Source organism: Eschrichtius robustus, chromosome 6 (assembly GCF_028021215.1).
Source record: "Eschrichtius robustus isolate mEscRob2 chromosome 6, mEscRob2.pri, whole genome shotgun sequence".
Lineage (NCBI taxonomy): Eukaryota > Metazoa > Chordata > Mammalia > Artiodactyla > Eschrichtiidae > Eschrichtius > Eschrichtius robustus.
In genome coordinates this window covers 1,874,979-3,028,411 of record NC_090829.1, presented here as the reverse complement: position 1 = coordinate 3,028,411, position 1,153,433 = coordinate 1,874,979, and the positions used below count along the sequence as shown (strand labels likewise).

The following is a 1,153,433-nucleotide window of genomic DNA, read 5'->3' as shown; positions in this document are numbered from 1 at the left end:
CAAGCTGACAGCCAGGCTACTGTTTTCTCCTTCTTACTGTCATATAATTTTAGAACTAGAAAACACCAAAAAAAGAAAAAAAATCATCTACCCTGTGACAAGAAACAAGGACAGAGAAGGGTCTTGATTTGCCCAAGATCAGAGCTAAGAAAAGAGATGAAGTCCCAGGTTTGTGGTCTCTAATTCCCAGTCCACTGCCTTTTACAGTTTTAGAGGAATTTCAGGTGTAATCAACAATGTAAATTTCATCATTTACATGAATATTAAGTCAGCTTCTAAAATTGGCCCATTTTCTCATGAAGCTGCTTGGGTGGGCACATTTTGCCGTGATTTATAAACTGGCTCACTAAGGTACCAGCATTGGCAGCCCAGAAAGATGGCAGAAACTCTCCTCTAAGGATTACACACCTTAGACGTCTTTGTGAACTCACTGCTAGATCCAGAGATCCCAGGCACCTACCTGGTGAATTCCCCAGGTGCTGCAGCCTCTTCCTGGATCATGTGGAGGACAGGATGCTTGGGGAGACCCACAGCCAGGAGCCGGGACAGGGCACATGCCTGACTCCGAGATCCCCAGAGTGGTCTGCCTCTGTGGATAAAGGGCGACATTGTATAGGGGTTATTTTTATATGTTTCTAACTCTTTATTTTACAATTGCGTTTTTCACCTGGTGTCCCAAAACAATGTCAAGTGAGGATTTTCCAAGTCTCTGGGCTGTGGATTGAGATCAGGGACAGTTTGAAGCTGTGAGTTACTCTCTCACCAAAGCTTACAAAGCCCCCGGTTTGCATGTATATTTTTGACACCGTGGACAGATATAATGTTTTTAAAAATAAAACATTAAATGACTTGTCCTCTTTCTCACCAGCATATTGTTTTTCAGCAGATAACTTTGGCTTTTAGATGTGAATTTAATGTAGTTTAAAGTAGAAAGCAATCCTTTAGAAGATACGCACAACTCACTCAAATACATTTGCTCATAAAAACTTCTGACCCTTCAATAAGCACTGAACCAGAGATAGGTATATTCTCAATAAGCACTGAACCAGAGATAGGTATATTCTCAGTGCTTGTCACTAAAAATGCTCATATAAACCTCCCTCTAGTGATTCAAGTTTAGACCTATGTACAATGTAGCTCTTATTCAGCAGTTTTATTTTCATCTAAATGTGCAAAGACTTTCAGCAACTGTTCTTTATGGGCCTACGTGCCACATAATGTTGACAAACCAGCATTTTATTGACACGTAAAAGCCTTTCCAGTCAAACAGCTAGGCATAGCTATCTATTTTTCCTCTTAATATGAATATGAATCTTGCGCTTCCTGGTTCAGGTATTTTGAAACCTTAGAGAGGGTGGATTGCCCTGTGCTTTCTATAAAATGCAGCCAGTTTGATGCTGCAGCCTGTCCCCTGCATTTGACGCAGAAGTGCATTCATCCTCCATCCCATCCCACTCCCCTCCCCCTTTTTAAAAAATCAGAGCCGTTTCCCAGTTATGGACAATTGGGTTTTATTGCCCTAGATCTGGAAACTCAGAGGACTCTTGTGAGAGCCAGCTGCCACGTAAGATGGGTTAGTAACCATGTTGAGACCGCCGCACTGGAGAGGACGCACAGGCCCCCTGGCAGACAGCCCAGCTCAGCCCCGGTCTGTTGCCAGCGTAACTGCCAGCCACGTGGGTGGACCTTCTTGGGCGTCCGGCTCAGTGGAGCCCTAAGAAGACCACAGCTCCAGAAGTGATCCACTGCTGCCACACGTGAAATCCCAGGCAAGAATTGCCCAGCCCAGCATTTTGCCCAGAGAGAATTTTATAGGGCGATTGGACAGGATACTAGTTAAAAGTCGGTGAAGGATCCAGGGAGAACTGATGTTAGTGGTAGAAACACTTACATCTTATAAACGCATAATAATCTCAAACATAACTCTTACATTTCTACCTTATAAAGCAAAATCAGTGGGACTCTCTCTTCCCCCAATCTTTTCCCTCTGTCTCTTTCCCCTTGATACATAACCCTATCAAAGTGTCTGTTGTCATTGAGTGATTTTGGCTTTCCTGTGAGGCATCACTCTAACTGAGGTATCCCATGAATGTTTCTGATACTGCCAATGCCCCTCTGTTCCTGCACATCCCTGGAGCCGACACCATCGTTATCTCTGTATTTCTCTTTCACTCACCTCACTTCTTGGGCCTGAATCCACCCCCATTCTCTTTGCTGTTCAGTGATGTTTTCCCTCCCATTTTTTTTGCCACATTTATTTCTCTTTTCTCAAAACACTACCAATCCCACCAGCTCCCTTTTAAATTGCATCAGTTATGGACATTTTATGTAGAAGAAATTTGGAGAATGGTAATTGTGGAGAGCATCTGGAAGAAGAGAGCGAACTTAAAATGATTGAGTTTGGAGAAAGTATTGTTTAGTAAATTTCACATCTGTGAAATAGAAAAGCAGTTGACTTCAGTTACATAATAAGATGGATGCAGCTAAGAGAGAGGTAGGACATGGTGGTAGGGTAGGTGGGTGGCTAAGCTCGTCCAGCAAGGCTCATCCGGGTCTGTACAGTTGCCTGGCAGTCTTCCCTTCGTTCTTCACGTGTCTCGTTTATATTCATCTTTGAAATCTCCGTTTAAAGTCATTCTGTCTAAAGTAGGACTCTTTCCGTTTTTAAAAAAATCTCAGCAATCTGTTTCCCTCACAGCACTAATTTCAATTTTGTAAGTGCGGTAATTTAAAATTTTCTGTGATTTCATAATTACTGCTTTGTAATTACTGTTGTTTATTTGGTTACTAGCCCCCACTAGGATGTAAGCTCTTTGGTGCAGGGGGAAGAGCTCTGCTATCTTGGCTGCTGATTCACAGACGTCAAGCATAGCTCTAGGCATACAAAGTAGTTGCTCAATAAAAACGTATCCGTGAACTGCTGGTAATGCAGTGTCAAGACCATTATAGCCTCATTCTCATAGCTGAAGTAACAGTACACACTATTGCTGCAGAAATTGAAGGTATAATACGGGAGGTGAACCACCAGAATTATTTCCCTGGTGTTACTTAGATAAACACGGAAAGATGGCCATGGGTAAGTTTATCAAGAACAAAGCTTGGCTGTGGTAATTCCCCTGTCATATATTTCTTCTTTCTCATTTCTAGACACAGCAGAAATATTTGAATTTTAATAAGGACAACTCTGAAAGTACCCCCTCATACACACACACACACACACACACACACACACACACACACACACACCTTTAAGATCCCAAGGAGTTAATTGATTTTGCAAGTTGTGTTTAGGATGTCATGACAGGCAGGTAGTGGCCAGGGATTGGGATGAGTTTTTTAGACGGTGATATTTTCTGGCATCCCTCAGATCACACCATGTGGGATACTAACTTCTCTGCTAATTCATATTATCGTCTCGAACAAGTGCTTTTGGTTTCAGAAGGAGGGTGATTGGTTTATGTGAATGTGTCTGACCCCATTTTCTGGACATCTGGAAGCACCCCCTCTTTATAGGAAGGGGAATCAGTGGCATATGAGTGGATTCCAGCAAAGTAGAACTGTGGAGTGTGGCGTGAAGAGAACAGAATGACGTGGAGACGGCCAGTCTGAGGCTAAATCTCCATCCTGCTACCTACCAAATCAGTGACCTCATTCAACCATTGTAGGGCTTATTATTTCTTTTTTTTTTTTTTTTTTTTTACTGTAAATTGAAGATGATAACTGTGACGTTTCAAATAAGTTGCATACAAAATGCTACCATATAGTGGGAAGTCAACCAATGCCAGTCACCTGACGTATAGTCTAGGGAATCATCATTCTGTGATTCTAAGGCTCTGATTGTTATAAACGCAGTGTAGGCATTTACCCTAAATTTTACATAGAGCTTGTTATTTCCTTTAAATTTGTAAACTATACATGATACACAAGAACAGATTAAACCTTTTATTCACTTTTTACTTCCTTTCAAGGTATAGCGTATATGCAATAAAAGTGCACAATTCTTAAGTTCATAGCTTGATGTATACACCCATGTGACCACTTGTATCGAAGCCGAGGACATTTCCTGCACCACAGATGGCTCCCTCCTGCTCCCCGCCCCGTCAGTACTTTCCTTCAAAAGTAACTGCTAATCTAACCTCTATCTCCATCAAATAATTTTATCGAATTTTAAATTTCATAGAAATGGAATAATACGGTATGTCCTATTTTGTGTTTAGCTCAACGTGCAGATGAAATTTATCTATGTTTTTATGTGAGCAAAAAACATTATTTTAAAGCATAGTCCCGAACTTGGCAAGGATTGAGTTATTTTCAGAAATAAAAATATCACCACATCCCCCCTCAAAACTACCCATTTTCGCCCCAAACATACATACTCTGCACACATGCTCTACACTGTTCTTCGTGTCCCTTCTGAATAATTTTATTCTGTTTGTTACATCCATGGTGCATTTGGATGGCCTGCTCATCATGTCTAATTACACAGTCAGATTCTGACTCCACTTTGGAGTGCTAATGGATAAATAGTGATGCTTTAGATTTTAACAGTCCAGCATAAAAGAGCCCAGGGAACTGAAATTCTCACAAGTCCAGGGCAAGGGCTTCCTGGTATCCTAAGGGTGAAAGGGATTCATTTATTTCTGCTTCGCTGGTTTCATCATTCTGTTTGATATCTTCAGGGGAACAGAGTGTTGACTGTCTCTCAGAGTCAGGTTATGGAATATTTTTAGTTTAATTACTACAGACAAGAAGGAGGAATTGAGAAAGCCTGAAATATAGGAGAAAGAAGTTTAACTGCTCCATAATGTGGCAGACATGACTCTTTTATTACAGTAAAGACCCGGCCCAGATCTGAGTCTAGTCTACTCTGTGGATATTGGCCATACGACATCCAAATTATATGACTGATTGTGTTTCTTCTGTTCCCAAGCTATGCAAGAAGTTTCTGGTTATAGATTGGCAACCCACCGCTTTTCCTTGACAGATATGTAGCTCACTGCAGATGAGTTAATTGATATGGAAACTGTATATGTCAGCCTTTGTGAGCCATGTGCAGTTGAGTCCGTATCCTTGGTCAGAACAACTTTGTTGCACTGGAGTTTTCAAGTCTGCTAGGCTGAGAGGGTCGATCACCAAGAGAAGGGTGTGCAGTTCGTTTTTCCCAGGTAATATTCTGCTAAGGATGCTGTGACGCACTGCCTCCATCAGAACTAAAAGATTTATTCACCAGCCATTGGGAAGGCTGTCATATGTCACCTCTCTTTGGAATTGTCTCTGCAAAAGAGAGTCACCTTGCCTAAGGTTAGCCCACGATCAATGACTGGTCAATGTCGGAGAATATAGGCCCTTCATTATATTGTATTGGATATGGGTTATCTCTTGTCCTAACTGGGGACAATTCTGAAGGGCCATCCGGTTCCAGACCTCCCCACGGGGTCAGTAGTGGCCTCTGCTGAGACTGTATCACAGTCCAACTTCTTCTACACAACCCCGCTTATTCTCCTTTCCACAGTTGTTGACCCCAAGATCACTCCCTAAGAAAAGTCTTGCATACTATTTTGGAATCTATTTCCTGAGAAGTTTAACCTTCAACATATCCCCTCTACAATGGACTGAGTTGTGTCCACTTCAAAGTTCATATTCTGAAGCCCTAACCCCCAGTGTGACTGCATTTGGAGCTAGAGCTTTTAACAAGTATTAGGTTGAATGAGGTCATAAGGGTGGGGTCCTAATCATATAGGATTGGTGACCTTATAAGAAGAGAAAGAAAGAGATCTCTTCTCTCTCTCTCTCTCTCTCTCCCCACAAGAGCACACACCCAGGAAAGCACAAGTGAGCACACAGCAAAAAGGCAGCTGTCTGCAAACCAGGAAAACAATTTTCACCAGCACCCAACTATGCTGCTAACCTGATCTCAGACTTCCAGCCTCCAGAACTGTGAGAAAACAAATTTCTGTTGTTTAAGCCACCCAGTCTGTGGTATTTTGTTATGGCAGCCCTAGCTCTTCATGTTTTTTTGTCTTCAAACTTTGAGAGCAATTAAAAGTCCTTTCATCATACATCATGTCCTCAGAGCTCTTTTACTTTTTAATAAGCAAACTGCTTTCATTCCTGGTATTTGTAATTGTGTTCTCTTTATTTCTAGGCAGGGGTTTATTAATTTTTTTCATCTTTTCCAAGAACGAAGGTTTTTTTTTTAACATCTTTATTGGAGTATAATTGCTTTACAATGATGTGTTAGTTTCTGCTTTATAACAAAGTGAATCAGCTATATATATACATATAGCCCCATATCTCCTCCCTCTTGCGTCTCCATCCCACCCCTCTAGGTGGTCACAAAGCACTGAGCTGATCTCCCTGTGCTATGCGGCTGCTTCCCACTAGCTATCTGTTTCACATTTGGTAGTGTATGTATATGTCCATGCCACTCTCTCACTTCATCCCAGCTTACCCTTCCCCCTCCCCGTGTCCTCAAGTCCATTCTCTACATCTGCGTCTTTATTCCTGTCCTGGAGAAAAAAAATACCATATGCTAACACATATATATGGAATCTAAAAAAAAAAAAACGGTTCTGATGAACCTAGGGGCAGGACAGGAACAAAGAACCATCTTTTGACTTTGCTAATTCCCCCATTACTTGTTTGTTTTCTATTTCATTAATTCTGTTATTATTTTTTTTTTAGCATTTTCTTCCTCCTACCTTAGGTTCACTCTGCTCCTTCTTTCTCTAGCTTCTTTTTTTTAAATTTATTTATTTTATCTATTTAAAAAATTTTTTGGCAGCATTGGGTCTTCGTTGCTGTGTGTGGGCGCTACTCTTTATTACGGTGCACGGGCTTCTCATTGTGGTGCCTTGTCTTGTTGTGGAGCAAGGGCTCTAGGTGTGCGGGCTTCAGTAGCTGTGGCACGTGGGCTCAGGAGTTGTAGCTCATGGGCTCTAGAGTGCAGGCTCAGTAGTTATTGCACACAGGCTTTGTTGCTCCGTGGCATGTGGGACCTTCCCAGACCAGGGCTCGAACCCATGTCCCCTGCATTGGCAGGAGGATTCTTAACCACTGCGCTACCAGGGAAGCCCCTTTCTAGCTTCTTACGGTAGAATTTCACATCCTTGAATTTAGATGTCTTCATTTCTAATATAAACCTTTACTACTCTAAATTTCCCTCAAGCGCTGAAAATGCATTCCTCATATTTGATATGTTGTATTTTAATCATACTTAACTTGAAATATTTCTAATTTCCCTCATAATTTTTTTCCTTGACCCAAGGATTATTTAGAAACGTGGTTTACTTTTCAGATATTTGGGCTTTTTCTTGCTATCTTGTTATCATTCATTTCTTTTTTTTTTTTTTTAATTTTTGGATTTTATTTTATTTATTTTTTTATACAGCAGATTCTTATTAGTTATCCATTTTATACATATTAGTGTATATATGTCAAGCCCAATCTCCCAATTCATCTCACCACCCCAGCCCCCTTCTGCTGCTTTGCCCCTTTGGTGTCCATACGTTTGTTCTCTACATCTGTGTCTCGATTTCTGCCATGCGAACTTGTTCATCTGTACCATTTTTCTAGGTTCCACATATATGCTTTACTGTACAATATTTGTTTTTCTCTTTCTGACTTACTCAACTCTGTATGACAGTCTCTAGATTCATCCATGTCTCTACAAATGACCCAATTTCGTTCCTTTTAATGGCTGAGTAATATTCCATTGTATATATGTACCACATCTTTATCTATTCAGCTGTCGATGGGCATTTAGGTTGCTTCCATGACCTGGCTATTGTAAATAGTGCTGCAATGAACATTGGGGTGCATGTGTCTTTTAAATTATGGTTTTCTCAAGGTATATGCCCCGTAGTGGGATTGCTGGTACATATGGTAATTCTATTTTTAGATTTTTAAGGAACCTCCATATTGTTCGCCATAGTGGCTGTATCAATTTACATTCCCACCAACAGTGCAAGAGGGTTCCCTTTTCTCCACACCCTCTGCAGCATTTGTTGTTTGTAGTCTGATGATGCCCATTCTAACTGGTGTGAGGTGATACCTCATTGTAGTTCTGATTTTCATTTCTCTAATAAGTAGCGATGTTGAGCATCTTTTCATGTGCCTCTTGGCCATCTGTATGTCTTCTTTGGAGAAATGTCTATTTAGGTCTTCTGCCCATTTTTGGATTGGGTTGTTTGTTTTTTTAATATTGAGCTTCATGAGTTTATATATTTTGGAGATTAATCCTTTGTCTGTTGATTCGTTTGCAAATATTTTCTCCCCTTCTGAGGGTTGTCTTTTCGTCTTGTTTGTAGTTTCCTTTGCTGTGCAAAAGCTTTTAAGTTTCATTAGGTCCCATTTGTTTATTTTTGTTTTTATTTTCATTACTCAAGAGGTGGATCAAAAAAGATCTTGCTGTGATTTATGTCATGGAGTGTTCTTCCTATGTTTTCCTCTAACAGTTGTATAGTGTCCAGTCTTACACTTAGGTCCATTTTGAGTTTATTTTTTGTATGGTGTTAGGGAGTGTTCTAATTTCATTCTTTTACATGTAGCTGTCCAGTTTTCCCAGCACCACTTATTGAAGAGGCTGTCTTTTCTCCATTTTATATCCTTGCCTCCTTTGTCATAGATTAGTTGACCATAGGTGTGTGGGTTTATCTCTGGGCTTTCTATCCTGTTCCATTGATCTATATTTCTGTTTTTGTGCCAGTACCATATTTTCTTGATTACTGTAGCTTTGTAGTATAGTCTGAAGTCAGGGAGTCTGATTCCTCCAGCTGCGTTTTTTTCCCTCAAGACTGCTTTTGCTATTCAGGGTCTTTTGTGTCTCCATACAAATTTTCAGATTTTTTGTCCTAGTTTTGTAAAAAAAGCCATTGGTAATTTGATAGGGATTGCATTGAAACTGTAGATTGCTTTGGGTAGTATAGTTATTTTCACAATATTAATTCTTCCAATCCAAGAACATGGTATACCTCTCCGTCTGTTTGTATCATCTTTAATTTCTTTCATCAGTGTCTTATCGTTTTCTGCATACAGGTCTTTTGTCTCCCTAGGTAGGTTTATTCCTAGGTATTTTATTCTTTTTGTTGCAATTATAAATGGGACTGTGTTTCCTTAATTTCTCTTTCAGATTTTTCATCATTAATGTATAGGAATGCAAGAGATTTCTGTGCATTAATTTTGTATCCTGCAACTTTACCAAATTCATTGATTAGCTCTAGTAGTTTTCTGGTGGCAACTTTAGGATTCTCTATGTATAGTATCATGTCATCTGCAAACAGTGACAGTTTTACTTCTTCTTTTCCAATTTGTATTCCTTTTATTTCTTTTTCTCTTCTGATTGCCATTGCTAGGACTTCCAAAAACTATGTTGAATAATAGTGGTGGGAGTGGACATCCTTGTCTTGTTCCTGATCTTAGAGGAAATGCTTTCAATTTTTCACCATTGAGAATGATGTTTGCTGTGGGTTTGTTGTATATGGCCTTTATTATGTTGAGGTAGGTTCCCTCTATGCCCACTTTCTGGAGGGTTTTTATCATAAATGGGTGTTGAATTTTGTCAGAAGCTTTTTCTGTATCTATTGAGATGATCATATGGTTTTTATTCTTCAGTTTGTTAATATGGTGTATCACATTGATTGATTTGTGTATATTGAAGAATCCTTGCATCCCTGGGATAAATCCCACTTGATCATGGCGTATGATCCTTTTAATGCACTGTTGGATTCCGTTTGCTAGTATTTTGTTGAGGATTTTTGCATCTATATTCATCAGTGATAATGGTCTGTAATTTTCTTTTTTTGTAGTATCTGTGTGTGGTTTTGGTATCAGGGTGATGGTGGCCTCATAGAATGAGTTTGGGGGTGTTCCTTCCTCTGCAATTTTTTGGAAGAGTTTGAGAAGGATGGGTGTTAAATCTTCTGTAAATGTTTGATAGAATTCACCTGTGAATTCACTTTTGTTTGTCAGAAAATTTTTAATCACAGTTTCAATTTCATTACTTGTGATTCATCTGTTCATATTTTCTATTTCTTCCTGGTTCAGTCTTGGAAGGTTATACCTTTCTAAGAATTTGTCCATTTCTTTCAGGTTGTCCATTTTATTGGCATAGAGTTGCTTGCAGTAGTCTCTTAGGATGCTTTGTATTTCTGCGGTGTCTGTTGTAACTTCTCCTTTTTCATTTCTAATTTCATTGATGATTTGAATCCTCTCCCTCTTTTTCTTGATGAGTCTGGCTAATGGTTTCTCAATTTTGTTTACCTTCTCAAAGAACCAGCTTTTAGTTTTATTGATCTTTGCTATTGTTTTCTTTGTTTCTGTTTCATTTATTTCTGCTCTGATCTTTATGATTTCTTTCCTTCTGCTAACTTTGGGTTTTGTTTGTTCTTCTTTCTATAGTTCCTCTAGGTGTAAGGTTAGATTGTTTATTTGAGATTTTTCTTGTTTCTTGAGGTAGGCTTGTATTGCTATAAACTTCCTTCTTAGAACTGCTTTTCCTGCATCCCATAGGTTTTAGATCGTTGTGTTTTCATTGTCATTTGTCTCTAGGAAATGCCTCTAGGAAAATGTCTCTAGGAAATCAAATTTTTTGATTTCCTCATTGATTTCTTCAGTGATCTCTTGGTTATTTAGTAACGTATTCTTTAGCCTCCATGTGTTTGTGTTTTTTTACGTTGTTTTCCCTGTAATTGATTTCTAGTTTCATAGCATTGTGGTCAGAAAAGATGCTTGATATGATTTCAATTTTCTTGAATTTACTGAGGCTTGATTTGTGACCCAAGGTGTGATCTATCCTGGAGAATGTTCGGTGTGAACTTGAGAAGAAAGTGTAATCTTCTGTTTTTGGATGGAATATCCTATAAATATCAATTAAATCTATCTGGTCTATTGTGTCATTTAAAGCTTGTGTTTCCTTATTAATTTTCTGTTTGGATGATCTGTCTGTTGGTGTAAGTGAGGTGTTGAAGTTCCCCACTATTATTGTGTTACTGTCGATTTCCCTTTTATAGCTGTTAGCAGTTGCTTTATATATTGTGGTGTTCCTATGTTGGGTGCATATATATTTATAATTGTTATATCTTCTTCTTGGATTGATCCCTTGATCATTATGTAGTGTCCTTCCTTGTCTCTTGTAACATTCTTTATTTTAAAGTCTATTTTATCTGATATGAGTATTGCTCCTCCAGCTTTCTTTTGATTTCCATTTGCATGGAATATCTTCTTCCATCCCCTCACTTTCAGTCTGTATGTGTCCCTAGGTCTGAAGTGGGTCTCTTGTAGACAGCATATATATGGGTCTTGTTTTTGTATCCATTCAGCAAGCCTGTGTCTTTTGGTTGGAGCCTTTAATCCATTCACGTTTAAGGTAATTATCAATAGGTATGTTACTTTTACCATTTTCTTAATTGGTTTGGGTTTGTTTTTGTAGGTCCTTTTCTTCTCTTGTATTTCCCACTTAGAGAAGTTCCTTTAGCATTTGTTGTAAAGCTGGTTTGGTGGTGCTGAATTCTCTTAGCTTTTGCTTGTCTGTAAAGTTTTTGATTTCTCCATCAAATCTGAATGAGATCCTTGCCAGGTAGAGTAATCTTGGTAGTATGTTTTTCCCTTTCATCAGCTTAAATATGTCATACACTCCCTTCTGGCTTGTAGAGTTTCTGCTGAGAAATCAGCTGTTAACCTTATGGGAGTTCCCTTGTATGTTATCTGTCGTTTTTCCCTTGCTGCTTTCAGTAATTTTTCTTTGTCTTTAATTTTTGCCAATTTGATTACTATGTGTCTCAGCGTGTTTCTCCTTGGATTTATCCTGTATGGGACTCTCTGTGCTTCCTGGACTTGGGTGGCTATTTCCTTTCCCATGTTAGGGAAGTTTTTGATTATAATCTCTTTGAGTATAATATTTTCTCTGGTCCTTTCTCTTTCTCTTCTCCTTTTGGGACCCCTATAATGCGAATGTTGTTGTGTTTAATGTTGTCCCAGAGGTCTCTTAGGCTGTCTTTATTTCTTTTCATTCTTTTTTTTTTTATTCTGTTCTGCAGCAGTGAATTCCACCATTCTGTCTTCCAAGTCACTCATCCGTTCCTCTGCCTCAGTTATTCTGCTGTTGATTCCTTCTAGTGTATTTTTCATTTCAGTTATTGTATTGTTCATTTCTGTTTGTTTGTTCTTTGATTCTTCTGGGTCTTTGTTAAACATTTCTTGCACCTTCTCGAACTTTGCCTCCATTCTTTTTCCAAGGTCCTGGATCATCTTTACTATCATTATTCTGAATTCTTTTTCTGTAAGGTTGCCTATCTCCACTTCATTTAGTTGTTATTCTAGGGTGTTATCTTGTTCCTTCATCTGGTACATAGCCCTCTGCCTTTTCATCTTGTCTATCTTTCTGTGAATGTGGTTTTTGTTCCACAGGCTGCATGATTGTAGTTCTTCTTGCTTCTGCTGTCTGCCCTCTGGTGCATGATGCTATCTAAGAGGCTTGAGCAAGTTTCCTGATGGGAGGGATTGGTGGTGGGTAGAGTGGGTGTTGCTCTGGTGGGCAGAGCTCAGTAAAACTTTAATCTGCTTGTTTGCTGATGGGTGGGGCTGGGTTCCCTCCCTATTGGTTGTTTGGCCTGAGGCGACTGAACACTGGAGCCTACCTGGGCTCTTTGGTGGGGCTAATGGCGGACTCTGGGAGGGCTCATGCCAAGGAGTACTTCCCAGAGCTTCTGCTGCCAGTGTCCTTGTCCTCACAGTGAGACACAGCCACCCCCCACCTCTGCAGGAGACCCTCCAACACTAGCAGGGAGGTCTGGTTCAGTCTCCTATGGGGTCACTGCTCCTTCCCCTGGGTCCCGATGTGCACACTACTTTGTGTATGCCCTCCAAGAGCGGAGTCTCTGTTTCCCCCAGTCCTTTCAAAGTCCTGCAATCAAATCCCGCTAGCCTTCAAAGTCTGATTCTCTAGGAATTCCTCCTCCCGTTGCTGGACCCCCAGGTTAGGAAGCCTGGCATGGGGCTCACAACCTTCACTCCAGTGGGTGGACTTCTGTGGTATAAGTGTTCTCCAGCTTGTGAGTCACCCACCCAGTAGTTATGCGACTTGATTTTATTGTGATTGTGCCCCTCCTACCATCTCATTGTGGCTTCTCCTTTATCTTTGGATATGGAGTATCATTTTTGGTGAGTTTCAGTGTCTTCCTGTCGATGACTGTTCAGCAGCTAGTTGTGATTCTGGCACTATTGCAAGAGGGAGTGAGAGCACATCCTTCTACTCTGCTGTCTTGAACCAATCTCCCATTCATTTCTAGTTTAATGTTATTGTCAGAGAACATAAGCATTATGATTTTAGTCCTTTGAATTTTACTGATTTTTTTTAGTGGTCTATCTTGGTAAATACAGCATGTACATTTGTAAAGAATGTATGACTTCTACAATTTTTGGATGTAGTGTTCTATCAATACCAACAGGGACAAAGTGGTTAGTAATGTTGTTCCGATCTTCCATTTTTTTTTCTGATATTTTTATCTAGTTGTTCTGTTAGTTTCTGAGAAGAGGTGTTATAATCTCCAATTATGATGATGGAATTGTTTATTTCTCATTTTATTTGTGTCATTTTTTTCTTCATGGATTTTGATGCTATGCTGTTGGGGACATACATATTTATGATTGTTTTGTCTTTCTGATAAACTGACCCATTTATCATTATTTATTTTCTTTGTCAAAAGTTTATCTGATATTAACATAGTCACTTCAGCCCTCTTAAACTTACTGTTTTAAAGGTATATATTTTTCCATCTGTTTACTTCCCACTTATCTTGTAGGAGGCACAGAGTGGTCACACTTTTTACATTCATTTGAAATATTCTTCTTTAAAGTGTTTATTTCATTGATATTTAAAGCTAATTTTTTTTTAAACATCTTTATTGGAGTATAATTGCTTTACAATGGTGTGTTAGTTTCTGCTTTATAACAAAGGGAAACAGTTATACATACACATATGTTCCCATATCTCTTCCCTCTTGCATCTCCCTCCCTCCCACCCTCCCCATCCCACCCCTCTAGGTGGTCACAAAGCACCGAGCTGATCTCCCTGGGCTATGCGGCTGCTTCCCACTAGCTATCTATTTCACCTTTGGTAGTGTATATATGTCCATGACATTGACATGACTAAATTTGTCTACTATTTTATAATTTAATTTTATCTCTTCTGTATTGTTTCTGTTTCTCCTGGTGCTTTCATTGGGATTAATTGAACATTTTTGTAATTCCCTTTTAATTTAGTCACTGATTTTTTAGACTATATCTGAATTTTATTTTGTTGGTTGTTCTAGGGATCAGAATAAACAACTTTAACTTGACACAGTCAATATAAGGTTGATGTTGCATCCGTTTATGTAAAATGCTAAAAAACTTGGAACCATTCATGTCCATTTACCCCTTCCCCAATCATTTATTGTATATTTTTCGTATGTACCACATCACATTATATTAAAAGCCCACTATATAGATAATTGTGGCTTTAAACTGCTGTATGTGTTTAAAGTTATTAAGGGGGAATTGTTTTTTATAATTACTCATTACATTCACTATTTCCAGTGTTTTTCATTCTTTTTTGAAAAATAACATTTCTATTTGATATCATTTGCATTCAGCCTGAAGAAATTGCTTTAGCATTTATTGTAGTACATTCAGGCCTGCTGGTGATAAAACCTCTTTGTTTCCTTTTGTCTGGAAATATCCTTATTTGACATTCATTTCTGAGGGATATTTTTGCTGCATATAGGATTATGCATTGACAGTTTACCTTTTATTTTAGCTCTCAAAGATTTATTTCACTCTCTTCTGACTTTAATTGTTTCTAATGAAAAGGCAGCAGTATTTTGAACTGTTTGTTATATGTAATGTCATTTTTCTCTGACTGGTTTTAAGATTTTTCTCTTTGTTTTTAGAATTTAACAGTTTGACCAAGATGTACCTTGGTGTGGTTTTCTTTGTATTTCTCTTGTTTGGCCTTGCTGAACTCCTTGAATCCATATATTTATGTATTTCATCTGATTTGGAAACATTTTTGCCATTAATTCTTCAATTATATATATTTTTTGCTCCATTCTCTCTCTCCTTTCCTCTGAGCTTCAACTATAAGAAACTAAATATTTGGTTCATAGTCCTGAAATTTAATTTTACAACTATGTTCTTTTATTATAAAATTATTTAAAATGTTAAAGTTTGAATTGGTATGGAATTCAATTTCTTAATTTCCTTTCCAAGTGTTAATGTTCCCAAGCATTGTAGACTGAGTGACTATAATGTCTATTTTTAATGCATATTTTTTAATTCTCTTAAAGGGATTTCCCATGTTCTTCACACACAATTATCTTACCTTTGGACGTTTTCCATGTGATTATAAGATTTTGAGTTATCTTGGGAATCTTCATGCGTAGGTGGATATGTTATCAATAGTCATAAGTGGGAGATTAAACAGGTGTGATCTGAGACCTGTAGCAGATTTAGACAGTACTTTTGTTATGTAACTCATAACTCATTCATATAACCAGGTGAAAGCACCTCAGACCAGAGGAAATTCTACTGTCTCTTTGTTTAGGGAGTTAGAGATTTGATATTTTATCTCCTCCTCAGAAGACAGTGTTATCTCATTTCAATGTGACACTTCCATTTCTGGTCAGGGATAAGTAAGTCAACAGCATGTGCTGACTGTAGCACCAGTAGGTTTATGGTGGTATTATTGTACAAAGCGACCACAGAGAGATTCATAGAATTATGGAACTGTAGGGCATTTTTAGTAACATCCTATGGCTTCAGTTTTAAACCATGCAGACAAATATGGACCTAACTCAGTTTACTGAATTTTTGTAAAGGAAATTTCCTTCATCAGTAGTTTTTAGGATGTTTTTCTCAGGATTTAACAGCTTATCCTCAGCTGATTCTTTTTTTAACATAAAAACTAAATTTATTTTGCCCCAAAGGCAACAACAAATAATCAACTTTTGATGACATGGGAAGATGTATATGTTTGCAGTTTAACATAAGTTTTATCTTTAAACAGGCAAGTACACTGGGAAAAATTAATATCATTACAAACCAGCATGAGAGAAAAATTCTATATTGCAAAATACCAATTGCTTCAGAGTAATCATTGCCATAAGGTATGCACCATAATTTGGGAATATGCCTTCGTCTCCACAGCCAGGCAGAGTACCACTTCCTTTTTTGATCAAAGCTCCTCCTGAGACCAAAGCTGAGGCTGGCCACACAGAGAATGAAAGGAGGAGGAATGTAGCTAAGTATACATTCCTGTAGCATCAGAGCTATGGCTACATCAGGCAGTGGAGGGATTAGGTGAGGAAGGAAAGGAACAAATACTTGAGATTGCATCTCTGACCTCTTTCTGCTTCCTTTTTAATGTCTGGGTGTGGGATGGGGTTGATATGGCCACCTAAGTAGTAGGTGATAACGTGTTATTTTAATATTCAGTAACTTTGGGGGAATTTTTATCAAGTGATTTATATTTAGTGTTTCTGAATTATTAAGACTATTGAGTACCTTTATTATATGGGCATATTAGAATGGCAAGTATGTTTGAAATTACTGGATATAACTTTACCTACATTAACATAAATCTATCTGAGCACACTTTTGACTCGTACTTTTCAACCATGAGTTTGGATCTTCTACTTCTTTCAACCCTTAATGTGCTGAGCATTTGAGAGTTAACTGTGCTCTTATTGTTCTGTTCTCCCTCAAGCCCAGAGAACAGCTCACTAACCATCGCCTCTGACAAAGAAATGGTAAGGACAGTCCCTGCCTCAAAGGGTTTGCAATCCAGCTGGGTAGACAAATGCAGAGTAAGAGACTGATTCGATGTATCCCATACAAGCACCACACCTTGGGAGGACTGTCTTATGCAAGTCGATCCTAAGCAACTCCAAGACAAGAGTAGGCTCTTGTACCTTTGGGATCTGACGTGCTCTACAGCAGGGTTTCTTAACCTCAGCACTGTTAGGTTTAGGCCAGATAATTCTCTGTTGTGAGGATATGTCCTGGGAAGGATGTTTGGAAGCATCCCTAGCCTCTACCCAGTAGCTGCCAATAGAACCCACGCCCAGCTATGACATCCAAAACTGTTTCCAGATGTCCTCTGGGGGCTAAACTGACCCCAACTGAGAGCCCCTGCTCTAGGGGCTCAGCAAATATCACACAGAAAACGCTTTGAATTTTAACCATGTGTTAAGATAAAGCAAGTATTTTAAAATTAAAAAGCAGGCAATGGTACCATTCTTTTGAGCAAGAGGACATTCGACAATTTTTAAATTTCTGAAGTCAAATAATAACACTTCTAAGAAGCCATTTTATTAGGTTCCCAGGGAAATAAATAATGTGCCATTAAAAGTGAATGGGGTAAAAGGATCTTTCACCTGCCTGTACCCACAGGTATCTGTTTCACTTTGGCCAACACTTTTGCTATTCCTACAGAAGTTTTGGATCATTCACTCAGAAAGTTTAGCCTTTTAATTCAATCCAATCCTATCCTAGTAAGGCCAAGATCTATTGACAGATGAACAGTACCAGGTAGATAACATTCCGAAAGCCCTTTCTAGTTCTAATGAAATTGTACAGCATTTTAGGAAAATAGCAAGTTGCATGTGGCTGTCACAAGAGAAGAATTTTATAGTATGGAATGAAAAACATAAAAGAGACATTTACTTAAATAAACTTAAAAAGTCATCAGCAAAGGGGAGTGAAAATGATGGGTAGGGAGAATTATGCTATATATCACCAGTATTTCTTAGTGCTTGAAGAGGCTTAAATTCCATCATCATTATCTAGCTGCATCAATATCATTTAAATAAAATTGCTCATACATAATCAGGATTGTGTCTTTGGAAGTTCTAGCTTTCTGTTTTGGGTTGTTTATTTTCTACTTTATAGAATTTTCAGTGATATCCCACGGTCTTAAGCAATCTCCTAAGACCAATGAGTCAAAAGACCTTTTTAGATTCTATTTAACCTATTATTTGCATCAAAGAGGCAACGCCTGATAAGTGGTATAAGGTATTACCTGCCACTAAGGTATTTGTGTGAAGGCAAATTACCAAAGTAAAAGGTTCTGTACCCAGTTCCAGTGGGAGGTGGGGTGAGTTTCCGACACCAACAAGCACTTCTTGGACACTGACTTGGTGTCCTACAATTCAGCTTAGGCCTGACGCTGTCTAGCTGGAGACCACATTATATCCCACAGGTTAAGGGCTCAGTCCTACAAGGCTGCCCCACACCCCACTTCAGATGCCAGGTCACCTGTGCTTCTGACAGACCGGCTATGCCCCCTCTTTGGGTTCCAGTAATTTGCCAGAGTGGCTCACAGAACTCAGAGAAATATTCTGCTCATGAGATTAGCAGTTTATTATAAGAGTGTAACCCAGAAACATCCAGATGGGAGAGATGCATATGGCAAAGTGTGGGGAAAGGGCTCGGAGTTCCCCTGCTCTCTCCAAGCGCATCACCCTCTCTCCCAGAGTCCCCACATGTTCGCTAACCTGGAAGCCCTATGATCCCCTTCCCTTTGGGTTTCTATGGAGGCTTCATTACACAGGCCTGATTGGTTTACCAATGGCCATTGGCAATTAAGTCACCCTCCACCCATCTTCGCTTTCAGGGGGTGGGACTGAAAGTTCCAACCCTCTAATCACATGGTTGGTTCTCCTGGCAACCGGCCCCCATCCTTAAGTGTGGACCAAAAGTCACCTCTTTAGCATAACAGAAGACAACTTCATCCCTCTCAAGACGGGATGACGCCCAAATATATATCTCTTATTATAAGTCACAATGTCGCACAAAGGATGGAGCAGGAATTGGGGAAAGAAGGGTCTTCCTGAAAATCAGACCATCTTAGGTACAAGGGAATAACAGAAAGACCCACACGCATTAGCATGAAAGATGCCCAGGAGAACATAGGTAAGGTTTAAAATTAGGGCAGAATGGAGGAAAGCAGACAGATAATATCTCACTAGCAATCGTGTACATCTGTGGTCAGTTCCACAAGTAAACACACTTGTATTAAAACAGCCACTGCAATTAGTGTGTGCTTTATCAGTAAAGAAAGGGAAAAGTAAACACAGAAGGCATTATTGAGGGATCTTGGAGATTGGTTCTAACAAAAGGAAAAGTCTCTAGCAAACAATGTAAAAATACAGAGTGTTACTAAAAGGGAAGGCATTTAGGGAAGACATTTCAGGGAACAGTGGTCTCTTGGGTACCAATAACTCAGACACTCCTTTTGTTGCCTATCAGTCAAAATGCATGTGCAGTAGACACACACACTAATAATGATGGCTAATCCGTATTGAGTCCTTACTTTGTGCCAGAAAATTATTTAATCCTTGCAACAATACTCTGAGGCGGTGCTTTTATTATCTTCATTTTACACATCAGGAAATTGAGGCTTAGAGACGTGAAGTTACTTGCCCAAGGTCACACAGCAAGGATTTGCACCTAAGCCTGACAGACACCAGTGCTTAAGTATTTATCTACTCTACACCATGGTGCTTCGGTGGAAGTGAATTAGATGCTTTGTGTCCCAGTGAAGGGCCAAACCAGCTGTGCCCCTCTTGTGTCGACCTGCTTTCCCCTGTCTCCCTGGGTCTCCAAGTCCCCCAAATAGATTTCTTGGGAGATTTGTCTTTACGGTTTGGAAACCAATGAACTTGATGGCCACTAAGTTTATGCCAACTGTCTTGTCAAAGCCAGAGTGTGTTAGGAGTTGCATTGGGAGGACTAGGGTATAAGGCGGAGAGACTTGTAACTAAGTGTGCCTGGTATGGTTCTGGCCCTCAATGAATGGTAGAAATTCCTTAGCAATTCTCAGTCAGTGTGGGCAGAACCAGCCCATCCAATAGGGATTCTGAACCATAGTGGAAACAGGCCCATGTTGCTGGGCAGGAAGGGTGGAGGATTCCAGACCTGGCCCCTTTTTTCCCCATGTTGTGACCTGCAACAACCAATTTATTTTCCCTTTCCAGGGCCCCTCAGGGCATATGAAATGACTGGATAAGAATATAATCTCTAAAAGCCTTCCAGAAATGCTTGATTCTGTGAAATCTCAAGAAGGATGAAAAGTTACTGAGAAGGGAGGTGTGTTATGATAAGTAAATAATCATGGTTCACTGTCAATGAATGTCTGTAATATGTCCCTTTTGCGAGTAAGGAAACATACCAGACCTCCTTCCCCATCACCATCCCACTACATCTTGCATATGGAACCATGCAAATCCAGAGACTGAGTTCTCTTAATAAGCTGTGTGTTATTGTCATGGATTCATTTGCCCTTTCTGTTTTATTTTTCCCCCATGTGGGTGGCAGTGTGTGTAGTGGTTAGAACCTGGCATTTGTAGCCATGATGAACCATGTTCTAGTTCTTGATTCTGTCACTTACTAATTGTGTGACCTTGGGATGTGACCTTGGGAGTGTTCACATAGTGGGAGACAGCCCCTATGTACCAATTGCTAAACCTCTAAATCAGAAAGTTAATAACTGCTACCTGAAGATGTTAATTAAATGTGATACTGCACATGGCATTCGTTAGGACTTTTCCGTTGAAAATAACAGAAACTGAACTCAAACTGGCTTAAGGAGCAAAAGAGATTTGGGCAAGTCTAAGACCAGTCTCACTTCATACATAGTTAGAGCCAGGTGTTCAAAGGGTTTCATCAGAATCATTCTCCTCCCAGTTTCAAGTCTGCTTTTTCATTCTAATTCTCAGGCAAGCTCTTCTCAAGGGGAGACAGAGGTGGCCAGAGGCAGCTCCAGGCTTAGTCAACTCAGTGAGAAAGGGGATCTTCTTTGCCAAGAGTTCTAGCTAAGGCCTCAGCTTGGGTCTCATTTCCATTCCCAAACCACTCGTTGTGGTCAGAAGGATGGGGCTTGACAATTGGCCAGGTGTGCCAGCAGACTCTTAGAAAATTTGGCTTATAAACACCACAAAGAGGATTTTTGGACTCATGCTATGTGACAATTCTCCTTGGGCAAAAATTTAAAGGAATTTTCTTGAAAACCCACTTTGAAATATTTCTGATTGCTCACTTCACTACTTTATGAGAGAACCATTTCATTAATTAGAGCTGGGCAGAAAATTTACTCTGAATCTTGGTCAAAGATGCTTAAAATACCAGGCTTTGTTCATATGCTGCTCCTAGGAGCCTAGAGTGGGATCTGCCCTATCCAAAGCACACTAATCAAGGACGTGGGAGAAGTGATTTCACCGAAGGAAAACCAGGGTGAATTTACCAGAAAGGGGAAATGGACGTTTAGGCAAAAACAAGCTGTACCTGATGCTTATCATACCACCTGACACACAGAGCATGATAAATTTTATGTCTACACAGTGTTCCATAAATATTTTTGAACACCTGCAGCAGATAAAGGACTGTCTAAGGTACTGGGGATATAGTAACAGTGTCCTCGGGAAGCTTAGGGTTTAGCAGAGAGAGCAGAAAGTTCAGAAAGTAGACAGGAGATTTTATTTCTGTTAAGCAGGCCATAATAGAAGCAGAAGAAGTTGCTATGGGAACTACAGCAGGGCAGTAATAACAGTCTTGAAGCAGGAAGAAACTTCCCAGGGGAGGCAGCATGTACACTGAGACTCCAGGGGAATGGCAGGAGTTAGTAAGATAAAGGAGGGGGACTCCTCCAGGTCTGTGTCCATTGGCTATCTGAGCTTAAATTTTATCATCTTGTAAAAGGCCAGTAAAGATTAGATATCTTTAGCCCAGCTTGAGGGATGTTGAATTCAAAAGAGAGAAGGAGAGCAGCTGGTTGAAACATTCTGGTGAAATTTTGGAAACCTACCAGCAGAGCAGAATATTCTTGGTATGAGTATTCATTTTGGAGACACCATGTAAAAAACGTTTTTTTTTAAAACAAGAGGAAATCAAACAAAATTTAATAACCTGTATATGTGGGAGAGACCCAGGAAAACTGATAACTCCCCCAAGATACTAATTTTAAGAAGACTACCATTGGGGCTTCCCTGGTGGCGCAGTGGTTGAGAATCTGCCTGCTAATGCAGGGGACACGGGTTCGAGCCCTGGTCTGGGAAGATCCCACATGCCGCGGAGCAGCTAGGCCCGTGAGCCACAACTACTGAGCCTGCGCGTCTGAAGCCTGTGCTCCGCAACAAGAGAGGCCGCGACAGTGAGAGGCCCGCGCACCGCGATGAAGAGGGGCCCCCACTCGCCGCAACTAGAGGAAGCCCTCGCACAGAAACGAAGACCCAACACAGCCAAAAATAAATATAAAAATAAATAAATAAAAAAAATAAAGCCCCACTTTCTCCCAACCCGGAAACCTAGAGCCTTTCTGAATTTCTATGTAATGTGGATTGGAGTTGAATAGCATAGGACCCCAGTAATATTAAAAAAAAAAAAGAAGACTACCATTATAACTTAACATCCAAAATAAGATTTATTTTGTATGTTAAACAAAATAAAGATTTAAATAAATAAGCAAGTAAGATGTATTTCCAAAGAAAACATGAGATTTCCTGGACAGCGGGTTTAGCCAAGACTCTTACCCACCTGGACAGGACCAGTTGGGTAATCATGAACCCAGGAGCAGGTGCTTGGGGTAGAGGAATTTCAGGCTGAGCTAGGGTGGGAGCCTGAGGACCATGCCTGCCCAAGCTTGAGCCAGGCAGGTGGGAAGGCAGGAAGGGAGGAGGGAATGGCATGTTCATCCACACTTCTGTGGATCTTGGAAGTACAAACATTAGATTGGTCAAGAGAACTCAAACCATTGTGCCCCAGCATCCCATGCTTCAGAAAATCCATGCTTCCAAAATTCTATTACTTGTCATAGAATCCAACTTAAAGTGGCTTATAGTAATTTGAACAAGAAAGTTGGATTTGTTAGAAGGATGCTGGATTGTTTCAGATTGGGGAACATCTTGGAAACCAAGCTTTCTGACTCCTAGTTTAGATACTCCATTTCTTATATATTAAAGCAACTAATAGACCACTGGCCATGGGGATATTCTGGAGACATGGGCCCAAGGCTTGCTTTACTTTGACCTGTCCTTCTGCCTTTTGTAGTTTCTTTTTCTATTTCCATTGTGCCTAGAGTTAGAACTTTCTATACTTTGAGTTACTGGAAGGAAAATTTTGTGAGGATGGAACCAAAAAAATAATCAAATGAAACTATTTAGGAAAATCCTACAATCCTGCCATAGAAAGAAATACCCCATGGTATTTGGGGAAGGGATGGAAGTGATCTACTTTAGAAATGCATAATGTTTTCTGCAATAACAAATGCTCTGTCTTGCATTACATCTGGAAATCCAACCCTGAACGCCTCTGTAGATTTTGAGAGATGGGAAGCATTTACAAGTTTGGGGGTTCTGTGTGGAAGCAGTGACATTGCTTTCGATCTTGGCAAAAAGATCAACCCAGGTGTGGACCCTAGAATCTTATATCTTTAGCTCTTCCACCTTCCGCTCTTGAGTTCTTCATCCTGATCTTAGAGGAAAAACTTTTCAATTTTTCATCATTGAGCGTAATGTTAGCTGTGGGCTTGTCCTCTATTGGCCTTTATTATGTTGACATATGTTTCCTCTATATCCAATCTGTTGAGGGTTTTTATCATGTAAGGGTGTTGTATTTTGTCAAATGCTTTTTCCGCAACTATTGAGACGATCATGTGATTTTCATCTTTCATTCTATTAGTGAGGTGCAACACATTTATTGAGTTGTGTATGTTGAACCACCTTTGCATTCAAGGGATAAATCCCACTTGGTCATGGTGTATAATCCTCCTGATATGTTCTTGAATTCAGTTTGCTATTATTTTGTTGAGGACTTTTACATCTATATTGATCAGGGATATTGATCTATAGTTTCCTTTTTCTTGTAGTGTCCTCATCTGCCTTTGGTATCAGGGTAATGCTAACCAGGTTATTCTTAACACAAATGTCATCTACTTGAAGAGGCTTCTTTGACTACTGTCCTTAAAGTGGCCATAAACTCACTAGAATAGTTTGATTTCAAAATGGTAACAATTTTTCATCCCGGTCTGTATCCATACCTCTTAGCTTTTTAGCTCCTCCCATTGAGAGGTGGAATCTTGTAGATTTGATCTGCCCAATAGGATGAAACCAAAGTGACATGAGAATAAGCATGGCCTTCTGGACGATGACAGTCCATGTGGAGGAGAACCCAGGTGCCTCAGCATAGTTCAGCTGATCCTCGTACGTGTAAGAGACTCAAGCCAAGATTAGGAGAGCCATTGACCCAACATGAAGCTGTCCACTGATAAGAAAGTGAGGTTGACTGAGTCCAGGAGAATCATCTGGCTGATCTGTAGCAACAATAAATGCTTATTGTCTTTTTTTTTTTTTTTTTTTTTTGCAGATAACGTTTTTAATTTAGAGAGGGGTTTGGCTACTTTCACTTTTCTTTTTTTTTAACATCTTTATTGGAGTATAATTGCTTTACAATGGTGTGTTAGTTTCTGCTTTATAACAAAGTGAATCAGCTATACACATACATATATCCCCATATCTCCTCCCTCTTGTGTCCCCCTTCCACCCTCCCTATCCCACCCACCTAGGTGGTCACAAAGCACCGAGCTGATCTCCCTGTGCTATGCGGCTGCTTCCCACTAGCTATCTATTTTACATTTGGTAGTGTATATATGTCCATGCTACTCTCTCATTTTGTCCCAGCTTACCCTTCCCCCTCCCCATGTCCTCAAGTCCATTCTCTAGTAGGTCTGCGTCTTTATTCCTGTCCTGCCCCTAGGTTCTTCAGAACCATTTTTTTTTTTGATTCCATATATATGTGTTAGCATACGGTATTTGTTTTTCTCTTTCTGACTTACTTCACTCTGTATGACAGACTCTAGGTCCATCCACCTCACTACAAATAACTCAATTTCGTTTCTTTTAATGGCTGAGTAATATTCCATTGTATATATGTGCCACATCTTCTTTATCCATTCATCTGTCTATAGACACTTAGGTTGCTTCCATGTCCTGGCTATTGTAAATAGAGCTGCAATGAACATTGTGGTACATGGCTCTTTTTGAATTATGGTTTTCTCAGGGTATATGCCCAGTAGTGGGATTGCTGGGTCATATGGTAGTTCTATTTTTAGATTTTTAAGGAACCTCCATACTGTTCTCCATAGTGGCTGTATCAATTTACATTCCCACCAACAGTGCAAGAGTGTTCCCTTTCCTCCACACCCTCTCCAGCATTTATTGTTTCTAGATTTTTTGATGATGGCCATTCTGACCGGTGTGAGATGATATCTCATTGTAGTTTTGATTTGCATTTCTCTAATGATTAATGATGTTGAGCATTCTTTCATGTGTCTGTAGGCCATCTGTATATCTTCTTTGGAGAAATGTCTATTTAGGTCTTCTGCCCATTTTTGGATTGGGTTGTTGGTTTTTTTGTTATTGAGCTGCATGAGCTGCTTGTAAATCTTGGAGATTAATCCTTTGTCAGTTGCTTCATTTGCAAATATTTTCTCCCATTCTGATGGTTGTCTTTTGGTCTTGTTTATGGTTTCCTTTGCTGTGCAAAAGCTTTTAAGTTTCATTAGGTCCCATTTGTTTATTTGTGTTTTTATTTCCATTTCTCTAGGAGCTGGGTCAAAAAGAATCTTGCTGCGATTTATGTCATAGAGTGTTCTGCCTATGTTTTCCTCTAAGAGTTTGATAGTGTCTGGCCTTACACTTAGGTCTTTAATCCATTTCGAGTTTATTTTTGTGTATGGTGTCAGGGAGTGTTCTAATTTCATACTTTTACATGTATCTGTCCAATTTTCCCAGCACCACTTATTGAAGAGGCTGTCTTTTCTCCACTGTATATGCTTGCCTCCTTTATCAAAGATAAGGTGACCATATGTTCATGGGTTTATCTCTGGGCTTTCTATCCTGTTCCATTATCTGTAGATTTTTTGATGATGGCTATTCTGACTGGTGTGAGGTGGTACCTCATTGTAGTTTTGATTTGCATTTCTCTAATGATTAGTGATGTTGAGCATCCTTTCATGTGTTTGTTGGCAATCTGTATATCTTCTTTGGAGAAATGTCTATTTAGGTCTTCTGCCCATTTTTGGATTGGGTTGTTTGTTTTTTTGTTATTGAGCTGCATGAGCTGCTTGTATATTTTGGAGATTAATCCTTTGTCAGTTGCTTCATTTGCAAATATTTTCTCCCATTCTGAGGGTTGTCTTTTGGTCTTGCTTATGGTTTCCTTTGCTGTGCAAAAGCTTTGAAGTTTCATTAGGTCCCATTTGTTTATTTTTGTTTTTATTTCCATTTCTCTAGGAGGTGGATCAAAAAGGATCTTGCTGTGATTTATGTCATGGAGTGTTCTGCCTATGTTTTCCTCTAAGAGTTTTATAGTGTCTGGCCTTACATTTAGGTCTTTAATCCATTTTGAGTTTATTTTTGTGTATGGTGTTAGGGAGTGTTCTAATTTCATTCTCTTACATGTAGCTGTCCAGTTTTCCCAGCACCACTTATTGAAGAGGCTGTCTTTTCTCCATTGTATATCCTTGCCTCCTTTGTCATAGATTAGTTGACCATATGTGTGTGGGTTTATCTCTGGGCTTTCTATCCTGTTCCATTGATCTATATTTCTGTTTTTGTGCCAGTACCATATTTTCTTGATTACTGTAGCTTTGTAATATAGTCTGAAGTCCGGGAGCCTGATTCCTCCAGCTCTGTTTTTCTTTCTCAAGATTGCTTTGGCTATTCGGGATCTTTTGTGTTTCCATAGAAATTGTGAAATTTTTTGTTCTAGTTCTGTGAAAAATGCCATTGGTAGGTTGATAGGGATTGCATTGAATCTGTAGATTGCTTTGGGTAGTATAGTCATTTTGCTTATTGCCTTAAGTCACTGCATTTTGGGATAATTTATTACATAATAATAGCTGGTATATTCACTACTTTATAGTTGTTATCACTATCTGAAAATATCTTGTATATTTATTCATTTGTTAGACTCTACCACTATAAAGTAAGCTCTCTCTTGGCCCTAGTAAGCCAACACCTAAACTAATATATGATAGTTACTCAATAAATATTTGTTAACTGGGAATAAACGGGAAGTAATACTCAAGTACCATTATGTATAGGTCCTTTATCTCCCTCTTTCTTATTTTAGTCTTCCCAAGAGCCCTGTAAAGAAGATATTATTATTATTAGTTTTCAAATGAAAGACAAAAAAGTTAAGTAACATGCACAAGTCCAATAATTATAAGAAATCAGAGTTTACTATTGTAGATATAACATCTATGGGCTAATCAAACTATTGGCACAGGAAGGCACGCATTGCTTGGGGCCAGTATGTAATATTTTCTGTTGCTATTACTTTTGGTGGTATATTAGTATAACAGCCTGTTTCTAAAGATACTTAAGATCTAAATAATGCAAACTAAAAAGTCATAACTGCAAGTTATTTATATGAGCCAATGATTTACATTTACTGACTCAGTTCACAGGTAGGTATTCGACAAGTTCTTAACTGCGCCCATTGACAAGCAGTACAACCCATGGGTAAGTCTCAGAGCTGCTGTGTTTTCCTGTGGGACCTCACACAGAAGACACTGTCACAGGGTTAATCTCTGAGAGCCTCTGTGTCCCAGTTGGGCTGGAACCTCAGGTCCCTCGGTTTCAGGCTAAATAGAGCTCATTTCCCATCTTCTTCAGAGATGGGAACCAGAAGAATCAAGGTCCTCAACAGGGTCAAACCTGAGGATTAAGAGTGGCGAGAAAAAGAAATAATCTCAGTCACACTCAAGGAAAAATTTGCTATGTCCCCAAGGGCATCGGGGCTGTGCGTGGGTATTTTGGGGACAGAAGTGAAGCAGGTTATGGAAACTTTTTTATATTGGTATGTAATTTACACACTAAAGGGAAAGCCCTTGCAATGTAGTTGCTGACAACGAGAACAACAAGCAAGGAACTGAGCTACCATGGGCCAGACAGAGGACTGGGTTTGTCGCCTGGGGAGTCTCATTCAGTCTTCTCAAGAGCACTGCCAGGCATGCCGATGGAGCTACACTTCCATGCTGCAATAAATGGGGTCTCAGAAAGGTTGTTTGGCCCAAGGTTAGCCATCCTTGCCAAGGTCAGATTGATAATTATTTCCTCCTTGTATCAAATGGGTCCTGTAGAATTTGCCACATGGTTTTAACAGTTTTCTATAAATACTCAAACTCTTTTGACCTCATCCTTCATTTCATGTGTAGTTTTGACCAAAATACCCATCTGCAATAATAAAGGCATTTTGACTTTTCTGATGGCTGATTACCATATGAATAATAGTATCTATACTAATTTCGGGTTAGATTTTTTTGTCTAGCAATATATAATATGAAATATTATACTAATAGGAGCAATACTCATCAGAAATAGCAACTTCAGAGGTGTTGGCACCTATCTTCCCTTGGAGCAAAAATGATGCCCACATTGGCTCTCATGAGAGTCTCACATTGAAATAAATCTGACTTTGCCATATAGTTTCCATTTAAAGTCACTTTATTCTGTTTAAAAACATAGCCATTCATTTCTTAGTTTCCCCAGGAGGAAAGAGAAAGCAAGGACAAATATCAAATCAACAAGAAAAGGGGTTTTGGCCATATGGTTATTTTAAATAAATATTTGGTTTGAAGAATGGGTAGCATTTGAATCCATTGCTATTTTTCCTCTAACTGCTTTTCCTTGCCAAGAGAGGAGAATTAAACTTGACTGGCTCGTATTTATCCTCCAGCCCTGGCGATTTCCTAGATTATTTGCTGTTTGTGGCTTTGATGGCATAGTCTGTAGCCCTAGGAGACCTTATTCCAGAGGAGAGAGCTATAATTTAAGTTGGTTTGTTGTGAGGTTCGTATTTCCCTTACTTAATATCATTAGCGAAGAGTTTTTCTCCAAGTAATTAGCTATTCTTTTAGTTCCTTCTCTCTTGGTGATCATTGACTGTTTTCTAGTGGACAAACCCAGACCAGAGAATTATTTTCTCTAAAAACAAATAGGAAAAAAATGAGTGTGTCCACATGTATTAGCTTCAAGAATGCCTCTTTCATGTCAGTGAAATGTGGTTGGAATAGCTAAAAGATTGGATCTAACTTTTGCTTTAATCCTGATAAAATAGGGCAAACTCTAAATATTTTTAAACTCAAGAATTAGGGCAAGATGGGGAGAAATGCACTGTGTGTTTTTGTGAAATCAGGTCAAAAATGCTGCATTGTTGTAAACAAGGGGAACCAATATGGACACGTTTGCCTCCCAAGCCTCAGTGAGATTGAAAACATTGGTTATGGGGTGGCAAACAGAGCAATTGGAACTATGGAAACCTGACTGCTCCCAAACAAACTCTGTGCAGTTACAAGCCCAGAGAACACCCACGGAGCTCTCAAACTGGGTACCAAAGAAGGCGGAGGCTGCTAATTTCCAAGCAAGCGACAGTAGGAAAGGAACAACCCAGCCGGGATGAGCTTGCCCTTCTCAGGTGGGCCCAGAATTGCTCGAAGAAAGCAACATGAAGCCTGGCAGTCAGGGAGCCACAGTTAAAAGCTGTATTCTAGCAAACGCAGGGGAAAAGACAGAGTCTTTATTTCTTAAAGAAACTATGTGTTTACAGTGTTATTAATGGGATGCATTATGTCAGAACCATCTCTTGCCAGCCAATGCAGAAGTAGATGCTGTAGCCACACATATGGCAAGGTGTTTTAAAACACTGGCATCTCTCTGTAGACTGAGGATTTACGTGCCGGCTTAGCCGTGTGAGGTCATTTTAAGATGTTACTGATTTTCCGAATCCTAGAGCAAAGCTTCTTAAACTTTAATGTGCACAACACAGTCACCCAGGGTCTTGCTGAAATGCAGGTTCTGATTCAGCAAATCTAGGTGAGGCCTGAGACTCTGCATTTCTACCCATTCTCAGCTGATGACAATGGTGCTGGCTCATAAATCACATTTGGAGTTGCAATGTTGTAGACCGCATTATGTCAACATAATGAGAAAAGGGGAGGGCAGTTTGGAACAAATTAGATTACATACACAGGATGTCGTAGAATAAAATGACGGACTTTAATTAGCATTTGAATGTGCCAATTGCAGTATGAGATAAAAAAAGACACTTGCATTTAGAAGACTCATTTCTTTTTTCCCACTGAGCATAGCAGTTACAACAGAAGCAGAATTTGGTAATATGCTGTTATCTTTGCGTCAATAGAGACCTCAGAGGTGAACAAGCAGGTAAGCATCTTGACTCCACACCCAGGGCTGCATCCACAGTGTCCAAAGGGTCCCCTCCTCATGTTCAGCATCAGGGCAGCTGCCGCAAACCCCCTCCCATCCTGCTGTATTAGTTTCCTGTGGCCGCTATAACAAATTATCGCAAATGTGGTAGTTTAAAACAACAAAAATGTATCCTCTTCCAGTTCTTCTGGCCAGAATTCCAAAATCCTTATTACCGGGCAGAAGTCAAGGTGTCCACATGACTATGCTCTCTCCAGAGGCTCTAGGGGAGAATCTGTTCCTTGCCTCGTCCAGCCTCTGGTGGCTGCCAGCCTTCCGGCACTTGCAGTCACATCACTCCAGTCTTCAAAGCCAGCTCTGTCTTCCCATTGCCTTCTTCTCTGAGTGTGTCTCTGGGGAATCTCTGTCGGTCTCTCTCTTATAAGGATACTTGTGAGTGCACTTAGGGCCCACACGGAATATCCAGGATGATTTCCCCCTGGAAGATCCTTACTCACATCTGCAAAGACCCTTCTTCTGCACTAGGTAATATTGACAGTTTCTGGGGATTAGGACCTGATATTTTGGGGGGCTTTTATTCAGCCCGTCACACACAGCTAACTACTTTTGCACAATTCCTGAGGTATGCTCAGAAAGATTTACTAGTGTGGCAGGTCAGAGGTAAGACATGCGGTCCTGGGACAATTGTCAGCTGAAGTACTGAGACAGCCATTCATGTAACAGGGCAGATCAGTTTCTCAGAGGTGCATGAAGCCTTACTCCATTTATAGGGCATTTATGGATGACATCGTCTGCCATGGAATTTAGGTTGTTGGGCAATGTATCTGCACAACCTGCTTCTTCGATCGCGGGTAATAAGCACCGCCCTTTTTTTGTTGTTGTTTTTCAAACGTTTAACATGCTTTATTGGCATAGTTATAGATCCACAGGTCATTGCAAAGGTAAGTACACGGAGACCTCTTACACCTGTCACCCAGTCTCTCCCAAAAGTAACATCTTGCATCACGATAGTATAGTATCAAAACCAGGAAATTGATATCCATATAATTCGCAGAGCTTTTTTGGAAGACTCATATTTGTAACTGATTAAATAATAACACAGGACTTTTAAATTTTTTAATATTTATGTTACAAATAAATGTCCTTTATTTAGGCCAAATGTCATTCTTACAGCCTGTTCCAGCACACAATGAAAGGTAAAAGGCATCCACGGTTTAGAGGTATAGGGGCACTCTCGCCAGGAGATGGCACCTGACATGTACGTTATGAACCTCAGGAACCAGCAGACTGGTGCAGTGCCTTCTCCCTGCGGCTTCCTGGCATTTCATTTGCTACCATAGAGCGAGTAATGAAAGAAATGTAAAGGCATGAATCCGACATCATACTCCACTTAGAGCCTGTAGTTGTTTGTTTACATGTATCGTTAGAGCTTTGGCGTGACGGGGTTTTGATTTTCATAGCGGACGTTCATGAATTGTAATGAATTGTGCAATATTTTTAGGGACGGTTATTATTTTCTGTGAAAAGGATCTTATACTTTGAATGTTAAGGTCTACGCACTCTTCTTTGCTTCACATTTTCTGCTTCTGATGTTGTCAACCTGGGGATAGGAGAAAGCGTTCAGGAAATAGGTGAAAATGGGACAACCGCGTGGGTGCACTTCCGGGAGAGGACCATTTGGAAACCAGGTGGAGCTGAGAAAACAAGACAACGGTAGGCCAGGGAGGAGTTTAATTTCTGTGAGGCAAAAGAAAACCCCAAATCAAACCTTCTCCCTCAAAGAGGGGGGAAACATCTCGAGGGGCGCGCGGACGCACGTTACATCTCAAGAGTAGTGCTGGGTGGAACCACATCGGAAGTTGAGGCATTTATTTGTAAAAATACTGCATTGAAATACTACTTATTTTGAATACCAAGTGTTTTGGCGCCCCTTAACTTGTATTCTGCCCTCACCTTACCCTTGCTCTTGTCCTGACCATGGCTCCTGAATAGAGGCTGGGAGCTGGGGCTGTCACTGCCGGGACTGCCCCGGGAGGTGAACGTTTCCAGGTTTCCAGACTTCCAGCTCTCTGCCAATGCTGGGGAAGCAGCTCCAGCAGCACCCCAGATTTTCTGAGGATGAACCGTAGGTGCTGGCTGTTGGATGGGAGAGCACAGCAAAGGGTTGGGGAGAGGTACCCAAAATAGTAGAGAAGAATTGATGGAGATCTGGGGACAGCACCCACATAATTTGCTGTTATTTCCAATAATAATCTCTCAAAAACCGCTCAGCTCAATCCCTGCACCAATCTCTATGTCCTCATTCGCAGTTGTTCTCTTGACGCAGTGACCTGTTATCCCAGTCGTAGTGACATACATGTACTGTCAGCGGACTCCCTCACAGGGGCCCTTGACCTAGAAGGAATGGCTGTTTGGGATGGCTGCCCAGGGCGGGGTGGGGCTGACAGAGAAAGCAGCCCTTGTCTTTTCTCTCCCAGACTTCATTAGAACCACTGACCTTAATGAGTTATGGATTTTTCTGTCTGTTGTCTCTTCGTACAGGGGATCTGGCAGGGTCAAGAGGATGAATCAGCACAAATATAGAGCCATCACTGGAAAACACATTCAAAGTAAGTAATAGACTGGAAGTAGATAAAAGGCATAATCTTTGCATTTGAACATTGTCACGCATTTCCTATACGGAATCTCTGTAGCTCTTCTCTGTAGTATGGGAGACTGTGTATCAGTGAAGATAACCAGGAAAAATCCCCCTGCCCTGTGAACAACCACAGAATTGGAGGAGAAACATAATCATATTTTTTTTGTGGAAGTAAATGACACATTGGTATATGGCATACATTTAGAAATGTGCAAAAATTATAAGTGTACAACTCAATATATTTTCACAAAATTACCCTTATGGCCAGCATCTAGATCAGGAATGACCACCAGAAGCCCCCTTTCACCTCGCAGTGAGCAGGCAATCACTCTGCCTACATCTAACCACATAGATTAGTTAGCCTGGGTTTGTACTTCATATAAATGAAATTGTGCAATATGTCCTCTCTTCTGTCAGGCTTCTTTTGCACAGATATTATGTTTGTGAGATTCATTCATATGTTGTTGCCTGTAGCAATAATAATTTGTTTATTTTCATTGCTGTGAAATATTCCCCTGTGTGAATATACTCCAATTTATTCCACTATTTACGGTGGATGGACACTGGTTTGTTTTTGGTTTGGGGCTGTTAGGAATATGGCTGCTATGAATATTCTTGTGTGTGCACATTCTTGCATTCTAGGACATGTCTGGGGACATACAAAGACCTGCTGGGTTATACATAGGAATTAAATTGCTGTGGTTTACAGAGCTTTATTGACGTTTGTATGTTTATGAGTAGAATTGTTTATGTACAACTCAGGACAGGATTGCTTAAAACAGGCAAGATGCCTCCTCTCATACCATGGGTATCATTTAATTCAAATTCCATTTTCAGGAGAGCATTTTCTAATACGGTAACCCCTTATGCTAGTGGAATTACAGTCTGTCTATTATACCTAGCATTTATCTTGTTAAGCAATTTAAATGATTTCTTCTCCTATACATGGACACGTTATGAACCCATTTTCAAAACCAAGGGTGGCAATGTAACAAAGTAGCACCTGATCCATTTCTAAAAGGCGTGTAGGTAATCCCTAAGTCTTATCTGTTATGCCCACATTAAATAAGCTAATAGAAACTGTGCTCACCTATTCAGAACTCTCTATTCTTCATATTTTTAATCTGTTGCAAGGTCTGACATGTCACACCTCTTTTAAGAGTAGCTTTCAATTTTTTTGCCTGATTATAAGACTTACCCGCAACACTTGTTAAAAAAATAGATTTCTAGTCCAACTAGATCAGACGCTATGAGGAGGAATCTGGGAATGACTCTTTCAAAACTGATTTTATGATCAGGCAAGATTTGGAAACAGTGCGAAAGAGTATTACAAATTGTTGCATATTTGGTACATTCAAACAGTGATACGTGTAGAGTCATGATTTCTTAGGCTCCCTTTAAAAAAAGACTTGGGCATCCAATAAATGGCATGTTGGGTGTGTGTGTATAGAGGTAATTACTAACACTTATATTTTATTCAGTTCTTTGATATTACTGGTCATTCGTGTAGTGTTTTCATTCATTTAACAGATCTGTTGAGTGCTCACAAAGAACTGTATTTTTTAAAAGTTTTACATAATATGACTCCTGCCTGAAAGAATTCTAGGTATGACACTCACAAAAGTAGCTAAATCATAAAGCATGATGATAATGTATAAACAAAGTTCCATAGGAGGATTCAGAAGAGGGAAATAATTCTGAACAACTTTTTGCCTTTTCTGTTTCAGTTCCACCTCTCCTCCATGCACACCAGAGGAAAAAAATCACTCGAATTCATGGGGACCCACATTCACCATTACCATTTATCAAAAATGTACATCCACATGGTGAAGTTAACACATATACAGATCGAGTTAGGAAACAGAAATATGAATAACAGCATACAATGCTGGTTTGTCAGCTTTCCACTTAATTTTAAGCTTTTTCAAGACAAGAAAGTGCACTATTTGCCCACTGCTCTTTCTCCAAATTCCAGAACAGTGCCTAGAACATGGCAGGGGATCAATAAATATTTTCTGAATGAAGGATAAAAAGATATAGTAGAACTTAACTGCAAAATTGGTAACAGTAGATTTATATGACCCTAAAAATGGATCTAATCTTTGACCCTGTAATTCTACCTTTGAGGAAAGAATCTAAGAGAAGAAAATCACTATGTAACATGTAGATAACGTGTGGCTATGCAGGTATCATCGATGGTCAGTAGAATTAAGTATGACATAAAGTTTAATATTTGGGTGGACTTAGGCTTTGGAATCAGAAAGAGCTTAAATCCACTCTCACCCTGCCACTTGCTACCTGAGTGAACTAAGGTTTCAGTTTCTATGAAATGTGGTTGACAATAATAGTTTCTATACTCATAGAATTGTTGAGAGGATTGCATGAGGTAATTGGGGAAACACTTGTTGAACAGAGCCTGGCACATGGTACAGATTTCATAAATAAGAGCAGCTTGCCATTAGTCTCACCCGGTGCGTTAGAGAAACTGAGTCCTTATCCCAATAGTTCCCTGCACTCTGTTGGAATATTGGCATAAGAAAAGGTTAAATCTATGGTGATTAGAAGTGTCAGTGGTGGCCTTTAGAGCAGTTCCACATCTGACCCACACAAGCATATGTGGCAGCTCTGTCTGTGAAGCACTGTTACCATTCTCGTTATTATTATTAATGTTGGTCTATTTCTCAAAATGGTATCCTTAGAAGAAGAAAGTATCCTAAGTATTCCAAAAAGCTGGTTAATCTACTTGCTGCCTAAGATATGGCCAATAAAATTAGTAAATGTTATTGGGAGAAATTTTACGTGGAAATATATATAATATAGTGTTACATATACAAATAGAACCCCAAGTTGTAATTAAGCTAGATTATCACTATTCATATACAAATACATGGTTTGTAAAATAATCGTTGGAGTGACAGCATGGAATTGTAGACAGTTGTTACTAATTCAACAACTGTACATTGATTCTTGTTATAACATTTATGTAATAAACACACACATTTAAATATTCATATCCATCAGCTATGAAGGAACTTTCAGGGAATGAACTCAGTTTCTGAATTAGGAAACTCGTGTTAATCTAGATAACAGAAGGCCAGCGTGGTCTGCTTTAAGAGTAGAGCCTTTAATTATACTCCAGTAAAGATGTTAAAAAAAAAAAAAAAAAAGAGTAGAGCCTTTGGTTCTGGCTCAGAAGTACTGTGGCCGTAAGAACCAAGTGACTCTGATCCTCAGCTCTTGGCTTGAGCTGTTTGTAAAATTTGTCATCTGAATTGAATTATTCAAACGGAAGAAATATTAGTAATACAAAAATCGTTGGCCCCGTTCACATTAATGATGAAATAAACAAGGTTACCTCATCTGTGGCCTATGGAGTCCCCACGGGGCTTCTGCACGTATTATATCATGAGGACACCACCCCCCGGTGCGGGGAGGTTGGCAGGGGATCCCCATTTTAATGGTGAGAAAAATGAAACTCAGAGGGGTCAAATGTCCTTTCCAGGGTCATGGCGCCATTAAGTGGCAGAAGCGGGACGTGACCCAGGTTTCCTCATTTTAAACCTATCGTGCCAAGGTCAGAGGCTAAGCAGTTGGGAGTTAACGGACATAAATAAACTATATTTGGGTCCATTTGGTTGGGGTATCAAACCATGACCTAAATTTGCCTCCTTTTCCAATGAGGAGTTTCTTGAGAATGGCAATGAATCTCTGCTAATTTTGTTGAATCAGCAGCCAGACTAAAATAATCTCACTGGGAGGAAAGTCGTTTCTTCATTTATCTTAATGGGGAGTTCATTTTGAGACTTAATTATCAGAAACGCTGTCCCTTTGCACTTGGAGTAACCTACGCGGAGCTGCAGCACACAATTAGCTGGTGTAATTTCAGTCCATGCTCACGTGGCTGTAGGATTTGATGCCTGCGGTGGGGAGCTCAGGAAAGGAAGTTTAGGTGTTCACTGTTGCTCTCTGAATACAGGGAACTTTTCTTCTGATGTTTCTCTGCATCGGGGGTTGACCCCCAACTCCTTATCTTCCTGAGTCTAAGAATGTAGTTCTTCCAGACATGTGCACGTATTAAGTGGTTTGCTTGTGTGTCCTTCAAAGCCTATCACAGAAAGTGATGGGGGGGTGATAGGGAAGTGGTTTCACATTCCTGACAGATCTTAAATTTAAACTTGGACATATTCTCCAGAAGAGGATATACAGATAGATAATTTTATGGCATAGTAGCTGAAAGCATGGGTTTTGGAGTCAGGCTGCCTGCTTTCCAGTTCTGGCTCTACCTCTTAGCGCCGTGTGACTTTAGGCCACGTGCAGTCTTTCTGTGACTCGGCATCCTCATATGTATAATAGGGAGAATAATAACAAGCACCTTACGGAATTGTTGCGGGTGCAATGAAAATACACCTTTTAAGCACTAGAAACAATAAGCCATTACTATTCGTATGTTATAGTAAAAGTGGTAATTTATAAAGTGTATTTAAAATACACTGCAATTTTTTTTAACCTGATAGGGCACTTCTCCAAATTTTTTTTATGTATTTGATGTATTGAAAGCCTCAAGAAATGGAAATATTCCTCTTGCTGGAGAATTCCCTTTTTGAAATTTCCTCGCGGATTCATAGTGTTTGTGATGAGCGTATATATCTTCCAATTTAAAATCAAATCACATTCACAAAACTGATTTAACAGAAATAATTCTAGTCAAAGAATTTATTCTAACAAGCACTTTAAGCCCTCTCCCCATTCTACCAGTGCATTTTGGTGGAGCCTTTGATTTCCAAAGTAAGAAATTCATCCTAAAGCCAGTTCAGGTACTTCATCATGATGCTTTTCCCCACCATTCAGCTCACAGGGACCCTCTCCCTCCTCTGAATACCACTGAATGCCTGTAATTTCACTATCATGCTTTTGGCACTTATATATTTCATTATATCTTAGGTTTATGAGTATCTTAGGTTTATGAGTATATACCTTTCCCCTTCACTAGATTTTTAAGCTCTTTTTAGGCAAGAACTCATTTGCAATCCATAGGTCAACTTCTATCTCTGACCCCTAAGTCTATAAGTATTGTCTCAATTTCACCCCCATATCATTCCAGGTTCATAGCTCAGATGCCCTGATGAATTCCTTAAGAGATCCATTTACAACTGGCACTTCATGAGTTTCACAAAAATGTGCACGTCATTTTAGGTAAGGCTGATTATGAGTGGTAACACTGCAGAGAATGCATATGACTTCACCTCCTTTTCTATCTTGTTGCCCTCCACTCTGCCCTTATTAGAGAGCCCATCCAGAGTTCCAGATTCTTCTCCCTCTCGTATTTTGGGTCTTTTCCACTCTCCTTAGATGTCTGCAGGGGACTTCCCTGGCGGTCCAATGGTTAGAACTCATTGCTCTCACTCCCAGGGCCTGGGTTTGATCCGTGGTCTGGGAACAAAGATCCTACAAGCCGCAAGGCGCAGCGATTAAAAAAAAAAAAGAAGTCTGCAGAAACAAATAATTTGGGTGCAAACATTCTCCAGCCTCTGTCTGCTTTGGTTTTCCCAGACTAGCAACTGGCATTGCCATAATGTATATACAATAGGCACTTAATAAGTCTTGCCTGGTGATGCAAGATACTTGTTGATGGTAGAAGCAATTTTGGTAGATGGTGAGGGTTTCTTGATGGAATACTTGTGTCCCCCCAAATTTCATATGTTGAAATCCTAGCCCTCAAGGTGATGGTATTAGGTCCTGAAGACAGAGCCCTTTCAAATGCAATTAGTGCCCTTGTGAAAGAGACCCCAGAGAGATCCCTAGCCCCTTCCACAATGTGAGGTTAGAGAGAGAAGATGGCCACCTGTGAGCAAACGGGCTGTCACCAGACGCTGAATCTGCCAATGCCTCCATCCTGGACTTCCCAGCCTCCAGAACTGTGAGAAATCAATGTCTGTTGTTTATAAGCTGCCCAGTCTATAGTGTTCTGTTACAGCAGCCCAGGTGGACCAAGATACCGCCCCAGCAGGACTACACAATACAGGGATGTAGTCTTACTAACAGTGGGAGCATTTTAAAGAGATGTCTCTTCTTAAGTTGGCCGCTACCACTTCTTTAACCAATAACCTCAGTTACAACTGATAATCGCTGGGAAGTTCATTACTGTAATCTCAAGCCTGGAAAATACTTGGAAGATTTTGCTTCTCTTAACTCTCATGCCTTGACTGTGTGGAAAAGTCATGGGTATTAAAGGAATGCTGAACTTTCACTCACATGCAAGCAGTGTGAATATGCAGCCTCAGGGGTAAACAAAAAAGCTAAGGAGTAGTCCCTTCGTGTGGCAATTCAAGTCATGTCGCTCCATCTTTTCCCTTGTGACAGGGTGAAGAGCTGAAGGTTCCCATCCCAGAGGGCAAAGAGAGCCCATGTTCTGCATAAGAACAGCTGGATTCTGGGAAAAAGGAGGCTAGAACTCTCCAAAACAGGCCTGGAGAGGAGATGTCTATTTATGCCTCAAGAGATTTGGGAGGTAAGATGCTGTGTAGACAAGTGCTGTTGAGCTGGAGAGAGGCCCCGCATCAGGACCAGGATGTCAGCCTCAGGTCTGGACATGAACTCAGCCTTAGTGTGCTGGAAGCAGAATTAAGACTACATATATGGGCCCTCGGGTTAACACGTTAGCAAAACTGTGGTTTACATCATGAATGTTTGAGGATAGAATAGACCAGTGTTACCCAAAGTGTGGACTACAAGATATTTTAGGTGGTACACAGCTCATCTTTTAATTTTTTATACATTTGTGTTTACTAAAATATATAGAAAATAAAGAGTCAGTCAAACCCATGATTTCATACGCAGGTGGCCATCTAAATAGCAGGAACTATACATGATGTGTTCAAGCGTGTCCAGAGTTGTTTCAAGACTTGGATAACTGAAATTTTCACCAAAACCATCTGTAATATACATAGTTCAGATGACGTGGACTGCTAGTGTGGATCTGTGTAAATAGAATGTCCACATTCATCTTCACATGTCTTTCAGGCATACAAGAAAAGAGGGGGATTCGATTATTTAAATATCATGATGGTGGTATGTGAACAGCCAACTTGAGGACAGGGGTGTTAGACAACCACTTGGTGGAGATGTCATTGCTGAAGAGATTCAGGCACTAAATGGGGTAAAGTGGACTTCGAGGTCCCTTTCCTGTTGGAGACCTTAGGCCTGGAGAAAGGGACTTCATAAGGAAGGGATGTAGCAGTTGTCAAAGGATACAGGACCTCCTTAAGGTTCTTGGAATGATGAGTACTGGCACGTGGTGGGCAGGGGCCAGTTTCCTTTAGATGTCTTACACTACGCGGGAGGCCCCGCAATGAGCAACTGTGTTACATCCACACAACTTTTGAATGTCTTGCTGGTCACTTGTTTTGGTGGACAAATCTCTTGATAATTATCTGAACCTAAAACTGAACTCTGTTTGATGTATAAGCAGCTTTTTTTTTTTTAGTTCTGTTATACTCTCATTTTTCCAACTCTACAACTACTGTGTCATTCACAGGACCACTGTTTGAGGATGGCAGTCCATTTTGGTTTGTTATCAATTACTTTTTATTGAAATTAGGGCATTTTATTAATTTGTAAGGAATTGTGTGTTTATTTGGGTTATAGTGTCTATGAATTTTTTTTATTTTTCTTTTATTTTTTATTTTTTTTAACATCTTTATTGAAGTATAATTGCCTTACAATGGTGTGTTAGCTTCTGCTTTATAACAAAGTGAATCAGTTATACATATACAATATGTTCCCATTTCTCTTCCCTCTTGCATCTCCCTCCCTCCCACCCTCCCCATCCCACCCCTCTAGGTGGTCACAAAGCACCGAGCTGATCTCCCTGTGCTATGCGGCTGCTTCCCACTAGTTATCTATTTTACATTTGGTAGTGTATATATGTCCATGACACTCTCTTACCCTGTCACATCTCACCCCACCCCCTCCCCATATCCTCAAGTCCATTCTCTAGTAGGTCTGTGTCTTTATTCCCGTCTTGCCACTAGGTTCTTCATGGCCTTTTTTTTTTTTTTTCCCTTAGATTCCGTATATATGTGTTAGCATACTGTATTTGTTTTTCTCTTTCTGACTTACTTCACTCTGTATGACAGACTCTAACTCCATCCACCTCATTACAAATACCTCCATTTCATTTCTTTTTATGGCTGAGTAATATTCCATTGTATATATGTGCCACATCTTCTTTATCCATTCATCTGTCGATGGACATTTAGGTTGCTTCCATGTCCTGGCTATTGTAAATAGAGCTGCAATGAACATTTTGGTACATGACTCTTTTTGACCTATGGTTTTCTCAGGGTATATGCCCAGTATTGGGATTGCTGGGTCGTATGGTAGTTCTATTTGTACTTTTTTCAGGAACCTCCATACTGTTCTCCATAGTGGCTGTATCAATTTACATTCCCACCAACAGTGCAAGAGTGTTCCCTTTCCTCCACACCCTCTCCAGCATTTATTGTTTCTAGATTTTTTGATGATGGCCATTCTGACCGGTGTGAGATGATATCTCATTGAAGTTTTGATTTGCATTTCTCTAATGATTAATGATGTTGAGCATTCTTTCATGTGTCTGTAGGCCATCTGTATATCTTCTTTGGAGAAATGTCTATTTAGGTCTTCTGCCCATTTTTGGATTGGGTTGTTGGTTTTTTTGTTATTGAGCTGCATGAGCTGCTTGTAAATCTTGGAGATTAATCCTTTGTCAGTTGCTTCATTTGCAAATATTTTCTCCCATTCTGAGGGTTGTCTTTTGGTCTTGTTTATGGTTTCCTTTGCTGTGCAAAAGCTTTTAAGTTTCATTAGGTCCCATTTGTTTATTTGTGTTCTTATTTCCATTTCTCTGGGAGCTGGGTCAAAAAGAATCTTGCTGTGATGTATGTCATAGAGTGTTCTGCCTATGTTTTCCTCTAAGAGTTTGATAGTGTCTGGCCTTACACTTAGGTCTTTAATCCATTTTGAGTTTATTTTTGTGCATGGTGTCAGGGAGTGTTCTAATTTCATACTTTTACATGTACCTGTCCAATTTTCCCAGCACCACTTATTGAAGAGGCTGTCTTTTCTCCACTGTATATGCTTGCCTCCTTTATCAAAGATAAGGTGACCATATGTGTGTGGGTTTATCTCTGGGCTTTCTATCCTGTTCCATTGATCTATATTTCTGTTTTTGTGCCAGTACCAAACTGTCTTGATTACTGAAGCTTTGTAATATAGTCTGAAGTCAGGGAGCCTGATTCCCCCAGCTCCATTTTTCGTTCTCAAGATTGCTTTGGCTATTCGGGGTCTTTTGTGTTTCCATACAAATTGGGAAATTTTTTGTTCTAGTTCTGTGAAAAATGCCAGTGGTAGTTTGATAGGGATTGCATTGAATCTGTAGATTGCTTTGGGTAGTAGAGTCATTTTCACAATGTTGATTCTTCCAATCCAAGAACATGGTATATTTCTCCATCTATTTGTATCATCTTTAATTTCTTTCATCAGTGTCTTATAATTTTCTGCATACAGGTCTTTTGTCTCCTTAGGCAGGTTTATTCCTAGATATTTTATTCTTTTTGTTGCAGTGGTAAATGGGAGTGTTTTCTTAATTTCACTTTCAGATTTTTCATCATTAGTGTATAGAAATGCAAGAGATTTCTGTGCATTTATTTTGTATCCTGCTACTTTACCAAATTCATTGATTAGCTCTAGGAGTTTTCTGGTAGCATCTTTAGGATTCTCTATGTATAGTATCATGTCATCTGCAAATAGTGACAGCTTTACTTCTTCTTTTCCGATTTGGATTCCTTTTATTTCTTTGTCTTCTCTGATTGCTGTGGCTAACACTTCCAAAACTATGTTGAATAATAGTGGTGAGAGTGGGCAACCTTGTCTTGTTCCTGATCTTAGTGGAAATGGTTTCAGTTTTTCACCATTGAGGACAATGTTGGCTGTGGGTTTGTCATATATGGCCTTTGTTATGTTGAGGAAAGTTCCCTCTATGCCTACTTTCTGCAGGGCTTTTATCATAAATGGGTGTTGAATTTTGTCGAAAGCTTTCTCTGCATCTATTGAGATGATCATATGGTTTTTCTCCTTCAATTTGTTAATATGGTGTATCACATTGATTGATTTGCATATATTGAAGAATCCTTGCATTCCTGGGATAAACCCCACTTGATCATGGTGTATAATCCTTTTAATGTGCTGTTGGATTCTGTTTGCTAGTATTTTGTTGAGGATTTTTGCATCTATGTTCATCAGTGATATTGGCCTGTAGTTTTCTTTCTTTGTGACATCGTTGTCTGGTTTTGGTATCAGGGTGATGGTGGCCTCGTAGAATGAGTTTGGGAGTGTTCCTCCCTCTGCAATATTTTGGAAGAGTTTGAGAAGGATAGGTGTTAGCTCGTCTCTAAATGTTTGATAGAATTCACCTGTGAAGCCATCTGGTCCTGGGCTTTTGTTTGTTGGAAGGTTTTTAATCACAGTTTCAATTTCAGTGCTTGTGATTGGTCTGTTCATATTTTCTATTTCTTCCTGGTTCAGTCTCGGCAGTTTGTGCATTTCTAAGAATCTGTCCATTTCTTCCAGGTTGTCCATTTTATTGGCATAGAGTTGCTTGTAGTAATCTCTCATGATCTTTTGTATTTCTGCAGTGTCAGTGGTTACTTCTCCTTTTTCATTTCTAATTCTATTGATCTGAGTCTTCTCCCTTTTTCTCTTGATGAGTCTGGCTAATGGTTTATCAATTTTGTTTATCTTCTCAAAGAACCAGCTTTTAGTTTCATTGATTTTTGCTATTGTTTCCTTCATTTCTTTTTCATTTATTTCTGACCTGATCTTTATAATTTCTTTCCTTCTGCTGGCTTTGGGGTTTTTTTGTTCTTCTTTCTCTAATTGCTTCAGGTGCAAGGTTAGGTTGTTTATTCAAGATGTTTCCTGTTTCTTGAGGTAGGCTTGTATTGCTATAAACTTCCCTCTTAGCACTGCTTTTGCTGCGTCCCATAGGTTTTGGGTCGTCGTATCTCCATTGTCATTTGTTTCTAGGTATTTTTTGATTTCCCCTTTGGTTTCTTCAGTAATCACTTCGTTATTAAGTAGTGTATTGTGTAGCCTCCATGTGTTTGTATTTTTTACAGATCTTTTCCTGTAATTGATGTCTAGTCTCATAGCGTTGTGGTCGGAAAAGATACTTGATACGATTTCAATTTTCTTAAATTTACCAAGGCTTGATTTATGACCCAAGATATGATCTATCCTGGAGAATGTTCCATGAGCACTTGAGAAAAATGTGTATTCTGTTGTTTTTGGGTAGAATGTCCTATAAATATCAATTAAGTCCATCTTGTTTAATGTATCATTTAAAGCTTGTGTTTCCTTATTTATTTTCATTTTGGATGATCTGTCCATTGGTGAAAGTGGGGTGTTAAAGTCCCCTACTATGATTGTGTTGCTGTCGATTTCCCCTTTTATGGCTGTTAGTATTTGCCTTATGTATTGAGGTGCTCCTATGTTGGGTGCATAAATATTTACAATTGTTATAGCTTCCTCTTGGATCGATCCCTTGATCATTATATAGTGTCCTTCTTTGTCTCTTGTAATAGTCTTTATTTTAAAGTCTATTTTGTCTGATATGAGAATTGCTACTCCAGCTTTCTTTTGATTTCCATTTGCATGGAATATCTTTTTCCATCCCCTCACTTGCAGTCTGTATGTGTCTCTAGGTCTGAAGTGGGCCTCTTGTAGACAGCATATATATGGGTCTTGTTTTTGTATCCATTCAGCCAGCCTGTGTCTTTTGGTGGGAGCATTTAATCCATTTACATTCAAGGTAATTATCGATATGTATGTTCCTATTCCCATTTTCTTAAATGTTTTGGGTTTGTTATTGTAGGTGTTTTCCTTCTCTTGTGTTTCTTGCCTAGAGAAGTTCCTTTAGCATTTGTTGTAAAGCTGGTTTGGTGGTGCTGAACTCTCTCAGCTTTTGCTTGTCTGTAAAGGTTTTAATTTCTCCATCGAATCTGAATGAGATCCTTGCTGGGTAGAGTAATCTTGGTTGTAGGTTTTTCTCCTTCATCACTTTAAGTATATCCTGCCACTCCCTTCTGGCTTGCAGAGTTTCTGCTGAAAGATCAGATGTTAACCTTATGGGAATTCCCTTGTGTGTTATTTGTTTTTTTTCCCTTGCTGCCTTTAATATGTTTTCCTTATATTTAATTTTTGACAGTTTGATTAATATGTGTCTTGGCGTGTTTCTCCTTGGGTTTATCCTGTATGGGACTCTCTGTGCTTCCAGGACTTGATTGACTATTTCCTTTCCCATATTAGGGAAGTTTTCAACTATAATCTCTTCAGATATTTTCTCAGTCCCTTTCTTTTTCTCTTCTTCTTCTGGGACCCCTAGAATTCGAATGTTGGTGCGTTTAATGTTGTCCCAGAGGTCTCTGAGACTGTCCTCAGTTCTTTTCATCCTTTTTTCTTTATCCTGCTCTGCAGTCGTTATTTCCACCATTTTATCTTCCAGGTCACTTATCCTTTCTTCTGCCTCAGTTATTCTGCTATTGATCCCATCTAGAGTATTTTTAATTTCATTTATTGTGTTTTTCATCATTGCTTGGTTCCTCTTTAGTTCTTCTACGTCCTTGTTAAATGTTTCTTGCATTTTGTCTATTCTATTTCCAAGATTTTGGATCATCCTTACTATCATTATTCTGAATTCTTTTTCAGGTAGACTACCTATTTCCTCTTCATTTGTTAAGTCTAGTGTGCTTTGACCCTGCTCCTTCATCTGCTGTGTGTTTTTCTGTCGTCTCATTTTGCTTATCTTACTGTGTTTGGGATCTCCTTTTCACAGACTGCAGGTTTGTAGTTCCCGTTGTTTTTGGTATCTGTCCCCAGTGGCTAAGGTTGGTTCAGTGGGTTGTGTAGGCTTCCTGGTGTAGGGAACTAGTGCCTGAGCTCTGGTGGATGAGGCTGGATCTTGTCTTTCTGGTGGGCACATCCACGTCTGGTGGTGTATTTTGGGGTGTCTGTGGCCTTATTATGATTTTAGGCAGCCTCTCTGCTAATGGATGGGGCTGTGTTCCTGTCTTGCTAGTTGTTTGGCATAGGGTGTTCAGCACTGTAGCTTGCTGGTCATTGAGTGATGCTGGGTCTTGATGTTGAGATGGAGATCTCTGAGAGATTTTTGCCGTTTGGTATTACGTGGAGCTGGGAGTTCTCTTGTGGACCAGTGTCCTGAAGTTGGCTCTCCCACCTCAGAGGCACGGCCCTGATGCCTGGCTGGAGCACCAAGAGCCTTTCGTCCACACGGCTCAGAGTAAAAGGGAGAAAAAATAGAAAGAAAGAAAGAAAGAAAGAGGCTATAATATAGTGAAGTAAAATAAAGCTATTGTAAAGGAAAGCTATACAGACAAAATCTCACCCAGAAGCATATACATATACACTCACAAAAAAAAAAGGAACAGGGGAAAAATTAATATATCCTGCTCCCAAAGTCCACCTCCTGAATTTGGGATGATTCGTTGTCTATTCAGGTATTCAACAGATGCAGGCACATCAAGTTGTTTGTGGAGTTTTAATCCGCTGCTTCTGAGGCTGCTGGGAGAGATTTCCCCTTCTCTTCCCTGTTCGCACAGCTCCTGGGGTTCAGCTTTGGATTTGGACCCGCCTCTGCGTGTAGGTCGCCTGAGGGCGTCTATTCCCCGCCCAGACAGAACGGGGTTAAAGGAGCCGCTGCTTCGGGGGCGCTGGCTCACTCAGGCCGCGGGGAGGGAGGGGTACAGAGGAGGCGGGGCGAGCCTGCGGCATCAGAGGCCGGCGTGACGTTGCACCAGCCTGAGGCGCGCAGTGCGTTCTCCCGGGGAATTTGTCCCTGGATCATGGGACCCTGGCAGTGGCGGGCTGCACCGGCTCTCGGGAGGGGCGGTGTGGAGAGTGACCTGTGCTCACACACAGGCTTTTTGGAGGCGGCAGCAGCAGCCCCAGCGTCTCACGCCCGTCTCTGGGGTCCGCGCTGATCGCCGCGGCTCGCGCCCTTCTCTGGAGTTCGTTTAGGCGGCGCTCTGAATCCCCTCTCCTTGCGTGCAGCGAAACAAAGAGGCAAGAAAAAGTCTCTTGCCTCTTCGGCAGCTGCAGACTTTTTCCCGGTCTCCCTCCCAGCCAGCTGTGGTGCGCTAACCCCTTCAGGCTGTGTTCACGCCGCCAGCCCCAGTCCTCTCCCTGCGATCCGACCGAAGCTGAGCCTCAGCTCCCAGCCCCGCCTGCCCCGGCGGGGGAGCAGACAAGCCTCTCGGGCTGGTGAGCGCTGCTCGGCGCCGAGCCTCTGTGCGGGAGTCTCTCCGCTTTTTCCTCTGCGCCCCTGTTGCTGTGGGATCCGCGCTGTTAGCTGCGGCTCGCGCCCGTATCTGAGGTTCGTTTAGGCGGCGCTCTGAATCCCCTCTCCTCGCGCACCAGGAAACAAAGAGGGAAGAAAAAGTCTCTTGCCTCTTCGGCAGCTGCAGACTTTCCCGGGCTCCCTCCCGGCTAGCTGTGGTGCACTAACCCCTTTAGGCTGTGTTCACACCGCCAACCCCAGTCCTCTCCCTGCGATCCGACCGAAGCCCGAGCCTCAGCTCCCAGCCCTGCCCGACCCGGCGGGGGAGCAGAGAAGCCTCTCGGGCTGGAGAGTGCTGGTCGGCACCACTCCTCCGTGCGGGATCCTCTCCGCTTTGCCCTCCGCACCCCTGTGGCTGCGCTCTCCTCCGTGTCTCCGAAGCTTCCCCCCTCTGCCACCCGCAGTCTCTGCCCGCGAAGGGGCTTCCTAGTGCGTGGAAATCTTTCCTCCTTCACAGCTCCCTCCCACTGGTGCAGGTGCCGTCCCTATTCTTTTGTCTCTGTTATTTTTTTTTTCTTTTGCCCTACCCAAGTATGGGGGGAGTTTCTTGCCTTTTTGGAGGTCGGACGTTTTCTGCCAGCGTTCAGTGGGTGTTCTGTAGGAGCAGTTCCACGTGTAGATGTATTTCTACCGTATCTGTGGGAAGGAAGGTGATCTCCGCGTCTTCTTCCGCCATCTTCTCTCCTCCCCACTTCGTGTCTATGAATTTTATATCCGGGTCTGTTTAAGAATTTCTGAAGTGGTAACTCCCTGCACACTCTCTCTTGTCACTAGTAGAGCTTCGATTTGTCTTCTCCACGGATCAGGATCTGTGAGCTAGTAAGAGAATTTTATTCAGCACTTCTGTCAAAGAAATTCTAAATACTGGAATTTCCAGAAATTTTTCATTGGAATTTCTGCAACAAACCCTGCAGATCTTTGGATTTCTACACTAATTCTGGAACTGATCGATTGACTGATGATTATACAATTTTTAAAGGTTACTTTCCATTTACAGTTATTACAGAATATGGGCTATGTTCCCCATGTTGTACAATACATCCTTATGGCCTATCTTACACCCAACAGTTTGTACCTCCTCCCCACCCTTATATTGCCCCTCCCCCCTCTCCCCACTGGTTTGTTCTGTATATCTGTGAGTCTGCTTCTTTTTTGCTGTATTCATTAGTTTGTTGTATTTTTTGGATTCCATGTATAAGTGAGATCATACAGTATTTGTCTTTTTCTGTCGGACTTACTTCACTCAGCATAATGCCCTTCAAGTCCATCCATGTTGCTGCAAAGGGCAAAGTTTTGTTCTTTTATGGCTGAGTAGTATTCCATTGTACGTATGTACACCATCTTCTTTATCCATTCTTCATTTTATGTTGCTCCCATGTCTTGGCTATTGTAAATAACGCTGTTATGGATGTTGGGGTGCATGTGTCTTTTCAAATTAGTGTGTTTGTTTTTTTTTCAGATATATACCCAGGAGTGGAATTGCTGGGTCATAGGGTAGTTCTATTTTTAGTTTTTTTGAGGAAGCTTCGTATTGTTTTCCACAGTGGCTGCACTAATTTACATTCCCACCATCAGTATACGAGGCAGGGTTCCCTTTTCTCCATATCCTCGCCAACATTTGTTTGTGTTCTTTTTGACAGTAGCCATTATGACAGGTGTAAGGTGATATCTCATTGTGGTTTTGATTTACAGTTCCCTGATGATTTTCAATGTTGAGCACCTCTGCATGTGCCTGTTGGCCATCTGCATTTCCTCTCCCCTGAGATGTCACCACAATGAGACGTTTTTCCAAAGAGGATTTCTACACTATTTCAATCCCAAGAGATCTTACCTAGTTTTCTGGATAGTAGATTAAAGAAATATCTCTATTCTACAAAAATAATTAGCCCAAATATTCTTCTTTTTAGCTTAGATGTCTTCAGACTTCAATGTACCTTGAATCACTAGGGCCACTTGTAGAAAATGCAGATTCATGGGTCCCATCATGACTAACTTGCACTGAAAAAGCATCTTCATATTTCTGATCTAGGTAGTTCATGAGCCACAAGTTTGAGAACACTGCTTGAGATTATATAATTCACACTAGAGTTGAAGAGAAAAACAAACCAGACCTTGATATCTCACCTGTCAAAATACTCTTACCGGTCCCACTCTGCTGTTCTGATGGGTAGAATCAGACATTAGAGTGATCCCATGTGCAAATTTCTTCTTTGAGGAAAACCTTAGGAAACACTAATGTTCAGCTTTCCGTTGATCCAGCCCCAGCATATTTGGGTGTCCTGGGATATCCCCCTTTGAGTTGTCAGCTCATCACCACCCATTTAGCTCTGGCCTTTGAGTAGCTGCCCAGAAAGGCAGGAGGAGGGCTTCCTTCTGGTCAAGGCTGAAGGTCCTGTCATTTCTCTGTTGCTCTCTTCTTGTAAGAAATGCCAATCACACTTGAGTTGGGTTCCTTGAGGCTAAAGACCAGCATTTCCTGCTTTGTTCTGGAGGGAATCTCTTCCCCCCAGGCTCTGCGACATGAGCTCCTGCCTCGTTGTCTCTGGCCCCTCCCCAGTGCCCCAGGAAGGCCTGCTGTTTGTTTTCTCACCTCTACTTGCCGGTCAGCAGGATGAAGAGGCGATGTCTGCTCAGGTCCCTGCTGTTCTGCTGCCAGTCACAAACAAACACATTCCTTCTTAAGAAAACAACCTGCAGCTTTGCTTTCACACCCCCAGTTTGCAGAAAGACATCCAGGGCTAATAGCATTAGATTTGTGTCAAAGGCATTATTTACTTTCATTATGCATGGTGTGAAAACACAGTGGCTGGTACACACGCTGGGGCATTTTGTCATCTTACGTGCCAGTTCATTGCTGTCTTGTTAAGTGTTAATATAACACTTACACAGTAATTGATTATTAAAATATATGATTATGTCTAATGTTCTAACTCATGGAAAAATATACACTTTGGTTTTGCATGTGTAGGAGAGTTTGTATGATTTTTCCCCAAAAATGGGGTAGTTGGTAATGAGCCTATTAAAACAAATTTGTTCAACCAAATTAAAACTCACTATATTTCACTAAGAAATGGCATCCATGTTTTTGGCATTTAAGATTAATTTTCTAAGAAAGCTAGAAGAAAGATTCACAAAGGCGCAAGAATGCAGAACAAGATTGATTTCTCTTCATTCAGTGGCAATCACTAAATTATATTGTTTTTTATTCCAGATATATTTATTGAGGGCCAACAAATTGCCAGGCACTGTGGTAGGCTTTATAAATGGTGGGAAACAGGCATGCAAACCCTAATTATCACAAAACTTCAATTACTATGTGGGGGGCAGGTAGGGGTGAGAAATACTGAACAAATAATGATATAGAAGAATATAAAGGATTGGTGCAGCCAGTTAGCCAGAGCTAAATGGGTGGTGGTGAGCTGACAACTCAAAGGGGGATATCCCTTCTTGGAGGAGGTAGCATATCACCTTGAAAGAACTTAATCATTTAATTAATGACCAGCGTGCACAGAGCACTTTTCCTGGGGTATAAATGACTTCCCAGCGCTGTCTGTGAAAGGAAATGAAGAGCACATGGGTCCCAGAGGAGTAGAAAGAACTGGAGGAGAGAATGAAAAGGTGTCTGAATATAGACGTGAAGCCTTTTTGTTTCCTTTCTTGTCCTAGAGTTTGTGTAGTTAAACATTTCTTTGACTTTACAGAAGAAAAGGTGTGATTACGTTAGAAAGGGCCATTTACCTAAGATGTAAGCCAAGGGGGAAAAAAATCCCTTTCCCTCCAGCCACGAGGGCTTTTGGATGTACACACTGCAGCTGGCTCTGTCTTTGCACATCCTGTTGGTTCTTTTTTTTTTTTTTTTTTTCTAAAGTCTGTTTTTATTATCTTCATGCCGTAGACAATTCTTTTTTTTTTTTTTTGGCCTCGCAGTGTGAGGCATGTGCGATCTTAGTTTCCCAACCAGGGATCAAGCCCGCGCCCCCTGCAGTGGAAGCGCAGATTGTTAACCACTGGACCGCCAGGGAAGTCCCCATCCTGTTGGTTCTTGCTGAAGGGCCTGCTGACTTTTCTCTACTTCACTTTGATAACCTCTACCTGACCTTTGGGAATGTCCTTAAACATCCCTCCCTCAGAGCAGTCCTTCCTGATTCTTCAGGATTGAGTTAGCTTCTCCCTCAAGCAAGGGCTCCTACCATTTCCTGTCTGTAATTCCCCATCATAATAGAATTTTTGCCACACTGTGTTGTGATTGTCTGTTTATGTATTTGTCTCCACAGTTTCACTAGATGAGATCTCTTAAGGGAATATATTTCACTGACTCCTATTCTCCTATTATCTGTTGGAGAGTCTAGGATACAGCAGACGCTTTATAAATATTTGGTGAATTAAAGGATGAATGGGTGGATAAATGAATGAATAATTGGTAGATTCATGGCCTCCTGAAAACATTCACAATATCTAAGTCCAACTAGTCTCTCAAAGATGACAGTAGGTAAAAGGTAGATTTTTCAATAGAATAGCACAAAGATTACCCCAAGCCAGTCTACTGTAGGTGTATTAGTTACCTAATCGTGTGTAACAAATAACCCCATAATTTAGTGGCTTAGAACAGGAAAAGCAATTCATTATTTTGCACTTCGTGTGAGCCAGGCCTTTAGGAGTCACTTTGTTGGGTGTGTCTAGCTCAGGTTTCTCATGAGGCTGCAGTCAGATGTAGCCTGGGGCTGTGTCATCTGAAGGTTTGACTATGGCTGGAGGATACCCTTCCCGGGAGGTTCGCTCATGTTGATGGCAAGTTGGAGTTGGTAAGTCGGCTCCTCTCCACTTGGGCCTCTTCCTGGGGCTTCTTGAATATCCTAATCACGTGGTAGCTGACTTCCCCTAGAGTGAGCGGTCCAGGAGACCAAAGGGAAACTGCAGTGCCTTCTGTAACCTCGCCTTGGAAGTCACACGCTTTGCCGCGTTCTATAAATAAGGTGGCTGTGATTCAGTGTGGGACGAAACATGACAAGGAGAGAATACAAGGAGGCGAGGGTCATGGGGCCATCTTGGAGGTCTGTTATCTCAACAGGCTGTGTGAAGTCTCCCCTTCGAGAGAGGAATCAGAGTCTTTTCACTTGGCCATACCCCAGAGGGGTGTTTGGGAAGGTCGTGAAGAGAAGGTTAAACCCATGGGAACTACACATGAGCTACACATGAGTTGTTGACAGGCAAAGAGTCTTTGACTTATCTTCCACCTTTCGCCTATGTTCTCCCCTGCCCTTTGTAATACAAATAAATTTCCACAACACCCCTCTTTGGTGGGTGTTATTTTCCTTATTACAGATGATAAGTTAGGGTCAGAACGCAGTCAGGGGAATTGCCCAAGGGTGCACCATATGTCACTGTCAGAAGAGGGACTGCATCTCACGGTATCTGAATTCCATGCTTATGTTTAGACTGGACGACCTTGGGTGCATAATGAGTGGTAGCAAGTGCTGACTTCTCTGAATTTCCTTTTAGCTCTGCCTAATCCTTGCTGAGTTCATCCCCTCACCCCACACTACACACACCACCACCCCAATCATGTACAGTTCAAACACAGCACACACAAGCACATTCAGACATACTTACCACACACAAGCTCACACACACACACACACACACACCTCTCACCCTTTCCCCAGGTCTTCTGAAAACCCAAATGGCCCCTTCATGATAGCCTCGCTCTTGTGCCAATAGGGGGCCCCTAGGCAGGACTTTGAGAGTAAGAGCCAAGGCTCCCACATTCAAAATGAGAAAGCTGTAATTTTCATATTGTATCTCCTCACCAATTGTAAATCAGTTATTTTAAGGATGCCTCTCATTCTTGTTTCCCTTCAGGCAGCTCTTATTCCTCTCCAGAAAAAGCAGAGATTTGCTTTATAGCTAACTGCAGAACTGAAATGACATATAAAATAGCAACAGCAGGGAACAAATGTGTCCCTAAAGTGGCAATATGGTGCCTTTTTGTGTGTTTTAAAGCTTTGGAGTGAGAAGCAATTTTTCTTTTCCAGCTTCTATTTGAATAGGTGTTGAAAATTTAGAAAACAATATTAGGTATATTCAGTAATGGGTCCTGACCCGAGTTGTTCTGTACTATCAGTGGTAGGGATATATATATTTTTAATATATTCCAGTAATAGTCTGGCCAGCTGCTCTAACAATATTTGCAGGGCAAAGCTATCAAGCTAATAACAAAGATTGTTCCATTATTAGGTGTGGGGCTTTTCTTTTACTATAAGATACTTTTCCCACCAAAATCACTGGTGTTCTATATCATTAATTGAAAAACCATAGAATAAAACCCATTTTATTCCCTCCTTCATCTTTCCTTTCCTTTCTTTCAGTGTAAGAAATAGCTATTCTGACCAACAAGCCTATTTTCAATTTTTTCCTTTTATTTTTGTCAAATACGACAATTCAAACATTTCTTTTGAAACAAAGAGCCCCAAAGCCAAAGTAATGTCTATATTTCTCCAAACTCCCTGTAGTATCAATAAATCCAAAGGGCTGACAGCATGGGGGAAAGTTCTATGCTGAGAAAAAGAGCAAATTGGATCAACAGTGCTGTTCATTATCCTCCGTATTAGAAAGGTGCTGCTGAGGGTTATTTCCTGGAGGGAAGACCCCTGTGTGACCTGCCTTCCTCACCACACTGCCTGTGCGTGGTCTCCCTCACCATCAAGACTTGAAAGCCTCGTTTCAAAAAGGGAAGGACTGCCTGTCCTTTTTTCTTCTGTCCATGCCCCTTCTCCCCTCCTTGTTTTACATTGCTAAATTAAGGTCTTCTTCTGTCCCTCTCAACATTCAACACATGTAAGACTGTGGAAAAACTTAGTCTCCGAAGGCCATCATCCTGCAGCAATTGTTGGAAGAAGTGGGATGCCACACACTGAGGCATGCTCCATCCCCTCCCATGAGGTGGGAGAATTTCCCACAATGCCCAGAGGCATGGCTTGGTGGAGATGGACCATGGCCTCGATTGGACCATGGAGGATGGCCCATTCTTCATTGGCCACTGACAACCTGGGCAACCTTGGACTTCTCTGCCCAGTCTTGCCTTCTGGAAGATGATCTGCTGGTTCCCTTCTGTTTCTAAAGCTTCTCTGACTCTAGGATGCCAGGCTCATGGGAGGCGTTTCTAGATTGTGGGCTGGAGGAGGGGAGCGTCTCAGGATTGGTGATAACCCGTGTGCACAGCGGACTGGGGCTGGAGAAGAGGAAAAATGAAGTTTTACAAGTGGCCTGTGTTGTGGCATAAGGGCGCTATTAGTCATGCACTGTCCTCTTACAGCTTCTAAACCATATGAGAATTGGATGCAGAGCCCGGGGATCCAAAAGTCAGCATAATTGTTGGCAACATTGGATGGAAAACCTGGTGTGGACCTAGGCTCAGATGGGCTTCCCCCTCCTTCCTTCCCTGGTTGCCCCTCTCCCAGGTAATAATATCATACACTTAGCATTTAATATGTGTTCCAAGCCCTCGATATAGATAAGAAACTCACTTGATTCTGACAGCAAGCCTTTGCAGTAGATAACTGTTCTGATCCTCATGTTGTGGGTGAGGACACTGAGGCACAGGTCAGCTGTGTAGCTGCCCAGGGCCGTACAGCTCTTGCGGCAGAATCGGCGTTGGCGGCCAGCGCTCCCATCCACTGGTCTGGAGCAGGCAGAGCGGCCAGAGAGAAGAGTTGGCTTCCATACCCGAGCAGGTCAGGGATGAGAGCAGAGAGGCGAGTATGTGAGGGCCTGGACGGGTATGCCGAGTGCCCTGAAGGCCCTTCTCTAGCCTCGCCCATGGCACCCTCACTCTCAGAGCCTGAGTAGCACCTGGAACCCTCACGTGTGTGCTTCGCTGCCTTCTAGTCCTGACCCAGGGTTCACGTGCTTCCCACGTTCAGGACTTTTACATTGGCATTCTCAAAATAAACTAGGTTGCAGAGCTAACGTGAGTGAAGGCGCAGGCTTTCCTAGTATTTTAGTTACTTGTCCGGGTATGGGGAATAGTAAACTTGAAGGGCAACTGAGTTTTTCAAAACGTCTTGCATGTCAGCTGGCATCTGAGCCTCTTCCCAGCTCTGTGAGGTTGGAGTGCAGTGGGTGTCACTGGTCCAACTTCCCAGTTGGGGACCTGAGGCTCCCTGGGGCTCTCCACTGAGGGTCCCGGTGCTGACAACAGTGGGGTGGATTCCTGGAGTCCAGATTAAGGCTGTGAGAATTACTCTGAACCCCAGGTTGTGATGGAGGAGGAATCTGAACGCACCCCATGTCTGGCTTGGCTTGTGGATCCCTGGGAGCAGTCATCCAAGCAAGGTGACTTTTGGGGACGCAGAGTGGGTGGCACGTGCCGGGGTGGTTTGTGTTTGGAGGAAGGGGCTTGCCTGGTGAGGGCTCTCCCCTCCCCCCCTCCCTGGGGCTCTTTGATTCTCAGAAACGACTGTGAGGACAGAAGGGAAACGTGAGAGCCAGGAGAGCTGGTCTGAGGCAGGTCTCGTGGGGTGAAGTGGCTGTTAGGGAAGCCTAGGCTGTTTAGTTCATGGCTAATACAAAAGGAATTTACGAAAGAGGAATATTAAAACAAACAAATAATTAAAAAATAACAAACTTTTACTGACTTACCCTTGACTGTCCTGGTCTGGTTAGCCGTGGGGCTTCTTTGAATTATTTTTATTAGCTTAGAAGCAGTCAAATATTGACCTACAAAAATAGCAATTTCATAGTTTCTTCTTAATATTTTTGGCATACTGTGAATTTCATTATAGAGAACTTAAGTTGCTTTTTTCTCTTTTGATCCGCTTTCGGAAAAAGTAGTAAAGGGATTTATGTGTCTTCAAGGGTCGGTAATGGCTTGAGAAGAGGAACCACGAAGCAGTGGCCTGGGGAGGGGGGTCGGGGGTTGTGGAAAGGAAGCCTTTTTCAATATTAATTTAAAACTTCTTTATGCTGCACTCCCCTACCTGAGTAAATAAGTACACTGACTGCTGGGGGCCTCGACAGTATTCACGGTAACAGTAACTGCAGTGTGTGTGGAGCAGTGCCAGACCCTCTACTAAGGACGTGACATACGTGATCTCGTTTGCTCCTTGCAAAAGCCCGTTTTACAGACAAGCCAGGCTCAGAGGGGTTTAGTAACTTGCCCAAGGTCACACTGCTCATAAGAAGGTGGTGTCTGTCTGAATCTAGAAGCTTCTCTTCACCATTATACTATGCAGACATCCAAAGGCAGCATTCGGGAATTCCCTGGCGGTCCAGTGGTTGGGACTCCCTGCTTTCACTGCCAGGCCCGAAACAAAGGCAGTGTGCACTCAGCATTCAGACACTCACTGAGTCCCTAGTGGACCAAACACTGCATTCGGTGCTGGCAGGAGGCTGTTATATTGATTTCCACCTGTGGGTCAGTTAGCACATTCCTAGGGGGATGTGTATCTCCTACTATCTATCTGCTTTTCCCAGTGGCATTACACAGCAGGTGTACTTCGGCTTTCTAACCCAAGCTTGGGAGACAGTGGTTAGGAAGCAAGATGTGTAGAGAAATGGAGAATAGGAGAGAAGAAGGTCAGAGGCTTGCATTTTCCTGGGAGTCACCTTGAGACTGAAGCTTCTCCTGGGAGGAGAGCTTTGAAGAGGCCCCCGGCCACCCTCCCCATCAGAGGATGTTGAAGGGGTCAGATGGATAGGGTACATGTGAAGACCGTTAAGACCAGAGGCACAAGCCCTGAGGCCTTTTCCAGACGTGGATGTAGATGGGGAAATTAGTAAGGCTTCTTACTAATTGAGCCATTTAATCCCCAGTGAAGTTCAATGTCAGTGTCATTTTTGGACTTATGAGTGTCATGAGGCTGGTTGCCTTGTGTTGATAATGGTAATGAGTAAACATTACAGCCACATTCATTGCTGAATCTCTGGTGATCATGATATGAGCAGCATTTATGGAGTGTCCACTATTTTTTAAGTCCTCTAGGTGTATATTTCCATGCCCCTGCCTCAAAAAAGATGTCATGATCCCTTTTTTAGCTTGAAAAAATGCAATCACAGAGGTTTAGGAAAACTGAATTGTTTGCTCACGGTTACCCAGGGGCAAGGTCATCCTTTGAACCCATGTCTGCCCAACTCTGAGGCCTGTGCTGTTTGTCCTACCAGGCCTCTGTTAAGGACCAGAGCAGGTAGAAACAACCAAGGATGGATAACATAACAGCTGCCCTCAAGATGTTAACAAAAGTATCAGGAAAGGAGATAGATGACTGAGTGCCAGTGCTGGGTCTGAGCGTGATGAATTTGGCCAAGTTCCTTAGCTTTCCTAAGTCTCAGTTTCCTTATCTGTAAAATAGACACAATAAAATTTCCTCCTTGCTAGGGGAGTAGTGAATATTGAATGAGAAATCCCTTCAGGGACTCTATTGCATAAGAATAAACACAAAGAAAACTCACTAAGGCTCACTCCAGCTCCTGCCCACCCCTCTCCACACAGGCCAACTGTGCCAGCCCTTCCTTGGGTTCTGTGAATGAGCCCTGCTCCCTCCTGCCTCGGGGCCTTTGCATGCGTGATTCATCTGCCTGCAACACTCTTGGCCTTTCCCCTCAAATGTTGCTTTTCCAGGAAATCTTCCTTTCCTGACATCCAGATGAAATAAATCCCCTTTCTAAGCTCTACTAACTGCCTACAATTTGTCTTCCTAGCTCTTATCATAGTTTTTATACATTTGTAAGATGATTTAATGCACATTTTTCCCAACCAGACTGGGACTTTTCCCACCTAAACTAAACTTGTAATGGCTCGCCTCTGTTTTTTCATGACTGTATCCCTAACATGTAACACAGTGCTTAGTACATAGCAGTGTCAGATACATGTTTGTTGAATGAATGAATGAATAAAAAACACCCACTGTGTCTGGCACATAGAAAGCATTCAAGACATATAAGGTATTGTGATGACTATTGTATAAAGTACCAAGACTCAATTCAAGAGTTATATAAAAACCCTCATTGACAATACAATGATAGCTTTAGGCAGTGTATCAGTTATCTACGGCCACAGTAATGGTGAGTAACAAACTACAAAACTCAGTGGCTCCAACCATATGCACTGATGGAGAATCTGTGGGCCAGCTGGGTGGTTCCTCTGGCCCCACTGCAGGCACTAGTGGCTGGTGGTTTTGCTGATCTTGGCTGAGTCAGCTATCAGAGATGGCACAGGCCGAGGCAACTGGGGCCACTCACTTCTCCATGTGTTCATCCTCCAGCATGCTGGCCTGGGGGTGTTCTCCCGGTGAAACCAGACTGTCTCTGCTCCAGCTCTGGAACACATTGCATCGACCGTAGGGAAGAGCTGGTGCACAGGAAGAAGGGGAGATCTGGTTGGGAACAGTGGCTTTCTTCCCGTTGTGTTTTAGCCCTGTTTTCCAGCTGCTGCTGATTGTGAGCTACTAATGATAAATGACAGAATAAATTCTGATCTCCTAAGGAAATGAGGGCTTATTCTCTGCTTTTCCTGGTAGCACTTCCCTCTGGGCAGCAACCCCCCTTTGAATTCACGGGGGCCACGGAGCTGGAGAGCAGAAACAGCTCTTTTTGAGCTTGAGACACAGTCTGAGACGTGATGGATACTTGGTTGTTAATGAAAACCCTGAGGGTCAAATTGTCATGCCTGTGTCAATGGGCAATGACCTCTCGGGGCCCACACTCAAGTTCAGTGATTGCATTGCCGTTGACAGATGGCAAGTTCTTGGATGGCTTGTCCATTCACTTTGAGGTCTCCTCCTTCTGTCTCTCTCTGCCTGTCTTTCTTTCCTTTCCCTTCCTTCCTCCCTCCCTGTTTTTCTCTTTTTCCTCCTTCAAATAAGCATTTCTCAGTGGTTAAATGTTTCTGTTCTATTTATTGCACAGAATGTGGGTATGATTTTCCCCCCTTTTCTCTGCACACATAGTTTTCTCCCCACAGCATTCCGTAATGAATTCTCATGTTCTGGGAACGTTTACTCCATAGCTCTGGACTTACTTCAGTCAGGCAAGGTGGGAAATCATCCATCCTTGTATATCAGTTAATGACCCAAAGCTGGTTAAGGTGGGAATAAGTGTTCAATAAAACAATCTGTTGTATTTCTCTTCACAGCTCTAATCCCATGTTTAAATGTTTGAGAGATTCTTACTACGAAAAATTATTAACAAAATTTATAAAGTATCAGGCTTCAAAGAATTATGATTTTACGAATGAGGATATGAAGTTCCAAAAGATAGTAGGTGGTTAAAAATGAATAAGAGATGTATGTAATTAATAATATGTTTCAATTTTATACCAGGGAGCTAGGGTCAGCCAATACTTTCATGTTTTTGACACTTCTGACTGGGGTCAGTCAATTTCAGGGACAGGACCGATGAAGGTAATTGCTCCTGATTCAGTGTGGATAATGGCAGGTCCTGGCTGGGGTAGGTGACTTCTTAGCTCAACCATCTGGTCACTTCTTTTTCCCAAATCAAACTCTGGCCACTTCACTGAGAACATACGCAAACATTGACATTTTTAATCCTTGGAGGAGCAAATAGACGGAGAAATCTACATTATATTAGAGGAATATCTGGATTGACAAACCCCATTGGAAGAACATATGCTAGACTCAATGATGAAAAATCTAGTTGATACAGAAAACGTTAATTTAAATGTATCTTTTTTTCACAATAATAATAAATATTTATTGGGTACTTAACGATGTGCCAGGCACTGTGATAGGTAGTTTTTAAATTGAAGTACTGTTGATTTACAATGTTGTGTTAGTTTCTGGTGTACAGCAAAGTGATTCAGCGATACATGTATATATATTATATACATATTCTTATATATATTATATATTATAATATATATTTTATATGTATATTCTTTTCCATTATGATTTATTACAGGAGATTAAATATAGTTCCCTGTGCTATACAGTGGGACCTTGTGTTTTTGTTATTTATATATTTTATATATAGTAGTTTATATCTGCTAATCCCAAACTCTTAATTTATCCCTCCCCTACCCCCTTTCCCCTTTGGTAACCATGAGTTTGTTTTCTATGTCTGTGACTCTGTTTCTGTTTTGTAAATAAGTTCATTTGTGTCATGTTTTAGATTCCATATATAAGTGATATCATATGGTATTTGTCTTTTTCTGCCTGACTTACTTCACTTAGTATGATAATCTCTAGGTCCATCTATGTTGCTGCAAATGGCATTATTTTGTTCTTTTTTATAGCTGTAATATTCCATTGTATATATGTACCACATCTTCTTTATCCATTCATCTGTCCATGGACTAAATGTATCTGTTTAAGCTTGCAACAAACTTCTTTTTCTTTTTAATTAATTAATTAATTAATTTTTGGCTGCGTTGGGTCTTCTTTGCTGTGCACAGTCTTCCTTTAGTTGCGGTGAGCGGGGGCTACTCTTTGTTGCAGTGCACGGGCTTCTCATTGCGGTGGCTTCTCTTGTTGCGGAGCTCCGGCTCTCGGCACGCGGGCTTCAGTAGTTGTGGCTTGCGGGCTCTAGAGCGCAGGCTCAGTAGTTGTGGCGCACGGGCTTAGTTGCTCTGCGGCATGTGGGGTCTTCCCGGACCAGGGCTCAAACCCGTGTCCCCTGCATTGGCAGGCGGATTCTTAACCACTGCACCACCAGGGAAGTCCTAACAAACCTCTTTTGAACTACCTATTTTTAAATTTTTACTGATTATGTAAATAAAGTTTTATTAGAACATAGTCACACTCATGCATTTTCATATCGTCTGTGGCTGCTTTCCTGCCAAAACAGCCGAGTAGTTGCAACACAGACTCTCTGGCTTACAAAGTCTAAAATCTTTACTCTCTGACCCTTTCCAGGAAAAGTTTCCTGACACCAGCCCTAGAGCTGTGTGACCTACTTATTTTAAATTGTGAGTATCATTCCTGGATTAGACTTTGCTAAACTCTCTAAGAGTGTAGAATGATATCATCCAGAAAGTAGTTACATTATACTTCTTAATTGAAGCTTTAGGGACTGTAAATCCATTAACTAAAGATTTATTTTCTAGTATCCAAAGGAGTGCTCCCTACAAAGTAAAGTTTGCGTTTATTTGGAACTTGTAAAATATGCAGCTACCAAAATAGCGTCATTTAACCAAGAGATAACTTGTTGAGTTCTGGGGTTAAGCCAGGCATTTCTAATTTATAAATAATGAGGAGACACCTCACCACACACAAAGCGCAGAGTAAGGTCCCAGTTCATCCGCTCTCAAAGACCCATAATACTCAAATATCGTGAACATGTTGCATCTTTATTGTACTATTACTGTTTTTGTGTTAATTTAATTAATTGTAATTGGCATAATGGTGAGATGGGCAAAGATTTATTAAAGCACTACATGGCGGGGGGCAGTTAGGGGGTTAAAAACAACTGAAATAAGTTTCCTGATTCGTTACACATGTTCAGCTGACCGATTCCATTCAGCCAAATAGCCCACTCCAGGAGCATCTAGATCAGACCCTGGAGAAAAGGGAACTTTCGCTGATACAGACTCCTGATTTTGAGCTGTGGCCATGATCCACTCCTTGAGCTTCAGTCTATGTAGTTCTTACCCGGTAAAGCCCAACCTTACTCTTTCGTCTACGTTCCTCCATTTCTTTTCTCTATAGAACAGAAATGGCTTCCTTGGCTTCTTTCCACTGTCTTCTTCTTCCCCAGCCCAGCTTCCTCAGGTCTACCACCTGCAGTGATGCACGTCATTGTCCAACCCCATCCTAGGACCATCACAGGGACGGTTTATCTCTGCCTGTGGTTTCTCCATCCCTTTACCTGTAGCACTGGTTGAGGCCTTAGTACCCAGAGCAGTCTGTAGCAGTGGCGACGGGTTAGGAGTCTGGAACTGCAACTGCGTCCCTCAGATCCTCCAGCACTTCCCAGTTGTTCGGACAGCTTGTTATTTCTCTCTGAACTCTCCCAAGACACTCTTTCCAATTACCATCAAATGGATGACACTGAATTTCCTACTCTTCGTGACTGATCTTTCTGAATATTTTCTTCCCTCTTTTAGCTGGACCTTTATCCAGTATCTATCCTGTCCTAATTACAGATCAGGGCGCCTCTCACTTTTCCCATTTGGCTGTTGCTAACAGGCTCTTCCCAGGACACTTTGTGGCTCACGCTAGAAAAGGCAGTGGATTAGAGAATTGCAAATATCCTTTAAGTGCTGTGATTAAGTGGTAGACACGTGTGTGTTGTAAATTACACCAAACTAAGTTTTATCTTTCTGAAGTAGTGTTGATTTACAATATTATATTAGTTTCAAGTGTACAGCACAGATTCGACATTTTTATAGGTTATACTCCTTTTAAAGTTATTATAAAATATTGGCTATATTTCCTGTGCTGTATAATATATCCTTGTATCTTATTTAGTTTATATGTAGTGTTTTGTATTTCTTAATCCCTTACCCCTATCTTGCCCATCCCCTCTTCCCTAGTTTGTTCTCTGTATCTGTAACTCTGTTTCTCCAAACTAACTTTTAACCTTTGAAAGCCAATGAAGTCCCCATGACATAGCTGTTATGTCAACAGACAATCCAATAGCATTGAACCTGTGGTTGAATTTAATCTGGATGGTTGCTCAATTTCTTAAATTAATGGTGCATTGATCTGGTAAATTATTGAAATCACAATGTTATGATGTTTTAAGTTAGTTCATGAGTAAGTGGATGTAAAGGGAGAATTGAGAAAATAGGCTATTGTAAAAATCGTCCTAGTCTATTTCTTTTCTTTTTTTTTTTTTTGATCTACACAACTTGATTATAAAAGAACTATAAAACCCAAAGAAGATCACAGGTTACTGCATATCAAAGCTCAAAATGCTATTTTGAGAAGTTAAATTTCTAGGGTCGTATACTTTGTATCAGTTGCAGAGCTGGGATCAGACCATAACAGCTCTTTGACAATGGTGTGCAAATAAATTTCAGATTTGATCAATTTGTTAATAATCTTTGCTATTTTAGAGATTGTGTGGCCTAATGAAGATATGCTTTGCAGTACATACTAGATGAGAGTAAAAGTCAGTGGTACTTGTGCTAAAATCAGAAACTCAGGTGAACGCCAAGGTGTAGGGCAAACTCATTTGCCAGTGTTATCACAGAATGCTTCCATTCAGGACAGTGACAACATTTTAGATCTCTTGTCCTCTAGTGCAACCCTTTGAGATAAATAAATACATTTTTAAGGGAGGTGCTTAAAACATTGCTTTGATTTATTTTTTAAAAGATAAATTAATAACCCATATCCCCACCCAACAACACTCAGTGATTTGATGTGCATATACCTCAATCCTATTTGTTCACATAAAGGATCATCCACACATTAAGGTAAACCTGGCATGGGCCCATTAGTGAATCATCACTGCATTAAGAGGCTTTCAATACCGAATCTTTCTAATGTTGTTAGACAACCTTGACCTTCAGTTTCTTGCAATGTGAATAATATTGCATTGTATCTACAGAGAACAGTATAATCATCTTTTCTATTCGTGGCACTAAGACAGTCAACAGTATTTGATACAATCAGCATGTGTCTTGATACGGAAGGCACATGGTGACAAGCCTAACTGAATGTAGTTATTCGGCTGTCATGAAATGCACCTTATGGTGATAAACTTCCGCCATAAAATTGGAAGACTATCACATAAACATGTTCCACGAAGAAATACACTCGCAGAATTCATGGCCGGGTTATTGTTGGAAAACAGCGTTCTATTTATTGTGCTGTGGTTTTTACAGTATGTGTCAGTGTTTGGATGTTCATTACGTTTTACAATGAAGTAATTACGGGCTGGTGATTTCTCAGTTCTGAACAGCAATTCTATCTAATTAGTGAACAATAAATTGAAGTAGTTAGATTAGGGAAATTTTTTTTTTAACATCTTTATTTGAGTATAATTGCTTACAATGGTGTGTTAGTTTCTGCTGTATTACAAAGTGAATCAGCTCTACATATACATATATCCCCTATCTCCTCCCTCTTGCGTCTCCCTCCCACCCTCCCTATCCCACCCCTCTAGGTGGTCACAAAGCACCGAGCTGATCTCCCTGTGCTATGCGGCTGCTTCCCACTAGCTATTTTACGTTTGGTAGTGTATATATGTCCATGCCACTCTCTCACTTCGTCCCAGCTCACCCTTCTCCCTCCCCGTGTCCTCAAGTCCATTCTCTAGTAGGTCTGAGTCTTTATTCCTGTAGGGCCCCTAGGTTCTTCAGAACCATTTTTTTTTTTTTTAGATTCCATATATATGTGTTAGCATATGTTGAACGGACTTAACAGGGCCAGCTAATTTTCAGTGTATAGAAGTATTGTTTAAACTTAAGGTCTCAAACTACACGCATTTTTCAATTTTATGGTAATTGTTTTTTCTACCAGCTTTTTTCTTTTACCTTAGTCTCTGCTTTCTCTCTGTCTCTTTCTCTAATATCACTGCATTATTAACTAATAAAATGACACATTAATGGTGCTGATGAACTGAGATATACCACTGAAGCTAAGCATATAACCCTCCAGTGTGCTTACATGGCCCCTAAACTGATAATGTACAGCGTATTTCAAGACATTTGTCCTTGAGTTTTATTAGGCCCCTGGGATTGATCCTTGCATTCCGATGCCTGCTCTCCAACGAAGGATGGACGATGGTAGGAGGGGCTGTTCCTGGAATCTGCGTGCCGGGAACCCAGCCTTACTGGTTTTGCTGAGGAAGGGTCTGAGATATCACTTTCCTCTCACAGAGCTAGGAACTATCTGTATTTATTTGTTACAATTTTTATCACATATCCCGGATGTTCAGTCTACGTTTTGTAGATTCATGCCTTGAAAAATAGCCACAACTACCTTCAAATTCCATGCATAATAATGATAGATAAATATTTTCTAAAGAGAAAATTTAAAAACAGAGAAGACCATAGCCAGATACGAATCAAGACATATAATTTGAAAAGCTGGGACTCAGACCCAGCCTTTCCCCTGGGGCCTTGCCAGGCTGCCTGCAAGCCGTGTTAACCGGGTCTTCAGAACTCCCGATAACCTCTAAGCTGGCAGCCCCAGAGGCTGGTGTAAGGTCTGGTTCTTTGGGTCTGAGGGGGGCAGGTGAAGAGATTTTTCAAAACTGTTAGTCAGGGAGGAGCCAAGGCTGGAATGGAGGAGAGGGGTAAGGAAAATGAGAGAATAGAAAAGAATCTAGCAGGCAAGTAATAATGGAAGGAATAGCAGTGTAGCAATACTAAGCCAAAAATAGATTTTAAAGCAGAACAATTTCTAGGAACAGAAAGGGACACTAAATCATAATAAAAAGAGCAATTCACCAAGAATGTATTACAGCCAGGTATATGAACCTAAAAACACAGCCTTAAATATATATGAAACAAACACTGACATGGTTTTATGGAGAAAAATTTTTAAATTACAATCATTGTGGGAGATTTTTAACACTTGCCTACTGAAAACTGGATAGAAAAAAAAAATTGTAAGGATATAGAAAACTAGAGACCTTTTTAAGAGCGAATTTAAAGGTGGCAACCACTCCTCAGTTTTAGAGTTTGGTTATCAGGAGAAAATACAGGCCCAGTGCTGCTGGAACATCAGATCGCCCAAGAGAAGTTTAGAATCAAAATTTTCAGGTAAGATCTTATTGATAGTGTGACAGTTGGCCTGAGGCTTAAATAAATCAGAATACAGAGCACCTGGCATGTAGTAGACACCCAATAATTTATAGCTCCGCTCTTCCCTTTGGGGAACAAGTCTATTTCTCATAGTAGCGGGCTGGGATGGCGGGGGGACTGAGTTGTTAGGATTGGTTCTAGATCAGTTCTAGATGTACGGGGACAAGGAATGCAAGCCTGCCCCAAAGTGCCTTTCTCACCAGCCTGTTTAGATTCACTTTTCCATCCTTGAAATGTCCCTCTTCAAAGTTTAAGTCAGGCTAGGGAGTTGCTTCCAGAACACTGTTCAAATGCACACATCTTTTCTGAGGATGGACCTCTGTCATCGACTCATAAATAGGAATGGACTTTCATAGTGGCACATTAAGAGCATGAGTGCAGCCTTTTGAAGACATCACCTTGTGTCTTGTGAAATCCTGGAATATTGCATTTAAAGCCTCTGCAAGGGATCATCTCTTATCAATGACTCCTTAACCTGTTAGGATGAAAAACACTTGAGATAATGTGTCAAGATCAACACATCACCCCTGGAATGTGCTCCTGTCCACCAGCACATGAAACGTCATGTACAATTCTGGGTGTCCATGGCCCTTCTCATGTCCCTGTGTGGGCCTCATATCCAAAACCTACAACTTCCAGGGTTTGTTTGTTTGTTGGATTGATTGATTGATTCATTTTTTTTTTTCCTTATCTGGACGGGACCTGAGTCCTGGATTCACAGACTCAGGTTGGATGTGTAATTGCAGATGGGATTTCCCAGGAAAGAGATTTGAGGTGGAGACCAGTGAGCAGGATGTTTATTAGGGAGTGTTCTTGGGTCAACACCTACGTGAGGGAGAGGGAGAAAGCAGAATTGGGCAAAGGGAGAAGTTGAGCCAAGATACATTCTTTTTTAAAATTTTTTATTTAATTTCATTTTCATTTTTAAATTTTTAATTTTTATACAATTTTTAAAGGTTACTTTCCATTTACAGTTATTACAAAATATTGGCTATGTTCCCCATGCTGTACAATACATCCTTGGAGCCCATTTTACCCCCAATATTTTGTATCTCCCCTCCCCACCACCCCTATATTATCTGCCCCCCACTGCTAACCACTAGTTTGTTCTCTGTATCTGTGACTCTGCTTTTTTTTTGTTATATTCACTAGTTTTTCATATTTTAGATTCCACATATAAGCAATATCATATGATACTTGTCTTTCTCTGTCTGACTTACTTCACTTAGTGTGATAATTTCTAGGTCCACCCATGTTGCTGCAAATGGCATTATTTCATTCATTTGTATGGCTGAGTAATATTCCATTGTCTATATGTACCACATCTTCTTTATCCATTCCTCATCTGTCGATGAACATTTAGGTTCCTTCCATGTCTTGGCTATTGTAAATTGTGCTGCTTTGAACACTGGGGTGCATGTATCTTTTCTAATTAGTGTTTTTGTTTCGGCAATGCATTAACAAAGGCCTCAGCTGACCTCGTGGGGACCTCTGGAGGTAAAATGACCTTTCTAAGTCTTTCCAAGTCGGGGCAGGAGGGCCAGCCTGGCTTCCTGATTGACCAGTCATTGCATGTGGACTTCCCCAGCTGAAGCTGTGCTCTTCCACAGAGGCAGTCCCTAACAGGGTCAACACTGAGATGCTCTCCTGGGATTACTCCCAGCAGCAGGGGAGATGAGTCCTTCAGTCTTGAAGGGAGAATCTGGGGAGCACATCACAGCATCCGCCATAGGCAGTGATTTGCCGGAGCGGCTGGGCCTTGGACCCAGTCTGCAGGCCCCTAGTTCAGTGCTCTTTCCCTTCCCCCTTTGCCTCTTGGTCTGTTGCTCCTGGTCCATTTCATCCCACTGTCAACATTCCAGAGCTCTTCAGTGTTCTCCTGTGAACAACTCTACCTCAGCCTGCTAAGAAGAAACATTTCCTTGAATATTGTCTAAGCCTCTTTGTGTAGCTTGTTAAATGTCCTGCTGCTCTTGTGCAAGGCCAAATAACACCTGCAAGGGGAAAAAAAGAACCTAAAATTAAATTCCATTACTCATCTCAGGAGCACAACAGACACAGAAAAAGTTCAAAAAGGGGCAATGAAAAAGAATTGAGTCATAACGGAAGTATATGGAGTAATGAGTTTAATTTCCCAAATTCTCAGTTTCCACCCTCAGTTCCAAGCATGTTTCTTTTCAAGCAATTTAGCCATAATTTCAGGGTAGCTTTATTGTATTGACTAAGAATTAATTAGTGTGTTTAAGCCTTGCACGTGTCTGATTTGTGAATTGCAACTTTTGGAGTTTTTCTCTGCAGTCTGACCAAAGCTAAACCATCTTTCAAAATGCTACCCTTGGAGTTAAAGTGCTTTGCTGCTGAGGGGGGGCCCTGCGACTTCTGATGGCAGCCAGGAAGCTACAAGAAAGCACCTCCCTCCCTGGTGTTTTTGGTCTCAAGTGTCAGTTCTCAAGAAGAGCCCTGCTGTCCTGTGGGAGTGAAGATTAGTCTAGGCTATATGCATGCCTCCCTTTCCAGTACCTGGTCTCCTTTTTTTTTTTTTTTGAAGTTTTTTTTTTGATGTGGACTATTTTTAAAGTCTTTATTGAATTTGTTACAATATTTCTTCTGTTTTATGTTTTGGTTTTTTGGCCCCGAGGCATGTGGGTTCTTAGCTCCTTGACCAGGGGTCGAACCTGCATCCCCTGCATTGGAAGGCAAAGTCTTAACCACTGGACCGCCAGGGACGTCCTGACCTGATCTGCTTTCTACCTGGTTTCTGTTGACACTCTGAAGAAGGGTTCCTCCACATCAGAATCCGAGATATCACAAATAATCATCTCTGCACGACAAAAGGCTGTGTTATCACAGGCTGCCCGTATGCGTTTGCTGAAGAGCACTGTAGTAGACCTTACTAGCATTCCCCAGCACAGGGCTCTCTTCTTCTCATCGCCCTTATAGGGGCATGGGACTATGTAACTATTTCTGGGCAATAAAATATTAGAAGTGATGCATCTCATTTCCAGGCCAACTCAGTAAAACTCCCCTGTATTGTTCTCATCTCACTTGTCCTCTGCTCTGGCGCGATGGAGAAGGAGGCCTTGTGTTGGGATGATGAACCCCCTCACTTTCCCCCGAAAGAGGGTGCTGCCCTGATCCTTGAGTCATCGTTTGGAGAATGGCTTTCCTACAGGGTCATCCAGACCCACAGTGGACTTTGAATTAGTGTTTTGCGTAGATTTAAAAATGATATTTGCATAATTGGCATATAGATTGGTACTGTCCATTCCTAGATAGTTGTCAAGTTAAGCATTTATTATTGTGACCTTTCAGCATGTCACTTGTAAAAAATTTATTCGCAGCATCTACCTACTGTCATTGGTCCAGATTCTCAAAACCTTAACAGAACCTAAATCAGAGAAAGTATCAATCACTGAATTCCCTATGGTCAGAAAATCTTTATTACCGAGAAAGAGGATGGTCCTTCCTTCAGCAGGAGCAAAGCAAATTCCAGTGTTCTGTGCTCACTTCACTCCTCCGTGTAACCCTCTGTGTGTCCCAGGAAGACAATCTCTTCCTCCTGCGTTGTGGCCCGCGAGGCTGACCCACATGGAGAGTACCATGGATTCCCTTGCCTTCTGGCTGCAAGTTCAGTTGACGGGAAACACGGGCAGGATTTTGGAGGACAGGGAGAGAGTGAGGCCAGAGCATTTATTCTCCGAACTGCCTCCTTGCTGAGTGGCTACGGAATGATTATGTCCCTCAGGGGAAGGCCATAGCTCCTGTTGGGGGGTCAGCTCCATTTAACCACCTCCCTGGGTTTCTGGAGCCACTCCCTTTCCTTACCACTTCAGGTGCCAGATGCTAATGGCTCCTTCACTGTAGGTAGGCACAGGGTACCATCCCAACTTGGTTTCCCTAAATCCGATTTTACCTTTGTAAATTATAAATCTTAACTAAATTCATATCAAATATCCTAGTGTTTCCTGCCAGGACGCTGACATTCATCCACTTACTCATTTGTTATTTGCAGCCTGATACTGCGTTGCCCAGAGAAACTTCTCAGATGGACATAATCCTTTCCCTCTGATATCATGGAAATACCTCCACATTTAAAATTCCTGGGCCAAATGGAGTGATTTTTCCTTACTTTATCTGCTGTCTTTTTTTCCGCCCTTAAAAAAGTGTTATCAGTAGAAGAGCTTTCAGCTTATCCCAAGTCCAGGATTGGAGGCGGGCTTCCAGAAAGTGTGACAAATGCACAAGCATGTCAGGCTGTGACAGTCTCAATGGGCGAGATTTCAAAAATCTCATGAAAGGGAGACTTTGAAGTGCCTTATTCAAAGGCAGCCAAGGCTTTTACGATCAGAGGAGGAGATTCTAACGTGGCCTGTTAACTGACGTAGAGTGGGGGCCTCCACCCTCTCCAAGGGGTGAGATGCCCTGGCTGGTATGTTCCCTGAACCCAAATGTGGTTGCACAAAGAGCCAAGGTCTCATTGCTGAAATTTATAACCATATCAACCTTCGCTTTATGAGATGCCACATCGTTTTTTAAAAAGCTTTAAACTTATAGAGCTATTCAAATAACCATTGAGCCATTTGAACTGAAATAGGAGTTAGTTCACAGTGGCAGTTCATAAATTCGAGGTGCTATGGTTTCATGGAGAAGGCATAAATGCCAAGCAAAGAGTCTGATGCACTAGTTTATTAGCTTATTGTTATGCTTATGATTGTATAGGACTGGGGGACCAAGCTGGCAGAATTTGGCTTTTAATTTGACTTTCGAGCATAATTAGACGCCATCAGCCATGAGGCACATGCAGAACATGCTTCATGATATTTGTTTACTCATTCAGTCACTCAAAATATTTTTCTTAGCCTCAAACTGTATGCAAGGGAAAAATGAGTAAATAACAAGGCAGATCTTTAAGGAATTTTTAGTTTAATAGGGAAGTCCTGAAAACACAGAATCATGATGTAGTGTAAGTGCTTCGTGTCAAGAATGAGCAGGAATCATGAAACAGAGAGGAAAAGGTCCTGACTGTGGGCCTAGGGAGTGTGTCTTGGGCAAAGCCAGGGAAGACTTTGTCAGAGGAAGGGGTGTATGAGCTATTTCTTACAGTGTCTCAGAAGGGGGAGGTTAGGGAGGAACTTCCCAGCAGAGTGTGTAGAGAACTTTGCAGGATAATCCCGAAAACCTCGGGGCATTCCATAGCGCTGGAAGGTGATGTTTGTGGGGTGTCACGGCAGAAAGTAGTGCCTGGGTCTGGGAGTATTGCACTGAAGGGCTTTCATCTATAGGCTTATGGTCTCCTGCTTTGGCAGGCATTCATATCACCTGGAGAGCGGGTGAAAATGCAGGTGACTGCGTCCTACTCTTTGACATTCTGATTCAGCAGGTCTGGGATGGGATTAAAGAAGCTGCATTTTAAAAAGCAACTTATGAACCATATTTGAGAAATACTGCCACTGGAAATGGAAAGCCTTGGAGGGGAGTCTTGGCAGTGCCCAAAGAACATATCTATGTGGGTAGTCATTTGCCCTCCTTTGTATTCTTCTCTACTCTTCTGATTTGCCGCTCCTTTTGTGAGACTCAGGGAAAGTTGAAGGATGCTCCTGAAATAAGCTGCTGTTGAGTGTTGCAGTGCATGTGTGACCCCCGCCCCCATCCAGTTGGTCATCAGACAGCTACTTCATGTTGCCATCTTGACAACTGATGTAGATCCCAGCAACTTCAAAGTGTAATTGACTAGATGAGCAGTACCAAATACAGTGTGCAGTGGGGCAATAAAACGGTTTACATAGAGAATAAAAGCATCTGAAAGGGTGTAGCTACTACTTGGAGACTTAGATGCCTAGTTAGGAGAGACAAGTGTTGAACAACTTTCGATTTCCTGGTAACACAGGGAAAAATAGAAACTATGTTGAATTAGACATTTTGCATTGTTTGAGAAAAAGGGCGTTCATTGGTTAGAGAGAAATACTTCCCTATCTTAAGTTCAAGGAGGGATTTGTGTGTAATGGTCAAGGTTGATTACAGTTTTGTAAAAAGTAGAAAACGTGTCCCTGTTATAAGAAGTGACACGTTTTTTTAAACCTCAGTTGCTTGAGTGGGTTAAGGATCATGAAGCTTGTAATTGCACACAAGTAATTTTGGTTGTAGTACAAAGAACCAGGAGAAAGACAGTGTTTTGGTTTCTACTTAGGATTGCACATACACAGGGATTTTCTTTTGTTCTTACAAACAATATTATGTCTTTGTTGTAGTTATAAATGAAGTTATCTACTCAAAACCTTGCTTTTAAAAACAGCTGAGGCAGTTGATAGTAGTAAAAATCAATGTTTGAATACGTTTGGCCTTATAAAATTTAATGTCTAATACATAATAGAAGTGACCCATAGGAGCAGGGGACATGGGCATATAATAAAAAGCACACATTTTCGAATGAAAAAGGAACAAAAAAGTAAAAGAAAAATGCAATGAAGATCGTATAGACAGACAGAGCGAAAAAGATGTAGAAAACTTTTTAATAAGAGTAAGACTCACATTATAATGAGCAACAGACAGAATATTGACCTGGGAATGTAGGGAACTGTGTTGGTATTTGTGTTGCCTTTACTGTGTGTGACCACAGTTTGAACTCTGTATGTATTAGTTTCATCACTCACAAGATAAAGGAATTAGTTACAATAGGTTAAGATTGGCAACTACAGCTCAGGAGCCAAACCCTGCCTGCCACTTACTTTTATGAATAAAATTTTATTGGAATACAGCCTTGTGGCCCATTTATGTGTAGCAGCCTATGGCAGCTTTCATGCTATAATGACAAAGTGGCAACAGAAAATGTATGGCTCCTAAAACCTCAAATATTTATCCTCTGGTCCTATACAGATAATGTTTGACAGTGCTTGCAATGAGTGATTATGTGAATTAGTGAAAATATCAGTTTGGTTACTGTAAAGTGGAACCAAAATTAACAATGGGTAAAAACAAAAAAAACCAAAACTCCCTACTCAAGTAGAAGAATGATATTATTAACTTGCCTCCAGGGCTTTCCATCTCCCATGGCCATATTTCTCAATATATGGTCCCTGGGTTGCTTTATTAAATGCAGATTTCTTAATTATTATTAGTCCTCACCCAAGCAGAGGTCTGAGCTGGTAGGGTAGCTCCCCTGTACAAAGGAGCTCATTGCTCTGCCATCTTCCATGATGACTTACTGCCCATGGTCCAGCATGGCTACTCCAGTTCTCTAGGTCACTTCTGTGTTCCAGCCATCAGGCAGGGGAGAGTAGACACAGAAGGCACGCCCTTCCCCTAAAGGGTACAAATTGGTGGTCGAATGGATACCCCCATTCAAGTCATGCAAGCTCAAATTTATGTCGTGGTCATATCTGCAAGGGACGCTGGGAAATACACTTTTTATCTGGGTGGCCATGGCCCAACTCAAAATTCTATTACTGCATAAGAAGAGAATGGATATGGTGGGACTGATCACCTATAAATTTCTTTCCACTTAAAATCTATGAACATAGATAATTTGTCTGTGTGGGCAGCCACAACAAATCCCACAGACTGGGTGACTTAAACAGAAATTTATTTTCTCAGAGTTATGGAGGCTGGAACGTCCAAGATCAAGGTGCTGGCCTGTTAGGTTCCCGGTGAGAGCTCTCTCCTGGCTTCTTCTCACAGTGTACTCCCATGGCCTTTCCTTGGGGTGCACATATGGACAGAGAGCGTGCTGTCCGCTGTCTCGTCTTATAAGGATGCTCATCCTACTGGGTCAGACTCCACCCTTATGACCTCATTTAACCTTAATCACCTCCTTAAAGGCCGTTATCTCCAAAGACATTTCCACTGGGGCTTAGGGCTTTAATAAAGAAATTTTTTGTTGGTGGGGGCATAATTCAGTCCATAGCACGGTTTCTCTATGAAATTGACAAAAGAAGACAAGTCATGAATGCGCCAATAATAGACAATGGAAATGAGGCTATGGCCTTCTCATCATTAGCACCTCCTTAGAAAGGAGAGGGTAGTTCTTAAATTCACACCGACAATTCTATAGAATACCTAAAATTAGTTTGTGTCATTGTTTAGTTAAATGGTTTCTTTTTTACCTATAGTAAAAAGTATTCTGAAATTATTGCTTTATTTCAGAAGCTTCCATTAAAAGCTCTTTAAAGCACACATCAAAAACTGTAGTGTCTTGGGGCTTCCCTGGTGGTCCAGAGGTAAAGAATCCACCTTCCAATGCAGGGGACGTGGGTTTGATCCCTGGTCAGGGAACTAAGATCCCACGTGACGTGGGGCAACTAAGCCCACACGCCACAACTACTGAGACCGTGTGCCTTGGAGCCCGCGCACCACAACTAGAGAGAAGCCCATGCGCCGCAATGAAAGATACCGCATGCTGCAACGAAGATCCCGCATGCTGCAACCTAAGACCCGATGCAGCCAAAAACTAAAAATAAATAAATAAAATAAACATTAAAAAAAATTGTAGTGTCTTATTGAGGGACGTTCTACTAAACAACTTGGCTGAAATCGAATATGTCAAGGTCATGAAAATTGAGGAAAAGATGAGGAACTGTTCCAGACTGAAGGATACTAAAGACATGTGACAACTAAATGCAAGATAATGATTCTGAACTGGATCCTTTTGCTAGAAAGGACACTGGACAAATGGCAAAACTTAAGTCCAACGGTACATTAGATGATAATGTATCCACGTCAACTTCCTGAATTTGATAGTTGATTGTGGTTATGTGAGAGAATAGATTTGTTTGTAGGAAATAGATACTAAAATATTTGGGGGTGATGAGGCAACAAGTTAGTTGCTGACTCTGAAGTAATTTAGGAAAAAAATTGGGGGTATTGAAATTTCTTTAAGTTTGAGATTGTTTCAAAAATGTTAAATAAAATAAAGTAGAATGATGCACACAACAGCAAATACAAAAAAAAAAAAAATGTAGTGTCTTAACCTAAGCAACAATGTCCAGGCAGGCACTGATGGCCTGAGTGCCTTGACAACAAATTGTTTTGTTGACACATGTTTGGGGTTCTAGAAAGGATTATCACTGAAAGAGTCTACCAATAACAATTCCCTCTGGGTAAACAGATAAAGGGTGCTCAAAAATCTCATCTTTAGAATTTTTTTTTTTTTAAACTTTGGGTTTATTTATTTTATTTATTTATTTTATTTATGGCTGTGTTGGGTCTTCGTTTCTGTGCGAGGGCTTTCTCTAGTTGCAGCAAGTGGGGGCCACTCTTCATCGCGGTGCACGGGCCTCTCATTATCGCGGCCTCTCTTGTTGCGGAGCACAGGCTCCAGACGCACAGGCTCCGTAATTGTGGCTCACGGGCCTAGTTGCTCCGCGGCATGTGGGATCTTCCCAGACCAGGGCTTGAACCCATGTCCCCTGCATTGGCAGGCAGATTCTCAACCACTGCGCCACCAGGGAAGCCCCTCATCTTTCGAAATTTAAGCTGCATGCTATGACATCAGGAGAATTTGTCCAGTTCTCTTTGTGAGAGTCGTCATTCATTTTTTTAATCATTCCACTTTGTATGGGGGGTACTGTTTTGATTGTCTATTGCCCAAAACTCAGGGGTCTAAAACAACATTAACCATTTATTTTCTCAGGATTTTGCTATTTGAGTGGGGCTCAACGCAGACAGGTTATCCCTACATAACATGGTGTGAGCTTGGGCAGATCAGCTGGGTCAGAAGACCCACTTCCAAGGCAGCTTCACTCCCGTGGTTGGTGCGTTGGTAGTGGTTGTCAGTGGAGGGCTCAGCTGAGGCGGTTAGTTAGCGGCCTTGATTCTTTCTCCATGTGGGCTTCTTTATGTAGCTGCTCAAGCTTCCTTTCAAGAGGAAGAAAGCAGAAGCTGCCAGTCCTCTCAAAGTCTAAGCCAAGAACTGACATAGTATCACTTCCACTTTGCGTAGACAGTCCAAAGAGTGACAGGGCCCAGCCCACAATCAAGAGGGTGAAAAAATGGACTCCACCTCTTGGCAGGTATAGGAACAAAGAACGCGTGGCTACCTTCAATTCACAAAGGTGACAAGAATTATCAGCCATCCTAAATTTGTTGTAAGCATATATGCTTTGATAATTCTTTCTGGGTTCCTCCCTAAAGATCCCTTCTAGACACTTTTTTCTAACTGCTCCCCCCATGAAATTTTAATACCCCAGATACACTATGTATCTGGTTATGTGCTGTATATGTTTCTGTGTTTTATACCTTAGAAGAGTAAGATTTTTTTCATCCCCATAGAAACTAATTTTCACCCCCATGGGGGCAATATTGCCTCCAATGATAGTACATGGCCTAGACTCTGCAACCTAAGAAACCCCCTAACATTCATTTTGTCAAATAACCACCAACTTTACTCACTGTCCTTATAGAAAAATGTCTCAAACAGTGTGGGTAGGAGGAACATGTGTAAGGTTAATCTCCCAGGCAATGCCCATCATTGTCTTTCCTACAAATAAAATTAATTAACTAGTTCATTGTATAATTATCATCTAATATCTTTTTATTTCTTTAGCCACGCCATGCGGCATGCAAAACCTTAGTTCCCCAACCAGGGTTTGAACCTGTGCCCCCTGCCTTGGGAGCGTGAGGTCTTAACCACTGGACCGCCAGGGAAGTCCTAATAATATCTTTCTTAATTGCAGTGTCTGTAGGGGCAGGAGCATGTCTGTCTCAGTCATTTTTGAACAGATTCTGACACAAAATAGGCGATCGATATTTCTGGAATATATTAATAAAGCATTTAATGTCTGAAAGAGAAATGAGGGCAAGACAGGTGAAAACGAGAGGGTTCCTGAGCTTGTTCAGAGTTGTGTAAGAGGGGTTGCAAGAGGCAAGAGGAAGTGAGACAGCCAAGGTCATTTTTCTACTCAGTAGAGATTTAGTCCTTCACTTGAGGAGCTTTGTAGACCAAAGCTTGAGGATGGAACCTTGTCCTGTTCATTGTTAAATGCTGTAGGGGTTTTAACACAATGCCTTGGAAAGATGGTTGAATATTGTTTGAATTATGAACTCATAGTTAAGATAGAAAGCAAGTCTTTTGAATAAAGAGAGGCATAAATCCTCTTACTTTTCTCTTTTTCATTTATTTAAATATATATTTAGAATGATCTACCTTTATATCTATTAGAAGAAGCTTTTTCAAAAGAAACTTTTTATATTTAAAGATAAATAATTTTTGACATTCATATTTTCTTCCGTTTAATATGTTAGGTTTGTATCTTTCTTTTCTCCCTTCAGATCATCTACAACATGACAGTCCTTTTCCCTTTTTAAAATAGAATAGATTCTAAAAGCCCAATTATAACCCCCTCAAAAAATAAAAGGACTATAGGGAGATGTTTTAAAAAAACTAAAATGAGTTGCATATATCAGTTCTCTTTTCTGCCACATCTTTGTGGCTGCCATGGGAAGATTACAAAAGCTTCAAGTCTGATTTTGGTGGATAAATTCCCAATGAACACCCCCTCCAAGGAGTGATCGATATTCTGGACAAAAGGGGGTTATTTCTTCAATATGTCCATTTGATTTTATTTTGTGAGGCAACCACCTTTGTAACCCACACTAACATGTCAGAAATATGACACTGCTTTTAGTTCCCTGCCCTGTAAAAGATGCCTGGTAAAAAAATAAATACAACTAGGAATGCCCGAGTAAGTCATTTTATTTTTTATGATTCAAGCCCCAAAAGGTCTTGAACTGTCAGATTGATTGTCTCTCCAGTTTTACGACTTCTGGTTGTATTTATTCTTTGATGTTTACCATCAACTGTGTCTACGTGCGCCGTGGTCTGAGGGATTTCATATTGCTAAATCATTTTTTAAGCTTTAGTTGTAGTTTCTGTTTAGCATCCATCCCCCGAGACATGCCATTAACGTGAATCATTTTTGAAAGTGTTTGGTGCAATGGGAACTCCCTGTTGAGTCGATCACTCATCGCGATGGAAAGCAACAATGACCTTCTCAGAAATACCCATCACGGTGAAATAATCAAGGACGCACTCAGCACTCAGGGACTTCTGATCGGGGTGTTCCCATCGACTTCATCATCATCCCCAAAGCGGGAGATGGGTGGTCAGTGCAACTTCAGGAGGGAAAAAGGAAAAGAGGGGCAGGGGGAGAAAAACTGCTAACCCAAAGCATAGCTATTTTATCAGAGGGTGGGTTTTTCCCCACTTCCATGAAGGTGATTTTCATAGAAGGTGAACTTCAGAGGCAATCGCAACACTATTTGAATGCATTCTTCTCTAACACTCTATTTTCAACTTCCATGTTTTCTTCTTCAAGAAACGTTATGAGGTTAGCTTCTCTGATTTCTCTTCTTTGCGATGCCCACCTCTGACCTGGGCATTTTTTCTCAGTTCAAACTCTATATTCAACTGCTCAACTGATAGAGATTTGAGGTCTCATTCCTGACTAAAAAGTTTCTGAAAGAAATGAGTATAATTACCACTGGAAATAAGTTCTTTCCCTTGGTTTATACCAAGTGTTTAGATACTTTTCAGTTGTAAACCAGGACATTAACTTGTAGATTATTCTGGTAGACTGCTATCCTTTCTCTGTTTATGTTTGGTTAAGTCTGGCCTCCAAATTCTCCCTTATCTCCAGGTTTCCTAGCTCCTTCCTCAGACTAATAAATACAAATATACTATATGTTAAGATTAGAGGACAACAGATACATATATTCCAAAGCAGGGGTCAGAAAACTGCAGCCCACAGGCCAAATGTAGCCTGCTGGCTGTTTTGTAAATAAAGTTTTATTGGAACACACACACCATTCACTTATCTGTTGCCTATGTTGCTTTCACTCTACAGCAGCATTTGAGAAGTTGTAATAGAATGGCACTCAAAGACTAAAACATTTACTATCTGGTCCTTACAGAAAAAGTCTGCTGTTCTAAGTTGTAGCTATTCAAACATAATCGTATTTACTAAGTAAACAATAATAGCGATTTTATTAACTGGACTTTTCTCAAACTAGAAGGCCAATTTTGAGAAAAATATCAGCATATTTTAGGAAAATACAGAAGGAGATAATTTCTAACTTCACGTTGGTTTCTTGGCTCTCTGCTTTCAGGCATTCTTTCAGCTGTTATTTTTTCCCCCCTATTTAAATAGAGTATCTCCAAATTGCAAAATGTGAAATTTTGTCATATGTATATTTTAACTTTCAGGGAAATCCCAATTTCTCAGTTTTTGCCTAATTGTTCCTGAATAAACTGATCATTTAATATTATTGAATTAAAATAGGCCCTTTGTCAGGGAAAATGTAGTCTGTTTTTGTTTTAATCTGCATTTTTTGCATAAACTGTGAGATTGAACACTATTTTCCTATGTTCATTGGTTACTAGTAATTATACTTTGTGAATTCTTTTCACATCATTTATTTTTCAAAATAAGCTTTTGCTGAAATTCTTGACTAAATTGGCTATACTCTTTATTTGTGTTAGTCTAGTATGAATCTTCCAATTAGAATTTATACTCCCACCAGTACAGCCTCTCATGTAAGAGGACATGCAGAAAGCCCTGGGCATACGGCATAGTATCTTTAATGTGTTTTATGATTTAAAATATAATGAAGTACCAATGGCAGTGGAAATCACAAAACAAAGAGTAAGTAGGGGGACTTCCCTGGTGGTCGAATCATAAAGAATTGGCTTTCCAAGGCAGGGGATGCGGGTTCGATCCCTGGTCAGGGAGCTAAGATCCCACATGCTGCGGGGCAACTAAGCCCGCTTGCCACAACTACTGAGCCCCCGTGCCTCAACTAGAGAGTCTGCATGCCAAAAACTACAGAGCCCACGCACCCTGGAGCCCACGCGCCACAACTAGAGAGAGAAAACCTGCAGGCCACAACTAGAGAGAAGTCTGAGCACCACAAGGAAGAGCCCACATGCTGCAACTAAGACCCAACACAGCCAAAAAATAATAATAATAAATAAATAAAGAGTAAGTTAAACACTTTTAGGAAAGTAAAACATATATCAAGAATTAGAATTTTATATCCTAAAACAAAGGCAAATGTTTCTACTTCACTGAAGTTATAACAAATTGTATCAACTCTCAACCAAACAAGGAATTTACAGTTACTTTATAGTATTTCCCATGGTTTGAGCTTTTTTTTCTTTCTTCTTAAGCTCACCATACTTTAGGGTCATGGGATTTTTATTTGGCATGATGCAGTATAACTGAATGAGACACTTACTTCCAGATGATAGATGCCTATGATTGAGAAGAAACTGCTTTCTTTAAATTGTAACTGACTTACTTATGGAGATGAATGGCTTGTTAGCATAAGTAGCTTTATAGCTAAGCAATTCTAAGAAAAAAGACTGAGATTAAAATATCTAGCAATTCTAGAATATTTGCATAGTGAGAGAAAAAGAAAGGGAAAGAAAGAGCGTGTGGTGTGTGTGTGTGTGTGTGTGCATACGATGGGAGAAGGGAGGGACTGTGTGTAAACATATGAGCACACACACACACACAATGTAGAATGCACTGCTCCAAGATAAAATGCACACAGATACCCTACTGACATAATGGTGATTTTTATTTTTAATAACCCAATATAAAACTGATGGGTGAAGGCAAAAAACAGTAGTCAGTAGTTTTCATTTATGGAGGTCACAGAGAGAATTATTCCATGTTGGCATATGTCAGAGAACAGGGATGCAATTCCAAAGGAAAATGTACGTGGAAGTTAGTCTCCCACAATGGTCGCCACCAATTCCTTCTTTCCCTGTCTGTGCAGGCTGCTCTTCCCCTTGAAACTCAGCTGGACTTAGAGATTTGCTTGGCCAGTCGAATGCAGTGGGAGTGACATTCTGAGACTTCCCATGCTACATCATAATAAGCCTGTTAGCTTCCTCCTGGGTCCCTTGGAAAGTTGATCCTTGAAATACTTTCTCTCAGAACCTGGTCGTCATTCTCTGAGAAATCCAAACCACATAGAGAAGTCACGTGTCAGCTCCTGGTTGATAACCTCAGCCAGCAGCCAACAGCAACTGCCAATCATGTGAGGGAACCATACGGATGTCCAGTCTAATACAGCGCTGTACTCCTGACCAGCCTGCATCTGATAGCAAATTCATGAGAGCTTCCTAGCTGAGACAAGTCAACACACAGAATTGTAATAGTTAATGAAAAATTGTTGTTTTAAACCACTCTGTGTTGTGGTGGTTTGTAAAGCAGCAAAAGAGAGTTGATATAGGATAAAACATTTATGAAACGCATCAAGGTAATGATTTCATAGAAAATATGTCAGTAGGATGAGTAGGTTTAACATATCCCACACAGAAAGTTTTCTGCCTTCCCAAACTCCACGAAAAAGTTCCTCCCAGACCCAAGAGACATTCTCCTAACTCTCAACTAAGGAGGTCAGGACCAGACCCTTTAAGTTGGAGCTCAAACCCTTGACTTCTTTCCCCCCACAGGGACTTGCATTTCTAGCCAAGTTAGTAAACACTAAATGGAATCTACACTCACAGAGGCGATTGAGACATTTGAGGAACACAGCACTATAAAAGAATAATAAATGGGACAAACCAGTAAAGATAAAACAAGGAACAGACAAAACAAGAAGTTAAAGCAAATATAATAATTAACCTCGAAAAATATGAGAGGATATTGGAAACATGAAACAAAAATTAGCCAGTAGAGAAGAACCAAAGGAAGACATGAAATAGTTGACCCCAGTGGATGAGGTAAATATAAAAGAGTAGTCAAAGAAAGCATTACTGAACTGAAAGATCAGGTCCAAAATGCATTCATAGCAAAGTGAAAAAAGAGAACAATAAAATGCCAAATTGGCTATAACAAAGATCCCAAAATAGAGAAAAAATAAAGGGGGAGAAATATATGAAAAAAAATACTGAAAATTTCCAAAAAGTGAAGAAAAATGCTGGGCAGAAATTAACAGAACTCACCGGAACAATTGAAAAACAAGCAAAACACAACATTGTAAATCAACTATACTTCAATTAAAAAAAAAAGCAAACCAAATGATGAGACCCATTAAAATGTTACTAAAGAATAACAGAGAGAGAGAGAGCGAGAGAGTTCATGCACAATATCTACAATGAACAAATGTCAGACTAGTACTGAGTTCTCCGTGGCAATTACTGGATGAAAAAAAAAAGCAATAGAATTAAACTACCAGAATGACAAGGGAGGAATATTTTATCTTAGGGTTTATGGCCAGATGATTTATCGTTTAAATGCAAAGTCAAAATAGAGATATGCTCATTTGTAAAATGCCTCATAGGATTCTCCACACAAAGACTCTGTTGAAAGAAGTTTTTCCAGATAGCTGCTATAAAATATATGCAAAGTAAGAATAAGAAAATAATTCAGTAAGGTTTACTGTTTTTTAAAGAGTAAGCAACCAAGCAAAAATATATTCAAAACAATGTAGAATAAAAGTCTAGAAAAGCACAGTCTAATAGAAGTCTCTGAGTTAATGGAGGTCTTCTCTGTCTCTGCCATACGCAGCTATTGAACACTTGCAAAGTGATTGGTGTGACAGGGGAACTGAATCTTTTACTTATTCAATTGTAATTAGCTTAAATTTAAAGATAAATGGCCACGTGTGGCTTGTGGCTACTCTAGTAGACAGTGCAGTTCTAGATGACACCTACATGGTGAGTTTGGGATGAACAGTGTCATGGGTATGAGAGACCAGAGGGAGCTGGGAGCACATGATGTACATTTCTGGTTTAAAAAAATATTAGAATCTGATAAGATTAAGAAATTTACAGGGAAGGATAAAATGTAAGTGTATATCTTAATAGTCAAGGATAGCTAGATGAAGACCCCAAACAGAATGTATAACTTTTAAACCAGCAGATGGAAGTTCAATCAACATACAGAGAAGATAAAAAAAGAAGATGAAGAAACAAGAAAGCATGGTAAATAGAAAAAATTAAATAGAATGTCAAAAATGTCCCACCATATCAAATGATGAATATAATTATTATGAATGTAAAGTTTCAACCCACCATTTAAAGAGAGAACTTTTCAGACTGCATTAAAGAAATTCACCAATATGTTGCCTACAAGAGGCATATTTAAACAATAATATTCAGAAGGTTTGAAAATAAAGTGATAGAGAATGCAGATGGATAAATACAAATCTGAAGTAACCTGGCATAGCAATTTTAATATCAGACAACATAGAATTTAAGAGTAAAATCATATAAGTAAAAGAGGGATATTAAGAGAAAAAAAACGCAGTAGATCAAGAAGTTACAACTGGTATCAACAATCACAATGGGGAAAGGATAGTCTCTTTAACAAATAATGCTCAGAAAACTGAATATCCACAGGCAAAAGAATGAAATTAGACACTTAACCTTAAACCATACACAAAATCAACTCAAAACGGTCTAAGACTTAAACATGAGACTTGAACTAAAACTCCTAGAAGAAAACAGAGAAAAGCTTCATGATATTGATTGTGGCAGTACATTAATGGCTACAACATCAAAAGTACAGGCAACAAAAGCAAAAATAGACAAGTGGGACTACAATAAACTCAAAAACTTCTGCTCAGCAAAGACAACATTCATCAGAGTGAAAGGGCAACCTACAGAATGGGAGAAAATATTTGCAAACTTTATATCAGAAAGGGAGTCAATTTGCAAAATATATACGTGCTCCCACAACTCAAAGGAAAAACACTAACAACCTAATTTTTTTAATGTGCAAAGGACTTGAATATACATTTCTCCAAAGAAAACATACAAATGGCCAATAATAGGTTTGTGAAAAAATATTCAATATCACTGATCATGAGGAAAATGCAAATCACAACCACAATGAAATATCACCTCATTCCTGTTAGGATGGCTATTATTAAAAAAACAAAAGGAAAGTATTCATGAGGGTGTAGAGAAAAGGGAAGACTTGTACCCTCTTGGTGGAAATGTAAAATGGAACAGCTGATATGGATAACAATATAGAAGTTGCTCAAAAAAATTAAAAATAGAACTGCCACATGATTCAGCAATTCCACTCCTGGGTATTTATCCAAAAGAATTGAAATTAGGATCTTGAAGAGATATCTGCACCCCTGTGTTCATTGCAGCACTGTTCATAATAACCAAGACATGGAAACAACCTAAATGTCCAACGACAGATGAATGGATAAAGAAAATGTGAATACATACAACGGAATATTATTTAGCTTTAAAAAAGAAAGTTCTTCAATATGTGACAACATAGATGAACAATTAATTTATGTAGAAATTCTGCATCAAAGGAGGTGGAGCCTAACTCCCCACTCCTTAAATGTGAGCTGTACACAGTGACTTTGTCCAAAGAGTGCTGTATGGAAAGAGAGGGCAAAGCATAACTCTATGGTGGAGAAACCCAACAAACACAGCTTCAGCCAGGTGATCAAAGTCGCTATCAGTAGTCATGAATCATGTTGATATGAAGTGATAAAAATGTCACTTTACTCCACAACACACATAACCCCTGACTAAGGAAATTCCAGTAGAGGGACACCCTGCAGTACACCTGTCCAGTTATTCCTCAAAACTGCCAAGGTCATCGAAAACAAGGAAAAAGTCTGAGAAACTGTCATAGTCCAGAGGAGCCTAAAGAGACATGAGAATAAATGTAATGTGGTGTCCTGGATGGGATCCTGGAAGAGAAAAAAAGACATTAGGTTAAAAACTAAGGAGAGGGCTTCCCTGGTGGCACAGCGGTTGAGAGTCTGCCTGCCAATGCAGGGGACACGGGTTCGAGCCCTGGTCTGGGAAGATCCCACATGCCGCGGAGCAACTGGGCCCGTGAGCCACAACTACTGAGCCTGCGCGTCTGGAGCTTGTGCTCCACAACAAGAGAGGCCACGACAGTGAGAGGCCCGTGCACCGCGATGAGGAGTGGCCCCCGCTTGCCGCAACTGGAGAGAGCCCCTACACAGAAACGAAGACCCAACACAGCCAAAAATAAATATAAAATAAAAATTAAATATCTAGGAGCTTTAAAAAAAAAAAAAACTAAGGAGAGCCAAATATACTATTTGGTTAATGATAATGTAGCAATATTGGTTTATTAATTGTAACAAATATACCATACTTGTGTAAGGTGTTAATTACACGGGAAGCCATGTGCTGGAGTGTATGGGCACTCTCTGTACTATCTTATCAATTTTTCTGTAACTCTAAAGCTGTTTCTGAAAGGTAAAGTCTATTAGAGAAAACAGCAAATGAGAGAATTACTGAGAGGAGCAAAGAAGTCAAAAATTTACTCTGGAAATTTTAACACATTCAAGGAACTGAGAGATAAAGAATTAACAAAAACATGAACAATAAAAAGAGAATGTGCATTCTTTGATGAGCACACATGGCATATTCATAAAAGGGGTCATTCTCTAAATTCTGGCACAGCTGAGGGTCACCTCCATCCCACCTCCTCCTGTGTGTTCTCCTCTCCTGAGCGACTTCACCCGGTTCTGCTTGTCTTTAAATACCAGCCATTTGTTGATGCTGTTCAGGTTGGGAGGATCTCTCCTAAACTCCAGATCTTGTACACCTGTTGCCAATTTAATATCTAAAAGAAATTCTTGAACTCGGCATGTCCCCAAGTCAAACATCTCCTTTTCCCCACTGCCCCTAATTGACAACCCCATCCTTCCAATTCTTCAGGCAAAAAGCAAAACAAAATAAAACATAAAACAAGCAAACGGAAACCTCTTTACCTTATGTGCTCTACTAAATGCTGTTGGCCCTCACTTCAAATTATCAATGGCATACTGGGGTTTGACAACCAAAGTGGATTGTTTTTCTTTTTAACATCCCTATTGATCTTGTATCCTGCATCTGTGCCAAACTTAATTACTAGTTCTAGTTGTGTAAATTTGTTGGAATTTTCTATGTGGCCAATCATGTTGCCTGTAAACAGAGACATTTTTTGTTATTTCTTTTCCTGTTATTATGACTTCTTTCCCCCTTTTTCTTGTCTTATTGCACTGGCTACTTCTTCCAGTAAGATGTTAAATAAAGTGGTGAGAGGGAATATCCATTTCTTCTTAACTGTCGTAGGGATAAAGCATTCATGTTTTTACTAAATGATGTTAGCTACAGGTTTTATGTAGATGCCTTTTACCAGATTAAGAAAGATCCCTTCTACTCCTAGTTTGCTGAAAGTTTTTATCCTGAATTAATGTTGAAACTTATCCAATGCTGTTTCTGCATCAATTGAGATAAGCATTTGTATTTCCTTCTTTAGTCTGTTAATATAGTAAATTACTTTGATTTTTTGAATATGGAAACAGCCTCGCATTCTTGGGATAACCTCACTTGTTAGATATATATTATCCTTTCTATATTTTTCTGGGTTTGATTAGCTAACATTTTATAGGAGATATTTGTATCTTTTACATGAAGAATACTGTTCCTCTTCTTAGTTTTCTCTTCTTATAATGACTTTGTCTCATTTTAATATTAGGGTAATGCTGACCTCATAAGATGAGTTTGGAAGTGTAGTCTTCCCTACCATTTTCTAGAAGAGATTTTGTAGAATTGGTATCATTTTTCTTAAAGTTCTGGTAGAACTCATCTGCAACAAAGGTTTTCTTTGTTGGAAGGTTTAACTGTGAATTTAATATTTTTTATAGATATGTGCTATTCCAGTTATCTACTTATTTCTTGAGCAAGTATTGGCATTTTGTGTCTTTCAAGGAATTGGCTCGTTCCATCCAGGTTCTTGAATTTATGAGCATAGGGTTGTTTACAGTAGTCCCACATCATTCTTTTAATAACCCTGTGGGATCTCTATAATAGTCTTTTCACCTTTCATTTCTGATATTAGTAATTTGTTTCTTCTCTCAGTTTCTTGGTTAGTCTGGCTAGAGTTTTATTAATTTTTTGATTTTTTTAAAGAAAAGGAACAGCTTTTAGTTTCACTGATTTTTCTCTATTGCTTTTCTATCTCCAGTTTCACTGATTTCTGCTTTTTATTATTTCCTTCTGTTTGCTTGCTAAGGTTTAATTTAATCATTTCCTAGTCTCTTGAAGAGGAAGATTACTTATTTGTGACATTTATTCTTCTTTAAAATAAAAATTTATGCTATAAATTTCTCTCCAAGCACTGCTTAAGTTTTATACAATAAGCTTTGATAGGTTTAATATTTATTTTCTATGAGTTAAAAATATTTTCAATTTTCATAAAATACCATCTTTGACTTATGGGTTATGAAGAACTGTCTTTGTTAAATTTTTACATATATTTAAGGACTTTCCAGATAGCTTTCTGTTACTGATTCATAGTATAATTGAATTATTTTCCAAGAACTTAATTTTGTATGATTTCTATTCTTTCAAATTTGTTAAGATGTAGAATATGGTCTATCTTGATGAATGTTTCATGTATACTTGAAAATAATGTACCATCTGCTATTGTTGGCTTGACTGTTCTATAAATATCAATTAGATCAAACTGGTTTCTAGACTTAATCAGCTCCTCTATATCTTAGTGATTTTCTGTCTACTTGTTCCATCAGTTACTAAAAGTGTTACAGTATCTAATTATTATTGAGAGTTTGTGTACTTCTACTTTCAAATCCAGAAGTTTTTGCTTCATACACTTTGAAACTCTGTTGTTAGTTGAAACTCTGTTGCATGCACTAGTATGGAATTATGTTTCACAGAAGATTGATCTCTTTATAATTCTTAATGTTTGTACTGAATAACCCTCCTGGTTCTGAAGTACACTTTGTGTGATACTAATATAGCCACTTCAGCTTTCATTTGATTTATGTTTGCATGGTTTATCTTTCCCCATAATTTTACTTTTAACCTATCTATATTTTTATATTTAAAGTGGATTTCTTGTAGATGGTATATAGTTGGAACTTTCCTTTTTACCCAATCTGACAATCTCTTACTTAATTTATATGTTTAAACCTGTCATATTTAATGTAATTATTGATATAATTGGTTTAAAATATGTCTTCTTGGTAGCTGTTATCAATTTGTTACATCTGCTCTTTTTCCCCCTATTTTTCTGCCTTCTCATGGGTTAAACATTTATCCCAAATCTTAACTTATTATTTATACCTCTTGTTAAATTTTTTAGTGGTTGCTGTAAGGTTTACAAGATATAACTTTAACCAGAGTCTACTTTCAAATACTACTATACTACTTAATGTTTAGTTAAGGACTTTAGGAAACTTAAACAGTAGATTCCCAATTCCTCCTTCTCAAACTTTGAGCTATTGATGTCACACATGTTAGATTTATCTTTGCTGTAAACACACAATACATTACAACCATTTTTGCTCTGAACAATGACTTATCTTTTAGAGCTATCAAAAAATAAGAAAAAAGAATTTTATTTTACTTTCATTTATTCCATTTCTAGTCCTATTCATTTCCTTATGTAGATTCAAGTTTCTATTTGATTTCATATTCCTTCTAACTAAAGAACTTCCTTTACCGTTCCTTTTAGAGTAAGTTTGCTAGTAATGAATTCTTTCAGTATTTGTTTGTCTGAGAAAGTATTTCTCTTTCATTAAAAGTATTTTTTAACTGATACAGATACTGGGTAAACTTATTCTTAGTAAGTAAACCATTTTTCTTTCAGTACCCTAAAAATATCCCTTTATTATATTATAGTTTGCATGGTTTCTGGCAGGAAATGACTCTAATTCTCATCTGTGTTTTGTATGTGTAATTCCGCCCCCAACCATGTCTGTATCAAGATCTTCTCTTTATCTTTTGTCTTCAGAAGTTGACTAATATTCTTATATGTGATTTTTACATATTTATTTTGATTGATATTCTCTGATACTCTTTGATCTGTGGCTTAGCATCAGTTATTCTAGAATATTCTAAGCCATTATTTAAAAAAATTTTTGTTTTGCCCCGTTATCTCTGTCTTATCCTTGTTAGACTAGTGGGCTATTTGGTATCATTCCACAGTTCTTGAATGCTCTGTCCTGTTTATTTATTTTTTAATTGAAGTATAGTTGATTTACAATGTTGCATTAATTTCTGCTGTACAGCAAAGTGAATCAGTTTTTTATATATATATATAATTTTTCAAGATAAAGAAGGATACTATATAATGATAAAAGGATCAGTCATGTTTTTATTTTCACACTATTTTTTTAGCTTCAGTTCGGATAATTTCTAATGACTTGTCTTCCACTTTACTGATTCTATCTTAGTGTATGTCAACCCTACTCACGAACCCACTAATGTCATTCATCTCTGTTAGTGCGTTTTTCATTTCTGGTATTTCCATTTAATGATTTCTTATAGTTTTTGAGTCTATACTGAAATTTCCCATCTGATCATGCAGATTTTACTCCTCTTATATTAGATCCTTTAGCTTACTAATCAAAATTAATCAGAATTAATATTAATCATTTTATTTGACATATTAATCATAACATTTAAATTACCACTAATTTCCAGCATCAGTGTCATATCTGTCTGATTGCTTTGTCTCTCAGCAGTGTGTTGTTTTGTCTTGCCTTTTTTTACATCTCATGATTTTTTGTCAAAAATGAGACATCATGTGTTGGATAATAGCAACTGAGTTTTTACGCTTACAAAAGGACATGATGCCTTTCCTTCTGCTAGGTCTTTTTACCCCCTGCTAATTCTTTAATGTGCATGTTTAAATTAATCCAGCCAGGAGTTGCAAAGTTTTCCAGGTTTGCTGTTACTATCTTCACCCTCGATGCCCCACAGGCTTTAAATTCCTTTGATGATACTTTATCTTTCAGGTGGGGGCTGGTTTGCCAGGAGGTTTTACTTAATATCTGCTTCATCCTCCAGCTTTAGGTCTTTCCTTTGCACTGTACCTCAGATAATGCCTGTTTCCGTACTCTTTCAATTATTCTAGAAGTACTCTATTGTTACTTTTTCAATTTATGCTTGTTAGCCTGGTATTCTGACTCTGTCTCAGTCATAGTCAGGTGCTGTGTCTGTTGGTCTCAGGTACAGCCTTTCCAGTGCTTCGCTCCATCCCTCAACTGTGCTTCTAGATCCAGCACACATTCCTTATCTTTCCCCAAAGCTAGAGGGTTTTTTTTTTTTTCTTCCCAGGCTGCAATAGGTTTACACCACTGCCCTCAGGGTGGGAGTGTTGGATGTCTTTCACTAGAGAGATTATAGATTTTTTTTCCCCACGGGAGAGACAGGGGAGAAGATTTGGGTTGGATCTGAGTTTCTCCCACAGTGGCTGCTCTTTGACTCTCCTCAGCCTGCACCATGAGGGATGCTTTCTTGGGACTCTCACTGGTCATTTTTTCTGAGAGCATGATGGAGTCTGTGGAGGAGAGTTTGAAAAGGAAGCTTGGAACTTTCTATATCTTCATCTTCTATGGCTGCACAGTCTCTCACCAGCCCCTATTCAGCCTCCACCGGTGTATTAACTATCCTAGCTGAATTATTCTTGCCAGTGTCAGGCTTCATCTGCTCCAGGTGAACAAATATTCAAGTCCCATCTCTTCCTACATGCATCTGTCTCCTTAGATTTTAGCTGGTTGGTTTCTAGCAACATCTGCTTTCTGATGTATTCAAGAAAACTTATCAACTTGCAGTTTGTGTGGCTTTTTTTATTATTATTATTGTGGTTGTAAGCTTGGGAGTACCGCTCTCCCCAGATTTCTACATCCCAAGTGGAAACTGGAAGTTTCTTGCCTCTTTCAAGATAATTTCTAAAATTAGATTCCAACTGGGAAAATAGAATTTTCAGCTGTTGAAGAATTAGGTTCTACAGAGCTAGAAGGTTAGTGCTACTAGTATTTTTTTTTCTTTTAGTATTTTTTTTAAATAAGGTTTTTCCACAGGCAAATGTTCTTCTTTTGTCCTTCAAATATAAAGGGCTATAAGACATATTCCATTGCACCATGACAAGACAAGGTAAGACTAATCAACACTTTTTCTTGGCAGAAGAAAGCAGAGAAAAAGTCCTTAAAGAAGTGAATACCTTTCCTTATCTAAAAAGATGTCAAAAGTTGAAATTCTTCTGATTTTGCCTTGTACCCATTATTCTTTACATTCTCTTGAATGAGCCAATCACATCAAAATTATTATTGAGTCATGTAAAATTTTATGTTGATTTTATAGGGGAGAAAGAGAGGGTTTTCATTACATGTTGCAATTATAGTTACATTATATTGCTCACAGTCTTCATAAATCCATTAGACAACTGTCTTCATGGTCCCTCTTGTTTCCTGCATTTTCTTTATAAACAATGTTAGGATATTCCCTATTAGGTGGAACAATTCTGCTCTGCTCTCATATTTGTGAGCCCCACTGACCACTGTGCTCAAGGATCAAAATGCCCTTTAGTTGTATTTTCCTCTCCCTACTTCTTCGAAGATATTTAAGATATTTTGTTGATGTATGTTGCCTCTAGTATGCCTTTTGGGTCTTTCCTCAACCTTAGGTAACTTAGTAAAAGATCTTTTCCAAATACACACAGTATTTTTCCCAGGAATAATTCTGGGAAATAATTTTATCCATATTATTACAGATACATGCCAAGAAATAGGAATTTTAGAAGAAAAAAAAAATGACCTCTTTTATTATCCCATGGGATCTGGCTTACAGAAATGAAGTGGAGGAAATATCCCCTCTCACATGGTGTGCACATACTGACAGCTGGCTCAGTAGCAATGTCTCCTGTTGGGAGTATAAGGACCTGATCTGTGCGTGAGGGTTTGGTAAGTGTCACAGATTTATCCATGAATTATGGCACCTGACAGATGGGGCAGTCTAGTTTAAAATTTATCCTCATGGTCATCATGATAGGGGATAATTAACTGAAGAAAAATTTATATTGATGCACAGCTGCCCCCCACCCATATTGCACCTTCTCTCAACAGTTTTGGAATATTGGGGGTCCTTGGTACTCTTTTGTACAAAGCCCTTTGTGCTCTTTAGATGAAAAATGTTACAAATACACAAGGTAAAAATAGCTTGGTAAAATGTAACAATTGACATTCAAGGTTTAACAGCCTTTTCTTCCTCTAATGTCTTGCAAAAGATATAACACTGCATCATTGGCCTGATGACATACCCCAAAGCATTTGAATTTTTTAAAGAAGGTCCTGGGATAAAAGAAAGTCATTCTGCATCATCACTTGGGATTGTGATATTTAAAGGTCATCAGAAAAGCATCTTCCTGACACACAACATCAATGGCAACCTCTTGGTATATGAGCTGATGGTATGTTGTTAAAAGCTAAAAGCGTTGTGTGACAAATGGAAATAAGAATGTTTGTGTCAAATATTTTCTGCTGCTTGTACAAATAGAAAAGATAAGGTTCATGGTATTTATTCTTCTGTCTCCTGGTATATGTGAACATTCCTATCAGAGTTTTATCTTTATAGTGGTATCTCCAGTAGAGGTATAATAACCTTGAATGGAGTTTTTAACCACTGGAAAGGTAAATTTTACTGTTTGTGGCCAATGTCAGAAATAATAATGAAATATACATCTGGCACTAGAGTGACAAAAAGTTTTAAAATAAAAAAAAAGTAGCTGCATGGGATCATATGAAATTATGTCTCCCCATGGGCCTCTGGATGATATGGCATTGCCTTTATTAAAATCATCTGTAAGTAGTTTTATTTTTATGAAATGATAAATGATAAGAAATTTTAGGTGATTTTTAAATCTCAGAATGTCAGAAATATATCAAAGGAAAGGGGAAGTTGCTATAGAAATTAGGATAAGTTGAAAGGTAAACAGTTTCAGTGTATCTTCCCTGAGCAAAATTTTACATTTTGTAGGTTCTACTTTACATATAATATAGTCTATTTCTCCAGGTAAAATTGAGTTTGAATGGAAGGTTGTGAGAGCTCAGATTCCACAAGGACCATCAGACAGGGACAAATTAAAATAGAGTTTGTCTCCCTGATGCAAAATTTCCCAATAAATAAGTCATATAACCTCTCTGTATTGAAAATAATTTGCAATATGAATTTGCATTTTGATTAGGTTTTGATTGTTAAGGACAGTTCTGGTTTTGAAAACTTTGCAGTTCAATTAGAATCCAAAATATTGTTAAATATCTCATGATTTTATACTAGGTATCAAACTATTTGACACTTTCCGTAATATATTATTTTTTGTATTATTCATTATTCTGTCAATATAGATTGTGAAACTGACTGAAGTTGTCTAGGTCCTGTGTAGTACACTCAAAAAGTTTAATTGAAGAAAGTTCAATGAAGGAACTATTTTGAGGGGTGTGAGCAGTGTTAGGGAAACAATTGATTGAGAACCTTGTGCAAAGCTACTGCCACTTCTAGGCTGGAAGGCACAGCCATGAGGGAGAGAGCTTGGAGCTGTGGAAGAGGGACATCCCTCCATCAGGAGCTGTAAGCCTGGTGCTCAGCCACTGCCAGAACCACAGTCAGGAAGAGATGGGGAAGGGGGATAATTTCTCCAACTTTGATTTCTCCTCCGCTTTCCCTTGGTCCAGACTAGTTGAAAGCCACAGAACTAGGGAGCCTGAGTAATGTAATCCATAGAGATCAACCACCACAAGGCAGAGATGGTGGGAAGCAGATATGAAGGAGGATGGAAATGGATGTTTAAATATATTATCCACATATGAACAATATCTCGTATGTGCATGCTCTCGTGAGTGTGTGATCATTCTTTTTGTGGTCAACTTGATGTCTCTGGACTTTGACCTCCACATTTTGGATCCTTTGCTCTGCCGCACTTATCCCCCACTCCCAGCATCACACCCAAGGACTTGTCTTATTCTAATTGCAGGCATTCCAGTGCTTACCCACCCTCTCCTATATTTCCAATTTGTTTATTGTAATATGCGCACTGCAAGAGTTCTCTGACTTCATGAAGACCTAAGATCTCATATGACCACCCCCCCACCATGTTCTCTTTCCTCTTCATTTTGCTTAGATTTTATGATCCTCATTATAATCATTTTTTTAAACACCAGAACTCCCTTGTTTACTTTTTCCTTTATTATGATCACCTGGTAAAACGCCAGCCTTTGTTGAACCCAAGCTTCTCCATTACTTACATCTAAACTGACTCATCTGAACACTGCTGAAAAAAATATCACAACCCATGTGACTGGTTTCAATTTATGGAAATGATTATAAAATTCAAATAGACACTCAAATAAAAAGAAATAACAGCAAAATAAAACCATCAATTATGTATAGAAAGAGTCACACTTTTCTCATATACTGAGACATCCAGCAGCTGGCAGTGAGACATCCAGTGGCCAGCAGTTGTAGGCTAATTCCAGAATCAGAAATGTCAGGGTGCTAGGTTAAGGTCTCTTGGTCTTTCCAACAGAGTTTTTTAAGGTGGCGGCAGCAACTTCAAGCACCACAGTACAGTTGACACAGATTCACAGGCCAGCCACAGGAGGTTCTGTTGCAAAGAACACTTCTCCTCACGTAACCCTTCTCTTATTAGAAAATTCTTTCGCAGAAGATACCCCCTTATAACACATGAGCTCATGCCTATCCCTAGATCAGGGGCTGGGTCCACCTTCCCAGAAATCAAGTCTTCTCTGCCTGACTCCCAAACATAAAGGCGTGTTCTGTTAGTGAGGATGAAGCGTGTGGGAATGACTTGTGTGGGGAAACACGTAGTCAGGCAAACAGCTTCTGGTGTAAATATATCATAGTCCTTTCCTTGTGGGACTGACACACATACGCACCCTCATATTCAGACCCACAGTGGCTAAGTTTTGGTCGTGTGTAATAGCTGTAGCAAGGAGTGAGACTAAGGAATTCTGAGAAATCGTGACAGTCATTATTTAATGAGCACCCACTTTTTGTTCTAGGAGAGAAGGAGAAAGTCTTTCATAGTTAGGATTTGACTCCAGAATCATCTTTCAGTGTGGGTCTTACAGTTTATAAATCTAAATATTGCTTGAGCATATATGAAATTCATTTGCTGATAAATACTATTGATTTTTAATGAGGTTTGGCTAGTTCATTTAAAGTACAATTAGTAGATGTATATACAAAAGTTCCGAATTGAACCTCCATGAATGCGTTTACTAATTGTTAGTGCCTGCTATAGAGAGTAGCTAGCATCTAATTACTTGCTACAATGTACATGTTATTTTATCTATCTAGTATAATAAGACTGTGAGTTACTTTGTTAAAATGATATTTGAAGAGGACCCAGAATCTCTTTAAATTTCAATGGTGAGAATTACTCATCCATGTTTAGTGGCAAGTGAATTTCACTGGCATAAGTCTTTGCTAAATATCTCCAATGCCACCACCTGTTATGGATTTAAAGCTAAGTCCAAAGCAAATGCTAATTTCCTCAAAGGAGCCTCAGTCAAGGGGAACAGATCAGGTACGAGTACAGTATCAAAGTGGTATCAAAATTCAAATTTGTTTTGAATTCTCACAGTAAGTGAATATCAAACGTTACTTCCTCTCTTGGCAAAGATTTGTAACCCATAATTACATTGATACATGTGCTGTGTCAGTGGCAGCAGTGAAATTCATAGTATTTTTTTGTGAAATGCACTGTTACATTGCATTAATTCATATTTAATGTGTACACAGTAATAACCATAAAGTATGATAACCAGAGTTATATATTTTCTTCAAATCAGTCATTTAGAGAGCTTTCAAAAGAGTCTGAGTAAATTAAAATATCAGTCAGTTTACCTGCAGGATATAGAGCAAAAGCAGAAAGCAGTATCATATCTTTTAAAAGCCACCCGTTCCTCCCCATATAATGTTCTTACTTCTGTCTGATAAAATACAATAGTCATAACTCTGTACATATTTTTTTAACTAGGGTACACAAAACAAAGGTTTCTGGAGAGAAGGAAAATATACCTCCATCAGTAAAATTGCATTACTCCCATGATTACAAGTGGAGGGTTCGAGGTAAGAGAAAGCAGTGAAGGTCCCGAAGCCCTTTCTTGGTAATGAGCTGCAGAAAGATGGCACCCATAAAGGCAGGGAGTCTTGTAGGAGAAGTGGAGGCCCAGGGGATGTTGCGAAATTACAAATGAGCAGGTACCCAGAAAACAGAACAAGAATGAAGAATCTTGGTCATATGGAGGACCAAAACAATAAGACACAGCAGGATATAATGTTTCAAAATCCATGAAAGAGGAAACAAAGAAATGGCCAATTTAAACTTGGTGAACACAAAAGGGTTCTAGCGGTACAGGAGGCTGCTCGTACCTTTTTCTTCTTCTTAATCTTCTCAGACTTGAACATTCTTGCTGTTCACTACTCTGCTCTAGTATACATATAAAAATTGTTACAAATTAAGGCATACTTCAAGACCCAGTATACTGTATCCTTCAAGAAGGCACTCATGACAACTACAACACCTACTGTTTCTTAGTTGAATTCTTATTGCCTCCATATCATTTACACAGTTTTTTCATTAATTCATACTTCATTCATTCAACATTTAAGAAGCACTTTCCGTGGGTTGAACGTGGCTATAGTTTATCACTGTATCATGTTCTAATTAAGACATGCGTAATAGTAACATATCTACAATTGGATATTTTTGTCATTGCTTAAAGTCATTTTTAAAAATACAAATCATACACACATCATTAAAAAAAATTTAACCACAAAGAAAGGTTCAACACAAAGAGTAAAGCCTCTTTCCTTGCTACAACTTTAATCTCCCTCACCAAAATATTCGCTTATTTTCTTGAGAATTCATTAAGAAAAACAAAATACACATATTGGCATATGCTTTTCTAAAAGTATATTTAAAAATCTAAAGAGATGGAATCTATACACATACATAGGCACACACATAATGTATATACATACACATACACACACATGCAGAGGCTGCTCTGTACATTGCATTTTCCTCTTAACTCTGTCTTGAAAGGTGACTGCATTAAAGCATCATGGTCTTGAGTTGGTCTCCATCACCAGTCCAAGTCCCCTCCTTCCTAGGTTCATAGCCAGACTACATTTCCAACACTTGCTAACAGTTAGGTGTGACCTAACCAGAGTGAGTTCTAACCAGTGTATGGGAGTGGTAGGGATGTGTGCCCCTTCCATATTTAGTCCATAAAAATATCCATGCCTGATTCTTTCCCCATTTTCTATCTGCCACCTGGATGTTAATGGCCAAGGTGACCAGGAAAGCCAGGTGTTGAGAGCAACAGAGCCTCTGTCAGGCTGGATGTCTGAAAGAATGCAAGGAACAATCTTCCCCCAGCCTCCTTCCTTGACCCTGACCAGTGCTCTCACATTGGGCTATAACATGAGCAAGAAATAAATTTCATTATGTTAAGACACTGAAAGTCTGAGATCATAGTCAGCAGTTAGTGTTGCCACAAACCTATACACACAGGCAGAAATAACTAGTTTTTTTTTTTTTTAATAAATGTATTTATTTTTGGCTGCATTGGGTCTTCGTTGCTGCGTGTGGGCTTTCTCTAGTTGCAGTGAGCGCGGGCTACTCTTTGTTGCGGTGCGCGGGCTTCTCATTGCGGTGGCTTCTCTTGTTGCGGAGCACGGGCTCTAGGTGTGTGGGCTTCAGCAGTTGTGGCTCGTGGGCTCCAGAGCTCAGGCTCAGTAGTTGAGGCGCACGGGCTTAGTTGCTCCGCGGCATGTGGGATCTTCCCGGACCAGGGCTTGAACCCGTGTCTCCTGCATTGCAGGCGGATTCTTAACCACTGCGCCACCAGGGAAGCCCTAACTAGTTTTTTTTTACTGTCTAAGGAGCATAGTTCATTTTTGCAAGAACCGTTATTCATTTAAGCTATCCCTTGTTGATAGGCATTTAAATTGCTAGTGGTGTTTGTTATTAATGATATCATGAATAATCTTGTACATATGTCCTTGTTTCTGAGTATCTCCATAAGGTAGTAGATCAAAGGCCCTTTTAAAAACTTTGGTACTGTGGCAGCTGTACTAACTTTTCCTTCAGATTGTTTCCTTTAATAGTATTTGAGCATGCTTCCTTCTTCACATCTTCATGGACACTTAGGTATTTCAAAAGTGTTAATTCTTTTTCAATCTAGTTGGTGAAAAATAAATTTCATTACTTGAAACATTGTAAATCAGCTATACTTCAATTTTATTTATTTATTTTAAAAATTTTATTGGAGTAGAGTTGACTTACAATGTTGTGTTAGTTTCAGGTGTACAGCAAAGTGACTCAGTTATACATATACATATATTTATTCTTTTTCACATTCTTTTCTCATATAGGTTATCATATATTCAGTTTTAAGAAATAAATTTTAAAAAGAAAAAAATTTCACTGTTTGGATTCTAAAATTTTAAGTACATTGTGTGTCTTTTGGTATGATTTCGGCCAATTCATTTCTTTTTCTACAACTTGAATGCTCATGCCCTTTGCAGATTTCTCTAAAGGGCTCTTTGTCTTTCTTGTATTGATGTATAACAGAACTATAAGCTGCTTGAGAGATCTCATCAGAATTTCTTGGCTTAACTCTCAGTACAGGAGCTAAACACATTTGAGCAGTTTTTGCGTAATTAGAAATATTTTTTGCGTATTAGAAATACAGTCGTGCACTTCTTGCCATAGCTGTATCAACCTCTGCATTCAATGGAAGAAGAAATAGAGGCTAAAGGGAGTTAAATGGCTTGCCAATGTCAAGTAACCACTAGGTGGTGGAGCTGGATAAGGACCCAGAATCTCCACCATGAGATCCTGTGCTTTTTCTAGAACATCATTGACTTTTTTTTCTTCTTCTTCTTTTTTAAACTTTTAATTTTATATTGGAGTATAGTCGATTAACAACGTTGTGATAGTTTCAGGTGCAAGGCAAAGGGACTTAGCCATACATATACATGTATCCATTCTCCCCCAAACTCCCCTCCCATCCAGGCTGCCATATATCATTGACTTTTATAGAGTGTTTTTTCTGTATGCACCTACTAGATTTCTAAACCAAAAGTGCCCCATATAATCATCATCATCATCATCATTATCCATCGTCTATCACTCATCATCAATTATCAACAAATATCCACAGGTGAATGGTACTAGCAACCAACTAAAATGGCTGACAAAGGGCATTCTTTACAGGTACCTATGGAAGACACTTTTTTTTTAAACATCTTTATTGCAGTATATTTGCTTTACAATGTTGTGTTAGTTTCTGCTGTATAACAAAGTGAGTCAACTATATGTATACATATATCCCCATATCCCCTCCCTCTTGTGTCTCCCTCCCACCCTCCCAATCCCACCCCTCTAGGTGGTCACCAAGCACCGAGCTGATCTCCCTGTGCTATGCGGCTGCTTCCCACTAGCTATCTATTTTATGTTTGGTAGTGTATATATGTCCATGCCACTCTCTCACTTTGTCCCAGCTTACCCTTCCCCCTCCCCGTGTCCTCAAGTCCATTATCTACATCTCCGTCTTTATTCCTGTCCTGCCCCTAGGTTCAACAGAACCATTTTGGTTTTTTAGATTCCATATATATGTGTTAGCATACGGTATTTGTTTTTCTCTTTCTGACTTACTTGACTCTCTATGACAGACTCTAGGTCCATCCACCTCACAACAAATAACTCAATTTCGTATCTTTTTAAGGCTGAGTAACGTTCCTTTGCATATATGTGCCACATCTTCTTTATCCATTCATCTGTTGATGGACGCTTAGGTTGCTTCCATGTCCTGGCTATTGTAAATAGTGCTGCAATGAATATTGTGGTACATGACTCTTTTTGAATTATGGTTTTTTCTCAGGGTATATGCCCAGTAGTGGGATTGCCGGGTCATATGGTAGTTCTATTTTTAGTTTTTTAAGGAACCTCCATACTGTTCTCCATAGTGGCTATATCAATTTACATTCCCACCAACAGTGCAAAAGGGTTCCCTTTTCTCCACACCTGCACCAGCATTTATTGTTGTAGATTTTTTGGTGATGGCCATTCTGACCAGTGTGAGGTGATACCTCATTGTAGTTTGGATTTGCATTTCTCTAATGATGAGTGATGTTGAGCATCCTTTCATGTGTTTGTTGGCAATCTGTATATCTTTTCTGGAGAAAGAAATGTCTATTCAGGTCTTCTGCCCATTTTTGGATTGGGTTGTTTCTTTTTTTGATGTTGAGCTGCATGAGCTGCTTGTATATTTTGGAGATTACTCCTTTGTCAGTTGTTTAGTTTGCAAATATTTTCTCCCTTTATGAGGGTTGTCTTTTTGTCTTGTTTATGGTTTCCTTTGCTGTGCAAGAGCTTTTAAGTTTCATTAGGTCCCATTTGTTTATTTTTCTTTTTTTTCCATTTCTCTAGGAGGTGGGTCAAAACGGATCTTGTTATAATTTCTGTCATAGACTGTACTGCCTATGTTTTCCTCTAAGCATTTTTATAGTGTCTGGCCTTACATTAAGGTCTTTAATCCAATTTGAGTTTATTTTTGTGTATGGTGTTAGGGAGTGCTCTAATTTCATTCTTTTACATGTAGCTGTCCAGTTTTCCCAGCACCACTTATTGAAGGCTGTCTTTTCTCCATTGTATATTCTTGCCTCCTTTATCAAAGATAAGGTGACCATATGTGTGTGGATTTATCTCTGGGCTTTCTGTCCTGTTCCATTGATCTATGTTTCTGTTTTTGTGCCAGTACCAAACTGTCTTGATTACTGTAGCTTTGTAGTATAGTCTGAAGTCCAGGAGCCTGATTCCTCCAGCTCCATTTTTCTTTCTCAAGTTTGCTTTGGCTATTCGGGGTCTTTTGTGTTTCCATACAAATTGTGAAATTTTTGGTTCTAGTTCTGTGAAAAATGCCATTGGTAGTTTGATAAGGATTGCATTGAACCTGTAGATTCCTTTAGATTGTATAGTCGTTTACACAATGTTGATTCTTCCAGTCCAAGAACATGGTATATCTCTCCATCTGTTTGTATAATCTTTAATTTCTTTTATCAGTATCTTATAGTTTTCTGCATACAGGTCTTTTGTCTCCCTAGGTAGGTTTATTCCTAGGTATTTTATTCTTCTTGTTGCAATGGTAAATGAGAGTGTTACCTTAATTTCTCTTTCAGATTTTTCGTCATTAGTGTATAGGAATGTAAGAGATTTCTGTGCATTAATTTTCTATCCTTTAGTTTTCTGGTAGCATCTTTAGGATTCTCTATGTATAGTATCATGTCATCTGCAAACAGTGACAGTTTTACTTCTTTTCTGATTAGGATTCCTTTTATTTCTTTTTCTTCTCTGATTGCTGTGGCTAAAACTTCTGAAACTGTGTTGAATAATAGTGGTGAGAGTGGGCAACCTTGTCTTGTTCCTGATCTTAGAGGAAATGGTTTCAATTTTTCACCACTGAGAACGATGTTGGCTGTGGTTTTGTCATATATGGCCTTTATTATGTTGAGGTAAGTTCCCTCTATGCCTACTTTCTGGAAAATTTTTTATCATAAATGGGTGTTGAATTTTGTCAAAAGTTTTTCTGCATCTATTGAGAATATCATATGGTTTTTATCCTTCAATTTGTTAAAATGGTGTATCACATTGATTGTTTTGCATATATTGAAGAATCCTTGCATTCCTGGGATAAACCCCACTTGATCATGGTGTATGATCCTTCTAATGTGCTGTTGGATTCCATTTGCTAGTATTTTGTGGAGGATTTTTGCATGTCTGTTCATCAGTGATGTTGGCCTATAGTTTTCTTTTTTTGTGACATCTTTGTCTGGTTTTGGTATCAGGGTGATGTTGGCCTCGTAGAATGAGTTTGTGAGTGTTCCTCCCTCTGCTATATTTTGGAAGAGTTTGAGAAGGATAGGTGTTAGCTCTTCTCTAAATGTTTGATAGAATTCACCTGTGTAGCCATCTGGTCCTGGGCTTTTGTTTGTTGGAAGATTTTTAACCACAGTTTCAATTTCAGTGCTTGTGATTGGTCTGTTCATATTTTCTATTTCTTCCTGGTTCAGTCTCAGAAGGTTGTGCTTTTCTAAGAATATGTCCATTTCTTCCAGGTTGTCCATTTTATTGGCATATAGTAGCTTGTAGTAATCTCTCATGATCCTTTGTATTCCTGCAGTGTTAGTTGTTGCTTCTCCTTTTTCATTTCTAATTCTATTGATTTGAGTCTTCTCCCTTTTTTTCTTGATGAGTCTGGCTAATGGTTTATCAATTTTGTTTATATTCTCAAAGAACCAGCTTTTAGTTTTATTGATCTTTGCAATTGTTTCCTTCATTTCTTTTTCATTTGTTTCTGATCTGATCTCTATGATTTCTTTCCTTCTGCTAACTTTAGGGTTCTTTTTTTTTGTTCTTCTTTCTCTAATTGCTTTAGATGTAAGTTTAGGTTGTTTATTTGAGATTTTTTCTTGTTTCTTGAGGTAGGATTGTATTGCTATAAACTTCCCTCTTAGAACTGCTTTTGCTGCATCCCGTAGGTTTTGGGCCGTCGTGTTTTCATTGTCATTTGTTTCTAGTTATTTTTGATTTCCTCTTTGATTTCTTCAGTGATCTCTTGGTTATTTAGTAGTGTATTGTTTAACCTCCTTGTGTTTGTATTTTTTACAGTATTTTTTCCTGTAATTGATATCTAGTCTCATAGAGTTGTGGTCAGAAAATATACTTGATACGATTTCAATTTTCTTAACTTTACCAAGGCTTGATTTGTGACCCAAGATATGATCTATCCTGGAGAATGTTCCATGAGCACTTGAGAAGAAAGTATGTTCTGTTGTTGTTGAATGGCATGTCCTATAAATATCAGTTAAGTCCATCTTGTTTAATGTATCATTTAAAGCTTGTATTTCCTATTTTATTTTCAGTTTTGATGATCTGTCCATTGGTGAAAGTGGGGTGTTAAAAGTCCCCTACTATGATTGTGTTACTGTCGATTTCCCCTTTTATCGCTGTTAGCATTTGCTTTATGTGTTGGGGTGCTCCTATGTTGGGTGCATAAATATTTACAATTGTTATATCTTCTTCTTGGATTGATCCCTTAATCATTATATAATGTCCTTCTTTGTCTCTTGTAATAGTCTTTATTTTAAAGTCTATTTTGTCTGATATGAGAATTGCTAATCCAGCTTTCTTTTGATTTCCATTTGCGTGGAATATCTTCTTCCATCCCCTCACTTTCAATCTGTATGTGTCCCTAGTTCTGAATTGGTGCTCTTGTACACAGCATATACACAGGTCTTGTTTTTGTATCCATTCAGCCAGTGTATGTCTTGGTTGGAGCATTTAATCCATTTACATTTAAGGTAGTTATCCATATGTATGTTCCTATTACCATTTTCGTAATTGCTTTGGGTTTGTTATTGTAGGTCTTTTCCTTCTTTTGTGTTCCTGCCTGGAGAAGTTCCTTTAGCATTTGTTGTAAAGCTGGTTTGGTGGTACTGAATTCTCTTAGCTTTTGCTTGTCTGTAAAGGTTTTAATTTTTCTGTCAAATCTGAATGAGATCCTTGCTGGGTACAATAATCTTGGTTGTATGTTTTTCCCTTTCATTATGTTAAATATGCCCTGCCACACCCTTCTGGCTTGCAGAGTTTCTGCTGAAAGATCAGCTGTTAACCTTATGGGGATTCCCTTGTATGTTATTTGTTGCTTTTCCCTTGTTGCTTTTAATATTTTTTCTTTGTATTTAATTTTTGAGAGGTTGATTAATATGTGTCTTGGCGTGTTTCTCCTTGGATTTATCCTGTATGGGACTCTCTGCACTTCCTGGACTTGATTGACTATTTCCTTTCCCATGTTAGGGAAGTTTTCAACTCTAATCTCATCAAATATTTTCTCAGCTCCCTTCTTTTTCTCTTCTTCTTCTGGAACCCCTATAATTCGAATGTTGGTGTGTTTAATGTTGTCCCAGAGGTCTCTGAGGCTCTCCTCAATTCTTTTCATTCTGTTTTCTTTATTTTGCTCTGCGGTAGTTATTTCCACTATTTTATCTTCCAGGTCACTTATCCTTTCTTCTGCCTCAGTTATTCTGCTATTGATTCCTTCTAGAGAATTTTTCATTTCACTTATTGTGTTGTTCATCATTGTTTGTTTGCTCTTTAGTTCTTCTAGGTCCTTGTTAAACGTTTCTTGTATTTTCTCCATTCTATTTCCGAGATTGGGATCATCTTTACTATCATTACTTTGAATTCTTTTTCAGGTAGACTGCCTATTTCCTCTTCATTTGTTTGGTCTGGTGGGTTTTTACCTTGCTCCTTCATCTGCTGCATATTTCTCTGTCTTGTCACTTTGCTTAACTTACTGTGTTTGGGGTCTCCTTTTTGCAGGCTGCAGGTTCGTAGTTCCCGTTGTTTTCGGTGTCTGCCCCCAGTGGGTGAGGTTGGTTCAGTTGGTTTTGTAGGCTTCCCGGTGGAGGGGACTGGTGCCTATGTTCTGGTGGGTGGGGCTGGATTTTGTCTGTTTGGTGGGCAGTGGTGCGTTGGGGTGTTTGTGAACTTAGTATGATTTTAGGCAGCCTCTATGCTAATGGGTGGGGTTGTGTTCCTGTCTTGCTAGTTGTTTGGCATGGGGCTTCCAGCCGTGGAGTTTGCTGGCCATTGGGTGGAGCTGGGTCTTAACGTTGAGATGGAGATCTCTTGGAGAGTTTTCGCTGTTTGATATTACATGGAGCTGGGAGCGATCTGATGGTCCAGTGTCCTGAATTTGGCTTTCCCACCTCAGACGCTCAGGCCTGACATCTGGCTGGAGCACCAAGACCCTGTCAGCCACACAGCTCAGAAGAAAAGGGAGAAAAAAGGAAAGAAAAAATAAATTTAAAAAAATTACAAATTAAAAAAATTATTAAAATTTAAAAAATTTAATAATAATAATAAAAAGAAGAGAGCAACCAAACCAATAAACAAATCCACCAATGATAACAAGCACTAAAGAATAAACTAAGTTAAACATAAAAATCAGAAACAAATCAGTCACAAACAGCAAACCCCAAGTCTACATTTGCTCCCAAGGTCCACCACCTCAATTTTGGGATAATTTCTTTTCTATTCAGGTATTCCACAGATGCAGGGTACATCAAGTTGATTGTGGGGATTTAATCCACTGCTCCTGAGGCTGCATGGAGAAATTTCCCTTTCTCTTCTTTGTTCACACAACTCCTGGGGTTCAGCTTTAGTGTTGGTCCCACCCCTGCGTGTCACCCTCAGGCATCTGTTCCCGCCCAGACAGGACGGGGTTAGAGCAGTGGCTGATTAGGGGACTCTGGTTCACTCAGGCCAGGGGGAGGGAGGGGTACGGTAGTCATAATTGGAAAGTGGGGCGAGCCTGCGGTGGCAGAAGCAGCCGTGATGTTGCAGCAGCCTGAGGCGCGCCGTGCGTTCTCCCGGGGAAGTTGTCCCTGGATCACGGGACCCTGGCAGTGGCGGGCTGCACAGACTCCCAGGAGGGGAGGTGTGGATCATGATCTGTACTTGCTCACAGGCTTCTTGGTGGCGGCAGCAGCAGCCTTAGCGATTCATGCCCGTCTCTGGAGCTCATTTAGGCGGTGCTCTGAATCCCCTCTCCTCACGCACCCCGAAACAATGGTCTGTTGCCTCTTAGGCAGTTCCAGACTTTTTCCCGGACTCCCTCCCGGCTAGCTGTAGTGCACTAGCCCCCTTCAGGCTGTGTTCACGCAGCCAACCCCAGTCCTCTCCCTGGGATCTGCCCTCTGAAGCCCAAGCCTCAGCTCCCAGCCCGCACCCGTCCCGGCAGGTGAGCAGACAATCTCTCGGGCTGGTGAGTGCTGGTCGGCACCAATCCTCTGTGCGGGATTCTCTCCGCTTTGCCCTCTGCACCCCTGTGGCTGTGCTCTCCTCTGTGGCTCTGAATCTTCCCCCCAACCCACCCCCCGTCTCCACCAGTGAAGGGGCTTCTTGGTGTGTGGAAACATTTCCTCCTTCACAGCTCCCTCCCAGAGGTGCAGGTCCCATCCCTATTCTTTTGTCTCTGTTTTTTCTTTTGCCCTAGCCAGGTACGTGGGGAGTTTCTTGCCTTTTGGGAAGTCTGAGGTGTTCTGCCAGCATTCAGGAGGTGTTCTATAGGAGTTGTTCCACATGTAGATGTATTTCTGGTGTATTTGTGGAGAGAAAGGTGATCTCCACTTCTTACTCCTCTGCCATCTTGAAGGTCCCCCTCAAGACATTTAAATATATAACACTTTCTAAGAAAATGTCCAGCACAGAGATCTAGGTGAATTTCTAACAGTGCTCACTGGTTGATTCCAGATATTATAAATGTACTTTGTATAAAATGTACTTTGTATGCATTTTATGGTAGGTGCTTGTCCTGGAGAAGCTTACATTTTTTTCTGAAGAAAATATGAAGCAAAATTGTGACTAAAATACAATCCACAACTCCTTTTCTATTAGTTCTTTACAGGGTAACATGAAAACACTCAGAAAGGAGTCAATAATTGCATTTGGAATTTCTGAGCAGGTATACCCGAGAGATGACATTTGATCTGGGTGTTGGCAGTTGAGTAGATTTCCTGCATAGGAAACTTTAGGTTCTTTGCTGAAAACTGAGGTATCATTTAGATCTTAGTAATCCCCTATATCAGACAAAATGTACTGAGACACGTGAAGATAAGTATGGTATGGCCACAGTGTCAGATACCACTTGGCCATATTAGTTCCCAGCATTTAGAATTTAGGAGATGACAAAGTGTTCTATTTATGATTTCCAGGGTGTGCAGCATAGAATAGACTCAATAAAATTTTGTTGAATTGAATTATACTGAATTGAATGGTTTTCTGAGATTCATATGCACCATTCTTGGGGCTAACTAGAACTTAGCATGATAAGGAGTGCTGTGTCATTAGGTACATCTTCTGATGGAACAGAATCAATTTAGAAGGAAAAAACTAAAAGCAAGGGTGACATCACAAACCTCCCAGTGGCACTTGTTCTTTTTAGTGGCTCTCAGGTAGTAAGAGTCTCCCCTAACCCTAACCCTAACTCCTGTGCCAGGAAATAGATGTTCACCAGTGATTTACATTCTCCCTACTTCCCCATTGCCTGTAATGTAAAGTTGTCATGAAGAGGCTCCCCAGCCAGGGACTACATATCCCAGGCCCCTTTGCATCCAGGTGGGGCCATATGGTGAGTTCTCAGCAGTGGAACGTGAGTGGAATTGGTGTGTGTCACTGGCCCTCCTCACACTCACATACACGTTGGGCCAACTGCCAGCACCTGCATTTCTTTTCCTGAAGACTTTGTCCTCCAGGGCTTGCTTTGCCCACTCACACAAGCAGGTTGGAAATGCCTGGGAATTACCATCCCCTGGAAAACAGCTTTAAACAAATGATTGACAACAGGGATATAAACCCATCTTCCTCATCCTTCAAGTGAGAAAACTCTGAGACATGTGATTTACACTGGGTCCCAGAATTTCCCCAACAGGATCAACCTCTGGTTGCCCACAGTGGCACCTTGCTTGATAATATACTCTTTATTTGTTTTCTTCCCTTTTTCACTTCCTCCATTGCCCTACCAGCATTCAAATCCATGTCTCAGAGTCAGATTCTGCACAATGCAAACTAAGATTATACATTTTCTCCTAGACCCCACGTTTCTTTCTCTTGTTTTACTCTTTTGATTTATTGGAGTACAACCTCTACTAGCTTTCTAGAAAAGATCAGTAGAAGGAACAATTTTTGATTTTGATCTCGTGTGTCAAAATATAGCCTTCACAATGGATTTTAAATTCAGCCATATGCATTAAGAGATAAATATTATATATAATAATTAGATAAAATTATATTAATTTTCAAAATTATTTCTCTTCAACTTTGGAATGTATTAGTCCACTGTTTCTCTGTTTCTAGTGTTGTTCTTGAGAAGGCCAATATCATTATAGTCTCTCCTCTTTTGTATGTGATATATTTTCTTTCTGAAAGATTTCAGAATCTTCTCTATCCAGATTTCCTACAGTTTAATGATTAAGTGCCTTAGTGTTGTTTATATGGTTGTTTTTCCATTCATTGATCTGGGCTCTCAAGGAATTCTTACAAACTGGAAACTCCTGTCCTTCAGATCTGCAAATGTGTCTTATTATTTCTGTATAATTTCCTCCCCTTTGTTTTCTTGTTCTCTTTCCCTGAAACTCATTATTTGGATGTTTGAACTCCTGAATAGTTCTCAAATTTCCTTTATTTTAAAAAAAAATTTCATCATTCTTTTATTAAATTTTATGGAACAACTCCTCAACTCTATTTGCTTATCTTTCTATTATTTTCTTTTAGATATGATATCATATGTTTGATTCCAAAAATCTGCCATTATAAGCAGAAGACCTGGAATCATATCTAAATATGTACAGTTTTTAGAGGAGGGTTATTAAGGGGGAAAGAACAAAAATATGGTTTCTGGTGCCTACCTCCTATGAACACATCCAGTAGTCACTGCTACTCTCCTTGCTCACCTGGCTCCCAGCCTGAAGAAATTGTTACTGTCAGTAATAATGATAATGGTATTGATAGTTGTCAGTCTAGTTAGGAAGGTGGAAATGACTCTAGTTATTTCAAATGGAATTTAACCAAGGGAATTGTTTAGAAAAGTGTTGGAAGGACCAGAAAATCAAGAAGGAAAAGGACGAGATGTTACTCAGAGATGAGTACCTGAGAGGTGCTAGTACACCCCTAGAGCTGCAGGGACAAAAGGGACGGTGGTGTTTTGTGGAATCCACATGGGTTGTGCTGCTGAGGGTATTGGGGTGGCATTAGCAACACAGCTGTTATCAATCCCCCACCACTGCTGCTCTGCAGGAAGTCAAGAGCCTGCCCTCCTGCTGACTCTGCAGGGGCCCTGGAGCCCAGTCTTGCTGAAGCTGTTGGAATTGCTGCTGAGACTTCAGAACCCATAGTTGTTTGTTTCTGCTGCTACAGCTGCCATGACCATGCTTCTAGGGCAGCACCTGGCAGTCACCTACATTTGCTTGCCGCTGTCACTGCTGCTGCAGTCAGAGGCCAGGAGCTCACGTTTCTGAAGTTTTGGGCATTCTGCCTCTGTCACCTCTAGAGACAGAAGCAAATGAAGGAAAATGGCTTATCTTTTCTACTGCCTTTTACTCCACCAGTATCTCCCAGTGGTTAGCAGAGGATAATCAGAAACTGGCAAGGGAGTCTGGGTCATAGTGCTTTGAGGTAGGAAGGTTGGAAATGGAGCTGAGAGTCAAAAGGCAAATAACCAACATCTACACTTCTTATGCACTAAATAGGTACCAGGACTATATCTACATCATCTCATTTAATCCTCACAACAAACCACTGAAAGTAGCTACGGTTGCTACCCACATTGTAGAGATGAGGAAACTGACTCAGATGGTTATGTAGCTGGGAAGATGGCAGATTCAGGATTCTAACTCAGGTCAGTCTCCAATAAGTCATGGGCTCTTCATCATTTTGCTTCCTACAGATCTTCAGTGAAGTACCCTTCATGCCTCATGGCTGCCCTGGGCACTGCTGTCATCCTCTGTATTAGTGATTGCTGTTGGTCTTCTCCCCTTCAGGCCAAGAAAAGCCCCTTCTGCTTTTTTATGAGCGGGTTTTCACATAGTAAAGCTTGATCCTAAGTGACCCAGCAGCCTTCTTGACCCTTGCCACTTCAAGTGGATCCTGTGTGCCAGCAGAACTGGCATCACCTGGGAGAAGTTAAAGTGCTGAATTTCAGTCCCCATCTACCCACCCTGTACTATTGAATCAAAATCTGCATTTTCACAAGAGTGTCAGTTGATTTTTATGTTCCCTACAGTTTGAGAAAAGGTGCTGTCTACCTCATCTCTCTCCTGCCCAGAGCATGTCCATATATTTTGGGAGGGGCGGGAGAGATGGTGGGATGCGTGTCACAGTATCACACTGTACTTGAAATCATTGCTCCCTTGTAAATTCTGCCTTGACCTTTAGGTTGATCCACTTTGCCAAAGTTTTTCTTCGTTTTGCTGATTCTTTTTCAGTTACCACAGTGTCTCTGTTGTTGATCTGGCATGTTTGGGGAATCCCATTCCATCAGATGATCTGACACCAGTGTTCCCTAGTCCAAGGTCTCTTTTATATATACATCCCTGAACCTCATAGAGACCCGCCCAGGTGTCTGCAGATATGATTCAATGCTTCTAGACATGCCATGATAGAAAAGAATCCCACCCTCCAGCACTCTAAGATAGCAGGAAGCTTATTTTACCATGATCATATTAGAACACGCCCTAATTCCCCACTCTAATTGCACTATTCATTCCCTACAGACGGGAAACAGGTGGTTGTGTAGCAGCAAGCAGAGAGAAATGAGAGAACATATCCTCAACAGCTCGTGTTCACTCCTGTTTCTTGTTCTTTTGTCTGCTCTATGTGTAATGCCAGTCCCCCAGCCCTGCCTGCCCCTCCACCACGGGTGACAGAATTTATATATTCTACTTGTGTGATTAACTTCCCTCCGTTTCCGGGAGCTGCTACCAAAATCCAGACATCTAGAGAGCATGATATGAATAGACTTTTCAGGGAAACCATAGTCATATTTTCAGGCAATACATCAATGTTTATTCTGCTTCTTGAACAGCTTCTTAATTCTCATTGGAGTTTATTAGTCACCCTTGTTCTCAGTTGATTAAATTTGTTTGTAGTTGCCTCCAAGATTATATTGACAGATATTCCTCCTTACAATTTAATAGCAACATTTTTGCAGCTGACAGAATTAAGACAGATGGAAAAAGTGAATGCACCACACTGTATAGATCTGATTTGTCTTTCTTCCCGTCTCCTTATTTGTTTTTGCCATGATTGGGAGCCAAATGAACAGAGTGACACTGGGTTTTAGTAAGATAACTCTATTACTTTTGATTTATGGTTTCATATTTTTGAAAGCCAATACAATAAAAGTAAAGATAAAAGTTAGCTGGTGTAATTTGTACAGTCACTATATTTTATGAGTTAGTTGTTTTAGAGTACATTATGACTGGCACAAATTAAAACAATATGGAGGAAAAAAATATAAGGTATTTAAAAAGTCTATTCTGGTTACATTGAACTGGTTCTCTTTAAATACGGACACTTCCAAGGAGTAGGAAGTGCATATGACATGCAGCATGAGAGCGGCTGGTCTGTTGAGCAATTTTTATTTAATTTACACAATATAGTATATGTGTCTACTATGTGCCCATTACTGGATTGGGGATAATTTTTGTAAGGTTGCAAGGAAGAGACAAAATCAAATAACCTTTTGTGGAGTAACAGGAAAAAGAAAAGACTGTTCTTTGTGGTCTTATAGTCACTTGGAATCACAGTTCTCCAAAATTAGTTGCAGGTTGAGCCACGTGGAGAACCAGGTCATCAGCTCAGCTACACTGTCTGCCACGACTTTCCCTTTGTTCTAGCAGGTGGGTGCCCACAGTACGTATGTGAATGAGTTGATTTGCTAATAAACACCACGAGTACCCCTAAAGGATGGAGCTTGTAGATACAGTTGGCCTCTTGGGCATTTTGCCTTTCTCTGGGGTTCTGGTCTGGTGCCCACATAAGCAGAGTCACTGCCTCTGCTTGGCCCAAGTTACCAGCCATGGCAGCTTTGCTTGGAGAGCCCCAAATTTGTGATCATGAGCAAGAGGCACTTATGCCTTTATGGATTCTTCTCCATCCAGGGATCAAGGAATCCGTTTCCCTCCAAAGTCGAAGAATTTAGATAATTTTTTAATAAGCTGCCATTTGGGTGTTGCGTGAGTCACACAGCGTAAGTTCCAGAAGGGCATTGTTTTATTCACTGCTGTATCCTCAGTGCCTAGAGCGCCATTGGGTCATAATGGGCCCTCCATAAACATCTGTGGAAGAAATGTATACAGGTGGCGCAATGGTTATGTTTAACATTGTTGGCTACAAGGTAGGGCCAGGATGTATGAGGTAACCTCAGTAAACTGGAGCGTCTGTGTTCTGCCTTTTTCAGTATCTAGGATGAGGAGCATTTATACCTGCCTGCCTCCTGGTTGTGCTGAGAGGATTATTTAGGTGGTGCTGTTAAGTACTACAGGGATAGAAAATGCTCCACTCAATTGAGTTCTGCTTAATTAGTGCTTGTTGTGTTTGCTAAGTTCTTAGGGGTGTGAAGAAATGCAGGCCCTTCTCAATGCCCTTTATAATCCCATTTTTATTCTGATAGATGTAGCCCGATGCTCACTCCTTCCCCACTGCTTCACTCTTCCCTCTGTTCTCTCTTGTGGGGCCAGAGCAAGATGGTAAGAGTGCCATCCTGACTGGCTTGTGTGTGGTGGGGGACCGCAGGGGAAGGCGGAGGTGGTGAGTCCCAGGCTGTGTCAAACAGGCTTACCTATTGCAGTAGTGGACAGCACAGAACCTGGAAATATGATGTGATGGTCTGTATGCTGAGCAAAAATAAAATAGGAGAATAAGCTTAAGATCAATATCTGGGATGTCCCAAGAAGGGCAGACGTAATTACTGGAAATGGTCCGAACACAGTGGTCAGAAGTCAAGTTTTTAATAGAGGGCGTTGGCTGATATTTAGGGACAAGGGTGAGCACTTCAAGTTGCCATTCATGGTGGACACTATTAAGTGCTCACACACTTACAGTTTGGGTTCTTTTCCCATCAATGCACACTCTTCTCCCACGGGCTTCCGGTAACATTCCCGATGCAATGACATGTGCTCTCTCTCTCTTTTTTTTTTATATTGGGGTATAGTTGATTAACAATGTTGTGTTAGTTTCAGGGGTACAGCAAAGTGATTCAGTTATACATATACATGTTCCTATTTTTTTTCAAATTCTTCTCCCATTTAGGTTATTACAGAATATTGAGCAGAATTCCCTGTGCTCTACAGCAGGTCCTTGTTGGTTATCTATTTTAAATATAGTAGTGTGCACATGACATGTTCTCTTCTACTCCAGTCCGTTATTTCAAAAAACCTTTAAAATATTTTCTCCTCAGTTCCTCCCACCAATACATAAAGATCGTATCTCAGATGACACCCAACTTTTCTTTCCTTAAAAATTAGTTCTTGGGCTTCTGGGTAAAGATGATTCATTAGAAAGTGCATTTACATCCCTTCATATTAAGTTTACAGTAAAGGTGTAAACCTGAGACACACTCACAAGAGCAATGAGGGTGAGAGGAATGCCATAGCAGATAATACACCTGTATATTTCTGTAATTCAAAACTGCAAGGGTGACAACAAATGAAACTGAGCAGAGGAAGCCTCAGCCTAGAATACACACCATGGCGCTCCGAAGTGGTGTAGAATCCCAGAGAAGATTCACCGTATGGAGCAGAAATGCGATATGTGGCTAAAATGAGGGGAAATAATTAAAAGTCTGAACAGGCAGTCCCCACCTCCCTCTCCAACCTGCAGAGGTGAGGCACAGGTATCCTAGCAATTGGCCCCAGATCAAAGGATCGGGGGAATGTTTTCCTTAAAGGAAATCAGAATGAACCCTAAAATGAGTGGAAGTACCATAGATGAAAGCCCTTCCCACTCTGGCACATGGGATGGGCTCCGGTCTTAACAGGTGCCTCCCCACCTGATGGTTCTGAGAAGCCTGCCTTTGACAAGCCCCTCAGGCCCACACAGCTGTCAGCCAGGCTTCCACCCATGACTGGATGCCCAGGGCCACCGAATATTTGAGGAAAGCCTGGATCGTGGAAGAGAAAAGACCAGAATAAAGAGACTGGCAACCTGACCCCAGAAAACATATTTATAATTTCATTAATATTCTCCAAGTGGATTTAAGAAGGTAGTGCATCTGTAAAACAGGAGTGGACTTATCTTTAAAAGTCAAGAGAGAGCTTCCAGAAATTAAAACAAGGATTCAAGAAATTTTTTAAAAATCAAAATTCAGTTGAGGTTTTGAATGAGAAAATTTATAATATCCCTGAGTATAGTTATCCGTAAAAAACTGAATTCCTACTTGCTACCATATATGATAATAAATTACATATGGGTTAAATACTGAAAAGTAAAATAAAAAAATAGTTCAATTGTCTGAAGGCAATTTAGGAGAAAATCTTTGTGACTTGGAGAAGAGGTGGATTTCTTAAACTAGAAACCCCTATTCTCAGTATCTCTATGCCGAAGTAAACACAATGAACAGTTTACCTGTATGTGTGTGTGTATTTCTAGATTTTCATATTCATGCAATGTATTTGTATGTAGATACACACATTTGAACCCACACACCCCTCATATATGTGTGTGTGTGTGTGTGTGTGTGTGTGTGTATATATATTTTATATATATATATCATTCACTTTATTCAAACTGTAGCACACTAGATGCATGTTGGGAACCTTGTTTTTGTGTTTTGTTTTTTACTTAATATCATGATTTAGTAATTTTTTTCATGTCAATATGTATTGATGAACCTCATTATTTTCAATGATTAAATAGTGTTCCATCACTAAATGTGTCATGTTTACGTAACTAGCTTCTTATTGACTCACATTTATGTTGTTTTCAGTTCTCAGTGTTACAAACCACTCTTCAATGAACATCTTCATAAATGTTTAACAGTACATTTTTAAAAATATATTCCCAGCTGTAGAATCGCTTTCATTTTATCATTCAAAAATACCATATTCATCATACTATATTCCTGCTCAAGAATTTCAGAGGCCCTGTAAGATCTAGAATGAAATATATAAACTCTAAAAGCTGACCAACCACAAACTGCCTCAGTTTACTTTTCTATGTGTACTTCCCTTTACGAACCCCCCATGAACACTCAGTTTGATCAGGTACCTCAGGAACTCTCATTTGGTCACATCATGCCCATTTCTGTCCCTGGGCCCCATCTAGGACTTCTCGGTTATTTTTCAGCCAGTCCAAATCTTCTAAGCAGCAGAATGCTGGGAACTTGGCGTCAAATAGACCAGGCCTGGTCCTGACTATCACCCCAGCCACTGGACCCTGGGCAAGTTACTTAACTTGGCTGGACCTTAAATCTATAAGATGGAGATAATAATGATTAATAATGCTGAATGAGATCATGCTTATAAAGGCTGGCATACAGTGCTTAATGAATCCTAATTTGCCTTCTCTGTGTATTCCTTTGGATTGAGAATAAATTCCACCTTAGCTGTAAAAATCACTCCCTACCTCCCATCCTCATTTTAGACCATGTTAATTTCTCCACCTGTGTGACCTTGGGCACTTCTTGTCAGGTACATTCATTTCCTTTAAGTTAAAAAAAAATATCAAGCTCTATGAGATGGCAAAGCTCATGTAAAATGCTTCGCACAAGACTCGACACATAGTAAGTGCTCTATAAATATTTCTGCAGCTGCTGCTATTGCAAAGGCAACGGTCACTCATGCCCCAGCGGTAACAGCACTTCCACTGATGACTTGTTTGTTCACGGAGAGAAAGACAGGCAGTGAAAATCACGGTGAAGGGCATACCCTCTGGACCCACTGCCTGGATTAGAATCCTAGCTAGACTATTTCCAGCTGTGTGACCTCTGGTTTCCTTCACCTCACTTCTTTAGGATGCCCATAATAGTTATCCACCCGTAGAGTTGTTTTCAGGATCAAATGAATCAAACAATAAAAAGAATGTAAATACCTGACACATAAAAATACTTTGTATGCTTTCACTGGTGCTGATTTATTTTTAGCCTTTTCAGTCCTGACCGCCCCACCCCCTACCCCACCCCACCGCCGAGTATTTTCAAAGCTCCTGAGGACAGCGATGTATATTTATACCGATCTCATCACTTCATGAGGGAAAAATAAAACAACAGATGGCATAGGGTAGGCCTAGTACCATGCCTGGAACACTGTAAAAGCTCTGTAATAGCTGGTTTCCTTCCCCTTATCTTATCTACCACACCTAGTAAGTAGTTCTAGGAATTGCTCTTTAAGCATTTTTGGAAGGGAATGAATGAAAATCGATTTTTCCTATATGCCAAGGAACACCATTAAATATAGAGCATTATAATTCAAAAGACTGCCTGTTATTCCATGAAATTCTGGTTTGGTAAAGTTATGCCCTTTTTTTAACCTACATCATTTGCTATATCCTGACTGCCCCAAAGCTTCTTGACATATTTTGTTCAAAGCCCTGAGTTGCAATGTAGTGTTTAAATCAGACATTGTCTTAATTTTCTTTTAGCTTCACCTTCATTTCCTTCCCTGTTTTCTGTGTTCCTTTCCTTTTCTCTCCGGCTTACTTGCATTCATATTTAAATCACTGAACTGTCACTAAATGGCAAAATAACTTGGCTTTACAAAAGGCTAGCTAGAATTGTTCTCGATTGCTTCTATCTGCAACATTTTCAACATTTCAACATTTCACAGGTGAAGCTATGAAATCAACACGGGGGGGAAGCAACCATCAAAATGCCTTTGATCTTGAAGTCATCTTGAGTTTGACAAGTATAATGTAAAGTTAACCCCTGAATAAATCTGAAAGGTAATAACATATAGGATGACCAAGACACATATTGTTAGGTTGACTCCGTAATCTTTTTGCCCTTAGCATTATTGAGATGTAATTGGCATATAGCATATGTAAGTTTAAGGTGTACAGCATGATGGTTTGATGCAACTATATATTACAAAATGTTTAACACAGTAAGGTTAGTTAACACATTCATCACCTTACATAATTGCCAATTTGTGTGTGTGTGGTGATAACCTTTAAGATCTATACTCTTAGCTGGTTTCAGGTATATAATAAGGTATTGTTCACTGTAGTCATCATGCTATACATTAGATTCCCAGAACTTATTCATCTTATAACTAGAACTTTGTACTCTTTGACCAACACCTCCCTGTTTCCCCCAACTCCTAGGCCCTGGAAGCTATATTTTTCTTCTCTATTTCTGTGAATCTGGCTTTTGTAGATTCCACATCTAAATAAAAACATTCAGCATCTCTCTTTCTCTACCTGACTTTTTTTCAGTTAGCATGACACCTTCAAGTTCCATCCATGTTGTCACAAATGTCTGGGTTTTTTTTTTTCTTTTTTCTTTTTTATGGCTGAAAAATATTCCATTGTATATATGGAATTAGGGTTAGGGTTAGGATACATATATATATATATATATATATATCACTTCTTTTTTATCTATTCATCCTTTGGTAGACACTCGGGTTGTTTCCATGTCTTGGCTATTGCTAATAGTGCTGAAATGAATATGGAGGTGCAGATATTTCTTCAAGATAATGATTTTATTTCCTTTGGGTATATACCCAAGTGTGGGATTGCTGGATCATATGGTAGTTCTATTTTTAATTTTTTGAGGACCCTCCATACTGGCTTCTGTAGTGGCTAAACCAATTTACATTCCCACCAATAGTGCTTGAGGATTGCCTTTTCTCCACATCCTCACCAACAGTTGTTATTTCTTATCGTCTGAATAATAGCCATTCTAACACGTATGAGGTGGTATCTCATGTGGTTTTGATTTGTATTTCCCTGAGGATTAGAATAGCTTTTCACGTACCTGTTGGTCATTTTCATATCTTCATTGGAAAAAATGTCTATTCAAGTCTTCCACCCATTTTTTACTCAGATTGGTTTTTTTTTGTTGTTGTTAATCATTTGCCTGAGTTCCTTATCTATTTTGGATATCAATTCCTTATCAGATAGTGGTTTGCAAGTATTTTCTCTCATTCCACAGGTTGCCTTTTCATTTTATTGATTGCTACTTTTCCTGTGCAGAAGCTTTTTAGTTTGATGTAGTCCTACTTGTTATTTTTGCTTTCATCGCTTACACTTTTGGTGTCATATCCAGAAAATCATTGTCAAGACCAATGTCAATATCAAAAAGCTTTTACCATATGTTTTCTAGGAGTCTATGGTTTTGGGTCTTTAATCCATTTTGTCCTTTAGTCCATTTTGAGTTAATCTCTGTGAGTCATATATAGTAGGGTTCCAATGAAATTGGAACCTGTGTTTCTCCAATTTTCCCAACACTATTTATTGAAGAAACTGTTCTTGGCTCCCTTGTGAAATATTAGTTGACCGTGTATGCATGAGTTTATTTCTGAGCCCTCTATTCTGCTCCACTGATCTATATGTCTGTTTTTCTGCCAGTACCATACTAGTATATAGTTTTGATTACTATAGCTTTGTAATAAAGATTGAAATCAGGCAGTGTGATGCCTCCAGCTTTGTTCTTCTTTCTCAGACTTGCTTTGGCTCTTCAAGGTATTTTGTGGTTCCATATGCATTTTATGATTGTTTTTCTACTTCTGTGAAGAATGCAATTGGAATTTTGATAGAGATTGCATTGAATCTATAGATGACTTTGGATAGTCTGGACATGTTAACAATATCAATTCTTCCAATTTATGAACATGGGATATTTTTCCATTTATTTGTGTCTTCTTCAATTTCATTCATCAATGGCTTGCAATTTTCAATGTACAGATCTTTCACCTCCTTGGTTAAATTTCCTCAATATTTTATTATCTTTGATGCTATTTTAAATGGAATTATTTTACTTCTTTTTCAGATAGCTCATTGTTAGTGTATAGAAAGAGAACTGATTTTTCTATGTTGATTGTTGTGTCCTACAACTTTACTAAATTTATTAGTTCTGACGATTTTTTAGTGGAGTCTTTAGGATTTTCTATATATAAGATCATATCATCTGGAAACAAAGATAATTTTACTTCTTCCTTTCTAATTTGATGCCTTTTATTTCTTTTTCTTGCCTAATTGGTCTGGCTAGGACTTCCAATACTATGTTGAATAGGAGCAGTGAAAGTGGGTACCCTGATATAGAGGAAAAGCTTTCAACCTTTCAATTTTGAGTATGATGTTACCTGCGGGTTTGTCGTATATGGCCTTTTATTATGTTGAGATATGTTCCTTCTGTAACTAATTTGTTGAGGATGTTTATAATCAAAGGGTGTTGAATTTTGTCAAATGCTTTTTCTGCATCTATCTAAATGATCATATAATTTTTTCTTTAATTTTATTAATGTGGTGAGTCACATTTATTGATTTGTGTATTTACACCATCCTTGCATTCCACTTGATCATGGTGTATAATCCTTTTAATATGCTGTTGAATTCAGTTTTCTAGTATTTTATTGAAATTTTTTGCATCTACATTCATCAGATATTGGCCTGTAATTTTCTTCCCTTGTAATGTCCTTTTCTGGTTTTGGGATGAGGGTGATGCTGGCTTTGTAAGATGAATTTGGAAACGTCCCCTCCTCTTCAGTTTTTTTGAAGGGATCGAGAAGAATTGGTATCAATTTTTCCTTAAATGTTTGGTAGAATTTACCAGTGGAACCATCTGGTCCTGGGCTTTTCTTTGTTAGGTGATTTTTTTATTACTGCTTCAGTCTCCTTACTTGTTATTTGTCTGTTCAGATTTTCTGTTTCTTCATGATTCTGTCTTAGTAGACTGTTTCTAGGAATTCATCCATTTCTTCGAGGTTATCCAATTTGTTGGCATAAAATTGTTTATAATAGTCTCTAATGGTCCTTTGTATTTCCATGGTGTCAGTTGTAATGTCTCCACTTTCATTTCTGATATTATTTAGTTGAGTCTTTTTCTTTTTTTCTTAGTCTGGCTAAAGGTTTGTTAATTTTATTTATCTTTTCAAAAAACCAGATCTTTGTTTTGTTGATAATTTATACCATTTTTCTGGTCTTTATTTCATTTATTTCTTCCCTGATCTTTGTTATTTCCTTCCTTCTGCTAACTTTGGGCTTAGTTTGTTCTTCTTTTTTTTAATTCCTTGATGTGTAAAGTTGGGTTGTTTATTTGTGATCTTACTTTCCTTAACGTAGGCATTTGTTGCATAAACTTCCATCTTAGGACTACTTTTGCTACATCCCCCAAATTTTGGTATGTTGTGTTTTCACTTTTATTTGTTTCAAGATATTTTTAATTTCCTTTTTGATTTCTTCCTTGACACATTGGTTATTCAGGAGTGTGTTGTTTAATTTCCATTCATTTGTGAATTCCCTCATTTCCCTCTTGTTACTGATTTCTAGTTTCATACCACTGTTCATGGTCAGAAAAGATACTTGGTATTATTTCAGTCTTCTTAATTTGCTAAGGCTTCTTTTGTGACCTAACATATGATCTATCATGGAGAATGTTCCACATGCTCTGGGAAGAATGTGTGTTGTGCTGCTGTTGGATGCAATGTTTTGTGTATGTTGGTTAGATCCATTGTTTCTAAGGTATAGTTTAAGTCCAGTGTTTCCTTATTGAATGTCTGAATGATCTATCCATTGTTGAAAGTGGGGTACTGAAGTTCCCTACTATTGTTGCATTGTTGTCTATTTCAGATCTGTTAGAATTTGCTTAATATAGTTAGGTGCTCTGATGTTGAGTGCATATATATTTACAATGTTACATTCTCTTGATGAATTGACCCCCTTATCATTATATAATAACCTATTTGTACCTTGTTACAATTTTTGACTTAAAGTTTATTTTGCCTGATATAAATATAAATACCGCTGCTCTCTTGGTTTCCATTTGCATGGAATATCTTTTCCAGCCCTTCACTTTAAGCCACGTGTATCCTTAAAGCTGAAGTAAGCCTCTTATAGGCAGGGTTTTGTTTTTTAATCCTTTTAGCCACTTGATGCCTTTTGATTGGAGAATTTAATCCATTTACATTTAAAGTAATTATTGGCAGGTAAGGACTTACTAATGACGTCTTATTGTTTTCAGGCCTGTTAATAGGTTCTTTTTCCCTTTCTTCCTTTTTTGCTCTTACTTTGTGAATTGATAATTGGAATGCTTTGAGTCTCTTCTCTTATATTTTGTGTATCTACTGTAAGTTTTTGCTTTGTGATTACCATGAGTCTTATATAAAACATCTGGTACATATAACACTATTTTAAGATGATAACAACTTAACTTTGATTACATACAAAATCTCTACCCTTTACTCCCCCCATCATATTTTATGTTTTTGATGTCACAATTTACATCTCTTTATAGTTTGTATCTATTAACAAACTATTGTAGCTATAATCAGTTTTAATACTTTTGTCGTTTAACCTTTGTACTAGAGTTAGATGATTAACAAATCACTATGCTACAGTATTAGAGTATTCTGATTTTGACTATATACTCACCTTCACCGCTATGTTTTATATTTTCATGTTACTAATTAGCATTCTTTCATTTCAGCTTGAAGAACTCTTTTCAGCGTTTCTTATAAGGAAGGTCTAGTGGTGATGAATTCTTCCAGCTTCTGTTTATTGGGAAATTCTTTTCTCTTCTTCACTTCTGAAAGACAGCTTTGCCAGGTAAAGTATTCTTGGTTGGAAATTTTCTTTTTCTTTCAACTCTTTGAATATATTATCCCACTTTCTCCTGACCTGCAAGGGTTCTTTTGTGAAATCCACCAATTGTCTTATGGTTGTTCTTTTGTATGTACGGGACGTTTTTTTATCTTGCCACTTTTAAAATTCTCTCCATCTTTGATTTTATTATAATGTGTGCTTTAGAGATATCATTTTGGGTTGAAATTTTGTGGTTACCTATTAGCTTCATAAACTTAGACATCAAATCCCTTCCCAGATTTGAGAAGTTCTCAGCCATTATCTCTTTGAATAAGCTTTCTTCTTCTTTCTCCCTCTCTTTTCCTTCTTGGATTCCCATAATGCACAGATTTTTTTTTTCTTTTAATGGTATGCCATAATTCACATAGGCTTTTTTTCATTCTTTTTTCTTTTTGCTCCTCTAACCCAGTGATTTCAAATTACCTGTCTTCTAGTTCACTGATTCTTTCTTCTGCTTCATAGACTCTACTTTGAAGCTTTCTGTGTAACTCTTCTGAGCATTCATTTTACTCTTCAATTGTAGAATTCCCTTTTTAAAAATGATCTCTATTTCTTTGTTGAACTTCTCACTTTGTTCATGCATTGTTTTCTCCATTTATTTAGTTGTCTGTGTTTTCTTGCAGTTCACTGAATTTTTAAAAGAGGATTAGTCTGAATTCTTTGTCGAACAGTTCATAGATCTCCATTCCTTTTGGTCCAGTCATTGGAGCTTTATTAATTTTTTTTGGTGGTGTCATGTTTTCTTGATTATTCATGATCCTTGTGGCCTGTGTTGGTGCCTGCACATTTGAAAAATAGGCACCTCCTCCAAGCTTTACTGACTGGCTTCAGCAGGCAAAGACCTTCACCGGTCAGCCTATCCAGAGATTGAGTGAACTGCCTTGTGCTGTCTATGGGTGGGCTTGCTGCTGGAATCCTTGAGTGGGCAGATCTGGTTTCTGGGTCAGCAGGTCATCATGTCTTGTGTTTGGTTCTGTGGGGACCATTCTTGTGCCTGAATCTGCGGTGATAGGCCTGGTACTTGGGACCTAGGAGACTAGGTCCATAGGACCTCACCTGAAGCCTGGGTCCTCAGGGGCTGGATTGACAGGTATAATTTAAACTCCTGAATGAATCTGAATGGTGATAATGTATAGGATGACTAAGATACAAGTTATTAGGTTGAATCCATAATCTTTTATGTTAGCAGGAATAAAAAAGGCAGCATTCAAATTATGTTCAAACCCTTGGTTTGCCACTTGCAAACTGTATATTTAAGGTCAAATAACTGAACCTCTTAGATTCCATTGATACATCTGTGAAATGAGGACAATAATATTTCTTACTGCACACAGTCATTGTGGGAATTAACTAACACTATATGCATTTATAATGTACATAAAATACTTAATACATTGGTTGTGACATTGAAGGAGCTATACAAAAGAACTCATTCTAGTGCAGTGGATTTTCAGTTAGGTTAGTTTCCCTGAAACACAGAGTCTAAGATGGAGGTTTGCTTGCTAAAATTTTATTATGGAATCATTTGGAGAGAACACCTATGGGGGAGTGAAGGAAATAAGTTTGGATAAAGTTGGGCTGTAATTAAGTCTCAATAGACTTCAGCTGATTGCATAGGGATCTCCAGAACTGGGATGACCCTTCAAGGAGGTCCCCATTGAGGCAAGAGGGCTGGTCCTTTATACCCCAAATAGACCAGATCTGAATGTGAGCTATCCCCAAAAGGGGTCTGTTCTTGGGTGAGATAATTCTCTGCTGCTGAGGGCAAGGACTAGAGACAGATTGAGCTGACTGCTTTCAGCCACCAAAACTCCAAGCCATTGGGGAAACGAGTGTCACAGTCTTGAAGGGGGATTGGGTTGTGCACCACAGCATCCAGGATGGGTTCCTAATGATAAATGTATAATAATTGTATATGACACATCACTTTATTTTACTACTTTTTCTAGACAATATGTTCCTATTGGGTAAGAGCTATGCCTCTCTTATCTGCCCGGTACATAGGAGGAACTCAAGAAATATGTCTTAAATAAATGGAATTATTCATAAAAACTTTTAAAAAAACATACTCTATCCTACATTTAAGGAATTAGAAAATTTATCCTCAGACATGCAGAAATTACTGATATTTTTATACTGTGGTGTCGATTTTCTTTATAATTTAACAAGGACACAAAATTCCATGAACAAAACAGCACCCTAATTCCCCTTATTTTGGATATGTAAAGGCAAAAGGTAAACTTAATCTTCCCAAACAATTTATTGCCATGTTTATTAATTTGATCCAATTTATAATATTGTTTACTAAGATCCCTATCTTCTGAATAAATAGTTAGGTAGAGAGATGGGATGAATACTAATGTGATGTAGTGAAATATTGTTTGTAGAATCTAGAAAGTGCCCTTTTAGGTGATCAATATATTATTTTTTTCATCTTTCGCACATTTGAAATTTTTCGTAATAGAATTTTGCAGAAAATAACTCTTTTTTCATTAAGCTGGCTATATGTTTGTGAAAATATTGAACTGGGTTAGTCCTTAAGTGAAATAAGAGACAGAGCACTAGTGTAAGCCAAGCATTTTGGTATGTAGAGGGTTGTAACAAGTTAAGGACATCTCTGTTTGAACAGTGTCCACTATGTGTTCCTAACAACAAATGCATAATAACTTTATTATGACACATTGCTTTACTTTATTAATTTTTCTAGACAATATGTTCATGATGGGTAAGAGCTATGTCTGTCTTGACTGCCTAGCACATAGGAGAAATTCAATAAATATGTCTTAAACAAATGAAATTGTTTATTTAAAAAAAACTCTCCTTAAAAAAACATTCCTGAGTTTTTATTAGTTGTTCCTTTTAGAGGTAGTAGATGAAGGACATCTTGTAACAGTGACAGGTATATTATGGAAGGAGAGAGCAAAAGATTTAATTATTGAATACTTTTGTTGGTTTATCCATACATGTGGTTATTTCAGATTTACAACTTTGGATATCCTGAACTTTAGCACGTTACCCTCATGAGTCTGTGATATTTTTTTCTTTGTCACCTATTTGTACAAATTGATGAAAAATTCAAGGAAAAAAAAAGAAATATGCATAAATAAAAATGCATGCCCATTATTTTAAATAAAATAATTTTCTTTAGTATTTTTAAAAAGCAGTATGAGCTGTGCTTTTACCAAACTCAGTAAAATTTTGACCATTATTCTTTAAATATTTTTTGCTGCCATTATACTTTCTCCTCCTCTTCCTCTCCTTTTCTAACTTCTCTCCTCTTCTTCTAGAACTCCATTATGTTTGTGTTATAACTTTTGATATTGTTCCATAGGTCCTAAGCTGTTCATTTTTTTCTATCTCATTTTCTTTCTGTTCTTCAAAGTGCATAATGCATATTGGTATTTCATTGAATTCAGTGATTTTTTTTTTAGGGTGCCAATCTGTGATTAAGGCTATCAAGTGACTTTTTTTCAAATATTATACTTTTCAATTCAGTTTGGTGCATTTTTATAGTTTCCATTCCTATTCTGAGATACCCTATCTGTTCATTCATCATGACTGTGTTGTCCCTTAAAATATTTATAAAAGCTTCTTTAAAGTCCCTGTCTGCTAATTTCAACCTCTGGACCTTTGGTATTGATTTATACAGACTGCTTTTTCCCTCAAATATGAGTCACACGTTTTTGTTTTCTTACTCCTAGTAACTTTTGGTTATATGCTGAACATTATGAATCATAGATTAAAGGGAATCTGGATTATGCTGCCTCCCTTAAACAATGTTGACTTTTTTTTTTTTTAAAGCTTTTATTTATATTTATTTATTTATTTACTTATGGCTGTGTTGGGTCTTCGTTTCTGTGCGAGGGCTTTCTCTAGTTGCGGCAAGTGGGGGCCACTCTTCATCGCGGTGCGCGGGCCTCTCACCATCGCGGCCTCTCTTGTTGTGGAGCACAGGCTCCAGACGCGCAGGCTCAGCAATTGTGGCTCACGGGCCCAGTTGCTCCGCGGCATGTGGGATCCTCCCAGACCAGGGCTCGAACCCGCGTCCCCTGCACTGGCAGGCAGACTCCCAACCACTGCGCCACCAGGGAAGCCCACAATGTTGACTTTTTATGGCTGACAGATAAATCACTTGTGGTTACTTTTGTTTTTGTCAGGCTTGGATTTACTCTTTATTAAAGCTTTATTTATATTTAATTTTAAACTTCATTCTAGGGCATGTCCTTACACTAGAGCAGGGTCCTTACACTTAAGAGATCATTTCCATGAAGTCTCAACTGAATGACAAGTTAGGTCACTTCACTTTGGCTAAGCTGGGACTCCAATAAATTCCAGTACTGTATGCCCTCTAGTATTACTGTCTAGCTCTCAGCCCTGAAAACACAATCTTTGCTAGGCCTTGTGGGGTCTCACTCTGCACGCATGCTGCCCAGCTGTTGGCTAAGCACCCACGGTCCACCCCCACAGACACTGCTGGGTCCCTCATTAGCATAGCTCCTTTTCTCAGGTAACATGCCTTATAAGTTCCAGATGTCTCAGCAGCCTGGACCACCAATCTCTTCTTCTTCAGATCAGTGAGACCACCCTCCTGTTAGCTCTACTTTCCTGCCACTGGGAGAGTTGAGGTGATTGTGGGGTGATCATGATTATGCTCATGACTTCGCCTCCTCTTCCTTCAAGGATCACAGTCTTAGCCAGACTATTGCTTAATTTCTGAAACAATGACTTCACATATTTTCCAATATAATAGCTCTTTTTGGAAAGAAGGTATGTCTGTTGAGTTATTTTGTCAGGGTTAAAAACTGAATTTACTTTCAGGGACTTCCCTGGCAGTCCAGTGGTTAATACTCCGAGCTTCCATTACAGGGGGCACGGATTCGATCCCTGGTTGGGGAAACTAAGATCCCACATGCTGCACAGCGAGGCCAAAAAAAAAGAAAAAAAAAAAAGTTGAAGTTGCTTTCAATAGATATTTTTTATTTTTAATTAATTTTTATTGGAGTATAGTTGATTTATAATGATTTATAATGTTAGTTTCTGCTGTACAGCAAAGGGAATCAGTTATACATATACATGTATCCACTCTTTTTTAGATTCTTTTCTCATATGGGACATTACAGAGTACTGAGTAGAGTTCCCTGGGCTATACAGTAGGTCCTTGTTGGTTATCTATTCTATATACAGTAGTGAGTACATGTCAATCCAATCTCCCAATTTATCCCTCCCCCCAAATAGATATTTTAAACCAGTTTCCTCTAACATTTCTGAACTTAACAGTAAAATCAGATAGCATGTTAGGATGTTTTAAATAACCCTCCAAAGAAACAAACAAAATATAATAACCCCTGGTACATATACACATGCCCTATACCTTATCAAAATAGAGAATTCCTTCAGAATTTTTTGTATAACATGGATTAAATGTATCTTTTATTTTTCTTTTTTTTTGGTTACGGAAATTTTCTTTATGTGTGCAAATCCATTCAACTAAGAATTTGGATCTCTTTGGTTAATTTTATTTTTCTAATAATTCATTATCTCACCTAACTGCTGACAATTTTTTTTTAACATCTTTATTGGAGTATAATTGCTTTACTGTGTTGGGTTACTTACTGCTGTATAACAAAGTGAATCAGCTATATGTATACATATATCCCCATATCTACTCCCTCTTGCATCTCCCTCCCGCCTGTCTAGGAGGACACAAAGCACTGAGCTCATCTCCCAGTGCTATGCAGCTGCTTCCCACTAGCTATCTACTTTACATTTGGTAGTTTATGTATGTCCATGCCACTATCTCACTTCGTCCCAGCTTACCCTTCCCCCTCCCCACGTCCTCAAGTCCATTCTGTACGTCTGCATCTTTTCTCCTGTCCTACCCCTAGGTTCTTCAGAACCTTTTTTTTTTTTTTTTTGGATTCCATATATATGTGTTAGCATATGGTATTTGTTTTTCTCTTTCTGACTTACTTCACTCTGTATGACAATCTCTAGATCCATTCACCTCATTACAAATAACTCAATTTCGCTTCTTTTTATGGCTGAGTAATATTCCATTGTATATATGTTCCACATCTTCTTTATCCATTCGTCTGTTGATGGACACTTAGGTTGCTTCCATGTCCTGGCCATTGTAAATAGAGCTGCAATGAACAGTGTGGTACATGACTCTTTTTGAATTATGGTTTTCTCAGGGTATATGCCCAGTAGTGGGATTGCTGGGTCATATAGTAGTTCTATTTTTAGTTTCTTAAGGAACCTCCATACTGTTCTCCATAGTGGCTATATCAATTTACATTCCCACCAACAGTGCAAGAGGGTTCCCTTTTCTCCACACCCTCTCCAGCATTTATTGTTTCTAGATTTTTTGTTGATGGCCATTCTGACTGGTGTGAGGTGATAACCTCATTGAAGTTTTAATTTGCATTTCTCTAATGATTAGTGATGGTGAGCATCCTTTCATGTGTTTGTTGGCAATCTGTATACCTTCTGTGGAGAAATGTGTATTTCAGTCTTCTGCCCATGTTTTGATTGGGTTCTTTGTTTTTTTTTGATATTAAGCTGCATGAGCTGCATGTATATTTTGGAGATTAATGCTTTGTCAGTTGCTTCGTTTGCAAATATTTTCTCCCATTCTGAGGGTTGTCTTTTCCTCTTGTTTATGGTTTCCTTGGCTGTGCAAAAGCTTTTAAGTTTCATTAGGTCCCATTTGTTTATTTTTGTTTTTATTTCCACTTCTCTAGGAGGTGGGTCAAAAAGGATCTTGCTGTAATTTCTGTCATAGAGTGTTCTGCCTATGTTTTCCTTAGAGTTTTATAGTGTCTGGCCTTACATTTAGGTCTTTAATCCATTTTGTTTGTGCATGGTGTTAGGGAGTGCTCTAGTTTCATTCTTTTACATGTAGCTGTCCAGTTTTCCCAGCACCACTTACTGAAGAGGCTCTCTTTTCTCCATTGTATATTCTTGCCTCCTTTATCAAAGGTAAGGTGACCATATGTGTGTGGGTTTGTCTCTGGGCTTTTCTAACCTGTTCCATTGATCTATATTTCTGTTTTTGTGTGAGTACCATACTGTCTTGATTACTGTAGCTTTGTAGTATAGTCTGAAGTCAGGGAGCCTGATTCCTCCAGCTCCATTTTTCGTTCTCAATATTGCTTTGGCTATTCAGGGTCTTTTGTGTTTGCATACAGATTGTGAAATTTTTTGTTCTAGTTCTGTGAAAAATGCCATTGGTAGTTTGATAGGAATTGAATTGAATCTGTAGATTGCTTTGGGTGGTATAGTCATTTTCACAGTGTTACTTCTTCCAATCCAAAAACATGGTATATCTCTCGATCTGTTTGTATCATCTTTAATTTTTTTCATCAGTGTCTTATAGTTTTCTGCATACAGGTCTTTTGTCTCTTTAGGTAGGCTTATTCCTAGGTATTTTATTCTTCTTGTTGCAATGGTAAATGGGAGTGTTTCCTTAATTTCTCTTTCATATTTTTCATCATTAGTGTATAGGAATGCAAGAGATTTCTGTGCATTAATTTTGTATCCTGCTACTTTACCAAATTCATGGATTAGCTCTAGTAGTTTTCTGGTAGCATCTTTAGGATTCTCTATGCATAGTATCATGTCATCTGCAAACAGTGACAGTTTTACTTCTTCTTTTCCAGTTTGGATTCCTTTTATTTCTTCTTCTATGATTGCCATGGCTAGGACTTCCAAAACTATGTTGAATAATAGTGGCGAGAGTGGACATCCTTGTCTTGTTCCTGATCTTAGTGGATTTGGTTTCAGTTTTTCACCATTGAGAACGATGTTGGCTGTGAGTTTGTCATATATGGCCTTTATTATGTTGAGGTAAGTTCCCTCTATGCCTACTTTCTGAAGAATTTTTATCATAAATGGGTGTTGAATTTTGTTGAAAGCTTTTTCTGTATCTATTGAGATGAGCATATGGTTTTCATCCTTCAATTTGTTAATATGGTTTATCACATTGATTGATTTTCATTTATGGAAGAATCCTTGCATTCCTGGGATAAACCCCACTTGATCATAGTGTATGATCCTTTTAATGTGCTGTTGGATTCTGTTTGCTCGTATTCTGTTGAGGATTTTTGAATCTATGTTCATCAGTGATACTGGCCTGTAGTTTTCTTTTTTTGTGACATCTTTGTCTGGTTTTGGTATCAGGGTGATGTTGACCTTGTAGAATGAGTTTGGGAGTGTCCCTCCCTCTGCTATATTTTGGAAGAGTTTGAGAAGGATAGGTGTTAGCTCTTCTCTAAATGTTTGATAGAATACACCTGTGAAGCCATCTGGTCCTGGGCTTTTGTTTCTTGGAAGATTTTTAACCACAGTTTCAATTTCAGTGCTTGTGATTGGTCTGTTTATGTTTTATATTTCTTCCTGGTTCAGTCTCGGAAGGTGTGCTTTTCTAAGAATATGTCCATTTCTTCCAGGTTGTCCATTTTATTGGCATATAGTTGCTTGTAGTAATCTCTCATGATCCTTTGCATTTCTGCAGTGTCAGTTGTTACTTCTCCTTTTTCATTTCTAATTCTATTGATTTGAGTCTTCTCCCTTTTTTTCTTGGTAAGTCTGGCTAATGGTTTATTAATTTTGTTTATCTTTTCAAAGAACCAGCTTTTAGTTTTATTGATCTTTGCAATTGTTTCCTTCATTTCTTTTTCATTTGTTTCTGATCTGATCTCTATGATTTCTTTCCTTCTGCTAACTTTGGGGTTTTTTTTTTGTTCTTTCTCTAATTGGTTTAGGTGTAAGGTTAGGTTGTTTATTTGAGATGTTTCCTGTTTCTTGAGGTTGGATTGTATTGCTTTTAACTTCCCTCTTAGAACTGCTTTTGCTGCATTCTATAGGTTTTGGGTCGTCGTGTTTTGTCATTTGTTTCTAGGTATTTTTTTATTTCCTCTTTGATTTCTGTAGTGATCACTTGGTTATTTAGTAGGGTATTTTTTAGCCTCCAGGTGTTTTTATTTTTTAGATTTTTTCCTGTAATCATATCTAGTCTCCTAGCGTTGTGGTTGGAAAATATACTTGATATGATTTCAAGTTTCTAAAATTTACCAAGGCTTGATTTGTGACCCAAGATATGATCTATCCTGGAGAATGTTCCATGAGCACTTAAGAAGAAAGTGTATTCTGTTGTTTTTGGATGAAATGTCCTATAAATATCAATTAAGTCCCTCTTGTTTAATATATCATTTAAAGCTTGTGTTTCTTTATTTATTTTCATTTTGGATGTTTTGTCCATTGGTGAAAGTGGGGTGTTAAAGTCCCCTACTATTATTGTGTTACTGACGATTTCCTCTTTTATGGCTGTTAGCATTTGCCTTATGTATTGAGGTGCTCCTATGTTGGGTGCATAAATATTTAAAATTGTTATATCTTCTTCTTGGATTGATCCCTTGATCATTATGTAGTGTCCTTCTTTGTCTCTTGTAATAGTCTTTATTTTAAAGTCTATTTTGTCTGATATGAGAATTGCTACTCCAGCTTTCTTTTGATTTCCATTTGCATGGAATATCTTTTTCCATCCCCTCACTTTCAGTCTGTATGTGTCCCTAGGTCTGAAGTGGGTCTCTTGTAGACAGCATATATACAGGTCTTGTTTTTGTATCCATTCATCTAGTCTGTGTCTTTTGGTTGAAGAATTTAATCCATTTACATTTAAGGTAGTCATCGATATGTATGTTCCTATTACCATTTTCTTTTTTCTTTTTTTTTTTTTAGAATCATCTCTTCATGTTGTTAAATCAGTTCAAGTTAAAGTAGGTACAAACTGAACAATGGCTAGGGATGTCAAATGTTTTAAAAGTCAACACCAAGATATTCATGATCTTTATTAATTCAATGGACAAACTCTAAAATACTCACTTATATAATGGAAAGTCTCTTCAGCAAGGACTGGAGAGAGGGCATCAGATCCATGTTGCTGCTGGTTTGGGGACTGAGTCCAGTCTTGATTTTCATATAGAAAGAGAGAGTCCACTTTTAGCTTTTACTGGGGTAGCTGTTCTTCTAGCAGGCTCACCAGCTCGATTTCAGGGAGATCTTCATTGCAGCACACATCAGGGCTCACACGGTACAGGGAGTCAGATGTAGACAAGGAACAGCACCCAAGGCAGATTTTGATAATGCGATAGGAGACCAGTGATGCTCTCTGAGTCTCTGTGATTGATATTCATGAGGTTTTCTTCACCCATCGGTGATGTAGAAGTGGCATTCTGGGATTGACTCATGCAAGATCCTTTCTTGTTTTGGTTGAGCAGGCAGCTTTGGTTTGAATCAAAGTAAAGGAAATCCATCAAGCCATTCAATAAAGAAAGGTTCTGCTCAAATGGATATTTTCTTTTAAACAGATTTATTTTTTTTGGTGGTCAAATGACATCTGGAGCAATGAGTGCTGTCATGTGATTATCACCCCTTGGATGGTCATGACAGAGTATGCCAAGATGTAGGCATAAGGATGCCCATACAGTATTTTCTTTTTTTTAAAGCACACGTACAGAAAGGAATGGTCCGGCGTCCTCCGTCCTTCGCATGCGCCTGCTCAGGGAGAAGTCTCTAAAGCAGCAGCAGCCTGAGAGGAGCAGCAGAAGTGGCTGCCACTGCCAGTAACCGCCCAGGTGTGGCAGGGACGGACAGGCGATTTCACAACATCATCATTTGGCGACTTCGGTTTTGCAACTGCTCCAGGTCAATGACAGCCCCCACACATTTGGGGAAGAGAGAAGGAAACCCATTCTCCCAGTAGCCTGCACGGCACCAGCCCCATTTTCTTAATTGTTTTGGGTTTGTTATTGTAGGTCTTTTCCTTCTCTTGTGCTTCCTGCCTAGAGAAGTTCCTTTAGCATTTGTTGTATAAAGCTGGTTTAGTGGTGCTGAATTCTCTTAGCTTTTGCTTGTCTGTAAAGGTTTTAATTTCTCCATCAAATATGAATGAGATCCTTGCTGGGTACAGTAATCTTGGTTGTAGGTTTTTCCATTTCATCACTTTAAATATGTCCTGCAACTCCCTTCTGGCTTGCAGAGTTTCTGCTGAAAGATCAGCTGTTAACCTTATGGGGTTTTCCTTGTATGTTATTTGTTGCTTTTCCCTTGCTGCTTTTAATATTTTTTCTTTGTATTTAATTTTTGATAGTTTGATTAATATCTGTCTTGGCATGTTTCTCTTTGAATTTATCCTGTATGGGACTCTCTGCACTTCCTGGACTTGATTGACTATTTCCTTTCCCATATTAGGGAATTTTTCAACTATAATCTCTTCACATATATTCTCAGTCTCTTTTTGTTTCTCTTTTTCTTCTGAGACTACTATAATTCAAATGTTAGTGTGTTTAATGTTGTCCCAGAGGTCTCTGAGACTGTCCTCAATTCTTTTCATTCTTTTTTCTTTATTCTGCTCTGTGGTAGTTATTTCCTCTATTTTATCTTCCAGGTCACTTATCCATTCTTCTGCCTCAGTTATTTTGCTATTGATTTCTTCTAGAGAATTTTTAATTTCATTTATTGTGTTGTTCATCATTGTTTATTTGCTCTTTAGTTCTTCTAAGTCCTTGTTAAACGTTTCTTGTATTTTCTCCATTCTATTTCCAAGATTTTGGATCATCTTTACTATCATTACTCTGAATTCTTTTTCAGGTAGACTGCATATTTCCTCTTCATTTGTTTGGTCTGGTGGGTTTTTACCTGGCTCCTTCGTCTGCTGTGTGTTTCTCTGTCTTGTCATTTTGCTTAACTTACTGTGTTTGGGGTCTCCTTTTCACAGGCTGCAGGTTCGTAGTTCCTGTTGTTTTTGGTGTCTGCCCCCAGTGGCTAAGGTTGGTTCAGTGGGTTGTGGAGGCTTGCTGGTGGAGGGGAGTAGTGTCTGTGTTCTGGTGGATGGGGCTGCATCTTGTCTTTCTGGTGGGCAGGACTGTATCCGGTGGTGTGTTTTGGGGTGTCTGTGACATTATTATGATTTTAAGCAGCCCTTCTGCTAATGGGTGGGGTTGTGTTCCTGTCTTGTTAGTTGCTTGGCATAGGGTGTGAAGCACTGGAGCTTGCTGGTTGTTGAGTTGAGCTTGTCTCAGCGTTGAGATGGAGATCTCTGGGCGAGCTCTTGCCATTTGATATTATCTGGAGCTGGGAGGTCTCTGGGGGACCAGTATTCTGCATGTGGCTCTTCCACCTCAGAAGCTCAGGCCTGACACCCGGCTGGATCACCAACACCCTGTCAGCCACACGGATTGGAAGAAAAGGGAGAAAGAAAAGAAAAGGGAAAGGGAAAGGAAAGAAAAGAAAGAAGGAAGGAAGAAATTAAATTAAATTTATTAAAATACAAAATAAAAAAATATTAGAAAAATAAAAAGCTAATAAGAAAAAAGAAAGAAGAGAGCAAGCAAGCCAAAAAACAAATCTACTAATGAAAACAAGTGCTACCAATTATACAAAAAACAAATAAACAAACCAAAAGAAAACGACAGACAGAACCCTAGGACAAATGATAAAAGCAAAGCTATACAGACAAAATCACACAAAGAAGCCTACACATGCACACTCACAGAAAGAGAAAAAAGAAATATATATATATAAAAACAGAGGAAGAGAGCAACCAAATCAATAAACAAATCTACCAGTGATAGTAAGCTGTAAACACTAAACTAAGATAAACATAAAACCAGAAACAAATTAGATGCAGAAAGCAAACCCCAAGTCTACAGTTGCTCCCAAAGTCCACTGCCTCAATTTGGGATGATTTGTTGTCTATTCAGGTATTCCAGAGATGCAGGGTACCTCAAGTGTATTGTGGAGATTTAAGCCACTGCTCCTGAGGCTGCTAGGAGAGATTTCCCTTTCTCTTCTTTGCTCACACAGCTCCTGGGGTTCAGCTTTGGGTTTGGCCCCGCCTCTACGTGTAGGTCGCCTGAGGGCATCTGTTCCCACTTAGACAGGACGGGGTTAAAGGAGCAGCTGATTCAGGGGCTCTGGCTCACTCAGGCCAGGGGGAGGGAGGGGTACGGAATGCGGGGTAGGCCTGCAGTGGCAGAGGCCGGCGTGACATTGCAACAGCCTGAGGTGCGCCGTGTGTTCTCCCGGGGAAGTTGTCCCCGGATCATGGGACCCTGGCAGTGGCGGGCTGCACAGGCTCCTGGGAGGGCAGGTGTGGAGAGTGACCTGTGCTTGCACTCAGGCTCCTTGGTGGCTGCAGCAGCAGCCTTAGCGTTTCATGCCTGTCTCTGGAGTCCACGCTGATAGCCGCGGCTCGCGCCCGTCTCTGGAGCTCATTTAGACAGCGCTCTGAATCTCCTCTCCTCGTGCACCCCGAAACAATGGTCTCTTGCATCTTAGGCAGTTCCAGACTTTTTCCCGGACTCCCTCCCAGCTAGCTGTGGTGCACTAGCCGCCTTCAGGCTGTGTTCATGCAGCCCACCCCTGTCCTCTCCCTGGGATCTGACCTCCGAGGCCTGAGCCTTAGCTCCCAGCCCCCGCCCACCCCGGCGGGTGAGCAGACAAGCCTCTCGGGCTGGTGAGTGCTGTTCGGCACCCATCCTCTGTGTGGGAATCTCTCCACTTTGCCCTCTGCACCCTGTTGCTGTGCTCTCCTCCATGGCTCCGAAGCTTCCCCCCAATCCAGCCCACCCCCGTCTCTGCCAGTGAAGCGGCTTCCTAGTGTGTGGAAACTTTTCCTCCTTCACAGCTCCCTCCTAGAGGGGCACATCCCGTCCCTAATGTTTTGTCTCTGTTTTTTCTTTTTTGTTTTGCCCTACCCAGGTACATGGGGAATTTCTTCCCTCTTGGGAAGTCTGAGGTCTTCTGCCAGCATTCAGTAGGTGTTCTGTAGGAGTTGTTCCACATGTAGATATATTTTTGATGTATTTGTGGGGAGGAAGGTGATCTCCATGTCTTACTCCTCTGCCATCTTGAAGGTCTAAATATATCTTAATAAAAATAGGTTAACCTATAAATTGCTTCACAATTGGTTAGTGTCAAGGGCATGGGGACCTTATATATTTATATTTATGTCCCAAATTAAGCATTATATTTTAAAATATTAAATCTTTTTTTAGGGAAGAAAACCTCAATTATTTTGATATTTCAGCAAATCACCTCTACTTAGAGTCTACAAATTATGCTTAATTTAGGTAGAGTCCTTTGTCTCTTAAAGACAGGGTTCAACTTACCAAATGAATTTCCAACAGGACCTGCACTCTCAGTGGAGAAAAACCCAATAATTGATTCCGTCATTAAGCTTTTTTATTTCTATAATATGGTAACAGTCTACTAAAATTTTAAACGGATACCAAAAAGACAGAATGTGGTACCTTAGATATTTAAACTAAAATTTTAGTCAGAACACCCCTTGAAGAGGTTTTGAAAGTATTTACAATATATTTTACAGATTGTTGCTAAGAGCTTTGCACAATTCATCTTCCAGATGTAGACACATTAATGAATTTAAGTGTATTAATTTTCCTCTAGCATTCACAATTTATTATTGGCTTGCCTTGTCAGTGAGATGTTAAAAGGGGTTCAAGGTCCAAGTGAAATGATTTTTAAGCGCATTTGGAATGATGAGTTATATTCATTTTAACATCACCAAGTCCTTTTAAAGGCTTTACGTTGTCAATGTTAAGGTTTTTATATCAGAATTTCCTTTGATAAATGCCTCACTGAAACACGGAAAAGACTAAGATAGGCATTTAACAAACAAGGAAATACTTTAGACCAATAAACTGATGAAAATTCAATGTTTTAAACATCCCCATAAATAACCAGGGAGATGCAAAGTGAAACTACAATGAAGTATCATTGCACGACAGATTGGCAAAAATTTTTTAAAGTTTGATGATAGCAAATGTTGGCAAAGATGTGAAGCAACAGAAAACTCTCATACGTTTCATCAGAGAGTATAAATTGGTATAATCACTGTGGAAAGTGTTTGGGCATTTTTCTAGTAAAATTAACTATATATAGTTTACCAAACCACCTTTCAAGTCCACTTAAAAGTACATACATACCCTTGGAAGGGTGGTGGGTTATTAACCTCAGGATAGATATACAAGAACAGTCATAGCAGCATTGCTTGCGAGGCAAAACCTAGGAGCAATTCATTATCCATCCACAGCATAATGGATAAGGAAATTGTGTTATTTCTATACATTGGAATACCGTACTGAAAAGCAATGAAAGAATTAGCTGCAACTATGGACAAATCTCACAAACATAATATGGAGTGAAAAAAGCAGTCAAAATAATACATACATTTTTATAATCAGAAAAAATTCAAAAGAGTTAAATCAAACTACATTGTTTAAGGATGCATGTGTAAGTGGAAAAATTATAGAGAAAATCAAAAAAGTGATTGTTGTGGAAATCAGGAGAGTGGTTATTGCCAAGGGGAAGGACAAGAGCTGTAGTTGGTGAGTGGGAAGTGGAGGAGACTGGGTAGCTGGCCATGTTTTCTTTCTTTTTTTAATTGAAGTATAGTTGATGTGCACTCTTGTGTTAGTTTCAGATATACACCATAGTGATTAGATCTTTAAATACATTATGAAATGATTACCACGGTAAGTCTAGTAACCATCTGTCACCATACAAGTTACTACCGTGTTATTGACTATATTCCTTATGCTGTATGTTATATCCCTATGACTTATTTGTTTTATAACTGGAAGTCTGAACCTCTTACTCTTTCACCTGTTTAGCCCATTCTTCTACCACCCTCCCCTCTGGCAACTACCCATCTGTTCTCTGTATCTATGTGTCTGTTTCTGCTTTGTTTCGGTTGTTCATTTGTTTTGTTGTTTCGATTTCAAATGTAAGTGAAATCATATGGCATTTGTCTTTTTCTGTCTGGTATTTTACTTAGCCTGCCTTCTAGATCCATCCATGTTGTTGCAAATGGCAAGATTTCATTATTTTTATGGCTGAGTAATATCCCATTGTGTGTGTGTGTGTGTGCGTGTGTGTATGTGTATATATATATATATATATATATATATATATATGCACCACATCTTCTTTATCCATTCATCTATCGATGGGCACTTAGGTGGCTTCCATATCTTAGCTATTGTAAATAATGCTGCAATGAATATAAGGGTGATCATCTTTTTGAGTTAGTATTTTTGTTTTCCTTGGGCAAATACCCAGAAGCGGAAGTGCTGGATCATACGGTAGTTCTATTTTTAATTTTTTTCAGAAACTCCATACTGTTTTCCATAGTTGCTGCACCAATTTACACCCCACCAACAGGGTACTAGTGTTCCCTTTTCTCCACATCCTCACTAACACTTGTTATTTCTTGCCTTTTGATAAAAGCCATTATGACAGGTGTGAGGTAATATGTGATTATGGTTTTAATTTGCCTTTCCCTGATGTTTAGTGATGTTGAGCATCTTTTCATATGCCTGTTGGCATTCTGTACTTTTCCTTTAAAAAATGTCTATTCGTGTCCTCTGCCCATTTTCCAGTCGGATTGTTTGTGGGTTTGTTTTTTTTTTTTGATATTGAACCATACAAGTTCCTGTTTTCTTTCCTGACCAAAGTAGTGTTCATAGTAATGTTTGCTTTATAACAATTCATTGTACTCTACATTTCACATTTTTTTATCAATTTCTGAAAACATGTTATCTTTCATAATAAAAAAATTTAAACATATCCAGAAGAGTCTATATAAATGATTAGAAACAGAGGGAAAAAAGAGGTTAGATAAAATAGCATTAAAAATGTGGTATAATGCTTTTGTCTGTAAGTAGAGTAAAACAACTCAAAATAATTGAAATAACTTGAATCATCTTATAAAACAAGAAGTCTTAAAATAAGATGGCTCAAAAAAAAATAAAAAAAAATAAGATGGCTCTAAGTTAGATAATATAGAGGCCCAACAATGTCATCAAGGTTTCTTTCATCTTTCCACCCTGCATTTTCCATCATAGTATATGATCTGATTGTTATAGGATGGTTGTCCCCCAAACAGAACAAACTGTGTATCCCTCTTTTTATTAGTAGAGAACTTTTTCCATGTGCCTACACACACACATACACATACACATACATAGACTTTTCCTCTTGATTCATTGATTGAATTGCATCCTATACTCCCGCCCCCAAAGCAGGGAAAGGGCCCCCATGATTGACTTAGACCAATTATGTTTTACCCTCTTACTTTCCTTAAACACAGTTGTGGGAAGGAGTACAGATAACTGAGTAAAATCAAGGTTCTGTTAGATAGGAGGAAGAAGTGTGAATGTTGTCTGTTACACATTAAAAAATATAGAAAATTTCCCTGAAAATTTTGAGCCTTGGATGGAAGCACTCTTAGAGTACTAATCAACACATTACTGAAAATGGCCCATTATCAAGCATTTCCTAATGTACCTTTTTAATTTCAAGAATTAAATTACCAGTAGGTAGACACCGTATTACCCAAAGAGGAAACACAGTCAGGTTATATCAAAATCCAAATGCTACAAAAGGGGAACATCTACAGACACTTTAGGGGAAATACTCTTTGTTTCTGATCATATTTATTCCTGGTTAGGCTACTGTTCATGGTAAAGGACAACAAAAATATACTGTCAGACAGGTAATAAATGTTACCACCCCAAGAAACTTGCTGGCAAAAAAAATGCCTGAAAACGATTTTCCTGATTTTCTAATCATGAAGAAATAATTTTAGATTTACAGAAAAGCTACAATAGTACAAAATTTCCTATATATACTCAGATTCTCCAAGAATTAGTATTTCACTATTTTTGCTTTATCATTTTACACACACACACATACATTCACACATACCTATATAAACATTTGAGAGTAAGGTACACACATAATCCTCCTTTATCCCCAAATACACAGCATGTGTTTCCTAAAAACAATGACAATCTCTTTCACAACTACAGTACAATGATAAAAACCAAGAAAGCAACAATGATACTACTATTTAATCAGTAGGTCTAATTATTTCATCGCTTGTTTTAAGAAAGCAGAAAGAAAAAGGCTAGTTCCAAATCACTAGTATGCCCTCAGTTTTCATTGATAGTTAATACAAGGATAGTCAGGAAAAACTGTTTCTTTATTAGCTATAAAGCTATTATGGAAAACACAGTCTACTAAATTTTTTATATTTTCTCGTTAAGAACCCAGTGGTAAGTTGCTTTTAGAGCTTAGTAAAAGGAAAATATTTGTATCTCTTAAAAAAGTTTATACTTCATTCAGTGTATGGGGAGGTTTCCTACTAGGCCCTGTCAAAAGCTCAAAACTAACTTTGTGGCTTAATAACCACAACAGTATTAGCTTTCTATGCATTCTGTTGTGAGCCTATCTCCAATGCAAATAGAAACAAATATAACAAATAATAATATATAAAAAAATTAATAATATGACAAATGATAAAATCTCCAAGACTCTATATATACTTATTGTTCTTTAAGTTAGAAAAATACTAAATTCCAAGGATATTTTTGCATTGTAAAGATCTTTCTTAAAATTTATCAGGATTTGAAGTTAGTATAGAAGTCACTTAAAAACTAAACATCTACAAAAGTGGTCAAACTTAATTTAATGAACGGGCTATACTATTTATCAACTGCTGCATAGCAAATTACTCCAAAACTTATTAGCTGAAAATAAAAAATATTTATTATCTCACATCATTTCTGAGGGTTAGGAATCCAGGGAAGATGGGTAGTTCTGGCTTAGGTTGCAGCCGAAGCCACAGTGATCTCGAGAAGCCCAGGACCAGAGCGTTCATTCCCAAGTTTACTCAGGTGGTGTAGACTGCTCAGCTCCTTTCCACAGGGTCTCTCCAGAGGGAAGCTACTTCCAGCACAGAGAGAGAGAGAAAGAGAGCCCAAGACAGAAACCTCATCATGGAAGTGTCATATTGTATGCCAACTCTCATCACTACTTAACTTTAGAACATTTTCATCACCCAGAAAAGAAACCCTGAAAAACTTTTGCTCTGTAACACACACTGTCCAGAGAATAAACAGACAAGCCACAGGCCGAAAGAAACATTTTCAAGAGACACATCTGGTATTCAAAACATATAAAGAACACTTAAAACTCACTAACAAGAAAATGAATTAAAAAATGAGCAAAAGATCTGAACAGATAACCTCACCAAAGAATATATACGTATGCAAATGAGCAGATGAAAAGATGCTCCACATCGTATGTCCTCAGGGAAATGCAAATTAAAACAATGAGACACCACTATACATTTTCTTAAAAATTTATTTATTTTATTTATTTATTTTTGGCTGCGTTGGGTCTTCGTTGCTGTGTGCAGGCTTTCTCTAGTTGTGGCGGCGAGCGGGGGCTAGTCTTCGTTGCGATGCGCGGGCTTCTCATTGCGGTGGCTTCTCTTGTTGCGGAGCACGGGCTCTAGGAACGCGGGCTTCAGTAGTTGTGGCACGAGGGCTCAGTAGTTGTGGCTCGCGGGCTCTGGAGCGCAGGCTCAGTAGCTGTGGCGCACGGGCTTAGTTGCTCCGCGGCATGTGGGATCTTCCCGGACCAGGGCTTCCTGAATTGGCAGGCGGATTCTTAACCACTGCGCCACCAGGGAAGTCCCCACCACTACACATCTATTAGAATTCCCCAAATCTGAAACACTGGCAACACCAAATCCTGGCAAGGACGTGGAGCAAATGGAATTCTCATTCATTGCTGGTGGGAATGCAAGATGGTGCAGCCACTTTAGAAGACAGTTTGGCGCTTTCTTACGAAACTAAACGTACTCTTAAGATACCATCCAGCAATCTTGCTCCGTGGTATTTACCCAAAGAAGTTGAAATTTTAGTCCACACAAAAACCTGCACATGGACTTTTATAGCAGTTTTTTTCATAAGTGCCAAAATTTGGAGGCAACCAAGATGTCTTTCAGTAGGTGAATGGATAAATAACCCATGGTTCATTTCAGACAATGAAATAGTATTCAGGGCTAAAAAAAATGAACTATCAAGTCATAAAAAGGCATAGAGGAAACTTAAATGTATATTACTAAACGAAAGAAGCAAATCTGAAAAGGCTATATATATATCCTAACTATATGACATTCTGGAAAAGGCAAAACTATGGAGACAGTGAAAGGATCAGTGGTTGCCAGGGGTTACAGGGGCAGAGGGAGCACAAAGACGTTTAGGGCAGTGAACCTACTATAATGGTGGATATGTGTTATTATACATTTGTCCAATCCCATAGAATGTACAACAGCCAGAGTAAACGCTAATGTAAAGTATGGACTTGGGTAATTATGATGTGTCAATATAGGCTCATCAGTTGTAACAAATGTACCACACTGGTGGGGGATTTTGATAGCAGGGTAGGCCATGCCTATGTGGGGCAAGAGGTATATGGGAAATCTCCATGCCTTTTCCTTAATTTTGCTGTGAACCTAAAAGTGCTTTAAAGATAGTGTATTTAAAAACAAACAAGAAAGAGAAAGAAAGAGAGAAAGAAAGAAAGAAAAGAAGAAAGGAAGGAAGGAAGGAAGAAAGAGAGAGAGGAGAGAGAGAGAGGGAGAGAGAGAGAGAGAGAAAGAAAGAGGAGAGAGAGAGAGAAAGAAAGAAGGAGGGAGGGAGGGAGGGAGGAAGGGAAGGGAAGGGAAAAAGAATGAGAAATCCCTGAATCTATTAGCAATCACTCACCCTTCATAACCTGCTACCACCAGGCCCTGGTAACCACTAATTTACTTTCTGTCTCCAGGGATTTGCCTATACTGAGCCATTCATACGTGCTGAACCATACACTATGAGCCCTCTCTGTCTTCTTTCTTTAACTTATCATAACGTTTTGAAAGTTCATCCATGTTACAGCATGTAGCAGTACTTTATTTCTTTTTATGGCTGAATGTTGGTCTGTTGTATGGAAAGACCACATTTTGTTTTCCACTCCTCAGTTTATGGACGTTTATAATGTTTCCACTTTTTGGCTAGGATGAATAATGCATCCCCAAACACTTACGTACACATTTTTGTGTGAGTATGTTTTCTATCCTCTTGGGTATATATCTAGGAATAAAATTGCTGGGTCATTTGGTAACTCAATGTTCAAGTTTTGAGGACCTTCCAAACTGTCTTTGGAAGTTGGCTGCACCATTTTATATCCCCATCAGCAACGTATAAAGGACTCCAATTTCTCCACATCCTCACCAGCACTTGCTATTGTCTGTCTTTTTAAAATTTATTATTATACCTATTTTAGTGGATGTAAACTGGAATCTCATTGTGGTTTTGATTTGAATTTCCCTGATAACTAATGATGTTGAGCATCTTTTCATGTGCTAATTGCATATTTGCATATCTTCTTTGGAAAAACATCTACTCAGAAATTTTGCCAATTTTTAAATTTGGTTATCTTTTTTTTTTTCTGTTGCGTTGTAAGAGTTATTTATATCTTCTTGATAGAAGACCTTATCAGATACACTGTTTGCAAATATCTTCCCCATTCTATGGCTTGCCTTTTAAATTTTTGATAGTGTTCCTTGATGCTTGAAAGTATTCCATTTTGATGAAGTCCAATTTATCTATTTATTCTTTTGTCACTTGTGCTTTTAGTGTCATATTTAGGAAACCAATGCCTAATCCAAACTCAAAAATATTTACTCTTGTGTTTTCTACTAACAGTTCTATAGCTTTATCACTTGTATTTAGGTCTTTGATCCATTTTGAGTTAATTTTTGTATATGGTATGTAGTAGGGGTCCAACTTCATTCTTTTGCAAATGATTACCTAGTTGTCAGATTATCATTTGCTTAAAAAATTATTCTTTCCCCATTGAATGGTCTTGGCACTCATGTCAAAAATCATTGAACATGAATATATGAATTTATTACTGGACTCTTTTTTCTAAACCATTAATCTGTATATCTATCCTTATGCTAGTACTACATAGTCTTAATTATTGTAGATTTGTGGTAAGTTTTAGTGGAAGTCCCCTAGCGTTTTCTTCTTGCTCAAGATTGTGTTAACTATTCTGGATCCTTTCCATTTCTGTATTAATTTTAGGATCAGCTTGTCAATTTTGGCAAAAAAAAAAGAAAAGAAAAAGCCAGTTGGAAGAGTCTACACTCTGAACCACTGAACCATTATTGAAGATTATTTAGTACCACAGAAAAACGCCTACCGTGGTCCCTGAATATAAGATTGTATTATACTCCGGTAAGCATAGATACGAATTAAAAGTTAAAGTGATTGTTATTAGGAAGATGAGATCATGCATTGTCTTCTTTTTCCTTTCATAATTTTTGGTTTTAATGCTATTTTATAATAAGGAAAATATGTGTTACGTTCTTGAGCGAAGGATTTATTTCTAAACTCCTTAAAGTACCTGGCATATTGTATTGTACATAGTAGGCACTCGGTAAATATTTCTTGGAATGAGTTTTGCATTGCTCATTTGCAGATCGAAAAAATGTGACTTCTTTTGTATTGCATGCAGCTGAAAGTTGCTCTTACAAAACAACTATTCAATCCAGCTAAATTCAACAAGAAAAGAAACTTTATGCCTACAAATGTCCTTGAGTCAATTGTATTAGAGATATAGTAGACCCTTCATAAATACTGATTTTTCTCAATAGATTCACAATCCGCCCCCCATCAATATTATCAGTTCCCTTAAAACTGAGCCTTTAAGAAATAATTTTTGAAGTATCAGGAAAGAATTTTTTTTCAGGTGGGCAGTGTGAGCTAGATCTTATGATATTTTCCCAAAAAAATCTTATCTTTGGGAGATTAGTAGCTGAACTCCCTTCTGAAGTGTCAAAGTCTAAGGCTGTGGTTAGTGAATGAACTTTGGCAACCTATTAATTTATTCTTGGAAAGCTTTACTGATAACAAGATGACACTAATTGACGTCCTAAAAAGTTATATCAATAGGGGGAAACGGATAATTGTAAGTTACTCACAGGTAGCGAATTGCTCTTAGCATCATTAAGGAGAGCAGGTGAGGGTTAGTGGGGGAGCAAGAGGGAGTGGAGAAAACCTATCTCCATGGCATCCCAGTAATACCACAAACCACTCCGCTTTTGCTTCCATGATTGATGATGCCACTAAAAACCTCCATGGGATGTCTGCACTTCCTTGAATCTCAAACTGTAGACCATTCATTATGCTCTATATTTTCTACCCTGACCTGATATTGATGTACGCTGTGTTTAATGAATCATATTTATCACGCACTGTTACAGCACGGAAAGTACTGTGTATCTTATCTTAGAGGCGTGATCTAAGTGGGAAATGGAGCAAGTGAGGAGTGGGAATAGAATCAGGTGAGAAGGCCGGTCAGGGAGCTCAGGACAGGAAGGGGGAAGAGAGGGAACACCTGAGCTGGACTCTCCAGCTGCGACAACACAGAGCATTCGAAACACGGGTGAAAACCCACAGTGGCCTCCTGCCATCTGTGTGGTGGCAAAGTGGCAACAGCAGCAAAACCAGACCTTCCCAGCGTCGGATTCTCATCCGAATCGTTCTCCAGCTGATGCTCGGAACAGTTTCCCCAAGTACTGAACCCACGTGCGTGTAACCAGAGCCAAATATTCTAACCAAAATAGACCAACGTAATATTCATATAAATATTGTAAAGAAAAATGAAAAGGAGAGGAAACCAGCCTATGCATATTTCTAACTAGTGCTTTTCCTTAAACGAAAGAAAATGAAGTAGACTTATACATGGTGCTGAGCCACGTGTACTTTTATTGTAGCTTTTCCTTTGTGCCTTGCCTTGCTAGTGTCCCCAACATTTCAGAGCACATGGTAATTGGGCAGGACCTGTCCCCAGGCAGTGCACCAGCCTTGCCAGGCCACAGCCATTGCAGTAAACACTGGTGTGGAGGCTCCCCTAAGGTAGAGGGAGTTACCTGAGGACACATCACAGGAGGCAGCCAGGAGAAGTAAACAATTCCAAATACAACCAATTGATTGTACAAACGTAAATGTAAACATGAAATTACATTTTTCTCAAACCACTGGCCCCAAATGCATATGCCAAATCTCTCTCCTGACCAGGTAGAAGACCCCTTAATAAGACCCTGGGCATATTCCATAACTTCTGGGTCACTTCAGTTATTCACTTTCACTTCTTAGAAACCCATCAATTTCCAGTTTCTTCTCCAACTCAGAGCTCTCTCCCTGATCACAGGCCTGTCTTGCGTCTAAGGAGCCTCAACTGGGAGGGGCCGTAGCCTGTGCTTACTTCTCTTCTCAAAACAGCATCCAGGGACTTCCCTGGTGGCACAGTGGTTAAGAATCCGCCTGCTAGTGCAGGGGACATGGGTTCAAGCCCTGGTCCGGGAAGATCCCACATGCCGCGGAGCAACTAAGCCCGTGTGCCACAACTGCTGAAGCCTGCGTGCCTAGAGCCCGTGCTCCGCAACAAGAGAAGCCACCACGATGAGAAGCCCGCGCACTGCAGCGAAGAGTAGCCCCCGCTCGCCGCAACTAGAGAAAGCCCGCGTGCAGCAACAAAGACCCAACGCAGCCAAAAATAAATAATTTAATTAATTAAAAACAAAGAAGAAAAAAACAACATCCAGAATTCCAGGGGAATCAATGTTTGGTTTCAGGGTTTCTCTTTTCCTTCCGTCTTCAAGGCAAAACTCCCTTCTCCTCTGCTCTTAGGGGCTGGGAGGGGAGGGGAGGAGGATGGGCAGATTCTCTCTATCATCACACTGCCTTTGTGTGGGCTGTCACCACTTCGCTGGCTAAGATGAGCTGGCCATCCATGCATTGTCATCCCAGGCTTCCAAACGCTGGGCTCTTACCGGTGACAGCATTATGAGGACACTGCCAAGCCAGCCTAGAGCTCTGGTCCCTGCTGTGACTCAATGCCTTCCATGCCCCTACTACCCGACCCCATAGGACATCCCATAGAGGCTCGCTGGTGAGCTTCCTATTCTCAGTGTGGACCCCTCTGCGGGCGTCAGGGGCGGGGGTTCAGCCACTCAGCTCATGTCTGGTGTTTGAGCTGGGAAAACTCACATATTGAAACAAAGTCAGTGCTCAGTTCAGATACTCTCAAATCTTTTCTACTGTTTTTGTGGGATATGCCACCTCTTCCAAATTTCTGAGTGCCACTGGTTTCAAGAGCTAGCACCCTTGACTTTTCTTTGAAGGACGGCCCTCAAGCTACTGGAGCCGATGCAAGGGCCAAGGAGTTTATTCCCCTTGGGAGGTTGTTAACCAATAAACTGTCCAGCAAAGGAATATGAACGTCCAGCCTTCTTAACTCAGTTTGGGACAATTTAGAGTCTTAACTGAAACTCCAGAGCTTCCCTGCAGAATGAGGCCAAGGCCAGCTCGCTGTGGGACTTCTGGACCCGTGAGTGGCTTTCTTCTCTCCCCTGTTCTGCTCTAGAACCCTAGTTCCCTTAGTGGTTTCCCCTGGAGCCACTTCCTTAATAAATCTCTGGCCCAGAACACCTCACTCAGAGCCTGCTCTTTGGGAACTGACATGGCCTTGGGTAAGAATGGAGCTCGGCCACCCTGTTGCCCTTGTGATAATTTTATGAGTCAACTGGACCGGCTCACTGGATGCCCAGATTTCTGATTAGACATGACTTGTGTGTGTGTCTGTGAAGGTGTTTCTGGAAGAGAGTAGCGTTTGAATTGGAGGACTGGGTAAAGCAGAAGGCTGTCCCCAGAGTGAGTGGGAATCCTCTAGTCCCCTGAGAGCCTGAATAGAACAAACAGGTGGGAGAATAGAGAGTTTGCCCTCTCTCCTCCTGAGTGCTTGAGCTGGGACCATCTTCTCCTGCCCCCAGGCTCCTAGTTCTCAGGCCTCCAGACACTGGGTAGAACCCACGCCATCCGTTTTCCAGCTCCCAGGCCTTTGAACTACAGCACTGGCTCCTCTGGACCTCCGGCTTGCAGACAGGAGATGGTGGGACTTCTCAGCGTCCACAGTGAGGTGAGCCAGTACCTGATAAATACATCTCATTCTGTACATCTGTATCTACAGTATATCTGTGTCTGCACCTTATATATCTCCTATTGGTTCTGTTTCTCTGGAGACCCCTACTTAAAGCTCCTCCCCTCTTTACCATGCCATCTCTTTCCAGTTTTCTTTTTGATTTCGTTTCTAAGGCCTGAGTAGCAGTTAAAGTTCCTTCCCTCCCTCCCTCCCTCTCCTCTTCCCTTCCTTTCTCCCTTCATTCTTTCTTTGTCTTTCTTTTCCCTTCATCTTCTATCTCTCATCTAGAATAAGCCCTGTGATACCAGATTTCTAGTCCTTTCTCTCACATCACTCTTGGAATCTGGGGGGAAGCTAAACTGTTTTGGATTCTTTAATGGACTAATTCTCTTAATAATAATTCTCCCCCTTTCATTACTGTACTTAAAATGGTAATGCTATTAGTGCTGAGCGCAGGTTGTCGTTTTTTATGAAAAAGGAACAGGAACAGGGCAGAGAAGAGGGCTCTTGAAGGCCCCCTTGCTCTGGGTACCACTGTCGAGTCTTCCTTGAGGACCAGACTTCCAGCTTCCAAATCTACCCAAAATAAGGGTGCAAAGCCAGAATAAGTCCCTGGAGAAGCCCCATATGTTCTCCCCTGGCAAACAATCATCAGTTCCTCTGGTGCTTAGTAATAGCTGAAGCTCTGGAAAATACAGAAAAGGATTAGGGCTCACTACCAATAAAACTGTGAGGTGACTTCCATTTGGTGCTTAGAGTTTGAGTCAAGTGATGCCTTGCGAAGTTGAAACCAGAAGCCTGGACAACAGCTGTATAATTAAAATGGCTACCTGGGCAGGTGTGGTCCCCCATCTCTGATATACAGCACTCACGAATGGAAGTGCTCAGCATCCCAGTGGCTCTCCTTCCGAACTGACTCATCCATTACTGGGGTAATGATTTTCCGTCTGAGCAACAGCAAAGCCAAAGGCCTATTACACAGGCAACATAAAGTTAAAAAGACATTATGAATAAAACGTTGGCTCTGGCAGGCTTTTGCCAACTCTTCTCCAGAGAAGATTGCCTGATGCCGACACGTGTTTATTACACTTAATAATGTTTACATAAGTCTTCCTTGAGCTCATTAGAGCTGTCAGATCAGAAGTAAATGTGCTCCCCCCTCGGTTTATCTTTAAAGACTTCGCAGTCAATAAAGCAAGATGAATGGCATCCAGGGCACAGACAACAACGTACTCTCTCCGGCTTTGCAAACACTGCTAAGTTAAACCCCTCGGTCCGGTTGGGCTCCTGGGTCTTAGACCTGCATCTGATCAGTCCCTTCGTTCTTGAGCAAGAGAGCCGTGCTTCTCCAACGTTAAGGGGCTTGGAATCACCACAAGAGCTTGTTAAAATACTGCTACCTTCATTCCCGGTGATTCTGCATCAGTGGATCTGGGGTGGGGCTGAGAAACATGAATTTCTAGCAAGCTCTCAGGTGCTCTTCAAGTGCATTGGCCCTTACTCACCCTGTTCTAGGGGTCATTTGCCATCATCTCGTTTGTTGGGGTCAGGGGTGCCCCTTGACAATTCGGGGCATCCTGGTCTATGGCATGCAACAGCAGCAGCAGCAGCGGCGGCCACGCAGCGACGGCCGCAGCGACTGGGCAGCAGCGGGAGAAGCAGCAGCCGCGGGGGTTGCCGCGGCTCGCGGGCAAACCCTCCTGGGCTCGCGTGGGTCCGCGCGGGGGCTCGGCCAGCGTGGAGGGGCGGGGCCTGGGCCTGGGGGCGGGGCCTGGCGCACGGGGGCGGGGCGCGGCGCGCGGGGCTCGCACTGTCTGCTCTCCGCGGCGGCGGCAGGGGTAGAGGGCACGGCCAGCGGGCGGCGCGCCGCGGAGTCCCAGGCAGTCCGCCGAAAGGTAAAGCCAGGAGAGCGCGCTGGCGGGTCTTGCCCGGCAGCCGCATAAGCCCCGGAGCGTCCGGCCCCCAAACTAGGTTTGGGCGCCCAGGGCATTTGTCTAGCATCCAGGGACCGGCTGCTGAGCTGGGGGTTTGCATGTACGGCGCCGCCGGGGCCCGGGCGGGAGGTTTGGGGACTGCAGCTGGAGCCTGCGGCCATCCCGGGACATCCGGACTCGGAGACAACTTTGCGCAGCGGTCCTACTCTAAGTTCCCTTTATTGCTATTGTCTTAGCGCCTCCCGTTCGACAGTCTTCCCGGACTCCAGCTTTGTTCTCACCAGGCCAAACCCGCGGTCCCCTAGGGCTTGAACCCGGGAATCGCTGGCAAGTTGCACCTGCCTGCCGGGTCCTCCCCGGCTCCCTTCTCGGCCCTGCGAGGTCCAGCACGGTCCTATGCGCACCAAGGCTGGGCATCTCGAGACCCGGCGCCCACGGGGCCAGCGGTTTTCGCCAGTTTCCCTGTGGTCCGGGATCAAGGGCAGAGGCGTCAGACCTCCGGGATGCGCGTGATTTGAGGCTGGAGAGAGGGCAAGAAAAAGTTTGGAAGCTCGGCTAGTGCTGGGGAGCCGGCAGCGCCCGGCTTGCCCATGGCACGAGTTGGGGAGAGTGCTACGGGCTTGTCGCCGGGCAGAGGGACTCTGGGTACCTAGACGCCAGGTGCAGAGAGGGAACCTCCAGGGCAGAGGCTCCAAGCGTGGACTGTCAGCAGAGATGGGATGCTTGTTGTGTGCGCTCATTGGCCAGAAAAGGCTGTGCGTTGTTGCAGAGAAGATGGGCGAGAGAGGGAGAGGGAGGGACTAGGGATACACACACACACACACACACACACACACACACACACACACACATATAATTGCGCTGTACCCAGCGTACACTTTTTCTTCCTCCAGATATTTTGGGAAACCTATGCACGGGATGCCTTCTTGTACCCGAACTCCCAGAGGTGGGGGTGGAGGTGGGGGAAGGGATAAGTTTTCCCCAGTGCTGGAGCTCGTTTTGAAAGCGAACAGGTGACAGGAGCCTTCTTGGGGTGTGTGTGTGTGTCTGTGTCTGTGTGTGTCTGTGTGTGTGTGCGCGCGCGCGCAGCGGCGAGGGATGCTGGGCCGCCCGCGGAACCTCCTCCCCTCCGGTCCCCCGTCCCTCTTCCCGCTTCCAGCCCGCGACAGCGGTGTGAGTTTTCCTGTCACTCCTCGCCTGAGGCTGGCAGGCGAGAGGCGAAGTGGTGGTCGCGGAGTGGAGCAGACAAAGGGTGCACTTGGACGACCCTCTGAGGGCGAGGCGGCTGGGGGTGTGTGTGTGTGTGTGTGTGTGTGTGTGTGTGTGTGTGTGTGTGTGTGTGTGTGTGTGTGTGTGTCTGGAGGGGCTCCCTTTCCTGCCAGCTAGGGAGAAAGCATTGGTAGCAGAGGGATGAGGTAGGAGTGGGAGAAAGGTGAGGTGGGGCGGAGGGGAAGAAACCCTGTGGGAGGAAGAAGAGAGCAGAGATTTAAAACCACCTTGCATGATTGGCTGTAAAATTATAAGTTAATTTTAAAAAGAGTTGGGGACGGGTGCTGAACTAAAATTTTAGAGGATAGGGACCCAGTTAGTTTGATTAATAAAGGTATTTTAGCGAGTGATGTTAAAGTCTGAAACCTTCGCCCAAGTTTATTGCTTGTTTTAGATAATCTCCTTTGACATATCTTTCCAGCACCTACTCCGGAAGTATCTTTTCACTGTCTTAAAGAAGTAAAAGACATATATACACAAATAAAATGCAGCTACAATGAAGTTTAACTGAAGCTTTGAGCAGGATTAAATGGCTTGTGTAGCTGCTGAATGTTGCTAAAGTACTGTCAGGACTATAAAACAGCCAGACAAAAATAAAGGAAAAAAATAATTGTAACAAGAAAATGAAGGCTTTACAAGAACTTCAGTAATGAACACATAACAATTGGTGCTATGATGCAGTAATTATTTTCGTATTTACGCCATTAACGATTGTCTTTTAACGTTAATGTCCTGATATTTTATTCCTTCTCATTTGCAGGCAAAAGCGCATCTGAGACTCCATCAGGGAGTAATTTGGTTATATAAAGTCATGAATAGAAAACACTAAACCATGCTCAGAACTCTGACAACACAGAGCCTGAAACATAACAACCTCATTTGCTGTTTATTATCTGTCTTTATAATTCTGTTTACCATCATTTGCATAAATGAATAGCTAAATTGTATAGTATATCCCTTTTAGGAAAATAAATACTTGATGCTTATAGAGAGACTGGAAGGGAGAGGAGGGCTAGCAGGTAATTCTTACATCAAGCACGAAAAAGATTTTTTAAAAACTTTGTGGGATTAGAAGCCTTCTGGAAATAATCAGAATGCAAATTCAGCCTACTTTAGGCATCCTTAATTTATTTAACTTGGTTCAAGTACTTTTTAACTATATATGTAATTTGTCAATGGGCAGATTCTAAACTTCTTTCCTAGCTTATCTTAACAAACCAAACCAAACCAAAGTACTCTATCCTACATCATAAAGGAATTTTTGTTAACATGAAAAACTCTTTTTTTTTCTATTCAGACTTTCAAAGGGTAAATTTTCTGAAATGAAGGAAGAGGTTTTTTTCTGAAGGAAGCTCAAAACAAAATTCTTTCAGCAGAAATTTAAATTAATAACATTTCAAGACAAACATCAGAGGTCACACATCTTAAAACTATTGTTAATTATTTTAGCCGTCGGATCCTTGCTAAAATTGTCTTACTCATATGATAAAGGGAACAACTAATAACTGTATTAAGAGGGCTCTGAAGTAACTTGCCAGCCAAACAGCTGAGCAAAACATGTAGTGGTTGGGGGAATCAGTCAATCCCATGAATGTTTAAAAAAATCTATTTATTCTTGCCAGGCACACAAAATATCATGATGATTGAATGCACCATTTCCTGCCCATACAAATATGCTGGTCTCATGTGGAACAGCACAATGAAATCAGTATTACCTGAGAATGGATTCTGTGTGGGAATAAGAACCTTGTATGTATTTTAAGTGCAGGGGGAAAAAAAGAATAAGTGACAAGCAAGCTGTTCATTATAGTGGAGGCTGGTGTAAGATTGTGTAAGATCAGGGCAAGTTCTTACAGTTTTGCTGGTTACAAACTTGGGAAATGTAATCGTGTGAATAAAGTTCATTTTGAATACAGGTTTATTTATTATGTTCATTATTAAAGTCACTACTCCTGTTATCGCTTCTATATTCCAAACGTTTCAAAGGCTTCCCAATATCTCTGTATTTCTATTGTTCTTTATATCATTGCTCTGTAGGAAAGTTGTCTATTTTTCTTTTTTTTTAAAGGCTAAAATCTGACTTCTGGTTAAATGATTTATTTCTGTGACATACATTTACTAAGTACCCATTATTAACTACCAGATACTGCACTAGGTGCTAGGGATTCAAGGATGAGTTAGACTCAGTCCTTGTTCTTAGAAAGTGAGGGAGACAGTTATGTGGATAAACAAGTGCAATAGAACGTAATCCGTGGCAGTCTGTCCTAAGGCTCTGGAATGACATAGATTGGGTTCAACTTTCAGCTCTGCCTCTTACTAGCTGTGAGACCTTGATCCAATTTGTTAACCTTTCCGAGCGTCAGTTTTCTTTTCTGGTCAATGGGGGAAATAATACCATTCAGGTCACAGAGTTGTAAAGATGACATGTCAACATATTTTAATGTCTTACATCTTAAAAACAAACCCTGGATCCCATACTTCTGAGCACCCCTCACGTCATTTCTCTGCTCCATGCCGCCGTCAGATTTCTGAGGATGCTGTATCTTCACGTCCTCTCTCCTTTACTGTTCATCCTACACTTGTGTGGCTTCTGCCCCTACCACTTATGGAAACAACGTCTGTTGAGATCAGCAGTGACCTCTATGTGGTCAGACCCAGGGACCTACATGCTTCCTCAACTTCTTGGAGCATTTGAAAGGGTTGATTGGTCCCTTTTAATTCATAAGCTATTCTCTCTTGGCATCAATGACTTGGGTGGCTTCTGTGACACTAGACATCTCCAGTTTTCCTCATTAGGCTTTTACTATTTCTCAGCTGGCTCCTCGTTCATTATTTGTCTCTAAATGAAGGTTGGATCTTTTTTCCAACCTTGTGACTCCATCCTAGCCCTCTTATAGCTCCATCCCACACCCAGATGAAGGTCCACCACTACAGAAAGTAAGTTTAAGTAATCACCATTTGGAATGGTCTGCTTTTTCTCTTGGTCAACAGAGTACATTTAATCAAAGGCTAATCTAGACATATAATTAAGAGACTGAGTATCAAGCATGCTAAATGTGGGCATACAGAAGTTTTGACAAATAGTAGAAACTGAAAGCACAGTAATCAGAGTGAGGTGTACCATCGGGGCCGGCCCCAGGACCACCGGCTTTCCCGTCGCCCCCCTTTGGTCAGCGAGGCTGCGTTCTTAGCACTGTGAGCACCCTTGAGTCCACTTCACTTTGCAGTTGCCACATTGGCGAGTTACAAGGATTTACTTCAAGAAGGTAGCGGAGACGTCCATGTAACTGTGTCAGCAAGACTCGGTGACGTGATAGGAACTCAAAGATCAAGCATAGTCTAAGCTTCAGTTTTCTAAAGATGGAGGCATTTTCTTTCACAAAAGAGGCACCAAAATGCAAGAATTGGTTCCATTGTAAGCATTCTCTGTATTCTCTGGAAGTCTGCTGGTGCCGATCCTGGCTTTTCCCTTGGATGACAGCGGGCTGTAGACTCAGCCTCTTAGTGGTCCCCCGTTCTCCCTGTCTTGTTCTCTCTTCCTCTTCCTTCCTTCCACTATTTAGTTCCTTCCTTCCCCTTCTTCAGGGCTTCCTTTTTGCTTCTTCAGTTTCTCTTATTCCTTTCCTTTCTTTCTCCCCTTCTCCTGTCCCTCATCCTTTTTATTGTCTTCCTTCATCGTTCTTATGTAAGCAGAAACAAAACAGAAAGATCTACATGAGCTTTTGCCCAGCTGTTACCACCATCAGAGGATTGAGTCTACCACATGGCCTCTGCCTTTTCTACTTGGTGGTCTTTGCATCCATCACTTGAAACTTGAAGAACCTTAAAATTCTTACCTCCGTTTTCCCTGTGTCAACAAATAAACATAGAAGAGGTGGAAGCAAGGGATTAGAAAAATTGGTTTGTGGATCCATGCTCTAGAATGACATTTTCCAAGAAGGAGTCTTTACCACCAGGTGATATATATAAAGGTGGCCTCCCTGCTTCCTGAGCTTGGGTACTGTTTATGTCCGTCTTCGCAGTGATGATGACAACTAGAATAATGGTTTAAATGATGAAAACTAATATTTATGGAGTGCTTGCTACGTGCCAGATTCTGTGCTACACATACATGTGATACATGTGAGACATGTATTTGTTCATCATCTATTTGTTCATTGATACATGTTTTATCTATTCCTCACGCCCAGTGGGCCCATATTAGAGGTGAGGAAACAGACCAAACAAGGTTAAATTGCTTGAGCAAAGGTTGCAGGACTCAAAGTATGGGAGTAGCAACTCAGTTCTTCTTAGCTGCCGTGCTCCATCCTGCAGCGACACGGGGGTTCTTTGACTACGTTCATATTGACGGTGAGCCGCAGGAATACCCTGAAGCCATAGTATCTGATCTAATAACACTGCAAAGTAATGATGGGTGGGGAGACTGGCATTCATGGGCCTGTGGGCTCAACTTGTAGAGGAGGTCAGCTGGGCACATCTTAGGATGAGAGCCTTTATAGGAAAGCATGGTAAGGGCTTTTCATCATTGTCTCTCTCTCTCTCTCTCCAGTGTGGCTACTGGGGAAGCCTGAAAACTAGGGGTTTTTCAGGTGAGGTGACCTAAGCACCACAGCTTTGGAAGAGCCTTAAGAGACTTCAGTGGCTTCTTGCTCTTCTTTCTAAGGAAATGCACTGTTTAATTTTTGAAAAAAAAAACATGCTGTAGTTTGTCTTCAGTGCGAATGAAGGGTACAAAACACTGGGTTGGAGCAGAGGAGAAGCAGGATGGCCTTGTGTGGGTGAAATGAGGCTTGGCCAAGGCGTAAGCACAGAGGGACCTCCTCTTCTGCAAGCGGGGGTGGTATGTCTGATTCTTTGCAGAGGCAACGCCCAGGAGGCCGTGGATGCTGTACGTGGGGAACTGCATGTGAAGGAGACGGCAGCTGGCAGTCAGTGCTGACTGTCTTAGAAGGGCTTCCAAGATGTATCTTGTGCTCTGACAAAGTTCCTTCCAGAACCTGGTTGGAGCTGTATGAGAACATGGGCAGTCAAAAACAGGAGTCTTCCAACAGCTCCCTGACTGGTGACCTTGTTTCTACCTTTGCCTCACAAGATGGGCCTCATTCAGATGTTAATCAGAGTAAGAAACTTCCTGAGTGATGGGCCACCCACGGCTTCCCACCTCTCTCTCTTCCTAAAGACCCAAGACCTTGCAGGGGCCTAGGAGGCTGCGTGCTCTGCCCCTGGTTATCCTTCTGACCTCCTCCACTGGCCTCCTTTGTTGAATAAATGAATGACTCTTGAGCGAACCAGGGATCATCCAAGGTGCTCAATAGTGTCTTTTGAACAAATAAAGAAGGAGAGACTTCCTGTTTCAATGGCGACACTAGAGAAATTAAGGTTAGAAACGAAAGGCATGGGGACGGTTTAGTGAGTGGAAGAATGAGGGTAAATGCAGTCTCTCACAACTGCTGGATGCTAACCTAGAATTTTCATCATCTATTTGTTCATTCATTTAACAAGAATTTATTGAGAATCTACCATGTACCAGGCACCAGTCTAAAGGCTGGCTGTCCATCAATGAACGAGCAGGCAAAGTCACTGGCCTCTTGTGGGTGACATTCTATTAGGAGAAATATATTACAACAAAGTAGACAAAATGATAATTTCAGGTAACAGTACATCCTATGAAGAAAACTTCAGCACAGAGTTGCAGGAGGATAGGTTTAATTGCAGATCCCACACCTTCCTGGTTTTAAACTCTGTCCCCCTTTCTCCTGTGCTGAAAATGGTACTGATCTCAAAGATGAGTACGGTTTAAACAGTCTCGCATAGTGTGAATATATTGTCTTGTCTTCCTTAAGGTTTTTCCACTAGGCAAATAAGGCTTACTTTACAGATATTATTTGAAAAACAAACAGTTTGGCAAAAGAAGGCCCGAGAGTGGTGGCTTCTGTGAATCTGTTCTGTATTTAATCTTAAAACTCTAGTAAATGTTTCACGGATACAAATGGCAATTTTAGGATTATTTTGATAAACAATTTAATAAAGAAGTCAAACGTGGAGTAGAGAGCTTTTTCTTGCCCTCACACATTAATACGTTCAACATTATAGTTAAAAGAGATCATTCTGAAAAATTTAAATTGAAGAGGTTCAATTTCCATGTGATTTATCATTACTTACTTAATTTTCTCAGTACCAATTTTGGCCCCTTTATTTTCCGGTTAGTGTTAATTTGTTATGGCAGTGATAGAAAATAAATACAGGCTCCAAATCAATAGGATTAGCTTAGAAACATAAATGATTAACAGCAAAGTTAATGGTTAACAACAAAGAAATAATGATTGCTATGGATGAAGCATTCAGAGCCTTTCTGATACTACCCACTGGGGTTACTAGTGACCATGGGGCCTGGATTCATTTTGTATCACTGCCTTAATAAATTGACACAAACTAGGTGGCTTAAAACATTACAAATTTATTATCTCATAGCCTCTGTAGGTGAGAAGTCCAGGCAGGTCTGGCTGGATACCCTGCTTAGGGTCTCACAAAGCCCAAAATCAAGGGATGGCCAGCCTGAGCTTTCATTGGAAGTTCTGGGAAAGAATTTGCTTCCATGCTCATTCATGTTGTTGGGAGAATTCATTTCCAGGTGGTTGTGAGACTGAGGCCCTCACTTCCTTGTTGGCTGTCAACTGGGGATCATTCTCCACTTCCGGAGGTGTTTCTCGGCTCGTGGACCCTCCCATCTTCCAAACCAGCACCAGTGGGCTCAGTCCTCCTCATGCATCAGATCTCTCTGACCTCGTTTTCCCACATCGTTCCTCCCTCCAGCCAGAGAAAGTGCTCTGCTTCAGAAGGGCCCCTGTGCTTAGACTGGGCTCGCCCAGATAATCCAAGATAACTCCCTATTTTAAGGTCAACTGATGAGTAATCTTTTTTTTTTCAATTTTTAAAAATTGAAGTATAGTTAATTTACAATGTTGTGTTAGCTTCAAGTGCACAGCAAAGTGGTTTAGTTATACATGCATATATATATATACACATATATATGTATATATATATTATTTTCGGTCTTTTCCATTATAGGTTATTATAAGATATTGTGTATACCTGTAGTTCCCTGTGCTCTACAGTAACCTTTATTACATCTGCAAAATCCCTTTTCCCAAGTAGGGTAACATATTCAGAGGAAAGACATCAGAGAGTGGGAGATACGGGGGCACACATTTTGTCTACCTGGGAAATAGCCTTGTCAACTGAGACAGACCAGATGACCTGACATGGAGATGGATTTGAAACCTATACACTTTCGGTGAAGGAGGAAGTGGTGTTCTTTAAGTATATCTTCTATCCGAGCCATTGCAGATTAAAGACACCCTCAGTGTTAAAACAACAAAACAGAACTCGCTTATTTAGTAATGTGAGAGGTGGCCGTTGAAGAGCAAGCTTAAGTAAAGGAGGAAACGCTCTTGTCCTGGGGTAGAACGCGTCTGGATCAGAAGGCAGCAGCAGGATGTGTGAGAACTCGAGAGAAGGCAGCCCAGCTCCAGGTACTTGCTTTGCTCTGGAGCAATTTCAGCCTCTAACGACAAATGTCTGACTTGAAATGATGGTTTAGAAATCTGGATTTTTCTGTGAGCCTGGAACTCTGGGTAACATCTCCAGGGTTTTTTTTTTGTTTTTTGTTTTTTCCAATGCCAACTAAATCAAAATTAAAAATAATGGGAGCACCAAAACTTAATATATTTGGTGCCTAAATTTGGCTCGTGGGCTGCCAGTTTATGTTTGAGTATTTAATATGATAGAAAATACTTGAATTTTCTATCGAATGTTGAGGAATACTCGAGTTATTGGCTTGGACAAAGATGTCAAAGTACTCCAATACAGTAAGACTAGGAAATGTTTGGCTTTGGCTTCCAGATGTGAGAGTGTGCCTTAACGATGTACTTTTCTTTTGTTTGCCAAGCAAACAAACAAAAAACCAAGGAAGGTAGTTAAAGCTCTAATGCTATCTCCTGAGGGTTTAACCTTACACAAGTGTTTAGAATGCCACTTTTTCTTGGGTGATACTCCTCATGTTTGCACAAGCAAAAGGGACCAGGGAAAAGTGTGATGAATTACCCACGGAATTTGAAAGAGTGTGAGGGAACGGTTTGGATAGTCCAAGCGTAGCTCCCAATCTGCAGTAAATGACATTTGTCTTCAGAGATCGGGACAATGTCCTTTAAAAACACTGATTTAAAAGAAGAATTTATTTTACAATGTATCAAAGTGCACAAGGAGGCCCAGAAAGCTTGTTCTACAGATTGAGTTTGAGGTTCATAAGGTTTTTATAATTGTCTCCCACTGCATGGAAGCAGGGGTAAAAAGATGGTGTGGTTGTTGAGAGAATAGCTCTGAGTCAGACGAATTGAACTTTGAATTAGGGCTCTGACACTCACCAGATGTGTGACCCTTGGCAAGGTTATTTCACTTCTCTGAGACTCAGTTTCCTCACCTGCAAAATGGGATCATTAACACCTAACTCAGTGGTGGTTGTGAAGATTAAATGGACTGATGGGCTTAAAGCACTTGGGTTCTTATTGCATGATTCTAGATTGGGACACCCAGCATTTTATCAACCACCATCACTTCTCATGCTGTGGATTTAAAAATGACAGAACGTGGAACTGCCCATATCAGACCAGTGTTTATCTGTTCCTTATTAAGTGAAGCAGTGAGGACATAAAGGAATGGTATAGGTAGAATTCGAATCCTGGGTTGAAGCTTCATCTCTTCTTGGCCTGTTGCTGCCTTAGTTGAGGTGGATGGAATTCCAGAAATCCCCAGCATGGAATGTTGCTTTTGGAATTTTGTGCCTAAGGACCTGGATCCAAGCATCGCTTTTACAACATTCCAGCCCAGCTGTAGGAATATGGGAAAGACACACTATATGAGCTCTAGATTCCCTTTGTATGAAATACAAAACCAAGGTTTCTTACTCACAATGGGCTTGAAAGGGTTGCTTGAGACAACATATAGAAATACTATTTATGGATTTGGAATCTAAATGGTTAGCATGTGCTCCTCTACCTACTGGGCCATTTTCTTTGGTCTGGCATGAGTAAGAGAAAAGCAAAATATGAAAATGACTTGAAGCACAAATGTGAAGATGACACCCAGCACAGCCACTAGTGAATCACTTAATAAATATTTATTGAGCATCTATCCTGTTTCAGCTATACGAGGTGTCCAGGATAAAAACAAAACACACACAAACCAATGACACAGTGCCTAACCTCTTGGAAGTCAGGTTCTAGCTGGGAAGATAAACATCATAATGCACTGTGATACACATGCTGATTCAGGTTCTTCAAAGTATTGGATTGGCCAAAAAGTTTGCTCGGAAAGCCTGAACGAACTTTTTGGCCAACCCAATAGTTTGGAGAGCAATGGGGCAGTAGATTCCAGGAAGACATTTTAAACGAAAACCATTACAGTATTTTCCCTTGAGGTCAGCATCCAGGAGATGCTCTAAAAGACGGAAAACAGTCAACCAAACAAAACCAGATGTTTGCCTATTGCTTTCTTGAACTTTACTTATTGTATATTCAAGTAAGCAATTCCATGGGTATTTCCCCAGTTTTTCCATTTAAGGTCATCTTTCTAAAAATATTACATAAGATTTCAAAATACAATTAGAAAAAAGGAAATTTACCTGCCATAGCCCTAGAGATGACATCAACATTGATGGTATACAAAAAGACATACACGAACCCAGCTCTTCGGCCACAGCACATGGCCACGTGCTTGTAATTGGTCAGAACTGCTGCCTAGGTGAGGGTTACCATAACCTTCTCAAACTGCTGTCGTGAGTCAGAAAGTCCTTACTTAATTTAAGATATTCCAGGGCTTCCCTGGTGGCGCAGTGGTTAAGAATCCGCCTGCCAATGCAGGCGACACAGGTTCGATCCCTGGTCAGGGAAGACCCCACATACCGCAGAGCAACTAAGTCCATGCTCCACAACTACTGAGCCTGTGCTCTAGAGCCCGCGAGCCACAACTGCTGAGCCCACGAGCCACAACTACTGAAGCCCGCCCACCTAGAGCCTGTGCTCTGCAACAAGAGAAGCCACAACAATGAGAAGCCCATGCACTGCAACAAAGCCCACTCACCACAACTAGAGAAAGCCCGCGCACAGCAACGAAGACCCAATACAGCCAAAAGTAAAAACAAATAAATATTTTTTTTAAAAAAAGATATTCCAGAAGGTGTGTTGCAGTTTTGATGACTTATGAAATACCATAAAGTATTTTAGTAAGGTCAAGCTTAGAACTAGATTTCAAAGAAAAAAAATTAAATTTATAGTAACCCCTTAAATCAAAATTAAATGCTATTGTGTCTTCACCTTTTAGATGAGTAGAAAAATTAGACCAACAGCAGGCAAGTTAATTACATAATTCTAATACTAATAGTCCTTTATAATATAACAAAGAACAACTAATAAAATAATTTACTATCAATGAGATCATTAGCAAACATTTTATAAATAGTTTTATAACTATTAATGATAATGGATTGCAATAGGTTTAGAAATAATTGAAATATAGACATTTTAGAAATTATTTAATATTTATTTATTAATGCATATTTTGGGGGGCTTTCTATCTATTGCCTTTTATATTATTACATGGAGCTACTACATATAATTATACGTGAAAGAGCTGACTGAAAAATGGTTTCTTTTGAGTTTTAATAATCTGAAGACAGAAAATATACTCCTGGACCCTTGTCTTTAATTGATGTCTCCTATTTTCATGCTCCAAAGGTCTAATGACGCATTAAGAGTTCTCCATTTTTGTTGGTTCGATTTTCTATTGAGCAACATTCCTGAGAGTAATAGAATGAAGTGGGGAGGGGAAAGATTGAGAACTACCCAAGACTGGCTGCAGTTATGGAAATAAGCAAATGATGGGAAATAATTCAGGTCATTTTCATTTTTAGTTCTTATCAGAGATTCATTGTATTTAGATATAAAACACGGAAACTATCCCATTATAAATTCAAAGCTATAGTTAGATCAGCATATTAAGAACTACCTCAAAATGGAATTATTTTATCATTTTGACTTATTTCCCTTATAGAAGAAGAAATGCCAATTGGGCTGCAAATTATAGAGGATTATCTTCTCTCCTTAGAAGAGTTAATAATATTAATATTATTTTGTGAGGAATTTGATTTGGGGGTTGAGAGTGATCTTATTAACACCAGACTCCCTTGGCTAATAATCTCCTGACTATGGGATCTATATTAAATCCTTTTCTATTTATATTCCTTGGCAGGCTGTCATTCATTGCTATTGTGGAGATTTTGTTAAGTAATAGTTCTCTTGAGAAATCATGGGTGCTTTTTGAGGTCACGATCTCCCGTGAGCTTAAAGAGAGGGCTATACATTCTCTCTGCAGTTAAGAATCCACTCCGTACCCATTTTCTTTAACACATACTTGATTTGTAAGGCTTCTGGCACTCCTTTCTTCCAAGAACTGAAGAGTGATCTATCACTCTTTATTTCGTGAAGTAAAATTGATTAGAGGAAACAATAAACATAATTCTTTAAGCATGAAACCCAATATATTTTGAATACTTGGCTGAGCTGCCATAGCAATCCTCGTGTGTTCGTTCTCTGGAGACTTGCTGGGCTGTGCCATAGGCCTCCTGGTAAACAGTCCTCACAGTATTTCTTTTAACGCTGGAAGGAATTTCACCCTTGGCCTGTGTTGTTATTGTTTTGCTCCGACATGACAAAAATCCATCACCTTCCAGATATTGATACCTGTACGTTGCTGTCAGGTCATTGCCAGAAGGGGAAAACCTACCAATTCGGTGTTGTTGCTGTTCTTTAACATCCATAGAGAGGCTTTAATGATAGCGATGGTTTTAAAAAATTGGATTAATTGAGCAGTGCTGGCGAGCGGAGAGCCACGTATTAGATTTTACTGGGCTTCGAGGGCCACCTGAAAGGCAACTCCTATTTCGAAATCTGTGGACTTCAAGCCGTCTATTTCGAGACAGAAGTCAGCCTAAATGGATGAGGGGACAGTATAGGGGGGTCAGTAAAACGTGGATTTTTAAAGATATCTAGACTTCATTTCAAATCTTACCTTTACTACTAACTAGCTGTGGGGCTGGAGACAGGTTACTCCGTTACTCTGAATTTACGCTTTCTCACCTGGGAAAGGGATGTAACGGCACCTACCCGTGAGAATTTGTTGAATTTACATCAGCAAGGTACCTGGCGTGTTATAGACGCGTCATACAAGGTGAGTTCCCTACACTCGTTTCCTTACGGGGACACGTAGATTTGAATCAAATATATCCCTCCTACCTGCCCGCACAACAGCCAACTCCAGTATCAGAGCAGCATGAAGACCAGGTAAGCCTCGCGCTCCTCGAGATCGGGTCCTCAGATGAGCGGCATCGGCGTCACCTGGGAGCTGGTGAGAAAGGCAGAGTCTTGGGCCGGGCCCCAGACCTGCGGAGTCAGAAGTTGCATTTGAACCAGGTGACTGTGTGCACGTCGAAGTTTGAGGAGCGCTGGCATTTCTCTCCTGACCAAGTCCATCCCCTGTGCTCTGCGTTGGTGGTGTCTTTTCGGTGTTTCTTTGCCACTCGTCTGTTGTTGGGTGATGCTGGGGGTATGGACACCTGTGAGTGGTGCCCAGGAGCGCAGCTCACGTCCCTACACATCCAGAGAACAGCCCTCAGCTTCCGGCCTGGCACGAGGAGAACCTCAATAAATGTTTATGGAGTGAAGTGGAGCTGCCAAGAGGCAGACAAGCAGACTCTCCCATCTGTTCTGCAGACGCACGGCAGACCTCGAGGGGCCTGGGGAGAGACGGATGTGCCCGAGGTCTTTGCCAGGAGGCATTACCCATGCCCGGAGGGGAGGAGGGCCTTGCCCACTGCCGCTCCTGCGGGGAGATCTGCGGAGCTTCGGGGAGCCTGGCAGGTGCATGCAGCCGGAGCAAAAGCCAGGGAGCACCCTCTCTTCCTTCCATGCCCTGCCTGGCAAAGGCGGGTGCCACCGTGCTTCGGGGAGCAGTTTTCTTATGGTGATTGTCTTTCTTGCTCGTAAGGGACAGAGGAATATGCTCAATGGCAGTGCACCAGTGTCATATTTTTCCACATCTGTGACTAACTGGCCTGTGTCTCAACTCTATTCTCTATTGGTGTCAAATTTCCAAGTTGCTGGTTCACAGGCTGGCACAGGGTATGGGTGTGGGGACAGCGCGGCGGGAATGGGAAGCTGATATGGCCCCGAGGGCGATGAAGTGGTGGGCAGAGCTTGCTGCCTTGGGCTCAGGGAGAAACAGGAAACTAGGATCCTAAAGGTTTGGGGAATGAATTGTATTGCATGATCTCGGGCAAATCAAATGTGTCACTTTCCTAATCTGTAAAATCGTGATAAATGTACTTAAGCCAAGCTCCATCAACCTATACCCAGAGTATATTTCAGTGAACTTCACTCCAAGGTCGCTGGACCCTAGAGATCCAGATGCTGCCTCCCCAGTGGGTCAGTGCTCTAAAGCTCCTCTTCCCCTTGCTCTCGAGGCCAGTCTCGGCAACACTGTCAAGTCAGGAGACATCCTACCTCACTCTCTGACTCTGCTCTCGCCTAAAGAATCTGCTGAACTCAGAATGGCCAAGTTCTTCTCTTCAGCAGACTCCTCCTCCATCCTTGCTCTACCATCTCTTCCTGGTCTGCTATCCCTCGGTCAAAACTCTCATTTACCGACCTGGCCGACCTCAGCTGGGAGTCAAGAGGAAAACAGTCAGATGAGCACACATACAAAGTAGAATCTCCCCTAATTCTTGGAAGGACATTTTTTCTTTCTAGATGGAATCTTTATTTACGGAAACATGCAACAATCTGAGTGACATTTAAAGTGGCATGCAGAATGAAGCAACTGACAAAGGATTAATCTCCAAAATTTACAAGCAGCTCATGCAGCTCAATATCAAAAAAAACAAGCAACCCAATCCAAAAATGGGCAGAAGACCTAAATAGACATTTCTCCAAAGAAGACATACAGATTGCCAACAAACACATGAAAGAATGCTCAACATCATTGATCATTAGAGAAATGCAAATCAAAACTACAATGAGATATCATCTAACACCAGTCAGAATGGCCATCATCAAAATATCTACAAACAATGATATAGCCACTATGGAGAACAGTATGGAGGTTCCTTAAAAAACTAGAAATAGAATTACCATATGACGCAGCAATCCCACTGCTGGGCATATACCCTGAGAAAACCATAATTCAAAAAGAGTCATGTACCACAATGTTCATTGCAGCTCTATTTACAATAGCCAGGACATGGAAGCAACCTAAGTGTCCATCATCGCATGAATGGATAAAGAAGATGTGGCACATATACACAATGGAATATTACTCAGCCATAAAAAGAAACGAAATGGAGTTATTTGTAGTGAGGTGGATGGACCTCGAGTCTGTCATACGGAGTGAAGTAAGTCAGAAAGAGAAAAACAAATACCGTATGCTAACACATATATGTGGAATCTAAAAAAAAAACAAGAAAATGGCCATGTAGAACCTCGGGGCAAGACAGGAATAAAGATGCAGACCTACTAGAGAATGGACTTGAGGACATGGGGAGGGGTAAGGGTAAGATGGGACAAAGTGAGAGAGTGGCATGGACATATATACACTACCAAATGTAAAATAGATAGCTAGTGGGAAGCAGCCGCATAGCACAGGGAGATCAGCTCGGTGCTTTGTGACCACCTAGATGGGTGGGATAGGGAGGGTGGGAGGGAGACGCAAGAGGGAAGAGATATGGGGATATATGTATATGTGTAGCTGATTCACTTTGTTATAAAGCAGAAACCAACACACTATTGTAAAGCAGTTATACTCCAATAAAGATGTTAAAAAAATAAAATAAATCCTAAAAATAAATAAATAAATAAAGTGGCATGCAGCAGATTTTGGGGTAAAGGAGATATTGATCAGTGTAACAGTTTGGCTAAAAGCAGCTGCCAACGTAGCAGACAACCTCCCACATTTCAGTGACTTAATAAATGAAACTTGATGTAGCGTGTGGGTAACGGGAATGACGACATGAGTGGGAGGAGCAGTAGTGAGAAGGGTGGCTCCAGGCGGTCATTCAGGAACCCAGGCTGCCAGAGGTCTGCTGTCTTCCACGCCTGCTTTCCTAGGGTGCTCTGGGTATTGGCATCCAACTGGCAGATGGGGCAAGAGAGAGAGGTTCGTGGCTGGCAGGTATTTATGGGGTGAAGCTGGAGGAGGTATGCATGCCTTCTGTTCACCTTCCCTGTGAAAAGCAAATCCCATGGCCAAGTTTAACTGCAGAGGAGCTGGGAACTACAGCCTAGCTGGGTGCCAGGTTTGCTGATTCATCATTTCTCCTGTGCACATAGGAACTGCCCTGTTCCTTTTTCCTCTTTTCTCCTGCAACCCCTCAGGGAGGTTCGGCATTCCCTCCCCGTCTTGAGCGGCAGCTCTCTGCAGTGAAAAGCCCCCCTCCACCCACCTGAAGAACAAGAATAGAACCTTGGCATGCCTCATTTTGTTGGTTGCCAACAATTAAGCCAGTCTCAATTTCCTGTATTTCACAAGGACGTCTTGAGAATTAATAAATTATTTTAGGTGATTACCATCCCTCTGATCGTCGTCTTCGTCCTATGCTTTTACAGTTTACACAGTGTAGGCACAGACTTAACACAAAACCTCCTCGGGGAGAGGCAGAGTGCTTTTTACTATCCTACCCACCACAGGAAGAAGCTGAGATGCACACAGGTTAAAAGACACATTCTGTAGAGTGCAACAGGCTTCCGCCTGCAATATACTTTCCGATAGTACAATTTTTTAAAACCTAATGTGCAAAGATATGACAAAAATGATGGTTCAACTTTTTTTATTAGCGCACCGACTCTGGAATCTGCCTGCTGGATGACTTTGGGCCAGTTACTCTGCCACTCTGTGTCTCAAATTCCCTAATCTTTAAAATGGGACTAATCATAGTAGTTACCTCCTGGGTCGTTGTCTGGAGTAAATAAGATAATGGATGTTAAGTGTTTAGTATAATATCTGGAACATAACATGGGCCTCGTAATTATTAGCTATTACTTTCTTTTTCAATTCCAGGAGAATTGGTATCTAGTTCAGGGAATCCAAAGAAGAAGTTACAGGGTGTGTAGCCTTCTGTTACTGAAAAAGTGAAGTGAAGGTAGAAAATGTGACAGCAATGTTACCTATTTGCAGAAGGGAATATGCTGCTTTTTGGTAGGTTGAATGGGTTGGAATCAAATTTTCCCAGGAGCCGCAGCAAATAAATGCTGCCCCTCATTCAGAAGGTGCAGGAACTCTTGCAAAGGGCAGGGATACCGAGGTCTGGCCGTGGGCACTGGTTCTATCCAGATGTCCTTGGTGGGCTGGGGGGGCTTCTGCTGGGTGGCTGCTTCCCTGGAGAGGCCAGAAGACCTTATGTCCCCCGAGCCAGTGCAAATGCTCCTTCACCGGCAGCGACAGAGCTTTCTGTTCTTGGCGTTGCAGGTAAGGTGTTTTATCCATGCTGACGGATGAATCTGTGTAGCTGTGAGAAAACAAACTTTCTTCTTCTGTGGTTAAAATAAAAATAAAGGAAGAGAAGGGTATAGAATACTGGTTCTGAGGAGGTAAAGCAGTTGTAGTTATATGCAGGAGGCAGATTTACCGACCTCTGAACCGTCCCTGTATCAGTGCATAAAGGAAGAGAAGAGAATACTGGTTCCGAGGAGGTAAAGCAGTGGTAGTTATATGCAGGAGGCAGATTTACCGACCTCTGAACCGTCCCTGTATCAGTGCTCCTCAGACCTTACTGTGCAAGTCAGTCGCCAGGGGATCTTGGTAAAATACAGATCCTGACAAAGCAGGTCTAGGTGGGGCCTGAGAACTTGCATTTCTAACAAGCTCCCATGTGATTTGGATGCTGCTGGTCGGGGACCACATGTTGAGTAGCAAAATACTACATTGCTTCATTGTTGTGCTTTTGTTTTGTTTTGTGTTTTGGAGAAAAGGACATGGCATAAAGGCAGCCGTTTCTCCCAGAACGAGAAGCTGGGACCCTTGAGAACAGCAGTTCATGAAGTGTGAGCCCAGCAAGTCAGCCTCTGCATGACCTGGGATCGGAGCGTGTTAAGAATGCAAAATACTGTGCCCCCATCCACCGCCGCCCAGACCTCCTCAATCAGAGAGTGGGAGGGTGGGAGCCAGCAGTCTGTGTTTACAGGCCCTGCAGGTGATTCTGACGGAGCTAAAGTTTGAGAACCGTTGCATTAGAGCTGCAGACTCTGGCTTCGAAAGTTCTGGTGAGGACGTAACCAATGCTGCAGAATGGCTCTGAGCTCCCGGAGCAGGTCTCCTGGTCTCTTTCTACTCAAACTGGATTCCCTGGGCTGTGATGTCCTGGAGTGAAAGGATTGGGTGTAGAGGAAGATGGTTCTTCAAAGGCTTAGCTGCTCCTCTCTCACCCTTGTTCTGCTTTCCTTATGTGGGGACCACGCAATACCAAATGTGTCTCCAAAATGAAACCTGGGAAATTGTTTCAGGGTGCAGTGATTCCTCAGTGGCTGTGAGTCTCAGATCTCCCTGTCGAGAACTTCCTTTGGTTGTGGTATTGGGATAAATAGGGTGACCAGCTGTCCAGATTTCCTGAATGGTTTTCCACAGCACGGGACTTGCAATGCTTACACCAGGCCCTGGACTGTTGGTCACCCTAATTGCAGGCTACTGACGGTCCAGCTGTAAAGTGTGAATCACCAAGAGATCTTGTTAAAATGCAAGCTCTGATTTAGTACTCTAGGTTGGAACTGGAGAGTCTGCATTTCCAACAAGCCCCCAGGTGACGTCCTGCTGCTGATCTGTGGACCACACTTGGGTAGCAAGGCAGTATGTCACCCTCGGGATTCAGAGCTGGCCTATGTGCAGATAAATCGGGGTGCCCCATAGCCACTTACACTGCAGGTGGGCTGCTTGGCCTTAACAAATTCAGAGAGAATTTAAGGGCCACCTCCAAGGCTTTAGGATTGTGGGTTTTGCCTACAAATATAAATTATTAACAAATCCTACACTTCTGGGCTATAGATTTTTTACCCATCAAATCCAAATACTCTTTTTAAAAAATTGTTCTTCACGAGGAGAGGTGACTGCTGTTGACCCATGAATAGAACATTCGCAAGCCTATTGATCTCGGTTCGTGTTTGAGTACAACTTAATACTTTTCCTTGTTTGGGCTGAGCATCTGCAAATGACCCTGGATGGTGTGTCTGTCATTTTTGGTCTTGTCTCTGCCTCGCAAATGGTACATTTGTCCTTGGGTTTACAGCTGTGGTCGACTGCAGGATCTTTTGCTTTTTGCAGTGTTTCTGCTTTTCAGCATAATGAGTTTTGCTTTATCCATAGCCTGCTTTACTAATTGCAACACAGCAGCACATTCTATAGCCCATCTGTTTCCATGATTGATTGTCTTTTACTTCAGGGTGTCCTAGAGAGTTACTTTAAAAAAAAAAGTCAGGCTTCAGTGTAACCTTTAAGATCATCATAAATTGTGTTTACACGTTGTGACCACCCAAAACACAAGAAGAAACTTATTTGATGTGGAGGATGTGATTTCTCCTTATTCCCCACTCTGGACAGGCATGCACTGAGCTCTATTGCCTTGTGACGTCTCCCTCATTCTGTTTGCACCCTCCATGGTCAGTCTTCCTGGCTACGTGCCTTTTCTGCTCATGGACAAAGAGAGAGTGGTCAAGTCTGTGGCAGAGCTTTGAAATCTCTCTCAAGAAGGTGCTGGTCATAGGAGTTTCTGATAATGTATAAAGTTGTCTGCATGAATAGTGAGAATTAACTCACTGAATAGTTAATTCTCACTGTTCACGGTAGTTATTGTCTATAAAGGCACCTCAAACTCTGAGCTAGCAAAAGCTGAACAATTGCCCCGAGGGAATGTACAGGGTTGGGTTCCCGGTCTTCTGGTCACAACATTTTTGTCAACTGATTAATGCATCACCTTGTGTTATGTGTGTTTCTGTTTGAAGACACCTCACTTAATATATATTGTTGACTCGTTCACACTGGCCTCACGGCCAGCAGCATTGCACCCCATGCCTGAAGGCAGCTTATCTAACACGTGTGTTTGCTCCGTAATGCTCAGCACAGCCTTTCTGCATTTCGGACCGCTAGACAGCACTACAGCACTATGCTTGGGAGCCACTTTAAACAGCGACATCAACAAAAAGCACACCAAAAATGTGAAAATTGTGGCACTTAAAAAAAAAAACCACAAAGAGGACATTTGTTTACCATATGAGAGCTGAAATAAGAAGGCAGAGTGTTGCCTTGTTCAGCCCCCAGTGATGTGTGCATAGGGTGACTCACATTTTTCATGGCTTTGGGCATTTTCACCAATGACTGTGAAAGTGCCGTAAGTATTGATTTGGGGGTTACAAATACATTTTAGTTTATTTTTAAATTTCAGAAATATGGACTCTACAAATAATGAAGATTGTCTACACATTGTTTTATGACCATACTCTTTCTTTTCTTTTTTAAAATTTTATTGAAGTATAGTTGATTTACAATGTTGTGTTAATTTCTGCTGTACAGCAAAGTAGCTCAGTTATACATATATATATTCTTTTTCATATTCTTTTCCATTATGCTTTATCACAGGATATTGAATATAGTTCCCTGTGCTAAACAGTAGGACCTTGTTCTTTATCATTCTATATGTAATAGTTTGCATCTGCTAATCCCAAACCCCCAATCCATCCTTCCCCCACCCCCCTTTCCCCCTTGGCAACCACAAGTCTGTTTTCTACGTCTGTGAGTCTGTTTCTGTTTCATAGATAAGTTCATTTGTGTCGTATTTGAGATTCCACATGTAAGTGATATCATATGGTATTTGTATATGACCATACTCTTGATCGCTGGCTCTGCTTAGTCTATGAAAGGACAAGGATTCATTGATTCTACTCACGTAGAGGAGTAAAGGCATTTGCTTCAGTCATTGCACAACTGCTGGGCGCATGATGGTAGAGGTCTGCCTTTCATATGAATGGAGACATATCATCACCTTGGCAACACCTTCTCGTACACCAGTATCCAGAGCCCTCATTTTTGAACAAACACGGCAGCAGGCTTTTGTTGGATACCATGTACAAGGCATTAAGCTCAAAGCATGAATCCCTGTGTTTCAAGGATCTTGCAGTCTCCATGAGAAAGGAGGCTCAGATACATCATGGTAAACATTAAGTGCTTAATGGGTAGTACAGACAATAGGTGCTAGAGAATTTCAAACTCACCAAGGATTGGCTAGTTTTTCTTTCCCATTAGACTGCAAATTCCATGTCTGTCTTTTTACCATTATGTCCCAGTGCCTAGCATATAATGGGGACTCAAAATGCATTTTTGGAATAAACATGGAGGTATTTGAGCTGGTGCCTCAAGGCGTTACTTAGATCAGTTTTTCAAGCTCTGTTCGATAAATTGCCATGGGATATTTATCAAGCAGAATTACACTTCACAAACCAACTGTTTGTATCCAAGACTTAGAAACTTTAGCTTTGGTATACACCCCCCCTCAACATTTTATTATGAAAAATTTTCAAATATACAGAAAGGTTAAAAGATTTTTACACCATGCATATCCTACAATTAACATTTTACTATCCTTGATTTTTCACAAATCTATCTCTCTATCTATCCATCTATCCCTTTACCCATTCATCAATCCATCTTATTGTTTTATGTGTTTCAGAGTAAATTGAAGACATCAGTACATTTCTCCCTTAATACTTCAGCATGCGTAACATTAACTAGAGTGCTGTTTTTGATATGACTTTTTAATTTGTTTTGGTAACAATTTCTGTATCTATAAGATTATAGGGTTAAGCTGAAAGATATCTGTTACTCTTTCAGGTGAAGTTTCTGTGGTTTTGTGAGTACTTAATGCCTGGCTTAGTTTAGAGGGGTTAAAGTGTGGAATAAGAATAACCCCTAAGTTTTGAACCTTGAACCAGGAAAGTTTTATTGGAACACAGCTGCACCCATTCACTTATGTAGTTTTTAAGGGTGCATTCATACTATCACCATAGAGCTGAATAATTCTGAGAGAGACTATATGGCGTGCAAAGCCCAGAATGTTTACTATCTGGACATGTACAGAATAAATCTGCTGATCCCTGTTGTAAAAAAAATAAAAATTATTATGCAGACTGGGAGGAATCTGGAAATTAGAAGAATGATAATTCTAAAAAATTTTGTCACAGTTGGAGAACAGGACGACTTAAGTGCTAGAGAATTCAGATTTAAGTGTACCCTTCAATAATATTCATCTCTCTAGATATGCTCTTTCCTATTTTTTCTTTAAATGAAAAAGGGAAAAACAATAGTGATTCGATGTGTATCAGTCAACTTATGCTAAAGCATGCTGTAACAAATGGACCCCAAATCTCTGTGGCTTTCAACAGCAAATCTGTCTGCCCTCTGTAGGTCACCTTTGGTTCAGGTCCATGTTGTCTTCTCTGGACTCTAGTTGACAGAGCCTCCTCCATCTGGGCCATAGCCAGTCTTGTGATAGTGGAGAGAGAGAGGACAAAGCATCAACTGACTTGAGAGCTTCTGCCTAGAAATGACACATATCACCTTTGCTTACATTTCCTTGGCCAGAGATCATATAGGCAAACCCAGGTTCCACGGGATGGGGCTGTTTAATACTCCTACAGAGAGAGGAAGCAGATCAATGTGAACAATAGTGCACTCTTCCTCACAGGGGTCACAGGGTCAAGAGATATGTGTTGTTGTTGAAAAGAGAGCGACTTTAGTATGTTTGGAGGCAGAGGGAAGGAACCTATGCAGAGAGAAGGAAATGCTTCCGCTGTTACTCTTGCTAGGGGTAGATTTTCGGCTGGGTCATGTGAGGTTCTGGGTCTGTGGGTTAGACCTGGAAGTCCATACTAGCTAAAGTTAATGATCTAGCACATAGGAATCACCTGGGAAGATTGTTAAAAGGCAGATTCTGATTGATAGGTTAGGGATGAGGCTTGAAATTCTGCATTTCTAACAAGTCCCCAGGGGATGCTGATGGCCCAAACTCTGAATAGCAACGATCTACATCACCAGATATTCTAAAACAGAAGAGGGAAACAGGCATTCATTTGCAAACCGTGTGAGTCAAACAGGCCAAATAATGAATCCAAAGGGAATAAAGGTGTTCTGAAGTGTTGGGCGTTTCTAGTTCAGAGCATCCCCAGGCAGAGAAGAACTAGGCTTTGAGACAGCAGAATGGCCTTTTGAATGGCAGTGACCAGATCAGAGGGATTCATGATTGGTGTTACTAGAGTGGGTAGATCAAGAGAGTGGGTAGCCAGAGAAGAGTGAGTGAAGGTTTTGAGCTGGAGCAGTTCCCTCCAGCGGCTTTGGCCGTCACCTTCTGCCAGCAGCCTATGTGGGATGGAGTGGGAGCCAGATGAGACATCAGTACTCTTCAATCACAGACAGGACTTCAGAAACTGCAATAAATGTTTTTTGAGCACTCAAACATCAACAGCAGTTGTCAGAATTCCCATCTTTAGATAGTAGCAAATGATTCAGTACAGTTAATAAAAACCATTCAGCAGTTTCATTGCCATGAAGTGTTTCATTTGAGTTTTGATTGTCCTAAATATCTTGCTAGTTAAATCCTGAATCAAAACTACAACTATGGGATTTGACATTTGAAGAGAGAATTTTGAGGTGAAATTATTCTCTAGAATTTCAGTATAATTTCTTTTTTTAAAAAATAAATTTATTAATTATTTATTTTTTGCTGTGTTGGGCCTTCGTTGCTGCGCGTGGGCTTCCTCTAGTTGTGGCGAGCGGGGGCTACTCTTTGTTGAGGTGTGCAGGCTTCTCACTGCGGTGGCTTCTCTTGTTGTGGAGCACGGGCTCTAGGCACGCAGGCTCAGTAGTTGTGGCATGCGAGTTCAGTAGTAATGGCTCACGAGCTCTAGAGCACAGGCCCAGTAGTTGTGGCGCACGGGCTTAGTTGCTCCGCGGCATGTGGGATCTTCCCGGACCAGGGCTCAAACCTGTGTCCCCTGCATTGGCAGGCAGATTCTTAACCACTGCGCCACCAGGAAAGTCCCCTCAGTATAATTTCTTCAAAAGAAAATCTGTAGTTATTATATATGTATATGTATAACTGAATCACTTTGCTGTACACCTGAAACTAACACAACAATGTAAATCAACTATACTCCAATAAACATATTTTTTTAAAAAGGAAAATTCATAGTTATTAGAAACAGTTGAATTTATTGTTTGTTGAGCCCTCTCTTTAATGACATTAAGTGTCTTGGCCATATTATATTTCAAATATATCTTGACTTCTGCATGAATAACTCTTGTAGTCAATTTTTTTTTTTTAAACATCTTTACTGAAGTATAATTGCTTCACAATGGTGTGTTGGTTTCTGCTTTATAACAAAGTGAATCGGCTACACCTATACACACGTTCCCATATTTCCTCCCTCCCGCATCTCCCACCCTCCCCATCCCACCCCCCCAGGCGGTCACAAAGCACCGGGCTGATCTCCCTGTGCTATGTGGCTGCTTCCCACAAGCTATCTATTTTACATTTGGTAGTGTATATATGTCCATGACACTCTCTCACCCTGTCACATCTCGCCCCTCCCCCTCCCCCTATCCTCAAGTCCATTCTTTAGTAGGTCTGTGTCTTTATTCCCATCTTGCCACTAGGTTCTTCATGACCTTTTTTTTTTTTTTCTTAGATTCCATATATATGTGTTAGCATACTGTATTTGTTTTTCTCTTTCTGACTTACTTCACTCTGTATGACAGACTCTAATTCCATCCACCTCATTACAAATACCTCCATTTCATTTCTTTTTATGGCTGAGTAATATTCCATTGTATATATGTGCCACATCTTCTTTATCCATTCATCTGTCGATGGACATTTAGGTTGCTTCCATGTCCTGGCTATTGTAAATAGAGCTGCAATGAACATTTTGGTACATGACTCTTTTTGAGTTATGGTTTTCTCAGGGTATATGCCCAGTAGTGGGATTGCTGGGTCGTATGGTAGTTCTATTTTTAGTTTTTTAAGGAACCTCCATACTGTTCTCCATAGTGGCTGTATCAATTTACATTCCCACCAACAGTGCAAGAGTGTTCCCTTTTCTCCACACCCTCTCCAGCATTTATTGTTTGTAGATTTTTTGATGATGGCCATTCTGACCGGTGTGAGATGATACCTCATTGTAGTTTTGATTTGCATTTCTCTAATGATTAAGGATGTTGAGCATTTTTTCATGTGTCTGTTGGCCATCTGTATATCTTCTTTGGAGAAATGTGTATTTAGGTCTTCTGCCCATTTTTGGATTGGGTTGTTTTTTTGTTATTGAGCTGCATGAGCTGCTTGTAAATCTTGGAGATTAATCTTTTGTCAGTTGCTTCATTTGCAAAGATTTTCTCCCATTCTGAGGGTTGTCTTTTGGTCTTGTTTATGGTTTCCTTTGCTGTGCAAAAGCTTTTAAGTTTCATTAGGTCCCATTTGTTTATTTTTGTTTTTATTTCCATTTCTCTGGGAGGTGGGTCAAAAAGGATCTTGCTGTGATTTATGTCATAGAGTGTTCTGCCTATGTTTTCCTCTAAGAGTTTGATAGTGTCTGGCTTTACACTTAGGTCTTTAATCCATTTTGAGTTTATTTTTCTGTATGGTGTCAGGGAGTGTTCTAATTTCATACTTTTACATGTACCTGTCCAATTTTCCCAGCACCACTTATTGAAGAGGCTGTCTTTTCTCCACTGTATATGCTTGCCTCCTTTATCAAAGATAAGGTGACCATATGTGTGTGGGTTTATCTCTGGGCTTTCTATCCTGTTCCATTGATCTATATTTCTGTTTTTGTGCCGGTACCAAACTGTCTTGATTACTGTAGCTTTGTAATATAGTCTGAAGTCAGGGAGCCTGATTCCCCCAGCTCCATTTTTCGTTCTCAAGATTGCTTTGGCTATTCGGGGTCTTTTGTGTCTCCATACAAATTGTGAAATTTTTTGTTCTAGTTCTGTGAAAAATGCCAGTGGTAGTTTGATAGGGATTGCATTGAATCTGTAGATTGCTTTGGGTAGTAGAGTCATTTTCACAATGTTGATTCTTCCAATCCAAGAACATGGTATATCTCTCCATCTATTTGTATCATCTTTAATTTCTTTCGTCAGTGTCCTATAATTTTCTGCATACAGGTCTTTTGTCTCCTTAGGTAGGTTTATTCCTAGATATTTTATTCTTTTTGTTGCAGTGGTAAACGGGAGTGTTTTCTTAATTTCACTTTCAGATTTTTCATCATTAGTATATAGGAATGCAAGAGATTTCTGTGCATTAATTTTGTATCCTGCTACTTTACCAAATTCATTGATTAGCTCTAGTAGTTTTCTGGTGGCAGTTTTAGGATTCTCTATGTATAGTATCATGTCATCTGCAAAGAGTGACAGGTTTACTTCTTCTTTTCCGATTTGGATTCCTTTTATTTCTTTGTCTTCTCTGATTGCTGTGGCTAACACTTCCAAAACTATGTTGAATAATAGTGGTGAGAGTGGGCAACCTTGTCTTGTTCCTGATCTTAGTGGAAATGGTTTCAGTTTTTCACCATTGAGGACAATGTTGGCTGTGGGTTTGTCATATATGGCCTTTATTATGTTGAGGAAAGTTCCCTCTATGCCTACTTTCTGCAGGGCTTTTATCATAAATGGGTGTTGAATTTTGTCGAAAGCTTTCTCTGCATCTATTGAGATGATCATATGGTTTTTCTCCTTCAATTTGTTAATATGATGTATCACGTTGATTGATTTGCGTATATTGAAGAATCCTTGCATTCCTGGAATAAACCCCACTTGAACATGGTGTATAATCCTTTTAATGTGCTGTTGGATTCTGTTTGCTAGTATTTTGTTGAGGATTTTTGCATCTATGTTCATCAGTGATATTGGCCTGTAGTTTTCTTTCTTTGTGACATCTTTGTCTGGTTTTGGTATCAGGGTGATGGTGGCCTCGTAGAATGAGTTTGGGAGTGTTCCTCCCTCTGCAATATTTTGGAAGAGTTTGAGAAGGATAGGTGTTAGCTCTTCTCTAAATGTTTGATAGAATTCGCCTGTGAAGCCATCTGGTCCTGGGCTTTTGTTTGTTGGAAGATTTTTAATCACAGTTTCAATTTCAGTGCTTGTGATTGGTCTGTTCATATTTTCTATTTCTTCCTCGTTCAGTCTCGGTAGGTTGTGCATTTCTAAGAATCTGTCCATTTCTTCCAGGTTGTCCATTTTATCGGCATAGAGTTGCTTGTAGTAATCTCTCATGATCGTTTGTATTTCTGCAGTGTCAGTGGTTACTTCTCCTTTTTCATTTCTAATTCTATTGATCTGAGTCTTCTCCCTTTTTCTGTTGATGAGTCTGGCTAATGGTTTATCAATTTTGTTTATCTTCTCGAAGAACCAGCTTTTAGTTTCATTGATTTTTGCTATTGTTTCCTTCATTTCTTTTTCATTTATTTCTGATCTGATCTTTATGATTTCTTTCCTTCTTGTAGTCAATTTTTGTGCCACACACATCTGGCATTGAATTCAGATCCTGCCACCTGCTTCCTGGGATTCCATGGGTAACTGTTTAACTTTTCTGAGCCTCGTTTCTTTATCTGTAAACTATTGATAATAACTTGCTGACTTAAAAAAAAAGTGCAACATGAGAGTTGCGAGTTAAGTTTTATTTGGGGCAAAATGAGGACTGCAGCCCGGGAGACAGCATTTCAGATAACTCTGAGAAACTGCTCCAGAGAGGTAGGGGGAAGGTCAGTGTATAGTGATTTTGTTGAAGGGGGAGTACATGCAATGAAGCCCATATTTTTGCAGAAGGTTTCTGCTGGTCACGAGGAGCAGACATCACCATGAAGGAATTTAGTGCTTTTCTAGATATGAGGAGATGCAAGAATTGGGCTCATAAAATCAGCTCCTGAAAATATCTATCTGAAGACCTGTTCTGCCAGTTTTTCCAGAACACAGAGTGCCTCATTTCTGCTCTGAGCCCTGAAGTCCCTTCAGGGTGTGTTGAAGATCAGCAGCTGCAACAGCACCTGATTTAATCCTTGTAGAGGTAGACGGCAAGTGCCCATGGCAAGTGCCAATTTGTAGTTGACAATCTCATTGTGTTAATGATGGGTTAACAGTAATATATTTAAAGAACATTACATAGAGTAGTCCCTCAATAAATGTTAGGTGTATTTTTATATTTGTGGTACAAATTTGAAATCACTCTTATTTCAGCATTTAGAGTGAACCAAAGATGGGCAATAACAAGTGTTGGAGAGGATGTGGAGAGACTGGAACCCTCATACATCGCTGGTGGGGTTTTAATATGATGCAGCCATTTTGGAAAACAGTTTGGCATTTTCTTAAAATGTTAAAGATAGATTTACCATATGACCCAGAAAGTCTACTTTTAGGAATCTACCCAAGGGAAATGAAAATATGTTCCCATAAAGGCTTGTACACAAATGTTCATAACAGCATTATTCCTAGTAGCCAAAACAAAACAAAATTCCATCAACTGGTAAATGAATAAACAAATTATAATATATCTAGAAACTGTTTGGCAATAAAAAGGAATGAAGTACTGATATATGCTACAGCATGGATGAATCTCAAAAACAATATTCTAGGTGAAAGGAGCTGGGCACGAAAGACCACATATTATATGATTCCATTTATATGGAATTCCCATAAAAGGCAAATCTGTAGAGACAACAAGTGGATTAGGAGTAGAGTGGGGCTGGTGGTGGGTAACTGCAGATGGGCTTGAGGTGTCTCTTTGGGATGATGGCAGTGGTCTACAATTAGTGATAGCTGCACAGCTTTGTAAACTTACCCAAAATCATTGCACTGTACACTTTAACAGGTGAATTTGAAACCGCATCCCGGTAAAGCTGAGTTTCTCTGCCCAGTTTATGATTAACCTCTTTATCCAAAACTTTATTCCCTTTCTTGACCCACATTTGTTCCCCCTCAAAATTGAGGAGCATCAAAGAAAAGGGGAGATTGAAATAGAGCTGGACCCTGCAGGGCCCTCCCAGGTGCAAAAGTGTTTCCCTGCCCCTGTATTTTGTTTGTAGGCCTTCCCTAAGTTCCAAAGGGGAGATTCAGACATCTGAATTAGGGAAGTGAGGGAATGCAGAAACAAAGGAAAAGCAGTCAAGAAACTGTAGTACAGTGATGGTCAGAGTCCTAGTTCCTCCTCAAGGGATACATATAACAATCTGATACACATCTCTGAGTTCTTCTGTAGGAACTAAGGTCCCCATCCAGGTGGAGGATGGTCACTACATGCTGAGCCCAAGCACTAGACCCCAGACTGGTTGGAACCAGAAGGCTGATGATTGAGATTCCTGGAGCCCTGTTACCTCCCACCAACCAATCAGAGAAAGGTCACACACCCTGCAGCCTTCCCCCCCAAATTTGCTTTTGAAAACCCTTCCCTGAAAGCCATTGGGGAGTTCTGGTCTTTTGAGCATGAGCCACCCGTACTCCTTGCTCAGCCCAGCAATAAACCTTTCTCTGCTCCAGACTCAGAAGTTTCGGTTTGTTTGGTCTCACAGTGCATCAGGCACACGAACATGGGTTTGACAACAAATTCCATAGCATGTAAATGACAACTCAGTAATGCTGTTTTTCAAAATAGTGAACTGTGTTCATTTTCTAAGATTTTGATTATTTCTGTGTAGATTCTCATTGTTGTACGATGAAGACAATCAATGAAATACTTTTTCACTTTCTGAAATGTGTTGGATTCTCCAAGCCATCATGAATGCCTTGGCTTTCTCAATTCAGTGGGCAGGCTTCACCCTGAAACTAATAGCCTGTGGGCACTGGCTGAGGATCCTAACATCTGAAAACAATAGAAAGTTCAGTCCTTAAATGTGAATCAATAGTGCTGGCTGATGATTCCACATGAGTGAAAAGAGATTTGTAAGATAGAGTGTCTTCACTTTAGCCATTAAACTTCTCATTCACCAGTTCTTTGTTAAATGCCTGTCTTAAGCAGGGCAATTGAATCTAAGATATCAGACAATTTTGAATTATGGGGATCAACGGCTCCTCCACTGCTGGCCTTGGGCACAGGTTAAAAGGAACTGAATTTAATATTCCCCAGAAAATGATGTAGGGAGAGGTAGTAGGCAGCACCTGGAAGATACCGTCTTAGAGAGAACTGTTGCCATAGATGAGGTTATAGAAGCACAGGTATATTCGAGAAGATGCCCTAAGTCCCATGTGTTAAAATGCTGTGGACCTCACTCAAGCATCAGATTTGAGAACTAAGTGTATGTGTGTTTATGCATGTCTGTGTGTGTGTGTGTGTGTGTGTGTGTGTGTGTGTGAATGCTCTGGCCTTACTTTTTGTTTGTTTTTTTTGGCTGCACCGCGAGGCTTGTGGGATCTTAGTTTCCTGACCAGGGATGGAACCCAAGCCCCTGGCAGTGAGAGCCCCAAGTCCTAACCACTGGACCACCAGGGAAATCCCCCTGGCCTTACTTTTTGAAAATAGGAATTGCTTGACAAGTGGTTATAGGACCATGTCGTACCATCATAAAGAAATAAATAGCAAATGCAGGGACTTGCATTTGGCTGATTTTTTGGAGGCTCTCGCTGTGGAGATGTACCCTGCACACCCTCTGGGCAGACAGTTAGGGGTGGCTGGGCTCACACGTGCACTCCCATCAGACTTCTTTGAAGACCTGAGGAGTCAATGGGAAGAGAAGGGGTCTCAGAGTTGCTTCCAAAACAACAACAGTCAAAAAGAACTCTTGTTTCTCAGTGTCTATGACAAGGATCATTGGTATAAAAATCAATGTATGGTCGAGGGGGGGCTAGGATAAGGGTCTTTTACTACAAAATTAGAAACTTGAGTGACTCTGCCGCACTCTGTTGCTGGGGAAACAACAGTGAGTAAAAGAGACCAAGATCCCTGCTTCATGGAGTTTTCCTGCTACTAATCTCTTCTCCAAGAGCGGGCCCAGGACCAATAGCATCTCCGTTACTTGAGTAGTTAGCAGAAATGTACATTTTTAGCCCTCCACAGACCAACTTAAAAATCAGAAACTTTGGGGATGCAGTCTGACAATACAAATTTTAACAATCCTTCTAGGTGTTGATGCATTGATAGTGTTTGAGAAGCACTCTTCACCAGCAGGGTTTCTTAGCCTTGGCACTACTGACATTTGGGGCTGGATAATTCATTGACATTTGGAGGCTGTCCTGTGCAAGGTAGGCTCTTTAGCACACAGGATGCCAAGTAGCTCCCTTACCCCAGTTCTGACAAAAAAAAATGTCTTCAGATAGTGGGAACAGTTCCCCGGAGGGCAGGAGAATCCCGGATGAGAAGCAGTGCCTCAGGGCAAGGCTGTTCAAATGGCAGGCTGAGCGGCACCCTGAGCGTCCCTTCCATCAAATCTCTGGGGCAGGAATGAGGAATCTGTGTTCTAGAAAGGCCTTCTGGTGATTCTGATGCTGCTAAGTTTTGAGAACCACCTGGAGACATAGGCCATAAACAATTACGTGTATACACCCATGTAAATCACTCAGAGTGCTTGGCATCCTGCACCTGGCATTTGTAAGATGGAGTGTCTTCACTTTATCCATTCCATGCCGTGCTTTGGAAGGATAGGAAAGACAAGGAAGGAGGCCAGGGTGTTCTGGGGGAGGGGAAAGGTATCATTTTTAAAAATATGGTTGTGAAAGGTCTCACTGAGTAGGTGATACTTGATCAAAGGCTGAAGGAAGTGAAGGAGTACATCCAGCGATGATGGGGAAGAACCCTTCAGGCATAGAGAAGAGAGACAGCAAAGGTCCTGGGGCAGGTGGTATATGTCTAGTAGGTTCAGAGGACAGTAAGTAGCCTGGAGTGACGGTAGAGGGGACTAGGACTAAAGCAGTTAGGAAAAAGGTGAGAGTAATGATGAATGAGTGAATGATGAACTTTCCTGTTTCTGGACTTGACTTCTGCACATACTACCGAGTGTTTTTGAGTATATTCTGTGGTCTTTTTTTAAAAAAAATGAATTTATGTATTTATTTGGCTGCGTTGGGTCTTTGTTGCGGTGCGTGGGCTTCTCATTGCGGTGTCTTCTCTTGTTGCAGAGCACCAGCTCTAGGCATGCGGGCTTCAGTAACTGCGGCATGTGAGCTTAGTAGTTGTGGCTCTCGGGCTGTAGAGCGCAGGCTCAGTAGTTGTGGCGCACGGGCTTAGTTGTTCCACAGCAAGTGGGATCTTCCCGGACCAGGGCTTGAACCCGTGTCCCCTGCATTGGCAGGCGGATTCTTAACCACTGCGCCACCAGGGAAGTCCCATGTATGTCTTTGGAGAAATGTGTCTTTAGATCTTCTGCCCATCAAATAATTCTTGAATATGTACAATATATTGAGAATCTTCATTCTTATATATTTATTTGTATCCCAGTCCCCACTTAATTACTTGAAACGCCCTATCAGCAGAATTTTCCAGGTGTGAAAATGAACACATGAGGTTCCAAAGGCCTTCCCAAGGGGGAGGCCAGGTGGTAGACCTACTATGGGATGCTCAGGGAATTATACTGAGGGGCTTTTAACTTCATGGTGGGGCTTCTTGGGTTGAACATTCAGAAGACTACTCAGAGGGAACTAATTCCTTTTCCTTTTTGGTTTGTTCAAGCCAATCAGTAATGTTAAGGCATAGAAACACTTTTTGATCCATTCTGTGATGAAAGTAACTCTGAGGTAAATAAGGTCTTATGTCCACCATGGTGTCCTTGAAGTTGGTTAAAGTCATCCAAGGCAAAATATTCCTTGATTCCGTGTACCCAGTTATTTAAGGGTTTTTTTTTGTTTGTAAGTTTGTTTTTGCACTGAACTCACCTTTCTCTGAAGATGACCTATGTCATTGTGCTTTGGTAACTTAATATGAGAACCTTGAACTTACGTAGCTTCTTCCCTCCTAAATACTCAGTGTTTAGGGCCATTTTCACTCCTTAAAAATAGATCATTCTTCAACATGTTATTTGGTTAACGTGTTGGTTATTTGGTTATTTCTAATAACATCTGGTTATTTTGCTCAACCTTATTTGCCTTAGGGAAGCTCAGAGATTAAATCTTACCAAGTCTTGATGGGGCAGTGGTTTAAGCGGCTAGGTTTTTCTGCCTTAAGTTCCCCTCTGTGAGTTCAAGAGGTCAGACGTGGTCTGCGGCAACACTTAAGGAGTCTGTATCTTGAGAAAGCAATAGGATTAGTTGGTTTGAATCCCCTTCCTTTTTTTTCCTACATTGAAATGATGTGGCAGGCGAGTGTCAGGATGAGTTTTAAATTGATTTAATTGGTTGAGAAAAACGCACCAAGGCTGAAGAAGAAAACGCCTTCTCGTTATTTAGTTGCTGAGCTAGACCGAATAGTTCATGATGACGGCCAAGAGTGGAAATGAAAGCACCCAAACAGTTTTGGCCACTCAGTTCACTTCTATATTATAAGTATTATCAATTAATTACACTAATCAGTAGGATATGCACACAAGCAATTTAAGGGAGTCAAAAAATTAAGGATGTTTATCTTATAACGGGGTTGTCATTACTTTTAATTACTTCTCAGAGCAGACCCATGAAACATTTACATACCCCTCCCCACATTTCACAGATCAGAGGAATGAAGATTAAAGGTATTTGGGTCTGGGGCTTCCCTGGTGGCGCAGTGGTTGGGAATCTGCCTGCCGATGCAGGGGACGCGGGTTCGAGCCCTGGTCTGGGAGGATCCCACATGCCGCGGAGCAACTGGGCCCGTGAGCCACAGCTACCGAGCCTGCGCGTCTGGAGCCTGTGCCCCGCAACAAGAGAGGCCGCGACAGTGAGAGGCCCGCACACCGCGATGAAGAGTGGCCCCCGCTTGCCACAGCTAGAGAAAGCCCTCGCACAGAAACGAAGACCCAACACAGCCAAAAATAAATAAATAAATTTATAAAAAAAAAAAAAAGAGAGAATTATTAAAGGTATTCGGGTCTGGTTCGAACCAAACCTGGTCGCCATCCAGGAGTAGGCTCAACATAGGCGCCAAATTTTCCCCACTACTTGTCCACCAAGAAGCATCTTGAATTAAAGTTGTCCTAGGATTGGCAGAAAAATTACAGAATGCCCAGTTAAATTTGAATTTCAGATACTCAACAGATACATATTTAGTGTACATATATTCCATGCACCATTTGGGATATACTTATATTTGGGGACATATTTATGCTAAAAATATATTTGTTGCTTATCAGAAATTCAAATTTAACCAGGCGTCCTATGTTTATTTGTTAAATCTGGCAGCCCTAGTTGCTTCTGTCTGGACTAATGCCATTGGATTTTAGGAATGTCCAGTTGTGATCGTTAAATCTCAAACCAAGAGTATCTCGGAGAAAGTTGTTTGGCTTTTCTACCAGAAGAACATTAAGAAAACTGAATTATATTCTTTAAATGAAAGATAATATGGGACCTAGGACTTTTTTTTTTGGAAAAGCTATGATTGGAAGCCACTGTCATGTTTCCCTAAGATGACGAGGCAGTAATTACGGGTATTTCTCAGTAGACCCTAGGGCTTTTCTATTGTGTAAAAAATGAAGAAACCCAAAAGATCACTACATGTCTCCTTTTCTTCTTTAAATCTTCATGGGTCTGAATTATAGCAGAACTTCTATCCGGTCTCGTTTCACTTTGCTCTTGGGTCAAAGGTCCATCCTAGTGATGAACCTTTTGCCTGCCTGAGAACCTTAGCTCACGCCAGTTCGTAGAAAGCTCAGTGCAAGAGACCTGCACCCCATCACTCGGTTTCCTCCCTCTTGATGGTCACACCTTCAGTGGAGGTGTTTCAGGTTTGTTTAAGATTTAGCAAAGGAGCTTGTTGGTTCCTCTTCATTGTGAGAAGGGTAAACATCATGGAAAGAGGAGGTATTGGGAAGAAGCAGGCAGAAACTCTGAATAATCAAATTTAATTTCTTTTTCTGCACTGTGCTGCTTAAGACTGCTAGATGAAGCTATTTGCTATTGCAGGATCCAAAATAGCATCATAAATATGAAATGAATTTCTCTTACAACTGCCACGCAGTCGGAATAAACAGTTAAACATTGGAATGACTTCAGGCGTCCTCTTACCGTCCTCACCTGGGAGGTAGACAGAACGTCCTAGAGCAGGTCTCTCACATTAGAGGATTTTGGTCTCCAACCACTGTACTCTGGCCATTCTAAGTGGGATTTAGAACTCTAAATCTTTCTGGTTTACAAAATCCTAAATTCAGCTCATATCAGTATGCTGTGCTATATCATTAAACTTTGCTGGGGTGAAATAGGCACAGATATTAGAATTATAAACATGAACTTTATATACTTTGTGCTGGGGATAGGGAACTCAGAAGTTTAGATCAGATGTTTGTAAACTTTTTCTGTAAGGGACTAGATAGTAAATATTTTAGGTTTTGAGGGTCATATGGTCTCTGTCATACTAAGCTCTGCCACTGTAGAAGCAAATCAGCCCAAGACAATATGTAAATGAATGAGTGTGTCATGTTCCAATAACACTTTATTTATGGACATATTGAAATCTGAAGTCTATATTTTCAGGTGTCATGAAATATTTCTTCCCTCCCTCCCTCCCATCTCTCTCTCTCTCTCTCTCTCTCTTTCTTTTCCCAGCTCAAAGCCTGGGAATACAGACAAAAACAAACAGGTAAAGCTCTGAATTTGGCCTGCGGGTTGCAGTTTGGATCAAAAAGCAAGGCAAGTTCTCCTGCGAATCTCTACTGAGTTTGTACTCATTAACGCTGCAGAGACCTTATATTCTGCTCCTGTCATAGTAATGGTTTCCCAAAGAGAACTGGGCTCACATCAGGGGAGTGAGGGCCTCAGAGGGTCAGACAACACATCCTCACCCTGCCTGCGGGAGAAGGAAGGGGTGTCAGATATGGCAGACGCCCAGTGCGTGCGTCCTGGGTGCTGGTTCTGTATGATCCAGGACAAACCTCGAGCACCTGAGCCATCTCCTTCCCACCAGTGGCCTTTCACCCGCCTCCCCCCTCTTGCAGCCTTTTCTGAGCTCGTTAACTAGTTAGCAGGACTCGAGGGAGTTTTAAGACTGGCGGCTGCTCTTCAGCAGGTCATGCGGCAGAGGGTTCTTTACATTCTGTCTACTGCTTTTCTGTGATTAAAGCATTCCGTTTCAAACACTTGGCAAGGAGTGTTTGAACATGGATGTGCCCCAGTGTAGGCAAACCCAAGTGTAAGAAACTAACAAACCCATGCGACCCCGTCCCTTGATTCTCTACACACACCTACGTAAATACACAAATAAGTTGGGGCACGATCATTGAAAAAATAATTCTTTTTTTTAAAAAATTTTTTTAATTTATTTTTTTTGGTTGCGTTGGGTCTCCATTGCTGTGCACAGGCTTTCTCTAGTTGCGGCGAGCGGGGGCTACCCTTCGTTGCGGTGTGCGGCCTTCTCATTGCAGTGGCTTCTCTTGTTGCAGAGCACGGGCTCTAGGCGCACAGGCTTCAGTAGTTGTGGCTCGCAGGGTCTAGAGCGCAGGCTCAGTAGTTGTGGCGCACGGGCTTAGCTGCTCCGTGGCATGTGGGATCTTCCTGGACCAGGGCTCGAACCCGTGTCCCCTGTATTGGCAGGCAGATTCTTAACCACTGCGCCATCAGGGAAGTCCCGAAAAAATAATTCTTTACAAAAGAAATAATTGCAAGTGATCCTTAAATAATGTTTCCTTAAAATTGTTCCAGGCTTTCTCTATTATTTTGTTATGACAGCCTTAGAAACTCAAATGCATGGGATTATAAGGGATGTGTGTAGGGGACTCCATCCCTGAACTGACTTCCTGGAGCAGAGGTCACAGTGTAAGCATGGTCCCCTCCTTCCTCCCTGCTGCCCCTAACTCAGGGTCAGGAGCATTTGGTGGGAGTGGATCTGAGAGCAGGGCTTGGGTTGTCTGGATGCTAACTGCCATCCTTTGGAAAACGCTCAGTGTTCCAGACCTTAATAAAAGACAGAGTCATCTTCTGTTGTGGGTGTATTTTTCATGTCTTATCCAGAATTCATAGTCAAATTTATTTCTTACATTTGACAGATATTTATCTCATACCCTTATTGATACAGAGAAGTAGTTCCCAAATGTTTTATTCTTCTATGCTCTTAAAAGTTATTGAGGACCTCAAAGTTCTTTTGGATGAGGGTTATAGCTATTGATATTTGCCATATTAGAAACAAAAAACCAAAAAACACATATTAGAGACATGTGCTTCTTGCTTTATTTAAAATATAAGCCTATTACATGGTAACACAAATAACACTTTTTTTATGAAAAATGATAGGCAAAAAGACTAGTAGAAGTATAGCATTTTCCTACATTTTTCCAAGTCTCTTTAATGTCTGGCTTAATAGAAGATAGCTAGATTTGCACGTCTACTTCTGCGTTCAAGCTGTTGTGATATCATGTCATGACAGGCTCTGGAAACTGCAGTGTACACATATGTGAGCACAAGAGTGAGAAGTCCAGTGGGGTCTTAATATTACTATGAGATCAGTCTTGACTTCATGGATGTCCTGCAGGGGTCCCCACCAGGACTTGCTAGATTACAGTTTGAGAACTTCTGATACAGCAGGACACCCAAAAAAAAAAAGGTCTTTATCATTCGTTCAGTGAAACTTAATCACTGTCGTGTTGACCAGGCATAAACTTCTCATTGTGATTGTGTTTTTCAAGTTGTGACCTAAAGATGGTTGTCACCTGAACACTTTTAAAAATGTAAGTGAACGTGTCAAAATTAGCACCACTACCTATGTATGACCTACATTGCTCTTCATAACTTAAAAAGGGTTGGCTGAAATTAAGAGAAATGAAGGAGAAGAAGAATTGTTGCTGGTGACCCACATTGCCCCTTAGGTTTGGGGTTTGTGTGTTTTGGGTTTTGTTTTTTTGCACTCTGGTTATAGGTTTGTCTTTATTCAGTCATTAAGTGTTTCTTGAGTGCTACTGAAGACCGAAGTGATTGAACAGTCTAAGGCAGAAAATTACAGTCTTGTGGCTTTTCATCTTTCAAATGAGAAAATGAAGGTGCAGAAAGGTTAGAGATTACCCAAGGTTACCTAGCAGGGAGTACTGCCCTTGAAATAGAAAAAAGATCTCCTTTTAATATGATATTGTGTTTTACCTGTGTTACCTGCCCTTGGGCAGCTTAGAGTCTCAAATCGAATATAATTGTGAACTAAACCATGGAATAGAGATTCTGTCTATTCTTTTCTGAAGAGATTCTTTTCTTTAGAGATTCTTTTCTGAAGAGATTCTTTCATCTCCAGGGAGACTCATGAAGGCTGGAATCAGCTGAGAAAAATACTGGGTGGGACTGGAGTAAAATTGAGGCACCCTTTGAAAAGCAGAGAGGGATTGGACTGGAACAGGATAATCACAGTGGGAGGATGAACTGGGGAAAAGGAACAGAGGCCGGGAAGGAGAAGAGCCTCGTGAATAGGAAGGGACCTCTCTGAAAAAGGAGAGAGGAGGCTGCTGGATGGGGTGGTGGCCGCCACACCCTCTCCGAATCCGAGCCTCCTTTGTGGGACGTCTCATCTCACGGGGGCTTCAGATAAATGGCTTATCGACAGAGCCACACTAACAGAGCTTTCCAAGGCTTCCACCTAAGACTCTGGTCATTTCACTTCACGGATGAACCAACCCAGCTAACCAGCCACAGATGTTTTGTTTATAACCGGAGGAATTCTTGTGAGCTCGGTGATGACATTTCCTTGTCATAAAATGCTGAGAGTTAAACAGCGATACTGTGTGAAACACGTGGAGTCTTTATCTGGAGAGGCAGTTCTTAAGTGGAATGGTTTAATGGTCATTTAGCATGATGGGCCTTCAGAGTGTAATATCATTTGCCTGCCAGTTAAAATGTACACTTCTCGGTGGGAAGTCAAAGATCCTGTCAGCGTAACTTGGGTTAGGTGAAAGAAAGCATCAAGAAGTGAAAGCCGGAATAGAGGTTGGGGAATAGAATCTCCCGTGCACTTCGCCTGTTCATAAATACAGTGTCATGAGAGAACACCACTAATTCTGACTAATCGGGGGAAATACACTCTGAATTGGTGAAAAGTTTGATTCATTTTTAAAGAACTGCGGCTTTGTTATCTTCCCCACTTTCCTCATAATATCTTTCTCTTTTTTTTTGTTTTCTTTTTTTTTAATTGAAGTATAGTGGATTTACAATGTTGTGTTCATTTCAGGTGTACAGCAAAGTGATTCAGTTTGCTGAATATATATATATATATATATATATACATCCTTTTTTGTAATCTTTTCCCTTACAGGTTATTACGAAATATTGAATATAGTTCTCTGTGCTATATGGTAGGTCCTTGTTGTTTATCTATTTGATATATAGTAGGGTATATCTGTTAATCCCAAATTTCCACTTTATCCCCCCCTCCCCCTTTCCCCTTTGGTAGCAGAGATAGACCCACAGACATAGAATACCTTTCTAATCTTACTTGATAGCTTTACTTCCTACTTTGTTGATAAAATTGAAATTATCAAAAATAAGAAAGCTGAACTTGTTGCCCATCCTGAGACCTCTGTCTCCGTTCTTCATGCAGGTGCGCGGGGAAGGGGTGCGCTTCTTCCTGTTATGGGCAGTCCCTCCGCCTAGGCTCTTGGTGCCACTTTCCCATTCCTCAAGGACCTCCATCCTTCCAGGGCTCCCCTCTCTCCTATTCTCTTCCCTCTGTCTCGGCTTGGGATTTCTTGTCTTCTCTTAGAAAGGGAGCAACGTTTCATCAGTTTTTGCTCCCCTCTCCTCCTGTTACTGCTGCCACTTTGAAGGTATTCACTGCCCCCTGCCCTCCCCCCTCCCCCCGCGCCCCCGCGCTTACCTGTGAGTTGCGCACGTGATGCCCACAGGCGTGATGGCCTCTCTGCAATGCTTACACCGCTGCGAGGGCTGGGACCCATCATCGCCACCTTCTCTCCTCCTCTGACGTCAGGCCCCCATCCTTCCTGGTGTTTTCTCTTCCTATGCTGTCCGGTGACGGAGGTCCTCTGGATGCCGTCGTGGCATCTTCCCTGCTCGTGTCTCACGTGCTTCGTGGGCAGTGTCGTTTGCACCCACCTTTTACATAAGCCTCCTACCCTGACTTTTAAATCTGTATCTTAAAGCTGTTTCCTTCAAGCTCCAGAACCAGCTTGCAAATTGCTCATTACTGCCCCAAGCTCACCATCTCAAACCCAGACTTAGTTTACCCTTCAGCCTTGTTCCTTCTTATTGAGTGCCTCAGCCACTGGCATCAGTATCCCCGAGCAAGGGTCCACAAACTATGGCCAGTTGGCCAAATCCAGCCTGCATGTGGTTTTGTAAATGATGATGTATTGGTATACGGCCATGCCCCTTCGAGATGTGTTTTGAAAGGGACCCTGTGGCCTGCAAAACCTAAAATATTTACTATCTGGCCCTTTACAGGAGTTTATCAACTCCTGTGCCAGAGCCGCAACATCATTTGAAGGGCTTGTGAAAGCGGGTTGCTGGGATCTACCTCCAGAGTGTTTGATTCAGGGACCTGAGAATTTGCATTTCTAACAAGTTCCCAAGGAATGCTGGTCCATGAACCACACTTTGAACAGACTCATAGAACAGTTCTCAATCATTGTCATTTACTTCTATCTCCTAAACAGGTATTAAATCTCTCCTTTCCTCTCCATCACATCTATTCAATGAAAAGATTTTTCAGAAATACACATCCATCTGTAACATGACAAGTTCTTAGAGCCGTCTGCCTACCTACAGATATGTTTCATGAACTTGAGTAAGTTATGGGTCCCAAGAAAATGACAACAATGATGACCACATAACATCAATATGAGCTATTTCTATTTTGTGCCAAGCACTTCAGCATGAACTCACTGAATTCTCACAATGACCCAGTGTGGTAGGAACTTTGATGGTCCCCATTTTCCAGATGAGCAAACTGAGTTTTGATGACAATGTCATACAGCAGGAAGATAGTAGAATGAGAATTTGAACCCAAGCAGTCTGTCTGCAGAGCCCATGCTACACTGAGGCTCTCAAAGCCCTACTCTCTCCACCACCCCCTCCCTGGTTGATTTTATTTTTTTTTATCATACATTACGTTAATACATACAATTGTAAACCTAGATATATTCTCCTGTGCAACTATAAAACCAAACCAGAGTGAATACAAAGATACAGTTCTGATAAAATCTAAGTTCACATAAAATTGGTATGACACATGATTATACTGAGTATTAAATTGTCTCTTGCAACATGAATTGGTATTGGTTTGCCTTCTTGTGAGGTTCTTGTGAGTTTGGCCTGACTTGTGTAGCCTGAGGCAGTTTCTATCTATTACGCTTCTCTTTTTGAAACTCCTGTGAAACCTTCCTTTTTATACCTGAATAGGCCATACAAATATTAAGATGACCTCTTTTCCCCTCCTTAAACTATTTCTAGATAGTATAACTTGCCACTAACACACTCAAAAGAAAAACATTGGTCCTGAGTTCCATAGGCACTCTGGGTTTTCAGGTGGTTAGCAGACCCCAACTGGAAGAACAGTGTCCCCCAGGATGAAGTCTTATTCCTGTGCTGATGTTCAAGGCCCTTCATGCCAGATCTCCACCTACCTCTCCTCTTTTCATCCCCTGCTATTTTCTCATACTTCACATTTCATCAATACTCAACTGCCTGTAAGTCCAGGTACTCAATGAACTGTTTCGTTCCCTTAGGCCTTTGTATGAAATTTTCCTCTGAATGACTCACTCTTCCAATTCTCAAGTCCACCCCTCAAATCCACTCTACCCCAACTCCTATTCATCCTTTAAAACCCACTCCAGCATAGCCACCTTATAAACCATCAAACTGATGTGTGTATAGGGAAACCAGCTCATGACTCATTGTGATGGTGGTCAAGGCCCTTGTGAGCTGCCTCTTCTCCTGCATCGTGCTTCAAGATGAATTCTACAATGTCCCCCAGTGTGGCTTCAGAAATAGACATTGTGGGGAAAGGTAGAGCTTACAGAGTTGCGAGAGGAGGGGCCATGTGGGATCCCGACCTCCCTCACCCACCCAGATATGCTGTGGGTCACAGTTCTGTTCCAAATGCAGAGTGTTCTTTCCTGTTGTGCTTCCTTTTCCAGAGGAAGCTGACAGACAACCTTCTCAGTGAGGAATAATCAGAAAAGCTGAGCACCAGGCAGACTGGACTTGGGGGCAGCAGCTATTCAGAGTGGTCTTGGAAAGCCAGCTGCCCACAGCCTGGATACCCTAAAGCCCCAGGGAAGCTGCTTATCCCTCCTATGTACAGGGAAGGGAGCATGACAAGGTCAGGCCAGTGGTCTCATTGGAAGCTGATTTAGGGTGCACTCCCCTTCCTGGCATCAGGGGAGCTGGCTCAGTATCCGGGCAACTCAGAACAGGGCCTCAGGGTCCTTTTCAGATGTGTTTGCTCACAGTGTTCGGGTCCTGCTATGTCTTTAGGGGTTCATTAAGTTGAAAAATCAATTTTGGGAATTCTCTCAAGAAAAATCTACAAAAAGACCAAGTGAATGAGTATAGACTTGGGACACTTCCATTGACTGCCATTACAATCAACTCTACCACTGGGCAAATTTCCAAGTCAAGTGTCAAATAAGGATTCCCATTGGGATCAAAGTGCTCACTGTGAGAGTACATACAGGTGCCTATTAAAGTGATCAGTGTTTGAGACAATTCATCCCTACTGAGGAAAATGCAATTCCCTATCTCTGCATGGGTTGCAGAGAAAATGGGGCTAGGTATCTGTGTTGTAAGCACTATCAAATTACAGTAATTTTGGTGGGCTGAGTTAGCACTCAAAATTTAATCTCTTCAATGATGATTCACTGAAACAGTAAAAAATGCACGTGTTACATGTGGGTGTTAGCCTTTTTTAAGATATAGCCTGATGATATTGTCTAGATGTGGAAAATCTAGGTTTTTGAGATCAAAAGAATTCATTTAATACACAACAAGAACAGAAGACACTTCAGAAACACATCTATAACAAATGATGCTAAACTTAGTTTAATCCATTTATAAGGCTGATAAGGCTTTTAACAAGTGAATCATTGTCAAAATACTTCCTATGTTAACTCCATTTGTGGTTACTTTCCATTTCTATGAAGCAAGAAATCAACACTTCATGTTATATTTCTCTTTTGTCCAAGAAACGGAATGATTCTTAATAAGGTATAGCCCTTTATTCACTCATGTAAATGTTGTTTTAAATGCCTTACATTAAATATACAATTAAAAGTGCAAATTTTTGCAATTATTTGCATATGTGAGTTTTTTTATAATATTGTTTCCTGGGTTGTTTTAGAAATCTGATGAACTTTGTCATCTGTGTGAAGTATTGGAAAAGTGAAAATGTTGTAAAAATATGTTGATCTTAACAGGAGGTGCAAAGTACATGTTTAGAGTTTAGAATACATGGCTTTTGCACAAATAAGAAATTTACTTAAACCAACTAAAATCATCCTTCACAATCCTTAGAAATTTGAGTTTAACCCTTATTTTCTTTTGAATAAGTAATTATAATGTGTCCAAATGTTAAACATTTGGAGGATAGAGAAAAAAAATATAAAGGAGAAGGCAAATCACTCACAAAACATTCCAGCTTTCTAAAATATACACACAGTTGTTAATGTATTCCTTCCTCTAAATTAGAATCATACTTCAAGTCAACAGTTCTCTAAGCAAGAACATTTCTTGTCATTGAATATTCTTTGAAATTGTGATTTTTAAAAAAAATGTCTGCATAATATTCTATCATATAGAAGTACAGTAACACAGAGGCTTTCCAGGCAGGGTGGGTGGGAACTACTCTCAGCCTCAGCTCTGAATTAATTCCCCCCACCTGGACGGTAGCACAGGAACCCTCCACATTGTTCTGGCTTTTCTCGGGAGGCTGTCAGCCCTGCCCACCCACCTCTCAGCTCCTGCACTGTTGGCCACGCAGCTTCCAGGTGTCAGCTCCTCTGGTGAGACGGGGCTGGGAGATGCTGTCCTCAGCTCCTTGCCTGGGTGGGCAAGTCAGGCTCTAGGGCTGGCAGAAATCCAGGTTTGAGGGTCCCACTGAGCTCCCCGGTCAGAGTGCTGCAGCTGAGTGGAGCAGCTGCTTGGGACTACTGCTCAGGTGCTGCAGAAAGCCTTCTTGGAATCTGACATGTTACCACTTTGGGACCGTTGGCCACCTGCTCCTGATTGGCCACATGAAGGCTCAGGCTGTCCCAGTCTCTGAACTGAAGAGAACCAACACTATTAGCATATCTCTCACCACCATGAATGCAAAGTATTTCAATGAAGAGTATCAGGAGGACATCTACAAATCCCAGACTGGCATGTGCAAGTTCTGAGGAATGGTGGAATAACCCAATGTGTCTGGGTGACCTTTGGAGACAGCTGAGACAGAGCTACAACAGGGCAGTGGCTGACACCCAACCCATAGCCCGTCTTCTCCAGCCATGTGGCTGACAGGGTCTTGGTGCTCTAGCCGGCTCTCAGGCCTGAGCCTCTGAGGTGGGAGAGCTGAATTCAGGACACTGGTCCACCAGAGACTTCCTGGACCCACATAATATCAATCAGTGAGAGCTGTCCAAGAGATCTCTATCTCAACACTGAGACCCAGCTCCACTCAATGACAAGCAAGTTCCACTACTGGACACCCCATGCCAAACAACTAGCAAAACAGGAACACAACCCCACCCATTAGCAGAGAGGCTGCCTAAAATCATACTAAGTCACAGACACCCCAAAACACACCACCGGACGTGGTCCTGCCCACCAGAAAGACAAGATCCAGCCTCATCCACCAGAACACAGGCACCAGTCTCCTCCACCAGGAAGCGTACACAACCCACTGAACCAACCTTACCCATGGGGGCAGACACCAAAAACAATGGGAACTATGAACCTGCAGCCTGCAAAGAGGAGACCCCCAAACACAGTAAGGTAAGCAAAAGGAGAAGACAGAGAAATACATAGCAGATGAAGGAGCAAGATAAAAACCCACCAGACCAAACAAATGAAGAGGAAATAGGCAGTCTACCTGAAAAAGAATTCAGAGTAATGATAGTAAAGATGATCCAAAATCTTGGAAATAGAATGGAGAAAATACAAGAAACGTTTAACAAGGACCTAGAAGAACTAAAGAGCAAACAAACAATGATGAACAACACAATAAATGAAATTAAAAATTCTCTAGAAGGAATCAATAGCAGTATAACTGAGGCAGAAGAACGGATAAGTGACCTGGAAGATAAAATAGTGGAAATAACTACCACAGAGCGAATAAAGAGAAAAGAATGAAAAGAATTGAGGACAGTCTCAGAGACCTCTGGGACAACATTAAACGCACCAACATTCGAATTATAGGGGTCCAGGAGAAGAAGAGAAAAAGAAAGGGACTGAGAAAATATCTGAAGAGATTATAGTTGAAAACTTCCCTAATATGGGAAAGGAAATAGTCAATCAAGTCCAGGAAGAGCAGAGAGTCCCATACAGGATAAATTCAAGGAGAAACATGCCAAGACACATATTAATCAAACTATCAAAAATTATATACAAAGAAAAAATATTAAAAGCAGCAAGGGAAAAACAACAAATAACATACAAGGGAATCCCCATAAGATTAACAGCTGATCTTTCAGCAGAAACTCTGCAAGCCAGAAGGGTGTGGCAGGACATATTTAAAGTGATGAAAGGGAAAAAACTACAACCAAGATTACTGTACCCAGCAAGGATCTCATTTAGATTTGACAGAGAAATTAAAACCTTTACAGACAAGCAAAAGCTGAGAGAGTTCAGCACCACCAAACCAGCTTTACAGCAAATGCTAAAGGAACTTCTCTAGGCAGGAAACACAAGAGAAGGAAAAGACCTACATTAACAAACCCAAAACAATTAAGAAAATGGTAATAGGAACATACATATCAATAATCACCTTAAATGTAAATGGATTAAATACTCCAACCAAAAGACATAGACTGGCTTACTGGATACAAAAACAAAACCCGTATATATGCTGTCTACAAGAGACCCACTTCAGACCTAGGGACACATACAGACTGAAAGTGAGGGGATGGAAAAAGACATGCCATGCAAATGGAAATCAAAAGAAAGTTGGAGTAGCAATTGTCATATTAGACAAAACCGACTTTAAAATAAAGACGATTACAAGAGACAAAGAAGGACAGTATATAATGATCAAGGGATCAATCCAAGAAGAAGATCTAACAACTGTAAATATTTATGCACCCAACACAGGAGCACCTCAATACATAAGGCAAATGCTAACAGCCATTAACGGGGAAATTGACAGTAACACAATAATAGTAGGGGACTTTAACACCCCACTTTCACCAATGGACAGAACATCCAAAATGAAAATAAATAAGGAAACACAAGCTTTAAAAGACACATTAAACAAGATGGACTTAATTGATATTTATAGGACATTCCATCCAAAAACAACAGAATAAAGTTTCTTCTCAAGTGCTCATGGAACATTCTCCAGGATAGATCATATCTTGGGTCACAAATCAAGCCTTGGTAAATTTAAGAAAATTAAAATTGTACCAAGTATCTCTTCTGACCACAATGCTATAAGACTAGATATGAATTACAGGAAAAAAAAGTGCGAAAAATACAAACACGTGGAGGTTAAACAATACACTACTAAAAAACCAAGAGATCACTGAAGAAACCAAAGAGGAAATCAAAAATACCTAGAAACAAATGACAATGAAAACACAATGACCCAAAATCTATGGGATGCAGCAAAAGCTGTTCTAAGAGGGGAGTTTATAGCAGTACAATCCTACCTCAATAAACAAGAAAAGTCTCAAATAAACAACCTAACCTTACACCTAAAACAGTTAGAGAAAGAAGAACAAAAAAAACCCCAAAGTTAGCAGAAGGAAAGAAATCATAAAGATCAGATCAGAAATAAATGAAAAAGAAATTAAAGAAACAATAGCAAAGATCAATAAAGCTAAAAGCTGGTTCTTTGAGAAGATAAACAAAATTGACAAAGCATTAGCCAGACTCATCAAGAAAAAAATGGAGAAGACTCAAGTCAACAGAATTAGAAATGAAAAAGGAGAAGCAACAACTGACACCGCAGAAATGCAAAGAATCATGAGAGATTACTACAAGCAACTCTACGCCAAAAAAATGGACAACCTGGAAGAAATAGACACATTCTTAGAAATGCACAATGTGCCGAGACTGAACCAGGAGTAAATAGAAAATATGAACAGACCAATCACAAGCACTGAAATTGAAACTGAGATTAAAAATCTTCCAAGAAACAAAAGCCCAGGACCAGATGGCTACACAGGTGAATTCTATCAAACATTTAGAGAAGACCTGACACCCATCCTTCTCAACTCTTCCAAAAGATAGCAGAGGGAGGAACAACCCAAACTCATTCTACGAGGCCACCATCTCCCTGATATCAAAACCAGACAGAGATGTCACAAAAAAAGAAAACTGCAGACCAATATCACTGATGAACATAGATGCAAAAATCCTCAGCAAAATACTAGCAAACAGAATCCAACAGCACATTAAAAGGATCATACACCATGTTCAAGTGGGGTTTATCTCATGAATGCAATGATTCTTCAATATACGCAAATCAATCAATGTGATACACCATATTAACAAATTGAAGGATAAAAACCATATGATATTCTCAATAGATGCAGAATAAGCTTTCGACAAAATTCAACACCCATTGATGACAAAAAAAACCTCCAGAAAGTAGGCACAGAGAGAACATAACCTCAACATAATAAAGGCCATATGTGACAAACCCACAGCAAAAATCTTTCTCAATGGTGAAAAACTGAAAGCGTTTCCTCTAAGATCAGGAACAAGACAAGGATGTCCACTCTCGCCACTATTATTCAACATAGTTTTGGAAGTTTTAGCCACAGCAGAGAATAAAAAGCAATAAAAGGAATCCAAACCAAAAAAGAGTAAGTAAAACTGTCACTGTTTGCAGATGACATGATACTATACATAGAGAATCCTAAAGACGCCAGCAGAAATCTACTAGAACTAATCCATGAATTTGGTAAAGTAGCAGGATACAAAATTAATGCACAGAAATCTCTTGCATTCTTATACACTAACGATGAAAAATCTGAAAGAGAAATTAAGGAAACACTCCCATTCACCATTGCAACAAAAATAATAAAATACCTAGGAATAAACCTACCTAAGGAAACAAAAGACCTGTACGCAGAAAACTATAAGACACTGATGAAAGAAATTAAAGATGATACAAACAGATGGAGAGATATACCATGTTCTTGGACTGGAATAATCAACATTGTGAAAATGACTATACTACCCAAAGCAATCTACAGATTCAATGCAATCCCTATCAAACTACCAATGGCATTTTTCACAGAAGTAGAACAAAAAATTTCACAATTTGCATGGAATCACAAAAGACCCTGAATAGCCAAAGCAATCTTGAGAAAGAAAAACGGAACTGGAGGAATCAGGCTCCCTGACTTCAGACTATACTACAAAGCTACAGTAATCAAGACAGTATGGTACTGGCACAAAAACAGAAATATAGATCAATGGAACAGGATAGAAAGCCCAGAGATAAACCCATGCACATATGGTCACCTTATCTTTGATAAAGGAGGCAAGAATACACAACGGAGAAAAGACAGCCTCTTCGATAAGTGGTGCTGTGAAAACTGGACAGCTACATGTAAAAGAGTGAAACTAGAACACTTCCTAACACCATCCACAAAAATAAACTCAAAATGGATTAAAGACCTAAATGTAAGGCCAGACAGTGTAAGACGCTTAGAAGAAAACATAGGCAGAACACTCCATGACTTAAATTACAGCAAGATCCTTTTTGACCCAGCTCCTAGAGAAATGGAAATAAAAACAAAAATAAACAAATGGGACCTAGTGAAACTTAAAAGCTTTTGCACAGCAAAGGAAACCATAAACAAGAGAAAAAAACAACCATCTGAATGGGAGAAAATATTTGCAAATGAAGCAACTGACAAAGGATTAATGTCCAAACTATACAAGCAGCACATGCAGCTCAATATCCAAAAAACAAACAACCCAATCCAAAAATCGGCAGAAGACCTAAATAGACATTTCTCCAAAGAATATATACAGATTGCCAACAAACACATGAAAGGATGCTCACCATCACTAATCATTAGAGAAATGCAAATCCAAACTACAATGAGGTATCACCTCACACCGGTCAGAATGGCCATCATCAAAAAGTCTACAAACAATGAGTGCTGGAGAGGGTGTGGAGAAAAGGGAACCCTCTTGCACTGTTAGTGGGAATGTAAGTTGATACAGGCACTATGGAGAACAGTATGGAGGTTCCTCAAAAAACGAAAAATAGAACTACCATATGACCCAGCAATCCCATACTGGGCATATATCCTGAGAAAACCATAATTCAAAAAGAGTCATGTACCACAATGTTCACTGCAGCAGTATTTACAATAGCCAGGATATGGAAGCAACCTAAGTGTCCATCGACAGATGAATGGATAAAGAAGATGTGGCACATATATACAATGGAATATTACTCAGCCATAGAAAGAAACGAAATTGAGTTATTTGTAGTGAGGTGGATGGACCTAGAGTTTGTCATACAGAGTGAAGTAATTCAGAAAGAGAAAAACAAGTACCATATGCTAACACATATATATGGAATGTAAAAAAAAAAAAAAAAAAAAGGTTCTGGAGAACCTAGGAGCAGGACAGGAATAAAGACGCAGACGTGGAGAGTGGACTTGAGGACACAGGGAGGGGGAGGGGTGAGCTGGGATGAGGTGAGAGAGTGGCATGGACATATATACACTACCAAATGTAAAATAGATAGCTAGTGGGAAGCAGCTGCATAGCACAGGGAGATCAGCTCGGTGCTTTGTGTCCACTTAGAGGGATGGGATAGGCAGGGTGGGAGGGAGACACAAGGGGGAGGGGATATGGGGATATATGTTTACGTATGGCTGATTCACTTTGTTATATAGCAGAAGCTAACGCACCATTGTAGAGCAATTATATGCCAATAAAAATGTTGGGGAGAAAAAGATGTACAGTAGCACATATTAACCATTCCTTTTTGTGGGCATAAAAATATTTCTAATTTTCATATGTCATAAATAAAAAACAAGCATAGTTGTGTTTATAGTGATTATTCCTTTAGGATGTCTTCTTAAAAATGGAACCACTGGATCACTAAGTCAAAAAAGGAGCTTCCTTCATACTGACAGAATATTTTCCAGATAAGGTAGACAAATTTACATTGCTATCAGTGGTGTATGGAAGTGCTTATTTTACTTCTTCTTTGCCAGTATAAAATCTTATTTTTAAAACTCTCATTTGGCAAACCATCTTTTGCCAGCTGTTGTGAGATACTGTAATCCAGCAGTCCCCAACCTTTTTTGGCACCAAGAACCGGTTCTTTGGAAGACAATTTTTCCACAGACAGTGGGGGCAAGGGGCAGGGGGAATGGTTCAGGTGGTAATGCGAGCGATGGGGAGCGGCAGATGAAGCTTCGCTGGCTCGCCTCCCGCTCAGCTCCTGCTGTGTGGCCCAGTTCCTAACAGCCCATGGACAGGTACCGGTCCATGGCCCGGGGGTTGGGGAACCCTGCTCTAATCTGTGTCTATTTCTGGTTTCTCTATTTGGTTCCATAGGTGTGTCTGTTGATTCATTAATTACTATAACTTTATAATAATACTTTAATAATTGAGAGTGTCAATTCCTCTTATTACTTTTTGTTGGTTTTAACATTTTCCTGGCTATTCACACCTGCCTATTTTTTTCCTTATTTGAAGATCTGAATCAAATTTGAGTTACAATTATAGTTCAGGAAGAATTGTCATCATTGCAGTAATTAAATTTCCAATATATTTGTCTTTATATTCATCCCTGTGGTGGCCTATCAATTTTTTGTTTTGCCTTTGAAACCTGGTGACTTTACCAAGATAGCCATGGTGTTGATTATTTATTCCATATCACTCCCCCCTGCCCGCACTCACTATACCCTTTTCATTTCTTGGCTCAGACCTTCCCTTATTTCAGAAAAAAAATTCCTTTGAATATTCCTCACTTTATTAAGGATATAATGTATGCATTTCTTGTATAAACTTGATCTGACTTAGACATCAGTAATCTTTTTCTCCATTTTAATACCTTAACTTCATTTTGCTCAGTTTCTCTCAGCCTGTTTTTCAAGTTGCTGACTATTTTTTACTATGCCTGTCTGGTTGATTTAGTATGATTTCATTTCTGTAATAGTTTTGTCTTTCACTTCCATTCTTTTCAGAGCTAGGCTAGCTAAATTTTCATCTCTTTCTGTTGCCTTATGGGTTTTTTTTGAAATCTTGCATTCCATCTTTGTATTCTTGTTTCAGAGAGTTCATTTGTTCTCTAACTGCTCTGAGATAATGAAGAGTTTTAGCTGAGATTTTCATTCTGCTTTGTGGGTTAAATTTCCATTGTTTACTTTTTCAGGGCAATTTATAGTCATGAAGCTTAATATATGGAAGAATGTATATAAAAGATAATGAAATAGTGAATAAAATATTTGAAAATAGACCAAATAACAAATACAAATAAATATTTCTTTACTACAGAAATATAAAAAATATACTCAATGACAAAATAATGAAACAAACAATATAATGAAGTAATCAGCAATAAAATAAAATTAAAATAATAAAATAATAAAAACTAGAGTAATCAATAATAAAATAATCCAAGAGCAAAATATATAATAATACATACAACAAAACCTCCATTATCCACACTCAGTTTAAGAAACAGAATGTTGTCATCACCTTTGAAGCCCTAGTGTACCTTTTTACTATCTCTGCCACTTTTTGTAACACAGCCTTAGCACTCCCTGAGATTTGTGTTAATTATTCCCTTGTTTTTGTGTATGTCAAAATAGTATATTGTGTATATGAGTATTTCAGTTGTTTTATATATTCATCAACACTTTGTATTGCTAAACTTTATTTTACCACACTTGCTTGGTGTGGAAAAATATCTCATGGCTTTAGTTGGCATTTACCTAATTTACTAATGAGGTTGTGTATCTTTTCATGTTCAATGAACATTTGTGCTTTACCTTTTATGAAACACCTGTGATATTTTCTGTTGCTTTCTAAAAGTTCTATATCCCATAGACTAATTCCTTATTAATGATATGTTTTGTAAATATACTCCCAGTTTTAAGCATATCTTACTATCTTTGTGGTGTCTTTTGGTGAACACAGCTTATTAATTTTAATACATTCTAATTTTATTTTATTTTATGACCTATCTCAAAGAAATGAATGTATTTTATTTTCTTATAAACATCTTAGTTTTGCCTTTCACATCATTCATTTGGAACTGATTTCTGTAACCGGTGTGAGGTAGGGATCTATTTTATTTCCTAATATGGAAACCACTTGCTCCAACACTGTTTATTTCATAGTCTATCCTTATCTCAGTGATTAATATCTTTTCTGTCATAAATAGAATTTCCATGTGTGTGTGTCTTTCTGGGTCCTTACTTCTGTCTCTTTGTTTATAAGTTTACTCTATATCAGTACTGCTTTGTTTAATTACTATTCTTTTACACTGTCTTGATTTCTTATAGGTTAAGCCTCCTACCTTGTACTTCTTTTTTTTTTTTTTTCTTTTCTTTTTCTACTTTGTACTTCTTAGGAACAATTTTGATTTCTCTTTCTCTGCTTTTCCTAATAATTTTCTGAAGTAGCTCATCAAGTTCTATGAAAAACTCCATAGGGATTTTGGTTGGAATAGTTTTGTCTATATGGATCAATCTTGGAAGACATAATTCATGAATATTGGTATTACTCATTTATTTGACTTCTTAATATATTTCAAAAACTTTTATAGTCTTCCTCATGGAAGTGACATAAATTCTGCTTGGCTTATTGTAGATACATTATTTTTATTAATATTTTAACAACAGCTTTTTAAAAATCACATTTTCTGCTTGTTCAGAGCATATAAATATGATTGATTTTTTATATTCAGAGAAGTTTAGAAACTCATATTAATTTTAATAATTTGCAGATTCTTGGGATAATATTATATGTGATTCTTATTCTTCTTCCATCATTTTGCCCTGTATGAATATGTTGGAAGAGGTGAAGAAGGGTGGATGAGTGCATCTTATTGCACTAAGACCTCTAGTAACATTTTCAATAGAACTCTGTTTTGTTCCTAACTTTTAAGGGAACATTTTAAATCAGTGAGTCAGAAGTTTTTGTATAACAAACCCCTTATTAGGTTAAGGAAATTTGCTTATATTCTTCACTTTCTAAGAATTCTTATTATGGTAGCTGATTTTTATTCAATGTTTCTTTTCTTTTTTTTAACATCTATTAGGACAATAATGTAGTTTTCTTTTTAAATCTTTTGGTGTTGAACCGAATGGTCAGTGTTCACCCTTTGCGTTATTTTATCTATCAGCCTCTAAGTCGTTCAGGCCCTCTTTCTTCATACACTTCTCGTGTTTGGCTTTTTAGGCCCCCCTCACCACCACCTCTCTCCTGGGTTTCCTCCTTACTCCATTTCAGGTAGCTTTCTAGTTCTTCTTCTCTTTTATCTTTATCTCTATCTTTGTTCTTCTCAAAATTTATTTTCTTGGTGATCTCTGGGTTTTTATGCCTACATCTCCAAGTTTATATTTTCTGCCCCGACCCCTCTCCAAAAGGCCAGACTTGGATATCCAACTGCAACTTAGCCCCTCTACCTGGACGCCTAGTAGATATCTCAAATCTAACAGGTCTAAAGCTGAGTTCTGATCTCTCTCCCCCACTCAACAGAGCTACTCCACACATGCATGGCTTCTTCACTTCTGCTGTTGGTGACTTTGTTCCTTGAAACAATCAGACAAAACCCTGGGAATTTTCTATTTACAGGAAGGTTGCAAAGATATTTCAGGAGTTCCTATATAGCTTTACAACAACTTGCCCTAATATTAATACTTTACATAACTGTAGCACAATTACCAAAACCAGGAAAATAACATTAAGCAGTACTATTAAGTAAATTTCAGACCTTGCTCAGATTCTATCAGTTGTCCTTTTGCTGTTCCAGAGCACAACCCAGGATCCCACACTGCAATTCTGTTGGCATGTGGCCTTAGTCTCCTCCCATCTGTGACAGTTCTTCAATCTTCCCTAAACACTTTTGAAGAGTACTAGTCAGTTATTTTCTAGAACATCTTTCAATTTGGAGCTATCTGACAACTTGAGATTGGATTGAGGTTACATATTTTGACTAGAATCCCATAGAAGTGATGTGCCCATTTTAGTGCATCATATCAGGCGTACATGATGCCAATATGTCTTATTACTGATGATGATGATGTTAACTTGGAGCACTTGGTTAGGTGGTGTCTGATGTGTTTCTCCACTCTAAAGTTACACTTTTCCCTTTGTGATTAATGAGTAGCTTGGACTATGCAAATATCCTGTTTCTCCTCAAACTTTCAGCTACTAATTTTAGCATCCATTTATTGATGGATCTTGCCTGAAAACCCCCATTATTAGAGTGTTTGCTTAATGGTGATTTTTCTATGTTTAGTAATTCAGAATTTTTCCTATAAGGAAGACCTGTCTTTCCCATTTATTTAATTCAATTATTATGGGTTATATTCCAATAAAAATAAATTACAGTAACGATGTGACTGTTGTGAAGGAGAACCACCAACAGCTCAGAATCATGAAGTATATACAACATTAATCAAATCTGAAATGTTTGAATCTGTGAACATATAACTTAGAAAGCATTTAACATTTAATTTTTTAACCCATAATACACTGGAGCTGTAGATCTTCTGAACTGTACAAGCCTTATTTCTCAAACATCTCATGTAGTATAAACCAAAGTCTTAATTCTATTGCAATTTTTAAAATGTGTATCTTTACGAATCCACTGCTGGAAGTTTTTAGCTTTGGGAAGCATAAAACTAGCCAAGTTATATTTTACCAAAACACATTACACATGAGAAAACAACATTTTCTCATGAATAGAAACAGTGCCAATTAGAAAAATGAAATTTAGACAGTAGTATTTTATTTATCAAGTATTTATTGCTATGGGTTGATGTAAGAATTACAATGTATAATCTCATTCCCAGGCATAAGCATATTCAGAAGCAACATTTACATAAATTTATCATAAAATAGTAAGTAGCAAGAGAAATATAATTTTATTAACCCTGAGGCTATCTTGGAATATTAATAAGAATATTTAGGACTGAGAGCTAATAGTACAAATTGGAATGACAATATATGTCTCCACTAAATGCAAATGCATTTGTTCTATCATATGCCTTTCCTCTAATTTTATTAGCAGTGCCCTGAGTTGGAAGAATGTTTAATTTAATAGTTAGATGTGCTATGTAAAAGTAACACCTATACAATTTTTTGAAAGCTGTTTGTTTCAGTTTAAAAGGAAACATTCCTTAGCTGCACAGTGATTCTTAGCACCCTCCTTTTAACCATTTATCTCAAAAAGGATAAATACATTAAACTGGAAAGTTTTGATACATTTCCTTGCAACATCTGAAATTAGTCATAATAAATTTTATCTGATTTAGTCATTTTTTTCAAAGAAAGTAACTTTACTTTTTAAATATATAAATTCACATAATCTTTCTATAATTCTAGAAAGACTTAGGAAATTCCCAGGAACCTTCACATAATCTTTCTAAAATTCTAGAAAGACACAGAAAGTCCCAGGAACCTTTAAAAAGTAGAGTGTAGATGTGGCTGAAATAAGATTTATTGAAAGTCTGTAAAAGGAACAATTACAATGACTTCACCCTCCCCTGAAAAATCCTAAAGGTCCACTGGTAAAGATGTTGATCCAATGAGACCACAAGACTGCAGCCAAAATGCCAAGTACAGCTAGGGTTGAAAGAAGACTTATAGGTAGTGATGATTGAGGGCCTGTTAATGGGAAATCTACCCTTCTACAGGCCTCCAAGATGCATGTGGACTCTCTAATCAGCTTTTAAAGATATCATCAGATTTTTCTTTTTATTTAATTTTCAAAATATATCATATACTAGGTATTTTTACAACACAGACACACATTCAGAATGAGAGGGAAAATGGTCCAATTTACCACCCAGACAGCCCCCTGCTGACATAAAAGGAAAATAAAAGTAGTATATGTGCAAGGTTTCAGAACGAGAACAGTAAAGAAAGGCACAAAATGAGTGCTTTGAGGCTATGTTGTGAGCTGCATACATGTTTAGAATTGTTATTTTGTCCTGGTGAATGAAGTCTTTTATCATTTCGTAATAACTGCTCAAGTCAAACTTTTGTCCTTATGTCTCCCTTTGTCTATATTAATATAGCTAGACCAATTTTCTTTTTTGGGGGTAGTTTCCTGGTATGTCTTTTCCCACCATTTTTTAAATGTTTCTGTGCTTTATGTGTGTCCCTCATAAATAGCACATAGTTGGATTTTGTTTTCAAAATTTTCTTCTTCCTGCCTGACATATTTCCTTCACGTTGCCCTTTTTGTTCTCTCTCTTTGCTTTCTTCTCTATTTTCCATTTTCAGTGCTTTCCTTGCATACGTGGTAAAAGCCTTAGTTGACTGTGTTGTGAGTTATAGTGGGAAACAGGCAGACTGGAAGCTCTGAAAGGGTAGTTGGGCATATCAATGGTGAGGATTGCTTTAAGTCAGAAATTCTCAATGCCAGCACTATTACATTTGGGGCCACATAATTCTTTGTTGTCAGGCACTATCCTGTGTTTTGTAGGATGTTGAGCAGCATCCTTGGCCTCTACCCATCAAATGCCATTAGTATTCTCCAGTTGTGATAACCAGAAATACCTCCAGACATTGCCAAGTGTTCCCTGGAATGCAGGGTAGCGTGCAAAATCAACCTGGGTGAGAACCACTGCTGTAAGATGATCTGCATGTACTGTTTATTGGGGAGCTCCTGGTGTCAGAATACTTGTGGTTCCTCTTGAACTGATAAGATTTCCAGGGGGAAAAAATCCTTACTATCTACTGCCTATAAGATAAGGACCTGGTTGAAAATATTTCATGTCTCATTCTCCACATCCTCTCTTTGGCCGAATGCCCATTTGTTCAGAAACTCCACCCTCCTCCTCATGGACATATGTTTACCCAACACTGGCATTCCCATTCTCCTGACCAATGCTGAGTTGACAAATGCACATATGACAGAATTCTGACCAATTAGACCTGAGGGAGAGACTTCACTGCCGAAGATGTCTGGAAAAGGTTGCCTTACTGTGAAAACACAAGGACAGATAGTGTTCTCATCTAATGGATGGTGTTGACGTGGGTTGTGTTCCCTGGAACTGCAGGCAGCACCGAGGGGAGCTGAAGTTGAAGATGCAGAGCAGAAAGAGAGTGAGACCATGAGTCCTTATGCCATTGTGGGACCATGAAATTAACCAACCCTGGGAACTAAACCCTGTTTTTGTTTTTGTTTTTAAACTTAGATTTTATAAATCTTAATTAAGTCAGTCAGTTGAATCTGAATTTTTAAAACTTGCAACTGAAGTCATTTTAATTGATATTTTTCCAAAAGTAAGTTTCATTTTATAGTTCCATTGACCTCTAATAATTATATCATTTTATGTGCGTTATTCCTTTGATACCAGGGGTGAAAGATACATATTTACTTGGACATGATTGAAGCCAGACTTTCCACAGTCATAATGTGGTATTTTTTTTAGGCTACTAAAGGAACACTTTTAAACTCAAAGGAATGATGGTCTATGAAGCAAACAGACTTTTAAATATTATAAAGTGAAGTAATCAAGAAAGAGGGCAGAGCAGGAACACTATTGTTTTGACATTCTAATTATAAATATGTTAGACGGTGCAGAAAATTATCAAACCATCAATCTTGGCGATGGTTAAGTTAATTCACTTTTTGAATTTCAGTATTTCACCTGCGAAGTGTCAGCCACTGAGTCTTGTTAATTGTAAGCCTCTCATTCCTGTTAAATCAATTGTAAATAATAGAACCCCTCAGAGAAAAATGATGAAATAAGCATTGATTTCCAAACTGGATGTCAGATATAGAGCATTAATAAAACACATCGCAAGCAAACTAGTACCTAATATACTCAAATCACTGAAATTGTAATCAGAGGGAAAAAAAAAATCAATGATCTTTGTGTAAGTTGCTAGTATTTTTACATTTCATTTATATCTGTGTATCATCATATCCAATTTCTCATTTCAGGCCCTATGTGGCTATTTAATTTTTATTATCCTTACCAGAAAAACCAGGTAGTTTTGTGTCCTGTTAGATTTGTTTCTCCCTTCTAAATAGGTGACAAGTGTCTGGTCACATAGTTTTTTAGTTGCCTGACAACAGTGATTTTGTTGTGTTTAATGCAATACAATAATCATTTACAGCAAGTCACATAAAACACTGCAGAAAAATGTAACAGCTTTAATAAAACTTTTAAGGAAAATAAAGCTCTCTAGCAGGTGTCCATAAAAGTGCTTTATGCCTGCAAATTCTATTAAATGTTAATGCCAGTGTCCTGTGAATACCACGTATGGGGTCGGCTGAAAAGAAAATGTGTCAGTGAGACAGTGTTGATTCTCCAGGAAAGGGGGGGGAGGGGTGGAAGGGCAGTGCTGTGCTCTCCATCAGACTGAAATATGAACATGATCAGGGGCTCTACTCAGTGTACATTTTGTGAAGGACTAGTTTGAAGGAAAGTATGTAGATTTATTTTTTAAAGCCATACATGGACAAGGATGGAAATACCAAGGGCACAAATTTCAAAAGAGCATTCCCAAACTCTCCTAAGTTATATAGTACAGTTCCCCTCCCCCCCGCCCCCCCGGATGGTCTCTAGAGATAAAATAGCAGCGACATAGTGATAGTAGATTTGGGCTTGATTTTTCTGGTGTAGTGCTGGTTCCTCACATTTCATGACAAATTGCATTCTGACTCTCAGTCTCTATTGTGCTGTCATTTTTATTTCTATATTTCTTTATGAAGCCCCCTTGTGAAGTTACTCAAATAGTTTGAACTGTTGTCAATGGTTATATACCATTGAATGGGGTCTAATGTTGCCTTTGACCTCAATGACAGGCTGACTTTTTGTGGGAGTCCCATTCTGAAGAGTAGATAGACCCAAATGGTCACTGCAAAAATAGAAACGGAAGCTATTACTCACGAGGAAGAAAATATTACAAGCTGAATGCAAGATGTGAAGTGTCTGTCAATGTAAAACAACACATTTACAGAGTACAGGAAACTTTGAGATCTGTCATCTTTTCCCCAAACCCGCGCAGAGACCAGCTGCTTGTATTCAAAAGAGGAAAACAGGAAGGTTATAGAACTTATGCCAGGTGGACTATTTGAAGGATCTGGAAAAGTTTAGCTGGGAGGAAAGGAGACTCAGGTAGTCTCCCAACTGGTCAAGACCTGTTATATTAGGATGACCATATAATTGATCTTCCAGGAGGGCACCTTTGTGAGTGAAAGGAAGGAAGTTTTAATGATTGAGTGGGGACAGCCATCGTAGACAAGGACTGAACTGAGCAAACAGACCATGCACTCATCCGAATTTTAAAAAAGAAGACTTCGACTGCTGGCCTCAAAGGGTTCAAGTAGGATCCATGAGAAGAGGGACAGACAGACCTTGGCTTGCTAGACAAGGAAGAAATTTGCAAGGAACTCTGTGTGCCTGAAAGGGGATACCTGCCTTTGGGAACTGTCAGTTGGTCAATGGAGTTGCTCAAATAAGATGGTCAGGCCTTTGATCAGGGTCATTTTAGTGGGGATTTGAGGGTCAGAATTATGGTTGGACTGTATGAGCTTACTGTTGTCTCAAACCTTGAGTGGCTGTGGTTCTATTAAATGAAGAAGTTCCATGGAGAGCTGTGGATTCTAACACAAGTTGTCTTAAAGATCTGGTCCTAGAATCGTACTCTAGAATGAATGCAATCTCACATAGCTTAGTGTAGTCTGAATCACTGACCTCAGAATGAGCTGGGCAGAAACCTCAGGATCCTAAATTTGGGTGACAGGACCTAGTGTTAGGACCACTAAACTAAAATTGGGCAAGATACCAAATTAAGGTATAGGGAATTCCCTGGCAGTCCAATGGTTAGGACTGCACGCTTTTGCTGCCATGGCCCAGGTTCGATCCCTGGTCAGGGAACCAAGATCCCACAAGCCAAGCAGCCAAAATAAATAAATAAATAAATAAATAAATAAGATTAAGGTATAGATTTGGAGACCTTGGGACATGGAGAAAAATTCTCTTTGAAGCCAAGTCGGCAATGCCTAGAATGCTCTTCTACTTGGACTTCTGAGAAGCCAGAATGATGTTGCAAATAACCAGTCTGAAATTCCTTACAGTGAAGTTGTATCATTTGTGCATTTAATGTAAGCAATTTGAGCTATATAGGTATACATTAAGTAGTGCTATAAAACTGTCCTCTATATTTGTACTTTATCAAGTGGTTTAGGGGCTTTTCAAGCGTGATCTTAACTTCATGATTTTAGCCTCCTTTGCTGACATAGATTCGAGCTCCTGTGCTAGGGTACTGCTGACTTTTATCTGGCCAACAACTCCTTTTCTTCACAGTCAACTCAAGTCCCATGTTCTCTGTGAACCTTCCCTGTTAGCCACGGCTAAGGCTGGGCCACCCTATCTTAGCCTCTGGTGGGATTTCTTGTCTGCAAGGCAAATTTTAGCATCGAAATATCCCTGGCTTTATTGTCTTCTATTTGTAGCTTGGGTCCATCTGGCCTCTCTAATAAACACTGCTCATCCCTTGCCCAAGGGACTGAGTCACTCATCTCACTGGAGTCCTCCGAGCGTGGTACATCCCACGGATGGTTGTTTAGTTGAGATGGGCTCACCTGATCCTTAATTGAGAAGAGGGGCTTGCAGGAGCCTCATGTGACCTCCCAGGTGAAAGTGTCTGTAGATGAGTGTCCAGTCCTACATTTAGGTCTGGAATCCATTTTGAGTTTATTTTTGTGTATGGTGTTGGGGAGTGTTCTAATTTCATTCTTTGACATGTAGCTGTCCAGTTTTCCCAGCACCACTTATTGAAGAGACTGTCTTTCCTCCATTGTATATCTTTGCCTCCTTTGTCATAGATTAGTTGACCATAGGTGCGTGGGTTTACCTCTGGGCTTTCTACCTTGTTCCATTGATCTATATTTCTGTTTTTGTGCCAGTACCATATTGTCTTGATTACTGTAGCTTTGTAGTATAGTCTGAAGTCAGGGAGTCTGATTCCTCCAGCTCCATTTCTTTCCCTCAAGACTGCTTTGGCTATTCGGGGTCTTTTGTGTCTCCATACAAATTTTAAGATTTTTTGTCCTAGTTCTGTAAAAAATGCCATTGGTAGTTTGATAGGAATTGCATTGAATCTGTAGATTGCTTTGGGTAGTATAGTCATTTCCACAATATTGATTCTTCCAATCCAAGAACATGGTATATCTCTCCATCTGTTTGTATCATCTTTAATTTCTTTCAGCAGTGTTTTATAGTTTTCTGCATACAGGTCTTTTGTCTTCCTAGGTAGGTTTATTCCTAGGTATTTTATTCTTTTTGTTGCAATGGTAAATGGGAGTGTTTCCTTAATTTCTCTTTCAGATTTTTCATCATTAGTGTATAGGAATGCAAGAGATTTCTGTGCATTAATTTTGTATCCTGCTACTTTACCAAATTCTTGATTAGCTCTAGTAGTTTTCTGGTGGTAACTTTAGGATTCTGTATGTATAGTATCATGTCATCTGCAAACAGTGACAGTTTTACTTCTTCTTTTCCAATTTGTATTCCTTTTATTTCTTTTTCTTCTCTGATTGCCGTGGCTAGGACTTACAAAACTATGTTAAATAATAGTTGCAAGAGTGGACACCCTTGTCTTGTTCCTGATCTTAGAGGGAATGCTTTCAGTTTTTCACCATTGAGAATGATGTTTTCTGTGGGCTTGTCGTATATGGCCTTTATTATGTTAAGGTAGGTTCCCTCTATGCCCACTTTCTGGAGAGTTTTTATCATAAATGGGTGTTGAATTTTGTCAAAAGCTTTTTCTGTATCTATTGAGATGATCATATGGTTTTTATCCTTCAGTTTGTTAATATGGTGTATCACATTGATTGATTTGCGTATATTGAAGAATCATTGCATCCCTGGGATAAATCCCACTTGATCCTGGTGTATGAGCCTTTTAATGTGCTGTTGGATTCTGTTTGCTAGTATTTTGTTGAGGATTTTTGCATCTATATTCATCAGTGATATTTGTCTGTAATTTTCTTTTTTTGTAGTATCTTTGTCTGGTTTTGGTATCAGGGTGATGGTGCCCTCGTAGAATGAGTTTGGGAGTGTTCCTTCCTCTGCAATTTTTGGGACGAGTTTGAGAAGGATGGGTGTCAGCTCTTCTCTAAATGTTTGATAGAATTCACCTGTGAAGCCCTCTGGTCCTGGACTTTTGTTTGTTGGAAGATTTTTAATCACAGTTTCAATTTCATTACTTGTGATTGGTCTGTTCATATTTTCTATTTCTTCCTGGTTCAGTCTTGGAAGATTATATGCGATGTTTTCCTTTGAGTCTTTGCCCTGTTACAGACCCCTGCTGCTTCCTGGGAGGAGGATGTCACTGACTTGTGCAACTGGGCAGGGTTTGGTCCTGCCAGCAGTGGACTGACCATGGTGTTAGCCCTCTTGGCCTGCAAGAGAAAGCTGACCGCCTCGGGGGAGAGGGCAGCGCAGTGGGGAGTGAGGCAGCGTAACTCAGTGGGCTTTATCTGGATCTTGACCCCTTGGTACTGTGTCACTGCCTGGCCCATCTTCATTGCTTGAGTGCCCATGGCATACAGGCATGTGCTGGATATTGTTATAATTACGTGACACTCAGCGACTAACCTGCCGTGAGTCTTCATTTTTGTGGATAAGAAATGTTTCCACCCTTGTTGCATAGAAATACTAGAATAGTCAGGTATGACCCTTTCCACACATCCTGAAACCTGAAAGATAGGCTGTTCTACATAAAATAAGAATTTCTTTTTTAAAGTATAGTAACAACAACAAGGATAAGGGTAATAGCAAATACTTGGTAGTTTTTAGTACGTGCTAAGCAAATGATTCATATATATTAATTTGATAAACACTCACCACAACCCTGTGAGAATTGACGACAGAAAAGTAAAGTAACTTAAACAGGTACTAGTGGTGGAGCTGGAATCTGAACCCAGGTAATCCCAACCTTTTTTTTTTTTTTTAACAACCATGCCTAGTGGCTAAAAGCTAAGGCCCTGTGATCAAAGTTGGATTTAAGTGCTGGCAATCTAATACTTAACATGCATGCTTTTTAAAAAATATTAATCTGTAAAATAAGGATAGTAAGTAATAGGATCTAACTCAAACATTGTTTGGGAATTGTGGTATCTCTGGCATATACTAAGTGCTCAGTAGATGTTAGCTTCGTGTTCTTTCTAACAATGGGAATAGCAGGGCTATCAATTGATGGGTATAAAACAGTCTGGTATTTTGTATATTATGGGCACAGATGAGAGGGGGTTGTAGAATAAGAGAGGTGGAAGGTGCCCATATTCTTGTTTCAGCTTTTGTAGTTGAATCTGCTGTGTAGGGTTACTGTAGCAGGCCTGAAGTTCAACTTTCATTCCTAGCAAGTTCACCTCACTTTTCAGCTGACAGTCCTGGATCTTATTTAACTGGAAAACAGCAACTGTCAGACTAATTTCCTCTTGATAATATTGTGTATTTCCTTCTCTAATTGGATAATAGAATTATTGAGAATTTTGCAAATAGAAGCGGGGGATGATCTGCTGAGGGCAGGCTGCGACAGCCGTGTGCCGGATTCCGTGAGAGCTCACTGCACACGATCCAACCCACAAAATGTGGATTCATCACAATCCTCCGGCTGACATCACTTTTTCTTTGTTTTTACTTCCTTTCCTTTCGCTGCTGATGTATGTGCTATCACCACAAACCATCATCACCTCTTTTAGGAGCCTTGCTTCCTTCGAGTAATTCTTCCTGGGCAGTTGAATCTCACTCATAAGAGAGTCAACTGCATGCATTCAAATCTAGGTTTTTCATTGGTGAAACGAAGCAGGAGAGACAGTCAAGATTTTTGGAAAAGCCATGTTTTTTCAACCTCCAATTAGTGCAGTGTTTACATTTTTTATTACCTTATGTTTGTTAAAGGGGTGAAAATCAGTTCAAGAAATAACAGGAGCAAATCGTAATTTTTACTATTTCCGAAGAAATTTTTATGTTGATGAAATTATATGGTACTAGTTTGCAATTTTGGTGCTCCTGAAATCTTCATAGGAAAAATTTGCTAAGAATATTTTTAAATTTTCAATATCTACTACTAGTGTTTGGGTTGTGTCTCTCTCTCTCTCTCCCCTCTCCAAATGCATTTAGTTACCTCTTATTATATATATGTATATGTGTGTGTGTGTGTGTGTGTGTGTGTATCTGCAATAAGGATACAAATTCTGATTTTTTGAGGGTTTTTTTTTTTAACATGTGGCCCAAGATATAAACGGATTCTGGAAATAGGAAAAGTTTCATATTATTAAAAGGGTGTTGAGAATTTGGGGATACCATTCAAAGACATTACCTTCAGACTAAGAGTAAGAATGTAAGAAAAGAATATCTGAACTCAAAAGTGTATCTTGGATTGCTGTGAAAAAACCCTTAATAGTAAATGTTTGTGTAGCCAATTCAATATTATTGTGTGGTCAGTAGTACACACAGTAATTACGTTTATAACAATTCTGCATTACTAGATGACAATAGTGAAGAATTAGGGTAACCTAGGTGTGATTATGGTTTACCTCTGTTTTAACGTGGATGCACTCTTTTCATTCCCGAGAGGTTATTATTCTTTTTTTGATGGGTGGCACTTATCTTTCAAAACAAGTTTTTATTGAAGTATATTTGATTTACAGTGTTGTGGTAGATTCAGGTGTAGAGCAAAGTGATTCAGTTACATATATATGTGTGTGTGTGTGTATATATATATATATATATTATTTTTCAGATTATTTTCCATCATAGGTTATTACAAAATAATGAGTATAGTTCCCTGTGCTATACAGTAGGTCCTTGTTGATTATCTATTGTATATATAGTGGTGTGTGTATGTTAATCTCAAATTCCTAATTTATCCCTCCTTCCCACCTTTCCCCTTTGGTAACCATAAGTTTGTTTTTTATGTCTGTGAGTCTGTTTTTGTTACATAGATAAAGTTCATTTGTGTCCTATTTTAGATTCCACATATAAGTAATATCATAGGATATTTTTTCTCTGTCTGACTTACTTCACTTAGTATGACAATCTCTAGGTCCCGCCATGTTGCTGCAAATGGCATTATTTCATTCTTTTTTTATGGCTGGGTACTATTCCACTGTATATATGTACCACATCTTCTTTATCCATTCCTCTGTGGATGGACACTTAGGTTGTCATCACTCTTCTGTGGTCTACAGCACTGGCCTTGGCAGTTGCCTTGCGGGCGCTGACCACAGCGGTTCAAGGACAGGGTTGGTGACGCTTCTCTCTTCCCAGTTGGTGCTGAGCCCCCGCCTGCTCCCGTTTCGAACCTTGTCAAGTCCCTGACCGCGGCTGATGTTGAAGTTCCTTAGCTTAGTCTCTGACAGTTACTGAAGGGGAATTCCAGGAAACTCAAGACCCACTTTCGTTTCTTCCAAAAGCAAGGGAAAGCTTTATCCTTTGGTCAGAGCATGGAGAGGTGGGAGCCGCGCTCTGGAGCACAGGTTCTCCCTGACAGGCCGTGGGCGGGGCTGCTTTCCCGGGATCTCGTCAGTGGGGAGCGGGGGACGGAGTTCTCGTGGGGCCTCGCGAGGCTGTAGCAGCGTCTCTGCGCACGGCCCGCCGCCGCCATCTTGAATTGAGTGTGCTGCGCGGCTTCTGCACACGGTCCCGAGCTGAGGTGTCGGCACAGCTGTTTCGCGCTGGGAACGCTGGTTTGAAGGGCCGGGGGTGAGGCCTCTGCACGCGACCTCCTGTGAGCAAGTGAAAGTAAACTAAGCACCAAGGGAAAAAGAAGGTAAGACTTTACTGTATTACCCACATGCCCCTGGAATCGCTAGTGGGCTTTGCCGGTGAAAAGTCCCTCCTGTGACTTTCTCCGGCTCCTCATTCTTGAGGGTCGAAGGTCCGTCTTCCGAACTGCTTCCCGCTGATTTCGGTGTTCTTACCGCGGGGACAGGAGCGGAACTTCCCTCCAGCTGCCCTTAGATGTGCTTGACGGTCACCAGGCCTCAGCATTGACTGCTCGTGTCCCTGAGTGCCCACCATTTGTCTGAACTTCGAGAGACAAAGGACGCCAGATAATTTAGGATGCATGGACCCAGTGTTAGCAAGAGTCATGGCCACATGTCAGATTTCTCCTAAAACCGAACGTATCTTTTGCCCGCGGGGAAGGGTGCCCTGACGCCGAGGCTCACTGCCGCGGCCTGAGTGTTGCCAGTCACGTTTTGGTGGTTTTTCGGAAGAGAAGCTTCAGGTCAGAGAGGGGTTCACACGAATGCTCCAGGGGGCCATTGCCCCAAGGTTGCATCTCTGGAAGTTGGGGCTCTGGGGCCTCTTCCCTCGAGTGTGCTGTCCCCACGGAGTGACCCCTGCAGCTTCAGGGAAGATGGACGGTTAGGGTCACCAGGTGGCGTCGGTCACACTCAGCAGTGAGCTGACCTTGCGGCTGCCATTTTCTAGGTTTTTAGGTTCACCTGGTCTCTTGGCCCAAAGAGGGGGGAGGGCCAGGTGGGTGGATGCGGGTGGCAGCTGGTCACCGTATTCCGTGAGGGCTCTCATGGTGTCTCCCACCTGGAGGGCACTCTTGAGTTGTTCCATTTCAAGGGGGCTAAGGTGTCCCTTGTCTCGGGCTTGGGGAATGGGTTTACCATCCACGAGTTCAAACGCACTGGACTTTCACTTACCCCTTGGGGCTACTGCATGGGGAGCAGGGCAATCCGAAGCAACATAACTTAGAGACCCATTGATGGGCCAGCTTTCCCCATCTCCCAGGGCCAGGCTGTGTTACACAGGAAGATTACATGTTTGGGGGTCAGGGAGCAATACCCTAAAAACTTCCAGTTCTGCCGAATGCACCCTAATGAGCTGTCCTTCAGTATGGTGGACGTTTGGTTCCCAGTACCTTAGACGTTCTGCTTTCAGGGTGTAGGGATTTGTTTCCAGCTACTGAGGGGGTAGTTGGAGTGATTTGTTGGCACGCAGATGCCAAAAGATTTGAGCCAAATAAGATTTCTGGTTCTGGAAATTTGGAACCAGCACCAAACTGTTAACGAATTCCTCGAAAGACTCAAAAAGGAGGCGTCCAATGGGCTTAGACTCATATAACTGGGGGCCCCCCTTGAATTTGTAGTGACCCATGCTTTAGATAGTCCCTCCTCCATCAGAATATTCCACAGGAGATTGGAGGGGATGCTTCCGGGCCAGAGCAGCTTAGCCACGTTAGTTCTTGACTTATCTGGTCCTTTAGGGAGTGGCACTATCTTCTCTTTCCTCCTTTCAACCAAAAAGGAGGAGTTTTCAGACTTCCCACCAGGTGAGGGCTAGAAGTACGAGAGATCCCCATGGGGTACTCTCCAGATCACCACGGTGGCTGGTGTTCTGTGCTGATACCAGGAGGAGAGCCCCTGGGACCTTGGTTGAGGTCGATAGAGAATCACCCAGGATTCGCCTCACCAGCGGAGGGGGACGGAGCAATAACGGGGTTCCTAGTCTCGCGAGCGGCTTGCAGGACCCCCAGCCCACTTCAGAGAAGCCAGTGCTGACCACAAGAGGTCAAGTCACCAGTCAAGTACCTCCTCTGGGACTCTTTCACACTTGGGCATCCCCGGTGCCTGTTCCTGAACTCGTATCGATTTGTCAGTGGTCCTCGTTATCCAGGGCTTTTCCCAGTCTTGCCTCTTGGCTCACGGGGTTGGCCACTTTCCTTGACCAAATGGAAAGTGACGATGGAGAGTGCTGCTGTTGACCCCTGGAGATTGGTGAGGAGGGGAGAAAGCCCTGGTGCGGCCGTTCTTGCTTTCTTTGTACTAGGGTCAAGCGGTCAGCACTACTGGTGAGACAGTGGGCGAGACTGCGTGGCTCCCTCTCGTCCACAGACCTGTCCCCAGGTGTCCAGTTCTGCAAGAAGGCCAGCCAGAGGCAGACACAGGCGAGTTTCAGTCTCTGATCCCCAGCGATGCTGCCATGTGATCCCCTCATGGAGGCATGGTCCAGATTACCCTGGAGGCTGTGTTGTGTATGCACCGCACCTGGGTGTCAGTTGCTGGGCAGAGTTGCTCTTGTTATTGAACAAAAGTTCGGTTGTTTGTGTAGGTGTTTCCAGACGCCTCCACACTATTGCATGACAGATGCTGGGGGCTCTGGAGTCTGACAGATGTAGCTTGAGTGTGGGTTCACTTACAAGCTGTGTGACCTTGGACACATTACTGAACCCTGCTGAGCCTTCATTTCTTCATCTGTAAAATGGGGATAACAAGGGGGGTTTTGGGATGGAGGTCTATCAGCAGCCTTGGTAAACTATGGCTTAACTCTTGTGAGTAAAGTAGCACCAAGGTTAAAATGAACATGGAAAAACTCAGTGCATTTGAATCTGTTGGCAAAGTTGTGACCAATATAGCCCATAAAATTTGATTTTAAGCAAATGAAGTACTGAATGGAAAAAGTAACCCTACCAAGGACTGTACATTTTAATTTTCGATGATATTGCGTGACATTTTACCTTTGAAGTCTCTATCTGCACATGTTTCTGTCTTTGATTTTGACTGTCCTCAAAGCAAGGCTATGTTTCAGTCATGCTAGAGGTGGTCTGTGGTATGTATCTGTTCACACCGTGGGCTCTGGAGCTTAGACGGCCTGCACTTGAATCTTGTCTGTCCACTTGCTGGCCGAGTGGTCTTGGGCGAGGTACTTAGCCTGGTTATGCTTCAGTTTTCCCATCTCCCTGGTGAGAATAATAATATCACCTCCCTTATGGGTTAGTTGTGGGTATTATGAGATACTATTTTAAATGCTTTATATGCATTTCTCAGCATATGGTAAACATCCAGTAAATATTACCCACTCCTTACCCATCCCCATTCCCGTAAGCATATAGTTAATGCTAATGATCATTTGCCTTTATCAGAATTTCTCTTTATGGCTAATTAAACATTGGCTTTAATAGTGAAAAAAAAAGTCAGGCAACAGGAACAGATACAGGGGTATTAAAGAAAAGTCTAACCATTTTCTGGCCTATGAGAAATGCGGAAAAAACAGTCAAACATTCTAGAATAGGTGAGTAGAGAAGAAGTAAAGACAGAGCCAGAGCTTCCACCTGTTGACCTACAGAGGATGGAGGGGAGCACCACCTCCCAGGCTGCTCACAGCTGGGTGCACACCTCTAGGGCTCAGGTTTCCTGAGTCACCCTTGATTCTGGAGATGAACCCATAGAAGTGGGTGAGATGGTGGCTGAGAGCTTGTCAGAGGGCATCACTAGCAGGAGGGGGTGGAGACCTTCTGAGAAGACTGGTCCAGGCCCAGTGGCTGCCCAGCTAGACCTCTGAGGGAGTAAGAACTTGTGGGGAGACAGGTGGTGGGTTAAGCCATCCCCTGCACATCAGCAGGGGATGTTCCAGGGCTAGAAGTAGCCAGGTGGACTAGGACATGGTCCCCAAGGAGCCTGACTCATCCACACTGAGACAGGCAGAAAGTGACATACCTTCTCGAAATCACTCGAATGTCATCTTAGGAAAAAAGAGGAATGTGGATGGCCTTCCCTAATCTTGCACCTGATGCTCTCCTAGGGAGAAAATAGGCTGGAGGTGGAAGACTGAGGGTGCTCTGAGAGATGGTGTATTGTTATAAAGTAGAGCTGCATACGATCCCTAGGGACTGGTTAAAGCTTACTCCAATTGGTGGTATAAACTGGTCAGCTGTTTCCCTCTACCAACCAAATGGAGGGGACTGACAGAGGAGGCTGGGCTAATTGAGGTTTAAGATATGTTCTCTGCATTGTTTTCAAGTTATACTTTGAATTAAACTTTGCAGCGTAAGTCAGTAGGCAAAATGTGTGTTTTTCGTGAGTTTTTCAGTAAGCATTTTCCAGGGAGAATAACCAAAACACATTCATTGCCTTCTCAAAGGAATCGGTGAACCCCCCAAATCAAGGGATTATGACTTTGCCAAAGATTTAGAGAGAAAATTGCTGAAAGTGCTTTCGTATCTGTAAAAGGCAAGGAGCAGTAGTTACCTCTGTATTTTTTTTTTCCAGCGTGGATTCATGTGTAATATATGCCATTAAAGAAATATAAAAGATGCACATCCAAAGCATGATGTTAAATTCAGTCGATGATCTAACATGACACGTAGTCAGATGTTAGAGATCGGAAACTTTCTCCAGATACCATGTTGTCAGTGATCTTGTGACGATTGCTTTTCATTCAGGATGCTGTTCTCTGAGTCTGCAGAGGGGCCACATTCAGAGTAGCTTGATTCAACAGAGTTTTGTCTGTTTCCTGTACCACACACGTAAAGCACCAGGGTGACATTTAGTTATCAAGCCAGATTCCCTTCCATATCTGCCTAAGGGGAGAGCCTTTGAGCTCCAATAGTGGGACACCTGCTTAATGACAACTTTACAAAGGTTTCTCACCGATCACATGGGATTAATGTGCACCTGAATCATGTTAATTCATTTGCTGTCTTAACCTTGACAAACATTGGGGTGGTCCCTGGGAGAGTTTTGTTCCAGGAAGGACAACATTTACGTATGGTTGCCCAGATTTGTTAAGTAAACACAATCTCAAAATAGAGGAATAAAAGGAATGTTAAGAATGGATTGCCTAGTATTCACCTAAACGTTCAAGAAGTTATTCATAGCTTTAATTTTTTTGACCACCCACTCTGTGCAAGGTATTAATAAGACAGAGATGAATACAATAGGCCTTTTTACCCCAAATGTCTTCCCCTAATGTAATAAAAATACCTGCGTACAAAAAATTGCTTTTATGCATGTAGTCATGTGCATTTTCTAGGATGAATGTTTATAACACTTTCATTTGCTTTTCCAATAAACCAGTGACTTCAAAAGGGCAAGAACAAAGGTAGTTTTAGTCTACTAAATGTAAGCCTGTGCTTTTCGGTGATAATTATTCAGAAAGTTCTGTGACTTAGCTAGTCAGTCTGCTTTTGGTTAGCAATGATAAAATGATATCAATAAGAAAGAGAATTCAATTATTTAGCATATTTGTAGATTAACCACAATATATTAAGAGTGTGTTAGATGCTAGAGAAACAAAAGTAAGGAAGATGTAGTACTTGCCATTATGGAGACCAGTAGCCAATGAGAACAAAACAAAATGGTACGAATTATAGGAGAGGTTTGAGCTAAGTGTGTGGGATAAAGAGGAGAGTTGGTGAAGCTTCTCAAAGGACTGTCATTTAAACTGAGCTGAAGAACATATATAGAGAGGCTTTTCCTTCTGCCAGTGAGATGTACAGGTATACCTTGCTTAATTGCACTTTGCAAATATTGTATTTTTCACAAATTGAAGGTTTGTGGAAACCCTGAGTCTATCAACACAGTTTTTCCAACAACATTTGCTCACTTCGTGTCTCTCTGTCACATTTTGATAATTCTTGTGATATTTCAAACATTTCCATTATTATTGTATTTGTTGTAGTGATCTGTGATCAGTGATCTTTGATGTTACTATTGTAATTGTTTTGAGGTGCTACAAACTGTACCCGTGTGAGACAGCTAACTTAGTCATATGTTCTGTGTGTTCTGATTGCTCCACCAATGGACCATTCTCCCATCTCTCTTCCTCCCCTCGGGCCTCCCTGTTCCCTGAGACACAACCATATTGAAATTAGGCCAATTAATAACCTTACAGTGGCCTCTAAGTGTCCAAGTGAAAGGAAGAGTTGTGTAATCCTCACTTTAAATCAGAAGCTAGAAATGATTACGCTTAGTGTGAGGAAGGCATGTCGAAAGCTGAGACAGGCTGAAAGCTAGGCCTCTTGCACCAAACAGTTAGCCATGTTGTGAATGCAAAGAATTATTTGATTTACTCAACCGTTTATTTTTTTAATTAAAAAATTATTTTATTGAAGTATAGTTGATTTACAATGTTGTGTTAATTTCTGCTGTACAGCAAAGTGATTCAATTATCCATATATTGATATATACCTTTTTTTTTGTATTCCTTTCCATTGTGGTTTATCACAGGATAGTGAATATAGTTCTCTGTGCTATACAGTAGGACCTTGTTGTTATCCATTCTATATGTAATAGTTTGCATCTGCTAATCCCAAACTCCAAATCCATCCCTCCCCAACCCCTGTCCCCCTTGGCAACCACAAGTCTGGTCTCTATGTCTGTGAGGCTGTTTCTCTTTCATAGATAAGTTTATTTGTGTCATGTTTTAGATTGCACATATAAATGATATCATATGGTATTTGTATTTTTCTTTCTGACTTCACTTAGTATGATAATCTCTAGTTGCATCCATGTTACTGCAAATGGCATTATTTCATTCTTTTTTATGGCTGAGTAATATTCCATTGTATATATGTACCACATCTTCTTTATCTGTTCATCTGGCCATGGACATTTAGGTTATTTCCATGTCTTGGCTATTGTGAATAGTACTGCTGTGAACATAGGTGTGCATGTATCTTTTCGAATTATAGTTTTGTCTGGATATATGCCCAGGAGTAGGATTGCTGGATCATATACTCAGTGATTTATGATAAAGGAACTGAGGCTCAGAATCTTGTGGACTAATATTACACAGCTAATTCATTAAATAGGTAGAGTAAAAATTGATTTTATCAGTTTATTTAGATTATAAGCAGCTCCCAGTTAGACTTGGATTGCATTTTTTACAAGCCGCTTCTTAGTAAATCCTGAGCTCTAAATTGGTGGTTCTTAAGCTTTTGCACATCAGAATCCCCGGATGGCTCATATAAACAGACTGCTGGGTTCTACCCGCAAAGTTTCTGATTTACTAGGTCTGGGGTGGAGTCCTAGAACATGAATCCACAGACCACACTTCGAGAACCAGTGCTACAGATTAAAAACAGGCTTATTTATCTAAGTGTTAATGTTTAAAATGCGCTCATGGATTAATGGAAATTTACATCTTTTTCTTTTTCCATATACCAATTATCTCTTTCCCGTTTGCTCCCTACAATTGGGTCTTTTAAAGGAAACAGTGAAGCCTTTAGGATGACTATTGTAAAATACAGGTGTTGGTGAGAATGCAGAGAAATTGGTATCCTTGTTCGTTGCTGATGGGAATATAAAATTGTGCGTCTGCAGTGGAAGCCAGTCTGGTAGTTCAGCAGAAAATTTAAATGTAGAATGAACATGTGATCCAGCATTTCAACTCCTAGGTATATGCCCTAAATAAGTGAAATCAGGGATTCAAACAGATATTTGTTCATAAGAGCAATATTCACAATGGCCAAAAGGTGGAAACGATGAAAATATCCATGGATGGATGAATGGCTGAACAAAATGTGTCATATAGATACAATGGAATATTATTCAGCCTTAAATGGGAATGAAATTCTGTAACATGCTACAGTGTGGATGTACCTTGAGAACATTATGCTAAGTGAAATAAGCCAGACTCAAGAGGAAAAATATTGTATGATTCTACTTATATGAGGTACCCAGGACAGTCAGATTCACAGAGACAGAGAGTAGAATAGTGGTTGCCAGCGCTGAGGGGAAGGACAAGTGGGGAGTTACAATTTAATGGGTAGAATTTCAGTTTAGGATGATAAAGTTCTGCAGATGGGTGGTAGCGATGGTTGTACAGCATGGTGAATGTGTCACTGAAGTGTACACTTAAAATCGTTAAAGTTATAAATTTCGTTATGCACATTTTATTATAATAAAAAAGGACTTTAAAGAGTATAGTCCATACCCTCCCTCTTGCTTATCTCAGTATTTCTCCAAAGCTTGCTAGAATAACCTAGACTTCTTTGAATGACTGATGAATGTAAAATGGGGCAACATTTACTCCTAGAGTGGAAAGATAAACCTCTGTTTTAGATATGTCTCATGCCAGAATTTGAGCGGTTATAGAAACTGACCCAGAAAAATAACGCACACGTTGAACTCACCCAGAAGTTAACCCTTCACATCCAACCACTGGCCAGACTTCGAGGAAAATAACACGTCTCAATTTGTCTGAATGGGAAGCCGTTGTCTGTAAGTTGAGCTCGTGGAAAATGGCTGGGAGTCAGAGGCTGTCTGATTTGGCATCCCTGATGTCTGTCTCTGACACTTATGTCTAAATTAGACTGCTGCTAATTAAATAAACGTGTAAAGCCAGCATCATGCCCTATCTCTCCTCCTTCATAAAGCAAGGCATTGCCATTTGGGGTAGTTGTTCGTATCCATCATTTCATAATTTCTAACCTTAGGCATAACTGTTTAACTCAATTAAATGGGACCAAAGTGAACTTTGTTGAAAAACCTAATAGTAAAATAAATATATAGTAAAATAAATAAATATAGTAAAGTAAATAAATAAATAAATATATGGAGTAAAATGCTCAGGGTGATTTCTGCAACTCAAGTTAAGGCTATTAATTTTGGGTAACGTGTAGTTCTTGATCATGGCATTTTTCAAAAGAAATTTCTTTTGTCTGGAATTATGCTTTTGTAAAGGGGAAGAGTGCTCCTGGATTTAATACCCCACTTTTATTTTCATAAAAAATTCATGACATTGAGTGACCAAGTTTCTTAATCCTTACAAAGGCCATAATTATACACTATAAAAGTATATTAAAAATATAAAACTATATTTAAAAACTATAAATTATATTTACTTTGATAAAACGTTTTGGGTACAAAATTAATACTTGATAACTTGATGTGGTCATTCCTTTTCTGGGTCTTCCATTTCTTTTACTCAATAAAATCTTAAAACCAGAAGGGGCTTCTATCCAGAAAATACCACAACAGGTTCCATAGAACACCATGTGCTGAGAAATTCTGATGAGTTTTTTCCTTGAAGAAAGTCTTCTATGGTCAAATAACTTTGACGAATTTTGGTTTAAACAAAACTTAAAAAGAAAATAACTACAGGGCTTTTAAGAACCTTTACTTCATAATTTGCATTGTGAATTGCCAAGAAGAAATTTGTAGAATTCAGACTCCCAGCACATACTCATTATGGAACCTCTTTATTTTTCCAGAGGCATCTCTTAGAATTAGGGGAAAATGAAAAGTTAGTACAACTTCCTTCATTGGACAAATAGAGGAAGTAAAGACTTTAGACCTCATGGCTTATTTGGTGTTGTATGACCTTGAAAAGAGATTATTTTTCCCTTTGGAGTGGACAGGTATGGGGTTAGGAGTCAAGCCCAGAGTTTGGGTGCCTGCTCTGTTAGCTGGTGGGCTGGGCACCCTTGGACGTTTCTGTAGCTCTGATGCTTCGTCAGTGCACTGGGGCCTTGCTCCCTCTCATGCCCAACTCATAGGATTGTGGTCAGCAAGTGAGAAAGTGCTTGTGAAATAACCTTGCAAACGGTGAAGCACAAACAATTTCAGAGCATTTTTATCATAAGAATGATAAGTATAATTAGACAACAGCCTTGGTAATTACTATTTCTATGATTACATTAAGATACAAAATCTAATATACAGTAGGATTATACAGTATGATCACAGCAATGTCCAAAAATAACCCTTTGTATAGAACGAAAATATCAGAAGGCACAATGCACAATTGTTGACAGTGTTTTGTTTTGGTAAGGTTTGGGATGAGTACTTTTTTACACGTTTGTGTTTTACATAGTAATTGTAGTACACAGTTTTCTTTTTCTGGTCAGTTCTATTTCCTAGGAATTCCTCCTTTCCCTAGGGTAGAAATCTGCTCCAACATGTTCAGCTTTAACTCTTGTTGCAAGATGGCTGCTGTGCCACCAGGCCCTACCACTGCATTCCAGGCAGGAAGGACAGGGGGAACAGTGGAGAATCTGTTTTTTTGGAAGGGTTATGTGGGCGCAGGAAGGGAGGCCCTCCTTAGTAGAATTCTATTCACAATTCATTGGCCAGAATTATGTTTCATGACCATCTCTTTCTTGAGATGGCTTGGAAAATCAAATATTTAGCAATCTGACTTCTAGCAGTGGTTCTCAAAGTATAGTCCCCAGACCAGCAGCATCAGCATTGCCTGGATCTTGTTAGAAATGTCAGTTCTGCTGTACCTGTGAACTTCTGTCAGGACCAGGACTTAATTTGTAGGACTCATTGAAAAATGAAAATGTGGAGCCCTTAGTTCAAAAATTATTTAAAATTTCAAGACAAAAACAGAAGAGCCTTAAACCAAGCAGGAGGCCCTGTGCTGAAAGTTCCCATGACCATGAAGCTGGCCTTACCTTCTGGAATGGAAAGAGTAACAAGCTTTCCAGATGCTTAGATTTGAGAACCACTGAAGAAGATTTTGCAGCCTAGAATAGGTACTTTATTTCCCAGACCTTCCAGCCTCTTGAGAAGCCTGCTGGGGTGTTTGTCGAAAGATCCAGTCACTGGTCAGTCACGTGAGAGGCAGAACATTGCCTGATTTTCTTTGCCATTGGTGAAAAGCATCTCTTGACATCTTCCTTTCCCCTTAATTGGGGACAGAAGCCCCGTGGGATCTGAGTAGGACCCAGAGGAGCTTCTGCCAGCCAACAGCTGTGGCCGAGGATAAATTCCAGACTAATAGCCTGGGTAGTGTTGCTCCCTGATGAATGGTTGTTTCAAGGGGTAAAAAAAAAATTGCAGATGAGCCTTAAATGAAAGTGAAATTAAAGTCATTTATCGCAGATCATTTGGAAATATCAACTCTCTTCTTAAAGAAGGAAAATATAATAAAGCTCCCTCATAAAGATATAAAATATTTAACATGTGACTTCTGCTTTGTACCAACATTACCCCTTAATGGTTCCATTATTTTGTTATGTTTAACCTCAATGAAAAATTTAGGAGGAAGGATGGGCAAATGTTTAACCCAAATCAGGATTTTTTTTTGCCTGAAACCTGTGATTACATCGTTAGCACATTTATATTGCAAGACATTTTTACGATATAAGCATTTTTTCATTTGGACAGCAACCATAATAAATTGAGATAAAATTCAGTCTTGATTGATGTTGTAAGTGTCATGTACAGGGCAAGTACCATCTGTTAAGTGTGGCTTGCCAGGGCAGCAATAATAGTAGCATTTGAATGTTTTTCTTATTAAGGAGAAAAATGGTCACGAACATTGGTTTGGTGGACTCCAAGGACGGCGCTGAATGGAAAATGCCTGCAGCATGTGTGACACCTTCCCTGGCTTTAGGATGAAGGTGGTCCAAAGGCTGCAAGAATTGTTTTTCCTTTTTTAAAAATTAGGATTAACTATGACAGTTTGTGGAATGAAAGAGAGGGGCTGATTACAACATAATGGAGTGTACCATATTCATCTCTTTGAAATATGACCTCACCCGGCCTTTTCCATTTTACAATCGATTCTCTCATTCCCTTGATGAACCTTTGCATTCATGAGTCTTCCTTGGAAGTATGCACATGAAGTATTGCTGGAGTGAAGAATAATTGTCTGCCAAGTAAGTAAGAACAAAGTGCCTCTCTTGTCGTTCAGTTCAATAACATTAGAAACTGTTAATGCATCATGTTGAGCCCCATATTGTTTTGCTTAATAATTATCTAATTTGCCAAAGCTTGCTTTAGAAAATATTTTTTGAAAACTGGTACAATAGAGTTGTTTGCCTGTTTTTCTAAAGATGAGATGAGAGGGCTGATGTAAATGCATTTCAGCACAATTTTAGTTCTTAAAAATGTTGCTAAGTGGGTCTAATTTGAGCGAAGTAGCACATGCAGTTTGAACAGCCATACTGTGAAAGTGATGGTGTAATAAAATTATAGGGAAAAGTTGAATGCTGATAACAGAAAGAATGCAAAACGATAAATAATATAACTCTCGAGTTTTAACATAATAACCCATTTACATAATTTGGAATACATACGTACAAGGTTCATTGATCCAGTATTGGAAGACTAAAATATGATAGGTTTCTCCATAATCCAAGACTTAAAATATTCATCTTATCTTTTGCTTTCCTCCCTGTACCAGTGGGAATATATGTTCTGTTAAATATCTTAGGGATAAGACTCAGTGTAAATTGGTAAAAGTCTTGGTGTGAATTGATGGCATATGGCATGAAAAAGGAAAGAACAGGATCGCACCATGATTGTACATTGTCATCCACAGAACAATCTCAAAGACCGTGCCCTTTCCTGGTATGCTGGGGACTTGGATTGCCTGTGTGTGATGGGATATTCAATTGAGCCCAGGAGCATGATGGGTAGACACAAACCAATGAAATTAAGAATATCTTCAGGGGACTTCCGTCATGGTCCAGTGGTTAAGACTTTGCCCTTCCAGTGCAAGGGGCACGGGTTGGATCCCTGGTTGAGAAACTAAGATCTCACATGCCATGCAGTGCAGCCAAAAAAAAAAAAGTATCTTGAAAGGAAAAAAAAAGGATTGGGAAGTAGTGGGCATTATCATGGGGCCCTTATCTGAAAGAAAGAGAACAGAATGAGAAGAGAACAAAATCCAAAGTTATGGGGATTAAAAAAATAATAATAAAAGTAAGCACAATGTCACCAAAGCCTATGGTAACCAATTCTTAAGACCATACATAAGAGATTTCAAATACTTACCTAGCATGTCTGTCAGCTCCTCTCTCTTGTCCTAAGTCTTCTGATGATGCCCGGGTCACCTTCCTTTGGGGAACCTCTTCTGACTGGCAGCGGGAGGGAGCAATTCCTTTCCAAGTTTTCACTTCTTTGGAAGCGCTTTTAAACTATATAGTCATTAGGTGTTTATATGTGCCTTGCTGATATTTTGTTGAGCATTTACTATACCAGGTGCTAAGTGTTTATACATATATCTTCATGTAACCCCTTAACTGTCCATATGAGATTGATGCTGTTCCTGAGATTCAGGAAGGCTACACACCTCGTCCAAGTTCCTACAGCTGGGAAGTAGCAGATCTAGAATTTGATCAGATTTAGTGGTCGGTCCCCAGAGACGATGAACACTGCTTCCAAAACACATCTCCTTCTTTTTGTTAGGCTTTTTTTAAAAAAATTTAGGCTGTGCTGGGTCTCAGTTGTGGCACTTGGGATCTTTGTTGTGGCGTGCATGTGGGATCTAGTTCCCTCCCCGACCAGGGATTGAACCCGGACCCCCTACATTGGGAGGGCAGAGTCTTACCCACTGGACCACCAGGGAAGTCCCTTTGTTAGGTTTTATGTGTGGGGTGTGCCTCTCTACCTAACCTGTAAACCCTCTGGAGAGAGTAAATGAATGGAGCAAAAGTGTGAGTTTCCACGGAATTGTTTTCTAACCTCACATCCATCCTTAGTTGAAACCAGTTCTTCCCCAACTTTTTCCACTTTACAAAAGAAAGGAACACATCACACCCTCCAGGATCCTGCCCAGGCTCATTGGTAGAGCGTTGAGATTCAGCCATATTCTGTTGAGGACAACCTGAGATGATAGAAATGGGTAAATGGGTTTGTGTCGAGAACTTCTGAATTTAAATATATTGTAGAGTCAAATGGGAATGAAGAGACTGTTCTGCAACCTCCCCTTTTCATCTCCTGACTTGTCCGAGATGGCTTAACTCCCCGCCCATCCGCCTCTCTCTCAGAAATAGAGAGGGTTTTGGTCACGTGAGGGATGTTTCTTGCCATGTTTATTTGAAACGAAAAATGATAAAGTCAGTCAGTCTCATCTGGCTGATTGGTTTGACAATGACTTTGCCATTCTAGTTATATGGTAGCCGTTTTACATAAATTATAAGCACTAAATCTGTAGTTTAAAGGTTGGTTAGCACAAATACAAAGCACTTGGTAAGATCAAAGTATTTTATCATCTTTATATTGGGAAGGGTGTTTTTAAGTTAATACTTGATTTTTCCAAATCTTTCAAAGTATGTTGAGAAAAATGAGGTATCCCTGAGCAAAAGAGTAAGAGGCATAATTCATAGTCATTTGATAAGTCTTAGAAAAACCACCTGAGATGCTTCCAAAGTTGACTAAAAAGCTTAAAGCTCCATCTCACTAAAATAAATTTTTAATACAGTTTCTCCTTATGTATAATAGCTATAAGAATTTTTTCTTTTTTTGGCCTCACGGCTTTCAGGATCTTAGTTCCCTGACCAGGGATTGAACCCCGGCCCCCTGCAGTGGAAGCACAGAGTCCTAACCACTGGACGGCCAGGGAATTTCCAAGAGTTTTTAATATTTAATTTCAAAAATACGGTAATAACTGTAATGATAATTCAACCCAAAAGAATTTTTGTTTTTCACAGTAGGATAGCCTATGGACCATAGGAAATAAAATTAAAATGCACTGTGGTGGAGAAGTAGCATGAGACCACAAACATAAAAATATATGAAGACAAAATTCTATGTGAACCAGGTTGCAGGAATGCAGTAGTCCAGGTCCGATGACCAAGAGCTTATCTAAAATACTCAGTGTTTTGTGTAAATGATACATATGTCTAAAAGCATTCGGATGATTTGACATACAGTATAACTGTAAAGTTATAGGCAGATTTTCAACTGCGGGGTGGGGTGGCGGGTTGGCTCCTTAATCCCCGCATTGTTCCAGGGTCAGCTGTGTATGCTTCATCTTTGTTCAAAATCCTTCCGACATCCTGGATAGGTGATGTGATCAGGCTTTTCAGAAGGGGCCACCAAGGCCCAGGAACGCCCTGATTGACCGGAGGGATTTGCCCTGTGACTGAGCCCCAGACTGGAGGCAAAGTCTCAGATTCTCCTGGTCCTTCTCCAAGCCAAAATACCTTGGCTTATAAAACAGAAAAATAAAGGGGAAACTGGACCCAGAGTGACTTTTTAAAATGGCATAGATTAAGTAACCATGAAAATTACCAATAATGACAAACACTTGAAAAAAAAAAGTCAATATACTAATAAAATGTTAACAATGCAACTCTTAAGATGAGAGAATTCTCCAGTAAATCTCTGTTCAGGGCCTTGATCTTCAAGTGGAATACATCATGTTTTCTGGTGAATTTTCAGGTCAGGGCCAGTAAAGGGGAGCATATTTTGAGAAACATTTATATTTTGTGTCTGGTAACACGGAGGAACCGTGCATTTTAAAAGGCGATTTCAACTTAATTGGAAAAAACAGACATTTAACTGCTACAATGTAAAATAGTTTTCGGGAGATGTCACATTTTATAGTCTTTCTTGTACCAAAGTTACAGGTCCTGGAAGTGAGAAGAGTGTTTCTGAAGGATTGCTACCACTCTGTCATTTGTTCCCCAGGTCACAGTTGCAGTCTTATTGTGAAGCTGGCCTTGGTTTCCATGTGTGTTTCGTGGAATCTGTCTTTTTCCTTAAGGTGGAGAAAAATCAAATGTTAATTCAAAAAAATACAGCAAGTCCACTACCTAGGAATGAGTTTGTAAGTCCAATTTGTTCGTAAATCCAACAAAGTTAGCCTAGGTACCCAACTAACACAATTGGCTATATAGTACTGTACTGTAATAGGTTTATAATACTTTTCACACAAATCATACATAAAAAACAAACAAATGCAAAAAATAAAGGAAACGTTTTTAATCTTATAGTACAGTACCTTGAAAAGTACAGTAGTGCAGTACAACAGTTGGCACTTCTTAGCAGTACCAGCTACATCACTGCTGCTTTTACACTTGCTTCCAGACATCCTGGGCTTAAAATAAAGATACTGTACTACTGTACTCTGTACAGTACTGTACAGTAAAGTACACAAACGCACAACCACTTAATAGAGGATGCACACACATGACAGTGTATGTCAGACACAGGAACTAACTTACATGATTGGACATGCGAACCCATGTTCACATCTTTGAAAGTACACAACTTGAAGGTTCGTATGTAGGGACTTACTGTCATAAAAATAGTTGGACGCTTTACTCTGGCCCTGACTAACTAAACGGGGGCCTATGGTTGAGCAAGTTCTTTAACTTTTCCTCGTCCCTGCAGTGCGAAAGGTGGCATTGACCTCCTAGGGCTGTCTGAGGATTAAATGATGTAACGTGTGTTCTTCTGAGCCCTCTGAGAAGCAGATGCCAAGATGAGATTAAACGTGCAAGGATGTCATTGGGGAAAAAGCTTGTGAGAGATGGTGGGGAGGGAGCCTGGGAAAACGAAGAGGGCCAGAGACCAGGGAAGGACAGAGGGAACAAGGCTGGGAAAGTGGTACCTCCAGGCAGTTTAAGAAAATCTCCACACAGCTGCGGGGTCCTGGCACCGGAACTGTCCCTGTTGGAGGTTGTGAGGTGAATCTGTGGCTGCCACAGTATGTGAAGATGTCTGGCACACAGCAGGTACCCTGCTCCAATTTGTTTTTTGTACTTTTAGAGTCATGGCTCATTCTTTCTTGGCTACAGTTAGTTTATTTTCTTAAGCCATATTTCCCTTTACTTCTCTCTCTCTCTCTCTTTTTTTTTTTTTAAATTCAACTGAAGTTTCTACCACAGTGCTAACTTAGAGAACAGTGACTCTGTGATTTACTCATTTCACAGATGATAGCGTGAAAAGCTATCTCTTCCTACCCCAGGGCCTTGGAAGTTCCCGATTTGATAGTTTCGAATGTGATTAGAATTGTAGTGAAAATGAGCTTTCTAAAACACAAATCCAATTGTATCTCTTTTTGTTTTTCTCATTGTCTAAGGCTGGGTTTAGCACAGTCTGAAAAACTCTGCTTACTTTATGCCTCTGAGCACATCTGTTCTCACTCTGCTCATCTTTCTGCTCTGGTGATTACAGTGATGGTACCCAGCAGTGACAGGCCGACTCACCTCTGACCACAGCCCCCTGCTCTTTGGGGATGCCCAGGTGACATGGTTCTGGCCAGTGCAACACTGGGGGAGATTACTAGAGTGGGGCTTTTGGACACGCCTTCTTTTCTCCATTTAAAAAGAAAAAAAGAGTTTGGGCTGGCAAACATTTTGTCCTTTGCCCTTGTTTCCTTCCTCCCACTTGAAAGCTGGAGAAGCAGCAGTCATCTTGAGTGAGACAACAAGAACAAGGAACAGTCCTGCACCACAAGGATGGTAAATCGTAGACCTTGTTAGAGCCTGGATCCTTGAAAGCATCACTGAGCCGTGGCATCAGCCAGATGATTAACATCTATTGATCAACATCTATTCATACCACTGAGTCAGGTTTTTTGTTACAAATGCACTCAGGACTATTTTTACCATAGTTATATCTCACTTATCAAAGCACTTAAGGCCCGGTGTTTTAATTGTTGGTTTCCTTGTCTGCACTGGACAAGACAGTGAATGCTTTGGTGACTTTTTGTCTTCACTTAACTAGGCTTAAGTCATTGAGCTGAGCCCTGGGATATAGAAGGAAGCCCCCAGCCCCTCTCAGAGAGTACACACATCTCAACAAAAGCTGGACAGAAGGAACGAGTGTGGAGACAGCCTATCGAATGAGGATCTAATCTAGGCCGGGAGGAGGTCATGGATACCTGAGTATAAGAATAGCCAGGTGGAGGGAGGGAGACATGGTAGTAAAGAATAAGTGCAAAGTTCTGGAAACCACTGTATTCAAAGAATTGAAAGAAGGTCACTGTAGCCAATGGGTAGAGTTGGAAGAAAGCAGTGGTAATTGATGAAGAGGAACAGAAAAAGGGGGCCTTGAAGCTCATGAGATGGAGCTTGGACCCAATTTTATGTGCAGTGATAAGTGTTGATGAGTGTTTTGCAGAGATGAGATAAAGGAGGGGGTATTGTAGCCCTATTTGTGTGTTACAAATCTTGCCATGGCTAGTAGCTGGGCAGTGGTGCCAGGGGTGGGTATCCAGTAGAGAGGATTTTGTCAGATTCCAGGGAGAGATACTGGAGTTTGGGGGTACAATTATGAAAGTGGGTTTGGAGAATGGATGAGTACTGGTGTTTGGATTGACTGGATGTAAAAGATGCAGGCAGAAGGAAAATCTAGAATGTGTTACAGATTTTTGGTGAAAATGGTATAACAAATAACCAGATTAGGGCATGACATTGAAGACATTACAGTTCAGATTGTTGGATCAAAGATACCTGAGTGTGCATGGGAGGCAGTTCCAGCCTTTATAACCTTGTGATCTTGGCGAGGTTAACTCTCTGATCAAGACTCCTTACCTGTAATGCTGCACTAACCTATACACCTCACAGGTAGTGTTGACAGGACTAAGTGAGACAATTCACAAGAAGCTTGGAGCATAGAAATAACATTTAGTGTTAATTATTGTTATTGGGTCGGGTTAAGGGAAGGAAGAAAAAGAGGGCAGTTTTGTATATGGTGAATTTGAGAGGCCAAAAGACCATCAAATGTGTAGATATCTGGTCAGAGTATTCAGGGCTGGCTAGAGATGTAGACTGGAATTATATGTTCATTTAATCACCCAATATTTATGGAGCACCCACCGTGCAATAAGTGTTATACTAGGCACTGGTGTGTTGATGGTATTTGAATCCAGGAGAAAAGGACCATTGGCAAGCCTCAGAAGAACCAGAATGAGGGGTAGAGTAAAAGTTCTCAAACTAGTATCAGAATCACCTGGAGGGCTTGTTAACAAGTTTCCAAGGCTCCAGCCAAGAGATCTGATGCAGTAGGGTCTGAAGTAAGGGCTGAGATTCTGCATTTCTGAAAATCCCCTAGGTTGTGATACTGATGCTACTGGTCTAGGGCCCACTCTTGGTGGTACCAGACTAGAAAAGAGACTTGGCTATAAGAAGACTGAGAGGGAAGAGATAAAGGGATATAAGGAGAGGCCAAGAAAACGAAAGTTTTGAAAAAGAAGCAATAGGTATATCTGCTGCATGTTGCTGAGTGTGCTAAAAAGTCAAACTGAGTCAGAAACATTCCCTGGATTTAGTACACCGGGCAAGAAGAGCTGAGCAGAAGCATGATAGCTGTGACTAGAGGACTAGAGGAATGTGAGTAGTAAGGATACAGGATGATATATAGAATCAGCTTAAGAAATTTGCTTCTTTCCTAAATAAAAAGAGGCTTTGAACACATTTTTCCCAAAGTGCTTTCCTGGTGTAGAGAATCTGTATCTGAAAAGAAAGTTTCTCTGGGTAAATACCTGGTTAAACACTGTCTGAAATAAAGCTAAACATATTTGTTTTCAGCAACACTTCTTCATGCCTTTTATATGCAAATGAACTTTGCACATTGCCAGGAGAGGAATTCAGTAAGCAACGTTTCCCAAAATGATTTTACAGTGAAATAATCTTCTCTACGACTGTCTTGGGGACAGGTAGTCCAAGAACACCCCCTGGAAGTCACCCCTCTATAATTCTAAACCTTAGGGATGAGTGATCCAAGGAACTCCCTTTGGAATTGGTCTCTGTGCAGTTCTAAACCTGACTGTGGTTTATGGGGGTCACTGGGGAAAGAAGGTCTGTGTCTTTATCAGCCTCCCAGAAAAGCTTGGGAATTGAATGGGATTCTTTTCTGAACCTAGGACTGTGCATAAGTCCTGTGCAGTATTACAGCATATTCCAAGTCTGCCTGATGGTCAGCTTGGAGATGAAGTACTGATACTTGTCCAGGTATTTGGTCAAGTATACTTGGAGGTATACTTGGATTTTTATCATCAGAGTGATTGATATTTATGGTGTTTGCTCCCTTAAATTCTTCCTTTAAAAAATTGTCTAAAGTTAAAGATAACTTCTGTGCAACATACAGAAGCTATATATATTAGTGTTACTTTTTTTTTTTGCAAACACCTCTTTTCTTTAAAATATGTAGCAGTAAAATCTATACTAGAAGAGACTGCAGTCACCATATGCTCTGCACATTGAAAGCCAATACATGAACGGCTTCAGTCAAGGAAAATCAATGAAGCAAGAACCCTAACAACTTGGATCTTCTCTTTGATAAGACCAATACATGTGTGCAGCTTAGTTCAACATAATGAACAGAATTTAGCTGCTTTGGTTTGGAAATGCTTTCTTGAGGAGCAGAAATAAGGTCAAATCAAAGACCTTAGTGGGAGGAGGATAAACTGACTATATAAACATGAAGCCTTTTGTAGCTCTAAAATTCCATAATTCTTGAGAAATAGCGAGTTCTGTGTTTTTTGGCTAACATGAAAGTTAATTCACATTGTAGAGAAGATATAGGGAAAAAAATAAAAAAGGAAATGGCATTGATGTGTACTGCCTCTTAGTAGACTAACTCCATCTTACGTTTCTAGTCCTAGGAGCTGTCAGCAGTAACCTATCAGCAGTAACCTACCAGCAGTAACCTATCAGCGTTAACCTACCAGCAGTAACCTATCAGTAGTAACCTGTCAGCAAAAACCTAGCAGCAGTAACCTATCAATCTAGTTGACTCACTATTGTTTGGGTAAAATGTGAATTTATTTTATTTCCATCTTCTGTAACCTCGATGCACACTCTGCTCTCTTAGATCCCTCGACTGTCCATGTGCAACTCCCCATCATGATCTAGCCAAATCCTCAGGTTTCCGTGAAGTGTTCATTTGCTGAGCACTTCAACAGAGAAGCACGCTATTGATAATAGTGGTAACTAATCATTCGTATAGTCCATTAAACACATCAAAGCATGTTTACTCTTCAAGATATCCTTCTTACTCTTCAAGATAACCCTGGGAACTAAGTTATTATCATGATGGACTGTTTAAGGAGGAAGAAAACAAGTCTCCAAGAGGTTAAATGCGAATAAGTTGTCGACTTGGACCCAAGTCAGGATTTATGCTACAAATTTTATACTCCATTCTCTTATTACTTGTCTGTCTTTACCCCATAGAACTGTTAGGCACTTACTTATCCATTTATTCATTCAACAAATATTCGTTGATCCCCTACTCTATTCTGCCGTAATACATGTTTCTGTAATACACATTGACACATACACAATTGGTAAACAGGAGAGTGATGTCAAAACATGGTGATCATGGTGGGGGGGGAGATAAATTAGGAGTTTGGGATTAACATATACACACTACTATATATAAAATAAGTAAACAACAAGGATGTACTGTATAGTACAGTGAACTATACTAAACACCTTATAATAACCTATAGTGGAAAATAATCTGAAAAAGAATGTGTATATGTATATATATATATATATATATATATATATATACACATATATATCTGAATCACTTTGCTGTATACTGAAACTAACACAACATTATAAATTAATGATACTTCAATAAAAGAATAGTAAAAAAGAAAAAAACATGGCGGTCACATTGGTTTTTCCTGGCACATTAATGTTTAACATACTAAAATTTACTAACACAGCTGAATGCAGTAAGCTATGAGGGAATGTGGTTGTGTGCATTGGCCCATTTCTACATGTGTCTTCCTGACTTGGTGTACCTACGTGTTCTGTCTGGGAAGCATTTATTATGCTAGTCTTCATCTTTTGGCATTTTTACCTTGTCTCCAAGACTCAATTTTTAAAAGATTTTATTGAAGTATGTTTGATTTACAACGTTGTGTTAATTTCTTCTGTACAGCAAAGTGACTCGGTTATACATACATATATATTCTTTTTCATATTCTTTTCCATTAAGGTTTGTCACAGGATATTGAATATAGTTCCCTTGCTATAGTATAGGACCTTGTTTATCCATCCTATATATAATAGTTTGCATCAGCTAATCCCAAATTCCCAATCCTTCCCTCCCCCGCCCTCCTCCCCCTTGGCAACCAGCAGTCTGTTCTCTATGTTTGTGATTCTGTTTCTGTTTCATTGATATGTTCATTTGTGTCACTTTCCCTTTCTGACTTACTTTGCTTAGTGTGATAATCTCTGGGTCCATCCATGTTGCTGCAATATGCAGGAAGAAGACTCAGTTTTAACCTTCTCTTAACCTACTTCCATCAAGCTACCCCACCCTTTTTGTTTGTTTGTAAATTAAAATCCTTTTATATACTGTAGTTTTATTTACTAAGGATTCATCATGTCTTTCGACTGTGCCAGAATTTTTATTAGGCTTGTTATTTTGTTTGTACTCTGATCACAAGGTGCATACATTTAGAATGGTCTGCCCTGACCTATTTTTGTTCTATCACCTCTGACTTTTAATGTGTAATTTTCCAGGGCATAAGGACTTTAATAATGTATATATTGCATGTTTGCATAGATGCCTATACTTGCTGAGTAACTATTAATATTCATGTGTGTATATGTGTCTGTGTGTGTATTCTCTACCAAGTGTCTAGCTTCAACATACTTACCCTGAAATATTTATGTCTAAAAAGTAAAGAAGAATGTCAGCTTTCAATTATCCTAGGCAGGGATTATGGAAAAGCTACTATGTGCTAGGTGCTTGAATGTTTTATTTAGTTCTCACAGCAAATGTAAATCTTGGTCTTCCTAGCTGCCTTGTTAGCAAAGGATAGGAACCTAGGGCGGTCTTACTCTATAATGCTTCCTGTTTTACTTTTTCATGTTGTTTTCATTTTTTGGAAAGCTAAATATTGAATTTCTTATTTTAAATATTGTTCTACCTAAGCCTAGAAACTGGGGAGGAGGATGCTGGCAAAAAAGTTATATTGTTGGCCTTTCTACCTTACCTTCAAAGGCTTTCAAGTAAGTTTTATAGTTTTCTCCCTCCGGCCTAGTCCTTCTAACATTAATGTTTCACTCTTTTTACCCTGTCTAATAATGAAACTCCTTAGCAAAAACTCATTCAAAGATGAACAAACACTAGCATAACCAGATGACATGTAATGGTAAATATAAAATATAGAGTAATGGTTTATCAATTTTGTTTATCTTCTCAAAACACCAGGTTTTAGTTTTATTGATCTTTGCTATTGTGTCTTCATTTCTTTTTCATTTATTTCTAATCTGATTTACATGATTTCTTTCCTTCTGCTAACTTTGGGGGTTTTTTGTTCTTCTTTCTCTAATTGCTTTAGGTGTAAGGTTAGGTTGTTTATTTGAGATTTTTCTTGTTTCTTGAGGTAAGATTGTATTGCTATAAACTTCCCTCTTAGAACTGCTTTTGCTGCATCCCATAGGTTTTGGGTCGTCATGTTTTCATTGTCATTTGTTTCTAGGTATTTTTTGATTTCCTCTTTGATTTCTTCAGTGATCTCTTGGTTATTCATCAAGAAAAAAAGGGAAAAGACTCAAACAGAATTAGAAATGAAAATGGAGAAGTAACAACTGACATGGCAGAAATACAAAGGATCATGAGAGATTACTACAAACAACTATATGCCAATGAAATGGACAACCTGGAAGAAATGGACAAATTCTTAGAAAAGCACAACCTTCCGAGACTGAACCAGGAAGAAATAGAAAATATGAACAGACCAATCACAAGCACTGAAATTAAAACTGTGATTAAAAATCTTCCAAGAAACAAAAGCCCAGGACCACATGGCTTCACAGGTGAATTCTACCAAACATTTAGAGAAGAGCTAAGACCTATCCTTCTCAAACTCTTCCAAAATATAGCAGAGGGAGGAACACTCCCAAATTCATTCTCCGAGGCCACCATCACCTTGATACCAAAACCAGACAATGATGTCACAAAGAAAGAAAACTACAGGCCAATATCACTGATGAACATAGATACAGAAATCCTCAACAAAATACTAGCAAAGAGAATTCAACAGCACATTAAAAGGCTCATACAGCATGATCAAGTGGGGTTTATCCCAGGAATGCAAGGATTCTTCAATATACGCGAATCAATCAATGTGATACACCATATTAACAAACTGAAGGAGAAAAGCCACATGATCATCTCAATAAATGCAGAGAAAGCTTTTGACAAAATTCAACACCCATTTATGATAAAAACCCTCCAGAAAGTAGGCATAGAGGGAACTTACCTCAACATAATAATGTAGTCTTTTTTTAAAAAAAATTAATTAATTAATTAATTTATTGGCTGTATTGGGTCTTCGTTTCTGTGCGAGGGCTTTCTCTAGTTGCGGCAAGTGGGAGCCACTCTTCATCGCGGTGTGCGGGCCTCTCACTGTCGCGGCCTCTCGTTGCGGAGCACAGGCTCCAGACGCGCAGGCTCAGTAGTTGTGGCTCACGGGCCTAGTTGCTCCGCGGCATGTGAGATCTTCTCAGACCAGGGCTCGAACCCGTGTCCCCTGCATTGGCAGGCAGATTCCCAACCACTGCGCCACCAGGGAAGCCCACCTCAACATCATAAAGGCCATATATGACAAACCCACAGCCAACATCGTCCTCAATGGTGAAAAATTGAAAGCATTTCCACTAAGATCAGGAACAAGACAAGGTTGCCCACTCTCACCACTATTATTCACAGTTTTGGAAGTTTTAGCCACAGCAATAAGAGAAGAAAAAGAAATAAATGGAATCCAAATCGGAAAAGAAGAAGTAAAGCTGTCACTGTTTGCAGATGACAAAATACTATACATAGAGAATCCTAAAGATGCTACCAGAAAACTACCATACCTAATCAATGAACTTGGTAAAGTAGCAGGGTACAAAATTAATGCACTGAAATCTCTGGCATTCCTATACCCTAATTATGAAAAATCTGAAAGTGAAATTAAGAAAACATTCCCATTTAGCATTGCAACAAAAAGAATAAAATATCTAGGAATAAACCTACCTAAGGAGACAAAAGACCTGTATGCAGAAAATTGTAAGACACTGATGAAAGAAATTAAAGATGATACAAATAGATGGAGAGATATACCATGTTCTTGGATTGGAAGAATCAACATTGTGAAAATGACTATACTACCCAAAGCAATCTACAGATTCAGTGCAATCCCTAGCAAACTACCAATGGCATTTTTCACAGAACTAGAACAAAATATTTCACAATCAGTAGGGAAACACAAAAGATGCCCAATAACCAAAACAATCTTGAGAATGAAAAACGGAGCTGGAGGAATCAGGCTCCCTGACTTCAGACTATACTACAAAGCTACAGTAATCAAGACACTGTGGTACTGGCACAAAAACAGAAACATAGATCAATGGAACAGGATGGAAAGCCCAGAGATAACCCACGCACATATGGTCACCTTATATTTGATGAAGGAGGCAAGAATGTACAGTGGAGAAAAGACTACCTCTTCAGTAAGTGGTGCTGGGAAAACTGGACAGCTACATGTAAAAGAATGAAACCTAACACCATCCACAAAAACAAACTCAAAATGGATTAAAGACCTAAATGTAACACCAGACACTATAAAACTCTTAGAGGAAAACATAGGCAGAACACTCTATGACATAAATCACAGCAAGATCCTTTTTGACCCACATCCTAGAGAAATGGAAATAAAAACAAAAATAAACAAATGGGACCTAATGAAACTTAAAAGCTTTTGCACAGCAAAGGAAACCATAAACAATACATAAAGACAACCCTCAGAATGGGAGAAAATATTTGCAAACGAAGCAACTGACAAAGGATTAATGTCCAAAATATACAAGTAACTCATGCAGCTCAATATCAAAAAAATGAACAACCCAATCGACATATGGGCAGAAGACCTAAATAGACATTTCTCCAGGGAAGATACGCAGATTGCCAACAAACACGTGAAAGGATGCTCAACATTACCAGTCATTAGGGAAATGCAAATCAAAACTACAATGAGGTATCACCTCACACCAGTCAAAATGGCCATCATCAAAAAATCTACAGACAATAAATGCTGGAGAGGGTGTGGAGAAAAGGGAACCCTCTTGCACTGTTGGTGGAAATGTAAATTGATACAAGCAGTATGGAGAACAGTATGGAGGTTCCTTAAAAAACTAAAAAATGAACTACCGTACAACCCAGCAATCCCACTACTGGGCATATACCCTGAGAAAACCATAATTCAAAAAGTTTTATGTACCACAATTTTCACTGCAGCACTATTTACAGTAGTCAGGACATGGGAACAACTGAAGTGTCCATCAACAGATGAATGGATAAAGAAGATACGACACATATACACAATGCAATATTACTCAGCCACAAAAAGAAATGAAATTGTGTTATTTGTAGTGAGGTGGATGGACCTAGAGTCTGTCATACAGAATGAAGTAAGTCAGAAAGAAAAAAACAAATACCATATGCTAACACATATATATGGAACCTAAAAAAAAAAAAAAGGTTCTGAAGAACCTAGGGGCAGGACAGGAATAAAGACACAGATGTGGAGATTGGACTTGAGGACACGGGGTGGGGGAGGGGTGGGCTGGGATGAAGTGAGAGAGTGGCATGGACATATACACACTACCAAGTGTAAAATAGATAGCTAGTGGGAAGCAGCCGCATAGCACGGGGAGATCAGCTTGGTGCTTTGTGACCACCTAGAGGGGTGGGATGGGGAGGGTGGGAGGGAGGGAGATGCAAGAGGGAGGAGGTATGAGGATATACGTATATGTATAGCTGATTCACTTTGTTATAAAGCAGAAACTAACACACCATCGTAAGGCAATTATACTCCAATAAAGATGTTAATAAATAAATAAATAAATAAAATATAGAGTAAATATGTTAAGCTTTGTGATTTCTCAGGACCCGTGGATATCTATGCTTATTAAGGGGAGCTGTGTTAGTTCAAATAATGCTAGCTTCTATGACAGATACAACTTGGACCCCTCAAATCTCATGTAAGAGAGCTTTATTTGTCACTCACCTAAGAGTCTACCTTGAAGTCCTCCTGATCTGGCAGCTCTTCTCCAGGTTTGAATTTAAAGCCTCCATTTCCTTCCGTGTTGTAGCCTTACAATTTTCGATGTATGGGTCTCAGACTGGCCTGGGGGTCATCTCCATCACAACTAACCAGAAGCAGAAAAGACTGGACAGTTACAAGGAAGGATTTTACATGCAGACCCCCAAATGGCTGCTCCATTCCATTGGCCAGAACTCACTCATCTGGCTACTTTTAACCACAAGGAATATAGTCCAACTGTGTCCCAAAGGAAAGGAACTGCATTTTGTGAACAGCTAGCCAGTTTCTATCTACCACAGGGTGGACATAAGTTCTTTAACAGCTCAAGTTTTACATCTAAAATTATTGCTTCCAGCAGAATTTCTCTCCTTCAAGCTGTGATAAATGTTATGACTTTATATTTTATTTTATAGCACCTCTGCTTCATTCCTTCTAAATTGCCTTATTGCCTTTCATTATGGGCCCTAATGATGAATTAAGTTGGACTGCCTAATAATTAAAAGTATCTCTAGGATAAAACCATATTTTCTCTTGGAGGAAATTTATTTGGCTTTGTTCACAGCTGCAATATACTGTGTAAGTGAATTAGAATTCTTAAGAAATAAATGAGCAGACCTCTCAGTAAGTGACATGGTTGGGATTGTGCAGCTTATTCGATTGTAAAAGAAAAGAACTTGTACAAAATATAGAGAGGAACTTTTTACCGAGGTTACGTAAAAAGGAGTGGTGCACACTTCTGAGAATTACTTTCAGAACGCCAACCCTTGGATGAGCTGATACGTCTGGAAGAAAACACTAGAAACAACCAATTTCTGATGCGTATTTGGAGAAAGAGGCTAGGAAGAATAGTTCCACGGAGTGGGATCAAGCATAAGCGTTACCTAATGTCAAACAAAGAGTTACTCAATTTTTATTTTTTGTTTTTTCTGTAAAGTAGTATCATCTTAACACTGCAAAAATTTGAATAAACCTAGATCCTATGCTTCCTCCATGGATGGCAGTAGAGGATCTATACATGTACCAATTCAGGTTAAAATGTGTGTCTTTGGGTGTCCAGAGTGCGGGTGTTGGCATGAGGCACCAGGGTTCAAAGCCCTCTCTTCCACTATCTAGGTTGTCTCCGATGGGATAGGGAACCTCGCCATTGCTCCATTTGTTCCCCTATAGAAGGAGGATTCATGCACCTATTTCTTTGTATTGCTATGAAGAGTAAATTCATAATACATGTAATTACTTCATATGGTGCCCAGTACACAGTAAAATCTCAGCAAGTGGCAGTTAATATTTGGTGTCTTTAAACATGATATTTGTCAGGTGATAAGATGAATGAGGCTTACTATGGGTGGCCCTGTAGGGAGGATGGAAACGGAGTTATAGGAAGACACAGTTCATCTTAACAGAGAGAATCTTTTAATAATTATAGAAACAGATAAAAATAGAACCAGGGCACAGGGCAACGAGGTCTATCACTGGGAGTATTTAAATAGAGGAAGCCACCACTTCTCTCAGGAAGTGATTGATTAAACTATATGATTAAACTAAGTTGCATCTGACACCCTTTCTAAAATTAGTATTCCATGAGTATTTTCAATACCTACCCAATAGATCTGGTTGTTAGAAAGAAGTTGAATCTAATGATGATTTTGGTGGTGTTTTTCTACCTCTCGCCCCCAAGAGAACCATGTTTTCAAAGAGTAGTTCATTAAATTTCTCAACTCCAGCAAGAGATTAGAAGATAGAAAAATGATCCCATACAAGTAGGTCTTTCTTCTTTCAAGAAAGCTTGACCCATGAGTATCTGAAGTGACAGTACACATATAAGGTAGTTATTCTTTGCTTAACAGAGGGTGTTTTCCTCTGGCATTTACTTCAATTTACAGACAACTCTGTAGGGACACAGCAAATGTAAGAAATCTTTTTTTCTTAAGTCAGAGATCACCTGTACTACTGAATACAGAAATATAGTTAACACCTGTCTCTTAACGCGTGGGAAGAGTGAAAAATATACTTGTAGAAAGAATTTATGCATTTCTTTCTAGAACAGCAAGGTTGAAATTAAATGAGGTGGGTAGACCTAGAGTCTGTATACAGAGTGAAGTAAGTCAGAAAGAGAAAAACAAATACCGCATGCTAATACATATATATGGAATCAAAAAAAAAAAAAAGGTTCTGAAGAACCTAGGGGCAGGACAGGAATAAAGACACAGACGTAGAGAATGGACTTGAAGACACGGGGAGAGGGAAGGGTAAGCCGGGACGAAATGAGAGAGTGGCGTGGACATTTATACACTACCAAATGTGAAATAGCTAGTGGGAAGCAGCCGCATAGCACAGGGAGATCAGCTCGGTGCTTTGTGACCACCTAGAGGGGTGGGATAGGGAGGGTGGGAGGGAGATGCAAGAGGGAGGAGATATGGGGATATATGTATACGTATAGCTGATTCACTTTGTTATACAGCAGAAACTAACACAACAGTGTAAAGCAATTTTACTCCAATAAAGATATTAAAAAAAAAAAAAGGCAAACAGGCAGTGCTGTGAAAAACTAACCCAACCCTAAACACGGGTTATCACTACAGAAATTTAAAGAGTATGGTACCTTGAGAATAAACATGACAGCAGTAAATCTCAAACCCAGCTAATCTCCCCAACCAGTAAGACAATGATTGCCAGACTGAATGAAAATCCAAGAGCCAAAACAATAACAAATTAAATGAAATAATATATTAGGAAGTATTATTTACAGAAAGTATTGTAGCTTTCTACCTATGTCCCTATGTCTGTCACAACTAGTGGACAACAATATGCCAGGAATTCCTTCCATCATAATACAATCACATGCTTTAAAGTAGGATGATTCACAATCTGGGTTTGTTCATGAGCTCATCATGGACATTGGTCTTTATGGTCCAGTATTTTCAGCTTTTTTTGGAGAAGTATCAAGATTAATTTTAATGGGTCAGTAGTTATAAATTTATAAATAAGCCTAGAAGTAACATAAGAGAACATTGGATGTCCTGTCTAACAGTACTTCATCACTACCCACTAACAGTCTGGGTTTACTCAACTGTGTCTTAGCAATAGAATAATTTGTTTTGGAAATCAAACCAGCTCTGTAAAGCTCTTTGTAAAGCCAGCTTGTCTATTTCTGTGCAGTGGAAATATGTACAAGTCATTCAGATGTGGAAGGTAGCTACAGCCACAGGGAGAAGATGAGTGTGGCCGAGACAGTGCCAACCACACATGGAATTGTATAGTGCAGGACACTAGTTACGCAGCGTTAGAAAGAGAGGGATCAGAGATGCTATCCTTCCAAGTCCTACACCACCCCTCCCTCTGCATGCCCCAGCATGTTACCACTCAGGGATCAGAGGCAGGGAATGTGTAAATGAAGCAACATCCCTTAGTAGCAGAGGAAGGATCCAGACACGTGCACATCTCCTGAGCAATAACCCTTTCCAGGGCTTTCCTGTGGCATCTTAGCAATGGGGCAGGGGAGAGGTCTTGGATTCCTGGAGTATTGCCACTCTGAAGTTTCGAAGCTTTTCAAGGTGGGAGGGGATGCTCCAGGATTATGGAGGCAAGACATGCATTACGCCTTCTCAGATGGGCCTCACCCTGCTCATAAAAGGAGGCCTCTGGATATGGCACATATGACATCTTAGGCTGATTATGTTTAGAATACAATGGTCAGAAGGATGTGGTCATCTCAGTACTAACAGAGATGCTATTAGCGGGTCCTAACCACATGCATGTTACAAATATGCTTCTCTGTGATCTGTTTCTGTGACACTTGTCCTGCCTTTGAAAGTGGATATAGCCCCTTGGCTTTGCACGGGAGACCCAGCTACCATGTGTAGCACATGGACATCCATACTGTTTGGCTTTAAAAATTAGACTTGAAAGATAGAAGTGATTGTTTAAAACTGTGTACTTAGTGGAGGAAAAAAAAAACCTTTCTATAAGAAACATTTCTGAAGCACTCATTCTGTTGACTTTAGATGAGAAATGTTCAAGGTGAAGTGAATAAAAACAAACTGTTGGGAAAGGAAGACCTTCCTTTAAAATGTCCTAGGTCCATGCTGTCCAATGGAAATGTGATTCATGTCAAATGTGGGATTTTAAGTTTTCTGATAGTCACATCGAGAAAGGTAAAGACGGAGAAATTTTAACAATTTTATTTAATTTTAGTATATCCAAAAATATTTCAATGTGCAAAAGATGTTTTAAAATAATCAGCATATTTTAGCATTGCTGTACTCTCTGTAACATGAGTGTGACTTTTACACTTAGAGCACACCTTCATAGCACATGTGACTGGTGACTGCCATATTGGGCAGGGCAGCTGTAGACCAAAGGCCACATTCCTCAGTTGCTGGGAAATCATGCCTGATCCATTGGAGAAGTTTCTGACTGGAGAATAAATGCCCCAATTTTTTTTTTCATGAAAGAGCTATTTTTTTCCAATATTTTTTGTTTATTGAAGTATAGCTGATTTACAATGCTGTGTTAATTTCTGCTGCACTGGAAAGTGACTCAGTTTTATATATATATATATATATATATATATATATATATATATATATATATATATACATACAAATACACACATACATACATACACACGATATATACTTGTTTTAATATTCTTTTCCATTGTGGTTTATCACAGGATATTGAATATAATTCCCTGTGCTATACAGTAGGACCTTGTTGTGTCTCCATTCTATATATACTAGTTTGCATCTACCAACCCCAAACTCCCACTCTAACCCTGCCCCAACCCCCTTCCCCTCGGCAACCACCAGTCTGTTCTCTATGTCCATGAGTCTGTTTCTGTTTTATAGATAAGTTCATTTGTGTCATATTTTAGATTTCACATATAAGTGATATCATATGGTATTTGTCTTTTTTTTTCTGACTTACTTCACTTAGTATGATAATCTCTAGTTGCATCCATGTTGCTGAAAATGGCATTATTTCATTCTTTTTTATGGCTGAGTAGTATTCCATTGTATGTATGTACCACATCTTCTTTATCTATTCATCTGTCAACAGACATTTAGGTTGTTTCCATGTCTTGGCTATTGTGAATAGTGCTGCTATGAACATGGGGATGCATGTATTTTTTGAATTATAGTTTTGTCGGATATATGCCCAGGAGTAGGATTGCTGGATCATATGGTAACTATTTTCATTTTTCTGAGGAACCTCCATACTGTTTTCCACAGTGGTTGCACCAACTTTCATTCCCACCAACAGTGTAAGAGGATTCCCTTTTCTCCACACCCTCTCTAGCATTTGTTATTTGTAGACTTTTTGATGATGGCCATTGTGACTGGTGTGAGGTGGTACCTCATTGTAGTTTTAATTTGCATTTCTCTAATAATTAGCAATGTTGAGCATCTTTTCATGTGCCTATTGTCCATCTGTAATGAAAGAGCTTCTTAAACTTCTCAGAAAAGGAAAAACATCTTCAGGCATTACATACGTATTTGCCATGCAGCACTGTCTGTGTGATGTGTGACTTTGGATCTGCTCCAGCTGACATGTGAGGTGAGGTGACTTTCTCAGCCTTGGTGACTCACCAAACAGTATTCTTCTGGAAATATCATCAGTTGCCTCTGAGTCTGTACAAATGCAGGTGAAGAGGTAAAGCATTAAATTGAATGATCAATCTGTAGAGATATCCTCCAGGAGAAGGAATGGGATTTCTGAAGTCAAGAAATGAAGCGCTTGATCACCAAGCTGGAAAAGGAAGCCCTAGTGCCTCCAGGTTGAGGCTGAAGGAAGCAGGCTTGGAGGAGGGGCAAGGGGAGGCCAGCTTTGTGCAGAGGAAGCAGAGTGTTAACCACTGCAGGAGTAGAGAGCATTCAGAGCTTGAAGGAGGTTTGTTGGCTAGTGGACATGGAGAATTGATGAAAAAATACCCAGCCTGTCCCTATCCGTTTATTTCCTTGTAAAGAGAGCACAAGTGTTTATGTCTGAGGAAGGAAGGAAGGGAGGGAGGGAGGGAGGAAGGGAGGAAGGGAGAGAGAGAGAAAAAAGAAAAAGGTGCTTTCACAGAAAGCAGTAGGACACAGAGAAGAGAGAGAGCCGCCTTCATGATTTGCAGGGAAGTGTGACATTCTCCTCCACTCGGTCACAGGGCCAAAGAAGACAAAAGGGAAAGCTGGAAAGACTCATAGGGACCACCAGTCTTGTTTCTCTTCTAACCTTGATTTTCCTAAGGCCCCACGGAAAAGCAGTAGGAGATGAAGACCAACATAGTCTTGCGTCTCTTGAACAGTGATGTTTTACTCCAGGGCTTTTTCTGCTGAATCTTAGTGTCCCTTAGACACCTGCGGCAGTCCTGGTCTCCTGTTTGCAAAATGGAAGCCTGGACTGGCTAAATTGCTCACTCCCTCTAGAAATATTGTAGAACTATTCTTTCATCCTCTGCGACACCCATGATGTCTGATGTTCTAGGGAGTAGTATTCACTCCTGGAGAGTGGTGTTTCCCAGAAAGTACGTTGGTGGCAATGTGGAACAATTAATGGGAAATCTCCCATGTTGCTGGTGGGAGTGTAAAATGGTACAAAACCGCTTTGGAAAAAAGTCTTGCATTTTCTTATAAAATTAAATACACATTTATTTTATGACCGATCAGTCTCATTCCTAAGTGTTTGCTGTGCAAAAAAAAAAAAAAACTTGTATAAGAAGATACATAGCAAGTTTGTTGTACTGCTGCAAAATGGAAACAGCCCCGGTGTCCATCCACAGGAGACTGCATAAACAACCTTCAGTACATCCATTCAATGGAACACTTAGCAGCAACATACGTGAATCTCTGAAATACTTTGCTGAGTAAAAGAAGCATTACACAAGAGTACCTACTATCTAATTCCATTTGTATGAAGTTTTTATGAAGTGGAAGGAGAGACAGAACTAATTTATGATAAAGGAAATCAAAACAATGGCTGTTGGAGTTGGGGGCAATTGACTGGGAAGGGACATGAGAAAAATTGGGGGATGATAAATATATTTTGATAGTATTTGGGCTAAAACAGTATGCGAATTTTTCAAAAAGTGAGAAACAGTATATAAATTTTTCAAATGGTATACCTAAAGTTTGTGCATTTCACTATATGTATACTTGCCTTAAAAATAAAATAATTGAAAACAATTTTAAACTTTAATAATATACATTTCAATTTATTTTGAAATGCATCAAAAAGTAAGATGATGGATGGATGAATAGATATGTGATAAAGTGAACACATCAAATGTTAACAATTATAGAATCTAACTGATCTATGGGTATTCACTGTGCAATCTTTCCAACTTCTCTGTATTTTGAAAATTTTAATAATAAAGTCTTGGGGGGAGAGGCACATGAAATTACAGGTTTCCCCTGCTCTCTGAAAGTTTGCAATACACCACTTCACTTTTACAAAAGGCCTACATTAGTAAATGTTTTTCCTAACTGAAAGAAACCTGAAGAGGATTTTAGTGTTTACCAAAAAGAGCCATCTCATACTAATGTAGGTCTTACTTAAAAGCGAAATGGCATGTTGCAAACTTTCAGAAAGGGGGGGTTACCTGTATCTGTAAACTCTGGTCCTTTAGTGGGCACAAATTACTTTAGACTCTTAACCCATACCTTTCACAAAAATTAATTCAAATGGATCACAACCCTAAATATAAAAATAACACTATAAAACCTATTGAAAAATAAAGAAAAACTTTAAGACCTTGGGTTAAGCAGAGTTTTTAGATATAACACCAAAAGTATTCACGGAAAAACAATTGACAAATTGATAAATTGTTGAATTGATAAATTCAACATTTTTAAAACTTTTAAACTTCATAAAACTTTAAGAAAGTGAAGACAAATCTCAGAGTAGTAGCAAATATTTCCAAATCATGTATTTAATAAAGAACTGTTTCCAGGATATATAAAGCACCTCACAACTCAATATTAAGACAACCCAATTAAATATGGGCAAAAGATTTGAATAGTCACTTCACCCCGTGAAGCATACACAAGTATATTCAATGTTATTAGTTATTAGTCATTAGGGAAGACCACAGATCACTTCACACGCACTATGATGGTTATCATCAAAAAGACAAAGCAAGTATTGGCGAGGATGTGGAGAATCCAGAATCCTCATACGCTGTGGGTAGTAATGTAAAGGGTTGCAGGTACTTTGGAAAACAATTAGGCAGTTTTCTAAAAGGCTAAACATAAATTTACCATGGAATTCAGCAAGTCCACACGTGGGACGTTATACAAGACAAATGAAGCCATAGGTTCATGTACAGGCAGACCTCGGAGATACTACAGGTTAGGTCCAGACCACCACAACAAAGCAAATGTCGCAGTAAAGCAAGTCACATGAATTTTTTTATTTCCCAGTGCATATAAAAGTCATGTTACACTATATTGTAATCCATTAAGTGTGTAATAGCATTATGTCTAAAAAAGGTACATACCTTAATTTAAAAAATACTTTATGGCTAAAAAATGCTAACCATCACCCGAGCCTTCAATGAGTCCTAACCTCTTTGCTGGTGGAGGGTCTCGCCTCCGTGTTATGGCTGCTGACTGACCAGGGTCGTGGTTGCTGAAGGTTGGGGGTGGGCGTGGCAAGTTCTTAAAATAAGACAGCAGTGAAGTTTACTGCATTGATTGACTCTTCCTTTCAAGAACGATTGTCTGCAGCCCGCAATGATGTTTGATAGCATTTTACTTACCCACGGTAGAATTATTTTAAAATTGAAGTCAGTTCTCTCAAACCCTGCTGTTGCTTTATCAACTAAGTTTATGTAATATTCTAAATCCTTTGTTGTCATTTCAACAATCTTCACAGCATCTTCGCCAGGAGTAGATTCCATCTCAAGAAATCTCTTTCTCTGCTCATCCGTAAGAAGCAACTCCTCATCTGTTAACATTTTTCTCATGAGATTGCCGCAATTCAGTCACGACCTCGGGCTCCACTTCTAATTCTAGTTCGCTTGCTGTTTCCACCACATCTGCAGTTACTTCTTCCACTGAGGTCTTGAACCCCTCAAAGTCATCCATGAGAGTTGGAATCAACTCCTTCCAAACTCCTATTAATGTTGATATTTTGACCTCTTCCCATGAATCACAAATGTTCTTAATGGCATCGAGAGTAGTAAATCCTTTCCAGAAGTTTTTCAATTTACTTTTCCAGATCCATCAGAGGAATCACTAATCCTTGGTACCTATAGCCCTATGAAATGTATTTTTTTAAATAATAAGACTTGGAAGTTGAAATTACTTCTTGAACCATGGGCTACAGAATGGATGTTGTGTCAGCAGGCATGAGAACAACATGACTGTCCTTGTAGAACTCCCTCAGAGCTCTTGGGTGACTCAATGAGTAGTCATATTTTGAAATGATTCTTTTTTCTGAGCAGTAGTTCTTAACAGTGGGCTGGAAATATAAACCATGAAAATAAACCATGTTGTAAACAGATGTGCTGTCATCCAGGCTTTGTTGTTCCATTTCTAGAGCACAAGCAGAGGAGATTTAGCATCATTCTTAAGGGCCCTAGGATTTCAGATGGTAAATGAGCATTGGCTTCAACTTAGTCACCAGCTGCATTAGCCCCTAACAAGAGAGTCAGCCTGTCCTCTGAAGCTTTGAAGCCAGGCACTGACTTCTCCTCTTTAGCTATGAAAGTCCTAGATGACATCTGCTTCTAATATAAGGCTGTTTCCTCTACATTGAAAATCTGTTGTTTAGTGTAGCCACCTTCATGAATGATCTTAGGTCTTCTGGATAACTTGCTGCAGCTTCTACACCAGCACTTGCTGCTTTACCTTGCACCTTTATGTTATGGAGATGGTTTCTTTAAAAGTTATGAACCAAGCTCTGCTTAAACCTTTTCTTCTACAGCTTCCTCATCTCTCTCAGCCCAGCAATAAGGCTATTTCACTTTCTTATCATTCATGTTCACTGAAGTAGCACTTTTAATTTCCTTGGAGAAGTTTTCCTTTGCATTCACAGCTTGGCTAACTGTTTGGTGCAAGAGGCCTAGCTTTCAGCCTATCTCAGCTTTTGACATGCCTTAGTCCTTTCTATCTTTTGATTGAAAGTGAGAGATGTATAACTCGTCCTTTCACTTGAACACTTAGAGGCCATTGTTAAGATTAGGCCTAATTTCAATATTATTGTATCTCAGGGAATAGGGATGCCCCAGGAGAGGGAGAGAGATGGGGGACTAGCCTGTCAGTGGAGCAGTCAGAACACACGCATTTATCAATTAAGTTTGCCATTTTATATGGGTGCGTTTCATGGCGCCCCAAAACAAATACAATAGTAACTTCAAAGGTCACTGATCATAGATCACTATAACAAATGTAATAATAATGAAAAGGTTTGAAATATTGCGAGAGTTACAAAATATGACACACAGACACGAAATGAGCAAATGCTGTTGGAAAAAATGGCGCCAATAGACTTGTTGGTCACAGGGTTGCCACAAACCCTCAATGTGTGAAGAACACAGTATCTGTAAAGTGCAGTAAAGTGAAGCACAATAAAATGAGGTATGATTGTAAAGACTTAAAAGGCGATGCTCAGAGTTCCATTTTTCATAGTCGCAAAAACTGGAAATAATCCAAACGTCCAGTTGGTGAAGGGCTAAACAAAATGCGGTTTATTCATACAATGGAATGTAACTCAGCAGTAAAAAGGAACAGACTACGAACATGTGCCGTGACCTGCTTGAATCTCCTAAGCATTTTGCTAAATGAGTGAGTCCAGTTACCAAAAGATCTCATACTCTACGTTTCCATTTGTATGAAATGTCCAGAAAAGGCCAATCTATAGAGACAGAAAATAAGTAAATGACTGCCTAGGAAGAAACAGGTATGGACTGCCAATGACAAGAAAGCTGTTTTTGGGGTGATGAAAATGTTCTAAAGCTGGATTATGGCTGTGGTTGCACATGTCTGTAAATTCACTGAAAATCACTGAATTGTACACTTAAAACAGAGGAATGATGTGTTAGTATCTCACATTTATTACAAATAGCTGTGAAACATAAAGACTGGTGGAACTCAAAAAACGGGGTTCTCTACAGTGATATGATGGTAGAGTTTTGTGGTTATGAGAATGGAATCTGGTATATGATTCCCTTCATCCTTACTGTGTGACTTCTAGAAGTTAACATCTCTATGATTTATTTTACTCCTCTGTAATACAGGAATAATAGTAGTATCTACTTCTTACTAATGTTACGAAAATCAAATGAGATAAACAGTACTTTAGCACAGCATTTAGCACACTGAGAGCTTAAATGTCAACCCTTATTACCATGATGATGATGATGTAGGGGAATTGGCTAGATTTTCACTTTCTTTTTGGCTCAGAGATCTTAATCTTGGATGAAAGTATTTGCTCCCAAGATACGGTACTGGGTTTTGTCGATATCCTTCCTGAAAGAGCCTGAATGGTATATGCTTTTCTAGTTCCTTATCTGACTTCTAATTTTACTCTATCTCCCTCTTGGCTGTGGTGCCTTTAATTTCTTCTCATCAGACTTTGCAGAGCGCTAACGAGCAACTTCCTGTTCCTCCTCATTTGTGGCTTCCTGTGGTGCTGATGAACTCTGATCCGCTTTTTTTTTTTTTAAACCATCTTTATTGAAGTATAATTGCTTTACAATGGTGTGTTAGTTTCTGCTTTATAACAAAGTGAATCAGTTATACATATACATATGTTCCCGTATCTCTTCCCTCTTGCATCTCCCTCCCTCCCACCCTCCCTATCCCACCCCTCTAGGTGGTCACAAAGCACTGAGCTGATCTCCCTGTGCTATGCAGTTGCTTCCCACTAGCTATCTATTTTACCTTTGGTAGTGTATATATGTCTATGCCACTCTCGCACCCTGTCACATCTTACCCCTCCCCCTCCCCATATCCTCAAGTCCATTCTCTAGTAGGTCTGTGTCTTTATTCCCGTCTTGCCACTGGGTTCTTCATGACCTTTATTTTCCCTTAGATTCCATATATATGTGTTAGCATACTGTATTTGTTTTACTCTTTCTGACTTACTTCACTCTGTATGACAGACTCTAACTCCATCCACCTCACTACAAATACCTCCAATTCATTTCTTCTTATGGCTGAGTAATATTCCATTGTATATATGTGCCACATCTTCTTTATCCAGTCATCTGTCTGTGGACACTTAGGTTGCTTCCATGTCCTGGCTATTGTAAATAGAGCTGCAATGAACATTTTGGTACATGACTCTTTTTGAATTATGGTTTTCTCAGGGTATATGCCCAGTAGTGGGATTGCTGGGTCGTATGGTAGTTCTATTTGTGGTTTTTTAAGGAACCTCCATACTGTTCTCCATAGTGGCTGTATCAATTTACATTCCCACCAACAGTGCAAGAGTGTTCCCTTTTCTCCACACCCTCTCCAGCATTTATTGTTTCTAGATTTTTTGATGATGGCCATTCTGACCGGTGTGAGATGATATCTCATTGTAGTTTTGATTTGCATTTCTCTAATGATTAATGATGTTGAGCATTCTTTCATGTGTCTGTTGGCCATCTGTATATCTTCTTTGGAGAAATGTCTATTTAGGTCTTCTGCCCATTTTTGGATTGGGTTGTTGGTTTTTTTGTTATTGAGCTGCATGAGCTGCTTGTAAATCTTGGAGATTAATCCTTTGTCAGTTGCTTCATTTGCGAAGATTTTCTCCCATTCTGAGGGTTGTCTTTTGGTCTTGTTTATGGTTTCCTTTGCTGTGCAAAAGCTTTTAAGTTTCATTAGGTCCCGTTTGTTTATTTGTGTTTTTATTTCCATTTCTCTAGGAGGTGGGTCAAAAAGGATCTTGCTGTGATTTATGTCATAGAGTGTTCTGCCTATGTTTTCCTCTAAGAGTTTGATAGTGTCTGGCCTTGCACTTAGGTCTTTAATCCATTTTGAGTTTAGTTTTGTGTATGGTGTCAGGGAGTGTTCTAATTTCATACTTTTACATGTATCTTTCCAATTTTCCCAGCACCACTTATTGAAGAGGCTGCCTTTTCTCCACTGTATATGCTTGCCTCCTTTATCAAAGATAAGGTGACCATATGTGCGTGGGTTTATCTCTGGGCTTTCTATCCTGTTCCATTGATCTATATTTCTGTTTTTGTGCCGGTACCAAACTGTCTTGATTACTGTAGCTTTGTAATATAGTCTGAAGTCAGGGAGCCTGATTCCTCCAGCTCCATTTTTTGTTCTCAATATTGCTTTGGCTATTCAGGGTCTTTTGTGTTTCCATACAAATTGTGAAATTTTTTGTTCTAGTTCTGTGGAAAATGCCAGTGGTAGTTTGATAGGGATTGCATTGAATCTGTAGATTGCTTTGGGTAGTAGAGTCATTTTCACAATGTTGATTCTTCCAATCCAAGAACATGGTATATTTCTCCATCTATTTGTATCATCTTTAATTTCTTTCATCAGTGTCTTACAATTTTCTGCATACAGGTCTTTTGTCTCCTTAGGTAGGTTTATTCCTAGATATTTTATTCTTTTTGTTGCAGTGGTAAACGGGAGTGTTTTCTTAATTTCACTTTCAGATTTTTCGTCATTAGTGTATAGAAATGCAAGACATTTCTCTGCATTAATTTTGTATCCTGCTACTTTACCAAATTCATTGATTAGCTCTAGTAGTTTTCTGGTGGCAGTTTTAGGATTCTCTATGTATAGTATCATGTCATCTGCAAAGAGTGACAGGTTTACTTCTTCTTTTCCGATTTGGATTCCTTTTATTTCTTTGTCTTCTCTGATTGCTGTGGCTAACACTTCCAAAGCTATGTTGAATAATAGTGGTGAGAGTGGGCAACCTTGTCTTGTTCCTGATCTTAGTGCAAATTGAAGGAGAAAAACCATATGATCATCTCAGTAGATGCAGAGAAAGCTTTCGACAAAATTCAACACCAATTTATGATAAAAGCCCTGCAGAAAGTAGGCATAGAGGGAACTTTCCTCAACATAATAAAGGCCATATATGACAAACCCACAGCCAACATGGTCCTCAATGGTGAAAAACTCTGATCCGCTTTGATGCGAGAAATCTAGCATAGCTCAAGGAGGGTCTGTGGTCTTTGCCTATGAAGTAAAATGGGTGGGTTTTCATACGTGCATTTTGTGATGAATTTGTTAGACACATATAGGCTTATTTTTGTAATGTAATTTTTGGTACATCATTTGAGGGCTAATCCTCAGCTGAGAAAAATAGGGTATTATTCAAGTCTGCTGGGGGTCGGTGGGTGTTGAAGAGAAGATAAGAATTAAATTTCTGTTTACAGAAGTTGGGTGAATGCCAGTCATACACAGTGAAGAGACTGAATTTAAGATTATTGGAAAATAAAGAGCAATTTTATTCCTTTTCAAGAACACTAACAATGTGAAGTAGCTGTTAACCAAGTGTTTCCATGAAGAGGTCCTGCTGGGGCTTCTTTCAATTTGGCAATTAGCAGCACCATTTACATACAAATCAAGAATGTGCTGAGATCCTTAAACAGTCCCTCCCACCCCAGATTAAGGTCACAGTCCAAAAGAAATCTTATTAATCCTATTAATTTGTGGGGCAAAAATTTCCTGCATATATAGTAGAGAGCCTTACAACCAGCTCAGGAAGGATAATCAGAGATTTAAAATTGGAAAACTTGGAATCAACACGGGGAGGGGGAAGGGTAAGCTGGGACAAAGTGAGAGAGTGGTAGTGTATATATGGATATATATACACTACCAAACGTAAAATAGATAGCTAGTGGGAAGCAGCCGCATAGCACAGGGAGATCAGCTCGGTGATCTGTGACCACCTAGAGGGGTGGGATAGGGAGGGTGGGAGGGAGACGCAAGGGGAAGGAGATATGGGGATGTATGTATATGTATAACTGATTCACTTTGTTATAAAGCAGAAACTAACACACCATTGTAAAGCAATTATACTCCAATAAAGATGTTAAAAAAAATGGCAATATTCCCCATACCCGTTGTCACTCTGATTTTCCAGGTCTCTCAGATATTTCAGCTTCAGCTGTTAGTTTCCATGTCCTTATGAAATTAAGCCAAGAAATAAGGAGAGGGCGATGCAGCTGTGGGCAAGGTCACAACCCATGTTGGCAGATGCACTGGAAGGGAACTCTTCTTTCCTGACTCCTAATTCCATTTTCTGTCCAATCCATTGTGTTGAATTCTATTTCTGTGTATGCCACAACCTGTGTCCATTCTGTCTTCAACTCCACGGGTCATAAACTCCCCCAGACAGCCTGCTCTCTGCCTGTGGCTCAGCGTTTATCAATCCCCATCAGTCTTGCTCACCTTTGCCAATCATCTTTTAACTGGGGGCGGCATTTATAGCACATCCCCAACAGGAGCAGAGTGAGACAGTTACTCCTGCTTAGGTGATATGGTTTTAGTGGCAAATCAAAGTTTCTTTCACTCCCAAGTAGCTCTCTTAAGCCTTCTATGGCATCACTTTCCCTCCTGCGGTCTATAATTCCCACTATTATAGCCATGCCTTTAGGTCAGGGTTTGCTAGGACAGATGCCTCCAAACCCAAGCAGGTGGAAACAGGTCAAAGGGCACCTGCCTGTTTTCTAAGGGAGCAGTTACTACTCAGCTCCAGCTAAGTGCTGCCAGTGTTGCCAGATTGCTCTATTTTTGAAAAGAGATGGTAAATCCAGGTTTCTGTGTAAAGTCTCTCAACAAATAAATGCTGGAAGGTAATTCCCAATTTTTAAAACACTGAGCAGTCCTGGCAATTTGTAGCCCATGAACCTATCAATTCTTTGGGTTCATTATTTCATCCCAAATACAGATACTGAGATTCTGTTGCATGTCCAGCTTTGTGCTACATACTTTTATTCTACAGCCAGTGAAAAGCCAATGGGAAAAATGTCGGTTCCCCCAATGTAATGAACTTGTCTGCATCCATCTGCTCCCTGAAGTCCATACCACCCTTTCCTCTATTTTTCCAGCCTCACATGAGTTCAGCCCAGCTCCATACTCTGGAGCAATTACTGTCTTTGTTTAGATGAACATGAGGCATTCCTGAGACCAACATTTAGGTGACCTTATGTCAACACAGCATTTATAGTCCTGACGACCACGTGCCTGTGTTTACCAGTGAGTTTCCTACTTCGGTCTTCAGCTCAACCTTTTTCCTCCCAGCACCCAGTCATTGAGGAGGTCCGTGCAGATCTTGTTCAAATCCCTGGCGCTAGTCATCCCCTCTTCACCACCCTTCCATATAATCTAGCGCAGACTGTATCACCTTTCTCCAAAGAACTGTCCTGTCTTCAGCGATGCCCGCCACTGCCCCCATCCCCAATTCCTCCTCACACTTTCCCACCCTGATCTCAGTGAGAACACTACCGCAGATATTTTCGAAAGGAATTTAAGCATGGGCTGTTATGGTTTGTGGGTTTGGTGTTAACTAGCCCTTGACTTTTTCTGATGCTGAGACTTAACTGAAATATTTCTGAACCTAGACCAAGAAGAAAAAATAGCAGGAACGGTATTAATTTGTGTAGGATAACTCTGCAATTAGTGACCCAGTGTAGCAATTCTTAGACAACAGTTGTAAGAAATGATGCATTTCAGATGCCCTGAGTCTGGTATCGATCGATGCATTTGCTGAGTTGGAGATTTCAGATTGGATGCAGTCCTCTGTTACCTGCCTGGCATTGCTGCTTTCCTCATAGGTCTGTTATCATATGGTATGTATCCCTAGGGTCAGGAGATGCAGTTGAATCCCTAGTTCTGCATGACATGGTCCCATGAGCTAAGGCAAGGTAATTTTGCTAAGGTGCCATTTCCTCATAGAAAGTGAAGATACCGCCTTCTTCATTAATGTTTTATAAATAAACTTGTAGGCACTAGAGTTCAACCACCTTGGTTCAAATCCTGGTTCTGCCATTGCTGTCTGGTTAAGCCTAGGAAATGAAGATCTACATGGTTAAGTGAATAGTTTGCTAAGTGCTTAACGTAATACTTGGTATTAGGGGAAGTGACTGCTGATGGTGCTGGCAATACTGGGTTTTTGCTGCTAGCTGTGTCCTTCCTCTGCAGGGAACAGATAACAATGAAAGCTAACTTGTATCATCAAACACGTATACTTTTCTAGGTACTGTGCCAGGCATTATTAAACCCTTCAATTTTCACAACAATCCTGTGCTGTAGGTATTTATAGGAGGTATTTATTATTCCCATTTCATAGATGAGGAAACTGAGTTTGATAGAAGTATTTTGTCCAAAGTTACGCATGGCTTGGGAGAGCCCAGACATACAGGCAAGGTGCCTACCTTCGATCTATTCGCTTTACTGCTGCACTAGGCTACCTCATGGATGTTGGGAAAGGTTGTAAAGAAGGTGGGTCACATTTGAAATACAGAGCCTTTCCTTCAGAAGAGAAAGATTAAATGCTCAATGCTGCAGCCAGCTGCTTCCAGCTGCACTGAGAATCTCCTCGTTAGAGGGGGTGGGGGGCTGCTGTCTCAGGGTGTAAACCTTCAGGGTCTCCCTGGTCAGCTTGACTAGGGACACCCAAATCCTGGGACAACTGGACAAGGCTAAATGTATCAGAAAAATAACTGAGTAATTATAAATTAAAAATTCAACTGACAAAGAGACTATATTTCTTCTTTGTTCTTGGGTTCTTTGTGGCAGGTTGCAAGAAAAGACACACAAACAATAGAAATGTTCAGACAAGGGTAAAAGGTCAAGACACTGAGTATTTGAGCTATTCATTTAGCACGTTATTTTCCCAGCTGGGAAATCTACTGCAAAACTGAACTAAGATCAGAAAGGTGCTTCATAAATGTATAGGTTCATCTAGCGATATATTTGAAGTGCTTAGATAGCGGACATCTCTCTATTTCACTTTAATGGCCCAGCTTAATTTGTCATCTTTTTTCCCTCCTTTTAAAGCATTGCTGAGACTCTAAGATACTCATTGTGAATTAATTTGGGATTTGGCATAATAACATTAATCACGCTAAAAGAATTCATTTGACAGTAATGCAGTATAATTAGTGATGTACTAAATCCATTGAGATCTACCAATAATTATAGAATCGCTATTTTAAAACCTTATATAGGCATTCATTTTTTCTTCCTTCTTCCTTTTCTATTTTGAATCTGCAGCATGTAGAGGCAAAGTCTCAGCTCTGACAATTTGCTTTCTGAAATATTGGGCAAAGGTATCAAGAATAAACCCTAGTAGACTTAGCAGTAACCTTAAAGACCCTTGGCTTAGGGTAAGGTGTAAGAATCACCGTAAAGGAGACTGTTTAATCCTGAAGACAGCTGGTTGAATCATATGGAATTATTGAGAAGGCTTGAGGAAACAAAGGGGACTGAACAGACCTAGAGTTTAGTAGCTGACAAAGCTTAAAAATCTGGCAGAGTGTAAGGAAATACCTAGATATTCCTGTTTGTAGGTTGTGGTGAATGTTTAATTTTTCTTAAGAGCACTTACAGTCCATTTGGAGTAGGAAGAGGTGAGGAGGGTGGTTTCTGTGTTTGTAGATTTTTAAAAAATTTCAACAGAATGAGATCTTAGAAATCAACATGCCAAATTGTATCATTTTACATAATAACAACTGAAGCCCACTGAGGCTGTATGGCTTGTTCAAGGGTAAAATCTGGTGACTCAGCTGGGTCTGGACTCCAACTGTCAGCATCCAGTAGTCACACTCTTCTAGTCATAAGCTCTCCATTTTTGTAGGAGTTTAGAATCAGCCCTTTTCAACAGGAGTCCTAGAAAGAACTAAGCCCCAATGTCCTAAGACATCCCCTGCATCTAGAATGGTAGTGACCTTGTAATGTCTTTGAGAACATTGTGAAAATAGTTATTCAGATGGATTTCTGCATCCTTTGGCTCCGCTGAAGAAACATGGTTGAGAAAGCCTTAGACTCTAGAACAAGAGAGTCCAATAGAACTTTCCGTGGTAACAGAAATGACCTCTGTCTGCACTGTCCAGTACACTGGCCATATATGGCAACTGAACACGAGAAATGGGACCAGTATCACTGAGGAAGTGAATTTTTAATTTCATTTAATTTTCATTTGAGACAGTGTGGCTGGTGGATTCTGTACTGGGCAGCACACGTCTGAATATTTTTGCTCCGTCAACATATAAAGCCACGTAACAACCCTGTGTTGTCAAAGATCTCATACTAGTGCATTTGAATTATGTCCATGTTTTGGGAGGAACATAGCAGAGTTGTGCTTTATAGGACATGATCTACAGGGCCTGGGTTAAGAACCTTGCACTAGCAGCTGGGTGTGATTCAGGCCAGGGTCTTAACTTCTTGCAGAATTAAGTTCCTTACCCCAGGAATGAGGTAAAGAATAAAGGAGTTAATAGTGTGCAAAGTGCTGGTGGAAGTGAATACTCCCTGTGCCAGATCCATGGTGGTGGACGCTACTGCTTGATTCAGGTGCCTCAGATACGGCTTTCTGAGTATTTAGAAAAGAACTGTGGCCTTGAATTGCACAGACTAGCAGTGTACTGAGGAGAAGAGACAGTGGCAAGGATTATTTTATCACTGAAATTGTTTAGAATCGCTGAAGCTCGGAAATAATAAAATGCAGGCAAGCATTTTTTTGGTATTTTAAAAATATTTTAAAATTCTCTCCAGACAATGCAATCCCTTCTCACCTGTTCCTGGGCTGAACACTAGCACCCTCCCCTGCACCCCTGCCCCAGTATCCTTTTTGCACAGACAAGTACCTAGTAACAAGGGTCTAAATCTTGTTATTCTCACCTTTCTTTCCCCAGCCCTCTGAGATGCATTAATTAATGAAACAAAAATTCTATCCCTACAACCTTACACTCTCCCTTGCATACCCAAGGCATTCAAATACTTGGTAAATGCAAGAATATATTATTCTCACTTACTCATTTTCTATCTATTTTTTATCATAAAATGCTAATAGTCATATAAAAGCACAGAAAACATGGCAGACTCCACTTACTCATAACTAGGTTTACAAATTGTTAATTTTCTGCCATATTTGTTTTTGATATCTCCTTTTAGAAAAAATCTCATGATGGTATATGGTTTTGAAAGCCCCCTCTACTCTTTTGGGAATGCAGCGGGTTGTTAATGGGAAGACACGTCCTGGCATTTCATGTACTATAGGATCCCAATAATGTTGAGTCTTTGAACAAAGAGAATGAAGCAAAAGCAGTAGGACATTAGGATATTAGGAATTAGGAGAAGAGGAGGATAATAGTATTGTTGAGCCGGATTGCAGTGAAGGACATATGAAATTGAAGCCCATTTGGGGGTATAGTTTACCCTAAGTGATGGGAGCCAAAGCATTGTTTCCCAGCAGCTCATTGCTCAGTTCTGTGGTGCTTCAAATATAAATGCCACAGTCCTTGCCTTCAAATACAGGTTCAACTGGAGAGATAATACTGACCCACAAATATATCTGAATTGAGAAAAGGAACAGTTATCCATGGACGTGCTAACATATCACTGGAAAGCTAAGCAAGTAACCAGGACAAGAAGGATGAGTTAATGATGGCTTTAAAGTGTTTGAGCCTGATGGAGAAATGGGGTTGCTCAGGAAAGAGAGATTAAGAGCAATTTTTGTGGTAAAAATAAGGACTTTGTGTTTGGATCTATCAGGATGGAGAAGACAACAGGGCAAGTGTAAGTAAGTATATAGCATGCTTTTGAAAACCAAAGCCCCTGGATGCTATGTTCTAGGCTGCTGTAAGAACAAATTATCCTGTTCAAATAGTTTATTGTTAGATCAGGATAAATTACCCAAATGAGGCTTAATATGATACTCCCATCACTACCCTATTCTCAAGCCAAATGTGCTTGGCTTAAGAAATGAAGTGAAAGGGCCAGTCTTAATGTTGTCTTGCCATAATTCAGCTGAACTTCCAAACAGGAACCACTGAAGGTTGATTCCATTAATTTACAGAGTCACACAAGACCCCTAAAGATGAGAAGAATGCACTTCTGTCATCCTCCCGTTACTATACCAGCAGGATAGATTGATCCAGTGATGTTGTTATCCTAACCGCCCTCATCCTCAAATTAAGTTTTTCTTGTAGAGCCGTTTTTGTCCTTATATTATCAAATCAAATACTTCATTCAGTGACTCTGATATATAACTAGACTCTTGGATCTGTATAGAAAAAAAAAATGAAACCTGGAAATTTTCATGAAGGAGCTTAGCTATCATTACATTTATTTATTGTTATATAGGAATCACTTAACTTGCTCTGAGTTCCCCAGTTCTGAATCCCCAAGTAAGCTATGTACTCCATTGTTCCTAAAAGGATAGTAAAAGAATTGCATGTAGTGCACCTGTGTTTACATGAGGCAGCCCATGTGGCTTCTGCACAGCAATGGGATACAGTGGCCATGATCTTTGTCTTTGGTTGGGGATGTATTGAGTTGAAAACTGTGTAACATCTGCTTATTTATCATGTCTTAAATACTTGAGTGTCTGTGGTAGTTCTGATATGAGCTGAAGATATGGTCAAAACTCAGAAACATGCAAAGGAACCTGTGGCTTGGAAAGCATTGCTTATACAGTGTTATAAATGAAGGGGTTGATAAATCCCTTACAAAAGTATCCCCGGTCTTAGTGGACAGGGTTCAAAAGAGCAAATGCTTTTTGTACCAAAAGTATAGTCCATCTATTACATATCAAGAGTGTAATACGTGGGTTAAACTTTGGTACAAACATTTATTTAGTAACTACACTTTAACAACTTTCATTATATCATTGAATATAAAGATGGAAAGACCTGAGGGCAACAGACAGTCCTTAACTCTTGAAATTTTTTTATACTTAAAAGAATTTCTTCAATTTTAAAGGAATTTTCTTTCAGCCAAGTGATCCTTCTCTTCCCATAGTCTTAATCGTTTTCTAATTTAGACTCAATCACTGAAAGTTCTTGTTTTGGGGTTCTGGTTTTTCAGTGTTAACATTTTTTGCTGAGAAAGAAACTTATCTCACTGTCTGCTGATGCTTTCTGTGGTCTTTTTTAAAAAATTAATTAATTTTTGGCTGCTTTGGATCTTCGTTGCTGTGCACAGGCTTTCTCTAGTTGCGGTGAGCGGGGGCTACTCTTTGTTGTGGTGCATGGGCTTCTCATTGCGGTGGCTTCTCTTGTTGCCGGAGCACAGGCTCTAGGCACGCGGGCTTCAGTAGTTGTGGCACACGGGCTCAGTAGTTGTGGCTCGCGGGTTCTGGAGTGCAGGCTCAGTAGTTGTGGCGCATGGGCTTAGTTGCTCCGTGGCATGTGGGATCTTCCCGGACCAGGGCTCGAACCCATGTCCCCTGCATTGGAAGGCAGATTCTTAACCACTGCGCCACCAGGGAAGTCTCTCTCTCATGGTTTCTAGAGCCAAGTAAGATCTAACTGTTCCTCCCCAGATAGATACTTGGGGTTAATTCACATTCTCAGCCACCAAATTCTCACTCAAACTCCCCCCAATTATAAGAGCACTCTTCTTCCATTTAGAGGTTCTCTCTTCTTATTTCACAGAACACATGTAGTGCTTCTAAATAATCTGGTATAACAAATCATCTTTATTTTGCATGAGTAATTCCTAGAAACTGGGTTGTTTTTTAATACAGCAAACCTTGAAACAGAAAAAAGAATCTTACTACCCAGAAATGATCACACTGTTAGTATATTGATCATGTTTTCTCCTAGTCTTTATTGTAAACAGTGAAATGCCTATTTTGTTTAGAAAAAGGGCTTTAGAAAAGACATGGTGTAAAAGCAATGATATGAATATTTTCCCACCTACTATTATGTCAAATTTACAATATTCTTTGAAAATAAGATACTGAATTTAATTAACAAACACATTTATAAATAGAAAGTATTTTCAATTATTCCAAGAGAAGACAGAGTGAGAACAACAGTTTACTAATGGAATCTCTTAACAGATGAACCTGAGTACTAGCATTACTTAATATTTTAATAAATGATTTGGAAGTTAGAGTGCACAGTGAAATCTCTGCATTTGCACATTGCACTAGCTATTCTTATGGATAAATTATAGGAAGATCTCACCATGCTCTTGAGAGTAAGCAGAAAAGTGACTGATGATATTCAATAAAAATGCATTTTAAGGGGAAAAATGTCCTGAGCTGTAGTTTATAATATGATGGTTTGGAACTATCACTTACAAAAGAGCAAAGAAGAGCAGTTTTTTTCTGCTGTTTGAAAACATGATTTTAGACCAAAAAGCTAAAAAAACACTGGTCATTATTCATTCACTACACAAATAATTGTTGAATCCCCTTACATAATTGTAAACACCATGCTAGATTCTGAAGATGTAGGGTTAAAAAAACACAGTAATTTATGGCTCATTTCTAGCAGCTAGATTGCTAAATTCTCCCTCCTTTCTCTCTTTTTATTCCATCTCTCAGCTCCGCTCCTTAGCACTTCTAGACGAACCAAAACTTCCAAACTCTACCTGATACCAGTATTAACGTAATCAGTATGGCCTACCTGTAATGCCTGGGCAGCGCTGCTACAGGTGTCAATGCTTCTTCTTTGGATTGACTCCTTAAGAAACATTTTCTTAATAAGTATGAAGGAGTAACTATGAAGAATGTTTCTTAATAATTATGAAGAATAACGTATATCTCACTCTACCTATTTTACTGTGGTTTTCTCACCTTTTTTCATTTCTCACTGTGAATAATAATCTAGCACAGTATGATAGCTCAATAAGTTACAAGTCTAGGTATATTTTAAAAGGGATATTGACAGCATTCTACTTTGATATAGAATATTTTAATTTGAATGAAAAAAAAAAGCAACAATTTTTTTTTCTTTTTTATAGGTCATACTGCCAAAGAACAGTGTGTTAGAACACACTGAAAACAGAAACGGGTCTATTAAAACACAATTAATATTGAGCTGCATGAACTGCTTGTATATTTTGGAGATTAATCCTTTGTCAGTTGCTTCATTTGCAAATATTTTCTCTCATTCTGAGGGTCATCTTTTCGTCTTGTTTATGGTTTCCTTTGCTGTGCAAAAGCTTTTAAATTTCATTAGGTCCCATTTGTTTATTTTTGTTTTTATTTCCATTTCTCTAGGAGGTGGGTCAAAAAGATCTTTACAAACAATAAATGCTGGAGAGGGTGTGGAGAAAAGGGAACACTCTTGCACTGTTGGTGGGAATGTAAATTGATACAGCCACTATGGAGAACAGTATGGAGGTTCCTTAAAAAACTACAAATAGAACTACCATACGACCCAGCAATCCCACTACTGGGCATATACCCTGAGAAAACCATAGGTCAAAAAGAGTCATGTACCAAAATGTTCATTGCAGCTCTATTTACAACAGTCAGGACATGGAAGCAACCTGTGTCCAACAACAGATGAATGGGTAAAGAAGATGTGGCACATATATACAATGGAATATTACTCAGCCATAAAAAGAAATGAAATTGAGTTATTTGTAGTGAGGTGGATGGACCTAGAGTCTGTCATACAGAGTGAAGTAAGTCAGAAAGAGAAAAACAAATACCGTATGCTAACACATATACATGGAATCTACAAAAAAAAAGGTTCTGAAGAACCTAGGGGCAGGACAGGAATAAAGACGCAGACATAGAGAATGGACTTGAGGATATGGGGAGGGGGAAGGGTAAGCTGGGACAAAGTGAGAGAGTGGTATGGACATATATACACTACCAAATGTAAAATAGATAGCTAGTGGAAAGTAGCTGCATAGCACAGGGAGATCAGCTCAGTGCTTTGTGACCACCTAGAGGGGTGGGATAGGGAGGGTGGGAGGGAGATGCAAGAGGGAGGGGATATGGGGATATTTGTATACACATAGCTGATTCACTTTGTTATACAGCAGAAACTAACACAACATTGTAAAGCAATACTCCAATAAAGATGTTTAAAAAAACCCCACGATTAATGACATGAGCAAGTATAAAGTACAGTTATAACACAACAGTTGTCTGCATTTAGACAGAGTGCACAGAGTTTTCCTGTGAGGGTCCTGTGCTTGGGGGTCTTACCCTTTGATGGTTCTGAATGAAAGGGGGGTGGGATGCATTGAGGGGCAGAAGCTTTACCACCATTAACTTTGTGTCTATGAGTCCTGCTCATAGAATTGCAAAATATGGTTGTACTTACGGTCTTAAAATTCTCAACAAAATACCCCAAACGGAAGTAATTTTAATTCACAACCATTAAAGGAAACCAGTGAAAGCCATTCGATGGGGCATTGAAAGTTGCTTTGCTGTAAATTCCATCAGAGCAGGTGGTTCTTTGTCTTTTTCATCCTTACATCCTCAATGTCTGGTATCCAAAGTATGGTACGTGATAAGAGTTCAGTTAATACTTATTTATCCATTACATGCTTATACACTGCCTACTCTATGCCAGACATTATTCTAAATGCTCTGCACATATTAACTACTTAATCCTTAAATCAATCCTGTGAGATATGCATCCCCATAAAGGTGAAGAAATAGCAACAAGTTAAGTAATTTGCTCAAGATCACACAACTTGTAGGTTAGAGGAGTTGGGAGTCTAACTCAGACAGTCCAGCTCCACAGTCCATGCTTTCGACTGTGCTTCATTGAACTGAAAATAATTTGGGGAGAACCACTGATTCCTTAGGATATGTTTTTGAGCATAGACCCAATTATTCCTCTTCTTTCCTGCATGAAAATTCCCCCACCTTCTAACCACATAAGGAAAAACCTTACACTTCTTGGCATGTCATTTAGGACTTCTCTTAATTTGACCTTGTTTATTTTCTACCTTATTTATCTGCACTTCCCTTATGGCTAGAATACAAGAAGCATAAAGTATCCCAATGGCCTGACTAGGCTGTTTGGTTTTATACTTCAGTGATCTTGACTTCCCTTTGCCCAACCCCAGTTCTACAGATCTATCAAGACCAGATTAAATGTCATCTGTTCTGTGAAGTTTGCAGGGAGTTGTCTAATTTATATACATAATCCAGGGTCTAGCACCATATCTGGTACAAAGGACTGATGGGTATGGTCACAGAAGCGTGCACTGAACAGCTCCTGTAGGCTTCTCATGTGCCTTTGTAGGCATTTTCACACACATCTGTCTGTGGTATTCCCATAGTCTACAGTGTAAATGGTGACCCCAGGATTTGGGCAGTGCACGCTGGCACAACAGTACAGGGCAGCCCTCTGGTAAATAGCAGGAGCTCATTAAGGATTTGTTGACTGAGTTAGGCACTTTTTGCTATCATGAGGCCAGAGAATGTCCAGTCTGGCTCTTTCTATTAGTTGTTTGGAGAGCAGTTACCATTCTGTTGGTCCCTGGACTTATGTTTCTAAATTTATATCTCCTTCCACAAAACTATTGGGTAGAAAAATTGAGGTGATTCCAACTAAATGCCAAGCTATATCCTTGGATACCTTTGATTTCCACAATAAACAAAAATTCCCAAGTTTTGGAGGCTGCTTGAAAGAAAAAGTTACTGTTTTTATTTTTTTTACCTATTCCATGTTCCATATGCTCTGATGAGAAAGAAGTGATGCACCTTAGAGTGTGGCCCTCAGCCAGGGGGTTAAGTGCACTTCTTGATCCACAAGACAAGCAGAGGAAAAGGGAAGGAAGGCAGTGACTCCCAGCAGGTCTCAAAGTCACAATTCTAAAATTGGACCAGCCTCTCTCCCACTCCCAATGCCCCAGCACCAGAATGAGGGCACAGAAGCCCCAGCACTGACCCATGCATTTGTCTCATTGTGTAGTGACTCCTACCTGCTAGAATTGTTGAAGGTGCTTATATATGTTTTCTTTTATCATTTTAATTGCCATTAAGTTCATATTCACTAGCACCTCTAAAGAGCTCATTAAACGTGCATTTTAATGTGTTCTAAGTATATACATATGCACACATTTTTTATACATATTCATAGATATATCTGTATGTTGAATATCTCTGTTGTAATTTTCCAGCAACCTCAAAGCCTTCTATATGTTTATCATGGGCTGAGTTTATCAGATTGATCTACTTTGTTAATTTTAGTAATTAAAAAAAAATTATTTGGGGACAAATAGTATTGTCTTCAGCAAGTTATTCAGAGAGACTGTTGGAGGTTTTGATATGTGACCAGAAAAATATTATTCACTAATGAAACAAGAAACATCTAGCAGGATCGAATCATAATTAATTGCTACTGCAGTTGGGAAAACTACCACTGGCTGACAGAACTCATAGAGGTGCTGATCTTTCTTCCACTTTTGTTTCTATCCCTGCTCAGAGAAAGTAATTAATCATTATGGAAGAGGGGAAGCCTATATAATTTGTTTACTGGTAAAACATCCTTAAATGAGAGAACTAGAGGTGAAGAAATCTGTCTTCTTTCAGCAAATTTAAATGAAGTATGATTCAGATTTGTTACTTTTCAATGTGAAGCCATCATGTCATAAATAAGGGAAAAATAATTTTTAGGAAGAAAGAAAGTGCATAATTAAAGAGATAAACAATTTAAGGTTATTTCCCTGTATATGAATCTATTTTTTACAAAGCAAGGGTAAAATATGTACATCTTTTCAGTCTCTTAAAGTAGAATTTTTGACTTTCGATTGAGGCAGAAGACCAATAACAATAGTATTTCACTTCAGATTTTCTTTACAGATCTTCATGAAAGTAATGAATGATTAAAATATAAATGTATTAGGAAAGAATATTTTACATGTTTTACATGGTTTTTCTAAGCTTTCAAAAAAAAATTCCCTAAATGTTGTTTTGAACACTGATAAGGAATTTTTCAGAAGCCAGTTTAAATAAAATTGAGTATTCAATCTTGGTAGTCTTGTTAGTTTCTTAGTGACACTGTCCTTTCACAGTCTTGTCCTTGAGTACAGTTTTTACCTCTTCCAGCCAGGAGCAGCAGTGTGGACTGGTGGTTAGAGCGAATTGGGACCACACCTAGCGTGTGTGTCCGTAGCCGCGCTTGTCAAGAGCAGGATGGTTCTAGAACACTCAGAGACACGGAAGTTCTAGAAGACGAGAAGCCTTCCTTATACAATGGCCAGTTTAACACATTTTAAAACAATTTATTTGAAAAAATAAAACAAAATATCCATAAATAGGTTTATGACCACTTTTTTCACAATCCCTTTATTTTTGTGTTGTAGCATATAAAGACGTAATCTAGTAAGAAAGCATCAGATAAAACCTTAAAAAACAAAATGTTGCTGTTCTAAATTGAAGTACACATAAACATGTATATATCCATTTATATTTCTTTGTATTTTCCAATAAGGTAATAAACTACATACATTCTAAAGAAGAGACTAGAAAACTTTTTCAGTATCCTTGGAACCTTCAGAGAACGACGTTTTTGTCTTGTTAGGAGACTTCCCGGCTTCTCAGTGAAGTTCCCTTTGAAGGACATAATGATAAATAATGGAGCGATTTCAATTGTTATTTTGCCAAAAGGTATTGTCTGCTTTTTTGTGTTCATCATGACTTGTGAAATTCAGCTGTGTCCTTGGTCTTAGCTAGCCAGAGCAGGGAAAAGGCAAAGCCATTCCATTGTGGCTCTCTCCGGTGTGAAAAATCAGATGCCATGCATTAATGGTTGTCAGTCTGATGACTGCTCGCCTGCCATTCTGGCTGAGGGGTGGAAAAGTTACCCGCACATCTCAGCCTGAATCAACATAACCCAGAGATAATCTGGAAGACCTTTCTGGTAAGAATAGCTCTTTTTAACGTATTGTTTAGATGACTTTGAAGATTTAAACTGCTTTTTTCTTTCTTACTTGCATGTCTGCTGAGGGAATATACCGTACACTCTGAACTTCTTACTTTTATTAAGTTGGATTTGGTCTTGGTCTATAAACTGTGGTTGAATAAGCCGGACGTCTCTGTTAATAGAAACTTCTGTCCTTTTGTAGTCTAATGCATGAAACTAATAATTTCATACCTCTTAGGCTATAGCTATACTGAGTTTTAGTAAGTTCTTTGGTTGCTTCCATAATCAAAATATAAATAATTTTCCTACCATAAATAATTATATCCATTTTAATGTCAAAGAAGAAAATGCCTGGCTGTATTCCTGTATTGTTAGGACCAAATATCATTGAGGAATTTGCTGCACTGGAAAAAGTTTTTAAGTGAGCTATCATAAGGTATAAAATGAATTTAGAGTCTGTGAATGACAAATAAGATTTATCAAGCAGCATAAAGCAAATTGGTACATTTAAAAGTTAATGGTATTTTGGAGTACCAAATTACAGTGGGGAGAGGACAAATATTTCGCAGTTCCGAAAAGCACCCTAAAGACTTGAAGTGTTTAACGAGCCAGATCATGTGGTGTTATAATATTGGTTTCCATTCCTTTTGGACTGTGACTGCATTAGCTTATGTTTTCCAGAGGTAGGTGTTTTTGAAAGGCGGAAGTTTATTAATGTTTGTCATTTTCTTCACAAAGCTCAGTAATGGGCTGTAGCTGGCTAATTTAATCCATAAGGCACTTTCCTACCCTGTTGCAGGTTTTAAGCAGAAGTCAAATTGCTTTGTTACATTTAGGTATAGAACAAAGGCATTATGTCATTCTATATGTATACATCCCACTGAGCTCCAGTAGTTACCAAGAGAAAACCACACTTCATTCCTTTCCCTCTCTGGAAAGCCATAGGTGTATGACCTCCAAAGCAAACAAACAAAATTACCATGCCTTAAAGAAAAACAAAAACCCAAAACAAAACCTAAGGCAGTATGAAAGACTGGAACTGACCCTGTCCAAGCTCTGTGCCTTTTTAATTTAATCGCCGCAACCTGCAACTCCAGTCTCCTCTGATTTCACAGAAGTGAGTTGACTTTTAAAGATCTGTTGTCAATGTGTGGAAATATCTGCACCTCTAACTCTATAGGCAGATATTGGAAAACGACCAGGTTTGTGCTGATTTTTCATAATCCTCAGGAATTGGACTGGGCTGCCATTTGCTAGGGTCAGATGACTGACGATGGGAGATGGGTGGGTGTCCTCAGGCAGGCCTGGCGGGATGAGCGGAACTTGTCTAGATTCAGAAACTGGATTGTTTTTACTTTCTTATGTGACGACGCTGATATGGCATAATATTGACTGAGCTGCGATGCGAGGCCGTCTGCTGGCTGATTTTTATTGCAGGCCCATTGACAGAGTCTCACTGTTTCTGCTTGGTGTTAATCTTCTTGATTTCATCACTGATGAATTGGCACAGAGTAGGTGAATTTTGTTCATATTTTAGGGGAATACACCAATTGAATAATTATTTGAGAGGATCTGGACGTCTTCTGGAGCTTAACTGTTTGGAAACAGTGTGGTTTCTAAAGAGCCAAAATGTACCATTTAAAAAAAAAATCCTCTTAGGGTCTCAAAATTATATTCTAGAATCACTCTTCTGAATTTTTCATTTCTGAATTGTATCACCCTGTCCATGCTTGTACCGGATATGGCATAGGTGTAAATGCTTCTTATTTAGCATCATAATTTTGAGATGTGTGATGGTGATTGGGGTACAGAATTATTCTTGAGATTCTGTTTGTTTTATAAATTAATATACTGAGTGAAGACGTTTTCTTAATTTTAAGTGTTGGGACCTCAGGTCGCACAATAAAATAAAAATATCTTAAGACTATAGTCTACAACATAATATTTAATCTTCTCAGGATGCTCAACTTCAGATAATCTTAGTTAAAAAGTCAGGAAGTACTATCAAGAACAAGTCCAGAAAGACATTTTTTTCACATCAGCTTAACCAAGACTCTTATCTGAGGCAGCTAACAGTCAGCCCAAATGACTAATTTGATTTTCTACTTCTCTTCCTTTCCTTAATCAGAATTCTGATAGAGGGATTAATTAGCAATAAAGCAACATGAGGAAGATGGAAAGAAAATGAGGGCATAGATAATCCACAAACTATATATAATCATCCCTGCGTAATCAGAAGTTAACTATCATTAACATGACATTTGCTTTTAAAGCCAGGAAGAAAATTATGATTTTTGGCACTAACCTAGTCTTTAATTATAGCACAGTACCATTCTTTCCTTGTGTTTGTTCAGATAGCTATAAATTATATTAGTCTAGGGCTTTTGTGTCATTTCCTTTCCTTTTCCATGATTTATATAGTCAGAATACTGACCTATAATTAAGTGTACTTGAGAATGGTCTCCAGTTAATTAAATGCTCTGGAGTGTGTAGGGTGTTCTTTGCCAAAATTCCAAGGGAAGAGGCCATCGCTGGGTTAAATATCTACAAGGAGTCTGGGTAAATCTTCAGTGCTAGTCTTCTATGACTGTTGAAGCTGTCATGAGAAGTAAAAATAAATCTTTCTTGACTATTGTCTATGAAAGAATGTAAGATTCATCTTTTCGTATAATTTAAGGATATCATTTTGAAAAGTAATTGTCTCATTTGAGGCATGCCTGGTTTTTAGTAACTAGTAAAACAGATACATCATATGGAAATGAAAAATAAACTCTTCCTTCCTCTCTTTATTTTTGTCCTTTTATCTTTCTCCATAACAATTCTCCATTCTCTGCCAGAAACAACTAGTGGCCACTCAATTTGATTCAATATATGGATGTGAATTTGCTTCTGTGTGCAGTGCAGTAAGCTGAAGAGGGCCTATTAACACAAGTAACTCTTACCCAAAGAGCCTACCCAGGTGCCAGAACTTGCCCTCACTCCAAGGGTGAGTGGAGACCCTGTCCCTCTTTATCCCTCTTTATTTTTATTTCCATCCTTACCTCACTTTGCCAGCAACACCTCGCCACCCAAATGCACATATGCCCTGAATGATATGGAACTTGTTTCCATTCCAAGATCCCAAGGCAAATCCTAGGACCCATATCAACTAAAGGGAATGAAGAAGGGAAGGTGGGGGGAGGGAGGGCAGGGGTAATGTGGAGGATGGGAAAGACTCTCATTCCTCTGTGGTTTCACGTAGAAAGGAAACTCTAAATCTGCTCGGGGGCTGCATCAAAACATTTATTCAGGCAATTGCTCACTGTAGTTGGGTCATCTGTATACAGCAGAGGGATATATACTGGCAGCTGGGTGGAGGGAGTTGGGTCTACAGATGTTTTATTTGGCATGCACAGTGTTTTAAAAAATTGAGCCAACATTTAAAAAATTAACAGATTTCAATCCCAGTCCACATTTCTGGCTTCTTTTGGGAAAATCAGAAGAGTGGCAGCACTGCATCTGTAATCTCCAAACTAAACCTTGAGGTGACCGGAGGTGACAAGGGTGAGCATACTTACTGGTGATCAACGGGGTCTGTTACATTACTGCCTGGCCCCTGTGTAGACGGAGCTAACCTCCTCCCTCCCACCTTTCCCCTCACACCCACACATGCACACCTTTCATGATGTGCAGGTAGAGGTGCTTTTTTGGAGGGAGAGGTAGATGACTTGAGAGGTGATCAGATCAACCTTGGCTGGGCCAATATTAAGGTGAGGGTAGGAAGAGAGGCAAGGCAGCTTCCCAGGTTTAATTGGGACCATATGAAATTTACCTTTTTATAGTTCAGAAGCATCACATTGGCACTTTTATATCTACAATCCACCTTCCCTCTCCTTTTCAAAATTTCTGCTATAGCCCTAGAGTCTTCATTGCTCTATGGAATTTGTTAAAGAATGGTATATTGTCCTTTTAGATCCCTAGGACTTCAGTGTTCCATGATTGGATTTTAGGGAACAACTCGCCTTTTCATTCCTCCATAGATTTATGTTTTATTTTCAGCCCAGTAGATACTCTGTTTCTCTCCAATTAAAAAAAAGTAATAATTTACAGACAGAATCACTCACTGTCTTGTGATCCTAAGCTTTAATAGCTCTGAACCCAGAAAGACTAATATATATATTTATTGTGATAAAATACACATAACGTAAAATTTACCATTTTAACCATTTTTAGATGTACAACTGATAATACAAAGTGTATTCACAATATTGTGCAACCATCACCCCTGTCCATTTCCAGAACTTTTCTATCATCCCAAACAAATTCTGTGCCAATTATATAATAATTCCCCATTCATCTTTCCCCAGCCCCAGGTAACCTACATTCTACTTTTCTTTCTCTTTGAGTTTGCCTGTTCTAGGTACTGCATACAAGTGGAATCACACAATATTTTTCCTTCTGTGTCTGCTTGTTACACTAAGCATAATGTTTTCAAGGCTCACTCATGTTGTACTATGTATCAGAATTACATTCCTTTTTAAGGCTGCATAATATTCCATTGTGTGTATCTGTCACATTTTGTTTATCCATTTATCTGTTGATGGACATTTGGCTACTGTAAATAATGCTGCAGTGACCACCAATGTACAAGTGTCTGAGTCCCTGCTTTCAATCCTTTTGGGTATATACCTCGAAATGGAATTGCTGGATCATATGTTAATTTTATGTTTAACTTTTTGAAAAACTGCCAAACCGTTCTATAGTGTTACAGGAGTGACAAATGCAAACTGCCTTAAATCGTCCTTTTAAATTACGATAAAGCCAGGCTTTTTTTTCTTCTACCATAGGAAATATTTATCAGGTTAGAGAAAAGGTAAATTCTTCCTAAATATTCTAATCAAAAAGAGTTTCATTAGGGTCCAATTTTGATGAACACTGTTTCTGGTTTTCAAGCCTATATGCAGCACTTTTTGGTTTCAGATTAACTGTTCTGATAATGATTTATAGAATTTAAATTCTTCCATGGAAACCATCATAGCTGATGAGCCTATTTGCACAACCAACAAAGTTAACTCTGGGTTCCCATTGTTCTAATCCTGGAAGTTAATTTGTTAGCACATTGTCACACAAATGCCTTTATGTAATCATACATGAGCACATGTGGTTTGAGTATGATACTAACATACATGCACACATGTGCGGAGGAATGTTAAACACAGTGCAATCTATACCCACCAGTAACAGTTTGTGCCATGCTTTTCCTTATAAGCAAATGGCACTCGTTTTAGATAAATTTTATGATTCTCATCAAAACAATTTTTCTCACTCATTTAAGCACACTTTAACTTTATTATGTAAATGAACTTTGGGGATGGCAGTGTAAGAGTTAAAGTGAGCTCTGAAAACACTCTCTGGCTGACTTCGGGAGAAAAGAAAAGTCATCATTGGCAGTAATGTAGACAGACACGTCTCCTCTTAAATGGTGGCAGTGGTCTGTGTCTGCAGTCAAAGCTGTAGCGTGTGGGTTCATGTTTTCATAGTACAAAGGAGTTTCATTTGACAATTTCATACCAAATAGTCCCTTATGTTCAGCCATGGAAATAATGGGAGCAGATCTGTGGGTGGGAATGGCTACATTGGCTCAAAAAACTCTCAGGACTAAGATCCAGGTCTGTGATGTTGACAGTGTGGAGAGGAGATGCAGTGTGGAAAAGGAGGAGCTATGTCTTTTGTTTAAAGATCTCAATTAATCCCATTTTCTGTTATATTTTACAATGGGATAAGAGGATCAGAAGGGTTTTATATCATTTTAGTTTTCAAAATAATCATTCAAGTGAACTGCCTGGCTAAGTGACAACTCAGATTTCTTTTCCATCTAATTCCTTTCCTGTCTTTTTTTTCCTTGTCTTGCTTCTCTATGGCAGTACCCTGCAGGGCACCCTCCTCCAGCTGGACCCAACTGAGTTCCTGCCTATGTGCGTTCCCAGTATAAGCAGCCAGTCTAACTTACCACATACTGGGGGAAAGGCACGGACCCAGGATTTCATTCTGCCACTCGACAGTAATGGGACCCAGGGACAGCATGGGCTCTGCAGTTACGAGGCTCTGGCTTTGGGTCTGATTCTGTCCCTTACTGACTTTTGTCAACTCTAGCAAGTTAGTCAACCTCTTGGAGCATTTAAGTTTCCTCATCTGATATGTTCTTTGTGAGAAATGTAGGAATTTAGAGAGAAAATGAGGACTGAGAACCAGGTAGAGAAGAAGGACAGTGAAGAATTATCTGAGATGGAGTTGCCCAAAGGACTTTTAAGAACAAAGCCAGGCAACATTAAATTTTAAGTTGCTTATCATCCCATGCTGTAATGGAATTCCCTTCTTTTACTAACACCTTGTTTAAAAAAAAAAACAAACATATATATATATATATATATATATATATAAAAATTATTGCTGATACTTTAGAATGGAGATGAATTTAAAGGGGTTTCACTTCTGAGCTAATAGACCCTGGAAGAGAGAAAAGAATAGTCATAGGTGAAGCATACAGTATCCCATATGGTACCCTATATGGGGAAGTCATCATAAACAAAACAAGAATAAGTTATAATTAGGGGAAGTGGAGCCTTCCTGGGCATTCCTGGAGATATTGGGCTAACTTTGGATAGCCAAATTGTTTATTATGTCAAAGGATATTTTCAAAAAACCTCATTATTTCCTCAATGGTTTTAACGCAAAAATGAAGAATCATAGAACAAAAGAAGTTCCTTTACACTGAATAAATATGGCCTGATGGAAATTTTACTATATTGTTTTTACCTTTGCCTCATTTTCCCGTGGACCGTCAAATACTTCATTCCTAGACCAGCAGGTGAAAATCTTGAATCTAGCTTCTATCTCCTTTCAAAGCTAGGACTGACATTTACCTAAAGTAACTGCCCAGCTTACAGGGTTGGGAGACCCAAACCTTCGGGGTAATTCCAGGTTTTGCATTTGTGGTTCTTTATGTATCATCAAACATTCCCATGGGAAGAAAGTGTGGCTAATCAGGATCCCAGGCTGAAGGTTATAAATTTTTTTCCCAAAGGGAAGACAGAGATTCTGTACTACAGGAATGATTTGGTCGTATTGATGTGGAAGCTTTCTTAGATTTTTTTGGTCCTATAGCCTCATTTTACAGATGTTTTCATTTAAGTTTGGAAGCGTTAAGTGATTTATTCAAGCTCACACAGCTGTTTTGTGGTAAAAATGAGATTGAACCCAGGTTTCATAATTCCTGGTTCATCTAGATATTCATCCATTTTAACACCTCCTGGGGGCCACTATTGCATGAGGTGCTGAGAAATAATAATAAACCACACAGTTCTGTAGCTCTCTTTATCAAGTGTTGGGAAGATACCATCTAGAAAGCAACAAATAGATGCATCAAACCTTAAATTTGAAATGGATCTTAGTGTTTATTTACTCTCATTTGTATTTAAGATAATGAGGCCCTAATCTAATGAGGTAACTTGGGATGAACAGACAGATCTGAGTAATTCTGGTGTTAAGAGTCAACAAGACTTGATGGCTAGTTAACCATGGAGGCTGAAAGATAGAGAATTCAAAGGTATACAAGGAATTAAGAACTTGGTAGCAGAATAGCATAGTCATTAAAAACACAAGCTGTGTATTTCTCTGCCATTACGATTTGAGGGACCTGAGATCAGGCGACCTCAGCTTACCCATCTGTGAAATCAAGATCATTTCAACTTGAGGGGTTTTGTGAGGATCAAGTGGTATTACATTTGTTGCACTATATTGCCTGGCATGGGTAGGTGAGTATTATTATCAAGAGCATAGTGGTATTGATTTATGAGAAAAAATGAGGTGTGTTGGTTTAGGGAAATTCTTTCTCCATTAACTTATGGATTCAATTTTTGATTTATGAAGCCTCTAGAGCCTGGCTACATCAATTAGCCATACTTTTTCTTGTATCCGCCATCATCTCAGAGCTTTTTAACTACTAAAAAAATTAAAGGAATAAGAGTAGACTTGGGCTACCAAGTTTTGGAACGAGAATTCAATGAAACGTGAATAGCAAGACCATTGAGTGCAATCCAGGGAAAGAGTGATTGCTGTAGGTCATACAGTGTTGGCTATGAACTCTTAGTGAATGATGCCAAGAGGATGTCTTGATTCAGATGCTGTAAGCCGACTCTGCGCGGGAGAATTCTGTTGAGGTGATCTGAGTTGGTAGCACTGGTTTGTAAAATACTTCTGAGTTTAGGGGGAGCAGTAGTAACCAAAAGCATCCCATAAAACAAACTTCTATTTCCTTTTATTGCACTTGGTGAAGGTTATTAAGAATGTAATTCTTTCTGCTTGCTATGTGATTAGCAGCCGAACCTTTTGGGGGTACATTTCCATTGCTACGCTCTTGTTATCGCAAATGGAATTTGCATGCCTAATTCCCTTCCCTCCATATTGAATCCATACCCCTTCAGGTCTAACGGCATGCTAAAAATGATTCCAAACCTCCGATGTTGATTGTGGGCCATATGTTAGCACTAATTATATAAATGAGGCTTGGTGGAAATGTGACATGCTAAGCATTCTGAGCTTAAGGAATTACCTAAATGAATTCTAGCTTGAGTTAATGCTAAGAGAGACAAGGAAATGCGGGTACAGGTTTTGAGCAGATGTCAACAGGTCTGCATGGCTCTTCATGGTCTTTATTTGTCTAATGATAAGGACTGCTGATGGAACATTGTGTCAGAATATATTGAAGTGCCATTTTCCTGAAAGCTGCATTTTGCACCTACAGACGGATCCATTTTCTGAATAAGCAGAGTAGAATGATCCCCAGGGATAAAACTGAAACTAGATCAGGGTAATGTGTGTGTGTGTGCGCGTGCACGCATGCTTATATCCGTGAAACATAAATGGTGGTAGGGAAGTTTGGGGGGATGGTTGACTAGCATCTCCTGGGGCCCAGCTGTTTAGTCTTGACATAAGCAACAGTTCCTGAAGAAGATTTCCTACCCCATGTGATTTTCTATGGGTGTCTTATGTACTCAATTCCTATTGCACTGAAGAAATGTGGCTTCTTTGAACCTGTATATTTCCAGAAGCTTATTCTTGGTGACCCTCTTTTGCCAAGAAGTGAAAAGACATTCCCTTGGCACATTTGGCCACTGCAATATCTTTACATGCTGGTCTCCAGCCACCGGACTGCAAACCTAATCCATGTAGAATGACGAGTACCCCCTTGTAGATGCATTTCCCATAGTCCAAATCAGACCTTGTGCCTCTTTTAGATCATGACTCAATGCTCATCTGTAGGGCCAGCTGGCCTGAGGAATTGTGCTCAGATTATTAGAGATGATTGAAAAGGTCTTTGAGAAGGAAGCATTGGCATCTCCAGGACTTAAATCTCCATGTACCCATTGGAGTAGCACCAGTTATAGAAGCAGACACCTCTGTCTACAGTGATGGGAAGTCCAGGCAGAAGGGGAATCAGAGGGAGATGGAGAAATAAATGCAGATAACACCAGAATTCTGGGTTCAAATCCTAGCTCCTCTGTCTTTAGGTGGGACCATTGCATTCTTCATCAGCAGGATGTGGAAAGTCAACCACAGGGAGTGTAGATGAGAAGCAGCTGAAAAGATGTTTGTTTATTCCCATCCTTTCCATTGGGTCCCTTTATCTTAGGCTAGGAAACCTCTAGGGATTCTTTTCTATTTGCTTAATGAAGGCTGAAAGAAATTTAAGAGGAAAAGTACTCTCGTGCTGTGACTCAGTGCTGTTTCACGTTCCATCCATATAACCCCTATGATCACCTCCTTTACCTGTTCCCAGTTGGAAAACACTCTTAGTTGTCCTCAGTTTGTAGAACAAGGTCAAGAGATACACCCTGGTCCTGCAAAAGGATTGGGACCTTCCCAGCCTTGGGTACCACTTGGCCCATGTCATCAGCCACCTACAAACTTTGGGAAGCTTCACTGCATTTTCTCCACCTGGTCTCAGATCCACAGCTCTCAATGTCAAAGCAACAGAGCAACTCCCACTGGAGCTGCTGTTGACCTCATTCTCCCAAAGTCAGGCTGCAGAAGGCACCGCTGAAGGGAGGTGTCACAGAACACACCCAAAGAACTCCCTCTAGGATATGGGGAAAATATAATTCTCTTTCCCCCCCAGAACAGATTGTGCAAATAGGTGGATTTCCAGCTCACCTGCTCGGAAGAAGGTGCACAGTACAACTGAGGATCAAATTGGATGAAAGGCAAATTGTCAAAATAACTAATATAATAGCAACTTAAAGTTTGTAAAACAATTTCACCTACGTTTATGCTTATGTAAGGAGACATGTTACATGAAAAAATTAAAAACAAAGTATTACTATTAAATTTTAAAATGAGAATATATGCTTTTTGAGTCTTTCCATTTGATCTAAAATTTATTTAGATCTTTGTAAGCATTGTTGGAAATAATCTTTGTGTAGAACATTACACTAGAGTCTCTGGGATGGAATAAAGTACTCTGCAATTCCAAAAGCTGGATTGTAAATTGCATGCTTTCTGAATGGAATGGATACAAGATGAATTTGATTTGTACCTTTAATTTTTCCACCAATATCCAGCAACTGGTTAGAAAATACCAGGCTTGGTTGGCACAGGTGTGGGGACAAGATTCACCAGCCAGCCATAGCCTCCTCCCTTTGGGAGCCTCCGGAGATTAGAGAGCAGAGGGAAGGGACAGATGACTGCAGTCGCAACAGTGTGTAACGGAAGTGTTGTGCCCTTGAAATGCTAATATGGGTGAGCATCACACTGTAAAATTCACACGGTTAGGAGGCAGCCTGGCCACTTGAATCACATAGACTGATCTTTATGGGAGACCTCTTATTTTATTCTTTACATATTTCATTTTCATCCTGTGTTTTCTTTGGAATTAATAGAGCCTCTTAAAAACTGCTGTCTATAAATTTTCTCTCCTGCATATGTCTCGAAACGGTTTCATTTCTTCATTTAAAACATTACAGCCATTGCAAAATGCTCTATTTTGTATTTAGTTTCACCATCTCATATAAAATACATGTTCTTCACATAATTATGTAAAAATGGGTTTGCAAATGCTCTAGAGATCCATATGATGGGCACATTATAGGATTCTAAGTAATAATAATCTCCTGTTTACATGAGACCTGATTTTCATGCCAGTTTTTATACTTTAATAGAGCCAGAACACGGCTTTGCTCAAATATGCCAGTTTATTCTGGTCCACGAAATACACTTGAAATATCACAGATTAGTTTGCCTGGGAGAATGTGCAACTACATCTGATACTTTAGAGGTGAACATAATGGAGCCGGAGATGGGAACCATTGTTGTCCTGTTTGCTGTGAGCAGAGCTAAACCAAGCCCAGCAGGGTTACTGGAAGACCCAAGGCGTAGGCAGGAGAGGAGGAAACAGAAAAAGGAAAATATAAATTGAAAAAGGTAGGCAATTAGGCAAAAGGAAAAAAAAGAAACGGTATCGTGTTATATAAAGGAGAGCTCGAGCACACCAAGCTCAGTTGATACAGAGAAAGCACAGTGGTTTTCAAGTGTGGTCCCGGGAACGGCAGCATCAGCATCACCTGGAAACCCGTTAGAAATGCAGATGCTCGTGCCCTACCCTGTCCCCATCCTGAATCAATCCATGGGGAAGAGGCCCAGGAAGCCGAACAGATCTTCCAGGTGATTTTGATGTGCACTCAAGTTTGAGAACTCCCAGTCTCCTGGAAGGTTCCAGCAGCCTCAGCACAGTGTGCTGAGTGTTTGAGAGGCTGCGCACCTGTGTGGAGTGACGCCAAGCCCAGCTGCAGGAGAGGGAGAGTCAGGGACCCAAAGGACATGGGGATGGAGAGCAGAGCCTAGCTAGTAGAGAGATATACCAGGTAGTTATTCTCTCCAGAGCAGATGTTTTGAAAGCAGCACCTTTGCAGTGACTTCTAAGGTGACAATGTCATGACAGAGTTAAGACAGTTGGAGGAACCATGTGAAAGGCATGGAGAGAATCTTGTCCAAAGGTGGGGTTATGTGGGGTTTGCTCTACCACTCAGTGGTGGCCGGTCTGGTCTCCTGATGTGTCGCTGCCCAGGCTCAAGTGTATGGTGTTGGCCAAACCTTTAGGAGGGGCAGCAGAAAGCAGGATCCAGGCAGAGGGGGGAAAACATTGTGCCCTGGGGGACTGGTCAGGAGTTAGGGCATCCAGAGCACAAAAGGCTGAGGGGGCGATGGCCAGAGACGTGGCCATCAGTGCAAGGCTTAGGAGTCATTGGACACCCAAGATAGAAAATGAACCCCACACTAAATGGGATCAATACTTTCTTTTTTTTTTTCTTTATAAATTAATTTTTTTATTTTTGGCTGCATTGGGTCTTCGTTGCTGTGTGCGGGCTTTCTCTAGTTGCGGCGAGTGGAGGCTACTCTTTGTTGTGGTATGTGGGCTTCTCCTTGTGGTGGCTTCTCTTGTTGTGGAGCATGGACTCTAGGTGCGTGGGCTCAGTAGTTGTGGCACATGGGCTCGGTAGTTGTGGCTCGCAGGCTCTAGGCGTGCAGGCTCAGTAGTTGTGGCGCACGGGCTTAGCTGCTCCGCGGCATGTGGGATCTTCCCAGGCCAGGGCTCAAACCCATGTCCCCTGCATTGGCAGGCGGATTCTTAACCACTGTGCCACCAGGGAAGCCCGGGATCAATACTTTCTCACAATCCCCTACTAGAGGCCCATCTCTGGTACACTCACTCTGGGACATCTGACTTCAACCTGGCCCAAAGCACTTGTCTGTGGATATTTGAGAGAACGAAAATCATCTAGTCAATAGGAAACAAATGCCAGTGACCCCCCAGAGAAGCAGAAGATGCAAGAGGAGAGATGCTCTTCCTTAGGGCATTCCCTCCTCTCATTCACATTCATGAAAATATTCAGGGCAAACAATTTCTCATTTAACCTTAGAGATAAAGCCAAGTGGGATTTGACTCATGTTCGGTTTCCTATAGAGAATAAATTTGAAATATGGGAAACATGGTGATACACTTTTGCTGTAGGCAATGCATTGCAGTTGACCTTGTATTTAGGGGTGATTATCAGAATATTTTCTCATCTGTTTACCTAGACGGAAACAGCTAATTCAGCCTTGTCCATAACCTTCCTTTTTAAAAAGTAGCATTTGCTTCTTTCAGTGGTTTAAACAGTGATTAGGGAAATGTACTGTAAATAATATTTTCATTATATATTAATTGGATGAGTTTTCCCCCAAGTTTACAGAATTAAATGCACACACGTTTCCTGAGATTTTTAAACTTGTCTTTGAACCTCTTTCGAATGCTTTTCTAGGCTTTCTTTTTCCAAAATGCATCTCTCCTCCACTACCACCCAGTCCTAACTTCACTCTTTTTGAGTTCACATGGCTTCCTCTCTAAGTCCCGTACGGGCAAGATGGTGCGGGCAAGATGGTGCGGGCTTGGCTCTCCCTTGGCCTCTAGCCCAGTGCCTGGCATAGTAGGTGCTCAATAAACATTAATTAAACCAATGAATGGCTACGGAAGACTGCTCTGTGTACCTGCTTTTGAAGCCGGTCTCTCTTCCATTGTCTCCTTTTGCCCTCTTTCTTCCCCCTCTTCCTGATGCGTTCATTACAAAGACATTAGACCCAGTCCTCAATTTCTCTAAATTGTTTATGCAACTCATTACGTTAAAAGGTAACAAAGGCGCATAGTAAAACTATTTTTTTTGCATCAGAAGCTGTGTAGTTTTAGAGACATAACATAGCTCACAATGCACATTAATTATGAAAGAATATATAATATTGAAACCATGAATTGTGGCCAGAAAAAAAATCTTTTTGATTGTTTAGTGTCCAGTGGACTCCGTTTTAGGTGTAGTCCCTTCCAGGGAGAGGCTCATAGAAAGGGTGAGCTGGGGATTGAGAGCATATAGATGCATGTAGATAAAATAGGTCATGGGCAGGGTTTCATGAAATTTGAATGTGAAGTGGTATTATGCATCTCTTTCATTTAAATAACTTAAAATGAGTAATTCACTCCCCAGAATATTTGATAAAAATCCTTGGAAGTTTGCCAGCAGGCACAGTGGAGGAAGGAATGCGTATTCAAAAGAGAAAAGAGAGAGAGAGAGAAAATGAGGAAGCCAAACCTGCAGAAGCAATCTATACCTGATTTATTTTCTAAAATAAATGGAAACATCTTAGTAACAATTGCTTTGAAGAGCCAGGGCCTCACTTTACAATGCTAAGCAATACATTCTTCGGAAATGCTACCTTGGAAATGCCAGTGCATTTAAGAAAGGACCCCAGAACACTTCCTTTGCAATGTGTTCACCTCAGGTGACAGATCCCTGCTCTGGAAGCTAGGTTCTGGGGTGTCAAAACACCTCCGTGCAGTGGTGATCGTTGCCATAGAGATAACTAGATGATGGATAGCTAGATGATAGATAAGCACTGAAGAGATAGTAGATAAATGATCTCATATGTCAGAAGAGGCCTTTGTGCCTAGGAAATTACAGATTTTTTTTTCAAAAACAATTCTTCTGTCAAAATCAAACATAGAACTCACTTTGCTTTACTCCCACTCTGTGCATTCCACTCCTCTTCCAAAGCTTTTTTCTTATTATCACATCTGTGATGTGTTCCGCCCATTCGATTCTTGCTTGACTTCTTGTCGAGGAGATTAACTTTCTTCAGAGGTTGAAGGCACTACCAGTGCTGGGGGAAGGACGTAGACAGCTGACCACTCAGGTTTCTTTATTTTACACTAAATTAGGGCTTCATCGGTTGTTCTGTCCTTTTTTGTACTCAGACCAGCTTTTTCCCCTTTTTCTTCTTCCTTTTTTTTTTTTGGTGCCGTGTGGCATGCAGCATCTTAGTTCCTGGACTAGGGATCAAACCCACGTCACCTGCATTGGGAGCGAAGTCTTAACCACCGAAGCACAGGGACATCCGTCTTCTTCCTTACTTTCTACTTCTTTATTTCTCCCTTTCCTTCTTTCTTCTTATCAACCCCTCCTCCATCTCTTGTTCCCATCTCCATGTACCCCTGACTTTCCTGCCTCATTGCTTTCTGTCCCTACTCTTTTTATGGGCACCTCTGTGTATTTTTCTATTCCAGATATTCTAACACATTGAGTCCACTTGATTCTTAAAATGACAATGGGCAATTTCAGCAGATGTATCTACACATTTTATAAAATGATAATGAGATGGGACCTTGAAAACTCATCTTAAAATATGGCACGTGCCCACTGGTCTGGATTCCAGAAAGGACTCTGAAGAATAAATAGGTTCGAACGTGGGCTCAGAGCTGTTATTTCCTCTGCAGTGTAACCTCTGACAGCCTGAAAAATCAGACCCCATTTTATGGGCCGTTAAACAGCAACGGAGTCCTAAATTGTGCTAGAAGCCACAGGAAATCACGAAGAAATCAGAAGTCAAGATGTGCTCCTTGGGGCAGCTTTAGAAAATCATGGAACAAATTCAATTCCTTCATTTCACAGTGTGCAGAGAGGTTGTGATTCGCTCAAAGTTTTACAACTGAGACAACTCCAAGAATCTAGAACCTGGGGATGCTGACATGTTGTCAAGTGACTTTTCTAGTCCACCCCATTACAGAATGGCCATGTGAGAAAGAAAGGAGAGAGAGCTGTACTGCTAATGGAGCAGAATTTGGGGCCCTTCTCCAAGTCTGGGGGAAGTGGCAAAAGGAAGTATTTTTAGGATAAAAGAGAGAGACATGTTTCTTCTGAAGAGGATGAGGCAAGAGGGAGGACGATGAAGATAATAATTTGAAACATCTTTGGATCTCAGCTTTCTCATTTGTCAAATGGAGATAACAATAATTTTATTGTAAGTCTGTTTTCCTGATTACATGGAAAAAAAGTGTAAACGGCTTGATATACAGAAGGCACTCAAATAGTAACTGCTGGTGTTTTGGATTTGTGACTGAACCTTCTTTTTAACCACCTTCCTATGAAGAAGAGTTAGCACTCGTGTCTTAATGGTCTGGAGTTCCTGAGGCTGGTTTTCAACAAGGTGAAAAACAACTGCAAACTAATCCACCTAGCTCTGAAACTAATTCCACCTAGCAAACTAAGTTGAAGTGCAAACTAATTGAAGCGCAAACTAATTCCACCTAGCTCTGAAACCAGAATCTGAAAACCTGGCCCCAAGCTGTTTGCTTCCCATTTTGTAATCCCAGCTACAATTCTTGGATTGCAACTGTACCCAGGGAAGAACACACAGACAGGACAACTGTTTGTCAAAAATTATTAACTGATGCCACATGCGTGAAAATATCTGTAACTTGGTCTCAATTCTGATGAAGGCTGATCCGCTGGCTCTTTTTAACATTACAATGACTGATCATGGTTACAGGTCATACAACAATTTAGGAAGTGGACTTAGTCTTCTTCCCCAGGAAACAGATTATCAGGTGGATATTTACACACCGGAAGCTTATTGCAAAGTGCCCTTGGGATCTATACCTGTGACAGAATGAGGAAAGCTGGATCAGATAGGAGAAGGAATTCAATACAGTTGCAACAGCGGATGTGGTTCTCAGCCAAACCCTCGATGAGCTCTGCCATTGGGGTGGTTCTCTTGGCTTACCCAGAATTGAGGCCAAGGGGCTGGGTCTTCATCCTCCACACCAATAGGCTGTTAGATGCTGGCTGCCCCCGTGGAGGAGGACTGACACGTGAACAGGTGTCTCTCTTCTGCTGAGAGAGATCGCCAGAGAGGCCTCAGCCAAGCCGACAGCAGACAACACTGCAGGCAGCAGGGGTGGTGAGTGCCCCTCCTAAAGTGGGGTCTAGACAGAGCACTACAGAAACCAGCATGGAAGCCCACGCTATCTCCTACGTAGAGCACAGCACCTTTGGGAAGTGTTGGCCTGTGTTCTAGCGGACCCTGAATCATAGTGTTACTGAACACAAGTTTGTGTGTCCGACACACAGTGAGACCAAACAAACTGAAATGTTGGAGTTTGGAGCAGAAAAAGGTTAATTGCAGGACAAAGCAAGGAAACAGGTGGCTCATGCCCCCCAAAATCCAGAACTCCCCGAAGGGTTTCAGTAAAGCATTTTAAAGGCCAGGTGAGGGAGGGGTGTGGTTGGTTGTTACCAACTTCTTGGTGCAGGAATCCTTTGTTCTTCAGCTGTCCATGTAGGTCAGGTCACAATGTTCCTGTAAACCTCCAGCAAGACAGAAGTTATTCTCTGTTCTGCAACTTTTAATATCTATATGAATGGGAAAGTGTTATCCCCTTTAAAGGTCAGAGCCTTGCGAAGGGGCTCTCCTGTATATTTCAGGTTCTAGGCAACATTCTTAACGGGAAACAAAAGCAGTGGAATACAAATGTTGAGGTAAAAGAAACAGATCCAATATGGAGTCAGATTTAGTCTTCCCTATGACAATAGGAAAGGGACTCAACGCCCTGGAAACCCAAAGAAACATGTTATTTGCTCCTCCTTAAGAGGTCTAAAACCAGAGCTTCTTCCAGTTTTAACAAAACTGATTGTTTTATTAACATTACTGAGGAATCTTTGGCTGAAAACAGGCCCATCAAAATTGTCAGCCTGTGGAACCAGAGAGAACACCTCAAATGTTCTCCCAGTTTGCACCAGCATTCTACTGGGGAGTCAACAAATGGCCAGGAGGAAGGTCCAGTGTACACACGATAACTGTGAAGAAGAAGAGAAAAGGTTGGTTCTGAGGAAAGCTATGATCACTCACAGGATAAGAGAAAACAGAATTGTTATCCAGATATTATGAGGCTAGAGGCACACCTCACACCTTGATTATTTGGAGCTTTCAAGTAAAACTGTTTGCTAAGTGTTAGAATTTTCCAGATAATTTATTCATATTTGGCCTCACTTCTTACATAGAGATGTAAGACCATTGCTCTAGTTTTCTGGCTCTAAACTAAGCTATCTTCTTCTCACATGCTCACCAAAAGTTTATATCCCCTTAGGAGTTCTTTGTGTTTAGTCTCCATTGCTTTGCGTTAGCAATTTGCCCATCAGTTTTATTGGACTTAAGCCCAGCTCATTCACCCATCACATGAGCAAAGTGAAATCAAGGTAAAGCCTTTGGTATGGACAAGTTAAAGCATGTATAAACTAATGTGCTGATCTCCAAAGACAATTTGGATAATTCAACCTTAACCCTGCTCTTGAGACTCAGTGTGTTTTTTACCAGAAATGTTATTAATAATCAGCATTTCTTTGCAATGTGACTGGTTTGCCCAAAACCACTCTCTTAGGAAGCGAAACTGAACAGGGCTAAACCAGAGCTAAGCTCTTCCTTCCTCTCCTCCCTGTCTGCTCATCTGCTCCTGTGGCTGCTTGTGTCTGGCAGAAAGAAAATAGTACCATCTTTCACTCAGTTGCCAAAGCCAGAAATGTGGGAATCATATTAAATGTAATCTTCTCTTGCACCTTGTATATTTAATGTCACCAAATACTGCCTGTTCTATCTTCTAAATGCCTCATCTGTGTCTTCTTCATAATTTCTGCTTCCACTGCCTCACTCTGGGTTCAGTTATCTCTTACCTGGTTACAGTTATAGGGAAATCCCTAAACCTGGCTTGGCTCCTTCCAACCACCTTCCGTACCACCGGCATAAGAACGATCTCAAACAAATCCTTCATTCTTTCCGTTTTCACACACCAGGATAAATTTGAGATCCCTGTAAATGTCAGAGAAGACTCTTCATCTTCATTAGATTTTTCCCACTCTCGTGAAATCCTGCTCCAGCTGCCCCAAACTATTTCCCCTATTTTCCCGTGACACTTTCCGTGGCTGGACATGCCCTTCATTCATTCCCAGGCCAACAATATTTATCACCTCCTCCACGAAGTGTTCCTCTAAGGACCCCCAGCCCACGCCCCTTCTGTGCCAGATGGCTTGCCCCCTCTGTGCTTCCATACATCTGTCAAGACATTCGAATTTTTTCAGAAATATGATCGTCTGTATACATGTCTTTATCTCACATTAAAAAGGAAATAACTGGAAGGGCAGAATTATCCTCTCCTGTCTACTTACAGTGTCTAGGACAGGGTTTGGCACTTAATACGGGTCCAGAAAGTGGTGTACGTTTAGCCTTTCAGGGGATGAGAATGTTACACATAATGCTTTTAGCTCTTAACAACAGAGAAATTTGGCTTTTAATTATAAAGTAATTCTTGAGTCAAATGAAACATAAGATAAAAATTATTTTTTGATCAGGTTAATTAAGTGCTTGGAGTTCTCAGAGTTATAGTTAGTTTTTCCTTCTATGCCCTGCAGAAAGAATAATCCGTCACAGTAATGCCATATTTGGTTCATTCTAGAATTTAATATAATTTAAAATTTTACTCTCTGGATGATTCTGTTAGGTCTGTTTTCCCCCAAAATCTTTTTTTAAATTAAATTTTATTTTTTTTAATTTTGTTATAGTTGATTTACAATGTCGTGTTAGTTTCAGGTGTACAACAAAGTGATTCTGTTATACGTATACATGTATTCATTCTTTTTGAGATTCTTTTCCCATATAGGTTATTACAGAATATTGAGTAGAGTTCCCTGTGCTCTACAGTAGGTCCTTCTTGGTTATCTATTTTATATACAATAATATGTGTATGTTAATCCCAACTCCTAATTTATCCCTCTTCCCCCCCCCCCCCATCACCACATTTCCCCTTTGGTAACCATAAATTTGATGTAAATAAGTTCATTTATATCATTTTTTAAAAAAATTAGATTCCACATATGAGTGATATCATATGATATTTTTCTTTCTCTGACTTCAATTAGTATGGTAATCTCTAGGTCCATCCTTGTTACTGCAAATGGCATTATTTCATTCTTTTTAATGGCTAATATTCCATTGTATATATGTACCACATCTTCTTTGTCCAGTCATCTGTCGATGGACATTTAGGTTGCCTCCCTGTCTTGGCTATTGTAAACAATGCTGCAGTGAACATCAGGGTGCATGTATCCTATGAAACCATGGTTTTCTCCAGATATATGCCCAGGACTGGGATGCTGGATCATATGGTAGCTCTATTTTTAATTTTGTAGGGAACCTCCATACTGTTCTCCATAGTGGCCGTACTGATTTACATTCCCACCAACAGTGAAGGAGGGTTCCCTTTTCTCCACACCCTCTCCAGCATTTATTGTTTGTAGACCTTTTGATGATGGCCATTCTGACTGGTGTGAGGTGATACCTCATTGTAGTTTTGATTTGCATTTCTCTGATAATTAATGATGTTGAGCATCTTTTCATGTGCTTTTTGGCTATCTGTATATCTTCTCTGGAGAAATGTCTATTTAGATCTTCTGCCCGTTTTTTGATGGGTCGTTTGTTTTTTTGACATAGAGCTGCATGAGCTGTTTGTATATTTTGGAGACTAATCCCTTGTCAGTCGCTTCATTTGCAAATATTTTCTCACATTCTGTGGGTTGTCTTTTTGTTTTGTTTATGGTTTCCTTTGCTGTGCAAAAACTTTTAAGTTAATTAGGTCCCATTTGTTTATTTTTGGTTTTATTTTCATTACTTTAGGAGGTGGATCCAAAAAAGATATTGGTTTGATTTATGTCATAGAGTGTTCTGCCTATGTTTTCTTTTAAGAGTTTTATAGTGTCTGGCCTTACATTTAGGTCTTTGATCCATTTTGAGTTTATTTTTGTGTATGATGTTAGAGAATGTTCTAATTCCGTTCTTTTACATGTAGCTGTCCAGTTTTCCCAACACCATTTATTGAAGAGACTATCTTTTCTTCATTGTATATTCTTGCCTTCTTTCTCATAGATTAATTGACCATAGGTTCATGGGTTTATTTCTGGGCTTTCTATCCTGTTCCATTGATCTATATTTCTGTTTTTGTGCCAGTACCATACTGCTTTGATTACTGAAGCTTTGTAGTATAGTCTGGAGACAGCGGGCCCAATTCCTCCAGCTCCGCTTATCTTTCTCAGGATTGCTTTGGCTAGTCATCCTCCGAAATCTTTACAGTCACTGCTTCAATTTGTATCTGGTTGTATGAAAAGGAAAGCCACTCAAGGTATCTCAGATAAAGGGTAGTTAATCACAGGAGTATGTGTGGGGGAGTTAGGGAGACAGGGACTCCAGAATAAGAGCCACTGTGCATTGCAGACTCAGGGAGTATGAATGAAGCAGAGGACAGTTCTTGACCCAAGGCAGCGCCAGGAAGCTGTCATGCTCTTCCACTAGCATAGCTCAGGGCCGTGGCCCTCAATGGGTTGGCACTCTTGCGTCAGGTGCCCATCTGAAGTTCAGTCGGCCATCTGGGGGAGGGTCCAGTTACAAGTAGACAAAACTGTGCTGCTTAGGCCACCCCTGATGTGGGCAGAGCAGACACCCTTAGAAAAGAGTGGGCAGGTGGGCAAGAAGTGACTCATGTCTCCAGCATAATGATAGGAGTCTTTATGCCTTCATATACATTCACACCATACATACGGATAAAATATATGTAAATAAACCCAAGATATAGTAAAGTATAACCAAAAGATTAGCAAATGATGAATTTTGAGAACTTACTACCTTTGTCTTAATATAATTCTATTGTAAGTTTATATAATTTTTGTTGGTGCTTGTGTTTAATAGTTGCGTCACCAAAATTCCTGAAAATGTAGCATTCTGCTCTCGTCAGCCAGGGCCATCCAGCTTCAGCACGCCACCAACAGGACTACAGTAGCTCTGACTCTAAAGCTTTTGATAGTCAGATTTTTGACCTCTGGTGTTCACAGTAAAGTGTATCAGGTGTTGGACTCATTAAAAACACACAGAATGGGAGGAGGACTTGTGTCTCCCCCAGACAGTTAGAAGGTTTCCTCAGCCATCAGGAAGCACTCAGTCAACTTGAGAATTAATAATTTACTCACAACTCATTCTCCTTATATACCCTCTAGTAAAGGCAAAGAGAAAACTGCTCTTTCTGTTCTTAATTAGTTATTTGGTTCCCAGATGTCTACCAAAGTGACCATAAAGGCAATTTAATTAAACGAAAAACAAAGAGTCATTGAAATTCTCTCACACCCTGATTTTTAAAAATGCATGCTGCTCCCTTTAGGTTTTCTTTTTTTATTTTTTCCGTTGGTTGGAAGTTTTCCTGGTGTTTCTTCTAGAATGTCCATACTCAGGGTTATTTGCATGACACAATGAGGGGTAAAGCTCATGGAGACTGCCAGTCTGCAAAGACACCAAGCATGTGTTTAACTTAAGAGAATTTACAGAGTCCTGAGTTCATAAAATTGAGATTTGTTAGTAACATGTTTCTTAATGCCCGGTAGGATAAGGTCTTTGGGCCATGAACCCCATACAGTCACTTCCTTGGACTTACACTGCAGTTTGCAATGAAGATTTTTCATGTCTTTTCTAGGAGTATTTTAAGTCAAAAAGGTGGCTGGGATTAAAAAGAAAAACAGAGAATAATTTGATGGTGAGCTCTTTGGTTTATGCTTATCAGAAAAAGGGGGGAGGTGTGAAGCAAGGAACAAGGGGACCAAGGCAGAGAGGATAATGCACCAGTATGTTCCAAGCCCTTTATTTGTGTTTGTCTGTTTCATCCCCCACAAAACCCTATAAAATCAACATTATTATCTTTACTTTTACAGTTAAAAAATGGATGTTCAGAGAAGTTAGGACACTTATCCAAGATCAGGCAGTTGATAATTGGATTTGGGGTTTGGGTCATAGTCTGCCCGTAGGTCCCAAGATAGTGGCAGAACCTCAAAAGCAGTGGTTCCCACACTGAGTGATCCATGGGTCACAGCAAGAGAAAGGCGGTACTGAGCACATAGAGACTGTTTTCTCTAATTCATTATCCACCGTTTTTCCCTTTAAGGTTGTTCTGCACCTGAATACCTCCTGGTAGTTATAATGGCATGAGGGCTTCCTATTTTGAGGGGAAAAACTCATCTAATACTTAAACTGAAATTTTTAGCACGCCAATCTTTGAGCACCTGAAGGTTGCCTTCGAAATGTTATTGAGATGCCTTTTTATGAAATTGATCTGTTCTAGGAATCTTATCAGTGTTAGCACAGTCTGCTCGGGTAAGTTATGCATCACAGTGGCTTTCGTAAATGTTGAGAGGTGTTCCTGGGAAAAACAGTTTGACTTCCACACACAAAATGTTCCACTGAAAAGGTTTTCTCCCAATCTGTGAAGAGCTCCATTCTTTCTTTTCAGTTGACTAGACGACCCGTCAGAGAGAGAGAGAGAGTGTGTGTGTGTGTGTGTGTGTGTGTGTGTGCACGTGATGTGACCCCACACACTTTTTATACGCATACTGGGCTCAGGTGCAGAGCAAATCAGAGAGGGTGAGACAGAAAATTGTGGCGGCCTTTTGGGGACGCTAAATTTGAATATGCAACCTCTTGTTCCTTATTGAAACAGACCCAAAATAAAATGCTGTGGATGAAATGATTTTTGACACTGTAGCTATAACTATAGACTGTAGAAAAGAATAGAAAATTGCAACTTCCTGTTGAGCATTAGCGCTTTGAATTTTTTTTTCACTTTGGTGTGTCACATAACACTTCTTGTTTCTACATATTTGGAGGCTAATGGTATAAAATTCTTATCAATCTGACTCTTTTTTATTTTTTATTAAAACGTGGAATAAAATATGATTATAGGAGGAGTCTTCTTGACATCAACATAAAATATGTTGGTGGGATTGGAACGCTGAGCAGAAAAGGCAAAATGGGAAAGAAAGTGGGTTCTGGAATCTTGACAGTAGCAAGCGGTGGACCCTGGAGGGGGCAGGAAAGGGGGGTAGGACTTAGCTTCTCTCATGTTGTCAATGCAATATGTCCTGTTAAAACTATTAAATGGGGAGGGAACTGAGAATGCATTTTTGAAGACTGTGAAGCAGTATTCCATGTTTAAAAGCTGCTTTGCTGTTATAAATTTTAATGATAAGTAGGAGCCGAGGGTTGCTGTTAAATAAATAAATATTTATTGAGCATCTACCGTGCAAGCCACCCTGCTAAGATAGTTATACAACAGCTCTTTTTCAACAGCTCTCAATTTTCCCCTCTTTTTCCGGACCAAAAACAAACACTGTGCAAATATTGTGCCATGAATAACTTGGAAGTAACATATTCACGTTCTCGCTGAAATCATCCTAACAGGACTCGCGGCTTCATAGCTCAGCTTTGTGGGTATTAACTGATGATGAGACTGATAAATCACATTACAATTGGACATTTTCTGTATCTGAGAGAGTTTGTAAAAGTGGAATTAATTTGTTTAGGTCAAGCAGCCCTCTACTAATAAAGGTAATAACTCATCATTTCTGTGGGACAGATCATCTGAGATTTTCAGGTCATTTGGAGAGAAGGATTCCGTGCAGCTTGCCACACTATGAGAAGGGGGGTGGGGGCACAGAGTCCCAACGATGCTCCAGGTGTCGCAGAGAGTGGGAAAGGAGGGACCGCCGCAGAGCACGGACGATGGGGCTGGTCAGGAAACGGGCGCTCCCAGAGGCCGTTTGACCACCAGCAAAACACACAACCGGCTCTATCAGCTCTGTTAGAGTTACCTGATCTAGGCTTCAGAACACCATGCACTTAACAGTGTCTACAAAAGCAAAGTGCTTGGTTTGCTAAAATTTAAGTGTGTGTGTTTGTGAGAGAGAGACCTATGATGGGTTTGTGTTCCACGTAGAGTCTTTTTTTAAAATTTTTAGTTTTTTATTGATGTATAATTGATTTACAGCATTTCAGGCATACAGCAAAGTGATTCAGTTATACGTATATGTATATATCTATTCTTTTTCAGATTCTTTTCCATTATAGGTTATTACAAGATATTGAATATAGTTCCCTAGGCTGTACAGTAGGTCCTTGTTCATCTGTTTTATATATAGTAGTGTGTACATGTTAATCCCCAATTCCAACTTTATCCCTCCCGCTCCCTTCCCCTTTGGTAACCATAGTTTTGTTTTCTATATCTGTGAGTGTGTTTCTGTTTTGTTGATAAGTTCATTTACATTATTTTTTAGAGTCCACATATAAGTGACATCATACGGTTATCTGTCTTTCTCTGCCTGACTTACTTCACTTAGTATGATAATCTCTAGGTCCATCCATGTTGCTGCAAATGGCATTATTTCATCTGTAGTCTTTTAAAATGTATCCTTAGGTCAGGGTTTCCTGACCTTGGCACCATTGACATTTGGGGCCAGATAACTGTTTATTGTCGGGGGGCTGTCCTGTGCATTGTAGGATATTTAACCACATTCCTGGCCTCTGCCCTCTAGACTCCAGTAGCACCCCCAGTCATGACAATCAGAAATGCCTCTAGATGTTGCCCAGTATCTGCTGGGGACAAAATCACCCCTGGTTCAAAACCACCGACTTTGATGGTGCTACCTGATATAAATGATTACTATTGTGTATCAGTAGCTCTTCTGAGCCCTTTACTTGTGTTAACTCATTAATTCTCACAGCTGCTTTGTAAAGTGCATTCTGTTTTCGTCCCCATTTCCAGATGAGAAACTGATTCACAGAAGGTTAAATAACGTGCATTTATAATTTCACCCCCTCAGCCTGGCTGCCGAGCTCTACAGCCTTCACCGTCTATTCTTTTCTGTTCTGCATAAGTAATTTGTGCCTACTAATGAACCATGCATTTTAACACCCTGTGAATTTCTCTTCTAGGTACCTTAAATTTTGTTTTTTCCATTGTTCTTGTTTTTTTTTTTCTTTAATAGAAGAAAGTTGTGTATTGTTCCACAGGGCCTAGTGGCTCTCTCCGTGACCCCTTGGCTGTTTGAAATGGAGTAAGCTTTAGGCAAGTTCCTTTGCAACATCAAGCAAAGAAGCACGTTAATATAAACGCCAGTGAATTAATTAAGGAGGCTCTCACAGGGGCAAAGCACTGGGAACTCATCTATTTTTGTCCTTGGTCAGCTGTGCTGTATCCAAAGCATTAGGGCCTAATGGCTCCCCCTCCGTGTTGTCACGCTCATGGCTTCTTGATCTCATTTGCCTTCTCATGCCTGCTTTAGCCTGACTTTAGCCTCCTCTCAGAATGAGATTATTTTCCATTACACTATGACTATTTGCTTAATGAACCAAATTCAGGAAGCAGAATAACTTTTAGAACGAAACCCTCCAGATCCTGGAAAACGTAGTTGCCTTGGAGAATCAAGAAACCTGGCCAACGCTACGAGTCCCAAGGACGAGAAACACTTCCTAACGCCAAAGGAGAGGAGCTAGTCCGTGTGCGGGTGTGCTCCCCACCAGAGTGTGGTTCACAGTCTCAGTTACAGAAGTGCACCTGGCAACAGTAGGAGCCTGGAATAAATGACACTCTTCTTTTCACAAAACAACTTATGGAGGCTCAATCAATATTTAATTAATCTGTAAAAGAGATTTCAGAGACAAGTCCAACTGCAGTTTTGGAGAAAAAAAAAAAAAAAAAAATCTTTACTTTCTCTTTAAAAAGTCTTTTCCAGAGTTCTGGTAAAAGGCCTTGTATACAATCTTGACCAGCAGAGGGCTTCCATACCTGACAGATGATGCCTGAACAGAACAAAAGGGACCAGGAAAATTTCTTTAATAACATCTTCCGTTTTCCTTTTTGCTTTTTCTCCCACTTTTATCACCAAAGTCCTTCCAAATTGAGTTTCTACTCAACTACAAAACGTTGATTTTTTTTTTCCCCCCTGCATATATTGTATAGGGTACAATCAGGCTTCCTTCGTTTGTAAAAAAAAAAAAAAGTAAGGTTAGAATTGTGGGAATGTTTTCTGCTTATTTGGTTAGATAAAGGCTGTGCCTAGAGTGATTGATAGTTTAAAGAAATTTACAAATCAAATAGAATCAAGAGACTGTTCATTGCTAAACGTCATTAAGAGAAATAGCCTCTTTTTTCTGCATACGTCACATGAAACATTAGCTTTGGAATAACGTTATTATTTATCTCTTGCAACTGTTCTTGAATCTTCCTTTCGGTACCTGGCTGCCAGAGAAACTCTTTTATCAGACCACTGCTCTCGATCCCCATTTTACATTCTAGTCCTTTTTAACGTTTAGAAAACTTTAGATTCTGAAAGCACACCCAAGACTGGTAAGGGCTGGCTCAGGGTATTCTGAACACGTGGAAGAGAGGAGCTGTAGATGGTGTGTGGATACATCGGTGCATGTGGGTATGTTGGTGCTTGTGTATGCCTTCCCCACGAGATGGTGCCCACAGGCTGTTGAAGTTGGCAGTGATCACTGGCTAATCTGGTGAATTCCTCAGTGCAAATGTGGGGATGTGTGGAGGGGCACCCTAGCAATCTTTTCTCTGCCAGGTAGCCTGCACATCGTCACTGAAGTCCTCAAAGGTAATGCCCTCCCTTGGTATTCAGGAGAGTTCTGTAACAGCAGTACTTCGGGCACCCTTGGTGCAGTGGGGAAGTGGTGAGCAGTTTCCTTGCTAACAGCACATAGGTAGGTGCTCATTTGTACTGGTCTCACTTCTGAGCTGTTTGTAGTGATAGGAAATATTACCAAGGAAGGGTATTTGTGAAGGGGCAGCCCTTTGATTCTAAGGACAGAACTGGAGTTAAGTTCTGATTTATAGAAACTGTGTCTCATGTAATGAATTATTCTCCTTTCCATGTTGGCTGCTCGACCTCTCATGGCCATAATGACTAGACTCACCTCCAGTGAGGGTTCAGGTCTCATAACACCAGTAAGTGTGCTCCCCTCATTTTTCCACTTTCTTTTATTGAATGTATTTTTATCAGGTATTTGCATTATTTGGGGTGCCCAGGAGAATATAAAAATAAATATAGAAATCCCAAATCCTGGAGTAGAGTGGTCATGCCAAAGCATAACACAATTTCATAATGTTTGGGGCCAGAAATATTTTCACTGGAGTCATTTTGAGGAAGGCTAATGACCTGTGCTCTCTTAATCTATGGAAAAAGTAGTAGGTTTTTGTCTTTTAGGTTTGTGAGTGAAACAGTTGGGGCAGAATTAAAAGGGTAGTAGATCTGCAATCAGGAAACTAGAGTTTGCCTTGTGGAGAGGCAATAATTTTATGGCTATGGGGTGGGTGGGCTTTGGGCCAAATGGTTCACTTGAATTCCACCACCACCCCAAAGGTCACTGGATGACCTTGATTAGTTACTTTACTTCTCTGTACCTCAGTTGTGTCAACTGTGAAAAAGAGGACCATTTAGTCCCTGCCTCACTGGGTCATAAGGATTAACTGAAAATAATACATGTCAAATGCTGAGAAGGTGCCTGCTACATAGTAAAACCTCAGTAAATCCTTTTGTTACTGTGACAGTTATCTGGTACTGTCACTTTTATTGGAGTTGTCACGCCAGCTGAGTCGAGGCTTCCTCACTCTCCCCCCACCAATAATAATATCACCTTATAATCCTCTTGTGAAGATTAAGGAAGATAACTGAACGAATCTGTAGTTGCAGAGCCCTGAGGAAAAGTAATGTGGTATTACTGTTGCCTTCTTAGTGCATGTTTTAGTTTTGTGTTACAAAAAAATGCGCGGCTTAGCATTGAGAGACACTTAGGGCTGCTTGGCTTTATTACGGTGGGTGAGTTGGGAAACTTATTCAGAGAGGTGAAAAATACAGCTAAAGTGATACCTCTACCTTTCAATGCTTTCTTTGTTATTTTGTAATGTCATTCAAGTATTGTCCTTTGGCATTGACCTATGACATTTTTAATACTTCATTGCAGAGAACAGACATACGTCTTTGATCAAATTGGGGGACATCAGAAGGAGGAGGAGAGACTGTGTTAGATCACCCAGGAGTGAGATTGAAGGTGACTGAGGTGGCGAGACAGAGGGGGGGCACCTAACACTTAGGAGAAACAGTTTTGGAAAATGACAAAAAAGGAGGTGGGCGTTAGTTTAAGACTCAGGGATTTCTGTTCACGTGTGTCTCTTAACTATCGCGGGTACAGTATCAGCAGGTGGCTTGCATTTCTAAACCCTGCTCTCTCGTTTCCCTGGTGATATGTTATGGTTTCCACACCTCAGTGTGTGTTTTTCTTAGCACACTCCTTGGTCTGATTAAGAACAGGAATGTCAGGGGTCACTTTACCATCCTCTGCGTCTGACCTTGGTTTACGTTCGTCGCCTCTCCTCTGTCTGAAGTCTAACAAAAAGCAGAGCAGGAAAGATATTGGGCAGATGCTTAACAGACCAGGGATGCTTAAAGTCAGAGCTACACTTTAAAGAACAATAACAACAAATTCAAACTCAGCTTTTACTGTTTTGGTTATCAATGTTGAAAATATTTCTCAGGTGACCTTAATGTGTTAATATAGCTCAGATGCTTGTTCCATTAATTAATCACACCCTGCACCCTTCAACTGTTTGGACCCACACTCTTCCCTGAACTCACTGTACTTTTTCATTCTTCCATACTTTGCTCATGAATGCTTTCTGTCATGAAAGTGACAAACCAACTGCCTATCTTCAAGGGTAAATCCACTGATGTGGTTTATTTGCTTTGTGTAGTTTAAAAAAATTGAGTTAGTTGCAAATACTTCAGAAGCAAATGATTTTGCATGTAGTTATGGATTCCCACATTATCTTGAAAAGTCAGAAGATCTGGTGATTCAGCTCATGATCCTCCGTAGCAGTGGACAGAACTACGTGGTGGCTGCCACCATTGACAGGGTATAAACCCTGTACTTGGTCACGGTCACCAGCATGCCCATCCGCTTTTATTTCCCTTGGCTGTATTCATTCCCGTAAAGTATCTCTCTCTATCCTGTAAGGTCTGATCGTAAGACCTTGGACTAGAGGTTGGATCATCCCTCAGTGCTTCCTGGGTCGGCTCAAGCCCCTGTGTTTCCTATATAGTGAGTTGTTAGAACAGTATATGATTTCCTTCTTGCTTTGAATTGTAAGGAGTTGCTTTGTAAATTTGTCTCCTCAATTCACACCATCATCTTTTAAGGGCAAAATCTGGTCCCTTCCCATTTATCTCTGATCACACCAAGTATACGGTTTCCTCCACTTACACGTGTCTTTCAGCATATTTTCCTGGGTACAGAATGAACCGGCTGAGTGATAGTAGGAGCCTCGGAATGAGTTATTGCCCTATCACTGGCCTTTATGTTCTCCTCTGCAGTCATGTAATTAAGAAGGCATTCACAGTATGCTTTATAGCGCTATCAAAGTTTCCAAAATGAATAAAACAGCATCATCATTAATAATTTGAGTTCATCATCTTTGACCCAAAGGCATCCCACACTAGAGACTGCAAATATTATTTTAAGCAGTTTAATGGATTAGCGGGAGAGTAACTAATGGATTAACAGGTCAAATAAATTAATGGGTAAATTGATGTGAACATGTGGTTGAACGACTTTCCAGTTGTAATTGTAACTGTAAAAGGCAGACACCCTGAGGGGGAATTAAGCAGTAGCAACAAACACTATTATCATTAGAATTTCCGGAAGCAAGCATAACAGACAGGATGTTTTGTAATGAAACTGTAAAACAATTAGAATAGCTCTTTGGAGCTTTGGTGGCTTTTTTTGTTTGGTTTGGTTTTTTTTTCCTAGTGCATCCAAAGGAAGAAGCTGGGTTTAGAGTGTCAGCCAGTTAAAGTATCACAATTATTATAAGTAATCATCTATTTGAGAGGCAAAATGATGGACAGCAAAGTAGACAGTTAAACATGTGCTCCATAAATATGCATAAATCCAATACCATCTGCCACATTATCCAATTTGACTAGTTGTCTTTATATACTAACCACATAAATCAGATTAAAAGGGTTCCCTGAAGCAATGTTCCTGGTAATGACTGGGTAAAAGATCTTAATTCTTTCTCTAAGACTTTAGTTCTCATGTTTCTCGTGACAAAGATAACATGCGTTCCTTTTGGGGGTAAAGAATCCGTTAATTTCGCCGTAAAATAAACCACCTTAGAACGTAGTAACTTCAACTGACAGCTGTTCATTTAGCTCGTGATTCTGCTGGAAAAGTTCTTCTGGACTGGGTTGAATTTGGCTGATTTTAGATGGGCTGCCTCCTCCTATGGTTAACTGGCAGGTGGGGTGTGGTGGACAGGGCTGGCTAGGGCCTCACTCATGTATCCGGAGATTGGCTGGCTGTTGGCTTGGGCATGGGTGACGTATTTTCCATCGTTCCACAGGCTAAGCCTGGGCTTATTCACATGGGCTTCTAAGAACAGCAAGAGAGGGCAGGCGCCAGCGTGCAAGCACATTTTAAGTTCTGCCTCACAATTACTATTGAACAACTGGCCAAAGCAGGTTTGTGGTTACTTTAAATATATTTGGCCACTTTTAAAAAAAAAATAAGACTTCCTATAATCAATAAATTACCTGTTTAGGCACAAGGAGAGAAAAAGCGGTTTGTAATTTCAATACAATATTCATTTTGAATAATATAGAAATTAATGAATGATAAGTAAGTCTTTTGAAGTGTCAATCTATGTATTTTCTTTTTAATTAATTAATTTATTGATTTTTGGCTGTGTTGGGTCTTCGTTGCTGCACGCGGGCTTTCTCTAGTTGCGGTGAGCGGGGGCTACTCTTCATTGTGGCGCACGGGCTTCTCATCGCGGTGGCTTCTGTTGTTTCGGAGCACAGGCTCTAGGTGTGCGGGCTTCGGTAGTTGCGGCATGCGGGCTCAGTAGTTGTGGCTCGCGGGCTCTAGAGTGAAGGCTCAGTAGTTGTGGTGCACGGTCTTAGTTGCTCCGCGGCATGTGGGATCTTCCGGACCAGGGATGGAACCCGTGTCCCCTGCATTGGCAGGCGGATTCTTAACCACTGCGCCACCAGGGAAGTCCTGTATTTTTATACATACAAATATTATACAGATATAAAAATGGGTGTCACATTTTTGCATGTTTATTTTCCTTGCATCATCAATTTGTTGTCTATAAAAAGAGCATGCTGAAAAGTACCTACCCCATAGAGCTGTTTCTCTGAATGTTGTCTGTGAGGGGTGATATGGAACAACCAAGGTGCTTCTGCTGCTCTCATTTTGGTTACACAGTAGTGATAACATCAATCACAGTATCTCCCTGAGAAGTCAGATTTTCATCGTACAAAACTGGACTTTTGAATTTCACAGACCAGTAAATTTAAATAAAAGCATTGAGGCAACACAGTTTCTGATTAAAATAAATTCTGGTAAAGTCTTTTAAACACACATGCACAGCTTCTTTGTCACCATCTCCTTTAACACCTGTAAAGAAAGGCATTTCATTTTAGTACTAGAGTAGAGAGGACTTAAAGGATAGTCCTTTGAGGTAGAAAAACAGACTGCTGTGTGAAGCGTAGTCTATATTTTCCTCATTGCTTATAAATACTTTGTCATGGAGCAGTTCTGGTTCACAAGCCTGTATTTCAGATGGTTCCATCAAGACTGCCATTTCACCTACTCTATTTCCAAGTCAGTATAGGAACACTTTTCAGGAGCTTTGTGAGTTTAATGTAAGCTGAATTACTTTCCACTGGATGCCCAAACCATTTTCTCTAATGAGCACCTCCCTTTTCATAGACATGTACGAGAACTGCCCTTCTTTCACCTAACTGCTGGCTGCTTTCTTAAAGATGGTGATCGAATCTTATTAAAGATCCTGTGAGCTGAGCACTCATTAAACTAAGTGATACAGGAGGAAACTGAGGCTCAGAGCATCTGAGGAATTTGCTTGAATTTTTTGCTCTATGTAACTCATCAGTCTAAGCTGGGATTTGAACCCACGCCTCTGACACCAAGTGTGTTTCTTTGGCTCCTGATGCTCTTGTTCTGGCAGCCCACAGCTGTGATGTCCCCATCAACGTGAGATTCAGTTCAGCAGGATACCTTCTGTTGTTCACCAGTTCTCCACCTGGGCGCTCTCTGTACCCTTGGCTCTAGTGCCCCCTGGACTCTAGTATCTGGTGGTACCCAGTGCAGAGGGTGTCATTTCCAAGATGACAGATGAGATCGTATAAATGACACCACTTCTGACATCTGCTGAGAACTTGTGATATGCTAGGTACCACGCCAGTCATCTTCATGCATGATGTCATTTATTTTTCACAACAAATCTGTGAGGGGGATACAATTATTACTCTTAATTCAGCAGATGAGGAAACTGAAGTTAGGAGTTTCGTCATTTAACCTTTATTTTTTTGCAGGGGACGGGCTTATTGTTTGGACTCTAGCCTGCCTTTATTTGAAAACAAAAAGGTTAGAAGCTAAATCTTGTTTGGGATGATAGTGGTCCTTAGCTTTAACACATATATAACTCTAATAATAGATTTAGAATAACATTTGTGTTTTAAATCAGAAATATACTGATTTAATAATTCTTATGCATCTGATACAGTGGAGTTTTTCTTGTAAGTGATATTCATACATAATTAAAGCTTACTCTTTAAGTGCCAAAACCTAAATTAAAAAAAAAATTTTTTTAAGTGCTGTTTTAGAAAGCTATCTTTGTAAAATTGGTAACACATACCTATCTAGGGAGGTTGCATTGTACATCAGATCTGGGCAGTGGCTTCCACAAGTGGGGAAGTAAGGATATTAATCTTCTGACTTTTAATGAACTTTTAAAAACAGCATAAATTGGGCTTGGTACAGTTTGATTTTTGGGGTACAGAATACATTACTTTATCCCATAAATTCTATATGCAGAAGATCAAAAAATTTCGTGATTTCATGTCAAGCATTGACGTATTTTTCAATACCGTGAAAAAATAGGAACTTTGAGAAGTCCTGCCTTTGAAGAGAAACCCACATGTGGAGTAGGAGTTTAGCACAGTGGCTGTTCCATGCATTTGTTTTTCACATCCCATCCTGTGCCGAGTTCTGTGACCTGACCTGACTCAGCACAGGCTCTGAAGGAAAGATGAAGAAATCTCCTTATTTTAGTTACCGTCACTTTCATCATCCCATTAAATAATGATGTTCCCTCCCAATATGACTGTCTATGGCGTCATTAGGCTTCTGATTCCGGCAAGTTCATATACGCATAAACAACTATACGATATCCCTAAGTCTTCCTATAGAGAGAAACACATAAGAAATTGCAAATCAGTATCTATCTGCCAATGTAACAATTAAAGCTTTTCTCAGGTACTGAAAGATGTAAGAGGAACACTTTTTCTCAACCATCCATATTTTGAAGAGGAGGAAGCTTTGGAGGGGTCCTTAGAGGCGGCTAGAGGTGACTACACTCTAGTCAGCACTGTCTCATAGAGCTTTTTGTGGTGATGGAAATTGTCTATAATGTTTGTCTATCTTCTGGAGCTCACTGCCCACCATGGGAGCCACCAGTCACATATGGCATTGGATGGCCACTTCACACGGGGCTAGTGTGACTGAGGAAGTAAATCTTAAATTTTATTTAATTTTAATTAATCATTTGAATTGAAATAAACTTCTGAAAAGAATTAAGGATGCATTTGTACTTCATTCACAGTGAATAACTTAAGGATTTGGGGTTAGAATCTGATGAATATCAGTTGAACTACTTGAGGTTAAAATGTGGCTTTCATGGTGAGAGGTGGCATGAGTTGATTATTCCAATTCTATACCCGTCATGTTAATTGCTTAATAAATATGCATTGCTATTATTGTAATTATTAGTATTGTTATTATTAAAGTTAATATTTATTCGATAATTTTTGGAGCACCTTCTACATGCCAGGCTTTGTTCTTGGTGTTGGGGACCCAACAGAGAAAATATCAGGTAAAATCCGTGCCTTCATGGAGCTTACCTTCTAGTGATTAATTATTGAATTAAATTCTTTTTTTTAACAACTTTATTTATTTATTAAAATTTTTGGCTGCATTAGGTCTTTGTTGCTGCGCGCGGGCTTCCTCTAGTTGCGGTGAGCAGGGGCTACTCTTCGTTGCAGTGCGGGGGCTTCTCATCGCGGTGGTTCTCTCGTGGAGCACGGGCTCTAAGCGCACAGGTTCAGTAGTTGTAGCACGTGGGCTCAGTTGTTGTGGCGCGCGGGCTCTAGAGCACAGACTCAGTAGTTGTGGCGCACGGGCTTAGTTGCTCCGCGGCATGTGGGATCTTCCCGGACCAGGGCTCGAACCCATGTCCCCAGCATTGGCAGGCGGATTCTTAACCGCTGCCCACAGGGGAAGCCCTGCATTAAATTCTAACTAGATGATTTAATGAGATGGAAGTTTGCTCATGTTACACTGAGATGTACAAAGAGAATGTGTATGTTTAATTTTTCTATCATTTGATCTTATGTCCCCCCATCCTACAGGATTTAATACTTAGTTAAATCCTGGGGGATTTAAATACTTAGTTTGGTTCTGTTCAGCAATTTTGTCTTAGTCCAGTGCAATAATTTAAATTTTGAGGGGTTTTGTGAAGGAGGGGATAACAAACTGAAGCTCTTTAGGTACGAATGTTCAGAGATCCTGTATTTTTTTCCTTTTGCTCCTGAATTCTCTGAGATGGTATCCAGTTGTCTGGAGAGCAGTTTGGCTAATGTGACCTTAAGACACTGGGGAGCAGTGGGGAATCTTGGCTGTACCTTCATGATCCCCATGCTGTTCTCTGGCCCGAGCCGGCCTCTCTTGCAGGGGTGTCTCATGTCTGCCTACTCACTGCATGCCCTGCTGGCATGTGTGGCCAGATGACATCTATAGCTGGTGGGCCTGGTGGCCCAGGTGCTCTCTCAGCTTGGTCAGAGCCCAGCTGCTCTTTCTGCTGACTTGGTTCAACCTCTGCTTTCCCCAGTTTTATAACCTCCCTGAGATGAGCCGGGACTCCCACTCAGGTACACAGGGCCACTTTGTCCTCCTGATGATCCCTTCTTCCAGCCTAATTCTTCTCTTGGCCAATCTGTACATCCCCTCTCAGGCTCTCTTCCAAGCTACAGAGGAGCCCAGGCTGCTTAGGAAAGCTCAACTCAGGTTGTCTTTCTGCCCACCCACCTGAGCTGCTCATTAGCTTCGGGGCTGTCTTTGTCCAGGTGGGATTGAGATGGGGTGGTGTGGGAGCACACGTCCTTTCATGGTCCTGGGTCCACTGGGTCCCTCTGTCTTTGCTTTCCTTTCTATTTATGTAATACTTTCTCCTCTGGGCAAAAAAGAATAGAAGAGAGCTCAGAACACAAAATGTCTTAACCCTTTTCTCCTCTTCCCGTAATTCCCTGGAGTTGTAGTAGTAGTTGTTCCTTTTAAAACTCCCTTCCTCTATCCAGCCCCAGCTTCTCCTCTGTCAGTGGCTCTTAATAGTAGTTATACCATCCCAGGGGTGGGAGTGGTTAGAAATGTGTTGGGGTGTTTTGTGGTTTGGGCATCATAATGTTTGGGGGACTCTAGAGCATTTAGTCCAGGGATGCTGAACATCCTTCAAAGCATGAGAGCCTCATCTAGCCACATATCCATCCTGTGTCTGCATGGCCTTCAAATGTTCTTCCAGAGATTGTCATAAGAAGCCTGTTTAAAATTATCTGAGCCTACATTATAACTCTTTCTTACACTTAACACACACACGTATGTTAAGTATCGCTACTGAATTGTCCAAGAATGTAACAAGCAAACAAATTGAAAGAATTTTTCTTTGTTTGTAAATTTGCACACATCGCCAATAGTAATAATGCCCCTCCTGGCATTTCAGTTGCCAATAAACACACAGGTGCTCATCAGAATTTGTAGCTGTCACCTTCCAGATGACATTGCATGTCGATGTACACATCTGCCAACCTTGTTGTGCCTTCTAGTGGAATTGTATCTGACACTTCCGTATGAAAATGCATATTACGTCTTTATCATTTGCTTTCCTTTTGTTTATCCTTTGTCTTACTGTTAGAGAACTATTACTGATTTTTAAACTGATGTTTGTAGATAGGTTATATTTTCTACAAATCTCACTTCAGGATATTTTATAAATGTTTAAAAGAAAGTGTACCTTCAGTCTGTCCTGCTTCTCCTCCATGACCTCAGCCTCATGGCTAAAGCCTAATGTGTGGAAGAATGTGATTATCTTATAAAATATGGGGAGGGGGGTGGTCTTCACCTAAGTCTTCACATAAGATACTAAGGAACATGAAATATAACTCAAAACAGGATAAATGCAATTACAGAAAAAAAAAGACATGTAGAAATAGCCAATGCAATAAAATAAACCAAATGAAAAGCATAAGTAATTTCCAATTAATTTTTACTTGGTTTTCATTTTTCATGATTCTCACTAATTCCAGTTTAGGTTGTGATGGAACCATTCCGCCACTACTCTTAGTATCATTATAGATTAATAAAATTATTTGGGAAAGTAATTTGGCTGTATAATCCAGAGTCATTACAATGTGCATTCCTATTGATCTGGCAATTCCTTCCTGAAAATTTAAGCTAAGCCAAGCAAAAGGGAAGAAATAAACCAGACAAATGAAGGTGTTCGTTGCAGTGTAAAAGTAACCGAAGTAGCAAAGAACAGGTGGAAATGTTAGTAAATATGAAGCAATAACCACCTGGAAACAAGCATAAAACAATTATATATAGTATAGAAGTATATTTATGATCATTCACTCATTTGTTCATTTATTCATTCAGCCAATATTTATTTATTACATACTAGTGAGACGCATTGTATTAGGTCCTGGGAATATTACAAGGAAAATATAGGAGAAGGGAAAGAAAATAATATGTGTCGGGGGGAGTGGGTTTTAAAAAATTCACCTAACATCTTCAGCTCAGTCAAATGTGAGTTCACAAAGAATAACCTATAACCTGTTCTAATCTGAACTTTTCTGCCAACCACCTGGGCAAGTGTTCTCATATGCGAAGTGGAGAGTTTGACTTCCTGAATTCACGGGGTCATCTCGTTCACTGATTCTGTAAATGCCTTAAATACATACTCGATTCTTTCTTCTCCATTACATTGTAGATGGTCCTATCCAGTTAATCACCAACACTGCTAGTGTGGAAATGGTGAGGATTTTTCTTGTTTGTTTTCTGTTTTTGTTTTTTTCCCCCAAAATATTAGCAGTTAATATGTCTTCCAGTTGCTCACATTCTAATTTAGTAGTTGATATTGATTATTACAGATTATTGCATGTTGTAACAGATCCTAAGAATTGGCCTTCCTCACCATGGAATTTAATGGGGCATTGAGATTGCAGAAAACCACAACTGGGCTACACTGTTTCCACCACTGCCATCGCATTTTGCTCATGGTTATTTTTGATGAGAATATTTCCCAACTGAACAATATTGTGTTTGTGTTATGCTAAGGAGACAGTTGATGTGACTTCTCTATTAAATCTAAAGGGATAAACAAACAGCAGACAAACCTTTGCTTAGTTTGGGTAATTTTACACAGAGCAATTTTACCTTACACGTTTTCCGCATGGGAAAAAAACTAAACAAGGATCATGATTCAACAAATACACAATACGTGGCAAGGACCCTTTGGTTTGAACCTCTAGATTGGCAAAATATAAAGAGTTAATGTTTGCCTTTGGGAGAAGGGGGAGGTGTGGGACTTTTGTTTCCAGAAATTTTGTTCATTTTTCTTCCATTTTACAAGCCATGCCTTTTCCAGGGCAGTTCTACCCTTTTGTACTTCACACGGTAGCTACAGCAGCTGTGTTCGTTACATAGCTACGTCACAGCGCTGAGGCTGGTGCCTGCCGCCACACTGGCAGCCGGGAGCCTCCACGCGTGGCAGTTGCTGCAGACGCAGCCACACACTAGCGGAAGGGACAGGGCAGATGCAAAGAGGAAAATAATAGGCTAACAACAGAGACTTAGCGCTCATCTGTGTCCATGTTAAATATACCATACAGTATTTATGGGATTAAATACGAGCACACTTTTCTCCCCAGCCTTGGAATATTTGAATATAATTCTAAGAACCCTGGGTAAGATCACCTGTAGTGGTGACAAGCTGATTTTAAGTGCTAGCCTACAAATTGTTTGATTCTGAACACTGTGCAGAGTTCATTGATGCAGGAAATATTTATTGAATGTCTGGGTGTTCCTGCCCCGTGTTGCGTAGAACTTTAAAATTATACAGAGCATGTTCAATTCTGATAAATATTTCCAGTGTAGTAAAAATGCCAGATATATTGTGTTTATGTGAAATTATTCAATATAACTAACCATATGTGCAACTTCTACCTCCTCAACTTCAAGAGAAAATATTTGCCATGCAGATAAAATCAAAGATCTAGAATATAAAAATTATTTTTGAAATATTGAAAAAATTCCAGTTCTGCAATTCATTCTTGTCAAGAGTTTTACTCTTTTCCGAACTGAGTCTTGGCTGTTCGTTGATTACTTTGGGATTAATGTGCAAATGGTTTTTGTGGTTTTAGTTAAAGAAATATTAATAGTAGTTCATGTTGTGTCGCTGAAATTTAATTTGTCTTCCCTGGATTCTGCTTGCATAATGCTATTTTTTGTTCTAATTGATTCATAAAGATCATTAAACGAGAGAATAAAAACAATGTGTAGTTAACTTCTGGAAGATGGCAGTGTGTGTGTTTTATGGTTCAAACAACAGATGTTATTTCAGAGGAGCTAAGCAGTACTGAAACTTCACTGGAAATCAGCATGGCGAGTCACATAGCAGCCCTCTCCTGGTACCTCCTGTGAGAGAGCTGTGCTGTGAACTTCTGCCCCTTTGCCAAAAGAGTGGAAATGCACACCTCAACAGTTTCACCTCTCTGTGGGGCTTTATGCTTTAGTCTGGCTGAAGAAACCAAAAGTAGCCTATCAAAATCTCATGACTCTAGAACGTTCAGAATTCAGCGGGGGTCATCTTTCCATTTTCAGAAATCTGATACTCATTCAGAAAAATGCAGGTTTGAAAACAAAATGTCTCTCTCCTAAGAAAATTCTAATATAACCCCCCAACTTCTAGTGCTATAATTCTTATTAGCCTTCAGGGAGTTACTTGACTAAATCTTGGGCAATGAGTGGAAACATATATTCATAGCACAAAATTCAAAAGTACTTACTCAAAAAATAACCCTTAGCAATCTGCTCTTTCTGTTGTGCTGCCACCTGTATCTCAAAATCAATCTCTGTTCCTTTAGTCTCCCTCCCTCGTTTTTTATTAAAACATTTCAAGGTAAAGACTCACCCCAACTAAAGCATTTCGGAAGGTGAACAGGATGGAAGTGTAACAGAAAAGTGATTTAGTGGCTGTGAAAAGGAGACCAGCAAGGAAGACAGGGTTTCAGAAGGAGAAATAATGCAGTGTGAAAAATGATGATCCTGGAGGGGCACATGGAATCCTTATCTTAAATACACACTTGCAGGGGGGTCAGAGAGAGGAGGAAAGGGTTTCTCTGATGCAAAACCATCATAGTAGTCACTTGCCTTGGGGCCACATAAGAAATATATTCCATTTTTAAGACAAAAGACTTACAGCCCTCCTGAGGAAATGTTCTGCAGAGCTAAAGACCAGGTTTTGAGAGAAAAATATAGAGAGATTATTTAGGTCCGGTGGAAGATGAGAAAGAATTTTCAAATTTGACTTCACATACTTTTAAATGGGTAAGTTGAAAGTAAGGTAATAGATTTGAATTTTAGCCACACGGCTCTCTTCCGGCCCCCAATCTGGGCTCTCCTGCCCCGCAAACACATCCAGACCCAAAGGTCACACACACACACACACACACACACACACACGTGGGCACACATAAACATACACACAAAACCAAAACGAAATACAAATAACACCAGCAAAAAATAGAGCCCTGACTTCTCTCCTTTTAAGAACTTTTGCTCCATTCCCCCCTAATTATCACTCTTAATTGTAATTGGAACATTTTACAGTAAATATTAGAGAACTTGTCTCTGTTTTGGGATGAACTTGGTTGAGATGCTGGTTGTAATTGTTCCGTAGAAAACCTTTAACCAGGACATTTCAAATGTGATACTGATTTCTGGATCACTCGTGTCGTGGTATTGTCCATGGTTACCATGTAAATATTATCTGTTGCTGTATTTTAAGACTGTGATTAATGTGATTCTACTGGTTTACCATTTGGGATGATTGAATTTAAAATCAGTCATCCTTTTTAGCAGATGCAAACTATTATATACAGAATGGATAAACAACAAGGTCCCACCGTGTAGCACAGGGAACTATATTCAATATCCTGTGATAAACCATCATGGGAAAGAATCTGAAAAAAAATGTGTGTGTATATATATATATATATACGTATATTGAATATATATATAACTGAATCACTTTGCTGTACAGCAGAAATTAACACAACATTGTAAAGCAACTCGACTTGAGTAAGATAAATTTAAAAAATAAAATAAAATCAGCCATCCTTTGAGCTCAGGAGGTGTGACTAGTTATAGACATTGAGGCCCTGAAGTAACCTCTCTTTCAGTCAAGGTAAAAAAAATGCAAGGTTGCTCAGTCCTCATCTTTTTTTTTTTATAGTTACCATATTTTTTTAATTATAAAATCTTTCAAATATACTAGAAAATATGAAGAAAAATTTAATACCATGTTCCTTTCTATAAGTCTTAATAAATGTTCATTGAAAACGTTAAACGTTCCATGTGCACTTGAAGATTTGTTCGATCCCATCTCCTTCCTTTGCTCCACAAGCAGGTAGTCACATTCCTGAAGTGGGTGAGTGTACTTCTAGCTCATCTGTTAATGCATTTGTACTGTGGTCATATATAGCTTGTTTCCTTAAACAGTATGTAGTTTTGGTCTTTCTCTTTGGACGTTTTACCTTAATACTATCACAATGTACTTGCCTTTTACAACTTGATTTTTTAAAGTTTTGTTATATATTTAATAATATCAGATTATTGTTAGATGTAGATCTTGTCAATCAGTTTAACTGCTATATAATAGTGATAGTCAAAATATTTAACAATCTGTGCAGCATAAGTGCCAGCCCATCAGAATGGGATACTGAACAGCAAGAGTAGATGCTGTGTCAGATGTGCCAGCTAAACAATAGCCCTGGGTCTAGAGTTCCTCCCAGGTAAATACTTATAAGCATGAATAGTTGTGTCATAGGGAAACACTCAGCTACTCAATTAGAATTTGCTCTCCAACATTGTAGTATCAGTGTTCTCCTACCACTATTAGAGTTTCCACTTCCCTGCATCCTCACCAATTCTTGATACTGCAAGATATTTTAATGGTTACCTGATGATGGGTTTGAGATATCATCTCTCCTTGATGTTTAATAGATATTTTTCTGATTATCAGTGTGGTTGAACATCATTTCATATATTTATTAACCATTCAGGTTATCCAATCTGTGACTTATTTTTATTATTTGTTCTTTTTCTATTTAAAGCATTATTTTACTATTGTGTTCAGTATTAACTCTTTATGAATTATATGCAAAGCAAATATAGCTGCCCAGTCCACAGTTCATTTCCAACTTTTATTATGTTGCTTATTGTCACATACAAGTTTTGTATTTCAATATAGTTGAATTTTTAATATCTTGTTTTTAAAAATCTTAACTTAATCCAACATAGTAAATGTACTTATACTTCTAAAATTTTGAACTTTTGCTTTTATAGTTATTTTTAGTCTATTGGAAATTTCAAGTATGATATCAGAGAGGAATCTGATTTGCTCTCTTTATGCAAACATAAGCCAAGTTTAAATACATACAATAGGACTTTTCTGCTCCCTATATTTTGCTCCATTTCATCTATTTGTCTAGCTTTATACTAGTACCACTTTGTCTTAAGTATTATTGATCTTAACATTGCATCTTAGTCTTTGTTCAGTTTAGTGCCACTTCACTATTAACTCTTTTTTTTTTAAATGAAATATAGTTGATTTACAATATTGTGTTAGCCATATCACTGTTAACTCTAATTCAAAGTTTTCTTACGTTTTCTTGATACTTAACTCTTCTGTATGAGTTTCAAATTAATTTGACAAGCATCCAAGAAATCGCTGATAGGATTTTGGTTTGGAACCACGTTGAATTCTAGACCAAAACTTGTATATAACCCCAGAGCCCTAACTATTCCAGGAGGAATGGAATCTGTCAGACAAACACAAGTGTGCCATGCACTTTCCTACCTGACAAGTTTCTTTATATCCTCTTTTTCTGTTGTATTGATAAACAGCCTCTAACTTGATTTAGAATGGTATACTATATTAGAGATGTAAGTCCTCTTATGTATTTGGTGAATGTCCATCACATGATGTGCAATTAAAGATATCTTGCATGATTGTATAACCTCTGGTATACAGCCAGCCATGCTATACAAATTTACCATATGTAGCATGCATAAATGTCTTCCAAAGCCTGTTCTGCCCTATACTTTTGTATAAGTCATCTGTTCCCAGGAGCCATCATATTCTGCTGGCGTGTGTTGTCAAGTTGGAGAATTCTTCAAGTCACTTTTAGGACTGCAATGAAGGAAGCTTCTAATTGCCTGTAACCCCCATCCCATGAGCATTGTGCTGTGAGGCAGGTCCAGCTAAGGCATCAAAACCTACAGGTGTGTACTTTTGTACATGTCTGCTTAAACTTGTTTCAAGTCAGTAGTTGATGACATCAAATGTTCAGATACAGGCAGAGGAGAAAGAAACACGGGTGTTTCTTGGATTTCAGTATGCAAATTAAGGACCAACAAGAAAATAGCAAGACATAGTTGCTAGTACTCAAGACTCTTTTGGTTGTATGAACTCATGATACAGTTTAGACTTACTGAAGCACAGAGGACTTTCTTAGCTCCTTGTTAAGCTCTAGAAGAGGTACATTGGGCTTCAGTCATGGCAGTATGCCTCTCTGTCACTCCATCTCTTGGGTCTGTTGTGTGAATTTTAATTTCAGGGAGATTCTCCTCACAAGTAGCAAAGGTGGCCCCAGAGAGCACCAGCATTACTTCTTCTTTAGAGCCTTGGAAGCAAGAAAAAGAGAGGGAGACGGACCCTTTTTCCCCAAAAGGCGCATTAATCCAAGAAGATATTTTGACTAGCTCTGCTCGGCTTGAATCTTGAACTCACTCCTGAGGTCTGTGGCTAGGGGAAACGGCCTCATGGCTAGTCAGGGTCATGCACCCAGTTCAGTGGCAATGGAGATCAGGCTTCAAACACTGGAGTGACAGATGGGCAATTTATACAAGGAAAAGGGTCTTATATTTCCAGAAGAGAGACAGGATGCTGAGAAGTCAAAACAACAGATGTCAACTACAAAATTTCTGCTTTCACATGGGTGCAATGACTTAGGGAGTCTGATAGTTTCATGAATTTTAAGGTACTGGTACTTTACTTATTTCTGGGATGTAAATTTTAGACCAGCCCCATGTAACCTAAATAAAAGTAACACAATTATTTTACAGACTTTGCAAATTCAGGGGAAAATAAGAAAAAGTCAGGTCCAACAATACCATGGGAACTACCCAGATATGTTTATGTATTCACTTAATTATGGGCCATGATGATTTTGGCTCATTTCTTACTTAAAGAGAGAAATCCTCCTTTTTTGCAGTTTCTTTTACCTGACTTAGGGTTTTTTTCTCTTATAGAAACCTTAAGTTCTCTCTTAACCTGCAAGACTGATTTTAAAATCAAATTTCCCCTGGCTTTTTAAAAAATCTTTTTGTTTTTCAACTGGCGTATGTAATTTATTTTGTACCCCTGGATTTTATTAAAAACGTACGCTCTGGGTGAAATAAACAAACGAAAAGCCACAGACTGGGTAAAAATATTTTCAAAAGAGACATCTGATAAAGGATTGTTACTCAAAATATAAAAAGAACACTTAAAACTCAACAATAAGAAAACAAACAACTCAGTTAAAAATTGGGTAAAGACCTTAACAGACAATTCGCCAAAGAATATACACAGATGGCAAATAAGCATATGAAAAAATGCTGCACATTCCATGTCATCAGGAAATGCAAATTATAACAATGATGCGATACTACTGCACACCTATTAGAATGTTGAAAATTCAAAACACTAATAATACTAGTTGCTGGTGAGGATGAGGGATAATAGGAACTCTTTCATTGCTGGTGGGAATGCAAAATTCTATTCTCATAAATGCTAGAGTTTGCACCACTATATAAAAGTACACCAAGGCTATAGATTTTATATACATTTGACCCCTGAACAATATGGGTTTGAACTGCACAGGTCCACTTAATGCAGATTTTTTTAATAGTAAATGCTACAGTGCTGCATCGTTCCTGGTTGTTTAAACTCATGGATTCCTAACCACGGATACCTCAGGTATGGGGGAACCTCAGATATGGGGGAAACGTGGATACAGAGCGCTGACTATAAAGTATACACAGATTTTCCACTGAGGGGAGGGTCAGCAGCCCTATCCCCTGCATTGTTCAAAGGTCAACTGTATATGTATTTGTTTATTGAAAGTATTTAGAAAAATTAAATTTGTTTTAAAGAGAAGAGCAGTTTCAATTATATTAGTTTTCACCTAGAAGCTGAGAGACTTGATTTTGAAATGAGCTCCCCCAAACAAAGTGTGTTTGCAAACAGTTTCTAAATTTCAGTAACAATGCTTTAAAACTTTGTGAGAATGGGGAGAGAAGGAGGGGTGAGTAAGGGTCACATTCATCATCGTACGTAGATGACAGTTTTTCTACTAACACTGCTGAATATAAACAAAGGCAAGTTGTAAAATGTTTCTAATCGAAGCGCATAATACAAAACCAACTGTGGTTTTTATTTCTAAAGAAAAGCAGTTGCCAACCACTAGAAGTTTTTAGCAGTGGCCATGTGTCATGGATGTGAAGACATTCCACCTAGCTTCTCATTTGTTCAGAGGAACCAATGTCTTTCATAAGAAATTTTGATACACTCTCACACCACTCAGCAGAAGAGTGATGTGGATATTTTGGCCTTTATTCTCAACTGTCCCCTCTCCTTCAGGTGGAAAAGAAATAAGAGTGGTGGGAGAGGGCTCCTTCACACACTGATGATGGCATACACCTCTGTGATGGACAGCAGGCCCGAATCCCCAGAATTAAGTAGAAAGATCAGCTCTTAGGCTCATGTCTCCACTTACGTAGATCCCAACTCGCTTGTGCAACTGGTAAGAAGAGAAATCAATTCAGAATGTGTGGCCTGAGAAACATTGATAGGTATTGCTCCATCTCATTTGTGGTAGACGCAACTAATCTGAACAGTCTCTTTCCTATCTCAAATCCCCTTCTTACTCGTAGCTCTTGTGATCACGAAAGTGTGTTCCCTGGATCCTGTGACTACCATCCATACATGAGATTCATGGGCAGTGAATTTAGGGAGGGAATTTTGGTTTAACTTCTGGCTTGTAAGCATAGAAGTGCTTACAAGTCTATGGCTTCTGGCAGTAAGCCATAGACTTACTGGCTTCTCAAGTTGAAATGTAGAATCTGCTTCATGCATCTCAGCCTTCAACCCAAAATTTATCAGATGCCTTCTCCTGACAGTAATTGTGGCCAGGCGGGATAATTTGCATCTCACTGTGAAACTGAACCTTCCCATCATGAAATGTTTACAAATGTCCCTGTGTGCTTAGAACGGTACCTGATACAAAGGAGGTGCTCGTGGAGGAAGGACGGAAGGAATCAACTAATGAGCATCATGCAACCACACACTGGGCGTTGTTCAGACCGGGCTGCTGTGTAGAGTGTAATTCGCTAGGTCTAGTGTGCATCCATCTTTTTATTGTTAGGTTAAAAATTAACATTATTTATTTATTATTTATTTATTTACTTTTAAGATTATAAAGCTTACTACAGAAAGTAGAATATTTCTGTTTTTTTAAAAAACATGGAACAGGAGAAATATTATTCTCTTTATTTTAAACCAGTGTCACTCTGTTTTTTTTAATGTACAAAAACTCTTTTAAAATAATTAATTAATTAATTTAATTTTGGCTGCGTTGGGTCTTAGTTGCTGCACGTGGGCTTTCTCTAGCTGTGTCGAGCGGGGGCTTCTCTTCATTGCGGTACGTGGGCTTCTCATTGTGGTGGCTTCTCTTGTTGCGGAGCACAGGCTCTAGGTGTGTGGGCTTCAGTAGTTGTGGCACATGGGCTCTAGAGCGCAGGCTCAGTAGTTGTGGCGCACCGGCTTAGTTGCTCCACGGCATGTGGGATCTTCCCGGACCAGGGCTCGAACCCGTGTCCCCTGCATTGGCACGTGGATTCTTAACCACTGCACCACCAGGGAAGTCCCAAATATTTTTTAAAATATAAAAAAGCTGAAAGTTTAATATTTTGGCATGTTTCCCATCAGCTTTTTCTGTGCTACATATATATTTGCAAATATATGTAAATGTAAATATGTACATATGTGCATACATAAAATATCTGTACATATACATATGTATGCATGTATCACATATACACATTAGAGACAAAATTAGACTATGTGTGTATAATACATAGATAGAGAGATTGAGAGTGTGTATTCTGCGTTTTTGTTTTGCACACTGGTTCCACAGTGTATCACCTCACTGTTGGACAAGTAACTAACCTCTTAATGCCTCGGTTTCATCTATAATATGGGGTAATGAGAATATCTATCCCACAGCTGTTGGGAAAATCAGTTGAACATACATACAGATATGTGTGTGTGTGTGTGTGTGTATGTATGTATGTATATATATACATACATACATACACACACATATGTATTGCATATATATATATAAAATGCTTAGGAAAGTATCTGGTAACTGTTAATGTTATAGAAGTATTCCTTATGATTATACTGTGATCACTTTAAAGGAGTAAGAGATCCTTGCCCATAGACTTACTGGCTTTGCAGTATTCTCTGAATTGGTGTAAAGTTGACTTTTCAGCTGTTGGCTTTTCAGCCATTCTGACCTCTCTGTAATGGTCTGACGGCCATCCTCCATCTCACCCCTCACAGCCTTTGCTTAACATTGTTCCTTATTGTTTTCTAGCTCTGCTTGAATTGTTCTTCTAATACATGAACAATAAAAACATGCTATTGAAATGAAGTTCATTAGGAATAATTACAGGAAGGAAAAGCAGAACAGACATGAGATATAGTCAGACCAGCTTGGCAGGGAAGACTCAGCTTATCAGGGCATACCTGAGACCAAAGGCAGGTTATTGTTGTGCCACTAAAGTTAAAAAATGAAGTCTATTGTGAAATCAAAAATAACACTGGTAATGATGAGATGGTCTTCCCTCTTGTCTCTACTTTTGTTGGGTATACATTAGCACTGGTATACGCTTTTGTCAGTTCCATAGATATTTCATATATTATGACAGAAATAGTATAGCTAAATGGTTTAATGGATAGAAATACAAATACTCATTAAAATGTCCACCAATTTATTTGGTACTCTCTGTGTATTAGGCACTCACAGAAGCAGAAAACGAAGACAAAATCCTACCTTTAAGGGACTCATAATTAGTTATACGAAAATATGATCTTTGCTAGAATAAGGGTATTTTTTAAACAAAGTTTATGGGTTGAAGGAGTAAGGATCCACTCCTTGTCTGGGGAGAGATAAGGAAGGATAGATGGATAAAAGCCAAAGAAAAGGCTCATGAAAGCTACCTTCCATTTTCACTCATGGGATCTGTACTCCTGTAACCGTACAGTTTATAGAGCATATGGCAGCAGCTTCAGGCTACCTTTTGGCCACAAAATTAATCTGAGAAATCAGATGGGCCTCATCAGAGCCTGACAGTCACGCCTGGTAGCACAGGACATGTTCTGCTGTGATGACAGATGAACCCCAACTCTCAGTAGCTGAGCCTATAAAAAGTCCTCTCTCTCACACAAGGTCTGATGCACATTCCTCCACATGGAGCTTCAGGGATCCCAGCTTCCTCTGTCTTAAGATGCTACCGTTTCAACACATCACAGCAGTAAGGGAAGAGAGAGCGTGAAGCTGGCACATGATGGTTCCAAGTTCAGGGCCATGTATGACTACATCCTTCACAGCCATACCTTACTGACCAGAATGCAGTCACATACCCCAACCTAATACCTTGAGACCCTGGAAATACATTCTTTCTGTATGCCCCAAAACAGAAAAGTGTAATGGAATTTCGTGAAAACATAGCATTGTCATTAGATCCCCATTGCCATGGTCCAGCCTCCACTCACTCCCAGTAGTGAGCCTTTCTTTCCCAAACTTGATGTGTAAGGACTGAGACAGCTGAAAAGTTGAAGTAGTTTAAGTTGCAGTTTATGATATTTATTAGATGTGAAAATCAGCTATTCCAGTCCTATTTTTTAGAGTTTTATAAAATATAACTCTATCACTATGACTCTTCGAACAGTGATGGAGCAATTCTGTATGCTTGATTATTTTGAATTATCATTCTCCACTCCTGTTCTTTTTGGCAGTTTTCCCTGTTCAGCCAATGGAAATGCCACTCTGCTAATCATTCAGGTAAAAATCTTGGAGTCATCCATGATTCCTTTCTTTTTTTCTCATACCCCATATCAAATCTCTAAGCAAATTCTGTTGGCCCTACTTTCCTAACATGTTCAGCATCAAACCACTTCTCCCCACCTCTACTGCTACCAGTTCGTTCAGAACACTGGGTCACCTGCATCACTGAAATAGTCTACGATCTCCCTGCTTGCATCCTTGCCCTCCCTGTTTCCACCATTGCCTGTATCGGTTATCTGTTACTGTATAACAAATAACCCCCAGACTTAGTGCTTTGAAACAAACATTTGTCATCTCACTCTCTCTGCGGGTCAGGAATTCGGGAGCAGCTAAGCTGGTGGCTCTGCCCCAGGGGCTGTCATGAGGTCACAGCCAAGTTGTGGACCAGGACCGTAAGGCTTATCTGGATCTGGAGGATTGGCTTCCAAGGCGACTCACTCAAGTTAGTGCTGGCCGAGAAAGTTCCTGGCTACAGGAGCCTCTCTGAAGGGCTGAGTATCCTCGCAAGATGGTAGCTGGTTTTTCCCAGAGCAAGTGATCCAAGAGAGAAGAAGATGGAAAACCACTGTGTCTTTTATGACCTAGCCTTGGAAGTCACACACCATCACCTCTGCAATATCCTATTGTTTACGTGGGTCAGCCCACTTCGTCGTGGGAGGGGACTATTCAGTCGTCCCTGAGTATCCACCGGCGGAATGGGTTCCAGCACCCCCTCCCCATACCAAACTCCACAGATGTTCAAGTGTCGCATAAAAAATGGCATAGTACCCTTGGCGTTCCATCTCCCTGGACCAATTTGATCCATGGTTGGTTGAATCCACAGATGTGGAACCCGTGGATATGGAGGGGCTGGCTGTGTGTACTTGAGGAGAGGAACACTGGGGCCACTTTGGGGGCTGGCCACTATGCTCCCTGTGGTCTTCTACCTAGCAGTCAGAGCAGCCTTCTGAAATATGTAAATCTGATTGTGTCATTTCTCTGTTGAAAACTTTTCAATGGTTTCCCATTTCTTTCAGCATAGAAGTCAAGGTTTGGAAGGCCCATTACCACCACCCTGACTTCACCTCCCACTCTTTTCCCCTTTCTCATATACTGTAGCCACACTGGCTTCCTTGTTCCTAGAACAGGAAAGTGGCAGTCCCTCTGAAACCACACTCCTTCTGACCCACCCACACCTGAGATTTGGGACTTGAACCCACGATCCTGACTAGGAGGGGACTCAAACCCACTGTCTTTTATTTTTTTTTAATTTTTTTTATTTTTGACTGTGTTGGGTCTTTGTTGCTGCGCCTGGGCTTTCTCTAGTTGCAGAGAGCGGGGGCTACTCTTCATTGCGGTGCGTGGGCTTCTCATTGCGGTGGCTTCTATTGTTGTACAGCACGGGCTCTAGGTGTGCGGGCTTCAGTAGCTGCAGCACGCAGCCTCAGTAGTTGTGGGTCATGGGCTCTAGAGCACAGGCTCAGTAGTTGTGGCGCACGGGCTTAGTTGCTCCGCGGCGTGTGGGGTCTTCCCGAACCAGGGCTCGAACCTGTGTCACCTGCATTAGCAGGCGCGTTCTTAACCACTGCATCACCAGGGAAATCCCTTCTTCAGTTTCTTGCCCATGGCCACTTAGCAAGTACGAGTCAGAGGTAGAATTAGAGCCCATTTCTGTTACGAAAAGTGTTCTAGGCAAGTGCAAGGTAAATTTAATAAGTAGCTTCAAAAGAAAACAATTACTAGAAAACTTTAAACCATGCTTTTTTAGTAACATCACTGCACACATCCCTGATTGAGTTAAACCTTTCTCTTAAATGATAGCATTGTTAGTTTGATGTTTCATCCCTTGTCGGCAGTGAATTATTCTTTTCCCAACATTTTTATTATGAAAAATTTCAAACACAGAAAAAGTCAAGAGAATTGCACAGCAAACCCTCATCTGTCTGGTTTTTCACTTCCTTGGAGAATCCTTTATACTCTGCCTTCCATCCCCCAAATTTGCACACCACCCAGAGCCACCCCAGACGTGAGTAATTCACTGCTGGGCCTTTTGACATATAAAAATGCCCTGTCATCTCATTTTAGTTGAATCTTGAAACATCATACATAGAAACTTTTATTTGTAGCTCTTGTAAGAGGTCATCTAAACACAGATACCTTGGCCTACAGGCCGAAATATGGCTCATAAAATTTTGTTCGGTTAGTACAGAATTTTTAGGAAGTGTAAATTTGAATGCCTTTGGGCGAACTGTACAAATCTCAGGGCTTGCAATGAACCGTATCGTGACCTATAACTTTGTTACTTTGTGGTAGAAGGCCACCTTAAGCCTCCCTGACCCTCCCCGGTTCCGGTTCCTCCTCCACAGATCACCACCACCCTGAGATGTGTCACCGCAGGTTCCTTTTGCCTGCCTTGCTGCAGGAGCTTGGTCTCTCAGGTCCTAGCTGTCTTGGCAGCTCTGAACCCTGGTTCAGTCTTGTGAGACAGGGAAAGCACTCCTCAGGTTGTATCTGTGGGTAGCTGCCTTCTTCTCATCTTTTCAGCTCCTCAAGGGTACTGCTTAAGAGTCTTCAGATACCTTGAGGGGGAATTTGGTGCAGAATATTGGGCTTGCCTCGGTGCGGGTCCTTCTTCATTCCTCAGGTCCTGGCTGCTGTGGTACTCCTCTAATGCCTTGTAAGTCTACCACTTCCAAAAGCAATCCTCTCTATCGCTTTAACCCTGTCTGATTCACACAGGCACCAGCAGCCTGACCCTCAAGGCATTTGATACAGACACTCCCAGTTGAGTGTAGCCAGTGGTAAATAGTTTGGTCATGTGAACAATGACATTCCTGCTTTACATGCTTTTCAAATTTTATTTATCAAGTTCAGGTTTTCATTATATTGAACTTTCACTAGTAAAAGATAATATTACTGTTGAATCCTAATTGTAACAAGTAGTATCCTCTTAATTGTGTTTTTTAATTTCTGAAGATCTAATATTTCTAGTAATCTTGAATTTGTTTCAGAGTTAGAAGCAATGAAATGAAGTCTACTTGCCCAAAGAAGCAATGTGACTGTTAAGTCCCTGATGCAAGGATCAGGAGACGAAATGTAGGCTTTGCCACAATCGGGTAGTGACCTTGAGCAGATCACTTAAGTCTGGGTGTATTTGTCTAACTACAGAATTATAGCTCTAAAATTCTGTGACTCTAAGAAAAAGACCATGGCTATGGGGGCACGGAGTGGAAAGACTGACAGAAGATACTTATCTATAAGTATAGATACCTGGGTCTATGCTTTTGTGACTGAGTTCATGGAGCACTTTTCTGTTTTAAAATAATCATATATCTCATGTTTTCACATTGAAAATATTCCATTCATCCAACATCCACAATCCTACTCAAAACCATTGTGACCTTAAGTCTCTCTTCTCTTAAACTGCAATCCTCCTCATAAACAAAAGTAAGTAATTATCAGTGTAAAAATTCAAACACTGTGGCTCTAGTAAGCAGCTCTAACTTGCGGAGAGTTATTTTCAGATCCCTAGCTTCAAGCCATCCCCTTAGGAACCAGGAGTCTCCTGACTGGCAGGAGAAATGTCTCCACTCAGACTTTTCATGGGTTCATTAGAACTGTTAGGCACTCCACTGCTCGAGTCCCCAAGGGGTCCCAGCTCCGGCCCCACTGCAGCCCACCTTTCCTCACTCTCTCTTGCCAGCTCTGGCACTGTGAGTTGGGATAAGCCTCGTCCCAGAAGTCTTAGAAGGGTGGTGATAAATACGCTCATTGGCCGTGTTCTGTCTGGGAAGGTCAGAGTGGCGTGACCACGCTGTCAGGGTTAGGGGAAGCAGTGGAAGGGGGACAAGCGGGAAGGAAGGGATAATTTAACTGAACCCAATCTGAACCTTTAAGCAGTTCAGTTCAGGGGCAGCGCTGACGTCAAAGCTGTTTCTTATTTTAAAAAAGCCAGGCTGTCTGATTCAAGTAGCCCCTCTTACCTTCTGCCAGCCCAAAGGGCCAGGCCATGACCCCTTGGCAGATTGTGCTTTATAACCTCTGCTCAGGTCGAGGTTTTCCTAGGTTACTCACCCCCTTTCTTCCTCTTAATGAGATAGGGTTCCAATGCTGAGGGCCAAAGGACAGAGGAACTAAAGAAAACCAACCTTAAGACTCACATCTGATGAGTTTTACAGTCTTACTCCATCAGATTCCGGACCTTAAATCACAGCCTCTCCCACAGTGATTCCAAGCCTTCCACAGACTTAAACTTTCCTTCTTCTGCCCTGTTTAAACTAACACAAATACTACGAATTTTAAAAATTACTTAAATCTGATGTTAAAGAATTACCGTGCCAGCCAGTTTTGTAGATGTGTTTGCACAAGATTTTTTTTTTTACAAAAACCTCTGTCTGTATAATTATAATATCCAGTGAACCCGATGTATAAGTACCTCAGCTTTGGGAAGCGTGCTCCTTTACTTTGCATGCATGCTTTTTATCGTGTAACGTGATATTTCCACCGTTTTAGATCTTTGTCCGCCACTTTGTTTGGCACCTTTGCTTTCAGGGCAACAGATTGTTACAGGGATTCAGGTTCAGCTCACACTGGAGCATCTTCCGTCTGGTTGCCCTGAGGTGGGCATGTTCATTGAACCCTCACAGTACCCCTGTGAGAAAGCTTGCCATGTTTTGTTCTTCTGGAAGAGCAAAAGGATGCTCAGGAGGTTTCGTGATTTGCCCAGAGCCACAGTTCTTCACGAACGTTCCCTGATCCGTCTCTGGTCCGGATTAAACCACTCCTTCCTTTAGACTCACACAGATTACTGCATGTGGTTCTGCTTGATGCACTTGCAATCCTGCCTCACGTTATTTATGGTCTTCCTAACCACCTCACTCTGCAGACTTCTCTTTTCCTTAGCGTGTGACGTCAAGAGCAAGGCTTTGTACTGTTTCCACATCCCCCTCAATGCCCAGTGTACGTGACACCTGTTTAGAATTGTGACTCTTGTTCTTTCTTGCATTGAATCAAGGTAATTTATGTCTGTTCTCTCGCTTTTTGTTGAGCCTTTCATTCTGCAAGCATCTACTGAACGCCTGTAATGCGCCTGCCTAGGTGCTAGGGGTACAGAAGTAAGTCAGACAGAAATCCCTGCCTGTATGTACATACATCCTGGTGAAGGGAAAGAAGCAATAAGGACAAGAAACAAGTTACAAAGAATCAGGTGGGCTAGTGCTATGGAGAAAATGAGGAAGGAAAGGGGCAATTTGGTGAGAGGCTACAGTTCTAAATGTGGTAGTCAGAGAAGATCCCACTGAGAGGGTGATGCTTGAACAAAAGCCGAAGGAGGTTAGGGAGTGGTCTGTGTATAATGTACCACTGACGTTTTAAAAACCTGACATGAACTTAAAACATATTTTTAACTGTGAAGCGCAACATTGGGGTATTTCTCCTTCTGGTTTTAGATCCATTTCGTCAATATTAGACTAGAAGGGGCCTTAGAAATTATCTTGTCCTTCATCTTTTTTTTTTTCCATTTTGTGGTGAGGAAACTGAGTCTCAAAGAGGTCAAGTGTACAACTTTCTTGACTTGGCCTCAGACTGACCAATGAAACTGTAGCATCCAGTTGTGTTTTACGATCCAGGTCATTCTTTCATCCATCCATCCACTACCTATTCTGCGGTAGTGCTTCAAGCCTGAAAACAACGTCAAAGAAACAGGTGTGGGGACTTTGCTGGTGGTCCAGTGGTTAGGACTCTGCACTCCCAATGCAGGGGACCCCGGTTCGATCCCTGGTCGGGGAACTAGATCCTGCATGCCGCAACTAAAGATCCCACACGCAGCAACAAAGATCCCACATGCCGTAACTAAGACCTGGCGCAGCCAAATAAAAAATAAGTAAACATTTTTTAAAAAAGAGAAGAAATGGGTGTGTCCTTTGTGGACTTTATAATCCACCTTGAAGACCAGCCCCACAGCTAGGAATCAGATTCTATCTAAGGCAAAATATAAGTAAGTGTATGAATTCAAATTAACAACATAACCACTAAGGCATGGAGTTGGTCAGAGAGTTGAGTCTTGATCCAGTACCTAGAGAGTGGTGAACCTCCTCTTCATTTTGGGGCGAGAGAAAGTCATTCGTTCCGAGCAAAGGACACAGGAAGCTACAACGCTAATAGAGCAGGGAGCACAGACCTCACCCAAGCTGCCTTGGAATTCTCGCACTGAGAAATAGTGACAAACAATTCCAGTATACCATGTGAAATTAATTATCAGTGGAGAAAGTAGTGATTAAGCTTCATTTAGTTTCTAGCTCGGGCAGAGTAAACGTCTGCATGTCTCATGGCCCTGGATTATATCAGCCCAGCTAAACACTGACAGGAAATCGAAGGCACTTCAAAAATGTCCTGACACATATGTTAAATATTCCAAGCTGATATTAGCATCCTAAAAGATTATTAATATGTAGGAAATCTACTTTGATTTTTAAAGCCGTTTCTTATGGATAAGAAAGCAGTTCACAAATCTGGCTGACAAGCTGAGTCACCTGGGAAGTGTTTAAAAAGCTATTCCTTGGTCCCACACCCAGATGTTTTGATTCAGAAGGTCTGGAGAAGGGCAGCAGAATGAATATTTTTAACAAGCTCCACGTGAATTTAGATCGTCAGCCAGCTTCAGACATGCCCTGTATGGAGGGCTCAGCATTGCGTAGGACTGTTAGCTGCTCTCAGCCACATGTTAGAAACTTGCGTGATAAACGGATTTCAATTTTAACTGTCTTATCACACATAAAAGGCCTGAAGAGGAAAACGTCCCGTATCATTGCTTCCACAGGTTGGCGTATTTTGACTTTCTAATGAATGAACTTCTAAATGTTGTTTGAGGTGATTTAGGTTTCTTTTGCCTTAGGTTTAGGAAAAATGAGATGCTTTATCTTATTTCTAGGGGAGAAGTAATCTATACAAATAAAGAGATGTATGAAGACCATGCTTTTGAAATGGAATAATTGATTAATTTCTTCTTTGATTTCATTGTTGACCCATTGGTTTTTTAGTAGCATATTGTTTAGTCTCCATGTAATTGTTTTTTTCTTGTTTCTTTTTCTGCGGTTGATTTCTAGTTTCATGCCATTGTGGTCAGAAAAGATGCTTGAAATAACTTCTGTCCTCTTAAATTTGTTGAGGCTTGTTTTGTGCCCTAGTATATGGTCAGTCCTAGAGAGTGTTCCATGGGCACTTGAAAAGAATCTGTTTTCTGCTTTTTTTTGGATGTAATATCCTAAAGATATCAATTAAGTCTAACTGTTCTATTGTATCATTTAGGATCTCTGTTGCCTTGTTGGTTTTCTGTCTTGAAGATCTGTCCCTTGATGTCAGTGGGGTGTTAAAATCTTCATTATTGTATTCCTGTCAATTTCTCCGTTTGTGTCTGTTAGTATTTGTTTTATGTATTTGGGTGCATATATGTTGACAAGTGTAAAATCGTCTTCTTGTGTTGATCCTTCTATCATTATATGGTGTCCTTCTTTGTCTTTCTTTATGGCTTTTGTTTTGAAGTCTATTTTGTCTGATACGAGTATTGCGGCCCTTGCTTTCTTGTCAAAATAATTTGATTATTCCAATTTTGGAATGAGCAAAAATGTACGTCAACAATATGGTGGGCACTCCTGAAAAATGGTGATAATGAGAAGGTCAGTTCCATAGATGAACTGGTATAGCTTCTGGTACGTAGTTAGTATTCCAAAGTAATAGTAATAGCTACTATTATTATTTGTTTTATGAATCTCCTTTATGTCTTCCTTAGGTCAAACCCTAAGTGGACTAAATACATAAAATAATTGGTGTGTATGGAGGAAGCACAAGTGGGTGTGTAAGGGGTCTCAGTAAACTGTATCATCTGCTCAGACCCTTCTGTTATTGCAGACCAGATTAGTTCTGCTCAGGTCCTAGTCCACTTGAGTCAGCGTAGACTCAGGCAGCAATGTTGCAAACAGAGTTCCCTTGAGGAGATGACCAAGTGGTTACATTAGATCAGGAATCAAGTCAGGGTTTAAGAAAAACTTTGACTTGAAGAGCAGAGTTTTAATTCTGCTTAAGAATCTCAGAACTATCTCAGATCCTTAGGTCAATGTGAGAACCACTTTTGTCTCCCTGAAATGGCCCAGATGAAATAGTCATCCGGTCCTATGCAGTCCCTTTCACCTAGCTGGCACACCCCTGGGCTATGTCTGCTGCCACCACATAGGTCTCTAGAAGCTGCTTTGGTTTCACTGAATTCATTCTGAGCCATTGTCCTAATGTGTTCTCTTTTCCTCACTATCCCTGACCATCTCATCTTTTGACTTTTGTGAGTAGTTTTCCTGTGTCTGTCCTTGCCCTGCCACGAAGACCATCGTGCTTGGGGCTGCTTCGTGAGCCCTGATCTCTGACTTGGGCCCTTAGTCACATTCACCCTCATCTCATGACAAGGTCAGAGTCAGCCACTGGGTCAACAAAACACTCATCCAGTTCTAGTAGGAGAATCAAGCACTGTACAACTTAGAGCCTGAAGATGGCCTTGCTGAACGGTGCTGATGGAGGAGTAAGGGCTGCAAAAAAGAGGGACCAAGTGCTGGTCATACAGCTTTCTCTCTTACCCAGAGCCCCAAGGTTCAGGTGGGGGAGCTGAGCTGGTTCCTCCTCTCTGCACAGACAGCCATCTGTGTCATTCAGGATTGTTTCCACCTGTAGTGCAACAACACAACTAAAACTGACAGAAAAGAATTTTTTGACTCTAAAAATTAGAAGGTCCAGGACAGTGTTACGTTCAGGACTGGTCTTGTTCGTGTACATAAATAATATTGTCAGGACTTTGTCGAACTTTCTGCCTCTGAGTCTCAGCTATGGGTTCTCTCTGTTCTCAGGCAGGTCCCTACTCATGTGATAGATGGAATAGACATATATTTTATGCCATTATCACTTCGAGCAGAAACAGAACACTTTTTTCCTGGTTGCTGTGTAGCTTAGGTCTTCATAGGCCATATTCCGCATACCCCCAAAGATGTCTTCCGATTCTAATGCTCTTTGGCAACGTAACATTCTATAACAATGTGACAGAATGTCTCTTCCCTCATCAAGAGATGGGGTCTCTTTCCCCACTCCTGGAGACAGGGCAGGTTGTTTTATTTTTTGGACCAACAGAATGTGCCAGTTTTGCTGTGCCAGTTTTGGGCCCAGTTCTCAAGGGTCGTGGAAGCTTCTGCTTTTATTCATTTTCTTTTCTTTCCTTTTTTTTTTTTTTTTTAACATCTTTATTAGAGCATAATTGCTTTACAATGGTGTGTTAGTTTCTGCTTTATAACAAAGTGAATCAGTTATACATATACATATGACCCCATATCTCTTCCCTCTTGAACCTCCCTCCCTCTCACCCTCCCTGTCGCACCCCTCTAGGTGGTCACAAAGCACAGAGCTGATCTCCCTGTGCTATGTCATTTTCTTCTTTGGATCTTCATGTCAGGAAATTAAGGCTATCCTTGTGGAAAGAGAGGCCACCTAGAAGGAGAGGCCCTGGAGGAAGAGGGAATGCTAACCGAACAGTTTCAGGGAAGAGAACTGAGTTCCTCCAGCTGACACCTGGTACCAGGGGCCCAGTTATGAGAGTGTCCAGTTAAGCCCAGATGCTAGCATGCAGCTGAATGAGTAAGTCTAGCCAATGCCACGTGGAGTGGAGATGGTCCAACCCCAGTGAGCCCCGCCCACATTCCTCATCCACAGACTTGCAAGTAATAAAATAGTTATCATTTTAAGCCACTAAGTTGCGGGGTAGTTTGTTATTCAGTAATAGAAATTGGAAGAGTCTTTTTGCTTTTTATTAAAAAAATTTTATTGAGGTATAATTGACATAACACGTTAGTTTCAGGTGTACAGTATAATGATTCCGTATTTGTGTACACTGTGAAACGATCTCCACAGTAAGTCTAGTTACCATCATCACCAAACACAGTTGCAAACTTTATTTTTGTTTTTGTGTAGGGAGAACTTTCAAGATTGACACTCTTAGCAACTTTCAGATATTCAATGCAATGTTATTAACTATGGTCGCCATGCTGTATGTCTCATCTGCATGACTGATTTATGTTATAACTGGAAGTTTGTACCTGTAGGCTCCCACACCCCCCACCTCTGGCAACCACCAACCTGTTCTCTGTATCTATGAGCTTGGCATTTTTGTTTGTTTTTGTTTTTTGTTTTTTTAAGATTCCATGTATAGGTGAAATACGTCACTTATGTTGCTTTCATATCTTGACTATTGTAAATAATGTGGCAATGAACATAGGGGTGCATGCATCTTTTCGAAGTAATGTTTTCATTTTCTTCAGATAAATACCCAGAAATGGGTTGCTGGGTCATATGGTAGTTCCATTTTTAATTTTTTGAGGACCCTCCATACTGTTCTCCATAATGGCTGCAGCAATTTACATTCCCTCCAACACTGCACAAGGATCCCTTTTCTCCACATCCTTGCCAACACTTATTTCTTATCTTTTGATAATAGCCATTGTAACAGGTATGAGGTAATATCTCACTGTGGTTTTGATTTGCATTTCCCTGATGATTAGTGATACTGAGCATCTTTTCACGTGTCTGTTGGCCATCTCTGTGTCTTCTTTGGAAAAACTGCCTGTTCAAGTCCTCTGCCCATTTTTTAATTTGATCGTTTCCTTGCTGTTGTGTTGTGTGAGTTCTTTATATAGTTTTATATCAACCCCTTATCGGATGTTTGATTTGCAAATATTTTCTCCCATTCAGTAGGTTTCCTTTTCACTTTGTTGATGAATTCTGTTGGTACGCAGACACTTTTTAGTTTAATATAGTCTCGTTTGTTTATTTTTGCTTTTGCTGCCTTTGCTTTTGGAGTGAGATCCAAAAATTCATTGCCAAGACCAATATCAAGAAATTGACTGCCTATAGTTTCTTTTTTTTAAAAAATTAATTAATTAATTAATTTATGGCTGCATCGGGTCTTCGTTGCTGCACGTGGGCTCTCTCTAGTTGCGGTGAGCAGGGGCTACTCTTCGTTGCGGTACGTGGGCTTCTCATTGCAGTGTCTCCTCTCGTGGAGCATGGGCTCTAGGCGTGTGGGCTTCAGTAGTCATGGCTCGTGGACTCTAGAGCGCAGGCTCAGTAGTTGTGGCACATGGGCCACAGTAGTTGTTGCTCCACGGCATGTGCGATCTTCCCGGACCAGGGCTTGAACCCATGTCCCCTGCATTGGCAGGCGGATTCTTAATCCCTGCGCCACCAGGAAAGCCCTGCCTATATTTTCTTATAGGACTTCTATGGTTTCAAATCTTACATTCAGATCTTTAATCCATTTTGAGTTAATTTTTGTATATGGTGTAAGATTCATTCTAGTTTCAGTCTTTTGCATGTGGCTGTCCGGTTTTCCCAGCAGCGTTTATTGAAGGGACTGTCCTTTCCCCATCATCTATTCTTGCCCCCTTTGTTGTAGATTAATTGACTATAAATGTGTAGGTCTGTTCTGTTCCATTGATCTGTGTGTCTGTTTTATGCCAATACCGTAATGTTTTGATTACTATAGCTTTGTAATATAGTTTGAAATCAGAGAGTGTGATGCCTCCAGCTCTGTTCTTTCTCAAGATTGCTTTGGCTCTTCAGGGTGTTCTGTGATTCCATGCAGATTTTAATATTGTTAGTTCTATTTATGTGAAAACTGCCATTGTAATTTTGATAGGGATTGCACTGAATCTGCAGATTGCTTTGGGCAGCATAGACATTTTAACAATTCTTCTAATCTATAAACACAGAATATCTTTCCATTTATTTGTGTTTTCAGTTTCTTTCATCAGTATTTTATAGTTTTCAGTGTAGTGGTCTTTCACCTCTTTGGAAAAACTTATTCCTAGGCATTTTATTCTTTTTGATGCAATTATAAATGAGAGTGTTTTCTTAATTTCTCTTTCTTATAGCTGTTTATTGAATGCAACAGATTTTTGTGTATTGGTTTTTGTATCCTGCAACCTTACTGAATTTGTTTATTAGCTCTATTATTTTTGGGTGGAGTCTTTAGGGTTTTCTATATATAAAATCATGTCATCCTCAAACAAGGATAGTTTTACTTTTTCCTTTCTGATTTGGATTGCGTCTATTTCTTTTTCTTACCTTGCTGCTGTGACTAGGACTTCCAATGCTATATTGAACGAAAGTGGCAAGAGGGACATCCTTGTCTTCTTCCAATCTTAATGGTGAAAAGCTGAAAGCTTTTCCTCTGAGTATGATGTTAGCTGTGGGCTTGTCATACATGACCTTTATTATATTGAGGTATGTTCCCTCTATGTTTACTTTGCTGAGAGCTTTTGTCATAAATGGATGCTGAATTTTATCAAATACTTTTTTTGCATCTGTTGAGATCCTACAATTTTTATTCTGAATTTTGTTAATGTGGTGTATTGTGTTGATTGATTTGCAGATGTTAAGTCATCCTTGCATCCCTGGAATAAATTCCACTTGGTCATGGTATAGGATCATTTTAATGCATCGCTGAATTCCATTTGCTAACATTTTGTTGAGCAGTTTTGCAGGTTCATCAGGGATATGATGTAATAATTGGCTTGTAATTTTCTTGCAGCTCCCTTGTCTGCTTTTGGCATGTGGTAATGCTGGCCTTATAAAATGAGTTTGGAAGCACTCTCTTCACTTCATTTTTTGGGAGGAGTTTGAAAAGGATTGTCAGTAATTCTTCTTTGAATGTTTGGTAGAATTCATCGGTGAAATCATTTGTTCCTGGACTTTCCTTTTCTTAGGAGGTTTCTGATTACTGATTGAATCTTCTTACTAGTAATTGGTCTATTCAGGTTTTCTTTTCTTCATGATTCAGTCTTTGAAGTTTGTATGTTTCTAGGAATTTATCCGTTTCTTCTAGGTTGTCTAATTTGTCAGTGTATAATTGTTCATAGTAGTCTCTTACGATCCTTTGTATTTCTGTGGTAGCAGTTGTGACTGCTCCTTTTTCATTTGTGGTTTTATTTATTTGAGCCCTCTTGTTTTCTTGATGACTCTAGTTAAAGTTTTGTCAATTTCATTTATCTTGTGGAAGAATCAGATCTTAGTTCCCTTTATCTCCTCTAGTCTTTTTAGTCTCTATTTCATTTATTTCTGTTTTGATCTCTCTTATTTCCTCTCTTCTACTAACTTTGGGTTTCATTTGGTCTTCTCTTTCTAGTTCCTTTAGGTGTAAAGTTAGATTGTTTACTTGAGATTTTTCTTGTTTCTTGAGATAGGTCTGTGTTGCTCTTAACTTCCCTCTTAGAACTGCTTTTGCTGCATCCCATACATTTTAGTATGTTGTGTTTCTATTTTTGTTTGTCTCAAGATATTTTTTGATTTCTTCATTGACCCATTGGTTGTTTTTAGCATGTTGTTTAATCTCCACATGTTTGTGTTTTTCCCAGTTTTCTTCTTGTAATTATTTCTAGTTTCAGGCCATTTCTGTAGGAAAAGATTGCTATGATTTCAATCTTCTTAAGTTTATTAAGGCTTTTGAATTATGGCCTAACATATGATCTATCCTGGAGAATGCTGCATGTGTACTTAAGAAGAATGTGTCTTCTGATCCTTTTGGATAGAATGTTTTATATATATATATATATATATGTGTGTGTGTGTGTGTGTGTGTGTGTGTGTGTGTGTGTGTGTGTGTGTATATATATTTATTTAAAACCAGTTTATATATATATAAAACCAGTTCATCTGGTATATGTCCTTTATGGCAGGGGCTTCCTGTTCCTGTTAATTTTCTTCTGAATGATTTATCCATTGAGGTAAGTGAGGTATTAAATTCCCTACTATTATTGTATTGCTGTCTATCTCTCCCTTTAGGTCTGTTAGTATTTGCTTTATATATTTAGGTGCTCCTTTGTTGGGTTGGATTGATCCCTTTATCATTATGTAATACCCTTCTTTGTCTTTTAATACAGTCTTTGTTTTAAAGTCTATTTTGTCTGATATGAGTATTGCTAACTCAGCTTTCCTTCAGTTTTCATTCGCATAGAACATCCTTTTTCATCCCTTCACTTTCAGTCTGTGTGTATCCTTATGTCTGAAGAGAGTCTCGTGTAGTCAGCATATAGATGGGTCTTGCTTTTTAATCCATTCAGTCATTGAGTCTTTCCATGGGAGAAATTAGCTTGTTTGCATGTCAAGTAATTACTGATAGCTATACTTATTGCTATTTTAATTGTTTTCAGGTTGTTTTTTACTTCCTCTCTGTTCCTTTTTTCTCTTTGTGTCTTCCTTTGTGGTTTGATGACTTTATTATGTGTAGATTACATTTCTCTCTTTCTTTTGTGTATCTACTATAGGTTTTTGCTTTGTGGTTGCCATGAAACTTACATATAACAATGTATATTTATAACAGTGTATTTTATGTTGATAACATTTTAAGTTTGAACACATTCTAAAACTCTGTATTTAACACCCCCCACGACCACCACCAAATTTTATGTTTTTGACTAGGCTAGGATATTCTTCTACACATTCATAGAGTAGGGGGATGAGATTAACCCGACTAGAAACATACTGAATGGGAGTAGAGTCTTTGTGGGAAATCAGGATATTATTATAGGAATAATTATGCAGACAAAATCCTTATATGTTCACCCCCCCCCCCCATCTACTTTGGTTATATTTGCCTAACTTTGTCTATACAACTGTTTCGACATGTATTTATGTAGTACCTAAAGAATAAGACCATTTCTACTTCCTTTTTACATTTCCCTATGAGTGTGACACATTCAGGGAAAGAGTTTTGTTTATGTACAAACAGATTTGAAGTGCTTTTTAATCAGGACCTTTCCACATTTTGTGTTCTGTTGTCTCGAAAAATCTGGCTTTGCGTGTGTGTATATAAGCAGATGGCTTCCTATACATAGCATGCTGAAGAATTGCAGTTCTGCAAAAAAGAAAAAGAAAAGGAAAAAAAAACATACGTATGAAGATGGGACTTTACCTCAAAAATACTCATTAATACTGATCAAAATAACTTACATTAAATCAAAAAGCACAGGAGGGAATGAAAAATGCTTATAGGTTGGAATCTGTTAAACACAAGGAATTTAATATTCATATATTTTTAAGTTCATTCTGAATTTCTTATCATTACAGTGTGTTTCAAGGAGAGGTGTGAGAAATACTTTGTACTTTCCAAAAACTGAATCTTTCATGGGGAGAGAATATTTTCCTTACAACTTGTTAGAGCAACCGTGAAATAAACTGAATCTTTTTGTCTTCAGAGCGGAAGGGCTGGTTGACACCGTCCCTCATTTGTCTAAGAGGGTTTTTTTTTTTTCTCCCTGAACCAGGCATATGGAAAATTTCTTAATACGATCTGTCGATAATTCCACTGATATGAAGAATTCATTTACTCTGATCTTTAGACATTGCCAAGAAGATGAGCCTGGTTCCCATAGCCTTCCTCTTGATGCAGTCTAAAATTTTTAAAAGCCATTTATTCCTCTGTACACTGTTGGTTATTCCAAGGAGGGAGATGTTTTCTCTTTCTGGTCATATATGAAATAGACTTCATGCTTGTAGACTAAATGCACATGAATATGAACTGCAAGACATTTCAGGAAGTCAGGGGACCAGCACGTAGAGAGAGTGAAAACAAATAGCAGATTGTAAATATTGTAAATGTTGACAGGCCTAAGGCTCTCTGACTCCCCATAAGTAAACCCAGCCATACCATGTTGGCTCTCCCACCACAGCCCAAGTGGCCCCAATGGATTATTCTTTCAGATTTTGCCTTAACTCTGTTTATAGAAAGGCATTCTACCAAAATTCAGAATGTATTCAGTTCTTCAATGATCTCCTCATAAAAATCCTCAGATCTTTGCTAGAAAAATAGAAGTTTGCTATGTGTTGGTTGAACGAGTAAGTGGAGAAGTGTTTGGAGCTGAACAAGGGCAAATTCAGTCTAGATGAGATGGGAGTCACCTACTTGTAGTGTGTAACAATTTTTGGCAATGCTAGTGTTGTTGAGTAATATGTAGAGCACACTGTGCTTACAAATTTGAATATGAAAGAAATGAAGCAGGAGTCTGGGATGAAGCTATTGCGTGGCTGTTTTCACTTGTGCACGCAAGTCTCTCTTGCATTTTGATGTCCAAGGGATGCTATTGGGGCATTAGGGTTAGTGCAGGGCTTCTCAACCTCAGTTGTATTGACATTTTAGGCTGGATAATTCTTTGTTGTAGGAGGCTGCCCTGAGGATTGTAGCAGGTTTAGCAGCGTCTCTGACCCTTGACCCACTAGGTGCCAGTAGCACCGTCCCCCCTCCCATTGTAACAGCCAATAATATCTTTGGACATTAACCAATTTCTGCTGGGGCAAGGAGGGAGAGAGGAATCATCACAGGTCAAGAACCATTGGTTTAGAACATTCACAGATAGCAGGCTTGAAGGTTTCAATCACCTGTCATGAAATACTCTAATTAGAACATCGATAAAACCCATCATTTATTCTACAAGGTTTGGCTCAGAAAAAGTTAGTGTACCTTGCACAGTCATTTGACCATAGACTTAGGTGTGCTGAAAATACAAGTTTATCTGGGGGGACTTTTACTTAATTTCTATTGTGATGCTCCCTCCAATCCCATTCTACTGGAGTGGCAGAAATTTAATTACGGTCTGTATAGCATTTCTTTTCTTCAGAGCATGCCAAGCCTCAGGGACATAGTGCCCAGGAATCAAGGATGGGTTCCAGCATCGTTTGCCTACACTTGCATCCTCTGAGATGTTCATCATTCATTCCATCTGGACCTCAGCCACTGATGCACATGCTCGGTGCTAAATCATTCCTCTCCCCATCCTCAAGTGTGCTCAAGATCCGGTAGCTCTCTCTGCTACCTCTGTGCTATCCTTGGATACAAGGAAGTCTTTCTGCTGCTCCTACACCATCCTGAGAGATGGGAAATTCCACAGGCTGTCTAAACAATTGGGAAGGTTGGAATAAAGGTGAATGTTATCTTAGATCATGATCAGGGGCCATGATCAGGGGCCGTTTTTGTCCTAGTACAACCCTTTGGTTCAAATAGATTAACATCATACTCTGAATGATTTTCTTTTTCCACACTGGGTTGTGTGTTGTTTTCACTTTGTGATCAGTTTCCATAGCAAGTGTCTTTAGTAAGTTACTCTCTCTACTCTCTCTTGAGTGGAGCCTAGTTTAGTAATCCTTCAGTCTCATCTATAGTATTAATATTTGTGCCCCAGTCTTTTCCTCCCCCTTTTCCTTTCCTCTCCCGTCTCTTCCCTCTCCCTCCTCCTCCTCCTCCTGCGCCGCCTCCCTTTCTTGAACTCTCTCTCCCTTTTGACATCTTGTCTATATCCTGAATTTCCTCGTTAGAACTATTCTTGCCACCTCCACTCTCCTTGGTGGCATTTACGTGTAATAAATACTGATAATGGCTAGCCAGACACTGGTGTTTTACTATATTATCTCATTATATCCTCTAACATCTCTGGGTTCTGAGGAAGGGTTTCCATTTCAAAAGACCAAGGCAGAGGTTGCAAGGCTTTTCTGACCTAGCCTTAGGAGCCGCATGGCGTCACTTTCACTGCATTATTTTGGTTACAGGTGCGTCACTAGTACTAGCCAGGTTCAGGGAGAGGAGAGTTAGACTCCGTGGCTTGCTGGGGAGTGGCAGGGTCACATTGCAGAAGAGCACAGAGGATGATGGTTGTTGTTGCCACCTTCACTGGAAGATACAGTTTACTGATGGTTGTTGTTGCCACCTTCACTGGAAGATACAGTTTACTATGTCCGTGTTTAGATGCTGGCCCTGTTGTTTACCAGGTGACTGGGTTTTCTTTTTTCCCCTTTCAGGGTCTAAGCTCCCAAATCTCTAAGATGAGAGTTAACTTCAGTTATGATTAATTTCTCTTCTGACTGTTAATAAAATGATCTTCTTTGCATACAGACCCCACATAACCCAGGCTATGTCTTCCCAAAGTTTAAACAAGTCATTCACTAGGGAAAAAAAAAAAAAAAAGGAAAGAAAAATTCTGCCATTTTGATAAATCTACCATCAATATTAATTCAAATATAAAATTTAAAAGGAATCTGAAGGTCAGGGTTCCCCTAGAGCATTGGCTTATCTGGAGCACTTTTCATATAATATTCTAAGAAAGCAGTGTACCTAATAAGTAGCTTGAGTTCAGCTCTTTGATTGATCAAATACCTTTCTGTTGAAAGATGACTATCTATGTGACAGGAGGTCAGATAGAAACAGGAAGACAGCTTGTTAATACTGTGTGAACTGTAATTCTTTTTCTGTTAAGGTAGAATAAGAGGCACTTTTGATAAATACTACTAAACTTACTGCCTCCGAATCAGGGCCAATCATTTCCTTTTTAAATGAAAGATCACACAGAATAGTCTCAACCCTTAGTATGTAGGTAGATTTGAAGTTTTAGAAGGTCTCTTCTCCAGTGCCTAACCGGATGGATGACTTAATTACTGCAAGCACAGATGTATCTTAGTAGAACAAATACATTGTGCACAGAGCAGAGCAAGCACAGTCAAATCATATTTCCTGAACCTGCAGGCCATCAGAGGTAGGTAAGTGCATTGTTATACAAAATTAAGTATAGTAGTTCTTCCCATTCTGGTTTCTGCCATCCTGGAATTCCAGTTGTTGAACTGGTTATCGTAGGCTGGAATCAAATATGGAGTTGCTGGGAAGAAAGACAAGTCAGTTTAGAAAGATTATTTTAGAAAATTGTCAAGAATTTTAATATCCTGACAATATGCCTCAAAGTCTTAATAATTGATGGGTACCCCCCTTTATCACACTGGTTCTGTCTTTGAAGCCCATCACTAATGATAGGCAATTGTGAAGACATTCACTCTTTTATCTTAAAAGCTAGGACATATGAGCAAATCAGGTTCATTTAAAAAGTTTAAGATGATGTTATTCCATGTAGTTAGAAAAGCCATTGTAAGTGAAGTCAGAAATTTTGGAAAGTCTGGCTTTGAGTACATGACTCATTCACCTTGGGTAAGCACCTGTCCTGCCCAGGCAGAAGTTTGCTAATAAGTAAAACCCTTCGATTCCTTCCAGCTCTTGAGTTCTACCCCCATTAAATTGTCCAAATATAGCAAGTTTCCTTGGTGATTGATGCTGTAAGAGACTTTCACCAGTGCTAGAAGTGGGAGCACATATTTTTAAACCCTTGCATTTCAGCCATTTTTCCCTTAACCATCCTAGCTCAGGGGCTGATGCACAAACCCAGTAAAAAAACCTAAAGACTTCAAATTAAACATGTTCGCATTGATGACTGGCATAAAAGTACAGCCTGTTGAAACCAGGAAAAGAAGGAAAAACAGAACTTGTTCAAAATACCGAGCTACTCTGAAAATTAAATGCCTTCAACTAAGAGATGACTCTTGGGAAATCACCTCTTCATTACAGCCGTGGAGTTCCCGTGTCACACCTCATTTGAACATTTCACCGTAGCATCCACTGGGCTGAACCCAGCAGAGAGAATTTCGTGCCTAGTATTGTTGAGTAATTGTTATTTTTAAAATGCCCTGAAAATGTTGAATCAGATTTAGGACTGTATTTGAGGTGTAATAGAAATTCAAGAAATAAAAATAAGGCAAAAAAGTCAGCATGATTGTTAGAGAAGCCGAAAAGAAAGAAGGAGAACAGAACGTGCTGTAGCACACGAAGGCTAGTGCAGAGGGAAGGAAGCCATGCAGCTGTGGACGTGCTGGCTAGTGACTGGCACACGAAATCCAGTTTGGATACAGGAGGCTGCCAGCGATGCCAGATCCCCATCACTTTTTTCTTCATAGGTTTATAAGCTTCTAAAAATAATCCTTTGCAGCTCAAGGTTCAGAAAGCTTAATTTGCGTTAATACTTAATGTACGGTGAATGTGAATATCAAAGCTTTTTGTCTGTGCCTCTGAGAGGGAAGCAGAGACAATAACCAAGCCTTGTAACTAGCTCAAGAGATAGACAGGTAAGGTGTTCATTGCCATTCCCTTTTGCTGCAGGGGAGGGGGCGGGGTGGAGGAGGCTGAGACACAGCATGATTATTCCCTTGCTTCTTAGGAAGATACCCAGCAAGGTACTCAAGGAGAATGACAGGAGAGTTTGGAGGGCAGCCCTATCCGGCCCAGGCCGGCCCATGCCGGCCCATGCCGAATGGTTTGGGCTGCAGTTTGGCTCTGACTTGTGAAGTCTTCCGTGCTTCACAGGCAGCAGGGCAGAGCTCAGAATTAGGACTTGGAGATTAAAGAGACTCCAGGTCACTGTAGATTCTGAGCAAGCTGCCCCAAAGGAGCTGTCTACCCATCTCTCAGCCTAACTCTCACCCCCTAAACCCTGGGGAACGGACCACCTTTTCCAACCTCCACAGGGCATGGAAACTTTCATACATGACTGAATAGAAGATGGAAATTTTACTCAAAGCAAGCCCTCAGAATGAAAGGTAGGAATTATACTCGAGTCTCTGTAAAGCATCTCATGTAGGGGACAGTGTCACAGTCCCTTTACTTTGAACAACCAAGAATCCTCCTCCTTGGAGAAATGTATCCTCCATCATTGCTGGTTTTGAATACCTATAGGGGTCACATGAAAAGAATCGTTCTTTTAAAAAGAGACAGATTTAACATGGGGTTGGATTTCATTAGCTGAAAGGCTTTTGAAGACCCCTTTCAAAAGCAACAGAGCAAGTTCCTATGTTGTGGAGATCACAAATACTTATAGGATGAATAAATAAGTAATGAATCCCAGGGTTGTACAAATGAGTGCTTAAGGCTTGACCTAAATTTTCCAGTGGCATCATTTTACATGGACTCAAAAAGTCAGCATCTCAAATGGAAATAAAATGATACTCTGGAAAATTCTTAGAAGATGAGACTATGGTTCTCTTGACGGTGAAGACAGATTTAAAAGATGCACGTGGAGTTTTAGTAACATTGTTTGAAACAGTGAGGAGTAGTATTTTCTGAAAGTAATATATTACTAGTGTAATATAATTTTACGTCCTAAAGTAAGAAATTAAATATCCTCAATCTATATTTAATCGCTTAATCCCCTTCCCTAAAAGTTTCTGTGTTCAAGTCAGTCAAGAATTTTTCTAGACTGGAAAAGTAGCAAATCAACTTATTTATAATCTTGTCATTTGGAAGCCGTAGTTTATTACCAATTCCTCCAAAAGTGCCCTAAGAAGTCTTCTTTTTCTCTTTTCTAAAAAAAAAAAATTTCTTTATTTATTTGGTTGCACTGGGTCTTAGTTGAGGCAGGCAGCCTCCTTAGTTGTGACATGCGAACTCTTAGTTGCAGCATGCATGCAGGATCTAGTTACCTGACCAGGGATCGAACCTGGGCCCCCCTGCATTGGGAGCGCAGAGTCTTAACCACTGAGTCACCAGGGAAGTCCCTAAGATGGCTTCCTGTAAGTGAGCTAAGAACTTAACCTTATAAGCTGTAAACTCACCAGAGCAACCAGATGCTATGGTTATCTGGGCCCAAGAGGCAAGGAGAAGTGGGAAGTGTAGTCTGGCAGGGCTGTGATCTTAACAGTTTAGAAATGAGCATATACACTTAGGTTATTGCAACCAGGATGAGAGAAGTAAAACAGATTGATTCATCTTGTTGTTTTTTTGTCCACTTGAGGGTATTGTACACTGGAAAGATACTAAATCCAATTTAACGTGCATTCAATCTTCCATTCGCTCAACAAAAACAAGCACAAAAGACTGAGAACCTGCCATGTTCCAAATACTGTGCTAAGTTCCAGAGGAACAGTGGTCAACCAGACAAGAGACCAGTCACTCCCTGCCTCAACCCAATAGATGCCGGTCTTAAAAACTGAGTGCTGGCGCCCAGGTCCTGGGCTGCCCAGGTCCATGCTTCAGATTACTGAAGCAGGACTGTGTAATCAAATAATCAGAGATTGACACTGGTTTGTGAAAATGGGCATTTCTGCATTTGTCCTTTTTAATTTATCCAATATTTGATAAATAATGAGTGAGGCGCTGGAGAGTAATGATTATTTAAAACTCTGGAACTTCAGTCAAGACTTGAGAGGACAACAGAGGCATTGATCAAGTAATGACACAAATCAAGGGTAAAATTTTGAGAGACAGGTGCTACAAAGCATAAGTATTTATTTCCAGAACCTAAATGGAGACATTTTGATATTTTTTATCAATGTGTATTACACATGCAGAAAAATGAACAAATCATACATGTTTCAGCTCAATGAATTTTCACAAAGAAACAGAATATAACCAGCATCTCAAAAGCCTCCCTTGCCCCCGTTTGTCACCACTCACCCCAAGGGTGACCGATATCCTGACCTGTGAAGCATGACATACTTCTTCTATTTCTGAACTTTATATAAAAGGAATCACATTGCTTGTTCTTTTTGTGGGTTTCTTGTATCAACTTACTTTACTTAACATTACATTTGTGAGATTCATCTATATAGTTGTGTATAAGTCGTATAGTATACCATTCTATGTGTACCCTTCAGTTTATCCCTTCTGCTATTAGTGAGCAAAGGGAGCCATTTCTAAGTTTTGTCTGTCAAGAATAGTGCTACTATGGACTTTCTAGTCTCTGTCTTCTAATGAAAATATGTACACATTTTTGGTGGGCACATGAGATTGGGAGGAATGGAATTATGGGATCAAAGGGTGTATATGTTCATCGCTAGTAGAGGTGCCAAACTATTTTCCAAAGTGGCTGTACAATTTTGCATTTCTTTTTTTTTAAATTTTAGAATGTTTTTTAAAAATTCATTTGCATTGGAGTATAGTTGCTTTACAACGTTGTGTTAGTTTCCGCTGTACAGCAAAGTGAATCAGTTATACGTGTACATGTATCCCCTCTCTTTTAGATTCTATTCCATAGAGGTCATTACAGCGTATTGAGTAGAGTTCCCTGTGCTGTAGTAGGTCCTTATTAGTTATCTGTTTTATATATAGTAGTGTGTATATATCAATCCCAATCTCCCAATTTATCCCTACCCTCCCTCTCCCCCTTGGTAATCCTAAGCTTGTTTTCTACATCTGTGACTCTATTTCTGTTTTGTAAATAAGTTCATTTGTACCATTTTTTAGATTCCACGTATAAGTGATATCATATATCTGTCTTTGTCCGACTTCCTTCCCTCAGTATGACCATCTCGAGGTCCATCCATGTTGCATTTCTGACCACAATGTACAAGAGTTCCAGTTCGTCCAGATCCTTACTAGCTCTTAGTACTGTCAGTGGTATCACGTTGTCGTTTTGATGGCATTTCTAAAAAGGGAGGGCAGGAACAGCTCCCCTGGAGAACTGACAATTGAGCTGAGGCTTGAAGTGATGCACTGTGGTTAACCAGGGGAGGAGGGGAACGGATAGCATTCCATGGAACTGCCGTGGAATTTCCATGGAAAGGGCACGGCACCGTGCAGAGACCCGGTGGCAGGAGGTGGCGTGGTCAGGAAGAGCTGGGGAAGGGAGCCGGTGTGGCTGGAGCAGAAGGGACAGGCAGTCAGGTGAGGTGAGGATGGCTGTGTCAGGGGTACCTGGTGGAGCAGAACCTTGGAGGTTTATCTTTGTACTCGAGGCAACAGGAAGTCCTCATAAGACTCTAAACAGAGGAGATGATCACGTTTGCTCAGATCAGTCTAGCTGCTTCATGGAAAACAAATTAGAGGGGCTGGATGGGTGGAGGGAGGGAGTTGGACATGCAGAGGGGGCTACTTTGTAGCCCAAGAGGAGAGCTCCAGGTCTCCAGGAAAGAGGCTTCTTTCTGCGGCTTTGTGCTTTGTCTAGGTCTAGGAGCCCAGTGTATGTTTATGGGCGATCACACAATATACCGATTGCAGCCAAGGTTTCCTCCCGCATAAAGGAAATGTAGGTGACATGGCTTTGTAACAAAGGGAGCTTATCCTTCTTGGTTCCAATCAAACTAGAATCTGGGTTTGCAGGCTCTGGATCACCATTACTAGGGACTTGGGATGAATTTTTGCCACCATGATTAGTCCTGAGAGTATGAAATATAAAAATGTGGTACATTGATGTTTATATGCAATACAACTGTGAAAGAATAGAGCAGAAGTTCATGTGAGTTTCTCTAGTGAAGCCTCTGTAGGTTAGACTAGCTATCTAAACTGTCATTAACATGGCAACATAATCATCTAGAAAAATTAATTCAGTGTAAATTAAAAAGTAATGTGCAGAAATCTCTACGGATGTGGATGGGGGATGGAGGAGACATGAGTGTGACTGTGTGTGTGTGTGTGTGCTCGTACGTGAGTGTGGCGTTATCATGGACTGAAGTTTACCATGAACTCATGTGAACAATTAACTACCTCTCTCTAGACATTGGCTTCTGTGTCTGTGAAGTGAAGGAGTTGGCCTTAGATAATCCTTAAGGACTATTAAGCTCTGATGTCTGAATCTTTCATAATTAATCAACCATAATAACATGCTCTCCAGTGAGCCCTCCTAACAGTCAAAAACCCTTACTCTCAAATTAGAAAATTGAGATGATTAAAACAAATAGAAATTTGTAAGATTTTTGTAGATTTTTCATTGTAACCCTGAGCAAACTAGATAGTTCTTTTTTTTTTTTATTAGTTATTGAAATGTTTGTGTGATTTAGTGGATACAGCCAAAATGCAACAATTTAGTTGATAATATTTACTGACTATTAGTCAAAAAAACTGGTAGAGAATACTTTGGAAATAGTTCTGAGTGTGAATTATCCTAACTTTGAGACTCTGGGGATACATTGTGTTGTACTTTTTGATCCATATAAACAGACATGATTAAAAGTAATACCATTTGAGAGTAATTATAGAGACTATCATAAACATTAATTAAGCAACAAAGTGTGCTTTGTGATCAATTTTTATTTATCTTCTTTGCAGATAAGAAAATTCTCTTAGGCCTCTTTTCTTATCAATAAAGCAACCTAAAAGGCCTTAAATATCAGAAGTAACCTAACAGGCTAAAAAGCCCTTAGACGGTGATTTCAGCTGCAGCAAGATAAGAAATTAAATGGGATCTTGAAATTAAAGAAACTAAAAATTGGTTTAGAGAAAACCATATCTGCCAATAAAAGTTTTAAACATCGTATGAATAAGGACTTGCTAGCCCTCCTTTGAGGTTGTCCTTCTGAAATAAAGTAATTTCGACATTTTCATTTATATGGCATTTCCAAGATGAACTTTAAGTGCCATTTAATTGTATTCAGATGATAGCAAATACTCATGCGGGTTGTCAGCACATTACTTCATTAATAACTTTGGTACCAATTGGTTTAGGGTGTCAGAGCCCTTCTCCTTTTGACTTGTGCACAAATATGAAGGCATGTTTGTATCATGTCAAACTTAGCCCTAGAGGGCTGTGCTGAGACCAGGCAGCCTACCTTTCTGGGCTTCACTCTTGACCCTAGTTGATCCATTATCTCACTTTGTATGTATTCGACTGGTTGATGAGATGTGAGCCGGCCAAGGAAGTAGAAAGTTAGAGCAGGAACTGTATGTTTCATAGTTACCCACACAGATGTGCCTGAGACCAGGCAGATGTCACAAATAGCAACATGCTTGTGCAAGGTTCTGGAACACTCTAGAGAATATGCTCCACTTTGAGGGACTAGTTGCCAGGAGGGACACAGGTGTAGTTCTGCCTGACCATCCATACAACCAGGAGCCCAGAATCTCAAAGTTCTTAGGGCATTTGCTCAGTTTTTAAATGTTGGGAGTTAATTCAGATTGCAAGTAGACACTCGGTGGAACAAACAATATCTGTCTGTGAGTCGTGCAAATCCTGGTTTACAAATAAAAAATCTGAAGGCGGTTCCCAAGCTACATAGTCAAATTCTGTGAAATTGAACCGTAGGACATTGCTACGTTTATAGCTTAAGAAAGGGTCAAACATCAGCAGTTTCCTGTAGTTCATCCTAATAGTTTGCAATTTCAGACTATTGAGAATGATAGTGTGTGTTGTCAGAACCGATGTGCAAGTTACATGAAATAGAAGAACAGCACAAAGTGAGTTTTCTGGGTAACCATCCCCACTCCCCCCTCCATGATAAATTTCTTTAAATCTTTGGACCTTCTGAGATACCTGAACTTTTGCATCAAGTTGTGAGATATGAGGGAAAGGGAATTATAAAACCTAGAAATCGAGGCTTCAGGTTAAGGCCCTGTGTGTGAGCAGGTCTAAATACAGTGCTGTAATAGTTTGCTCAGGCGACTATAACAAATGCCAGACTATGTGGCTTAAGTAGAAAATTTCTCACAGTCTGAGAGGCTAGAAGTGCAAGATCAAGGTGTTGGTAAATTTGGTTTCTTCTGAGGCTCCTTACCTTGGCTTGCAGACGGCCGCCTTCTTGCCGTGTCCTCACATAGTTTTTTTCTTGTGTGTGTGCATGCCCCTGGTGTCCTTTTATACATCCAAATTTCCTCTTGTAAGAGCACCAGTCAGGTTGATTAGGACCCACAAATACGACTTTTTAAAAAATCTGAATCACCTCTTTAAAGGCCTATTTCCAAATACAGTCACCTTCTGAGGTTCTGGGAATCAGGGCTTCAGTTTGGGGCATGAAGGGAGCACAATACAGCACACAACAAGTGGTGCACTCAAAAATTTTTAACAAACATCTCTCTAGGGAGGAAAATCCTTACTTGCAGCGTTTGCCAATTTCTGTGGTGTAAATATTCCCATCATGGCTGATTTCAGGTTACCAACATGATGTCACTGAACACAGACTTGGGCCAATATGGATAAAAGCGCATCATTCCGTAGCAGTGCCACCATCTGCATCCAGTAGGTGTGAATAACCTCCAGACCATAAATAATAGTCAATGTAATAAAATAGTACGAGATGAGGGTTTAGTCTTTTGTTATCTTTGCTGTTGATATCATTTGCTTTTTGTAAGTTTATGTAATTTCATTCTTACTAACGGCTGTGCATGTTTAACAATTCGCCAGCCAAATTGCTGAAAATTTAACATGGGGTCTCAAGAGCCAATACCAACCAGCTCCAGCACACCACTGAGTTATGTAGCTCTTAAGTAGAATTCTATAATCAGGAATGGGAAAGTAGGACAGCTTCGTCTAGAAATTATAAAGGGAGACTCTACTGGACATGATGACTGACAGGATATGGGTGAAAATAAGCAGGAAAAATCCAAAATGAATGAATGAGTTTGGAAAGAGTTTGAAGGGAGAGCTAGGTTAGGTGGGCAATGAATTAGTGAGGATGATGGAGGAGCCAGCTGGGGGTCCAGTGACCTGAATTCCTACCCTAATCCCACCCGAACAAGCCTGTTGATGGGGGGGGGGGGCCCTCTCTGAGCCTCAGTTTCCCCTCTCTAAAATACACCCCCGTCTGGACGACTTCTCAGGAGCCTCTCAACTCTAAAATTGTGGAATCCTATCACTTACTATATAAATCGCCAAATCCTTTCTATGTCTATGTCTCTACAAGCCAAAAAAAAAAAAAAAAAAATCCAAAGGTCATGTGTGTGTCTGTCCCTTAACGTATGATACGATCACCCAGAAGATACATTTAATGGAAAGAAAGAACATAATTCTGTTGTCTCTAATAATTAGCAAGATTGTTAACAGAAAGATGTTTTTCAAAGACTTCTTTTATTTCCTTACAACCCTCAGAGGCAATTACAAGTAACCCATTGAAAGTGCATCTGGCTTAGAAGAGCAGGTATGTGAACTGTATCAGAAACGCAAGCAACCTCAGAAGGGGTTTACTTTCAGTTCAGTAGTTAAGCCTCAGTATACACTTTATGTTTTGACTCTATCACAGCAGGGCGCCTCGTTGCTGTACTCTTGAAAAAGTCGTTTTAAAGAAAAACGGGGGCGGGGGGGTTGTGCGTTTAAGACGCTCTCGGGAAAAAAATAGACATCTTCACTGGCTCATGAATTTTTCAAACTCTCCTGCAAATGTGCCTTCAAAACCATTTCAGAGCTGTCTTGTAAATAACTATATGTTGACTTGAAATGAAAATAATCACCTTACAGCATGTCGATCAGCCTCACTTACTTCATTTTGAGATGGGATCCTCACCCCAGTGGTTCTCCAGGTGTGGTCCCTGGGCCAGCAGCGTCAGCATCACCTGGAAACTGGTTAGAAATGCAAATTCCCAGGCCTTCCCTCAGACCTGATGAACGAGGGTCTCTGAGGACGGCATCTGGCCTTTCCAAGTGCCTCTGACGCAGGCTCATTGATGGGATGCTATGCTATGTAGCACGCTCCGGGGAGTCAGGCTTTCTCCCCTTCGTTCATCACCAGCTTCATCTCTTTAGGCCAGTGATTCTTCAGGTGAGGTCCCTGAACTAGCAGCATCAGCCTCACTTGGGAACTTGCTAGAAATGCAGATTCCTGGGCCTCACTCAGACCTGTTCCGTTAAGAACGTGGGATATGGGGCTCAGCAAGAGGGAGCGTTATTGCCAAAGCGTAATTTAAAAGAATGGACTAGGGTGGCTCCCCCGAGACTGGGGAGAGGGAAGGCATTAGCCTGGTGGAACATCAGTTTGGGAGACACAGTGGATTCAGAAGAGGAAGGAGGAGCAGTGAGAAAGAATGCTTCTGTGGTCAGGTGTGTTAGAATAGCGGGTCGCTGGGAGAGAGGGAAGCTGGTTTAAGAGGAGAGCTGTTCACCCGGGAGAGCTGACCCCTCCCCCGCTCTGCCTACCCGACTCTGTGCCTCTCCCAGCTCTAGCCCCTGACTGTCGCTGGCACAGAGGGGCCCAGACCTGTTCTCACCACCATCCCAGGGATGCGGGTATTTCTCATTCCCTAAAGGATGGAAAGGCACATCCTTGGACAGGTTTCCTGGCAAAATCCTAGCCGCCTTGTAGGGTCATCTACTTTAGGACTTCACTTCACTTTAGGACCTTTTTAATCAGACGGAGCTGGTTTGGGCGCTGACCGATTCTATTCTTATAAAGAGGGCATTTTACAGAAGAGCAAGGCATCTTGGCGAAGACCTGCTCGCAGTCTGAAAGCTGAGTCTGTCCTCCATGACTTTTCCCCCTAATATCCCTCCCACCCTCATAAAGCCTTAGGTCGGTGCTGAGGAACCCAAAAGCGAAAGGACTGTGTGTTTCCTTTTCTTAGAAAGCAAGAGCCTCTGGCAAAAAAAAAAAAAAAAAAAAAAAAAAGTAAACTCCAAGGGTAAGAAATAAATTAAATGAATTGGTCCTGAGTTTGGCCCAACTCTGATTTGCATAACTGCTTCAAAACTAGTGACCTGGGGATAAATTCCAAGTGGAAAGTATTTCCAGCTTCCGTTTATGGATAAATGGCCCAGGAGAGCCTTTTCCTTGGTCTTCACTGGTGAGCCTTCTTAGCTTTTAAAAATGTGTGGCCAGTGGGGAGTTTCCTTTTCTCTATGTGATTCTGACCCATTTCTCAACCACTTCCTCGACACCCCAAAGCACCATTTAGCACTCCAGGACACCTTGTGTGTTAAAGATAACCCTTAGAGAGCTCTGGGTCCATAAACCAGTGTTAAGTCCCTCGTGGCTCAGCAGTGCTGCTCTTCCTCTCAGGAGTGGGCAATAAGGGTCCTGCTACTATTTCAGCCAAATGGGACAAGGAAATTAACAGGGGACAGAGTAGAAGGCAGAAGTCCTTTAGTTGCATTTTGCTGCTGTAGATACACGCCAGGTCCCAGAAACCATACCAGAGCGAAAATATCTGCTTGATGATGTATGAGACAGGGCTTCTGAATTTGGGGATGCATAGAATATGGTGTCAGGCAAGACAGATCACATCCTTCAGTTATGGTGCAGCTAGAAAGCCGTTTATTCCTCTGAGAGACAGCTATCTCTATGCCATCAAATTGAGCTTTCAGCACTAAGAATGGAGTCATATGGGGTGATCAAGTAGATTGTATTGCTGGTCAATACCTTTTCTATTATTATGTTACTGGAAAATAATTATTATCTTCTGCTCGAGCCTGTGTGAGATTGAGAAAGATCAGGGAGAGGAAAAATATTGCATTGTTCAACTTGTACTTTATATTCAGCCCCCTACACACATTAAAGCCAGCAATGCTAGCTGAAGATTACTTTGTATTATTTTCTAAATCATCACCCTAGAGTAATTTCTTCTGCCTTTTTCTATGACCATTAAGCTAGGTTGGGAACGTGATTCTGAAATTCATAATCAATAAAAAAGTGTTGGACAATACTTAATTCCATATTCTTCCACAGATTTGGCTTTGGTTAAAAACTTGATAGCTGTGGCCTTTTAATCACAATGAAGTCAAATACGTTTAATAACTTTTTGAGGGAGGAAAACAGTACTGAGGTTTAATTTAGTAAACGTTTATAATTTGTATTATCTTATGCCTCCTCCTGAGCACTATTAAAATAAATAAAGTGGGGCCTGGAAAAGTTCAGCTTTCTGCACTTGGAATGTCTAAGAGAACATTTGGTATTTCGTCCCATGACTTTGAGGAAGCCCCACAGCTTCCTGGAAAAGCTGTGGAGGAGTCATTCCCATCCAAAGAGCTGCTTTTCACTGTGTCATGTGCTAGAGCTCCCTTGAATTTATCAAATGTGTCTGTCTGGTCCCTGTAACCCTAAAGGTAAGTTCTTCAAGAGCAGAGGCCCTGGGGTATTTTTTTCTAGTTTGTCCTCAGTGCATTTTAGGTACTCAAATATATGTTGGTTAACTTAAAACAGCAAACAAACAAAAATACCCTCTTCCCCCTTCAACAGGGACATACAGCAAAAAATCAGTCTCTGAGTATTCTCATCCCGAGATTTTATATTCTGGAGGTTTTTCCCAGTCTACTTCCATTATAGGAGTATGAAACCTTTGTTCTGATGCGCTACTTAGGGTTTCTTGATTCAGCACTGTTGAACTGGACATGATAATTTCTGTTGTGGGTGGCAGTCCTGTGTGCTATAGGATGTTTACCAGCGTTCCTGACCTCTGCTCACCAGGTGCCAAGTCACAAGTCACACCCCCTCCCACCAAGCTGGGAGAACCAAAATGTGTCCAGGTGTTGGCAGATGTGCCCTGGGGGCTAGAATTGCTTTCCCCTCCCCCCCCCCCCACCACCACGTGGGGAGCTGCTGGGTACACTGCAGGTCTGTCCTCTAACTGAAACTCTCACGAAACCGAGACACATGGGGCAGGTCCTAAGCTAGTTCTGTTGTCCCCTTCCCAGCCCGTAGGCTTTTCCTACAGATTCCCAAGGGAAGAGAGATGGTTGTTTTAATGAAAAGGGATGTTACGATCCTCCCTGTCCTTCCCCCCCCCCGCCCCCCCCGCATAGTAGAGACATTTTGCTGATATCTGGAGGAGGAACCTTGGGGTGGGGAGCAGAAGGTAGGGAGAAGGTATGAGGGCAAAGAGGACACAGTGGAAGCTGAACAGGCTCATGGGCACCCCTGCTCTGTTGACCCCCAGCTTTCTCTTAGCTAAGGGGTTCTCTCCCACCTGGCTTCGCTATGTAGCAAACACCTGGGATCGAGCCCTGGAAGGAAACCGCCCCTGGACAGATTTGTTTCCATCAGCCATACCTGAGAACGTCCAACTTTTTATCTTCTCTCTGTGTGAAGTAAGAGCAACTGAGAAGGGCAGTTGTAAATAATTCCATCATGTCTTTATATACTTGTTCCAAGGTCTCATTCCAGTTTTAGGGAATTAATGTCAGTGCTCAGACACTTAAAAATAAACCAAGAAACCTAAGGCTGGAATGAGTAGTATCCCTATCAGGAAAAATACAGTAAGAGGGTTAATAAATTTTACTTTTCTTAACATTCTATTGTTATAGTTAACATTTTATTATTCCTGGGAGATTTTCTCCTGATTAAAGGCATCAGAAGGATTTTTTTTTTCCCCCCTAAACATCCACACCCATTTACTAACCCTGTAATCAAGGCAGAGTATCAATTAAGCCAAAATTATTTTCTTTCCCAAGAAAACTATTAATAGGGCCATAATTCACAAATTCACTAATTGTTTTTCTCTGCTACCAGCACTAGCCAATGTTGGCAACAGTAGCCACCATTGAAACTGCATTGTAAAGACATCCACAGTCAGTGAGCTGCCTTATTTATCTTCAGTAACCCGAAGTCTACATGATAGAGCCTGCCTGTCCACACCTTCCACTTACCTGATGCAAGAATGGTAAAACAAAGACAGTAAAAGCTAGTGTCCCTGTGGGCTAGGATAATTAGCTGCAACACTTTTTTTTTCCCCCTTGAAGCCAGTTCCAGTCATTAGCTGAAGTGCTATATAAATGCTGAGGATCCCTTATTGCCTTATGAAGTTAATCCATCCCAGGGTGAGACTGGTTTATTGATGGATTACGTGGAGCTGAAAGGAAGCAGAGGTGAGAACTCCAGGCACTACTCAAATTCAAGAGCAATATTCGCTTTAAACAGCACTGAGATGCCATTGTTCCCCGATCAGATCGGCAGAGGTAGGACAGCTTGATGGTATATCGCAGTGGTCAGGATGTGTGGGAAACAGGCACGTTTATACACTGTTGGTGGAAGTATCAATTGGTAGAACAGAGATGGTAGGTGGAGGGCGCTTCAGCAAGGCCAGGCAGGCGGGGTGCCAGGGGCAGGAACTACAACCGAACCCACCCTTTGTTCTAACAACTTCTCAAGCTTCTGCGCATTTATCCTACAAACCTTCCCACAGATAAAAGGGCAAGGTTGTGTTGTGGTCACATTGTTTACAATCATACAAAAGAGAACAACTCAATGATCAATCATAGGCGACTGTATTACCTCGTGCAATGAATACAGCACTTTGCAACCCATAGGCACTCAGTGAAACCTGTTAAGTTGAATTGAAAAGTCACTCAGCTTAAGTCACCTTTCTCTTCATACTCAGATAATTATTAAACGTCTTCTGGTTGCCAGGCATTCACCTAGGCTTTTTGCTAATAAAACTTGTGCTTCTGTTTTTCAAGTAGAGAGATAGTTTGATGGTGTCGATCCTATGAATGTTCCTTTCTTAAAGGCTCTGGAGCTTTAAGAAGGGAGTTTCGGTGTCCTGGTCCCCCACGGACCTATAGGCAGTGGGGTAGAGACAAAATAGCAATCACACGTCTGTAGTAAACGATATCTGTATCAGTCAGGGTTCCCATCAGGGAAGCGGAGTTCACCATGAGTCCTGGGATAAGGAATTTATCGTAGGAGTCAGAACTTACTCAGCTGTGGGAGGAGCTGGGAAGTCAAAGTCTGAAAGGGAGAATCAGAGAAGTCACCAGTCAGTAGAACTGAGACACAGGCACCTCCAGCGCCCAAAATGGGGCTGCAGAGGGGATGGGGGTTGGGGAGTGTTGTGAGGGAGGCTGCATCTACACAGCCGCCACCTGTGGGGGCACTGCCCGGCACCAGCCACGAGCCTGAGGGTCACTGGACAGCCAGGTCAGCCGTCAGGGAGAGCTGGACATGGACCGGAGTGAGAACAAGTCAGAACTGCCCCTGGACGCAAGGACACGAGACAGTAGTGACACTGCTTCCGGACCGCAGGCAGATCACTCTTGACCCATTCAGAGAAGGGGCTTCTGGGAAACAAATTGCAGCTTAGCCAGGTTGGCTCAGTGCAAAGCACCACAAGCACTGTTTGTTAGCTTAAGCCTTCTATCTGCCATCACTGAAAGACGTATGTTCCGGAAAAGTACATGGGGGTCTCTCCCAGCCCTCATCTCGTTAAGATAGTGAAGAGTAGACAATTTAAATATTGGTAAAATCTATGTCTCCAGATTAAGGATTGTTAAAATCTTCAAGTTGTTCTGAGGCTGTGAGATGCAGTCACCCCAGCAGAATGAGTATTGAACTGAGGGTGTTTCTCAGCCTCTGCTCACTTGTTCACCATGGGGGCCAAAAGTGGATGCTGGGATGTATCTCAGATCTCTTAGGTGTGTGTCCGGAGGACCAGAACATTGTGGTTTGTAGGATGTTCTGCAACTTAGCTTAAAAACGCAGTGTCTTTCACATAGTAGGTGTAAAATAAATGCTTGAATGGGTGTGGGTAGGAAGTGTGTGGACTGTGGTTTCTCTAGGTAGAGGAAGACGGATGCAAATAAAAGTAGATGTGCTAAGAGCAAACCTTCAAGCAGAATAGTTTTTAATGGCAGAACAAAGGTATTCCAGGTCAACTCCAACACGAACGTAGGCCGTCTTCTACGCCAGGCACGAAGGTCCTTCCCCTTTGCTCCTCCTCCTCTCTCTTTTACGGAGACAAACATCAAAAACAAAAACAAGACTACTGGCGTTGTTTTAGGTTTACAAAATGATTTCAAACGTTTTTAATTAGTTAACAGCATTTAAAAATGGGAGATTTTTGCATAAGTATCTCAGTCCAGTGTCTCTTAGAAATTCTGAAAACCAGGACTTCCCTGGTAGTGCAGTGGTTAAGAATCCGCCTGCCAATGCAGGGGACACAGGTTCGATCCCTGGTCCGGGAAGATCCCACATGCCGTGGAGCGACTAACCCCGTGCGCCGCAGCTACTGAGCCTGCACTCTAGAGCCTGCGAGCCACAACTACTGAAGCCCGTGTGCCACAACTACTGAAGCCCGTGTGCCTAGAGCCCGTGCTCTGCAACAGGAGAAGCCACCGCAATGAGAAGCCCACGCACGAAAACGAAGAGTAGCCCCCGCTCACTGCAACTAGAGAAAGCCCACGTGCAGCAATGAAGACGCAACACAGCCAAAAATTAAAAAAAAAAAAAAAAAAAAAAAATTTCTTTTTAAAGTTCCATTCCTTTAAAAAAAAAAAATTCCGAAAACCTGGAAAACCTGGTCTGACACTCCTAGGTGACATCTGTTGCTGGATCTCAGGGGCCACTGCCTCTTTTAGACAAGGGGCTTTCCTATGGCCGTGGCCCCCACCCCTCTGAATTGTTCCCACACCAAGGCTGCTTTCCTTTTTTCCTTTACCATATACTATCCCACATGTGACATGATATGCCTTGTAAGTCAAGAAATATTGATAGGTGATAACGATGAAGCTGCCAGAGCTAATTTAACTCTTAGGTGCCCGGCTCTGTGCTAAATGCTTCAACACCTAATCATTATCTAATTCTTTCAGCCATATAAGGTAGCTGTTATTTCCGTCTTATGGATGAAGAACTGAGATTAAGGTTGTTAAGGGCCTTCCCTGAGCTGAATCAAAGGAAGTGATGTGCCATCATCTGGGTACTGGAAAACGGAATTCAGCTTCAGAGCCCAGGTTCATAGAGTCAGCAGAAAAGAGCCAGATAGTAAACAAACAGGTTAATTTCAGCTTTGTAGGTCCTACAGTCTCTGTTGCGACAACTCAGCTCTGCTCTGTAGTGTGAAAGTAGCCAGACGATAGGTAAAGGAGCGGGTGTGGCATGCTCTAATAGGACATATTTACAGAGACAGGCAGTGGCTGGATCTCACCCAGAGCCGCGGTACCTGCATCCGCCAAGGGTGGTTATCCTTCAGGAACTGCCCAGAGGGCAGCAAATGCTGTAACGTGGTGCTTTCCCACGGCCCTTCATAGGAGGTGGAACCGTGGGAAAGCTCATGTAGTTCTACCCAGGTGCTATGCTAATCTGGATGAGAATTGACTAGGGTTCACTTTTGGATTCTCCATCATTTCTGGTTCCAAATTTGAGTTGTTTCTGTCTCCTTTTGTTTTTCAAACACTGTAAATGCCAGCCATGGGGAAAAAAGGAATGAGCTCCAGAGGAGGCCTGGCGTGGAAGGAGAACAGCATCCTTGCAGGACTGCAGGAGATCGACTTCCTGACCACCCCACTCCGTGGAGGGAACTGAGGTCCAGAGACCTTAGGAAACATGTGCAGAGTCACACCACTCCTTGGTCCACAGGGTAGAATTTGAAGCCCCAAGTCTGTGGCCCCAAAGCCCAAGCTGTCTCCGTGTACTGTGTAAATATCAGGAGTTTCTATTCTGAATTCACCAATGTTAAGTATATCCCTGAAAAGAAATTGCAAGACTCATAGATTTTTCTTTTCCTTTAAGTATGCATTCCTTTAGCACTATTTATTGGGGGCCTACTGTGCGCCAGACACTGAGGTTTTGAGGCTGAATAAGGCAGAAAGCCTGGAATCACCTTTCATATGGAGAGAGACAGCAAACATTTATTTCTATCTCACAAATTCCCCAGCCGGCCACCTGGACCTCAGGTGCTGTGCCTCACACCTGTTCCTGCATGTGGTACCAACAACATGAACTGTCTTTGTGTGGAGGCTGCTTTGGAGAACGTCAGGATCACGAGGATGTCAGAAAGGCATCACTACAGGCCACACAGCCAGCCGACTTACAAGTGTGCTTGTTTGTGTTCAGAGTGGGTTGAGGGTATCTGGCCAGATTCTTTGGGGTCTTTGGTGTCTTGTCCAAGAGCTACGTTTCTCTGTCTTATAAAACTGAGTATTGTCTTCAAACCTGTGGGACTTTCAAGGTCATATATGAGAGGTGTCGTGTATGCTCCGAGAGTTGGGGATTTACAAAAGTCTGTGTGTGTCATGGTTTTATTTCCCCCCCCCCCCACCCCCGTTTCAAAATTACTGCTGGCTCTAAAAGAGTCAAGAACTCAAACTTGCATGAACTCTTCAACACCTCTCCAAATTCAACAAAACTGACATTTATAGCTTTGTTGAAGCAGAGACATGGCATTTGGCTTCAGATTGTTTGGACTGTAGAGTGTCAGTATAAATAGCTTTGATTGACTTTTGTATTGTGCACATCTGGAAGCAATTTATGGCATTCCAGCTAGATTAAAGCGCGTTTTAAAGGAATTTCACCAGCTCTTTTTTTTTTTTTTTTTTCCTGTTGGCCATGGTGAATAAAGTTTCAAAGAAGGTTTAGCTGTTGTTCTTAATGTAGACTGTGGTGAAGTCAAATTCAGGGCAAATGCTGGGTGGGGGGAGAAGGGAAGAGGGACGTTTGTTTTGCCAAAAGAGCTAAACACAGAACTGACTTTTCCTCAATTGTTTTGTTCACACGAAACGAGAGATAAAACGTCAGACGTCAGGAAGCTGCTATCAATACACAGAAACCATGGACTAAGCCGTTTTTAAAGAGAGGAATGGACTGACCTGGGAGAGGTGCAAAGAGCTACGTATGTGTGTCTTGGCTCAGCCACCAGAAAGACTGAGAAGAAACATGAACATTGACTTTCACTTATGGAATATGTGTTTTGATTTTCGTTTAGCAAATACTTTACTAGTACATAATAAGAACAGCTACTATGAGGTAGGCGACAGAGTATGTGAGAGCGCCCAGAGATGGAGGCTGACTTGCTGCCTTCGTGGAGCTGATGATCTAGTGGAGCAGCAAACTCCCCACACATCATTTAATTACCACTGTGACTAAACTATAATGGAGAAGTAAGTACAGGGTGTCCTGAGTGCCTGCGGACCTGAGGTAGTCGGAAGGATCAGCAAGGGCTTCCTGGGGAGATGTGACACAAGGCAGTAAGAGGAAAGCAAGTCCAAGGAGAGAAGAGGAATAACATTCCAGGAAGCGGGTGGGGGGGATTTTCATTGCAAACCCCTGGAGATGGGAAGGAACAGCCCAGCCAGGTAGGTATTTTCCCATTTAGACATGGGAAAAATGAGGCTCAGATTGGTTATAAACCTCTCCAATTTCACTAAATAAGCTCTCATCTGTATAATCCACCTTAAGAGCTGTTGAATCCTGTAGCCCTGGTGGTCTGCATGGGTGAAGGCAAGTCACATCCTATCTCTGGGCCCCAGTTTCCCCATTTTTATGACGAGGGAATTTGATACATGCTCTGCATCAAATGGAGCTGTGTATAACGTATACATCATCATATATAATACAATGAATGCAATGGGTACACTGTGTATAACACATAGGTCATCATATACAGTGAAGCAATGGAAACATTGCTGTTCACAACACTGAAAGATGAAGATTCTCTGATGGACAAACTGGGAGGAACAGTAAAATCCTTGGGGTAACGAGAACGTACCCTCCAGTTTCTCCAGCTTAGATAAGAAAATGAAATCTCCATTATTAAATGAGACTCATGCGCTGGGAGAGACCGGGCCCGTGCATTGTTAGAGCTATAATATATAGGTCATCGTGGCCCTCCTTTTTCTTTTGGTTGCTGAAGGAAAGTGATGAAACGGTGCCAAGAAAGTGGCAAATTGCCCTAAAAATCACATAAAAGTGCAATTTAGTGCACACAGTTCTGCTGAAGAAAACCACCTTTGTTTCATTATTAGCTTCCCAGGGATTTCTTTCCTTGCTTGGCATTTAAGTGTGGAAACTTGTCCTTTTACTCTTAACATAATGAGACAGTTCTTATGTTTTAAGAACAATAGAAAAAAGCATGAAGAGTTATCGATACATTATTTGAGATTTATTAGCTACTGACTGGAGCCATATTGCTAACCTCCGGGTATGATTTGGAAAGGCAGGGAGGCATAGACCTCTGTTGTTCTACGTAAAAATAGAAAGAAATCTAATCTCTGAGACCATAGGATGAAAAATGTTCTATTAGGGATTTGCTTTGCCTTTTTTCTCTGATTTCAGGCTTGGGATTTGACCTGCAGACAAAGAGTGGCTACTTTGCCTGCAAGGTTTAGGACTAATAGGAAGGTAAACTCGGAAGTTATCTGCTGACATCACTTCGGGCAGTGTTTCCCAACTTCTGTTTCAGTTCTCTCTCCACTTGTCTGTACAGGCTTGACAAAAATACATCAAAGTAAAGCTCATGTGCTGGCCTATCAGATTTCATGCACTCTGCACTTGATTAAAGGGATGCATGTAAGACCAGTTTGGGGGGGCAGGGCAGAAGTGAGACGCTGAGAGTGCTGAGTCCTGCTGTAGTCGCAGGAATGGTTGGAGTTGAGACCAAACCTCCATGGAAAACGGGCTGTGAATTCAGTAAGACGATGGGGAGACCAGCAAGGCCTTTTTATTCTGTTGATGAAAAATATGTTGTTCTGTATAAGCCTGGTCAGAGAGATTTTGCAGTTCACATGATGTTCAGTGTAGTTCAGTGCTTGGCATAGAGAATGATCTCAATATGTACCTGTTGAATTTGTGTAATAAAAGAAGTTAAAGGATGAAGGTGGTGGGCAATACAGATTATTGGTCTGTATTGCTATTAGATGTTTTAAAATTTAAAAATCCGGGGATATTTAAATCTGAGATTGCGATCTGGCTGTTACTAATTGTCTCTAATCTGTTAATTCTTTTAATTCAACAACTATTTATTAAGTGCCTCCAGTGTGGAAAGAATTATATCAGATGTTGGGGAACATGGCCATGAGGAGACAAATATGAATCTGGACATGTTCTAGGTGGAAATGGACATTAATTAACTAAGCCCACAGTAGATTATGCTGTTGTAATTGTTTTGTGTACTACTGGATGCTGTGGAAAGCTAGGAGACCGTTTGGGGGTGAAAGCTGAGATCTGAAGGATAAGAAGCTGAATTCTTGGCTTCTGTCCTTATGGTTAATTTGGAGGCAGAACTTTGGGCTGCAGGTGATTTTAGCTTCTTGAGTCTTGTCCCTGTTAGAAGTTCCCCAGTCTGAAGAAGTGTCAAGAATGGCCACAGGGCTGTCTTTGGAGAAAAGTGGAAGTGGAGAATCATTGCAGAGTTTTTGCAGAAAATTAGATGTGGCCGCTGGACTACTTAATTATATATATAGCATTTTTAGTTGGATGGTAGACAAACAGTCTGTAGACTCTGGGGTAGAAAGCCGAGGAGAGACAGCTCCTCACGGAAGGGTTTTACTTGGCTCAGAAAAGAGAAGGATGTTAACTAGAGAAAAGTCCACTTAATGGTACTTCCCCTGATGTCCTGAAGGTGAGCCCTGCTGGCCAGGCCAGGGGCACTTATGGAAATGTGGGCTGCATGTACATTTTTATTTTCTGGTCTGAAATGCTGTGGAAGCAGTGAAAAAAATTCTGTCAACAGAAACAAAATGAAGTGGAAAAAAGTGAAGCTCTTCGGGAAAGCAAATAATTCAGTTTGGATGTTCTGTAGGATGCAATTGAGACATGATATTCAGTTCTCTGCATGGCCTTTTTTATAGAGTCAGTGGACTCACCATTCTTTCAACAGATTTGCACCAGGTTTGGGTTAAGGTGAAGGCAGTAGGCGATATTGTGTGGTTTATAGGAGGATGGAATCAATTACTATGGTTTCTCTTACATCATGACTGGCCAAATGAGCTGAATCCGTCACTGAAGTGTTAGAATTTGCAACAAAAGTTTATAGAACCCTTTGATGTTACACAGCATTTTTGTGGTCGTTGTATCACTGGATAATTCCAGTAGTCCTAGGACCTAAATGGGCTGTGGGTCTAAGGTCTGCCTAGTGTGCTATACGCCTGGATTGGGTTCAAAGACAACTCAAGATTGGAATGTGAGCTCCAGGAGGGCTGGAACCTTTGGCTGTTTGGTTCAGGCTGTATCACCAGCACCCAGAACAGTGCTTGGCATAGAGAATGGACTCAATACCTGTCTGTTGAAGTTATCTAATAAAAGAAGTCAAAGGGTGAGGGTGGTGAGCAGTGAGATAATTGGATGGTCTGTATTACTATTAGATAATTAAAAGCAAAAAATATCCGGGGATATTTAAATCTGAGATTGAGATCTGCCTCTTACTAATTGTCTCCAAGGCCTGAGGTATGTCACTTACCCAGTTCTAAGTTCCCCACCTATAAAATACAGTATCTCTTCCAGCTCTAACATCCTATGCTGGATTAATTTCTCTACTGATACATCTTCTCCACAAGTTTTTTTCAAGATCACCATTTAGCGTTTACATATTTAAATTCTTTGACACCATCCTTAAGAGCTTGCATTTGAAAAGTGTGCAGGGAAGGGCCCATGGGTCTGGCTCTCAAATACATATTCTTTTCTTTGCCCCCCTAGCTCAAATACCTTGCCCCATATCCTTTAAGAGAGGGAAAATACAGAGAACATAGTTGAGAGGGAAAACACAGGACAAATAAAAGGTCTTGCCCTAGTCCTCCTACAAAATGTAGAAGACCAAAATTTATGGTTTTCCACATGACTCTCCAGCTAAGAATTTTTTTTTAATATTATTGAAGTATAGTTGATTTACATTGTTATGTTAATTTCTTCTGTACAGCCAAGTGACTCAGGTATACATATATATATATATATATATATACACATTCTTTTTCATATTCTTTTCCATATGGCTTGTCACAGGTTATTGAATACAGTTCCCTGGGCTGTACAGTAGGACCTTGTTGTTTATCCATCCTATATATAATCGTTTACATCTGCTAATCCCAAACTTCCAATCCTTTCCCTACCCTCCCCCCCCCCCTTGGCAACCACAAGTCTATTCTCTGTGTCTGTGAGACTGTTTTTGTTTCATAGATATGTTGATTTGTATCATATTTTAGATTCCACATATAAGTGATATCATATGGTATTTGTCTTTCTCTTTGCGATTTACTTCGCTTAGTATGCTAATCTCTAGGTCCACTCATGTTGCTGCAAATGGCATTATTTCATTCTTTTTTATGGCTGAGAAGTATTCCATTGTGTGTGTGTATGTGTGTGTGTGTGTGTGTGTATATATATATATATATATATATGTATATATATATATATACACACACACACACACATACACACACCACATCTTCTTTATGTCGATGGACATTTAGGTTGTTTCTGTGTCTTGGCTTTTGTGACTAATGCTGCTGTGAACATAGGGATGAATGTATCTTTTCGAATTATAGTTTTTTCTGGGTTATATGCCCAAGAGTGGGATTGCTGGATCATATGGTAGCTCTGTTTTCAGTTTTTTGAGGACCCTCCGTACTGTTCTCCGTAGTGGCTGCACCAGTTTACATTCTCACCAACAGTATACAGCTAATAGTTTTTTATTTTTTATTTTTTATTTTTTTTTAAACTTCGGGTTTATTTATTTATTTATTTATTTTTATTTATTTATCTATGGCTGTGTTGGGTCTTCGCTTCTGTGCGAGGGCTTTCTCTAGTTGCGGCAAGCGGGGGCCACTCTTCATCGCGGTGCGCGGGCCTCTCATTATCGCGGCCTCTCTTGCTGCGGAGCACAGGCTCCAGACGCGCAGGCTCAGCAATTGTGGCTCACGGGCCCAGTTGCTCCGCGGCATGTGGGATCTTCCCAGACCAGGGCTCGAACCCGTGTCCCCTGCATTGGCAGGCAGACTCTCAACCACTGCGCCACCAGGGAAGCCCGCTAATAGTTTTTTAAATCCCTGCTACTCTCCACTCTGAACTCCTCTTTTAGATTATGGATTGTGCGTTTTAGAACAGCGATTGTGCCTTATACATCTATTTGCTCACCCACAATCCCCAATCAGTATAAAATAATAGGTAAGTATTTATAGAAATAATAAATGTATAAATAGTTGAGGGTGGAGTTGGAACTGCCACAGAAATGCAGAAATTAATGAATAAAGGAGCTGAGTAAAGTAGAGGTAATAATATAGCATCCATGGAACAGAGGAGGGCAAAATGCTGAAAAGCGTGAATTGTCTAAATTAGTGATGCAGTTAAAGCTTGAAATTTATAAAGCAGCTGCCTCCAAAGGCAAGGTGTCTAAAGTCAGTGAGGTCCGCCTCCCCCATCCCCCAAGGTGTGAAGACATCAGGAATGGAAGAGACTGTGGTAAAGTGGATGGCACATTCCCATTCTAGCGAGAAGCTGAAAGCTGCTGTGTTCCTGCTGAGTGAGGCTAAGATGGGAATATTGCCAGACCTTCCCGTTCAAAAAAAAAAAAAAAAAAAAAAGCTGTATATGTAGTCGTTTATGGAAAATCTGGTTTTTTTAAAGCTTTGGCAGTGATTTCTAATATTTTTAAAACATTGCATGGCCAAAGAAACCCTCCCAAGCCCTACATGTTTACCAAAAGATCTACTAATTAAAGAGATCTGATACTATAATATTTAGAGAAGGCGTTAGGGATTTAGATTAAGTTCTGAAACTGTTTTCAGACCAAGACTAAATAACTACTGTTTCACTCCAATATTCTAGATTGGTATCAGCATTCCAACACCCAAGAATTTTTGGCTGCATCATGCTTTGCTTTGCAGGATGCCTTAGTGTCTTCTCTGGACTCTCCCCTCTGCCAGTTGATCTGAGCCCATCCTTGTTATCCGAAGCTGCCGCTCAATAGTCAGGCTAGAGAAATGACATTAAATTAACATCCAGATTTCTGATTGGATGAGACAACTTGACATGGAAATGTCACTTTAAAAAACTCTGGTTTCAAACACTACCCACCATGATTATAACACTACAATGCATTGTATTGACTGTCCTATCCCCCTCTGAATGTGAGCCCCAAGACTGTGTCTGTCTCCTTCTCTGTCATGTCCCTGTTACCTGATGCCATTTTCTCAACTCCGATGTCAAGTTTTGCTGCTCTCTATAGACACAGCTTCAGGAGCCCTCATCCAATACCCATCCTCACAGACAGAACTGTTGAAAGCGTTAAGAGCAGTTTTGTGAATTGGATGTGTCTTCATACTATAATGATGTGAAGGTACGGGAGTGGCCCTCAAAGGTCATCATGGTAAGCTTAAGCTTCCACAGTCTCTTCCTAAAACCCAGACATTTTCTTTGTCCTCTTTTTATGACCTTAACTCACTAAAACCATGTTTTGATTAATACTCATTCTAACATTATTCAAATCCATTTCTTTCTTTAATGTTGAATTCACAAGCTGTATTTCTATGGCATAATTATTTAGCAGTCACATAAAATGTGCATCTGGTCATTCTTAACAGGCTCATTTATATGTGGGCCACATAAAATTTGCATTCTTATGCCAGCGACTCATTTATTAATGGTAATAAATACACCCAGCAACAGGCCAAGCACACTTCAGAGGCTTGTAACTTGAGAATGGTCAGAGTAGATGTAAAATGTAATGTGTTTTTTTTCAAATAAGAAAAGAAAACCACTTTCAACAGAACTTGGAAGTGAAAAGAAAGAAATAGAGGAAGGAAGGAAGGAAGGGAGGGAGGGAAAGGGAGAGAAAGAGAGGGGAAGAGAGAAAGAGAGGGAGAAAGGAAGGGAGAAAAGAAGGAAGGAAGGAAGGGAAAGAGAAAGAAAGAGGGAAGGAGGTACAAAGAAGAGAAAAAAAGGAAAATTTCTAGTGATGTATTAACAGATTCAAAAGGAATGCCTTTCTACAGAAAGAAAGCTTATTGCTACCATGAAGTTCAGCAAGAGGGAAGGAAAAGCAGGCTTGCAGATCTTTCCTTTTCTTAAAAAAAAAAAAAAAAGACTACTTATAATTACATCAGTACGATTTCTCTCTGCATAGCATATTAGACTTTATAACTGAGGCAGCCTTGAACGTTTTTATGACCCCCCCGCCCCCAGCATGCTCCCTAAGATGCAGAGAGGTTTGCCCATGGGTCAGAAAAGTATAGGAAACCTCGAGACCGTGGGAGGAGGTTAGACATATGCAATAAAAGGCAATCATTTTGTGAATATTGGTGAGAATTAATAGCACTTTATTCTGTGGCTCGCTGAGGAAACGTGTGCTTGATGCTGTGCAGAAGTACTTCTCGGTGGTTTTAATAGAAACCGTGTGTGTGTGTGTCAGGACTTGGAGCGCAAGCCATCCCAACCGGGGGCCGAGGCTCTGCAGACCTCTCAGGCTTTCCCATGTCTTTTAAAAAAATTAAGAGTTTCCATCCAATGAAGTCCTCTAAAGTAAATGAGAATGAATCAACAAAAGGCAAATGAGTTGAGGGAAGAATTTTAAGCAACAGAGTTCTTTTAGTTAATTCTTACTGGACTCTTCCCTCTCCTTTGACCAAGCTTCTTCTGTTTAATGCCTTACAGCCTTCCCTTCAAGTACTCTCGACAGTTATGATCTCACTGACATGTGGAATCCAGAAAAGTTGAACTTACAGAACCAGAGCATAGAACAGTGGTTGCCTGGGAGTGGGGGTGGGGGAAATGGGGAGATGCTGGTCAAAGGGTCCAAACCTTCCATTATGAGTAATTTCTGGGATCTAACGTACAGCATGGTGACTAGAGTTAATTCTGTACCGTACACTTGAAGTTTGCTAAGAGGGTAGATCTTAAATGCTCTCTCCATACACACACAAAAGGATAGCTGTGTAACATGATGGAGTACCTTGATTGTAGTCATCACTGTATAGTGTGTGTGGCCAGCACATTCCTGGCTTCTAATGAATGTTCTAAATATATTTGGGGAAGTGAATGAACTGTGTCTCTCTAGTTCCCTGTAAATAGTGTCTGGAAAATAGTAGGTACTCAACTTTTTGTAGAATGCATGAATCATAAATTGAAGGAAATGTCTTTCTAATGTTACTGAAATATTCTACAACTTTGTAAAACTTCTTCCTTGTAATAATGCGATCTGCAAGAAGCAATAGTCAACCGACTATATGAGGCCAGTCCTGGAATCTTTGAACCATTCCTTTCCCCAGACAGCAGCCCTATCTTTCTTTTTTTTTTTTAATGTATTTCTTTTTTATTTTTATTTTTATTTTAATTTTTATTGGAGTATAGTTGATTCACAAAGTTGTGTTAGTTTCAGGTGTACAGCAAAGTGAATCAATTATATTATACATATACATATATCCACTCTTTCTTAGATTCTTTTCCCATATGGGTCATTACAGAGTATTGAGTAGAGTTCCCTGTGCTATACAGTAGATCCTTATTAGTTATCTGTTCTATATATAGTAGTGTGTATATGTCAATCCCCAAACTCCTAATTTATCCCTCCCCCACTTCCCCCCAGGAACCATAAGTTTGTTTTCTACATCTGTGAGTCTACTTCTGTTCTGTAAATAAGTTCATTTGAACCACTTTTTTAGATTCCACATATAAGCAGTATCATACGATATTTGTCTTTCTCTGACTGACTTCACTCAGTATGACAATCTCTAGGTCCATCGATGTTGCTGCAAATGGCATTATTTTGTTCCTTTTTACGGATGAGTAATATTCCATTGTATATTTGTACCACATCTTCTTTATCCATTCCTCTGTCGATGGACATTTAGGTTGCCCTACCTTTCTTTATTCATCTCCATTATTCTCAGTCAATGCCCTGTTTTTGTAACTGACAGTTCACAGCTTGAAGGGGAGTCATCAACTTGATAATCAAAGTCTCTCAAGCATTTTTATTCTAGTTGTAGAATGGACTATACCAAATGACAAGGTTCAAAACTCTTTAAGTCTAGTTTGGTGGTACCAAGAGGTCTGAGAAGAGAGGAAGAAAGATGTCAGGTCTGTTTCCAGGAAATCACCGGTCTAAAAACTGGGATAAGCACAGGTATAGCGCCTCCTTGCAAAAGCAACTTTCCCAGATGATGGCTGAAAAAAGGACAGTCTTAAACCTCCAATCTGGGAAGAGAGAGTGAGATGTACATTTATAGATATGTCAGGAAGCTTCCTTTTCTTCTCTCCCGTAGTTAACAGAGTTGAGGAAGATTGGGGTCCAGGATGGGGCAGGGGATGTTGATGAGGAGGCCTTTCCCAAAGAGAAGGTGAGGTGTGTTATCTGAGAGGCTTAAGTGAATGCACAGCCTGCTGGCCCCTTCTAGACATTCAAAGCCAGAGCTGCCTCCCCCAGGGAAGTGTACTGTTTCTGTGTGTGCATTGTTTGGGGCCTCTATTTGTGTTCAACTGTCAAAACGACTTCATTGTAGCTACTTCTACTACACTGTGTGCTTTGGTTTATCTACCAGAAAAATCAGACTTGACTGAACAGTTTTTTAAATTTATTTTTTTTCTAACGCCTATGAAACTTTTAAGAAATGGGAACTGTGAATCTCTGGAATATAAAATTCATTGTCATGGACTTGAATCAATAATTACTTCAGTAAATTACAAGCTTATGACTAGGTTCAGCTGTATTTGTGAAGCTCCAGAAGTTCTTCAGGTTCAATGTTTCTATGAGTCCTAAAATAACATTTTTGTAGCCTTTTTCTTAAAATGTTTTAATGAATATGAACTATAGAGGACAGTTTTAGATACAGTTGAATTATGAACATGACTTAGTATTTTATGATACATTGGAAAATGGCTTGATCAGGGTTAATACTGATTAGACCTAGCTGTTCAATAGCTTGGATAAATATGTGTTTCTTTTTATTGAAAATCTATCTTACCCAAGGCATAGGCCAGCATGTTAGCTTTCTAAATCATGTAGTCTGTGCAACCGTTTAAACTCTAGACCAGAAAGAGGCTGTCATAAATCCACCACTCCTGGGGTTGGGTGGGAAATTAGGGGAAGAAGAAGGTCAGGAACCACATAGAGAGAAGATTCTTGTGCCTGTTGCTTTCTGAGCATCTCCTAGGAAATATCCTGGGATAGGCTGATGTGCTCACAGGCTTGCATGAGTGTTTTTTCACGTTCCTTTTTAAAAAGGAGAACAGAAATTAATATAGGCAGTCTACTAATCTATTCCCTAAGTGAATAGAGACTGACTAGAGGCCAATCATAAACCAATTCTAGAACATACTGGAGACTTTGGTATTCTAGAAGGCAGCATTTTCCAAAACAGGGTACACTAACATTCCGTTGGGATATGGAAAAATATCATAATTTCTATTATTATTTAGGCTGTATCAAAATATTAAGTTTCGCTAATAGTTAATATATGGATCAACCATAGCAGTTGCATATAGTTTGTTAATAAGTACACGCATATCGGGAATGCTTGCTAAATTCTTTTTTAACTGCTCTCAGTCACTGCTGTGCTGTCTCAGAAACACTTATTTCCTAAAACCCAGCAGGGAGAATCTGCCTCATTAACTTATCCCATGCCCAGAGTCTGAACAATTGTTTCTTCCAGAATTATTTGTGGTGCACCATCGGACCACCCTGGTCCCCGAGAACTCCAGTGTCTCATGCGGTGAATGATAGTCTTATTCTAAGTTCTCCTCCATTTTCAAAGACTTCTGGAGGAATTTCAGCCTTGAGTTTTACAGATTACTTACTGAAAAGAGCCCTGGAGTTACTGCTATCCATTGGGTAATTAGGTAGTTCCAAGGAAAATAATAAAACTATTTTGTGCCTGGGAGATTAGAATGGCACACGGTGACTCATATTAGTCAGCTGAGTAATTATGTAATTACAGAAGAAGGGGAAGAAAACCCTTCAGATTGTTTTTCCTAAGAGGCCCTTTTGGAAGCGTTCCAGCCCATCAGGTACTTACGTAATTAGGTCGGGGGCACAATCCATAAGGAAAGGCTAGGGGCGGGGAGTTCATTAAAAAAAAATGTTTATGTAAAAGATCCTGGTGGAGGAAGAAAAGGGAGTGTTTAAAATATTCACCCAGACTCCACACCTACTAGATAGGACGCCATAAACATTAAGGAAAATGGTGTTTCATGGTTAACTTGAGACCGTGTGTCCTTGGGTAGAATAGGATGAAGGGCCATGCATATTTTGAATAATCATGACCATTTATTAAGCCTACGATGGGGCCTTCCTTCCAGTCACTCAGTACAGTGGCCCTTGTGTTTTCCCTCTTTCTGCAGAGAAATAAACTGAGAGGCTCAAAGAATTTGAACCTAGGTCCTTTGGGCTCCAACACCTGCTCTTCCCACTGCACCATGCTGCTGCCTACCAGCGTTTCTGTACTGAATTACGCAGGTTGTCCTGCTAGCATAGATGAGTAGGATTATTGCTCATTTCATCTCTTCACTTTGTATAAATCTTAATCTACGCAGTGAAAAACACTGGATTGAAAAATTGTTAACTCGGTGATTTGGGCCATTTAAATTACCAATCTGTATTTCCTACATGGTTCAACTGAATGGCTCCGCCTTGCAGAATAGTTTGTACAAAGCAGCTCTACCCCTCAACATATGATATCCCAAATAAATGCATCCAACTTTCCCATGTTAATGCATGTCAGTAAAAGCAGAATGTTGATATTTTGAAGGAACGTATTATGATGTTCAAGGGCTTATTTCATTGTCCAAGTTCTGCTTCTATATATTCACTAAGGTTAAAAAAATGTTTATAACTGTATCTCAATTTCTGAGACATTCTGCAAGTGTTAATTAATCTTTATGGTAGCAGAAAACTAGTGGATTCTCTGGCGAAAGACACTTGCTCTCAGATTTCTTTACTCTTTATCTGATTGTTTTGCTTTATATAGCGATGCTTTTATAGTTTTAGGGGATGAAAAAGATTTATCTACAGAGAAAGAAATTAAGGTCGCGTCTCTCTTTTTAGTTCAGCAGTGATATAACTGTCCCTGGTACAGAAATGAAACCAGGCATAGTTTTCAGCTGATTTGGAGAAGTCTTGTGGATCAGGCCAGGTTGAAGTAGCTCAGAATAAGCAGTGGGACCCTTCAGAGGTGCCTGTGGAAGGACTGACGTCCCAGGAACTGAGAGAAAGGAGCCAGGTTCGGAAGGGCAAGCTGAGGCTCATCAGAAACAGTTTTCTCTACCAGTTCTAGACAAATTTTGTCCTCTTCCACTACTGACTTTAGCATTCATGTGATTTGACTGAGAATTGTCAGAGGTCCACCAAATATTGATTTAGAATGTCAAGAATTTCAGCATTGACTTTGGAATATGTATGATCTAGACTAGCAATTTTTCCTTGCTGATTTCCGTCATTCTGGCCATTCTTTTTCCGATTGAGATGCTTGTCATGAAAAAGTTGGCAGACTTTCTGGGACAGGCTTTGAGGTTCATAAAGGCAAGAGGGCATACTTTGAACGTGTAGTTCTGTGACATCTGTCTGTGCAAAATGCCTCTTATGTAGTGTTGAGAATTAAAGCATGGGATTTTAGCTCAGCTTCTTCACATTGGTTGGACTTTTAGATATAAGCGGATGGTGGGGCTCTCAGTGATTTCCTGTAGAATTAATGAACATTTCAGGTATTTGATAGGAGCTGCCTAAGTTCCTGAATCTGTTCATTTGATAAATATTTTTGGCACTGTGAATAAATAAGATACAGCTCCCTCTCCCAAAGACCTCAAAGTCTAGTAAAGGGAAGACATGTAGAGAGGTAACTGGTTGTGAGTGACACGTTAAGTAATAGAATCAAGCAAACAGGAAGAGGATCCTTAACTATTTGGGGAAGGAAAGCTTCATGGAAGAAACAGTATTTACTCTGGATTTTTAAGGATAATTAAGAGTTTTCTAAGCAGATGAGGAAGGGAATTTCAGAAAGATGGAAAAGCATATGCCAGGCTTATATGTGTGTGTCAAGTTTCTCGACTCATGGAGTTTCATGTGACAACACGCAGATGGTATGATGAGATGGCTGTGCGAGAATCAAACCTGGAAAGCTCTGCCCCAACCCACTCCAGACTGGCTGGGGAAAGGGTCCAGCAGGAGGCATGTTCACCACCACAGGGTTATTAACCTTATTTGAGCACACGAGACACATTTCATTACCATACGACCAAAGTTATCTGAAATGGTCAATATTTTACAAAAGGATCAATCCTAAAGATGAGACCCTTGAGCTAATATTTTTTTAAAAATTCTATTGAAGTGTACAGCTGATTTAAATGCTGTGTTAGTTTCTGGTGTACAGCAAAGTGATTCAGTTATATATATAATGTATTCTTTTTCATATTCTTTTCCATTATGGTTTATCACGGGATATTGAATATAGTTCCCTGTGCTGTACAGTAGGGCCTTGTTGTTTATCCCTCCTATATATATACTAGTTTGCATCTGCTAATCCCAAACTCCCAATCCTTCCCTCTGCCACCCCCCTCCCCCTTGGCAACCACAAGTCTGTTCCCTACATCTGTGAGCCTGTTTCTGTTTCATAGATAAGTTCATTTGTGTTGTATTTTAGATTTCACATGTAAGTGATATCATAGGGTATTTGTCTTTCTCTTTGTGACTTACTTTGCTTAGTATGATAATCTATATATAGGTCTATCCATGTTTCTGCAAATAGCATTATTTCATTCTTTTTCATGGCTGAGTAGTATTCCATTGTATACATGTACCACATCTTCTTTATCCATTCATCTGTCAGTGGACATTTAGGTTGCTTCCAGGTCTTGGCTATTGTGAACAGTGCTGCAGTGAACACAGGGGTGCGTGTAACTTTTTGTATTACGGTTTTGTCAGGGTATATGCCCAAGACTGGGATTGCTGGATCATATGGTAATTCTATTTTTAGTTTTCTGAGGAACCTCCATATCGTTTTCCATAGTGGCTGCACCAATTTACATTCCCAGCAACAGTGTTCTCCCTTTCTCCACACCCTCTCCAGCACTTGTTATTTGTCCTTTGAGCTGATACTTTTTAAATGAAGCTTTACTTCTCAAAAGGCTCATGATTTCAGAATTATTAAAATTATATCCTGTTAAACTTGAGTGAAGAGGTCTCTTTTTAGAGGAAAAGTATTACCTGTATTCGGTTCGAGAAGTCAAATAGTTCTACGTGGCTTATGACACAGCAGCAATGCCCTGCTCCACCATTTTCCAGCATTGATTCCTGCTCCCTTGGGGCAACTGTTTTCAACTTTTCAGCAATTTTCTTTTATTCTCTTCTAATATTCCTAATCTACTTTTTCACACTGTTTGTGATTATTCAATCATAGAAATGATTTACTGACATCCAATTATAGAAGATCAAAATTTAACTCTTTCATATTATACTCATGTACTCAGTTCCCATCCCCATTTTCCAACATAGCTCTAGCACAGTTTTAATTCAATCAATATTCAATATTATGCATACGATTGTATAAACATTGCTGTTAGACAAAAATGCCGTGTTCTATGATGACCTTTCCTTTTGTCATATAAACTGGCTTGGTTCTTGGTGACCATCCACTCCTCTTTGACTCAAGCTACAATTTACAGTTTTAATTCTCTCTGGTCTGCGAAGTTTTCCGTATGCTTTCCAGATACTAAAATTTTGTTGATATCTTTCATCTGCTGTCATCTCCTCTCCCATTCTCTTTAACTTTGTGGATTTATGCCTTTAGGGAGGAAGTAGAGATAAATGTGTATCTTTGATATGCTGTGTTTAGCATAGGTAGAATAGGCCTTTCTAGGTGGGACCATAGAAAAGGCAGAAGTGGAATTTTAAGTGAAAATGTTTAATCATCACAGAGGAAAAGCAGGTGTTGAGATGGAGCAGAGTTTCAACTACTTGTCAGGGATATTAAGAAACACAGATAAAGTACGTGTACAGAGGAGGAGAATACTCACAATTGTCATTGTGAGCATTCTATGTGTAAATGTAGGAGAGAGGGAGATTTTGCAGCAAGAAGACAGGTCTTGGCCTGAGGTTTATAAAGAAACGAAAAAAGGAAGCTTGCAAATACTTTTGAAGAACTGTCTAAAGATGCTTTGTACCTAAAAATCAAAGTAGAGTCTACCCTCTTTGAATCTTAAGTGCTTAAAAATATGAGAAACATGAGAGGAGGATAAGGGTATTTGCAAATATCAGGTCATAAATCTTTGAATTTGTACAGGAAGAAAATTTATTGCTAATAGAGCTTTGTTCTGTCACTTACCTATTTAAAAATAAGACCCCATATTCAATTCAGTTGATTTTTGAGGATACGACTATTAATTCATTAGGAACTCTGTGTTATCAGACAACAGATACTTCAAAGAAGTTACAGTTAAGAAAAGTCAGTGAGACAAAAGTACAACTCAAATAAGTCAAGGTGAACTAACTCATGGAAGAGAACATGAGTGAGCTGAGAGTTCATGCAGATGAGAAACTACTTTTATCTTGGAGGAGGTGACATCTTAAAAGGGCCCTGAAACACGATTTATCAGGCAAAAAAAAAATGGTGAGAAATGTGTTCTCTGAAGAGGCAGAATGCACAATGACATAAGGGCATGGGAGGGCTAGGTGCACTTGGAGGACAACCCATAGTGAACTTGGGCAAGAACCTTCAGGTCAACATTTCGAACGTTGGTTAAGCGACTTGAGATAAATCGATGCCAAGTTATAGAGGACTTTTATTGAGGTTTTTGAGGCATTAGCCATATTCCTTCACCTATGGGTTCTGAACATTTTGACAGAAAGAAACAGGAGTCAGACACAAATTAAATTACCAGCAGAATTGACGGTAAAGTTAGCGCGGGGGATGTAGTTTGGAACAGGAGCTTAGTCAGGCTTTCTAAATTTTGCGTGTATTTGTCTACAGAGCATGTCGACAACCACAAGCCTCTAGACCCAAGGGTGGAGTCAGTGGAAGAGAGGGGACTGGGTACGTCTCATAACAGAAATCAGCCAAAGCTCGACTACATCATGGGTACACAACGATCTTTACCTCAGTCTTACCAGATTGGGCAGAAATGAATGTTCTCTCTAACACTGCTCTCTCTTGAAGGAGGGACCAGAAGTGAAATTCCTTCTATGAAAATGTATTGTGGAGAATGAGTGTTAGGTGTCTCCACCAACCACCAACAACCTTAACTGCCAGGTAGAAGAAGTCGTGTGGGCTTCAGTAGAGCAGGAGAGCTACTACAAACCTTGGAGTGAAGTGCTAGGGTAGAGCTGCTCTTCAGGAAGAAAAATCAGGCAGCTGTAGGCAAAGTATCTTAGAACAGGATGGATATAAAGGTAGAGCAAGAAGGTGAGATGCTGTGATTTCAGGGGTAAGAGGAAGGAAAAAGCTAAAGCTGCTTACGGACAGTGGGTGTGGAAGGATGGAACCACTGTGAGGAAAGGAATGAAAAACACACTCTAGGACAGTTGGAAGAGGAGAGCAAAAGAGGCAAAAAAGGTCAGTGATTCAAATCTGGATAACTAGATTAATGATAATTCCATTCACAGAACTGGAGAAGTGATTAGAAGCAGAAACTGGAGAGGAATGAGTCGTTTGTGGACATAATGAGTTTGAGTTATCAAACCATAGGAAAGTGTCCAAGAGAATACTGGAAATGTGGATAAGAAAAGAGCATCATCAGGGCCAAAAGAGAGGATCTGCAATGGAAATTAGGAAATCACTAAGTCCCCTGTTTAACTCAACTGACCCCTCCCCCCCAGTTGAAAACTTTATCAACAAGGGAAGCCATGTGTTGGTTTACGCTGTGACGATTCCCCCTGTCTCAACATCAGCTGTCCCTTTTAATGTCCTGACACCATACCAGGCTTTTATAAGGGAGACTGTCAATTAATTCAGGTAAGTCGCTTCATTTCCTGGTGTTTTTCTCCTCATGGATAAAGTGGGGTGGTAATAGCACCCATCGCAGAGGGTTGTGGGAACTCGATGAGTTAATATTCGTGAAGTGCTTAGAACAGTGTCTGGCATGTAGCAAGTCCAATAAAAGTGGTGTGGCTCTTACTGTGTTTTTATTTTGCTCTTGTTCATGAAACACCCTGCCTGGAATCTTTTGAAATATAAATTTTGGAAAGGAAACCTAATGGAGCCACAGGGCACCATGACCCCGTTCATCCCACACATATGGTTGAGCTCCTACTTTGGGCATGGACGCCACTGTCCTTGCCCTTGAGGGGTCCTCAGTATAATAGGGGCTAGATGGGGGTCCACAGGGACACAGAACCAGTACAACCCGATCAAGGCTAGGATCTGTGGATAAACAAAGGCTCTGAGGTGAGTTAGTGAAACTTGTGCTGGAGAAGCTAGTTTCATGGGGCTAAAACACAGAGAGCCTCTCTTAACCCACTGCTCATTAATTCATCCATTGGTTTATTTATTCATTTAGACTTTTTTTTTATACAAGTTAAAACTCTATTTTATCCCCAATTTTAATTTTTTAAATTGAAGTAGAGTTGATTTACAATGTTGTATTAATTTCTGCTGTACAGCAAAGTGATTCAGTTATACATACATATACATTCTTTTTTTAATTTTTATTTTATATCGACATATAGTTGATTAACAATGTTGTGTTAGTTTGTGTACAGCAAAGTGATTCAGTTCTACATACACATGTATCTATTCTTTTTCATATTCTGTTCCCATTTAGGTTATTACAGAATATTGAGCAGAGTTCCCTGTGTTACACAGTAGGTCCTTGTTGGTTATCTATATTATATATAGTGGTGTGTGTATGTTAATCCCAGATTCCCAGTCTATCCCTCCCCCCCCCCCCCCCAACCCTTCCCCTCTGGTAACCATAAATTCATTTTCGAGGTCTGTGAGTCTGTTTCTGTTTTGTAAATAAGTTCATTTGTATCATTTTTTTAATCCCACATATAAGCGATATCATGTGATATTTGTCTTTCTCTGATTTCAGACTTTTTTGGAACAAGGAGCATAGCTAAGCGTTACATGAAATATGTAGATAAATGGTTTGTGCTTTGTGACCTTGAGAAGCCAGTTGTCTAGTGGAGGAGAGAGGCGTGTGAAAACCTGTAAGCCAGTGGAGGAGCTGAAGGAGGGTGGGAGGGGTGCAGAGGAGCCCGAGGGGCCACATGTTCCCTCCTACCCCAGGCAGAACTGCAGGGGCCCTGCGGAGATGGCGGTCTTTGATTTGACCCACCAGCTTACTTCTTGGTGCATTTGGATGTATAGGCAGAGGCCACCTCAGGCAGAGGCCACCTCAGGCAGAGACACAGGATGAGCAAAGGCAAGGGGCTCGAGATCCCAGGTGTGTGAATCACTTTCTCCTACCACTTGCCCTTGGCGGGAGAGAGGGGGCAGGGGTGACCACAGTATGAGAAGCTGAGAAGCATGGGGGACTGTGGATGCTGAACAGGCCATAAAGCAAGGGGCTGGGGCGTGGACAGCAAACCGTGTCTCCTTAGCTCTTTTGCCAAAAGCCAGCTCTGCTTAGGAATCTAAGAAGAAAACTGAGATTATTTATGTGCTACCACCAGCAATATATCGGAGGCCAAGAGGAGTGAGAGTTATTGAGCTGGTTCAAAGCAATCTCAATCATTGAAAATGAATGAAATTGAATTCCACTTCCTACAGAGTCATTTATTGAGAGACAAAAGCAATTAATATTGAAAATAAAATAATTGTGAACCTCTGAACTAAATTACCATGCAGATATAATGTACTGTCTCATCAGCCTTTAAATACTTCATGTATTAGAAAATCATAACACCCGTTTCTGAACCCAAGTCTACATCGTTAACACTTATTCGTTCTGCTTTTGCCAAAAAGCAATTCTCAAGAGTAACAAATTAAAAGTCAGCGTTTCAGAGATATGATTCCAAAGTTAAAATTCACAACCATATTGAGGTTTGAGATTTCAGTTTGTAAATTAATCCTGTCATTTGGTAAATTAAAAAAAAAGAGAGACGAACTGGTAAGGTGTCCCATAGTTCCTTGACAGCATCAGGAATTTTTGCACATTATTGCAAACTTAGCATGTCATGGAAGTACCTGTTGCCAAGTACCAGGCATGCATTTGATGGATGATTCTGCTGTCAGCCTCAAGCATCCTTGTGGTAACTGATTTAGGTACTGAGGGCCCTTGACAATTCAAAGTGCATTGCATGTGCAGAGATAGTACAGAGATTGTAAACTCACAGAAGTTCCAACTTGAGTCACTTTGTTTTATGGGAACACTACGGGGTCTCTAGAAGAGTCCTTTCCCATTTAGGAAATGAGCTATCTTAAGTAGGTTTCCCAGAAGCAGAGCTTATGGTGAGGATTGGGGGGAAGTAAGAGGAAGAGCTGGGGAGGGGTAGGACAGGAAAGAGAAGGAGACTAACAAAGGGGTCGTATCAAGAAAAGTGCGCTGGAGAGTAACTTAGGTCCTGTCCTGCTGGAGAGTTCTGGAACTAATGTAGGACATACCCCGGAGTCACAGCACCATATTTATTACTCCTGTATCTGATGATCAGCCCACAAAGAGTCACAGGTGCTGGCTGTTTGGAACGAACACACCTGGGGAGCTGGTGTGTGCAAAGCTCCGAAAGGGATCTAGGAGGGTGTGGGCAGTGCTATGTCCAGTATTCCATGATTATCATTAAATGCTATGGGAAGAAAGTTTAATTTTACCAGTCCATGGTGACAGTAAATAATCAATATCATCATCCTGGGAATCATGCCCACCTCTTGGCAGTTTTCTTGATTCAGAGCCCAATGTGCAGGAAGAGGTTTCAAAGGGGCCAAGAGATTAATTTCCTGCTGGCAACAGCCTGGTGGCAGAGGACTGACACATGCTAGGCACTCTCCTAAGATAGGAAAACAAACCATGAGAGGCGGGGTAGGCACTGTCAGTGTGAGAAAGCTTCCAAATAGCTGGTATTGGCAGTGGGGGAGAGGGGAGCCTCTGAGAAGCCAAAGAGATAGACCCATCTAAAAGCACTGAAATTCAACCTTAAAGAGTACTGGCTCAAAAACATATCTGTGTGCACAGTTTGACCTTGTAGCTCACCAGTTTGCAACACCAAATGTCTAAAATAAAGGACCTTAATATGTGCAAAAATATGGTTTGGACATTGATAGAAAACTTTCCAGAATATAGAAAACAGGTATAAAGGGAGAAGAAGGTTGAACCTACTAGATTCTTGCCACCTGTTTAAAAGTTGGGGACTCTGTCTCAGAGCAATAGATGCTCTTAGTAGCAGGGTGTTTTTAAAAAAATTTTATTGGAGTATAGTTGATTTACAATGTTGTATTAGTTTCAGGTATACAGCAAAGTGAATCAGTTATACATACACCTGTATCCACTCTTTTTTAGATTCTTTTCCCATATGGGTCATTACAGAGTACTGAGAAGAGTTCCCTGTGCTATACAGTAGGTCCTTATTAGTTATCTATTTTATATATAGTAGTGTGTATTAGTTATCTATTTTATATATAGTAGTGTGTATTAGTTATCTGTTTTATATATAGTAGTGTGTATATGTCAATCCCAATCTCCCAATTTATCCCCCACTTCTCCCCTGGCACCAATAAGATTGTTTACTATCAATACATCTATGACTCTATTTCTGTTTTGTAGATAAGTTCATTTGTACCATTTTTTTAGATTCCACATATAAGTGATACACGATATTTGTCCTTCTCTGTCTGACTGTAACTTCACTCAGTATGACAATCTGTAGGTCCATCCATGTTGCTTACTCAGCCATAAAAAAGAACGAAATAATGCCATTTGTAGTATCGGGTTATATTGTGATGGAATTTTCAGTATATGTCTAATACCTGTTGATTTGTTTAATGCTTGTGTGCATCTCAGGGAAGATAATTAAACCCTTCTTTTGGCTGAGGGTTTTGCCATCAGCATTTTAGGAGGATAGAATTCTTTCAATTATTCAACAAAATATAGTGTTATTTGTCTTTACATACAAAATAAAATACTGTCTCAGTGCAGTTCTTCCTTTGACCCTCCTGAGAATCCTGAGGGAAAAATCTCCTTAATGACCAATAACCAGCTATAAAGTCCATGTAAATTGATTGAATGTAGAACAAATTACTAAACCTTGAAGTAACCATATCATTAGTATATGAGCCTTCATTGTTAGCTCTCCATGAAGCAGTATTTCATGGTGGCACTCCCCACCATTTAGCCCAAATACCAGGACGTTGTTGAAGTTTCCGCAGTGATTCACCACTGGTGATCAGGTAGATCATTGAAACGTTAGCTTCTAACCTTGAAGCTTATGGGCTGAGTCAGAATGGTCCCACTGCTACATTTAAGCTTTATAAGACTTTCTGCCGGAAACTTCCATGCTTGTTGCCTTCAACATGCGAACCAGTCCCACTGGCAGTTATAAACCAGTAGGGAAGAGACATTTTAGGGATCTTTTGCAATAAGCACTCTTGTGTACTGATTATGACTTAAAGTAAGATATTCCATTGTTAAGTGACTTGTGGTTGTCTCCATAATTTTTCAAATTACATTTGAGAATGGGAGTTGGGTTTTGATCTCCTAGTTATTTTATAACTTATAATTTAAAACAAAAATGCTTACTCTAGAGACTGAATTTTAAATCCCTAATCTCTTAGAAACATCATAAGCAAAAATCGGTTCTTAAAATCGAGCCTCAGTCTAGGTTGGCTTTCCTCACTGACTGAATTTACCGGATAATTGAGTAACTTTCCCCTTCGATTTTTGTTTTGAACACTTGGTGTAGGAAAGGCTTCCTCATTCGTGGATCCTATGGTATTGAGAGCAGCTTCAAAGGAAAAATGAGAAGAACTTCTCTTGTTTCAGTTTCTTGGCCTTTAAATTATATTTGTGCTTGCTTTTATATTTTAAGGAGATGATGAACTTTTATTCATTCCCACCTACTGGAGGAAGACTAGCCCAAACAATGGAGAAAGCTCAGCTATCAATTAGTTTTAAAGAAATAGAATATTTTTACCAAAGACAGTGTATTCAGAGCTTGACAAAGAAAGTCCTTTAGAAAAGCTCTCCATGAAATTGAATTATTGTTTAGAAAAAAAATGATTCACACAAAGAGTTGTTTGAAAAACGTGTTGCTTACACTATTAATTTGCTTTGGAAGCCTGTCTTTATAGGTGATGTAAAGACAGAGTTCTGCACAATCAGCATTTTATACACACACACACACACACACACACACACACACACACACACACACACACACACACACACACACACACACACACACACGTACACACGTAATATTTCCTGAATTAGACTCTCCTCTCTAGACATGGCTGACCAATGTCTAATCATGCACTTCCATTCCACTCAGATTGCAACATTCTCAGTGTGAACTTCCTGCACTTTGACTTTCACCTAAATGGTACTGGGGTGCCTCTGGTTAATTATATTTGGCGTTCAAAGTTTTGATTATGGCTGATTTATCAGATGTAATCTTTTAAAGGCATAAGATTAAATAATGGGCAGTGCAGGTAAAGAAGATTAACTTTCCCTAGATCATCAAGATTGATGGTCTTGGTGTCCATAAATACACTGGACGTTGATATAGTACGCTCTGCTTTCATGTGGTTGGGTTCTGTAAGTTCCAAGAGGTTAATTGCGGGGAACATTTTGCCAAACTTGGGCCATTAGAGATTACAGGAACCGACCAACCAATCTAATGACTTTTGATTTTAAGATGTTACAAAGCTTTAGTTGTTTTGTTCTTTTACCTAGTCTCGCTGAAGTATTTAATGAGATATGTGCTAAATGAAGCAAAAAGATATGACTCCTGCCGTCACGGAGCTTACAGTTGAATCGGCAGGTGCATCGAAACCAAGTAAAAATCAAATAAGTACAATATTACAAGTTATTTTAAAAAGAGCTCAGAAGTGAATGACCTACAGCCCTAAGAAAGAGAATGAGAGGGAAGTGAAGGGGTAGATGATCTGATGATCTTATTCTCCTCTTTCTTGCTCATTATCCTAATTTTAATTTTCTTCAATACAAATTTTAAAAATCAGTGATTGTGCGTTAGATAAAAGCTGTTTACTTAGATTCAGTTAAAATGATATGCTTCCTGAATCATTGAAATGATTGAATCCATAAAGTTCTGATCATATGGGTAGGCATAACCTAGAGACTTTAAAGTTATGTTTATAACTATAATTTGCTGCCCCTAAATAATTCTTATGATAATATAATATGTGGTCAATGCAGAAAGATTGCAAATTTACCGAAAGATCCAAAAATTTACTATAATTCTTTCACCAAGTGGTAGCCAGTATTGACATTTTGGCTGGAATCCTCCCAGTTGCTTTCTGACATACATAAAAATCTTTGCACATATACATTTTCACAAGAAATGGAATCCTATTATATGCATTATTTTACAGCCATTTTCTACTTTTTAGAACCAACATTTCCCCATGATCTTTTATACATTGTTTTTACATTATAATTTTAATGGCTGCATAGTACTTAATAACATTCTTGGCATCTCAGTTGCCTTAAGCAAGCCACTGTTTACATACATTTGTTTTCTAGTTCTTCATTTTTATAAATAGTGGGATGCCTACCTTTTCCTTATTTTTAATCATTTGCTTAGGGCACAGTCATAAAAGTGAAATTTCTTGGCTAAACTCCTGAGGCTTTGGATATATGACTGAAAATATCCCCCCAGAAAACCATACTGATGTACACCTCCACTAGCTGGGACTGTGTCCATCCTCTCCATAGGTCACTTTTACTGGGTACTTGTTTTGATTTTAACTTTCGTAATTTCGTCGCAAAATGACTACAAAAATGTGTTCTGTACTTCATATTTGATGTAAAATTGGAATAGATATTTAATGATGTTTCGAGATTTGTAACGTTGCTTTTAAAATAAAACTAAAAACAAAATCAAATTTAGAGGAAATGGGAACTTCTAGGATATGAGCATTCTGAAGACAAAGTTCAGTGTCATGTTCTTTACAAAAGCAAGTCAACAAATTACAAATGCAAACATAAGTCATAGAATGAGAGCCAAAAAAGATCATGTTTAGAGAAAACAAACTTGAAATCGGGGTAGAGAACCTTTGTCCCCACGAATCACAGTTGGCTATGCTCTCTGATGAGAAATTAATCTTAGACTGAGTTACAAATATGGTGGTATCTTAGAATTCCTGTGACTATTCTCGTGAAAGAGATTCTAGTGAAACGGTCTGAGAAGAGTGAGTTGTCTGTGAAGGTTCCTTCTAATAAAAATGACAAATGGAAAATTTTAAATTATAGGCTTCCCCTGCAAACATCTTTCCCTATGATTGGTAGTTATCAAAATTAACTGATCCTAGGAAATTGGGCGGCTGCATTAAATACAGCAGCGGGGGGTTAGAATTATAAGGAATTTGAAAGATTGCCTAACCCAGCTCCTCATTTTACAGATAAAATAGAGCCCTGCAGAGATGAAGGGAACTGCCTGAGGACCCACACCTGGTGAGTAAAGAAAGAAGAAATAAAGAAATTCAAATAAGCAGATATTGAAGTAATTTAAATATTTAAAATATCATGAAAGTTTCCCTATATAATCTGATGCCTCAGATATAACCACAGTTTGGCATATGAACTTTGCAAGTATTTATATGTATACATAGAAGCAAATGTTAACTTTTTTTCCAAAAACAGAGTCATACTATATATATATAAATCTTTCTGCAGATTGTTCTTTTACATACATCTTGTACAGATAGTCTTATTTTCTCTCAGCTAACATGTAGATGGAATAGGGCAGAAGCTGGCAAACCTTTTATGGAAAGGGCCAAATAATAAACATTTTAGCCTCTGTGGACCCACAGTCTCTGTCCCAGCTACTCAGCTTTGCTGTTGTGTCAAAAGAGTAGACACGTAGGTGTGTATTCCAATAAAACTTTGTAAAGACAAGCAGCAGGGAACATTTGTGCTACAGGTTATAGTTTTCTAACTCCTGAAATACAGAAAGAAGGAAAGTGATTTTGGAAAACCATGATGTCTGAGGAGGAAGCATGACGAATGCCCTGGGTATAGAGAGAAAGGGGACTGAGCTTGAGAGTTTCCATTATTAGATGTGGCCTTGGGTGAGGCACGTAGGCTCACTGGTCTCTTGAGTAAAGTGTGGGTACTAATACCCAGACTGCAGGGTTATTCTGAAAACTAAATGAAATAATCTATGTAATTCAGTGGTTAGTTCATGAGAGAATTCTCTTCCCCCCGGGATGGGGATTAATGCAGAATTTTGGTACTCATGTAGGTGAAGCACTCGGGCAAGGAAGAATTGCCCAAATTTACTGATACCTCTGCAAGTCCAAGACTTGTGTGGATCCTCTTAAAAATCATGTTCTCAAACTGTTAGCAAAGTTTGGGTAAACACAACTATACCAGAATGATCCTGAGATTTCCTGAGAAAGGATTAGCATGCTTTGCATGGAATTTTGCAATAAAGGAAACACTATAGTTTAATTCACAGTGATTTAAGAAGATGGAAGATTTCTGAGAGGGGAAATCTAATTATAGTGAAAATAAAATTTCATTTACCCATCACTTCCTTCATTATTCATTATTTTTTATTGGGAAGATAAGTATGTACAAAGAATAGGAAAGAAAAACATATTAAAGTGTACTAGGAAAGAATAAGGAATTAATGTAATGCTACTTAACTGTAAATTTCTCATATTATAATCACATTTTAATTTATCTTCAAGTGAACCTATTGGGTAAGTTCAATTGGTTACTTTAAAACAGAACTCCTGTAGCTGTTCCAAATAACTGTATTTCTTTTTCTAATTCATTTCGAATTTAACGTATTTTTTATGACATGATAAATTTGTTTTTTTTCTCTGCTGGGGTAGTTTCATTCAACTGAATATTTTAAAATTGAGCACAACATTCTTCTGTTTTGTGTTTTGTTGTTGCTTTTTCTTAACTCAGAGCTAGCTCTTTTTGTCCAAATTTAAATGTAAACTGGAATAATTGTATTAATTTATTGTTGCAGTTTATATTCTGGAGAACAAAGTATTTTATACTAATTAAGTATTACTAATAATGACTATGGCATACAACTTAGGGAAAAAAAAGTTAAGTGATTCAAGTTGATATAGTGTTCATTTTTGAGAATAAGTATGTGAATATAGTCAAGATATTTTGACAACTGAAGAATTTGCCCAACCTGATCGGGCAGTTGAGTCTGAAATGTAACACAGCCTTTTAATAGTCACAGAAGTTATCCCAGCAATGGGATCTACATCAGTGGTGGTACCAGTGATGAATTAAATCCTATAGTGAGGAAAGTATTTTATTCTCCTTTCACGTCTCCTCCAAAACTTTTGATTCTCTTGGCAAGAACGGCTATGTGGTGATATTCCGTCTTCTGTAGCTGTTTTTAACAAAGAGATCAGTCCTGAGACTTACAGCTATCCTTAGGCCACAGCATCTAACCAGGGCTCAATTACAGTGGGTTTTTTTCCCAATCCTTTTTATTTTTACAGTTTACCTTATATTTGTGGTAAGTGAAGCTGATTTATCACTTATAGGAGTGTTATAACTTGTCCATCTTAAACATATTTATTCAGGTAAAAAACAAACAAAAAAGTGTGCTGACCTAAATAAAACTAATAACATGAAGAATGAAAGTTGCTTGCCAACAAGGCAAAATTCATGCCAGTGGACTCTGAATAACAGAAGTTTAAGAAACAACTGTAAGACTATAACAACTGTAAGACTATAGCAGTCATAAAATATTGGCGCTCAAAGGGATCTATAGACTATGTACTAGTTGAAGACACTTGTTGTGCAAATAAAGAAGCATAGACCCTGCGAGGTTGGGGCCTTGCACAGGGTCACATTCAGGCTCAGTTTCAAGATAGGAGAAGCACTGGTAAATAAACCTTTTTACGTCACGTGACTGAGAGGTCTCAGAGGGTGTGGTCTGGGTGAGCTGAACCAGAATTAACAACTCCTTTGTGACTTAGTAAGACTCAATTATCGAAAACTGTGATTACCAAATGTCCGGTTGCAGTTGGGTGTTCTTGAACTTTTGTTGTCAAGGGCATCATCGAGCTAGAGGGAGGGGATTATGAAAAGGCAGGAGGGAAGAGTAGACCCATCTTGCCTTTTTGTAAATGCCAAAGCTAATTTCAATGATTGCTTTAGCGATATAACGATAACCAAGATTAAAGCAAGCAGGCATCCACTTTAGGATATGAGAGCTGGAATTTTAGATTTCATTATAAGATTGCCATTTCAACACAATAGTAATATAATGGCAATGGATTTCCATTTTTTCTCCATTTCTGTTGAAATATTATCTCATAAATATACTTTGATACAAAAGAGATCTCTCAATTTCACGAGAGCTCCAGAGCTCTGCTTTATTCTTTTGCTGACTTATCCCCAAAATATCTTTTTGATGTACAGCTTCAATATTCTTGCCAATGCCCATGACATCAGCAATCAAAAATGGCATTATTTTTAGTTTTTTTTTTTTCCACATAAAGTTGTAGGCTATCCAAAAAAGGGGTCCTGCTTTTAGTACTCACTGAAATGTTCTTATAGTATCATCAAGGGATGTTTGTGATTCATGTAGCTAATTGTTCCAATAGAGGAAACATACAGCATCTATAAAAGGAGATAAAACTTTACCCAGTGCTAACCTAAAATGTATGTGAAGCACTTAGGAAGGGAACTAACACCTTTATATATTAGGATTTCTTGTACTAGAAGAAAGCGTTGTTTTCCCAAATTATATTTTAGGAAACTGAGCTTCTGAGACCACATAGCTGGAAAGTGTCAGAGCTCTGCATCTCTCTACTCCACTGCACTTGCAGGTCCACGAATTGAACTGCAGACCACTTACATGTGGATCAGTCTTCCCAGAACTCAGAAGTGAAATGTTTCACTCACTGAAGCTCTGAGTTAATAAATAAAGGTAGTGATCAAATGTCATAATCAGTGAGGTTCATTTAGTTGAAGAACATAAGAAAAGCATAAATTGGTTAAGTACACTTGATTTTAGGCATTATTCTAGAACTACCCTTTTTTTTCAGTTTCTGGAGTCACTCCTATGTTATTGTGAAGTCTTTTTTTCAGTTTCTGGAGTCACTCCTATGTTATTGTGAAGTCTTTTTTTCTATTATTTTAGTTATTAACACCCTTGCAGAGAATCTAAGATTCATTCGGTTTGCATAAAATTTATTTGTACATCATAGAGTGCTTTAGTGAAACTTGAGCTCTCTGAAATATTGGCATTAAAGAACTAGTTATTGGGTTAGTAACTATGCTTTTCCTCTAGATGGTCCATTTAAAAAGAAAACTGAATGTATTTTAATATTCAGAAAATGATGTTAAACTGCTGCAATAAAATAAGCAAATCTTTGCAGTACACAAGCAGCACTGGCTATGAGTAGTACTGATAGTGTTAACCTGACTCAAGCATTATAGAAGTACTTTCACTAGATGTGCCACATATTGGACTAATTTTTCCGTTATACTCCTGGTGATTTAACAAACGTAACCAAGGTATAGACATGAGCATGATTGTTCCACCCAAAGCATGACCAGAATTCATGGCTGCTTTCCTTATCACAGTGGGCAGAGGCTGAAAAGTTCCTCAAATAAATGTGTAGTTAGATAATACTTGGTACCATATCCGAGAATCTAGGGTGTGAATTCCCTACACGAATCCAGCTCACACGGGCCAAACACATGAGGAATAACATCAGAGGGCTGACTCAGGGCTGGAAGGCATGGGAACCACTGGCTCTTCCCTGAAGGAGGGAGCTGCCTGTTGCCTGACGTACCTGATGGCTTCACCACTTTGATGGCCCTTGAGATTGCTTTGTAGAATCACTCTTTTTTTTTTCCTGACACACCTGATGGCTTTACCACTTTGATGGCCCTTGAGACTGCTTCGTAGAATCTCTTTTTTTTACCAATAAAGGAAGAATTTTTTAAAAGGAAGAAAGTGGTACTCCTTTCTTCTATGATCCATTAACTAGTGCAGAAATATGCCCTTCCCACCCCCACCCCAGGGGAACATCGAGAGAAGAAGTCAGACAGTGCCAGCCTATAGAATAAACAGGGTTTTTTTTAATGGCCCAAGGTTCCCTTATTACTGTAATGTTTAAAGAAGCTGCTGCCTTTTCATTTTAATGTGAGATGTAATTTTCCTGTTGTTTTTCAAGGCTGTCAGATAACAGACAAATTGCCTTTGATGAAACGATGCTTTCAATTTCTCCAATGTAATATTCAATTTTAATTTTCATAAGGGGTTGCTTATTTTGATGGCTTGAACGGCTTGACTAGGATGTCAGTGTCTACTCATCAAAGATTGTAGTCTGAGTTAGAATGCAGGAGAGCATATGTTACTATCAAATTTATTATCTAAAAATACTTTTTTGTGTTTAATTCTTGAAAATCAGGAGTGACAGGCCATTTGAGTAAATAATTTCTCTTTGTCCTATTTCTCCCTAAAAGTCACTTAGAAACAAAGGCAGTTTGGGCAACCGCTTATTGAAGAATTCGGGCAATACTTTTATTGAAGAAAAACGTGTTCTAACTCCTTGGATTCCAACTCCTAGAATTTCTGCTAGTAATTCACATTCCTCTTTTTCATTTCACTACCCTGACTCTGTGTGTGTGTATCACACGCACATACTTTTCTCCCTTTTGCCCTATCAATACATAGAGCAGACCTCAAAAGAAATTTTTAAAAATCCCCAATTGGGACTTCTCTGGGGGCGTCCAGTGATTAAGACTCTGTGCTTCCACTACAGGGGGCACAGGTTCAATCCCTGGTCAGGAAAGTAAGATCCCACATGCCGTGTGGTGCAGCCAAAAAAAAAAAAAAAAAAAAAAAAATTATAAAAACCAATTATAAAAGTAGTATATATATACATTGCAGAAAACTCTGATAATACAAAAATAACAGAAAAAAAAAAAAATCAGCCATGTTAAATCCCATGTATACATTTTGTCCTCTTTTTAAGAGATTATAATTAAGAGATTATCATCTGAAAAGTTGTTCCCGTAGTGAGGTATCTTAGCTCATCTGCCAAGGCAGAATGACCCAGCAGCACCCCAGTATGTGGAATGGTGCCATGCCTTCTGCCCCCAAGCCCTGCCCTAATTCCAGTCAATTCCAGCTGAACAAACTGAACCCAAACCATGTGCCAGACACCTTGTCAAACACTGAACGCACACAGCTGAATAACGCACAGGTCCTCACTGGCAGATACAGACAGACACAGACTTACTGAGGAAGTGCCCAGCAAGGGTGCAGCTAACTCTGCGTGGGCACCTGGGAGAGGCAAGCATTCCACTTGGGTTGTAGAGGGAGAATTCTGCCTGGAGCGATCATTTGAGTGTTCTTGGCACCCTGAAGGTAACTGAAGGCAGAGGGTGAATGGTATTGCCTAGGAGAGTACAAAGAAGGGAAGTAAGCACAGGACCAAACCTTGGCGAAATCACATTTTATGGTTGGCAAGAGGAGATGATGTTGCAAAAGAGATTAAAAAGAAACAGAGATGTAGTTGGAAAACCAAAGAATGTGGTATGCAGTAGACCCAAGAAGAGAGTGTTTCAAGATGAAGGAAGTGGTCCATTGGGTCAACGGGTATTTGTTACAATAAGGTCTGAAAGATACTCACTGGGTTTAGCAACACAGATGTTATTGGTGACATTGACTTTTTTGTTCTTTGTTTTTTTTTGTTGTTGTTGTTTTGTTCTTGCTGTTTTGTGATGTGATGTAAGAAAGAAACCAGACAGGGATGGATACAGAGGTGTTGGCAACATCTCTAAATGCCTTTTATCACATTATAACATTGAATGTAATTATTTGGTTACAGGTCTGATGTTTTCTTTTTCTTTTTTATAAATTTATTTATTTATTTTTGACTGCGTTGGGTCTTCGTTGCTGTGTGCAGGCTTTCTTTAGTTGGCGGCGAGCGGGGGCTACTCTTCGTTGTGGTGTGCGGGCTTCGCATTGCGGTGGCTTCTCTTTTTGCGGAGCATGGGCTCTAGGCACCTGGGCTTCAGTAGTTGTGGCACGCGGGCTCAGTCATTGTGGCTCGCAGGCTCTAGAGTGCAGGCTCAGTAGTTGTGGCGCACGGGCTTAGTTGCTCTGCGGCATGTGGAATCTTCCCGGACCAGGGCTCGAACCCATGTCCTTTGCATTGGCAGGTGGATTCTTAACCACTGCGCCACCAGGGAAGCCCAGTTCACTACTTAAAGTGTGGGCTCCTTATGTGCATTGACTGTCTTAGCTCTGATAACCCGAGTCATAGTGTCATACCTACCCTATAAAGTGTTCAGTGAATATTTGAATGTTGGATAACGCTTTTTTCGCAAACCTGCGTCTCCTCCTCTGCTTGCACTGGTCTTTGATTCCTGCCTTCCCCTTGCTCACCGCACCTGATAGGCTGCCACGTGATCTCCATCAGCTCTTTTGTGATTTCTCTCATGTCTTGGTTTTTGGCAAATGACAAATCAACTCCCCTTCCTCCAGGAAATGAAGTTTCCAGTTAAGATTTAAGTGTTAGCCTTCCTAAAATCCCTCCTCCTCTCCTCCCTCCCCCTCCATCCCCAGCCCTCCCCCTCCCTCCCTCTGTCTCTCCTTCCCCCCCCCTCCTTTTCAGCCTCTGTTCCCCTCCCCTTACCTCCCCGCCGCCATCCTCTCTCCCGTTTTTGCCTTTCACTGAGAATTCAAGTGCCATTTTGACCCAGAAAGTACAAGTTGTAGAAGTTGGGAAGAATTGCTCATCACCACATTTGTCCCATGAAGAGATATTTGAAAGATAGCTTAAGGACAAAAAAACAGATTGACATGAAACCTAAGAACAAATATTAAAGGGTGAACTCTGAGGAAAACTTCATTGAATAAAAAGGCTTGAATTACTGAAAGATCAATACGCTGTGAGTCTGACCTCTGGGCAAATGACGCCAAAAGAGAATGAACACAAGTTAGGAGATGGGGTGCTAGCTACTGCGTTCTCCCTCCCTCCGGTGATGATGTTTGAATCCTCCGACGCCCATTAACGAAAGGACCTGGCTGAGCTTGTGTGTCTGTGGGGCAGTCCCTCAGTGCAGGGCAGTGCCTGGGCCGCTGAAGAATGAATCTGATTGAGGCGAGAAGCGCCATCCATAACGGAGGCCTCCTCTGTAAGGCGGCCGCCCTTCCCTCTTGAGATGCTTGGGGGAGGAGCGGCTTATCTTCGGGATGGCCAATCCTTTATAGTAGTATCAGAAATGAGCCCATCAATCAACCACAGGAGACTTTTAAAGGGGCACCAGGGCCATAAACTTTATGAAAAAGGCTAGAGATTGCGTTCAGCCCTCAAGCAGACGCACAATTACCCTAAACCCAGTTCAGGGCATGGAGACTAAATCTTAAAAAAATAAATAAATGAAGTGAAGACCCCACACTCATCATAGCTTTTAGAAGCTAAGGGGTAGGAGGTAGCAGCTGTCAGACAAACCTTTCCTCCTATTACCATGCCAAGACTAGCAGAAGAACAAGAAGGGGAAGGAAGAAGGAAAGAAATGGTAGAAAGACAGAAAGCAAACAAGAAGTAAGGCTGGAATGGGAAGGGGAGAAACAAGAAACACTGGAGATTTTTTTTTAGCATCTGTAAATACTTGCCTGCTTATCAGATAAACTCATTGATATTGAGGGGACTTGACAATACCATTGATTTATTCACTGTAGGCAGAAGTTAGAGAAAATCTCCTCTTCATGAGCTTTCCTTCCTATCACTCAGTTCCCTGGTGACACAAAAGGTAAACCTTTTCTAAAGACTTTCTCAGACAGTTTGACATGTTGTTGAATTAACTGGCATATATTGCACCAAATTTTTATGCTGCATCTTTCCTCCCAAGCAAGGAATGATTTTATATTGAATAGAGTTCTTAGGGCACCAAGAAAACCCTGGAAACTTCTTAGGGTAATCTCACGTCTAAAATCTGCCTCGAAAATCTCCCCAAGTCTCCTACCTGGATATAAATGCTGAGGGCATTCTAAATCTCCGTGGGATTGTTCTCTGACACCCTGGATCTGTCCCCTGTGGCTTGCTAAGTGTATGCTGTCAGAATGTTTCATCTGGCCGACTTCAAGAACATCTGAACTACTGGGGAAAAGGTGTAAGGAGGGAAACTTAGATGAATAAGGCATCATTCTCCTAGGACAACTGAGTCTGTTTTGACCTGTTAGTGGCACATATTCTATGTATAAATGTTGAGCCACAGAATAAACTGTGCGTCTTGTGGTGAGGACGCCCATGCCACACAACTACTGGTATGAATGACTCAGGGAGGAGACCCTAGTCTCCTGGGGCTGCTGTAACAAAGTTTCACAAGCTGGGTGGCTTCTAACAATGTAAATTTATCAGCTCACAGTTCTGGAGCCCAGACATCTGAAATTAGGGTGTCAGCAGGGCCAGGCTGAACCCTGGAGGGTAGAATCCTCCCTTGTGTATTCCTAGCTTCTGGTCGTTTGCCAGCAATCTTTGGCATTCCTCAGCTTGCAGCTCCCTAAGTCCAGTCTCTACCTTGACCATCACCTGGTCTTCTCCCTGTGTCTCTCTTTCTCCACATGGCTGTCTTCTTACAAGACACCAGGCATATGGATTAGGGGCCCATCCTATTCCACTGTGATCTTAACTAATTACATCTGTGGTAACCCTATTTCCAAATAAGGTCATATTCAGGAATTAAGACTTCAATATATCTTCTTCTTTTTTTTTTTTTTTTTTTTGAGGGGGCGGGGGGACACAATTTAACCCATAACAGTGACTCCGGGAGATATTTGTTTGAAGTCTTAACTGAATAGACCTAAAGACATTTCTTTCCTTTTCTTTTTTAAATATATTTATTTATTTATTTTTGGCTGCGTTGGGTCTTCATTGCTGCACGCGGGCTTTCTCTAGTGCAGGGAGCGGGGGCTAGCTACTCTTTGTTGCGGCGCGCAGGCTTCTGATTGCAGTGGCTTCTCTTGTTGCGGAGCGCCGGCTCTAGGCGTGCGGGCTTCGGTAGTTACGGCACACGAGCTCAGTAGTTGCGGCTCACGGGCTCTAGAGCACAAGCTCAGTAGTTGAGGCGCACGGGCTTAGTTGCTCCGCGGCATGTGCGATCTTCCTGGACCAGGGATTGAACCCGTGTCCCCTGCATTGGCAGGTGGATTCTTAACCACTGCGCCACCAGGGAGGCCCTAAAGACATTTCTAATTCAATTCAATACACACTTAGCTAGAAACCCTTGGTATTAAAGACAGTAGATGCTGTTTGAGTTACATGAGATTATCAGAATAAGACCCAACCTCCAGGTACCTCGAGGTACCTGGATACAACAGTATCCCATTATTAAAGATATTTTAGATAGAGACATAATTGTATAAAATGTTTAGGACTTACAACATACAGGACAAGAGGACACAGTGAGGACACAGTGATTAATAATACTAGTAGCACAAAAATATTTGCCGGGCACAATTCTGAGTACTATACATTCATCTAACCCTCACAGCAGTCCTGTGTGATAAGCACAAGGGCATAGATCAAGCCCCTTCCTATGGAAGGAAAGGTTTGTTCTTTGAATCCCTGGGGGCCTGACATGTTTCTTCTGTAGCACGAGATGCAAGGAACTCCATGGTTGTCTCGTACTTTCGAATGTCCAACGCACTAGAACTCTTGTCTCCATTGCCTCATTGCTATAGTCTGGGGAAGATGCAAGCACCAGAGGCTGTTGGCATTCAGAGCGTAGCTAGAATAAATTTCTCTTAAGATCTTCCCTTGCCGTGGGCTGCTGACATTCACCAGCCTCAGTCCACCATGTTTCCTCCAAGTCTTAAATGCCACTGACAAGTACAAAATGGCGTCACTAAAATGTAGGAATTGGGCTTCCCTGGTGGCACAGTGGTTAAGAGTCCGCCTGCCAATGCAGGGGACATGGGTTTGAGCCCTGGTCCAGGAAGATCCCACATGCCACGGAGCAAAGAAGCCCGTGCGCCACAACTACTGAGCTCGCGTGCCACAGCTACTGCAGCCCGCGCGCCTAGAGCCCGTGCTCCGCAACAAGAGAAGCCACTACAATGAGAAGCCCGCGCAACGCAACAAAGAGTAGCCCCCGCTTGCTGCAACTGGAGAAAGCCCCCACACAGCAACCAAGACCCAACACAGCCAAAAATTAGTTAATTAGTTAATTTTTAAAAAGTTTAAAAATAAATAAAAATAAAATGTAGGCGTTATGACCATTCGAAAATAAGCTCCATGCAAGCTAGAATTTTTACCTGGTCACTTCTATTTCTCTAGTACGCAAAAGAGTAGCCAGCCCATTAGGAGAGGCTCATTAAATATTCATAGAATGAATGGTTGACGGTAGTTAACAGGCAGTTCAAACCCAAAGCCTGAATCAAGTCAGGGAAAACAGAGGTTGTTACTAGCTTTTGGTAGTCATAAACAGTATATTTTGGCTATAAAATTAGAAATATATATCTTGCTACTTCAGATACACTGATTTGGGATTTTGCTGAAAGAGACATGCTAGAAGGTCCAGCATTATGCCTTTCCCTCCACACCCAAACCAACACTTACTAAGCCAAATGCATGTCTGCCCCGAGTGGGTGGTTTGTGTTTGTGGCATTTCTGCTTCAAACTCCTGCAGCCAGAGGAGGAAAACACAAACAGGAAGCTCCTTCTCTACAACCTAATTCTTTCACTTCCTGTCCAGACCCTCAGTTTACATCCTTTTTGGTGATAATACAATCAGTTCACTTAGAAGGATGATAGTAATGAGTTATGAGATGCTGACATTTGACATGATTAAAAAGGCAAAAGTTGCAAATTGGAAAATATTTAGAGAAGACAAACCCTGATTTTACAGTCTAGGGAGAGGCACTGCCAAAATATACTTTTTAGCCTGAGGTAATGAAAAAGAAAGTATGTGTGGGACATTTTGGTAAAAACAAAAGGAAACCAAAAAACCCCCTTCCCAGCTTGATGTCTCAAATGCTTTTGGAATCTACTCTTTTTAAGGAAATCGTGCTATGGGTGGCATACACTACTTGGAGAGCACAAGTAGAGCACAGACAGAACAAGCTGTCTCTCACTTTGCCCTGTTGATGCTCTCCTCTTGCAGAAGTCTTGCTTCTGTGTTGGTCTTCCCTGCTAGAAGGCTGTGTCATGGTTATGTACCAAATGCCCCTTGTGGTTTTTGCATCTTCCCCAATATGTCCCCCACCATGGCCTCAAAAGTTTGCAAACTAAAATATGTTCCCTTTTAAAATTTAGAAAAAATAAATTATTTTCAGTAACTAAGACGCTTTTAGTCACACATTGGGCAGTTTAGCATATCACCACAAAAGAGTAAGCAGGATGTTTTTGAAAAGGGGAAATAAGGACCCATTCTGGAGAGCCAAGAGCTTCCTTTGGAAGGCAATCTGCTTGCTGTATAGACCGAGTGCTCTTTGTTGGTAAGTGTGAGAGTTCAGTCCAGAACTCCATGGACCCCAGTAGAGCAGCCAGTCGTTGGAGTGTGAGCCTAAAAAGATCTGAAATGAAATCAGAAATGATCCCATTCAGAAGTAAGGCTCCATTTCTAGGGAGCACAAGTGACAAGTGAAACACTTCGTAGTGGTGTTTTGTAACATCCCAAGATTCCTGTATTACTTTGAGGATTATAGATTTGCAGATGCAGAAAATGGGACAAACACCATTTGGAGGCCAAGATGCTGACATATGCTCCTTCTTACTGCTTCCTTGAAGTTCAACAGACATAGCAATTACTACTAGTAGCTTAAAAGGGGATTCATCTTATACTGACTTCTCTCTCTTTTCTTTTTTTTGGCCTTTGAATACTGGTATTCCTTTTTCTTCTAAGCGTAGTAGGAACAACTGAACGATTAAGATACCGCAGGGCAAGAATTCCAAAGTCAGATACCTACAGGGACCAGGCAAGTGATGTACATGCCTGAAATGGTCTGGGAGTAATATGGGAATGCCAGCGCCATAATGAATCAGAGAAACTATGCCCACTGAAAAGGGGTGGGGGGGACTGATGCTAGGAGGCACTAGGGTCCCAGTGTTGCCAGATGTGCTGACATCTCTCCTGTCTCTCAGTGTGTGCCGTCACTCAAGGATAAAATACCATGGGCTCAGTAGCTTGTAATCTCTACCTTAGGATCTTGTCCCAAGGTTGCACCTTAGAACACTAACTAGTTCTGAAAGAGAGTGAAAGCCATTCAGAATAGCCTCCATGGTCATAACAGTTAGAAAAACACTAGGTTAAACCAGAGTTCATTGGGCTTCTTTACTACAGGGCTTCTCAGAAACTTAAGTGTGTTACTTAACAAAGTGAACCTCCAAGAGTAGGCTCAGGGTGTGAAGCATTTCGCAAACTCATCTGACCCTTGGACCCCCTTTCTGTGGATACTTCATCAAAGTACTTTGGAAGACCATGAAGCAATTTACTTTGCAGTAAATAGTGTGAGTGTGATTCCTGTAAGTGAGAATCCAGGGGGAACAGTAGATGCTGAAAACAACCTAAAATAAGGATGCCTGTAAGTGACCTTGGCAAGTTAGAAACCATGATTTCAATATATGGAGTAAAAGTGGGAAACAATTGTGATTTTTTTTTTATCATCAACTACACTGTGAATTAGACATTCTTATCATTCATGGAGTGTTTGGGTTTTCAAGTTTTAAGTTGAGAGTGAAACTGGAAATGATACAGGAAGCCTATTCTACAGAATAATCTATTCCTCAGTACATGACAATATCTTGACTACTCATTCAACAAATATTTCTCGCATACCTACTATGTGCCAGGCACTACGTCAGGCACTGAGTAGAGTCTAGGATTAAATTACTAGTGTAGCTAATGCCAGTTATAGCCTAAACCCAGGGATCAAATAAAAATGTGTATTTTCAGTTCATAATTTGTCATAATGGAAAATTGCTAATACAACCCTCTCTATGAGGGTTTTTCTGACATTTTGAAAAGGAATATCTTGGTCTGCAACCATTTACTGAGTCATAATGTGACCTGACTTGGTTTGTAGTTGCAGAGGTAGCTACACACAGCATTTGCTTTCCCATAGGATACTGAAAATCAGAATACTAAAAGTGTGTTCATTTCAGCCTGCACAGTAGCTGCTGACTATTAAGTATACCACTGCTGTTTCCTGTTCATCCTAAGAATTCTCCATTTCTCTCGTCATACTGTTCTTTGTTCTTCTTCTGAACCTCCAAACATTTATAAATATTGATGCCCGAATCGCATGCCACCTCTCCATAATGTCATCTTTGACCCTTCCGGCCAGAAGTAAACTTCACCCTTGGAAGCCCACTACTCACACCTGTAACTTTCTTATGGTTGTTACTACTTCCCCCTTAAATAAGAAATATTATTTCAGTAATTTATTCAATAAATATATGTTAAGGAGTTATTATGTATACTGACAGTTGGAGATGAAGTAGATGCTTGTAACCTAGTATATATTTGAATGTCTTTCCTCTGCTTAATTTAAGCTATAGGATCATTGAGTTCAGGATCCTATCTTATATATATGGAGTGCAGTGGCTTGTACATATTCGCCAAATAGTTCACTAAACATGGGTTGTTTTTCCCCATATTTCTCAGTCTTAGTTTTCAATCCTATCGCTTGATGATGCTTCAGCAAAGAAGGTTCATTTTCCTGAAAAGAATATGTCCATTCCATTCAGAAACACTGTTGACTTCCTCTCTTCATTGCCCTAATTTCAGTTCTATTTACAGGTAAAAAATTTCCTTCATTCTTAACCATTGGGCACAGAAAGCATGTAAGACAGTCTCAGCTGCAGATGTGGGGTCCTTCCAAGAATTCAGCTGGTGCCTGCCACGTGACAAGAAAATTACAACTCAATTAGAGTGTGTCTCCTCGCGTTTTCTCCGAAGTCGCTAAGCTTGCTCTCCCATGCAGATCCAGCTCTCCTCTCCTGTATATATCCCGTCTTTCTCTGTTAATGAAAATTGTCCTTCAATCTCTGTTTATCCTTTAGCCAACAAATGAGTTTCAGTGGCAGCATTATGGTTACAGCCCACAGAAACCTTTTCTGTGCAGTAGAAAAGAAAAATTTAGCTGTCAGTCTGGAAGTGGTAAAGCAGCAGGAAGATCGATGCTGAGCCCGGGGCATGCCTGAGCAGGTATCCTGCATGTCCTTACTTGGATGTGCACTTATTAAAGTAGATAGAAAAATGTGTGCCCCGATTTCTCTTGGCCATTACTGCATTATAGCTAGGGAAAAATATTTTTACTGGAATTGCTGCTAATTGCTAAGAACCCTCTTATTATCCATAGAGAGGATCGGGATGGAGGGTGAAGATCATTTAGTGAGAGAATTGTCCTCAGATAAAAACTGGAAAAGCAAATGACTGTGACATTTGCTGCAGGTCCCCTGATATGATATTATATCAGCACGCTGTTTTGGAATGATTTGGCAGGGGAGAGAAAGTATGAATGTGGGAGCTTCCTGTTGAAGAGCTGGTATGCAAAATAATAATTTCAGGCCCGTCTGCTGACTGATAACCATGAGCAATCAACAAATTGATAAATTACCTCTCCTGACACTTTGGTTTGTAGACCAACAAATTGTTTATTTGACCGCGCCTTTAGATGTGAGAAAGAGGGTACTGGAAAACTGACAGTCAGCATCTGATCATCGAACTCAATTTTTAAAAATTAATTCAGATATAGTTTATTGCTTTGTATTCTCAACAAACTTTGTTAGGATGAAGCAGTCTATTCAAGGATTTAAGTCCTCAGTTAAATTAGCAAGCTCATAAATTGAACATTCAGTAGTATACACGATATATATGCCTTACACATTATATATACATTACACATGCCTTATACATTTTATATATATATAATGTCAATTCATATATATAGTCAATTTATATGTGTATATATAATGGCTATATATATATATATATATATATATATATATATATATATAAAATGGCAATTACTAGAGGTCTGTAACTATTTTAGACATGGATTTGCCCACATGTAGTTTTCTTCTCTTGAGCACTCAAGTGATCACCAGACTTTACTCTGTCCTGAGATTCCCAAAGTGTGTGTTCCATGGAACTCCTTATTGCTGAGATTTTCAGTGAATAAATGACTCCCTGCTCAAATAGGTTTAAAAAGTGTTCTCAGTGTAGTCCCATTCTGAAGAGTCACGCTGAACATTTGCATAGTAAGGATTTTGAGGAGGTCTTGCAATAAATTAAAACTTTTAAGGTGTTTTTTTAAAATAAAGCAAAGTATTCTCCAAGCCTACTTAGCCACTGAAGTCTTTATTCAAATCAGTTACGTGTAGAAGAGCAAGAGAGTCTCAATCTGCTTTGACAAACATGGAGTTACCTTAGTTACCTTATGAACCACAGTGCTTCCCATGAGACAGAGGTTCAGAGGGTGGAATTCCCAAGAAAAATTTGATCCAGCGTGATGGGAACTATACGTGGACTCTTGGTAACCAAGGGCACCAGATCTCTGCTTTTCCTAGTCTTTTAGATCTTTGTTGGCATATAATTGTTCCTAGACGTCTTTTATGATCCTTTGTATTTCTGTGGTACCAGTTGTAACATTTCTTTCATTTCTGATTTTGAGTCCTCTCTCTGTTTTGCATGGTGAGTCTAGCTGAAGGTTTGTCCGTTTTATTTATCTTTTCAGAAAACTAGCTCTTAGTTTTATTGACATTTTTCATTGTCGTCCTAGTCTCTGTGTCATTTATTTCTGTTCTGATATTTGTTATTTCCTTCTTTAGACTAACTTTGGACTTAGTTTGTGCTTCTTTTCGAGTTCCTTGAGGTATAAAGTTAAGTTGTTTCAGATCCTTCTTGTTTCTTAATGTAGGTATTTATCGCTATGCATTTCCCTCATAGAACTGATTTTGCTGCATCTCGTAAGTTTTGGTATGTTGTATTTCCACTTTTATTTGTCTCAAAATATTTTGAAAATTTTAATTTCTTCTTTGATGCATTGATGACTCAGTATCATGTTGTTTCATCTCCACATATTTGTGAATTTTCCAGTTGTCTTCTTATGGTGGATTTCTAGTTTCATGTTATTGTGGTTGGAAAAGATGCTTGATATGATTTTAGTCTTCTTAAATTTATTTAGACTTGTCTCGTGGCCTAACATGTGATCTATCCTGGACAATATTCCATGTATGCTTGAGAAGAATGCGTATTCTGTTGCTTTTGAGTGGAATGCTCTGTAAATGTCTGTTAAGTCCATCTGGCTTAATGTGTCATTTAAGTCTAGTGTTTCCTTATTTTTTGTCTATATGACCTATCCATTGTTAAAAGTAGGATATTGAGATCCTCTATGATTATTATATTGCTGTCTATTTTTCTCTTTAGATCTGTTAATATTTGCTCTATTTATTTAGGTGTTCCTATATTGGGCTCATAATTATTTACAAATGTTATATTCTCTTGTTGGATTGACCCCATTATCATTACCTAATTACCTTCTTTGTCTTGTATTACAGTCTTTGTCTTAAAGTCTATTTTGTCTGATATAAGTATTGCTGCCCCAGCTTTCTTTTGTTTTCCATTTATGTGGAGTATTTCTATCCTGTTACTTTCAGTCTGTGTGTTTCCTTAAAACTGAAGTGAGTCTCTTGTAAGCAGTATATAGTTAGGTCTTGGGGTTTTTTGTTTGTTTGTTTGTTTGTTTAATATACTCAACCACTCTTGTCTTTTGATTGGAGAACTTAGTCCATTTAACATGTACAGTAATTATTGATTGCTATGGACTTACTGCCATTTTGTTAATTGTTTTTTCTGTCTGCTTTGTAATTCCTTTGATCCTTTCTTTTCTTTTCCTTGATTTTTTTTGTGATTTAATGACTTTCTTGGTGGTATGCTTAAATTTCTTTCTCTTTCTCGTTCGTGTATCTACTATAGGTTTGCTTTGTGGTTACCATAAGGCTTACATGAAACATCTTGTAACAGTCTGTTTTAGTTGATAACGACTTAAGTTCAAACGTACTAAAGCTCTACATTTTTATCCTGCCCTTCCGTGTTTTACGTTTTTGATGTCACAGTTTTTTTTGTCTTGTGTATCCATTAAAATATGATACTTATAGTTATTTTTACTACTTTTGTCTTTTAACTTTAAATACTAGATTTATAAGTGATTACCTATCACCATTAGAACATTAAATTATTCTGAATTCAACTGTATATGTTGAATATATATACTGTATATATACTTCTACCCATGAGATTTATACTTTCAGATGTTTTTCTTTTACTAGTTAGTGCCCTTTTGTTTCAGCTTACCAAGTCCCTTTAACATTTCTTGTGAGGCCAGTCTAGTGGTGCTGAACTCCTTCAGGTTTTGCTTATCTGGAAAACTCCTTATCTCTCCTTCAATTCTGAAGGACAACTTCGCTGGGTAGAATATTCTTGATTGGCAATTTTTTTCTTTCATCACTTTGAAAATACTGTGCCCACTTCCTTCTGGCCTGCACAGTTTCTGCTGAAAAATCTGCTTATAGTCTTATTGGGGTTCCCTTGTAAGTAGCAAGTTGCTTTTCTCTTGCTGCCTTTAAGGTTCTCTCTTTGTCTTTAACTTATGACTGTTTAGTTATAATCTGTACTGTTGTGGGTCTCTTTGGATTATCTAATTTGGATCTTTATGGCTTCCTGTACCTGGATGTCTGTTTCCTTCCTCGGGTTAGGGAAGTTTCCAACCATTATTTCTTCATGTAAGTTTTCTGCCCCTTTTTCTCTCTCTTTTCCTTCTGAGACTCCTCTAATGTGAATCTGCTTGATGTTGTCCCATAAGTTCCTTAAACAATCTTCGCTTTTTCTTCTTCTTCTTTTTTATTTTTTTTGGCTTCTCTGATTGGATGAATTCCACTGCTCTGTCTTTGAGTTGGCTGATTCTTTCTTCCACGTCATCTAGTCTGCGGTTGAACCCCTTTATTGAACATTTTAATTCAGTTATTGTATTCTTCAGCTCTGTGATTTCTATTTGTGGTACTTTCTTATATTTTCTATCTTTGTTGATAAAATTTTCACTTTGTTCGTGCATTGTTCTCCTGACTTTGGTGAGAATCTTTGTGACTGTCATTTTGAAGTCTTTATCAGGTAGGTCACTTACCTCCATTTTATTAAAATAGGTCTTTTTCTGAGGTTTTATCTTGTTCTTTTGTTTGGAACATATTCATCTGTTTCTTTATTTTTCTTGACTCTCTGTGTTGGTTTCCATGTATTAGATAAAACAGCCACCTCTTCCAGTCTTGGAGGAATGTTCTCATGTAGGAGATAAGACTTATTATTCAACCCTGCCCTAACTCTTGATTTTCTTTTAAACCTTTGTGATTGTCCAAGCAGCCTTCTTTGTTCTTAGTGGCTCCCAGAAGTTGAGGATGTGCCAACACCTGTCAATATCCCAAAGCAGAAGATCACAATCAGCATCTAGATGCAGGCTGATGGGAAGCTGGACCCTTAAGCAGCAGCTTTCAAAGTGTGCACCTCTTTCAGGGGAAGACTGGGAGGTGGGTGTTTCTGTCTGCTCCCTCCGCTCAGAGCCCTGCAGGCATAGTCACTTAAGAACTGGTTCTTTCTTTGCTACTATCCCATTGAACCTGTGAACACAAGGCCCACTGGTCACCAAAGCCAGGCTATCAAGGGATGCATCCTCTGGGCATTAGCCACAAAAGCTTTGGCACAAGATACGTGCACAAGCTCCTTTCTCAGGTACAATGGCAGCCTGGGATGTGGCAGAGGGTAAATGTGAAGATTGTGCCAGCTGGCATCCCCCATCTCTGAAAATGATTGCAGCTGGTCCCCAGATGTGTGTTAAATTAGAAATCTGCCCCCCAGGACACAGCTTTTAAGATAAGCAAATAGGCCTCTTTCAGGGAAAGACAACCAGGCCTTTCTGTCTGCTGTCTCTACACTGTGCCCTAGAGGAATGGTGGCTAGGAACTCTTTCTCTATTTGTTTACAGTTCTGTAGCACCCACAAACATCAAGCCCCACAGAGCACCAGAGCCAGATGATCAAGGTGGGAGGGGGTCCCATGGGTGGCAGCTGCAAAAACTAGAGCACTGGACATGTGCACAAGCTTCTTTTTGGGAGATATCAACAACCTGGCGGGAGGCTGAGGGAGAACAAGAAGGTGGCATCTGCCTGCCTCTGCAGTCTCTGGGGAGAATTGCATTCAGCCTTTAGATGTGTGTTAAATTAGGAGCCTGCTCCTCAGACCAAAGCTTTTAAGATAAACAAATGGGCCTCTTTTACTGTAAGATTGGGTGTGTTTTAGTCTGCCGCCTCTGCACTGGGTCCTGGGGGCTTTTGAAACTGAGCAGGACCCTGTGGGTCTCCTGGGCATGGAAGCCTTTCTGTGTCCCCTGTTTCTTGTTTGTAGGGAATAGGCCTCAGCCTCCATGACCTTCCCTGAGTTCCAAAGGGAAAGTTCAGACAGCTGTTGATCAAGGAAGGGAGGGGATGCAGAGACAAGGGCAGAGCAGTCAAGAAACAACAGTGCAGCCTTGGGGCAGGTCCTGGTTCCCCCTCAAGGGACACACATAACAATGTCTTTGAGTTCTTCTGCAGAACTAAACCCCCAACAAACGGAAGATGTTAACTACTTGATGAAGCATTCTTCATTCCAGAGAGAAGGTCACAGTTTGATAACCTTCAGAAGGAGAGAAGCTCATCAGGAGACCACCTGAGGCCAGATTAAAGGAGTGCAGGCCCTGCACACACCCTGATCCTTATCAGCAGCCCCACCCTTGAACAATTGCTATAAAACTCCTCACCAAAACCTCCTTGGATGGACACACAGGTTTTAAAGGGTATGAGCCTCCTGTGTCCCCCTTTGCCTGGCAAAGCAATAAAGCTGATCTTTTCTACTTCACCCAAAACTCTGTCTCCAAGATTCGATTTAACACCTGTGCACAGAGGCAGAGTTTTCAGCATCATTTTGCCACAGTGAGTCCATGAAAGCCATTTAGGAACTGTTTCTTAGTTCAACTGTAGCCTTGTGGGTGTTGTGGATACAAGTCCCATTGGCTTTCAAAGCTAGGTGTTTTAGGAGCCTGTCTCTCAGGTGGAAGTCTTAAAAGTTGGGCACCAGATGTGGGGTACAAACCTTTTCATTCCTCAGGGAGAAGCTGAGAGTTGCGTGTCACTGCACTGAGGGTGAGGTTTATGGCAAGATTATGTCTCAGGCTCTCCTACCTATTTCAAAATGGGTTTTTTATTGTTTTCACAATGCATAGAAGTTACTCCATTTCTGAATTTCTTTCAGAGGGAATTGTTTTGTACGTAGCAGTAGATTTGGTGTGTCTTTGGGAGGAGGTGAGTTCAGGAGCCTCCTACATCTCCATCTTGATCTGGAATCTCATGAATTTACTCTTTATCATTATGAATTATCCCTCTCTATCCCTGATAATACTCTTTGTCTTGAAGCTTTACTTTGCTGATATTTATGTACCCACTCCAGCTTTCTTTACATACCTGTTTCCATGGTATATTTTTTCAATCTTTTTTTTTTTAATCTATGTCTTTATATTTAAAATGTAAATATAAAGACTGTATAAAATATAAAGGTAAAGAGCGTAGAGGTGGGAACAGCTTTTTTCTGAATCCAATCAGACAGTTCATTCTTTTCAGTTATTTAGTCCGTACACATTTAATGTAATTGTGATATGGTTGGGTTTATGTATAACATCTTATATTTCTCCCATTTTATCTTTATAACTATTTTTCTTCCTCTCCTACCTTTTTTTTAGATTATTTGAGAGTTTTTTTTAGCATTCTGTTTTATCTCCTCTGTATGTTCATTAGCTATATTTCTTATATTTTGTATTTGCTTTAGAGATTATATGCATCTTTAGCTTATTCTAGTCTGCTTTGATTTAATGTTATATTTCTTCAAGCATAATGTTAAAAATCTTACATATCTTTCTACTTACCCGCTCCTGTCCTCTGTGTTACTTCTCTTGTATCTTTTTTATGTATCTTATGAACCCCAAAGCACAAGTCATTATTTTTCTTTAAGCAATCATTTGTCTTTTAACAAATTAAGCAAAAAGATTATTTATGTTTACCATGTAGTCGTCTTTTCAAGAGCTCTTCAAGTAGACTTGAATTTCTCCCTTATAGTATTTCACTTCAACCTGGAAAACTTTCTATGACGTTTATTATAATGCAAGTGCTCTAGTACCAAAGTCTTGAAACTTCTGTTAATCTGAAAATGTTTTTGTACTGCCTTTGTTTGTGGAGAATATTTTTGTCAGCTACAGAATTCTAGCTTGTCTAGTGTTGTTTTTTGATTTCAGTACTTTACAGACGTTGTTCCATTGCTTTCTGACCTGCATTGTGTCTGATAAAAACAGCAGTTACTATTGTTTTTCTGTATGTGACGTCTTTTACCCTGTGGCTGCTTTTAAGACTTTTCTCTTTATCTTCTGTTTTCAACATTTTTAATATGATGCGCTTAAGGTTTGCTTTTTCTTATAATTATTCTGTGTGGGATTCATTAAGCTCCTGAGATCTTGATAGTTAAAAAATATTTTGGAACAATAATATGGGACATTACTAATCATTTTTGTTCAAATGTATTTCTTTTGCCTCAGTTTATCTCTTTTCTCTTTTGGGGACTCGGTTACATGTATGATATTTATTTATTTATTTATTTCTTTAGCTGCCTCAGGTCTTAGTTGCAGCTTGCAGGATCTTCGTTGCTGCGTGTGGGATCTTCGTTTCTGCGGGATGGATCTTTAGTTGCGGCATGCGAACTCTTTAGTTGCAGCAGGCATGTGGGATCTAGTTCCGTGACCAGGGATTGAACCTGGGCCCCCTGCATTGGGAGCTCAGAGTCGTAGCCACTGGACCACCAGGGAAGTCCCCATGTATGATAAACCATTTCATGTTGTCCCATAGATCACTAAGGGTCTAGTCATTTTTATCTTTTAATCTTCCCTGTGCTTCACTTTTAGATAACTATATTGACCCTTCTTGAAGTGCACTGGTCTTTCCTCTTGCCATTTCCAATCTGCTATTGATCTCATCAATGAAATTTTTTCCTTTCAGACTGTGTTCTTCAACTTTGGAATTTTTACTTGGATCTTTTATAGTTTGCATTTCTCTGTTGTGATTTGCCTCTTGTTCCCTCATTATGTCCATCTTTTACTTAAATCATTTAAATTTTAACTATAATAACTTTTAAAATTCTTATTTGCTAATTCTAACATCTGTGTCATGTCTGGGTTTCTATATTTTATCTCTCATGGTTATTTTTTTCCTGCTTCCTTTATTGTCTATTAATTACTGAATGTATGCTAGACGTGGTAAATTCTGTGTTGTTGGCTGTCTGGGTTAAATTATCATTCTTTAAAGATGTCTGAGTTTTGTTTTAGTTGGCTTTTAAGTAGCTAGAGTCTCAGGTAGGTCTTAGGTTTTTTGGGGAAAAATCTAAAGTAGCTCTGATTGTAGGCCTAGAGTTGCCATGCTTCTAAGTTATAACATTTATAAAGTGTCACCTGAATTTTCTGGATATTCCACAAAGTCTATCCACTTTGAGTAGAACTGAAATGTCTTCCAGTGCTGTGTTACCTTCGGAAGCTTCATTCATCTCCCCACTGTCAGTAGCTATTCTCTGCCAGACCTCAGTGAGTTACACCCTCAGGATGAAAATAGCATTTGGCTAATGATTCAATAATTAATCTTCCTACAGAGAACAAACTATTTCAGATTTCTTTATGGCTAGAAAATTATTGGCATTTGGGGAGGGGTTTATGAAATACTATTTAAAAGAGATGTGTAAGCTGTTCTTTTAGGATTCATCAGAAAATGCAAAGGGACATTTTTGCTGTTATCTCCTCTGGTTTTAATTATATTGCTCTTGTATTTCCCTCCTTTTTATATTCCACCTGTTTGGGTTTTTTAAACATTTCTTTCCAGCTCTTTGAATTTTATCTCTATTTTTAATATGTATATTTATTTTAATCTAAAATTTTAATTAGATTTTAAAGTCAATTTTGAGTACTTTTTTAAAAAGAGCATTTGCCAACTTGCATAGACCCCACCATAAATCAATGTAATCTCCTAAATATTTCCATTTTTTCCACCACTTCACTGAATTCTAAAGTACATTTTTATGCAAGAATCATGACAAACAAGAAATCGTTTGTGTAATATTCTTTCCATGTAAAATTACAAGGCAGAGCTTCCAGTTTTTTTAGTTGAGTAAACTACAGATTAATAGAATCCATTATTTTGAAGATATCCTGTCATGCATCATTCCAAAAGCAGAACACCAAGAGGTGATCACTATAGATGTGCCACCTGAAGTTCAAACATACTGGATTATTTTATCACTTGGAATTTATTCTTTGGCAAGCAACAGTGTCATCTGTTCATGTGAAAGTGAAGCAGAATTTCTTTTAAAAATGTAGCAAAAGCCACAGAAAACAGAATGATCGGGCATCCTACCGAGGAGCATGAGAGAATTATTCTCAGGTTAACTTGGTTTCAAATTTTATTATTTTTTAATGATGAATCTACTTTTATCCATCGTGTCACAGAATGGGAAAAGTCTGAATAAATCATTCTTCAAGGATGTTCCAGATTTTGGTAAGAAGTATGTTTGGGGGGATTATTGGGGTTTTTGTTGTTCATTTTACTGCTTTCACATTTCTGTCTTCTCTCCTTCCCTTCTTCATTCCCATAGATTTTCCTTGTTTGAGTCTTTTTTCTGCTCCCTGCTAAATTTTCTTTACGACTTTTACCGATTTATTGGGTCGGCCAAGAAGTTAGTTTGACTTTTTCCATAAGAAAGTTCATTAAGAAACCCAAAAGTTCATTCCCAAAGGAGCTTTTTGTCCGACCCAATAGTTCATTTCCTTTATTCTTTCCTGAACACAAAACTGAAGATAAACACTCTCAATTTAAAGAATCTAATTTCTTAGTCTTGGTCAGGGCCCACTTCCTCCCAAATGATGAAATTAGGAACTCTTGGCTTCATCATCTTCTTTCTGTCTTACTTGTTCCTGCCCCAGACCCCTCACAATTGTCCTGATTTGTTCCAAGCTCCTTCTCGTGCTCTTCGCTTTGACTAGTCTAATGAAATCATCTAAACTCAAAGTGTAGCTGAATTTGCATTTTTATTGCATGAGTCAGGGTAAGCTAAACTGCTGTAACAAATAGACCAAAATCTGTAACACTTAAACGTAGCAAAAGTTTATTTCTTATTTATAAAACAACCTACTGTGGGTGTTTAGGCAGCTCTCCTCCGTATAAATGATTCAGGGACTTGGGTTCCTGCTGTCCTGTGGCTTTGCCATCCCCTGCACCCTTGATTAAGCAGCATGGTCATGACAGGTTTACCACAGCCAGGGCTGTTGGTGGAAGAGAAGAGAATGTAACAGAGGGTCACTCACCTCTTAATGGTCTGGACACAGAAATGGCCCACATCGTACCCACTCACATTACACTCTAGCTGTGGGAGTGATGGATTCTACTTAGACCTGAATGATACCCACCACTCGTCCAGCTCCTAGCAGAAGAACATGGAATGGGTGATCCACAGGAAAGAGCAGTTTTGTTATTAAACAAAGCGATAGTCGGCAAGATAACTTTAGACGTTTCATCCATTTTAGAAGAGTTCCTTTCCGTATTTGTGTACCATAACATTTGAGTTGATGCTCACGACTTGGTAAGGTAAGCAGATGAGTGGGGCAAGTAAGACATCTGTCTTCAGGAAAATTGTTACCATATGAAGATTTTGAAACAATTTTGAGTGATGTAAGGAAGACATGTTTTTTTTTATTTCTCCCAAATGTGAGTTTAGGTGTAGTGGCTAAGGTCATACACTCAAGAAGTCATACTTCCTGGGTTCAAAGCCAGGACCCTCCACGTCTTACCTGTGTAACTTCCTAACCATGCAACCTCAGGCCAGCTGGCCTCTTGATGCACCAGAGTCTTCTTCCATTAAATGGAGAGGATCATAGTAAATATTTCATAGCTTTGCTCTCGAGAATAAATGAGGTAACGCCACATACATTGCTTTGAAGAATACCTGGCACATAGTAAATGCTCAATAAATGTTACACTAGCAATGGCGATTGTTATTAGATTTATTATTCATTCTCTCACCCAAGTACATACATGCCTTCTAGGTGTGGGCAATTTCTGGCTCTAAAAGAGAAAGCTCTTGACAAATGTTAGACCTCAAGGATTAAAAAAAAAAAAAAAAAAAAAAAACCTAGAAAATGAGACCATTATTTATTTAATTTCATGCCTTCTGAGCTAGCTTTGCCTCCTGATGGTATTTCTATTTGTGTTCACAAAAGTCAATATTTTTCTGTTTCTCCATTTAAGATATATTTTTATGTGGGGCATGTAAACAGTATATGAAACTACTGAAATTACATTCTTCCAAGTGTAGGATCAAAACAGAGAGGAAGATACGAGCCTGCAACCGTGCTTCACAGGAAGGTTGTAAAGGCCGATAATTTTGCTTCCACAGAAACCAAAAATAAGTAGGGAGGGAGAGAGGGAGAGCATGTTTGATAATTAGAGGTTTCACAGTAGGGATCTCAGGCAGGGGGTCAAATTCGTATGGATAAATGCATTATTTGGCTAAACTTTTCTGTGATCAAGGAGGAGCTTTGTCTGGTTTTATATCAGTGTATAGTGTATAGAAGTGTATTCACACTTCTTCTTGCTATTTCTCAATCAATCCTCCAGTGACTTGATGCACCATGTCTAATTCTTCATAAATCAGCTAAGCTTTAGAGTGATATTGACAGTGGCTTTGCCGACCGCATTGTTTTCTGTCAAGAGTTTTATTCGGCTTCAAAACAATTTGCCGTGAACGCCCTTGTTTGCTTGCCACACGGGTCTTTGTTTGGGCTGAAAACTTTGATTTATAGCTGCAGATAATTGATGGCTGTGGGGTAGAGGGATCATAGCTCATGCTCCTCCTCTTTTAATCTAGCTTTGCCCAGAAATCCATGTAGTGGAGCATTCTCAAGGGAACAGGGCTGGGAAATTTTCCATATACCCAATGGGAGGCCATTCATCATGGTGAGGAGCGTGTTTGTGAAAGTGAAGAAAGCAAAAGTCAGACCACCTCAAGGTGGCTCGTCAGAAGCGTAGTCGTTAAAGCTCATGCATTCATTGTGGGGCGTTTATAAAGAAAATCCAAGCTGTCTGGTGAACCAGATATACTCGCTACTCCGAAAGTGAGATTTGATATGAGTATTTCAGATTATTAACATTGAAAAGCCTCTTCAGAGTCCCTGACAAGTTGCTCAGTTGTTGACTGGGGAGCAGTTGAAAGCTCTTTTTAAATGGCACAGTCTTTTTACTAATAGTGAAAAAGGGGAAAAGGTACAGATTTTCTGTTTGTTTTTGGCAGCCTCATCACAATATAGCTTGGGGTACCTGTCATTCTAGTACATGCTGAATTTAAGGCCATGTTCCCTCCTCACCCTTTAGCTTTTACTCATTCGAAAAGAATCAGTGAAACTTTCTAAGTTGCACATTTCTTTAGGGTGCAAAAAAATTGATACTAAGTTTCTGAAAGTAATTCGAGATTCTTCTCAAGGGTTGGAAAGAATAGCATGAGCCAGTTTTCTTTCCTTTCATATTCATTGTGAAGATATCAGACTTTATAATTTATTTTTAGTTTATTTTGGTTTTTCTCCATAAAAATTACCTTGCCAGCTAAGGATATTTCATGATATTTCAATAGCCTACTCAGAAAAAAAATTACATACACACTTTTGCAAGTGAATTATAATGCCAATATTAGAGTAATTCATCACTAGATACAGTAAATTTTAGGTGGTTTATTTACACAAAGTATTTTAGTGATTGAGAATGTTGATCCATCAGGGAAAAATGAAGTAACAAAGAAAATCGAAGAGAATTGTAAGCACTGATGGGAACTGGATCATATCCTGCAAAAATATCCCAAATTATGACAAGAGCTATGCTGAAATACTGCTTAATATCAATTCACTCTGTTTACTAAGTAAACAGCTCTTACCATTGAAGTGGAAGTTAAAATGGTCTGAGGCAAGCACGTTGTGGTTCATTTTTTCATGTACCTATTGATGTAGGCATTATTTGAAGTTATTTGTTTTATTTTGCATTGTTTTATCTCAGTTGAAATTCAGCAATAGCAACCCTCTCCTTGGAAGAGAAACCAAGAACATTTTCAGTTCATTTCCTCCTCTTTAAAGGGGTTTGAACTGATAAATAGTTCCCATGTGAATGATGACAAAGTCAAAATGGAAATAATGCTTTTCATAGATAGTATTCCTTGTTAAATCAGAATCCTTTGACATGAGGACAAAGACAGTTGCCAGATGTTGGTACCTTGGGACTCAAGAGTCCCGACTCAATGACACGAGAATCGATGGGTCTTGGAGAAGAATCCCGTATCATTGACCAGATGTGGGATGTAACTTCAGTCCAGGTCTACCGATGTGACTTATCAGAAACATATTCATTAACCAAATGACAGGAAGCAGTAATTAAAATCCATAGTTAATCTGAATGAAAGCACAAAATAAGCAAAGACATAGGGCAACTTTGAAGGATTAAAAATCCATTTCCTTGAAAGGGATGAGAAACAAATTTCTGTGCTAGCTTATCAGAAAGAACTTAATTCAAAATAAACCCCCTATGGAGATGAGAAGCATGCATGGCAGTGTTTTTTAGTTCTTTCTTGGGAAAAAATAAGTATTTGAGGAAAGATTCTAATAGAGGATATTTTAAGCCTCCCCCAAACTGCTGATATTCTTTGTTCTAATACCTCTGCATTTCAAAACCAACATTTACTTGTTTTGTACAAGTGTTCTTTTTTTTCTTTAATTTTTAAAAAAATTTTATTGGAGTATAGTTGATTTACAATGTTGTGTTACTCTCTGCTGTACAGCAAAGTGAATTAGTTATACATATATCCACTCTTTTTTTAGATTCTGTTCCCATACAGGTCATTACAGAATATTGAGTAGAGTTCCCTGAGCTGTACAGTAGGTCCTTACTGGTTATCTATTTTATACATAGTAGTGTGTATATGTCAATCCCAATCTCCCAATTTATCCCTCCCCTGCCCTTCCCCCTGGTAACCAATAAGTTTGTTTTCTACATCTGTGACTCTATTTCTTTTTTGCAAAGAAGTTCCTTTGTATGTACAAGTGTTCTAATCTTAAGAACTATTTCACTACCTATGTTCAATATGTAACTTCCCTCCCTTGAAAAAAAAAAAAATCCCCTGTCACTTTACTTACAATCCCCTGTGTACTTAAGAAGTTAAAGCTTCAGAACAACATATCATTCTGGTCATTTTCCATTCAACCACCTTCCTATTGTCTGATGTTCTCATATAATGTGGATGCTTTTGCCTCGGGGAACAAGACTTTTGTTGGACTTTGGAGGCACAGCTCCTTAATATAGAGTTGATGAATCTCCTCTCACTTCCTGTATAAACAGCTTAAATTAGGCCAAAATAAAATATTCATGGTACTAAGGAAACATAAGTGCCCCCCAAATAAAGTATAACATTTTAACCATAAGCAGAGAAGGATTTCAGAAACAACCAATATGCACTTAAAAGAATAATTGCTCTGTGGTGTAACAAGCATCTCTTGTTCACACTCACACTCCATTTTTCACGTGGGGGAAAGAGATGAGTTCCTTCAAGAAATGTCTAAAATAATCCATGATCTCGAAAGTACTACATACATATTATTAAAATAAAATATGAAGCCTGTTGGCTGTGTTCCAGAAAAGCTGAACTGGGTTAAAGGACATAATGAACAGTCATAGCTTTGCGTGCAGTTATTTAATTGGGGAATAGATTTTTCTACTACTGTCCCTGGCAGTAGCAGCCATTTGATCCTGAGGCTTGGATTAAATGTTTCATCAGTAGTGCCTATTTAAGGATCTTTGTGGAACAACAAGTCGGTCCCCTGGGCAAGCCCATGTCAACTGCAAGAACGAGATCCACACAAGTGAGTGAGAGGTAGTTTTTTGCAAGATGTACAGAGCATTGAACGTGCATGGTGCTTCCCGGATGCTTTCTGAGCTTTGAGGGTGCACAGTCTTCTGACGGCAAAGGTTGGAAGCTGAACTCGGTGTGTCCGTGGGTTTTATGGTTTCCTTAGGAAAATGAATTCTCAAGCTCCGGGCCTCCTTCCAAGCACAGGTAAGTCCTTGGAGAGCAGGAAAAGTGCACGGAAACTGTGATGAGCCATTCTTTTCTAGGAAATAGCTGCTACCAAATCAGACCTTACACTGGACAGCTCGTGGCTTTATGCCTACTACAGAACCCACCATCTGCTTCATATGGGGTAGATATAAATTTTATAGACTTCACAATTATCTGTTAGTTGGTTTTAGTTTGGTTAGGTTTTTTCCCCTGCGTATTCTCCAAGCGGTCGTAGACAGATGCCCGTAGCTGAGGATGACTGGAATATTTGGAAAGTGGGCACTAAAAGGCACGTGTCACATTAGAACAGTCGAATACATTTAAAGGCATCCTGGAAATTGAAATCTGAACATCTGTACAAAAAAAAGGCAAAAAAATAGAATCTGTGGTTGCTACTCTCAATAGCATGTAAAAAAAGCCATGTAAAAAGGTTTAATTTGGGGTTTATTTTTCCCTTTGTGATACTGTGATCATATTGGTATGGTCTGCATAATCTGCAAGTTATGTCAAAATTGATAAAAATGTGTCCTGCAATGCAGTTGAATCAGAAGATGTTGTGTGGAGATTTATTTTCAGGATCTGGGGATATGTTTGGGCATGCTGTTTCACTCAAATTAAGAAACCAATTGCAGCGCGATGTTCTTTTATAGACTTCTGGTATTTGGATAATTGAATGGCTATGCTCTTTCTCACTATAGCTTAAGAGGCATCTTTCCGAGATTGGGGAAAAGTAGAAACAAGTGCTTTTACAGCCAGGCTCCAGGAATCTGCTGACAAGGCACTTAGGAAGGAGGAGGCGGTTCTGTCGGGTGCTTTAAAATGTTCACAAAATCTTTCCCCTCTGTTAAGTGGTGGGGAAAAAAGTATCCAGCTGAAAAGGTTGCAAGCTATGGTGACGTCTGAGCTCTTTTGAGAACAGGATCACAAAGCAAATACTCCAAATGCCTTTTTCTCCTTGTTTCATGTAGGATTTTTTGTTTGTTTGCCCAAGATCTTTAAAAAAAAAAAAAAAAAAAGACTCTGTTCACAAATGAAGTGTCTCTATGCTGCTAATTTGTAAGCAGAAATTCCTCCAGAATTTAGAGAAAATTGAAGTAAAAACTATTTGTCTCACTTTTATTTCGATGTTTCTAATCCCACCTTCCCCCATGTCCCGGGAAGAGATGCAACCTCTGTGCTCTGTAGCCCACCGTGCGCCACTAAGAGCAGGCTGTTACCTGGAAATGGGAATCTTTGACTCAGATTACAGGCTTCCTCCTTTTATTTTTCCAGAAAGGAATGCAAGACAACATTTACAATTGTGCAGAAGTTTTGTGAATGTCAAAAACATGCCTCTGAGAAGTTTGTGGTCCTGCTATGTAATTGCTCTTGGTTATCAGGACATGTTTTTCACTGGATGGATTCCCAGACAGTAATGTCACCTGAACATGAGTTCTAGGTTTGAGGGAGGTTGTTTGATGCAAAGGTCATTTTTCCTCGTGCCCGTGCTCAGACTCTAATGTTAATTTAGGAGGTAAGGCACGGGGACTGAGCCTACAGCTCAGAACGACTGAGACATTCCTCAGAGCATTACAGAGATGAGGCAGAAAGGGGACTTAAAGTGACAGTATTCCACTCACTGTGTTCGTCTAGCTGGCATCCATCCTCGCTGAGAGCACAAGTGTCACCCACGGTGGCACTGACTCGGGATCAGTGCCCTGTCGCGGTTTCCCTTGCTCTGATGTAGGTGGTGAAAGAGAATTCTCTTGCTCATAGTGGACGTTCTCTTCTACACGATTTGGCTTGCTTCTCCACTAGAAGATTAGCTTTGAGTTGTTTCATTTTTCGTTATGTGATCCAGCACTACTTAAAGCTCTGGTTTTTCTCCTTTTATACAAGTATCTGGGTTGGGATTGTTCTGTTGTTGTTGCTGACTTTAATTTTTATTGGTCAAAGTAAGGAGTGATACTCCTCAGGAACTCCTGTGAACACGGCGCTTGGAATTCATCACCACAGTGTTATATATATTACATGTATATATCATTCCACACTGAAATCCGGGACTCTTCCTGTGACCGGCGTTACGCTGGGACTGCGGCGTCTTCAGAGCGCTGCCCTCCTGCTTGCTAACGTGTGCTGCGTCGTTCCCCGCACTCTGGTTCTCGCCCGGTGACTCCCGTGTGCCTCTCGTGGGGTGCATGTATGTTTAGGGCAGCACTTCTCAGACTCCAGTGTGCATGCACGTCACCTGAGCGGCGGGTTACAGTGCGGTCTGTGATGCAGCCGGTCATCAGGGGGCCTGCGATTCTCTAATCCTGGAAGGCACCCCTGGGATGTCAGTGCTCCTGGGCTGGGGGTGGCAAAGGTGCAGGACAGCCTCTGTGAACTACAGTGGAGCAGATTATGTGTCAACCCACGCAGATCACAGGACAGACAGTGAGGAGGGGGACATTTAGCTGACACAGTCACCCATTCCACGCAAGTCACGTGCTATGCTAAATGACTGTGGACTGTCCCTGATCTTTACAGTACCCTCTACCTGGTTTGAAAGATAGGCGTAGAAACCGTTAATTGCGGCAAAGTGAGTTAAACAGAGCTTTGTACCAAGATGGCACCCAGGGGAGGGAGCGGCCTTGCAGCTGTGGGTCACGGAGCCACCACAGAAGTGACCTTGTTCATCTGAGTCTTGAAGGGGGAGAGGTTTCCGAGCTGATGAGGTAGGAAGCTATCTGTTCAAAGGTGAAGAGGCATGATGTAGCATCAAGTGTTTGAGGGCACTCCCGGTTCCTGGGGCAGGGGCTGCACGTGTACGAGGATCAGGAAATGCAGTTCATACTTCTTAAAAATGTCTATCATATGCCAGGCATTTCACATTTATTAATTCTACTCTTACAACAAACCTGAAAGGAGTTAGTATTTTCCCATTTTGCAGATAAAGAAAGTGAGGTTCAGGGAGATTATGGAACTCTTTGGCAGGTGCATAGCCTTTTGGAGGCTGGGCTGGATTTCAAGCCCAAATCTCCATGACACCAAAGCCCTGGCTATTTCCTCTTCCAAGGTGTGGGGGGAAGTCAGCAGAGGCCAGATCACAAAGAACCTTATGAACTGGCTAAGAAGGGTAAGCTGGACCCTTTGAACAGTGGGAAAACTTGGAAGACTTTTAAGTAGATGACATTTGGATTTTTGAAAGATTATTCTGGAAGCTATATGAAGGGTAAATTAGAAGGGGGCCTTGTGGAAATAAATGAGACATTGATGACTATTAAGCACCCAGAATTGTGAGCTCATGGGTGCTCTAGGAAAACATGAACTCATGAAATTAAAGGACTTGCAGTCTAGCCCAGGAGAAAAACTTACATACGTGAAATAAAATGCCAGATACAAAATCTGAAAGTACCCCCAAGTTCAGACTAACCACCGGTACATGGAGTGTCAGAGAGCAAACCTGCTGGTAAATGGGTCTTGTCCAGAAGCAGGAGGAAAGGATGGTGGAAGTCTGTAATTCTAAGGACCTGATGCCTTAAGACCCAGCCGTTGAGTTACTTAAACCACACACCCACAATTGTCTATTGTCTGCTTATGGGCTGTCTACTGGATGCTGTTTTACAGTCTTTCCACTGTTTATCTCACTAACCTCTGTTTGAAATTCTTCCCAAGAGTCTGCCTTTTGCATATTTAGGGATAATGGCATGTGTAGTATGTATACCAATCAAATAACAGTCATTTCTGGAGCACCCATTTCAACCTGGGCAAAGAGCAAGGTTGCTCTGGAGGAACCCCATGAAAAAGGTAATGTCGTTCTCTTTTTACGAAGGAGGGAAATGCAACACAGAGCAGTTAAATTAACTTGGTCACAGAGCTGGTGAGACTCAGTATGCTGACCCAGGTCTTCCTGATGGCAAAGCTTCTGCATCTTACCCTGGCAGCACCACCTCCTTCGCTTCCTGAGTTTCAAAGCTATTTTACTTGTTTGATGTATTTTTCCTGCTACTGATGCTTGAGAGGAAAGTAAAGAGCTAGTCATATCGTTGGACAGATGAGAAAAGACAGACTAGGGAAACAGAGGGATCATCCCACGATCAAGGGCTGCTCTTCCTCCCTCTTCCGGCCTCTGGTCCTTCTCTTTGTCTCCAGGCCTTATCCCAAACTTGACTGTATATTGCAGTCCCCTGGAGAGCTCTGAAAGGTACCGATGCCTGGCTTAGAAAAATATGGGTGCCTGCGTAGACATTGTACTTCACCTGGTATAAAATGCATTGGAATTTTCAAAGCTCTTTAGGTGATTCTGGGATGTAGTAGAGTTTGGGAACCACTGTCCTAGCTTTTGAGATAGTAGGTATCTACTGTCAGGTATGTATTCCATACCAGATATGTATATCAGAAACTCTGAGGGTGGAGTCCAAAAATCCGTGTTTTAACAAGCTTTCCAAGTGGTTTTGATTCAAGCCAACCCCCTTGGCCATACTTCCTCCCAACAGGTTTATAGTGTGGAGCATGGTGACCAGCTGTCTGCTATTTTTACTGAGGCCAGAGCTCAGGGGGAAATATATTTAACCCCAAATGACAGTACAAAGCATTCAGATTTGTATTAAAGGTGGATTTCCAGGTAGTGTAGGCTGCCAACTGCAGGAATAAAAGCTAAGGGAGGATTTTGGAATCTTTCTGGGGGTGGCCAGAGTACTGCGCCATCAAAAAGCAAAGAAGGAAAAGGAAGAAATTGTCCTCTGGAGGAAAATGAAAGCAGTGAGTACTGTCATCTGACTTCGCCTCAGTTGTTTGTGGTCCTTCCTTCCTGTGCTTTGAAGTCAGTGGTGATGTCTTTGTAACGGGCAAAAATCTCAGAGCAGCTGAAATCTACATCTTCCCAGAAGTTCCATGATGATGGCAGAAAGCAGGCACTCACTGCCTGAGAAGGGAAGGGCTGGGTCACGGCAGCAAAGTGACTTCTCCCCTGCCTCTGTCCCACTACTGGGATACTTAATTGGCATCATTTCCCTGCTACTGCAGTTATTTTCTTCAACATGATAATTTTAAGTAATTCAGTATATTAGCCAATTTCCCTAGTGCCCTTTGTTGCATGTTCATTCAGTGTGGCTGCTTTTCGACATATTTTTCAAGTATTTCCCTCTGGACTTTAGTAGCTGCTTGGGTTAGGTTTTACTGGTTCTTAGGACAATGGTTTGTGAAAGAATTAAGAGTTCAGCATGTTGGGGTGAGAGAGGTGTTAATGGGATATGATTGTTTAAACTGAGGACTCCTTTGAAGCCCCAGGAGGGGAGGAGGGAGTGGAAATATTCATGCAAGGCTGGATGCCATTGGAAGAATTAGGGGAAATCGTATCTAAATTTACTGTACAGATTTAAACAATCCAGCTGTTTGACATTAGTCAGTAGTCACCAATACTAAGATGCTTTATAATATATGCAAAATATTCCCCTACGTTTTAGTGAATTATTTATTTTTAGTTGTACCGTTTTCAACCAAAAACTGACTTTGAGTTTTGACTTGGACATCATTTGACTTTTTCTGTTTCCATCATATCATGAGGAACCTATGTCTAACAATGTAGTGAAGATGCTGAGGAAAAGAGGGAGAGGGGGTGGGGAAAAGGGCAGCTTAGCTGCTTTTACCTGGCTGGGTGGGTGTTTCACCTCCTAGTATCTCAAGATGATTAATCCGGGGGTGGACCCTGCCTCTTAATCAACTGGCAGCTGAGGATCCTGGGAAGACTAATCTATTCATAGACAAGATGTTGTCAGAAGAAAATAGACCCCTCAGTAGGAAAATGGCTTGGTTACAGTTTCATCAGCTAAGAAGTGATGTGGGATACGAAATGATGCTTTATTTCAAGTCACATGAAACCTCTGAGATAAAGTCTTGCCCAGCCTCTGGGGCTGGATAAGGAGACACAGACAAGCCTTTATTACTAGTAGCCCAGAATGACAGCAGCATCACAGCACGTTTCAGCAACCTTGCTCTGGGAGTTGTTTCTTCCAGTTCTTTGGAGTGATTTAGTGAAAAGGGTGCAAGTGATTTGAAAGGCAGAGGAAGAGCAAACAATTAGTGACAATGCAGTGAAGATTCTGTCCATCATGTTTCCATATTTGTACCATTCGTCAAAGACCACCTAGAACAAGATAATACATGGCTTGATAGACAACATACTGAGACTTTATGGAGATCCACCAAAGGCCACCCTCCACAATTTAAGGCAGAGAAACTGAAGGAGAAGCTACAGATGAAAGGACAAGAAGAAGATAGGTTAAAATAGAAATCTAGCCCAAGCGTATCCCCAGGTACTAAAAAAGAGAATAACACGAAAACATGCAGGGTGTTACATGAATGTTTTTGTAAGATAGTAGTACAGCTTCAGCAGGGGGAATCAATTTCACTAAAATTGCATATGAAAATACCTGCAGTCAAAAATAATTTCCAACTCTGCATGACAAGTTATTGAGTGGAAGGCAGTGCCACCAATAAAGTGACAGCACACTCCTGGGGACCCCCCCCCCCGACCCAAGCCAAGCCCCACTCCTGCTGTGCTCACCTCCTCATGGTGCCCCCGTTTCAGCCTCAGCTTCACGCTCAAGCTCGGGTCATAGGGGATCCCCCCTCTAGGGAGTGTATTTTCCCCACCCCTTGCTCCTCCACATCTTACCCCTCCTCATGAACTCACGAGTGCTGAGCGCACACCGAGTGCCAGCCCTGGGCTGACTCCAGGCAAAGAGGTGAAACGGCACTCCCTGCGTTTGGGTTGCTCACAGCCCTTTGGAGATGCAGATGTGGAAATAACCAGTCCATGGTACCATGGAAGTACTGCCGATTTTTGTCCGTTGGTTTTCCTTTTAATGAAGTATAATACACATGCAGAAAAGTGCACGTGTGGTGCTGTGGGCTTTCACCACGGGCAGCGGGAGCCCTGCAGAGGGAGCACCTGAGTGTACCTGAGGGCTCTGGGGAGGCTTCCCGAAGCAAGGGAAGCGGGAGGTGAGACCTGAGCAGTGATAGGTATTTACAGGCAGGTGAGGCAGGTAGGGGAAGAGAGGGTGGGAATTCCAAGGCAGAAATCCTCCCAGCCCACCTTCTCCAGGAGGATTTCCATAACTACTCCCGCTCTCCCCAATCAACTTCTTTTCATCACAGCAAGTCACCCAAATCATAGGACTTACCTTCGAAGTCAGACATCTCCAACACTCAGTCTCCCCAGGCTGGTTTTTCTCCTTGTTTGTCCTAGCCACCAACTAGATGAAATGAGGAATGCAGAGTGAGTTAGAGCAATCCTACCTGTCTGTGTTGGGCGAAGGATTTCACCCAGGAGACGTTCAGTTTCTTCATCATAAAGGTTTGCTGGGAAAAGATGAGCACTGGTCAGGGTTGGCAAACTATGCCTGTGTGCCAAATCCAGCCTGCCAACTGGTCTCATGAATAAAGTTTTATTGGGACACAGCCATGGCCATGTATCATCCATGGCTGATTTGGTGCCACATGGAAAATTGCAACAGAGACTATCTGATCTACAAAGTTGAAAATACTTACTCTCTTGTTCTTGATGGAAAAAAGTTTGCTGACCACTGAGCTGTACATTTAGCATGCATTTATTATTTTTGTTGTTGTTGTTAACCTGGATAAGTCTATTTTTAATGAATCCATTAATGCCTCCTTTTTTAATTTTTAATTTTTATCCTCCTCCTCAACACCAACGACCTACCCCTGCATCCAACTTAAATTATAAACCTTCCTCATTTTATTAGACTTATTGTTTGAGGAATTTTTAAAAATGTTTTCCTCTAAGATATTTCAGAAGCTACAAACCTGTGACACCCCTACTTTGAGTAACTAGAATGTCAGCTCCATGTAAGCAGGAGCTGAGGTCCATTCACTGTTGCAACCTCAGCGCTTGGCTGTGCGTCTCGCCCAGAGGAGGCATGCAAGAATGACTCTGTGCAGGTGAACTGATTAAGTAGTCATCGTGACATGAACCAGTGGGCGTAAAAAGAAAGATGGTAGCACAACAGGTGGCCACTCCTCAAACCCCTTTGTTTTCTTTTAAAAAAAAAAAAAAAAGCAGTTCAGTTGTCAGGGACCCCAAGGAAAATTGCCCCTACCCTGCTCACATTTTCTGCACCCTTGGCCAAAGTCAGTGTTGCCTGTCCGGCCTTGTTTCAGGGGAGACGTAGACCTACTGCAGACAATAGGTTTCTCATGTGGCATTGGGTAAAGAGGAGGGCTAGATTGCCAGGACATGCTTTCAAAGGAAAAGTATTAATCTAACAGAATATGAATGGACTGAGTGAAGCATTTATTTATAATGTTTTAGAAAGAAAAGAAAAACTTAGCAGGGGAAAAGTTCATCTGAAAAATACCAAGATTAAGATGCATATATATCATTGAATCACATTATCTCTTCTTAGATATTATTATACTATTAACATGTTTCCATTACTGTCAATTTTTCTCTAACTTTCTCAAGAGTGCTTTCAGAATTAAAAAGAAAAAAAAGCTTTCATTATGCAGTAGATGATGTCTAAACGTTTGTGTAAAGATTTTATTTGTGTGAGTCTGTCTGTGGAAGGACATCAGAGTCCTGCATTTGGGCATTTGCTGTCTTTATTTCAGTTCTCCAGTGCTCAGTACCTGTGAACAGATTTGAACATGGTGCATCTCAGAAGTACTTCCGGAGAGCTTGGAGTACCTCTACTCTGTTTGCAAGTGTAGTCCCCTGACTCCGATGCACAGGAAAGCTTTGGGAAGACATTGGAGGCTATTAGGAAACACTTTTCCTTATGGCCCACCTCGGCTCCTTTAACCTCCATGCTTTATTCAGTTTAAAAAATTATTTCCTGGTTTCTCTGGCCTTTTGCCTACTACACAAAAGGGATATCTGCTTTGCCTTTTTCACCAACAAAGCTTCTGGCTACCCTTCTAGGGTATGAGAGGTGACAGAAAGCACTCATTCATTCACTCATTTTTTAATCCAGTGGTTACCAAATACTTACCATGTGCCAGAGAATATACTGATCATCAAAACAGACAACATTTCTGTTTTTACATACTGGGGATGGGGAATAAACCAACAATACTTGAATAAATAGCAAGTAAAGGAAATAAATGATGATAAGGCATATACAGGAAATTTACATGTGACGGTGCCTCATTAGAGGAACCAATCTAGGTGCCTTTACGCTGTGATCGAGACAGCAAGAAGCAGCCAGCCTTGCAAAGATCAGGGAGAAGAGTGTGGTACATATAAGGTTTAGCCAAAGGATGGGGTGTACTTAGATTTTTTTTTTCATGTTGGAAAATAAATGGTTTAGAAAAAGCGGAGAAGATTTAACTCAAAATAATAAAACCTGTAGGGTAACCAGACATCTGATTCTTAAGGACACATCTATCCACTGGTAGTTTGACCAACCATATTGTTTCATATTCTTTTATATGTTTCTGCTGGACAGAATGAGTAGTGTTAAACTTGGTGTGTGTGGCCTGACAGTGAAAGGTGACTCTGCTCTTTCCTGTCGTCCTTCTAATCCAATTGCAATACCAGATAAGTTTAGAGCAGAGTTAGATCTTTCAAGTGGATTTGAAGGGGTCCATAGAAATTCTCATCCTGTGGTTACTGTTCATCAAACAAGGAGATCCTGGTCACCACTCAGGAAGTGTTGGGCAGGGCAGCACACAGGTCATCCTATACCAAGATGTAAGCCAGCTCTCACACGCTGGGTGCAGTGGGGAAACGGGAAGTGGAAGACCTGGGATCATTACCCCTGGGTTGAGGTTCAGTGTCACTCACCCATCACAGACTCCCGTCGGCACTGAGCACCGCCAGAGCTGAAGCACAGACCATGCAGTCGGATCACAAAGGCAAAAATGCAGCTAACATGGCTCACACAGGACACACTGAAGAGGAGTTAGAGGTGATGATTGGCTTTATTTGGCAGAAAGGCAACTCTAGAATCCCATGATGTCCTTTAGGGAGTTTATATTACTGTAGGTCTTGTGTCTATATGTAAGGGTCAGCGGAGGTCAAGTTTAACCAGAAAGTCGTGGGGGTCTTTGGTGCCTGGAGGCTTCCCTTCATGGCACTTCTAGTCTCAGGAAAGATGCTCAGTGACTTGTACTGTAACTGAGCCTGTGAAGACTCCACAAGCTTCCTGAGGACCAATAATAAGAGCAGAACACGCACATGGGAAAGAAAAAAGTTAAAAACATATACAATGAAAGGTGAAAGCCTTCTTCCTTTGTTCTCATCCCCAGTCATCACCATCTGTCATTTTCCATAAAAATAAGTGTAAGGAAAATTTTTCTTATCTAGAATATAAGCACATCCTTAGAAATTATAAAAACCATATTATATATAATTTCATGTACTTCTCATATGTTATGTATGTTCTTCTGCAAATTACTTGTTTCACTTAAATATTTATCTTTCCATATTGTAACATATAGGTCTACCTCATTTCCACTTTCTTAAAGGCTGCATTGTATTATTTTGTGTGGTTGTACCAAAATTTATGTAACCAGTCTTTTATTGATAAACCTTTATTTTATATTTTTCTGTTATATTCAATATGGCACGTCCTTGGCATACTGTTTTGACTCTTTCAACAGGATACTTTGCAGTAGGATTGCTGGATCAAAGTGTACATGCATTTTAAATTCTCTGGGAAAATTGCAAATAGCTTCTCAAAAGGTTTGTACCAGTATACATTCCCACCAGTCGTGTTTGGGGGTCCCTGCTTCCCCATGTCTTCTTCCACCCTGGGTACTTTCAAATGTTTGTATTTTGGCTTCTCTGTTAGGTGAAAGCCTGTGTCTCTCTGTTTTGATTTGCCTCTCTTTAAAATAATTCAGGTTAAAGGGCGGACACTCAGAGGACAGGAGTTTGAGAACAAGACCTGTTGCAACCCTGGTCCAGTTCCTTTATCCAACATTCCTGGGGACAGAGTTATTTCAGAATTCAAAATGTTTTGGATTTTGAAAGATAGCATACATAGATGCCATGAATTAGTACCACTCCCAGCCCAGTCTGGCCCAGCAGAGAGGGAGAATCCTCCACCTGCCTGTGAGGGCAGGCCGAGGGCTTTGGAACCATGCAAAGGTAGCTAAAAGGAGCTGCCGAGAGAGTCTGTTTCTGTAGTTTTCTTTGGGCAGGAGCACTTTGCCCCATCGTGGCCAATGGTTGACATCATTGTTGGTCATGAAACAGTTTCAGGAGATCTGCTAAGGGTGGTGTGAGTGAATGAATACTTCCCCAAATGCCAGAGGTGATAGGCACCATCGCAAGTGTCGGGGACACGACCCAGATCCTTCTCATAATTCCATCACTGAACACCCGCCACCTCGTTTTTCATCGTTTTGGATGATGACTTAAATGGCCCAAATGTAAGTATCTTGCTTTAGACAAAAGTTGAGAAGGACCTTGCTCTCTCTCTCTCTTTTTTTTTTTTATTGAAGTAGAGTTGATTTACAAGTGTTGTGCTTATTTCTGCTGTACAGCAAAGTGACTCAGTTATACACATATATACATTCTTTTTTTATATTCTTTTCCATTATGGTTTATCCCAAGAGACTGGATATAGTTCCCTGTGCTCTACAGTAGGACTTTGTTATTTATCCATTCTGTATATAATAGTTTGCATCTACTAACTCCAAACTCCCACTCCATCCCTACCCACCCCTCCTCCCCCTTGGCAACCACCAGTCTGTCCTCTATGTCTTTGAGTCTTTGATACATTCCTAGGTATGTTCATTTGTGTCATATTTTAGATTCCTCATGTAAGGGACATCATATGGTATTTGTCTTTCTCTTCCTGACTGACTTCACTTAGTATGATAATCTCTAGTTGCATCCATGTTGCCGCAAATGGCATTACTTCATTCTTTTTATGGCTGAGTAATATTCCATTGTATATATGTACCACATCTTCTTTATCCAGACCTTGCCCTCTTAATGACTCATAGTCGGCCTAAAATTCTGCCATCTTCAGCAGGCTTGTAAGAAGCATATTAGTTCAAGAGCAGATAGATTAGCAGAAGTAGTAAAAGATTTGTCCCCAGGAGAAAGAAAGCTGTCCTTAAAAAAAGGGAAGGAGAATAGAACTGCAAATAATGCAAATATTTTTTAGTTAATCCTCACAATAACACTTTCTAGAGATGAATTAACTTGCTAGTGTCACTCAATTCAATGAATTGAATATTGCTGCTATACAAACATTGCTACCATAAAGCCAAACAAACCACTTTATAAAGTCAGTATCATGAACGGGGACCTTCTTTTCTGCTACAGTGAATGGCAGTTCTGAAACTTAAACCCAGGGCCTTTTCCACTATTCCTACCTCTCTGCTTTTGATAAGTTTTCATCTGGTCAATAAGAGTCCTCTGGTGAGTTTACTCTGTTTGCTTGGAAATGACTATGTAAGGAATTGGATTGGGAAAGATTCTGAGGCCGAATCCAGGTCTAGTGGTCAGTTTGCAGTGTTCTCCTCCAGAGATACAGGCAGGGGGTCAGTGGGGGCAGATGTGCTACACATTTGCTATCCTTGGATGGACTGTCTCTGAGATCCCTTACTGTCTCAGGATTCTGTACAATACACATTTATTTTAAAATGTGTCAAAAAGTCTCATTCTGTTTAACATCATTAGTTAGTCAGCAGGAAAATGCGAATTAACGTCATAGCATGAATATACCACACAACTACCTGGATGGCTAAAATGGAAAACACAGATATTACCAAGTTTTTGTGACTATTCGGAGCAACCAGAACTCCCATACATTGCTGGTAGAAGTATAAATTGGTGCAGCCACTTTGGAAAACCGTTAGTATCTGATAAATCTGAACATGCTCATATCTTATGACCCATTGCTTGTATGCCTCAGTGAAAGCCTGACAAAAAGCAGTAGCATATGCTCACCAAAACACGTGTGCAACAAGCTGGTGCTACTATTATTCCCAATAGCTGACAACTGGAAAATGCCCAGAGGTCTGTCAGTATCAGAACGGAGACACAACAACGGGATGTCATACGTCAATGAGAATAAACAAAGTTACAGCTGTGTGCAAGAATATGGATGCATCTTATATCTTATAGTACCCAATATCAGAATGGAGACACAACAACGGGATGTCACACATCAATGAGAATAAACAGAGTTCAAACTGTGTGCAACAATATGGATGAATCTTATATCTTGTAGTACCATACTGTCGGCTCCCAGTGTGTAGATACACAGATGCAGAGTTCATCTTCAATACCCCAGTAATTTCCCTGGCAGGGGGTGGTGGAGGGAAAGACTGAGAGCGAGCTTCTATTTGTGGGTCAAGTTCTAGTTCTTAATCTGCGTGCTGGTCACACGTGTGTTTGGTAAAAATTCAGTGAGCCTCACACTTAAAATTTGTGCACTTTTCTGTGGTTTAGCAAAAAGTTAAAATATTTTGAAAACTCTTGTTGAAGGAAAAGTCCCTCTAATTCGAGCATTTTAACTCTAGAGGTAAAATATTTTCACAATTTTATTCTTTTTAGTGTTAGGGAATTTTTATTTTGGCTCCCTGCAGTTTGCACCGCGTACAAATATCTTGAGTCCCCACAGAGAATCAGTGTGTGGCTGGACGTTATTCCTCTCCTACCTGATGAGCTTTAGGATGTGCCCTCAGGCTTCTCTGAGACCTACTGTAAGAGAGAAAAAAAAAAAAAAAAGATAGTAAAACAAGTGCTTCGATAGCACTTTTTAAAAATTCATAACAGGTATAAAAAGAAATGACAGTTGTTCAGTATATCCACGTGCAAAAAAAACAAAGCAAAACAAAAGATTTGTGGTGCCGTAAAGGATATCAGTCATATGTTTTGCCAAGTAAGACTGCACTGCTTCTGATATAATGGTCTAGGTTCCTTGCTTGGCCTTTATCTTGTGAATAATGGATTCGGCTATTTATAGGCCTCCATGCATTTGGAGGGGAAGACTGAAAGAGCGTGATCACCAAATCTCCACTCTCCTGAAATTCCCCTCATAGGTAGAGAAAGCAGCTTCTGTTACCCGCCTTACAGTTGGGATTGTTTCCCATTCCCAGTGTTTTTATTAATGCTTGTCAGCCTATTTTTTTCCTTAGCCTGGATGCCCTAATTCATAAATGTACATTTGGTGGTACAAGCACTGCTATTATAAAGCAAATCATACCCACTGTATAAGTCAGTATCACGAACAGACATCTTCTTTTCCATTATGAATTTTAACCTAAGAGGAAAATTAAAGCATGCATTTCCCAAGTATAGAAATCCAAAGTAATCTAAATGTAACCCCCTAGGTCAATTGCACAGTAATATTTGGTGGTACAGCTATTACTAATCCCAGCAGGAAAGCCGCACAGCTGAGTTACATGGTTCACACTAGATGCCCCAGAAAGACAGCAGTGGAAAGATAACCAACAAGGTGTGAGAGTGACTCATATCAGAATAGGTTGTTGCCCATGACCTGGGACTGCAGTAAAAGAGACTGTTTCCTGGTAGTCTGCATTGTGTCAAATCTAACCGCACCTGAGTTCCCATCAGGATTTAGAGTTGTGATGTTTCAAAGGATGGTTTCTCAGATAAATAAATGCATAGTAATGTACCACCATTTAGAAATTCGCTGTTCCATAAGCACATTTTCCAGCTAACTAAAGCACATCCCTTAGATACCAGGGGGGTTTTTTGTGTGTTTTTGTTTTTTTAATTAATTAATTTATTTATTTATTTTTGGCTCTTTTTTGTTGTTGCTGCACTCAGGCTTTCTCTAGTTAAGGCAAGCAGGGCCTACTCTTTGTTGCATTGCGTGGGCTTCTCATTGCAGTGGCTTCTCTTGTTGTGGAGCACGGGCTCTAGGCACGCGGGCTTCAGGAGCTGTGGTACGCGGGCTCAGTAGTTGTGGCTCGCGGGCTCTAGGGCACAGCCTCGGTAGTTGTGGCGCATGGGCTTAGTTGCTCCACAGCGTGTGGGATCTTCCCAGACCAGGGCTCGAACCCGTGTCCCCTGCATTGGCAGGTGGATTCTTAACAACTGCGCCACCAGGGAGGTCCCAAGATTTTTTCTTTTTTCTTTTTTTCAATGTGGATCGTGTCAGTTGGAAAATATTCACAGGCATATTGTAACACGCTTCTGCTTTCTTAAGCAGGACTTAGGCAATGTGGCTTAACTCTTTGATAACTTAGTCATCATTGTAAACATCAGCTATTGAAAGGAGCAATCATATTGTGATTTCCTCAAAGGCTTTACGGATTGGTGGAGTTACAGCCCTATACCAGATGGTCCCAGGTTGCATTTTTTCTTACATGGTTTGTATGTTCCTTCTGCGTCTTCCTCTGCTGTCAGTTCTTGCTTCTATCAGGGATCTTATTTTCAAGTAAATCTTTTTATTCTAGTTTTCTTCTTCAGTTTAATCTGAACTGTAAGAACACCTAACTGGGATCCTCTATGCCATGTGCAAAGTATGGAGAGGTTCTGAGTGAAGGCCTGACAAGGTCTTTCATAAACCTAACACTTCGGTAAGAGCTTAATAAATATGAGCTATCAGCATTATTTTTAGTGTTGTTGTTAGTCTAATTCTTAAAAACCATGTGTATATTCATTAAGAATAAATTGAGCAGTGGAAACAAATACACGCAAACATAAAGTGGTTCAGTCATAGCAGAAGTTTATTTTTCACATACAGAAAAGCCCAGAAGAGGGGTGGAGGTCACCATGAGGTGATTTACCTATCCAGGTGTCTTCCGACTTGAGTTTTTTCCATTCCTAGAGTCCCGATGTCATCTGCATCCACCCAGAGAGAAAGAGAAGAGATGAAGGCATGATGGTGGGAGGTTTTATGGGCCAGATCAGAAAGGACCACACAGCCCCCACTCTCAATCCTATTGGCTAGGACTCAGTCATGGGGCCAGACCTACCTGCAAGGGTGCCTGGGTAATGTAGTCTAATTCAGTGCCTAGGAAGAGAGAGAGAGAGAGAGAGAGAGAGAATGGATTTTGATGGATGGATGCCAGTCTCAGCTCAATATTTTTTTGTATAGAGATTTTGTGACATTCATTTTGCCAATTCTGTAGCCATTTTTTTCTTCTCTGTAGTTTTTACAATGTTCAAATGGTACAGGGTTTTAAAATTAAAACTGTGTGTGAGTTGACCTTAAATTTTTTTGCAATAAAGCTGCATTTTATCTTTATTTAGTTGGTTAGTTAGTTATTATGGCTGCGCTTGCACTGCAGCTTGTGGGATCTTAGTTCCCCAACCAGGGATCGAATCTGCAGCCTCGGCAGTGAAAGCGCAGAGTCCTAACCACTGGACATCCAGGGAATTCCCAATAAAGCTACATGTTAAACTTACTTTGCTAAAACTGATATCACTTAGAAATTAGCCTCACCATGGCAGCAGTATTTTTGTATCTTTTTACTTATGCAGATATTCTCTGCCAGTTTCCAAGTGGGCCCCTCCATACAAAATTAGTCTCTATATGGAAACCGGGAGATACAGAGCAAAAAGATTTTGGGCTTTGGAGTCATCCAGAACAAATTCTAGCCCTGCATTGACACACCAGTGGTAGAATCTTGGCTATGATGCTTTAGTCTTTTGAAGTTGGCATTTCATAATAATGGCTCTGGAAGATAGCAAATTATCAATGATGTAAGATATGTGAATCATCTCACTCAGTGTTTGCCATTATGATAAGCATTCAACTGGTAGGTACAGTAACCTAATAAAAATATGATATGATTAAAATAGTATAGTAATTTATACTATGTAAACAAATACATGAGTGTATTAGTAATATCCTAATGCTGATGATATTTCCTTTCTTTGAGTGTGGATAGGGTTGAAGATGTTACTCCACCCAAACTTCGCGTCCTTTGAGCTGTAACGCCTGATAAAGGATGGGTTTCTGTGTTTCTTGGCTTTATTTCCTGAGGGGAATACAATATTTGGAGCAAGTTCCACAGAGTCTTTAGAAGAATCAGTGGCACTTGGAATTGTGATCTGGGGGATCAGACTCAAATGTGATAAGGGGGAATGGTAGGAACTGTGGTTAACTGGTGAATGCATGCCCAGACCGAAAATACTAAAATTAAAATGTCTTTCCAAACACTCTCCCAAAAAGCAGAATGTCTTAAATCTGGATATGCTGGTTACTAAGATGTGGTTTCTCAGGGTCAAGTGTACCCTTCTACTCTCTGCTTGTGATGCTGCCCTGGTACGATGCAACCACATTTCATCACATCCAAGCTGGATCCCTGGTGCACCTCCAACAGAGATGCTAGAGGGTCGCTGTGAGGTAGGACAAGGAAAAAGGAGCAGGTTTGCTTCCCTTCCTTGTGAGCCCTTCCGCATCCACGCCCCTTCACGCAGGCAGTGACAGTCTCCTTGGATGGCTTACCTTGATTCCAGGTTGCTGTTCGTGCAGCACTCCCAGAACCAGTTTCGGAGTCCCCAGCGTGCGCTAGGTGGAGTCTTCTCAGAGGTCTGATCCCTCCTTTGAGCCTCAAGCTGTGACAGTTCCAGCCTCTTCTCTTTGCTTCCCCAGCCTGTGACTAGGAGTTGCTTCCTGCAACTTATTGCTGTATAATACTTGTATTCCCTTTTTGCCTTTTCACGTCTCCAGTATCTGGTTAACAATTCTTGACACTAAATCCTGCCTGATACTCTTTCTGTCTCCTGACCGATTCAGAAATTCATGCCAGGAGCGGTCCCAGAAACAAACCCCTAAAAATAGGGTACGGGGGTGGCTATGCTCATAAATTGACAGCCTAACCATGTCGAGGCTAAATATATGTCAACTTGTCTTACTTTATGGTTGCTGCTGCCACTACCTAAAATAACATAAAACTACCATAGCATTCTAGAGTTTCCCAAGGGCATGCATGTGTGTTATCTTAGGATAATCCTTAGGAAGGATTAGATATCCTTCTTTCATGTCTCTGAGAAGCTTTACAAAAGAAGAGACTCAACCTCTGAGATGCTTGAAATCATAGCGTTAGTAAGTGAAAGAGCCAAGGCCTCAAATTCAGATATTTTAATTCTCTATACTACAACTACCTTTTTGAAATGTTTTAAAAGCACCAATTGCTTCGTTTAGAGCAAATTTTGTTTTAAATATTAAGACTTCTTCTAACAAGAGAATAAAGTGCCACTTGACCTGCTGAAAGGGAAAGGTAATCCAGTAAATTGGCTTAGTCATGTTACTGCAGCTTTAGAAGGCTATAATTGTATCTTATTCTAAAGAGAAATAATTTTTGGCTTTTCCCATTTTAAAAGATATTGAATTTCAAAATCTCAGGAAGAAGGACTATTTGGTGTATTGTAACAGTTTAAACTGATCAAGCGTTAGTAGTAAGAATCTGTTCTTAATTCCCCAACTCAAATTGAATAATCTCAGCCTTGCCCCAGGTATCAAAATATCTCATCCTTTTTTTCTCAGAGAACAATGGGCTGCATTGTGTGAAAGACACAGCAAGCTCCACATTCCAGTTTGCTTTGACGTGAGTACAGTGCACTTTTACAAATGTGCAGGGATTATGTACGTTTTTATGAGTTTGACAGAAAGAACAGTGGGAATGGGGAGATATTTCTAACATCTTGGCTCTTTCCAGACCCTGGGGTCTTTCTAAAGCTTGGCAGGATTATTTTCATACCAGTTAAATGCTTGTAGGGCCATGGCAGCAAGGAACTCCAGAATTCCTAACAAATGCATCTTGTTTTCTCAGATGCAAGTAATCAATCCTAATACTGTTTTGATTTCATTTACTGAGCTATATTTTTTGTAAAGCTTTTGGAGGAGAAGTTAGTTGCATAAATCTAGGAAGTGCTTCAATTATATTTGAGAGTCACAAGTATATTTAATTTTGGTTGTTAATGACTGACAGCTATTCTTGCGTTCCCCACCACCTTTTTTAAAAAAAATAAAGTTCGTGATATTTAAGGTGTACTACGTGATTGTATGATATGCACATACATAGTGAAATGATTATTACAGTCAAGCTAATTATCAATCTCATCTCCTCACATAGCTGTGTCTGTGTATGATGAGAGCACCTGAAATCTATTCTTACCAAATTTCCAGTATTCAATACAGTGTTATTACCTGTAATCATCGTGCTGCAGGTTAGATCTCTGGGCTCATATCACTTTGTGCCCTTTTATCAACATCTCTCCATCTCCACCCCTTCCCTGCCCCTGGTAACTACCACTCCACCCTCTGCCTGTATGTAGTCAACACTTTCAGATTCCACATGTAAGTAATACCATGCAGTGTCTGTCCTTCTGTGTGTGGCTAATTTCACTTAGCATAGTGTCCTCTAGGTTCATCCATGATGTTGCAAAAGGCAGGATCTCCTTTTTTAAGGCTGAATAATATTCCATTTTATAATTTTCATATATATATATATATATATATATATATATATATACCACGATTTCTTTATCTGTTCATCATTCAATAGACACTGAAGTTGTTTCCATATCTTTTTTCTTAAATTAATTTAGTTTATTTATTTTTGGCTGCACTGGGTCTTCGTTGCTGCACATGGGCTTTTCTCTTAAGAGTTACGGCGAGCAGGGACCACTCTTCGTTGTGGTGTGTGGCCTTATTGCTGTGGCTTCTGTTGTTGCGGAGCATGGGCTCTAGGCACACAGGCTTCAGTAGTTGTGGCACGTGGGCTCAGTAGTGGTGGCTCACAGGCTCTAGAGTGCAGGCTCAGTAGTTGTGGCGCACGGACTTAGTTGCTCCACGGCACGTGGGATCTTCCCAGACCAGGGCTCAAACCCATGTCCCCCGCGTTGGCAGGTGGATTCTTAGCCACTGTGCCACCAGGGAAGCCCTCCATATCTTAACTATCGTGAATAATGCCAACGAAGATAAGAGTGCAGATACCTGTTCAAAGTATTGATTTCATCTCTTTGAATATATACTCAGAAGGACTGCTGGATCATATGGTAGTTCCATTTCTGGTGGGGTTTTTCTTTTGCGGGGGGCACCTCTGTACTGTTTTCCATAATGCCTATACCAGCTTACATTCCCACCAACAGTGTACAAGGGTTCCCTTTGCTCTACATCCTTGCCAACACTTTTATTTTTTTGGTAATTGCCATTCTAACAGGTGTGAGATGATACCTCCTTGTAGTTTTCATTGCATTTCCCTGACCACTGTGCATCAGTGTCTGTTTTAACGGCCAAGAATGCTCTTGACGCTGGCAGCCCTGTTTGTTATTGTGCTCATAAAAGTGCTCTCTCCCCTGCAGCCTGGAAAGCTGCTTTTTCCTTAATTTCTGACATCCTGTGCCCTTTCATAGGAATTGTCCAAAAGAAAACTGACAGCGCTATAAATTTACAATTTAAATTTCCTAAGCTAAATTAACTCAGTTTCCATCAAATTTTTATATTGATTTTTCTTTCACTTTGAAAACAGATTAAACCTTTGATTTAGAGTGATTTGAAGATATGCATTTGCTTTGGTGTTGCTGTTTTGCTTTGGAATGTCACATTCACACCCACACAGTGTTGTTGTGCTGTAAACTCCTCAGGACAGGAGTCTGTGTTTTCATTTATAACCTAACCTACAACTACACAGATGTTAGGCAGCTGTTCAGTGTTTTCATTATAATGATGCCTTTAAATAAAAGAGAGAGCAGGCTCTTATAGACATGAAGAGTTGCTTGGACGCAGGCGCTCTTAAGCCAAAATCCATAATTAAGACCAGAGATGGTTCTGAGCTAGAAGTTGGCCATCCTTCCAGTCCGCGTGTCATGAGTGACAGACCCCACCAGAAGCAGAGGTCATGTGCGGAGTCTTGCTGCTCAAATCGTGGTCCACAGGAGCACTTAGAAGCTCGTGAAGATGCAGATTCTCGGCCCTCGGTTTAGACCTCCTGAGTCAGACTCTGCATTACACGATCCTCAGGTGATTTGTATGCATGGGAAAACTTGAGGGTCACTAATGTAGAAGACATACTGGCCTAAAAGCATTTTAATGATATTTATAGATCCCCAACATCAGCATCAAGTAACCATCCTGTTTTAAAACACGATCCGCTGGAACACTTATGCTACAACACTAAAAAAGAATTCTGAAAACCTTATAACTTGACCCTTCATTTAAAATTTGATATAAAAATTAAAGAGAGGGCTTCCCTGGTGGCGCAGTGGTTGAGAATCTGCCTGCCAATGCAGGGGACACGGGTTCGAGCCCTGGTCTGGGAAGATCCCACATGCTGCGGAGCAACTAGGCCCGTGAGCCACAACTGCTGAGCCTGCGCGTCTAGAGCCTGTGCTCCGCAGCAAGAGAGGCCGCGATAGTGAGAGGCCCGCGTACCGCGATGAAGAGTGGCCCCCACTTGCCGCGACTAGAGAAAGCCCTTGCACAGAAACGAAGACCCAACACAGCCATAAATAAATAAATAAATAATTACCATAAAAAAAAAAAAAAAGATTAAAAAAAAAAAAAATTAAAGAGAGACATCTCCTTGCATTATACACTAGTTTTCCTAACTGTATTATAGGGTATTAAAAATAACGTTTTCCTATAAAAAAAATATTGGTCTTTCTAACTCTGATGTATGGGAAATTAATATTCAATATATTATTTTTTATGCAGAGTCATGTCAGCCTAACAGTATAAAATTTATAGGGACTGTAAAGTCTTCTGGGTTCCCTCTTAGATACATCCTCAGATTTTTTTCTGAATATTGAAATATTTTTCTTTTTATCTAGTAAATATCTATTTTTTGTGCTGTTCTTGATAGATCTTCAGCACCACTGAGAGCCAGATTTTTTTCATGTGGTTTTGTCCTGACCTGCCATTGATTTTAAAACACATCACATCATAAAGTGATCTGCCATTCTGGTTTATTTTTGTTCTGTTCTTTTTCTTCTTCTTCCTCTTTCTCACTGAGAATTCCCTGTTTTTGCCCCTTTGTATTTGTATTATCTGAACTGGCTGAGTCTGGTACTCATGGTTGCAATTAGCTTCTTTCCTGCAGCCTCTTCAGGATTTCTTCTTGGGCTTGGGCACATTTTGTTCCCAGTTTCTCTTGGGAAAGACTGATAAGGAAATTAAATTACCACTGGGTACAGTACATTTCAGCATCACTGTAAATTTCCTACAAGTCTAAATTTTCATATCCTGTTTATTTTGACAACCCTAAGACCAAGCCTTTCTTAATTTAACAGTAAATGTGCAGTGGAAATGTTTTTGGCTCGTTTGTTTTCTTACTTGAAGAATAAAGTCCTCTTCCAAAGACATGGCCTAAGAAAAAAAGATAATTGCTTTATTTAGTAGAAAGAGAATAACTTGCATTATTATTCTTTTCTGTACAACTTCCTGCTAATAATCAAGCTGCTACTTAATTCTCCGGTGTATTAGCTTCATCAAATTCTGATAATCCCCACCAAGTGCTAGTTTCAGGTCTTTGGAAACTTTTCGGCTAGAGGCTGGTCCAGGGTTTCACAGACAGTCTTGCCACCCAGCTGGGCTGCAGACAATAGATTTAGGAAAGAATCTTGAATTGAAGGGCGATAAGTAGAACACTGGCCACAGAAATCCCCAGCAACAAGTGGTGGCCACCAAGGCAGGAAGAAAGAGCCCTGAATGGAGGACAGGGAAGTTTGGTTGCACTGGCAACACCCTATCTTCCTTGGAAGGCAGGGGGCCTCTCAGGATAGTAAAGTCTGTCCTGTTCCCCTGGAAATTTTCCGTATCATCCCCAGACTTTATGCATGAAAGAGCTTGTAGCTTAACCCAAAATGTTCGAGAGATTTACAGATGGTGTATTAAAAATATTTTGTCAGCCTACACACCTATTTAGTTTGTTTCTCGGTTATTTCACTGAATGCAGCTTGTATCATCATTCTTTGTAAGGAAGGGTGGGGGAGGGGAGGTAAACCAATGATGTGTTTAAGCCAGGTATGTTTCACATCTACTATAGTCTACCCATTCCATCTCTATGGAGTAGGAGAAATGGGAAATATAACCCTTCAAGAAACTTCTGCCTCCTCTGGATCAGGACAGCTTGCAGTAAAATCCCTTTTACTAAAGAAGAACCATGTGCCCAAACCAACCGGCTGCAATAGTGTTGCTTTGGGTTGATTATTCTACCACTAAACTACTCTAATTGCAAGTAACGGAGAGTTTTAACTAGTTTGAAAATGCTCTAAAGTATCCTTGAGTTAAAATACTTGTTTTCACAGAAGTAAAAATGATCGAGCCTGTCTTACAGGGATTTTACTTTATATTTTGGGGTGAGGATCCATTGTATTTCATTGATTCTAAGGTACACTTCCCCCCAACACACACACATTTTCTTATCTCTAAAATCAGGATGCCGCTTACGGTTTATGGCATCTTGCAATCGCTGCTGGCAGCACCCATGACCTAATTGCTGTGCTTTGCATGCGTGGGCATGGTTGTTATTTCTAGTTGCATGGCTAGACAACCATAACTTCTTGACATTTAAGACAGACATTTAAGGGCCATTTGAGGAAGGAGGAGTAGGTTATTGTCTGACCATGTTCTGTTGACACCTTCTGGTAAGATCAAGAAAGCTCTAGCGTGAGAACTTTCCAAATGATGGCTGGCATCTTAGAGACAATGGTGAAACACTTTTTAAAGAAATGCTTCTCTTTTTTAAAAAAAAGCATAGTTATCAAAGACTGAATGGAAAAGTGATTTGAAAGGGTTGGACTCTGAATGTAAAGATGTTTTAGGAATACCTTAATATATTTATCTCAGATTTCTCTTTTTATGCATAAAAATGAGAAGTGCTTAAAATCTGTCTACCTAAATCTAAAAGAAGCCATTTCAGGAAGTAGAAAATTAAAAAGGGTAAGAGAGCCTTGTACTACCATTTAATTGGCAGCACTTTTTTTTTTTTTTTTTTTAGTAGTACATAAATTGTGCTTTACTGTTCATGGCATTTTAAGTCTATAAAAGTAGTGAGAAAGGGGCAGAGAATACCTTGGTGAGTGTGGATGCATGTGTATGTGTAAAGATGATTACTTAACTGAGCTGAATCTATGTGCAGAAGAAGTCAGCATTTCTAATTATGCTTATATTCTTCAGTTTTTCATTTTGGAAGATAGTTTGCATTTGTCTTTAAAGAGTGAGTTGCTTCTCTCCCACAGAGGTCATTTCAAGAAGGTTTCTCTTTCCTTCCTCTGTAACAGTCTGTACCTCAGACCACCCATGTGTTTGAACTTGACCGAGTGGGCTTGCTCTACTTGTTCAGATTCCCTTGGTTGCAGGTAACAGAAGTCACTATATAAGAGCACAGAGCATCTCACAGAACCCAGGGCCTGAGATATAGCTGAGTCTGAGAAATTGAGTACCATAGAAACCCAGAAGTCCCCTCTCCATTCGCAAGTACAGTGGACACTTGAACAACATGGGTTTGAAATATGTTGGTCTACTTACACGTGGAATTTTTTAAGCAGTAAATACTAGTCCTATGTGGTTCACCGTTGGTTGAATCTGCGAATGTCGAACCACATATATGGAGGAACCTTGGGTATGGAGGGCTGACTATAAATTACATGAGTGTTTTCAATTGCATGGAGGGTCAGTGCCCCAACCCTGCCTTGTTCAAGAGTTAACTGGAACTGAGAGTTTTAACTGGTTGGAAATGCTCTATAGGCATTGTTGAGTTAAAATATTTGTTTTAGCAGAAGTAAGAACAATCATTTTGTCTGAATTTCATGAAAGCTATAACCTGCATGATCCTTATATGCATTAGATAGGAATATCTCATTCGAATTTATGAATGAGCAGGAGTCAAGAATACAGGAAATAAAGGAAGTGAAGCCAAGTATCTGTTGGTCCATCCTAGACCTACTTGCATACTTTCAGCCCAAGAATAGGAGTCTGTGATATTATATTGCCTTGCCTTGTAGTATGTGTGGAAAAGGTAACAACACAACTTATTTTCACCAAAAAGGTAGAAACCATCGTTGTCATGAGTCATTTGCATTGCATTGGCTTTGCAAGGGGAATGAGGTGACAGTGATTTTGGCAAGTACGTGAAATCTCTAAATTACATGGTAATCATCCCTCTTCTCTGTTTTCTTTCAATCAGACAACCAAAGCCTCCCTTGAAGTCTAACTAACAGAGTTTTCCTTGACAAGTGGAAAGATCTCTGAAGATTAACTTTGTCTTTTATTGCGGTATTACCTGGGTGATTTATGGCAACCAAATAAGGAATCAACCCAGGAATGATATGGCTTGTGTGAATTCTCCTCTATTTTAAGGTTGAAAATATTAGAAGATAGAAAAGGAACAAGCAAATGTAATGACATTTTTACATAAAAATAAGAGCCACCTTGCAGGTTGTTTCATTAAATTTGTGGGTCCACTAAAGATACACTAGCCAGGAATCTTCTGTCAGCTGTTCCTAATTTCTGGTGCTTTATGAGTGATGATATGATGGTGATTTATCTCATTCAATCATTCAATTGATGTTTATTACATTTCTGTATTGTTCCAGGCACTAGGTCTGGAGCAGTGAGCAAAAATGCATCCCTGTCCTGTTGTGTAGCAGGGAAAACAGACAATCCAATCATTAACTCTGATCAAATACAATAATCTGTACTTCCCAAATAATAACTGCTTCTATAGGCATATAACAGGAATGTGTAACCCAATCTAAGATACCAGGAAAGCCTGCCCCCAAAAAGGAACATTTAAACTGAGAGGTGAATAAAAGAGAGCCAGGGGTATAGAACAGGAGCATCCCAGGCAGAGGAAACGGTGCGTGCAAATGTCCGAAAGACAGAGAGGGGGAACCGTACTTTTGAGGAAGTAGGAGATGGTCCATGGGTTAGATCAAAAGTGCTCATTCCAGGTTTTCCAGGGACTTGAAAAGTCTTCTAGAGAGTCTGGACCATATCCTAAGGCCAAAGGGAAGCCAAACTAGGGTTTCCAGCATGGCTGATGCTTAGAGGATAGGTTGGATAAGGGAATGAATTAGACATGAGAGAGGAAGACCAGTTCAGTTCCTGTGGTGGCCCAGAAGAGAGACGCTGTTGGCCTTGACTGAGGGTAGTGACAGTGGAGTTATAAGTGGATGAATCTGAAGCAGAGTCAAGTGTGGGCATGAGGGAGAAGGAGGAGTCAAGGATGAATTTCAGGGTTTTTTTAGTTGTGCTGACAGGATCATCGGCGGAACCAGTCACCAGGGGGAAAAAATCACCAAAGAAAATAACTGCTTATTCCTACCATTCTTTGTCAGAAATCTTACTACTATATGTCACTAAAATCTGTTCAGGATAACAAGAGAAAATAAAATAAGTAGATGAAGGAAAGCACAAATGATCACGGAAGATTGAGACAGAGTCAGGTGACCTCCTTTGGAGAGAAGGACCACACGTTTGACACCAAGCCTTTCCGCAGCCAATAGAGGAAGCAAACATGATCTGTGGAGCTCATCAGTGAAACACAGCCAGTTGCCTGGAGAAGTCCCACCCTGCCTGCTATTGAGACCAAAGAGAAATTTCTCCAATAAGTCTCTCTAGAGTGACACCGTATAGTGTCATGAACAGTATCCTTATCGGATAACCTTCGTCAGCTCTTCCCTGTACAGTCCCTCAGTACAGACCACAGCATCTGTTGTCACAAGAGTAATTGAAAGTCAACTCTGTGAAAGAAGAGAGTGTTCCCAACAGATTCGACCTTTTGTGTTCGATTGTCAGTTTCTGATGGTCTGCCATCCACCCGGGATGGAATGTGGACTATCTTTTTCTTACCTTGTGTTTGTGAAGTCCCTGAACTTGTATTTTTTAAAAAAAAGAGTGGATATACATACATGCTGCATATTTTTTTTGGATGTCAAAATAGGAAAGAACCTAATTTCTTCACTGTTTCTGAGGTATAGGCATAGCTTTGGGAAAATCCTCCATACATACATCTTCTCTCAGCCAAGTTTTAAAAAGATATTGCAGGATTAATAATGAGGTTAAAGTTATATTCCTGGAAAAGTACATGGAGGACAGCTGCTCTGTTGTATCAGGAAGTGCAAAGCCATGTACTTTTTCAGCCAAGCTTGGGGTAGAATTAATACCCTCCTGTGAAGTCAGGGTGTTTAAGAATGAGTTGTGCCTCAGCAGAAGTGTACCTGGTTTTGCTTAGCAATAAGTCATAGGACTAGTCCCAGGCAACCCAAGATCCTCCCCAGAGAGTCATTTTGAGTCCATTATGACACAGACCGATGGGAAATGGAGGTCCCAGAGTTCCCCGTTCTAAGGTACAACTTTAATCTTTATCTCAGAAAAATTTTAAAGCAGCTGTAACCAAATGCCCACTTTGGTCGTAAAAAATAAAAATTTCAGCAAATAGAGTCTCTAGAGAATATCAAGCTTGAGCAGTGTCATTCCCAGTGTAGGCTGAAAAAATGTAATGCAATTTTTTTTTAAGTTTCCATTAAAATTGTTACCAATGTCCCAGGTTCTTTAAGCCTAGGAATAGTAAATCTGCATTATTTTTTTCATTACTAAAGAAGAATATGGGTAATTCTGGAATGCCGCATTATTACAATTAGATTGAAGTATGATAGCTGAATTAGTAGACCTCTGGCAATACCTTGGGTTTGAACTTCTTTGGACAAGAGGCTTGGTTCTGCTGTATGGTCATCTACCAAGAGTGAGGGAGGGGTCCCTGGGGGCCTCAGTGGTCAGGAGAACATGCTTTGAAATCTCATTTCCTGGGTTCAAATTCGTGATCCTCCATTTGACCTTGGCAAACTACCTGTTTGTATCACAGTTTCCTCAGCTATAAAATGAATATAATATACTCCATAGGTGTCTTGGGAGGATTAAACAGAATAATATATGTAAGAGATCTTAGGATACTCTTGGGTACACACAGTGCTCAGTAAGCGTTGGCTGCTATTACTAGTCTTAGTTGAGCTAGGTGCACTGACCCAGTGCATCCATATCACAAATGCAGGCTGCAGGACACAAGGCAGACAAGACAAATAGGTGTAACTCAGCCCAGCTCCACGAGTGATGCAGCCATCACAAGGGCACATGCTCTGCTGCTAACAGCAAGGGACTTACCTTCATATTTGAAGACCTGCTTATTCACTCAGGTTAGCAAGTGGCTACTATGAACATTCAGAGAGACTCTCAACTAGAGCTCAAGATGCTTGTTAGCTGGTGCTTGTATTTTATCACTGAAAAGTAAATGAGCGTTTGCGTTTTAAAAAAGAAGGATCTAATTAGATAAATGAGATAACCTGTGAGACTGTGGACAATCAAAATGTCGAACCAGGACTGGAGGAAAGGAGAAGTGATGGTTTGATTAGTACAGAGTAAGCAGAGAATTTCATGTCCCTCCCTCCCAACTTCAAGGTATGCAGTTATAAAATTGATTCATCATAGCAATTGGTATGCCTACCTTGGGTGTGCAGGAAAGGAGTATAACTTGATGGGTGCAAGAAAAGTGAAAACTTGTGGTCTCAAATCACCCAGGAATTCTTAATACCTATATTAAGAGTTGCAAACTCAGATGACGACAGGACCAGACAGGTAATAAAAGAAAGAGGCTGGGCAGATGATAAATGGTAATGAACCTCAGACTCTGAGAGCAATAGAGAGTAGTGGTGACTAGGGAAAACTGGAGGTTACTTGCTCCTTTTAAAACAGCTAAAGAGAAAAACAAATATTGTATATTAACGCATATGTGTGGAATCTAGAAAATGGTACAGATGCACCTATTTGCAGGGCAGGAATAGAGACGCAGACATAGAGAACAAACGTGTGGACATGGGGGGTGGGGGAGGGTGGGATGAACTGTGAGATTGGGATTGACATATATGCACTACCACGTGTAAAACAGATAGCTAGTGGGAACCTGCTGTATAGTGCAGGGAGCTCAGCTCGGTGCTCTGTGGTGACCCAGATGGGATGGGATGGGGGCGGGAGTGAGAGGGAGGTTCAAGAGGGAGGGGATATATGTATACATGTAGCTGATTCACTTCGTTGTACAGCAGAAACTAACACAACATTGTAAAGCAACTATACCCCAATTAAAAAAAAAAAAAGGCAGCTACTATTCACATCCAACCGACTGTCACCATGGTGGAAGGTAGATGAAATAGGGCCATGGCTTCCAGTTTGTCAGGAAAAGTAGGAAACATGGTCTTCTTAAATTTTTAAGATCTCTATTTTAAAAGATCAACAACCAATTGAAATATAAGACATTACATGGGTCAACATTAGAGGTCAAATAAAACACAACTGTGTGCCCAGCTTGATGTCTTGAACACCTGGCTTACTCACATCCTGTTGGATGTGAGCTATATATTGTAAACGAAAGCCCTGGCCAAAATTTTCCAGTCCAAAATGGATCCTGTTGTTCAGGTAGCCCCACAGAATTTTGGGAAATGGCCAGGGAGCATATTCCATGCATATTCCATGAAGATAAATGACCTAGGAAACTTCATAAGCAATATGGGACTTCTTGTCTTGAAGAGTTAGATTTGCCTTTGACCATGTCTGGCCTACAGCAGAAGTTTCACTGAAACCTAGCCACACCCATCATTTGCATGTTGTCTTGGCCACTTTCCCTTGGCAATGACAGAATTCAGTGGTTGCAACAGAGATCCTATAGGCCACAAAGCGTAAAACTCTTACTACAAGGCCCTTTGCAGATAAAGTTGACCAACCCCTAATCTAAATAAATGCACCAACCAAAAATGATTATGTAATTTGAAAAGTACTGTAACAGAAGTGTGTGTATGTAAATTCATGTGCTTGTGGATAAAGTGCTGGGAGAGCTTGAAGGAGGGAGGGATCATTACTATTCGGAGGTGCTGTGGAAGGCTACACGGAAAAGGTAATATTCGACTTGGGTCTTGAAGGACAGGGCAGAGTTTCCAAGTGCAGAAGGGAGAACTTTCAGGCATGGCGTGTTGGGATAACAGCTAATGATTTCAGCTTGCTAAAGACAGGAGGCAAATGAGGGCTGAAAATTCCCAGGAGTAAATCAGGGAAGCAAGGAAGATCTTGGTTCAGCTCTCAGAAGAGCAAGGTCTGTATTTAAGTTATTTAAAGAATAGCTCCTTTGACTCAACTTTAAAACAGAACACAGCTAGTTGATGTATAAACTACCCAGTCGAGATAGACAATGAATATGGTCCATAAGAAAAATGTCTGAGCACACTAACATTCTTTTTCCTCAGGGAGTGATGTTGCAAACAGTGGACATCTGATTTTTGGCTTAGCAAGGCGTCAGAATCCAATCTGTCAAAGGAATAAGTAACGTGGATTTGCTTATCCTAAGAATAGTTTGCAAAGAATATATTTCACGTGGAGTGATACCGTATATGTTTCATTTATTTTAATATCTGGCAGTAATGTATACATAGTAAGTGCTTAGTAAATACTTCCTGAATTTTAATGAATAAGCTAGTCAAAATAATTTATACATATTCATTTCCTACTCTTTCTTCAAGATTTATCTATTGAACGTTCCAGAATTATTGTTTGAGAAGAGGACCAGGGATGACAGCACTAGAGTTACTTGGAGGCTATTTGGCCGGAGGGTTCCTCGTGCTCGTTGGAGGGTTATGTCCCGAGAGTACTGGTTGGGTTCTTCCATGTTCTTCCCCCTACGTTTCAGTTCAGGCTTAAGCAAGGCACTAGTGAGCCAGGGAAACCCATGCCTCGTTCTAACTCAGCGTGACAGTTTCTTAACGTTTCTTTGAAGGACATCCAAGAGTTCAGTTAATACATTAGTTAGGGTAATGCTAATTGTTGCAACAAACTAACCCAACAAGCAAATAAGATAGATCACTTTCAACATCAGATCTTACACTATGTTCCTTTCAATGACATATCTTTGTGAAGCTGGTTTTGCAGAACTTGTGATTTTTAAAAACAAATATTATGCCCAAATCAACATTGCATAGGAAATAAAGTTGGCGTTTGAGAAGTTGTACAAAGCTCAACAGATGCACAAATCTCGTTAGTAAGCAATGATGGTGATGTAAGAATATTTCTCTCTCAACTTTATATGTATTATTTTTTCAAACAACTACTAGACTACCATTAGGACATACATATGTAGCTTTTTTGAACCTAACTGCTTTGGAATGGAATCATCAGATATTTCTTTTGGCCAAAGGGCACTGTGAAAAGATGAGGAAATTTGGGAGCCTCTGCTTTCTTGTGTGCAGATGCACGGTTCAAGGTAAAGCTAGGTTTAATTGCTAGCTTTAACCTGAAAGCACAGGTGTGTCCATGCTCATGCTTACGGCAGAAAAAAGGAGAGCATTAGAGAGGTAAGCCTCTCTCTCTCCAAGGACCCTCCCTGGTACTCTTATCATTTTACTCATGTTCTATCGGCAAGATCTTAGTTAAATGGTCAAAAGTACTGACAACTGTGGCTAGGAAGTGTAACATAGCTAGCAGATCACGGCCCAGGCAGCTCCAGAGGAGGAGAGAAAGAATTTGGTGAACAGCAAAGTCTCTGTACTGTCTACCTCGTAGCCGCTTAGAGAATGCTCCCCCCTTTCCCAAGGGAAGAAACCAGAAGTACGCAACCTGTTACTGCTTCAGGGTGAAATCCAGGATCTCTGCTGATGCTCAGTTATTTCCAGTAGGTCTGGAATTGGTTCCTCCTGGTCTGGGCATCTGTGTACTAAAAGACAAGTTATTTATACTGGCCCCCCAAAACACACACACAACACATTCATACAACCATAATGGTACCTGAAGGACAGTATAACTGCATTTAAAAACTGCCTTTTAGAGAAAGAATTGGTCAGTAGCAAAAATAGAACCCTCCTGCACGAGCACTTTGGAATGCTCTTTGACCTGGCAGTGGGAGGCTGTTTCTGCTTTCTAGGTAAAAAACTCTCTTGCCCACTATCTTCTGTGGCTTCTGGCTCCATCCACTGACGGGTCACTTCCGGGCTGGCTGTTATCCTCTGTTGTGTTATCTGGGGTAGACGCTGGGACATCTGTTTCACAATCCAGTTTCTGCTGGCATCACTTTGGGGGAGCTGAGAGTCCATTCAGGGCTTGAATCATCACAGGCTTTTTTGCAGGCTAGTCCTGTGGTTTCTTTGGCAACATAATTTCCTCGGAATCATAGCAGGCTTCTCACCCGTTTGAGTCCCGTCACGTCTCATGATACTGACGACACACAGGCACACTCCTCTACTTCCTTAGGTCTTTATTTCCTTGCAGTACCATGTCTCTTTCACATGAATGGTGGCTCTGTTGAGACCACTTGAAACGTCAGGATGGGGAGGGACCCCTTCTCGGTCATGCGAGCCCAGCCAGCATCCAGCTGCTGGACTACCTTCATTCCTTCCTGTCTCTGCTTGCAAACCAGCAACTCCTCTCTGCTCGTCTCTTTCTGGTAATATCTCATAAAAAGTAGCAAAGAGCAAGCCAACACCCACCGCTGTTCTGGCTCTTTTAACCCACTCCTCTTACGACAGGCTCAGTGTTTGTAAATTCATCTGTTCAACCATATCGTCCGGGATTTGTTTTCTCATCTCTCTCCTCTACCATCCATGATACTGACTTAGTTTTAAGTTTGCTTCTTTACAGGGCTGTGTGTGAGGTGTGCTTCCTGGGGCTTTCTCTAGAACTTTCCAAAAAGCTGATAGCAAACATCTTCTCATGTCTTCTTGGCCAGACATCTCAGTCCTGAACCAGTCAGTACCAAGGATAACTTGAATAATCCAAGTGTACATCCCCTTGAGTGGGGGTAAACTCCTCAAAATGGGTAACCAGAACTCAGTCAGGGAGGAGTGGGATGAATGTTCAGAACCAAGTCCATTACAGTCTCCACGACAGACAAGACTTGAGCAAGCGAATGAGCCCCAGTCCCAGACCTCTGACTGTTTAGCAGTAAAATTTGTGAAAAGCTAAGGAATATAAGCAACTATAATTAAGCTTCCCTTTTTATCCTGAATGCATTCAGTGCCCACACCCCCTTTTGAAATCAGTGCACTAAACTTCTTCCAGTAATCTTGGCAGGAAAGTATATGAAAATGATGAATAAAAGAAAAACTATTTTCTGCCCCAATTTTACCATTATCAGTTAATCTATGACCTCTGGTGGCATTAGCGATTGTGTGTGGTGCCCTTTGTTTCTCTACTTCCCAAATTTTCTCTAATGACCTTTATTACTTTTATAAAGAAAAAGTACATTTAGCAAATTAGTAGATATTTGATCCTTTACTGGGAATGGAATGCACATTTGTGTCCCTCTTCAAAACCTTTGCAGCCATGCTAGATCTGGGGTTCCAAATCGACTGTAGTAGATTTCTGCCCACCTTGGAAGCCTAATTGACTATTTCAGAAATTTTTCTAAATATTTCTCCCTAGTTCTCTGCCTTATTCCCTGTGAACCTGATAAGCATGTGCACCAAAATGCAGCTTTGAGGTTTTGGCCTGGAGACAAGTTTAGGTTGAGGTGTTTACTTTCTCTTTCCACTTGATGGGTGTTCCTTATTTGTGGCCCCTCAGCTTCATCTGCCTCCTGTCTGTGGTCAGCCCAGCTGCAGCGGTCCTGTTATCCAGGTACAAACTGGGGACATTCCACTGGGTTACCTGTGTCTATCTATGTTCCTTACGTTTTTTTCTAAGTAGATTGATCTTTTTGGATGTCTTCTTTGGAATCTGTCATTCGTTTGGATAATATAGTAAACGACAAATAGTTTTAATGGGAATTTTGGCACTAATAACTTACACATTGGACTTGATTATTTAGCTTTTAGTTAATGATGAAAATCCTTGAGTAAGGTCGTGTCGCTTACAACTGGCTTCCACATGTAGATTTAAGTGAGAAAAATCAGAAATTAAATAAAGCAATAAAAAGGTTCTAGTATCCGTGACTGTTGGATGATTAGGACAGCTGAGATTTAGAATCAGAGCCCTCAAAAGAACATACTGGGTTGGCCAAAAGATTCATTCAGTTTTTTCCCTAAGATAGCTGTAGTAGCACTTAGTTGTCTTTAACTTCATTCGAAACAATTTTGTTAGATTGTATGTCACAGCTATCATATCAGCATGCATTTAAAAAAGACTTGTCAAAATTGGTGAATTTTTGTGTAGTCATTTTAAATATTGAAGATGGAAGAAAAGAAGCAACATTTTTGGCATATTATGCTTTATTATTTCAAGAAAGGTAAAAACGCAACTGAAATGCACCAAAAGATTTGTGCGGTATATGGAGAAGGCGCTGTAGCTGATCGAATGTGTCAAAAGCGGTTTGCAAAGTATCGTGCTGGAGATTTCTTGCCGAACGATGCTCCACGGTCAGGTAGACCAGTTGACGCTGATAGCGATCAAATCGAGACATTAATTGAGAACAATAAACGTTATACCGCGCAGGAGATAGCCGACATACTCAAAATATCCAAATCCAGCACTGAAAATCATTTGCACCAGCTTGGTTATGTTAAATCGCTTTGATGTTTGGGTTCCACATAAGTTAAGTGAAAAAAACCTTCTTGACCATATTTCCACGTGTGAGTCTCTCCTGAAACGTAATGAAAACGTTCCGTTTTTGAAACAAGTTGTGACGAGCGATGAAAAGTGGATACCATACAATAAGGTGGAATGGAAGAGATCATGGGGCAAGCGAAATGAACCACCAAGAACCACACCAAAGGCCAGTCTTCATCCAGAGAAAGTGATGTTGTGTATATGATGGGATTGGAAGGGAGTCCTCTACTATGAGCTCCTTCTGGAAAACCAAACGATTAATTCCAACAAGTACTGCTCCCAATTAGACCAACTGAAAGCAGCACTTGACAAAAAGCGTCCCGAATTAGTCAACAGAAAATGCATATAATCTTCCATCAGGGTAATGCAAGACCGCATGTTTTTTTGATGACCAGGCAAACAGAGTTACAGCTTGGCTGGGAATTTCTGGTTCATCCACCGTATTCACCAGACATTGCACCTTCGGATTTCCATTTACTTCAGTCTTTACAAAATTCTCTTAATGGAAAAAATTTCAATTCCCTGGAAGACTATAACAGGCACCTGGAACAGTTCTTTGCTCAAAAAGATAAAAAGTTTTGGGAAGATGGAATTATGAAGTTGCCTGGAAAATGGCAGAAGGTAGTGGAACAAAAGGGGGAATACACTGTTCAATAAAGTTGCCAGTGAAAAATGAAAAATGTGTGTTTTATTTTTACTTAAAAAGCCGCAGGCACTTTTTGGCCCACCCAATATTTATTCTCTTCTAGACCGATATACTCTACCCAGCATATGTCACATAGTGTTTTAAGTGAATAGGCAGATGAATCGGAAACTTAAAGAAAGATGTGTTTTAATAGCGCATATAAAATGAGCAGGAGGTAATCAGTGGAGCAGAGAAGAGATTTTGAGTTTGTTAACACTTGTGCATTCGTTCAACAAATATTTATTGTTGTCCTGAAAGGGTGTTCCACTAGCCGTTTATATTCATTGGAGAGCAAATCAGACCAGCTCCTGTCCTCATGAGAAGTGATCTAACGGGAAGACAGAGCGAAGACAAAGCTACACACAAAAAAATTAGAGCGTGTGCTAGTGCTATGAAAGGAAAGAACTAGCTTATATGGGAGGGAAAGTCCACATTCAGTTGGGTGGGCAGGAAAGATCTTCTGAGGGGGCTCATTTAGGCAGTATCACTAGACTTGGGTATTTTTTAAAAGGGGGGAAAGAAGATAAAATAAATTTAATACTCCAAAGAGAGATTAAATCTCCATAGTTGTGAGCGTTTTAAGTTTTAAGGAATGTCTCTCCTTTTGTCTTTGAAATTGTTAATGTGGAAACTTCTCAATCAGCAACTTTCAGTAGCTCTATATGCACATAATTCAAAAGCGCTTAAGTGTTATGAGTGTTCAATAAATACTTGTTGACTTGAATTGAACTTTGATTCTCTCCAAACTTTGATTAATAACTTCTGTGCAAGCCAATACAGAAATACCAGCACCACTTCTGGAAAACATCTTGATTTCGTTTTTAAACAGATGGCTTTCGCATTCAGTTTTTAGGTGACATCTCCAGGAAGGAAACCCAGATTTTGAGGGAAGTGCATTTCAGCGAGGTTCCCCTGAACTCAAGGAAGAAATGAGCTATATATATAAATGGTTGCATTCTCGGTAGATTCACTGCCGGTTGAAGATGTAGTTGAGTACATAGATTTTTATTATAATGTTTTGCTGCTCTTGTGTGTATGATATATTGCAGCATTGGCTTCTTTGCCTTTTTTTTCATTAGAAACATCGTAAAACATTTAGGGGTCTGCACAGAAATTGCTGTGACCCCTATTTATAATTGAAGAAAGTAATGTTTCCTTTAAAATATCACTGGAGAGCAGTATTCCTGACCACAAGGCCCTGAAGTCTGCTAACCAGATTTGTGCAGATTTCCATTCTCATGTGCGTAATCACTAAAATGATGAAAAAATAAGAGCATGGCAAAGGGGAAGAAATCTGGTAAGTAGGGGGATTTGAAGTAAGCTTATTGGAGCTGGTTTTATGTTTTATTTTGGTATTTTTGGATGTTGTACCAGGTCAGGCAATTTCTACTTTTTAAGGTTGCTAATACCAAATAAGCACGGGGCCTTTGTTTATTTCTTAAAATAAAGGAGTGGCCTTGTTACTGAACCAAACCTGGGTCTGATCATCCGAGCACAATAAAGCCGCTCTACTGACACCGGGTTGTGGTGAAGGAAAGAGCAGCATTTATTGCAGATGCCAAGCAAGGAGTCCAGGCAGCTAGTGCTTAAAAGGCCCAAACCTGTTTCAGCAAAGCATTTCTAAAGGCCAGGTGAGGGAGGGGTGTCACAGGGTGTATGTAAGCAGCTCATGCACAAATTCTCTGATTGGTTAATGGTGAGGTAAAAGGCGATGTCACAGGGGCCAACATTATCAATGCTCAGGTTCTTGGGACATCCCTGGTGGTCCAGTGGTTAAGACTACACCTTCCAGTGCAGGGGGTGCGGGTTCCATCCCTGGTCAGGGAGCTAAGATCCCACATGGCTCACGGCCAAAAAACCAAAAAAACATAGAAACAGAAGCAATATTGTAACAAATCAATAAAGACTCTAAAAAAAAGTCCACATCAAAAAATAAAAATAAAATAAAATAAAATCAATCCTCAGGTTCCAGGGGGCTGTATGCTCAAGGTCATCAAGTAGTTAGTGAATGTTTGGTTGGGGTTTTAGCATCTGTAAAACAACTCAGGAATTGTGTATCAGATACTGATGCTGAATCTGGCCTCTGTACACGGACACCAAATTAAATCTCAGAGACAGAGGTTTGGGTGAAGCGGAAAAGAATAGCTCTGTTGCTTTGCCAGGCAAAGAGGGCCACAGCACCTTCAAAACTGTGTGTCCCGACCTGGAGGGGATAGTGAGGAGTTTTATAGTAATGGTTCAAAGAGGGTGTGATCAGCTAGTGGACATTCTTCTGATTGGTTGGCGGGGAGGTAAGCAGGAGTCAGCATCATCAACCATCCGGTTCCAGCTGGTCTTGGGTCTCCATGCTTGTGGGCAGCATACAGTTAACTTCTCCCACCTGGTGGGGGTTTCAGTATCAGCAAAACAGCTCAAAGATATTGTTATGTGTACCCCTTGAGGGGGAACCAGGACCCTGCCCCAAGGCTGCACTATTTTATCTTGGCTGCTCCTCCCTTGTCTCTGCATTCCCTCCCTTCCCTGATCAGCAACTATTTGAACCTGCCCTTTGGATCTCAGGGAAGGTCATGGAGGCTGAATGAAGCCTATTTCCTGTAATCAAAGAAATGGGGGACACAGAAAGGCTTTCGTGCCTAGGAGCCCACAGGGTACAGCTCAGTTTTAACACTGTTATCCAGGTACTTCAGAGATGAGCTAAAGCAGAGGATATGGGGGAGGGGTCTGTCCCGGGAAGGCCCCAGAGGGTCCTGCTCGGTTGCAGCCTCCAATCAGCCAGAACCTCTCTGAGCCACTGCATCTCCAGCCTTTGTGTGGACACCAGCCCCCTGGGGATCCGGTTACAGAGCAGACTCTGACTCAGCGGGTCTGGAGTGGGGATGGAGACTCTGCGTCTCTAACCAGGTAACTCAGTGCTGCTGCCCCAGACCACACTTGAAGCAGCAAGGCTCTAAGCGGTAAGTTGCATCTCCTGAACAGTAGACTCCCCCATCAGTCATTGGAACATAGCTTTGTGTTTATGGTCTGACTGGTTTTTGGGTAACTGTCGAGATCTGTCAGCTCAGCTACTCAGCAATTGCTTCTTTCATCTGAGAATTCGTCCTAAAGGCCGCTTAAAAGGTGAGGCGAACCCTGAGTCCTTGTCAGTGGCGTGTCCTTCACTCACACTGTCAGCACGTCCACAATCCTGTCACCGGTACCTTCACAGACACCCCGTGTCCATCCTGTGCTCTCCATCTCCACCCTACCAGCCCCATCAGATCCTTCAGTGCCTCTCGCCTCGGCTCTTAAGAGTCCCCTAACTCACCGCCCTGCTTCTCCTCTTGCCCGACAGCTGCTAAGTGATTGTCCAAGAGTAGACATCAGACGACGTGCCTCCTTGCTTCAGATCCTCCAGTAGCTTCCCCTGTGCTCAGAGTAAAGCCCAACCCATGACCACGGCAGACGAGAGCTACCTGCACTGACCCCACGGACCTCGCTCTCCCCTTCCAGGCCCCTCTCCCCAGGGAGCCTCGCTCCAGCCCTTCTGTTTGCTCTTTGCACGCCACAGACCAGCCGACTTCCTACCTCCGAGCTTTGCACTGGCGTGTCTCTCCGTCTGAAAGGCTATTCCCAGGGTGCTGGGCTGGTGCTGGTGGCTGCTCATCCTTCGGGTCGCCTCCTGGGAGTGGCAGACCCTCAAGACCCTATTTAAATCAGCCGTGCCCCATTCTTCTATATTTTATCTGCCTGCTTTATTTTTTTCACCCTCTGAAAGTAAGTTATTTTGTATCTGTTCACTTGTTTATCTTCTGGCTTCACACCAACACACCAGAATATAAGCCCCTTGAGGGTCTGGCGTTTCACAGGTGGTTGGGGCAGTGGTGAGGGAGGTGGAGGAAAGTGAAGGAGGAAGACAAGGAAGGGAGGGAGGAAGGGAGGAAGACAAGGAAGGGAGGGAGGAAGGGAGAGAAGAAGGAAGGAGGGGAGAGGGGAAGGGAGGAAGGGCGAGAGGAAGGAAGGGAAGGAGGGGGGAAGGAAGGAAAGGAGGAAGGGAGGGAGGAAGGAAGGAGGGGAGAGGGGAAGGGAGGAAGGGCGAGAGGAAGGAAGGGAAGGCGGGGGGAAGGAAGGAAAGGAGGAAGGGAGGGAGGAAGGAAGGAAGGAAGGGAAGGGGAGGAAGGAAGGAAGGGAACGGGAGGAAGGGAGGGAGGGAGGGAGGGAGGGTGGGTGGGAGGGGAGGGCAAAGAAAGAAAGGAACCAAGAAGAAAGAAAGAGAAAGAGTAGTTCATTTCTATGCTGAGTTTTAGTAACATCATTAACTTTTATTTCCCGAAACTCAAATGAGTTGAAAAAAAGGCACCATTTGGGGAAATTTACATAAGAACAACACTCCTAATGAAGGTTCTCCACTCTAGATAATGTATTTGTGCTGACAGAGCTCTAGGCCTGCTGTCTGGGGACCCAGAGCAAACATTTGCTAAATGGTCAACTAAGGCTGGGGTGGCTGGGGTTCCTGGGGCCGGATGAATTGCCCTGGCTCACTTTGGTGTTTCATCCCTCCCCTTGAGCCCACGCGTGGGTGGTGCAAAGAAAGTGCGCTTTGGAGTCCACCGAGTCCGCTTTCAAATCTGGGCTCCATGCTTCTTAGTCATGTGACTCTGAGAAAGTGCCCAGACCTTTCCGAGCCTCCTTATTCTCACCTGTTACATGAAAGTAGAAATCTGTTGTGATGAGATTTTCAAATCATTTATGTAAAGTACCTAGGCTTATATTTCTGGGGACTACACGATTCCAGGAGGCAGCCTTTGTTATGCAACCCATGTAGATGGCATGACCATTTACATTTTATCTATGTAAATGGTTTCCAGGAGCACCAATTCAGGGTATAATTTTACACGGAATGGGCTATAGATGGCAGTCCTGGATTTATTTCAGGAAGCAGGCCCTGGTGAACTAGACACCCAGAACGGTCCTGTCATTGAAAGCAACTAAACGTGCTCGGAGAATTCTAGGTCAGTCACTGAAAACAGAATAAGAGGCTTGAGGAAATTTTAAGAGAGATTTAGGAAAAACTGTCAAATTAAAGATTTTAATAATTAAAAATAAGAATTCAACAGATGAGGTAGCCTGCTGAAAAAAAGTTAAAGAGAAGAACCTGCAAGTTAGAACCTCCTGAAAGAATTAGTTAATGAGAAACAAGATATAAAGAAATTATATAATTAGCTGAGAAGACAAAATGATAGAATACAAAAGAGAAATTAAAAGACACATGGCGAAGAGGGTAAGAAGGTCCAACACAGGTTCTAATGAGGAAGAGGCAATATTTGCAAAAGATAGTGTTTAACTCATCGTATAAATCCAGTGAATTAGTTTGGCCTTTTTGTAAATCTTTTTTTTCCTCCTTTTAGTATTGTACTAGACATATTTCTTGCTGTTTTATTAGTTGTAGGTAATACAGCAGATTAATTAAAGCAGCAGACAAGTTTAGTGGAAAAGGATTATACCGATTCTTCTACATTTTAAATCAATTTTTTTTCCCTGTGTGTAAATATTAGAACCTCTGATTTCAATTTTTGAGTTTTTGCACAAAGGTAGATTTTTTTTAAAAAATCATCCTCCGTATATATTTTAATACATCAGTAGAGTGTGTCTTTTCATAGAGAAACGGTTTAAGGATTCCTGATCGTTCATTTGTTTAAAACAAAGTCTGGAATATAAATATGTAACAGGCACATTTAGATAGCATGAGATTATGTAGGTTCTATTTATATTAAAAGAACTGATCTCAAGCCCCAGTGAAGTAGATTCAGTAGTCCTGGTCTTTGCATTTAAATTTACTCTTACTTTAACCCTTCAGTTTGTCCAGATTATAGGCCAGAGAATATTTAATTGCAAATAAAAGACCAGAGCTAAGACTAACCCTTAGCATATAGCTGGTATTTAGTAAGTACTTCTTAGATGACTGAATTAATGACTATTATAAATTATTTTCAAATTTTAGGAGATGGATTAAAAGAAAAAAATTTTAAGTCTCAAAGTACCTTTTTACATTTGTTTGGATTTGCTATTTTCTTAAATGTTGTAGTCATCATTTAGCATCATTTTTGGTGTTAATTACACAGTCTTTTGGTGCAGAGTGATAGAGGAAGAAAGTGATTAGAAATTGTTTAGCAATATTTCCTGCCCATTAAAAATCTGTCTTTACATGGTTGTACCTCAGAGTCTCTCCTTTATGTGGCCTTTCCTCCACTGAACCCTCTCCAGTCCACATAAGCAAATCTTTGGATTTGAAAACCCAGCTTAGAACATCTGAGGGAAGACCCAGGTAAAGACCTTGTTGAGACTTGACCAGCCTCCTATGGGAATCTGTAGGCAAAAACATTCTTTGTGTCCAGGATATAACTGCAGCATAGGACTAACAGGCCCACGGCAGGCCGGCTGAGCATCTGGTCCATTCTGTCCTCACGTGGAGGGGCGGGGATGGGTAAAGCAGCACTTCCACAGCAGCTCCAGTCTTTGGGAGCACTTGCACTGTCTCGGAATGCTCTTCCTCCAGCAGAACCTGCCGAAGCCCGGCTAAAACACGCCTGCAACACGCAGCTTTGCTGGAACAATTTTAGCTGAACTCCTATTAGAAAATGTGCTCTGTTGGGTAAAATAACAACCTCTGTGAATAACCTTGACAATCAGAGGCTAAGGAATTGTTCTAAGGTGCTGTGTTCCTGCACGACTTTTCTAGCAAGACTGAGAATGTTGTGATGTACCACCTCACATTTATTAATATTTTCCTTCCTGCCTGCCTCACTACATTTTTTTTCTGTCTCACTCTTGCTGCCCTGGTATTAAACCTCCTATTAAGCCTTAGTGTATTTTAAAAAAAAAAGTAAGCAGGGCATTTGCTTTTTCTGCTCAAAATCAACACTGAACGTTGTCACCTATTTTAGTTACTGTTATAAATGTCTTGACTCTCTTGCAGTAATTCTAAGAGGCCAGAGGCCTGTCTCACTCATCTTGTGGTCCCTCACAATCCCATCTTTGCATGCAGAATCTGCTCGACCTAGAAATTTTGAATGAACAAATTGTCCATCCCTGCTTCTACTTCATATACCGTAACAATGTGTCCCAGGAGACTTGGAGATATTTATCATTAATTCTTTCAAACCTCTCCATTCACATTGATTTATGTGAACTCAGTGGAGTTTGTCTTCTGCAAATCAAGCCTGAAGGGAAAATCAGTTGAGGTCTTAGGACAAGCACAGAAATTAGACTGTAAAGTGGTGCAAGGTGAGGTGCCTACAGAAACAGCCAAGTTTCAAGAAAGGTTCACAAGCTTAGCGCCAAGGATAACAAGAGCCGTGCCTTCCCCCTGGGCTGCTAATCATCTTGTGTTTAGCTTGGGTCCTTCACTCTTTAACATCAAGCTCTTCAGTGACTTGGCCTCTTCTACAGATATCACACTCAAAATAATAGACCTTGGGAAAAAAATCTTGGCACAGACCTGTTCCTTTTTAAACATTTTTGATCAGATGTAGGATTTTATAGTCATATTGTTTGTGAAATGCCTTTTCTGTACATTTTTATCATGGCAGTGTTTATGTTGCCTGTCTAATTAGCTTCAACATACCAGATGAATTGTTTAAACCCGTCTGGCGTGCTGTAATTTTTCAAAGTTCCTCATCTGCTAAGGAAAAAAATATATTTGTAAAGGCTTTAGATTTCAGGAATCACAAGTCTATGATGGATCCTATTCACCATAAGAAACATTTCAAGGGGGACAGAGGGTAGAGCCATTTGCCAGGATAGCCAGTGGGAGAGAATATGAGGTCCCAGAACATTTTTACAATTCTAATTTGAGAATTGGTGCCAAAATCAGCACTTCTTCCCCCTCCTACTCCCACACCCTCCCCAAAATTAAAGGAAACAAAATATCGAGCTGAGAAGTTTCTCACCACTGCCAGCACTAGATATATTGGGGACAAAGAAAGCCAGAGGGAACTGTGGGCTCCTGGGACAAAGGATAGGAAGCAGGATTAGAGTGAAAAGATGATGAGGTTGGAGAAGAGGAGGGATTGAAGCCAAGAAAGTGAAAAGCAGGGGGGTCTAAAGGCTGGGGCCCCACCAAGAGTCAAGTACAGTCAGCATCTTGAGTTCTGCATCTAGGGGTTCCACCAACCGCAGATCAAAAGTATTCAGGGAAAAAAAAAAAATCCAGAAAGTTCCAAAAAGCAAAACTTGAATTTGCATTGTACCAGCAACTATTGACATAGCACTTACATTGTATTAGGTACTATAAGTAATCTAGAGATGATTTAAAGTGTACGGAGGACGTGTAGGTTGTATGCAGATAGTACGTCATTTTATGTAAGAGACTCGCGCTTCAGGGATTCGGTGTCCCCGGCGGTGCTGGAACTGATCCCCTGCAGACACTGAGGGATGTCTGTGCTACACATTCCTCAGTTTGACACAATCCTCCATCCCAACTTATTACACTATCTCAACACATTAAACCTTACTGATTTTCAATTTCAAGAAATCCTGCCTGTGGAAGGCATCTTAAAGATGGCCCAACACAGGTTCTCCTTTTCCACTCTCCAGAAAAGGTTTCACTCTTCTTCTTCTGTCAGCCTCTGCTTGAACCCAAGTGGTAAATCCTTCTGTACCAAGGTACTCTTAACCATGGGAGACAGTATTCTTGTTGTTTAATAGCACCAATTGCTACTATAATTACAAACAATAATAGCATATCTGTATAGCAGTTTACCATTTTGTGTTTTCATAATATAATTGCATTTGAACATCACAGCAGCCCTAAGTGATCAGACAGGAAATTTTAGACTCAACTTGACAATTAAGAAGACTCATCATCCAAGAATCCCATGACTTGCCCATCCATATTAACACATAATAATAGCAGGGGCTGCCATTTATGGAGTCTTTATTATGTGCGAGGCATTGTGCTAAGGTGCTTTCTCTGCATTATTCCATTTAATCCTTGCAAAAATACTTGATAAGAACTTTTATATCCTCAGATAAAAGATGATGAAATTAAAAATCAGAGATGTAAAGAAATTCATCCAAGGACTCATAGGTAATAAGAAGTAGAACACTAAGTACTTAGTTATTCCAGCTTTTGTCTGACTGGTGTTCTAAACCACCATGTTATGGTATTTCATCAAATCTAAGATGGTATCACAGAAAGACACACCATTATTTTATGTACCGCTAAGAAAGAAAAAATACTGTCGATTAAACTGTGGCACTATGCTTGCTTATCACTTAGAATTTTTGTTTTTAACTTACTGAAAGAGTTATTTTAGACTTAATTTAGACATAGATTCTTATCATATATCACTCTTAACCACGTGTAAAACGGAAAGGATAAGTGAAATAAATTGGTTAAAATGTTTCTGAACGTCTCCACTCTTAGAGTCAGACTTTTCTCAATCACTTCTCAGCTCAGAATCACCATTTGTCTCCCCAAGAGCATCAATAGCAATGGTGATATTAATCCTATAGGTCACATCGTTTGCGAATATTTTCTCCCATTCAGTAGGTTGTCTTTTCATTTTGTTGATGGTTTCCTTTGTTGTGCAAAATCTTTTAAGTTTCATTAGGCCCCATTTGTTTATTTTTGCTTTTATTTCCGTTACTCTAGGAGGCAGATCCAAAAAAATATTGCTGTGATTTATGTCAAAGAGTGTCTTGCCTATGTTTTCCTCCAGGAGTTTTATAGTGTCCAATCTTACATTTAGGTCTTTAATTCATTTTGAGTTTATTTTTGTGTATGGTGTTAGAGAATGTTCTAATTTCGTTCTTTTACATGTAGCTGTCCAGTTTTCCCAGCACCACTTACTGAAGAGACTGTCTTTTCTCCATTGTATATTCTTGCTTCCTTTGTCATAGATTAATTGAACACAAGTGTGTGGGGTTTTTTTCGGGCCTCTCTATCCTGTTCAGTTGATCTGTGTGTTTGTTTTTGTGCCAGTACCATACTGTTTTGATTACTGTAGCTTTGTAGTATAGTCTGAAGTCAGGGAGCCTGATTCCTCCAGCTCCATTCTTCTTTCTCAAGATTGTTTTGGCTATTCGGGGTCTTTGGGGTTTCCATACAGATTTTAAAATTATTTGTTCTAGTTCTGTGAAAAATGTCATTGGTATTTTGATAGGGATTGCATTGAACCTGTAGATTGCCTTCAACTTGTAAATTGCCTTGGGTAGTATGGTCATTTTAACAATACTGCTTCTTCCAATCCAAGAATATGATATATCTTTCCATCTGTTTGTGTCATCTTCAGTTTCTTTCATCAGTGTCTTATAGTTTTTGGTGTACAGGTCTTTTGCCTCTTTAGGCAGGTTTACTCTTAGGTATTTTATCCTTTTTGATGCTATGGTAAATGTGATTGTTTCCTTAATTTCTCTTTCTGGTACTTGTTATTGTATATAAATGCAACAGATTTTTGTATATTAATTTTGGATACTGCAGCTTTACCAGATTCATTTATGAGCTCTAGTAGTTTTCTGGTAGCCTCTTCAGCATTTTCTACGTATAGTATCCTGTCAACTGCAAACAGTGACAGATTTACTTCTTTTCCAATTTGGATTCCTTTTATTTCTTTTTCTTCTCTGACTGCTGTGGCTAGGACTGCCAAAACTATGTTGAATAAAATTGGTGAGAGTGGACATCCTTGTCTTGTTCCTGATCTTAGAGGAAATGCTTTCCAGTTTTCACCGATGAGTATGATGTTGGCTGTGGGTTTGTCATATATGGTCTGTATTGTGTTGAGGTATGTTCTCTCTAGGCCCACTTTCTGGAGAGTTGTTATCATAAATGGATGTTAAATTTTAACAAAAGCTTTTTCTGCATCTACTGAGATGATCATATGGTATCTGTTCTTCAATTTGTTAATGTGGTGTATCACATTGATTCATTTGCAGGCATTGAAAACTCCTTGCATCCCTGGAATAAATTCCACTTGATCATGGTGTATGATCTTTTTCATGTATTGTTGGATTCTGTTTGGTAGTATTTTGTTGAGGATTTTTACATCTGTGTTCATCAGTGATATTGGCCTGTAATTTTTAAAAAGTAACACAGTGTATACCTAGAAGAAGCCCTCTGCTAAGAAGCACCAGGGCTCCTGGCTTTGCCCACCATGAGATTAAAAAAAACAAAAACAAAAAAACAACGGCAACAGAGCATATCTCAAACGGTGCTACACTGTTTCTGTCTGGATTTCTTTCCAGGCTTCTGGTACTCACTCTGCCAGTTCTGAGGTAACACAGACAGTGATAGCAACATCACAGCAGCACCTTGAGGATGGGAATTATAAGCAGAAATACTGAAAAGGGGAAAAGTATGTGGTTTAGGACCAGTGACATCGAGTTTACTGCCTCCTTGCTTTAAAGGCAGACCTGAGAATAAATTCTAGGTCTCCATCATGTCTTTTAAGTTACCCAAAAAAGTTCACTCTAAGTATAAAAGTCTGCCTTTCTTTTTTCACTTAGACCCATTTTTAAGATCTTGTTTTCTGTGACTATGCTAACTATAATTTATAACAGTTAGTGTAGTTACAGAAAACTAACTATAATTTATAGTTTTTCGTTTTTTGTTTTTTTCTGCAGAGCAGCCTTTTAAGGATGCAAAGAAAGCCATCTTGAAGATATGATAAAGAGATTTTTTTGACAAAGGTACACACGCACACGCACATTTCCAGATAAAAAGCTGATTAGCACTGATGAAAAAAAGTGTGTGTGTGTGTGTGTGTGTGTGTGTGAGAGAGAGAGAGAGAGAGAGAGAATTGGGAGGAACGAGGGGAGGGAAGGGCTGGTGGTGTTTCATTTCCACTGAAACATTTAAGAAAAATGAATATAAAATGTCATCAATATGTTGATCCAGCTGTGAAGTTAATTAAATATTACAGTCCTGGTTGAACAAAAACAAAAACTGAGATTTCCTGGGGAGTACTGTTTTTGCTAGGAAAAAAAAAAAAAGATGTTTTGCCATCATTTAAGAGAACATTCCTTTCTTGCAGCAATTCCTGTCAATCCTGCTTTTCAGTCTTTGTTTTCATATTTTCCGTCTCCTTCCAGAGGTGGAGGAGGAAACCAATTGCCTAACTTTTGGTTCACCAAACCTCTTTCGTCACCAGCAGTGCTAAGTGAAAACTCTTGCTCAGAATGAAAATCAGGAGATCTGGTAGTATCTGAATTCTTTTCTGAGCCAGTGAAGAATTATTAAATGACACTTAGTAGAGTTTAGAGCTGTATATTATGAAATTTTTTAACTGGTCAAAAATGCAAAAGTTCATCTGTGATTTATGGGCCATAGTAGGTAAATGGTGAAGACACAGAATTCTAGAGTCAGCCTGCCTGGTTTAAGTACAGGTTTGGCTACTTATGAGCTGTCACCTGGGTTACTTCCTGGGTTAGCTTTTCTGTCCCTCTGCTCTTCAAGGATAATCCAAGTACCTTCCTAATACAAATGAGCTGATACATGTAAAGTGCAGGCACCTGGTAATCACTCAAAGGTATTAGCTTGTATGATAATGTGACCATATATGTGGTTATTCTCTGTCAACTAAAATATTTTATTTCCTTGAAAACTTGATTCTCTGTTCTTTCTGATAACAGAATTTTCTACTTTAGGGGGGAAAAAAGGCTATGGATCCACACTGGATTAGTATTGAGTGATTTCTTTTTACTGGATTTATGCTTTCTTACAGTCATCATATCCATCATAGAAGAATCAGAGTGTAGCTAGGGATGGATTTAGCCTGAACCATCACCGCCTCTCCCTGAGCCTGAATTATAAAACCACCATCACATCTGAAGCTTTCTTGCTGTTACACAGATTTTTTTCCCCACAAGTGGATTTTCACCCTATGAACTTTAAAGTTACTATATGAAGATTAAACTCTACTTTAGGATGCCATGGCTTAAAAATAAGGTAGTGAAAATTTGGGACAGGCATGATAAATGTCCTTCAGAGCCCATCATTTTTTTTTTCCTATTAATAGTCTAAGTTTTATAGGCCTGGAAACATGAGTCTCCTCATCCTCTAAAGCAGCATTGTCTAGCAAAACTGTCATGATGGAAATGATTTTTGTACCATCTGATACAGTAGCCGCTAGCTATGTATAGCTACTGAGCAGTCAAAATATCGCTAGTGAAACTGGAGAACTGAATTTTTAATTTTAATTAATTTTAATTTAAGTAGATACCTATGGTTAGTGGCTGCCATATCGAACAGCTCAGTTCTGAAGCATCCTTCTTCATGTCATTTCTGTTCTCTTCGGGGTCATAGAAATAATCCCACCTATCCAGACATCTGAGTTTTAAGGAAAGTAAACATCCATCCACTAGCTGAAAAACCAGAGGTAAGTAGGAAAAGCCTAGAATGAGAACTGTCAGCCTGTGCTACAAATGATTCTTGGTGAGGTTAACACTTGGAGGATAGGCTGAGCCACGTTGCCACTTTCACCTAAACAACTGTGCATGAAATAAGACAGCCAGGAAAGCCAGATTACATTGATGTCAGTGAGATGATATAGCTAAATGATAGAAAAAGGAGAGCAAAGACTTTTTTTTAAAGGAAGTACTGTATCATGTCATTTTTTTGAGACAGAGAGTGTATGAAGCACAAATAAAAATGAAATAAAATTTTAGAAAGTTAGACAGAAGAACTATAAGGACATATCAGTCTCAGGCTATTTACCGAACAGAAAAACTCAATTTAGGGCAGACTCCAGAGAATGTCACGGTATGTGGTGTGGCAGGAAGCTTTATCCAAAAGGCTTATCGGAGGCTCTGTTGACTATAGGGGCTGGTTGAACTGCAGAATTAATACTTAACCGAAAGCTAGGGCCGGGACACATGTGTATAAGCTGTTGTCTTTTTTCACACTTTTATAAAAAATTAAATGTCCTTAGTTTTCAATTAAGAGATGGTCATATAAAAATTCATATGTGGTCCCTCTTTGAATGGGTTTATGACTTCTTGCGAAAACTTTGCTTGGTGTTTAACCTTAATTAGGGCATCGATTACATATTGGGAAACATAACCCGTAGAGCATGTTGGATTGGTTTGTTTCATAAATAGCTAGCTTTCTAGATTATTAGATTACTGCATGAAAATATAACACAGGACTAATTAATTGACAGTGATTGAAATAGGCATAGAAGACCACAATAGAAGAACCAGCATAAAGCTGGATATAGCATGTGTCTCCTACCTCCAATTAATAGTACATATGGATGGCCAGTGACCTGACCTGGGAAGAGATGATTGTTTAATAGATGTGATTTCAGTACAGGATTTCAGTACTGAAGGGTGGGGAGTGTTTGGGATGAAGAGAGAGGGCTTCATGGGCTATGAATTTGGGTTCAGGGAATACTGGGGGAGTGGTGGGTGGTATCTTTAGTAGATAGTTCAATGGGGAGGTAGAGCGATATACTTTGGGTAAGTTAGGTTGGGCCGACATTGTTAATGGTATTGAATACCAAGCAGATTTGTCAAGATCACAAAAGAGTCAGCAGTTTCATTGCACCTAAAGTGTTGATAAAGAAAAAAAAAGTGTTAAGCAAGGAACAGCAGATGGATGTCAAACTCTGTAATCACTGAGGTGCTCAAACATTGCTTTCAGATGAAGGTACATTAATCTCAGGCCTTTTACTATAGACCAAAAGCCGTATTATTTAGCCTAGGCTAGCACTAAATGTTTCTGTCATTTAAAAGAATATTTCACTATGACTGAGTAGTATTTAAAAGAATGAGATTATACAGCCAAAGAAAACAAACTTTAAGAACTTAAAACTTAAGGAATTTTGAATGCAGCTGGAATGCCTATAATTTCTCATTTCTCACATAGGATAAAGTTTGATATTTTAAGATATGTTTTCTGTTTCAACATGAAATGGGATTTCAATAAAGAACATGATTTCTGTCCCCTTCTCTGTACCTTTAAAAAGCTTGGTAGTGTTGAAATTCAGGAATAATGGGTCATATATACTGTAGGGTTTGAGATTTGGTTTTGTTTGTTTATCAGTATTTTGCAGTGACTTACAGAAAAAAAAAAAAAAAGCAGTGAAATCAGTTTGGTCAGAGATGAAGAAAACAAAGTTCAGTTTCAGTAGAAAATTTTCTTCTTTTCCACGTGGATGTTGAAGTTTGAAGAGCTTTATAAATTGTAAACACATTCTTGTTGCATTTTACTGAGATTCCATATTTCCAGCAGAAATTAATACCTTAGAGCAAGATTTACCAGACCTGTGAGTGCCTCTTAGCTGCAGCTTTGTTTATTGCCATTTAAATGACTGTGTAATAAGAAGCCATGTACTCAAGTTTAGGTCCCACTGGCATTTTTTAAAGAATGTTGACCAAAGAGGCCTCCCTCCTGATTCCCAATTACCCCTGTCTTTTCAGCCCTCAGCCGTGACTGAGAGGCAGAACCATTTTGTAAGATCCAAAGGCAAGGGTTCGTTGAGTTTAAAAGAAGCATCTGCTTTTGAAAGACTAGAGCTCTCTGAAATAGCCATTGTCTACGTAGGAGTAAAGGTACTCAAAACATCCTTTTCACTTAAGATCAAATTTGAGATCTCATTCAGGAGAGGCATGGTCAGGCAACCAAGAGATAAAAGATTGGCAGAACGAGTCAAGAAGGATTTGTTTTGACTTCGGATGAGAGACCTTAGGGTTAGAGGGAATTCCAGTCTTCAGGGAGCCACAAGCCTGCCTTTCAAGCAATTCCCCAACATCTGGCGTGGCCAAGAGTCAGGAGGTGACTAGAGACCGTTGGGGATACTCGAATTACGCTTGTGCAGAGATGAAAGCAGACGCGTCCGTGAAGAAATTACTAAAAGTTAGCTGCTTCTTTCTGGCCCCCAGGCTATGATACATCCGTTTAAAAGCAGCACCATAACTAAGATTTTTTTTAAAAAGGAAAATTCTTCTGGTTTCTAGGTTGATCATTGGTTCAAACAGGGTTACTCACTGAGTCCCGTCCATCACCTGTTGTACCAAGGTGCACAGGATGAAGCAAAACGGATAAATATTCGATGTGCGTTACTTCTTACTGTTTCTACTTAAACTTCAAGCCCAGTGTTCTGATTAGCAATGTGAGTCCTCACTCTTGATAGACTTAAGCATGAAGGGACATTGGAAAGCAATATTAGTTTCTGAGGCAAGAAAATTGAGGTACATGTTCAAGATCGTTTTGTATTATTATAGTTATCAATTATCTGTTGAAAAATTGTCAACACAGGTAATGTTTCTACATAGATTACTATTTTTAACTGAGGCCACATATAAGCAAAAAAAGGAACCATTAGTTTCCACCTTAACTTGACTAAATTAGTATTAGAATTACTAACTGATAAGAATTCTATACTCAAAAAACATGTCTTTTATCATTTGATCCTCTATAAGATATGGTTCTTTAAGACAGGGTTCAGGGGCTTCCCTGGTGGCACAGTGGTTAAGAATCCGCCTGCCAATGCAGGGGACGCGGGTTCAAGCCCTGGTCCGGGAAGATCCCATATGCCATGGAGCAGCTAAACCCGTGCGCCGCGACTACCGAGCCTGCGCTCTAGAGCCCACAGGCCACAACTACTGAAGCCCGTGCGCCTAGAGCCCGTGCTCTGCAACAGGAGAAGCCACCACAGTGAGAAGCCCACACACCACAGTGAAGAGTAGCCCCCGCTTGCCTCAACTAGAGAAAGCCAGCACGCAGCAACAAAGACCCAAAGCAGCCCAAAAAAAGAATAAATAAAATAAAATAAATAAATTTTAAAAAAAAGAGAGAGAGAGGGTTCAGAAACACTGTAGTTTAAAATCCTTAGTACCAGGAGACTGATGCATGTTCTCAAAAGATACTTGTCTTTCCCTGGATAACTTTTGACACTGACAAATATACATTCTGCCAGTGTCTGAATTTAATATACTAGATGTGTAAGGATGGTGCAAATAAAATCCACTCTAGGTTTCTTTGGCTTCTTAGCTTAACGTTATATCTCTAGTGGTTTTCTGAGAAGTACCTGACCTATTTGTACTGACCCAATTCATTCACTGCCCAGGTGGCCACTCATAGGTGGAATGATCTGACAGTTTCAGAGACTCTTTAGAGGGCTAGCATCCGTTGAAACCCTGCTGCCCATTTTCTGGGAGCAGCTAAACCCTGAGGACTGTGACAGATTTAGCCATTCAAATGGAAAGTCCAAGGGCTTTCATTGCAGTCCTGTGGTGTTAACTTCTTTCCACCATATCCCAATTTAGACGTTTACCAGGTTAATCATGAATGGTTTCCTATGCTTCTATATTCAAAGTACAGCTTTTCGAAGTAAATCATTATTTTGCTAGTAGGGGAGCATTCTACATCTGGGAATGCTCAAGTGAGTTCTTTTTTTAAATTTTATTGGAGTATAGTTGATTTACAACGTGTTTCAGGTGTACAGCAAAGTGATTCAGTTATACATATACATATATTCATTTTTTTCAGACTCTTTTCCCATTTAGGTTATTACAGAATATTGAGCAGAGTTCCCTGTGCTGTACAGTAGGTCCTTGTTGGTTATCTGTCTTATACATAGTAGTGTGTATATGTTAATCCCAAGCTCCTGATTTATCCCCCCAACACACGTTTCCCCTTTGACAACTGTAATTTTGTTTTTGAAATATGTGAGTCTGTTTCTGTTTTGTAAATAAGTTCATTTGTATCATTTTTAAAAATTAGATTCCACATACGAGTGCTATCATACGATATTTGTCTTTCTCTGTCTGACTTAACTTCACTTAGTATGATCATCTCTAAGTCCGTCCATGAACTGAGTTCTTTTTTAAGTGGTATAAAATCAGTTTGGTAAATCCAGATTTTTATAAAATGAAGTTACTTTTATAAATAGTGAATTGTCCTCTTCACCTTCTGCAGGCAGCATAGAGACGTGGAAATCAGGTGAGTAGGGTGTGCATGTGTGACAGATTTGTGGGTTGTAAGATTTGTCGTTGGAAATACTAGTGCTTCTGATGACGTCCAATGTAGACTTGTCTTAGTGTTGTTACTCCAATATGGCCTGAAGACCAGGAACATCAGCCTCACCTGGGGGCTTGGTAGGAAAGCAGAATCGCTGGCTCCAAAACACCTGGACCAGAACCAGAATTTTAACAAGATCCCCGAGTTTGAGAAGCCCTGCTGTGCAGCTTTATTATCCTTTACAGTAGTACTTGAGGAAAAACTGTGATCTCTCTGCCCTTCCCTCTCTCACCAGAATTCTCTTCCAGTGCAGGAAATCATTGCCAGTATTTTTTTTTAAAGCCCGTCAATGGCATGTTTGAGGACATGGTTATTTGCCATCATCATCAGCTTTGGGGAAAGATAATTTGTGGTTAACAGACAGATGATATATCTACTTTCTGAGGAGGGAATGCTACCTCACAGAAAGCCTACAGAACCACAAGCAAAGCATGAGAGCCAGCGAACGGGCTGCAATCCATAGCTGGCTGGTTTGTGCTTTAACTCGGAACCGGTGGTCAAGATGAGGGAGAAAACGGGGCCGCTGCAGAATTGTATAGACAATTGTAAATGATTAGTAGACAAAACAAGAACTATCTTTGTGTCTAGGTCTTTGCTGTAAGGGTGGATACACCGCAGAGATAATGATACTGACATGAAATATAATGATTTTTTAAAAAATATCATGCCAGTGATACAAATCTTCTGGACAGTTTCTGAAAGAGGAGTTGAATCCTGGTGCAGGCAGATAAGTTGAGCTTTTAGCTGAGGACCATTTGTCCTGGGCAGAAGTTAGCCTGGAGTATCCACTGATGTGAGGTAAATCGTCTCTTGCCCGTGAATTCCGTGCTCATCTTGCCATTCTGAAGTCTGCACTTCAGAATGGCAAGACACTCCCCACTCGCCTAGCAGTGTCTTGGTGCTGTAATTTAGAGAGCAGCTGCAGATGCATTGAGGCAAAGTGAAGGAGGTGACAGTGAGGGAGGGGTGAGGAGGGCAGAGGAGGTGCTGGGGATTTCCTGTGTAAATCCGAACTAGACCGACCGTTTGTGTGCCTTTTTTTTCCTCTAACATTGATAAAACACCTCTTGTATGCAACTTAGCCAAGCTGTGTAATTTCGTTTGTCCTAGTCTTCAGACTTAGATCAGGGACACCTAATCTGATCCGTATCCGTCATAACGCAGCCTCCAGGGACCGGCTCGCACACATGTGTCACAGAAGCTCAGGTCAGAGTCAGGTCACCTGGGCACTCCGCCATCCTCACCAGGGCACTGTGCTCCCTGGCCCTCCTCCTTGACACAGGGCTGCCCACAGAATGCCTTGTTAGCCTCAGTAGGTCTTTATCGTCCCTCCATGATAACCCTGAAACTGAGCGACCCAGAGCTGTTGCACTTTCAGACCTAGAAGCAGGCTAAGTCGGTGCTGCCCTTGCATGCTTTGGGACTAGACTGCCTGGGATGAAAGCTGCCCTGGCCCTGGGAATTATATGAGCTTAGGCATCCAGTGGCCCAGTTTGGTTTTTCCCTTTGACTGGGAAGGGGAGTCTGCCAGATACAGAGCAAGATCTGAGTGTATCCTTAGACGAGGGAGCGTCCTCTGTTTGCGTCTTTGCTTTTCCGAGGCTCTGTGGTGCTAGGCTATACACCTCCCTTTCTCCCCAGCCTCCATCCTCCACATCTGCACTTTCTAGATGGTGACAGCAGCTCTAGAGCCTTAGGTTCTTGCTTATAATCACATTTGTGACCTCACCTGGAAACCATTCAGATGAGCGATGGCCTCTCCCTGGGAATGTGTAGGTGAAGACAGGCCAACAGTCCTTTCCTGGAATCTTGAGAGAGAGGAGCCCTGTGGAAGAGGTTCTAGAGTGGGGCTGGGGGTGGGCATTACAAGGAAGGCTGCTCCTAAAGTGTGGCGTGGGGAGTGAGGAGGAGAGGGTCAGCCTGAGCCAGAGACCAAATTTCCCTGGCTAAAGAATTCAGATCACATCGGCATTAAACGTTCAAAAATAAAAAGCGGTGATGCAAGAACAAAAAAAAGAGTCTCACTGACTGCACTGAACACTCGTCAAATAATCTGGCATAGTTCCAGAGGCTAAACAGTCTGTCTTAAGTGATGGGAACATCAGGTGGACCTCGCTTGGCTCTCCCATTGGGGAATAACATCGTTGCTGGCCTTGTATTCTCAATGTCTGGTAAGAACTGGTAGCAATAAAGCTAGAATAGGATATGGCCAGCATGAGTGCGTGGCCAGGCATCTCAAGGCTATGGAGGTCAGCGAACACTAAATGAAACCAGTGGAGGGACCTGGGTGGGTAATATGACTCAGCACGCTGCTCACCCTTCATGTAACTTGTCCGATGAGCACTTTGGCGTACAGTGTGCCTAACTTCAGGGCTATAAAATTTGGGACAAAGTAATTAGACACAGAGCCCTTTTGTGGCTTTGTCCTTGCGCCTGAGATGGTGAGGGCTCTGTTGTCAGTGCAGGTGATCCAGAAGCTCCACCCTCTCCGAAGGTCTTTGTGGGGCTGGGTTATCTCATCATGTAATGTACATGTTTCCATTGCCTTATTGGCTCCCTGTAAAGCACAATATTGACAATAAAATGGGTATTTTTGTCTCACCAGCCACTGCCTGGTCTTTGTTCCTCAGCGTTTAATGGCTGCATGTTCTTCTCTTCCAACTGCTTCACTGATCCTCTGACAAGCAGCCACAAATGGGGATTCCAGAGGAATGTCCAGTCTTTAACAGCAAACTATTATCCTGATGACCCTGTGGAAAACTAGGAACATACTGAATATATCACGGGACAGATTAAGGGTGTGAGGCTTAGTGCAGCCAAGGAAGTGATCATCGTGCCATATGTCTGGGAGCCTTTAGTGACGCTCAGGACTCCAGCTTGAAGAGTTAGTCATATGGAACATGGTGCACTGCAAAAAGAAAAAGAAAGTGTACAGTTCAGCACTCATCATTTTTCAAGTTTGATAAAAGAATGAATCCTTTCCAGGCTGACTGCTCCAGTGAACATGAGGTTCAAGGGAACAGACAGGGCTGGCTTAGGTTGTTCAGACATCTGTCTTCATGACTCGCCATTGCTCTTCCTATATCTTGTCACAAAAGTCATGTCTAAGGGACATACTAATTAAATTAAAAAGGGACATCCTGAGGTCCTGGAGTCCGACAGCCTGCATTCAAATCCTGCCTCATCCTTCGTTAGTGCTGTGACCTTAGATACGTTTCTCAACCTCTCAGATCTTCGGTTTCCTTATTGGTAAAGTGAGAATAGAGGTAGTAGGTGCAGGGCACTCAGAACCATATCTTATATATAATCCGAGCTTAGTGTTATGATTATAATTTTTTAACTGCCCTTGATCCAAATGTTCGGTGAGTAGAGATTGGTAAAGTTGGTAAAGAGACAGACAGTGAATATATGGGGCTCGTGGGCCGTAGTGATCTCTGCTGCAGCTGTTCAGCTCTGCTGTGGTAGCTAGGGCAGAGGGCAGCCACAGAAAATAGGTAAAGAACGGGCATGGCTGTGTTCCAATAAAACTTGATTTACAAAGCAGACAGAACACAGGATGTGGCCTGTAGGCCATAGTTTGATCCCTGAAGTAATGCCTTTAGCTGAATCAAGTCTTTCTCTAAGCTGCCGCACTTACATACGGGTTTCCACGCCAAAGCCCGTGCCTTTGTCAGATCTGCACAGCAGAGTTGCCAGAGATATTTAAAAAAACAAATGCTGGGCTGTATGCTCTGTTATTCGGGTTGAGGGTGAGGCTCCGACCATTGGTGTTTTATACAAGCTCTCCAGGTGGTTCTACTGAGCAGCCAGGATGAGTATCACCAATGATAAAATTTACTGGGGGGCACTTGTTAGAAAAAAGAAAGCAGATTTCCAGACCTCTGCCTGCAAATTCTGATTCGATTCTGGCTCCAGGCCCAGGAATCTATATTTTCAACCAGCTCACCAAATGATGCTTATCTTTAGACAAGTTTGGGAAACTCACCCTCCCTTTTCTGTTCCTTCTATTAAGTATTACTTGATCTGCAGCTTCTTCCCAAAACCCAGACTAGGAGATCCGAGTCAGGGCAACCCATTGTTCTAATGGGCCGTGGCCATATTGCTGGGGAAGCCACATACCGGCCAAAGGAGTTACTTCCAGAGTCGAATTTTGAGGTTTGTTCCAGTCTAGAGGGTACGTACGGCCACCATGTGACATGGATTTTCCTGGATGATTGAGTTGAAGTGGAATGTCTAATTTCCAGAGTAAGAGTCCCAGTTTTATACTAAAGAAAAATAGTTCTGGGGACTTCCCTGGCAGTCCAGTGGTTAAGACTCCACGCTTCCACGGCAGGGGGCAAGGGTTTGATCCCTGGTCAGGGAACTAAGATCTGGAATAGCACGTGGCACGGCCAAAAAAATTTTTAAATAAGTAAATAAATAAATTTAAAAAAAAAAAGAAAAAGAAAAATAGTTCTGCACCAAGTGAGGAGATAGTTTAGGGCCAAAAAGTCTTCCCATTTTTTTCTTGTGTATAGAGGACACATGGAAATTATACAAGACCTGACATTTGTTTTTAAGCGACATAACTGTGAACTGGTGGGAGGAATACCCAGGCATCCTATGAGGGCAAAGGAAGTCTTTGGGAAGTAGTGTTCGTTTGAAATTAGCGCTGTTTGGTTACCTCTTGCCTCTCATCCCAAATCTATAAACAAATAGTAAAGGGAGGAGTATAGGTATGAGACTCAAAACAGGCTTTGAAAATTCTTCTACAATAGAAATAAAGCAGGTAATATGTATGTCGATGTCTGGAACCAAAATAATGTTGTAACATTAATAGTCTGAAACAAAATCCTTTTTCACAGTCACTACATGAGTGAGGCAGGTGCTGCTGAATGCCAACAGCCATGTCAACCCTCTTCTCCCCTATTGGCTTCCACCAAAGAGGCTAGAAAATCTTCTCACTTTCCCAGCTGACCCTGCAGCATGGGCTGGACAGATGACAGCTCTGGCCACTGAGAATTGAGCAGAAGTCTAAAGAGTCCTTCTGAGAGAGCTCTGGTTATCCTGGCAAAATGTATACATGCCCCTTCCCACCCTCCCACCCTTCCTCCTGCACTGACCAAGCCAGCACATCAGTGGAGGTGGAAAGAAGATAGGGGACAGAGCTCTTTGGTGATCTCTTTGACCTATGCTCCTTTCCTGGTTCGCTGTTTACGTGACACACTCAAATACCTTCACTGCTTAAGGCACTCAGAAATTCTGTTACATGCAGCCAAAAGAATTCCTAGCTGCGGTATGTAAGTTACATTTTTCTCTGTAACAGAGTATGCGATGGTTAAGAGACATGAACGCCCTAATAAAGTGATGTGAGCCTTCTTACATCATCTTACATTCATCTTACATCATGAATGAGCCAGCAAGCCAGGAAGGCCCTTTTCTGGCAAGTTTTTTAAAAAAGTACACACTGTTCTATCTACTGGTCAGAGGCAGGGTTGCTTCTATTAATCATGGGCAGAAATTTTAAAAGAAAACGTAATTGTCAACTAACGTGGTAGCTACTTGACGAAAACAGTTTTTAAATGCTCTTACAAATGATAATATTGATATGTTACAAAATCATTGGATCAGTAGATCCCAGTGAGGCTGGGTCAGAAGAGGTGGCTCTTCCAAGATTTTCATGGCTCTCTGTACTGGATCTTCTTTTTTTCTTTTTTCTTTTTTTTCTTTGTATCATTCATATTTATTTAACTCAATATAACATAACTTTCTTATTCCTCATAATTTTTGAAACATCCTGGTAATGCTTTAACTGCTATTCATTAGTTTTATCACAGTGTAATAGTGGATAATATTTATTATCTCCTCCATATAAACTCCTGAAACAATCCACTTAGTTCTTACCTTCTTGTAATTCAACATACCCATATTCATCTACTCTTATTTTCTGATCTCCTAATTGTACTGGATCTTCTTTTAGTTCGACTTGCAAGGACCATTCCTATAGTTACTGGATGATCATAATTACTAACTAATAACTGTGGCTGTTCTTTAATGGAAGCAGCTGGTACAGTGGAAAATGCAAGTTCAGACCCTGCTTTAAAACCTTCTACCTTTGCGGACTTGAGCGTATTATGTAATATCTCTGTGTCTCAGTTTCCTCATGTGTAAAGTATGGACAATAATTCATTGGCTCTCAGCATTACTGAAAGGACTGAACTAAATTATTGTATGAAAGAATGCCAACCACAGATCCTTCAACCTAGTAAGTAGTTGCTAAATTTCCCCTTTTCCTTTTTAAAGCCGCAGCTTGGATGTCTACCCTTGCACAGCTCAGCCTCTGAAAGTAAGGGCCTGGGAGCTGCTTCCTTTTGCATTATATGTCCATCATCTTAGCTCACTTTAAACATTTCTCCCTGTGTCTGGTCTATCTTCACAGCTGCTGAGCAGTAGAAAGACACAAGCTAGGAATAAAGAATGAGTTTTATTCTGATATGTTATGGAAATGGACCGAAAACCACCTAGCTACATGGCCATCCTATTACCTTTCTCTGAACTTCATCCAGAAATAACACCCTGAGTGGGAAAGAAAAATTAATTACCACCTGTAGACATTTGGGAGCGAGAAAGGGAGATGGGGGTGTGGGGAGGATGATTTGGTCTGTAGGAATTATATATAGTGGCATTATGGTGACTCTTCCATTAGTAATGGCTTCTCAAATCTGTGAAAAATGCCTCTATTGACATTTGGGTATTGTCAGAAGTAGCCTAGAACATTAAATTACCCATATGGAGGACCATTCACATGTGATGTGGCCTCTACAATCCTGAGCAGTAATGCATGCATGTGACTGTATAACCTAGAGAATGGTATGTAGTATATACTAGAGGGCGCATATGCTGATCACAGTTTTATCAGAAAATGTGACTGTGGACAGGTCGCTTCTCTGGGCCATTTCGGTTACCTGCTTAAGCAGGTGGTGCTCATATGCACACCGTGAGAATTCTCTGGGAGAGGGGCCAGCTGAAGACCCTCACGTTCGAGACCCCGTTTCATGTCGCTGCTGGAGCACGGACTCAGAAAGAGGGCGACAGTCACCGCGTAGTGCTTACACTGACCGCTGCTGTCTCCTACTCGCCTCCCATGCCTGTGGCCCATACAGTCTGACTGCCCATGAATGAATGCACGCACAGTGCAACATGCCTCTCTCCATTTGTGTACGCCGTTCTTTGCCTGCGACTCTGTCACTCACCTCGAAAGAGTACGTAAAAAACACAAGGCTACACTATGGAGAACAGTATGGAGGTTCCTTAAAGAACTGAAAATGGAGCTACTATATGACCCAGCAATCCCACTCCTGGGCATATATCTGGAAAAGATGAAAACACGAATTCAAAAAGAGACATGCACCCCAATGTTCATAGCAGCACTATTCACAATAGCCAGGACATGGAAGCAACCTAAGTGTCCATCGACAGAGGAATGGATAAAGAAGATGTGGTACATACATACAATGGAATACTACTCAGCCATAAAAAAGAATGAAATAATGCCATTTGCAGCAACATGGATGGGCCTAGAGATTATCATACTAAGCAAAGTAAGTCAGACAAAGAAAGACAAATACCATATGGTATCACTTATATGTGAAATCTAAAAAAATGATGCAGTGAAATTATTTACAAAACAGAAATAGACTCACAGACATAGAAAACAAATTTATGGTTACCAAAGGGAAATGGGGTTTGGGATAAATTAGGAATTTGGGATTAACAGATACACACTACCATACATAAAATAGATAAACAACAAGGACTTACTGTATAGCATAGGAAATCATATTCAATATCTTGTCATAACCTGTATGGGAAAAGAATCTGAAAAAGAATATATGCACATATGTAGATATGTATGTATATTCTTTGTTGTACACCTGAAACTAACACAACATTGTAAATCAACTATACTTCAATTTAAAACAATATAGGTAGATAGATAGATTAGGTACATACATACATACATTAAAAAAAGAATGCTGTTTATAAACTTAATGAAATTTTAACAACATTGCCCATATTCATGAACATCAGAACCATTCGCCAAGAATCTTAAATTTCAGACCTGAAAAATTGAATGCATAACACAGTAAAACAGAGGTGGGTTCATCCGACAGAAGAGCGTCTGGAGCAGGTTTCTGGAAGAAGAGAGGCCTCCCCGGGGCGAACAGCCCATGTTTGCAGCACTGTCTTCCAGCACGGACTCCTGGAGCCCTTCGTGGGAGCCAGAGCCTGGGAGGCTCCATTCGGCCTGTGCTCTGTGTGTGAAGACAATGGAAAAGGCCAGTGCTTTAGTTTCTCTTGCCTTAGTGGGGGAGGGGCTCATGTACAAACTCCTGGACACTCAGGAAGGCAAATGCAAAGAAATCGTGCCTATCCTGAATTGTGGTAAACCCCAGACAAGTAGGAAGTTCCCTCCTTTACCCTCTGAAGAAATCCAGCCCAGCTTTCTTAGGTATGCACAGAGTACAGTCATTTGAGAGAATGGTCACAGGCTAAACATTAGTGCACTAACTATGCATTCAAAATGATCTTTTAAAACAGAATTTCACAAGCCAGGAAAGAACTTCGCTGACTTTCAAGCGAGTAGACCAGTGTGTTGCGAAACCAATCAGAAATGCTGAAAGAATCAAGCCTTCTAGTAGTTCACGAGTCACACCAGAGGCAGGACCCCAGTGACGGCTCCCTCTAAGAAAGATAGCCATAGAACTGTTTACGTGGGAATAGGATTGTACAAATGCAACATCCACTACCCAAAAGGAATTTCGTTTTTGTTGAAAAGGCCAGTATGTGGTATATATTGGGTGGGGAACTGAGCTACATGATATTTTTCCATTTACAGGCAGTGGGCGATTGGCTCAGAGGCTCCGTGAATACACTCGGATCTCTTTTGACTAGATTGGCCTGGAAAAACCATTTTGTGTTTTCCCTCTTATGGAGATACAGCTGGTCACATCATCCATTTTGCCCCACTGCTTCCAATTTGGCAAACACCAAATGCAGGTGCTGCATCTCTAAAGCATTGATTTGGTTGAAGGTGGAGGATGGCACCTCCTGGAAATGTTTATAGTTACAGTTTGAGGGAGTATTTTTGTTCTGCACAATTATTTTGTTTTGACCAGTTTTCTTTACATTTCCCTAAGGCAAATGACACGAATACCTTTAACAGCTAGCCAGCTTTGGAAATTTTTTCCTACCTTTTCTTTAATCATTCACAAAGGAGAAAGCCCCCTGCTGCCAGGCAGAGAAGGGAAAGAAATGGTTTCACTTCACCAAAAAGAAATCCTCCAACATCTTGGAATGCTTTTCCTTTAAGAGCCTCATTTCTCTTTGTGCAGCTGCTTTCATCTCTTTGATACATAAGGGTACACTAAGTTGAATCTATAAACAGAACCCACTAATTAAGAGTAATTGCTTCGGAGATTGGTCCAGACGATTCAGCTTTATATGCGTGTTCTTCTCCGATATCCATTAACTGCTAATAAGATACTACAGATGTGCCAGTCTGTTTCCTGTTTCCGTCTATTGTACCTTTATTGCCGTATATGGACCAATCGGATGGGCGGAACAATAAGTGGATGTCCTTTTGCTCCCTGAGCATGTCTCAAAGGAATGTTTGTTATTAGATTGCTTTTTCTGTTTCGTTTCACGTCAGTATGTTAATACAGAAAACATAACAGTGAGAAAGTTTTCTGTTGCTTTTCTTCACTTCTGCAACCTAACTGGTTTAGTGTTTCATTAAATCCCTTTGTATAGATTTTTTTAAAGGACGACGTAGTGCAAATATGCCTGAGCACAGTGAGCGGAGGGAAAGTGACATTCTTCCTCCTGCTCTCTTGAAAAGAAGTTTCCATCTAAATGTTTTTCAGTACTTAGAAATTCAGCATGAATATCATGTTGCTATATTTGACTGATTTACACTTGAGACTGGGTAAAAAGCCTATGAATTATTCATTCCCAAGTGATTCTATAAGCCAGAACACCAGAAATCACATTCCCCATTGAATTTTATAAAGTGAAATAGTTTAAATACTCTCTAGACATGTGGATATCTATAGAGTTGGTTTTTTGCACCGCTGTGCTTTCAACTCACTTGCCTTTTTATTTTAGGATGATTTAGCTAAAGATCTTACCCTTTTCATGCAGTAAGCCTGGTTAACATATTTTTAAGTTGGTCCAAAATATTATGCTATGAAGTACATTAGAAATTGGTACATTCTGTTCCTCTTGTGTACAAAGATATTTTGTTGTGAAGATAAAACAACAGAGGGGAAAATAATTATTGGCTTTTTCTTCTATTTCTATGGAACTAAAAGTGAGAAGAAGTAAATTACAATTTATTAGAATTAACTGCTATACCTAGAGAAGGAAACAAATACAATATTCCATGAAACTATATATGTATTTTTCATTTTAAAATTATGTATATAATACGTAATAACGTATACACACACAGGCATGTGCACACGGAGTAATACCAACCAGACTGGTGCATTAAAACTAGTTGTAATATTAAAAGATTCTGTATAGTCCCTGTATTCTGGAGTCCACAGATTTGAGTCTTGGCAGCTAACTTTTTATGGGAGTACATTAAAATCATTTAAAATGTTACTTAGGGCAGTAACGTTTTGACCTATGTGCTCATAAGAATTCATAAACTGAATAATGTCTGATGGGTTCACTAGCTGGATGACACTTCCCAAGAATATCTAAAGCCTCTAAAAATATGTGGGCAAGCCATTTGAGCAAGAGGAGGAGTAAAATTCTTCAGGGGAAAAGTACAGAAGAGTTTGTAATCTGTGGTTGGGTACCGTTCATTCCTGCTCTCATGGAATTCGTCACTTGTTCTGCGTCATGATTCAGACCACCCAAATAATAGCCATGGGCGGATGTGTGTGTGAGTGTTCAGTAGGGGAGAGGCATCCTGAGTTATCTTTCTCCAGGAAAAGTGCTCAGCAATCCTGCATACACAGAGGCACAAGCAGAGACACGTCTGGTTTTGTGCACATCATTCCCAGACCCTTAACGAGACACTTCCAAGTCAGGTTAGCCGTCAAAATATCACTAATATTGGGATTAGCATAAACACACTACTGTATCTAAAACAGATCACCAACAAGGTCCTACTGTATAGCACAGGGAACTCTACTCCATATTTTGTAATAAGCTATAAAAGAAAAGGATCCAAAAAAAAAAAATATATATATATATACATATATATATATATATCTATATGTATATATATATATATATATATATATATATATATATATATACATATACATATATATATATATAAATAAAACTGAATCACTTTGCTGTGCGTTGGAAACTAACACGACACTGTAAATCAACTACACTCCAATTAAAAAAAAGATAACAGTTCAAAAAGGCAATATCACTAATGAGCAGTCTGTCCTCCAAAAGGTGGCTCAAAATTTCACTCCCTCCCTAGTGAGAACACACAGAGACGATTTCTTCACTGAGTATAAAGTACCCTGACTCAAATCCATTTGTACAGCTTCTGCCTTTACCAAGGGAATGGTCAGAAGGTGACAATTCAATGAGGTTAGGGTTGGAAAGTCATGCTTCGAATTTCTGTGGGCATTGGGCTGGTATAAAACAGTAATGAGAACACATATATGGCTGTAATTAAGCAATGTGAATATCTGCTAACTTGTTTTGGTAAATGTAGTTGTTAAGAATCTTCTATTTCTCAACACTTGGGTAAGCGTGTATTAAGTACCAACTACGGTCTGACCACACAGACCTCGGCACTGAGAAGACAGCAGGGCACCTGCTGGAAAGGATTCTTCTCCCCAGGGGAGCTTGGGTCCAGTGGAGGGGTCAGCAAACTCCGATTTTCTTCGTCTGCTCAAAATATTTTTGGTGGGTTCTAAAGTGCATAGACCTGTTGGGGGTCGGAGGGAAGAAATAGTTTTGATAGAAATCAAAATACATACTTAACGTTAAATTGGAAACTACCCATAAAGAAGCAAAATGTGAAATCTGAGCGAATTAATGATACCATCTTTCTCCTGGTGATTCACTATAGAGGATTTGCCCAAAAGGAAAGCTCTAAGCATAGCTGTCGGTTAAATTGTTCTGAGGAGGCAGCTCTGTTCATGAGAGGGATGAAGAAGAACTCAGAGACTAGAGTAATTTAGGAAGGGGGAGGTCACGATTTGGCCTTGATGACTCCTGGCTGTTTGTCTGCTTCGTCTGAATTATGGATGACGTTTCCTGAGCCGGGACTGGGATGGGGCGAGTAGGGTGCTCAACTGGGACACACGGTCCGAGTTAGGGGCACCAGAAAACTCAGCAATCAAGCAAATATTTTAATGCAAAATTTTTCTTTAAGAAACCAAAATTGCGAATTCCCTGGCTGTTCAGTCCTTAGGACTCCTCGCTTTCACTGCCAAGGGCCCAGGTTCCATCCCTGATTGGGGAATTAAGATCTCACAAGCCACACGGCATGGCCAAAAAATCAAAGAATCAAAATTAATGCAAAAAATCCACAGTGAAAAAACACCAAAAATTGAATGAGATCAGCTCAGTATTGTCATCTACTGTTCACTTTGTTCATTGTTCATCACCAGGCAGGTTTTATTGTGTGTTCTGGTCATGCATATCTGTGTCACATCAACCACATGGATAATGTCTGGGACATTAGGGACAAGGCTGTGTCTGTTTTGAGATCCTTCATTTCACCCCGTGTTGCACATTGTACATAGCAGTTACTCACTAAGTGCTTACAAATCAGAGAGCTCGGCAAATTAGAACCCAGAACCTGTTGACATTTACTGAGCCTTCTGAAGACCGTGTCTCTAAAGAGATACATACGTAAAAGAACGTAGAGAATCCACACTACAGGAAAGACTTCTGCGTTGGAGGGTTTATCTTTGTATACCTTTCCCTTTTATTACACTCATTCTGAATCACTCTGTTCTATGATCATACTGATTTGTAAGGAGTCAGCCATGTTGGGGTGCACAATTAGAGGTAGCTTGTTTTATTCCGTTTTCTATAGGGTTGTGACTTGTTTTAACATCAGTTTGTGCTCATGAACATCTCAGCTGGTGTGCGCCGTAGACACTTCAGATGAACTCATCCAAAGCAGCATTCCTCCTCCTTGAAACCTGTTGCTCCTTCTCTGTCCCCATCTTGATGAAGGGCACCACCATTTGCTTAGTTTCTAAAACCAGAATTCTGGAGTGGACCTTGATTCTTTACTCTCCTTTAATGCCCAGTGTCCAGTCCAGGTCTTATTCTATCTATGCTATACCCCATTAATATCCTTGGGGTTTACCAAGGCTGTGGACCATGTCTCAGGGCGACCGTGGCCATTGTCTCTTGTCCAGTTGTCCAGCCTTCAGTCTTTGCCATCAATCCGTTCTCATTCTCCACACAGCTGTCAAGGTGCCCTTTGTACAATGCAGGTCTGTTAATGTCACTCCCCTTCTTCAAAGCTACTGAAGACTCACTCACTGGCCATTACCCTTACTTAGGAGAACAGTCCAGTCTCCATAATAGTGTGTTCAGGGGCTTCTCCATCTAGTTCCTTCCTTTTCCTGCCTCGTGGGACACGATGCCCTGGCTGATACCCTGCATTTTCCCTCTTCTGTGCAGAAGACCCTTCCTCCAGCTCGGTTCTCACCCATCCCCCACCAGCCCTGGGTTGCTTTAGGTGCCTGTCCCTGTGCTCTCATAATATGAGGCACATGACTCTGTCAGAGGATGGAACAAACCCTTATGGGTGGTCTTTTCCCCCACTAGGCTGTGAGCTACTTTGGGGGTATGTGTGGCCTGAGTGTGTCTTTTCTTTTCATGTCCTAGCATCCACTGTAGGACCTATCACATAAGCAATCATTCATGAAACTTGCCCAGTTCATCCAATCACTTGTTAAATTATCTCTTTCTCGCAGTCACTCCCCTTCTACCCATTCTCATTGCCGTCTTCTAGTTTAGATTTACATCACTGTGGTCTCTCTATACTCCCCAAATATATCTGTCATCCCCTCATCTCTATCCGCCCATTTCCTTCTTGTATCTTTCATATTCATCATCCATGGTCTCTGCTCCGTCAAGTCTTTTCTGCTTTCCTACCCATGAAAGTAACCCCCCCCTTCTCTGACCAGTTTCTTCCCTCCCATCCCCATGCCCACGCCGCACGCATGTGCTTGATTTGCATTCTATTGCTATAATTCACTTATCGGTCACCATTCCCCATTTAGATTGTGGGCAGGGATTGTTCCTCCCTCACTATGTTCCCCCACAGGTCTAGCTCAGTGCTTTGGTTGGTCATAGAAGGGGCTCAGAATTGAATTGGAACTGAACGGAATTGAATAAACTATCCATTTATGAAATAATTTGCTTTAGAGTTGCCAGAATTAAATGGCTGCTCCAGTGGCAATATTACTCTAACTCATTCACTAATATCATTTGGTCCACTGAGGAGCTAGTTAATTAAGTAGGTGGATTAAAAATATAATCTGCTAGAGGAAGACTGTTTTGGCTGGGACCCATACGCTTTTTTTTTTTTTTTTGGAAAAGCATAATGATTTTTCAGCTATAATTTCTCTCACTTTCCACCCCAAATCGCAATAGGACTCTTTGCACATGACTGTTGATGGCTGGCTTTCGAATCCAGGGCCATACACCTGTGTGCCAGATGTGCTCTGCAGGCTGTGTGCCAGCCCACTCCATCTGCAAGGCATGCCCCGTGCTGGCTCCTTTCTATAGGAAAGGGGGCTTGGGTCCCCAGCCTTTTTACATGACAGCTTCCCTGGTGTTTGCCTGTTTTCCTTAACTTAAAACCCCCTTCGTTGAATTTCAGTGTCTTGGGTGACCTTTGCCAACACAGGAGGCCTTAGTGCGTTTGCTTATCTGTGAGTCTGCTTTTTCTCTACGTGTTTGATTTTTGCCTGGTGCTTTTTTTTGACTTGCATCACCACTTGGCGGGAGTGCTGTTTGGTCTTCTGTAGCCAAACCAGCCACATCAGCATCAGTAGTGGTTAATAGCTGATCCAGTCCTCAGGATTTCCATGTGGTGCCTGAAGAGGGTCATATGATATTGAATGTAGCTTGAGGTTGAATGAATGGGATTCCATAACAAATGGGTCTGTATTGATGGGCACTGGAGACAGGATAGCTTTGTGCTCTTCTTTGTTTCTGTAAGAATGCCTCTGCAACCGAATCCGGCCCATTGCTATGCCAATGTGCTAATAGTTGTGGAATCTCATTCATCTCAACGGAGGCCAGTTAGCCCTGGAATCCCATCTGTTTGAGTGGATGCGGTAAAATGTCATGGAAATGTGGCCATTCATTCACATCACCAGCGAGAGCTTTCTCGCTGTTAATTTTCCTTCCTTTTAAGAGACTCCCTCAATTGCACGGATTCTTGCACCAACTGGAAAAAAAAGGCATTTGGGGTTTTCACTTAATTTTTCATTTTGATTTTAAAGTGCTCGTTCACGAAGAGAGAATTAAACAGTTATAGAAATACACACAGAGTCTAAATGGAGATGCTGTCATCCCTACAAACAGATTCAAAAGATGCTGCAGCCAGATTTTTCAAGTCCCTCTTAGCATAATGCCCAAGGCTGTGTTTTGGCCCAGAGGAATTTTTAGGCTGAATTTTTTTTTTCCTCTTGAAAACAGAGTTTAAGCAATGGAAAAGCAGAATGAGTCTTAAGGAGAACAGGGGTAAAAGGGGTGCTGTCTCCCACAGGCAGCTGGACGGACACAATAGTTAAGAATGTGGCAGGCACTTGTAAAGTCAGTCAGTAGGAAATAATGACCATTTTCATACATTTGTCATTTCCTTAAGAAATTTCCTAAATTGACTTTTAAGAAACTTAACTTTTAAAAAAGAATGTATATATGTACATTTATGTATTTAAACACACATCTGATGTAAATAGATAGATGGAGAAATAACATAGAAGAAAAGATTATTGGTTAAAAATAAATAATGAGGAAAAAGTGTATTTTGCTCTGTTCTGGCTTAATCAATCGTTCAAATATGCTTAAAGCTATCAGGCATTTTCATGGTCTCAACACTATTAAGAATAACTAGTGTTTCCTAGGTGCCAGGCACAGTTTTAAGAACTTTATGTGCATTGACTCATTTATTCCGTGTCACAAATTTGTGAGCTGAGTACTGTTATTGTTGCCATTTTGTAAATCAGGCAACTTAGTGACAACTCAGAGACTCAGTGACATTGGGACCTCACCCTTTGCCTCGTACAATAGCTTTTTCATCACTTGTTTCCTAGATTAAGATTCACCTGTTTATTTGCAAGGTATGAATTCACAAAGCAGTGCACCTACAAGTTTTAATCACACATGCCAGAACTAATGCAGCAGACTCTTGTAGATCTACAATGTCTGTAATTTGACACATTCTGAATTTAAAATTTTTCCAAAATGTGGATATCTTGATTTTGAAAGAATGTAACAATTGATGAATGGCATTTTACCCCCATCGCGTGATTTTTGTACAACTGAAATTAAATACTTTAAACATAATTTCCTCCCCAAATACATAAGCAGCTAGGAAACATTACAGCTCATGCATTACCAGCCAACTAGCAAGATAATACTGCTGTATTTTCTTACAAACTTCCCTTCTCCTAACTCTGTCCTGGGGACTAGGCTACGATGATTTCCCCTGGAGATCACACCATCGCTTTGTACCATACATAAAACAAAGTCATGCTTCGATTATTAGAATGCTGATTATTAAAGTGGTAATGGTTTTAAAATAGCCTTTTATAATAATCCCGTGGCTCAAATTCTTACTACGTTACAATGCCTTATAAAACTCTGTTCTGTATTCAGATGAGTGCTGCTGGTTTCAAAGGTGATCCTTGGAGAAGCTGTAGACCTACTTCAGCGGTGCCACAGGTGGTCACAGTGTCTCTGGAATTCTTCATTTTAATTGCCTCTGTAGCAAGCATTAGTTTACTTAGGAGGGCGACCACTCTTCACCCTTGGGATAGATTTGCTTTAAAAATATAATTTCAGAAGAAATTCCCAAGGTCAGTGCCTTAATACAGTACCATTTTATTTCTTACTGATGTCACAATCAGATGCAGGTCAATAGGTCCGGGACCCAGGCTCCTGCCATGTGGTGGCTCTTTTCTCTCCTAGGCTGTCAGAGTTCTTACTGGACCCTCTGCATCCAGCCAGCAGGTGAGAGAAGAGAAAAAGAAGGAGGTCTGGGGACCAGGCCCAGAGGTGGCACACGTCACGTCCACCCCCACCGCATGGCCAGAGCTCAGTCTCACGCCTGCACTGAATTGCAGGGGATGTTAGGAAATATTGTCTGGTTGTGGGACTAGAAGGGAAAGGAAATGGGGTTCGGCAAGAACATAGCAGTGTCTCTGCCGTGTTAAATCTAGGGGTGTTCTCTCCCAAAAAGGCATTCCAAAAGTATCTTGAATAATAGCAGCATAATCTTTTTTTTTTAATTGAAGTATAGTTGATTTACAATATCGTGTTAGTTTCAGGTGTACAGGGAGATATATATATATATATGTATATGTGTGTGTGTGTGTGTGTATATATATATATAGAGAGAGAGAGAGAGAGAGAGAGATGTATATATCCATTCTTCTTCAGATTCTCTTCCCTTATAGGTTATTACAAAATACTGAGTATAGTTCCCTGTGCTATACCGTAGGACCTTGTTGGTTATATATTTTACATACAGTAGTGTGTATATGTTAATCCCAACCTCCTAGTTTATCCCTCCCCCCACCCCTCTTTCCCCTTTGGTAACCATAAGTTTGTTTTCTATGTCTGTGAGTCTCTTTAGAGAGAATGTGCTCTTGAAGGCACATTCTTGTAGATTTCTTCTACTGGTTTTACGTTTTATCCACGTTGCATACATGATTCCATTCAGATGACAGTAGCAAAGCAGTTTCAAGACTTGTTGGTTTTTGTCTGCCAAGCCTCTCTTACGGGTTTTTCTGACAAATAGATGGAGAGGCAGAGGCGGGGTCCTGTGATGGGATTGGAGGCCGTGCAACAAAACTGCCAGCCTTTGGGAGAAGAAAGCCTTGGGACGATTTAAAAAGGAAATAAGCCATTTCCTAATGTGGAAGACCAAACTTGAATCGTCAAGGGAGTTTAAATGTTTCATTTTTCTTTTAGGTACTATCTTTTTTTCTCTCTCAAAAAGAATAAAAGGAGATATTTCAGATACGTCTTTATTTGCAAGAAATAGGTTGCCACCTTTTCTTTCTTGTACTCCCAAGTCTCTTGAGAACTATAGATAAGGTAATTAAGTTAGTCATGGAAATTCTTACTAAAAAAAGGAAACCAAAAAAAAATTTCAAAATAAAACACTGAAATTTACTATTTTTGTTCCAGACGCTCTCTGGAGACACACACATGCACGCATGAATTGAATCCTCTTTTGACTCCCTCCTTTATTACCTGCCTCCATTCTGTCCATTGCAGGTTAAATAGCTCTATCACATACGTCCAGACTCTGGCCGTTTTCCGGGATGCTCTGAGGCTGCAAATAAATAAGTGACCACGCACGATTTTTCCATGACACGGCAGGAAGGCAAAAGAGTCAAATAAATATTCTAAACAGGTGTTCGGGAGTGGTTGTACATTCTTAACAAATAACACCACACTCTTGCCTCTTCTTTTGTGTGGTTTTTTGTTGTTGGGGAGGGGGGGGGGGCGGGTTACCTCACTGTGTGGCTTACGGGATCTTAGTTCCCCGACCAGGGATCAAACCTGTGCCCCCTGCAGTGGAAGCGTGGAGTCCTAACCACTGGACCGCCAGGGAAGTCCCTTTGCCTCTTCTCTTGGCATTACTCTGACCCTTGGCCTCTTCTGGAGCCCCCGTCTTCTCTAGAACTGGCATGGCTGGGCATCGTCTCTGCTTCCCTGGTGTAGGGCATTTTAGCAGCCAGTGGTGAGCACCTTCACGTTTCTCTCCTGGACCAACACCACACATTGGGTTTTTCCTCCGTGGGGAAAATTCTATTGTGACAAAACTGATAAACTGGTTACTGACTCCAGGATAAGGAATATATCAGTGTTTGTGGTTTGTGTTCTTGACCAGATACTTTCAGGCTCAGAGTGGACTGGTGTATTAGCTTCCTGTTGTCACCATAACAGTTGACCGCAAGCGTGGTTTTGAAACCACACAGGGGCTTCTCTGGTGGCACAGTGGTTGAGAACCCGCCTGTCAATGCAGGGGACACGGGTTCAAGCCCTGGTCCTGGAAGATCCCACATGCCACGGAGCAACTAAGCCCGTGCGCCACAACTACTGAGCCTGCTCTCTAGAGCCCGCGAGCCACAACTGCTGAGACTGCGCGCCACAACTGCTGAGACTGTGTGTGCGCCACTACTACTGAAGCCCACGTGCCACAACTACTGAAGCCCGCGTGCCTAGAGCCTGTGCTCCGCAGCAAGAGAAGCCACCGCAATGAGAAGCCCACGCACCGCAACGAAGAGTAGCCCCCGCTCGCTGCAACTAGAGGAAGCCCACGTGCAGCAACAGAGACCCAATGCAGCCAAAAATAAATTAATTAATTTTAAAAAAATGGCACACCCAAATTTATTTTCTTACACCTCTGGGGCTTACAAGTCCGAAATCAGTCTCACTGGGCTAAAATCAAGGTGTCAACAGGGTTAGTTCCCTCTGGAGGCTCTGAGGAGAGAATCCGTTTCCTTGCCTTTTTCAGCTTTTAGTGGCCTCCTGCATTCCTTGGCTTTTGACTCCTTCTTCCAGCTTCTCAGCAAGTCGCTCCAGATTCTTCTTCCATCATCATATCATCCCTTCTCCTCTTCTGCAGTTAAATCTCCCATTGCCTTCCTCCTGTAAGGAACCCTATGATTACATTAGGCTACCAGATAATCCAGGATAACCTTCTCATTTCAAGGTCCTTACTTTTTTAAAATTTATTATTATTTTTTAATTTTATTGAATTATAGTTGATTTACAATGTGTTAAATTTCTTCTGTACAGTGAAGTGACTCAGTTATATATATATTCTTTTTCATAATCTTTTCCATTATGTTTTATCACAGGATATTGAATATAGTTCCCTGTGCTATACAGTAGGACCTTGTTGTTATCCATCCTATATATAATAGTTTGCATCTGCTAATCCCAAACTCCCACTCCTTCCTTCCCCCAACCCCCCTCCGCCTTGGCAACCACAGGTCTGTTCTCTAGGTCTGTGATACTGTTTCTGTTTCGTAGATATGTTTATTTGTGTCGTATTTTAGATTCCACACGTAAGTGCTATCATATTGTGTTTGTCTTTTTCTCTCTGACTTAACTTCGCCAGGTCCATCCATGTTGCTTTAAATGGCATTATTTTGTTCTTTTTAGGGCTGAATAATATTCCATTGTATACATGTACCACATCTTCTTAATCCATTCATCTGTCGATGGACATTTAGGTTGCTTCCATGTCTTGGCTATTGTGAATAGTGCTGCTGTGAACATAGGGGTGCATGTATCAAGATCCTTTCTTTTAATTGCATCCTCACAATCCCTTTTGCCATATAAGATACTATTCCAAGGTTCCAGGGATTAGGACACAGATACCTTTGGGGGCCATTGTTCAGTCCACCATAGCTGGCTCAGTGCAGCCATTCTACAGAGGCCTAAGTCCATGCCTTCTGTGGTCTGAATGGTTGTGTTCCCCTCAAATCCACATGTTGAAATTCTAACCCCTGAAGTAATGGCATTAGGAGGTGGAGCCTTTGGGAGGTGATCAGGATGAGAGGGCAGAGCCCTCATGGTTGGGATTAGCACCCTTATAACAGAGACCCCAGAGATGTAGCTTGCTGCTTCCACCCTGTGAGGATACTGCAAGAAGGCACAGACTATGAACCAGGAAGATGAGGGCCCTCCCCAGGACAGGACTATAGATCAAGGCTGGCACCTTGCTCTTAGACTTTCCAGACCTCCAGAACTGTGAGAAATAAATTTCTGTTGTCCATTAACTACCAGAATATGGTATATTGTTTCAGCAGCCCAAACCGACTAAGGTAATGTCCTCTTCACGGTAACGCAGGATTGTAAGTCAGTGGCATTCCTACTTCTCCAGACTTCCTCAAAATGTCAAACTCAGCTCAGAAGTGTCAAACTCTCCTCATTCTCTTCCATCCTTTTCCCCGTTCCACTTTTCTCAGTACACGTTCTTGTGCTTGCCTCTTTGCGGAGCTAGTTTCGTGTGTATAAGTATCTTGGTTACTTCTTTTTTTCAAAAGGTTGAATATTTTAAGTAGCAAATGTAAGTTTATTGACAAAGTCCCTTCCAAGGGGGGGAATAAAAATAGATAAGAATATTAAAAGTACTGAATTTAAGAATTTAAGGAAATGCATGAGAAGCAAAGAAGAGAAGGAAGTTCTCTAAATATGAGTAGAAGACAAGAGTCCAAGGCCTGTGAGTGCTCAGGACTCAGACTTGATCCTGACAGAGACCCCCGGAGGTGAGAGTCCTTCCAAGAGAAATGGCTACAGGGTGCCATGGGGAGGCTAGACCCTGTGTTCAGGGACAGAGGCCAAGAAAGCCAGACGTACAGGTCAGCCTAGGCTCGGACCTTGGGCATAGATCAGCAGAACCTGTGTGGACTGAGTCTACCGCCATTGGTTGTTTGGTTGGTTGGTTGGTTGGTTGATGTACCTATTTCTCTTTTTTTTTTTTTTTTTTTTTAAATAAGGAAGTTTTAAATCATTATTTATTTATTTCTGGCTGTGTTGGGTCTTCGTTTCTGTGCATGGGCTTTCTCTAGTTGTGGCAAGTGGGGGCCACTCTTCATCGCAGTGCACGGGCCTCTCACTATCGTGGCCTCTCTTGTTGCGGAGCACAGGCTCCAGACGCGCAGGCTCAGTAGTTGTGGCTCACGGGCCTAGTTACTCCGTGGCATGTGGGATCTTCCCAGACCAGGGCTCGAACCCGTGTCCCCTGCATCGGCAGGCAGATTCCCACCACTGCGCCACCAGGGAAGCCCTATTTCTCTTTTTTAATTATCAAAATGTAATTCACAAAACATATATGTACCCTATTAAGTTGTACAATTCAGTGGTTCTTGATATATTCACAAAGTTGCTTCACCATCATCACTATCTAATTCCAGAACATTTTCATCTTTCTAAAAAGAAACATCATGCCCTTTAAGAGTTATTCCCTAGTCCTCCTTCTCCCAGCCCCCAGCAACCACTAATCCACTCTCTAAGGATTTGCATATTCTGGACATTTCATATAAATGGAATTTTATAATATGTAGCCTTTTATGTCTGACTTCTTCCCCTTAGCACAATATTTTCTAGATTCCTCTGTGTTGTAGCATGTATCAGTACTTCATTCCTTTTTTTATGACCAAAAAATATTCCATTGTATGGAGAGGCCACTTACTGTTTATCCATTCATCAGTTGATAGAGTCTTGGATTGTTTCCACTTTTGGGCTGTTGTGAACAATGCTGCTGTGAATATTTGGGCACAAATTTTGACTTAGACATATATTTTCAGTTCTCTTGTGCATATACCCAGGAGTGGAATTCCCAGGTCATATATTAGCTCTGTTTGGCATTTTGAGGAACTGTCAAACTGTTTTCCGAAGTGGCTGCACCAGTTGATGTTCTTGCCAGAAATGTTGCAGGGTTCCAATTTCTACACATCCTCTACAACACTTGTTATTGTTATTCTCATGACCCACCCCCAAAATTTTGATTGCATGATATCCTAGGTACTTTGTATAACCCGGGAAAAGGGAGAAAACCCTAACAACAATAGACTGAATTCCCTAATATCAGGAAGTATAGGGAGTTAGAGTCGAATCAAATCTAAAGAAATTAAGCATTCTTCCACAACTATAAAAATGTAAATATTTGTTTATTTGGTCTTTTCTTTTCTCTGAAGTATCATGAGTCTAATACGGCGCTTCCCAACTTTTTCCCACATTATGCTATAAACGGGTTGATAACATTTGCATGATAGAAATAAAAACAAAAGTAAACAAATGGAACCTAATCAAACTTACAAGCTTTTGTACAGCAAAGGAAACCATAAAAAAAATGAAAAGACAACCTATGGAATGGGAAAAAATATTTGCAAATGATGCAACAGGCAAGGGCTTAATCTCCAAAATATACAAACAACTCATACAGCTCAGTAACAAAAACAACAAAAATAACCCAATCGAAACATGGGCAGAAGACCTAAATAGACATTTCTCCAAGAAGACATACAAATGGACAAAAGGCACATGAAAAGATGCTAAACATCACTAATTATTAGAGAAATGCAAATCAGAACTACAATGAGGTACCACCTCACACTGGTCAGAATGACCATCATTTAAAAGTCTATAAATAACAAATGCTGGAGAGGATGTGGAGAAAAGGGAACCCTCCTACACTGTTGGTGGGAATGTAAGTTGGTACAATTACTGTGGAGAACAGTATGAGGTTCCTCAGGAAACTAAAAACAGAACTACCACATGACCCAGCAATCCCACTCCTGGGCATATACCCTGAGAAAACCATAATTCAAAAAAGATACATGCACCCCAATGTTCATTGCAGCACTATTTACAATAGCCAAGACATGGAAACAATCTAAATGTCCATTGACGGAGGAATGGATAAAGAAGATGTGGTACATATATACAATGTATACATACAATATATATATACAATGGAAAACTACTCAGCCATGAAGAAGAATGAAATAATGCCATTTGAAGCAACATGGATGCAACTAGAGATTATCATACTAAGTGAAGTAAATCAGAAAGAGAAAGACAAATACCATATGATATCACTTATGTGTGGAATTTAAAATATGACACAAATGAAGCTATCTACAAAGTAGAAACAGACTCACAGACATAGAGATCAGAATTGTGGTTGCCAGGGAGGAAGCGGGGAGGGAGAGGGATGGAGTGGGAGTTTGGGGTTAGCAGATGCAAACTATTATATACGGAATAGATAAACAACAAGGTCCTACTGTATAGCACAGGGAACTATATTCGATATCCTTGGATTAACCATAATGGAAAAGCATATAAGAAGGAAGAATGTCTCTATGTGGATAACTGAGTCACTTTGCTGTACAGCAGAGATTGGCACAACACTGTAAATCAACTCTACTTCAATAAAAAAATCAAAAAAAAAAAAAAAAAAAAAACATTTACATGGCCCGTGGTAGCAAGCAAAGGAGTCTGCTAATGGATGAATGCAGTGAGTCAGGGGCTCTGTTCCACCTCCCCCACCACCAGGCCCTGCCAAGCCACCAGAGCCTGAGGAGAATCAAAGACACAGGCATACTTCTAACCCATTTTTAGAAAACTAACTGGAAAGCTCTATTCTACTGAATATAGCTGTGATGTTTCTTTTGACCTCAAGAGGTAAAGGTAGCCTGAAATGAAAATATTGGACAGTATAAGACCTGAGCTATGGTAACTTATCTGGCCATGGAGCTTTTTTTCAAGGAAGCTAACAGCATGACAACTTTGTCCAAAAATGGGCACTGATCCTTCTCCAAGAGGATCCGGTGTGAATGGAGTATGGACCAAGCTACAGTGACTGCAGACAGAGGTAGATCACGGTTATGCAGTGATAGTTTCAGATTGTCTGTCCTTATTGACATGAGCACAATGCTAGCACCCAGACGCAAGGGGACAAGATCCAGCCACTGAGGAGGGGGAAGTTGGCATGAGCTAGGTAGAGAATCTGGACCTCAGCCAGAGGGTGCTGGGGAGTGGAGGGGGAGTTGATCAGTGACAGGGATCCTGTCTCAACTGAGAAACTGATGAGAATGAGAGCTTACCTCCTGTAGCCCAGTGGCAATTGAACGGCAAGATTCATTCAAGACCCTGCTTGCCATCACAAGAAGCACCAAAGGTGCCTTAACCTGCTTCATCTAAGACTGGAGGCCAACCTTAGTGCCAGAACCTGAGCAGATGTAGAGTGGACACTGGTAACTCCTGTGTACAGTGCCCAGGTGTCCTGTAGCAGCTCTGACAGTCTCCATTCCTTATTAAGGTGGAAACCCTGTGACCATTTCATTTTTTAGGCAACCGAAGTAACCCAACGTGCCTTAAAAATTCTTGCTCTTTTGTTGTCTTGATTTTGTAAATTTGTTAAGAATACATTTACAGCTAGGCCTCACTTTCTACAGTAGATATACCCCCTAAAAGTTATAAGCATGTTATAATATTTAAATATTAATAAATATTAAATACATATTATTTACATTCACTACTTTGGGGACTCTATTATGATCTCTGTTATATGAATTTTCAGGGTTTTTTTGAAAGAATAAATATGCAATGAATTTATTTTCGTACGACAGTGTACATGCATACAGACTGAGTATGATTATGGCAAGGTAACTTTGCCTTTATTTAAAATCTCCATATTATTATAAACAGCAAGGGTCCAGGGACCTCAAAGGTGTCTCTTACTTTAGCACTTTTCCAGCACTGTGCCATTCATGAAATCCTACTTGGTAACATTATATCCATCTTAATCTCAACATGCAAGTTGATGTTACATCAATAGTCAATTATCACAGTCAGCTGAAGACTGGCCACATCTTCCAGAAAGGGAAGAGTTAAGTACTAGGCTAGTAAGATTCTTCTGGGGTCTAAGATCAAGATATACAATTCGAGTTTTTGTTGTATGAAGGAGTGAACAAAAATACAAAACAGTGGAACGGTTAAAGACTCAGGACTCACAAAAATTGGAATGCTGTTCTTAACACTAAAGATAACCTTATTTCTGTGAAAAATGTCATGACTATTTTAATGGGAATTGCATTAAATCTGTATACTGCTTTGGGTAGTATGGACATTTTAACAACATTAATTCTTCCAGTCCATCAGCATGGGATATCTTTCCATTTATTTGTATCATCTTCGATTTCCTTTATCAATGTCCTGTAGTTTTCAGGGTATAGGTCTTTCTCCTCCTTGGTTAAATTTATTCCAAGTATTTTATTCTTTTTGACTCAGTTGTAAATGAGATTGTTTTCTTAATTTCTGTTTCTAACAGTTCATTATTAGTATATAGGAATGCAACAGATTTCTGTATATTCATCTTATATCCTGAAACTTTGCTGAATTCATTTATTGGTTTTATTAATTTTTCTGATGGAGTCTTTAGAGCTTTCTACATGTAGTATCATGTCATCTGCAAATAGCTTTACTTCTTCCCTTCTAATTTGGATGCCTTTTATTTTTTTCTTGCCTAATTGCTGTGGCTAGGATTTTCAATACTGTGTTGAATAGAAGTAGCAAGAGTGGCCATCCTTGTCGTGTTCCTGATTTTAGAAGAAAAGGTTTCAGCTTTTCACCATTGAGTGTGATATTTGCTGTGGGTTTGTCATATGTGGCATTTATTATGTTGAGGTATGCTGAAGAAATAATTCTTAAATTTGTTCAGAACCACAAAAACCCCGAATACCCAAAGCAATCTTGAGAAAAAAGAACAACGCTGGACGTATCATACTCCCTGACTTCAGACTATACTACAACTACAGTAATGAAAACAGAATGTACTGGCACAAAAACAGACACATGGATCAATGGAACAGAATAGAGAGTCCAGGAATAAACCCCCATGCATATGGTGTTGGAAAAACTGGACAGCTACATGTAAAAGAATAAAACTAGAACATTTTCTCACACCATATACAAAAATAAACTCTAAATGGATTAGACCTGTATGTAATACTGAAACCATAAAATGCCTAGAAGAAAACATAGGCAGTACTCTCTTTAATATTGGTCTTAGCAATATTTTTTTTTTGGATATGTCTCCAGGCAAAGGAAACAAAAGTAAAAATAAACAAATGGGACCTAATCAAACTTAAAAGATTTTTCACAGCAAAGGAAACCATCAACAAAAATGAAAAGTCAATCTACTGAATGAAGAAGATTTTTGCAAATCAGGGGTTAATAACCAAATATATAAAGAACTCAGTAGCAAGAAACAAACAATATTATTAAAAAATGGGCAGAGGCCTGAATAGGCATTTTCCCAAAGGAAACATACAGATAATCAACAGGCCCATGAAAAGATGCTCAACATCACTAATCATCAGGGAAATGCAAATCAAAACCACAATGATACGTCACCTCGCACCTGTAAGAATGGCTGTCATCAAAAAGATAAGAAATAATAAGTGTTGGTGAGGAGAAAAGGAACCCTCGTACACTGTTGGTGGGGATGTAAATTGGTGCAGCCACTATGGCAAAGAGTGTGGAGGTTCCTCAAAAAATTAAGAACAGAACTATCATATGAGCCACCAGTTCCTCTCCTGCTATTTATTCAAAGAAAACGAAAACACTAATTTGAAAAGATTCATGTACCCCAGTGTTCACAGCAGCATTATTTACAATAGCCAAGATACTGAAGCTACCAAAGTATCCATCAATAGATGAATGGATAAAGAAGATGTGATATATATACAATGGAATATTACTCAGCCATAAAAAATAATGAAATTCTGTCATTTGCAACAACATGGATTGACCTGGAGGATATTATGTTTAGTGAAATAAGGCAGACAAAGAAGGACAAATACTGTATGTTTTCACTTATATATGGACTCTAAAGAATAAAACAAATGAACAAATATAACAAAACAGAAACAGACTGAAAGATACAGAGAACAAACTAGCGGCTACCGGAGGGGAGAGGGTTGCAGAGAGGGGCAAAATAGATGAAGGGGATTAAAAGGTACAAACTACTAGGTATAAAAATAAATAAGTTACACGGATGTAATGTAGAACAGAGGGAATGTGGTCAATGTTTTATCATAACTTTGTATGGAGTCTAGTCTATAAAAATATCAAATTACAGTGCTATACATCTGAAAGTAATGTAATGTTGTAAGTCAACTCTAGTTCAGTTTTTTAAAAGATAACTTTAGAAGCACAGTTACAGCTATTATAACTCATTTTTTTATCTGTTTTTTTTTTTTTAACCAATCTGTTTTTTTGGTTTTGTGTTCTTCTCTGCCTCATGTTTCTTTCTGACTTGTGGTTTCTCTAGCCTCATGATTTCTGCCAACTTATTTTCCTGTGTGTCTTTCCATTTCTGTGCCAGTCTTCTCTCTGTGTCATTCTTGGTGTGTTGAACATTGAAAACAAATCAGCACTAATACTCTAATGGGACAGGTGAGTCACCTTCCAGTGTAGAGACAGACTACTTCTAGGTCACCTCATAGCCTGTAGGCAGCTCACTGTCCCTTGAGAATCTATGGCTGACTCTCCCTTGAGAACCAAACCCTAGTCCAGTCATTCTGCTTGCTTTGGCAGAATTCCATGATACAAAGCATGGAAACCATTGTACAAGGAGTAGCCCGCTGCCACTTTTCTCAGAAATGAGCAATGGCACCACATTTGGGCCTATACATACTTTTACCTTATGTTTTGGAATCTATGTGAAGAGACCTTAGGTGAAAGCTCTCTCTTCAGGAAGTGTGTGCAAGGCTAGCATAGGCAACAACTTTGGGTTGAGTGTTGACACCCTAAAATCCATATTTACACTGCTGTTCCCATAATTTATGAGATTAAAATCTTAGAGTTTTATACATTCTAACATATGTACATTTCTGCTTATTTTCTGAAAGTCATATTCCTTTAGCAGATGGGATCTTATTAAACGTGTCCTAAAAGGGAATACAGGGACATTTTGTATATGCTTTTAAAAGTGGATCTTCAGCATGCCAAACGACCACCTCCTGATGCAGACAGGGATTCAGATTTCACTCTCTGCTCACTTGGTGTTCTAAGGGACTCCTCTGACTGCCCTATTCCCTCTAAATGACTCTGTTGTATCTCTTTCATTCCCAAATTAAATCAAGAGGAGGTAAGAAATAATCTCTTTTGGCCAAATTCAAGTTACTCATTGTGGCTTCCCTTTGGTTTAAGCTGAACATAATTTCATCAGTAATATTTATGCTGAAGATGGCAGATATCAGAAAGGCTACAAAACTACCACACATGTAAAACTGACTTCTTTACAGCCATGTTTCTTTTCTATCAAAACAGCAGCAAAAGCAATTCACAGGATTTGTGCTGAGTTTAGCATTTTTGCTGAAAACAGGTACATGGCTGAACGCATTTGAGAAATTTTAAGTGGCATTACCCGGAACCAATGTTTTAAATAAACAGGGAGGCTTGAGCTAAAACACACTAGGAAAAGAAGCCATATGCATGTGGTGTCTGTCAAAGCAAAGATTTCCCCCACAAGAAATTCTGAATCAGCTAAAGAAATACAGGAGAGTTTTCTGTTCTCCATGACAAGAAATTTAAAATCCATCTTTTGTTCACTTCTGCCTATATTTTTTTTATGTTAGCCGCATCAGCCCTGGTGCCATTAAATTTCAGTAGGAGGAAATGGATACAATGTTTTCTCCAAAAATCTTGTCTGTTTTGTTGCATCGATTACACTTGAAGGCAGTACCATATAAAATTAACACTTCTCGCCACATTAAAGTGTATGGCTTCTGTGTTTTAAGGTGGACTCTACCAAGAGTTCCGTCTCCAACTTGGAGTCATCAAGAAAGCACGTGTCAAGTCATCAATACATTAACTAGAATTTTTAATTATCCAATGTGCCTGTAGGTGCATGGCTAAGGCAGGTCAAATCCCATCTTCATTTTATTTACTTATTAGTAGAAGGCATTTGACATAGTCCCAGGGCATGTCCATGATGGCAGGTCAAATCTCACTTCTTTTGTTCAATTTCAGATTGAAACCATTACTGACTTTCTGTTGCCATATAGGAATAACAGTTTAGACATTGAATTAACCTTATCTCAGCTGGGGTCTTGAGTGAACCCTTTTATCTTAGATTGTTCTTTAACTCCCTTTTCATAGAAGGAATTTCAAGCTGAAAAGGGTAAGGAATCATCCATTCAAACTTTCCCAAACTTATTTGAACGCGGCTACTTTTTTTCTAATTGAGTGAATTTCTAGTGAACTATAATATGCTAACAACATGCCTTTGTCCCTACTCTTTCCCAAATCTTTACTAAACTGATCGGGGATGTAAAAAGTATAAGCCATTAAAGTGAGCAAGAACACGAGTGGCGCTAATTGCAGACAAGAAATGGCAGCAAGTTTTTTGAAGTTGGAAAGTAGATAGGCAGTAGTGAATAAATTAGCAAAGGATAGAAAGCAGACTGCTAAGTGCCTAAAGAAGGAGATGCAAAGAAGAAGCAAGGAGATAACAAGCTGTAGGTTTTTGGACAGTCCCAGAGCGTAGCGGCACCAGATACCTGGAAACATAAAAGTGATGACTGAATACGAAGATAGGTTGAACTTCTGAACAAGGGGCAGTTATTAAATCTGCTCCTCTACCTTTTACATCCTGGTGATTACTTTAACCTAATCTTGGTAGGAAAGGTAAGTCTATTCTTTGAAGAAAATAGAACTAGAGAGGTTACTGTGTTCTGGATACCAGGCATAAATGTGGAGTGGAGAGGTGCTGTTAGGCTGAAAACAGGAGGAAGAAGTGAAAGACCGTATATTTAACTATTTAAATATATTTACTATATTTAATAGTAAGCCCACCAGCAGCCCTGGCTTCTTTTCTCCATGCAGCTACCAGGTGGCTTTTCAGTAAGGCTTTTCCTTTCCTCTCCATCCTGGGCACAATTTAGAGGATTTCTCGATGAAGTTACCAAAGAGCCTCTAGGGGAGGAAAAATACTTTTTCCTCTACCCTTCTGAGTTCTTGGCTGAGACCCCTGTAATAAATGACAGATTAACAAGAGAAAACCAACAAAAGTTTATTAACATGTATACCTCACAGGAGATAGCCAGAGGAAAAAATGAGTAACGCTCTGAGGTGGCTTAGAATTCAGGACTAAACACCATCTTAATAGGGAAAAGGGGAGGGGTGCCTCTTATGCAACAACAAATGACTTTTAAGAACGATGAACCGAGCCTTAGCAGAATAATGGCAGGTATGATAGTCTGTGACAAAGTGTGTCTGGGTGTGGTATTGACTCCTCTCTCCTCTCCTGTGATAAGAGTCAATCCTTGCTGGCTGATGAAACTCCCAGGGAGGGGATTTATGACATTCATTTTCCTTTTGAAGGATCTGTCTTTAGGCAGATAAGGAGGGTTCAGCGAAAGCCTCTCCTGATTTTACTGTTTTTCTAGTGTGTCTGCAACTCAAAATAATCAATATACCAAAGCAGCTTATTTTGGGGTGGCATGCCCTGAACTACAATCATATTTTGAAGTGGCGTATTTTGCAACCTTTCAAGCCCCAAATAAAAAGCCTATAAACGTAACATTTGGGAAGTCCCACAAAGAAATGTCCCAGTTTGATCACTTTTTCATGAAACTCCCCCATTTGACAATGTTTGCTCATGAAAATGGACCTTGCAATAAGTTTTCCCTTTTAGATATAAATGGACAGTGCTAGAATTGGGCAGACAATACAACTGAGAAATGCATGTCGTATTAAAAAAAATAACACAACATGGAAAAAGTGAAAAGAAACATAGTCAATGTAGAGAGCAGAATAAGACAATAAAACGAACTATTCTTAATACTGTAAAAGGTATTCAGAAAAGATAAGACATTCATGACAAAAAATCCCAGAAAGTATAAAGAAGAGAAAACACGAAAAATTCTTGGATGTTAAAAATATGGTAGTATAAATATAAAATTCAATAGAACAGTTGGAAGTCTACAGTGAGGCTATCTTGTGGTAAGTAGAAAAAGTGGATGAAGAAGTAGAATATGAAAGAAAAGAAAATTAGAGAATTAATTCAAAAGGCCCACTATCTAAATAATAAGACTTCCAAATGGAGAGGAAAAAAAATATGTCAAGGAAGATATTATTAAAGGAAGCATAAAGTAAATTTTTCCCTAACAGAAGAACATGGATCATGAGATTGAAGACCTCTACCAAGTGCCTAGCACAATGTAGGAACAAAGATCCTTAGGGGATAAAGAGAAGATTATAAAGGCTTCTAAAAAGGAAATATATCACATATAAAAGATCTGAAATCAGGAGAGTATTAGAAATTTCCAAAGCAATGTAAAAAGCTTGAAAACTAGTGCAACATACTTAAAGCTCTAATTTAAAATGTTATTTCCAATGCACAATTTTATACCTAGCCAAACTATCAAATAAATGTGAAGTGTAGCATCAAAATATTTTAATGCATGCAAAGACTGAAAACATTTACCTCTCATGCACCATTTCTCAGAAATATCTTGGGGCAAAAGCCACCCAGATGAAGAAGTAAACCAAGAAAGAGGAAGAAATGAGCTCTAAGAAATAGGTGTTCCAAAAAAAAAATTAGAAAGTCCTAGTTATATCAATGTCTGAGGCTAGGAAAGCAGCCAGTCAGTCCTGGAACAGGAGAAATGTCTCCCAACAGTGGAACCCATATGTCATATGACACGTCTGACAAAATTGTCTGAGAATTGGGAAAGAATTCATAGATACAAAGAAAAGTAATCAAATTATATAAACAAAGCAATTATTAACTCCAGGAAAAACAAAAAATTTTATAAGGAAAGTACTCTAAGTATAGTACATTATGTGGCTCAGCTGTAACAATATAATCTAGTCATAGTAATGTAAATAATTTTCATTTTTAGAACTGTGATGAAATTATTTTAAGAGTAGGAGAGAAGGGAGGGTTTTGTATGTGTGGGCAGTAACCTAAGAGAGCAAAATCATATGTATTGTAGAAACCAATGGATAATAAAGAAAATTTTACAATATTACAAAAAGATAGTCTTAAGTACATTATCTAGAAATGTAAGTATCAGAAAAAAGCCCAGCTAAAATAGTTTTCGAGCAGTTGCTGCTATGGACGGGAGTTTAAGGATGGAGAAAATGGGCTGCTCTTTCTCTTTATTAATCTAAAGCAGGGGTCAGCAAGCTGTGGCCCATGGGCCAGATTCAGCCAGCTGCCTGTTTTGGTAAATAATGATTTATTGGAACACAGCCACGCCCATTTGTTTATGGATTGTCTGTGGCTGCTTTTGTGCCACAAGAAGTCAGTACAAAAGCAGAGCTGAGTGGTTGTGACAGAGACTGTATGGCCTGCAATCTAAAATACTTAACTTTCTTTACACAAGAAATTGGCCAACCTCATGTCTAGAGCAGTGGTTTTCAGATTTTAGCTGCATCGGAATCATCTGGAGGACTTGTTAGGATACAGATAGCACCTCAGACTTTCTGACTCTGTAGATCTTGGGTGGGACGTGGAAAATCTGCATTTCCAGCAAGTTTCTGGGTGACGCTGATGTGCTGGGTTAGGGACTGTGCTTTGAGAACCACTGGTCTAGAAGAACCATCTGACTTCTAAAAGTCATACATAAGCATCATGTTTATATAAAATAACTTTTAAATGTTTAGAAATACAAGCTTGGAAGCTTGCATGCAAATTTAAGCTGAAATACATACAAAAGCAACCTCCTGTAAATTGTGACAAGCAATGATTAAAATGTAATTTTTAAAAAACTTTTCAGCTGAACACAAACAGTAACAAATTACACCAAAGCAAATATAGTGTGTTGTATTAATAGTAAGATCTCACAGATACAGACATAAAGATTAACTGTCCCCAGGACCCCCGCCCCTCCCTGGCACGTGTCATCCCAGTGGCTGGTGAGTAGACCTTTCAGGATACCTCCTGCCATTCCACTATTTATCAGAGACGGATTATTGCATAACAACGTCAGTGATGCAGACAGTTCTGTAAAGTCCTGTCTTTTTAATTTTCTCCTCTAAAATATCATTTTCACCTTTTATGTTTCATTTAATATCTTCACGTAAAACACTTGTTTTCTGGACAACACAATTTAAGAAACGTGATTTAGAACTTCCTTCTCTTCTCTTGACCCCTTTCACAGATGATGAAACTGACACCCAGGGAATCTCATGGGTTTTAGATCCAAGACCCCCTGATGCAGTCCCCACTTCCTTCCCCTCTGCCACCCCAGCTCCTGTTTGCTTTGCCTCAGGTGGTGCGAAAAAAAACCCCAAATGAGCCTAAACTCAAATCAGGCGTGAAGAAAAAAAGCACTGCTAATACCAGTGACCATCTTTTTTCCTAAAAGCTTGAAACAAAGGAAATTCTCTGCTTCCAGGAATAGCCTTAATCAGTCACATATGTGAACACAGACCCAGTGACTGTTGAGACAATTTTCCACCAACATAACAGGATTTTCCTGGCACATTGATCTTTTTTCTTCTTGCCTAGTATCAGTATAAGTAGGTTTTTATTTTTTTATTTTTTTATTTTATTTTTTTAAGATGCTAGGCATAATACCTGACCTTTTTCAACCAGAGAGACAGGATACCGAAAATCTGTGGCGTTTGAAAGCAAAGAGAAATGAAGGATTATTAAGGATAGAAATAGTCCCTGGTTGGTAAAACAAACAAACAGCTTTAAAAATCTAAGAATTGTGCCCTGGGGGGGCAGGTTTGCTGAACTGTCAGCTTCACCAGTTAATGAGGTAGTTTGTCTAATGGAAATAGAAAAGACCATTTATAACAATGCTGGGCTTTGTCTGTGTGATTTAAAAATCAAGTTGAGTGGAAACGCAGCAAATACTCAATGGCGTTGTTTATTTTCTAATTAATTTACTACAAACTACAAAATAAAGTGTTCAACGGTATTAGATGGTCTGTGATTTTTAGAAGAGAAAGCACTGAAAACATTCACCTCTCATAGTCCATTTACTTTCTTTTCATCAGAGAAACAAGTTGCCTTTTGAGTTTGAAAAGGACATTGATATTTTGAGGGACATCACTTTTGGAGTTTAGTGTGCGATATAAGTCAGCCGGGAATGCAGTCTCCTTTGCAAGACTCAGGGGAGTCCAGGGGAGCCTGGGACCACACGGTCTCCCTGTTGGCGATGTTCAGGTTTAATATGAACAGTCCAGGCATCAAGGGGGAGAAGGCCATCTGAGTGAGGACAGCCGCTCCCATCACAACTGCACGTGGACTTTTTGTTCTGTAGGGACAGTTAGAACAGTGCAGGCGCTCAGTATATGGAAGCACAGCATGGCCGAGGAGAAAGAGCAGAGATGGTAGAACCAGCCAGGTCTCAGTGCAGATTCTTAGCCACAGGCTGATCCTGTGACATTAGGAGTAAGTAAGCTAAACTCACTGAGACTTAGTTTTCTTACCTGGAAAATACGGATCATGACAACTGCCTCCTAGGGCTGTTCTATGGGCTAGAACTTAGAGCTCACAAGTGAAGTGACTGACACATGGTAAACAAATAAATGGGAGTTACTATTGATCAGAACATTTTCGGGTTTGCAGAAACCAAACTGAGAAGTCAGTAAGCCTTAGCGAGTCTTCATCCTCAGCTTCGCCCACATCCTGCCTCTACTCCTTTATTTCCATGACAAACGTTTTAGTCCTAATGTTCTTTTCCCAGGACTACTGTGATGTGGTCTCCTCCCTGTCCTGTCCCCAAAGCCACTAGTTCATTCCAGCAAGCTGGGTTTTCAGAAACATATCATTTGATGGGGCGACACATACAGTAATGGCAAACTTGCCTAATGTTTACTATTTACCTGGTATTTACTCTGTACCAGGCACTGTTCTTCTCTTGGTATTACCTCATTATCTCATTTAATCCTCACAACACCCCTCTGAAATAAATTCTACGATTGTCCCCATTTTACGATAAAAACTACTGAGGGGTAAGATAATTGCCCAAGGGGGCGGAAACATGATTTGCACCTAGGTGGTCTGGCTCTGGTATCATGCTCTTAACCACCACTCTGTGCTGGCCTTGAGGTCTTGCTCTTGTTTCATGCCAGATGGGTTGACGTTCAGGGCTTGCCATTCAGTGAGCCACCAGAGTTTGGGAATTTTAGTGAATATTGGTCCACTGTCAGCCTACCCTAGAATCTATTTCAGTGTCAAGGAATTCTAAGTGCTGAGTATCCCTGGAATGTCCTTCCTGGGCAACAGGGCAATTGAACCCTCCTTAACAATATGACCTCAGTTAGGAGCTGTTAAAGCTAGAAACTTCATGAGGGCAGGAACCACAGTAGCATTGTCCCACACTCTGTACCTCCAGTGCCCTATATCAGTACCTGGACATAATGGCACGTTAGGATTTGATGGATGTATGGATGATTGAATGGAGACCAAAGGATGGATGGTGCTCTTACAAGAAGGGGGTATACTGCTTGACAGTAAGGAACTGATGTAAAGTATTTCACTGATCCTTAATGGCTGTGTCTCTTCCCTACCTTTCATTAGGTTATATAATTTTCCCTCACAATTATTTTTATCTTGTTGAGTGGGTCATTCCAAACAGCTGCATAAAATCCGAAGTTGGAAAGTCCAAAGTCTTGTAAGCACATAGGTTAGGACAACATGAAACAATAGATTTCTCTAAAAGAAGCAAGAAACAAATTTCACTCATTCATTCATTCAACAAATATTATTGAGATTCTATTGCCTGTTAGGTACTCTTATAGGAGGTTAAAACATAGCTGTTTACAAAGCAGAGAAAAGCTGTGCCCTCCTGGTGAGCACATTCTAATGGGGGAGATGGAAATAAACACTCCCATGTGTAATGGATGGAGTTAAGTGCCTGGAGAAAAGTGAAGTGGGGGAGGAATACGGGGAATGATGGGGTTGGGGGAGGGGTGTCATTTAATCAGACAGGGTTATGTTGAAATTGTGTAGAAGTTTTATTCTGTATTAGGATGTGAGAATTTAAGAAAATTAAGGTAGTGAGTGTAGGGGAACAACTGGGAATTAGGAGTCCCAGATTAATATTAGAGATTTTTCAGATAATAACTTGATAAAGAAGAAAATATTTTTTGACCTGTGAGATATATGTGTGTATATTTTTTTCTTACAGGATTAGCAGCTCTGGACTTCTAAAGTGATAGCATTTCCCAGCCTTCAACTGAGAAGCTGAACAAAAAAGCCACCCTTCCTGTCATCAGTGCAGCAAAATGAGAGGTGGAAAAACCAGGCTGGGAAGAAGCAAGGGCATCTGATGAGCCTTCTTGCCTTTGGCCCAGAACACAGCTCAGACTCCACTCTCTTTGAACTGACCTACCCCACTTTGATGCAAGGCCTGGAGTGATGTGTTCCTGCCCCAGAGCACCTTTCATTCTGTGAAGCCCAAAACATGAGCACCAGTAGCCACGCATGTCACGTCCCGGCGGTGAACGGGCACATGACTCACTATCCCGCCGCACCCTACCCGTTACTCTTCCCACCGGTCATTGGCGGACTTTCCCTGCCTCCCCACCATGGCCTCCACAGCCATCCTCCTCCGAGTGGATGTAGCACCCCATCACCTGCAAGTAAGTACCATTTGAATTTTCTCTCTTTTCTCTTGCTTGATTGGCTTAATGGACCTGAGAAAACACAATGGTTGATATCCTGGGTGAGTTCTCATTTCGTTGGGTGCCGGTTTCTCTTGGTCTAGAACTGTACCTCTAGTTCTATCAGCAGAAAGGTAATTTGAAACCAGATAAATGGTGAATTTGAGAATTTGGTCCATTCAAAACCACATTGGTAATTTGTTCTGTTAGATAAAATGTAAACACAAATATTAATCAGCAGATGTGACCAGTACACCTGAAGAAATTGTCCACTTGATAAATAACATGAGCAATGAATTAGATGTTACCATAAAAATCACTAATGGTAATCCTGAATTTAACATCAATTTTGGTTGTGAGGTCTTTTGAATCTCTTACGCATCTCCTGGATACGGATAGAATCTGTAATTGTTTTCAACTTCCCAGGGGTCTTTGCTGCCATTTCATACCACATAAGCTTTTTAAATGTCCTTGAACACTTTTGGCTCTTTCAGCCATTTCTACCTCCAGTCTTCTCTAAAATATTGGGTACTATAAGATAAAAGTATTTCGAGTTAGAATTCTTCAAGACCGATATGACTCATTCATAGAAAGCATGGTGGGATTATGGGATTTTTAAAAAAAATAGTTCTGCCTATTTAAGGACAGGCTGCGGTAGCCAGTGCACTCTTCCACCTTTTAGAAACAGGTTTCCTGGTTTGGCATCTGAAGGTAAAAGGCACGTGGATGCTACATCAAGGCATCTGCAGCATCTTTTTTTATTTTTAATTAATTAATTAATTAATTTTTATTTTTGGCTGCGTTGGGTCTTCATTGCTGTGTGGGGGCTATCTCTAGTTGCGGCGAGCGGGGGCTACTCTTCTCTTTGTTGCAGTACGTGGTCTTATTGCAGTGGCTTTTCTTGTTGCAGAACACAAGCTCTAGGTGCACGGACTTCCGTAGTTGCAGCATGCAGCCCCAGTAGTTGCGGCACACAGGCTTCAGTACTTGCGGCGCATGGGCTCAGTAGCTGTGGCTCGCAGGCTCAGTAGTTGTGGCGCACGGGCTTAGTTGCTCCGCGGCATGTGGGATCTTCGCGGACCTGGGCTCGAACCCGTGTCCCCTGCGTTGGCAGGCGGATTCTTAACCACTGCGCCACCAGGGAAGTCCCACCATCTTCTCTAAGTTCTTTCAGGTTCACAACTTGGCACGAGCTCTTCAGAGTTCTTCCTGCTGATTATTTCGCATTTTGCTGCTTTTTTAGGTGTTCCTCCAAATATTGGCTTGGTCTTAGAAGCCTTGTCCTTTAAATTACTCCCTTCACTTTTCTGTATTGTGGTCTTTGCTCCTTAACTTCTCCTTCCTCCTGCCCCCTTAGCTCACTGGGAGCAGAGAGCTTGCTCTACCTAACTGGGATCCCTCAGCTCTTGGTATAGTGCCTTCAAAATTAGTAGGAGATGGATTTCTGGACACCTGGGTATTTGGATAGATGGACGGATGAATGGATGGGATGAACAAACAGATGGACAGACTCTCTCTGCAGGGATGTTGATTGCAATCACAGTATTATCATGCCTGATATTTAGTGATTTGTTTTCTTCTTGGAATGACCTGATTATGATTCTTCCCTTCTGTGTTTTGCATTTCTGGCCTGAGCATGTGACCAATAAAGTCTTTTAAATTGCTTAATAACATTTTCCCATGCTTCTCAAGTTGAAATCGAAAGTAGATGTAGCCAAAGTAGCTTCTTGGCTATCAGGAGAGATGGAAAAAAAAAAAACCTGTATTCAAACTATCTTGTTGACCCAGGTGCCAATTCAAACCCTGTTCACCCAACATGCAAATGATATAATGAGGTTACTTTCAACTAACACATGAATGGGCCTGACTAAATGATTGTTAAAGCTATTAAAATTTCCCCCAAGAGCTAATTCTATAGCTCAGCCAACCTAAAGGACAGCACATTCTAACACATTTCTGTCCTCAGATTGGAAGTATATTTTGTAGATGTAGCCAGGGAGTTAAGACATGAGTGTTAGTCCCAACCTGGGTGATCTAATCTTGCAGGTTGAAAATTCTTAGGTGGCTGCAACCCCTAGATGCCCGCCAGCAAATCCCAGCAACTTTGGGCTTTTTTGGCTACTGATTTAAAGGAGAATGCAGAGCATAGTCAATGGACGGGCGGGAGAGAGCTTTGTGCTGGATGAGCATCCCTGAACACTTGATCAGGCTCTCAGTATACAAATCCCTCACCCATCTGTTTGCGGATATTTTTAGAATTCTGAGAATTCTATAGAGCAGTGCTTGGCAAGCTACAGCCTGCAGGGCAAAGCCAGCCCACCACCTGTTTCTGTAAATAAAGTTTTATTGGAACTCAGCCACACTCATTTGTTTACATACTGCCTATGGTTCCTTTCGTGCTACGATGATAGAGGCCATGTAGCCCACAAATACTAAAATATCTGCTATCTTGTTCTTTGCCGTAGAAGTTTGCTGACCCCTATTATGGAGATAAGAGCATTGGGACAGGAATCAAATCATCCCAAATCTAATCAGGCTCTGTCTCTAACAGGCGATGTTAGCCCTTCTAATTCCTTTGACCCTGAAGGAGCTGGGCTAGATTGTACCGAAGGTCACCTATAAACACAAGGCTGTTCTTTTCATTTCACAGTTACTGGTAAAGTACAAGATACCGTCACTACTAAGTTGACCCATCATGCAACTGCTGTTTTTCAAGATCAAAATGGGTCAGTATTGGCAATTTCATATAATTCAACCTGTAGAAGGAGAGTGTATGCAGTTCAAAAAAAAAGAGGGTAAATAATTAATTACTGGGGTTTTTTTCTGAGGGCTTTGATGAGAGGGTGCTGAGTAACTACACCTTGGAAGATATCACTGGAGGGTGTCTGGAGAAGGGGCAGAAAAAGGACAAAGTACAGAAAGTTCAGGCTGGAAACTCCAAAGTTGGCTGACTTCATACTCTGGCTAATACCTTGTTTAATTATTTCTTACTACAAAGACAAAGCACATGAAAGAAGATCATTAAAAGAAGCCACTGTTACTCTGTGGTCTTTTAGTTGGCCCTCCAAGAGGGAGTTGTCTTTGTTAAAGCCTGTGGTTTAGAAAGACTGGGAAACAAGGGTCAGGTCCTAAAAGTTACATACAGATTTTCTCTTGCTAAAATTCAACTTGAAGTTTTATTCCTGTACTGAGGTTAGTTAGAGAGGTAGCCAAATTTCATCATCTTGACAACTAGCAAAACACATGCTTGGGTGGAAAGCTGGGTACCGTGGGAATCCGAAGGCAACAAACATGGTGGTGGTGACTCCATCAATGGGGTCTTGTCCCTGTGTGATGGGATCTGCTGACGTTTCTTTCATAATCTGTACACACCTTGACTCTGCAGCTCAACCAGAAGAGAAATTCTCCTGCCTCATAACAAGGTTCTTTCAGCACCATATTATTTATAGGCTCCGGAACCTTCTACCTCAAAAGCAAGTGAGGACAATTTCCATAGCGGCTACTGATGTTACACCTGCTCCTTACTCTTCTTCCCTCCACTTCAGACCCCCTGGGCAGCCAGACCCCGGCCAGTTCCTAGACCAGAACGGGAACCCTGTCTTCCTGCAGCACACACATCCCCGTGTGAGACAGTCCTTGACCTGACATCTTGTTTACAGTCATTCAACCTCCCTGAATTTCTCTTCCATAAACTAGAAAATATTTTTATTTAAAGAATAGTCTTTGATAACAATCATATTCAAATCTTTTCAGGATAAAGGTGGGGTATAAATTAGAAAGAAGGGCTGTATTACAAAGGGATGAAATCAGAGCATCTCGAGGGCCCTTTCAACTCTAGCAGGCAATGATTCTCTATGTTATAGCTCAGATTTTCTCCTGGTCTCCATGCCATTTGCAGGCAAACAGCCCATCTTTCCTTGGTTTGTGCCAGTGGTGGATCCTCCTCTCCTGCAGCAAGGAGTACTTGGCTATTGGTATGACCATTTGCAACCACACACAACTCAGAGGGAATTCCACTGTGGCCACGTTTCAGAAATTCTGTTCTCCAGAACCTTCTAACTGAAAGGAGAAAAATATTTGCAGGAGAGAGGTGAACTTGAAGCATCTTACATGTGGGATGCCCTTGTCTTTGCATTATGACTTAATTCTTACATCATGGAGTCTCTGTAAGCTTAGAAATGAGGAAATACATAAAAGAGAGAGTTAAAATAAGTAGTAAGAAAAGTTACCCATGAGGCTTAGAGAAAGTAAAGAGCTTAAGCAGCTAGTTAATTTGGAGCCAAATCCCAAGCTCAGGTCTTGGGGTCCCAGAGTGCGTGTCCTTCCCGATCTGTTGGGCAAGGGGGCCAACTCAACCCCTCAGATAATCCCCCAGCTGCACTGCGGGTGTCTTTCCCACGGTGGTTCATGGAGACCTTGGAGATGTAAGACATTTATAGGACCTCACAACCTCTCTGGTTTCACCAGCTACTGTGGGAGCAGCTATCATTTTTCATCAGGGGGGGTTGAGGGTGGACCCCACAGACAGGCAGTCTCTGCGATGTTTCCACTCATCTGTCTCCTGTGGACGGCAAGCTCGTCACCTCCGGCAAACACTACAGGAGGGACGCCTGATGCTCTGTGCCAGGGAACACCCAAAGTGTAATGTTCCAGAGCCCGCTGTGAAAGTTGGACCACTGTCCCCCTGTCTCTCTTTATGCTCCTTTCATGGCCGCTTGTTCTGTCTTATGGCTGCACATGTGCTTTTTTATAGGCTGTTGTAAGCTGGAAAATATTAAGAGTTTTGGCTTCGGAGCCTCTCGCAAAATGATCGCCATTTAACGCCAGCATCTTAAAATGAGAGTTCTTTCCCCTGCTTCTTTACCGGTCAGAAAGTGCTGTCAAAATCACAAAATTGGGTATCTGCTTAAGAAAATCCCAACCTTCTAGAGAGGCAGAGTGTGAATCTCAGAATTACCAGTGACAGGGCATAAAATGGGTCTTATTTCTATATCTTGTCTTAAAGTAAGAGGAGCCTTGTTTACCCAGCTTGTCTAAAGCAGGGTGTGTGGCCGGGTTGGAATTTCTTATTGCGTGTGAAGGAACATGGGCCCGGAGGTGTTGATCCTGTTTTAAATGCATGCAGATTAATGATAACTAAAACAACCCATTAATTTGTATTATCCATCGTCCTATGCTCTGTAGTCTTATCTTCTTTCTACTGTGAGTTATATTTGTCCTTAAACAGACACAGGGACCCCATTGGACAGGGATCACATCTAATTTTAATATGTCTGGGACTTAATATATTGCTGGTATTTAGTGAATGTCAGACATAATAGTATGGTCCATATGTATGTATCCTTCACGATTTTTAAGCCAAATAAAAACAAGGTAAAATGGACTAAAAGAAACTTGTTAGGGATTTGAGTAAACTCAATTAAAACAGTTTAGCCCCTTTCATCTGCCTTTGGTCATTTGGTTTCTCTAAAGTTCTGGGGCTTAGAGATGTCAAAAGCCTTTACCTGAATGTTTTAGAAATAGAGTTTAAGCTTTTAGCATGATTGAACAGTTTTAGTGTCTTGCATAGGCCCAAGGCCATGTGTGTATTATATTAAGAGACCGTTTCTTAAAGGGGCAGAGGTACTGATTACTTCAGTGAAGTACCTCTTTTCCCCAATAGTAAAGAAATCTCTGTGTCATCTCGACGTCTGTACAAGTTCCCCAGACTTTGACTGAGTACAACATGTAATCCTCTGAATAGTTCTAATGAGGAGCTGGGTTCATTCTGTTTGTTGAACTTTACCCCAAGGGGATCAGGAATATGGGAACATGAATTAGAAACAAAAAGATTATTGTTCAAGTTCATCAAATTAACTACAATGCCCAAAGGAGAATCATAACTCTAGGAGTGTGGGTTTTTTTTTTTTTCGAAAGTAGTTTTTGTTTTTTGTTTTTGTTTTTTTTATATCTTTATCGGAGTATAATTGCTTTACAATACTGTGTTAGTTTCCGCTGTATAACAAAGTGAATCAGCTATATGCATACGTATATCCCCATATCCCCTCCCTCTTGCATCTCCCTCCCTCCCACCCTCCCTATGCCACCCCTTTAGGTGGTCACAGAGCACCGAGCTGATCTCCCTGTGCTATGCAGCTGCTTCCCACTAGCTATCTGTTTTACATTTGGCAGTGTATATATGTCAGTGCTACTCTCTCACTTCATCCCAGCTTACCCTTCCCCCTCCCTGTGTCCTCAAGTCCATTCTTTACATCTGTGTCTTTATTCCTGTCCTGCCACTAGGTTCATCAGAACCAAGATGTGACACATATATACAATGGAATATTACTCAGCCATAAAAAGGAATGAAATTGAGTTATTTGTAGTGAGGTGGATGGACCTAGAGTCTGTCATACAGAGTGAAATAAGTCAAAAAGAGATAAACAAATACTGTATAGTAACACCATATATATGGAATCTAAGAAAAAGAAGTGTGTTTTTGAATAGAAATAGGCTTTCAGTCCACGGAGGTGATCGTAAAAACAAGACTGAATCTTCCTCTAAGTTTCTTCCTATGATTATTCCTAGGGGGAGAGCATGTTTGGAAGAATATATACCAAAAAAGACCAAGAATGGAGAAAAGAAAGGGATGCTTTAGAGTTTAGATTTGTCAAATAAATTAAACGGAGACATTTAAAGAGAGCATTTTTGACCTCATGAAAATTGAACCTCTGAAAACTGGAATGACAGCAGCTCTGAGTTGGCCGAGTTGGCCGTGAGATATGAGACCTTTCATGGGTTCCAAATTTCTGTCTTGATGAATTCATCAATCTACAACTCCTACACATTTCAGATGGGTTATTTTGCTTCTAATGATGAAAAACCCGTTCAGATGACCTTGAGTGATGGGAGACTAACCTCCATACACATCCACGTAGATGGACACGAGGACAGGTAGAATTGCCGCCAGGCGGCTGCCCTCTGGGCCATCTTCAGGATGGAGTTCAGGTGGCCCCACAGAAGCTCTGATGATTTATGCCATGTCATTAAATTGATACAACTCCCTATTTTGTCTTTGCTTCTCTGTTTTTCTGCTTTGGTTCCCTCTGACATTTGAATGATTCTTGGTATTTTAAGTGGGAAAGAGAGGGGGAGGAAAGGAGGGGGGGAGGGATGGAGGCAAGGAAGTAGGGAAAGAGAGAGAGGTAGGAAAAAGACAGAGAGAGACTATAATTAACTGTGTCATTGAGCTGCAGGCCACCTCCAAGAGTTTGGGACCACCAGACCAAACAATGGTACCAGCCAGGTGGTACCATCAGCTCGCTTGTTTTTTCACTTTGCCATAAGAATAAGTGTTAAAAGTAGCTGCCATTTACTTACTGTGCTGCATGTATTACCTCTATCTGCCAAATGGAAAAGAAAAGAGACAAAGACTGAGGTAACCAACTTCCCTAAGTTTGCTCCGGCCAAAACTGTAGGACTGGGTTTGAACTCCTCTTGCTCTGACCAAAGCCAGTCTCATTTTCATACCCCATGTTAGCCGTGGATATCAAGGTGATGCAGAGATTTTTAGAACACTGTATCTTGCACTCCTACTGGGTAGTCATAATCACCGAAAATCATTTAGATCTAAAACTCTGATTGTTCTTTGCCCTTGAAAACCTTGAATTTTTAAAGCTTGTAACATCCCTTCCCACCCATGCGTGTACTGTGCATACTTTTTTTTTTTTTATGATACATGTCCTGTTCTGCTGTCTTTAGTTGTTTTCATAGCTTTACCTCCTCTGGGCAGCTGTTAACCTGAGTGCCTGGCACATAGTGGAAACTCATTTAAGGCTTGTGGAATGACCGAATCAATGGTTCTTGCTGGTAGAGGATTTTAGAAATTTGTGGATGTGCTTCTGGGTATCACAGTGATTGGCAGCACGGTAAGCGTTTGGTGGGCAGGGGCTTGGGCTGTGGGCCGTGTGCAGTCGTTGCAAATCATACAGAATTCCCTGATAGCCTCACGACTTCCGACTGTCCCACCAGTCATATCAACCCCCCCCAAAATAAGTCATGATTAACTGAAGCTAAACCGTAATTCCATTTTAAATATAAATGCAAACTATTGTAGGCTTTTATTGTATCTTACTTAGGGCTATAATTGCTGTGTAAATCAAGAATAGGTTCATCTTTGGTGTTTTGGGAATGTTTCTAAGAGTCTTTCAACTTTTCAGGAAATCGTGTCGCTGGTGACAGTGTTATTCTTGGTATTTGGGTCACCAATACCACCCATTTTTAACAACCTGCATTTGCAGTTAAAACATTCATTGCACTTCTGCACAGAGGGACAAGCATCTTACCACTCCACTTCTTAATGCCCGAGCATTTACACCTTGAAATAACTATTATTTTATTATAAATGATTTTCTTTGAATTCACCCTTGATATTGCAATCAGGGCATTATATTATCTTCTTTCAAACTACATGTGTAGGTGGGCTGTGTTATCTATGATTTTCATTTTGATATTGTAAAGCAGGTGTTATAAAATATGTTGCTAAAAGAAGTGTTACATCCAAAATGTTGAAGATTACCGGAATGAATGGATGGATGGATGAATCCATGAATGAATCAGTGAAAAATAATTGACAATGTCAAATAAACTGCTTAGAAAGTAAATGTTCTGGCTGTTGAGAGGAGAGGGAGGAACTTTAGTAGTGCAATGGACAGGGAAAGGTTTGCAAAACCAAATCCAGTGATTGTACCAGGCATGGGACAGTGGCATGGCACTGGGAAAAGCCATATGCGGAAGACCCAGGGGAAGAAGGAAGGTGTTTTAAGTTTCCCGTCTTGGATGGTGTGTGGGGTTGACAAGGGAACATCCAGCCTTTGTCTCCGTTTCCTGATGTGTAACCAGAGTCCCCAAGGTGTACAAAAGGGATTCAAATGTACTGTTATTCATGAATTCACTCTTCCGGTATTTACTTAACACACGTGTGTTAGGTATTGCAGTCGGCACTTCTGAGTCTCTCTGATGGTTTTCTGGGTAAACCCATCTGAGCAATTGGTTCTCATTTGTGTGTCCTGTCAGATTGTACCTCCAGTGAGACATCATTTTAGGATTTACCAGGAAAAACTTATGGGACTGTTAGGGGTTGAATTGTGTCTCCCCAAAAGATGTTGAACTCCTAACCCCCAGGATCTATGAATTGAATGTAACTTTACTTAGAAATAAGATCTTCTCAGATGATGGAGTTAAAATGAGGTCATTAGGGTGGATCCTAATCCAATATGACAGTGTCCTACAATGAGGGGAAATGTGGACACAGAGACAAAGATACAGGGAGAAGTTTGGGAATTTTGGAGTTATGCTGGCACAAGATAAGGAACACCAAAATGTAAAATGCCCTTACATTTCAGCCGAAATAGCACATTCCTTCCATTTTCCTTCTTCTATCTCCATGAAGAAATCAAATTTCCCTACCATAACCTAGCACACTATGGAGCTTACCTTTTTAAAACAGTCACAGTTCTAACTTTACAGTTCAAATGTGGCTGTTTCTTGAAAGTTTAGCTTTCTCTTTGGATTAGAAATTCCACATGTACAAGAGAATGTTTTGTTCTTTCTACCATGCTGCATGACTAAACTATAGCCACCCAGATATTTTTTAAATATATGAGTGGGTCATCTGGAGAGACAGCATAATAGCGGATTTGAGCGTGTCAAATGTGGCCAACTCACAAACTTGTGCAAGGTAATCTCTGTTTCTATTCTCAGAAAATAACATGTATTCCTATTTCTTTACATAGATTTTTATCCCATATAGTTTTCATTGACTAATTATATATTTTTCAATAAAAAGGAAGATAGAACTGCTAAATAAACAAGGAAAGCCCACTTTTAAGTTCATTATGGTCTGTTTTTTCTTGTAACAGTTGGATTCTATCAACCTGAAACTTATTACCCCTCAGAATTTTGCAAAATTAGGTTTATTAGAAGTGATCTAAACACCTGTGTAGGGACTTCCCTGGTGACAACAGTGGTTAAGAGTATGCCTGCCAATGCAGGGGACACGGGTTTAAGCCCTGGTCCAGGAAGATCCCACATGCCACAGAGCAACTAAGCCCGTGCGCCACAACTACTGAGCCCGTGCTCTAGAGCCCACAAGCCACAACTACTGTGCCCCTACTACTGAAGCCCGCGCACCTAGAGCCCGTGCTCCGCAACAAGAGAAGCCACCGCAGTGAGAAGCTTGGGCACCGCGATGAAGAGCAGCCCCCGCTCGCCGCAGCTAGAGAAAGCCAACGCGCAGTAATGAAAACCCAACGCAGCCAAAAATAAATTAATAAAATAAATAAATTTATTAAAAAAATAAATAAATAACAATAAACACCTGTGTAAGTCTCTCTAGACCCCAAGGACACTTTATATTGTCCTCTTATTACAAAGCCCAGAATATAAAGAAACCAGAACTCAAACCTACTAAGCAACAAAATTGACTTATCTTTTTTTTCAATTAAAAAAATATATATATTACCAATAAACCACCAGAAGCTCAGGGGAAGGCATGGAAGAGATTCTCCCTTACAGCCTTCAGAAGGAAGCAACCCTGCTGGCACCTTGATTTTGGATTTCTAGCCTCCAGAACTGTTTATGGCGCTTTGTTACAGCAGCCGTAGGAAACTACTGGGAACCCTAACTGTGCCTTCCTACCACCGAAGAAGGAAAAACTATGCTTTTGATTTTTCCCCCCCTCTAAAAATGTCTAGTAATTCAGCTATTTTCTCGTAATTTTATCCTTACAATGACTTTCTTTTCCTGCATTATATGGCTCCGTTGACTTGAACTAATGAATACTATTTTAGGCAAGTATTTTTTTTCCCTTCATAGCCAATCTCTCTTGATTCTGGCAGCTACAAGTCCATGGTCTTGAGGCACAATGTTTTCAATGAATTTCTCTCTATGCCTTTTTGCTCTCTTTTGGTCTTTTCCTCGGATGCCAAACCCGCACCCTCTTTTATAACCCCCATGAGTCTTCCTTAATATTCATTTTGCTCTTACTTTTAAAGCCTTTCCCTCAAAACTCTGCCCATCACGGTCATATTGGAGTCTGTGAGAGTCTCCAGAAAAGTCATTCTTATTTCAAGACCATACTTCAAGTTCCAGTCATTGGGAGGCTACTGGTAGCAGTGATCTTATCATTATCATGATTGGTTCTTTATTATCTTGAACATCACTTTGTTGGCTACCTGGCAGTCCCTCTTCAGGATTTGTGAGCTATAAATCTAATTGACGTTGTCTAACCTTCTGGAATTCTTAGTGGCTTCTCCCTCTTTGAACAGGAAAATTTGAGTGACTTCCCGTCCAGCCCCTGGCACCCTTCCTTCAATAATACACTCCTTTTTTTATCCTTGGAGCTAGTTTTGTCATACAGTTAGTTCTGTACTCTGTACATCTACCTCTATTCGTTCTCCACATCTGAGATTTTTTTAGTTTCTTGTAGCCAAAAACCTTTCTAAATTGTTTTGAGACCACCTAAAGCTACATCACGTCTAAGCTTTACTTAAGGCTTCCAAACCTCACAAAACTCTTCCCTGGTAAACTTTGCCTTCAGTGAAGTGGGTACCTGGGTCTCTGCCTTTTTGTGTCATAAGATGAGTCAAATTTAATAATATGAAAATCTGTACATATAGAGTTTTTTTTGTTTCAGTTTGTTGCCAAAATCTAAATAAAGCCATTGTACTGTTTGATGGGAATGACCACTTTCCAATGAGAATGCATCCTGTTAATTTAATGTTAAGATATTTTGCCCAGTGCCCATAAGCTGGGTATTTTGGGGACAAGGACAGTGCCCTGTGGGTACTGATGACAGCAGTAAGTTATGTAGCCATTACTTTGTGGTGAATCGCATGTCACACTGTGTACTCTTCAGAGACTTCCCCTTACCTCTAGGGGCAACAGTCGAAGACAAAACTACGGATTAGGAAAGGTTCATCTCGTTGAACTAAAAATGGTATTAATGCAGATAATTGGGGGGATGGTACAGGAGAGTAGTAGAAATGGAGCTAGAGAGTTTGTTATTTCCAGACCCCCATCTGTGTCCTTGGACAGGTTTTTTTTTAACCTGTGTTTCAGCTTCCTGGTCTGTAAAATCAGGATAATAACAGTTCCTTCAAAGGGATATGATGAGATTGCCATCAACTGATACATGTAAACTACTTATAACAGTGCTAGAACAGTAAAAACTCAGTAAATAATAACAGTCATTATCCTTACCTGTGCTCTGCAGTCAGAATCTGTCCACTTATAAGCAAAATCCTTTGTTGTCACAGGACTATCATTTCATCAACTGTTCATTCTAAGAATTGCTTCCTAAATGGCAAAGGTTGTTTTTACATACACATGTACTTTTCCATATTCTTTACAATCTATATTAGGCCTACGGAAGTTTTCATTTCACAGAGTTTATACCTTGCCAAGATTTTCCTTTAAATTTCAGAATTCTCCAGGAGGTAGTCTTGAGTTTGGGTATGGGAAAGGACTCTTTTTCATGAGTAACCATGGCCTGCGGAGTAATGTGTATTTATCACAAAGAGTTCACATCTGAGAAAACGCATGTGCATCTGAGGTTGAACGCTGAGCCCTCCTCTCCTCCAGGGGCTGCAGGCTCTGCAGGTCACTCTGTCTCTATAAATAATCTCTAATAATGCTTGATTTAATTTCTGTGATGTTGATAATAACGTACATTTCTCAACCATGTTGGTTTTGCTTCTATTAATACCAAGTTACTCTAATGTTACTTGCTTAATGGTTATGAAGTTGACCAATCCAACATAAATACCTAAAGAAAAAAATTAATCTTGACATTTTACACAAGTAAATAGCACGTCATGATGACCACATGCTTAAAAAGAAAGTTAGTAAACCTCTTCCCATACTTAGTAAACCTCTTTTATCAGAATGGCTTGATGGAATATTTGACAAAACAGGGATTTCCTTGGGTTCTGATGGCAATCTTTGAGACATGAAGGGACTTCACACCATCCCTGACCCCTGCCCTGACCTCCTAGAGGCAATTCCAGTATTTGTCTTTCATTTCTTCTTCACAAGAAGTCTTATTCCAGAACCAAAGCCAAGTAACAAATCAACGTATGCATGTGCCACTATTAATGTTGTCTTGTTCGATTCTGAATTCCCCTGGTAGGTTTAAGTAAATATACATTAAATAAATATGGCTGCGAAGGTTAACTTACTCTTTAGCACCTGTCACAATTTTTTTGAGAATGGAAAACAGAGAAGTGTGTCCAGAAGTGGGCAAACAGAGAAGTGCTGTGGAGGAATGGAAAAGACAAGGCTTGTTGCTGGGGATCCAGCACTCCAGTTGCACACACAACCAGCAGAGACAGAATATACAAAGAATATGGAAAGACCTTGTACATCGAAAGAAAAAGACAAATAATCCAAACCAGACATAGTCAGTAAACTTCATTTTTACTAAAAAAAATAATTCAAATGACCCATATCAATCTCGCATTGGTAACTAAGAAAATGCAAATCAAGACCATCTTGCAAGGTGATTTTATATCCTTTAAGTTGCAAAAATTAAGAAGTGTGATGACAATACCAAGTGTTAGGTAGAATGTCGATCAACAGATACTCTGAGATATGTTGCTGGTGAGAGTCTAAATTAGTGTAATTATCTTGAAAATGGCTTAGTGCTATCCTATAAAATGTAATATTCAGATTTCCTGTGACCAAGCAGTTTGTCTCTAGGTACTATCCTAGAGAAGCTCTTTAACAGAAATACCAGGATTCATGTTTAAGAATGGTCATCGTAGCGCTGTTCATAAATTGTAAAAATTGGATACCATCCAAATATCTATGAGCAGACAAATGCATATTTCACTAAATTCAATAGTTCTCATCAATGAAAATGAAGTTATAGGCAACAACACGGATAGATCATAGAAACATAATATTAAGTAAAAAAGCAAATTCTTCAAGGCTACATACAGGATGCTAACATTTTTATAAATCTAAAAGAAACATTGTTTAGAAAAACTATATGTTTGTAATAAAACTGTACATTAAGAAATCAAGAGAATAATAAAGACCAAATTCAAGATAACAGATTTCTCCTGGTGTTAAATGGGATAGGCAAGTGGACGGGGTAGGCAAGGACCACGTGGTGGATGCAACTGAAAGTGACAGAGTTCTAATTCCTAAATATTCATCTTACTAATATGCTTTATACAATATACATATATGTTCCATTTATTTTTGTAGTTATTAAGTGCACATTAAAAAGATAAAAGCTATGACTATACCTTCATGTGTTAGAAAGGAAAAGTGAAGAAAAATGGCAATAGCCTTGAGCAGAAAATTCACGTTACCAAAAAAGGCAAATGGCCAATAATAATATTTTTAAATTTTCAGTCTTCCAAGTAATTGTATGAATGCAAATTTTTAAAGAAATGCAAATTAAGATTTTATTTCTTGTTATGAGAAGGCAAAGATTTAAAAGAAAGATTCCCCTTGTTACCCAGGCTATAGAGAAATGAATACTTATATACAGCCTTGATGGTGAGAATGAAAATTGATATATCTTTTCTATGGAATAATTTTGCAGTAAATGACAAGGGCCTTAAAATATTCATACCAATGGCTTTGCGTTTTTGCTGCTGTGAATTTATTCATAAGAAATAAATGTTTCAGTGTGCTTGGGAGAACACAGATATTAGCACAGACTTGTTTATAATTAAAAAAAAAAAACTGGCACAATCTTCATGCCTAATAAAAAGTGACATTAAAATATAGAGAGAATAAAAATAATAAGCAGCCCTTTTAAATGTTGATGGAGAAATTAATATATTGACATGAAAATGTTCAATGGGGAAGACAAGTTACAGACTTAATAGAATTGTTTTAAATATTAATACTTAATATTCTTCTACTTTTTAACAGGTATATATTGTATATGTATGGAGGTATCTATGTGAGTTCAGGACAAAGTCTGGGGAGCATATTTATAGTATTTATTGCTGGTCATGGGGTTATCTGTGATGTTTTCTTTAACTTTATTCAGGGTCAGGACTGTCTCGCTTACTATCATATCCTCACTGCTAAGTCCTTGACACATAGTAAGTACCCACTAAATGTTGGTTGTGTGAATGAATGCATTAAATGACAACTTGTGGAATTAATTAAAATAAAAGAAAGGAGACCTTCTATTGAGCTACTTCAATTGTACTCAACTGAAACAAATCTCCCACCTAAATTACCATCCTTTTCCTCCCAGAGCTGAGTATCACATTAAGGATATTCATGCCTGATTCCATTTCCAAGGAATTAACCCTTCACAGGGACATTTGCATTTTGAAATAGTAACTTTTCATTGAAGATCCTAACTCAGCAGTGGTAGAATTTCCAAAGAGATATTTTGGAATAGGAAAGGTATTCTATCAGCTTCTTCAAAGTTTTATCATACGGTAGCCGTGTACTCCATCGATGCAGAAGGCCACTTCTGTTTTCGTAGACTCCAGATATATTGTAATTGTTATCAGTGTTGCTGTCTTATAGAATCTTATAAAATCATAATTATCACCTATGTGAGAAACTATAAACGTTATCTTATTTTTTCAACAGCAAATGTGAGGTATTTTTTAATTAATTTATTTACGTATGCCCTATTTCATTGAGGAAAATAAATTTTATAACTTACAAAAAAGCATACACACCACTTTTTAGAATTGTAAAGGAGTACATTTGGGGAAAGAGAAAATAAGTATGAGGGAAGTGGGTTGAAACCAATTTGAGGCCAGTGCATTAAAGTGCGTCCTACAAGGCAGATAATAAATGTTGCCCAGATGACCTAAAAGCCTGTCCCAAGAAGACTGTCCACACAGTCACATGGCTGATAGGTTCGTAACATGAAGTTACCCAGCCATCCAGAGAACACGCACAACTGTACCGCCAGCTCAGGCCAACGACACAGTAAATCTGACTCTGTTTATGTGTGTTTGTGTTTTTAATAACATCCCTCAGTACAGGCCAAATTAATCATTCCAAAGTTCAGTCTGCGAAAGCGGGTCCCTGCGGGAGTCCCAAGAAAAGTCTCCAGGTACATATAGCTCTCTCTCAATCTGAACTTAACCCAAAAATAAATATTAGCGTGTCAAGATTTTTTTAAAAAATGGTCTTCATAGCCTTCAGGCAATTCTCCATGAAAAGTATTTTCTTCATCCAAGGATTTTTGTAAGCCTTAAGAAGCCATGAATTTGAGGTTATACTCTCCTGACAAAGACCCAAGGAGCCAAAGGAACAGGATTTTCCCTCACGGACTAATTTTGAGTCAGTGCCAACAGACACCAGGTTATAGAAAAATGTAGAGCAGCATAGTTAAAAGTGTAGACTTTGGAACCAGAAAAACCCCCACTGGGACCCAGCTGTGTAACTCTTGGCTAAATCCCCTCTCCTCTCACTGTTCTCTTGGCATGGCTCTGCCCATCTTATCTGCCAGGAAGTAGGGCCAGCGTGAGGACTGAACGGAAGCTTGCATGGAAGGTCCATTGCATGGAGCCTCAATCAGGCTCAGTTTCTCCCTCATTGTACGTCAGTTGATTGATAGAGAGGCAAGGGGTTGGGGGAAGAGGAGGAGTATGAAGAACTTGAAGAAAGAGTGGAATTGGAAAATAATAGTATCTAGAACTAAGACTCTTCTTCATGGAAGAAAAACTGCCTCAGCAGAAGCAGATGGATTTATGGCTGTGTTTCCCTCAGTTGGATTAATTTTCTTTGGATCAAGGAAGGGATAATCAATACATATACTCCCACACCCCCTTGCCCTCCCCTTCCAATACCATCCCCCAGACCCACACATTCAACAAAAAACACAATGGGAGGAGATGCTTTATATGTTTCCAAATGATATTGCCTTCTTTTGTGTGGTCATCAAGGTACTGATATTTGCTACAAAATGTCAGTGGTGGTGGTTTTTTGGGGGGTGGGAAATATGAAGTGTTTCCTAATCTTATTATGGGTCTTGCATTACATAGCACAGCAGGAGATGTTTAACTGGCAAGTTCTCTCTGAGGTCAGAGTGTGCCACATTTTTTCACGGAAAGCTTCAACTGCTCAACTAAGGAATGCGTTTCTTTAACAGGCAAATGAAAAAGAGACTGCCGGGTGATTCCTTGAAGTATGCTTAATTAATTCCAATCTGTTAATGACGGCCATTTTCTAGCTTCGGATGATAAATGATGGCCCTTCCTGAGAAGCATCTCAAAGTGAAAAGGACCTTATCCCCACCCCCAGGCTTTTTTTTTTTTTTTTTCCTTTGTCCTTGGCTACTTCTGTCACTCGCTGTTCAGAATGAGCTCACATCAGCAATAGTTATAAATAATTTACAGAAGTGATTCCTGTGTAATCACTTGGGACTTGGAGTTTTTACGATGTTGCCAGATGTGCCATCAAACAAACAAAAAAACATCCGGTTCAGAAACAATGTGATAAATTGAGTCAGAATCAATTAATTCCCTGGAGACAACTGGTTGGTTTGCGTGGACTTGGGTTGGGGTCCTTGTCCATCTTCCCCCCCCTCTTCTTTCTCTCCCCACATCCGAGCTTACAGTAGACAAGACGAATTCTGTAAGAGTTAGGTTACTGGGAGGTTGTGGGCATGTATTTGATACCGTAGCATAACTTTTACGTCTCTCTCATGAGTTAAAGGGGCATTTTAGTCCAGTGAATGAGTCAAAGGGGAGAATTTGAAAAGCCCCAGACAGTCTTATTTCTCATATAGACCCTGTCACTCACAGTGCTGGTGCCAACATGGTAATAAATACCCAGACATTGCTTGTGGGATAATAATACTCTCCTCTTTTCCATGAAAATTCCCCTCAGAATTCATCTTTACTTCCTCTGGACTCTCACCACATGAGTTTTATGTCTCCAATGAAGAATTTTGATTGTTTACCCTTATAATGTGGTCAGTGGTTTAAACATTTATTCCCTCCCATGAAATTGTCAGCTTGTTGAGGGTAAGACCTACATTACTGCCAACTTCACTTGGATGATGCCTTTTACCAGGGAGATTCTCCCTGATTTTGTTGAATGAAGGAAAGAATCCAAAAATGGATGCCTATGAATTTTTATTCCAAAGCACATGGGGGAATAAAGGAAAAGATCCATATTGAGCTTTTAAACCACTTTGCTGGATCGTGTTACAGTAACTAAAGCTGAGCAGTAACTAAGTAACTTGCATTGGGAAGACACTTTTAAGTTTATACCATCTATGCGAGGACTTGAAACCATACCTCCTGAACCAGGAATTCTGTGTTCCTAAATTACAGCCTCTCAGTGGAGATTAGAATATTTATAATCCAGGGTAACAAGGCACAGTAGTGCACTTTGACGACAAATTAAATCTTTGGGGAAAATGTTTCCCATGTTGTCTCTGATTGCATGGTCAAGGAATCCTGTCAATTTGCTGATGTATGTATAGGTTTTCCTTTAATGTAAAGCAGGCAAGGAAGGGAGGGGATGTGGAGAAAAAGAAGGTGGGGGGAGAATGTGGAGTCTTTTAGGGAAAGAGATTGAGTGTTGACACACTACAGAGTCACAGCAGTTATTCTGGAAGAGCAGGAATGACGGTGAACTTTGAATGCTCCAAATCTAATATTTACATAATTCTTCATCTTTGGAGCTTATGGAACATAAAGGTAGTATCTTTGCCCAATGACTTGGTAAATATCAGAACACGAATTAGAAAAGGTTTTCATATGATGCTTTAAGTACAACTGAATAACCTCTCATAGTAAAATAACTTATAGACCAAACAAGTGAAGCACTGTAGCCTCTTGGGGCTCCTCATAAGCTAATTATTCTCCAGATTTCCTGCCACCTTTTTTTTTTTTTTTTTTTTTTTTTTTTTTTTTAATTTATTTTTGGCTGTGTTGGGTCTTCGTTTCTGTGCGAGGGCTTTCTCCAGTTGCGGCAAGCGGGGGCCAGTCTTCATCGCGGTGCGCGGGCCTCTCACTATCGCGGCCTCTCTTGTTGCGGAGCACAGGCTCCAGACGCGCAGGCTCGGTAGTTGTGGCTCACGGGCTTAGTTGCTCTGCGGCATGTGGGATCTTCCCAGACCAGGGCTCGAACCCGTGTCCCCTGCATTGGCAGGCAGATTCTTAACCACTGCGCCACCAGGGAAGCCCCTCCTGCCACCTTTTTAAAAGATTTTGATTAGTAGAAATCAATGTGATTGTTTAAAAACTATTGGTCAATGATTTTATGGAGTAAGCTATGTTTTCAGGGACTAGTTTTACAATATATATAGTTAGATATTAGCCATTATGACTTAGATTATTTTATCATGTTTATTATTAGATACAATAGCCTGCAATTTATTTTAATGAATGCATTTATAGAATAGAAATAGTTCATAAATGTCCCAATATTGGGATATCACAATGTATCAGAATGTAATTTATCTAAATATAACTCTAGAAAATTAAACTATAGTTATTTTCCTCACTTTTATTTTGGTCTTAGCCCATATGCATACATAATTTTATATAATTGTAGTCATAAAGCAAAACCAATTCTTTTATTGAAGTATAGTTGATTTACAATGTTGTGTTAATTACTGCTGTACAGCAAAGTGATTCAGTTACACATATATATATATACATTCTTTTTCATATTCTTTTCCGGATATTGAATATAGTTCCCTGTGCTCTGCTGTAGGACCTTGTTGTGTATCCATTCTCTATATAAAAGCTTACATCTGCTAACCCCAACCTCCCACTCCAGCCCTCCCCCAACCCCCTCCCCCTTGGCAGCCACCAGTCTGTTCTCTGTGTCTGTGAATATGTTTCTGTTTTGTAGATAGTTTCATTTGTGTCAGTTTTCAATTCCACATATAGTGATGTCGTATGGTATTTGTCTTTCTCTGTCTGACTTCACTTAGTATGATAATCTCTAGTTGCATCCATGTTGCTGCAAATGACGTTATTTCCTTCTTTTTATGGGTGAGTAATATTCCATTGTATGTATATACCACATCTTCTTTATTCATTCATCTGTCAAAGGACATTTAGGTTGTTCCCATGTCTTGGCTATTGTGAATAGTGCTGCTGTGAACATTGGGGTGCATGTATCTTTTTGAATTATGGTTTTGTCTGGATATATGCCCAGGAATGGGATTGCTGGACCATATGGTAGTTCCATTTTTAGTTTTCTGAGAAACCTCCATACTGTTCCTCATAGTGGCTGCATCAACTTACATTCCCACCAACAGTGCAGGAGGGTTCCCTTTTCTCCACACCCTCTCCAGCATTTGTTATTTGTAGATATTTTAATGATGCCCATTCTAACCGGCGTGAGGTGATACCTCACTGTAGTTTTGATTTGCGTTTCTCTAGTGTCTCTAGTAATTAGAGATGTTGAGCATCTTTGCATATGTCTATTGGCCGTCTGTATGTCTTCTTTGGAGAAATGTCTATTTAGGTCTTCTGCCCATTTTTTCATTTGGGTTGTTTGTTTTTTTGTTGTTGTGTTGCAAAAACGATTTTTAATTATGGTCTCTGATTTTCTTTACAAAAGGATGCTGTTGCTTGTTGCTCTGTTGGGTGTCACTGAGGACAGCGCTTGCTCTATCGCACAGTGTTCCTTTATGAGCCATCCCAGGGAAATATGTTTTCTGATTTCTACAGCCCAAATAATGTTCCTAGTGAGAAAAAAAAAGTTTTTTATCTTGTGGCCGTGGAGACTCACTTGATGATCACATCTCCCTTTCTACATTGGATCCTGGAAGGCTTAGAGTACCTTTGTAGTCTGCTTGGAATACAGGATTTACAATGAACATTTTCCAGACATACCTCTCTTCCTGCATCGTGTTTTCTTTCCCTCATCCAATTCTACTTTCTTCAAACAGTTCTCTGTTTTCTTTCAGTTCACTTTATGTTATATAAAGCACTTAAAATTCTTTCTACAAGAATTTTTTTCTTTTACTATTATAATGTGTCCTTCATAATTATCATTTTAATTTCTGTGTAATATTTTAAAAGCAGAGGTAAACCATCATATGCATGTAGGTGGTTTTTATTTTTTTCTATCAGTGCAGAAAATAATAAACAACTTTTACATCCAAGGAATTTTTTTCCCCATTTAAAAAAAATTACTTTCTTTGGATAAATTTTCAAGAACGAAATGACGTGCAGAAGTTCTGCACTGACAACCGATCTCAATCCAATTTTGCCCTTTTTTGAAGGTAAGGAAGAGGGTTACTCCGTGGTTAATCTATATTACATTTACAGGTAGACTAAAGGATATAATTAATAGTGAAAATTTACTTCTCACAAGAAATCATTGAAACTGTGTTCTGTTCTACTCAATGAATATAACACTTCTAGGCAAAGTTAGGCCAAAAGGAGTGTGAGCTTCAAAAGTCTGAAAATAATGTAAATATTTTCCCTGAATAATGAAAGAGAAATTATTGAAAATAAGATATATCTGCTCAGTAAAATACCACATAGGGCTTCCCTGGTGGCGCAGTGGTTGGGAATCCGCCTGCCAATGCGGGAGACACGGGTTCGAGCTCTGGTCTGGGAAGATCCCACATGCCGTGGAGCAACTGGGCCCGTGAGCCACAATTACTGAGCCTGCGCGTCTGGAGCCTGTGCTCCGCAACAAGAGAGGCCGCGGCAGTGAGAGGCCCGCGCACCGCGATGAAGAGTGGCGCCCGCTTGCCGCAACTAGAGAAAGCCCTCGCACAGAAACGAAGACACGACACAGCCATAAATAAATTAATTAATTAATTTTAAAAAAAAATACCACGTAGACACTAAAAGTGAACTTTTCATATGCCTGTAGTAAGAATTAATAATTTTTAAAATAAATAACCTATTATGCTCTTTAGTAATTTAATATTTAGTAACTCTCTTTACCAGTCTATTTTTTAAAATATTTATTTATTTATTTGATTGCACCAGGTCTTAGTTGCATCACTCGGGATCTTTGTTGCGGCATGTGAGATCTTTAGTTGTGGCGCGGGGGAATCTTTTTTTTTTTTTTTTTTCCGGTTGCAGCACGCTAACTCTTAGTTGCAGCACGCATGTGGGATTTAGTTCCCTGACAAGGGATCAAACCCAGGGCCCCCTGCATTGGGAGCATGGAGTCTTATCCACTGGACCACCAGAGAAGTCCCTACCCATCTATTTTCTTATCAGTGGTTCTCAACTAAGGCGTAGAACTCTTCCCCAGAAGGCATTTGGAAATATGTAGGAATTTTTTGGTTTGTCATTTATAACTGAGGGCTGCCCCTGGCAACTAATGGGTACCAGCCAAGGATGTTCAACATCTGTATTGCACCAGACAATCCTGTACCCCCCCCCCCCCACACACACACACACATGCACACACACACAATCATTCTGCTCAAAATGCCGGTGGCCCCCACTGAGAAACACACGTGTCTCTAGACCTGGTCTTAGTGAACGTGGAGAGTAAGTAATTGACTGGGTGCCTGGTGCATTGTACACAAACACTTATTGAGCACCTACTGTGTGCCAGGCACTCTTCTAGGTACTTAGAATATACATCTGTGAATGAAACAAAGAGTCAGTTTCTCATGAAACTTACCTTCCAGAAAAAGCCTTTTAATAAATATTGCTTCAGGCCATGTTAGCGAAGAAAGTGATAAAGTGGAAAGCTTCATTTGCCATTTACCTGAATAAATATGCAAAAGAAAACTTTGAATTACAGGAATGGGGGCCTCATGTGGTACCTCACATTCTAAGTAATGGGAAAACGTTACAGCACTTGTTCCATTAACCCCCTTTTGACCATGACCCTTTTGGCTTAGTTGTATGTCTCTATTTTCCACTGATCCCAACTTCTCCCAAACCCTTGATTTTACATTCTTCCTAATCCAAAGAAAATTTCTCATAGAATGGAAACCAATTTCCCTTGAGTCTTCTTCAAAGATTGTTCCAGGATAGTAAGAAGTCTTTTAAATTTTAACTTTAAAGCAAAAATAAATCTGTTTGCTCTGGAGTAAAAAGATAGAAACATTAAAACATTAAGACTCTAGAAAGTTTAGAAATCACTTCTCCATTCCATCAAACCATGAACTGATTGTGCTTTTTATTGTTTTGTATGTTTCAATTAACTCAATTATAATTGCTTGTCAGCATTTCATTCTCAGCAAAGGTGTGGTGGAAAAGGAAACTATGGTAAAAGGCAAATGATTAATATAGCTTACTATCTTACACCTCCCGTGGATATTTTATTTTAACAGAACAAAAGTTTTAAACAAAAAGATTAAAATGTGACTCTAAAAGAATGTGTTTAACATCAGTCAGTATTTGGAAGATGAGGGATATTTCTTGATACAAAAGTCTCTATGGTTCCCATGAAATCAAGTCATATAAACTGTTGACTGTTCTCCCTATGGCTCTTGATGCGGGAATTTCTTTTCCATAGATTCACCTGCAGATATTTATTTCTTTGGAGTCTGCTAATTCCTCACCGACACAGGCCTTATTCTTGAAATCAGATCACTTAAAAGTATACAGGGTCTTTCTTATATGCTCAATTTCTGACACAGTAACTGGTAAAAAGCGTTGTTATTAGTTATTCATGGGCTAAGGGAATAGGTATCAATGTCACCGGCTTTGGTTAGCTGGGTTTCAATAGTAACACGCTAAAGTAGTATTTCTTAACATGATTTAAACATTTAAAAAAAGTAGTTGTGGCATTTAGCTTGGTTATCCTTAATATCATATTTAGTTTCTGAATTTATCCCAGATAAATCCATCAAATCTCATTTCTATTACTGCTCTCTCCATCTTTACCCAATTCCCAGGCATTTTCTTAGCACGTTATCAGAATCAGTGAGTTTAAAATGCTTTTTATGGAACAAGGGTGCATTAAAAATTTAACTTCATAGTGAATTTCAGTTTAGTGGGATGTATTATACAGTTGACTTGCTGTAAAATTATAGCTTCATTCCCAGGACGAAAAAAATGGGTGTTAAATCTAAATTAAAATTACAAGGAGGAGGAGCAGCCAAGATGGTGGAGTAGGAAGACCCTGAGCTCACCTTCCGCCACGGGCACAATCAAAATTACAACTATTCACAGAGCAGCTCTTGATGAGAGCACCTGAAGACTAGCAAAAAAAGAGGATAATAACAATTTCAGAGATTCTCTCCAAGCAGCAAGGGGTCTGAGCCCCAAATCGGCTCCCCAGTGCTGGGGTCCTGCATTGAGAAGATGAGTCACTAGAATGTCTGGCTTTGAAGGTCAGTGGGGCTTGCATACAAGAGAGCCAGAGGGCTGTGGGATACAGACTCCAGTCTAAAAGGGCACATGCAAAACCCCACATGCTGAGTCCCAGCGCAGAGGCATAAATTTGAAAGGAGCCTGGGTCAGACCCACTTGCTGATGTTGGAGAGTCTCCCAGAGAGGCAGGAGGCAACAGGGACTCCTGCTGGGGACACAGATCCTGAAGGCCGGCATTTCTGGGAGCGCCTTCTACTGCACAAGGACACTGGTGCTGGTGAGCTTCATTTTGGAATCCTCCCTCTAACCTGTAAATGGTGGAGACTTACCCCCCCACCAGCCAGTCAACATCAGCTCCAGGACACTCAAAGCCAAGCAGCCAGCCACCCTGGGACCAAGCCCCACCCACCAGTGGGAAAACCCGTACACTATAACCCCCCAGCTCCCCAGCCAGCTACCCTGTGACCTGGCCCCGACCACCAATAGGTTGCCACCAGACCCAGGACAAGGCCTTGCACACCAGCAGCCAGCAGCCTCCGCACAAGGCAGGGCCTGGCAACCAAACAGGCTAAGGGACGGCCCTACATACTAGCATGCCCACAGTAGTCAGCCCCGCCACAACAAAAGGACCCACACAGCCCATGTTGGGGACACCCGCAGAGAATATAGCTCAGGTGACAAGAAGGGAGTGCACTGCTGGGCCCCATCCTCTACAAAAGGCCACTTCTCCAGTATTGAGAAATGTAACCAACCTACCTAATACATAGAAATAAAAACAGGGAAAAGACAGAGAATTAGGTAAAATGAGGCAACGGAGGTATATGTTCCAAATTAAGGAAGAAAATAAAACGCCAGAAGAAGAACTAAGCAAGGTAGAGATAAGCAATCTACCCAATAAATATTTAAAGTTAATGATCATAGAGATAACTCAAGAAACTAGGGAGAAGAATGGATGAAAACAGTGAGAAGTTTACAAAAGAGTTAGAAAATATAAAGAAGAACGAAACAGAGTTGAAGAATATAATAACAAATGAAGAGTATACTAGAGGGAAGAAACAGTAGATTAGAGATACAGAAGAAATCACCCACACTGAACAGAAAAAAGAAAAAAGAATTTTTAAAAATGAGGACAGTTGGAGACAACATCAAGAATACTAACATTCACATTATAGGGGCGGGGTCCCAGGAGAAGAGAGAGAGAGAAAAGGAGCAGGTAATTTATTTAAAGAAATAATAATTGAAAACACCCCTAACCTGGGAAAGGAAACAGACATCCAGGTCCATGAAACACAAAGAGTCCCAGTAAGGATCAACCCAAAGAGGACCAAGACACACTATAATTAAAAGGGGAAAACTTAAAGAGAGAGTATTAAAAGCAGCAAATGGAAAGCAATTAGTTATATACAAGGTAACTCCCTTATTAAGATTATCAGCTGACTTTTCAGCAGAAACTTTGGAGGCCAGAAGGGGACGATATTTTATGTTCAACATGCTAAAAGTATTCTACACCAAGAATACTTTACCCAGCAAGGCTGCGATTCAGCATTGAAGGAGAGATAAAGAGTTTACAAGCAAAAGTTAAGAGTTCAGCACCACTAAACTGGCTTTACAAGAAATGTTAAAGGAACTTCTCCAAGCAGAAAAGAAAAGGCCACAACTAGAAATATGAAAATTATGAAAGAAAAAAATCTCATTGAGAAAGGAAAATATACAGTAAAGGTAGTAGATCAAACACGTATAAAGCTAGTAGGGAGGTGAAAAGACAAAAGTAGTAAAATCATCTATATCCACCATAAGTAGTTCAGGAATACAAAAACAAAATGATGTAAAATATGATTTTAAAAACAGCAGTTGGGGGATGGTGTAAAAATGCAGAATTGTTAGAATGCTTTTGAGCTTCAGATAACATCAACTTAAAATAATCATGTGTATATATAGATTGCTATATATAAACCTCATGGTAACCAAAAACCTATAATATACACACAGACAAAAAGAAAATAATTTAAAAAGAACACTAAGATAGTCATCAAATCACAAGGGAAGAGAGCAAAAGAAGAAGAAAGGAATAAAAAGAACTACAAAAACAAGAAAGCAGTTGACAAAATGACAATAAATACACACCTATCAATAGTTACTTTAAATGTAAATGAACTAAATGCTCCACTCAGAATGCATAGAGTGGCTGAATGGATTAAAAAACAAAACCCATATATATGCTGCCTGCAGGAGACTCACTTCACATCTAAAGATGAAGACGGTAAAAGTGAGGGGATGGAAAAAGGTATTCCATGCAAATGGAAATCAAAAGAAAGCTGGGGTAACAATACTTATGTCAGGCAAAATAGATTTTAAAATAAAGACTGTAACAAGAGACAAAGAAAGACAATACATAATGATAAAGAGATCAATCCAAGATGAAGATAGAACAATTGTAAATATATATGCACCCAACATAGGAGCACCTAAATACATAAAGCAAATGTTAACAGACATAGAGGGAGAAATTGACAGCAACACCATAATAGTAGGGGACTTAAAAACCCCACTTAACATCAGTGGGCGTCCAGACAGAAAGTCAATAAGGAAACACAGGTATTAAACAACATACTAGACCGTATGAACTTAAGAGATATATATAGAACATTCCACCCTAATGCAACAGAATACAGATTCTTTTCAAGTGGCACATGGAACATTCTCCAGGATAGATCACATACCAGGCCATAAAACAAGTGACAGTAGATTTAAGAGATGGAAATCATATCAAGCATCTTTTCTGACTACAATGCTATGAGACAAGAAATCAACTACAAAAATTTTTTAAAAACTGCAAAAAACACAACCACATGGAGGCTAAACAACATGCTACTAAGCAACCAATGGATCACTGAAGAAATTAAAGAGGAAATAAAGAAAAATACCTGGAGACAAATGAAAATGGAAACACAATGATCCAAAATCTATGGAACCCAGAAAAAACTGTTCTAAAAGGGAAGTTTACTGTGATTCAAGCTTACCTCAGGAAGCAAGAAAAACCTCAAATGAATAACGTAAACTTACATCCAAAGGAGCAAAGAAAACCAAAACAAAACAAAACCCAAAGTTAGTAGAAGGAAAATAAATCATATAAAGATCAGAGCAGAAATAAATGATATAGAGACTAAATAAACAATAGAAAAGATCAATGAAACTAAGAGCTGGCTCTTTGAAAAGATAAACAAAATTGATAAACCTTTAGCCAGGGTCATTACCAAAAAAAGGGGGAGAGAAGGCCCAAATAAATAAAATCAGACATGAAAAAAGAAAAGTTACAACCAGCAACACAGAAATACAAAGGATCGTAAGAGATAACTATGAACAACTATACACCAATAAAATGGACAAGCTAGAAGAAATGGATGAATTCCTAGAAATGTACAGTCTCTCAAGGTTGAATCAGGAAGAAACAGATAATAAGACAGATGATTTCCAGTAATGAAATTAAATCAGTAATAAAAAAAAAACTCCCAGCAAACAAAAGTCCAGCACCAAACAGCTTCACAGATAAAATTATACAAATATTTAAGGAAGAGCTAACCCCTAGTCTTTTCAAACTTTTCCAGAAAATTAAAGAGAAAGAAATGCTTCCAAACTCATTCTACAAGGTTAGCGTAACCCTGATACCAAAACAAGACAAAGTCACCACAAAAATGGAAAATTACAGGCCAACATCCCTGATGAACATACATGCAAAAATTCTCAGCAACATATTAGCTGACTGAATTCAACAATACATTAAAAGGTTCATGCACCATAATCAAGTGGGATTTACCCTACTGATGAAAGGATGCTTCAATACCCGCAAATTAATCAGTGTGATACACCACTTTAACAAACTGGAGAATAAAAATCATATGCTCATCTCAATAGATGCAGAAAAAATGTTTGACAAAACTCAACATCCCTTTATGATTAAAAACTCCCAACAAAGTGAGTATAGAGGGAACATGTCTCAACATAATAAAGACCATATAAGAGAAGCCCACAGCTAACATCATGTTCATTGGTGAAAAACTGAAAGCATTTCTTCTAAGATCAGAAACAAGAGGATGATGTGCACTCTCACCACTTTCATTCAACAGAGTATTGGAAGCCCTATCCATCGTAATCAGACAAGAAAAAATAGGAATCTGAATTGGAGAGAAATAAGTAAAACCGTCACTGTTTGCAGGTGAATGGTACTATAAATAGAAGATCCTAGAAACACCACCAGAAAAACTACTACAGCTCATCAGTGAATTTGGTAAAGTTGCAGGATACAAAATTAACATACAGAAGTCTGTTGCATTTCTATACACTAACAATGAACTATCAGAAAGAGAAATTAAGAAAACAATCCCATTTACCATCTCATTAAAAAGAACAAAATAGCTAGGAATAAATCTAACTAAGGAAGTAAAAGACCTGTACTCAGAAAACTATAAGACACTGATGAAAGAAATTGTAGATGACACAAACAGATGGAAAGATATACTGTGTTCATGGATTGAAAGAATTAATATTGTTTAAATGACCATACTACCTAATGCAATCTATAGATTCAATGCAATTCCTATCAAAATACCAATGGCATTTTTCACAGAACTAGAACAAATAATTCTAAAATATGTATGAAAACACAGAGGACCCCAGATAGCCAAATCAATCTTGAGAAAGAAGGACAAAGCTAGAAGTATCATGCTCCCTGATTTCAAACAAACAAAGCTGCAATAATCAAAACAGTATGGTCCTGTACTGAAAACAGATATACAGATCAATGGAACAGAATAGAGAGCTCACAAATACACCCACATTCATATGGTCAATTATTCTACGACAAAAGAGGCAAGAATATACAGTGGGGAAAAGACAGCTTCTTCAATAAATGGTGTTAGGAAAACTTGACAGATACATGCAAAAAATCAATCTGGACTACTTTCTCACACCATTTACAAAAGTAATCTAAAAATGGGTTAAAAACTTAAATGTAAGACCTGAAACCATAAAACTTCTAGAAGAAAACAGGCAGTATGCTTTTTGACATTGGTCTTAGCAATGTATTTTTGGATATGTCTCCTCAGGCAAAGGGAACAGAAGCAAAAATAAACAAATGGGGCTAGATTAACTAAAAAGCTTTAGCACAGCACAGGAAATCATCACAAAATGAAAAGGCTGCCTACTGAATGGGAGAAGATATTTGCAAATGATATATCTGATAAGAGATTAATATCAAAAATTTGCAAAGAACTCATACAACTCAATATCAAAAAAACAACCTGGTTAAAAAAATGGGCAGAGGGCTTCCCTGGTGGTGCAGTGGTTGAGAATCTGCCTGCCACTGCAGGGGACACGGGTTCGAGCCCTGGTCTGGGAAGATCCCACATGCCGCGGAGCAACTAGGCCCGTGAGCCACAGTTACTGAGCCTGCGCGTCTGGAGCCTGTGCTCTGCAGCAAGAGAGGCCGCGATAGTGAGAGGCCCGCGCACCGCGATGAAGAGTGGCCCCCGCTTGCCGCACCTGGAGAAAGCCCTCGCACAGAAACGAAGACCCAACACAGCCATAAATAAATAAATAAATAAATAAATTTTTAAAAAAATCATTAATATGATAAATTCCATGCTATGTGTTTAAAAAAAAAAAAAAAATGGGCAGAGAACCTGAATAGACATTTTTCCAATGAAGTCATACAGATGGCCAACAGACATATGAAAAAAATGCTCAACATCGCTAATCATCAGGGAAATGCAAATCAAAACCATGTGAGTTATCACATCACACCCATCAGTATAGCTGTCATCAAAGAAACACCAAATAAAAGTGTTGGCAAGGATGTGGAGAAAAATGAGCCCTCATGCACTGTTGGTGGCAATGTAAATAGGTACACCAGAAAATATTATGGATGTCCCTCAAAAAACTAAAAATAGAACTACCATATTATCCAGCAATTCCACTTCTGGGTATTTTTGTGAAGAAAATGAAAACACTAGATTTGAAAAGATACATGCACCCCTGTTTTCATTGCAGCATTATTTACATTATTTACAATAATGCTGCCAAAATAAAGCAACTGGTGTGTTCATCAATAGACGAATGGATAAAGAAGATATATATATAGATATATATAGATATAGATATATACACCCACAATGGAGTTATTACTCAGCCATAAAAAAAGAATGAAATCTTGCCATTTGTGACAACATGGATGAACCTAGAGGGTATTATGCTAAGTGAAGTAAGTCAGAGAATACAAATACCATATGATTTCACTTATATGTGTAATCTAAAAAACAAAACAAATGAACAAACATGACAAAACACAAACAGACTGATAGATACAGAGAACAAACAGGTGGTTGCCAGAGGGGAAGGGGTTTGGGGTACAAGTGAGATATGTGAGGGAGATTAAGGGGTACAAACTTCCAGTTACAAAGTGAATGAGTCATGGGGGTGAAATGTGCAGCACAATAATATTGTTGATATCTTTGTATAGTGGGAAAAACTTTAAAAATAAAGTAAAAGTAAAATAAAATTACACGTGGAAATTTTGTGAATATAAACATATTTAAAGGAAAAACTATAATGTTTTGATAAAACATTGGTAGTGATATAGTATCAAAATGTACACAACTTCCATAAAATGCCCAAAGCTATATATCTCTCAATTATATATGATCTGTTAATTTCCTAGAATCAGTATTCGTGGCTCTTTTAAATTAATTGTTTGGTTAGTGAACTAATGCAAGCAAGGCTCTTGGGGAATTCTGTGGTTGTATTTGCATTGTTTTCTTGTTCGCTTCAAGTCATTTAAAAATTCTTCATCATGGTCAGCCTCTAGCTGTAGAGTAGGTTATCAGGTGCACCACTGACAGAATTTCAAATTTTCAAAATCTCTTGTATCTATATATAAAATGATGAAATTTTCTACTCAGTGCCTGACTTTCAAGTGGGACAGGCTTATGCCTTACTGTTACTGTATCACTCAAGGGGAGCTATTACAGATCAGAAAAAAGATAAGCATTCCAGATGCATCTATCATTTTCTCAGTTTAGGCTCCCTTAGAAACAGACTGTGACAAAGAATTGAGTGCAAATTGTTTTATTAGGAGGTGCTGGAAATTGGGGGAGTGGGGAGTAAGACACATAAGGGAAGGAAGCGATACAGTATATAGCATCACACAAATTACCATGTGGGCAACTGACACTTGGTCCCAAAGGGAGACAGTGTAGACCCTGCACTGAACTATAGTTACCCCACCCAAGGGGCAAACAGCTTGGTTATTTATCTACCAACCCACTGACTGAGGTTCTTCAGGAAGGATGCTAATTTCTAGCACTTTCTGCTGTCACACCACAGTGAGAGTGGGCTCAGTTGGCCAAAGAAAGCCCCCTGGACTTAGAGATGCAAGTACTGGCAGTTAGGATGCTCTGAAAAGATCAATGCCCAGGAGATACGGGCTGGTATCCCCCAGTGACAGCATCTGCTACAGTCGATACTAATTCGTGGCCACCTAGCCTTTTGATCATCAGAGAAGTAATCACAATGCCATTTCCCTGTAAGATGGAATGAACAATCAACTCACCACAAATATTTTTAAAGCAGGATAGATACTACCTACCCTCAAGTGCCTTTTCTAGCATATCTCATTGCCTAAATATCTATACTCTACTATAAATCCCAATATTATAGCTAAATGTTTGCCCAACATCAATTTTACCAGCCCTGGAAATATTCCATCTTGGACACCCTCCATCCCTGGGTCTGTTTGCCCATGCAGTCAGTATAAGACCTCCCTCTAGAATTTAGATAGCTGGTGTCCTTTCCTTATTAAGTTGATATTTTAAGCCTTCTTCATGTGAAATTTCTAATTCTGAAGAGGAAGTCTCCATCGCTTACTTAAATTTTTACACCTAAATTATTCAGGTCACATTTTAACATTCAGGTAAAAAGTGTATAAATCGCTGATGCTTTACATTGAAGGTTTTGCCGGTTGGTCAGGGAATAATGGGGTCATTTGCCTGGGGATATAGTTCCAGCTCAGGGCTCCTAAGTTCCTTTTCATCTACCCACTGCAGATAACTTTTCTTTCTAAGCTTCCTGTGTGCTTAAGAAACCATTTAGGGGACTTCCCTGGTGGTCCAGTTGTTACGAATCCACCTTCCAAAGCAGGGGATGTCAGTTCGATCCCTGGTCAGGGAACTAAGATCCCACATGCTGCGGGGCAACTAAGCCCATGGGCCGCCACTACTGAGCCCGAGCACTCTGGAGCCCAAGCACCACAACTACAGAGAAGCCCGCACACCACAACGAAGAGCCTGCATGCCGCAACGAAGATCCCGAGTGCCACAGCTAAGACCTGACACGGCCAAATAAATAAGAATAAATAAAATTTTAAAAAAGAAACCATTTAAAGGAAAGGAAATGAATAGTGTTTGGATGCCACACGATAGCTCAGTGAGACATGCAAAAATTATGCTGGGATTCATGGTAGATTGGAGGCACACTAGAACTAGCTCAATTATTCTTCCTGAAAAAGCTGTGTTAGGGTGAACACTGCCACAGTGCCCCTGTGCTGTGGATGCACAGTCATGCCTGACGGCTTCCAGCAGAGTCCCCAGACCCTGGCTTTACTTTTCCTCACCCGCATTTACCACTTACCTAGACTGACCCTGAGTGCTGGAATCAATGTTTAGTGACTTTGCAGTAGTCAGTCCCAGGCGTGTGTCATGGACAGCTCCTGCAGTAAAAGCTACTGGACCAAGTCAAATTGGATTAGTGGATTTCAGGAAAAGGATTTGCCGGCAACGCCTTTCTTTTCATGGTTGTTGACTGCTCTCTGAATACAGTAAGCTTTCATTCTTAGAATCACAGAATCATGAGGTTAAGAAGAGAAGGAGCCTTAGAAATAAATTGAGTTCAATGCCCTTATCCTACAGATGAGGCACTTGAGATTGTGAGGGGTCAAGTGCTTTGCCCAAGGAAACACAGCAGATCTGGGACATGTATTCACATGTCCTCTCTCCCCTTTCCTGGTTCCATGTTCTTCTTACATATTCTGTATTATACTAGGCAAAGCACGTATCAAACACATAAAAAAGCAACTTTTCATTTTTGACAAGTAATAACTAGTCAAATTACAAAACAAAAATAAATAAAAATGGTAATATTCCTTTTTCCTCCTGCTTCATTTTTTCTATGCTACGGAAGCCTTTTAATATACTAAATCATTTACTTATTTATTTTGTCTCTCCTTCTTTACTAGAATGGAAAGTCTAAAAGAGTAAGGATTTTCATCTGTTTTATTCCCTGAGGCACTCCAAGCCCTTAGAACAGCTTCGGGGTGCTCAGTCAGTATTTCTTTAATAAATGAATGAATGCAATCCAGATTCTTCATAAGGAGAGCATGCGTGTTTTATATTTTTGAATTAGACCCTAAGGATCTAAAGATTTGTGTTTCTATTAGAGGAAGCTAATTTTAGAATAGGAGAAAGCTCCAACTAATCTGAAATTCTGAATTATCAGAATATCAGAATAAATTTCCTTTGGAGATCAGGATTCATCAAAAGGCTCATTCACATATTGGCAGTTAAATACTGATTGCTCAACTTTATTCCAGTGATTGTTAGATTTCTACTGTTGATTTTTCCGGCAAGTCATTTGCTCTCATTTTGCATTTCTTTTCTACATTTAAAAATTAAACACATAATGCCTGCCTTATGAGCACTACCACCCCCCAATCTATGATGTAGTCTCGTCCTAAATATCAGCACCACTTTGTCTTTTTTTTAATAGTCACCATGCTATACATTATATCCCCAGGACTTGTTTATAACTAGAAGTTTGTATCTTTTGACTACACCTCTTCACCCATTTCACCCACTTCACCCCCCCACCCCCTGCCTCTGGCAGCTATCATTCTGTTCTCTGTTTCTATGAATTGGGGTTTTTGGTTTTTTGGTTATTTTAGATTCCACATACAAGTGAAATCACACAGTATTTGATTTATTTCACTTAGCATAATACCCTCAAGTTCCATCCATGTTTTTGCAAATGGCAGGATTTCCTTCTTTTTTATGGCTGAGTCATATTCCATTTTGTATATGTACCACATCTTTATCCATTCATCCACTGATGGATACAGATTGTTTCCATGTCTTGACTGTTGTAAATAATGCTGCAGTGAACATGGGGGTGTAGATATCTTTTCAAGTAAGTGATTTTGTTTCCTTTGGATAAATACCCAGGAGTGGAATTGCTAGATAATATGATGTTCTTTTGTTTTTTTTTTTTTTTTTGAGGAACCTCCACACTGTTTTCCACAGTGGCTGCACCAATCTACATTCCCACCAACAGTGCAGGAGGGTTCCTCCGTTTTCTCCACACCCTCTCCAGCATTTGTTATTTGTCCTTTTGATGATGGCCATTCTGATGGGTGTGAAGTGCTATCTCATTGTGGTTTTGATTTGCATTTCTCTGATGATTAGTGATGTTGAGCATCTTTTCATGTGCCTGTTGGCCATCTGTAGGTCTTCTGTGAACTATTCAGATACTCTACTCACTTTTTAATTGAATTTTTTTTAGTTGCATGAGTTCTTTATATATTTTGGATGTTAGTCCCGTTATCAGATATATGATTTGCAAATATTTTCTCCCATCCCTAGATTGCCTTTTCATTTTGTCGGTTTCCTTTGCTGTCTATACAGTACCATTCTGTCTTGGAAATATGTTATTCCCTCTCATTCTTTTTAATTGTTTTGTTCTTTTTTCTTAGAAAAGAGACAAAATGCCCCACTGCGCCATGCATTTGATCTAGCTCTCTGACCAGACATTTTTATCTTGTTTTCCTCATTTGTTTTACAGAAGCAGTGTATTTCCTTTCTCAAACAAAGCCGTGGGATCACACAGAGCCCTTCAGATTTGGCTGCAAATGCCCCAAGCCGCTTAGCTTGTACCTTCTCTTAACCAGCAAGAGAAGGTGACCGGGACACAGGGCCAGTCATTCTCCCGGGAAGCCCCCAACTACTTTATTGTCCTTGGAGTTCATGAAAAGGTCTTTCCTCTTAAGGAGGAGCTCTTCACTTGCTAAAGTGCCTGCACGCACAATGCGTAAGCAGTGTAGTGCCCTGGGTTCAGTCTAATGTTTGAAAACAAACATGAATCATAGCTCCCTGTGGTGAGGAGAGGCTTTCAGTTAAAAGGGAAACAGGAGGCTGAGGACATTTCACCTATTCTCACTGTCATTGTGACAAGTGGCCACAAATATGTGTGTCCACAGGCCACTTCAGTGTATACTCAGCTTCAGCTGGAGCTCCACCTGCAGGCAGCAGACACAGGCTGGTGACGCCATGATCGCTGGCCCCAGAGGAAGTTGTTGACTCCTCCGTCTGGTGTTTCCGGCCTTACCATCACTTCATTTAACCTCTCTGTTCGGAAGCACGAGTGCCTTCTTGGCCGCACAGTCATGCCGTGGGTGGGTGTGGAAGACACTTGGAAGTCGATCCCTAACGGGTATGTATATAGATGTGATGAGGACCCGTCATCACGTGGGCTAGGATGAGACCGTGCTTCATGTCTGTGCAGTCGTAATTAACCCAGAGAGTTGCCAAATTCAGTTCTTTACAGGACTGTGGACAAACCATGGGGTGCCTGGGCGAGAACTGGGAAAGAAAAGACCCTGGAGGCAGGCGGATCCGGGGCTGCACGGTTTGGAGAGTGCATTTCAGCCCCTCTACGCCCCCTTAGCTCGGCCCCCTTCTGCTGGGAGCAGCATGCCCAGTGGTGCAGAGTGGACCTGGGATCTTAACTTCCCACCTCCAGCCCTGGCTCTCCTGTTCCCCATTACATCCCACTGGAAATCTAAAAACAACTGAGTTCTCAGATTTACAGTGCAGCCCTGTTCAAAACAAACTGAAAACAGCCTCTCCCTCCCCTGTGTTGGAAGCCGGTGAGTTTGTCTCCAGAATGTATTTTGGGCCCTATGGTGTGACCAAAAATACTGCCAGGAAGTTTTCGTCTGCCATCTTCCCACAGTCCAGTTTGATTTCAAAGTTAAAACCCAGAAACTGTAATGAATAAAGTAAATTTGATGATCCCATTTATGACATATCATCATAGGCCACATGTTCTTGAAATGAACCCACCGGACTCTCTCGGGTATCTTTTCCCAACATTTTCCTCCAGGGCTGGTTCTACTTTCTGTAAGTTTCTTTATTTATTATTTTTTTGTTTTTGGTTGCATTGGGTCTTCGTTGCTGCACACGGGCTTTCTCTGGTTGTGGCGAGCGGGGGCTACTCTTCATTGCAGTGTGCGGGCTTCTCATTGCGGTGGCTTCTCGTTGCAGAGCATGAGCTCTAGGCACGTGGGCTTCAGTAGCTGTGGCACATGGGCTCGGTAGTTGTGGCTCGCAGGCTCTAGAGCGCAGGCTCAGTAGTTGTGGCGCACGGGCCTAGTTGCTCCGCGGCACGTGGGATCTTCCCGGACCAGGGCTCGAAGCCGTGTCCCCTGCATTGGCAGGCGGACTCTTAACCACTGCGCCACCGGGGAAGTCCCAGGTTCTACTTTCTAGAGATGAGGTTTCAGAATAGGCTCCATAACTTCTCAGGTTATCAGTTTGGGCTGGATCATAATAGAAATAGATCCTAGCTAGCAGATAAGTTTTGTGTGTCAGTTGATTCTAGAGAGAGTTATGTTCACACCTTTCCTCATTCCCATCCAACACACCCACACAGCAATAGGTACACAGAATAATACCATTTGTAGGTTAGTAGGTTTGTCTAGACCAAGAGTTGGCAGATTACAGCTCTGGGCAAAATCTAGTCTGCAGCCTGCTTTTGTAAACAAGATTTCGTTGGAACTCAGCCATGCCCACTTGCTTATATATTGTCCACGAAAGCAGTCATGCTTTCTTACTACAAGGTCAGAAGTTGCAAAGAGACCTTGTCTGACTCACAAAGCCAAAAATATTTACTATCTGGCCCTTTATAAAAAAAGTTTGCAGACTCTTGCACTAGATCTATCCCATGAAAGACCACTCAATACATACTGTTTTTTATAAACATACTATTTTAAAATATCGATATGAATTCAGTTTCCGGTCCAGACCCCAGTTGTGTAATTTTGGGTAAATTACCTTTTTGCACTAGTTTCCTCATCTTGTCAAAGTGGAGGTAACACTACCTCTCTGACATAGTTGTAAGGATTAATTTAGTTAATAAATGAAAAGCACTCAGAGCTAGGCCTGGGACATAGCTAACACTCAGCAAATGTTAGTCTTATTCATCAAATCAATTGATTTTATTGGTCCTGAGGATATGGCCCTATTTCCAAGGACCAAGACATGTTCAAGGCACTAGACTATATTATTTTATTTTAGCATGGAACATGAAACAGGACAGGATCCTGAGGCTGCCTTGACAGCAGAGTGAGTACTGAGCAGAGGGGAGGAATTATTATAAGCCTTCTTCTTGGTTAGCATAAATTTGAGCCATTTCTACAAAAACGTGACAAAGAACGTTTTCTGAACATATATCATCACAGTGCCTTGGTGATTCATGTCAAAAGCAGTGGAAGGCACACTGCCCTGAATGTAGTATACTTTGCAATGTATCATAGAAGCCATTGTGGTCTAGTGGAAATTTTTAATAATGATCAATAACATAGGGAAAGACAGCATGAGAACTCAAGCATCAAAGGATAGAATATCTGCCTGGTTCATTTCCCCATGGTTCAAATCTGAAATCTGAAACGTAAATGTAAATTTTGTCATTTAAACCAGCGGTTGGCAAACTTTTTCTGTGAAGGGCGAGATAGAAAATATTTTTGGCTTTGGGTATCATATAGTCTCTGCTGCAACTATTCAGCTCTGCTGTTGTAGCACAGAAGTAGTCATAAACAATCCATAAATGAGTGAGCATGGCTGTGTTCCAAAAAAACTTTATTTATAATTTGCAGACCCAGGAGTTAAACAATTACAAGGTATATACAAGGTATATTTTCTTTCTCTTTTTTTCTCTCTCTCTCTCATTCTTGTGTATACTACCTATTTCCCCCATAAAATATTCTCATTGGTGAAGCAGAATCACTAAAGCAAACACTGGTTCTGCTCCCTTTTGCCAGGAGCATAAAGTCTATCTGAAGAAAAAGAGGTATATTGTGCTACCTAAATTTCAAGGTGTTTTGTCAAGTATTTCTATTTAATTGGGGGATGGGGGATGAGTATTGCCATGTTCTTCTAATAAGTTGAAATGAGATTGTGGAACGCTAATGGACAAAGGACCAATAATGGACTGAAGTTAAAGAGTTTATCTGAACTCCATTTCTTATTCTCATATTTTGAGAATAAAACTGAAAGGAAAATGGATACGTTACCTAAGTAAGTAAGCACAATGCAAAAATTAATTCAATAATATAGACCATTTATGCTTAATTGAGCATCAATAATTCTGACAACTTGCTGTTTAACACTTCCTATGGAATATAAATGGATGTGTATTTTCAAACAATTTTCTTGTGTTATCTTTGACATAAATTGTATGTATTTATGGTGTACAACTTGATGTGTTCTCATACTCTTTGTGAAAAGATTACAGTCAAGCTAAATGACTTATTTGCCACCTACATAGTTACCAGTGTGTGTGTGTGGTGAGATTTGACTTAAAATCTATCTTTTTAGAAAATCTCAAGTATACAGTCTAATATTGTTAACGGTTGTCACCATGCTGTACATTAGATTCACAAACTGTATTCATTCCGCATAACTGATCCTTTGTACCCTTTGACCAACATCTCCCCATTGCCCCCACCCCCAGCCCCTGGCAACCACCATTCTACTCTCTGCTTTTTTGAGTTCTGCTTTCTTAGATTGTACATATAAGTGAATCACGTGGTATTCGTCTTTCTGTGTCTGGCCTATTCCACTTAACCGTAACATCCTTCAGCCTCATCCGTTGTTGTTACAAATGGCAGGATTTTCTTCTTCTTTACGGCTGAATAATATTCCACTGTTCATATATACCACCTTTTAAAATTCATTCGTCTGTCTATGGACATTTAGGTTGTTTCCATAACTCACCTGTTGTGAATAGTGCTGCAGTGAGCATGGGCGTTCAGAAGTCTCTTCGAGATGCTGATTTCATTTCTAAAGAAATGAGTATCTTGTTACGTGTGAAACAGTGTGCTCTCCAGAACGTTATGTTACTAAATCTTCATATCATCTATCGAATCACATGTTAGTCTGATGCTATTTCCATGAACATGCCAATTATTTTATTTCCCACTTTCTTATGAATACGGAAGAAAAAGCATATTGAAGACCTCTGAAGCCCATATCCACATGAACTGCAACACCAAAGCCATTTAACTAAGGAAACTCCAGGCAGAGCTATGTAAAGTCTTAATTACAAGAGATTATTTACTGGGGAACCCAAACTAGGGCACAGGAAGGAAGGAAGGGACATCCCCGAGCATCATGACAGCTTATCCTCTTGTTCTTGGCTGCTAAGCGAACCTCTCCAGCTTTCCCCAGAGTTCACATAGTCTTAATTTAAATTGAATGCTTTGCTTTGTTTTTCCTTGCTCACCACAGCTTTTTATTTTTAACTTCTTATGGAAGCATGATACGCATACAGAAAATTATCTGTACTCTAAGTAGACAGTTCAGTGAATTTACAGAACCCAGGTGAGAACCAGAGACCCATACCCGATCCTTTCTCCTTCCTGCTGCCATCACTGCCCTGCAAGGGTCACACTGTCCTGATTTCCCCTGGTGTACGTTTGTGGGGCTGTTCTTGCACTCTGCCTGCTACATCCCACAGTCTGGGTTCTTCGTGTCTGGCTGCCTCTACTCAATGTGTTTGTGGGGGGACTTCCCTGGTGGTCCAGTGGGTAAGACTCCCTGCTCCCAATGCAGGGGGCCTGGGTTCGATCCCTGGTCGGGGAACTAGACTCCACATGCATGCCACAACTAAGAAGTCTGCATGCCACACACACACACACACACACAAAACAAAAGATCCTGCATGCCACAGTGAAGATTCTGCATGCCGCAACGAAGACCTGGCACAGCCAAAATAAATAAATAAATAAATAAAAATAAATTTTAAAAATATATGTGTTTGTGGGATCATCCGTATTGTCCCGTGGAGCTTCTGTTGGTTCTTTTTCATTTCCATGCAGTATTCCATTGTGTAAATATACACCACATTTTATTGATCCATTCTGGGGTCGAGGGGCCTTTGGGTAGTCTTCAATTTGGGACTATTGCAAACGTGGCAGCTGTGAGCTCCCTGATGCGTGTGTTTTGGGGACCATACTTGCACATTCCCCCTGGACGTGGGTTGCAGGGTCTGAGGACGCTTGGCTTCAATATTTTCTACCAAACAGTTTCCCGAAGCTCCAGCAGTTTTTTGTTTTGGGTTTTTGTTTTGTTTTGTTTTGTTTTTTTCTTTTGGCTGTGCAGCGTGGCATGTGGGATATTTGTTCCCCAACCAGGGGTCAAACCTGCGCCCCCTGCAGTGGAAGTGTGGCGCCCTAACCACTGGACCACCAGGGCAGTCCCTCACAGCAGTTTTTGAACAACAAGTTAAAAGCGGGCCCTGCTAAAGGCAGGTATGCGGGTGGTGACTGTGATGAGCGCTGGCATGACCCTCAAGAATGTGACATCGGACCAGAGTCTCGTCAGCACAGGAGCAGTGCTGGACCACGGCAGAGCGGCTGCGATTATCTCAACTGTGTAGACCTTGACTCGCCAAGAATGTCAGACTTCTGTTTAAAATGGAGAGGGAGGACACCTTCGATAATGTCTGCATCATTTTTCAAGTCTCCACCCTGATATTGATAAACTTCTCTTTTTGAAAAAGTCCTTTTTGCATCCCCCCATTGCCCTGCATGATTCATTCATTCTTTTGGTGGATAAATTAATAACTTCTGTGATATATTTCTAGACTGTTGGCTTATCAGACCATAGAAATACTAGTAAACATCATGGCTGTTGACTAATCCAGCGGAGCCAACTCACCAAAACTATGCATACAGAGTATTTCATGTATTTCTCTGAAGTTGCAATATTTCCATTATAATTTCATAGTCAGAATAGAAGACCTTGAGGTCAAATGTCAAGTGTGGGTTGTCCCAGCATAACAGACGTTCAGAAGTTCGGAACTCGGGCCTGAAGGCGCGGGCCGTGACTCGTGGGGGAAGCTGCCTGATGGGGCCCTACCCTTGGCTTCTTGGCTCTCTCTCCCTCTGTCCCTTCGTACTGGCAGAGCTCTTGTTGACTTCAGGGCAGAGCCCTGGCCAGGGCTCTGAAAGGAGGGCTCCCCCAGGGATTACGGCAAGGTGCAAATGGGCTGCGCTGAAGCGTCCCACCAGGAGGGGCCTTGGGGCCTTGCTAAATCGGAAGAGGACAGGTGAGATAATATGTACGTCAGCCATACACAGGGAGACTGAGACTGAGGTGATGGAGTTCAGTGGTTTTTATTTTTTCCCCATTTAAAGTAATATATAAGTAGACGTGAATTTAAATATAAATATGTGATACAAATATTTGTGTAGGTAAGTCATGTGTCTTTCACACTGAATGATGGGACTGCAGAAGACGTATCCCATCTGTAAGATTCCTGAGCATGTGGACGGGTGTCACAAAACGCAGCTGAAAGGGCTTCAGAGCCTCCGTGGGTCCGGCACGAGTCACATGGCTCCCGAGGCAAGGATGAGAGTCAGAGCCCTAGGTTTTGTGCTGCGACTAGAGGCCAGGTTCTTCCTCAGTCTCTGCGTGTTTCTCATCTGCACAGTAACTTGGAAAGGACCACGTTGTTCTTCCTGTTTTCTATACGGAAAACGAGGCCAAGAGAGGCCGGGAGGTCACTTCCCAGTGCCAGGTAGCCAGCAGCTAGTGGAGCTCTGACTTTCCTCAGCTCCCTTTCATACCCGCTCTTACCTCAGGGAGGGTTAGCAGAGATTCCTCCTGGGGAGGCATGTAAACCACACACACTGCAATAGGCGTGTCTGAGGAAGGAGAGGATGGTGGTCGGAGCATACGTACAGTGAATACTGCATGGGAAATCTGCAAAGAAAAACACCTGTCAAGTGCAGCTGATTGATTTCACCTAAACTTGTAAAGACCCAGCCAGTGGGTCTCCATCCCAGCCGCACACAGAATCACCTGGGGCCCAGGCTTTAGTACCTGAGTGTCTGTTTGGTTTCGTTTAGGATGAAGGCCCAGCCGCAGTGTATTTGAAACGTTTCTGCAGCCAAGGTTGAAAACCACAGATTGAGATTAAATGCCTTTGTAGACTAAGCAGTTAAATCTAAATCAAAAATGTAATTTTTAAAGAAAGCATGAAAATAAACGCATGTATGTGAAAGAGATTGACAACCTGCAAACTGTATCTCTTTCACGAAGAGATAAATGGAGAAGAAAATTTAGTAGCGTAATTGGACACCTGGTCCACTGGAGCAGGGGAGGAGAGGAGGGGGGAGAGACAGGGCATGTTGAAGGCTACTACAAAGGAGAGGGCTTTCTTGGTGCTGTGATTTGAAGCCAGCCTTTCCTGGTCACTGGTCCATCACATGACCTCTGGCCTCCAGGCTCGGGAAAGGAAACTCAGAGTGAAGAGAGGTCAGCAGGATATGAAGGTGGAGACGGGACAGGCTGCCTGGGTTTCCGAGTTGACAGAACCAGAACTATTCCCTGGACTGTTCTGCAAAGGGAATGGCTCTATGATTTAAGAAAGTAATTCCCGACATACTTTGGTCTGAGACTCTAGTATTTGTCAAACCGAACTGGAATTCAAAATTTATAAAGAGGACAGAACTTAGAATTTTTGTTTTCAATAAGCCAGGTTTTTAAAGGAATTCTCCCCAGAAGTGCGTTTCACACTCAGAGACAAGGACTCTTTCAGAGCTCAGAGCCCTAAACCACCACGTGGGAATCCATGCTTGAAGCAAGTCGGAGAGGAGCAGCCATACACACACACATATGTACACATAGACACATGCCCACGTGCACACACAGCGCATACACACACATACACACATGCATACATACATACACACATACACATAAACACATACATATTACAACACACACGCACTACAACACACACATACCTACATATACACATATGCACACATACATACGTGTGCACACAGATACACACACAGATACACACATATTCGCATAACACAGTTATATAAAAGCCTGTTATTGTGAAAGTAACACAAATGCGTAGCTTAGTTAATAAAGGAGGACACCTTGTAGCCACCAGCCATGGAAGGAGCTAGACTTTGCGAAGCGCCCCAGGAGCCCTCCACCTGTCTCTTCCCAAACACAACCCTCTCCCCTACCCACAAGAGGAACCACTATCCCGACGTTCATGGTAGTCAACTTTTTACTTTTCTTTATAGTTTTCTCACCCAAACACGAGTTATCCATTGCCTGTTTTTATTTTTTTAAATATCATTTAGATCTCTTTCCCTCTCTAATTCTGTTCCTTCATTTCGTCTTACTCCATTGCTACTTATTTGTTGGAGGAACCAGGTCACCTCTTGTGCAGTTTGCCTCAGCCTGTGTTCACCTTTTTTGCACCCCACCATGTGCTTTCACGTCTGAGTTTGGCCTCTGTGTTTCCAGCAAACTGGCTGTTGACTCCAGAGGCTTAATCACATTCAGATGTGATTGTGCGGGAGAAGATGTCTTCTTAGGTGGTGATGTGTTCTTCATCAGGAGATAGTAATACATTCTATCTCATTTTCTCTCTTTCTGTCTTGGAAATAGCCACTGATTCTCAGTACCTACATCCTTAATCCATTAGGAGTGAATGGTGATATCCTAATTCTTTCATTCTTTCATTTATTTTTTGAAATATTTCTATACAAAGAACCTTCCCCTTTTCTGTTATTTGGTTGTCTGGTGGTACAGTTTATAGAAGAAAAGCAGGATAAATGCTTGGGTATTTCATTTTATTTACCAGTGTTCAAAATAAAGAAGAAGATGCCTAGCATTCTTCCAAAAACTGGCCAGTTAATGTCTTAAATCATTAGGAATTCATGAATATAAACATATTTGGTTTGTTTCAATCTATCATAGTTCTGATTTATAATCTCTGTTAGGAGAATGTTTTCCTGGCTACAGATTGTTCAAAGGTTCAGGCCCATTAGTGCATGTAGTTGTTTTTTTTTCCCACTACTCTTTTTTGTCTTCTTCTAAAGGAGCTTTTCACTATTGCCATTCAATAAAATGTATTTTCATTCTGTTTGTTTTCTCTTTTTCCTAAGTATTTATTTATTTATTTGGCTGCGCCAGGTCTTAGTTGCGGCATATGGACTCTTAGTTGCGGGATGCATGCGGGATCCTTTTCCCTGACCAGGGCTCAAACTTGGGCCCCCTGCATTGGGAGCGCAGAGTCTCACCCACTAGACCACCAGGGAAGTCCCTATGTTTGTTTTATGAGGAAAGTTAACTGGTCATTCCTAGAAGTTTTTTTTTTATTAACACACCAACCAGCTTCTCCAGCTTTTGAAAAGGATGGCCTTAGCTACAGCACCGTGGGCCTCCCAGGAAGAAGACAGGCACCCACACTTTTATCTAGTTGGAGGGACTCCAACTTCCAGGGAGGACAGTTTTCTCTGGCTTCATTTCAGAAACGCTGTGACAGTTGTGAGCTCTGCACCCTCACCCAATACACATACACACACACATCCCTTCTCTCACGCTGCTTTTCGGTTACCCCTCAAGGCTCCTGTAATTACCCAGTGTGCTGTTCTGCATTTCCCCCAGATTGTTCCTTTTCACTTGCGTAGCTCAGACAGCTTAAAAATATGCCATTTATTTTCAAAGAAAAAGAAATTCTCTCCAGGAAAGCTGTAGCTGAAACCAGATGCTGCTAGGTAAATCCCGACCAGTGGTTTACCCAGGCTGGATGCTCTCTATCCACCTGTAGGAAAGGAGGATTGTGGGGCACTCTGCCACAGTGACGTAAAACTGTATCCAACACCACATTGTTAATCAACTATGCTCCAATATAAAATAAAGTTTTTATAAAAAATAAATAAAACTTTATCAACACTTAGATGTTTGTTCATAAAAGAAGTAGGAAGTTGTTGTGAAGGCCTGACATCGCTGTAGGGTTTGACTATGTCTATGCAGAAATGGTCAAGTGCACGCTTGCCTCTGACCCTGAGGAAGGCTGGGGACATACTTCTACTCCCATTTTATAAAATAGAAAACTGAGCTCAGAGAGGTGACTCAGGGTCGCTGAGCTGCTAGAGCAGAACTACCACTCCACTGCCCTCACTCCTCACCCAGTGGTCTTTCTGCCACCGCACCCCGGGCCCTCACTTATTTCAGGGAAGCATGAGTTCCTACCTTCACGCACTTCTTGCTCCCCTTGTGGGAAGCTCCTGGCCTCTGCACTTGAACTTCCAGCTGATGCAAGCACTTGGATCCTATCACTTTCCCTTTCAGCCAGCCCTAAGCCAACCCTATTCATTCAACTCTAAGTACTTTTTCAGCATCTACAATGTGTCAAGCACTGGGCCCCTGGTTGTAGGGAACAAAACAGTCTCAAGGTGCTTATAGTCAAGTGGAAGAATGATTTATACATACTAATATAATATAATATGTTTATGTCTGACATTTCCTATTAAAATCAACTTTTAACGATCTTCTCTCCTGAAAGGAAATTGATAAAACTGTTGTCTCCAGGTTAAAAAATCAATGTGTATCCATGCATCACGTAAAGAGTGAGGAAGTCTCAAGCTACCTACTTGTCATATTCAGCTACTACCATAAGAAAAAGAAGAGAGAGTCCAGGCACAAAGTTGGAGAACAAGCATTTCACAGCGCTGAGTTGTTGGGCCTGAGCCATTATGTCTTTACACTTTGAAGTAACACTAATGTGTTGTTTGCGGTATAAAATCAACAATTTACTATACAGAACCTAATGCATCCCTTGGTCCCCAGACAAGGATCTGCAGGGGTTTTTTGCTTTGTTGTTGTTTTCTGCTCACACTTGCCAGCCGGCTGCACTCTGCCCTCCCCACCTCCCACACCCAAAACCCATTTTATCAGAATCTTCAAATAAAGCATGTTTTTGTTTTCGAAAATGGTGTTTTCTGGACAGTTGAGTCCGATCATGATCCACAACTCCAAGGCTTCAGGAAGCCCCGTTCAGTTTGTCAAAGGCTGTACTCCTGAAGGGTTTTGGAGTGCAGGCTCTTACACGCTCACCCTGCCGGCTCATCCACAGTCTTTAGACTCCTACGAAGAGAGTCAAGTGTGATCCATGAAATGGAAAAAACTAATCTAGGATCAAAAATAGAAGTAAGTCTGTATAATGTGGCACACATACCTCCTCTTAAAACGATTGTTAGTATGCTCAGAGGAGGACATTTGAGAAAAGTGTGTTGATTTGAATTCATCTTTCTTTCTGCAGACAGTTTTGAGTAGGGATATAGGATTATCTTAAAGAAGGTATCTGTATCATCTTACATAACAAGAAACCCACCATTTAACACGTTTTGTAAAACCCTCGTGTGCAGCCATTGATTAAATACTGTAATTGAACCGCCTTTGGACTCCTTCACTGTGACTGTCTCGACCAGTCAGTTTGACAGCTGTATCTCCCTAACTGCGTGGTTCAACAGACACCAACCAATAGACAGTTGTCTTCTGTGTGTAAGAGTTCATTTTGCAGTAGCTGAGCTGCCGTATTTCTAACCACTGTCCAACAGTTATCAAAAGTCCTTTGATCAGTGTTGTGGTTCTTTTGAAGAAAGCACTATACACGAGGAAGAGAACTAACTCATCTTGAGGTTATGAGGCCCAGGTTCCAAAGCTAACTCCACCATTTATTCCTTATGTGATAGTGGACACTCATCTCTCTCTCTGTTTTAAAATTTATTTATTTATTTATTTTTGGCTGAGTTGGGTCTTCGTTGCTGCGTGCGGGCTTTCTCTAGTTGCAGTGAGCGGGGGCTACTCTTCGTTCTGGTGCACGGGCTTCTCATTGCGGTGGCTTCTCTTGTTGCGGAGCACAGGCTCTAGGCACGCGGGCTTCAGTAGTTGTGGCTCACACACGGGCTTAGTTGCTCCGCGGCATGTGAGATCTTCCCGGACCCGGGCTCGAACCCGTGTCCCCTGCATTGGCAGGTGGATTCTTAACCGCTGCGCCACCAGGGAAGCCCCACGGGCACTCATCTCTTGAATGGAGATGGTCATTCATGTCTTCGCTATCTAATGGGATCACTGATGCAAGTCAAGTGAGATGAAAAAATAGCGCTTGCAAGAGTGTAAAGCAATGACTAATGCAAAAGGGTATCATTCTTTAGGTTTTGTTTTTCCGCTTCACACACACACAAATACACAAACACTCAATGGCTTTGCAAATCTACTCTTTTTTTGTTGTAATTTATGCTCCACTTCCCCCCAACATTTTTGAAGTATCTATAGGATACAAGACACAAATATAATAGAATCAAACAAACAAGGACGCATGAATAGCAACCGGATAACAAGGCAAGAGAAATTAGAAGGAACTACTAACATTAAAATTTCCTAAGCTTCCTAGCAGTCAGGACAAACACACTATTTACATGGTTTTCCCAGTCTGACTGAGAGAACCCTTTTTGCCCTTGCAGTATACCTTACTTAAAATAGGCTTCATAGATCATTACCAAATGCTTTTTTAGGAAACTATAATCTTTGTTATCAAAGTGCCTCATTTAAAGTATTGTCGCTGCACATAAAACTGATTAATTCTTTGTGAATCCGTCTTGCTCAAAGCTATTTTAGAATATTGTGAAATAAAAGCCACCTTTCTAGTGCTCTGTCCACACTTTGAGTGCATGGAAAAATATCCTTAGGGTTTCTCTCCTGTGTTTTCCTAGCATTGTTATATCATGTGAGGTGCACACATATGCCTGCCATGTCTGTATTTGTATATCCAGAAATCACCCTACCTGTGAGTTGTGTTAATAGCTTTTTAACTTTTTGCCTGGATCCTTTAGCAATATCTGGACCTCAGAGGTGATAGAGGAAATGGAAAAATGAATTAGGTTATTACCAAATTCAAATATATACTTGGGTTCAAGATGAGGAGGAAAGTTTGCTCTATAAACCTATGAAGTCTTAGAGGCTGCATCCTTCAGACTTGTTTTCTAGTCATATAGACAGGAGTTTATTTCCAAGCTTTGCATTTATTGGGTGGCCTTAGTAAGGTCACTTGGTATATCTGATCCTTAGTTTCTCCGTTTGCAAAATATGAGTCCACCAAATCCAACTTGCAGAGTTGCTCTACTGTTAGAGGTACATTACCTGCCATACAGATGGCAGTCAGTACACAGCAGTTATTACAGTTCGACCCCATATCTGTAATTTCAAACCCCCAAATTTTCAGCGTCTAAAAACATTTTTCATAACTCATTTGACAGCAAAATCTTACCTAAAACTCGAGCATAATCTGACCTGAACTGATGTGAGGCTACTTAAGAGTCTTTTGACTGTTAAGTGGAATTTTAAAGCAAAAGCAGAAATATTTATGCATTTGGCTATGGAGTGCAGCCCCAGACAATGCTGGGGATCCTGCATTGTATACAAATGGTGTATACACTAAATTGTCTTTCTAAACTGAAAAATTCTGAATTCAAACACATCCGGCCCCAGTGGTTTTATGTAAGGAATTGATGACCTATTTTATCACTGGGGTTACAAATTTCCTTAATATTTAGCTTGTCAGAACATGTACTGAAAAGGGAAATCTCTTCTACTGCATCCCTAATTCACAATAACCTCCCAGGCCCTGCCCATTTGTTCTGCGCTCTTTGGGTTTGGTGGAGGTTGATACTTTGGTAGCAGCCTGGTTCCCCTCTGATAGATCTGATCGTTACAAAGTCCTTCTTTACACTGAACTGAAATCTGCCTCCCTGTAAACTCTCCTACTTGTCCCTGTTCCTTAGAGCTGCGAGAACAGAGGATAAGCCAGCTCCCTCTTCCAGGTGACTTTCTCAAATATTCGAAAAAAGATATACTCTTTCTTAAGTCTACTTCTATTCAGTCAAACAGTAAAAGCCAGTAGCCAGTCTTTAGCTCACCCATTTCCAGGCCTCTTCTAATTGGTCTGTACTGTGTCAGTTTTCCACTTAATATGTGTGATCTAGAATCAGAAGTATTATGGTCTTTGTCTTAAAAACTATTTCCAGCTCTTGATGAAAAGCTCATCTTCTCTGGCCCCAGATAGTATCTTCACAGGGACTGAAGTTTTGTACAGTGGATGGTTCAGAGCCAGTCAGATTCTGAGCCATCCATTTACTAGACCTTAGGTGAGTTGAATAAACTCTCAGGCCCTCAGTCTCCGTATGTGTAAAACAGGGATGATAACGTGAGCTTCGTTGCTGTAAGGTCTAGTAGCTTACCTGACACAAAGTAGGCAGGTAAGAAGTGGTAATGATTATTATTAGAAGTTTAATAAATAATCCTCCTCTTTACTTTATCAGCATGTTTCCATTGCTTTCTTAGGCTGATACTGGTGCTATCAAAATTCCACACAAGCCTAAGACATCGGTGGGTTTATTGTTAGGTCTAGTCCATATGAAAGTAATCTGTCATTGTGAAGATGCAATTTGTGTAATAAAAAGTTTCTGCCAGCCATTGAAGGGAAATCATAGTACTTCTTCTGCCTCCCCCGACTCTTTTGAACCAAACGCAGCCTCCTCCGGGACAACTTGATTGACAAAAGCACTCAAATCTGCATCTCTCAGGCATCTCTTGAGAGATCTACGGTAGAAATTCGTTTTTCCAGCCTCACAACCAAGTAGATTCCAGGGTGTCTCGCTTCTCATTTTGAGACTGTGTGAATGTTTCCAAGTGTACAGAGTAGAGCCATAAATTATATTTTGATCAGTGCCAAAAACTTGGTGCCAGAGAACATCTTGACATTGCTATTAGTTTATGTTGTATCCTGTAATTAAGTAGAATCGACTTGTAGATGAGTTCTTCTGAAGACAGGGCCCTCCTTTCATGGGCGCATAATCAGAATGAGCTATTGCTCTCATTAAGTTACTTGGCAGTACATCACCAGTGTGACCTGTCATTCTAATGATGCATTAGTGTAATTCATCAACAGGGTGAATCCCACTAGTAAGGTGTTACTCCAGAAGCAGGCCTATCCGATGCAGAAAGCATCCAGGGGCAGATGTGGGCTGACTGCAGCCCAGGGTCCAAGAAGCTCTGTGTAGCGGATTCCCCCTACCCTTCTTACTCTTTGAAGTTTAGCTACTTTTAAGTTATCCAAATGAATGCCCATCTGTCCCCAGACTGTTCTCATTTTTCCTTTCTGACTAACACGGAGTCCTTCAGCTGGTCCAGAAATATCTAACTTACATCCCTTTGGGTGTGTGATTGATCCACTTGGTTTTTTCCTGAGTCACACTTACAGAAAATTTAGTTTCATAGCCGACATTGTCAGAGCACTTCTGGATTTCTATATGATTCATACCCTACATGATTGTAAAGTGGATACGGTTTTTTTAAAGACTCATTCAGTAATGCCACTCCAATAAAAAGAAGATAGGAGATAATGATCCTAAAAATCAACGTTTTGCAACTAGTAGATAAATAAGTCCTGAAGATCTAATACTCAGTACAGGCATTACAGAGAACAAACTGTATTATAAACATTCAACCTGCTAAGAGACTAGATCTTAATTGTTCTCACCACTAGAAGAAATGATGATTATGTGATGCAGTAGAGGTGTTGACTATTGCTATATGGGCAAACACATTGCAGTATAAATCCATCAAACCAATATGTTGTTCATCTGAAATTTACACAATGCCAATCATACCTCCAAAAAGAAAGTACAAGATTCTCTACCAAAAAAAAGAAATCAAGGCTAACATAGCTGGTGCATTTGAGTATTATATTTATCTCTGAGCTTACTGGAAGGACAACCAAAATGGGATGATGGATTGAAAGAATGAAAACTATTTTGTTTGGAAATTTTCTTTCTCATATTAAATTTTAAGAATTTTTACTTTGGATGTATATCTAAGGAACCTTAAAGAATTTAATCGACTTTGCCTTTAATGGTAATATCACTGAAAATTCTTCATAGTGATTTCTTATTCTCATCCTCTGATAAAGTCAAGGATATATTGTAATTAAAACATATCCATTTAAGGCATTTTCTGCGAAAAGCAAAGCTAATGTGGTGCAGGTATATAATTTTCTTTGGGAATAGGGTTAGAAAATCTGTGGGAATGAATGGGACCATTTCTTTCTACTACTTTCCTCTAAAATCACTTCTCTCCTCTGAACAGTTTTTAGAGAGGTGGGTAACAATTTATGATTTTTTTAGCTTTATGGAGGTATAATTTGCAACCAATAAAATTTACCCTTTGTAAGCATACATTGAGATGAATTTTGGTAACTGTAAATAATCATGTGACTACCATCACAATCAAGACATTGAAGAGTTTTGTCATGCTGAAAAGTCCCCCATGCTCCTGTGCAGTGGGTCTCCTCTCCTGACACCCGCCTTAGGCAACCACTGGTCTCCTTTCTGTCACTCTTAAGTTGCCTTTTCTAGAAATCCATATAAATCAAATATACATGTTGTCTTTTGTGTTTGACTTCTTTTATTCCACCTCTATGTTGTTGTATGTATTCACGTTTTGTTCATTTTTATTGCTGAGTAGTATTTCATTTGGATTTATTTTCATAAGAAAAAAGCTTAAAGGATATTAAGAACAGTTGCTAGAAAGAATATCCATTTGAATTTAATAAGAAGCATAGAGATGGCAATGTGTATTCTCGATTGAATAGAGAGCCAATGCCTTCTATTTCAGTAAATCCTTTTGTACTTTACCAGGGCGAGCTTGCAAGCTAAGTGATAGAATCGTGTTCTCCAGCTCACCATTATATCATATCTGCAGGATCTAGCCCGTGCCTGCTTTTCCTAGGTGCTTAATAAATCATTGTTAAGTAAGTAAGTGAAGACATTAATAGATGCTCATCATCCAACTACAACAGTCACGTGAAGAGAGCAGTCCCTCAAGATCAGGAGCAGTCAGACTTAACGGGGCAAGTTACGTTCATTACTACGCACTGAGCACTTACCATAGAAGTGCTTGTAGAGTGACTGGATGCTCTGGACACATTTCAGGTTCCTTATGGACTCATTTTTAGCTCTATCACCTACCTGTGCATTTTAAAAACCTTTTGTATCCTATGTATTTTATTTATCCTGAACTCTCAACTTTGGGATAATCAACCCTGGACATGTACTATGCCCTGTCCTTTTATTTGCCCTAAAAATATTTCTAAATATTTAGTAATTTTCTGAATCACGTACTACCTTCACTTCTAAGAGTTTTTCTAAACATATAAAAGTATAACCAAGGAACGATACACTTAGAGCACCATAGAATGTTAACACTTAAAGATGGTTGAGTCTAATGTCCTCATTTGAAAAGAGGAGGAAACTGACTCTCTAAAATGAGTTGCCCCAGTTCACACATTTGGTGGCAAGTGTTGTGCAATTGAAGATAAATGTGTTAATAGCCTGTTAATCCCAGTCAGCAAGCAGTTAGTTGGCAGAACTGAACTGAAAGCAAAAGGGAGATCTTTTAGTTTGCTTACCTGTTCATATTCAAACTTTACTCAGGAGAGGGACTTCCCTGGTCCAGTGGTTAAGGCTCTGCACTTCCACTGCAGGGGGCCACGGGTTCCATCCCTGGTCGGGGAACTAAGATCCTGCATGCTGTGCAGCGCAGCCAGAAAAAAAGAAAAAAAGAAAATAAAAATAAAACCTATCCTAAAAAAAAAATTTACTCAGGAGAATTGGGAGTGTGCAGTCTCTATTATATTGAGTGGTATTTTGGAGCATGTCAAGGAAAAAATAACTTTCACAAGGAGAAGCTACATAGCTTGAATTAGAATCCATGTCAAAGCAAGAAAAACAAATAAAAGAAGGCGAAGTTCTATACTGGAGCGAATGGAACCTCGCCTCAACCGGACATCTCAGCAGATGGCAAAATCTATTAATTATATGCCTTAAACCAAACCTTTATTTCGTCTTTAAGGTGTACTCTCTATGTCAAATCACTAAATATTCCAGAAATTAGGTTTTCAGGTAGAATGTTCATCTGAAGTCATAATAGGTTAATTTTGGCTCTTGTCACATACCCTATCTATAAACTTTGACATTCACATGGATTTGCATTCAGCAGATAAAAAACGTTCAGATGCAGGCCTCTGCAATATCCTGAGTTTTATAGATCTAATGAACCATTAAGATACAACAGAATTGTGTTGTTTTATAAATCCAGCAAAGTGATACCTGAACCAGCACTTTAGACTGCCACTAGATAAAACTGTGGCTTGCTCCATCTATCCATCCATCCACTAGTGCAAAAATTATTTATCAAATGCTTGTGAAGTGATTAAGTGCTATAACACAGGAATGAGTAAATACTCTGATAGGGCAAAGGGAAGAACAGAGGATCTCAGTGTGGGGAAGGAATTAAGGAAGACTTCAAGAGAAGGTGGCTTTTGAGATGGATCTTATATGAAAAGCATTTTAGTAGGGTAACAAGATGAAGGTAATTCCTGGAGCTGCAAAGGAAATCTGTGAAAAAGGAAATAGCAGGGTGTCTTCTCCCTGGGTTCACTTTGGAAGGACATAATGCTTCCAAAGGGAGGTACACATCAGGAGGCCAAATAACTTGGTTATATTTCAACGCCAAATAGATGGAACTCAGCATCATTTAAGACCCCACGCTTTCTGGAATCCTTAAATTTCCAATAATATGCCATAAAAAAAACATTCAAATCTCTCAAAATGGGATATTGATACTGCAGAAAGTCATGATTTGACTTTAAAAAAAGCATTACCTGGAACTTTAAAATGTTCAACTAAAAATAAGAAAGAATTTGCAACAGGACAACTCGACACAGATGATATAAACAGACACACACACACACACACACACACACACACACACACACACACACACGTGATGGAGACAACCACACCAAAATTTTCAAATAGTCATTTCTAATCAATAGGTTATTTTAATTTGCTTCAATAGTGTGATGGTAGTTTTGATTGAAATTTAAAAAAAGGAAAGCAAGATTTGAACAACCTAGCACCCGTCACAGATTTTTGTGTCGCAAAGTTCTTTGGTCATCTTCCAAATAAAGATGCGTTTATTACCCATAAAACCAGGAAATATATAATAAAAGTAATTTTTAAGTCCCTGGTGGTTTAAATGTTTGTAAGATAACTTAATCAATAAAGACAACGGTAGCCTTTTTAGGCAAACTGCCCATAGGAACACTCAATTTTATATGTAAGGGGAGGAGGTTCACTTTTCTAAAAGTTTTGCCATCAGACTTTTTTTACGTTTTACTTTCAGTTTTTTAAAAAATTTGTTTATTTATTTATTTTGGCTGCGTTGGGTCTTCGTTGCTGTGTGTGGGTTTTCTCTAGTTGTGGCGAGTGGGGGCTACTCTTTGTTGCGGTGCGCGGGCTTCTCATTGCGGTGGCTTCTCTTGTTGTGCAGCACGGGCTCTAGGCACATGGGCTTCAGTAGTTGTGGCACACGGGCTCAATAGTTGTGACTCGCAGGCTCTAGGGCACAGGCTCCGTAGTTGTGGTGCAGGGGATCAGTAGTTGTGGCTTGAGAGCTCCAGAGCACAGGCTCAGTAGCTGTGGCGCACGGGCTTAGTTGTTCCGCGGCATGTGGGATCTTCCCAAACCAGGGCTCAAACCCATGTCCCCTGCATTGGCAGGCAGATTCTCAACCACTGCGCCACCAGGGAAGTCCAGATTTTTTTTTTTTTTTAAACATCTTTATTGAAGTATAATTGCCTTACAATGGTGTGTTAGCTTCTGCTTTATAACAAAGTGAATCAGTTATACATATACAATATGTTCCCATTTCTCTTCCCTCTTGCGTCTCCCTCCCTCCCACCCTCCCCATCCCACCCCTCTAGGTGGTCACAAAGCACCGAGCTGATCTCCCTGTGCTATGCGGCTGCTTCCCACTAGTTATCTGTTTTACATTTGGTAGTGTATATATGTCCATGACACTCTCTTACCCTGTCACATCTCACCCCACCCCCTCCCCATATCCTCAAGTCCATTCTCTAGTAGGTCTGTGTCTTTCTTTATTCCTGTCTTGCCACTAGGTTCTTCATGGCCTTTTTTTTTTTTTTTTTCCCTTAGATTCCGTATATATGTGTTAGCATACTGTATTTGTTTTTCTCTTTCTGACTTACTTCACTCTGTATGACAGACTCTAACTCCATCCACCTGATTACAAATACCTCCATTTCATTTCTTTTTATGGCTGAGTAATATTCCATTGTATATATGTGCCACATCTTCTTTATCCATTCATCTGTCGATGGACATTTAGGTTGCTTCCATGTCCTGGCTATTGTAAATAGAGCTGCAGTGAACATTTTGGTACATGACTCTTTTTGACCTATGGTTTTCTCAGGGTATATGCCCAGTATTGGGATTGCTGGGTCGTATGGTAGTTCTATTTGTACTTTTTTCAGGAACCTCCATACTGTTCTCCATAGTGGCTGTATCAATTTACATTCCCACCAACAGTGCAAGAGTGTTCCCTTTCCTCCACACCCTCTCCAGCATTTATTGTTTCTAGATTTTTTGATGATGGCCATTCTGACCGGTGTGAGATGATATCTCATTGTAGTTTTGATTTGCATTTCTCTAATGATTAATGATGTTGAGCATTCTTTCATGTGTCTGTAGGCCATCTGTATATCTTCTTTGGAGAAATGTCTATTTAGGTCTTCTGCCCATTTTTGGATTGGGTTGTTGGTTTTTTTGTTATTGAGCTGCATGAGCTGCTTGTAAATCTTGGAGATTAATCCTTTGTCAGTTGCTTCATTTGCAAATATTTTCTCCCATTCTGAGGGTTGTCTTTTGGTCTTGTTTATGGTTTCCTTTGCTGTGCAAAAGCTTTTAAGTTTCATTAGGTCCCATTTGTTTATTTGTGTTCTTATTTCCATTTCTCTGGGAGCTGGGTCAAAAAGAATCTTGCTGTGATGTATGTCATAGAGTGTTCTGCCTATGTTTTCCTCTAAGAGTTTGATAGTGTCTGCCCTTACACTTAGGTCTTTAATCCATTTTGAGTTTATTTTTGTGCATGGTGTCAGGGAGTGTTCTAATTTCATACTTTTACATGTACCTGTCCAATTTTCCCAGCACCACTTATTGAAGAGGCTGTCTTTTCTCCACTGTATATTCTTGCCTCCTTTATCAAAGATAAGGTGACCATATGTGTGTGGGTTTATCTCTGGGCTTTCTATCCTGTTCCATTGATCTATATTTCTGTTTTTGTGCCAGTACCAAACTGTCTTGATTACTGAAGCTTTGTAATATAGTCTGAAGTCAGGAAGCCTGATTCCCCCAGCTCCATTTTTCGTTCTCAAGATTGCTTTGGCTATTCGGGGTCTTTTGTGTCTCCATACAAATTGGGAAATTTTTTGTTCTAGTTCTGTGAAAAATGCCAGTGGTAGTTTGATAGGGACTGCATTGAATCTGTAGATTGCTTTGGGTAGTAGAGTCATTTTCACAATGTTGATTCTTCCAATCCAGGAACATGGTATATCTCTCCATCTATTTGTATCATCTTTAATTTCTTTCATCAGTGTCTTATAATTTTCTGCATACAGGTCTTTTGTCTCCTTAGGTAGGTTTATTCCTAGATATTTTATTCTTTTTGTTGCAATGGTAAATGGGAGTGTTTTCTTAATTTCACTTTCAGATTTTTCGTCATTAGTGTATAGAAATGCAAGAGATTTCTGTGCATTAATTTTGTATCCTGCTACTTTACCAAATTCATTGATTAGCTCTAGGAGTTTTCTGGTAGCATCTTTAGGATTCTCTATGTATAGTATCATGTCATCTGCAAATAGTGACAGCTTTACTTCTTCTTTTCCAAGTTGGATTCCTTTTATTTCTTTTTATTCTCTGATTGCTGTGGCTAACACTTCCAAAACTATGTTGAATAATAGTGGTGAGAGTGGGCAACCTTGTCTTGTTCCTGATCTTCGTGGAAATGGTTTCAGTTTTTCACCATTGAGGACAATGTTGGCTGTGGGTTTGTCATATATGGCCTTTATTATGTTGAGGTAGTTTCCCTCTATGCCCACACTCCGCAGAGTTTTTATCGTAAATGAGTGTTGAATTTTCTCAAAATCTTTTCCTTCATCTATTGAGATGATCATATGGTTTTATTCTACAATTTGTTAATATGGTGTATCACATTGATTGATTTGCGTATATTGAAGAATCCTTGCATTCCTGGAATAAACCCCACTTGATCATGGTGTATGATCCTTTTAATGTGCTGTTGGATTCTGTTTGCCAGTATTTTGTTGAGGATTTTTGCATCTATGTTCATCAGTGATATTGGCCTGTAGTTTTCTTTCTTTGTGACATCTTTGTCTGGTTTTGGTATCAGGGTGATGGTGGCCTCGTAGAATGAGTTTGGGAGTGTTCCTCCCTCTGCAGTATTTTGGAAGAGTTTGAGCAGGATAGGTGTTAGCTCGTCTCTAAATGTTTGATAGAATTCACCTGTGAAGCCATCTGGTCCTGGGCTTTTGTTTGTTGGAAGGTTTTTAATCACAGTTTCAATTTCAGTGCTTGTGATTGGTCTGTTCATATTTTCTATTTCTTCCTGGTTCAGTCTCGGCAGTTTGTGCATTTCTAAGAATCTGTCCATTTCTTCCAGGTTGTCCATTTTATTGGCATAGAGTTGCTTGTAGTAATCTCTCATGATCTTTTGTATTTCTGCAGTGTCAGTGGTTACTTCTCCTTTTTCATTTCTAATTCTATTGATCTGAGTCTTCTCCCTTTTTCTCTTGATGAGTCTGGCTAATGGTTTATCAATTTTGTTTATCTTCTCAAAGAACCAGCTTTTAGTTTCATTGATTTTTGCTATTGTTTCCTTCATTTCTTTTTCATTTATTTCTGACCTGATCTTTATAATTTCTTTCCTTCTGCTGGCTTTGGGGTTTTTTTGTTCTTCTTTCTCTAATTGCTTCAGGTGCAAGGTTAGGTTGTTTATTCGAGATGTTTCCTGTTTCTTGAGGTAGGCTTGTATTGCTATAAACTTCCCTCTTAGCACTGCTTTTGCTGCGTCCCATAGGTTTTGGGTCGTCGTATCTCCATTGTCATTTGTTTCTAGGTATTTTTTGATTTCCCCGTTGGTTTCTTCAGTAATCACTTCGTTATTAAGTAGTGTATTGTGTAGCCTCCATGTGTTTGTATTTTTTACAGATCTTTTCCTGTAATTGATGTCTAGTCTCATAGCGTTGTGGTCGGAAAAGATACTTGATACGATTTCAATTTTCTTAAATTGACCAAGGCTTGATTTGTGACCCAAGATACGATGTATCCTGGAGAATGTTCCATGAGTACTTGAGAAGAAAGTGTATTCTGTTGTTTTTGGATGGAATTTCCTATGAATATCTATTAAATCTATCTGGTCTATTGTGCCATTTAAAGTTTCTGTTTCCTTATTTATTTTCATTTTGGATGATCTGTCCATTGGTGAAAGTGGGGTGTTAAAGTCCCCTACTATGATTGTGTTGCTGTCGATTTCCCCTTTTATGGCTGTTAGTATTTGCCTTATGTATTGAGGTGCTCCTATGTTGGGTGCATAAATATTTACAATTGTTATAGCTTCCTCTTGGATCGATCCCTTGATCATTATATAGTGTCCTTCTTTGTCTCTTGTAATAGTCTTTATTTTAAAGTCTATTTTGTCTGATATGAGAATTGCTACTCCAGCTTTCTTTTGATTTCCATTTGCATGGAATATCTTTTTCCATCCCCTCACTTGCAGTCTGTATGTGTCTCTAGGTCTGAAGTGGGTCTCTTGTAGACAGCATATATATGGGTCTTGTTTTTGTATCCATTCAGCCAGCCTGTGTCTTTTGGTGAGACCATTTAATCCATTTACATTCAAGGTAATTATCGATATGTATGTTCCTATTCCCATTTTCTTAAATGTTTTGGGTTTGTTATTGTAGGTGTTTTCCTTCTCTGGTGTTTCTTGCCTAGAGAAGTTCCTTTAGCATTTGTTGTAAAGCTGGTTTGGTGGTGCTGAACTCTCTCAGCTTTTGCTTGTCTGTAAAGGTTTTAATTTCTCCATCGAATCTGAATGAGATGCTTGCTGGATAGAGTAATCTTGGTTGTAGGTTTTTCTCCTTCATCACTTTAAGTATATCCTGCCACTCCCTTCTGGCTTGCAGAGTTTCTGCTGAAAGATCAGATGTTAACCTTATGGGGATTCCCTTGTGTGTTATTTGTTGTTTTCCCCTTGCTGCCTTTAATATGTTTTCCTTATATTTAATTTTTGACAGTTTGATTAATATGTGTCTTGGCATGTTTCTCCTTGGGTTTATCCTGTATGGGACTCTCTGTGCTTCCAGGACTTGATTAACTATTTCCTTTCCCATATTAGGGAAGTTTTCAACTATAATCTCTTCAAATATTTTCTCAGTCCCTTTCTTTTTCTCTTCTTCTTCTGGGACCCCTATAATTCGAATGTTGGTGCGTTTAATGTTGTCCCAGAGGTCTCTGAGACTGTCCTCAGTTCTTTTCATCCTTTTTTCTTTATCCTGCTCTGCAGTAGTTATTTCCACCACTTTATCTTCCAGGTCACTTATCCTTTCTTCTGCCTCAGTTATTCTGCTATTGATCCCATCTAGAGTATTTGTAATTTCATTTATTGTGTTTTTCATCATTGCTTGGTTCCTCTTTAGTTCTTCTACGTCCTTGTTAAATGTTTCTTGCATTTTGTCTATTCTATTGCCAAGATTTTGGATCATCCTTACTATCATTATTCTGAATTCTTTTTCAGGTAGACTACCTATTTCCTCTTCATTTGTTAAGTCTGGTGTGTTTTGACCCTGCTCCTTCATCTGCTGTGTGTTTTTCTGTCGTCTCATTTTGCTTATCTTACTGTGTTTGGGGTCTCCTTTTCACAGACTGCAGGTTTGTAGTTCCCGTTGTTTTTGGTATCTGTCCCCAGTGGCTAAGGTTGGTTCAGTGGGTTGTGTAGGCTTCCTGGTGTAGGGAACTAGTGCCTGAGCTCTGGTGGATGAGGCTGGATCTTGTCTTTCTGGTGGGCACATCCACGTCTGGTGGTGTATTTTGGGGTGTCTGTGGCCTTATTATGATTTTAGGCAGCCTCTCTGCTAATGGATGGGGCTGTGTTCCTGTCTTGCTAGTTGTTTGGCATAGGGTGTTCAGCACTGTAGCTTGCTGGTCATTGAGTGATGCTGGGTCTTGATGTTGAGATGGAGATCTCTGAGAGATTTTTGCCGTTTGGTATTACGTGGAGCTGGGAGGTCTCTTGTGGACCAGTGTCCTGAAGTTGGCTCTCCCACCTCAGAGGCACGGCCCTGATGCCTGGCTGGAGCACCAAGAGCCTTTCGTCCACACGGCTCAGAGTAAAAGGGAGAAAAAATAGAAAGAAAGAAAGAAAGAGGCTATAATATAGTGAAGTAAAATAAAGCTATTGTAAAGCAAAGCTATACAGACAAAATCTCACCCAGAAGCATATACATATACACTCACAAAAAAAAAGGAACAGGGGAAAAATTAATATATCCTGCTCCCAAAGTCCACCTCCTGAATTTGGGATGATTCGTTGTCTATTCAGGTATTCAACAGATGCAGGCACATCAAGTTGTCTGTGGAGTTTTAATCCGCTGCTTCTGAGGCTGCTGGGAGAGATTTCCCCTTCTCTTCCCTGTTCGCACAGCTCCTGGGGTTCAGCTTTGGATTTGGACCCTCCTCTGCGTGTAGGTCGCCTGAGGGCGTCTATTCCCCGCCCAGACAGAACGGGGTTAAAGGAGCAGCTGCTTCGGGGGCGCTGGCTCACTCAGGCCGCGGGGAGGGAGGGGTACGGAGGAGGCGGGGCGAGCCTGCGGCGTCAGAGGCCGGCGTGACGTTGCACCAGCCTGAGGCGCGCAGTGCGTTCTCCCGGGGAATTTGTCCGGGGATCACGGGACCCTGGCAGTGGCGGGCTGCACCGGCTCCCGGGAGGGGCGGTGTGGAGAGTGACCTGTGCTCACACACAGGCTTTTTGGAGGCGGCAGCAGCAGCCCCAGCGTCTCACGCCCGTCTCTGGGGTCCGCGCTGATCGCCGCGGCTCGCGCCCTTCTCTGGAGTTCATTTAGGCGGCGCTCTGAATCCCCTCTCCTCGCGCGCAGCGAAACAAAGAGGCAAGAAAAAGTCTCTTGCCTCTTCGGCAGCTGCAGACCTTTTCCCGGTCTCCCTCCCAGCCAGCTGTGGTGCGCTAACCCCTTCGGGCTGTGTTCACGCCGCCAGCCCCAGTCCTCTCCCTGCGATCCGACCGAAGCCCGAGCCTCAGCTCCCAGCCCCCGCCTGTCCCGGCGGGGGAGCAGACAAGCCTCTCGGGCTGGTGAGCGCTGCTCGGCACCGCTCCCCCGTGCGGGAGCCTCTCCGCCTTGCCCTCCGCACCCCTGTGGCTGCGCTCTCCTCCGTGGCTCCGAAGCTTCTCCCCTCTGCCACCCGCAGTCTCTGGCCGCGAAGGGGCTTCCTAGTGCGTGGAAATCTTTCCTCCTTCACAGCTCCCTCCCACTGGTGCAGGTGCCGTCCCTATTCTTTTGTCTCTGTTATTTCTTTTTTCTTTTGCCTTACCCAGGTACGGGGGGAGTTTCTTGCCTTTTTGGAGGTCGGACGTTTTCTGCCAGCGTTCAGTGGGTGTTCTGTAGGAGCAGTTCCACGTGTAGATGTATTTCTACTGTATCTGTGGGAAGGAAGGTGATCTCTGCATCTTACTCTTCCGCCATCTTCCAGATTTTTTTTAATGTTGCATGTTTTACTTGTTCACTTAGGTAATCAGTAGAGTTACAGATATCTTCAATTAAAGTTCATGTTTACTCTATAAAAGTTAGGCACTTCTATTACATTATCAAAGTTTATTTTAGTTGGTAGTACAAGAGCCTTTATTAAACAATGGCACTAGATCATAATGACTTTTAAATAGCAGTGAAGTTGCTCTGACTTCAGGATAATTTAGTTTTTCCCCCTCAAACAGTCCGTTACAATATTTCTCCTAGGAATAAAAGTACTAGGGTCAATCTCTTTTGAAAGGGAACTTAAAATCAGCTTTATGATGAATTTCCCAAGCATTTTATGGAGATCTTTACGTAGTTTTCTTATCTTCTCAGAAGAAAACCTGAAAAGCTGCCAATCCTTATGTTTTAATATCAGCTAGACTATATCTATGACAGGTGAACGAGGACAACATCTGCTGAGGGACGTGAATTGGATTTGGCATTCAGCTTGTCTCCAAGCAGGTTGGCTGCTGTCTGAATTGCTAGTGGTACTCAATCAAAAAAAGTGTCTCCCTTCACTTCTCTGGCAGGTTACCCCAAGCTCCATGCCCCTGCCTATCAGACTGCTCTGTAAATCAAACACAATGAGACACATTCGAAACTGGTCAGGATGTGACAGGTTCAGGAAGGCCGAGTGCAGGGGCTTTGGAGGGACCCACAGTTATCCATAATTGCACCTCAGGAAGACTTAACGCCATGATTCTTCTCATGAGTCAGACCATGTCACAGTGTGGGAGACCTTATATATGACAGCCCACATTCAACCTAAGCGTGATTATTATTGACTGATTTGATTAGGTGTTTTGCTTTCCTTGACGAGCCCAATTAGTCTACTTACTTTTTCAAGCTTTAGTTTTTATTCCAGAAGCTGATGTTTGGACACTGTAAAGATATTGCTTAAAGAGAGTCACATGAGAGAGCATGTGTACAGTTTTAAAAAGATGGTCATTGAATAGGTTCATGAGCTCACTGGTCAGCTCTATGTGCGTGCTGAAACTATATTTAAAAATTAAAGACTTGAGAGAAATAAATACAAGTCTGAATATTTTACTTTGAATTAAAACAGAAGAAATGTTTTCAGAAGAGTAAGTTATGCAATAAAATAACTCAAATTGTCAGCATGACAATTTGACTAAGCATGGAAGCTATAACATTTGTCCATTCAAAACGGGTATTTATTTGATATTAATTATAAAAGCAGTACAGAAATTTCCTGCTGTTCATAAGGGTAAATCAAAGGTTCCTTTTCTTGCCAGTCCTACTGCCCACCCCGCAAAGTTCACAATTAGGATCATACTACATATATACTTCTGTGACTATTTTTCTCACTTCACATAGTGCAAATACCGTTGACCTTTCAACAACTCGGGTTTGAACTGTTCAGATCCACTTACAGGTGGATAGTTTTCGATAGCAAATAGTACAGCACAGCACGGACTGCAGTTGTTTGAATCTCTGCGTGCGGGGGAACCGCAGATATGGAGGACTGACTGTAAATTATGTTCAGGGTCCAACTGTATCCTCCAAGCTGTTATATGGAGATAACCTCATGATGTCATCTTTGAATCCTGCATGGAAGATAAAGAAAGTGGCTCACTTATATTTCTTCCTATGCCCATCACTGCCACATTTTGTTTACTGTATTATTAGATTCCCATTGTAAACATTTGTAGCATTTACATTCTCTCAGTAATCATAATTTCCATAGTGGTTTATCATTAAGTTTCTTCTTAATTCACATGGCATCCGTTCTCATGGACCATCCCCTCATTTTGTAGTTTCCTCTCCCTGAGTTGCACGTCCTCTTCACTCATTTCTTGATGGACGACATTCTGTTATCAGCTAGATTCTTCCAATTCTTCACTTTTGTTTAGAATGACTTTCTTTGTCTTTAAAAGTGACTGAAATCTGGGATAAGTGTATTAGTTGTGTTTTTCTTTTAAAACTCGGTAGACATTGCTTCTGTGCCTTCTGAGAGCATGTGTTGCTATGGAGAAGTCTGAGGCTAGCCTGATTTTTATGTCTTACAGGTGATTTAATACTTCGTCTCAACACTCTCAGGTTTCCTTCTCTATCCTTGCAGTTCAAAAACTTCACCGGAACATATCATGTTACTGATTATTCTATAATTATTTTTATAAAAAATTGCTGTGCCATTGGATGTAGAACTTCCTTTCTCATGGGAAATTTTTCTTCTATTATGTCTTTGAGAGTTTTCTTTTGTTTGTTTTATTGGTTGCTCATTCGTTCAGTTCTCTATTTTAAGGATATTCTACCGTTCCATACCTAGAATAACTTGCATGGATTTTTAGTTTTCCTTTACATTTAGAGTTGACCCTTGGACAACACAGATCTGAACTGCATGGGTCCACTTATATGTGAATTTTTTCAATAAATAAGGTGAAACATTTTTTGGAGATTTGCCACAACTTGAAAAAAACTCACAGACCAACCACGTAGCCTAGAAGTAGCAAAAAATTAAGAAAAAGTTAGGTATGTCATTAATTCATAACATATATGTAGATACTAGTCTTTTTAATTATCTTTTACCATAAAATATACACAAATCTATCGTAAAAAAGTTAAAATTTATCAAACGTATGCACACACTTTCATGGCCCCATTCACAGTCAAGAGAAATATAAACAAATGTAAAAATGCAGTATTAAATCGAATCATGACTGCATAAAATTAACTGTAGTACATCTTGTGCTGCTGTAGTAACTTCAGAGCCACCTCCTGTTGCTGTTGTGGTGAGCTCAGTGCTGCCAGTATCCATGTGATGCTCACCTCTGCATATGAGCAGTTCATCTCACCATGAAACTGTATATTTATCGAAGTAGAAAGTGATCTCTTGTGGTTCTCCCATATTTTTTTATCGTGTTTAGTGCAATACTGTAAACCTTAAATAACACCATGGGACCCACCAAGTGCCACTAGTGATCCTGGAAGTGCTCCCAAGAAGCAGAGAAAAGTCATAACATGACAAGAAAATGTTGAATTGCTTGATGTGTGCTGTAGATTGAGGTCTGTAGCTGTGGTTGCCACCATTTCAAGATAAATGAATCCAGTGTAAGAACCACTAAAAAAAGAAGAGGAAATTTGTGAAGCCATCACCACAGATACACCAGCAGTCGCAAAAACCTTGCACTTCTTGTGAAATACTTTTTGATCTCATACTGAAAATGCAACTTTTATGTGGGTTCAGATTGCCATAAGAAAGTCACAACTATAGACTCTAATATGATTTCGAGAACAAGCAGAGTCATTATATGACAACCAAAAGCAAAAGGAAGGTGAAGGATCTAAAGCTGGAGCGTTGAAAGCCAGCATAGGATGGTTTGATAATTTTAGAAAGAGGTTTGGCTTTAAAAATGTCAAGATAACAGGAGAAGCAGCTTCTGCTCACCAAGACGTAGCAGACAAGTTTCCAGATGCCATTAAGAAAATCACTGAGGACAAAGGATATCCGTCTGAACAGGTTTTTTAGTGCAGATTTAAAAAAAAAAAAAAAAAAAAGCCACGAAGGATATTCAGTAGTAAGGAAGAGAAGCAAGCACCAGGATTTAAGCCTGGAGGCATGGGCTAACTCTATTGTTCTGCGCAAATGCAGGTGGATTTATGATCAGGACTGCCCTTATCTATAAAGCTGCTGAGCCCGAGCCTTGAAGGGAAAAGGTAAACAGCAGCTGGCCAGTCTTTTGGTTGTACAGCAAGAAGGCCTAGACAACAAGAAGCCTTTTTCTGGATTAGTTCCATCGGTGCTTTGTCCCTGAAGTCAGAAGTACCTTGCCAGTAACGGACTGCATTTTAAAGTTCTTTTGATATCGGACAATGCCCCTGGCCACCCAGAACCCCATGAGTTCGCCACTGAAGGCGTCAAAATGGTCTGCTTGCCCCCAAACACAGCGCCTCTAATTTCTGCCTCCAGATCAGGGGGTCATAAGGACCTTTAAGGCTCATTACACACGGTCCTGTACGGAAAGGATTGTCAACACTATGGAAGAGAACCCCATAGAGAGAATATTGTGAAAGTATGGGAGGATTACACCACTGAAGATGCCATTGTTGTTGTATCAATAGTAAGAAAAAAATGCCATAAAGCCCAAAACAATAAATTCCTGCTGGAGAAAACTATGTCCAGATGTTGTGCATGACTTCACAGGATTTACAACAGAGCCAATCAAGGACATCATGAAAGAGACTGTGGATATGGCGAAAGAGGGTGGGGCTGAATGGGGAGTATGGGGAGGCCTAGAGCTTCAAGGTATGGAACTTGGAGAAATTCAAGAGCTGACAGACACCACAGCAGAGGAATTAACAGAAGATGACCTAACAGAGATGAGAGCTTCCTAGCCAGTGCCAGATGATGAGGAAGAAGATGTGGGAGAAGCAGTGCCAGAAGACAAAATGACATCAGACAATCCGGCAGAAGGGTTTCGATTATTCAAGACCGCTTCTGACATGGACCCTTCTGTGATATGAGCACTGAAACTAAAGCAAACGGTGGCATTAGGATTGGTACCATGTAGAAACATTTTTAGAGAAATGAAAAAGCAAAAAAGTCAGACAGAAATGACAGTGTCTTTCTGTAAAGGTCACCAAGTGTGCTGGCTCTCCTGCTTCCCCTTCACCTCCTTCACCTTTTCTGTCTCTGCCACCCCTGAGACTGCAAGACCAACCCTCCTCTCCCATCTCCTCCTCAGCCTACTCAGTGTGAACACAAGAAGGAAGGCCTTTGCAGTGATCCACTTCCACTTAATGAATAAACCATCCTGCCCTACAGGAAATCAGCTTATCTGTTGGGTAGGTGTGTAAGTGTCTTCATGTGAAATCTATTCACTGTAGTGCAAGGAGTGTTCCTGTAGAACATCGTGTGCAAGGCTTGTATTGAATAGCCTTTCCTTGCACAGGTACAAGGTGAGTGATATTTAATATAATATTAATAATGTGTTTGTTTTCTTGCTGTTTTATAACTTTGCTTTGAAAGAATTATGGTACTGTGCAGTGTGCCTCTCTCTTGTAATTGGAGAAACTGTGTACCAACCTATCATCACAAGGAAGTGGATTTTTTTTAATGTAACAATGTTTCCAATACTGTATTATGAATATGACTGTAATACTATATGCCATAAAAATTTTATAATGATTCATTCATTAGTGTACAGACTAGGCTATCATGAAGCAAATGTAAGGATTACACTAAACTACCATAAAGCAATCATATTGCTGCTTCTTTGTTAATGTATGAATCAGTACACCTATAAATAATATGAATTTCTTTTTCACATTATCTTTTCATTTTTGATGTTCAGTGTTAGTAATATGTATAACATCTACAGTGTTTTGTATCATATAAGACAATATTGATGTAGATAATGACAGACAGATGATTCATCTTGTAAACAGATGACTTATACTTAAGGTATCAGTAAATACAGTACAGTATTGTGAATGTATTTTCTCTTCCTTATGATTTTCTTAATGACATTTACTTTTCTCTAGCTTAATTTATTATAGGAATACAGTATATAATACATATAACATACAAAATATGTGTTAATCAGCTGTTTATTTTTTTTTTAATCTTTTAAAAATTTATTTATTTTATTTATTTATTTTTGGCTGCGTTGGGTCTTCGTTACTGTGCGCGGGCTTCCTCTAGTTGCGGCAAGTGGGGCCTACTCTTCGTTGCGGCGCGCAGGCTTCTCATTGCGGTGGCTCCTCTTGTTGCAGTGCACGGGCTCTAGGCATGCGGGCTTCAGTAGTTGTGGCTCGCGGCCTTAGTTGCTTCATGGCATGTGGGATCTTCCTGGACCGTGTCCCTTGCATTGGCAGGCAGATTCTTAACCACTGCGCCACCAGGGAAGCCCTCAATTGTTTATGTTATTGGTAAGGCTTCCAGTCAACAGTAGGCTATTAGTAATTAAGTTTTGAGGGAGTCAAAAGTCACATGCAAATTTTTGACTGCACAGGGGGTTGGTGCCCCTCACCACTACACTGTTCAAGGGTCACCTGTATGTTATTTTCTTATGCATATCCTCCATGTGATTGCCTCTATTTTTAGCAGTATCCATTCTACTTCTGGCTCTTTCTGATGTGGTTTCCTTTTACTTAGTAATGGTTTATTGCTTCCTTTAATTTCTTTCCTAAGCTTGGCCAGATTACCTTTCATCTCTTTAATTATCTTATCTCTTCTTTCATCTCTCGTATTGCTCCTTTGATATTCTCCCCTTCTGCCAAAGATTCCAAGGATCCTTCCATTTTTCTTAAGAGTATAGAGGACTATTCATAGTCTTCCTTGTTTCCAAAGCCCTGAAATGTATTGATTGCTTCTTATGTACCTTCTTGGCCTTTTTGTGGGGGAGACAGGGGAGTGTCATGGTATCCACATACAGATGCCCCATGTTGGATCCTTGTTGGGTACCAGTCATCTGGGTGTGACTGTGCGCTCACCACGGGTGTAAGTAAAAGCGCGCATGTAAGGGAGTGGGTTGAGACTAGCAAGAACACTCTCTCACTAATGCACCTTCTGCGCTGGAAGAATATTTCTCTTCTGTGAGAGCAAATCACTGAGGCAGACATTAGGGCAATTCACAGTGAAGTTTCCTCACCAAATTGCAATTTGTCTCTCTCCATTTTTCCTCATTTCTTCTATGTTCACCTCATCTCCAGTAAGTATTGATATCTCAGCATTGCAAAGAGCCAGAAGTTTGCAAGGAGGTTTCTTTGTCCTTGATACCCTGTCCACTAAGTCAGTCCTCACTCCTCTAGGGGAGGTGCTATTACCTACTAACTCATCTTCAAAATATGTGTGCCCTGCTAGAGAATTTTGTGAGGATCTGTTGGCTTAATTTTTTTACTTAATTTGGAACAAATGTCACTGTCTTAGGCAAACTATCTTCATAGTCTGTGATTTGTGGCTGTAATTGTTTTCTAATTTAATTATGAGCTCTATTTTTGTACCCAATTTTTTTATTCCTTCTTTTTGTTTCCATGAATTTCAGGAAAAAGGACACGCAGAACTTTACCTCATTTTTTTCTGTATGAGTTTCATATGGCTTTTTTTTTTTAATTTATTTATTTATGTATTTATTTTTGTCTGCATTGGGTCTTCGTTGCTGCGCACGAGCTTTCTCTAGTTGCGGAGAGCAGGGGCTCCTCTTCGTTGTGGTACACTGGCGTCTCACTTCTCATTGTCGTGGCTTCTCTTCTTGTGGAGCTCGGGCTCTAGGTGCACGGGCTTCAGTAGTTGTGGCACACGGGCTCAGTAGTGTGGCTTGCGGGCCCTAGAGCGCAGGCTCAGTAGTTGTGGCACACGGGCTTAGTTGCTCTGCGGCATGTGGGATCTTCCCAGACCAGGGCTCGAACCCGTGTCCCCTGCATTGGCAGGCAGATTCTTAACCACTGCACCACCAGGGAAGTCCTCATGTGACTTCTTAAAAGTGTACAAAATGCAGACTCCTAAATTGATTTTGATAAATGCAATAAAGTTGTAAATTCGTCTCTCAAATCTCACATCGGTAGAAAATTATAATTCTCCATAAATTACCATCATTTGCAATGACTGTCTACAAATTGGTGTCTTTTACAGATACATGTCCACCTTAATATGTAAGCAAGCATCCTACCCCAGTAATCACTGGCTATACTGTATAATGGTAAAGAGATGTGTGGACCTTTAGTTACTATTTTCCTATCAAAGATAAAGTGATAGATGTATATGTCAGTGAAATTAAGTTCTGTGTTTTAAATGGGTGCATTTAAAAAAAAAATGCAACAGACGTTTTTTTCCCCCCAGCAGTCATTGTTAGAAAGCATTAAATTGAGCATTCAAGATTAATTCTCTAGCAGGTCAAGAGGAGAACAGCATGTAGCCAATCCTACCTAGTGTTCCTTCTTAATGGCTCCAGCACAGTGTGAAAAAGTAAACAGTTGTGACAAGAGATGTAATGGATGAGTTGGGTGTGACAGGTCACCCCAACGGAAGTTCATCCTCTCTTTAAGTATAGTCTGTAATGAAGTGGACTATAGCTTTTCAGATCATCAAAGGCTTGTATTATAAACCGTATTTCTGGAGTGGGGAAGGATCTTGAGTATATTATGAATGATGGTGCCTAGTGACACCAAAGGAATACAGATCATGAATAAAGTATGCTTATCCTGAAGTGTTAGCCTAGGAACCCCCGGTACTATCCCCTTCTCTCTTCTACATCTCTAATGCCATTTTCTCTTACATACAAACACTCTGTTTAAAATGCTTTAATTTCTTAATAAGTATTTGGAGAAGAGTGATTTTGTAATTATCAAGAACAGTAAGCTTATGGCAATTTATTTTTTCCCCAAACCCAGCACACCTTATGCCTTTTCACACGGTGGGAACACACAAATACATAGAAAGGAAGTGAGATATTGGTCCACCTCTCCTTCCCATTCCATGGAATTATAACTACAAATGGGACACTTTCCCCTTCTCCCACTAATCCCCAAATCTCAGGGAGACAGATTGATAGGAAGAAGTCAAAATAATGCCCTATTCACTAACATAAATAGTTATTCAAACCTGGAGTAGACAATTTCAAAGGAAGGTTAAATTCCTCAGTTAAATTATATTTGCCTTGTGGTTAGTTTCTAACAATAATTATCATTATAGATTATCTTATCATTAATGTGATAAAAAATTGAATTTTAAATTTTATTTAATTTTAAATTTAAATAGCCACATAGAGCTACCATATTAGACCACACAGATCTAGCTGTCTTCTCTAAGATTCATTTTTTTTTCTGTTATGCAGCTGTAGGTAATCAATGAACTGAACAAGAACTATGCTGTCTCTAAAACTCTTGTATCTAAACTCTTATGAAAATAAGAAAATCTTATACAAATATGGAAGGCACCTTATAAGTTTGTTTGGCTCTCAGCTTCTAGCAATACCCCCTCCTTAAACAAACAAATATTTAACACCCAGTATCCAAGAAAAAATTAACAATTTGCTGTTAACATTTTAAGGGTTATTCCAGAGAGACATTTGAAAGTAAGAACTCAGTACTTATAGCATGTTTAACTAAAAGAGTGTTCATAAATATACAGGAGAGCAAAGCAATGCCTGCTTTTCTCAGGAAATAGAAGAATTCCCACCTTCTTTAAAGTTAGCTTATTTAACTTATAACCACGTAGGTCCTTCTAGTTTAGAATCACCATAGGCAAGGTCTTTTCCAATACCAAGTCTCTTCCAGCTCATCTGAAGTCAAACCCAAAAATCCTTGTAGAGCTTTAATTTTCCTGTCAGGCAAGCAACACTTAGAAAGCAATCAGTGCCCTGAGACCTTTTACGTTGTTCCTCTGAGAAGTCAAAGCTATAACAATAGCTATCAATGTGTGAGAGTTCTAGTTGTCCTGCATTTTATCAGCCCCTGATAATGTCTTTTTTTTTTTTTTTTAATATTAGCCATTCTAGTGTGTAACAGTATCATGTGTGGTCTAAATTTGCATTTCCCGAATGACAAGTGAAGTTGAGCATCTTTTCACGCATTTACTTATCATCCATATATCTTATTGAAGGATCATTTCAACTTTTCTGTGCATTTTTAAATTGGGTTGCTTACTCTCTTATTGTTGAATTTTAAGAGTTCTTTATATATTCTGCTTATAAGGCCTTTGTTGGAGATATGATTTGCAAATATTTTCTTCCAGTCTGTGACTGGTCTTTTCTTTCTCTTAACACTGTCTTTCACAGAGAAAAACTGCTTAATTTTGATGTAGTCCAATTTATCCATTTTTTTTCTTTTGGTATCATATCCAAGATCTCATTTCCCAACAAAAGTTGCAAAGATTTTCTTCTATATTTTCTTCTAAGAGTCATATAGCTATATGTTTACCATTTAGATCTATGAGTTATTGTTTGAGATTTATTTTTCTTTTGCATATAGATATCAAATTTCCCATGAACCGTTTGTTGTAAAGACTGTCAATTCTTCACTTAACCACCTTGGTTAAAAATTAATTGACCATATTGTGTGGCTCTACTTCTGGACTCTATTCTCTTCCACCAATCTATGTGCTTATCCTTTTACCAATACCACACTGTGTTTATTTCTGTAGCTTTATCGTAAGTCTCAAAATTGGATAGTATGGTTGCTCCAATATTGTTCTTTCTCAAAAATTGTTTTGGCAATTTTAGTTCCTTTGATGTTTCCAAATAAGTGTTAGAATCAGCTTCTTGGTGTCTACAAGAGGATGCTCAATGTGATTCCATTGAACCTGTAGGTCTATTTGGGAAGAACTGGCATCTTGACAATATCAAGTCTTCTCATCCATGAACATAGTATATCTCTTCATTTATTTAGGTTTTCTTTGAATTTTTTGACCAGTGTCTCATAATTTTCAGCATACACATCCTGACAGTATTTTTAAGATTTATGTCTAAGTATTTATTGATGCTATCATAAATGGTACTTCATAAAATTTTGATTCCCAAATATAGGAATACAATTGATTTTTGTGTATATTGACCTTGTATCTGTGATCTTGCTAATATCACTTATTAGTTCTAGAAGGTATGTGTGTGTGTGTGTGTGTGTGTGTGTTTATGTGCATGTTTATAAATTCCGTGGGATTTTTCACATAGGCGATCATCTCTTACGTGAATAGAGACAGTTTTATTTCTTCCCTTCTAATCTGTATGCCTTTTATTTCTTTTACTTGCTTTACCACACTGACTAGGACTTCCAGAGCAATGTTGAATGAGAATAGTGAAGACAGACATACTTGTCCCGGTCCCAATATTAGGATGAAAGCATTAAGTCTTTCATCCTAAAATATAATGTAAGCTGTAAGTTTTTTAGCTACCCTTTATCAGGGTAAGGGCATTATTTTTGTTTCTGATTTGCTGAGAGGTTTCTTTATGAATGGTTGTTGAATTTTGTCAAATGATTTTTCTGTATCTGTTAAGAGGATCACATGTTTCTGCTTTAACCTGTTAATACCATGATTAGATTGTTTGCTTGTTTTTTTTCTTTTTGGCCACTCCTCGAGGCATGTGGAACTTCCCCAATCAGGGATCAAACCTGTGCCCCCCCACAGTGGAAGTGCAGAGTCCTAGCCACTGGACCACCAGGAAAGTCCTAGATTGATTCTAAAAGTTGAGCTAGCCTTGTTTCCTCAGGATAAACCCCACTTTGTTGTGATGTATTATTCTTTTTATATTGTTCTATATCCAATTTGTTAATATTTTGTTGAGGATTTTGAGGTCTGTTCATAGGGTTATCGGTGTGTAGTTTTCTTGTAATGTCTTTGTCTGGTTTTGCTATCTGGGTGATTCTGGTTTTATAGTATGAGCTGTAAAATATTACTTCCTCTTCTAGTTCCTGGAAGAGACTGTGTAAAACTTCTACTATTTCTTTCTTAAATATTTGTTAGAATTCACCAGGGAAACCATCTGGGTTTGGAATTTTCTTTGTTGGAAGGTTTTTATATTACAAATTCAATTTCTTTAATATCTATAGGCTATCCAGCTTATATATTTCTTCTTTTCTGTTGTTGTTTAATTAATTAATTAATTAATTATTTTGGCTGCATTGGGTCTTCGTTGCTGCGCGCGGGCTTTCTCTAGTTGAGGCGAGTGGGGGCTACTCTTCGTTGCGATGCGCAGCCTTCTCATTGCGGTGGCTTCTCTTGTTGCGGAGCACGGTCTCTAGGCTTGCAGGTTTCAGTAGTCGCAGCACACGGGCTCAGTAGTTGTGGCTCACGGGCTCTAGAGCTCAGGCTCAGTAGTTGTGGTGCACAAGGGCTTAGTTGCTTCGCAGCATGTGGGATCTTCCCGGACCAGGGCTCGAACCCGTGTCCCCTGCGTTGGCAGGCGGATTCTTAACCACTGTGCCCCCAGGGAAGTCCCAAGTTTCCATAATCTGTCTTTAAAAGAACCAGTGCATTTCACCTCAGTTTTGGGTCTTTAGGATCCATAGTGATATCCCCTCTTTCATTCTTAATATTGGTAATTAGTGTTTCTTCTCTCTTTTTGTTGCTTAGTCTGACTAGATACTTATCACTTTTATTAATCTTTACTAAGAATTAGCTTTTGTCTTTATTAATTTCCTTTATAGATTTTCTGTTTTCAATTTCATCCTATTCTGCTCCTATCTTTACCATTTCTTTCTGTGCATAGGGGAAGAAAAAATTATTTTTCCTATGAACATCCTAGGTTCTTTGGCTGGGGCCCTGATAATTGAACTGACCAAAGACAGATTAACGAGAGATAAGCATAAAAATTTATTTAATATAAGTTTTACATGACACAGGAGCCTTCATAAGAAAAGTAATACCTGAGGAAATGGTTAAATCTGAGTCTTTTTATACTAGGTTTGATGAAAAGTGGAAAGTCAGGGGAAAGCATGACAGGACATAAGCATTGGTTTAAGCACAGTAAACTGGAGAAACTTACCAAGGCCTGTTCACTTGGACTGTTCTCTGCACCCCTCCATCTCCAGAGATAAAGATGCTCCTTTCCTTCAGATACAGAGAAGGCACCTCTCACAAGAGGGTGTTATGACCTGCTTCAGGGCAGAAGGGAGAGGTCAGAGAGTCCTTCCAGCACTTCCTATTTCTATTACCTTCTTCAGGGAAGAAAGGGGAGATCAGAGAGTCCTTCCCCCATTTGCCAATTCTCAAATTCCTTCAGCCTAAAATAGTCAACACACCAAGGGGCCATATTTGGAAGTAGCATGTTCTTAACCTGTTCTTTCCACCTGTTCCATGTCTGCATGGCTTGGGGGTGAGCCTGGCACTTGTATTCATTTATAATGAAGAATTAGAAGACCTCCTCCTCAGTCTTCTCTTCCCTGGGATTTTCCCACACTCTCTGGTTCTAGAGGGACCTGTTTTCTTGGTTCCTCTGGCCAGAAAGATGGGTTTCTCCCCATAAAATCTTGCACATTTCTGAGTGACTGCATCTGCCCTTGGGGTAAATCAACAAGAGAAAAGAGGAAGGAAAAAAATTACAGGAATTCCTCCTGCACACTTTGGACCTCAGGGGCCTCTTTTTCTGGTGCCTTTGGCCAGAGACGCAGTTTTTCTTCTTGGTGTCTTGTGTACCCATGCCACTGTGGCCACTGTTACATCTTCATCGCATCAGCACGGCTTCACGGCTGGCACTGTCCACAGAGCAGTCCTGGGTGAGGAGAAAAAAGCTCCAGGTATTCTCCCTGTAATTTCTAGCTCACAGGAGCCCCTTTTTCTGGTCAGCAAGAGGGGTTCTCTCCATATTCACTCCTCGTGCTTATTGCATAGTTTTGCAGCTCAGGCTGTTGGTCCCACACCAGTAGATTCAGTGCTCATTCTTCAAGTCTCAGCTTTCCTCATGCTCTGCTTGCAGAGTGTTTACTTTTCAGGCCCTCAGATAGTTGCGATGTTCTGTCTGCACTCTCTTGTTACAATATGTAGAGACAGAGTCTCAGGCAGACTAGCTGCGTCTTGGTGAGTACTGCACAATCTCACCATCAAATATTACAAGCAAGATTTTACTCAGAAGACCAGAGAAGGTTCTGGAAATTGGGCTTACAATGACAGTCGATTCAAAAGTTTAGAGACATTTGAGGTGAGTTAGGATTCTGAACTACAAAAGCAGCATCTTTCTCCTCAGCAAAAGAGGTTGGATATGTTTTCAGAGTCCCAGCAAAGCTGAAGGGTATTCACTCTTCATTGTGATTGGAGTTCAGCTGCCTTTTTCCTCTGTGTCTGTAATAGTCATCATGCTTTTTACTCACTTAAACCACAGACAAAACTTTCCATAGATGTAATAAGCAAGTCGGCTGTTTCATGTGGTCAGCCACTTTTCTATTACTTATTACAGCTCTTGGGTAAGGTTACAAGACAGTAGGGCAGAGTGAAGAAGCACACACACAGGTATACACATGAGGTGGAAATGTTTGGTTACAAAAGCCCTTCTTTGACTATTATTCACTTTTTTGTTTGTGCATTAAAACGTAAATACAAATCTCATTATTTTCCCCACAGTACTTGTATCTGTGAATAAACAATGCCAAAAAGTGATCCGATACTTATTCAGACTCAAGAGACATTCATCGGGACTTCCCTGGCAGTCCAGTGGTTAAGACTTCGCCTTCCAATGAAGGGGGTGCAGGTTCGATCCCTGGTCGGGGAGCTAAGATCCCACATACCTCATGGCCAAAAAACCAAAACATAAAACAGAAGCAATATTGTAACAAATTCAATAAAGACTTTAAAAAAAAAAAAAAGAGGCATTCATCACCTCTGTTTTTCACGTTAACATCAACTCTGGGGTCATGAATCAAACATCTCTAGATGCCTTATAAGATCCTGAACCTCAGGTGTAAGTAGCCTGAGAAAAGAGTCCATGTGAACTTTTCAGGGGATCTTAGTTTTTTACTCTATCTTCTTTGGACTTTCTAGATATCCTCTTTGTGTAGTCCTCAGAAATACTCATTTCTGATTTTTATTCATGATGTGGTAATCTCATTGTATAAAGGATTGCCTTATGTATGTAGCTATATGCCTTGCTGCATTCATTCAACAAGCATTAATTGTACCAAGGAACAATAGAATTAAGCAGTAAATAAAAACGATAGATGTGGTGACCAGGTGGATACCCCACTTTATTTTACTCAACAGTGTTTAAGCTCCACATAATTTCAAAGACAATGATATACTGTTTATTGTTACCTCAAAATAACAGATGGATAATTGCTTGCTTTATATGTCTCTGGCCAAATATTTATTTCACTGTCTTTCTTCTTCTAAACACTCCTGAACCCTTGAAGCAAAAGCCATGAACAGTATCTAAATGGCCATTACGTTACTAACAAAAGATAACGGAAAGAAAAGATGGCGCATAAGAGCCAGTGAAGGAGGGAAGGAAGGAGGAAAGAAAGAGAAGGAGGAGGAGAGGAGGGAGAAGAGGATTGTTTTCCCCTCACTGTGCGCTTTAATCAACATGGAAGAGCTGGTACCACAAACTGTTAATATTAATATATGTGTGTAATAGAGAAAATAAATGCTGACTATTCCATCAGCATCCTTTTGCTGCTGTTTCCATGAAGTAGCATTTCATGTGGAATTTAGTATTTCGTAGAGGGTATAATAAGAAAGAGCAGAGTTCGTCCTCATGCAATGTATTTTATAAAAAGTGCTAGGACCACTTTTTAATTTAGGTATTGTTATTATTTATCTAGAAGACCTTCTCTCAATCCTTACGGTTAATATACTTTTTTTAGTATTATAATTTTCATTTAAAACCTCAGAGATAACATTTATCTGATAATTGTCTGCTCTCTTATCCTTCTATTTCTCTACCTAAGCACTCCTCTGAACACAAGCTGTAAGCCTTCCAGTATTGAGCTAATCAGACTGTGCGCTTTCCACACGTGATATTTTTCTGTACTTTTGGTATCGCTCGAAAGAGAATATCTCATGCTATTATCATAATTGCCATCTTTCCATTTAATAAAGTTCTCTTTTTATCTGAAAAGATTTCCTTTAACAGTTAAAAGCTTTCCTGAATTAATACCTCGCAACGGAACGACTCTATATCAAACAATATTCAGTATACTTTGAGCAATCCATTTAGAGAATTTGGTTACTAAAGAACTAAAATTTCATAATAATTTGATGTCATTTATTAGATAATCTCTCAGGGTAGCTTCCCCAAACAGCATTATAAAATGATTTTAAAGTATCCAGAATATTATTTTAATAAATATTCTGTTTCTTTTCTCTTTTGCCACTTATTTTCCTCTTTTCACTTCAGCATTTCAAATACCAAATGGCATTTTCCTGTAGTACAGTGGATGAAAGCTTATACTCTAAACAGTTCTTTGTTTTACATAGGCTGGTAATCTTTGTTTAAAAATTATACTCCAAAAATATAGTGATGTATAAGCTTTTGGTCAGTAAGTCAGATAAACTCTTTTTAAATTCACAGCTTTGGGAATTTCCTGCTGGTCCAGTGGTTAGAACGCCACACTTTCACTGCTAAGGGCGCAGGTTCGATCCCTGGTCGGGAACTAAGATCACAAGATCCTGCAAGCCATGCGGCACGGCCAAAAAATAAACAAATAAATATTTTTAAAATAAATGAAATAAAATAGCTTTATTGAGATATAATTCACATATCATACATTTTAAAGTCTACTATACAGTGGGTTTTAGTATATCCACAGAGTTGTATAACCATCACCTATACCTAATTCCAGAACATTTTTATCACCCCAAAAAGATACCCCATAACCATTAGCAGTCGCTCTGCATTCCACCTCCCCTCAGTCCCTGGCAATCACTATTCTACTTTCTATCTCTGTGGATTTGCCTGGTCATATTGATGGGCTCATACAATATGTAATCTTTTGTGACTCGTTTTTTTTTTTTTTTTTACTTACAGTAATGTATTCAAGGTTCATTCATGTGGCAGCATGTATCAGTACTTCATTCCATATAATGACCAAATAATATTCCATTGTACAGATACAAAGTTTTGTGTATCCATTCTTCAGTTGATGGATATTTGGATTGTTTCCATTTGCTGGCTATTATGAATAAAGCTGCTATAAATATTCATGTACAGGTTTTTGTGTGGACACTTATTTTCAGCTCTTTTGGGATTCTAACCTAAGATTAGAATTGTTGGGTCATATCATAGCTCTATGTTTCACTTTTTGAGGGACAAACTTTCCTAAAGCAGCTGCACAATTTTACATTCCCACTAGCGATATATGCTAGGATAACATATTCTAAGGTAAAGTGCTCTGAAATCAGTTATCAACTCGTTCAGTTGGTTGCCATATCATCACGAGACATATAATAACTCACAGCAAAATGGAGTATGATATTAAAAATTTGTCAGGGTTTCCTGATCATTATCCAAAGGAGAGAGATGTGTGTACCTGGTACAGGTCATCAAAGGTATGCCCTTAGTAAACTGGAGAGGTGTGGAGAAAAGGGAACCCTCCTACACTGTTAGTGGGAATGTAAATTGTTGCAGCCGCTGTGGAGAACAGTACAGAGATTCCTTAAAAACCTGAAAATAGAGTTACCATATGATCCAGCAATCCCACTCCTGGACATATATCCAGAGAAAACCATAATTCGAAAAGATACATGCCACCCCTATGTTCATAGCAACACTATTTATAACACTCAAGACATAGAAGCAACCTAAATGTCCATCGACAGAGGAATGGATAAAGAAGATGTGAGATACACACACACACACACACACACACACACACACGCACACAATGGAACACTACTCAGCCATAAAAAAGAATGAAATAATGCCATTTGCAGCAACATGGATGGACCTAGAGATTATCATACTAAGTGAAGTAAGTCAGACAGAGAAAGACAAGTATCACATGATATCACTTATATGTGGAATCTAAAAAAATGATACAAGTGAACTTATTTTCAAAAAGGAAATAGGCTCACAGACATAGAAAACAAACTTATGGTTACCAAAGGAGGAAGTGGGGGGAGGGATAGACTAGGAGTTTGGGATTAGCAGACACACACTACTATATATGGAGTAAATAACCAACAAGGACCTACTGTATAGCACAAGGAACGATATCTTGTAATAACCTATAATGGAAGAGAACATGAAAAAGAATATGTGTGTGTGTGTGTGTATACATATATATATAACTGAATCACTTTGCTGTACACCTGAAACTAACAGAATATTGTAAATCAACTATACTTTAATAAATAAAAAGATACACACTTATTGTGGAATGAAGATAGTTCATCACACATTTCTACAGCCTGGATGATAGACTTCAGGAGTACTTCCTCTCCTCTTTGATTTCTCTGGTACCCTATACTGAGAAGCAGTTCCACGGAGAACAAGATTAACAACTCAGGACATAGGTAGCTTATGTTAGTAAATGGGCCTCTGTGTTAGTAATCGTTTTTTGTTTTTTTTTTTGCAAGTTTGGTGAATATTAGTTAGTCACCTACAGCCTGATCATCTCTGAATGAATTAGTGACATCCTACTTCTGCTTTTACAAAAATGCTGAGAAACTGATTGAGGATAATCACACTGGAATAACGCCATCCTTGAGCATCAACCTTAGCAGCCAGCTGGATGCTCCTTCTCTGACAGCTTTCCTGAAATGCATCACCTGAAAGAGGGGCATTGAAAATGTGCTAAAAATGCTTTCCTTCAAGGCAAGGTCTTGTGGGGGCGGGTGCTGGATGGCCAAGTGGCTTAGCCACTGGGTGACTGGGTGAAGAGAGGGAGAATACAAAAAAAGGAGGACTTCCCTGCTGGTCCAGTGGGTAAGATTCCACGCTCCCAAGGCAGGGGGCCCGGGTTCGATCCCTGGTCGGGGAACTAGATCCCATATGTGTGCCGCAACTAAGAGTCCACATGCCACAACGAAGATCCCGCGTTCCGCAGCTAAGACCTGGTGCAGCCAAAATAACTAAATCAAAAAAAATAAATCTTAAAAAAAAAAAAGTGAGATGGAAGGAAGCAGAAGACAGTGTGATGGTGGTTGGAGAGATTCTAGGCTCTGCCAATAACGGACTTTGTGCCCTTGGGCAGTTTGCATGTTTCTGTCACCCTTGGCGCTCTCGTTTGTAAACTGGACATGTTAGTCACCACTTGAAGTGGTGGACGTGGAACTTTTTAGGAACATCCAACACCACGCCTGATACCTAGTACATTCTCAGCAAATACTAGCACCCTTCTAGTTCTCTGTTGGTCTGACCAGGGGCTGCCCTCAATATTGGTCAAGAGGTCGTTTGCTGGCCGTTTTACATTCGGACTTCACTTTGGATAACAGCCTCGCATTCCTGTCACCAGACATGGGCACCCAGTGAAAGCCTGGTGAGTTTTCTCAAAGAACTTCACCCCCACATTTGCAGGCACAGTGCATCAAGAAAAATATGAATTTTCTCTGGGGATCAGGACCTGGATGTTTAACTTGTTATCAGAACACCGTGTGCATCCTAACATCTACAGCCCTCTCTGTGGTAGCTAGCAGTGGGCGATCAGAGATCATTCTTTGTGACTAAAACAATTTCTTTCCCTCATACCTTAAATATCATTATGGATTCTTCATGGGACCCTGTTATTATCTACTTTGTGTCACTTTTGTGAGTTTCCTCCTCTGCCTTCCTCATACCTCAGAAAGGGTGCAATTACAAATTCACAAAACAATTGAACTGTGCGTTTGAAGCAGCATTTCACCCTTGGCAACCAGAATCCTTAATCATTATGCACCTTGTAAGTGAAAAAATAAAAGCTAGTATTTTATCTTGGTGAATCAGAGTCAGTACTCACCATTTAGGGCTCTCAAAGAGCTCATAATATGGGTGAAACAAACTGTAATTATAAATTCTGGTTGCAGATAGATTTTATATATATTAGAGTAGTTTATGCAACACAATTTTATTTATTTATCAGTTGAGCTGCTGAAGTCCAAAGACAACTGGAACCTGGTCTTTTAAATATATAACTATTGACAAAAATAAATTTTAAATGATTATTTTATACCTTCGGTCTGCTGGACAAGTAAAGGCCACTATGTGTGTGTGTTTGTAAATTCATTTATAACATTCGTTTCACAAGATTTACCGACTTTGCAGTGAGATTTCCTAAAGGTGAATTTTTCCTTCTAAACTCTGATCTGTGACTATCTTTTGATCTATCGTGTCAATGTATGTCTATAAATATTTCTGTGAGGAATGGTGTCACACATTGGACTAATTTCCAAGACTTTAATTGCTTCAACCAGTGGGTGAAAGTATGTATGCATTTAAACATCAAACTGTGTAGTTGTCATTGTTATTTATTCAAAAACGTTCGTGGATACTTGGGTACTTGCCACTCCACTGTGATAGAAGCAGAAGAACCAATATTCTACAGAAAAGATGTGGTCCCTTCCTGCCATCAAAGAAATGCCAGTCTACTTGGGAGATGTGAACGAAACATACGTACATGAACAATCTGCAGAATATGCTGTTATCTTTACTTACCTGTCTTTTCTCGTATTGTTCCCTGAGTCTAGAAAATCCATCTCGCTTTGTTGTTCCACTCTTATTGACAGAATCTCCTCGAATGCAAGAGCAAAAACAATGAGGAAAACTTGTCTAATTATTAAGGAGGAATGAAAGGAATTAAGAAGAAATTGATTAAAGAGGTATATCCCGTCAAGGGGGTGTGGTCCATGTTTTCTTAAAATTTATACAGAAAAAAACCCAAAACATTGTACTGGCAAGTAGCTCATGATCAGACATATAACCATGACTTCAGAATCTTTAAATATTTGAGCAAACGTTAATTAAAATTTATGAACAACAACTCAAAGGACAGGAGGGGGTCAGAAATAAAATTCTGACCATGTCATCAGTGGAGCAGAAAAGAGAAAGGAAACTGAAGAAACTAATTTGGCCGCCTATGGAGTTTTCTGATGAACCCAGATATTAAAACGGAAGATGTTAAAATGTGGGGAAAGATAAGAATATCCAAGGATGAAAATAAAGAGTGACATAGCCTATTTTTGAGAGGTCTTGGGTGGCAATTTATGGAGTTCTATCTTAGCTTTGTCTCATTATACACCATGATCAAGAACTTAGAGGAGGGCTTTGGCTTCATGCTTATAATAATTGTCCAAGACATTATAAAAGAATTCCAAAAGCTCTTGACAGCCTGGAAAAATGGACCAAATCTTTCCAAGGGAAATGTAAATTGATCAAAGGAAGATTAGACACTCGCATTCAAAAAACATCTGCCCTAAGTGGGCTAGAGAATGAGCTTAGCAGCGGCACTGGTAGTGGCTGACAGGAAGTTGAGCGTGACTCAGCCTTGTGGTATGTCTGGTTGGTAACATCATTTGATGCTCCAGTGCAGATCAAAGGTTGGGCTGGTGAACCACACTTGGAAGAGCCTGTTCTGTCTGGGGACCACATTTCAAGGGAAAAGTTGACCAGCTGGAATATGTCCTGCACAGGGGACTGTGATGACGATGAAAAGGTGGTTAAAACCATCCTCACAGGAAAACACATGTGAAGAGGGCTTTTATCCTGGAGAAGGGGAGACCCATGAAAACTGACTTGAGGTTCTGGAAGGGCTGACCTGTGGAAAGGTGATTATGCTTGACCTACGTGTCTAGGAGAGTAGGACCAGGGCAGAAGGGTAGGAACCAAAGTGAGGCAGGTTTGGGCTGAGAAGACCTTGATGGCATCTCAAGTTGTCCAGATAGGAAACTGGCTTCCTCAGGAGGTCTGCTCATTAGAGATGCTTAAACTGAAGGCTCTGGCCCCAAGCATGGGCTCGCTTCCTCCACCTCGTCCCAGACCCTTGCTGCCCGCTTCTATTCATCCGTCCCTCTTCCTTCCCTCTTTCCCAAGCCCTCACTCCTTCCTAAATCTCGTAGCCCCCTCCATCCCCCAGTCCCTTACAATAATTATAGCCCACCCCCCCCCCCCCAGGCCATGTCTGATGCTACCCCTACTACCACCCTAGCTTCTCAGTCTGGAAAACTCAACCTTTCCACCAAAGCACACGTCAGCTGTCTGCTCGTGAAGCTCATTCAGTCTATTCCTCATCTGTATACACGCTCCCCCACTCTGTGTGGAGCCACTGAGGTTTCAGGTTTACCTGTTACGGCATCTATGGTTATCTTAACTGGCCCATGAGTCTTCCAGTAAATGCTTCAATCAGGATGACTTCTCCATACAAAGAGTACGGAAGATGGCAAAACAGTTCTGATTTTTTTCTTTCTAAGCAAAACCTATTTTTATTTTATGCATGAATCAAAGCTGTCTGTCTCCTTTCTCAGTAGAGTCAGACCTCTTAGCCTTTGTCGTTGTTTTCCAGCCAAGTCAGGAGATGGGGGCTCGTCTCCTGGGCAAGTGGAGGGAAGCTTTTCTTTCTCAGGCTTTGCCTCTCACACATCCATGTGGGAGCCAGTCAGTGTGGAGCCAGCTTCTCAGCCTGCCTTTTTCTCTCTCGGGTTTGTTTCTGGAACTCTTTCCCCTTTCTCCTTCCCCCATGGTGTGAGTTCGTGTGTGGCTGGTTTTCTTGGGCACAGGCCCAGCTGAGTCTCAGCTTTGTTTGTTGTTTGTACTGACTGAGATCAGCCTCTGATACCCAGTGGTCAGAGTTCCCTGGGATAGGGGACCCCAGTTGCATTCTTTCAGGCCTGGGCAGAAGACAGCAAATGCAAGAACACCAGAGCTTTGCAAGTCTTGGTTCACAGAGAAGAAAGCTGCAGTATTTTGTGTAGAATAAGAAATACATAAATATGTGTTTCGGGGGCTTTTATTTTTATATTTTTATTTTTTAATTGAAGTAGAGTTGATTTACAATGTTGTGTTAATTACTGCTATACAGCAAAGTGATTCAGTTATTCACATATATATGCACATTCTTTTTTTAATATCCTTTTCCATTATGGCTTATCATAGGATATTGAATATCATTCTCTGTGCGATACATTAGGACCTTGTTGTTTATCCATGCTATATATAAAAGCTTACATCTGCTAACCCCGAACTCCCAGTGCATCCCTCCTCCACCTCCCCTTCTCCTTGGCAGCCACAAGCCTGTTCTCTGTGTCTGTGAGTCTGCTTCTGTTTTATAGATAAGTTCATTTGTGTCATATTTTAGATTCCACATGTGAGTGACATCATATGATATTTATCTTTCTCTGTCTGACTTACTTCACTTAGTATGATAATCTCTAGTTGCATCTATGTTGCTGCAAATGGCATTATTTCATTCTTTTTGACAGCTGAGTACTATTCCATTGTATATACTCACTGGCTTATGTGTCATTGAAAATCAAGTGAGATGGAGACAGCAGAGCTTAGTGATAAGAACCTGGCCTCTAGGGAATTCCGCAGTGGTCCAGGGGTTAGGACTTGGCACTTTCACTGCTGTGGCCCAGGTTCAGTCCCTAGCTGGGGAGCTAAGATCCCACAAGCCGCATGGGGTGGCCGTAGCCTCTAGAGAGTCATCACTTACTGAGTAATTTGGGGCAAGTTAACCTCTGTTACTATTTCTTTATCTGTAAAATGGGACTAGTAATAGTGTCTATCTCATAGGGTTGTTAATAGGAATGAAATGAGTTAAAACTTATAAAGCCCTTAGAGTAGTTTCTGGTAGGAAGTATGTGGTCTATATGTATTAGTTAAATAAATCATTGTACTTGGCTCAAGGTGAATGTTCAGGAAGTGCTGGTTTCTCTTGCCCTTATATTTTGATGTTGATGATGACCACCACCACCACCATCACCACCCAGTTATTACCTTCCTAAGCCCTGCTCCATTTGACACTATGTCGCCTTCCCTTCGTGAAACTCTCTATTCCCTTGGCTCCTGGGGCACCACTCATGCTAGTTCTCCAGGCTGTTTCCTGCTCATTGCTCCTCCATCCTTTTCATGGAACTCTTACATGCTCTGCTCCCCTATCCACAGCCCACTGTTCTTCTCATTCGTGAGTGATGTCACCCAGTCTTACTATTCAAAATATCCCCCATATGCTGATGGCAACTCCTGTTTCCAGATGTCAAACCCATCTCAGCAGTCCAGGCCCGCATAGGTTCCAGAGGTACCCATGTGGCTGTTCACGATGTGTCTCCATCTGGTGACCCCAGATCATTCAGAAAGAAACTCATCGTCTTCCCTCTAAATCAACTTCTCCTCCTCCTCCGTCATGTGAGGGCATCTTTACCTCCTGTCACCCAAGCTAGAAATGCAGAGGTGGTTCTGGATTCCATCTTCATCCTCGTGCCTCACTTCCAAACCATTTTGCTGGCCAATATTTCCCAAATTGGTACTTTCCTTCTCTTCTGACTCCCCACTGCCTTAATTCTGACTCCACCACCTCTCACTTGGACTTCATATGTGGTCTCCTCTCTCTTGGCCTACCCTCTTCAAGCTTGCTACCCCAGTAATTGTCCAAAACACAAAAATGACCCTATTATTCCCTGGATTAAAGCGCCTCCGAGGCCCTTTCTCTCATAGGCTAAAGATGATGACTCCCTATCACGGAAGCCATGACGTCTATCCAGACTCGTTTTCAAGCATTCCACTCCTCAAGCTGTGTTCACTGGACCAGTGAAACTAGTCTTCATCCAGAGTGCCCGAAGTCCCCTCGCTACAGGTGTCCGCTGGTCATCCCCTGACGCTCAGCTCAGCCGTGACCCCTCCCAGAAACTTCCCATCTCTATCACCCCTCTCTCTTTCCACATACAAGTTGGATCCTACCTCTGTATCAGTTTTCCGACAAAGTACCACAAATGTGGTGTTGTAAACAGTACAGGTTTATTCTCTCACAGCTCAGTAGGTCTGAAGTCTGATACGGGTCTCACGGACTAAAGTCAGAGCTGCAGCAGGGCTCATCCCTCTCTGTAGGCTTCGGGGAGCATCTGCTTCCTTGCCTTTTTCAGGTGCTACACGGCAGCTGCATTCCTTGGCTCGTGGTCCCTCCCTTCAGCTTCAGATCTAGCGATGGCTGGTTGACTTCTCCTCCCGTCACCTCTGACTTAACTCTGCTGCTTCCCTCTCCCACTTTTAAGGACCTTCTGTTTCCTTTGGACCCACTCAGAAAATTCAAAATAATCTCCCTATTTTAATGTCAGCTGTTTAACAACCTTAATTCCTCTTTGACATATATGTAACATATTTATAGGTTCTGTGGGTGAGAACATGGACATCTTTGGACAGGCTATTACTCTGCCTACCACAATGCCCGTTTCTGTGTTCCCACAGAACTCTGTCATTCCACACGATAAGTACCATCATATCATTTTGTGGTTTTTTTTTTTTTTTGATTGAGATATAACTGACATATAACATTGTGTAAATTTAAGGTACAACATGTTAATTTGATACATTTATATATTGCTGTAGCAGTTGTATATTTGTCAGTTTCCCTGACTTAACTTTGACCTTCTTTAGCATCTATTCATTTTTGAATCCCTATATCAAGAACAAATAATAGACCCTCAGTAAACATTTTTGATCATTCGAATACCTAGGGATAACCTAAATTCCCTTTAAGGATCAGCACAGAAGAGGGATCAACCTGTGCCCAGTAATTACAGTTATTCATATCAATAATTCCATTTCCGTGAAAACTGGTCAACCAGTATGTGATGTTAAAAATATAAATTGCATTACTCTTATTGCTATACTGTCATTTACTTTACTGTTATTATATATTAGACATTGCTCTTAGTGCTTTTCATGTGTTAATTCATTTAGTTTTTACAACAATCTTCTGATGTAGGTACAATTTCTACTGCCCGTTTCATGAATGTGGAAACTGAGGCACGAGACATTAAATAGCTTGCGTGATGTCAGCCAGCTTAACATACAGTAACACTGAGTGATCCCCTTTCTTCTGCCAACCCAAACAATCCCTTCTGTGGTCAGTCTACATAAATGGGAGGTCGCTGTAGTTAATTCGAAATTTTGTTTATTTCTCATGAAACCCAATAGCTTTTAGCCTCATGGGTTTAAGGAAAACACTGAGTGAATTAGCTGCATCTGAGACTTTTCAGCCAGGCAACTTCTAAGACATATACGCTATGGGCCTCAAGTGTAAAAACGAGCCATGGATTATCTTTCAAAGCCACCTTGGTCTTTGGGAAAATCCTTGGGCCTAACTGTGAGTCCACACATGATCATTTTGTCAGTTTGATGAGAGTCAGTCCCAGGGGAAGGCCAGTGTGCCCGGGAGGAGAGACGGAAGGAAGGAGTACATTAAATCTGCGGTTGCTCACAGCATCTGCCTTTCGTGCTGCCTCTGGGGGACACGCTGTCGCCTCCTCTCAGTCAGAAATTCTGTATCTTCTCGGCGGTTCCTGGGGGGGAGCCCTTGAAGGCATTTGCTCTGACACCCTTATTTCTCTCGAACCCCTGGAAAGAAATAGACGCCATCAAAGGCAAGGGGTTATCAGGAGCTTGTTTTGTGCAAGGGCAACAGAATTCGGAAGTTTTCAGGCAACCCCCTCACTTATTTCAGCAGTTCAGTTAGTGGCAGAGCAAACTAGTAATATGTATTTGTTAGCTAGGGTACAGTTTTCTTGGAGGGTGATTCTGTTTTGTGGCAAACAACTTGCTTACAAAGCTGGTGATATTTCTCGCTGAATTCAAAGCTCTTGCTAAACAGTAACCTGATTGATTTAGAATCTGAGGAAGTGGGGGAGAAAGCGTGAAGGACTTCAAGGGGACAGCATCATCCCAGGATGCCTCCGAGAACCCTCGGGGTAAAGGGAAGCTGTCTTCCCTCCACTCTGTAACCATGGTGGGCAAGAGCCACTATCCTGTTCCTCATGAGGGAGAACGGCTAAGGCGTGACTTCTGGCCAAAGCTCGAATGATGCCTTGTGGACTCCGTCTTCCTCTTGGTCTTCTGTGGCTGGCATCCTCAAAAAGTCTGCGAGAGCTGATTGAATAACTTATTCACGACGAACTTAGCAAAATTATGTATTGCTTTATTCTAGTGCAATCCAATGTAGGTGTTTTTTTTTTAATGGAAAACTAACATGTTTATTAATTTTTATAGATTTAAGCATTACAAAAACCATATAATTATGTTAGAAACTGGTATTCTCCCATTCTCCCACCTCAAGATGGAGGACTGATTTGACCTTGATTCAGTATTGATTAAGCACCTGCATTTTACTCTTACTTTATTTATAGAGTACATCATATTAATTTTGAGCAGCTATGGTATATTAGGCATTGTAGGGAAACTGTGGCAGCCCAGCCTTCTAACTGTTCAAGCACTGAAGGCCTCTCTTTAGAGACCAAACAGCGGCCGTGAGGCCCACCCTGGCCTCTAGCGAGTCCCCTCCTCCACCTCCCACTGCCGCTCCCAATTCTCTACACAGATGATTTCAGTGTTTTTATTTTTATTTTTTTCTTTTTTGAGAATGCGAGCATTTTCTTTTTTTGATTTTTATTGGAGTATAGTTGATTTACAATGTTGCATTAGTTTCAGATATACAGCAAGGTGTATCAGTTATACGTGTGCATCTATCCACTCTTTTTTTAGATTCTTTTCCCATATAGGTCATTACAGAGTATTGAGTCGAGTTCCCTGTGCTACACAGTAGGTCCTTATTAGTTATCTATTTTATATATAGTAGTGTGTATATAACTATTTCCTAACTCTCCTACCTACTTCTTTGATCTGTCTTCATTTTATCACCTCTTGTTCAGTTTCTTCTTGTTGTTAGGAATAAAATGCCATCCTTGACAGTGGAGTTTGGAGGCTGGAATCCCACAGAACCCTTACCTTTTCCACATTTGACTGAGGTTATTTTTATTCTGTAGAAAATGTGACAGACTCCTTTTGAAAAGAGATTTTTAATGTTTGGGTATTATTCTGAAATACAGTTATTCACATTTGGGAGTTATCTGGGTGGGAGTTCATTCTGTAAGAACTGAAGGGATATATAATTTGTGGTTATTCCAGCATGTGGTTAAGTATATATTAAAAATCAGACCATTATATATAATAATGGCATGGAATTAAGTACTCTCATTTTCCAGTGTTTATGGATTGAGATATTCAGAATTAACTATAGAAATCCGATATGGAAAATTGACAGATGTATACACATAATGCTGAAACTAATATATTTTCTTAATTTTGATAATGTCTCAAGGTTTTTGTCAAATTCTAGAAAGGTTATATTTTTCCAAAATGATCTGTGATTCTAATGTCAAATTTCTTGGAGCATATTATTGAATGGTAAAATTTTTAACAAAATTTTACAGTAAAAAAATTTGTACACAGATGAGCTCTCACACATGAATCATCCTCCTTTATTTTATTTTATTTATTTATTTTTGAATTGTATTTATTTTTTGGCTGCATTGGGTCTTCATTGCTGTGCGCAGGTTTTCTCTAGTTGTGGTGAGCGGGGACTACTCTTCATCGCGGTGCACAGGCTTCTCATTGTGGTGGCTTCTCTTGTTGCAGAGCACCGGCTCTAGGCGCACGGGCTTCAGTAGTTGTGGCACACGGGCTTCAGTAGTTGTGGCACACAGGCTCAGTAGTTGTGGCTCGCGGGCTCTAGAGTGCAGGCTCACTAGTTGTGGCGCACGGGCTTAGTTGCTCCGCAGAATGTCGGATCTTCCCGGACCAGAGGTAGAGCTCGTGTCCCCTGCATTGGCAGGTGGATTCTTAACCACGGTGCCACCAGGGAAGTCCAATCATCCTCTTTTAATCTTTTAACGTTTATGGACTTCTTTTCCCCTTCTCCATTAGAGAGGATTTGGTGACCATCATTGGTTTTTAGAAAGAGCAAATGTATCCAACATTGAAGCGTTCATCATTTGATGTAGAAGAAATGAATCTTAATGTCCCGACTGGTATTTACATGAGCACGTCAATGCCCTAGGAAGTGCCTTACCCCCTGGGGAATTCTTTTTTGTTCAGACATTTCTGATTCACGGTCCTCCAGGAAATGGAAAAATAATCCAGTGCTATTTGCTCTTCAAAAGCAAATCTATCGTTTCCATGTCCTTTTCCCAGCTCAGATCTTAGATGTGGTATATTTCAGCTCTGGTCCCCAGCTGGGTCACTGCCATTTGATAAACTCCAGTGTTACCATGAAGAATTCAAGAAACAGCAGAGTTAACGAATTTTAGCCCCCCCTTTCATTCTGTTCCACCCACCTTTCCTTCCTCATTGTGGTACACAAATTCCAGGGATGTTCTTGCCTCAGGGCCTTTGCACTGGTTGTTCCCTTTGTCTGAGATGCTCTCTACCAATTGTTCATTTTCTTGTGTCATTCTGCTCTCTCTCAAATGTCATCTTATCATAGAAGCCTTCCCTGACAGCCCTGTCTAAAATGTCAGACCCTCTTCACACCTTAGAGCCCCTCTCCTCCTCTTACCTGCTTTATTCTTCTTCCTGGTCCCCACCATTACTTGATATTGAAGTTTTTATGCAATTGCATGTTCCCTGCCCGTCATACCTGCCTCACCACCAGTTAGAGCAAAGCTTTGTCTGTTTGTATACCTGGAATCTGGAATAGTACCATGCACATGAGGGGCCCTCAATAAAGATTTGTAGAATAAATGGGTGAAATGCAAATTTTCTTCTCCAGTATGTAAGGATGCTGAATACCAAAAGTGATTATGACCTACCTTGGTCCCTCGAGTAAATTATCAAGCCAAGACAGTATGGTGTTATGGAATATATTTTTTCAGGTATGTTCCAAAATACATCTCATCTTTGAGCTATTAAATAATAGCAAACTATAGTCATATTGCTGGATCACTTCAGAAGAACAGAGAATAGTCATAGAAATGAGTCCATGAATCTCCTTAAGTATTCTGAAATGAAAGACCACGAGCAATAACCTGTTATTTATTGTTCCTCTAACACGGATGTCCTGTAAGGTCAGTGGATCATTGACCAGCAGCCATCACTGAGAGGCAGTAACACATTGTGGTGAGAACAAAGAATTTGTACCCTACTGCCTGGCTTCAAATCCCACTTCTTTCACTTAATAGCTGCATGGCCTTTGGGCAAGCTAGTTAGCTCCTTTAAGCCTCAGTTTCCCCAACTGTAAAATGGTAATACTAACAAGACTTGCTTTGTAGAGTAGGTGTGAAGATCCAGTAAGTCAGTACATGCGCACCGTGCCTAGAACAGGGCTAGTATTCAATCATTTTAAATTAAATAGCAGCAAGAATGATAAGTTATTAAAATAATAGTGATTATAATAACAATGTGGAGTCATTTAACAGTGACTTTTAAGGACATTATGACTTTGTTGTTAGATCCTAAAACATTTTTTAACAAAATAGATATACTCTCATTAACATGAAGAATGTCATGTTTAAATGGGCAAAGGACTTGAATAAAAATTTCTGCAAAGAAAATATGCAAATGGCAATAAGTATATGAAAATATGTTCAACATCACTAATCATTAGGGAAATGCAAATCAAAACCAAGTGAGATACCCATTAGAATGGCTATTATTCAAAAACAAACAGAGAACCAGAATAAGCATTTGTGAGGAGGTAGAGAAATTGGAATCTTTGTGCATTGCTGGTGGGAATGTTAAATGGTGCAGCCACTGTGGAAAGCAATGTGTCAGCTCCTCAAAAAATTAAAAATACAATTACCATATAATCTGGCCATTCCACTTCTGAGTATAAACCCAAGGAATTGAAAGCAGGGACTCCAATAGACATTACTTCACACATGTTCATAGCAGCATTATTTACAATAGCCAAAAGGTGGAAACAAGCCAAAATGTCCATCATAAAACCAGGTTACATGCAGGTCTTGCTGGGAAAGAACAGGCCATGCTATCACTCCCTGATAATTCACACCTGCATAACACTCTCAGTTTACGAAACATGTAAACATGCATCACCTTGTGATGTCCTCACAGACCCCCTTGAGGTAATATTGTTCTTATCCCTATTATGCAGATAAGAAAAGTGGATCTCAGGAAAATTAAGTGGCATAGTACCCAAGGTTACGTTACTGGCAAGTTTGGCATCAGGTCCTCAGCCTTCAGGCACATTCTCCCATGCTCTCTCCTCTAAATCAGCCCAGCCTTTCACCAGATCTTCTTTTCCTCTACTTGTCAGTGAAATAGAAGTAATGCTCATACCTGGGCAGGCAAAGAACCAGAGGTCTCTCATAACCTCTGTTTTACAATTTGTAAAGTGAAATTGGTAGAGATACTGCAATCCCCGAGGATGAAGAACTATGAATTAAGTTTATGATCCCTCCATTTTCATTAGGGTAAATCAAGAAACACTGTCAGGCATTTAAGAATGAGATAAAGTATCAAGATAGAGGTGGCAGGGGTTTGCATTTCTATGGGCATTATATGGTTGTTCCATGAAAATTAAAGCGCTAACCAAAACAACTCACTGTTGGAATGTCATATAGGCTAAGCTACCAACATCCCAAGAATCTCATCTCAAATGCGTGGCCTAAAAGAGTGTCTGTTTCCTGAACTGAAAGACGTGATCAGAAAAGTTTAGTCATGTTCCTTGGCCAGAGGCCTGCCTCTGCATTAGGAGAATTTGGTGCTTTTTGTGTTTCTGGGAGAATAAGTTGATATTGGCATTCAAATAACTTGCTTTTGGAAGAGTTGCCACGGAAAGGTTGTCATTAGATGAAACAATAGTTCCATCATTCCTATGACATGATTCTTTCAAGCATTTGAGAGCAAGGCAGTTGCTCTGAGACCCTTGCTATGCCTCAAACTCATTCTCATCATATATTTTAACATGCCGAGGCAGGAGTTTTCTCATACAATTCAGTAAATCTTGCTTATAAAGGAAAACCAAATACACAAATCACTTTTGAAAAAATCAGTGTTACCTGTGCCTTTATTGTCACAAACCACTGTCTGCTAAGGTATTTTTTTTAATGTCCAATCTTGCTAAGCAAGCTAATGACATGTATAGATAGCATGAATCAGCAACAGCACAGTTTAAAGTTAAAATATTTATCTTTGTCCTCTACAAATTTTCTGTCATCTACCTGGTTGGGACAGTTCTGAGACCTTCTTTTCATTGTCCAGTAGTGGTCACTAGCCATGTGTGTCTATTTAAATTGAAATATAAAATGAAGTGCAATAAGAGTTAAAATTCAGTTTCTTAGCTCTACTTGAAACATTTCGACTACGCTGTAGCCATGTGTGGCTGGTAGCAGCATCTTAGACAGTGCAGAGGACATTGCATCTTTGCAGAAAGTTCTATGGACTGTTCTATGCTTTGCTTTAAAGACTTGTTCATCTTGGGCTGTGTGCCATCTGGTCCCACGGAGGGCCTGGTGGGAGAATTCACCATTGCACCAACTGAAACAAAGCTGGCATCAGCCAGTCAGGGCTCGTAGGTGTGCCACGATCTCCTTCTCTGGGCACCATTAAGGTGATTTTGCAACTCACCAGTGTCTGTTAACAAAAAAGTCTTGAGGTCAAGATAATATTGCTAATTTGATCTCCTCCTCCTCTAAAACAGAGGACTCTAGATGGGCATGGCAGTCATCTCCAGCAGGTGATGCCCTGCCTTTGAAAACTGGGTTTTCTCCAAGATCACTCAAATACTCCGCTAGGCAGCAATTCTCAACTACAGATTGGAATCACCTGGAGAGCTTCTAAAACCGCACATGCCTAGGTCCCATCCTCAGAGAGCCTTAATTACTCTGATTTGCAGCCAGGATTCTTTAAAAATGCCTCCAGATAATGAACTATGCACCCGGGGCTGAGAACCACGGCCCTAAGACCTGCTCCTAGCACCTTAAATAGTTTCAGTCCAAGGCACCTCAGCCCCTGGGTCAGCCACAGGCAGCACTAAACAGGGACACGGGAACCCAGGTGCAGTTTCCAGCCCTCCTTCTGGCTGGCTGTGGACCTTGGATGAGTCGCTGTCTGCCTGGGCCTCGGGATCTTCCCCTGTTCAGTGGGAGGGATGATCTACTTCACATTCAGCTTCTATCAGTCTAGGAAATACCAGTTCCTACTAATGTGATCAAATAGAACTCTTCATATTAAATTATGGGGAGAAACCTTTTCTCTTTTGACATCGCGGTTAATTCCTATGCATTTTATATCCACTGTAAGCTGATGCTGTACAAACCTCAGATAGCCCCAAGCTTACCCAGATAGCCCCCGCTGTGTCGGTGTACCAGGGGGACGGGCCACCAACACAGAGCATTGCTATCCAGTGTGTAAAGTCCAGCTGAGGGTTCAGTGGCTTCTATGTGGACCCACGTGTTGTATCAAGTACAGAATCGTCACTGATGTTTGGACATCTAGCAAGGGGCTCTAGCTGGCCTCAGCTATTGTGCTTGACAAGCTAATGCTTCTTTTTATGTCCCAGGTCTTTCCTGGTCCCCATTTGTGCAAGCACTTCATTTCCTTCTCCAGAAGTTTCCACAACTAGCCTTTAAAATCATCACCTAATGGGCACTGAGGTGAAGGGTATATTTGCATGACATTCTCATCTGGTTATGACTTGAGTTTCTTCCCTCTTGCTTTTCGCCAAAGCAGGCTGGCTTCTTAGAGGCTGCCTGATACATCTTTGAACGGCCCCATCTCTCATGGGCTGTTGGAAGTGACATCTCCCAGCTCATCCCATCAGAGACAGTGATGGGAGAGCACCTTTCAAGGTGACAGTGTGTGTGACGGCAGGCAGAGGGGAGTACGTGCTCACTGGCAAATGTAAGGGATGGGCGATCATTCGGGCTCTGTGTTTCATCACCGTAACTGCTCATGGCTTCAGATTGCCCATGAATCAACCTGTAAGTGCCTCAGAATAGGAAAGCGGTTGCCAGCCGGCTCTTGACTCGCCTATTACAGATATTTCACTTCCTCAGTATCTGCCCGTCTCCTCTTAATAATCTCCCAGTGAATGTCCTGCTTTAAGAAAGATCCTTTTCAAGCACCTCCGGGAGATGGCTGCAGCCCTAAGCATGGCTCTCCTGCCTCTGTGCCACCCTCAGTGAACCCTCCACGCTACCTCCCCGACCCTGTGAGCCCTAGCAAGCCGTGTGCTCAGGCTAACCCTCCCCCCCCCCGGATGTCTCTCACTCTTGCCTTTGGTCACATTTTGTTGGCCTGAAAAACCCCACAGCCCAGAGCTGCCCGCTAGACACACACCCTGAGCCATCGAGGCGTCGTTAAACTTTCTCATCACCACGTTAAAAAAAGCAAGAAGCAGGAGAAATTCATGTCAACAATATATTTTGTTTAAACCAGCATGTTCAAAGTACTATTTCAACATGTAGCCAATATACAAATCATGAATGAAATTGTTTACATTCCCTTTTTCAGACTAAGTCTTCAAAATCCAGTGTGTATTTTGCACTCGATTAAGACATCTTAGTTTGGACTAGACCCGTTTCAAGTGCTCGCATGTGGCTGATGGCTGTAGGCTGCCCTACTGGACAGGGCAGTTCTACCCCTTCCCACCCCCTTCACCAGGCTTATCCAGCTCACCTCGGAGGACTCAGATCAGGCACTGCCTTTAGAAAGCCATCTCTGACCTCTGCCCCTGCACCCCATTGCTCAGTGGTTCTCAACCTTTGCTGCACGTGAGAATCTTCTGGGCAGTTCGTTAAAAGCCTAAGGACCTCTCCACAGATCAATTTGACCAGGATCTTACTGGGATTCAGGCTTTAGTTTGGGGGGTGAGCGGGGGCTTGTTCAACTACAGGTGATTCCAGCGTGCCGCCATGGCTGGGGACCACTCTAGACCTAGTCGCTCAGTTACTCACCCTACAAAGTAATATCAGCAGGGGAAGAGACAGGAAGTAAATAAATGCATCATGTGTAAAATGGTTCTCTGTACTGTAAGGAAAAGTAAAGAGTGACTTGCCAGTGGGGGACTGCCCCTTTATACAGGGTGAGACAGGGACGCTGTGACGATGGGGAAACAAGGACAAATTTCTGGAGCCTGGCTGTCTGAAAACGGGACCTAAGCCAATCCTGGTGTGTATTTGCTATAGTAATGCTGTGAAACCAGCAACCCCCAAGTCTCAGAGGTTTGTAACAATAGGATATTTTCTGTAGTGGGCCAGGCTCTGCAGGGTCTTGGAGAGCATGGTGGGACTGGGGCCAGGCCCAGGGTGCAGGTTGGGTTCCTCTTTGCTCCTCATTGACCAGCAGCTGCGTCCTTATACATTCTTCCCACGATGGTAGCAGAAGTACAGAGGGGAAAAGAGGAAACGCTTAAGGCATCGTAAGGCCGAGGCTTGGGACGGGCGTACTGTCCGCTCTCCCCACATTCCATTGGCCAAAGCAAGTCAGTGAGCAAGCCCGACAGCAAGGGGGTGAGGAAGTGTCCTGCACCCACACTGACCATGGCAGGGCAGGCAGGGCAGAGAAGGTGTGAGCCAATACTCAACCCCATGTGCCATCTTAGGATAATTAGCGGGACAGCTTTAGCTTAGAAGCTTAGGAGTGTTTTTTTAAAATAAGACCTAAAGCCTCCCCTGGCCCTGTGCTCTCCTGTGCTCCTTCACTGCCCTCAGGGGTCCTGCACCTTCTCAACCATTGTGCTCACAGGCCCTCCATGCCACACCCTTAAGAGCTCAGCGTCCTAACTCATTCAGTTCTGGATTTTTTAGCCCCTGGCTCACTGCCTGTAACATCCAGACGCTCCCCGCCTTATACTGTCAGCCACAGGAGGACGCTATGCTCTGCTGCATTTGATAATATGTACCACCCTCAGGATCATGTGTGTCCCATGTTTTTAATGCCCTATTGCTTCGGAGCCGCAGGAGGACGGTGATTAAGCCCACTTTGTTCATGGCTGAATCTCCAGTGCCAAGCTCAGGGACTAGCATCATCGTGTTTGTTTGATTGAATGAAATTATCCTAAAAGAGGCAGCAAAGTCAGAGCCACATAGAGGGTCTCGTCTGAAACGAGGGCATCCCTGGGTCATTCAGTTTCCTCTTCTGTAAAGTGAGGTTGTAATAGGAAGTTTACATCCTGGGGTTGATGTAAAGATTAAATAATTCATGTAAAAGCCCTAAAATGCATGCACCTCATAAAAACTCGATACATAAATTGGTAATCTGTGGAATGGGAATATAAGAAACCAAATGAAGTGAAATATAATAGAGGGAATTTCATTAGACTCATTCCACACCTCATTTCCCCTCTATTATTAACTGTGGAACCAGTCAAAGTAATCCCCAGACCATGAGCTGCTACTCATAAAGTTTGGGGCAAAAGAAGATATTGGCCCTCTAATTTCAAAGAGTGATCATAGAAATGATAGGCTGAACACCTAGCATGGGAAAGGCCTAGGGAAAACAAAGCCGGCTGAAAAATCCATTTGCAGATACCTGGAAGAGAGTGGGGTCCTTGGTAGTAAGCCCAATGGCTACATGAATACCCAGTTTTCTCACACCAGTCTCCATTCCCCATGTGACTGGTTGACAGGTCTGGGGATCAAGAGAACTTGACCAGTACAGTGTATCTTGACTGCAGTTTGTATAATAGACATTTCATAAACTGGAAACTTACGTCCTAGATCCAGCACTGGTCATCTTTTCTGGTTGATTTAGACAGGAAAAGAGAAGAGAGGGAAAAATATGGATGAATGGATAAATGAATGAATATTTGCGTAGTTGAAAGAGTAGATAAAGGGTATTACTATTCAAGGCCAATAATAATAACAACAGCAAGCCTATATCCATGTGTTACCAGGTAGTTTCCGGAAGTTAGCTGAATACCTGTTTGTTCAAAGAGCAGAGCAGAGGCTCAAAGCTGCGAGGCCTGGTTTAAGGTGGAGCTGGTGAGGAAGAATTCAGGCAGATAACAGAGAATTGGCTGTGACTGTGCTGTGGAGGCCAGTGTAGGTGGAGAGTGGGCAGACTGGAACCAGCTGGTCCACCTAGGAGAGCAGCCTGGGGCGTGGGGTCCAGGACTTTCTCAGCCACCCAAAAGCCACCCTGCTCCGCTCACTCAGAGAGCCCCAGTGGGGCATGATGAAGTTAAGCTTCTCACTTGCAGGAGAAATAAAGGGAAAAGATATGCATGAAATCTACAGATCAGAAACCACAAGGAGAGCTCCTGCCCAGCTGGTTTTTCTCCAGATTCCAAAGAGCAGTGGCTCTCAAATAACAAAAGTCTGTGAACCGGGGTTGACCTCGGAAGTGAACACACAGGTAACCGGAACCTAAGTCAAGAAACAGAACGTGTCTTGTGCCTCCAAAGATCCCTCCATTCTCCTGCTCCGTCACCACCGTCCCCCCAAGCATATCCACTCTCTGACTTCTGACAGCCGGCTTTTGAAATTTGCACAAACGGAATCATACAGTATTTTCTGTCTTGTGTCTGCCATCTTTCACACACAGGATGTTCGAGAGACTCATCCTTTTGTGCAGCGGGTCCCAGTTGGTTTGTTCTCATTGCTGCGAGGATACAGTGTTACACTCATGTGTGTTTCTTCATCCTGAGGATGGACATTCAGGTTGTATCCACTCTGGGGCCATTGTGAACATTGTAGCTATTACCCATCTTGTACATGCCTTTGGGGGCACATGTGAACACATTTCTGTGGGGTTACCTTTCCAAGCATCTTTTTCACTAGAGCTAGGAAATGAAATCAGTGATATCAGCCTCACAGGTTTATGGTAACAATTAAATGAGATAATGTATGTGAACCTTTTGCAAACTTTAAATGTGGTGCAAATATTAAGAGTTGCCACTTCGAGGGAGACCCTAGTCTACCGCTTTTGTTGTACCCATCGAAAAGTCCAACATCTTTCTTGAAGCATTCTCTAACCACTCTCAGGCCTTCCAAACCCATATATTACATAGGGTTTGCAGGAGCAGTTCTCGACTCTAGGCCAACATACATGGGTACACCAGTGTCTCTACTTGGGGGCACTGCCGAATATCTGTTGATATGTAGATTTTATTTCCACCACAGCTGAAACTCCACTAGGTCGTAATACCCTCTATCAAAGAAATACTGAGCAGGTCCTATAAACAGGTGGAAACCAGCATATAGCTTACTCAAAGTAAGGGGAAAGAGAGAGAACAAAATATCAGGCCAGCCACAAAGGAAATTTACGTATTTACCAGATTCTATGTGAACTTGGCCTTACGAGCATATGTGAGAACAGAGTTGGGGCCGTGACATTCTGCTCAATCAGAAGCACTAAAGGGGACCACGTGTGAGAGCTAAGAATGTTTTTGTAGATTTAGGAGGATTCTGAGGTACGTGGCTGTGGTTTCATTGGGGTGATCCTTGATTTGTTTAGTGTTTAGTTTCTTTTAGTCCCGCCGAGCATGACATCAACATTTTAACATTTGAACCCAAAAGATGGCTCACCAGTGAGGAGGTGCACTTGTAGCCAGTTATTGTGTGTTCCTTCTCACACGGTGATCACAGCAGTGCTGTGCGCTCGTACCAGGCTTCAGGATTTCCATTACCCTTCTGCACACAGCATTCCCTTTTATCCTCACAGCCACCCTGGGAATGAGGCAGGGAAGGGAATGTTTGTACCCCGGTTTTACCTAAAACTCAGAAAGGTTGCCTATCCTGTCCATGTGTGCAACGTAATCAAGTAGGGGAACCAAACCTGGATCTCCTGCCTTCCAACTTCCTCCCACTCACCACATGCCTCTTGGGTGTGTACTCACCTCCCCTGCTATACTATACACTCCCTAGAAGCAGAGGGCGCCCCTCATCCTGTGCCGTTTCTCTTCTGCACCCACTCCTCCATCTTAAACAGAGTGGGTGCTGAAGGTGCTTTCTTTCCAGGCCAGTTGCAGTCTAAACAGTTTGCTCTAGGAGCTCAGAATTGCTTGTAGAGAGTGAAAGGCATTCTTTTTGATTTTTTAAAGATTTAATTTTATTTGTTTTTGGCTGTGTTGGGTCTTCGTTGCCACGTGCGGGCTTTCTCTAGTTGCAGCGAGCTGGGGCTACTCCTTGTTGCGGTGCATGGGCCCCTCATTGCGGTGGCTTCTCTTGCTGTGGAGCACGGGCTCTAGGCACGCGGGCTTCAGTAGTTGTGGTTCGTGGGCTCTAGAGCGCAGGCTCAGTAGTTGTGGCGCACAGGCTTAGTTGCTCTGCGGCATGTGGGATCTTCCCCAACCAGAGCTTGAACCCGTGTCCCCTGCATTGGCAGGCAGATTCTTATCCACTGCGTCAGCAGGGGAGGTTCCTGAAAGGCATTCTTGATGGAGACAAGACCCTAAGGAAGCTTTTGTCTGTGCCAAGATAGATCCCAGAGCAAATATAGAGAAGAGACAGATTATTATTGAGCTATGGAACAAGCATATTTCCTGGCAACTTGAGAGGAAGGTTGGGACCAGAAGGGAGGAGATGGGAGAGATTAGTGTGGCTCTGAAAAAGACGGTGGGTGGCCAGAGCCCAGAAGGAAATACGGCTAGTGATCCATTCTCTGTGGTGAGGATGGTGGAGTGCTTGTGACAGCTAACGTTTACCACCAGGCATCCCCTATTCCGCTCTGTGTTATAGTACCCCTCTGGACGATTTTGCCCAGAACTCCAGTAAAATCAGATTGTACATCCTGTGTCAGTGGTTCTTTAGGAAACGGAGGAAGAGGAGTTAGGTCGGTCTTTGGTCTGAAGAGGGAAGACAAGAGGGAGGTCAAGCGCCCCAGGAGGCAAGACAGGAGGAGAAGGTTGAGAGCTGGGTCAAGAGCAGGAGCCGAGTGGCAGTGACCTGGACGTAAGGCTCCTCAGGAGCACGTGGGAGCGCTGGGGAGGCCACAGGACACTGCAGAGCGTGGGCTTCTGGGGGTCAGGCCATTTTGGTTGATACGGAAAACAACCGTGACCCCGGAAAGCTGGAAGTCTCTTTTTCCTTAAGTATTTTAATTAATTTATTTTATAAATGTTTTGGTCATTGAATTAAAAGAAAATAACGTAACACTGAAAATGTTTTGGTGATGAAAACTCACAAATAAATATCACATGTCAGCTAAACGAAAACCATCTTTATTGAGATATAATTTGCACAGCATAAAATTACCTGATTTAAAGCAGGCAATTTGGGAATTCCCTGGTGGCCCAGTGTTAGGACTCCGTGGAAAGCTGGATGGCTTGAAGACAAAGAGGTTACATCAATATTTATTGAACTTTTCAAACCACAATTTGGGTGCTCCAGTCTTTGAGAGTTTTATTTTGTGTTTTGTCACCTTCCATTTTATTCTTGCTGTTACCCATTGTTCTTCTTGTACTGGGAGATGACCAGATTTAACACTCTTCGCCTAATTGCCTGCTTGCTTAACAAACCAAGGACATGTGCAAAGCCAAGAATCCTAGTGGTGTGGGATCTTTCTATACTCTGTCCCACCCGGGGTCTCAGAGTTGTGTGTGTGTGTGTGTGTGTGTGTGTGTGCATGTGTGCCTGTGTGCATGTGTGTGCGTGTGTGTGTGTGTTGTGTAACAGAGAGAACAAGCAGGGTCACAAAAAAGAAGGAAGATTACTTACCAGCTTAGGGATAAACTTGTTTACTCTTAAATATATATTGTTTTCAGAGTCAGCAAAAGCCAGAGCCATCATGCCTATGAAACTGCATTTGCATTTATATACAAATAAGAAAAAATGAATTCTAGCCAGAGCATGTCCTCAAAGAGATTATAAATCCACTCTCTTGACTGGAGTGCTGGGCAGTACTTTGCTCGGTATGTGAGGCTGTGCGTTGCAATGGTAAGGTACGGCGAGTGAGAAACAGGAAAGGAGCCAGTGGGGACGTCTCACCCTGGAAACAATATAGTCACAGAGAGCCATCTCTTCTGTTGAAAACTGCTGATACCTGCTACCTTTGTAGACATTTATTCCTCAATCAAGTTTGGCTTATGGTGGGTTAATAATTAGATACTCTTCGTGTGTAGTTCAAGGGAAGGCCACTAGCTATGACTTCACTTTGGCTGGGGTTTCCCTGTAATCCATTTAGCAAATTAAAGAGATTACTTTGATTGATACCATTATCTCCTCTTCTCTTGCGGGTGAACCACTTAACCTGTGCTTAATTGAAAGAGATAGAGGGGGTACAGTAACAAATACAATCAAAAGGAAGGGGCAATAGGATCTGTAGGCCAAACAAATGATGGCACTGGGCTAACAATAGCAGATTAGAGGTGAGATCAATTAATTACAAGCTATTGTGGGCGTTGGGTGGTTGCCAAGGTTTCTAATAGCCTAAGCCATCAGGCCAGCTCTGTTTCGGAGGATTTTAATGACTAGCAGTTGATGTGGCTATTTCAATAATTACTTACTTTTATAATTACTTCATTAGAATACTAAATGTATCCCTTCAATGAGAAAGACCTTTATTCCCCCACACATCCAGCCATATTGGAGGCTACATGTTCCCACAGAGAAGCCTCCTGTTTGGAAGAGGCAGTGGTTTGGAAATAACTGTGCTTGCATTGTGTTCAATATTCTATGTGAAGTGCCTGCCCTGTAAGGCCCTGGGCTAGTGCTTGGAGTACAAAGATCATGAGGCCACGGCTTCAGGGTGGGTGCAAATACAATTTCACTGCGATTGCATAAAGGTTAGAATAAAATTGTGCAAAGGGTCTGCTTTGATCAGTGTCATAGAGGAAAGAGAGGTCGCTCTAGTTGTTTCAAGCAGAAGGGGATTTAATGTAGGGAATTAAGTTCCAGATCTGGCTTCATCTCCTTCTACCCTCTTCCTCCTTGGCCAGCTTCAACCACACTGGACTCCTCCCTCCTCCTTGAATTCCCCAGTCACACGCTCACCAAGAGGCCTTTGTGCTGACAATACCTTCTGTCTAGAATGTTCTTCCATCAGCTCCACATGGCCAGCTCCCTCTTCCTTCATTTATTTCCTCAATTGCCACCTTTTCAATGAGGTTTACCCCAGCTGCCAGATTTTAAATTCTTACTCACTCTCACTTCCAGCATTTCTAATTCCCTTTACACTGTAATATCCACAGACAGGATTCTATGTCTCTTGAACACTGATGAGCCCCAAAGGCCTTCATCAGTCCCTAGAATATAGATGGAATATTTGGTGAGTGAGTTAGGTGCCTGTAGCCTGGCTGGAAGAGCTGGTGGAGAGGGAGCCAGGGTGCTGCCTAATGGGGGTGGGGGGGGGGCGGTCACACCACAGTAGCTACAATCCACAGCTCAGCCAGCTGTTGCTGATGTAGGGCTGGGAGGGCTCGCCACCGCACCGCACCATGCACATCTTTGGGAGCTTCCTTGACAGCCTTCCCTCCCATGGGAGGATGGCCTCTGCTTCCTCTCCTCCTTCAAACCCCTAGGAAGACAATCTGGCAAATGTAGTATTTACATTTTCAACATCTTCACGTAGAAAGAGATGTAATGGAGACTGCGGAAGCCAACCCAACTATCTGCCATAGGACCTTAAGGGCACATGGAGGAGACCACTGTGCCCCCTCTTGGATGGGCCCCCTGAGGCTCAGGGCTGCGTGATGTGCTGTAGGGGTCTCACAACAAGTACATCTTGGAGCCAGGCTTACCCCGAACATCTCTTCATTCAGAAGCCCTTGCTTCTTATATGCCAATAAAATGGACAACCTGGAAGAAATGGACAAATTCGTAGAAAAGCACAACCTTCCGAGACTGAACCAGGAAGAAACAGAAAATACAAACACACCAATCACAAGCACTGAAATTAAGACTGTGATTAAAAATCTTCCAACAAACAAAAGCTCACGACCAGATGGCTTCACAGGCGAATTCTATCAAACATTTAGAGAAGAGCTAACACCCATCCTTCTCAAACTCTTCCAAAATATAGCAGAGGGAGGAACACTCCCCAACTCATTCTACGAGGCCACCATCACCCTGATACCAAAACCAGACAAAGATGTCACAAAGAAAGAAAACTACAGGCCAATATCACTGATGAACATAGATGCAAAAATCCTCCACAAAATACCAGCAAACAGAATCCAACGGCACATTAAAAGGATCATACACCATGATCAAGTGGGGTTTATACCAGGAATGCAAGGATTCTTCAATATATGCAAATTAATCAACATGATAAAGCATATTAATAAACTGAAGGAGAAAAACCATATGATCATCTCAATAGATGCAGAAAAAGCTTTCGACAAAACTCAACACCCATTTATGATAAAAACCCTCCAGAAAGTAGGCATAGAGGGAACTTTCCTCAACATAATAAAGGCCACATATGACAAACCCACAGCCAACATCATTCTCAATGGTGAAAAACTGAAACCATTTCCATTAAGATCAGGAACAAGGCAAGGTTGCCCACTCTCACCACTATTATTCAACATAGTTTTGGAAGTTTTAGCCACAGCAATCAGAGAAGAAAAAGAAATAAAAGGAATCCAAATCAGAAAGGAAAAAGTAAAGCTGTCACTGTTTGCAGATGACATGATACTATACACAGAAAATCCTAAAGATGCTACCAGAAAACTACTAGAGCTAATCAATCATTCTGGTAAAGTATCAGGATACAAAATTAATGCACAGAAATCTCTTGCATTCCTATACACTAATGATGAAAAATCTGAAAGTGAAATTAAGGAAACACTCCCATCTACCATTGCAACAAAAAGAATAAAATACTTAGGAATAAACCTACCTAAGGAGACAAAAGACCTGTACGCAGAAAACGATAAGACACTGATGAAGGAAATTAAAGATGACGCAAACAGATGGAGAGATACACCGTGTTCTTGGATTGGAAGAATCAACATTATGAAAATGACTATACTACCCAAAGCAATCTACAGATTCAGTGCAATCCCTATCAAACTACCAATGGCATTTTTCACAGAACTAGAAGAAAAAATTTCACTATTTGTATGGAAACACAAAAGACCCCAAATAGTCAAAGCAATCTTGAGAAAGAAAAACGGAGCTGGAGGAATCAGGCTCCTCCTGGACTTCACACTATACTGCAAAGCTACAGTAGTCAAGACAGGATGGTACTGGCACAAAAACAGAAATATAGATCAATAGAACAGGATAGAAAGCCCAGAGATAAACCCACACACCTATGGTCAACTAATCTATGACAAAGGAGGCAAGGATATAAAATGGAGAAAAGGCAGCCTCTTCAATAAGTGGTGCTGGGAAAACTGGACAGCTACATGTAAAAGAATGAAATTAGAACACTCCCTAACAACATACACAAAAATAAACTCAGAATGGATTAAAGACCTAAATGTAAGGCCAGACACTAGCAAACTCTTCGAGGAAAACATAGGCAGAACACTCTATGACATAAATCACAGCAAGACCTTTTTTGATCCACCTCCTAGAGTAATGGAAATAAAAACAAAAATAAACAAATGGGACCTATTGAAACTTCAAAGCTTTTGCACAGCAAAGGACACCGTAAACAAGACGAAAAGACAACCCTCAGAATGGGAGAAAATATTTGCAAATGAAGCAACTGACAGAGGATTAATCTCCAAAATTTACAAGCAGCTCATGCAGCACAATATCAAAAAAACAAACAACCCAATCCAAAAATGGGCAGAAGATCTAAATAGACATTTCTCCAAAGAAGATATACAGATTGCCAACAAACACATGAAAGAATGCTCAACATCACTAATCATTAGAGAAATGCAAATCAAAACTACAATGAGGTATCACCTCACACCAGTCAGGATGGCCATCATCAAAAAATCGACAAACAATAAATGCTGGAGAGTGTGTGGAGAAAGGGGAACCCTCTTGCACTGTTGGTGGGAATGTAAATTGATACAGCCACTATGGAGAACGGTATGGAGGTTCCTTAAAAAACTAAACATAGAACCACCATACGACCCAGCAATCCCACTACTGGGCATATACCCTGAGAAAACCATAATTCAAAAAGAGTCATGTACCACAAAGTTCATTGCAGCTCTATTTACAATAGCCAGGACATGGAAGCAACCTAAGTGTCCATCGACAGATGAATGGATAGAGAAGATGTGGCACATATATACAATGGAATATTACTCAGCCATACAAAGAAAGGAAACTGAGTTATTTGTAGTGAGGTGGATGGACCTAGAGTCTGTCATACAGAGTGAAGTACGTCAGAAAGAGAAAAACAGATCCCATATGCTAACACATATATATGGAATCTAAAAAAAAAAAAAAAAAAAAAGGTTCTTCAGAACCTAGCGGCAGGACAGGAATAAAGACGCAGATGTAGAGAATGGGCTTGAGGGCACGGGGAGGGGGGAGGGTTAAGCTGGGACGAAGTGAGAGAGTGGCATGGACATATATACACTACCAAATGTAAAATAGCTAGTGGGAAGCAACCATATAGCACAGGGAGATCAGCTCACTGCTTTGCGACCACCTAGAGGGGTGGGCTAGGGGGGCTGGGAGGGAGACAGACACAAGAGGGAGGAGATATGGGGATATATGTATATGTATAGCTGATTCACTTTGTTATAAAGCAGAAACTAACACACCATTGTCAAGCAATTATACTCCAATAAAGATTTAAAAAACAAGAAAGAAGCCCTTGCTTCACTCCATATCATCTCTGTTGGCTACTCACAGCATGGTACTAATAAGACCCAAATCAGGAGTTTCAGTCCCCAGGGAGGCTTTGCCCTCTCCTAGAATTATGGCAGCAACCGTAACTTTTGCCAATGTTGGACCAGAGCAGAAAGCAGAGTTAGGCTTATAGAAAGCAATCAGAACCTGAGAATAGCGACTCAAAGCGCTGCCTTTTCTGTGGCAGGTTCTTTGTTATTAGTACCCAGTCCACTTAGGTTGAAGAACATTAAGTGACTTCCTTCTATTTTGGGCTTGACCCCAAGTACAAATTCTTTGGTCCCTCTGTATCTCAACACTGGTGTCACATCAATCTGACAGGAGGCCACATAATTGCTGAAATTAAAGCGTAATACCTGACACCTTAGAGGTGGCTCACCGAAGTCTGTGAATATTTATTTAATGGAAATGGAGTAAGCGTGACCTTGCTGGATCAAACTGACTGTTTCTCTCCCTGACACACCTTGTGAAGAAACAGAGAAGTTTCCAGCTGTAGATCAATAAGGTCATCTGCTGCGGGGCTGCTGTTCTGAGCGGGATCCTTCCATCATCGGGAGCAAACACAAGCATTTCGAAGTGCCTAGCGTGTGCACTGGGTTAGGGTCCAGTCGGACGGGCTCACGGTCTGGTTGCTGAGTAGCCATATCCTTTGGGCATTTGCACGAGTGGGGCAGGTAGCCCTAAAATGACTCTTAATGATCCCCACCTCCTGGTATTCACTCCCTTCTTTAAGCCCTTCCTTTTGTGTGTGCACAGTGGTCCCGGTGACTTGCTTCTAAACGACATATGGCAAAATGGATGGGATGTCATTTCCACGATGAGGTTATAAAAGGCGTGACTTCCCTCTCTCTTGCTGGCCATCTCTCTCTCTCCCTTCTTCCTCAGCATCATGCTTGTTTTGACAAAGCAAGCCGCCATGTTGGGAGGGCCTACGTGGCAACAAACTGAGGGTGGCCTTCATCCAGTTTCCTTCTAGGAACTGAAGCCCTCCATCTAACATCTCTCGAGGAACTGAATTCTGAAAAAAATAGGCATGGCCTTGAAGGTGGATCTTTCCCCAGTCAATGTCTTGGTTGCAGCCAGTAAGAGACCCTGAAGTAAAGCACCCAGCTAAGCTGTGCCCAGATTCCTGACCGAAAGAAACCGTAAGGTTATAAACGTTGTTGCTTTGCACCATTAAGCTATGAGTAATTTTTTACACAGCACTAGATAATATAATAAGGGCAGCAGAATTCTAAAATATGGGTACTCAGCACTCCGGAGATCCCTGGAAGGTGAAAGGAGGGTCTCAAATGCTTAGTTAAAACCATTCGGGTGGGCAATTCAGGAATATTCAGAATTATAAATCAAACCTTGGCACGTGTTGGAATACAAATTACTTTTCCTAAGAGATGTCCTTAGAGCATCTCTGTGAGATCGGTGCCCCAGGACCCACTTATTCCTATCTTCATTTGTGTATTCACTCCTTTTTTCCCTCGGGCATCCACTGGTGTATCTCCAGGTACTGGGTCAGGGACACGGAGCTGCCGGTTTAACAGGTGAGAGCAGCAGTGCCTCAAGGATCCCAACCATGAAGATATCATTAAAACCTGAGATGTCTCCCAAAGCGACAAAGCTTTCTCCAAACAAAGCATGCGGTCAGGGCAGGCTTCCCTGGGGAAGTGACATGGTAAAGACTGAAGGATGGGTTAACTAGGTGAATGGGCCAAGGAGAAGTGTTCCCGCCAGAGGGAAGAGGACAGGCGGAGGCCATGTGCTGGGAAGGCCCATCGTTTGATGCCCTCCAGAGCGAGGAGGAAAGATAGGACATGTCAGTGGGGACCAGGCTCTGGAGGGGGTTGTAGGAAACACGATAGAAGCCATTTCAAGAGGGCGCTTGGTGGTGACGTGGTCAGATGGGCACTTTGGAAATGTCACTCTGGCTACAGTGTGGACAACCAGCTGGAGGGGAACCTGAGTTGATCCTGGGAGACTAGGTGAGATGCACTTGCAGTCACCCAGGGGAGAGAGGATGGTGCCTGACACCAGGGTGGTGGCTGGGATCTGGGGAGCATTTTGAGAGAGATGTCTCAGGGGAGGTAGGTAGGGTGAGTGATGAATTTTGGAGGTGATCCAGTGGGAGTTTCATACCTCCCTCTTGCAGATGATGCGTCGAAGCTTAGAGAGCGTGACAACTTGCCCAAAGTCAACGGCAGAGCCAAAGAAAGGAGAAAGATTATGGATGCCAAATTCCGTCTTAGGCAACTGAGCTTGAGACTAGTCTTCCTCTTTCTTCTGTGTCCATCCCTGTGTATCACTGATGCACACATACAGATAATCTGCACACGCTCAGCCAGGCTCTGTAACATTGATGTCCACACAGACGCACCTGCGTGTGCGCCTGTGCACACACACACATGCACACACAAGCTCAAAAATATTTTTAAAACCCACTTTTTCTGCCCTCCCTATTTTGGTTCCTTTAACCCCTCTGTCTCAACCAAGCACCCTTCTCCAGCTGCCCAACCCCGTTCGATTCATTGCTAACTCCTGACCCTTCTCTGGCAAACTCTTTGGAATACATCACTGGATTCTCTATTCCCTCTCTACTGCCAGCCTTCTAGCATTTTTTCAGTAACAGTTTCATGTTTCTCCTCCTCCCCAGCCTCTTTCTTCCCCAATGTGTCCTCTGCCGCATTGCTGGATTGATTTTCTTCAACCACCTCTTTCGTCATAACACGCCCTGTTCAGAAGCTTCAGGCGTCCCCAGTACCTAAGCTTAAAGCCCCACCTTCTCACTCTCTCCCTTTCACCCTCCAGGTGCAACTCCCCAATGATTTTTCTCTGTGATTCTTGGTTCCGCCACATTTGTTGAATCTTCACCGTCACCTAACAGGCCATTTGAACATTTTAATGGCACCTAAGGATGGACAGAGCTCTTTCTCATGTTCAGAACGACCCTACAAGGTTAACATTTTCACATTTCACAGGGGAGTAAATCAAGACTCAAAAGAGATTAGTCGCTCATGCTAAGTGGCACCTATAGTATTACTCTGTCAATATGTCTCTTTAAATAAACCTACGTTTTTACTTAAATGCATTTGTTTTATAAGAAACTTTATATATCATGGCCACACAGGAAAAAAAACCCTATCACTTGTGATACTTCCTCTCTTTGTTGAGGAGAGATCAGAGAGGTAAAGACACATTGCAACTCTGAAGACTTTCTCCTGGCTGGACTCAGAGCCCTGGAAGAGGCCATTCGTTTCTCACTGGGTGACTGTTTTCCCATTTCTGTTTGTGTGCCTCATAAATTCAGTCACATCCTAACAGTGACGCAGGTCTCACATCTTGGGCAGAACTGCGCATCACCTTGAGCAGAGTTAAGCACCCAAGTTGCTCTCCTATAGATCCTGGCATTCTTCTCTTCCAACCAACGTGAAATCCATCCTCCTTGCTCCACCCAAAGCTCATTCCTGGCATGGCTTTGTTTTTTCCATGTACTCTATGTTCCAAACCACATTTCTTCCTATGTTTCCACTTATAAGAAAAAAAGAAAGAAGCCAAATTTTTGGAATAAGCAATTTCTCTACAGAGATTCCCAAGGCTGCACTCATATCAAAGCTAAATAACCTCTCATTCTAAGGGATGTTGGTCCCTCAGGCCAGGGCTGAGGTCATTAACAGGGCAGAAGGGGGAAACGTGGATGGGAAATGCCTTCATCCATCCTGGTCCACACACAGATAGACCCCTCAGCCTCCCTTAGTATCAGGCGAGCAGCCTTCCCCGGTATCAGGAGTCACTGCAAATTCCAGCTCCTTTGGTAGGAGTTCAAAATTTTTAAAGGGTCTTCCCCTTTGTCAGCTAATGAAATGCACAGAAAACAGTTTGTAAATCACAGAGTTTTCTACATAAATAGAATGTCTGCTGTATTTCATATTTTTCACTCTTCAGTTTATTTTGAAAACTAAATTCAGGAAGGATGCAAATAGACATTGTGAGACATGATTGTAGTTCTGGAGGAGCCATTTCTCTTCCATTTGTTCTCAGCCATCATCACCTAGAGCTCAATAAAAGCAGATCAGCTGTGATCCCAAACATTCAGGCAGGGCATGTAGGATCACAGATTTATTCATTCAATGTGTACGAAAAGGGGGGAGGGGAAGAAATTTTTCACTATTAAATTATCCACAAAGCTTGTGACTTTTTTTTTTTAAATTAATTAATTAATTAATTAATTTATTTGTGGCTGTGTTGGGTCTTCGTTTCTGTGCGAGGGCTTTCTCCAGTTGCGGCGAGCGGGGGCCACTCTTAATCGCGGTGCACGGGCCTCTCACTGTCGCGGCCTCTCCCGTTGCGGAGCACAGGCTCCAGACGCGCAGGCTCAGTAGCTGTGGCTCACGGGCCTAGTTGCTCCGCGGCATGTGGGATCTTCCCGGACCGGGGAACGAACCCGTGTCCCCTGCATTGGCAGGCAGATTCCTACACTGCACCACCAGGGAAGCCCAGCTTGTGAGTTTTAAAAATAAAAATCTATATCAATAAAAATTAAATAGTGTGTTTATCCAGCTAAGAGTATCAAATTTAACGTTAAAAATAAGTGGCAAAATATAGTAAAACATTGTCAAAGAAATTCAAGCTGCAAATATATAAAGCAATTACAGGGAATCATCCACATGGTTTACAGGCAATACTGCATCTAGCAGTCAATTATGTTTTTACTGTAGCTTCAGCTTAGAGAGAAAGGAGGGAAACAGCTTAGATGTCTGGAATGTAAAAATAAATAACTAGCAGCAAGATACATGATCTAGAGAGACTTTGGGACTGAGTTCCAGTGCAGACTGTAGAGCAGCTGATCAGTACTTCTCCACCTAATCACGTCGGGCTGGCAGTGGGAGTGACTGGAAGACTTGCTAAGCTGATGGAAGCAGAGAGGACACGGTCAGTGTGCTATTTTCTTGAGTTCAAGTCTTTGGTGCAAAGTATTCTCCATTTTTTTGCGGCCACTTGACATCAAATCCCATTTCTGTTCATTCAAATAACCCACGAGCTCAGGAGGTGATGAGGGCCAGTTTGCATGTGTGAGGGACCCCACCCCAGGTGGTGTCCATTTGGTGAATGATTACCTGGTCACAGACTGCCTTTGTCCCCTGGAGATACTTCCATTCCTGACCATCGGCAGAGCTCCCTACAACAGAGACAGTGAAAGACAGTCATCCGAGAGCTGCCATCTTTACAGAGAATTTGTCCTGCTTTGGAGCTGTGCTTTTTCCCTTAAAGATGAAATTTCTGCTTTCAGTGGTCCCTGTAGAAATTTGAGACATTGATCTTTACCCCACCTGTCCTCTTCTCCTTAACTCTCTCTTTTATGCAAGTTCCCATTCGATGGCCATTTTCCACCAGGCAGAGGACCAGAACCCTCTGTTACTCCTCAGTCCTTGTACTTCACCTATATTTGGAGGCCTGAACTTCTAGAATAATAATCCTGTGAGCCAAAGATGATGTTAACTCAGTTATAACATTCCACCACTGAGGCCGTGTTTCATGGTGTCAAAGTACATGTAGATGCCTGGACCAGCAGAGAAGCCTGTTCAGATGTGCCCGGTAGTAGGTTGGAGACCAGGTTTAGAGCCGAAGCTGAATTCCAGTACTAGCTCTATCTCCCACACGCTGTGGAATCCTAGTCATGTGCCTGAGTGTGTCTGACCCTACTTCCTCATTCGCCAAAAATGGTAAAGAAGACTTTTCTCACACAGATACTGTGAGGTTGAAATAAGATAAGTGTATAAAGTACTGGGCATGAGACTTCCCTGGCGGCCCAGTGGTTAGGACACTGTGCTTCCACTGCAGGGGGCCCGGGTGTGATCCCTGGTCGGGGAACTAAGATCCCGCATGCCATGTGGTTCGGCCAAAAAAACAGAAGTACTGGGCACAGCGGTGGACTCTCGGCAAACGCTTGATGAAGACAGCTTCATAAACTATGGATTATCAAAGAGACGACGTATTCATGTTCCCATGACCACCAGCCACCTCTCAACCACAAAGAGTTACCTTTCTAAAAGGCCACAGTTGTCCACAGATGTCTTTACTGTGTATTTGTGTACGTAGTCTGACAAAACTGAGCTGCAAGGAGGTTTAGATCAACAGAATGGGATGTCGTTATTTACTAAACTTCAGCAAAAAAGGATTCTGTCCGCCATAACTCACATCCACTTGAAATAATCTCACTTGACTTCATTAAGCTTGAAGAATTGCACCTCTCCTTCACCCCCTCTTCCTCAGACTTACTTAGCCTTTGCAGCTCAGAAGATAATTGCTCTATTAACAAATGTTTATAGCATAAATAAAGGAGTAGGAGGGAGGAACAGGATTTCTTTTTTTTTTTTTTCCTCTGGGCCATTCCCTTCAGTTTCTTGGAAGTATGGGAGAGCAAGGGAATAAGCCATAAATTATTTTTGGAATGGAACCAAAGGATTCATTTTTCAACCACTAGCAAACAGTTCTTAGCCAAAAGACTCCAAGACCTTGTGGGGAACGAGACTACCAGGAATTCCTAGTGGCTGAAAGGATGTCACCACAGCTCTGAGCTGTGAAGAAATCCTGGCTTTACTGGAAATCAGGAGAAGGCTCTGGCAGGTACTGGCAGGGCCTGTGGAAATTCCCTCTGGGGCCTGGGTTTGGGGGATTGAGGACAGCCTTCTGCAGAATGCGTCCTTCTTCTTCAGGCTGGTGAAGGGTTGGATTCTTCCAATAGAAATCTCTTGTAACTGTGAGTTATGGGCTGGATTGTGTCTGCCCAAGACTCAGGTGTTGAAGTCAAATACCCTAGTACCTAGCCATGGGACTGTCTTTGGAGAGAGAGCCTTTAAAGGGATCATCAAGGCTGAATAAAGTCATCAGGGTGGGCCCTACTCCAATCTGACCGGTGTCCTTTATGAGATGAGGACACACACGCACGGGGAGAAGACCGTGTCGAGGAACCCAGAGAAGACGGCCATCAATGGGCCAAGGAGATGGAGCGTAGAAGAAATGATGCCCCAACACCTCGATCTTGGGCTCCCAGCCTCCTGACCGCTGTTCAGGCCGCCCAGTCTGGCATTTTGTTAGCAGCCTGAGCTGACTAATACACGTGTTAAAGGACACAGACCGCACACCTCGAGACCAGGGAGGAAGGTTCCTTCGTGGTCTTCCCCAGACACTCAGAAGGCTTTACAAGGAGCTCCCCTGATCCAGGAGGCTCCAGGTGGGCACGTGGTTTAGGTTCAGGGTCAGAAGTGCCCCCACCCATGCCTTCCGCCCCCTTGAAGAGATGGTGTGTCATCAGTTGATACCAGCCTCTCGGGCTGCGTTGACCTCTTTCTCGGACGTCGTTCCCTGTATAAGGGCCGTTGACAGTGAAGCGTGTCCTTTAGCTGTTTTCTCGTCTCGCCAGCCCTCTTCTCTCCCTCTCCCCCAGAACATAAACTGGGGACTGTCTTTGACCCAGCGATAATGTTTTCCTTGAGAATTACATGTGAAATTACCCCATCATCCATATACAAGCCCTCTCCCCACCCCTGACCCCGGAATTTTCTATGGCCCACTCACAAGGTAGGGGAATGATGGCAAGAGTGTTGGCAGAGACAGCTCTGCTCTGGCACAGACCACCCGTGTCACGCTGGGCAAATCCCCTCCTTTCCCCCCTCTGAGAAACAGAGAGGCGAGGCAAGATTATCTTTAAGATCCCTCCAGAATTAACATGCAGTGACGCTAATCCACCTGCCCAACACAGATACGCACAAAGACACACTGAGACACACCTGGGTCTCTCCCACGGGGCCGTGAAGGCACAGCCACCCTCCAAGATAGAGTGCCAACACCGAACGCGGTGCATTCTGCAAGAAATTTAAGCAAGGAGCTGCCCTTACAGAAACCAGCCATTAATGGTCCCGAATAGGACAGTGAACTTTTCCTTGTACTCATGTTTATAAGGGCTATAAGAATGCTTGCCTCTGAGTCTTGCATATAAGTCATCATTTCAGAGAGATGTGTGGAAATGCTTGAGCCAGATGTTTGACTATTTTTTTTGACACACACAGCTTGTTTGCACCCTGCCTTTTACCCAGTGCTGTGTTTGGCCTCCGAGGGTAACTAAGAAAAACCTCTGAGATTGTCGGAGGGGAGCTTCACCTGCCAGTCTGGGCTGCAGGATCTCTATAGCAACCAAACATAAATCAAGGAAATGGCCCCTTTTGTAAGTTGCTTAATAGGCACAACATGCTTCTTTAGAAAATCCAACCATTCTTTCAATAGACTTTGATTGAAAGTCAGCCTTTTCTTCAGACGCATTCACATTCACATCTAGTAGCGGCTTGTATGGCTGTCCACAGGCTAATTTATTACCCTTTAAAGATCTGGCAAAGAAAAAATGGCTCTCAGAACAATGTTTACATTCAGAGGTATAAGCACAGGACCACAAAAGAGCATCCTTTTGTTCTGAACTTGGAATATTAATCTTCAACCTGGGACTTTTAACTTTCCCCCTCTTACGGAGCTCCTCTCATTAAAATTTTACCAATTTAATACGACTTTGTTTCTAATACGTGGGAAGAGGAGGGTAAGCCTTCCTCCCATTGTTTGGCCAAACCTTGATAGAGACTAATTGTTTCTCAGACTCCCCACTCTTTGCTTGCAGAATACTCTGCTTCAGGGATTGCTGAGGAGGGAGGTTGGCTCTCTCGTCCCTAATAGGGAATTTGGCTAATTAATAAGGCTACAAGGGATGCTCCTCACCCCTCTTTGTGAAGCTAGGGAAGGGCCACCAGTTGGTGAGCTGACCCTCTCACACCCGCATCCCACCAAAATGGAATTTGGAAATGGATCCAAGGAATGCCCGCCTTGGGCCAGTCCCTCCCAATGTCCAGAGTGTAAAGGCAAAGTGGCGACACACCAAGCCCTCCCCTTTGTGGGCTGGGTCACGTCACCACGTCCATGAACGTTTTCTCTTAAGGGGGGGAGCCAAACACCAGGCCCTGTCTTCCTTTGAGGGAGGGAAAGGAGATGGGGAAAAGCCTGTAGACACAGACCTTTGTCGTTTTATACAGTAGATTATGAGACGAAAAAGTCCTTCTAAAACAAGAGGGAGCTGGCATTGCTCTGTCGAGCTTCACATCACAGATGGAGTTGGGCAGGAGAAGATTTACATTAATCCCTCCCTCCTCAGCTTTCTCAAATCCTCAGAAACCAAAGTCTTCAGAAACCAGAGTCTTCAGGCACTCCCTTCCCTTTGATATGGTCAGCTGTCCCCACTGGCAAGAGGGGGATGAAGGGTTGGTTTCAAAATGTGCTTGTTTAAACGTGCCCTTTATTTTAGTGGTAGCACTGGGTTAAGAGAAAAAGTGGTCCTCACTATTCAGGGCTGGTCACTTAGAAATAACTTTTGCCTTAGCATTAGCCTGAAAATGCCTTCAGGGTCCGTGAAACTGAAGGGCCCCCCAAAATGTAATACAAAATAAGCACAGTGTGTGAGAGGCTCCCTCAAGAACAGAAAAAGATCCCAGACGGTCAGTAAAGGGAGTTGGCCTGCTTATCACATGGGACCAAAAGGTATTAATGACCCTCGCTGTGTGGTCACGGCCAGGTCAGATGGTGCACGTGTGACTTTCCAACATACGCCTATGTCCAAGTTGAGACACATCTTGGAGAGTGAGTATGCAGTCAGACTTGTGGGCAAAGGCACCGACCTGTCAGGGTTCAAACCCCAGCTCTGCCCTCACTGGCTCTGTCCCTTTGGGCAAGTGACTTTACCTCCTCATGCTGTTTCCTCATTGTAAGATAAAGTTACAGCAGTACCTCCTTCATCAAGCTGTTAAGAGGATCAGTGTATTATAATAAACCACTGGAAATAGAGCCTGGCCTATCGTTAAGCCCTCAAAGGTTAGTTGCTATTAACACTTTTAATGTTTCTGTTGTAGTTGATGTCATGGTATGGATACTGGTGTCTACAGGAGGAATGCACATTAACCAACACACAACAAGACATTTTCCAAGTTTAGATAACACTTTGCAGAACTCTGGACAAAAAGAAAATTATTTCCCAAGGTTGGAGTAACTCCATTAAGAAAATCCAGAGATAGACAACAGCTTGTGTGTGTCTATGGCAATAACTCATCCCATTTGTCTAAAACCATCATCACCTGGTATGTCCATCCCTGTTCACCTGTTCACAATCCTATTTGTATATGGTAGAAACATCTCAGGCTCAGGAGTTCTGGCTTAAGAAGCTGTGTGAGTGTGTGTGTGTGTGTGTGTGTGTGTGTGATGTGTGTGTCCTTCTCCCGTCTGTTCTCTGCCACCAAAATGAAGAACTGGTTCTCCCCACTACCCTTGCCAGTCTCACAGGGCCACAACCTAGTTGCATTTTTGCAATTCAAGCAGAGAACCCTGGGGCCTAGTTTCACATGTGTCACAACCAGGAGTGGCTAATCAGGACTCCATCCTGACCCTAATCATTTATTTGAAGGACTTTGTTCCCTGCAATAAGTCTCCTCACCTTTGGCGACAATGTGAGTGTCAAGCAACAATAAATTCAGAGGAGGTAAGAAGACATACTCACCGAAGAATTCATCAAGGAAAATGCAGCCTGTTTGCCAGGAAAGAGCCCTGCATCTGTAAGAATTTCATGAGCAAATTGGAACTTGCCAAAAGAGTCAGTAGAATTAAAAAACTGTAAGCACTCCGTGAAATACAGAAACTGTAAAGGCAAATACTGATAAGTTTGAGTACATAAAAATTTTTAATTTCTGTACAATAATGGATATATTTAAAAGGCAAAACAAACTAATAAAAATAATTTCAACGTAAAGAAAAGAAAATAAAAAACTGAAGAAGGTTAAGATTTTTTTTGATTCCAATTCTTATTTTTTAATAAATTTATTTATTTATTTATTTATTTTTGGCTGCGTTGGGTCTTCATTGCTGGGCCCAGGCTTTCTCTAGCTGTGGCAAGCGAGGGCTGCTCTTGCGGTGCGCGGACTTCTTATTGCAGTGGCTTCTCTTGTTGCAGAGCACGGGCTCTAGGCACACGGGCTTTAGTAGTTGGGGCATGCGGGCTTTGTTGCTCCATGGCATGTGGGATCTTCCCGGACCAGGGCTCGAACCCGCATCCCCTGCATTGGCAGGTGGATTCTTAACCACTGCACCACCAGGGAAGTCCTAAGATTTTTTTTAATATATTTTGGTTATTTTGTCATTGGCTAAGAATGAAACTTTAAACTTTGGGTCTTCACTGAGGAGGAACATTTCTAATGGGAAAGATTTAGGTTTTGGAGAGAGACATTTGGACCACAAGAACTTAACTTCAGTACTTACTGTGTGACCTTAAGCAAGTGTTAGTCTTGAATTCACTCCAGCTGTCCATCGGTCGGCATCCAGTAAGGACAAACAAACACCATTCCAGTTATTTCTCACAGAAGGAATTTAATGGAGGGAATTGGTTGTACAGCTGATAGAAGAGCTGAAAGAGGAACCTCGGAGCTGGGCAACCCAGATGTCAGCTTCCACAGGGGGCTAAAGGGACAGTGGGGGGGTGCTTCAAAGCCTTGGGACTGGGGCGGATGGTGAGAGCCAAACCCCAGGGGAGGTTCTGTCACCCAGAAGAAGCACCTAAAGGCAGAGAGTTCTCCCCACGCCTGCCCCTGCTGGCGGAAACTTCCTGGAAGCCAGTTGGCAATGTATTCCACCTTTCCCAGTCTTTTCCCCTCCTGCTCCTGTAAAAAGAGAAGAAAAATTCATAAGCTTTGCAGATTATCTCCCAGATTCATTCCCCACCCTCCCCCTGCTCTGCTCTTTATTACAGGGTTCCATGGCATAGAGGTCGGTAACCAAGGCCCTGTTAGCCCGGTGCTTCGTGATCAGTCATGTGCTATAACCTCATGGGACACCAGAAAGTATTTCTATGCGTTTTCCTCTGAAGACATTCTTAATCTGTTCATTTTCCCAAAAGAACCATATATAACCCTAAGCAGTAGATCTGTATGTTACCATTTACCATGAAACTCTCTTACGCTAGAGGCAGCGTGGGTAGTGGTGTAGTGGTTAAGAACCAGAGCTGTGAAGCCCTTGGATTCAAATTCTGGCTGTACCTGCTGTGTGATGTTGGGTGATTTAACTTCTCTCTTCCTCCCTTTTTTCATTGTAAAGTAAGATTAAAAAGAGTCCCAATCTCACAGCATTTTTCAGTTTGATCTGGCTAATGATACAGGGCTGTGTTCTCCTAAGTTGTAACTGATAATTTTCTCAGGCCCTGCCTAAAGTTCTGACGTCTCAGTGGCCCACCTTTATTGCTATGGTAAGATGGTAAAATGGGGCTTTTTCTGCCTCCATGTTGACTCAGGTACCAGTGCTGATGCTGGATCCAACCTACATGTGAGGCAGATCATCAGAAGCAGAAAGGGCTATGCTGAGAACAGCTTCCATGACCCTCCTCCCCATCACCCCCAGCAACCACCGGAGGGTTCAGAAGTATCAGGAGGTGGAGAGGCGTGTGTGGAGGATCCAGAGGAAGGGGAGCTTTGCCTCATACACTAGGGGGTTCTCAAAAGATTGTCTTGTTGACCGATTCAGTAAATGTCCATGGCTATTTTTTTTGACCTAGCACTTTTTCTTATTAGAGTATAGTTGATTTACAATATCATGTTAGTTTCAAGTATACAGCAAAGTGATTCAGTTATATGTGTGTGTGTGTGTGTGTGTGTGTGTGTGTATGTATTTATGTATATGTATATTCCTTTTCAGATTCTTTTCCCTTATAGGTTATTATAAAATATTGAGTAGAGTTCCCTGTGCTATACAGTAGGTCCTTGTTGCTTATCTATTTTATATATATAGTAGTGTATATCTGTTAATCCCAAACTCCTAATTTATCCCTCCCCACCTTTCCCCTTTGGTAACCATAAGTTTGTTTTCTCTGTCTGTGAGTCTCTTTCTGTTTTGTAAATAAGTTCTTTTGTATCATATTTTAGATTCCACATATCAGTGATATCATATGTTATTTGTCTTCGTCCGACTTACTTCACATAGTATGATAATCTCTAGGTCCATCCATGTTGCTGCAAGTGGCATTATTTCATTCTTTTTTATGACTGAGTAGTATTCTGTTGTATATATGTACCATATCTTCTTTATCCATTCCTCTGTTGATGGACATTTAGGTTGCTCCTATGTTGGCTATTGTAAATAGTGCTGCAATGAACGTTGGGATGCATGTATCTTTTCTGTCTATATTTATAGTTTTCTCCGGATATATGCCCATGAGTGGGGTTGCAGGATCATATGGTAGCTCTATTTTTAGTTTTATTAGGAAACCTCCATACTGTTCTCCATAGTAGCTGCACCAATTTACATTCTGGCCAACCATATAGGAGGGTTCCTTTTTCTCCACACCCTCTCCAGCATTTATTATTTGTAGGCTTTTTGATGATGGCCATTCTGACCAGTGTGAGGTGATACCTCATTGTAGTTTTGATTTGCATTTCTCTAACAATTAGCGACGTCGAGCGTCTTTTCATGTGCCTTTTGACCATCTGTATGTCTTATTTGGAGAAATGTGTCCATGGCTATTGACTGTCCCATAAAAGTGCATTCAAGGATGCATAATCCAACATAATATGATAAACGCTGGGACAGTCAGATACCCAAAGAGGCAAAACTCGAGGTGAGCCTTGAAAGAAGAAACTTAGAAAAGGATTAAAAGATTAAAACATCATGAAATGTCTAAAAAAGGACGAAAGAAAAATCCTCTCACCCACAGCAGAAAATCTGAAGGGCAAGCAGCCCCGGAGCATCCAGAAAGACTCTTTCTGTACCAAGGAAGCTGGGAATGAGGGTTTTGCTGGAAGCTACCACTTAAAGGAAAACTGAGATCACCATATCCACGAGAAAAGGTGGATGGCAAATTACTTCACCATTTTCTAGCTTTGGGACCACAGGTGAATTATGTCCCTGTGCCTCTGTGCCATCATCTATAAAATTCTGATTTTAACTGTACTTCCTTCTTGACATTGATATGATGTTAAAGTGAGTTTGTATGTGAAAGTGCTTCACATGGTGCCTGGCAGGTAGTAAATATCCAAAATTCTTAGTTCATTTATTTTAATTATGTGGTGGTAAAGGTTTAGTAAATTATTCAAGGAAGAGAAGGATAGGAATGATCTGGGTCACTGGGGGAAAAAAAACCTTACTCTACCCGGGAGTATCAACTGATTCCCTGTCCAAATTGTTTTACTATTTAATTCAGTGATTCTCAGGGTGGATCTCCAGCCTGACCCATGAACTGGTCCATGTCACTGTTACCGGTTGTAATTTGGAAGTCCTATGACTCTTGTTTTCTGGCCTGAATCCGTACGATTGGTGAAGTGAACCAGCCATCTCTTCAGTATGCCATCCGCAGCAGTGCTTTACTTCCCACCTGATCTGGAGAGGATGTTTCACACAGACAAGGAGATAGTTCTTGGAATATCATGGAAGGAGGTCCCTAAGGCCCGTGGACCCAGATGGTTCCCGGAGACTTTGCGTTTGGTATAGGGCTCTCCTCTCCCAAGTGTCTGTCATCTACAGAAAGAGTTAAGTGGACAGTAAAATCAGCTAAAGACCCAGGCCCTTCATCTGACTTCTCTGGACTTCTGAGACTTCTGAGGATAGAGACTATAGGACACCCATGCCCCTGTGTGTTGGGAGGCATGATTGTATGGGCCTGGATACATCTTTCTTAGGAGAGAAGTCATTGCTTTCTTCATATTCTCAAATGGTTAAAAATAATAACTGGTTTAGGATACAGTAGGGGAATTAAGGTCTAGGTTCCCCACCAGCAGGATAATCAGACCAATACCTGAAATGTGGTACCCTAGAGAAAGAAAGGAGATTGTAATCAGTGCACGTAACCCAGCAACCTCCCCGTCCCCGTCCCCCGTCCCCATCCCCAACATCGCAGAGTTGGAAAAAAACAGAGAATCCAAAAGCCGCTTTTCTTTTTCCCAACTTACAGTTTATTTTTAATTTTATTTTGGATTTAGACTGGTCAGAGGCTTTCCTGCCTTCTCTACAGAGATGTAGTGTAATATGAACTCATAAGCATCGTGGTTTGTTTGTTTTCTTGTAATCTGAAGCAGCTTTTATCAGAAACCTAATTCATGAGGAGAAGATAATCATGGGCAGGAAAAAGCAGATCTTCGTGAGGTTTTGTTTTTTTTTCCCTTTCCTAAGATATCAGGACTATAAAGTATTATTTCTTTCCTTTTGTCTTGTCCCCTGTTAAAAGCAAGAGTTGATCCAGTTTCTTTTTTCCTCGTCCTTCAGTCTAATCTCACGCATGGGATTAATTAGACAAGGGCATCTATCTTTATCCAGGAGATTGTTTTCAGAATTTTTTGATGTTGTCCTAGCATATCTACTTTTTTAGTGGCTTTTTGTAATGATGGATGGGTTCGACTGTTTTTAATGCCTGGTGAGGCAAGCGTTCACTTCTGTGTTGTGTATACATACATATGAGAAACATTAATTTTTAATTTACTCTGTTTTCCTTGAGAAACTGCCAGTGGATGATTCAGATATTCCAGAGAAAGGGGCTTTTCTTCTGTAACATAGGGCAGAGGACAGCTAAGCACGCGTCCTTTCTTCAAAGCAGAGGGTCAGACTGAGGCGGCAGTAGTATTTATTTGTCCAGCTTACAAAAGAGCTATTTTGATTATGTAAACATTCATATAATTTTATTAAGAGTTGCTACCACGTCTTTTCCTCTAGTGGATGCTTAAAAACTAGGCTTAGATACAGTGATAAAGAACCAGCAAGGGCTGTTCCCACGTTCTCTTAACTCAACTACTCGTGTGTCTGTGTTTGAGAATCAAATCTCAGGCCAGTGATTTGGGCAGTGGTGAGTTTAGGCTGGTCTCTAATTTCCTGTCCCAGGTGTGACACCACATTGGGAATATCCGCAGTCCTCACGTGTCTTGGACTTGGGTGGCCCAGGAGGCTGGATGCATGGGGTCTGCAGATTCCAAGAAGGAGCAGAACTTCCCAGCTTCCCTGGGAGGGCTCGAGGATGAAAGCTGGAGAATTCCATTGGGCTTTCCAATAACCGCTATGGACAACGTGATTCAGGAGGTCGGAGACCTCTTCAGCCCTCCCCAGATCATCCAAATAAACAGGGATTTACTCAGACGGAAGAGGTCAGTCCTGATTCCAAATGCCAGGAGGGAACTGGAGCATCTGAGCAAGAACTAACGTTGCAGCCATGCAGGCCCTCATGGCAAGGCTGCCCTGTCTGGTTGTGCTGACGTGCACTGCACAAGGGAAGCACCGTTCACGTTGGGGATATCATTGACTTGTGCAGTTATTAAGACTGTTTCCTGGAGGATGGCATTAAGTGACTTACTCTAACACAATCAGTGTATTAGCTCAGTTTTAGGTGACATGAAAACACTTGTTATTATTCATGCAGCTTTTGTTTCTACAACAAATAATTAACATTTAGGGAACATTTCCTGGAGAGTGATGGTTGTTTTCTTTAATGTGCGATTTTTTTTTTTTTGGGGGGGGGGGGCATGTGAGATCCTAGTTCCCCGGTCAGGGATCGAACCTGCACCCCCTGCAGTGGAAGTGCAGAGTCTTAACCATTGGACTGCCAGGGAAGTCCTGATGGTTAATTGCTTTTGATCTCTCCCCTCAGGACAGGCTTCTTAACATAGATTCAGAGGATCCGTCAGCGTTGATAGGGAAAAAAAAAAAAAGTTCTATCTTCATTATCACTCACTCCTAACTGAAATTTAGGATTTTGAATGGAGGGAACCAACCATAATAGTACTGGCGGCACCTGTGTCTTTTCTTATATCACATTTAAATTGTTGCAATATCTCAAAATATTACTCATGCTCATCACTATTTCAAAGTTACACTAGTTGTTAAGACCTACCGCTAATATGTTATTTAATGAGTTAATAAAGAGGAACGTCTGTTATTCTATCATAAATTTTAAAATGTATACTTTAACTGTCTTTTAATAAAACTGGTTTCTTTTGTAATACTATATAGTTTATCTTATGAAACCGTATCCTGAGAAGGGGTTCACAAGCCTCAACGCCAGCTGAAGGGTCGGTGGCACAAAAATCAGGTTAAGAGCTTTTGCTTAGCAAGTTCACGACTAGGAAATGTTCATTCCTTTCTCTCTCCTTTTTTTTTTTTTTTTTTTTTTTTAAAGTGGGATGAATATCAGGAGTCCCACTTTTTTTTTTTTAATTAATTAATTTATTTATGGCTGTGTTGGGTCTTCGTTTCTGTGCGAGGGCTTTCTCCAGTTGCGGCAAGCGGGGACCACTCTTCATCGCGGTGCGCGGGCCTCTCACTATCGCGGCCTCTCTTGTTGTGGAGCACAGGCTCCAGACGCGCAGGCTCAGTAATTGTGGCTCACGGGCCCAGCTGCTCTGCAGCATGTGGGATCTTCCCAGACCAGGGCTCGAACCCGTGTCCCCTGCATTAGCAGGCAGATTCTCAACCACTGCGCCACCAGGGAAGCCCCTCTCTCTCCTTTTTGAGAATCATTCTCCCCCCTCCCCCACTCCAACTGACTGTGGAAAAGTCGTAATAATTGTATGAATCCCCCTGAAGAGTTTGCCTCTGTGTCTAATTGCCGTGCAACATAATTACAACTATGCATGGCATTAAGTGTACATCAAATCGATATTTAGTTCATTTGCTTCGATTTCAATGCCAAACTCTGTTCATTTCAGCAGGCTTCATAGTGTCATAGTTTCTGCCCCAGTGAGAACGTGGTTGAGGGGGAGAAGATGGTGCGTGAAGTCAAGCGCGGCTCTACATTTAACCTGTGCTTCCATTAGCGCTTCCGCGGTGTATCTGATAAACACTCTTGTGGGACAACAGATGACACTGTCTTCTACGTGGTCATGTTCTTGCGTGATCATTTGTTCAGCACAAACATGTGCTCCTCCATGTGGAAAAGGATTAAGATGCTGTAGACTTGTAGACGGCGCTTTTGCGGGGGCAGGAGGCTGACGTGGGCCGGGTGACACTGCTTTCCACGGGGGGCAGGACGCTGTCCTGTGCACACGCAGCCTCCTCATCCCGTGTGGCCTCCTGGTCTCACTGTTAGCAGAATGGCTGAGTCTCAGGGTCATTCCCTCCAGATTCTAGAGGAAGGAATATGACTGTCCAGTCTGATGTCCTCCGGGCTCATTCAGGAAGCCAAGGGGACATGGTCTTACGGTGCAGCCATCCTGCAGGGACCCCATACGTGGAGGGCGGTTCTCTGAGAAGAATCAAGGGAGGCAAAGCTTTGTGTAATGGACTCATAAAGGCTGAAAACAGAGGGAACATAATGATTCTCGGGGAAGCCCCCCACCTGCGAGGGTTGACAGGACATCCCCTTGGTGGCTGGTACAGAGACCGGGGCATGAAGACCAAGCTAGCCATTCTTTGTATTTTCAGATACATCTTCAGGGAACATAGGAGGGCCTTTTACATGACTGACTCTGTGTTAGGCAGTTTTTGTTAATTGGAGTATGTATAGCTGACTTAAGTGTTGTGTTAGTTTCAGGTGCACAGCACAGTGATTCAGTTATGCATATATATCTATTTTTTTCAGATTCTGTTCCCTTATAGATTATTACGAAATACTGAGTAGAACTCCCTGTGCTATACAGTAGGTCCTTGTTGGTTACCTATTTTATATATAGTAGTGTGTGTATCTGTTAATCCCAAACTCCTCATTTATCCCAACCCCCCATTTCCCCTTCAGTATATGTTAGGAAATTTTTGTGTACATCATCTCATTTCATCCTCAGTTTTCCTCAAGCTCCACCTGCCAAGATTTCTCTGATGTCCATCTCCTTTATAGGATTCTTTCTAGTCCTCCTCTTTAATGCCAACATTTTTCAGGAGTCCCCAGCTTCACACACATAAGTTTCCTGGCATTTCCTGTGGGTGTCTCACATGTACTCACCAACTTTGCCCATGTGGGTCACTTTCCTTCTCTTCTGCTTGGTCCTCTTAGATCATGGCTGAGCGCTCTGCTGTTTCTGGGGCTTCTGGAAGGTGTTTCTCCACCTCCAAGGTCGCAGGGCTGATGCCCATGGTGCTAGCACTTGTGCCAAAGATACCTTCTCTAGCCTGACAGTGGTACCGCCTCCACTGTGGCTGAAGTTATTGACAGTGGGGACAATGTTAAAAACTCAACAGCCAAGCTGAACAGCATACTAGACTCAAGTGCAGAATAAATCCCTGAGCTAGAAGATAAATAATGAGATGGGAAGTATTAAAAAAAAAAAGGTTAAGAAACCTGAGGACAGATCCAGAACTTCCAACATCCGTCTAATAAATGGCACAAAAAGAGAAAATAGAAAGCATGAAAAAGAAAAGAAATAGTGGCCATGAACTTTTTAGGACATGAGTCCTCAGATGAAGTTCACTCAAAAGCCAAGCTGAATAAATAAAAGTGAGTCATAATCACAATGAGATCGTCCTTCACAGTCACTAAGATGGCTAAAACCAAAAAGTCAACAATAACAAGTGTAAGCAAAGATGTGGAGACACTGAGACCCTTGCACATTGCAGTGGGAATTTTATGTTATTTTTTTTGGAATAAATTTATTTATTTATTTATTTTTGGCTGTGTTAGGTCTTCGTTGCTGTGCGCTGGCTTTCTCTAGTTGCAGCGAGCGGCGGCTACTCTTCGTTGTGGTGCGCGGGCTTCTCATTGCGGTGGCTTCTCTTGTTGCGGAGCACGGGCTCTAGGCGCCCGGGCTTCAGTAGTTGTGGCTCGCGGACTCTAGAGCGCAGGCTCAGTAGTTGTGGCTCACGGGCTTAGTTGCTCCGCGGCATGTAGGATCTTCCCAGACCAGGGCTCGAATCCATGTCCCCTGCATTGGCAGGCGGATTCTTAACCACCGTGCCACCAGGGAAGCCCCTGCAGGGGGAATTTTAGATGGTGCAACAGCTTTGGAAAATAGTCTGGCGGTTCTCACAAGGTTACGACGACATAGCCAAGAGAACTGAAAATGTGTTCACACAAAAGCTTGAACATGAAAGTTTATGCAGTGTTACTCATCATAGCCAAAAATTAGAAACAACCCAAATGTTTATCACTTGCGAATGGAAAAATGAATGTGGCTGAATGGATAAACATAAAATGGAATATTATTCCGCCATAAAAAATAAAGTGCTGCCACATGTTACAACATAGATGAACCTCAAAAACATTAAGTGAAAGAAGCCACATATTATATGATCCCATTTAGATGAAGTGTCCAAAATAAACAGATATGACAAAAAGTAGATGCGTGGTTGCCAGGGGCTGTGACAGGGTAAAATGGGGAGTTACTGAGTTTTCTTTGGGGGACGATGAAAAAGTTCCCAAATTAGATAATTGTGATGGTTGCACACCCTTTTGAATATACTCACAACCACTGAATTGTATACCTTAAAAGGGTGAACTTCACGTTATGTGAATTGTATCTCCATTAAACTGTTAGAACAAAAAGATGAGTCCTCCCCAAAGCTGGGCAGAGGTTACACTAGGTCCCGTGAGAACAATTCCTCTCATCCCTCACTTGAGTGGTTTGGGTCTAAGGTGTACTGTTCTCCAGTCACAGAACGTGTGTGTATGTGAGAGAGAGAAAAGCTTGTTAAGCATGTGTTTGCATCCTCCAGCCTCAGGTTCTAAGAGGCTGGCCTGGAAGGTAATCCGAGGAGCAGGCTGGATGCCCTCCTCAGGACGGCTCCAACCTCCATGCCCATCAGAGCCTGCGTTCTTTCCCGGGGGCTCCGTGGTCCCTTCCACATACAGCCCCCTGGCACACACAGCGGTCCAGCCCCGGAGCCTTGTTCACTCAAAACAATTTGGGGGAGGTATCAGTATCCGCATTTGCATGTGAGAAAAACCGAGCTCGGAGAGATGGTGGCTCAAGAAGCAAAGAAAACGGACACTGATTTTATCCTCATGAGTTTGCCAACCCCCTTTAATCTGATTCTTCGAAGTGCTCTTATTACTCAGCCATTAAAAAGAATGAAATAATGCCGTTTGCAGCAACATGGATGGACCTGGAGATTATCATACTATGTGAAGTAAGTGAGACAGAGAAAGACAAATACCATATGATATCGCTTATGTGGGGAATCTAAAATACGACACAAATGAACTTATCTACAAAGCAGAAACAGGCTCACAGACACAGAGAACAGGCTTGTGGTTGCCAAGGAGGAGGGGGTTTGCGGGGAGGGATGGATTGGGAGTTTGGGGTTGGCAGATGCAAACTATTATATTTATGATGGATAAAGAGCAGGGTTCTACTGTATAGCACAGGGAGCTATATTCAATATCCTGTGATAAACCATAATGGAAAAAATATGAAAAAGAATGTATATATGTATAACTGAGTCACTTTGCTGTACAGCAGAAATTAAGCACGACATTGCAAATCGACTCTATAGCTCAATCAATTTAAAAAAAAACAGTGAACCTTGCTGACTGACTTTGTCACGGGCCTCTGGGTTCAGTAACGACTACAGCTGAGCTAAAACATGATCGTTGACAATGATAGCGAAGGTGAGCTTCAATTAATTTTTTGTGCTAGCCCAAAGAGTAAGTAAACCAACGGCTCTGATGAGTAAGAGCCCCCAGCGAAGCCCGAGTCCTGTCTGACTTCTGGTTTTCTCTCTCATCCCCCATGACCTCAGCTGGGCAGACACCACAGGCGCCCGCCGCACGGCTGAAACCTCATCAAGTACAGAAGATGGTGTTCATCATCTCTCTCCCCGTGACAAACGGTTGTTTAGATGCTCAGGTTTCCCTCTTGGTGAAACTCAGATACAGTAACAACTTACCACAATCACTGGCAGAATTTCAGTAGAGCTACTTTTGAGCCCCATAGAGCCACTGCCAGTCTGGCAGAATGTTTTTATTTTGTTTTGTTTGGTCTTGGTTTGTTTCTTAATTACAGACTGCAGTGTCCAGGATTCACGGATGAATTATAACCGTGGGTGGCCCACTGGTTTACCAAGGCTTGTGAATACTGCCAGGCCATAGCCAAGACAGTCCTGAGGCTTGGGGGTACCTGGTATGGAAAAGAACACAGAGCAGCTCCAAAGTTCCAGAAAAACTGGAAACATGGTAGTTCCTCCTAGGTCCATCTCACCTCCCCCACAGGCACCTGGAGACCTGACAGAAGACACATTTAACCCCCTTGACCACAGTAATACGGGTACATGCATACCTTTCCTTTGCTAACCTTAAAAATAAAATATCCTTCTTAGCAGTATTTTTTTGGATCTGTCATCTAAAACAAAGGAAATAAAAGCAAAAATAAACAAATGGGACCTAGCTAAACTTAAAATCTTTTGCACAGAAAAGGAGACCACCAACAAAACAAAAAGACAACCTACTGAATAGGAGAAAATGGTTGCAAATGATATGACTGATAAGGAGTTAACATCCAAAATACATAAGCACCTCATACAACTCAATAAAAAAAAAAAACCTGATTGGGCAGAATTTCTGAATAGACATTTTTCCAAAGAAGACATACAGATGGCCAACGGGCACATGAAAAGATCCTCAATGTCACTAATCATCAGGGAAATGCAAATCAAAACCATAGTGAGATATCACCTCATACCTGTCAGAACAGCTATCTTCAAAAAGACAACAAAGAACAAATGTTGGTGGGGATGTAGAGAGAAGGGAACCCTCATACACTGTTGGTGGGAATGTAAATTGGTGCAGCCACTGTGGAAAACAGTATGGAGGTCCCTCAAAAAACTAAGACTAGAAATACTACATGATCCAGCAGTTTCACTCATAGGTACCTAAAGAAAAAAAAAACACTAGTGTGAAACGACACATGTACCCCAAAGTTCACAGCCTCATTATTTACAGTTGCCAGGATATGGAAGCGACCTAAGTGCCCATCAACAGATGAATGGATAAAGATGATGTGGTACATATAGAAAGTGGAATACTACTCAGCCATAAAAAAGAATGAAATTCTGCCATTTGTAGCAACATGGATAGACCTCAAGGGTAGTACTATGCTTAGTAAAATAAGTCAGACAGAGAAGACAAATACTGTATGTTATCACTTATATGTGAAATCTTAAAAATAAGATGAATGAATATAACAAAACAGAAATAGACTCACAGATACAGAGAACAAACTAGTGGTTACCAGTGGAGGGAGGGAATGGGGGAGTGGCAAGATAGGGGTATGGGGTTAAGCAGTACGAACTATTATGTATAAAATAAATAAGCTCTTTATTGTACAGCACAGGGAATATAGCCAATATTTTAGAATAACTATAAATGGAGTATAATCTATAAAAATATTGAATCACTATGTTGTACACCTGAAACTAATATAATATTGTAAATCAACTATACTTCAATTTAAAAGAAACAAAAGATGGAGCCCATAGGCCTTGTGGAAGAATTAGATATTGGGAATAAAGGAAGAAAAGATTCAAAGATTATTCCAAAGATGGACTGACCAGCTGGAATGGATCAAGGTCAAAGAAAACATCCAGAAGAGTGAATGTGAGCACCAAGCTGAGTAAGGAAGAAAGAAATCATCCTGGGGGTCCAAGGGAGCAATACTAGAGCACCGCAGTTACGACGGATGGAGCACAGAGGCGGGTGGCTTTGGGGTCGTGGGCAAGTGGAGAGGATTTAAAGGACATTCAAGGCAGGAGAAAACTCTTGCACAAAGCTGTGGGAATGGAACGAACATTGAATGTCAGGGGCGGAGGAGACCCGCAGAACTGGGTAAGGCAGCTTTGCTAGGAAGCAGTGAAAGTGAGGCAGAGAAGTCAGGTGCAGTGGAGATTTGGGAGGCTTGACTACCTGCCCAGTAATGCACTGCGAGTCTAGACACCTGGCTTCTAGGTTCAGCCATGATCTGTGCATCACATAAGAGGCACTTCCTTTTGTGAGCGTCAGGAAAGTTGTAAAAATACTACCAGAGATATGGTGTGAAAACTCTCAGATCTTAAAATTAGCAGTGGGCCATCCAAAATTTAAAGATTAATCATTTATATGAACACTACTTTAACTCCACATGTGGATGGTGGAACTCATCTTTCTGTGCATTTTCATAACCTGAATGAAACTCAATGTGTGCTTTTGGTTATATAATTTATATAGCAAAACTCTCTTGTGCACATGTACCATTTACCATACGCTCTACATTTCTGGGTGCACTAAGCATCTACACTTAATATCAGCCGTTCAGGGCTACAGGCACAAAGCCACTTATGCTCTACTTCATGGGCAGTTAAAGGATTTATCAAGAGTAACTTTTTCTACTCTCAGATTTTGCCTTGGGTATTAGAACGTAAGCCTTGAATGAGATGCAAGTTTGCTCCAAGCACTGGTTCACAGTATTGGCTGCACACTGGAATTACCAGGGAGCTTTAAAAACTAGTGATACCTGGGTCCTTTCCCCAGAGATTCTGACTTAATTAATCTGGGGTGAGGCCTGGGTGTCAGAATCATTAAAATCTCCTGGGGTGATTCTAATGTGCCGCAGAGTTTGAGAACTACTGCTTTAAGTTTATTTTGATTGTTTTAAGATATATATATATATTTTATTGAAGTATAGTTGATTTATATTATATTAGTTTCAGGTGTACAACATAGTGATTCAATATTTTTATAGATTATACTCCATTTATAGTTATTATAAAATATTGGCTATATTCCCTGTACTGTACAATAATATATCCTTGTAGCTTATTTATTTTATACACAGTAGTTTGTACCTCTTAATGCCCTACCCCTATCTTCCCCTCCCCTCTTCCCTCACCCCACTGGTAACCACCAGTTTGTTCTCTATATCTGTGAGCCTGTTTCTGTTTTGTTATATTCATTCATTCGTTTTATTGTTTAGTTTCCACATGTAAGTGATAACATACAGTATTTGTCTTTCTCTAATTTATTACACTAAGCATAACAACCTCTAGGTCCATCCATGTTTCTGCAAATGGCAGAATTTCATTCTTTTGTATGTCCGAGTAATATTCCATTGTATACATGTACCACATCTTTTTTATCCATTCATCTATTGATGGACACTTAGGTTGTTTCCATATCTTGGCTGTTGTAGATAGTGCTGCTATGAACGTTGGGGTGCATGTATCTTTTCAAATTAGTGTTTTTGTTTTCTTAAAATATATACCCAGAAGTGGGATTGCAGAATCATATGGTTGTTCTATTTTTAGTTTTTTGGGGAAACTCCATACTGTTTTCCACAGTGGCTGCACCATTTTACATTCCCCCAACAGTGTACAATGGGCCCCTTTTCTCCACATTTTCACCAGCATTTATTATTTGTAGACTTTTTGATGATGGCCATTCTGACCAGTGTGAGGTGATGCCTTGTTGTGGTTTTGATTTGCACCTGTGGGCTCCATCTCGAAAGTCCTCCAGAATCTCCCCACTGCTTACCACCCGCACAAGTACAAGGCACCATTTGACGCCACCTTGGTTACTGTAATAATCACCCAATAAGTCTTCCTGCTTCCACTTCTGCCCTTACAGACTGGCTTCCAGAGTGATCCTTTTAGACTGTAATTCCAGGCATGTCCCTCCCCTATTCAAGGTCCTTCAATGGCTCCCACCACCCTTAGGATGAAATTGAAAATTCACCAAGATCTTCCAAGACACACAAGCGATTAAAACTTTCTTCACAGAGTTTGACTGTCCATATTAATAATAACAGCTGGCACTGAACAAGTGTTTACACGAGGCACTGCTCTAAGCCTTTTACATGTTTTACCTGGTGAGAAACAGAGGCACAAAGAGGTCAGGAGACTTTCCCCAAGTACCCCGGCAGTAAGCTGTGAGCTAGGATTTGAACCCATACCAGCCTCTGGACCACCGCCCCTGCTGCTAGACATAGGCCATATACTAAGATGTGCTGCAATCCACGCTGTCAGGCCCTCATTGTAATTTCAGATATTTCCGTAAGGAGCCCGACACTATTTGTTTTCTTACATTTGCAAATGCATCAATGTGTGACTTTGTAGGTGGAAAGATTTTAAGGAAGGGGAAAGAGAAAAAACTGGAGCCTGAATTAATTAGTCAAGCCCAATCCCTCAGACAGCAATGCCCCAGAGCCAAGCTGGGAGCCAAGAAATTTGTTTTAAAAATATGATCTCTCCCAAGCCGCAGATTACGTCAAATATATGGTGATATACCACCCAAAAGGCAAAACCACAGCTTGCTTGTTTAAAGGCTGCTTTAGGTTAGCTTAGCTGCTCAGCTGCACCACAAGCCATGGGCTGCAGTTTCTAGGCAAGGGTTGAAAAGTCATGTGGGGAAGAGGCACCGTGGCCCTGCCCTCCCAGAGGCTCTGCGTCTTTGGAAGGAGTGCCCTGGGCTGCTGACGTCACGCAGGCCGGTGGGCCACTGGCTTTCACCATAGGCACCGTCGGCCAGAAGTGTCCACCACACTCCCTACCCCATAAGGAGGAAACAGTCCTGTTTGTTGAGTAGCACAAAGAGCTTGGGCTTCGACCAGCATTCCCTCAGAAAGAGGAAAATGTCCCCCAGTGCTGTGAACAACAGGGATGGGGAAGGGTCTGAGGCATCCTGGGAGCAGGGTCACTGCAGAGTCAGGAGAGGAAGGCAGGTGGCCGGTTGTTTGAAACGGTCACGCAGTTCAGGCGATTAACCCCGCCGGGTCCCCGTCTTGTCCCGGGGGCCCAAGCTCTTCTGTTGATTCTGCTTCGTGAGTGACACGTGGGTACCCTACCTGGAGCCTGGTCGCGTTTGGGGGGAAGGGTTTAGGAGGTTTAGCCTGGCCCTCCCCGATGTACCATAAAGTTGTCATCTGAAACCACGGAGAACACAGGGAAGGAAAGGCCGTTACACCCCAGGAGGGGCCGTGCCCGTTTTTGGCAAGGGGGCGTGAGCGAGCTGGCGTTGGGTTTCTTGATCAGGTCTCCATGGCAGGCCGGCGGCCCCCCAGCAAGGCCTGGTACCCCTGTCCTCTGCGTGAACCTGCCTGAAAGGGATCCAGGAGTTATTGGGTAATCAGGACTTGTCAGCACCTCGGTTATGCAGGATGGTTCAATCCGATAATGTGAATGGAACCTGTAATAGCGCTGATGAAAAGCGCTCCAGTTTCAAAAGGGCCTTGAATGATTTTTTGTTCATTTTCTGTTTACATGTAATGTGTTATTGATGTCATTACCTTATAATACAGCAGCTTGTTTCATAGAAAAAACAGGAATTATTCATTCTTTAAAAAAAAAAAAAGACTAAGAAGAAGAAAGAAGGGAAGAAAGAAACCCTGTTACGTGAGGAAAATTGCATTCGAATGCTGCAACTGAAACATATTGATTTTCTGGCACCAGACTTTTTAGATTAAAAATGCCAATACTAAATCCTTTCATGACCCATAGTTCATATGAAGTTCGCATGTCATTTACTATTATTCTGTGGGGAAAAAAAAAAGAAGCTGAATCTTTAATGAAAACAGAGTTGGAAAGAATGTCTGCCGTTTCTACAATTTGCATACCATTATAATAATGCTTGCTTATGCATGCTGAGTGGGGTGGGTTGAACATTTTTGTTAGTTCAGATCAAAAACCGTGTGTCTATGTTAATCGTCTGCCTGGCTTGGCCTCACCCTGGGTAAGGGCCATGGATGGACCACTTTCATCATCCAAGTCATTCAGGGAGGCATGTCAAGCTGCCCCGTGGTAAGACACATTCCTTCACATTCTGTGAGGGTCGGAGACCTACGTCTGGTCTCACCGTGGTCCAGAAAACATCGATGGTACCTATTCGTTGCTTAGAACAATAACAGAGCCACAGAAGTTCCTGGCATAGTCCTGATTTTGTTGCGTAGTTACTGCTGATCTCAGAAGTTCCTGGGCCAACACACCAAAGCCTCCACAGCACCTCTGGTTGCACTTCTGTTTTCTTACAACGTGCCATGAGTTAGATTTGAAAGTCAAGCAAAAGCATCTTTCCTAAAAACCCATGTCCTTTTTCTCTATTCTTCCATGTTTTCAAGCCATTATCACAAACTTGTGTGCCTTTTTCAGAGCTCACTCTACCTCTTGCTAAGCCAGGGACTACTGGGGTTTCCTTGTCTTTGGACAGAGATGAGCTCACTCTCTAACTTTTCAGTCTTTATTCCTAGAAGGAGGGTGATACACTCAGAGAGTGTAGATTTCTTGGATAAGCAGCTCCTCTAACCAGAATCCTGCTTAGCGTCCACAGCAGGGGTTGACAAGATCCACAAACCAAATCTTAACCTGACACCTGCTTTTGTAAATAAAGTTTTATTGGAACACAGCCACGTCTGTGTGTTTACATATTGTCTATGGCTCTACAATAGCAGAGTTGAATAATTGCCATTCAGAATGCATGGCCAGCAAAGCCTGAAGTATTTGCTATCTGGTCCTTCCCGGAAAAAATGTGCTAATCCCTGGCCTATAGAGCTGTGTTTCTCTAAAATCTTCTCCTACATTATGATGTCCAAGAGTAGATACAGCTGCTTCTCAAAGCTTCACTATGAACGCAAACATAAGAGTAGGTTAAATCATGAAATTAAAATCATGGCCTTCCGAGTGAGGTGGAATCTTACAAATCACCTTGTCCTACTTCCCTTCTGACTGATGTTTGATTACCGTCAATAACATATTCCAGTATTGGGAAAACTTAAATCCCCAAACATGCCATTCTGTATTTTGATAGTTCTTTTAGGAACTCTTCCTTGAATCAAGTAAAAATCTATCTCCTTGTTGGTTCTTTCCATTTGTATGTGTGTATGCTTTGCAGGCATATAAACAAGTATGAACCCCCCTCAATGCAATGATCATTCAGGTATTAAAAACTGCTATTTTCTCCCTGAGTGTTTTCTTCTTCAAGTTAGATATTCCAGGTTACTTTCTTGGTTCCTTTTATGTTCGAGTACTGAGGCCTTTACCAATCCATTCACACTCCCCTGGATGCCTTAATCCACCACCAGGTACTAAGGCAATATTCCAGGTTGAGGTTCCACCAATGTGGAGTTACACAGAGCCATCACCTCCATCTTTCTAGAATTAATATTTCTGTTACTGTAAGCTAAAATTGAATTAGCCTTTGGGGAGACCACATTTCACTGTGGATTCTGACCATGCATGAAATCCACTGTCTCAGTCAGCTCTGGCTGCTACGACAAAATACCATAGACTGGGTGGTTCAAACAGTGGGCATGTGTTTCTCATGGTTCTGGAGGCTGGGAATTGTAAGACCAAGGTGCCGGCATATTTGGCTCCTGTGAGAGCCCGCTTCCTGGTTTGTAGACGGCCACCTTCTCACCGTATGCTTGCAGTTCCTTTCCTGGTTTGTGTGCATGTGAAGAGAGAGGTCTCTCTGTCTGTTCTTATAAGAACACTAATCCAGCCCTCGTGGCTTCATCTAAACCTAATCACCTCCCAAAGGCCCCGTTTCTCAACACCGTCACATTGGGAGTTAGGGCTCCACCCTGTGAATTTTGGGGGGGATGCCAACATTCAGTCCATAGCATCAACTAAAACCCCTTTTCGAATGTATAGAAAGTTATCTTGCTCTTTTTCCTACCTTTGTCCTTCTTCCGCCGACCTACCCCCACCATCATACCTGCCTGAACTGTGTCTCTGATTTTACAAGGGAACCTGATCCCTTAACATCTGATAGTTGCTTCTTAACTGGGAAGGAATAAAACAAAGGTCTCTAATTCTTTCTCCCTTCATCCATCCATGTGAAACATGGCTTCTTCCAAACTGTTGATTCTTCTCCCACCTACTTTATCCACCTCCAATGGAAAGAAAGTGGCTAAAAGCAAAGACTCCCCGCCTTTTGGTACCATGATAGGATTGCCCATGCTGGCTTTCTGTGGCTGAGCAGACCATATGATGAAACCTGGCCAATGAATCACAAACGTGAAAATGATGTGCATCACTTCCAGACCAAGCATGTAACTGTTCATGTTCAAAACGCTGGATCTCTCTCCTCTCTCTTTGTTTCTCTCTCTCTCTCTCTGGCGTGGTGCTCAACAGCATTCAAGACTGTGGCCATCGTATGAGTCTGGGTCTCAGAATATGGTAGCAGAGAGCAGATCCCCTGCTAAGTCAGGTTGGACGTGGAGACTGCGTGAAAAATATTCCTTTGCTTCTGTAAGTGGCTGAGATTTGGGGGTTGTTTTTGCAACATAGCCTGGCCTATCTGACTTATATTCACATTTTCTGGACACTCATTCATTCAACATCAGGTAACTCTTTGTTTAGTAGCTACTGTGTGAAAGCACTTGGGCTGTCACAGTGAACAAACAAAAATCTCTACCCTTGTGGAAATAAAGGGTTTAACATTTAATGTAATGGCCACCTCACACCTGGACTCTTGCAAATACAGCGTGGCAGACAGAAGGTAACACATTCAGGCTGAGTGTCTTCAGACGTGTGATTGTCCGTGAATACATTAGAGATCATCCAGGCTGGGTGTCGGAGTGCCAGGGTTCACGTGCTAGTGTTGCCACTTACCTGCTGTATGACTTTAGGCTGACCACTCTACTTGTCTGGGCCTCTCTTTCCTTTACCCCTTTCCATTCATGCTTAATTCCATTTCATGCCATTCATACCGATGGTTGTCCAGCCTCTACCTGAGTACTTCCGGAAACAGCATCCTCACCACTGCCCAAGGCAGTGTTACATTTCTGAGCTCCTGTGTCTGCTTGAATGTTTTTCCTCTGAAGCTCTTAGACTCCAGAAGCCTGGAGATGCAGCAAATTACATTTTGTGGTGAAATCCCCAAGGCCAGAATTTGCAGGTAAATCAATTTTTTACTGAGTTCCTGTTTTGTGCCAAGCACTGCCTTGGACCGGAAGCTCTGGAGCTTAGAGGAGAAGCTTGCACAATGGCCCTGAACTTCACATTCAAGTAGGCGGATAAGAGTGGCAGGTGGGCATTCTTTAAATGGTTATAATAATACTGACGGATTCATTGGAGAGTTGTGGGAATTAAATGAGAAAATACAGGTAAAATGTTCCAAATGCCCAGAGTAGAGTTAGTAAACTTTTAATAAAGATAAGTAATATTTCTATTATAGCTAATACATATTATATCATTTTCTTTTAACTTCTATTTCTTTTTAAACCCCTTTAATTTGTTTCACACTGGTATTTAACCAGTTATTCTTTGAGAGTCAGGTAGGTCCCAGAAGTGTTTGAATGCCTCATTTCAGGGTGCAATCAGTCCCATGGTTTCATCCCTGCCCTCTGAAAGACTACTCCAGAGTGGAAAAATTATGTTGGTTATGTACCTGGCTTTTGTGTTTAAAAAAAAAAAAAAAAAATAGCCCTCTGAAGGGAATTATGACAGTGCCTGCAAAAAAAAAAAAAAAAAAAAAAGTGGCAGGTAGGCACCAGGGCATGACATATTGTACTAAATTGTGTTTCAGAGTCAGGGGAAAGGGAGAGGTGGTGGGGATGAGGGTGACCAAGGAGGGCTTCATGGAGAGCCCTGGACTTGTGTCCAGCCTGGAAGGACTGTAGATTCCAGGTAGGTGGAGGGCATCAGGGAGCGACCTATCAGACAGGGAGAGCCCCCTAGGGAAGGCGAGGACAGCGAGTGTGGAGTACTGTGGAAGCAGGATGGGGTCCCCCTGGTAAGAACGGAGAGCGGGAGTGAGGAGCACATTCTGACCAGCGCTGTGTGGACAGTTAGCTGACACTGATAGAATTTTGAAAGACAGAATACCAACCATCCATACTGTCTAGATGTGTAGTAAAGGATTTCTTCATTTTCTTTTCAACCAAACAGTTCTCCCATAGCTAACAAAAAGAGCTTTGCCTGTCTGGGACTTTTCCTTCTATCACAGATTCTCTGTTCGTTTAGTTTTCATCTAACTAACAATAGCTATCAAACTTTCAAATTACAGATGTTCCTCCCTGGACATCCCTTGTGTTGATGGCAGGTACTCCACATCAGTGTAAATGGGTTGATTGAAGGCTTCCATGGGGAGGCAGGGGGGAGCTTAAGCCTGTCCTCACGTTGTAACAAGACATGTTGGTGGGAATGGAAATTGGTGCAGCCACTAGGGAGAATAGTATGCAGGTTCCTTACAAAACTAAAAATAGAGCTACCGTATGACCCAGCAATCCCACTCCTGGACATATATCCAGAGAAAACCATAATTCAAAAAGACACATGCACCCCAATGTTCATAGCAGCTCTATTTACAATAGCCAAGACATGGAAACCTAAATATCCATCGACAGAGGAATGGATAAAGAACATGTGGTACATATGTACAATGGAATATTACTCAGCCAGAAAAAGGAATGAAATAATGCCATTTGCAACAACATGGATGGACCTAGAGATTGTCACACTAAGACGAGTAAGTCAGACAGAGAAAGACAAATATCATATGATATGACTTATATGTGGAATCTAAAAAAAAAGATACACATGAACTTATTTACAAAACTAAAATGGACACACAGATTTAGAGAACAAACATCGTTATCAGGGGGTAAGGGTGAGGGTGGGAGGGATAGACTGAGAGTTTGGGATTGACATGTACATACACACTGCTATATTTAAAACAAAATGCCTTTCCATGAAAAAAAAAAAAAAACATTTGGAGAAGGGAAATATGGAAAGGAACACAGTTGCCAAATGGGCTCCATCCTTCATCTAAGCGATGGGTTTATTTAGGCTTTCAATGAGAATGGCTTTCCCCAGGGCACATATGGTACATAGACAGTTCAGGCTCATGACACAAACTCTCAAAAAATGCAGGGGATGACAGTGGGGGCTGTGGAGACACACACTGCAGCCGCCCCTCTTTGCCTCTCAGCTGACCTCCTGGGTGTTTCTGTCTCCTTGTTCAAGTGAGTTTCAGGTCTCCACAGAAAAATTCAAGTGAAAACCAAGCTCCTTAATGTTGTACTCAGTTAAAAAGAAAAAAGTAAGAAGATGGGTGAAAAAAGAAATCCTGTGTTCCAAATGGAAGTTATTTGGGGGGGCAGATGAGTTGTTTCCTGTGGTATGAGGGGAAGTGGTTAATGAACTTAGTGAATCCAAGACAGTCATTTTGAAATGCCAAGGAGGGCGGGGGAGAGTCAGAGATGGAAGAAAAATTAGTGTGTTATTTCTATAAATGGAAAGGTGGAATTTGGGCTAATTACCTTTTGGAAAGTTAAGGTTATCATTAAAAATAATGCACTGACTTTTCTGTGGATCTTGATAGTCCAGTCTTGACGTCCAGATCCAGTATTTTATTTGATTCCCCCAGCAACCCTGGGAGGTAGGCAGAGTGGATTTTTTTTTTTTTTGATGTTCATTTGACAGATGAGAAGTTAGAGGATTCCCTCAGGATTACATAGATAATGAACAGTAAAGTCAGGCCTTTAGAAACTCAGTCCTAACTCTGGTCTGGTCAAGTGTGGAGGAAAAGCAAAACCTGGGAGTTAACAGTGGGTTCATAAAATGCAATCCACTTAAGAGAGGAGGTGTGGCAATGTAAATAGTTTAGTAGGCAAGGGCTCACTCTGGAGCAGAAATTGCAAATAGAGATCATAATCTACTAGAAGATGACCTTGCACGCACAATTATGGCCCAAACAATGTTGACAAAGTTTTTTCAATTTTTAACAAGATTTAAAATTCAGGACAATTCACAGTGAAATCTATAGATTTCTCATCTCTCTTAAAATCAGCATGTCTGGTTCCACTGTCTGGTCCCACATGGTCACAACCAGCAGGAGCTTAGGAGCAGTGTCCTTCTTTGATAGACATGAGTGCTCTAGTTTGCCACAGTCCTCACCATTCCCTATCATCCCCAGCCCTGAAGACCAGGGGTCAGTTGATATTTCCATCACACCCCTGCTGTTATTTTTCTCCTACTCATCTGCACCATTCAGTGGATTCTGCAGGCATTTGAACTTGTGCCTCCTGGCTCTATCAATTTCTGGCTATGCGAACATGGCAGTCTACTTTCACTCTCAAGGTTTCCACTTCTATTTCCATTCTATAAAATAGGGATGATAATGGTGGCACTATAGTGAGAATTTGGGATTTTTTAATTTTTTCTTTAGATTTTTTTTCTTTTCTTTTTTTTTTTTACACTGAAGTATAGTTGATTTACAATGTTTTAGGTGTATAGCAAAGTGATTCAGTTATATATATATATATATATATATATATATATATATATATATATATATATATATATATATATATATATATTCTTTTTCACATCCTTTTCCATTATGGTTTATTACAAGATATTTAATATAGTTCCCTGTGCCATATAGTAGGTCCTTGTTGGTTATCTATTTTAGATATAGTATTGTGTATCTGTTAATGCCAAACTCCTAATTTATCCTCCCCCCTTTCTGCTTTGGTAACCATAAGTTTGTTTTCAATGTCTGTGAGTCTATTTTTGTTCTGCAAATAAGTTCATTTGTACCTTTTTTTAGATATAAACGATATCATATATTTGTCTTTCTCTTTGCGACTTACTTCACTTAGTATGATAATCTCTAGATCCATCCATGTTGCTGAAAATGGCGTTATTTCGTTCTTTTTATGGCTGAATAATATTCCAGTGTATGTACATACCACATCTTCTTTATTCATCCCTCCATCAGTGAATATTTAGGTTGCTTCCATGTCCTGGCCATTGTAAATAGTGCTGCTATGAACATTGGATATTTGGGATTTTTTTTGTTATTTTTTCTTTCAACATTCTTTCTTTCTTTGGAAGTTCCCATCTTATGGGGATAAGGAGATTCACATGTTTCCCAAGACTCCCTGGCACCTAGGGCAGCACTGGGTGACCCTGGCTCCTCCAGTCAAATGCAGATGAAACAGACTTAGATCTGACAGCTAGTGACCCACAGGAACACACACGTGCATGGTGCGTCTTGCAAGAGCTACATTGCATCTCTGGAAACAGCCATGGCAGGTGCGTCAGTGGTACCATTCAACACCCAGCATCAGTGGGTTGGCGATGTGAGCCAGTATAGGACACGTCTGGGCTCCCTCCATCCCCTGCATGGAGTGAGCCATCATCGCTGGTTGCCTGACTACCACACCCTGTTCTCCGGCCTTCCCAGAGGAACCGTGAGCTCCTTAAGTTTCTGCAGTGCTTGTCTTTCGCCTGTTGGGTCTCGGCTCCCTTCCCCACCCTTCCCCTCGTCTACTCTATGTTGTACAGGGCAACCACCATAAAATACACTTCCCAAGCTCCTGTGTCAGCAGGTTTGTAAAGTTCATGCAGTTTGGGGGCCCTCTTTTATAAAAAAATAATACAAAATTATAAAAACAAAATTATGTAAAAAAGGGAATATTTAATGAGAAAAAAATCACAACAAATTACAAATCTTAAAAATTTTACCTACAATGAGAAAATAAAAGAACAAATAAAAAATAAAAAGCTGGAAACATAAGATCATATTTTTCTTGAACTGTGGCAGATGTCTCTCTCCTACATTTTTCCTAGAATTTTCGACTTTATACTCTTGGATTTTCTCTTCCTATGACAATAATTTTCTATAGAGAAAAGCAGAAATATCATTCAGTCTTTCCTCAGTATGCTGACTGGAATTCACTTTTTTATTATTGACAATTTAGAAGAGTTTCCATTATCAACTCATTATTAATGCAGTTATGTAAAATTTTAGGATCATTGTCAGTTGTGGGCAAGCCTCTGTCAGCTTGCTTTCATGGTAGAGCTGTGAGATTTTTAAGGTAGTTTAAGTTTCTCATGTTGCAACCAAATGGTTTGTTACCATGTCCTCATGTTAAGGCATCTGAGGTGAAAGCCAGGTGAAATGGCACAGCGGACAGCCGTGTTTTACTGCAGGCTATTCTGACACCAGGAAAAACCTTTTTCCCCCTATCTGAATGTCTGATGGGACATTTAAAATGCATGTAAGATGCGGAAAATTCTCAGGGGCGTGGGACAGTCTGATGTCTGCAGGATGTCTACGTACTAAGTGGTGCTAGCAGCCCTCAATCCTGTGACAGCAACCAGACCCCCTGTTCAGTTATCTCAGAAATAAATGTGAACCGCAGACATATACACCCCACTAGACACCAACTAAATCACCTGCCCCTAGCCAGCCCCTAAAGATGCCCCAGGCCATTTGAATGACAAATTCGAGAGGAAATGTGAGACGGGGTGTGCGTAGAGAATTCAAAGAGACAGCACTGATAGCCATGAGTTCAAATAGCATATTTTTCAAATTGCATACATAGGACCCTTGTACACAAGTTGCTAGGGCCTTGTAAGGGGTCTTCATGGTGAGAGGCCCTTCAGCCTAGGCCTCACTAACTTCCCTCTCAATCCACTTCTTCCAGCCTGGCCTGGTCAAAAGGAGGCACTTGGCAAGGGTTGGGGGTTGGGGGGCTCCTGGCTTTTGTTCACCCCACTTCTTCCCTTTCTCCCTCCAGCTTCCTGCCTGTGTTAATTTCTATCAGCACCCCTTTCAATTTCCAGCTCTTACAGAACATGTGTGACTAGTTACTGTGTTAAATTCATTCTACTGGATCACCTAGAATGGGGTTGTTTTTCTAACTGGACTCTGATCCATACTCTTTTTCTGCTTAAAAAAAATAAGCTTAGAAATTTTTATATGTTTCCGAATTTAGCCTGAAGATTTTGTATGAATAGATCCCTATTGTCTTCAGTAAACTTTTTATATGTGGCACCAGGCTGAGCCCACAGGTTAATCTGAGGGCCATTATATCCATATATCTTTTTTATATGTTTATATAATTTCTAGTCTATCTACTTATCGAGAGACAGAGAGTGTCATTTTTCTCCACAATTGCAAGCATATGAAAGGTGGCATATTCTATTAAGAGAAAGCCTTAAATGTGGGCGAGCGTCATCCAGAACTCCCTTGAAGTACCTTATATAATACGTGTAATAGGACCAAGTTATAAAAATGCCAGAGAATCTAGTGGGATTAGAACTAGGAACAGAAAATGAAATTTTATTTCATTTGGAAAAACATGCCTGGGGGAAATAATATATAATTCAGATCTATCAATAGAGTAGTAAAACCGGGATGGTGCTGAGACCGAAAGAGGATTAGAATAGTAGTGACAACAAACTTGGGGTCAGCACCATAGTCAGATGGTAATAACTTTAAGAGCATAAACTGGACTGCAAGTTGAGAGAATAGCAAATTTGTTAGTGTGGATTGTAAAAAGAAAAGACCAAAAAGTACAAATGGCATTGCAGAGGACTAACAAATATGACAATGGTGACATTCTGTACTTCTGTATTTTGTCATTTTTTTTTATATTGGAGACATTTTCATAAATGGGACAGGTTACGATAAGGGACAGCAAAAATTATTCTAATCCTAGAATTTGAGAAGGGATCCTAGAAACTACCTGGTTACCCCCTCATTGTACAGATGAAGAAATGCAAGAATAAATAACTCACATCAAGGAATTCAGCTAAACAAGGTCCTCCCTTTCCCCTCAGAATCTTCCTTGTGTGTCAACTTACAATTCCGTGTATGTTGACTAAGAGAAAATGCAAAACTAACCATAAGTATTTGATGATTAGAAATGGTGTAAAAAAACAAAAACACACAGCACATTTGCATAGGTAAAAGAATAACGTAATCATTGAACCTATCTTGTTACAAGGATAGCTGCTCTGTCTGGTCCTTTGTTGCATCCTTAGTGCTCACCTCGTGTCCGACACAGAGATGCTGGATCATTGATTGGTGAGTGGATGCTTGGATGCTTGGATGATGGAAAAGAGGGAGGGAGACAGTGAGGAAGAGAAGGAGGTTGGGTGGAAAGACAGGTGACTGACCTCCAAGGGGAAATTTGATCTGATCTCCAACTTCCTGAGGAAGAACTGACCTTGGCAATTCTGGGCCATGCTATCTTATATTTAACACAGCAAGGACTTAATTTCAGGTAATATAAAAATCCAGTCTCATTTTCATGATCAGTAGACTTGAGTTTGCCAAGAGAGGTGTCCAGGAGCATCGATAGCAGGGCTAGGAGTCAGTTGCCTGACATTACCAACAAGACCTCACTGTTTATGACTAAGTGGAGGGACATCAAATGAGTGAAGGATCTGAACTGCAGAACACAATTGCATTGCTTTTAGGTACCTACAGGAAAAATGGAGTAGGCTAATAAAATATTATCTAAAAAAGATCAGTGGGGAAACCTCTTTTCATTCATTGATAAGAATGTGTATTCATCCTCTCAGTTATGATGCCTCCTACAAAATTTCAGGATGGTTTTAGATGGTTCTCTGGTATGAAAACATTGTCCTGGCAGTTCTTTCACATTAATTACATGTGCAAACCTTTTTCTCCACACCACCCAACCTCTGTCTGCCTTTTCACAAATGAGTAATTAAGGGAAGTCTGAATTGATGAGGTTTTTCAGGCACCACAATGTGGGAAGCAGCAGACACCCCGTTAAATGGCCAACTGGAGATCTTGAACACGTGTCACTGAGAAAAGGTTTTGTTTGAGTACCTTCCCACAGCAAAGTTTGTCTCTCTCACTGATTGTGTCATTATCGATCTTACGCATTTTTTAAACTAATGAACAGAAAACGTGAGGAAAGTCTGCCATTTCTTTCCCTGTCTTTTCCCTCTTTCTGTGCAGCTGAGTTCAGTCCCCATCAGCACTCGATTCCATTCAGAGTTCACAGCCATCACAATAGCTGGTGCAGTTTTAGGTTAAGCATATTTTATCCATAAATTGCTATATTCGGTTCTCGAGTTATTATTGCAGTTCCTTGGGGTACATTTAAATCCACCTTATTGTAATAGATTATGGAATATAGGGGCTAATGTGTCTAATGTAAAATAAATGACTCTAATGATTTATGACGTGACACTTCAGTTTTATTGAACATAAGGATCATTGTACTGAAATGGATGGTGTATTGCTGGTTTAGCATAAAATACTGAATAACATATTCAGGAAAATGAATGGCTCGGCCAGTTCATAATATTCTGCCCCTTCAGCTGAGAGGTCTTTAATAAGCAGGAGTGTCATTACACTTGAAGATGTATGTATAGGTAATCCATTATCTAGAACAATGACAGGGGTCTGCTCAAGTCCTTATTAAAGAAGAGGCTCTTTAGGAGAAAATGCAGAGTTCTCTGGTGTTCCTGAAAGGGTGATTTCCACCCAAGCACGTGGCCACTCTTAACAGCGCCTACCTAGCAGTATTGTAAGTGGCCCCCAGGTTTAAACATTATCACCTTGAGACTCTCATGACCTGCTAGACACGGGAATTTCAGGAAGGTTTTGATTTTTCAGCATTGTCCTCGGGCAATATCCTTGACGTCCTTTCCTCTCTGTGTCCATTCACCAACATTTCATTTTAACGCTCGCAGGGCCCAGCACTCATGGTAACTCGTGATGTGTCTTTCCCCCGAACTCCGTGTCTGTGTTTGATTACTGAATAACAGAGTAGAATTAAGAAGATCTTAAAAAAAAGAATGTATATATGGGTATAACTGAGTCACTTTGCTGTGTAGCAGAGGTTGGCCCAATATTGTAAATCAACTATACTTCAATAAAAAAAAAATTTTTTTAAGTATAGAAAGAGAAGATGGAGAATAAATACCAAAAACATTTCTAAAAAAAAGACCTGATTTAGCTGTTAAATTTTTATTAACTACAGTATGAAAGATGGTTTCCAGTGATCTATTGGGTCGATACATTTGTGTTCTCGGGCCTGGGAGATGAAAGGAAATTCTTCTATGACAGATGACAGGTTTAAATTAATGCTGCAGTTCTGTCTTCCAAAAAGGGGGGTGGGGGGTGGGGTGGGGAGGACAGGAGGGATAAGGTACTTGACATGAGTACTTTCCGACCCTCTCACCCCTGCAAGCCTGTGATCGCGGCCATCACAGCCCCATGGTCCTCCTGGGATACGGTTTGATGACATAGGCCATTCCCACCTGATAACTAAATCCTCGTGGAATTCTCTTGATAGCATCCATCTCATTCAAGGGGACGATAACTAGTTTTTCTCTTGTGGAGGGTCATGCTGTCCTCAGGGGTGAGTGAACCTGAGTCTTTCGAACCCAGCTGCTGCATCATGTGTGGGACTCTCATAAACCCATCACCCTATTTCCCCTCTCCATGTTCTGAGTCTACACCTGTTTTCCAGCCTTCAGCCCAGACAAGCTCATCAACCAACCAAACTGAGGAGTGGTCGCATTCCACCCAAGCCGGTGACTGGGGGCCTTTTCCTTACAGTCCCGAGAACCCAGTTCAGCATCACGCCATGCATACGTGGCGGTTTTGATTTCCTTCTCCTCAGCAGCAGGTTTCACCGCCGCCTGAAGAGGGGTGGGTCCTGATGAGAAAGTGATCTGACGACCAAGTGAACACTGTGTTCATGGAGGGGAGGAGGTTTACATTCCAGAACAGAAAGATCATGTTTACGGTAGAATCTGCACTGTGCACATTTCAGACATTTATTTATTCAGGATACACTCTCGGGCCATTTTTTAAAATTATTATTGTTTTGAAAAGGTGACACAGCTTGGAAGTATTCACTGCAGAAAGTCACTAGAGATATCTTGATATCCTAACTTAATTTGGGAGGTCAAAGGCTTGTTGTATGTCAGGCTATTTCTGGAACAGTGGGGATATGTTCCCTGTAATCAGCAACTAAAAATGAACGTGATAAGGACCATCTTTTTGCTAATGGATATGTTGCTTTTGGATCTCTTGATACATCAATCTGGGAGAGACCAAGGCAAGGAGCGCTGACCCCCTCTAAGGTTCCCTGACCTCTACAAACTGCCCACCACCAGCTCCTAAATTTTAGGATTCCTTTCCACAATAAATTCTATGCCGTCATCACAGATGGTCAGGATGTTTTCATAAAGAATATTAGGGCGGGCTTCCCTGGTGGTGCAGTGGTTAAGAACCCGCCTGCCAATACAGGGGACACGGGTTCGAGCCCTGGTCCGGGAAGATCCCACATGCCACGGAGCAACTAAGCCCGTGGGCCACAACTCCTGAGCCCGCGCTCTAGAACCCGTGCCTCGCAACAAGAGAAGCCACCGCAATGAGAAGCCCGTGCACCATCTTGTTTTTTCTTCACGACTTCACTATTTTCCCTCAAAATACTGTAGTAAATATAAATGGTTCATAAGACATTACCACTGCCCCACACATGCTTGTTTTCTCTGCATTATGCTCTCACACCAACTTCAGTTTGAATCCCTATCTGATCGTCTTTGGGAACTGATCCGCACTGTATTTTGATGACAGAAGAGAAGCTTACCAGGGCCAAAACACACAATGTAAACCTCGGCCACTGAGAGGCCTTTTGCTATGACTCCATTACCAATTCACTAAACCCACCCATTATCTCTCCTTCTGCCACTTCCCCATACTGTGCTACCCCCGTATACTTGTGTTTTAAATTCTTCATCATGTCAAATAGCTACCTGACTTCTGAATTCTTATGTCTTACATCTAACACCAAAGTAATATTCAGAATCCAGGCTTCCATTTATGTGGATCCACAGGTAGAATTACTGATGTTAACATGTCTCTCAAAAAAGTGCTAAAAAAGGGACTTTTTCTGAAACCAAGGATTTACATACATAACCAGAGATATTATTTGGCTTCTTTCCCAGTGAATTCATCTAGCTGTTTCTTCTTTCAATCTTGAAGCATCTAGTGAAATCCCAGGTAAAGCCTCAATGTTTATCACTTAACTCCTTCAAAACACTTTGATTTACAGAACAGAGACTTGTACCTGGGAAATTTTGAGGCACCCACCAACACTGGTATTTAAAAGTATTTTTCCTCTGTATCCTCCTTCAAATTATAAGCTGTATAAGTCCATCAGAGTAGCTTGGGGTTTCTCTCTGGGAGCCCTGTTTTTCTAAGTGTTGGCGTCTTTGTGGAAATCAGCCTCAATTTAACAGGCAGACCTTCCCGTGTTGGACACGGTGAACCAGGATGAATTGGGAAACCACCGAGGTGATCAAGGGCAATTATCCCTGAGCTGAACAGGACCGATGCCGCATCTGAAGTTCTGTGTGTCACATTGAAACTTTGAGAACTTGACTAAAATGACTTTGAAACGTATGGGGGAAAGTCATGGGTTTACTTGCACACCGCAGTTATGTATCTGCTTCCTTCAAGCCAGAGGTAACTGAATATTTGTATCGTATACTCTCTTTTTGACCAAAAAAAGTTAAAATATCTACAGAGAAACTCAACAGAGACAAGTAAAGAAAAAATTTTAAATCTGCCATCAGCCACTGTGCTTCCTGAAAAACTGCAAAGATACCTTGTTCTTGGGTAGGAGAGCTCAGTGTTATAAAGTCGTAACTTCTCCGCAGAATGAACTATGAGTTCAATGGTACGACTTCCAAACTAAAAAAGATGTCTGGGGAGTTTGTGAAGTCAGGCAGTCGGAGGATGGATGCTAACTTGATATGATTCTTCAGTTCATCTCAAAAAATTAAAAGATAGTAATAAGGGAAAAAGATGTTTGTAAAAAGAGACAAAGAAGAGAGGACTTCCTTTCCGTATAATGAAATGCATCATAAGCAACAGTGATGAAAACAGAGCTACTGATGTAGGAGTAGCAAGATGGGTGGGGCAGCATTTCGTGGAGAGGTCGTCCCAAGTACACAGGGAAAGTCAGCAGATGAGGTGGCCTTCACATCAGTGGTGGAAAGGTGTGCAGTTTAATAAATGATGGGAAGAAAATAAAGCAGGCTTTCTACTTCACTTCTTCCACCAAAAATTTTAAACAATTCTGAGAACCCATAGAGGAATAAATGATTACAGTGCGGGGGAGAAAGGTTGATACCACAAAGTTGTAAAAGAAATCCTGGGTGTATTTTATGCTAAAGAAGGGAGGACCTTTCTAGGAGTGACATGAAAGGCAGAATATCTTACAGTGTAAGATATTGATATATCTGACGTAAAACAAAACTAGGCTCTCCTCAAAAGTCAAAGGACAAACAACAAACCAGTATAAGATATTTGCAATACATATTTCAAAGGTCTGATTTTCTTACTGAGCAAAGTGATTCATTCACATATGAATATAAATGTACACCTAAAGATACACGTATATAAACATACCTATACCATTTTAATTTCTCCAGCTAGATTCTTAATATTTATGTGCCCTGGGAGGTACACACCAACATTTTTGCCATGCCTTTAGGACAATCTTTTACTTAATTTTCTCATCTTATTTTTATAAAAGTACAAGCATGTATTATTTTTATAAACAAAAACTAAAAACTGTGTTGATACTGTGTTTAACTTTGAATGACCCGTAAATCAGTGGTTCTTGGTCATTTCGGAGACAAAGACTTTTTTAAGAATCAGGTGAAAGCTGTGGACTCCATCGCTTGACAAGTGTCTAGAAGTGCAGACACCCAAATGCTACTTGAGTTGAGTCCCTTCTAAAGGCACACTTATCCAGTGCTGCATAACCGCCCCCAAACGCGGTGACTTAAAACACGAACCATTGGATTGTTCGTGATCCTGTGGGTCAGACATTCAGGCGGGACTCGGCAGGCACAGCTCTTCCCTGCTTCGAGTGTGGTCGCCTGCACGTGACTGGGGTTGCAAGACGCAGGAGGACCTCACTCCACGTCTGCCGGCTGGGCATCTCGGTACCCCTTGTGCAGTCTCTCTCGGCAGGGCACACGGCCTCGGCTTAGAGCAGGGCAGCGGCCACGCAACCTGGCAGCCGCACAGTGTCACTGTCACCACCTTCTGTTCCTCAGAGCAAGTCACAGGGCCAGCCCAGATCCAAGGCGAGGGGAAACAGACTCACAGTGGGCAGGATGGCATAGGACCCGTGGGTTCGAGGGGGTGGATTGCATCTACCACGGTGTGACTCTAAAAGTGTGCCACTTTTAACCAACAGATGAATTAGTCGTCCATTTGTGTCCCAACATGCGTGTTCAACGTAAGTAATCTAGGAGTGGCTGTAAGGTATAATAGTCATCTACTCAATGTAAATACCCAAGGTTTTTTCAATATCCTCCCAGGTAAGAACTATGGCTATGTGTGTATGCATGGAATACATGGGGAAAGTAGATGCCATAACTTTGGCTGATATACTGTATTTCATGCATTTTGAAATTAAAATCTTTTGCCCATTACTGGAAGGATCTAGTTTGGAAACTTCAGAACACCCACTATCCTGGATAATGAAGGGTCACACATTTTGATGCTGGACCTCCAGGCCCACACCAAGAAGAAGAACTGCAGAAAAAGACACAAGGCGTGACCCTAAAATGGATTAATGTGGTGATAAGATTTAAAAATTACAGTTAATTGATGATCCCAAAGTCCAAGAGACCTTTCAGCTAAATGTGATAAACTTAACCATAAGTTTATCTCCCTTCTAAAACACCACTCAGACACTAGTCGCTAACTCTTAAGTGACAGCAGATTATCAAGAATTCCCAAGCATAGGAAGGATGCTTCTGATGTAAAATAATAAACAAAGCAAAAGTAAACAAACAAAAGAGGAACCTAAAGAAAACAGAGATAATAAAAGGAAATGGAAGAAAATTACTAATTTGTGGCTCAGATAAATTTGAAGATACTGTATGTTAATAAAGAGCAGGAAACTGAAAAGAAGAAACAAAAAGAACTCTTGGAAATAAAAATAAAATTGCTAGAGTGAAGCAAGAGGTTAAATGCAGATTTTCTTGCTGTCTCAGTTTTAACTAGATCCAAGATGAGCAGATTGCAGATGTCCTATTTGGTCCACAGAAGAGAACGTGAGATGGATTTGCATCCCTTGTCATCACGCATCTTAAGCATATATGAGAGAATGAGATTTATGGAAGGAGAGCAGTAGTGAGAGCTTCTTTGGAGAGAGGTGCCAATGCGTTCTTCATTGCTCGTTTCCCCCTAGGGAAAGGAAATTCACTTTTGAAACAAACACTGAAAGATGTTGCCATATGTCTCCGTAAAATTCAGGGGGACAGAATGGTTGGTACCTCACGGCCCCAGCAGGAGAACAAGGAGAAAGGACTGTGGTGAAAGCCCGCTGCATCCCACTGGCGGTGGAACAAATCTTTGTGCTTCCCATGGGTCACGTGTGGAAACTATGGAAAGGAGCAGAAATTGCACCACCCTGGAAGGGACCCCTAGACAAGCAAGATGTCCCCAATTGTCTCTTGAGACAATTGTCTAATTGAGACTATTTTTAATACCTGGAAGTGACCCAAGTTTCTTTCAAGGGCAGGAAGAAAATATTCAAAATAACATGGTTGACAGACTATGGTATTAAAAAAAATGATTTCCTGACTTCAGCCTAACAAGTCCAACTTTTTTCCAACAGCCGAGCTCCATTTGTGGTTTCATCTTCTTTTAGCATCTCCTTAGTAGGCCTGTAAGTTTTGTTGTCAGCCTCGGGAGCCTCTCCTGATACTCTGAGACAATCTGAAAAGTCACAATTAACATCTTTTTATAGAAATGAAAATATTTAATGGGTAACTAAATGAGAATATCAAAAAACTTTCCCAAAATGTAGAATAAAAAGACAAAGGGAATGAAAAATAAGAGGGAGAAAAAAAAGATTTAGATCGGGCTTCCCTGGTGACGCAGTGGTTAAGAACCTGCCTGCCAACACAGGGGACACGGGTTCGAGCCCTGGTCCGGGAAGATCCCACATGCTGTGGAGCGGCTAAGCCCATGCGCCACAACTACTGAGCCTGCGCTCTAGAGCCCACGTGCCACAACGACAAGCCCGTGTGCCTAGAGCCCGTGCTCCACAACAAGAGAAGCCACCACAATGAGAAGCCCACTCACCGCAATGCTGCAACTGGAGAAAAGCCCACACGCAGCTACCAAGACCCAGCACAGCCAAAAATAAGTAAATAAATAAATTTATTAAAAAAAAAAAATTTAGATCAACACAGAAGGTGTAACATTTGACTACCAGTAATTCTGGAAAGAGAGAAAAGGCAAAATGGATGGAAGGAAATTTTGAAAAATACAGAATAAAATATAAAGGACAGTTTCCAAGATCTGAAGGACATACAGTTCCAGAAAGAAAGGGCACAACAAATGCTTAGGTACAGTAATTGAAAACTCAGTAAAGGGCTTCCCTGGTGGCGCAGTGGTTAAGAATCTACCTGCCAATGCAGGGGACATGGGTTCGAGCCCTGGTCCGGGAAGATCCCACATGCTGCGGAGCAACTAAGCCCGTGCACCACAACTACTGAGCCTGCGAGCCACAACTGCTGAGCCCATGAGCCACAACTGCGGAAGCCTGCACGCCTAGAGCCTGTGCTCTGCAACAAGAGAAGCCACCACAATGAGAAGCCCAATGAAGAACAGCCCCTGCTTGCCACAACTAGAGAAAGCCCGCGTGCAGCAACAAAGACCCAATATAGCCAAAAATAAATAAATAAATAATAAATAAAATTTATGAAAAAGAAAAATCAGTAAATAAAAAGATCCACACCAAGGAACACTAGTGGGATATTTCAATAACAGATAAAGACTCAGAAAGCATTCCAAAAAGGGGAGCAAGTCATACTCAAAGTAACAGGAACCAAAAAGACATCAGACTTTTTAGTAGCCACGATTAGAAGAGAGAGAAACATAAAAGCAGTATTTTTACAGTCCTGAGAGGAAAAGGTTTTCAACCTAGAATTTTACACCTGCCTAAACTCTTAATCCAGTGTGAGCACAGAATAAAGCATCTTCAGATATGTAGGGTCTCAGAATATTTCTCTTCCCTGCACGATTTCCTAACCTGATCCTCGATGTTTGGCTTTAGCCAAATTAGGCAATTAACTCTGAAGTAGAAAGGGAGGATCCAAGACAGAAAATCAGAAATGTAAAGCAATATGCAGATTATGGGAAAGGTAAAGTCCCAGATGACAAACCGTGCCATTAGCCTAGAGGGAAAGGAGTTCAGATTAAAGCAAGAGAATGAAGCGTTCTGGGAAGGCATTCTCCAGGGTGGTGGGAGGGTGAAGGAGTTGGTATATTATCTGGCCGACTTGACTATTGGAACGTAAAATGGTTGAAAGAAAATTAAAGATAGATATATGGAAAACTAAGCAAATTTAATAAGAGATGCAATTATGAAGTCATTTGTACAAGAAATGAAAAATAATTATAGTACACCACTTGGCTCTGCAGTAAATAATAGACAGTACTTAATACACTGATGATTTAACAAGAACTTTATTTAGGAATTACAGATATTCCTAGTATATCATTAGAAATATATATTCTTAAATGGGGTGAGAAGGAGAATGATGTAAAAGCTAGATCCTCATGTCTCATAAAGGATATCTGTATACATAGTATAAAATTAATATACTGAGAAATACCTATATAAGAAATTTGGCAATCTGGAGATCAGAATAAATTGCTAAAGGAGATGTAAAAGAAAGAGGTGGGGGACATCCCTGGTGGTCCAGGGGTTAAGAATCCGCCTTCCAATGTAGGGGACGCAGGTTCGATCCCTGGTCTGGGAATTAAGATCCCACATGCCCCAGGGCAACTAAACCCGTGTGCTGCAACTACTGAGCACATGGGCCGCAACTAAGGAGCCCGTGTGCCACAACTACAGAGCCCATGCACTCTGGAGCCCGTGCGCCACAACTAGAGAGAAGCCCGTGCCCCACAAGGAGGAGACGGAGCGCCACAGCAGAGGATCCCACATGCAGCAAGGAAGTTCCTGCCTACTGCAACTAAGATCCAACGCAGCCAAAAATAAAAGAAGGAAGGAAAGAAGGGAGGGGAAGGGAGGGGAGGGGAAGGAAGGAAGGAAGGGAGGGAGGGAGGGAAGGAGGGAGGGAGGGAGGGAGGAAGAGAAAAAGAGGTGGAAGTTGGGGGCATGCAGTGGGGAGGGGTGTTTAATTGTTACATTTCTTTTGTCACTATTTTATTTTTCTTAATGATGTATGTTACTTTGACAAAGAAATTAAAAGGAAACAAAAATAAGGATACCCAACATGGTTTGATTCAATTCAAGCCAACGTTATTTGTTGGTCACCTTCTTTTTCCAAATCAGTGTGAGTCCCGGCAGATGTGAAGATAAGGCACAACCATGTCCCTTGTGGGGTTACTTAGGGATGGAGAAGGGGCACTGGAGTAGTGAAGGGAAGGGGCTCAAGGTCCACTCTCCACCCACCCTGGATGGCTGACTCTGGGCAACCGCTTGTGCCTCTGTTTCCTCATCTGTAACATGGAAATGGTGATAGAACAAGTATATTGTGTAGGTTTGTTGGGAGGATTAAGTGAGTGGATGCATATAGAGCACTTCAGTGCTAGCACATACTCAACTCTCAATAAGCAGCAATTACCACTGTATTTTAGCTGATAACATACACATCATGAAACAGTAAGTGGACGTGCTAAGAAGGTGTCCAAAATGCTTAGGAAGCAAAGCCATGGAGTTTTAAAAAATAATTTCCTTATAAAAATAATTGTTAGTTACATTTAGTTACAGGGCTCTGATTATGAATGGAAAAACTTTGCAAAAGCGATCCACCATTTGACAGACTTCCCAAGCCCAGCGAGTGGATGTGTGTTTGCTTGGCTTTTGTCTCCTGCATTCTGCATGTCAGGCCAGGTTTGGCACTTCATTCCCTTCTCTTCGGCTCCACCGATTCCATCAGTACGGTCACCTCTTAAGGTTTCTGCTCCGGCGTAACTGCTGACAGCATCGCCTGTCTTCTGGCTGTCAACCCAAAGGCCACTGAGAGTTTACTTCCTGAGGGAACCCTGCTGGAGAACAGAGAACCCAGTCAGACAGCCAGAATCCCACACGGTCACTTTTTGCAAGGGCAGACAAGTAAATACTGAGCTTCTGCCTCTGAAGGCCTTATCTGTATGTTCTCTGCTATATTCTTTTCTTGAACTGATAATTTGTCACCTATATGACCAGGGAACAGACCAAAGCAAAGCACAGTAGACAGTGTGAAGCATCCAAATACAGAAATTTTGTTGGAGTATGTAGTAATACGGCATACATAAAATTTCAGCCTAGTTAATAAACCATTTATTTGATGATTATTTTGCCAATAACCAGAGAGTTTTAAGACATGCAGAACATGCTTTGATTTTAAGAGGAAAATAGGAAATAAAATTATGTATTCCATATGATCTTATCTATGTAAGAAGAAGGGAAAAAAAAGACAACTGGAAGGAAATAAACCAAAATATTAAGAGAGGTCTTTCTGGATTCAAAGATTATGAATAGTTTTCATTTCCTTCCTTACTCCTCTCTTCTTTTTGTTTTTATTTAGGAAGTCTATTATTTTATCATGAGAAAAAATATATATATGATTTAAAAATAAGTAGTAATAACCTCAAGATAAATAACACAAATTTATTTATAAGTACTCAAGAACATTTGAGTACTTATTTTCCAATACCATGTTAGATGCTTTTAGAATTCAGTGCACTTTGGTAATGAAATTTATTTTATTCATTTAGAATTTAGTTTAATGGTATCTTATTATTACCATTTTCCTCAGTAGATTTTGAACCTCTTGTAGGAAGGAACCAGCTGTTAGACCTCTCTGTAACACTGTTGCCAACCAGGGTTTGTGGCCTCCTTAATCAATAGAAATTGATCAGAGGCCAGACAAGAAATTCAGGCAAGGCTTTATTGGGGCCCCTGCTGCAGCAGAGGGGAGGGAGAACAAGCAACAGGTTCCCTTGCTTGCTCCCTGAGCGGGGGCGATCTGGTTTCTTATATGGGGTGAAGGTAGGGGTGTGTCCAGGGGTTGGGCCAGAGGTGTGGCTTAAGTGGTCTGCCCAGCCCTTAGGTGGTGTCGTGTGCAGGGGGCGTGCGCAGTGCCCCGCTTTTGCTCCCAGCTCTTCAGAAGTGGCAGTTGGGTTTTTGGTCTTTTTGTATCTTGTCCATAATTTGCCCCAACTGCACATGCACACAGTTACTTTTAGTCCCTTATAGTTTCTTTGTACTTTGTTGCTGGAGGAGACGTTTGTCCAGGTGCAAGCACTGCAGCACAGACAGACAGGTCCCAGCCTGTCTCACCACTAGTGCCCAGCTCTCTTCTGATGTTAAGTGCTTATAAATATCCCAGCTTTGAAGACAGAGGGGGTGTGATGCTACCACCAATTTAGGATCCTTAGAACAAATCCTCCACAACGACAGGAACCATTTGGACAAACACGGCCCCCTCTCTCATCCCCCAGAACTCCTCTGAACTGTTCCTGAGTTTAGTGCTATTACCTGAACCAGGTGGATGGGGGCTCCCATGGAATGGCCCATTGCACATTATGTTCCACATGAGGGGGCATGATTGGGAGACCAGAGTGCCCTGTGGTGCTCCTCTCAGACTGGAGTCCTGCCCTGTGAGGCTTAACGGAGGAGACAGCAATGACAAGGAGGAGATGAACATGGGCGGAGTGTGTCCAGGTGTTCAGCGACTATCTGCAAACCACCATGGAAGCCGTGAGCAAACCCCTGCCCTCGTGGAAACTAAATTCTACTGGAGAAACTCCATCAGGTCCCAGTGAGTTGGAACACGGTATCACTGAATGGTGAGAGTGTGTGAAAAGAGAGACCTCTGGGGCCATGTGTTAAACCAGAAAAGGCAGGAATTAGAAATGCACATTTTGTCCTGTTTTGTATTTAGCCTTAGTCTAGATATGTCAGCCACTAAACCATCATCCGGCCCCTCCTCTCCTCGACAAAAAACGGAAAACTTAGAACACGTTTGCTATAGAATCGCATGGGAAACCATACCAGGTACCAACAATAATAAAGTTTTTGTTTTAGGAGCATGACCGTACAATTCAGTCTCCTCATCACCACCACTGGAGCTATTTTAGGAAGGATTCAGTTCTTCGGAGGGAACTTACAGCATTGATTTGAAAAGTCCCTTCCATCTGCCTGCCAGAAGGCTGAGACTTATCAAGAGTGACATTAGCCTTCTCTCCTACACTTGCACCCTCGTTCAGGCCACTCCAGACATTCGGCATCCTTTTTTTTTTTAATTTTTTATTTTATATTGGAGTGTAGTTGATTTACAATGTTGTGTTTCAGATGTACAGCAAAGTGATTCAGGTATATATATCCGTTCTTTTTCAAGTTCTTTTCCCATTTAGGTTATTACAGAATATTCTGTAGACTTCCTTGTGCTATACAGTAGGTCCTTGTTGGTTATCTATTTTAAATATAGTAGTGTGTGTGTGTCAATCCCAAAATCCCAATTTATCCCCCCTACCACCACCTTTCCCTTTTGGTAACCATAAGTTTGTTTTCTAAGTCTGTGAGTCTGTTTCTGTTTTGTAAATAAGTTCATTTGTATCATTTTTTTAGATTCAGCACATAAGTGCTATCATATGGTATTTGTGTTTCTCTGTCTGACTTAGTATGATAATCTCTAGATCCATCCAAGTGGCTACAAATGGCATTATTTCATTCTTTTTTATGGCTGAGTACTATTCCACTGTATATATGTACCACATCTTCTTTATCCATTCATCCGTTGATGGACATTTAGGTTGCTTCCATGTCTTGGCTATTGTAAACAGTGCTGCAATGAACATTGGGGTGCATGCATCTTTCCTTTCTTTTTTTTTTTTAATTAATTAATTTATTTATTTATGGCTGTGTTGGGTCTTCGTTTCTGTGCGAGGGCTTTCTCTAGTTGTGGCAAGCGGGGGTCACTCTTCATCACGGTGCGCGGGCCTCTCACTATCGCGGCCTCTTTTGTTGCGGAGCACAAGCTCCAGACGCGCAGGCTCAGTAGTTGTGGCTCACGGGCCTAGTTGCTCCACGGCAGGTGGGATCTTCCCAGACCAGGGCTCGAACCTGTGTCCCCCGCATTGGCAGGCAGATTCTCAACCACTGCGCCACCAGGGAAGCCCATCTTTTCTAATTATGGTTTTCTCTGGATATATGCCCAGGAGTGGGATTGCTGGGTCACATGGTAGCTCTATTTTTAGTTATCTAAGGAACCTGCATACTGCTCTCCATAGTAGCTGTACTAATTTACATTCCCACCAGCAGTGTAGGAGGGTTCCCTTTTCTCCGCACCCTCTCCAGCATTTATTGTTTGCAGATTTTTTTGATGATGGCCATTCTGACTGGTGTGAGGTGATACCTCATTGTAGCTTTGATTTGCATTTCTCTAATAATTAGTGATGTTGAGCATCTTTTCATGTGCCTCTTGGCCATCTGTATATCTTCTCTGGGGAAATGTCTATTTAGGTCTTCTGTCCATTTTTGATTGTGTTGTTTGTTTTCTTGATATTGAGCTGCATGAGCTGTTTATAAATTTTGGAGATTAATCCCTTGTCAGTAGCATTGTTTGCAAATATCTTCTCCCTGGGCATCTTGATGTGACTTGAACACACCAGGATCATTCCACCTCAAGGCTTTTGCTTTGATGGTCCTCTCTGCCTGGAATGGTCTTCTTTCAAATATTTAGAGGTCTCTCCCCTCACTTGTTCAGAGGTCATCTCCTTACAAAGGCCTTCCCTGACCACCCACCCACCACTTATCCTGCTTAATTTTTCTTTTGAGTGCTTACTAGTCCCTGAAATTATAAGACAAATATTTACTTGTTTATTTATCTGGCTTTTTTCCCTAGAAGGTGACTTCCACGAGTATAGATTTCTTGTTTACTCTCTTCCCTTCTACATCCTTGGAGCCTAAAAAAAGTAGATGATGCAGAATGGAGACAATGAATACTGGTTGAATAAATAAATGAATAAATTTAATTTAATCGAGTTTACCTAGAGATAATAAATTGAAAGCTCCAGACAATTACATCTAACAATTGTAAGTTACCTCTACAGATAATTAATGCTCTTGTCTTTCATTGAATCATTGGCTTTAGAATGAAATCACCATTACTGAGCACGCATACACACACACACACACACACAGAATAAAAGTTTTCTGGGGCCCAGGTGCTACATTTGGGTCCCAGAGGTGATATAACCCATAATTTCTAAACCCACCCAACTTTGAGGTTCAGCCTTCCTTCTTTGCAGCAGGCGTCCCCTGGAAGAGCTGAGCTGGAGACGGCAGCTGGAGGCTGTGTTTACCAAAGGGATGCTCTGGCCTGAGGGCCCCTGGCTATTGCCATACTGTTTGTTTTTCATGATTGGAATGTGTGGCGTTATTTGGAGGTGGGCTAGTGTCTAAATTGAATGGGTGAAGAGAAACAGAGAGACATTCTCTTTGCCACCTTTGTAGAAAGGCGGCTGGGGAATCAATGTCCCAAATTACCTGCTGTCAATTATTGATAGCTTTGGCGGGAATCATTTACCTTCTCCAGTTACTTTGACATATGGCCAAAAGGCAGTGGCCAGCCTGTTCAGTTCTTCAGCAACCTGTTATCCATAAGAAAGTTCCCAGGAAAAGACTGAATTCCCCCTTCGAAGCTTCTGTAGATTTCTGGAGAACTCAGGAGGACCTGATTCTTCCTTGAGGATAAGTCATTCATCTATTCATTCATTTAATGTTATTCATGAAAGTAGGGCTGATATTCAGCGGTTTGCACCAATACAGCTATACTGGGTATTAAAATTGTGAAATACAGTTGACCATTGAACAATGCAGGGGCTTAGGGGCCCTGGCCCTGTGCAGTCGAAAATCCACGTCTAACTTACAGTTGGCCCTCTGTATCTGCAATTCCACATCTGTGGATTCAGCCAACTGCAGATCACATAGTTCTGTAGTATTTACTGTTTGAAAAAACTCCATGTATAAGTGGACCCGAGCAGTGTTGTTCAAGGGTCCACTATCCTGAGCCTCCCGCACCACCAGGGTCACCTGGGTTGTTCCACCAGAACCCCCTCACCAGCCCTTCCCAAAATCACCACCCAACAGTCATTGCCTGACACAGCAGGGGGCCTCCTGGCACAGGTCCATTCTGAGTAGCAACTCCCTTACCTTCCATATGATAAATATTTAAATATCAGGCTGCCTGAGACCGTAAGAGCAATGAAACTTGCATTTGCAAGTTCTATGTCCTTTACTTCATAACAGAGATGGAACTCACATAAGGTGAAAATATTAAGCTGTTTAGAAACATCCTAAAGAAGAAGTCCCCCAGGATCTACTTCCATTGCCTTGCCCTTACCGAAACAAGCCTCACACCCTTTGCCTAATTTGCGAGAATTTCCGAAGAAAGGATGTTCTGGTTTTAACACGTACGCCCACAAGGGAACAGGGATCTCCCCCCCGCTCCTGCACGGCTGCATCGGCTGGGATATAGGAGTCAGCCGTATTCCATTCCCAGAGAAGGTCCGAGGGCTGCGTCCAACTAATAACATATACTGCAGTGCTTGGCCACCTGTTCATCTGGAAGAGAGCTTCGTCCTCAGCCGTCTCCACATAACACTGCCTGAGTCTCACATAACTCTGGCCACGGTTTCTGCACTATGATTTAGACAGTTTCTCGGAAATAAACTATTAAGCGCCCCGCCGTGGAGATGACCGCAAGCTTAAGGCATGCGGAGGGCCTGAGTGGGTTTAAAGCCCCTCATGGGCACATGAAAAAGAAGACCTTCAGCGCACTAACCATGGGTAACGGATGCCTAAAGTGACAGGGAGCACTCGGGGCAAAGGTCACTGATACTAAATGCAGAGACCTGCTACCATTTTCCTTCCTCTGAAGAAGAGGGAGGGTGGAGCCATCCTCCTCGGTCTCGATGCCAGGCTGGCCCCGGAGGCACCTGAAGGGCCCGTGGAAGGAAGGGGAGACTTTGGGTCCTACTGTATTTACCCCATTGCACTGTTCTAGTGAACTTTTTCCCTTTAGGGGGCTCTCCTGGTGAGTTACTTTCACCTCCACAGGATAATAGTTTAATCTCCCAATTACCTGAGTTCGAGATTTAACCATCCCTCCATTCTGAGCCCCATTTACTTTAAAATCTCAAGTCCACTTTCAGTACACGAGGAATGAGCCACCACCATCAAGCTCCCTTTCGCAGGGAAGAAAAAAAAAAATAGAAATGCATGTTGTTATCAGTTTTTATGCCTCTGGTTTTATTTTATAAGCAGCCTGGACATGTGAATCATTGTGTGGTTCTGACCAAACAAAACATGACTTAGAAAGCACAAGGGTACCTTGTTTTTCACTCAAACTATCTGGCTCCACAAAGCAGGAAAGAAATACTTTGCCTCCATTCGGTTTTGCTGTCGTTGGCAGTTGACTTGGCCAGACAGGTGATAGACAAGAGAGATTTTAGGGGCAAGCTCTGTCTTGGGGAGACGGGCCAAGAAGGAAGTAGGTCAAAAGCCAAGCAGAGGATTTGAGGAGAGATCTCCCTTTGGGGAAGCCATCAACAGAGCTTGAAGCAAACGAAAACCAAGTTTTAATTGGTTCAGCAAATAATTAGGAAGCATGGAGCCTTAGTGGAACGGCCACTTCAGCTACAGGTTGTCTGAGTGAGTGCAGAATCATTGTCATTCATCATTTGCTACCAGAGTTACCATCAGTCAGTCTTCTGCGGATATTCTCCCTTCACCATCATAGGTGCTGAATTATGAACCAGATGGGCATTGCCTTTGATTCTCCATCTGTTTTCATTTGAAGGGACACTCAAGCAGCAGGAAGGACCTGCTTGCACACTGAAGGGTTGCCGGTACTGCTCCTGGGGGAACAGGAGAGGGAGTTCTCAGAGAGCACAGATCTTTGTTTATCATAGTCCTACTGTAGCATCTAAGACAGGCCCCGCACAAAGCAGGCCCTCCAGGCCGGGCTGTGGAGAGGCCACAAGAAAGGAAGCCGTACACAGGGTGCCATAGAGTCTGGATGCAGAGGTGAATGTGCATGAGGTCCTCTAGGTCATCTTCAGTTGGTGGAAAAGTGGAATAGTACCATCTGTGCTTCCAGACCTCAGGGCACCCTGCAGTTGGTGAAACAGTGAGTAGAAAAAGGTCATGACTTAGAGAACAAACTTAGGGTTACCAGGGGAGAAGGGGAGGGGGAGGGATAGATTGGGAGTTTGGGATTGACATGTATACACCGCTATATTTAAAATGGATAACCACAAGGACCTACTGTACAGCACAGGGAACTCTGCTCAACATTCTATAACAACCTATATGGGAAAAGAATCTGAAAAAGAATGGATATAAGTATATGTATAACTGAATCACTTTGCTGTACACCTGAAACTAACACACCATTGTTAATCAACTATATTCCAATATAAAATAATTTTTAAAAAATGAAAAAGAAAAAGGTCATAAGACGCACTGTTTATTCAGGGTGTGAACCAGAGGGAATTTTGCACCTATTTTGCAATTATTCAACACACTTCTAGAAGAAGTGATTTTTAAAGGTCTTCGAATAAAGCAAGAGGGCTTTAAAAATTTACCAAGGAAAGAGGGTTGGGTGAAAGATGAACCTCTCCCTTTTGGTGTGATTGAATCCCCTATTCATCTTTCAAGTCTTTGTTTAAGTCAGTGGTTCTGAACTGGGGACAGTTTTGCCCCCCAGGGCATATTTGTCAATGTCTAGAGCTATTTTTGGTTGTCACGACTGGGAGGGGAGAGCTATTGGCATTTAGTGGGAAGAGGCTAGGTATTCTGCTAAACACCCTGAAGTGCAGAGGGCGGCCGTCACAACCAAGAATTCTCTACCCCAAAATGTCAGTAGTGCCAAAGCTTAGAAACGGTGGTTTCAGTGTACCTTGGGGAAGCTTCCCCTGACAGTCCTCATGCTACACTAACTCCCTATAATATCCTCATCTCACTTTGTACTTCCCCTCCGTAGTATTTGTCACAATTATAAGTAAATACTTAATATTTATCTCTTCCATTAAAAATCAAACCTCCTAGAAAAAGAAATTGTGTGTATCTCATTCACCACTATATCGTAGCACCTAACACAATGCCTGGCATGTTGTAGAACCTAAATAAATGTCTGCTGAATGGATGAATCAACACATGACTAACATTAGGAAATAAGCCAAATAAGATGATCAAGTAGAGTTGTAGTTTCCACAAGCAACTGAAATTTGTCAGGGGGTCTTGGATTGCTCTCTATTTCAGTTCAAGAAAGTGATGAGTTAAAAAAAAGAAAAGAAAGGTGGGCAGTGGGGGGAATTCCCTGGTGGTCCAGTGGTTAGGACTCCACTCTTCCACTGCAGGGGCCTGGGCTTGCATCTCACCAAAAGCACCAAGTAAATAAAAGAATCTGACGTGGTGAGGCTGTGGCACTGAAAGATAAATGGGGAGGCCAGTCCACGCTGCAGAGAGTACAACAAAAGAGGGCTCATGGTTAAAGAGAGAAAAAAAAACAAATACTCGTGATACAAAGTGTACCTGGCGGACTTGCCATTTACATTTTGCCCTCTGTGGCGGCGGGGGCTGGCCGAGGGAGTGACTGATTAGAAGATGAGAATTTCAGGTGCAGATTGAAAGGTTCTGCGTGGAGGGAAAGACTACAGCATAGAGCGGCTGTCCTACAAAATGTGTGCATCTACCTCCTTCTGCCTGTCTAGTTTTCCCCACTACACTGTGAGAATCTTGAAGATGAGGCCCATGTCCCCCCCTTTTTTTTAACATCTTTATTGGAGTATAATTGCTCTACAGTGGTGTGTTGTTGCTGCTGTATAACAAAGCGAATCAGCTATACATACACATATGTCCCCATATCCCCTCCCTCTTGTATCACCCTCCCACCCTCCCTATCCCACCCATCTAGGTGGTCACAAAGCACCGAGTTGATCTCCCGGTGCTGTGTGGCTGCTTCCCACGAGCTAGCTATTTTACATTTGGTAGTGTATATATGTCCATGCCACTCTCTCACTTCGTCCCAGCTTACCCTTACCCCCTCCCCGTGTCCTCAAGTCCATTCTCTGTGTCTGCGTCTCTATTCCTGTCCTGCCCCTAGGTTCTTCAAAACCGTTTTTGTTTTCCTTTTTTTTAGATTCCGTATATATGTGTTAGCATATGGTATTTGTTTTTCTCTTTCTGACTTATTTCACTCTGTATGACAGACTCTAGATCCATCCACCTCACAACAAATAACTCAATTTCATTTCTTTTTATGGCTGAGTAATATTCCATTGCATATATGTGCCACATCTTCTTTATCCATTCATCTGTCAGTGGACACTTAGGTTGCTTCCATGTCCTGGCTATTGTAAATAGAGCTGCAATGAACATTGTGGTACCTGACACTTTGAATTATGGTTTTCTCAGAGTATATGCCAGTAGTGGGATTGCTGGGCCGTATGGTAGTTCTATGTTTAGTTTTTTAAGGAACCTCCATACTGTTCTCCATAGTGGCTGTATCAATTTACATTCCCACCAACAGTGCAAGAGGGTTCCCCTTTCTCCACACACTCTCCAGCATTTATTGTTTGTCGATTTTTTGATGATGGCCATCCTGACTGGTGTGAGGTGATACCTCATTGTAGTTTTGATTTGCATTTCTCTAATGATTAGTGATGTTGAGCATTCTTTCATGTGTTTGTTGGCAATCTGTATATCTTCTTTGGAGAAATGTCTATTTAGATCTTCTGCCCATTTTTGGATTGGGTTGTTTGTTTTTTTGATATTGTGCTGCATGAGCTGCTTGTAAATTTTGGAGATTAATCCTCTGTCAGTTGCTTCATTTGCAAATATTTTCTCCCATTCTGAGGGTTGTCTTTTCGTCTTGTTTACGGTGTCCTTTGCTGTGCAAAAGCTTTGAAGTTTCAATAGGTCCCATTTGTTTATTTTTGTTTTTATTTCCATTACTCTAGGAGGTGGATCAAAAAAGGTCTTGCTGTGATTTATGTCATAGAGTGTTCTGCCTATGTTTTCCTCGAAGAGTTTGCTAGTGTCTGGCCTTACATTTAGGTCTTTAATCCATTCTGAGTTTATTTTTGTGTATGTTGTTAGGGAGTGTTCTAATTTCATTCTTTTACATGTAGCTGTCCAGTTTTCCCAGCACCACTTATTGAAGAGGCTGCCTTTTCTCCATTGTATATTCTTGCCTCCTTTATCAAAAATAAGGTGACCATATGTATGTGGGTTTATCTCTGGGCTTTCTATCCTGTTCTATTGATCTATATTTCTGTTTTTGTGCCAGTACCATCCTGTCTTGACTACTGTAGCTTTGCAGTATAGTGTGAAGTCCAGGAGGAGCCTGATTCCTCCAGCTCCGTTTTTCTTTCTCAAGATTGCTTTGACTATTTGGGGTCTTTTGTGTTTCCATACAAATAGTGAAATTTTTTCTTCTAGTTCTGTGAAAAATGCCATTGGTAGTTTGATAGGGATTGCACTGAATCTGTAGATTGCTTTGGGTAGTATAGTCATTTTCATAATGTTGATTCTTCCAATCCAAGAACACGGTATATCTCTCCATCTGTTTGCATCATCTTTAATTTCTTTCATCAGTGTCTTATAGTTTTCTGCGTACAGGTCTTTTGTCTCCTTAGGTAGGTTTATTCCTAGGTATTTTATTCTTTTTGTTGCAATGGTAAATGGGAGTGTTTCCTTACTTTCTCCTTCAGAGTTTTCATCATTAGGGTATAGGAATGCAAGAGATTTCTGTGCATTAATTTTGTATCCTGCTACTTAACCAGATTCAGTGATTATCTCTAGTAGATTTCTGGTAGCATCTTTAGGATTTTCTATGTATAGTATCATGTCATCTGCAAGCAGTGACAGCTTTACTTCTTCTTTTCTGATTTGGATTCCTTTTATTTCTTTTTATTCTCCGATTGCTGTGGCTAAAACTTCCAAAACTATGTTCAGTAATAGGGATGAGAATGTACAACTTTGTGTTTTTCCTGATCTTAGAGGAAATGATTTCAGTTTTTCACCATTGAGAACAATGTTGCCTCTGGGTTTGTCATATATGGCCTTTATTATGTTGAGGTAAGTTCCCTCTATGCCTACTTTCTGGAGGGTTTTTATCATAGATGGGTGTTGAATTTTGTCAAAAGCTTTTTCTGCATCTATTGAGATGATCGTATGGTTTTTCTCCTTCAATTTGTTAATATGGTGTATCACATTGATTGATTTGCGTATATTGAAGAATCCTTGCATTCCTGGGATAAACCCCACTTGATCGTGGTGTATGATCCTTTTAATGTGCTGTTGGATTCTGTTTGCTAGTATTTTGTTGAGGATTTTTGCATCTATGTTCATCAGTGATATTGGTCTGTAGTTTTCTTTCTTTGTGACATCTTTTTCTGGTTTTGGTATCAGGGTGATGGTGGCCTCATAGACTGAGTTTGGGAGTGATCCTCCCTCTGCTATATCTTTTGGAAAAGTTGGAGAAGGATAGGTGTTAACTCTTCTCTAAGTGTTTGATAGAATTCACCTGTGAAGCCATTTGGACCAGGGCTTTTGTTTTTCGGAAGATTTTTAATCACAGTTTCAACTTCAGTGCTTGTGATTGGTCTGTTTATATTTTCTATTTCTTCCTGATTCAGTCTCAGAAGGTTGTGCTTTTCTAAGAATTTGTCAACTTCTTCCAGGTTGTCTATCTTATTGGCATATAGTTGCTTGTAGTAATCTCTCATGATCCTTTGTATTTCTGCAGTGTCAGTGGTTACTTCTCCTTTTTCATTTCTTACTCTGTTGATTTTAGTCTTCGCCCTTTTTTTCTTGATGAGTCTGGCTAATGGTTTATCAATTTTTTCTTTATCTTCTCAAAGAACCAGCTTTTAGTTTTACTGATCTTTGCTATTGTTTCCTTCATTTCCTTTTCATTTATTTCTGATCTGATCTTTATGATTTCATTGCTTCTGCTAACTTTGGGGGTTTTTTTGTTCTTCTTTCTTTAATGCTTTAAGTGTAAGGTTAGGTTGTTTATTTGAGATGTTCCTTGTTTCTTGAGGTAGGATTGTATTGCTATAAACTTCCCTCTTAGAACTGCTTTTGCTGCATCCCATAGGATTTGGGTCGTCATGTTTACATTGTCATTTGCTTCTAGGTGTTTTTGATTTCCTCTTTGATTTCTTCAGTGATCTCTTGGTTATTTAGTAGTGTATTGTTTAGCCTCCATGTGTTTGTATTTTTTACAGGTTTTTTCCTGTAATTGATATCTAGTCTCATAGCATTGTGGCCGGAAAAGATACTTGATATGATTTCAATTTTTCTAAATTTACCAAGGCTTGCTTTGTGACCCAAGATATAATCTATCCTGGAGAATGTTCCATGAGCACTTGAGAAGAAAGGGTGTTCTGTTGTTTTTGGATGGAATGTCCTATAAATATCAATTAAGTCCATCTTGTTTAATGTATCATTTAAAGCTTGTGTTTCCTTATTTATTTTCATTTTGGATGATCTGTCCATTGGTGAAAGTGGGGTGTTAAAGTCCCCTATTATTGTGTTACTGTCAATTTCCCCTTTTATGGCTGTTAGCATTTGTCTTATGTATTGAGGTGCTCCTACGTTGGGTGCATAAATATTTACAATTGCTATATCTTCTTCTTGGATTGATCCCTTGATCATTATGTAGTGCCCTTCTTTGTCTCTTGTAATAGTCTTTATTTTAAAGTCTATTTTGTCTGATATGAGAATTGCTACTCCAGCTTTCTTTTGATTTCCATTTGCATGGAATATCTTTTTCCATCCCCTCACTTGCAGTCTGTATGTATCCCTAGGTCTGAAGTGGGTCTCGTAGACAGCATATATACGGGTCTTGTTTTTGTATCCATTCAGCGAGTCTGCGTCTTTTGGTGGGAGCATTTAATCCATTTACATTTAAGGTAATTATCCATATGTTTGTTCCAATTCCCATTTTCTTAATTGTTTTGGGTTTGTTATTGTAGGTCTTTTCCTTCTCTGGTGTTTCCTGCCTAGAGAAGTTCCTTTAGCATTTGTTGTAAAGCTGGTTTTGTGGTGCTGAACTCTCTCAGCTTTTGCTTGTCTGTAAAGGTTTTAATTTCTCCATCAAATCTGAATGAGATCCTTGCTGGGTAGAGTAATCTTGGTCGTAGGTTTTTCTCCTTCATCACTTTAAATATGTCCTGCCACTCCCTTCTGGCTTGCAGAGTTTCTGCTGAAAGATCAGCGGTTAACCTTATGGGGATTCCCTTGTGTGTTATTTGTTGTTTTTCCCTTGCTGCTTTTAATATGTTTTCTTTATATTTAATTTTTGATAGTTTGATTAATATGTGTCTTGGCGTGTTTCTCCTTGGATTTATCCTGTATGGGACTCTCTGTGCTTCCAGGACTTGATTAACTATTTCCTTTCCCATATTAGGGAAGTTTTCACCTATAATCTCTTCAAATATTTTCTCAGTCCCTTTCTTTTTCTCTTCTTCTTCTGGGACCCCTATAATTCGAATGTTGGTGTGTTTAATGTTGTCCCAGAGGTCTCTGAGACTGTCCTCAGTTCTTTTCATTCTTTTTTCTTTATTCTGTTCTACAGTAGTTATTTCCACTATTTTATCTTCCAGGTCACTTTTCCGTTCTTCTGCCTCAGTTATTCTGCTATTGATTCCTTCTAGAGAATCTTTAATTTCATTTATTGTGTTGTTCATCATTGTTTGTTTGCTCTTTCGTTCTTCTAGGTCCTTGTTACACGTTTCTTGTACTTTTCTCCATTCTATTTCCAAGATTTTGGATCATCTTTGCTACCATTACTCTGAATTCTTTTTCAGGTAGACTGCCTATTTACTCTTCATTTGTTTGGTCTGGTGGGTTTTTACCTTGCTCCTTCATCTGCTGTGTGTTACTCTGTCTTCTCATTTTGCTTAACTTACTGTGTTTGGGGTCTCCTTTTCTCAGGCTGCAGGTTCGTAGTTCCCATTGTTTTTGGTGTCTACCCCCAGTGGGTAAGGTTGGTTCAGTGGGTTGTGTAGGCTTCCTGGTGCCCGTGTTCTGGTGGATGAGGCTGGATCTTGTCTTTCTGGTGGGCAGGACTGCATCCGGTGGTGTGTTTTGGGGTGTCTGTGACCTTATTATGATTTTAGGCAGCCTCTCTGCTGATGGGTTGGCTTGTGTTCCTGTCTTGCTAGTTATTTGTCATAGGGTGTCCAGCACTGTAGCTTGCTGGTCATTGAGTGGAGCTGGGTCTTAGCATTGACATGGAGATCTCTGGGAGAGTTTTCATAGTTTGATATTATGTGGAACCGGGAGGTCTCTGGTGGACCAATATCCTGACCTCGGTTCTTCCACGTCAGAGGAATAGGCTTGACACCTGGCCGGAGCACCTAGACCCTGTCAGCCACACGGCTCAGAAGAAAAGGGAGAAAAAAAGAAGGAAGGAAGGAAGGAAGAAGATAAAGTTATTAAAATAAAAAATTTTTTTAATTATTAAAAATTTTTAAAGTAATAAAAAGAAAAGAAAAAAAAAAGAAAGAAGAGAGTAACCAAACCAAAAAACAAATCCACCAATGATAACAAGTGCTAAAAACTATACATAAAAAATTTTTAAAAACGGACAGACCAAAGCCTAGGACAAATGGTAAAAACAAAGCTATACAGACAAAATCACACAAAGAAGTGTACACATACACACTCTGAAGAAGAGAAAAAACAAAAAATATATATATCTATATATTAAAAAAAAGGAAGCGAACAACCAAATCAATAAACAAATCTACAAATGATAATAAACTCTATAAATACTAAACTAAGATAAATATAAAACCAGAAACAAATTAGATGCAGAAAGTAAACCCCAAGTGTACAGTTGCTCCCAAAGTCCACCACCTCAGTTTGGGATGATTCGTTGTCTATTCAGGTATTCCACAGATGCAGGTACATCAAGTTGATTGTGGAGATTTAATCCGCTGCTCCTCAGGCTGCTGGGAGAGATTTCCCTTTCTCTTCTTTGTTTGCACAGCTCCGGGGGTTCAGCTTTGGATTTGGCCCCGCCTCTGCATGTAGGTCACCTGAGGGCGCCTGTTCATGCTCAGACAGGACAGGGTTAAAGGAGCAGCTGATTAGGGGGCTCTGGCTCACTCAGGCCAGGGAGAGTGAGGGGTATGGAATGCAGGGCGAGCGTGCAGTGGCAGAGGCCGGCGTGACGTTGCACCAGCCTGAGGCGCGCCGTGCGTTCTCCCAGGGAAGCTGTCCCTGGATCACGGGACCCTGGCATTGGCAGGCTGCACAGGCTCCCTGGAGGGGAGGTGTAGATAGTGACCTGTGCTTGCACACAGGCTTCTTGGTGGCTACAGCAGCAGCCTTAGCGTCTCAGGCCCGTCTCTGGGGTCCACGCTAATAGCCGTGGCTCATGCCTGTCTCTGGAGTTCATTTAGGCGGTGCTCTGAATCCCCTCTCCTTGCGCAGCCCGAAAGAATGGTCTGTTGCCTCTTGGGCAGGTCCAGACTTTTTTCCGGGCTCCCTCCCGGCTAGCTGTGGCGCACTAACCCCTTCAGGCTGTGTTCACTCAGCCAACCCCAGTCCTCTCCCTGGGATCTGCCCTCCGAAGCCCGAGCCTCAGCTCCCAGCCCCCGCCCGCCCCGGCGGGTGAGCAGACAAGCCTCTTGGGCTGGTGAGTGCTGGTTGGCACCGATCCTCTGTGCGGGAATCTCTCCGCTTTGCCCTCTGCACCCCTGTGGCTGTGCTCTCCTCCGTGGCTCCGAAGCTTCCCCCCCGCTAACCCGCCGTCTCCACCAGTGAAGGGGCTTCCTAGTGTGTGGAAACTTTTCCTCCTTCACAGCTCCCTCCCCGAGGTTCAGGTACCATCCCTATTCTTTTGTCTCTGTTTTTTCCTTTTTTCTTTTGCCCTACCCAGGTACTTGGGGAGTTTCTTACCTTTTGGGAAGTCTGAGGTCTTCTGCCAGCGTTCAGTAGGTGTTCTGTAGGGGTAGTTCCACATGTAGATGTATTTCTGATGTATTTGTGGGGAGGAAGGTGATCTCCACGTCTTACCCCTCTGCCATCTTGAAGGTCTCCTCGAGACCCACGTCCTCTTGCTGTCAGTTTCTCTGGTCCCAGCAGAGTGCCATGCCTATAGGACATTCTCAGTCAATGTTTTACCAATTGCACACTTACAGTTTTTCTCTTTTTTGGTCTCTAAATTACATAATTCTGAAAGAAAGAGAGAGAAGTAATGAAAGTCTGGAGGAGGAGATTAATCTCACTTTTTCCCCCCATCTCTGCTTTTTCATCTCAAGCAATAGTTCCTATAGTTTGAATAGAAGATGAAACTCTGAATTAGGGAAAATTCTGAAGAAAAGAAGAAAGCTTTATTCAAGAAAAGAATATTTTGAATTTTGAAAAAGAAATTTTCCCACACCCAGTTCTATATTTTTTTATCAAAGTATAAGTAATTACAGTACTCTTTTAGTTTCAGATATATAACAAGAACCCAGTTCTTTATTTTTTTATAACTTTATTTATTTATTTATTTATTTATTTATTTATTTATTTATTTATTTATTTATGGCTGCATTGGGTCTTCGCTGCTGCGCGGGCTTTCTTTAGTTGTGGAGAGTGGTGGCTACTCTTCATTGCAGTGTGCAGGCTTCTCATTACGGTGGCTTCTCTTGTTACAGAACACCGGCTCTAGGCGCGCGGGCTTCAGTTGTTGTGGCACACAAGCTCAGTAGTTGTGGCTCACGGGCTCTCGAGCACAGGTTCAGTAGTTGTGGCACATGGGCTTAGTTGCTCTGTGGCATGTGGGATCTTCCTGGACCAGGGCTCGAGCCCATGTCCCTGGCATTGGCAGGTGGATTCTTCACCACTGCGCCACCAGGGGAGTCCAAACCCAGTTCTTTAAATAAGTAGCTTAGGAAATACTGGGTTAAACAGTCACTGCCTTTGATATGCCAGTGTGTGCTGTGTCTTCCCAAGACAGTTTGCTACTCTTCAAAACCCTATTTAGAGCAGAAGCAAGAAGAACTACAATTCTGCAGCCTGTGGAACAAAAACCACATTCACAGAAAGATAGACAAGATGAAAAGGCAGAGAGCTATGTACCAGATGAAGGAACAAGATAAAACCCCAGAAAAATAACTAAATGAAGTGGAGATATACAACCTTCCAGAAAAAGAGTTCAGAATAATGATAGTGAAGATGATCTAGGACCTCAGAAAAAGAATGGAGGCAATGATCGAGAAGATGCAAGAAATGTTTAACAGAGATCTAGAAGAATTAAAGAACAAACAAACAGAGATGAACAATACAATAACTGAAATAAAAAATACACTAAAAGGAATCAATAGCAGAATAACTGAGGCATAAGAACAGATAAGTGACCTGGAAGACAGAATAGTGGAATTCACTGCTGCAGAACAGAATAAAGAAAAAAGAATGAAAAGAAATGAAGAGAGCCTAAGAGACCTCTGAGACAACATTAAACACAACAGCATTCGCATTATAGGGGTCCCAGAAGGAGGAGAGAGAGAGAAAGGACCTGAGAAAATATTTGAAGAGATTATAGTTGAAAACTTCCCTAACATGGGAGAGGAAATAGCCACCCAAGTACAGAAAGTGCAGAGAGACCCATACAGGATAAACCCAAGGAGAAACACGCCGAGACACATAGTAATCAAAGTGGCAAAAATTAAAGACAAAGAAAAATTATTGAAAGCAACGAGGGAAAAACAACAAATAACATACAAGGGAACTCCCATAAGGTTAACAGCTGATTTCTCAGCAGAAACTCTGCAAGCCAGAAGGGAGTGGCATGATATACTTAAAGTGATGAAAGGGAAGAAACTACAACCAAGATTACTCTACCCGGCAAGGATCTCATTCAGATTCGATGGAGAAATCAAAAGCTTTACAGACGAGCAAAAGCTAAGAGAATTCAGCACCACCAAACCAGCTCTACAACAGATGCTAAAGGAACTTCTCTAAGTGGGAAACACAAGAGAAGAAAAGGACCTACAAAAACAAACCCAAAACAATTAAGAAAATCATAATAGGAACATACCTATCGATAATTACCTTAAACATGAATGGATTAAATACTCCAACCAAAAGACACAGGCTCACTGAATGGATACAAAAACAAATCCCATACATATGCTGTCTACAAGGGACCCACTTCAGACCTAGGGACACATACAGACTGAAAGTGAGGGGATGGAAAAAGGTATTCCATGAAAATGGAAATCAAAAGAAAGCTGGAGTAGTAATACTCATATCAGACAAAGTAGACTTTAAGATAAAGAATATTACAAGAGACAAGGAAGGACACTACATAATGATCAAGGGATCAATCCAAGAAGAAGATATAACAATTATAAATATATATGCACCCAGCATAGGAGCAACTCAATACATAAGGCAACTGCTAACAGCTATAAAAGAGGAAATCGACAGTAACACAATAATAGTGGGGGACTTTAACACCTCACTTACACCAATCGACAGATCATTCAAAGAGAAAATTAATAAGGAAACACAAACTTTAAATGACACAATAGACCAGATATATTTAATTGATATTTATAGGACATTGCATCCAAAAACCACAGATCACACTTTCTTCTCAAGTGCACACGGAACATTCTCCAGGATAGATCACATCTTGGGTCACAAATCAAGCCTCAGTAAATTTAAGAAAATTGAAATCATATCAAGCATCTTTTCTGACCACAGCGCTATGAGATTAGAAATCAATTACAGGGAAGAAACCGTAAAAAACACAAACACATGGAGGCTAAACAATACATTACTAAATAACCAAGAGATCACTGAACAAATCAAAGAGGAAATCAAAAAATACCTAGAGAGAAATGACAGTGAAAACACGACGATTAAAAACCTATGGGATGTGGCAAAAGCAGTTCTAAGAGGGAAGTTTATAGCTCTACAAGCCTACATCAAGAAACAGGAAAAATCTCAAATAAACAATCTAACCTTACACCTAAAGGAACTAGAGAAAGAAGAACAAACAAAACCCAAAGTTAGCAGAAGCAATGAAATCATAAAGATCAGAGCAAAACTAAATGAAATAGAAACAAAGAAAACAATAGCAAAGATCAATAAAACTAAAAGCTGGTTATTTGAGAAGATAAACAAAATTGATAAACCATTAGCCAGACTCATCAAAAAAAAGAGGGATAGGACTCATATCAATAAAATTAGAAATGAAAAAGGAGAAGTTACAACAGACACCGCAGAAATACAAAGCATCCTAAGAGACTACTACAAGCAACTCTATGCCAATAAAATAGACAACCTGGAAGAAATGGACAAATTCTTAGAAAGGTATAACCTTCCAAGACTGAACCAGGAAGAAATAGAAAATATGAACAGACCAATCACAAGTAATGAAATTGAAACTGTGATTAAAAATCTTCCAACAAACAAAAGTCCAGGACCAGATGGCTTCACAGGTAAATTCTATCAAACATTTAGAGAAGAGCTAACACCCCTCCTTCTCAAACTCTTCCAAAAAATTGCAGAAGAAGGAACACTCCCAAACTCATTCTATGAGGCCACCATCACCCTGATACCAAAACCAGACAAAGATACTACAAAAAAAGAAAATTACAGACCAATATCACTGACGAATATAGATGCAAAAATCCTCAACAAGATACTAGCAAACAGAATCCAACAACACATGAAAAGGATCATACACCATGATCAAGTGGGGTTTATCCCAGGAATGCAAGGATTCTTCAATATACACAAATCAATCAATGTGATACACCATATTAACAAACTGAAGGCGAAAAACCATATGATCATCTCAATAGATGCAGAGAAAGCTTTTGACAAAATTCAACACCCATTTATGATAAAAACTCTCCAGAAAGTGGGCATAGAGGGAACCTACCTCAACATAATAAAGGTCATATATGACAAACCCACAGCAAACATCATTCTCAATGGTGAAAAACTGAAAGCATTTCCTCTAAGATCAGCAACAAGACAAGGATGTCCACTCTCACCACTATTATTCAACATAGTTTTGGAAGTGTTAGCCACGGCAATCAGAGAAGCAAAAGAAATAAAAGGAATACAAATTGGAAAAGAAGAAGTAAAACTGTCACTTTTTGCAGATGACATGATACTATACATAGAGAATCCTAAAGATGCCACCAGAAAACTACTAGAGCTAATCAATGATTTTGGTTAAGTAGCAGGATACAAAATTAATGCATAGAAATCTCTTGCGTTCCTATACCCTAATGATGAAAAATCTGAAAGAGAAATTAAGGAATCACTCCCATTTACCATTGCAACAAAAAGAATAAAATACCTAGGAATAAACCTACCTAGGGAGACAAAAGATCTGTATGCAGAAAACTGTAAGACACTGATGAAAGAAATTAAAGATGATACCAACAGATGGAGAGATATACCATGTTCTTGGATTGAAAGAATCAATACTGTGAAAATGACTGTAGTACCCAAAGCAATCTACAGATTCAATGCAATCCCTATCAAATTACCAATGGCAGTTTTTATGGAACTAGAACAAAAAATCTTAAAATTTGTATGGAAACACAAAAGACCCCTAATAGCCAAAGCAGTCATGAGGGAAAAAAACGGAGCTGGAGGAATCAGACTTCCTGACTTCAGACTATACTACAAAGCTACAGTAATCAAGACAATATGGTACTGGCACAAAAACGGAAATATAGATCAATGGAACAAAGTAGAAAGCCCATAGGTAAACCCATGCACCTATGGTCAACTAATCTATAACAAAGGAGGCAAGGATATACAATGGAGAAAAGACAGTCTCTTCTATAAGTGGTGCTGGGAAAACTGGACAGCTACATGTAAAAGAATGAAATTAGAACACTCCCTAACACCATATACAAAAATAAACTCAAAATGGATTAGAGACCTAAATGTAAGACTGGACACTGTAAAACTCTTAGAGGAAAACATAGGATGAACACTCTTTGACATAAATCACAGCAAGATCTTTTTTGATCCACCTCCTAGAGTAATGGAAATAAAAACCAAAATAAACAAATGGGACCTAATGAAACTTCAAAGCTTTTGCACAGCAAAAGAAACCATAAACAAGACGAAAAGACAACCCTCGGAATGGGAGAAAATATTTGCAAACGAATCAATGAATAAAGGATTAATCTCCAAAATATATAAATAGCTCATGCAGCTCAATATTAACAAAACAACCCAATCCAAAAATGGGCAGAACCTAAATTAGACACTTCTCCAAAAAAGACATACAGGTGGCCAAGAAGCACATGAAAAGCTGCTCAACATCACTAATTGTTAGAGAAATGCAAATCAAAACTACAATGAGGTATCACCTCACACCAGTTAGAATGGGCATCATCAGAAAATCTACAAACAACAAATGCTGGAGAGGGTGTGGAGCAAAGGGAACCCTCTTGCACTGTTGGTGGGAATGTAAATTGATACAGCCACTATGGAGAACAGTATGGAGGTTCCTTAAAAAACTAAAAATAGAACTACCATATGACCCAGCAATCCCACTACTGGGCATATACCCAGAGAAAACCATAATTCAGAAAGACACATGCACCCCAATGTTCATTGCAGCACTATTTACAATAGCCAGGTCATGGAAGCAACCTAAATGCCCATCGACAGACGAATGGATAAAGAAGATGTGGTACATATATAGAATGGAATATTACTCAGCCAGTAAAAGGAACGAAATTGGGTCATTTGTAGCGACGTGGATGGATCTAGAGACTGTCATACAGAGTGAAGTAAGTCAGAAAGAGAAAAACAAATATCATATATTAACGCATATATGTGGAACCTAGAAAAATGGTACAGATGAACCGGTTTGCAGGGCAGAAATTGAGACACAGATGTAGAGAACAAACGTATGCACACCAAGGGGGGAAAGCAGCAGGGGGTGAAGGTGGTGGTGTGATGAATTGGGAGATTGGGATTGACATGTATACACTGATGTGTATAAAATGGATGACTAAGAAGAACCTGCTGTATGAAAAAATAAATTAAATTAAATTAAAACATTAAAAAAAAAAAAACCCTATTGAATGATGCAACCCAGAAAGAGTTCCAGGGGAAAAAATCATGGGATAATGATTACCCAATCATTTTCTCACTCATGGCAAAGTTTGTGAACTGCTGTTTTACATCATAAGGCTTATAAAGAGCAAAATAAAGGGAGCATACAGGAAGAAAGGATTCAAAGGACAGAAGAAGGCGTTTTGTAAAATGGGAAGCTCAAGCAGACAGAAAAACAGCAGTTATGAGAGGAAAGCTTGGGTTTCATGCCTGCCATGACAGTCCCTCAATGTGTGGTTTAGCCTGGAGACCAAAGACAGCACGCTAGCAAAGTTTAAAACTTCTCAGCTTAAAGCTGAGAATCAGGAGCCTGGTATTATATTCCAGAAACTTCCTCTGTGACTTGGATCACTTTTCTGAACTGATTGCCTCAGAGGTAATGGGATAATTAAACCCTTCATTTCTTCTTTCATAAAATCATGTTGGAAATAAGCTAGAAGCTCAAGTTGGTAGAGAACTTTGGAGTTATTTCAAGAAGAGTGAAATAACATATGAAAAGACTTGGTACTTTGTGAAAAAACAGTTATGTTTATTCATTTCAGTCTGAGGTTCTGAGCATCTTGGGCACGTTTTCACATTAACAAGTCCAGAACAATTAATTTCTGAGTAATGTTTATATCATTGAGACTTACACGTGATTGGGTCAATTAACAAAGAAATGAAGTAACTTATCAAAATGCATCTGCCAGCACCCCAGCTTGGGGTGTCTGACCATCACTGTCAAAGTAGTTAACTGAGTCAGAACTGGGCCCACCATTTGTGTTTCAGAAGTGTGCGGTTTGATATCTAGTTACAAATTTTAAAGTTCAAATAAACAAACACATGGTTTTTCCTTTGACTGAATTTGAAAGCGTCAAGATGGGAATCCTAACGCCATAAACATTTACACAGCTTGGCAAGCTCCTCGTTATGTAAATACTTTGTGAAAACAACTTTGGTCCATAAAGTATTAATGCTATTTGATAAAAATCAGTTTTTGTTTGGTGTGTCTTTTGAAGCTAGTGTAACTCCTGGTCATTCTATATGATATAAGAGCTCTTTGGAATCAAATCCTAATCCCAACATGTTTTTCTTGTTCATTTAAACCTCTTATATACACATGGGAGCCAGAGAGAGTGGAAAGCTTTTAGGGCTTAAGCGTGAATTGTTTGTCATTCTCATGCATGCTCTCTGAAAAGTATTTGGCATACTTGTGTTTGTAAGTTAAAATATACATTTGTGTTCTTAAGCATTTTCTTTCTTTTTCCCTTTATGCTTGTTTGTTTGGTTTACAGAGACCATCTTAACTATGGGAGAGCAGACATACTGAAGTTGGATTGTTTGGCTTACCACCTTGTAAAAAATATCTGTGGGTGTTGATTTGCTAGGTTTGCCCCTGACTCAAGCTTCTAAAGAGAAAAAAATTTTCTCAACCCAAACTCAATAGTATTAATACCCCCAGAAGCATAAAAAACCTGAACAAACACAACTCACCAAAGCTGTCTGTCTAGAGCTGTAGGAGTCCAATTTAACCTCTGGAGTATTTCTTTGTTTTGGTTTTGTAGTGAAAAAGAAGCAACAGAAGTTGCTGAGCAGAAATTCGTGGTACTTTATTTTACCTCTATGGATATTACATCCAATAGCCGATAGGGTTAAGCTGCACAAAATTCATCAAGGACGAAATTGAAATGGACTCAGGAAAGGCTTAAAAAGATTTTTCCATGTGGCAAAGCTGCAGATTGGAGCAAACAAGTATTTGTTTCTCAAGAGGTGATTATGTGTGAAATGAAATCTAGTTGACCTTCGAACAATGCTTGGGGTTAGGGGCGCCAACCCCTGCACAGATCCACGTATAACTTTACAGCCAGCCCTGCTCCAAATCTACCCATCCGCATCCAGGGACTCAACCAACTGCAGATCTGGAGTATGTGTTAAGTGAAAAAAATCCATGTAAAGTGGACCCATGTAGCTCAAACTGTGTTGTTCAAAGTCAGGGTATATCCATTAGCTTTTGATGTGTAAAGAGCTTCTCCAGAACTAACCATCATTTAACTAGCTCGTGACTCTACAAGCCTGCCCTTTGGGGTGGGCTCTGAGGAGTGTTTCTTCTGATCCGGAGTTGACCCACCTCAGTGGAGTTCATTTTTTGCATCCGTGCTCAGCTGCTGGTTTAGTTGGGGACTGTCTGGTCAGAGGCGGCCAAAGCAAAGACACCTGAGGCCTCTCTCCATGGGGCCTTTCAGCCTGGTCCCTTATTCGAATCAAACTTCAATACCTTTTCCATTTATTTTTTCATCTGGCCATGTCTCTAAATTCCTTTTGTAATTTCTTTAATCTGTGTCATATTAGAATATTCCTAAGGGCAACATCCTCTCCTGGTTGCGTGGATTTTCTTGAGACAGGGAGTGGAGAGAAAGCCAACATTTCTTCTGATTTTTCGTAACTTTTAGGGTTATTTTATTTGTGTCTTTTATTGTCATCAGCCCCAGATGCTTTCAGGAAGGAGCCACAGTCCAAACAGAACTAATTGATTCATTAATTAGATGGTCAAATGATTAAAAATTGATGGCTAAATGAATTAGCATTTTTATTTGAATTTATTGTCTTTAATTTCCACTTCCCGTTTCCTGTACGTCTCAGAGAAGCTCACCAGTCTCTGGCAGTTTTGCCCTTAGAGACTTCATCCCGAGGTCAACATGGACACCACTTACCACCTCCGTAGGCACTGCAGACTGTGCCCCAGTTGTTCCTCACCAGTTAATCAGGAAGCTCGAAGGGACTGATTACACAGCTCCATCAACACAGGATGTTTTGACACAGCTGTTCGGACAAGGCTGTTTGAGACCCCCTCCAAGGCTCACTGGTATTTGGAGGGGGACAGGGCCCAAGGGTCAAGGTTTGAAAGCAGCCGCTCATCTCTCCTGAGCAGTAAATATTCATATGCATATTAGAGCAGCTACCCCAGGTGAAACCCTCTGGGGGAGTCCATGTGAGCAACATTGATGCCGGCTCAGCCCACATGAGGCTCTTAGTCAGGTTGGTAAGAGAACTGTTAGTTATTAATCTTCCACATTGGTCCATACAAGCTATCATGAGTGTTCTGAAGAGGAAGCATTGAGAATATAGGTTTGAGGACAGGAAGGAAGGTTTATAATTGTGGTGATTGAGAATGGAGAAGCCGGTGGACCAGGAAAACATACCGGATTACCAGGCTCTGAAACGGGCACCATGAATCTACTGTGGATTCTCCTCCTGCAGGGCTCAGCCACCGAGATACAGAGCCTAACAATGGGTCATTGCATACAGCCAGGGCCAGGTTCATGCAATTTGGAGCTGTTGATATTACCACGTACCAGGTACCAGGAGTTGAAAGCATGGGCAGGAAAGTTCTGAACGGGTGAGCTGTGGGATGCACCCTTAATAGTATAAGTGGAAAATGCATGTGCCTCCAGAGTGGGTGGCACTCTGGAGCCTGTGAGCTGGCCATCTCTCCCGATCTACAGGGTACCCCACCTAAAAGCAGCCCCTGCCACCCACTTGAAAATGATACTTGATAAGAATGTTCTAAGAAGGCACTTCCCTGGTGGTCCAGTGGTTAAGAATCCGCCTTCCAATGCAGGGGACGCAGGTTCGATCCCTGGTCGGGGAACTAAGGTCCCACACACCATGGGACAACTAAGCCTGCGTGCTCTAGAGCCCGCGTGCCACAACTAGAGAGAAGCCCACACGCCCCAACCAAAGATCCCGCGTGACGCAACGAAGATCCCACGTATCACAACTAAGACCCGATGCAGCCAAATAAATAAATAAATAAACAAATAAAAGAATGTTTTAAGAAAATCATCAAAGATATGTCACAAAGAATACTGTCTTTAGGTACACTTAGATTTTTAAATGAGGTTTTATTTTCTCTATATCATTTATTATTACTTTGTCATGAAATTCACTTTGGTGAAACTTATTTTTCCAGGCACAGTGACAAGGGAGTCTAAGTTAGCCACCCAAAAGCAGTGAAGAGATGTGGTAATAATGGAAACTTCAGGGTTAGACATTTTGTAAAATCAGCGAAAGGCCTGAAAGCCCATTTAATCCACACCATCCCAAGATTTGTAATTCGTGAAGAAGGGAATCTGTGCGATGCTGTGAAAAAATTAATACAATGACTACTCCAATCATTCACACGGGTTCATTCACTGCCTGCAAAACACATGGCAAATCCCATTAACCAGGTGATATCACTGGTGATAGCATAGCAAACCCTTCTCAGGAACGTTCTACCTTCTCTGGACGTACTGTCAACTAGTCCAGATTCTTTGAGGACACTCTGGCCCTGTCTTCTGAGAATTCCTGCAAGCTCTGTGGTGAACACAAATCTCCAAGCTGGATCCAATCTTGTTCAGCCCACCTGTATCTCCCATCGCCACCTTCACAGGCTTCGTAAGCTAAAAAGCCACAGGCAGGCCATCAGTCACCTGATAGCAATAGGTTATGGGATCCAACAGATGCTCCAGAGTTTAAATCTTTCCCTTAGAGTTTTGATATATTTATGTAATTAGGTAAGCCTCCGTTTCCTCATCTGTGAAATGGGGTTGGTTGATTTAGTACTGATTTGAAATAGATAAAAATCACATCTTATATATAAAAATATACAAAATCCCAAGTGTGACTGTGTCTGTGGAGCAATTTCTGCTAATTTTATGACATTAATCCTGTCAAGTTTAACCATTTGGGGTATTCCATATTTATATATCAGACACAGGTACCGTGTGTCACCATTCCCAAACTGTTTCTTTTTTTTTTTTTTCACTGCTAGTCTTGGTTCTCTTTATATTTTTCTTCTACACATCATACTGTATTCCCATCTTACTGGTTTTGGCGACCACTAAATAGACAATTTTCTTCCTTTCTAAGCTTCTGAATAGTCTAAAAGAAGTATTTGTTCAATGTTTCATGGTGTATGTGGTGTGAGAAAAATCTATAATTGTTCTTGATTTGGACATTTCTCAAGGCAATCAAACTCCAGAGAGTTTAATCCAAGATAAATGATAGCACGTTCTCCCAAACCGTTTCTGTTCTATTTGATATCTTCCACTTACCCTGGATAAGAAACATAACTTGCCTATACTATCTTCAGAATTTATTGTGCATATCTGTACACCTGCTATGAAGAATTCTGTTTAAAAGAGCACAATAGAGTATATCAGTATATCCTATCAATAAAAGGTATTTTAGACTGAGTCCCCGAGATATGCACAGGATGTATACAAATGTACTTCTGTGCTAATATATTTTTATATTCTCAGACCATATAAAGTAGATATTTTAAGGAATGACATTAGGTAAACCAAACAACATCTTAAATATTTTAAATTTCATTATATTAAATAAAATTTTGTTTGGGTACTCAGTAAGATATTATTTTCAACAATATTTATAGTGGGGACAATGTCATGGCTCGTAAAAGTGTAAGCAGATCGTGAGAGTGTCACCTCTGCCCGTTTTCTTATTTGCTTCAGCTTGGCAGTTTCTTTGCAGGAATCCTTTAAGCCACTTGGCCATTTGAAACAGGTTAGTGAAATTAAAACTAGGTAATATAATTTGTAAATCTGCCATTGGGCATAAGAGTAATATTTTTAAATAGACTGAAAGTGAATGAAGGAGTAATGATAATAATCTCAAATCCTTTGGCTTGTGGAAAATGTCTTATCCCGTACGACACAAGATAAGAATCAAATGAGAACAGGAGAGTCGGTTGCATGTAAATGTTAATAACGCTTCATGTTTCTCCTTTTTAAGTTACAAACAAATATAAATAGAAGTTTTAGGGGTTTATTTCCAGAATTTCAATACCTGCGTGTGCATCAAAAAGCACCTGGCAGGCTTGTAAAATACTGGGCCCCCCTCCCAGAATCTCTGATTCAGTCAGTCTTGGGTGGGGCCCAAGACTTTGCATTTCTAACAAGTTCCCCAGTGTTGCTGATGCTACTGGTCCTAGGACCACACTTTGAGAACCTCTGCAGTCGATCATCGTGATGACCCCTTGGGTTGTATCCTCTCGTGACCTTCGATGTATGTGACACAAATGTAGTCAAGATCAGTGCCCTCAAGAAGTGATGTTCCCACTGTATCCTGGTTTATAGCACCCGTTCATGTCCTAAATGTCCTCCCACCCACTCCTCATCATCTGCTGCCCTTCCCCCGCGACGGAGGTGGAAAGGGCCAGAGAACAGGGGAAGGATGGCACATCCTCTCTGAGACCGCAGCTGACATTTTGCAGCACCCGGTAAAAGCATGGCCTCAGCATGTTTCCCCAGGGTGAATTAATTGCTTTGCTTTTCCTTTTCCTTTGCATAAAGCTAGGCAGATTTGTCCCCTGTTTGGACAAGACTTTGTTGCCAGCACCTTCCGAGGATAGCCAGAAACTGGCTGCTGTCTGAGGTTGATAGTGTTGTCAGGAATTCCAGGGCGGGGTATTGTCACTTGAGTTGGGAAATGCTAACTGAGGTCAACTCTAGTTCAGCTTCCTACCTACAGAATTATGGCAGGACGGAAGTTTGGCCCTCGTGAGATGAATAGGTCAGCAGAAACGTATTCTTGTCTTCCTAATAGCAGACATCTCTATTTTTAAGCTTTAAATCAGAACATATTTTTCCCCTATTTGAGATCCAGTAATTTATGTCCTCAAATGAGGAGATATTTTAAAATCAAAGGCAAAGACAGCAAAACCAAAAAAAAAAAAAAAAAGTCTAAACCCCACCCCAAATTTTCCAAGCCAAAATTGTGCATAAAAAGTTATTATGTTAGTACCTGAAATTGAAAGTCAGTGTTTTGTTTAACTACTGCTGAATAATAAAACTACCCACCAAATGTAGTGGTTTACAACATCAACCATTCTATTTCTTTGCTCCTGAGTCTGCAGTGTGTGCAGCTCTGGGTGGAGCTGATCTGAGGGAGATGGCAGTGAGTTGTTCTGAAGCAGGATCTTAGTTCCCTGCCCAGGAATTGAACCTGGGTAGCCTGGGTGAAAACCAGGAATCCTAACCACTAGACCAGCAAGGGCTAGAGGCTCGAAGAAAAGTTGCCCTGGCTCTTGCCCCATTTGAAAGCAAGAATGTTTCAAGGAGGCAAAAACTGGAAAAACAGGTACAAAGTTTATTATTAGAGACACAGCACAACAAGTGGGAGAGCACAGAGAGAAACTGTTTAGTTAAGACAGAAGTGAGGCAGAGATGCACACCTGGAGAGAAACGGTGTGGGCAACCTCCCTAATGAGGAGGAGCCTGGTAAAGAGGTGATTTAATCACATATGCAGGGCAGCTCTTTCGGGTCTTTGCTGACTTTGGCCAAGTATCTCACTTCTTTTTCCACACCTGACCTGCCCTAGGACCCTCCCCAATGTGCATGCGCATCTTTTAGCCAAGATGGATTCTAGCGCAGAGGACTATGGGAAGGTTGGCATCACCTACTACGGGGTGGCACCCCCTCCCTTTTGACCTCCCAGGAGCCTTTCTGCACACGCGTAGTCAGGAAGGTCTCCTTGACCTCGAGAACTAGAAGTGTGTGGTCTTTTTATCTTCTGTCCAAGCGGGGCTCAGCTCCTCCTTGCTCCTGTCATTATCTCATCTTGGAGCATCTGCCCACAGGGGACAGCGTTATGCTGCTCAGCCTGGGGCCCGTCTGTCTCCTGCCTCAGAGCAGCTTGCCCTCCCGCATGCAGGGTCGCCTAGGCTGGCTCTGCTGGAGCTGGAGGATCTACCCACCTCTCCTGGGGCCTGGATTTTCCTCTCTGGGTCTCCCCATAAGACTAGCTTGGGCTTCTCACAGCAGGTTGGGCTCAGGATAGGGCCCAGGGTGCAGAAGCAGAAACTACCAGGCCTTCTTACGGATTCAGGTGAAAAGGAGCTGCCAGGCCAGGCCACACTCAAGAGGACAGTCTGTACAGGGCGTAAACCCCAGGACGTGTGGGGCATTGGGGCCACCACAGCCAGAGTCCGTCCATACTGCTTGAGAGCACCTTGCCTCCACACCAGTCAGGCCGGTCAGCTGGGCTCTGAGTCCATCACAGCCTCCCAAACATGCAAAAATGGCTTTGACTGTATCTGACAGAGAGTTTTCGGAGGACCAGGATGTGTATCTGTTGCAGGGCATCTCTGTTTTTTTTGTTTTATTTTATATTGGATATAGTTGATAAAAAATGTTGTGTTAGTTTCAGGTGTACAGCAAAGTGGTTAAGTTATACATATACATGTATCTATTCTTTTTCAAATTCTTTTCCCATTTAGGTTATTACAGAATACTGAGCAGAGTTCCCTGTGCTATACAGTAGGTCCTTGTTGGTTATCCATTTTATATATAATAGTGGGTATATATGTTAATCCCAAATTCCCAGTTTATCCCTCCCTGCCCCTTTCCCCTTTGGTAACTATAAGTTTGTTTCCTAGATCTGTGAGTCTTTTCCTGTTTTGTAAATAAGTTCATTTGTACCATTTTTTTTAGATTCCACATATAAGTGATGTCATACGATATTTGTCTTTCTCTGTCTGACTTCACTTAGTATGATAATCACTAGGTCTATCCATCTTGCTGCAAATGGCATTATTTCATTCTTTTTTATGGCTGAGTAATATTCCATTGTATATATGTACTACATCTTCTTTATCCATTCATCTGTCGATGGGCATTTAGGTTGCTTCCATGTCCTGGCTATTGTAAATAGTGCTGCCATGAACATTGGGGTGCATGTATCCTTTCAAATTATGGTTTTCTCTGGATATATGCCCAGGAGTGGGATTGCTGGATCATATGGCACCTGTATTTTTAGTTTTTTATGGAACCTCCATACTGGGGTCTCTGTTTAACTTCCTGCTGAAAAATTCCTCTGGTTTTGCTCTCCCCTTACCCTGCTCTTTTTCTCCTTCCGAGCACTCACCACTGCCTAACACTGTGTTAAGTGTTGTCTCCGTGGTTATTGCCCGTCTCCCCACAATGTAAATGTTCATCGAATGTAAAACGCTCGGGGGAAGGCACTCAGTTCCTGTGCTCTCTGCTGCATGCTCAGCACCAACAGCAGTGCCTGGCACACAGAAGCTCTGCAAAGATAGTTATTGAAGGAATGAAAATAGAAATGTCATGTTTGAGAATATGCCTCCGGGGCAGACGTGGCAGCTCCAAAGCACGTTGTCCTGATGTAGGGCTGTGACTGCGTTGGGGTCTCCTCTGCAGGCCCTGGGCAGGGCACCCCCTTGTCACGGATGCTGTGTCTCCTCTGCCGGTTCCCATGGTGTCATTGTCCCAAGGTGTCAATGGACATCAATCATGGGCTTAGAGGGTTTTCTGTGGAGCCTCCAGCTCCTTTATTTGGCCAATTAGGCTTTGTGCTCCTGTTTCCAAATACAGAAGTGGGAGAAACATGAACCTGGCTTTATTGAATGCCTTAGTTTTAAGGAACGGCTTCTGGTGCAATGCTAGATTATTTCCAGTTAAACCTCGGATATCCTCACCCTTGCTAAAACTGGTTAGTGAGTATGAGCTATTCATTCCTAAAAAGAGGCTTAACCAGGTAGCTTTTCATTCTGTTCTGCTTTTCATTGGGATGTAGAGAGGGGCTTACTGTTTTCCTTTCTTCTTCTTTTCTTTCTCTCCCTTTTTTTTGCTTTCTGCCAGTCTATATTTTTTTCTTTCTTTGCTTTTCTCCTGTAGCATCGCCTTGAAAACTTGGCGTTATAGCTTAGAATCCTCATTTGTGCTCACCCTTCTGTCCATTTGCTCTTTTGATTGTTTATCGATCGCAGAAAAACAAATCTGATTCCCTTAATGACTTTTATGTGCTTGCATCGGATTTGGTTACAGGTCACCTAGATCTGTCGTTTGGGGGGCCTCTCATCTGGATGCCCAGGCTAGTCCTTACCCATTAAGGGATCTTCGTCTGAATCCTTTGCTCCTGGCCTTGTGCACCTGCCTGCAGGGAGTGGTCCTCAGTGCTGTGCTCTGCAGCCTTTCTCCCAGCCCAGAGGCATCTGTGTCCTTTCAAATAAGGTTAAGAAATTGCTTTGAGAAAGCATCGTGAATGTTTCTCTCGGACTGAGTCCTGGCTGTTTTCCTTCACGTGTTTTTGTTTACCCTCGTTCCAGCCGCCACGCTCAGCCCCATTCCCGTCTCTGCTTGTATCACCAGAGTGTGATGACTCTCTCCACGGGGGCCTCAGCCCAGTCTGGCTGCAAAAAGAGGGCGTCTGGCTGAGATGTTCTTCAAAAGCACTGATGGGAGAGTTGTTTCTCTGATGACCTTAACCAAGTTCTTCACAGCTGCCAGAGCTCGATTAGAGTTTTCCGAGGCATTTCAGACCCTAGGCCTAGAGTTCCTAGAACACAATGTGTGTTTTAAATCAAATAAGAGACAATTCGTGTCCTGTGGAGTATGCAAACACCACCCCACACCACTTACTGAAAAACAGCCTTGAGTTTGTAAATCTGGAACTTGGCAATGAAATGGTCCAGTTGAGCTCCTAAAAGCAAACCAAGGCAAGGCCATGGGCATGGCGGAACCTCAACATAAGAGAATTTGAGCCTCTATCCCCTTGGGAATCATCCCAGCTTCCTTTCTCTCTCTCTCCATCTGCATATCCATCTTTCCTGATGTGAACGTGTCCCTGACTCTCCAAAACTAGGAGAAGAAAACAACCCCAGTCTGTCTTGAATTTGACAATGGCCTTGAAGCCTTGATAACGGAACTCTACTGGATTAAAACCACCTGTTACTTATCTTTTCGCCTCACCTGTGGCAAGCAAGTATGTAGCTTTGCTCGCGTCTGATTTCTGCAGGTTTAACCTGTCCCAGTTTCTAAGGAACTTAATGTTTTCCTTTACTGTCCTTTCCTTTCTCTCCCACCTGATTCCAGTTCAGTCACTATTTAGCTTACTGCTCATTCCTCTCAAATCCGGCCCATTTAATGTCAGCAGCACAAAATTCTCAGGCAGCTCTGAACAGGACTAAGACTGGCTTTACAGACTCTCGTCTTCCGCGATGTACTGCATCCACCTCAGGACCTCCCTGTTGGGCTATAGTGGGAAGAATCCTGGACTGAGAGCTGCAAGGTCCTGGATTCTAGACACGGAGCTGCAGGTATGAACTGTGCTACCTTTGGACATTTGCTTACCTTCTTTAAGACTGAGTTTTTTCCATCTTCATAATAGGACTGATCATGACCACCCTGCCTGTTATGGAGTCACTGAGCAACCAAGTGAGAAGCAAAAGCTTTCATCTTCTCAGCACAGAGCTAACTGAGCACTTACCATGTAACACAAGGCAGTTAGAGCACAGATTTATTTTTAATTGAAGCACAGTTGATTTACAATGTTGTGTTAATTACTGCTTTACAGGAAACTGATTCAGTTGTACCTATATATACATTCTTTTTTTAATATATTCTTTTCTGTTATGGTTTATCGTAGGATATTGAATATAGTTCCCTGTGCTATACAGTACTACCTTGTTGTTTATCCATTCTCTATATAATAGTTTGCATCTGCTAATCCCAAACTCCCACTCCATCCCTCCCCCAACCCCCTCCCCCTTGGCCACCACCAGTCTGTTCTCTATGTCCATGATCCTGTGTCTGTTTCATAGATAGGTTCATTTGTGTCATATTTTTGATTCCCCATATGACATCATATAGTATTTGTCTTCTCTTTCTGTGTGTCTTCACTTAGTATGATAATCTCTAGGTCCATCCATGTTGCTGCCCATGGCATTATTTTGTTCTTTTTTATGGCTGAGTAGTATTCTATTGTACATATGTACCACATCTTCTTTATCCATTCATCTGTCGATGGACATTTAGGTTGTTTCCATGTCTTGGCTATTGTGAATAGTGCTGCAATGAACATAGGGGGTGCATGTATCTTTTTGAATTAGAGTTTTGTCCAGATATATACCCACGAGTGGGATTGCTGGGTCATATGGTAGTCTATTTTTAGTTTTTTTAAAATATTTATTTATTTATTTGGCTGTGCCAGGTCTTAGCTGCAGCATGCGGGATCTTAGTTGCTGCATGCAATCTCTTAGTTTATCACAGAGTTTTAGCCCTTGGACCACCAGGGAAGTCCCAGTAGTTCTGTTTTTAGTTTTCTGAGGAACCTCCATACTGTTCTCCATAGTAATTGTACCAACTTACATTCCTACCAACAGTGTAGGAGGGTTCCCTATTCTCCACACCCTCTGCAGCATTTGTTATTTATAGACTTTTTGAGGATGGCCATTCGGACCAGAGTGAGGAGATACCTCTTTGTAGTTCTGATTTTCATTTCTCTAGGAATTAGCAATGGAACACGGCTTTTAAAGGAAGGCTGCTGCTGCCCTTTGGAGGTGGTTCATCATCATGATCACCGTCATCACACAGCCTCACCTGTAGTGTTCAGACCTGGGACCGCATGGAGCTCACAGTTAGCTCCTGGGCTCGCCCATCTCTTTCACTGATCCGTGAAGATGGTGTTGGTACCCACAGCTCTGAGCTCCCACAGCACTTTATTGTCACTGCTGGACAGGATCCGTTGAATCAGTGGAGTATCCCCATACCATGGAATCTGCCACATCGCAGTCTCAGTGGAAACTTGCTTAACTTAATTCACGAATAAATCATGCATGAGTGAATGTATGATGATGATTTGTTTCCCATGCTCAGCCCTATCAATAGGGATTCCTGTGAAGGTCTTATTTTCTATTTGTCCTGTTTTATCTGGTTCCAGTTAGTTTTCACTGGAAACTGATTTCCTCTTAACTCATTAAACTTAACTGTAAGATTGATATTCTCTGGAGGAAAACAACTGCTGAGATTTTTTTGTCTTACCCCAAGTAGATTCAGTGGTATTTGTGAAAAAAAAAAAAGGTAACTGAAACCGAAATTCAGATTATTCCTTGCCTGTCTGATAACTCTTAACCGTCGCTGGGTGTTTGTTTCCCTGCTTCCTGTCCCAGGTGACTTTAGGGAGAGCAGAGGTCTGCCAGAGTTAAGCACATTGGTCTTGACTCAGTTGCAGCAGTAAGCCCAGCCCTCGAGCAGTTCTATTCTAGCATCTTAAGCTGTCTAGGGAATTCCACTGGGACTCCAATGTATAACATGGTTTCTAACTACAGAGAGTTCAGAGCTTTATGAACCCCGTGAAATAAAGCACCGTATAGTATGACAATATGCCCAGGCATTTTCTTGGGGTCCACTCATACTCCCCAGCTTTCCTCAGATTCTCAAACACTCTCAAAGGGATGCATGATCCTTCCCACTTCCACCACCAAAAAAAAAAAAAAAAAGGTTAAGAACGCTTGATTGAAAGATTCTAGCCCACTTGAAGAATGTGCTTTCTTATGACTAACATATTTTACTTTTCCCAGAACTGCTATGTAGCAGTAATAAATATGTAACCCTCCAAACTGCCTGGCAGCAGACTTCAAATTAGACAAGTCTATGGTGTGACTCATGGAACTTTCTCATGCTTTTGCATTCATTAATCAGGAAAATCCCGTGTAACTGTTTCACGCTTCTGAAGACAGTAATCAGGAAAATCCTGGAGGAGACTGTGGTTTTAAAGGATGCTAAATCAGGTTACGATCATGTGTACCCTGGTAGTATGTTTTTCCTCTCTGGAATTTCCTCCTGGGGGTGGTCTGTGCTTCTCGCTTCCAAAACTTATATCAACATCCTCTTGGACCTGGGAGTGTAAGCCACTAATTTTTATTTTATGTCATTTTGTACAAAGGAGAAAAGGAACCATCATAAGCCATGGAAAATCTTCCCGGGGTACAAGCAGGACCAGATTTTTAGTTCTCACCTTGTGCTGTAAACCTGGAAACTAAACTCGCTGGTTTCCCCTCAGTGCCTGCCTTTCAGATGCTCAGTGTAAACTCAACTATGCTTCCCAGCTGCCTATTCCAAGTTAGATGGCCAAGGTACTTTGTTTTGCCGTGGTTGGGTTTGATTTATTTGGTAACAGAGTTGCACACACTTAGGCAACGGTGGAGGTGCTTAAAATACTTTTTAATACTTAAAGAACAGCCTGTGCTTTGCTGCTACTCAGCTGTGGCAGGACAAAGGATGCTCCCTAAAGTTCCGTGAAATGGGAAAAGTAGGAGTTGTTGAATCACATAACTTCGTCTGCAGTGTCTTTTTTCCATTTCCTTGCAACATAGCACGGTGACCGTGAGCACACATTCTGGATTCCGAATATCTGGGTTTGAACCCCAGCTCTGCCACTTAGGAGTTACGCAACTTTGGGCAGATTTTAGGATGTCTACCATCCTCACCTAGAGAAGTAGAGGTACTAACACTGCGAACCGCCCAGGGTTTACAGGAAAATGAAATATTTGCAAAGTTCTTAGAAGACTGCCTGACATGGACAGATTGTAACATACGTATTCTTAAAGTAAATCTGATTATGGAGGGTAATATTGGCGTTTGCATGGATACATCCAACCAGGGTCAAGCCTGAGAAGCCGATTATCACCATTGGACCAGTTGGCGGTGGCAAGTTTTTGTTGCTTTGCTTTTTGGTTTTTGGGTTTTTTTAATCTTTTCCATCCATCTCTTCTGAGGGCAAGGTTTTCCTTGGCTGGCCTCCCCGTGCTCCAAGGGCTTTCAGATCTGAGATAATCTGAAAGAATCTCTGTTTTAACCCCTTTGTCACACAATGAGTCAATTCAATCAAAGCCACTTAGCCTCCTCTTGACAGGCGTTTCTTTGGCTGGAGGGGGTTTTGTTTGTTTGTTTGCCCTGCCGCCACCTGTGGTTGACTTCCACTCCCAAACACTCAGCCCGATCTGACCTTGTTCTTTTAATTATCATGATTCCCCAGGCAGCATCCGCAAGTCGTTTTTGAGAAGAGCCATTTGTATGTCCCTACAATGTTCCTGATTAAAAATAACTTGAACAGAAAAGAAAGCAAGATATTGTGGACACAATACTTTTCACCCTCATAATTAGATAAAATAGTTCTAATGCAGGAATCACAGGATTTCAGTTTAGTCATGCAAATTGTATCCTAGAAGCTCATGAAATACACTTGTGCCAGAACACGGGGAGTGATTTTGTTTGCATTGTGATTAGGTCTCTTTTTATGGGATGCATCTATAGTAGACTTAGCTATTATTAATTGGGAAAAAATGGTAAGCAGGAACTCAGAAAAAGACTCTTTTTAATCAATCCTTACATAGAAAATGGTCAGTATCATTCTTGGAAATGTCCTTTTGTTTAAAAAAAATATATTCTCTATTTGCAAGTTAATAGAAAGGAGTTGTAGTAAAGATTACTGACTGCAAGATTTATTTCTCCCTGATATTTATTCTGATCACATCTAGTTTTAAGCAGAATAAATGGTGTGTCTCCAGAAATGTTAGTGATTGAACAGAGCCATTCTGAGTTTTTCAAAAACAAGTATTTGAAGAATTTTAGAATTGTCTAACCCAGTTTCTTTATCTTTCGGATGAGAAACTTGAGACCCACAGAGCTTAGTAATTGCACCCAGCTAAGTGAAAGCAGAGTACAAAAGCTGATTTTCAGGGAAACTACACGAGGAGTATTTCTTAAAGTTTACATTTTGCCTTTTGACTTTTTTTTCTGCTTTGTTTACAATAAGTATGCATAGTGGGGTTTTTTATTGAGGTTTAATTGACATATAACATTATATTGGTTTCAGGTGTACAACATCATGATTCTATATTGATGTACATGGTGAAATGATCACCACAGTACGTCTAGTTACTGTCTGTCACCATATAAAGTTAGCTTTCAGGATTTACCCTCTTGGCAACTTTCAAGTATGCGCTGCAATATTATTGACTATAGTCACCATGCTGTACGTTACATCCCCATGGCTTTTCTGTTTTATAAATGTAAGTTTGTACCTCTTGACCCCCTTTACCCATTTCGCCCACTTTCCTCCCTCTTCCCCTCTGGCAACCACCATTCTGTTCTTTGCATCTATGATTTTTGTTTTGTTTTGGTTTGTTCATTTTTTAGATTTGTTTTTTAGGTTCCATATGTAAGTGAAATCGTACACTATTTGTCTTTTTCTGACTTATTTCACTTATCATAATTCCCTCAAGTTCTATCCATATTGTTACAAATGGCAAAAGATTTCATTCTTGTTTTATGGGTGAGTAGTATTCCACTGAGTATATGTACCACATCTTCTTTATGCATTCATCCATTGATGGGCACTTAGGTTGTTTCCATATCTTAGTTATTATAAATAATGCAGCACTAAACACAGGGGTACATCTTTTCAATTTGGTGGCTTCGTCTTCTTTGGGTAAATGCCCAGGAGTGGAAATCTGGGTCAGATGGTAGTTCTCATTTTAATTTTCTGAGGAATTTCCGTACTGTTCTCCATAATGGCTGCACCAGTCTACACCCCACCAGCAGTGCACGAGGATTCCCTTTTCTCCGCATCCTCACCAGTACTTATTTCTTGTCTTTTCAATGATGGCCATTCTGACAGGTGTGAGGTGGTATCTCATTGTGGTTTTGATTTGCATTTCCCTGATGATTAGCATCTTTTCAAGTGTCTGTTTTAAAAATAACCTATTTTAAAGAAAAAAATTGGTTGGATATGATTTACATTAAAGAGAAGATGAAAACAGAGCCTGGATTTGATGGCAAATGTTGATGAGTAACGAGAAAAGAAATCAAAATGATTACATTCAATTCATCTACAGGTCATAGCAATTGAAATATGAAGGCCTAACGATGAGGAGCTTAAACCAATATTTTTGGGAGGCAAAACAAGAGATACAGAGTTGGATAGGATACAATTGGGGAACTTTATTGTCCAGTAGAGAGAATGAGGAAAGTAGGCAGAAAACTATAGTACTATGAAAGATGTAAACATTTTCACTAGGGAAGTACAACAGAATGTTTTCGGGGGGTCAGAGAAGGGATGAAGGCTGTTGGGGATAGCTCTCCTGAATATCTGAAATTGATGGCTCCCAAACGTTTACCCCCAGCTGAACCTTTCCCCGGAACCCCTGACTCATGCAGCTGCCGACTAGATGGCTCCACTTAGAATCCAAATCACCGAATCCAAAGCTGAATTCCCAGCTTGCCCCCAGCACCTCCATCCCTCCAGCCTTCCCCATCTTGGTGGGTGGAACCACCCTCCCAGTCGTCCAGGCCACAGATCTCGGCCTCATCCTTGTGAGGAAGTCCTATCAACTCTGCCTTAGATACACCCAGAATCGGACAGCCTCCCCACTCCTCTCACCTGCTCCATCACTGCTTTTCACTTAGATGGTCAATGCAGCCCGTTGGCTTTTGTCCTTGACTCCATCCTCTCCATACCGTACACAGATCAGACTCCATCATTCATTCCTCAGAATCCTCCTCTGCTCCCATGTCTCTCAAAGTCCCACACGATTGGCAAAGCCTCTCAGCTTCATCTCCCACTACTCTCTCCTTCTGTGACTTTGCTTCCGCCATACGGGCCCCCTCGCATCTCCTCTTACCTGCAAGTCAGACTCCCACCTCAGGGCCTTTGCACTGGCTTTCCCCCCAGTCTGGAATGCTTTTCTCTCAGATACCCACATAGATCACTCCTTCACCATCTTCAACAATTTGCTCAAGTGTCATCTTCCTAACAGGGCCTATCTGACCATTTTATTTAAAATTGAGTTTCTCCCCACTAGCACTTCTGATTCTCCTTACAGGTTCTAATTTTTCCTTAGAACCCATCTTCTAGCATACTATATGATTTACATATCCAGTTTTTCTTTATTATGTGATTTATTGTCTCTATCCTTCTGCTAGAATATTACAGTTCCCAGAAGTTCCAAGAAGGTAGCATCCCTGTTTGTTTTGTTCACTGCTGCATCCCCAGTGCCTGAAACAGTGCCTGGCACGTAGTGGGCACTCAGTAAACATTTGCCAATAAGCAAATAAGCAGATTCATAGGGAAATGAGGGTTATTCTGAAAAAAGGGAGAGAGTGAGTAGTTTTTAAACAACCTTGACTCACAACCCTCTCTGTAAGTCTGGTGAATCCTATGGACCTCTTCCCAGAATGAGGCACATATGCAAATTTACACAAAATCCTGCATTCACTTCCAGGAGGCTCAGGCACATCCTGAGACCCATCCAAGAAACCAAGATCAAGGAGCTGTGTCTTAGGCAGAAAGAATCGCATAGACAAAGGCTCAGAGGCAGGAATGCGTGCTCGTGTCAGAGGCTCACCAGGAATCATTCGTCTTGAGTGTATGATGAAGCGGAGAGTAACGGGAGATAAGTACGGGGCTGTAGTGTGTAGGGCCCAGAACTCCAGAGAAGGGTTATTTCTGTTTGATGAGGAGAGGATGGGGAGCCATGAGGAGCTGTGCCTGGTAATTCTGCCCTATGTTCACCTCCCATTCGTTGTGAAACTTCGCACAATGTACTTCTGTCTTCATTTGCCTTTAAACAAGAGAAACTAAAAGAATTTTCAAAAGACTTTTATAAGCCTCCCTCCTATTGTAAAAGATAGATGAGTACTTCATCATTATGCTAATTAAAATGCATCCATGCCCCTATTAAAACTACTGTAGTTTATCTAATTTATATTACACTTCTGAGACTGTCTCAGTTGCATCATTCTCCTACTATCTGATTATTAATGCTGTCATTTGATTCAGTGAGAACTAAGTTTTCAATTTGATATTGTCCATCTCACGCTTTGTTTGGGGGGGGTTGCTTTTTGTTGCTGTTGTTTTCTTGATCCTTTCTCCTTCCCTGCAACAAAGCATCCCAGCTTCTTCTTTGCTGGAGCTTAGTACTCTGCTGTGGCCCTTGATTCATGCTTTGTTTTGATTGTTATTTGGGGGATAGATATCTAGAAGTTTCTCATTACTCAAAGGCCCGAAAAAAATGCTCTGAATGTGCGAACACATAAAATGAGGCCATCTGGGCTCCTAGTTCCTTGACAAGAATGCCCTCGGTACCTTAAAGAGGGTAATTAGCCATCCAAGTTAGCAATCTCCCCAAATTGAAAACACGTTCTATGTTTTAGTTACAACTGCTGTGTAACAAACCACCCCAAAACTTAGTGGCATAAAGCCACCATTTATTCTGCTCATAGACTCTGAGTTAAGAGTATGGGCAGGGCACAACAGCAATGGCTGACCTGGCTCCACGATGCCTAGCATCTTGCTAGAAATACCTGAAGACGAGGAGTAAACTGAAGGCTGGGGGTTGAAATCACACGGAGGATTACTCACTTACACATGTGACACCTGGGCTGGGGTTGTGAGATTTGGGCTTCCTCGCAGCATGGAGACCTCAGGGTAATCAAATTTGTTATGTGGCGACTCCAACAAAACTGAAGAAGGTGGAAGCAGCGTAGCTTTATATGACCTACCTGGGAAACCACATGGCAACACTTCTGCCCTGTGCTTTATTTATTTTTCTTTTTGGCCACACCCTGGGGCATGTGGCATCCTAGTTCCCCAACCAGGGATCGAACCTGCACCCCCTGCAGTGGAAGCATGGAGTCTCAACCGCTGGACCGCCAGGGAAGTCCCCTGCCATATGCTTTAATCACACCGAGCCTCTGTTCAAGGAGAGGGGACAGAGAACCACTGCTCTATGGGAAGGCGTCAAAGAATACTGTAACCATTTCTTTTAAACATCACACTCCTAGAAATGTAAGCGTCCTCATGGAGACTGTAGGACAGATTGCATACCACTACCTTTTTCTCTGTAGGTGTGAGACACAGCTAGATTCACCATTTATTCAGCGCCTGTGCAAAAAGGCAACTGAATTCTAATTATGTGAAACAAATGATCAGATTAACAGAAACAACCTGTGTTTTGAGGCGCCGTAGAATTTATGTAGAAAGCACTCAGATTCCTAGAAAACTGATGGAATTAGATCTTTGAAAATGGAGTGAGGTTAGGCATGAGCTGGACAACTAAATAGAAATGAAATAATTTACAGAGCACAAATTATTTATGACTCATGGTTTCTAAACACCTGTCAGCCACTCTGCAAAAGTTTACCTTTGTGAGGGGGACTTGTTTTTATTCATCTACATTGAGTTATTATGGAAAAGAATATATATATTGTGGAAAAGAATATATATACATACACATATATATGTACATATATATGTGTATATATAAATGAATCACTTTACTCTACACCTGAAACTAACACACTGTAAATCAACTGTACTTCAGTTTTAAAAAAGAAGCGTTATTATGTTGTCTACACATGTTGGCCGTCTGTGACTGCAAATGAACTCTCTGTGGGGCAGAGAAAATAGGTTATTTCAAGTGTCTTGGGTGAGAGCATTTGCTCAGTTTTATCCATGCATTTGGAATAGTTCATGGGCCATACTTTACCGCATGAGATAAGCAGATCATTCCCAGAGTGGTGAACATATAGTGAGGCCCAAACTTAGCCATTTTTGTTTTTCTGCAGCGGAAGCCTCAGGATTATAGCAACAGACGGAATGTCATTTTAAGATTGAGAGAGAGGAAGGAGAGGCGGACCCTTATATAAGCAAGTCTGTCTCGAACCTTCTTTATGTCAAGAGTTCATGCTCCATCATTATCTTTTTTTAAATTTTATTGAAGTATAGTTGATTTACAATGTTGTGTTAATTTCTTCTGTACAGCAAAGTGACTCAGTTATACCTATATATGCATTCTTTTTTCATATTCTTTTCCAATATGGTTTGTCACAGGATATTGAATATAGTTCCCTGTGCTATACAGTAGGACCTTATTGTTTATCCATTCCACATGTAATAGCTTACATCGGCTAATCACAAACCCCCAGTCCTTTCCTCCCCCACCCCCCTTCCCCTTGGCAACCACAGGTCTGTTCTCTTATATCTGTGAGTCTGTTTCTGTTTTGTAGATAAGTTCATTTGTGTCACACTTTAGATTCCACACATAAGTGATATCATATGGTATTTGTCTTCCTCTGTCTGACTTAACTTCACTTAGTAGGATAATCTCTAGGCCCATCCATGTTGCTGCACATGGCATTATTTCATTCTTTTTTATGGCTGAGTAATATTCCATTGTGTATATCTCCATCATGATCTTCCTGTCAATCTAAACATGTGAAACTAGAGCTCTAAAAAGACTCTCCAGCATTTCCTCAAGTTGGAATAACCAACAGGAAAAGCAAAAGACAGACATGCTTATTAATGTTGACTTGAAAATTGGGTTTTCAACATTGGCAGAGAGGATTATTTTAGAAGGAAGTTCCAGCTGTGGTAGCATTTGAGCAATCTCCTTTGACGCTCAGCATAATGGCTTCAGTCACATTTTGTCTTAAGAATTTTTTTCCTATGTTCTGGTTTTTGCCAGAAACCCCTCCCCGTGAGTGCACATTTACTTACAGGGAAGCATTTCCACTTTTGTATCCTTTGGCAAAGCACCTCCCTCAGGGCTGAGCACATAGTAGGCCCTTAGTAAATGCTGGTGGAATTGCGTCAACCTGCTTGCCCAGCCGAACTGTGACTATCGTGGATTTCATAGGAAAGTTCCAGAAGAATCAAGGGAGTGTTGAAGCAGCCAGGCTGGAAAGGTGGTTTCCGAGCACTGCTTCTTGCACTGGGGCTTGTAGGCAATCAAGTTTTCAGTGCTCCTCTGTGAAATGAGAAAATGTAAGGAAATCTTTTTGTAAACCTAAATTTTTTTATAAATCTGCTTTCTTCAAGCTGAAAGACTTCCCTTTATTCTGAGAATAATCTTCTGACTTTTGGGGGGCATGGGGGCCATAAAAATCTTTCCTTTTATGAAGTAATTGCAGTAAATAATAGTTGTTTTTCTTTCTGAATGTCCTTCCTCGGCAAAAACAAGAAGTTGGCAAGCTATAGCAGACCCTAAATTTGTTTACTGGTTTGCTCTTTTAATCATCCTCTGAAATATGAAGATCTGGGAACTTCTAGACCAGTAGTTGAGAATTTTTCTCTTGCGTTTTAGAGAAACTAAAGAATTCTTTAAACAGTGATTTGGCAACAAACTTGGTAATAAATAGCTATACCACCTTATTTGAGAAAAAGTTGAGTATTTATCATTCATATGTGACATAATTAGGATGTATACAGCACTTATATGCAAGCAGACACCATCAAAGACGTTCACTGTAATACACTGTTTAAATATATACACACTCTCTTTCACACAGCTCAAGACCAAAAAAATATCTCCGCACAAATGCAAGAGGTGGCGATGCACTTATAAGGAATTGTATGTGTTTTCACTGAAAACCCACGTCATCACAAGCCACTCCTGTTGCCTGAGCTGCTGACAAACAGACCTGGCCTTGATAGATGAGTTCGCTATCTCTTTCTAATTGCAGGCAGCAGGTGTGTTCATCACATGTTAAATGAAATCTGCCTAATGTTATGTGGTGCCAGCCCAGGGGTCTGTCAGGAGGGCCCATTGCTCCTTTCCCTTTTCTGGCCTCTAGGTCTTACCTGTAAATTGTAACAGATCACCTGGACCTCTTTGAGTAATTCTCCACTGTACGACCGACTGTCCACAGGCATCGCTGAGCCACATCATGCTTTTGATTTTGTGCTCTTAAGAGAGCACATAATTATATATTTAAATACTGGATGTGTGAAATCGCTGATTATAATCATTTTCAGTTGGGCAGGGGAGTAGGTGGGGAACATAGTTTCCACTTTTTAGCTACTTAGCACCTAGAAGGTAATCTCAGAGAACTGAAAAGCAGGATACAGAGGTATCGTGCTGAGAATATATTTTCATTAACTCAACAATAAAGAATTTTCGAGTGCTTGTTTTGTATTAGACCCTTGTAGGCACTGGGCTTGTTACAAGAAGGAACTAGCCACTAATTCTGCCCAGAGAAGCTTGCATTCTACTAAAACGGAGAAATTGTCATCCATTCTGCAGATGTTTGTTGAATGCCCGCCGTGTTCTGGGAGCTATTCTAGGGAGCTGGGCTTAGAACAAGAACAGACAAGGTGCTGGTCCTCACGATGCTTGCATTCCTTGGAGAGCTCCGCTCAGAACCATAGAGCAGGCACTCCCATTCCAGTCCTGTGGGGAAGGAACACTTGGCCGTATTCGCTAAAATTAAAAATGGCTGACCACTCCAGCAATCTGCTTTATAGCCACTGTCAGGAGTGGCCAAAGGGACACTTCAGCTTCATCAACAGTGCTCTTTTTTTTTATTTTGGCTGAGTTGGGTCTTCGTTGCTGCGCGGGCTTTCTTTCTAGTTGCGGTGAGCGGGGGCTACTCTTGGTTGCAGTGTGCAGTCTTCTCATTGCGGTGGCTTCTCTTGTTGCGGAGCATGGGCTCTAGGCATGCGGGCTTCAGTAGTTGCAGCATGCAGGCTCAGTAGTTGTGGCTCGCGGGCTCTAGAGCGCAGGCTCAGTAGCTGTGGCTTAGTTGCTCTGCAGCATGGGGGATCTTCCCGGACCAGCGATCGGACCTGTGTTCCCTGCATTGGCAGGCGGATTCTTAACCATTGCACCACCAGGGAAGTCCCTCGACAGTGCTCTTTTTGAATGCAACTGTATTCATGAAGTGCTTTATAATTAAAATTCATTAATACAAGTCCATCATCAAAATACAGTAGCATAAAAATTAGCGTTACAATAAAGATACGTACTCCAAGCTATGGCAATTCCATAAGGGACTAATTGGCACCACGGCGCAGTAAGGTGCTGCAGACATGCCTTAAGAGGGAGTGAGAAACCAGGGAAGTAGAAAGCAGGCCTTGAACTCTGAGTGGGAGTTACCTGGCTTCACTAGGACGGGAAGTAGCTGGAGGAACAAGGCAGACTAAAGGAGCAGCTGAAGCATTAAAGGTGAGTTTTTACAGAATGTAAATAATCCCATTTGACTCAAGCACGGCTCGTGGGGTGGGAAAAGCGTGGCGTGTAGAAAGCACTTACAGAACCTGGAGAAGAGACAGGAAAGCAGGCAGAGGCCAACGCCAGGAGGTCCCCAGGTAACACGTGGAGGAACCAGCTGTGTATGGTGTAGGCACTCGTGTTAGTTTCCTGGCTACCATAATATATTACCCAAAACTTGCTGGCTTAAAGCAACAGAAATTTATTCTCTTGCAGTTCTGAAGGCCAGCAGGGTCGTGGTCCCTCTGGGGGCCCAGAGGAGAACCCTTCCTTGCGTCTTCCAGCTTTTGATGGCTCCAGGCATTTCGTGGCTTGTAGCTGCCTGATTCCCACCTCTGCCCCCATCTTCCCAGGCTGCTTCTTTTCTGTCCGTGCCTCTCCTCTACGTGTCTCTTATAAGGACACTAAGTCATTGGATTTAGGGCCCAGCTGGCTAATCCAGGATGATTTCATCTGGAGATCTTTCACTTGATGGTATCTGTAAAGCCCCTTTTTCCAAATAAGGTCACATTCACAGGTTCTCAGGATTAGGATATGGACAAATCCTTTTCAGAGGGTGGAGTGGGTCTGGGGGGACATCATCCAGCCCACCATAATGCTGATGGGGCAAAGCATAGAGAAGGAAACGATCATATTTGATTCCTTGGACACTGATGTTGGCAAGTCAAGTCCAAGGGTGTCTCAAGGACTAGAGACATTTCTCTGTCACTGTTAAGACCAAAGCCCCTTCCATGGTTTCTGACATGCTGCCTATTGAAGTAATGCACAAATGAATGAATCTGCAAGCGAACCAGTACAGAAAAGATGGCAAATAGTCAGAGATGAGGAGAGTGCCTGTCCTATGGGAGGTGTTCATTAAGTGTTTTTGGAACAAATGTTGGTCCTAGAACAAATATCATTCTTGAGGATGCATGGCATGGTCTGATGTCCATTTAGATCAGGGTTTCTCAGCCTCAGCACTGTTGGCATTTGGGGCCACACAGTTCTTTGTTTGGGGTGGACGGGGTGCCCTGTGCATAGCAAGAGGTTTAGCAGCATTCCTGGCTAGAACCCACTCTCTTCAGCTGTGACAACCAACAGTATCTCCAGACATTGCCAAACATCCTCTGGGGTACAAAAGCACCCCCAGATGAGAACAACTGGGTTTAATAAAGCACTCTCTGCCTACTATGAGGAGAGTTTTTGGTAGGAGAGCTAATAGTGGAAGGCAAGAGGCCAGTTAGGGGGCTGTGCTGTGCTCCAGGCAAGAGGACATGGTGGTCTCTAGTTGCAGAGAGACAGACGTGAGTGAATTTGGAATATGTGTTGGGGGTGGAATCACAGGATCTACTGATGGGTTAGAAGTGTGGATGTAAGAGAAAGAGAAGAATCAAAGAAGGTTAGTGGCCTGAGCAACTGGTAATTCGTGGCATCTCTTACTGACATGGAGAAAGATGCAGGAGCAAGGTTGGGTGGAGGGCAGAGCAAGGAGGAAGGGCACATGTTCTGATGTGGTGTGTTTGTTGAAATCTCTAGAGACATCCATGGAGGAAAGAGGTCAAGCAGGCTGTTAGCTATGCAGTCTGGAGCCTAGGAGAGTGGTCAGGCTAGAGGTACAGTTTTTGAATCGTTGGCATGCAGCTGTTTTTGAAAGCTTGGTCAAGATGAGATTTCTGAGGGAGGGAAGGACGGAGGGTGGGACAGAGGAGAGAGAATAGGAGAGCAGAGAGCAAAGGGGCCCCAGGACTGAGCTTGGGGCCCACACGCTGGGAGTTCTGTCAGAGGGGACGTCAACGGAAGAAACCAAGAAAGAGGGCCCGGTGAATGAGGAGGGCCCAGGAAAACACTGAAGGACATTAGAAGACACAGGAAAGACCTTGCTTTTGTTGTGCTGGAAAGACAAGGAATGAAAAGCAGCTCCCAGAGGTCAGAATAAACAATCTTATTAGTGTTGAGAGATACTAAATGTTTCCTCTCCTCTAATCACTTCTAGCTAGAAAGTCCAGTCTGCAGGCCAGATGCCCAATGTTCTAAAGCACTTAACTAATTGCTTCATGATCTTAAGATCTGCATTTTGGTACAAATCAAAACCACAGGAGGTATCACCTCGCACCTGTCAGAATGGTTGTCATCAAAAAGAACACAAATAGCAAGCGCTGGAGAGGGTGTGGAGAAAAGGGAGCCCTCCTACACTGTTGGTGGGAATGTAAATGGGCGCAGCCACTATGAAGAACGGTATGGAGGCTCCTTACAAAACTAAAAGTAGAGCTACCATATGACCCAGCAATCCCACTCCTGGGCATATGTCCAAAGAAAACAAAAACACTAATTAAAAAAGATACATGCACCCCAATGCTCATAGCAGCGTTATTTACAATTGCCGAGATACGGAAGCAACCTAAGTGTCCATCAACAGATGAATGGATAAAGAAGACATTTTAGATAGATAGATAGATAGATAGATAGATAGATAGATAGATAGATAGATATAAAATGGAATACTACTCAGCCATTAAAAAGAACAAAATTTTGCCATTTGCAGCAACATGGTTGGACTTGGAGAGGATTATGCTAAGTGAAATAAGTCAGACAGAAAAAGACAAATGTTGTATGATATCACGTATATGTGGAATCTAAAAAATACAACAAACTAGTGAATTTAACAAAAAAGAAGCAGACTCACAGATATAGAGAACAAACTAGTGGTTACCAACAGGGAGAGGGAAGTGGGGAGGGGCAATATAGGGACAGGGTACAAACTATTAGATCTAAAATAAGCTACAAGGATATATTGTACAACACAGGGAATTTAGCCAATATTTTATAATAACTATAAATGGAGTATAACCTTTAAAAATTCTGAATCACTATATTGTACACTGGTAACTTATATAATGTACAGCAACTATACTTCAGTACAAAAAAAAAAAAAATCCAAGATCTGCATTCTGGGTCTTGTTCTCTTCTGGTAATTGAACAAGGGGGCTGTGGACCGCCTTCTTCTCCCAGGGCAGGGAGTGGACCACGAAAACTCTCACCATCCTTTCTAACTTTGTGCTGATACCCGTCCGTGACTGGAACCATGTCCAGACTGAGGAGCCATTTTCCTTTGTCGTGGTTTGACATCCTGCCCCAGGCAGTGGACAGACAGGAAAAGAATGAGCTCACAGAGGAGAAGCCAGGGCAATACCTGACTGGATAGAGTACGTGGTTGGGAAACCATGATATATTAAATTACAAAAAACGTGAAGGAGACTTGTGATCACATTAAGTCCTCAGGTATATTTTGAAATTTCGAGCCACTGGCAAACGAAGTTCAGTTCAAATGGGAATCCTCCTTAGCCTTCCGAGGCCCCAGCAGGGGTCTGGGCGGGGTGCATGGTTGGAGGAGGAGGGCTGGGGACCTGGTCAGCACCTGGCGAGCACAGTCACACACGAAGACCCGTCCACGGTGCCGTGCACACCCTGTGCACCAAGGTACAGGGCAGACGGGAAGTGAGGTCTGAGGCCTGGGCACAGGGGGCAGGTCTCAGGACCAGTGGTCCCAGGACGGGACTTTGCATCAGGTTAAGTTCCCAGCAGGAAAGAGTTTGGCTAGTTAAGGAGAATCTAAAGGTGCGAGTAGGGTGAAGAGTTGCAGAAGCATCCTGGCGCTAAGGACGATCAGGGCTTCCTTCTCGTGCCCAGACTGAAGCGGGAGGGGAGAAAAGGGGAGGGGAAGGAGGCAGCTGCTGACGTGGAGCTGACAGCAGAGGCGGCTCCACAGAAGCTGGGGCCTCCCTCACAAAGCCCCCAACCTGCTGCCCCAACAGCGAGGGAACTGGGGGCGCCCCTTCCACCTGCTAATTGTTCTCCAACCAGAAGCCAGAGCAGATGTAGCCTCCTGGCGCATGAAGAGTAGGGAGAGGGCCCATAGGGGCAACTGGAGGCCATCCCCACAGACCCCCTCTCTGGAATGAATGGGTCCAGCCTAACAGGTATGTTCTCTCCTCAAACTGCACGAGGTATCTCTCTTCAGGTATGAATGACTTTAGCAGAAATTTAGCTACACCCAGCACTTCTAACCTTGACTTTGCCTAGAAAAGAACTACAGAACCACACCCAGAAAAAGTCCACAGCGAAGACCCAAAGATTATTTTACGTTTCTTCTTTTTTCCCGGTATCTTTTCTGAAACCCATACTTTTTATTTAGTGCAGGAAGCGCTGATGATCTTCCAGGCTGAGAATAGACTTTCCTGAAAACTTAAAGCAGAGAGAAATAAACCAGGTTGTCAAAAAGCAATGAAAAATCATTACTCCAAAGTGCTAGGCACCAAAACCATTACAGGGTATCTGCCAAGGAGAAAATAAAGCCTGGTAAATGAGCCTCCACCAGCATATTCCACCTCTGAAAAATCATTAGCTTCAAACAAGGAAGTCAATATAGGACCCTACGCACAGTAGGTGAACCAGCGCCTTCTCAGTGATAACGATGTATTTCCACCACCCTGTCATTGGAGTTGAATTACCTCCTAATGATAATCTGTTTTCTGTCTAGAGAACCATGGGTGTTGTAGGCAACATCACAGCCATCCATCCTTAACTGTGAGATTTCCTGTACCAATGCCCTGTTTTCATACCAGTGATTAGCACCTTACTCGGAAGCTCTGCAGTTACGTGGTGATTGTCGAGTCAAGCAAAGTGGTAGTTTCTTGGGCCCTTTGGCTCTTACGACTAATTGTTGAGGTTCAAGAAGTACCATTTTACACTTTTGAGTTAAATAATGAACACATTTGTTGGGCGCAAACTTGGATCCTTTGGGGGCCTACATTTTGTTATCCATCAGTTAACAGATGATCACCACCTATTGGGTGAGAGAATCTGAGAATTTCTACAATCCCTTATACCTACCTCTAAAACTCTCTATGTGTGAACATACACATGTATGCTGGGACACATGTACCACGATCAAAATTGAGGTTCTATTTGTGATCAGCCTCAGTCATTTAGCCATACCATTTCTTTGAGTGAGAATGATTAAAAGCACGGACTCCAAAGTTAGATTCCCAGGATTCAAGTTTCCACCAGCCACTTACTAGCTATGTGGGCTTGAAGGACATTATGGAAACTCCCCATGGGTCAAGTTCTCATCTATGAAACGGGGATATGTTACATCTACCTCTCCAGAATTAAGGAGGAGCAAATGAGTTAATCCATGTAAAGCCCTTAAAACCCCACCTTTATTTTATTGCAGATCTAATGTATTGCACTGTTGAAGAAAACCGCCTAGACGAGCTATTATGATTTACTTGTGTAGAATCAGCCACATCAAATGGCATTTTTCTCATCTCACTTTGGAGATCTTACCATTCCTCTACCCACCACAAAACAACCTCCCTCCCTCCCTTCAGGCTTGTGTCAACCACCCAGAAAAGTGTCTGGTGCGTAACACAGGGCAGGGACTCCTCGAATGTTTGCGGGCTACATATAGTCCAATACGACACAATTCCAGTTTGTCTCAAAATGTTATCTTTTGTTAGTGTGGAGAATACTGAAGAAAAAGAAATTTTTGCCTCTGTGAGTAATTACCAGCCTTTATGGCCCCAGATACAACCATGTCTTTTTTAAAATTTTTATTTTATATTGGGATACAGTTGATTTACAATGTGCTAGTTTCAGGTGTACAGCAAAGTGATTCAGTTATACATAATCTATTCTTTTTCAAATCCTTTTCCCATTTAGGTTATTACAGACTATTTAGTAGAGTTCCCTGTGCTATATAGTAGGTCCTTGTTGGTTATCTATTTTATATATAGTAGTGTGTATATGTCAATCCCAAACTCCCAGTTTATCCCTCCCCTCACGTTTCCCTGTTGGTAATCATAAGTTCATTCTCTAAGTCTGTGAGTCTGTTTCTGTTTTGTAAATAAGCTCATTTGTATGACTTTTTTTCGCTGCGGAATCTACAACCATGTCTTTATGTCACCTTCTAATCCATGCCTTGCCCTGAAACTGAAGTCCTCCTGGGAGGGTCAACAATATACCTGCTGTTCCTGAGTACTGGATTTTTTAATTTGGAAACAGGCTTTTGCCGACAGATGTGTAAAAGTGCACCTACCTATGCAATTCCCCATCACCTCGACAGCTGTGGATGGCCAAGAACCCACATGCTCTCTTTTCACTTGGCATTAATGGACGCTCGGATTTTTCTCCCCAGGTCTACCTGTGTCTGATGCTGTCAGGTGTCCCAAGGACTGTTTGGCTCATTGCATCCATGTGGGTTCCCACACCCCTGGTGGAAGCAATTCCAACACAAATGTTGATGACATGCACATCTGAACTTCCATTTCCTTCTGGAGGAAATGAGAGCTACCAGGGTGTCCTTCGTGAGGCACTGGTCCTGTTTCCAACTTCTCATGGCCCCCAGAGCTCACCAAGTACACCACGTGGTACCTGGGTGGGCTCATTTCACAATAATGAAAAATGCCTTGTTTTTCTTCTGTGTAATCTTCTTTCAATCCATTATGTTAGCTCTTTTTTTTTTTTTTTTTTTTCAGTGTTGCCTGAGAAATACTGAGTAAGTGATTAATAACCCGTCTTGGTTTTGCTTTTGCTCTCACTGTCTTGAAGAGAAATTATGTGACCTGCAGATGTTTGGACAAATAGTACATTGTGTTAATGACAGATTCTGCTCAGACATGCCCCACGCAATTGAGCTTATCAGCACTCAAAGAACAGGTATTCCTGGACTTTGTCTAATTGTCCTTTCTTTGCTTTTCAAACGTCAGACTAAACACCAACCATATCAAAAAGGGGACTGGACAAAACAGTGTTCAGAGCTGCGCACTGCTTTTGTCCTCTGCAAGGCAGACAGAGGGAGAAACGTGCAGATAGGCCTATGTGGAGGTGGTATCAACAATCCTAACAGAATAGAAGCGTTCTTACACACAAGGCATGTGGATGGCACTGTGTAGGTCAGATATCTCTTAAGATAAATTGCTTTTTAATTTTTACTTAAAGTATGGTAATAGGAAATAAGGTTTCTTAAGCAGATAAAAATTACCAGCCAGAGTTAATTAAGTCATCTTTTATAGTATGTGGTTTCATTAAAATCAGTGATTAATGATAACTGCAGCTCCCTGGGCTGGTTTATATAAAACTTTAGTTGGGATTGTAAAGGAAAAGGAAGGGGACATAATTTCCAAATTGTGTCATGTTCCCTAGATAAGAAAATTCAAACAAGGTTAGAATTAGCTATGAGAGGAATATGGTTAAAATATAGAACCCACATTTTAGAACCGGTAGGGACCTTTGAGTCACTTAATCAACATGCCCATTTTACAAAAGGGGAAAAAGAAGTCTGGGGATTCAGTCACACGGCTCTTCAATAGCCGAGCAATAGCCAGAACCCACTTTTTAATCTGAGATTCTTATATTTTTTCCCACCACTTCTTCCTAGTCACAGTTTAAAAAAAAAAAAAAAAATTTGTTAAGCACATACTAGATGTAGGGACTAGTTCAGGTGAGAAAACAGAACATGAGACTTCATCGTGTCCACCATCAAAGTCATGTTTTCAACTTTGCAAAAGAGAGACAGCTGCAAAGCATTTGATCTTAACAATGACAGTTAAAAGGAACCTTACTGGAAGTTGCAAAATCACCACATTGCATTAGCACAAGACGCCGGTATGCACGCATGAGGGCCCTTTGCAGATGGCTTGCAGAAACTTCGTTTATGTAGGCACTTGAGGGAACAGATGGGACCCACGGCGTCCCAGGGCAAACGTGGGCTTACAGCATCTTCCTCACAAGCCAGAGAGGCTCCCTCTACCTGACGGAAGCCACCCGATGCCTCTGGACCGTGAGTCCCTAAAGAAAACCTGTCCCCAGTGATCCCCTGCAATGCATTGTAAATGGTGTTTGATGTCAACAAAAGATCCATTGTATTTAAACTTTATAAAGGAAAAATAAGCATCACCCAGAAGGCTAGACACTTAAAGGGAAAACCTACATTTATCTAAATGTTCTCTGCTGTTGTCATAAACCCATTGTAGACAGTTTTTATTTTTCCTCCAACTTCTGTGATTAGTACGTATGGTACCTACCCCCTCCCCTGATTTATCGATCCCCCAAATATTTTAAGTTCTTGCCATTAGAGAATTAAAGGAAAATGCATATAAAGCTGAGCTTCATGAAGACTCTGCTAATAGGTAACTTCAGGGTCTTTAGTCTGTAAAACACTGATAAGAATGTGTGTCTTGGTTCCTCATAAGGTAGCATTTCAGCATCTCATAAAGAAGCTATCAGAGAAGATAGCTGCTTGGGAGAATAAAATCCACAGGTACTATCAAACAAAAGCAATCAATGAGATGAATGCTGAGGCTATTACATGAATGTAGAATATCCGCTCTATGGTGGCATCTTCTCTAATTATTTAAGATCACTTGTAAAATTGACTTTGTGAAAACACAACCCTCAGCACTGCTTGCCCCTCGCAGGCAGCACAAGTTGTTGGGGATTTACTGACCTGTCGCTCCCCTGTGTTACTTCACTACCACTTAATGGTCTGTTTAGACAGTTACGGTGTGTACAAACTCCCTACCAGCAGCTCCCAGCACCGCGCATTGACAGGTACCTGCCACGGAGATAAAATAAGGCGCCTCTTGCCAGAGCACACGGGGGCACAGAAACGGCCCTCGCTCTCTAATCAGAGGCAGGGTTTTCCTCAGGAGCTGGGATGGGAAGTGAGGAATCTCTATACTTTCTACTATTTCCTGAGCATGGAAAGCAAAAGCTAGACTCAGACCTGGCTCCAAGTCCTAGTTTCCACTCTTACTGGTGACTTGACCATGGGTGTATCAGATCACATCCCTGAGCCTCACTCAGGATGGTCGCATGTAAGACAGGAAAATTCAGTATCTGCGGTTCCTGAATATCTTGGGAAAACTTAAGGACGAAATGGGTATGCAAATTTTATAGTATAGCATACAAATATTCATGATCAAACTCTCTCTCTCCTCTCTCTCTCTCTCTTCCCTCTCTCTCAGTTCAATCAAAATTGTTAGCAAGCTAGCTTGGGAAATACAAAAAGCTATCCTCTGCCTTGGGGGTGACCTAAGAGAAAAGGGTCTGAGGCGCAGTCCTACTAGAAAAGAGCTTACCATCCTGCAGAGGCGATGCCACGTTACATGGACTCTAAGTTTTTACTTGACGTGGTAACGTCTCTGGATTGGAGATACATCTCACAACCAATGATGCAGCATGAATTGGCAGATGCTTTTTTCTTAGTGGCATATGAAATAACGATGCCTGGTTCTTACACTCAGAGGTGTCTTGGATTCAAGGAAGTATAGTACTATGGCCTCACGGATAACTCTCGTCCAGGATGGAAGGGGCTGAGCGAGGAGGGAGACGGATCCCCTGAGGACAGATGCTGAAAGACTTTGCAGGAAAAGTGACTTTGTACGCTGCGTGGCTGGAAAATTATGCTGAACTGGATAGGAACTAGTTTTGGAGGAAAGATAAATTTTGCAAGCATTCCATTTTAAAATTCAAGAGTTTCCTATTACACCCAAAAGAGAAATGTAAAGAGAAGAATCTGAGTACTAGTGGGGAAAAGGTGAATAAAAGGCAACACTCCTCCCCTTCCCTCCCGCCCCCCATCCTTTGCCAACCACCTTCCAGAGAGGCTCCAGAGTGGGGATGCTCCCATGCCGGACTCAGGCCCTCAGACGAGAGCTGACCTCAGCCGTATTCTTCCCTGCACTGTACCCCTTGGGTGAACCCGGCTCTAATCTAAAACAGAACGTTCAGAGTCTCAGGCTCTGAGACTGGCCTCTGGAGTGACCCCAGCTCGATCCCAGGGCAGAGCAAACAGCCTTCATGCAGGTTTAGTTTCTCGTAGGCCTTTGCTCTTAGGAATGCAGCTATGTGGCCATTTCCCTGACCTGGACCCTGTCATAATGAATCCTTCCTTCCCGTTGAATTATTTTCCCCTCTCTTTCCTCTAAAAGATTTATCCCATATGCCAACCTTTAGTGAAACTTCTTTTGCAAAAGAAAAAATAAACAAGCAACCAGGACTTGAGTGGCCAGAGTTGGGACAAAATCAAACGGCGCTTCCTGTATTTAAAAGATTGCAAAATACGCTAAGGATAAAGAAGAATGTTGACATAGCGTAAATGCCCAATTATAACAGGAGTTCGAAACCCAGTTTATGGCATCACTTGTCTCCTCTCCCTCCTAATCTCCTGTCCTCCTTGTTTCCTGTGTTCTCTCTTTACTGGATTTACTCTGAGCTTTTAAATTTCTATTTTCTCAGTGTGACAGCAGCACACTTAAACTTTTGTATCATGTATGTTTAATTCTCAGGACTGTTTCTCCTGTAGAATCCTGATTTCCCATGTTTGATCTACCTCGACCTTTCCATCTGGTTATTTTCACCCTTCTTCCTCTTTATTATTTTCTCTTTCCTGTTTATTATTTGTCTTCCTTCACTCAGGTTTCCATTTTTCTATTCGTGAAGTCATTCTACATCACTTGTAAAATAATTATGGAGTCCAGGATACTCCCAAAATGTCAGGGTATCTGCAGATGAGAAGCTGTGCTCTGTTGCAGTTACGAGGTATAAAACTAAACTTGACAAAAGCTACCATCTGACAGTCTTGAGGCTGTTAGGATTGCATTCAGGGATGTTCCCAAGTGCCCTCTTAAAGGAATGTTGTCATTTGCCCAGGACAAGGACAAAATTGAGAAAGAAAGGGGGTGGGAGGGAGAGGTAGTGTGAATAGGGGTCACAGCCTCTGGTGCCAAAATTCCTGTGTTCAGACCCCAACTCTACTTCCAGCTTTAGCTGTGTAACCTTAGGAAAGTTACTTCTCTGGGGTACATTTGCCAAATACAGACGATCATATACTACCCCTCTTATAAGATTTTCATGAGAATTAAATGAGTTAATACATTTAGCACTTAAAATTGTGCCTGTAACACAGTAAAGCTATGTATTAACTACTATGATTTGCCTAAGTCACTTGAGTTGGTATCAGGCACAAGAAAATACGCATTTTGGGAAATACACCTCCTTTTGCATGTGTCCATCTGTGTTCAAGTTTGAGAGGGCTTGAAAGTAGTGATTGTCAAAGTTTAATCCTTTGGACCAGCAGCAGCATCTAGGAACCTGTCAGAAAGGCAGATTCTCAAGCCTGACCTCTGATCCACCCCTGGCCAACTGAATCAGAACCTCTGAGAGTGAGGCCAGGCAATTCAAGTTTTAACAAGCCCTTCAAGTGATTCTGGTGATGCTAAAGTTTGCATGAGAACCATGGCCCTGTGGTGGATATTCTCCCTACTCCAAAGGTGTGTCCAGAATACAAAATAGAGCTGTACCCACCTCACCCCACCACCACCACCACCAGCAACATGGTGAACGTCTGTATGCTACATGGTCGTGCTCTTTGGAGCAGCTTGGCTAGGGAGCAAGCTATGGGTGCAGGGTAGCAATATTCTACCTAAGGAATATTAGCATCACCTCTTCCATTGGCCCACAGTGGTGAACTGCTTATTTCTTTTGGTCTGAAGAGTAGGAATCCAAGAGAGTATAGTAGGTGAGGATGGATCAAAACAAAGAGATGTCCTTCATTGTTACAGGTAAGCAAGTCTAGTTAGTCCAGACCTTTTTGTGTGTGTATGTGAAGTAGAAAAGTAGCTTTACTGCTTTGCCAGGCAAAGGAGGACACAGTGGGCTTCTGACCTGAAAAACCGTGTGTCCCGACCCGGGAGGATTTGGTGAGGAGTTTTATAGCCATGGTTCAAGGGCGGGCTTGCTGATAAGGATCAAGGTGTGTGCAGGGCCTGCGCTCCTCTAAGCTGGCCTCAGGTGGCCTCCTGTGGAATGAAGAATGCCAACATCTTCCATTCATTGGGTGTTTTAGTTAGCGACCGCTGAGTCCAGCAGATTTTCTACTGCAGCTCCAGCCTCTTCTCTCAGTCTTAAATTCCAGTGCCTTTCACCTCTCAAAACAATCAAGTCACTTGGCAGTACGCATACCCTGACCTCTACTTAATGTTTCTAAGTTGTCCTCTTTGGGGTATGTTTGGGACCTTATGAAGTTGATACTTCAGGGCAGATCACGATGGTTTCCTTCTGGAGCTCCTTGGTGGTTGGAGAAGGTGTGTTTTAGGGTTGTGGACTATGCAGCCCTGTCCGTAGTACGACCCGTGTGCATTGCTGTGTCCTGTCAAGCCCCGGCTGACCCGCCTGCACCTGTGAGACTCTAGCGAATGTGGCCGAGGGTTGGGCACACCTCTCTTGTTGACTGCAAAAAGAAATCACAGCTGACTGCTGCTGCTGGTGACATCCCAAAGAGACAGTAGCTCAGAGGCCACAACCTCCCCCAAGGCAGGCTTCCCAGAAGTCCTCAGAGGAGGACCAGACAGGGAGCACCTCCCCCAAGGCAGGCTTCCCAGAAGCCCTCAGAGAAGGACCAGACCTGGAGCACCTCCCCCGAGGCAGGCTACCCAGAAGCCCTCAGAGAAGGACCAGACCTGGAGCACCTCCCCCAAGGCAGGCTTCCCAGAAGCCCTCAGAGAAGGACCAGACCTGGAGCACCTCCCCCGAGGCAGGCTTCCCAGAAGTCCTCAGAGGAGGACCAGACAGGGAGCACCTCCCCCAAGGCAGGCTTCCCAGAAGTCCTCAGAGGAGGACCAGACAGGGAGCACCTCCCCCGAGGCAGGCTTCCCAGAAGTCCTCAGAGGAGGACCAGACAGGGAGCACCTCCCCGGAGGCAGGCTTCCCAGAAGTCCTCAGAGGAGGACCAGACAGGGAGCACCTCCCCGGAGGCAGGCTTCCCAGAAGTCCTCAGAGGAGGAGCAGACCGGGAGCACCTCCCCCGAGGCAGGCTTCCCAGAAGTCCTCAGAGGAGGACCAGACAGGGAGCACCTCGGTAGCAGCCTCACCGTCCACACTACGACCTTAGAGCCGTCATTCCCGAAGACGTGCTAGACGTGATGCAGTCTCCATGCAACTACTGGGTTGGCCAAAGAGTTTGCTCGGGGTTTTCTGTAAGATGTTACAGAACAAAGTTTTTGACCAACCCAATACAAATTTCTGTGTTTAGGGAGGAGGTTACACCTTTATATTCACTTAACCAGCCACGTTGGTTATCTCCAGTTCATTGATGCAGAAGCTGTGGTTCAGAGAGGTTGTAAGAACGAAAGGCACAAAACTAGTCCTAGAGCTGAGGTGAGAGCCCAGGTCCTCTGACCTCAACCCAGGCATTTTCTCCTTCACCACGTGGTTTCTCTCTGCAGCCCACGACCTGGGATGGACGGCGGGTGTTCTGCTTGGAGAGGACGTGGGTTCTCAGCAGGAAGGCCCTTTCTGAACCCAAGAAATGAAAAGGCAATTTGCTTACTGGATTCGGTAGCCCCTGTGCTGATAGCCGCTGCTATTCTCCGGTAATTTTCCCAGACATCAACTTGGTAGAACCCAGGGCTCGCCCACACAAGAGAGGGTGACGACCATTAGCTTATAGCAGCCCAGGCCCATAGTCCCAACCACCTTTGTGCTTAGGGAAATGCTTTGTGTCTATACCACCCAGTATGGTAGAGGAGGAACTAAATGTTCAATTTCATTTCATTTTTATCAATATGAATTTTAAAAGTCACCTGTAGCAGTGGCTACCATATTAGACCACACAGGTTTATAAGATCATTTTTTAGTTGGCTGTTAGGATAGATTCTCCAAAAATATTATTTAATGGTACAGATGAACTTATTTGCAAAGCAAAAATAGAGTCACAGATGTAGAAAACAAACTTATGGTTATCAAGGGGGAAGGGAGGGGGAGGGATGAATTGGGAGATTTGGACTGACATATACACACTACTATGTCTAAAATAGATAACTAATGAGAACCTAAAAAATAAAATAAAATACCTTATAAATCATTGAAAAAAAACAGAACAGCAACAACCGAAATATCATTTAACTTCTGTCCCTTCAACCTCTGAAGACAAACAACAAAATCCACGTTTACCCCAAATGTGCAGCATGTCTGTCTGAGGTCTGTGTACCCCCCAGCAGAGCCCCCATCACCTCCCGGCACTTGTTAAATTGTCTGATTGTTTTCTGAAAAGTCAGCACAGGGGCTCCCTCTCTGAACTCAAGCTTTATTTATTGTTGTTATTTCCTATGAACCAACTGGGTGGGGTGAGAGTCAGCGGATGGCCCAACAATGAGAGATTTGTCCTCTGTGTGGGCAGAGCCTTGTGTGAAGAATTATGAATTGCCTCTCAACTCCTGCCTGTAGAAGTGAAAAAGCAGAGGTGATGAGGGTCCTACGCAGTTGTTTGATGACAGGGTGTTAGAAATTGGGGCAGGGACCTGCACCTCAGCTTTCTCTCTTCTTTGAAGCCTCAGACCCCGGGCTCTGTAATCACAGCCACCCCCAGGACGGGCCCCCCCTTTCTCCAGAGTGAGGCTGACCTGAGGCTCCTCACCTGAGGCTGTTCTCTCGTCAGCCGGGAGCTCGCAGTGGCAGGAGGGGGCTGGCGCGTGACGTGCTCACACCGGTGCCTTGCGCGTGATGTCACCTGTCGGCGTCCTCTCCAGAAAAGAGCAGTTCCTGACAGTGTAGCCTTCTGTATGCTCTTAAGGAGACAAGACCAGCTAGCCAAATTCTTTTCATTCAGAAAGCTGAAAAGGGAATAAGAAATAAACTGTTTTCCCAATTAAGTTCACCTCTTTCCTGCATCTGCTGATAGTAAAAAAACGTGTGCAGTGAGCTCGATCCAGATTATTAACATAGTGCATAGCATCTACAATCTGTGTTGCCTTATACATCATAAACTTTGACCTAGGAGGTCATCTATGGTGCCCATGGCCCTAAAGGCTACTTGTAGGCAGAATAAGGCACACACGCTTACCCCTATGCTCGTCTCCTACGTACCTTCTCAGCCTTGGGGTTTGCCAGGAGCCCCATACACATGCTGCCCTGGCCACACATAAATCCTGGGCATTTCTGGGATGTGCCCTCTCTCCTCCTACAGCAGACACAGACTGGTCCCTTTGTCTCAAGTGCCTTGTCCTGACTTCTCCCTTTGCCAAAGATTTGAAGAAAGAGAGCCAGGCTCCAAATACCTACTCATTGGTTCACACTTATGGAGCCGCTGTACGAATTGTCAGCCACTAAACAAGACACAGACAATGAAAAGGTGACAGGCGAGGTTCCTGTGTCCAAATCGGGCCCTGCCGGCTTCTAGCCGGATAACTCTGAGGGTTAATCAGCCTCGCGCAGGAAACCACGGGGGTGCCGCATCCCCTGCAGGTGTGCGCAGTGGGAACCAGGCGACAGCCCTCGGCCTCGCTGCCAGGCCAGCACCTGGTGGGTCACAAAGCTGCTTCCGTCCCCTTTAAAGCTGTCCCTGAATCCCACCTGTCCCGGGGACACATCCTGAGCATATGTAGCTGGAATTCACCTCTTCCTCCCCATCACGCCCAGAGCACGATGTCTGAACCGAAGGAGCACATACTTCTCTGTGTTTCGTGCCAGTTACTCCCATGAACTTGGGCCTCCCTAGCAAGATTTTGAGTTTTACAGAAGATGGTTCAGGTGTCTGTCCTCTCTGTAACCCCCAAATCTCTTCTCTTCAATTCAACCGGTCATTTTCAACTGCCTTCTGCCTGCCAAGCACTGAGTTAGAAACAGGTCAATAAGCCACGTCTCCTGCCCCCATGAAAGGCACAGCATGACCAGGAGAATGTGTGGGCGTGACTGGTTTTATCCGCTTAGCACCTCTTCCTTCTTTAGGAAATGACCTCGCCCTTCCTTTGAAAAATCATTGGGCTCATTGGGTGGGAGGAAGAGCGTGGCACAGGACACAAGGAGGGGGATTCATTGGGATCCCTGGACTCCCCTTCCTCACCCCCGACCCCATATCCGTGCCCTTTGCCTTGTGACTTTGCCATCCTTCCCACCAGAGGCTCGGTGCCCATCCCCAGCCCTGGACTTGGCGCTCAGCCAGACAGAACAGTCTAGAATTCAGTGTGCCACTTCCAAGCCTGGGCCCTGAGCTCCACCAAGGACTTCCATTCCCCTCTGCACCCCTGTCACTGCCCTAAGAAGAACTGCCCCGTCAGCCTGGGCACCAGAATGAGGCACGTCGACAGGGCAGGACTGAATTTAACCCACCACAAGGAGCCTGGCTCAGCCTGACCTGCAGTGCAAAGCAGAGCCGTCAGCACTACGTCGGTCAACCTCCAGCCAGCCTGCAGTGGCACAAAAAAATACTTACTGACCTTTCCCACTGAGATTTTGTGCTTGTGGGTTTTGCAGCAAGAGATAATCCATGTGTTGGAGCCCGCCGTTCCTCTCCTTCTGTCCTCTGCCAGGCTCTTCCCTCCTCCCGAGAGCTTGACGGGGGATCTGGATGGGATTGCCATCTTCCTATAATACGTCCTCCCTAAGCCAGAGCCATCATTAGTGGTCTTGGGGCAAGCGGGTGACCCAAGAAGGAGCAACCAGGATTCTTGCTGGAGACCTTTCACATTAGAACTGGGGAAAATGCAAGCTTAAGCCCCTTCTGGCAAAGGACAGCAGATCATCGACAGAAAAGAGGAGAGAGACTGAGACAGAGGCAGGGAGCAGAAACACAGGGACAGGGTCTTCCCTGGTGGACCAGCGGTCAAGACTCCGCGCTCCCAGTGCAGGGGGCCTGGCTACGATCCCTGGTCGGGGAGCTAGGTCCCTCGCGCCGCAACTAAAAGATCCCGCGCTCGGCAACGAAGATCCCACGTGCCGCAACTGAGACCCGGCGCAGCCAAATAAATAGATAAACAAATATTTTAAAGAAAAAAGAAGAAACATAGGGGCAAACCAAGAGCAGTGTTCAAGGCCCTAATGTAGAATCTGGGGGTCTGGGAGGGACCCTAATTCTGCTCTGCTTGAGCTTGGTGGTTCAGCATTTCCTTCAGTTTTGTGAGCTAATCCAGGGTCCGGTGAATTTCCTTTTCAGCTTAAGTTGATTCAAGTTTCTGCAACCTTGAAAACTCCAGAGAAAAAACGTGAAGAGGGAATGGAGTCTGATAAAGCTATCCCAGAGACACGAAGGGAGCACAGAGAGGAGGGTCACCAGCCCAGTTCAGAGAGTTAGAAAAGGATCTGGGGGCGGGAAACAACTCAGCTGACACCTAAAGGATCAGCGGGCGTTGGCCAGAAGAGGGACCAAAGACGGAAGAGCCTCTGAAGGGCCTGGAGAAATGCGTTTGGGACGTGAACAAGGGCCAGCGTGGCAGGCCTTGTACATCAGCCTGGAGAGGTAGGGCTTCTGACGGCAGGTGGGGGCCCCCGATGGACCGCAGAGTGTAGCAGCCTTTGAGAAGGCTTCTCTTCTGGCCGCGGGTGGAGAAGGAAGTCAAGAAACCAGTTAGGAGGTTGTGAGACGCCTCCAGACATGAGATGAAGGTGTGTGTCCTGGATTCGGGCGGAGGCCTTTCACGCGGGGCCTCCTCAGGGTCCCTGTGTGGTATTCGCCTGCTGAATTGAAAATTCAGGGCCACTTTCTCCAGTTCCCTGTCAGGGGCTGTACCTTCCACGTGAGCTCACACGGAGCCCTGCTTTGATGAGGGGACCGTTGTCAGGCCGCTTGCTCCTACTTCTCCTCCTAGGGGGCTCTTCTGAACACGCACCACTCGGGATGTCTCCGCCCTCGGGCCACCAACTCCGTCTCATTGTGCAAGATGTGCTGTGTTGCATTTCCCCAGAATAACATGATTGTCATTTACTTACCTAGCAGCTGTCAAAGCCTGAGATTTCATTCTGTAGGCGTAAGCAGTTTTTCCCTGGTAAGTGTGGCTTCATCTCGAGTTTGTTATCTGCCGGCAACAGTGAACAGAGATGCTGTCGTTGCTTTCCTTTCTCGTACGAGTGACAATTAGGGACCACTTCTGCCTGAGCACAAATGCGTCTGTGAGTGATTGACACCCTTGAGTCACGTGCTCAGGAGCTGCAGTAGATTTTCCGGAAGACCTTCAGATGAAGAAGCGGCTTGGGGATACACCGCGGAACCCCAACGGGATAAAACGGTGACTTCCCTCCTTTGGGAGCTGGTGGGGAAGAATAATTCTGTTTCCCGGGCCGACAAGGGGACACTGGCTTTGGGAGAACTCAGGACCCAACTCTTTATGGAGGAAGGTGAATTCAAAAGGACGACGTAAGGAAAAGTGCTTCGATGAGCAAAATTGCATTTCCCTCTGGTTGGCCTCATTCCTATGGCACCTACAGATGCAAAACACATCTCTGCTGGGCTGTACTCAGAGAGCTACAGTGGGAGGAGGTGAAGCAAGGAGGAAAGGAGAGTTGGTCTCTGGATTGTATAGGCGATCATCTGGTTTTTATAGGATTCCCCTCTCGCTGTTGTGTCTCTAGGCATCTCCCTCCAGGCCCCAGTGTAGGTCGGAACCAGACGTGGCCCCGGGCACCTCCCAGCCAGCCTCCTGGCCACAGGAGGGCTTTGGCTTTGACGTCTGCCTGCAGCAGTCCCTGGGGGAGCAGGGGCTCACCCCTAGGGCTTCTTCCCGGCCCGTGGGTCTCTTGCCCACACACATAATGAGGTCGCACTTCAGCAATGCCTTTGTTAGACCCCAGTGATGTCCCCACCCTCCTGACAAAGCAGCTTTTGTGTCTTATGTCAAAATAATCACTTACCCAAAATGATGGCCAGGCTCAGAAATAGCCTTGCTTTATCCTTAGGGAATAGGAAAAAGAAAGAGAGAGAGAGAGTGTGTTAAATGTTTAACCTGGATTGATGAGGTTTGCTGAAACTATTGGATAAAATGAAAACTTTCTTAGAGGCATAAATCATGGGGGAGATTTCCCCCCTCTCATTGATTTTTGGATTCGGTTAATGATTCCAGCACTGAGAACATAAGGCTAGGTGGAAGTTAAAGGAATGGAAAGGCCACATTAACCTCTAAATTTTACCTCTATGTTGATTTTTGACAGTGAAATACTGTAATTAACCCAGACTGTTTTCCCAAGATTTAATTTTTTGCTGATGTTCAAAAGTATTGCAGAAAAGCTGATTCCTAATTATTACATACAGCATTGCATAAATTTCTTCCTAATTAAAAAGCCTCTAAATTCTAAATAATCAACTTACAAAGACATATGGTTTTGAAAAATTAGGCATTTAATTTCTAAAGATTTATTAGTAATTTGTACTATAGCTAATTAATTATGGTTATAATGCTACTGCAGTCAGGGTAGAGATTGATGTAATGATACAATTGCAAATTTATTTTGATATGCCTTCTTTAATATCAGCGTATTACAGTATACTTAGTTTTCTAGCCCCTTCTTAATTATGTCTGAAAGCATTAGTTTAATGAAAGATAAGAGTGCTTGCTTGATAAGGGTACCATCAGATTTTACTTGAAAAACCACTTTCAACATAAAACAAACAAATTGTTTTTTGCCTTGGCAAAATGAAATTTGCAGTTGGTAATGTGTTAGCAGACAGAAATGCCTTAAAATTAAATAGTATTTGACACAGAATATCCCATTAACCATTGTGACAATTCAGGGAGAGCTTGGCATGATGAGAAAGTAGTTAAACTGTACAAAGGAAGCCAGCTGACAAAAAGGAATAGAACTCAACATAAACAATGATGGCGCTGTAAATATTCACAAACGCAGGAGATAGGTGGGGAGGGTTTTTTCCTATTTCCTTTGTCATGTGAATTTCTAGGCATTAAAAAAAAAAAAATCTAGAAAGTGTTTTGGGTATTAGCAGGTTTGTCTTTGAAGTTGGAGGAGGAGAAAGCTTTGTTTGATTTAGTGGTAGAAAATGCCCCTGATCTGTTTCACTGAATAGAAACACATGATGCTTCTGAATAAACTGGGGGACAGAAACATCTTGCCGGTTGCAAGAAGAAAGGAAAGGGAAGAGCAGGAAAGGAGCTTCGTGGAATGCGGGGAGGGAGCGTGGCCGGTGGCGCTCAGAGCGCAGCAGCGTGCTGGACTCAGGTTAGCAGAAGGATGCCCGTCCCCGTGGAGGGCCCCAGGAAAGGTTCCTGGGTTGGTGGCAGAAATTCTCCATCCAGACATCTTCCTGACGAAATCCCAGCGTTCAGAGTTGACTGGGCGACGGTTCAAGTCTGGCTGCCCTGCTTTCCTTGTTTTACATGGTAACACACTTGGATCTTTTGTTCTGTGGCTTCTTCCGTGATATCCTTGGCTTGGATTGGTTTTGTTACCGCTGTGGCTTCTACCACTTGTTTCACGCTTCTTCCCCTAGTCTTTCCACAGCACAGCCATTGGGCCTCGCTGTGTGACTTGGAGAAAGTCACTAAACATCTCAGAAGGCTCAGTTTCCCCTTCAGTAAAAGGAGGCCAGTAATAGAATCAGCTGCGGCGTGTTGTGGCGATGGCTGCTAGCCCGTGCTCTGCATGCACAGAGAGGAGAGGACCAGTGCAGAGGACCGGGTGTCGGGTCTATGGTGGGGGACAGTTTTCATTCACTCATGTTACAAATATTTACTGTCCACCCACTCTGTATTCAGTGGGGCTTCCTTGCTGTGGACACACAAATAAATAGAATGCAGGGTGTCTGCCCTCTCAGAATTCACAATCTAATGGAAAAGAAAATGGTGCCTATAGAAATAATTGAAATAATGGTGTAAAGTGCCAACAATAATACAATTTAGTAACAAGTTTGATGTCATTTGTTCAAAGGAAAACAGTCCACGGAAGGGGCGGGACAGAGCCTCACGAACAGCGGACCGCCCTTCCCCAGGGTTCTGGGGCACGAATGAGTTTCGTCAGGAGCCGGAAGAGGCAAGGTGGGAACAGGAGGTCAGGGACTCCCCTGTCAGGCTGGCAGGTCCTTCTTCTAGGATGAGGTGGGCCAGCTAAACCTGAGTTGGAGGGTTGTCATTGGTGTATGTTAGCGTTGCTTGGCAGGTGTTTCCTGTAAGTACAGGCTGACTTCGGTTTAGATGCGTGACGCGGGCCAGGCCGCCAGGGTGGCCTCCATTCTGTGGGTCCCGACATTTGCATTAACTTCACCAGTAGTAGTCATGTTTGGGTCGCACGGGGGCCCAGAGAGAAGAGTCTTAGGTAGGTTGTAATGTCTAAAAGAGAAGATGATAAATATTTGAGTCTTCTTTTTTCCTCTTAAAATCTTTATGGCGATATAATTCACATACCAAACAATTCACTCATTTAAAGTGTACAGTTGAATTTTTATCAGCATATATATTTTTACTGAAGTAGAGTTGATTTACAACGTTGTGTTAATGTCTGCTGTATAGCAAAGTGATTCAATTACACATATATACATGCTTTTTTTATATTCTCTTCCATTATGGTTTATCATAGGATAGTGAAGATAGTTCTCTATGCTGTACAGCAGGACCTGAGTCTTGCACGAAGGCAAATCAGGTGCGGGAGAGGACTGAAGCGGGTAGGAAAGCAAGACCAAAGGTGCCAAGACAGGCGTTGAGGAAATACGTAGAGACTTGAGCTGGTTGTGGCTGACGAGGTCAAGTGAGGCTGGTGAGAGAAGTGTTCGAAGGCGAAGGCCAGGCCCAGGGCTGTGTATCGGGGAAGAGACAACCTGGGCGTGGAAACATGCCAGCGCACCTGTGTGACTATTAGCAGACACATTCACTTTTCCTCTTCAGAAACTAGCGCAGGTTTTTAAATACGTAGTGGAAATCTACTCCATACAGAATAACCAAGGGCATATCCTATCATTTGTATCAAGGTTGGGGTTCAGAACAGTAAAAGTCATCATCAAAGGAAAAAATAAGATAGCTTAAAAATTACTCTCATTTCATTCCATGTATGATAAACTTTTAACAAGCGTCCTTCAGTCAACAAATGTTTATTCAATTCTTATTATGTGCTGGTGGACATCCCAGACCAAGCCTCATTGACTATATGAGTTTGACTTTTCCTAGTGCAGTAAAACATGAATAAATTTGATAACTTTTATATTAGGTTAGCTCCATTCTTAGTACTTAAGCCCTCGAATATTGAATTTATTTTAAAAGTATTTATTGAGCATCCCTTCTGTCCCAAAGAAGCATATATATTTGTTCAGCAATCAAGTGTCACATTATCATAATGTTTTCTGTATCCATGGTCAGGGATTAGAATTAACTGACTTTGGGTAAACAATTTAACCTCAGTGGGCCTCATTTTCCTCATCTGTAAAATGAGTCCATTACATAGATCTTTTCCAGCTCAAAAGTTGTGTGATTTTTTAAAATAAGCAGGCTTTTTTTTCTATTAGGAAAAATACATTTCCTGTCTAGTTCTCAAGGGCTGGTGTACATAACATTTAACTGAAAGTTATAGCTTTCTTTTTTTTTTAATTGAAGGATAGTTGATTTATAGTGTTGGGCCAATCTCTTGCTGTACAGCAGAGTGACTCCATTATATACATATACAGACATTTTTTTTTAACATTCTTTTTCATTATGGTTTTTTTTTTTTTTTTAACTTTTGGGTTTATTTATTTATTTATTTATTTATTTATTTATGGCTGTGTTGGGTCTTCGTTTCTGTGCGAGGGCTTTCTCCAGTTGTGGCAAGCGGGGGCCACTCTTCATCGCGGTGCGCAGGCCTCTCATCATCGCGGCCTCTCTTTTTGCGGAGCACGGGCTCCAGACGCGCAGGCTCAGCAATTGTGGCTCACGGGCCTAGTTGCTCCGCGGCATGTGGGATCTTCCCAGACCAGGGCTCGAACCCGCGTCCCCCGCATTGGCAGGCAGACTCCCAACCACTGCGCCACCAGGGAAGCCCTCATTATGGTTTATCACAGGATACTGAATATAGTTCCCTGTGTGACACAGTAGGACCTCGTTGTTTACTGAAGGTTATAACTTGCATATACTCTTTAACTGAAATTCAGGATTATATCAAAATAAATCTTTGGGGTGAAAGTTCTCCTAATGTTTGATTTTGGATATCGTACAGTTTTATATGAAATTTGTTGTCATTCCATCTCACTTAATTCATGTGTCCGTGCACTGGTTTCTGCCAAAATAAAAGGTAGAAAAGCTCCAAATTTGGGGGCCAGCTGAAAGGCACCTTCCATCCACCCCACCATGAGAGCTTAAATAATTGAGACGGGATCCTGAACTCCAGGCCGTGGCTTCCAGCCTGGTCCATCACCATTAACTACAGAAGCCACATAACCCCCAGATGCTCCAGCGTAACTCCCATTGTGATCCATGAAAGTTACAGCCCTATACCGAGGGGCGAGAAAGGCCACAAAAAGGCTTTTAAAAAGCTATTTAATACGTCAGCTTTCACAAAGATAGACGGCATCACTAAGACCAAACGAGAAAAGAGGTGCCTAACTTCACAAGGTATTGGCACTGTTAATCATATTTTGAAATATTGCTGGCATATATCTTAGAAAACACAGCACTGTTCTCATATTTCCAGTGGGAGAGATGACAGTTTTAATGTTGAGATACACTGAGAATTCCAAGCCCTCTTTCCCCCCCCCCCCAGTATAGAATAAACCCAAGAAGTAGATTCAGCAACCCGGTGCGGTCTAGAAGCTTAAGTACTAATACTGAACTTTGTAAATTCTGCCACATTCCGTTAACAAGGATATCGCAAAATTTCATCAACAAACAGCTGCATACCTATGTGTATGTGCAGGCTATAATGCGATAAAATTATCTACATCAACATACGCTTTATATATACAAAATGTTAAAATGTTATAAATGTATATATACCTATATAACTTTAGATGGACGTTTAAAAGTTTATGGAAATAATTAGCTAGTTTCTACTTGTCCATTTCTAATTTTTAAAAGTCATAAGAGACAAGTAAAATGCGCAGGTCAGTAGATTACAAAACTTTTCCACATTCGTTATTTTGATCTTGCCAATTCTGTGGAGTGGGTAGGACTATTTTCCTGATAAGGACTGTGAAAATACATTGCCCAAGGTCTCCCAGATTATATGTGGCAAAAGCAGGGTGTTCTTCTGCCTCTAAGTTCAGTGCTCTTCTCACTACACCGTCACGGTTGTACAACAGGTGATCACTTACAGGAAGGTGGGACCAGGGCTCTGATCCAGAAGGATGCTGATCTCTTACTCAAGCTTCCACACGTGACTGTGATGCTCACTGAGAAATCTAGCCTCCCGGGCTTGCTGGTCCTCGATGAAGTGCCCTCCTCTGACCTCAGTTAAAACTTTAATAACTATGGCAGGCACTGTAGGTTGCTATTGTTCTTTCTTCCTTACTGAAAGAATCTTGATGTTCTTCAGTGTAGCACTGTACCCATCTTCCAGACTCCTTAACACTAGGGGTGATGGTGTGACAGAGTCCTGGCCAGCTGGATGTATAGAGAATCCCTGGATGGGGCTTCTGAGAAAGCTGTTTATTTACTTGTTCGTTTGTTTGTTTAATTGAAATATAGTTGATTGACAGTGTTGGGCCAATCTCTGCTGTATAGCAAGGTGACTCAGTTACCCACATACATACATTCTTTTTTTGTATTCTTTTCAATTATGGTTTATCCCAGGAGATTGGATAAAGTTCCCTGTGCTATACAGTAGGACCTTGTTATTTATCCATTCTACATATAATAGCTTGCATCTGCTAATCCCAAACTCCCACTCCATCCCTCCCACAACGCCCCATCCCCCTTGGCAACCACAAGTATGTTCTCTGTGAGTCTGTTTCTGTTTCATAGATAAGTTCATTTGTGTCATATTTTAGATTCCATATATAAGCGGTATCATATGATATTTGTCTTTCTCCTTCTGACTTACTTCACTCAGATGATAATCTCTAGTTCCATCCATGTTGCTGCAAGTGGCATTATTTCGTTCTTTTTTATGGCTGAATAGTATTCCATTGTATATATGTACCACATCTTCTTTATCCGTTCCTCTGTGGGTGGACATTTAGGTTGCTTTCATGTCTTGGCTATTGTACATAGTGCTGCTATGAACAATGGGGTGCATGTATCTTTTCAAATTATAGTTTTGTCTGGGTACATGCCCAGGAGTGGAATTGCTGGATCATATGGGAGCTCTATTTTTAGTTTTCTGAGGAACCTCCATACTGTTCTCCACAGTGGCTGCACCAACCTACCTTCCCACCAACAGTGTAGGAGGGTTGGGAAAGCTATTTAAATGGGAACAGAACTGTTAGCTTTACTCTTTATCTGGTCCCCTTTATGCTTCTTCTTCCTGCCTGAAAAACACACAGTGCTGAAGAGGGAGTAACCAGCTTGCAAGCATGAGGATGAAAGTTACAAATTTAATTAACAGAATCAACACACAGAAAGAGCGTGAACCCTCAGGGCATTAGGGAACCACCATAAGGAACCGGACTGTAAGGAACCCACCTCCAGACCACTTGTCCCAGGAAAAACAGAGGCCGCTTGGCTGGTTAAGCCAGTGTAGCTGCTCTGACTGCACTCAGTCCTGATTGATAGCGTAAAACAAACTAGAAGTGAGACGGGAAGAAATGGTAGATGGAACCAGAAGAAAATGGCAAGGTTTGTCTCTCAGGCAGAGACTGTCGTATATAATCGGCAAGTCTCCCACCAACCCTCCACCGCCGGCTAGGGTCCATCACCAGGAATTACTCAGATTAGGACGAGGGTCCATCACCATGAATGGGGTCTCGAGTTACGGTCTCAGCTGCTGTTTCCAGAGAAGAGAGCATTAGGATTGGGTTTTATAACTTCGCCACTCTCTGCCTCTGTTTCTTGATTTGCGAAATGGGGGCAATAATAAAACCTACCTCTGAGGATTGTTCTAAAGATTTAATGAGATAATACACGTAATACGCTTAGAATAATTCCGGGCATACTGGGAAACAATTTATAAGTGCTACTCATTATCACTGTGGGCTGGAATCATTACTGATGCTGCACAGACAAGAAGCACCAGCTCCCAGAGACACAGTCTCAGCACTCCTCCCCTTGCCGTAAACAGGGCCACTGCCTCAGCCCACTCTTTCCCATACAAAACACACTGGAGGTGGGAATCCCCTGGTGGTCCAGTGGTTAGGACTCGGTGCTTTCGCTGCCGGGGCCCGGGTTTGATCCCTGGTCAGGGAACTAAGATCCCACAAGCCGAGGGGCACAGCCAAAAACAAAACAAAAAGACCAAAACACGCTGGAAGTATGGGAGTTTGCCCACTGAGTGATTATAGTGAAAAAAGTATGCCAAAAATACATGCTGGGTGATTTGGAGGTTCTAGCGTAAGTATCAGACCTAGTTCTTCTCTTCAAGGGAGCTCCCAGTCTGGTGAGGGGAGGGGGTAGGGCCCAGTGCATTAAACCACCTCAGGCCTCCGTGAGGTGCTGATAAGTAGCATGAGGTCTCAGAGAAAGAAGATCTTAATATTTGCCTGAGTCTTTTAGCCAATGTTTATTGGGGGTCTTGAGCTACAATACTAACGGTGAGCAAAAAAAGAGGAGGGGACATGGAATGGAATCAAGTTCACCTTAGAAGAAGCCTGATAGGATGTGAATGCCCCCGGGGTCAGGATATTATCTTATTCATGTAAAAACCCCGGTACAAGTACACTTTCTGGCACATGGAAGGAATTTTCCCAGCTGAGTTCTTGATAGTTTTCTGTCTCTGGGATTTTGCTTTTGCAAAAACCACAGTTATTCAACACTTGTACTCCTGGCTCTGGCAAAGCAGCTTTTAGCAGACCAGTGATCCCAGGAAGAACCCGTAGAAAAGCCAGAGAAAATGAAAATAAAAATCTGTTTGAAGGCATCAGAGATCTGCCAAGGCTTGAGGGGCCAGCCCCTCTGAGAAAGGAAGGCCCCATGCTCTTTCCCCCTCAGTAAATTTTTCATTCTTTTTTAAGTGTAACTCGTTTTTGTTTTTTTTTAATTTTTTTTTATTTATTTATTTATGGCTGTGTTGGGTCTTCGTTTCTGTGCGAGGGCTTTCTCTAGTTGCGGCAAGCGGGGCCACTCTTCATCGCGGTGCTCGGGCCTCTCACTATCGCAGCCTCTCTCGTTGCGGAGCACAGGCTCCAGACGCGCAGGCTCAGTAGTTGCGGCTCACGGGCCTAGTTGCTCCGCGGCATGTGGGATCTTCCCAGACCAGGGCTCGAACCCGTGTCCCCTGCATTGGCAGGCAGATTCTCAACCACTGCGCCACCAGGAAAGCCCCAAGTTTTTCATTCTTAATTGCATAAGGCAAAGGTTAAGAAGCCAAGCAAAGGAAAAGCTGCTAAAAAACAGAGTGAGGGGCTTCCCTGGGGGCACAGCGGTTAAGAATCCACCTGTCAATGAGGGGACACAGGTTCGAGCCCTGGTCCGGGAAGATCCCACACTGCCGCCAAGCACCTAAGCCCATATGCCACAACTACTGAGCCTGTGCTCTAGAGCCCGCGAGCCACAACTACTGAAGCCCACGCGCCTAGAGCCCGTGCTCCGCAACAAGAGAAGCCACCGCAATGAGAAGCCTGCACACCGCAACAAAGAGTAGCCCCCGCTCGCCACAACTAGAGAAAGCCCACGTGCAACAACGAAGACCCAACACAGCCAAAAATTAATTAATTCATTAATTAATTATTTATAAAAAGAGTGAGGTTTTCAGAATCTCATGGTGCTGGAAAGGCAAAAAAGAGAATTCTGGGGAGAGGCTCTCATAAACAAAGCTCTTCTTGGGACCTCTAGGAAGCAACACCCTCGGGATGGGTGAACTCAAGGTTGACCCTGCCTGAGAAAGGTAAAACTTTCTCTCAGGTCAACTGAGCCCTTGCTTAGACTGAGGTAAGCTCCCCTTGCTCTAGATGTTGAGATTTACCTTTTACCTTCAGAGAGGGTTGACTTGCTAAAGGAAGATAACATCATCCAGAGCCTCTAAAATTTTCATACACAATGTTCTTCATTCCATCAAAACTTAATAAAAAAGTAAGAAACTAAGAAATAGGACCAAGAAGAAACATATAATAGAAACAGACCCGTAGGTGATCCAGATACTACACTTATCTCTAAAGATAATTACAATCTTTATTTTTTAAATAAATGTCATTAGCACATTCAAGAAATAAATGGTAGGAGGGAGAGTTTCACCAGAAAACTAGACCCTATTAAAAAAGAATCAGTATAGCACAGGGAACTCTACTCAGTGCTCTGCGTTGACCTAAATGGTAAGGAAATCCAAAAAGGAGGGGATATATGTATACTTATGGCTGATTCACTTTGCTGTACAGCAGACACTAACACAACATTGTAAAGCAACTATACCCCAATAAAAATTTTTTAAAAAATTTTTAAATTTTTAAAAATTTTTTAAAAGAATCAAGTGGAAATTCTGTAATGAAAAATATACTGACTGAAATGAAGGTCTACAACATTGTAAATCGACTATACTCCAATAAAATTTTTTTTTAAAAATGAAGGTCTCATTAGATAAGTTTAATAGCAGCTTGGACGCAGCTGAAGAGAGGGTAAGTGACCTGTCAGATAGGTCAGGGAAAAGCATTCAGACTGAAGCAGGGAGAAGACTTCGTTGGGTGGAAAATACAGAAAAGAGACACATAGGACACATATTAAAAAGTTTTAACATATATATTTGGATTCCCAGAAGGCGAGAAGAGAGAGAATGGGACAAAGGAATTTTATAGACAAAAAAAGGCCATGAATTGTCCAAAATTGGTGGAACACATCACAGTAGTTTAAAGAACATAATTTGAATCCCAAGTTGGATAAAACCCAATTACTCAAAGCCAGTTTCTTTCAACACTTGATTTGTTCATGGTTTAGAAGTAAAACCATGAGAAGCTTCATTGAGTACATGTGATTGAGGCTGGAGAATGAGACACTATTGTTCAACTTGACCTCAACTTTGCCTTTAAACCAGAGTAAACCTAGGCAGATCAGGCTAGGATAAAGTTACCCTGGCTTAACTTTAGAACCAGAACAAAAATAAAAACATCAGCTCTGTGATTTTATTATTTTTTTTTAAGAGAGACTATGTCTCAAACAATACTGCCATCCTAATAACTTTTTCAGCTTTTTGATCACTGATATTTTCCCGGAAAATCTTGTCTTCTTTGACATTTGAGCGCTGGTATTTAGCACTTTTATTTCCATTTCTTTTTCTTTTATGAAATCAGTCATCTTTATTTTTTTTTTAAGATGCCAAGTTTTACAAGCTGTGAATCCTTTTTCTTAAAAAAACAAAACAAAACAAACAAAAAACAACACTAGATATTTTTTCCCCAGAAGCTTATAGTTGAAGGGCAAAGCCTCCCTAATAACACTGTACTGAATATTTCAGGGTTTCTGGTGTTTTTTCTTCTTGGACAGCACCCACCTGGAGCCTGTCAGAGGCTGCTGATAAGGCAGGGAAGAGCCCCGTCTTGAACTGTATAAACCCAATCTGGAAACTGCTCGTGCTTGTACTGCTTGATTCTGATTTGAGGAAAGCAGGGAGGAGTGAGATTTGTCAACATGTCCTTGGAGTCTCAGGGTGTTTGACACTCTCCTGGCCAGTCCTTACTACTTCGTTCTCCGCAGAGGGCTCCCCTCACTGATGAGCAGAGCTGGCACAGCCCGGTGGGCTTCCCTCCACATTCACAAGGTGGTGGCTATACTCCGTCTAACATCCCTGCAGGGTTAGCTTAGCTGGCCTGGTGCGCTGTGTAGCCAGCAGAAACGCGCTCCCTGGTAGAGAGCTGGCTTGCTAACGCTTACCCCCTTTAAATCCCTGGAGGACTGTTTTTTTTCCAACAGTTACTGCCTGTTAGACCAAAGGAAGACCTGCTTCCTTACTATCCCCCACTTTTTGGAAGGATAGGGTTCTCGGGACTGGAGAATCGGCCCCGTGTAGAGAGAGGAAGCATAGATATTCCTCAACAGGTTCTCCTGTTCACTCTCCAGCAGATACTTTCTGAGCACCTACTATGCGCAAGGTCCCCAGAGTCGGGGGTCGAGATGGGACGGGGAAAGGAACGTGATCAGTTAGGCGTGGCCTCTGTATTTCAAGCATTGCCCACAGAGAAAGACCCTCTTTGATGGTAGGTCGTCGTTGTGACAGTTTCAGTTACGTGAAACAAGTGAAGTTTTTCGAAGTCTCTGACCTGGAAGACCATCCCGCACTCCTCTTATACTCCCACCTTCCAGCTGGTGATGGCTTCTCAAAAAACATAATTCACTCACTGCATTTTGTCAGGGATCCTGAAAGGTCTCCTGCCCTGCCAACATTTATTCCGTATTTTTTCAGTCTGTGGGAAAGAAAATTGATTCTGTAGGACCCGAGAAGAAAGTACAAGGAGGACAATCCTAAATCCCTCAAGGTAGACTGCAGGCCTGCCTAAATGGCATTTGCCCATCTGAGAGGTGAGCCTAGATTTGCTTCTCTGCCCTCTCCATGAGACCTGAGCCCTTAGAGGCCAAGGCTATGTTTTAACCATCTTTCATTCCCCAGAAAGTGGAGCAGAGACCTGGCACCTGGTGGAACTCATGAAAGTCATTAAAAGTTTTTCCTTTTGAGCCACAGGATTGACAAGTAATCTACTAGATCGATGATCTGAGACAAAATGGCAACCATAGTGGTGTGCTCACAAACATGTTATAAGGATCTCTGTGTATCAGGCACTGGGCTTAGTGATGTGGGGATACAAAGCTACTTAAGAGAGAACCCCTGCTCTCACCTGGCTCACCACGTGGATGGAGAATGGAGGCACGTGTAAAATGCCAGGACGGGCACGGTAAGCACCAGATAGTGTTAGCCACTAGCAGCATGTGGCTGTTTACATTAAAATGGGATTAAATTTTCTGTTCTTCAGTCAACACCAGCTGCATGTCCAGCACTCCATATCCACACGTGCCTAATGCCTTCAGTACTGTAGAGCACAGATACATTTCCGTCACGGAGAGATGAGAAAGCGTTATCTGTTCTGTTGGTCGCGGGAGGTTTCACAGCAGATGTGAGATAAGAGCCAGCCCTTGGCGTTGATGAGAAAGGGGTAGACTGTCCAGAGGAATGGCATAAGCCAAGGGAACCTTTGGAGCCTGTTTGGTGGCAGCATTAGTAGCAGTGATGCCATGGTCACTCTTCTGAGGGTATTCCCGCTCTTCCTTCTTTGGTCGGCTCCCGCCATCTGACCGTGAGGGGTAGTGTCCTTGGTCCTCCCTCCTTTTTCACAGGACTGCCATCTATTCCCACGACTCTAACCTTCACCAGCACGCTCAGGCATCCTTCCCTATCCAGGCCTGGCCGCACTCAGGTCACAGAGGCACATGACCACCTACTGGACATGCTTAAACCCTTCTTTGGAAGTTCCACTAAAGAGATAGCTGTGCGTTGGAAGACCTGTCCTCCTCTCTGCGGGAAGGCACGTGTTCTGGGGAAGCACAAAGCCTTCATCAGGGACTGTGCTGGTCTGCGAGGGCTGCCGTGACAAAATACCACAGACTGGCTGGCTTAAACAACAGTCAGTTATTGTCCCTCAGTGCAGAGGCCGGAAGTGCTGGATCAAGGTGCCCTCCGGGCTGGGTTCCGCCGAGGCCTCTCTCCTTGACTTGCAGTCGGCCACCCTCTCACAAGGTCACCCCTCTGTGCACGTGTGCCCCCCGGGGTGTCTGCCTCTTACTGGGATATCGGGCATGTTGGGTCAGGGCTTCACCCTAACAACCTGATTTCAACAACCTCAGTCACCTCTCGAAAGACCCTATCTCCCAATCTGGTCACATTCTGGGGCCCTGTGGGTTGAGACTCCAACACATGAATTTTGGGAGAACACAGTTCAGCCCGTAACAGGGATGGCTCAAGACACGATCATCTGCCTTGCAGCCAGATCAGCCACAGCAATGAGAGCAGGGTGACAGAGGCCCTAGCCACGACCGTGACGTCAGACCCGTACTCTCCAGGACTTTGCATTGCCCGCTTCAGGGTGACAAGGGCTGGGCTCGCTGGCGCTCACGCCAGGGCATCCTGATGGCAGTTCATCACCCACCTCCGCCCTTGTTTTGACACCTCCGAGTAACCTTTGCTTCCCTCTTTCTGTCTTTACTGGGGAGCGACTTCTCCCCTTTTTCTCAAGTAAACGCTGTCTTTCACAGCTATCTGTTTTCCTCTTTCTGCCAGCCGCCTTTTTGGACAGTTCCCTAACCACGGCCTCCACCGCGATCTTTCCGGGCTGGTTTTGACAGCCGCGGCGTGTGCCGGCCTGTGCTCCTTAAATCAAACGCCTTCAGTGGTTCCCTGCTGCCTGTAGTGCAATATTCGCAGTGTTCCTCAACAGAACCTAACTTTCTCACTACAGATCAGCAGGTGGACATACCAGGCAGTGTAGGAGTCGGAAGAATACAGTCTTCTGAGTAAAACAGACTTGGATTCAAATGAAAATTACTCACTGGCATTTGAGACTTGTTAACTGAAACTCGTCTGTAATATGAGAACAGTGGTACTTAACTTGAACGTTGCTGGAGAGACAGTTTATAATGTATCCAAGGTGCCTATTTGACCATAGTATGTTCTCAGTTAAAGGCACAACAATTGTTACCATCCCTGACTCTACTTTGCATTTCCTCTTTCTGTACCTCTGAGCGCTATTCCACCAGCTGGCTGAGACCTCGCCCTCTTTCATGCCTATCTTAGTTCCATTCTCCAAGGTCCATCTTTTTGTGTATCTGTGCGCGCACACACGCGCACACACACACGCACACACACTGGCAGGAGATTGCCAAACCCCGTTCATATCCTTCACTCTCCTCTCTGCACAAACCCAGAGGCTGCTTGCGTAAGGACCTGCAGTTCTCTGCCTACAGGCGTTTCCTGGCCAGCAGAGCATTCTCAGCTCTCAGGCCATGCAAGCTGGAAGTGTCAGAAAACTAAACAGCCCTCAACAAGGGCCAGTGGGAAGTTGGTGGATAAATCCTCCAGCCTTCTTGCTCTTTTGGGAGGATAGCTAACTCTCAAGTGTGTTCTACACTCCCCCCCAAGACCCCCAGCAGGACAGAACTTCAGCTGCCCACAGCGGCTTCTCAGTGACACAGCCTGTAACTGCCTGTCCCTTCACCATCTCACTTCCCCACCTGCAGCCGCTGCTTCCTGAGATGCCACATATACACTACATGCACTCAAAACCTTCTCTCAGTATCTGTTTCCATGGGAACCCAACCTGAGACGCAAACATGACGCGTGTCATCTTTCATCAGCTGCGCAGGACACGCTCCCTCACTCACTTCTTGATTCCCAGTAACACCCGAGGAAGCGATCGGTGCTCACTCCAGACACCTGTCAGGAAGTTATGACTCCTGCAGTGTCTCCAGTGCTACCAGAAGCTCTTTTCCATGAAAGAATGGTTAAGGGATGATTTGCCTGGCCCCAGGCAGCAAGCAAAGCAAATGCCACCACGGCGTATGAAACATAACAACAACAACAACGGCAACGTCTATGCTATTAAATGCTCGAGAATGCGAGCCCCGATGCAGCAGGTCCTTTGTGATTCTGTCTGACCCTCTGACCACCGTGGCCTAAGCCCACCGCCATGAGCTCTCTGTCCCTCGTTCCTCAACACCGGAAGAAAATGTATAGCTCGTGGATTTCTTCTACTGACACACCAGAAAAATTCTTTCACCTTTATTTTCTGGTGGTTTTCCCAAGAGACCGTACAACTGACTTTGCTTTTGTCATTAAGCATCTGCTCGGAACCTGCTTTCCCCCCATCAGATCACGCACCATATGCCATTATCTGCTGGGATTGCACATTTTCTTGGTTGACAGTCACCGTAAACTTTCGCGTGTCTGGAACACATTTATCATAAACTCGAGACTTTACTCAAAATTGTGTTAACTCTGCAGTGCCGTGGAGTACAAGGATCTTCTCTGAACAGCGTGAATATTCGGGATTCCCAGGGAATGCGAAGTCCCAGAGTAGCACTGGTCATTGGAAGCTCCAGATGTGGGACTATGCTTGAAATTTCTGAAGATCTGAAAGCACTAAAGAAGGATGCAGAGGGCAAACTGTACAAAATTTAGCGTTCATCATTACAAAGGACTCTGGTGGTATCCCCTCTAACATCAATAATATGCAAAATTTAAAGTAGCCAGTAGAACCTGGGGTCCATCCAAGCCAGCTGAGCAATTCCCTGACGTCTGCTCTCCAGAAATTTCACTGTTAATATCCCCATGGGTATAGCAGATAACTTTAATGCCTTTTTTTTACAACAGGGTGTTATTTTCAAATCCCAGGAATTCTTCAGTGTTCTTCATTGGGGAGTTGCAGCAACAATGAACATATGACTAATTTTGGGACTTCCCTGGCGGTCCAGTGGTTAGGTCTTGGTGCTTTCACTGCGGAGGCCCAGGTTCAAGCCCTGGTCAGGGAACCAAGATCCCGCAAGCCACGCAGCGTGGTCAGAAAAAAGAAGAAAAAAAAAGAAGGAAAATATGGCTCATTTTGGTCCTGGACAAATTCAAAATCAGACACGTGTATCAGACACGTGTGTATTGACATCAGACATTTTCCCACTGGATATTTATTTATTTATTTATTTATTTATTTATTTATTTATTTATGGCTGCGTTGGGTCTTCATTGCTGTGTGGGGGCTTTCTCTAGGTGTGACAAGCGGGGGCTACTCTTTGTTGTGGTGCGCGGGCTTCTCATTGAGGTGGCTTCTCTTGTTGCGGAGCACGGGCTCTAGGTGCACGGGCTCAGTAGTTGTGGCGCATGAGCTCAGTTGCTCCGCGGCATGTGGGATCTTCCCGGACCAGGGCTCGAACCCGTGTCCCCTGCACTGGCAGGCGGATTCTCAACCACTGCGCCACCAGGGAAGCCCCTCCCATTGGATCTTGATCCTTTTTTCATGTTTGAGCATCACTTACACCAATCCAGTTCTTAATTTCATCCTTTCTCTTAGCTGATAATTCATCCACCATTCATTCCTCTTGTACTCTGGCCAGACACACCGCGTGGATCCCCCAGTCCTGAAAATGGTAACAGAAGAGCTGAGCGTGAGTTACCCTATCACTCAAGCACTCACAAGAAGCTAAGATACCACCAGGTAGGGCCAGCCTCCTGTGCGTGGATTTCCACTGGCTGGTTGGCCAAATGGTCCTTTCCCAGGTGCTGCCCTGAAACAGTTTCACAAATCTGTCTCTAGCGTTTTCTCTAAAACCAGGGGCAGAATAAACACGAGAAACATATTGCAGTGTCCTCTAGTTCTCATCTGAACAAGGCAGTTCTTTTTATCCTGGAATTTTAACTGACATCAGCTGACTACATAGAGAACTCTTTCATTCACGCCTGTCTGCATTCCCTTTGAATCTGAGCCTTGTAGTATCTATGTTACTCGTACAAAGTTGTGACTTTTTTCATTTATTTAGTCTTCGCTTAATTTACTTTATGATCCCTGAGCCCTGGTAGACAAAACCTAGAAAAAAATGGGGTGGTGTCTAAGCAGAAAATTGATGACCTAGGGGTCTTCAGGTCCCCTTACTTGTATAAGTTACAGGAGCTCACATTTGGTATCTCTACCCAGCCCTCAGTCCAGTGGTGTCATGTTAGATGATTCTTGAACTTGGCCAAGATCAGAGTATTTACACGGTGGAAATCAGCAAACACCGTGAATCAGGGCTTCTCCCCCACAGAGAGCCAGTTGTTAAATACTTACCAGCACACCACTGGGCAAAGGTCAGCTTATATTTGGCATAAGAAGACAAGATCTTACAAAAGCATTTGAAAATTTTTCAGAGGAATTGGAGCTGTTTCTGTAAATCAGTGGATCCCAGCCCTTTGAAACTCCGTATCTCCATTATGTACTAAATATTTTAGAAAACATCCTATTCCATTCTGAAATGAATTTCATAGATGATATAATCTACCTGCACAAAACCTTTAAAAAAAGTCAGCATAATATCCCAATGATACTATAAAGGAAAAATGAAATGAAAGTTATTTATAATAGATGAATACGTATTTTAATATATAAATGTTTGGTCATGTCTCCACTAGAAGACAAGATAAGGTAGCCTAATGTTCATACCTTTATTTAGAACCACAGAGAAAGCAGCAGCTACAACGCAGATGGATAGAGGTGAGGTTTCAGTGAATCAGTGTAATGTTCTGAAATGATGAACAACTCTTAGTAAAGTTCTGCACAATGTAAAGTACACTCTTCCCTCAACCCACAAGGTAATTGCATCTTGAAAGGTCCAGTGCATATTTAAAACCGTGCAAAAAATAGTTTGTGTGTTTGTATAAGAAGGAATTTGTTTCTAGGTTCAGGTTATGTACCTGCGTGGATTACCTGCCTTCTAAAGTCACATGGGACATGGGTAGTGCTTCCTTGTACAGAACCACTGACATCTCTAGCACCACCCACTAAATTGCCAGGAGTGCCCTCAGTCAAAGAGGCAACCAAAATATCTCCTAAAGACTCACAAAGCAACCTAGGAATAGTACTGCCCTAGATAAGAACCAGTACTCTACATCAAGGCCAAGGAATGTCCTTCAGAGCCTGGCCTGTACCCCTTTGTCTTGATGAGCTACTATCAAAAAGGAGAATTGATTGGCTGAAAGGACGGTGATCCCTGGGCATCCAGAGAGGAGATGCCAAGCGACCCGAACTCTGAGCAAATCCAAAAGATTCAGGGACAGCTGGAGAGACAGCAGGGGACTCTGAGGGAGAGGGATAGTACAGGAAAGACTCCTTGCCAGCAGGGGCAGTGCAGCGGGAGGTTAGGAACTGGGTGAGGGCAGTGTGGAAGCAGCTGACTTTGGGGAAATGGCCAACTGCAAATGGAATCACCATCCCGCTTAAACAATTGTCTGTCATCCAGGGATTGTGGGAGGCATGAGGGACGGTCCTCACGGGGCATCACAGAGCTGGGCCCTCCTGGAAATGAGTCTGTAAGTTATCTAATCACTCTTGGCTTCTACTATTACGTTGTGGTCAAGGTGCTTCTTGATGGGAAATTGATAGCAAACTATTATCTAGAGGAAAATGGATATTTTATTTTTCTTTTGTCCTCTGTCCCTCATTCCCTTCTTTCTCCTGTGTTTAATTTCTTAGATATTTATTTAAAAGATAAAAATTACATGCAGATAGGAAGGTATTTCTTTCCTTCAACGCTGTGATCCAACCTGTGACAAATCTGTACTATACACTATGTAAATGGCTAAAAGTCAATTGCAAACCAACTGAATGTACAAACCTTAGTGCTGGTGCTGAAATCTCTTCAGAATCATCATCATGATCTCAAAGTTTGTTTCAGAATTTAAAAGCATCAAGTGTCAGTCAGAAGTGAAGATGAAACAGTAATGAATACTGAATTCTCATGCTTTAGGTATACTTCCTTTTTAGACTTTTTTGGTTCTCCACTATTCTTACCGTACTGTTTCATTTAAATTTCCTACACACTAACTTTGTGTGATTGAAATAAAATAGCAGTATATACATATAAAAAAAAATTATATCCTGATATATTGAGGCTTTGGTGTTTCTTCATTAGATTTTGGTGTTAAATAAGAGACCTGATTATGTAGATGCTGACATGAGGTTTCATCAAGATGCTCTTCGTACTTAGAGTTAAATATTCAAGGCTGGTTCTGTAGTGACTCCCCGGCTCCCCGCCTCCCTTTCCCTCCCAGTGCTTGACATGCTTGTGGTGAGAGCACCTCACCTTCTCAAGATTGTTGACCGGAGTAGTTGTTCTCAAACTTCTTCAATCCAAGGACCAATTGAGAAGAGTTTAAAAAAAAAAAAAAAAATCTGTCAGTCATCCGTCCCATCCACACTCTATTTTTAAGTAAACACTTTATTGAAATACACATAGAAGTAAAGTGGGAAAATCGTAAGGATACAGTTTGGAATTCTTTTACAACTGACCATACACATGTCGCCAGCACACAGATCAAGAAGCAGAGTACCAAAACCCCTTTCTACCTCCTCCTGGTCTCTGATCCTGACTCAAGGGTAACAGGTATCCTAACTCGTAACAGCATAGATTAATTAGGTCTGTTTTTAAACTTTATAAAAATAGAATCATGGAGTTGTACTTCTTTGCGTGTTTCTGGCTTCTTTCACTCAATATTATGATTGTGGCATTCATCCACGCCGTTGCCTGTAGTTAAAGTTCATTCTCTCACATTGCCTAATAGTATGTAATGGTCGAATATGTCATATTTTATTTATTCCTTCTACTACTGATGGATGTTTGGTTAGTTTTCCGTTTGGGGCTATTATGATTAGTACTGCTATGGCCATTTTTTACATGTCTTTTATATGAACATATGTATGCATCTCTATTGGGTACATCCCCATCTCTATTGGATATATCCCCATCTCTATTGGGTACGTACGTAGGATTGCAGTCCCCATGTACTAGAGGTTGAAGTATATCAGATTTCAGTAGATATTGGCAAATGGTTTTCCAAGATAGTTGTACAAATTTTGATTTCTATTGGCAAATGTATGAAAAGTCAGATTTCTCCACATCTTTGCACACCCTTTGTATCATTCCTTGTTTGATTGTGTTAATTTTAGCCGTGTTGGTAGGTATGTAGTGCTATTATTACATTGTGGTCTTAAATTTCATTCCCGGAAAACCAGTTGAGCACCTTTGCAACCAAGGCTGGTTGGTATTCAGCTGTCACATACTGACATGGCCAGCATTTCTCCTCAAGGGTCAGTGCCTGTACTATACTGAGTGCTAAATATTTTATTAAATACTGTTTTCTAGGACAGCTCTATTGAGGTGTGATTGACATACATTAAATGGCACATATTTAAAGTGTAAAATTGGATAAGTTTTGACATATGTATACACCTGTGAAATCATCACCACAGTCAAAATAATATACATAGCAAAGGAAACCATTAATGAAAAGGCAATGAAAAGGCAACCTATGGAATGGGAGAAAATATTTGCAAGTCACAAATCTGATAAGGGGTTAATACCCAAAATATGTACAGAATACATATAACCCAATAGCCAAAAAAAAAAAAAAAAAAAATCTGATTGATAAATGGGTGGAAGATCTGAATAAACATTTTTCCAAAGACGACATACAGATAGACGGCCAACAGGTACATGAAAAGGTGCTCAACGTCACTAATCATCAGAGAAATACAAATCAAAACCACGATGAGGTATCACCTCACACCTGTTAGAATAGCTGTCATCAAAAAGATAAGAAATAACAAGTGTTGGTGAGGATGAGGAGAAAAGGGAATCCTTATGCACTGTTGGTGGGAATGTAAATTGGTGCAGCCGCTATGGAAAACAGTATAGAGGTTCCTCAGAAAATTAAAAATAGAACTACCACGTGATCCAGAACTCCCACTTCTTAGTAATTATTCAAAGAAAATGAAAACACTGACTTGAAAAGATATCTGCATCCCCACGTTCAATGCAGAATTATTTACAATAGCTAAGAAATGAAAACAATCTAAGTGTCCATCAATGGATGAATTGGTTTTTTAAATGTGATATATATTTATGATTTAGCCATTAAACAAGAAGGAAATCCTGCCATTTGTGACAACATGAATGGACCTTGAGGGCATCATGCTAAGTGACACAAGTCAGACAGGAAAAAAATACCATACGATCTCACTTATATGTGGAATCTAAAAAACAAAAACGAAAAAACTGAACTCGTAGATACAGAGAACAGATTGGTGGTTTCCAGAGGTGGGGGCGGGGGGTGGCACTGAGTGGGTGAGGTGCAGGCAAAATGAGTGAAGGTCCTCAAAAGGTACAACCTTCCAGTTATAAAATAAATAAGTCCTGGGGATGTAATGTACAGCTTGGTGACAATAGCTGATAATACTGCATTGCACATTTGAGTTTCTAAGAGAGCAAAATTTAGAAGTTCTCACCACAAGAAAAAACGAATCTGTAACTATATATGATGATGAATATTAACTAGACTTACTATAGTGATCATTTTGCAATATATACAAATATTGAAGCATTATGTTGTATCCCTGAAACTGATATAAAGTTGTATGTCAATTATATTTCAATAATAATAATAATAATAGTGAACATACCTACCAGCACCCCCAGAAGTATTTCTCCATGTGCTTTTCTACTCTTGTCCTCTTGCCCCTCCCTATTCCTCCAGACCTTGTCTTTGGGCAACCAGGGATCTGCTTCCTCTACCGTATATCAGTTTGCGTTTCCTAGAATATCCTTACATAGATGGAACCATACATTAAATACCAGTTTGCGTCTGTCTTCTTTCACTCAGCATACTTCTTATGACGTTCATTTATGTCATGTCATGTATCGGTAGTTCATGCCTTTTCATTGCCAAGAGCTTTCCACTGTATGGATACACCAGAGTTCATCAATTCACCCGTTGGTGAAGAGTTGGATTATTTTCAATTTTTGGCTGTTACAAATAAAGCTGCTATGAACATTCATGTTACTGAGTAAAAATACACTTTAACGTCTCTTAAATTAAATGAGTAAATACCTAGGAGTAGAGTGGCTAGATGATTTGAAAGGTACATGTTTAACTTTTCAAGAAATTTCCAAACTCTTTTCAAAGTGGTTGTACGGTCTTGCACTTCTAGCAGTAGCGTATGAGAGTTCCAGTTCCTCCACGGCCACAGCAACATTTGGTTTGGCAGGTTTGGGGTTTTTTTTTTTTTAATTTTAGAGGTTTTTGTAGGTGTGTCATGGTAGCTCATTGTGGTTTTAATTTGCACTTCCCTAATAACTAGTGATGTTGTGCATCTTTTCATGTGTTTGTTTGCCAAGATATTTTGTCTTTGGTGACATTTCTGTTCAAATAACTTACCCACTAAGGGTGAGGATGAGGTGCTTGCTTTGTTCTTATTGAATTTTGAAATTTCTTTAGGTATTCTGGATACGTATTCATTTTCTTTTAGCAGAGTTTTTCAAGGGAAAGAAGTTATTAATTGTGATGAAATCTAAATTATCAGTTCATATTTTTATGTGTCATACTTTGGTGTCACACCTAAAAGAAACCCATGCACAACCCAAGGTCGCAAGATCCCCTATGTTATTCGTCTAAAAGTTTACAGCATTATGTTTTACATTTAGGCCCATGTTGAGTTGTTTTGTATATGCTGTGAGCTGTGGATCATTGTTTTTTGTTTGCTTTTTGCAGTGGATATCTAATTGTTCCAGTGCTGTATTTTGGAGAGACTGTCCTTTCTCCTGGTCTGCGTATAGGTTCAGCGTTTTATCAGTAAATTAAAAGCACAAGGCTAATGCCATAGATTTCACTTTTAAAATGATGTTTTTATTTTATTTTTTAATTTTCATTTTACATTGGACCGCGGTTGAATAACAATGTTGTGTTAGTTTCAGGTGTACAGCAAAGTGATTAAGTTATACATATACATGTATCTATTCTTTTTCAAATTCTTTTCCCATTTAGGTTATTACAGAATACTGAGCAGAGTTCCCTGTACTGTACAGTAGTTCCTTGTTGGTTATCTATTCTATTTTATTTTTAACATCTTTATTGGAGTGTAATTGCTTTACAATGGTGTGTTAGTTTCTGCTGTATAACAAAGTGAATCAGCTATACATATACATATATCCCCATATCTCCTCCCTCTTGCGTCTCCCTCCCACCCGCCCTATCCCACCCATCTAGGTGGTCACAAAGCACCAAGCTGATCTCCCTGTGCTATGCAGCTGCTTCCCACTAGCTATCTATTTTACATTTGGTAGTGTATATATGTCCATGCCACTCTCTCACTTCATACCAGCTTACCCCTCCCCCACCCCGTGTCCTCAAGTCCATTCTCTACGTCTGCGTCTTTATTCCTGTCCTGCCCCTAGGTTCTTCAGAACCTTTAATTTTTTTGTAGATTCCATATATATGTGTTAGCATACGGTATTTGTTTTTCTCTTTCTGACTTACTTCACTCTGTATGACAGTCTCTAGGTCCATCCACCTCACTACAAATAACTCAATTTCGTTTATTTGTATGGCTGAGTAATATTCCATTGTATATATGTGCCACATCTTCTTTATCCATTCATCTGTCGATGGACACTTAGGTTGCTTCCATGTCCTGGCTATTGTAAATAGAGCTGCAATGAACACTGTGGTACATGACTCTTTTTGAATTATAGTTTTCTCAGGGTATATGCCCAGTAGTGGGATTGCTGGGTCATATGGTAGTTCTATTTTTAGCTTTTAAAGGAACCTCCATACTGTTCTCCATAGTGACTATATCAATTTACATTCCCACCAACAGTGCAAGAGGGTTCCCTTTTCTCCACACCCTCTCCAGCATTTATTGTTTGTAGATTTTTTTGATGATGGCCATTCTTTTTTTTTTTTTTTTTTTGTCTTTAATCCATTTTGAGTTTATTTATTTATTTATTTATTTATTTTTATTTTTTATTTTTTTAAGATTTTTAGAAATTTCATGTAATGTCTGAAACATTTATATTAACATATTTCCATACATATTTCCATACAAATACAAATATAAGATTTTTAGAAATTTCATGTAAAGTCTGAAACATTTATATTAACATATTTCCATAAAATAACCCAATGAAAGTTTAGTATTAGTTGTTTTGTTTGTTTGTTTTTTTATACTGCAGGTTCTTACTAGGCATCACTTTTATACACATCAGTGTATACATGTCAATCCCAATCCCCCAATTCAGCACACCACCATCCCCACCCCACCGCAGTTTTCCCCCCTTGGTGTCCATATGTCCATTCTCTACATCTCTGTCTCAACTTCTGCCCTGCAAACCGGCTCATCTGTACCATTTTTCTAGGTTCCACATACATGCATTAATATACGATATTTGTTTTTCTCTTTCTGACTTACTTCACTCTGTATGACAGTCTCTAGATCCATCCACTTCTCAACAAATGACTCAATTTCCTTCCTTTTTATGGCTGAGTAATATTCCATTGTATATATGTACCACATCTTCTTTATCCATTCGTCTGTTGATGGGCATTTAGGTTGCTTCCATGACCTGGCTATTGGAAATAGTGCTGCAATGAACATTCGGGTGCATGTGTCTTTTTGAATTACGGTTTTCTCTGGGTATATGCCCAGTAGTGGGATTGCTGGGTCATATGGTAATTCTATTTTTAGTTTTTTAAGGAACCTCCATATTGTTCTCCATAGTGGCTGTATCAATTTAAATTCCCACCAACAGTGCAAGAGGGTTCCCTTTGCTCCACAGCCTCCCCAGCGTTTGTTGTTTGTAGATTTTCTGATGATGCCCATTCTAACAGGAGTGAGGTGATACCTCATTGTAGTTTTGATTTGCATTTCTCTAATAATTAGTGATGTTGAGCATTTTTTCATTTGCTTCGTGGCCGTCTGTATGTCTTCTTTGGAGAAATGTCTATTTAGGTCTTCTGCCCATTTTTGGATTGGGGTGTTTGTTTCTTTAATATTGAGCTGAATGAGCTGTTTATATATTTTGGAGATTAATCCTTTGTCCGTTGACTCGTTTGCAAATGTTTTCTCCCATTCCGAGGGTTGTCTTTTCATCTTGTTTATGGTTTCCTTTGCTGTGCAAAAGCTTTGAAGTTTCATTAGGTCCCATTTGTTTATTTTTGTTTTTATTTCCATTACTCTAGGAGGTGGATCAAAAAAGATCTTGCTGTGATTGATGTCAAAGAGTGTTCTTCCTATGTTTTCCTCTAAGAGTTTTATAGTGTCCAGTCTTATATTTAGGTCTCTAATCCATTTTGAGTTTATTTTTGTGTATGGTGTTAGGGAGTATTCTAATTTCATTCTTTTACATGTAGCTGTCCAGTTTTCCCAGCACCACTTATTGAAGAGACTGTCTTTTCTCCATTGTATATCTTTGCCTCCTTTGTCATAGATTAGTTGACCATAGGTGCGTGGGTTAATCTCTGGGCTTTCTATCTTGTTCCATTGATCTATGTTTCTGTTTTTGTGCCAGTACCATATTGTCTTGATTACTGTAGCTTTGTAGTATAGTCTGAAGTCAAGGAGTCTGATTCCTCCAGCTCCATTTTTTTCCCTCAAGACTGCTTTGGCTATTCGGGGTCTTTTGTGTCTCCATACAAATTTTAAGATGATTTGTTCTAGCTCCGTAAAAAATGCCATTGGTGATTTGATAGGGATTGCATTGAATCTGTAGATTGCTTTGGGTAGTATACTCATTTTCACAATGTTGATTCTTCCAATCCAAGAACGTGGTATATCTCTCCATCTGTTGGTATCATCTTTAATTTCTTTCATCAGTGTCTTACAGTTTTCTGCATACAGGTCTTTTGTCTCCCTAGGTAGGTTTATTCCTAGGTATTTTATTCTTTTTGTTGCAATGGTAAATGGGAGTGTTTCCATAATTTCTCTTTCAGATTTTTCATCATTAGTGTATAGGAATGCGAGAGATTTCTGTGCATTTATTTTGTATCCTGCAACTTTACCATATTCATTAATTAGCTCTAGCAGTTTTCTGGTGGCAGTTTTAGGATACTCTATGTATAGTATCATGTCATCCGCAAACAGTGACAGTTTTACTTCTTCTTTTCCAATTTGTATTCCTTTTATTTCTTTTTCTTCTCTGATTGCCGTGGCTAAGACTTCCAGAACTATGTTGAATAATAGTGGTGAGAGTGGACATCCTTGTCTCGTTCCTGATCTTAGAGGAAATGCTTTCAGTTTTTCACCATTGAGAATGATGTTTGCTGTGGGTTTGTCATATATGGCCTTTATAATGTTGAGGAAGGTTCCCTCTATGCCCACTTTCTGGAGAGTTTTTATCATAAATGGGTGCTGAATTTTGTCAAAAGCTTTTTCTGCATCTATTGAGATGATCATATGGTTTTTACTCTTCAGTTTGTTAATATGGTGTATCACGTTGATTGATTGGCGTATATTGAAGAATCCTTGCATTCCTGGGATAAATCCCACTTGATCGTGGTGTATGATCCTTTTAATGTGTTGCTGGATTCTGTTTGCTAGTATTTTGTTGAGGATTTTTGCATCTATATTCATCAGTGATATTGGTCTGTAATTTTCTTTTTTTTCTAACCTTACACCTAAAGAAACTAGAGAAAGAAGAACAAACAAAACCCAAAGTTAGCAGAAGGAAAGAAATCATAAAGATCAGAGCAGAAATAAATGAAATAGAAACAAAGAAAACAATAGCAAAGATCAATAAAACTAAAAGTTGGTTCTTTGAGAAGATAAACAAAATTGATAAGCCATTAGCCAGACTCATCAAGAAAAATAGGGAGAGGACTCAAATCAATAAAATCAGAAATGAAAAAGGAGAAGTTACAACAGACACCGCAGAAATACAAAGCATCCTAAGAGACTACTACAAGCAACTTTATGCCAATAAAATGGACAACCTGGAAGAAATGGACAAATTTTTAGAAACGTATAACCTTCCAAGACTGAACCAGGAAGAAACAGAAAATATGAACAGACCAATCACAAGTAATGAAATTGAAACTGTGATTAAAAATCTTCCAACAAACAAAAGTCCAGGACCAGATGGCTTCACAGGTGAATTCTATCAAACATTTAGAGAAGAGCTAACACCTATCCTTCTCAAACTCTTCCAAAAAATTGCAGAGGAAGGAACACTCCCAAACTCGTTCTATGAGGCCACCATCACCCTGATACCAAAACCAGACAAAGACACTACAAAAAAAAGAAAATTACAGATGATGGCCATTCTGACCGGTGTGAGGTGACACCTCAATGTAGTTTTGATTTGCATTTATCTAATGATTAGTGATGTTGAGCATTCTTTCATGTGTTTGTTGGCAATCTGTATATCTTCTCTGGAGAAATGTCTGTTTAGGTCTTTTGCCCATTTTTGGATTGCATTTGTTTTTTTGGTATTGAGCTGCATGAGCTGCTTGTATATTTTGGAGATTAATCCTTTGTCAGTTGCTTGGTTTGCAAATATTTTCTCCCGTTCTGAGGGTTGTCTTTTGGTCTTGTTCATGGTTTCCTTTGCTGTGCAAAAGCTTTGAAGTTTCATTAGGTCCCATTTGTTTATTTTTGTTTTTAGTTCCATTTCTCTAGGAGGTGGGTCAAAAAGGATCTTGCTGTGATTTATGTCATAGAGTGTTCTGCCTATGTCTTCCTCTAAGAGTTTGCTAGTGTCTGGCCTTACATTTAGGTCTTTAATCCATTTTGAGTTTATTTTTGTGTATGGTGTTAGGGAGTGTTCTAATTTCATTCTTTTACATGTAGCTGTCCAGTTTTCCCAGCACCACTTATTGAAGAGGCTGTCTTTTCTCCATTGTATATTCTTGCCTCCTTTATCAAAGATAAGGTGACCATATGTGCGTGGGTTTATCTCTGGGCTGTCTATCCTGTTCCATTGATCTATATTTCTGTTTTTGTGCCAGTACCATACTGTGTTGATTACTGTAGCTTTGTAGTATACTCTGAAGTCCTGGAGCCTGATTCCTCCAGCTCCGTTTTTCTTTCTCGACATTGCTTTGGCTCTTCGGGGTCTTTTGTGTTTCCATACAAATGGGTAGTATAGTCATTTTCCCAATGTTGATTCTTCCAATCCAAGAACATGGTATATCTCTCCCTCTGTTTGTATCATCTTTAATTTCTTTGATCAGTGTCTTATAGTTTTCTACATACAGGTCTTTTGTTTCCTTAGGTAGGTTTATTTCTAGGTATTTTATTCTTTTTGTTGAAGTGGTAAATGGGAGTGTTTCCTTAATTTCTCTTTCAGATTGTTCATCATTAGTGTATAGGAATGCAAGAGATTTCTGTGCATTAATTTTGTATCCTGCTACTCTACCAAATTCATTGATTAGCTCTAGTAGTTTTCTGGTTGCATCTTTAGGATTCTCTAGGTATGATATCATGTCATCTGCAAACAGTGACAGTTTTACTTATTCTTTTCTGATTTGGATTCTTTTATTTCTTTTTTTCTCTAATTGCTGTCACTAAAACTTCCAAGACTATGTTGAATAATAGTGGTGAGAGTGGGCACCCTTGCTTGTTCCTGATCTTAGAGGAAATGGTTTCAGTTTTCACCATTGAGAACGATGTTGGCTGTGGGTTTGTCATATATATGGCCTTTATTATGTTGAGGTACGTTCCCTCTATGCCTACTTCCTGGAGAGTTTTTATCATAAATGGGTGTTGAATTTTCTTGAAAATTTTTCTGCATCTATTGAGAATATCATATGGTTTTTATCCTTCAGTTTGTTAATATGGTGTATCACATTGATTGATTTGCGTATATTGAAGAATCCTTGCATCCCTGGGATAAACCCCACTTGATCATGGTGTATGATCCTTTTAATGTGCTGTTGGATTCTGTTTGCTAGTATTTTGTTGAGGATTTTTGCATCTATGTTCATCAGTGATATTGGTCTGTAGTTTTCTTTTTTTGTGACATCTTTGTCTGGTTTTGGTATCAGGGTGATGGTGGCCTTGTAGAATGAGTTTGGGAGTGTTCCTCCCTCTGCTATATTTTGGAAGAGTTTGAGAAGGATAGGTGTTAGTTCTTTTCTAAATGTTTGATAGAATTCGCCTGTGAAGCGTGTGGTCCTGGGCTTTTGTTTGTTGGAAGATTTTTAATCACAGTTTCAACTTCAGTGCTTGTGATTGGTCTGTTTATATTTTCTGTTTCTTCCTGGTTCAGTCTTTGAAGGTTGTGCTTTTCTAAGAATTTGTCCATTTCTTTCAGGTTGTCCATTTTATTAGCATATAGTTGCTTGTAGTAATCACTCATGATCGTTTGTATTTCTGCAGTGTCAGTTGTTACTTCTCCTTTTTCGTTTATGATTCTGTTGATCTGAGTCTTCTCCCTTTTTTTCTTGATGAGTCTGGCTAATGGTTTATCAATTTTGTTTACCTTCTCAAAGAACCAGCTTTTAGTTTTATTAATCTTTGCAAATGTTTCCTTCATTTCTTTTTCATTTATTTCTGATCTGATCTTTATGATTTCATTCCTTCTGCTAACTTTGGGGTTTTTTTGTTCCTCTTTCCCTTTAAGTGTAAGGTTAGGTTGTTTATTTTAGATTTTTCTTGAGGTAGGATTGTATCGCCATAAACTTCCCTCTTAGAACTGCTTTTGCCGCATCCCATAGGTTTTGGGTCATCGTGTTTTCATTGTCATTTGTTTCTACGTATTTTTTTTTTTTTCCTCTTTGATTTCTTCAGTGATCTCTTGGTTATTTAGTAGTGTATTGTTCAGCGTAGTGGTCTGAAAAGATACTTGATACAGTTTCAATTTTCTTAAATTTACCAAGGCTTGATTTGTAACCCAAGATATGATCTATCCCGGGTTGGTGGAGAAGGCAAGATGGCGGTGCCCATAGAGGTGGCCGTGTGTACAAACTCAGCGGCCCAGCTGTGGAGCTGCGTCATGTGAGCACTTGCGAAGAAAGTGTATTCTGCCATGTCTTGGCTATTGTAAACAGTGCTGCAGTGAACACTGGGGTGCATGTATCCTTTCAAACCATGTTTTTCTCCGGATATATGCCCAGGAGTGGGATTGCTGGCTCATATGGTAGTTCTATGTTTAGTTTTTTAAGGAACCTCCATACTGTTCTCCATAGTGGCTGTATCAATTTACATTCCCACCAGCAGTGTAGGAGGGTTTCCTTTTCTCCATACCCTCTCCAGAATTTATTGTTTGTAGATTTTTTGATGATGGCCATTCTGACTGGTGTGAAGTGATATCTCATTGTAGTTCTGATTCTTTTAATAATTAGTCCTAATTTTATTTTACTTACAGTGAGGCCATTCAAATTGCCTTGTGACAGTAGATCATAGTTTCTGCCTCTTTTAAATTTCTACCCAGTTGTACACGGCAGTATCTTCCAAGAAGTCCTTTTTTTCATTAATTCAGCAACTATTTATTGAAGGATTACTATGTGTCATGTACTGTTCTTATTACTGGGGTCATTACAGTGAACTGGATAGAGTGGCTGCCCTCAAGGAGATTACTTTCTATTATAGTAGACATACAATAAAGAATAAATGTATGCCAGGTAGTAATAACGTCCATAAATTTTAAAATTTAGTGTCAAGGAACAGACAGTGATGGGGATGACCTAGAGCCCTATTTTAAATAGGATCATTAGTGCCTCAGTTAAGGCAATATATTCATGAAGATCTGAAGAAAGGGATAGAATAAGTCTTGTTGATATCCAAGCAAAGTGTATCCAGGCAGGGCAAAAATAAACTCAAAGATACTGAAGTAGTGTATTTGGCATGCTTAAAAAAAAGCTGCAGAGGGTCCTGGGGGTATTTGAATTGAGAATTTTAGATCTTGAAGAAACCCTCGATATTACCCAGTTCCAGTATTGCTGGTAGATTTCATCTTCAAAGTCAATTCACATGAATTGGTGGTGAATGCCTACAGTAGAAGTCAGTAAGTCTTTTCTATCAAGGTCCAGATCATAAATACTTTCAGCTTTGTGGGACATACCGTTTCTGTTGCAGTCACTCAGCTCTGTCATTTGCTGAAAGCAGCCACAGTAATATGTAAACAAATGTGAGTGTGCTGTGCTCCAATACACTTTATTTTACTGGTGGGCTGGATTTGGCCCTTGAAGTCTGCCAGCATCTGGGCTAGTATGGTGTTGGGCAGTCTTACCTGCATCTTTCAGAGGGACTCATTAGTGATTCTGTCGTGGGCTCACGTGGGGCACCTCAGCCGTGTATTTGCCACTGTGAGTCAAACTGCCTCCTTGTGTTACCCATTAGACCAGACGAGTTCTCACAAGCTGTTAGTGGAAAGTTAGCTCTCTGGTCTCCTAATTCAGTTTTGTTACACTAGCCTGCCCTCACCCCTCCAGATGTGCCATCAATTACTTTACCGACATGACAGTTATAGGGCTTTGAGGGATGTGGGTGCAGCCCCCATGGCTAAAGCCCGCCTAAGCCTGAATGGAAGACTTTCCTAGGAAGTGGCCGGTGATTTTCAAAGTGAGAAGTAAGGGTTTCTGCAGAGCTTTGTCGTATTGTGTCTTTGCCACACAGAAAAACAAGTGAAAGACTGAAGCGGCAACATGGGTGGACGTGGACGTCTGCTGTGTCCCCTGCCACGTGCCTGTCCTCGGCAAGAAAGGAGAGCAGACCCTGGTCCAAGTAGAAAAGAAAAGCAGATCTTTAACGTAAGGGAGACCTCACAGGAGGGATACCAAGATAATCATTTTTCTTATTTATAGTTTTAAACGTGTCAAAGGAGATTTGAGTAATTAGAATATAGACTGAACTTGATTTCAAAAGAGACCCGAACTATGATGGCATAAATAAGATAGAAGTTAGTTTCCCTCATGTGATTGTCTAGAGATAAGTGGTCCAGGCTGGCTGGGTAGCTGTGCTCCATGTGGACATCCAGGGATTCAGGGTCCCTCCATCTCAAGGCTTTGCCATCCCTGGGCGGCTGCCCTCTTCCCTATGGTCTGGGCTGGGTCCCACGGCATTTTAGCTGGCAGGAAAGGGAGAAGATAGACAGTGGCAGGTGGGAGAGTACTTTTTCGGGACGTGACATGGAACTTGCACACAGCACGTTTTGCTGATGAGAGCATGATCACGTAGCCACACCTGGCTGCACAGGAGGCTGGGAAACACCCTCTCTATCTGGGGAGCCATGTGCTCAGCTAAAAATCTACTAATGTGGATTTTTAAAGGGAACTGTGAACTAAGGGGGAGGCTGGAGTTAGCAGTTCGCCACAGAATTTATACAAGGAGGTGAAAAAATTCTCTGTCTATTTTTACCTAATATATAAATAGTAATGCCTAACATTACATAATACTTTAGAGATTTAGAAAAATCTTTCTCATACATTATTTCATTTAATTTTTCAACATTATCTTCCCTTGAAGTAAACACTATGATTGGGAGTAGATATTATCTTCATTTATGTGAAGACTTACTTCATTTATGTGAAGTAAGGCTCGGAAGGAGTGTGACAGACATAGAGAATAGACTTGTGGTTCCCAAGGGGGAGGGGGCTGGGGGAGGAGGTGGAGTGGGAGTTTGGGATTAGCAGATGCAAACTATTATATAGAGACTGGATAAAGAACAAGGTCCTACTGTATAGCACAGGGAACTATATTCAATATCCTATAATAAACCATATGGAAAAGGATATTTAAAGAAAGAATGTATCTATATGTATAACTGAATAATTTTGCTGTACAGCAGAAATTAACACAACATTGTAGGTACTTCGCTGGTGGTCCAGTGGTTAAGACTCCGAGCTCCCAATGCAAGGGGCCCAGGTTCGATCCCTGGTCAGGGAACTAGATCCCGCATGTCACAACTAAGAGCCTGCATGCCACAACTAAAAGACTCCACATGCTGCAGCGAAGATCTCGCACACGGCAACGAAGATCCCACATGCCGCAACTAAGACTGCAGCTATTATTTAGCACAGCGAAATAAATAAATAAACGCACACACACACAAATACAACATTGTAAAGCAACTATACTTGAATTAAAAATTTTTCTAATTAAAAACTTTTAAAAAAAGGAGTGTGAGATTACCAAAGCCATACAGCAGCTACATACAGAGCCCAAACCTCACTCCAGGCTCAGAGCTTTACCATTTGCACTCCTAGAAACTTAACACCTAATCCTCTAAAGGCCTGTGACTTGGTGTTTACCAAATAGAATGTCCCATCCGATCAGAGGGTCTGACACTTTAGTGTGCAAAGTCCCTGATTACCCCAATCCTAGAAGTTTTCATTACGTAGCCTCCGGCGTGAAGCCCTAGAATTGCCATGCTTTGGGAATCACCGCAGTGATCTTACCTTTTATTATTGTATTTTGCTTAGACAGAGAGGGGAGATAGTTCATATTATTTCTGTCTATTCTTTCCCTTTTTGCATTCCCATGCTTATCTGTTAAATTGTGGAACTCTTGCCTTCTGAAAAATCCCAGCTAATTTCTTTTGAAGCACCTCTAACTCAAAACCAAAATCACACAATGATAAAATGTCAAAAACTAATTTTGGACGCCACCATATAGCCTCTCACACAGAAGTTTTCAAAGCCCTTGGTTGAGGGGGTGGCTTTATACCCTATAGTTTGAAAGGAGAGAAAAAATGGTTTTTTCATAAAAAATATTTGTTTTTTCATATTGTGTGTGTGTATAATGTACATATATACTTATTGTTTCTCCAGCAGAAATTTCTCGGAGATTTCTAGGTGGCTGTATCCTACCCTCGATTCCCACCCAATCGCACTGAGCTTTTTATTTGCCTTTTTCTCCGTCAGACACCAGGATGAATTTAAACTCCAGTCCCTGGCCAATGGCCTCTCCGATGTGTTTGCTCTGTTTTACATTCCCTTTCCGTGTAGAATCAGATGGAAATTCCTTTGGGGCCTTTGAGTCAGAAACTATTGTGTTGCTAATCAAACTTGGCTTCATTAGCATTTCAAATCCTGCGATGTTCTCAGCGATCAGTGTCAGGTCTGAGGGCTCCCCACCCATGACCTGATTTGCCAGACCTGTTTAACGGAAATCAGCAGTGGCCAGTGCCTTTGACCTTATTTCTCCCAGCACACGTCACCGAGAAATCCTTTTCAAGGATTCTAGAGAAAAGACGCATGTACAATCTGAGAAGCTTTACTTGTATCCCTCTCCCTACTCTAGATATTGCTGCCAAAAAGCCACACTCCCTTCATCACCTCCGGTAGTTGGATCCTGGGTGGGTGATGGGTAGATGGGCAGATGGACCACGTGGTGGGTGTATAACTAGAAGGGTAGATGGATTGGTAGATGGGTAACGGACAGGTGGGTGGATGAGTGAAGTAGAAGAGTGAGTAGGTGGAGAGGATGGATAGACGGATGCATGGATGAATGGATGGGAAGAGAAGATAGATAAATCATGCCAGTCTTCCATTTTGTGCAATATCCTTGCCATTTAATTATCCATAATTGGCCTTACGTTCCTGAGGCTAAATACCACTTCGCAGAAATCAGCATGCCATGTGAGCTACTTTCTGCCTTCCACAAGGAGCGTCAGGGTGGGACTTGTTAAATATTTCATTGCCATTCTGACTCAGTGTCTGCTTTGTAAAATAAAAGACACCATCCTTTTGTAACATATAATATATGTAATAGTGCTTCAGCACTGTGGAACTTAAACCAGGCACCTATAGCAAAATCTCCTGGGGAACTTGCCCTAATTGCATATGCCTGGACCTCACAGCCTGAACTGTACATCCTGGTTGAAAATTACTGCCCTGACAGAAGTGTCTCTGTACCTTGTACCAGAGGTAGTTGAGTAGTGTTGGAGCTCTGTGTTCCTGATGTCACTTTCTCCTTACAGACATTCCACTAACATTTTTTAAAGTACGTATTATATCTCAGGCAATGCTCTAAGTGCTTTTTACTTGTATTACCTCGTTCGATCTTTACCACAATCCTTTAAGGTAGGAACCATTAATATCTGCATTTTACAGGTGAGGGAATTGAGGCAAGTAGGGGTTAAGTAACACAGGACCAGGGTCACACAGCTGGTAAGAGGTGAAGCTGGAGTTGAAACTCAGTCCATGTCCAGACTCCACGACCCCACCCACCAGGCTACATTGCCTCTCTGATCACTCAGCTCACATTTTAAGAACCCTGGTCCAATAGAACTTTCTGCAATGACGAAAATGTTCTATATCTGTGCTGTCCTGTTGACATGATAGCCACTAGCCACATGTGGCTTTTAAGCACTTGAAATGTGGCCAATATGACTTGAGCAACTAAGTTTTTAATTGTATGGAATTTTAACTAATTTAAACAGCACGGTTTAAGAACCACCTAATAGCCTCTGGTCATACAGATGATCTAAAAAACTTAAGTGCTGAACTGGGCTTCAGGAAGACATCTCAGCTATAGCCATGATCCTTTATTAATACTATTAACGTGAAATAATTACAAAGCACTCTTAGAATCCTTTGTGCTTCTTTCCACCCCTAAAAGAGTCTCACGATTCTTCTAAGCGCTCTGCCAGCTGGGTGGCACATCTACCCTTAGCTCATTGGAAGATGTATTGAGATGAGACAGAGCAAATAATTCAGGCAGACTAATACAGACGGGTTGTAGCATGGTGGTGCCATTGGCATTTATTCTCAGGAGTCATTGTGACATTTTCCATCTCCCAAATACTTGCCGTCCGTCCTATGTTAGGGGAAGTGGGAGTTGATGGAAATAACTGACTTTAAAGCTGGGTTCGGGGACTTCCCTGGCGGTCCAGTGGTTACAACTCTGCGTTTCCACTGCAGGGGGCGCGGGTTCCATCCCTGGTCAGGGAACTAGGATCCCGCATGCCGCCCGGCGTTCAGCGGTGGGAAAAAGGAAAAAAACGGAAGTACGGGGGCATCTGTGCTCATTTCAAGGAGAGATGCCATCCCACACTCCTTACACAAGGAAATGAAGAAAATGAGTAGGAAAGTGGGAAATGATAAGCCAAGAGAGAAATAAAGACGGCTCTGGATGAAGTAATGTAAGAAAAGAGCCATATTATTTTTTGTGTGGTATACAAGTTGGAATTGGGTGAAGCTTTTAAACGGGAAGGAAAATTAAAGTGTTAAGGAAACCCAAATGTATATGGCTAGGTTTTATAGCATAGAGACAAGGCAATGTAGAATTTGGTGAAATCATTATATATTGGCTTAGAACAGTGGTGGAAAAACTGCAGCCCTGGGTTAACCCAATCCACTGCTGGTTTTTGTAAATAAAATTTTATTAAGTACACACATGTCCATTCATTTACGTGTGGTCTACAACTCCTTTATATTACAACAGTTGCAACAGAAACTGTATAGCCTGCAAAGCCTAGAACATTTCCTATGGCCCTACACAGAAAAAAGCTTACTGACCTCCATTTTAGAACAAAAGGAGAATATACATTAGCATAACTATTTTGGAGTACTATTTTGTGTGGCCATCAAATTTAAAATGCACATCATCTTTGACCTGGCAACACTGCTACACTGGTACACATACCCACAGGGTTTCTTAAAACACTGGAAAACTGAAAACAACCTAAATGTCCACTAGCTGAGCACTGTTAAATGAACTACAGTGCATTTGTGCAAAGGAATAGTGTTCAGTTGTTGATGGTGCTTAATTGAAGTGTAGTTGATTTACAATATTATATTAGTTTCAGGTTTACAGCATAGTGATTCAGCATTTTTATAGATTATACTCCATTAAAGTTATTACAAAATAATGGCTATATATCCCTTTCCTGTACAATATATCCTTGTTGCTCATCTATTTTATACATAGTAGTTTGTATCTCTTAATCTCCTACCCCTTGCTTGCCCCTCACCCCTTCCCTCTCCCCTCTGGTAAACACTAGTTTGTTCTCTATATGTGTGAATCGATTTCTGTTTTGTCATATTGATTCATTTGTTTTATTTTTTTAGATTGCACATATAAGTGATAACATAATTTGTCTTTCTCTGTCTGACTTATTTCACTAAGCATAATACTCTCTAGGTCCACCCAAGTTGTTGCAAATGGCAGAATTAAATTATTTTTTATGGCTGAGTAATATTCCATTGTATATATGTACCACTTCTTCTTTATCCATTCATCAGGTGATGGACACTTGGGTTGCTTCCGTGTCTTGGCTATTGCAAATAATGCTGCTGTGAACATTGGGGTGCACGTATCTTTTCAAATCAGCGTTTTCATTTTTTCTGGGTATACACTCTGGAGTGAAATTGCTGGATCATTCAGATTTCTCCTTTGCGTTTTTTGAGGAAATGCCATACTGTTTTCCATAGTGGCTGTACCGATTTACATTCCCACCCACAGTGTCTGAAGGTCCCCTTCTCTCCACATCCTTGCCAACATTTCTTATTTGTTGTCTTTTTGATGATAGCCATTCTGAGAGGTGTGAGGTGACACTGTGATTTTGATTTGCATGTCTGTAATAATTGAGGACCTTTACATGTGCCCGTTTGCCATCTGTATGTCTTCTTTGGAAAAATATGTCTATTCAGGTCTTCCGCCCATTGTTGAATGGGTTGTGGGTGTTTTTTTTTGGTTTTTTTTTTACCATCTTTATTGGAGTATAATTGCTTTACAGAGGTGTGTTAGTTTCTGGTTTATAACAAAGTGAATCAGTTATACATATACATATGTTCCCATCTCTCTTCCCTCTTGCATCTCCCTCCCTCCCACCCTCCCTATCCCACCCCTCTAGGTGGTCACAAAGCACCGAGCTGATCTCCCTGTGCTATACAGCTGCTTCCCACTAGCTATCTATTTTACATTTGTTAGTGTATATATGTCCATGCCACTCTCTCACTTTGTCACAGCTTACCCTTCCCCCTCCCCATATCCTCAAGTCCATTCTCTAGTAGGTCTGTGTCTTTATTCCTGTCTTGCCCCTAGGTTCTTCATGACCTTTTTTTTTTTTTTTCTTAGATTTCATATATATGTGTTAGCATACGGTATTTGTTTTTCTCTTTCTGACTTACTTCACTCTGTATGACAGAACCTAGGTCCATCCATCTCACTACAAGTAACTCCATTTCGTTTCTTTTTATGGCGGAGTAATATTCCATTGTATATATGTGCCACATCTTCTTTATCCATTCATAAGTGTTGATGGACACTTAGGTTGCTTCCATGTCCTGGCTATTGTAAATAGAGCTACAGTGAACATTTTGGTACATGACTCTTTTTAAATTATGGTTTTCTCAGGGTATATACCCAGCAGTGGGATTGCTGGGTCGTATGGTAGTTCTATTTTTAGTTTTTTAAGGAACCTCCATACTGTTCCCCATAGTGGCTGTATCAATTTACATTCCCACCAGCAGTGCAAGAGTGTTCCCTTTTCTCCACACCCTCTCCAGCATTTATTGTTTCTAGATTTTTTGATGATGGCCATTCTGACTGGTGTGAGATGATATATCTCATTGTAGTTTTGATTTGCATTTCTCTAATGATTAATGATGTTGAGCATTCTTTCATGTGTTTCGTGGCAATCTGTATTATCTTCTTTGGAGAAATGTCTATTTAGGTCTTCTGCCCATTTTTGGATTGGGTTGTTTGTTTTTTTGATATTCAGCTGCATGAGCTGCTTGTAAATTTTGGAGATTAATCCTTTGGCAGTTGCTTCATTTGCAAATATTTTCTCCCATTCTGAGGGCTGTCTTTTGGTCTTGTTTATGGTTTCCTTTGCTGTGCAAAAGCTTTGAAGTTTCATTAGGTCCCATTTGTTTATTTGTGTTCTTATTTCCATTTCTCTAGGAGCTGGGTCAAAAAGGATCTTGCTGTGATTTATGTCATAGAGTGTTCTGCCTATGTCTTCCTCTAAGAGTTTGCTAGTGTCTGGCCTTACATTTAGGTCTTTAATCCATTTTGAGTTTATTTTTGTGTATGGTGTTAGGGAGTGTTCTAATTTCATACTTTCACATGTACCTGTCCAGTTTTCCCAGCACCACTTATTGAAGAGGCTGTCTTTTCTCCACTGTATATGCTTGCCTCCTTTATCAAAGATAAGGTGACCATGGGTGTGTGGGTTTATCTCTGGGCTTTCTATCCTGTTCCATTGATCTATATTTCTGTTTTTGTGCCAGTACCAAACTGTCTTGATTACTGTAGCTTTGTAATATAGTCTGAAGTCAGGGAGCCTGATCCCTCCAGCTCCATTTTTCGTTCTCAAGATTGCTATGGCTATTCGGGGTCTTTTGTGTTTCCATACAAATTGTGAAATTTTTTGTTCTAGTTCTGTAAAAAATGCCAGTGGTAGTTTGATAGGGATTGCATTGAATCTGTAGATTGCTTTGGGTAATAGAGTCATTTTCACAATGTTGATTCTTCCATTCCAAGAACATGGTATATCTCTCCATCTATTTGTATCATCTTTAATTTCTTTCACCAGTGCCTTATAATTTTCTGCATACAGGTCTTTAGTCTCCTTAGGTAGGTTTATGCCTAGATATTTTATTCTTTTTGTTGCAATGGTAAATGGGAGTGTTTTCTTAATTTCACTTTCAGATTTTTCGTCATTAGTGTATAGGAATGCAAGACATTTCTGTGCATTAATTTTGTATCCTGCTACTTTACCAGATTCATTGATTAGCTCTAGTAGTTTTCTGTTAGCCTCTTTAGGATTCCCTATGTATGGTATCATGTCGTCTGCAAACAGTGACAGCTTTACTTCTTCTTTTCCAATTTGGATTCCTTTTATTTCTTTTTCTTCTCTGATTGCTGTGGCTAAAACTTCCAAAACTATGTTGAATAATAGTGGTGAGAGTGGGCAACCTTGTCTTGTTCCTGATCTTAGTGGAAATGGTTTCAGTTTTTCACCATTGAGGACAACGTTGGCTGTGGGTTTGTCATATATGGCCTTTATTATGTTGAGGAAAGTTCCCTCTATGCCTACTTTCTACAGGGTTTTTATCATAAATGGGTGTTGAATTTTGTCGAAAGCTTTCTCTGCATCGATTGGGATAATCATATGGTTTTTCTCCTTCAATTTGTTAATATGGTGTATCACATTGATTGATTTGCGTATATTGAAGAATCCTTGCATTCCTGGAATAAACCCCAGTTGATCGTGGTGTATGACCCTTTTAATGTGCTGTTGGATTCTGTTTGCTTGTATTTTGTGGAGGATTTTTGCATCTATGTTCATCAGTGATATTGGCCTGTAGTTTTCTTTCTTTGTGACATCTTTGTCTGGTTTTGGTATCAGGGTGATGGTGGCCTCATAGAATGAGTTTTGGAATGTTCCTCCCTGTGCTATATTTTGGAAGAGTTTGAGAAGGATAGGTGTTACCTCTTCTCTAAATGTTTGATAGAATTCGCCTGTGAAGCCACCTGGTCCTGGGCTTTTGTTTGTTGGAAGATTTTTAATCACAGTTTCAATTTCAGTGCTTGTGATTGGTCTGTTCATATTTTCTATTTCTTCCTGGTTCAGTCTCGGCAGGTTGTGCATTTCTAAGAATTTGTCCATATCTTCCAGGTTGTCCATTTTATTGGCATAGAGTTGCTTGTAGTAATCTCTCATGATCGTTTGTATTTCTGCAGTGTCAGTGGTTACTTCTCCTTTTTCATTTCTAATTCTATTGATTTGAGTCTTCTCCCTTTTTTTCTTGATGAGTCTGGCTAATGGTTTATCAATTTTTTGTTTATCTTCTCAAAGAACCAGCTTTTAGTTTTATTGATCTTTGCTATAATTTCCTTCATTTCTTTTTCATTTATTTCTGATCTGATCTTTATGATTTCTTTCCCTCTGCTAACTTTGGGGTTTTTTTGTTCTTCTTTCTCTAATTGCTTTAGGTGCAAGGTTAGGTTGTTTATTTGAGATGTTTCCTGTTTCTTAAGGTAGGATTGTATTGCTATAAACTTCCCTCTTAGAACTGCTTTTGCTGCATCCCATAGGTTTTGGGTCATCGTGCCTCCATTGTCATTTGTTTCTAGGTATTTTTTGATTTCCTCTTTGATTTCTTCAGTGATCACTTGGTTATTAAGTAGTGTATTGTTTAGCCTCCATGTGTTTGTATTTTTTACAGATCTTTTCCTGTAATTGATATCTAGTCTCATAGCGTTGTGGTCGGAAAAGATACTTGATACGATTTCAATTTTCTTAAATTTACCAAGGCTTGATTTGTGACCCAAGATATGATCTATCCTGGAGAATGTTCCATGAGCACTTAAGAAGAAAGTGTATTCTCTTGGCTTTGGATGGAGTGTCCTATTAGTATCAATTAAGTCCATCTTGTTTAATGTATCATTTAAAGCTTGTGTTTCCTTATTTATTTTCATTTTGGATGATCTGTCCATTGGTGAAAGTGGGGTGTTAAAGTCCCCTACCATGATTGTGTTGCTGTCGATTTCCCCTTTTATGGCTGTTAGTATTTGCCTTATGTATTGAGGTGCTCCTATGTTGGGTGCATAAATATTTACAATTGTTATATCTTCTTCTTGGATTGATCCCTTGATCATTATGTAGTGTCCTTCTTTGTCTCTTGTAATAGTCTTTATTTTAAAGTCTATTTTGTCTGATATGAGAATTGCTACTCCAGCTTTCTTTTGATTTCCATTTGCATGGAATATCTTTTTCCATCCCCTCACTTGCAGTCTGTATGTATCACCAGGTCTGAAGTGGGTCTCGTAGACAGCATATATACGGGTCTTGTTTTTGTATCCATTCAGCGAGTCTGCGTCTTTTGGTGGGAGCATTTAGTCCATTTACATTTAAGGTAATTATCCACATGTATGTTCCGATTCCCATTTTCTTAATTGTTTTGGGTTTGTTATTGTAGGTCTTTTCCTTCTCTGGTGTTTCTTGCCTAGAGAAGTTCCTTTAGCATTTGTTGTAAAGCTGGTTTGGTGGTGCTGAACTCTCTCAGCTTTTGCTTGTCTGTAAAGGTTTTAATTTCTCCATCAAATCTGAATGAGATCCTTGCTGGGTAGAGTAATCTTGGTCGTAGGTTTTTCTCCTTCATCACTTTAAATATGTCCTGCCACTCCCTTCTGGCTTGCAGAGTTTCTGCTGAAAGATCAGCGGTTAACCTTATGGGGATTCCCTTGTGTGTTATTTGTTGTTTTTCCCTTGCTGCTTTTAATATGTTTTCTTTATGTTTAATTTTTGATAGTTTGATTAATATGTGTCTTGGCGTGTTTCTCCTTGGATTTATCCTGTATGGGACTCTCTGTGCTTCCAGGACTTGATTAACTATTTCCTTTCCCATATTAGGGAAGTTTTCAACTATAATCTCTTCAAGTATTTTCTCAGTCCCTTTCTTTTTCTCTTCTCTTCTGGGACCCCTATTAATTCGAATGTTGGTGCGTTTAATGTTGTCCCAGAGGTCTCTGAGACTGTCCTTAATTCTTTTCATTCTTTTTTTCTTTATTCTGTTCTGCAGTAGTTATTTCCACTATTTTATCTTCCAGGTCACTTATCCGTTCTTCTGCCTCAGTTATTCTGCTATTGATCCCTTCTAGAGAGTTTTAAATTTCATTTATTGTGTTGTTCATCATTGTTTGTTTGCTCTTTAGTTCTTCTAGGTCCTTGTTAAATGTTTCTTGTATTTTGTCTATTCTATTTCCAAGATTTTGGATCATCTTTAGTATCATTACTCTGAATTCTTTTTCAGGTAGACTGCCTATTTCCTCTTCATTTGTTAGGTCTGGTGGGTTTTTGCCTTGCTCCTTCATCTGCTTGTGTGTTTTTCTGTCTTCTCATTTTGCTTAACTTACTGTGTTTGGGGTCTCATTTTCACAGGCTGCAGGTTCGTAGTTCCCGTTGTTTTTGGTGTCTGTCCCCAGTGGCTAAGGTTGGTTCAGTGGGTTGTGTAGGCTTCCTGGTGGAGGGGACTAGTGCCTGTGTTCTGGTGGATGAGGCTGGATCTTGTCTTTCTGGTGGGCACGTCCACGTTTGGTGGTGTGTTTTGGGGTGTCTGTGGCCTTATTATGTTTTTAGGCAGCCTCTCTGCTAATGGATGGGGCTGTGTTCCTGTCTTGCTAGTTGTTTGGCATAGGGTGTGCAGCATTGTAGCTTGCTGGTCGTTGAGTGAAGCTGGGTCTTGGCGTTGAGATGGAGATCTCTGGGAGATTTTCGCCCTTTGGTATTACATGGAGCTGGGAGGTCTCTTGTGGACCAGTGTCCTGAAGTTGGCTCTCCCACCTCAGAGGCACAGCCCTGATGCCTGGCTGGGGTACCAAGAGCCTGTCATCCACACGGCTCAGAATAAAAGGGAGAAAAAAATAGAAAGAAAGAAAGAAAGAGGATAAAATAAAATAAAGTTATTAAAATAAAAAATATTTATTAAGAAAGAAGTTTTTTTAAAGTAAAAAAAAAAAAAACGGACAGACAGAACCCTAGGACAAATGGTGAAAGCAAAGCTATACAGACAGTATCACCTACAGAAGCATACACGTACACACTCGCAATAAGAGAAAAAGGGGAAAAAATAATATATCTTTGCTCCCAAAGTCCACCTGCTCAATTTGGGATGATTCGTTGTCTATTCAGGTATTCCACAGATGCAGGTACATCAAGTTGTTTGTGGAGCTTTAATCCGCTGCTTCTGAGGCTGCTGGGAGAGATTTCCCTTTCTCTTCTTTGTTTGCAGAGCTCCGGGGTTCAGCTTTGGATTTGGACCCGCCTCTGCGTGTAGGTCGCCTGAGGGCGTCTGTTCTTCACTCACACAGGACAGGGTTGAAGGAGCAGCTGTTTTGGGGGCTCTGGCTCCCTCAGGCTGGGGGGAGGGAGGGGTACGGATGTGGGGCGAGCCTGCGGCGGCAGAGGCCGGCATGACATTGCACCAGCCCGTGGCGCGCCGTGCGTTCTCCCGGGGAAGTTGTCCCTGGATCACGTGACCCTGGCCGTGGCGGGCTGCACTGGCTCCCGGGAGGGCAGGTGTGGAGAGTGACCTGTGCTTGCACACAGGCTTCTTGGTGGTGGCAGCAGCAGCCTTAGCGTCTCATGCCCGTCTCTGGGTTCCGCGCTGATAGCCGCAGCTCGCGCCCATCTCTGGAGCTCGTTTAGGCGGCGCTCTGAATCCCCTCTCCTCGCGCTGCGAAACAAAGAGGCAAGAAAAAGTCTCTTGCCTCTTTGGCAGTTCCAGACCTTTTCCCGGACTCCTCCCGGCTCGCCGTGGCGCACTAGCCCCTTCAGGCTGTGTTCACGCCGCCAACCCCAGTCCTCTCCCTGCGATCCGACCGCAGCCCGAGCCTCAGCTCCCAGCCCCGCCCCCCCCCCCCCCCCCGGCGGGGGAGCCGACGAGCCTCTCGGGCTGGTGAGTGCTGCTCGGCACCGATCCTCTGTGCGGGAATCTCTCCACTTTGCCCTCCGCACCCCTGTGGCTGCGCTCTCCTCCGCGGCTCCGAAGCTCCCCCCTCCGCCACCCGCAGTCTCCGCCCGCGAAGGGGCTCCTAGTGTGTGGACACCTTTCCTCCTTCACGGCTCCCTCCCACTGGTGCAGGCCCCGTCCCTATTCTTTGTCTCCGTTTTTTCTTTTTTCTTTTGCCCTACCCAGGTACGTGGGGAGTTTCTTGCCTTCTGGGAGGTCTGAGGTCTTCTGCCAGCGTTCAGTAGGTGTTCTATAGCAGCAGTTCCACATGTAGATGTATTTCTAATGTATCTGTGGGAAGGAAGGTGATCTCCGCGTCTTACTCTTCCGCCATCTTTCTCCACTATCCTGTTTTTTTTTTAATTGAGCTATTTATTGTTGTTTTTTAATGAGATAGTTCTGTATGTACTATTTATTACTAAATAGAAAAATGTCGCAGAACAGTATGCATTATTTGATTACATTTGTATAAAAGCAACAAACAATCCCCCCAGAAGATACAGAGATATATGCCCGGCACCTGGCACAGGGCTCGGCATTTGAGGAGTGAACACATGGAGAGTTTACACATTACTTTTTCACTTTTTAATCTCCTGGACTCTGATTGTTTATGAACATGCACTACTTTTAAAAAAATCTAAATTAAAACAGGGAAAAAATAAACAAGAGGAAATAGCCACAGGTAGGCCTCCCCAGCTCCCGCACACGAGCCGGTGCCAACAGGGGTGGCTGGGGGGCTGAGGACCCACTGGAGCCCGTTGCTGGCACTGCGGGGCTCGAGGTGGGGGGGGGGGGTCGGGGGAGGCAGGAGTTTGGTCTCCAGGTGGGACCGGCAGGAACCCGGGGGCAGGAGCCACGCACAGCAAACGCGGGGAAGCGCCCAGGAGGCCACTCGGGTCTGGAACGGGAGGGGGGCGGTGGCCCCGTCCTGGGGACATTGTCCACAAGTAACGGGTGGGAAAACTTCGTCCAGGAAACTGGGAAAAGCAGGAAGCTACAGAAGACGGAGCCAAGGGAAGGAAGGACGCAGCGGCCAGCCCTGGAGGTGGAGAGACGTTTCTGAGGAAGAACACGTGTCTCCTGGGCTCTGAGAAGCCCCGGCGTCTGCGGGGATGCGGGCTCACGTCTGGGATGCAGCTTGCTGCCTGTGGGCCTGAGAATCACGGACACCACCAGTCCCGGCCCAGGAGCCGGTGTTAAGACTGACAGGCCAGGGCGCTTTCTGCTGTGGATCAGTGTGAGGACCTCCCCAGCTCCCAGCGCAGGAAGCGGCTGAGCCAGGGGTGCAGAAGCCCCCGGACCAGCTCAGCACTTGCCCTGTGCCGGCCGCACACCCCCCGTCCGGGCTGCCCTGCTGAAACCCACGGTCCCTCAGTGCTGCCGGTTGCTTTTTCCGCAGAAGTGTGGCAAGAGGGGTTTACATGAGGCTAACGGTAAAAAAAAAAAAAAAAAAAAGTAAAAGTAAATAAATAAAAATAAACGAAAACAAAACCAGGAAAGAGACAGGTGTGTCTTCTTAAAATACGATCCGTGTCCGCCGCTCTCCGCCCCACCTCCGTGTGGCCAGCACTTTGCGTGACTTGTGCCTGGGGTGGATGTCAGCGCCTGTGAGAATCTTTTTATTTAGACATCACGAGGCATGTGACCAGTTTTGAACACGGCCGGCTGCAGTGCTGGTGCACAGAGACGCCTGCTCTTTCTTCACCAAACTCTCCAGTTGAAACGTGTCTGCAGAGCATGATTCATGGTGTTTCTTTCTGGATTGTCCAGTGGGTAATTGCTGTACAGAAACCAGAGAAACAGATGTAGACCCTGAACCCTGGCTATAGATTTTTGTTTTATGATTATGGGTTTCAAATGTGCTGTGTCACACTGACAAATACACAGTTACTCTGAAACAAAATGAATTTGGGGCTCAAACTTTTGCTGTTTTGTTTGTTTGTGATTGGAAATACTTTTATTAGAGTTCCTTTTATCATTGATCAAGCATAAAGAAAACAGGGGCAATGACATATCAGAATGTTATTTTATGCCTTACTAAGAGGATATTTGGGCAACGGTTCTTCCAAATTGTTTAATTAATGTTTAAAATAGGTGTCGATAATTTAAACTTCATTATCCACAAATTAACTAGGCCATTTTTCACCTTCTACCTGTTCATTAATCTTTATGGTGCATGGATATGTATTAAGGAACTGGAGCTTATTTGTGTATCTTTCCCTTATCTTTTTTTAAGATGAAGAAGGTAGAAGAAGAATCAGGTTTTCAAGAAGTATAAGGATTAGATTTACTGACGAAGAAATAAGAAACGTGTGGCTAAATTTGGGGGCTGCTTTGTAAGTTAACACTTGGATTAAATAATAACCCTAATAGTTGCTATCCACGTAATCGATTCATGATGAGAAATGATGAACTGACTAGTGAATACTGTCGCACCGTAAAACACCCATAATGTTCCACTCACAAGGATTTAAGCCCTGATCCTTCATTTCAAGGCTCAAGTTTATTTCTCTACAGTTAAGAGAACTGTGTTCCTAGGTGAATAGAAATGTAAAATTTTCTTGTGCAAAGAAAGAAAACACCAATCTCTGAACCCCTACCACACAAAGAGACACAGACACACACACACACACACACCTCTCTGTTATTGTTTTTGTGCCGTGACAGAGTATTGAGGAAAGAAATTTGGGAGCCGTTGTCTCCCTTCCTAGATGAGGCTGATAACTCTAGCTTAAGAACTGAGAGTAAACAGAATTTGGGGGACCCCATCCGCATGTTCACTTCCTTGTGACCAGTGCACCCTACCCTTTGGAAAGATGCTGAGTGAGCAAGAAAGTGCCATGGGTAACCCGTACACACACACCTGGCCACGGTGCCATGTTTCTCATCTCTTAGTTCCTCCTGCTGTACCTTAAATACAGCTCCCTCCTCTCCCTCCTCAAAGAACTTTTCACCCACCTCCATGATCCCGTACAAAACGAGCCCAGTTTCCAAGGCACTCTAAGGACCTTAAATAAGCATTTGGAGCTATAAGTCCCATGGACCACGCAGCAATTGGCACACAATGTGGTGCTTTGTGTATCTTTACAACTATCTTAATGACAGAGTGTTAAATGTTTTGTAAATTCCTCTGCGCTCCTGGTTTAAAATGTGTGTTTTCTTTGTAGTTAAAGGATTTCTTATAATAAAGCTCTGTTACAAAATGATGACCATATAAAAGAGAGAGAGAGAGAGAATAACAAACACATAGTTTCAGCAAAAGCTTACCCCTTTATCGCCCTGGACTTGGCAATCGCAAGAACTGAGCTTGCTGGGCTGAAAATTGTTTGCCTACACCTTCCTGAAAGAGTCTTTGACTTGGTAAGTGTGTGCCATGCATACTTTTCATGTTACACCATGAGTGCCACTTAGCAACTCTGCTAGCCGAGCAGCACGGGGCGAGTGCCCGACAGGCTTTTAGAAGGCTTGGATGCCAGGGCACATTCCAGCACATTCACAGAACGGAGACTGCAGTGCGCGCTTCCCTGCGAGAGGCAAGGAAGCCGTCCCCCCCTGCCCGCCCACTCGCCCTCCCTGCTTTGTGGGAGAATTATTAGTCAACGGTGGAGGGGCAGTGGAGGACTTAACGTGTTTTAATCCCTCCCCCGGAGCTTCCTTTCTTTGATGTACGTTGCATCCTTTAAGCAAGTGGTGCAAAATGGCTGCAGGGTGGATTGGCTGTCCCGTTCACAGCTTTCTGCCTGGGTTGATTTGTAAACTCTGCATCTGTCCTTCTCAGGGATGGCTGAAAAGCTTCAGTGTGAGAGGTACAAAAAATTAGTCCCTTTTCCTTGAAGTTACTGTCTTCTAATAAATAGCCAAGTTTGAGCAGGGGCTAGTATGGGTGAAAAGTGGCCCTTGGAAATACAGAACTTTCGCACTTAACCAGTTCTCAAAATCTGTGTGTGTTATGTGGGGGTGGGGTGGGGATGTGATGAGAGGGCTCATCCGCGCTCGTCCGCAACAGGAAAGTAATTTCCACGTTGGGCTGGGATTCCAGGGAGCTGGGTTCTAGCCATGATTCTGGCTGTGGGACCTCAAGCAGCTCTCAGCCTCCCTGGGCTTCTGTTTCCCCTGTTAAAAATAAGAGGATGAGTCACAGCTAACTGGTCTAGGGTGTGTGCTGAGTGCCATGCAAGCACTGTTTCTTTTTGTCCTCACAGCAATCCGTTGAGGTGGCCAGTAGCATGCTCCCATTTTTCAGATGAGGAAGCTGAGGCTCGGGGAGGTTAGGTACTTGTCCCAGATCCCATAGCTGCTCAGTGGGTTGGAATCTAGTTCAGTTTGACTTCCACATCCACACTGTTGACAGCTGTGTTATATTATGAGGTCCTGCATATCTGTGTGATTGTCTGTGTGTGTCTGAGGCAGGAGGAACTACCGATAATTCTCGACTCCTTCGTAGGCTGCGTGTAGACTTGGGAGAATTTTAAGAAGTAAATGAATCCAAAAAGCTGGATTTTTTTTTTTTTTTTTTTTTTAACTCCCGAGCCAACGCAGTCCCTTCGGCCTGCAAGAGGGACAGACAGAAAAAGACTATCAAATGGAAAGTTTCTGGACCCCAGGTTTCCCCAGGGGCGGCTCTTCTCCGTGCTCCGGTTTACGGCTTGCTGTGCTTTTGCAGGAGTGGAAAAACACACACGTTACAAGGCATTTAACAGACAGACAGGCGCACGGAGGAATGTAAAGGCTGGGTCGGGGGCGGGCGAGGGGGGCGCGCGGCCGAGCGAAGCCCCGCGAACTGGGGCGCAAAGGGCGGGAGCTGGCGAGCGGCGTCCCGGCCCCGCGCGCTCCTCCCGGCGGCTCCGGACCGCGCGCGCTCCTCCTCCCTGTGGCTCCGGGCGCCCCGGGCCCCGCGCGCTCGGAGCGGAGACGCGGGGCGGGAGGTGCGCGCGCCCGGGCCGCGGGCCGCCCGCGCGGCGGGGCTGCTGGGAGTGCTCGGCTCTGTGAGAATCCTGGGAGCTGGTGATGTCAGACTCGCTGGGTCATTTGAAGGTTAGCAGCCCGGGAAGGGTTCACCGAAAGTTCACTCGCATATATTAGGCAATTCAATCTTTCATTCTGTGTGACAGAAGTAGTAGGAAGTGAGCTGTTCAGAGGCAGGAGGGTCTATTCTTTGCCAAAGGGGGGATCAGAGTCCCCGCGTGAGCCGCCTGAGGACGGGGATGCCGAGGACGCGCGCGAGCCGGGCAGGGCTGGTCTGGGCACCGTCCGGGTAGGATCCGCACCGCATTCCGAAGGCTTTTTGCAGGCGTCTGCCTAGAAGGAGAACTTGGGCTCTTTCTGGGAACCCCCCGCCCCGGCTGGATTGGCCGAGCAAGCCTGGAAAATGGTAAATGATCATTTGGATCAATTACAGGCTTTTAGCTGGCTTGTCTGTCATAATTCATGATTCGAGGCTGGGAAAAAGACCAACAGCCTACGTGCCAAAAAGGGGGCAGAGTTTGATGGAGTTGGGTGGACTTTTCTATGCCATTTGCCTCCACACCTAGAGGATAAGCACTTTTGCAGACATTCGGTGCAGGGGAGATCATGTTTGACTGTATGGATGTCCTGTCAGTGAGTCCTGGGCAAATCCTGGATTTCTACACTGCGAGCCCGTCTTCCTGCATGCTCCAGGAGAAAGCTCTCAAAGCATGCTTCAGTGGATTGACCCAAACCGAATGGCAGCATCGGCACACTGCGCAATGTAGGTTTATTTTTTCCCTTCTTCTACCAAGAAAAAAATATGAATTGTCTCGCTTGCATGCAATGAAGACATTGGAAACAAATTGCACTGGTAGCCAGACAAAGGATTTAATGACTTAATGCTGAAAGGGTGTGCTGTGCTGGTGTGCATATTGATTCCCTCTGCTGAAAATTTCCTGTTAGATGTTTTCTTCCCAGACAACCCCTGCTGACCCCTGCTTCTCTCCTTACCGACCCTACAGTCCCTTGAAAACAGTCTTAGAAAATGTGCGTGGAGGGGGGGAAAAGTAGAGTGACCACAGGACTTTGAAACATTCTTCAAGTGAGGCAATTTGACAACGTTTGTACAGTTTGTACTAAGATACGTGCAGAGGGGAATTGAACTTTGCTGTTCTTTGGATTAGCTACTTAGTTATATGTATATCCCCCCTTGTGTGTTTCAACAGTCCAAAGTAATTAAAATATGACATCTTCCTTGCAAGGAATTTAGCCTAATTAAAGTTGCTGCTGCTCCTGAAGTTCATAAACCACCAGTTAAAGCTGCCGCCGCCGCCAATGTTTTCCTTGCGGAGGAAAGGCAATATTTCTTAGCATTGACCCTGCTGCCACCTTTCCGAGTCACTTTGTTGCTCTAAGAAGTTGCTGTTTTGCTAGAAAACTACTGGCAATGAACACCCCTTGGGCTGAGCCATCCATTATTTCCATATCTTGCAATTCAGCCGGGAACCTGGACGTCCGTTAAAGGAAAGGAAACATAAGTGGGGTAGCCCAGTTTTTTAGAAAAATATTGACTATTTGGTTATCTGATTCTGAGAGGGTGCCGAGGCACGCACTGGTCAACAGTAGCCTGGCTGCAGGCTTGAGAAATGACCAGCAGTCCCAGAAAATCCCACCTTCGGGTGGCTGCAGTGGGAGCCTGCTGGACGCATCGCTGCCCTGACAGTGATTTAGATAAATGGCTCGGCTATCTATCAAAATGTTTTTAGTACTTTATTTGACAATTCATTGGAGCATTAGCCTGAAAATGACATTTTAAATCTTTGTTTTCAAAGAGGTCAAAGTTTAACTGGAAGAAATTGAGTTTTCCTAATAACATGATGGCTTATCTAAAGAGAGGGAAGAAAAAGGAGAGAGAGAGGGGACAATGACAAGATTTAAATCACCCTCTTCTGAAACTTTTTCTTAAGAATAAAGACTTGCTTCAGGGGTCCAGGAAATCAACAGGTTTGTAGCTGAAAAGTCAATAACCATCTGATGCCAACAGTCTAGCTGTCTGACTTAGTATTTCGTAGAGCCATAACCAGGGTAAAAAGAATATCATTTTCAGAAGGCGTCCTCATTTTCAGCTGCTCCTCAAATGCTTTTTCTTTCCTGCTGCCTATTTTTCTTTCTGGAGAGCTCAAAGAAACTGTTACAAAATAATTTTCCAACCCACTAACAGATCTTTTAGACCCTACCCCCCTCCTCTCTGTAGCAATTAAAACAGTATGAACAATTTCATTTGGAATCTCGGGGAACTAGGGCTCCCTCAAACTTCTTCTTGTGAGAGAAAGTTTTAATGAAACGTTTTTTAACAAAGGAAAAAAAGAATGCTCAGGACCCTGGCGTCAAGCTATTAGACCTAGTAGAGGTTTTACAAGTAGACATTCTTCCTTTTGTAATTAACTCTCCAAAAGTGCCTATTAAGTTGCAGGAGTTTGGGGGGGAACTTTGTTTGTTCTTGAACAAGCTAAACAAGGGATTTGCCTTATCTGGGGAGAGGCTAGTGGTGAATGTGTCATTCACCTAGGGCCAGCCGATAAGCAAGAAGTGTTGATAACAGCAAAGTTCAGCTAATCAAAGAAGCTTGCATTAGACAAAGTAAATAAAGGCAAATGACAAAGGGATTTCAGAAATTTCAGTGTCTTATTTTTGTAAGCAGGGCAATTAGTGCTCACTGTGGTCAATTTCACAAGGGTTTGGATCCCACCCCCGGACTCCAGGTTAAATGAATAGAGTGTAAATATCGCTTAGGCCCCTGCAGAGTCGCTCAAACCGCTTTAGGACAGGTCAGTTTAGCTGTTCAAGTGGTTTAAGTTTTTAAGCATAAATAAAAGTTCTGACACAGCTCTGCCACGCGGGGTGTTTGGCTCAGGGTGGCACAGCCAGTTAGGGCTTTTGAAGTTAAAGCATATTAGGGCCCTGTTTGTATAAGTACAAACATAAAAACCGCAACCTTTTCCATTTTACTCAATGACTGTTTTGACAAGAAGCAGATCTGTTTGTGCTCTTAACACAGAGGAAGCAGTGGGCCAGAAGGGAAAAAATAGTACTAAATTCTAACCAAAACTATTTTCTGCTTTGAGATCCTACTTATTTTTTTATGGTGTGTGTGTGTGTCTGTGTGTGTGTGTAGGAATTGGAGTAAACCCTTTGAATGTACAACACACCAGAAGCATTCTTTGAAAGGTGTTAGAATATTCTCTTTATTTTCCCTTTTAATTTTAAGGCAGAAAAATGATACGCCAACCAGCTGTCGGTTGGAGTAGGGCCTGTGAATTGCCTCTAAAAATTCGAAGTCAGGAGTAGCGAGTTACTAAGGGAACATGGGGTAAATAATATGATTTAAGACGGCCCCTGGAGGTGTCAGAGTCACTAAGTCTCTGTTCAGGTGCCTCGTGGATTACCTTGGGTTTAGGCTGCTCCAGATGTTTTTCAGCATTAATTGGTCAGTGGGCATAAGATAAAGCCTAATATTTGTGGTCTAAATATAGTAGTTGCTTTCGGTGAAATCATGAGTGTGACAACTTCTTGGCCCTTTTCCCTGTCTTCTCCCTGCGCATAACACATCAAAAGAAAAAAGGAAAAACAGATTTTCTTTTCTAATGAGGAGAAATAATCTGTTTTTAAAAACAAACAGTATCGATGTTATGATTTAGGAAGGAAAGACGTCTCCTTTCCTAAGCGCTGGGACCTGAATTTTAAGTATTAAACAGTATCTAAATCCTCTCCTAGTGAGATATAAATTGGGGTCAAAGTGGCAAAATCAAAGATACCCTCTGAAAGAGAGACTAAATAAAGGCTGACAGCCACCGTATGAACTGAATGGGGTTTTGAATAAATATTTCAGTGAAAAGGCTCAATTGTTTTTCTAAAGTAGGACATAATTTTCTGCTTCTTGGCCACATGACAGTGGTAACTAACACCATCAGAAAGAAGAAAAGAAAAGGGAAGTCTACTTAAATCTCAGGGAGTGCAGGATAGGGCCGTTTGAAAACAAGTGGAAGATTCACAAAGTTTTCCTTCCCTGTAGGAAAAAAGAATTACTAAAATTTTTTCGGTATCCAGGTAACTCAGCACTTTGGGTAGGGAAGCACTGATGTGCAACTTACAAGAAAAAATGCAGAAGTTTAAATTTTATCACCAGAAAAGGATAGACTCTCAAAAAAATAGATCAGAATGCTAGGAGAGGTAGTCATGTGTCCCTTAAGCTTAGGCTGTGGAATGGATGTGGAAACTCTTGGTAGCATTTGATTTCCCAGCCCAAATGCAAACCCCTCGCATCGGAACTAGGCCTTTCTTCTCTTAGTAGATAAATGACCAGCAGCGCAATTTCTGATAGGTTCACTGACCTGAACCAGAAGTTTTCTTCTCATTTTTGGAAGCCTGGCTCTGACCATATACAACCAGTCGGTATTGTCACGAACTTTGCTTTAAAGCACAAAAGAAAGTTCTTCTGGATATCAGGTGCTTATAATTTCCCTTCAACATGTTAAGCCCCAGAGATGGCTAAAAAAAGAAAGAAAACCTTACCGTTTTTTCCTTTCTACATTCTTGTGAAATGTAATGCATAGATAATCTCAGAAGGGAAATACATGATAAATGATGAAGATTATAAATTCTGCTGTCAAGGAATTTAGAATCCTTAAAATCGAAAAAAATTTTTTTAAAGGCTGGGAATTTTTTAACTAGAAAGTTCTCTCTGCGAGGAAGATGAAGACGTAAAACCGTGTTGCAAAATAGAAAACTCTTCGAGTCGAACAGGACTTACGAAACAGTGAATGCACTGTTCATTTTAGAACATCTTAAAAAGAATCTTCTATAGAGTTTGAGTTACATGTAAGTGCCAATAAATTTCTCCCTAAATGACATTTTTATACTTTAAATGTTCTAATATAAATTCAGTTAACTATCAATTAACTAGATTATTTCGGAAATGGGAGTTTTTTGATGAAGGTTTATCAGAAAAATCTGGGCTAAAAACCTTTCTAAAAGATATTAATGTAGAATCTTGCCTTTCAAATTACAGGGTAGTTATGGCAATCATACATCTCAGATTTTCTAGAATAACCCACTTTCAAATACACTGCCACAACTCCCACATAAGCCATTTAAATATGCCAGATATTTCAATATTATGACATCTCCTAGGGTTGCCCCTTGCACCCAGGAGTGGCACAGAAAACCTTTGTTTGGACTTGATGGTCGGTATAACTGGAGCACTCACAGCTTAATTTTTCTGTTATGACTGAAGATCGCCTTGTGCTTCTGGGTCATTCTTCTGAACACGAATTCCTTTTGTGGCAAAATGTAGATCTGTAAATAGAAGGCATCCCTTGCAATATGGATTTAAGTATTATGACCGTGGCTCTGATGCCAGCGTGTGTGTGTGTGTGTGTGTGTGTGTGTGTGTGTGTGTGTGTGTGTGTTGGGAGTGGGGGAGGGGTGGAATTATACGTTGAATCACTATGAACAAATCTGTATCAGTTCTTGGCCAGCTTCTTCGTAAAAAGTTGGAGTTGGAGGTGATGGAGAGAGGAGAGTTAACTCCAGTGTCAGATTTATCAGTATCCTGTCTGTAAGTGGCTTGGCCCAAGCACCTCTTGTTAAATAGGAGATGAGATAACCTGCCCATCTGTAAGATCTAATAACACAATCTAATCACTCAACATGTCGCCCTGAATGCTCCTCTTTTCCTTCCCGCCTCCTTGCTTCATCACTAAGAGGCATGATTCCCGTCCCATCCCAGCCCCTAAACCCCTTCCGATGAATAAAAAATAAAGTTGCAAAAGTTCTCTCCACCTAGGCAGCCGTAGAGGGTGAGCCTGCAAGTATTCTATTATTTATCTGGAGCTTTCAGAGCTTCTTAGATGGGAATTCAGACAGGCAGTGGAACCGCTGACTTGCTTTTTCTCTGGCCTTGCAGGATGGGGAGCTGAAAGGGGGGCCATTCAGTAAGATAAGACTCCTGGTCCCCAGCACGATAAGGCAGGATAACAGGAACTGACGTCAGGAGGTGACCCAGCCTTGCTGAGCGTTTCCTCTCTCAGAGCACAGGCTCCCCGGCAGCTGATGAAGCGAACTGGGACGGGGCGGGGGGGAGCTGATTTTAACAAGGCTGATCGTGGGTGACAATGTCCCTCATTCCCGAAAGGAAATTTCTCTAAGCGGAACAAAGACTGACTTGGGTGTGGTTTTAATACAAGCAGATTCTGGGATTATAATTGCAATTTTAGGTTGTCATGTACTAGATCTTTGTTTCGCAGCCATCAACAGTTTCCCTCTGATGTCTCAGAAGACAGTCTATCCGGCAGTCAAATATCGTCCCCCGTGAACCCTGTTGACTCTCCACACAGAACCAGATGGGCGGAATTCACATTGTCAGAGTTAATCCCTGGGACTCCTGTTTACTTATCTAAACACCGCGTTCCCACCCCATTGGCATCATCTGACAGCAGGTGAAAGCCACTGCATTTGTCACCAGCCCTGAAACCGCCTGGCAGTTTTTCCTTTCCTCTTTCCTTCTTCCTTTTCTCTTAAACTCAGATTAAAAAAAATTTTTTTTTTTTTTACTATTTCTTGCTTTTACAAGTGTCACCAATTTGAGGTCTGGAGAAGGAGAAATTCTAATGAAAGGGTCCTATTTTATTTTTTCAAGTTCATGGCTTCACAGTCTACTCTTAAAGATTGCTCTTTGTTTTGTTTTTTTTAAGTTTGAGTATTGAATAAGGAGTTATTCTCCTGATTCGACTCAGATATAGTGAAATGTTTGTTTTTGTTGTTGATATTGATCAATTACTGTTCGCCACTGATTAAATGTTATCAAATCAGGAAAAAAAAAATAGCTAAATTCAAAATACTGTGGTAGAAATGATGCAGATAAGACCAGATAAGATGAGTGTATCAGCTAACCTGAAAACGAAGCTTTGGATCACATTTATCCTAATACTTCCCTAATTTTCAGAGCAAACAAAGACCTCAGTAATAAATACCTCTTCTCAAAAATATTAAAGCTTTGGGGGCTATGGTACCTTTGTCTTATCATCAGAGTTCATGATTGTAAAAAGGCTGACGATCTGAAGGCTGTTTCAGCTTCAAAAGATTTTTTAGGGTCTGGCCTATTGGAAACCTTGGGGGTATAATTAACTAAAATGGAAATGGAGGCAAGCGAAATTTAGTTCCTGATGTTTTAATTTAGCTCAGTACTGCCATGTGTTGTTGAAGAGAATTCTTAAAGGCAAACATAATTATTTCATTATGGTCCTCAGAATGCTTTCATTGGCTTTAATGACAAGAAGCTGTGTAAAAAGGCATACATTTTAATTAGTCCTTTTTATATTTACATCAGATAAATAACAAATAATTGATGAAAAACAAGTCTTTGGGATGGATGATTTCACATAGTGCGATGGTTGCAGTTTAATGATGAGACATTTCTCTGTTGCTCTGCCTTTTAATTATCCAGACATTACAGTAGTGGTGGAGCTAAAATACCGTTGTTGCCGTTTTATTACCAAAAATCACGATTAATGCCTGTGAATCGGAAGCGGGAAAAGGTAGCTAGAAGCGTATCTCAGAGGAAGTAAATTGCCAGTCCCATGAATTTTACTACGTTTGTTAGCATTCATTTTGATCACTTTTTATCTTTTACCCTTCATCTTTTTGGATTAAGACAGTCAGGCGTTCCACATGCGTTTTTATGATCACATTTCCTAAATACCGTTCTTTCTGTCTTGCTGGCTGTGTTGAAGACTTGCCTGAAAGTACCTTGCCAAGCGTGTCCTGGAAACTCAGAGAGCCTTCTCCCACGTGATAGGCGCACTTTACCTTTGATCTTATATGCAAACCCATTTCACATGATTCATCTGTTTTGGTGTACAGAACACTAATTGTTATTATTGATTTTAAATTCCGTGACCATTACAAGTAACCCGGATGACTGGCAGATAAAGGGTAATAATCCATGGAGTTCTGGAACTGTTTCATGTTTGTCTGGAGTACTTTATGTGATCAATATTAACTGCCCCATTGAAACTAACTGCTGTATCAAATAACAGTCAATCAAATGAATGTGCTTAGAGATTACTTATTGAAAGCTTTAATTGTTCACTGGGGCCCTGCTTATCAGAGGAAACAATAGGAACTAGAGACAGGATGAACGGGTTTGGATTCGCTGAGAAAGTCAGAGGATGCAGATGAAGGCCGTCTTTCTGCTTCCCGGGCCAGAGTTTCCAGAAACCCGTGGTGGGTTTCTAGCGGCACAAGCCCTAAATGGGCTTACAGAGGTTATCCCGCCACCTGTACAAGGAGAGCGCTCTAGAGAGGCAGGGGTAGTGAGTTCCTTGCCCTCAGCCCAGAGGCGGTGGAGCTGTCACTCCGAGAGTTTTACGGCGGCCTCTCTGCCCGCTCACGCACATGCGTTACCCTGCGAGCATCTCTCCATCTGTGGTCCTCGCGCTGCCCATGGGCTGAGAAATAGCCTGCCTTGACGCGGGATCGGTGTCTACGGCCATGACGTGGGACGTTGCAGGATTTGTAATATAATAGCTAATGTAAACGAGGATTCTGCTCTGCCCTGAAAACACACACAGTTCCCCGAGTAGAGCTTCTCTGGTTTCAGCGTGACACTGCGGCTTGCATGCCTTCACTAACAGCGACCGTGTTTGTCGAGTTGGCATCTCTTTCCTCTGTGAAATGGTTCCTCTGACTGTGGCTCCTCACCCGGGGGGACCATCCTTCCTGTTTGTCACAGTGGGACAGCACTGTGGTCCTGATGCAGTGGCATCCATGTGGAACAAATAATTGGCTTTTACACCTGACCGTTGTCACCTTCCAGGTGGTCACAGTACACTTTGCCCAGAGATACTGTCAGGGGCCAGTACATTTCGATTGCTCACTGATGGATTCCATCTTGCAGAGTCCTGTTCAACAAATGGCTCTTGGATGTCTGCTGTGTGCCAGGCTCCCTGATGTGTTCAGGGGTTGGCGGGAGAGGGGGGACGGGACAGACACACCAAGATGAAGCCCATGTGGTCCCTGCTCTCTGGACTCACAATGTATGGGAGACGCTTGTATACACATGTCACTGTGACACAGCCCCCTGTAACACAAACACAGTCTCCTCAGGACTTTGAACCTGAGTTTGATTACAGAAAGAACTAAAACCCACTGAGAACCAGAGCTGGTGCATAAGAGGAGGATCACGTAGGTTACGCATTTTTGTCATAAGGAGCAGGAAAGGAGTTTTTCTGGGGGTAGGCTGCAGAGGTACATTCTAAGTGCGGCTTACGATGCGGGGTTTTAAACTACGCAGTGGAATAAGTGCATACCTTCTGAACTTGCTTCTTGAAGACTCACATGGATGTTTTGAGTGTCTGTTAAATAATGTTCTTTGGGGGTTGGGTCTATTAGATTATATTTTTTAAAAAATCACTTAAAAAATTTTATTGGAGTATAGTTGATTTACAGTGTTGTGTTAGTTTCAGGTGTACAGCTAAGGGATTCAGTTATACATATACACATATCCATTCTTTTTCAGATTCTTTTCCCATATAGGTTATTATAGAATATTGAACAGAGTTCTGTGTGCTATGCAGTAAGTCCTTGCTGGTTACCTATTTTATATAGTAGTGTGCATATGTTAATCCCAAGCTCCTAATTTATCCCTCCCTGCCACGTTTTCCCTTTGGTAACCATAAGTTTGTTTTTGAAATCTGTGAGTGTATTTCTGGTTTGTAAATAAGTTCATTTATGTCATTTTTTAAAACTTAGATTCCACATACGAGTGATATCGTATGGTATTTGTCTTTCTCTTTCTGACTTAACTTCACTTAGTGTGATAATCTCTAGGTCCATCCATGTTGCTGCATTATTTCTTTTTTATGGCTGAGTAATATTCCATTGTGTACATAGGTACCACATCTTCTTTATCCATTTGTTTGTTGATGGACATTTAGGTTGCTTCCGTGTCTTGGCTGTTGTACCACTTCTTTCTTTATGATTGTTTTTGTGACATCTTGCTGTGTAACAAACTGCCCCCGAACTTCGTGGCCTGACAACTTATTATCTCATTGTTCTGTGGTTGGACTGGGTTCAGCTGGGCAGATCTGCTCCACGTGATGTCAGATGAGGCTGCAGCTCCCAGGGCTAAACTGGGCGGGAAGTCTGTCACTGCTGGCGCCCAGGGCTGGCAGTGCATGTTGGCTGGTGGCAGAGAGCTCAGCCGGGCTGTCACCTGAGGTAGCTGCGTGTGCCTTGTGCTTCTCTCTGCGTGGTGGCAATATTCCGAGGTGGGGGGGGGTGCGCGGAAGCTCCCAGGCCTCGGAAAGGCTGGGGCAGAGCTGGCGTGCGGTCACTGTCACCGCCTGCTGTCGGGGGAGCGGCATGGGCCAGCTCGCCTTCAGTACAGCGACCTGTCCGTGGGGAGGGACCAAAGACACGCAGCCGTCTTCGGTCCACACGGCAGTCATCACAACCATGCCCTAGAACGCGAAAGAAATGATTGTCTTCTGATAATAGAGACCAACTTAAAGAGCTGTGGTGGGGTGTTTAGTTTGCTTTCTGGGCTGGTTAAATTTTTAACAAGATTCTACTCTAATGACTGTACCTACGTCATCATCGCAAGCAATCCTGTGAGGCAGGTACGATTTTCCTCTTTTTACGGCAGAGGACCTCGAGGCTCAGAGAAGGTGAGTTTGGCAGCAGTTTGACCCTGTCACCTGACAGCCGAGTGAAGACTTCCTGGAAGATATTTATGCCCCAGTAATACCAAGAAGGGACCATGGAGTGCTTTGGTTTTGGGAAAAGGTGGAAAAGAGAGAGAGAGGTGAAGAACTGTCCCACAGAATTTCCTCTGATGACATTATTTCCCTCATAGAAGCCACAGCCTTTTAAATTGTGGAAGAAACCAGGAGGCTGTTTACTCTTTTGTTTTCCATCCTGTTTGTTGTTCGTGTCTGCGCTGGCCTGGTCCCTCTACGGCTCGCAGGAGGCGGGGTCGGGATCAGCCTTGTGTTTGCTGAGGAATTGCAGGGAGGTGAGAGACGAGAAAGAAGGTTTTCTTGTTCTCCTGGTTCACTCAGAACTCTCGTCTGGAGATGGGCACCAGTGGTGGTACCTCCTAGTCAGCCAGCACTATTGCGTCTTCCATTACTGGAAAAACAGGAAGAAAAAAAAAAAAGTTTCCAGGAGACGCTGAAAAATTGATATTTTGGTATTTGCCACGTAGTTTGTTTAGAGGGTCCCAAACCTATGAAAACTGACTGTTTAATGAAGTTTACGTGGATCAAGATGATGGTGACTAGCCTCTCACATGATGCTCTCAGTTCAGTGGTTTCAGACACAGTTTGCTCTTCATATCCACAGGTTCCACATCTGCGGATTTGACCAATCTCAGATGGAAAATATTCAGAAAAAAAAAAAAAATTCCAGAAAGTTCCAAAAAGCAAAACTTGAATTTGCTGCACAGCTGGCAACTATTTACACAGTATTTACATTGTATTTGCAGCTACTTACATAGCGCCTACATTGTATTAGGCATTGTAAGTCATCTAGAGATGATTTAACGTATATGGTGGATGTGTAGGTTATATGCAAATAGTACGCCATTTTATATAAGGGACTTGAGCATCCAGAGATTTTGTTGTCCATGGGGATCCTGAAACCAATGCCCCAAAGATACGAAGGGGTGACTGCTATTTTAAGTGCAATATATTGTTCTGTACTTGGGATTTTTACATACCGTGTTCTACCTGTTTCTTTTGTTTGAAATCTAGCTGTTGACTTATGGATTCTGAGGAGACAGGTGGGCTAACTGAAGTGACTGTCTACGGGTCATGTAGTGGGTTCTAGGTGGAAGCTCCAAGCGTTCCTATGTGTATAGCGTGGTACAGTGGAGCTGGCACTCCTCATGCGCTGCCTTTGCTGTTGCCTCAGTGGTTTTCATCTGTACCATTGGTCCATAACACTTACCTTGCAAGCTTACCATAGACTTAAATAAGAGAGTTTCTTTGAAGTACCTGAGACCTAATACTCAGTAAATAATTTTCCCCCAATACTTTGCTATGAAAAAATTTTTAAATGCAGGAAAGTTGAAAGAACCTTACAGGGAACCCTTGGATACTTACTACCATATTGACCATTAAAGTTACCAGGTTTGTTTTCTGTGTTTCTTCTCATTTCTCCTTTTTAGCGTGTGTTTGTTTCATTTTGTTTTATTGATTGGGTTCCCTTACTAACCTGGGAAGTCTTCTGAGGTCAGATACGGTGTCCTTTACCTCTGTCTTCCCAATATGGTCGTATGGTGTTAGTACAGCTAGAAAATAATTGGTCAGCACTCAGTTAATCATGGTTGAGTCGATGGATATAGGTGTTCAAGCACACCACCCCTTAAGGTCCCAGATACCGGCACTCTGCAGTAGAACTTTCTGCAAGGACGGGAACCATCTGTAATTCTGTGTTGTCCAGTACGGTGATGGCTGGTCGTGTGGAGCTATTGAGCACCTGAAATGTGGCCAGTATGTCTGAGGAACTGAATTTTTTTTTCTATTTAATTCTAGTTCATTTAACTTTCAATAGTCACATGTGGCTCGTGACTACTGCATTGAACAACACAGCTCTATATACTCAGCTATTAATATTTTTTCAATATTTGTGCATTCTCTTTTATTTCCCTTTTCCTTTAGCCTCTATTATTCTCTCCTACTGCTGTTCAGGAGCTCTAATTATCTCTTTATGTAGACGGTAAATAGACTGCAGGAGAATGTAAACAGAATACTGGAGGGTAGTGATTTCAGTCATTGTTTAACTTGTTTTCCTTCTGGGTGGAACCCTTTTTCCTGGGGCTTGCCAAATACTTAGCACTTATTTTGCTAACACTTATTTTGCAGAGCTCAACCAGGATTTTCCCAGAATCCCAGTGGGCTGGACGTGAGGTCTGTTTCTTGCAGCAGTCCTATTGTGGGAGAATACAAATTCTAGTCCTGTGCTCCACACCTGCGTGGTTTTCAAATGGATATAGAGTATCTTCCAACCTTTCCCAGCTACTTTCAACTCTACTTACACATTTTAAACTGCAGGGAGGCAGAGAGGAACGGACCACACTCTGTGGAAGCCTCAGTGTGTGTTCTAGAAAATGCCACGCTTTCTCTCCCCCGAGCACCTTTTGCTCGTATATGTGTGCTCTGCTTAGTAACCCCGTGCCGGGCGCACAGTAGGTGCTCTGGAGATAGATATCTGAGTATAGTTCAGTGAACACGAACTTGAAATTCAGAACATCTCAAGTGGTCTCTGCTTTTGCTTATTTGTATATTTGGGGGGTCACTCAAAACACCTGAAGTAAACTGGAGGGAGTGGTTAGAACTTGGGAGGCCCACGCTGGCCGTGATGGCAAGCCCTTACAAACGTGTCAGCTGAAAAATTGGCCTGAAAATATGAGAACGTGGTATTTCCTTGGGCTTCTGGCACTCGCTTTGATATCCTTGGAATAGAATCTCTGATGGTACTTCCCGTTCACATTGCCACTCCTCCCTTCCTTCTTTTTTTTGTCCATCCCTAGAAATGGGGTGAAGAAATTAAAGAGAAATAGGACCAAATTAACAATCAAGAGAAACTTTTTAAAAACATTTATTTTATTGAAGTATAGTTGATTTACAATGTTGTGTTAGTTTCTGGTGTACAGCAGAGTGACTCAGTTATACACATATATATTCTTTTTCATATTCTTTTCCATTATGGTGTATCACTGGATACTGAATATATAGTTCCCTGTGCTGTACAGTAGGACCTTGTTGTTTATCCATTCTCTATGTAATAGTTTGCATCTGCTAATCCCAAACTCCCAATCCTTCCCTCCCCCACCCCTCCTTGGCAACCACAAGTCTATTCAGTCAAAAGAAAGTAGTTGGGTTTTTTTTTTTGGTTTTTTTTTTGTTTTTTGTTTTTTTGGCTGTGTTGGGTCTTCGTTTCTGTGCGAGGTCTTTCTCTAGTTGCGGCAAGCGGGGGCCACTCCTCATCGCGGTGCGCGGGCCCCTCACTGTCGCGGCCTCTCTCGTTGCCGAGCACAGGCTCCAGACGCGCAGGCTCAGTAGTTGTGGCTCACGGGCCTAGTTGCTCCGCGGCATATGGGATCTTCCCAGACCAGGGCTCGAACCCGTGTCCCCTGCATTGGCAGGCAGATTCTCAACCACTGCGCCACCAGGGAAGCCCCAAAAGAAAGTTTTGAACCAAGGTTTTTTTCCCTCCTGAATAGTTTCAAGTTGTGACTGATTTTTATTAAAATGAAACAACCGCCATCATCATAATTAATATTTATTAAGTGCATTAAATGAATTCGGTCACCTCATTGTCACAGCAGCCTGAAGAGAAAGGCACTGTTATTGCTCCATTTTACAGATGAGAATCCCCAGACACAGAGCAGTTCAGGCGCCCAGATCCGTGGAGTAGGAGAAAGCGGGTTGAAGTCCCCCTCTCAGCTTTGTGTGACGTGGGTTTCCTTCCTTCTGCTAACTCTGCAAAGTAAACTCCCATGTTCTTTGCAGGGAGGGGGAATGAGGAAGGTTGGAAGCCCCAGAACCCGCAGTATAATAAAAGGGTTTCCAAGTGAAAGCTGGAAACAATACATTTTTAACAAAATGGGCATTTACTCTAATTGCTGTGCCCCTACTGTTCAATTCCTTTTTATGTCCTAATTCATTAAATTATGTGCACACACAGGCTTATTATTTACAGATGTATGCACTTTAAACGGGCTCATGTGAAACAGATGTTTCTCGAAAGGTAACCGAGAGCTAGTGATCTAATAAATAAACCCTCCTTTAGTGGGTATCAAGTGAGTATTCTGGCCCATTACTTGCAGGGTTGTTGCTATTATTTTGAATTGCAGTGTCCGGTATGGGGAGGAGAATTCAGTCCGTCCTCTGGAGGAACAAACAAAAACACAACGACCCAATAAGCAGACATCTGCGTCTCAAAATCAAAGAGAGCGTGTGCAGGTGACAGGCAGGTGGGCTCAGGTGGATATGAATCAGTTTTATAAGCAATTTGAAGAAAAAAAGACCCATTGCATTATAGGAGACTTTTTAATTTTTTAAGAGCCGTATTGTGTTATAATATATCTTAATCATCACAGTCTTTGAATTCATAGCTGAGCAACTATCATGCTCCTTTTTATCCAGAATTTCTTAGTTAATTTTTTTTTTTTTGGCCACGCTGCACGGCCTGCGGGATCTTAGTTCCCCGACCAGGGAACCCAGGGCCCCAGTAGTAGAGGGCCAAGTCCTAACCACCGGACTGCCAGGGAATTCCCTAGTTACTTATTTTTAGATGGAATTACTCCATTGCTCTTGTAACTGGCAGGAAAGCATGCAGACCTTGGACCGTGAATGTGATGTCAAATTACTGTCTCCCAGGTTCTAAAAGAGTCAGGGTGGGCTCTTTCCACAGGTTCTTCATGGCTCCAGATAAATCATCTTCAATTAATGATAACTGTAGAATTAATTTCAGTTATGTATTGCTATGGAACAGAGCAACCCAAAACTTAGTGGCTTAAAACACAAGTTATTATTCACTTTCAAGTTTCTGTCTCACCTGGGATCTTTCACGTGAGTGCAGTCAGATGGTTCCGGGGCTGAACTCCTCGTAGGGCCAGACGAGGCCGATGTTCACCGTGGCTCCTGCGTTCCATGTCCAGTTCCTCGGCTGAGGTTTCTGGAGCAGCTGGAGGCTGCGTGGACCTCTCTCTCTCCACGGCCTCCTCTTGTGACATGGGCTTCCTTACAGGATGGTGGTCCCTGAGCTCTTCACATGGCTTCCCCCAGAATGAGCATTCCAAGAGACCCAGATGGAAGCTGCAAGGCCTCTTAGGATCTAGTCCCGTGTGTAACGGTGTTATTTTTGCCACGTCCTTTTGATCAAAAAGCAATCCCAGTAGCAGCCCAGGTTGAAGGGGAAGGGCCTACACAATGGTGTGGCTCCCTGGAGGTGTGGGTCACTGGGCAAGCCATCTTTGGAAACCAGCTACATGCTAACTAGAAATACATGCGCACTTCTTTTTTGATACAAGGTAACATGGCCTAATCAATTCACAGTGCCATAAACTGGGTGGCATGTGTCAGCGAACGCATTTCAATACTTACTCAGAATGTCAGGGAGCAATAATCATCACCCCTCAAAGTCCACAGGGAGATTTCTTGTCTATGAATTGTCAGGAGTTCTCTAAGCAACAACAACAAAAAACTGGAGCAAAAAGATGGCTGAAATGATGTCATTTTGCACGTTGAGAGCTGGAAACCATCACAAGTGAAAAATAAAATGGGACATGAAATATTAAGTGGCATATCAGGTTTATTGCATATATGACCATGAGAGTGCTTTTTATTTTGTCTTATGGAGCTCTAAAAAAAATCCATGTAATGGATTAAAGGTATTAAAACTCCCATATTCTCCCTGGCTCTAGGCCAGGGAACAGGGCATGATAAATAATCCCAATAGACGGAATATGTAGGAAGGAATTTAAAAATGTATTTACGATAGACATATTGACCTCCCTAACTAATAAAAATGTGTGCATGAGGTTAGTTTTGAGGGAAATGTGCAGACCTTACACGTTTATAGTGTATATAAATACTGTATACACTGTAGTGCTTAGCATTCTTAAACTATTTCCCTCATCTCTGTAACATATGGCTATCATATTCTGTCTTTACCCTAGAAGCAAAGAAGAGCATGGATTTTATAGTACATGTGCAGTTACTCTAAGAAGGAATAGTTTCAATTTCCTTTATCTTAAAGCAGGGGTCAGGAAACTGAGCCGTATCTGGTCTGCAGCCTGTTTTTGTAAATAAAGTTTTATTGGAACATGCCACACCCACTCGTTTATGTCTTGTCTGTAGCTGCTCCCCCTACTGCAGCAGAGTTGAGTGGCTGTGACAGAGGCCATATGGCTCACAAAGCCTAAAATATTTACTGTCTAGTCCTTTACAGAAAGAGTTTACTGATCTTGTCTTAAAACGTTAAAAAATCAGTAGGACGGCTTCAAATAGAAATGAGTGCTTTGTTTCTCGGTTATAATAATGTAGGTGGATTCAGGAGGCCAGTTCTGGATCAAGCTGTTTCCGAACTCTGTGACCTTAGCCAAATCCTTTAACTTCTCTGAGCTTCAGTTTCCTCCTATAAATAATGGAGAGTAAAAATTGGATAATGATAATAATCCCTGCTCTTCTTCACACTTTTGCCCTGAGGGAGCAAGTGAGGGAATGGGACCAAAACACACCTGGAATCCTCCACCACCAGGTAACGTGTGCTGTTGGCAGATCTGCTGAACTGGCTGAAACGGTCATCATGTGTTTGATAATGCGTAGGATAACTATGCAAGGATTTCTATGCAGATTTCATTCTTTCACTCATTTTTCAACCAACATTTATTAAGCACCTGCTGTGTACTTTTACGCACTGAGTATTTAAAGGCAAGTCAGCCGAAGCCTTTGTGTGCTCGTGACATGCCCGGTCACGGCAGCCTCGGGCACCGTCGGATCCCAGCCTCCAGCTGGGACCATCTTTACTGTCTGGTATTTTTAGCTGTCAGTTTGTGTGGGCGAAGAATGGTGTCTTCTAACTTCTTTTTAACCCAGCATTTAGCACGGTGTCTGGCCTTGCCAGGTGCTCAATAAATACATGTCAGCAGTTGGATGTTGCTGGCTGATAATCCTGGCCCCGTCCACCGGGCTCCCCATTGGTCCATGCAGAGGTTTGCGACTTTGGGTTCCAGCAGCTGTGGAAGGCTCCCAAAGGGGAGATCGCCGTGGGAAGGAGGAGTTTCAAGAAGCTGTTTCTGAGGGGTCTGTGCACATGGATTGGGGATGGGCCACGAGGAGAGGGCTGTGGTGGTCCTTTGGGTGATGCGCAGAGGCGGGGAGGGACGCGACAGCTGAGGGGGAGTGTGCGGGAGCAGAGCTGACACAAAGGGCTCTGCTCACATTCGCTGGTGGGGGAATCGTATCAGGAGGGACTAGTGTTTTGAGAGGGAAAATGGAAGCAAAGGTCAGCAAATCAAGACTTGAGACTGCTGCTTAGGAGGAAGATGGGAGGTGAATCGTGTCGAGATTCGTCAGCACAGGCACGGCCCCTGATCCTGTGATGGTGGCAACTCTGCTTGTGCCGCCTGTGCGACAGGCGTTGGACCCAGTGCTTCACAGTGATTCATCATTTAATGCTCACGACGATCCAGTGCCGGATAGGCTGTCATTTTGTACAAGGCGAAATGGAGACTCAGAGACACTAAGTAACTCGCCCAGGGCCACACAGCTAGTAGGTAGGAGAGTTAGGATTTGAACCCAGGCAGGCAGGCCCCAGAGTTCACACTTCCAACCACATGCTTCAGCTTGTCTTTGAAGATGGGACGTTCCCTGAAGGAAGGAATATCCAAAAAGACCTGAGCCTTGGGGCCTGCTCACAGGTGGTAGAAATGTCTTTGAATTATTTTTTCAAGTTTTCCTTAGCAATTTCTTTTCTTAAATTTTTTTATCTTTAAACAGCTTTATTGAGATTTAATTTATATATCATTCAGTTCACCCTTATAAAGTGTACAATTCAGTGGATTTTAGTATATTCACAGAGTTGTGCGACCACTACCACTATCTAATTTCAGAACACTTTCATCCCCCAAAATAGAAACTTGTAATGGTGAATTTTATGTATCAGCTTGCCTGGGCCGCGGGGTGCCCGGATATTTGGTCAAACATTATCCTGAGTGTTTCTGTGAGGGTGTGTTATTTTGTTTTGTCTGTTTGTTTGTTTGTTATTTTATTGGAGTATAGTTGATTTACAATGTTGTGTTCGTTTCAGGTGTACAGCAAAGTGAATCAGTTATTCATGTACATCTATCCACTCTTTTTCAGATTCTTTTCCCATTTAGGTTATTACAGAGTATTGAATATAGTTTCCTGTGCTATACAGTAGGTCCTTGTTGGTTATCTATTTTATATATAGTCATGTGGGTGTGTTCATCCCAATCTCCTGATTTATCCCTCCCACCAGCGTTTCAGCCTTTGGTAACCATCAGTTTGTTTAGCAATTTCTTTTTTAAGAACTAAAATGAAAGCACTCTGACACCGTCGTCCTTCTCACATCAAGAAATAGTGAGAAATCACTGTTATGAAGGAAGAAAACTAATCAGCCGTGTTAGAGCGTTTCTGTCTATAACCTGAACAATTCCATGTAGCAAATTAAGAATCCTTTAAACTAAAATGTCCCCAGTGGGTCCTTTGGAGCTGGTGTGTGAAGCTCATCTCCAGACTAACACAGTCGTCATGTTAGTCCACTGGAAGTTTCGGTGGGGATGCTTCTGGTTGCCCCCCATACCCTGGTCCTCTTGGGAGGGAGTGATCCGGGTCTTCCTGAGGCGTCCCAACCCTGCAGACAGGGACAGAAGAGCCAGCGCACAGCTTCGGGTTGCGTTCTTGTGCCAGATACATTCTGGTTGAGGGAGTGTAAGTGGCCCACTGGTGAAAGCTGGAGAAGCGGCCCGGGGAGGGGGGCCCGAGCCCTCCTCTCGCCGCCCAGCAGAGCCCCGAAGCTGGCGGTGGGGCGGGCCACATGTGGCCTGAGTTACCCGCGCCTGACAGCGTGGAGTTACACGCCCTTGGACCGCCGCCAGAGGCCCTTGGAACCTGGTCTGAGCTGCTGCCACCCGGCCCGCTGGGGGCTGGTTTCTCGGCAGGGAAGGTGCGGGAGGGGTTCGTGGGCGCGGGATGTGTGCCTCCTCATTCCTGTGTTTGCCTCTGGGGACTTTCCTACTTTATTGCTTTGACTGGAAAGAAGAAAGGGCATACTTTCTGTCCCTTTAGCTTCTTTCCTTTTTAGTTTTCCAGTTTTACTTTTGCTCCTTATGCCAGGATGACTGCATGGGTCTGCTTGACGTGGTCTGTATCTTCTCAGACTTGCTGCCAGGGACTCTACCAGCCTATTGCCAAAGAAGTTGTGCAGGATCACAAGACAGGATGTCATCCCCGGGGTCACACCCATTCTCTTGAGCCCAAGACCACTTGCGTGCCAATTCCTGCTTATCTGCTCCCCTCTGGATGGCCTCGAGCCAGTTCCCTCACCAGCCTCTGCCTCCAGTTTCTTGCCTGGAGGTATTTTTTAGAGGTACTAAGACGAGCTCTCTCTCATAGGGCTGTTATGGGGGTCAAGTGAATTAATATATGTCAAACGCTTAGAACAGAACGGGGGTGGCAGCTAGCCCACGGTAGATGCCCCGTGATTGTCACTGTTAATACTGTTGTTGTCTTCTTCTTTTTTTTTCAACTAATTAATTAATTTATTTTTGGCTGCGTTGGGTCTTCGTTGCTGCACGCGGGCTTTCTCTAGTTGCGGCGAGCGGGGCTTACTCTTCATTGCGGTGCGAGGGCTTCTCATTGCGGTGGCTTCTTTTGTTGCGGAGCACGGGCTCTGGGCACGCGGGCTCAGTAGTTGTGGCTCGTGGGCTCTAGAGCTCAGGCTCAGTAGTTGTGGCGCACGGGCTTAGTTGCTCCGCAGCATGTGGGATCTTCCCGGACCAGGGCTCGAACCCGTGTCCCCTGCACTGGCAGGCAGATTCTTAACCACTGCGCCACCAGGGAAGTCCCTGTTGTATTGTTTTTCTTTGACTTTAAAGAATTTCCCATCATCTTCTAAGGCATTAGTCACATCAAGATATGGCTCGCCCACCTGTTCCCAAATACTCAAACAATCCTCGAATAAAGAGTTGTGTCGTTTACAATGTGTAAACCCTGCAGTGTGGTACACACACTTGTCATCTCCATTTCTCAGGTTAGGAAACTGAGGCTCAGGAAGGTGAAGTGACCGTAGTAAGAGGCAGCATCAGGCACTGAGCTCCCGCCTCTGTCTCCCGTGCTCCAAGAAGTTGGTTTTTTTGTCCTAAAGTCTTCCCACAAGTAGTCTCCTTACCCTAGAGCAGGGTTTTTCAACCTCAGCACTATTTCTAATTTGGGCCAGACACTTGTTCATCGTTGTTGCCTGGGGAGGGGGAGGGAGCTGTCCTGTGCACTGTGGGATGTTTTCTGTTTGTTTTTGATTAATTTTTATTGGTGTATAGTTGATTTACAGTGTTGTTAGTTTCAGGTGTACAGCAAAATGAATCAGTTTTACATACATATATATCTGTTCTTTACCATATTCTTTTCCATTATGGTTTATTACAGGCTATTGAATATAGTTCCCTGTGCTATACAGGACAACCTTGTTTATTTTATATTATTTTGTTTTATTTTTTAATTTTTATTGGCGTATAGTTGATTTACAATGTGTGGTAGTTTCAGGTGTACAGCAAAATGATCAGTTATACATATAACCATTCTTTTTTTTTTTTCCATTTTTAAAGTCTTTATTGAATTTGTTACAATATTGCTTCTGTTTTATGTTTTGGTTTTTTGGCCCGAGGCGAGGCATGTGGGATCTTAGCTCCCCGACCAGGGATCGAACCCACACCCCCTGCATGGGAAGGCGAAGTCTTAACCACTGGACCGCCAGGGAAGTCCCCATATATCCATTCTTTTTTAGATTCTTTTCCCATATAGGTCATTATAGAGTATTGAGTAGAGTTCCCTGTGCTATTCAGTAGGTCCTTATTAATTATCTGTTTTATATATAGTGGTGTGTATATGTCAACCTCAGTCTCCCAGTTTATCCCTCCAGGCCTTTCCCCCTCGGTAACCGTAAGTTTGTTTTCTACATCTGTGACTCTGTCTCTCTGTTTTGTAAATAGGTTCATTTGTACCATTTTTTTAGATTTCACATGCATATCATACAAAATTTCTCTTTCTCTGTCTAACTTACTTCACTCAGTATGGCAATCTCTAGGTCCATCCATATGGCTGCAAATGGCAGAATTTCATTCTTTTTTATGGCTGAGTAGTATTGCATTGTATATATGTACCACATCTTCTTTATCCATTCATCTGTTGATGGACATTTAGGTTGCTTCCATGTCCTGTCTACTGCGAATAGTGCTGCAATGAACATTGGGGTACACTGTGGGATGTTTAGTAGCATCGTCGGCCTCTACCCACTAAATGCCAGTAGTCGCCCCCAGTTATGACAGCCAGAATCTCTCCAGACATTGCCAGATGTCTCTTGGGGGGCAAAATCAGTGTTGGTTAAGAGCCACTGTCCAAGATTAAGGAAGGTGGAAGGGAAATGTGGGAGGATGGGGGGGCCTGGGTTGACCATCACTTATGAAACATCGTGTGCCAGGCAAGTTGCAAACAATGTCTCTCGTTCACCAACAGGAATTCTAGGAGCGTCTGCATTGTCCTAGGAGACACTAGGACTCAGAGAAGGAACAAAAACTCTATGGTCACTAACTTAGTAAGTGTCAGAAGAGGGATTCAAATCCAGGTCCATCTGGAGCAAAGCCCATGCCGTCCCATCACTTCCTCACACAGTTTTCTGCAGGTTCAGGGCATTTTAGTTCTTTTTAGGAACAAAGGAAACTCACACGATGAGGATTAAATTGGTTTCAGAGCTTTTTGAGGCCACTAGTGTGAGTGTCTACCTGTAAAATATCAACCAAATAAAACAAAAAACACTTCTCTGCAGCAAAGTATAACCGAGTAAGTAGAACATTACTTTGTTGCGAAAGAGGTTACATTCTGGTGTCTTTACCCGTGAACCTTCTCAGATCTCAGAAGAATGGCAAAAATTCCCATGTGACAAAGAGTAATTTCATCATCATCTTTTAAAAATATCCCACCCCAGTATCCCCCCTGTTTTCTGTAAGGGCTGGTACCAATGTGATTTTCAAATATATTTACAGTATGTAAGCAAAGAATTGTGTATCTCAGATGATAAACATTTTAGTGCTCCTGTTTTAATCCACTATGGGTGCAGGAAATTTGAACAGATAATAGAATGCCATTTGTTAGAGCAGTAATTGCTTTTTAAGAATTATGGAAATCCTGATTGGAAGTGGAATATGGGACTGAATCATTTGGTGTGGAGATAAGCTCTTCAGGGACCTCGGTATTGCGATGTAATTAGCCTCATCTACACGCGACTCCTGAGGCGGGTTACAGCATTTGTTCAGTTAACGCCTTCCATTTCGGATGCCTCTCAGTTCACATCATTAATAAGTAGTTAGATGTGTCGGCCCGTTAAGTGATTTTAAGGGAGAATTTATTTGAACCTGTCATAAGCTATCTTAGTATGTCCTAGAAAATCGTGATCTAAAGCATCGTCTGTTACAAACGTCACCTAAAACAGTCTATGACATAATTTTCGACCATGTTCCTTGGAGCAAGAAAGCATATTATAAAAATGAAATGTAGGTGTTGGACGTGTCATAGTCCCTTAGGAAAATGTGACAGCACTTCCTATGGTAAAAGTCGGTCTCAGGAAGGATTTCTGCTGCTGGCCGAGAGCCCAGACAGGTGTAGCTGCAATACAGAGTGATTAGTGGGTCCTCAGCCTCCCTGTCTCTCTTTTTGAGGCCCAAACTATCTTGTCAAATTTAACCATGTCTTGAATCAAATCAGTGTTTGGAAAATTATAACCGTGAATTAAAAGAAAGGGAGGTACACAATCCTGCAGTTCGCAAATATGAGTAAATAGGCCCGACCGGACCACACCAGTGATTTACTTCCTAAGGAGGTGGAAGATGCGAAGTTAAAAAGCTGTGGGTTTGAGTGAAGTAAGAGTAATATCTATTCAGCCATTTAAATCTCTTTTGTAATAAAATAGACCACTAATAAGAGCCCGCTGTATAGCACAGGGAACTCCACTTCGCTGGTACAGTGGAAACTGACACAACATTGTAAAACAACGCCACCCCAGTTGATAGATAGATAGATAGATAGATAGATAGATAGATAGATAAATAAATAAATAAATAAATAAATAAATAAATAAATAAATAAATAAATAAATAAATCTCTTTCGTAAAGGCTGCGAGTAGTGTGTTGTTTAAATTTCCCGGTTCTAAGGTGCGGGGTTCCCCGGCCCTGCTGTCCTCTTCGGTTCTGGGGAAGAGTCAGTGAGCTCACGGTGTCAGTACTAAGCCTTTGGCGCAGTCCTGGGCACTTAGTAAGTGCTCAGCGAATGGTAGGCGCTGTTAGTTCAGCTCTTCCGGTGCAACTCTGACCCCTTCTGCCAACTAAAATCCACTGCCGAAATCCCGTGGGAGCAGGACGCAGGCTTCTGGGGAGCGTAAACACCACGCAGCCTGGAGCTCTTAAGGTATTAAGTGCTCAACAAGGAGTGCATTTAATGAGGACCTGAGCAAAGGGGGAGCCGACAGAGTCAACGGTGCCAGATTGACTCAGCGGATTGGGGTTCCGGGGAGGTTAGGAGAGCAACAAGACATTTTTATGTCAAGGTGTTTCGAATGTTGCTAGTGTGCCTGGGAATTATCTGGGGATTTTGTTAAGATGCCTGTTGGGATTCGGCAGGCATTTCTGGGGTTGTGGAGGGTGGTGGAGGGGAGTGGGGGCCTGCGTTTGACCCGGTTCCCAGGTGGTGCTGATGGTGCGAGCCCGGGACCGCACTTTGGAAAGCAAGGCTTTCTTGAAGGACTTAAAAAGCAAAGTCTTCCCGGCCCTTCTTTTGTCCCCTGCCTGTCCTCAGCACCTGTTGCACGTGTGGTCAGAATAGCAGGGATTCTCATAACCCGGCCCCAGCCCTCGGCCAGGATCCCGGGTGACCCGGACAAACACACACTCCTTCAGGGTCATGGGCAGGTTACTGAGTCAAGACTGCCAGAGCCCGCCACGCCGTTTTCCTCCCCTCCCCTCCCCCAGACCCGGGACTAATCTTGGAGCTTCTCAGTAATAACAAAGCCAGCAGCAGAGTGAGTCAAGACCATTTCAAAGCAGAGTTTTTCTTGTTTGGCAATTACCTAATTTCAAAATGCGATTCACAGATTTGCAAAATCCCCTGTGTGTGGAAACAAACCGCTTCTCCTGAAAGATGATTAAAAGCAAGATTCCCCCCCCCCCCCCCCCCCCCGCCGCCCCAAACACACACACATTCACTGGAGGCGACTGGAAAATTAAATGAGCGGCAGTACGGAGGTCCCCCGTCCCACGCTCACGGTTGGAGGCATGTAAATGATATTTCAATAAAGGTCCACGTGCGCGCGCGGGCATGCGCACACGCCCGCAGCGGAGAATCTGGTTCTAATTACTTGTACTTTGGTTGAACTTTGGCGTTTCCTTTGACTTTCTCCCTAATGTATGAGAGCTGTGGGCCTTGCGATCCTGCAGTGAATCCACAGAAAAAGGGGGGAAAAAAATCCAGACCGGCTCTCCTCCGTGCCAACAAAAATGAAACCCAACTAAATGTTGTGACCAAATGCAACACTTTGCTAGTCTCCGTTAATTAGCTGAAATTACTCCCTCCCACCGGGTCCCGGAGCTCAGGGCTCAAAATTCCCCCGGGGCCGTGCAGGAAATGCCTTTTGCTTTACAACTCCTTTTTCTTTTAAGGCTCAGCTACCCAGAGAGTGCATTAAAATACTGTCTTAATCATCGAAAGTTCTGGCGAAAAGGCAGGGCTTTCATTATGCCGGATGCCTGCCTGCCCGCCTCGAAAATCCTGATGTCTGTCAGCATGGCTTAGCCCGCCATAAATTAGTTCTCACAAAGAAAAACATAGTATACTGGGCCTTCTCTTAAAAATGTTATCTGCTACTTAATCTAACCTTTAGAAAAATGCCAAGCATGTTAGGAATTGTGAAGGGCGCTATTGTTAGAGGCTTTCCGTGTGTTTAAATGACACTCAGGTGTGTTGTAACAACAAGGACATTTATACTGTGTTTTCTCAGGTGAGTTAATTTGCAAGTGCCAAGTCGTCTTAACAGGCAACAGCATTATTATTATTGTTATTATTACTATTTTGCTTTTATTTTGGGAGTGAATTAAACCCCCAGAGTTGTGGCAGTGTTTAAGAAGGCTGTGTCACTTGGGAGTGCCCGTATTCTACTTTTGTGCGGCGTCTCGGTCGGTGGAGAGTTCGTTTGGTTTGTTTTTGTTTTGTCTGCAAACAGCCTCCGAGTTTATAGAGTCCTTCAGAGCAGTGCTTCTCAAAGTGCCAGCTGCGGCCCGGGCCAGTTGCTCTGCGGCCCACCGCCAGTACTCGAGGAGATAGGGCAGCCGTGAGAGCAAATGCTTAGAAACTTGTACAGAAATTTGGCAGAGGAATTTTACGTCTAAAAGGTCCTTTTTTTCCCTCCTTAAGTTGTACCTTGTGTTTTGAGCATCTTTTTCTTAATTCCTTTTTTCTGGAGATTCATTTTGTGTGTCTTTTTTTCCCCTAGGGATTTGTTTTTATTGATTTTATCGATCTATGAGGGGAAAAAAAAAAAAGGTCCTTTACCATAGATAGTCTGAAAACCACTAATTTAAAGCAAATGGCTTCCTCCCTACCCCCGGAATTCTGCTGCAGGTTGCTGGTCTGGACCACACTTTGAGGAGCATTAGTTTAAAGGCAAACAAGACCTGTAATGAATTTTTCGGCAAGGAAGGTGATTCTAGCTTTGGGTGCCCTAATGACAGCCACCTTTGAGTTGCGGGGTTGGAGAGGTTTAAAATATGGGCTGGAAGCTTCTGTCAGTGCAGGTTTTGGATCGCTGTCTCCTTTGGCCAGTGGGCAGCGCAGAGAAGCCCCCTCAGCACTTCTGGTGCTGACTCTCCTCTGGGCAGGGACCCATGGAGCCAAACATCCATCTCCCCCGAGCAACAGAAGCTCCTGTCTTGGCCATTCCCTGACAAACGAGGCAGCGCATCTGGTTAGCAGTTTGGATGCCACCTTGGAGGCTGCTGCTTGTTGGGGATGCAGTCACTAAACAAAGCTCAATAAGACAATAAGTAAGCAAGGAAATAAATAAAAGCAGGAGGCAAAAAGCAGATCTGAATTAGTCCTCAAAGACTGCTTTTCCCTGAACTGAAATCACGACAGGATGGCTGGAGTGCGGTTGTTTTCTTAAATGACACAAACCTCTTCCCCCCCCCCCGCCGGGAAGTCTAAAAACTGCTTTTTTGGCCTGCCTGAGATCGCTGAATGAGCTAATACAGGACACGTTGTCTGCTGGGCCTGCAGGGTTTTTGAGCAAAAAATTCATCATTCCATAGACTGATTGTGCATGCCTGGAAGAAGGCACAAAATGTTTGACGTCTCTCAAGGGCATTTGATGAATCTAACTCTCATTTAAAGGGACTAATAGATTATTGATTTAAGCAGGACGACAGCGAACAGATCAACGGCAGGCACTCTGTAGCTGTCTTAAATGCCAGAACTGACTCGTGAAGGGGGCCCTGGGCTATCCCCCCGCCTTGTTTCCCACTGCCTTTGGGGCGGCAGTGACGGGGGGCACCAAAGGGCAAGAGGCACACTAATAAACTTGGCCAAAGTGCGTTTTTGCTACATTACCAAAAAGGCCAGAGGTTGCACTGAAGTTCAAATCTGCTTTTATACTGATGCCATATCCTGGTTGTAATCCTAGAACTTGCGTTGGCATGTTTGCTTAAAGCTAGCTTTGGCAATCTGACGGTACCACGGAGATTTTTCTTACTTGCTTTGCATTGTTCTCAGCGTCACGGGCCACACAGAGGAAATGAAGGACCACCAATGATCTATTTTGAGGGGATATTTGAATATATATAGTCAAATAGTTAATGCTTTACCACCATTGGGAAAATTTTTCCAAAGATGATTATTTCTTGTCATATATAAGTCTTTTCTATTTATGTTTGTCTGGGATGCACACGTGGCATTTGTAGGATTCACGTTACAAACCACAATAGACGGAATCAATTCATCCTTCAAAACACAGCCTGGTCACCTCCTCTGGGAAGCCTCCCTTGATGTCTCTGAGCTGAATAAGGCTTATAGCCCTCTCTGTCATATCATATCATATCCGTGTTTCCCAAACTGCTGCAATTTGGATTCACCTGGGAATACTTTTTTAAGAACCCTGATGCCTGGCTCCCACTCCCAAGCATTCTGCCATAATAGGTCTAAGATACAATCTAAGCATTAGGATGTTTAAAAGCTCCCCAGGTACTTCTAACATACAGCCAAGTTTGAGAACCAGTGTATTATATTATAATTGTTGGTTTACTCTCTATTAGGCCAAGCTTGTCAAGGCTAAGGGATTATACCATGTACTGTCCATAGCGTGTAACACACACTTGGTATGTTATAGTCAGGGAATTAAATGTTTGAACACACCGGGCTTCCCTGGTGGCACAGTGGTTAAGAATCCGCCTGCCAATGCAGGGGACACGGGTTCGAGCCCTGGTCCGGGAAGATCCCACATGCCGTGGAGCAACTAAGCCCCTGTGCCACAGCTACTGAGCCTGCGCTCTAGAGCCCGCAAGCCACAACTACTGAGCCCTCGTGCCACAACTACTGAAGCCCACGCACCTAGAGCCCGTGCTCCGCAACAAGAGAAGCCACCGCAATAAGAAGCCCGCGCACCACAACGAAGAGTAGCCCCTGCTCGCTGCAACTAGAGAAAGCCCGCACGCAGCAAGGAAGACCCAACACAGCCAAAATAAATAAATAAATAAATAAGTTTATGGGAAAAAAAAAAGATTGAACACGCCAACATCCATTGTACAAATATGGGAAAGCACTACCAGTGAAATAACCACAGCCTTAATAAAAGTCCAGAGCCCTCGCTATTGATTGCTTCCAAATAGAACATTTTCATCCGTACACCTGTTGAGGGAAAGTTTTCTGATTCACTCCTTGGTTATAAGTGACTCTCATCTATAGAAAAAGGCTTTCGATTCTGAGGTCTCCCCGCTTCCATGTGCTTTGCCTGAGTTTCTCGGGGATTAGATTGCCTGCAGTTCAGTTTCCTCTCTTTGGGAGGGGGAGAGGCTGGACCCCGTCAGTACATGGATTTGAAGCTGCGTATTTATGGAAATTACCACCCACGTTTGAAATTCAGGGCATAGCTCTGACAGCTGAATCCAGACCTAACAGAATTCTATTTACAACCTTCCTAGACAAGCCAGATTAGCTGTTCTACACGAGCCAGTAGAACGTGAAAATTCACTCTCCCCACATTGCACACAATGCGGGATTGCTCCTCGTGGTGACAACACAGTTCGGTCCCTAGGGGGGAAGTAGAGGCACACAAATAAAACCAACCAGAAAGTTCTGGGAGGCGTTTAGGGGAGGACACTTATGTTGAAATTAGGAGCGTAAATTGACACAGCCTTTCTAGAACTCGCAACATATTCTTAAATAGCCATAACTTTTGAACTAATAATTCCACTTCTGAGAACTTAGCCTAAGGAAATAGTCAGAGATGTGCTGAGATTAGCTACAAAGATATTCATCATAATGGAATGTTTTGCGGGAAAAATATTTATTGACAAGGAAACAAACTCATGACACAGTAAGTTAAACAAAGTCCCAAACAGAATCTACAGTATAATTCCACTTTTTAAGGTAAACAAACTGACCAAAAACATTTATACGCATAGTAAAATGTTTTGAAGGGTAGACGCCAAGATAACAGTAATTTTCTCTGAATGAAAGGATTGTGAGTAATTCTGCATGTGTTTTCTTAGGCTTGTTTTTTTTTTTTTCAGGGCTCCAGAAGCATTTAATTTTTTAACATCTCTGAAATCAGGCTGTGTCTCACAAGCACTGACGGGTCATAATTTAATTGGCAGTACTTTTTTGTCTTTCTTAATGATACATAGAATAACATGCATTTTATAATCTATGGTGACTCAGGATCAGTGACACCCAGTAATGACAATAGTAACAGCAATAGCAGCATCTTAGATTTTTTTATTGCAATATAGTTGATGTACAATATCATATAAGTTACAGGTGACATTATAGTGCTTTACAATTTTTAAAGGTTATACTCCATTTATAGTTATTATAAAGCATTGGCTCTATTCCCCGTGTTGTATCGTTGTAGCTTATTTTAGATTGTTTTCTTAGATTTTTAACAAAGAGTGATGTATTATTTTGTACTGCTTTCTTGTCGACGCCATTATGACTCATTTGCTTTCAGTGAAGCTGATTGGTTTAGGGGGAGGCATGCTTTTGCTTTTGTAGCTTGACAGCTGATCTGATGAGCTCTCGTGACATCTTCGATGCCCACCTTCCTGTACAACCCTTGCCACAATTGTGCTGAGCTACCCGGTAAAGACAGCGCTAGATTTATCTACTAGACCTGCCTAACTCTAATGAATTCATTCCAAGATTCTTCTGAATTATGACAGTACTGTAATTATAGTTGATTCTATTCCAAAGGGATAATTAATTAATTTTAAAGGAAGCCAATGAGTGTGTGAAAGCCACTTGGTTTCTAATTTTACCATTTAACAACTTAGAAGGGCACTTAGGGCTTGGAATGAAGACAAGTAAGGAAAAGGGGAAAAGCTCATGTATTAATTCAACAAATATTTATTGATTACCCACCTACTATGTGCCAGCGCCTCTTCTAGGCCTGGAACAGAGTTGTAAACAATTCATCTAAGTTCCTTGGTTTCACAAGTCCCATACTTGGGGGGGGGGTAGCACAGGTAGAATATAAAATTGTACACAAACAGACTTTCTAAATTTAGACACTAGTTAGGGTATTATAGAAAATAAAATAAAATAAAATGAGATATAGTGACCAGGAGTGGGAAGGGGCCTTTTATTTAGAAAAGTCACCCGTGAGGAGGTGACATTAGCTCTAAGATCTAAGAGAGAAAAGGGACTAGACGTGTGAAGGTCTGAGAACTTCCAGGTAGGGAGAATGGTCAGCACGATACCTGTAAGTTGGTACGAGAGCTTGGCCTGTTCAAGAGATGGAACAGAAACCAAGCGTTTAGAAGTCAGTAAATGAGGAGGGTCATTGAATTCAGTGATGTTACTGAAGGCCCATATCATGAAGAGCCTTGCTGGGCACAGCAAGACTGACTTTGCTCTCATCGGTGACTGTTGGAGCATGTGAGGGCTCTCAGCAGGTAAGGGAGACAGAGTGATTTTAACTTTGGAGCAGTTATCTGACTGTGCGTGTGCAGAGGGGACCCTAGGCCGGAAGCGTGGGCACCGGGAGACCAGTGCAGAAGCTTCTGCAGTAGCTGAGGTGAGAGATGCTGCCGGGTTGCTGGGCTGGCCTGGCAGCAAGGTCTCAGACAAGGATGGATTAACAGTATGTGTAGGGGGCAGAGCTGACTTGCTGAAAGTTAGGCTATCGGACAATCCAGTGGGTAGAGTAGCTAATCTGGGGGATGGTGAACAGTGGAACAACTGGAAATTTTATACTCTGGGAAATATACTGTGTATTGTAAAGTGATTGGAGGTTGGAAGATTCTGGAACATTATTTGACCACTTTTCGCCCCTCCCTTCCCCACTTCCTCATCCTTTATGAGCAGTTTTGCCTGTAATAGGAACAGGGCCAGGTCTTGCTTTGACATGGAGCATAAATCTGGAGAGTAGGGATGGGAGAATACCTGGATCTTAAGTTCTGTAAATTCCTATTCCTCGTGGATTTGGGGTGGTTAAATAATGAGATGGGGGATCGCGTGTTTGTAAGTCTAGAATGAAGAGCAACGTCAGGCTGTGCCATCACTAATGTAATGCAGTGCTCTTCAAACATTAACTGTACGTTCAGTCACCTGGGGGTTTGGTTAAGATGTAGATCTGGCTCCTTGGACCTGAGCTGGGGCCTGATACCGCGTTTTCTGACAAGCTCTGACGTGGCGCTGACACTCCTGGTCCAAGGAGGACTCAGTAGCAAAGGTCTCGCCGCCACTGCTGCTAGTGAAGCTCAGCTCTGGCCGCGTGCTGACGGCCCTTTCCGTGTCCTTGTTGAATGGCTGCTCTGGGCATTTTCTTCCTTTGTCCTAAGGAAAGTTCCTTTTGGTTAAGTGAGAGACAGGGTCAAGCAGGTCATTTCAGAGACTCTAATTGAGCTGGAAGCCAGGGGGAACAAGAGTCGAAAGAGCCCTGGGTGTGCAGTGAACATCTGACTTTGTGTCTTGGCTTCACCACTGCCCAGTTGGTCTTGGACAAGTCACTGCACTCCTTGAGTTTCTGTTTCTCTTGAAGGTAAGATGGTGATAAAATCATCTCCATCACGGTGCCACGGTGCTCTGCAAATGAGAGAGACGTACGGGATTGCTTTGTAAACTGTCAATACCACGTTAGAGTCAGGATTGCCCTGCAGTGCCTACACTGGCGGCTCTTTTTGTGGGCCTATCCTTGCTATGTTATTGCTGAATTGGGGGCAGAGGGCTGTGAACTCACTGGTGAAAAAGCAATGAACTGAAACACGCTTTCTCTTTGTTTCTCCCCCTTCCCGTCTCCACCGTAGCGATTGAAACACAGAGCACCAGCTCCGAGGAACTGGTCCCGAGCCCTCCGTCTCCACTTCCTCCCCCTCGAGTGTACAAGCCCTGCTTCGTCTGCCAGGACAAGTCATCGGGGTACCACTATGGGGTCAGCGCCTGCGAGGGGTGTAAGGTGAGTGCCCAGCTCCAGGGCTGGGCTGCTTTGATGTCTTGTCACGTCACCTCCAGTCGGTGTGGTGCTCTGGGTTGTGTGTGATGGTTTCATTTCTTCCTCAGAGCTCACTAGTTAATTCAGAAACTTCTGCAAATGTCTGATGGGAGCCAAATGTTCTAGGGCCCTTACAATAACCCGTAACAGTTCTTTTCAGGTCGCGAGAGCCTTTGAAGGAGTCCTGAAAAGCATCCCCTATTTCTCTTTAGAACATGCCGTCTGGTGTCTTTGTAGTTTTATTTCATTTTTAAATATGACTGACAATCCCCTGAATCAACTTGCAGAGAATCCGAGGTTGAAATGGGGATTTATCTTCTGGCTGTTTCCTCAGCCCTGTGGCCTTTGAATTACAGTTTGATTTTCAGCCTGTGGGGACTTGCTACTGTGTGTGCGTGCGTCATAAATTCAGGGGAGCTGGATTTAAAATTCCAGCCTACAGAGTCACGGAGGCTGAACATGTGTCAGAGAGCCTATGTGGCTGCTTTGAATCAAGCTAGACAATCGTAATCGAGTCCAACAGGCTTAATTAAGTGAAAGAGCTTCTTATTTTTTTTAAAGAGAGAAAAGAAACAAAGAATGACTTCACAGGCAAATCCAACTCATCCACAGACAGTCTTTCAAAGGATCCGTGGCTGTCTTGAGCCAGCCCTTCCCTAGATACACGGCTTCTTTCTGTTCCCGCCGATGGCAGTTCAGGTGTGCTGTTTATGCATCAAAACTGCATGATGCGTTGATCACTGCAGACACGTTGGAGCATTACAGCCTCCTTCCCCGCCCCCAGCTGCTCCAAGGCATTTTGTATTTAGCTGAGCAGAGTTAGTACTTACTGCGTGCACGGGTCAGGAGCTAGTCTGTGACAAACCATCCTCAAAAGGAATGGCTTGAAACCACAGCCTTTTTATTTATTTATTTTTAACTTTTTAGTTTATATCGGAGTACAGCTGATTCACAACGTCGTGTTCGTTTCAGGTATACAGCGAAGTGGTTCAGTTATACGTATACACGCATCTATTCTTTCTCAGATTCTTTTCCCATTTAGGTGGTTACATCATATTGAGCAGAGTTCCCTGTGCTGTACAGGAGGTCCTTGTTGTTGAGACCACAACTGTTAATTTGGCTTACAACTCATGGGCCGGTGCTCTCGGCCAGGTTCCTCTGGGGGTTTCGTGTGGTCCTAGCCGTGCTCCACACGGACCGGGTCCGCCGCAGGTTAGCTGGTGGGCTCTGCTTCTGAGGGTGCTGCCGGTTGGTGGGGGACCTCTCATCCCGTCGGGCTGGCCCCAGTTATTTGCAGGCAGGGTTCCAAAAGAGAGAGTCGGGCTACACAAGTCCTCCGGAGGCTTGGAAGGGACACACTCGTGCTTCTGACACTTTCCAAAGCAGGTCAGAAGGCCAGTCCGTACTCAACAGGTAAGAACATAAACTCAACTTCTTAGCAGGAGGAGCTGCGAAGTCACAAGATAAGAGGCGGGAATACAGGGGGAGGACACCTGGGGCCGTTTTTGCATTCGGTCTCGCTCACAGCACGTCTGATGGCCTGGGAACAGAGTGGACCAGGACCTGGGACCCGGGACCCCAGCTGCCCCTCACACACAGCCTGGCACATCCTGGGTGCTGAAAGATACAGCTTGAAGAAACGCCTGAGTGTCAGCCCCTCAAAGAAATTATGCGAGGTTTCCTTCCTTTTCGAATCATTTGAATAAACATGAATTTGTTTACAGGGTGAGGCCGGTTTGGAGAAGTTCATTACAGCCTTAGGAATATCTCTTCCTCCGGGGGTGTGTTGGTTTGACAGGAATGCCCCTTCTTCCAGTAGCCTCAGATATGGTGGTCAGGGAAGAGAACACGGCAACCAGTTGGCAGCTGGATAAAAAGCAAAGCGTCTGTGCATCTAATTGCTGCTTTATTATTGATAACCCCTCGCCGAACCTACTTAAATTTATCCTGAGATCTGGGAAGGTTTCAGCAGAATCCCGGTTCACTCCGTCCATTTGTTGTGCAATCTATAAATAAATCATTTTCTAGTGCTCATTTGGAAGTTAAATGAAACGACACTCCTTTATTTCAAAAAACTTTGTCATCTCATGACCAGAAACCTTAATGAGGGACGTTATAACTCAGTTTACCTGCTCCTTTTATGTCCTGGGAAAAGAAATTATCCAGCGTGTCTTCTCGTGCCAGATCCCAAGCCCTACCTACATATTAAGCAGTTTCACACTCTGTAAAGTACAAACTGTTTTAATCACCTCTTAGTCAGCTAATTCCCTGACCTCTTGTTTTAATTTGGGATTCTGTCTCTTTTTAGGAAAAAACCCAACAAAAACAAAACCCAGAGCAGCACAAGCAACTTTGATGAACTTGGTAAAGCTGTTCAGAGTCCTATTGGGGTGTACCTTTTTAATAAAGAACTATAAGCCCAATAAGGTCAGATGAGCTTGCCAACCAGTTGTCCGACTAAAGGGTTTTTGAACTATGGGTGGGTCTCTGAAAATGTGGACTGCCTTTCCCCCTGGTTGCTGAGGAAGACTGGTCTGCATTTTGACTTGCTGGGAAAACGTGACGGAATTCATAGAACTGAAAAACATGAGAAAGCAAAAGTATAACGTGACAGCCAAAGGAAAAAATATATAACTTTAAAAAAAATTAAATATGACTTTTGTTATCATTTTAAAAATTACCAACACAATGCAGAATTTATTACATTAAAAAATAGAACATTAAAATAACTATAGTTCTACCCTGGGAGAAAAACCCCTGTTAAACCTGTTTTTCTATTAGTATGTGCATATTGTTATTTTTGGTGTTTTTTTACAAGGATAGAATTTTATGTTGTATACTGGTTTTAACTTTCTTTTTAAATTTAATCATCTTTCATGACCAAAGTTTAAACAACTACGTAGTTTTTATGGCTATGCCATTAATGTTGTGGTTTATGGTTATATCATAATATATTTCATGAATCCCCTGTTGCACAATTGAAGTGTTCTCAGTGTTTCTCTACTATAAATAATGCTTTAATAAATAGCCTTTATGTTTATCTCTGATAATTTACTTAGGATAAATTAGTAGAAGTGGAATTCCTAAGTCAATGGCTGTACACTTTTAAGGCTTAAACAAATTTCCAAGATGCCCTCTAAAAGAGGTATATCAATGTAAGCTCTGTTAGTCTGTAAAGAGTTAGTATTATTGAAGACTATCTGTTAGAACTCTCTCCCCGTGATTATGAGGTAACGAATCAAGAAACAACTTCTCTTCGGGAATTCTGCCTATCTTTAGTTTTGTTGTTTATAATGGGCCCCAGGCATGATACCATTTTGGGCTACCAGCAGATACACCATGGGCCCCCAGTTGACCTATAAGGGCTGGCCCATCCTTTGGCTGGAGATCAAAGATCACTTCTCTGGGCTGGGAGCCCCTGCTGTAAAGTAGGATTCCCAAACAGAACCCGATTTACATCTTTAAAAAGGAGTATCCACAGTAGCTTCCGCCTGTCGTGACCAGAATGACCGTATTGACTATTGTTTGGGGAAGAGAATGTTCTGGCTCCCTAGGGACCAGGCGGCAGTATCGGCCTCAGAATTTAATGAGTGGGTTGTGGGCTACCTCTGGGAACGGCCAGTGGCTGCTGTGCTGACACAGCATCAACAGGGCATCATAACCACCAGCTGTACCATAGTGATGTCCTGTTAGGGGACTTCCAGCTGAACAGGACAAATGGCAAATTTTTATAGGGGACAAAGGGTACATAAAATGAACATGTGGTGTAGTTAGCCAAGAAGGTTTAATGATATAAAGTAATAAAGCTGATTTTCAGGTGTCTTGAAGAAACAATCTCATTGCTCATAGCTAGAATTTATGCACAGTTTTGGCCTTTATCCTATTTACATTTCCATTTTTGTAGCTTTCAAAGAGTATGGAGTCTAGAGTGAGAATACCAGGATTTGAATCCTAGCTGGGCTACTTGCTAGTTTTGTGACCTTGGGCAAGCATCTTTCATTCTCTGTGTCGCTCTCTTTTCTCAATTGGAAAAATGGAGATAATAATACCGCCTACCATCCAATATTGTTGTGAGGATAAAATGAGTTACTATAGAGCCTATACTTGGCACATAGTAAGTGGTATATCTGCTTAGTTATTGTTTGTACTGTCATGAACTTATAATTATTTTTGCACACAGTCATGTAACATTGGTTATAATCTCAGTATTCCTTCTTGTAATGTTCTTTCAGCAATTCCCTATTCCTTTGTACCCAAATCAACACTGCCTCTTTCCTTCAAGACTCAGGTTAAGACCCAGCCATTGCGTGGAACCTCCCCTGATTACCTAGTACAGGAGTTGTTACAAATTGATTCTGTAAAGAGCCAGACAGTAAATAGTTTAGGCTTCAAAGGCCGTACGGTTTCTGTTACAGCTACTCAACTCTGCCATTGCTGCATGAAAGGAGCCATAGACAATATGTAAATGAATAGGCATGGCTATGTTCCAATAAAACTTTATTTATAAAAACAAGCAGTGGACCATGTTTGGCCCTTGGGTCTAGTTTCCTGACCTCTGCAGAAGTACATGGTGATATGTCCTGTTTTTAGTTTCTAAAACTCAGAAGCTGATGGCCCAAAGCATTCATGTCAGAGGTGGCGGCAGCTGTTTCTGGTGGACTGTGGGCCTAGGATGGCTGCTCCCCATCCCTGCCTGCCCGGGCTCCATGGCAACAGCTTCAGGACCACTCTCCCTATCAGTTGTTCCTCCACCTCTCATTCCTGCTCAGCTCCCACCTCCTTATCATCCAAAGCCAGAAATTAGCAATTTCCTTATAAGTGAGCTACTTCCAGAAACACCTGGCACCTTAGTTTGGAGAGGTTTGTGGGATGTATTTTATGATCTTCCATATCAGTTAGCTTTTCCCGCCTAACAAAAAGCTCTAATGCTTGTTGGCTTAAAACAAACGACACTTATTATTTGTTACTTATTCTGCGCAGAGCTTCTTGTCTGGGCTGGCTTGGCTTGGGCCAGGCAGGCCTAGGATGGCCTCACACACATGACCGGGGCCTTGACAGGATGACTGGACCCTCTCTCCATGTTGCTGCTCCTCACCCGTCAACCTAGCCTGCGTTTGTTCACGTGGTGGTGGGCAGGTTCCCATCAGTAAGACAGGACAAGCACCAGTGTGCAAACCTCTGGTTGCATCGCATTTGCTAATGTCCCATTGGCCCTGCGTGGTTAAGCCTGGATTCAGTGGGTAGAGAAGCGAACACCACCTCTTATGGGGAAAAGTGGCAGAGTCACCCTGCAAAAGGGTGAGGATGCCAGAGCCGACATTTGATGACATACCTTCTTGTATTATGCCCTGGTTTTGTGCAGAATTCTCTTCCAAAAACTATATTCCAGGGCCACAGTGCTGAGCGCCAGAGATACAGCAGTGGACGTGACAGTCAGGTTCCTTCTGGAACAAGGGCAGAAGACAGGCAAACAATTTAGAGTTGGAAGAAAATGAATAGGATGGTCTGGTAAAGAATAACGGAGGGGGACGTGATTTGATAGGGAGTCAGGTGAGAGCTCATGGCTGCGAAGGAGCCGGCTGTGTAATGGGGTATTTTAGGTCAGAAACTGAACTTGGATTCTAGGGCCGTTTCTTCCCTTCTTTGTTGTGTCCATTAACTTCTCTGGGCTTCAACAAAGCTGTGAAACTAAAATCCACAAGTTTGAACCCCGTCCTACGCCAAATGCAAACACTGCAACAGTGAACCCAGTAAGTGCACTGATTTCTTGTTAGGAATAGCTTGTGTGGCGTGGGAGTCCCTGGTGTTTACAAGTCTGGGGTGAGTAGGGGGGGAGGAAAAAACTGCTCTTGTTGGATACCTTCTCTGTACCAGGCATGGGGACATTTTATACTCATATTTCATTTAATTCTTACAACAGCCCTCCAGGGGGTTAGGCTTTATGACCACCATTTTAAACATGAGAAAACTGAGGTTCAGAGAGGTTAAGGAACTTGGCCAAGGTCACACAGCTGGATTTCAATCCTAGTCTGTTTGGAAAATTCCTCACTGCTTCAGCCACACTGAAGCAGTGGGTAGGAAGCAGTGGTGTGTTGTGTTCCAGTTTGGGGGTTTCATGGGGCAACAAATGAAAAACAAAAACAGGTGGGAGCGTACTTCAAAAGAGAAACAACCCTATCGTCTTGATCATTTCATAAAAGAAATGACATTTTACATCAGTAAGTAAAAGAAGGAAGAGCTTGCAAGGCAGTCTTTCCCAAGGAGGGACGGTTAACACACGGGCTCCACCCATGGGCACACTCCCAAATGGTGCTGAGTCCTTGTTCTCTCCGCTTTGCCCTTGGTGGGTGGAAACTTCCCATCTCTGAGCCAGCGCCCAGCCCACGTGGGGAGCCCATGAGACACAGAGGGATGCTTGATCGTGGTCACGCTGGTAGCCTGCTATTTAAAGCAGCCTTGAAGAGTGTAAACTCCACCAGCCCCCTCAATCCCTCAGGGCTCACTTCACCCATTTTCTTATCTGCCTTTGTTTTCCTTGCCTCTGAAGAAGGAGGCGCTCATCTCCAGGGCAGCATTCGGCCGCTGGGCTGGTTTGGGGTTTTCTTCCTGGCAGACAGCAAGTAGTATGCTCAGTACAAAGAGTTTTGCAATCAGGAAGATGGATGTCTGCACTTAATTTTAGAACTCCTATTAAATACTATAAACGTGCTTGGTGATTTTATTTGACCGAGGCCATTTAAGATGACATTGTTTTTTTGTTTTTAATCAGCATCCATAAACATGAACATTATGCTCTGTTTGGAGACCATTCTGGGCTCTGCCCGCCCTTCACAGTTGCTTCTGCTTAGGGGTTTGCTGCAAGATCCAGTCCCAAGAACAATATAACACACTAAAGACAATAACAAAAACAGGACAATGTCCGCATGCTGTAGTAGCTAAAGCTGAATTATGAAGCCTGCCATCAAGTTCATGATTTCAGTCCTTGATCCAAAAAGAGTAGGTCCCCTCATAGGCCCAAAGAACTGTCCTCCTTTATAAAACTGGCCAACAATGGAGAACTTATTTATTCTCTCATTGATCAGACATTTACTAAACACCTTCAATGAGACAGGCTCTAGGTACAGAAATTAAAGGTTTTTATGTATTTTGTTCCCAGTGTTGTGTCCCAATGTTTAGAAAGTACATAGAACAGTGCCTGTTAAATAATAGGTACATAGTAGGAAATTTACTGAATGAGAGGATGAGTGTACGTACGGGCAAGGAGAAAACAGTGCATGTGCCGTGTGCTGTGACACTGGAAGTTGCAGGGCGTGACGGGTGCAGAGAAGGAGACTCGCATCCCTCTGACACTTCCAGGGAAGGCTTTACAGAAGAGGTGGTTTTATGGATGTGTGAGCATTTTCCAGATGAGGCACGGGAGAGGAGCGTTCCAGGAAGAAATTAAAGACTAATCTGAAAACAAGGGAACTTGGGATAGTCCGTGAAGAATGGCACGGAAATGTGGAAACTTATCCCTTCTCTTAAGGTTGGTTTTGCGCAGCCCTGTGTAGGCATCTGGGGGTCAATGGGCATGAAAGGTGCTCAGGAGGGCTCACTGCTGTGTTTCCTCAGAGCAGCCTTCTTTGGCACCCTCATTAGGTCCTTCTCTTTCATGTGTTCTGTTGTTCTCCTTTGTTGCACTTAACCCAGCTGTAATTAACTTACTTCTTAATTAATTTTTATTGGAGTATAGTTGATTTACAATGTTGTGTTAGTTTCTGCTGTTCAGCAAAGTGAATCAGTTATACATATACACGTATCTGCTCTTTTTTAGATTCTTTCCCCATAGAGGCCATTACAGAATACTGAGTAGAGTTCCCTGTGCTGTACAGTAGGTCCTTGTTAGTTATCTATTTTATACATAGTAGTGTGTATATGTCAGTCCCAGTCTCCCAATTTACCCCTCCCCTCCCTTGCTCCTTGGTGACCGTAAGTTTGTTTTCTACATCTCTGACTCTGTTTCTGTTTTGTAAATAAGTTCACTTGTATCATTTTTTTTAGGTTCCACGTATAATCGATATCATATGATATTTGTCTTTTTCTGTCTGACTTACTTCACTCAGTATGACAATCTCTGGGTCCATCCATATCACTGCAAATGGCATTATTTCGTTCTTTTTTATTCCTGAGTCATGTGATTAACTTATTATTATGGAGCTGTTTGTTTGCTCCCAGCCTCCTCTGTCACACTGTAAACTGCAGGAAGACTGGGACTGGTCTCTTGTCCGAGCTTTATTACCAATGCCTAGCGTAGTGCTCTGTGCATAGTAGGGCCTGAATAAGTGTTTTTAATCATAAATTAGATCTAATTCTATAGTAATTAATATAGTAATAAATGACATGTAATAAATCAGATTTAATTCTATGGTAATGCACATAGTGGTATAATCTTATATATTCTATCTAATTATGTAATGAATTGCATCTAAATATATAGGGTTTGTGATTATATATCCATGAACATTTTTATGAAATTTATAAACAGGACAAGGCCTTGGGTGGCCAAAATCCAGCTCATTTCCTTAGTAATTTCTGCTTTTCACCTCAAGGTTAGCCCTTCACTGCAAAAGATATGTTCTTTTTGATACCGTCTTTAAGCGAACTCTGAAGGACTAGCAACTGGATCGATATACTCAAAAATACTGTGGGCTCTTAGTGCTTTAAAAAAAAAATAAGAATCTCAACATCTAGAATCTACCTTCATATCCAGAAACATCAAGACAGCTGAAATGACAGTCTGGCTGTTTCTAGATTTAGTTCCTACAGAAGGAGAAAACACTTCTGCTGCTGGACAAATGTTGTTCTAACTTGAGAAATCATTTTGGATTGAAAAAGCAGGAAAAATCTGTCTTTTTTTTCCTTTTGATATAGGAATAAACAGGAAGTGGAGGGTGAATTCTGAATTCTCCTGCAGTCCTATATTTTTTTTCCCATGTTGGCTGAGTGAGAATAGTTTATTTAATTTGGTGGCTTTACGTGGATTATAAATTTTTTAACAGTTACAAAGTCATAAATGCTTGTTTAAATTACTTTGCCTGCTTGTTGTTTAAAAATATCTAGAACACTCTCATTTGCTGTTTGTTTTTTTTTTAACAAGCTTCAAGTCTGTAATTTTTGGTAAAGCTTTCTCCCTTTGTCATACAGTAGAGAAACAAGCTCCGATATTCATAATTAACCTGTTGACTTGAAAATGGCTTCCTCCCAATGATGTCCCGAGTGTATGTTTCAAGGAGTTTTGGTCAATGAAAATAATTAGCAAAAAATCAACAATGTTTCTGACTTAAAGCAATTGTGGAGCCACCAGGGTTTGGGGGGTGCGGAAATAGGTTCCTTTTACAAAATTCCTGGAGACTATCATCTAAAAATGAATTGTGACAATGTATTACAATTTCACCAAACAAAAACAAGAATGTATTTTTGTCAGAGAAATAAAAGTATATGGTTTGGGGTTTCCTGAGAGTGATAGAAATTATGACAGAAAATCATTTCTGTTTAAATAGATTTTACACCATCCTAGGTTATGATTTAGTTACTTTGGGGAGATGAGTGTCTCCGCCGTCTCCCTAATAAACCTTTTACTGGAGAGGTTAAATAGGGAGCTTTCAGTTCTATATTTCCTTCTCCTGGTTGAAGTCTTGGAAAGAAGTCATGAGGAGTGGAATCACCTGGCAAGGGCACTCCTGTTTTGTTTTGTTTTTTAATTTAATTTTTATTTTATATTGGGGTATAGTTGATTTACAATGTTGTGTTAGTTTCAGGGGTACAGCAAAGTCATTCAGTTATACATATACAAGTATCTATTCTTTTTCAGATTCTTTTCCCATACAAATTATTACAGAGTATTGAGCAGAGTTCCCTGTGCTCTACAGCAGGTCCTTGCTGGTTATCTATATATCGTAGTATGTGTATGTTAATCCCCAACTCCTATTTTATCCCCCCTCCACCTTTCCCCTTTGGTAACAAGGGCAGGCGCTCCTGTTCTGCCAGCCCCTGTATTCCTCTTCCCGAGGGCAGGGCTGTGCATGCCTTGTCTGCCCTCTCTGTATGGATGCCTCTCTCCTCACCTGCAGACCTGTATAAAATTACAGAAACAGGAAAAATGCCGCACACTTACACTGCCTCTAAGTGTTTCTAAAGCACTTTCACTTTATGGAATTCAATTCAGCTGAGCTTTGCTGCAGTTAGGAAAAAGCCCTCCAAAATGTGCCATGTTTGGTACAGAATTTCCTCGTCAGGTAACCGTTCAAGGCCTGTGTCCCCGGCTGGCCCCTCCTCTCTTGCTCACAGTGAGTAGGAAGGCAGGCTGCTCCCCGTGCTACAGTTCAGTATCCACTAGGCCCTTAGCTGCATCTGATTCCTGCTGGCAGACTGGGAAGGAGAGTGCAGGGGAGGGGAAAGCCAGTCCTTGCGGGGCGGGGGGGGGGGGGCACAGAGAACTGTCAGGACCCGGGCGCAGCACCAAGCCAGCTGCAGGAGATGGAGTCTAGCCATGAGCCTGAGGACAGACCAATGGTTAGCGATAGGACAGCCATAGTGAACTTAGTGGAGAGCGGAGCGTTCCTGCCTTAGGTGTTTTATTTGATCCTCATAAAACTTAATTAGAGAAGTAGGTGGAAGAGATTTTTTTTAACTTCCATTTCACAGGTGAGAAAAACGCACCCATCTACCATTCACATCCTTGATTTGGAATCTGTTGCTGATCCTGACACGGTTACTGTGGAAACCAGCGAGGGTACATTATACAATTGTTCCCGTAATTTTCCCTGAATCTCATCAAACTATCTTTTCAAAGTCTATGATCCTAAACATCTTCATTCCCTAGTATGTTCGGTTTTGACGTTTTGAGAGACCGGGAAGGCCTTCCCCAGTAGAGGGAGGCCTTTATCAGGGGTTCGATTGTAGTGTCAGCCCACAAGGCAGAAATCACATGTAGCCAGAATGACCCCAGAAAACCCCTTCGGCAAGCAGACGGCTGGAGATGGACACACGGCTCCCATGAAGGCAGCAAAGCCACTTCTTCCTCCAGCTTTGGAAGATTGCTAGCCCTTCTGTGGAGCACCGTGTGAGATAGTTGTTTTCTGTTTTTGCGTTGTACCAAAAATATGCGTCCTTAAGCACAAGAGTTACACGAGCACAACACAACGCTCGCGGCACGGAAATCACACATTTCTCTAGAAACATTTCCTTGTTTCTGAGTTTCTTTCGTCATAATAGTTTCCTTGGGATTGGAATTTCTCTTGTGCCTTTTATGAGCTGTCTTTTTTTTTTTTTTTTGGTTCAGTATTTTTCCGCTTCAGAAAGGTGGCTAGATATGTCCAATGGATAAGCAATGCCAGAATGGGGGAAAGTTGTGTTCTCTGGACCCTAGAACTCATCCCTGAAAAGCATCTAGAAAGGGGGATAAAAATCTGCGTGCATCTATCTCCCGCCCGCACAACGCTCGCATTGTCTGGGGTGCAGGGGAAAGGCTGGGTTCTGGCAGCCCTGCCCCATTAGAGCCTTGTTCCTTGTTCCATATTGAAAAGATGACATTCCTTTGCTAGCAACGTCCTGCCCGGATCTCTGGCACCAGTTCTGTGGCCGGCACTGTCGCCTGGGGCATTTTTGTTTGGGTTGGTTTTGTTTTATTTCAAAAGCAGCAAAGAGCAGGCTGCATAAGTGTACAAGGTGGAACTGTTTTTATAGAGCTTGTCGTCAGACTTCTCAGTACAGTCAAGGTGGCCTGTCTGCCAGGGTGTCTGCTTCCTATTCACTAGTGTCAAAATGTGAGAAGGCACATACAGTAAATTTAACTTATTAGCTTGTTCTCAGGTGTTGCTGAGACAGCCCTTGGGTTTTAATGTGGGCCCCCTCCTCCCTCGCAGGATTTCATGTAATGCTTCATTTATAACAGAGATCAGTGGATTTGCAGAATAAATATTCCAATAAGGAAAAGCAAAATCTTCAGTGACCCTCTCAGTTCTGCTTCCATGGAGGCTTTTTCTGTGCCTGGGAAAAAAAAAAAAAGAAAAATCCTTTATATTGGCTGCAGCTCTGAACTGGAGCATGTAAAATGTACTTCTCAGGGTCTGTGAGCCTTAAAATAATGAGCGATGGAAAAATGTGAGGTAGGTCAGTGAGGGGGAGAAAACTTCGGTTTTATAAAGGATTTTTCATGGTTAAACAAATTTGGAGAAACTAGAATGATCAAACAACGTGAGTTCTCCTCTGTGCTTTTGAATCTGAAAATAGCAGCATTCTCAGTACACAACACCACCATTCATACGGGCTGGAAAGTCCCCAAATCATGAAAATTATCCTGATTAGTCAAACCCAGCAGGGATCATCTGACTGCTCCTTAGGGAAATGAGAATTTCAGCGTGGATCTCACTTCTGCATTTTGTACTCAAATTGTAGACAAGCTCTGCTGCATCTGGGGACTTTGGAGTGTGGGCACACTTTCAGCCAAGAAATACTTTTGAAGGCTGCTGCCCTTGTTTACATTGCTCCTCATTAACGTAGAGAATTAGTCTCAGAATAATAGAATTTTGAGGAGGGCATTTTTTTTTTTTTTTTTGATATTTATTGGTTTCCGCAGGCATGTCCTGCTGTGTTAGATGCTCCTTCAACTGGTTGGTCCCCTAAGTTAGAAAATGCATAGACCCAGTACTCCATGAGATGTCTTTTGACGGCTTCTATTCCACTTGAACGCACAATATATCATGTTTATGGTCTCATCAAAAACACTATGCTAAAATGCTTGAATAGCCCTTAGTACCTTTGTTGAATTGAACCGTGATAGAAAAACTGTGACAGTTATTAGTCCAATGCCAGAAATTATGGGAGAGGGTATTAGAAATCGATTCCACTAATTCTGGTTATTTGCCCCAAAATGGAATCAAATGTAAAATTCCTCATCCATTTGTATTTTGGTCTTAAATTATTTCCTGCTTTAAGAGTTAGGTGGGAAATATGTTCTATTTAAATGAGTATTTGGTGCTAATTCTTGCCTGTTGACCAAAAATTTGAGCCTCATGTATATATTATACATACAGATATAGAACTTATTTCTGTAAATATTCGTGGCAGGTAGGATTCTGCACAAAATTGTGAATTATATCAAAGCCTAAAAGGGTCTAATTGTCACCACTAGATATATTTGGTTTTAAACCCAAATAATGAAGTTATTTCTTTCACTACACCCACGTGTGGGATGTTTGCACAGGGTTAATATCATGGACCCGGTGGTTTAAGAAACCTAAAAGAGTGTTTTTTAATTAGTAAATCTAGATCAGCATTCCTTTACTCTTTGATTCTGTCCCATCCATCTTATTCTTTATGAGCCCTGGGCCGCAGAAATAGTATTCCTGGGACTTCCCTGGCGGTCCAGTGGTCAGGACTCTGCACTTCCACTGCAGGGGGCCCGGGTTTGATCCCTGGTTGGGGAACTAAGATCCTGTAAGCCACGTGGCACAGCCAGAAAAAAAGAAGAAAGAAAGAAAGAGTATTCCTGTTGTCTACAATGCACACTATTAGAAATAAGAGCATTGGAGGAGAGATGAGGATGGTGACCTCCGAGGAGCTCACCTGTGCCTCTGTTACGTCCAGGTGGGTGGGCCATTGTCAGTTACTTTAGCCACGCCCCCGTAACACAGGTGGAAACTAAAGGAGAGTGATGTTTACGTATTTTAGCAACTTGTTTTATTTTACTTATTTATTTTTAAATATTTTTTAATTAATTTATTTTTTTTTGGCTGTGTTGGGTCTTCATTGCTGTGCGCGGGCTTTCTCTAGTTGCAGCGAGCGGGAACTACCCTTTGTTGTGGTGTGTGGGCTTCTCATTGCGGTGGCTTCTCTTGTTGCAGAGCACGGGCTCTAGGCGCACAGGATTCAGTAGCTGCAGCACGCGGGCTCAGTAGTTGTGGCTCACGGGCTCTAGAGCGCAGGCTCAGTAGTTGTGGCGCACGGGCTTAGTTGCTCCGTGGCATGTGGGATCTCCCCGGACCAGGGCTCGAACCCATGTCCCCTGCATTGGCAGGCAGATTCTTAACCACTGTGCCACCAGGGAAGCCCCTAGCAACTTATTTTAAAATATTAAAGCTGAAATTCCTACAAGGACATATAAAAATAATGTAAATAAAATAGAAAAAAATGGTTTAGGTACCTTTGTGAAACTTCCTGTCTTCGTAACGCTTGTTTCTTTTTCTTCAAGCCGCCTGGGAGCAGGAAGTGTTGTGGGTATATGTTGCTCTGAGGCCCTGCTGGGATGCAGGCCACCTGTCTTCTCCCATCATGCAGGTCCTCTGTCTTACGACCCTACCGAATCCAGTGGAAGGAAATGCAGCCCTACTATGTGTCCAGGAGAAGGAGGGTGGGCAGTGTTGGTGGCATCGCTAGTGCTCACCCCTCGGCTTCGAGAACCGCCACCACCGTTTCTTTTCCATAGTCGTGTGGTTCTCAGTGTGGTTGCCTCGTACATATGGTTGGTATGTCTGGCTGTGTTCCCATGCGGCAGAGGACGCGTTCCCTGCCCATCCGTATCACACACTACGGGGCCCTTGAGAAGGGGTTTATGTAAAACCCCTTGGGTAAGAACACTCCATCTTGTCTGTGCCTTCGGTTTTTTTAATGCCATTCTTCTCTGCCAAAAATGTTTCCAAGTCCCTTAAGCATACTTCCCAGGATAGATTTAGGAACAAATTTATGTCGCACCCAAAGTTGCCTGTCTCTGGACTGAATTTGGTTATACCATATCTGTCATTTTATTTTTCAGTAATCTCCCCTGCCTCTCTGGGAAACTCCCCACATTGAAGGGCAGATGCTCTCCCTGTCTTTATTTGAGAGACCCCCATCCTGGACCTACCGCTGTCCCTTTCTGTGGAATCATCATGTCTTCAGTGTGGCCTGTTGAGTCTTGGTTGAATTGAAGCAATGGCAGCCATCCTGACGTGCCAGGCCCAGGGTTCCTGTAATGGAGCAGAACTCCCTCTGTAGCACTTACTACTATTTGAGATGATTTCATTAATTGTCCACTTATTCACTGGTCTTCTCTTCCATTACTGTATAAATACCCTGAGACAGGGACTTTGTAAGTCTTGTCCTCTTCTGTATTTCCAGTGCCTACGACAGAGCTTGGCATGATGCAGGCACTCTGTAGATGTTCGTTGAATGATTCTATAATAAACAAAATTGGAAGCGAGAGAGAAAAACCAGCCAGGATTAGAGCACAGTTGTGCCCCGTGGTTGTGTTAGCCCCTGCCCTGTAATAACTTGGACCGAAGGGGCACAGGGAGGAAGAGAGGTTTCGGGTAATGCTGACTGAGTGTGTCCTAGCAGACAGGAGAGGAAGAGTGACGGTTTCAGGAGGCATTGTCACCCGTTGCGTTGTCATTTTCGGGAGGAGCGTTCTCCCGTGCGCACTCAGGACCATGCAGGGGTGTCCACCACACTGTCCTGCTGTCTCTGCCTTGCCGCCCTCTACCACACTGCTCCTGGCCTGGAACAGATGACGTAAGAGCAACGCTTGGGCTCAGATTCCCCACCTCAGGAGATAGATGGTGTGTTCGTGTCTGCCAAGGGTGACTGTTTTCTTATCAATTATTAAGGTCACTTCTTAGCCTCGCGTTGATCTGGTTTTGAATTTCAAATATTGGTCGTTTCCCATTCGTCATATACACCAGTGAGATAACAGATGCCTTCCTTTCATTATGAAAAATCCTGTAATTACTAACAAGTACGGGGCATACCACAGTGAGGATTTATGAACACAGTATCTCCTTCCTTTATGTAACACATTTATTGTGTAGGTAAGACAGAGAGGGGAGAATCCCTTCTTCCTTAGGGCTTAATTTCTAAAATAAGTGCATGCAGTAAAAATTGCAAAGGGTTAAAGTGACCCTTAATCATCCAAACAGTGTGTGCCAGTTACCAGTGCTGCACAGCAAACCGTCGCAAATGTTAGAGGCATAAAACGACATTTCTTGTTTTGCTCACAGACTTTGTGGGTCAGGAATGTAGCCAGGACACGGTGGGGATGGCTTGTCTGGGCCTCCACTGAGAAGACAGCGTCTTCAGTGCCTGAGGTCTGGGAGCTGGAACCCTTTGAAGGCAGCTTCAGTTTTGCATCTGGTGGTTGGTGCTGCTTGTTGCCTAGGACCTCGGCCGGGGCTCTGGCCCAGAGCCCTGACGCGGAACTTCTCAGTGCGGCTTGCGCTTCCTCACAAGAAGGTGATCTCGGAGTAATCAGACGTATTGCATGGTGGTCAGAGGTCCCGAAGACAAGGGGGAAGCCCAGCGGCGTTTTATTCCTACTCTTGGAAGTCCCAGGTGTCCCTTCTGTCAAATTCTGCTGGTCATAGCAGTCACAGGCCCACCCAGATTCAGCGGGGTCGGGGGTGGGGGACGACGTAATACCCTCCTCTCGTGGCGGTAGAGCCCAGGTCAGTTGAGAAGAGCATCTGGGATGGAGGTAACCCCTGTGACCGTCCTGGGGAAATCCAGCCTGCTGCAGCCTGGGGTCTGGCCTGAACCACAGTTAGATGGCTCTCCCTGCAGCTGAAGAAGCCAGGGGAAGTAGGTGGCTTGTTCTTAGGAGCCTGTTGTAGGAAAAGCATGCATCTTTATGCACTGGGAAGACTCATGGCTGACTTTGAAGAGGGGGACCCCCAGAGAGACTAGGGCCCTGTGGGTTCCATCACCAATCTTGCACTTCAGGGCATGCACCCCCTGAGCTCAACGGTGGGTTGGTGTTTGGCTACCACCCACCTTGAAGCTGCTGTGAGTGGGTTCTTACTTCACAGGTAACTAAGAAAAATGATGATGTACACGTAGGGTGTACATAATGTCTGTGTCAACAGAGAGGGGAAAAAAGTAATCCAGAAGGTGCAAGTGAGACCCAGCTCCGCCAGCTTCCTAGAAACAGGCTGCCTGCTCACCGCCCTGCGCTCCCGGGCTGTGTCAAGTCGTACGATTATTATCTTATTGATTCTAGGCGACTGAATGAATTTTGCTTTTATAAATGTGGGCTCTAATGTGAGATGTTCTCGTCCCTGTGCTTCCCGAGCTCCCTGCCAAGAGAGTTATTTATTCCTCGCTGGGCGTGCTATGCCTGTGCGTGGTCAGGGTGCTGAACTCCCATTGACTTCGGCTGAAATTCTCTTGGCCTCAGTTTGGAAGTTGTCTCTGGGCCTTTAATTACACCCTCTGGCAAAGGAGAAGGAGCACTTGAAACATGCATAAATTCTGTACATATTTCCAAGGCTGGGCTGTTTAAAAAATGCTGTCTGTCTTTCTTCTTCTTTTTTTTTTTTTTTTTTCTCTTTGAACTTGGACATGAATTTTTGTGAAGTACAGCATGTCAAGGGAAGGGCAGTGAGAAAATATGCAGGGGTATTTACTTAAAAATTACTCAGCGTATCCATCATGATGTGTTCACCGGTTTTAGGGTGGTATACCGTATAATGAGATGAGAGGTGTTTTACTTTATTTTAAATGGCTGCTTTTAAAAATCTCAACTTTGCTGTGCATAGTCTTATGCAATCCATGCCCCTCTCTGACCATAGTTTTTATTTTCCTTTTTTACATTTCCCGATAGATTAAATTTGTTCCTATTTCAAATTTAAACACAAAACTGTGAAATATGCTGTATTTTGTTTGAATCCTTGTAAGTAACTGAGTACTCACAGTGACTTTTAAAAGTATCAGATGTCATGGGTTTTAAGGAGATCTGTAGAATGCTGAACTGTTTCTGATGGCTTTTAACTGTGAAGCAGAATTGTGAGATCTTGGAAATCTGCAGGTCCCTTGCTTGGCTTCATGGGGTTACCACCTACCAAGCCTGAGCTATCTCTGTAAAGGAGGCTGGACTATCCCTGACCGCAGAATTCACAGGCCGTGTTAATTGCACTGTATGTTTCCACCCCTCCACTGCTGGACCTTTTAAAGAAGCCACATGGAAGTGACATAGACTGATCTGACTTCCTCTCCCTACCCCCTTCATGCATTACCAGCAGTGCAGCGACCAGGGAGCTGGTAAAGAACTTTAATGGCCCACATACTGACCATATTCCTGAATCGCAAATGGTTGGGTGTATTCTTTGGAAAAGAGAGATTTGTATACTTCGCAGCAAGCTCAGTCTTGGTGAGATGGAATATTGCAGTCCTGTGGTTCCTGCATCCCCTCAGCCTGAGCTAGTGATTTCCTCTGGCCCGGGAGTCATATCACCCAATTTGCGGGTTCATCTTTTGTAGAAAAAGGAAAATAACATCTGAGTGTTAGGATTATTTGAGAGACATACACTGTCGTGTGTACCCAGTGTTCCTTTAGTGAGAAAAGCACTTATCTAGCACTTACCCTGTGCTGGACACATATTTTAACTCAGTTAACCCTCACCACGGCTCTATGAAGAAGCTATAACTGCTCGCCTTTGCAGGTGAGACCCCAGTTTGCTTCACTTTCTCTTTTCCTCTGATTCTCCACCAGTGACACGAGCCAGGTTAGATTCAGATGGGAGCTGAGGTTACTGACTTTCATCTTGAATATTTTCTGATTCATTATTCCTTGAGAGGCAAGGATGCATTTTGGTCATGTTTCATATAATTGTAGAGGTAAAAGTCACTACATATTCCACTCTGTTTCATTGAGTTTAGGGTAAAAGGATGCCAGATCATTTTCTGCAAAAATTAACCCCATTAAGAAATTGTGTGTACTTTTTCTTACTGGAGTTCATTTTACTATTGGAGTTGAGACTTTGGATGCCTTATGGGGAGAGCCAGGCAAGGAGGTGAATGACGCAGGCTAATTTGGGACAATAGAGAGTGGTGGGGAGACAGCAGCTGTCTTCTCATTGATTGCTCCCCTGTATCAATGGTGTTCGAGCTGTAGCATGGACCGGATGGCTTGTTAATCCATAGATCGCTGGGTCCTGCCCCCAGAGTCTCAGATTCAGGAGGTCTGGGTGGCCCTGAGAGTCTGCATTTCTAACACGCTCCTGGGTCATGCAGGGTGCTGGTCCAAGGACCACGTTTTGAGAGTCACTGCCCTATGGGAACGTGGGACTAGCATTGCCTGGTTTTCTAGTATTTCTAGTGAATCTCTCAATTCCTTGAGGATTGTGGCTTTTTCAAGGTCTTTGTGGTTCTGCTGACATTTCGCTACTGAAAAAAACGCTCAGACCAGACAAGGATTAGGCAAGAAAATATTAGGCAGAAACATCAAATCAATCTCTTTTGTAATTGAAATCTCCCACTTTTTAAATGTTGGCAACGAATTTAAAAGTTTTTAAACGACTGTGCTGGCCACCACTAAGCCAAAATAAACATATTTGTTGGCTCAATTCAGCGTACAGATGAGTAGTTTGCAACTTCTGCTTTAGATGCTAAGAAGATATAATGGATGAGAAAGAAATAATTCAGTTTTTTGAATGTCTTCTCTGTAATTAAAAATATCAGGAAAAACTTTAGCAGAAGAAAAGAAAAGCTAGTCCAGAAACCTACTTTTATAACTGTCCTTTCCTTTTATAACTGGAAGGGGAAATCCATAAGTTGTTAAAATTATCAGATAGTTCCCTTGGTTAGGTGGATGCAGCCTGTGAGCCATGGTCCCTGTTGAAGCCTATCGGCCAGGGACGGGCCTGGTTCCTGTGAAGGATCCTAGCGGGGCAATGTCGCTCTCATCCTCACCTCATCGTACCTGTGGTACCTCTCAGGCTTTTTTCTGCATCTCTCCACCCACATCCAACTTACTTTCTTTCCTGGCCTTGCCTCACTTTTTGTTTCAGCTTCACTTGCACCTTTTGCCACTTCCGGTTGCATTGTGAAATAATAATAATAGCAGCTATGGGTTCCCCTGGTGGCACAGTGGTTAAGAATCCTCCTGCCAATGCAGGGGACACGGGTTCAATCCCTGGCCCGGGAGGATCCCACATGCCGCGGAGCAACTAAGCCCGTGTGCCACAACTACTGGGCCTGCGCTCTAGAGCCCACAAGCCACAACTGCTGAAGCCTACACGCCTGGAGCCCATAGTCCACAGCAAGAGAAGCCACCGCAATGAGAAGCCCGCGCACCGCAACGAAGAGTAGCCCCCGCTCGCCGCAACTAGAGAAAGCCCGTACGCAGCAACGAAGACCCAACAACAGCCTAAATAAATAAATAAATTTATTTATTTTAAAATATATATATAATAATAATAGCAGCTAATGTTTTTAAGCATTCATGCTGTTTTAGGCTCTTAACATATATTAGCTCATTCATTTTCCTAGCAACCCCATGAGACAGAAAACATTACTATCCCCATTGTAAGATAAGAAAACATGGCACAGAGAGGTTGTGACTTGTCCAAGATGAACCACACAGTTACTATCAGGCAGAGATGGGACTTGAACCCAGGCCGCTCAGCAAGAAGACCCAAGCCCACAACCACTAGACTGACTCTACGCTAAGGCTCCCAAGCCCTCGCGCTCCCTGTAGGACTTGGTCCAATGGGGAGGCTGAGCCCTACAACTCACAGAATCATTTCCACTTGCCCTCTATCTCCACATGAACGTGTGGCTCATCAAACCTTTATCTCAATACAAATACGATTATGCACGGCACGAGGCCAGGTTTACTGCTCTTTGAAATGTCTGGAGTTGCCTGATGGGCCTCCTGCAGGATTGACTAGATCAAAAACTTTACTTGATACGGTCTTTTAATAATAATCATTCTGGTCAATCACAGAGCATGTGCTCAACCAAAAATCCCAGGCATCATTGTATTCAGGACTTATTGGGTGGGCCAAAAAGTGCCTTCGGTTTTTTAAGTAAGAATAAAAGACACATTTTTCATTTTCACCAAGAAGTTTATTGAACAATGTATTCACCCTTTTGTTCCATTACCTTCTGCCATTTTTCAGGCAACTTCATAATTCCATCTTCCCAAAACTTTTTATCTTTTTGAGCAAAGAACTGTTCCAGGTGCCTTTTACAGTCTTCCGGGGAATTGAAATTTTTTCCATTAAGAGAATTTTGTAAAGACTGAAATCAATGGAAATCCGAAGGTGCAATGTCTGGTGAATATGGCGGATGAATCAGAACTTCCCAACCAAGCTGTATCAGTTTTTGCCTGGTCATCAAAGAAACATGCGGTCTTGTGTTATCCTGATGGAAGATTTTGCGTTTTCTGTTCACTAATTTGGGACGCTTTTCATCGAGTGCTGCTTTCAGTTGGTCTAATTGGGAGCAGTACTTGTTGGAATTGATCGTTTGGTTTTCCGGAAGGAGATCATGGTAGAGGACTCCCTTCCATTCCCACCATATGCACAACGTCACTTTCTTTGGATGAAGCGGCCTTTGGTGTGGTTGGTGGTGGTTCATTTCACTTGCCCCAAGATCCCTTCCTTTCCACATTATTGTACAGTATCCACTTTTCATCGCCCGTCACAATTTGCTTTATTATTATTTTTAAAAATTAATTAATTAATTTTATTTTTGGCTGCGTTGGGTCTTCGTTGCTGTGCGCAGGCTTTCTCTGGTTGCAGCAAGCGGGGGCTACTCTTTGTTGTGATGCACAGGCTTCTCACCGTGGTGGCTTCTCTTGCTGTGGAGCACGGGCTCTAGGCGCGTGGGCTTCAGTAGTTGTGGCACGCGGGCTCAGTAGTTGCGGTGCATGGGCTTAGTTGTTCCGCAGCATGTGGGATCTTCCCAGACCAGGGATCAAACCCATGTCGCTTGCATTAGCAGGTGGATTCTTAACCACTGTGCCACCAGGGAAGTCCCCACAATTTGTTTTAAATACGGAATGTTTTCATTATGTTTCAGTAGAGAATCGCATGTGGAAATATGGTCAAGAACATTTTTTTCACTTAACTTATGTGGAACCCAAACATCAAAGCGATTAACACAACCAAGCGTGTGCAAATGATTTTCACCTCTTGATTTGGATATTTTGAGTATGTCGGCTATCTCCTGCGTGGTATGACATTGATTCTTCTCAATTAATGTCTCGATTTGATCGCTATTGATTTCAACTGGTCTGCCTGACCACAGAGCATCGTCCAGCAAGAAATCTCCAGCACGAAACTTCACAAACCACTTTTGACACATTCGATCAGTCACAGCACCTTTTCCATACACTGCATAAATCCTTCTGTGCATTTCAGTTGCGTTTTTCCTTTCTTGAAATAATAAAGCATAATATGCCAAAAAACTTTCTTTTTTCTTCCATCTTCAATATTAAAATGGCTACACAAAAATTCACCAATTTTGATGAGTTTTTTTTAAAATGCACGCCGATATGACAGCTGTCACATACAGTCTAACAAAATTGTTTTGAATGAAGTTAAAGACAACTAAGTGGTACTAGAGCCATCTTATGGAAAAAACTGAACGAACATTTTGGCCAACCCAATACTAGACAAGCGCCATCCGATAAGAATATGATCCTAGCCACAATTCGAGCTAGATGTGTCACGTAAAGTGTCCTGGTAGCCACGTTTTCAAAAAGTAAAAAGAAGCAAGTTAATTTCAAGAATATATGCTATCTAACTCCGTATCCAAAATATTATCATTTCAGAAGAACCATTGAGAGACTTTACATTGTTTTTCATACTTAAGTCTCCCAAACTTGAAGTTACTTTAACACTTAGAACAATCTCAGTTTGGACCAGCCGCATTTCAAGTGCTTGGTAGCCACATGCAGCCAGTGGCTTCGGTGGTAGATAGGACAGCACTGGACCGAAGAGGTGTGGGAGCTACACACAAAGCCAGAAACCGTGTGAGAAAACCCTGAAACGCCAAGTGCAGATGGGGGAGGGGCACAAGGCAGAAAAGAGTCAAGAAAGCATCTGGATACAGTTATTTTAAAGAAGTGATTTTGAAGGAAGGTAATGGGAAACTTTGGGGAAATTTTACTAATTGGTGGAAAATCTAGTTGGGAAAGAAATATGCATATATATCCACTCTTTACTGATTTATTTAATGAAGTTCATTTTTATTTGAAGCTAGGGAAAAAATTGCACATACCACAGCTGAGGATGTCAGATCATAATGAGAAAGAACTTCGGAAAGAATTATTTGAGGACCAGAGTTATTCCATTTGAGTGACTTAAAGCTTCTTGACCTCTAGACCCCTCTCGGTTTTCTAGATCAGAGGAGCATAATAAATTTTTAAACCCTATTTCTTTCTTTTCTCCTAGCAAAAGAGTGTGGCTTCAGCTCTCATAGAGGTTCGGATGGTGCAAAGGAAGCATTGCCTTTCTGAGGCTTGTTTCGGCAGCATGGGAAAAAAAAACCCAAACCCAGAGATAAGGGCCAGGGAGACTGGAGGATGTGATTACAAGTAAAACTTCTCTGGATGCATCATGTCAGCAACACAAACTGTTTTCATTCTCCATGTTAGTTAATGGCTAATCTAGAGATTGTACTGCCATTTGCTGATAGAGCACAGTTTAAAATATTTTATCATTAATGTGACAGGGAGTTGGATAAAGAAAATGAAGCGTGATTATAAAATGCTAATTATCATTCTCAAGTGCATATTGGGCACTCACGAATATTTGCAGCATAATTTGCTTTATTTATTATTTCAGTTTGGTTATAAATGTTAATTCAATTGCAGATGGTATGTTGGCAATTTACAGAGCCATAAAGTTATTTGGAAATCCTAATATTTTCAACCAAAATGTTCTGTTAGTGATTGATGGGCTAAATTAAAAAGCCTCTGCTCTTTAGAGTTAAATACATTAATTGTCAAGTAGGCTGTAGGGATTTCCAGGTTCATGCTAGCTCCATTAACTCCTTCCAGGAGTAGAGGGCATGATTTGTAATTTAGGGTGGGAATTTTCTTTATGAGAAAGGACGGGAGGAAGGAGGTCTCTTTTGCCTACCACGCTCGTAATGTTTCTTCAAGGCTGAGATATTTTTCACGTCTACTTCATAGCACTAAAGACACATGCTTGAAGCCATATTTTCCCTGTACCACATCAGTGGTTTCAGAGACCCTGGTGTTGATAATTAGGTGGATTTGTGTGTGACTCTCTATTCGTGTGCGTCTGTGTGAGAGAGAGACAGAGATTGCATTTTCTCAGACCTCACTGATTACTTAAAAATAGACGTTAACTTTTAGACCAGAGGTTGTCAAACTACAGGCCACAGGCTAAATCTGGTCCACTGCCTGTTTTGGTACAGCTGAGAGCTAAGAATAGCTTTTGCATTTGAAAAGCTTGAAAAAACTTGTAAAAGAATATTTTACGACACATGAAAATGATATGAAATTCAGATTCAGTATTCATGCATAAAGTTTTCTCGGAACGCAGCCGTGCTGGCTCATTTGTGAATTGTTTGTGCTGCTTTCAGTCAGCCATGGCTGGCGTGAGTTTTTGCAGCAGACACTATATGGTTCACAGGCTAAAAAGTTTACATCTGGCCCTTTACGGAAGGACTCTGCCAGCCCCTAGATTAGACTATCTAAGGGGTAGTTTCCAAAATAAAGCCTTAAAACCTTTTTTTTAAAAAAAAACTCGGTTACAGAATTTACGGAACCATAAGACCTTTAGGGAGCAAATAGTTTCAAAACACAACTCTTCATTTTTGAAAGCTAGAGATTCTAAATACGAGCCCCAGTTTCCTTCTTTTGTCTTGATGTTGGTAATTAAAAGAAGTGACATTATATTACTAATGTAAATAATTTTGTGCTTTACATATACGCAATATGCTCAAAACATTCTCTTTGCCCCCCAAATAAGGATAAAAGTAAAGATTGTTTTCTTTCATTACCAAATTAAAAACATAAACTAAGCCATGTTCCCAGATCATTCTATTTTTGTTAACAATTCAGGATGGTACATCAAGCACAGTAATATCAGGAAATATGGTTCCCTTATATATTACTCGTTTGGGGAAATGTCATCCTTTACTAAGAGATACTGTGCTTAATTAATTCTTGCTCCTAGGAGGTCAACTTGGGGCACTCATTATGCCCTTAATTGGTGGTATAAATCCTGAGAGCCCGGAGGAAAACACATTGCGTTGTGAGCAGTCTCTGGCCCTTCGGCGAGCGTGCACCAGTGCCGGGCCATCTCGGAGAGCGACAGCTTCTAGTTTGATGGCTTCGGGTCTGGCTGCACTGATACTAGGTTGAAAGGCGAACGTGCAATAAGAAAAGAAATGCAATGACTTGTCCCGGTGTTTTGCATTACACGGGAGACAACCCACTTTCTGACTTGGAAAAATGTGTTCCTTTGAACTCGGGTTTTTCGTATTAAATTATAGTCATTATACGGCCCATCTGGAATCTCCTACCAGGCCAAAAAATCATCTTACAGACATTAGCAAAGGGAAGTTAAATGTGATTTTTTTTTAATTGTCTACTTTTCATTTCCATTTATTTTTTCCCTTTTATTGGAGAAACCAGATGGAAAGGAAGGCAGGAGCCTCTCCCTCTCCTGGTCCCTTTGGGGGCAGAGGTAGAACATTCCTGGCCTCTGCTCCCCTGGCACGCTGACTCGAGGTGATGACGGGCTGTCGAGATTCCAGGGATAACTGCTGGGAATGGGAAAGGCAAGAGCGCATTCTGAAGCTCCCACCGGATTGGAGCGGTGGGTTTGGAGGGTATGAACTGTGTGGGGCCGACTTTGGGCTTTCACCGAAGTGGTTCTGTTTGACAGTGTGGACACGAAACTCACCAGCGTCACACATGCTGCAACTCATTTTTGCATCCTGCCGTGGACTTGGTTAGCTTTCTGGGAGTTGTCTTTTTGCTGGATGTTGACTTAGTGTGAAAAGGACCCAGGTCTGGGAGATGCTGGATCTCTTCATGTCTTTGCATCTTACCAAACCAGACCCGTCCCACAAAAGCCATGGACCTGAGCTCACACGGGGGGACTCTCAGACGTGTGTTTCCTCGTTCAGACTCCTGGAAGTCTCAAACGTCGGCTCTGGAAGACGCGTAGAGATGATTTCAAATGTGTGAACTGGAACCGCAAGAGTCGTTCAACAGTTTGCTCGGGTCCCAGAGTCAGTGAGAGGCAGAGTGGAAACTCCCCATAGCCTTCCTCCTGGTGCTTTTTCTCTCGGCCATCCCTCTGTTCCGGCAGAGGTCGTTTTGTTACCTACCAGGGTTCTTGGCCTCCTTAATCAGTAGAAATTGATCAGAGGCCAGACAAGAAATTCAGGCAAGGCTTTATTGGGGCCCCTGCTGCAGCAGAGGGGAGCGAGAAGAAGCAACAGGTTCCCTTACTCACTCCCCAAGGGGGTCGAGCTGGTTCCTTATATGGGGTGAGGATAGGGGCAGGTCCAGGGGTCGGGCCGGAGGTGTGGCTTAGGTGGTCTGCCCACCCCTTAGGTGGTGCTGTGTGCAGGGGGCATGCGCAGTGCCCTGCTTTTGCTCCCAGCTCTTCAGAAGTGGCAGTTGGGTTTTTGGTCTTTTTGTATCTTGTTGTCCATAATTTGCCCCAACTGCGCATGCACGCAGCTATTTTTAGTCCCTTATGGTTTCTTTGTATTTTGTTTCTCAAGGAGACGTTTGTCCAGGTGCAGGCACTGCAGCAGAGGGTCCCAGGTCCCGGCTGGTCTCAGTTTGGCAAACTGAGTCATTGCCCCCATGCAACCCTGCATCCATCCAGATGAGCATATGTTTCTCAGAGGCCAGGTCAGGCACTGGATGGGGTGCTGAGGATACACAAGAGTTATAACAAGTCTTTAACTTAATAAACAACATCAGAATGATTCTATAGTCATTATCTGTGGATTCGCCCAAACGAATTCCTGAGCTGCTGTGTTTGGAAGGGATATGTTAAATTCAGATAACGGTGAGACACTTTTTGACCACATACCGACGTATCCAGTACCCGTGGGCATTTCCTGATGATGGTCTTGGGGGTCGAAAGGGAGGAGAGGGATTAGGGCTCATTTTGAATGTCTAGTAATAAATCCTTGTGTCCTGTGTGCAATCTTATTTCGATCAGTTTCCAGTCACAGATTTGTAAGTTTATTATCTAAATATATTTTCGTTGCTCTAACTATTTTCTTCAGGTTAGGAGAAGGTCTCCAAGCATACCTAGCGATGATCTCATGTGATGCTTCTCATCTTAGGTCACACCTGAGATTTGGCGGAGGAGCTGGGGGAATGGGCGGGCCCCTTCTCACTCACATGCGATGGCTGCCTGTGTGTGGTTGGTGACATGTCACTGGTTCCCTCCGCTGAGAGCTTCTTTAAGGAACCGGGCTCTGTCCTGCTCTCATTCATGTCTGACACAGTAATAGACACACATTACAGACGAAAAGAGCTACTCCAGGTTGCCCATCCTTAGCAGCATGTTAAAGGTACGTCCACTAAGTGGGTTATCTTGGCTTTAAATGATAGACCTCATTGCCTCTCTGGTCCTCGGCCTGAGAGACGGTGTCACCTACCACTCTCCACTTTCTACCGAGCAGATGAGGTATCAGCACAATTAAAAGTGAAAAATAATCGGTCTGCTTTGCCGGTAGTGAATGCTTACAGAACACACACTGATACAATAGATTTTAAATAATTCACGTTCGGCACTTTTTTCCTCAATGTGTAAGTGAGGACACCTAATGAGGAAGGGCGGCAGGACACTCTATCCTCCCCCCATTAAGATAACAAGATGAGGGGCCATGATTCAGGTCGAGATGTTTGTGGAACATCGTGCGGATAAAAATTAAGAGAGATGACGCCCTGAAATGCTTCGGGTAAGCAAACTTGTAAAAGCCACTTGGAAACCTGAAATTACAGATTAATTCAGAATCTCCTTCTGAGGGGCTCCTAAAAGTCCTCTCCGTTTTTCTGGCAGGATGAAAGCGCCACTTTTGTGCCGCCGCCTGGTGTTTTCACAAGGTCTGTTCTAATGCCCACTGAGGTGTAATGCTCAGTCCCAATGTGCCTCTCGAAGCCTTGGGTGAACCAAGCAAACTTCAGGTGATATTAAAACAAATAGGTGGACTTCCCTGGTGGTCCAGTGGTTAAGAATCTGCCTTCCAGTGCAAGGGATGTGGGTTTGATCCCTGATCGGGGAACTAAGATCCCACATGCCGCGGGGCACTAAGCCGCGTGCCGCAACTACTGAGCCTGCGTGGGAGCCTGCGTGCCACAACTAGAGAAGCCTGCATGCCTCAGCAAAAAGATCCCACGTGCCACAACTAAGACCCGATGCAGCCAAATAAATAAAAATAAAGTAAAAAATTAAAAAATAAAACAAAAAGAAATAGGAATTACTATATAATGTCTTATCGTCTTGCCCCCATAGACATGTTAAACGTCAAATTACCAGGATCACGTGATTCACAGCAGCTTTTCCAGCCCTGAGGGGTGGCTGGTCCAATCCTGAAGGACTTCTCCCATAGCTCTAACTGCCACTGCCCCACAAATCCCTGAAGTCTAGCGACAGTGCAGTCCCGCAGAAACAGAGCTGCTAAACTGTTAACAAAAAGTCATTCAGTCCCTCGGTGGTTACAGGTCAGTTGGTCATGATTTATGGGGGCCTAGCTCTTTTTCCTACTCCTGCCTGTGTACGTCTCCTAATTATTCATTTGAGAAAACTCTGGATAAAAATAGCAATCCTGAAAACGTGTGTGTTCCAGGGAAGAAGGCCAGCCGTGGCCAAGGGAATGCTCAGTCCTGTTTGATCTAAGGAAAATAATTCCCAAATTCCGTATAGAGGCAGCTGCTTAAGAGAGACTGGAGTTCTTTCAGATGAGTTCCAAATAAACACACCCTTCCAAGTTATCTTCTTTGTCCTCCTGGAAAAAATTGGAAGGGTAAATGAAATTCCACCGAATGATCATCCAAAGAGAGCAAAGTTGGGTGAAGCACCCCAGAGCTCCCAGGGGTGCCTCGCTGGCGGGAGCGTGGGACCCAACACCCATCCCCTGGGGCAGAGACCGTGCCACAAGCCCGTCCCAGGCAGCAGAGCGTTGGGAGGCCAAGCGGGAAGTAGCCACTGAGCAGAAAAATGTCATTTTGATACAGGATATAGGAGAACATTCAGCTTTCCACTCAAGCTGTGTGTTTCTTCAGTCTAAAGCCAGCAATTTTGGGAAATGAAGCTAAGAGTTTAAACATAAGGGCTCTGTCAGGAAAAAATAAAATGTGTCCCCCTACATCCGTTAGCTGCCTTTAATTGAAAACTGGAGAACAGATGAACTAATTGGCAGCTACCTCTTTTCTGACCGGGACGGATTTTCCCCTTCTCCCCCGTGTAGTCAGAAGGCTGCCCTGCCCCTCCGTTTGTCAACTCAGGTCAGGGATGAGACGGAAAAGCAGAGAAGTAACACTTAAAAAGTGAATCGTGTGTGTTTTGCCGAATTCCCCTCATCAAATAGGCACAGAACGCACACAAGTTAGGGCTCCGAGAGCAGCCGCTTCAGAAGCATGCTTTTATAACGCGGGGTGCTTGGGTGGGAGCCGAAATGTGCTGACTGCAGGCAAGTTCATGCCGTTTAAGAGACCTTTACCTCTTGCACTGGGGACCTGCCCAATTTCAGATCTTGGCACCGTGCTGACAAAATATTGCAACTTTAATTTTAAAGATCAAGAAAGAGGAGCTGGGGGTGAAATTTGAGCTGCTTTCTTACTAATTTGGAATAAGCAGGAAAGGAGGTTGGGATAAATCATGAAGTTGGGATTGCTGTCTGAATTTATGATCCTGGAGTTTCACTGTTGAAAATATAACATCCTTTTTCCTTTTCCTTATGCTTAAAAAATTTTGATGGTTATTATATTTATTGAATTTAAGTTTCCATTCTGATCTTTCTTTTCCTCCCTTTCCTTCTACATGGAATCGCCATATGATACATAAAAAGCAAAATAACTTGCACCGTGTTATTTTTTTATTGAAGTAGAGTTGATTTACAATGTTGTGCTAATTTCTGCTGTACACCATAGTGACTCAGTTGTATATATATACATTCTTTTTTATATTCTTGTCCTTTGTGGTTTATCCCAGGATATTGGGTATAGTTCCCTGTGCTCTACAGTAGGACCTTGTTGTTTATCCATCCTTTACGTAACAGTTTGCATCTACGAACGCCAAACTCCCAGTGCATCCCTCCTCCACCTCCCCTTCTCCTTGGCAGCCACAAGTCTGTTCTCTCTGTCTGTGGGTCTGTTTCTTTTTCACAGATAAGTTCATTTGTGTGTCATATTTTAGATGCCACAGATAAGTGATATCATATGGTCTTTGCCTTTCTCTGTCTGACTTACTTTACCTAGTATGATCATCTCTGGTTGCATCCGTGTTGCTGCAAATGGCATTATTTCATTCTTTTTTTATGGCTGAGTAATATTCCATTGTATATATGTGCCACATCTTCTTTATGCATTCCTCTGTCGATGGGCACTTGGGTTGTTTCCGTGTCCTGGCTATTGTGAATAGATCTGCTATGAACATTGGGTGCACCACATTATTTTTTAATTAGAAAAGTTGCTTATGCTCCATCACAAAGATAATTAAGATACTGCCTGCAAAGGATTCCTGTTTTGAGGAAGAAAGACATGAAGATCCACCACTGCAGTACTGTGGAGTGAGTGTTGCCATAGGGTGTGCTGCTGTGTGGTAGGGGATTCATAGGTGCCTGACCCTCTCGGGGGCTGTATCATGAACTAAAGGGCAAGGCAGGGAAAGGACTTTTGAGTCATAGGGAACAGTGTGAGTGAAGGCTTGGAGGAGAGAGAGGATGGTCTAGGTGTGGAGGCCTGGACAAGGGACACAGGCAACTTTGGGGGGCAGGCGGACTCCAGACTGTTTCATTGATGACCTCGGAGTTGAGAGGGTGGATTTGGGATAAGGTGTGTATCAGGCCTCAGCCTAGAGTCACCGTGGCTTTTCTATATAAGGACAGAATCCATTTTGAGAGCTGGAGCTTTAGCAGTATTTTCTCCCCACCCTGTTAGTGAGATCATTGCTCTATCAGAGCAGTGTCTGTGGTGAAGAGAAACAGAAGCCTACAGCCAATAAATGCCCGTTATTTTAACAGTTATCAGACTCTTGATGACTTACATGCGAAGGCCTGACCGACTTCCCTTCTCCTGCTTCCGCGTCCTCTATGATTTCTTCCTTTTCATGTCAGATTCAGGACATAACCACATACAAAATAAGTGAGAAAAATTCCAGCAGAAGATCCCTGAATGGCCTTGAAAATTAAATTAACTTGGAAAAAGTACAAGAAATTTTCGTCCAGCATCTGTTTTCTTTTCTAATTTAGGTCCCTCTTCGCATCATAGAACAATACCAGTACATTCTAATTATTGGCGTCTGTGAAGGGCCTGTGAATTAGGTGATACACAGAGTTGCTGTGAGATGTACATTCTCATCAGCCAGCATGTCATGAAGGAGCGAGTCCTGGCTTTGTCGATGGTGACATGTTGCATACCAGACTTCTAAAAGAGATTTTAAAAATCCATACTCCTCTGCAAAGAGTTTAAATATATTTGAGCATGTTTTGGCTCTGTCTCCTTCTGCTTACCTTTCCCCCCCTCTTCAGTACAGACGAAGATCTTGAATTTGAGTCCAGATGAGATTTAGAAATTAATGTGCAAAGCAGCTGGGGTCTGCTAACTCCCAGGCTGTAGCTGAGGAGCTATTTTGGTGCATTTTTCTCAGTGAAAGAATTGAGAATTAAAACACGTAAAATGCATTGGCTTCTTGCCCTGTTATATTTAGAGTAATCTTGATGATAAATCGGTAACTATGGGTTTCATGGTCGAAGGGCACAAAATAACTGACCCAAGTAATCTAGAAAACAGATGTCTTTGGTTGGTTTAATGTAAATTCTCAAGACCAGATTTAAAGAAAGCTTTGTGGAGCCCAGTGAAATCGTCCATTTTAGAGGTTTTATTTCTCTCTTTCAGACTTTTTCTATCCTGTCTCAACTCAGATTCTTGAGAAGCGGAGAGGTGGTCCCCAAGATACTATATTTGTGATATTTATCCTGCTATACAGAAATTCTTTGGGTAACAGATTAACTGTTTGACCTCATATTCCTCACCTTCTTTCTACTTTACTCTTTATTTTGGTGGCTCCCACGGGGGAGTGAGAGACATCTAGGACGCATATGGCTGAGCTTCTGGATTCCCTCCTGAGATTGCACCTAAATATATGTGCTATTTGGAAGGAAATTGTATCCAATTATGGAAAAGTTCTTGGTATTCTTCCTACTCCTCCCAGCGCCCTCCGAAGTCCCTTATCCAAGTGGGAAATAAAGCCCATTGTAGAACATCAAATACGTCCCGAATGGTTTTCCCTTCTGGCTCTTTCTGGAACCATCGAATTGCTCAAAACATCCCAAGGAGATCCTGGGGAGATGGAGACTAAGTGTGATGGTGGTGGACTTGCTTAATTCTGTCTGACCAGCAATCTTACAACTAGCCTTCAGGTCAGCCAGAGGAAAAGAGAGGCTACCTAAGACTTCCAGGTCCTCACGGAGGAAGAAGGTTGGAAGCCTTTGCTGGAGGTGGTATTCTGGAGCCAGAGCTGGCTGCTTCATTTGCAGGACCCAGTACAAAACGAAAACGCTCACCTCTTGTTCAACAATGATTCAGAATTTCAAGACAACGACAGCAGGGCAGTAAACCTAGTACCCTTTTAGAACCGGGCTCTGTGTGACCACCCAGGCCACACGCTTTGGAAGCCAGCCCAGAGCAGATCCCTTCACTTTTTGAAAAACAGCCAGTTTAACCGGTAGTGTTTACTTGCCTTGTGAAGCTCTCTCCTCCCAAATTTTGTTTGTGATTATTGGCCCCCAAACCTGATTGATCGGCTGCCTAGCAATCAGAATGGGGTTATAATAATCAGTCAGAGCTATATGATAGCTGGGCACTTTCAAAAACTCTTATTTTATCCAAGGTCATGTTTCGGAAATATAAAAAGCCAGTTTTTTACCTAAATTAAAAGACATTTGTACCAATTAATCTCTTCTTACTTGTTGGTTCCCAGTTTATATTACCTGGTGGCATTTCTTCCCCAGATCATGTTCCTCTAAAGTAAAGAACACTGTGCACTGAATGCAGTGGCCCCCGTGCCCTTCCTGGGACATGGAGGACTTTGGAGATTTAAACCTTGATCTCTGGTGTTGTGAGTTCAGGTTCACAGTTAAGAACACGGGCTGCCTTTGCCTTGGTATTCCCGGGGAGTTTTAATTAACTGGGGATTAGAAGGATTGAGAGCATTGGCCTCTGGGTCTAACAGGGGTTGAGCCCTCAGGGGTTCACCTGACAAAGTCCAGGAAAAGACCTTAATCACCCTCTTCTGGAAAGACTCGTTCCCACAGAGATGATATTTTTGCTAAATCTGTAGTCTTCGCCTTCTTTAGAGACGAACCATCTTTCTAGGCATCTCCCAAAATAAAGGCTCGCCTTTCTAACCTGGGCAAGAGTGAATGTGCTCAGGAAATTTCCAGTCCCAGGGAGTTGAAAGGAGAGAGTTAGGGCTGAAATGCCCGGTCAGGTGGAAGGACAGAAGGGACCCTTTCCCAGGGAGCAGGCGAGAGGCGCCGGGGAATAAGGGACCTTATAGAAGCCGAGGCTATCAGACCTCGGCGCCCTCCACCTTCACCACTGTCACCCATTCATCTTTACTAAATTTCCAAAAGTGGGACCTTCCCCTGGCGGGGATTTTTTTTTTTTTTTTTTTTTTTTTAACAAAAAATAAACAACTCTAAGCCTCTACCCCTTGGGACAACTTGACTTTCTTGTTTGGAGTAGGAATCTTACGTTGTTTTCCTTTCGTGGCTCAGAGCAGCACCCCCAGCTCTACTGTCCAGTGTTCTCCATGTCACATGCGTGCCCACCCTCCTTGCTGGGGAGGAAACTCTCTGTTTGTCATCAAAATAGTGGGCTGTTTTTTTACTTTCTCCCTCCCTCTCACCATTGTCTTTCAGTGGGGTGAAAAGGTCTTCACTTTTCTCTTTCTCCCCCTAAATCTGGCTATTAATAACTTTTCAGACGTTGTCACGCATAGACTTCCACTCACTCTGGAGGGTGTTTTTTGTTTGTTTAAGGCAACGTGTTTCCTGGTCTGAAAGCCGTGTTTCCCAAAGTTGCTGTGATGGGATTATTCCACACTCACCTCCTCCTACTGGCACCATCTCTGCTTCTGGCTGGAAATGGGAATTGCAGCTCTGCGCTGGCCTGGCCAGGACCTCGCCGTGCCCGCCTGGCTGGCCCGGGGCATGCCTCCCTGGGGTGGCCACCTGCGTATTACTCTTTGATTGAGATGGGGTTGAGATATAGTCTTCTTCATGATCGAGGAAAAACGACTAAGTAACACTCCTCACTTTTCTCTCTCTTCTCTCACTCAGGAAGGAGAAATTACCCTTTTGAACTTTGCGTGGGATAGAAGTTAGCTCTGCAAAAGCCCAGTGCAAACAGATGTGCTTCCCACACTAGTTTTGGGGTGAATTTCTCCTGACCCGATGCTTTTTATGACAAATAAAGGGCCAAGTTGCCTTTTTTTAAAAAGGAAAAACGTTTTTACTTAGTGCCTTTCTTCAAAGGATCTTGATGGTTTCTGAACTTGTTCAGCCCGATGTAAATGGCTCTTAAGGCAGCAAAGCAACTTCCATCCAAAACACCATGGTGTGAATTCTCAGAAGCAACTTTAGAATTACACACGAGTCAGCCAATTGCACTGTCATTTCAGAAAACAAGGGTTCTTGGGCTCCATTCCTGCTCAGGCCTGAGGGCAGGCTCTGGGTCTTAGGGATCTGTGTTGATACCCAGAGTTCACTGTCTGCTTCAGTATGCATGCAATTAATGCATGATGAAATCAGTGATGCACAGCTTCCTGAACCATCTGGGCAGAGTATACCTCCGACCCTAGTCCTCTCCTGCACAGAAGAGCGAGTACTTTCCCAGCAAGCGCCTGGCGTGGCCTTCTTGATCTTCCCCCGTCTGCATGTCAGCCGCTGTCCCAGCTGTGTCTCACACACACATCCATCACTCACGACTCTACCGGCCTGGACCACTGGCCCCTCCCTGTCCTTCCTAACCCCAGCCTCTGCTCACCCATAATGCTCCTTGGGGGAAATTTTTTTTTAAATTTTATTGGAGTATAATTGATTTACAATGTTGTGTTTCAGATGTACAGCAAAGTGATTCAGTTATACATCTACATCTATCCATTCTTTTTCAGATTCTTTTCTCATATAGGTTATTACAGAGTATTGAGTAGAGTTCCCTGTGCTATACAGTAGGTCCTTGTTGGTTGTCTTGCTGTTCAAATCCTACCCCTTCGTTAGAGCTGGGATCAAGTGTTGACTCCTTTCTGACTCCTTTGAATACCTACGGCCTTTACTCAGTAAATAACTGCCGTGTGCCTACTGTGTGCCAGGCACTATAATGGGCCCTTTTTCACTTGCTGCTTCCACACTGCTGGGTTCACTTAATGCTCCTGGTAGATTGAGGAGGGGCAGGACCAGGCCTTATCCATCTTTGTATGCCCCGGGAGAGCCCACCCCAGTTAATTGGCATTGAGTGAATGGATCAATATATGAATGAGTCTTTGGAATCATAAGGCTGTCTGCCCACAATAACCCATGTCGTTCAGAGATTCAGAACAGTGTTCTGTCCTAGTTGGGAATCTTTATTTTAAACACAAAATGTGTATTGGAAATTGTCCAGAAGAAAGCTTTGGAAAGAGGTTTTGCCAGTAACTAAAGCTGCCATTCATGGGGCCCTTGCTATGTGCTGGTCATTGTGCTGACACTTTATATGTGTTCCCTGATTGGGTGCACTGAGCGATCCTATGAAGTAGGTACTTTATTATCCCCATTTTACGGATGAGGCAACTGAGGCCTTAGTGTAACTTGCTCAATATCACATAGTTAAGCGGCCAAGTCAGTGTTTAAATCCACGTGTACCCGAGCTACAGCCTAATTCTTTTTTTTTTTTTTTTTAATAAGCAACAGACATTTATTTCTCACAGTTCAGGAGGCTGTGAAGTCCAAGATCAAGGCACTTGGCAGATTCAGAGTTTTGTGAGGGCCTGCTTCCTGGACATCTGTCTTTTCCCTTTACCTTCACGTGGGGGAGGAAGGGCCAAGCTAGCTCTCTGGGGTCTCTTTTATAAGGGCTCCACCCTCATAGCCCAAGTGCTTCCCAAAGGCCCCACCTCCTCATACCATCACATTGGGCAATAGGCTTCAATGTAGGAATTTCGGGGGATACGTTCAGTCTACAGCAGGGGAATTGCTCTGCATTGTAGGATATCTAACACCATCTCCAGCGTCTGTTCAGTAGGTGCCAGCAGCATACAGTATGATGTAAATATCACCTAGGGGGCAAAATCAGAGCCCGAAACAGTGTATTCCTACCTTACCAATTAGGGAACCCTCCTACGCTGTGGGTGGGTGTAAGTTGGTACAGCCACTAAGGAGAACAGTATGAAGGTTCCTTAAAAAACTAAAAATAGAGCTACCATATGATCCAGCAATCCCACTCCTGGGCATATATCCAGAGAAAACCATAATTCAAAAAGATACATGCACCCCTATGTTCATAGCAGCACTATTTACAATAGCCAAGACATGGAAGCAACCAAAATGTCCATTGACAGATGAATGGACAAAGAAAATGTGGTACATATATACAGTGGAATAGTACTCAGCCATAAAAAAGAACGAAATAATGCCATTTGTAGCCACTTGGATGGACCTAGAGATTATCATACTAAGTGAAGTAAGTCAGACAGAGAAAGACAAATATCATATGATATCATTTATATGTGGAATCTAAAAAAAGGATACAAATGAACTTATTTACAAAACAGAAATAGAGTCACAGATATAGAAAACAAACTTATGGTTACCAGTGGGGAAAGGGGTGGGAGAGATAAATTGGGAGACTGGGATTGACATATACACACTACTATATATAGAATAGATAACTAATAAGGACCTACTGTATAGCACAGGGAACTCTACTCAATACTCTGTAATAACCTATATGGGAAAAGAATCTAAAAAAGAGTGGATATATGTATATGTATAACTGATTCACTTTGCTGTACACCTGAAACTAACACAACATTGTAAATCAACTATACTCCAATAAAAATTAATTTAAAAAAATCTCAGCCCCACTCCATTTCTGTAAGGCAAGATATTATTTATAATTATACATAATAGACAAACTACAGGCAATTTTTTTTTTTTTTTTTTTTTTTTCCGTGCGGCTTGAAGGATCTTGGTTCCCTGACCAGGGGTCAGACCTGTGCCCGCTGCAGTGGAAGCACAGAGTCTTAACCACTGGGCCGCCAGGGAAGTGCCCAGGCGATTATTTTTCACAAACATATTTTTTTAAAATTAATTAATTAATTTATTTATTTATTTATTTATGGCTGTGTTGGGTCTTCGTTTCTGTGCGAGGGCTTTCTCCAGTTGCGGCAAGTGGGGGCCACTCTTCGTCGCGGTGCGCGGGCCTCTCACTATCGCGGCCTCTCCTGTTGCGGAGCACAGGCTCCAGACGTGCAGGCTCAGTGGTTATGGCTCACGGGCCTAGTCGCTCCGCGGCACGTGGGATCCTCCCAGATCAGGGCTCGAACCCGTGTCCCCTGCATTGGCAGGCAGATTCTCAACCACTGCGCCACCAGGGAAGCCCCCTCACAAACATATTTTAAAGCCTAATTCTTAACCACTAGCCCACTATCTGAACCAACCAAAAAATCACCCCCTTTGGGAGAGGGTGAAAGATATTATATGTGATGATATCTGAAAACTAGAAGGTGAAACAGGGCCCATGAATGGGAGAAAAAATGATGAGAATCGGAGCAATGATTTGAGAGTATGAGAGGAGAGAAGGAGGCCCAACTTAATGTCATATCAAAATATGAAGAAGGAGTGAGATGAGTCACTTTTCTCCGTGTCCTGTTTAGATTTGGGACATCTGACTAGTCCATCAAGGGAATTACGAATGGTAAGTAGTTACGTATAGGAGGATATTTAGGTTTACAGAGACAGATACCGTTCCTTCTGATTGAGGATTGTTTCTGTCCCGTAGATAGTACGTTAGTTAGAACAATGGCACCTCATATCCCCAAGGGGAGACAAAAGAGTTCTGAGCAGGATGTGGGCATTCCATGGTTATTGCCGTGATGCGAAGCAAATGGCTTGCAAATGGCTCTAAAGCCTATGTAGACTTCTCCACCAAGTGAGTATTTTTTTTTCTTTTTGGTTGGACGCCAGTTCTTTGATAGCAAGAGTAGAAGAGCCTATGAGGTAAGAAAGGTTGAAAAACCCGTGGTTAGAAAACACTTGACCCAGTTTGTGATGCAGGTCTAGCTTCTTTTTTTTTTTTTTTTTTTAATATTTATTTTTGGCTGTGTTGGGTCTTCGTTTCTGTGCGAGGGCTTTCTCTAGTTGCGGCAAGGGGGGGGCCACTCTTCATCGTGGTGCGCGGGCCTCTCACTGTCGCGGCCTCTCTTGTTGCAGAGCACAGGCTCCAGACGCGCAGGCTCAGTAGTTGTGGCTCACGGACCCAGTTGCTCTGGGGCACGTGGGATCTTCCCAGACCAGGGCTCGAACCCGTGTCCCCTGCATTAGCAGGCAGATTCCCAACCACTGCGCCACCAGGGAAGCCCCAGGTCTAGCTTCCTGATCTAGGTAATTAGAGCATTAATTGTGTCACTTGCTTTGGCGATCTCAAACAATAAAAGTCACGCATAAGCTGCAGGAGCCATGATTAGACAGCAGAAGGCAGGTTTCACCAAGTTAGCAGTTAACCAACAAAAGTTAATTAACAGATTAACCAACACAAATCATGGCTAACCAACAGAAGTCCTGATTGACTGACCTGATTACAACTCAAATCAGTGGGTCTTCTACTAACCTCAGGGAAATCTGGATGCTTCCTTCCCTAAGTACAGATAATATCATCCTCAGGGAATACATTATCACTGAGGAATGTTTTGTGGAATTAAGGTATAGTTCATCCAGGACTATCACTCTGGCTCTGTTCATAGCTGAGGATGCCCATTGTTCATTCGTTCAATCGACAGCTGTTTGTTGGATATCTGCCATGTGTCAGGTTCTGTCCCGGTCCTGGGGATATGCAGTTGATTTGTACCAATCCATTTGTAGTAGGTGCTGAAATATTGAACTATGTTCCTACCAGTTGTTGACTAACCATCGCCTTCAGTCTTTGTCTCCTTCCACCCAAGTCCACTGTGGCGAGTCCAGGGAAGACGCATGAAGTCACCGTGGAGTCCCCATCTTGTCCACCCTAGTTCTATGGAGCCGGCCCCCATGCCCCTCCTTGTCCCCTGTCGGGGAGGCTGGAATCCCAGCAAGAAAGATGTCACACTTGGTGGTGCTTCTGTGACACCCAGTGGTGGAAATCTCTGAAGCCCACGGGACTCCTGAGGCTGTGACTGCTGGCCACAGACTGGACTTCCCCCACGATGGCCATGTAAACCTCTGAAGTAGATGGTACTGTTGATTAATATTTTAAATATCATACTCAGATAGGTGTGATGTAGAAGGAAAAGCAAAAGCCCAAGGTTATCTAGAAGAGGAAGCATTCATGTGTGCTTGGATCAGTCAGAGAAGGCTTCCTGGGTGAGGTGACATAACATCTTCAAGACCTGATAGAAGTTTTCTGTGTTTACTGGGAAAAAAGGATGTTTCTGGAAAGTGAAAGAGGAAACTCGTGGCACCAGCAACCCTAGACTTGGTGTCAGAAAACCAGGCCCTCAGACTTCCTGATGACCAGCAACCATGAGCCAGGATTAGACGACACTCCAGCCTCCATCTGGTCACAGACACCTGCCCCAGGTCCCCACAGAGGTGCGGTGAGGTCTCCGTTCCAAGATAAAGGTGACACCGTCTGAAAGCCCTCTTGTTGGTGTCTTTTAAGCCCCAGGCTAGTCCCAACGAATCGCAGTTGTTTTTGTTTCTTTCAATTTTTTTATTGAAGTAGAGTTGATTTACAATGTTGTGTGTTAATTTCTGCTGTACAGCAAAGTGACTCAGTTATACACATATATACATTCTTTTTCATATTCCTTTCCATGATGGTTTATCCCAGGATATTGAATATAGCTCCGGTGCTCTGCAGTAGGACCTTGTTGTTTATCCAATCCGTACATAATAGCTTCCATCTGCTAATCCCCAGCCTCCCACTCCATCCCTCCCCCAACCCCCTCCCCCTTGGCAACCGCCAGCCTGATCTCTGTGTCTGTGAGTCTGAAGAAATCGCAGTTGTCACCCCTACAGGTGGACGGTCTCTCCTTCCTTTGTCTTCAGACCTCCTCCTTGGCCATCTTCTTTGCCCACAGAAGCCCCCTCATCCTCACCCTCAAGCCATCCCAACTTGTCACTCCCTGGTGCGAGGACACACTTGGAGTCCCAGAAAGGTACAGCTGGGAAGGGTCTTGGCAGTAAGCCTCCAGCCCCGCCCTCAGGAGGTAGTGCGTGAGTGCGCCTAGCCACGAGGCTGTGACTCTCCAAGCCCGCCCCTCTCCTTCCCTTCCAGGACTCTCCCACCGCACCCTCCTGCCCCCTCTCTCCCGTGGGGCTGCTCCTCCAAAGAGGACCAAATCCTTCATCTGTACTTGCTCAGCTTTTCAGTCTTTCCTCCTGCAGATGTGACTCTACCCATCTCCTAGCTGCAAGAACTATCACACTTGCACTCGGTACTTTGCTTTGATGGAAACCTTTTTTTTTTTTTCCACTTAAAAATTTTTTTTAACTTAATTTTTATTTTATATTGGAGTTAGTTTCAGGTGTACAGCACAGTGATTCAGTTATACATATACATATATCCATTCTTTTTCAGATTCTGTTCCCATGTAGGTTATTATGGAATATTGAGTAGAGTTCCCTGTGCTATACAGTAGGTCCTTGTTGTTTATCTATTTTATATACAGTAGTGTGTGTATGTTAATCCCAAACTCCCAATTTATCCCTCCCTCCCCTCTTTCTCCTTTGGTAACCAGAAGTTTATTTTCGAAGTCTGTGAGTCTGTTTTCTGTTTGAACTCAGTACTTCTAAAGCTCATTACATATAACAACTTTGGGATACAGTTTTGATTCCCAAATTACGAGGCTCCCACTTTTGGGTGGGACAGATTCATGGCTTTAAACCTCATTGAATCACATAGTGAGAAACATGTTTATTTTCTCTGAATTCCTCAGGAGAAGCCTCAAGTCAGTGCTGATCTGTACCTAAGTCTTGCTCCTTTCCCTTTCAGCCAGGAGTGAGGTTTAGCAGAACCAGGATCCAGCGAGAGTGAAATCGCATCTGGTTATTGTTTTGTTCGACTTCATTTTATTTATTTTATGAATGCCTTCTCATATTGACAGTTGGTGCTGGTATTCAAATTGAGCCAGAGGTTAAAGGTTTCCATTTTAAATAATGTTAAAAATAAAAGAAGAGGGCTTCCCTGGTGGCGCAGTGGTTGAGAATCTGCCTGCTAATGCAGGAGACACGGGTTCGAGCCCTGGTCTGGGAAGATCCCACATGCCACGGAGCAACTAAGCCCGTGAGCCACAACTACTGAGCCTGTGCGTCTGGAGCCTGTGCTCCGCAACAAGAGAGGCCGCGACAGTGAGAGGCCCGCGCACCACGATGAAGAGTGGCCCCCCCTTGCCGCAACTAGAGAAAGCCCTCGCACAGAAACGAAGACCCAACACAGCCAAAAATAAATAAATTAATAAAAAAAAAGAAATAACATTAAAAAAAATAATAATAAAATTTTAAAAAAAATAAAAGAAGAGGGACTTCCCTGGTGGTCCAGTGGTTGGGACTTAGCCTTCCATTGTAGGGGGTGCGGGTTCGATCCCTGGTCGGGGAGCTAGGATCCCGCATGCCTCGGGGCCAAAAAAACCAAAACATAAACTGAAGCAATATCGTAACAAATTCAGTAAAGACTTTAAAAAAATGGTCCACATCAAAACAAATCTTGAAATAAAAAATAAAGAAGAATCAACCTAAATAAAACATTAAGTAGATAAAATTTTGGTGACACGGGCTATGGTGCCGCACGCACGCACGCACGCACGCGCGAGGTCCTCCAAGCAGTGGAAACGAGGTTTACAGGACGGTTCACAGTAGCTACTGCGGAGGAGGGGGGTTTGGACAATGCAAACCTCTCTTTGGCCTCAGAGGGCATTTCTGTTTACCCAGCCCATGAATAAAAATACCTCACAGCATACATTTTAGTCAGCAAGTATTCTACCCTGGTGGAAATGATTTACTGAAACTTAGACCTTCTCCTGAAATCCAGCCCAAACTCTGATTTGGAAAACCAAGAAGTCCTATTTAGTTTCTGCTGTCATTGTTCCTGAACCACGCTGACTGCATAATTAGTGACATATAAAGTTCTTAATTCTCTCTTCTTCTTTCATCTGGGTGTCAGGAGATTGGTTTCCGCTCCTTTGTGCTCACTCGCTAAGAATTTGCTGAACTGCTTATTCAGTTTGTAATAAGTGGAGGAGGTCACATTGGTCCATACCTCACTTGCTTCACACCTGCAAAAAGACCGGATCTTCCATGTGTCAGTGTTACTTGACGGGAGAGCAGTGAAGTTTCTGTCAATTGAGTTTGTACGTCTGGCAGCCAAGAGTGTCCTGTAGGTATTCTTTGCAGGAAAAAATATGTTTGAGGTGACCACAGTGCACAGATTCTCTTAGAGCTTCAGAGTGTTTATAACCTGTTATTTTAGATTCTGAGCATATTTGTAGCTCCAGAGGTACAAAAATAAACTACGTTTTCTTGGAAAATGTGTGTGTCTGGGATGTGAGAGGAGTTGCAACCTTAAACAAGATTTCCAGGCGTTTACAGTCGAAGCATGCCAGTAAAAATATGTTTTTTTAGATGTCAAAATCCTAGGGTGCCCACGTAAATATCCTAAACAATGTGTGTTATGTGAGCTTTCTTTGCTAATGTGCTTTAGCTTTGAAGGTCTTTAGTTCTGGCTCCTGGGGTGTTAATGTACTACAGGGAAAGTTGAACTCAGATGGCAAATCTTGTTTGCTGTTCAAGGCAGTGGATGGTGTGCCTCCCACTCTCAAGAGAATTGTTACTAATGGAGGTAAAAGTCACATCACAATTGATAAGGTAAAACTCCTTGCTTGTAATACTCCTAGCAGCGTAGAGGTTTTTGTTGGGCGATTAGAAAAGACAGCAGGTTTACCCGTCACTCACTCTTCATTCATCTGCGTGTTAACAAGCACCACTTAATTTTCCGTTCTCTGCAAAGCTGTGTGGGGAGATGGGTAAGCAGAGAGGAGAAGCTGGGGGGAGACCCTGTGCTCGTGGAGCCTGAAGTCTGATTTGTTTCATCAGTGTTTCCAAAAAAATCAGGATAAATTGCTTCTTCGGTCAAAATATAACTTTCCAAAAGTTAAAAACCAATACTTATTCAAATATGCAGTAAGCACACGTTGAAGACTTATTTCACTCATTAATGAGGGAAACAGTCAGATGACAAAGCTGGTTCAAAGAAGGATATGAAAAAAATAGGTAGGGAGGGAGGGAGGGAGGCAGACAGACAGATAGGGTGATTGGAAAAAAGAATGCTGGAATAAGGTGGCAAAGTTAGACCCAACTGCTTAATGTCCTACAAGGCAATAAAACAATAATCTTTGGTTATATTTCAACCAGGCAGGAATCTTTGCACCTATATTAGGCACATATGATTTATAAGTTACCAGTCTTCTACAGTCTTTACAGTGTCAAGGTCCAGTCAATAATAAACAGTAAGTCAAAGGAAGTTACATTTCCCGAGACCGTTAGATGACTCGGTTAAGTTTGTCAGTCATTGCGGCGTATGCATTGCCTGAGGGAACTTCCTGCAATGATGGAAATATTCTGTACGTGTGCTGCCCAGTGTGGTAGCCCCTGCACATGTGTGGCTGTTGAGCACTTGAAGGGATTAATCTCCAGAATTTACAAGCAGCTCATGAAGGTCGATATCCAAAAAAAAACCACAAACAAACAACCCAATCAAAAAGTGGGCAGAAGACCTACATAGACATTTCTCCAAAGAAGACATACAGATGGCCAAAGAGGCGCATGAAAAGATGCTCAGCATCACTAGTTATTAGAGAAATGCAAATCAAACTACCATGAGGTATCACCTCACATGGGTCAGAATGGCCATCATCAAAAAATCTACCAATAGTAAATGCTGCAGAGGGTGTGGAGAAAAGGGAACCCTCCTACACTGTTGGTGGGAATGTAAATTGGTGCAGCCACTATGGAGAACAGTATGGAGGTGCCTTAAAAAAAAAAAAAAAAAACTAAAAATAGAGCTGCCATATGATCCAGCAGTCCCACTCCTGGGCGTGTATCTGGAGAAAAACATGGTTTGAAAGGATACGTGCACCCCAATGTTCATTGCAGCGCTGTTTACAGTAGCCAAGACATGGAAGCAACCTAAACGTCCATCCACGGGTGAATGGATAAAGACGATACGGTACATACATAAAGTGCAATATTAGCCTTTAGAAAGAACGAAATAATGCCATCTGCAGCAACATGGATGGACCTGGAGATCATCATACTAATTTTATTTAATTTTCATTAATTCTGATTTAAATAGCCACACGTGATTAGTAGCTACCGTACTGGACATCACAGCTCTCACATGCCATTAAATGAGCAGACAGTCATTTTTCTGCCTTGTTTCCAATCTTGGATAATATTTTTCTAAACACTTCGCAAATTAAATCGTGTTTTGAATATTATCACGAGAGCTAAATATGTAAAAGCATTTGGAGAAGACTCCCTCCATTGGAAAGACCTAATTCTTTCACGAAGCATATAATTTCTTCTGCAAATGGAATGCTTCTTCTATTGGCTTTCTTGACAGTGGATTCACCTGATATCATTCTGGCCAGCAAGGGAGCCACTTAGGATGTTAAGCCTGTTTGGAGTGAACCCAGCTCTGCATTATGTTTTCCAAGTGAATTCGCTTGGTATTCATTTTCTTTTAGCAAGATAATAACGGTCAAGTCCAGTTTTGATTCAAAGGGGCTTTCTGGCTTGCAGCAAAGGGAGAGAACTGACTATTCATATTTCACAAGGATTTTAAGGCTTAAATAAGTTAACTTTTCTGCTGCCATCACTTCATTACTCAGAACGAGCAGTCAATGCATTGATAAGGTTGGCTTTGATTTCTCACGAAGCTGAGTAGTTTTGCTTAATTTTCTCATCTTCTTGGTTGCTTGCAGGGGTTTTTCCGCAGAAGTATTCAGAAGAACATGATTTACACTTGTCACCGAGATAAGAACTGTGTTATTAATAAAGTCACCAGGAATCGATGCCAGTACTGTCGACTCCAGAAGTGCTTTGAAGTGGGAATGTCCAAAGAATGTAAGTGGAGTCTCAAAAAAATTTTTTCCTCTTTGCCTTATCTATAAATATGATTGCTCAGCCTCCAAAATCCAAGTCGTGGAGGACGTCAGCGTGTGGAATTCAGACATGACACGAATGATAGTTTGCCAAGGGTAGGTGTCAACAGAGATGACATGGAAATAGAATAACTGTGGGGATTTTCTGATACAATCTGAGTGGCAGTTGGTGAAAAGGCAGGAGCTGGGTGTCGTGGACAGCAGGCTTGTATTCCAGAGCGGTTACTAACCAGCTCTGTGTCTCTGAGCCACTGGTAACTGGTCCTAGAGCCACATGGAGACTCCATTTCCCCATCTCGACAGTAGGAATAAAGAGCTTTGCCTGTGTTGATGAGAATAAAACGTGGCGAGAGGCATGTGGTAATAATGTACCCTTTTTCAGAGGGTCCATCAACCGTGGTAATAATGATCCTTTTTCAGAGGGGAGGGAGTGTAAAACTTTTGCTGTCGAAGAAACATTTAGAAACTTGGCACGTTGTCATTTTTCCAAACTCGATTCAGCCCCACCCCTCCAAACAATTATACACTTAATTTAGAAGAGAACATTTGAATAGATTAAAAATGAGTGGTCCGTAATCATCTGCTTGTGGGGCTTTGAATTATACATGCAGAGTACATATACAGGCAGAGTACATACAGCACCAAAAGATCACGAAGGGAACAAGAACGTGCCAGGCGCATGGCCGGGCTCAGGCAGGTGTAAGGAAGACGCAGGAATGTGTGCCTGGTTGGGCGCTCAGTGGAATCGCTGCCCACCTGCCCCCCCTGCGTCCCGACACTTGAGGATCTGAGTGGGGCACTGGGCGAGGGGCTCTGAGGGGCCCTGGAGATGCTAAGCCACACCCACTGACCCCTATGAGAGTGGGACGAAAAGCCACAATCCGACAGTGGGGTTTGAAGGCTTTATGTGGGTCAGAAGCTCTTGGATTTTGGAGCTGGGACGTGTGGCCATGGGAGCGAGGCCCCTGGAGCCGGGCAGGGCTGCCCTGAGAGTGCGTAGCTGGCCGACAGTAACTCTGCTGGGAGCTCTGACTTGGGATGTTTCTTGGTGGCCTGCCCAGTGTCTTTCCTGCCCCTCACCTTTCCGAGCTCTGCCCGGGGTTTACATAGGCTTTTCTACGTCTTGGGTTTCTACAGAACCTCAGGGAAGACATCAGGGTTGGATCCATTCATTTGCCTCAAGCCAATCAGTATAACCTGTCCCAGCCACAGTCATTGGTTCATGGCGAGCATGTAACCTAGGCTGGTCCAGTGAGAATGAGTTCAAGACTCACGCTCATGACCCATAAAAGGAAAAAAATGGTAAATCAGACTTCATCAAAATCAGAAAATGTCTGCTGTTCAAATGACACTGTGAAATTAATGACAAGCCAAGCCACAGACGAGGAGAAAATATTCACAAATCACATATCTGCTAAGGACTTACATGTAGAATATGGAAAACCTCTGAAAATTCAATGATGAGAAAGGAAATAACCCAATTAAAAAAACAAAACTAAGCTAAAATTCAGAATTGCCAAGATTATGAAAGACAGACAGACTGACACATGACAGCTAAGTGCAAGGCATGGTCCTGATGGTCCTGCAGTGGAGGAAAGCTACCTATGAAGGGCATTATTGGGACAGTTACTGAAATTCGAGTATAGGTTGTCAATTAGAATATCACATTGAATCAACTTTGCATGTCCTGACTTTGACCATTGTGCTATTGTTGCATAAGAGAACGTTCTTATTCTTGATATATGCCACTAACTCCCCATGGTCCAACAGGGCTGTGTGTGTGTGTGTGTGTGTGTGTGTGTGTGTGTGTGTGTGTGTGTGTGTGTGTGGAGAGAGAGAGAGAGAGAATGAAAGAGAGGAAGAAAATGTGGCAGGATATTAAGACTTATGAATCTGAGTGAAGGGATACACAGTGAAGGAGTTCCTTGTACTATTCTTGCAACTTTTGAGCAAATTTGAAATTGTATCAAAATAAAATTACTAAAACAAAAGACTCATGCTTAGAATATTGGGGCAGAAGTGTCCTGCCTTCTGACGCATGTGAACAAGGAGATGCAAGTGTTCTCCAGCCCCAAGGGAGCTCAGCTATAGGACAGAGCAGGCTCTGTGGATGGAAGAGTGGAAAGACAGACAGAACTCGGGCCCTGACTGGCATCCCTGAGCTGCCGAACCAACCACCCCTGGAACCTCTGCCTCCGGATGGTTTGCTTCTCTCTGCCAAGGACTCATGAAGGCAGTTGAGGCTGGGGTCTTATTCATAATTAAGGTCCCGATGAGCAAGCATGGGGTCACCAGACAGGGATGCATGCTGGACCTCCTCCAGGTGGTCCTGTTGCCCGCATCTCAGCCAGTTCCTTTGATGCCCTCCAAACTTTAGAGCTACTGAATGACTTTTTCCTTCCAGATTGAGTTGGTGTAGTACATTCTTGGTTATCAAAGTACTCATAGCTTTGGGACTTTGAAATGGTAAATATTCATGGTGTGTGAAAAAGCATGATACCTAACTGTATGATCTTAATTACATAAAAATGGATGCTTAGTTGTGTAAATACAGAAACGAGACCTAGAAGGACACATCAAATGATAAACTGCTCTGGATTACGGATGACTTTGTTTTTTGCTTCTTGTGTTTTTTGGTTTCCTATTATGCACAGGTTAACTTTTAAGAAATAAATGTTATTTTAAAAACCTTTTTAAAAAAATCCATGAATGTGAAGCTTTGAAGCTAATCTTTACTTAGCTCAGGCCCCAAACCCTAGCACTAATGAGAAAAGCATGATATTGCCCTGAAATAGGCAAATTATTTATATGTGTAAGCGAGACTCACAGGATGATCCCCCTAACTCCCCATTTTTGGTCTGACATTCTGTAGATGTGGATATTACACTGCAGTTCTGTGGGAGAATTTCAGTTCAGGCTAAAATTATAAATGAGTAAGCCAGATGTGGACTCAGGGTAAATCAGTACTTTTGCATTTATTTTGCGTGGGCTGGAGACCCATTTCCTGCTTACATTACTTAAAACCCATATCCTGCTTCTCCGTAAAAACTGGAAGCTTGGTTGCCAATTTAGAGAAATAATGTTTACACCCACAGGAGAACTCTAGTTTCAACCCTCAAGGGACTTATCACCTTAATTAGATTTAAAAATATAGAAATGGGAAGAAAATGGGATCATTATGCCCAAGTGAACAAAAATAAATATATTTTCTTCAGAAGGAAACTGAAGGGGAAGAAATTATACACTTGGAGTATAGTGACTGAGAGTCTAATAGAAAATTTTAAAAGTTGAAACAGAAGGAAGCAGGAAAATATGAGAATCACTAATCAGTTATACCACAGTACCCACCACTGAAACAAACCCAGGAATAACAGAGACTCATAGGATGGTGGAGCTGAAAACGGATCTTAGAGATTGATTTTCACTCACCTCTCTCCTTTGACATACGAGTATACCAGGATGCAGAAAGATGAAACGCTTTTCCCAGCAAATCCGCAACTGGCTAAAGACAGAACCAAGCTTACAATTCAGGTCTGCCACCTCTGCTTGCCATGCTTCCTTTGCAGCACCAAGATTAGCAAGGTTTGCATTCCACTGGGGCCAGAGGTCATGTCACTTCACGAGTATGTATCAGAACCCTTTGGACGCAAGGGACAGAAAACCCAGCTCCAACCTGACATAAGCTAAAAAATCACCACATGTAACTGGATTACACGACTGGATCCAAAGGGTAACATTTGTTTTGGGGGCATTCTCATCGTTCCTCTTCATCTCTCATAGCTGTTTTTTTGGGTTTTTTTTTTTTTTTTTTTGCTGTGTTGGTTTTGTTTCTGGGAAGATTTTCCAAATGGCTAATAAAGTTGGCCAACCAATAGCCTGCCCGGCAGAAAGAGAGAGCCTCAGAACCTCTGTGAATGCAGGACTTTGGGGTGTTGGGGGCTGAATACGGTGATTGGCTAGTTTTGGATCGTGTGCCCAGCCCCGGACCCCACCCAAACCACAGAGCCAAGGGTGTGGAAGAAGTGTTTCTCGGTGGGAAACCAGAAAGTCAGGAGGCAGAAACGACTTCATGTTCCCCACGAAATATCGTCTCACAGCGCTGTTCCCAGTACGTTCTTATTCTTTATGCTGCGGGGGAAAAGCAAGAAAGAAACCTGAGACTCATCCCATGGTAGCAGCTAACATAGACGCGGTGTTTTCTATGGGCCAGGCACTGCATTAACCTCTTGTAATACTTCATACCATTTGATCCTCATAACAACCCTGTAAGGTAGGTTAGTTGTAATTCCTCTCTCCCTCCTTTCCAGCAAAATGTGGGAGCTGAGACACAGAGAGGTTAACTTACTCAAGGTAACACGGTTGGTGAGGCGCAGCCCTGGGATCTGGGCCCAGGGAGCAATATATACCGCATGCCGTAAAAAGCAGCCTTGAAAACTCTGGGTTTTATTGCCAGTGGTTAATAAAACAATAATTACACTCCTTGCTACATATTAGAGATGTACGCCCTGGAAAATCATGTGCAAATTTAATTTTCATAGATCAAATTCGGTTTTAAAAGTATAAGGGGATGTACTGGTAAAAGAAATCCTTCCTTGTGTGTCCCGTCGGCAAAGCATGATTATTTCTTCATTTTCCTGTTCTATAAATGCTGGTGGGTATGCCTTATATTTTCCAAGGGCTTTGTACAGTAGGGGAACCTTTTTTGCGGAGGAGTAGCTCTTTGTCAGACCATGGGATTTGAAAGCGGTAACAATAAGGGGAAAAAAATCGATTTTCAGCTGCATTCTAAAAGCAGTACAAAAATCTATGAAGAACTTGGGGAGGAAGCAAAGGAAGTAACACGACTCCCAAGTTGAGTGATGAGCTTCTGCTGGCGGGTGGGAGGCTTGTAACCGTGTCAGGCAAGGAAAGTGTGTAGCAAAGCCCTAAAATATGAGCAAGGAAAAAAAGGATCAACAGTAAATGAAGACACCAAATTTGGGATTGTCAATGAGCTATGCACACAAGCTTACGTCCGTGATGGGGAGGGAGCCGGTTGAGACCACGCTGCTTGGAGACCACAGGAGCTGAGCACACGCATTTGAGTCAGTTACGGAAATCCCAGCGATAGTTCAGGTCTTTCAGCCAGCGATCCTCAGACTTTTAAAAAAGGGTCAAATAGAAAATGTTTCGGCTTTGTGGGCCGTATGGTCTCTGTCTCAGTTGCTTAACTCTGCCACTGTAGCACAAACACAGCTATAGAAAATACATGGACGAAGAGGAATCTGGCTGTGTCCCAGTACATCTTTATTTACAAAAGCAGGTGTAGGGCTGGGTTTGGCCCGAGGCTTGCAGGGGCTCCCCCAGTGGTGACCTCACCCCCAGCTCGCCCCCACCCACCGTCCCCTGCTTTCCTCCGACGGACCGTCACCCAGCTTCCAGCTGCCCTGGAGCCTGAGGACGCGCGAGCCTCGCACCTGCATGCTCCGGCAAAGGCTGTGCCCCGGGGTTGGGTTTCCACTCGTTTGTCCGAGGAACTGCAGGAGCCTGCTGAGGTGCCACTTGCTCTTCGAAGCCGCCCCCGGGCCCCACCCCACACTCGCGGCAGAGTTGTGCACTCTGCCCCCTGCGCTCCCGCGGGACTCTGGACATACGTCCAGGAACCACAAGCTTATAGCGCGAGGCTCCCTGGCTTGATTATAAACTCCTGAACGGCAAGCATCCTGTCTTCCTCACCTTGTAGGCCGAGAAGCTAGCACAATGCTTTCCTCAGCGAAGTTAGAGTGGCCAAGTGGTTTGTTTACTTATTTATTTATTTTTTATTGGAGAATGATTGATTTACAATGTTGTGTGAGTTTCCGGTGTACAGCAAAGTGACTCAGTTATACATATACACATGTCCACTCTTTTTAAGACTCTTTTCCCACATGGGCCGTTACAGAGTGGAGTATTGGTTCCCTGTGCTCTACAGCAGATCCTTATTAGTTATCTATTTTATATATAGTAGTGTGTATGTGTCAGTCCCAGTCTCCCAACTTATCCCTCCCCCGACGCTTACCCCGCCCCCCCGTAACCATCAGTTTATTTTCTACATCTGTCACTCTATTTCTGTTACGTAAATAAGTTCATTTGTACCGTTTTTTTGATTCCACATATAAGGGATGGGTGGTATTTGTCTTTCTCTGTCTGACTGACTTCACTCAGTATGACAGTCTCTAGGTCCTTCCATGTCGCTGCAAATGGCATTATTTCACTCTTTTTTATGGCTGAGTAATATTCCAGTGTATGTATGTACCACATCTTCTTTATCCATTCCTCTGTTGATGGACATTTAGGTTGCTTCCATGTCTTGGCTATTGTAAACAGTGCTGCAGTGAACATTGGGGTGCATATATATTTTCGAATTATAGTTTTGTCTGGGTATATGCCCAGTCGTGGGATTGCTGGATCATATGGTAACTCTATTTTCAGTTTCTTAAGGAGCCTCCGTAGTAGCTGCACCAATTTACATTCCCACCAACAGTGCAAGAGGGTTCCCTTTTCTCCACACCCTCTCCAGCGTTTACTGTTTGTAGACTTTTTGATGGTGGCCATTCTGACCGGTGGGAGGTGATACCTCATTGGAGTTTTGATTTGTATTTCTCTAATACTTAGTGATGTGGCTGTATTAAGAGATGACCAAACCCAGCATCTCCCTAGCTTTACATCCTGAAAAGTTGTCAGTCACAGAGCCTTTCTGGGTATAGCTATTCAGCTGTCACTCACTCACTTCTCTGCTCCGGGCCCAGAACAAGTTATGCACTTTCTCTGGGGCTGTGTTTTCTACCTGGATGCGAGGAGCATTACTGGTGACTGACAGCCTGGGCGTGATGTGAGAATTGACGCTTTTCATCCTGTTTAGACAACAGTGTTTCGTCAGTCAGCTGCCTCTTGCCAGTTGCCTCTCCTGGAAGACGTCAGATCTTCTAGTGTGTTTGCTGGGGAGACCGTTGAGCTGAGCAGGCGTCCTGTGTGACTGTGCACGAAAGGCCCAGTGAAGGTGGAGAGGCTGAGACGGACAAGGGGTGGGATTGCGGCTCCCTTTTGCCAAACCTTGGTGATGCCGACCAAGGTTCTTGGCCTCCTCAATCAGTAGAAATTGATCAGAGGCCAGACAAGAAATTCAGGCAAGGCTTTGTTGGGTCCCCTGCTGCAGCAGAGGGGAGTGAGAACAAGCAACAGGTTCCCTTGCTCACTTGCCCCCTGAGTGGGGGGCGAGCTGGTTCCTTATATGGGGTGAGGGGAGGGGTTTGGCCAGGGGTCGGGCCTGAGGGGTGCCCTAGGTGGTCTGCCCGCCCCTTTGGTGGTGCTGTGTGCAGGGGGCATGCGCAGTGCCCTGCTTTTGCTCCCAGCTCTTCAGAAGTGGCAGTTGGGTTTTTTGGGCTTTTTGTATCTTGTTGTCCATAATTTGCCCCAACTGGACATGCACACAGTTATTTTTAGTCCCTCATAGTTTCTTTGTATTTTGTTGCTGGAGCAGAGTTTGTCCAGGTGCAAGCACTGCAGCACAGACAGACAGGTCCCAGGTCCCAGCCTGTCTCATTGTCAGTGAAGTTGCTCACAGGCAAAAGGCAGGGGTGCCGGGACAGGCTGGGCTTGGGGGAGGAGAGTGGGAGATGAGAACTAGCCTGAACCAAGACTCGTGAGCTGTGATGAAGGGGGAATTGTGGCCCCTGGCGCCTCTGACATGTGCCAGGTTCCGTGAGCCTCTGGCCTTCAGGTTGGGCGCCCTCCACCCGTGTCTGTAACAAAAGATGTTAGGGAAGGTACTGAGGCTGTCACCCCCCTTCTATTTCTTCTTTCCTTTCTCAAAATCACTGGCTTTTAATTTACAAAGGACCCTCTTTACATTCTCTTTGAGCTTATATTTATATAGTCCATGCCTTTGAGGGGTAGGCAAAACACGTCTTTGATTTTGTGTGAGAATGCTGTTTGGTGTTTATCTCACAGCATTTTTTTTTTCCTATGACAGTTTCATAAGTGTTTTTGTAGAATAGAGCAATTGAATAATCTCTGAATTTAAGAGTCCCTAAGCACTCATTGACAACTTCTCATTTGGGGCACATTGAGCTTAAAAACAGCTTTTTATAAAGTCTCTAAATTCCGATTTATACTTTAGATGTGAATGTCCCCATGGGTGGGTTGGATGCCATAAATGTGCTTTGTACGGACACTTAGATACTTCCAGGAGAGGCTTTTGTTGTTCTCTGTTTCTCTCATTTCCCCTTTAGTGTTAAACTTGCATTAAAACAAACCTTTTGGATTAAAGGCACTTAACCTCAGTTAAAATCACTTTTCTTGGTGCACAAATTATATTGATGTGCTCGTTGGTTCTATGGCTGGATCTTACTGGCTTAATAACGAGGAGATTCATATTGTCGGTTGCCTTGTGTACTTGGAAAATTACATAAAAATCATCATCAGGTCACGTAATGTCTTTCTAATTTCAGTTTATTTCTTCATTTGTTCCCATGTCCTAGCCCGTTACTGTGTTTCTGAGGTTCACTGTGATCATTTTGCTCTGTTCAGCAGAGATGCAGCATTAACCCTGCCTTCTCCCCGCCGCACACAAATCCCCAAAAAGCCCCTCCCCCTCAGCCCCGAATTAAATGAAAGACTAGAAACTTTATATTTTTATACCTAAAAACGTCATGGAAGCTGGAAAATAAAAATCTGCTGCCCCATTCCACTGACCACATGTTCATGTTTTCCCACATCTGTCCAAGAGATTGAAAAAAAACAAAAACAAGAAACCCCCACCAACAGCAGATTGCCTTTGGGCACCTGCAGGCGGTGATGTCCGCCGCGGGGCTTGCAGCCCCTTAGCACTCAGGCTGCAAAGGAAGTATTCAGATTCCTGCAGCTTTACGAACACATCATCTCCCCACCGTCTGGAAGGGGGACGCCGGGCACGTTCTCACCTTAGAAGAAGGAGACATTTCCATTACACGGCAGGACAGAGCAGAGGAAGGAGCAAAGGGCTTTGAAGGGAGCCTGAGCTGGGTTCGAATCCGGCCCTGCTCTCGAGCCGTCTCGTCTTGGGCAGGACGCGTGCTTTCGCTGCAGGGCCCGAGCTGAGCCCCAGCGTGAGCAGCCTTGCTGGCGGGTCTCGTGCCTCGGACCCTGCCTGGCACATGGTCGGTTCTACATAAAGGACACCTGTTCTCTCAGGTTCTTCCTCTGCTGCTGACACAGGCTCTGTTCTCTGCTGTCGCTGCCGCAGCTGGTTGTTATTTTAATAACTACCGCCTTGGTCCTCCTTCAGGAGGCAGGTGAAGGGCGGAGGCTCTGTTGGTATTGAATTGTTTATGATGATGCGGTTTAGATGTACGGCCCCGAATATTATGTCACAGCATTAAGAAGAAAGCTTGCAGACATAGTTTCTAAAATAAATATCCGCCTTCCTTGGCTACTGTAAACTTCGAGGACGGTGGCTCACCTGTCCGGAGATGCTGGGACGTGTAATCAGAGAACGGGACAGGATCCTGGCGTCATGGAACCCTAGTCCATGGGGAAAGCTGAACTGGGGTGTTGGAACGGATGCCTTCGTGCATCGTCAGCTCAAGGTGAGGCCTTGCGGTCTCTCGGGAGGTGCCGAACCCAAGCCAAATTGCCCCCCCCCCCGGGAAGGGCCCCTCCCTCCCAGCGTCTTCCTTTTTTTGCCCACATGGCGCCTTCCATCTCTCTGCATTCTTTTCTTCTAGATTTGTTTGATGTGGACCATTTTTAAAGTCTTCACTGAATTTGTTACAATATTGCTTCTGTTTTATGTTTTGGGTTTTTGGCCGCCGAGAGGCATGTGGGATCTTAGCTCCCCGATCAGGGATCAAACCCGCACCCCCTGCATTGGAAGGCGAAGTCTTAACCACTGGACCGCCAGGGAAATCCCTCTCCAAATCCTCTGTTTGGGACTCTGTGGCCTGCCTTTCCCCTGGATCCTTCATCTCCTTTCTCCCAACCAAGTCTCATCACCTTTCGGCGTCTACCCCGGCACTGCCTTTGCCGTCAGCCGTGTGGGTGATACGGGCACAAAGGGCTTTACCAACAGCAGGTCTCCCAAGACTTAGGTCATCCCATGTGCTGGGGGGGCAGGAGCAGTGTTCGGATCCTCAGTGTGCTGAGATCCAGAGAGGCTGGTCCCTGCCTACGTCACGGTGCCGGCTTCAGCCCGTGGGTCCAGTTCCAGCCCCTGGGTCTCTTCAAGCTTCACTTCGCTTCTCTAACGGTACAGTTCTTACGTACGTTTAATGTTACAAAGTTTTCTGTATCTTCACCCATCTCTGTTCCCAAGGCAAGGCACATATTCTATCGTTTACATATATGATTTGATGTTATGTACTAGTTTAATACAGTATTTCCCCTAGTGTAAACTCTTCCCACAGTGATGTGAAACATAATTTAGGGAGTGCTGAATAATATCAAATCATACGGTGGTAAAGTTATTCCCTTTTCAGTCAATAATCATTCAGTCTTTTTATTGCCAGGGAGAAAATCCGAGTTTGTTGCTGGTACACCCTTAATTAATACCTCATGAACCTTTGCTCCCCACTGTTTTTAACAAAGAGGACAGGCAACTGTCCCTAGTGAGAAGTTGTATTTATTTCAGAGGCGTGCAAACTTTCTTAAGCGTCCAGATAGGACATATTTTAGGCTCTGCAGGCCACTGGGTATTAGTTGCCCCGATTGCAGCATGGAAGTTTTATGAAGGAGCACGGCTCTGTTGCAGTAGAACTTTATTTAGTGAAACTTTGTTTACAAACAGAGGCAGTTGACCTGAAAATGCTGTCTGTGTTTTACTCTTACCTCCTATTTATGGCCAACGCTACTGGTTTCCCCTTTGTAGTAGTAAAATCAAGTTCTCTAAAATTTATCTAACCAAAAAATTAATTTAGGCAGAAATCATCAGAGGGTACTGGCCTCTGAGCATGTGAAAAACCGTGAAGGTAGGCGTGGACTGAAGTTGGACCCACGGTGGTTTTCTGTATCAGCTGCTCAAGTGTTCTTGCACCTCGACAGGAACAGAACAGCATCTGGGCAGCCTTGGCCCCTGCAGAGCCCTGGGCCTTGCTAGTTGGTCTGGATCCCCCTGACCTGCCTCTGTCCAGCCCTCTCCCCACCCCGAGCTGCCCCCCTAGTGGAGGGTATGGGTCCTGCTTTGCTTGCATCCTTGGGTTTGTCCTGTCCTGGCGCAAGGAGGGGTCGGTAATGGGTGGATCCGTGCCGGTGTGATCTCAAGCATCCAGACCACCTGGAGCGGGAGTGGGAGAAGCCAGGGAGGCCTCCGGGGCGGTTTACTTGCGTCCCTGCCTCTGAAGAGCAGCGTCGTGGCTGGAGAGCTGACCCGAGGGGCAGCTGGGGTTCAAGCCTCAGCCCAGCCCTTGCTTAGCTCTGTGCCATCTCGGGCAGGTTATCTCACATCTCTGTGCCTGCGCTTCCCGGTCTGTAACCCAGAGACAATCACAGTGCCTCCCTCAGATGGCTACCGTGAGGACAAACGGATTAATCTGTGGCCGGCACTAAAGACCTTCCTCAGCCCAGTGTTGGCCCTTGGTGCTCCCACCCTGCTACGAAGATGACCCAGCCCGGCCTACGGAGAGCAGCCTGTGTCATCGTCAGTGTGGTCCTCAGTGTCTGTACGGCGCAGCTGATGCTCCGCCCAGCCCAGCGGTCCATTTACTCAGAACAAGGGGCACCCTTCGGTGCGACATCTGTCCTTGCCGCTCAGAGCCAGCCCCACAAAGCGGAGCGCTGGCCCTGAGCCCGGTGATCCTGTGCCAGGAGCCACGGCCCTTCGCCACCTGCAGAATCAGCTCCGCGTGAATCGGCGTGGGCGACACCGTACACACAACCACTCAGCCTGCCCGCCCGCCCCATGCTGGCCCCTTGTCCTGCTCCCCAAAGACCCCCATGCGGGCTGCCTCGGGCGGTACTGTCCCCGCCTTCCTCCCCCTCTGTGCTAACCCACCTCCCTCCTAAGTGTGCCCGTACGCTCCTCCAGCAGCAGGGGCAGGCGGGGGGCATTCTCACCTCCCCACAGCGTGACATGCTGGCGGCACCTCTGCTGGGTGACTTTCAATGTCAAACTTGTTTTGAGTTCAGGAGGTAGGTATGTGTGTGTGTGTGTGTGTGTTTGTGAGAGAGAGAGAGAGAGAGGGAAGGAACGAGAGGACAACAGGTGTCCCGTACACGGGCTGGGAGCATCCTGAGGACAGGCACAGAGTCTTATTCTTATTTGGGTCCTCAACTTAATGCCTTCTACTTAATAGCTAGTTCTGGAATGGATTAGAAGCAAAGGGTACTTGAGAAGTAGAGATTCTGAATCAGGAACTTTGATCTTCCCAAGAGCTAGAGATTTGAATCAATATACAGATATATTGAGCCTGGTTTCCCTTTTTGTTTTGCCCCCTCCCCTAATTCGCACACCGTAAATACTAGCCTACTGGCCCTTTCATGACACGAAGTCTTGATATCGTATGTTCCGCGGTGGATGTAACCAGATAGAGCTTGTAAATAGGTCCTAACAGAGAAGATTTGCTTTCTCTCAGAACTGTACACACCTAGACACCATATTTAACCCACTCTATAATTTGTTAAGGTGCACTATAATTTTATGCACCGCTAAAAGGAAAACAGCGCTAATTAAACTAAGACACAGCAAAGATTGTAAGACAGGTGGCAATTTCAGAGAGAGAGAGAGAGAGAAAGAGAGGGAGAAACCAGATCTCAGCCCTGTAAGAAAAGGAAGCATCTCACATTCTAGGCTGGAAATATCCTATGTTTTCATCTGGAGCTATTTTTCATTCTGCTTTAAATAGACATTGATGGTAAAACCTCAGTGCCCAAAGACAATCCCCAGCACAGAGAGCTGGCTGAGTAAATATGCAAGTACTTCTAAAATAGCCAGCAGAGAGCCCTTTGTTTGGAAACAAATGTCTCTGTGAAAATAGCAACCCGAGAGAGATTCGCCCGCAGCCCCTGTGTTCTGGGTGACGAGCGTGGCCCTTTAAGTGTCCTCTCCCCGTGACAGCAGTTCTCTGGAGGGTGGCCATCTAAATTGCTCCATAAATCCACGCACACAGTTCAGTCTGGAATTTGCTCTTCCTGGAGTGGGATTGAGCACTTCAACCAGTCTGCCATCGCAGAGTATTAACAATCACAGTTAGGTTATTTCTCCCTTTAATACTGGAAAACCGAGAGTTGCTTTGATCTGATTGACTGGATTGATAGAGACAGGTGTCTTTTTAGCGCCGGCACCAAGGAGAGAGCGCTCTGTTTCCTCAGAGAAGGGATGTCTTTGCCCCAGATTCACACTTGACTGTTCTAACACTTCACCTCACCAATATAATGTACCTCCATGATTTAAAGAAAAATTCTGATTGTTTTATTTTCAAAATGATTTTAGGACGGAAATGTCCTGCTTTGACGTTGGAGGATGCAAGTGCCCCCCTTTTCTTGGCTTGTTTCTTTTGGAGGTGTTCAATAACATCGCCGGGTCAGACTTATAAACAGTATTTTGATTCAGCAACATAGTTTAAACCTTAAAATAGAACAGAGGAATTTCACTGGTGTTTCAAAATAGCCACACTCAGGAAGCAATCATGATACAGTGCTTCCAAAGGAAAAGATAAAAGTTGCTTCTAGGGCTTCCCCGGTGGCGTGGTGGTTAAGAATCCGCCTGCCAACGCAGGGGACACGGGTTCAAGCCCTGGCCCGGGAAGATCCCACATGCCGCGGAGCAACTAAGCCCGTGTGGCACAACTACTGAGCCTGCGCTCTGGAGCCCATGAGCCGTAACTACTGAGCCCATGTGCCACAACTACTGAAGCCCGTGCACCTAGAGCCCGTGCTCCGCAACAAGAGAAGCCACCGCAATGAGAAGCCCGCGGGCTGCGACGAAGAGTAGCCCCCGCTTGCCGCAACTAGAGAAAGCCCGCATGTGGCAACGAAGACCCAACGCAGCCAAAAATAAATACATTAAATAAATAAATTTTTTTTAAAAAGTTGCTTCTAGTAAACGCTGTCAACTCCGGGATTTAATGAGGAGGGGCAGAGAATCAAGTGCAAACTGTAATGCTTGAAGGATTCCCACTTTGTGTCCTGGAAGTGGGGGGACAAAGTGCTGGAGCAACTTTGAATGGAAACTTGGCTGTGGCACCCTTGGACTTTGAGCTTTCAGAGATGTGAAAATACGCAGCTCCGAGTGTACTCCTGCCCCCCAGGAAAGGGGCATCAGGCCCTCCTCCTGTCTCCTGGGCCTGAGCCAGCACTTGGAGATGGCCTTACCCATGTCCCCAGGTTGATGACGGGATCCGGGGCTACAGAACGCAAACCCCAGTGTGTTTTTGCAAGTAGTGCCTTTTTTGTGGCTCTGTGTTCCTGAATAATAGAGTTTTATGTCCATCAAATTGAACAGTGGTGCTTTTACTCCACCAGGAAGGCTTGCACTCCGGTGTTCATTGCAGCACAGTTTACAATAGCCAAGACATAGAAGCAACTTAAATATCCATCGACAGATGAATGGATAAAGAAGATGTGGTACATATATACAATGGAATACTATTCAGCCATTCAAAATAATGAAATAATACCATTTGCAGCAACATGGATGGAGCTAGAGATTGCCATATTGAGTGAAGTAAGCTGGACAGAGAAAGACAAATATCATATATCACATATGTGTGGAATGTAAAAAATGGCACAAATGAACTTATTTACATAACAGAAGTAGAGTGACAGATGTAGAAAATAAACTTAATGGTTACCGGGGGGTAAGAGTGGGGGAGGCATAAATTGGGAGATTGGGATTGACATATACACACTACTATATATAAAATAGATAACTAATAAGGACTTACTGTATAGCACAGGGAACTCTACTCAATACTCTGTAATGACCTATATGGGAAAAGAATCTAAAAAAAAGAGTGGATATATATATATACATGTAACTGAGTCACTTTGCTGTACACCTGAAACGAACACAACATTGTAAATCAACTATATTCCAATAGTAATAATAAAAAACTAAAAATAAAAAGGATTAACAATACCAAGAGTTGGCGAGATGTGAAGCACCTGAACTCTCATACGGGGCTGGTGGAAGTAAAAGTCGAGCCAAAGTTTGGAATACTGTTTGTCAGTATCTACTAATGGTAAACATACCGGTGTGACCCAGGGATCCCACTCCTGGGAAGAGCCCCAGGAGAAGTGGGTGCACAGCCTCCCAAAATACACATACGAATGTTCACAGCGGCTTCGTGCATGAGAGCCCCAAGCTGGAAACAGCCCACATTCCAGAATGTGTAAATAAATTGTGACCTATTCAAATAACGGAAGATGCATAGCAATAAAAAAGGAACTAATGACTAGTAAATGAGACAGCATGGGTGAATCTCACGGGCACAATGTTGAATAAAAGAGCTCAGAATAAAAGAGAATATTCTGGATAATTCCATTTGGATAAAGATTTTAAATGAACAGAATTAATCCAGGTGCTAGAGATGACTGTGGTGGTTACCCCAGGACTCTTGTGGATGCTCGATGTCCTAAACATTGATTGGGTGTGTACATAGCTGTACGTGTATGTTTTACCTCCATCACAAAGAAAAAAAGACTGAAATGTGGAAGCAGGGTTGGAGAGGGCCCTGGATGGCCAATCCTTCCTATGCATAGAGAATTATCACAGATGAGAAGTGTAACATCCTCTTCTTAGAAGCAACCTACGTGTCCATCGACAGAGGAGTGGATAAAGAAGATGTGGTATCAATACATATACACAATGGAATATTACTCAGCCATAAAAAGAATGAAATCATGCCATTTACAGCAACATGGATGAACCTAGAGACTATCATACTGAGTGAAGTAAGTCAGAGAAAGACAAATATCATATGATATCACTCACGTGGAATCTAGTTTTGTAAAAATGACATAAATGAACTTACTTACAAAACAGAAACAGACTCACAGATTTCAAAAACAAACTTATGGTTACCAAAGGGGAAATGTGGTACGGGAAGGGATAAATTAGGAATTTGGGATTAACATATGCACAGTAATAAATATAAAATAGATAACCAACAAGGACCTACTGTATAGCACAGGGAACTCTGCTCGATATTCTGTATTAACCTATATGGGGAAAGAATCTGAAAAAGAATGGATACATGTATATGTATAACTGAATCACTTATCTGTACACCTGAAACTAACACAACATTGTAAATCAACTCCAAGATGAAATAAAAAACAAGAAGGAGAAGAAGAATCCTCCGCCCTATAAGACACTAACGTTTTCTTCAGGAGTTGTTTAGACCTCTCTGCCTTTGCCTTTTCCTCCGATTTGGGACCTTTTTCACTTGCAGCTCTGAACACTTCTGGAGCACCAGAGGTGGGATGTTATCCCTGATTTACTCTCAGCCCTCTGAGGATGGTTATGTAACACCTCTAATCTCATCAGCCCAACTAACCAGTTTTTCCCTTTGGTGCCATGCACTGCAAATTAATAGCCCATGGATCCATTTACAGCTTGTTGTGTTTTGGAAAACGATTTCAGCCATCAGATAATAAACAGCTTAAGAAGAATTGTTATTTTTTTAATGTTAAATTATCAGTAGTGTCCAGTAAATTCCTCTCAGGAATGTAATGTAATCCAAATGTGATTTATGAACCAGTGTTGATGCTAGTTTAATAATTAGTTGCTATCCTTTCTTTCCGTAATAAAAAAAAAATCAAAAGATGTCTTTTCATTTTGATTCATCCACTAAAGGCAAATGGGACTTTAAATGCGTAGGTGATCAGATTGACGTTGGTTTACAGGAGTTAACAAGAAGGTGTGGCTGGTAGAATAGACAACCAACAGGTTTTTTTTTACGGCCACCAGAGTAATTTCTCTGTGAGGCTGTTCACATTTAAAGAAAAAGTTCTGGATTTACAGAAAGCCCATCTTAATTTCCTTGTCCTTTTTATTATTTTTAAAAATTTTTTTAATATATATTAATGACAGAAGAGAAAATAGTAAAAATGGCAAATCCTGTCCTAATACCAGTTGGCAGAATATGAAGAATTAATTCAGCTTCTGAAATTTAAACATAAAGAGATAGACTTTGTCGTCTAGCATGTTGGCGTATTAAAAATTTGATTTAGGATATGGAATATCACATATCAAAACTAATGGAAGTTTTATGTCGCCCCAACCCTTTTTATAGAGATATACTTCTCTTTCAATGCCATCTTCAAAGAATGCAAGGGAGTTTACAAACGTATTGTTAAAAAAAAAGATTACAACTCAACAGTAAAAAGACAACGTAATTGAAAAAGAGGACAATGGATTTGAATAGACGTTTCACCAAAGAAGATACACAAATGGCCAATAAGCACACAAAATGACACTCAGTATGTTTATTAGTCATCCGGGAAATGCAAATCAAAATCAGTGAGTTACCACTTCACACCCACATCAAAACGATAAACAGTAACAAGTGCTGGCAAAGATATGCAGAAATTTGAACCTTTACACACGGCTGGTGAGACTGTAAAATGACGCAGCCACTTTGGAAAATAGTTTGGCAGTTCTCAAAAAGTTAAACGTAGAGTTACTGTGTCACCCATCATTTCTGTTCCAGATGTGTACTTGGGTAAAATGAAAACATGTGCCCCACAAAGACTTGACAGAAATGTTCATTGCAGCATCATTCATAAGAACCCAAAAGTGAAAACAACCCAAATGTCTGCCAATTGATGAAGAGACAAAAAAAATGTGGTCTCTCCATACAATGGAATGTTAATCAGCCATAAAATGCAATGAAGTACTGACACATGGTACAACATGGATGGCCCTTGGAAATATTATGCTAAGTGAAAGAAGCCAGACACAAAGGCTACATAATGTATGAATTCACCTAGGTAAAATGTCCAGAATAGGAAATCCATAGAGACAGGAGGAAAGAATAGATGTTTGTATAACTGAATCACTTGCTGTACATCTGAAACTATTATAACGTAACATTGTAAATCAACTATACTTGAATGTTAAAAATTTTTTTTAATTAAAAATTGAAACATAGAGACAGAAGGTATATGAGGAGTGGCCAGAGGCTGGAGCGACGGGGGAACGGGAAGTGGGTGCTAATGGGTTTCTTTTTAGGGTTGGTGGTATTACAACTTTGTGGATATATCAAAAACCACTGAATCACACACTTTAAAAGGTCAGTTTTATAGTATGTGAATTATATATGAATTTTTTTAAATGAAAGGATTTTTTAAACGTTAGGCAGACTGACTTAAGGGAAAATAGGAGAAACCTTGGAGTCAGATTAGCGCAGTGAGGTGTGTGCAGCCTAGACAAGGATTCTGGTGACCCTAGCTCTGGTGACACTAGTGGAGCAATAAAGGGATGCAGTCAGTGGCAGGGTCCTTGGCATCCACGAGATGAAAACAGCCTCATCGTTCAGCAGAATCTCAGGTTTTCCAGAGATTTTTTTACGGCCACTTTTTTACAAAAAGACTCCATCAGGGTCCTGGGAGGTGTCATTTAGGATGTCCTTGACATTTTTCGTTGTTCTTCCTTGGGACATCCCTGCAGGTAGTTAAAGCTCATCTGTTTTCCAAATTGGAGTCAAAAGGGCACAGAAGAGCAAGGCAGTCTTTATGACCCTAGACCCCAAAAGAAATAACTGGACACGAAATTGAAGGGAGCCTGATAAAGACTGTCACACAAAACACGAAGCAAGGGTCAGCTCCTCCCCTCGTTCCCTGTCAGATTTTATCCTTTAAAACTCTCTCCTTCAAATCCTGCCTTTCTGGATGTCTCCTCAGTTTTGTTTGACTTCCCTTTCTCAGGCGAAAATCAACTATATTTTAGAATGTTTTCCTCTTTATTAAGGTTTAGTATACGTATCTTAATGGTACAGATCTTATGTACTATGTAATAAGTTTTGATAAAGGTAAACATCCTTCTAGCCACCTTCCGAGTCAAGATATTAGAAAGGGACTGTGTGAACCTTCTGGGGTTGGAACATTCCGTATCTTGATTTGGGTGCTGGTCGCACTTAACGTAACTGTTCTGATGTCTGTCACCAAAGGTGAGTTTTGCCTGTCGAACCTCCTATGTGTGGAATCATACAGTCTGCACTCTTCGTGTCTGGTGTCCTTCATTCATCATTATGTTTGCAGGATTTTTCCATGTTGGTGCATGTGTTGGTTATTTGCTCCTTATTTTGCTGAGTGGAATTCCATTTGCTAGATTGGCAGTTCTCACCTTAATGGGTATTTGGGTTGCTTCCAGTTTGGGGCTACTATGAATAAAACTGCCATGAGCATCCTTGTACATGCTCTGTGGGGGACATAGACACTTACTTCTGTTAGGTGAATACTCAAGAGTAGAATTAGTGGGTCATAAGGATACATGTGTTTAATTCTGTAAAAAGTGGCCAGTTTTCCAAGGTGGTTTTACCTACAATTTCACACTCCATCAGAGATGTATTCTTACCAAACCTTGATATTTCAGTCTTTTTAATTTTAGACATCTACTGGGTATGAAGTGATATCTCATTGTGGTTTTAAGTTTACATTTTCATGATCACTAATGATATTACATTGCCTTTTAATTTAACAAAAGCTCAATCTGTTGTTGTTTTTCTAATTTTTAAAATGTATTTATTTATTATTCTTGGCTGCACTGGGTCTTCGTTGTGGTGTGCGGGCTTCTCATTGCGGTGGCTTCTCTTGTGGAGCACGGGCTCTAGGAACGCGGGCTTCAGTAGTTGTGGCACACGGGCTCAGTAGTTGTGGCTCGCAGGCTCTAGAGCACAGGCTCAGTACTTGTGGTGCACAGGCTTAGCTGCTCCGCGGCATGTGGGATCTTCCCAGACCAGGGCTTGAACCCGTGTCCCCTGCATTGGCAGGCGGATTCTTAACCACTGCACCACCAGGGAAGTCCCAATCTGCTGTTAAGTTATAAAATATAAAACAAAATTATGCACATTTTGATCTCATATTTGTAAAAACAAAGTTTGGAAGATATTGCTCAAAATGTTAAAAGCTACTGTTATATTCTTGTTTGAACTTATCTGTATTTTTATTTGATTGTGTAACGTCAGTGTACATTTGTTAGTCATATGATAAGAAAAGAAGAAAAGCTTGTTTTTTAAATTCTTATTTTATATCAGAACATAATTGATTAACAATGTTGTGTTAGTTTCAGGTGTACAGCTAAGTGATCCAGTTATACATATACATGTATCTATTCTTTTTCAAATTCTTTTCCCATTTCGGTTATTAACAAAATACTGAGCAGAGTTCCCTGTGCTGTACCGTAGGTCCTTGTTAGTTATCTATTTTAGAAGAAAGGCTTTTCTTTGAAAAAAAAAGAAGAGGTTAATTCATTGACCGAGGTAGAACTTCCGTTTTCCTAACTGTCTAATACTTCAGGCAAAGTAACATTGGGTATTGACAATGCTTTAGGTGGAAATGGTTGAGAAGATAGATGCTAATACAGTTTTGCATTTGTCGGTTTCCCCAAGGAGAAATAAATCCATTCCTGGGCATTTAGACATCTTGATATCTACGGATTACATCCATATTTCCCTCAGTTTAATAGACCACAAACCTAGGGGTCAGCAAACTTAAGCCTGTGAGTCAAATCTGGCCTGCTGCCTGTTTTTATCAATAAAGTTTTATTGGAACACAGCCACATATATTCATTTACGTATCATCTACAGCTTCTTCCTTGCTGTAACAGCAGAGTTGAGTAGTTGCAACGGAGACCATGTAGCCCATGAAGCCTAAAGTATATACTGTCCGGCCCTTTACGGAAGGAGTTTGCCAGCCCTTGCCATAATCCATTCACTCTTCCTACGTTTTCTATTTTAATTCAAACACTAGTCAAGAGAGTTTAGTTCCATGCCAAACATATGTGCAATTTGTAACTGCACCTTCATTTCTATCCAATTCGTGTAAGCTACTCAGCGGTTATGTGCCTTACAATCATGTCTTGATAATTCAATAAGGACCACATCTAATTTCAACTTCAGACTGAAAATCCATAAACAAATTCTCTCCCAGCAGCACCCCGAAAATCCTTTCATGTTAGGTGCAGGAAAGGAAAAATACAAGGGTTTTGTCCTGGATAGAAATGCAGCTGACTAGAAAGGTGTGTAATTTTTTTAAGCACACACAGATGAGAATGTTAGCCTCCAACTGATAACTCTTCTTTATCTCAAAGAGAATTCTCCAAAAGAAGTAGTGACTGTGAATAATGAATGAGCTTGATTTTCTTCTCTAGAAATTGGCTCTGAAAGCAGTTCTAGAAGAAGAGAGAGAAAATGGTTGTGAGTAGTGGCTCCAAAGCTGGAACGGGTAGCATCTTGGGATTACTGTTCTTTGTCTGAATGGTCACATGTTGTATTAAACCTCATGCATTATAAAGAGTGAAATGCCTTAACATTTACATCAACTCAAGACAAACTTATTACCCTTCACCGTTTATAAACCACCAAAGAGGAACTTAAAACAAATACAGGTCAATAAACTAGCGTGGTGTCTGGACCATTTTAAAGATGCACCCAAGGCAGAAGAACACCACTGCATCTATTTTTGTATCTCGTAATATGAAGATATTCATTCCTATCCTTTCCACGTCTAAGAGAGTTTGTGAGACCAAAATATCGGGAGTACGAAAAAGCTGTGAAAGTGCCTTGACAAATCAAAATGCTTGAGAAGCAGAAGATATAAGTGTGGTTAATTTTACTGGCCCAAGGCTGCAGAAGAACCTTTGTCTGGGACTCTCCGCATCAGGGGACAGGGCATTACTTTTCTCCTGGAATCCACATCTCCCACGACACCCCATCTGCACGACGCACAGCCCGCCTCCTGCGGAGAAATGACCTCTGTGTGTATTCCTGTCCCAGAAGAACTTCCCGGACCTACTTCGCTTGCAGACTTTGCTCCTCTGAAAGATACTACCATCTTCCTCAGAGTTTCCTCCTGGAATCGAATTATACAAACCCAGGGGTGCACCAAACCTCCCCTCACCTGCAGACTCGTCACCGAGCTCCGTGCGTCAGGGGTGGATCTGCACGTGTACTTTGCTGCTGCAGGGAGTTGATGGCTGCTTCTCCATTATTCCTGGTGCCTCTGACAGTTTCGAGGATGTCTGAGGGAAACAATAAACAAGAAATGAGAGCCACGGGGGCTTTGATTCTGCTGGACTGTAATTCATGAATGAATGGAGAAGAGAGCCACGCAGCAGGCCTGCCTCTGGGCTCCCTGGTCGAGCGTAATAGCCATCTGTTAACACACCCAGAATCCCATAGGTAAGACCTAGGGGCCGGCCGGGCTCCTCACTAGGTGGGAGACCTGCGCAACTCACCTGCCCTCTCTGGGTGTCACACATGCACCAAACACAGGCGTGGAAGCAGCGATTAGTAACATCCCTTCCAGGCATCCCACGAGCTGAGACAATAGGCTTGTAACATGCCTTTCATTAGAGTCGGCAAGACCTTGTCGTGGAAAATCATATTTGCTTCCAGGACACAATTACAGTGAAGCCTCATTCGGACTGTGCTCTGCTCCTAATAAAGTAGACAGACAGTTGTTAAAGTGGTCTAACGACGTGCCGGGATTGACTTTTCTCTCTGCGTTTTCTTCGTATGTCACCTTTCTCGGGGGGGGATCTCTGAACGTTCCTATCATGGCGTGTTCTGAAAGCGTCTCATCATTGGAGAGATGGACCCCCTAGACACAAAGAGGTTAATTACCTTGTCTAAGAAAATACGCCATACAAAACACTTCAAGCAGAAGTGGTCCAGAGAAGGAGCTATCCGCTTGGCGTGGGAAATGAGAGAAGTGAAGCTGTAATTGTGCCCTCCTCCATCTCTAGGGATCTAGCATGAACGTGTAGATTTAAAAATCCATGAGAAGATGTGTACTTGCTCCATCCCTCCCCGTCCCTAGGCTGTAGGTGGGAGGGGAGAAACAGAGAGAACGGGGGCACACAAGCCCCCGGTGGGGACAGGGCGCCCGGCACACCTGTGAGTGGGTGACACTGCACACCCGTCCCTACACCCCACGTCCCAAGCAAAGCCCACTCCTCACTGACTTCCCATCCTTACACGTAAAGCGTTCTTCACTTCACCGTAAGGTTTTCTTTATAGTCCCGCGAATATAGGAGTTCCCGGGGAAAGGTGGCATTTTAAATCCCTTTTTGATACTTTTGAGGAAGTAAGTGTTGGCTCCCGGCGCTTGGCAGAGGGAGGAGAGGAGAAGAAGGCGTGTGGGTGCCTTGGGGCAGGAGCGAAGGTGGAGAACGCTGGGAGGGTCTGGCCCGCATCAGCCATGGCACAGAATTCCCATCTGGAAAGGCAGCCCTGGGGAAGTGAGAGGTCTGCAGTCCTCCCAGAGTCCCCACCCCAGCGTTTTCGTTCCTGAGGCGCCCCGTCCTGCCCCTGTCACCCACGCCTGTAGGGGACTCTGAGATGCGTCGGGTATTATGGGTCATGGCCCTAGATTCTGGGCTCCACCTCTGTCCGTAGAGCAGGGGACCCAAGCTGGTTGGTCTCCAAGTTCCCATCCAGGGCACGGCCCCGGTAAGCCCTGGGCTAGGAGCCCACGAACAGGTGATCAGAATCCGGTTCACATGTTCTACGTTTTTATGGTGGTGTCTAGAAAGTTCTCGTGTTCACCAGAGCTCATATTTAAGACAAGGAAATGTTTCAGTTGCTGACAGCTTTGCTTAAAAATCCAGTACGTAACACAGGGGTATCACAATAAACATGTACCTGAGTGTATTGAGAATAGTTTCCAGTAGGTTCTGCAGACATATCAGAAGCATTATCTCTTTACATGTGCAAAGTTGAGGGAATGTCTGCATAAAGGCATTGTTCTCTGTCCTTGTTTCTACTTGATTTCTTGATTTCTGGCCTCTTGCAGGATAAGTCCTTATACATAGGAAGACTTTTTTTCCCCAGATATAGAGTGGGGTAATCACTGTTTAAGTGAAGTGTGGGGTAGGTTTTTTTGTAAAGTGAATGATCCTTTTATAACACAAGCAATCAACTTCAGGTGGTTGGATCTTGGCAAGTTTCATGTGAAACAGTAAGGGAGAGACCGAAAGCTCCCGTTTAATGACTCAGGAATATGAGATTTGTAGAACTGAAATGACTTGTCCAGTGTCAATGGCTAATCATGGTTGTGCCAGAAGTAGAACCCGGGCGTCCTGATTCTGAGGGGAGGGCCCTTATTACCATAGCATCCTTCTCTTGGGAGAGCATTTTCCCCAGCTGAGCTGAACAAACTACAGATTAGGAGCTTCTAGAAGTCAGGGGCCGTGTCTACCCCATGCATAGTATGTAGTGCCCTCAAAAAATGCTTAACAAGTGCTTTTTGAAAATGATGAGAAAACAGCTTACCTATCACTTCCCTATTTGAATAGCGCATCAGCCCTCACTCACTTTCAGAATTAAAAGGGGGAAAGAATAACGCTAAAACTTCTGCAGTGATTTTTACAAACTCTTTTTCTTTTGTACAGGACCTATTAGTAACATTGCATAATTTTTAAAATGAGCCGTTTTTAGCAGTAGGAGTTAGGGGGGAAGAAAAGGTCTTATTCCCATTCCCATAAAATGTACAATTTGAAAACTGCCTCTTAAAGAGTTCTAGCATTCCATCCTACCGGCAGTGCCTAAGGCTGGTGCGCATTTAATTTTCTGTGGGGTTTTGCTGCTGTGCCCTCAATACAGAAGACGTCGTTCGTTGCAGCTAGGAGGGAATGTGTTTAAAAAGTCAAGGGAAGTCTTTTGAGGCATCTGAGAAGGATCTTGCAGTCAGAGACAGACAAATTGCCGCCTTTCCCTTCTCACACTGCGCGGCTGACGCGAACACTGCTTTCGGGCGAGTGTGAGGTGGGATGCTCGCCTGACTTTTCTGCTGGAGTCAGATGCACAACCAAAGCAGGGTGACCTACTTCTGTTACCACGGTACCCAGCATAAACGCTCATTTTAAACGAGCTCCTTGAAAAAGCAGGTTGCACAAAAGGTAAAGTGCATTCGTAGTTTTAAGGTCTCTTTAGTCAAGGTGTTGGCCCGAAACAGAAGATCGAAGGATAATTTAATCAGAACCTTTTTCCTGTAGGAATTAGGGTTAGATTTGAAACGTACCAGCAGCCACGCTGTTTCCACCATCTTTTCCATCTTGGTTGGAATAAAGATGTCTCCTAAGGAATGTAGTACAAGCCTTTTTCATCTCATAAAAGTAAAGATTAAACCCACAGACTAACAGATACCTTCAAAAGAAGGCTTTTCTCTCTCTGTCTCTCTCTCTTCATTTTGAAAAGGTTTGCTTTTATGGCTCTGGGAATACAATCGGAGATTATACTTGATGTGGAAGGTTTTTTAATTTTCAGTTTATATCACAACTTGATAAAGTGTTCTGACAAAGCGCTACAAAATTTTACACACATACTTGCAGTGTTAAATGGATGGGGGAACAAAGGAGGGAAAAAAAACCACTCAAAGATCTTTCTGTCATGAGAAGAAAATTCCCAGGATGCTGGATTATCCTGTTCGCCTTGGAGCAAAACGCCCAATATTCACTTGAAGGCAGAAACAAGATAAACACAGTTAAAGCCTCGTTTCATTTTGAGGTGAGAGGCAGAGGACAGAAAGGGCAGAGAGCGGGCGTGGAGGTGGAGAGAGGACGCAGATTGGATGCTAATTGCCACCAGGCCGCCCTGTCCCGCGTCCTCAGTAGCAAGCTCCTTGAGGTCGGGAATTTTACCTTCACTGCCTTCATAGGCCCCTCAGTAAGTACCGTTTCCGGTCCATGCTTTCATGAGCTCACTCAATTATTCACGTATTTCCTGAATATTTACCATTTGGTCTTTCAACAACAAATATTTATTGCGTGCCTACCATCTGCCAGATGGCGGCTTCAGGCACCGAGTGTCCACACTGAGGACAGTCCCTGACGTCATGGAGCGTTCTTTGGTGGAGGCGGGGAGAGGGTAGCCAGAAGTAAGTGATTAGCAGGTTGGCGGAATGTGCCGGGTGGTCCCCACTGCTTAGAACTGCGTTGCATGATACATATGGCTGCCGAGCACTTGAAATGTAAAGAAGGACGTAAAGCAGAGGGTTATGGGGCTGGCGGGGGTATTTGATAAAGGACGGTCAGGGAACGTCTGTGTGGCAAGAGGACGTTTGGGCAGGGATGTAAAGGAAGTAAGAAAGTGAGGCAGGTGGATGTCAGGGCAGGACTGTTGCAGGCAGAGGAGCAGCAGGTGCCAGGCTCTGTGCTGCCTGCTGAGAGTTGAGTGGTAAACGAAACACAGTCATGCCATGCTCTTAGAGCTTTCAGTCTCTGGGTCAGGTAGACATGAAACTAGGTAGCCAAAAATGCGTATATATAGCTGAAAATCAAGCTATGATAGAAAGTAAGTAGGAGAAGGGCCTTAGAATTGGCTGATGAGAGAAGACCTCAGTGGGGAGGCGTGAAGTCTGAGGAGGAGCTGACCGTGCATATGGCGGGTGGGGCGGGTGATGGTACAGACTGTGGGAACAGCGTGGGGGAAGGTCTCGAGGCTGGAATAAGTCTGTCTTCTGGGAACCCAGACGACCGCTGGGGCTGGGCATAGCGATTAAGGGGAGGAGTGGTCCAACATGCCATCCGAGAGGAAGGCAGGGGCCAGATTGGCAGGCTCTTGTAGCCCACCTGAAGGAGTTTGATTTCGTTCTCAGTGTCCTGAGGCCCCACTGGTAAGTGATCAACGTGGAAAGACATGGTCACATTTCTGGTTTTAAAATATCGACTGCTTGGTCTCCTGTGTGGGAACTGGGTGGGGAGGGGCTGGGAAGGACAGTGAGGAGACTAGCTAAGCATGATTTGGAATGAGATGGTGGCAGTGGAGATACAAGTGAAAAATAAAATTTGAAAATAAAGAGAAGTGTGTGGATTTTGATAAATAAATTGGGTATAGAACCAACATGACAGCCCATAAAAGGCACATGGGGAATGTTAGATGAACTAGATGGGTGGAAGGATGGGTGGATGGATGGCTGGCTGGATGGATGAGTAGGTGGGTGGAAGGATGGGGGGAGTGGATGGACGGACGGATGGTTGGATGGACGGATGGATGGATGGACGGATGAATAGGTGAGTGGGTGGAAGGACTGGGGGGGTGGGTGGATGGATGGATGGTTAGGTGACTGGGTGGGTGGAAGGATCGTTGGGGGTGGATGGATGGATGGATGGGTAGGTGAGGGGGTGGGCGGAAGCATGGAGGGGGGGATAGATGGATGGAATGCTAATTCTCTGGCCTTCAGTACAGTTCTGGCAGACCAAGCTCAACCTTTAACAGGGTGATATCTAAGCTGGTTCCTAGAAATGTTCTCCTTCCTCAGGTGGGTCCCTAGTTTCCTACGATTCCTTACTCATGCTTTTAGTGATGGAGTTCTGCTGGTGAAGGAATTGCATCATTTATCAATGATCTTATCAGAAAACCCTGTTTGTGGTTAAGCAGGCAACTGGTGGTGGTCCTGTGTGTGTACTAACCTGGGAGCAAGGTGTGGAGGCTTGCACGGGGCCAGGCAGCGTGCTGATGTTCTCATACGATACTTCGGTTAGTCCTCAGGACTGCCCTATGAGGGTGACACCACCCAGCCCCCTGTACAGACGGATTTGGAACCTAAAGCTTAGAGGAGGCAGGTCACTTGCTTGAGGTCACAGCGGGTCAGTGGCAGGAATGATTTCCTCCCAGATGCAGATGTGCAGTTGAGAACGTCCAGGTCTGTTCCAACCAGCCAGCCCTCCAAATGCTGGGTCTCTGTGGTAAGGTAGCGGCCACAGTTCTGCACCTCAGCTCTAAACACTCACTATTCGAGCATCATTCCTCAGTGAGGCAAAGGCTCTGGAGATTCCCTGGGAGGCACCTGCCTGTGTAAACCCAGTGGTGGACCCTTGGCTGTGACTTGATTTCCTCCCAGGAAGACTAGCTGGGAAGACTTTGATTGAGAAGCACTGAAAACGGTAGTGAAAAATCAGTGTGTTTCAAATAAACCAGTTCCCTTTAGGATGGAGGTCAGCCGTGGGCTCCATTCCAACTCCAGGCTGTCTGTGGACTGGAGTTTCCTTAAGTACAACATGGAGCTAAGGCGACCTCAGGGGTGTGTAGTGAGAGGGTTAGCTTGTACAGGAAGCATTTGGTCCAGAACCTTGCAAGCGCAGGGTAGGTGGAACAAAGGACAACCCTGTTGCCAACCAGGATTCTTGGCCTCCTTAATCAATAGAAATTGATCAGAGGCCAGACAAGAAATTCAGGCAAGGCTTTATTGGGGCCCCTGCTGCAGCAGGGAGGAGCGAGAACAAGTAACAGGTTCCCTTGCTCACTCCCCAAGTTGGCGGGGAAGGTGAGCTGGTTCCTTATACGAGGTGAGGGGAGGGGAGGGTCCAGGGGTCGGGCTGCAGGGGTGGCTTAGGTGGTCTGCCCGCCCCTTTGGTGGTGGTGAGTGCAGGGGGCATGCGCAGTGCCCTGCTTTTGCTCCCGGCTCTTCAGAGGTGGCAGTTGGGCTCTTTGGTCTTTTTGTATCTTGTTGTCCATAATTTGCCCCAGCTGTGCATGCACGCAGTTATTTTTAGTCCCTTATAGTTTCTTTGTATTCTGTAGCTGGAGGAGATGTTTGTCCAGGTGCAAGCACTGCAGCAGAGGGGCCCAGGTCCCAGGTCCCAGCCTGTCTCATTACCCTTATGTCTCAAGGCAAGGGGAGCTTTTCTGAAGGTAGCTAGATGTTCTTGGCATTCCTTGAACAAACCAAAATGTGATGATTGCTCCTTGAGGGAGTAAAAATTATACTGCAGGTCATTAGCTTGGCCTCCGCAGAACTTCAGAGGAAAAACAACCGGTTCACTCCGTAAACCTCAGGAGAAAAGCCTTTCCCCCCAGATTTCTCGCTTTTGTTTCCTTCCCTCCGTCTTCCCCATTCAAAGCCTCGTGCGCGCTGCCACAGCTGCAGCTCCAAGTCCCCTCACCAAGCCAGGCAGGAGGCCTGCAGAGGAGGTGCCCATGGGCTGAGCCAGAAGCCTCAGGAAAATGCTTGCCAAACACTGACGTTTGGGGGCTTCCCTGGTGGCGCAGTGGTTAAGAATCCGCCTGCCAATGCAGGGGACACGGGTTCGAGCCCTGGTCCGGGAAGATCCCACATGCCGTGGAGCAACTAGGCCCGTGCGCCACAACTACTGAGCCTGTGCTCTGGAGACCGTGAGCCACAACTACTGAAGCCCACGCACCCAGAGCCCGTGCTCCGCAACAAGAGAAGCCACCGCAACGAGAAGCCCGTGCAGCAACGAAGACCCAATGCAGCCAAAAATAAATAAATTAATTTTTTTAAAAAAAGAATGAGCTGCTGGGCTTATTGCAAATTCTAAAAATTAAAAAAAAAAAAAAAAACACTGATGTTTGACTAATCGGTCACGTCCGGGGCGTTGGCACCAGGAGAGAAGAAAGTAAAGAGGCTGGTGGATGTGGAGAAAGGAGGGGATGGGCCTGAGTGAGGCATGGAGGTCCTGGAGGAAGGGCCTGGCCGACGTGGGGCTCAGGGTGTTGGTCAGATTGCTTTGAACTGGTCCACTGACACCCCGAGGTCGAGGGGGCCGTGCCCGGGTCCCGGAGGCAGCTTGGGGTGGGGTGGGCACTGGACTCCAAGGCAGGCTCCTTCCAGCTAGTTTTGTCTGGAGAAGGGCTGGGGGAGGGGCGGGCTGGCTCCCTGCCCCACGGTTCCGCCCTGGCACCCCAGTCCATCAGACAGACCCGTCTCTCCCTGTCCTCCTCCTGTGAGCGCCCCTCACCTCTGGGCCTTCATCTCCCCCTGCTGGGGAGGCGGGGGTCCTGCCACGTAGAATAACCTAGCCCAACCCCTCCCAAAGGGAGCCAGCAACTCTTAGAAGGCAGGCTTTCCTCTTAAAATGGACACATGAAGACCCACCTCATTAGCAGTGATCTAATCTCTTCACCGTAGAGTTTTCTGTCCTTCACATTTGTCAGCCGCGTCATTCTCTCATATTTTCTCTTGGTCACCGTGGTCTTTCTGAAGCCAAAAAACAGGTCAATCATGACTCTCCTGCTGAAAATGGTTCCACAGGATGATGAGATGAGAAGTAATTGGAATATTATTCACAGGAGGGGGACTGGCTGCAACACATTTAAAAATGAATTTAGCATTATTTGGTTAAGTGGCATCTGCTTAATCACAGGTTAAGGATATTGGGATATCTGAGACCCAGTAACAATTCTCTCTCTCTCTCTCTGTACGTTTGTAAATCCCTAGTGTGTGTATATATATATTTCCTACTACAAAAATGTGTGCAAGAATGTTCTTAGCAACGCTATTCAAAATAGCAAAATGGGCGGGGAGGGATACATTTAGAGTTTGGGGTTAACATACACACACTACTATATATAAAATACATAAACAACAAGGTCCTACTGTGTAGCACAGGGAATTACACTCAATATCTTGTAATAACCTATAAGGGAAGAGAATCTGAGGAAGATATGTATGCACGTGTGTGTGTATATCTATATAGATATAGATATAAAACTGAATCACTTTGCTGTACACCTGAAACTAACATGATATTGTCAATCAACTGTACGTCAATAGAAAATAATAGCAAAATGCTGGAAACAATTCAGATTTCAACAACAGTAGAACACATAAATAACAACAATAAAATTGTCTAGTTGAGAATACGGATGCATCTCAGGTTTCATCCTCACATAGGATTAAGTCACCAAAAATATGAACATTTTCATTTATATACACTTCAAAACACGCAAGACAAGACAACCTTTTCTTTATGGATGGAAATGTGGTAAAATTTAAAAAGAAACCAAAGAAATGATAAACACACCATGTAGAGTAGGGTTATTTCTGAAGGATGAGGAGATGGGAACGGAATGGTTAGGGGCACCCGAGAGGCTCCCAGGGTGTCCTTGGGCGTCAGAAGTACGTGATGGAAATTTGGGGGAAGAGGATGGAACTATTCTATATCTTGATCTTAGATGGTGTTTACATGACTACGCGTTTGTGTAAAAATGTGTAGTCATTCGTGTAAAAAAATGGTGAATCTTGGAGTATATAAATTATAGCTCAATTGAAAAACCACTTGTTAAAAAAAGTGTACAGTAGGCACACAGGTGTGTTTATTATATTGTGATTTCTTCATACTTTATATGTAATTCGTTTCCTTTCTTAGCTACTCAGTCTACTGAAAAAAGCAGTTTTTAAAACCCCTCAGTGGTTTGCCATTCTCCTCGGGTGAGCGTCAGACCGTTCGTGGGACGACGGTGCTTCGTGCCCTGACCCCTGCCTGCCGCCCCTGTCCTGGGCTCATGGCCCCCACTGCCTGTCCTCCTCCTCCACGTGCTGGCCTTGCTGAACTGTGGTCACCTGTGGGCTGCTCTGTATCACCTTGGGCTGGAAGCGGCCTACGTTCCAACACGTGGTCTGGTACTTAATAGAAGTTCAGCAAAGATTTGTGCAGTTTTGTTGAGGTACAGGCATCCTCTTTGATTCTGTAGGAGGAAGAGTAATGGGGAGAAATGCACTGGGGATGAAGTCCCCTCAAAAAATGCCCTGGAGGCTCGATGTCTGAAATGGGTCTCGCTGGGCTCCAGTCAGGGTGCTTGGCAGGGCTTTCTCCTTCTGCAGTCTCTGCGAGAGAATACGTTTCCCAGTCGTTTCCAGCTCCTAGAGGCTGCCTGCATTCCTTGACTCCTGGCCCTTTTCTGTCTTCAAAGCCAGCAGTGGTTGGTCGTGTCTTTCTCATATCGCCCCTGTGATTCTAGCTCTTCTGCCCCCTCTTCCTCATTTAAAGGACCCTGGTGATCACATTGGTCCACCTGGATAATCCAGGCTAGTCTCAGTGTTTGAAGGTCAGTTGATTAGCAGCCTGAATTCCCCCGTGTAATTTAACGTATTCACACGTTCTGGGGATTAGCATGTAGACATTTTGGGGAGGTGGGTCAGGGGCATGATTCTTCCTACCACACGTGGCAAAGAACGAATAAAATTCTCCACTGCAGCTTAACAGAATGACAGCAAATGCTTCCTCCTGTGTTCAGGGTCTCATCAGGGGGACTGTTGTCTTCGTTTGTGCACAGACCCTGACATGAGTCGCATGAGAAGCAGACCCTGATTTGAGTGCATACAGTTTTTTGTTTTTTTTGGATAATCTCTGGAAATACCGGCGGGAAGTGGAGGGAGATAGGGAAGAGAAAAACAGCAATAAGAGCGTGTCATCAAGGTAGCTGCCCTGTGTGCCAGTGGATTCCATGCTGGGGACTAGAAAACATGAGCCTTGGAGTCTTCCCCCAACAAGTGTTAGTTTTCGGGTGAGGGTTGCCCTTGGGGGAACTCAATTCCCAGGACCTGTGTACGCGCGCACTCCGGGGCCAAGGAAAGCCGTCATTCAGAGAGATGCAAGTGTTGGCAGTTGGAGGTTGGGTCACAATACACTGAAAAAGTCAAGGCCAAGGGGGTACGTATACATACACGGGGCACCAACAGTTGTCGGTTATAACTTGCGTTGGTTTCTGGAAATCTGAATGTAGTGAAGTCATGGTACTGAGTAACTAAATGGGGTCCTTTAATGATAGTTCAGGAACTTTCCAACGTGTTTTCTGAAGGATTCTACAGAGAAACCCCAAGGCTCCTTGCAGGAAAGTCCCCATCCATCCCTACTTCAACCAGACTCACTCAACTTTCTGTTTTCAATTTTGATAGATTTTTATAAGAAGAAGAAAAAGGTACAGACATCAGGAAAAATAGAAAACCACTTTCTTGACCTACAAATTATAAAAATTGTATGTCAGGAATCTTCTGCCAGGTGGGAATTCGAGAGAGAGCAGAGGAGAGCTCAGTGTCCTTTCCCTCAGGGTCGTGCCGGAGGGACTGGAGCAAAATCTGGATTTAGTGTTGTTGGTAAAAATAATCTTCCCACCCAGAAAAATGTAGAAAGCTACATTGTTCGGGATCTTTGGACTTAAGTTCGTTTCCACACAGGCTGGAGGGTAGGAGTGGGGAGGGGAGATTTTGAGCTGTTTCGTTTTAATGAAGTGTTTAAGGCTGAAATAATGGTTCTATATAGCTTTTGACATAATTTATTCTATTTTGTGTCAATTTGCCTGAAGAGTGTAATGCTGTTTGGGGGGAGAGCAGCAAAGGGCTCTCACTGAGTCATGGATTGTAATTTACATCTAGAAAGTCTACATATTCCATAACTTTGGTGTGCTATGAATTAATGGAGTAATATTGAATATCTCCAAACCCCTTATTATGGCTTCTCTCTTGAAATATGTTTTCAATATACATTTATTCAGCAGTGCTTAAACATGGCAAGTCGTAAACACATGCTTTTTAAATCATGTGGCTTCATTTTCTTCCTGCTTAAATGTCAGATCAGATGGTTATTAACAGCAGAGGCAGGGGTGGGGTGGGTAACAAGGAGAGAGGAACTGTTCAAAAACAAGTAGTATTTTTTATTTTAAAAGAAATGTCTTCTATTTATGATACTGTTTCCCTAAAGTGAAAGAGGAGAGAGCACTTAGAGGCTTGTGGTAGTTTCTCTGGTGACAATTTATTTTATGTGTGTAACACATTGCCTCCCAAGAGCAATGTGTGCTTGAAATCTGCCATATACTATGTGAATACACTTGACCAACTGATTTGGTTAGTAGATGCTCTTGGGCTAAGATCCAGGAAGAAGGGCTAAAGATCCAGCTCTCAGATAATTAAGAACATGCTCCAAATGGCTAGAGCCCTAAGAGGCTTCCTATAACTGTCTCCAAAGTGAGAATTTACCTTCATTCTTGGTGGCAAGTGGCCCAGGCACTGAGCCACAAGATGAGGGAATTCCTCCCAGGGAATGTGATGAAGTGTTTTGCAAAGAGAAGCTTTGCTCTCCAGGACACTTAAAGTTCACTCTCAAGGCCAGCCTCTCCATGTCTAGCACTGAACCTGCCTGAGTCCTGTGCTTGCAATTTCAGCATGCTGACACCAGGTGGCAGGCAATAGTGAGGTCCTGCCAGATTTCCTTTCATACACAGCCAGGGTTCTCTTCAGTGCAGCTAATGAGATGACAGGTATTGAGGAATCAAAAGAGATTCTTTTTTTTTTTTTTTTTAATTTATTTTATTTATTTATTTATTTTTATTTTTGGCTGTGTTGGGTCCTCGTTTCTGTGCGAGGGCTTTCTCTAGTTGTGGCGAGCGGGGGCCACTCTTCATCACGGTGCGCGGGCCTCTCACTGCCGCGGCCTCTCTTGTTGTGGAGCACAGGCTCCAGATGCGCAGGCTCTGTAGTTGTGGCTCACGGGCCTAATTGCTCCGCGGCATGTGGGATCTTCCCAGACCAGGGCTCGAACCCGTGTCCCCTGCATTGGCAGGCAGACTCTCAACCACTGCACCATCAGGGAAGCCCCTGAGATTCTTTATGAAAGAATAATACTTGCTAAAAATGCTACAGAGGCTACCTCCACTTTTAAATCTAATGCATTCATTGCAAAGGCCATGTCAGTGTACACTAACAAAAAGCTCTATTTTTATAAATATTGACATATTGAACATAACTATAATGTGGTTTTATAGGGGGGAACATTATTGTGTTTACATAAACATAATATGCTCTAGACCACCACTCAATAAGATGTATCAAGTTCTGGATACATAGTTGTTTTACTAACCTTGAATAAGAAATCCCCACAGTTAAAGTAAATAATATATTGGTATCAGGAAATAATGGAAAGATTATAATAGTAGTAAAGTAAATCTAAAAGGTTAAGATAATGGGCCAAACTTAATGCCTAATATGCTGCCTGGCTTGTGATTTCACAAGAGGATAGAATAGTTTCTTATTTTACATCTTGTGCTTTTGGTTTTCCATGAGAAATAGAAGGACATGGAGGGCTTCCCTGGCGGGGCAGTGGTTAAGAATCCGCCTGCCAATGCAGGGGACACGGGTTCAAGCCCTGGTCCAGGAAGATCCCACATGCCGCGGAGCAGCTAAGCCCGTGTGCCACAACTACTGAAGCCTGCACGCCTAGAGCCCGTGCTCTGCAACAAGAGAAGGCACCGCAATGAGAAGCCTGTGCACCGCAATGAAGAGTAGCCCCCACTCACTGCAACTAGAGAAAGCCAGCGCGCAGCAACGAAGACCCAACGCAGCTGAAAATAAATAAATATAAATAAATTTATTTAAAAAAAAAAGAAGGACATGGAATGCAGGCTAATGTTTGGATCTGTTTTATTGGTGAGCAGGGGGAGGGGAGATTGCATTTTATATGCCAGCAAATAAAGCAAGTACTTCCTTTGCAAATGATATATCTAGGTTTCTCCTTTGTTGGTTTGATTCTGCTCACTCATTAGCAGAAATCATAAAATGATCTGATAGAAGGAGCAAAAAGTAACCCGTAGGACTCTAGTAGACAGTGCTAAATGAATAAGAACACCAGTTACAAAGTTTGAGTTAAAAGCATGAACTGTCTAATTTGAAAGTTATTACGTTACATAATTGGGAGCACGATTTAAAGAAATATGAACTCCTGGGCAAAATTAAATGCCTTACTTTCTAACACTTTACCTTTTCTGCATTGATCTCAAATTAAACCCTGGCTTCCTCTCTCGTGGTGGTGACACTGACTCTGCCGAGTCCTCCGTGCTCTTCTGGGGCTTCTCAGAATTCCTCCGTGGATTCAAACTTAAGTCCTTCCTCGTGTCTCAGAATTCCTCCATGGAATCAAACTTAAGTCCTTCCTCGTGTCTCAGAATTCCTCCATGGAATCAAACTTAAGTCCTTCCTCGTGTCTCCCGTGTATCCAAATTTAATAAATGCTTTCAGTGTGTGCCACCTGAAGAAACCCTCAGATTATGTTTCATTAACTCAGCTCTAACTTCTTACAGTATTAAGGGTTCAGTTTATCCTTTCATAACCAATCATCAAAAAGAAAGATTCAGTCCATGTGAGGTGGAAACCCAGCTTCACCATTTGCTGGCCATGAAACCTTGAGCATTTGTAAAATTAGAGTACAATAATGCCTACCTTGAAGGTCAAGAAGGATGGATGGGAATCTATGTGCAGCACTTAGGTTCTGTGTACCTGGTTCATTGTAAGTAGTCAACTCAATAAATGTTAGTTATCATCAATAGCACTGTTATTATTAATGGGTCTTCAGTTACCCTTTCTGAATCTGAGGAGTACTCAGGTTCTTAAACTTGGTTTTTTTTCTCTTTTTTAAACTAAAGTATAGTTGATTTACAGTGTTTCAGGTGTACAACAAAGTGATTCATTTATATATATATTCATTTCATTATAGGTTATTATAAGGTTCCCTGTGCTATCCAGTAGGTCCTTGTTGCTTATCTATTTTATATATAGTAGTGTGTATCTGTTAATCCCAAACTCCTAGTTTATCCTCCCCCTTTCCCTTTTGGTAACCATAAGTTTGTTTTCAATGTCTGTAAGTCTATTTCTGTTTTGAAAATAAGTTCATTTGTATTATTTTTTGAGATTCCACATACAAGTGATATATGGTATTTGTCTTTCTCTGAGTCACTTCACTTAGCATGATAATCTCTAGGTCCATTCATGTTGCTGCAAATAGCATTATTTCATTCTTTTTTATGGCTGAGTAATATTCCATTGTATATATGTACCACATCTTCTTTATCCATTCCTCTGTCTATGGACACTTAGGTTGCTTCCATGTCTTGGCTATTGTAAATAGTGCTGCAGTGAACATAGGGGTGCACGTATCTTTTTGAATTAGAGTTTTCTCTGGATATATGTCCAGGAGTGGGATTGCAGGATCATATGGTAACTCTATTTTTAGTTCTTTAAGGGTCTTATACTTGTTTTTATACTATAAGTGAAAGCAGAGAAAGGTCCCTGCTTCACAGATCCTATGGGAACACCACACCTTCCCCTTCCACTCAGTGTCTGGGTGTCAGCACGCAACCAGGGCCCTTAGCAGTGGCTTTCCTGGGCCCCATTGGCATGGTGTTTGCCAAGCACACCTGCTTGGATGCAGACTTTTCTTGTCAGAGACCATATTTCTTTTCAAAGAAAATGTTATAAACAAACACGTTAACCGTGTTTCAGGTTTGTGTTTTGTTTTCTGCAAAGAGTCCTTGCGTGAAGAGGTTCCTGCTTCTGTCTCTGGGTGGGGCCTGGGGTGCCCAGTTAGCCCTGCAAAGACCCCTCCTTCAGGATGCAGCACCGTTCCTCCGAAGCCTAAGCCATCTTCCGAATGCTTGCCAAAAACATGGAAGAAACGGCCCAGCATCCAAGTGGCTCTGGAAGCTTGGGCTAATGGCAGAGAGGTCACCATTGTCTGCTGTGAGGACGGCCTCTGGCTGTGACCTTGGGCAAATAAGCTCTCCATGCCTCTGCATCCTTGTCTGTAAAGTGGGAGAATAGGAATTCCGACCTCACTAGGTTGCTGTGCAAAAGAAATGAGTTATGTATAGAAGTCCTTAAAGAGTGCGGGGCGCCGGAGCAGCTGGCCAGCAGTGTCAGCCAAGGGAGAAGCCTCCTGAAAATGCTCACAGGGACCCCAGGGCCCTGGGGCATGCACCCTCCCCACTCACGACACAAAACTATCTTTTTCTCCTACCTGCTGTTTCACCCAAGTGTTAGGGTTGATGGGAGCACGAAAAAGCATCTCATCTCACTTTAGAGTGGTTGTGTCTTTGCTGCAGTCACACAGCTGGTCAGGACAAAAGCAAGCCAGCAGCTGTGGCTGCAGAATCCAGGTCTAGAGCTCCTGACACCTGCCCTGCGACATCCCCGGGGAATATGGAATTCTAAAGTTTAAATGCCCAGGACGGCTTGGCGGGTCCATTCTCTTCCACCTGGGAGCTTCGGTGGAAGTTAGATGATGCCAATTCATTCCAACCACACGGCCGGTTTATAGCGAAGCCCACGACGGGGTAAAAGACAAAATGGAATGGAGACATTTGGAGGATGGAAAAATATTCCAAGTCAAACCCTTCCTCACAAAGGCGAGTGCAAAACTAGTTAATAACATTTGTGATATCAAAACAAAAATAATCAAAGGTTTTTTATCTCTGGGCTCTGGCCCAGCCTATGGGGAATTTAGTTTGGTATAGCTAAACTGCAAAGAAAAATAAAATGCAGAAGTGTTGCCGTTCTGAACAAATGTGGCTGGGTATTTCGGGAAGAAATAGCATCTCCGAAACTGATTGGTGGATGAGGTGTAAGGGGTGAGGTTTGTGAGGTGATGGTGGGGAGTTACCACCCAAGTTTTATGAGCCGCTGGGAGGGAGGGGAAGAGCATGACCGTGAAACAAGAACTTTAGAAGCCCTAGAAAAAGAAAGTTGGGGAGTTTTCCAGTGAAATTTTGGATTGAGAAAGAAAATAAACCCATGTTGTACTGAACAAGATGGCAGATCCAGTTCAGAAAATTGAGTAAGAGACTGCATTCCCAGAATCAAGAGAAAAACTCCCCAAGGGCTTCCCCAGGGAGCCCCCGGAGGGAAGCGCTGACTCAGGACCCTCTGCAGCCCGCTGGGGAGGGGCTGCTGCCATTGGAGGTTGGAGGGGTGGCCTGGAACGAAGTCAGGAAGAGACCCCAAACCCTCAGGGGCAGGGGGAGTGGAGTGTGCGGCTTGGCCCTAGTGGAAAGGAGAGAGGCCTGTTAACAGAAGAGCGGCTGAAAGCAAGAAGCATCTGGAAAGGCCATTGAGTGCTTTAAACTCATGCCAAGCTAATTGAGTAATGGGACTGTATGTTCTTGTAAATTATTTCAACTGTGTGTAGTTCTTCCCCTGAGATCGGCTTCCCCTGCAGGTCAAGTTTGGTCGTGTGCTTGCAGAGGCTCTGAGTGGGCTGGAACTCTGTGTGTGTGTGTGTGTGTGTGTGTGTGTGTGTGCGCGCGCGCGCACGTGTGCATGTGTGTGTGTGTGTGTGCGCGTGTGCATGTGTGTGGGGGGGTGTGAGCACACACATGGGTTATTGATCACAGTCTGCATTCCCAGTACTATGCATGGACTGATCCGATGTTCACAGTTTATTCCTTTACGTGGCAGATGTTATAACCCCGTATTGCAGATGTAGACACGAGGCTCTTTGGGGCTGTTTGGCTGTAGCGCTGTTCGTTCCTAACCTCATGCTACCATGTCATGCAGATGCTCATGAATGAGAGGACTGTGGGCCAGTGTGTGTTTCTGAGCTCCTTTTTTTTTTTGAGCTATAACTCCCCATCCTCTGCATTTATTTATTTATTTAGCCGCAGGGCACGCGGGATCTTAGTTCCCCGACCAGGGATCAAACCCGTGCCCCTTTCTGTTGAAGCTCAGAGTCTTAACTCCTGGGCTGCCCGGGAAGTCCCTGTTTCTGAGCTCTTTTATCAAGAGGGCCTCTTCTGTTGGCCCAGGCTTGAACGGTGATGTCATTTGACTTACGAACCCCTTCTTGAAAGCCTAGAACAGACCCTTCCAGCTCACGAAGTGGGGATGAAAGTCATAACCACGATCAGAAGGGGCCCTCTTGCAGTTCTTCGAGCGAGACTTGCCCCCAACCCTGGTCTCCCACCCCTTCGCTCTCACAGACGGCTCCCGAGATTGCAACCCGCCAGTTCTGTTTCTGCATGAAAGTCAGAGAATCTAGGTCAGTTTATCCAAGTAGAAAGTGTTGTTTCATTGAGTTAACTCTGTGCAAACTGCTGCCTCAATGCTTTATAGAAACAAAGTCCCTTGTGTCTGGGGCATGTTCTCAGGCAGTTTTCAGGGGCCTCCAGGTAATCGCTTAGATTGAAAATCAACAACGAAAACCCTTCTTTTTTTTATAAATGGTGGTTCCTGGTAGAAAGTGTCTGTCTTTTTGACTGTTTTGTCAGACACTAAATGAATCCAGCCTCTTTGATTGTGAAAGGACTTGAAGTGAGATTGCAGTGCCGCTGCATCAACGTCCAGGAAAGCTGGAGTGTGCCTGACAGAAAGGGGGGTCCCAGACCCCCTTCGTGATTGCAGAATTTCCTTATTATTCCCATCATCTGGCCCAGTAAAGATCATCAAACCCAAACTGATTATCAAGAGAGAAAGGGATCCATTTGGTTGCTAAACACCATTATCTTCTTTTTTTTTTTTTTTTTTTTAATTTTAGGGAAGTCTCTTTTATTTATTTATTTATTTTTATATATTTTTTTAAATTTTTGGCTGTGTTGGGTCTTCGTTTCTGTGCGAGGGCTTTCTCCAGTTGCGGCAAGCGGGGGCCACTCTTCATCGCGGTGCGTGGGCCTCTCATTATCGCGGCCTCTCTTGTTGAGGAGCACAGGCTCCAGACGCGCAGGCTCAGCAGTTGTGGCTCACAGGCCCAGTCGCTCCGCGGCATGTGGGATCCTCCCAGACCAGGGCTCGAACCCGCGTCCCCTGCATTAGCAGGCAGACTCTCAACCACTGTGCCACCAGGGAAGCCCCACACCATTATCTTCTCATCAAGGTTTTAGATGTGTTATCACTGTGATGTTTTAATGTTTTCACATTAATGCTGCTTTAGAATAATACTTTTTTAACATTTTAGAGTTACTCAAAGTCTGGTCTGTGGACCAGAGCTGGCCGATGAACTGTTACCAGATGGGAAAGGTAGGTATGGACAGAAGTGAGGAACAGCCTGTAAAGCACAGGGAACTAGATTCAATATCCTGGGATAAACCATAATGGAAAAGAATATGAAAAGGAATGTGTATATATATATATATATATATATATATATATATATATATATATATAACTGAATCACTTTGCTATACAGCAGAGATTAACATCAACCTTGTAAATCAACTACACTTCAATAAAATTAAAAAGTGAGGAACAGACATTGAGAAACTCTGAGCAATTTGACACTGCTGTAACATCCAAGCAGTGTTTCATTTTTCTAGTGATTCATCTGTATTGTATTTTATACAAGTATTTGTCTATTATGGATTAGAAGTGGACAAAACAAAAATCCTGGTCCTTTCCCACAGAGAGCTTGGGAAAAACTGTTGTTATAGCATCCATCATCCCATGTCATGCTGTCCCCAGTTTTGTGAGGGGCACAGGGATTACGTACTAAGCCCCATTTTGCAGGTAAATACACCCAGGCTCGGAGAGGTGAAGACATCTGGCCTGTCACCTGTGTCTCCATCTAGTGCTTCTTACCTGAAGCCAGCCGTTTCCTAAGATACCACTCTGCTAATCACAGAGCAAGCTCAGCTGCCGATATTCTTGCCTAAGGTTTTTTTCTTAAGGAAGGATCTCTGTGGACAATCAACCTTGAATGATCTATGAACAGATGCCCTTTGACAACATCTGAGTTCTCCTAATTCAGAAAACCATTGAGACCCCAACAGACGGGCCAGTTCCCTGTGTTTTCCAAAGCAATTGAAGGATCATAGCTGCACAGAAGCTTAAGGTTTGGAAGAGACCCCAGGGGGCCGTGTAGCCCTTGGCATTGACCTGCCCAGTGGGCAGCCCGTCTACCGTGGGAGGGATGCATCGTGGCGGACAGCATTCTGTTTGGGGGTCAGCAGCGACCGTTAGAAAGTCCTTCTTCATGTCGGACCCACCTCTCCCTCGCTAAGTCTTACCTGTTGGCCTCAGGTCTACCTCTTCATCATACTAAGTCCCAGGATTTGGTCATAGGCACTGTGCCACTTCTGAATCTTCTTCCTGGTGTGGTCTGGCTTCCATACCCCACCCTCCATCTTCCTGTCCTGCTCACCTCCACTCTCTGCATTCTTTAGTCAGTGGCCCCCCAAAATGATCCTGGCACTCCAAAAGTGGTCTCGCCAGGATATAGGAAAATGACCATCTCCCTCAGTCCACACACTGTATTTCTTATCATGACAACTAAGACCGTATTACTGATTTTGTGGCCGTATCTCATCGCTTTCTCGTACTAGATAAAAATGCTACGTCTCTTTAATGTGAACACCTTCATTTGGGAAGTTGTTCTATATATTGACCCACTAATTTATTCATCGATTGATTCCTTCTTTCACCCACCATCCAACCAAGCGTCCATCCAGCCAACCAGGGGAATTCTGTCCTAGCTGCTTCAGGATTTTAATCCTGTCATTTATTTCAGAAGAAATCATACTCAGTGGAAGGAAAGCGGTTTAGGCCTTTTCATCATCCCAGTTAATTTGCTCTGGAGGCTCAGTGTCTGGGCACCAGCTCTCCGGTCCACACCTCAGGGTAAGGTTAGCCAGTTAACCAGGTCCCAGCTAGCTGGGGACTGGAGATTCGGAGGATATCAGCGAGCTCCCCAGCTGGACGCTTCATTGGTTTTAGCTGCGTCCCTAATCCTCCTTCCCTGTAAGAAGTGTTGATGAAGGAGGTCTCTTTGCTGTGACCTTTGTGCCATCGGTTTCCATACCGTGCAGATGGCACATCTGATTATCCCCACATCCCAGCCTCTGACGGCGTGGCCACTGCGTCCTAGGACCACAGCAGACATCGTATGAGGGTAGCCTCAGAGGGCCGGGATGGAAGTGGAGTGGGGGACAGTCATTCACGTGATCGGTTCACACGTGATGATAAACATGTCTGCACGTCTGCAGTTAAGAGCAGTAGTAATAGAAAAGATTAAAGAGAGAAGAAAGAAATCACCCCTCCTCATGTTGGCTGGAGTTGAGTTCCTCGTGGAACCCACCTCCTCTGGGGATGCCTGACTTACGACCCACTCACTTCCGGACGCCTCGCATCCTGGCCTCTCCCCCAGCCACCCTACAGACAGAAGAGAAACCGCTTCTTCCAAGTTGATGAATGACCTGATTCAGAGGTCAGCAAACTGCAGCCAGTGGGCCAAATCCAGCGGGTCACCTGGATTTATACATTAAGTTTTATTGGAACAGCTGCACCCATTTGTTTCTGCTGATGGTCTGTGGCTGTTTTCCCAAATCAACCACAGACTTGAGTCATTGTGACAGAGACTAGGTGGCCCCAAACCCTGAAATATTTACCCTCTGGTTCTTTACAGGAATCAGTTTGCTGACCCTGCCCTGTGTTAATAAGTCCATGGATCCGGCCCCCGCTGGTCCTGAATCCCTGCCCGTGCTCCTCACCTCCCGGCTGCTTCCAGCTCTCACGACCACCCTTCGTGGCGATGTCTTCCCTCACCCCGTGCAGCGAACCCTCACCGTCCTCTCCTGCTCTCTCTGGCCACGCTTCCAGCTTCCACGCTGACCCCGCTGCAGCTGGGAACATGCACAGCGGCGTAGGTTTCCATCTTTTGGGTCACGGCTTTCCCCGCGGTGCCTGGAACAGTGCCTGGCACATGTGTGGTGGATGCATGAGCGCGTCTAGCTCTGTCTAGAGGCACATTCGACCAGAGCTCACCTTGCGGAAAAGTCCTATCTGGACCTCGCAGGTGAACAGGTGGATCCCAGAGGAAGGCTTAGCTTGGAATCACCAACATGTCCCCTTACACGGCCGAGACCCTGGAACTTCAGGGAGTTGCTTTCCATTTCATTGGCCCCAAATCTGAGCCCTTATTCTTACTATGGCCGTGATGCTTCTGTAAATCTCCTCTACTCATCTAATTTGGCCCAGTCTCCTGGACCACACAAAGGACAGTAGCTGAGACCCTGGTAAGGGTCACAGGAAGAGTGTGGAACAAACAAGGAGGCCACAGAATGGTTGTCTGGCCCCTTCCTCCACAGACGCCTGGGCCCCTCTTTGTCCAGCGCCGGGTACCAGACCGGGGCTCTGCCGTGCGCTTGGGGGAAGGTGGCAGTTTCTCCTCCAGTCTTTTCGTTTCTGACTTAGCTCATGTTTGTCAAATAAATTATCATCTGAAGAAGGAAGGAAGGAAGGAAGAAAGGAAGAGAGGAAGGGAGGGAGGGAAAAAGAAAGAAGTATAACTTAAGCCTTTTATCATCAATGTCAGGGCTGGCAAGGAGGTTTTACTTTCTATGCTAAGGCTGATCAGTAGGCAGTGGCTGCTGGGATCAGCTTGCATCACTGGGTTGAGAAGGATTCTGAGGCCGTATTCAGGTTCAGTTCAGTGAGAAAGAGAGCCATAATCCATTAGCGACATCGGCCGTGGGCGTGAGAGAAGAGGGTTGTGGCTTGCAGGCCGTGTTTTCCATCTCACTTTTAGACTATTAAAACAATGACTACAAAACCTTTTTCAAACTCTTTACGTGGACGGGACATTGGGCTGCCTGCTCGCTGCGACCATCCTCCTTTTTGTAGCGTCGCTGAAGCCTGCTGCCTTCTCCTTTAAGCTACCAGGATTTGGTCTTTAATCCGTGGAACAAAGCGTTTTGCCACAGGAACTGAGGGTATTTATAATGGCCAAAGATATACGTGGTCTTCGACTACTTACTGGTAATCTTTAATCATTAAGCTACATTCATCGAATACACAGGCATACAATGCCAGAACAGGGGCTTCCCTGGTGGCGCAGTGGTTGAGAATCCGCCTGCCAATGCAGGGGACACGGGTTCGAGCCCTGGTCTGGGAGGATCCCACATGGCGCAGAGTAACTAGGCCCGTGAGCCACAATTACTGAGCCTGCGCGTCTGGAGCCCGTGCTCCGCAACAAGAGAGGCCGCGATAGTGAGAGGCCCGCGCACGCGCGATGAAGAGTGGCCCCCACTCGCCGCAACTAGAGAAAGCCCTCGCACAGAAACGAAACCCAACACAGCGAAAAATTAAAAAAATTTTAAAAATTAAAAAAAAAAAAAAGCCAGAACAAGGGGTTTTGTTTTGGGGCCAAAGAAATAGAAGACATTTCTCTAAGAGAGTCTTAGCTGGTACAGGGTGAAACTTCCACGCTTCCAAGCTAGACACTCGCTTTTGACATGGGCTGGACCCAGATATGCACCTGTGAAGTGAAAGCAGGGCTTTTCTTTTATGATGACGCTGATGAGGCTGCACCGCGCAGCTTCTGGGATTTTAGGTCCCTGACCAGGGATCAAACGTGGGCCGTCGGCAGTGAGAGTGGGCGTGTCCTAACCACTGGACCACCAGGGAAGTCCCAAAGCAGGGCTTTTCTGATGGTACCCGATGCCTGTCTGCAAGGTAGCACGTAAGGAACCTTTCATCCACATTCAGCCAGATTCATTCGTTTATCCATTCCACAGGCATTTGTTGGCTGCCTGCTGTGTGCCATACAACTTCCTAGGCACTGGGCATCCAGACAGAAATCCCTGCCCTCAGAGAGATGGCATCCTAGTGGGAGGAGACAGACAATGCATAGATAAATAAAGTCTATGCTAAGTAAATTAGTGAGAAATGCTAGTGAGGAAAATCAGAGAGGCACAGGAAAAAGGGAACCTCGAGCAGGCAGTGGGGGTTGGAGTGTTTGCTGTTTTAGGTGGTGTAGGGGGGGAGAGTAACGGCCCACGGATATCAGCAGAAAGGGCGTCCCAGGTGTGAGAACCTGCAAGTGCAAAGGCCCCGTTGTGGTCAGGGACCAGCAAAGAGGCCAGTGCATCTGGAACAGGGTGAGTCACAGGAACAGGGAGGAGACAGGTCAGAGACGTAACAGGAGGACAGAGAGGACAGAGATGCTGCTGAAATCATTACATTTCTGTTCCTGAGCCGAGAAAAAATTTATGTAATCTTGGAAATTTTGACCATCCGTCCGTTGACTGGAAACTTAATCTTAGAGAGACAACAAATGTCACCATCGATGGAGAGAATAGTGATGGCTGTTCTGGATGAGCAGGTGCCTGCATTCCGTGAGCGTGGGGTTTGAGATGACACGTTAGCAATAACAGGAGTTTTCTTTATAATTCTTTTTCTCTCCCATGTTCTGTTTGCATTTAGACCAGCTAAGAATGGCTCTCCTGTTTTTCCCTAACTCTTTCACCTTGACTATTTCCCCAGTTTTCTGTTTTCCTCCCCAGAATTTTCTGCAGGTATCCATCAGTCAGGGTTGTTTGGTTACAAGAAACCGACTTGGCCAACTTAAGCAAAGAGGAATTAATTAGAAACCTACTGGGGGCCCCCAGAATAGACTGGAGGCTGGAGAACCGGGTTTGGAAAAGATCCGGAACCGAGGGGCCCTGAGAGGCTGGAAGGAGGCCTCCTTGTGGACCATTTGCCCAGAAAGCCACCGTTAGAAAGATCAAACCCTGGCCAGGGAACTAGATCCCACATGCATGCCACAACTGAGGAACCCACCTGCTGCAACTAAGACCCGACACAACCAAATTAATTAATTAATTAATTAATTTAAAATGTCTTTCAAAATAGGTATAAAAAATTAATTCACACCCATAGGCAGGATCATTATGCCGCCATTGAAAGCAGTTTTTTCACAATGCAGGGAAATATCCACACTGTTAAATATAAATGAAAAACAAGATTAGAAAATTTGGATATTCTATGATCTATAATAAAAAAAATATATATATATATATAAATGCATGAAAAGGAGCAGAGAAAAATAAAATATTAACAGGGCTTGTTTCTGGGACATGGGTTAATTATAATTTGTATTTTCTTCTTTGCAGAGTTCATTATTTTCCAAATTCTGTGCAGTGAGCCTATGTGGCTTTTTTTTAAAAGATACTTTTTTTTTTTTTTTTCTTTCAAAAGAAAGTAGCTTTAAAAAAAAAAAGAATGTAGCTTTTTCTCTTTATTAAGATTCTCATATTGTATGGACACTCTGGGAAACTAGTTGACCAATACCTAATTTAGCAGCTGTCTTCACCGAAAACCAATCGTTACCTGGAAGATTAAGGAAGTTAGTTCCTCTAGTGCCTTAGGCTCCTGTTCACACTCAGAAATGTTTAGTTGAAAACCAAAGAGCTCTCCCCTTCTCCCTCCCCTCCCCTCTCCCTCCTCCCCTCCCCTCCCCTCCCCTCCCCCTCCTCCCCTCCCCCTCCCCTCCCCCTTCTCCCCTCCCCCTCCCCCTCCCCTCCCCCTTCTCCCCTCCCCCTCCCCCTCCTCCCCTCCCCCTCCCCCCCTTCCCCCTCCTCTCCCTCCCTCTCCTGGTAAATTGCATAAGTGCGTCCCTAGAATTTGGGAAGCGGAGGAAGTTAGTTGCCTGACTTGTTTGATGTGATCATCCCCAAACTGCTGCTTCAGTGATTATACATTTCGGGCCGTGTCTCCAAGGGGCTGCTACCTTGCCGGAGCATTGCCAAATGCCGTTCTTTTTGGACTCTCTCTGCAATATTTAGATTTTTGTCCTAAACTGAACAGCAGCCTGTGGCAGAATCTGCGGTCATCATAGCTGTATTCAATTCACCTGACCTGCTGATTTCAAGAACTAGGGTCTGAGAGTTTAGGGAATTCTTCTAATTTTCTGTACATCTCCCAACGGACATACCTCCACACTTTCCTCTTAAGGAGGAACGCAGGGATGGCTCGCCTAAACACCAAGGGAGCCTTCTTTTGTCTGCTTAGTCCCCGTCACCTCTAAAGATGCCCCAAGAGGCTTGGCCTCTGCTAGGGCCAGGCCTCTTCCCTGCCACGGTTTGCTCTTGTGTCCTCTCCCGAAGCAGATGCTGCAGGAGAACTGGGTTAAGGGGGGTTTAACACCCTGTGATTGGAATGCACGATTCTCCGCAGGCCCAGCCAGTGATCAGATGCTCACACGGCCTCACCCTCAGCCTCCTGGGCCTGTGCACATTTGGCATCGTTCCGAGTAGCTGGTGAAGATGGGGAAGGAGTGCGGCCCTGGGGTCAGGGCTTTCTTATTGGACAGGTGCCCCTCCACCCCCTCACTGCCAGCACAGCTCCAACACAGGTATCTGTGAGCCCACCTACCAGGGACAGTGCCTGTCACCCCTGTCCAGCACTCAGCCCCCCTTCCAGAACCTTCATCAGCAACAAAGACTTGTCCCAGGCCCTGGATGCCCCGGCACTGTTCTGGGTGCTGGTGATTGCATGTGAAGAATTCCTAAAATCCCTGCCCTCCAGGAGTTTACATTCTTTGGGGAGAGAAAGATAATTAAAAAGACAAATAAGGAGACCGAACTGGGACGGGGACTAGGACTGCTGGAGATCGGGGCTGCAGTTCTTGATGAAGTAGTCAGGGCAGGCCTCGTGAGAACGTGATGTTTCAATAAAGCCTGGAAGGAGGTGAGGGAGAGAGCAGCCAGGGTATCTGGAGGAGGGGGTCCAGGTGGAGGGAACAGCTCGTGCAAAGGCCCTGGGGTGGGGGCATTCCCCAGTGTGTTTGAGGGCCAAGAAGGAAGCCAGTTGTCAAGAGGGGCCTAAATAGGGACTTTCCTGGCAGTCCAGTGGTTAAGACTCCGTGTTTCCAATGCAGGGGGTGCAGGTTCAATCCCTGGTCAGGGAACTAAGATCCCACATGCCACACAGCATGGCCAAGAAATAAAGAAATTTTAAAAAAAAGAAAAAGAAAAAGTGAAAAAAAAAAAGAGGAGCGTAAACAAGCAGGCATAAGACAGGAGATGGAATCAGAGAGGCCCAGGGGCTTTGTCCAGACTTCTGCTCTCACTCCAAGTTTGATAGGAGGCTGTCAAGTGTTCGGGCAGAAAGGGGACATACTTGGGTTTTAATAGGTCCAACATGGTTGTTATGTTCAGAATATACTATCGGAGGTCAGGGCAGAAGCAGAGAGAGCTCAGGAGGCCACAGAAGGGAACCAGGTGAGAGACGGTAGCGCTCTGACCGGTGGGAGCGGTGAGGCGGTGCTGGTGGTGATGGGAGTTTGCAGTAATCAGTTGAGAAGTAGCTGCAGGAATTAGAAGAAGATCACCATGTCAGTAACATGCTCTGAGAGTCGCCTTACAGTCCGAGAACCTTAGTGTTAGAGAAAAGCTACTTTCCTTTGAAAAGAAAAAACAGAACAACTACATTTTAAAAAATAATGGAAGCAACAGTAGCTCATTGCAGATGATTTGGGAAGGACTGAAATTTATAAAGAAGATCTAAATCACAATGAATCTCATGTCCCAGATATAAGTCCTATGAATATTTTGATTTATTTTATTTTGCTCTTTTTTCAATATGTGTGTATTCCAGTTTTTCTGACTTTCTTTTTTTAGTTAAGTTTACCATCATGAATATTTTACCATGTCATTAAATAGTCTTTGAAGAGATGCTTTTTGATAGCAGTGTGATGTCCTTCCCTACGGGTATGAATTAATTTTTAGAGCCATTTGCTTATTGGAAGATGCAACTTGCTGTATGCAGCCTCGGTGGTTCGTGGCTTCCTGAACTTCACCCCCGAATCACTTGAGCTTCCCTGCCGCGTCCCGGGCAGCGTTGATACCCGAAGGCCTCCTCCCAGGCAGAGCCCGCCCCTGGGAGCTTCCACGGTGTGGAGAGCAGGGCAGGTGCCCTTTTCTGCCGCGAGGTGGGGAGGCGGGCAGAGGCAGAGAAGGCCCAGAAGGGCTTCTACCCTGAAGACGCACTAAGACAGGTGCCTCCTCCTGGGAAAACAAGAAGGAGACGTGGGGAGAAAACCGAGGGTCACTGCCCAGCCACCTGCTCGGGAAACCCAGGGCCCGGGAGCAGAGGGGCCCCCACCCCTGAGGATTTAGGGAGTGATGGATGTCAAGTTCTGCGTCATGGCAAACGCTCAATAAATGTCATCTTCGCCCTTCCCCTACCATTGCCAGGAAAATACCAATATTCCGTAAAGTCAGTATTCACGTGTGCCATTCTCGGGGGCCAAGCTGAGTTAGTGGACAGTCATTCCAGAGTACGGAATGTCGGGTCAGCTCAGGAAGTTCTCCTTGGATGTCACCTCAGTAGCCCTCCTCCTCACCTTGTACCATGTGAATGTCCTCAAGAGAGAAAGAGCCCCCAGCCGGCCAGTCTCCTGGCGACCTCAGTTGGAATTAAGTAATTGTCGATTGATGGACCAATGTGTTAAGAGATGGGTGGATGGAAGAAAGGAAAGAAAGAAGGACTGGGGGGAGGGTGGAAGCAAGGGTAAATTAACAGTTGTACCTTTTTTTTTTCTTTCTTTCTCTGAAAAGACGTGAGCAGAATCATGTTTTTTACATAAGCCAGAATCTTTTCCTCTTTTTTCTCAGGTGAAATAAAAACCCAATATGGAGATTCCTAATTTCCGTTGGAAGAAAGTAAAGAGCCACGTGTGATCTAAGTAGCATATTTTATCTGTCTGAGCTGAAGATGGGTGATCTGCTAGCTTGAGTGACATATATCTGTGCCCCGCCCCTGGAAATACGTTGTCCTTGCTGCGATTCATTTAGCTTTCTTTTAAGTGGACTCTGGTTTGTTTGCAGTGGATGAAGTAATTGGAGTGAGTGCTTCTCCCAAGAGACAGAATCAATCAGCGTCGTAGAAGATGGTGACATTTTAGAAAGAAACTCTGAGGAAAATGTCATGCTTAAAAAATTAGATTTAAACACACTGACTCCAGATTGATTTTTATTACACTCAGATGGATACCCTGATTGATTATCAGTCTTACAAATGTTTAGCACAGCTCTCACTTCTCTGATAATCAGAATAATCTAATTTTCAATGTCATTTAATGTACTGTATTCAAGGTTATAATAGATCATATTTCTAATAAAACCCAGCAGTTATGGAATGAATAATACAGGAAGACTGGCATTCAGATTCCCTGAATTATAAGCAGCACCAAGAGAAAGTCTTAGGCACACCCATTCCTTTATTTTTTATTTTTTGATTTAATAGGAAAACATTTTTTTATTGTAAATGGGATCTTTTTTAAAAATTCATTTTTATTGGAGTATAGTTGATTTTACAATGTTGTATTAGTTTCAGGTGTACAGCAAAGTGATTCAGTTATACATACACATCTGTCCACTCTTTTTTAGATTCTTTTCCCATATAGAGTATTACAGAATATTGAGTAGAGTTCCCTGTGCTATACAGTAGGTCCTTGTTTGTCATCTATTTTATATATAGTAGTGTGTATATGTCAATCCCAATCTCCCAGTTTATCCCTCCCCCCCTTTCCCCCTTGGTAACCATAAGTTTGTTTTCTACATCTGTGAAGCCCATTCCTTTAAATGTGAGGTACACTCTGAATCACTGACTGCATTATATAGGTTATTTTTTTCCTGCCCATGATCTGAATGGAACTTCACCAGACTTGGCCGCAAAAAAAAAAAGAAAGAAAATTCTTGGGAGGAAACAGCAAGATTTGAATCCTTCTAATATATGTTATTAGTATACCTGGAGAAAAGTGACAGGTAGCCAAGTTATTTATTGAGTTTCCCTAGTAATTGCTGCTTTCTCTCCATTTTTGATATACACGCCCTGGAGAAATACCATATTTTAGTTCTAAATATTTTTCCAATATCCACTGAAGCAGCAGCTGACATTATGGATGTTTCAGGGTGAGCCACAGGGTATCTATAATTTGGAGGAGGTTTGACTCTGTATTTAGAGCCTACTACTTACCTGACTGTGTTTCCTTTGGTTTCTTTCTTTCTTTTTTTGTATTTTTTTTAAGGCCTACTCACTTCTTTAGGAATAAGCTGTGCTCTTTATATTTGTGCCTTCTAACCAACTACGGTCATGTTGGCATCTGGGTAGGGATGGCGGGTCCCTCTGCTATGGCTTGAGGTTTGGTCGGATGGTCTGGCGTGTGTGATGTGCTGTCACACCTGGCCACCCAGCAAGCAGTGGCACCTCTGGGGTCTCCCCTTTCATGCTGGGCTCTCTGTGAGGGGTCCCAGGTAGGGCAGGGGAGGCCACAGGGGCTGTCAGGCTTCAAGAAGTTTAAACTAAAGGGAGAGGCCTTAGACAGAAGGCTCCCCGCCTAAGATTGGTCCTGGAGGTGAACCTGGCAGAATGAGAACTTCAGAAGGGCTGAGGCTTCCTGCAGATCCTCAGTAGAGCAAATGACGGGCGGGTCCAGATGAGATGTCCTCCACAGGGGTGAGGCGTCCTGAGGCAGAGCCGTGAGGATGCAGTGCCGTGAGGTCGCAGTGGGAGGATGGCTGGGCAGACAGCGCGGAAGGGTGAAGGCCACAGGTGCGCCTTCCTCCTGAGATCTTGGGTGAATCAGATCCCGGAAGACCACCAGAGCTCTCTGTGTTTGTGGCCGGTCAGAGCCCATCTTGGAACATGATTGTTTTTTGTTCTGCGCACCTCATTTTCAGAGGGAAGTCATATAGAACAGACCATTATCCAAAGCCGGTTGAGAGGGATGATGTGGAATCCAGCTGTCCCACTATGAGATATGACGGAACACGCCGGAAATTCAGAGGGTGGAGAAATTCAGCCGTAGGGAGAAGATAATTGCTCTGAACTGTGTGAGGGGCCATGAGCAAAAAAGAAAGTCACAAAGTGTGGTACCATTAATCGAGCGCTGAACCTTTTCATAGCCTCTGTTAGATGAGTACCATTCCTTACTGGTCATGGTAACTGACACTGAGAGAGGCCAGGGAAATTGCCCGAATTTACGCAACTCCTGAGCCAGAGTTGAGATGTAACCCAGCTCTCCCCCAGCGCTTGTGACCTATGCCATAAGCAACAGCTCCAGAGACTGATTCTGGGTGATCAGTAAGGTCCCTTCGCAGCTGTAAACCTCCTAGGTCTCCATTCAGGACACATGTTCAAAGTCATTTCCTGATATTTGGAAATATTCCAGGCATAGGGAGGGGGTCCTCTCTCACAGTACCCAGAATAAGGTGGGGTTAGTCTGGGAACACTTGCTGCTTAAATCAGGTGGTTTGAGAGACCAAGGGCCCCTTTGCAGTTAAGGTCGTTGGCAGTAAAAGCTGTCTACACGGTTGAAAATGGCTGGCTTACCATCCTGCACTTTCCTGGAGCCTCAGGAAAGGGAGTGAGAGTATGTGCATATGTTGTGTGTGTGTGTGTGTGTGTGTGTGTGTGTGTGTCTGTCTGTCTGTGTGTCTGTCTTAGGGGCTTGAGGAGGTCACGGCCTGAAAAATTAATGAGAAAATTCATCATCGAAGGCTTTAGGGACAGGGTCTTAGCAGGGTACTGAGGATGAAAGGAGAGACCTTCAGTGATGTGCCGTAGTGAGGACCTAAGGTTCCCTGAGCGCTTCACTGAATGTTTTACCCAGCGAGAGAGAATGAGTCAGGAGACCTCTGTGGAAACAGACAGCCTGTTTTAGCTCTAACAGTGCTATTTCTACTTTACTTTTTATTGTATTATAGTGTATTTGCCTACCTTTCGCAGATGAGCCATTGTCTGCAAAACATCGTTCACAGAAAGGATGCAGGCAGACGGAGCTACCTTGGCAGGTACACAGGATGAGGGAGAGAGAAGCACAGGTCTGCCTCTGTCACTGGGAGAGGGCCCCTGGATGGGTGGTGGGTCCAGTCGCTGAGCTGGCAGCACCAAAGGGAAGGAGCCGTGTAAGGGCAGCTGGAGGGGCCCCTCTTAGGAGAGGATCAGTGTGAGGGGTCGAGAGGTGTCTAGGGGGCAGTGAGGTGTGCACGTCTGATGCTTAGGGGAAGTCAGGGCCAGAGGTGGGAACTTGAGCCTCCTGGATGTATGTACTTGGCGGTGGAGGGCTTGGGCCCGGATCTCAGGAGACATGAAGAGTCAGAAGAAGGCTAGGGTTGCTCCCAGGAGTAGGGAGTCCTTTAAATGGGCTGCCAGAGAGACCTCGTGGGGATCCCAGGATGCAGCTGCCTCAAGTTCCAACAGGCCCTCCATCTCCTCCTTGTAAATCTGGGAGTCGGCGGTAGTTCTCAGGGGAGAGAAGCCCCGTCCCCATTCACCAGCATTTCTCTTTTTGAAGCTAGTTAGCTCAAGGCACTTTTTAATACCGCGTTTCATAATTGTTGCTATTTTTTTTTAAGTCCGGACACATCCTAAGAAAGTGCCATAACTTACTGACCTTTCCCTGTTTTCTAATAAAGTGGCTACCAGCGAGAGCCCTGGGATAAGAGGGTCAAGCTGACAGTCATAGGTGACCAAGGGCCCCTGTGCAGTTAAGGTGCCTGGTAGCAAAAGTCCACGTGATTAAAAATGGCAGCTCCCAGAGCAGCACAATCATTGTGCAATTTCCTGAATTCAGTCAAAAGATGACGGGGTAAGTGGGGGAACAGGCCGGGCAGGGGATCCGGTGGAATTAATAAGAAGAATATGACTTTAGAGTCCAGGATTCCTTTCCAGCTTAGGGTCCGGCCCACCTCATCTGTGTGCAAAGTTATGCCACATGTGTCTCAAGACAGTGGAAATGTCTGGGGTCGGGGCGTGGCTTAGGTGGGAGGGCTGCTGGCCCCTGCTGGAAGGGACCTGGTCGTCAGCGGAAAGGAGGAGGGGACATCCTCGTCTCGGTGGCTGGTTAGGGCTGGTTAGGCCAGGGTGACCTCCCTGCTCGTGTTCTGGACGTTTCCAGGGCGGCTGGCTCTGCTTTGAGTACAGGAGGGTCACCGTCTCGCTCAGTGTGGTCCAGCTAACAGGTTTTCAGGTCCCTTCTCACCCTTGACGTCTCTCCCTACTAAAATCTGCAAGAAGGAGACAGAACCTCGCCCCTCTAAACTGAAGCAAGGGTGTGAGAAAAAGTTATGGAAAAAAAGGAGCTGGAAATATTTACAGATGGAAGAATGCGACTCCCTTTTTGACACCTTCCAAAGAAGCAGCGGGGAATGCAATGACTTTGGAGAAACTTTGAATATGTATGTATTAAGGAAGAATAAGGACTTTGGAAGGAGAACCCCTCTTTCCCCCCGCCCCCCAAAGTCATCTGCGGTGTTGCTTCATCAGATTCCAGAGCAGCGAATACACCACGTCTATCACGTCTCGTGTGTCCGTGCTCCTTCTTCCGACAAACGTCTGCGTCCAGAGGCCTTTGCAGCACTGCCTGTTGAATGCACTTCTAGGCATGGTCGTTGGCTGTCACTACACCCCGGTGGGTTTCCAGGCCAAGCTTCGTTAAGATGTCTTGTGAGAAACGGAACTCCCATCACATCCCTACAACACCTCAGAACACCACGACCTCGAGTCCCTGAGTCTTTCTGCCCCCAGGATCTTTGCTCACGCTTCCCCAAAGCCTGAAATGTTCTCCCGGTTCACTGCTATCCGCTCAGATGTTCCTTCCCCTGCGAGGGTTTTCCCTGGCCACCCTCCCACTCCTCCCTGTGCTCCACTCTCCCACGCTGCTCTCGGGATGACGACCCTTTATTCTGTGTGCGCTCTAGGAGACCCTCTAGCTCTCCACCAGGGTCTGGACGGACTGCAGGCCACAGTCAGGGGCAGGGGTGGAGGAGTCCCCAGAAGAAAATCTGTTGGAGGGGGCAGGGCTTTGGTGCTGGGCAGGAAAAACAATTGACGTCCACTCTGTTGCCTGATCACTGAAATAAAAGGGAAGAACAAACACAGGAGAGTGGGTGTTAAGTCATTTCTTTTCTGTTAAAAATACTTTCTTCCTGGGACTTCCCTGGCGGTCCGGTGGTTAGGACCTGGCGCTTTCACTGCCGAGGGCCCGGGTTCAATCCCTGGTTGGGGAACTAGGATCCCGCAAGCCGTGCAGCGCGGCCAAAAAAAATCAAAAAACCAACCAAAAAATACCTTCTTCCCTCATTTGGATTTACTCTACAAACAACTTCTTACAGATCAAGGACATTTTTTAGAGTACGAGTCTGCAGACTACAGCCCGTGGGCCAAGTCCCGACACAGCCTGTTTTGGTGAAGTTCTATTGGAACACAGCCGTGCCCTTCCGTGCACAGAGCCTCTTTTGCCTCGTGATGGCACAGTGGTGGCCACAGAGACTGTGAGTCCTGCAAAATCTACGATATTTACTGTCCGGCGTTTTGCGAGTGAGTCAGCACATAGCTCATCTAGCTTGTGTCTTTAATTTAGGAGAAGCTCTTTTGCCCCAATATATGCGATCCTTTCTGCCCCCAGTTCTTTTTTAAATTTATTTATTTATTTTTGGCTGTGTTGAGTCTTCGTTTCTGTGCGAGGGCTTCCCCTAGTTGCGGCAAGTGGGGGCCACTCTTCATCGCGCGTGCGCGGGCCTCTCACTATCGCGGCCTCTCTTGTTGCGGAGCACAGGCTCCAGACGCGCAGGCTCAGTAGTTGTGGCTCACGGGCTCAGCTGCTCCGTGGCATGTGGGATCTTCCCAGACCAGGGCTCGAACCCGTGTCCCCTGCATTGGCAGGCAGACTCCTAACCACAGCGCCACCAGGGAAGCCCTGCCCCCAGTTGTTTAGAGGACCTGCTCCATCACGGCTTCCAGCTCACTCCCCAGAATCACCCCATCGCGGAGACCTTGCCGCATCCCCGGTGCCCGGCCTGCTCCTCTCCCCCGCGTGCCCTTGCTCGTAACGCCGTCATTACCCGATGGGACACTGTACGTGGATTCGGTCATTGTCCACCTTTCCCAAGAAAAGAAACTCCCAGAAGCCGGGGACATCGCTTTACACACTGTTACCTCCCCAGCACCTAGAGCAGTGCCCGCGACAGAATGGGCGCTCAGGACGTGCTCTAAAGTTCAAGATCACCTTTAGTTGCTCGCAGGCAGCCGCAACTTCCCTGCACGTCCTCTGATGTTTCTTGGACGTCTGAGTTGGGACCCTGCACCGCTTTCTCTTCCAGGCCCTGCTTTCCTCTCCCCAGAAGGCATTCTCGGATGGCTTTTTTACGAAAAGGAGAGGAAAGCACGCTGTTGGGTGTGGGTTTAGTGGAGAGAGAAGGGAGGGCAGAGGAGCAGAGTGGGGCGGCAGGAACGGCGTGTGTTACTTCTTGGGCTTGTTGCGTTTTTGTTTTTTTTTTTCCTGATTGCTTAGCTGAAGCTTCCCGGGGATAGAAACTCAGTTCTCTGTTTGCGTCAAACATCGAGCATGTGGCTCTGAGCCGTGCCGGGAATGGTGACGGTGCCTTGCTTTCTTTTCCAGATGAGGCTCTGCAGAAATAAGTACCTGGGAATTAAAGTGTTGTAGGCCAGGAGGAGGATTTTTGTGAACTCAGTAGGATGTCAGCAATCCTTCCCAGACGAAGACAATTTGGGCTGATCTGTTTGTATTGAGACACGGTTCACTTGGGGAGGGTGAAGTTGGCCACGATTCCGGCCACCACTTCACGCGCTGAGGTGGACGAGGCGGCCAGGGGGGGTTAGTTCTGCTGTTTCATTTTTCACATTTTCTTTTAATCACACGTGTGGCCTGCGAGTCACCCCTTGATGGCATTCAGGGAAGCCAAGGCCAAGGAGAAAAATGCCTTAATTATAGTCCTCGTTGCATTCTTGTTATTAACACTAATCTTTTCTTTAAAGGAAACCGTTTCGAGAATTCTTTGATGAGCGGCTTGTGGTTTGGAGCTAGAATTGGGTTTGAGCTCTGGCAGCTACGTGGCATTTAGCCTCTGTTTCCTCCTTTGCAGATTGGGGACTCATAGTATCTCCATCCAGTTAGGGTGAGAGACAATGCATGTCTAGCACTTGACACAGCCTGGGGAAGACACCCTCCCTCCCCGAAGGGATGGGGCTGGCCATGACTGTGATAGTTCCTGTTAAAGAGAAGAGACCAGCTCACAGGCCGCGGCCCCGATTTGGGAAGCTGGTCTGTGACCGGAAGATTTGGAGTTTGAATTTTCACGCTGGCTTGGAATTTCTCCCACCTTTGCATTTCGAAGCCAAGGGCAAGGAGCAGTGGATATTTTCTCACTGAGCATTTCTGATACCTGGGGTCGTCCGGTCATGATTCGGGCGCGTCCCGGGAAGGTGTGCAGGGTGGGGTCTGTCAGTGCGGGGCGCCATCGGGGTCTGCAATACACGTGTGGAGTCAGGTTCCCCGCTGTGTGCTTTGGCCCCCTCACCGTGGTCTTGCGCCCTCACCCGACTGTCCCGTGGACTCGGGGACTCGGGTTCCCTGTGGCATCCCCGGTACCTGGATCAGGGCCTGACACCCAGAGCTGGTGGTCACGGCTCAGGAACTGCCAGTAGCAGGAGTCCGGATGTGTCGAGTTCCAGGTTGCTGCGTCTGCTTCAGATTCAGCTGATTCCTAAAGTCAGGAACGGGAAGAAACAAGCCCAGAGGGGTCAGGGGCTCGCCATCACCTCCCATGGCCACCGTTCCCATCAGCAGACTTTCCCTGAGACCCTGTCTCCAGACAGTCACGTCTCCTGAGCCGGGACCCAGAGAGCCAGCTGCCCACTGCACACACTGGACCGTGCCCTGGGGGGCACAGGCCCTCCCCCATCATGCAAATCGGCCCTGCCCGCTGCCTGGCGCCCAGGACCCTTCACATGGGCCCACCCCATGGCCCCTCTTCTCTCGCTGGGAGCTCCTAGCAACCACATGAGTGATGTCTCCACCCAATCATTTCTTCACCATGGACAGAGCTGCCCTTCTAAAAGGCAGCTCTGGTCCTGTTGCTGCCACCGCGCCCCCGGTGAACCTAAACCCCAAGTCTCCTTGGCAAGGTTCGCCGGCCACAGGAGCTGCGGTCCAGCCTGAGCCTGGAACTCAGCCCTGGCCCTATTCTCTGCGGAACTTCAAAGCTGCCCTGTTGCTTCCACCCAGGGTTTCAAACCTGCCCTGTCTTCTGCCGGGAAAGCCCTCCCACCTCCCCACCTGTGGTCACCTAAACCCTCGTTCTGCTCCTGCTCTGGGTCTCCACGTAGACAGTTCCTACGTGAGTGTGTTAGCCTTCCGGGGAGCCCTTGACAAGTGACAGTTGCAGACTCTTTGGGAAATCCATGCAGCCTTTTTCTGTTTGTAAACATGGGTGGTTTCCCGGATGTCTGTAACAGGTCTGATTCTAGAAAGACAAGTTTTCAAGGGCCTGGACCCAAGTTTATTTCCTGGGTTGGTGTTTGAAGGGCTTTCCCTGGCTGCCTCTTAACCCTCCCCGCCCTCTGGCCTGGCTTCCATCCTATATTGCTCTGCTATAAATGTTCTCTTGAAAGTCACCACTTTCTCAGTCGCCGGACCGTGAACTTTGCTCCCTCTCCGTTCTTTCTGACTCTCGGCTCCACTGGACACTCGGCCAGGCTTCTGCTGCATCTCCGAATCCTTGTCTCCGTCGGTCGCTGTGATTCTGAATCACCCCAGCTTTCCTGCCCTCTGGCCCTCTGCTCTATCACAGCCCCCTCCTCCCCTTCCCACCAGCTACAGGCCACACCCAGAGAGCAGTTCTGGCTCCGCTTTTCCTCTCCTCTGTCACCCTCCCCTGCTCATCCCGGCTCCTGACCCCGACGGTCATCGGGGAGGTTCTGATTCCTGAGCCTCTGCAAGCCTCTGGGATGGCTGCCTGATTCCTCACTCACCTCCCCTTAAGCCAAGCTCATCATTTTCCTGCCCAGTGCTCGATTCCCTGTTCCATCCCAGCTACCTTAATTCTCTCCTCTTTGCCGTTCCGTCGTCATCCGGGTGCCACGGTGAAAATCTCCCCGTGACCTCTATGAGTCTCCTTCTCCCCATCCTCCAGCCATTACCAGGTCCTGCGATTTCCCTCCCGGTGCCCCCCCACCCCGCACATCCCTCCTTCTTTCTCTTTCCATGTATCAATCCAGTCTTTCCTCCCCACCTGTCCCCAGTCTCCACTTTTCCCTCTAGTCACACCAGCCGCCCTGCTTTCCTACAGACACAAGGTGGTCATTCCTGGAAGGATGTCCTCATGTCCCCCACGTTAAGAAGGTTCTTCCCACCCTTTAAAGGCCATCGCAGAGCTAACTTCCTCGCGCGGCTGTGTCGTGTCCAGCCCTGAGGCCTCGGTCCACACCGTTCTCTTCATCTGGATTGTCTCCCTAACCCTCCAAGTCCTGTCCGTATGGACTGTTTGTTAAGCATCCCTTCGGGGGGCTCTGTGCACTGGACACCCGGGTGACTGAGCCTCACACACACTCCTGGGGGGCGCGCAGCTCCAGAACCCTCCCTGGAGGGGTTGTCATGACGCCCACACACTGAGTCGTCAGCTCCTGCACCTGTGGGACTAAGTACCGTCTTAAAACCTACTCCTTAGATTTTGTATTCCTGTTGTTTAAACATCTCTCTTCTGGCATCTAGCTCACTGAATGATGGTTTTTGTTTAGGTGACTCTATCTTTTACTAGAATGTGAGTCTTTTGAAATGATACCCTTTCACTCTTGTTTGTTGAACATCTGTCACAGTGTCAGGTACAGTGTAAGTACTCAATAACTATTTGAACAGATAGAGAAATAAATGAATGGATGGATGGACAGATAAATAGATGGACAGATGGATGAATGGACAGATAAATTGATGAAATAATGGACAAATGGACAAATGGATGGATAGGCCAATGGACAGATCAATGGAGGAAAGATGGGACATATGGATGGATGGATGGATGGATGGATGGATGGAAGGGTGGACAGATGGATGGATGTAGAAAAAAACCTGCTGTTAAGACTGAAGCAGTTATCCTCACACCCATTATAACAATTCCTTTAAAAATAACCTTGAGAGCTAAGCCAGCCTTTAAAACACTAAGAGTAAGTTTAAATTTATCCGTAATTATTAGGAAAGGAGGTTATGGTTAATTGACTAATCATATCCAGTAGTGAGCTAGCATACATCTTATACATGGACCGCTGATTCTCTAAAAGTTAAAATTAATAGAATGCTTTTAGAACAAAAGCAATACTGAACAATGCACTTCCTTTGTGATTCTGAAAACCCTTAGAAACCTTAGTGTTTGCAGGACCCCAGTGAGAATCACTGAGGGGTGTACAGGCTGACATAAACCGTTTAAAGGCCTTAAAGTCTGAGTTCTTCATTTAAACTAATATGTAAAATCAACACCCACACACTCACATGTAGACCATTTCTGTAATGATTTGGATTTCTAAAATATATTTGACAATATGCAGGAGCTTCTGTACATTAATATCCTAAATACGGTATTTGGCCAACATCGGGCAGACTCGCAGACCATTTGTCTGTCTCTCAGACAAGATTCATCGAGTGTGGCAAGCAATATCTAAAAAGTTGGATCCCAAGGAAGCGAACATGGTCACGTCTGTTTGCTAAGCCAACTTCACGTGGAAAGTCCTGCCATAAGAATGAACCCACTGAAAGTTTAACAACTGTCCGGTTTACCTCTCTCCATTTTCCCCTAATCGCTAGTGATGTAGCCCCAGGTGGATCACTGATCTTGCCGTTGGTAAAAATTCTTTCTTCTCCCTCATTTTCTCCCTCCTTCCTCTACTTCTTTCCTTCTTTACTTTATTCCTGTCTACTTATCCTGCTGTCTTAGCATTTCACGTTTCAAAGCAGTCCATGTACAGCAAACCCTTAGAATCTACATTACCTATCATGTGCATTTTATTTATTGAGGGAGAAACCATGCTTTATTTGACTCAGAATCTTCAGTAGCTACAGGACTCAATAAATGTTTGGTGAATAACCAAATCGGTGTAGGACTCCCACTGGTTTCGTACCATTACACTGTGTTGCACTTATTTACATGTCTAAATATATATTACGAATCCTGTGTATGATGGAAAAATTCATTTCTCCATTTTTCAGATGGGAAACTGAGGCTCAGGAACATTAAGAGACCGCCCTGAGTTTGCACAGTTAGTAAATGATGGGCTGAAGTTTGGGCCTTTGGAATTTTACCCCAATGTCATCCCACTTTTCCAGGGTACCTTTCATGTTATTTAAGACCCGTGGGGAACAAGGGTCTTCATTAATTCCATACTTTATATGCGTGTTGTCAATAACCAAGCCATGGAAACAACCTAAGTGTCCATCAACAGAGGAATGGATAAAGAAGATGTGGTACATATATACAATGGAATATTACTGAGCCATAAAAAAGAACGAAATAATGCCATTTGCAGCAACATGGATGGAACTAGAGATTATCATACTAAGTAAAGTAAGTCAGAAAGAGAAAGACAAATACCATATGACATATGTGGAATCTAAAATGTGATACAAATGAACCTATCTATGAAATGGAAACAGAATCATGGACACAGAGAACAGACCTCTGGTTGCCAAGGCGGAGGGAGGGTGGGGGAGGGATAGATTGGGAGCTTGGGATTAGCAGATGCAAACTATTATATATAGGATGGATAAACAACAAGGTCCTACTGTACAGCACAGGGAACTATATTCAGTATCCTGGGATAAACCATAATGGAAAAGAATATTTAAAAAAAGAAAAAAATATATATATATAACTGAATCACTTTGCTGTATAGCAGTAACTAACACAACATTGTAAATCAACTATACTTCAGTTAAAAAATACATAAATGATTTGTTTAAAAAAAGAAATTACAAACTTGTAAAGTTTTAGTGCAGAATCAAGAATATCCACAATTATTTGCTAAGTCTATTAAAAAACACCTCCCTTTTCTTTCATATATTCCATGAAAAGAACATACTACAAGAGACTAAATGCAGAGGCAGATATGAAAACCTAGCTGACTTCTAATAAACTAGAAATTAGGGAGAAAAAAAGATTATGTGTGTTGTAACAGATGTGGGCAGGATTTTGAACCTTGAATTGAAGGAATGACAAATTATTTTCTTGTTTGCCTTAATTGCCAAATAAACGCAACCACTGATTCGGATATATCATGCGTGAAAGAGCATGTGGGCGTGTGCTACTGCTGTGTAACCCATCCTTTACACAGACTGTATCTGTTAGCTATCGCTGTGTAACAAACCACCCCAAAGCTCAGTGGCTTGAAACAGTAAGCATTTATTATTGCTCACAAAACCATGGATCAGCAGGGTGGAACTTCTGGGCTCACTGGGCCCTCTCATAAGTCTGTGGTCACCTGCAGCATGGGTGGCAGTACTGCCCATCTTGCCTGAGTGCTCTCCCAGGGTCAGGGCTAGGCTGGCTCTAGGTTGACCTAGGAACCTCTTGGCTGGGCTGCTGGTCTCTCCTCCTCCAGCAGGCTAGCCCAGGCTTGTTCCCACACACGGGTGATGCTCTAAGAGGGACCAGCACAGGATCTCTCTGGGCCTAGGCTGGCACAACGTGACTACCACTGGTTTCTGTTGGTGAGAGTGCATCACAGGCCAGCCCAGATACAGGGGTTGGGGAGCAGTCTCCACCTTCGGATGGAGGAGCTGGGGCATCACAGTGCAGAGGGCGTCCACAGGTGGAGCACTGGGGCATCATTTTTTTTTAACATCTTTATTGGAGTATAATTGCTTGACAATGGTGTGTTAGTTTCTGCTTTGTGAACAAAGTGAATCAGCTCTACATATACATATATCCCCATATCTCCTCCCTCTTGTGTCTCCCTCGCACCCTCCCTATCCCACCCCTCTAGGTGGGCACAAAGCACCAAGCTGACCTCCCTGTGCTATATGGCTGCTTCCCACTAGCTATCTATTTTACGTTTGGTAGTATATATATGTCCATGCCACTCTCTCACTTCATCCCAGCTTACCCTTCCCCCTCCCCGTGTCCTCAAGTCCATTCTCTACATCTGCATTTTTATTTCTGTCCTGCCCCTAGGTTCTTCAGAAACATTTTTTTTTTTTGGATTCCATATGTATGTGTTAGCATATGGTATTTGGTTTTCTCTTTCTGACTTACTTCACTCTGTATGACAGACTCTAGGTCCATCCACCTCACTACAAACAACTCAATTTCGGTCATTTTTCAGGCTGAATAATATTCCATTGTATATATGTGCCACATCTTCTTTATCCATTCATCTGTCGATGGACACTTAGGTTGCTTCCATGTCCTGGCTATTGTAAATAGAGCTGCAGTGAACATTGTGGTACATGACTCTTTTTAAATTATGGTTTTCTCAGGGTATATGCCCAGTAGTGGGATTGCTGGGTCATATGGTAGTTCTATTTTTAGTTTTTTAAGGAACCTCCATACTGTTCTCCATAGTGGCTGTATCAATTTACATTCCCACCAACACTGCAGGAGGGTTCCCTTTTCTCCACACCCTCTTCACACTGGGGCATCTTTAGGTGAGCAGCCCTTCCTGGCACTGCGCTCCTGCTGCCCGGTTCTGAGGGCTTGTCAAGGGGTCCTGCGCCCCAAGGGGAATCACTGAGGCCGTGTCTCAGAACTTTCTCCAAGCTAAGTGCCTCATTTCTATTTTTTTAATTAATTAATTAATTAATTTATTTATTTATTTATTTTTGGCCATGTTGGGTCTTCTTTGCTGCGTGCAGGCTTTCTCTAGTTGTGGCGAGTGGGGGCTACTCTTCGTTGCGGTGCATGGGCTTCTCATTGCGGTGGCTTCTCTTGTTGCAGAGCACGGGCTCTAGGCGTGTGGGCTTCAGTAGTTGTGGCATGTGGGCTCAGTAGTTGTGGCTCACAGGCTCTAGAGGGTAGGCTCAGTAGTTGTGGCACACGGGCTTAGTTGCTCAGCGGCATGTGGGATCTTCCCAGACCAGGGCTCGAACCTGTGTCCCCTGCATTGGCAGGTTGATTCTTAACTACTGCGCCACCAGGGAAGTCCCCTCATTTCTATTTTAAGAAATGTTTTACAATGGAAAATAGGAAGATGTCAACGAGAACTGCAATTCATTTTCTGAAAATTAATTGGGTTTAGAGGACCATAGGAGTGAAAACTTTGGCTGCTAGAATTGATCTTTTCTTTTTCATTGGAGTATAGTTGATTTACAGTGTTGTGTTAGTTTCTGCTCTACAGCAAAGTGAATCCGTTATACATATACATATATCCACTCTTTTTAAGATTCTATTCCCATATAGGTCATTACATAGTATTGAGTAGAGTTCCCTGTGCTATACAGTAGGTCCTTATTACTTATCTATTTTATATATAGTAGTGTGTATATGTCAATCCCAGTCTCCCAATTTATCCCTCCCCCTCCCTTATCCCCTGGTAACCATAAGTTTGTTTTCTACATCTGTGACTCTGTTTCTGTTTTGTAAATAAGTTCATTTGTACCCTTTTTTTAGATTGCACATATAAGCGATATCATATGATATTTTTCTTTCTGTGTGTGACTTACTTAGTATGACAATCTGTAGGTCCATCCATGTTGCTGCAAATGGCATTATTTCATTCTTTTTTATGGCTGAGTACTATTCCATTGTATATATGTACCACATGTTCTTTATACATTCCTCTGTGGATGGACATTTAGGTTGCTTCCATGTCCTGGCTATTGTAAATAGTGCTGCAGTGAACATTGGGGTGCGTGTATTTTTTTCACTTATGGTTTTCTCTGGGTATATGCCCCTGAGTGGGATTGCTGGGTCATATGGTAGTTCTATTTTTAGTTTTTAAAGGAACCTCCATACTGTTCTCCATAGTGGCTGCACCAATTTACATTCCCACCAACAGTGTAGGAGGGTTCCCTTTTCTCCACACCCTCTGCAGCATTCATTGTGCGTAGATTTTTTTGATGATGGCCATTCTGACCCATGTGAGGTGATACCTCGTTGTAGTTTTGATTTGCATTTCTGTAATAATTAGTGATGTTGAGCATCTTTTCATGTGCTTTTTGGCCATTTGTATGTCTTATTTGGAGAAATGTCTATTCAGATCTTCCACCCATTTTTTAATTGGGTTATTTGTTTTGTTTTGGATATTGAGCTGCATTTTGAGCTGTTAGTATATTTTTATATTTTGGAGATTAATCCCTTGTCGGTTGCTTCACTTGCAAATATTTTCTCCCATTCTGAGGGTTGTCTTTTTATTTTGTTTATGGTTTCCTTTGCTGTGCAAAAGCTTTTAAGTTTAATTAGATCCCATTTGTTTATTTTTGTTTTTATTTTCATTACTCTAGGAGATGGGTCAAAAAAGATCTTGCTGCAATTTATGTCAAAGAGTGTTCTGCCTATGTTTTTCTCTTAGAGTTTTATAGTATCTGGCCTCTCATTTAGGTCTTTAATCCATTTTGAGTTTGTTTTTGTGTATGGTGTTAGGGAGTGTTCTAATTTCATTCTTTTACATGTAGCTGTCCAGTTTTCCCAGCACCACTTATTGAAGGGGCTGTCTTTTCTCCATTGTATATCTTTGCCTCCTTTATCAAAGATAAGGTGACCATAGGTGCTTGGGTTTATCTCTGGGCTTTCTATCCTGTTCCACTGATCTACATTTCTGTTTTTGTGCCAGTACCATCCTGTCTTGATTACTGTAGCTTTGTAGTATAGTCTGAAGTCCTGGAGTCTGATTCTTCCAGCTCCGTTTTTCTTTCTCAAGATTGCTTTGGCTCTTTGGGGTCTTTTGTGTTTCCATACAAATCTTGATGGAGATTGTTGTTTAAGATATGACAGCCTGTAACTTGCTGTGAAGAATGTGTGTGACACAGAGCAGGATACAGGCTCATCTGAAACAGTCTGCTGGGAAATTTCTTTTTGTTATTTGGAGCCCCCTGCCCCACCTCACCATCAGATACTGCTTTGAATGAAGTCTTTGTCTTCATGAAAGAAATCTAAAGGGTTATACCAACACCTCTGCTCAGTCATGTCGCTCTGGATACATGGCCCTTATTTTAAGACTCGAGATTCCTGACTCTCAGACTGCCTGCAGTTTTACCGAGTCAAAAAGACCTGCTAAACAGCCTCTCCGACACACGAGGGCAGGTTGAGCTCTGCAGAGCAAACTTCAGCTTATATAATAAAGTATGTCCTGCCCATGAAAATGGTTTATGGCAGTGGGGACTGAACTGTCCTTTTCTAAGCTGGCGGTTTTTACAGACGAGGTGAGTTGATCATTCACTGGGTGTGAGTTTACTCCTGATTAAAAGGCAAATGGGGGACTTCCCTGGTGGCACAGTGGTTAAGGCTCCGCACTCCTGATGCAGGGGGCCCGGGTTCGATCCCTGGTCAGGGAACTAGATCCTACATGCATGCCGCAACTAAGGAGACGGTGAGCCACAACTAAGGAGCCTGCCGACTGCAACTAAGAAGCACACCTGCTGCAACCAAGACCCGGCGCAACCAAATAAATAAAATAAATATTAAAACAAAAAGGCAAAGGACCACAGCCTCGGTGTCTTCAGTTCCCATTTTTTAGCATCTAGTTTTATAGCATCAGGAAAGTCCTTCATCTCAGCCCTGATCATGCTGGATGACTCTGCCACAGACAGAGCCAGGGAAACACCACCACCAGTGGACAGATTTCATGAGAGCCATCCTTTGCCAGGGCCCCTTGCTGCCAGAGGCAATGAGCAGAGAAGGACCACGGGTGGTGGAAGAAGGCATCCCAGAGGCCGCCTGCACTTTCTCGGCTGCTCATAACCAAGCGCTTACTTTTATGCATTAGGCAGGAGTGTTTGTCTCCATTGTTAAACTTAGGATATTTCCTATAGTTCATCCAAGACTCTTCTCCAAAGGAAAGGATTTGCCCCTTATAGCAGAGCCTCTAAACTCCAAGTCTCCCTGCAAGAATGCCCACCACCCTGGGCCTGCTGAAAATAAACGCGGCCGCACCAGGCTGCCCCCGCCAGCCCCGACAGAGGAGGAAAGTGTTTGGGATTATGAGACAGAAGGAACGCAGTTCCCTCGAGAGGAGATCACATCTCCATAAGTAAAAGCAGCCAGTGAGAGGAAAGTGTGTTTAAAATCATTTGGAAAGTTTTGTTAGTAGGATATACCACTTTAACTAAAAGAAGTATTTGGCCTTTGTACATTCTGATATTTGGGGATTTTCTGTAAGTGCTTGGAATAACTTGAAGAAGCTGAGCTAGGCTGGTCGATCCTAGTTAAACTCTCAGCATGCTGTGTCCAGACTATTACCCCCAAGACTTGCATATTTAATATTCTCTAAAAATTCTAAGAACGCTCCCTTGCTCGGTCACCACAAGTGCCATGCCGTTCCTTACACTTTGCGTTTGTGCTGGGCCCACATCACCCTCTGAAATCCCTGCACATGGGCTGCCACGTGGCAAACTAGAGCGGTCCCTGGAGGATGCTATTTTGACCTCCATTTCAAAACCCCAAAATCAAGGCCCAAGCACAGGGGCTGAATTCATTTAACAGACTCTCATGGGTGCCCTGCCCTCATCCTGGTCCAGAAGGCGTGTGTCTTGGTAGCAGTGGAGAAAACTTAGCTGCAGCCTCACTCACTAACCTCCTTTCTCTGTGTATTTGTTCACATTTCTATGAGCGCCTCCATGGCTATTGCTGAATCGGGAGAAAGACGCAGTCTCCACCGCTCAGGGGATTCTGACATTAGGGCTGTTTTACTCACCCCAACCCACGCAAGGTCACAGTGGGACCTGCTATGTTAATTGCTTGAGTCCCAACCGCAAATCCTGAAATTATGGGAAAGTATTTCTCTACTAGTTACAGATCCACCTGCCTTCAAGTTCACGTATATAATTAGTTCAGAAAATGATGTTTAAACTAAGATGAAACTACATCTGTATGTTAGTTAGAGACCCTCCCCTACTCACGGCAAGCAGATAGCTCTCATCACCGACTGTGGTCCATTATTCTTACAGTTAGTAAGGAGGTGAAGAGTCAAGTTGAAGGAATTCCAGACTTTAATATTCAAACAAGAATAAATAGACCATTATGCTTCCTTTGCTAGACTGACTATAGAGAATTTTAATGGACAAAATCACTGTTGATTGTATTTTCCTTTCCTTTTCTTTTCTTTTTTTTTTTTTTTGATGTGAAAGAATTTCTAGTGAAACATTGTTTCATCTCTTCCTGAATCCAAGTGAAGTTTCTGACTTCCGCATGGTTCCTGCATTACATTTTTATTGTGTGCATAGGAATCAATATTCCAGATACGTGCACAAGCACACACATTGAGATGAACATGACTTCATTTATTTTCATGATTAGACATTCAAAAAAAAGTACTTGGGTGTCTGCTTTCATATTCATAGGTCGAGATCCGTACATCAGAGGTATTTGTATAAGTGACACTTTTATTACGTTCATTTCATTTGCAATATGATAGTGGATCATAAATATGTTACTTTTATGCCACCAAATCTGATTTGTGGCACTTAGCCCTCACAAGGAGAATACTTGATAATCTTCTGAAGCACCTTTCGTCCAAGAAGCGCTTTGCAGACATGGGGCCGGGCTCTACCAGGTGCGTCTATCACACTCGTGAGCCTTTGCACGCCCCCCACTTTATCGGCCGCACTGTTGGGGCCGAGAGTGGCCATGAGTCCCTTGTAGGCCCGGAGCTGATGATGAGACCTTTAACTTCTGGAGGAAAGAGGCTCAGGTGAGCTCTGCGTTGCTGCACCTAGGCCCTGATGGCCGACAGAACTCCACATCTGCCACATGCTCACCCTTCACCACGGGCCAGACGATGTATCAAGCCCTGGGGACACAGACACAAGTAAAATATGGCCCTTGCCTTCCTGACGCTCACAGACTAGGAGGGGAGGGCTGTGTGGAAGAGTAGTTGCCCCCCTACCCCGTGATGGGGCGCTGATGCAGAGGTGACAGTAGGTGCCCTCCTCCTGTCCCACCCCGGCCCTCCCAGGGATGCACTGTGCCTGAAAGCAGTTGTCAAACCCCCAGGCACGTCGCAGGACTGGGCACGTGCCAGCCAGTTGCAATCGGGGTGAAAGAAGAGACCACCCCTCACACATCGCAGGCGGCCTTCAGGGCTGAGCAACCTCCCACCCCAGACTTGCAGAGAAGAGCATCATGGGCTCCCCGCCTACCAGCCCATCCCTCCATCCCTCCCCCATCCCTCCCTCCCCTTTCTCCAGCATCAGTTCCCGATCCTGGACCACCCGCCGCCCCCTACACACACACACGTGCACACACGCAGTGCTCCTGCAGCCTCCTTCACGACACTCACCACATCGTGGCGTCACATATGAGTGCGACAGACACGGCTGAGGGCCCCGGAGCCAGGTTTTCTGAGTTCAAAGTTCACGCCACATCACTTACAGGAGGGGGCAGGTTACTTACTTTTCTGTGCCTCAGTTTTCTCATGTGCAAAATGGGCATAATAATGATACTTCCCTGTCAGGCGGCTGTGAGCGTTGAATGACCGAATATGAATAAATGGCTTAACCGAGCGCCCAGAGCTGCTGGGGAAGCTGTATTAGCCTTTTCAGTCTTATCATAATTAACACTTTAGGGACTTCCCTGGAGGTCCAGTGGTTAGGACACAGAGCTTTCACTGCCGTGGCATGGGTTCAATCCCTGGTTGGGAAATTAAGATCCAGCAGGCTGTGCGGCGTGGCCAAAACAAAACAAAGAACCCACAAAAAACAAAAAACAAAAAACCACTCTAGTACTAGAGTCTCAGGACCTGTAGTAATAGTGAGGCCAACAGTCCTATCACTGTCACTGCTATCACATGATTCATGTCTGTCTCCCACCGTGAGTGAGCCCCGAGGAAGCAGGAGCCGGCTGTGTGGTCTCCACTCCGTCCCCACGGCACATGGTGCAGAGTAGAGGCTCACAAAACACTTGGTGAATGAATGAACGGACAAAGCAATGGTGCAGCTGCTCACGTGGTGTCGCTACCAGCCGCCTTCTCTGAAAGCATCATTGCCACTTACAGCCACGGACCCACAGCGCTGCCCACAGGTCCAGCCATGTCCACGTGGAGGGGCTTCCATCCTCCTTCCTGTGTGACTAGCGCACAGAAGCTTCACAGGAGACTCACCCTTCCCACCCAGCCCACCGTCCATCGAGGAGAGAGGCTGTGAGAGGGGCCGGCAACTCCGGGGTGGGGAGCGGTCAGATCCCCGGGCCCTGCAGCAACTGTGGGTGGCCCCCTGCCCCGCACTGGAGCCCTGCCTGGGGGCGAGCTCCTGCCCCGCCCTGGCAGCTGCGGACATGAGTCCCCCGAGACAGGACGGAGACGCCTCCCCAGCCCTGCACCGCTTCCTCCCTGGCACAGGGAGGGCCCTGTGATGGTCTCCTCTCTGACCTGGATGCCACAGCCCAGCAGGCAGGCAGCAGAGCCACTGCCCAGGAGCTTGGCCTGGCCTCACCGTCTCAGCTCCAGGCTTTCCTTTGCCATGCTGAGGAGTACAGTGATCAAGCCTCCATGTGCCAGGGTCCCATCCCGGCTCCATCCTTTCTGTTTGTGTGACCTTGGGCAGGTTCTTAACCATTCTGCGACTCAGTGTTCTCATCTGTACAATGGGGATAATGGTACCTACCCCATAGGTTCTTCATGAGGGTCAAATGAGTTTATAAAAAAGCATTTAGAACAGTGACTGGATATAGAAGGCATCCCTTATTCTGGATGTTCTGGCAGCCGTCCGCCCGCCTGGCCCAGATACCACATCTGTGCTCCACAGCACTTCAAAACCAATGAGCAAAGCAAAATGCTGAAGCCAATGTTTAGAGAATCCATCCATCAACTTAGGAGCCTCTACATAATTGGGGTGTTATCGCCCACGGGGTGGCTGCAATTTGCAGTTGCCGAGGAGTCTGCGATAGTCCCGGGAGTCCTCTGGTGATGGAGACAGTTGGGGGCTGGGGACTTTGCTTTGGGAGGGCGGGAGCCGTCTGGAAGGGAGCATGAGATTACGTGCTAGTCCTCTGGCAACCAGTCAGCCGCTGAGAGTGCCCCAAGCTTGGGCCCCGGAGCACAACAGATGGAGCTCTGGCTTTGCAAATGAGGAGTGCCCCCGACCCGGTGCCCTGCGGCGCTCACCGAGGCCCCCTTCCCACCTCACCTCTGCCTTCTGCCTGGGTGCAGATGCTCAGTGGTGGCAGCTCATGGAACATAACCCTCTAGAGCTGCGGTTGCTCCTCTGAGTTCCATTTTCCCGGGGCCCGTGGGTGGGCCGGGCGGCAGTGCATGATGCTTAGGCGTGCTGGGGACGGACTGCAGGTGCTGTGTGTGCCCCTGTCTTTGCTTTTGTGTGTCTTCCACTGAAATCTTGACGACTTTCAAACAGGGTGACCTTGGGCCTCGGGTTTCTAGAGTGTAGACATGGAATTATAATGCCCACCACTCGTGGTTCACTGTGGAATTTAGTGAGCAAGAAGCCTTCAGTTACGTGACGGAGGGGCTGGCCCTCGCTGAGAGGTCGGCGAGCCGCGTTGCTGCCGCGGGGGAGTCAAGCCGTCCAGGTGTCATCGTGCTCAAAGCAGGTCCAAGTGTTGGTGTGGCCTCCCCCCGGGGCTTTGGGTTTTTGTGGTTGTTCTTGTTGTTTTAAGATACAATTCACATAGCATAATATGAATCCCTTTAAAGTATACAGTCCAGTGGTTTGCAATATATTCACACGGTTGTACGGCCATTGCCGCTGTCTAATTCTGGAATATTTTCATCTCCCCAGAAGGAACCCTGGGCCCAACTGCAGTCCATTTCCGTCCCCTCACTCGCACCCCAGCCTTTGGCAACCACCGACCTGCTTTCTGTCTATGAAGTAGCTTATCGTGAACATCTCATAAGAATAGAACCATACAATACGTGGCCTTTTGTGACTTGCTTTTTTCACTGACATCATATTTTCAAGGTTCATCCATGTTGTAACATGTATCTGAATTCCATTCCTTTTTGTGGCCAATAATATTCCACTGTCTGGATAGACCAGTTTTGTTCCTCTGTTCATCAGTGGATGGGCACGTGGGCTGTTTCCACTTCTGGGCTGTTTGGAATCACGCTGCTCTGAACGTTTGTGTGCAGGTTTGCATAGATCGTACGTTTAAGTTTGTGAGGACCTGCCAAACTGTTCTCCTCGGGGCTCTGTTTCAGAAGGACCATCTTGCTCAGACAGGACTTTAGTGTTAGCTGAAGGAGAGGGTTCTCGGCAGGGCCAGGAGGGGGCAGGGGGGCTGGCAACCTGCCCTCAGAGCCACGGTGCTCACAAGGCCTCGGGCCGCAGCCTCCCCGTCGAACGCAGATGCCCACTGCCTTGGGCTTGTCTCCCCTGTGCTGACCGTGTTCTCTGCGTTCTCCCCACTTTATTTTTTTTAATTTATCTTATTGAAGTATAGTTGATTTACACTGTTGTTACTTTCTGCTGTACAGCAAAGTGCTTCATATATATATATATATATATATATATATATATATATATATATATATATATATATATATATATATATATATTCTTTTTCATATTCTTTTCCGTTATGGTTTATCACAGGATATTGAATATAGTTCCCTGTGCTATACAGTAGGACCTTGCTGTTTATCCATTCTCTATATAATTGCCTCTGCTAATCCCAAACTCCCAGTCCTTCCCTCCCCCAACCCCCTCTTCCTTGGCAACCACCAGTCTGTTCTCTATGTCCATGAGTCCACTTCCGTTTTGTAGATAGGTTCATTTGTGTCATATTTTAGATTCCACATATAAGTGATATCATATGGTATTTGTCTTTCTCTGACTTACTTCACTCAGTATGATAATCTCTAAGTCCATCCATGTTGCTGCAAATGGCATTATTTCATTCTTTTTTATGGTTGAGTAATATTCCATTGTATATGTGTGCCACATCTTCTTTATCCGTTCCTCTGTGGATGGACATTTAGGTTGCTTCCATGTGTTGGCTATTGTAAATAGTGCTTCTGTGAACATAGGGGTGCATGAATCTTATCGAACTAGTTTTCTCTGAATATATTCCCAGGAGTAGGATTGCTGGATCATATGGCAACACTATTTTTAATTTTTTGAGGAACCTCCATCCTGTTTTCCATGGTGGCTGTACGACTTTACATTCCCGCCAACAGCGTTAGAGGGTTCCCTTTTCTCCACACCCTCTCCAGCATTTGTTATTTGTAGACTTTTTGATGATGTATAAGTCTGATTAGGTCCCATTTGTTTATTTTTGCTTTTATTTCTATTGCCTTGGAAGACTGAACTAAGAAAACATTGGTATGGTTTATGTCAAAGAATATTTTGCCTGTTTTCTTCTAGGAGTTTTATGATGTCCTGTCATGTTTAAGTCTTTTTTTTTAAGTACATTTTTTTAAAATTAATTAATTAATTTATTTATTTTTGGCTGTGTTGGATCTTCGTTTCTGTGCTAGGGCTTTCTCTAGTTGTGGCAAGCGGGGGCCACTCTTCATCGCGCTGCACGGGCCTCTCACTATCACGGCCTCTCTTGCTGCGGAGCACAGGCTCCAGACACGCAGGCTCAGCAGTTGTGGCTCACGGGCCCAGTCGCTCCGCGGCATGTGGGATCTTCCCAGACCAGGGCTCGAACCCGTGTCCCCTGCATTGGCAGGCGGACTCTCAACCACTGCGCCACCAGGGAAGCCCCCATGTTTAAGTCTTTAAGCCATTTTTTATTTTTTGCAATATATGTTTTATTTATTTATTTTTGGCTGCATTGGATCTTCGTTGCTGTGTGCGGGCTTTCTCTAGTCGCAGTGAGTGGGGTCTACTCTTCATTGCAGTGCGCAGGCTTCTCATTGCGGTGGCTTCTCGTTATGGAGCACGGGCTCTAGGCACACAGGCTTCAGTAGTTGTGGTGCATGGGCTTAGTTGCTCTGCGGCATGTGGGATCTTCCTGGCCCGGGGCTCGAATCCATGTGCCCTGCATTGGCACACAGATTCTTAACCACTGTGCCACCAAGGAAGTCCCCTTTAAGCCATTTTGAGTTTATTTTCGTGTATGGTGTGAGGGTGTCTTCTAATGTCATTGATTTACATGCGGCTGTCCAACTTTCCCAGCACCACTTGCTGAAGAGACTGTCTTTTCTCCACTGTACATTAGTGCCTCCTTTGTTGAAGATTAATTGTCCATAGGTGTGTGGGTTTATTTCTGGGCTGTCTGTTCTGTTCCATTGATCCATATATCTGTTTTTGTGCCAATACCACACTGTTTTGATTAATGTAACTTTGTAGTATTGTCTGAAGTCTGGGAGGGTTATGCCTCCTGCTTTGTTCTTTTTCCTCAGGACTGTGTTGGTGATTCTGGGTCTTCTGTGGTTCCATATAAATTTTAGGATTATTCTAGTTCTGTGAAAAAGGTCATGGGTAATTTGATAGGGATCACATTAAATCTGTAGATTGCTTTGGGTGGTATGGCCATTTTAACAATATTAATTCTTCCAATCCAAGAGCATGGGATATATTTCCATTTCTTTGAATCATCTTCAATTTCCTTTATTAATGTTTTATAGTTCTCAGCATATAAGTCTTTCACCACCTTGGTCAGGTTTATTCCTAAGTATTTTTTTTTAATTTTTTGGATGTGATTTCAAAAGGGATTTTTTTTTTTTCTACTTTTGCATTCTCCTTGCTTTAAACCATGCTGCCCTCACCTGTGTCCTGCACCTGCGGGAGTAGTTTGGGCACACAGCTAGCCTTCCTGTGAGGCTGAGATACCTCAAGCTGTCTTTATGCACTCGTCCTAGTCCTGGAAATGTTCTGAGCCAAAGAACAGTGTCATTTCCGAGTCCTGGAGAAGAAAATCACCTGCACAGGTTTTCTTGTCACATGCGTCCACTTGGTTACAAACAAGCGAGTGGACGTGAGGAAGGGTCGTGCCAGCTGTGTAGTCATGGGCACATCCCTTAGCCTCTCTGAGGCTTCGTTTCTTTGTCTGTAAAATGGGTTTAAAATTGCCTACCTGGGAAGGGGATGAATTGCACTGTAGACACGGCTCCCAGTACGATGCTGAAGATACTCAGAAATACCCTCCCCACTGCAGGTGTGAGGCGCTTATACGGACCACGGGGTTTTTCAGTACCACTCACCCCCCTCCCTTCTCCCTCCCTCCCCATCTCTTTCCTTTCACCTTTTCTCCTCTCCCTGCGCCTGTGCCTTGCTTTTACTCTGCCCTCAGCTCCTGCCCCAGGCGGCCTTGTGGTCCTCACGGTGTGGACCCAGACCCAGGATCCTGCCAGCTCTCAGATCGCCCGGGGCTCTCAGGAAGGACCAGGCCGAATCCTCTTAGAGTGGATCAGATCATGCCCTGGGTCATTTGCAGCACAGACTCCCAGGTCAGGGTGGTGGCAGACACAGCAGGCAGTGTCCAGCCTGGCAACCCTGGTTCCCCGGGCAGTGTGGGTTGCAAGACCTAGTTTTATCTGTCAGCCTCTCTGGGTCCCAGGTTCCTTCCCCAGGAGACCCTTGCCAGAGCCAGAGCTCTGAGTGCCCCTCGAATCTGGGTCATCTGAGAGGCTATGCTGTGGGACGACCACCCAGCACAGAGGCCAAGACCATGCCCATGAGGTCCAGGGCCAGACAAAGTGTGGGGATGAGGGCTGCGGACAGATAAAGGATGAATGAATGGACAGCTTTCCAGGCTGAGGGCTCATGATGCACAGATTATTACTTTTTAAAACTATAAGTAATAAAAGACTGTATGACTAATACAGAAAGTTTAGGAAGCAGAAAAACATGAAGGGACGACACCCCAAATCCCATCCCCTTGGAGATGAATTTCTTCGAAAGTGCCAGTTAAGGGAATTCCCTGGCGGTCCAGTGATTAGGACTCTGTGCTCTCACTGCTGAGGGCCCAGGTTCGATCCCTCGTGGGGGAACTAAGATCCCACAAGCTGTGGCCAAAAAAAAAAAAAAAAAGGTGCCAGTTAATTCAGAAAACTGAAAAGCTAAAAAATGAACCAAAAGGCCCAGCTAGGAATCCCTGGCTCCATTCTGGGACGTGTCTCCCAGGAAAAAGGGGTTTCCCTGGAGCGCCTTTCAGGCCATCCCCTCTGGAACTGCGGGGAACCTGCCCGGAAAAATTCTTCCAGGAACGAGTCCAGATAGAAAGTTCCCTCCGAACAAACAGGCTCTAGGCCCTCTGGGTGAGCTGAGCTCTCCTTAGGAGCCGGCTGGCGGCTGCAGCGCAAACAAGTCCCCCGGCAGCCACCCCCTCGCCTCGGGAGATGTGCTGGTCGGACCTCCTCCCCCCGACCCCCATCCCTTCCCAGGCAGCATCGGGTAGCGCAGCCCTGGCCACGAGTGACCCTGGTCTGTCTACTCTCTCGTCTGCAGCGGTCAGGAATGACAGAAACAAGAAAAAGAAGGAGCCTTCGAAGCAGGAATGCACGGAGAGCTACGAAATGACGGCCGAGCTGGACGATCTCACGGAGAAGATCCGGAAAGCCCACCAGGAAACCTTCCCCTCGCTCTGCCAGCTGGGCAAGTACACCACGGTGAGAGGCCCCGCCTACCCCGCCCCGCAGCGCACGCGCACGCGCACTCGCGCTCGCACGCAGACGCACGTGCGCACGCTCCCTTCCCGGAGCCTGGCGTGCCGGGGCCGAGGAAGGAGACGGCGTGGCCGGTCCTCTGAACCGGGGTCGCAGCCGCCGCTGAGTAGGGAGGGCGCTTCCTTCCGCTCGGTCAGGACGCGCAGGTTGGGCACGTGCGAGGCTCCGGGCCAGGGTGAGTGAGACGTGGCTGCTCCTCGCGGGGACCCACAGCCGCGGGAAGGGGCCGAGGAGGGCCAGGGAGGCGGCCGGGAGTCCCGGCGGCGGACGCCGGTGCAGAGCCCAGCGGGGACGGAGGGCCGGGCTGAGCCTTTCACGGTTCCCGCTCCAGCTGGAAGAGCCCGCCCGGGGGACTGGGGCCTCGCCCGCCCAGGGTCTGGCTCCACAGAAGGTCTTGGGGGGGGGGGGGCTGGGAAAGCGAAGGGGGACCGACCTGGGAGGTCCCCCTCTGCTCGCTGTGCTCCCCTGGGAGTGGCCTCGCTGAGGGAGAAGTGAAGAGAAGGGGATGGGGGGCAGGTGGGGTCAGAAGGCGGGAGGCCTTGTCGGCTGGTCTGGATGTGCTGGTGGAGATGTCTTTAGGTCCTTGAATTTTTTAGTGGCTTTTGCATGTGTTTTGTGCGCTGACGTGTATTCCCAGCACGTGGCACGTAACAGGCGCTCAATAATATTTGTCGACTGAATGAGTGAGTGCCACTAGAATGTTGTTCTGGCCTCTTCAGTGGCTCACGTTGCCCGCCTAACATGCTGGTAGACGCGCTTTTTAAAAATCCAAGTATTGCAGCGTTTGCTGGTTTGATTGAGACGTGCTAGAAAAAGAATAGTAGGGAAGGTCATGGGGATAAAAAGGTGAAATGATGATGCGGGCGGGGGCGAAGAACAGCAAGTGGGGCACCGAGGCTGCACGGTGGGTGGCACCGCTTCTAAAGAGCTGGCGCTGGGCTTAGCCGCAAGTCCCCTGGCTGAGCTGCCCGGAGAAGAAGAACCTAGAGCTTGCTCCCCAGTCCTCCGCCAGCTTACAAAGCACCTGGCAGCTATTAAAGTGCAGGTTCTGATTCAGCAGGTGTGGGCGGGCGTTGCTCACAGGCTCCCAGGTGCTGCTGGTCTGCAGACCACACTCTGAGTAGCAAAGGCCCCGAGCGTACTTCGAGTAGCGAGGCCCAGGACGATTTTCTGGGCCCCCAGGCCCTGGCGTCAGGGACAGGGAGAGACGCTGGCCAGTCTGCGAAGCTGCTGACCTGGCCTGCTGTTGACTTAGCGGACGGGTCCCCCTTGCACACAGGGGCACCATCCAGCCCAGAGCAGACACAGGACGGGGCGGCATCGGGAGCCTTGAGGTCGGCCTGCGAGGGAAGGCAGGCCCGGAGACCTGGGTGGCGGGTGATGCCGTGAGTCAGGAGCAGGGGTGCTAGGAATGAATGTGGTTTAAATCCTGCTCTGCCGCCAACCAGCCGTGCGACCGTGTGCACGTTACTTCACTTCCCTCGGCCTCGTTTTTGAATCTCAGTCTGAAGTGGTGGAGAGAAGTAGACAATTTGTGATCAGGTGTGTTTATTGTTGTTACGGTCATCATTATTACAGCCAGTACTCACTGAGCGTTTCCTCCGTACCAGGGGCCGTGCTAAGTACTCTCGCTGTGTGAATTCTTTTGACTCCTTACGGAGCCAACGCGAGGCGGGTGCAGCGCCCCGTATGACAGAGGAATAAGTCACTTTCCCCACGCCCCGTAGCCAGCGGGTATCCTTGGACATGGGCAGTCTGACTCCGGGGCAGCTCTTCTAACCCCACATGGCACACTGTGTCTCAGGAGGGTGGGTGACAAGGCAGGGTGGAGACGGGGGACACCAGGCGTCTAGCTAGGAGGACGGGGCTGTTACCCAGGGATAAATCAACTTTCCCTCCAGAAGACAGAGTAAAAGAGAACAGTCCCAGCAGGGAGGGCTTCCTGGAGATGGAAACTTGTAAGCCAGGTCCCGCGGTGAGAGACAACCCGTGGGGTCATTTGCTGCCCCCCTGGGGCCCTGACCCTCTTCCCCGGGTTGGGGTGTCAGGGTGGCCTCGTCCGTGCCCCAGACTCTGCCTCACCTGGTCACCAGGTGAAGTGGCCACCACTCTGGTCCGGAGGAGGGCAGGGCAAACACAAGTACACACGCCCTGGTGCGACCTGGGACCAAAGTGCCCCCTTGGGACCGTCGTCCCTCTGCGGGTCAGCACAGCCAGGGACTTTGGTTGGCCTCTCTGGGCCCTTCCCCACCTTCCCTCCCCCAGGCCACCTGGCAGAATCCGAGAGCCTCTCCTTTTGGATTCTCTTTGTGCCCGAGGTCTGATTTCACCTGCTTCCAGGCCAGTGGGGCCGCTGCCCTGCCTCTGTCAGGGCCCTGCCGGCATCCCGCATCCCTGTGGCTCATTCTGCAACCCCACGACGCTGCCTCGAGGCTTTTTGCGCCTGTGGGGCAGCGTGGTTCACAGGGGGGCGGAGGGGGGCGGCGTCGACACTCCTGGGAGCAGCCCCGGCCCGACGGCTCCCAAAGCTCCCCAACAAGGTGGAGGCCCGGTGCCCCCGGCCCTCCCCCACTCCTCTCCCAGTGCTTCCCAGGATCTCTGCCCACATAAGCTGCTCGCGTTGGAATGCTAGTCTCAGCGTCTGCTCCCAGCCCCAGGCGGGGCTTCACCGAGAGCCACCAGCGCCCCTTCCCTGCCCCCTCGGTCCCCAGTGAGGGCCCTGAGTCCTAAGCGCTAGGCAGGGACTTTGTGCGCCTCTTTGGATCCAGCAGGGAAAGTGGCCGCACACGTGCCATCTCCGGGGGACGACCCCTGACCACGGGGCGGCCTGGCGCCCTGCAGGCGCTGCTCCTCCCTCCAGCCCTTCTCTCTGTGCACAGATCAAGCTCTGTTTTTATCGTAAGCAACTTGCAGTCCTTTCGGGAAGTAGGCGCAGGTGTAAATAAAGAGCAGCAGCGTGACGCATCCTTTGCAGGCCCTTGGCCATGGGGCGAGCGCTTTCCATAAGGGGCTTGCCGACGGGCAGCTGCTTCCACTGCGAGGGGACTTCGGTGCCTTTGCCCGGCTGGCATCCCTGTCAGGTGGCTTTGGAATAAGTGGGCAGGGAGCAGTTAGAAAGGCAGCTAGCTGCCCGCCTACGGATCCTTGAAGGAGTAGCTGCTTTTTCTTCCTGATGAGGGTCGATTTGGGACCCTGGTCAGGACCCAGGAAGCCAGCACCCACCCTCCGCGCCTGGGCCTGGGGGGGGACAGGGTGCTTGCTCACCTGCAGGCTCAGCGCCGGGCTCCTTGGCGCTTCTGACCAGTGAGCTTCCTGAAAAGCAAGGGGCCGGGGGGTGGGGACGTCTGGGGACCAGGGTGGGCTGCGGATGATGCGCTCTCAAAGAGTACACAGCCCAGCCCTGGGGGTGTTTGGTCTGCTTCCGCAGCGACCGTGACCCTGGCATCCAGGCTTTAGGGCTTCCTAGGCCCAGGTTCAGATCTTGCCTGTGCTGCTTGGGAGCTCCGTGACCTTGGAGTCCTCGTTGGAGCCCCGCTCCTCATCTGTGTAACGGGAGTCGGAGCTATGACTCCCTCGTGGGGCTGCCGGAGAGGGTAGATGAGGGAAACATCCAGCGCGCCTTGTACTGTTTCTGGCCCAGAGACATACGGAACGCACAGGTCCCCTCCTCCTGACTCTGTATCAACGCTGTGTCATTTTTTGGAGCCACATGCCCGGTCCTGGCAGCGTAAGTGTGGCTGGGACAGCAAGGCAGTCTCCCGGGGGCACGGCCCCGCCTGGGCTATCTGCTCCCGCTTCCCGCTGTGTGCGGCCGTTCACCCCCTCGCAGGCCCTGCGGGACCCGGGCTGCCCTCCGAGGGCTCGGGAGGTGGGGCTGTGGAGACGTGAGGAGCCCTTACTCCACCAGGAGAAGGACCGCCCACAGGATCAGGAAGCCACCCCGAATCTAGCATGTGGAACGCTGGACACCATCTTGCAGCTGGGGCCCCCAGGCCACACCCCGCCCTCCACCAAGGCCGCTGCATTCGGAGACCACCCGGCTGTCCGGAGGGGCCCCTCCGGCTCCTGTCCCGGCCCAGGCATCTTAGGCGGGGTGGGGAGGGGTCCAGGAGCACCCCTGAAACATTAGCTTCAGGGAAGTCCTGCACCATCTCCCTCGCTTCTAGCTAGACGTCCGGGAAACACTTGGGGGCCCTCAGAGCCCCGCCCCCTGCCCCGTCCCTGTCTCTCCCCCTCAGTGGCAGGGCGGTTGCCACATGGTTAGAAGCGTCCGGGTCTCAGTCCCACGTGGCGTGTGCGTTGGGGCCTCTGTGTGTCGTCCTCCTGCGGATGGACCTGCCCAGCTGGTAGTTGGCGTGTGTCTGTGGACCGCGGATGCCAGCCCGCGCGTCACATCCTCTTCCTGTCTTTCAGCCTCTGGGGTTTCTCGCCAGGGGACAGGCTTCCGCAGATACAGTTCAGGCCGTGCGGTGCCCCGAGAGGGTGGGTGGGCCCAGGGCCGCAGCACGAGCTGCCTCTGTGCTGGCCAGTGGGCAGTGACGCAGCTGCCAGGTGAGGGCATCCTGAGAACTAGAGGGAGTTAACCATAAAGCTTAGAACAGGGCCTGGCTCCCGGTGAGCCCCACAGGAAGGCTTGTTCCACGAGAAGCGTGCCCAGTGGAGAAGTGGGCCGTGGACGCCGGGAGCATTCTACAGGTGGAGCTTGAAAGGACATCAGCTTCTCAGGACGGCCGGGGGGCAGAGACTCCGGACCCGGGCCCCCGGGTGTTCCAGCCACCCCGGGAACCTTAGCTCCTCGTTCCTTTTAAGACTTTCTGTGTTTCCTCCTCGGCTGAGAAGGAGGACAAGCAGCCCTGGCTGAAGCACTGTAGTGCCCGCAGCTGCCGCAGACGGGCGGAAAGACACCGCGATTCCACCTCCATTTATGGGCCTCGCTCTGGAAGTACCGCCAGTCAGAGAAGCAGCAGAGAAGCGCACGGAGGCGGGAAGGGGTCCGTTTGCTTGACCAAGATGGCCCTTTAACTGGATCTCATGGTGGGGTTGGGCTTCGCCACTGCTCAGGGGGGCCGGGGGACCCTGGGGGGAGAGGCAGCAGCTGCCTCTGCCCCTCTGCTGTGGTTCCGCTCCCCTGAGCTGCCGGCGAGGCCCCTCCCAGCCTGGGCCTTTCCCTTTCTCCCCCTCTCCTGGTTTCGGGATCGGCCCCCACCCAGCGCCCCCCTAACCGCCTCCACTCTCCGCAGACGGGCCGAGCTGTGCGCTGTCTGCGCTGGAGGATAGCGTATAAGCCATTTTAAAGCTCATGCCGTGTGAGTCCAGCAACCGGAACGATAAGACGCCAGGTTATTCTGTGTCTTCTCAGCTGCCTCTTCCCTTCAGTTTGCATGGTGGTGGGTTAGATTCACATGCCGTTGAGACGGCTGTGCGTTACTTTTAACAGGAGGATGGCGGGCCCGGTGCGTGATGACGTCTCCTCGTACGAGGCTGGCGGAGGCTCCGTTCCCACGTGCTGGGCCGGGCAGCGGATGGGCGCTGTGGTGAGATGACTTCCTGCTGTCCGCTCTCCTCTGTGCCCCTCCCCTCCTGCGTCGTCTTCCCACAAACCAGGCGAGCCGACGGTTACGTGGAATTACAGACCCAGTGGCCGCACGCTTGGCCTCAAGCTCCTCCGGGTGTGCCGTGTCCCCAGGTCCTTGGGGACGGATGGGGTGAAGTGACGGGCGGGACGCTGGCCCTTCCCGCAGGAGCGCCACGGGGGCGGCCAGCCTCCACCTGTGTTAGGGCCTCTGTGCCACCCCGTATGCAAACTTCCCTTTCCAGCTTCCCCGCCGACCTTAACAACACAGCTCATTTTACAGACTCCGTGGGTGTATCCCCGGGTGTCAGGGACCCAAGCGCTAGCCTCGACCTTGCCAGTTGCTGCACGTCCGGCTCCCCCAGGGCCGCCAGAGGCCGCGGCCCAGGGCAGCCTCGTCCTCGTGTGGTGGTTGCCCTGAGACATCCTACACGAGCATAGACTCATGGAAGCCTCATTCACTCACTCATTCACTCAACAAACGTTTTGAGCCCCTGCTGTGTACCGGCCGCCGTTCTGGACACTGAGGACGTGGCAGTGACAGTGAGGCAGGAAGTAAACGAGAGTGTGCGTCGGGGGCTGAGGCCTGGGACCGCAGAGCAGGTATAGAGTCCACAGAGCAGTCGGGCCGGGGCTCAAGTTTGCCCAGCAGGGAAGGAATGAGGGGTGTGTCTGCGGGCAGAGCAGGCCGTGGGACAGCAGGGCCTGTGGAGCCGGGGGAGACGCGAGAGAGCGGGCCGGCCTTGCAGGCCGTGGGGGGGACTTTGCCTTTCCGTCTGAGCGAGGTGAGAGATCGCTGCAAATTTTGAGCAGCACAGTGACTTGCTCTGACTTGTGTTTTTAAAGGATCCCTTTATTCCTCTGGTAAAGGAACAGACCGTGAGGAGGTCAGGGTAGAGTGAGGAAGACCCGTGAGGAGCTAATCCAGGCGGGAGGCGATGGTGGCCGCGGAGGTGGCCCCCTTCTCTACGTCGTGACAGCTCTTTGGTGGAGAACGTGAAGCTCTCACACCTAAACCATCTCAAGCTGTAACTGAACGTTAGTTAGAATTCTTCCTGTTGCAGGTGATAGAAACCAAACTCAAACCGACTCAGACTAAAACATAAAATCTTGGTGTGGGTCAGGCGTGGCTGGATCCAGCATCTCCGGAAGGGCCTCTCCTCCCACGGTTCGTCTCGGCTTTCCTGAGTCGGGTAGAGCCACTAGTCCATCAGGGTTACACAGCGGTGGCTCCTCCGCCTACCGTTTACTTCATTTACTAGCGGGAGTGATTGCCGAAGAGAGATTCCCACATCTCTTACTCGATTATCCAGCGGTACAGGGATAAGATTTTGAGCATTTTTTAAAAATGACGCTAAGCTGAAAGGTCAACTCTCCCCCACCTTCCGGAGGCTCCCTGTGAAGAGTGAATTGTCCTCACGTTTGATGGGAAACGTGTTCGGTTCTCTGCCTTCCGCTCGGCTTCCCGCAACTACCCCTGACGGTGTTTTCTCTCCCTCGTAGAATTCCAGTGCCGACCATCGAGTCCGACTGGACCTGGGCCTCTGGGACAAATTCAGTGAACTGGCTACCAAGTGCATTATTAAGATCGTGGAGTTTGCTAAACGTCTGCCCGGCTTCACCGGCTTGACCATCGCAGACCAAATCACCCTGCTGAAGGCAGCCTGTTTGGACATCCTGGTACGTGGCCTGAGCCCGCCATCGGGGTGGGCAGGGAGGAGGGGTTGAGGCACTCCGGGTCCCTAGCCTCTCCTGCTGCTGCCCGATGGCCAGAGGCTTCCCCGGAGCTGGACAGAAGCTTCGTATTCTCTCCCCAGTGTGGGCGCCCCTCTGCGTGGCCTGGGAAAGGGCCCCAAAGCCCTTCAGTGCCACACTGTGGCTCCAGGGCCCTGGAGGGGTGAGGCCTGTCCCAGCCCGGCCTCTGCAGGCCTCGGCCCCAGTGCCGGTGTCATCGGGCGGCTGGGCTGGTTTCCCCGGGCGAGGAAGCATTAGAGGTGGCAGGGGCGTGTCCCGCCTGGGCAAGTGTGTGCTGGGCCTCTGGAGGAGGTGGGGGGCAGCCCCCACGGATGGGTCAGAACGTAGTAGGGAAGGTAAGATGAGCTTTTGAGGTGCTTTAAAAGCGTAGGTTTTTCTTTTTATTACGTCCTTCATAGCTTTGGGTATAAACAGTTCTGCAAAGCAAATACAGGAACTGTAATTAGAGACACGCACGCACGCCTGCCACCGTCCCTCTCGGGAGGAGAGGGGGCTCAGGATGGGGCAGTTGCGCAGGAAGCGCGAATGTTTGTGTGTCTTTTCCCTGGGAGCCGGGTCTTAGGAGGAGTGGTAACGGCGACTCTGTAACCTACAGGGGCCGGGGGCCCCGAGAGTATCTGTGATACTTTTCTTCTCATGAAATCGGAGGGTCTTGGATGGACCTAGGAACATTCAGAAAACATGAAACATCAGAGCAGAATTAATCTGTCACATACTGGGACTGCCCTGGCGGTCCAGTGGTTAGGACTCTATTCTTCCACTGCGGGGGGCACGGGTTCCATCCCTGCTTGGGGAGCTAACATCCTGCAAGCCACACGGCCAAAAAAACCCAAAAAACCAAAATGTGTCACGTACCCACACGCTGTCGAGTTTGCAAACCTCAGCTCATCTGAGCCGCACGTGACAGGGTGGGCTGGGGGTGGAGACTCAGCCGTTTTACAGGAGGAGCTGCAGACCAGGTGAGTCACCTGAGTGCTGGGCCGCACGCCAGTGGCACGAGAGGCATTGCAGCTCTGAGGCCCTAGAAGCACAAGCAGGGACTGGGCCTGGGGACAGAGCCCGCCCGGCCCCCAGCGTGAGGGGCAGCTTGCCCGTGGGTCACGATGTAGGGATGAGTTCTGGGAGCAGTGAACGACGGGGCGCCGGTGTGTCCTCACGAGTGCCGAGCGCGAGTTTCACCTGAGCCGCTGGACGCTGCCACGTGGCAGCACCGCGACCGTGGGGTCCTGAGCCTGTGCCGCACGGCCACCGCGGGGCCTGGGACCTCCCGACGCTCTGGCTGTGGCCTGTGCCTGCTTCTTGGTCCTCCTTTTGTCTGGTTGCCAGGTGGCGGCCGTTCGTGACTCCCTCCCCTGCGGCCCTTCGGGAGAGGACGGGTGAGAGGACGCTGCGAGGGCCTCGGGTGGGGAGGGCCGTGTTGCCGCAGCGGCAGCGGTGCAGGGATCGGGGCCCCGCTCGGGCCCCAGCAGCCGTCTCCCCGCGTCTCTCGCTGACTCGGAACCCGGCAGTCCTCCTCCCTTTGCCCTCGGGGGACTTGGGAAGGACAGGAGCCACTTTCCGTGACCCCTCCTGGCCTCAGTGTACCCGTGTGTACGATAGGAATGCGAGTCAACCAGGGGAGGCCCTTCTGCGGGCTCACGCGGCCCTGGTGGAGCGTGGATCAGGTGGGGGGCTCGGCAGTGAAAGCAGGGACGGGGTCGGCAGGGCACGCAGGGCGGAGTCCGGGCTCTGGGCCGGGAGTCGGGAGACCTTTCCACTGCTCCCACTGGCCTCTCAGGGTGCAGTGTGGGGTCGGCGTGCAGAGGGGAGAAGCCCTAGCGGGGGCAGGGCAGGATCTGCAGTCAGATGAGACAGGCAGAAGGAACACTTATTTGGCCCCAGACAAGTTCATGTCCAAAAATTTGTAGCAAAGGCACAAGATCCTGAAAAATGCACAACGTCAAAGAGCATCTCTTGAGTGAGGATATCAACTGGCTGACGGTAGAGGTGGCTTCTCAGCGAAGCCACGGGCGTGTGGCAGGAGTGGGCCCGCGAGGCGCAAGGGTGGGCGCACACGGGCTGCAGCTGTGCTCAGCCCCTAGGAAGGAAAGTCCCGGGTCACCAGGCCTGGCCGCGTGCGGCCCCCGTGGCCACCAGCGCCTGTGCTGTGTCTCCTGCAGGACAGGCCGAGGAGGCCTGGGCGGGGGCGGGTCTGGTTGACAGTCCCAAGGGGTCCGCCCGCCCTCCCCTCCGCCATCCACCCGTGCCTCGCTCCTGGCCACGCAGCGGTGACTGCCCTGCCGGGCTTCCAGCACCATCTGTGGCCCTGGGGCCCCGCCAGGGAGGGCTGTTCCTGCGTGAACCTGTCCCCCCAGGGACTCGGTGGAGACAGGACCCTGGTCTGAGAGGGGCCAGCTCTGCTCTCGGAGGCCCAGCTGCCTGTGCTGTTGCAGGATCCAGGGTCCCTGTGAGAAAAGCCACAGCCTGCCGGCCTCGGGGTACTGAGCAGTCCCTGCGAGGTGGGCGTGCTGGGACCGGACTCCCGAGCTCACACCCCGGCTCTGCCCCTCCGAGCAGCCCCGCTGAAGTGGGTGTGACGGTAGCTCCTCCCCAGTAAGGGACAGCGGATGGGGTTAGTGCACGGGAAGCACTTGGCTCAGTACCTGGCACCTAGGAAGAGCTCCTTTACCGTAGCCGCCATCCTCCTCCTCGCCACCATCGTCGCCGCTAAGCCCAGAGCGTCTCTGTGCACGTTCATGGACATGTGTGTCTGCACGTGTAGGTGTGTACACAGACGCCCACACGCCGCTGTCTGGGGCTGTGCTGGAGTGCAGCCGGTCTGCGTGCTGTGGTGGTAAAGGAAGTACGTGGTTTCAGACTTCGTGTTTAATAATACGAAATATCTCCTTGGTGATTCTTGATGTTGTTAAAACAGTAGGTTGGATCTGTTAGGTTAACTAAAATATATTACTAAAATTTTTTTTTGATGTTTTATTTTATATTGGAGTACAGTTGATTTACCATGTGTTAGTTTCAGGTGTACAGTTATACATATATATCTATCCACTCTTTCTCAGATTCTTTTCCCATATAGGTCATTACAGAATATTGAGTAGAATTCCCTGTGCTATACAGTAGGTCCTTGTTGATTATCTATTTTATATATAGTAGTGTGTATATGTTACTACCAAACTCCTACTAATTTATCCTTTCCCCCACCTTTCCCCTTTGGTAACCATAAGTTTGTTTTCGAAGTCTGTGAGTCTTGTTTCTGTTCTGTAAATAGGTTCATTTGTATCATTTTTTTTAGATTCCACATTTAAGTGATATCATATGATACTTGTCTTTTTCTGTGTGACTTGCTTCATTTAGTAAGTATAGTCTATAATCTCTAGGTGCATCATGTTGCTGCAAATGGCATTATTTCATTCCTTTTTCTGCTGAGTAATATTCCACTGTATGTATGTACCACATCTTCTTTATCCATTCCTCTGTCGTTGGACATTTAGGTTGTTTCCATGTCCTGGCTATTGTAAATAGTGCTGCTATGAACATAGGGGTGCATGCATCTTTTTAAACGGTAGTTTTCTGAGGATATACACCTAGGAGTGGGGTTGCTGGGTCATATGGTAGTTCTATTTTTAGTTTTTTAAGGAACCTGCATACTGTTCTCCATAGTGGCTGTATCAGTTTACATTCCCACCAACAGTGCAAGAGGGTTCCCTTTTCTCCACACCCTCTGCAGCATTTATTGTTTGTAGACTTTTTGATGATGGCCATTCTGACCGGTGTGAGGTGATATCTCATTGTAATTTGATTTGCATTTCTCTAATAATTAGTGATGTTGAGCATCTTTTCATGTGCTTTTTGGCCATCTGTATGTCTTTTGGAAGAAATGTCTATTTAGGTTTTCTCATTTTTTTATTCTGTTGTTTTTTTGATATTGAGCTGCCTGCGCTGTTTGTATATTTTGCAGATTAACCCCTTGTCGGTCACTTTGATTGCAAATATTTTCTCCCATTCTGTGGGAGAAAATGGTTTTTTTGTTTTGTTTATGGTTTCCTTTGCTGTGCAAAAGCTTTTAAATTTAGTTAGGTCCCATTTGTTTATTTTTATTTTTATTTTCATTACACTAGGAAGTGGATCCAAAAAGATATTGCTGTGATTTATGTCCAAGCGTGCTCTTCCTATGTTTTCCTCTAAGAGTTTTATAGTATCTGGTCTTACATTTAGGTCTTTAATCCATTTTGAGTTTATTTTTGTGTATGGTGTTGGGGAGTGTTCTAATTTCATTCTTTGACATGTAGCTGTTCAGTTTTCCCAGCACCGCTTATTGAAGAGACTGTCTTTTCTCCATCATATAGTCTTGCCTCCTTTGTCATAGATTAATTGACCATAGGAGCATGGGTTGATTTCTGTGCTTTCTATCCTGTTCCATTGATCTATATTTCTGATTTTGTGCCATTACCATATTGTCTTGATTACTGTAGCTTTGTAGTATAGTCTGAGGACAGGGAGCCTGATTCTTCCAGCTCCATTTTTCTTTCTCAGGATTGCTTTGGCCATTCGGGGTCTTATGTGTTTCCATACAAATTTTAAGATTTTTTTTTTGTTGTAGTTCTGTGAAACATGCCATTGGTAATTTAATAGGGATTGGGTTGAATCTGTAGATTGCCTTGGGTAGTATATTCATTTTGACAGTATTGATTCTTCCAATCCAAGAACATGGTGTATCTTTCCATCTGTTTGTGTCATCTTCAATTTTGTTCATCTGTGTCTTATAGTTTTCAGGGTACAGGTCTTTTGCCTCCTTAGGTAGGTTTATTCCTAGATATTTTATTCTTTTTTATTGCAACAATAAGTGGGATCGTTTCCTTAATTTCTCTTTCTGATCTTCCGTTCTTAAGAAATGCAAGAGATTTCTGTGTATTAATTTTGTATCCTGCAACCTTACCAGATTCATTGATGAGCTCTAGGAGTTTTCTGGTAACCTCTTTAGGATTTTTTATGTGTAGTATCATGTCATCTGCAAACAGTGACAGTTTAACTTTCTTTTGCAATGTGGATTCCTTTTATTTCTTTTTCTTCTCTGATAGTCGTGGCTAGGACTTCCAAAACTGTGTTGAATAAAAGTGGCGAGAGTGGACAGCCTTGTCTTGTTCCTGATCTTAGAGGAAGTGCTTTCAACTTTTCACCATTGAGAGTGATGTTTGCTGTGGTTTTGTCATATATGGCCTTTATTATGTTGAGGTAGGTTCCCTCTCTGCCCACTTTCTGCAGAGTTTTTGTCATAAATGGGTGTTGAATTTTGTCAAAAGCTTTTTCTGCATCTGTTAAGATGATCGTATGGATTTTATTCTTGTTTGTTAGTATGGTGTATCACACTGATTGATTTGCGGATATTGAAGAATCCTTGTTGCATCCTTGGGATAAATCCCACTTGATCATGGTGTATGGTTTGCTAGTATTTTGTTGAGGATTTTTGCATCTATGTTTATCAGTGATTCTGGCCTGTAATTTTTTTCTTTTGGTGGTATCTTTGTCTGGTTTTGGTATCAGGGTGATTGGTGGCCTCATAGAATGAGTTGGGGAGTGTTCCTTCCTCTGCAATTTTTTGGAACAGTTTCAGAAGGGTAGGTGTTAACTCTGCTCTGAATGTTTAGTAGAATTCACTTGTGCAGCCGTCTGGTCCTGGACTTCTGTTTGTTGGGAGTTTTTTAATCACAGTTTCAATTTCAGTACTTTTGATTGGTCTGTTCATATTTCCTATTTCTTCCTGGTTCAGTCTTGGGAGATTGAACCTTTCTAAGAATTTGTCCATTTCTTCCAGGTTGCCCACTTTATTGGCATACAGTCGGCTTGCAGTAGTCTCTTATGATCGTTTGTATTTCTGTGGTGTCCATTGTAACTTCTCCTTTCTCATTTCTAATTTTATTGATTTGAACCCTCTCCCTTTTTGATGAGACTGGCTAAAGGTTTATCAGTTTTGTTTATCTTTTCAGATAGCCAGCTTTTAGCTTCATTGATCTTTTCTGTTGTTTTCTTCATCTCTATTTCATTTATTTCTGCTCTGATCTTTATGATTTCTTTCCATCTACTAACTTAGGGTTTTGTTTGTTCTTTATTTGCTCTAATTGCTTTAGGTGTAGGGTTAAGTTTTTATTTGAAATTTTTCTTATTTCCTGAGGTAAGATTATATAGCTATAAAATTCCCTCTTAGAACTGCTTTTGTTGCATCCCATAGGTTTTGGATTGTTATGCTTTTGTTTTCATTTGTCTCTAGATATTTTTGATTTTCTCTTTCATTTCTTCAGTGATCCATTGGTTGTTTAATAGCATACTGTTTAGTCTCCATGTGTTTGTGTTTTTTTACAGTTTTTTTTCTTGGAATTGATTTCTAATCTCATAGCACTGTGCTCGGAAAAGATGCTTTATACAATTTCAGTTATCTTAAATTCACCGAGGCTTGCTTTGTGGCCCAGCATGTGGTCAGTCCTGGAGAATGTTCCATGTGCACATGAGAAAAATGTGTATTCTGCTTTTGGATGAAATGCTCTCTAAATATCAATTAAGTCCATCTGGTCTAAAGTGTCATTTAAGGCCTGTGTTTCCTTATTGCTTTTCTGTCTAGATGATCTGTCCATTGCTGAAACTGGGGTGTTATGGTCTCCCACTATTATTGTGTTACTGTCAATTTCTCCCTTTGTGGCTGTTAGCCTTATATATTGAGGTGCTCTTAATGTTTGGTGCATATATATTTACAATTGTTATATCGTCTTCTTGGATTGATCCCTTGATCATTACGTAGTGTCTTTTTTTGTCTCTTGTAATATTCTTTTTTTTATATAAATTTATTTTATTGATTTATTTTTGGCTGCATTGGGTCTTCGTTGTTGCGCGCAGGCTTTCTCTAGTTGTGGCGAGCGGGGGCTACTCTTCGTTGTGGTGTGCAGGCTTCTCATTGCGGTGGCTTCGTCTTGTTGCAGAGCACAGGCTCTAGGCGCACGGGCTTCAGTAGTTGCAGCAGGTGGGTTAGTAGTTGTGGCTCACGGGCTCTACAGTGCAGGCTCAGTAGTTGTGGCGCACGGGCTTAGTTGCTCCGTGGCATGTGGGATCTTCCCAGACCAGGGCTCGAACCCATGTCCCCTGCATCGCCAGGTGGACTCTTAACCACTGCGCCACCAGGGAAGTCCCTCTCATAACAGTCTTTATTTGAAAGTCTGTTTTATCTGATATGAGTATAGCTACTCCAGCTTTCTTTTGATTTCCATTCTCATGGAATACCTTTTTCCATTCCCTCACTTTCAGTCTGTATGTGTCCCTAGATCTGAAGGTGGGCCTTTGTAGACAGTATATATATGGGTCTTGTTTTTGTAACCATTCAGCCAATCTGTGTCTTTTGGTTGGAGCATTTAATCCGTTTATGTTTAAGGTAATTAACAATATGTATGTTCTTTTTGCTACTTTGTTACTTGTTTTGGATTTGTTTTTGTATGTCTTTTTTTCTTCCCTTCCTCTTTGTTCTCTTGTGATTTGATGACTAACTTTAGTGTTGTGTTTGGATTCCTTTTTCTTTTTTGTGTGTGTATCTGTTGTAGATTTTCGGTTTGCAGTTAACCGTGAGGTTTTAATGTAGTTGTCTATATATAAACAAGATTGTTTTAAGTTGCTGGTCTTTTCATTTCAGTGCATTTCCAATATCCTGCATTTGTGCTCTTCTCACGATTGCTGGTTTTGATATCATATTTGTGTGTGGATGATTTCCTACCTTTACTGTATGTTTGCCTTTACACAGGTGAGCTTTTCCATTCCTAATTTTCTTGTTTCTAGTTGTGGTCTTTTCCGCCTAGAGAAGTTCTTTCAGCATTTGTTGCAGTGCTGGTCTGGTGGTGCTGAGTTCTCTTAGCTTTTGCCTGTCTGTAAAGCTTTTGATTTCTCCATCAAATCTGAATGAGAGCCTTGCTGGGTAAAGTATTCTTGATTGTAGGTTTTTCCCTTTCATCACTTTAAATATATCATGCCCCTCCGCCCCCCTTGTGGCCTGCACAGTTTCTGCTGGAAAGTCAGGTGATAACCTTATGGGGATTCCCTTGTATGTTATTTGTTGCTTTTCCCTTGTTGCTTTTAATATTTTCTCTTTGTCTTTAATTTTTGTCAGTTTGATTAGTATGTGTCTCGGTGTGTTGCTCCTTGGGTTTATCCTGCCTGGGACTCTCTGTGCTTCCTGGACTTGAGTGGGTGCTTCCTTTCTCATGTTAGGGAAGTTTTCAGGTATTACCTCTTAAATATTTTTTCAGGCCCTTCTCTCTCTTTTCTCCTTCTGAGACCCCTATAATGTGAATGTTGGCACATTTAAAGTTGTCCCAGAGGTCACTTAGACTGTCCTCATTTCTTTTCATTCTTTATTCTGTTCCACGGCAGTGATTTCCACTATTCTGTTTTCCAGGTCACTTATTCATTCTTCTGCCTCAGTCATTCTGCTATTGGTTCATCTTAGTGTATTTTTCATTTCGGTATTGTACTGTTCATCTCTGTTTGTTTTTTAAATTTTCTGGTTCTTTGTAAACATTTCTTGTAGCTCACCAGTCTGTGTCTCCATTTTTTTCCTGAGATCTTAGATCATCTTTTCCATCATTACTCTGAATTCATTTTCAGGAAGATTAGCTGTCTGTACCTCACTTAGTTGTTCTTCTGGGGTTTTATCTTGTTCTCTCGTCTGGGACATATTCCTCTGCCATCTCATTTTGTCTTAACTTTCTGTGTTTGTTCTCTGTTTCTCAGGCTGCAGGATAGTAGCTCCTCCTGCTTCTAGTGTCTGCCCCCTGGTGGGTAAGGTTGGTCCAGGGGCTTGTGCAGGCTTCCTGGTGGGAGGGACCGGTGCCTGCATTCTGGTGGGTGGGGCTGGGTCTTGTCCCTCTGGTGGGCAGGGCCGTGTCAAGGGGCGTGTCTAGAGGCATCAGTGGGCTCAGGGTGACTTTAGGCAGCCTATCTGCTGATGGGTGGGGCTGTGTTCCTGTTTTGCTTGTTGTTTGGCCTGAGGCATCCCAGCACTGGAGCCTCCAGGCTGTTGGGTGGGGCCAGGTCTCTGCCAAAATGGCGGCCTCCAGGAGAGCTCACGCTGATGAATATTCCCAGTACCTCTGTCACCAGTGTCCTTTTCCCCACATTGAGCCACACCCGACCCCCTCCTCCTCAAGAGACCCTCCAAGACCTGCAGGTCGGTCTGATCCAGGCTCTTACGGAGGCACTGCTTTGTCCTGGGCCCTAGTGCACGTGAAGCCTTGTGTGTGCCCTCCAAGAGTGGAGCCACTGTTTCCCTCAGTCCTGTGGAACTCCTGCATTCAAGCCCCACTGGCCTTGAAAGCCAGATGCTCTGGGGCTCCTCCTCCTGATGCGAGACCCCCAGGCTGGGGAGCCTGACATGGGGCTCAGAACTCTCACTCCTCTGGGAGAACCTCTGCGAAATAATTATTTTCCAATTTGTGTGTCGCCCCCCCCCCCAACAGTTATGGGAGTTGATTATATCGTGAAAGTGCCCCTCCTACTGTCTCGTTGTGGTTTCGTCTGTCTCTGGGTGTAGAATATCTTTTTTTGGTAGTTTCCAGTCTGTTTGGTCAATGGGTTTGTAACTGGTTGTTCAGCAGTTAGTTGTGATTTTGGAGTTTTCATGAGAGGAGGTGAGCTCAGGCCCTTCTACTCCACCATCTTGTCTCCAGCCAACTCTTAAATAACTGCTCAGGCACAGGGGGCAGGCGGGGAGCCGCAGGGCCAAGCCAGCGGCCAGGAACCCGGGCTCTAGCAATGTATTTATTGTTAAATTTAAGTCAGCATACTTCCCGTAACATGTAAGCAGTGGCTCCCTGAGCAGTGGTCTCAGAAGCTGTACAGCGAGGAGAGTTGTGCTCCTAGCACATGCGTTTCCTTCTCAGGAATGGCAGGCTGGTGGCAGGTCCCCTGGGGAGACACCTTGTTCCCACGTGGTCATCGCTGCAGGTACATGTACTGCCGGGGAAGACGACCAGGCACAGCTCTGTGTATGCAGTTGGTATTATTATGGCACATCAACATTCCCACAAGCACTGGAGGGTAAACAGTCAAATCAGATCAGGACCTGCCCCCAGATTGCCAAACACAGTTAATAAAGAGAACAAGATCGGTGAGCGACTGGAGTTTTCTCCTTCGCTGAAAAATTTAGAAATCTCTGGATTGTGTAAGCCCCTTTCAGGGGATTTCCTTAATAAGTGGGTAAGTATTCATTCATCACCTGCTGTGTGGACCACCCTGCCTTAGGTGCCAAGGAAACAGCAAGGGGCAGGACAGATAAAGAGTGGTCTCCTGCTAGAAGCTCATCTCCTGGGGGGGGGGGGGGGAGGGGGGATCCGTAAGCTCAGAGAACAAAGCTGCTATGAGGAACGTAAAGCAGGGCGAGGGATCGGTTGTGGAATATCACACAGCAATGAAAAAGGTGCCTGCCCCACGAGCCAGCACGGGGAATCTCCCAGCCGCCACGTGGAGGGAACAGAAGCCAGACTAGACTGTGATTCAATTCACCCAAAGTTCAAGTTCAGGCGGAACTAATTGATAGGAACACAAGTTAAGATAATGGTGCCTCTTGGGGAGGAGGGTTCATCGGGAAAGGCCAAGGGTGCCTGTGGACGCCAGAACTGTGGGTGCTGTGATCTGGTGATGCTCACGCCGGCACCCACTTGGGGAATACATCCAGTTTTGTGTGTGTCAGGCTGTGCACACGACCTGCAGCAAGTACGTTGTGTTAGTGACCTATTGCCGTGTAGCAGGCTGCCCCAAACTGAGCCACTTAAAACAGTGTTACACAGTTCCTTGCTGGCCACGAGCCGGGTGGGTCTGCCAGGGGCTTTCCAAGGTTGCCGTGGCGACATTGCAGGCCGCCTCATCTGAAGGCCTGACTGGGGCTAGATGGGCTGCTTCCGGGCCGGCTCAGCACACCTGCCCGGCAGGCTGGTGCCACTGTTGACCGGAGAGCTAGGCTCCTGGCCGCATGGACCTCCCCGGGGGCTACGTGCACGTCCCAGTGACACGTCAGCCAGCCTCCCCAGGACAGGAGATTGGGGAGAGCAGGCAAGCGGGGCCATGCCTCCCGTGGCCTTGTGGCCTTTTGACCTGCCCTCACTGCCCTGCATCCTGCCTGCGGGTCAGGTGCTGGTCCAGCCCCGTCTCCAGGGGAGGAGACTGAAGCTCTGCTCCCCAGAGGGAGTGCGAGCAGAGAATGTGTTAAAACCACCACACGTGTTGTGCCTCAATTTTTGTTTGTTTTTAAATGTGTTTTATTTATTTATTTATTTATTTATTTTTGGCTGTGTTGAGTCTTCGTTTCTGTGCGAGGGCTTTCTCTAGTCGCGGCAAGCGGGGGCCACTCTTCATCGCGGTGCACGGGCCTCTCACTATCACGGCCTCTCTTGTTGCGGAGCACAGGCTCCAGACGCGCAGGCTCAGTAGTTGTGGCTCACGGGCTTAGTTGCCCCGTGGCATGTGGGATCTTCCCAGACCAGGGCTTGAACCCGTGTCCCCTGCATTGGCAGGCAGATTCTCAACCACTGCGCCACCAGGGAAGCCCTGTGCCTCAATTTTTAAACCACTGTATTTCCTATTTCGAAAAAAATGGGGTGGAGTGATACAAAGTAATGGTTTTTAGGACACGTGTTCCCTGCTCCCTGACGAGGTGACATTGAGCTGAGCCCTGAATAGAAGAGTCTCCTGCGTGCAGGCCAGCGGAGAAGCGTGAAGGGCGAGGGAGCGGCCCGCGCACAGGCTTTGGTGCGGGCGGGGGCGGGGCCGCGGGGAGAAGGGGCGGTCCCGGGGCCTGGAGAGGACCGCTCGCCCGGGGGATGGCTGCGAGGCCCAGGCGCCCTGGTGACCGTGCTGAGCGGCGGGTCCGGCTGCCGAGGCGGAAGGACAGAAGCGGACGGAGCCCCTGCGCCCCGCGCCCCGTGCTCAGACCCGCGGCCCCCTGGTCCGCGGCCCCGGCAGGCAGTGGGCGACCCTCGGCGTCCCTGGGGGCGGGGGAGGGGCGTCGTGCCCTGAGGAGGGTCAGCCTTGCCCATCAGCGGGCTCTGTGTGTCCGCCGCGCCCCTCCTTTGGAGGGTCGACTTGGCTGGGCCTGTTCTTACGCACCTCGTGGGGCCCGCGTGCTCCACCTCCCAGACCAAACCCCCTCCTTTCAAACGAAGGGCGATTTTTCCTGGAGCAGCGCTTGGCAGCGGCTGCTGGCGTTTGCCTTTAGTGTGACAAGCCGGAGCTCCGGGGTTTGTCCCCCGGGCGGCCTGGCCCAGCCCCAGGCCCTCCCCGCTGGATGCCCGTTTATGCCTGGTGTTGGCTTTGAACTTTGTAGGGCGAAGGGCAACAGGACGGGGTTTCACTGCTTCATCAGAGTCCACGTATTTATCAGCTTGTGAGGAGGAAAGCCCTGCCACGTGGAGTGGGCGCCGCGTGCACTGCCGTCTGGGCTCGGGTTTCGGGGGAGCCGCGGGCGGCTCGCAGTCGCCTCGCCCCCAGACCCGGCTCTTCCACCCCGGCGGGCGCGGCGCTCGTGCCCGAAACTGCAGAGGTTAGCTGCCTGTTTGATCCAACCTGGAAGCATGTGTAGAGGTTCCGAGCCCCTAAACGCCGAGCACGCGGTGACTCCCGCCAAGGCCATGCTCCGGGCGCCTCTCCAGGCGCTGAGGGACCTTGGGCCCGGGGTTGGGAGTCTCTGCCGGCACCTTCACGCGTGTGGTCACGCGTGTGCTCTCGGGCCTCCGAGGGAGCGAAGGCTCGTGCCCGACGACGTCCGGGTCCCTCTGCTGCTCTGACGCTGGCGTGGCTTCAGGCCCCGTCGGCCACCAAGGTGAAGGGCCACAGGCCGGCCAGAGGGACCCAGAGGGAACGGCTGAGCCCCGGGGTGGGGGGGGCGTCCCTGGACAAGTGTCCGAGAGGTGCAGGTGGTCCCGTCCAGGGAAGGAGTCTCTGTGGTGCTTTGATAACCACGCGCATTCACGCCTGGGCTGCAAAGGGCCACGTGCCGGGCACGCGAAGCCTGAGCGCAGATCCTGGTTCCGCCCAAGCCCTCCCACGGAACGCGAAGGCTGTGCGACGTTCTCTTTCCAGGCCGCTGGGCACGCGCCGCTGCGAGCCTGGTAGGTCCTGTGAAGAGCCCCCCCCCGGGCTGGGAGCTGCAGGAGGCCCTCGGCAGGGCCAGAGGTCACCTCCCCGAGAGGGACGCCTGGGCTTGGGTGGTGGCCTGAGGAGCCCCGAGGCTGGCTGCCGGGAGCAGAGGTGGAGAGCACAGGCCCCAAGCACGCGATGCCTCCTGGGACTCACGTGACCCAGGACAAGCTGCTGGGGTTTGTGCCCTGCCTGTAGGATGGGGTGGCAGTAGCGTCTGCCTCGTGGGTTGACACAGAAGTTACGTCGCGGTTAGAAGCACTAGGCACGGCCCCGTGTGGTCGGCGATCTGCCCCGTATCAGCTGTTGCTGCCCTGGGTGGGGCGTGCTCATGGCCATCTGCTGCTCTCAGACGTCTTCTGACCGGGAAGGCGCAGCAGCAGACCTTCTCATCAGCAGGGCCGCCACGGCCTCCCTCCACGGGGCGTCCACGCTGGAGTCCTGCCTGTCTGCGTCTTCCCGGGGATTGGGGGGACACAGAGCCACGGCGCGGGAGCATCTGGCCCTTCCCTGCAGCGGCCTGGCCCCTCCCTGGTTGCTGTGGTCCAGTGGCCGTGAGGCTCCTGCACCCACATTGCCCTTCAGATTGCAAGGGCTTCCCCACCGGAAGCGTCCTTGCCCCAAACCCCCGGCACTTCCCTGAGACGATGCAAGATTCGGCAGAAGTTCTCCTTTCGGGAGCCCTGGTGGGATCACGGGGAGCGGGCACGGGCGTTCTCAGGGGCCGGCCCTCTGCCACGCCATGGGACAGGAAGGGCCTGGAGCCCCTGGTGGCAGTGTCCTCTAGGCTGACCTCCGTGGGGACCACACCCAGTCACATGAGCATCTGGGAGAAATTCTCAGCTCCCCCAGCCTGCTGGGTCCAGGCGGGGTTAACTTGTTCGGCAGCTCTGAGGCCTCCTGTGAGGGAGAGTCCAGCGTGGAGGCCCGGTTGGTGCAGCGCTGCGGCTCTGGGCAGATCAGCGCTGCGGCTCTGGGCAGATCAGCGCTGCGGGGTGCGCAGAGCCCTGACAGGCGCTGGGGGTTGGGCGGGCGGTGCGGTGACCGCGGGCCGCAGGGTTACAGACCGAGGGCGTGTCGGGCGGGGCTGGCAGATGTGGCAGGAGGCCCAGGCCGCTTTTCCAGAGAAACCCACCAGACTTCCGGGCTGAGCTGACAGGCCACCTCCTGTCCGTGGACCTGCCCGTGGCTTCCTGCCGGCTGTGCCCAAGCGCCCCCTCTGCCAGCGCCCTGGCACCTTGCTTGTTCCGCTCCTGCCCCGTGGGTCACCGTCGTCTGGGGCTGCATGATCAGGGGCGTCCCAGCAGGAGTCCCACTTGGAATACATCAGAGTCAGCCACGTCTCAGCTGTGTGGTGCTGGGCATCTGGCCTAGCCTTTCTGAGCCTCCGGCCCCTCGTCTATAAAATAAGAAACGTATTCACCTCACCGAGTTCTTCAGAAGGTTGTGAATGGAGAGCACGTGTAACACTTGATATACACCAGGCATTTAATAAGTGGTAAATAGTGGCCTTCTTTTTTGGTAGACTGTAAGCTCTTTAAAAAAAAAAAAAAAAAGAATAGAATCTTCTTCCTCTTTTTATAAGCACCTGGCACAGTGCCTGGGACATAAGTAGGTACTCAGTAAATGTTTATTTGAGTCAGATGAATTACTTTTAGCATAAACAGATATTTCTCAAATTCTGTGTCCTATTTATTATTCCCTAAAGAACTTTAGCCATGTTTTGACTTCTGTGGTCTTTTGAGGGAAGAGCTGGAACAGACGTTCACCCCCGAGGGGGGGGTGGGCAGAGACTCGTGTGCTGCCAGAGCTCCTCGGAAATCTTCCCGTGATTTCCTGCCCTGATCCGATGAAGGCCGCCGGGCCAGGCTCGCTTTGATGATGCAGACGTGGTTGTTTTCTTCCAGATTCTGAGAATCTGCACCAGGTATACCCCAGAGCAAGACACCATGACGTTTTCGGACGGCCTGACCCTGAATCGAACCCAGATGCACAACGCCGGGTTCGGCCCCCTGACCGACCTCGTGTTCACCTTCGCCGGCCAGCTTCTGCCTCTGGAGATGGACGACACGGAGACAGGCCTTCTCAGCGCCATCTGCTTGATCTGTGGAGGTACCGCCACCCAGAAAACCCTCGTGAGAGTCCTCAAGACTCTCAAGAGCAGCTCACGCTTGTGATTTATGGGAAATTCCTCATCTCCTCTTTGGAGTTGTTTTGCATGGAAAAGGACATGTGGATAAAGCCAGGCATGCATGCTTAGAGTTTGTTGCATTTTTCCATATTTTTAAAAGTTAAATAAAGGCATTTGGGGTTTTCCTGCTCTGAAATCCCAAAATGCTATTTCTCCAGTTACCACAGGTGCCTTTTTAAAGGTAGGATCAGACTGTTGTAACATAAATTGCCCCGGGACATTTTTAGGATGAGCCAGGAACTTGGCATGTGCTGTTTGCTCTTCAGGGGCTGAGATCACAAGTCACTGTGTCGGCCCCCTACCATCCTTGGGAGGGCTGGGGTGAAATATGGTTCTTCTTTGCAGTGACCCCTCCTGGCTCACGGGAGGCCGAACCATGCGTGGTTAACGAGTTACTGGCATCAGTTAGGGGGCTGATTGACCTTGCCTTTTTAACCATCCTGCTCAAGGTTTCCTTTAACTCAGTTGAGTAGTGACACCTCCTGGTCATGAGAAGTAATTCTCCGCCAGGGACAAAAGCAACCAGCCTTCAAACTGTGGACAGTCATTTTCAAGTATCACTGCTTAAGGCAGTTTCACACATCTTCAGATCTGTTTATGTGATTGAGCCATCGAATTAATAAGGTTACGATATAGTGGAACCAAGGAGGGAGGGGAACTGGGCAGAAACTCTAGCCTGCAAATGTGTACCTCTTTCTGTCCTGATACTAATTGTTTAATACCTTACTCCTGGAATCTAGACCGTCAGGACCTTGAGGAACCAACAAAAGTAGATAAGCTACAAGAACCATTGCTGGAAGCACTAAAAATTTATATCAGAAAGAGACGACCCAGCAAGCCTCACATGTTTCCAAAGATCCTCATGAAAATCACAGATCTCCGCAGCATCAGTGCTAAAGGTACGTCCGCCACGCTGCCCTCACCCACCAGGTGGACTTGCGGTCCTGACCACGGTGTATTGCTTTTTAAAACCCCGTGTTTTAATGGAGGGGTTTGATAGTACTGCCATGTTTGATAGTACTGGATGTTTGATAGTAGCTGCCTTTTTGCTATTATTCTGGAATTCATTTCTCATTGGAATCGAAAGGAATTAAATAGTACCTGCCCTTAAAAACAGTAAAACCTCAAGTCTTACCCTACTCAGTGATCTCAGTAGATTAGGAAAGCTTTAAAATTCAGATGACTGAGTGATCAGAAAAACTGTTTCCAAGAGAGCATACTATATAACCGGCATTTTAATTTTCTCGTTTTGTACATTTCATTCCAGCTTTCCATACGTGCTCTGGTTTGTGTAAACTTGATTCCAGTTTTTCCTGAACACCCAAACCTCAAGAAAAAAATGAGTAGTGCTTAGGGTGACCGTGACTGGTTGTGCATCTCTCTCCATCAGTCTGGCCATTGTTCTCTCAGTGTGTAGGCAGATTTAACTTCTGCACCTCTAAGCAAAGGGATTCTTGCCTTCCTAAGAGGTGTAACTATTTTTTGCCTAGTGATTTCCAGTTAATATGGCAACTGGAGCAATTACAGAAGTGCCTGGAGCCACAGGGCAGCTGAGTGTGAGAGCAGGGCTTTCCTGCCGAGAAGGCTCAGCAGCGTCCCTGGAGCAGACGTGCTGTTGTCACTCCCCTTCCCTGAAGGCCTGGTGAGCCAGGGAACAAACTCGACATTTCAGAAGTGCCTAGAAGCACAGCGAACGTGTTTGACGAGGAGTTTCAGTTCCTGAGCCCTGAGCTCCTTCTAGGAGTCTGTGAGACCCTGAGTTCATCCCTAGCCTGGGATTAAGTGTACAGGTCACCAGTCTTGACCACTGTCAGTCACTGTGACGTCTCTGATCTCATTTTACTTTATTTTTTAACATCTTTATTGGAGTATAATTGCTTTACAGTGGTGTGCTAGTTGCTGCTGTATAACAAAGTGAATCAGCTCTGCATATACATATATCCCCATGTCCCCTCCGTCTCTGATTTTAAACCCGCGAGGCTGTGGAACTTCACACCGCCCCTCCCTGTACCTAGCTGGACAGCGCTAACGGAGCGGACGCGATCTGCAACCCGCATCATCCAGCGGCCGCCAGCCACACGTGGCTCTCAGGCCCTTGAGGTGGGGCTGAGGTGGCCGAGGCCCGCTTTTCCTTCGGGACTTAACCTAGAGGGTGTAAACACTCGCGTGTACCTAGTGGCCGCCCTCCTGGGCAGCGCGGTGCTACATCGAGCGGGTGATCTCGTTCGCCACACGTCTGTTTCTCAGGTCCCTGCCTGCACTTGTGGGGAACTGCTCTCCTTTCACTGTCTCTCTTCAAGATATACTCTTTCTGGTCTCTTACCAGGAGCTTCTCTTTGTAAATTTGTCGAGTAAATATATAATGATACTGTTTCCCAAAACTGACAGAGGTGTGGAGTTGTCACATTTAAGTATGTCATCCTATCTCTGCTGCTCTTCTGCAGATGAAGTGGAAATGTTTTAATGGTGTCAAATTAGGAGAGCCTCTGGGAGGCCCTGGTAGCACGGTTTTCACCCACCCTTGTTAAAGTAGATGAAAGTTGATCCCTGGTTATCACCTTGACTCCGTATCTCTACCAGATTTCTATGATCTCTTTCGAAAAGGTGCAGAACGCGTAATTACCTTGAAAATGGAAATTCCCGGCTCGATGCCCCCTCTCATTCAGGAAATGCTGGAGAATTCTGAAGGACATGAGCCCTTGACCCCAAGCTCAAGTGGGAACACAGCAGAGCACAGTCCCAGCGCCTCGCCCGGCTCCGTGGAGAACAGCGGTGTCGGTCAGTCACCACTGCTGCAATAAGACACTTTCTAGCTACTTCAAACATTCCCCAGTACCTGCACTCCTGGGATTGAAAATGCAAGGAAAAAACATTTTTACTGCTGCTTAGTTTTTGGACTGAAAATATATTCAAACTCAAGAAGGACCAAGAAGTTTTCATATGTATCAATATATACCCCTCACTGTCTGACTTACCTAGAAGTACAAACTTTTTAAATTCTAAAAATCAGCCATTTCATGCAACCGAAAACCAGTTAAAGGCTTCTAGAGTTCTCTCTCCTCTTTGAACACTCAAGATTGCATGGCAAAGACCCAGTCAAAATGATTTACCCCTGGTTAAGTTTCTGAAGACTCTGTACATACAGAAGTATGGCTCTGTTCTTTCTCTCCTATACGTTTGGTGCTTTCCTTTTGTCTTGCATACTCCAAATAACCAAGACACCAAGGTTATGGAACAGATTACTGTACATGTCCAGTTAAGAAAGGGTCAAAAAGATAACTGTCTTGCCTTCGCAGATCAAGACATCGAGGTAAGGAAATGGGACTGTCGTACAGTGTGGCAAGATAAGGCAAAAGGTGTTCTACTTTAGTTAGTGTAGAAGCTTGTCCTTGCTCTCTGGATGCTCTCAGACCGCATCTTTTCTTTCATGTTGCCCAGTGAAGTGTACAACAAAGTCACTGCACTAGCAGAAGAGAATTCTGTATCAGTGTAACTGCCACTTCAGGTATCAAATGTCATTTGTTCAATTGTGGATGTCACTTTAAATTAAAAGTGGTTTATTACTTGTTTAATGACATAACTACACAATTTTTTTAAAAAGATAACATTTTTACAGTAATGATAGCCTCCAAGGCAGAAACACTTTTCAGTGTTAATAAAAGTTTTTGTTTACCTATTCACAAGCCATTAGGGAGGTTTCATGGGATAATGACAGGCTGGTCTATCACCTGCACTGTGTAACTCTGTATCCTTCCTGATTCCTGCTTGATACTGGGCGGTTTTGCGTTGCCTCCCAAAGTCACCGGCAGAGAATCTGCGTCCTCTGGCCTGGTTCAATCAATCACTATGAACAGAGTGGAGGCTGGGGTGGAGTGGTTAACAGATCCAAGTGTCAGTTTCTTAGTTCTCATTTAAGCACTAGTAGAAAAAAAGTTTTGTTTTTTTTTTTTTTTTGATATATTAGCAAGTCTGTGATGTACTTTCACTGGCTCTGTTTGTACATTGAAATTGTTTAACAATGCTTTCTATGTTCATATACTGTTTACCTTTTTCCATGGAGTCTCCTGGCAAAGAATAAAATATATTTATTTTAAAGGCGTATGAGAGCTTTTACTGCACGTTCATCTTCAGTAAAGAGACAGAGAACACAGTTCCATTTTTAATGTTTAAATTTCATTTCAAAAAGCAGGTCTGTAGTCTGCAATCAATCATGACAATTAAAATCTGTGCTAATGCACAACAGTCTATAACAATTCTACAAGCCAATCAGACAGTACATGACATTTCAATGAGTAAAAAAGAGCATAAAACTGTATGTGTAAGAACAAAATGTTTGTTTGTTAAAAGGCCTACCACAATAATAAAAAACCATCAATTACATCGTCACATTAAAATAAGCCAGATGTACAAAAGTCTGAGACAGAAAAGACAAAAGGGACAACACAAGTTAGTTAGTTATCTGCTGAAAATTGTTTTCCGTGCTCTGTGGGCACCTAATTAAACATCACAAAATCGACATCTTCTTCTTCTTCATCAGACTCTGCAAAATATTTTACTTCTTTCCTAGCCCGACCGGTCCGTGGCAGAGAAGGTGGTTCAGAAGTGAAGTCTGGGGGGAAGATGTCCACATCTGAATCCTGATCGAAAGGTGTTTTCTTCGGTTTCTAGACATATTTTTTTTAAAAAGAGATTTAAAACCCCAAAGTTAGAGGAAAAAAAAAAAGACTAGTGTTAAAAATTATTATTCCTTACACTTCACTTATATTTGGGAAATACTACAAACAGTGGTTCTTTTAAAAGCAGAACTGTAATGCTAACTTAAGTGTGAAGCCAGTTACCTAATCATTTTCATGAAGGGAAGAGGAGGATTAAGTATAATTTGCCACCTTGGTGATCTCATAATGCCACCATTACTTATTTCTTTCTAAACTTCTTATGTTACCCAGCAAATCTGCACAATGCACAGATGAGTTAAAATTCAAGTTGTCTTATTGGTAAGTACCTGTCAATTCATAAGAGGAAAACAAGACTTATGGACAGTATGTAGTGCAGGCAGTAAGCGTTTATAAAAGGCAGAGGAGAGTCACCAGGATGGGCCCCAGTCACAGCAGATGACTGGATGGAAACGGTCAGTGTGGAGAGCACCACGGAGCTAAAGTCATCTGTTCGTGTTTTTAAGTTTTAAAAAGAAGGGGGAGAGAGAGAAAAGGGTGGCATTTGATGTTATTAATTTACCTTAAAGAGATAGTGTACTGCTGGAGAAGGGAAAATTAGCCACAGTCAAATGAATTCAAGTTAAAAAGAATCAAATCAGTCCTGGTCAAATAAATCCAAGTTCAAAAGAAATAGCCTTTATTTGGTCTGGAAAGTAATATTTTAGGGTAGCGTGTAACTTCTGCCACTGCAGGATGTGGAAGACTCAAGCAGGCTAATTTATGCCGCCCTTTATCCAAGAGGTGGTCCTGATTATATAAATTTTACACGTGGATAATTTTTTAACCATATACAAGCCGCCTATGGATAAGAGATGCTAGGTTTAAATCTGTTACAAGGCATTACAGTAACAAGCGAACTAAGCCAGTTACATGACATTCTTAAAACTGTGCATTATTAAAAAGATGCTTCTAATTACCTTGCTTGTTGTTTTAGAGGTTTTCCTGCCAGGGTTATAATCACCTTCATTTTCAGAGCCAGATGCTTTCCTCTTCTTTGCCCCTCGGCCTTTACCTTAAAATGATACAAAGGGGTTTTTCTCCCAAGGTTAATAAGTGCAATATAAAAAGTGTCAAAGCATTATTACTTTTACTTCTTTGGCATGCCCAGTTGGTACTGCAATCCTGATCTCTTACTATGATTAACATAGAAAGTGTGTCAGCACCATTTCAGTTCTGGGGTTGACATGACTAAGGAGTATTTCACCAATACATTTAAATTAGTTGGAAAGTGCTGGTGACAAACTTTAATGACCAAACCCCTAATGCATAAAAGAAACCTTTGCATTTTGCACAGGTGGTACTTGGCCTGAAAAGAAAATCTCTTAGAAGAGAATTTGTTAAATTGTATGCGATGAAAAAAATTAGTTTCTAATTTGTCATAGACCAATACTTCTAAAAATATAGCATGAATTACTAGAAAAGTAAGACATACTTTCTTATTAGCACAGACTGCAAAGGTTTGGATGCTTACTGTAACTTCTCCTGCCACACAGCAGTAACAGCCAGTTGCATATCCCATTTTAAGTAGCACAGCCCTAAACTAAATTCCCCAGTATTAATCACGAGATCATCTGTCAAATCCATACTCCTTCTCAGACTAGAATCACCCCATGCAGCCTGTTTTTTTTTTTTCATCTACCTAATCTCGCATGCTCATCATTGGAGGAAGGGGAGAAGGTAACACGTAAGTGGTCACCAAACGTCCTCCATCCTACAGTGATGCCAGAGAAAGAGAAAAAGGAAGTAAACTGCAATTCTAAATTTTTTAAACTTTAAGAGCTATGACTAACTGATTGTACTAGTAAGAAAAGATAGCCTAAATGGTCTTGGGATGTCATACTTGATCAAATGAATCAATGAGATGGCCCTACTGAATTTACAAAGGTTTCAAACCATGCACAGCCTAAGTACCAACCTCCCTTGTCACTATGTTTCTTTTCTGCCCCTTCGGTCCCCTGTAGGTCTGTATCTCCTTATCCCAACCACCGCTTTAAGAAATAAACACGTTGACGATAGTATCTATCAGTTGGACGAAAGACTGAACAGCTACCCTTAGAGAAATCATGTCTTACATACTTTTTTAAGCATCTTGAAGGACTCCGTAGATTCCGGAGGCGAAGAGGAGACAGCAGGGAGAGGAACGGGTGCTGTGCCCTTGCGGGGGCCCTGAGGACAGCTGTCTCAGCTCCCGGAGCAGGACGAGGCTCTGGCCTAAGAGTCCCGCTCCAGCCTCCGCCAAGGAGTCTCACACTTTAATGACGACCCCCACTGCCTTTTATAACCAACCACTTCCAGGGAGTCCGCTGCAGGGGGTCTCTGAACCATTCTTTGGTATGCAAGTTGCTGACTTACTTAACCTCTTTGTGAGTCTCAGTTTCTTGATTTGTAAACAAAGTGGACTAAATTGCTGTATTTCCTTTGGACTCTCTAATTCAGCACTGATTCTTAGAACATTTGCTTACCGAGGAGTGAAGCAATTTAAAATAAAATAGGTACCCAGTCATCTCTAAATTCAGTGAGTAGAAGAGACTAAACACTTGCCACGTGGAATATGCTAGAGGGTTATACAAAGATAATCCTCACCTTTGGGTGCTGTTGTCTTCTTTGGAACGCCAAATTCAGAGTCCGAGTCAGAGTTTACAGTCTCTACTTTCTTCTGTTTGGGGGTTCTCTTGGGCTTAGGGGTTGTATCTAAAGATGGTTTTCCTATTAAGCAAATTTCCATTTCATAGATCAATGGAATATTCTTACCAACAATTCAAGCTGGAGTGAGTCCTATAACGATGGAATTTCTCACTGCTGATATGAAATTGAGTAGCCTTAAATAATAAAATGATTTCTCTCCATTTGGTGCCAGTGTAAAGGCAAACAACTGCTCATAGGTGACAAAATGCTTTTTACTTGATTTTGCATAATTTGCCTTTTGATAATTCAATTGAGATATTTTAAATTAACAAGGGCCATTAAAATGAATTAAGCAATAACTTTTAAAAAGTAGTAAAAAGACATATTAATGATAATACAAGTATAACCACATGTTAAGTTCTAACTTTTAAAATGTTTTAGAGAAAAAAAAATTATGGGACCCTCAAATACCATGAATAGAAACTTCACTTCCCCTCAGAGGTTGAAATCCAGACTTGGTACTTTTATGTGAAAAGAAATATGAAAATTCTAGGTAAGTGGATAATAGATCCAAAGGCCTTTATTTTGTTTTTAAAGACTTTGCTTCATTTACAGTCTATGAAAATTGATAAATCAGCCTTTACTTGTGTGATTAGTAAAACCTCATTTGAAAAAAAATAATGTATTGAATTAACCACACACTTTTCTATTAAAGAAAAACACCCACGCTCCTTCTAAGGAGAACGTGATCGCGATCCAATACGCGGGCTCGAGGTGAGGCCCCTTGTTGAACAGCAGGAGAGGCCCGCAGGCTCTGTGGGCTTTCCTACCGCTAGGGCACGGGGCGGCCCCCAGCAGGAGTGCGGGCTCCACACGGCGGGGCGCTGCAGTGACCACCCTTTCCCCCGGGACGCTCCCAGGCCTGCAGTGTTAGGTGGCACTGGCGACGCCACCGGGCGGGTGTAGGTCGGGTATGGGAGGGCTCTGAGCCCGTCTGCTGTGAAGGGCTGGAGCCACGGGGCGGGAGTGAGCTGCGCATGCCTGCCTTTCAGTTAATGCGAAGCTAACTCGTTAGGTCGAATGCGGGGGAACAGCCTGATGAAGGAAAGGGGCTGACATGTTCACAGAGGGAAAGGGCTCCCCAGTTTTCAGGGTGGTTGTAAAAGATGCTCATATCAAGACGATAAAAAGGTGCTTAAAGGGAAATTACAGGGTCCGTCTCAGTTTGCGCTCTCCAGAAGCAGGCCCCACCTGATCCTAAGGCAGACTCGAGTTAGCAGTGCCCATTTGGGAGGTACAGGGAGGCGAGGCGGTGCAGAACGAGACAGTGAAGAGAGGGCCGGGTAACGGGAGGGTGTCGAGCTGTCGTCACTCTGGACGCTTCAGCGCATGAGGAAGCGGAGAGCTGGCACGAAACCCGAGTGAGCTAACCTGAGGGGCACGGACCCTGAGAGACGTGCAGACCAGCTTTCCTCAGTCACGGGTAAAGGGTGGCGGGCACAGCAACAGAGAAAGTCCTCAGTAGAGAAAGACAGACCATGGCCAGGGCGGGGTGAGGGCGGGGCTGGAGGCTGGAGGGCCAACCAATTTCTCACCGCCGTCCCAGTATGTTCAGAAGAGCAGGGGCTTTTACTGTTATTCTGCTGCATCTAGTGCATGTGTGTCTGCAATGTGGTGTCTGTTGTGCGCGTCTAAGATCCTGAAGGGACATTCCATACTGTTTACTTACTTGCTGGGTAAGTGATGATTATCTTTTAAACACAAAGCACTAACACTGACCTCCTTCAAGGTATGTGCCTAAGTACCAGTAACAGATTCGTGAATCAACTCCAATCAACTTTTTCATAAACAACCTAAGGTTACGGAAAAGAAAGCTGCATGACTCACAAACAACAAGAGGCCCAGACTGAGCTGAGCGACAGCTCCCAGGAGGAGTTAAGGCATGGCCTACACAGATGAGGTGGGCAACTGCTACCAGCACAAACTCTCAGCCTACTTCACAACCCAACAACCAACTACAGCACAGCTTAACCAGAAAGCTGTCTTTCCGTATCAATGCATGGGATTATTTTATAATTACAGCAGCTTTAAAATGAGGTCTTACAGACATCTGAATAATTACCTCACATGGTTAGAAAACAAGAGGGATTTTCCTCATACACATTTACACTTTATACCAATTTTCTATTGAAGTCCTAGTGCAAATAGTTTCAAATTACATTAAATTTCCTTTAACCATCTCTATACATTTTATGCGATGCTTAACAAAATCAAATAGAAGTACATACCCTTTTTAGCAGCTACTGTTTTACTTGGAACTTTTTCTGTTTGTTTCAGACCAAATGATGGTGAAAAGACAGAAGCAGAATCTTCTTCATTACTGTCAAATTTAGCTGAATCTAAAAATTACACAGTTTTTTTTTCAGTAAAGAGATTCTATAAGGACCAATTAGTAGTTAAACTGATTCTTTTTACTGATGACATCTCTTTAGCTAGATAACAGATCTTGTAAGTTTCTATTTTGTGATCATATAATCCACAGTATACAAACAGCGGAAAATAAAAAATATAACAATGTTATATTTCAAAAAAGTTAACTCTGTTGTAGAACAACATAGAAATGCATAGAGTAATAAAAATTCCTAATAGTCCCAAACGCTAATCATTTAAAACATAACTGACCAATTCAAAAATAAATACTGGCGACTTATTTTAAAATGAGACATTAAAAAGTTCTCACTGTGATTATTTTAGCATCTACACATCTAACTAACCATTTCAGGAATATCAGTAATAATGTTCATCAACTTTACGTCATTAAAGGTTAATTGAAAAGGCATGTAGACTTACCTTCAGTTTACTTTTACACTCAATTTAATTAATTAATCAATTCCTCCCTCCATTCTTCCCCCACTCAAACCAAAACAGGGACTCTTAAAATGGCAACTTGGATGTGAAAGTTTTATATAGCTGTTTTGACATGCTTTCAAAAATGCATATCTATCAATACATATAGAACCTGTACCAGATCTGTGTGTCTACCTACATGTATGTGTGTATTTAAAAAATGGAAAACAGTAACTCAAATGTAACTAGGTTGTTCTGACCTTAGAAATTCCACACATAGAAATGTAGGCAATAAAACAGTATGCACACTGATTAAATTTGCTTCTATGAAGGTTCTAGTCTTTCAGCTACTAGGGTTCAGTAAAACAAATCTGCATATTGGTACACTTGTAGCTTTAAAAAAAAGCTGTCATGTATCCATTCACATTGCCATGAAAATTAAATTTTGATCTTCCAGAATTTCTCTGTCTATACTTTTTTCTCTCCTTAAAACACTCACACACCCCCCACTCCACACACACACACACACAGGTTTGCATCTGCTTCTCCACCTAAATGCTTCCATAATGCTGATTTTGACCAATCAGTTGGGAATCACCTCAGGAAAACTAAATAAACCTTATTACATTGAGGAAAATGTAAAAAGAAGGTAAGTTTTTTACTCATAAAAAAAATCCATAGCAATAATACGTAAGTAAGCAACAAAAAGACGAAACGAGCATACCGTCTTCTGACTTCTGAGAGTATGAAGGGAATGAGAAGAGAGCCCCGTAATCCTGACCTTTCTTGTCATGGGAAGACTTTCTAATAGAAAGAAAAATTAAACACAACAATATAATGTAAATATCTGGTTTCCACTTTGACAATTTATATATAATACGTACTGCAGGATTATAATTACAGAACACAATTTTAGTTCTCTCATTTGTTTCCCTTTGCTGAAGACAGGGCAACCAAACTCCTTTCTTCTCTCTCATAAGCGTAAGTGCGTGCATACACAGAGACACCAGACAAACCAATGATTTAACAGAAAAGCAAAACTTTAAAGTTATTCGAAATATCACTAAATTTTATGGTTGACAGAACCTCTTCAGAATTTAACATCAGTAAATTATTGGCAAAAATCCAAGAAGAAAGAATCTCCATCAGAAGAGGCAATAATCTGACTTCTAATACTTGACTGCTTGTGGTTAAAATACTTCCTTAAAAATCTGAAATAGTTCACAGACTTCACATCCTACATGTTACATGTTCACACTCACCAGAGGCAAGAAAAAAATCAAGGCCAAAGCTAGGGAGGAAAATTAAACCTCTCAGTTCTAAAGATTTAATAACTCTCCTCTGAACCAGGGGTTGTCAAGCTATGTCCCGTATGCCTGCCGCCTAATTTTGTAAACAACATTTTACTGGAACACAGCTACGCTTGTTCATTTACGTATCATTTATGGCTGCTTTCCTGCTACAAGGGCAGCACTGAGTAGTTGCAACAGAGACCATATGGCCTGCAAAGCCTAAAATATTTACTATCCAGCCCTTTATGGAAAAAATCTGCCAACCCGTGCTCTAAACTATAGCAACAGTTATGTAAACAGCTGCAATACTAAGCAGATTTATTACGTCATGAGAAGGACCTGACCTAGGATGGAGCTTACTGTAAGATCGCTGCAGAGGCCCAGACACCTAGCTGCACCATGTAACTGAACAGCAGTTGCTGTGTTACTTACTCTGGGCTAGCTGTGGATTTGCCTGGTGAAAACGTATACTCATCTTTGTCTAGGCCATCTGAAGGGACAAATTCATCTTCTGCATCATTTGTCATGGGAGATGCTTTCACTTTCAATTCCTCTAAATCATTATCGTCATCGTCATCATCGGCATCATCGTCCTCCTCTTCTGAGAAATCAAATGTGTACTTAGGCCTTTCAGCTAGGACAAAAATCAAAGTGAGTGTTAAACTCAAACCCAGCTTTATCAACATGAAATACTATTCCAAACAATGCACTTGAAAAATATTCCAGCTGTCTCTTAAAATATACAAGAAAAAAAAGAAAAAAACAAGCATTAGAGAACAAAAGTTGACCACTCTGCCTCAGTTACTCTGATGGTGCTGACATCTGTCCTGTACCCCCTGGAGGCTCTGGGGCAACGCTGCGTGTCTCGGGAGAGGGTAAGCTGATGAGGCCACTAGGATGCAGCTCGTCATGCTTAAATCTTACTCAAAGCAGTGAGGAGAGCAGTCATTATGGCCACTGTGAAAGTGACTGCTAATACGAGATCTCCCATTTCTGCAATTACGAAAGACAGCTCTTACAGGTCTTTAGAAAGTGCTGCACTCTCTCCTAACCTCTTCCATAAAAACTCCTATCTATCTTCTCTTCACAGTAGGTTTACTATGAAATAACAGAAACAGTCATTTTTCAGATGAATAGTAAAAATAGAGATAAGACCTCAATATATTAGCAAAACAATATAATGCATAAAAAGGTACCAACTATGGACAAAGGCACACTGGTATAATGCAAGTAAGTTTTACTGTAATTTCTAGCATATACTATGGAATAAAGTTTTAAAGTCATTTGGATGCTATGCAATTTTACACTTCATTTTAGATGTATGGAAAAAGCCTAAATACAATTTTAAAGCATTTAATAAATTAATTTTCATGTAACTTGTTACTGTGTTAAAAATTCACCTCTAAACTACTGCAACATTGTAAAAAAAAATTTTTTTTAATTCACCTCTATTATACGACCTATGCACGTTAGGAAAAGAAATTCAATCACTTAGTGACTGAAGGCCTGAGATATAATTTTAAAAGTATCTCCCAGAGATAAAACAATTATAATATTTTATTATTCATTTTATGTAAATTAGGACTTAACACAATTTGAGAAGAATCTATAAAATAGGACACATCAGTTTTTTTTTGTTTTTTTTTTTTTTTTAAATTTTTTTTATAAATTTATTTATTTATTAATTCATTTATTTAATTTTTGGCTGCATTGGGTCTTCGCTGCTGCACGCGGGCTTTCTCTAGTTGCAGTGAGCGGGGGCTACTCTTTGTTGCGGGGCGCAGGCTACTCAATGTGGTGGCTTCTCTTGTTGCAGAGCACAGGCTCTAGGCGTGCGGGCTTCAGTAGTTGTGGCACATGGGCCTCAGTAGTTGTGGCTCACGGGCTCTAGAGCGCAGGCTCAGTAGTTGTGGCGCATGGGCTTAGTTGCTCCGCGGCATGTGGGATCTTCCCGGACCAGGGCTCGAACCCGTATCCCCTGCACTGGCAGGCGGACTCTCAACCACTGTGCCACCAGGGAAGCCCCGACACATCAGTTTTTAATTATTTGAAGACTTCAAATTAATGATGCAGAAAGGATCAAATCACATGCTTAACAGCAATATATATTAGCAAAATGGGATTATGTACCCTAACTCTAACACCGTAATTATCTAAATTATGCTGTGTGCATATGGAACCAGACTCCTAATGTAGGGGAAATTCCTCATGATACAAGGGGTAGAAAACAAAAAGAACACTACATAGCACTTCTATGGATCCATCATTGCTGGTACACTACACCAAGCTACATTTTTTTTTACCAAACATCTTCCAACTATGGAGGGAATACAACCCAAACTTTGTAACAAAAATCAGTAAGAAAACATGATTCACTTTAGAGAAATTTAGTCCAACTTTGCTAGAAAATAGCCTTCTGTAAAGCAGGTTTTTTTGTCTTCCTGAACTATAACTTCTGAAATACCAACGGTTTAGTACTTCAGAAACACTGATGACACAAATAACACCAACTTATGAGTAATACTAACTTTGTCAAACCATAGTATATAATAAAATATAAAATATATCAGAATACCAGCCGCTCTCCTAAGTAAAGAATCTCGTGGAATCACCACAGGTTCTGTTTCTTCCAAGTCACTTTCTGACTTGGATTCATCGTCTGACCAAGGATTCCGTTTCTTCACTTTCTTTGCGCTGGGTTTACCAGATGATGTAGGTGCTTTTCTCACCCTGGTACCTAAAAACAAATGAGCAACAATAAGATATGTATCAATACTTATCCAAATGTCATTAGTAAAAATAAAACTATTGTAATGCAAACTTCATGATAAAATAACAAATGTTTGTGAAAACTGAAGACATTACTTCAACTACTAGAGAAGAAAGTACAGTCAACAAGAATCTAGTCATGTCCTGAATACACAGACTTTCTGACACGGAAACTCTAGCAAGTCCTCACCAGCCTCCTTCCTCTCCCTTTTGGGTTTGGGACCTTTGTTTACAGGCGCTGACGGGATCAGTGCCTCTTCTCCCACACCTTCTACCTGTGCTCCGCTGAATTCGTCATCAAATTCCACTTTCACTGCTGTGGTATCGAGATCACCCTACACATTGAAAAGAAAACCAAACCATAAGTAAAAACAAAAGTTAAATTAACACCATATACTTTAGAGATACACTTCCAGCCAAGAGATCGCTTTTTCATATCAGATGATTAAAAAACCAATATAAAGTGTGATTCTATTGAGGTCCTAAGAAATGACTTTGATCAGATCGTGTTTTACTTTATCTCATGCAGCTGTAGAAGATGACACTGCTTATCACTCTAATCTTGTAGTACCTTCTATGAGATGACAGCTACTTAAAACCAACTATGAAAAATAAGAAGGCAGCTTTTGATCATCAAAGGGACTTTTTCAGACTCATAGCTAAGTATACCAAAAGGTACCTGAAAAAATACGTTCCCATAGCTCACGCCTCTATATACTAGAAAAAAATCTTCAGATTACTGAATGAATGCCTTATAATGCCTAGCAGTACATAATGAAGTCCCCTGACCCTGGGACAGAGGGAGGAGGCCCAGGGCAGGGTCAGAGCAGACACCACGGAGAAGGAGCCTTTCTCCATGGTGACTGGGCTTTGAAGAATCAGGTAGATTCGCCAGGTGAGGAGAAGGAAGGAGGGAAGCGCGCCCCAGGCACAAGATGAAGACTCCTGTCTGCTAGGACTCAATGAAAGTTGAGGGGGAAGGGCAGCCAGGTGGAGGCAGGCAGGCGTGCGGGTGCTGAATCACTGTGCACCAGCAATCACCGTGTAACCACAGGCTCATTGTTTGGAAACATCACTCTGGTGGTGAGAGACAAGACGGAGAGGACTGAAGTGAAGAAGGCAGACGTCGTGCCTGGACGACTAGAGACAGGATCACCAGAGCCACTCGGCTCACCTTAAATCGTCTCAGGGAAATACCGAATTCTAAGACTGTGTCGGTGTGGACCAAATAAGAGGGTGGCGTTTGGAACTTTCACAGACAGTCAGTAGGACTGAGTTACAGGCTAAACGAGAAAACTCCCAGGTTTTCGGCCTGTGTTAGTGACAGCTGGTAGTGCCAGGAACTGAGACCAGGCGCAGAGGTGGGAGGGCAGTTTTGAAGCCCAGATAAGGGGTCCCCACAGGCAAGCTGAGTCTGCGGGGCGTTGGGCATTCTGGCGGCTGTGTTAGCCTGGCCCTCCTGGAAACATGACAGCTTCAGGACGTCGATTAAAGAGTCACCAGTGTAAGTGATAAAAGCCCTGGGCACAAACGAGGTCACCTGGGGAGACCATGAAAGGTGAAGAGAAGTGTGCTGAGAACGGATCCTGGCTAAGACCTTCGGAAAAGGAGAGAAACGTTTTCCTAAGGAGAGAGCAAGTTCTATGTGCAGGTGGACCTGTGAGACCTCCGTGTATCAGAACCGTGGAAGAGAAGGATCTCCCTGGTAGCACGGTGCCCCAGGCTTCAACTCTTAGTTCTGTACGGAGAACTCTCCCATCTCACCACAGCTCTCAGGCTCACCTCCCAAGCCCTACTTACACTGTGGGATGCATCTACCTATATATCCCCTGGGTTCTGAATCAACCTGCCTAGAAAAATCAGACTCTCCCCTTGAGACCATCAGGCTCCTGCTTCTCAGCTCTGAGCAGCCTTCTCGATACTTCCTTCCTCTGGCTAACTGTTCCCGTCCTGCTGGAGGGTAGGTAGATCTCACGCTTTTAAATCCCCTCTAACTCTCATCAATGCCAATGATATATGCTGTGTTTGATGACTTTTTAACTAAAGGTAAAAACAAATAAATAGTAAAAGTTGACAGCTTACTTTGAAAGCCAAACGGACTCTTTTCATAAGACTTCCTTAATTGGTCACGATATAGAACTAAAGTTTATATTTTAAAGTTGATATACTTTTTGTTGTTGTTATTCCGTGATTTTAATTTAGAATGCTGAGTAGAGTATTTCTCTCTCTCGTTTTAGAAATGGAATCAAGTGAGTAGCTCTTTACACATATGTGGGTCCTTGACTAACATGTCTTCATTCTATGTATGGATCAACTGCTCTCAGAACAAGTGATTTCCAATCACAGTGAAACATATTAGAAACAAAAAATAAAGCATGACTGAAGTACACAGTAAAATTAAAATACCTACATACATCATTATGGAGGTCGAGTCTACCAACGAGCCAAAACAAGAGACATGTACCTTTTTCTTCTTCAGCAACTTCTTACTGGCATCTGCCTTCATGGCAGTAATTTCAGGAACTACTCTTCTCCCGAAAGGCGAGGGCATTGTCTCTTCTAGTTGAAGCTTCTTCACCTTAGGTTTGCCAACTTTCCCTTTTATTGCTTTTCCAGCCATCCCAGCCATAACGTCTTCTCGTTCCTGCGCTTCCACTTTCTGGAGTGTAATGATTAAGGATGGGGAACAGGGCGGGGGCATAAACAACTCATTAGAAAAGAGACTTACTACTGCATAAGAAGTCAAATCTAACTTTATTCATTCAGTAAGGAACAAAGCTTTCCTTCCAGGTGATCTAATCTAAGAAAAAACCAAATAATTCTAAGTCAGAAGACCTGGGCTGGGGACTTCCCTGGTGGTCCAGTGGTTAAGAATCCGTCTTCCAATGCAGGAGACACGGGTTTGATCCCTGGTCAGGAAACTAAGATCCCACATGCCGTGGGGCAACTAAGCCCACACGCTACAACTACTGAGCCCACGTGCTCTGGAGCCCGTGCACCACAACTAGAGAGAAGCCCGCGTGCCACACCTAAGGCCCGACACAGCCAAATAAATAAATTAAATAAATAAATACTTAAAAAAAAAAAAAAAAAGAATATCTGGGCTGTAGTCCCAGTTCTATCTAACTAGCTTCTCATTTGCAATACAAGGGGGTAGTAACTAAATGACCTCATATGGTCCCTTCCAATTCTAGGATCCTACAACGTATTATGGGATCAAGACTTCTGATGACATGGTATCATCAGAATCCCAGCACATCACACAAAAAGGCAGTTCTGTTAACAAATATGAAGCTATTCTTTTACTATTGTTTTAGTTTGCTTCATTTTTAATGGATATTAATTTTTAAATGTGTAAATCAGCAGTAAAAAAACGGTCTGCAGTTTTTTAAAAATCTAACTCATAACAATATAAGAAAAGTATAAATCAAGGCATAATTATATTGTGGCACTTGAAAGATCATTAAGGGAACCCAGAACAACAGGACTAAACAATTCCAGAAATTTTATTAGGCAACTAATACACCACACTCATTCTTAAGAGTTCGAATTCTGACTTGGGCCATAAAAATAAAATTAGAAAATGTGGACAGTAAATCAATGAAACAACTAAAAAGTAATAAATATAAGTAATATCATATGAGTAATAATAAATAGTAATTTACCTTGTGCTACTCAAAATCAGATGATCATACTGCTACTGTGAATTTAATTCTAAGATTTTAAGTGAGTTAATTGCTTAAAAACAAATTAGGCAATTTTAGAAAAAGTTTATATTTTACATCTTTCTCTACATTTTTCTTTTATTTTTAAAATTGGAATTCTACCTGGAGAAAACTAAGCTATAACAAAAAATATTAAAATTTCTCGATTGAAAGTCTAAGGAGACTATCATTCTACTTTTTAAAAATCAAAGTACCTATATTCAATCATATATATTGCTCTTACCTCTTTGGGGGAAAACATTAAAATTGAATCAATAAGCTAATTTGAAGTCAGTTAAGAAATTTTAACTAGCAGAGAGTATTAGAATTTAATTTATTCTAAATTTCAACTCCATAGCTTTTATTCATCTGCATCAGACATAACTTTTCTTTATGGTTTCACAGAGCTAGAAGCTTAATCCTCTGCAGCTTATAAACATATTAACTTTTGTAGAGTTAAAGGAAACCCTGAGATAATTTAATTTTAAAAATTTTCGTTCTTGTTTCATAAACATTACTTCTCCAAATATATTTTAATGGAGACTTAACCTACATCCAGTTCTTCAACAAACGCTGCTAAATCTTCTTTCCAAAGATCTGAAGGAGATTTTCTTTTAAGATCATTGACCTCTCGCCCCTATAATAAAAAAGTAGTATGATTTAAATATTCAATTTTAAATGTATAATTTTCAAATGTATACATAAAGGCTAAATAAAACTATTTATTTTTGGAAAAGAAAAATAAAGATATGGATAGCACTTAAAGTTTCAAATTATTTAACCCACAGAAGTTCATACTTTTGCATCTCTCTGTTTAATCAGTTCTTCAACTTTTTCTTTAGTAAGAGACCATAGAGACATATTTAAAATATAATTAAAATCAGGGCCTGAAGGAGTTCCTGAATCAGAGGAACTATCATCATGCTGGTTTTGTGTTTCTTCCTCTTCTGCTGCCTGTAAAAAATAATAAACTTTATATTAAAGTCCTATATAATATCAAATCAATGTTGAATTTTATTGACTGAGTTTAAAATTCCATACATGCTATACTCTTAAAGCTACATCTTCAGGGTGGTGGGTTTATTTTAGGTTATCTGCAAGATTATCTATGAAAATATATTTCCTATAAAAGGTTTAAATTTTCTAAAAATGCACAATAAAATCATCAAAAGGAATGGTATATTCAGCCTCTATCCAGGAATCTGGCGAAAAATTAACTGCTTGAGAAGACACCACATCTTAAAATTAATAGAGCAGAACTAATGTTTTATCATGCATCTTGTCAGATCTTTATATTGGTGAGTGAACAGTCTGAAACCTAAAATAAATATCACTTATGAAGAATGTTTTACAGTTATAATAAATATGCTAAGGTAGTCAGTCACTACGGATGAATTCCTGATAAAGATTCCCTCAAGCAAGAACATTCACGCAAGGACTAAGCTGAAGCTCACTCCAGCATTTAACAGCTGGTGAGTCAGAGTCACAAGGGCTATTCTAAAAGTTTATCTATAAGGCCTTCTTTTCATAGGAGCAGTTGCAATAAAAAATCTTATGCTAATATTAAATTTCAAAGTCCAATGAATTTAATAGAAGTTATTATAGGTGACATCATCTTTAAAATTTTTAAAATAACAACAGCTGTTAAATAAAATTGCATCTCAATTTTTAAAGGCGCTCAGATAATTAAAAATGACTGAGTGAGCCATGATACTCCATAAAAAAAAAGTTCACTTCTAGCAATCAAGAGGAAAAAAAAAAAAGCTTTACAATTTAATTTAAAATTTTCGGTAAAATAATGTATATATACAAAGTAAACGTTAGGTGTATTTTAGAAGCAAAGGAATAAAAATAAAAATTGCAAAGCAAGATGCTTCATTACATAAACAAAAGTATAAACTCAATTAAGTAACATTAGCCAAATAAAGAATGCTGTTGTTGAGTTGATATAGATTATTAAGTACCTAGATAATTTATGACAAATTAATAGTCTACAGTTTTTAAAATTTCTTCATGAAATAGTGTGTTGCTATGGAATTTTAGGTTGCTACACTACTATTAAGATATTATTAGGGTGTCATAAAACCCTATTTAGACCCACGCTTTAGAAGTCTATTTGCTCTGGGCTTTGATGACACACCAAGTATCGTTCATGAGTGCTCCATGAATATGTGGATCTATCACTGTTATCATGAAGATGACTAAGGATACTTGCAGGGGAAAAAAGCAAAAACCAAGAAACTTTTTAAGTTCCAATGACAATTCTACCATGTTTTTGATCTTCTAATTATCGGCTTTATAATTCTCTCTTCTCCAACTCTACACAACAGGACACTCTTGTAAGAGCAGTTCCTTTTGTTTCTTGAACCCCCAAAGTGAACACACGGCCAAGATGCTGAGAACGTTTTGAGGGTAACAATGAAATTATTGAAACCAAGCACTAGCTTTTACCCATGAAGTCTACTTCTGCCAGAAGGGCATTCTCAAACCCTAAACACCTTTATTTTTTAAAACTAAACATTAAATTCATTAGCTTACTAGCTAATTTTTTTTAAAGGTATAATTTAAACCAACAATGATACAGAAGGGCAAGTAGTGTATAAACCATAACTTGGGGTTTAAGAATGCAACAAAACACACTGAAAGGAACGCAACATGCTTGAGTCATCTTAATTTTGAATACTCCCCCAACTTGTCCTACCCCATTTTCCTCAAACAATGAATAAACCTGTTCTCTTAACATGTAATTGCTAAATATGTAATTTAGTCTAATTTTACTCACTCTAACATATGGCAATCTATTGACAGTTCAAAATTTAAAAAAAAACTTAATGTAAATGAAAACACTATTTCAATGGAGTTTGATGAAAAATATGAAAAACATTATGGTTGAGAACTCATGAATGTTGGGAAGTTTAAAGTTTCAGTTCAAATTACATCACATAATCATAACTATTTTTTAAAGATGTGAACTTTATCAGTATGACATATATATACAATATTCTAATTAAGTATCTGAAAATTAATCATTTCCAACTTTCTTCCTTTTGTACATTTGTGTTCTCAATCACAATGCTGTACTGCCTTTTCAAATTTTTTTTAAATTGTCCACAACAGCAAGAAGCTAATTCTTGAGAAGAATCTCAACGTTTCAATATCCCATTTACTGAATTAATATTAGTACTCTATGATCTAAAATGGACAATTTAATAAAACATCAGACTTTTAATCTGAAGTTCCAGGGTTTAAGATCTCCAGCTAAAGACCTAAGCATAGGTCAGAGCACATACTTGGTGCTCGATAAATACTGATAAATATTGACCATTCTGTCTCTAGTCTCCCCAGCGTACACCAAAACCAGATCAAGTGAGTGGTGAGTGGATTCCACACTGTGGCCACAAACTGCCCAGGGGGAAATGATTCCTATGCTACCAGTGTAGTTCCCAGATAGTGACATGCACCACACAAAACCACCACCACCACCGTCCTTTAACGGCAGGCTCAGAAAGAAGGCTGAGGAGACGGAGCGACCTTCTCCAACCGGAATCATTTCCCCAGGCCCTGGCTGAGCCACACTGGCAAAGTGCCTGGCGGTGGGTGTGCACTGCAAGTTGCTGCACCCTAGCTGCTCTGTGGATACACAGAAGACTTCAGTCTCCACACAGACTACTCAGCACCTTTAGCAGTACTAAATTCAAAATTTAGGGGTTGGGGTTTTTGTTTGCTTTGGAAGTTGCTTTTAAAAGCTTCTCTGAATGTCTCGTTCTGCAAATGATTACCTTTTCTTGTGCTTCTTTCCAGGCTTTCACTGGGTCAGATTCATAACCTCTCTGGACTAACATTTGAATCAAATCTTTCTTTGACCTATTCTCTATGTGAGGGAAAAATAAAGTTAGGATCAAGAAAAGAGATTCAATTTGTATTTGTTTATATTCTACTGATAAAAACGTCTTCCATTAATAAAGTTTTTTTTTTCCATTTTAACTAATGTTCAAATTTTTAAAGGTTGCATCTTACCTATAGTAATCTTCCCTTGTATCTTCTCTAAAATGAAACGGGCTTGATTGTTAAGCTTTGTAGATTCTGCTCCCAGCATTCCTACAAGCCACTCCTTACGTAAACCATAATAGCTTAATCGTAAATCAAAGAATTCTTTCAAAATGTCTTGCACAGTTTCATACTTCTTCAGACATCCCATATGATCAAAGAGTACCTAAGCAAAACACAAAGTTTTTGAAGATTATATAAATCTGTGTCGGTATTTTTAACTTGTATGCTACAGTATTTAAAATAACCATAATACACGTATATGAATACATACCACCCCTAAAAGCCAGAACAAAACTATTAAGTAAATATTCCTTTGGTGGCTCCAAGAAACTGATAAAATTCTATTCTCAAAACTATGAAAATATTTAAAATTGGAATAATTTTGAAAGATAAAAATAGGTCCTTAAAAAAAGGTACTTACTTAAAACTATATAAACTATGGCTATAAAGCCACCTAATAGATTTTTTTTCAAACTAAAAACAAGCATATTCTATCTGTAAGTTTTTAAATATTAAAGTTCTCTCTCTCCCATATACTCAATGGACATGCATTTGCCTCTCTCTGTTGTTTTTTATGAATGGGCTACAGTTCACTCAAACTTCAATTTAGAGGGAAATTTTACTTCTTCTCTATCTTTTTCTCCTTTTTCTATCAGCCTTGCTTGGCAGATTATGGCACTTTTTCTCAGTCACTGTGCTATTGCTGGATTTTTTTCTTTTACTCTTTCTCAAGTCTAAAAGCTAATTTGGAATGGAACAGGGTAATCATACATGTTCATTTTTTATCTTCCTCCCCAATTATCTAAAGTTTAATAAAGCAGATTAGAGTCATGAGGAGATAAGAACTCCACCACGAAAATGCTAATAGAGACAGGCATGAGGCACAAGGAGACCCTGAAACAATCACTCTCAGAACTTCCAGTCAGTGAGTGTGAGGGTGTGTGTATCCTGTGTGTTCAAGCCCAGATGCACAAATGCAGGGCTGGGGTTAAGAGCAGAGGATAACATTAGAGGAAAGGGAATGTACCTCTAGATTCTTTAGCAAACATACAGGGGGAAACGCATTCAGACTTACTATAGCTACTCCCATCATGAAGCCAATTACAAAAATCCAACTTACAGAACGCAAGGTTACATTCATAGTAAATCTAGTCAATTACCATGGAATTACAAGTAAGAGTAGTTTGCAGTTTAAAAACTTTGTGCAATCCAGCAGCTTCTGCTTGCGCCAGTTTCTCTTCAGTCATTTTCACCACAAATTTCACAGTTGTATCAGTATGATATTCTTTATAATCAGAAATTAATGCTGGTGTTTTATCTGTTCCATTTAGCATAGGTTCTAAAACCTGTTCTTTGTATACCTATAAAAGATTTAAAAATAAGTAAATCTTTCATGACACACATTCATGTTCTTATTCTACAAGTCATGCAATCTAAACCTTCTCGACTCCAGTGGGGAAGAAGGGGAACCTCATCTCTATCGTCTCCTGCCCAGTCACTACAGTTGACGATACACGGGGATCTCAGTGGAGAAAGACGACATACAAGGTACTGGTTCTGATCTGCTCATACTCAAAAGGCAAGAAGAGGCTGAGAGTACAAAGCAGATGGCATCAACTAGCACTGACGAGGTGACGCGCGTACTTTTAGATCCAATACTGAATGACATGAGTTTATTGACCATATTTATAAAGGTTCAAAACACTATTTGTTACATACTATTCTAGTCACTGCAATGTAAACAAAGATAATAGTCTTTTTAAAACCTAGCTAAGTCACTCTACATTTAGATAAGTTAACTTTTAAATTACCATTGGAATATTCCAATGAATGTGTCAAAAGTGTATACATGAATGTTTAAACACTCTACAGACACAGGGCAAACAATCATATTCTCACCAGAAAGGACTGCCTAACACAACTGCCACACGCAGCTCACAGGCAGCTCACGTCTTATACCAACCTGTGTCCAAGTTCTAACGGGAAGCTCTGTAATCTCCACTGTGTTTCTATCCACCACAAATATTTCACCACTGACTGCATATTGGTTTTGACCAAGTTCTTGGATTGTTCCTTTAAAGTTTTTGTAGTTTGGAAGCTGTAGAGAAAAATAAAAATACCTAAAGGCCCCAACTTCTCACTTGAGTGCCAGTGCCACCTCTGAATGCCCCTTAGTCTATGACCTATTGCTACCGACAGGTTCACACAACTGAAACTAAATTCCTCTCGTCGGCAATAGGCCCTCTCCAAATAATCATTCAATCTTGAATTCACAGCTTCTGTTAATATACGCTCAACAGCCCCCCAAATCTCAAAACCTCAGCACCACCTTTCCTGGTCTTCCAAGAATATCGCCTTTTTTTTTTCCAGCTTATTACCCCTCCATCCTTCCTTCTCCCCTAGATTAAAAATCCAAACTCCTCAGACATTAACGTTACAAGCCAAGCTAACCTTCTAACTTTTCTCCAGTGATTTGCCTTCCAGATCACTACACTCTTCTTGCATGTTTCTCTTGAGTATTTTGAATATTCTCACTTTCGCTCACTCTATCCGCCAGGCCTGACGGTTATTCAGCTCTCCACACCCCATTCATCTATATAAATCTTACTTAGCCTTCTCGGCCTAATTACAAGTGAGCTCTCCCTCTTCTAAAATTCCTATTTGTCATCATCACTAAGAAGTCAGGCATATAGCACAGGACACTTCTGCTCACTGAGCAACTATTAACATCTTTTGTCACTGTAAACTTCATGCCCAGAGGTCTTGCCTTGACAACAGATTAACTTTTTGAAGACAGAGATCATGGTTCTTTATCTTACCACCTAGCACAGTATCATATATAGTAGATATATATATATATATATATATGTATGAAACAAGTATTGATCAAATACACTGAGACAATAAATACTCTAAATGTATCTGAAATAAAATAAAATGCTATAATCATTAAAAGTAATTTCATACTTCTGTTAGAAATATTTTAAAGTACTTTAAAGTATTTAGGAGAAAAAAGATGTTAAATCACCCCCATATTCTAATTTTCTTTTAAAATACAAATATGAAATCAAACTTGGAGAGAAATACTTAATATTAACAGTTTGTTTCTATATACATGGAGTATTTTTCCTCTTCGCTTATTTATATTTTCTACAATGAGCACTATCATTTTTGTAATAAAAATATTCTTCTATTTAAGTGTATCATGATAAAGGGAAATTTCTAGATGATTTTAAATCACGTAGAAGAGTGTAAGATTCTTTTTTGAGGGTTTTCTTGGAGGGAGTTTGGGGGAAGAACTGAACATGATGAATGATGTAAGGTAAGGGCAAAAATGAAAAATATGGGGATTATTAAAATATATACAAGGTGTCTTTAAGCATCCTTAATGACTCTAATATGACTTAGTAGTTTAAGAACAATAACATAAAGTTGCATATAACTTTGTCATAAAAACGTTATTCTCTATATAAGTTAGATATTTGAAAGCCTGAACTACAGGGTACTTTAAAATTTTAATAAACAGTTTCTCCCATAAACCTTATATCCAGGCTTTTTCCAAACTTTGTGTCTTTTTTTTTTTCTCTTTCTTTCTTCCTTTCTTCCTTCCTTTCTTATTTATTTATTTATTTATTGCTTGCTGCATTGGGTCTTCGTTGCTGCGTACGGACTTTCTCTAGTTGCAGCGAGCGGGGGCTACTCTTCGTCGCAGTGCGTGGTATTCTCATTGCGGTGGCTTCTCTTGTTGCGGAGCACGGGCTGTAGGCGCACGGGCTTCAGTAGTTGTGGCTCGTGGGCTCTAGAGCGCCGGCTCAGTAGCTGTGGTGCACAGGCTTAGTTGCTCCGTGGCATGTGGGACCTTCCCGGACCAGGGCTCGAACCCGTGTCCCCTGCATTGGCAGGCGGGGTCTTAACCACTGTGCCACCAGGGAAGTCCCCCAAACTCTATATCTTTTACAGTAAGCACACATCAAGTTACACACTAATAGGGTCCTTACTGTCTACAATACGTTCTAAAATGAAGATAGTTCCATTACTTTCCTAAAATGACTGGCATTTGTAGTTTACACACTGTCATCTGTTAAAACAACATAAGCAATTAGTTCTACGTAATCACCATGGGGTGAGGATCCAAGCCTTCCAGCATCCGTCTGACGTTGTTCACAATCTCCCTAGCATCATAGTTGGGTAGTTTACAAGCCCATCCTGTGCCGATGCCCTCAGCACCGTTTATTAAAACCATGGGGATTATGGGAATATACCACTCAGGCTCTACGCGTTGATTATCATCATAAAGGAATTTAAGCAGGTTGTCGTCCACAGCAGGGAAAAGCAGTCTTGCTAAAGAGCTAATCAAAGGAAACAGACAGACATGGGGCAATATCATGGTTTTAGAAAACAAAACTTCATACATAATTAAAGACTTCACATTTCAAAAAATCGTTTAAAAAGAATGCATTTGTTAAGAATTTTGGTTACACGTGCTTAATTTAAATTTAACAATAAAATTTACCTAACCTTATTACCAAATATATTTCTCTCAGGTACAAAGCCAGAATAAGACAGCCTTGTTTTACTTAAGTTATTTACTGACTTACCTGCCTAAATTCTTAGTACTGATAAATAAACTTTTAAGGATTTCCTCTTATTCTGACTAAACCACAAAACCCATCTTCAGCCTAAAAAGTAAAGTTGGATCAGAAAAAATCCTTACATTCGTTAGGACTGGTTCCACCAATAATTCATAAAAACTGAGATCAACAAATTTCATTCTATATGTGATCAAATAATTTGGAACATTCACCCTCAACATAATACCCAATCACCTCTCTCCGTAGTTATAATTCTATTACACATTTAGTTAGTTCCAATAAACTTCAAATAGAGCTTTATACCATTATATCAGCAAATGATCACCTTAACATTGTGAAAATGTAACGAGGACTTGCAGCGTCTTTGCCCCCGTGAAGCCGGGTTCCAAACTGACCGATGGGCTGAAGCAAGTTAATGTTGTTACTCCCCACAAAGTTCTGAGCCAAGTTCACGATAGTCATCATCAGTGCTTGCTGCAGGACAGAAGCAGACAGAATACAACATTCACATTCCAAATTTTCTAAATGGATTTCCTAATTTTTATTAAAACCCAAACTCTCAACTCTTTTACATTTCCAAAGAACTTATAAAAGAAAAAAACACTTTATTATGCTGAATTATCCTTCTACTATCCTCCTTCATGCCCATAAGTATAGTTCTCAATTAATTCCAATCTCCATGCTTACTTCTCCATGATGATAAGCAGACATCTCGGCAACAGATCCAGCCAACTGTGCAACTTTTACTTCGCGTTTATCATTCCTCTTGAAACAGGTAAATAAAACTTTTCGTTGGCCTGGTTTAAAGCCTATTTTTAAAAACAACAACCCTCTTTTAAAAATACTGCTCGGGATATAGTTGTAATGTTTCTTTTAGTGACAACAATGTTTTATATATTCAAGAGAAAAAAGCAAAGATATAGTATGCTTCCGAAAAATAAGTAAAATTGTTTACTTGAGATTCTGTAACAAAATGAGTACATACTAACACATTTTATACCATCTCAATCTATTCCAAAGTGAAGAACCAATAGAAAGACACCCTCCGGTCTTAAAGGACTGCTCAGTGGCACCAAATTCCTTTCACAGGAGTTCCCAAACACTCATGTGCCCAAAATGCCAGCAAATTACTTTGTGATTAAAGTACCAGCAAGCCATCAATGAGCCTGAAAACTTATTAGAATATCCTAAGTCAGGAAAGCTCTTACGAAGAAGAGATGAGTTCTGGTAGTTAAGAATGCAGGCTTTAGAATCTCACTCATCTGGATACTCTTCTCAACTTGGCCATGTGACTTTCCACAACTTATTAAACCATTAAGTCTCAGTGTCCTCGTCCGTGTAACAGAAATAATTACCTTCCTAATAGGGTGACCATGAGGATTACATGAGATAATGCAAGCAAAGCACTCTGCCTCCTGACCACTCTTCTCGCTCTAGGCCAGTGAGCACAGTAATAAACTTTTCAGTATATGCTAGCTATCACCATCATCATCACGGGCCCAGAGCATGGCAGAAGCAAAAGGATGATAAAATATGGCCACTTTCCTTGAGAATTTTACAATCTAATTGAGAAGGAAAATTAACACAAGTAAAATAAGAGGCATACAATTATCGGCATAGAAGTCTATAGGCATCTGAGACCAATTTAGATGGCAATTATTAGGGAAGACATAAGAGAACGGATGTAACTCAAAGCTAGAACTACATGAATTAGCAGAACCATCTGTTATTAGCTGAAATACCAAGGAACATGAAGATCAACTAATCTGCTAAAAGTTATAAAAATCAAAATGCTCTAGACAGAAGACTAAAATCTGCTCTAAGTACTGGGTAGCAGTTTAACTTTTTTGTCAAGTTAAATAAGTTAAAAGCATTAGGTTTTGGGTATTGAGGAGTAAAGGTGTTTTTAAAATTCAGTCTCCAATAAATACTTTAGGACTTATCAAAATCACATTTTACTTTTTATTTTAAAAAGTCTCCAACAACTTGGGGCAAAAGCTTTAAAATTTTGCAAGTTAATTTTCTTTAAAAGTTCAAAAAGGGTTTAAAAGATTCAAATAAAGAATATAAAATTTCAGAACTACTAAAACATCTCGAGAGCAACTTCAGAATTTTTAAATTTATTATAAGGATGGGTTAAAGTACATGAAATTAAAATATACTCAATGACATACAAAAATGAAAAAGATTGTTAAACAAAAGCTACTTACCATCAACAAGAGATGGTATAGATCTTTCATTGTCTGAGTTTGAGAAGAGAATCAATTCCTTGTTGATGAAATCATTGTAAGTCAAATGCTTTGTTGCTGTACCATATAAAAATTGCTAAGAGAAAAGTTATACAGCAATTATGTCATGATTACTGCATGAATTTTAGCCTTTTTCTCTTTCTTCCCCCAGATCACCACTCTTTATGACTAACCTCTGGTAAGCCATGTAACCTACGCTGTCTCCGATCTTCCATAAAATTTGTTAACCATTCTTTTCTGTCATCGATCTTCTTCTTACTGAATGCCTGAAAGATTCCAGGTAACAATTTCATACATTAAAAATAAAAAGAATTTCATTATAAAATTAAAATTTATAAAGGCAAATAACTAATTATTAATTTCTGGGAAATTAACTTTTTTCCAATACGCTTTTATCGAAAATACACTTGAACAGTGGTGTCTGAATTAAAGAACTACGAAAGCAGGGCATAATCTGCAGTGATGGGAAATGACACCAAGATTAACTAGGTTGGGCTTAGAATTCTAAAGAGACTTACCACAGAAAACCAAGATTGGGAAGAAAAGCATGGCAGAAAGAGGGAATGGATATTAGGAGAGATTTTTTTTAAATGAACTTTGTTACCAAGGTAATGGCAGCATCATCTTCAGGACCAGCATATCTAAATAAGATGCGGTGCCTTTCCATATCAGCAAAATATTCCTTGGCTTCCTTAGCTGTACTGGTACCCAACCCTGCACAATTTTAAAAATAAAAGTGGAAACAAGCCAGACAGAGACAGACAAATACTGTATGATCTCACTTATATGTGGAATCAAAAAAAAAAAAAATCTATGTCAAACTCATAGTAACAGAGCGTAAAATGGTGGTTGCCAGGGGCTGGGGGGAGAGGGAAATGGGGAGATGTCAGTCAAAGGGTACAGACTTTCAGTTTAAGATGAGTAAGTTCTGGGGAACCTAATGTACAGCATAATGCCTATAGTCAATAATACTATATTGTATACTTGAAAATTGCTGAGAGAGGGACTTCCCTGGTGGCACAGTGGATAAGACTCCGCGCTCCCATTGCAGGGGGCCCAGGTTCCATCCCTGGTCAGGGAGCTAGATCCCACATGCGTGCTGCAACTAAGAGTTCACATGCTGCAACTAAGAAGCCCGTGAGCCACAACTAAGGAGCCCACCTGCTGCAACTAAGGAGCCCACATGCCACAACTAAGGAGCCCACCTGCTGCAACTAAGGAGCCCACATGCCACAACTAAGGAGCTGGCAAGCCACAACTAAGGAGCCCACGAGTCGCAACCAAGGAGCCCGCAAGTCACAACTAAATAGCCCACCTGCCACAACTAAGACCCGGTGCAACCAAATAAATTAATTAATTAATTAAAGAAAATTGCTAAGAGAGAAGATCTTAAAATGTTCTCTCCACAAGAAAAATATATATATAGGGATAATGAGCAACATCCAGAATATGGGAAATTACACAGGACAAACAATCCAACTTTTTGAACAAATAAATTACAAGAAAAAAATATGAAAAGAGAAATAATATATTAAGATTAAATAGACTTATCAACCAAATGCAATGTGTGGGCCTTGTTTGGATCCTGATTCAAAAAAAAAATAAAAAAATAAAAACTATAAAAATGAACATTTTTAATACAATCAGGAGAATTTTAACCTGGATTGAATATTTAAGGTTATTAAACAAAGGTATGATAATGGTATTATGGACAATAAAAAAAATTCTCTTAGAGATACATACTAAAGTAGTATAGAAATAATTAATGCCTGGAAGTTACTTCAAACTAATGGGGTGGCAATGACGAGTTCAGATGAAACAAGATTGTCTGCAAAACGGTGACTGTTTAAGAACACAGGAAGCCCATTATACTACTCTCTCTACTTACATAAAATCTTCCCTAACAATTCTTTAAAACTCAGCCATAGCTGTTTCTGAAAGCTAAAAGAGACAAACTTTCAAAATATTTTACAATGCTCTCATAAAAATAAATTTACGTCAGTAGTAACTTCACAAAATTTAAGTGTTTTAGAAAACAAACCTTTGTAGTATTTTATTTTCCAGGCTTTCTGGTTTTCTATATGTTTTTTCCACTCATCAAATTCAGGAATACTATAGAAGGAAAGTTCCTGCTTATTTTTGCTAGCCTTAAATGAATAATAAAAAAAAAAAAATTAGTTTTTCTGCTACTGTTTAAGACAACAGTATAAAAATATATTAATGTAAATAGTACCTTTACAATAGGCGTAATGAACTCTTCAAGAAAACCATGCTTCAAAAGTGATGGCCAATTGTGATGGATGAAATTAATAAGCAGGCCTTTTATGTGAGAACCATCTTGATCCTAAATAAATGTTAGTAAAGAGTGCTATAATAATTTATGAAATATAATTACTTACAAAACCAAATTTTTAGATGTATGAATGCAGCAATGAGGCAAAATTCCATTCAAATTTTACAACTGTGCTTTACAAAACATTCTTTGGATGATCACAGTCAAGAATTTTTTTCTTAAAATTCAAATAAAGAACATAGCTAAGTGACAGACTAAATCTTTCTGTCATTAAATATGCTACCATTATCTTTTTTATAGTTTGCCCAGATTTCACTAAAAGAATGATTTAAAGATGGAAATTAATGAAACAGCGTTATAATGCTACTTCACTGGAAGGAGAAATCCATGGAGTACAGGTATTCACAAGTCTTAACATAAAAACTGATAAATTTCTGCTTAAAACTATACAGCAGCTTCTCATTGAAGATTTTCTCTAGAAATGCTTTCAATTAGAGGATGTAAGAGACAAGCAGTTGGATGCATGTGGAATTCTTCCTTTTCAATTTTCTACTTCTTTCCTAATTACTGCCATTTCACTATTCAGGTCCTCCAATTTTTTTGTGCATCCCAAATTATGCCATCATATACGAATATATTAGCCATTATCCTATTGATTAATCTTTCTTGTAAATTTCACCATTTCCTTCCTGCTTATAGATAGGTGGGCTTCAACCCCATAATACTACACAGTGTGTTCTACTCTTCCTATACTTGTTGCATTTAAAAATATTTTTAAAATACCTAACCAAAGAGGTGGTTACCATAAATTAGATAATGTAGAATGTGCTTCACACAAACTGTGCCATTAAACAATATCTTCCCCCTGGATGTAAATACAATCACTTCCACGTCTACTATCTTGGGACAAATCTCATGAAACAAGTAACAAAAGGACATTCTGAAAAAGATATGTTTTAATATGTGGCAACTTTTAAACCAACCTGATCAGTCATAATCATAATCTTCCCATAGCGTAAGGTTTTCAGCGATTCTGCATCATCATAACTTTTCTTGTATTGTAGACCAACTATCTTAATGATATTGTTTATTTCTGCGTTCTCCATGATCTGTGCAAACATGAAAAGGACGGAAAGTGTTTCAGAGTGTCTCCAGAGACAGAAGGTGAGCTGCAGGGACGCACAAAGCTCACAGTGCCAGCAAGGCACTCAAGTGCCGCGGGCACGGGCGCAGATACGCACCTGCTTGTGAGAGGCCTCCCGCACGTTGAGGATCTTGCCCCTGAGGGGGAAGACCCCGTACCTGTCCCTCCCAATCACGCCCAGTCCGGACACGGCCAGCGACTTAGCAGAGTCCCCTTCCGTCAGTATCAGCGTGCACTCCAGGGAGTGCCTGCCACCTGGGGGCAGAGGACACACATTCCAAAGTTCTCGAGTCCGCCCACGAGAGCCCGGAGCCAAGAGACTGATGATAGCAGTGACCACGGAGGGCTGTAAGAGCATCTTACACCATGCTCAGGGTAACTTAAAAATTAAGTGCATTTTATGGAACTCCTGCCCCCCGAAAATTAGTAATCAGTGGTACATATAGCAATTTTAGTGAAGTAAAACCATACTCTGAACATAGAACCCTATGCTCTATATGTGGAAAGTTACAACAGTCTCTCACTGAATAAACACAAACTTAAAATCTAAAAAAAAAAATCTGAACTTACCAGCATCATTAGCATCATCCAGTTTGGGAATACCTTTGATTTTACTGTACTTTACTGATGAACACTTCTTGTTCAGCTGCGTCTGAGCCTTAAATTTCACCCAGTTCAGGATACTTTCCACAATGCCACAGTTAGAGGCCTAAAAATCAAAGAGTAATAATATACAAGCAAGCCAGAAGTTTATACACTTAGCTAAAATTAGTGTAATACTTGGAATCTGTGCAGTTATAAGGCAAAACAATAGTAGTGATGATAATAATTGTGATATATGCTGGTAAATATTATTCTAACTACAGTAAAACTAACTCAGGCAGCTATTCACAATGACCTATTGTACTGAAATGTAAACACATGAAAAAAGGCCAACTTTACTACATATGAAAAAAGTTCTATTACAATAAACTGCATAAGAAATATACATAGCTTTTGTTACAAGTTAGTTTTGTGAAAATTAACACAGTAAAAGCTGATCCACCTATGAATTTACTACCTGGGAAATTTTAGACACTGACATTTTTGATGTCCCTCAACACAAAAATGTGAATCTTGAATTCCCTATGACAAAGAAATATTAACAAGAAGGGAACATTAGGATAAACTCAAGATCTTAGGGGAAATTCCCTGGTGGTCCAGTGGTTGGGACTCTGTGCTTCCACTGCAGGGGGCACAGGTTCAACCCCTGGTCGGGGAACTAAGATCCCACGTGCCTCATGAAGTGGCCAAAAAAACAAAAACAAAACAAAACAAAAAAAACCCTTATGAATAGTCCTTATTTTTTAAAAGTTTGGTACTGAGGATTTCAACATTACATATATGTGTCATTCTGCAGTGAATTAACGTGTGACAAGATGTCAAACCTCCCCCCAACCTCCCCACAAGAAAAAGTAAAGCGCCTCCAAAAGTTGGAGTTATTTATTTTTCATCAACCTGGGTAGTTTGATTTTAGGTGTATGAAATAGTTTTCTGGAATGTTTCAGATATAAAAAGAAGTGAACTATGTTGTCAAATCTAAACTTTCTCTGCCAAAAATGAAAATGTGTAAAATCTAAAATCAAATTACAACTGTTAATGAGGGCAGAAATTTGGGCTATCATTAACACTGGGTCATCTGTATTCAGAATTCATTATGATTAGACCCAACAGTACTATTCTATAGGCCTTTAACTAAAACCTAAAAACAACTTTTGTTTTTCTTTGTGAGACCCTACCTTTGAAATTCCAATACCAGAATTTGATAAAAATATTATTTCTACTGCAATTACATGATACTCCTTCAAAAAACTATAAACTTCCAAAGAGGAGGGGCTGTAATTTATTCATCTTTACATTCCCAGGGCAAACATATTTAAAGGCACTTTAGATATGATCATTTAATATATGTTTGATGGTCCTGGTGAACAAGAGAACTGAGGCAAATCTTGCTGATACATAAGAGGCTATGAGAAGTTATTAGCAGCCACAAGGCTCAGTTATAAATAGAAGATTTATTATTTATTTATACTCTCACCTTGTTTCAGAAAAGTTAAGGCAGCCTAAATAAATATGCACAAAGTAAAATGAAATTTTAAAATATGTAGAATATGGTAAATTTTATGTTATGTATATGTTACCACAATTAAAAAAAAAAAACTACATAAAGGTAAAAATCAGTATATGAATTTGAAATAAGTAGAAAAGATGAAATCAGGAGTCCTATAAGGACCTGTACACTTTTTAGAGGCAAATCTGTCTTTATAAAGGACAATGCGAAGCTAAAAACACAATTAGTTACATGAGTCCCCACTTTAATGCTTGGCAAAATAATCGACTGCTTTATGAAACAGTGTCTATCTACCCTTTGAAGTTGTCAGAATCAAGCATATTAGTTTTTAGTATAAGTATGCCTGTACCCACAATTAATATAAGAAATTAATCTGATTAGAATGATTTAGAATAATTAGGATAAATAAATCAAGAAAACTACTTAATCAACTCTCAATAAAAAAAACAAAAAACACTGAAAAATAATACAGATTTTACTCACTGCTTTAAAAAACTTTTCTGACAGTTGGCATTTGGATCCAAAACTTTTGGGCTGCAAAGTCATGTTTTCCTTAGTCTGAGAATCAAAAGTTGGATTTTCGATAAGGCAGTTAATAAAAACCCATATATGGTTTTTTACCTGTTGAAAACATATCAAAAAAGGTCAATATCAGAACTGATATTATTTAATAATTCAACAGAATATATAAAACATCACTTACTTGAAATGGTTTCACTGACACACCAGCTTTGTTCTTTTTCTTAACTACTTCAATCAGTTTACCAACAACTTGGTCTACTACATAATCCACATGCCGTCCACCCTAAAGATGGAAAAAAAATAGAATCCAAAATCTTCTATAGTTAAGGTAGCAAAATAGTTACATATTCATTTTTTTCTAGAATGAGCATTGACTCTTCACCACAACTTTGTGAATTCAGTATGACTATATTATTAACCTTATTTTCCAAAGAGTTAAATAAGATGAGTCTCAGAATGCCAGAGTTGGGATTTAAAAAATAAAGTCTTTTTGGCCATAGAGCCAATTAGCAACTCCATAAAACTCCATACAAAGTGAAAGCAATCGAATAAAAAGAAACATGGAAGTTGGCCTGGTGGTGGCAGTTGACACTCACAAGACTGACACTTAGGGACCGTGGCAGCCAGTGACAGTTGTCCATTCAATATCCATTCTCTCCTTCTACCTTACTGACAAACCCAAATTTGTTTGTTTTTAACTGGCAACATGCCCAATTAAAAATATCCACCAATCTAGACTCCCTTGCAGCTAGAGGTAGCCACTTGACCCAGTTCTAGCCAGAGATGCTAGCAGAGGTCTACTGGATGGGGCTTCCAGAAAAATTATTGCATTCTTGATCAAAGGGGAGAGGCTCTTGTTGGCATGTGCATTTGCCCAAACTCATTCTCTCTCCCTAGAACTTGGAAGGGTGCAGCATGAGAACGAAAGCCAAATGCTAAGGGTGGCAGAAGAGAAAGCCAGGAAGAGCATAGGTCCCTGATGACACTCTGGAGACACAGAACCAGACTAACACTGCCTACCACCAGTCCCCAGTCATACGAGGAAGAATAAAACCTTTACATGTTTACAAGCCACTGTATACTAGGTTTCTGTTACACATAAAAAAATGCAATCATATCTGATACAGATTTCTGTTGACTAGAGAAAGTGATGCTAGATTATAAAAAAACAGAAAACAATAAAAAAAATAAGTTCAAACTTGAACAAGAGTGACAAAGTGACAGATCACTGCTTTAGCTTATTCTAAAATACACACTTGTAGTGCCTAATATTTTACTATGGTCAATGGATAAATGCTTATAGATGAGAAGAATTTCATTTGATTTGGAAATTTAAAAGCCTACAGAAAAGGGTTCAAACTCCTCAGAATGGCAGATAGCGCATTTCACAATCTGACACCAAAACAGACTCATGCCCTATTATTTGTTCTTTTACACTCAAAACTCAGAGAACACAGAATAAGGAATTTGTTATCATTCTAAATGTCATAAAATATAAATGTATTCAATTATAAACACTAATCATATAAACTTATTTCTCAATGGATGTTTCAACTGTAAGACAGCTGTTTCATAGAAAATAAGCTTTTCATAAGTCAATTTTGATTTCACAAAAGCAGATTTGGGTTTTTTGTTGTTGTTTTTGTTGTTTATCTTATTGTCTTTAATGACGCACTGTTCTACCACTGACTTGGAAACAAAGAATTAGTGTACTTACTTTTGTTGTTGCAATGCTATTTACAAAGCTGATTTGCTGGAATCCTTTTTCACTCAGTGTGAGACAAACATCCCATCTTTCATTTGCAAGTTCATGAATAACTTTTAGGGCCACTCCAGTTTCATCCAACTTGTCTTTCACATAAAGATCTACATAACTGCGAAATCCATTTACCTAATAATTTGGAAAACAAAAACAAGAAACAATTTCTCTCCTACTGGCAGCTGAACTAGGTGAATGCCAACAGGTACTCACACTCTCATTTCCGCTCATTCACAACACCTCTCAATCTGCAGATCCCAATCTTATTCTACTCCTTGATTTCTGCCCTTTAAAAAGGAATTCATTTCCGTATGTACTTGACAAAGAGAGGTTATGAAGGGACAGCTGGACAGGTAAATTATTATAAAATCTTTCAAAAGTTTAAATTTTTAAAATGACCAAGTAGACCTCCAGTTTGAGTTGACATGTAGAAGACAAAGAAGGAGAAGTTTTCTTCTCCCTTACAAGAAAACAGCTGGTCAGGTGACAAATTTTTTATGTATCTTCAAAAGCTTGAGATCACAGGACAGCTGGCCATCCTAAGTCTGTAGGGAGACACAGAACCTAAGCCTTTTGCTTACCTGGGACCAAAGCTACTTGGTTATATAAGCCCACAGGAGCCTTAAGCCAGAGCTTCTGACGAACTGCTATAGGACACGTGTGGACTGGTGTGAGTGTGTGAGAACTTGAGGGTTGTGGTCAAAGGGTTCCTACTCTTTCCCAGGAAACGTAGAGCAGGTTTTCACAGGGCAGATCAGAGAGAATATAGAACAAGTTCCCCCCATGGGGCCAGCTGGGGGAGAAGAGCAGCCACTGGGAATCCCACCCAGACCCCCAGACCCATCTCCCTTATCAAAAAGAAAAACAAACAACAACAACAGCAAAAACCCCCTTAATCCACAGGGGGAAGGGCACTGCCAGAAAGCCGTGGTGAAGTATCACTGCAGCTGGGGTGAAGTAATTCTGCCCCGGGCCACCCCACCTCACCCCCATCTCATTTAAGTTTACATTTTTAAAAGACTTATTCTGTAGGGCAGGGAGCCTAAAGGATACTGAATGAGAACACTGGCGGTTACCTGCTGCAACTAGGGCAAGAGAACAGAGGACAAAGGGACAATCCCCACCTCCAGCGGAGGGGCAGACACTCTTGTGAATGCCAGACCCCTGAGACACGGGCTCACTGTGCGCTCTGAAGCCGGAGCCTTAGTCACACGTGGGGGTCTCCACAACCTACAACCGGGCTAGCAGGTCTCCGATAACAACAGTGGTTCTCAGCTGGGAGAGCTACACGAGACAGACCCTCCTTGAGGGGCAGCTCCAAGGGAAGGCCCAAAGCGAAGAGAAGGGACAAAAAACAATCTGAAGTATCTGGTGTCCATAGCAACAACAGACTGCAAACACGGCCCGGTCCCTGTCCAGATCAACATAAACCCTCACACTAGAGCCTAGGTACTCCATATCTACTACCCTATACAACATAGCTGATTTTCAGCAGAATCTTACAAGGCATGCCAAAAGGCAAGAAAAAAGTCTGAAAAGACAAAGCAATCATCAGAACCAGACTTAGATGTGTCACAGGTGTTTTAACTATCAGATAAGACATTTAAAATAACTATGGCTAATCTGTTAAAGTCTCTAGTGGAAAAGGCAGACTATGCAACTTCAGCAGAGAGACAGAAGCTTTAAGAATGAATCAATTGGAAATCCTAGAAATCAAACACAGTAGAAGACAAGAAGAATGCCTTTGGCAGGCTCAGCAAAAGACTTGAAACAGTAAAGGAAAGAGATCAATGAACTTGAAAATAGAGCAATAGAAATTAAACAAAGTAAAACACAAAGAGAAAACAGAGTGAATAAAGCAGAGCAAAACGTCCAAGAGCTTGGGACCCTACAATATATGCATAATTGGAACACCAAAAGGAAAAGAAAGAAAAGCATGTAAGAAATATTTGAAGAAATAACAGCCAAAAATTTTCCAAAATTAGTGACAGACACCAAACAATAGATCCAAGAAACTCAGAAAACACCAAACAGAGTAAGTACCAAAAAAACCAAAAACCACCACCAAAAAAAACAACCAACAACAAAAAAACCCATATATATATATATATACCTAAGCATAGCATACTCAAAAACCAAAGACGAATAGAAAATCTTCAAGGCAGCCAGAGGAAAAACAAACACTTTACCAACAGAGGAAGAAGGATATGAACTACAGTAGAAACCATGCAAGCAAGAAGACAACAGAGTGACATTTTTGAAGTATTGAAAAAATTAAACTATCAACCCATAATTCTACATTCAGTGAAACTCTGTATCCTTTGGAGTGAAGGAAAAGAAGGACTCTCTCAGACAAACATAAACTGAGGGAATCTATTGCCAGCAGACCTATTCGACAGAAAATAAATATTAAAGGAAAATCTCCAGGCAGAAGGAATATGATTAAGATCAAAAACTTAGATCCACACCAAGAAATTAACAGCATTGGAAATGGAATAAATGAAGGTAAAATATAACTCTTTATTGTATTTTTAATTGCTCTAAAAGATAACTGACTGCTTAAAGCATTAACAACAACATCACTCGTTGTGGAAACATTTCTGCCATCATTTTTTCAAATACTTCTTCCACCTCATTCTCTTTCTTCTTCTGTTTATAGCACATGTAAAAGTGAAATGTATGATGTACTGTTATAAAGTCCTTCCACTACAAATGGGATACACGCACCCCTATGTTCACAGCAGCACTATTCACAACAGCAAGACATGGAAACAAGTCCATCGACAGGTGAATGGATAAAGAAGATGTGGTACATGTATACAATAGAATACTACTCAGCCATAAGGAATAATGAAATACTGCCATTTGCAGCAACGTGGATGGCCCTAGAGATTATCATAAAAGTGAAGTCAGACAGAGAAAGACAAATATATGATATCACTTATATGTGGAATCTAAAAAGATGCTACAAACGAACATATTTACAAAACAGAAACAGACTCACAGACTTAGAGAACGAACTTGTGGTTACTGGCAGGGGAAAGGTGGAGGGAGGGATAGTTAGGGAGTTTGGGATTGACGTGTACACACTTCTGTATTTAAAATAGAATGCCTTTCCATGAAAAACTAAAGTCCTTTCACTACACATGAAGTGATAAATTATTTGAAGGTGGACTCAAATCATTTACAAATGTGTATTATAAACCCTAGGGCAACCACTAAAAACGTTTTAAAAACAGGTATAATAATAAGTAAATAGAGGAGATAAAATGGAATCATAAAATAAAAAAGCTCAATTAAAACCAGAGAAGGCAGGATACAGGGAAATACGAAACAAACAACAAATACAATGGATAAATAGCAAGATGGTAAATTTTAATCCAAATGTATCAATAATCACTTTAAATGTGAATCACCTAAACACACTGGTTAAAAGAGATTAACAGATTAGATTTAAAAAGCAAGATCTAACTATAAGCTGTCTACGAATTAACAAAGCATTAACTATTTTAGAAGACACTTACAGGCAATTTCTTTCCATTAAACATAACCTTGACTCCTTTGCATGAACCAGCCAAATCGTAAGCTCTTCTGGTCATGAGAGCCACAATGTCCTTGTCAAGTTTCTCCATCTTAAACTTGGACAGATCTGGTTGGAATGTTATGCATGTGTAATCTTCACCATCAAAATGTTTAATTTTGGCTTCAGCAGTCTTCATCATATTATTCATCCATGTCTTTAAAAGAAAAAATATTCAAATGTTTCTATGCTTCTATATTTGATAATACATAAAGACTCAGCTAATGAGATAACACTCATTTACCACAACTATATCCGTTTTCCAGCTTCACAACAAACCAAATTCTTCAAACTGATATTATAAATGAAAAAATTTTAAATACTACTATTATAACTTCATGCTGAAAATAAGCAAAATAAACTGCACAACATTATACATTGTTAGTTAAACATCTTTCAAATTCTTCAACATGACCATATAGAATTTTACAAAAATAAAAAGGTATGATGCTTTTCCTGACAAAACTATTTTAGCTTACATAAAATTTCAAACTATTTTCAAAGGTCTACAAAAGTGAAATATGAAATTTTGAAATGTAAATTTGATGAATCAACAAGGAATTTTTCAAACATGCTAAGCGGATGTATTTCAATCTGCCTATGAGGGTCAGGACATTTTCCCTATTGCTTAAATAGGTTAAAGGAAAAGTCTGTTAAGTAAAGCGTTTGTTTTAAAGGAATAGGAGAAAGATAGGTTTATGTAAAATATCCCAGGCATTCTGAAGTCTTTTTACTCTGATTACTTGCTTAATGCTTTAAAAAAAGTTATATAGGTATCATTGCAATTTACCTAAGGTCTATTATCTTGGCAAAGCAACAAACACGATTATTAAAAAAAAAAAAAAAAAGAATTAGGCACATTTCTATCATACCTGCTTAAAACTATGTTTGTATTCTTTGCAAGCAGTTTCTACTGTAAACTTTGTACTGAAAATATTACAAAGTTTTGCACCATAACCATTGCGACCACCTGTAAAAAACAATTAAATGTGAAAGGTTTAATGAAAATGATTTTAAAGAAACTTTGTTAACTCACCTACCATACAGCAGGTCTGTTGCAAAACAGTTTCCACTTATTGAAATAATCAATTGATGATAATGCAAAGTATATTTAGATTTTTCATTTAAAGAAAAATACAATTAAGATTTAGCACATATAGTAAAATTAAAATATGCATTTTGTAGATTCATTATCTTCATCACAACTTCAAAAACATTAAGCTTTGTATCTCCTATGATTCAGTAAGTCTATGTATGAAATCTGAGCTTTCTATCAAAGTTACTTCTCTATTACAAAATTTTAATCTATATAACTTCCTAGAGCCTTGGTTTTCGGAAAAAAAAGTATCAATCTACTTAGGAAATGTAAATAAGTAGAAAAACATCTGGTTTTGGTCAAAGCACTTCCAACTCTATTCATAGAGTCTAGACTTTCAATCTTGACCCTCTTAAGGAAATCAGTTTAAAAGCAATTTAATTGATACCAAAAGACATGGTGCTTATGTAAAAACAAATTCACATAAACAGGAATCATACACGTCTTATTTTCATCAGGACTCTAATTCAAAACCCAAACCGTTAGCCAGGTTAGAGCTCCAGGAGTTCTAGCAGAAGTCAGCGTACTACGAGAGTTAAGTCTCTATCAGACTATAACCAAGAAAACAATTAAACATGATAGTTTTTTATATATTAATTCTGAAAAGGATTTTCTCATAATAAAACTATACAGATTTCCTTTTCTGTAATATTTTATATAGAAAGAGTAAGAGAGGGCAATATTTTTCAATAAAAATTCTGATCAGCCTAAATCAGACTTTACCTGTTACTTTTTTCTCATCATCGTCATAGTTACTGGATGTTAAAAGCTGTCCAAAAATTAATGCAGGAACATAAACTTTCTCTACTTTGTGTTCTACTACCGGAATGCCTTTCCCATTATTCCAGATGCTTATAATGTTAGATTCACTGTAAATAAATAAGCAGAGTTTAGAGCTTAAAATAGTTGTAAGCTATATCAATTAATTTACATCAAAAGTAATGTAACCCAGAATAAACCTGAGTTTGCCAGCCATTACCAATTGGGAGACACTCACTCGTCTTCCAAGAAAATACTTGCTGAGGACGCACATGAGTCATAACTCAAATTAGGATCACTAAGATCTGCAGGTAATACTGCAAAATTTCTCAGGAAAAGAAACTCTTCTCAGTAGTAAAAGCAGTGAAGCTTTTATAAGAAGCCAGCTATCAATTTCATTTTCTTTTCACACATATTAGCCATGATCTTCCTGCTTCACCCTGCCAGTCAACTACCTGTGAACCCGGGCTCTGCAGGGCCAGTGTCCAGGGCCATTTTTATTTCCTACCTGACTGCTGAGCAGGGCAGACAGAAAAGGAAAAACAGCCTGAAATGTACTCCATTCTCCGCCTAAATGTTACAGGGTTGTTTGTATTGTGGCAGTCATTGTTATAAACTAACTTTAATGGTTTTAAAATATGTTAAGTATTACCTATTTTAGGTCTTTTAGGTTTTTCAATCACAAAACCATCTATTTTAGTCCTAAATGGTATGGAGTAGAGGTTCCTACAGTTAACAGCAACTTGACGTAGGCCATGGCCCTGATGGAAAATTTTGCCTACCCTATTGTTTCAGGGTAGTATACGATGCCTTTACCCACTTAGCCAAATGTGCAAAGAAACACAGCTTCACTGAGAATTACCTTAAAAAGCTACCATTTGCCAATCTGATTCACAATTATTCTTAGACACACTGTTTCACTCACACACATAGCTTAATCTCTCTAGAGTTACTAGAAGTAGTTATTACAACTAAAAAAAAAAAATGTTATAAAAGCCAAAATGAAAATCAAAGATCCAAGAGGAAATTAATTTTTAAAAGTTTAAGAAAAAGAAACTAAAAAATAACTTAACACATCATCTTCTTTCTCTCGCTCTACAATACAGGTTCAACTCTCCGAATCGCGGAGACTCAAATTTTGATATCATTTTTATTCATATCTCCTGATCATTCTCTAAGTCGTTTAGTCATCAAGACATTAATTTGTTCTATTAGATTCATTTCAGCAGTATCTGACCTTCCTTCATTCCAAATGCCAGTATAGGAGTCTAAATTAGCATCACCTTAAATACTGTTACTGCAACACTGCTAAAAAACAGAGCTAGCCACTCCCCTTAACTATATTCTGATACCACAGCTCTCCTCACACTACTGTTTGCTCCAGAACACATCAGTAGTTTAAGTGTCTTCTATTGCATGTTCCAGGCCCATTATCCATATCCTTACTTAGAGTCAAACTGAACTACCACTATTCTGCAACATGCATGCTATTTTCCTGCAGGTCAGTTTTATTACTTGTCCACGTTCATTCCCAATTCTTCCATTTCTTTGTTTATTGGTCTTTCCCTTGCCTATACTACCTTTTCCCTCTTTGTCTAGCCAAATTTTACCTGAACTTCAAGGATCAATTTACGACTTCAGTTCTCCCACAAGCCTTTTACCCAGCCTAAAACGATGTTTCCCAACCCTCCTTATATTGAAACTTGCAAAAAAATCTAAAGTATTTAAGGGGGACCTCAGGACATAATTAGGTTAGCTCACTTGTGGGTAAACACTCTCTACAGAATACACAGCTGAATATTTAAGTATGTAATGGTTTCAAATTAGCTACTGTACTTTACCTTGTGTGTCCTAAATGCAGATGTCAAAATAGTGGGCCTTAGAAACAAGGGCCGTGTATTGCATTACTTTTTTAGACTTCCAAATAGTTCCTAGCTTGGGCTTAAAACCTGTAACTTATTAAGCACCTTTTTTTTTTTTTTTTTTTTACAAGACACTTCATGGAGTTTAAAACTATAGAGAAGAATTCTGAAGGAAATGAAGAAAGACAATGCATGGAAAATTACAGATACTAAACATCTCAGAATGACACAAAAAGTCAACAAACTCATGAGAAAACCCTTAAAATTTCTTCATCCTACTTAGTATATGTGGTACTATAATTAAAATAAGGCACTTTGTAAATGCGTTATCTTCATCACAGTTTCAAAAAATGAGGCTTGATATCAAGTACATTCTATAAGCCAGTATGAGTATGAAACTGAAATTTTCTATCAAAGTCACCTATTACAAAATTTCAATCTATTTCACTTCCTGGATCTGGTACTTATTTCTATAATCTCTAAACAATGATTCAGAATTCTATAACTATATTCTTTGCTCCATCAATAATCTTCACAGAAGTATTAAGAAAAAGAATGATGTCCTTGAATAAGCTATAAATAAAGTTTTGAAATAATTAAAGCTAACGAGAAACCTGGAAAACAATCTACACATCCAATATTCATTAGCTGGAAAGACGTTAAACAATGATGACATACTGACATAATAAAATACTTAGGAACATTAAAAAGAATTAAGTAGATCTACATAAGTTAATAAAGAAGGCTGCCCACAGTACGTCAAATAAAAATTGAAAGATACAAAATAGTATACAGAAGGCGATTTTTTAAAAATGTATACATATATGTACATATATTTCAGTATGAGTGTGTATTATTTTTTGAAAGCTACAGCTTTAAGAGTTTCAACCCTGAATAAATAAGAATACTTAAGCTAGAGAAACAGAACTCTGATTAATGTGCTTTCCACGGTTATTTGATTTTAATCAAATAGATGCCAACAAATAAGTTGTTTCAATAACAACTAATCATTATGTTATACTATTTAATGGGTTTTAAGCTCCCCTGTAAGAAGTTGCTTCAAATTTTCTTTCTAGAATTGCTGTCCAAATTCTGCATGGCATCCCTTGCTAATCCATTCCTACTTTTTTGTTGTTTGTTTTTTTTTGTTTTACAACCGTGGCTGTTTACTTAAATTTTATTCCCACGTCACAGAGTATTATCAAAAGAGGAATAAGAGCTAAACTGTGCTGTGTATCCTCTACACTTAACCCATTAACTATCAAAATGTAACCTCTCTTTTACACAAAGAGTTCATGTACACACATGCACAAAGAAAAATAAAATCTGCTATACAAAAATGTTAAAAAGAATGAAACCCAAAGAATATAAAAAATGGACAGCAGAGAAAAATGGGTCAATAAAATAAACAGCCTAACAGCACTTTTCCCCATCTGAATTCTGCTTTAAAATGACTTCTTAATTTAGAAATCTAACTTAAGCAAAAATTGCATCACTGAAATAAAATTGATTTTAATAAAAGTAGCATGAATTCTGTAATATATGTAGTAAAGGAAAAACATAAGGAATGATTTTATGGGAGAATATTCACAAAAGTCAAAATGTTATTGTTAAAATTAACAAATAAAATATAAGGATCAGCAACATGTCCCAAAATGGTTGTCTGTTGCCAATTTTAAGTATGTGTGTGTATAAAATATATATTTTAATTAAAAGCAGGAGAAAGATTCAAGAGTCTCATCAATAATTTATAAACAAAAGTAAAATAGGAAAGGAGAGGTGAAAAATATACTACCTTCACCCTTTTTTCCTTGGAATAGTCGACTATGAATTTTTGTTTTATATACATATTTTATATGAAATAAAAGAACTTTCCAGCAGAAGCAGTTAAAATGACTTAGAGATAAATAAGAAAAAAGAAACTGTTATCTGATTGCCATTAAGAACCAAATAAATTTAGTTATAATTCTATGACACTCTTATACTCACACAAAAATGTCTGCTGAATGAAAAGGGAGTTAGAAAGAGGGCAATAAAGGCACTAGTTACATAGAATTACTTTGTCCCAAATCTGTAATAAACTTCAAGTAAAGCCTGCCACCAAGAGTCATTATTTGGTCTACAGAGCTGTTTTATAGCTCACTTCTTGATCACTTTGTTATGATGGGGTTCTATCTAATCTTTTTTTTTTAAGTCCACATTGTTGGATCAATGTGGTCAAAACAATTAAGATAAAAGAACCAAATATCGTAACCATGTTCACCATGAATGTATTTAAGAAAAGGCCTTCTTCCTTAGTTTTCAGAGTCTTTCAGTTCTGATTTTTAAAAAAGCTTAAAGATATCAAAAATTCAACATCTATTACTCCTTACTAGCTCTCCTAAAACATAATAAATGATACCATTTTTAACTGATAATTTCCTAAATATGGAAGAAAAGAAATCCTGGCAGCCAAAATTTCCTTTTAAATGTCTGCCTAAGTTGCAACTTGTAAGTGTCCTGTACATCTTACCATACAGAGTCTCAAGAATTTATCTGTTATAGAAATGATGCAAATGAAAAACAAATAAAAAAAGAAAGGAAGAAAAAGAAAAACCAAGAACTTCAACAGTATAGTTATGTGGTAATATTTTCATATAAGATACAGTCAACTTCATGGTATAACCAAATATAAATTATATTTTTATTATATCATTTATCTTAACCATGTCCTTAAAATTAGATTACTGACAGTAAGGCTATAACTGAATTATTCAACTTTCATGTTAAAGAAAAACCTTAAAATCATGCTAAGTTACTAATTATAAAGGATAAATGTAACATAATATCTCACAAAAGCATACTGGTGAAAAACAGGATAAAGTTTTAAGTTAGAAATACTTTATTATTTTCACTCCCCCTCAGTCCTCCAAAAAAAAAAAATCACTGTAGTGATCAGCTGAACACCTGGTATATATATTCTATAATACCAGCAGTTCCCAATTTACAAATGTTATAAATGGAAAAGTCCAAATGTTGGTTATGAAAAAGTAAATTTAACCCATAATATAACTGGAATAGTACTAACAATAGCCCATAGCCTTGAGTACCAAAGCAAAAATAAGAAAAGATTGATTATACAAGCAGCTGAAACAGTATCCACAGCATCAGAGGGAGAAAAATGGTCTCCAAGCGCTCCCATAAGGAAGTACTGAATACTTTGGAGAAAAAGATCATGAATGACAGAGGAAACTATAAGAGGGTAGCATTCTGGCCAAAAGAGGCAAAAATAACAAGGTCTCAAGCAACAAGAAACTCAAGAGTACTAACTGTATGCATTATTCCTTTGAGGAATGTTCAAAGTTGAACATCTGAATAAAACAACTTAGCATAAAAAATTAAACTTGAAATATACTTACGGATCAATAGAAACTTTAATACAGGTCATGTTCTTATCCCTCTGTTTATTGTCAGCTGCATTAACTACAAAATTAAATATTTTGATAAGTAATAAAATATATTAAAAGTTATAATAAATAAACATACAAGGGCATACATAAATAAACATCAGCTACATGTGCATCACTGCTTAATATAAACATTTACATATGGTAATAGTTAATGAAAATAATACTGCTAACTTCTAATACAAAATCTTATTTTCCAAATAATATTCTTAAATTTTATATCACACCAAATTACAGTTATGTCTTCTACCACAAAACGGGGGGGGGGGGGGGATGATTCTATGATATATAAAAACAAATTAAGTAAAAACAAACATCTGCAGTTTACAATCCCCTATCCAGGTCTAAGAGTAAAATATCGGGTTTAACTATATTTTATCTTGGCAACACATAACTACTTTCTCTTGCTCTCCTTCAATAAACTAGTGATTTTATAGACAGATTGAGCTGAAACCAGTTATTTCTGAATTAGAAAGGCACTCTTTAGCATCCTTAGAAATCAAAATTTTAAATCCTATGAACTATAACTGATAATACTTGCATACATTAACCACAGCTTCAGTGGTTAGCCAGCTGTCAAACTGAACTTCAATCACAGAAGGAATATGCTCCTGATAAACACTGTGTAACCTAAAAGTAAAACTGGCGGATAGTTGGGAGACAAGAGTGAAAAGTACAAAACGTAAGTAACCAGTGTTACTCTCCTATCCTTTTCCCAAAGACCAAAAGAAGCTTCAAGAGACCTAAACAAACCTGGTAGGAAACCTCGGGTGGCACTGATGAGTCTCTATAGCAACTCCTTGGCTAAAAACGTTTCCAAAGTGCAAGCCTGCCCTAGGAGTCAATTAGGTATCCACACTTTGTTGCAATTTAACTAATCATGTGATTTGGAAAGGACAGAGGTATTTGGAACAATGGTTGTTAAACCTAGTTGCCCAATAGAAATACCTAATGTGTTGGTGAAAAACCCATTTTTATGTGTCTCAACTCAAACCGACTGAATCTGCAAGATCAGGCCCTGAAATCTATATTTTTAACGTGCCCTCCCCTGTTGACTGGGATGTGAGCAGCCCCGAGACAACTGCACATACAGGACCATAAAATGACCCTGGGATTATTGATCAAATACGACACATGCGTTTTACAGATGAACAAACCGAAACACAAAGACATGATGTCTAGAGATATGAACATATTACAGCAGGTAATACAGATTTTCTGAAGAACATTTATACTCAGCATAAAAACCAGAGATATGCCTTTAAAATTTATAAGTCTGGCTTTACATATATAGGGACATTATAATGATATCAATAGAAACAGACGCATTAAATCTTAAGCAAGTACTCACCCAAAATTTCATCAAAGATCTTGTACAAACCCGGCACAAAGGTAACCTCTCTGCAATTCATTCCTACGTCTTCATCATACACCCACATGAGCTGCATTGAGAGAAAAGTTCAAAAGAACTTATGGAGTAAAAAATATTTAACATCAATTTTACAAAGCATAAACCCATATTTGTCATTTAGTCTGTAAATACTTAGATCTTCAAAGGAGAAAAACATACTACTTCAGCTGCAGTCAACCTCGCTGTATTCATCTTCAATTTAAATAGCCTCAAAATTGAGAAACTGTTCATTTTGTATCAAGTCTGTATTCTTACTCATACATAAAGTCAGCTTTAATATAAGGCACCAAAAATTGCTGGAAACAGTATTTAAATAAAATAGGAAAAAAATTATGTTTACTTTACACTTTTACTTCACACATTATATTTTTCTGTAGTATAAGTAGCACAGAGTAAAACAGTATGAATGCAGCATGATTTTGGAGTCAGAGACACCTAGCTTTGAATCCCAGCTCTCACTAGTTGAGAGGTCTGAGCAAGTTACTTAAATTATTTAAACTTCAGTGTCCTCATTTATAAAATGGAGATAATAGTACCTGCTTCACAAAACTGCTAGAAAAAAACTGCTATGCGTAAACCAAGTCCATAGTAGGCATTAAACAATAGTCATCAATGTGTATATATAACTTCTAGAATTTAAAATAAACCACAGCATGAACTTCAGAACTTTTAAAAAGTTCACATAGCACCATTTTACTGTATACTTCTCTATACTCTATACTTCTCAGATAGTTTTTAGCTCCCAGTTTTTTAAATTTCTAGTGAAAAATTAAGACATTTCTACCTCTTAGATCTCTCTCCCTACTTTCTGTCATTACCAGAGACATGAAATTGTGTACTCACAGAGCATATACTTACAAAATTGTATTAAAAAGTAGAAATACATCTAATTTCAGTAAAATTTAATAATTACCTGTGTCAATGGCTCCACTGACCCAATGTACGTATCAGGACGAAGGAGAATATGTTCAAGTTGTGTCTTTTTCTGATACACTCTCTCGACAGACAACTTCTTTGAAGGATCATTTTTGTTTGCAGTTTCTGACTCTTCTTTTTTTGCAGCATTGTTCTGATCAAAAAGAGTCTAAAATTAACCAAAAAATCAAATTTAAATAACCTACCAAGGGGTAAACTAAAATGTATATGGACACATAACATAGGTTTTCTCTTTAACAACAAAATTATCTTTCAGGCTCTGATTTTTATGTTCTAAAGAGAACACAGGTCTATTTACTGAAAATCTAGTACCTTTTATAATATAGTGTGAAACTGCAGTTTTGACTGAGCCCAAAACGTAGCTATATATAGTCACCAGAATAGCTAGAACAGCCTACAACTATTCAATCAAGAAATAAATATTGGAAGAGCTTCAAGATGGCAGAAGAGTAAGACGTGGAGATCACCTTCCTCCCCACAAATACATCAGAAATACATCTACATGTGGAACAACTCCTACAGAACACCTACTGAACGCTGGCAGAAGACCTCAGATCTCCCAAAAGGCAAGAAACTCCCCACGTACCTGGGTAGGGCAAAAGGAAAAAGAAAAAACAGAGACAAAAGAATAAGGACGGGACCTGCACCAGTGGGAGGGAGCTGTGAAGGAGGAAAGGTTTCCACACACTAGGAAGCCCCTTTGCGGACGGACACTGCGGGTGGCGGAGGGGGCGCTTCAGAGCCACGGAGGAGAGCGCAGCAACAGGGGTGTGGAGGGCAAAGCGGAGAGATTCCCGCACAGAGGATCGGTGCCAACCAGCGCTCACCAGCCCAAGAGGCTTGTCTGCTCACCCGCCGGGGCGAGCAGGGGCTGGGAGCTGAGGCTCGAGCTTCGGAGGGCAGATCCCAGGGAGAGGACTGGGGCTGGCTGCATGAACACAGCCTGAACGGGGCTAGTGTGCCACAGCTAGCTGGGAGGGAGTCGGGGAAAAAGTCTGGAGCTGCCGAAGAGGCAAGAGACCATTGTTCTGGGGTGCGCGAGGAGAGGGGATTCAGAGCGCCGCCTAAACGAGCTACAGAGACAGGCGCAAGCTGCAGCTATCAGCGCAGACCCCAGAGACGGGCATGAGACGCTAAGGCTGCTGCTGCCACCACCAAGAAGCCTGTGTGCAAGCTCAGGTCACTATCCACACCTCCCCTCCCGGGAGCCTGTGCAGCCTGCCACTGCGACGGTCCCGTGATCCAGGGACAACTTCCCCGGGAGAACGCACGGCGCGCCTCAGGCTGCCACAACATCACGCCGGCCTCTGCCACCGCAGGCTCACCCCGCATCCGTACCCCTCCCTCCCCCAAGCCTGAGTGAGCCAGAGCCCCCGAGTCAGCTGCTCCTTTAACCCCGTCCTGTCTGGGCGAAGAACAGACCACCCTCAGGTGACCTACATGCAGAGGCAGGGCCAAATCCAAAGCTGAACCCCCGGAGCTGTGCAAACAAAGAAGAGAAAGGGAAATCTCTCCCAGCAGCCTGAGGAGCAGCAGATTAAATCTCCACAATCAACTTGATCTACCCTGCATCTCTGGAATACCTGAACAGACAACGAATCATCCCAAATTGAGGTGGTGGACTTTGGGAGCAACAATACATATATTTTTTTTCTTTTTCTCTTTTTGTGAGTGTGTATGTGCCTGCTTCTGTGTGTAATTTTGTCTGTATAAGCTTTGCTTTTACCATTTGTCCTGGGGTTCTGTCTGTCGGTTTTTTTGTTTTTGTTTTTTTGAGTATAGTTTTTAGTGCTTGTTATCATTGGTGAATTTGCTTTTTTGGTTTGGTTGCTCTCTTCTTTCTTTTTTATTACTTTTTATTACTTTTTAAATTTTTTTATTTTTAATAATTATTTTTTATTTTTTATTTTAATAACTTTATTTTTTTCTTTCTTTTTTTCTTTTTTTCTCCCTTTTATTCTGAGCTGTGTGGATGACAGGGTCTTGGTGCTCTGGCCGGGTGTCAGGCCTCTGTCTCTGAGGTGGGAGAGCCGAGTTCAGGACATTGGTCCGCCAGAGACCTCCCAGCTCCACATAATATCAAACGGTGAAAATCTCCAGAGATCTCCATCTCAACGCCAAGACCCAGCTCCACTCAATGACCAGCAAGCTACAGTGCTGGACACCCTATGCCAAACAACTAGCAAGACAGGAAAACAACAACACCCATTAGCAGAGAGGCTGTCTAAAATCATAATAAGGTCACAGACATCGCAAACACACCACCAGATGCGGACCTGCCCACCAGAAAGACAAGATCCAGCCTCATCCACCAGAACACAGGCACTAGTCCCCTCCACCAGGAAGCCTACACAGCCCACTGAACCAACCTTAAACACTAGGGGCAGACACAAAAAACAACGGGAAATACTAACCTGCAGCCTGTGAAAAGGAGATCCCAAACACAGTAAGTTAAGCAAAATGAGAAGACAGAGAAACACACAGCAGATGAAGGAGCAAGGTAAAAACCCACCAGACCAAACAAATGAAGAGGAAATAGCAGACTACCTAAAAAAGAATTCAGAATAATAATAGTAAAGATGATCCAAAATCTTGGAAATAGAAGGGAGGAAATACAAGAAACATTTAACAAGGACCTAGAAGAACTAAAGAGCAAACAAACAATGATGAACAACACAATAAATGAAATTTAAAATTCTCTAGAAGGAATCAATAGCAGAATAACTGAGGCAGAAGAATGGATAAGTGACCTGGAAGATAAAATAGTGGAAATAACTACTGCAGAGCAGAATAAAGAAAAAAGAATGAAAAGAATTAAGGACAGTCTCGGAGACCTCTGGGACAACATTCAACGCACCAACATTCGAATTACAGGGATCCCAGAAGAAGAAGAGAAAAAGAAAGGGACTGAGAAAATATTTGAAGAGATTATAGTTGAAAACTACCCTAATATGGGAAAAGAAATAGTTACTCAATTCCAGGAAGCACAGAGAGTCCCATACAGGATAAATCCAAGGAGAAACATGCCAAGACACACATTAATCAAACTACCAGAAATTAAATACAAAGAAAAAAACATTAAAAGCAGCAAGGGAAAAACAACAAATAACATACAAGGGAATCCCCATAAGGTTAACAGCTGATCTTTCAGCAGAAACTCTGCAAGCCTGAAGGGAGTGGCAGGACATATTTAAAGTGATGAAAGGGAAAAACCTTCAACCAAGATCACTCTACCCAGCAAGGATCTCATTCAGGTTCTACGGAGAAATTAAAAGTTTTACAGACAAGCAAAAGCTAAGAGAATTCAGCACCACCAAACCAACTCTACAACAAATGCTAAAGGAACTTCTCTAGGCAGGAAACACAAGAGAAGGAAAAGACCTACAATAACAAACCCAAAACAATTAAGAAAATCGTAATAGGAACATACATATCGAAAATTACCTTTAAAGTAAATGGATTAAATGCTCCAACCAAAAGACATAGACTGGCTGAATGGATACAAAAACAAGACCCATATATATGCTGTCTACAAGAGACCCACTTCAGACTTAGGGACACATACAGACTGAAAGTGAGGGGATGGAAAAAGATATTCCATGCAAATGGAAATCAAAAGAAAGCTGGAGTAGCAATTCTCGTATCAGACAAAATAGACTTTAAAACAAACACTATTACAAGAGACAAAGAAGGACACTACATAATGATCAAGGGATCAATCCAAGAAGATATAACAATTGTAGACATTTATGCACCCAACATAGGAGCACCTCAATACATAAGGCAAATGCTAACAGCCATAAAAGGGGAAATCGACAGTAACACAATCATAGTAGGGGACTTTAACACCCCACTTTCACCAATGGACAGATCAGATCATTCAAAATGAAAATAAATAAGGAAACAGAAGCTTTCAATGATACATTAAACAAGATGGACTTAACTGATATTTATAGGACTTTCCATCCAAAAACAACAGAATACACTTTCTTCTCAAGTGCTCATGGAACATTCTCCAGGATACATCGTATCTTGGGTCACAAATCAAGCCTTGGTAAATTTAAGAAAATTGAAATCGTATCAAGTATCTTTTCCGACCACAACGCTATGAGACTAGATATCAATTACAGGAAAAAATCTGTAAAAAATAGAAACACATGGAGGCTAAACAATACACTATTTAATAACCAAGAGATCACTGAAGAAATCAAAGAGGAAATCAAAAAATACCTAGAAACAAATGACAATGAAAACATGATGACCCAAAACCTATGGGATGCAGCAAAAGCAGTTCTAAGGGGGAAGTTTATAGCAATACAATCCTACCTTAAGAAACAAGAAACATCTCAAATAAACAACCTAACCTTACACCTAAAGCAATCAGAGAAAGAAGAACAAAAAAACCCCAAAGTTAGCAGAAGGAAAGAAATCATAAAGATCAGATCAGAAATAAATGAAATAGAAACAAAGAAAATAATAGCAAAGATCAATAAAACTAAAAGCTGGTTCTTTGAGAAGATAAACAAAATTGATAAACCATTAGCCAGACTCATCAAGAAAAAAAGGGAGAAGACTCAAATCAACAATCAGAAATGAAAAAGGAGAAGTAACAACTGACACTGCAGAAATACAAAGGATTGTGAGAGATTACTGCAAGCAACTATATGCCAATAAAATGGACAACCTGGAAGACATGGACAAATGCTTAGAAAAGCACAGCCTTCCAAGATTGAAACAGGAAGAAATAGAAAACATAAACAGACCAATCACAAGCACTGAAATTGAAACTGTGATTAAAAATCTTCTGACAAACTAAAGCCCAGGACCAGATGGCTTCACTGGCGAATTCTATCAAACATTTAGAGAAGAGTTAACACCTACCCTTCTCAAACTCTTCCAAAATACAGCAGAGGGAAGAACACTCCCAAACTCATTCTATGAGGCCACGATCACCCTGATACCAAAACCAGACAAAGATGTCACAAAGAAAGAAAACTACAGGCCAATATCACTGATGAACATAGATGCAAAAATCCTCCACAAAATACCAGCAAACAGAATCCAACAGCACATTAAAAGGATCATACACCATGATCAAGTGGGATTTATCCCAGGAATGCAAGGATTCTTCAATATATGCAAATCAATCAATATCATATACCATATTAACAAATTGAAGAATAAAAACCATATGAACATCTCAATAGATGCAGAAAAAGCTTTCAACAAAATTCAACACCCTCAATGTTCAAAGATATTTATGATAAACACCCTCAAGAAAGTAGGCATAGAGGGAACTTACTTCAACATAACAAAGGCCATATATGACAAACCCACAGCCAACATCATTCTCAAAGGTGAAAAACTAAAACCATTTCCACTAAGATCAGGAACAGGACAAGGTTGCCCACTCTCACCACTGTTATTGAACATTGTTTTGGAAGTTTTAGCCACAGCAATCAGAGAAGAAAAATAAATAAAAGGAATCCAAATCAGAAAACAAGAAGTAAAGCTGTCACTGCTTGCAGATGACATGATACTATACATAGAGAATCCTAAAGATGCTACCAGAAAACTACTAGAGCTAATCAAAGAATTTGGTAAAGTAGCAGGATACAAAATTAATGCACAGAAATCTCTTGCATTCCTATATACTAATGATGAAAAATCTGAAAGTGAAATTAAGGAAACACTCCCATTTACCATTACAAAAACAAGAATAAAACACCTAGGAATAAACCTACCTAAGGAGACAAAAGACCTGTATGCAGAAAATTATAAGACACTGATGAAAAAAATTAAAGATGATACCAACAGATGGATTCAGTGCAATCCCTATCAAACTACCACTGGCATTTTTCACAGAACTAGAACAAAAAATTTCACAATTTGTATGGAAACACAAAAGACCCCGAATAGCCAAAGCAATCTTGAGAAAGAGAAACGGAGCTGGAGGAATCAGGCTCCTGGACTTCAGACTATACTACAAAGCTACAGTAATCAAGACAGTATGGTAGTGGCACAAAAACAGAAATATAGATCAATGGAACAGGATAGAAAGCCCAGAGATAAACCCACACACATATGGTCACCTTATCTTTGATAAAGGAGGCAAGAATACACAATGGAGAAAAGACAGCCTCTTCAATAAGTGGTGCTGGGAAAACTGGACAGCTACATGTAAAAGAATGAAATTAGAACACTCCCTAACACCATACACAAAAATAAACTCAAAATGGATTAAAGACCTAAATGTAAGGCCAGACACTATAAATCTCTTAGAGGAAAACATAGGCAGAACACTCTATGACATAAATCACAGCAAGCTACTTTTTGACCCAGCTCCTAGGGAAATGGAAATAAAAATAAAAATAAACAAACGGGACCTAATGACACTTAAAAGCTTTTGCACGGCAAAGGAAACCATAAACAAGACGAAAAGACAACCATCAGAATGGGAGAAAATATTGGTAAATGAAGCAACTGACAAAGGATTAATCTCCAAAATATACACGCAGCTCATGCAGCTCAATATCAAAAAAACAAACAACCCAATCCGAAAATGGGCAGAAGACCTAAATAGACATTACGCCAAAGAAGACATACAGATTGCCAACAAACACATGAAAGAATGCTCAACATCATTAATCATTAGAGAAATGCAAATCAAAACTACAATGAGATATCACCTCACACAGGTCAGAATGGCCATCATCAAAAAATGTACAAACAATAAATGCTGCAGAGGGTGTGGAGAAAAGGGAACCCTCTTGCACTGTTGGTGGGAATGTAAATTGATACAGCCACTATGGAGAACAGTATGGAGGTTCCTTAAAAAACTAAAAATAGAGCTACCATACGACCCAGCAATCCGACTACTGGGCATATACTCTCAGAAAACCATAATTCAAAAAGAGTCATGTACCACAATGTTCACTGCAGCTCTATTTACAATAGCCAGGTCATGGAAGCAACCTAAGTGTCCAACGACAGATGAATGGATAAAGAAGATGTGGCACATATATACAATGGAACATTACTCAGCCATAAAAAGAAACGAAATGGAGATATTTGTAGTGAGGTGGATGGACCTAGAGTCTGTCATACAGAGTGAAGTAAGTCAGAAAGAGAAAAACAAATACTGTATGCTAACACATATATATGGAATCTAAAAAAAAAAAAATGTTTCTGAAGAACCTAGGGGCAGGACAGGAATAAAGACGCAGACCTACTAGAGAATGGACTTGAGGACACAGGGAGGGGGAAGGGTAAGCTGGGACAAAGTGAGAGAGTGGCATGTACATATATACACTACCAAATGAAAAACAGATAGCTAGTGGGAAGCAGCCGCATAGCACAGGGAGATCAGCTTGGTGCTTTGTGACCACCTAGAGGGGTGGGACAGGGAGCGTGGGAGGGAGGGAGACGCAAAAGGGAGGGGATATGGCAATATACGTTTATGTATAGCTGATTCACTTTGTTATAAAGCAGAAACTAACACACAATGTAAAGCAGTTATACTCCAATAAAGATGTTAAAAAAAAAAAAGTATACGGTTCAGAAACTATTCTCATTTTAACAGTATTACGCCTCTGTAGATCTCATAACGGAAATAAATATTTGCAATGAAAAAAAAAAAAAGAAAGAAATATTTCGCAATTCTGTAAGATATCAGGTTAATTTTTGTAGTCTTCAAAACTTTCCAAGGAATGTGAATTCTTATCAGGTTATAGGTTGACAACGACTGAACCTGGCTGGCTGCAGGGCTCCCCAAAACTTCCAGATGTAAGTCTTTGCCATTAAGCTACTGGAGACTATAGTAAAGAGTGGGCAAAAATAACCTGCACAAGATAGTAACCTATGTAGTTAGCATATACTGACAGGGCTGAGAATACCAAGCATGGTTTTATGACATCTCAAACGTCACACTTCTGTAGGCCATGCCAATAATTCCTTACATACCAGCACTAATGGCCCATTTCTGAGGCACCCTATAATTCCAGTTTCTCTGCTAATTCCAAGGAGGCAGAAGTTGTGATCCTAATTCTAACTCCTACAGAGATAAGGATCCCAAACAAAAATTCCCAGGGTCTGGAGACTTCCTTGTCTTCTTAATAGCAACAGAGAACACATCTCTCTCCTTCTGGGATTCCCTAATGCTGACAACTAAGACATCTCACTAAGAGAAAGTTATTATGATGGCCGTTTTTTCAGAGCCCAAAAATAACTCAAATATAAGACACAGCAAGATATTTTCATAGGTATTTGAATTTTAGGAGAAATGAAACAATCAGAAGACAAACAATGGGGGGGGGGCAGAGATATTTTGTGCATTTGAACAAGCAACATACCACTTCAAGACCTAGGCATAGCCATACCATCATCTTTAAAGTTATTATTTTTAAAAACATGTCAAATGTATGTTTAAAAAATCAAAATACATAACTTCTGAGCAGTCTAAAGCAAGACAAGAATTTTAACAGATAAAACCTATGGAAATTCAAACATCAATTACAATCTTCCAATGCCATAAATTTTACATAAAATTAAAGAGATTTTCTTATACATTCTTTCATTAACACTGCCCAATCAATTAAAAATAGCTTTGGACATAAGAAAATTCTGTTTCATAAAGTCTTCATATTCTATTTCTGTCAAGCTAATTACATGACGAACCTGCTGGCCAGAAAAATGAACTGTATTTTTAAAATGCCAGATCGTCTCCAAATTTCTAGTCATGTCCCTTGCTTTTCAAGATGAGATAATTTATAGAAACAAATCTAATAATAAAAACATAACTGATTTTTTTAAATGGGTCCTCAGAATAGCTAGAACAACGCTCATAATGACTAAGATCTCATCCTTGAGGAAGGTGCTTAAGGACGATAAATGCTATGCATTCCAAGGTGGGTAAGAGCAACCTCTCGCCATTAACTTAGAACTCGGCAATTGTCGCATAAAGCTCAGGAACTTATAATAACCATGCGAGTAAAGGCTTTCCTATCCCAGGCTACTCCTCCAAAACAAATCCCACCACAGAGAAAACATTTTTAAGATCAGACTCCAACAGAGACTTCTGCATTTAGCCCTGACGAGTTAACACTGAGGTAAAGTGGCACACTGGTATGGTAAACAGGGTAGAGCCCCACCTCACTCCTTTTTCGAGGATTTATAACTTTTTCCACATCCCCTTACAACCAGTCGCCATCTCTTCCTCCCAAATTGGTACATGAGAATAGGGAATGTTTGGTTTGCACCTGCCAGATCCTTATCCAGTTCAAAAAGTTGTCATTCTTGCTAGAATAATGTCTCATAAATCAAAGACTATGTAATATGTAGTCGGCTTTGTCAGATTACTATTTGTAATCTTTTCCAGGAATATAATAATACATAAATACTTAAAAAATAAGTGTGACAATATACTTAAAACATTTTATGCCAAAATATTTCTTCCTACGTGTCATATGACAGGTGTTGAGGAAAGAAAAAAAGGTACCATTCTATTTAAAGTAATGAAAAGCTTAAGGACTATGCACTGTTTATAGAATACAATAATAAAACAGATGATCTGTAGATATTTCAAATCAACTCTCCATGATGATATTAGATAATTTCTAAAACTTCATATAAACCTTTAAACCTGGATATTTAATTGAGTAAATATTTTTAATTACCTATACCAAAAAATAGGTGTGTTAATTAGAAACTTCTCTTACTATAACTTTTATATAAAATTATATATAATCAAGTATTTTTAAATTAGTAGGTTATTAAAACTATACTATTTAGTGAACAAAGTTACAAAAGGATATAAAAAAATATGAGCCCATTTTCATCAGAAAAAAATTACACACAATACATACACGCCTAGGAAAAAACATGAAATGTTGTTTACCCAACAGAATATAAATAAAAATTGTGAGAAGTAGAAATATTTTTCCATGTTCTTTTCTGATAGACATGTTCTAACTTTCTACAATGAACATATATTAAAATATTTTAAAAGCTTATTAATCTATGTGTATGAGAACATAAGCTAGAATAAAACTGAAGGTTTCTTTTTTTAGAGACACTGTTTGTACCTACTTACTACTTCTGCAGTCCCAACTTTCTCACTAGAATCTAGGCAAAAAGGTTCAGTGAAACCAAAACAAGCCGGCAGTCCTGGCAGCGTAGAAGGCAGGGAGTGCACGTTCCTACTCTCAACTGGGGGCAGCCTGCACCACGCACTGACTCAGGGCAGCAAACACAGAAGGGTCTCCCCTGAGAGGTCTGTCAGCTTTTCTGACAGAAGTCTGGATTAATGGTCTCTTGCAGCTCCTGTTTAGTAGCAGAAAGTGTCCCCCTGAATATTGTCCAGGCCACTAAAACTCAAAATCTGAAGGTAAGGGGAGAGAGGGCAACTCCCCCTGCTTCAATGGGATGGCCCCATCCCTAGAACAAACAGGTGTGAATACAAACAACCTTGGCCTGAGAACAGAGAAACTAAATGAGAAAAGTTCACTGAGCACCTTCACCACAGCTACTATTACCACTATCTCTAGCTCTTGAAAAGAAAGTCACTCTGAGTAGAAATTCAGTTCAATCAGTGTTGCTCATAATATTCAGAAAAGAGATCAAGAAATTAGCTTCTATAAAAACAGTCCAGCAAATTCATATCTACACATTTATAAAAGCACTCTCAAGCCCACAGATGAAAAGGAGAGTGATATACATTTGATACCTATAGACTAACAGAATTATGCTCATTTTCAACGATGAAAACAAGGGGTCTTCTGATAAAAAAAAAAAAGATTTAGCCTTTTCTTATTTTGTATCTTCATAGTAATACGGTATCTTGTACTATAGTAATTGCACTAAGTATTCCACATTGAATAAAAATTAACAGTATGCCATTGAAAATAATCAACTACAAAGAGCATTCTGAATAAATTTTCATTAAGGTCTGATAGAACTGAAATCTTATGAGTTAAGTTTATTTGTAATTTATTTATTTTATTTTTATTTTTAAAATTTATTTATTTTTGGCTGTGTTGGGTCTTCGTTTCTGTGCGAGGGCTTTCTCCAGCTGTGGCAAGCGGGGACTACTCTCCATCGCGGTGCGCGGGCCTCTCACTATTGCGGCCCCTCCCATTGCGGAGCACAGGCTCCAGACGCGCAGGCTCAGCAGTTGTGGCTCACGGGCCCAGTTGCTCCGTGGCACGTGGGATCCTCCCAGACCAGGGCTCGAACCCGTGTCCCCTGCATTGGCAGGCAGACTCTCAACCACTGCGCCACCAGGGAAGCCCTGTAATTTATTTTATTGTCTTTGTGTGGACAAAGCACCAAACTATTTATAGTAATAAATAACGCCAGCACCCAATTATACTGGAATCTAAGCACTCAGGGCACATTTTCATCCCCACATAAAACTAAAGACAATGAAAATGCAAAATAAGCCCATATTAAGATAAATATCCTCCACGTAACTAAAAAAAATTTTAATTATATCATTTGTGATTTATACATATGATGATGCCATAATTGACTTTTTCTAAAGTTCAAAAGCTGGCTGCCATGTTAAACAATGCATTATTGAGAATTCTTAAATTATAACAAAAATGTCAAAACAATACATAAAATCTATTTTAAAATATTAATCTATTTTATAGCACTTTTTTGCAATATTGCTAACTACTAATAAAAGAATATAGATTTAATATTTATCAAAGACTCAACCTTTATCAAGAATACTTCAACTACCAGAAAAGGAAAGAAAAACATTCCAATAAAACAAACTCCTAATTTCACAAAGAGTATGTACCAAGATCATTCTGTAGAAAGAAAGATTCTTCCATTCACAGAGTGGTCACCTGATATACAGCAATTTGAGACAATCGCCCATAGTTTGTTTTTCTGTGAAAGAATGAATTGCTGCCAAAGAGGGGAAAGGAGATGGTTTGCCAGTTGGTGCAAAAAAGGAACTGAGCCACTCATCCACACAACAGGCACAGAAATCTCACCATCACCAAGCCAACAAAAGTGGGACCAGCAAAAGCTTAGCAACAAGCCTCTTTTCCTATCTTCTATAAAGACTGTCTCAGACTCCACATTACCCTTTTATAATATCTCCTCCTCTTCTTTTCTCCCTCAAGGCTGCCATGCTTTGATATTCATTTCAGCCACATTTCACCCATATAACCACGGAGAGGGCCATGTTATCTACCCACCATTAATGTACCTCCAGAAATGCCCTCCCAAACCAAGGGACAAGGAGAGAGGTAGAAGATGAGGGATACTTAATATCATAAGAAATGCTTAAATGTCCATAGTGAAAATAAAAAATATACTTTCTCTAAAAAGCATCCGAATCAGAAAGAAAGAAGTAAAATTGTCACTAATTGCAGAGGAAATGATATTATGTAGAGAAAACCCTAAAGACTCCACCATAAAACTATTAGAATAAACAAATTTAGTAAAGTTGCAGGATACAAAATCAATATACGAAAATCCGTTGTGTTTCTGTAAACTAACAATGAACTATCAGAAAGAGAAACTAAGAAAATCCCACTTACAATTGCAACGTATTAAAATACCTAGGAATACATTTTTTTTTTTTTGGCCACATGGTGCAGCATGGTAGTTCCCCGACCAGGGATGGAACCCGTGTCCCCTGCAGTAGGAGCATGGAGTCTTAACCACTGGACCACCAGGGAAGTCCCTACCTAGGAATAAATTTAACCAAGGAGGTAAAAGAACTGTATACTGAAAACTATAAGACATTGATTAAAGAAATTGAAGACAAAAATAAATGGAAAAAAATTCTATGTGCATGAATTAAAAGAATTAATATTGCTAAAATGTCCGTACTTCCCAGAGCAATCTGCAGATTCAATGCAATCCCTATCAAAATTCCAACAACATTATTCACAGAAATAGAACAATCTTAAAATCGATATGGAACCACAAAAGACCCTGAATTGCCAAAGCAGTCTTGAGAAAGAAGAACAAAGCTGGAGGCATAATTTAAAACTATATTACAGGGACTTCCCTGGCAGTCCAGTGGTTAAGACTCCATTCTCCCAATTCAGGGGAACTAAGATCCCACATGCTGCATGGCATGACCAAAACAAACAAACAAAAAAACTATATTACAAAGTAATATAGTAATCAAAACAGTGAACGTCTTTTAAAAAAGACACATGGATCAATGGAACAGAACAGAGAGCACAGAAATAAACCCATGCGTATATGGTCAATTACTTTATCACAAAGGATGCAAGAATATACAAGGGGGAAAGGACAATCTCTTCAATAAGTGGTGTTGAGAAAACTAGACAGCCACATGCAAAAGAATGAAACTGGACCCCTATCTTACACCATACACAAAAATTAACTCAAAATGATTAAAGACTTGAATGTAAGACCTGAAACCGTAAAACTCCTAGAAGAAAACATAAGCAGTACACGCCTTGACATCAGTCTTAGCGATGATTTTTTTTTTTTAACTTGATCCCAAAAGCAAAAATGAACAAGTGGGACTACAACAAACTAAAAAGCTCTGCACAGCAAAGGAAACCATCAACAAAATTAAAAGGCAACCTAGCAAATGGGAGAAAATATTTGTAAATCATATACCTAATAAGGGGTAATATCCAAAATATATAAAGAACTCATACAAGTCAATAGCAAAAAAAAAAAAAAAAAACACACAACAAAACACACACACAAAAAAACCCCCAAAAAACACCAATTCATTAAAAAATGGGCAGAGGATCTAAATTGACATTTTTCCAAAGAAGACATACAGATGGCCAACAGGTATATGAAAAGGTGCTCACCACCACTAATCTCAGGAAAATGCAAACCAAAACCAAAATGAGATATCACCTCACACCTGTTAGAATGGTTATTATCGAAACAACAAGTATTGGCAGAATGTGGAGAAAAGGAACCCTTGTGTATGTTGGTGGGACTGTAAATTGGTGCAGTCCAGATGTAGAGAACAAACGTATGGACACGAAGGGGGGAAAGCCGCGGGGGGGGTGGTGGGGGTGGTGTGATGAATTGGGCGATTGGGATTGACATGTATACACTGATGTGTATAAAACTGATGACTAATAAGAACCTGCTGTATAAAAAAATAAATTAAATTAAATTAAAAAATTTTAAAAAAAGAAACTACTGACTTGTATGTATGTTATAAACGGGAGAATTTTATGGTATGTAAATTGTATCTCAAAGCTGGTTAAAAAATTTTTCTTTAAAATAAATAAATAAATAAATAAATTGGTGCAGTCACTATTTAAAACGGTATGAAAGTCCCACAAAAAATTTAAAATAGAATTACCATATGATCCAGCAACTCCACTCCTGGGTATTTATACGAAGAAAATGAAAACACTAATTTGAAAAGATATATGTATCCCCATGTTCACTGCAGCATTGTTTACAACAGCTGAGACAAGGAAGCAACATAAATGTCCATCAATGGATGAACGGATAAAGAAAATGTGGTGTTTATATACAATGCAATATTATTCACCCATAAAAAAAGAATGAAATCTTGACATTTGGGACAACATGGGTAGATCTAAAGGGCATAATTTTACTGAAATAAGTCAGAGAGAGAAAGACAAAAATACTGTATGATCATACTTATATGTGGCATCTAAAACAAAACAAAACAAAAAAAACCGAACTCATAGATACAGAGAACAAATCAGTGGTTGCCAAAGTTGGGGGGTGGGCAGGCGGGGAGACAGGTGAAGGTGGTCAAAGGTACAAAACTTCCAGTTATAAAATAAGTAAGTCCTGGGGATGTAATGTACAGTAAGGTAACTATAGTTAATAATACTGTGTTGTCTATCTGAAAGTTGTTAAGAGTAGATATTTAAAGTTTTTGTCACAAAGAAAAAAATATGTAACTATGTATGGTGATGAATGTTAACTAGACTTATTGTGGCGATCATTTTGCAATATAAGAAAATTTTCTCAGACAAAAGTGAAAACACTGATCCCTTGATTTTTTAAAAACAAAGAGGGGGAAGACAAGTGTGTGTGTGTACACTCATCTAAGAGCTTACCATGGGCAAAGCATTGTGGGAATTATATGAGTACTCTCATTCCTCATAAAAGCTCCATGAAGTAGACACCATTACTAATGACTCCCTTTTTACAGCAAGGAAACTGAGGTCTGAAGAATGTAAGCTAACAAAGCTAGTAATGAAGAAGCTGAGTTATGAAACCAGGTGATGTGATTTCGTAGCCCATACTCTTAAAAGGCATCACACTTACAATATTATTCAAAATACATACACCCTGAAAGGGAAGTGTACTTCGTAGCTTTTTGTGTGAAAGTAAAAGAAAGGTTAGTGGAAAGATATCACGGTATAAAAGACAAATTGTTTTGGTTGTTACTGTCTTTAAGCCAGGAGAATGTGTAAATGATGGTTAGGAATATAGGCCTGGTTTAAATCCCACCTTTGCCTTAGTCACGTGATTAACAGTCTGTTACCTAATCTGTAAACCCCTGTTTCCTTCTCTGCAAATGGGAATAATTATACCGATCTCACCTCTTCTTTAAAACTGAGTCCTATTTGTATTAAGATTTTTAAAAATACAAAGGAGGCTTTTTTTTTTTTTAACGTACTTAGTAAAATGCAACTGTTGCTACACCCAAGTATTAAACATATCTGAAACTACTGATGAACACACCCACTTCTATTCAGAAAAGTTAGCACAGTTTCTAAAAATTGTTCTCATTGTAACTGCAATTAGTTACTTGAGAATGTATCTAAAGAACATTGTTATGTAACCACTTGTCCTAAGAATGACAGAAGACTTTTGAGGAAGTTAGTCAATTATCTAACTGGTTAACAATAACTGAGGTTGGATTATGTATCCAGCTCTTTGCTAAAAACTATAAAGGATACATGGTCTCTGAGTTGATAATCTAATTGTTAAAACAAAAGTATCACACATGAAAGTTACATTAAAAGGAAAGATATATTTATGTTTTATGATCCATAAGGGTGACAGAAAAAGATGAGTATAAACTGGGGGATAAACGTTTGGTGAGACCCTGAGCTAGCCTTGAAGAGTAATTAAGATTTAGACTGGTAAAGAGAAAGAGGCATTTCTGTTGAAAGATAAGCATGCAACGTGACAAAAACAAACATGATGCCCAGGGGACAAGTGAAGAGGTAAATCTAACTATGAGGACGATATGGAATAAATTTCAATTGGCACATAGTTTATAAAAGAAGTGGTTTGAAAGTCTGGTTGAGGAGTTTAGACTTGCAATAATAAGCCACTATAACAAAGTTTTTAATACAAATCTTTAAATAATATTTAAATATACAGTCATGTTTCCTAAATTAGAAATATTCACAGTCAAAACAAAGTATGTTTTATATTTCATTGAATTTTACTTTTAAAAAACTCCAATGTTAATAGTAGTTTTATATTTAAGAAACTTACATTTTAGAGGTGAATACTGAAATATCTACAGATAAAGTGGATTTGCTTTGCTTCAAGATAATGAGAGGGGAAAGGTGGGTGACCTTGAGCTGTAACTGCTGAAGCTTGATGATGGAGTGTCCTTATACCATTCTGGCCACCATAATTTTATAGGCTTAATATTTTCCATTACAGTGTCTTTTTTTTTTTTCTTAATCTACTAAATTAGAGTAGTACTGGGAAAAGATCAATATTCACATAGTGATTAACTGTACTCTAATAAAATAAAATGTTTTTTGCAACCACTTAAACCTGATAAAAGACTGACTGAATGAAATAGATTATTAGGGTCTACAAATCAAAGCTGTACAAACCAGGGACTTCCCCGGTGGTCCAGTGGGTAAGACTCCGCGTTCCCAGTGCAGCGGGGGATGCTGGGAAAGATCACTGGTCAGGGAACTAGATCCCACGCACGGTAACTAAGACCCGGCACGGCCAAAATAAATAAATAATAAATACATATAAATAAACAAATATTTTTTAAGAAAAGCTTTACAAACTAAAAGTTAATTCAAGAAATTGCTTGCTTCAGAGAAGCTTTCATAGCTGTTGTCAATTTTAACTCAAAATAGTTTTACTATAGTACTTATATTTTTCACTTTTTAATTTTTTAAAATATCTTGTTAAGATATTGCGAATCAAACACAAACCCAATGCACTATTATAAGGAGAAGTTAATAATCTTAAACCACTTTGCTTTGTGGTTTCAAAAATGTAAACTTTTGTGCAGTGACAATGTTAACACTACTCTGTAGCACACATCCCAACACAAGTTACTACCAGCAACACATGGCATTACCCACCCCCACCCCCTAAAAAGAAGAACGATAGCAGGGACTGATTCAATTTTTATTTCTTCCTGTTACCCACAAACAGGTAGCAATATGACGTTTCAATGAAGCAGGCAAAATTAACCCTCTTCAGAAATAGATGACCTCCGCAACAAACTCCTGAACTCTTGCAAAGGAATAATCTGCTTTCACTCTGGCTCAAAGATATTTTATGTAAAAGCAACTTTATTCTTCTCAGTGTGTATTTCTTGAATTTCACCGATAAAGACAAACATTTATTAAGCCCAGCAATGTGCTATGTATATACTCATTTAATTATCAATGCAACCTTATCTTACAGATGAAGAAACAGGCTTAGAAAGATTAGGTTCCTTTGTGCAAAGTCCCAGTGATTACATGTTAGGCAGGATCAGAATCTACATCAATATGATACCAAAGTCCATGCTCATAACCACCTCCCTATATTGCACCCCCCATAAAATTAAACTATGGTCTATGGTCAATGGTGTATATTATGGACATAAAGATGCTCATATAACCTGACAAATTTAAAGCAAGCATCAAATCTTAAAGTGGACTTAGGGAGTGATTATCTTTTTAATAAATTTCTAATTCAACAAGAGGATATAATTTATAAATAAAAGATTAAGTGATTTTTATTTCTTATTTTACTATATTTCCCATAATAAGTTTACAGTGAGAAAATATTGAATCAGTAAGTCAATTTTAGTTTCAAATGAATTTTTCTGATATCGAATGACACCCTCTAAGTTTCACAAAATTTCTTCTGTAAATGAAAGAAAAATTTCCTATTGAGGATGAAAGAAAAAGTGGTCATTTCATTATCTACAAAGTTAAGGAACAGTAAACAAAAATATTGCTTTTAGGGCTTCCTTGGTGGCGCAGTGGTTGAGAATCTGCCTGCCAATGCAGGGGACACGGGTTCGAGCCCTGGTCCAGGAAGATCCCACATGCCGCGGAGTGACTAGGCCCGTGAGCCACAACTGCTGAGCCTGCATGTCTGGAGCCTGTGCTCCGCAACAAGAGAGGCCACTTTCAGATTTTTCGTCATTAGTGTATAGAAATGCAAGAGATTTCTGTGCATTAATTTTGTATCCTGCTACTTTACCAAATTCATTGATTAGCTCTAGGAGTTTTCTGGTAGCATCTTTAGGATTCTCTATGTATAGTATCATGTCATCTGCAAACAGTGACAGCTTTACTTCTTCTTTTCCGATTTGGATTCCTTTTATTTCTTTGTCTTCTCTGATTGCTGTGGCTAACACTTCCAAAACTATGTTGAATAATAGTGGTGAGAGTGGGCAACCTTGTCTTCTTCCTGATCTTAGTGGAAATGGTTTCAGTTTTTCACCATTGAGGACAATGTTGGCTGTGGGTTTGTCATATATGGCCTTTATTATGTTGAGGAAAGTTCCCTCTATGCCTACTTTCTGCAGGGCTTTTATCATAAATGGGTGTTGAATTTTGTCGAAAGCTTTCTCTGCATCTATTGAGATGATCATATGGTTTTTCTCCTTCAATTTGCACTAAGATCAGGAACAAGACAAGGTTGCCCACTCTCACCACTATTATTCAACATAGTTTTGGAAGTGTTAGCCACAGCAATCAGAGAAGAAAAAGAAATAAAAGGAATCCAAATCGGAAAAGAAGAAGTAAAGCTGTCACTCTTTGCAGATGACATGATACTATACATAGAGAATCCTAAAACTGCCACCAGAAAACTCCTAGAGCTAATCAATGAATTTGGTAAAGTAGCAGGATACAAAATTAATGCAGAGAAATCTCTTGCATTTCTATACACTAATGACGAAAAATCTGAAAGTGAAATTAAGAAAACACTCCCGTTTACCACTGCAACAAAAAGAATAAAATATCTAGGAATAAACCTACCTAAGGAGACAAAAGACCTGTATGCAGAAAATTATAAGACACTGATGAAAGAAATTAAAGATGATACAAATAGATGGAGAGATGTACCATGTTCCTGGATTGGAAGAATCAACATTGTGAAAATGACTCTACTACCCAAAGCAATCTACAGATTCAATGCAATCCCTATCAAACTACCACTGGCATTTTTCACAGAACTAGAACAAAAAATTTCACAATTTGTATGGAAACACAAAAGACCCCAAATAGCCAAAGCAATCTTGAGAACGAAAAATGGAGCTGGGGGAATCAGGCTCCCTGACTTCAGACTATATTACAAAGCTTCAGTAATCAAGACAGTTTGGTACTGGCACAAAAACAGAAATATAGATCAATGGAACAGGATAGAAAGCCCAGAGATAAACCCACACACATATGGTCACCTTATCTTTGATAAAGGAGGCAAGAATACACAATGGAGAAAAGACAGCCTCTTCAATAAGTGGTGCTGGGAAAATTGGACAGGTACATGTAAAAGTATGAAATTAGAACACTCCCTGACACCATACAGAAAAATAAACTCAAAATGGATTAAAGACCTAAGTGTAAGGGCAGACACTATCAAACTCTTAGAGGAAAACATAGGCAGAACACTCTATGGCATACATCACAGCAAGATTCTTTTTGACCCAGCTCCCAGAGAAATGGAAATAAGAACACAAATAAACAAACGGGACCTAATGAAACTTAAAAGCTTTTGCACAGCAAAGGAAACCATAAACAAGACCAAAAGACAACCATCAGAATGGGAGAAAATATTTGCAAATGAAGCAACTGACAAAGGATTAATCTCCAAGATTTACAAGCAGCTCATGCAGCTCAATAACAAAAAAACCAACAACCCAATCCAAAAATGGGCAGAAGACCTAAATAGACATTTCTCCAAAGAAGATATACAGATGGCCTACAGACACATGAAAGAATGCTCAACATCATTAATCATTAGAGAAATGCAAGTCAAAACTACAGTGAGATATCATCTCACACCGGTCAGAATGGCCATCATCAAAAAATCTAGAAACAATAAATGCTGGAGAGGGTGTGGAGGAAAGGGAACACTCTTGCACTGTTGGTGGGAATGTAAATTGATACAGCCTCTATGGAGAACAGTATGGAGGTTCCTTAAAAAACTACAAATAGAACTACCATACTTCCCAGCAATCCCAATACTGGGCATATACCCTGAGAAAACCATAGGTCAAAAAGAGTCATGTACCAAAATGTTCATTGCAGCTCTATTTACAATAGCCAGGACATGGAAGCAACCTAAATGTCCATCGACAGATGAATGGATAAAGAAGATGTGGCACATATATACAATGGAATATTACTCAGCCATAAAAAGAAATGAAATGGAGGTATTTGTAATGAGGTGGATGGAGTTAGAGTCTGTCATACAGAGTGAAGTAAGTCAGAAAGAGAAAAACAAATACAGTATGCTAACACATATATATGGAATCTAAGGGGAAAAAAAAAAAAGGTCATGAAGAACCTAGCGGCAAGACGGGAATAAAGACACAGACCTACTAGAGAATGGACTTGAGGATATGGGGAGGGGGAAGGGTAAGATGTGATAAAGTGAGAGAGTGGCATGGACATATATAAACTACCAAACGTAAAATAGATAGCTAGTGGGAGGCAACCGCATAGCACAGGGAGATCAGCTCGGTGCTTTGTGACCACCTAGAGGGGTGGGATGGGGAGGTAGGGAGGGAGGGAGATGCAAGAGGGAAGAGAAATGGGAACATATTGTATATGTATAACTGATTCACTTTGTTATAAAGCAGAAGCTAACGCACCATTGTAAGGCAATTATACTTCAATAAAGATGTTTAAAAAAAAAAAAAAGGGAGGCCAGGATAGTGAGAGGCCCGCGCACCGCGATGAAGAGTGGCCCCCGCTCGCTGCAACTAGAGAAAGCCCTCGCACAGAAATGAAGACCCAACACAGCCATAAATAAATAAATAAAATTTTAAAAAAAAGAAGTAAAAAGTAACAGGTAAAATTAATTTAAAAAAAATATTGCTTTTAAATGTTAAAGCTAACCAATTCAATCTTGGAGCAAAATGTTTACCATTACGGAGAATCAGAGGTCCTCAGAGGAAACACTGATGAGGCCTCAACACTTCCAAACAGTGAAAGAGAACCATCTGGCTAACTCCATTTTCAGAAGTTGTTTGATTTTAGTAACGAGGGTAAAGGCCTTCTTTTGCATTTATGCAAACCTCCCCCTCCTCCCCCCCGCCCCCCCCCCCATGTTCACATGGACGGCTAACTTATTATCTGACGTTTTCTCTCTCCTGGCTCTGGTCTGTTCATACTTACTACATTATTAGAGTAATACACAGAATTCAGACAGATCCAACAATGACAGTCTGGCAAGTTAGTCTGCAAAGCATCTTGGCATGCAAACATAAATGGTTAAAATATTTTCCTGTTAGCGGTAACACAGTTTTTTGTTTTTTTAACGGGGAATACTTGTCAGTACAGCGGAACTGCTACCCAACTCACCTAAACCTCACCCAAACAAAAAGACAATTAAGAACTTAATAAAAATGCCCATAGGAAAGTCTCCTTGGGCGTTTTGGAAAAGGGAGGGTGCATCCAAAGTCCCCTGGGAAAATGTAAGGCTTTTTTTCTCCTGGATGCCTAGTCAGTTGGCTGAGCCGGTGTGTGTGTGTGTGTGTGTGTAGGAAGTGACCCTGGTCTGAACTCTCTGCTGAGCCAGTGAAATGCGGGTGAATTATCGATCCGCCGTGGGAATCGGATCTCTCTAGGTCTTCCCTCCTCTACTACTTGCCAGCAGCAGGAACCGAGCGCCGAAATGCTCTGACTCCAGGACAAATCACTTGGGTCACCTCGGCGACACTGTCCACGCAGCCCCCCTCCCGTTTCGCCCGCGAAGCTGACGCAGGTAAGCGCTTTTAATAATCCCCCTGTGACAGATGGACGAGCTACAGGGTATTCACTGCTGTGAAAGAGCCATCCCGAGCGCGCTTCCAACCGAACGAGACCCTCGGCACTGAAGTGCACACGGCTGCAGCCGCATCCCTCACCAAATCCATTCTTCCCTGAGACGCGAGAGCGTCACACATGGTGGCACTTACGGCACACGCATACGGGCGCGCACCTCTCTCCCGGCTTCTCTTAAGACACGTTTGGAGCAACCGCTGACCCACACGGACACACACGCACCACTGCCATCCCCACCATCTCCTGCCCCACCGCCCTGCAAAGCCTGCGCAACAGCAAAGAAGATGAAGCGGGGGGGGCCCCCATCCTGCTCACTGTCTGTCCCCCAAAGTTTCAAGTGCACGCTGCGCGCCCGCAGCCCGAGCCCCCACCGAGGCGGAGAAGAAAGAAAAGAGGCGGGCGCGGGGTTCAGCCGGTAGGCGCCCCGACGGGGCGCGCGTCTGGGGGCCCGGATTTCCCCCTGTCCTCCCCCACCCCCAGCAGGATCCTACGGGCGGAGCCCCCCACCGCCGCCCGGGAACAATGCCCCGGCCCGGACCCCCGCCCCGCCGCCCCCACTCACCACCCAGGTCAGCGCCCCGAGGCCGCCGGCTCCCGCGCCGATGCCCATGCCGCCACCGCCGCCGCCCGCCTTGGCCATGGCGCGCTCCTCCGCTCCCGGCCCGAGGCCGCCGCTCCGCCTCCCGCGGGCCGCCCGGCCCCGCCGCTCCGCACCGATCGCGCGCCCGCCGCGCTCCTAGCGGCGCCGCCCCCCGTGCCCCATCGCCGACCCCGGGGCGGACGCCCGGCCGAGCCCGCCGAGGAGGCCTCGCCGCCCGCCGCCCTCAAACTCGAGGCGCGCGGCCGCGGCGCCCGGGCCTGCGCGGCCGCTGAGGAGGCGGCGCCGGAGCAGGAAGCGTGGAGGCCGGCGGTGGGCGGCGGCGCTGCTTCCTCCCCGCCGGGCCGGCCGAGGCCCCGAGCGCGGGCGTCCGGACGCGCCGGGGACGCAGCGGCTCCCTGTCCTTCCTCAGGCTCCGCGGAGGCCGCCCTCGGGGAGCGGGAGCGGGAGCGGGGTCGCCGCCGCCGGCGCCTAAGCCGCTTGTGTCGGCCGCGCCGCAGCCCGACTTCCTCACATCCACTCGCCGAGAGGGACAATAAGCGGAGCCGCCGCGGCCGCGGTCGCCTCCCTCCTGTCCGGCATAACACCGCACACACTCGCACCCCGGGGAGGGCTGGGGAGGCCGGGGGGAGGGCGGGCGGGAGCGGTGGCCTCCCCGCTGTCACTCACGCCGCGGCGCCCAATCGGCGCCCCGTCGGCCAACCTCTCGGCCAATCCCAAATTCCCAAGCCCCCGGAGGGGCGGGACCCGAGCGGGAAACGTCATTGCGGGTAGCAACCGAAGGGAAGACTTGGGGTTTTTTGTTTGCGTGTGTGTCTGAGGGTTTTCCGTTTGTAGGCAGAGCGGGGGCTGCAGTCAAGGGTCGTTTGAGGGCGGCAAAGGGAAAGGGTCGACTTGGCCTTGGGTCGATTTTAATCCTCCGAGCGTGCCGTTTACTCTAGCCCTGAGGGTGAAGCCCAGGCCCTTCCTTGCCCGGGGCCGTGGGAGGGGGCGGGGAGGGGGCAGGAAGCAGCCGGGAGCCGCCGTCCCAAAGGGAAAGTATTTTTAAAGAGCGGTTGTAAACCGCAGGCGGGACGTTGCAGATCACTGGTGCAAGGAGGGCCCCGTGACCCCGGCCTCCCGAGGCCCCGAGTGGACGCTGCTGTGTAAGAATCCTCTCCTCAGACCTCCCCTCCTCCATCTCCTCCCGCCCTCTCCTCCCCTCACCGCGAAAGAGACCCGGTGTGTTTAAAGAAAACTGCTTTTAAAGAACTTAAATGATACGGGACGCACAGAGAACGTTCCCGGGAAAGAATGCCCGGTGGGCCGAGGGTTCCTAGTCTACTCTTTGTTGACCTTCTCTCTTTTCTGAACAATGAGGACATGTCACTGTCACGTTTCATTCTCTTCCGTCCAGAACTGTGCCTTCTGTCTCTAAGAGTACGTTTAATTCTTTAATGTCCCAGTGCACGCACCAAGGAATCATGTCATTCACATCAAAGCTTTCTAAGGAAGAAAATTACCCCCACAGCCGCAGCACGGTCTGGCAGAGGAAGATGGCTTGACTTTGTCCTGCTTTTGGATGGAAATCCATGCCACACTCCGCCACCCTGTGCCAGGCTCTGCTGTGGGCTCAAAATAAAACCGGGGCCCCTGATTTCAAGTCACTGATAGTCTGGCTTGTGAGACAGGCTACAAGGGAGTTAACTATCACCAACATGCGTACTTGAGGGCATGAAGTGCCACCAAATCGTTGGGACAAGAGAGCTTTTTAAAAAGATGAAAACCTTACTGCTGCCTCTTGGAAAGGTGTTTTTGTGAACTTCCAACTGTGCATTTCCTCTCAAGGGAAAACAAAAATGTCTCGGGTCACAGCTTTCAACTGACTTCTGAATCCAAAGAGTAGGAGAACTCTGAAACATGGAAATAATTTAGACATAGTTTTTCTTAATTAGCTCTCTAGCGGCCATATAATTTTGGCATATTTGGGACCTTAGTTCAGAACAGTGAAGCCTTTCTTTACCTTGAACTTGAGGTGCCAGCTTGTAAATCAGACAGACCAGGGTCTAATCTGGGCTCTGAACCTGATCAGCTAAGTATTCCTGCCTTGTTATTTAACTTCACGGACCTCTGTTTGCGCCTCCTTAAGTTGAGGATTTTTGCTCTTGTACTTAACTCTGTCTTTACATCTTCAAAGTACACAGATATTCTACAAGTTTGAAAAGGGGTAAATAATTTTAAGGGCTCTGAGGGTTTTTTTTAATAAAGATATACGTGATAAATAGAAGCCAAGCTATAAAATGTATAGCCATCTCTTTTTTTTAAACTTCAATTTTCAAAGCTCTTCTGTCTCAAATTTTCAAATGAATAAAACCATATATTCAAAAGTCAGATGGGTTAACTAATGGAAATTCACGTTCATCTTTTCACTTGCCTTGTCCATGAGGCACTGAGGTCTTTAGCCTTCTAAGCATGAAGACCCTCTAGTAAACATAACTTGATTTATTCTTATGAAAATACTGACTTACCTAAAAGAATCACAAATAAAGGAGCAGTTGAATATAAATGCAAATCAACAGTTTAAAGCAGAGGTTCGCCATGAATGGGAAAACGTACATAGATCACAAACAAGCATCTGAGCTCCTGAAGACACGTTGACCTGTTTAACCTCCTGCAGCATATATTTATGATAAAAGTGATTGTGTTGAACTTCAGTGCAGCTTTCCCTTCTGGGGTTTTGTCAAATAACTTCCATTTACAGAGTAATTATTGCAATAATTGCCATATTAAAAAGCTTCTATGAGAGATCATAGGCAAAACATTCTCTGACATAAATCGTACCAATGTTTTCTTAGGTCAGTCTCCCAAGGCAATAGAAATACCAATGAAAATAAACAAATGAGGCCTAATCAAACTTACAAACTTTTGCACAGCAAAAACAAACAAACAAAAATGAAAAGACAACCTACAGAATGGAAGAAAATATTTGCAAAAGATGTGACCAACAAGGGCTTAATTTCCAAAATATACAAACAGCTCATACAACTCAACGACAAAAATAAATAAATAAACAACCCAATCGAAAAATGGGCAGAGGACCTAAATAGACACTTCTCCAAAGAAGAAATACAAATGGCCAATAAGCACATGAAAAGATGCTCAACATTGCTAATTATTGGAGAAATGCAAATCAAAACTACAATGAGGTACCACCTCACACCGGTTAGAATGGCCATCATTAAGAACTGTACAGATAAATGCTGGAGAGATTGCGGAAAAAGGGGAGCCCTTCTACACTGTTGGTGGGAATGTAAGTTGGTAAAGCCACTATGGAAAACAGTAGGGAGCTTCCTCAGAAAACTAAAAATAGAATTACCATATGATCCAGCAGTCCCACTCCCGAGCATGTAGCCAGACAAAACTATAATTCAAAAAGATACATGTACCCCTGTGTTCACAGCAACACCATTTACAAGAGCCAAGACATGGAAACGACCTAGATGTCCATCAACAGATGAATAGATAAAGAAGATGTGGTACAGGGACTTCCCTGGTGGCACAGTGGTTGAGAATCCGCCTGCCAATGCAGGGGACACGGGTTCGAGCCCTGGTCCGGGAAGATCCCACATGCAGCGGAGCAACTAAGCCCCTGCGCCACAACTACTGAGCCTGCGCTCTAGAGCCCACGAGCCACAACTACTGAGCCCACGTGCCACAACTGCTGAAGCCCATGTGCCTAGAGCCCGTGCTCCGCAACAAGAGAAGTCACTGCAATGAGAAGACCGTGCACCACAACAAAGAGTAGCCTACGCTCGCAGCAACTAGAGAAAGCCCACGTGCAGCAGCGAAAGACCCAACGCAGCCAAAAATGAATAAATTAAACAAAAACAAACGATGTGCTACATATATACAATGGTATATTACTCAGCCATAAAAAAGAATGGAATAATGACATTTGCAGCAACATGGATGCAATTAGAGATGATCATACTAAGTGAAGTAAGTCAGAAAAAGAAAGACAAATACCATATAATATCACATATGTGGAAGGTAAAATATGATACAAATGAACCTATCTACAAAACGGAAGCAGACTCATGAACATAGAGAACAGACTGGTGGTTGCCAAGGGGGAGGAGGTTGGGGGAGGGATGGATTAGGAGGTTGGGGTTAGCAGATATAAGCTTGTATATATAGAATGGATAGACAACAAGGTCCTACTGTATAGCACAGAGAACTGTATTCAGTATCCTGTGATAAACCATAATGGGAAAGAATATGAAAAAAAGCATGTATATATATGTATAACAGTCACTTCACTGTACAGCAGTAATTAACACAACATTGTAAATCAACTATACTTCAATTTAAAAAAAGCTTCTATGTCAAGGTTTGTCTCGTTTGTAATATTACTTTATTCATGCGTTTATTACATTTAAAGACTTAATTTCCACCCCATGGCAGGCACCAGCCAAAATGAAAAATTGTAGAAATCAAAGTCAATTCCATTAACTGTCAAAATAAAGGCCTTTATTTAATCAAGCTTTCTGAATAGCTTCCATGGGAATTTATCCTAACTACTTTAGAATTTTTATTCTTAGATCTTATGTCTCCCTATTACAGCAATCAAAAAAATATTAAATGCCTGCCATGTGTTAGGTACTCAGAACCTAAGAATTCAAGTCTCTGCCTTGAGTTTACACCTTGTGTAGTATAGTTTTGAGCTAAGCTTTCCAGTAAAAAAGCAATTTATATTCATCCCTTTGCTATTTAATAAACAGTTTACCTGATGTGTCACACCTTTCATTGTGCTTAAACACAGCAGGTATTTTAATCAATAAATGATTGATTTAACTAAGAAGATAGAAACTCAAAACTATACTTCTAGATACCTGGCAAAGTTTCAATAGAGTTTCCACTTAAATCATGTCTTGTTCCAACACTGAGGTTCAGTTGGGAGGTGAGGGGAGAGGTGCTAATCTTTGACCCAGTGAGCATTTAAAGAAGTTAATATTTGAATTCAAGATTCAGTGTCTGCAATTTTACCTCTCCCTTCCTCTTATTGTGTTAGCTTTTATGGATCATAAATATATACAAAGTTGCTAGGCAAAGAATAAGAAGAGGGCTTCCCTGATGGCACAGCGGTTGAGAGTCTGCCTGCCAATGCAGGGGACACGGGTTCGAGCCCTGGTCTGGGAGGGTCCCACATGCCGCGGAGCGGCTGGGCCCGTGAGCCACAACTACTGAGCCTGCGCATCTGGAGCCTGTGCTCCACAACAAGAGAGGCCGCGATAGTGAGAGGCCCGCGCACCGCAATGAAGAGTGGCCCCCGCTTGCCGCAACTAGAGAGAGCCCTCGCACAGAAGTGAAGACCCAACACAGCCATAAATAAACAAACAAACAAACAAACAAACAAACCCAAAGTTTAAAAAAAAGCTTACACTTAAAAAAAAAAAAAAGGTCTAAGTTTAAAAAAAAAAAAAAGAATAAGAAGAAAAATTCAGTAAACTCAATAAATGGTTTTCCAGATAATGACTATTAAATGTTTTCAATGTAATTTACTTTGTTATATCAATATTTCTTTAGAAGTATATGCTCAAGTTAAGGAAGAAAGCTACCATCAATGTAGCCTTTTGGGTTTCAGCATTTCTATAGTAAATATCATAATAAGATTATTAACTCTGCTTTTTGAGACTAATTGCTCCAAATATTTTCTAAGTATATTTTTACTTTTAAAAATGTACCTAAGCACCAAAAGTAACAGGTGTTTATTGATGGCAGAAGACATTAATGACCACCACATTGCTGAGTATTATCACCACTGAGAAGACAGATAAAGGCTAAAGGTCTTCAATTTCTGCCTATAATAATTATAGCAGGTTCATCTTGTTTGCCTTTTTGATTTGGAGGAGTTTATTTCGATTGGTTTTGGCGAAGCAAGCTATGCTGATCCTCTGGTGATGTCTCTAATTACTTGTACAGATAGAAGGGACATTTTCCCTTATTTTAGGTGATATAGACCAGGCCTCTCAACTACTCTACTAAATTATGTAATATGGAAAGCATAATTAGCATATGATTGGCATATAGTTAAAAATGCTGTACTTGGGCTTTGAAAGGGTGTACCATTAGGTTTGGGCTTTCAAAGAAGCATTTTGTTCTAAGCAAACCCCATCTTGGGGGAGCATTAGATGCCGTCATTCTCCTGACCTTCACCCACAGAATGTGATGTGATCTTAGCACGCGTATGGCTACGTTGTATTAGACGTCTCTTTAGAGTCAGTGGATCGAGTGACTCAGTGAGTTTATAAGATTCAGACCTGGGGTCTTCCCTGGTGATGCAGTGGTTAAGAATCCGCCTGCCAATGCAGGGGACACGGGTTCGAGCCTTGGTCCGGGAAGATCCCACATGCCACGGAGCAACTAAGCCCGTGCGCCACAACTACTGAGCCTGCTATCTACAGCCCGCGAGCCACAACTACCAAGCCCGTGTGCCACAACTACTGAAGCCTGCACGCCTAGAGCCAGTGCCCTGCAACAAGAGAAGTCACTGAATAAGAAGGCAGTGCACCACAACTAAGAGTAGCCCCCGCTCGCTGCAACTAGAGAAAGCCCGTGTGCAGCAACAAAGACCCAACACAGTCAAAAAAAAAAAAAAAAAGATTCAGGCCTAAAGAAATAAGATAGCAGTGGCAGTGGCTTTCCTAACTCCACTGTTTGCATTTCAGAAGAGCTAGGGACTCAGATGGTACGGGGCTGGAAGTACGAGAAATACACCAGAAAAATCTAAGATGGAAAGTCTTCAAGTTACAGGGGTTTCAAAAAAGATACCTGTAGGTTACCCAAGGTGATAATTAAAAATCAGAACTTTGAAAATATTCCATCTTTTAGTGTGCCAATTAACAAAAAGCAACCGTTCCCTACTTAAAAACAGCTAAGCACAGATTAGCCCAGATATCTTATGTAACTGATATCTTTGTCTAATAGCTTTCTTCTTTACTTCGAGAGTGCTGTTTGAGTGTGGAAATATCCAGAAGCAGACCTAAGATGCTGACTCTTTAAGGAATGTATTTCTGATTTAAACGTTGTTTGGGAAAAGTAAAAGAACAAGACCAGTCTGTTCAGTAAATGGTACACTACCTAGTGCTATCCAGTCCTAGAAAGCCTGACACATAGTAGGTATTCAGTAAATAAGTTCTCAAGGAATGAATTTGAGGCATATCAAAAAGTTCCTCAAAGCAAAACATCTCACCCATCACCGTGATGGTGCTGAAACTTGACCAGGATCCTTAAGTCTTATTTTTTCAAGTGTTTTTGGTTGAATACCAAAGAGGGTAAAGTACCTTAAACTTTATCCGTTAACAGATTATCAGGAATTAGTTAAAGCATTGTTCTTCTCTAGGAATGAAAAGCAGGATGATATGAGGAGGGAAAGAGGAGAGATTACGGTACCAGGGAAAAGAACTGGGGGTGGGACCAGAAGAGGGATAACAAAAGCATCCAACTGAGCGAAACTGAGCAGAGAAAGTGAACACGTTCTGTCTGTGGAAGTCGATGAGCTGTAGCCCAGCCAGTGCTTATGCTTCATTTTATGAAGAAGGAATAACCCCATTTATCGAGAACCCTGCTATCTGTTTGGTATAGTACTGGGCAGGCACTTTCACACATATTAGCTTAATTCACTTTCAGCAACCCTAAGAGGGAGGTATTATCCACTCCTATTTCACAGCCAAGGAAATTAATTGTCGTAGAAAGCCACAGAGCTGAACAAGTGGTGGAAGTGAAATTCAAGCCCAAGCCTCTCTTCGTCCAAACCACACCCTTCTGTCGGAGTGCCAGGTTGGCTGCCATACTTGGCAGTGGAGCATGTTTGACAATGTGCTAGGAAGCTGGCAATACTAGTGAATAAATCTGGCCCTTGGTGAAACCCTTCGGTTGTTACATTTTATCATTGAACTATGGCGACAAGCATCCACAATTTGTAGGACTGACTAGCACTTCTCTTGGACACTAGCCTGATTCTGCTTTATCCTGCCTTGTTACAAAATAAGTTGCTTTTTGGAATCAGTCCAAAGGATCAAAGACTACCTGAGGTCCAAGACCCTGTGGGTCTCTCCATGGACATCTCTCCGTGTGCATGATTTTAAACCGTATAATATAAATCCGGTGTTATGATCGTAGAAGACACTCAAATAGCTAACTTTCAAAAGTAGCAGGGAGAGTGCAGAAGTACCAAGGGGTTGGACTCTTGGATTCACATTTTGGAGAGCTTCAAATTCATAGTAAAAGATACTTAAAGCAGCATTAAAAATTCTGAGTGTGCAGTCATACAGGGAAGACTTGTTTCTGGACACTCCACCTATGATAAGAATTATTTGCTCTTTTGTAACCTATTTTTATGTATTACATTTTTTTCATCTCCCATTCCAGCATTTTGCAAATAATGTTTCTCAGTATACTAGCTCCTTGAGGCGTAAACAGAGATTTTGGAAATTATAAATCCCTGAAACCATGCACACTATTGTGTAGTACCCAAGCATAAGAGATTCATCAGATAACATTAACATTTTTTGTCTCAGAGCAACGCTGCCGTGAACAAGTTAAACTTACTTAGCTTTGAAACTATTTGCAGGAATATCTATTAACATTGTTGAATTTTTGTTTCAATGAAAAGACTTTGGGAAATGCAGCTACTTTTTATATTATTTCTGTTATTATTATTTCTGAGAAGCCACCGCAATGAGAAGCCTGCCCACCGCAATGAAGAGTAGCCCCCGCTCGCCCCAACTAGAGAAAGCCCGCGTGCAGCAATGAAGACCCAACGCAGCCAAAAATAAATTAAATAAATTTAAAAATTTTTAAATTACATTAATAGAAACAGTTTACTTTGGGGAATTCCCTGACAGTCCAGTGGTTAGGACTCCGCGTTTTCACTGCCAAGGGTGAGGGTGCCCTGGTCAGGGAACTAAGATCCCACAAGCTGCACTGTGAGGGAAAAAAAAACAATTTACTTTAAAAATGTTGTATCACCAATACTTGATAGAAATAAGGGTGAGGGTGTGTGGAAAGACAGGCTCACTGGTGCCTCTGAGTTGATCACTGATTTAGAAGATTTGTATCCTGAATGTGAAGTGGTAGGAATACCCTTACCAATTTATTTCATATGTGTTTCCCTTTTTATGTGTGCCGCCCCCCAAAAAAATGATGTAAGATTGAACAGTTCTTTCAATAAGCACAAAAGGAAACTTAATGTGATTAAATAAAGAATGCTGCCACATCTGAAACTCCACAAATCATTAATGAAATCTTTTAATTACCATATTCACTTGCATACCTTCACTTCCTAAACTCCCTCGATTTTCAAGAAAGAAATATAACATTGTCCTAATAACAATAATTATAACTCTTATTTATTGGCACTTACTATATATTGGCACTGTACTAACATTTTACTTTAATTCTTACAGGAACAGTATGAGTTAGGAATTTTCACAATTATAAAGGTAATAGCTTCTGGGTTGTAAAAACCCAGTAAAAAGTATGTCCAGTAAGAAATGCAGACACTCCTTAGCATGCCTTTTCCCCATAGATATCAGTGATTAACACGTTGGTATGTGTCCTTCCAGATCTTTCATATGTATGTGGAAACACACACATGCACACAGCAGAGAGGTAGTAATAAATGAGATATTATAAATATATCCCTGTGAGCTGCTTTACTTAGTGTCTCCTGGAAATCCTTCTACATCTGTGCATAGACCTCTCTCATTCTTTGAACGACAGCAGTGATTATTCAACCATTTCACCATAAGCAGGCACTATGGACTTTTTGGACTGGATGATTCTTTAAAGACCTGTCCTGCCTCTCGCCTTCCAAGAGGGCCCACACTCTGTCTGTGGAGTGTATATCTCCCTGGGCCCCTCTCACTTTCCCAGATGCCCCCCACCCCCTGGGGCTGCTCTCACTCTCTCAGCTGGACCGCATTCTGTCTATGGAGTGTGTATCGCTCTAAATAAATCCACTTCTGGGGACTTCGCTGGTGGTGCAGTGGTTAAGAATCCGCCTGCTAATGCAGGGGACATGGGTTCGAGCCCTGGGCCGGGAAGATCCCACATGTCGCGGAGCAACTAAGTCCGTGCGCCACAGCTACTGAGCCTGTGCTCTAGAGCCCATGAGCCACAACTACTGAAGCCCGCATGCCACAACTACTGAAGGCCGCATGCCTAGAGCCCGTGCTCTGGAACAAGAGAAGCCACCGCAATGGGAAGCCTGCGCGCCACAACGAAGAGTAGCCCCTGCTTGCCGCGACTAGAGAAAGCCCACGTGCAGCAACGAAGACCCAACGCAGCCATCAATCAATCCACTTCTTACCTATTACTTAGTCCCTCACTGAATTCTTTCTGTGACGAGACACAAAGAACCTGAGCTTCATTAAGTCCTGAGACCAGGTGTGATTTTAAAAGACAAGGGGTTCAACTCCCAGTCTGGGTTTTGGCTGGGTTCAAGTCCCATCTGAGTTGTGCGGCTTCAACTCCACCCTAGAAACGGACGCCTGATGCTGGTTTTAATAGTGAGTTCCTTCCAGCGCTGCCCTCACTTTGGAGTGGGCAGGGGGGCCAGGAGGGCGGGGGGGGAATCACGGATTTCAACAGCCCTTCTGTAACCCAGCAGGACCCCCTGGGGCCTTCCCGGGACAGACCCGTCCCCCGTATCCTCTGCTTTAGCTCCTCTCTGAAGTACCTGGATAACAGCATCTGATGCACTTCTCCTGAATTGTTTCACAGATGTGAAAATCCCCCACCAAATGGAAGAAGGTGACTATTGATACTTGATGACCAGGAGCACGTAGCCCCCAGGCCTACGGGAGGCTGAGGATTGATAATGTTAACCCCTGGGACACTGCCCTGAGACCTCAGCATCAGCCAATCAGAGAACTGTGCACAGGCTGATAACATAACCTGCGATGCCCACTCCCTCACCTGGCCTTTCAAAATGCTTTGCTGAAACTCATCAGAGAGTTTGGGCTTTTTGACCACTAGCTGTCCTGGACTACTTGTATGGCCTTACAATAAATGTTGCACTTTCCTTCACCACACACACACAAAATAATAATAATAAAATAATAAAGACCTATCCTATGCATTGTGGGATGTTACCAGCATTCCTGCCCTCCACCCACTGGAGGCCAGTAGCAAACCACCTCTCCTCCACCAACCCACCCCCAGCGTGACCACCAAAAAACACCTCCAGATATATTGTCTCCTAAGAGACAAAACTCCTTCCCTCGCACCACCAATGAGAATCACTGGTAGAGAAGGATATTTATGTTGTTATTTTCAACAATGTGAAACGGATTCGCTGAACATCTTGGTATTATTTATCACAAACCACTTTTTTACAGTTGAGAAGACCGAGGCTAGGAAGGTTGATCTGCCCGAGGTCCCACTGCTATAAATAGTAAAGGGGAGATAGGAACCCAGTTCTATTCTTGTCTCCAGAGTTCATGATTTTAGCCTTCAGTTCCACTGTAATTTGACTATCCAGAGGTTGTTTGAGAAGCCACTCTAAAAAGAGACTGTCTGAGCAGTGACTATCACTACCTGTTGACAGTAAATAAATACTAAAGCTATCTCAGCTCTGACAAACATCCTTCAGCTTCTTCTGACAGAACCAGGAGATAGAATTTTTCAGCTTTCTAAAGGTGCCCATAGCAGAACAAGTCACCTGTAATAAACATTTAAACAGAAGGCTTGATGAATTTTTAGAACATAGAGCTAATGTAGTATCACCACAGTTGACATACCCAACTATGATGAAGTGCCCTGAAAGCTAACCTAGTTTATACTGGCAGCAGGTCCAAGGGCAGGGTCCTAGACCTCTCATTAGCAGCAGTGAGCGTAGACATGTATGAAGCTCCTACTGCATACAGCAGCACACTGCTCGGCCCCAGAGCTGGGCAGGGTCTTGTAACCCTGAGCAATCGAAAATAAGGCAGATCAAGCAACAGAGGGAGAGTGAAACAAATTCAGAATTAATCTAGCTGTTAATATTGATTGAGTGCTAACTCTGTACCACGTATTTCAATCAGCTGTTATCTCACTCCCTTCCACAAATATTTAAGCACCTCCTATGCGCCAGATGGGCCACCAGGTGCTACAGATATAAGAGTAGACCAGAGAGGCACAAAGCACACCTCTAGAAAAGCAAGTGAAAGACATTCAGTAACTAGTTGCTTAAATAACTGTGATCCGTGGCGGGGGGCGGGGGGTGGGGGGTGGGGAGGGAATGTATAATAACAAGGTAGGGGATGGAAGAGGCTTTCTTAAAAAGTACATTGAGCTCTGAGGACGGAGTATGAATTAACATTCAACAGCACGGGTTGAACCCTCAGGCAGAATGGGTCACGGTGTAACTGAGGACATGAGAGAAGACAACCAGGGCCAGGTTAGATCAAGCAGAGCATGTGGGGTCATGTTACAGATTTTTATCTTTGCTCCAAAAAAGTCCAAGGAAAAACCAATGGAGGTTTTGTAAGCAGTGGAGTCTCCTGATTCCATTTGGAGTTTCCTAGTCTTTCTGCTTTAGTATTATTACTGTTATCTTAACAGAAAAGAGAATCAGACACCAAGTCTTAGAGATTAGACTAACTTGCCTACTACAACATATTCTTTCCCCGCTAGAAAAATAAGAAGGGAACAATAACCCTGAGCCACTTTATTAACAAGTAATGGCTCCTTCCCAGTATTGGCCTTAAAATTTTCCCCTCGCTGGGGATTTCGGGACCTCTGGTTAAACGATGAACGAAGGCTTCGAAAGCTTAACGGAGGATATGTTGCTACTGATTCTCTGCTTCTATTTTGCTCTTTAGTTTTCATACCTGTAACGTGAGAATATTCCTCCTGAGGAGTCATCTGATGGAGAATACTATGACGAATAAAGACGGATTGTTAATAGAGTTCTAAGAACAAAAAATTCTCAGGGATCCTAAGTTAAGTCCAGGCAACCATCACTTATGGGCTGTTATTTTAAAATCTGCCTCCCTAAACATCGTCCGTAAATTCACTGCTTTCTTATTTTACTGCTGATGAAGCAGTCTCCACAGCACCTGAGCTGACCCTTTCCAGAGGGTCTGACAACAACCGAATGATTGCTTCACCTGACTGTGGGCACCTGAAGATACAGAACAGTAAAAGTCTGAAATGTTTTGCCATTACCTTGGCCATAAATTTCTCTCAGGAACTGATCATACTGCACAATTCTTGCTTTTTAATTAAGCTATCACACATCTTCACTCGTTCATGTTACATTTCTTGTTTCTTCAGTGGTCTCCAGGAACTAACTGCGAATGATGTTTTTCACAGCTGTTTTTAATTCCCTGGCCTCAACTTTACAGGTTTTGTTGGTTAAATCATGTTTCAAAGTATAATTTCTCTGGGTTTCTAGTTTCTTCATCTGTAAAATGTAAAGAATTTGGATTTGATACTCCCTTCTAACCAAATATTTCTATGATTTCTTTTAGTCTTCCCATTATTCAAACGTAAGAGTAATTTGAGAAATATGACCAATGAGTTGCATTTACCCCTTCACAGCTTTAGAGAACACTTTTTTTTTTTTTTTTCTGTAACTTGATACCAAACATTACATACTTTGCCCAAACCGTTGGCTTTTGAAAGAATGAATACAGTCGGGCTTCTTTCAGCAGCACTGAAGGAGAACATCCATTGTTTACCAGTGGGGCTCAAAAATCAAATATTCTAGTTTAACAGGAGAGGGACATGTGACTAAGTCCATTTTATGCTTGGTTTTGGTAATGTCAAAAATGCATTTTGCCAATAACTGCTGGAGAGGGTGTGGAGGAAAGGGAACCCTCCTGCACTGTTGGTGGGAATGTAAGTTGGTGCAGCCACTATGGAGAACAGTATAGAGGTTCCCTAAAAAAACTAAAAATAGAGCTACCATATGATCCAGCAATCCCACTCCTGCATATATATCCAGAGAAAACCGTAATTTGAAAAGAGACATGCACCCTGATGTTCACTGCAGCACTATTCACAATAGCCAAGACATGGAAGCAACCTAAATGTCCATCAATGGAAGAATGGATAAAGATGTGGTATGTATATACAATGGAATATTACTCAGCCATAAAAAAGAATGAAATAATGCCATTTGCAGCAACATGGATGGACCTAGAGATTATCATACTAAGTGAAGTAAGACAGAGACAAGTATCATGATATCACTTATATGTGGAATCTAATTTTTAAAAATGATACAAATGAACTTAGTTACAAAACAGAAACAGACTTACAGATATCAAAAACAAACTTATGGTTACCAACAGGGAAACGTGGCATGGCGGGGAGGGATAAATCAGGAGCTTGGGATTAACATACACACACTACTATATGTAAGATAGATAACCAACAAGGACCTACTGTAGAGCACAGGGAACTCTACTCAATACTCTGTGATAACCCATATGAGAAAAGACTCTGGAAAAGAATGAATATATGTGTATGTAAAACTGAATCACTTTGCTGTACACCTAAAACAAAACATTGTAAATCAACTACCTCCAATAAAATTTTTTAAAAATCAGTTTTGCTGTTAAAATATTATTTTGCTATCTTTTCCTTTTATTAGAATGTCTTCTTCAAAGGTCATAGGGGGAAAAAGTCATGCTTCTGGGAAAACTATAGATTCACCTAATCTCATGATCCAGCCTCTTCCACTGGACAGAGCTGAACCGTGAGTCCCAACCAGAGAGATACCTGAGCTCACGGCTGTTGAGGTCCTCAATGAACTCACCATTCATTCCACTTCCACCGAGGAAGAGCCATCTAGACTTTCCCTTATCCCTTAAAGACCTCTACATGGACTGGTGAATTTTTATTGAATTGATTTGTTTTCATTTCTGAAGTTCCCCTGTTCTGCCCCTTGAGTGACTTTTTGCATTAAATTGTAATCAGCTTAAAACAAGTCACACAATCGTTTGCTAACAAACTTAAATCATAGCAAAGTCAAGAATTAAAAAAACAAAAACAGAAAACAATGCCATAGTCCCCAGTAACTTCATGCCAACAGTTATGTTTGGAGAGTTGTTATCTCCAGTACAAAAAATCCTTTTGGAGATTGTAATAACCAAGACTAGCACCCACATTGTTATGCTTTATCGTTGGGCCTGAATTCTGTTGACATTTTCCATCTGTCTATTCAGTCTCCTTGTAACTAGCTATTCTCTTTCCTCCTCCACACCAACTTCTTAGGACCAGATCTAAAGCCAAAAAGGCATCAAAACACCAAAGTTGATGCTTTCCTTCCCAGAAAGTTGGTGATTTATTATAGAACCGAGTAGAAGAGGTGTAATGGAACTGATCTGATCATCAAGCAGGCATAATAAAACCAGAAGAATTAGGAAAGGATCATCTATTCAAAATGGAATTCCATACCTTCTCACTGCCCTTCATGACAAAGTTTCAAAATTTACCTAGAAACAATGACTTTCAGTCCATACTTAGAGAAGACAGGAAAATTGCAAAATATCACTGCTACAGGTAACTTGTTGACTCAGTTTTACTTTACATTATACTGCTGTTCGAATGTTTATATCCCCCCCAAATATGATACTGAGATCCTAATTGCCCAATGTGATGGTATTAGGAGGCAGAGCCTTTGGGAGATTTTAAGTCCTGAGGGCTCACCCTCAGGAATGAGATTAATGCCCTTATAAAAAAAAAAGGCCTGACAAACTGAATATGATATGGCCTTGCCCTTGCGGAAATCACAAACCAGGGAGAACAATCTACGAAGCTAATCATAATATTAATATATGTTTATTAGTAAAAAGAAAATATACAAATTTCCTTGTACCTTCCATTGGTACAGTATATCAGGCATTTGAAACCATGGAAGACTAAGTACGAACACAATGAGATTGGGTGGTTATTGCCAAGGTGCGTTGATGCTGCTCAAGAATAAACTAGATGCTAAAGGAAATTAACAAGGGGTGGGGGGAGGCCTGACACCGAGCTCCCTGGCCCCTTAGAGCACGTGAGGACACAGCAACCCAGAAGAGGGCCTTGACTAGACACCAAATCTGGCAATGCCGTTATCCTGGATTTACCAGCTTCCAGAACTGTAAGAAACAAATGTTTCTTGTTTATAAGTCACCCAGTCTCTGGCATTTTGTTACAGGAGCTCAGACAGCCTAACACATTGCTTTTCCAGAAAGTTGGTTTTGTCGGGACAGACTGGTATTCCAGAGAGAAGGAGGGAATGAGTTGTAGGGAAAGAAGATGGAAAAAAAGAGCTGGGGGGAACGCTGGAAATAAATTGCCTGATTCGAAGCTGGCCTGCAGCTTGGAGTGCAGTTTTAGGTGGAATGCTTGAGTCCACTCTTGAAGCAAGGCCCTAAACTTGTCCAAGAATTCAATCCCCAGTGTTCCTTCAAATCAGACACAAATCTGAAGGATACAGGTAAAACATATGTAAAAGGGAATTTTATATATATTATATATCCCTACTTTAGGGAACAAAGCCATTTTACATTCGAGTTATGTATGTACCATGCTATGCAATTTATAAGGTGATATAGCTATCAAGACCATTTTTAAGCGATAAAACTGAGATTCAGGGAGGCCATTACACATGCTCACTATCACTCAAGTGAAACACACACAGAGCTAAGATTCAAACATGAGCATGTCCAACTTCCAAGGCCACATTGTCTTTTTATACCTTACCTTCCTAACCTTAAAACTGTGTATGCTTATTCATCTAATAGTTCCCCAAGGCCCCTTTCTCCAGTCTTGAATACACTGCTCTTACCATTATACAGTATTGATATACACATTTAGGATACTTAATCCAAGGAAAAAATTCAACAAAAGGCAGTATTTTACAGGCTGAATTTAAGTGTCACTTTCAAAAAGAAATATTTTCACTGGCACTTAGAATGCATTTTATAATATTATGACCAACCATTTTAATGTCTACTCTAGGCAAAATTATGAAATAGCTTAACTTTGTCTTTCAAGACATTGGCCACATAAATTCTGTGCCTTATCACATCTTAAGAAGGATACGAAAATCATTCAGGATTAAGTACTTCAAAATAGATGAAAGCTTTGCTTTCCGTAGGATTTAAGGTGCTGCCTGACTTCTCAGATTCTTCTGTATGTTTACAAAGATCAGGAAGCTTTAAGACAGGAAACATCTTCCAAAATTATTTGACACAGAATACTTTTTTCCCCACATAGACTCTCAAAGAATCCATTTTAGGAAATTCTGGCTCACAGGAGACCAGCCAAGTTTTCCCTGCAACTGCAACAGTTGAATTTTCCTCTATGTGTCCCTAATGAGTAAGAACTATAAATGAATGATCCAAAATGAAATCAACAATTCCACAAAATACTTTGGAATAAATTTAACAAAAGAAGTACCAACTTAGACTCTGAAAACTACAAATCATTGTCGAAAGAAATCAAATAAGATCTAAATAAATGGAAAGGCATCTCATGTTCATGGATTAGAAGACAATATTGTTAAAACAACAATAATCCACAAATTGATCTATAGAGTCAATGCAATCCTTAGCAGAATCCCAGCTGGCTTCTTTGTAGAAACTGACAAGCTGATCCTAAAATTCATAGGAAACTCAAGGGACTTAGAACAGCTAAAATGGTCTTGAAACAGAAGAACAAAATTGGAAGACCCCCGAATCCCAATTTCAAAACTTACTACAAAGCGACACTAATCAAGACAATGAGGAACTGGCATAAGGTTAAACATATTGGTCAATGGAATAGAGTTGACAGTCCAGAAATAAATCCTTGTATCTATAATCGATTGATTTTCAACAAGGGCACCGAGATCATTTAGTAGGGAAAGAATAGCCTTGTCAACAAATGGTACTGGAACACTGGACAGGCACATGTACAAGACTGAAATTGGACCCTTACTTTACACCATGTAGAAAAATTAACTTTAAAAAATGGATCAAAGACCTACATGGAAGGGTCAAAACTATAAAATTATTAGAGAAAAACATAGGGGTAAATCTTCATGACCTTGGATTTGGAATGAATTATTAAATATAACACCAAAAGCATGAGCATCAACAAAAAGTAGACAAATTAGGCTTCATCAAACTTAACAACTTTTGTGCTATAAGACAGTGAAAAGACAAGCCACAGAATGGGAAAAAATATTTGCAAATCCTATCTAACATGGAACTTGTTGTCAGAATATATGAAGAACTTTTATAATTCCCAATAATAAAAAAGATAACCCAATTTTAGAAAGGGCAAAAAAAAAAAAATCTGAATTGACATTTTCCCAAAGAACATAAACAAATGGCCAATGAGTGCCATGTAAAGATATTCAACATCACTAGTCATTAGGGAGATGCAAATGAAAATCACAATACCACTTCACACCCAGTAGGATGGCTATAATAGAAAAGTCAAATAATAATAAGTGCTGGCAGAATGTGGAGAAATCAGAATCCTCATATTCAGCTATAGGAACATAAAATAGGGAGGCCACTTTTTGGAAGACAATCGGACAGTTTCTCAACATTTAAACCTTACCATTTGACTCGGCAATTCCACCCCTAATTATATACCCAAGAGAACTGAAAACATATTCACACAAAAGCTTGCATATGAATGTCCACAGCAGCATTATTTATAACATCCAAAAGGTAGAAACTATCCATAGGTCCATCAATTGATAAATGAAAAAGCAAAAAAATATCTATACAATGGAATGTTATTCGATCATGAAAGGAATGAAGTACTAATACATGCTACAGCATGGATAAACTTTAAAAATATTGTCCTAAGTGAAAGAAGCCAGGCACAAAAGATCACATATTACATGATTCCATTTATACGAAATATCCAGAACAGGAAAGTATTGATATATAGTGACAGAAACTCGATTAGTGATCAGCTGGGAGGAGGAGAGATGGAAGGGCTGGTGGGTGATAGCTAAAGGAGTACTGAGTTTCTTTTTGAGGTGATGAAAATGTCCTAAAAATCGATTACGGTAAAGGCTGCAAACTCCAAGTATACTTTCTGTGTACTTAAATGAATTTTATGGTGTATGATTATATCTCAATAAAGCTTTTCCCACAACATAATCTATAGCACAGATACTCAAAATGTGGTTAGTGGGATTGTGCCTTCCGTGAACTGTTTGTTGTTAGTCTATGAAAAGTTGAGGAGCTTGCACCAAAATATGAAACTGTAGCAAGACTTTCCCCAAAAGGAAATTGTGCGTTGATTATACAAGCATAAGTTTCTTATCTCATAAATAAGCTCTTTTGAGTAGCACTGATCTACAGCACCTCACACGTGAAACAGAATGATTTCCAGTGTCTTTGGTGACTACATCCCCTGAGACTGAAATGAGGCGAGCTAGTGATTCTCTAAGAGGGGCTACTCCAAAGTTTCCGTACTGGCAGATGGATCACAGGGGCCATGAAGGACAGAAGAGACCCTTGAGGGAGGTGCCAGAGTGGGAGCAGGGGTAGGGTACAGAAGGGATCAGCAAAAAGGGAAGAATAGGAACAGAAATTTAAAGATATTGTGAGAGGGAAAGTTGAACAAGAAAACCAGAGTTAAGACAACAGCAGTAACAATTTATCCAAGTTTAGCTTCTTTACGAAGCATATGGAAACCTTAAAGATGCTGGTGTCAACGTGCTGCCCCCTGCCCCGGTTGGGATTCAGAAGGACTGAAAGTCAGGAATCTATACAACAAGCACCCCAGACATTTCCAACCACGCTGAAACAGCGAACCAGAGGAAGAAGCAGAAAATAAATGCACACGGCAGTAGAGGAACAATTTCCGGGATTTTATGGAATCTGTAGTAGTTACAAGAGTACTCTGAAAATTGAAGCCGAGTCCTTTTTTTTTTTTTTTTCCTTACAAGAGAAATCTGTGCTTAAACATTCTGCAATATCAGCTTTTGAGTGATTCTTACTCTAATTAAAAATCAGGGCTTTAAACAAGTTCCTATTTTTAATTCGAACATTAAAAATAGCAGGTAGTAATAAAAGATGTTAGGATGTAATAATAAAATTAAGTAAAAGCTATACCTTAAATGATTTTCAGCTTCTCTCAATTTAAAGTTTTCGAGCTGTACTTCATCAATAATGTGTTACAATTTAGCTTAATTTCAATTAAGCTAAATATTGGGTTAGAGTTAAAAAAAACTACCAGTTAGGGCTCAAGGTTAAAGACAGCTACAAACATAGGGAGCCTAGGCCTAAAAAGTCAACCAATCTACAAGCACCGATTGAACACCAACTACGTAACCATCATTATATGGGCACCATGGAAAAGACGACAAATTTAAAACATTGTCCTTGGCTCCAAGGATACTATAAATGTGAAGACAAGGCATTTCGTAATAAATGAGAGTCATTTATTCATTCAGCAAACATTTACTGAGTACCTACTGGGATAACTATTCTTTCATACTCACGAGAATTTATTTTGTATATTATTCTCTGTGCCTTTCTGTGTGCCTCAAATAGTTGATAATACATGATTTTAAAGCAGTAATTAAATTGTTCAGTTTTACTGTTGGTTGGTAACTAACAACTGCTAATAATATTGATTTCAGGTTTTGAAAAAGAGATCTAGCAATCAAGGCAGAATGAGGCTTAATGCTAATTGGAAATTATACCTTCAAATTGATCTTAAAGCCAGAAACATCTGGTAACTGCTTTTTGTCTGGAATTACTTAGGCTTACCTTTCCTTTCAAGGTGCCTTTAGTACGGATTCATGTTTTTCATTTTGGTACTTAATAAACATACCGCCTGGTGTTGTTTGTAAGACTTTTACACACATGTATCTTAGTCTCTGAATAGAACCAAGGGGAGGGGACCTACCTCAGGCCTCTTTGTATTCCCATCATGCAGCACCATGTCCTAAAGATTGTTAATAATGATTCCTTCAAATATAAAAGATGCTTGTTATATAAACATTATAATTGGGAATGTAAGTTGGTGCAGCCGCTATGGAAAACAGTTTGGAGGTTCCTCAGAAAACTAAAAATAGAAATACCATATGACCCAGCAATCCCACTCCTGGGCATATATCCAGACAAAACTATAATTCAAAAAGATACATGCACTCTTACGTTCACAGCAGCACTATTCACAACAGCCAAGACATGGAAACAACCTAAATGTCCATCAACAGATGAATGGATAAAGAAAATGTGGTACATATATAAAATGGAATGTTACTCAGCCATAAAAAAGAATGAAATAACGCCATTTGCAGCAACATGGATGGACACAGAGATTATCACATTAAGTGAAGTCAGAAAGAGAAAGACAAATACCATATGATATCACTTATATGTGGAAGCTAAAATACGACACAAGTGAATTTATCTGCGAAACAGAAGCAGACTCAGACATAGAGAACAGACTGGCGGTTGCCCAGGGGTTGAGGACAGTGAGGGATGATTAGGAGGCTGGGATTAGCAGATGCAAACTATTATATATAGGATGGATAAACAACAAGGTCCTACTGTATAGCACAGGGAACTATACTCAATCTCCTGGGATAAACCATAATGGAAAAGAATTAAAAAAAAAAAAAGAATGTGTATAGTGTATAACTGAATCACTTTGCTGTACAGCAGAAATTAACTCAACGTTGTAAATCACCTATACTTCAATAAAATTTTTTTTAAAAAAACTGTAATTGGACAATGTAATTATTAGAATATGGGCTTGCCACATAATTCAGTCTTTTACTTAACAGTTGTGTTTCTAAGAATGTGGGTGACGCCCCACTCCAAAGAAAAATAAATAATGGAAGGATGATGGTAACAGGTTTTCCTGATAAACAATGACTAGAGTCATGGATAACTTAAGTCCATATACTTGCCCAGAAGAAAAGTTTCAATACTTTTTTTTTTTTTTAGCTTTACTTATTTATTTTTTGGCCGTGCCCAGCGGCTTGCGGGATCTTGGTCCCCCCACCAGGGACTGAACCCCGCCACCACAGTGAAAGCGTGGAGTCCTAACTATTGGACCGCCAGGGAATTCCCTCAATATGTTGACCAGCCAAGCTCCCTGTGTAATGTAGAGCTGTATACATGTTAACCCCAAAGTAAAATCTCTGCCCAGGGGGAATTTAAAATCCAGGACAGAGATAACAGGAAAAAAAAAAGGAGACGTTTAATTAAAAAGAAAGAGGATAAGAATGTTAAGGCACTTGGCTTAACTTGGGTGTGTTTAGAAAGTACTATACACGGGCCATGGGTAGTATTTTTCCTTCCACATTTCACGTTATGCCAGTACTGGGGAGCTGCATTTACATCCCAGCCCCCAGGGCCCGCACCCGTGTCTGCCTCGGTCCCGCCGCGCGCATCTGACAGCGCGCACTTACCTTCCGTTCTGAGTCCTCCGCTCCTGCCCTTCAGACGCCTCCTTCCATCTCGTTCGCGTCCTCCTCCAGCACCATCTGACCGAAGCCCCCTGCGTCAGCCAAGCTTTTCAACCTCCTCATCTTCCCTTCCCCCTTTCCCTTCTATTGAGCCCACCTGGCAACACCCCAGCCCTGCCTCCCGCGCTCGCCTGGCTCCGCTCTGCCCGCAGGACCACTGGGTGCTGCCCGAGAAAATCCCCACACACCTTCCACACAGAGACCCGCAGCATCGGTGTCACCGGGACTTTGTGGGGCTGCAGACCTCTGCCTGCCTCAGGCCCACTGAGCCCGAATTCATGGCTTAGCAAGATCCCCAGGTGGTCCCCATGCACCTGAAAATTGGTGAGCTAAACACAAAACACCAGGGTTGCTCCGGGAGCCGTGGTCTCCAGCCACAATTGGCCTCGGCCATCTCTGGGCACCCACGTCACCCCATTCCCAAACTGGATATTGTCTTTAGAAATCCATCCGTTACTTCTCCCCGCTTGTCAGCCAATAGCATTACCTCTTCCCCCTCATTATTTGGTGGGGAGGGGGGTGATAGCAGGCCTCAGGCATGAAGTCCTCCACGGCTGCCCCCTGCCCCCTCCCTAAATCCCATCAGGCTTCGGCTCCCCTCTGCACCTACGCTGTCCCCCTCTCCTCAACCACAGGTGGGGTGGCTTCCCCACGGGTCCTCATCCGTGGCCTCAGCTCCATCCTCTCCCTCACCGTCTTCCTTCACAAAGGCTTCTGTTACTCCTCAACGAACTCTGTTCTTTCCACTGCTAGCTTCTACCCTCACCGTCTCATTCTTGATTCAACCCTCAGGTCTTTGCCATCTGGCTTCTCCCTTCACCCTGCCGGGGACCCTGCCCTGAAGGACCTGGGCTCACTCCGCAGCATTTGACAGTATGTCCTTCTCTCAGGGCCCCCCCCCCTGTACTTTGCCCCCGGGATACTCCCCCCTGGTTGTTTTCTACCCTCTCACTACTCCTTCTAAGTCTCCTTCGTAGATCTGTTCCCCGCCATCCACACCTCACGGCTGGTGTCCCCAGGATGCAGGCCCTGCTCTCCGGTCTTCTCACTCCTCACTGCCTTATTGCAACCCCACCTGCTGTGCCAGATGCCAATGACTCCCAGTCTGTCACCCAGGCCTCTCTGCTGAACCTGCAGTATTCAACTGCTTGTGTGTGGCTCCACTTAGATGGAATTGAGACACCTCTAATTCTGCAAGTCTCAAACGCATTTCTTTTGTTCCTTCAATAATGGTTTATTGGGGGAAAGGGGGGGAGGAATAAATTGGGAGATTGGGATTGATGTATCCACACTACTATATACAGAATAGATAACTAATAAGGACCTACTGTATAGCACAGGGACCTCTACTCAATACTCTGTAATGACCTATATGGGAATAGAATCTAAAAAAGAATGGATATATGTATATGTATAACTGATTCACTTTGCTGTACACCTGAAACTAACACATTGTAAATCAACTATACTCCAATAAAAATTAATTTAAAAAATAAAATAAAATAAAATGCAAAAAAAACCCCAAAAAACAGTTCATTGAGCATCTACCATGGGCCAATTCTAGGTGCTGGTGATACCGTAATAATTAAGCATACCCTCTCCCCTGCATCTGAAGTTCACAGGAGGAGGGCAGACAGACAATAAACGAACAAACGGACATCGGGTATTGGTAAGGGCATGAGAAAAAGAAAGGCAGGTAAGGGAAAGAAAGGGGGCTGGAGCCAAGGGAGGGGGACAAGGTGTGTTCTTGAATTTGTCTTGGTCAGGAAAGGTCCCTCTTATAAACTGGTAGTTGAGTAGAAACCTGAAGAAAGTGAGGCCATGAGCCGGGGGTGGGGACAATTCCAGGCAGAGGGGAACCAAGTGCACAGGCCCGGAGGCTGAAGTGCGCTGGTGGGTCCCAGAGCTGGGCAGGTGGAGGCCAGGGTGAGAGGGAGGGAGGGAGGGAGGAGGTGAGTCTAGAGAAGCAGCAGGGTCAGAGGGTGCAGGGCCCCGTAGGCACTGGGAAGGGCTCCACATTTATACCCAGTGAAGCGGGTATAAATCCCCTATCCTTCCCCTATCCTGACTCTTACAAACCCCTTTTCTTCTTGAGGTTCAAAGACCCCCCACGCCCCAATACAACACTCCAGTTTCAAATACACCATTATTCTGTATCAAGGGTCCTGGTGACTAAGAGCTCACAGTCTATAACGCTGTAACCACAGTTTTAAAATTAACTTTTCAATAATGGCAAACAAATATCCAGGTGCTTGCTTGCCATCTGTGTATCATCTTCAATAATATGTCTTTGCTCATTTTCTAAAAAAAAAAAAATAAATGAAAATTTTAAAATTTAAAAAATAAAATTAACTTTTCAAATCCAACAAGTAATGAAAGTCCTTCAAATCCAAGGATCGCTTTTAAAAAAGAAAATACAGGAATTGTCTTAGAATCAAAATAACAGAGGGCTTAAAGTGAAATATTTGGTCTTCCTGTGTTGTAGAAACGTACTTATCACAGAGCTTGACTTTCCTGAGCGCTCTGTTAGAGATCCAAGATGACTTTACATGAAGCACAAAAAGCATTGCTTAACAGGAGAGGAAACCGAAGCCTGGAAAACAGTGACCTGGTTCAGATGACACAGCTCAGAGGAGAACGAGTTCTCTCCTGGCTCTTCGCTCTTTCTTCTTGAACATATCCTTGCAGAAAAGCCAAACCTCAACAGCTACACCTTTATTTTTTGACCATCTTTGTTTGGTTGAAGAAGTAAAAACCAACGCATCATGTTCTTTTGAGAGAGGCCAGACGGCCCCTGGCACCTGCCCCCCGACTCAAACCTTCCCAAACATCTCAGCCCTGCAGGCAAGGTTTAATCACTCCTAATCCTATAGTCTTTTCCTGGCCGAGGCATACGATTTTTTCCTATTCAATGTGACATTGGTTTTATATCAATCCCAGAGGAAATCCACGGCCTTCATTGTGGCCCCTTTCAAAAGGCATACATTGAGATAATGCTCTAAATGCAAGTTCCTCCCACGGAAGGATGGGTGGGCAGTGCATAGACGTTTAGAAGGAGCGCGCATATCCCAGGGAAACTGGTTATTCGAGAAATGCTTACAATATCGCGGTGCATATAAAGACAACAGCACACCCAGTCATAATTTATCTAAAGAACTCTTCTTATTCCAGGCCCATATCTGGCGTCATTGCTGATGCCATAAACAAATCAACATGTCCCATCCTGAAGCCTTGACCTTCTGCAACACGCCTTAGATCATCAGTCTACTGAGGAGCAGGAGACAACGCCAGCCTGACTTTCGATGCACTAGGCTCTAATTAGCTTTGCATGAGAGGAGGAAGCAAAGGACTCCAGGTTCCTGGCTTTTGGTTCCTTCGCTTTCTTTTTCCCCCTCCAAGAATCCTAGGGTCTTGACAATCATCGAAGGAGATGCCGATTTGAGAGGGAAGTAGGTGAATTCCACCTGGGACATCTAAGTGAGTGTCTCCACTAAGTGGGAGGAGATGGGCCTGGAACTCGGGATGGAGATCTGGGCTGCAGACAAAAGTTCGCAAAACGCCAGCACAGGTTTGCGAAACGCGGCTAGGTGGAGCCGCGGAGCATGGGCCCAGGAAGAGCGTGCAAAGTGGGAAGAGGCCGTAGAGCGGGACGGTCCACCTGACAAATCGCACGCGGGTGATGCTGGGGGAGTGAACCATCGAGGGATGAGGGCTGGTGGCGTGAGACAGAAGCTGAAATGCGTCGGCCCAGAGGCTAGGCTGGGTGGGAAGGGAAGCAAAGCTATGAGCAGGGTGAGTGGCTTGGAGAACAGGAAGCCAAAGGACTTACTAGCTGTGGATCCTCGATCCTGTCACTTGACATCCTTCCAAAAAACTTGCCCATTTCCTGTGCAGCAGTGCCAAGGCTCTAGCCGCTGCTATTTCAGATCCGTATATCCACCAAGGTGCGTGGTTCCTTTTCTATCATGTCCTGCACAAAACCTAGGAGTTGCAAGATACACGTTTCTGGCAGCAGAAGCAAACAGAGAGCCCCTTCCCACACTCCCATAAGCTTGACATTCTTCTTCCAGCTGCCTGCCAGACCAACACTAAGCAACTATACGACTCCCTCAGGACAGGCAGGAATGGGAAAATAGAACAGGACTGAAATCTATTAAGATTCATATCCACAGAAGTTGGATGAAGCTAACAAAGGACATTAGGATAAAACTAACTGTAGCATAACCCCCAGTCTTTAAATGGTGTACAGGTTGAATCAAAGTGCTTGATTTAATGAGAATTTCCTTTTTGGGCAAGAGAACACTGGTCAACAAAGCTATCAGCTGTTCAGATATTGGAAGAGAAACCCAGTAATATATTATGCTTTGGAGAAAAGTAATAAAACCCACTCGTGATCTGAATCTTGAAAACCTCAATACCTCAATTTATTTAATCAGGGATTCTGTTCTTAAAATGTTGGGAACACTGCAAAAGGGGGAAAAAAGTAAAGCCATACTTCTGCTCTTGAAACCTAAACATCTATCCTAATATTTGTCTGTGTTTGTTTCATCCTTGTGCTGTAGGTCTCCAAAACTGGGATGAGGGTTTTTCCTGTGTGTGTGTTTTGTTTTGTTTTAAGTTTGAAACACTTGTAAATCAACTACACTTCAAAAAAAAAAATGTAAAAAAGTAAAAAAAAAAAACACTTAAGAAGCCTTTTTATTTATTTTTTTTAAAGATTTTTTTTTTTTGATGTGGACCATTTTTAAAGTCTTGATTGAATTTGTTACAATATTGCTTCTGTTTTTTATGTTTTGGGTTTTTTGGCCATGAGGCATGGGGGATCCTAGCTCCCTGACCAGGGATTGAACCCGCAACCCCTGCATTGGAAGGTGAAGTCCTAACCACTGGACTGCCAGGGAAGTCCCCCCAAAAAAGCCTTTTTAAAGAGAACAATAATCATAGAATGTTACCGAATTGTAGAAGATAAGACACATTAACTTCTGGTGCTTCAAGAGGTACCCAACCGACAGTTGGTCAGTTGTCAACTATTATGTAGTTAATAACACCAATACCCAAATCTGAGTGAGGCAGACTCTCTGGAATTTACACCACCTCTCTGTCTTGTTGTAACAAGAAATCTCTCTGGTTCTAAGACCTTCCAGGATACGTGAGCACTGGTAGAGGGAGTGCTATGGTCTGTTTGTGCCCCCCTCCCCTCCCCAATTAATTTGTTGAAATCTTAATGTCTGATGTGATGGTTTTAGTAGGTGGGGCCTTTGGGAAGTGCTTCAATCACGAGGATGGAGCCCTCATGGATGGGCTTAGTGCACTTATACAAGAGGTTCCAGAGAGCTCGCTCGCCCCTCTCCCACGTGAGGACCACCAGACGCCTGCAGCCCAGAGGGCGCCTCACCTGGCCCAGCTGCACTGACTTCCAGCCTCCAGGACGGTGAGGAATAATTGTCTGTTGTTTATAAACCACCCGGTTTATGGTGTTTTGTTATAGCAGCAAATGGACGAAGATAGGGAGGGAGCCTTACTTGGTCCAAACAGAGAGAACAGTTGAAAGCCTGGAGAGGAAGGCTTACATCGTGTGGGGATGTTGGGAGGAGGGGGCAGGGGAAGGTGCATGTATTGCCACCTGCCCACTATTGGCACACACTCCGCAAATGTTTCCATAAGCGGAATGAACTAATTCTAGTTCCCATTTTGCTGTTAACTTGTTGTGTGACTTCAGGCAAGTGATTGTGCTTGACCCTCAGTTTCTTCATCTGTCAAGTGGGGCCGACCTCTGAGGTGACCCCCATGAACGCATCTATGAACTCTGAAGCTCCGGGCACGTGAAAAGATGAAGAGTAAGAGTTGTCTCTGTTCTGGGACTTCCCTGGTGGTCCAGTGGTTAAGACTCCGCACTTCCACTGCAGGGGGCGCGGGTTCCATCCCTGGTCGGGAACTAAGATCCCACATGCCTTGCAGTGTAGCCAAAAAAAAAAAAAAAAAAAAAATGAGTTGTCTCTGTTTTGCTTCTTCTCAAATACTGGCAGATATCAAATTTTCAGGTCAGAAAACACTGCCAGTATTTTCAGTGGCTTTCTTCTAATCAACAAGCTTTTTAGCTTGTTAAAACTATGTGTTCTTCCCCCAAAGGCTGATTTCATTATAAGATTTTTAAACGTTGGTCTGAAATGTCTTTGTGTTTGGGAATTGAACCTTATTTTAAGAAGAAAATCTTATTCACTTTCTTTTTAAATAAGATGGCATTTCTAGGCTGTGCCACAAAATCTCATTTTAATGCCTAAAGTGAGTAGTAACCTACATTCCTGCTATTAATTCTAAGTTCTGACAACAACTGCAGATACATCTACTACTGCTAGTTTATTACTGTAATTAATTGAATACTTACTATGTCTCAAGTACTATGCTTTGCATTTTATATATATTCCCTTTAAGCTTTATAACAACTCAGTAGGGAAGATATTATTCCTTTACCACACATATAAAAAGAGGCTCTGAAAGGTTAAGGGACTTTATCCAGCTAAGAAATAATAGAATCAAGTTTTAACCAGGTCTGGCTTATTTAAAAGTCCTTGGTCTTTCCACTATGACAAGTAACTGTTCAAAACAGACTTATGGAACACAAGTCAACAGTAAACTAATATCTGTATTTATGAATATCAGAAACATTGATTCATTTTTTAAAAAAAGAAAAAAAAACCCTTGTAATATATATTTTTTCCAAAAATGTCTTCAAAATATGCCTCAAATTACCACACTTAAGGCTCTTCATTGTTTGGTACAAACTGAATCAAATCAACAATATACACTCTTTGACATTTTCTAATTCAAATAAGAAAACAGCCTTGATAATACTAAAATGAACGTTAAAAAAGCCCTCTGGGGCTTCCCTGGTGGCGCAGTGGTTGAGAATCTGCCTGCCAATGCAGGGGACACGGGTTCGAGCCCTGGTCTGGGAAGATCCCACATGCCGCGGACCAACTGGGCCCGTGAGCCACAACTACTGAGCCTGCGCGTCTGGAGCCTGTGCTCCGCAACGAGAGAGGCCGTGATGGTGAGAGGCCCGCGCACCGCGATGAAGAGTGGCCCCCGCTCGCCACAACTAGAGAAAGCCTTCGTGCAGAAACGAAGACCCAACACAGCCAAAAATAAAATAAAATAAAATAAATTAAAAAAATAAAAAGCCCTCTGAAGGAAACAATTCTCCCCATGTTAAAATAACCCTTAAAAGATTTAAAAAATAATGGCCACCAGCAGGCATACAAAGGAAGTCCCTGCATTTTTCACTTTTTATGTCATGTATTCTTGCTGATTTCCACTTCAGCAGGGACTAACTTGTTTTGTGGTAGCTGTTGGGTCTTTGCAGGTTCTGCTACAGGTGTTGTCTTGTACTGAAGAATAAGTAACTTCTAGTATTACCACACTGGCTGCAGGCAAGATGTCAAGAAACATGCAGTAGAAGTTGGCTTGAAGCCCTTTGCACATATAATTACTCTCTGAAGTTCCAATCTACACAACAGCAATTTATAGTAGCAACATCATTCCAGCACATTGAGAGAAAAGTTAAATTTAGCTTATTGGCAAGAATAGCCTACCGCAGCTTAAAAGAGTCATACAGGTTTTAAATAACTCTGAAACATGAGAGAACTGCCCACATTCTTCCCAGTCTGCTTGGAACACGGGCAACTTGACACTCAGCCTACAATTAGAAGGTGTACAGTGTGCAATCGGAGGAGCAAAAAGACCTTCCCACGATGACCGAAAGAAATATGCATATTACAGTCAATCATTCCGGAGTTAATTATTCAGATTCATCCAGTATCAGCCAGAGTAGACCTAGCTAATCTACCTTGTGTCACTCATTTTCATTTCATTTCATTTCATTTCAGTGACTGAAAATGATAACTTGCACTTAATCAGCAAGTTGTGCATCTTTCAGGAGGACTTATAAAAATTAAGCTGAGAGAAAAAAGCACACTCTCCTACCAGCTGATATTTTGGGCTCTAAAACCCAGCTCTGCTAAAGAACTGGGGTAACTGAGGGGAGATGATACACTAGAATCACCCTAGGAACTGTTTCAACCAACTCATTGGTTTTATTCAATCTGTGAACTTGGATTATATGTATCATTTTGGGATGGGCTCTCCGATTCATCTGAAGTTCTTATTAAACCTTGCTTAAAGTTAAATCGTCACAACTTCTGCAAATCCTAGATGGGGGGATGGGGAAGACGAGGAAGCACTTCCACTCCAAATGCAAACACTGAGCATTTCATGCAAAACTTCTCTTCCACGTGAAATCATTCAACTCCACATGCTCAGTGAATTCAGCTGATTTACAGACATTTACGCAGAAGCCAAAACCCCTAACCCTGCAGTCCTGTTTAGTGACGGTCTTGCTTATGAGTGGCTCACAGATGAATGGCAGTTTGGCCGGGTCTAAAAACGAAAGAATGGGAAGAAGGGTTGAGCATACGCAGCGATGGAGAAAATAATGAGGATGATTTGCAAGTGAGGATTATGAAAATCAGTATCTTCACCTTAAGACACACATTGTGAATGGATCCAAGTTTTAGTGACATGCAAGTTAGATTGTGACTCCAAATTATTTCACAAGATAGAAGTGTCCTTAAAGCTTTAATCGCGTTAGTTTAATTCAGTCAACAATTGTTTTACAATGCCTCATTTAATATTTGTGGGTGAAAATAACCTGAAAGAAGTATAGTTCCGTAGTTACGAGTTCAAGCTTAGTGAATCACATGTTTAAGCTAAAACAAAACTGAAACCTCACATTTTGGAAACCAATCATTGAGTTCCTTCAACAGTTCTTTTTTTATATATATATATAATTTTATTTATTTATTTATTTATATTTATTTAGCTTTTTAAATATAATTTTATTTATTTATCTATTTGGCTGCGTGGGGTCTCAGTTGTGGCATGTGGCGCGCGGGCTCAGTAGCTGTGGCGCGTGGGCTTAGTTGCCCCATGGCATGTGGGATCTTAGTTGCCTGACCAGGGATTGAACCTGCGCCCCCTGCATTGGAAGGTGGATTCTTAACCACTGGACCACCAGGTTAAGTCCCCGTTCAACACTTCTTAAAAACTTGCTATGTGTCAGGAATTAAATCTGTGGGGAATCAAGGGCAACTTTGAACTGGGGATTGATCTGATGATATGTTTTAGAAAGATAAAGGGAGAGAAAAGGGACAGACCAGAGGCACAGAAACCAATTAGGAAGGGATGAGGGCCTGAGTCCTGGTGTGGGATTAGAAACAAATGAGTGGAAGAGAGAAATATTTTAAATATTTTAAACATCTTAAAAATTATCAACAAGAAGGACTTGATAAAGTTTTGTGATAAAGTGGCATTATTGACAGAATTAGGAAGGATGGGAAAGGGAATCACCTGGAGATGAGGAGTTGGATTTTGGGTCGAGACAGAATACCTTCAGTTTAGGATGATGGTGGCTCCTCTAAATGACTGCTGCATGGATTTGATTAACTGTAAGAATCCGAAGTATGTGTACTTTCTTCCCAATGGTGCCTACCATAATTTATGCAGTGATTAGTTTTGAAAGAAGTAATCTGTGAGTTACATTTTTCCACATTTACCTTCTGTTAATGAATACTGGTCAGAGAGAACAAGAGCTGTATCTTTGAAATCTTACTTTCTTCTACAAAGAACTTGTCTACATCTTATCAATCTACAGTCAATAGGTTCAAACTTGGCCCATGTGGGCAGCTTGTCAGGAGATTGGGGGCCACACCTGAGTTAATCGTAGCCTGCCGTTCTCTTTAAAACAGCTCACAGAGGCCAGTGTATTCAGCTCAATGTGGACCTCAGAATTCTAAGAACGGGAGTATCCACATCTATGCTTTGTTGTAGACAGGCCACAGCTCCAGGACCACCAGGCCTGTACTCTGCCATCAGCCTCTATTTTATTTTATTTTTTATGGTCTTTTAAAAAAATGTTTTAAACTAAATAATCCATGGCTTGAAGGATCTTAGTTCCCCGACCAGGGATTGAACCTGGGCCGGCAGTGAAAATGTGCCAAGTCCTAACCACTGGACCACCAGGGAATTCCCCAGTCTCTATTTTACTCTCACTTCCTCTTCAAAATGACTGTCATCCAGCAATGCCAAATATATCTGCCACAGATCACGGAAGTCCTTTATAATTCTTATGATGTTCAGTTCATCTTTATGTTACGTGAGAATCAGCAATAAAATTGCATCTTGTTTTTTAAGTACATGATAAGTAAGTGGGAAACAAGAAGACTAGGAAATGGTATGTTTGGTGTTCTATGTTTAGATAGTTAATAAATTTGAGATTCGAATTTAAAGAACATCTCTGTACCAGTGACGTATGTGTCACAAAATCTGGCTGATTTAATTTATACAAGACTAAATAAAAAATGTCTTTTTAAAACCCATGCTTAAATATTAGTCCTGTGCTGAGGAGCTAAGCAGCTTCCTGAAGGCTGTGCTGGCACCTCAGGTCCCACTCTAGCACTCGGTATGTAGGGTGGAAGGGAGGGATTCAGTGCCTTGTAATGGTCACCATGAATTGGTTACATCACTAAGATGTTACTAAAAGTCTGGGAAACTAGATTGATCTGTATCATCTCAGGACACGTTATAGGTATTTTGATTTTGGGGGGAAATCTTTGCTACGAGCTGCCTTTTCTTTTCATGTACCTCTTTCTCTTAAAAAAGCTGACAAGAATCAAAACCAAACAACAAACTAATCACACCATTAAAAATCCAACAAGAGATTGATGTGCTTCAAATGACAAGCATTTGTACAGTTGATTACTATGCAATTATAAAAAATAAAGAAAAGCACATTATGATTCACAAACATTTAATATATAAAACATGATGTATAGTGAAATTCTGTTTTTGAAAAAAAACAGATACATGAACTTTAAAATATGTATCCTTATTTATATAAAGACAAATACCAAAATCTAAAAAGTGGTTATCTCTGAGCAATGGGGTTACAGGCGAATTTCGATTTTTGCGTATCTGTATTTTAATTTTTTCCATTTGAACGTATAATAAGAAAAAGTTATAGGGAAAAAAATCCCAAATTTTAATTGCTTTCTAGTTAATTAAATATTACTGCATTCTATTAAATTTCTTCAACATCTCTGATTTTCTTGCTACAGTTTTGAAAATAACTGCAAGTTTACAAAAGGTGATAAACATGAAGCAAAATCATGAATGAGGAGAAAGCTATCTAAACAGGAGTGGCCAAGGCCAAAATTCTGGAAGAAGACACAGTTTGGCCAGGCCTGGCCCTGTAGGGAGAGGGGAGATCAATTACAATGACCGCTAGCATGCATCAAGTCCTATTATATCCAAGTGTCAGTGCCAACGCTTTATAGGAAACATCTCCAATTCTCACGTTCTTGAAATGTTGGAATTCTCTCTATGTATCACACAATAACGCAGACTCAGGAGGAACTTAGTTAAAGCTATACGACTACGTGATAAAGTGGGTGCGCTAGAGCTGACAAGATCTTGGTGAGGCCAAAGCACAGGAGCAAATTTGGTCCAGGGAGAGATGGAGAGGCGCTGATACGCACTGTGTTGCTGCCCTGTTTCTCCTAATCAATGTTCGGTCCTGTACCACTCAGCCAACGGCTGGTCCTTCAACGTGTGGGGCTGCAGTTAACATCACCCACACAGCAGATGGGAGAGTGAGGTCTTCTGTACAGAGAAGAGGTGCATCAGGCTTATCCCGAGGACACACAGATGTGGGGGGATGTTTGCAGCCAGCTCAAGGAATTGTGCAAAATCTAAGTTATTCAACCCTTACAGCGAGAGATGGTAGTGTGTCCTCCTCGTAACCGCCATCGGTCAGATAGAGGTGCGGATAGTCAGTAAAGACATGCCAAATTGCCAGTCATTCTGCTCGGAGGCTGGGCAGTCAGTTAGGTTCATTGTAAGCAAGTCACTCTTGGTTCACCAGCCTAATATTGTGTACTGGTAAAATAATATTCTTTCTCTTTGGAATTTATCACTATGTAAATATCTATTTCTCTGCATATCGCTATCTAAATATGTGTGTGTATCTTGCTTAAAAATCATCTCCCGGGCTTCCATGGTGGCACAGTGGTTAAGAATCTTGCCTGCCGATGCAGGGGACACGGGTTCGAGCCCTGGTCCGGGAAGATCCCACATGCCGCGGAGCCAACTAAGCCCGTGCGCCACAACTACTGAGCCTGCGCTCTAGAGCCCATGAGCCACAACTACTGAGCCCACGTACCACAACTCATGAAGCCCGCGTGCCTTGAGCCTGTGCTCGGCAACAAGGGAAGTCACCACAATGAGAAGCCCGCGCACCGCAACGAAGACCCAATGCAGCCAAAAACAAATAAAAAAAAAATCATCTCCGTCTCTATAATACAAACGCCATGAAGTCAGAGTTTTGTCTGTGTTATTTGTTGCTGTAGCCCCCATACCTAAAATAATTCCTAATACAGAGTAGGCTGTCAGTAATATTTATGGAAGGCCTGAATCAACTATGTCACGAACATCAACATGGCTCATACCCAGTGGCTAAGAAGGTTCCCACTGTAGACACGGCTGTGTTTGAGGATGGCAGTGGGATGGCTGCATGGAAAGGAACTCGGGCATCTCTGAGGTGTGAGCATGAGGTCCAGCTCTGGGAGTCAGCTATGTCTCGGTTGGTCAGGGAAACTATGAGCTCTGCTCAATTCTATAAGAGAAATAGCGAAATTAGAAAGAAGACTCAGACTGGAGCTTGGATAAAGGATCTCTTTGGTAACAGAGAACTGAAAGATGGGTAAGAATTGACCACGACAAAAAAAAAAAAAATTGTAGGATGTGGTATGTGCCACTAGCTGTCAGACTGTCCCAGTGATTATTTCAACCACAGATTTTAATTTAAATAATAATAATAATACCCATTGGGATAGATGAGCACTTGTTGGACTGATTAGGGTAACAGGAAACCAATTAGGATTATGCTGATAGATCCAATCAGAAAAGGAACGAGAATGTGGCTTGACAGCGAGCGAGTCCTGGTGACTAAGGGAGAATGTATGGAGACCACTACCCACAGGGAAAGATAAAGAAAAGCTGAGAAGCAGATCTTCCATGAATCCACAGCACAGGGGGTGCAAAATGTTGACAATGTGTCCTGGGGCAAAACCACCAGGACACATTTATATATTTATAAACTTATATATTTATATATATAACTATATCCGCAGAGTAGCAGCTCCCTGAAGAGGTAGGGAGTCCACTCGGGCTTCTTTTACTCTAGAGTTTATCTTCTTATCCTTTGCTGCCTCTTACAATATACCCCTTCTGGGTGCTGTGCTACGTATAGTAAGGGTAACAAAATAAAATGGCACATGGTTCCCGGAATTAAGGGGCTTTGCCATCTTGTGTTTTCAGCAAAGGTGAGGGGTAAAAGACAAACTGCAGTGGGTTCAAAGTGAAAGGGGACGCAAAGAAGTAGACTCAGTTAATCTAGAGCACCATTTTTTTTTTTTTTCTTTCTCTCTCTTTTCTCCCACCCCTCTCCCTTTGGAGGTAACCTTGGTCTGCTCTAAGAATTGAGAGAAGAGAACCAGAAGAAAAAAATTCCTTTTCTATTAAAAAAAAAAAAAAAAAAAGCAGCTAGCACATAATGACGCAAGGGAAAGAACAAAATGAAATAACTCCACGTTAGTAAAATCTTGGTAAAAATGAGAATGAGACAGGTTAGCAATAGTTAGAGGCTTCCGAATACTAGGCAGTGGGCAAAGAATTCCTAACTTGCTGTGTGGCCTTGGACCAATGTCTTAAGCTCCCTGACCTTCAATTTCCTCATCATACAAATGAGAGCATTATGTTAGAACAGCAGATCTCAAATATTTGTCCATTTAAGAGTCAGGGACTTGTGAATAAACCAAATTCTCTAGCCTCAATCCCAGGATTTTGACTTAATATCACCTGCATGAGGCCCAGGAATCTGTATTTAAGTGACACCCCCCCCCCCCCCACACACACACACACACCGCCCCCAGATGTGTGATACAACCCTCACTCTGGGGACACTGCCTGAAAGATTCTATGTTCTGTGCAAGGCATCCCCCTTACAAAAGGGAAATAGCAGAAACATTAAACACGCAAATTGCCATTTCTTTTCTTCCTGTTTCCATTTATATATTCCCATTGTAATACATCACAAATAGTTTAAAGTAGGAATTATTTCATAAACAGTATAATTTAATCTGCATGCCATTCCTTCTTCAGTGAAATCAAAATTATACTTTTTTTTTCAGAAAATGAGGCTTAAACACAACACTGCATTCAAACTGAGAAAAATAATCAACTTGTATTCACAAATCAAAATGAAAAGTTTCCCCAAAATACCATGATTTATGAATTATGCTGTGGAGAGTCTGAGAAATCAAATGCAGACTGTTTCTATTCTCCTACTGAAAACATATTTTAAAAGTAGTGATTGTTTAATATGCAGGCCTACTTGTTAGCAAGGCTTCCCTGCAGCTCCTGGTGATGTGGGACTGGATATTAGTACCCTACACAGCCGTGGGAGGAGGGCAGGAGGGACAGCACCTGCCCCTCGCTGGCAAGTCGGGCAGCACTGCAACCTGGCAACGCCTCAGTGTCGACGCCCGTTCCCATTCATGTGGACAGGAAAAAGTGGTACTTAGGTTTGCACTGTGCCTTTTGGACAGCTCCTCTGCCACCTGGCATTTTCAGGGTATAGTATTTGATTAATAAAAATACCTTAATTTTCCCTAGTGGCAAAGGTACATGACTTGATTGCACGACCATTCGGTACCGACACTCCTTATCCTGTGAGATGATCTGAATACAACTGAAATTACAGCACTCATTTCTTCAGCCATGAATTTTTTTTGAAATTCAACTACTTCATGATTCACTTTACAAAGTTTTCCTGCCATCATTCTGCCTTAGCATTTAATCTGTTTCAAATTTAAGTTTACAAGAAGTACAAGAGCTTTGATGGCTCCATATTTATTAAGTGAAGATCAAAGGCCTTCTTTGCTTTTTTTCGTCTTTTACATCTGCAAGGGATAACATAACATTTCAGATGACAGGTTTTCTTTCCACCAAAGAATTTAGCATGAGAATGCCTTCATTTTCAAGCATTTATTTTTCTCTAAGCCTAAACGTTCTCCAAATTATAAGCATGCTGCCATCACACATGGAATTTCATTCAGTGTTATGTTTCAAGAACACCAGGGATCTAACACACCATTCTTAATTGCCACCAGATACAGCTTTGTCCCTGTTCTTCCCACAAAGCTCTTTTCTAGTAAGACTGGCTTTAGGGCTTATAAAATGGTATAAGTCAAAGGTTGTTATCTTCCTAAACAGATCTTAGAGAAGATGGCTCTTTGTTGTTTCCGTCTGGCAAAGGATCATTGACATACTTAAAAGATGGAACACATATGGAGAAAAATATAAAACAGGCAGAAGATTACTGTCGCAGTATATAAAGAACTAAAAATCAGTATGAAAAGGACAAAAGAATCCAATAGAAAAGGAGGCAAAATATCCAAACAGGCAATCGCAGAGCAGGGAACTCAAATGATCAATAAATGTAAAAGGATACTCCAACTCACCACTAATCAGAAAAATACAAAGTAAAGCAACAAAATACTATTTCACACAGATCATAATGGCAAAAGTTATAAAGTTTAGCTGATGGGAATGTAAGTCACTATGGAGAACAATATGGAGGTTCCTTAAAAAACTAAAAATGGAGCTACCATATTATCCAGCAATCCCACTCCTGGGCATATATCTGAAAAAGACAAAAACTCTAATTCAAAAAGATACATGCACCCCAGTGTTCATAGCAGCACTATTTACAATAGCCAAGACATGGAAGCAACCTAAATTTCCATCAACAGATGAAATGGATAAAGAAGATGTGGTACATATACACAATGGAATATTACTCAGCCATAAAAAAGAATGAAATAATGCCATTTGCAGCAACATGGGTGGACCTAGAGATTATCATACTAGTGAAGTTAAGTCAGATAGAGAAAGACAAACACGATATGATATTACTTACATGTGGAATCTAAAAAAATGATACAAATGAACTTATTTATAAAATAGAAACAGACTCACAGACAGAGAAAACAAACTCATGGTTACTAAAGGGGAAAAGGGGGGAGGGATAAATTAGGAGTTTGGGATTAACAGATACACACGACTATATGTAATATAAAATAAACAACAACAACCTACTGTATAGCACAAGGAACTATGTTCAATATCTTGTAATAACCTATAATGGAAAAGAATCTGAAAAAGAATATATAAATGTATACACACACACATATCTGAATCACTTTGCTGTACACCCGAAACTATCACAACATTGTATATCAACTATACTTCAGAAAAAAGAATATTGTTATAAAGTTTAACAATGTTGTGTGTAGGCCAGGATGTAGACAAGCAGGAACTGGGATAAACTGCCAATAGTACTGTAAGTTGGCATAAACATCTTGGAGAAAAACTGGCAATAAATGTGAAAATATACATAGACTGTGAGTCAGCAACTCTATATCTAGGAATATATCCTAGAGAAACTGCACTTACCCACAAGGAGAGACAGGTAGCACTGGTTATAAGTACTGCTTGTAATAAACACCGAGAACAAGACAAACACCCATCAGGTTGGTAAGGGACAAATAAATTGTGATACCATTAAACGATGGAATGGATTCAGCAGTTAAGATAGTTAAGATCTATATGTTTCAACATGCATATGGAAAATGACTGAAAAAGCAAATTAGTGAACATTATGTACTATTTATAATACTATTTATGTAGATTTAAAACTGTACAATTAATATTATATATTATTAAATATATGCATATAGTAAAAGTTTAAAAATCATGCAATAAATAAACTCTAAATTCCTGATTCCAGTTGCCTGTGGGGAAGGGAGAGAGGGAGTAGAGGGGACCCACAAGGCCTTCAACTGATTAAGTGCTGTTCAGATGTTCATTAGAAGATGAAGCAAATAAAACCAAATGCTAATAGCACAGGGAGATCAGCTCGGTGCTTTGTGACCACCTAGAGGGGTGGGATAGGGAGGGTGGGAGGGAGGGAGACGCAAGAGGGAGGAGATATGGGGATATATGTATACGTATAGCTGATTCACTTTGTTATACAGCAGAAACTAGCACACCATTGTAAAGCAACTATACTCCAATAAAGATGTTAAAAAAAAAACCAAGAAAAACCAAATGCTAATGTATTTCACTTTCGAGTGGAGAGGACACTGGGTTTTGTTATACCATTCTTTCTACTTCCCTGTATTTAAAAATATTTTTAAACTGACGTATTAACAAGTAACAGTGTGGGATACCTGGAAAAAAATCTCTGGATGCTCACGATGATCCTTTTAAACGGTGAGGGTGCTACAGTGGGGCCAGCCACTCTGCGGTGCTAGTTCCTCCAAATGCAGTGATGATACTTATAAAGCATTCTGAAAATTTTTCAGTACAAGGGTCCTTGTCAAAGACAGTCGTGAGAACTGAGCTTTGTCTCACAGAACACTGACTGAAGTCGGGGATTATAGAAATAAAGATATAAAAATTGGGCTTCCCTGGTAGCGCAGTGGTTAAGAATCCACCTGCCAATGCAGGGGACACGGGTTCGAGCCCAGGTCCGGGAAGATCCCACATGCCGCGGAGCAACTAAGCCCGTGCGCCACAACTACCGCGCCTGCGCTCTAGAGCCCGCGAGCCACAGCTACTGAGCCCGCGCGCCACAACTACTGAAGCCTGTGTGCCTGGAGCCCGTGCTCCGCAACAAGAGAAGCCGCCCCAATGAGAAGCCCGTGCACAGCAACAAAGAGTAGCCTCGCTCACTGCAACTAGAGAAAGCCCACACACAGCAATGAAGACCCAACACAGCCAAAATTAAACAAATTTATTTTAAAAAAATATAAAAATTAAGTCGCCTACATTTTGTATCTGACATCAGAAATGACTCCTACCATCTTAGCTGACTTCCTGATGGATCCTAAGTTCCTGAAAATTCAAAGACAACAGCCTCTCCTAAAGCTATTCAACGTATCAAATTACTCTGCTTTAAGCAACTTGTACTATTAAGCAATTAACGTAAACTTGAGTAAAATATGCACAAATAAAATAGTACATTCCTTTAGGGCCGGCACGAACTTCAACACGCACACTGGCAGATAACTTCTATGACTAAACTGACTGTAGGTAAAAGTGAATTAATGAATAAATAAAACCATATGCAATCCATGTAGTCTAACTTTGATTTTACAGTCTTGGTAGACGGGAACAGGGGATTATTTCTCTAAGAAAAAAAGTAGTGCAAGTATTACAGCAAAAGGTGACTGACTGACCCTAGGCTTCAGCATCAGAGCTGGGCAGGGGTGCGGGCTTATGGTCCCTACGGCCCTTATCATGGGGATACAGGTCCTGCCTTAAAGAAAGCGCAGCTGCTGCCATTGTGCATGCAGTGTTGTCACGGCACCTAACCTTCCGATGTAAGCTGAAATCCAGATTTTATGGTAAATATAACATAATTTCAAATTGTTGGTTGAATAAGACTGGGGACAGCCCAAAACGTGAGCTATCGTGCACTGAAAGAAATATTATGCACTTGTAGAAAGGATAAGGAAGCTTTTAAAATACTCACATAGATGGGATTAACATACACACGCTACAATATATAAAACAGGTAATCAACAAGGACCTACCGTGTAGCACAGGGAACTCAATATTCTGTGATAACCTATATGGGAAAAGAATCTGAAAAATAGATGTATGTCTGTGTCTAACTAAATCACTTTGCTGTACACCTGCAACTAACACAACGTCGTAAATCAACTATACTCCAATATAAAAAAAATACAGAGTGAGTGCCACAATATATCAAGTGAAAAAGGTGAGGTGCAAAACAGAATCTGTGGCATAGTACAGTGTCTGAAGTGATGGAAAGGGGGGGAAATGTTTTTCCTGCTTATATTTTCAAAAAGAAAAAAATAGAATAAACCATGAGATCATAAAGGGAAAAGAAAATCCCTGAAACAAATGAATACTGAGCAGGGAGGGATGGGGTGAGGCTCGCTGGGGACTGGCCATGCCCACCACTTACACGGTCTGCTGTGCAGTCAGTCTCCCAACCAAGGGAGAGGCCTGCCAATCAACAGCCTCCCTGAGTGAAGAAACCTAGGCCTGCCACCTGGTAGTTATCTGCTTAGTCCTTAGTCATAAATACAGTCCATCAAACATTTACGAAAAACCAACCACATGGAACAGAAAACAAGATGAACAGTGTGATATGATCCAGAAGAAAGTGGAGATAATTCTTTAACAGAACAGACCTCTGGGAAAGTTATAATTAGGAATCTTGATAGAGAGAATGTCCCAGGCACTAAACAAGCACAAACCGATCTGGAGGAAAGAGATCAGGAAGAGTCAGGGATTAAAGGCGATGATCAAACAAAGAGCCCACCCAACAGGCAAACACAGTCACCCTTCGTACCCTCTGGTTCCGCAGCTGTGGACTGAAATCAACTGTGAGCCAAAAATATTCAGAAAAACCCTCCTCACTGTCGGTGGGAATGTAAACGGGTGCAGCCACTGTGGAGAAGTGTGGAGGGAGGGTCCTCAGAAAACTAAAAACAGAGGTGCCCTATGAGCCAGCAATCCCACTCCGGGGTATGTATCCGAAGAAAACAACAGCACTAACTTGAAAAGAGACATGCACCCCAGTGTTCATTGCAGCTCTATTTACAATAGCCAAGACATGGAAGCAACCGAAGTGTCCATCGACAGATGAATGGATAAAGAAGATGTGGTACATATATGCAATGGAATATTACTCAGCCATAAAAAAAGAATGAAATAATGTCATTTGCAGCAACATGGATGGACTTGGAGGGTATTATGTTAAGTGAAATAGACAGAGAAAGACAAATACTGTGTGATATCACTTATATGTGGAAACTAAAAAAAATACAGCAAACTAGTGTATAAAAGAAAAAAAAGAAGCAGGCTCACAGAGATACAGAGAACAAACTACTGGTTACCAGTGGGGAGAGGGAAGGGGGAGGGGCAATAAAGGGGTAGGGGGTAAAAAAAGGGTTATTATGGGATTATATGAAATCATGTGTGAGACTTTTGAGAATTGTAAAGTACTATAGAATTTAAAGACTCCTTCATTCAATAAAAGCAGTAAATTAAAAAAATAAAAATCATTTCTTTGAAAAAAAATATTCAGAAAAAAAAATTCCAGGAAGTCCCAAAAAACAAAGCTGGAATTTGCCTCACACTGGCAACTGTTTACATAGCATTTTTACATTGTATTAGGCATTATAAACAGTCTAGAGATGATTTAAAGTACACAGGATGTGCACAGGTTATGTGCAAATACCATGGCATTTTATAAAAGGGACTTGAGCATCCTTGGATTTTGGTACCTGTGGAGGGTCCTGGAACCAAATCCCTGTGGATACCGAGGGATGACTGTATATATAGAACATTTAGATAAGAAACAAAACTGGCTAATGCACATGATAAATTTTAATCTCATAGTTATCAAGGAAATGGAAGTTAAAACTAGGTATTTTTCATCCGTCGGATCGGCAAAAAGAGCAACGCTGTTTTAATTAACTGTACTAGTTTGGGCTGCAGTTAACAAATTACATAGACTAGGGGGCTTGAACCACAAACATTTATTTCTCACAGCTGTGGAAGCTCTAAGCCCGAGATCAGGCTGGGCTCCCCGCGAAGGCCCTCCCCTCTTCCTGGTTTAAGGATGGCCTCTTCCTGGGTTCTCACAGCTGGAGAGCAGAGAGGAAGCAAGCTCTCTTCTCTCCTCCCGAAGGCGCAAATCCCATTCATGAAGGCTCCACCCTCATGACCTAATTATCTCCCAAAGGCCCCACCTCCTCACGCCCTCACACAGATCACACTGCAGGGGGTGTGGGGAGAGGGTTAGGATTTCAGCATATGAATTGGGGTGTGGGGAGGGTACACCAACATTCAGTCCCAGACAGTAATCTCATGCTGTATCAACAGACCGCTCACTAGCTCTCCTGGTTCCTGTGCACTAGGAATTCAGTAGTGGTTTGGCTGGGCAGGTCCAACGTGCGTGACTCCTTCTCACGAGGCTGCCATCATTGAAGGCTTGATGGGGCTGGAGGAGCGGCTTCGATTGCCGTCGGTTCCTCTCCAGACCTGCTCGAGGCCTCCTGGCGCGGCCATGGGCCTCCTCCGGAACAAGCGGTCCAGGAGAGCAAGGCTTTTCATGACATACCACACACGTGGTCACTTATATTCTACTGGGCACAGACCAGCTCTAATTTAGTGTGGAAGGGACAACACGGAGACGTGGAAGCCAGGAGATGAGGATCATTGGAGGCTGGCTACCACAACTGCCATATTCAGTTTGGGGGAGAATGGGAGTGAGAAGGGGCGCCCCGATAGACCACTGCGGGGTGTGTAACTGGAACGGGCGCCCCGATAGACCACTGCTGGGTGTGTAACTGGAAACGGGCACCCCGATAGACCACTGTGGGGTGTGTAATTGGTGTACCTCATTTAGAGGGCAGTTTGACAGTGGGTGGGTGGTTAAGATTTAAAATGCAACATATCGGGGCTTCCCTGGGTGGCGCAGTGGTTGAGAATCTGCCTGCCAATGCAGGGGACGCGGGTTCGAGCCCTGGTCTGGGAAGATCCCACGTGCCGCGGAGCAACTGGGCCCGTGAGCCACAACTACTGAGCCTGCGCGTCTGGAGCCTGTGCTCCGCCACAGGAGAGGCCGCGAGAGTGAGAGGCCCGCGCACCGCGATGAGGAGTGGCCCCCGCTTGCCGCAACTGGAGAAAGCCCTCGCACAGAAACGAAGACCCAACACAGCCAAAAATAAATAAATAAATGAATATTAAAATGCAACATATCTTTGCATGTATTCTATGTGAAGGACATACGTGCAAAGAAGTTCAGTGCAATATTTGCAATAACAAGAAAAAGGGGGAAAACCTACATATCTGTAAATTAGGGAATGCATAAATTAAGGAATACTATGGAGCAGTTAAAAAGAATGTGGCAGATCTATGACTGACCATGGAAAGATTTCTAAGGCACACTGTTAAGAATACAAGGAGAAAATACTCTCCCATTTACGTAAAAAGAAGAAAACCAAATATCAATACATGAATACTGATTTTGTGTGTGAGCATATATATCTTTGAATGTCTAAATCTACAGAAAAGCTCTGGAAAGACACATGTAAAAGTTTTGGTGGTTACTTCTGAAAATGGTACAAGAGGAGTGGGGCGTGAAGGCAGCACTTTTAATTCATAATACTGTCTTGTTTGAATTTTTAACAAAAATGACTTAAATAATCTAAACATTTAAAACTGGAAAATAACAGACTTTGAGTGACAACCCAAAGTGCCCTCTTACGGTAAAGAATTTGGGCTTTCGTGGCTAGACTTTATTTTAGCTCTTCGGAGACCCTTTATGGCTCACTTATGGATTTCTAGTTGCTGCTACAATTTTGTTGATCTCAGATCAAGTCTTCAGAAAATTAAGGAAATAGAGCAAGGTCTCAACTTCTGAGTCTGCTTTCACTTGTCGGGGTGCAATGAATGGGAAACGGCTGTTAGACAGTCAGGTATTAAAGTACCTGACTCTCAGCCTCTCAGTTTCATCAGCTATAAAATGGGGACAAGATATACTACCTACTATACAGTGCCACTACGATCCAGTGAGACACCAAAGTCACTGGTACCTACTAGACACTCAAAAGGTGACCACTATCAGTGTAGGTCCATTCTAAATCTCTGATCAGAAATAAAGCACTGTTTTGGTCAATATAAAGGATGTAACTGAATACATCCTAAGGGGAATAAAACCAATCATGACTTATGTGGTTTACCCTTATTCTTCCCATGAGTACTTTAGGAAGGAATACCACCTTGATCGCAGCTTATAAAATATATTTGCTTACTTCACTCTGTATGACAGACCATATATACACTCCCAAATGTAAAATAGCTAGCTAGCGGGAAGCAGCCGCATAGCACAGGGAGATCAGCTCGGTGCTTTGTGACCACCTAGATGGGTGGGATAGGGAGGGTGGGAGGGAGACGCAAGAGGGAGGAGATATGGGGATATATGTATACGTATAGCTGATTCACTTTGTTATACAGCAGAAACTAACACACCATTGTAATGCAATTATACTCCAATAAAGATGCTAAAAAAAAAAAAAAAGGGTATTTGCTTTACCATATGATATCACTTATATGTGGAATCTAAAATATGACACAAATGAACCTATCTATGAAACAAATACAGACTCACAGACATAGAGAACAGACTGGTGGTTGCCAAGGGGGAGGGGGGGTGGGAGAGGGATGGATTGGGAGTTTGGGTTTAGCAGATGCAAACCATTCTATATAGTACGGATAAACAACAAGGTCCTACTGTACAGCACAGGGAACTATATTCAATATCCTGTGACAAACCATAATGGAAAAGAATATGAAAAAGGTGTGTGTGTGCGCATATATATATATACACACACACATATATATATATATAAAAATAAATATATAAAACTGAGTCACTGTTGTACAGCAGTAATTAACACAACATTGCAACTCAACTATACTTCAATAAAAATAAATTTAAAAAGCATATTTGCTTGAACTATAAAATCAAAACACAATTTATTGTGTTGTAGAGAAAAAAATACCAAAGCATATATATCTATAGTAATCTATTATCAAATTATAATACATTTACTCTCCAGGAAAGCTTAACTATAGTTAGAAAAATAACTGGCTCTAACATCAGTTTTAGTATCTCCTCAACTTGAACATTCCTACCAAAGTATCTGTATTCAGGAAACATGTAATACAACAGCAGCCCACACACAGGACTAGAATTCTATAGAATTACAACCCTGTGTTACAACCCTGCAACTAGGTAGAAGGGAACACTGAGTGTACAAGTCAATCTTGCCTGTGTTACTAATCCACTGCATTGTTTAGACAGGCCCTTCTCCGGGCTTGAGCTTCCTCAGGGAAAAGTGAGGGGTCTGGATTAAAGGATCTCCTCTAACAACCCCCCTACCCCCAAATTTATGACACCGTGTTCTCTAGCCCTCCCTTAATCCGAGGCACTCCTTTTCCTTCTAAAGTGATCAAAACATCAGATGTAACTTCTTGTTCATCTTGAGAATGTGATTTCCAGCAAAGGACCTACTTAAAAAAAAACAACCCTGCAACAGAAAGCAGACGGTCTGTAAAGTTCGTCAGGACGCCAAGGTATAAAGCCTTTCAGACAGTGAGCAAGGGAGGCAGAGGCTCACCAACCAGCCCGTGGTTCTGCAGCCTGGTGCAGGTATCCCCTGAGCGCTTTGCGTTCACCCTGGAGTCACCGCAGACTGAGGGCTTTTACAATAAGATCCCAGGATCACTTGGAGGTTTGTTTCTGATCCAGTAGGTCTGAGGTGGGGACTGAGAATTTAAATTTCTAACAGTCTCTAGGTGATACTGATGCCACTGGTTCAGAGATAACGAACACTTTTGAAACCACTGCCCTAAGCATTTGTAGTTTAGATGTGTATCTTGTAAAGGTTTTAAGAGAGAGAGGCTTATTATTAATTTTTACAAAATATAAATGGTCTAGTTTTGGTGTCATATATTTGGATTCTGAAATTTGTTTTGATCGAGATAAATTTTAAAAACCTGCAAATTAATTACAATTTTTCAGCTGGAAAGAAAGAAAAAAGAAGATCTCCGATGACTGCTTTATAAAGGGCAGCTAATATGAGGGCCAGTTTATTCAGGGGGTTTGTACTATCAGCCCGTCTCTGCCTCAGTTACTTTTGCCTGACTGGTTTACTCACTACGCCGTACACATTACTGAGAATTGCTTTGTCTCATACCTTCTGTACTACTGCCAAACTTGTCTGTATCATAAAATATCTATTAACGTGTGTCAGGCACCCTGAGGTTGAAACTCTCAAGGAACACGTTTTAAGAAAAGTGTGCAACTGCTTTTCTCTTCAGTAGTTCAACTCTGTAAAAATACAGGACATTTGAACTTTCTGCTTAAAGCCACAGTAAAAATTAGAATGTTTCCTTTTCACAGATAAAGTACATTCAGTTTATCTCTGTTGCCATCTTTAACAAGACTGCTTGTCAAGCTCCAGTTTTTCTCATGAAGAGTGTTGTTCCACTTATCACCCAAATACTCACCGTGCCAAAACCAGGCACTTCAAGACAGGAAGGAGACAAGGCTGTCCAATTTCACGTATTTGGCCACTCTACGATGCTATGATTAACTTAAGAGTATTAGAATTCCAGAAAATTTTCTAATATTCGAGACGTATTAATAAATTTAGACGCACAAGCTACCTTTAAGTGTAACTTTTTAGCAAGAAGGTGATCCTCAGCAGAGTTGGACTACGATTAAAAAGAAAACATTAAGACCTTTGTTTCAGAATTCCAGTACATATTTCACAACGCATGTAAACATGCTAGTGAGTTGCACAGGGTGAGAATGTCTGAGAACGTACTTTTCTGGCCGGGAGAGCTGAGAACTCGCTCTGCAGAACATGACAAAGGCATTTAGGGAGCGGGGCCGTGGTCGTCTTCGTCACCGCATCCCTCGTGGTGCACACAAACACTTCATAAATGTTCACTAAGTTTAACTGGAGAGGTTACATGGAACACGCGTGCGCGCGCACACACACACACACACACACACACACACACACGAAAACTCTTGATACAGTATATACACACTGAATCATCCCAGTTACATAGTTTCAAAGTCAAGAATAAACATTTTATTCAATGAGGTAGATAAAAATACTCAAAAGTAAACTCAAAAGTAAAGCATTTTCAGAAGTGTCCACATATTATGGATTTATAATGTACCTTTGAATTTATGCAGTGTTAACCGTTTTCATAATTCTTGTCTATTCAAGTGGTTTTCAATGTTTAGCATACTTATGATTTTTATTTAGCCAAAGTAATCACTAAAAAGATATAACGCAAAATAATTCATTTTATTTCTTAAATGCCTACGTATTTACAATCATAAAAATTTTCATGCTCTATAACTTATGAAATACTACACTTTCACGTTTATTAAAAATTAAAAAATCTTAGGAAATCTATTTCAATTACTTACGGAGAAATTAATGCCTGATCAGAAACTGTCAAATTACTATTATTAGCTTAAGATTTCATCATAATCATGAATAGCACTTAATCATGAATACCTTCATTTTACTTTTAAAACCATACTTACAATTTTTAGGTTAAAATCTCATAGTGGGGCAGTAAGACTTCACTCCAAATCAGAGTCATATATGGAAGGAAGCTTTTAATTCAAGGTTTCATTAGGGTCCACAGTAAAAAGATACATTTTCATGAGGGTTAACACGATGGATAGCCAACAAGGAAATATGCTAGCAGGGGGCAGAACACTGCCATCTAAGCATGCAGGGAACCAAGAGACTACTTTAGAACATGCTATGTCCTTGATTATTGCCAGCTTTTCTATAATGTTCAGGTTCTCAAAGGTCACTGAATTTTATAATTATCTCCAAACAATTTTCTTCAGGGTCATTTAAGCTTTGTCTAAACAGCTGGGTGTGTTGCCAAGCAACAACACCATCTCCTCTGCTTAATTCTGCTTCCAAAATAACTTCAGTGGCACCAGAAAAATCATGATAGGAGCGAAGAATTTTATCTGTTGGAGGAAAAAAAAAAATTAACACTTTGCTTTTGGTAAGAACATAAAGAGGTAGTTTCGGAATGCATTTGAAATACCTGCCTTATAGGTAAAAATCTACTCTTAAAAAATAAATACAAATTATTCTTTATGGAGGAAATGTGTCCTCTGAAAAAAGAAATGATGTTTTCTCCTTCCATTTGTGTTTCACAATAAAAAACATCAGCCCTACTATTAATGAGGTTAAACTACAGGTTTTAACTTAAATATATTTTTTTAAATTTTTTTTTTTTTTTTACTGCAACAGTATGAATAACTCTAGGCTAAGGAAAACTCTTAACTACATCTCAGATAAGCACAATCACTCTTCAGAGTGCTGAACGCACACTTCAAGATTACTTCTCCAGTCCAATGCTTACCGCCCGCCAGCTCTACTTGTGCTGTATCAGATCTCAATTTCCACTGTACTGTTCCTGTCTCAAAGGTCTGGCTACTTGTCCTAATGGAAATGCTATCTACGTTGAGGCCAACTGACCCACATTCAAACTTCCAGGAAATGTAAGCATAAGACGATCCTTCCTTTCGGGTTAAATACACCTATAAAGTAGGAGGGAGAAAAGGAACTGTCAGAGATAATGAAACAGTGTAGAAAAACACATATAGTCAAAGTCTTATTGCCACAGGAACTATGACAAATGGTTATTTAAAACATAACTTTTCCCCACTGAAAAGATTTTTACTGCTAACAATTTTTCATTTGATTAGCAATCTTTGAGATAGCATCTTTTGCTATGGATGAAAGGTATTATTTGAATACAGGTGCCTCAATAAGTAGAGCCCTAAGGCTGCATGCTAACCAAATTTTGGTAAATCATATTCTCTTTTAAATTACTAACTCCAGCTATTTATTTTTTTTTATTTATTATTATTTTTAAAATTTATTTATTTATTTATTTTTGGCTGCGTTGGATCTTTGTTGCTGCACGTGGGTTTTCTGTGGCTGCGTCCAGTGGCGGCTACTCTTTGTTGCGGTGCACGGGCTTCTCACTGCGGTGGCCTCTCGTTGCGGAACACGGGCTCTAGGCGCGCGGGCTTCAGTAGTTGCAGCACGCGGGCTCAGTAGTTGTGGCTCGCAGGCTCTAAAGCACAGGCTCAGTCGTTGTGGTGCACGGGCTTAGTTGCTCCACAGCATGTGGGATCTTCCCAGACCAGGGCTCGAACCCATGTCCCCTGCATTGGCAGGCGGATTCTTAACCACTTCACCACCAGGGAAGTCCCCAGTCCAGCTATTTAAAATGAACTTTATGATGAATCCTGCTGAAAACGAAGAGTCCTTTTAAATGCAATTACTCCTTAATGTATCTTCTTTTCTAAGCCTGGATTTTCAGATAAGCTTTCCTAGAATGGGATGGGCCATATCCTCTAAGTCAAGCAAATACCTCAGTCACTGCTAAGCAACGGGAATGGTTTACAAGGCTAAAAGTCCATGCTCCCCGCAAGCCTCTGTAAACAGGATGCTCCCCAGGCCTTCACCGTCAACGCTGTGACCACCGGCAATATCCTCTCTAAGACATCCAGACCGACCGCTGCCTCCGGCCCAGCTCCCTTCACAGTTTCGTCCACACTCTTCAAATGTGCCGACGTGAAAACTGAACGTCCACAGCCCTGGCCCACTCACCCAGGCTTAAACCCCTGAGAACCTGACTCTTCACTCATTTATCCCTAATGTCCAAACTCCCACAATAATCCATGCATTTCTTTGAAATAAGTCTTGAAAAAAAAAAACCCTTTCCTCACGGATACTGCACTTATCACTTCGGTCATGACGTTACAATCATCTTTCTGCAACTGCCTAATTAATGTTTTTAACATCCCACTGCCTCCTATCGTGTGCTGGTCTAGAACATACAGCAAGTACCTGCCTCTTGCATGACATCCAAACTCGCAGTTTTCATGGTCCTCCACAAGTGCATCCCGCCTGGAACTGCCAATACTCCGTGACTCAAATATAACTGTTTTATTTCAGGTGTACTTGTATTATCTAACTTAACCAAATCATAAACGCTCTGGGGGCACAGGCTCTGGATTTATGGGGTTTAATAAACAGTATTTAAGTACTAGAAACTTGCGCACACACACACACATACATTCTTTCGGAAACAGCTAAGCTACTTCTCAGGGGCAAAGAGCTGGCAGTACCACATGAAGCACACCTGCCGTGGAAATGTCCAATTCCTCATTACGCTAGTCCTCAGCCATCAAGTAAAACGTCAGTCACTGCTAGCATGCTGTTGATATGCTATTCTACTCGGCAACCTCTAGCTAGTTTTCTTCCAGGTTAAATATGCTGGCTAATTTGAGTCTTTAGAATCAGTGAGCTGGAGACAATGAAACCGTTAAACAATCACTCTCCAAGGAAGATGACTTAGAACTCCTTAGACCAGAAACACATAACCGCCTGCTGCTGTTCTGCACAACCATCCCAGCTGTCTGCACTGCTGCCTGCCCCACTCGGGTCCCGGCTACCTCACTCTAGCACCTCGGGTGCGTGTGTGCTTACTGCTCGCCCCAAGAGCTGTGTGCGTGGAGAGCCTGGGCTCAGGGCTGCAGCAAAGCTGCCAGGGAGCTGTTAGTCTCACCAACGCTAAACTCCTGGGCACTCAGGGATTATCCATAATGTAACTACTCCTCCAAAGGAGAGGCTAGTAAAGCGGGCTACCTGGAAAAGAAGAGCCAAACAGAGGGGTCACTGGAAGAAAGGTGGTGGGAAGAAACTGAAAGACAGGGGGCAAATATATTTATGTCTCAATACATGTCTTCTGTGTCTTGCGTGTTTTCAGAGCTCAGTGGCTTCAAATGCCCCCCTAAAAGTGTGGGCATATAAAATACGATAGGCTGAAGTCCAGCTAACTTAAAAGTGCTAGTTTACCCCCAAGAACTGCCTTAATTATATCATGTGAGTCTGGGCCAAAATTGTTTTTTCTTTTTTTTTTTTTTAATTAATTAATTAATTAATTTATGGCTGTGTTGGGTCTTCGTTTCTGTGCGAGGGCTTTCTCTAGTTGCGGCAAGCGGGGGCCACTCTTCATCGCGGTGCGCGGGCCTCTCACTATCGCGGCCTCTCTTGCTGCGGAGCACAGGCTCCAGACGCGCAGGCTCAGTCATTGTGGCTCACGGGCCTAGTTGCTCCGCGGCATGTGGGATCTTCCCAGATCAGGGCTCGAACCCATGTCCCTGCATTGGCAGGCAGATTCTCAACCACTGCGCCACCAGGGAAGCCCCTCTTCTTCTTTCTTAAAGCCTCTAATTTTGAGACGTGACAGAAAAGTCTTACAGGTACACATGGAAAAGTAATACCTAATCACAGTTGAAAGTGAAGACAATCTAATTAGAACTGTTTTTAACTGTCACAAAAGGCTTACAATGGCTGTTGAACATGTCTGAAAATTGCTTTTTCTAAGACTTACACTTTTCAGTCCTAAAGGCATCAGTTTTTACAACTCTAAAACGTTAAAGGATAAGGTGGAATTCATCATTGAATTCTTAAATGCTTAAATAAACCTTTAAACATACTGTGAGCAAACAAAAGTTCTCTTAGGCTAAAGAAACAGCATATGGAGATAAAGCAGACCCTGTTTATACTGAAAATTCATGTCATCTTTTGGACGCAACATATTCTGTCTGTAGCACTTTAACCAACTTATTTAACTCAGCATTTCTAGAGACTGTAGGATGTTACTATGGTACTGGGTACACTATGTGTACCCAGTTCCATAGTATACTAGGTATACTCAGTTTGGCACTTTGAAATGTACTAAAACAGCAGGATTTACATAAACCTCCAACTGTGGTTCTGTCTAGGTGTAAAACCAATAGAACCGGTAATTATAATTTATTTAGGAGAAAAAAATACTTTATAATGTCTCAAACAGGCAATTGTTTGCTCTAAAGGGGAAAAAAAGCATTTTTGTAACTGTTGATCGTTCCAAACTTCTTGATTTACCTTCAACAAACGTTTTGCCTGTTGGCTTTTTAAATTTGTACGTGATCCACCCTGGCCCCTCTCTGGCACCTGTAGACAATGAAAGCACATCACACACAACCTGTGGGGAGGAACGAGACCAGTGCATCTGTGGCTTCAGATCTAAGTTATACGGCTCGCCATGCACCCTGCTGAAACTGGTCCTGCGGGTTGCGGCTGCGACCACTACTCTCAAGACTGAGAACAATCTGCACATCAGCTTCTTTCTGTATTTCCCATTCTTGGGAAGATCTGCACTTAAAAGATTTTCTTGTTACATGAGAAACATGCCAGGCTGGTTAGCCGGCTGTTACGGTTTCCTGGAGGTTCAGTTTGCACTGCACTGTTTGCAGCTGCTCTTTAGCACACACTTAAAATTATCATTCTGCTGAGGCCGCTGAGATGAACTCTGAGTTCACGGTGCAGTCAGTCATTCCTACAGATCTCCAGCAGAGCAGCTGTATTTCAAGAAACCCTAATCGAATGCTAGTAAGCTGCTCTTGCTTGTGAATCTTATTTTTGGTTATTCTGATTTTTCAACTGAGGTCCAACGTGAACACTGTCAGTTCCCACTGTATTTACATCTTTCCAGACTATGCTTCCTACTTATTCCATCTGCAGCCTCTGGATGGCCAGTGTGATGACGGTCCTCCTTTGTCTGAACTGCTGCAAGGTTTCCTATTGCGTAAGTGCAAGGTCATCAAAGTCCCTGGGGTCTGACAACCGTTCACCCCTCCAGCCTTATTCCCCGCTGTTCTCCCTGCGTTCCCGACTGCTTCCTCTTCTCTGAAGGTGCGGGTGTTTCTCGCTTCCGTGCGTGTGCACACTGTTTCTCATGCCCCTCTCTGAGAAACTCCCCTCTGCCGCCCCCTCGGATATCACTTCTTCTGCAAGGCCCCTCCGGCGTGAGGTGCAGCGGCTCTTCCTCGCGTGTCACACACGGGCCCACGGCCTTCCAGCGCCCACCTTGCTAACCGAAACAGCTGGTCCACGTATCTTCCTCCTACACAGGCCTAGCTCACCTTGGGTGCGCCTCGTAACTCACCACTAGGCCCTAAGTGCCGAGCACCGAGTGCGACAGGGCGCACGTCTGCCGAACGGCTGAGGGGGTCAATTCCTGACATCACGCCGTGCGCCGCCCGAAAGGGCTAACGGGACTCTAGTGGCATTGAGAATGACAAACCTGCTCAAAACTGCAAAGTACTGAGGAACATCCAAGGGGCACAGTCTGAATGAACAGAGCTCCTGCGGTGCTCGACGTGGCCCTCGGGTGCCGCAAAATTTATGCCGTAAACACTCAAGCGCTCGTTCTCACGTCCACCCGTCCTTATTATTAAACATTTGTTACGCACCAGGCACTATGCTAGACACGTGAATACTGAGAGCACAGAAGTGAGTAGGAAAAGACAAGGTCCCTGCCCGGGCAATGTTTACAGTCCGGTACGAGAGAGACAATCTGTTCTCACACACGTGTGTCTCACACACGTGCCTAGAATAAACTTCAGGAAGGGGAGGGGCCACGAGTCAATACAGGGTAAAAGGCACCAGCTGGCCGGGACTGGACGGAATGAGGCTTACGCAGGTTCTAAGGGTAAGAATAAGTTAGTCTCACAGAAAGGAAAGAAACGAGGTTCCGCGGGGAGGGGGGCAGGGCAGGGCACCGCATGCAGAGAGCCAGGGGGCAGCCTGGTGGTGCAAGGCGAGGGCCAGACTCAGAAGAGACCAGAGCTGCTTCTCACCTTGAGAGCACTCAGTAACGCACGGGGTTCTGAAAACGTTCTCCATGCTGTAGCCAGAAACACATCTTTGAAGGGACCAGGGCAATGCAGGGAGACTAGTCAGGAAGCCACTAACATCACTTTTATCAGGGTGTTATTACTTGCCTCCTAAAAAGCAGACTCTTGATTGAGCTTTTTATGTTCCCTTCAAATCCAGACAGCACTGAACAGTGTCTTTGCTAAGGAGTAAACTGCAGAGTCTCTGTGCTCCCGGAAGGCTGCCACCGTGAGCGCGTATGGTTCCGTTCTAAGCACCCACAGACGGGCTGCGCGGGACCCGCCGTGACTCCAGCGTGGCGATTACTGAGCGGAACGAGCCTCCACTTTTAGCCGAGTTAGAGAAGCCCTAGCTGCGGGCGCCCTCGAACAGAACGACAGAGGTTGATTTAGGCGAAAAATTCATGTTTTAAGGGCGACATATGACTTCGGAGTGATTAGTCTCTACAAGCGCAGTTACAATTCCAGTATTCTTCTTCATTTAGTAATAAGTATTTTAACCGGAAATGGATTCGTTCACTTTTTGAAAAACGGCGCCCCTGGTAAAAGCACACGAAGGCACAAACTTTACTTCAGTAGGCTCTTGTTTCGTACCTAATGGCCCTCACACCTCACTTGCCTTACGTGAAGCCTTCTCACACAACACCCCGGCTCCGGCCACGACCGTCTACTCAGAGGTCTGGAAGCGAGCCCTGCCCGGCACGCTCCGGCCCTGCCTCGCGAGCACCTACTCCACTTTCCGCGCGCGGGCCCGGCGCCCCCCGAACTGCGGCGCTCCGCCAGCCTCCCGCAGTCCCCATGGCAACGCGCTGGCGTCCTCGTTACAGCGCCCTGCGTCGTGGCTGCTCACGCTTCTCCTTCCCCTGCTGGACTGCGAGGGCCGACACCGGTGGCACCTACACCCGCGCGTCCTCGCGGTTGAGGGCCGTGCCGGGCGCAGCAGGCGCTCGGGGCGCGTGTGCCGACGAGCAGACGCGGGAGCAGGACGGGAGCATGCCACACACCAGCCCTGCTCCTCGGCACAGTGCTGTCTTCTCCACCAGGCCGGCGGTCAGGGCGGGGGGCAGGCCTTGTCTCCAGTTCAGCACACGCTAGGCCTCGGGTAAACGCCACGTCTGTCCTCTCCTGCTTGCTGTTCAGAGCAATTCTTCAGGTAAGGATGGTTTTCCAGAAGAAGCTCCTCCTCTCTCATCAGCGGGAAGAGTCAATTACACATATCTTCAAGTTCTAAATTTTATCTTGTATTATATTTTATGCCCTTCCTTAACTAAAGAAGAGAATTCCTGCATCTACAATCGCAATAAGCCTACAAATCATTCTTGGCTTAATACAAAAAGATGGTCAAAATAAGCACCAAGGTAAGTTTAGAACAAAAACCTATGGGGGGGTGGGGGGGGGTGGAAGAAAGCAGGGACCTTATCTTTGTATGTCCTCTGTACTCTGATTAATGGCTGGTACAGTGATAAGCATGTAGTAGATACTCATAAACACGAGCAGCTGTTCATCTGTGACTCACCTGCTAAATCTATTCACTAGGTCTTACAAGTGAACAGCTTCTCACTCTTCAGGTGGCAAGTTAAAGCTGCCTATGAGCTCATTCACTCCAGTGAAACCTATCCATAATACGGTCAGACCTACTAAGGTCATGTGAGTTGCTCTGAGCTTATTTTTGGTGTGTGTCTAAGGGGGAGGGCAGTCTAAAAGCAAAGCCTCTTATTCCAGACAACAAGTAACAACAATGTACAAGTTGGTACAATGAACTACTACAGTCCCACCATCCATTTCTCCCTTTATTTTTAGGAAACAGAGGAGAAATAACCAGTATCGCTGCTCAATCATCCACATTCTTATGAAACAGAAGCGTGTTAGATGGGTAGCTCTTGGGACTTTGGACTACATGGATTACAGTCCCTAACAGCTTGCCCATGGCTGGCAATCAATACACATCTATGAAGGAAGTGGATAACAATATACTCTACATATTCATGCAAAAACTAGTCACATGAGTTGGTCATACACTTGATTATTTTTCCCCATGAAAGAATTAAATTGGACCTCTTGGATGAAAATGGATACTTTCTTGATATAAACACACAGATTTCAAAGGGACATTTTCATTAAACGCGGAGAGCAGGATCTTCTTTTACAAGTTTAAGGATTACTAAATGTAATTTTGATATCCGTTTTCACATTATACACAGCTGAAAAATTAAGCCCATCTATATTTGTTTAAACAATGACTGAAGTTTTAAACAGCTTCATGCATTACGTTACCATGTTCCAGTCTGTTTCAACTTTTCTGAATATGGATTCCATTCTCCACACACCATTCTCCCATCCAGAAATGGTTCGGTTATTACTTGAAATGCGGACATAATGATTTTTTACTATATTATAGCAAAGGTGGAGCTGTTTAGAAATCTTCTCGTTTTCAGAGGGGATGAACAGGGTTTCTTTACTCTTAAAAAGAAAGCAGAATTAGTTTTTCAACATAATAGAAAACAGATCCATAGAGAGGTACTGCTATGGATAGTGGTTAAGAGATTCCTTCAACTTGAAAATGAAAAACTGGTGCCATTGGAAAATCTGGAAAATATTTTACAGATTAAATATGAACAGTATGATGCTGACGTAGCACAAAACATTACTAGACAGAAAACAAGAAATATAAACTGTAGCTGACTTACACTTTTGGGATTTTGTGTCAACATGACTTCATTTCCACCACCGCCATGTCTTAACTGGATGCTGCAATCCTCTCCTACAGCTGATTTCCCAGCTTTCAACTCTTAACCTCTTCACACAGTCATCAACGTGATTGTTAAAAATGTAAATTGGGACACATCACTTTTTTTTTTTTGGCTGCACCACGTGGCATGGGGGACCTTAGTTCCCCGACCAGGGATCGAACCCATGGCCCCTGCAGTGGAAGCGCAGAGTCTCAACCACTGGACCCCCAGGGAAGTCCCTCACCTTCCTGTTTAACTGGCTCCACTGACCTCTCACTGCACAGGAACACCACACCTCTACCAAGGCTACCAGGGCCCACGTGGCTTGTCCTCTGCTCCTTCTCCAACCAGATCCCACGGCACCCTTCTCTGCGGTCTCTTCACCCCCGCCGTGTTACTTCTTCTTTAGTTCCTCACAAAGGCCCAGCTGCTTCCTGCCACGGGGCCGTGACACATGCTGTTCCCTCCGTCTGGAATGCTGTTCCTTCTACTCTCCAGCTACGTGATTCTTTCTCACCCTTCAGGCCTCAGCCTAAAGCCGTTTCACCAGGGTCCTTTCCTGATGCCCGAAGCGAGGACAGTGCCTGGGAGGTATAGCTGGAAACAATCTTACGCACAAGTGAAAGTGCTACAAAAACTCTTGTTTCACCTTAAAATTCCAGGCAAATTTTGCAATCTATTTCAAAATAAATGTTTATTTTAATGTAAAACGGTCGCCTGAAATCACTGGTTGAATCTCAGGTTTGAGGAAGATGACGTATTTGTCCCGCGCCTGTCTGTGGCACCGACACAACATCCCCTCCCCCTCAGACGTGAGCACAGCAGTGGGTGGTGTGCGGGGCACAGCAGTGGGTGGTGTGCGGGGCAGGGCTGCATCCCTGGCCTCACCCACCAGATGCCAGTGGTACTGCCCCTCGCAGCTGGAACCCCCAAAATGTCCCCGGACATTACAAGTGTCTCCTGGAAGGCAATCATCCACGGTTGAGAACCACTGCTCTAGTCTGTATCAACGTCTTGCTTCTAACTAATCAATTTACTAATCAATCAAGATAGTAGGTGATGCTTTCCTGCTAAACATTGGGAACTAGGTAGTACACAATGTAAAAACTTCAAACGTACAAGAGTCAATAGAATGTAAAACATCTTAGAGATGGAAAGAGAAAAATATTTATAAATGTATAAACAAGAAGATAATTCCCTAGCAGAACCTGGATAAGGTAAAAAAAAAAAAAAAAAAGGCAGTTTATTATTTTTAGAAGGTGATTTTCTAACTATGAATTAGTATACTACACTTTAAGACAAGCATGTAACAATACTTCTCAATTCTTCTCTTCTCTATCAAAGATATTTCAGAGTGCTGACATAAACCAGATGGAATTAAAATATTAAAGTAGCATTGTCTACTGTTTTACCAAGGATAACTAATTATCAAAGGGACAAGAAAAATATGTTACTGAATATATCATTAATATTTCATAATTTCTTTAAAATATAAGATTAAGACAAAACTTCTTTACGAAAGTATCACCAATGTTTCCTTCTTTTTCCAACCGATTTCAAGATATAGTTCCCTAATTTTTTAGGACTGACTTTTAAAACAAACATCTATTTGTAAAAGGAAAATGATTTTTTTTTTTTTTTTAGGAAAATGATTTTTTAAATCCACGGCCCTAACATGGTCTCCAATAATTGAGAAATTTAAAAAATGTTCATCAGGGAAAACAATCCAGGCATAGGACCCAATTCATATTTTTAAAGTTTAATCAATGTATATGCCATGCAAGAGGAAGCGCACTCATCCACAAAAAGAAAAAGAAGTGAAGACCTAAATACCCCCATTTTAAACTGAACACAGCTGTGAATTACATTAGCTCTTTTCAATTGGCTTCATCTAGATTTAGACTTGTAACTTGCACTGCATCAGCAGTGATCTGAATTATCTGTTGAAATTAGATCTTGTAATTCTATGGCTGAACCAACACTTCTAACTGCCAGCTAAAGATGATGGGATAAATTTAAAAGTAAACAAAGTTTACTAGAGATAATTCTCCCTTTCAGGACATATTCCTTTATTAGAGAAATGAGGTGTAACAATGGCAAATTTAGAAAAAGTAGATCTAAAACTTTGTGTGGAACTGTTTGATACTGCTACTGTGATGGATTATTTTCCTTTCAAGCATTTTTCATTGCTTATCTTCTTAGACGTTTACATTAAATACTTTCTAGTGAGTCAACTTTAAGCTCCCTAAGAGCAAAGGACAGTCTATTGTACTTAATGTCCATTACAGAGCACACTGCTTTAATGCTAGCCCCTAACTCTAGAAATTACATTTCCATTGTTCATTATTTAATTTTGGGAGATTAATCAAGTGATAATATCTTCAAATAAGTTTGACTATATAATAGTACTCAGAGCAACAACAATTTCTAGCCAAAACCAGATGCAGGCAAGTATGTAATAAGAAATAAACACCTTCATCTGCTGAATTACCCAGATTCTATTATTTTTCCCACTTTATAAAGTTTTCATAGCGCTGAACGGGACTTCACAAAAGAGGATATCCAAAAGTTTAAAGAATGGGACTTCCCTGGTGGTCCAGTGGTTAAGAATCCACCTTCCAATGCAGGGGATGTGGGTTTGGTCCCTGGTCGGGGAACTAAGATCCCACATGCCGTGGGGCAACTAAGCCCGTGCGCCGCAACTACTGAGCTCGCGCACTTCAACGAGAGCTTGCGTGCCGCAAACTACAGAGCCCACGTGCTCTGGAGCCCACGCGCTGCAACTAGAGAGAGAAAACCCACACACCACAACTAGAGAAGCCCACGCGCTGCAACGAAGAGGCCATGCGCCGCAACAGAAAGATCCTGCATGCCGCAACCGAAGACCTGACGCAGCCAGAAATAAAAATAAATAAATAAATAAACGGACGTTTAAAGAACAGACATTCAACTTCATTCAGCACCAAAGTGCAAATTTAAAATCGGAAAAAAAAAATATATGTACATATAACTGAATCACTTTGCTGTACACCTGAAACACAACATTGTAAATCAATTACACTTCAATAAAAAATAAATAAATTTTAAAAAAACTATGTTTTCCAGGAAAAAAATGTAATTTCTTATTAAAAAAATAAAATCACAATATAATACTATCACTACTATATACCACCAGAAATGCTAACATGAAAAAGACAGGCAACTATAGGCAGAGCCATAGAAAAGTCTCATTTACTGCTGGGCGGGGGGGTGGTGTAAACCGGCACAACCGCTCTGGGAAACCGCTCGGTGGTATCTGCTAAAGCCGAACATCCTCACGCTACCGCTGCGATCCAGCTATTCTGCTCCCGGGCAGGCACCCATCTGAAACGCATACACATTCACTGAAAACATGTCTGTGTATGTTCACAGCAGCGTAAGTTTTAAAAACCTGAAGTACAGTTGATATACAATATTGCGTTAATTTCAACTGTACAGCAAAGTGGTTCAGTTATTTCTATATATATTTTTTCAGGTTATTTCCCATTATAGGTTATTACAAGATGCTGGATATAGTTTTCTGTGCTCTACAGTGAACCCTTGTTGTTCATCTCTTTTATACATGGTGGTGTGCATCTCTTAATCCCATACTCCTAATTTACACCCCACCCCTCTCCCCTTTGGGCAACCATAAGTTAGTTTTCTATGTCTGTGGAGTCTGCTTCTGTTTTGTAAATAGATTCATTTGTATTATGTTTTAGATTCCACATACAAGTGATATCATATAATATTTGTCTTGGTCTGACTTACTTCACTTAGTATGATAATCTCTAGGTCCATCCATGTTGCTGCAAATGGCATTACTTCATTCTTTCTTATGGCTGAGTAATATTCCATTGTATATATATACCACATCTTCTTTATCCATTCATCTGTTGATGGACATTTAGGTTGTTTCCATGTCTTGGCTATTGTAAATAGCACAGCAGCACAATTTTAAACCAAAATCGAGAAACAACCCAAATACCCAATAGTGATGTGGATAAATTATACTATATTCACATGGTGGAATATTATACCACAATGAGAAAATAAATGTACTATAAACATGCAGCAACAAGTATGAATCTCACTAAATAATGTTAAGAGACAGAAATCATCCGCAAAAGAGTACATCCTGTATGATTCCATTTACATGAAGCACAGTAACAGGCAAAACTAGTCCATGATATTAGAAACCAGGAAAAAGGTCACTCTTAGGGGTGAAAGGCAGTGGCTGGAAGGGAACTCAGGTCGTTTAGACATCTGCTTGTCTAACTTCTTATTCTGGTTAGTGGTTACATGGGGAACCACAATTTGTGAAAATCTGTTAAGCTTTACACTTACAATTAATGTGTTTTTATGTACTTTAGTTATAACTGCCCTAGAAATTTACGTAAGGTAACAACAGAAAAATCCCATTTTAATTGCTTTGCTAACTCTTGTATGTAATTTTACTATGTCAATCAGTTATTGGTTCTCTTCAAATGTTTACATTTTTTAATAATTACCCTGCAAAGTTCATTGAAAGGTCATGGCCAACGTGTTTTTCTGTACGTAAAGGGCACAGAACAGGAAGTGGTAAAGTGAGAAGGTTATCAGGCTGTTATGAAGTAAATACCTCTGGACCCGTTTCACCTCGGGCTACTCTCCACGCCAAGGACCCAGATATCCTTCCTCCAAGTTCTCCAGGCTTAGGGCTTTTGGGAGATATAAATTCAACAAGCTCCACAATGATCCTCTGGAGAAGTTCTTTTCTTCTGTTTTCCGACAAAGATATCTGCCTCTGTAATGCACGTTTAAAAAAACCTCATTAACGATTAGGGGAATGCAGGGGTCCATCTCTAAGTATGAATATAATTAAGACATTTGTATTTTAACAGGGTCTTGGAAAGAAGTAACCAACTTTGTTTTCATACATGTAATTTTGGAAAATAGAAAGGACACTGTGGAAACAAAATACTTTTACAAATTTTATGTTAAGAAATCACTGAACACCCATAATCCAACTTGCCATGCCCTTTACTGGCTTAAGTTTCAAACAGAGGCAGCAGCTTCTGTTTCTGGCTGTGACAGACTAGCCTGAGTCAGACCAACTGTCCTGCCGAGAAAGGCGAGGACAGCAGGGAACAAAACACACACACACACACACACACACACACACACACACACACACACACACCCCAACAGCTGTCTGAATGCAACACAAAGCTACCAAGGTAGCCCGACCTGAAGAAGCTAAGATCCCAAGGGAAGAAACAAACTGAGGTGAACTGAACTGCACCTCTTCTCCCTTCCAGGCATTTGCCAATCATCAAGTGGCCCAAGGAGCCGAGCTCAAAACAGGTGAACATGCTGAAACACTGAATCTCAACCACTGTAAGGTGATCTGCCCTATTCTAATTGCCTGCCAGCAGCAAAATTAGTTGTTTCTTAAATCATGAAAAATAATATGCATATATATATAGTAAAAAAACTTTCAGTACTACCAAAGGGGTATAAAATCAAAGCTGAAACTTCCCTCTTGGACCCCCCAGTCCTCTTCCCAGAAATACTCATTGTTAACAACTTCCCGTGACTTGTTCCAGAAATTTCCCTATGTGGACAAGTGTGTGGGTAATAATATGCAAGACACAATTACTTCGAAAAATAAGGCAACATATTTTTTATGTCAACTAGTATATATATATGGAAATTGTTTCACTGAACTTTGAGATGTGACAATTTAAGGCAAAAAAACCCCACCTCACAATACTTAAAACAAGTCCTCAAAAATTTTAATTTAAATATTTAAATATTTTTGACTGTAAAATAATGCTACTACTTGAAGAACTTCACTGGGTTAAAAATTGGCTATTCTTGATTATGTAATATTTCAAATGTCCTCTGAAAAATGACAGATGCCCATCACATACCTGCTTATTAAGTGTATTAATAGTTTCTCGAAGTAACTCTTCTTTAATTTCAGTCCTTCTGGAGATGACCTCCTCATGTTTACAGGAATATCGCCAAGTGACATCCACCACCTCGAATTACAGGACACAAATATTTAACAAGATTACAACCATCAACATTAATTTGCTAGATACCTAGAATGCATGTAATTCTTAAACAGAATTTTTAAAATGCTGTCCTTTGTTTCACATTTTAAAACCTGTGGGAAAAACATCGAAGAGAATATGCTTTTTATTCATTTTCTAACCGGTACACGTCCAAGGAAGACTGTGATTAGGAGATAAAATTTTCAGAACATCTAGCTGTTTATAACTTATCTACAAAGCCGATTTCACAAAATTCAACAAATAAACACTCCATTTTTATTGCACTGAATATATACATTATATATAAATATATTATAGAACTGATTTTTGACAAAGGTACAAGGCCAATTCAGTGGAAAAGGATAACTTTTTCAACAAACGGTGCTAGAACAATTCATTAACCACATGCAAAATAATGAATTTCAATTCACACCTTGGACTATCTACAAAAATTAGCCCAAAATGTATCACAGACACAAGTGTAAAACTAAAAGTATAAAACTTCTAAAAGAAAATGTAGGAGAAAATCCTTGTGGCTCAGGCTAGGCAAACATCTCTCAGCCATAACATCAAAAAGCAAGATCCACAAAAGAACAAATTGATAAACTGGACTTCATCAATTTCTTCTCTTCAAAAGTCACTGAGAGAATAAAAGGACAAGCCAGATAGGGAGAAAATCCTTGCAAAGCACATACCTGAAAAAGGACTTGTATTCAGAATATATGAAGAACTCTCAAAACTCAAGAATAAGAAAATGAACAACCCAATTAAAAAAAGAAAGGGCAAAGAAGAGAAATGGATGGCAAACAAGCCCATAAAAAAGATGCTCAGTGTTGGTCCTCAAGGAAATGCAAATGAAACCACAATGCGACACCACCGCACGTCTACTAAAAAGGGCTAAAATGAAAAAGTCAGACCATACTGTTAGCAAGAATATGGAGAAACTGGGAATTCGCACATATTGCTGATGAGAATGCAAAACAGCATCATTGCTTTGGAAAACAGTTGAGCCAGTTTTTTAAAAAGTTAAACAATCACCTACCATACGATTCGGTCATTCCACTAGCAGGCATTTACCAAAGAGAAAAGAAAGCATATGCCCATATAAAGACTTGTGCAGCTGTATGTGAAATAGTAAAAAACTGCAAAGTACCCAAATGTCCATCAACAGGCAAATGGATAAACGAACCATGGTACATTCATACGATGGAATACTGCTCAGCAATAAAAAGAATAAATTATTGATACTTGCAAACACATGGAGGAACCTCAAAATAATTACGATGAGTAAAATAAACCCCCCCATCAAAAAGAGTATATATGATTCCGTTTACATACAACTCTAGAAATGCACGTTAGTGTATAGTCTCAGAGAGTAGATCTGTGGTTGCCTGGAGAGGGGCAAGAAGGAGCGAGAACGAACACAAGGAAACTCCCGGGATAATGGATGTGTTCACCACCTTGACTGCAAAGGTCATCTCTCGGGCATATACAAATGACAACACTTATTCAATTGTACACTTTTAACATATTTTATGTCAATTATACCTTCAAAGGCTGTCAAAAAAGAAAAGAAAAATTTTATTCTTAGAACGCATTTTTTCTCTTCCGTCCTACCTCATCTTTAGAAAAGGCGATGATGTAGGACAGCTTCTTGCCCCAGCCGATCTCATAGAGGAGGGGCTTGTCACAGACGTCTTCACACGCGTCACAGTGCAGCCACCGCTGCTGAGAAGGGGAGTACACTTCTGTCCAGATGTGGTCTACGCAAGTGACAGACGAGGACGCGCCAGAAGGAGAAAACAAAAGCTAAGTTTATAAAACCAAGACTTCCAATAACTATATACAAACGCCTAAGATGAGAACCACGTGACAATATGCAAGATTCTAAATTTTAATTAACAAGTGAGTATTTTGTGGCACACAAGACTCTAGAACACCTGCTTTAATTTCTCTTTCTCTCTCTTTTTTTTTAATAGGGGCAATTCTTGATGACTTTTTTTTTTTTTTTTTTTTTTACTTTTAATTTTTATTTTCTGGCTGCACCATGAGGCATGTGAGATCCTAGTTCCCCAACCAGGGACCGAACCCGTGCCCCCTGCAGTGGAAGCATGGAGTCTTAACCACTGGACCACCAAGAAAGTCCCTCTCTCTCTCTCTGAAATCCTTGCAATTGTTTTGGAAAATCTCCTTTAATACAGTCAGTTTTAGGCTTAATTAAAAATAATGTGAGCTATAACTCTGAAAAGGGCAAACACGTTGAACAACAGCACGTAAACCATAGGACTAATGCACACAGTTTGCTAATGTGAAGGAGTTAATTCCAGCAGAGGTCTAACAGAGGATGTCTGGTTACTGATGGTCTCTATTTGACTGTAAGAGAACAATAACTATTAAGTGAAGGTTTCATTTTATCCCAAGAAAATAACAGAAACACAAGTGAAAAAAATCTAAGAAGAAAAACTTTTTAACATGTGACACAAGTTATAACGAAATAAGGACAATATAAATCTCACATGGCTTTTATTATATTTTATTGTATATTAAGATTACTAAATCTTTTACACTAATCTCTACAAAAATGAAGATTTCTACAGAACATTATTACACATGTTCTTATCCATAGAGAAACAGCACTACTAAAAATGTCATAATAAATTGTTAATAAAAATTGTTTATAGTGTAAAGTATCAGGCAAAATGCTAGGGGTACTAAAAAAAAAAATCCTGTGATCCCCATTAAAAAAAAAAAAAAAAACCCCACGAGGCTGGGATTACTGCTATTTCAGAAGGCAAATGCAAACACAGACTGACAAGGCGGGACTGTACACCCCATCCTGAAGTCAGCAAGACCCCCCTGGCCTCTGCCCACACGGCGTCCGCACCTGTGTAATCCCAGACGTAGCGGGCTTCGAAGCCCAGGGCTCTGCAGCACAGTGTGAAACAATTGGCCCACTCCCCGCACCGTCCACATCTTGTTTCCAGAAGTTTCTCGGGATTATTATACCTGGTTTAAAATAACAACAACAAAAAGCTTCGATTCAATATAGAAATCAAGCATTCTAAAGAATTTACATTACCTCTGTGCTAAACAGTAATATTTCTTAACTTCATATTCTTAAATAACAATTAAAGAGCCTAGAACATGTGAGGCATTGTGCTAGAATCCTGGGTGGAAATGATTAAACAGTGGTACAGCCTTCAAGGAGCTTACAGTCCTGAGAGAGGGAAGGAGAGAACACAAATCATTTAAATACACGGCAGAATGTGATACCAACCCTAGAACAGGTCAGAATTAATGTCATGGGGGAGGGGTCGGGGAGGAGGGCTTGATCCTGAACTGGGCCTTGAAGGACATGCAGGATCTGGACAGGCAGATTCTCTAGGAAATCTGCATTAAGCATTAGTGTTACTCTAACCAGTGGTATAATTAGCTCATTGTACCTCAAAGGTTAACAACTTTAACAAACTACTCAAGAAAGATTTTAAAGCTTAGTTGAACTCAATTTTACTTAAAATACTATTCTTTCTAACAATCATTTGGATTGAAATTTTATTCTGCTGAACTACTTAAAGGTGCTTGCTAATTTGCAAGTTGTTTTTTGAAATGTGTTGGCAACATTCTTTTAAAAAGTTACTCCAGTTATAAAATTATCATAAAGCTGAAGAACATCAAAATTTGCATATTGTGTTGAGAAGGATTTTGAGCTAATAAAGCTACTCAGGAAAAGTGCCCAGCTGAGCAGCGATGTCAGCTGTGAATGAACCGTATCTGCAATGACAAGCTGTCTGTCTTCAATCAAGCAGATGCTCTTGCTTGAGCTAAGTTAAATGAATTTGCGGTTTAGGTAATATAGTTACTGGAAAAAGTTGCGTGTTAACATGAAGAAGTAACAGCAGCAGGATTAGAGCATCCTACGCCTCCATCTTCTAAACACCACTTGTGCCAACTTGAAAGGCTGCTTGGTCTCTAATTAATAGTGTTCATCCTCCCAGCCCTACCCAGAGAACAGCTAACAGTAAGACAAGCACACGGTTAGGAGGGAAAAGGACACCGCTCGGTACAGACACCTTTGTTAGCCTCTGTCTCCCTGTGCACGCACTATCAGTCTACACCCAACGGCTTAGACTTTATGAGGACAGGATTTAATCACAGACATCTTTTATCTTCAAATCTTTGCAAAGTACCTGTGCACACATATGCTGAATGAAAAAATAACCTGCGCTTATTTTAGATAATTATTGGACAGTGGATTCTGTTTATCTTAGACTCTGTATATCACAGGACTGATTCCTCATTAGGACAGAACTGAGTCCCTAAGCCCCCAAAATCAGGTATTTCAAAAACTTGGTATCTTTTCTTGCCTGATGATACAACCAAACTTTACAAGTACTGTCAATTAAGAACATCTGATAAGAGACTTATAAATTAAAGGATGGAAAAAGTGAACAGAAAAGTTCCAGTTCCCTTAGTTTAAATTTAGAGATATGAGGGTAGGTTAGGTTGGTAGCAGAGGCCCCTAATTAAACTTCTGTCATTCAAGATAAGATATGATGAGGGGACTTCCCTGGCGGTCCAGTGGTTAGGACTCGGCGCTTCCACTGCAGGGGGTGCGGGTTCGATCCCTGGTCAGGGAACTAAGAACCCGTGTGCCACACAGAGCAGCCAAAAAAAAAAACAAAGATGGTCCTATACTATACTTTCACCTTCCATATTTCCATCTGATGATTTTGAGTACAGCATTGTATTTACTATCACAATGATCAGTATTATTCTAATGTTTTAGCATTATTTTATGCGTTATCAGTATTATTATTAAAGTTATCAGAAAGTTAAAATTTATGTATTAGAAGAATAAAAATACAAGATTTACAGCATTAAGTTGCTAGGACTACACTCAATTTATATTCAAGAGTCAACAAATTTTTCCTATATAAAGACAGTAGACAGTAGATGTTTTAGACTGTGCAGACCATATGGTCTCTGTTGCCAGTATTCAACTCTTGACATTGCAATGTGAAAACAGTTACAGACCATAAGCTACTGAAGCAGCATGGATGTGTCCCAATAAAACTTTATTTACAAAAATAGGATGTGGGCTGGATTGAGCCTGTCAGCCATAGCTTGCTGACCCCTGTCCTAGAGGAATATACTTCTAATAACTAAAATGAAGATTAAAAGTTGATTTAATAAAATTCTCTCCTAACCATCCCAATAAGAGATTCTTCTGCCTTTACTGTCCAGGGGACGCTCACCTTGGAAATCGATTGCTGAAGTGGCAGGCGTCACAGTAATGATCTTCCACTCTGTTTGCACCCCACTTCCGCTCATCATCACTGGGGAACAATGATTCGCCTCTAGACTTAGTCTGGCCGCCACATTTGCTGCACAAAATGTCATCCACCCAGTGGAAAAATTCTTCCTTAAACCAGTGTAAAAGCTCCAGCAAAAGAAAGTCCTCTTCGCTTACATTAGTACCTGAGAAGTTAGAACAGAACCAAGTAAGATTTAAAGCAGAAGAAACTAAAAACATCCACGTGTATTTTATCCTCAAATATGAAGCTGAAATATATGAAAACAGCAGATGATCTAAAAGGTCTTCACAAATAGGATGCAGACAGAATTGTCAGTGTATTGTGAAGCAGGCTGAAATACAATGATGTAATCCACTGCACATTCAAAGCAGTGGGACTTTACTGCATCCTCTGACCGACACCATGCTGAATACAACCACCTCTCAGGGAACTACTGACAGTTTGGAATTGATCCTGAAGAACCTGGAAGGTAACAAAGTAAGTCTGATTTTGAAAAACATTTTTAAATGACTGCATTATATTTGTTATCAGATATATTCACAAGTAAATATGAAACAATCACAGTATTACAGGCAGAAATCACAGAATTCTGGACACCTTAAAAATCATCCTATTAGCTTTTCTATTAGTGCTTCAACTGTACAATATAATTCACCATCATTCAATATAATTCACAAAACACATAAAAGCACAACCATGTGTACTATCTATCTATCTATCTATCTATCTATCTATCTAGAACCCTAGCAAGTAAGCATGACATATATTATTATATCCACTTTATCAAATAAAAAGATCTCTCTCTCGACCATATTCAAGACAGTGGTATCTTTAGGAAGGAGAGGGGAAAACAATCTCGGGGACATATGTGGGGATTCTCATTCCTATCTTTAATATTTTATTATTAAAAATAATAAAACATATATGAAGGAGATATATGGCATAATGTTAAGATCTAATAAAGTCTGATGCTGGGCACAGGTGTTTGATCTGTTATACGCTATTCTTGTATTTATGTTTGATACGTTTCAAAATAAAAAACTATAGAAGAAAAAGAAACTACAGAGAATATTAAAAGGCCAAAATATATTATGTTCTTGAATGGGAAAACTCAAAGTTGTTAACTCTCTGCAAATTAACCTGTACTTTAATACAATCTCAACTGAAATTACAAAATAATTTTTCATAAACTTTGACAAGCTAACTGCAAAATTCATGTGAAAGAGGAAAGGCACAAAATAGTCAATACAACTTTGACTAAGAATGAGATAAATTTGTCTACAGCACATCAAAACACATTACAAAATTCTAATAATTAAAATATTGTGATACTGATAAAGAATAGACAAAGAGATGAATGAAACAAAACAAAGAGTCCTGAAAGACAGATTTCTAAGTGATACATGGTATTTAATAAAGTTAGCCTTCAAAGTAGTTCTAAGAGGATGGATTGTTCCACAAATGGTATTGGGACGAGTAGCTATCCAAATATCAGATCCCTACTACATTAATTCTAATACATATATATATATATAAACACTATACACAGAGAGGGAATATTATAAAAGTAACAGCAGAAGTTTACGTTCATGACTTTGGTGTAGAAAACAAAACACAACTGTAAAAACAAAAATGGAAAAAATAATTTTCTCATATTAAAATTTATAACTTTTCAATTTCAAGATACACTGAATGAAATTAAAGAATACTGAGAGAAAAATGTAATGAGTCTAACAAAGAAAAGTATCCAGAATATATTAAGAACGTCTATAAATCAGTAAGAATATTAACAAAACCCATTAGAAAAATTAGTAAAGTCCATAAAAGAAGTTCAATAATTTCATTAAGTTGAAACAAATACTCCCAGACACTTCTGGTATAAATTGGAAGGCAATTTGTTTGGCAGGGATCCAGTGTAGTATGAACGTATCACACACTCTTGATACTTTTATATCTCACCCAGTGAAACATTCCTTCATGTAGGCAGGCATGCTTTACAAGGATCTTCACTGCAGCAGCCTTCAGAACAGGGAAATCTCGGTGTCCATCAGTGGGGAACTGTACAAATAACAGTGCATGCACACTACAGAGCACTAGGGGGGAGGGAAAATGACTTGCAAGACATGTCAGTAAATGAAAATCACCAAGGAGCTGAATATATGAGAGATGATACACTTTATTAAACCCATGCAACTTTATTTATTTTTATAGATAACTATTTATGGGTGTAAATACACAGGAAAAGATATGAAAAGGAACTCATCATGTGATAATAGCTGCTACCTGCGGAAGAGGAGGTGGAGGACTGACTGGCAGGGAGAGTTCAGCTTTTCCTGCGTGACATGAAAGTTTCTCAGCAAGGAGATATTCATGAATGCTGGACTAAAAATGAACTTTAAGAAAAACAGCACTCTCATCCTGCTTTCTCCAACAAGTCCCTACAGCAGAGTGAGCTTTTTAAGAATGCAAGGTAGCTTGAGTCGACTGAGACCCTCCAATGGGTCTCCATCTCATTCAGAATACAACCCAAAGTCACCACTCTCGTTCTTTCAGCTGGCCCCTGCGGTAGGCCGAAAAATGGCTCCCCGAAAGGTAACCACATTCTAACCCCTGGAGCTCGTGAATCCTACCAAAGAAGGCAAAAAAAAAAAAAAAAAAAGCCTCTGCAGATATGATGCAGTTAAGGGTTCTGAGACAGGGAGATTATCCTATGTACTACACGGGGGCCCTAAATGCAATCACATGTGTCCTTCCAAGAGGGAAGCAGCGGGCGACCTTACAGAGGAGAAGGTGATGCAGCGGTGGAGGGGCAGGATGTGGAGATGCTGGTCCTCAGGACTGGAGTGGTGTAGCCACAAGCCAGACCGCAGGCGGCCCCCAGAAGCGGACAGAGGCAGGGAGAGACTCTCCCCTTCAGCCCTGCCCACACCTTGATTTTGGCCCAGGGATACTGATTATGGACTTCTGGCTTCCGGAGCTGTGAGACAGCACACTCCTGCTGTTTCAAGGAGCCAAGTTGGTGGTAATTTGCTACAGCAGCACAGGAAACTAATGTACCCCCTTTTCCTCTCTCAGCTTTCTGTCTTGCTCCTTCTACTACACCATGCGCCCTCCTTCCATCCCCTAAACAAGCCAAGCTCACTCCCACCCACGGAGCCTCTGCAGTTGCCAATGCCTCTACCAGAAAAGAAAATCACTGCTTCAAGAGAAGCCTTTCCTGACAACCCTCCACCAAACAGCACCCTCCCTAATCACTCTCTATCCCGTTATCCTGACTTGTCTTCCCAGCATGTATCACTACCTGCCAGATCTGAGGATTTGTTTTTGGCTGTCTCACCCATGAGAGCAGGGACTTTGTTTTGTTCGCTGCTGTATCTCCAAGACCTAGAGCTGTGCTTGCTACACAGCAGGTGCTCAGTAAATAGCAGAATAAATGATAGAAGAACCGAACAAACAAACAGGCCTCATAATGTTAACTTAGACTCATTACTTACTGTAAGTACCCACATGTGGCTAGTGCTGCCCTGCTTTCTAGAACCTTTGCAATCCTTCCCCCACCCGACCGTCTTCAGTCTGGGCAATCTCACTTACTTGCATGGCTTTACCTGTCACCCTGAAGTGTATGTCAAGGCTTGACCTCCAAACAAAGCTCCAGGCCTCCGTTTTCACCTGGCAGACCAGATGATGTCCGGCAGGTGTATGAAAGCAGACTCTTCATTTCCCTTCAAAGCCTGTGCCTACTGACGCCGATGCAAAACGAGGCGGTCCTCTTTGACATTCTCCTTATTCACACCTGACTCCATGCCCTGCCGACTGTATACCATCAATGCAAATACCATATATTCTGTCACCTCAACTCTCACATCCACCTCCTCCGTTGCAGTCACGATACCTGTTTGCCTTCTTATTCCTCTTAGGTGAATTCTATTACTACTGTGTTTGAACTCTTCTCTCCTTGTACTCTCTTGATTCTGTTCATTTTACAAGTTATTGCTGGATTGATCTTCCTGAAGTGCACCTCTACCTTTCACTTGCTTAAAGCTTCAATGCTTAACCCTGCTGAATTAAGTCATCAAGAACACTTGACTTCCCTGAGAAATCATTTCATTTCTTCCTACCTAATGAACAGGCTATATAATACTTTTGCTATACGTTCAATCACACTAACACTACAGCATCAGCCTCCTGACTAAGATACGTTCATCCTGCAAATTTCTTTGGTCCTATTTTCTACTTCAAAACCTCATTAGAAGTATCCTCTGCTTCATTTTGCCGCTAATTCTTTTTCAAAAGGTTAAAAAATATATAAATAAACTCAGTATGCTTTGCTCTGCCTGAAATTCAATGTCAACGAAGATATGGTCTCGGCCCTCATGATGTCCCTCTCCCGACCCTACACGAACCAGACCGTGTTGGGCACTGCTCCCCGGAGACGGCCTGTGCCCTTCTGCTTCCATGCAGTGGTCGCCACACCTGCAAGAAAATCCCTGACACCTGCCTTCGTGTGTCCTCTGGCATCTCAGGTTATAAATCCAACATATCCTTCATGAACTTTAAAAAAAAGCCCAATCTTTCGCTGATTTTCACAATACCGTGCACACAACCTGATGTGTTCCTTCTTTCCTACTTACATTAAAACGCCATTATACTGCCCTTATATTTTTAAGTGTGAAAGGATATACAGTTGACCCTTGATCAGTGCAGGGTTTAGGGGTGCTGATCCCCCCCACGCAGTGGAAAATCCATGTACAACTTTACAGTCAGCCCTCTGCGGTTCCACATCCACGGATTCAACCAACCCTGGACCATGTAGTACTGTAGTATGTATTTAGAGAAAAAAAATCTGCGTGTAAGCGGGCCTGCACAGTTCAAACTGTGTTGTTCAAGGGTCAACTGTATACACAATCTTAGAAGTTGCATTCTGATGTGATGAAATTATGGATGGCTTATCTTCCCCCTATTTTCTGAATTTTCTACATAAAACAGGCATTACTTTTATAATTAGAGGGAAAAAACGCCAGGGCAAACGTCAGCAGGGACACTGCTAACTACGTCTCCTCTGCAGGGCTCAGCACACACAGAACATGCCAGGAAGCACCTGCTAAGCAGGCGTGTATGTCAGGCATCACGCACAGGACCACAGTACTCGGAAATGGACACAGCCTTGGTGACCGCATACTGATAAGCATCCTTGTTTTATAAATAGAAAAAAAAAACAAAAAACCCTGTTAATTCAAGAAGAGGAAGAGCTGTCTCCAGGTCTCACAACAAACCTGTAGCTTAAGTAAGTTTGGGGAAAGGACGCTTCCCTGACTCTAGGCCCCTCTGGCCTTCCTGTCTCACCTACGGGGGGTGGGTCACAGGCCCGAGCATAAGGCCCCCTAAAACACTGAAATTTAACCCTAAGATTACAGAATGCTCCTCCCCCACACCTCACCACCACACCAACAGGACTCCGGTACAACGATAGGGGATGATTACAACTAAACCATCTGCAGGATGCAGACTGGAGCTAAGGAGGGGTCCTTAGGGAAGCCCACAGACAACAGAGGGACCCCAAGAACACCAGGGGAACCCGAAGCCCCTGACACTTACAGCAAACATTAAACACAATGTCATTAACGGTGCCCAATTCCTAGTCAAATGGACATTTACACCTTTCACAAAAGGCCTGTTCACCTCAGTTCCTATTACCCAATACATCGTATCCGACATTTAACCAAAAATTACGAGGCATGCTAAAGGGCAAGGAAAAACCTGAAGGCAAGAAAAAAGTCTGAAGAGATAAAGCAAGCATCAGAACCACTCATATATGGCACAAATTTTGGAATTAGGGAAGTTAAAATTACTATGATTAATATGTTTGGGGGGCTAATGAGAAAGGTAGACAACATGTAAGAATAATGTAAGCAGAAGGATGGAAACTAAAAAAATGCTAGAAACCAAAAGTGCTCTAACAGAGATAAAGAATGCCTTTCATGCACTCATCAGTAGACTGGACACAGCCAAGGAAACAACCACTGAGCCTGAAGACAGGTCAAGAGAAACATCCCAAACTGAAAATCAAAGAGGAAAAAAGAGAATAAAAACAAAGGAACAAAGGAACAAAACACCTAGAACATCCAATTATGGTGGGAGAATTTAAAAAATGGACCAGAACATCTAACAATGGTGGGAAACAGTTGATAAATAAAGGTAGAATAGGATACCCTATTTTGGAATATCAGAAGGAAAAGAAAGAGAGAAAGGAGCAGAAGAGATATCTGAAGTAATAATGGCCGAGAATGTTCCAAAATTAATGAGGCACCAAACCACAGATCTGGGACGCTCAGAAAACACCAACCAGGATAAGTACCAAAAAACTACACATATGCACGTCATATTCAAACTGAAGAAAACTAAAAACAGAGAAAATCCTGAGTGAAGCTGGGGATGGAGGGGGAGGTAAGGGGCATAGGTGGGAGAAACCTAAACAAGAATAAAGATAGAAATTACGGTAGACTTCTCATCATAAACAAGCAGGCAACAGAGTGAATAGAAATTTAAAGTGTCATTGACAGAAAAAAAACCCCCACCAACCTAGAATTCTACATCCCAGTGATATTATCCTTCAACAGTGAAGGAGAAATAAAGACTTTCTGAGGCAGAGAAAAACTGAGGGACTTCACCTCTAGTATACCTGCCCTGAAAGAAACAGTAAAAGAAGTTCTTCAGGAAGAAGAAAAGTGATGGTCATAAACTCCGGCCTGCATACAGGAAGAGCCTCAGGGGAAGAATGAATGAAGGTAACATAAAATCTGTTATTTTTCTCATTCTTACTTAGTCTAAAAAGTAATGGCTTAAATAATAACAATAGCAATGTACTGAGTGATTAAAGCCTCTGGGTAAGTGAAATGAATGACAGCAGAGTCTCAAGGGATGGGAAGGAAGAATTGAGACATTCTGTTAAAATGTATCTGCACTACACACAAAGCAGTATAATGCTTTTGAAGGAGGGGGGAGGGATAAATTAGGAGTTTGGGATTAACATATACATACTACTATATATAAAATAGATAAACAACAAGGACCTACTGTATAGCACAGGGAACTCTACTCAATACTCTACAATAAGCTGCATGGGAAAAGAATCTGAAAAAGAATAGATGTATGTATCTGTATAACTAAATCAATTTGCTGTACACCTGAAACTAACACAACATTATCAATCAACTATACTCCAATATAAGATAAAATTTTTTTTTAAATTGGAAAAAAAATGTTTATTGTAAACTAGGGCAACCACCAAAAAAATACTACAGAACCCCCTAGAAAAGACAGTATTAAGAAATGACTTAACAGATAAAAACCAATTACATAAAAACCCAAAGTAAAAATGCTCAAGTTGGAAAAATTTAACAACTAAAATCCTAAGACCATTAATGAAAACAACAAATAATTATTGCTTGATGAATGTGGCAGGCACTGTTCTGAGCCATTTACATGTACTATCTCAGTTATCTCTTAAAATTAGCATTCTTATTTTCAAATGAAGAAACTGAGGCATGGAGATTAAATTACTTGCTCGGTGATGCACAGTGAGAGTCAGAGCTGAATTTATACCCAGGTAGCTGGCTTCTATATCCACACTCTTTATCAGTAACTGCCTATTAAAGGGAGTCAGTGGTCTAATCACATGAATTAATTTTGAGTAAGGTTTTTCTCCGATTCACATTAAAATCTTCTAATAATGCCATCATATATTCCATGGACTAAAGTTCTACTATATCTGAAAAAAAAATCACATACCAATGATTAAACTGCAAATACACATTCCAGTGTGCATGAGGTGCATGCAATAAAAAATTATACTATTGTTGTACTTCTTAAAAATCCAAATAGAACTGGGTTACGTATTTACAATGTACACAGCAAGAGGCACCATTTCAGCGTTCCCACTTATTTAGCAATGATGTATATTTAGCAATGAATGGTTAAGTAAAGCCACTACCTTTATCCAATTTTCTAGCTCTAGATAACTTTTCTTGTGATCTCCTTTTTAGTTCTTGGACTGGAATACAAGCCAGCACTTTCTCCTGGACAGCAAGATTCTCATAGACCAGTACATGCTGCATGTTGGACTGAAGAGCTTTTAGAATGACTGAATCACCAGTAACCTAACAGAAAGAAAATAATGAAATTAGCTTTTCTCCATATGCTATAAAAAATAACACTGGTTCTATGTTAAACATAATAAAAAAACACTGGTTCTATGATTTCATAGATAAAGAATGTATGGATTCACTGAAATATAATTATACTCAAAACCTTTACAAAATTAGTATTAGGAGACAGCCATATCTGTATCACAGTCTAAGACATGTCTATATTTTTATCTGAAAGTATGTTATTGAGGATATAAATATTTAGGCAGGGATATGTTGAACTCTTGACCACACACCTGGAACAAGATAGCACTCTAAGCAATGCATCCTACAGCTGTTTCCACTTCAAATCCCTGTAAATGACAATTTTTTAAAAAACTTTATACCGCATTAGCTAACGAGGGCTACTCTCAAGGGATCAGGAATTTTGAGAAATTCCTGAAAGGCAGATGCAAATGGACTAAAGGAAGAAACAATGGCAATATATCCTCTAGGGAAAGTGGTTATAAAAACTAAGAGGGCTTCCCTGGTGGCGCAGTGGTTGAGAATCTGCCTGCCAATGCAGGGGACACGGGTTCGAGCCCTGGTCTGGGAGGATCCCACATGCCGCGGAGCAACTAGGCCCGTGAGCCACAACTACTGAGCCTGCGCGTCTGGAACCTGTGCTCCGCAACAAGAGAGGCCACGATAGTGAGAGGCCTGTGCACCACGATGAAGAGTGGCCCCTGCTTGCCGCAACTAGAGAAAGCCCTCGCACAGAAACGAAGACCCAACACAGCCAAAAATAAATAAATAAATAAATAAATAAATAAATAAATAAATAAATAAATAAATAAATAAATTTATTAAAACAAAAAAAAACTAAGAAAAAGTTCTCAAAATAATCCCAAGGAGAGAGGAGCCTGAGGACCCGCAGAGCAGGAAGGGGCCTTGGACTGAGCGTGAGGAAGGCTGCTGGGCTCCACGGCAGGAACAGCTAGACATTTTGGTCACCAGTGTCAACATAAAAGTGTGTCTCTGAGCAGTGAGGGCGGACGCTTAGACTTCTAAAAGGAAAGAAGGGTGCCCCAGCTCAGAAGAGGCGCTGCACAGGCAGAGCCCACCTGGCAGCATGTCCTGCCCCTCCCCACAGTGGCTGAAACCACATGCGGTATTCACAGTTAGGCTAGCAGGGACTCTCGGACCCCTGTGAATCCACAACAACCCGTACTGTTGAGAAGATGCACTAGAATCAACAGCAGAAGAAGGAACCCTGTGGCAATGGCAGCAAATACAGGAAAAGACTAAAAAAAAGTCTACCTTTAGAAATGCAAGAGTACACTGCAGTCAGAGAAAGAAAACTATGGATCTTGGAAATTAAAAATGTAAACACTGAAATAAAGAAGCACAGATGGTGTGTCAAACAGCAGAACAAACACAGCTAAGTGATCAATCAGTTAGAAGACTGAGACATTTTCTGAGGATGCAGTACAAAAGAACAAATAGACACTGAGGATAAACCCCAAACTTCCCAAATCCAGCTAACAGGAAGTCTAGAAAGTAGCGTAGAAAAAAATGGAAGAAAAAACTTCTCAAAGAAATAATGGAAAATTTCTGAGAGTTGAAGAAAGAGCCAGTGTGAATGGGAAAACAAAAACAAAAACTATACCAGGTATGTAATAGTGACATTTCATGACAGTAAGGATTAAAAACAAAGTACTAAAAGCCTTCAATGATATCAAACATCTCTCTGGAAACAACAGAGCAAAATCTCTGAAATACTGAGGGAAAATGAGAACATACGATGTATACCCAGGCAAACTAATTACATAGAAGGGCAAAATAAACACATTTTCTGATATTTAACAATGCAGAAAATATATCACTCCCAAATCCTATTTTAAAAAATTATTAGAAAAGTTATTGTTCCCCCCAAATATAATACAGCCAAAGTAAATAAACAGAACACCAAGGAGTAGAACCTGGGATAAAAGAGCAGGAATGAGTTAAATAAAAACCAAACAAACTAGTAAAACTTAAGTTCCGATTGTTATAAATAAATAATAATAATTGAAAAGCAAAATCTCCTAAGAAAGGTGGCAGGGAAGGGAGAAGAGTAAATCCTTTCTGAGGTTCCTGTCTTGTTGTAAGATGTTGGTAGAAAAATATAAATACCTGCATTAGAAATTTAAAGTGAATAATTAGAAGACTAAAAGGAGGATACTTAACTTCCTAATTTTTAGAGGGAAAATAATGGAAGAAAACTTCATCAATCTAAACAAAAATAGAAAAAGAAAGAAAAAAAAAAACAAGAAGGACACAGACAACACAAGATGTCAGAAGTAAGTTCAAACATATTAGAATTACAGTAAATAGGAATGGATTAACCTGTTTATTAAAAGGCAGAGATAGATTAATTTAAAAAATAAAAACCATTACCAAATACCTACTGTAATGTCAGGCACTGTATTAAGCCCTGGGCATGGGTGCACAAAACAGACATAATCACTTTACAGTCTGAAGGTGAAGGCATTAAACAAGAAATGACAGAATCTTCACATGAAGTCGACAAATGTTTGTGTGTAAATGTGTGTGTGCATATGTGTGTTAGATGATGGAAAAATAATGGAGACCAAACCAGACAAGGACTTTATCCTCACAGAGTAAGGAGTCTGTGGACACAGAAACAAATATTGCTACAATGATGCTAATTTACTCAAATATTTAAGGAGCCTTTATTACCTGTTAGGTACGGGGGATATAACGGTTAGACAGTTTATTCATATGTACGGTAAGAGTTATAAAGCAAATATAAAGTTGTACAGTGTAACTGTACAACTAGAATTCCCTGGAGAAACGATATTTGCAGTAAAATATGAAGGATGAGAAGCAGCTGGTAACCAGGGAAGGGAGAAGACCATTCCTGTCACAGGGAGCAACGTGTAGGTAGCTGGGGAGTCTGCACAGGGGGATACACTTAACATGGTGTGAAGGATCAGAGAGAAAGTCAGTGTGTCTGGAGCACAGAGCACCCAGGGGAAATGATGGAGCGAGACAGCTGAGCAAGAAGTTGGGCTGGGGAAGCATCGAGATCTTCCCTGTCTCTTTCCACTGTAATGGGAAGCTATTAAAGAGACCTAAGCAAGGGAGTAAAATGATCAGATTTGTGTTCTCTGAGTCTGACACCAGCTGTAGGGGGGAGAAAGCGGGCCTCAGAAGACTCACTGGGGGACCACTGCCGAACTCTGAGGGAGCGGAGGCTTAAACCAGGGTGGGGACAGAGGTGGTAGAATAGTGAATGGATACGAAAAACATGTAGGAAGTAGAATCAACAAATCCTAGTGACTGAACCGTGGGGTCAGGGGGCAGTTAGGAAAGTAGAAAAATATGTGGGAATGATCCACATATGAGCAACTGGGTCAATGGCTGAACCACTTATAATAGAAGAAAAACCAGGAAATGGTCAACTGAGCTAAAAACTATGAATGGTCAAGTAAAAATGAACTGAAAAAAGTCCATTAAATTTAGCAGCATGGAGATCACTGATGATCTTAGTAATAAGTTTTGTAACAGTGTTAATAAGGAAAACAAGTTTTAAGAGACTCAGTGGTATAAGTGGTGTCCCGAAGTGGGCCAGGTGCCCCCAAGGAGCTGTACAAAGTGGTCCACTGGGATAGGGACAGAAAATATTACAACTTCTATTTATATTATTTTTTTGTCCAAAAAGTAAAGCAATTAAGTTATTATAATATTTAATATTTGGATCAATGATGGCTCCCTCCCAGGCTACAGAAGCCATCCTGAGGGAAGAAAGGGGCCAGGGCTGGCCTTCAGTAGGTGCAGACACATTTACTCTATTAACAGATGACAGAAGAGATGGGGCAGACCTGAAGGTGGGAAACCCAGGGCACCCACAGCAGGAAGGAGCGTGCTTTTTACCAGAATTGATATAGAAACAAACAAACAAACAAGCAAACAGGATGTCTCCATTTTTATTTGAAAGAATTCCTATAAAGAGGAGACCCTTACAGTTGTTTTTTTTTTATTTATTTATTTATTTTTACACACAGATTTTCATTTACTGAGAGGGTAAGAACTCATCCAAAGAATTTTTATTTTCATTTTTCACTCTGGAAATTACCTCCTTCACTGTGGTTTTTAATGGCACTCAAACAATCTTGAAGAATAAAGTTTATTTTCTTTGCCTTATTTCTTTAAATACTCATTGGCACAATGCCAAAAAAACTAATTCATAAAAATAGAAGTTTGCTGATTGCATGGCCATTATAGCAGCTGGGTAACCATGTAGATGAGGCAACAGTTAATTGCTTAAGAGTTAAAAGTTATTTGGAATACAAATGGGAGTTTAAAATGTGAAATCTGTTTTAGAGCAAAAAAGATTTTTTTCTTCACTAATCATACCTGGATTCCAATTATTTGGTCTCTAATGTGAGCTATTTAAGACACTTTATAAGAAAACAAGTACAATGTGTATTTTTGTCAAATCACACAAAATAGAAGCAGTGGAATTTGGATCAGCAAATTTACTTTAGTAAAGGACAAGGCTTCTCAAGCCCACCAGGCCTCTTTCTACCTTTTTACAACCCTTTGCTTCAGTGGCTTTTAAATTTAGAACCTGTTTTCTTAACATAAAAGTTATGTTTAATAAATTTTTAATGATAGTTTTAATCAACTTGTGACTTCAATAAACATTTCTTACAAAAACCATTTTATTCTATTTGTAACGGTAATAAATGTTGCAGAAGGTTTTCAGGAAATACTGAATGGTATAAATAATATGAAATCACTACATAATTTCACCACTCAGAGAAAATTATAGCTAAGATATCTGTGTACAGCTTTCCAGACCTTTTAAAAATGAACATATTTATGTATGTGTGTTTTTAATAAGAAAAATGGAAATACACACATACACACAACATATGTTGTTTAATTTTGGAATTCTTAGTTTACCTTTTTTTCACCACATAATAATTGTCTTCATGTCAAAATATACCACATCATCATTTCTAACGGATATTAAGAATGCCAATTTGAATATGTGTCATAATTGCCTGTTGAAAGTATGTAAATATATGTTACTTTTAAGAATGGTTCACGAACAAGAAATTGAACATTTAAATCTGTGTCCAAAGGAGACAAGGAGGAGATTTCTTCTCTTACAAAGTTTGCATAGAGATCCAGACTAAGAAGTTGTCTTATGAGATTTAAATAGTTTAAAAATCGACTAACTCAGAGGTGCACAGCCAGGGGAAGAAGATGCCAGGACGGCCAGGAGGCTGAACCTGAGTGCTCTTCATGGTGGGCTCCTACCGTTTTAAGTCTGCATTTGAAGATTTTGCAATTCTGACTTAACTCTTTAACATCTTCAAGACAGAACAAATTTGACTTTGATGTGGAGACTAGAGAAGGGCTTTGCATATAATAAGCAGAATTGGTGTCAATTTAAAATTATAAACAGAACAGAGAGGAGACAAGATGGTGGAGAAGGACCTAAGCTCATCTCCTCTCAGGAAAACACCAAAATCACAACTAACTGCTGAACAACCATGGACGAAAAAGACTGGAACCTACCAAAAAAGATATTCTACATCCAAAGACAAAGAAGAACCCACAGTGAGATGGTAGGAGGGGCGCTTTCGCTGTGTAATCGAATCCCACACCCACCGGGTGGGCAACCCACAAACTGGAAAATAATTATTTCGCAGAGGTTCTCCCACAGGAGTGAGACTTCTGAGCCCCATGTCAGGCTCTCCAGCCTGGGGGGCTCACATCAGAAGGAGGAGCCCCCAGAGCATTTGGCTTTGAAGGCCAGCAGGGCTTGAGCGCAGGAGCTCCACAGGACTGGGGGAAACAGAGAATCTGCTCTTGGAGGGTACACACAAGGTTTCACATGCACTGGGACCCAGGGCAAAGCAGTGACTTCATATCAGCCTGGGCCAGACCTACCTGTGGGTCTAGGAGGGTCTCCTGGGGGAGGCGGGGGTCAGCTGTGTCTCATGTAGGCTCCAGTGCTGGGACACCTCAGTCCAAGCAACCAACAGGGTGGGAACACAGCCCCACCCATGAGTAGACAGGCTGCCTAAAGACATCCTGAGCACACAGACACCTCTAAACACACCCCTTGACACGGCCCTGCCCATCAGAGGGACAAGACCCAGCTCCACCCACCAGTGGCCAGGCACCAGTCCCTCCCACCAGGAAGCCTGCACAAGCCCCTGGACCAACCTTACCCACCAGGGGGCAGACACCACAACCAAGAAGAATTATAGTCCTGCAGCCTGAGAAACAGAGACCACAAACACAGAAAGTTAGACAAAATGAGATGGCAGAGAAACATGTTTCAGATGAAGGAACAAGATAAAACACCAGAAGAACAACCAAGTGAGGTGGAAATATGCAATCTGCCTGAAAAAGAATTCAGAGTAATGGTAAAGATGACCCAAGGTCTTGGAAAAAGAATGGAGGCACAGACTGAGACGATACAAGAAATACTTAAGAAAGAGCTAGAAGATTTAAAGAACAGAGATGAATAATACAATAACTGAAGTGAAAAATACACTAGAAGGAATCAATAGCAGAATAAATGAGGCAAAAGAACGAATAAGTTAGATGGAAGACAAATTGGTGGAAATCACTGCTGTGGAACAGAATAAAGAAAAAAGAATGAAAAGAAATGAAGACAGTTTTGGAGACCTCTGGGACAACATTAAACACAGCAACATTCGCATTATAGGGGTCCCAGAAGGAGGAGAGAGAGAGAAAGAGCCTGAGAAAATATCTGAAGAGATTATAGCCGAAAACTTCCTTAACATGAGAAAGGAAACACTCACTCAAGTCCAGGAAGCGCAGAGTCCCATACAGGATAAACTCAAGGAGGAACACATCGAAACACATATTAATCAAACTTACAAAAATTAAAGACAAAGAAAAAATATTACAAGTAACAAGGAAAAAGCAACAAATAACATACAAGGGAATCCCCATAAAGTTATCAGCTGATTTTTTTTCAGCAGAAACTCTGAAGGCCAGAAGGAAATGGCATGATATATTTAAAGTGAGAAAAGGGAAAAACCTACAACCAAGAATACTCTACCCATCAAGCCTCTCATTTAGATTCGATGAAGAAAGCAAAAGTTTTACAGACAAGCAAAAGCTAAGAGAATTCAGCACCACCAAAACAGCTTTACAAAAAATCTTTAAAAAACTACTCCAGGCAGAAAAGAAAAGGCCACAACTAGAATCAAGAAAATTACGAATGGGAAAGCTCACCATTAAAGGCAAACATAGAGTAAAGGTAGGAAATCATCCACACACAAATATGATATCAAAACCAGCAATTGCGAGAAGAGGAGAGTACACATGCAGGATATTGGAAATGCATTGGAAATTAAAGACCAGTGACTTAAAACAATCTTGTTTGTATATAGACTGCTATATCAAAACCTCATGGTAACAGCAAACTAAAAATCTACAATAGATACACACACAAAAAAGAAAAAGCAATCCAAACAACACTAATGACAGTCATCAAATTACAAGAGAAGCGAACAAAAGAGGAAGGGAAGAAAAAAAGCCTACAAAAACAAATCCAAAACAATTAACAAGATGGCAATAAGAACATACATATTGATAATTACCTCAAATGTAAATGGATTAAATGCTCCAACCAAAATACAGACTGGCTGAATGGATACAAAAACAAGACCCATATATATGCTGTCTACAAGAGACCCAACTTCAGATCTAGGGACACATACAGACTGAAAGTGAGGGGATGGAAAAAGATATTCCATGCAAATGTAAATCAAAAGAAAGCTGGAGTAGCAATACTCATATCAGACAAAATAGACTTTAAAATAAAGACTGTTACGAGAGATAAGGAAGGACACTACATAATGACCAAGGGATCAATCCAAGAAGAAGATATAACAATCGTAAATATATACGCACCCAACACAGGAGCACCTCAATATGGAAGGCAAATCCTAACAGCCACAAAAGGAGAAATCAACAGTAACACAATAATAGTGGGGGACTTTAACACCCCTCTTACATCAATGGACAGATCATCCAGATAGAAGATAAGGAAACACAGGCCTTAAATGACACATTAGACCAAAGGACTTAATTGATACTTATAGAGCATTCCATTCAAAAGCAGCAGAATACACATTCTTCTCAAATGCACATGGAACATTCTCCAGGACAGATCACATGCTGGGTCACAAAGCACACCTTGGCAAATTTAAGAAAACTGAAATCATATCAAGCATCTTTTCCGACCACAACACCATGAGATTAGAAATCAACTACAAGAAAAAAACTAAAAAAAACCATACACGTGGAAGCTAAACAATATGTTACTAAACAACCAATGGATCAATGAAGAAATCAAAGAGGAAATCGAAAAATAACTAGAGACAAATGAAAATGAAACATGACGATCCAAAACCTATGGGACCTGGCAAAAGCAGTTCTAAGAGGGAAGTTTACAGCAATACAATCTTACCTCAGGAAACAAGAAAAATCTCAAAGAAACAACCTAACCTTACACCTAAAGCAACTAGAGAAAGAAGAACAAACAAAACCCAAAGTTAGTGGAAGAAAAGAAATCATAAAGTTCAGAGAAGAAATTAATGAAACAGAGATGAAGAAAACAACATAAAATGTCAATGAAAGTTAACAGCTGGTTCTTTGAAAAGATAAAACAAAATCGATAAACCTTTAGCCAGACTCATGCAGGAAAAAAAGGGAAAGGGCTCAAATCAACAAAATTAGAAATGAAAAAGAAGTTACAACTGACACCACAGAAATACAAAGGATCATGAGACTACTACAAGCAACTCTATGCCAATAAAATGGACAACCTAGAAGAAATGGACAAATTCTTAGAAAGGAACACTCTTCCAAGACTGAACCAGGAACAGAAAATATGAACAGACCAATCACAAGCACTGAAATTGAAACTGTGATTAAAAAACTTCCAACAAACAAAAGTCCAGTACCAGATGGCTTCACAGGTGAATTCTATCAAACATTTAGAGAAGTGTTAACACCTGTCCTCTGAAACTATTCCAAAAATTGCAGAGGAAGGAACACTCCCAAACTCATTCTATGAGACCACCATCACCCTGATACCCAAACCAGACAAAGACACCACCAGAAAAATTAAATTACAGGCCAGCATCTCTGATGAACATAGATGCAAAAATTCTCAACAAAATCCCAGCAAACCAAATCCAACGATACATTAAAAGAAGCATACACCGTGATCAAGTGCGATTTATCCCAGGAATGCAAGGATTCTTCAATATCTGCAAACCAATCAGTGTGATATACCATATTAACAAATTGAAGAATAAAATCCATATGATCATCTCAATAGATGCAGAAAAAGCTTTTGACAAAATTCAACACCCATTTATGATAAAAACTCTCCAGAAAGTGGGCACAGAGGGAACCTACCTCAACATAATAAAGGCCATATATGACAAACCTACAGCTAACATCATACTCAATGGTGAAAGGCTGAAAGAATTTACTCTAAGATCAGGAACGAGACAAGGATGTCCACTCTTGCCACTGTTATTTAACATAGTTTTGGAAGTCCTAGCCACAGCAATCAGAGAAAAAAAAGAAATAAAAGGAATCCAAATTGGAAAAGAAGAAGTAAAACTGTCACTGTTTGAAGATGACCAGATAGTATACATAGAAAATCCTAAAGATGCCACCAGAAAACTACTAGAGCTCATCAATTAATTCAGTAAAGTTGCACGATACAAAATTAACACACAGAAATCTGTTGTTTCTATACACTAACAGTGAAAGATCAGAAAGAGCAATTAAACAAACAATCCCATTTACCATCACATCAAAAAGAATAAAATACCTAGGAATAAACTTACCTAAGGAGGCAAAAGACCTGTACTCAGAAAACTATAAGATACTGATGAAAGAAGTTGAAGATGACACAAACAGATGGAAAGAGATACTATGTTCTTGGATTAGAAAAGTCAATATTGTCAAAGTGACTATACTAACCAAGGCAATCTATAGATTCAATGTAATCCCTATCAAACTATCAATGGCATTTTTCATAGAACTAGAACAAAAAAAAATCTTAAAATTTGTATGGAGACACAAAGACCCCGAATAGCCAAAGCAATCATGAGAAAGAAAAACAGAGCTGGAGGAATCAGGCTCCCTAACTTCAGACTATACTACAAAGCTCCAGTCATCAAAACAGTATAGTACTGGCACAAAAACAGAAATATAGATCAACGGAACAGGATAGAAAGCCCAGAAATAAACCCATGCACCTATGGTCAATTCATCTATGACAATGGAGGCAAGAATATACAATGGAGAAAAGACAGCCTCTTCAACAAGTTGTGCTGGGAAAACTGGACAGCTACATGTAAAAGAATGAAATTACAACATTCTTTAACATCATACACAAAAGTAATGTTAAAATGGATTGAAGGCCTAAATGTAAGACCGGATACTATAAAACTCATAGAGGAAAACATAGGCAGAACGTTGTCTAATATAAATTGCAGAAATATCTTTTTGGATCTGTCTCCTAGAGTAACGAAAATAAAAAGAAAATAAATAAATGGGACCTAATTAAACTTAAAAGCTTTCGCACAGCAAAGGAAACCATAAACAAAATTAAAAGACAACCCACAGAATGGGAGAAAATATTTGCAAATGAAGCAGCTGACAAGGGATTAGTCTCCAAAATATACAAATAGCTCATGCAGCTCAATATCAAAAAGAAAAAACAAAAAAAACCCACCACAATCAAAAAATGTGCAGAAACCCTAAATAGACAGTTCTCTAAAGAAGACATAAAGATGGCCAAAAAGCACTTGGAAAGATGCCCAACATCGCTAATTATTAGAGGAATGCAAATCAAAACCACAACGAGGTATCACCTCACACCAGTCAGAATGGCATCATAAAAAGTCTACAAATAATAAATGCTGGAGAGGGTGTGGAGAAAAGAGAACCCTCCTACACTGTTGGTGGGAATGTAAATTGGTACAATTACTACGGAGAACAGTATGGAGGTTCCTTAAAAAACTAAAAATAGAACTAACATATGACCCAGCAATCCCACATCCTGGGCATATATCCAGAGAGAACCACAACTCGAAAAGATACATGCACCCCAATGTTCATTGCAGCACTGTTTACAATTCCCAGGACATGGAAACAACCAATATATCCATCGACAGATGAATGAATAAAGATGTGATGTGTATACACACAAACACACACACACACACACACAATGGAATACCACTCAGCCACAATAAAGAATGAAATAACACCATTTGCAGCAACATGGATGGACCTAGAGATGATCAAGTACGTCAGACAGAGAAAGAAAATATCATATGGTATCACTTCTGTGTGGAATCTAAAAAGATGATACAAATGAACTTATTTACAAAACAGAAACAGACTCACAGACTTCAAAAACAAACATGGTTACCAAAGGGGAAAGGTCTAGGAGAGGGATAAATTAGGAGTTTGGGATTAACATATACACACTACTATATATAAAACAGGTAACCAACAAGGACCTACTGTATAGCACAGGGAACTCTACTCAAGGTTCTGTAATAACCTATATGAGAAAAGAACCTAAAAAAGAATTGATACATGTATACGTATAACTGAACCACTTTGCTACACACCTGAAACTAACACAACACTGTAAATCAACTATACTCCAATATAAAAGTTAAATTAAAAAAAAAAAATCTTCATTTTAAAAAAAATCAACTAATTTTGTTATTTATCATTATCTAATATTATTTTTATAATTTCAATGAAACAATCTGAAATGATAATTCTTTTAAATAGATACATATATACTCATATACACAATGGGCAATAATTTCTAGAGTGATAAAAGTGCTGATGCAAAGTCCTCAACAACTTCATACACATTTTAAAAGCAGTCACATATCAAATAAAAGCATACATTTAGACTATCTGTGCAATAACTGCCAAAGACTTATTTTAAGCAAATCATACTTCAGAGTCACATGCTTTCAACCCAGATAAAGTTGCAAAATTGGAAACAATGCTTCCAACATTCTGAGGCTCAGTCTTTGAAAAACTGTCTTTGCTGTTTTGAACCTGCTTTTGGAAGGCAAAGGGCATAAAAATATATAAAGGGTTATCAGGAAGTTATTTCATATAAGGACACTAAATACTCAGCATGTATAACCAGCAAATTTAAGAAATCAGTTTGGTCATTAGGAAAGTACAAATTAAAGCCACAATGAGACACTACTTAACATCGACTAAAATGGCTATAATAAAAAAGACATTAACAATTATCAATGAGAATACTGAGAAATCGGAACCTTCACACTCTGCTGGTTAGAATGTAAAAAGGCGCAACAGCTCTGGAAAACAGCTTGCAATTTCTTAAAGCAATAACATAAACTTGTCATACAACCCAGTGGTTCCACTTCTAGGAATCTACCCAAGAGAAATGAAAACATCTGCCCACACAAAGCCTGGTATGTGGACATTCATAGCAGCATTGTCTGTAAGAGGCAAACACGGCAAACCCAAATGCCCGCCACGGAATGCTATTCAGCAATAAAAAGGAAAAAAATACTAATACATCCTGCAATATGGATAAACCTCAAAAACATACAAAGTAAAAGAAGCCAGAAGCAAAAGACTACATAGTGTAGCTTTCATTTACATAAAATATCCAGAAAAAGCAGCAAAATAAATTTCTAACTACATCACCGTTTATTGAGCACCGGTATATTCCAGTACTTTATATCTTAAGGGAAAAACTTATTGGCAACCTCAACATCAATGACTATCACCTTGTCTTGTATTTCCAAATTTTACTTGATACAGTTTCAACCAAAGAAATATATTAGTTGTGACACTCAACAGTGCTCAGGATTTGTCTAGTTTACATGCAGTTAAATGTTTTGTTAATCTCTCTCCTGCTGCTTTACTTGGGCCATTTTAATTCTCAGTTAGTATCCCCACTCAAAATGAGAAAGGAAGGAGAACATAATTGTCAAACTCTGTAATACAGCAATTAATGGTGATAAAAGCGTAAATAACAAATACTTTTTAAAAATGTGTACTTCAGTAATCCATGGAACCAGGAGTTGGCTATAAAAAACAAGATTCCTTCTAATTCCTCCCAACTCCCTTAAGGAATACAGAAAAAGATACTTTGTCCCAGGGACTAGAGAAGTAAGAGTTAATATACAGTAGCCTTCTAAGAGCATATGTGTTTGTGAAAGTTTATTTTCTTCTAAACTCTAAATTCGTTTTGACAATAGAATGACAATTTGTTTTTAGTGTAGTATCCAGGCCCTTTCTGGTAAGTAATTAAAGACCTCAAACTATAACTGAGGGGCTTCCCTGGTGGTGCAGTGGTTAAGAATCCGCCTGCCAATGCAGGGGACACAGGTTCGAGCCCTAGTCCAGGAAGATCCCACATGCCGTGCAGCAACTAAGCCTGTGTGCCACAAGTACTGAGCCTGCGCTCTAGAGCCCACGAGCCACGACTGCTGAAGCCCGAGTGCCACAACTACTGAAGCCCGTGCGCCTAGAGCCCGTGCTCCGCAACAAGAGAAGCCACCACAATGAGAAGGCTGCGCACCGCAAGGAAGAGTAGCCCCCGTTCACCACGACTAGAGAAAGCCCGCGTGCAGCAATGAAGACCCAACGCAGCAAATAAATAAATAAATTAATTAATTAATTAATTAATTAAAAAAAAAAAGAAGAAGAAGAAGAATTATTATTCAAAAGGACAGTACTCTCTCCTCCCTTGCCAGCCACTACCACCTTCAATTCTTTATTTTTGAAAGACAAGCTTAGGGTATTCCCAGCCTACACTAAGGAATGACTGCCCATCATCTGACTACCAGGGAGGTTAGGTTAAAGGCTCTCCAATTATCCAGCTGGAGAAAATTAAGGGTAGATTTAACAACTGACTCTAGATGTAGAGTTCCAGTGTATGGAGGAGAGTAACCAGGTGTTTCACCAAAATTGAAAGAGGACATGAGTTTAAGCTGCCTACTGATAAAATTACTATAGAAAAACCATGAAAATTTTTCTGACAGTGGAAATTTAGGAGTAAAATGCTTAAGGACCTTTATTAAAAGGGATTCTTTTGTAAACAGGATAATTTCCTATTAAATAAGGTCATTTAAGTACACCGAGAATGCCTGTAAGACATCAATAATTTGACTTCAGTTCTTCAAAAGTATATATGTGTATGCTAGCACCACTATCAGTAAATTAATGATTATTTACCTTAAGCCTAAAGAAGCCGATTTTTTATTGAATTGAGGTGTTGATAATGGTAGGTTGTTGGAATTAGTAATTCCATGGTAGACAGCAGCAGGTATTACATCAGAAGTGTCAAAGCAATAGAGGACATCTTATTTGATGGCCACACACCTGTCTAGCAAGTCCTTTACTTTTTCTAGGTTAAAGACACATGCTAATCTGTGCAACTGATTTAAGCGCCACGGCAACAGGTACATTTACAAATGATAAATTAAATAAAACCCTGGCTGCCTCAGAAACAATAAGCCACAAGTTAAGATTTAAAAGTCCAAATAAAAGACAGCCATTTCCATTTCCCCACTCTTGTTACAGATCTGACAATTTTTTAAAAGAGCTCAGGAAATTTGAACGTATTAGAACTGTAAGAACCAAGAATGACTGAGACATAAATTCTGGAATAAGTCCTATTTTAAAGCTTTTGCTATATCAAGACTTTGAAAGGAGCAGTCAAGGAAGGTTTAATTCTAACATTACCATTGGAGTGGACGGTGGGTTTGATGACCGCCCTTCACTGTTCCCTGGATGCTGGGTTAACCCATTAGGACCGGAAGCCTGCGCTGTAGGAAGCTGGGTGCTGGCTGCAAGTTGCTGAGATAATTCTGCTTTGTGGCTCTTATCTGATCCATCCAATCTGCTACTTCTCTCTATGGCAATCAGGTCACGAATTTTTTGCAGCTGCTCCACTGAAGCTTTTTTAGGAAAGATAAGATGGGTTTCTCCCTGGAATTTATAAAATTAGGGAAAATTTTAACCTTTGCTTTATACTGACAGTCATTCTTACACAGTATATGTAAAATGGAGCCAATACTACAGAACACATCATATTTTAACAATCTTTCTCTTTTCTTACCATTTTGGCACTTTTAAAAAAAATACAGGCAAAGGTATGCCAGAAAATATGTCTCCTTATTAGCATAAAATGTTTAGCCTGTTTTATTGGTTCAAAAGACCTTTAGAAAAATACTTTATCTTTTAGAAATACTGTAATGAGTCAGAAAGGCTCCTAAGAGATGCAAAAATGCACATTCCTATCTTCTCTGCAATAGTATATGATACAACTATTCTCCATGAAATTCCCTATGAAATAATGACACTATAGATACAGCCATTCAAAATGATCATTGGTCACATAAAACCAGTAAGAAGTTATATAACAACCTTTGAATCTTCTAAACTCAAGTCTTTAAGAATAGCTACATGATTAGAAGTCTGTGTATGGAGTTCACTAATTCTTCCAAGATAACAAAAATTACATCCTGAGGGTCAATTCAAAACTATGGATTGCTATTTAGTAATACAAAGGTGGTCCAAACAAAAACAAACCATCAAACAATAAAAATCTGATTCTTTAAGAAGTGATTCATTTAATGAATTCACATAATATAATCAGAGTTCTCTGAGGTACAATAAACATTACAACAAAGCTCACAATGTGAAATAGTAAATTACAAAACAAACAGAAAAGTGAAATGAAAATATATTCCATCAAGGTTTAAGGTGTTGAGAAGCAACAGTGTTAAAACAGTAATTCCACCAACTGCAAATGAGATAACACAGTCGTTACAATATGCAGTGGACCAACCTGTAGATTGTGAGCATTTAAATTCAACTCCACAACTGAGAATGACCTTATTTCCCTGGTGATGGCAGATCTACAGGAATCAACTGACCAAGACATTACTCCACAATGACATGAAAATCAATTCCACGTGAATCCATTTGAAAAAGCTGGGAGAGGCCAGCAATCTCCATGTATTACCCAAAACAGCTGTAAAAAAGACTACTACCATTTACTGCATTTATGTGTTTCTAGGTGCTGTGCTAAAAAGCACTTTACCCACATTATCTGAAGAATTCTTACAACCACCTTGAAAGGTAGGTATTGGGTTTATCCCCACTTTTCATATGGAAATACGAAGGCTCAGAGAAGTTAAATAACCTGCCTGACTCTACCAACCGTCAGAGCAAGGCTTCAAACTGCATGACCTTGATCGTTATGCTATAACTGATTCCACCTGAGCCTGAACAGAGATCAAAACCCACAAGCCTGTACAAATAGCTGGAAGGGTTGAGCAAAAAGCATTTCTACAGCTGCGATGATTACGTACACAATGGTTGGCACAAACTGGAACACAGTGTATTTTCCAACAGGAGAAAGGAACTACCTCCTATCTATGATGGGCTCTGGGAAGAGAAACCAGACTCCTGGTTTAAAACCAAGCATGGAGGCCCCTGATCTCACACTGTGAGTGGAGCAGCACTGAGGAAGGTACACGACACCACGGCCAGAGATGGGAGAGCCCGACAGCCATGTGGATCTGGCTGGTCCACACCTCAGAGAGGGCCCCGGTGAGACAGAGGCTGCTCCCTTCCCTTCCACCTTTTCAGCACCAGTCCTAAAAGAATGTATGATTATGACTGAAGTGTCCGTACGAAAAAGTTTAATCGACGGCACTGTATTTTCATAAAAGGACAAAACTACAGGCTTAATGCACTAGACCCAGTAACATTTTAAGAAACCAACGAGGATTCTAGTATTTAAGAAAATCTCTGTTTCTCAACGCATTCTTGGTGAGGCAATTCTCACCGCCAGATGTGAGTCAACCCCGTCCCTGCTCGCTAAATGCTGGTGACATCTTCCAGGCACCAAGACAACCAAAGCTACGGCCCTCGATGCCCCATCCTCCCCGAGGGTGGGTGCAGCTCCCAGCAAGAACTACTCCACTAAGCCAGCCTGATGGGTCACACGACCATTTGAATCCTACTCTTTCTCAACCTCCTCCTCAGAATTTTCATAAACAAGAATGCAGCCTCAGGGACAAGTGGGCACAAAGGTGTCCAGGATTTTAATGTGCAACTGAAAATTTCAGGATAGGTCTTGGATTGCTACTTCATCTCAAAGCCCACCAAGTTTCTTTCTGGTGGTAGAGTTCAGTTTCAGCTCCGTTGGCTAACACTGATAAAACATTTACTTCCTACAGTGTGAAGTGCAAAGCCAGCCAGAAACTCTAAGTATAAATTAGTCTTAAAGCATGATCATCTTTTCTGAAATTGTGACTCTACTTGCATCAAATACTACTGCAAGTCTCAATCTGGCTTGTTACCTGGCACTGGCGTGACCAACCTACAAGTTTGCCTGGGACTGAGGGGTTTTCTGCGGGGCTGGACTTTCACTGCTAAAACCAGGACAGTCCCCGGCAAACTAGAGCGGTTGGTCATCCCTCCTGGCACTCAGGTATTTGCTGAATGAAAGATAAATATGATTCCACTGAATCTGTGACACTTCAACAATGAGAAACAATGAGAAACTAAAACACTTCAACTTCAACAGTCTCCAGTTGTCATTTACTTAATTTTCCTGTCATTTGACTCTCAAAAATCTGCATTTCCTTGAACAAATTCATCAAGGTTCTCAATTTTCCCCATCTATAGTTTTAAATTCTTTATGTTCAGATGTCTGTGAGCAACTACAAGCAGGTGACACCATAATTTATACCTCCACCCTGGCCTCTCCTTTTGAATCATCAAAGACTCATATCCAACTCTCTACTTGACACCTCTACGTGAATATTTAAGAGTATATCAGTTACAATTATCCAAAAGACAGTTCGTTTTTTCTCCCCTGATACCTGCTACTCTCCAAGATTTTTCAACCTCAATGAATGGTACTCCCATCCACTCAGCTGCTCAAACCAAAACCCAGACGTCAGCCTGACTCCTTCCTTTCCCTTACATTCCACATCTAGTTCATTGGCAAGTCCCACAGACTGCTTCAAAAAGAAATCCTGGATCCCACTACTGCCCCATCTCCACTGCTGTCGGTCTTTAATTCCACAAATATTTACTGGGTGCCCACCTGCTCTGCTCCTTTCCCAGCAGCCAGCCCACAGGGAGCAACACAGACACAGAGCCTGTCCTCACGGAATCTAGACAAACCACTACCCTTTCTCACTGAGACTAACGGGATAAGTTTTATAACTGGCCTCCCTGCTTTACCCCTTGCCCCCATCCAGAACATCCAGAATATTCTCTTTACAACCGCTAGAGCCATCTTCAAAAATACTCTTCCCTGCTTAAAACCTTTCAATGGCTTCCCATCCCACTCGTCATAAAGTGCAATCTTTACCACAGTTCCCAAAACCCCAGGCCTGCCTCCGTGGCCACTTTCTGTGCCAAGGCTACTCCTGCTAGAAATCCTCCACACGTGTGGATCTCTGTGCCTGAAAAACCCTCACCTGAGAGCGTCAGGTATTTGAACTGCTTCTCATCACTCAGGTCCCAGCTCAACCACGATCTCCTCAGGGGACTCCCCTGAGCGCTTGTCCTCACATAGCTGCCCATCACTACAGTTGCTTATGATGTTCTTTCCATGCCTCATTTTCTTCTTTGTGCTCATCTTTGTTTTCACACCTACTGTCTATCTAACCTACAGGAATGCAAGCTCCATGTGAGATGGGATCTGTTATCTAACTAGTTCACCACTATATTCCTAAGGCCTGAAACAGAACCAGGGGAGGCAAGCAGAGAGGCGGGGAGGAAAGCACATCCCAGAGCAACTCAGCATATCTCCTTAACAGCTGCTACGGTCTTGCCAGTTGACTGCTATTGGCTGCTCGGCCCCTAGAACCTGGCTGGACTTCTCTCAGTATTCCATAAACTAGAAATGGTTAAGCATATACACATAAAGAAAACTCATCATCTTGAAAGCTACTTTCATTGTGTCATAAAATTAAACTATGCCACAAGATTCCACAACATGGAAACACCAAGCTTTTCTTTTGACCTAAAAACAAAAAAACCCACTGAGATTCTTTTCTCCTGTCACAGAAGGGAACCCTTATGTGTGGCAACTAAACTCAACTTTTCTGTTTTTACTCTTGTCATTTCTTACTGGAGACAGGTGGTTGGACCCCCATCAGCAATTGTGGTTGGACCCCCATCAGCAATTCATGTTTGCTCACATGGCAGATTTTTGCTAAAGGTCTAAAGAGAACCACAATTTAGTCCTTGGGTTGCATGTCTGACCTCCCTATTCTAAAGGACTGAGATTGTAAGAATTCTCCCTGTGGGAGAGTTGTTATATTTTACTGTGATTTTAAAGCATATTGACTGTGACTTTTCAATGTAGAGTAAGTGAAGAAATAACTGGTCTCATAGTTTTCCAAAATGAATGAATCAATAAAAATATTCTTATTTAGAAATTATCTATCAACACTATACTGAATGCTCTGTACACGAACTGCGGAGAAGAAACCGTGAACACACTGACCTCTTCAAAGCCCATTTCAAATAAACATTCAACAGCTCCTCTGACAGGCAAGAGTCGAGTAGAAAAAGTTGTGTTTCCAATCCGGATAGATCTATATTTTTCATCATTAGGGTTTCTGATTAAAAAAAAAAAAGTCTGATTATATATAACAATTTACATTTTTCACCATGTTTTTGCATTCTTTTTCACATTTTATACTGGCTATACGCCTACGAGGTAGTAGAGATCCCAGCTTTAAAGGAAGAGGATGCACAGTCTGGAAAGACAGACTGATTTTGTGATTCTTACCTCCTACACACTTACTGCAACATTATTGTTTAACTTCACAGCTGATAATATCAATGCTGCCCTAAGGGAAACCCACGTGACATTCTATTTCTGTGCTGTTAAAACTAGAGACCTTTATGAGTTTTTACGTTGCTAAGAAAAAATTCTATGCAAGCTCCAGACAGGGGTAGAAGGTTTTGCCTGTTTTCTTCTGATGGATCTCAGTCATCGAGAATAGCGCCTGATGGACGTGTAGATGGTGGTTAATAAATATTTGTGAAACGAATGAATAAAAGAAACTAAGAAGCTATATACAAATGAATCACAGCTCCTCAAAGACTTTACTTCTGACAAACATGAACCTAGGTATACCTTTACGGTCACTTGATTTTTCTTTCTTCCCTAGACCAATGGTTGTTTTTTACTATAATTTCTGTTTCAGCTCAAGATATATTTTTGTCACAGCAACTACGGTAATAAAATACAATGAAGATATGAATTTCTTTTACCATGATTAAGATTTTGAATAGTACACATGAGATGAGACCAGCACATGAAAAATCTTTGATTTGAGATTTGTAATAACGTTGATAAATCAGAAAGGCTGTAAAAAAAAAAAAATCAGAAAGAAAATAAAAGGTTAAAGACAATCAAGGTATTATACTCAAAAGGCCTTCTGAACTTAATTCAGGATGATAAGTAGGTTTCATATCTGATACTGACGCCCTTAAAATGGTAGTGGCTTCCATCAGTGTGGCATTAAGAAAGACTGAGGCTGTCTCAGGGGTCCACAGAAGCAGTGCTGAGGCTACCAGCCTGGGGTCTGGGATGATGGGGTGGCCAAGTGCTGGCAAATGACCAAACACCTTTGTCCTAAACTTACGCATGTTCTCCAGATATCATGATATAAAAACCAAAACAGGGATTGTTAACTGTGGAAGTTTCAACAAATTTCACATTTGTTTTCCATCAAGCAGTTCCTGTTGCCAAAATGTCATAAATACTACACAAAACTTTTTTAAACCTCTTTTAATTTCAAAAATTACACAAGTTTATTACAGAATATTCAGAGACAAACGCTCCAAAATAGTGTTACTTAAAATGTCCAGATTGGTGCTGATCTGTAAACTCTTTGCTTTTCATCCATGAGGCGTACAGAAATTGAAAGTATTCAGTAATTATTACAGCAATTTGACACTGCCATGAAATTTTCATTGCATTTTACAAAAGTTATAGGTCCACAAAGGATTGGAAATTAAAAATACTGTTCTTTACTGCAGGTCATTTGAAAATCACAGATAACTGAGAAACACAAAGAGAAACAGATGCCTTACTCTTTTATTGTGTGTATCAGATCAGGGTTTCTAAACCTTGGCAATACTGACCTTTGGCCTTTGCTGTGAGGGCTGCCCTGGGCACAGTGAAATGTTTACATCCCTGGCTTCTGTGCCACACTACATCATAAGCGTGCCGCTCTTTCTTACCACTTAAACATTAAACAGTGAATAATCCTACCTTTACCAAAGCTAGTTACAGGTAGACGAGGCATCTTTTCACGACACTCAACACATTCCACAGGGTGAAAAACACATCAGTACCACCAGGAGGGTATATCCCACTTGGTGCAGAACTGCTTGAGCTATCTTAGTCTATTTTTCCCAAGAGTTTCCAGATTTCTACATAATCAAAGTCTTTCACTGGGCTTAATTTTCTAATTTTTCTTCCCTTTTTCACACTAAAAAATTCTGATAAAACTTACATGAGCTGTTCCGATATAGCTTATTATTTTGAGACATGTTTCAAAGTGTTGAAGCAGCTTCTCTGCTACAGGCTTTGTATAGCTTAGATTTTCCTCTCTAGTTTCTAACGAACAATGTTCTATCTTTGTACAACATCTATGGACCTCACATATCATTTATGTGTTTTTCTCACTCAACGTTTATTGCAAATAAAAATTTGAAAAATGGCAATAACATCCAGGTACCCAAATCCTAGCTTCCTCTTTTTAAATGTGCTGAGGACTTCCCTGGTGGCGCAGTGGTTAAGAATCCGCCTGCCAATGCAGGGACACGGGTTCAAGCCCTGGTCCGGGAAGATCCCACATGCCGCAGAGCAACTAAGCCCGTGCGCCACAGCTACTGAGCCTGCGCTCCAGAGCCCGCGAGCCACAACTACTGAAGCCCGCACACCTAGAGCCCCTGCTCCGCAACAAGAGAAGCCCGCGCACCGCAATGAAGAGCAGCCCCCGCTCGCCGCAGCTAGAGAAAGCCCGCGCGCAGCAACAGAGACCCAACGCAGCCATAAATGAATGAATGAATGAATGAATGAATGAATGAATGTGTTGAGCAGACCAGCCATAGTCTTGAGCACAGACTGATGTGAAAGTCAGCCCCTGAAGCCCTCAAAGGCTTACAGAACTTGGCCCCAGGGCCAGCAGACCTCAGGTCCGTCAGCTCCCATTTCCTGCCCTTGGAGAAGTGCCACACAAACACCCCTGAACCTCTCGCTTCACAGCATAAGCCTGGTGTGGCCACTCTCCTCGAGCCCATTGCTACTCTCAGTATCCTGCGGCCTCTGAAGTACCCCTACGGACCTTTAGTTTTGATCTTCTTCTTCCACTAATTTAATTTTCTCTGCAGACTTTTCTCAAATATTTTTTGCTATAACTCTTTGATTTTTTTTTTCCCTATCTCTGGTGACCGTTAACTATTTCTACGACTTTATTATTTATCTTGCTTGTTAGCAATTATCTTGCACCTTAGCTTGAGATTTCTTTTTCCGGTTGTTGGATGATGACGTTGAATGAATGAGGTTTGAAAGGGCAGCAAAACTTCCCAAACCTCACTCAACCATCACTTTGAACACATTTTGGTGCCTTCCTAGCTGTCTTACCCACAGGTAGACAAAGTGTTTCATTTATAGAAAATTAGCCTGTGTATTTACAACTGAATAGTAGGAAAAAGTCCCACTTTGCACCTCAAAAGTCATAATCTACCATATTTCTAAGATTTTACAACATGTTAATAATAAGCCTCCCACTGAGTCACAGCATTCCTTTTCTCAGAAAAGGAAAGCTTAAATGTTTCTATTTCAGAAATGCTGGGAATTAAATATATCTGAGCATTCACTAGCTCTCTTCCTCTTTAGGATGCATAATCCCAGAAAGAGTTCTCACAAGTGGAAATTTAGTACATGAGTGCATCCTATAATCTTGCATTTTTATTACTGATCACAAAAGTTGGTTTGTAGGTCATCTGAAAAACTATTTCTAGCCCTTCTGAAAATTTGTTATTGTGACTTACATGTAAAATTTTCAAAAACATCTCTCTGCCTTTAGAACACCTGGGAAGCATCTCTGGCTCTAATTCCACCGTTCTCTGCAGCTGACAACAAGGGAAACGTGTACGTAACCTAGCTTAACATGAAAAACTGAATGAGACTAAAAAACAACACATGTGCCATGTTCTTTATTTCTATCTTTTGCAACAATCTTATAATGTAGGTATTGTTCGTTCCTTTTAAAAAAGAGGAAACTGAAGCCCAGACAGTTTACATACATTCTTAGGAAATGGCTGACTGGGACTTAGACCCGCTGGTTCGATTACAAATACTCTCCACCATACAAGTTGCCAACAAACTCACCCATCCTCAGTTGACAACCTTGCTCAGTTTCTCCAGGTGTCAGGAGTAACCCAGATGAGAAATCTCACGTTATTTGAGGTACAGTATTTTGTCTCCTCCCGTTACCAGCTCTACCCCTGGCACTCAGTCATCAAGGACTGCCAGTCCCTGACTACAGTTCTTCTCTCTGTTCCATCCACAGTTATGCTTATGCCCTGCAGTAGCTTCAGAAATGAAACCCACGCCTTGTGTCTTCTCGCATCATTATTCCACGTAAATCTCTCATTATGCTTCTCTTTTGAGTCTAGAAACTACAATCACTTTCTGTTGCCTATCATGTCAAATATATGTGCTCTAACCAAACCTCTGTTCTCAGAACTGTTCCACACTAGGTCATACAGCTATCTCCTCACATAAACATGTAAGTGCTTAAACATCGTCTTGGAATTAATTGTTCTCTAGATTTTATGCTGTGGCTATTTTCCATACCTGTGTCTTTCTTATTTTCTTTGAAGGAAGAAACCACTTTCCATTCTTGGCCCTTCCCAATCACACCCAGTGCAGTTCATAACCAGTAACTGTGTGCAGTTTGCAAAGGAAATTAGTGGGAAATCAAATATTGTTTTTTAAAGAATGAATGAAGCAAGTTTTCTAGTGAACCCACATGGAATGCCAGGAAAACTACTGCAGATTTTTGAAAGGTAGATACTGAGGACAGCTGATTTTTATCTAGAAGTCAGTGAACTGAAAAAACGGTTCAAACCCATGGTATATTGTACATGCAAATTAGTATATACTTCATTCTATAATTTCATTAGCTTTACGAGCCTTAGTTGCGGAATAAGATAAACATCATCTGAAGCAGAAATTTCAAACTTAACCCAAAGTATTATTTTCACCAGTGTATAGTGACAAATATCGCTGTTAACAACAACAATAAAAAAACTGCAAATGAAATTCTCATTTCAGCACTCACCCTATAAAATACTATGTCAGACCCTGAGGTAGGAGCAAAGGATATCAAGACAACATCCCTTATCTCTCATGCTAAAGGAGTTCCTAAAACAGCAAAAGAAACCATGGTTTCCTCTATTCTCAAATAAGTTAGATTAGCCTGTCTGTAATGCAGTGTAGCTAAGGGATCAAGAAGAGGTCTGGGGCTTTTCTGTTAAGAGGCAAGCAAATCACTGGACTTGGAAGAGGAAGAAAAGGTGGGGTTTTTTTCCCCCCTCTGAAGACCAAACGAGTTTGAACTGTAAGAATGAGGGCAGGAACTAATACTATTAATTAAGATGAACTAAAAAGGGTAGTTTTTCATACCATCTCCACTTACATGAGTTCCAGACTCCTAATTCCCTTTTTGGATAAAAAAAACTTTTTAAGATAAGAAACATAAGCCATAGTAGAGACTACAACATACACTGACAGCATGCCAAGTTTCTTCTATGAGTCTGGTAAACATTCATAATGATGATTATGATGCAAAAGATTTTCTTCCTCAAAACACCTTGATCTCAGCATTTGTGGTTTCCCTGGATTGAAACCAGAAGTGAATCCTCATTACAAGGGCAACTCCCTTTTCTGAAGAATGGCGTTTAAATAGTTTGGTGGCTTTCCAAACGGGAGGTGCTAGCTGACGGGCTCTGGAGAACTCTGCCTCGGAGTTCACTGTGCAGAATCCTCTGGCATCCTTGCGCTGTAAAGAGCTGTCAGACCTCCCAGGGCTGAGAAGGTGAGTTGAGAGAGTGTCACAGAGGAGGAAGGAGGCCCCCATACAGGCCTCAACTGTGCAGCTGTGCGCTGCATCTCTCGCTGCATCTGGCACACAACAAGGGCTCAATATGTTCTTCCTTCAACTCGCTTTTTAAATCATGAATGTTGCCTATATGAGCCATATTAAAACTGCCATGGGTTAAGACACTGCACTTGTAACTAATGTCTCCAAAACTGGGTCACGTGAAATCTATAACCTTGACACTGAGAAGGATCTCCTTTTAGACTTCAGGCCAATACATCCACCCCTTAGAAAAGCAAGCGCACCAGGGGCTGGGGGGCGGGGCCAGAGCCTGTATAATCACGGCGCCCTGATGAACGAGCTAACAGCACTAAGGCGGCGGCACGTGGGGCTCCTTTTCCCTCCCCTCCACATCCCGTCCCTCAGGACACCACCTCATTTGATCTAAGAGTGGAGGGACGTAATGCTTCAAAATGAACACCCAAACTTACTTCCCAATTCCCCAAATCTGTAAGGCTCCTTAGAGGTCTAGAAGTGTGCTCAGAGAAAAAGGAAACAAACTACTCTTAGCCAAGGTTATCCTCACGAACACCACGGTAGTGTTAGGCTCTAGTATTAGGCTATTCACAAAATGCTGGGAAGAAAACATCTTGCCCGTGGCTAACTTCTGAGAAGCCCTATGGCAACTGAAGGCACCGGGTGGATGAAACGCACGCAGTGGGGATGAAACGCTGTCGCCGCTCCTGTCCTGACACGTAAGACGGTTCAACCGCCGGGCCGAGGCCAGAGCCCGGGGCGCGCCTTCCCCTCCTCCGCCCCGCGCGTCCCGGGACCCGGCTCGCCCCGGGCTCCGCGACAGCAGGTGTCAGGTCACAGGTGCAGAGACTCCCTCCGCTCCGGCGGGGCTGGGCCGGACGGGTCTCCAGGCCCCTGGCGGGAGGCCCCAGCTCACACCCCCCGCCCCCCCCCGAGCGGGAACCAGGCCCGGGGCCCTCCCGGCCTCCGCGCCCCAGGGGCCGGCCGGGCGCCCCCAAACCCCGCCGAGCGGGCGCCGAGCCCCGCCCGCTGGCACGCGTCCCGCCCGCGGCCTCGCACCTGAGGATGTTGTCCGCGTAGGTGAGCAGCAGCTTGGAGGCCTCCAGGAAGGTCTCCGGGGTGTTCTGACAGAGCTCGGCCACCGCCGGGGACGCGGACCCACAGGAACTGCCCAGCGCCGCCGCCGCCATGCTCGAGCGCGCGGCCGTGCCTCCCCGCACCGCGTGCGCTCTGAGCAGGCGCCTCAGCTCGCCGCGCTCTGCGGCCGGCCGGGGGGCGGGGGCTGGTCTCCAGGGGCGGGGCCCGGCCGAGAGGGAAGGGGCTGGTCTCCAGGGGCGGGGCCCGGCCGAGAGGGAAGGGGCTGGTCTCCAGGGGTGGGGGCTAGTCTCCAGGGCGGGGAGGGGGGGGGCAGGGCTCGTTGGGGGGGTGGTGGTCTCCAGGGGACGGGGGGCTTTCCCGGTGGGGGCGGCGTCTGGTATCCTGGGCTGGGGACTCGGCGTGGGGGGAGGGAGGGGGGGGCTGGTCTGCAGGGGGCGGGGACTAGTATTCGGGACCGGTGGGGTTCGTCTGGGAGGAGCTGGGGGCTGTTTGGGGCCGTTGGGGGCTTGGGCCGACAGGGGCCTGGTTGTCAGGGCCTGGGGGCTTCGACCAGGCGGGGGTGTGGGTCTTGGTCGTCCGGACCGAGGGGCTTTGCCCAGGTGTGTCTGGTGGTCGGGGCCGCGGGGTGGGGTGGAGGGGCGGGGGTTTCGCGCAGGGGTAGGGGGTGCTGGCTGGTGCATCGCAGGAACCCAGGTTCCTCGGCGCCCCGGGGCCGGCCTCAATAGATCCAGCCAGACGGTGCGGAAACCCCCTATATTCCAACCACTCCTTTGCCCCCAGATGGAACTGTTCTACAGCTTCCTCCTCGCAGATGGTCAGGCCTTCCTAAGTAAATGTGGATGAAAGACCCCGGAGAGAAGCAGAAAACCACGTTCAAAACCAAACACATAAACTCTGCTGGGTTCCTCCTATATGGATTTTTTTTGGAATTAGATAAATGATTGAAACTCTCTTGCATAAGTCCCAGCTCAGAGAATATGATGCCTCTGTAAAGAAGTTTTTTTCAAAACTGCAGATTGCAACATAGTGGGTTGTGGACTCTACTGACCAAAGTAAAACACATATCCAATAACGACAAAGTAGAATGGAATGGAGGGGAAAGGAAAGACAGCAAAATTATGCATCCCATATAGTAAGTGTACGTATTAATTTGTGACTTTGTTTTGCAGGTAGATCCTGTGGTCAGTGTCCTTTATTCCTCTTAAAAGAAGAATCCTAACCTCTTTAATCCATCATCTACCTCTCCATGACCTTCAAAGTGTACTTTACCAATGCCTTCTTTCTTTTCCAAACCTCAACAAATGTTTTTCTTGACACTATATATTTTTAAAAGTTGTTTGCCTAAGTAAACATTCTTTGAATGTTCTTGATGCTTTATCTTCAGTTCGCTTTTTAAATTTGAAATTTTCCTCCAATATCTCTGAGCAAGACCCTGAGCAATAACCACTCACTTCAGTTACCAGTCACTTGCCAGATATACGTGAGAAGTTTTTGATAAATATGTAGGTTTTTGGACCAGCTTCCAAGAATAGTGTGTTTAACTGATAGTGTGTTGCTAGCTGCTGTAACTGAAATTTTCAGTGACTTAACATGAGAAATTTCTTTCTTGTTCATACAAGAGGTATCATTTGTCAGTGAGCAGCTTTCCTCCAGATAATGATTGAGGGCCCCAGGCTCCTTTCAGAGGAGGTCAACAAACATTTTCTATAAAGGGCCAAATATTAAATGTTTAAGGGTTTGTGGCCATAGGGTCTCTGGTTCAACTATTTAACTCTGCCTTTGCAGTTGTAGTTCCATAGGCAATAGTTTGCCCTTGAACAATGTGGGTACCAACCCTCCGGGCATTCAAATTCTGTGTATAACTTCCGCTGTATATCTGAGGTTCCACTGTATCTGTGGTTCTGAATCTGAGGTTGCAACTCACAGTGGACCGTGTAGCACTGTAGCAGTTACTGTTGAAAAAGAATCCGCATATAAGTGGACCCATGCAGTTCAAACCCGTGTTGTTCAAGGGTCAACTGTACTTTAAAATGAATGTGTATGGGTATGTCCACTGAAACTATTTACAAAAAAAAGCAGCCTTCTGGATTTAGTGTGTGGTTTGCTAACTACTGCTATATGGCCACAGAGACTTCTGCATTTAGTTAGTGGTTGGGCAAAAAGACGACATACCTGCTTCTTAACCACATGGGCCCAGAAATGACAGCGTTTTCTCTACTGTATCATTAGTGAAAATGAAGCCCCATCTAGATGAAAAGTGGGGGAGGCTGGGAAATGTAGTCCTTAGCTGGACAGGCACCACCCACAACTCTGGGAATTGTGGGATGGGAGGTGGGAGGCCTGGGTTGTAACTAGCTGTCTCTATCACAAACAGTGTTCCCCCTGAGTTTCTTCTTTCCATCAGCACACTCATTTATTCTTATAATAATTGTATAAGGTTATCATATACTATCTAGTATTTATGACTTTTTTAAAGGCTACAGAACACTTTTTTTTCTTTTTTTTTTCAAATAAACCCTTAGGAGGAAAGCCAGTATATACAAAACACCAAAGTGGAGGCACTCTAGAACTGAAGCAGGAGTGATTGTGTGGTGGGGGAGGAATAGAATGTTATCAACTTAGCTTTACCCTTGAAGAGATAATGGCTTTAAGGTACTTTTGTGAGGGACATGCAACCACAGTGTGAAAACCAAGGCCGTAAAATTAATGCTGTTACAATAATGTACAGTCCATAAAATCATAGAAATCCTCATTTCAAGGGTAATTCACTAAATTACTGTTTATTTTAATTCACCTGAAATTTAAATCCTTCCCAATTACTTTTTTTTTAATTTATTTATTTTGGCTGCATTGGGTCTTCATTGCTGCGCACGGGCTTTCTTTTTAGTTGCAGCGAGCGGGGGCTACTCTTCGTTGCGGTGCACGGGCTTCTCATTGCAGTGGCTTCTCTTGTTGCAGAGCACAGGCACTAGGTGCGCGGGCTTCAGTAGTTGTGGCGCACGGGCTCAGTAGTCGTGGCTCGCGGGCTCTAGAGCGCAGGCTCAGTAGCTGTGGCGCACGGGCTCAGTTGCTCCGCGGCATCTGGGATCTTCCCGGGCCAGGGATCGAACCCGTGTCCCCTGCATCGGCAGGTGGATTCTTAAGCACTGCACCACCAGGGAAGCCCCCCACTTACTCTTTACTTTGAGTTACTTTGAGTAACTACTCTCTCTCTTGGATACCACCATCTATGAAGCTATTAAGGGAAGTTATTATAACAAGGGACTTGACTCATTCTTTTCCCTGTCTGCTTCTTCCACTTAAGTCAAGTTGAAAATATTCTGATTCTTCAATTTCCTTTAGAAAAGTTAAAGGTTTTAAGCTAGTCAATCTCTTTATACCCACCATTGCTTCAAACACATAAAAGGATGTTCTAGTATTAAATCAGCTTTGAGCTTCCTGTTCATTCACTTGATTTTTTTTTTTGCTTCGAAATAATGAATTTCTTTTTCGGATTCCAGCTTTGTTAAGAACATCATCTTTAGAGTTGACATATAGTGGCACTATTCTTAAATGAACTAGAATAAAGATATAACTCACTGAAATTTCCCCAGGATAGGTTTTGTCATAAAAAAGAAAATGTTGGGACTTCCCTGGTGGTGCAGTGGTTAAGAATCCACCTGCCAATGCAGGGGACGCGGGGTTCAAGCCCTGGTCCGGGAAGATCCCACATGCCGCGGAGCAACTAAGCCCGTGTGCCACGACAACTGAGCCTGTACTCTAGAGCCCGTGAGCCACAACTACTGAGCCCACGTGCCACAACTACTGAAGCCCGCACGCCTAGAGCCCGTGCTCCGCAACAAGAGAAGCCACCGCAATGAGAAGCCTGCACACCTCAACGAAGAGTAGCCCCCGCTCGCCGCAACTAGAGAAAGCCCACGCGCAGCAACAAAGACCCAACACAGCCAAAAATAAATAAATAAATAAATATATTTTTTAAAAAAAGAAAATGTTGACCTCAATAAAGGTTATTGTCAAGGAGAGGGGTTGAAGCCTCCCAGGAATTGATGTGGTAGCTCACTACTGTGTGACGGTATTAAGTAATTAAGCAACTACTATTTATTGAGCACATGCTGTATGCAAAGCAGTCTGAGATGGATGACATAAGAAACTTTTAATCTAGTAGGAAGGACAAAATGAATAATAATACCTTACATACAGATAGCCGTTGAGTTGATGAAACAGAGTTACCGTGAAAAAATCATTTGGTAAGAAATGCACAAAGTGGTATATGCATAAGGGTATGTGTTTATTAATTCATTCCGTAATTCATTCATTCACCAAATAGTTATGAAGCCAAGGGCCGTGCGCCACACACTGTGAAGCAGGGAAGGGGATGAGCACAGGCCCCGCCTTCGTAAGAGTCACCGAGTTGGAGCACCGGTGAGACCCGCAGGATCAGCACCCCCAGGGAATTGCAGGATATTCTCAAGCCCCACCATTGAAGATGAGGCCCAGCAATGTGTGCGGTAAGCCCTGCAGGTGATTTTGGTGCACGGTAAATTTGGAGAACTATTAGTTTAGAAGAAGGAAAATTCCACTGTGGTTGCAGTTTCGTGGAAGAAGAATTTGAAGAGAACCCTTAAGTTGGGAGGTTAATGAGATGAGGAAGGGGAGGACTTCCCAGCTGTGGGAGGAAATGCCCCCAACACACACTTAATTAAGGACAGCATCCTAGCACTCTCTCCGCCGTGCCACTGCCTTAGCTCAGGGCTTCACCAGTCTTTTTTTTTTTTTTTTTTAATATTTATTGGAGCATAGTTGCTTTACAATGTTGTGTTAGTTTCTGCTGTACAGCAAAGTGAATCAGCCATATGTATACATATATCCCCTCTTTTTTGGATTTCCTTCCCGTTTAGGTCACCACAGAACATTGAGTCCCCTGTGCCATACAGTAGGTTCTTATTATTATCTATTTTATACACAGTAGTGTACATATGTCAGTCCCAAGCCCCCAATTCATCCCCCCGGCAGAGCCTCACCAGTCTTAACTCTCTTCCCCATGTCCACTCCCACATTCCCCAATCCCCCTGCACATGCTGCAACGACGATCTTTCTAAACTACCCATCTGATCATGTTATTCTTCTGCTGAAACGTTTTCTGTGGCTACCCCTTGCCCACATGTAACTGAGCAGGACCCTAGGAGGCCTTCCCAGAATAGACCTCCACCCACGTCCTACACCTGCCTTTTGTCTGTAGAAAAACTTTAGTTGAAGAATAATCAGAGAAGTGAGAAAATGCAGAAAGAAAGGAAGACAATCAAGCAAGACAAAATAATAATACTTTAGCCATTAAACAGAGTCAAGGACCTTTAGTTCTTCCTCCAGGACTATAGAGAATATTCTGAGCCACATCCTTTGAGCTGTTTTGCAGGTACTGAAAGCCCCACCAGGTGGAGGAAGTTAACTGTCTGCTGCCCACAGGCATGTAGACCGCAGACCGGTTGGAACCAGAAGGTTGACGATGCCGACTCCCCATTACCTCACCACCAGCCAATCAGGAGAATGTCCTCTGGCTGACCACGCCCTGCTCCTTGAACACCGTAAGACTCCTCACTACCCCCTCCAGGGCGGGGCACACCGTCTTGAGGGCCTGAGCCCGCTGCGTTCTCCTTTGCCTGGCAAAGCAATTAAGCCATTTCTTTCTACTTCACCCAAAACTCTGTCTCCGAGATTTAATCTGGCACCAGTGTAGAGGCCAGATTTCAGCAACACACACTCTACCATCAAATGATGTCAGGAGTCAGGCAAGAAACCTGAATGTACCAAGTGTCTTTGTTCAAGACAAAAGAAGTAGCAGAGAGTCCGGTGAAGGGAATGAGAGAGTTTACCATTTCCTTCCTAGAGGAATTTAGATTCAATAAAAGAATGTTGCAGTCCAAGTTAGACCAGGGCTGCCTGCATATCATTGCTGACCTACAGGATCAAATCCAAAGTCTTCTGCACAACATCCAAGACTTTTTCAGATCAGCCCCTGCTTCACCCTCAAGCTTTCACTGTTGCTTTGTCCGACACCTCACATCCAGCATTAGCCACATTGAACTACTACTAGCAGTTTGTGGAAGATATCAGGTCTCCAGGCCTTTGTTCTACTCTGCCTGTCAGGATGACCTTTCCCACCAAATTTACTAGACAAACATGTACTCATTTTCAAGATGCAGTTCAAAGGTCAACTTTTTTGAAGGCTTTCCTGACTTTGGAAGGTAGTATTGACCCAGTTGTCTCCTTTGTATTATTATAATTCTGTCATATTCCTCTATTACAGCACCTGTTTCAGTGGTTTGCACATATTTGTCTCCATGTCTGTTTCCTTAGACTATGAACTTCCTGAAAGCAAGAACCATACCCTATTCATTTTCATATGCCAGCTTCTAGCACAGCTTAGGAAGAAAATGAATGTTGAAGAAAAGAAAGTACAAGCAAAGATACAGAGATGAAAAAAGAAAAGCTGAAGTCAATCTAGAGATGATAAGATCAGTTTTGCTGGGTGCTGGGCTGCACCCTGCAGGCCTGCAAGCCCTGGGCTTACCCAGCTTCAAGACAAAAGAAAGATCCCAGAGTCAGTGACAGAGACATCAGTGGTTTAATGGATGGGGGATCTTACATGTCTGAAGCAAGGTCGTGGAGTGACACCCCACCGTCTGCAGCAGACGGTGGGCAGGACATGGCGGCAGTCTTTGCTCCAGGGGGAGGGGGAGGTTACCAGTTATAGGGGAATTGATGTCAGGTTGGCTCATCGGTTACCAGCAGTGAGGCACGCCCCTCACTGCTCCTTTGATAAACTCTCACGTTACAGAGATTCTGATCTAAAGATTAGAACAGTCACCAGCTGGGGCTGGGGGCAAGTCTGTAGGAAGGTCAGTCACGTGAGTAGGGTGTAGGTGAAACAGGCACTGGTCAGGCAGGGGATGTACAGAGAGCAAGAGAACAGCCATCTTGGGTGGAAATCTATTTTAATAGAGAATGGGAACTATATCTGGAAAGATAGTTTTGAATCACATTACAAAAAATTTAAGTAAACATATGTCTGAACAAGAGGCTATGGTAAGTGGAGCCGTTTTGAAGATTTTGGTACTTTAGCTAAAACACCATGGTATTTTAACAAGGAATATGGTACTAAATCATACAGTATAGCTATTAGAATATCATAAAATCTCTCACCCCTTTCCAGACCAAAGGAAAGATCAGAGGTAGAAATAAAAATAAAAGACTTTTGGTGGCTTTACTTTCCTACAATTTTTTTTTTCTTTATTTTTGGCCGCACTGCACAGCTTGCAGGATCTTAGTTCCCCAACCAGTGGAAGCGGGGAGTCCTAACCACTGGTCTGCCAGAGAATTCCCTCTACAATATTTTAATTGACTTGTCACTTCTTATCCAAGGTAATTTTGTGATGTTACAAAAGAAAAAATAACAGCATGTTAAAACTGTGTTTCATATGAGTTTGGCTTCAAAAAATATTTTAGGACTTTTCACACTATGATTTTAAAACATTATATAGCCATGAAGAGAGGAGAGAGCAAGTTTGGGTACTTCTCACTCCTTAACTTTTAGTTGTATTTTATAACCACGTTTGTTTTAATTCCTCTTAAAGTAACTCTATCATCATTGAAAGAAGGTCATCCTAAGAAGTGACTGAATAGGCCTTGGATCAAGGATGACTCAAGGTCATACTAGGGAACTACTTTAGAAAAAGTCTATTTCCAGACACATTTAAATCCAGTACTAACCAGGAAAAGCTAAGCTTCTCCCAAATTCTTCTCTAGAGCTGGGAAAGAAGGCAAAGCACTCTACTTGGAAGCCATCAAGAGGCACACTGTCCAGAAAGAAACAAATATGCTGAGAGCTTCAGATGCAGGTTATATGGTCAATCCTTTATCTACAGAAGAAAGAAGGACACAAAACACACCTGGGTCAGCATGTGAGCAACAGATGGTCATCTAAACAAATACTATCTTGCCGATTTCTTGCTTTTTTATATTTTCATGTTATTTTTCCCTTGATAGATTCACAGGGAGCTCTGAGCAAATAGAAGTTATTGAATTTTTCGAACACTTAGATATAAATGTCTACATTCTTCTCTATTCTATTCTTGTCTCCATTCTTAGACACTGGCTGTGATATTTTGAGCACCGCCCAAGAGCTGAAAATAAGTTTTAAAAAGTAAAAGTAACTTTATTATTACAAAAGCATTGTTTGTATACTACAGAGAAGATGATAAATAAAGCTAAGCAAAAATAAGGGGGAAAGGGAATCCCCTGGCGGTCCAGTGTTTAGGACTCCAGGCTTCCACTGCATGGGGCCTGGCTTCCATCCCTTGTCGGGGAACTAAGATCCTGCACGCCACAAGGAGTGTCCAAAAAATTTAAAAAATTAAAAAATAAAATAAGGGAAAAACACCGCAATCATTATACTTGCTTGCAGACCAGACCCCGCCCCCAAGAAAACCCTTTAAAAAAAAAAGGAAAAATACACGCTACAACTTGGATCTTCTAAGAAATTAACATCTTTCCACATTAATAAATATTCACTTATAAAATTATTTTAAATGGCTGCACATTATTTAGATGCACCACAAAATAGACAACTGATTTCCTGCTGTTGGGCATTTCGCTGGGTCCTACTTTGCTATTATAAACAGCTCTGGGCGATACAGAGATCACTGTAAGGATACGGTAACTTCTTTAATTCTTCCCTAGCATTCTGGGCGAATATGACGGAGTCCCTCTTCCCACAACAGGGGAATATTTGGGATTATTAGCAAAAGAAAAAAAAAAAGAGATCCCTTTTTGATACGCAAAAATGCTATCTCCCCTCGTTACGTGCTCGTTCCCAAGTTATGCTGGAGTCGGTGAGGTGGCACCCGAACCCTCGCCTCACCGTCTGACCTCCGCCAAGGTGACGCGGGGGAAGGGCGCCTGGCCCAGAGGGCGCGCACGCTGGGCGTGTGCGTGCGCGGTCTGCGCGTGCGCGTGCGCGCCATGCGGACGTGCGTGTGCGCGGACGTGCGAGGACGTGCTGTGCGCGTGCGCACGCCCGCGTCGCGCTTGGGACTGCGGCTGCGCTGGCCGCCGGAGGCTGGGTGCAGGTAGCGTCTGCTCGCTCCTTTTCTCCTTCCGCCCTCCAGCTCCGAGTCGGGTCGGCGCTGCGTGGGGAGAGGGGTGTGGAGGACCCGGGTCAGGTGTCTTTTCCTCTCGCCACGCTTTCCTCGGGTGTCTGGGGCGGTGCGGGGAGTTGGCCACACCTCCTTCCCTCCCCCCGCCCCCCCCCGCCCTTGACCTTCGCGGTCCCCGAAACCCTGAACGAAAAAGTTCTCTCTCCGCCGCCCCAAAGAATAGGCTCTGAAGTGTGTTTTGTGCCACCGACACGTGAACTGTCTTTTGTAATAAGGCCTCGGTAATCCTGAAAAAGGATGCTTTCCGCAGCCTATATCCGGCCAGGAGTGCCTGTATATTTTTCATTGTGAAGTTCTGTTGTGAATCGAATGAGTCGTCTTTTCAGCTCTTTATCTGGGAATGTCGGAGGGTACTGAGAGTCTAAAAAGGGTTGAGTCCAGACAGGTGGTTTGATAAGTAAAAGTGATGTAACATTATTTTCCCTGCGCTCCTTAACAGCTCATACCAAGCACCCGAGAAAAATCACCTTGGATGTTGTTTCTTAGGCCTTTAAGGTATTTCAACAACAGTCAATACCTGCTGGGCGTGTCGTGGCCTGCTGCGGGCACGTCTCTGATCCTCTGAGTCTCAACCATGCTGTCAAACGGCTGGCAAAGTTTCCTAAAAGTTACAAGCCCTCATCGAATACACACAAGGTTGTGCCAGCGATTGATAAGTGAAAGGAGGTTTTTCGGAACTGTGCCAACACCCAGATTGCGTAGGCGGGTTGTCGTTACAGGCATTGGCTTAGTGACTCCTCTGGGTGTTGGCACTCAGCTGGTGTGGGATCGTCTTATCCAGGGAGAGAATGGAATCGTTTCACTGGTCGGTGAAGAGTATAAGAGTGTCCCTTGCAGTGTTGCTGCTTATGTGCCAAGAGGTTGTGATGAAGGTCAATTCAACGCACAAAACTTTGTGCCCAAATCAGATATCAAGTCCATGTCTTCTCCCACCGTTATGGCCATTGGGGCTGCTGAGTTAGCCTTGAAAGATTCCGGCTGGTATCCTCAGTCAGAAGCTGACCAAGCGGCTACTGGTGTTGCAATTGGCATGGGAATGGTTCCCCTTGAAGTGATTTCTGAAACCGCTTTGATGTTTCAGACGAAAGGTTACAGTAAAGTCAGCCCATTCTTTGTCCCTAAGATTCTGGTCAGTATGGCCGCAGGCCAGGTCAGCATTCGCTATAAACTCAAGGGCCCCAATCATGCAGTGTCCACAGCCTGTACCACGGGAGCTCATGCTGTGGGAGACTCTCTGAGGTTCATAGCCCACGGAGATGCTGATGTGATGGTGACTGGAGGTGCCGACTCTTGCATCAGCCCTTTGTCGCTTGCTGCGTTTTCCAGAGCCCGGGCTCTGAGCACAAACTCTGATCCGAAGTCGGCATGTCGGCCATTCCATCCCAAGAGAGATGGTTTTGTGATGGGAGAAGGTGCAGCCGTGCTGGTGCTGGAAGAACACGAGCATGCTGTTCAAAGAGGGGCTCGGATCTATGCAGAGATTTTGGGCTACGGACTCTCAGGTGATGCCAGTCACATAACCGCCCCTGATCCTGGAGGAGAAGGTGCCTTAAGGTAAAGACTGGTTGTTTGTTCACATTTCTTCAGATAAGACTCTTTATTGGAGTCTCAACTTAGGGGAAACTGTAGTATCTGGCCTTGGTGTACTGTATCTCTGTTGTGTTCCCATTTTAGACTGACTAGTGTTTTTGAATTCTTTGCTTTACCACGTTTGAAATACTTGAAAACATGTGAGTATCCTTACAAAATCTGCATTTTTAGCGAAGGCCAGTAACGTTGTGAAGAAGGCCGTGTGTGACCTTGCCACATTTTCTTCCCTTCAGTTGTGCTTAACAGCCGTCAGGGACAGGAGGCTCCCTTCTGCAGCCCTCCATCAGACCTGGACAGTACAGTTAGCGCTTTGTCCTACGCGTACCTGGTCTCTGCTCCGTTTCAGTAGGGTTCTGCTGCGACTTCTCATCACCCAGGGATCTTACGAAAATGCAGATTCTGACTCCGTAGGTCTAGGGTGGTGCTCGAGATGCTGCGTTTCTAACCAGCTCCTAGGTGGTGCTGGCGCTGCTGGTCTGAGGACCGCACTTGGAAAAGCAAGTTGCCTTTATCGTGGAAGAGGTAGTGAGTTAAGTTAAAAAACCCGCAAAACCAAAAACCCCTCTGACACTAACATTATGTGTCAGTATGTTTGTTCATAGGTTAGCCTGCTTAGATCATATTATGTCTTAACCAGTTCAATTAGCCAGGGGTTGGCAGGCCTTTTCTGTAAAGGAACAAATAATATTTTTGGCTTTGTGGGCCAAAAATATCCCAGCTACGAGGGTCTCTATCACAGCTACTCAGACTCTGCTTTGTAACTGAGAGTAGCCATGGACAGTACGAAAATGAATGGGTGTGTTCCGATGAAACTACAGTTGACCCTTGAACAACACGGGTTTGAACTACACGGTTCCACTTACACGTGGATCTTTTTCGCTAAGTACATACTACAGAGCTACAGGATCCGCGGTCGGTTGAATCTGCGGATGTGGAATTGGGGGTATGGATGGCCAACGGTAAAGTTATAGGGGCATTTTCCACTGTGTGATGGGTCAACACCCCTAACCCCCAGTTTGTTCAGGGGCCAACTGTGTTTACAAAAACAGCATCTGGCCAGGGTCATAGTTCACTGACCCCTGAATTATACTTCTGAGTTTTAGTAAGTAGTTGCTGGTACTGGAAATGTCAAGCCTGGTAGTCAGCTAGATGAGGAAATAGTTATGTTTAGGTGAAACCTTCCAGCATGCTTCAGATTATACTCTGAGCTGCCTCTTAAGGAAATGTATGCAGCCCAGAGATCAACAACTAAAAAAAAGGGTGTTAACATCCATGAGATTTTCAGAGGTTTTCCCAGAGAAGTGTTTTATTTTTGGATTTGTTTCTCTAGGGGTTTGGCTTTGTATTTCTTCATTTATTTAGCATTCTCATAGCCTGAATAAGACAATTTTTGAAAGGGTGTTTGAGCCTTAAAGTAATAGTACAGACATTTTTTAGATTATTGGGACATATTCCAAGTTTTACATTTAAATGTGAAAGAAAACATTAAAGCATAGTTACAATTTTTCTTCTCCACATTTAACTCTACAACACACCCCACTGATAAGAAATTCCTAGAAGAGAAATTATTCTAGGCCTGAGTCTATGTGGCTTTTTCCTCAAGGAAGAAAAGACAATTCAAATAAAATGGAATACATTTTATTAGAGATTGCAAAATCCATAGGCTTGTATGTTTATGTCATGGTGATGAATCAGTCCAGGGTACTGGGGGTGCCTTGTTATTCCCATGCAGACAGCATTCCAACTCACATGGTAATCCAAGATGCTGTTCTGTCATTAGAGCATAAAGGGTTCTTTTCATCCAGTGTACTTGGATATTTCTTTTTCGTAAGCCATACAGACAATGAATACAGTGCTAAAATTAGATGTCGTTCCGATAAGTTCAGGTGCTTTTCTCATTTTATTAGGTGTATGGCTGCTGCTATAAAAGATGCAGGTGTACAGCCTGAAGAGATATCCTATATCAACGCACATGCTACTTCCACACCGTTGGGAGACGCTGCTGAAAACAAAGCCATCAAACATCTTTTCAAAGAGCACGCCCACGCCCTTGCCGTCTCCTCCACCAAGGGAGCCACGGGACACCTGCTGGGGGCCGCCGGGGCCGCCGAGGCAGCTTTCACCTCCCTGGCTTGTTATCATCGAAAACTGCCACCTACTTTAAACCTGGACTGTACAGAACCAGAATTTGATCTCAATTATGTTCCACTCAAGGCGCAGGAATGGAAAACTGAGAAAAGATGTATTGGACTCACCAATTCCTTTGGTTTTGGTGGTACAAATGCAACACTTTGTATTGCTGGCATGTAGGACAAATCATTTGTCATTAAATATTGATTTTTTTACCTGTTATAAACTGCGTTAATTGTGAAATAATATGTTTATGTAAATGCATATTTTTATATATCAATATCCAGATACGCTTTATCTTTGTCAGGGTTTCTCAGCCTTGGCACTGCTGACGTTTTGCGCAAGGCAATTCTTCGTTGGGGAGAGGGGAGCTGTCCTTTGCATCGTGGGATGCTTTACAGCGTCCTAGTCTCCACGCCCTAGATTCTGGTAGCACCTCCTTCCCCAGTGGTGACAGCTAAAAATGTCTCTAGACATTTCCCCCTGTTTCCTGGGGAGGGGGGACAAAAGTGAGAAGGGAACAGCCTTCCGCATGTGTTAATGGGCTGCTCGTATTACCTTTGCTGCAGCACTTTATCCCCTATATGCCTAAGTCTCCAGTCATGTTCATTCAGTGGTAATCAGTCTTAATTCTCATTGGCGTATGGTTTGTTCAATTGAAATTTATTGGGTGCCAGCTGTGGACCTGGTTTTGTACTGGCCACCAGCAATAAAGTGATATGTCAGGAAAGGCTTCCTAAGGGTGAAAAGGTCTCAGCCAGGTTACAGGGGAAGGAAGGAAGAGTATTCCAGCCAGGAGGCATAGTGTGGAACGGCTAGGAAATTTAGAGAAAACCTCAGGACCAAATGTAAATATTTCAGTCCTTATAGCCTGAGATGGGAGTAGGAGATAAAGCCAGAAGACCTGGTGGAAATCAGGTCACAAAGAACCTTATAAGTTCTGTTAAGGCAGTGAGAGTAATGGAAGCCATCTAAGGTTTGGTGTGTTAACGCTGGTTTTGTAACGTGTCAGGTTGTCTAGGCTGAACCGCATTTCCCAGAATTCGCTCTACCGTATGTTTTTTGGTTAGGGCTGGCCACGAGAGAGTCTTGTAGGAGGTATGCAGGGTGACGTGAAGCAGCAGCCATTTTATAGCTCATGTGTTTGCGGCTTTGCTGGCTGACTTCTTTTTTTTTTTAATAAATTTATTTATTTTTTGGCTGTGTTGGGTCTTCATTTCTGTGCTAGGGCTTTCTCTAGTTGCGGCGAGCGGGGTCCACTCTTCATCGCGGTGCACGGGCCTCTCACTATCACGGCCTCTCACTATCGCGGCCTCCCTTGTTGCGGAGCACAAGCTCCAGACGTGCAGGCTCAGTAGTTGTGGCTCACGGGCCCAGTTGCTCCGTGGCATGTGGGATCTTCCCAGACCAGGGCTCGAACCCGTGTCCCCTGCATTGGCAGGCAGACTCTCAACCACTGCACCACCAGGGAAGCCCCCTGGCTGACATCTTGAGGTGAGGCAGTGGCTGAGCCTATAATTGCTCCACCCGCCCCTGGATCCTCCCTCAGTTTCCCTGACTCCTGGGCCAGATGCGTTTAGCTTCACGAATGGCCCAGCTTCCACCCCATGACGCCAAGGTCAGAGGAGGCAAGAACTGACAGGCTGAGGTTCACTCTCGTGACTGTGCGTTCCAGCTGGTTGTTGGAACTTTACATCCATCTTCCCTTCCCAGTCGCCTGCCCGGCGGACTTGAGTCTCCAGCAGCGGAAGAGAATAGGTGGACCTAACAGCCCTACAGAGACTGTTCAGCCGGTTCTTGTAACTGTGTAGGTCAGATCCCTGTAATAAGTATCTACATCTGTATCTCTCTTAGCGGTTCTCTTTCTCTGATTGAACCCTGACTGATACATGTGAAGAAGAATGGGAGTCGTTGGGAGTAACATAATCACATTTCCTTTTAGAAACATGACTCCGGCTGCAGAGCAAAGAACAGATTGGAGGGAAGCTGGATTCCTATAAGGGAATCCAATCAGAAGGGGAGAGCAAAATGCAGGTAAGAAAAGATGGTGGCCTGGATGAAGCAGGATATTTTGACCCAAGGTTATTTTAAAGTTGAAAATCACGTTTGTTTTTTTTAGTCAGTTTTACTAAGGCATAATTTACATGCAGTAAATTGCAACTATTTCAAGTGTATGGTTAAATGAGTTTTAATAAAGGTGTTACACACACTCGAGGAACTACTACCTCAATCAGAATATAGAGCATTTCCATCTCTGCAGAAATTTCCTTGTGCCCCTTTGCAGTCAATCTCCCAGCTCCAGAAGAACTTTCTGTCACTATAGATAAGATTTGCCTTTTCTAGAGTTTTATATAAGTGGAGTCATACAGAATACTTCTTGGTTCCTGGCTTCTTTCTCTCAATTTTTTTGAGATTTATCCACATTATTGAGTGTATCAGTAATTCTTTCCTCTTTTATTACTGATTTTTAAAAATTCTTTAATAGATATACTTTTGGCTTTTAATCTTTCCCTAATCCCAACTCAGCTTATTTTATAACATTTTACTTAATCTCACTGTTATTTTTTAGATGGATATGTATTGCCTTTTGCACGGAAGACAAGGATTTAAAATTTTTTCTAAAACTGATAGCTTCTGAAGTGAAGAATCCTTCCTTTGAAAATCACAAATATACAAGGATACAGTTGTATAAAGGATATACAGTTGACCCTTGAACAACATGGGTTTGAACTGATACCTGGATTACGGGTACACTTATGCAAGGATGTTTTTCCATAGTAAATACTACAGTACTACACGATCCACAGGTTGGTGGAATCCACAGATGCAGAACCAGCGATACGGAGGGCCAACTGTAAAGTTATACACAGATTTTTGACTGCACACTAGGGAAGGGGGGTCAGCACCCCCCATACCCACGTTGTTCTAGGCTCAACTGTTTATATATGTGTATGCGGTTTATATAGATAGATGTGTGTACATCTATATATACACACATTACTGAGAATATTGAACGGGTAGAAATTTGATATTTCTGTGGTCTAGTGCCAAGAGGATATGACTATTTTTTTTTTTAAAAAACAAAGGTGTTGTCAGCAATCAGAAATTTAATTAATTTATTTTTATTTATTTATGGCTGTGTTGGGTCTTCGTTTCTGTGCAAGGGCTTTCTCTAGTTGTGGCAAGCGGGGGCCACTCTTCATCGCGGTGCGCGGGCCTCTCACTATTGCGGCCTCTCTTGTTGCGGAGCACAGGCTCCAGACGTGCAGGCTCAGCAATTGTGGCTCACGGGCCCAGTTGCTCTGCGGCATGTGGGATCTTCCCAGACCATGGCTCGAACCTGTGTCCCCTGCATTGGCAGGCAGATTCTCAACCACTGCGCCACCAGGGAAGACCGGGATATGACTATTTTTGGACCCAAAGACCCTCCTCTCCCCCTGGGTCTTTATGTTTAAGGAAAAAAGTAGACAACTTAGGGTAATAAAAGTAATAACAGTGAGCTTTAATTTTAATTCAGGTCCCCTGAGAAGCAGACACCAGGAGAGGATTTCCTGTGCAGGAAGTCTTCTGGGGGAAAGGCCTGTGAAGGATGAGGGGAGAGGGAGCAAGAGAAGGCAGGGAGCCCCTCCGACCGCGATGAGCGTCTGACACCCATTGGGGGGGGGGCAGGGATGAAAGTGGGTGGGGTAGAAAGGTTTCAGATGGAAGTCCCATTCTAAGAGAGTTTTGGCCAGGCCGACGGGCCAAATCGACCGAGAATCTCATGTTGAAGGAGTTCCAGGACCCTCAGGAGTGGACCTGCATTACTGCCCCCACTGTGGTCGGCGGCAGTGCTACCAGGGCACAGCCGGAGACCTGAGCTGTGCGTTTTTCGTGGCCAGTATGCTACACCCCTTGTACCACAGTGATCTACTTCTGCAAGCAAGTTTAGGGGGCAGGTCCTCCGTGAGTTCTGTGGGCCTCTCTTTCTGAGGGAGAATTTAGAAGAGGGAAGTTAGTGGGGCAAGCAGTAGCCCCTGATCCTGCATTGGTTTCAGGTGCATACCGGTTGGTACCCATCCTCTCCCTAAGCCACAGTTCTTTCCAAATTCCCCTCACCCTCAGTGATTATCTTGGCAGGCTTTGGCGGCTTCCCTGGTGGTGTGGCTCAAAACCTTTAGTCCTGAAAGGCTGAGCCCTTGGCAATCATACCACACTCTTTTCGGACAGCAGCTGGAGCTGTGTCCTAGGCACTTGGATCAGGAAGCCAGCGGATACTAGGAGGCACCCAAGCAGACCACCGGGATTCCATACACATGCTGCCTTCCCTGGCTGGTCAGGGTCAAATTCCACAGCCAGTATGCTGACTTTCTGGTCCCTGGGCACAGGGAGGCCAAAGTGTCCTGGCTGTAATGAGACACTTGCTGTGGCCCCTGGCAAGAGTCTGCATACCCTCTGGAGATCAGAACTTTTAACACTGCAGAGCTCAGAGTGGCAAGGATGGAAAGCGTGAAATTCCTCACTGTGATTGGATCACTGGGAGTGATGGTAAGTGGGGCCACTCCTGTTCCCCACCCCGCTTTGTTTCTGGACCCGTGTGTTGTTCTTACTGGGGACTTAGCCCCGTACAGAAGTCTTTGATTTAAGCATATGCTGCATCCCGAGGATGGCACCACACCCATTCAGGAGGTTGCCTCTCAGCTGGTCATTCAGGGGTGACTTTGGAAGGCAGTTCATCCTTCTAGGAGGCCGGCTGCTTCTGCATGGTATGATGTGTCATACAACCCAGGGATCCCGTGTCACTGGCCTATGCCCACGGCCCGTCTTTGCTGTGAAGTAGGTCCCCTGCTCAGTGTCGGAGGAGGTCATCAGGAGGATGTATATCACAGCAATAACCAAATTTCCTTGCCAATTGCATTATAATGAGCTCTCATCAGATCTTTAACCTTGGCCATTTTAAAGTCTTCTGTCATTTACAGACTTTGGTCATGCTCTGATGCTTTTGCAAAAGTGTTCCTGTAAGAGTGCTTCATCTTCAAGATTTGTGGAAGAGTATAGCTTTCTGATAACTAAGATCATGCTACTAAACTGAATAAGAATTTGCAGAACTCTAATGGAAAAACTGATGAGGATGACTATAATTTTTATGATTTTTTTTATTGGAAACATTGTTGATCCTTTTACGTTTTGTTTTTCCAGGTTTAAGAAAAACAATTTTCTTTTCTCTTAAGCTATCAGCAATTTGCTAACATATACCATTGTGAACAAAGAGGAAACGTTCATCTTTTCCTCCCTACCTGACCCCTCCAGAATTCAGGAAGTCTTAGAATGAGCATTCTTATTTTCATGGCAATATAGTTATTTGCATAAGTTCAACAAGAATCTGTTCATCTTGTAGCAGGAATGAATTGCAGCAGCCAGGGGTTTGAACTCAGCATTTGGCTGGTGACCACTCATGAGCCCCAGCCGTTAACCCTTTGCCATGACAGTTGGGCTGATCTAAAGGGATTAACCCTGTGGTTTGAACAGTGGGGAGTCGGGAGGTGGTTGTTCATGAATAAACCCTCGCTGGGGCAGGACGTGTGGAGAGACGTTTGGGCTCACCTGCAAGAGGCTGAGGCCGTCCTCACTGGCTTCCGCGTCCCGGCTCAGGAGGCGCTGACACGCCCTGGCAATCAGGAGGCTGATGCCCTAGCTTGGGTGCCAGCCCTGGTAACTGACCCTTCAGTAGATTCATCAGTGGACGGGGTGCATAGGAAGGGCAGCCGGCGTAGCACCAGGGTGGGATGGCGTACTGCCCAGACCCTGGACTGCCCTTGAAATACAGTGAGTTGGTTCATGCAGCAACAGCGTGTCCTGTGTGTTCTAAACGGTGCCCAGGGCAGCTACCAGAGGAGTCTGGGGCCACCCCCTGGAGTTCCCTGCCAGCAAGGGGTTGGCAAATTGATCGTATTGGCCCCTTCCCTCTGAGTGAGGGTTCTAAATATGCCTTGGTTCCTGTGGACACTGCATCTGGCCTAACCCAAGCTCTCCCCTGTGGCTGCACGAACCAGGCTGCCACCCTTAGGTGATTAGAGGAGCTGAGTGCCCTGTACTGATACCCTCGGCAAATAGTGATCGGAGATCCCATTTCAAGGGCCATGCTGTGCAAGACTAGGCAGAGGAATGTGACGTTGAATAGAGGGTTCATCTCCCCTGTAACCTGCGAGCAGCAGATTAAGTTGCTAACAGGTCAAACCACCTTGGCTGGCTGGACTAAGCCACTGTCCCAGACTTTATACATTTGAGTGATCAACCAGTAGGGACTGTGGCCCCATGTGCCAGACCGGGGCCCCCTGCCGAGACCCTCAACACCATAAAGTACGGAAGTGTCGGGGTGTAGCAGTGCCGTGACACCACGGATCACCGTGCTGTGCTGCTGAGAACACCCGGCCCCCTCGAGCCCGGGACGGGCGTCGTGTGCTGGAATTTGCAGTGGGACGTCCCACCAGGAGAGGAGAGTTGCTCCCTGCCCCTGCGGGAGGGGGTCTCCACTGGGACCCCGTTGTCCTGCTGCCAGCTGTGCCCGGATCGGAGCGTGCACCATTGAGAGAGGGGAGGGGGGGTGGTCCTGCTTTGACATAGCCCACCCCCGGTCCATCCCTCACTCCCGACACTGCTGCCTTCCCGGCCAACCTGTATGGCCAGCACGACTGGGTCAAGGTCCTAAAGCTGCCCACCTCCCTCTCCTGGAGGCCAGGCGGGCCCGTTCTCTTTTCCACTGGTACCATCATGTGGCCGCCATCTTCGTTCCTCCATTGGCCTGGAGGTTATTCTAGCTCACACACAAGCCCTCACCACATTCACCCAGCAAGCCTTAAATGATAGCTGGCAAAGCCTGCCCCTACCGGACCCTGAACTGTCTCTAGTGAGAAAAGCCGTCCTCCAAAATAAAACGGCCTCGGACCTTACCACTGCCTCGCAAGGAGGCCCCTGTGTGTTATCCAGACAGAATGCTGTGTGTTCACACCTGGTGGTCTGTTAACGTGTCTTCTTTACTAAAGCACATGGGGACTCAAGCGAACGCCCTGAGTGATCCAGTGTCCCCAGCCTGGGACATTTAGAGAATCAGTGGTTTGATCATGGGGCTCTTGGTGGGAAAAGTTGTTACTTGTTTTCGGAGTCATTGTGTTGATCTGTGTTTTCTCTTGCCTGTGCCTATGTTGCTACAGTGTAGCCAGACAGTTGCCAAACAAGCCATCTCGATGCTAGTGAAACCTCTTGCGGACCTCTCAGAGCCACTGTGGAGGGGCTGGGGGAGTCGTGAGAGACTGTAGGAGCCGAGGGACCGGGAGGGCTGGAGTGTCCGGGGAGGTCATCGAGAGGACGCGACCGCTGGTTGACCCTGGAGCTGGCCCCGGGCAATTGGAGGCTCCACAACCCCTCGCCTGTCCTTGAAATGTACCTTCCGCCCGCCATTCCCGCCGTGCGAGCTGTTTGCAAGGACGCAGCCTTGAGAGAGCAGTGTGGTGTTGAGACCATCTGGACTGAACACATGACTGAACCCAGTGAAGTTCTCTGTATAAACTTTAAGATTTGGTGGGTGGAGAGGTCTCCTCGTCTTCTGGCGCCCAAGACAAGCCTCCTGTGTAAGTTCCCTTGCTTATGACACCTGCCACCTACCTGCCTCTTTCTTTGGTCCCTCCTTGTCCTCCGTTTGTGGGGGCCAGGTTCAGATTTCTCCCGGGAAGCTCCTGTATTTTTGAGCCAACACTCAGAAGTTGTGTTGAAGGGAATCCATGCCTGTGGACCTGCAGACAGTGGTGCCGGCTGAGGCTCGATGGCAGCAAGGGCAAACCCGCACCTGAAATTGGAGGATGAACCACAGGTCCTCCTTTTGGAGCGTGGTTGGACGTGCAGAGGCAGCAGTACCTGGATTGTATTCAGTAAGCAGAGGCAGCGGTAGCTAGATCCATCTTGGTAAGTAGGGGTCCGCAGTGTCGGGCCCATATGTGGCCTTCATCTCTGCCACTGTGACTTCCTTCACAAGCCTTCTGTGTAAGTTCTGGGTGGCCAATGACAAAGGCTGATAGTGTCAGCTGACAGAGTCGTTTTGTCTGCTTGGTCGTTCAGTGCCTCTGCCATGTGAGTGTTTTCTGGTGGGTGTGAATGTGTGATACGAAAATCTGTACTCTCCATGGAGTGTCTGGTGTTCGTCTGCGTGCCTCTACTCCAGACCGTCTCATCTCTGGTCTTCCAGTTGTTTTCTTCCCAGACCCCTGACTAAAGGCCAGGCCTTTGGCCACTGTCCAGAAATACTGATGTATTCTCACTTCTTGGGCAGTTTCTCCTGTACAAAGTGGATGACCAGATGCATTGCTTGCGGCTCTGCCCATTGGGAATATTTCCCCTCACCAGTGTCTTTCAAGTGAACTCCTTGTTGAAAGACAAACTGAGGCATAGTAAACATTTTAAGAGTTTATCTGAACGTTTTTTGATTCGAATGGGCCAAACCGTGAGCGTTTAGGTGGCTTCACCAGCAGGAGCTCAGGGACCGACTTGTAGAGAAAAGGAAGCAAAGCAAAGCAAGGACATATTGATTGGCTACAGCTTAAAGCCTAGTTGGCTGTTTGTGATTGGTTGTCCTTAGTTTCAGTTTAATAGCCTTGAGGCATTTCGGGCTTAGATGTTGGTTTGCTGACTTAGGCTGCCAGGACATGGGGGCCACCTCAGTCTAACAGCCTCCTGTTTGATTAATTTAACACCCTGAATATGACTTTAATGCAGCTGCCACCTGTTTTCAACTTGAACTACTGCAAGGGATATTTAGGAGACAGAATCAGAGGATTTGGTAAATGATTCCCCTTGTCTTCCTTCCAAAATTCTTTGCTTCTCTCATAATCCTCTGTATTTTCTATCCCCTGCTAGAATATAAATTCCACCAGAGTAGGGATTTTTTTTTTTTTTTTTTTGGCCATGTGGCATGGCTTGCGGGATCTTAGTTCCCCAACCAGGTGTTGAACCCAGGCCCCGGCTTTGAAAGCACTGAGTCCTAACCACTGGACCACCAGAAAGTCCCCAGAGTAGAGATTTCTGCGGCTTATTTCTCTGCTATAGTTCCTGGCACCTAGAACAGTACCTGCACAAAGTGTGTCCCCAATAAACATTTGTTGGATGAACAAATGAGCGAATCTCAGAAAATTGCTCCACTGACCACAAGGCTGGTGGGAGGCAACTTGATTCCTGCCCTCCCCACTTTCCCCCATCTCCTTCTTCCAAAACTCCACCTGATTGTATCCCCAAAATATCCCCTGCACAGTGCTGCCCTTCACCTCCACTGCTGCTGTCGATCTCCCCGAGTTCCCACAAGAGCCAACTTTTTGCTCTTCCTGCACCCACTTTCCATTGCCTCCTGAGCGCCATTCATTTTGTTAGGGAACCGCTGACTGAAACCACCCGCCTGGGCCGGGCATGATGATGACCACTTGCATGAGTTGTGTCACAACAGGAGGTCCCGATAAGGAACGTGGTGCTGCCACTGAAAACTAACTGGGAGAATTCAGGAGGGGCTGAAAGGAGGAGGGAGGAGATGCCAGCCCATAATGTGTCCGGCCAACCTCCCAGAAACCCTCACGTTGGAATCCATCTTGGCTGAGAGATGCGTGCGCCACCCGGGAGGACCCTGAGTGGTACCAAATATGGGCCAAGCAAGATGACTGGCCAGAGGCAGCCTGGAAACTAACCCATCACCATAAAATCCTAGACTGCGAGCCACGTGGCAGAGCAGTTCTCCTGGGTTCCTTTACCCCGCTGTTCTCCGCCCAGGTGCCGCTTCCCAATAAAGTCTCTTGCTTTGTCAGCACGTGTGTCTCCTCGGACAATTCATTTCCGAGGGTTAGACAAGAGCCTGCTCTCGAGCCCTGGAAGGGGTCCCCCTTCCTGCAACAGTTTTAGTCATAGCTGTCAAGTTGATCTTTTTATGATGTAAATGAGATCGTGCCCCTTCTCTGCTGGAAAGCTTCCAATGGCTGCCCGTTTCACAGCAGATGAAAGGCAAACTCCTTACCACGGCATGTGATCTGGCCCTGACCCCCCTCCAATCCCACCTCATACTGCTTGCATTCAAGCCATACTGTGCTCTTTTTCTTCCTCAGATACACCAAGCTCCTTTCTGCCTCTGTCTTTGCTCTTCTCTTGTCCTTTTTCATTTAAGTGCAAATTGGCTTGCTCCTGTTATTCAGGTCTCAGCACAACTGCCTCTTCTTGAGGGAGCCTCCAATCTAAAGGAGCCCCCTCTCTCCTTCCTGATCTCTCTCCATCCCAGAGCCCTGTTTTGTTTCTTTACATCTATCACTATCAGAAATGATGTCCTTTTTAAAATAATTAATTAATTTATTTATTTATTTTGTCTGCGCTGGGTCTTCACTGTGGTGCTCAGGTTCTTCGTTGCGGCGCGTGGGCTTCTCTAGTTGCGGTATGTGGGGTCTTAGCTCCCCGACCAGGGATCGAACCCCGCGCCCCCTGCATTGGGAGTGCAGAGTCTTAACCACTGGACCACCAGGGAAGACCCAATGATGCCATTTTAAAAATACTTTTTTCCGGGCTTTTTATTCCTCTGTTAGAATGTACACTTTATGAGAAGAGAAATCTTACTGATCTTGGGAACAAAAATCGTATTCCCAGAGTCCAGCAAAGCGTGTGGCACGCACACGTGTGCACACACACCCCAACACAAAGAGAAGAATGTTAGTCCTAGCAGTGACTGAAAATATCTCTGTTTCAGGAAGACGGTGAGGAAGACCAGTTCGTTCATGGTCTTAGAAAACCGAGAGGGTTGTCATTACCGTCTCGAGGAAGTTCAGGGGATGGCCCTCACGGCTGTGATGAGTGAGGGCTGCAGTGCTTTTCTCTGTCTAGTTACTAGAGGCTCAGCTTTGGTCTTTGAAACCAAGGAGGAAGGGTCATGGTTATCTTGGTAGTTTCTTTAGAATTGCTTAAAAGCAGTGTACCTTGAATTCTAAAAGCCTACTTATGTTGTTTTGAACAAAAATGCCTTTAGCTCAGGGTTCAGCCAGTTTTTTTTCTGTAAAGGGCTGGAGAGTTAATATTTTTGGCTTTACGGGCCACAGTTGCTGCTTCTCAGTCGTGCAGCTAGTGGTGCAAGGCAGCCATGAGCAATACTTAGACAAGTGACAAGTGCGCAGGATTCCACCTGGAGGGGGCGCTGGAGGTGGGAGACAGATTTGGCCAATGCGCTGTAGTTTGGCGACTCCTGCTTTAAGTCTTCAAGGAAGCTCATTCTCTGAAGTGTTTAGCCAGCTAACCTTTCTGTGCCTGTGGGGTGTCTAGAAATTTTGCAGCGTAAAATTAGAAAGCTGGATTTCCGTCCTGGAATAATAACAATAATTATCATAGCAATAGCTAATGCTTATGTAGTATGTCAGGCAATATTTCAACTACCTTTCTTAACGTTTTTGCATTTAATCCTCACGATGTTACTGAACCAAACTTGGGTCCACTAGCCCGTGCACAGTAAAGCCCATCTACTGACACTGAGTTGTGGTGAAGGAAAGTGCAGTGTTTATTGCAGGGCACCAAGCAAGGAGTCCAGGGCAGCTAGTGCTCAAAACACCTGAACTCCCCGATGGGTTTCAGCAAAGTATTTTTAAAGACCAGGTGAGGGGGGTGCAGGTTGCAGGGTATGTGATCAGCTCGTGCACAATTCTCTGATTGGCTTATGGTGAGGTCACAGGGCAGGATCACAGGGGTTAATATTATCAGTCCTTAGGTTCCAGTAGGCCTGGGGGCTGTGGGCTCAAGGTCATCAAGTAGGTAACATCTTCCATTTGGTGGGGGATTTTGACATCTGTGAAACAACTCAGGAAGTGTGCATCACATACTGTTATCCAGGTACTTCAGAGAGGGGCTAAAGCAGAGGATACCGGGGAGGGGTCTGTCCCGGGAAGGCCCCATTGGATCCTGCTCGGTTACAACTATGTAATTTAGGTAACGTCCTTGTCCCCATTTTATGGATAAGGAATTTGAAATTTAGTGAAGTTAAAAAGCTGGTCTGAAGTCACACAGTCAAAAAATGGCACAGTGGGGACTCAAGAGTGTCTTCTGACTCTAAAGAACAGACTTTTACCCTCATGAATATACCACCTGCCCAAAGAGCAAGGATTGAGGCTCTACCAAGGGAAATCTTATAGGCAGGGGCAGAGCCAGCTCTTTTGGACCTTGTTCTGAATTGGGAGGAGGAATAATGCAGCTTCCTGAACATCTCCTTTTGTTTCTTTGGAAAGATGGGAACTGCTTTGTTTTTGCAGGTACTGACACATTAAATTAGAATATATAAAGACGGATAACCAAACCCCAACTTGAAAATCAAAATGATCCTTCCCTAAGTATATATATTCTACTCTTTCCAGGTTTAATATTAGTGTATCTTTATAATTAAAAAAATTCATCATAGTATCTTAAGGGAAGGACCTATTAATTTATTGGTTAAAAACACTGATGGTATATTTTTCATATACCATCAGATGGTATGTGATGTATGCTCATTTAAAAAAAATTAAAGCAGAGCAGAAGAATATATGTCAGCCCATTGCCACACCCCCTCACCACTGGCTAATAACATTTTATAACCTCAAAGTAACTGACACAGGTATTGCCATTTTGATCTGGCCTAACTTTAGCAAACAGCACATGAGGATTTCCTTTATCCTTTTGTTACCAAGCAAGGGCTCTTATGCCCTGGTGCAGAAAGCCAAACTCTGACAGCAGGTGTTTGCTGTAAAGTAATGGTTTATTTGCAGGCACCACACAGGGAGACCGGGCAGCTAATGCTCAAAAGACCCCGAACTCCCTGATGGCTTTCAGGCAAGGATTTTTAAAGACAGTGTGAGGGGAGAGGGTCCTAGGTTGCACAATCAGCTCGTGAACCTTCTTCTAATCGGTTGGTGGTGAGGTAACAGGTGAAGTTTCTGGAATCTCAACCTTCTGGTTCCAACCAGTCTGGGGTCTATGTGCTTGTGGTCAGCCTGTAGTCACCATCCTCCCCTTGGGCGGCTGAGGGGGGTCATAGTTCTGCAGAACAACTCACAGATATGCACCAGATTGTTATCTATGTCCCTTCAGGAGGAACTAGGAGTCCTGTGACTCTACTGTCCTGATTTTTTTAAAAAATGTATTTATTTATTTTATTTATGGCTGTGTTGGGTCTTCGTTTCTGTGCGAGGGCTTTCTCTAGTTGCGGCAAGTGGGGGCCACTCTTCATCGCGGTGCGTGGGCCTCTCACTATCGCGGCCTCTCTTGTTGCGGAGCACAGGCTCCAGACACGCAGGCTCAGTAGTTGTGGCTCACGGGCCTAGTTGCTCCGCGGTATGTGGGATCTTCCCAGACCAGGGCTCGAACCCATGTCCCCTGCATTGGCAGGCAGATTCTCAACCACTGTGCCACCAGGGAAGCCCCCATGTCCTGGTTATTAACTGCTTGAGTCTGCTCTTTGGAACTCAGGGAAGGCCCAGGAGATGGAAGCCTTTTTCCTACAAATGAGAAATGGGGGGTATGGGAAGGTTTCTGTGTCTGGGAGGGCCCTGCAGGGGCCTCAGTTTCAATCCTCTCTTTTCTTTGATCTCCCTCAATCTTGAGGCAACCAGGGTGGGACAAGAAAGGGAATAAAGTTTTGGAAAGAGAGGTTAATCATAAACTCAGCAGGGGCACTCGGCTTTAGGAGGACTTGGTTTCACTTTCACTGCTTAATTCCACCCTAGCCAAGCTCTGTTAAAGATGGGCTGGAGGTGAATAAGCCACCTGAGATTTCCTTGCTTTCCAGAGTGATGTTGGAGGAAGAGTGGGAGCTTTAGACTCAGTAGACCTAGGTTTAAATCACTATCACTGCACCTCCTCTTTCTCATCTGTAAATGGAGTTGTTACTGGACCAAACTTGGGTCCACTTGCCCACCTTGCAGCAAAGCCAATTGACTGACACCAGGTTGTGGTGAAGGAAAGTACAACATTTATTGCAGGGCACCCAGCAAGGAGAATGGGTGACTCCTGTGCTCGGAAGACCCAAGCTCCCCAATGGTCTTCAGGGAAGAGTTTTCAAAGGCAACATTTGCGGGGGAGGCTGCAGGGTGCATCCTTTCTTCTGATTGGTTGGAGGTGAGGTAATAAATAGGGTGGCGTTTCAGGAATCTCAGTCACCAGCCTCTGATTCCAACCAGCCTGGGGTCTAGTGCTTGTGCTCAGCCTATAGTTACCGTCCTCCACCTGGGTGGCAGGGGGGTCTTAGTTTCTGCAGAACAACTCAACAACCTGTGCATCAGGTTGTTATGTATATTCCTTGAGGAGGAACTAGGACTGTTTTATCACTGTACTCTTGTCATTACTTTTCTTGTTCAACTGCGTTTCCTTTGTATCTGCATTCCCTCTCTTCCCTAATTAGTAAGGGCATGTGCCTTCTCTATGGAACTCAGGGAAGGCCTAGGAGAATAAAGCCTTTTTCTACAAACGAGAAATGGGGATACAGAGGGGCTTTTGTCCTCGGGTGGACCCCACAGGGTACTGCTCGGTTTCAGAGTCAATAATGTTATCCATGCAACAATGGTTTTGAGCCTCAAATGAGGTTATCAATACTGTACAGAGAATACTGAGTGTATCCTCTGTACAGAGAGTGGCTGTTTTGTTAAGAGCTGAGTGGGCTTTTCCATATGTATGGATTCTCTAGGACCTTCGTTGCTAAGTCCAGAAAATTAAATTGGTTTGGATTTTATTATTATTTTCATATTTCTATATCTGTGCAGATTTATTATTATTATAGCATCATCCATGTGA

General features: G+C 41.7%; 4 protein-coding genes and 1 non-coding gene across 13 annotated transcripts; 3 read left to right on the top strand and 2 right to left on the bottom strand.

Annotated features, from left to right (window-relative positions):
- Positions 1-270,904: 270,904 nt before the first annotated feature.
- On the top strand, positions 270,905-953,434 carry RARB (retinoic acid receptor beta). 5 transcript variants are annotated; one of them, XM_068547291.1, is made up of 10 exons: positions 270,905-271,062; positions 382,097-382,148; positions 501,942-502,395; positions 804,325-804,473; positions 849,689-849,830; positions 926,577-926,737; positions 933,870-934,046; positions 949,187-949,391; positions 950,211-950,369; positions 952,075-953,434. In XM_068547291.1, exons 3-10 carry the CDS (start codon positions 502,218-502,220, stop codon positions 952,269-952,271), a joined length of 1,368 nt encoding a protein of 455 aa, XP_068403392.1. In that variant the 5' UTR covers positions 270,905-271,062; positions 382,097-382,148; positions 501,942-502,217; the 3' UTR covers positions 952,272-953,434. The 5 variants fall into 5 exon arrangements, with proteins under 5 accessions (XP_068403392.1, XP_068403394.1, XP_068403397.1 ...); XM_068547293.1 differs by lacking the exons at positions 270,905-271,062; positions 382,097-382,148 and adding an exon at positions 601,442-601,557 and having other exon boundaries at positions 502,388-502,395; XM_068547296.1 differs by lacking the exons at positions 270,905-271,062; positions 382,097-382,148; positions 501,942-502,395 and adding an exon at positions 771,960-772,045.
- Positions 916,493-916,565, top strand: TRNAR-CCU (transfer RNA arginine (anticodon CCU)). Its single transcript has one exon. It is a non-coding gene; the product is annotated as a tRNA-Arg (tRNA).
- Positions 953,435-953,639: 205 nt separating the features above from the next.
- On the bottom strand, positions 953,640-1,022,260 carry TOP2B (DNA topoisomerase II beta). Of its 2 annotated transcripts, none has more exons than XM_068545821.1 (36): positions 1,022,008-1,022,260; positions 999,209-999,379; positions 998,236-998,326; positions 996,837-996,900; positions 991,541-991,686; positions 990,594-990,691; positions 989,666-989,878; positions 986,100-986,273; positions 984,564-984,665; positions 984,344-984,481; positions 982,321-982,459; positions 981,848-982,005; positions 981,590-981,715; positions 980,547-980,657; positions 980,355-980,460; positions 978,918-979,027; positions 978,487-978,579; positions 978,275-978,389; positions 976,752-976,873; positions 976,390-976,538; positions 975,590-975,821; positions 973,436-973,570; positions 972,633-972,833; positions 971,440-971,635; positions 971,202-971,293; positions 968,221-968,376; positions 967,976-968,059; positions 966,183-966,377; positions 963,909-964,053; positions 963,525-963,686; positions 961,382-961,583; positions 960,382-960,461; positions 959,099-959,209; positions 956,769-956,891; positions 955,103-955,197; positions 953,640-954,134 (listed from the first exon to the last, which is right to left on the bottom strand). In XM_068545821.1, exons 1-36 carry the CDS (start codon positions 1,022,083-1,022,085, stop codon positions 953,964-953,966), a joined length of 4,884 nt encoding a protein of 1,627 aa, XP_068401922.1. In that variant the 5' UTR covers positions 1,022,086-1,022,260; the 3' UTR covers positions 953,640-953,963. The 2 variants fall into 2 exon arrangements, with proteins under 2 accessions (XP_068401922.1, XP_068401923.1); XM_068545822.1 differs by having other exon boundaries at positions 999,209-999,364.
- A 48,655-nt stretch (positions 1,022,261-1,070,915) lies between these two features.
- Positions 1,070,916-1,125,845, bottom strand: NGLY1 (N-glycanase 1). Of its 2 annotated transcripts, XM_068545819.1 has the most exons (12): positions 1,125,667-1,125,845; positions 1,118,949-1,119,063; positions 1,114,154-1,114,399; positions 1,099,171-1,099,336; positions 1,091,121-1,091,343; positions 1,088,750-1,088,871; positions 1,087,483-1,087,628; positions 1,085,740-1,085,850; positions 1,084,446-1,084,610; positions 1,079,352-1,079,537; positions 1,071,701-1,071,878; positions 1,070,916-1,071,299 (listed from the first exon to the last, which is right to left on the bottom strand). In XM_068545819.1, exons 1-12 carry the CDS (start codon positions 1,125,795-1,125,797, stop codon positions 1,071,124-1,071,126), a joined length of 1,965 nt encoding a protein of 654 aa, XP_068401920.1. In that variant the 5' UTR covers positions 1,125,798-1,125,845; the 3' UTR covers positions 1,070,916-1,071,123. The 2 variants fall into 2 exon arrangements, with proteins under 2 accessions (XP_068401920.1, XP_068401921.1); XM_068545820.1 differs by lacking the exon at positions 1,071,701-1,071,878.
- An 8,919-nt stretch (positions 1,125,846-1,134,764) lies between these two features.
- OXSM (3-oxoacyl-ACP synthase, mitochondrial) lies at positions 1,134,765-1,139,819 on the top strand. 3 transcript variants are annotated; one of them, XM_068545818.1, is made up of 3 exons: positions 1,134,765-1,134,830; positions 1,136,244-1,136,471; positions 1,138,415-1,139,819. In XM_068545818.1, the coding sequence occupies exons 2-3, from the start codon at positions 1,136,320-1,136,322 to the stop codon at positions 1,138,815-1,138,817; spliced, it is 555 nt and encodes a 184-aa protein (XP_068401919.1). In that variant the 5' UTR covers positions 1,134,765-1,134,830; positions 1,136,244-1,136,319; the 3' UTR covers positions 1,138,818-1,139,819. The 3 variants fall into 3 exon arrangements, with proteins under 3 accessions (XP_068401919.1, XP_068401918.1, XP_068401916.1); XM_068545817.1 differs by having other exon boundaries at positions 1,134,794-1,134,830; positions 1,135,357-1,136,471; XM_068545815.1 differs by lacking the exon at positions 1,134,765-1,134,830 and having other exon boundaries at positions 1,134,841-1,136,471.
- The last annotated feature ends 13,614 nt before the right edge of the window (positions 1,139,820-1,153,433 follow it).

Excerpts from the sequence above, each read along its gene's own strand:
- RARB (XM_068547291.1), top strand. The coding sequence starts at position 502,218 with ATGAGCACCAGTAGCCACGCATGTCACGTCCCGGCGGTGAACGGGCAC. Across the intron at positions 926,738-933,869 it reads AGCTGGGCAAGTACACCACG|AATTCCAGTGCCGACCATCG; the intron begins GTGAGAGGCCCC and ends TCTCCCTCGTAG. Across the intron at positions 950,370-952,074 it reads CCGCAGCATCAGTGCTAAAG|GTGCAGAACGCGTAATTACC; the intron begins GTACGTCCGCCA and ends TCTTTCGAAAAG.
- TOP2B (XM_068545821.1), bottom strand. The coding sequence starts at position 1,022,085 with ATGGCCAAGGCGGGCGGCGGCGGTGGCGGCATGGGCATCGGCGCGGGA. Across the intron at positions 966,378-967,975 it reads CGTTTGTTGAAGAACTGGAT|AAAGTGGAAGCGCAGGAACG; the intron begins GTAGGTTAAGTC and ends ATTACACTCCAG. Across the intron at positions 961,584-963,524 it reads TTTACTTAGGAGAGCGGCTG|CTGAAAGGCCTAAGTACACA; the intron begins GTATTCTGATAT and ends TTTTTGTCCTAG.
- NGLY1 (XM_068545819.1), bottom strand. The coding sequence starts at position 1,125,797 with ATGGCGGCGGCGGCGCTGGGCAGTTCCTGTGGGTCCGCGTCCCCGGCG. Across the intron at positions 1,087,629-1,088,749 it reads CTACGTCTGGGATTACACAG|ACCACATCTGGACAGAAGTG; the intron begins GTGCGGACGCCG and ends TCACTTGCGTAG. Across the intron at positions 1,084,611-1,085,739 it reads TTAATACACTTAATAAGCAG|AGGCAGATATCTTTGTCGGA; the intron begins GTATGTGATGGG and ends CGTGCATTACAG.
- OXSM (XM_068545817.1), top strand. The coding sequence starts at position 1,135,492 with ATGCTGTCAAACGGCTGGCAAAGTTTCCTAAAAGTTACAAGCCCTCAT. Across the intron at positions 1,136,472-1,138,414 it reads GGAGGAGAAGGTGCCTTAAG|GTGTATGGCTGCTGCTATAA; the intron begins GTAAAGACTGGT and ends TCATTTTATTAG.